At 40.4% G+C, this 1,153,433-nt stretch overlaps 3 protein-coding genes and 2 long non-coding RNA genes across 18 annotated transcripts; 3 read left to right on the forward strand and 2 right to left on the reverse strand.

Moving 5' to 3' along the window:
• The first annotated feature begins 17,586 nt into the window (after positions 1-17,586).
• RBMS3 (RNA binding motif single stranded interacting protein 3) lies at positions 17,587-730,318 on the forward strand. 9 transcript variants are annotated; one of them, XM_068935481.1, is made up of 16 exons: positions 17,587-17,881; positions 122,672-122,740; positions 231,820-231,993; positions 378,256-378,425; positions 405,088-405,146; positions 467,610-467,701; positions 574,629-574,786; positions 584,894-584,973; positions 636,420-636,526; positions 648,273-648,319; positions 655,768-655,864; positions 658,617-658,667; positions 691,370-691,480; positions 717,605-717,685; positions 720,185-720,312; positions 724,207-730,318. In XM_068935481.1, the coding sequence occupies exons 1-16, from the start codon at positions 17,678-17,680 to the stop codon at positions 724,211-724,213; spliced, it is 1,635 nt and encodes a 544-aa protein (XP_068791582.1). In that variant the 5' UTR covers positions 17,587-17,677; the 3' UTR covers positions 724,214-730,318. The 9 variants fall into 9 exon arrangements, with proteins under 9 accessions (XP_068791582.1, XP_068791583.1, XP_068791584.1 ...); XM_068935482.1 differs by having other exon boundaries at positions 378,259-378,425; XM_068935488.1 differs by having other exon boundaries at positions 17,815-17,881; positions 231,825-231,993.
• LOC104152536 (uncharacterized) lies at positions 48,036-60,481 on the forward strand. The gene is made up of 5 exons (XR_011139692.1): positions 48,036-48,621; positions 49,823-49,927; positions 52,199-52,260; positions 52,991-57,765; positions 60,050-60,481. It is a non-coding gene; the product is annotated as an uncharacterized lncRNA (long non-coding RNA).
• LOC104152534 (uncharacterized) lies at positions 277,589-281,225 on the reverse strand. 2 transcript variants are annotated; one of them, XR_695983.2, is made up of 4 exons: positions 280,582-281,222; positions 279,462-279,518; positions 278,976-279,332; positions 277,589-278,414 (listed from the first exon to the last, which is right to left on the reverse strand). It is a non-coding gene; the product is annotated as an uncharacterized lncRNA (long non-coding RNA). The 2 variants fall into 2 exon arrangements; XR_011139691.1 differs by having other exon boundaries at positions 277,589-279,332; positions 280,582-281,225.
• A 210,958-nt stretch (positions 730,319-941,276) lies between the features above and the next one.
• Positions 941,277-1,003,474, forward strand: TGFBR2 (transforming growth factor beta receptor 2). The gene is made up of 8 exons (XM_068935489.1): positions 941,277-941,305; positions 941,404-941,670; positions 971,006-971,177; positions 972,832-973,022; positions 985,022-985,821; positions 989,143-989,284; positions 998,132-998,259; positions 1,001,517-1,003,474. The coding sequence occupies exons 2-8, from the start codon at positions 941,577-941,579 to the stop codon at positions 1,001,694-1,001,696; spliced, it is 1,707 nt and encodes a 568-aa protein (XP_068791590.1). The 5' UTR covers positions 941,277-941,305; positions 941,404-941,576; the 3' UTR covers positions 1,001,697-1,003,474.
• Positions 1,003,475-1,017,586: 14,112 nt separating this feature from the next.
• Positions 1,017,587-1,131,126, reverse strand: GADL1 (glutamate decarboxylase like 1). Of its 5 annotated transcripts, XM_068935493.1 has the most exons (16): positions 1,108,182-1,109,087; positions 1,105,870-1,105,960; positions 1,092,547-1,092,713; positions 1,091,518-1,091,644; positions 1,089,731-1,089,821; positions 1,088,942-1,089,048; positions 1,087,492-1,087,607; positions 1,081,532-1,081,611; positions 1,081,366-1,081,420; positions 1,077,871-1,077,987; positions 1,071,652-1,071,716; positions 1,071,284-1,071,365; positions 1,064,615-1,064,814; positions 1,060,130-1,060,181; positions 1,056,950-1,057,039; positions 1,017,587-1,020,591 (listed from the first exon to the last, which is right to left on the reverse strand). In XM_068935493.1, exons 3-16 carry the CDS (start codon positions 1,092,691-1,092,693, stop codon positions 1,020,418-1,020,420), a joined length of 1,503 nt encoding a protein of 500 aa, XP_068791594.1. In that variant the 5' UTR covers positions 1,092,694-1,092,713; positions 1,105,870-1,105,960; positions 1,108,182-1,109,087; the 3' UTR covers positions 1,017,587-1,020,417. The 5 variants fall into 5 exon arrangements, with proteins under 5 accessions (XP_068791594.1, XP_068791595.1, XP_068791591.1 ...); XM_068935494.1 differs by lacking the exons at positions 1,105,870-1,105,960; positions 1,108,182-1,109,087 and adding an exon at positions 1,131,115-1,131,126; XM_068935490.1 differs by lacking the exons at positions 1,105,870-1,105,960; positions 1,108,182-1,109,087 and adding an exon at positions 1,104,261-1,104,429.
• Between the last annotated feature and the right edge of the window lie 22,307 nt (positions 1,131,127-1,153,433).

Here is a 1,153,433-nt window from a genome sequence, read left to right on the forward strand (position 1 = left end):
GCCTTTGTGTTTTGAAACACTGGGATCCTCCTAAGAATATTCACTTAGCTGACTTGTCATTGGCCGTGTTATGTTACTGGAAGGCAAATGCTGTTTGGCCAGTTTACAATTCAGACAGAAACATACTCAAACTTGTTAGGATTTGATCAAAGTTTTTAGGCTCCATCATGCCCAAAATCTCACTTAGAGTCCACAGTGAACATATCATTCATATCCAAACAATGCGGGTCTGAGACAGCTACAAACCTTGCAAATGGGCTTGCATATACACTCCAAAAAAAAAAAAAAAAAAAAAAGAAATACAGATGAAACCTATATAACATGGCTAACAGACAACTGAAGAGAATTAGTATATACTAGTATCTCAAGAGTAATTATGATAAATGAAGAAGGTGGACAAAGTATATAGTCTGTGATAAAATGGAGGTTGGCATATGAAAGAATATCTGTGCAGCTTAACATAAGTAATAATAAATGAACAGACAGGGTTGGGATGTTAGCTTGTACTAGCAACACAGCAACTCGAAAAGATACCTTGGGTATGTGCCCTATATGCCAAAGCTTGCTCAAGTAGGTACTGGAATTCTTCATTGCTATTGTTAACTAAAATATTCTACAATCAACTGTCATCTTGTTGTGCACCCAAACATCAAAAGTTTGCACAGCTGTCATCTCAGAAGGGTGCTGCTGAGTTTGGACAGCTTTAATTTGTGCCATGATTCCATTTATGCTTTCTGGCAGCAGATACCTTAGGAAATCGTGGTTCAGTCTGTCTCCTTGGCACTGTGTGTCCTTCATACCTTCTTCAGCATTGCACTTGACATTTCAATATCGAAGACTTTAATATAGTATACCACTATATACTACTCCACACTTGAGTTGGGAATCAAGAAGAGTTCAATGTTGCTGCCCCAAAGAAACCAATTATTTCAAATGACTGAGGCTGAAATTTTTTTGAAAACAGGAGACATGGGGTATAGCAAATAATTTAAAAATAGTGCAATATTAATGTTTTGTAAAAGAAATATATATGCAGTGCAATATTGATAAGCTTGGCAGAAATACCAAAAAAAAAAAAAGTTCTAGAGGTGTAGAAAAATTAACAATTGGCCAACTGTTAGGAAAAAAAAGGCTTATCCAAGTTTCAAACACTAAGCTGCAAAGAAGCAAAGGTGTCAATATATCTGCAGCTGGAAAGCTGAGCATGAACATGAAATCAGTGCCAGTGGAACACTCTGTCAGGGCGGAGCCCTTTTTTACCATCTAATCACTAATATGAAGATGAATTAGTATGAATGTGACAAGTGAATGTATCTCTTTTGGCACCCTTTCTCCAGCAAGACTTAAGTCAAACCTTAGACTAATTCAGTTACCCTAAGATTATTTTTGGCAGAAGTGGAAAGTTCAGTGCTACTGGTCTTTGACTATTTCCACTGGCACTTCCTTAGACATTTCTTTTTGTCCTACCTAGATTAAAAGCCTTAATGTATATACCATGTTCTCTAATGTCTAAAATTTGTCTTGTGCAAAGCATTAATGCCTATACTAATGCCCATACTAATGCCTAAATGCCTATAAAAAATCTGTTAGCATTGTTCCATTCCCCTCAGTCACCTTTTTATATTTTTCTTTGGAGTAGGAGGAGTCTTTGTTCTGTTTTTTGGTACAGCCCTGGCACAATGGGGCCCTGATCTGAGCCTGATTTTCTTAAGTAGAAAAAGTTCTGTAGCAGACGTATTGGGAGCAGAAGTTTCAAAATAGATCTATGGCCTCTGAGCTTCTATACTTCACTGTGTGAGTCTCCTTTTAAAGACATGGTCAGATTCAAGAGTAAAATAGTTAGAAAGATAAAGGATGGGCTACGTAAGACTCGTCTGCCAAAAATAAGATCCTTCATCCACAGTCCTGCATTGTTTTGTTAAATCACGTACCTTGTGCCAGCCTTTATTTGTGTGGTAAAAAACCAAGGATAGGCAATTACAACTGTTTTTAACAAGAACAAAAATTATAATACTAAAACCGGGACCTTTGGTAATCACCTAAATAATTACTTGATTGACTGACGTCGTATCAATAACATTTCAATCAAATAGAGTAAACTCCAAAATATGTGATTCTTGTATTACACAGATAATATGAACCTGAAGAGTGACTATGTGAGACTAAGGAATTAACAGTACATAGGGTTTACAGTTATTAACATAAACATAGTTTTTAATTTTATTTTTCTTGATTTTAAAGGAATTTCGGGCAACCTCATTTATTAAAGAACAGGGAAATAATATGTAGTTTCATGAAGTACTTGCTGATAAACAATCCTTTGAATTCTGAAAATCTCTCTTCTAGAAATTGGTTCTTTAATAATTATACCAACCCCTGACCCCAATCACAAAGTAAAGCTTAATAGCCCAGTGACTTGAGAAATGCACCAGTCGTCTAGGTGGCTAAACAGCAGATTATTCTGCATTTATTTTACATATATATTTAAATGCACATATAATTTATAGATGCACATATTTCCATATATATAAGGAAACAGAACAAAAAGACCTCAACAAATGATACTGTTGATGATTTAAGATTCTATAATCCCCTTTCTAGCCCCTTAATGGGTATTAAATGCAACAAAAACAAAAAAGGAAATTTTCCATTTTAACCAGGCCTCTTAATCCTGAGAAGTATTTAATCTTTTGGAAATACCTCAGTGGCACATTGCTGATGGCATGCAATAAAGGCAGTTGACCTGTCCCCTGTGGAGCAAACTCAAGGCAATCTGCCTAATCTCCTCCTGTGAAACACGTCCAGTATCACTGCAATTGGATAAATCACATGAGTGTTTTTTTCAGATGCCTTGCGAATGCATACAAAACAATTATTTAATAAGTTTTGCTCAGTTCACAATTTGGCCTTACTGAAGTATCTCCCATGCCCTTGAAGAACAAGGAAGCCAACTCTAGTTAAATTCTAATTTTAAGATGTCTACAAAATGACTCTCATCCCCTGAAGAGGAAGTAACTTGATCTCCACAATGCAGGGTTTCAGAGGAAACAGTGGTACAGTCAAATCCAAAATAAACACATACAATAGGTGGTAGAATAAGAAGTCCCTCTATTTAAGATATTGGCTTTTTCCATTATTAAGTGTCTTCAGGTATTTATAATTTTGTTAAATTTTAAATACTCAGGCTAAAGTTTTCCATGGCAGTTGTCTGCCTTAGGCCAAAATGCATTTATTTCTGTATTCGTTTTGAAAGGCTTAAGCAAAAAGAGCTGATCTATGTCTCACAAGAGGTTTCTAGGAACATTTTTTTGCCCCTATGAAAAATGTTTACAATTACCTAGGAAACCGTATTATCTGCATGTTCTGAAGCAGCGGCCTAAAATTCAGCATGCAGTTATCTTGTGAAAATCTGCCCATGTTTGGCTTTCATTTATAAACTCCTGAAAACTTTAGATACCATACTTTCAGCCACTAGGGTTTGGCAGCTATCTTCTCCAAAGATTAATTTGCAGTTTGTCTGCTCCATGCCTGGATTGAAAGGGCTGAGTGGGACTTTGTGCGATTCCTCCTCCCTTTGAGGAGTATTGTGGTTTGGGCAACTGAGCTTGTAGCAAGAGATTATCTCTCTTTTACTCTCAAAGAACCCCCACTGATGCCACAGCAATGAAAAGAGAATTGCCTAAGTGGAGCATTAGGAACTGGATCTGCGGGTGTTACAAGCATGGGGAGGAGGAGGAAGCACAGAAGAGAGAGTGACCGAATTTATTAACTCAAGGATGTGAAGACAGAGAAAAGTGGAATTAAAATGTAAAAATAACAGAGAGGAACAGGAGCAGACTGGATCTCAGAAAGGAATTCCTTGTCTAGGGAGGCAGGCAGGGAATATGTGACTGAAATATCGACGTACTGGAAACAGCACATGTTGGAGATTCACATTGGGTGATGGTAGACACGTCTATAGCTTTACCTGCCCCTTCGACCACAGCGAGAGTTCACAGAGTTCATCTTTTTCCTCCTGTTAGCAAACAATTCTGTAACCTAGATGAAATGCGTGTCTCATCTGCCTCTTGCGACAGATTCACAGAGAGAGGGACAGCTTTTCACTACTCAAATACTTTTCTAGACTATGTATTAGAGGTCTGTGCAATGTACCTAAAAATTCAAACCAGTTGAGAGTCAGCATACACCCATGTGATGTAACTTCTGCTTGTAAGTTCTTGCTTTTAAGAGCTAGGAACACTGGCTTTCCAAATGCAGTTTTATTTTTCTTTAGGTGTTTATGCATAACATACTCCTACTTCATCAAAAGTTAAGGACAGCAGGTTTTATAGTGAAACCTGATCACCCCTAGAATACCCGTGGCGTCTACATGTTGTGTTTCAATCATCGTGTGCCTCTGAAGAGGGAAACTGTAAATCAAGATATTGAAGGAAAGCGAATATCTGAGGCATATTCAAACTCACAGAGCTTAAAAGACAGGGATGTTATGTGTAAGGCCAAAACACATCTGCCTGGAAAATGTTCAGTGATGAGAAATTTGCCAGGGCTAATGATAGAAACTCAACAATTTCTCTCAGGTCATTCAACTATGCTGCCGAATTTACTAGAGGTCTGGAGACAGGAATCAACACGTTCCCACACAGCCTGTATTTCCAAGCTTTGGATTTGTAGTTGACATTGAGGAGTTTCCTTTGCCTCTGTATAGCAGCACAGACTGGGATATTATGCAATCGCTATGCTTTTTTGTTTTGTTTTGTTTTTACTATTTGCTTACCCATTTCTCTAGGACTGGTTACTCTCATTCCAAATAGCAATGATACGTATTTGCACATAAAATTACAGACGAAGTTTTGTAATAAAATAGAAAAGAATATTTTGACTACAGTTCCGCTAAGTTCTCTACACAGTGCTTTGCCTTGGAAAATATTCCCCACAGCCACAGCATGCTATGACCATTGTTTCTTAGAAGAAAGAAAAACCGGAAACATCTAAGTGATAAATTCTATTGCAAGATAGGTGGAACATACAGAAAAGTCTACTCTGACTGAGAAAACTGAGTTATTACCACGACTAAAAGAAATGAGATGACTTTAGTCATAAATCCGTAGCAAACTTCATCTCTCATTTTTCATAGCTAATGAATAACCATTTGTTTACAAATAGGTTATACCATCCTCTGGTAGCTGGAAGTTTGTACGGCTGGATCATATTTACCTCTTTCTGAAGCCTTCCAATAAAACTTCTGAAAGCTTTCCCTTAGACTATCTCATGCCCTAAAAGTCAGCCCCCACCTTAATCCCTTTGGATATCACATTAGAAGCAACTTCTCTCTCAGACTGTGCCACAGATCTTGAAATATCAATGTGAGGTTTTTCCAGTTTATTTAATTGTAGGCCAGTTAAGTAATTTAAGGCACTTGGGGTATTTTTTTTTTAGGCTTTAATTGTATTTAATTGAACAGGTTCATTATCTTTTGTATAAAGGATGAGTAATTTTTCCTAAAACTTTACAACTATCAGGCCACTGATGAGCTTTCAAGATAGTAACAATGATGAGTTCTCCCTGTTTATTGCAGATGTTGTGCAATATGAAGTAAAACTGGAATTTGATTACTAATGAGCAGCTGAACAGTAAGAGGAGGCTGTTTATCTAAATGAGTTACGGATTTCAAGAGAAGTTTTTGAAACTTTACTCCTCTTTGAACTATTTTGATTTGAAATCTCTATTTTTCAGTACAGAGAAAATGTTTATTGATGTAATATTCCTTCTGAAGAAGTACAGGAATATCCCTCATGCAACCACCACTATCATTTACAACTGTCCTTTTTTACTTTGTCCCTATATCACATTCCTTTCAGTTGCCTCCTGAAGGCAAAATCTATCTAGTCAAATATTAGTGAGGTATCAAGCGGTTGTATTTTTAATGCTACATATGACTTTATTGCTGTGCCAAAAAATTTCAGGTTTTCATTTCTTGAAAAAGAAATTACCCCAGAGAAATATATATTTTTTCACAACCTCTTAACAAAATATACACCAGCACTAAATCAGTCACTAAATCCTTTCATGGATTCACTTGAAGACTTGAGACATGAAATTCTCAGTTCAAGAAACTATTAAGATTACTTCCTGGTATCACAATTAATACATATTAAACCTATTTTCCAGAACTGGCCCAACTATCCAAGTGAGACCTTCCAAAATAACTCTATCTTTTCAATAAAATCAATATTTGTGATTTTAGCTTTCCAGCTTTTCTGAATTTCCACTTGAGGGCATATATGGCCAGTATGGCCCTACATCCTTTCAGTTTATATCTCTTCTGTCTGCTACCCGTGAATAATGGACTTATTCTTCAGCCAGTCTACCCTATCCATTTCAATTAAACTTAGTCTTGGCTCCCTGAATCAGCCTAGTGTTTTTTAAATACTTGCCCACAATCAGCTATATCAATTAGCAAGTTTCTGCTCAGATTAATTTAATTTCCATTTCCAACATTTTACAATTGTTTTAGCAATCCCGATTTTATTCCTTTTTTCCAGGAGACTGCCTTCAATTCTCCTTTGTGTTTCAAGGGACTTTTCCAATTTTCATTGATAAATACTCTCTTTTTTCTTGAGAATATTACTTTTTTCCAATGCCAGAAAGTTGACAACATCTCTTGCTTTCTTGCTTGTGAATGCTTTCCTGGCTCATCCTGAAATACAGGACTGAGCTCAGATCCAGGAATGTTTCTGTCTGTTGTTTGACATCTAACCTGTAATCCTTTTCATATACATTGTTGTGTGTGTGCCTGTATGATACAGAAATATATGCATTATATATGTGTGTGCTGTATATACTGACATGTACCTGTATGCTTAAATGTTTACATACTCAGAGTCAGTCAAGTGGATATTTTAAATGTAACACAGAGCTTAGCTTCTGTTTTTTCTTGTCCTCTCTCTTTTTGGATACCGTGCAGATATACTTAAAACATGCTAAGTTTTTCCTAAACAGAGGATAAGAAAATTCTCAACTTGGCATTCTTTGCATTAGTTTGCTCAGAAAGAATGTCTGAAAGGCAATACTACCTGCGTATGCCCTTTTAAACCCTCCCCCGCCAAATCATGTCACAGGATACAGGTGTCTTTAATAGAAGCCAAATCTTATATAAAAGCTTGAATGTTCTCCTTGAATACCTTGTTATGTTGTTGTGACAGGTAAAAAAATAGTCAGCTGTTAGATGTTGTACGGCTGTAGAAACACCAGATTGTTTAGAACTTTAATCTGACTGATAGCACTGCACTGGAAGGTGCAGCTGTAGAAATCAAAATGCATATCTGAACACCACTGAGTCATTAGCCATGTGGTTTGAAAAAGTAGTGTCTATTGATTTGCATTTGCTTTGCTGTGCCTTATTTTGGATTTTTAAGAACCTTTGTAAGATTCTTAAAGTATTAGGCCTTTATATGGATGAGGAGAACATCAGGAGTTACAGGAGTTAGTTACAAAACCAAATGTTTTTTATGCTGCAGATAAAATGTGGTATGTTTGGTGCAAATTAATGGATGCAAGATGATGCAAGATGGATGTTAAAGAGAAACGTCTAGTACAGACTAGTTATTGCACAATTACTCAATACTTTTGCCTACCTGTATTCCTTTGAAGAGTATTTGGCACTGGGCACCGTCAGGGTATTAGAGAAGGAGGCCTGTTGATCTTATCTAAGATATCAATTCCTAATTTTCTTCTGATTTTCTTTAGAAAAGACAGAATAAGAGAAGTGCCTAATACAGTAAACATACAAATAATTATCGTAGAGCAGTTCCTGTAGGGTTAGCACAACAGACAACCTGACATGCTTGTAAAATCTGTGTAAATATAGCCAAGTATATAAACTGTAATGTTTCTCATTAGAAAGTAATAGAAATGCAAATAGATTTCACAGAAGGCACACAAAATCCTCTTTTTTCTGTGAAATTATTTTGTTATTGTAAGACCTCACAATATGATACTACCATCAGAAACAGCAGGCATCTTGCTGTTAATTTGTTATAAGAAGATAAGAGTTTTCCCAGTACCAGACCTGGTCAGGTTAACATACAAATCTATTGTTTCTAATAATAGCTGTTTAGCTCTTCAGCTATCTTCCAGACAAAGCTCTTGCATTAGGCCAGAGAACATTCCCTAGATCTAATTCACACAGGCAATGTCTTCACGGACCTACCCTCTAGCTCTCAAGCTTGCGTTCCATTCCCAAGCATATTAAATCTGCTTCTGTAGAGTACTGTTTATCGTATGTTCAGCTGTGAACTGACTTTCATGAGAGCACAAGATAATTTAAGAGATATTACTGCTCAGGGCTTGAATCCTGACTACTTTTACATGTACACAGAGTGATGTGAGGACTCAGGTTTCGCACGCTGGCTCAGCATTCCCAGAGGGCCAGAGGTCAAGCTCTGGAAACCAAGTTTCAAATGAGCTAGGTGCAGGTAGATCAAAGGGAAGTACCTTTCAGGGGTTGAAAATAGATTGCGCTGTTCATGAAGTAAAAATAATATAATCTCTCAGATTGCTATTGGACTCTTAATTTCAACTCTTTCCTGTAGTTAAGAGTTCTCCTGGTGCTCATACGAAGGCATTCTAGCAGCTGAACAGATAAGCTCGCAGACTGTGACTTTGACTGTGACTTCATGCAGCTTTATTGTATGAAGGCTAACACTGGCTCTTAGAGGTGAGTGCAAAGTTAAACTGTGTGTAAGTGGACAGGGAACAGTTTAACGGTCCAGTTCTTTTCCCTGGAAGCTGAGGGCTGTGTTTCAGAATATAAAAAAATTGTCTCTAGCTCTTGATGAAATATCCTCTCAAATACAAATGTACCATAAACAACAGCATAGCATGTTTTGTGAGGCAAATCTGAATAGCCCAAAGGATTCTAGACCTACCTGTGAGGGTGCTGATGCAGAGTTGAGTGAAGGTCCTGACTGGATGCTGAAGATGCCATATGGAGACCCTAGCTGACTAACTCAGCCTCATGTGTGTCCTGATCCAGGTTTTTTACTTCTGGTTACCCAGCTGACATCATTGTAAAGTACTGGCATGCCATGAGTCTTCAAGGTGGTATCAAACAAGAGCATTGAAAGTTAGGAGTTGCACCTCCTTGTAGTAAAGGAGTAGTAATTCCTCTGAAGTTAACTGATTCCATATTGAATAGCAGAATTATGAGCTACTTCACTGTCAGTTAAAGGGCACAAGAAAGACAGACAGACAAGCAGCTTCAGATCTATACAATGCCCAGCATTTTATTTGTTAGATTGTTAGTTATGTTATCTTATTTTGGTGTCATTGCTGGAAATAGATTAGATTGTATCCGCAGCATTGTTTTAGGTTCTTTTTTTGCTTTTGTTCAGCACTACTCAGAACCAGATTTTCAAAATGTGACATCTATTTTTCCAGGTCCAATTTTGGCTTTTTCTGCCAGCAAATGATGAAATATACAGCTATGCCGACAAACTTCAGCTGCATGTGCTAACTGAATACAAACTAAGCACAAATGGGCTTTTACAGATGTAAATTCTATCATTTGCTTGTACAAGTGACAGTGATAAACAGCCACACACACCAATGATTTGCATGCACAAAGCTGAAGTTTAGCCCTGAGTGCTTTTTAAGACCTTACGTGTCATACCCTGTTGACAGCATATTTGACCTGAGAACACCGGCTTTTTAATCAAAACACTTCCTTACAGCTTCAGTTTATTTTCTTTATATCCATTACCATGTCTATTTATTTTTAATCTGTCATCAAAACATCTAATCTTTGAATGGTTAGGCTGACTGTTGTCTTTTGCTGAACTATTGCTAATATGCTGGCAGGCATTGCTATTCAAGTACATTTATCTAATTTAGGGTCTAATCCATCTGATTTTGAAATTACTGGATATCTTTCCATTGGCTTTTGGATTGTACACTCCTTGGGGCAGGGATGCGACTTCTATTGTTTGTTGTGGAGTGCAGTTCCCAGTGATGGTGTCCAAAAAATACTAGTAGTACAATAACCTATTCTTTCAAGGAACAAAAGAATGTTATTTTTGATGCATTCATCTTTCATCTATCTTGAGTTTGCCATTCAAAGTCAGAAAACTATTTGCAGGGTTTTTCACTTTCATCAGTTTCCTCGGTTTTTGCGTTTAATAGTCTTCTCATGTAGCCTCATTAATTTGCTTCATACTCAGTTGTTTGGATGCCTGTTTTTAACTCTACAATTGTGTGTAGAAATATTAAAGAAAACACATCTCTTCTTTGGCTTTTGGGAAATATATGTGATCCCATTCAGCAAATGTTTCCTTAAAATTTCTGCTAGTTTGTTTTTTTCTACAGCATCCTGCAAAAACATAGAAATAATAAAAAGTGTGGCCTTTACAATTAAGGAGACATTCACAGCTCCAAAATATACATGTATCAAAATAAATTATGGAATTTAAAATTATTTTGGATATGGAAAGTACAGATATAAATTCAGGATCTTGTGTTCCTCCTTCAGCAGGTTGCAGAATAAAACCTGAATATAGCAGAGAAAACTGTAGAACTCCAAACTCAAGTCCCAGCAGTTGAGTAAAAGAGTAATTGGTTGTCTAGTACTTGTTATCAATGTTTTTGTTTTAATAAGATGTAAGTAATTGCATTTGGTTTTCTTTATGCTGAAACATCCTTACTTCTTATATGAAAGAATCTTGGTGAATTTAAATGTGCTTCCAATCGACTGAGAGAACAAGGAGAGAGTGGGGCACATCTCAGCAGGGCCAGAGGATGAGAAGTTGGAAGAAATAGTCAAATTGCACAGTATATATTAATAAAAAATTAAAAGAAGAAACACTTTAAAAGAGTATTTTTGTGCATATCATTTACACAGATACTAACAAATGGATTACTCATATATTTCAGCATCAAGAAATTCCTCCAGACTTCAGTTTTGACAGTTTTAAACAAAACCCATCTCCCCAGCTCAAAACTCTATTTGCATATGTATATATGCAGTCTGCTGCAAAAAAAGAAGATGCTATTAGCACACTGAGCCCTTATGCTTTTCTCTACTACAAGGGACAGAAGCAGTGAGAATAAGAGATTGGGAAAGCTTAAAAAAAAAGAAAAAACAAGGAAGAAAAGGATGAGAGGAGGCAAGGATTGAACTGCTTTGGGCATTGTCCTCCACCCGTGGCAGGCCCTAGCTCTCAGGATGTTTCTCCAGGATCCCACTAGCCATATCAGAAATAAAGGGATGTGGAACCAGGGAGCAGGAGCACTCCACTGCGCAGAAGACCAGACAGGAGTTAACTCTTCTAAAACCAGCTTTCGTTCCTGCACAGATCCCCCCTGCTGTATACACAGCAGAGCTGGGTGTTGTGTATGTACATCAGGGCAGCTGCTGAAGCTGAACTGCCTGAGGGCCAAACCTACGCGTACTCCTCAAACCCACACATACTCATCGCCGTCTCCGTCTTCCCCTGTTAGTGTGACTCCGCGCTTCAGGGGACCAGTCCTCGCACGCTGAGCCTTGCCTGCCGCTAGACACGTCGTATCCCTTGTAGAGCATTCTCGTGCCTTTGTCCTTTCCAGAAAGTTTCATCTCTGGTGAAGATCATCTGACCTCCATTAAGAAATAAAATAGCCCAGTTATTTTTCCCTTGTTTTAATGTAACACCTTTTCGTTTGTTTGTTACTAACAATTCATTATTATGATAAATTATTTGCACTCCCATTTTCCAAATTAAGTGAACTCAGCAGATATTTTCCTTTCCCAAAACTTCAAAAAGTCAAAATTTTCAAGCTGATACAGGTTCAGGCTTACTACAGGGGCTGAGAAGACTGAAGGATCACCCAGTGAAATGCAGATGTTTTCAGGCTGTGTGAAACAGAAACGTCTGCGTTGCTGTGCTACCCGCCCATTTGCCTCAGAGCTGCATTTCCTTTCATTGAATCTGCGAGGTTAGGCCTTATGTGCCGCCAAATGAAGTCTTGACTCACTGTGAGCCCAGGTCAACTCCGAGGAGAGTCAGCGGAAAAAGCTTCTCCCACCTCACAGAGAAGTTCTGAGGGGCGTAAAGCTTTCCAGTCACCCTGCCAGAATGATAGGTATGCTGTGCTCGAATCATACACCGCTGCGGAAAGGGAGCGCAGGGTTTGCATGGCCAATGCTACCCTCACAACATCTTAGGCAAAGAAGAACGAAATTCTGGCCATGGCCAGAAGTTTTGTTTGTTATTTATACAGAATATACAGTGCTAGGAGCTAGGTTCATGTTTAAACTTCATGAAGGTTATCAATTCTATTTTGAAGACTTTCTAGAAATGGAGCTGTAGGAGCTCAGGAGACCTCCTGAGGGTTAGAGGATTTTTTTTTTTTTTTTTTTTGCAAAAAAGGGAGGGAGGTAAGTCTTTAAAGGCACCAAAAAAAAATAAAAAGTCAGTCAAGCCCTCAGTTGTGCAGCTCTTCTTTGTGGCTTCCGTACTTATAAGTAAAAATGTTAGAACGCAGGGGAGAATTGATATTATCCAGTTTGTGGGTGGAAAGCTAGAAGACAAGATGCTTTTGAAAATGCAACTTGTAAATGTATCCATTTTTATGTAGGACTATATAGAGAGGATGGTTGAGTTCCAATAATATTTTCAGCTTTTACTCTCTAAGAATATCCACAGCATGTTTTGATATCTCTGTGCAACACAATTGTTTTAGGATAGCATTTACTACGCGTATACAATTATAGACTTCCTGAGACAGCTGAAAATACCTGCATAGATAGATCTGGAATGTTACAGGAGCCCCCAGGTTACAGACTGTTTGCATACTTGCAATAAAACACCTTAGAGAACAGAAGCAGAGATCGATGGGTGGGAAAATGACTCAATGAACATCTGTGTCAGCCACTTTGAAATGTATAGTACAGAGGGAATTATCGATAAGGTCAGAGTCTTCATGAGAAAGCAACTCTGTTTGCAACTCTCAAGAAAGAAATGAAATAGCCTGGAATGCAAGTTGACAGATATGGTGTTGAGTGAGGCCCCCAAGGAGCTTGCGCCGACAACAGGAAACCTTTGATTTGAATTGTCTAAGGGTGGTAAAAGGTCAAAATTATTCAAATGCTGAATGTAGTGGGTAGGTGAATCCTGAACCAAGAGATAGGCAAATCAGTAGAAAGCCAAATGCTGCATCGCTCATACAATTATAGCTGTATTTTATAAAGATCGCATATATCCTGCTAACTTGCCTTTTTTATACATTTGACATGCAACATATCTTCAGTTTATCCATGTTAGCATAAATATAAATGTGCTTGAAAGAGAACTGAAAATATCTTTGAACAGGAACTGCTGTTTATATAACTGAACATCAATGAATGAGTTAGTTAAGCAGTTATTTTTAAAACATTCCTAAAAAAAGAGTGACATGTAAATGACCAAATGAAACAAATGACAAATGACACAAGGAAGAGGCCATGGAAAAGGCATAGATGTTTTATTTCCTGATCTGCCACTGCACTACTTTGTGATCTTAGGAAATCATTCAATTTTTCTTTGCCTCTTCCCACCATTTCCAGTTTTATTACTTAGGGCCACAGAGGATTCTCCTGCCATGTGGCTTGTGTGGTATGTTGTAGTATTATCATATCGTAGGCAGGAACGAAAATGCAAGAATGACACTGAACAAGAAATCTTTGACCCTTTCCATCAAATTGTTCTGATACTTGGCCTCTAATTAAATTCAGAGTCTCATCATTCACTGTTTTTAATTTTTTCAGCGTGAAGAATGTAGTTGGTCATGAAATGTTTTCCTTTTGCCTTTAAGAATGTCAGTGTCTCTGGAATCTATTTAGCCACCTACACCTGTTTCAGAGCACAACCCACAACTGCAAAATATGCAGGAGCATGGAGCGTGTGCTAATGAGTTGCAGTATTGATTTCACCAGCAGTATTTTAATACTGTTTCTCTTGAAAAATGAACAATAGAACTGGGCTCACAAATTCTTAATGCATGTTACGTATGGTAATAGACGGTCCATATTCAATAATCTACTTTATTTTTCTATACAGAATCTGAAATATATGGTGTTCTACCACAGTGAACAGGAGTGAAGGAGCCATGCTGATTTTGTTCACACTGTCAGCACATCTGGAAAGCATTCACCATAATATTGTTTTCTTACCAACAGGGCCTTTCTAGTGTGGATTGACTTGCCCTCTAGTGAGACTCCCTGGTTTCTGCTTCTCAGTGAATTGCCTCCCAAGACAGTTATCACACGATACACGATTCGGGCTTGCCATCCTTCCAGCTCAGGTTCAACTAGGAATATGTAGACTTATGACTTGAGTGTGACTTACGTACAAAGTCAGCTGAAGATACTGAAAACTCTTGGTTACGCAATGCCAACCAACTATTCAGCTCTGCGGCTTGTTGCGTTATTAGGATCTGTAGCTCCACTGTTCTCTCAGTGCTTACCAAAAAAATTCAGGGTGAAAGCAAGCTTGCTTCTGCTTGTGCCTGAGGACCCTGATGCTTGCCGGAAGGCGAGCTTGGAAAAATGAAGAAGGTCGTATTTCTTACCTCCTTCCCAGCCTGCTGGTTCAAATTTCTGTCAGATTTGTCAGTGCTCATAGGCTTGTAGTTACTGCTCATGTCTCCAAGCATGTTTGGCCTGAAGACCATTATTTGCACTGGTTAGCCAGACCTTTGCCTTAGCCTGACAAAATACATTCGATGCAGGATGCTCTTGAAATCTTTTCAATAACAGCAGCTGGTGCAGGAACCTGGTTTGTGCAGAGAACCCCTGGGAACGCACAGTTATGATTAATTATTTGTAATAACAATTTTATTTTTGCCATAGTATGCTAAACCTTTTGCAGCACAAAAAAAAATTGGAAAAAGAAAGAAAGGAAAGTTTTAAATCCAGAAGCTGCGTACAAACCTTTGTACTGACTTTCATATGGTCTAGGTCCTGCCCTTCCTCTTCTCATGCGTGATCATGATCACTCAAATCATCTAAGAAGCTTCTGATAGTTTTGGGGGTTAAATGCTCCAGGATTAGGAGCAGAGCTTTCTCAGTCAAGGGCCCCCACCTTTGGAATTAGTTTTCCTTGGTCCTCTGCCAATGGCCAGCTCTAGTAAGCTTCAGAGCACATGGTGAAATGTTTGTATTTGGGTTAGCTTTTCTCTATTTATAGTTGTTTTGGTCTGGTTTCGAATTTTAGTTTGCAGATTTCGAAATGGTAGATTGGGAAAATTTACCTGATTTGTTATTTTCTAGCAGCATTCCTTAATATTACCCACCATAGGGAGGTTTCTATGTCATTTATCAGTATTTTTATAAGTTTGTAAGTGTGTTTTGTAAGTCCTTCAGCACCTGAAGGAAAGATATTCTTATTTTCACTTTTATCTTGCCATTTTCCAGCCTGTGCTACTGGAATTACTTTGACCCAAACCAGAAAAGCACTAGAGCACATAATTTTGTTCCTTGTGCGCTTTGTTGGCCCTGTTGTGCGTTGAAGGAAATGGTGACCGCGCAGGCTGACTGACAGTGGGGCAGCTTGTAATCTGCGTGGGCTCACGGCTTTGCTATGGGCTGTTTTACAGCAAATGCCACCTTTGTACATGCTCTGAAACCACCAGGGCTATGCAAACAGATTCCCCCCAAAGTGCATGTTTGTAGTTAGCACCGCTTTTTTGTTGTTGAGGTTAAAGCTACATGAGTACACAAAATGGTCAAACCCTCGTCCTTCCACCCCAAGATTGTAGACTGTATTTAAATGTTTATAAACAGATAAATGATTCTAAGTAATCTAAATTATTTGATTATAAACTTTAGTATTTTGGGTATGATTGTCTTCTTATTTATGTCCATTTTAAACATTAGGGCTGATGGTTTCAGTAGAGATGATCCTTATTTGTACCAATCCGAGAAGACAGTAGGGCCCACAAATGGCATGCTTTAAGAATAATACTAAAGGATCTTTAGAGATGTGTATTTTTAAAATACGACTTGGATTTGTAACAAAGACTTTTTTCTCTATTGCGTGATTAGCTCTTGCCCTTTGTCCAAGTATATTGTTACAATAAGATGTGTTCAGGTTCCCACAGTAACAATCCTATCGGGGAATAATGGAACCCAAGGCAAAGAACAAAAGAGCACCATGTAATACCTGTTAGTCACCCACTTACCAAAACCCCCTTGGACAGAGTCTCTCCTGTTGTAAAATAGACCAACTCTTGAGGATCTGGCCCAATATCTCCTGCGGAGCAGACAGTTGCCATAGGAGAGGTCAGGATATGCATCAAGCTTACCAGCTATAGCTTAAATGTGTATCGTGAAACTGCAGACTCTGGGTAGATGTTTCCAGTTAACTTTCAAAGCAGCTGCTCCTCAGGACAATGTGGTGTTATATTTAGAAGGGCAGACTGGTCACCTGATGGTGTCCTGATTTAAGAACGATCAGGTCTACCCTCGCCATTCATTTGTTCAAAATGAAAAAGAGGAAGAGCTAAAGAGTTGGCTTGGCTCCGGCACCACTAAGAAATTTCTTGTTTTGATATAAAACGCTCGTAATGAGATTGCATTTTTCCTACCATGTATAACTTCAGTCTGAGAAGGAAGCTAATACAGGGAATAAAATAATCCTGTATGCACGCTGTAGTCACGATTGATTTATTTAACAGTTTACACGCGATTTTTTTTCTTTCTCTTCTTGATTTTTTTCTTTTAATAAAACCGGAGAGCTGGTGGCTGGTACTGATTTAGATTTCCTGCCTGAATTTGCTCTTGTTTTCCAGCTCTCCTTGTGCAATGCTGCGTGGCGCTGGCAGCCTGAGCGAGAGGGAGCTCCAGTCACACACATACACTCAGACCACGGAGCGGAGATTACCATCAAGGAGCCCACATTTGCAACAGCGGGGGGCGTGGGGGGGGGGGAGGCGAAGGGAAAATAAAATAAAAGCAACAATCGGGTAAATGCTCGTCTCTCCTCCTCGCCACCAGCACCTTGCACAGGTCTGAAATCGCTTGTTTTGCTTTGCTGTATTGCGCTTGCCTGGGATGTGGAGAGGGGAGAGGGGGAGGGGAGGAAGGGGGAGGTTTAACTTTTACTTGACATTACCGGGTTATTGTCAGTTTGACTGTGTTAAATCCCGGTGATTTCCCCTCGCCCCCACCCCCTCCTCGGGCTCGGCTCCCTCCAGTTAACTTTGTTCAAAGGGCTGCAGCCAAAAGGGCTTGTTCGGGCCTGGGACAGAGATAGCATAAAGTAAATAACCACCACAATTAGGCTGGGGCTGGGAGTTGATCTTAGTGGCGAGAGATCTGCTTAGTTAGCGTTTGCTGCTTAGGGGCGATTGAAGGCCATCGTACCAAGGACACACACACACGCACACGCACACGCACACACTCGCACACACTCACTCACACACACACGCTGGATACAAAAGTCTGGAGGATCTAGGGGAGAATTGCAGCCGCCGGATCGGTGCAGCAGAGGCGGCCAGAGCCATGCGTGTCACGGCCTCCTGAGGGGGGGAAAGGAAGGAAGGGAGGGGGGGGGGAAGGAAAGAAAAGAAAGAGAAAAAAAAAAAGAGAGAAAGGAAAGAAAAAGCAAGACGCGGGGTGGTGGAAAGTGTTCGCCTGCTTTTGTCTCGCAACACAGTGAACTGGAAGATGGAGATGGATGTTAAGGGAGTTTCTCCGTGCCCGGAGCCCATCCCCCCGCCGGCGGCGGGGTCTGGCGGCTGCCCGCACCAGCGCCCGCACCACCGCGATGGGCAGCCCGCCGAGCCTGCCCCCGCCGCCGCCGCCGCCGCCGCCGCCGCCGACGGCGCCCACCCGGAGCGGCGGCACAGCAGCGAGAAAGAGGACAAAAAGGTAGGTCCGCTCCGCCGCCGGCCGGCGCCGTGCCGAGCCGAGCCGTGCCGAGCCGAGCCGAGCCGTGCCGGGGCGGAGGGGCCGGCTGCACTGCACGGCGCGGCGGGGCGGGGGGCGGCGGCGGTGGGGCCGGGGAGGGGGGCGGCGGGGGGTTGCGTGAGGACACGGCGGGGGGGGGCAGAGCGGGCCCGTGGGGGCCGCCGAGCTGGCCGGGGCGGCGGGCGGCGGCCCCGGGGCTGCCGCCAAAGTTTCCCCTCACTTGGAGGGGCCGGCGCGGCGCGGCGCGGTGCGGTGCGGTGCGGTGCGGTGCGGCCGCCTCCCGGCGCGGCCGGCGGGCGGCGAGGGGCGAGCGGCGGCGGGGAAGGAGCCCCGGCAGCGCTGCTGTGTCATTGCGCAGCGGGGACGTCCGCGGCGGCGGGGGAAAGCCGCCGGCTGACCGAGTTCAGCGAGAAATGGGGTCAGCTCGCATCCTTCAGTGCGGAGATGTCTGCTGCGGGAAGGATCGGAAAGTAGGGAGGCTGGGGTGGCAACGGGTTGCCATTCAGATAATGTCAGCGGAGCGCGGTGATCAGCGCTTTTGTCTGCGGGCACGGTCTTCGTTGCCATTAATTGTGCTCAGCGTGGGGTTGCCAAACTGAAGGCTAGAAATTGTGCTCTGTGTGTGTGTGTAGGTCGGCAACGGGCAGAGGCTGATTAAACGTGCAAGTTTTATGGTGGTAGAGCGATTGTTGCAAGCAGCGACCCGGGTGTGCTAAATGACAAAAAAAAAAAAAATCCATTTATATTTTATTGAAATCTGAATAATTCTCAGAGATACCCCATAGCAGATACCCCATAACAGACTATGTTCCTACTATAAATGAAAAAAAGAAATGTTGCAATGTACTGGATTTGAGCCACGTTTCATAAACTAGTTTTACTACAGTTTTGTTTTCTGTTACAAATGTGTAGGGAATGGTAACACAATGAAGGAATGTAAACCAGCAGCGCAATAAATTAATGCAACAACTCTGTCACACCACGTAGCTGCACGGCTAGAGTTGGGCGCATCGTGAGAAATACAGGGTATTTTGGGAAAATGGTATCTATTACCGGAGACCCGCGCTTCATAATTTTACCTCACATACTTTTTGGTTTGTTGCTGTTTGGTAAAATCCATCCTAGTGTTTTAATTAAAGGAGAGACTATGAAAGACTGATCATTAGTACAGGGCCTGTACAGCTTAATAAGGTGGATACAAGGTTTTTATTTTTAAAATGGTAACTGGTGGTTTATGTATCATAATAGATGTAGACAGAATTTCAGCTCCCTTGAGTTCATGAATATTTAATTCTGTCATGACTGCATATTACTGTACATAGCTAAATGGCTTGTGTGTGTGTGTCTGTGTGTGTGTGATTTTTTCTAGGTCCCCTTTCCTTACAACATGTTACTTCATGGAACTGAAAATACATTCTTTCCAAATAATTAAAATGTAGAGTCAAGGTTGCCATTTACATAGGAGTTGGCTGTGCCAGTGCCTCGAGCATTTAGAAACCCTGCCATCAGCACAAATCTGTGCACAGTAGTTACTTTTTGATTTGCCACCACAGTCTGTCTAATGTTTTACCAATGGTGGACATGAGGAAGGCAAACAGCATATGACCGAAGGTGAATGAGTACTAAGAAGGCCTGATTATCTATGATACAACTAATTAACATGTTTAAATAATCCAGTATTGCACCATTGTTTTGTTCTGTATTTGTCAGCAATTTTAGGACACAGAAACAAAGTGCTACTTTTTTTCCCCCCAGTTGTAGCCCTGCAAACGTACTGTGATATATTCCTTTTTTTTATCCGGTGTCAGCTTTTCCAGTCTTGCCATGCAAAAGGTGTTTCCAAAGACTTTAGCTTATATTTTTGGGGGAGTGGTCTGATATTTCAAACCTCTCTAATCATATGTATATTTTCTGGATGCTATCCCAGGACAACCTGTACTTCATATAAGTGCAAAAGTATTTTAGGTATCCAGTAAGACAGTGGCACCAGGAATGTGATGAGAAGGGGAAAACCCATTAAAGCAGTAGTACAAGCCAACACAATTATGAAAAAAAAAAAAAAATCCAACCACAAAACAAAATGCAAATTTTGCTGGAAACATCATCTAAGAACTTTTTTAATGGATTGAAATAACAAAACCATTGCTTATTGGATCCTTCAACAAATGTCAAAGGCACACTGATACATTTTAGAACTGTAAGCACTCTACATGGAAGTTGTAAAGAACATTAGAACGAGATTTCCTGACGTGTATATTTATGAGCATGTGAATATTAAGGTCTTACAATATCTCATTATTCCACTGTCAGGACTTGCTTTTTTGGGATGGTTCTTGAATTATGAAGAACCTTATATGTATCATTCAGCTCAGTTTCTATGGGTGGTAAAAAGAGTTTTGCTCCCACCTAAATGGAACTGGGTCAGATTCATGCTGCAGTACAGCTACTTTTTGTCACAATCCCCAAAAGGAACATTGCTGCATTAACTAAATAAAATATTTTCTTAGTTCTGTGGAATTTCAGTAGAAGGTACTACCATGGTGTCATTTATGTCGATATTGTTTTTTTTCTGTGATACGTTTATTCTTTAACTGTCTTTGAACTTCAGTAAAATTCTGAAACACATACGTAACTTGAAATACATGCTACTATCTTCAGCCGGGACGCTCACATGCTTAAAGTTAAGTGTATGCTTAAGTGCTTTGTTGGAGCGAGACCTAGATTACCTCCCACACATCCTTCTGTGTTGGTACAGTCTCTGACCAATGTATGAGTAGGGAAGTGAGGAAGACCAATTTTATAATTTATATATACAGTACTCGGTGCTTTAAAACATAGTTGCCATTTATGTGAGAGAAAATTAAGCAGAAATCATAGAAGAAGGTGAGATTTAAAAGATGACTGACTCTGTATGGATATCATTTTTTCTCTTAAAGCAAAAGACATCAAAAAATGTTTTTCAACACTCCTACGGTCCTTTCTGTTATTTTAGGTAAAAGCATGTAGGTCTAACCCTACATACAGCAGCACGTTGACATTCTCCAGCGTGGCAAAGTGGGTGACTTGGGGGAGCGAACGTGCAATTCGGCTGCTTCTTCCGTGCTGGAGGTGCAGCTGATGCCCGCGACAGGTTGTGCGAGGAGCGGGGGGGGGGCCGTCACGCCGTCTGGCCACTGCGGGACTCGGTGCAAGGGGAAGCAGACCCGTCATTTTTACCAAGGGTTCTTTCCAACTCCTATTGGAGTGATGGTATCTTTGAAAGGATCGATTTAGTGCGGGTTTGAGAGTTATCTTCAGCAATAACTAATCGGTGACTTTACAGGTAACAAGTGCTACAGCTGACCTTATGGCCAAAATTTTCCCGGGGTGGTACCCTGAATTAGGACTTTCAAGTACAGTGTTTTTATTTTCAGAAGTACTGTGCAGCCACACAGTCCTCCAGGAACTGGTCCTACAAACAGATTTAGTCATGCAACTTTGCACACCCCAAAAAGCACATTTAATTTTGTTTTCCACTGAGGGAAACCTCTGTATATCTGAGGTTTTCAAGGCATGCACAAATGATTTACAAGCACACCCACAGCTTTCACTTTATTACCTACATTCCAGATAGGAGAACCCCTGTGAAATAGCTCCAAGGTGAAGCACCTACTGTGTATTTACATGGAAATGAGCACCCCAAGGTTACAGCAAAAGCAAGCCTATCTGGGCTGGGTACATGGTATTCTAGTTCAAAAACAAATTATTGGTATTTGATATAAGAGGTTTGAAGTGTTTTATGGGCTTACTTGGATGTCGTTTCCCAGAATAGTCTTCTGTCATATTGCTGTGTGAGCGTGGTACCCAGGTATGCAAGCTTTTAGAGAGGAATAAATGCTTTGGGGGAAGGCACTTGGCATTAACTTGGGAATTCTGTTCTGCTGTACATGTGATCTGCTACAAAACTGATTGACAGTATCCAAAAGCCTTCTGCTAGTTTTTATTTACACCATTACTGCCAACAATAAGGTGATTGTTCACTCATCCTCCACAAGGAGTAGGTCAGGAAGAGTGAAAGCATCTTCAGGAGGAAATTTTTTGCAATTATTTCTTTTATGTATTTAGTTTTGTTTGGCTTGAAAACCCATATGTTGCTACGTGTTTATGTTTAGAGAAGACAAGGCCTAAGAAATGCAATTTATGCTTGAAGCAGAGGGTGGGAAATTTAATTTCAGGGAGAGATCTTTGCAGTGTCAGGTCAGATGGACTTATCTTACTCTAGGCTGTTCCACTGTGCATAGGAGAGTAGTTATCCAGCACTGTCTTTCTCCTGGAGATTTAGATGGTTTTTCAGATAACCTGGACGCAGCCCATTGAGCAACATGAAGTTAAGAAGCAAGAGCTGAAACGGAAATCAGTAGTGAATAAGGGGAACCAGTCTAAGGCGTGCAAGACAAAGAAGACTGAGACTAGACAACACTACCTGATGCTGATTGTAGTAGCTTCTCCTGGTGATCAGATAAGATGCAACATTTTGTTGTATGAGCTGGAGTTTCCCAAGTGCTGAAGGCTTAGTGCCAGGTGTATCATGAGCTGTGGTCCTGCCAAGATGTAATGCAGGCGTGAATAGTCAAGGTCAGGCCACTGTCTGCCTGGACGGACAGATTCTTAGCCACCCTGAGATGGCAGAAAATTTTACTTGTGGCTGTTGCTATTCTGAGAGTATGATGTCAGACAGAAATTCCAATATATCTTGAAAGTGTGGACAGAGCTGATGAGTAATGGGTGTCTATCCAACTCATTGCTAAGAGCGTTTCAGAGATCTTTCCTCAGCCCAGCAACATCAACTCTTGTCTTTTTCAGGTCCAGTTTTACCCATCTATTTTTCATTTTAAGCTGCTCTTTCCCATGCTGTGGGCCATCTTGATATTGATCTTGATCTGCATATTTCAGTGCCTTGCTGATGAAAAGGTCTGAAAGCAAACTCATCTCCGTGCTAGCACTCTGTTCCTCCCGAGCTCCCAGTGCCAGGAGGCTGCCTGCGTGGTGAGTCTGTCCTGGCGCCACGGACCCAGGACGTGCCGTGTCCCTCATCAGCAGCTGTCTGTCCTGCAGACCTCTAGCTCGCAGCTCCGGGGCAGGCTCTAATTCGCAGAGTTGTGGGGAAGCTGTCTGGAAGGGTCTCCCTGAAATGGCTGCCAGAGCCATGGCTCTGGGCAGGTGCCTGCGAGGGAAGGATTTGGTCCTGTGTATTATCCGCTGCTGCGGGCAGCAAAGCTGTTACCTGTGCCATTAACGTGTCTTGTTGAGCTGGTCCCAGAGGCCGACTGCTCTGGGCATTAAAATACGGTTTCAGACTTCAAAAAAAGAGGGAGTTCACTGTGAACTTAGAGCCTTGCTTTTCAGGCACGCCTACTTTTGCATTTCCATGTATTTGATGCACTCTGCCACTCACGCTTACACTTTCCTTGCCTTCTAGTGAGAGAATCCTTAGATGAACCTAGGATTGTGCCTTTACTGCGAAAATAACCTGGTGAGAAGAGATGAGAACAAGGGAGAGCGAGTGAGCGAGAGAGATGGAGAGAGAGAAGCTGTTAGTACCTCAACTTGAAGGCAGGACTAATAAACTCATATTTTATTAGACATCAGAGAATCCATAAGGCTACCAATATTGGAAATCAGGCCGCATAATTTTTGTAGCTGCAGAATTCCTTTTTATCCCATATTCTGAGGATTTCTTTTACTGACATGTGAAATAAAGTTACCTTAAGTAGAAGAAATACACATTTAAAAGTCTTCATTTTCAAGTGGCGTGTTTAGAATCCAGAACAGAGAGAGTGCTGTCCAATACTGTTTTTATGTTAGAGTTTAAGCAGAAGTTAGCAGTTAGAAAGAATGGGAATTGACATCTGAGATTTACCACCAATTTAGATAAAAAAACAACACACATGATAGACTGTGCACATGAAAAATTCTTTTAAAGTCATATGTAATACTGAAACTTCTGAAGAAAGAATACACCATTTAAATACTTCCCCCTTTAAATAAATTGCGTGAGAAATGTTTTGGCAAAGAGTGAAGGGCTGTTTAAATTTTTCAGCCAAATGATCAATAGGTGAATGAGGCTTGAAAAGCTGATCACACTCTGAATGGTTCTGGGGGTAAGCATAGAAATACTCATTGTAATGCAGAGACTTCATAAAAAGTAAAGTAAGTACTACTTATGGTTATTGCAAAGTGAAATGAAGTGCATATGTGGTTGATTATGTGATAAATCCGGAGACATAAACAGTGAGCATCATGGGTGGGAGCTAAACAACACTCTTGAGTCATCAGAAACAGAACCACAAATTCTGTGTGCAGAAGACAGTCCTGGCGCTCTGGCTGAAGGCACATTCGTCTTGGCTGCAGCGAGGCTCTGAGGATTCCTGCTCAGGGCAAGATACAGCATTGAAAAGGGCACTGTTATCTGCTCTCGAGCTGTTTGGACGCTGCCTCGGCTCTGGCGTGGTGGTGTGTGTCCGTGCCTGTGCTCGGGGATGGGAAAGCAGTGCTGGCCAGGGCTGCACGTGGCAGCCCCGAGCTCGGCCAGCACGGGGCATTTCCTCCTCCCTTGCACAGAGCCTGCTCTCAACAGCCGCGTGTGCGCAGGGGCGCCTGCCTAAGGCTCGGGTGCCAGCTTGTAACGAATCTGGGGCTTCAACAATGGATAAGCAATGAAGCTAGAAAAGAACAATGCCCATGTTGTTTCACCCTGTTTCCAGTGTTTTGCTACATGCTCTGAATGTTTTTAGACCATCCCTGTCTGTAGTAAAAGCTTACCGTGTCCTCTTGCATCCATAGAGCACAGTATGTCTTAATCTACTGAGGTATGGTTTACTTAACTGCTCAGCGCAAAGAGTTTAGTTACTGATGTGTGAACTGGTGCAGTTTTTGTTTGGTTCCATATTTGGTTGTTCTGTGCTTGGCCGTAGCCATGCCACTCACATAGCGCCTGGGATTATTTCCCAGCAGTTTGCATTAGGTGGATTTCTGTACTGACTGGCTGCCAGGAGTAATTATCCAATAAGGGCATAAAAATTTGCACAGTCTCAGTAGCGTTATTAGTTTCTAACAACCTGTTTCTCAGAAAATACCCAAATAGAAAAGAAAATGGGACCACAGCTGTATATAGGAAAAACGACAACAGCAGCAGCAATAATTTGCATGGAAGTAATGCTCAGATCAGGTGCCAGTGTGATGTGTAAATACGTAATAAAATAAAAAGGACAGACCTGAAAGATATTAAAAATACTGAGGATTCTGCAGTTTTTTCTTTCCTTCCTCACTCCTCATCCTTTCTCCCTGGCTCTTAAATTCTCCTCTGTCTCTAATGAAAACCCTTTTTTTGTTTCATTTACCCACAGTGCATTCTGCTTTATAAGGAGAATATGAATTGTTCCAGGAACTATAGTAACCAGTGCATTTTAACTGGGATAAAACAAGACACAATTTGGCTCATAGTATGGACAAGGACAGTCATGTATAAAATTCTGCAAGACAGCCATGATTTACTAGAAAAAGAGTAATTCTTCCATGCCTAATGGCTTCTGCCATGTGTTTAAATACAGCTGTTATTTTCATTATACATTCTATTAAGTGAAGAGCAATCTTGTTATAGAAGCAGAATGGAAATAGTTTCCTTGACTGAAAAACAAGCGTTGGGTGAGTAAAAATTACAGACTCAGGCCCCAAAGCTTGGTTAATATGTTTACTGTTTCTTGGCTTCTGAGTTCATTCCTTTGAACACCTTGGCCCAGAGCTTCAGAGCTTATTCTTCCCCAAAAGATACTCTGCTCAAGTTGGTCAAAGGGATAATGTGATCAACAACTGAAAGTACTGCAGAAGAGAGAAAAGGAGCATGTCCCCATTTAGTTCTGGACCATCCACAAAGGACTGTTATCTTTGACTGGAGAGTGAACATATAATGGTGTGGAACCTGTGCCTTTTTGGTAAACATAAAGGTCCGTGTTAATTGCTTTCAGCAGCTGCCTGAAGCGTCGCTGACACCTTTTCTATGCTATTAGCTAATAGTCATTGTCTCGCTGAGGTTATTACTAGGTCTGTACTCACTGCCAGCAGCCCTTAGCAGAAAATCTCTCTTTGGATCCAAACCACTTACAAGATTCACAAGAAAAGTCTTTGTAGAAGGGAGTTAAAGGAATAAACATCTAGCAGAGCGTAATTGTTATAGCTGTTGTATTTAGTAGTGCTATGAAATTAGCTATAGTGGAATAGTGAATATAGTGAATTCAGAGTGAAAGAGAGTGGCACAGAGGGCAGAGAGGGAGTCCTTGCTGGAAAGCTAATTAGAAACAGTAACTTTTGAGTAGGACTGGAAGGAAGGAGTTTGTAAGGTTCTTATTTTGAGACAAAAGAACTTTATGAAGTGTGTATTGGGTCCATGTGGAGTTAAGGAAGCACACAGCAGAATCTCGTAGAGTTTGCAAATGCATATCTAGGCTTCCCAGACATTATGCAGTGCCCTGGGTAGCCTTGTTAACTTTATGAAGTGTGCTTCGAGGACATGCAGACTTTCAAAAGTATGTGAAAGCCACTTTTAATAATTAATTGGCGCCCTCCATCCCACCTATTGCTTCATATCTAATAAAAGGCAACCATAAGCCCTTGCCAAAGCCAACAGACACACAAATATTTAGATTTGTTGGGTTTGAGATATGAGAATCTAGAAGGGGTATCACAAAAGATCTGAGAGGTGAAACAAACCCTATTTTTTGTTGCATTTTACTTCTCCCATGACTCTCATATGATGTGCTCCAGACTAAATTCTCCCTGATCTAATAAGTGATTTCAGGAAGATCAGTCCAGTTTTACAGAAACTAGAAGCGTGTGTGTGCGTCTTGAGTGAACTGATTTATAACTGGAAGCATGTTTCAACTTTTCTATGTCCAGGAGCCATGCTAAAATTTTCAAGTGATAAACTGACTTCTGCCTTAAGCAGAACAGCCACTGTTTGCCCTGTCATGCACATCCATGCACAAGCACGATGCAGGAAATGACACACTGTTATCCGATGGCCGTGACAGTGGATGCAGGGAAATGTCAGGCTTGCTGGTATGACCTCAAAGGCAGGCCTCCACAGATGGTCTGTAGTCACTTAAGCCTGCGCAGTTAAAGTGTACCTGTTGTGCACTGGGGGCAATTTTTGTTTCAGTAGAGAACACTTAAGTTTGGAGGCGGCCGTGAATATGTTTCTTGAGGGAGAAGGGAGGAAACCAGCATGCTTAATGGGAAAGCAAGCCCTGGGTTTCCAGAGAGCAAGGGGAGAAAGCCAGTAACAAAGGCTCTGACATTCATCCTGGACCTGGCTTAAGTTGCCTCCTCATAAGGGAGGTGCTGAGGTGATGGAAGTTTGTTGTCACCTGCTATTGTGGTTTTATATGGAGAATAGCCCAGTTAGACCTTAGAACGGGGCCCGAATGTGCCACTTGCTGAACATGTCAAGAGGACATGGTCCTGGAGGAAGATGAATAAATGATGCATCACTTCTAAGAGAAGTCATGTGGAGGCTAGAAAGCCAGAAGCAATCAAAGTCAGTGTGGCTCTGGGAGTCCTAACAAGAAGGGTCGTACCATAGGACCAGCACTGCTAGTCAGCCAGATCTACATCACCCAGCACGGGGGAATGGTGTCTGGGCCGAGCAAGGCTCTGGCTTCTCCATCTGTCCTGGTCCATGCCATGCTGGTGGGGTAAGCCCCACTAGCTTTTTCTCTCCAGGCAGTGTTTCTCAGTTGCATCATTGTGCATGCTGTTGTGTGCAGAACAGTGTTTAAGGTCCTTCATAGAAATGAGTAATTGGTGCATAAGAACTTATACCTAACAGCTACTGCTTTGGAGTTAGTCCTACAGCCCTGCAACAGGTTATCTGTTAGATCACAATATTCCAGGGGCTGTGGCTTTATTCCTGGTACTATCCCTAACGCCTGTGTAGTCTGCAGTTACAATCAAAGCCCAGATAATGGTGGCATCCTGCAATGCCAGTTTGCATTTCAAAAGTGTCCATGGATGTTACCTACGATCATATCATGACACCTTCTTATTCATATATTCACATCCGATGGGAATAACTGGAAGAGATGAGAGCCATGAAAAGTAGATAACCAGAGATAGCAGGCACTTACATATTATAAACTGTACAATGCTGTTAGGAGCTAGGAGGAGGAAGGCACTGGAAAACCACAGTTAACAGGCACCAAAAGCTTCACTTTATTCTCCTATCAGCTGATAAAGGTGACTTGTTTCTAACCTATGCAAAGGAAAATTATAGGTAGGGCCTAAGGGTGCCACATCTGTCATAGGTAGAGCCTGTGCAATTCCTAAGTCGCAGGTCAGGACAGTTACATCTGTTGGCACACAGTTCTGTAGTATCTGCAAGAGCAATAGTGTCAGCATGGGTTGTGCTCCTTGCCTTGTCTTACCTCCTGGATTCCCTTCAAATCCTGTGGCAGAGACTTCAGCAGCTACCCCAAAGAGCATGAGGAGGAGTACTGGGCTCCAGCAGTCAGGGTCAGGGTCCCAGAAAGCTGGCATGGAGATCACTGCAGAGAACTTAAAACATGAATTGAAAGATGATAGATGTAGAAATGCAGCATACACAGGCAGAAAACGTATGTACCATCCACAGTAGAGGCAGAAAGTGCTAAACTCTACTTTTAACAAAGTTTTGCTATATAAAATGGTACATAAAAGTAAAGGGAAAAAAAAAGCCACACCAGTGCAACAATTAGGCAGGAATAATAAAACAGTTACAAGCCAAAGCAATAGAAAATGCATATATGCAGCAATGGGATCTAGTGATGAATTTTTGGTGCAAAGTTAAGGCAAAAAGGAACGAGATAGTTTATCTTTCCTCTTCCTCTGCTCTTAGCAGGTTTGAAGGAGTGGGATCTGCTTGGGGGTGCTTTCTCCAAGGTGAGTCTTCAGTACATTTCTCATGCTGTCATCTCTCCAGGTGATATCGGATGCCACCACAGTACTGGCCCTGAGGACAGACAAAGTGTCACCTCTGATCTTTAGCCTTGAACTGTCCCTTTCCCAGTCTCTTTCCGATGCAATGCCAGCACATGGCACTCCTGGGCACTCAGCAACAGCAGCCAGGGGCTGCACCCTCCCTGCGGTTATTACTGTATCGCTGCATAAACCAGGGTAGTTTTAGCACTTTAGCATCAGCCCAGATGTGGGAGAGTCAGAAGGACTAATGAGTTAATGCATTACACAAAGTTTTGGGGGAAAAATGTTTCTAAAATGCTAACAATATTACTAATGCTGAGGTCTAATTTTTGACTTCATGGTAAGCTAAGGACGGGCTTTGCACCCTACTGGCAAACAAAGTTCATGGCTTTCTCAGAGGCTAGACAGCATGTTATATTTTACTTTCTTGAAATAATTTATGACTGAGTAAAGCTCATGTGACTATGAGTAGAAACTGTACAGGAGGGGACATACAGCTTGTTAAAAATAATCCAGAGGAAGGTGGATTAGTAGGATCAGATGAGGTAGTCAGATTGTGTTGTCAGTGCCTAGCAGTTTAAAGGATTCTTATATTTATACATTTACCAGAAGGTCATGCTAGAGCATGAATGGGGAATTGAAAGTCACTTCTCTGTACTAAGGTCTTCAAGGTTGTAAGAGAACTGTTTTGCCTTGTGTAATTTTGGGAATAATTTTCATATTTGAAGAAAAAGGAAGGAAGGAATATGAACAGGTTGCAGTCTGAAGTAAACTTGGGGGCTGTTAAGAGGCTTGAAATAACAAATCTACTAAACATACAAATCTTACTCTCTTCCCCACACAAGTCAGAAAGTCCCTTGAAGAGATTTTGTTTGGGATAAGGAACTTTTCTGTCTTGGGGCAGGAGAATGCTGTGGATCATCTACTTCATTGTTTTATGATTCTGTGCTGAAAAAGGCTTTGATGCTTTTTAAAATGAAACTGTTATCTACATAGAGTTGTCAGCTGGGTTCAAACTCCAAAAATTACTTTGAGTTACCCCAGAATTATGTAAGATGAATGCAAGTGTAAATAAAAGTACTCACTGGGGTTTCGCAGTCATATGTGAACACTTGCAGGATCAGATCCTGCAATTGTGAGCTTTTGGGGGGAAGTACCACCTCTTGCTATATATTTAAACATTGCTGCTGCAATGAGGCCTGTATACTTATGTGTATGTGTAATACAAATAATAATATTTAAACAGTATAAAATTGTATTTCACATTATATCAAAGAACAATCTTAGAGCTTTATGAAAAAAGTATGCTATGGAAGTGATATCCGAAAAGGCTGTATCTAACTTGAATCTATTTATTGTAGTTAATAGTTCATGTAAAGCGCTGGTGTAATAATTGAACAACGGTTTGAAGCATCTTGAAAAGTAAAGCATATTTGGAAGTTGAAACCATCAGCAAAATTGTATTTTCTTAACATGATGTGTTTAAAGAGATGTTCCATTATAATGGGATGCTTACAATTCAGACTGCTCTCTCTTTCTTCCACATAGAAGGGTTGCATAACACTGTCAAATGTTGCTACTACAGTGTTAGCCTGCACAATATATTTATAAGGTAGAGTGCTTTGTCCTCTCACTCTTGCAAGAGCAACAGTTTGAAGAGTAACACATCTGTAATAGCTTCAAGTTGCTTTTTTTATCAGCAGCCGATGGTGACACTCTTAAGAAAGGGCCGAATTCTCATAACTACAAATACATTTGTCAACAAAACGCGAGCATGCAAGACAACGGTTCAGTCACATTTCGCTTTCCTTTTTTCCTCTTTTGTACTAGGGCATAACTTCCAACTGTCAGCTCTTTCAGCTGAGTGTCAGCCTTTTTATAATTGCTGCAGCATGTCAGCCCCTTTAAAATTACCATATGTCAGCTGTTTATCATATCACGGGAAGCATGTTTATTGAGTTGCTCCCCTTTGCCCTACGCATGTTGCTCTCGGTCACGGCTAGGTGGTTGTTTTAGCTGAGGACCCGGCCGCTCGCAGGAGTGTCCTGGGGGTATTGGATGCGGCTCCACTTGGATCCGGGGTGTCCGTCGGTGGCATCACCAGGCAGTGGGAGCACGGGGCTGTGTGTGCTCAGCAGACTCATGCACCTAATCCCTTCCTTCCTTGCCTGGATATCCGGACAACTGGGAAGCAGATATGCTGTAGATTGTGTGATCTGTGCAGGAATTTGTTCCCGGGAAGAAGTGATCGCGGAAGCCAGAGAGACTGTTTGTCCTGGTGCCTGCCCGTGCATCTGGTTAATCCCGTCACCATAGGACCACAGCACCTGGCAAGTATTTAAAACTGCAGCAATAACCCTAGGGCTTCCTCCATCCTTGGCAACAAGAAGATGAACAGCAAAGGGCTTGCTCATGGCAGACCTTGTGTTTGTGGTACCGTGCCAGTGTGCGTGTCTGGTTTTGGACTGTGTCCGGTGACCGGTTATTGCCTGCGAACCAGAGCTTTTGCTGGCATTTTTCTGCATCTGCCAGCCAATTTGGACCTGCACTGCAGAGGGAAACAGTCGTAAGCTAGTAATGGAGTGCCAGATAGCGAGAGGAAGACAAGTCTTTTCCAGGCCTGTGTGAATGAGCAGTCAGTGCGCCGGGGCCAGGGAACCTACAAATATGCTCAATCTTCCCACAAAACAGTCCTCAGGATGGTGGGAGGTGTGACGACGGAGGGGAAGTGTTTGCGAGCGATCGCCGGTGGCGTTCGGAAGGAGACGTGAGCCGGCAGGAAGGTGGAAGGACGCTGAGCGGGGAGGTTGGCAAAAGCCCTTCGGATGGCAGCTCCCGGCCACGAGGCCCTGCGTGCTCGGCAGACGAGGGCCAGCACCGCCAGCGTGCCTCCCTCGGGGGCAAGAGCGATCAAGGTTATAGGGGTGCGTGGAAGGGACCATGAGGCTCACGCAGCGGACACGACCAAGTCTGCACGAGGGGATCTCAGCCCGCTGGCTGGGCGGCTGGTCTCTCTAACCAAAGCATTAGGGGTTTTTTTTGTGTTTATGCACACACCTTGTCACTGTGATCAGCCTCAATGAAACCACTGTAGCACAGGTCCTAAGGGCAGAAATAGCTTAATAGGCCAAATAGAGGCGGGTGGATGTTCTTCTGTCTTTTTTCTTTTCCGTCTTTTTTATTTTTAATTGAGTAAGGCAAAATACACAACAGACAAAATCTGATTTGCATGAAAATTTGTATGCATGTATAGTAGGTCTTAATGTGGAAAATTGCTTTATTTCAACTCAGTGGCCTATATATTTGATTTTCAGAATTACTTCCTTCTTTGTAACTTTCAGTAAGTTTCTGTTGCAAAATAGCACCTCTGAATTCCTTCTGAAATACTCAAGCATTTTGTAGTCTAGTAGATAAAGGTGTTGTCTTCTATTGAAAAGTATTTTTTATTCCAATCCATTCGCAGCTTTTCAATAAATTCTTCTTTTCTCTATCAAATGGATTATTACAATTTTAACAGTGAATACTATCATTAAGAAATACCATGCGTTTAGTAGCCATAATTTAAAAACTTTTATTGAACAGGCAAAATTTTGTGCGCGCGTGTGTGTGTGTGTGTAAAAGCTAGTTTTCACTGGATTTTTGCATGCAGCTAAGTCTTGGAATGAACAAGCAAATACTCTTTGTTTAAACTTAACAAGGCTTGTGTTTGTTATGTTCAGAATTAATTTTATTAGCAGTTTTCATTATATTTCTGTATTGTTCTGTGTACAGTAGGGCAGCTCACTTTCAGCTAAGTTAAAATCTATGGTTTAACAGCAGTTTGAGTTGCCTAGACAATACTATCTCCTGTAAATAGTGGTGCTCTCAAGATAAAACCTGTTAAGATAATTCTGGAACAAATCCCTGTGTTGATGACAGAAAATATTCAAAAAGATTGCTCTGTGCTATGCGTGGGGTCTTCGTGAATTTGAGGATAATGGAGTTCACCAACTTTGAGGGGTCTGTTGAAATATACCTTTTCCCAAAGCACTGTCTGAATTCTTCTTGGAAGTATCAGAAACTTGCTATGGCCTAACTACACATTAGTTTACTCTGTTTTAAGTAAAGGCATGATTTTAAACTGACTTAATGAATATGGTGCAAAATCCTATGTGGATACACTTAATTCAGTTAAACCTAGCTTATACAAATTTAATATGCATAGTAATTTATAGGTATAAGCTAAGCTAACAGAGCAAGTTTTTAACTGTTTACCTAAACCAGTTTTTAAACAGACATGGAAAAGCTTTCATATAGAGCAGAATTGAGAAGATTGGGACTGTTTACCTTGGAGAGGAGATGAATCAGAAGTGAGATGATAAAAGGTTACAGATAATGAAGGCATAGACTCTGCCGAGCAAGAAATTCTATTCTGCCATCAGCGAAGGACAAGCAATACTCAGTGAAGCTTAAAAGTGACAAATTCAAAAGCAAATAGAAAGAAATGCTCTTCTGCGCAGTAAACTAGCGGCTCGTTGTCACAAGGTATCTCCGAGACCAAGAATTTAACAGGACTCCAGGATGAACAGGGTTGTGTTCAGGGGTAAGTTTTGTCTTGGCTTCGCAAGAGAGGGAGGTTTGAACGAAGGTGAGGGGAGAGCTCTGCAGTGTGAGGATACGAGAGCACGGTGCTGCTTAGCAAGCTCAGCGCTAACATAACCCCCTACCTGTTTATGTAGATAACAAGAGTATGCAATTGCAATGGTAGGGATTAAAAAAACAAAGAATGGTGGAAAAGATAAAAACTTGTGTGGTTCAAGCAGGTCCACTATTAGTGAGCTCAAGAGAGAATGAATATTTCCTTTTTTCCTCCTTTTTTCCTTCTCCCCCCTGCTCTCTTCTTCTGGTCCTTCTTTGTGCACCCCTGGGGGTGCCGCTCCATCAGAGCCAGGTAACTGGCGGTGGAATTGATGGGTAACTGGAGGAGGAAGATTTTCCTCAAAATATTTCATTTGAAACCTTTCAGATGTGGTCTGATTTCAGTAAATCCAAGACAGGTTCTCACAGTCCCATCTGGACTGAGGGCAGGCTGAATGGGAGCCTGTTGCTTGAAGACACTGCTTGCAGAGTAGCCAGATATCCTTGCCACTTCCATGCCTACTGCTGTGGAGCAGGGCTTGGAAAGCTCCAAAGTCTCAGCTGTGCATGGACCTCTTAGGTCCTCAGCAAAAAGCCTAGACATTTCAAAAGCTCAGTTAGCTGCACTGGGGAAGCAACTTCTTCCACTAAAGAGATGTAGCAGTGCTTTTCCCTTCCCAGCTGGCATGCACTGCTGCTCATGTTTATGGCCGTTCCTTCTGGAAGTAAAGCTCTCTGGGGGACTCGTGGCTAATAGCACCGTCTAATGTAAGGGCCCTGCGCTGGATGACGCTAAGGATGGGAGCATGAGCCTTGCAGCTCGCATTAAAAAGTCAGGCCCTGTAAGTAAAAGCTGTAATGATTCATTTCCTCCGTGGACAGACTGTAGAGAGGCATGTGTAACAAACAGTGAGTGCTAAGACACTAGTAAAACCAATATAAAACAAAGCCACGTAAGGAAAGGCAATGCTAAAAAAAGTCAGTGAAGAAATAAAACAAAGGTGATATACAGTTCACCCTACAACCATTGTCAGTGTTTCTTTTAGGAACATCAGCCATAATTCTAACATAAATAACATTAACACTGAAATGAGACTTTTGTGTATATATACTAATACAGTTTTTAGAGAGAATGATAGTTACAGAAAAACTCTTTTCTGATACTTCCCTATTGCACATTTTTTGAAATATTGTATGTGCACTAAAATGTACTGTAAGTGTGAGTGTATGTCTTGTATCTAGATCTAATGTTATGAAGGCTATAAAATAACCCATTTAGAATAATATGCAATTGGACTGCTTTGATTTTGTGTCTTAGCCTAAAATTTCTGCTGTAACATAGTTATTTTTATGTAAATAGAGAAGTTTGGATTGTAAAGTAAATCATTTCCATTCCATATTCAGCAGCTGAACTATATTTCTTTTTGACACTTTTGCAAAATGTGTTACACCGGATTAGTAAAAAAATCACTCACTGGAGCTTTTATATTTAATTTCACATGGCTGTGTTAACTGAAAGAGGCAGCACTATGCTAGAAATACAGTATTTTCTTTGTTTGGAGGGGAGGATGTTACCTATAATTTGCTTACTTGTGGTTATTGGTTGTTACTGGGAACACTAACATTTTGAAGTAAAATTAATATAGTTGAGATCCATTAAGCAGAGAAAATAAGAGAGAAAAACAAGTGTGTTCCTGTGAAAAATCCCTTTGTAGGTAATAGTATAGCTGCATGTCATTTTTTAGCTACTGCAGTGTAAACGAGGTAATTGGAAAATGCCTACGTTTCCCAGCTCCCTGGGATACTAATAAGCATACTTCTTAGTGTGGAATGGTTTAACCAACGCAGCCGGCAGCTGATGTGATACCGGTACCATCAAATCACCGGCCACACGAAACGTGGTGAGGTGCTGTCACAGTAAATTTAACCCTCATCTGTTAAAGAACAAATGCAGGTTAAAGGTCCTTTTCAACAGCAAAGTGGCCATTTAATGCTTTTATTTCCTCTAATTGGAAATGATAATCAATGAGAATCATTTATAAAACTTGTCCGAAGCGGTGATTCCCTACTTAAAATGACATCTTCTGCCTAAGGCACTGTAATTGCTATCAGGTTTGTGTTGTGTGATCATAATAGGGTTCAGAACTTAATGAAGCACATGGTTACCTTGTTTGCACTCGTTGGCAAATAGACTTGAGTAGGTTTTTTCTCTGATGGGAACTTTATCTGCTTTGACCTTTTGTTGGCCAAGGATTTGAGTGAAGTATTACCTTCTCTGAAATTAGGTGCTTCAGTAAAACATTTCATGGGCCTGCTTAACAGTTCATCTGTGCTCCGATGGCAATTAATGTCTGTGTAAGTAAACTTTCTATTTTAGAGGTCATTAATTTTCTTTACAGGGTACAGCTCAGAGAGTGTACTACTGAAATAATTAGGAGCTAGAGGGATTGATTTATGAGGGAGAATTAAAAAGACTGAAAATATAAAGATTAGCTAAGTGATGACTAGGAAAGGGTGTGATAGTAAGTCTGCCTCTTTGTGTTTTTGTTTATATTGTGTATCTGGGTGAAATTCTTCAGCTTTTGTTACAAGAAGGTCAGCCCAGAAGTCCTAGTGATCCTTTCTAGTCTTAAAGCCTGTACGCCTTAACTACCTAGTTCTTTAAAACTGGAGTAGGAGCACAATTTTATTTCACGCTTATTCCCCTGCAGACAGATCAGCTGGGCCAGCTCTGTTTGAAGGCTTGCCCATGCAGAGGGCACTTCTCGGGTGATGCAGCTGCTGCAACATGGTTGTGTCACTAAGTTGTTTTCCTGGACTGCAGTGCTGTTTGTGTTACATAGCTGTTGGTCCATGTGGACCGCTTTGCAATGATGTTACATTGCTATCTTAGGAGACTGCTCTTTCCTCTATTGGAAAATGTTCTTGGTTCAGGCTCTCCTTTATACCAGCTCTAACTCAGCTTCATTTGGGTCACCTGTATTGGAGTTACTTTGGCTTTACTGCAGTGTGAGGGGCAGCCTGGGTTCTGTTAGCTTTATGGAGACTGTGCTAATGTGAGCAAGGGTTTGTAGGATCGAGGCGTTTCTCACTGATGAGATTGACTTTCAACAGTAATTCCTCTTACAGAAATGTTTTGGATTTGGCTTCTTCGGTTGGCAGCACAATTAGTTCTGCAGCATCTGGAAAATGATTGTGCATTGAACATTACCATTGTAAGAATCCTTATAATAGTATAGTATTTATCTGTAGCTGTGCCTACTCTTTACTGGGGCTTTCCAAAACGTGAGAAGATCTTTACTCTGAAGTAATCACAATCTAAATAATTAGTAGCTTACCAAAATTTAGAAACCAACTATTGTTGCCAGCTAGATCCATAGAGAATATTTGATGGCATGGCACATAGTACTTCAATTAAGAATTCCTGATAAGAATCCAACACAGTAAGCAATAAAACTAGTGGAAAGGCGTTTTGGATGGGGGCAGGGGGAGGGGGATGTGGAGCAAGCCTGTAACTCGCAAGCAGTGAATCTTCTTCTAATATTTCAGTGTTATAAAGCTCCATTTCTAAATTGGGAGAGTGTACGTTACCAGGCCTTCAACTTGTTGCTGATCCAGAACTGAATGTTGCCCATTAAACACTATGGGACAGTGTCATCTTTGTGAGGAAACCATGTGCTAAACTGTACAGGAGAAAGCAACATTTTCTTTGGCAGTTAAAAAAATAGGTATCTGTTTGAACCTGCTCAGAAGCTGAAGTGTGAGAAAGGCAGAGTGAAGCTGAGCAGAAGTTTATGGGAAAAACTGGAGCTGAGCCTTGGTGAAAACAGAGGGGGGACTCCAGCATCTAGCTCCTATGCCTTTACCTCCCGTGGTCTTGTGGGGCTGAGGCTGCTTGTGTGTGTGTCGAAACACTTAATGCAGTGGGACTGATGTTCACAATTTCATGGCACTTGTGAACAGCAACAATAGTTAATAACCGCAGCTAATGATTTTGCATCAGGAACTGACCAGCACTCTGAATGGTAAGAAATGTAATCACCAAGGAAATGGTGCTCTAGAAATTGTATTGTGTAACCAATGTTTTGCAGTATGTGGGATTTCCTTTTACTTTTTTCTTAAGTGAAGAAGAGTTTAAAACATCATGTGAGGTGCATTTTCAGTTGGATTTGTTTTAGTTTTGCATAAGATATTTCTGTGAATGAATTCAAGTTCTCTTCCCCTTAAGACTTCTGTTGACTGGTAGAAGCCATCTGTTTAGATGTTTTTATGCCTGTTTAATTGATAATCAAGACTGAATCCTGGTGTTTAGCAAATCTGACTTGCCTGTTAGTAAACTCTATTCTCGCATGAAACTCTGAAGCACAGAGTAGCAGAGAAACAAATTCCTGACCTGTAATAAAACTGACAGCCTGTCCCTTCTGCTAGTACCTGTTAAGTGCAGCCTCTTTAATCATGGTCTAATTGAGGCTCTGGTATTAGAAGGGAAGAGGAGACTGTTAGAGCCTGAAGGGATAGTTCATCTTAAAACGCCAAGAAAACTTCCAGGGCTCTCTCTGTATTAGAGTAAGGTGAGTTATGCTCACCTGTCGGGAGGGGAAATTCAGCAGTTCTGGTAGACTTAACAGTTCAAATCATGAATCAGGATCCCAGTGATGAATATGGCTTAGGATCGATGAATGATTTATGAATGACTTATGTTTTTTTAGCTCCCGGAGAAACCCCCTTTTCAAGTTTTTTCTTATGCTCTGCCCATCACCAAATTTAAAGGAAATCTGCAAGCGTAACAGAATCCTTTGACTGTTGGAACTAAAGTTTAGGCCAAAACTAAATACTGTAAATGGAGGAAGGTGACCATGGGAGTTGGCAAGAATGGGCCTAAGCCTTTTTTGGGTAACTCTGTGTTTCTAAAGGGCACGCTGAGTGGAAAATTCCTACTGCTCTCTCACGTATATCCTCCGTTCTTGTATGTTCTCAGCCTGCTCCATGTCTAAGTGGTGATAACAGCACTTGTGCTTTCTACTACAAGAAACTGCCAGTCTTCAAATATTGCCCAGGATATTTTGGGCAGTAATCAACTTCCGAAATGAAAGTAGGCAAAAGACAAGTTTTCCTTCTGCAATTAATATGTTCCAGGAGTTGAAGATTGTGACACTTTGGGAATTTGAACTCACCAGTGACTGGTTGCAGTTTTCTACTGACTTTATGCTACTGTAGCAGTAATTTTCCATGTAGTTTGCAGAGTCCTAGGTTTCTGTTGATAGCTGTTGCCGATGCCCATTGCTTTCTTGGTACCAGAAAAGATAACTGAAAAACATATCTGAAATGAGTTATAAGGAGGGGGGTCTTGCATCTGCCCCCCCCCCCCAAAAAAAAAAAAAAAAAACAACCACTTGTAGGAATCTGTAAGGGGGGAAAAGGACAGGAGCTGAGGGTGGATGTAGGTGTCTGCATATAGTTGACCTAGAAAACTGTGAAATAAATAAAGAGGGGTCTATGCTCTAAGTCCATAGTCAGTAGAGGTGTCCTGAAAATGTGTCTGTGCATGTATGAGGAAAGTCTTGCAACTGTAAGCAAATTCTAAATGATTCCCTGCATTATATGTTGGAGATGAGGGTCTCCATTATTTCTAACCCTTTATGCAAGCTACATGGCAGGTTTCTTTCCTAGCCTATGCACTGTGATGAGCCACCACACAGCTTCTCCTGCTTGCTCTGCTGCAATCACAAAGATTTAGGTTGCAGCTAAGTATTATTCTAGCAAAGCTTAATGTTGAAGGACAGGTATTTCCAAATGCTACTGCATAAGTAGTAACGTTCCTGTTCAAAATGGATCAAATTTGTAGTACAACAATTTAATTTGTCTGTTATCTGAAGTATTGCGTCCTATGTTCTGCCTACACAAACATGGCACGTATGTTTTCTAGGCTGAAGCATGTATTTGTGAGGGTGCGAGTGGTTTCCCATGGCCATGCTACATGTTTCCTGGGGCCTAGAAGCTTCTTGGAAGAAGTTTCTGTCAAACATGCGAGAGTTTGGATTTGAAGCACAATAGCGTTGCACCAGAAGGACGTACTAACTCTGCACTCGGAGGCCTCTGTAGTTCAGGTGAGGTGGGACAAAGGGGGCCTCCGTTCTGGGTAAGTGGGTCCATGTGGGACTTAGTGCAGAATAGCTGGGCTGTGCTCTTTCCCCAGGTTGACAAACCCTAGAGAAATTTATACTTTAGCTGCCAAGTCAACAAAGAGTCGCTTTCCTTGGATTCTTCCTTATATTGCATACCCTTTGTAAATATTTCCTTTGGCTTAAAATGCAATGCTTTATAGTGTTAGAATCGGGATTTTTTTTTTCCCCATAATTTAAATGGATTATTTCTTATAACTTAAATGGATCTAGTAGCAATGCTGCTTTCTTTGCTTGCTTTTGTGTGAATTTGGTGTGAGACCTCTTCTCACTGTACTATGTTACTTTTCTTTTCTTTAGGGTCAGGTGTGTGTGTGGTTTTTTAATTAGTGTACACAGAGTAGATTACGTGCTTTTGGAACCCTAATAGACATGATGAGCAGATTTTCACCTTAATCCTCAAAGCTCTAGTGCCACTTTCTCCCTGCCTTTATGATTTCAGTCCCAGTTTGGCCCACTGTGTGACAAAAAGAAGCTGGAAGGATGCTGTAAGTTATACTGGCATGCGTGTTCCCTTGAGAGATAATATGCTGCTTCAGCCTAGTCCCACGGTGCCCAGACACCCATCTGCCAGGGAACTCCTCATCTGCCTAATGTGGGATTAGATGCTGTGTGAAGCACTTGCTTTTTCTTCCTTTTTAATACATTTTCTGAATACTAAATATCCTTTTCTACACCCACACAGCTTACCTCTTTCATGTTGTTTTATAATAAGTATCCATTATTAGCATAATAACGGCTCAAAGTGACATCTTACATTGTATTGTCAGAGATCCATGTATTAATATTTCCACAGTTCTGATGCTGTGATACACTGTAGTACTGTAATTTTAGCAGAGATTATTATTTTTATGTCAAAGATCTGCCTATTTCCATTTACATACCATATAGTGACACCAAAGCTACTGATAGTGGGCTGCTACGAAGCTTCTGTAAAGTACTGTGTCAAAAAAATGTATGTAAAAGCATACGAAACCTCAGAGTGCTTTGATTGCTTCTTGAATTGCTTGAAAAAGGAGAGTCAGGAAATCATTCATGCAACATTTCCCTGTTGCATATATATTTGTCTATCTTAAAATTGTTTAGGCCTGTCTTATATCCTGTCTTCTAAGCAGGGTGAGTTGGTGAGGGCCAGCACACCAGTCTTGACTCTGTTTTATTATTTATCAGAAAGCCTTTGTATAAAGATTAACTATGTTTGCTCTCTATTTGCTATTATTTCCCTGCACTGTTCAGTAAGTACCCTAAGCAGTTTGATAAGACGACGGAAAGGTTGTCCGGCTTCATTGTTGCTCCTCTCAGAAATCTTGTATCCTCTGGCGCAGTGTTATCTTGTACTTTGTTATAGTAATAGTCCTCAGTGATTCAAAACAGGTATTCTTTTGTCTCGTACCCTAACAATGCACTTGGGGGAGACTGTTTGTTCTCTTTCACCAGCTCCCTGCTGTTAACAAAAGCAATACTGAATCAGAAGAATTACTGCCTTTACGTGGGTATCAATAGATTGCCCTTCTCTTTCTGCATGATAAGTATGGGAGGGGGATTGAGCAGAATTGGCTCAACTCTTGTTTCTCTAAAGGCTGCAGACTTCCCTCGCTCCTACAGGGCACGTTTCAGTGCGTGGTTAGGGAAGCTAACAACGGTACTTGCGCATACATATACAGTTGCGAGGTATCCTCGTTGGAGTGCCCCGGATTCAAGCCAGACTCTATAGAATCTTTCAAAATATATATTTACTTGAGGTGATGCTTTGCTAAGACAGTAGTGTACCTATAAGGCCTGAATGGGTAGAGCTCCTAAATCTATACTCTCCATTTATGTACAAAACTGGATTCTAGGAAAATATTTCATCAAGCCACCCTTCTTCACTGTTCACTGTTTCTTGAAAAACATCTAACTGATATCAGAATTTTTAACATATAGTAAATGCTGAATCAGTGCAAAATGCCATTTTTCCCCCTCTACATGTATTTTGGGGGGATGGGGAGGAGGGTTTGGGGAAAGGGTGTTTTCTTTTTCTTTCCAGAAAACAGTATTTGGGAGAAAACATCTTACAAAGGCTAGATCTTGGTCCCTGAATATACCCAGTGTAATACTTGTCCATATAGCTTCTTTGTTGCCATTTAAGTTTTTGATATGTGGTATCAGTTTGGCCCATGAAGACCATGCTTGCAAGTTTGACTTGAAACCCCTCCCTGCATTCTCTGGTTGCTTAGACCAAACGGAGAATAAAGTGTCAATGCCACTGCTGAGGGTACTGGCATACTGTGGTCAGTGCTGCCCACCTGCGTGCAAGACGGATAATCTTGAATAGCGAGGATGGAATACCGGGAGAAGACCACCCCACGGATGATCAAAGGGTTGCAAAGCCCTTTATAGGAGAGGAAGCTGAGCAGTGTAGTCATAGGGAAGCTCACCCTCCCAGGGCTCAGCTCTGTGGGGGGAGATTGCCCTCTGCAGAGTGTGAGTTCATGTTTAAGGGAAGCTTGTGTTCAGACCTGCCTCATGGAAGGGCTCCTCTCTTGCCCCCGATGACTGAATGTAGCCTTGCTAGGCTGAAGTTACCTGACCCCATCCTACTCTTATCAGAGTTTAGCTATCAAAAATGAAAGCCAAGGCAGGGATGTGTTCTTCTTTGTAAGCACATTGGAAGGTAAAAAGCCGAAAGTGGGACATGAGGCTCATCTCTTAATTTGAGGGGAAAAAAAGAATACATGTTTATTCTTAAGTAGAAACTTTATTCTAAGTCTTAGGTTAAAGGTAATCAGAGGACTGAAGGTTGGTACAGCCTTCTAAGGAGAGTGGCTAAAACCGAACCAGGTTTGAGATGGGACTCCTAAATTTTCAGGAAGACCCCAGAAGTCCTCAAGTTTTGTCTGTTATGCTCCTCAAGTTATCAGAGGCTCACTACTGTGAGCGTAGCTAGTACGTGGGTCTCAAGGGAATGGGAGGACACCAGTAACTCGGGAGCCTGTATTCCATTTTCAAGAAATGGTTTTGGGCACTTAGATGAGAAAACTCTGTCTTATTGGAAGTCGGTTGGAAATGTGAGCTGCAGTTCAAGTCCTGTTGTGGACCTAAATGGAAAAATCGTGGTTATTTAGTGGAAAGAACTACTTAATGTTTGCTCACGTGAGCAAATCACACACTTTCAGCAGTAAGGCTGGCTTTAAAAGATTTCTTTTTCCAATTCAGCTAATAAACAGAAAATTTCAGAGGCCTACTCAAGTCCATCTCTCTCCCCTTCCCTCTCAGCTTTTCAAAGATTCAAAAAGAAATCATTTGTATTTAACAGATAGACTCAGCCCAAAGGAAACCCACTTCATCCTGAGATTTTCTAAATGAAAGCAAAGGACTGGGATCACAGAAGTGAAGGGGAGAGAGAGGAAAGAAGGAAACAGTGCTTATGCCACCCCAGCGCTGGGGATCCCAGGAACCTTGTCTGGAAAGTGCAAAACCATCTCCTACCCCTTTCTAGGAATACTCTAACTACTGGGCTGTCAGTTCTTCTGGGTGGTCTATTACCCTGAAGCTCTTTCATCTTGAAAAGAATAATGTTAATATTCATAGGGCCAGAAATAGAGTGATGGTGACTCAGAAGGTTTCTGGCTTTTGCTTCCGTGATTGTTCTGTATAAAGTGATACAGTTCAGTCAGAAATCATGAAGAAAAAGCTACTTCAGAATAGCTTTTAACCTAATGGTCAGGTCTATCTCCTCAGAAATGAAAGACCTGGCTTAATGTTCCTTCCTTACATAAGGGCAGTAACTTAAACTGAGAACTCTGTTTGCTACAAATACTAGTACCTCATAAATATGTGATTGTCACTGTAGAAAGCAGAACTTATAAAGGCTATATTTCAAGATCTTTCAATATTTGAGGGGGTTGGATTGTTTTATTCAGCTACAGTTATTTGCCAAATATGACCTGAATTTCTCATGAATTTCTCATGAATATTAAGATCACACAGAATCAAAAATACATGCCATTCCTCTTTCCCGTGAAAATCAGTGTCCTCATCCCCTAAGCAGACTTTGACCCAGCCCTAATTGCAGTCCCTGCCAAGAGAGGAAAAAATTTGAAACTGTATTTTGGTGCACTGCAGCACCTACAAAGTGAATTCTGCCTTTGTATGCTCTGATCTAGTCAGGAATGATAGGCTCTTGTTTAAAGAGTAAAAGATTCATAGAAAGAAAGATGTAAATAAGACAGAGGAGAATCAGTATATTCTGTAGTTATTATAATACATTTATCTGAGCTTGTTCAGTTAGATTATTTATGACTTAAAGTATTTTGGCATGATTTCCATCTGTATAGTATTAATCCTTCCAAAGGGTCAATGAAAAGTACAATATTTTCTGTATTTATCCCCATTCTGACTAATGAGACTTCTGTGGTACTTAGCTATGCAACACATACTGTGCGAAAGGAAGAGATTGTGTTTGTGGAGATCTGGAGGGACCTCCCAAACAGGCAGCCGACTAGTTTCTCTAAAATGTCTATTGGTTCTTTGGTTTTTCCTGTGAGATTTTTCTTGCAATGTGCATTTGTGATGGAAAATTATAACTTCTGTACATCTGCAGTAACTCTAGCAAACTGTTCTTTTGAGAGCAGCTTGTTCCACAGAATTAAAATGTAAATAAGCTCATTTATTTCTAATAGAATAGGTGTCATACACTGTAATTCGCACAGTGCAGAGCTGAACTCTGGTTCTTATGCATATGTAACTCTGATTTCTGGAGAAAGCTCGCTGGAACATTGCGGACCAGGTGTTCCTGGTACTGACTTACCTGCTGGCGAATACCCACTTGCCAGTTAGCTTCCAAGAACAAACAAGTGCCTTTGCGTGTTGTTTTGCCCGCTCAATAGCGAGTTCAAAGTGGTAGGCTGGACCAGTGGTAGGTAGAGTAGGACTGATGCTGATGTTGGCTGTATTTAAGACTACATTACCGTGTCAATTTATCATTTGCCTTGAACGATTCTGAAGGAGCTGGAAACAGTAGGCTACTGTGTTCTGCCGACGTGAATTTGACTGGTTTCAGGGAAAACTGCTTTCTCCTCTCTCATCCATGGAGGTAACTGATTTATTTATTTGGGATTCTGGACGTGGAATTGATTTTGCTTATGTGCTTTAAGCTTCTGCGAAACGATGACAAACGTGCTGATGTCTTGGGAGCTCTGCAGATCTGATTATCTCCAATCATTGACTTGTGTGACCTCTCATTTTGCAAATCTTGAATGTTTGTGTCTGTTTGAAGAAAACCGCTAAGAGTGGCTTAGAAAGGAAGTTGAACTGTCGCAAGTGATTATTCCAAAGTGAAATTTTCAAAGAATTTGGGGAAGGGAGAAATACTAGTTTGCTCTTTCCCTAATTGCTCATATCTTCGCTTTCATTATGCTAGTTAAAATGAAAAGAGGGAAAAACAGCCCTGCATACTCTTTCCAGTCAATTTTGGGAAACGCTGTTTGGTGTGTTGCTTAAGACTGTAACCGAACAAGCTAAAAAGCTGTGGAGATCGGCCTGTCCCAGGTTTACTGAAAAAATACAGTTTAATGAGGTTTTTAGCTTTAATAATAAATAAGGCTCTTCTCCTTGAGTCACAGACTAATCAAGTGGCATTTCCAATAGCACTGCTCCAGTGGGCTTCTGATTAGTAGGAGGCTCCGTTGATGTGAAAGGATACACTGCGTCTTTCAGATGCTCTACTGCTGTGAAGTACAAAAGTAGTATGTCTGCTTTCAGGCACTGTTAATCACCTATGCTTTAAGGCCGTTTGTGCATGGATTAATACAGCAAGTGCCAAGTTATTCCTAGACCATGAAAATACTCAGGCCTTATTTATCTGCTTATTTATTCATGCCTTTATTCACTCTCATGGGACTGATTACACGTGTGGGCAGCTAGGGTCAGGACCTAAATGTGCCAGGGGACTGCCTTTTGGGGGTGGGGGAGAGAAACCCCAAAGCAGAGAAGTAAGAGATATGGAGCTAAGTTTTCTTCTCGAGGTTCTTAGAAAAACTGAGTAATCTTGAAAGCTACTCCTAGATAATTAATTCTGTCTTCCCTGCTTCCATTTTGCTGTAAAAGTGTAAGAATTGTCATAACCACCCCTTGCTGCTATTTGGTATGCATTTTTGGAAAGACACTGCTATGGAGCTCCTTGCAAATGAAATTATCTGTTTTTTTAATAGCTTTTTATACTTAATATGCAATTTTAAAACAAATTTTATTTCAAGAAAATATATTATGGAAGAGAGGCTGTCAGATTGAGTCTTTTCTGCTTTGCTTCCAGAATTTTCTGTTTCTCCTTAGCCCCTCCATTGACTGATTCCTATGCAAAACTTTAGCGGGGGAAAAGGCCCCCTCCTTCAATTAGCTCACTGTTTCCCCCCTGTGGTATGGATACTTTTTTTTTTTCATTCTTTGATATTCTATTCACAATCTGCTCAGACTGGTCAATCTGTGCACTGCTCTAGTTTGGGCTAAAGGAAACATGAGCAAGACTACTAGAAACACTTTCCCAAATGCCCATTTACACCTGAACTTGCTCTTTACCAGGATGTGAAGGCTGCAAACTGGGAAGGACTGAGCTGAAACAGGGAAAGCACTGGACTTTCTCTAGGAAGCTCCCTGGTGCTTCTCTGGGAGCTGTGAGGACCTCTTTCTTCCTCTGGTAAATACTAATTATAGTAAACCAGGACTAAAACTGTTGTCTCAGTGTTGTCTTTATCTCAGGCTGAAATCCGGAGCTGTTGTCTGTATCTCAGGCTGAAATCCGGAGCTTGCCACATGGAAAATGGAGTGTGTAAAAATGACAATCATAGAGGTGAAAGGGTAGTTTTTTGCTTTTTTTTTTTAAACTTTTTTCTTTTATTGTAAAGCTGGATTCCTTGAGGTGTTGGCAATCTTGAGTAACTTATAGCTGCCTAAAACCATTTTTACAACATGGATAATTTGCTGCAATAATCTGAGCTGCTGGCTAGCAGACGCAAGAGGGGCGCTTTGGAAACCCAGTGGAAACCTCTGGGCTGGCGGTGGCAGCCAGCAGACGCAGCCCAAACACAAATTCCTGTAATTGCAACAGGCAGCAGCACTGAACCACTTCCAGCTGTCGCCCACCCTGCTGCAGGGTACCTCAGCATCACGAATAAGCAGAGCCCCATCCCCGGCCAGGAGGGAGCCCGAGGAAGGGCTGTGCCACCGCTGTGGCCGAGCGGGAGGCTGAACCGAGTAACCCCCCACTGTGGTTGCAAGCGGCATTTTGGCCAAGGAGCTGGATTTGGGTTGGCCTGAACTTCTTGTAACGATGCGGGAGAGCAGAGTAAGTCTGTGTCATGCTGGTGCTCATATACAATAGTGGTGCTGGGTAAAAGGCAGCCACCAGAAATTGTCTGCGCCTATACGCTGGTGGCGTTTTTCTGTCTGTTTTACAGAGACGTACATGATTGCAAAGCAATAGAAAAAACTGACTTTACCACACATCATTTTAAATGTCTGCTATCTCTGCCCTGGAAGTGGAGAGGAAGAGGAGAGGTTTTTTAAATACTGATTTTTATTTTCTAGAGGATGAATGTTTTCTACTGTTTATATTTTGTCTTAGACATCTTCTCATACTCTTGTTACTTATTTTCAAAACCTCTCCAATTTTGAGTGCATTGTACCTACCAATGAATACAGAACTTACTGCTATTTATAACAGTTGCTTTACTAAGTCTGTTCCTGTTTGTAAACTCAAAGCTGTATATTTCAAGGTGATTTCTAGATAAGCTTCTGGCCAGCATAAATACCAGTTTGACTGCTAAACTAGTGTTCAGTATCTTAGAGTTCAGTCTTCACCCATTTGCATGTCTCATCAGTAATACCTGTGCCCAACACTTTCATATTCTGTTATTTGTTATATGGAGATGTCAGACAGTGAGTTTCAAGATAACCAGCCAATAACTGGATTTATGTCTTTAAGACCTCAGAGGGTAGAAGTCTTATGGTTTCTGCACTTAGTTAGGAAGCTAAGTAGTGACTCAGTAGCAGTGAATATAATGGTGGAGAGATTTTCCTTTTGCTAATAATAATCGTCCAGTACAAAGGTGGGAATTGGAAGCGGTATCTCCTCATCCTGTCTTTAGTGGACTCCTGGTCATTGAAGGTACACCTGCAGATGTTGCTACAGTTGACCTGGTGTTGCTGGACACTTCTGAAAAGTAGGCCACACTTCCCTCTGTTTTAAAAGAGAAAGAAAATAGAAGAAAAATTTGTGTAGAAAAGTAATTTCAGGAAAAAATATGTAATTTTTAAAATAAACTTCATACTACTATTTGGATTCCCCAAATCCTAGGCAAGAATTAGCAGTAGGAGGCAGGCACTCCTTGGCTGCCCTTCTGCAAGGGGCCTGGTGCTGACTGGCCACATTTCTGTGCCAGCTTTCCTGTAACACTCCTGTACATCGGTTTCATGCTCCATGTGCATTAACACCAATCCACAGAAAACCGCTTGTCCTTGTGGCAGAAAGTGTTCTCAAGAGGCTCTTCACTGCATAGGCCTTCATGCTTTTGTTTCGACAGTCTCTCTTCTCGCACTGCAATGTTTTCAAGTCCTTCTTGGCTTCAAGACTCTCATATAAGGAGTGCAGAACTGAAATAAATATGGATAAACACTTCCCAGCTTGATCCATCACAGAAACACTTCTTGATCTTGCAAGGAAGGATTCTCTGAGAATGATCTTTTTGGCTTCCCTGGGTAAATACATGATGCGTCTTTCCCCACAGGGTATACAACGTTGGGTATGCCCACGTGCCCTTTCATAAGCATGCTGTCCTGCAGTGCTGTCTGGGAGCAGAAAAAGGCCCCCAGCATGCCATCTTTTGCAATGCAGTGCCTTGGCTTCAGAGAAGCAGGAGGAAGGATTACTTTACAGAGGTACAAGCTATTCTGACCGTCTTGGGGCTGGGTGACTTCCTACTGCACTTTCCTTGGGGCTGTGGTGAAATGCCATAGTCTAGCCCAATGCTTTAGCTTCAAAATCTGAACCTCCAGCCGTCAATAACTTAATGGAATTAATCTTCAACTGTTGCCATCCAGTATTCAAATATTAATGTGGCTGATGAGAGTGAGGCAGCGCAACCATGGTGGTCTTGCAAAATAACGCATCGCACCAGTGACATTTCCTAACATAAGTCAACGCTGCTTCTTCTGTAGAAGGCATTGTAACTCTTTTTTTAAACTGCCAGACAAAATGGCTTGTGCAGGCCTAACTTCTGTGCAACAAACATTAGATTATTACAGAATGGCAAAGGTTACAAAGCAGCCTCTGAAGAGGCAAGGAGGAGCAACTGAAATGCGAGAAGCGCCCCTTGAGATGATCAAAGTTTTAAGATGCGAGACGTTTTGCAAGTCTTTCCCTTTGTCAGGAATGCAACGAATGTAGAGCATATAGGAGCGGGAGCTGGGATCTGAATGAGGCATGTTTTTCAGGAAACAATGACCCAGTAGCTCTCAGAGCTGCAGGTGATGCAGGGTCATGTTTCCAGATATGCCAGATTTACTTTGTGCTTTCAACAGGAAAGTTTTATGCAAGTTCATGAGCTAGGGGAGTGATCAAGATCTTTCAGCCCGTTCACTGAAGGGCAAGTATCATCCTGGACTAAACCCCTGGCTCTGGGCTTTTTTGTTTCCATACTGCTGGCTCGTGCTGCAGGAGAGTGTGCTCTACTGCTGTCTCTTCCAGCTCACCTTCTGGGCTGCAGGGGACATGGGGCAAACACTTTTCTTTTTCCCATGATCCCAGTGATTCCTATGATTTCCAATGATCCTTACAGCTTTAACTTAGCAACTTTATTTATTTATTTTTTAGTAACTGATAGCAATTTCAAGCTTTGTGTGGCACTTTCTATGCTTTAAATTCATGAATGAATCCCAGAGCAACACTATCTGTGAGAAGGAATGCTGTTCTAAGTCAGTGAGGATGCTCAGATCAACTTGTAACTTAGTGTGCAAGTGATCATCTTGTACGATATTAGGATTAAAATGTCTTTGAGGGGAAGGAGACTGTAATGTTAAATATGGCCATAACTATTTCTCAAGCATGTAAAATATCCCTTTTATTTCATCTCCTCCACAGTGCAAGGACTCTGTGCAAGGACAACACGCATATTTCCCAACAAGTGAAAAGCAACAGAATTTCTTAACTCTCTTTGAACTTCAAGTGAAGATGGATGAATACAGGGTGAGACACTACGGAGATGGGTCCAGCTGTAGATGATGATCAAATCTAATCTTTTAAAATAATGTACATGAATGGAGTAGGGGATGTGAGAGGCAGAGGGGAAGAAGTTTCTGCCTGTCAATTTTATTTTTGCAAAAAACAAATTAATGACATGGAGTGAAACTCACACCCATATGAGTCATTGTGCAGGCTGCAACTCTCCCTGTGCAACGCACCGACCAGGGCCGTTGGAGCTAGTGGAGTAAGTGGCAGCAGCCAAGCATCCTCCTTGCAGGCCAGCATTAAGGAGCGTCAGTCGGCTTTACTGGCTCATTTCATGGATGTTTTCCAGAAATCACAATTTCTGGCTCAGCCACATGAAGTCCTATGCTCCTGTATTTTCTTCTGATCTATCTCTGCTCCTACTTCGGTGTTTTATGCCATATTGGTTCGTTCCCACTAAATCCCTGTCCTAAGCCCCTTTCCAAAGGCACCTCAGCCAGTTGGTACCCATTAGGCATAGTCTCAGTTGTTTCTTCTGTATCCAAGATCGTCAGAGCTGTGAATGTTGCCTGCTTTTCCACACCAGCCTGGCTCCTTGCCATGTTGGGTTTTTTTTTTTTTTTTGCCCAGCCAGTGTCAATTTTCCATGCCAGATCTGTGACTGATCTCGGTGTCCCCCTCTCAGACCTGTCTCCCACCTGTTCCTATTCCAGCCTCTCTGGGCCAGTTGTGAGGGGCTGAGGGAGGCATTTCCCTACCTGCCCCCTTTGTCTCTCTCCATTTCCCTCCCTTAACTTTGCAGGTCAACGCTTGTCCCTTCTACGTTTGAGTCTGATAATTTTCTCTTCCATGTTGCCTGGGCCAAGCAGGGGAGGTTGGCTGGGAAAACGCCAGTGGGGGTATCCTTGCTTTCATTTTTAGGTGTCTGGATCTGGCACTGTTTGGCAGCCTGGCATTGCAGTCCCATGGAAAGTCCCGCTTGGCCCCCGGCTGGAGCTAACCTGGCAGGCAGGAGTCCTGAGGGAATAGCTGAAATCGGCTGAACGGCTCATCAGCTAAAATTCAAAGAAGTCTTTATTGATAGTTTTTGAACTGAGGATTTTCTGTTTTCTGCTTTGTTTCTGAGGACTTGCAGCTTGCCCAAATCTGGGTAGGTTTTCGTTCAGACACGTTTCTGACACAAAGGGCGCATTTTTTTTCCCCTGTCGTGTTTAGTGTCAGATCCAAAGTGTGGTGGCGGTGGGGAACTTCTCTAGGAAAAGAGCACCCCCCCCACACACACACTCTTCCCTGTAGCCTCACTCTGAAAAATGCCTGCAGTGTTCTGTCCAAAATCCCCTTTTCCGCCCCAAAATCAGGATGCAGCACATACTTGACATTTCCACCCCAGATTCCCACTCAAAAAGGGCAAAGTTTGGCAGAGTTATTGCCAATCAGTAATGGAATTTCATATGTGGAAGTTTCAGGTGACCTTGGTAGCGAGCAGAGCTGTGCCTCGGGTGCTCCCTGCTGCCAGCACCCCTGCCTGGCCCGCACCCTTCCTTGCTGCTTTACTTTAGCTCAAGGTTCCTCCCGATCGAGCCAGTTCCCATTCCCAGCTGGAATCCATGAGAAGCTTCTTGCCAGCTGCAGGGCCAGAGAGTTTGTTGCATGCTGAGAGAGGAGCACGCTTGAGGGATTGGCGAGAGGGCTGCAAAGCCTGGCTGGTGGGGGTAACCAGGGGGCAGCGCTGCTGAAAAATGGGGAACAGAGCTGCACCTGCTGTTTCATTTTTGTTTCAATTTTTGTAAACATCAGTCTGTTTTAAAACAGTTTGCCTTTTTTTTTTTTCTTTTGCCTTTTAAACAGAAGATACCTATTGCTGGAGGTGTTGTGAGCAGGGAGAGGATAAGCTGTTTGATGCAGCGTGTGGTACCGAGCTGGGGGTAACGAAGGAGTGGGTATGTTGCAGGTCAGCGCGAGTTCAGGCAGCGAGGTCTAAATAAATTGTGCCATTGCAGCAGCTATCATTTGATGAGAGAGAAGGTTTTGGTCACTAGACCAGTTTGTCTGTGATCTATGTACCTTTTGAAATCAGTACTGTATTTACCTCAGCAGTGTAGAGGTCCGGGTACAAACCTAAATATTTTTTAGCACACTGAGAGTTTAGGAGTGACCAGATATTATTATAGTATTATCTTGAAGTGTGAAGGTGTGGAAACACCGTAAAACGAGGTAAAATATCAGAGACTGAAGTAATGTCTTCATGTGGTTCTGACCTGTCATTGACTCGAGCTGTGTTTCTCTTAGGAGAAACAGATTTCCCTGTGGTGCCAGAGCTGGATATAACTGTATGGCACTCTTTCTTTGAGGTGAGTCTTCTTTTGAGCTGATGTGAATTATCCTACGTTTGCCATAGGCAAAAAAGCACACGTGTGGCCTGTTGCTATGAATTAACAGACATGCAATAACTGATTTGTAGGTCTAAGCCCTTACTACAGTCATGTGTTGTCATATCTCTGACTATTGGCAATGGGCTAGTTAATATGTAGTTTTTGGATTAAAAGAGTTTGACTATGATTCAGTGTATGTACAAAAACATAATGAGTCGATATAGCTTAGGATGCAGACTATATAATCTTTGGGCAGATTTAATTGTCTTTATAACTCTATATATGCAAAAAAAAAGGGGAGGAAGTAGACTTATTGGCATCATATTTTGAAGCTGCTTTTTATTAATGGCTTCTGCCACGTGAAGACGCCTCAAGGTAAAATTGAAGGACTTTGCCTATTGTGTTTAGTAGAGGAGAAATTAAAGAGAGGTAAGTGGACGGAAGTGATTAAGGTAGAAGAATAAAGGAGGATTTAAACAGCAAAGTTAACAGAATATACTTGCTTTGAACAGTGATGAATGTGGTATAGGGCAGAAGGTAGGAGTTAGAGTTTGAACGGCTGGCGACATAGTTCACTGTAGAGGCTAGAAAAAAATGCCATTGGCAGTGGTTCTGGGGTTTGGTCTTGCTTTTAAAATGAGCTTTCAAAATAAGCTTTTGGCAATGTCACGGGATTACCTTATTGCTGTCCTTTGTACGCGCTGTTCAGCTGCAGCTTTCCATGTGTGCTGGAAGAGTGTGAGCTGGGACTGGGATGGCACCGAGGGATTCCTGCAGCAGTCGGTGGGAGAGGAGACAGGAGGCCTGAAGGAGTTTTATGGCTGAGAAGAAGAAAAGTAATCAGCACATCTGGGAAATCCTCCAAAGGGAGGAAAAACTCTTCCCTCCACAGTGGTCTGTGTCCTTCATCGAAACAGATCTGACTTGAAGTCTTGAGGCTGGAGGAAAGGAGGTGGTGTGTGTATATGTATATATATATAGAATATATAAAACTGCAGGTACTCTTTCCTGAGAATTTGTAGCTGGAAAGTTTAGGGGGAATTGCAGGTTTATTTAGACAAAAAGACAAAAAGGAGGGAGGAGCCTTAAAATACAGAGAATTTTTCAAAAAGTCTGTAATTCTGATTACCGAATGCCTGCCCTGAAATCCTACCTAGAGCAATATTTTGTGTTGGATAATGAAGTGTGTCAAAGTTTTTAGTGGAAAAAAGATATTCTTACACTACTGTAAAAGGTAAATCAGTAAAACTACACTATATAGCAGAATTTATAAGTTAAATCAATAACCCCACACACTAAAGGAGTGCTTTGTAAGCTAAAACTGCACTGCACATCATACTAATCCTTTGAGAGTGTAGAGAGTTTAGGAGATTGGTTATACCATCTGCAGTATCAGTAAAATACCGTATTAGGCTACATATGCCTACTAAGGCAGGCGTCAGTAAATAAGTATGTGACATTAAACATTTGACACTTCGAAGTTGGTTTTTGATAGTGGAATGTGCGTATTGGTATGTTGCATTTACCTTTCCGTATATGTGCTCTGAGTGAAAATCAGCCCTTCGGTATAGCTAGTAGGCCTCTTTAAGTGTTTCCTGGTGTGTGGATGAACCTCCAAGATTAACACTGTAATAGGAACAGGAGTTGGAGAGCTGACACTAGTTTCCAGAGGTCTCTGGGGTGACTTATCTATAGCCAGAGAGGCTGCATTTGCCATTAATTTTTAAACGGTGGATGAGCTGGGCCGAATCCAGTCTCTGCTCCCTGCTGAGGCAGCAACGTGCACCGCAGGAGGTGCAGTCCCGGACACGCTGCCAGGGGTCGACTGCTCTCTTCCCACAGTGCTTACCTTTGAAAAGGGAAGATTGGGGTTTCCAGCAGGTGCCCTAGGGAGATCTAGAGGGTGTGCGTAATGAGTAAGTGCATCCTTTAACGCTGGCGGAGTTGGCCAGCGGCCTGCGTAACCTCCTGGGAAGAGAAGGTACCAGTTACTTCTGTGCCGTAACGTCAGGGTGAGCAGAGCTCTGCTGGAGAAGACAGAAACCAAATCTTACAAATATACATAATTTTGCTCCAATTGTACATGTTTGTTTTGATCCCTCTGGCTGCACTCTCGCTTAGGAGCGATTACTTACTGCTTCAGGCACAGTGTCTTGGTAAATGGCCGTGCAGGGCCTGAGCGGCTGCCTCTCCACCTGCCGCGCTGCGAAGACGATCCAGCCTGGCCAGGGCTGGCGCGGGCTCTCCGCACCGTGCGTCCAGCCTGCTTGGGGAAGTGCAGGCCCGTGCTGAACGCGGTGCGAGTCCCGTTCCTAACGAAGCCCCGATGCGTAGCCCAGCCGTAGCCCTGTGCGTTGTCCTAGCACTCTCGGAGTTATGCTTGGCTGAGGCCGGGTTGTTGTCTGAGACTCACGTTTCTTATATTTTGTGCTTTGTCATAGCTGCGAGTTTTGTTGATTCAGAACAGCCAGCTTTGACCAACTGATTAGAATTAAAACTCTTGTACTGGGTGTTTGTAATTAAAGTAGGCACCTACCATAACAATTTTCTCCTTTATTATTCTCAAAGGTACCCACTAGCTCTAGGTCCCCTGAAGGCTTATTGGCATTACATTTGAGCCCATAATCTTTATTTAGAAGCTTATACTTATGCATCTACTCTAATATTAAGTAACAAAGGTTGACGTTTTTGCTCTTCCTCCAAAAACTTCTATAGCTTACGTTTGCCAGGCTGTATCTGGAAACACATGCAATGCATTCCTTTTTATTTGGGGGGCCTCAGAATATAAATTGAGACTTTTGAGCTGCTCTTAAACGCTGAGAAACCATATGTGAGGTTGCGTTATTTGAATGACATTCAAAAATCAGAGGGTTTGTGCAAACATATCATTAAAAATAGAGTACAATCAGTAAAAGACATGAACCATTGTTCAACCTATGTGTGAGCACGCTCTGTAGTGTTGTGTCCGTAAGAAGGATGAGAATGAGAGAAAAGAGTAGTAGCGTGTTTAAAAACAACATGGAGTTGTCTGTAGGTGGACCCTACAGGAGAGGTCTGCAGAGGAGTTGTCTCCCGCTACATGCTTTGGCTTAGTGGTTCTGAAGTGAAGGAGGCATTAGCAGTCCTTAACTGGACTGTAACTACTGGTAATGCCAGGGGCTGGAATGACCCCTCCTGCTTGAGTTCACTGTGATTAAAGAAACATGGTGAGAACAAGCCTCCTCGAAGGCAAGGGTCACATCCTGCGCAAGGGTGGGTCAGCTCCTGCGGCTTGGTGGAAACTGTTCAAGGGGTAGAGATATTTGTGCTGGTACTTTAGAAGAAGCGAAGCGTTTGGTATGTAAGGACAGGAGCTGTTTTAAAGAAGGGTTGGACAGAAGGGGTGTTCTGTGCTTCAGAAAGTTTATGCTTTTCGTATAATCTGTTCTTCTGAGTTTGTTTTTTTTGTTTACTTTTTTTTAGTACCTTTCCAAAAACTTTTTAGAAAATCAAGCTGCCTTGGGATAAGGTACAAGCACCTTATGATTTAGTAATAATTTCAATTTAGAAAACAAAGGGTAGGAATAAGCAACCAGCTTTTAACAAAAGGATGACCAGGGAACGGTTTCTATTCAGTCTGGTGCTGTTCAACATGTTGCTAAAAGGGATAGAGGATGAGAGTACTAAGTCGGCTCGTGATGCCAAGTCAGGCAGCGTAGTAAAGGTGAGGACGTACTGGAGGACTCAAGGAAGACCTCATAGTACAGAGTGACTGGAGGGCAATATGGCAGATGAAATTCAATGCTGATGAGTGTAGAATGCTGCACAGGAAGAGGAGCAATCTTTAACTTAGGTATACAGTGCTGGACTTTAAATTATCATTTGGGAAGGAACCTTGGGTAATAATAATTGTATGAAAAATTCTGCTGAGTGTGCAGCAGGAGTAAAAAAAAAAAAAGGCTGCTAGGAATTATTGGGAAAGGAATAGGGAACAAAACAGAAAACAAAGATCTTCATGCAACAGTATAAATGGATGGCACACTTGAATACTGCATCCTTGGTCCCCCTTATCAGGAAGGATGCAGGAGAAGGAGAGAAGATACAGAGAAGGCTAATTAAAAGATATGGAACGAATCCCATATGGAAAAAAAACTAAACGCTTAGGACTCTTCAGTCTGGAAGAGACATATCTAAGCAGGAAGAAAATGAAGATTTATAAACTCTCAAGCGGCATGGAGAAAGCAAATAGAAAATGACTGTTAACTCTCTGATACCGTGGGAGCCAAGCAGCATCAGGTGAATGGTTAGGTGGCAACTTTAAAACAAGCAAAAAAGACTTCCTCTACATCGTATAGTTAAGTCAGGAAATTGCCACAGGATATTGTAGACACCAAAAGTTCATATGCTGACCAGGCATTTGGACAAATCCATCAAAGAAAACTCTCAGTGTTTATTGTATACAAAAATGCAATTCACAGTCCAGAAAGTCACCTATCCAGAGACTGCTGGGAGCTGGAGGGGCCCAGAGTTTGGGAGGAGGCCGGCAAGGGGAGGGGGGCCTCTGATCCATGTGTACTTGCCTTGTTCTTAAGCCCTCTATGAGGAGGAAAAAATATAAGTTCTGAGTGTATATATAGGATATTTGACTACTTGATCTCTGATTTGGCTATTTCTAAGTAATTAGACCCACATTATTCTATAGTTCAAGCCCATGACAAAAGCAGCTTGTGCCCTTAAAAATCAATTCCTGTTTTTTGGGAAAGGATTTGGTGAGCTCTGGGATCTCCCAGCAGAAGAATTTTAAAAAATAGGTTGAGATGAAATAAATATGTACTGTGTGAAATCCTAATTTGCAAAGGTGTTTTCATGCTTTTGGAGAGTCTTTTTGTCCTAGTAGCTATATGTAGTATGTTAGTATGTCACCCACACGTGGATAACAGTGATGCTGATCTCTGGGGATAATCTCTAAATTGTGATCATTTTTTGTATCAAGGCACTTGCTGTAGCTTTTCAGAGAGACTGAAATGCAGCTGACCTAATAAAACCTGTGTGTTGAAACACCTAATTTTTCTTTTCATTGAGGGTACTGTAATGTGTGCAGTATATGTGCTAAATACGTTGCTTTTTAGTTGGCTCTCCATGTAATGTTGGATTGCAACAGACTGCTCTCTGTCACACCTGATGACTAAACCTGTTTCACCTACCGCCATGGGAAAGTACTGGTGCATTGAGACTGCTTAGAATCAAGCTTTAGGTTGTCCTCAGATTTCAAATCTCCTGTGCACTTTTTTTAATATGGCCTCTAACTCAAGACATACAAGCACAAAAGGATTCCAGGCAACAATTCATCAGATAAGTATTTATTTATTTAACTCAACCTATAGAATTATGCTGGCAACAGTTTCTTCAGAGTTAGACTTTCACTGAGCAAAAGACTCTCTTTTAAGGACTGCTTTCTCTTTTTCAGGCACCTGCACTGAAACGTTCTGGATTTCATTGGGCATGGTAAGAAATTCTTCTTTACAGAAAAAGAATCAGTTAAGAGCTAGCTGGCTGTTTTGTTTACCTCCTGATACGTTCAAAGGGGAAGCACAGCTATGGAAACAAGATACATTTGCTTTATGTTGTACATCCTAAAACACGAGGGAAAGATGTAACTAAAGCAAACACATATTGCAACCAGGTGGGACGGTGTTTACTATTGCAGTATGAGGAAATGGGTTCACACTGGCCCTAAGCTGGGGCTGAGGGCCCAGCAGAAATTGTGGAACGTCTGTCTGCATGATGGATAGCAAAACTTTTCAAGAATGCATGATAGCCACCTTTTAAATGTGGGGTTGCACATAATTCATGTAGTTCTAATGAGCATGTAGTTGCATTTCTGCTATTGTAAAGGTTGCCTAGTGAGCTCACAGTTACTAGAACATAGACAGGAAAGAAGACAAAGCTAGGCAATTGGGAAGATGCACTGTGCTGTGAAAGGAAAAGCCTATAATATTTCTATAAATTGAAGCATCAATAGATCTAAATGTTGCTGAAATACAAAGTAGTTCAATCTCATTGCGACTAAGGCTTTAGTCTTGCTGGCACAGCTGTGTCAGGAAGGGATTTATTATATTTTTGTCGTCATTGCTATGCTAGCAAAAGCCCTAGTATATATGCAGTTGCACCAGGAGAGAGAAAGAGAAAAAAGGATTTTTTTCGTGGACAACTTAATTTGCTCATGGAAATGATGTAAAACTGTACCTGCAAGAGGCTGATTTGCTAGTGTAAATTGTCTATGCTTGTGTAGCTATACCAATAAACCATTACAAGAGCATACAAGGACTTGCTGAAAGGAAATAATCTATCTGAAGCTAAAGGTAACAAACAATCTTTAGCATAAATTGGCTACCTCGTATGACTGGAGATGGCATGTACAAAAGTAAATACCAAATCCAGGGATGCCACAAGGGTGTGTTTGACCATTCCTTTCAAAGAGTTCAATTTTTGCCTAATGTTAAAGCTCAAGCTGAGGAAAATTGAAGACAGCATCATGTAGATATTTTTTCCTCCTTGGGTGTTTATTGTCTCTGAGGGGATAAGTGTTGGTGAGGTTCGAGACCATGAGTCCCAGAAAGCCTTGCTGCTAGACTGTGAGAGGTACCACTTTCCTGGGCAGCACTGAGGGAGTCTTGCTTTGAAGCTTCCCTCCCACATCTGTACTGGGCTTGAAGCCAGGCCTCTCTTCTGTAAAGAAACCTTGCTAAAATTTCTCATTTCATGCCCCTTTATGGAGAGAGAGTGAGTGAGATGGAGAGAGAAGGAGGTACGTGCCAAGTGTGTTGAGGGAGCATAGCAGAAGAGGCTCTTGATTTTTGTGTGCTCGGGGACAAGGGGGCAGCACGAAGGAGAAGGTTTTATGTTAATTAGCACCATATTTGCCATCCTTTCCTCCCACCTGAAAGTTCACCTCCTCTCCAAAATGCATCTATGTTTTTTAGACAACTGTTTATGTTTGAGCCCTTTGAACTAGCTGAGGCACTTGAAATAAATGCACTTACAAACGTGCCTCCTGCCAGCCTCTGTCTATTCTGCATATGGACACTTAAAAGAGTTGAAGAATGTTTCTTACATAGTTAGAAATATGCTAAGTTCACAGTGGTGGCACCTGAAATAGCTTCCCTCCTCCATCCCCCTTGGCGTGCTGTGGATTTGTTACTGCGTTATTTGATAAACAGTCACCAATTAGTCGTTCCAGTCCTTGCTAATTCAGCAAGTGCTCTCCAGGGCACCTGGGCAGCTTGTACGCGGCTCATGTGCTCGCCCCAGGTAGCTCTGAACTCGAGGAGTTTCCTTAATTGTTTCTGCTGTTGTTCCTGTTCAGAAGGTTTTACTACTCCTTTCAGCGAGCCAGGTGGTAGCATTACAAATGTTACACGCGCTACCTTACCTTTCCCCAGTGTGCCGCTAAAAACGTGCGTAAGATAATCTCCCAAACAGGATGCTCTTGTGTGCAGCATGCCTCTGCGTGTGGCAGCTAGAAATAGCTGTCGGGGTACTGTGGGGAAGCCCCACTTGGTCTGGGGACGTGCAGGTGTCTTCCTGGATAACCAGCCACCTGCCTGTGCACCAGGATCCTGGTTGAGATCGGACCTCCATAACCTGGTTGCGGAGCAGTGCAGCACAGAGGAATGAGTTAGTCATCCTTGTTGCTAAAAGCTAAGGTTGCTTGCAAATTCTGTGGGTCAGCAGCTGTGGACGCGAGAAATTGTCTCTAACTCTTGTTCCTTATTCTTTTGTCTTACAGGTGTCTGGTGGTGACGACTGTACAATCTACTACTGAAGCAAATTGTAGAGGAGATGGCTGACCTGTGGCTATGGCTGCTTTCTGCGTATAAATATTATTGTGTGTATCTGTTTGACCATGGTAGGATATCTAATGTATTGTAGAAACAAGTTTGGTACCTCCAGACTTGATGTCACTTTCACCACAGATGCTTTCTTCCAAATTTATTTTCCCTCACTTGAGCCTTGGTATTTAAAAAAAAAAAAACCTTTAAAAGTGTTGTTTTCTAGGAAAACATACCCTACTGTCATTTTTTTGGAAAAAGGGAACTTTATTGTAAACACTGTTTAAGTGAAATATGGTGTACAGAATGTTAAGTAACTGCTGAGCCAAATCTCAGTGTCAACACAGAAATCCTTAGTAGAAGAAAAAATAAATATTTTTATTTTCTCTAAAAGTTTCCCTGTAAAATTCTTCTTAAGATTTTTCTCACAAGACAACAAGAACCACAAAAAGGGTGTCTCTTCACTTCCCAGCTTGGTGGCAGAGTTGTTGGGACTTTTGACCAAGCATGCCAAACATATTACAAGTCTCCAAAAAGATGAAGCCCACCTTGTTAACCAAAGATATGCCTCATTTGTGGTGAGCAGGAGACTTAAGGATTAGATGTATCTATTTAAACACGCTTATCCTCGTATCACCACCTCCAAAGAAACTGCGAAGATGACTGTGAACCTTCTCTGCTCACAAGGTCTGGGCAGAAACTTGGGCAAAGCTGTTCAGCTGAAGTAATTACTTTTTTCTTTCCATTCCTTTCATATGCAATGACATCCTGCCTTTTGAAGTATATGCCATTCTTTTCACCTTGTTTCAGGAAAATCACAGCTGCTGCTGCATTAGCTGTTCTTCAGCATTTTCATTCTGATTTGCATAAGACTTTTAAAAATATATATATATATTTATATAACAGTCTTAACTTTCACATATTTTTGCTATCTTAATCCTTCAAATGGGTTGTTTGGCCTCTACATACATAATCTTCTGGGCTCATATGGAAGATTGTAGGGAAAGGCTGATACCACAGTGTAGTATTTACAGTATGGTGCGCCATCGTGTAACCAGACTAAATAGCGAGGAATTATTCACAAGGAGGTGAGGTTAAATGTGCTGCTGCTGCTAAGTTCTTGGCTGTTCGATCTTAACACTGAATGCCTGGGTTTCTTTTTATGGAGTGACTGTTTACTCTTCTATATTTTTATAGAGTAAAAGGCTGGTGGGGAGAATGAGGGTGTTATATGCAGTAATGTTATAAATAACATTGGCGCTCAGATTATTTGCATTAGATTCACTTGCCTGAATGCGTAAAGTTAAATAAGAAAGTGTTATTTTTAAAAAGGGCAGAAGAATGGCATAGATAACAGATCTAAAGGAGATGTTATGGAACATATTTATTGGAGAGCGTTCGCTACCTAGCTAATAACCCAAGCTGAAAATTTCTTACTCCTCCCAATGCCTCAGATCAAACAGAATATTAAAACCTTAAAGATGCTGGCATAAGAAAGAAGATGAAGGCTCCTTACACAGTGCCCTTACCTTGCTGTGATGGGCAAACAAGTTGCAGAACTACTTTCCTAGACCTAGAGGTGGTGACTAGGGTGGATGGAGGGCAGCTGTGGCTGAGAAGGGGAAGCATGCACATAGGGACTGTTGTTCTTATCCTTTCGCTCTGTAAGCCATAAACTTTGGGGTAAATAAGCAGTGTATACTTTTGAGCTGTATTTCAGTCAATGTGGTGGTATTTGATTCAGTAATGAGATGTTCAGTGTTGCAAACTCCTGGAAAAAACAAGGTGTGGGACAGGGATCCAGGGGAGAGAGGTGGTGGTTCCTCCCACAGCCCACCTGTGAGTGCTACTGAGGTGCTGGCCTCGCTGCTGTTGGAGGGGGAGAGGAAGGCAGACCAAGCTCTGAGCAAGTAATGCTCCTTGTGAGGGCTGGCTGACGTGTTTCAGAGTGTTTCTATGTGTGTGATTTTTTTTTTTTTTCCCCCAGTGCTGGAATTTACTTTGCAGAGTCTAATAATACCGGTGTGCGCTTGTAGTTTTATAGCATTTTTTGATTATGGCTATCGCTTGCAATACCCCTACTGTCACACTGGCCTCTTACTACACTTTCAGATAGTGTCTAACCCACCCTCCAAGATTATGGTAATACAGTTGAGTCATTTCAGATATGCTACGCTTTCTTCCCTCCTCTCACTCTTCCTTCCAAAGGCAGCCAAATGCTGGCTGTGGCCGGTGGGGTTCTTCCGGCTTGTTCTTTCCTAGCATTTGTCTCTAAAAGTATGCGCCATCTGGGTGACCTTTCCTGCGAGTAGAAGGGTTAAATACAACTCCTTGCCCAAGCTGCTTCCTCAGTGCAGCGGAGAAGATGGTAGAAGATGCTGCCTCCTGTTTGTAACGGTTGTTTTTCCTGCCCTTCCTGCATCCCTTATCAAAACCTTGAATTCCTGCACGGCAGTGCTGTGTTGCTAGGCCACTGGGCCTGGCCATGCCATGTCTTCGGGGAGGGAATTTGAAACCTGGAGGGCTTGAGGCAAGGGGACCTTGAAGAAACTTTTGGAATAGCAGGGCACGTCTTGGTTCCCTTTTGAAACTTCACAGAAATGCCTGTGAATCTACAAGGGCGCGTGGCAAACCGCTGGAGGAGATCAGGGCAGTACTGGAGTTAGCAACGCACTGGGAGACGAGGGGGCTTCGGTAAGCGCTCAAACTCGAGCACGCGCCCCTCAGGGCTCCAGCGGCCAACCTGTTGGACTGATTGGTCCCATATGCCAGAGGATGTTGATTTGAGTCTGAAGCTTTTGTCTCTTCTAAGACTTCTGCTGAAATTAGCACTTCAGCTATGAATCGGCTGCAGGCGCAGTTTGTTAATTCAGCGATAAATTTAAGTAAGATTTTACATCTAGACTTGGCAACCCACTTGAAATCCTCATTTGAAAACAATAGTAAAGTATTAGAGGGAGTATGGCATGAGGTAGTCTGACAGCGTGTGTGTGTTTGTTTTTTTTTTTTTTTAAACCATGAGAACTGATATTTCAGTGACCTCTTAGAACTGCAAATATGTCGGAGATGGTGTGAGTAAGGGCAAACAAAATGACATGTGTGACAGGCCTTTGACAAAGCTCTGGACAGAAGATTACAGATGCTACAGTGTCATAGACTGAGAGGCAAAATATTGTTATGGATGAAAACAGGAGGAAAGGAAAAACAGAGTAAGAGTAACCTGCTGCAGTGGGAAGAGATCAGTTTGGTGTTGGCCCTCAAAGTTGGCTAAGACTCCTGTTAACCCATTTATTACTGGTACGGAGAGAGGAGTGGGGTGATAAAGTAGCAACATTTGCAGCAGAGTCAATTATTTAGTCTACTTGGGAGCAGCAGGAACTCTAAAGACTTTCAGAAAAGTGTAAAGTTCCCAGCTGGATGGGCAGAACAATGATGAATAAAGATTAGTGGGGATAAATACAAAGAAAGACCAACTGGAAGAAAGAGGGTGAATGGTCTTGTGGGACTTGGAAGAGCTGAGTGTGACAGCTCCATGGGACACTTGCTCAAATTATGACCACATTAAAAGAAAAGTGGTGTTAGCTTGCATATTGTTCAAAAATGTTACAATACTGAATAACTGGGAGAATACTGTAAAGCTTTTTATATAAACCAATACCTGTGGTCTCATCCAGAACACAGGGTGCAGTATTCACCTCCCCAGTTCAAAAAGGATGTGGCTGGAAGAGGTGGATTTGGAAGAGGGTGACAAGAACAATGAAGAACCTGGGAAAAGTTCTGCCAAAAGAGATGCTGAGAAGTTTACTTCAGAAAGTATAGAAGAGGAGAAACGATGCTAATATGGAGGGTAACGGGTATGCTGGAGACGAGGGGTCAGGAACTTATTCTCTTCTCATCCCATGGCATAGGCCCAAAGGGGCACTAGATGAAACTTGACAGTTATTCACAAAGATAACTAACTCTTTTAACTGATCAGGGAGGTGAGATCAACATGTCAGGCTTCATGTCATGATCTCTATTTTAATAAAAAATTTTAAGTGGGGGGAAAGGCTAGGCAACAGCAGTAGTCCCAGCCGTGGGGCAATTAAGTCTTGACAAATGTGCATCTGCAGAGGGATGATTACTTTGCTACTTCATGCTCCAGTTTTCAAACTGTTACTTGAATGTTTCCTGATTCATCCTTCTTCTGAAATCCTGTTTACGTTCTATAAGGGAAGTTAATAATTCAGTGTACTGTGCTCATTTACCAAAAAGGAAAAAAAAAAAGCCTTTGATAGAGATGTCTAGTGCTTGTGCTATTACAGTGTCATTCAGCTACAATGTAACTTCAGTGTTTAAAATATCTGCTCTAATATCTAAATTCTCATGATTCTAATTTGTGGGCTTTGGAAATAAGCTGTGTGTTTAGTGGCTTAATTAGCTGGCCTTTATAAAGCCACTTACTTAGGTGTATGTGAAACAAATGTGTGTGCGTGTATGTGCACAAATGAATTTATGCAGAAACCTCATAGGGTATTGCCCAGTAGGATGAAAATTAGAATAACTTTTTTTTTTCCCTCCCTAATGGCTTTCATGACATCCTTCTTTCAAAGCTGTATATGGCTGACTTTTTCCCCAGTGGGCCCTAATTCCCTTCACAGTGTCGGAAGGATGGCTGCAGCTTTGAGAAATTGTTCCTTCAAGCAGAGTCATCCTTTTTCTCTTCCCAGATATTTTGCCACTGCTCTGACTCCACGTTCCCTGCACTACGGTAGTGCATTGGTTAAATTTTCCTAGAGGCATGATGCAGCTCTACAGTGACATGTCCGATGATAAACTTGCTGGGGAGCATAGAAGCTAATGCATGGCCTCAGATATTTTTGCACTTCTTGGAACATAGATATTAATCTAAACATCCATGTGCCCTTTGTATTGATTTGAAGTATATGGAGACATTGAACACGTGATCTCTAAAAAGATCTGTCATGCAGAGCCTTTCCCTCTGTTTAGTTTCCTCTACACAGTCCTCAAGAAATTAGATATTTTTTTAAAAATAAAATGAACAAGAAATCTGATGCTTGATTCTTCCTTCTGATAGGAAGATTTTTTCTATTTTTTCTTAAAGAAACATGGATAAATTGATTAGGTTTTTTAATATAAATATTGTTAGGGAATCTCTCAGGCTTGTAAAGAGAGAAGTGTTTATTTTAGAATGGTATGTATTTCCAGATAGAGATCAATTACTAAATTATTCATTTTTCCCCTCTCTCCATTTTACTGTGGCCTTCATTTTTAGGTGGCTGAAATGATTAATGGGATGTGCTGGGTTAATGCCTTATGTTTGGGTACTCAAATGATAGAAGCAGCTTTGTGCAAAGCTTTTAGTGTGGGTGCAAGATTGGAAGATATTTTGAAGGCAGCCAATTGGGCACGGCACTTCCACTTCTCTCAATTTAGCCATAAATCAATTGTGAATGATTTTCCCACAGTAATTTTTCATACAGTTTGAACTGGGGTAATGAACATCCATGTCCTGGAGTGAAATTGTGATTTTTCTAGATCTTGTTGAAGAGATGATAAAGATTTATGAAGGATGACGACGTAAATCCATTACGTTTTCCTCTCTCTTTTGTTTGCCTCTCCATCTCTTCTCCTCACCTCTGATTCCTTCCCTCCTTCCTTCCTTCTTTCCTTCCTTCCTTCCTCTCCCCCCACCCACCTTCTACCCCAAGTAGCTTTAAAAAGACCACTAAACTACAGGTATCGCATGACAGTTGGCTCTCACTGCATAAGCAGTCAGTTGTCATTGACTGATAGCAGGAAACAGCAATAATCTAACTGGTGAATATGATATAGTTCAAAACAAGGAACAGTAAAATGTGAGCAACTTCCTATAGCTCTGAACAATTTTTTTTAATCTTAATTTATTACAGTCACTTTTAATGTTGCTTAATATCAAAGTACAATTCTCCTTAAAAAGGAACTTTGTAGAAGTGACACTGTGGAGTCCTATATTTGTTTTGTCTCCTCCCTAGTTTCTGTGCTCGCAGTTTGAAAGCAAAAGGATGCTGCATTTTTTTTCTTCCTGGTGGTCTCCAAATCTACTGTGGGCTCTGAGACACAAGGTGGAGTTCCCCCTCCCCCCCCCCCCCCCCCCATATCTCTGCTACAGACAGAAGTACAGCTGCTGGTACTGAGTAACCTCTCTGTCTGCTGAGGGTGCCCTTCATACCACCACCACAAACCCCTGTGACAGCTATCTTAGGGTACTGCATTTAAGTACTGTGTAATATTGTGCAATATTGTATTTCTGTCTGTCTTTGATAGGTGTAACGTTGAATTGCACTTCATTAGAACTGTGTCAGAGAACCTTTCCTTGACGAGGGCCAGCTAGAGCTCTCGGAGACGTTTGGAAAGTCATATGTTAATAAACACCTTTGTTCTTCATGCCATAATGAAGTTCACACGTGCACAAAATCATTTGGCTGTAATCTACCTGATATCAACTTGCAGAGTGTGTCTGGCCCCTGGGCCAGGAATTCCTTGTTCCTGTATCAGACAATGTCTAATAGTACTTGAAAGAGAGATCTCCTAGAAATCATTTTGCAGGTGACTCCAGAGAGACAAAGAATGTAAATTCTTGTAGACTTACAAAGACTGCAGTCAGAATATTGAGTGAAACTCAAAGTGCAACACTGTGCATCCTCCTCTACATCACAGGCTTCAAAGATTTAGTTTTCAAAAGAATGTGGGAAATTGGGTCGTTATTGTACAGTTTAGAAAAGATCTGAGGTTACCAACGAGAGTTGGTATTGGCATTGCTTTAGCCAATTGATGGCATTGCTTTAGCCATGGAGGAACTCTGATTCTGGATTAGCAGGAAGCCTGAACTGGATTTTCCTTGGCATTTAACATGAAAATCTAATAAATCGTATTTAACTCAGTGAGTGAAATTCTGCCACCACTGAAATTGATGTGAAAATTTCCATTGGCTTTTGTGGGAGTAGGATATCACCCTATAAATATAAAAACAAAGTAGAATCTGTAAGTCTTAAAACTAGCTATTTCTGTCAGGAAGTACTCATCATAAGACTTTTTTAATATCTTGTTTTTAGAAAGTAGTTTAGTTTTCTTACTCAGAAGTAATTTTTCTGCCTTCTAAAAGTGTCCAAGATGTACTTTTCAGTAACTATCGCTTAAGAGTGATGCCTTAAAAGAAGTGAAGGTAATGAGTGGGTGGAGTTAATTAGCATCAAGTAAATATACATTTGCTATCTTTCCTGCAAGAAGTTTTGAATTTCTATTCCCCTTCATGCCCCCCTCATCCCCCCTTCTTTTTGGTGAGTAATACAAGAGGGAGTTGTTGTAACAATTTTATAGTCCCTGCATAGTTTTCAGAGTTTATGGGATAGTATTTTATAACTGCATTTTGTAAGCAGTGGTGCCTTTGGAATGGCCATGAAATGTTATAGTAGATTTCAAAAAGACAAGGTCTTGGCATAGGTTTCTGAAGGGAGGAAAAATGACTTTAGACTGTCTTTGAGCATTTATCATCCCAGCGATGGACCTGTCGCTGCCTTGTTTTGTAGGCTAATGGGTCTGTTTCATCAGGTGGGAATTAGTAGGTGTAAGAATAGCCAGGAGGAGGTCAGAGTGAAAGTCCAGCTTGCCAATGCCCTCTCTCCAGCACTGGGAAATAATGGATACCTTGGTGGGCTTATTACTGATACCTTATATCAATGTCCTTATACGTTCCCAGACTTAGGAATTTCCAAAGCCAGACAGTACAATGGTAAAGTTGCAGTAAAAAAAAAAAATGCAATGGCTCCCTGGCTTCTGTTTCTCCTCTTTTCCTTGGGATGTGGCTCTGAAGGAAGCCTTTCTTTATCTTGTTTCTGACAACTTCTTTGTCTCAGGAATTGCCCTGCTAGAAATGAGTACCACCTGCAGACAATTCAGCTGGCAGTATTTTCACATGGAGCATGAAAATAGTTAATTTTTAAGCTTCATGCAAGAAAATCTAACTTTGAGGAAGCTGAAGGAATAGCAGGAGGTTAAAAATAAAAAAAAAAAAAAAAGGGGAGGCATGGCTTTTTACTGTATTGTATTCTTAATTATTCTTCCTGCTACTTCACCTTTCTAGCATCTCAACATATAAGGTAAATCTATTTTACCCAGTGTGTATGCCTGTTAAATTTGATCTTCATTTCTTTTCCATATGCTCCTGTTTCTTCAAACAACCCCAGGCCAACATTTTGTGTCAAGTGTTGAATTTGCCCAGGAAGATACAGTAAGCTTTGGCAAGGAAAAAAATGTCTAACTATGTAACAGTAGTGTAAGTTTAAAGGCATAAATTGATGGTTCACATAAAGATGATAAGACATTTTGGTTGCAGGCTGTTAACGATGTTACCAGTATATTATAGAACTGTAGCCTGCAATTGTCAGCCGTCCAGAGTTTCACTCACTAATTAATTAATTTGTTCCCATCTCTGGAAGATTTAGCATGCAACTATAGTCTCTTGCATATTCATTTTTAATAGGATTTAAAATTGTAACTAAAAATGTTATAATAACATGATAATAGAACAAAAAATACCTGAGACCCCATTTCTTCTGTTGAATGCCAAACCCAATTAAAATATTACTTAAATGTTTAGCTGGCTGAAATGTAAAAATTACATCCAGATTTGAAAGCCTGAAGAAAAATTACACTGGAAGATATCCTGCATTGAAGATTATACATGGACATGTATACATTGAAGATTATACATGGACACTTTCTATGCATGTCTGCAGCTGAACATAAAACAAAGTATTGGTGTGTTTCTCATATGAAAAGATGGACTTTGCTTTGCTATATTATCTCATGAAACATATTTTTCCTCTTCCTAAGAGGAACAGATTAAGACATTTGAACTCCTCAGCTAGACTTCTTAGAGGTTGGCTGGAAGTTACAGAACATATGGTGTTTTGGGTAAATAGAGAGCCAGTAAGAAGATATTTGAAATATGTAAGCCAATTTGGAATATATAAGCCAATCAAATTCCTACTGGGATTTGACACTATTTCATGGAGCTCGTTTCATGTAACCAGTGTTTAACTAGAGCTAAAAAAGGAAGCAACTAGCCCAAGTTAATTCCCCGCGTTCCCTCTAGAGTCAGTGAGTTAAGGAGGGAAATTCATTGCACTTAACTTAGATGTCTGTGTTGGAATTAAATGAATCTTCAGTTGCCCGTGTCCTCACTGATAATAAAGGGAGCTAGCTGGCTAGATTAGAACACATGCCCTAACTTTTAAACAGAGCACGCTGGGTGATATAAATCCCATCCCAAATATATTCTTTTGCTGTGATGTGGTCCAGGTGGAGTTGCAGTCAAATAAACCAGTATTTGTGTCAGCTAACAATCGTTATCTGGTGTAAACTGGCTAAAAAAGGGTTCAGGACAAGGCACGTCCATATCACAGGACAAGGAACGGAGTCTGATGTTTTTTCTGGGAGCCAAGGGCTTGCAACATCCCAAGACTGCTGGAGAAGCTGGAGTGGCTGGGACTGCCAGATATCAATTATGCCTAGCAACAAGGGCTGTTTGCTGTTGAGACTGAAGCATATGAGTTTAGTACACCCTGTTCTAGATGGGAGTTCATGGGCTGTCTGTTTTGCTCTTGTTGAAAAAAACTAAGATGAAAGAAATAGTCAGAGTTTACGCTTTGCTTTCTCCTTAGTGATTGTCACTAAGGCAAGGGTTCTGGGGGACTGTGATTTCACTTAAAGTGGTACGAAGGAGGACGAAGCTTTGTTACAAAGCAGTGCTGTCAGCACCGCCCAATACTACTCCTTTTACAGTAGTATACTCACTGACTTCAGCAGATTTTGGCCTGTATTGAAGTTCGCTGCTAACAGAAATAGAGACAACAGTGATGGAAGTCATGTCTGTCCCATTCAGAAACACAGATTTTGGGAGGAGGAGGGAACCCAAAATATTAGAAATTACTAATATTTAGCATGCTTTGCTTTTCTTTGCACTTTAACTGTTTCTAGCATTGAGCTGCACATAGGAGTTCTTCAGATAGTATGATAGATGCTGGTGGGTTTTAAAACCCTCTGTTAAGCAGTAGGCTTATGGTAAAACAAAATTCCCATTTAAAACAATTGCTATGCATTGCATCAGTAAAAGTACAAAGCCAATGCATCAAATGAAATGATTTCTTTAAGCTCCCTTCCGTGTGACTTTAAACCTGTTTTAAAGGTCTGCTACATCATATTGTGATAAAGGAAATGGGATGTTGGCTGGTTACTTTCCTTCCTTCTAGCTTAGCAGACACCAGCTTATCTGTGCTGAATCACAACGAGTTCTCTCTAATTGCAGAATGCGTCACTGCTCTGATGCAAGGGGGCGCCTCCAAAATAAGTTGGGTACCAAGGATGTCTAGTGAAATGCTCCTGTATGGGACTTATTCTGACATCCGGTTTCCTTGACTGAAGTGAAAGTCTGCAGTGTATGCATAGCGTGCTTACCTATAATGACGATGAATGATTTTTTCTCCTGGCCAATTGCTTGAAAAGTATTGCATCTCTGAAAAGTGCTTCTCTAGGAAACAGCTATGTTTAGCTTCCTACAAATGTGATGATTCATCAAAATCTCAGTATGCCATTTTAATGTTTTGCATGTGCCACGCATACTTATGCATCTGTCACCAAACACATCTGCTAACCTGAAAGGAAGATAAGATGATAAAATCACAAGGACTTTTTAGTCTTCAGAGTTTGATGTGTATCAGCTCTTTGGACAAGGCTTTTGAGAGAGGAAGAATTTTGAAAAAAATAGCAGATATGCCTCAGATTATGGAACTGTCTAAAAAGCCTTATGTAACGTAAAATAATTTTTTCTACTTTTTATTTATCACCTTCTCTTAAAAAAAAAAAATCTGATCAGCACTAAAAGTTTTTTCAATGTCCTTGATTTGGCAAGCTAGCACACACAGCCTAACTCCTTATTTCTTTCTGGGATGACTGAGAAAAGGGCAAAAAGCCAACCTCGGAAGCAACTGATCTCTGCCAATATGTTAGACCCTCTGAACTGGACTTTAGACTAGAGTACAGCAGACACTACTGTTGTGTTGCTGATGGATGATTTCTTAGTCATAGCTCATAGACAGATTTATTTCTGGCCTGTCTAGAATATTTGACATTGTGTATAACGCATTGCAGCTGATATGCCTTGAAGATCCTGCAAAGATGTAAGCAAATGATATGGATTCAATCCAACTTCAGTGACTGAACTGTAATGCGTAACTGCACCTCTTCCTCTGGTGATATTCTTTGTAAAATCCTACAAAATGCCATCCTCGCTCCCATCTTTGTGTAAGCACTATAACAAAATTAACTTCCGTACCATAAGCACGTATAGGCACCTGCCTTATGCATCCAGTAGAGAAAATGCAAACCTTTTGACTGTTCCTATGACAAGGTGGAAAAAAATACTTAGCTGAAAAGTTTCCCTAGCTAAATACAAGTAACAGAGAAGAAAAGCTAACGCTCTGAAGACAAGATAATACATCACATCACCAGTTGTCCAAACATCATGAAAGAATGTAGTCTCCAGGGCATCTTAAACTTTTTTTTCTTTTATTCATCACGGATAATCAATTAGTGATGACTCCCAAAACATTTTTCCTTCCTCTTTGCAGATTTTCTATACAGAGGTAATATTTTACTACAGTGTTCCAACATATCTTGAGTTCAGATTAAATTCTGTTTGAATTGGAAGTCCTTAATCTCATCCCAGAAATGTCAAGGTACCTGTTTAAGTTCTTTGGATAAAAGTTGGCCATTGATTTTATGCTCTGCTGACTCTCTGTTGGATTTTCTCTGATTTTCCGTTAGAAATGGTGTTAGTTTGTAGATCAAGCTTTCTAAGGCTTATGATAAAGAAACAACCATTCACTTTGTTACCAAAACCTACCATGACATCAAACATTCCTCCATTGGGAGAAATTAATCATTGAAAAATGGAAACAAAATATTTGGATATCTGGCTCACGATTTCATAATTGTCTTTTAGAGGTCAGGTTTACCATAAATCATCTTGAAACTGTTTCAAATAATCCACCTATCCTTAACAAAGATGTTCTTAGTAGGAGGTCAAAGTTGTCCTTAGCCAAGGAACAGACAGGAAGAAAGAGATTCATGAAGTATAGGAGCTGGTAGTATGTACTGATAAGTGAACTTCTGGGACAAGTGCTAAAAATGGCTCCTGCAAAGATATTACACAGTCAGACTTTGAATTGTATCACTCTATTATCATAAGTGGGCTATAAGGCTTTTTGTCCCATTTTGTCCTTCTCTTTTAGAACTAGCCACTTAACTGCATGATTTTTAATGTCTTGAGAAAACATGCAGATAACAGTGATCCGGATATTGTGGTAGGGTAAAATCCCCCAAACAGCAGCAGAATTCCTGTTGACTTCATCAGAGCTAAGATTTCATTTGTAGTATGGATTTGCATCAAATGTAGTAAAGTCTACAGTACAGTTTAAAAGTGAGCTTCTAAGGATCGCCATTTTTTTATTCCTTCATAAAATCTCAGAAGATGGTATACTCCAAGGAACATTATGTTCTGCCTGTTGCCTAAATGGATTTTACATGATAGTTCAAAAGAGCATGTAAAGGCATGGTCGTAGCTTTGAATGATTATTAGTGCTATGTGCATGTTACATACTTCCTTGTTATACCCTTATGGTATAGATTGGTGCCATCAAAGCATAACAGATTCAAATGAGCAAACATTTTATATACATTTAGGTGCTTTTAAAAGTAAACTGTGTGATTATATCCTGAATCTTAATTGTAAAACTCTTGACTGGGATGCATCAAAGGTCTTACCTTTTCCTTTTTTTTTGGGGGGGGGGGGTATGTGTAGTTGAGCAGTGGATCTAGTATAAAAAGAGAAATATTGAAGAGTATGAGCAAACCAATAAAATGGATGACGCTTATGTCAGGCTACAGTGGAACACAAACATACAAGGGATGGTTCAAAACTGTGTTAGTTTTGTGAATGAGCTTGACTAGAATGTACTGTTTTCCCCCTCTGTTGGTCTGAAATCACTGTGAGCATACGAGGGATTTACTAGGTGACTGAGATGTCCCTCCTAGGGCGGTGTAGTATTTATATTTCTTTTCACTCTTGCATGGTCTTTGCAGTACATTGTTCCTCTTGCAAGATGTATTTCCCAAGAGCAATATGTGAAGTTTCTCTCCTCTTGAAAAAAAAAAAAAAAGGCATTTTTTCAATAGTCTTGAGTTATTAACCAGTGATTTATAAGGAACAAATTCTATTACTATAGGATCCTCAGAAGAGACCCATTGTGGAATATTCTTCAAAGCCCAGGGTGAGCTTTTCAAAGGTATGTGCTTTGATGGGGAGCTGGATTCCTATCATCCCATGACGTGTCTTTGAAACTGTCCCCCATGTGACTAAGACCATGTCAGTGATTGTATGCCTAATTTGTGAGTAGTCATAATGATCATACAGTAATAGGCATGCAACTGAGTCTGCGTTTTGTTCATAACTCTAAGTGCCTTTAGCTGAATTTTCAAAGACGCTGAATTCTTACATCTCCTACTGCTTCAGTTGAGCTGTAGGTGCTCCGGGACTGGAAATCAAGCCACTGACATATTGAAAAATTAGAGCTGTGATATGTATCAGTCAGTCACATATCTACTGTTCATTTGTAAGTCAGACTTACGAACTAGATCTTTCTGAGTTTAACAGAGGCTACTGAGAAGATAGTCTTTCAGGAGGTTTTCAGTTTCAGAATTTTCCCTTTTTGTCATCTTATCACCCAGACTGCACCCTTGTGTTATTAGTATTTTCTGTTCACAGGCTGCACCCATGATTCTGTTTATTGCTTTAGGCATCTGGTAACTCCAGAGCTTGCTGGATGTTCTGTTTTTTTCTTGGTACCATGCGTGTACATGCAGCTCTTCTGATCTAGGTTTTGGATGGTCTATAGACCAAGCTATGGTCACCTCCTCAAGGCTGATGTTCACTTTTAAAACATAGAAACAAAAATAAGTAAAAATCACTATCCAGCCTGAGTCTGCAAAAAGTGCCTTTTCCCCTGATGTTTCTTGAACGTTGATCACTTATTTTGTGAATATTCATGCATATTCACATTTACACATGTGAATAACTCCATTGGGACTACTGGGATGGATGTAGGGTTAAATGAGTATCTTTATGCTTGCAGGAACAGGAGCATTCTTTCTATCTTTTCTCCAGTTCCAACCTTTATAAATCATGTTACACTTCAAAAACATCATGATGTTGGCTGAAAAATCATGGGGTTTTATAATAAAATGTGCATTCCTTTTATTTGCCTTCTGGTTTTTGATCTTTTATCTTCAGCTTAGTGATGTTTTCAAACTCCTCTCTTCAATAACGAAGGCTAGGAGCATCTGGGTTTCTATTTTAAAGGAAAAAATGAAATCCTTACATAAACATACCATTGAAGGAACTGGGCTTTATGAAAAACACCAAATCAAAAGACATAGAAGAAAAGTATGAGATAGAGCTGGAGGAGCCTTAGACAGAGAGCAAATGAAAAGTGTAAAAAAAAGAATATCTTTTTAGTAGTTTAGAGTCACTGAAACAGATACCCATGAAACATGTGAGTCTTTAAGACAATACAGTTTCAGGATTCTCTCAACCTTGCAGTAATTGATTCAGACCCACTATCAAACAAGTTTGAACTGCACTTGAACAAGAACTTAATGTCTGGATTTTTGCAGGCACTAAAGGATTATTGATGAGTAGGAGGAGGAATTTTGTTTTGTTTGGTTATGTATGTTGGCATTTTTCACTGCAGTAGCTGTAGCTGTTTGCAATGCTGTCAGCAACCACCTCATTTGTGGATGAATTTCCCTGCCCTCCATTTGCCTTTCATTCTCCTAGGGCACCTAGGAGAAATGTGAAGGAAACAGCACTGCTTAAGTATACACTATTCAAGTATATTCAAAATATGTTATTTTTAGCATTATTTTTAATACGAAATGTTTCACCAACTGGCTGGAATTATGCAAATCCTAACACATGCATTCCTCACTAATCTGCACTCTTGGATGTACTCCTTACATTCATTTCATTTTATGAATGTCTTTCCAGCATACTTCCCTACAATAGGAGATTGAAAAGCCTGCAATTTTCCTCTTGCCTGATTCTCCCATTGGGTTTTGTTATTATTTGAAAAAATAAATTGATGTCTTTTTTATCCAAATTGAGGGGAAAAAACTACCCGCTAGCATAGATGAGTGGGGAGAAAAACGAAGGCTCCCACACTGCAAGAGCTCCGCTCTTTCAGTGGTTCCTTTGATGACTCACCATCTGTACTGTAGGTAATTAGGGCTGTCTTGGAAGAAACTCTGAAGGTCTGAGAAATTTTTCAATGGCTTGGTCTCAAGCCAAAAGCTTGTAAGATCCCCCATCCTCCCTGATATCACCAAACTATCATCTGTGTCAGGCCAGTTTCTGGGTGGGAGGAAGAGGAAGACTTGATGGTGCTGTGATGCTGCCTCTTTGACATGGGGCTGTTTGTGGGCTGAGAGGACATAGACACAGCCTCTGACATTGTCCTCGTCGCTCCAGGGCTCTTGCTGTGAGGATAACGTGCAACCTCTCTTACACAGTTTTCGTTCCCTTTAAGGGCAATTGGTACGTTGTCAAAGGAAGCTTACGTGTTTGCCCTGATCCTCCTGTTTTTTTGCATCCCTGTTGATTTATGGGAGGAGGCTTTCAGTTCCTCCTGGTGTGTTTTCATAGGCACGGGTGTGGGAGGTGTTTTTGCGTGTGTCCACAATCCACTTCCTGGTGAAACAATTCTGATTTTCTTGCTCTCCAGCATTTTCACTGGGGAGCAGGAGGTGAGCAGCCAAGTTCCCCAGACTGAATTCCCAAGATTACATGACAGTCTAAATGTTTGTTTTATCCTCACCTCATACATTGTCTGTTTTAAAGCTTTCTTAGAAAACTCATTCAATTTTAAAAACCTATTTACACCTCTGGTTCACCTTGTCTCCCTATAAAGGACTTTTCAAACCTGGTAACTTCAATAATTTGTTGTGTCTCTTCATTTTTGCTGAACTTGTGATTTTCAAATTGAATTGGTGCAAAGTTTATTTGCTGCTGTTGTTTTAGTTTTCGACAATGGAAGGTAAAACATGCAGTAGGACAGGGTTTTTCAGGCTTTTTTCTGCCTAAACTAATAAAACATCTGTGATACTGCTAGTTAAAACCTGGAGATACATTTCGCATAAAGCCTCCCAGGGCAGAAGTGATCCACTCTGTGTATACTTGTACAGAAGCTAGCACCTTTGGGTGTTATCCACAAAGTCTGATGGATGATAGGATTTTTCACTGCAAGATGCTTGCCCTGCCTCAGTCCATGTCTTTCCTTAAGCAAGAAGGGACATTCAGAGTTGTTATCGCCATGCAGGTTGCTTGCTTCTGCAAGTTCATATTAGTTGGAGATCTGGTGGGTTAGATTTGTCGTTGCCCATCTTGACCAGTGGCTCCAAGGAATAATAGGGGTATAAATCTTCATTGTTTTAGTCAATCCTGCCTCCTACCTACTCTTGTTTTTGCTATTCTTTTATCTGCTTATGACCTGATTCTGATCTAGGTTTACTAACACTATTTTCTGGAACAAATGGAGCTTTTCACTGAGCTTTCATTGTTAGAAGAAGGTAAAAAGAAAGGGAAAAATACTCTTCCTGGCTCAAGCCTTTTTGAGAATTTTCCTAAAACTGTCCTCTATTTTGCTAATTTATTATTTATCAGATTTTTTTAAACCTTAGGTATCAGCAGCTCAGTCTTAGCTAATTCAAACGAGCCTGTTCAGTTGAGACTTACTGATGAATTGTATCTTGACCATAGTACATTTGAATGCTGATTTTAAGTATTTTGGCATTGGAACCATTTCCTCTGGTGTAATGGTTAACCATAACTGTTAACCCCATGTGCTTATAGTATAATACCATGATTGCTTTGCAACCACAACTAATTCTTTCTATTCATTCCTTCTGCCAGTGAGTTTGCTTGTAAAACAATCCGTCCTGACTCATTTGATATGGTTTCTGGCTTCTTAATGTTTTGATAGAGTTGCAAAATGTTCCTGTTTAGAATTACTGCTGTTCACATGACCTCGATTTCATACAGAATATCTCTTGATATATTTAAGGTCTCTCTGAATAACTTGAAGACCTGCCTGAAACAAGAGTTTAACTAATTTTACCCTAAATTTGTAAGGAGAGGGCATAATTAGAGCTGTCAAACTCCTTATAAGTTGTGTAAAACAAAAAAGGTGTGTATCAGATGATTTCTATATGGTGGAAACTTAAGCATTCAGAACACAGTATGAAATGAATGACAGTTTACATCTTGAAGAATATATGTATGGGTTTAGATAGTTTTCTAAAACATCCTTCCTTCCTTCCTTAGGTCAATCTTCTGCTTTAGATGCCTTCACCAGATTTTGTGGGGAAGAAACCTTCTTTTGACTGTATACATTTTCTAGCTAGTATAATGGAGTCCAGATCGCTAATTAGAGCTTCTGTGTGATATCGCTGTGCAGAGAATAAATACCTAGCACAGGCCATGGATGATCTGTATTGGGAACAGTGCAAGACTGGCAGCGGTATCTCTTGGTTGGCATTGATGCAATATTATACAGCCACTTTTCACAAAGATACCACCAGATAGCTGGTTTAAATAATTTTAATAGGCAGCTTGAAAATGGGCAAGGTGAATATCTTAATATGGACCAAATCACGGCTTTACCCTGCCACTCAACTGGCAAGGGATTTTTGGTTTTGCTGGGTGTGTTCCGGCCATAGTGGGTTCCTGTAGGAGGGTTATATCCCTCTTGTGGGAAATGCCAAGGCTCCAAAAGCATATGCTTTTCAAAATGGGAATACAGGCATGTTCAGCATAAGGCAATGCATTTATTACAATTAGGTTTCTCATGTTTCTGAATTGCAAACAGCGGATTACTTTTTTCTTTGTTGTCTTGCCATGAATCATCCAAAATTGACGTCAAAGGAGTCATTCAAGGATTAATTTGATTACATACATACATGCATACAGAGAGAGAGAGAGAGAGAGAGAGATGTTTATCCTTAAACAGTGTTGTCTATCTGCCTGCACTGACAGTGAGTAATACTGGATTATTCAGATAGGAGTGGAAGACTTCCCTCGAAAAATCCTCCTCTCTGAAAAATGGAAACCTCTTCTTTTTCCAAACATGAAGTGAGCATATACCCTGAAGTACTTGTATTATCTGCACTTTAAAAAAAAAAATTACTCTTAAAAAAACAACCTGTAGGTTCAGAAAGATTCCTAAATGGTGAAATTTCCCTACATAGAGAAAATTCCTCCATGCAGGGAAATTTCACCTTAGTAGAATCTTTTCTGCAAAGTATCTATATACCGTTTGCATTTTCAGGCTGGCTGCAAGTGCGATTGTTTTTCTGCAAGAGGTGAAATAGGTGCGTAGTTCTTTTATGAAACTTCCTAATCTAAGGAGATGAGTTGCCAAAGGCTAATTATATACGATATAAAAATGTTTCCTATTGTCTTGTTCCATCTACAAAATGTAAGCACAGCCTTAACAAGAATCAGCAGCACATGGTGCTCTTTAGAAGTCAAAACAGTTCCAACAAATCTGACAATAGGACTGGAGAGATGAGATATGTTTCTAAAACTTATTTTTTTTATTTTGCTGCTGGTGAGAGAGTGTCAGAAAGTGGGGATAGGTGGGAAAGTCTAAAATTGTGAAAAGAAATATTGAAGAGAGAGGAGGAAAGAAGGAAATTGAAGAGAGATTCTCTTAGTAATGCCCCACGTGTTCTCTTTGAATAGTAACGCATCCCTTTTCCTGACCCACTTTGACTATGTCTAGGCTTTCAAATAGATGAAATATGTGGCTCACCCAGACATACTGGCTGCAGCTTGTGTAAACTAAGTGGCTCAAAGTATGTGTGAGCTCCTGTGGCCTCTGTGCCTTCCCAGGGAAACCAGGCAAGTGGTGCATGCCCAGGTCTCGCTCTGACAGGAGCTGGAAGGCACTGAGGCTCCAAGCTTCTGCAAAGCGCATACAGCTTCCTAAAGGACTCCCTCTCCTCTCACACACCCTTTTTTGTACATAGCACAGATATCAAAGGCTTTAGGTGCTTTCAAAATACAATTTAAATACTCTCTTAAAAAAATCTACTACAATCACGGAGTAGCATTTACATCCATTTCGGTGAGTACAACTCCTGACGATTAGCAATTTGTTTTCGATACAAAGTCAGTCAATACTGATGAAGACCTTGAAGGCGCTGAAGGAAAGCAATGCAACTCTGCCACATGGTCAAGTAGAAATAAAAACATTTGCCGCTGTCTTAAAAACTGTTGACAGATTTCAGCATCCTGAGGGAAGGAATGGTGGACGATGGGCATAGTACACAAAAACGTGTCTTAAGCAATAACTGGGAGCCCACCAAAACCTGGTTGCCTAGTCATGGTGCTTTGTAAGATTGAACAAAATTATGCCAGAAACTTTAGAAGTGGATCAATATGGTCTCCAAAGACGGGAGTTTTTCAATCGCAGATACTCTTTCAGAACACATCTGCCTGTGAATGGACTAACATTTGGGAGCTGGGAGGCCAACTTTACACGATGAGACAGTCATCCAAATCTGCTGAGCACTTAAAGATGTGAATAACTTTCTTTCTCCGTGGATCTGTTTTCGTGTTTGAAGTTGTTTTGACGCTCATGCTTTTGATGGATCCCAAGTCCATGGCATTTGGTGCAGTCCTTTACCTGTGCAAATTAGTTCTATCTTTTCACTGCCACAGCTGTGCTGGTTGGCACAGGTTTTTATCTGGAAAGTGGGAAAATGGCTGGGTCCATGGCTCAACCCACTCCTTCTGTTCCTTTGTTCCCCCATGTGGGAGCTGAGGCAAAGTTAAATTGCAGAGCATCGTAATTGCTGAAGAGCAAAGTGCTAAGGAAAGATTATAATTGATACAGAGCAAAGTGACCGTATGGTAGAGTGATGTTATGCCAAATATTTCTGCAGCTTTTCTAAAAGTGGGAGCACAACTTTTCAAACAACTCTGAAGTGCTTGTAAATTGCCTGATGTGAATTGCTTTTCTTCATTTAGCAATATTTAGGAGCACTGAATGGTTTTGCTCGATTATAGCAGTTAATTTGATCTAATGCAATTGATGTAAATCATGTAGTTAGCCTGATTTATGTCAATTGTGCCAGCAAAAATTTGTTTATAAACTAAGCCCAGAGTGTCTTTCTTAACACCAAAAGTATTTTTGTGACAACTGCTGCTGTGAAGTAGAATACATATTGCCAGGCAAACAACATTTCAATTGTATTTTTTATTTCTTTATGGGTTTGGGTAGGGAAAAGACGTGAATTATTAATTACAGAAATGTGACATTTTGTGGTAATTTCTTAGCAGATTTGGGAATTTCAGTTTCAGAAAAGAAAAAGCTATTATGTTCTAAAGACATTTGGAGAAGAAGAATGGTGTTTTCTCGCTAATGCATTTCCAGTAAACATGGAGATTTAATGATTTTCAGAGACCTATAATTATATGCTGACAGTTTCTCCGCTGAGGGAAGACCACTCTACTAAGGAACAATTGTCCCACATGTGGATGATTCAGAACTCCTTTTGCAAGGGATTTTGTGGCTTCTGAATGTGTTTACTATGGCATTTTAAAATATCATGTACCAATCTTAAGGCAGCGACGTTAGTTGACTGATTCTTCTCTCTCAGGATTCCATTCCATTGAATCTATAACAATTTCTCTGAGATCAATGAAATTACGCGGGTATAAAACTGCTGTAAGTGAGAGGAAAACCAGATTAGGCGCCTGTGGGTATTTTTACCTTCTGCTTCTCTATCATCATGAGTAAAGACACACTACATATTTATATATTTTAAGTATTTAAAACGCATGTCTGTTTTTTGATGTAGAATGCTTTGAATAATACATCTCGTAATTGTTAGTTTAGGAATCTTTAGAAACAAATGTATGAACAAATGGCTTATTTTTCCTGTTACCTACCTAAGGTGTTTATATAGGTCTTTTGAGGGGCTCCAGTAGCAACAATATGCAGCATGCTCCCAGTCACAACTCTCCTTTTCATATGCACAAAACTGCTATATATTTCTTCCGTTTCTCTGTCAGCTTCACTGCTTCTGTTCCTGTTAAATGCAGAGGTGGGAATGTACATGTGAATTGTGAATCCTCCTGACCAAGGCAAAAGTAGTTAATCTGACCATCTAGGAGTGAAACTCATTGTATGCAAATGCTGTCCAGCGGTGTAAGTCAACAGATGTGGAATTTGGGGAGGATTGTTTCACCCTCTCTAATCTCCGTCAGTGCTGGTTAAGCTGAGAGTCAGTTACAACAATGTTGTGTACGTGCTCTTCCTAAAGAAATGTTATTTTTTTCAAGTTGACTGTGTCCCTTTCCATTGAATGGATGAAATCAAGATCACCTATATGAATAAATGAAGTAATCTGGTTTCATGCACTCTTAAGACACCGTGTCTTCGGACTGTGCTGCCTCGGTGGAGTTCTCCGGGGAACTGTCACATACCTTAAGCTAATGCAAGTTAGGAAAAAAAAGTTGCTGGCATGGCTAGTTCCTAGGATTGTAACTATCCCAAAAATCTTACTCTGTCCAAAATCCTGATGATGCAGTTCATCTGGCTCAGGGCACATACACACTTTGTTATACATAACACAGACGTGATTACATTTTCCATTTGGTAAAGTCACAGCCTAGCTCCAAGTCCTCTAAAAATAGAGACATGATTCAAGTTGCAAACAAGATGGAAGGATTTCAAATGGCTTTGTTACACGTAGAGCAAGCAAAGTTAAATTAATAGGAGAAAGCTGGGTTTGGGACTAGGGCTGCACTCTCTTTTTCTAAGCAAATACTTAGCAGAGGAAGCAGTGTAAATCAACAGTTCCACTGCTGCAAGTAAAAAGAATCTGGTTTACTTAAAATGCAGGCTGTTGCAGGCTTTACCCTCCTGAAATGACAGAGCAAAGAAACAATTTTTCCTAACTCACTGACCCATTTGTTTATCTGCTGAGTTGCCAAATACACATTTACAAAAAATATTTGTATAGGCTAGAACATCAGTATGTATCTATGTACAGTCTCCTCCTTCAGCTTTTATTAAGAAAGACTGGGGTTATTTTAATTGCTAGACTTGCACTTTCCGTCCCTTGTTACACACAGCAGCCTTACCGACCTCTGCTAAAGCCAGTTGAAAATTTGGTTGCAACTGTTATTGTTTTGGCTAGGAGTGGGTTAATAAGGTGTTCCTCTTAGCCCTGGGTGTAAGGCTCCAGTTTGGAAAATAGCATTTAATGGGTAAACAGAAACTGCCTCTGTTAGGCCAGGGTATCAAAGCCATTTGAAAGGCTTTGAAAAGCCTTGAAATTATTAAAAAGATAATTTTACCAGGGGGACTGTTGAAGGAACGACGTTGCGGTTTGTCCCAGGCCACAGAACCGGTGCGTGTAGCAGAACGGTGAACGGGGAGTGCCTGGCCCTTCGGCTGCCTGCGCTCGCCCTTAGCATCACGTGCACATGCTGAGAAGAGATGCTCTTTACAAACGGTCCTGGTTTATATGTGCAGCAGTTAGTGCCGTAGTCTTTAGGGACTTGACTCCTAGTAGTCTCTAGGGACTTGACTCCTACATGGCGTTCTCCGATGTGCCCAGGCACCTTGTGTGGCCTCAGGCAAGCAAGTGAGCGGTCCTGGGCCTCACTTGCCCATCTGTAAAATGGGGATGTTAGCAATTCCCTGGGAAATCGGGATGTTAGCCTGGGGAGGGTAAATTCAGGGAGGAAAGAGAAAAGGAGATGCTTAGGTATTGTTATAATGGAGATGAAGTCTGCATACAGGCTTGATGAGCTATTTGCACCAGAAGCATCTACCTCCTGGGTATGGAGATTTTAGATTAAACTGTCCATTTTCCTGGCATTTTCCAAGGACTGCAAGGCAGAAGGTTTCCTCCTCATCTTACTGACTGTACTGTGGTGAAGGTCTGCATCAGTGTTGCCACCTCCCTTTTAGGAACCTCAGAGCAGATAAAGGGAAACGATACACGTAAAGTAAAATGTACCTTATGTAAAGAGTAGTTTGCAAAATAGCATATTTATGTACAGGTAATTAATGTGTCACATAACTAACAGCAAACATTATGCTCCATGCATAATAAATATTTTAAAATAGGAAATGCATTCCTATAGTATTGAATATTCGATTTTTCAGAAAGGTAAAATCCTATGCAAAGATTTGAAGCTTACTTTAAAATAATACCCATAAATGCTGGTCTACATTAACATTCAAATATTATCAGTGTGCTTTTTAGAGTTGTTATATGCATTTTTAATTTCTATGCCGAGTTCGCTGTGTTTTCAGTGTTGCAGTGCAACAATAAGAAAAACAAAAATGCAAATATTCCAATTAGGATATTTGTTGTTTGTCTCCATATTGATGCGCATTAACAAAAACAATATGGACAGAAAGGCTTTGACAGATAAAGAGAAACAAAACAAAATCCATAGAGCAATGTACTGCAGCACATGCAAGATTTCTCACTGTACTTTTAATGAGATTCATTAGGTTTCTGATTTGTGCTGCAGCTGAGGCTGTGACCAAAACCTGACTCCTCAGTGATCCTGTGGACCAGCACTGCTCAGTCTGCTCATTGGCCCCATCCTTGTGGGACCTCGGCTCTGGAGAGCCCCTGAGTTGCCTGGAGGGAGCGTGGTGCCTCGCGCTCTCCTTCTCAGACCTGGGTGCAGGGAGGTTTTCCTGAGCATGTCCAACGGGAAAGAGCAGTACCCAGGCCCTCCCCTGGATACCCGGGCACACTTTGGTCCTACGCAGGCAAGGGTCAAACTGTTCAACCTTATGGCCCGGGTGTTAGTAGGTGCTGAGTCCCAGGACCCTGGCCGGAGCACGTAGCTGTGTGAACAGTCCTGCTAATTTGAAGCTGGATCAACGCTTTTATGGATGGGGGCCATGCATTCGATGCTTTGCAGGGCTGAACATTTCAGTTCTTGAAGAGCCTGCATGAAAGTATCGGCCTGCCCCAGTGCTTCACTACTATGGTGCATGGGCATTAGAGTCCCCAGTTGCGTGTTGACATATCTGGACCTTGCAAACCTAGATCAAAAAATACGTATCACTTCATTTTGTCTTGTTATTTCCTGTTCTTAACTGCAGATAATAATTCATTATCACATTAGAGCTTTTGGAGCATTGTAAATTCTCCTCATCTAGCTTAGAGAATAGGTGGTTCATGGGGAAAAGGACAAGAAAGCTCCCAATAACTCTCTCTTCTCCCTATTGTAAAGGATGTTGAACCTGGTTCTGTGCTTGAAAGCAATTAGTTCAGAGGCAGTTAAGAATAAATTGCTGATACCCTAGAATCCTCTTAATTGCTATCCTGATCAATGACACGCCTGCTTAATTGGGATGATTGGCAGGCAACTAATCCTGTGTAGTGCATCTCAATTACTCTAAACAATATATTAACGGCCTACCTGTGCTTAAATGGCACATCTCCTGTTGTCTTCTGCCACTGCAAGCTTTTCATAAGAGCTACAAAGAGAAAGCTGAAGCTTGAGAGGAGACATGTCCTACTTATACAGCCCTTTGCTTTCTTCCTATTGTTCTCCTGCTTCTAAATCACTCAACTTTATCTCAAATATTTAATACATAGTTATTGCATGTACATTTAAAAACAATTTGTGAACTACATCTGAGAATTTCCCAGCAACTATGCATTCCCCTGGCCCTCTGGTAGCTGGAATAATGAGTTAATTGGTTGATTCCTATTTACATTGGGTCTTTTGTGCGAACTGTAGTGTGCCATTACATGTAACCTATTCATATGGAAGCTTCACACTTCATTTTCTAATGGTTTTAAAAATGTGTAATTGGACAAGCCTGTTGTCTTACTACTAGAAAAGAATACTAATAAGATATATTAGCGTTCTCTTGTTAATAGTGGAGCTTGTTTAAAAAATGTCAGTGTTCTAATGATGAAAGAGATAGTTGTCAAGAAAAAAAATGTAAAAATGCATTGCATTTTAATTAGCTCTAATTAGAAGATTAATAGATTTTAAGGACAGAAGGAGTCATTGTTATCTTTAGGGCTAGCTCCACAGGACTTAGTCATCTAAACCAAAACAGAAGCGGCCTTTCATGATATGCAAGTGTGCATACAGCAGATATCTACTTCTTACTGGTCATCTAGACCCTTTCAGTTGTCAAGAGGGAGGATGCGATTCTCTCTTCTTAAATTAGACATCTAAATCAGTTTAAATGAAGCATGCCCTAAAGATGCCTAATTTTCTTCATAGACAAAAAAGGGAATCTAGGATGACTATGTCAGTATAATAGATGTCAAAACATAGGTTAGATGAAACCCCCTATATCTCATGTATCCCACAAAATAGTGATATAAAGAATTCTTGCACAGCCACTGCCTTAGCTTAGAGATGTCTGAACGCGCACAATATTTCTCTTTATCCTAGGGAGTTCACTGTGCTACAGTTTTCTAGCATGTGTGGCAAGGGCTGCCCTCCTCTGACTGAGCATTTCCAAACTGAGGTAGTGAAAAGTCTTCACCGGGGGAAAGTGCCCTGGCTGGGTCCTAACTGTACGTCAAACCAATGCCTGGTCCTTACACCCCCGCTGGAAGCTTAAGCACATGCTAATAGCCCCTCTAGTTGGGGTAATCAGGAACCAGGATTATAGGGAGCCCCACGAAACATTTGCACTCCACAGGTATGACATAGCTCCCTGACTTTAGCTTTTGCCTAAGCCATGCTGAGATTAATCAAGGTGCTCCCAAATCTCTTTTGGTCTCCCATCTAGTAGGTACGCCAAGTCCACCTAACATGCTAGCAGGACTTGCTCCTTCATGGGGAAGTAGATATGACTCTTCTCTTTTTAACTCACCAGAGAAAGAGAAGGAACTGTTTTCCATATAAATGCGTATTGATCAGGAACGCTTTCCTAGGAAGTAGGAAAACTGAAGTCAGTTGCTATCTCAGTCTGGGTTCATTTTAATCCCTCTGTCTGCATCTAAGAAGACTGCCCTAACCCCAAGACAATTGTAAAAGGTCATTGCACAGGTATTTGAAGATTCCTCCTTGCTTTTGCTCGTTCTGTCGTTTCCTTAACTACACAGGAGCTGAGCTATGTGAGAGAGGAAAGGTGCCCTTTTTATTTCCACTGCCATCCAGCTTAGCGGTGGAACCCGACTCCCGGTTCTTATGCATTTACAGGAAGGACAGCATCATTGTTATATCCTTCTTCTTAACATTGCCTATGGACTTGCTCTAGATATACACTCAATGTATGGAACTTACAGACTGCCCTTTGAAGTGTGTAATTCCTCCTATGCATAGTGAGCCTGTAAGTAACTCTGATCTGTGGATTCAAGCCTGCAGAGGCAAGGGATATAAAGTTTAGGTTTCGCAGATCCTGATAAGGAAGTCCTTATGTTGTCCTTTTTTAGATTTTATCCCTAGTCTAACACTCTGTCGTGATCCTTGAGAAACTTGTAGCTAAATTATCTGTGCCATGCTTCCAGGTTTCACTTACACAGCTTCATCTTTGTCTTACTGAACTTGGCATAGGCCATTTTTGCTCCATTAAATTCTACTTTTAGAAATCTTCTTCATCCCATATAAATATCTGCTTATGTATGATGTAAATACATAAAGCCATGATTAGGTGACTAGTTAGCTTTTCTTTGATAACTAATAGCCAAAATTATTTAGGTCTTCAACTTTATGGTAACAGGCAGGTTCTCTAGTACATCTTGTTAATAACAACTCTGCTATATAATGTTAATAAATAAAATTTGAAAAAATTGCAAATATAAAAAATAGGCTGATCCCGTATTAGAAATGTTCATTTCTGTGCATATATTTCACGCATATTTGTTTCTGTTCATCCTCTTACTGTTGTAGTTTTTGAGGTGTGCTGTGGTCCAATTTCTGATGAGAAGGCAAATGAATTGTTTTCACAGTACTTACATGTGTGTAAAATAGACTCTTTTATGTTATATTTCAAACCTCTGGAGAATTGCAAAGATGGACTCTGAGATTTCTACCTTTGCTACACAGCTTTGCAGCCTTCATTCTTATTATTATCTTTAAATGTATAATCACTACCCCAGGGACAATCTTCCTTCCAAGTAACAGTGTGTTGTTGCTGAATCTGTATTTTTTTAAGAAATTGTTCTTTTCCTGACAGTTACTCCAGACAGCAAAGAGAAAAGGACAAATGTTTTCTCAGATGTCGGTTTGGTGACAAGGGCAGGAGACTGAGTAGGCTGCAGTATTTATATGCTTTCTTAGGGGGACAGAGGAGAAGGGGGAATAGTGATGTGTAAAAGGAATCAAAAGTACAGGAGGAAATTGTGTAAAAGATGTAGAAGAAAGGGAAGGGGGTGAAGAGGAGTTGTGCAGCGTCACGGCAGGGAAGTAGAAGACGGGAGCAAACGGTGGCTTCCTTGTGAGGAGTATCAGGGTGCCACGTGGGCTGGGGGCTCCCCGCTGCTGGCTGCGGCTCCCAGCAGCCACAGGGCAGGACCTGGCAGCCAGGGCCCATCCCACCACCCCAAGGGAAGGGGAGAGAAGGAGTAGGGGCCAGGAGACCTTTTGTGTGGTGTATCTACCTAATGCACAACAGAGGGCAATCTTTAGCTATATATTTGTGTATTCTTCCCTCTGAGGAATGGGGCAGCTCTTCAAGTAGACTTTTCATGGCTGTCTTCATGAATAATGCTAATTTCATCATAATACAAAAAGTTTAAAACTTTAGCTTTTGTACAGTGTGAAATGAATGAACAGTGCATCAGAAACATCTGTCAGGTTATAGAATAAAGGCTTAATTAGCATTTTTGTATGGTGTGGAATAATTCATGCTGGGACATCAAAATTTGTCTTCTCAAACGTATGGGAAAAACACATTTTCTGGTCTTTCTTGTTCCTCTCAATGGACTGGTTCAGGCTGGGGGAAGGGGGAAAACTGAGTTGTACCATGTTAGTACCAATGAAAAACTGCAGGGTGCAATGCAGTAGGATGAGCATCTTCAAAGTGCCTTACAAGTATGAATTAATACATTGATGTTGCACAGGGATTCTGTGGCCAGGATAATGCTGCAATCATATCAAGAGTTCAAGGGTGTGATTTTCAAAAGCACTTGAATGACTTTGTAGCACAAATTCAATCCAGTGGCACTTACGATTCTTTTGCTGAAACCCTGTGTTGAGTTACAGTGTACATTGGCACTAAAAGGAGGAGAGCAACAAATAAGGAAGAGATGAGAAAAAGGCCTCTATGAATCATCTGAGAAAACTGTTTTGCTATCACATTGTAAATTCAGTGTGTTTTAATTATCATTGAGAAGCTTAGGAAATTATTTTGACAATCTATACGTATGAATGGCTGCAGAGAAGGTAGATGCCTGCTCAGTCTAGCAAATAAAGCATACTGCTGAAGATGACAGTGGGAAGGAACAACAATCAGTAGTAGGAGGATCTTAAACAGTTCAGAACAGAAGTTAGGGTAGGTATTTATTCCCCTTGTCTACTTTAAGCTTCTTCAGACATCTCATTTAGATGCTTTGACTCGATACACTGGAGTTGACTGCCTCTTTTCATTGACTAGACAGGAAGCTCGAGTTTTTGACTTTGATCTGGTGAATCATTCCCAAGTTAGATACCTAGCATAGGCGTATATCGGGTGAAAATCTGCTAGGATGCATATCTTTATCAGTGAGGCTATGCTACAAAATTGGAACAAATAGCTAGAAATCCCTAAATGAAGACTAGATTCTTTTGAAAAACTTTTCCGGAAAGTATTGGCTTCATATCGGAATCTCTGAGTGAGATCCTACAGGTTTGTGTCCTGCAAGCAGTCACATTAGAAGAACAAAACGGTCCCTTTTGGCTTTAAAATGAATATGAAAATGACCATAAGCTGCTCACAAATCACTTCAGTTCTCTAGACAGTGCATCCTGCGCTGCAAGGTCTAAGGAGCAGAAAGTAGCATATTCCTGTTGCTTCTTGGCTCCATTTTGGCGGAGAAATATAAAGTATAAATAATCTAGAATTTATTAACCCCTTGGTCTCAGTTTTATTCCCCCATCCCTTTTTATACTGTAGACACACAAAACATTTTAATTGACTCAATTATAAGTATGATGGGATGAATTAATACGATTTATACGCTCTGTATATACTTCATAAATCCTGAAGCACTATAATGCATTGGAATTATAGATAAATTACATGAAGGCACTCATGAATTGAATAATAGAAAGAATAATAGGAAAACAGTAATTGAAAAACCTATAAACTCCATTAATGCATGCCCTTCCTTTATTAATTTGTAATAATAATGAAGTAGATAAATCAGTCAGGGATGTTATAACAATAGGTGACTAAAAATGTTCTTTTTAGCTACGTTTCTTCCAATTTTATTCTCATTCCACATACACTGAGTGAATTAAGGATGGAGACAGGCAGATACTATCTGTATTACGCCAAGCTGATTTTGAGCGGAGCCATATTAACGTAACTGGGAGCAAATTTTGGCCCTGAGCTCTCACTTACCATGCAAAGGAGAGGGGAGAGAGACACTCTCCAGATTTCTCTGTAGTTTTACAGTTTGGGACTTGCGCAGAATGAAACCCTGAACCCAGGCGCCTGTGTATCAATGGCTGCATACATAATGCATAAGCTATTAAGCGTTATGAAGAGCGCTCTGCTTGTTCGGGAGCTGCAGAATAACATGGCTAACAGATGTTGTGCTTCTAAAGCAGTTGAACTCCTGAGTGTGCTTTTATCTTCTGATCTGCAGCGTACTGTGGCTCCCTCACTAGTACATACACAAGGCAGACAGATTAGCGTTAATTAGAGAGAGGCTTTGCTCATTTTTCATTGCCAGTTTCAATTTTGGGAAAGTAAATGTTTCTCTCCTTTACGATTTCAAATAAGGGCATTGCACTTTTTGTGCGCGTGTGTGCGTGCGTGCATGTGCCTGTGTTTCGGCGTTAACGGCCGACTCTTATGCCGAAAGTGTGCATGATGCAGGTCTGGGAAGCCGGATCGCAAGGTCGGGAAGTGCGGGAAGGCCGGTGGGGAGGTAGCATGGGCACAGGGCAGGCCCCCGGCAACGTTCGCTGTTCTCTGTAGGATGTGGCTTCTGAAAGCAGGAGGAGCTGGGGAGCCATGGCATTTGGCGACGCGGGTTCAGCAAGAGAAACATGAGCTCGTTATTCCTTTAGAACATTATGGAGCTTTATTAAAGCATTTTTGCATTGCTGCTTGTAATGAGAAAGGAGAGGGAGCTCCCTCCACCTCCTGACCCGCCTTCCTCGAATACCAGTGCAAGGGAGGATTTATTGCTTCATTAGCAGCGTGATCACGCTTTACAGTGAGTGTTAAAATATTGGCTTACTGGGTAATTTGGGGAATGACTCTTCCCCCTTCTGAGCCACCTCCCACTGCCATCACACCAACACTTTATTTCATTCATTTTTACCATTTACCAGTCCTAATCAAAATATCACTGTTCCTCTTCTGGGAGTGATAGGACACTGGCAACAGAACAAATATTTTTAGGTTGACAGTACATTAAAAAACTGTAATGTGGGCAGGGTAAATTGAAATCAAAGCAAAACCGAATACCGCTCATTCCTCAGATTCTCAAGCAGACTGAGACATCTTTCGCAGTTCATTGATCTTTTAACATGGGATTAAAGTCTTTCCCAGACAAGAGGAGTAAGTTACCAGATGGTGAAGGCTATATGCTCTCAGTTCCAGTTATTCTTGGGTTTTTTTTTCCTCCACAACTGTGTATTCCCTGCTGTGAGACTATGGCAGGGCCTCTGTAGTGCCTCAGTTTATCTAAACTCCTTGTTAATAAGCCCTATATGGTGGTCTTTTATCAAATGGTGTGGTTTCCTTTTATCTACTGTCTTCCTGGATATGTCAGCGATAGAAAAGAACTTTCGTTTTTTGCAAACCAGTAATTGTGGTAGTCTTGTGAGTGTTGCTTTGTTCTATCATTAATTTCAATTATATTCTGTTCGATTTCAGCAGCAGCTGTCCAGCGGTGAAGGCTCTGTGGGCCACCATGCCTTGGCACTTAAAACTGTGGTTATGTTTCGAAAAGTGAATTCTTATTCAGCCTGTCTGCTGCCTGTGTGCTTTTGAGTCATATTTGTTTACTTTACTGACACAAACACATTTTTATTACTGCTAGCATCACAGTACCAATATATCTCAATGCTGCAGGGTGACCTGTAATCTACTCTGTCTCCTGTAGCCTCAAAAAAATTGTCTCAGCAGTGCTTTAATTGTGGATGACATTTTGGCCCTGATGCTTGGAAAGAACTCGGCTTGTTCTCCAGCCACAATAATTTGTGATGGTGTATTCTTTCCTTATATGTCAGGAGGCAAATCACTACTTGGTACTTGTTGATTTTGTCACGGGTGTACATTCTTTGATGCTACCAGAGTAGCAGTCAGAAGAGCTCGGGTTTGAGATGCTTTTCTTTGGTGAATCTCAGAGGTATTCAGCTCATGCGTATGCTCATGCTCTGAAGTGCCTTCAGAGGGGATGTTCTTGTAGGATTTGCTCCATTTGTATGAGTTTCAGTCTTGCACCTAGCTGTTTCCCAGTCTCTCAGACTCTTAGGGCTGCTCTGCACACAAAATTTTCCTCTTAAAAGGTATGATACTTGTTTTGGCTCTGTAGTAATGAATGGAGTTATTTTTAGCATTAAACCAGGCTAATTTGACAGTGTTATTGCAGTTAAACAAATTAACACTTCAATTTGTCATTTCTACCATCTCTTAGGGAAGGGGCTGTTTTGAAGGGTACCACAATTAGCAGTGGCAGCAGACACCACCGTCAATCAGCAGCAACAGTTCCTGACTCATTACGATTTTGGAAAGGTGCAGGCATCAATACTGGTATGTTTTTCACAGTATGGGAACACAGGCATTATGACCACTCATGCCAGGATGTATTTTGTCTACTGAGGAAGGAATAACCAGGGCCCCACAGCACTTTTCTGTTACTAATACTCTTACTAAATACAAGTATTATTCTTATCTGCATTTCACCACTGACAACATTATGGTTGCATCTCCTTTGGCCTTTAGGACACCCCTCGTGGCACTGAGGTCTCTTTACTAAGAAATACAGTGTACCATAGACTCTTCTCCAGTCTGGAAGCCAAGTGGAGTGGCACAGTGTGCATGCACACTGTGAAACTCTCTTGCCGCACCAAAACAGGGTGCCCTCATTCAAACCACCTACTGAGACCTGTGTGTGGCTTGTGATGTTCCCAGATGGTGCCTGAATATTGCCTGGGAGAGTGTGCGTTGGCATGGGCCAGAACAAGGCCAGGGCTGTGACAGCACTTACGCAGTATGGACAATGGTGTGCAAGTCCTTGAGTCCCTGACCTGTTTAGTTTAGCAGTATAGATGTAGTCCTTGAGGCCAAATTTGTTGCCTCTAATATCTTGGTATATTTGATATATCTCAAGACGTCCCTTCCTTTGAACATCACGCAGAAAACTTTAGAACCAACTTGGTTGTTGCAATGGTCTTTATTGTGTTCCCTCACTGAATCTTGATGATGTCTCTCCAATAGTGTGTCCACGCTTGGAGAAACCTGACCTCACCAGTGCATCTTGGTAAAGCTCTCCCAGCCATGCCCCATGTCATCCATCTTTCTTTTGGCACGGGCTTTCAACCAACCCTCTCATTTTACTAAGTGAACTACGTTACTCCATAGTCAAGTACTACCAGGACAACCATGAGTGGAGCTGGAGCCAGTCCATCCCACAGCAGTGACTGGGGAGACAGACCAGCCCGGATGTAGCTTTTCCATTTTGTCCCAGGTATGGTGTCTCTTGCCCCAGCGCTCTTGGGAATGTCCAAAATGCTCTTCCAAACCCTGTGTAGACAAACACAAAATCTAAGACTTCCCCCTTCCTTTCTTCCTTTCCCACCTTAAGACTCCCTCTGAGGAATCAGCATCCAAACCCTTCTGTATCCTCTGGGGAAATGAGGAAAGCATCTATGAGGCACACCTGTGTGCCCTGGTGTGGCAGTTGTGGCACAGAAGGTGCTGCATCCTGTTCCATGTAGGCGCACATGCGAGCGAGCTTGTAGGAGCTTACTGCTTCTTTGCTCCATGGAGACTCCAGGGAGGCAGATGCAGGCAGACTCTGGCAAGACAGTGGTCCTGAGGCTGCATTTGCCTACTCCCTCCTCACTTGCCTAGCTACGAAATTATGAAAGCTGATGGCTGCTGTTGGTCATGAGACAGCAGATGATTTGGGCCTGGGCTAAGCACTAGGAGGCGCTGCAGGGACCTGCAGGATACATATAATCATAATATAGGTAGTTATCATATAATCATAGCTTTTGTTGTTTTTGTGGTTGCGACTACTTGGCTTTGACTTAGCTAGGCCCTAAGCACTAGTCGATCATTAATAATCACGAAAGCTTGCTCTCTGTGTTTGGTTGAAATGCAGTTTCTCCACTGTTGACCACATAACCACATCCTTTAATATCACAGCATTATTTTCTGGCAAGCCAAAATTTTGAGAGGAAAATACCTCTCTGAATTCACCCATTGGGCATGATAAATACGGCATTTCCAGTGACATTAGTTCGCATAGATGCTGATAATTAATATTTAGTTGAAGACATATACTAGCTCAGGCCTCAGAATAACTTTAACAAAAAGGATGTTGTCAGATTTTGGCCAACCAGAAAGTAATTACCTGCTGCAGAAATGAAAACAAATCAATATTAGCACATTGTCAATCACAATGTTTCTTTGTTTTGTTCTTTTTTTTTCCAACCTTGTTTCATAGATTTTCAGTTTCTTACATTTTTCTCATAGTGTGAAGGATAGCTTGGGATGAAGGCATTACCTCTGAGACAAGGATTTCCAGCTTCTAAGTTACCTCACTTGATGATATCTATATATTTTTTCATATCACAGCATGTCAATTTGCAGAGTCTCCTAACCTGAGCCTCTTACAGAGAAGGATTTTCCAGGAGGTTACAGCTACATCTAGGCCTACTTTAATTTCTGTTTTTAACAAAAATTTGAAATTGAAAAACTGAGGCAGGGAAACCCAGTTCTTAAAGGCAATCCATTCACGTCCTTATAACATATGCTCCCAAATGCCAGTTTATTTAGCAATTTGAAAATTAATTCATCGAGGTTGGAAAATGTTTTAAAAATATTGTAGGATGCGAATGTGTTAGCATGTGATAGATTTTGTCTGACCTCTGATGAATTATAAATCTGGGTAGGGAGATTTCATTTTATTGGCACTTTAAGGTGCAGAACTGCCACACTAGGCTCTGTGGCTGCTTCACATTTTTGATGCAGAACAGCAGAGATACTTCACTTCTTATGGGCTAGGCAAGGACTCACAAGGTGTCTGCAGGGTCTTTTTTCTGGTTTGTCAAGTGTCACATTGTCCAAAGCTCGACAGCAAGCCTCCGTTTTGATGTAAGATGAACAGCAAATATTCCCTGGCTACTAGGGTTTGTCCATAGCCCTATGTCATTCCTCCAGTATCTTTCCTCTCTTATGCTCAGGTGAGAAGCCAGGGTTATCAGCAGTAACCCCAGGTTAGAGGCCCTTTGGTCAATGTAAAAACTTTCTTGCTCCCAAGCGCTGTGATAGGACGGGAAACAAATGGGAGCTCTGTTCTCGGTGAAGGAGTCCCATTTTTGTTCCTAACCTGATCCACACTGAAATAGGTGCCAAGCATTCAACAAGAGGTCGGGTGCAGGATGTGCCACTCAGTTCTTTAACACCCACATCAATTCCACTGCAGAAAACTATCCCTAATTTCCCAGAAAGAAAATTGTATCATCAAATCTGTATTTTCATTAATATGAAAGTACTCTCTATTCACAAAGTCCAGCAAACTGCAATCCAGTAATGCATTTGAAGAGCAGACAAATCTATGCTTTCCTTTTTTAGTCTTCCTTTTTTGTAGCTTGAAGGACATGTTTTTTTTTTTTTAAATGTAGAAACAATCCACAGTAATCAGCTAGTTCTTGTAATCTTTGTGCCCCTTCCTGAGCCATTCCCTGATTACTACAATGTAATTTCATTTGCTTTTATTAATTACTTCTTTTTACTTGTACTGTCAGATTAGTTCTGAAATATTTCCATTGTAGGAGCTATTTAAGCCTCCCTCCTTTAGATCCATACCGGATAATCAGGGCAATTTGATTAAAATGGGAAGCTGACTTTTGATTCATGTTTCTTTTTCTAAGATGAGGGAGGAAAGTTCAGGCCATCTTTGAACCATGCATAATACTTGTCAAAAAATAGTACGATAATCCTGACTTTAGTGGTGTTACTCTCAGAATGAACTTGGTCCTATTTATCAATCTGCAATTTCTATTCAAAATATGAGTTAAAACAGTGCAATTAAAATTACCATAGCTTGCACAAAATGCAGAGAGAATCATGCCGAAGAATCTGTATAGACATAAATCTTATGCCAGTACAGCAGAAATAAAATGTATTAGTAATTCTCATTAAGAAAAGAGAAAGAACAGTGAGATAGCAAAATGTGCAGAGGACACGATGCTATTTAGATAGGAGAATTTCAGAGGGTACTTAAAAATGGCAGCTAGGTGATCAGCATGATGGCAGAGAAATTGTAGTACTGAAAAATGCACCGTGATGCACGGCCAAAGATAGATTGCTTCTCTCTAATGTTACTGTAGGCACTCAGGAGATAGATCTGGACATCACTGTGGAGAGCTCTATATGCAGAAACGGTCAAAAAGCAAGCAAAATACTTGCTGTGGTAGCTTTAGTTCCTAGACTGAAAAAATTATAAGTTTATTTGTTTTCTTCAACGCACTATGAAGGAAACTGATAGAGGTTTGAAAAGGTGACTGACTTCTGCCTCTGAATATTTGTGCATTTGTGAAATATATTTCTTCATTATTATTTTTAATTGTGCATGCTCCTATGTACTCAAGAGAAATAATAAGTACAAGTCAGCTTTTCAGAGTGATGTTTATATATTAATTTTAGCTATAGTGTAATTCAGAAGATAACTACTGTGATGCTGCCTCTCCTCTATTTCTATTAGGGAAAGATTTGCTAGCTTACTAATATATGCTCAGTGTTTACCTTCACAGACAAGGGCAAAGGGTTGTCATAGTGTGCTATCAGATGCCTTCAAGGACTGCATAAGTGAGGCGTTCCTAATGACCATCTCTCGACACTGGCATACCGGTACACAATAAATAGCCGTTGTTGTATTTCCCATTTTCAGGAGTCCCTCAGAAGCTTTCAGTGCTCCGAGGTGACCCCCGTTGCTCGCAGCAGCGACGCACGTGGCAGTGCCTCTCGGTATTCAGCTGAGCAGCTCAGCGCGTTCTTAGCTTTAAGCACGCGAGCAAAGTTAAGAACGTGCTTCACTGCTTTGTAAAAAGTTGTGGGTGGCTCAGCTTTGCCCTATGAAGCCTAGTTAGCCAACAACTGGGCAAGCTGGCAAAGGCCTGCCCAGCTGTGGGTTCCCGTCTCCCTTCTGCACTGCTTCAGAGGAAACATCTTCAAGGGGTGGTTGTGGTTAAGGGAGCGCCTCAGAGCACAGTGGATTACTGCTTTCGCTGGTGACGTCTGCATTTTCTCCATTATACCTGGCACAAACAATCAAATCATGCAAACCAGAGAAACAAAATAAATCAGACAGAAGCCTCAGAGGTAAATGAAGAACCGTTGTTTTCTATTTAAACCCGCTGGATGCAGTAGTCTATATGCCAGAGCCTGGATCTCTTGAAAATGACTTTTTCAGCCATAATTTGCCACCTACATTAGACTGAATGAAAATCCATCGGCGGATGGCTCCCAGATAGAGACTCTGTGACATTTGGGTTAGATCCAAATTTCAGAGGTCATTTAGAAAATCCAGGTCAGGATTCAGACCTGAATTTCAAATGCCCTAAAGTTCATGCTTGTTCAGATCTAAGCCTACAGATCTAAACGAACGAGATTTAAAATGCGAACTTCTAGGTTTATGTAGAATCATTTATTCAAACCCTTGGTTTCTTTTTTCTCTGTGGTATTATTTACCAGTCACAAGGGCATGTAAAATAACTACTTAATAATCATGAACTGCTAAAGCCAGTCATTATGTATTGAATATGAGTGTGTGCAAACTCTCTAAATGATATGGAAGTTGGACTGTAGGGAACATTCAAATTGTTCATTATCAAAGTGTAGGCTACTCTCTAGTACATTTGTCTGATATACAAGACAATTTCATCTCAACTCGGATGAGATACAGAAGTGTAGGCTCTATGGAATATGAAGTGGGCTTGGTGGAGCAGAGGGAAATTCATGTTATGTTCGATGTGCCTAGTAAATAATGAGATATTAAATTATAATGTGTTCCAGGAGTTTTCAACTGTATTTTCTCTTTAATCATTTCATTACTCAGAGTCCTTTTTTCTGACTTGTGTCTTTCATTATAATTTTAGGACTCAGGCGTACGAGATGGGGGGTGGGGAGGGGAAAGCTCTGTGAAGGTCCCTCGTGGCACCTCCACTGGATTTATTCCATTAAATGAGAAGATTTATCCACAGTAGAATAGCTGTTTCTTGAGCTACAGATTCCCGCCATAGTATTTTGCTTGCTTTTTGACCATTTCTGCACAGGGCCCTCCACAGTGATGTCCAGATCGTGCAGATTTGCATGAGATCCTGGGCAAGCCTGCAAAGGCCAGGTTCTTTCACAGCAGCCACAATGGATAGCTGGAGCTCCCCTGGACCATATCCCTCTTCCATGGCAGCATACTTCAAATGAACAGATGTGAACCCTTTTTCAGTGAGACACGCAGCAGTAGCAAGGCGGTGCGACTGCAGGGGTGGCAGCAAAGGGAATGACTCTTGTAGCCTTACGGAAGCTAGCGCTGTCCTGCTCTTGTTCCCATCCCTTGGCATCGCTCTGTGAGCACCGGACCAGCAAACAGGATTTGAGCTTTTAAACAGATGGGCCTGAGCACAGTTGGAGCCAAGGGAAACGTGTATGTGAATCCCTTGTGGGTGTTGAAGGCAGGATTCCCATTTCATCTTTTCAGCATCGTAGCAGGTATAAGGGTCCAAATATTTAAACAGTGTAAACCATTTGAGCCTCTTAAAAATGCCCTATAGATGATAAATAGTTAAATTTCAGTCAGTGGGAAAGGGAGGGAAGCTTCTCCAGGTAGGTTCACCAGATAGCAGAGGATTTAGGGGTATGGGGTCTCTTGTGTTACCAATGAGTCAAGGAAGGCATGTGAAATTGGGGTCAGGCAGGCAAATAGGCTTCTCATGCATGGGCTTAGCGAAACCCAGGGACAGACTTTTCAGCTATTTCCCATTGTTTACCAGGTGCTAAAGTGTCTATTACAGGAAAGCAAGGAAAGTACTTTAATTATGTTTCTATAAACAAGACCTTGATTTCCTGCACTGAAGCCGCAGGGAGTATTATAATGTGGCAAATGATATGGGCCAGTGTACTGGTTATTTGGTTTTAGCTTGTGCTATTCAGAGGAGCCTAAAGGTGTTTGATCCCCTGTTGTTTACGACTTTCTTATGTTTCTTTGAAAATGTCCTCTTAATGTTCTCTGTTAACATTGCCTGCTTTCATGGTAACAGACTCCAAGAGCACTTGTTTCCACGCTTCCCAATCTGGATGCACAAAATAGCCATGTCTTACTCCATATGGGATGAGACTTGGGCATGTAAAAAACACCTTTCTCCCAGACCCAGGGTTTTAAGGAAAGGAAATATGCCTGGCTAGGAGCAAAGACATGCTCCAACAGATGTTCTGTTGGACCAGGCAAGTGAGGACACAGGTCATACATGAACGTACCCTGACTGGTACATCCAGACATTGACACAGACACAACTTGAGACCTCAATAATTTTTGTACTCACAGAATTTATCCAGATATGGTGCTTCCTTATACCCTGCCATGTTATTTGTGCAAACTCTTATTTAGGTGCACAGTTACTTCACCTGCATGCAAACCTCTTTGTTTTTGTGCATGTTAATGAATGGAGTGGTATACATATATTGTGAAGGCCACAACTGGAACAATTTAACGTACTGTAAACAACATGCCAGAAAATCTTTGCAGTCTTGTATAACATCACACTTACAGTGTGGGTAATGGGAGAATGCTTCATGTCTATGCCAATTAAACTTATACAATTACAGTAAAAGAACATTAAGTTTGTAAAGATTGCACTCCACAATTTGGAAATTCTGCAGCATTTGTTGTCCAAATTCTTTTGCGCAAGGCAATATTGTCTTTAACAATAATACATATGCGCATGTACACTCATATTATCAGCTGATGGCAAATGTGCCCATAGATGGCACTCAGAAATATGTAACAATGTTTATGGCTTTTGCAGGATCAATAAAGTTCATTATTGTGCAGTCCAAATAGCTCCCTTTGGCGCAGCTCTTTACCGCAGCTTTGAACAACAAAGCCCTTGTTGGAGGGTTTTTAGAAATCGTGATTTAGTTTCAAACATACTCATATTTTATTTATTTATATAAATAAATAAATAAATAAACAAAAATATATATATATATAAAAAATAAAACAACTAAATTGAAGCATTTGATAAATAATACAAAACTAACAAAGGAAATACTAAATGCAGTTTAATTGGGCTATATTACAGGGTGCTCTCAAATAAATACGCACTTTTATTTTAAGAGATCAGTATTGCTTTGCTTCACTGCCAAGAAAATATGCAGCACTGATCTGAAATGTGACTTGACACTTGAAAATGACCTAGAGTTAGCAAAAGGAGTAAAAGAAAGCATGCTGGACTGCCAACCTGTTAGCCTAGCACCTGTCTTACACTGCCCTGCCTTCAAAAGAACTTTTTTATTTTAATACAGGCTCATGTATATTTATTTCACAGTTATCTCCATGTCTTCCTCTACATTCAGATCCTTTTGAGAACAACTGCATACTGTGCTCTTGCCTACTATAAGCTGGGCTTGAATCTTTCATAATAAGCACCTTCAAGACCTGACTATATCATGTTATCTGGACAGCCAGTGGTATCAGTCTTCTAGGGGTAAAGATTTCTCTACTTAGCAGAGGTCCTTCAGGGCATCGGTTGTCCTGCCTTCACCTCAAATCTGCAAGATTATATTAGCCATGTTGTGCTGCGTACAACACATTTAGGTGGACTATGTTATCCAGATTCAATGCGCTGCTTTTATGACCGCGAATCTTTCGCAGAGAACGAGGAGGGAATTTCCTGAAGAAGGGATGTTGATGGATGGGTCGGGCAAGTGTTAGTGCCTTTTCCTCGGCACCTCATACACTCCAAGTGCTGCGCCGCATGTGCTAAGGGGAGGTGTTACAGCCACCTTTGCCTGCAGTTTCGGATGGATGACGAAATCTTGGAGCTCTTCACACAGCAGTGCTCAGTCCTGTTTCTCAGTGGCAAAGAGACAAATTTGTAAGCGTTTACATATGAGTATAAACTATTACTAAATAGTAGGTGAATAATTTCATTTGGGATATTCAGTTCAGTGAAAGAAGCAGCCAATTGATTAACCTATTATTTTTTCCGTTATTCAGGGTTGTACCACAATGAAGTCACATTTATTTAGGAAACTTTGATTAAATTTAAATTTGTTCTTAGCTTTAGGCCATCAATTAAACTATATAAAAAGAAGTGATTCGTCACTTGGCATTTTTAAAGTTTTATATTTAAGTTAATACAAAGATTTAGTTCTGTCTTGAGAAGACTATAGCCATATGTCCCTGTGTTTGTCTCTCTTAGGTATGTTTTTTCCCCTACTGTTCTCATTTAATTCCAGAAGGTTTGTTGAAAGCTGTGAGTGCTCAGCACCTTGCTCGATCAGGACACTTTGGTTTCATCGCCTAAGTTTGCCTTCAGGCATTAGCTTTAGGTAGAAGCGCTTGGAAACGTTGGGCAGTGGTTTCCAGCAGGAATGCTAATGTTTATGAGCATCACCACTGAGATTTCAGTCTTTGAGGGCTACCCCTTGAGGTAATGAAAAAGACTGTGTTTCAATGATCCTATCAGCTACGCTGGCTGGAGTTTTAACTCCTGGTAGGGCTGCTGATGTCTAACAGGTCAAAAGGGCCGGATAAAGTGAAGTTCACTGTTTTGCTGAACTAGCAGTTGATTGATAGTTCAGTAACTTGCACTCATTAAAAAAATAAAGTCACGCATCAAAAATACACTAAGCTAGCCACACTAGCAAAGAAATGGGCTTCACAATTTTTGCAAGTCTTGATGTGAGTCCTTGGTAAGCCAAGCTTCCATGACAGTCTTTTCTGAAGTTAAGTATGTAAGTAAATTTCTAGACCATTAGAACAATAGCTGTAATAATAAAAGCTGATAGTGGTAATGAAAGAAATGGACAGATGCAATCCCTAAATCCGTGGAGTGCACAAACGTCAATGCTGACAAAAAGCAATTTAAAAATGAAAAAAACCTGTAATATATCCAAGGATGCAAGATAGTTACTATTCAGTGGGCATAACATTAATTCAGAAACAGAATTATCACTCACAGGCTAAGAGCCAGTTATGACTATGCAGTTACTCATCAGCATGCTTTGACTGCCAACATTCCTAGGCCAGTATCTTTGCAAGAATGGCGGTAACAAAAGTTGGGGTGATCCAAGTATATTGGAGAAAGCAATCAGCAAGCCAGGTCCCTGTGTTTTAAATCAGCATGAGGAAAAACTGATAGTCAGTGGTCAATATCAGAATGACAGGAAACTATTCTTAAATGTGGCTATCTACAAGTCATAGGAGTCATCCAGGCGGAGTCATCAGGAATCAGCTAACTAAAAGTGTACTGAAAGGAAACGTAGATCAGCTCTTCAAGACATGAGAGGATGCAGACGAGTTGATGTTAGAAGTTGCCAGACTTTTTGTTTAGTGAGACTAAAGCACAAATTCACTAGAAACAGCTACCTCTCTTGCGATGCTGCTGCAAAACCTGGAGAATGACACTTTGGGATGCGTTAACTTTTTTTGTCAGATGTAGGAAAAAAAAGGTAAGTGGTCTACTCCTCTTGGCAGTGGTGTAGCTGCAGCTGAAATATGGGTTTAGGAGCCAGGCTTAAGAGAAATAGATGGGATAGAGTCCAGAGGAGGGTAGCAGGAATAAGAGTATTAGAAAGCATGCTTATAGGAACAAGGTGAAGGCATTGATTTGTCTAATTTAGAGAAAAAGAGGCCTGAGGGGAAACTTAATCTCCCCAAACATACAAGGCTGATAGGAAAGAATAGCGAGCAATTGTTCCAACACTGGGACAGTTGTTCAGTGCTCTTTATTGGAGGCTTTTAAAAACTAGTTAAGGGAACATCTGTCAGGGGTAGTCTACGACTGCTTGATACCAGCTCAATGCAGAGAGTTGGGCTAAAGCAACTTTGGAACTCTTTCCCAAGTCTTCATTTTTAAAATCCTAAAAAACATAAGGAAAAGGCAAGATACAACAAAATAAATTTCAAATTGTACTGTGGACCAAAATTTGCAAGCAGCAAGGCTTAGATCCTGTACAAGTCAGCACTGACGTGCCATTGTCTTTTCTGAATGATCTTATCATAGATGCTGCAACAGCTGTCGCTGATTTTCAGAAAAGGGTTTCTGAAGTCTGCATAACTGAGGGACAGAAAAGAGATGAGCCAAAGATAACAACTCCTCAAAAATACCTCAGAAAAAAGAGGCAGCAAAAAGTTGTGAAGTAAAGGACAGAGCACTATGATGCAGCATTAGTCAAAGTGAAGGGAACAACAAGATAATATCACCTAGAAGCTGAAACAGTTGCAAAAGGGGATTGTAGTAAAATACTCTACCAGCTCGACAAGAAACTGCTGTACTTGGTTAAGACTTTGAGCGATCTGAAATAGCTATTATGGCAGTTGCTGTACAGGTGCAGTAAAAAGATATGATAAACATTCATAAAATCGAGGAAGCTTCAGGTGAAGTTCAAATCACCAGGGAAATGCTTGAGCGAATAAGATGGTTGATAAATTACTGAACTCTTCAGCAAAGTAAGAGACCAGGAAAATCTTGCAGAATAGCAGGGAATGCAGCATTATTGCCAAAATAGCAAAAGAATGGTGATGTAAGCAATTGCAGCAGTTAGCAAACTAAGCAACTGCAACTCTTTTATACTTCTTTTAGTGACAGACAAACTCTCTACATTGTCATATAAAACAAAATGTAGGAAGTGGGTGGGATGAACCCTGAATTTCAACCTGGAAAATTACATGTCAACTGAATTTTCATGCCAGGGTCAGTCATTCAAGAGAACTCAAATGGCTTTAAAAACTTCATACTTTTTTCTGAAATCACATGACAGCCTCCTTTATAAATTACTATGAAACATCTTGATGTATTATGGTATGCCAATAAAAATAATTTTATCAAGGTGCAGCGTGCACAGCTAAATCAATGTAAACTTGAGTGAATGATGTGGTAATAGATAAATGTCAAGCAAGGTTGTATTATCTCACCTCTAATATTTTACTGGCCATTATGCTGAAAAGGGTAGATGGATACAACACAGGCATTATGGGCATTATGTATGTATGTATGTACTTCAACAGCTGTACGTTGTAATTATTTTGATTTTGCTGATGACAGAAGTCTTCCAAAAGACAGAGCAAAAAACACACAGTTCAAGACAGAAGATTGTTCAGCATCATAAACACGAGCTGTTTATCAACGGGGAATGAAAAAACAATGACTATTGTAACAAGAACCCCACAACTCCCAGCTCACGTTGTTTTAGAAGGTACCGCTTACAAACGTTAATGCTCATCCTTTGCAGTAGATCATAGGTCAGTAGGGAGGTATTTAAGGAAATGCAGCCAAATGACCAAAATGTGGCTCGACTTAAAGAAGATTTGATCTTCAAGGGTCTACAACTGAAAGGCTAACCTACAGATCCTCAGCTCAGAAGTTATTTCTGATAGACAAAGGCAGATATCTAAATGTTTTTAAAAGATTAGGTATTAAGTGGAGTTAATTTGTAACAAATGCCAGAAGTCATCAGAGAGTTCAGATAATTATGCTTTATCATTAAAGCTCTTCAGAAAAGAGAACAGAAATATGTGCTGGGTGTTGTGAATCAAGGCACAGCATCAGCCATGACAACTGTGCCACGGGGCGGTTGGAGGAGCACAAGAAAAGACGCACAAAAAGAATCTCTCTAATTGAACTTTACACAGTGTGGGAAACAGTGCAATATTTAACAATTCTGGGAATATGTAGAAAGCTGTCAAAATCCAAAAAACCTGGCAAGGCCTCATTCAGGCCTGAAGCTCCTTTGGATGGCAGAGGAAAGAATCATCCTGGAGTTTAAGGCTCTTTCATTTTTGTGTAGTCTTGCAGCTGTAAAAGGTTTGTGTATAAAATATAACTATTTCCTCATTAAGTAATATATTACAAGGGTAACTTGCTATTACTAGTTCATTTAAGGAAATACTTTCAAAAGGCACTGTGTGCCAAAATTACAAAACTAAATATATTCTATTGTAAAAAAGGCATTAATGATTGCTTCCTGGAGATGAGCATTATAGGTTTCAGTTTGTAGCTACAAAGCAATGAAATTTTCAGTACATTCAGGAAATTGTACACTATATATTAAGTGAATTGAAGGCTTTGAAAGTGGATACGGGTGTTCAATTTTTATATTCACCCAACTGTGGAAGAACTAGGAAAAAATCCCTGCATTGACTTGACTCCTGAAGGAAAAAGGTGAAGCAAAATTGCTAATTAAAAACAAAAAAAATCAAAAACCCCAGCTTGCTCAGGTGTGTTAGCACAGTTCTCTTTTAAGCTCCCAGAATCACCCAGCACCCAAGCTCAGGTGCTTGTCAAACGGAATTGAAAACTTCACTAGCTTTAAATCAGTGCAGGCTGGGCAATCACTGGTTCCCTTATCACTTCCAAAAATGACCTGCTTAGAGTAACTTGAAGTGCTTTGATAGTTCAGATAGATAGCTGTACAATTCACATGTTCAGAGTGGTGATCACCTTCAAATTTAAGCACTTAAATTAAGAGCTTCAATAATTTTAAATTGCTATGTGCCGCAGAGTGGCAGACGGAGACTTGAGTGCTATAGTATTTTAAAAATACTTCGGTGTTCTGCTTCATATTTTCATTTCAGGGACTTCAGAGAGGGTTTCTATAGTCGAGCATGGAAAATGGGACAGATTTCAAGATTAATGTAGAGAAGTAAGAGACTTGATGTTTTTAAAAATCACAGTAGAGGAAATCTTCTCTGGGGAATGTATAGCTCCTCAGGTCTGTGTATGGCCTTTTCTCTGAACTGTTTGACCAACTTCCTAATGTGGCCTGCGGGAGATGATAGAAAGAGAGGTAATGGCATTTACATGGGCTTCAAGAGACTCCTCTGTCCATTTACTCTCCTGACAGAGCCTGCCCAGGTTAGCTTTGTTTCCATGAGGCATTTCTGATTAGCTTAACGCCTACTCCTGCAGAATCAGTTAAGAATGAAAGCTTTACTGTGTTTGAAACCTTTCCCACTTGTGGATTCAGATATTTTTACCTGACTGTGGGTTTGTGCATTTGTTTTTTTGGTTTCACTAAGCTTTAGTTTGATGTCAGGCTAAATCCTTCCTGTGTGCTTTTCACTAGCCCCCTAAGTCTCTGGCAACAGTTATTGATGAAATGCTTTGCTGAAGATTGAGCTGAACTGTAAGTGGCTGCTGTGGACTTGTCCTCTGGGGTTAGGAGGGGGCCCAGGGCGTAATCACAAAAACGTCACCTTCCCATAACTCTGTTTAGCTCCAGATTTGCTCAGCAGGATTTCAGAGCATAGTGGGAGAGTCAGACTTCAGAGACCGTTATTGGAGCCTGCTTTGGAGGAGACCGTGTCTTCAAACTCGGGAGGTTTTACCACTCCAGCTTCCTGCAGCCCGTGTGGCGATAGGTGTATTTCTGCAGGTTGGAAGGGGCACAGAACAGGAGGGAGCAAAATGCAGCCTCTGCAAGGCTTGCAAAGGAAAGCCTGAGAATTAAATCTCACCTGAAGAGCCTCGGAGCGCTTCTTTGGAGCCGAAACCTTGTGGCCTCTCATTTAGCAGCGAGAAACCAAAATTGGGCTCCTGAGAGGTAAATGTGAATAGTGCCTTTCACTTCCAGAAAACTAGAATCTGGCTCACAGACATTTTATTATTGAGGGTGCCACTTTAAATGCTAATCACTATTTGCAGGCTCATTACCGCTTCAGACTGGCCTCTTCAAAGGAATGAAGGGGTATTATGTGTTCATCTACCAGTGAAATTCAAACTCCTTTGAAAATCCCAGCTTGAAGGTACAAGGACAGAGGCCAAATGTGAGTTCAGTGACTGTTTGCCAAAGCCTCTCTAAGTATCTGTATCTGTGAGTACAAATCAGAGCTGTGCTGGAGACTTGTGTTGGCGTACCTAAGTTGGACAGGGTTGTTAGGAAATCTGACATCTGACCAATATAACTGTGCTGGAAGTGGTTATTTCTCCGAGGGAGCTGGAATAAGCTATGCTGGCAGAGCGCAGGATCCTTTTACTGGGAGAGTGTGCCGATACACCCACTGGTTAAAGTGGAAATTTAGCAGTCCTGATGTTAAACCTATTAATGCAGCTAGTGTATATGCAGCGTACTGGATACGACTTAGATGCTTTAAGAAAAGCTGGCCTGCTTCAACTACTGATTATATTTCTACCAGCAACGTACCCTGACACAGGACTTGGCTTAACACACTGCTAATATTATGCAGCTTAAACGCTTCTGTACACCTGATGAAGGACCCATTTTCCACAGGATCTCTGCCCTTGTCTGCTGATTTTTTTCACTCAACTTAAGCAGGTTATGTGGGTTGAACCACGGCTCCTTTATCGACATTCTGAACAGCCGGGTTAGATTTGAGCTAGAAAAAAACAAAAAAAGAAAAAAAAGAAAACCATCCACCACCACTTGAATGGATTTATGCTGTGTTTTAAGTTTGTTAAAACAGTATGGAGACACACTGAGCATTTTCTTTTTTTTTTTTTTTAGTTTTCTAAAAGGTTTAGTTTGTTTCATTTCCTCACATTTCTTCCTTCCTGTTTTGTCCAGGAATGTACCTTTTTTGTGACATATCCCAGTAAGAACAGTTTTTCCTCTGTATTAAAGTTCCTGTTGCTGTATTGCAGACAACCTGTAGAGTACGGGCTATGAGCCATGGCTTTTTCTTTTCTGTAGGCCTGACTTCATGAAATCGGATGGCAAGGTGTTTAGATCTACTTACCTTACTGAAGAGTTGAGTCTGCTAACTGAAGCTTACTGTAAGGCTGGGACGAGCTTCATAAAGTACTGCGCTTTCAAAAGCATCCAGGTGTCAAAAGCAGGGTATGAACGTTTTGTTAACGAGCATGCTGATGGTTGCAGAGAGGTTGAGCTAGGTAAAAAATTCTACTTTTTGCACGTGTGGGGTGCCTGATGGTCAGTCTAGGCTGGTAACACATCCCTGCCAGTGACAAAAAGCTGTTAGAAGCTGCCTAGTATACAATGAGGGAGTTTCTGCCCAGAAAAATTGCAGAGACTGAGAGATATGCTCTGAAGTCTGAAGTTTCATATCGTTGTATTTTTGTGAGTAAAATCGAAAGTTATTCTGAATGGATATAATGAGGTTACATTTAAGTGTTATTTGAGAGGTTTGGGTATTTTAGGGGTTGGGGTTTTTTTCGATTTTTTGGTGAGAAGTTGGAAGGTGCATGTCCGAGAGGACTCTGAAGCTAGCAGATTTTGGAACAGTAACGTCACCACTTTCTTGATGGCTTTGTACGGAGGTTCCGCTTTGGGAAATAGGACACAGACAAAATCAAATTTGATTTCTTTGAGAGAATCTACCATCTGGTTCTTGGGAGACAACTAGATTGCTTTTTTGGTTTTAGTTTAGGAGGGATCAATAATCTCTATCTAGTCCCTGAATTTCTTCTGGCTTCCTCTAATGTTTCAATAGGAATTTGTATTTTATCCAATAACAAACTTTCGTTTCTTGTGTTCCTTTTCTATTAACAAACTTCCATGTGTTCATTTACCTGTTCAAGTTCTTTTTATTGAAAAATGCTGTCTATGGAAGTGCTGAAAATTTTTACTCTAGGAAATCCTGACAATGGACTCCACAGGCTGGGACTGGGAATAGAAAAAGCTTTCACTAAACAAAGTAATTTCTATAAGCATACTACATTAACTTTTACAAGTGATGTCAGATGGTAACGTCACAGTTTACTTCTGCTGCCACATCTGTCATACTGAATGAGAGTGGACTTACTTGACTATCTATATGACCAGCTCTCTTCTGCACCTGAAAGAAGTGTGAAGGCTTGCATGTAGAAGGAGAAAAGGCCAATACTTTTACAAAAAAGAGGCTGCTTCTGATGTGTTCCACAAAAACTACTGCTTCTGCTATTTTTCCAAATCCATTTGCTTTGTATTCTACAAAAGTATCTCGAGTTATCTTGTAAAGCAGCCTTTAAACTTTAGTATCCCCTGTTTGACTCCATCAATAAATCCCAACAGGTGCACAGGACTGTACCTCTGTACACCCAAGGTGCTGTCCTCCCCCAGCAGGAGGAAGCGCTTGGGATTTTCCCAGGCATGTGACTTTGTCATGGAAACTGTGCTCCTTACCAGTAAAAATATGAACATTTTTAATTTCCTCATGGGAAGAAGAATAAAATTAATTCCACAGCTGAAAATGTTGAATGGCATTCCCAGACTCACTAGTGGGTTGTATAGCGGAATCTGTCATTTCAGAAAATTCATAACCCAATCTATCTCTGTGCACAGCGCAGGCAGTCTTATAATTTAACAGTGTAAGAAAATTCAAGAATGGCAATGTGGACACCCCTGTGTTTCACTGCAGGAAAGAATTACAGAAGAGTTCTTAGGAATGCTATTGTGTAAGAACTAGCAATAGGATATAAAATGCTGGTATTCAACTAAGATGCCTTTCTTTTATACCAGGACTTGATTGAATGAAGGAAAAACACTCACACAAACATGTACTTTGATTATTACAAAACCACGGTTATGTTTTCTATCAAAATCATTTTAGTAAGTGTATACCACAAAATCACAGCAAATATTGCTCCTATAAATATAGATAGCAGCACGAGGGTTGGATAAGTCAGTGTGAAGAATAATAGGGTTTTACTGGCAAAAGGGCAATATTTTGAATGCTCATAATTTATTTACTCTATCTATCTTAAAGTTTCAGCCCATTAATTATACATGAAACGGAATCTCATAGTATAGCAGGGGACTAAAACTAAAAGACAAGGCTCATTTTCAGCTGTAACACCTCAATTTATAAAGCAGACCAGCTCCTTAACATACTGGTTAGGCAGATGGATAAGTATTGGTAGATATGAAGTTTATAGTTCGGCATTTTTTAACTTCTCTGTGATTTCCTTGTACTAGTGCCCTTGGGACACATTTTTTTCAGAAAGTCTGATCTTTCTACATTCATTCTGGTAATGGTATATTGCGAGTCATTAAGGAAATTAAAGTCCCATTTCAGGCCCCAGTTCAACAAAGCATTTAAGTACTGCTTAACTTAGAGTACATCTTAAAGTACATCTTAAAGGAAATCCTATTTAACAAAGGCAAACCAAAAACGAAGTCTTCAGAGGAACATGATTAAAGTTAAGGCTGTATTTTTTCTTAAAGTGAACTCAGAACTGTTGTCTGCATCACGGAGTCAAGAGCCCCCCTATGGAAAGGGACGTTCAAAGAAGATATTACTTGTCCAGACCTCCTTTGGGATGTGGTAAAGGAGGCAGGAAACTCAGTTCAAATTTTGGAGCAGAATACCAAATGGACTGAATTTATCATGCTTAAGTGAAGTGTTTTGACACAATAAAGGCGTTTTGCAATGAAAAAAGAGCCATACCTCAGCTCGCAAACTTACTGGGTAGTCAGGCGTGTTCCCCTGAGACATGGTGACATTGGACGCTTTGCTTAAATGCTGGAGAAAGGCCTTGTCTAAGAATGAACTGAGAAACTTCCATCAAGCTGGCAGTTAAACCCTTTCTGTCTTTCTGTCATTGGTAGTACTTCCTTTCTTAGTAACCTCATCTCTGCTCCCTGCTCTGGAGCAATTTTAGGGTGCTGTATTGACAATTAGTCACTGTTTTAAAAAAGTTCATACAACACAGTCCCAGGTGCAGTGAAAGGACTGGAAAAGTATTGACAGATTAATATCAGGTATGGTATTGCAGGGCATAATCTATATTTCTGTATCCCCTCAGCAGATGCCATGATGCACTTTTCAGTTTAAGGTAAACACCATTTAAAATATTTATATCCCTCTCGCCTTCCCCACTAAATTGGAAGCTGTTGCTTACAGCAGTAACAACAGATACAGTTATTTTCTTTAGACAGGTCATCTCCTTATGAAAATTCAGTGTTTGCATTCCTGATTATTAGCATAACTGGGAAAGTACCTGGTGGCCTTGTGTTTTGCAACCTGGCATGTTGCAAGATAAACATCCACAATTTTTCCTGCAGGGATGCTCAGATCCTCAATACTGAGGAAACAAAAGGATCTTTCTAGCTAAATAAGCTCAGTTTCCTACTTGTTCATGAATGTTTTAAGGAAAAGAAATGAAAAATGGCCACCAAGTATAAAACACCAATCGCTGTGATTAAAAACATTTTTCTGCTCACTATTTTGGATGGTTAGGAAGATCAAAATATATATAAAACCCAAGTTTTGTTTGAGAAAAGAATCAAGTTTATCATGTTTAATAGCAATTCCTGTGTGATAAAACTTCAGTACTGCAAATGGGGTCATTTTTCCGTATGGCAGTGTAGCCCAGACTCAGTGCCTCTATTAATCAGTTACATCTCTGTACTTCAGCCCAGGAATGAAATAAGGTTTAATAACCTTATATAGAGAATGTAAAAGAACTGGATCTTTAGTGAGTCTGAACAAAACACATGTTAATATGTAGCTAATGACAAGAAGAGATTTTATTTTCTTTATGTAGTAGCAAATTGTTATTAAACAGCAGAAACTTGGTACTATGCCAATATTGCACTGTACAGTGCATTTCACCAGTTTTATTTCAACTTAAAGACACTTAGAACTTCTTTTTGGGACTTTTATTAAGTTTGTCTGAAGAGGGCAGCCTTTCCTAATGCACTTGGAATTTTCTTAATTTGACAAGGTTACTGTGTGCTGAACAAATTGACAAAGGACATGCTCACAGTCCTGAGTTTGCCTCTCATAATTGCTTATGTTTTCCTTCAAATGTCTTTCCACTCATATTTATCGACCAGCTGAAAAGAATATTATTATTTTTACATATTTGACTTATCTGCTAAAGTGTAGCCCAATTCCGCTTTACTCAGTATGCTAACTCTATAGAGACTTACTTAAGATTTCTAGTAGGAAGTTTAAAGAGAAGGTTATTAGGAAATTTCTAAAAATATAGGCGCAGTATATTCATTGCGCAGTATATTCATTTTACAGTCTAGAAATAAGTCTTACGTGCTAAGAATGTATGTGACTAGAGCAGGGAAATATTCTTCACTTTCTATTGACAGTTCTCCTTATCTTCATGGTTTCAATCCTGAACTGCTCCCCAGGCTTCAAAAAGAAGCATTACCCTGAAAGTAGACACAGTGGCGTTACTTTTTTCTTTTATTTTATCCTTTAATCATAAGGAAATATTAAAAAAAATTCTTGCAGCAGATTCATGCATTACAACGTTACTAGGAAAGATGAATGACTACTCCACATTTAGCAATTAGTGTGATAGATTTAAGGGCTCTTAGAAGAATTTATTGCCGTGGTGTGCCTCGATCGTGGTGCAGGGAGGGGCATTTGAAGAAGCCAGAATGATATATTTTCTCAGTTACTGCTGCTCTAAGCCACGATGTTGCATCTCTCCTCTTGCAGTGACAGCCGAATTTGAATGCCTGTCTCACCTTCTCGTGTGCCGTGATTTAGCTTCTGTGTTAGGGCTGGGGGAGAAAGGGAGCGAACACGCTGAGCACAGGGAGCAGGCACGGGGCTCTTAGCAAGGCAGACACCCTGAAGGCTCATACTCATATAGGAGAAAGGTAGGCTGAGACAATAGCGGTAGGATTTCATGGCCCCTTATGTAAATGAGCATACTGTTTGCAAGAGAGTATTATCTGGATTAGCCGACTCTTTATATAAAGATCATATCCAACACTTTCTTGGGCAGTAAGGGTGGTGATGTGGATTACATGCAAAACAGGCAATTAGCTGCCATCTCCGGAGAAATGTCTGTGCAACAAAATGAGAGTGCTTTATGTGCCCAGCACCCTGGAGACTTTGCTGCGGTGGTAGACAGTAAGCCCTCTACTACCTCACATTCCCAACCACTGTTACCCCTACTAGTTAGGTTATGCTGGCACTGGCAGTCAAACTGCTGTATAATTTCACTCTTTCAGTTTGTCAGCTTCTTGGGCCGAGTGTTGATTAGGTAGTATCAGTACTGATCTAGTCAAATGAATCGTTATTACTTTGGTGTCTTTCTAGTTTCTTTTTTTGGGAAAACGAGTACAAAAACAAAATTCTCCATTAACTATCACTAGGATCAAGCTAGCAAATAACTGCATTTCCTCCTTCCACAAACTCCTATGATTATATAATGCTACTAGGTGTTTAAGCTACCAAACACAAGGTGACCCAAGGTCTTTGACTGACAGAAAGCTTTCTCAAGATCTCATCATCATACAGCTGTTCACCTGGTTTTATATTCCTGGATTTGTCTTGTCATGTCCTTAGATCTCAAACCACCTTTTCTTCCTACTGTGTCCTTCCTACAGCAGCCTTTGGTTGGGAATCTGTGGCAGCTTGCTTCAGTTCCTTCTGGCCTGAGAATTTCACAGTGACTGGACCACTCTGAAAAGCATTGGCATAGTATATCTTCCTGCCTTAATGCTGTACTGCTATTAAACAGAGCAGAGATTTTATTCTCTACTGGTACTCAAATTTCTAAATATCAGACAAACAGCTGCACCCTTATAATATGGCATTAGAGATGTCAGATTCTCTCTCTGCAGCCCAAAGACCATACTGGTATATTCTCCCTGAATCTTCTAAGAAATTATACCTTAATTCTGATTATATCCCCATTTTCTCTTCTGACATTGCCTAACTGAAATTCATTGCTTGTTTTCATTTTTTGTGACTCATCTTGGGAGGCAACATCATGCTCTTTGCTCAACACTCATTATCTCTCACTATTTCCTCTCTTTAAAGAGTATGTATATTTAAAAGGTATGGAAGTCGGATTGTTAGGGTTGTAATGAGAAGAAATACAAAAATAATTCCTGCTTGTCCAATGTATCTCTGTGTTGAAATTGGAAAGATGACTTCTTTCTACTCCTTTGGAATATTTTCAAAATCAATTTGTAAAGTTTTTGACTAAGCCTATTGTTTTCTGGTATTAATAATTTAATTTCCAACAATTAATTACCAACATTTCTCCTGAATATCTAATTGCATTTTGAACATTTTCAAAATTTGATTCTTCTTTGAATGACTTCTTTATCTAGAAAACAGCCTTTTGTTGTTCACTTTTATCCCTCTCACCATTAAGGAGATCATTAAAGTTCCTCCTCCACATTTCTGTGATTGCATTGTTTGTAGCTGAAGATTTTAATTTTTTTCCATTACTGAACCTTCATGATTCGTGTCCTTTCCTCCCAATACCAAAAATACATGTAAAATAGTCTCATTTGTACATAAAATTCATGCTATGCTTTACTTAGTTCCTGCAAGTATTGTCTTTTTGCATTGTCTTATCGAAGATCTTGTTATCTGTTTTGGCTTTATTATGATCTTCAGTGTAAGCTTAATTCTAAATTCATATTGACTTTGATGAACATTGATAAAGGAAGGAAAGATTCCCCACCATATTCATGAAAGCATCAATGGTTTTTATATTTGCAGTTGTTCATATAATCTTTGCTACTCTCTTCAGTGTATCCCTGAGGGTCTCCTACTTGGAGTCAGTTTTCTGTATGGCCACTGTTATCTTTTAACACCTCAGACCTGATATTCCTCAAAGATTCTGTATCACTTCTTGTATTTCTTGTTTGTTTTTTTAACAGGACAAATCTCTTTCTCACTTTTGCTCTTGGATGATAATAGCTCACACTACAAGGGACATCTTTTAGGCTCCTAATGTTATTCCTTCATCTCAAATCAGCATATACGTGTTAATCTAATTAACAAGAATTCCGTTTTTTCCATAAACTTCTGAAGAAAGCTGCATCTTTCAGTCCCACAAAGCTGATCCTATTTCACCATCTGCCATAACCAAGATTGTCTTTTCCTATAGTTTGTTCTCTACACCTACTTCAGCTCCAGCTTTTCATTTAATCAGGAAAAACGGTGAAAGACTAAAGGACATAAAAGATGTCATATGTTCATTCAGGTTCTTCTGATAACGCATCTTATATTTCATTGTTCATTCTTTCAATAGGAATAATTGTACTGGTAATATCAATACTGTCATGTTCCCTGCCTGATTGCTTAAAGTTACCCGCTGCTGATAATGTAACATCGTTCAACATAGCACTATACATGTTTCATACCTTGTAGTCTTTTTTTCCACAAAAGCAATTGCTCACTTTGAAAAGTCTACTTTCTGACTATCTTATCTCTCATATGGCTGTGATGTGCTCCCCTTCCTTCTCTGTAGTATGGAGGAAGGTTCTTGACCTCAAAGCATTGCCTGTTTCCATTTTCTAAGGTTTGTTTTAAACTCAGGTGAATTTCTTACAATTTCTTTGTAATGGGGTAAGGATGTCAACTTTATGCCAGCTCCATCTGGAAGCCTGGAGGGTTCCTCCTTAATTTCTCTGCACCTTATGTTCAAACTCTCTGGCTTTGGGAGAAAGTGCTGACTGCACAGCTAATCACTACGTATGAAGTAGCTCCACAGAGATGAGAAGTCCTTTTCCCATATTAAAATTCCTAAGAAAGAAGTTGTTGTTTGCCATCAACTACATTGACAGTTGTTCAACTTGCCTGTGTTCCGGGTGGTTCAACACTGCAGTTTAGCTGGCCAATGGAAATGGAAATGAAGAAGGAATTAATGGCTACAGCTTGACCAGCCAGTTCTTGCAAGGTTGACCTGATTTGGGATGGATAGTGAAATCTCTAATATCAATTTTCATTTGTTCTGTGTAGTAAAAAAGCTTGCGGACTTTATCCCCACTTAAAAATGCATTTTGAAATTTCATATTCATTATTAATTTTGACAATCAAGTGGGAATGGGAGGCCATGAAGTGAAGCTGTTTTTTGATTAACACAGAACTCCTGCCTGGTAAATGAGAAGATTTTATGCTATGAAATTGTTACAGAGAGTATTTTCTGGCTTCGTCTAGACTTTCATTCCTTCCAGAGTGCCAAAATATCTATATTAAATTGGTGAACAGGAGTGGACAAAGAGGGAAAAAAGAAGGGGACTAGAAATGTCAGGAAAAGCCCTACATCATCGTTAAGAGCTATACCAAATTGCTAAACTGTCAGGAATCAGCTTTTGAGGTGAGTGACAGATGAATTATATTACTTTTGGCAATTGCACTTCAACAATTATGAGTCACGATGTTTGTTGATAACTGAGAATAGACAGTGGGTTTAAAATGCAACTGAGTACTTTGAGTGCACGCCTGAGTTCCAATAAAAGTGTCCACTGAGTGCATTCGCTTCACCAAAGCCCAAACCCACAGGTTCACAGACATGCACTCCTATGGTTGACAGCTCAGTCAATATCTTTCCTGCTCTGTCTCTTCCTGTCATAACATTGATTTCTGTAAGCTAGAGGAAGTAATCCCTGATGACATTGTGCAACAATCTTAAGCAGAGTCCTTTTTTTTCATTTTTCCACTGCCTACTTTTTTATTTATAACTTACCAACTTCACCTTTCATAAGTCTGTTACGTTTTACATCCTGATCACTATATCCAGATCAACTGCTTTTTAAATGATTTTTTCTTGATGTTCCATGTTTATGGGACAACTTACTTGATTCTCCCGCATCATGTCTTCAGTGCAAAAAAAAGTCACTTTGAAATATGTCTATTCACTCAGCTGCCAAGCTAGCTACAGATTGCCCAGCGCACCCTTTGCATGAAAGAGAATACCATACTGTCATATCATGTCCCACCACTGTCAGCACCACTTTATTTTTCTGTGTCCGAAGCCCATGATCAGCAATGTTCTTCATGGCGTGGTAAACACTGCTGCATAGCTGTAATGAAAGTGAGGTTTCTATTACTAATCTAATTTTCAACATCTTCCTATTTTCAGTTTTCTGAAAGAAAAAAAAACCCATGTCTCTGGAATTTCATATGGCTAGATATCAGTAACAAAGTACTAGTATTCTAGGCAGTTTTGGAGATTTTTTGGAGATTTTTTAATGTGATAAAAGAGCACCAGAAAATAATTTTTGCCTATATTTGAAGAAATCATAGATCTTTAAAGTCTTAACAAATTTTTGTCCAAAATGGCATTAACTTTGAATCTCCAGCAACTTGTTGGTGTTGTTGAAAATGGAGGTGTTCTGCAGGGAGCAAGGAATTGTGTATATTTATGGGAGTGAGTGGTACATCTGTAATGAACAGTTTAGTGGGGTCTGCCTCACCATGGAGCAAGGTGTGATAGCAGATCTGAGACACAGAGAGACCCTTTCCGTTGAGCTGCCTCCTCTGACCTGTTCAGATTACGTTCATGAGAAAAAACATGTACGGGATTTAGTTAGCATCTGTCAGTGTGAGAGCACTTACCCTACTTCTTACCCTGCTTATGAGTATCTTGAGCTAGACCAGAGACAAGGATGGATTGATTTACACATAAAATCTATATTGTTTCAAGAGATACAATTGTTCCAAATTACCGACTCTGATTCCTTTAATCACTATTTTTGATCAGATAGAGTCAGAAAAGTTGTCACCTTTTTATTTAGCTTGTAATAGAAATGAATAGCTTGTCATTTTTTATACTACATTATTGTGGAAAAAGCTGGTAGACTCAATAAATAAAAAAATATGGTCTGCTGAGGTAAATGGCAAAAGGATTTTACCTACTGTTTGTTTCTGGGGAGCCATAAGAGATGTTATAGCCCTTGATAGTATGAAAGGTTCAAACTTCTATATTTCACTTGTGTTTCTCTTCTTAAACTCCTGCTGTTAAATAAAATAAAATAAGCAAGTAAACCCAAAAGCCTATATCTGTCAGTAAGCAGCCATTGAATAGTGCTCCTTTTTAACATAGCTTTATTGGTTCCTCTTTGCAAAAGTCACGGACATACAAAATGTTTCGCTTGTCTAAAGAAAACTTCAAAGAAAGAACTTCAGTGCTGTAACATGTTATATTATTGTCAGATGTCACTATTACTTTGTTCAGCAAAGGAACTTTTGAATTTAAGGAAAAATTAGGAAAAATCTATGGCAAATAATACAAAAAAAGTAATCTAGGTATTGCACAGTGCTAAATAAATCCTGAGTTTGATGTCAACCTTCGCATAAAACAGCTAGATCCTAAAGTCTTTAAAGCTGCAAAATCTCCAGTAAAATGAATGAGTGAGATATCTGCTGCATACCTGCAAGATCTTAGGCCATGGATTTGAAGATTCCAGGAAGTGGTAGAATAGCATATAAGTATAACTTTATTCTTAAAAGAAGTACAGGCATAAATCCAATTTGGTTTTTTTTTCTGAAAAAAATGATTTTGAGATTATTAAATATAACTACCGTATTCTTACCTTCCATTTACTTTCACATCATATATCTCTATTTACAAATAAAAATCTTCTTTCCCCTTATTGCCCAGCCCAAAAATTGTGAGTCCTGAAAGTCAAGACAACATTCTTCAAGTTATTAGCGGTGAGCTGTATTTGAAAGACTAACAAATGTTCATAACAGTTCATAAGGCAGTTCAAACTCCTGTTACAGAGCAAATTTTCTACCATCATAATCCTTTAAAGCCTAGGAGAGGGCAAATTACCTAGGCCCCTTGGTAGGAAGAAGAGTGTGTGGGTAGATTTCATTTCCCCTAACGTGAGCCGTCTAAAGTTAGATGTCTCAATTAAACTAGCTGTTTAGACTCTCTCTCTGGTGAATAGATGGAAAAAACCAGGTACTTCCAGAGGGTAATTCATCCCATCCTAAGATTCTTTTCCAAGATAAGTGGGATGAATTGCCATGCCCATCAGAAGGCTTACTAAGTGTAATTGGGTGTAGAACACGTTATAAACTTTAACCTTGTTATCAGAATAGCTTTTTTTTTTTTATTTTTGAAATACTGCCAGAGTAATGACACTTAACACTTTTTCTTGTCTTTAGTAATTTTGAAGTCCAGTCTTACGTTGAAGCTCTCATAGACTGGTTAAGAAATTATTTATGAACTGTATATAATCTTGGCTTGCATTGTATACAGCCATCAGTAGCCCCAACCCAAGAGTAAAATAGTAACATATCATTTTGTAAACTCTCCTGCAGAGCCACTCTCAGATTTCGATGTCAGAAGGTTGTGCGTGCTGTGCAGCCTATATTCTATGGGAAGTTGTTTTCTGGCCTCTTGCTATAGCATGTACTTTGTTCAATAGTATGACTTTTCTCAGAAAACAGTTTTCCTATGCCTTGTGTATAAAACAGCTGCTTTGAGCGTATGCTGCATCATTTGCTCTTGCTCTAGCTATGCTACTTTATTGCTATGAAAAGTTCTTTTTTTCTGTTCTCACTGGGATTTGGAGCCAGCCTGGAGTTTCATTGCATTTGTCCCATCCGGGCCTGTCTATGAGTGTGGCTGCATGCTGCTTGCATGTGCTCCACCTGACATAACCCACATTCTCACGTCAGCTTTGCTCCTTTCAGGCAGGCAATTGCCTGAGCAGGAGCATGCAATGTGCAGAACATCAGCTTTTGTCTCTTTTGTTTTTCTTTTTGTCCATAACTTCCAGTTCAGATACCAAAAACACATGTCCAGTTGGCAGTTTTCTTGCCTTAAGGAGTAGTTTGCTGTGAAAATGGTCTTTTCTGAAGTTTTCAGGAGAAGTTCATTACTCTTTTAAGGAGCCAGGTGGTCACCTGCAGCTGTTGTGAGTTTAATACCTCTTCACAGGTGGAAGCAATGAGGAGGGGCAAATACATGAGGAACAGCTTGGGCTTATCAGCTAATTAGAGTAGTCTGTCCTAATTAGTTTTTAGTAGCTGGGAAGGGGAGAGGTGTAGTACTTGCATGTGGTGGGGGGAAAGTTTGTAGGGAGTAGATATTAGCTAGGAAGGTCGAAGGGCTAAATCTAAAATGAGCAAAACATGGGAGCTAATGGGAGGCCCTGGAAGAGTTGGGGGCTTGTTGGTTTGGTTCCCCTAAATAGTACAGTTAGGGAGGCCTGTAAGACTAGAGAGAGGATTTATGGCTTAGATTTGTGTTAAAGTGCTTTGATGAAGTAGGAGTTGAGCTGGAGGGAGAGCCCTGGAAGACCTTAAATGTTCTGTGTAAATAAGCCCTACTTCTCAGTCTGGAGAGTGTTAAGGAAGATGGATTTAACTGAAGAAAGGTATGTGGTTTAAGGGGCTAAGCACAGACCAGGTACTCTCTGGTAAAATACCTAATGAAAATGCAGTGCCTTGATGTCTCTCCTGTGTGGGGCAGACTGCATGCAAAAGTTATTCCACAAGCGGAGATTGTGGTCTGGGTTGTGATCATGGCTGCTAGGTATGAAGAGTCAAACTCCTGGAGGTATGTGGATGTCTAATTCCTACTGATCCTAGTGAAATAGGAATCTGTCTTTGGAGTTTGTATGTGCATGTGTATGCCTCTTTCTTTTTTTTCAAAGTCACCTGGTTCGAGTGCTGTAACTACTGAGATAACCAGGGGATGTGGTCTAACCTTTAAACTTTCCCTGTGGCCCTTTAAAACTTGGGAAGAAGCTCAGAATGAAATGTTTTCCAGATCTTTCAAAATCTGCTTTGTGTGATCTGCTGTGGAGGCTTGTGTATGTGTTAGCAGTGTGAGCTCTCTGACTGTAATTCAATATTTGATTGCCTGGCAAAATACAAGTGATGCCATTCAGTGTTACGTAAATGGAAACAAAAGGTCTGGGAGGATAGGGGAAGTAGATGCTGGAAGTAGACCTATTAAACTGTTACTATCACAAATATTTTTAAGTACCTGACTCCTAATGCAATAAGAAGATGGAGGTCAGCATCCAGATGAGGCTTTGGCCCCTTTGCGCTTTGTAAATGTAGGCTGGAAATGAATATTATGCGGTTGTCTGTGGAGGTGTTAATTTGCTGTCTGGCTTGGAAAGGGCTCTACTGTTGCTTCTTTGTCACATTGCAATGCTATTTCTTTGCGGGATATCCTTCTTTGGAAGGTACCCCAAATTGAAGTGGAAGAGTTCAGAAGAGTGATTTGCCAGAGAGGAAATGCACCTGCTCGAGGGAACAGGTGTTGGCGTAAGGACAGAAACCAAACATGGCTATTAATGGGGAATACGCTGGGGTTTTTGACAATACTAAAGGCAAACTTTTTTTTTGAACTAAGAAAAATGCTTCTGCACAGGTGTTTTGTTGGAAAACTACTTCCAGATGCTTCTAGAAAAACTTTATTTATCTTATTATTCAACTTGTTATTCATAGATTCACTGATCTTCTGAAGCAGAGGGAGATAGTTTTCATAAGTTTTCAGAAAGCTAACATCAACCTTGAGTGCATTTTCTCTCTTGAAGTTTCTATCAAAAAAAGTGTTGTTATTCTGTTGCATAGCATATCTGTTTATTAAAAATGCTTATACTTGTAAGCATACCTATTAGAAGTTAAACACGCTATACGGTAAAGCTAATTAAATTTGTAAAATAACGTTTTTTTGATAGACTAATACAAAAGCACAATTACATCAGTGGCTGTTTCTCATTACTGGAAATGAAATGCCAGTTTCTCTAAAATATGTAATGATGTGTAAGCCCTAGTGGCTATAATTGGCATAGAAATGTACTATATCCTTGGGTGTTAAATAAAGAGCTTATGGTTTTTTCCTGCTTACAAAGAATATACTATGTTGTGGTATAAATTTCACATGGACTGGTTTACTCAAATTTTTTCAGTACAATTTATGTCCATATGGTTCAAATATGAATCTGACCCCCTAATAGCATCCTGCTGGTGACATAATGTACTGATAAATTAGTATCTCATGTCTTGGAAGCCTGTTTGAATTCAGACCTCATGCACAGGTAACTCAAGTCTAGCTGATATTACCAATATAGGTAGCCTATTGTCACACCCCTTTAGTGTCCAAAGGTCTCTAACACCTGAGTTTACACAGAATAATATTTGCAAGATGCTTGCTTGCAGGTTACTATCTTTCCAGAGGCACTAAATCCTCATTTAAATGAGGAGCTGGGTTTGGAGGAGTGCTAGGTTACTGTAGGATTTAGCCTAAATTAGCAGTAAACTGCGTAGAAGTTCATGATCAAAAATATTTCTGAAACGGGATAAGTGTAAATTAAAACTATTGGTGGCGTTCCGATAGAAGCCATATTGCACTGATTCTTCTGTGCTACTATAACGCCAGTTTGATTAGAAGATCTATATGTGACAGATCCATAAAAATATGGACTCTTTCCTTAATGCTTCAAAAAAAAAAAAACCAAATATAGAGTGGTGGAGGAAAGAAGTACGGGGACAAATCATAAAAGACTGTCTTTCTCTTCAAAGAGAAGTTAGTAAATAACTAATCTGTTTGTATTACCCATTCCAAAAATAACGAAGCTTCCTTTTTGAGTAAGGTGAAATGATTCAGAAGAAACAATTTTGCTTTATTTTCTGTGAGTTAATAGCTTCAGCAAGACTAATACGCAGTTTGCAATGAAACATCACTATGAATTAGGAGGAAGCAAAACAGATAAAACTTCTAGAGGCAGACACAACTCTTTAATGACTACTTTCTGGATTGGGGGGGACAGGCAGGTAGAGCTTGTTTACTTAAAGCTGAGTGAATTACCTGCCTGAAGGGTAGCACTCTGTGGTCTCAGTTCAGGTTGTCAGCATATGACAAACGCACAGTTCAGCATGAAGTGCTTTTAAGTTTGCAGTGTAGGTGACGTGCAGAAGCTGAGGTGGAAACTGAGGTTCTGAGGTCCAAGGCTAAACAGTGCGTTGCTAGCAAATTTGGGAAACTAACTTTTTTACATCAGTGAGCTAATGTTACTGTATTATGCTTACTGTTACTTTGTTTTGAGGCTCTTATTTCTTGGTTTGGGGGTTTCTGCTGCAGATGCTTACATAATTGAGATTGAAGCGAGCTGAGGTGTCACTGAATATTTGACAAGTCTATTTCTCTTATTTTGCAGAGAACTACAGCCAACAAGACTTCAGGTGCTCCTTCCTATAGCAGATGGTCCAGTTCACAGCCACATCAGGTAATATGCCTTTGTCAACAAGGATATGAAGCTCAGGGTCACACATGCTGCCTTTTGAAATGAATCTGCAAGGGGGTCTGAGAGTGCTATCTGGCTGCAGTAGCCCAACTAGGTCATGCTGATCGCCAAAGTCATTGCAGGTTCTCCTGGCAAATGTTGAATGCAGTTGGACCTTGTTGAAGGGCTTGTACTGCTGTAACTCCTCTAATGCCATGGTGCCACTCCATAGATTGCCACGGTCACTGCTGGAGGGGTAGTTGTTATGGCCGCACCCCCATAGCCATTGCATCTTGTCATTTAAGCTAGAAGTGAATTTGACTGATGCCCTTTGCAGTGAGTGAATTCATGTCTCCCCACCCAACCTTGCACCGTTTAAAATGGATGAGTTCTGAAGTGTTTGCAGTGTCTGAAACTTTCAAGGAAACTTGTTATAAACCCAAACTGAAGTTAGCAAGTTCTAGTGATAAGATAGGAAGAGGCATTATTAATGATTTATTTATTCATTAAAAAAGTGAATGTGAGTCAGTGTTTTACTTTATCAAAACAAAAGGACTGTTTTTGACTATATACAAGCACATTGCTTGTTTTCTTCAAACAAGAAGGTATTTAAACTAATGCAGCTTCCTGTTTCAAAACTCTTAAGTGTTTACTCAGTAATAATTCTGTTATCATTGCTTTTTTTTCTCCTTCTGTCTTTGCTACCTCTAAGAAACTTGATACTGCAAAAAAAATCCAGTTATATTGGTGAACAAATTCTTGACCTGACATACAGGATTTTTTGTTATGAACAGCATATGTATACAGGAAAAAGTGCTTCTGATGGGTATGTGTGGTTTTTCTTTTTTACAATGGGAGGGAGGCAACACCCCTGCGAATAGGTCTTGGAAAACTAAAGCTAGAGTAACTCTAAATTTCATTTATACCCAAATAGGGATGAGGAAGAAGGTGAATAAATGCTTCATTGAGTCTAGGCTACATATTCCACCATTCTTACAGGCCTACCTCAATATTTCTATTGTCACTCAGTATTTTATTACAAGAGTCTTGCTTCTCCTCTCCATACAAGAGCATGTTCTTTCTGCCTGCTAAGATTTTCGTATTGTATATTCTCACTTCTTGAGCACTGAATTTTCACTGGTGGGGAGAAAAGGAAGAATACGCAGAGGGTAGTTCTTTTCAGTGGTTGTTACTGTTTGCCCCATCCTAGGGGAGCAGGAGAAACTTCATGGAGTTCCACTAGTATGTACAAAGGTGAAACAGAAATTACTGTTCCCCTTTTTTGAATGCCTGCAGTTGCCCATTAATGTTAATGGGAGAAGCATTCCTAAGTCAGGAGGAGATCATTCTAACAAATCATATGAAATGCACTTTACACTCTATGCACTTGATCTCCCTTTTAGGGAAGGATGGGAAAGATAAGTACATAATAAAGATTGTTTGTAGTGTTACAACCCTGTCAAATCACTAGCAGAGTTGAGGGATTAACTACCAGGAATGTTGTTTGAAAGTATGTCTAGACCATCCAGCATCTGCAGGAAAGAACATTGTCGTACTGTATTAAAACATGCCCATGGTAATTCTCCTCCATCTATGTTGTACCCCACACATTTTAATCTCGTCTTCCTTGTCATTTGCACTCTAACCGCTTTTTTCATCCTTGTTTATTGTAAGCTTTTGTCTTCTGTGTTTTGGGTTTAATAAGCTTATAAACTTGCCTCACGGATATTACAAATACCAGTACTAACTGTGACGATGTACAGCCATGCCATGGTTCAGTTTGGGAGTCCTAAATACTGCTGTGCACTCTCATGAGCTGAGTGGCAAAATATTTGTATTGGAGCAGGGATTTGTATTCAGCCTTGTAACTTGCCAGCATCTATATATAGTTTATTTAAACACTTTTTGAAGATGGCTTTCAAAGAAAGAAAAAGATTGAAGTTCAAATTCATATTGTCTGCATTTTCTTCAGTCTCATGCAGTGAACGCAGAGAAGGCTTTTCCACATGCGTCTTGCGAAAATCCACATAGAAATCTGATAGAACTACATGACTGAGACCTTTGATGCATCTAAGATGTTAAAAGTCAAATTGATTTCCTCCTTCCCTCCCCTAAGTTTTCTTGTTTCATTTCTTCTATTTGTGTGAAGTTTGAAGATCCATTGGGTGAGAGATTTGAAAAGGATCTTCAGGTGGGGTCAATGAGTCACTGAAAATAATACATTTTTCACTAACTTATTTTGCTTTGTGCTACCCAGGCATGCTTATATTTTGTATTAGATAAACATGCTTCAGCTTATCCATCTCAAATGCACTATCTGGGGAAGGCTTTTAATAAGTTCCTGTTAACTCATCGCTCTCATGGACATGTGGAATTTGTATGCTCAGGTTTTTTGATGTGAAGTTGTTCAGAGGATGTATCTAGTTTGTCTCTTCTTTTTTTTTTTTTTTTTTTCCTCCCTGCCCCTTGAGCCTGGGAAAGTGTCTTGCTGCAGCAGGGGAGGTGTTTTTAGAACTTGATTAAGAGGTTCCTTCTGACTACCCTGGGAAAGAAGCATTGCTACCTGTTTCAAGCTAGTTTTTTCAGTACACTACAGTTTCTCGGTGTCAGAATAAGAAGCCAAGAAGTTAAGAGGTTGATCTTCTGGAGCCAAGGAATTAGTATACTTAAATAGAGGATTGTGGGGAGGGGAGGACGGCAGGGAAGCCGAACCAAATCTCAGCTTCTGAACTGGCAGCCAAGGAATTGCGTTAGACCCTATTGCCATCATCCTGTGGGATGGAACTGAGGACAAGATACAGACTGACTTTAACATGCTAAGATTGCCTACACTAACTTTCCTGCTAGTGGTATCTCTTGATGTGTGAAGAAGTCTGCAGCAATCTTGTCAGGACCTCTGAAGTGAATTTAGTCCTTCCTTGGTGCTCTAAAGACTATGTGCTTCCTGCAGTGCAATTGGCTGTTACTGCTGATGATAACGAAGGAGGAAGTGGCACTTTATCAGGCATGATGATATAGGTGATTTCTATTGTGATGTTCTTTCCTAAGTGGGATGGCAGCCAAGGCAGTGTGTCTTTATAGTGAAGACATGTGGGACAGTCCCCCTCTTGTTAGGGGTCTTAGGTGCACAGGCAGAGCAGGACACAAGGCACTTATGTTGTAGGCCCCTAGAAGCAGTTTTAGCATCTAACAATTCATTCCACTGCTAGTGGTTTGAAAGTTAAGTGCTAGAAACTATTGAAATAGTATGGCCAATGTAGATGTAAAAATGAAGAAAAAATATTTCTCCTGATTTTGTTTCTGCTTAGTAAACAAAGAAATGCAATATTTCAGAGGTCCACTTAAGGCTGAGGCATTGGAAGATGCAATAGACAGTGAAATGTCCTAAAAGAAGGAAGAATAGGACGTCAGCCCCCCTAAATGTGCCTACATACCTACTGGCAATGATGAAAAAAAACTGGGTAGAACCTTAATGGATCTCAAGAATAAATAGCTTTATATGCAAACAGAAGACAGTGATACCTTCCCTCCGAATCACTGTAAGATAAGCTGCCTTTCCTAGCTCACAGGCATGCTGAGTAAAGTCAGGCCATTCGTTCAATCCCCATTGCTGGCCAGTGTTCAACACTTCATGACAGTGTTCCAGGTCCCTTGCACAAGGATTGCTAGCAGGCATATCTCTTGGGATACTTAGATTATTTTGCATTCTAAAATGATATGAACACATCTTTAGTATTAGGTGCTAAATGAGCCTGCAGAATAATTCGCATGTCTTAACTCCATTAAACATAATATAGAACACTTCAGCATCTCATTTTCTCCCTGATCTCTATTAGCAAGACATTCGTTTCTGTGTTTTTTGCTTCACTAGCCCATAAAGTGAAACAGTGTCCAATGGCCAAGAGACAAGGAGATTCTCGGCTGAACTTCCATGACGTTCCCCTGTCTGGCTCCACTGCTGCTTTGTTACGGAATTATTGCTCTGGCCTCTTGGTATTTGCATAAGCCTCTTGATTTCTTGCTGATTGTCAAAGCTTTGTCCATTGCTGAACTTGGCATCAGTGCCTCAGTTAGTCAGAATGTGTGTGGTTTTTTTAAATATCCTTCTCCTTAAGAGATAAGTACTCTATTTTAGTACCCAGTGGTTAGCAGCTTTCTCATAGGAACCAGTACATATAGTGGATGTTAATAAACATTCAGTGTAGGATCTAACTTTTAAATAGGCCATCTCTTGTTACTGCAGCTTCTAGAATCTGGAAAAGCTAATTCCTAACTGAATGTTGAGCATGTGAGTTTATTATACAATTTTTTTGTGACTGATATCATAGAAAGCCCAGTCAAGAAAGAAGCTATGAGTGATATCTCTGTTTTACCATGGCAGCTGTTTCGTTGAGGGTATGTATCCGCACAATGAATTCCACATCAGAGATCATCATTTCAGTATAAGTAATATAGCTGTTCTGCCTGCTCTTTATTATTAGCACCCCCTCTGCCTGTTCACCTGGTCTTGTTTTTTTTGGCCTTATATTCTTCCTGTATAGGCATTGTAGCTGTAGCTTATTGATGAGCAGATAATTATGTGGTCATTAGTTCAGCAGTCTCTTTCACAGCAGGTGAGGTCAAAATGAACTTTATGATTGTCTATTCAGTACCAGAGTATAGTGTGTTTCTTTAGTTTTAAGAAGCCATCGCAAGTATGGCTGCAGGTTGCAACTGGGAAGGTTCAAGTAATAGTAGCCCCTGGGATTGTTACAGCCTGTTTGTACCCAAAATAAGGGGGATCTGAAGGTGGGATTCATCATTTTGTTAGAGCAAGGGGATGGTTAACTGAGCTTTCTTTATGGGATCTGGCATGTTACCTGAACACTAAGTTTCATGGAGCACTTGTTAGTGATGACTCTGAAGATCCATTCCTGGCAGGTAACTCTTCTTTTAAACTAGTGGAAGATACCCAGTTTTAAATTCTATAAATTCCTGTATTCAGCTGTTTTGAATCTTTACTATTTTTGTTTGTTGTTGTTGTTCAGTGTCTCAAGTCTGATTTGGGAAAAGTTGGTATTGAGAAAGTCATTGTCTCCCTGATGACTCAGGCATTTGCCTTTCCGCTGAGCTCTGCAAACTGTGGCAGTAAACTTCAGGTTAAGTGCCTGTCCACTAGAAAATGTACTGAGAACACCAACAATTTTCCCAGAGCCACTGAGCAGCTGTCAAACGGCAACAACGTTCCTTCACTATTGACCTAGGTTTGAGCTCTACCAGTCTGCTCAGCTGAATGAGAATGACTTGGCCCAACTACCAGGGTTAAACCTTATTATAAAGGTCAAATGAAATCTGGCAACTCTCCAAAAGCAGACCAGACAACCCAAGCCATAGAAATGTGTTACTGCCTTCTGGCACTTGGCATTCAACCAAAAACATCTGTAGCAAAATTCAGTGGACTTAATCAGAGTTAATGAGGGAAATTTGTCAATTTTGCAATAAATTCAAAGTATAAGGTCCCTAAATACCTTCTTTCCATAATACATCTCTTCAGGACTATACGTACCTCTGCACTGCATATCATAATTTTTTTACAACATTTGAGGTCAGTTCTCCTAGCACTTTGATTCTAACTACGTGTGTTTTTAAATCATCTTTGGGCAAGTACATGGAACAAAATTAAATATGGAATGCAAAAAACTGAACTCTTGTAAAGAGGTCTAATTTTGACAGGCTATCAGATGGACTCACTGAATTTCAACAAGCTTCAGTTAGTCTTACCTCAAGTGATTCATTAAACCAGTATTTGAGGTGGAGGCAGTGTCTTGCAGAAGCAAGCTTAAGGAAGTGAAAGTCTTTTTGCAAGACATGATATATTAAGGAGAATTAACTTACACTTCTAAATTTTTCATAGAAGGATTGACAAACACAAATGTTTGTGGTCAGTGCTTCAAGTTCCATTTTAGTGGGGTGTGTGCTGTGTATATGATAACATGTACATTAGTTTTGTGGTATTTCTGTCTAGCGCTTGTAAAGACTGACCTACATACTAGGTAGCCAAATCAAGTTCAACCCTGACTAATACATACTGTTTTTTCTTTGTATGTCTCATCTTTCATAACACTTGCTCACCTCTCTGCCAGAAGTTGGTAGTCCGCTGGAAAACCAGTAAAACAGGCTCTACTTGACTCCAAAGTTTGAGGGGTTCTCAGTCAAATCTGCGGGCAATTTCTTGCAGCGTGATGCTTTTAGGTAAGCCACCATAAAGGAAGACTGAACCTAATGTCCCTGCTTCTGAAGCAGGGAGACTCTACAGCCTGAGAGGACAGACCCAGCTTTGTCAAGGTCATTGTCAAGGGCAGAGCAGGCCGGTTAAGCCCTCTGTGATCTCTATGCCAGTAGCAAGGGATTGTAGCGTGCTAGCTATGCAGAGCTGAACATGTAGGTACTGCAAGATAAATAAGCTACTCCTGTTGTGTGAAGGTAAAATCTAGCCAAGTGACACAGCACTGTTTTATTTCTTCATGATCAAGCAAATAATGGCATAAACTTAGCTTTGAAACGCTAGGCAGTTTATAGCCAAAGTAAGAAACAGGGAACTGGAAGGAAACAGATTTCTTCAGGTCAGTGACCAAAGTAAATCTACATAGTGTTATTCACAGGTGGCTCATGCAAGTGTGCTACCTGTTGAGTTGGTGAAATTACCAAGCAGCCTACCCAACTGAATGGAAAGCTGTGTTGTAAGCTGCAAGCAGGGTGAGGCCCCATTCCTGGAGGGAAGAAATAACTGCAGATAAGTCCTACCTGCATTCTTTCTCATTGTTGTGGAGCAACCCTTTGGTAAATCTGATAGTACTGCAGAATGAAGACAGCTGATGCTGTTAGCTGTTGTGCATCTTTAAAAATTGGTTTTTGTTTATTTCTAAATGCAAGATTCATGCATCATGGGTTGATGTAAATGAGAATGCACGGGTAAACTGTCCTCTCAGTCCACATAATAGGTGCTCCTAGACTGCTCTGTAGTTTGGGTATATATATTTCATATGTTTTATAGATGTATATTTTGTATAAATGTTTTTATATATAAACCTCCACCAAATATGGGGTTTAGGCAGTGGTTCCCATTGCATAACAGCTACATGAATCAAGTATTACAATTCCGGAAAGTACATTCTTTGCAGAAGCTGTGAAAATCTAAGTCTTGGTAAACTAATTACACTATTATATTACATTTCTCAAGGTTTTTTTTTAATCTAGTGTATTGGGGTTTTTCATAGCAATTATTTTTAAACCAGTTGTGTCTCTAATTGCTTTGTTCAGAGACTTTCTTTTTTTAGCCTCGTCTTTAGTTTCAAGTACATATGCTTTATCAACAATAACCTGATGATTCCAAGATCAGAACTTATTGTTATGGTATTTAAGCCTTAAATTTTAGATCTAATGGTTATGGGAATGAAAGAGGCCTCTTCACAGATGCAGTATTATCTCCTTTTTTATCTTTTACAAGTGTAAAAAGTTTGCTTTCTCATCTTTACTCCAAAGTCAGAGACAATTTGTATTTTGTTGCACTTTCAAGTTAAGGTTCAGAAGAGTCCATTTATAACCTGGCTAATGTTAAAACAAGCATGCAGGAAAAATGTTTAACTTGTTCAAAAAGATGTTTCTAAACAGCTGCTGTAATAGAGTTTTTCTAGCCTAGTTAAATTTTTTATTCTGTTCACTTATTACCTAATTGTTTTCAATGACAAATACCAAATGAGTGTATTATGCTAAGTATGCACTCAGTGCACTCAAGCTTGCATAGAGAAGTGTGTGTGAGAAATAAGTAACAGCATTTTTTAGTGACTTTCATATACATGAAGTCTTCTTTAAGAGTTTGTCACCTAAACTTTTGTCACTCAGAGCTGTTTGCTATAGGGAGAATTTTCTAGGCTTTAACAAGACTAAAAATAATCAGGTTGTACAGAAACCCTATTTTAAAATGAATAAGGTCAAAATTTTCACTGTCTCATTTTGTTGTATTGTCACTGGAAGCTGCCTTGCCTCTTCTGTAAACTCCAATGTCCACTTCAAAATTGTAGAGAGTCGGAATGGTAACTTTATGGAATATTCCTTCCATATATATTACCCTGTTCTCTTCTGAGCAAATGAAGCTTATAGATAAGACTATCTGTGAATCTTGATTGTTCCCATATAACTTGGACTATTTTGACCAAACTTGGTGAAGGAGGGGGAAGGTTATTAGTGTCTTGAACCTTCCAGAGATCTAAAGTTTTGATGTGACTCGTACGAGCACAGCAGTAATGCCGCACGAAAGGAAAGAACGCAGCATGAGATCACTGTTCACTAGACATCAGGCAATTCATGGGGGAGTATGATGTTATGGATTCCCAAACAATGGGGCAAAAGACTCAGTTGTTGGTGTCTGTGCTTTTTCAAAAACTAGACTAAATTTTCTCTCCTGTGCAGACTTTCTGGCTGAAGGATGAGCTCACACCAGAGATGAAGGAATAATTCAATTAGAGTCAGTCAGCTGCAAGACACACATACATTCACAATCAGGCTTCGTTAGTGTACTGTTCACAGAACTACATGCTTGAATACTAACAAAATTCTCTATTGGATTGGTTGAATTCTGAACTTTTAAAATCTGGATCTTTTAAGGAAACCATCTTGCTGCACCTAGCAACATCCTTCCTATCTCTTTTCAAGGTTCAGATATGGATTTGAGATGATATTGTCTGAAGCAACACAATCTTACAGTGGGCTCTTTCCATTACACTGCCTGCGTACTTGCTAATGTGTACTTGTTGACTAATAGCAAAGACTGACAACTTTGCATGCTAATATTTCACCACACATTCTATTAAATGTGTCATTTGGTATCTTCTCTTGTAGACTTTTTGGTTTTGACTTTGGTCTGGCATCTGCCTAAAAGAAAGAAGCTGTCAGCAGGTGATGTTTTAACACTTGTCAGCAATTCATCATGACTTTTCTTGCTTTGGATTTAACTGTTGGAATGAACACTTCATAAAATTTTTAAAATCCTGTTTGGTTAATGCAATCACTTTGGTGCAAAAGATAATTAGTGCACGTGTGGACTACAACTTGTCATACTGCAGAAGAAGTTGGGGGAGAGACACTGGTGTTTCAAGGTTTTAAAGATTGGAGGATAGGAGGGAGCAGAAGAGTTTAAGTTATTTTTAGCTGACTTCTCCCCTCTGTCCTGTTATCTGAAAGTAACAGATGGACTCTCTTCTTTATGCCTCTCCTCATCTTTTGTGCTCCTGAAACTTTAAACCTGGAAAGGAAATGCAACCAAGAGAGCATGGCTGGATCCACCATCAGCTGCATTAATAAAGGGGTCACTGGTTCCTCCCCTGCCCCGAGCAACCATAGCTGATGGGTCTGGTTAACCTTCAGAGGAGAAACAACTGTTATTGAGCTGTGTCCAAGGGCAAATATGGGCCTCTGTGATGCAGGGTTAGTGTGTGGGGTGGGGGAGAGATGGCTAGGAAAGAGTGAGATTTGAACTGGTGGCACAGAATTGTTTTCTACCCTCTAAACAAGCTCTCAATAAAATGTTCTCTTTCACCTTTTCTTATCTTTCCCATGAAAGGTTTTAGAGAACAAAGCTGGCTGATGGATTATTTTAATAACCTAAATGATCATTCTGTTTGATAATTAACTATGTATATCTGAAAGAAACAATTGGTGGATCAACAAAAACAGATCTGCAGGCTACGTTTTTGGAAATAGCTGTAAAAAGCTAATTTGGTTATAAAGACAGGTTATGCTTTGTAATGAGAAACGACAAGGCGTTTTGCTGAGACTGTCATGGCAACTTCAGAGCTTTATATAGTCTAATTTAAAATGTATTTACCCTGTAGCAATGAAATTGCAATCTATGTATGAATCATAAAAACTGGAGATGGAAAATACCTTTTGAGCATATGGACTAGTTCCTCAACAGAGAACAATTCAGTTTAACTGTACATCAATGAAGAGTTATCATCTCTCTTCAAAGCTGATCTTTTTGGCCCAGGTTAAGTTTCTGAGCATGAAGTCTTGCTGGGGGGCTCTTAGGCTCATCTTGATGTTGGTCTTGGCTAAAAGCCTTGGTTAATTAGAGGTTTCAGTAACTCTGTTTCACCTCAGCAATTTGTGAGATCTGTCAGTTACTTGGCTATACATAAGCTTGAATAGCCATTCACCACTGGTAAAATGCGGTTGTATCCGCATATTGGTCCTTGTGTTTCAAGAGATTGGTTAATTACATACCAAGCTAAGAATAATCTTTTTCTTGATTGTATGGGTGCTCCTTTTTTGTTCAGTCAACGTATGCTGATATATGAAAACCCACTGCACTTCCAAGGAAATGTTAACTTTTCATGCCATTCTATGTTAACTGTGAATCAGTTAACGACTGATAATGCTAGCCATTATGCAGGTTGACTGAAACAAGGGATTTGATGCTGGAAAGAGTGGGACTTTTATATGGACATTTGAATTCACCATGAAGTTTGGGGTGATGTTGGTTCCTCCAGGGTATCTAGAGATCCTGTGTCATCTGGCTGATCAGCTTTTAAAGCTAGAGGGAAATTAATGACTTAACTTCTCCTGGGAAGTTCTAGCTAGGTGGGGCTGCTGCTAACGAGCTCTCTGGGCTGCCCTGGTCAGAGGGAGCTGGGGCTTTTGTTTCAGGTGGCTCCTGATTGGGTGGGTCAAGCACCCTTGTGAGTCACTGCTAGGCAGAGGCCTATATAAGAGCCAGGCCCAGAGCGCAGCCAACAGAGGCAGCGAACAGATGCAGCAGTTTGTGCAGAAGGGCGCCAGAAAGCAAAGAAGACACCTCTCCATCTTGCACAGTGGTGTGTCCTTCCCTGGGGCATGGTCATGACATGCCGCAGAGCACGTATCCCCAGTGCCTGCTGGAGGTGCTGCATCAGCTGTGTGTGAGGCTTCAACCCAGACAGACCCTCAGACAGCAGATGCGGCTCTGCAGGTGTCAGGCTGCAGGGAGTGCCTGGGGCCTCTCCCTGGGGCCTGGGCTGGCAGTCAGCTCTCCTGCGTGAGGTGTGCTGTGGTTGACCAGTTGCATCACCAGATAAGGGAGTTATGGGAGGAGGTTAGTAGGCTGCCTAGCATCCGAGAGGATGAGCGGGAGATTGACAGGGCATTCTCAGAGACTGTTCAGCTCCAGGAGTCCCCAGCCCCCAGTGCAGCGGAGTTGTCAGAGGGCTCAGTACTGTGTGTAAAGGTGCATCATAATGCTGTTGAAGAGGGCTGGAAGCTGGTGACCTCTCATAGAAGGAGAAAGGCTCTTGCTCCTCCTCAAGACTTACCCTTGAAGAACAAGTTTAGTGCCCTCCAAGCTGAGGAGGAGCTGGGCATGGCTCCAAGGGAGGCAACTGGCCTGGCAGACCCTGTGCCGTGCAGGAACCCCCGGAAGAAGTGGCGAGTGATTGTTGTGGGTGACTCCCTGCTGCAGGGGACAGAGGCACCTATCTGCCGACCTGACCTCTTGTCCAGAGAGGTTTGCTGCGTGCCAGGGGCTCGAATAAGCGATGTTGTGGAAAGACTGCCAAGGCTTGTCCATACATCAGACTACTACCCTCTGCTGATCTTCCATGTGGGTGCTAACGACACGAAAGGCAAACTGGAAACCATCAAACAGGACTTCAGAGCTCTGGGAATGGTGGTCAAGGGTCTGGGAGCCCAGGTCGTTTTCTCCTCAATCTTGCCTGTGAGGGGAAAGGACGGGAGGAGGAGTAGACGAGTTTTCCAAGTTAACAACTGGCTGCGCCGCTGGTGTTGGCAACAGGGCTTTGGTTTCTATGACCATGGGACCCTGTTTGAAGATCAACAGCTGATGGGGAGCGATGGGATCCACCTTACCAAGCGGGGCACGCGCGTCTTTGCCAACAGATTGGCCAGCCTGGTAGGGAGGGCTTTAAACTAGGCAAGATGGGGGAAGGGGAGAGGTATAGTGGCAGGAGAGTCAGTAAAACACCGCTCAAGTCAGGATGCCTCCAGCAGGTGCATACAGCCAGGGGAGACAGCATGCAACATGGCTATGGAGGCTCCTCTTGCACCTCTCCTGGGAAGCTTGCGTGCTTGACTGGCTCTCTGAAATGCCTGTATACCAATGCACGCAGCATGGGGAATAAACAGGAAGAGTTAGAGATCTGTGTGCGGTTGCAGGGCCATGATCTCATTGCAGTGACAGAGACATGGTGGGATAGTTCACATGACTGGGATGCTGTCATGGATGGCTATGTGCCTTTTAGGAAAGACAGGCCAGGAAGGCGAGGTGGTGCAGTTGCTCTTTATGTGAGGGAGCAACTAGAATGTATGGAGCTCTGCCTCGGGGTAGATGAAGAGCAAGGTGAGAGCCTATGGGTAAGGATTAAATGGCAGGGCAACATGGGTGACACTGTTGTGGGGGTTTACTACAGGCCACCTGACCTGAGGAAGGAAGTCATTGATGAGGCCTTCTACCAACAGCTGGGAGTAGCCTCACAATCACAGGCCCTGGTTCTCATGGGAGACTTCAACCACCCTGACATCTGTTGGCAAGACAGCACAGCTAGGCACAGTCAAAGAGGTTCCTGCAGAGGATTGATGATAATTTCTTGACCCAGGTGGTGGAGACGCCAACGAGGAGAGGTGCAATGCTAGACCTTGTACTAACGAACCAAGAAGGTCTAGTTGGAGAGGTGAAGGCTGGCGGCAGCTTTGGCTGCAGTGACCATGAGATGGTGGAGTTCAGGATCCTACGAGGAGGGAGCAGGGCAATGAGTAGGATTGCAACGCTGGACTTCAGGAGAGCTGACTTTGGCCTCTTGAGGGACCTACTTAGGGGAATCTCATGGGACAGGGCCCTAGAAGGAAGAGGGGTCCAAGAAAGCTGGTTAATCTTCAAGCATCACTTCCTCCAGGCTCAAGAGCAGTGCATCCCTCTGAGTAAGAAGTCCAACAAAGCGGGCAGGAGACCTGCATGGATGAGCAAGGAACTCCTGGCAAAACTCCAGCAGAAGAAGGAAGTGTACAGAATGTGCAAAAGGGGACAGGCCACTTGGGAGGAATACAGGGATGTTATCAGAGTCCGCAGGGATGCGACAAGGAAGGCTAAGGCCCAGTTGGAATTAAATCTGGCAAGGCATGTCAAGGACAACAAGAAGGGCTTCTTCAAATACATCAATAGCAAAAGGAAGGCTAGGGAAAATGTGGGCCTGCTGCTGAATGGGGCGGGTGCCCTGGTGACGAAGGATACAGAGAAGGCAGAGTTATTGAATGCTGCCTTTGTTTCAGTCTTCACTGCTAAGGCCAGTCCTGAGGAATTCCAGACCTTGGAGACAACAGAGGAAGTCTGGAGAAAGGAAGACTCTCCCTTGGTGGAGGAGGATCAGGTTAGAGATCTTTTGTCCAAACTTGACATCCATAAATCCACGGGCCCTGATGGGATGCACCCACGAGTGCTGAGGGAGCTGGTGGATGTTATCGCTAGGCCACTCTCCATCATCTTTGAAAGGTCCTGGAGATCAGGAGAGGTGCCTGAGGACTGGAAGAAAGCCAATGTCACTCCAGTCTTCAAAAAGGGCAAGAAGGAGGAGCCAGGAAACTACAGGCCTGTCAGCCTCGCCTCCATCCCTGGAAAGGTGATGGAACAGCTCCTCCTGGAGGCCATCTCTGAGCATGGGGAGGAGAAGAAGGTGATCAGGAGTAGTCCGCACGGATCCACCAAAGGGAAATCATGCTTGACCAATCTGATAGCCTTCTCTGATGGAAGGACTGGCTGGGTAGATGAGGGGAGAGCAGGGGAACATTGTCTCCCTGGACTTCAGCAAGGCTTTTGACACTGTCTCCCATCACATCCTCGTAGGCAAACTCAGGAAGCGTGGGTTGGCTGAGTGGACAGTGCGGTGGATTGAGAAGTGGCTGGATGGCCGAGCTCAGAGGGTTGTGGTCAGTGGCACAGAGTGTAGTTGGAGGCCTGTAGCTAGCGGTGTCCCCCAGGGGTCAGTAGTGGGTCCAGTCTTGTTCATCGTATGCATCAATGACCTGGAGGAATGGACAGAGTGCACCCTCTGCAAGTTTGCTGATGATCCTAAACTGGGGGGAGTGGCTGACACACGAGAAAGCCGTGCTGCCATTCCGAGGGACCTGGACAGGCTGGAGAGCTGGGCGGAGAGGAACCTCCTGAAGTTCAACAAAGGCAAGTGCAGGGTCCTGCACCTGGGGAGGAATAACCCCATGCAGCAGTGCAGGTTGGGAGGCTGACCTGCTGGAAAGCAGCTCTGCCGAGAAGGACCTGGGAGTCCTGGTGGAGAGCAAGTTGATCATGAGCCAGCAATGTGCCCTTGTGGCCAAGAAGGCCAATGGTATCGTGGGGTGCATGAGGCAGAGTGTTGCCCGCAGGTGGAGGGAGGGGATCCTGCCCCTCTCCTCAGCCCTGCTGAGGCCTCCCCTGGAGTACCGTGTCCAGTTCTGGGCTCCCCAGTACAAGAGAGACATGGCACTCCTGGAGAGAGTCCAGCGGAGGGCTACCAAGATGATGAGGGGACTGGAGCATTTGTCCTCTGAAGAAAGGCTGCGAGAGCTGGGCCTGTTGAGCCTGGAGAAGAGAAGACTGAGAGGCGACCTCATCAATGTGTACAAGTATCTGAAGGGGGAGTGTCAAGAGGATGAGGCCAGTCTCTTCTCCGTGGTGCCCAGCGACAGGACAAGAGGCAACGGGCACAAACTGAACCACAGGAAGTTCCGTCTGAACCTGAGGAAAAACTTCTTTCCTGTGAGGGTGACTGAGCATTGGACCAGGTTGCCCAGAGAGGTAGTGGAGTCTCCTTTGCTGGAGATATTCAAAACCTGTCTGGATGTGATCCTGGGCAATATGCTCTAGAGGACCCTGCTTGAGCAGGGAGGTTGGACTAGATGATCTCCAGAGGTCCCTTCCAACCTAAACCATTCTGTGGGGGGGAAAAAAAAAAAATTCCTCAAGAACTCTGTATGTTCCTGGTAGAAGCTAGATAGCCGTCAAAACTTCCCTAAATTCACCTATACTTGCCCTGCTTTATCCCATCTGTAGCTGGGTATCTGATTGAAGATTTATTTCCAAGGTCTGTGATTGTGATCTTCAGTACACTGCAGTCCTTCCTAGGACAAAGAATACATTGTAGAGTAGCCATCACATTATCTCTGAAGTTGGCTTTCAGCTTTGACTGGACTTATTTTAAAAGCACTGACATTTCACACGTGGAGGCATATTTTTTCAAAAAGCCAAGAGCCTATAAATGACTTTCAGTAATACCTGGAAGTCCACTTGTGTTGGAGGCCAGGACCCTAATTCCAGTCTAAATGAAATAGAAAGAAACTTCCATCTAAGAAAGACGCTGAAATAGGAATTGAGTATAATGCAGGCAAAGAACTGGATAATGTGATTCCATATAAACTTGGCTAGTTGACTTTCATCATAAGCTTACTCTGTTTCTTGTTTCAGCTACAGTGGATGTGGAAGATGATTGTTAATATGGCAAGAAGATAACTGTCACAGGAGTACAAAATTGAATTGAACCTTAAAAAATAAGGCAAAGGCACAAAAAAGGCTATCAAACTGAAGCAGTGAAAACAAAGATCCTAGTGGCTGCAGTGGAAACATTATATTGTTGATCACAATGTAAGGACAACTGTATTCTCTAACAAAATGGACAATTCTGTTGATTTCTTTTACTGTTAAATGCAAATGGTGCTCCAGTGGAAGAGTATCTGAACTGTACTGAATGACTGCTTGGATAGCTAAGATTTGAATCCCTTTTTGTACACTTGTTAAAAGACAGATATTAATTGGATAGATGCGAGTTTAAGAAGAGAAAAATAGAATACTGTGTGCAGGTTGATAAAGCACCCATCTAGGACTTGTAGAGGAAAATGATAATCTGGCAAGGTATGATGGAGTAGCCAAGACCTCAGGCACACAGACTTTCTTCCCATTATTTACACTTGTGGGGAGTGAAAACTGCAAGTCATGCTGTGCAATGTTCTTCCGTAACAGTGACCAACTGGGAGGGAGTGGGGAAAAATGCTGTTAATCCTCCCAGTTACTGTGAGATGGGTCTCCAAAGACCAGACAAAACTTAAGCCACTTAGAACAGCTGAGTTCTATTGTCTCCTGCAGCACAGTGCCTGCTTATCCTGGTAAAGATCAGGCTCTGCTTGTAGCCATCTAATAGGAGAGTATTGAGTGTTGCATGGAGTGCAGGCAGGACTTTGATCAATATTGCACACACTTTATTTGAGGACCTACAGCAGAGGCCCTACACTTAGAAAAACAATTGAAGTAGGTCTTGGGAACACTTGACAGAATACATAAATAGATGATGTTATGGTCTCAGTGGAAATCTAGCTGTATTGAACAGAAAATAGACCATACAAGGAGAAAATTGAAGAGTGCTTAGTTCTTGTAGGACACCCTATGCAGTAGGCCAGCAAGATTTATTTGGATTCCTTTGGAAAAGAGAACTACCACAAAACTATCTCTAACAGAATGTAGTACACCTCCAAATGCTAGACTGTGAACTTGTGAAGGAGGGGTTTTTGTCTCACTGAATGAAGCATGCTATGGGTACTTGATAGCAAAAATGAAAAATGTAGATGGGCCAGAAGAGGACGCTCCAGGAGTTGTTCATGAGATCTTGCCCTTTAGGCCTGGGGAAACATGCATCCTATGATTAGTTTACCGTTTGGCAAAATAAATGTGCTACCTCTGAGCTTTGATCGCTTAGGCTCCCTGTTCTCCTGTGCAACAGGAAAATGCTAGTGTAGAATTGCCATGTAATTTTGTTGACCAACTGTGGATTGTGAAATGTTATCTGAGCTGGATGTCATCTGATGTTTGTATGACTTTCTGCATGTTGTTCTTTTTTTAATCTAGAAATGTTATGCCAAAACACTTATTTTGGAAAAGTAACTTTAGAATATTAAGTGAAAATACTGTTAAGTTCTAATGTAGCCCAACATAAATAGAGTGAAAGGCTTTCTGTGCCCTTTGGCTACTTGTTTTTGGTTTTTAGAAACCAGGTCCAAGTCTTTTGTTGCTGTACAATAGTGTGGCATCCTTTGATTTCAGTTTGTTATAAAAATGGCTAAATTGCATTATGAAGTAGATAACTTTTCTGTTCTTCAGCTTTGTTCTTTTGAAGTCTAGAGTCTTCTCCACAGTCTTACTACTTTTGTGATGTTGTTTTCCCAATGTAGGCTCTGATAAGCTTTACACTTACTTAGTAATAGTGACTGTACCAGCCTTTTCAGTGCAAGTTATTAGTATAAAATCCTGCCTGTAATAAAACCTAATGCTTGTGTAAAACTGCTGATATAGCTGCACTAAGAAGTATAAGACATAAAAGTCCATATGTTTTGACTGCTATGGGAAGCTTCTGTGAACAGGAGTGGTCTCATGCCACAGTTACGTAGTTTACTGCTGGCTCTTGTACTAGAACTGATTCAGAGTTCCTTGTGTTCAAGGCTGCAGTGATTTCAGCGAGAAAGTATAGCCTGTCAGACACTGAGCAAAAGCTGTTGTTTAATTTCTTATGTTCTTTGCTACAGAACAAGCTATCTGCAGAACCAATCTTGGCTCTCAATCTCTATCCTGTATTTCCCTTAATATGATCTTTCTCAAACTACACTGTTTTGGTCCCTCAGTACAATAGCAAATATCACTACCACTTAGGCTCACTTAAGAGCTGTAGGTGAACTAAATCATGAAATTACCAAACTTCCAGCTCTGGCTTGTACCTTCTTTCTTCTCTTCTTGTGGTTTCTCGCTCAGTTAAGAGAAGTTTACTGTGAGCTAATTTCTGATGATTTTATAGGTGAGCTCCTGTTTTTCAGAGCTGAGGAATGTCGCATGTGCAGCTGAACTCTTGAAGAAACGTGACTCCAGTGTCTGCCACAAGGAGGCAGAAGCATTAAATCATAAAATGTGCTTAAATTGGGTTCCTTTTATATGCATCTCAGTTTTTATTAAACTCTCTTTGGAAGTATCTATACTTTTGTTCTAATGTACATGGATGACTAGAAAGGGAAACGTCTCAGGGGAGAATCCAAAGCATCAAGCAAGTGTGCGTGCATATGTGAGGCTTTACTTAGTGTTTTGATACGTTCTAAAATATGTTATAAAAATATATTGGCAAAAGCTACAGCAAAATATTCTCCTGCCCCCCAGCACTAGGCATCTAACAGTTTCCTATCCTTTGCTTTTCATAGTTATCATTTTTGGTCACTTTCCCCTTGTAAAGGCAGCTCTTGAGTCCAGATCTGTGACAGTGACACATTAACATTGTAGTAATTGTATTTTCAAACATGCCTGGCTTCCTGTTCAGCTAATGTGTTGCTTACTCAGCTGCTCGTGGTAATTTAGAAACACAGCATGTCATATTCTTGTTTCTGGACTACCTTCTTTGTGAGGATGTGGTCTGATTTCACTCTAATAATTCTCTTAGAGGAAAGCTATAGAGAATTCTAAAAAGCGTGAGTGGTTTAATTGAGTCTGATCCCTACGCAGTGCTTCCGAATGTGAATGAAATCCCACTTGCATCCTGGCAAACAGCATAGTGAAAGCTTGATGGTGGTTTATTGTATATGCTTTTTGTACTGTGAAAGAAATGGAGAAAGGGAGGCAAAATTCAAAGTGAGAGCTGTTATTTTTGTCCTCAGTTCAGCCTGCCTTGCTTAAGTAAAAAAGGACACATGGCAAAAAGGTCACTTAGTTATCTGAAACAACTGCGGTTTTATACGTACCTGGGCATAATGGAATTTGCTTAAGGACATCACATCATCCTTAATGACAGATATCCTGGCTATTGTCACCTGTGTCAGACTTTGTCAAGGTGACTGCAAATACAGACCTTTGGCTGTGTGCTTTAGGATGCACGGTTCATATCAGGGAAGTCCATACAAAAGAAAATTATTCCTGATTAAAAAAAATTATATAAATATAAGGAAAGTCTCTTCTGCCCATAAAGAGGTGTTGTAGTCTACTGTATAAGGATGTATTGCAGATTTAAAATATAGGTTATGATATATTAGAGGTGCTTTCTGATGCTCTTGCAGCAATCAGATACCCAGTCCTAACATTTCTGTGGCTTAGTGGCTTACAGCTAAGAAAGAAGTGGGATGAGGGAGCATTTGATAGCAGATCTGCATTTCTGTAAAGTGCAATGTGTTGCTTCAGTATCGTCCTGTATGTTACCATGAATACGTACTGCGGAGAGCAGGCTTGCTCTTCCTTACTGCTGCTGCAGCGTAGTAGAGGTCATGCAATACGCTGCTACGTTACATGGGCTTGTAACCTTCGTTTGCCAAACGTACTGTCTTTATATTGCAGCAGCATATTGAGGGCATGTCTTTACACAGCCCAAGGCTTGAATTTGGGATCACATCATCTGGCTTCTGCTCTAATTAGTCATTAAGTATAGTGGGCATTTTCATGTGTTAATTAATATCCAGTGACATTGTATAGAAGGCGGTCAAGTAAGTAAAGTGCTGATATATTTACATTCCTTCTTAGATACTGTAAATATCTAGGGGTGGTTAGACCCACTTTGAAATGAAATCAAAATCTCTCCATTTAAAGGTTTATGGAAGTTTGGGTTTAAAAATAATCGTACCTTTTACTGAAGGACTTCAGTAAAGTCCAGTTTTATTTTTTTCTCCTCACCTCATCTCTTCCCTTGCTGCCCCCCCCCCCCCCCCAATACATACACCTTATCTGATCAAATGCAGCTCTTGGCTATCTCCCTTTTAACACTTAACATTGACTAGAATAAACAAGATAGTTGATCATCTAGGCTTTCTCCTTTGTTTTACGTTTTCTCATGTTTTCATTAAGTGCTTCCAGAAAAACAGTCTCTAGTATGTGTTTTTCTGCCATAGATTTGCACGTTGGTAAACTTATCTACTGTGATGTGTCTCTGTCAAAAGTAATATAAGCAGCCTAAGAAAAATGCTTTATGTACATAAGCTGTATAATGTCCTGTCACAACCAATAAGATCTGCATTGTTGTATTAATGCAAACTTGTTTGTTGTTTTTAGTAATCGCTTGAGTTTTTTGGCAACTAACCTTCCTTCTACTGTATTTAGGAGGGTTGTTCTTGCACCCTTTTAATGCTGCACAAACCATTGCGTGTGTTTGGCAGATGGCAGAGTACATGTGTTTCTGTTGCCCAGCAGCTGCTTTACACTTTTTTCTTCTGGTGTTGCGGTATTTATCACCTTCTTCAGTTAGGAACAGCCTGCCACGCGTTTTCTTTCTCATCTTGAATTGCAATAACAATTTTAACTGCCTATTCAGTTTTGCCATTTGACTGACTTCTGTGTTTCGGAAATGAGGTGATATGCCTGACTTCCCATTTCCAGGTAAATCACACAAAGTAAGACAAAGGACCCCAGTTTACTGTAATGATACTTCACATTTTCAGATATCATGGCTGAGCAAATGGTCCATTGCCTTGATGACAGTGGTCACTGAGGTAATGTCTGACAGGTTTTCTTAGTTCCCAGGTGTCTAGATAATAGACTGTGATAATGATGTTATTGCATGCTTTTTGTAGTGAAACCGGCAATTCCTACTTTACTTGAAATTCTGCTGCATGTTTCATCACTGCTGGAGCCTATTGCTTAGCCTGGATATCCCAACATGTATCTCAGTTCTATATCGGGTCTTGAGCAGTCTCGGCCATGTCTGGGGAGCGCGCTATATCTTTAGATCCTTCAGAGAAATATTTCTATTTCAGAATGACTCCTACATACTTTTGAGAATTTTTTTCAAAAGTATTTTATAGGATGCAGCCAAAGTGATCAGATTTACTGTGTGTAATGCTACCTTATTTTTCCAATCACCTTGAGAGTTAAAATGTTCTTGAGTGTCAATTTTTTTCTGCAGTGCCTGATTATGCTGGTGGAATTGATTTAAAAAAAACCAAAACCAAAAACAAAAACTTTGCCTTGTATAGTTTGTTTTTGGATTTTCTTATTCTAGCTGTTACCCTGAAGTGGTCTGAAACTGATTTGGTGTGATTCCGTATTCTTGTTCAGATGGCTTATGTTTTTCTGTTACAAGAAGTCAGCAATATATCCCTTTATTTTTCCGTGAAGTTAAGGTTCTGCTAGCAATGACTCCTCTGAAGTCCTCTGTGTCTGTCGGTGTACAGGTTGTATGCCTCTTATACACAACTTCCCACTCCTGAAAATCATTGTTAGTCCAGTGGGTTTAACTATTTCCACGGATTCTTTTTCCATTTTGGTGTTTCTTTGTCCCCTAGGCAGAAGTGACCTTGGTATGAAAACTGTGCGTGGTGGTGGTTGTAGGGGCGTAGTTGTTTTCTATCCAATGGGCACCATGCTGAATGGTACCTTTTTCCTTATGCCACAGAGTTTGGGGACTGGGACAGTTATTTAGCACACCTTCAGTGAGAGACAGCCACTCCTGACTACTAGACAGCAGCACGGCACAGTTGGCAAGTGGAACACTTTGGAAGACTACTTTTTATAAAGCTAAATAAACCTTGAACTGAATCCCTTTAGGAAAAGGTGTGTTGTGTTGCTCTTACCTTTTTAGGTAACAGTGTGATCTTTGGGTAATAACAAGCATATGGTCTAGTGTGTAGTTCTGCTCTTAATCTCAGATTCACGTTATTTTTATTTTATGTTGGATCTTACTTCCCTGGCTCTTTCTAGCAAAGAGGCAAGATGTAATCGTGATCTCCCTTGCAGTTGTGCAGCCGCTTACCAGTGTTACCTATTTCATGTCAGCTACATGCAAGCTGCCCTTGCTAGTCTGGCGTACCCATCTACTATACTAGTCTGTGTTTTAAAATGCTTTTATTCTTTTTAGCTTTGAGGAGCTGTGTGCTTTTCCTTAGTCTGTGCTTTAACTGCTGTGTGCTTTTTCCTTAGTCTGCAAGGTTAGGTGTAGCTTTCTTGTTGTGGTTACTAGACTTGATTCCATATGCAAAGCCTTTCCTGTGAACTTTGTCATAGCTTTTCTCCACTGTACTTAGTTGTTGCATTTCTATTGAACTTTTCTACCTTGTATCTTGCATGGACTACTGGATCCAACCCCCCCCCCCCCCCCCCCCCCGCCTCCTTATGCTTTTCCCGTTCTTAGTGAGTTATTTGTATGTCTATTTCCCCAGCTTCCTGGATTTCAGTGTGAACTTCTTTGCTAGCATTTCTCCTGTCTGTAATTCCTGGAACAGTTAATGCAATCTCTCTGAGTTTTGTATTCACAACTATATGTCCCTTGTCCTTATTGGTCAATCAGAAATAATTCTCCCTGAAGTGTTTCTTTAGACATTTTCACTGTGCTGTAGATGTGCAGGAGCCCTGAAAGCCAGAAAATGGTGTCTTCAGCCTCAGTGTGCAACCCCCATGCACACCTACACATACCAGAGACAGTGCGTGCCTTTCTCTTCAATTCCTCTCAACCTTAGGCACAAATCAGGCACCTATGCTTTTCTATTTCTCTTTGGGTAGAGATTCTTCTAGTAACTGTCTGTATCTGGACTTCCAGGAGGTTTGTGCCTAACCAACCTGATAGCCTTCTATGATGAGATCTCTGGATTGGTGAACGAGAGAAGTGGATGTTTATCCTGACTCTAGAAGGCTTTTGACTCTCTCTCTCATACAGTTCTCAGAGACAAGGTGATGAAGTATGGGCTAGATGAGTGGACAGTGAGATGGACTGAAAACCAGCTGGACTGCTGGGCTCGAAGGGTTGTAATCAGTGGCACGAAGTCCATCAGGAGACTAGTCAATAGTGGTGTCTCCCAGGGGTCAGTACTGGCTCTGTTACTGTTGGATATCTTTATCAATGACCTGGATGATAAGACAGAGTGCACTCTCAGAAAGTTTGCAGATGATACACAACTAGGTAGAGTGGATGATAGACCAGTTAGTTGTACTGCTATTCAGAAGGACCTTGACAGGCAGGAGCAACAGGCAGAGGGGAACCTCATGAAGTTCAACAAAGGGGGAAGTGCAAAGTTTTCTGTACCTGAGGAAGAATAACCCCAAACACCGGTACAGGCTGGGGGCTGACCTGCTGGACTACAGCTTTGCAGGGAAGGTCCTGGTGGACAATAAGCTGAACGTGAACCAGCAGTGCACCCTTGTGGAAAAGACCACCAACAGTATCCTGGGCTGCATTAGGCAGAGTGTTGCCAGCAGAGGGAGGTCATCCCTCCTTTCTACTCAGCACTGGTGAGGCTCCAGATGAACCCAGCGTCTGGAGTGCTGCATCCAGTTCTGGGCTCTCCAGTACAAGAAAGACACGGACCTTGAATATGGACAATTCCAGTGAAGAACCGTAAAGATTAAGGGAGTGGAGCGTGCCTCATACGAGGAGAGACAGAGAGTTGGGACTGTTTGGCCTGGAGAAGAGAAGGCTTGGGGGAATCTTATCAATGTGCGTAAATATCTGTTGGGAGGGTGGAAAGAGGACAGAGTCAGGCTCTTCTCAGTAGTGCCTGATGACAGGCAATGACACAAAATGAAACACAGGAAGTTCCATCTGGACATAAGAAAGCACTTTTTTACTGTGAGCGTTGTTGAACATTGGAGCAGGTTCTCTAGAGAAGTGGTGGAGTCTCCATCCTTGGAGTCAAAACTTGACTGGACATTGTCCTGGGCAATGTGCTCCAGGTGACCCTGCTTGAGTGTGGGAGTTGGACCAGAGGCTCTCCAGAGGTTCCTTCCAGCCCCAGCTGTCAATGACTTCAGGCAAGGAATGAGACCACTATGATGCCAGTTGTTGTGCTGGCAGCAGTTCAGCTGTTTGACCAAGATGAACAGTGAGCAAGAGAAATCATGTTAAAGCTCTATGCTAATTCCCAATTCCTGTGCTCTTCACAGAATAGGTTTTCTGGTAAAGGAGCTGTAATTCTTTTCGGCTCTCCTTTTGCTGGCTAGAACAAGGCTAAGTTTAAAACGAGGCCAAAAAATTACTTTTTCTCTAGACACTGTTAGCTCTGTTCCCCTTCCAGTCTGCCGTTTCCTCCTTTAGATATATCTCAAATTCTGACACTCAGCAGCCCACTCACCGTCTCAGCCTAACCACAGGATAAGATGAGACCTTTCAAGTAAAGGAAATGGCAGTCCTCTCACTGAATTCTTTCTGCCAGGTCCACAATATTTGAGTGGAATTACAGAATAATTTGCAGTTTCTTCCTCCATGACAGATTGCCACTAGGACTCCCAGTAATCAAAAATGCTCAGAAGAAAAAGCTTCAGTGGGCTGGTGTCTCAACAGTCTGTTCCTCCCTCTGCTCCCTCCCCAGCAGTAGGCATGAAGGCTCCTGCCTGCCTTGCTGTCTTCAGTGGGAATTAGCCATGGATAATTCTTCAGGATGCATGAGCTTTTCATGCATATGAGAGCTCATGCTCCTTCCTCCTGTCTCAGTTCCCTGTTTTAGGCACCTGCTACTCCTGATCTTGCAGAAGGATTTGTGAACTCTTTTCCTCTTTCATCTTTGCCTGCTACCAGTGAATCCTACTCATGGTACGAGCTGAGCCTGAAATGCACCAGGAGCAAGCTGTTCAAAATCCTCTCTGAACTGAACAGAGACTGAGCCTTCAGTGGAGAAAACAATTGAGTCAGCACATGGTCTCAGAAGTACTCTTTTCTGCATCAACCTCATTAAAGCATTGCTGCCAAGCTGTGTTCCTGCCCTTTGGAATCAGGCTGTGAGCAGCTCCTCCATGCGGGAACAGTCATGGAACGAGATCCTTCAAGGAAATTCCGCACCCTTCTGTTCTTTCAACTGCATGGCTCAAGTGGTGTGACCTTCAGCAGCATTGCTCCCATAACATACTTATCCACTTGTTGTCTTTTTGAGGGGGAGAGGAGAGAAGGGGTCTTCCAGTTCTGCTTTGATAGAGTATTATTAGCAGATGCCAAATGACATTGGTTTTTCAGACTTCCTTGGGTGCTGCTGCTGTAGGCTTCCTGTTCTTAATGGTGTGCGGTGTTTGTTGATAATTTCTGTTACTGTCCTTCAACCTCTCTAAGAAGTTCTAGTCCAAATTAAAAGACATTCTTTTGAGAAGAAATATCTTCAACGCTTCTGCTGACAATATATTTGCAAAGAATACTTGGGCAGAGCTCGATCTAGTTGCAAGTGAAGATATACCTAGAGAAGGAAAAGCAGTGGTTGGCCCTACTGTGCTCCAGACAAGGACTATGATTTAATGGGATTTGGGGAGATGAACTTTTCTAGGAGTAAGCTTTGTGTGTGATTCTGCCATCATATGTGTTTTAGAGATATGATTCTCCAGAATATCTGAGAAAGCATGTGTATAAAGTGTTTTGAAGTATTTGTCGAGGGTTTCTAGGAATTGCTAGAGTTTCAGTCCTCCTCTCTACTGTTAAAACGTGCAGATGGTGTTGAAGTTTTGACAAGCTCCTGTTATGGCCAGGAGTATGGCTACTCTGTCCCTTTTATCCAGCACTTCAAGTTTTGCAAGCTTTTAGGTTTTCTTCCTTTTCTGATCAAGGGATGTTCTAGTGGTGAATGCATCTCCATATACATCTACTCTGACAGAAGCCTTGTGTGATGATGAATTGTCTTCTGCTGTATCTGTTGCAGCCTTTTCAGAACTCACAGTTCCTTTCTTTTCACATGCCTTTAGGAGCTGGCTTGTCTTTCCCTCCCATTTTGTTTAGCATGGGTTAGAGGCAAGACAGTGCAATGTTCTTTTTAAAATTTCTGTGTATGTTTTGTGGACTCTTGTTGAGTACTTCCTGAAAGTAAAGTTTCAGGGATGATGCAGCTTATCCTATTAAAAATCTGTTCTCTCTTAACTTGTTCATATGATTCTGTTGACCCTCAATATTGATCTTGTTTGTTTTTTTCCCCTATTTTGTCCTTTTTTTGGTCGACTTTAGATATGGGAAGATGGGCTATGCACATGAGAGTCTCTGTCTTCTGTCCCATTCACGATGCACTAATTTTTGGTTTTGGGGGATGTTTTGTTTAATATGCGCAATGTTGGCATAGCACCCCAACAGTGTGTGCAATATTTAGCTCGTTGTGGATAAGTTCTGAAGGTCTGATCTTGCAAGTATTTAGATATATACTTTAGGGTCACAAGCAGACTTGCAGGCTTGATTGACACTACTGGCAAACATTAAAATCAAGACTCGTCCATGCATATGTTTGTTTTGAACATAGACTGTTTTTTTCATGCTGTCTCGAGTACTACTAGCCACTTTGGTTTTGTGGTTGTTCCAAAGCATACTAAGATGATAATGCAGACCATTCACTGGATAAATAAGATTGCTTTCTAAATTAGACCAATTTAACTAGAGGACTAAAATAGTGGTTCTTCTGTACAAGTTGATTTAAAACAGTTTGCTGACTTGGAAGACAATACTTGTGGCAAAACTTGCCTTTTGGCTTATAGTAATCTTGAAGTTAGTGGGGTTATGTTGATAGCTGTAGCAGTTTAAAAAAAAAAAGTAAGTCACAGTATTCTGCACTGTTCTTTTGATATGATAGTAAGCTGGGTTGGTCGTAAATGCTGATACTTACAAATTAGTATTTATTCACAAGACTCTTGGTTGGTAGTAAGTATTTATTTTATGAATTCTTGGTTTCAAGAAGCATTAACAAAATAATGATTATCTATGGGTTTAAAGGCTACGAAATTTTTTAGTACTTTGAGCAGAAAGTCTATGATTTATACATGAAATCACTGGTAGTAAATGGGAATATGCACACTTACAGATATACTCTTACTGATGTTTCCTTTGATAGCTTAGTTGAAGGCAGAATTTCTGCACCGTTGTGCGTTTCTGGAAGTCTCAGATGCGAACTAGTTGTAAAGTTCCACCCCAAAATTCATATGTGTGCATCAGAAAGATTAAATGTTTTACCACGCTTTGGTCTTTGCTTAGGATAGGTGATAACATGAAATAGTACAAGTGTTTTGAATTCAGACTATCATGCGGAGGGCAGAAGAGCATGCATATCTTGAAGAGTGCCTTACTTCTGCTGTTGTTATCATCTGCTAGAGGAGTGTGGTGGACTACCGTTAAGAGTTGTGCATTCATGCAGTAAAAAGGTGGAGGGAGGAACGTTACCTATTTCTAGGTCTGTTTTGCAGCTGAATAGTGGCACATCTCTGGGTACATAAAGGAAAAAAAAGTGATTTGAAACAGTCAGCATGGATTTGCCAAGAGTAAATCATGCCTAGCCAACCTGATCACCTTCTGCAATAAAACGACTGGGTCTGTGGACAAGGGAAGAGCAGTCGATGTCAGTACCTCAACTTTAGAAACACTTTAAGATGTTATTGTCAAGGTGGATGGATAATGAGATTAGTTTTTAAAATCTAGTTAGATAATCAGGCCTATAGGCTAGATACAGGCAGGGTTGTACTCTACCTAATGACTGTGATAAGTGAAGTAATATAGAGGTCTGTGCTGGAGCCTATCTTGTTTACCATCTGTATCAATGACCTGGAGGAGGTGATGTAAGGCAAAATTGTCAAGTTTGGAGCTGATACCAAATTAGGGAAGCAAGTCAATACACTTGAGGGTGCAGGGCTGCCATCCAGAGAGACCTAGGCAGGCTGGAGGAGTGGACTTACAGGAACTTTTGAAAGTCAGTGAGCATAAATAGAGTCCAGAACCTGGGAAGGAGGAACCCCTGAGATGACACTGGCTGGGACTGCTTGGCTGAGGAGCAGCTCTCTAGAAAAGGACTTAGGGGACCTGGCAGGCAGTAAGCCGCACTGCAGCACGGGTATGCTCTGACAGCAATGAAGGGCAAGTGTCCTGGGCTATATGAACAGGAATACAACCAGCAGGTTGAGGGAAGTGATTACCACTCTACATAGCATCTGTGAGGCCGCATCTAAGAATAGAGCATCCAATTTTAGGCCCACCAATAGAAGAAAGATGTTGCTAAACTGCAGCAAGTTCAGCAGAGGGCTGCTAAGGTGCTTGGGGCTGGGGCACTTGCCCTGTGAGGAGCAGCTGAGGGAAGAAGCTTTCCCAGGGCTTCTTCAGCTGGGAAAAGGGGGAGGGTGTGGGTGGCCTAACAGTTGGCCCCCAGTACCTACTGGGAGGTCATCAAGAAGACTAAGCCAGGCTGTTCACAGCAGTGCATAGTGGGAGGACAAGAGACAATGGGCGTAAGTTGAAACAAGAGAGCTCCAGACTAGATACAAAGAAGCTTTTTTATGATGAGAACAGTCAAGCACTGAAACAGGTTGCCCAGAGAGGTTGTGCAGCCTCCATCCTTGGAGGTTTTCAAGGCCTGACAGGCTAAAGCCCTGAGAAGCCTGGCCTGATCTTATAGCTGACCTTGTTTGAGCAGGGGGTTGGACTAGAGACCTCCTGAGGTCTTTTCTGAGCCAAATTCTCCTATGACTCCTGTGCCTTTTTGCAACAAAATCCAGGTCCACTTGAAACATTCTTAACTTTTCTTTAGAATATTTTGGGACATGCTCTTGTTTATTGAGGAGCCTGCCATGTTTTGATTTAAAATTCCTGGAATAAATAGTTATCCCTCCAAAGTGCTTATGGGTATAAATTTCAAATTCAGTAAACCTGAAGTCTAGTATATTGGTGAACACAATAAACAGAAAAGTAAGTTCAATAAGCTGATAGTAATCCAGCCAGAAACACAGGAAAATGTATGTTATAATTCATTCATGTTCTTTTGTAGTTCTCACTGTTAGTGCAAACTGTACTTATATATAGTGTGCATACACCAGCTCAGAAAGAGCATCTGAGGTTACCTACTTTCTTATTAGCTGCTATGTTGACAACTGCTTTTGCAGTTTCCACTGTGCCAGCCATTTATCACATGTTTTACATAATGGTCCCTGCTGTTAGGGGTGGGTTGCTGATGGGTTGCTACTGTACACTGTCTTGGTTAATGCTTTTACCTTGTCATAGACATGTTTTGTTGTTTTAGATCACTTCTTTCATGTTTTAGATCAATTCTCTTCCTCATTTCACTTAAACTAGTGAAAATGAGAGGCATTCTGAATGAATCAATATGGAATAAATCAAACTTGCTAATCTATGGTAGAAAACTTCTAATACACCATGTTGAGTGATGAAACACGAGTCCTGTTCTTCAAAACTTACTGATCTACTACTTTTTAAAGTGCAAGTTCATTGACAGTCCAGTGACAAATGTTTTAACCCTGATATCTTCTTACAGCTTCTCTCTGAAGCATTAACACTTGCTGTCTTAGCAGAAAGCTTGCTGTTAATTATATCACCCTTGTAGCGGACTCAGACTGTGAATCTAGCTAAGGTTCTGGTGGGTAAATCCAAGATTACTGATGAAAAGGAGCATGTCTGCAGGATGACACTGGACATCATCCAGTGTGGACTAACTGGGTCTTAAGGTCACTAACTGGGTCATTGATAGAAATGAAAATGAAATTCATCAGAGAAGCTCTAGGAAAAAGTATGTGCATAATTCTGCTGCCCATAGCTGCTTTCAGTCTTTTCAGGTGATCCCATTAGTTTTACATGGCAGCTTCACTTAGGAAACTTCCCTGTAGTTGATCAGCCTTAAACCTGATCTAAGTACATTCTTATGGGGGTTCTGCCCCCAAACAGCTCTACTTATTTATTTTTGGTTAGAAATTCTACATTTCATATGGCAACTGTCTGCTCTACTTGGCCAATGAGCAATGTTAGCCTTTTTTGTTGCCCTTTTACTCCCAAAGGTACCCAAGTATAGTAATGCTAATGTACTACAGCATTAGCCTGAACTGTTGGGGAAAATAGTATTAAAATATCACTATAGGAGGGGAGTCGATATCTCTTGACCACTTCGATGCACTTGTGCAAAAAATTGACAACCTGTAGCGCTAACTCATTAACACAGAAGCAGGGATTTTCTTGTTGTTGTTCTGCCCACTGCATAAATCAAACTGCCTATAAGAAATTAAAACAAATAATCCTAGTGCTGCTACCATTATAAATTTTCTGCTACTAAATGAAAGAGAAACTTAGTATGAAACCTATGAAAATTCAAAATGATGAAAGCAGGTATTTTGCTCTAGAAACTGTTTCCAGTTTTTTCCCAGCACTGGGGATTTAATTCTAGGTTATGTTTTATCCTTAAGTGTGTGGTTGCTGTTTTTCTTTAAACAATGAGATATGCACACCATCATCCGAGGGCTAACTCTGTCCCTCCTGGATTTTAATAAGTATGAGATGCTGTTGTGGCTAAAATTTACAGACTTCCTGTGATGAGCATTACACACTCCTGTGAGAAGAGATATTGTGAGTGAGACTTGAACAGCCACAGTTTGGCAAGCCCTGATGGATCCCATTAGAGATTAGAGGAGTAACCCACAAGCAAGGACATGGACTAAACAGTGATACATCTGTCGGCAGACAGTCAATGAAATCTGTGCTCACCGTGTGGTTGGGGACAAAAGAAAATGTTTTCATTACTAGTTCAGCTCCCTTCCACCTCACATAGAGCCTCTAGCAAAAGAATGATCACACTGTTGAGTATCAGCCATTTCATTAATGTGAGATTTTGCTATGACAGACTATATGATATGGATATTAGTGCAGTGGGTTGCAACATGTCTGCTTTGGCAATCTCTGGATGAAATGGGACCAACGTTTTCTTCATTCGCTTAGCTCTTAGCACAATAAAGCCAAAGTTTAGAAAAAGAATTGTTCACCGAATAGTGTGCCTTGTAGTAAAGGAGCTCAGTTTTCATTAAGACACTGAAACTTTGTTTTAAAAAGGAAAAGTATATAAATTGTTCTGAGAGGATGGAAAAGCACATGATTAATATTTATTTTTACTAACTAGTTTCACTCATTCCATTTTATTCAATTTTTATTTTAAGCAATGAAAATAGACATGAGAGCCTTTTTATAATATAATTTTTTTATGGTAATACTTAGTCAAGAACCATACAGTAAATTAACATAATTTGAGAATCAGCATTTGATTGTAGGCATTGCTTTGTGTGAAGGGTAATGTTTGTCATTATTTCTATGATGACTTTTTTAGACTGTTTCTAACTGAAAGTGGCCCAAAGAGAATAGCATATGGAAAATGAACAAATGGTCCTGCTCTCATGACAGCAGGAGGAAGGGAGCACGGATCCTGGGGTATGGACTCGGCTGTGTAGGTTATCCTGGTAAAAGATGGTAGGACTCTACTTTGTTATGCCTCCTGCAGCCTGGAGTTGTTCTCTTCTGCTGAGCTATGCCGATGTGAAGTACATGCTAATTGGGTACTTGATACACAGGTTAACTGATTGAGGGTTAATTTTACCCTTCTTGGTAGATGAGGAAACATGAGACTGGGCCTAGATGCCTTTCTGGTGGAAATGACCTTCCCTTCCAACATTAGTCTTAGGTCTGGGCTATTTGGGAAAAATTTGTTCCAGACATAGTTGAGTGCAGTGTATATCCTAGGTTGCACCTAATTTTTGCATTTTTGTCCAGAGCATTAGTGCAACTTTGAAGCAAATCTCCTAAACCTCCCTGCTTACTGTGCCCTGGCTTGACTCCCTGAGTGATTTTGGTGCATGTGATTGGGTTGCTTTCAGGGCAAAGTAAACTTGGAGGTCAGGCATTTAGGCACGCGTGATAAAAACCTAACAGGGTTGTACCTCTGAACCAGTGAGCGGTTGCAGCTTGAGTAGAATTGAAGTGCCACGAGCGTGTTCCCTCATCGTCTTCTCTGACAGCAAACCTGGAGGCCAAGCAGATGATATTAAGAAACTGGTACTGCCACATCACAAGGTGGGACACAGCAAGACCCCGGAGTCCTACCAATTCCTTTCTATGGGAATAAGAAAGTGGTAATTCAGTAGTCAGCTGCCTATCCTTCTAGGCAAGGAACAGGATATCACTGCAGTCTTGAAGCTCTTTGGTTGTGAAAGCTGTAGTTGCAAAATGTACATCTTAAATAGTGCTATTCATGCATTTGTGCTATTTTAGTATTTGTGGAGTTAAATTATTTTACACATGATCAATGCTCTAGCAAGAGCACCTAAGGATGATGGAGGATCTAAAGGATGATAGAAAGCCCCCAGACCCATGACTGCTTTGGGAAGCTTGAAGGAGCTATGTGCCAAGATGCCCAATGTACTGGGGATAAAACTGATGAAAAGATTCAACGCAATTCTCCCTCCCCCCATGCCTGGCTACATTGGTGGTGCAGAAATCCTACTCTGGCTGAGGATATGCTTAGTACAGTTGATGGGAGTTGGCTTCTGCTTTTCTCTGTCTGGAGAAGACTGGCAATTTCTGGAAGTAGAGTTGTGTTTATAGGGTGTTGCACAACAGCCATTGCAACCTGAAGATGTGAGTTGGTTCTGGGGGTAGATGTATTCGAAGGCTTAAACTTGAGCTCTGGCTGACCTCTGTCTAGATAATCTGTTAACAGAGAGCTGAATTCATCAGTCCGGTTTTAGTATGGCTCTTCCTGCACATCTTTCTGGATCTTCAGAGCACAAGGAATTTAGCTTAATTATTCTCACCCATGTAATGTGACTATATAAGGGTTAGGATAAAAAAAGGTCATTTGAAATCTCAATCTGCGTGAGATTAGCTTTCAAAATAGCTTCAATAAGTGTTTTATTTAGGACTTTAAACAAGATTCTAATGTTTTTATTCCCTAGTATTAATGTCTGAATTTCTATAGATGCTACTGTCTTAAAATAATAATAAAGAAATTATTGAATTTTTCTATGGTAGGGAACAAGGGTTTACAGATGTCATTTTTGAGCTGTGAGTTATATTTGTGCAATTGGGGAGTCAGCTTGTGTAACAACTCGAATGCACAGTGCACAGTCTTGTAGATAAAGCTTAGCTGTCTCTGCACTGACAGACAAAATACAATAACAAAACTTTTTTTTAACATAAAAACACATTTTGTACTTCTGGTTTTGGCTTTAATTCTGCATGACCGAGATCTTCCATTTGAGGTTTTGATGTTCTCTGCTCACTGCTTTTCTCAGTTTAATCAGGACCAGCAACTGGTATCCATCAATTTATTGAGACATAGGGAAGAAAGCGAGTGCTGTTTTCTGCTGGCACTGGTCAGTACAGCCCACGCTCCAGCTGTGTGGGAGAAACAGATTACATCTGCATAGCTGTTCCCATCCCCATGGGAGTCCCTGAGCCCCCAAAATGTAGCTGGAGAGGACTTTCTGCCTTTTAGCCTCCGCTTCTTTTCTAGTGAGCTCTTTCAGCAACTGTGCAAGACCTAAATAACCCCTTACCCCACTATCATCTTTCCTGTTTCTTTTGAAAAATGAACAGCAGGTGCCCAGCTATGGTTTCTGATGTCACTCTCATTATCATACATGTACATGCCCATACCTTCAAGCAGCAGGAGAGGTTATAAAAATATCAGAGCTCGTGGATTTTTCCATTTCATAGAAAGTTTTGGGGAGCTTACATTCTCTTCTAGACTGACTAAACAGAACTTAAATCTTCTATGAAAGGTCTCTTTCATTTTCTCCCCCTCAAAAACAGTAAACCATTTTGTTTTAAATATCTAATTTTTTTTTTATTTGGTGTAAGATAACATAGAAGCTACAAATTGTGTTCTGAAAAAGGTCAAAGTTGTTCAGCTTTGCAGGAACATTTTGTGTTTTTTCCTGAGTGAAATCAACATGTTTTCACAAGTGCCATTTTTAACAAAGTGCTTTCCCAGGCAAATATCACTTTGGAAGATGCTGGCTTTATCAACTGTTTATTTAAGGCAAGGAGCAGTAGTTACATAGTTGGACTTTTTACCTAAGATGCGCTACAGAAGTCCTTTATAGACTAGAAGTTTTACTGGTTAGCAAGCTTTGCCACACAAATTAAATGGAAGTCACAGGAGAAAAAGAATCCATTATCTTTATTAAACAGGCTTGAAATACCCTTTTAACTAAGTATAGCAGGTTGTTTTGTTGTGCTCTTTGGAATGATATTTTCTTGCTGTTATTTATTTTATGCTATGATTTTGGATAATATCAGAATAATGTACCATGCAAGTCGAGGAAATAATCTTAATCTTCTGTCTGGAATATGACAGGTGTTTCTAATTATAATTAATAACCTGCATATTAAACATTCAAATTAGCTTTGATTGTTTAAGCTTGAAACTGGTTGAAAGTGGTTTCATATCAATGACTTTAAATCGTTAAGCATTCTTTTTGAGGATCAAATCATCAGAATTACCATTAGGCGCTCATTTCTCTGGTCAGGTTATTTTCACAAAATTTCTCCTTGTATGCATGATTAAATATCACTGAATTTCTTGCCTTCCTAAATTTAGTTTCTTAGGTGACATTAGGATTGCAGCCAGGTTTTAAAGTGTAGTTAAAATATTATTAAGTAGTGTTTTAATTCATTGTTCCATAGTACTTTCTATTGTGTAACAGCAAGTATGTGCGTTGCAGTTTCAAATACACGTCTGGCCAAGAATCTTCAAAGCCCTAGTTTTACAAGTGTCTGAACTTTTTCAGCTAACGCAGACTTCTAGTTTTGCATGCAAGTCGTCTTTTTATTAAAGAGAAGCAGCCCCTCTGCCTTGCCTCTGCCTTCTCCCCAGAGCTTTATGGTGCAGCTGCAGTGCAGGCTGTTGGTGTCAGAGTAATGCGCAGTCACAGCACCTTTTGGTGTGGATCAGCAGAAGACTTGCTGTGGAGAGCCAGTGCTTTGCTAGGGGAGTTAACCAATGTCTGAGTTGTTTATGTGAAAATACAGCAACTGACTGGCACGCAGGCCTTCTTAAGAGCAGCTGTTAAGATTGGATTATGTACCGCACTGGCAACTCCAACTATTTTTCATTTCCTCTGTTTTGGTATGGGTGTTAGCAGGTCCTCTTTTTTTCCCCCCAATTGTAACATCTTGGCTTTTTAAAAATATTTTTATGGGTCTGTCTATCTTATGACCAGCTGTAGGTGTGTTAGTGGGAAATTTCTGCAGAGCAGCCCAGTGTACTTCGGCTGCCTTCCACATAACGAAAGCTCCTTTGCCCAATAACTGTGCCATACTAAATGGCAGTAACGTTGGTGAGTTGGAGTCTTCTAGCTGTGGATGGGTCCGCTGGATTGCGGTTAGACGGCTTCAGAATTAAATGTATAAACTGAGATCCTCTATATGCATATATACAGGCCTTGCTAATGGAGGGTTTGGGTGAGGTGCCGCCTTGGCTTGGGGCAAATGTTGTACGAGAAGGGGAGGCAGGAGAAAATGAGGAAAAGCTTGTTGCAACTCATGTTTTGCTGTAAGCATGTTTGCAGTATTAAAGCAAATTCATTTTTATAGCCTTGTTAGTTTTAACTTTATCGCCTCCAATTCAATTCATAAACTTAGAATGTCTTATGTAAATGCAAAGCTAAAAATGCCAGCAGTGAAGAATTGGCAAAACAGTGTTATCCATATAATTTATTGAAAGAATGTAAACAAAGATGAATGAATAGTCTGACTGCTCTCGTGGGGACAAGGAGAAAGCAATGTCAAAAAAATGAACACTGCATGAAGCCATGAAAAGTTAATTTGGCGTCATGCAACAAGGTCTGCAGAACATTGGATGAAGCCAATTATTGTTTTTAGCCTGATGTGTTTAATAAATTGTGTTCTGCCACTGTCCTCAGAACCAATTCACCTGGGACAAGAAATAGTCTGAAAGTAGCTACAAGATGAGACTTTCCTCAGACAATTTCTCCATACTATTATCATTAAAATGTTTTTTTGAGATCCATAAAACTGGGAACTAAGCTTTGAAAAACTTCAGAGACCAACTTTTAGTAGAGATCATAACCAGAACAGAGAGACCCTGACGCTTCGTTAGGTGACTCGGCAAAGTGCATGTGCTCCAGGTACACTTGCTCGATCATTAGAAGTGGCATCCATGAACATTATGGGGTTGGGACGGGGTGGGGGGAGAGTAGTTTACAGTAGTTGTTTAATATCTGGCACTTCCCCGGCTTGCTTTGAACATGTTCCTTCCCCTCGACCTGCACAGAAGCAGCATTGCAGTGATTTCACTGTGAATGTCTCCTGTGCTGTTATTTCCAACATGACTGTCGTTGAGTATGGAAACCTCTGCTCACAACTGAACAGGTGGTATAGAGACAATGCTGATGCTTAAAAAGGGCAGGTAGATTTAAGCCGATGTAAGGAGGCAGAGCTGAGCTTGCTATGCCACGTGCTAGCCGCAGGTAAGCCAGTCGTGATGTGGAAGCAGCTCAGCCGCACGAGTTCGGTACTGTGCTATAAAATCAGTCTTCTCCTCCTGTGAGGATCCTGCCCTTACGAGCTTTGGTGTGTGGAAAGGAAGGTGTGTGTGCTGTGGACGGGATGTGAGTAACAGGAAGATATAGAAAAATAAGGGCTTTGTATATGTCATTGAACCCCAAGCTTTTCATTAAATGTATTTCACACATTCTTTAATCCATTTTATATTTTGGCTGTAATAGGATGATGTCCTACCCCCCTTTCATTCCTTTTGTCTGTAACGTAGGTACAGAGTGTAATCGTACAATCTTCTACTGCACTGACTTGAAAATGAATTTGGAAATAGTCTAGGTAGGCCTAGACACATGCTTGAGGGTGGGTGTTTTAAAGTGTTTTGCTGGATCAACTCAAGCGCTTAGCAGTTTGTGAGGCTGAGGCCATTTATGGCTGCGTGCAGGACATCTCCAATATTCATGAGAAGACAGCTGCCGCATCACAGGACAGTGTAGCAATAAAACAGCATTTATTATGGCTATATAGCTCACTTGAGATAAAGACCTGGTTACAAAATTTATGACTGTTCCCTCAAGCATGGGCACGAGGAAGTTTTGTTTCCACCATTTAATTTCAAGCACCCGTGTCAGTCTTCAGTTTAGAGCATGTAAGGATTTTCAGACACGAGTAAATAAACGAATGCATCCAGTGGGGGTATTCAGTGTGTTTAAAAAAAAAAAAAAAAAAAGCATCAAATAGAGGTGTTCAGTAAAATGGGCACAACCAAGCTCAGCTTTTAAAAGGGGCCACATCCAAGCTCTCATGACTGCTGCGACTTCAGTAGGAGGCCTATAGGTCCAGATGAGATTCTGAATTAAATGATGAAATTCTCATCAACTTCAGCATAGACATAACTGATTCCATAGATTCCTTCCTCCCAAGTAAGTCAATATCCATTCTAAAAGTGTGCAAATGCTCTAAAAGTGAAGCGTATAGAAATGGGATGTTTTGTAGCCAGCTGGGGGGAAACATATCTGTTCAAATGTTTTCAGCTTATATGCTGAATACGGCTAGGATTCTCAGAACTTCAGCTTAGGTCACCGTAAGGCCAACTTTTTAAAGGTTAAACCTCACTCTTTAAAATGTGGGACTTATCTTTGATATCCAAATGAGTGATACAGCATAACAAAACATACAGTTTGTCATAACACAATAAAACTTATAGCAAAAATAGAACAAATGAGTGAACTCAACCTCAGCCAGTGTTGATAAAGGATATTTTGAAAACAATACAGATTTAAAGGTGGGGGGGTATAGGGGGAAGGAACTTGAATTTCAAAAGCAACAGAGGAAATATTTTTGAAGTATCTGTGGAATACTGCCAAGGGTACACACTATGCATCCTGGCTGACATAGAAATTGCCTACTAGCAAAATTTTGAGAGACAGGAGCAGAAAAATGGGCAGGCAGAGCATGCAACTAGATGCTTATATGCTTACGCAGTATTACCTACTGCTTCTCTAAAAACCAAAAAAGTACTGGAGCTTTCATATGCTTTGCAGTTTGTTTGTTTTAATATGTGCAGATGCAGTGGTCAGATTCCTGTAAGATAGCACATTCTGTGTTATTCCCAGTAGTTGCTTCACATGGCGATTACGAGCATCTACTTAGTCAGCAAATCTGCCACACTGGTGCAAAATGGAAATCTCGATCCTTATGTTTTGCATAGATGGAGAAATAACTCCTTCAGCTGCTTGAGCGAGTGCTGCTTTTACTGCCGCTGCTTAGCAGCTGAACACGCGAGGAGGTTGTGTTCTGTGTAGCACGTTAACCTGATCATATAGGAAGGATAATGTAGTAAGTAGCAGATGACTGATGTTTCAGCAACAAAAAACAATAAATAAATAAAAAGATGCTGTATAGTTTATTGCAATTTTCTCAAACAGGAGAAGATATTGAATTTCTTTCAAGAAGGATCTCAAGAGCCTTTCTTAATGCACAACCAAGGCCAAACTCTTGAAAGCCCCATGCATTGTATAATATGACTAACAAAGGGAAAACTGTGCAACAGAGCAGGGGAGGGGCTCGTATTGACTGAATGTGGACAGACTGTGATTGATAGTGTTGCCTTTTTTCCTCTTTGTGTGCTGTGCACAATAATTACTGTAGGCAGAACCTCATGTTTTAATATATTGTATAATAGCCTCTCTTTTGATTGAAATTCATGTTCATTTGATCTTGACAGCAATGCAAAGTTTTTTCCTGTAACATTTTTAATAATTAAACAGGCTATTTAAAGCTTGGCATTTTCATTTTATTTGTACCAGTGCTATCCGTTATTCTGATGATCCAGTGATTCTTTATTAAAACAAAAATATTGCATTCAAATATTGAATGTCAGGCATAATTCATAAATGCAATGAAAGTCATGTCTGGCTTGGAGATGCTGTCCTCGCATGCATCTCAGGGTGGTCACTGACTGCAGCATCCTTTTCTCCTGGGCTACCTGAATGACAACCGGTTACTTCTAAACCTGCTATTTGTTAGCCCTGGCATTCTCCTCCTGGCTAGGAGTCTCTATCAGTTTTGAAAATACTATTTCTGTAGGTGGAAACCAGTTAGAAACGCTGCACAGCAGTATTATTCCAAGCTGAAAAATCAGCTATCGTAGAGTCTGTGCTTTTGAACTGGAAGGGGTAAAAATACAAATGGAAACCCTGCTTAATCACGCCATATGACTTCAGTGAGACTTTGGTATGACCTCTGTAACATGTCATTGCTCGAAGGATTGTATGCTATAGAAATATCATCATATAAGTTCCAAACTTAAACTAGGCTTAAATATACTCACTTCACATCCTTACCCTTGGAAAACTCCTCAGAATGTTTTCTGTGATAAAGGTTGGGTTTTCTAGGACAAAAGTCAGAGGGTATTTATTTCTTTAATATTGAACAAAGAATCCTGGTAAAATAGGATATTCTGCCTGCTTTTCTTTTGAACAGTGCACATTTTTTCTTGAAAATCTCCATCTGCCTGACTTCCTGCTGTAGTCCCAGAGATGTACCCCATCTTGCGTGTCTATGCGCATTTGGCATAGTGTCTCTTTAACTGCCATTCAGATATTAAGTGAATTAGTGGTGCAGATGAGTCACTGGCTTTTCATTGCCTGGATGCATTCATGTGGCTTTCAGGGTTTTGTCCAGCTGATTCACTTCAGCTGTACAACCTCAGTTCAGTACGGCTGTGATGACTTGTCCCTTTTATCCCCTGTCATTAAGAGGGATGATGTACTTGTTACAGCTGATTAGAGTGACGTAGCTACTCCAGCCTGAATCTCCTCCTGTAGTCCTGGGCGCTGGTCCAGGGATGGGAGCTGGTCGAGGAAAACATAGAGGTCGATTCAGAGTTCCCCTTGTTTTCTTTTTGCCAAGACCATGCTTCTGGCTGAGTTCTGCTGATTGAAAAAGAGAATGCCAAACCTCAACTTTGCTGTGAAAAAAGCCCTGAGACACAACAGCTGACTTCTGTGAGCACCTGAGTGGAGGCTGCGGGGTGACCACGTGGGGAGGTAGTATGTTCTTTGCCAGTAGTGGCATCATCGCTGCTCTCTTCCCGGTGCCATTTTCTTGCCATAGAGGAAGGAAGGGGTGGAGTTAACATGGTTGAAATTTATTTGGGAATCTAAAAAAACTGGAATTGGAGCTGCAGCATCAGCTGGTTTTATTTACAAGGAATGGCAGCTCATCAAAAATGTTTAATCTCTTCTGGTCTAAAGAAATGAATTGACAGCTGGCTAAGTCCAGAAAGTAAATTAAAATAGAGAATATGTGCTAATACATACTTTAGGCCAACAGTACGTGTAGATTATTTAAATGATTTTTGAGAACTTAGAACTTTTGATTTGCAGCAATTTGTGCGCCTCCTTTCCAGCCTTTTGCATTACAGATGGATATACTGGAAGAGAGATTTGGGGAGAATTGTGTTGAAATGCTCCATCTGAGACATGCTGCTTCCTAGGATTCTCCTGGTCTAATCTGTTTTACACTCGATTGTTCCCTCAAAGCACTGCCTAAAGTGAGAGCCAGCCATTTAGGAACTAGCGTGCCAGCTTGGGCGTTGCGTTTGGATGTCTGTGCCTTCAGGTTGACTGCGGGCCCTTCTTCAGAGCAGCGGGAAAGCTGAAACTCTGGAGTATTTCCAGAGGGGGTTTAAAAGGAGGACAAGGTTCTCTTCAGTACGTGGTCCTCTGTTGCTCTTTTTTGTTGTTGTTGTGTTACTTCATTTAAAAAGAACCTCCTATGTTTTTGTTTAATAAGAGTAAAGCCATTAAGACAGTATTCTGGGGTATTATTTCAGTATCAGTGTTGCTGAAGCACATTTTTCAATTTAGTCTGACTTTGAAGCCATGGGAGCAACTCTGCATTTGAATCCAATCAAGAAACTCTTGATGTAATAAATGAAACACCAGGGAAAAATCAAGGGTAACAATTGTATTTTCCCCTTTTGACTTTGGATTTTTAATAGGAGGAATCATTTGTGAACATTTTGAGAAATATTAAATCTTTCCAGGCAAGCATGCTTTTGCCTATTTGTTTTTTTATGTATTCTTGCCACATAACAGTGGGAGATTTTTAACGTACAGCTGAGACTGAAATACAAGCTCCCCTAATGAGTAAGATATATTGTCAGTGTCAAGTCAAATACAATAAAAAATGAGTGAATAATATGTGTACAAAAATGTACCATATGCCACTTCATGATGATTTTTATTATCGTACTTATTCTTAAACTGATGCCACAGGCGGGCAAACATTTTGTACCTTGTAAGATTTTTTTCTTTGAAATCTGCATGTATAATTACTTAGCTGATTCTAGTCTGCTTCCAGTCAAATAATGTACATATGTGAGTGCATGTCCATAACAGTATGTATGTATACATGTTTGTGAAATTCATATTGCAGTATAATGTTGCTTGATGACGGTCCTTTCTTACCCATGTGCTCATGTTGAAACGTGCATCTTACTGTGTGGCTGTGCTGGGCTCTGTGCTCACTTACTGACTAAGGATGCTTCATGCTCCTGTTTTAAGGACGCAGAATTAGTGAAAGCAGCATCTGAGCCCTTGCATCTTGTCCCTCGCAAAGCTCTTACTGTCATTATGGAAACTGTGTCATGTATAAAGACTACTGATTTTGGCCTAGTTTTGTAACTTTAATGAACTTTCTGTTGCTTAGTATCTCATTTCAGTCATACACAGCTTTTAACCTGACACTTTCTTCAGCTAAAATATATTGCTCTTGGTTGATAGAGCAGAGCTGTGATTTAATATCTATTTTTTCTGCCCCAGCCACTTCTTCCAGCCTTTCTTCTACCCTTCCCACATTTCACTATGCTTGTTCCCTTCAGGTAGGGTTCCCTTCCACCCCCCAGCTTTTCTTTGTTTTGTTTACTTTCTTTCCAGTATGCTTATGTGCTGGACTTGTCATTTTAGACATTAAGAAACTTAACTGAGGTGCCTTATTTGGGTACCAAATACAGGACGCTTTAAGAAGTTTCATCTTTTCAGAAGGTAACATCATCTTTGGAAATGAGCTCTGCAAAGATATCATAAGCAGAATACCCCAAACTTCCAGTCACCTTAAATAGTGCTACTATTTCAGTTTAGCTACTTTTGAATCAAATAGATGAAGATGCAGTGAGCAAAACAACTTCTTAAAGTGCTTTTTATTTACGTTGGTTTTTGAAACAGTGAAGTGTCTCGCTGTAACAATGCCCTTATTTACAGTTGCAGCATGAGGATCAGATGTAAAAAACTTACTTTTGCGCAATGAGAACTTAAAGCTAAAGAATGTATGAAAATCTTACAGAATTTTTTTTTTTGCAAATTTAAGCAGATGTGATTTTTATATTGCTTGATTGTGGTGTTATATTTTCATCTAGTTAGGTAAGATATTCATTATAAGTACTCGCAGCTTTTTGTTTCTGAAATGCTTTAAATTACTAATGAACTGAGAGTGATCCGATCATTTGTTTTCCACCTAGTTATGTGTTATGTGCAAATACAACACTTTCATGCCCTTTCTTTCTCTGAATAGGGAAAACCGAAGCAGAGGGTTCAGTGGCTTTTCAAAACCTACAAAATAAGTCCTGAGTTGAAGCAATGATCGGAGCACAGTTTCTGGTTCCCTGTCCCAGGGTCATACTATATTCAAATCATATTTTGTTCTTCAGTTCTTCAAGGCTACGTTTTTCAGCCACAGGTCTCTCTCTCGCTCTTTTTAATTAAAGGCTGCTCCTGTTCTGATGAGGCTAGGTCCAAATGAAATTCCATTTTCTACTTCAGTTATCCAAATGACACACTTATTATAGGATTCAGTGTAAGTAACTAAATGTAAACCTCAGGAGATATCAGAGAATTCTGAACTAGCAATCTGAACAGAGCAGTAAAGTCATATACTGGGCATCCTCCTTCTACTTATAAATAAATAAAGGGTCCTGTTACCAGGCTGTGAGGCTCCGTTGTGCCACAGTCATTGACTTGTGCGGGGGGGGGGGGGGGGGCGGGGAGGAGGATGAAAAGGATGCAGCCGTAGGGGAGGGGAAAAAAAGGGAACATATGTGAATTCTGTATTAAGGTTTCTAACAGTTCTGCGCTGGCCTAGGTTAGTGTAGCTGTTGCTTCTCTTCTTGTGAAAATGATGATTCATGCAGGGACTGCAAGTTGAAAAAGAAAATCATTTTAGTTAAATATATTAATGGAATACTTTCAACAGGGTTGAAAAGGTTTGGAGGGGAGGATGTAAGAATGAAACAACTAATAAAATAATTGCATTATAGTGTGAAAAATACATGATGATCTGCCACTCTTATGGTGCTCCAAGTGGTTCTGTTGGAGTTACTCGCTCGGCGAGGATAACGGTTATGGTCTTAGGGCCTGATTCTGTAAATGTTATATTGCTGGCATAATCCCACTGACTGCACTGGCATTACTTCATGGAAGTCTCTCCAAGGTCTGGTGCTTAGTATACTAGTTCTGGAATATAAAAGGTATAAAAATTTACTGTAAACGCTATTTAAAGTGTGTTTGTGTGCATGTATGTGTATATATGAAACATCTATGAAATAAGAGATATAGCAAGAACTATTTTGAATCCTACGTAAGGGAGAATTTACTTCACCAGCTCCCTCCATTGTTCTTTACGTTCATCATCAAAATCTTGAGCAACACATCTATGGTTGTATTAAAAAAATATTGCTATGACACAAGAGTTAAGCGGTGCGGCATGCCGTCGGCTCGTTTCCTTGTTCGGCCATTCACGTATGTTCACAGTTGCAAAACAGTTCTATCCCCCAAGACATGAGATTGAATCAAAAATCCCAGAAATTGTAAAACACCAATTTTTCACTTCTTACTTGCCATATGGATTTCAAGTCCTTAGGTTCATGATTTTAGACTTCTTTGCAACCCTGAGGGCTAGAAACTTAAACCTGCTCCCATCATGTTTAATGCAAATACCACAAGACTTTCTGTAAAATGGAGTGTTGAAAGCAAGCTGGCTTACTAGTTTAAAAAAAAAAAAGTTCACAAGTTCATAATTCTAGACAAGACCTGGTTCAAACACAGAATGCCCTTTCTGCAGGGAGTGTTGACACCTCAACTACTTCATTTCAAAGCCAGGGCCATCCTGGGGTTTTGGATTTTCAAATGCTGCATTCAGTTTTGATTTTGTATTTTATACAGAGTCTCTTCAATCTTTTTCGTAATGAAATTTTGCTAAAATCAGAATGCTTCTGCAGGAAGCCTTGATTTTTTTTTTTGGCTGAAAAAATAGCATTTTTTTCAAATGGAGAAAAGGTCAGTGAGATTACTTAGAAATAAAATTAATCAACTCTAGCGCTAAGATTTTGAAAGGGTTTGGTCAGCCAGCTGGTTGACAGCTCTCAGGAAAGTGTAGCTTTGTGGATTTACTTTAGCAAACAAAAAAGTTTTTGCTAGCCTTCAAAATCCAAGTCCATAACTGGGAAAGGCTGAAAATGTCTGCTTGAAAGAATAACTTAGCCGCAGTGGGATTTTTAAGGGTAAAGGGCATGTTAGTGTACAACCTGGTATTGCAATGTGTTACATGTTTCTTCAGCACCAATGAAAATAAACTGTCCTTTATGTTGCGTATCAGGTCTGTGCATACCTCTGACCTTTTAAGTCTGGATAATCAATTCTTATCCATTAGGGCATACAGAAACTGCTGTATGACTTGCTAGTGAGGGGAATTTTTCCTCTCCTTAATATACACTAGGAAGGTTTGACTCCCCCTGAAGCACGAAGGTACTGCTGGGGGCAGGCTGCTGAACTAGATGTAAAAGGGGACTTGATCTGTTCTGGCACGTCCTATAACGCCAACATGAAGTCACAGAGAGAGTCACGATACGAATACAGCATGGTGTTAGGCTGCAACCCGTAAGTGGTGCCTAACTGACAATTCTGCATCTAATGCAGTTACAGCAGTCCTGTGCTGGGAAAACTGGTGGAAATCCGGGGAGCGATGTCAGTAAAAAGTTAGGAAAAGCAAACAGTGAATTATATCCATTGAAGAGTGTTTTGTTCGCCAGCAGACAAATGCTTAACCCTAAGTGCAAAACACCTCTGAAGGCCTGTGGGGGTGGCCTAAGTCCAGGAACTGCGCTAATCTGCCCGTGGGAATCCGACTCTGCACAAAGTGCTGAGTGCCCCTGCAGGCTGAAGGGCATCTCTATGGTAGTAAGGGGATGTGATGTAGGAGAAATCCAGGGTCTTATGAGAGTCTGCTTTTGGTATAATGTCCACTGCGCGACATACTCGAAGCTTAGCACCTTTGACTCCAGTGGCCTGTGTTGCTCTCGCATAATCTTCATTTGGAGGGGGGTGGGGAGGGAACAACCCAAAAGCCCGCTCCCACCCCCAAATCCTTGTCCTACAAGTTCCTAATGCATAATCAATTGGAGGTCAAATAAAACCCCTTTTTGCCCCCCGAAAGAGATTTTAGATCTGTTGGTTCACAGTTTTTGCAGATGTTTGAGTGCAAGAAACGGTGTAATGACACAAATGAGTTGGAAGTGTTAGAATGCCCAATTATGCAACTCACTGAATGTCTATAAGGCTGAACAGTAGGAACTACTAGGCATGCTTTACTCATTTAACGTCGTTTAAAGTATTCTTGGCATCCAAGCTGCATTAACGTGATAACTTCTGTGTGGCAATTAACAAACTAGTGATCTGAAACGTGCGTGCAGCATGTTGGGTGAGGCTTGCCAGGTGGGCAGTTAGCTGTTTGGCTAATTTCCTGGCAGACCTGAAAGTAGGGAGGAAGAAGTTCAGTTTTGTTTTGCTTCTCTCAACATAAAAGGAAAAAAAAATCCCCCGTAGAAATTTAAACAGGAGTTGCTGTTAACCTTCTGAAAAGCATCAAAATTTTTATCTTTGCCAGTTTATTCCTTTAGCCACCAACACAATTTCTTCTCTGTTACTTGCTCTCAACTCCAATATCAGGAAGAAGATGGACAAGCGGAGGAGGATCCTGTTGTTAGGGAGCAAGTTGGAAGTGAACTGGGAGCAGAAGACAGTCAGCTAGAAGGTAGAGAAACTCACTATATCTAGGAAAAGGAGAGCCAGAGTAGTAACTAGGCTTGGGCAGTTGGGGAAAAGGGGATCCCAAAAATGAAAACCAGTTTTCAGCTGCACAGTAGGAATTCTCTAAAGAATAAACTTGATCTTAGGGTCTAATGCGCAAACTCAGTAATGACATTCAGACAGGGCCCGTTTTCACAGGCGTTGTTCTTACTGACTTAAATATAAGTTTTCTCTGAACAGGAACCACAGATTTGAATCTATCTTGTTCAAATAGATGCATATTTTATACATGCAAAATGTCACTTGACTGTAAATTATTTTAGTCAAAGCTTTCTCTGCTAAGTGGTAGAATATATAAAGTGGACTGAAACACATTATGCAGAATTCTGTATGATTGTTAATAATAGCTGCCCATGCACTTTCCTACAATTTTATGCCTTAAAAATAACACTCAGCTGTTCGGGAACAACAGGCCATTGGAAAGGAGTGAGGGCAGAATCTTTCATAACCTCTGAGTGGAAACAGTAGCCGCTGATCTCTTGGCACAGGAATTACCAAAGCCTATTATTATTCTATAAAAAGTAAATTGTTATTACCATATGTACAGACCTCAGTTTGGTGTAGAATCAGAACTGCTGTTCCCTGACACTGCATGTTTATCGTAGCTGCGCTGCGCATGTTATACGAAAGAGTTTCTTGAGGATGGAGGGTAACAAAGACACGCATAAAAGGATCTATCTATGCTATCTATAACTGCTATGGCTGTTTTGCAGTGCATAACCTCTGCTATTCCTGTCGGTCACAGAACGTCATCTTCCTTATGTCTGTGTAGCGGAGAGCACTATATAACTGCGCTTGTTGGAAGCGCTCCTCTAGTAACTCTGGCGGTCAAACCTATAATCCTTACTACTGCTTAGTGACATTTACTCGTATAGGAAGCAAGAATAAGTGATGCTATTTTAAAGAGTACGGAACTGAGCTCTCTCTAGCTAGGAAAGTCAAATGCCTCAACTGTCTTCAGGAGAATGTTAAATATTGTCTTTATAATAAAGCTTCCAAAGTGTGTGGTTTTGGTTATGTCAGGGCTGAAAACCTGAACCCAGATCTGTGCTAAAGCAACAGAAGTTGTCTTCATGCAGGCTAATAACATGACTTGGAAATTTGTGTGTCAGATCACTGAATACTGTTTTTTGTCAAACTAACTTCTAGAGAACAGTTCGCATGAGTAATTGCTAGTTGTCATCAGTAAGGTTTACAAGATTGGATCTTAAGTAACACGATAGACCATTTCTTCTTTGTAAACTGTGCTCATTTTCTAGAGGTATTTCTGGAAGTTTGAAAACATAATATACGCATGGCAACTCAAAGGTAAAAGTAAAAGTGCCTGCATTCTGCTTTTGAATAATCGTGCGGGAATATTGGTTTCTGCAGGAGTGTCGCAGCTTTCCTGCAGAATGTGTATGTCATAGTAGATTGTGGATGTATAAGAGTAATTGCCTAATTCTGTAATTTGTCCTTATACTGGCATGGGGTGGGTTCACTCCACTGAGTTCTCAAATCAAATATATTGTAAGTGTGAGGAAACAGCCCGTAATGCTCATATACTGTATGAACTACTTAATCATTCATGGCTGAAAATTAGCTGAGTGTGATTATTCACCAAGGTACATTAACAGCAGCCGGTGTTTTACTGCACTCCCGCAAGAGAACAAAATACTGTGTGCAGAGCTCTTTTTTATAGTCTTCTGGGAAATACCTAGTGGAAAATGGACCAAATCTTTCTGCTTGCATGTTTACTGATAAAGTCTTATTTTCAACTGTACTGTGTTGATCCATGACAAAATGTGTGGATCAAAATGTTTCCTGGGTAGCATTGGCACAGTGGTCAACTCTTGCTTCTTCAGTGACTCTTGTGCCTTCCGGTTCTGGGACAGCGGAGGGCAAACACTGCATGCCTACTGCTTGGGACAATAGAGAGGGTGAGCTTTGTCATGTTTTCTCCCCTTTTTCCCTGCCAGAACCTAACTAGTGTTGCAAACTGTAATTGGGTCTGCCTGTGAGCTCAATTCCGCGCTCTTCTGCCGTCTCAGTCCTTGTAGCCTGTGTAGTCCTTGTAGTCCAGAGGCAGCGCTGTGAAGATCTCGAGCTCCGGTGTCGTAGGTGCCCATGCCTTTTTCAAAGATAAAGCTAATTTGCCAGAAACTCAAATATGTTAATGTTCCGATCACGCTTATTTTTCATAGTTACAATGAAAGATCAAAGAAAAGGCTGTAAAAGAAAGGTCATTCAGTCCAGCCACCTGCCCCAAAACAGTATAGATACAGCTGAGACACTGCAGACAGATATCTCTGCAGCCTGCTCTTAAAGGGCTTAAATCCAGGATCTTTGTGAGCTGACTCACAGAATCACAGAATCATTTAGGTTGGAAGGGACCTCTGGAGATCATCTGGTCCAACCTCCCTGCTCAAGCAGGGACCTCTAGAGCATATTGCCCAGGATCACATCCAGACGGGTTTTGAATATCTCCAGGGAAGGAGACTCCACTACCTCTCTGGGCAACCTGTTCCAGTGCTCTGTCACCCTCACAGTGAAGAAGTTTTTTCTCAGGTTCAGACGGAACTGCCTGTGGTTCCGTTTGTGCCCGTTGCCTCTTGTCCTGTTGCTGGGCACCACGGAGAAGAGGCTGGCCTCATCCTCTTGACACTCCCCCTGCAGATACTTGTACACTCTTCCAAGGTTTAACTATCCTTACAGACAGAAAGGGCTTCCTAAAATCTAACCTCAATCTCCCTTGCTGCCGTTTCAGCCCACTTTCACATGTCCTACCCTTAGCAAACATCGAAAAGGGCTTATTTCCTTTCTCTTTCTAGCAACCTTTTTCTGTATTTGAAAATTGTTGTCGTGTCTCCCTTCAGACATCTTTATTTTTAGACTAAACAACTCTGATTCTCCACAGCTCTTTTTTTCCAAGGGTAGGTTTTCTAGACCTCTGTGTTTTGTTTCTGTTTTGTTTTTCCCCTATGTGAACTCCAATTGGCCTGCATTGTTATTGCCTGAGATACTGTGCCCAGACTCAGCTGTAAGGCTCTCTCAGCTGGAGTACTACCACTTCTTAGCAGAGCAGAAGGCTTCAGTTGTCTTACGAACAGCACTCCTGTTTATAAGTCCTGCTTTGATATTTGCTGTTTCTCAAAAGCAAAATATTCTTGACTCACGTTCAGTTTGTGGTTCTTTATGATTCCCAAATCCTTTTCTGAAGACCCTCTGTCTCTCTAGTCATTTCCTGTCTTGTTTTCTGTCAGCTGTGTGCGAGCGTGCACACACATGCACGCAGTTGACATGTTCAGTGTGTGCTACTTCACATTGGACTTGAAGTGCATCCTCATTTTCTCAGACAGTTTTTTCTCCTTTCTCAAGATTGTTTTGAGTCCTAAATCTCTTCTCTAAAGGATTTGTTGTCCTTTCCCAGCTTGATGCCATCTTCAGATTTAGTAAGTGCTGTATTTCCACCATACCACTTTTTAACAAAAACATTGAAGAGTCCCAGCCTGAAAACAGGTTCCTGCACTTAATTCAGCTTTCCTATTTGGCAGTGAACTACTGCTTGTGTAATTTTTCACACAGTCGTGTGCCGATCTAAACCTTTTCACTTAAACCTTAGTTGCTTGCCTTATTTAGGAGAACTTTGTGAGGCGGTATGAAAATCCTTAATAAAGTCAAGACTAGTATGGCCATTGCTTTATCGTTCTCCGAAAGACCCTTTCTGTTATAAAATTGATTTGTTGGAAACAAGGCACTTATGTTTATTGTTTTCCTCGTCTGCTTGATTACTGCTTGCAAATAGTTTCCCTTTTGTTGCAATATCTTTGTGGGAATTGAATTTATATTTTTTTAACCTGTAATTCTACTGAAGGTATTTGAAAAAGTGCAACTTTTATCAAAGTTTCTTCCATATGGTCTGCATACATATGTGCATTTGTCTTCACATCTGCTTGCATCTTTTTGCTGTGGATGTACTTGTTGGCAAAAGGATCGGTGCTGGGTTTCCAGTCTCAAATTTCAGGATGCGTGTCAGCTAGCTACCAAATATCAGCTGGCTGGCAATCCTCCATCTCTGGCCTTCTCTTGAGCCTGGTTCATTCAGTCCTCAGGAAACTTTTTTCCTCCAGTGCTTTGGGATAACAGACTTTTCCTCTCAATTCCCCTGGAGAAAATTTCTGCCCAGCCTAACTGGGATGACAAAAGGTACATAGTTACAGGCGGCAGGTTTATGGTTGGACTTGTCAACCTACGATACGTATCCCGCTGTGTTTTTGCACTTTATAAAGTGTGTGGTAGTGACTGAATGACTGAAGCTTTTAAATCTACCTCTTGGTTTTTCAAGGTCTCTAATGTGTCAGGATCTAGGTACAGTAGAGACATTTGTCTGCAGTTTTGTTCCCAGCAATACAGCTGTCACAGTGACACCACTTCGAAGTCTACAATTTTTCACCCTCTTCCTCTCCTGTCCTTAGTTGTACTCAGTGATTACGCTCTAGTGGTAAGCTAAGTCTAGGTCTAATTCCTATTACAGCCTAGCCTCTGTCTCTGGGCCCTTCACACAGCTTCAGCATCACAAAAGCAGAACAGCGCTGCAGCAAACTCTGCTTTCCAGCTCCAGTCAGGAGCTGTGCCTGTGTGGGGTCAGTGGCTCTTAGTTTTTATAATTTGTTCAGAAGTTTTTCCTTTCTGTGTTGGGTTTATCTGTGTATATGTGTGTGTATGCATTTTCCTGAACAGCTGATTTATCTTTCATGTTTTATAGGGGGACATGGTAGAGATCTCTATTTTTAAGCTGCTTAAAACTTTCCATTTTAAGATCCTTGCAGTCTCTCCTTTGAGAAACTCCTGTGTTTCTTTTGTTTGCAGCAGGCCATTGATATACAGCGTGAAGCATGCCCTTTGGCTAAGGAATACTTCTTTCTGTTGTTGTTTTTTTTCTCGTGTTCCATAAAATGACATGTACTCTTTTGAGATATCAACTATTAAAAATTGCTACCTTGCTGCTTCTGCTTTGGGTACTCCACCAAAATGACTACACAGTCTAAAGCCGGGCTCCTGCTTGTGCCACAAGTGCAGCGGTGGGGAGTACACTATGAGTGCCAGGGAGGCAATAGATCACCTGTGGCCAAACTGAGGGAGCAGAGGTTAAAAACAACCTCCTTCCCAGGGAGCCGTGTGAAATTGTCCCTCTCCCTGCAGGTTTCGAGCAGCCTGTTGCTCAACCCCCTGCCTCAGTGCACCACTTGAGGGCCAGAGCTTCTTCAGATGTCAGCAAGAGGACTTGGCCTCTCCACTCCATTCCTTGTCTTGGGGGGGACAAAAAGCATACAATGCAGGGACTCCCAAGGCTTCCCCTGCCTTCGGCCCATGCGCTCCAATGAGGCAGGTGCTGTGCTAGATGGTAGGCGATCATCTCAAAGGCAGTTGTGCAAGCTGTGTGGAAGGGGTGGCCTGTCTGGCTTCATCAGCTGAGTAACCGTTTCCTGACTACGTCAGCGGGCAGTGGCTGGTGATTAGATGTTTCGAGCCTGATCCACGTCACTGAACAGACGGACCTTTGCCAGTCTCTCCACCAGGCGCTGGCTCTCTGCAGGTGCTGGGTCACTCTGCGGGGCCTTTTGAGTCACTGGGTGTCTTCAGAAGCCAAGCACCAAGTTGAGCCTTGTGCTCCTACCCAAGCAAAAGCTGCTACTGATTTTGGGAGCCCTGAGTGACCCCAGCTGCTGTACAGTACTACAGAGATGGGATTTTTCTGGGGATGAACTTACCTCCGATGACAGAACTCGTGCCCTCTTGTGTAATGCTGTGTGCAAGGCAATATGCACTTAATTCCCAGGACTCGCTCACAAATGTAACCTGTGTGCCAGTAAGTCTCTTAAACCAATTTGTTCAGCTCTGTGGATAACAACTGCAGAATCGACCTCTTAATCTTATCAGGCCTATCATCAGATGGGGTGCAGCAAAAAACTTTACTGTTTAAATATGATTCCTGTTCCAGATGCAAATAAACAGTCCTTAGTTGCTTCTGCTTCCTTCTTCTTTCTCTCTATTCCCTTTTGTTCCCTTTTGTTGCTGGAGGTGAGGGGAAAAAATAATTGGTGTTGAAAGGGACAAACTTCACAGCAGCATATTTTAAGAAACTTCTGGTAGAACCAGAAGAGCTGCCACCACTCTCCGGGCTCTGTCTCGCTGCACAGCTCGAGATGACCATTAGGACTTAAGGAGTTGCTACCTGTGCAGTCCCAGGAGGTTGAAGGGATTAAACTTTTTGATGACGTTCTTTAAAATGTCTTTCCTATGGAAAACTTCAGAATGCCTGTCACTTGGAAATTTAAACTGTGGGAATATCCTGCAGAAGAAAAGGTTTTAAGCTGGTCTGTTGGTTAAATATGGATTCTCTCATATGAGCAACTGTTTTTCATTGTGCTGTTCCGCTAAGAGTTAGGAAATAGAGTAGCAATTAACATAGGTGCGCTCTGATAACTTGCTTGTGCGTCAGTACTATTAATATCCATCTATATTTTTGGCTGGTTTAGAGCAGAAGATCAACGTAATCCCCCACAAAATGCTGAGGCAGGATCTTGAGTTATAAACTGCTGTAACTAGAATGAAAACAGAGTTGCACCAGTCTGTTTTGTGAAATCAGTCTGCCTCTGTTGTTAAGCTCTTGATAATGTCCCTCTGTTATCAGGAGGGGTAATGCGTGTCTTGCAGTGTAACACAACTGCTGCAATCTCTGTCTCAACTTGTGCCGTGTTGCCAGGTTTTTGAATTTCCTGGCACTTTCACTGACACCATAAAAGTAGCTTTCTTTTCTGCTTGAATCAGACACAACTATTTCCCAATGACTATAAACCTGCAGAAACATCCTGAAAGCTAGATATATACATGTCTATTTCACATTTATTACGGATGTAAAATACTCTGCAAAGGATATAAGCTGCTGCCAGGTTTGTAGCCACAGGACTGGTGTTTTTTTTCTCACATATGTATCCATTTCTTTTAATAATGAATAATGGACTTTTTATTTAAAAGTGACATTTCTATGAATGTGCTAGATTGTGCTATATGTCTTTCGCATGAGTATATTCCCATCATGGCAAACTTCTCACAGAGCTTGCCTTGGGGGGTTTTGTTTAAAGTAATGTACTTTAATGAAAAAGAGCTGGTGGAATTTGTCAGCTGCTTCTAGCATGATTGCACTTTGGTAGCTTAAAAAAATCCTTACCCTTTTCGTAATCTTCACACTTATTTCTATATCACTCTTCTTTTTTAAAAGTAAAGAGATATACATATGCACATATATATATTACTGAAAGCCCTAAAACTGTCTTGGACTTCTTGTGTGAATACTCTCATTGAAGTCAATGAGTAATATAGGTAGAATTTAGCTATATGAAATTTCTAAGCTTAGGCTGTAAGATAGACTTCAAGTACTACAAACAATTTGTAGATGCACACTTTGAGTGGAGTTTTCAAAGCCAACCAAATATTTTAAAGACTTGATATCCAATGAGAAATGGATGACTTGGATATAGTATTCCCAGTAGGTGGTTTTGGCTCTGCTCAATGAAGTACAAGAGCCGGGGTAAATTAATGAGTGAGTTCTTGCAGTTTTGGGAGTTTTGTGTTTTCCTTAAATGCAGCTAAAATCCTCCAGCACTGGGCAGATAGGCATGACAAATTGTATGGTCGTGTGGTGTTCTGCAAAACACAGGATTCTCAGTTATTTATTTACTCTTCTCTGTGAGACTGTAGAGAAGACTAATTCATTAAAAAATTAATTTCTGTTAAGTCAGCTTTCCTTTTTACTGCTTTTTAGAGGCAGTAAAGGGCTGGCTGGTTGCAATACTGCGGTGAAATCTGGGGAAATGTTGAAGAGGGCAGCTGGGAGCTGGTGTGGCTCTTGCTGAGGCAGACCTGATGAGCCCACAGCACCCCCCGAGCTGCCTCCGAGGGGTGTTGGAGCCCAGACCCCTGGGGCAGGTAGGATGCACTGGGAGAAACACCACCCTGCAGGGAGGTGGCGATGCTACCTCCAGCTCCCAGCTTTCCTCCTAGTCCGAGAAGCGTGTTCGTAAGGATCCACTGCTGAAGGACCAAGTCTGGTCAGCTGTGAGCCTGTCTCTGCGGGGAGCCCGCACAGGTAGCAAAGTTGCGCTGCAGCATGGATATGTGGAAGCCGGCTGTATGTTATTTCCAGATGACAACTGCAGGGCATGAGACGTTTTGTTCTGGAAAACAGCTTTATAAAAGCAATCGGTATGCCAGATTTGCGGAGTATCAGTTTCTATGGTTTAGAGGAGTTAGTGACCGCTATCAAGCCTGTACTTGGATCATTTTCAACTCAATGTGGATACACAAGTGTGTATCCTGATGGATCCTGACATGTATAATGCCAGTAAGGTTATCAGGAAAAATCATTTATGAAAGTGTGTGGTATGAATACCGTTGAAATTCTGAGACTTGGAAGACAAATATACACGAATACACCTGGGAGAGAGAAATAGAAGCTGGATATATTTTTGTCAGAAACTTACTGTGCCAAGTATTTCAAAGGGGACTGTATACGATTAGCCTCTGTGAGAGGGTTACTATGGGAGCCTAGATAGGAAGGAATTGGCGATCAAATGATCCTTCTTGGCGCTGTACTAATAAAAATGCAGATACCAGTCCTCAGCGTGGCCTGACCATCTGATTACTCACTTTTCCCTACCAAAGATCAGAGTCTGTTTTCCAGTGGCAGGGCTTGGGTTATTGCTCAACAACTGTCTCAGCTATTTGGCAACATCGTGCTGTGTCCCTAGCGCTTGGCTGCAAAACTGACATTTGGCCTTCCTTTCCTACTCCATGCTGTTCTAGACAAGCAAGCATTTCCTCCGGAGCCTGGACTCGTTCCTCTGTAGAGATGCCCAAAATTTCAACAAACAGCACTATACGATCTCAGTCAAATGGTTCAGCAAGGGAATAAGCTTTCAGAGGTTATTAGGTGAAGACAAAACTTATGCAAACTCTGTAGGAAATGTCCAAAATTCCTCTTTAGTAAGAGGAAAGCTCTTTTTGGAAAAGAGTGGGGACTCTGCAGATTGATACTCCTTTCTTCCCTAATAAATCTTTAAGATCTTAATAGTAAAATTTCAAAACAAAACTTCAGCTCCTGTCAGAAGTTACCCTGAAAGGGTAAGGGAAGTCAGCAAGCACCTAATTTGTATCAGGTACTACAGCGGTGGGTAGCCGTAAATTAAGTGGTACGTGGTCTTCAGTGGCATCTGTGACTCTTTCTAGTTGTTTTATGTTCTCTGAGCTTGCTATTATCCCTTCAGAGAGATTCTCGTTTTTTTGGGAAGATATTTTATCATGGTATGACTTTTATTTATGTATACATATATATATTTTGCTCCCATGTGATATTTGTGCCTGTTATTCCCTTACCCATTCTGGTGTGTTTAGGGTGGCCAAAAGCGCTGCTGTTACTCTGTATGAGGACCAGTCAGGTGAATGCTTCCTATACAAAACCATTTCTAGTCTAGCTGGTCTTGTAACTCATGTATAAATGTCCAGTAGAGCTCTCTGACTGGAAATTTTTGAATTCCAAGCAATATACAAACTGAGTTATTTGATAGTTCAAGTGTGACTAATGCTTTTTTTACATAGTTCAAGCTGATGATTACAAAGTTTGAAGCTTGGATGAATAGAATTTAGTACATAATACTCTGCAGAGCTTGTTTTCATTTTACATTTAATCAATTGATTTTTATTTTAATGGATTCTCTTTGAAATGTTGTTTGTGTAGACCAATGTGTAGACTCCGCTCTTGCTATGTTGCATTAGCAAAAGCAATAGGAGTTTAAATCATTTTATCATAAAAAGTTTGCATAATCTACTCATACAAACTAATTAAATGTCAGGTCATTGTAATACAGAGCTCATATTATCAACATGGGTCACTAGAAATAACAATTAGTAATTCATGTGTAATCCAGTTAAATTTAAATTAAGAAAAAGGATGTCGAGTCAGAGTTTGTTCCTAATTCCTCATTTTTGTAGTTTTGTACAGACTCATGGGCACCACTTAAAGCTTCAGAATGGGTTTTTAGTTTAATTTATACTGCTCATTGATGACTTTTAGGTGATTTTAACCAATGGTTGTATGAATGAACTTGTACTCAGAAATTAATTAACCTCAGAACGTACAGGTATTTTAAATGTGTTAATCCTTCACTAACTACCCTGTTATATTACTGATGGATATTTGATGTTATGAAGGAACTCTGTATTCAGCTTGCACAAGCAGAAACAAAAGAAGTGGTTGGGTTAGTAAGAATTGCTCCATTCACCTACCAGAGTAAACCATAACAATAAAAATAATGGTGTAAAGATATGTTGGTTGCTACATTTTGCTTTGCGCTGAGCGACGACAAGTGGGAGGCTGCGAGTGCTCTCTTGCATTGTGGAGCGCCTGCTGCCGCCCTGCCAGCCCGGAGAGCCTGGCTTGTCTCCCGCTTTGTGCTGCCTGATGCCAGAGAGCAAACCTCCTGCGGGACGTGTTGCCTTGACCTGCCACGCATCACCCTGTTTCCGCAGCCGAGGGCTTACCAGCTGTGGTTTACAGCTTACTTGCTGTAAACATGCTGTAGCAGGAGGATATACCCCAGTGCCACAGTCCTACCTCTAGCTCTTTTTGTTAGTGTTGCAGGTGGCATCAGGTTGCTCCCTGTATAGTCTCTACAGGCTTTTTGCTTTAATTTACCAAGAAATATTTATATTGAGAGTTTTATTTAGCATTTGTCTGTCTTTGGTAAAAACTCATTAGATTCCTGTCATATTTCAAACTAAATAGAATATCCTGACTTAAAATGTCAGTGACATTCTTATAATGGCCATGTCTGAAAGAAGCTAAAATACTGGTTGTAATTTATTTATATAGCATTTGAAAGGTCATAGGTGATTTAGAGGTAAGTATAAAGACAAACAGTCATTCTGATCACGCAGTAATATATTTCAGACCATCCCCACCTAATCAGAAGATTTTTAGCTGATCTGAGCAGTGTCAGAGCTGGACTAAGTCAGTGCGAAGGTAGTTACAGCTCATAGCCCTGCTCTTGAGTACTTGTTGGAGCGTCATCGGTTTTCACTGGAAGTAGTACAAGGCCAGTTGTGTCTTACCTTCTCGGCAGGGAGGGTCTATTGAAATCCCCTTGAAAACCATTATAGATGAAAGGATTAGCACATTTCAGGCCACTTTCATTTTGAGTCTCAAATTTAAGCATCTAACTTTAGTTGCCAAGTTTGGAAAATTAGGACTTCTCTTTTCCCCTAGCAAAGTGAACACTGGAGTTGCAAATCAAAATCGGTAAAGTCCGTGACTGCCAAATTGGAGGTAGCAGGTATGCTCTGTTGTGCATAGTTTCAGAGGGGTTTTTAAATATGAATTTAACTTTCAACAAGGGTATGATTTCTTTCTGACTTTCATGTCATATTCACTTTATACAGTAATCACCAAGCATTCACAAATAAATAAGTGGTTATTCCAGAATATTGCTTGCACTCGGTTTACTATTCTACGTGCAGTGTATTTGTGTGTTATCTGTATTATTGCAACATATTGAAAACTTTAAAAGCAACCGCAGAAGCAAATAAAAGTAAAATTTAATGAAGTGCTATGCTAATCAATTTTTCATATTTAATTAAATACAATGCCTCGCTTTGGAAAGTTGCTGTGAGAGTTGTGGAATTTGCATTCTGATCCCCGCAGACTGATGCTGTGCCCAGGCAAATCTAACTATGTGATACTCGGAGATGGTCGTGGGGGCTGGAGAGAGCTGTTCAGTTTTCCTCAGAATATGAAGTCTGGAATATGCTTCTGTGTCTTTTTTTATTTCTGGACTGATGACTTAGTAAATATCACATGAGTTTATGTTGTTTTGTGTTAGCTGAGATCTTTGCCTTGTATTTTGGAGAAAAAAGGGGGGTTCTGGAGTGAAAGTCAGTCATGAAGGAGCTGGGGATGGGAAGCTGGCAACCTGTCAAAGCAGCTCTTACTTAAGTTGAACTCTATTTAAGTACCTTTGTGCTCTTTGGCACTGTTGCACAATGGTAGTTATGCTAGGTTCATTAAGACCCTGTCAAAGGCAGAGATGAAAAAGGCTCCCACCATTTATTGTGTAACTACTAGAGAAAGCAGGCAAGTGTGACATTTGTACGTATATAAAAATGATAGTGGGTATTTTGTTTTCCTGTTTTGAAGTCCAAATTCTACATCATTATAAATAATGAAGTCAATGAAAAATTTGAAGAATGTCTCTGAAAATGTCTGCTTTGGTGTAATTATCGTTCAGTGTAGTTAAAGGGTAATTTGGGCAGTACAATGTTCCCTGATTCCCAAATAGGGTTTACTGTCTTTAGGTACTTTATAGACAATGATGTCGGCTCCCTTCCTGCTGATGTTGGTGGGAAACTAGCAGATTTTGAATACTCTGGGTTCGGTTTCTAAATATAGTCTAAGCTCATGTCTACCCTGCAGTGACAGCAGTAGTTCCCATTCACCTCAACTTGTTAGCTCAGGGTACTGCTAGTGGGAAAGCTGCAGCCACGTGTGCCTCAGCACAGGCAATAAGAACACAGGCTGTCCCTCTGAGGAAAGCACAAATCACATGGCAGCTCCCCTTCTCCCCCAGATCTTACAAGACCGTTAAATTTCTTTAAAATATTCATTTATTTGCTTGTCACTTTCAGTCATTAAGTTTTCTACTCATAAAGGCTTAAAACTTAGTTTTACTTAAACTCAATTTGTCTTTTTTCCTTTTTTTTTTTTTTCATGCAAATGCATGATTATGGAGGATGAGCTTTTTAAGAAAAGACATCAAATGGTAAGAAGATTAGGGAAAAGGTACTATTATCCACAGTGGGCATCATCTAAAAGAAGGTATATTTCCTTACGGGCATTTAAATGTTTGGAGATCTCTGATTATGAAAGAAGTTCTATCAAAAGATGCATGTTGAAGTGACTCGGTCTAGAGTTGGCTGGCATTTATGAATGATGCTGATTTAAAATTGAATTTGCTGTGAAAGTCGGATGCTTTCATGCTGGTAATTGATGAGTCAAAATGAAGTACAAATACACTTGAAGATCTGCTAGGTTAAGTCTGGTTGGATACCTAAACGTAACAGTGCAGAAGTAGCGTGGCCTCCCTTCTTTGTTGCAAGAGCAAATGGAAACAGCAGCGCTGCTTGTCTGCGTCCCCGTCTTACAGAATGCAGCTGCACGTATATGGCTAGCAGTCCAAAAGTGAAGGAGATCTTTCCTCTCCGAAAGCAGTAGACGTCACTCTGCCATCTTACGTAGCGAGAAGAAAAACAAGGTCGCTGACCTTTGTTTCTGGAAACGCAATAGTGGCATCATCAGTGTACCTCCCCCCGTGTATGATATTTGTGAAAGCTGTGTGGCATGGGGCTGGTTATGCTGTGCTCTCAAGGCACATTTAGAAAGCAAGCATTCACAACCATGCAAAAATAAAGCGCAAATTGGTCTCTTCTGAGCACGAGCCTATACAAATTTGCCACTGCTGACAGCACTAGCATGCTGCCTTTTCAAACAGATTTTTGGGGGAAGGTTTATAGCTATATATGGAGACACTAGTGAATACTACTGTATTAGTGTAATAATACTGATTGATAGAAATATCTGTTGCCTTTTGTGGCTAGCCAGAGGAGTTGCCTTTGTGCAGACCAGAGCTACTTCTGTGCCCATGGAAACAGCAGCCACTGAAAAGCAGAAATGCCAGATTTTTGTGTGCATTAGCAGGAACATAGGGAGAATGAGATCTTGATCGAAAATCCCTTACCTTTTTACATTCCTCCTGTTCACTTTGGTAACTGTATGACCGAGAACTCTGCATTCAACTTTCTACATCTGTTCCCTTCCTTCTGCCCCTGTAGCTCTGAGGCATTGGGCTCAAATGTTTCCCAGAGCTCCTTTAGGGCACTGCATTTCCAAATATGCTTTATGTAAGCTGTCTTTATAACCGCAAAATCCTACATGTCATCTGGCAGACTCCAGGAACGTAGACTGCCACAGCACAGGAAACTTCAGGTTGCTTAGGCCTGTTAGATGAAGCCGTATTACATAGAAAAGAGATGCTGAAAATGTTTCTTTTCATGCAAACAGCGTCACTGCTTGTGTTTGCTCCTAGAAAATCAGTTCATTTAGTCTGCCCTGCTTTGTTTTCATAAATGTAATCTATAGAAGTAATGATAAACCAAGCAAACTCTAAGGGTCCTGGCACCATCAGGCTCTTTAGAATTCATTGTATCAGGGGAGAACATCTGCTGCCTGAAATCTCTGGAGTTTGAAATGGAAGAATATTGTGCGTGTTTAACAGGCAATGAACTATTTTTAAATGTCTCTATTTGTAACACTGAATAATGGCAGTAAGGAGGAAAACATGGTTTCTTATAGTTTAAGAAGAGACCTCCAAAAATTATCTCCAAAATCCTTTTCTTAAGCCATGGCTTCTTCCCTCATCCTCAAGTCAGCCTCATCTATGACTCTGATATTTCTAGTGATCTGGATATATCTTTGCATTGAACTCCGAAGCCCTTGAATCTATGCTGAAATTGTTTGCGACTTGGAACATCTCATCACTGTGGTGTCTGTTGCAAGTATGTGGCAGTGGGCAACCTTTTGTTACACGCTCTGCCAGGGAAAGAGCCTGCATCCCCTGCTAGTTAGTGACTGACAAGAAGCAGTGAATGGTCATCGCTTTCTGCTCTCTATCACCCTGTGTCAGCCCATCAGCTAGCTGACAGATGGTACATGGTCCTGATGCATAGGTACTGTACTCTACAACAAAATCAACCCATAGGATATAAGTAGTTTTTAAAATGACTTCAGCAGCCATGTCAGTCATGCGCAGTGTAGAATTTTCTCAGTTAGGAATTGTATTTAAGAGTTTGTACTTATTGTTTAAACTGTAAAATGCTCTACTGCCACCCATTGCCCCAGCTGCTGCTTCCTGAGATGGAGGGAGCTGGATCTAAGGATCCCTGTGTCCCTGATCTGCAGAGGTTGTAGATCTATATCTACAGCTATCTCTCTATCTGTCTAAATGTAATGTCTCTTTTTAAAATTGTACTGGCTAAGTTTTGTGTAAGGCAGAGCAGAATTCTCCTGCGATGTTGATTACAGCGCATACTGAGCACATTTCTTACTTCCAGGGGACAATGACTTTAAAAGTTGTTGAAGCAGAGAGAGGAGCACGTGGACCTTGGTATAGTTTAATGGCAAATCACATTTGTCAAAAGCACAGATAAGGGAGCCTTGCTCCAAGCAATTTCTGTAACAGAAAATGGGGCCAAACTTGACCCTGGACTCTCTGCACATGCTTATCTAGTTTGGGAGTTTCGCTTGCAAGACTGGTGGAATTAATAAGGGCTTTGCCACAATCTGCCTTTCATGCCCTTTTCTCCTCCCTGTCTCCTCCCCAATAGGGGGAAATTTTAGCCAAAGATTTTGTTTTTCCATGGAGATGGGCAGCTTGGGTTCTGTGAGCTTTTTGAAGTTTAAGTGGAAGCTCTCAGTAGCTTGGGAGTATTGTACTGTGACAAGACACAGAACTAGCATGTAGTCAGTTCACAGCTGTGTAGATTAACAATTTCCTTAACTGACATTAATTAAAGTAATTTTTCTCTTAATTTAAGGATGGCTGATTTGTGATACCTTTGAAGTATATACATTTGGGGGGAACAAGTCTCTCACAGGAAGGCTGATGCTGTGTTCCTTACACTCAAAATTATTTGCAAGACCACTGCTCTGTGCATGCTGCAGGCATCAAGTAAGAGATGTTTGACCACCTCTAATCTAGGCAAGGAAAAAAAGTTGAAGTCAGTGTGCTCACAGGTGAAATTTCAGGTGTTCACAGGATATTACACCATTTTCTGTATTCCTCCTTTCATTTAACATGGGTGCTTGGCTTAAAACCAAACAAGCACTTAGAAAACTGAAGAGTGATTTCCTTTTAACAGGAAACCTTGACTAGTTTTCAGACTGTCAAAGATAATAACGACTACTCTAGAATTTCTGATTATAAATTTATCTATTTAATTCTGCTATTTACTTGTAGCCTGTGTAGCACAAGTCAGCTGTGAATGATGAGAGGAAGAAGGAAAGAACTTTTGCAGCCAGAGTTGGCGAAGAAGCAGAGACAGAATTCTCTTTAGGTGGAGTAGGAAAAGCTGTTTAGGAAAGCAAAAATCAGCCAAACCCACCATTTCTGTCTTGACCCTTCAGCCTTCAGCTGTCAGATCTACAAGGAATCACTGGTGCACGTTCAGAGTAATCCCACCTCCTTGGAGAAAGAGGAGACAACCAGTTCCCTGCAAAGGCATTGGTGAGACAGGCTGGGGCATAGGCCGGCTTGTCTGAGCGGTACCCGCTGCTGGCTCTGCTCGCTTGCAGCCTTCAGGTCCTCCTTGCCCCTGATGTGGCTGCCCCAGACTGAGGAAGAGGAAGGGTGCAGTGGCAGAAACGCTCTTACGCTGTGCCCTGGTTGTGATCTGCCTCTTCTGTGTATGGAACGAGGCCTCGACTTTGGTCTAAGCAATGCTGGCAAATTTTAAGCAACGGAAAGCACTCTGGAAAAGGAAGGTATCTGATTTCATCTAGCCCAATGTGCTGTGGAGAGCTGAATTTTTGAAATGCATGAGAGTTTCTCTTTTGAGCCAAATCAGGAGCTGCAGCTCTTCTGATCTGAGGCCTGGCAGTAGGTCAGATTTTCAGTGTGCTGCGAGTACTATACTTTGCTTCACCTGCTTTCCTTGGGCTTTCTAAAATGAAGACTACCCCGGTGCCTCCTGTTTGTGGCTGCCCCAGGTGCTGGACCACGCAACTGAGCCTGAGACAAATACGCTGGGCTCAGCAAAGGGGTTGCCCAGGGCTCCTCCCACTGGCAGTGTGGTTGGAAAGTGAACCTGAGCAATTTTCTTAGCAGTTCTTATGCACTGGATAGCAAGCTGAAACGTCTACCCTTCCTCAGAGAATGGTGGTTGCTGGAGAATAGCACAGTATTACAGAAAATCACTAATGAGGCTGCCATGATTGCTGCCACAGAGTAGGAGGCACCTTTACGGTACGCTTCAGAATTTACGGTTGTTTAAAAACCTGGTTGCATCTTAAGCTAAATGAAGGCCAGATCTCGTCCTTTGGGAGAAGACTTGCAGAAGATGGTCAGAAATGAAGCGTTTATTTCCTGGAGTTTTCATCAAATTGCTGTTACTAAAAAGCTTTCTCTTGTTGAAGGGGCTGGGTGTTGGGCCTTCAAGAGAACCATGAAGAAATGAACAAAAGCTATAGGAGGGCCAAGACCACTGGCATGAAGGGCTTGTGCTCCTGGCAGGCTCAGAGATATTTTTCCCATATATAAACACTCTGGTCTCTCTTCGCTGCCCCAGTACTCCTTACCCCAGTTTCCTGGCAGTAAAAAGCCAATAAAATTGTGCTGGTATACAAGGCTTCCTCAAGTACTGCCTTGGTGGCTGTGTGTGATCGTGAGGGACTTCATGTGTGGTCACCACGTGAAACCGTATTTCAAATAACTGCTAGTATAATTCTTTCACTGTAGCTGGAAGTTTGACAATTTACTAGAGACCCGTGCAGGCAGCTCCTTGAGAAACCGTGTTTGAGAACTGTTGCCCTGGATACCTCTTGCCTGGCTCTTAATTTCCTCCTTGGGAGACGAGGTGTGCGCGTGTGTATTAGAGGATGTGTCGTGATGGACTGTTTAGAACTTCAGGGTGATCACAGGTTGCGTGAAGCTTTCATCAGATGCTTGCGGTGCGCATGGGGAAGGGGAGCGTGAAGCGCACATGCACGTCCCCCGCCTCGGTGAGCAGAGCAGCCTGCGCAAAACGTCAAAGGGACAAATGTCCGCATTTCTGGGGACAGGAGGAGCCTTCTCTACCCTTATTGGTGGAGTGTGAAATCTAGTTGACTCGGGGAGACTAAGGCGGATAGTGACTATATGCATAACTTGTGCTGTGTATGGAGAGGTCCCTCCCTCCAAAACTCAGGACATCTCTCAGGTTGTGTTGTGGTATCAGCAGGATTTCTGTCTTTGTGTTATTTCCGAGATGTAGAAAAATATTAATTGGAAAGAGGGAGTTTAAAAATCTTTAAAGAGCTTTGGATGTGTGTGGTGTGGTTTTTTTTGGTTTTGTTTTTTTGTTTGTTTGTTTTGGGGGGTGTTGTTTGTTTGTTTTTTGTTTTTAGTCCTTTGGTAGTGAGGATTTTGGGGCAAAACTGGAGCAACCAAGATAAGCAACTAAGGCTCGTTTGTGGCAATAGTGTTCCTGGGTGTGAGGCACTGATTCCCACAGCAGCGCCACCTGCTCAGTCCCTGCTACTCGGCACTGCAGCTGAGACACCATTTTCATTGTAGCCTTCCTAACAAATCAGAAATAGTAAGCTGGATGTTTTTATTCAGTAGCCTGTATGTAATGAGTAGCTCCTTCCTTCTAGCATTAAGGTATTTGCCTTCGTTCAGGATAAAGCACTTCAGTGGGTTGCTGAATTACTATTAGCTCCCACTGGAGAGTACAAGAAGTATATTCCTTGTGAATCAAAGTTGTAACATGCTGTAAGCTCCAAAGCCCTGATGCAATATTTATGTTTTTCCACGTTCTGCTGACAGATTTAAGCAAAATATAGTAGACTGGCAGGAGGTTGTTATGATCTAAACTCCTCGATTATGTTAGCGTTTTAATTTTATGTTATATTGCATGCAGCAATGTTATATTGCATGCAGTTACACTTGTGCACATGATTCTTTCTAGAAAAGCAAAGCTCTTGGTGTTAGTGACCTAGGCTGAATTGCATGGAAGGCTTCCTCTCAGAGTAGCTCCTCTCAGAATAAAGCATGCATGGTTTGGGCTCTGTGGGCTCAGTCATTTATCTAAAGGATGTGTTTTGCCGTGCAGTGACAGGTGATGTATCTGTACTGTTCTCTCTCACTGGTGCTCTGTTATCTGTAACTTCAGTATTGAGGTACTGTTACCCATTTAATTTCTAAGCATGTGTACTTTAAGGAGGATGAAAATGAAAAAGACCTATCGTTGCTATGACTTGCGTTTTATAACAGACCAGGTTTTGCTTTGTGTCATGCTCATAGCATAAGTAGCCACTTTCTCCCCTCATCCCCCAGTTTCCTTGTCCTCCCCTTGGGAAAGGTCCGTTAGAGCTAATGTACCACATGGGAGGCAATCCCCTTTCCTAATAATTCATTTACTTTGTTTGGTGTTTAATGCAGGGTGATCTCCAGCTGACTACCTATGCCCACTGTCTTAAGAGAGTATTGTAAGCTTTGCAGGTGATCAGCATCTGTGAAACCACTGATTTTTCTAAAGCACTAAGCTCCTGTTTAAGCAAGAAAACATCTTTAATTTCAAAAGTTTGGTACCTGCATGCTCAGCAAATTGAAGTTTTATGAGTAGTTTTGGTGCCTGAAAGCAAACTGAGTTTCTTGAAAACCGATGAGCCTTGCTAATTTGAGTCTTTAGGCTACTGAAAATCTGGATGTGAGCAGTTGCCTGTTACTGTTGATGGTGGCTGTTTAGACAGATGGATGTTTAGATACCTGGATATTAGATATTTAGATACCTAGATAACTGATTTTCAGGCATGCAAAAGGCAGGTCATTCCAATGGCTGGCTTCATCCTATAAACAGATTCATATCGAGAGCACGTTTATCTTTGTTCCGTCAGTAGAAATAACACATAAGAGGACCTGGCTTGTACATCTTTTTCCGCTGCATGTGATACTCCTGTAAGCAGTGCAGCCACAGCCCAATAGGAAGATGCACTTAAGTTTTTCACTTTAGGCCCAAGTAGAAGCTTTCACTTCAATCCTTAATGCTGAGAATATCCCTGAAAACCTAATTGTGTTTTGTGACACTACAGGCCTACACTGTGGAAGCTATTTAATCACTTTAGTATGCTAAACACAAATTTGTTCTTGGCACTTAAATACTGAGGCCGAACTTCTTCCCAGCTAGCTGAGGAATCTTAGCTTCCCTCTGTGGCCAACGAAGAGTGGCTGACCTAATCATGTCTTAAGTGGGCTGTATCGCCTTGGGAAGGGTCAGTCTCTCCACTGATTGCGTCAGCTGCTCTCCTAACGTAAGTACTTCAGTCCTTAAAGTTAAAGATAAACATAGGCCTGAGGAAGGTTGCCTTTTTTTTTTTTTTTGATGAACAGAGGTAAAATGCTTACAGTCCACCCAAATACTTTTTATTCGTCTATTTGTTGCTGTGGCTGTCTGTGAATGTCTCTCTTTCTTTCTATTAATGAATGCAGATGTGCAGCTGACTGCACCCATCTGGCTTTGTTCAATAAATGTGCAGGCACAGAAGTTTAAATCAAATATTGATAAATATTACAGCCTTTAATATGTAAATTTGTCTTGTGAACAAAACTATCTCTGTCTGTTTTCTCACAGAGAAGCATTTCTTCTGTGGTGATACTTTTTTGCTTGCCATTGGATTTTGTCTACAGTGGCACAAGCATTGATGCTTGAGAGTTGGAGGGTAGGAACAGTTCCTGAGATATACTTAGGGAGAGGAATTAAAAAGAAGTATGGAATTCTTTAGTCATAGGAATCGTCCCTCTGTTTCAATAGCAACTTGTTCCTCTCTCCTCCAAAGGTTCAGGAATCAGAGTTTTTCCATGCTCAGTGCAGGGAGAGATCCCGAATGGTCTCAGAAAACATCTACTGGTCTGCCAGACCAAACGGCGTTAAAAGGCACACCCAGGTGTGCACACGCAAAGAAAAGTATGCTAAGCCCTAGTTTTCAACCTTTTGTCATGCTCTGAAAGTAGCTAAGGAAGGCCCTGCTAACATGTTTGACAGGTGCTTAAATGGGGTTATAAGACTCTAAGGTGAGTGGCAATAGGTGAGATGCTAGCTAAAACTCGTGGACGGTCATTTCTCCTTCGCAATAGTGTTTGAGTTATCGCTCTTGTTATAATTCAAAGCTCTTCGGGACCTGCTCTTCAGTCTGGGGATTTTTTTTTCATGTTTTTTTAACAAGAGGTTGTGCATCAGAAAGAAGTCTTCTGGAAAGTCAGGAAAGAGTCAGTATAGACATTCTTACAGCAAAAAGTCCAACCAAGTGTGGCTTTAAAGAGGACAATACTGTTTTATGGGCATTAAAAGATCACCTGATGAATGTATTGCTGTACAGTTCCTTCTCCCCTTCAGGCTTGTCCAAACATATTTTATTTTGGCCCTTGCAGAAAACTAGGTATGAAATACATCTTACTGTACAGAACTGTGCTACTAATAGTGAATATTTTTTGACATATGTATAAACATATTTGTAACTACATTTTTGGGTAGTTTTAAATTTGCAAAAGTTTAGACTGTTCAGGATGGAAAGAGCACTTTGTTATCTTGAAGTACAAGATACTTACTACTTTCCCCCATCCCTCCACAGCTAAGTCTGCTTGGGTCCTGTCAGGATTTTTTTTTTTCTTCCTCATCTAGAGGCCACCAGATTTGTAATGAACTATTAGGTCTTGCTTTGATATTCTTTGCCATGTAGTAAAGATTAGTCTATGCAGTCTTTTTTTCCACAGGACAATTCAAATGTTAATTCAATTTCAAAGTTTTTAAGCATTTGAAGGAGACCAGAAGCAAGACTTTTTTTTTTTTTTTTAAACTTATGGTGCAGTCTGAGCATCTCTTCTACCGGCTTTGCCACAGAATAAGCAGTTCCTGCCTGCTCCTCCCTTTCCTCCGACTCTGTGGCTCGCTGCCTGCTCTGCTGCGCAGATGCAATCGTTTGTGAAGTTGGCTTGTAAAAATCCTCACAGCGGAGAGGAAGGGCCCAGTGGCCTAGTCCTCCAGAGCCCTTACTGATAGGAGGTTTTGTACAGCCTCTCAGGACCAGCCCTTCTGCTTTAATTATGCTTTTAAGGACAATTTTAGGAGAAATTAAGTTAGAGATATGAAACTATAGGGTATGTATGGCTACTTAGTGTCATAAAATGCAAACTTATTAAGCTATTCAGTCTGTTAAAGTACTTTGATTTCCTCATCTGACCTCAGAACTTTTAAAATAGAATACTTGCATGTCACTTAGGGCTTTTTTAGTATCTCCAAAAATGTCAGAAACTATTTTTCCATGGACGCATATGCAGAAATACATGGCATTATTTCATTGGTTTATAGAAAGATGACTTGGATTAAACTACCTTTTTGTCTAGACAGACTCCAGCAGTTGCACTGTGGTACGAAAGTAAAACTGGAAATATTTTCAAAATCAGCATTTTATTTAATACTGTAAATTGTCCTTCAGAACAATTTAAATGACACTATCATTATGTACACAAGCACAAGGAGCAATGTCAATAACTTAGCGGCTCTGCGGGTTATATTTTGTGCTTTGTACTGTGGTAAAGGAATGTATCAAAGAAACCTCTCAAATATACACATATGTTGTAAAAAGTAATACTATAAAACATCAGGATTTGAAATGCTTGCAGCGAGTGCTCTGTGGGATTATGCTGCCTTCATAAAAAGGTTGTCAGCACAAAGAAACTAATTCCAGCCTTAAATTAACTGACTCAGGGGAGCATGTTTTGGTTGTGAATGGCAAAGCTTGTGAATCACTCCTGGACCATTTGCCCTGTGGATGGAGGAGGAACATGGTCCATAAAGTTCACAATGGGTCTGAAAAGCAGAAATGTGTGCTGGAATCCTATTGCGCTTGTTGGCTAAATTCAGCAGCGGGGAGTCTGTGGCTCATCAACTCTGCCTTCATTTAAAAAAAAAAGTGCATATGAAGTGGAGTGAGAAAAAAAAACACCATGGGGAAGTTCCTCTCATCCTTAGACTTTTTTTCTTTTATTTTCTCACACGCTTTATTATTGTGCGGGGCAGAGTCTTAAGCTTTGGATTTTACGTAAACGTTTTCTAAAGAGCGGTGCCCAAATAGGGTGGGATGCAGCGTGCTCCCAGCTTCGATGTGTTCCCAATGCCACCGTGCGCCCAGCAGAGGCAGGCTCCGGGCACATCCGCGTGGGGAGCGTCCACGTTCTTGCCATGACATCTCTGCCCTGCCTGCTCCCCACTTGCCTCCCTTGCTTCACGTATTGCAGGTTGGTTAAACTGTTTCCGAGTCTGCAGAGGAGACTGTTTCTCCAGGCCTTTCCACCAGAATATATTGCTCTTATGAAAACTTGCTGCACTTGCAAGAACTTCCAAAGTGCATGGTAATAATCAAAAATGTGAAACTTCCTTACGTAATATATCCTAGCTTTTTTCTTAATTCCTTTAAGAAGTTATATTACTTTTGTATGTAGTGAATAAGAGAACAATTTGTCATCAACATTACTTTTTTTTTTTTTTAAAAAAAAGTTCCTGGAAAGCTTTTTGTATTTCACTCTTTGTACTAAGAAATAAACACCTACATTTACTGTGTCATTTTAGCACTGCTTTTAACAACTTTTGCACGCGCAAATACGTACTAAGCAATACGATGCCTGTTAACTAGGTGTTCATGAGCTGTGATAGATTACTTTTAATGGCTGGCATTTGCCTACTTCATCAAACGTTCCCTGATAGGCTGCTGCTCTGTGAAAGACAGAGCTTGAGGTTGCTGACACAGAAAGCCCAGGGTGCGCCCTAGAACGTTAGATATCTCACCTAGATTATTAAGGATGCTGGACTACTTGCCTTCTGCGCTTTCTGTGTCTATCTGGCTGGCCTGTTGCCATTTTACCATCTCCATGGTAACTTCTTTAAGGCTAAAATAACAGAAATGCGAGTTAGCTGCCTGCCCACAGGAAAGCTGCCACGGTCCCGGTGCCGGAGCCCCAGCTAGACGTGGCCCCGGCACACGCGTTCCCGGAGGGCTCTGCAGGTTGCTACAGCTGCTTCTAGTTAAAGGTGAAATCTCTCCTTTCCTGCCAGCCTGGCTGGAGAACTCCTCCTTATCCGTTTTCTCTTGTGTTTGGAAACAGCCCTGTATAATTCTCGCGGGTTTTAGTCTCCCCCTTCCTTTCTGCAGGTTTGCATGGTGAATTTTACGTTTGAGATGGCTTTGTCAATAAAAGCTTCAGTTCTTAAATGAAACACTAGCTGGTAACTGGGGAAATGTTGCAGGAAAATGTTTACTGACAGTTGTTGGTAAATTACTGAGTTTGCTGTGCTGCAGTCTGCGTATGAACCAGTGACATAAAAACACGGTTTAGAGGGCAAGGAAGTTTATTAGGAACAAAGCGCCCGAGTTCTGCCCTTCACTTGGCTCTTTGTGGTGTTTTGTGACCTTGTACAAGGTCACTTTGAAGTCCTATGCCTCTGTTTCCCTAAATGCAAAAATGTGAAAGGTTACCCACTCTAAAATTATTCTGAAGATTGCAGATTAACTGCTGTCTGAGAAGGAGGTCCATTTAACTGAAAAATAGCCTCCTCCCTCAGGGGACAAGTTGTCCTCTAGTTTTGCTTCATAAGAATTCCATGCCTTTAAAAATGTTTGTTCTCCTCTGTGCATTTAGTCTTGAATTCTTCTCAAATAGATACTTTTACCTCGGCCTCCAACATGAACTGGAGCTGAAGTTGCACAGATCCTTTGGCAAAGTCAATGATTTAGGTAGCTAGTTTGAAAATGTTATTGTCTCGAGAGGCTTTTTTGGTGATATATTGAAACAATTCATGAGCACAAGGATCTTGACTCCTTTTGTCTTGCTTTGAAATGTCATATGTAAAAAAGAGTGAGCACTTGAAGTCTGCATGTCCTTGGCCGTGCACTGCAGGCTTTGTGCAGTCTGGGCAGGCAGCCTCGGTAACCAGGTGTCCAGTGCTGACCAAAAGGGTAACCTGTGACCAACAGGTTATCATAATTCCCCTCCTCATCCTGAGTGCCCTTCCTGACAGCTCTTTGTGAAATGAGGAAAACAGGTGGTGAAGTGGTCCTTCATATTCTTTCATATGTGTTCGTTCTTCAAAATGTAGGAAGCAAAGCCTTTGAAGTGGCCCTGACAAATGGGAGCGTGCGCAAACTCCTGTAGTGAATTTAAGGAACTTTTCTGACAATGCCTGTCCTTTGTTGCTGTTGTTGTTTTTCCTTCTTTCCTTCTTCCCAAATAGGGATGGTATACCAGTACTCTCGATTTAGCAGGTGCTGGTCTTGAGCGCTTTTTCGCCCTTGTGCACTACGGTGGGCATTCATTTAAAATTTTGGTGAGGGGCCTCATTGTATACCCCAGTGAAATAATAGATGGTATCATTAATTGTGGGTTGTTGACAAGGTTTTTTGGAAGCAGCAAAGACCTACGTTCTGCTGCGGGGAAACATTTCGTGCATAAATAGAAAACAGAGCAAGTGGAAACTTTCATTTTGGTACTCATGCAAATAGGTGAAAACAGATTTTGAATGTAAATATGTATAAAATTAAGGTGCTCTGAATGAATGATTTAGCTTCCTGTGGGAGTGTATGAAATTGATCATTTGCTGAGCATCCCCAGTTTGGAAATTGAGGCTGTGTGTTGTATCAGCCTGGCGACAGTCTTGCATACTCCTGTTACAGTGGTGTCAAGAAGCAATTGTTGGTTGGAAGTCATTAATGTTCACATGAGCAGACTGAAATACAACATTTCTTTTTACAATTGGCTTCTCTGCGGTGACTCTGGCCAGATTAGCTCTGCTTGGGGTGAACTATGCAGAAGGGAGCAGTGGGAATCTCTCTGCTCTCTCCGTTGCCCATTAAGGCAGGTTTATCTGATAACTGAAAGCTGGATCAGCTCCCAAACCTGCTTCTCTGCAGACGGGCCCTCTCCCTACACCAGCTCTGGTCCCCTACTGGTGGCATCACCTTTTTTGTAAGAGAGGGCTTCCCCAGAGCCATGCCCTGGGTCATTCTGGTGGATCCTGACAGAGTTGGGGTGGATGACACATCTCCAGGCCTTTCAGGGCATACTTCTTGCTGTAGTGTGTCTAGACCACCAAACTGGTGATCTTTGAAGAGATCCATCAGTTACTGATAGAAAAGTAGTCATGACGTTGTCATCAACACAGCTTTCCTGGGTAGGAGTCCCTTTCTTGCAGATTTCTGAAAAAAGGTAATTATTTGTTAATTTAAAAGCATAAACTAAACTGATAATGCCATCAACAATAGTTATGACATAAATGAAAAGCCCTAAAAAAAGCTTAAAAAATGCTATTTTCCTTCTTATTAAATGGTTGCCCTCCTGCAAATGCAAAGAGAGCACGAGAACCAGAGGAAGTGTTTTATTGTTCACTTGTTTGTTCAAAAATAAACATGAATGTAATCCTTTTTTTCATCCCTCTGTTTTGGAATATTTGTTCTTAACCAAGTGTGCTTGTTACTCACAAATTATTGATAAGTGTTTTGGGCAACACTAAGGTTTCTATCTGAACACTCTGTACCTGTCTATCCCGTTGCATATCCTCCCTCTTTTGGGGGGGTGTGTGCTGGCAATCTCATGTTTGGCTTCCCAAAGTGTCCTTCTTTGAAGTACATTCTTGTTTTATCCTGCATATAATTAATAACACACAGTACTGCTTACAAAATGAAAGGACTCTGAGTTCACCTTAGCACTTATTTATTCTGTCTTCCCCCGTTGCTTTACTTCATTATCCATTTTGCTAAGTAATGGCTATGGGTGTGATCATGTGGAAAAACATACTTGTCACCTTTTTAAGGTTGGTGCGCAAATCCCTGTGCATAATGGTCACTTATCCTTGTTCTACAGCCTATAAATATGCCACCGGACTCTGCAGGAAAATGGGTACAGCCTGTAGGGCTGTCATCGCTAAGGGAAGAGCCAGTTGGTGACTGAGGCTGAACACTGCTAATTCAACTTTAATTTTATCTTTCCTGCTGCTGTTGCTTCTGCTACTCTGGGAGATGTTGCTACTTTCTGCTTCCTTGCTTCAGGGTCTGCCTTTATGGTCTCGTGAACCATTCAAGGATACTCAACTAGCCCCCCTGCAGGCAAATAAATAAATAAAAGGAGTGAGGCAGAACTGTGTGAATAAACTGGCAGCCTGTAACACCACCGTTCTCCTCCATCTCCAGAATGACTGTGAGGGATCTACAGAGAAGATACTGGTGAAGAGCAGGACCTCTAGTAACTCATCTGGCTGCCACGAGAGATGGGGGGAGTCAACAAAGCTCTCCAAAGACCTAGGAGGCAAATGCCACTGCGCTGTCTGTATGAGAGGCCACAGACTGCCTGTTATGTGTGTTGGTCTTTGTGCCAACTGCAAAGCCTCAAGACTAAGACACCAGGAGACATTGTAGCTTAGATTTAGGGCCTTGGGAGCTGAGGTGCAGAGTCGTGCCCTCTCTCAAGGTTGTGCAGCTACATACCCAGTCGCTCAAACTTGCTCTGCTCCTGTCTACCTGCTGTAAAATAAGGGTGATAGTAGTGGCTGTTAGGCAAAAATAACTCATGCTCATCAGATCTTCTGGAACTACAAAGTGTCCTTGCTCAAGGTAAATATATCCCTTCGTATGCACATTATGGATTTCCTTAATGCATATTCATACTTATTTAATCTTTTGAAATTTACTTCAAATAGATAGGAGCTCTACGTGAAAAATTCAGCAACAATTCTCAGATGAAATCTCTACTGAAAATCATAGAATATGGGATTTTGGAAATTAGAGGTAGCAGAGATTTCCTACCTGCCTCAGTAAAATTCCCTGACACTGAGGAATATTTTTCTGCAAAACAGGTTTTGTAAACGATGTTGTATTTTGCCCAGACTGTGGTCATTCAGCTTCCCAGCATTCTGTTTAATGCTCCTCAACAATTTGGCATCCAATTTTACCTCAGGTGCCTTATGTTGAGAGCATTCAGGCTGCATGGCGCTATTTACGTCCAACAGAACTTGAATCATTTTGTAAGATTTCACAACGGCGTTTGACAAATGCTGCACTAGAATTCAAATCTGTTATGTCTGCCGAGTTCCCGTCATCACATTTTGGAGGTGGGGAGAAGAAGATCTGTCAAATATAACAGTTGATTGTTATGATTTGTTCTTAAGTGATTCAGCTGCTGGAGTTATTTTCCTTCATAATTTTAGGGTGTTTTTTTCACCTCTTTTTTGACTATACTCTGTAATTTTTTATGCAGAGATGGCATTAGACTTGAAAGTGTGTGTTTGATAAATGCCATCTGATTAATTGTCATTTGCTTTACTTTGTTCCTTGTGACTTTATAACCTGAGTAATGTTTGATGCATGCTCAAAATCCATTCACGCCAGTTGACTTAAATCTAAGCAGAAGCTTTAAAGGCTTTGCTGTAGCAAGGTCTTAGTCACCAAGGGCTTGAGAGATTCATTAGTTAAGTTCTTTACATACCATAAAATGCATGTCAGAAAGCCTTTCCGTAATCTGCGGTTTGGCCAGGAGAAGGCTTTTGCTTTCAGTTTGAAGTTTTCCCCCCCCGCTTTCTGCTTACTTCTTTGAAAATGCTCAGTATTTATAAATGAAGCAGAGTCCTAAAAATTCCACTGTCCTTGAAAGGAATCTTTTGAATTCCACTGTGTTTCAATAACACAGATGTCCCCTTTATTGCAGGTTAGGTGGGACTATAAGGCTCTGGTTTGTAAAACTGGTGGATGGAAGTCATAGCAGAATTTTCGTTTTAAGTTAATGCGAGTCAGAATCAGAATACATTTTAGTCAGACTTTAAAATTAAAAAACCTCACATCAGCGAGACCACAACTACTTGTTTCACGCCAGCCTGTTTTATGATGATGATTCATCTTCTAGCTGGGGGGTGGGGATATTATCTTCCAACCCTTTAAGCTGCTAGACAGTAAAATCCACAGAACAAATATTTCCACTTTGGCCTTTTATTCTGGAAGACAGCCTCTCTTAAACCCTCTGCTATTTCTTACATCTTTGTTCCCAGCACTAACTTCAGTAGGAGTTTTACTGGGGGAAAAGACTCATGATTTGACTCATTGACTTTTAGTGGTGTTGCTTGAATGAGAAGGATTGAATTCTCCCACAGTTGAGATTGTTCTGTGCTTTTTTTGAGGAGAAGTGCTGTTTTGAACCATCTGTGTAAAATTCATGTTGTGGTGATTTTACTTATCTTAAGCAGATCTACCTTTCTTTGAGGAAAACCATGTGCTTGACTGCTTTTGTGGTCAGCTGTGTTAGAAAAACCGGTTGTCTTGGAAAAACACATTTGACAGTGTTTTGCATTGGAAAGTGATTATTCCATCCTACCACTCATATTCCAGTACCGATGAAAATTGCAGACATTAAGTAGATGTCTGCTTTGTCTCGGCTCCACTAGCATTTTACTACTAGTTTGTCACTAGATCGGTATAATTTTACTTGTCTTTTCAAGGAGAAATACAAGCAGAATCTATTAACATTCTGCTGTAACAAGTAGCGAGGAAGCTCTTCCTTTAAAAGTGATCTTGCACATTGCCATGCAGTCAACCGCAATTTCCTCAAAAATGAGCGTGTTTTAGAAGCCAGATATGGCTTTCCTTATACCTCCTTGCATTGTCTGGAGAGATCGCTGTTTCTGCAAGTGGGACAGAAAACACTGTAGCCAGGAAACCCAATCAGTATTTGTTTTGGGGTGGGGGGCGCTTTAAAAATTTTAGATTTTCTAGGTTTGCATATTGTAACCAAGACAAAGCATGTGAAAGAAAAAGAACTGTAAGAATGTTAATATGGCTCCAATTGCTGAAACATATGGAGCCAATCATTGGCACTGCCTCAACACAACTGGGAATGGAAATTAGCATTTCTCTCAGAAAAATATGCGATATTTTTTCCTACGCTTTCTCTAATTTTTGTGACTTTTTTCTTATATAACAGCAAGGATATCTTCAAGAGCAAGGCAAGGTATTTTACCTTCAATATTACTTTCTGTTCTTGTTTATCATGTCTTAAAAATAGGAAAATTATAGGCGTTGTTTTGTGTACGAATTAAAAAAATGAAGGCTTAACATGCGGTTGAACGTGTTCTCTAACATTGGCACGTTCTTGCTGATCCTACTATGGTGTACGCTGGGGGAGGAACTGCTGATAATTTTTTGAAAAACACACCCTGATATTTGTAAGATGGTACCCTGACAAACTGCAAGTTAATGTTGTACTTGGGTTGTGATGTCTCGTTTGCTTTTTAACAAGGATCTGTATACCAATTCAGAGAGATGACCGGTCATTTCTGAGTTTTATTTTTAAAAGGCCTTACTTTTAAAAGCTTTTAAAATCTTAGATTTCGTTCTTCATCTTTTAGTACTAACAAAAATGATATGGTAACTTTAAAAATAACTGCACTAAAAACAAGTGATTGCTTGATTTTTGCTCTGAGGTGAAGTCTTCTCATTTTACCGCCTTCGTTTCTTCTCTTCTGATTTTAAAATTGTTCCAAGTGGAGAGGAGTGCTTCCCCTCCCCCCTTTTTCTCCTCACTACAGCATCTGTAACTTTTAAAGGAGATTTTTTGCTGTTTTCTTCTCCCTTGGTAGAGATCTTTTTCTAAAACATCACAATTTGCTTTTCATTTTACTATTATTATTTCCCGGTAGGCCAGACAAGTAAATAGTCAAGCTTATACATAGTGACTTTGAACATACATTGAGCTGTTTATTTAAATATCACCATGTGTAAGCATCAGCAGTTTAAGGACCATTTTATAAATATAGTTAAAATATTTCTCTAACCTTTTGTCTTCTGTTGGTAAGTTCCTTCTCTGTTTCTAATAAAACAGATTATCCCTGTCATGAATGACAACACTGGAAATAGTGTTTAACAATCTACTTTGTGTAAAATGATGAAAGAGAATTCATATGTGTGGGTTTTTTGATTTTTTTTTTCTTTTTTGGCTGTGTGTGTTGTGCTATTGTGTCGAAGTGGGAAACTAAGGAAAAGAACAAGGATGATTTCCATTTTTGAGTAATTTGGACTCAATTTTTTAAGTTTTTAAGTACAGGCTGTAAATTCCTTATCGTTACTTAAAGTTTCAAACTCAAAACGCGATGCAAGCAACTCTCCCATCTTGGTAAGCAGCAGGCATAATTGAGCGCTCACCTTATATACGGTTCCCATACACACGGCGACTCAGTGGGCGGCTTCTCCTAGTAACTCTGCGTTGGCTTGACTGGAACATTTCCAGGTTTGAAGCAGTTTGAGAAGAAAATTGCTGCTGGGTTCTCAGTTACGTGGAGTATAAGAACTGGTTGGATTTTTGTGCGTGTGTGTGTCCCCACCATGTCAAAAGAACCAGTTTTGTCAAAACTGAAGCATTTATGGGAACATATCTATTTTGATGAAACTTTGCCAGGTAGAAATTTTTTCATCAAAATACAGGGCTCTGAGTCAGATGTGGCAGTGATTGCCCTCTCCTGTCTTGCATGTGCACCAGCTTCAGGCTGCTGAGGGGGAGCTCAAGACCCTTGCCCAGCCAACTCCTAGTGCTTGCCCTCCTTTCAGACTGCTTTGCTGTGGGTCCATCTGGCTCAATGTCCTGTCTCTGACAACAGGCAGAAGGACAATTTGGGAGCGAGAGCAAGGAAAGGGCTAATAGAGAGTAGTCCTGCTATGCTTCCCCAGTTAATAAATGGCTTAATGACACTGAGATCAAATTTGCATCCAGGCTGTTGGGCTTAACGGTCACAACTGGACTTATCCCTCATGATCCATTTTGAAACTATTTATACTGCCAGCCACCAAACATCTGGTGGCGCTAAGCTGCAGAGTTTTAACTGCGTTTCCTGAAAAAGCTCTTTCTTTTGCTGGTTTTAAACCCCCTACCTGGTAGTTTCTTTGTATTTCTTGTTCACTTTTCTACGTTTTCTTTTACAGACCTCCATCACATTGGTGTTCAGTTGTCTTTCCCAAGCTGGAAGCTGTTTTGTACCACTTTTGTTGCCTTTGGTGTACTTCTCTAGTTTAGTTATGGTCATCGTGAGATAAGCTCGCCCAAACAGCGAGTGCTAAGATGCAGGTGCAGCATAGCATAACAGTGCCTTTTTTTGTTTGTTTACTGTCCCTTTTCTAATAACTTTTGATACTCTGTTAGTCTTCAGGCCATCTGTCTTCTCTCTTTCTAGCCCAGGCTGAACCTCTCCACCCTGGGGACCCCCACTCACATCAGTAGCCATGCCACTGAGCTCTGAAAGGGCGGTCTTAAAGTGCTGCTGTTTGTTAGTGACAGAATTCAGATTTTTTTCCATCAAATAGCCACTGACTTTCTATTAATAGAATTCATTAAAAACTGCAGATTACCAGTTTGTGGTTCCTCTGTTTTCTATGGGTACCTTGGCTGTTACTCTCATAGTTCTAGTAAAAACCTGATCCTTTCTGAAGAGTCTAGTGTTGCTGATATTGATTCTTATTTCTCTGTTTTTGCCCCAAAACCGTACCCTTCTCAGCAAGCACTTGTTTTTTGCCCGTGGATAAGAAGGGAAACAAGTGGTGTTTAATACAACATAAAAATGTTAGTTTTTTGAATAGAAAATCAGAGTTTTTAAAATTTATTTGTTTAAACATGGATCCTAACTACTGAAGAATGAGCAGAGTGGTTGTGTTCTGGCTCTTTTTCTGCAGTCTTCCTGTTGCTGACAAAGTATCTGATTTTCTGCAGGCAGATAACAGCTCCGCTTATCAAAATCATAGTCATAGCCAGAATAAAAAAGTTAAACATGTTGTGTTCTTAAGCATGTCTTTGCATTTTATAGTAGGTTAGCATAAATTAAGGCAGTGTTTTTGTTACTTGAAGAGTCTTCATGGTTTTGTGAGGTTTGTTTTTGACAAACTGTCATTTAAGACTATTCTTCTATCTGTAATGAAAGTTCTTCCTCCAATCTCATCCTATTGTTTCACTGGGTTTCCTGACAAAGTAAAAGGTTGAAAAAGAAATGCCTTTCATTTTAGAACATGATTAGTAAATGTGAAGCACTTATTTTCCTCCAAAATGAACATTAAGTATTAGCTAGGCTAATTTTGTTGAAGGAAACCCCAGAAATTAATTTGAAAGTAGAACCTTTTAATATTGACGTGTTGTTCCAGAAATAAGGACAGGAAAATAAATAGAGGTAACAAAAATGAAGATAAATAACCTCTAAAATATGGCTTAAGTTGAAATTCTCAATTTGAGTGAATCAAAATTGCTCTGTTAATTCAAAGCTGTTCTGTCTAAATCAATGGAAATATGCCATTTACAGAAGCTGGCTACCAGGGTGTTACAGAGAATTTCTTCAGAAAAACAGTTTCCTTTGAGCCAACAAGGCAGCTTAAATACTTGGAAATCAAAATTAACCAAATAATTGAACTTAGAGTGGCTCAATTTACTCCCACTTGTAGTGAAGAATGACAAATCAGAGAACAACTCACAAAATCTGGATCCAGACGTCTCCTAAACTCAATTTTTTTGGCTCCAGTTGTGGATTGGAACGATGAGTAGTTTTTCTCTCCGTTGAAAGCATATTTTCAATGTCAAAGTGCTCTCCTCCAAAGGGAGGAGAAGGCTGATAGACTCCTCTGAAGTTCTCTTGCAAGTGGCATCTGACCTTAACGTTCAAACTTCAGTGGGCAGCTTCAAATCGAGAGGAGCTTTCCAATGTGCTGTAAATAAACAACAAAGCATCAAAGGACTTGAGCTATGCCAATGCAAACTCTGTGCTCCAGACTGCTGGTATTGATTATATCATTCTCTAAACCTGTGGACATTTGACACTTCAGTCAGCTTTCCCAGGCTGTACATCATTTTTTTTGTCATAACAACTCAACTTCCAGCGTACAGTACGGTACAAGGCATAGAAAGATGTTTTGGCAAAAAATACTAGAAAGACTTTACAATTTGCTCTTGGGGCAACGGTCACTAACTCCTTTGATATTTTCTTTTCTTTTTCTGCATGGTTCATTAAATTCCCTGAAAGGATGTTGTATATTGTGCACATAAATGAAGTAGTGATAACAGGGTCCCATCACTTAGCTCTAGTAACTGGTTAAAAAGAAAAAAAAAAAAACACCACAGACACACTGATGGCTGGGGTCACTTCCAGCTGAGGAACAGCAAAACAGAAAGTAGTGGCCCAAGGCTTTCAAGTCTTTGCAAGTCAAACCTATATGAATACATTGCACTGGTGAGTTAGAGATCTTTGTTAGATAATTGATTACACTGAATAATAATTTTAATAACGATAGAAAGTATGGACCACACTAGATACTGATATAGCTATAGTGCTTATTCCCATCACTGTGTTCATGGTAGAAAGTGAGCTGCGAGCATGGAGTTTTTCTGTTCTTCAGTGGCAGTTGCAGTAGGTGGCAGGAAGGGGTAATGAGGAATCTCATGAACTCAGCATCTGTGACCCAGAGTTTTTACCAAGGCTACAAGTTACTGCACAGTTTATAGAACATAAATTCTATATTCACGTTATCTGTGTCCACATCTGCATGCACATTATTTAATGCAAGTCGATGTTAAAGAATGCCATATTGCAAAAGTCACAATAATTTCTGTTTTACAGTTTGCAATGTGTTTCTCTTTTCTTCCTGTTTCACAGAATTTTTCAGTTTTTCTCCAGACTCTCTCCAAAACATTATTGTTGTTATTAAAAAATATTGAAAATCTAAGTTTCTTTATATAATAGTGAAGGACTATATCGTGAAGAATAGGACTGTTCTATATCATCAATTCCTGCAAAAGTTTGTTTTTAGAATAAAGGCTGGTTTGTAAATAATATTTTTCATGGAAATTTGTCAGCTAGAGCTAATATTGATGTAGTTATGGTATAGAGAAGTGTTTTATACTAGCTCTCAATTAATGCTCTCAGTAATATGCTTTTTTAAAGTCATGTTGCGTGGTGTTTTTTGTTTTTTTTTTTTGAGCAAAATGACTTAGCAAAGTCATTAAAGCTAAAGAAGGATCAGAGCCAGTTTGTTTATTCCTTCTCTTCAGGGTTACAGAAACCCCTTTAGCAGCTAGAGTTCATAGAACAGGGGAACTGATAAAGATGGAAAAGACAGAACAATTGAGCAATTTTTGCTGCAATAACATAACCCTTGCTAAAATTCTTAATATCAAAGTGCTTTAAAAACAACTTGTTTTCTTGCTGCCCAATGAAGTCCTTGCATAATATTATCACATTACATTCCAGTCAGTAGCTGCATAGAAATTACAGGATGAGTCAGTGCAAGCATCAGGAAAAGTCATCGAGTCTTGTTCTCCTCTCTAGCCTTATGTGATGATTTTGAAATACGATCTTGAAATTTTTCTGAGTGTAAATAAATAAAACTGGGCTAATGATTCTAGAAATGCGTGTTCTTTTTTTAGTTCAATTTTTTTACAGTAAGAAAAAAACTGAGGTCTGCTGTCTTGAAAAACACTTCAAGTAGATATCTAGTGAAAATGCTTGACTCAAGAAAATGGCAAGTAAGGGAAGAACTATTTAATTCAAAAATGAAAACCCTTTCACTTATTTCATATTCCTTCAATCCAAACTTCCAGCTAAGTTTCTTGTTCATTTTTTTTTTTTTTTATCGTTTCATACATGTATCCCTTAGTTCATGTGAGTTTTCTTTCGGTAATGATAAATTAGTCTGCTTTGTCAGTTGGCTGGCTGGCTTTATAGTGCTCTAGCCCTTCCCTGTGATGTCTTTAGGTTTGAGGTAAGCTCTGCTCACGGGGGAGCCAGTCTGCACCCTGACACAGCCGCATGTCAGGGAGCTAATCTCTTAGTTAAGTTCCCTGTAAAAAACGTATATATTTCTTTCTCTTAAATGACGCTTAGCTTAGAATCTAATGAATTGTAGAATTAATGGCCAGAATTGACATATGTAATACTGACTCCATAATCTAAGTGTAAGCATAACGAGCTGATTAATTAGCACTTTTTGAGCATCTCTGCTGTTGAGATGAATTGAATGAAATGGGTAAGGTCTGTGAAATATGATTGCCTTTAGAGTTGAAAACATGGCTTGAAAGAGAGATTTTCTTGTCTGCCACAAATTTTCCTTCAGAGGAATTTTAATGTTTGAATTTCAGGGTATTCAGAACTTGCAGTGATCACTCACAAGTGTATTCAACTGAAAGAGATGGGCAGCAGCGATGTGAGGTTGTTTGATTTAATCCGTTAAATGTTTCCATTAACTATTTTTTCCTGAACTGTGACATTTCTTGCTCAGTAGCCCTACCTGGCAGGTAAACTCCTGACAAATCCTGTGGTAGGAGATGAAGGCTGGAAGTAGCAGCATCTGAAATTGCCGCACTAAGATTTGACAGAGGAAAGTTGGCAGAAGGCGGGAACCCAGGCCAGTGGCTTTAGCCACGCAAGTAAACCTTGATGCAGGGGAAACCCCGTTTTATCTGAGATAGGAAACTGATCAGGAATAACTGAGATGCAAGTACATTGGGGGGGGGGGTGTTGTTGTTTTTGTTTGGAGTTTGTTTTCTGTTTGGGGGATTTTTGCTGCCTTGGCTAGTAGAGGACATTTAATTTCTTATTTTGATTAGTTCTGCTTTTAGAATTTTAGTCAGCAAACAAGATCTTTTCTGGTTATAAATATGCAGGAGTTCTACTACAAATCAAGCAGGTAAGAGGACCTGTGATTACATGTTGGAGATGAGGCGTACAGGGAATGTACTTTTATTTTTTATTCAAGCTGATGCAGCCAAATGTTGCAAGTCTTGATGTAAGTTATTAAGCAGTGGGGATAGTCTAGTTATGTTGGTTCAGCTCTTGGATGAGAAATGCGGCGTGGAAAATTCCCAAATCTGGCAGCTTATGAACGTGAACTCTGGCCACATTTACATGAAAGCCAGGTACAGCAGACTGTATGGATTTCTAAGGCACTGAATAGAGGCTTGCACTTCAATGTGAAAAAGAAGGAAGTTAATATGAAGAGTTATCTATCCTTTGTAAGAACAAGGATAGCAATGCTTTGAAACCCATGAGACTCAAGATACTTACTGGAGAGAGCTGAATAGGTAGAATGAGCAAATGAAGTGACCAAAGATATACTTGCTTTATACTGCTTTTTAAGGGTAAGTTCTCTAGTCAAGAGCTTTTTCAGTGGAGGAAGGCATAGAGAGAACTGTAAACTGCCTTGTCTCTAGACTGTAAGACTAACTGAAATTGAATTCCTTTCGTTGGTTATTTTAAAAGTCTAAAAGAATTCTTATGGTTCATTTTCTCTAAATCTAAAATCAGATAAAGATTATATTAATTATTTTAGGCGAAAGGGTAATGTGCAGTGCTCACAGAATATTTGGAGTTGTGTCTGCCTGTGAGATGAAGCCAGGGTGGTCCAAGTGAACTGGTGGTAGTGGCAAAAATAGAGTCAGTTTGCTAAGAATTCTGCTAATATTTGTTTAATCTAGATTAATATTTGTCTGTGTGATCATCAGACTTCTGGCCTTTTTGTTCTTTCTCAGCGGTATATTTGTATTGTTTCATTTCAAAAGGAATTAGGCAATTTTCCCCATTTTAAGGACTGATGGACTATGAATTCTTCAAGGCACTGGCAGCTTTCATAAGACAATCCTCTGCTAAAACTGTTGAGTATGAGGCATGTGCCATTTGAATGTTACTAACAGCATTTTGAAATTCAACTGATGCTTTTATTTTGAATTGTAACTTTTTCAGTAATCTATAGTATATCTAGAACTTCTAAAACCAATTGGTTTATTGTAGTAGGAGCCACTAAGATGAGTATTTCTTTCACAGAACCTGAATGCTTACATACGTTACTTTTACGACTTCTTGTCTTTCACCCATCTCTTATGATGCAGGTGAGAGGCATCCCAAACTGCTTCTCTGAACTCACTGCTTGGAGATAGTCTTGGTCATTTTTTTTTCCATTTTTTTTTCCTCAAACTCTATTCTTTCTGCTGTCCAGTCTTCAGATTTTTTCTTTTTGTTGCACTTCTGGTATCTTCTGTGTATCTGTTTGAGTCAGGAGGTTTACAGGCTTTTTCCACTTGGAAAACTCACCTTTTAACTGTAGCTTCTAGGACTTCCTCCTTGTTTGTTCTCTGCAAATTAGCTGGTGGAGAAACGAGACTTTTTACAGTTGACCTCTTCAGTGCATTCATTATACTAATTAGATGGAATCATTGTATGTTAATTGCTCTTGAGATTACCGTATAACTGCTTCCCAAAAGGGTGAACGATACATGAAATGGTCCATGTCAGCAAATGGTTATTCAGTGCATGTCGGGAAGCAGTGGAACATTCCCAAAGCCAATCTCCAGCATGACTTTATTCTCTAAATTACCCAGGGCATGTCTCCATCTATTCATTGGCTCTGGTGGGAAGATAGTCTTGCTAGATTAAATCCTGCTTTTGTAAATACCCCCTCAGCAGTACAGACCACCTTCATTAAATCAATCAGAATCGTTCAGTTGTGCATTGACAGGTTTCTTAAACATCTGCAAGTCAGCTTTCTTCTGTCTCTCTTAGGGGAGTCCTTACGTTTCTGTTTCAACAGAAACTGTTTAGCCATCTCCCGTGAAGCCATTGTGTGGTTTTTGAAACCTTGCAGTGATGCACAGAGCTCACTCATTATGAGCCTTTTCAGGGCCAGGGTGGGAAATATCTCTGGTGAAGGCCTCAAGAGGTGAAGGCACAAGCCTACTATCGCTATTAGACGTATGGACAAAATCCTGGTGCCTGGGAGCAGGGTTTGGGGAAAAAATTAGAAAAATGTGATGCCTGGCCCAGCTACAGCACTTTTAATGGCTACTTTTCTAAATTTTTTTTTCAATCAGCAGTTTTCTTACTAGAGTCAGTCAGCAACAGTGTTTCCCCCTGCCTCCCACTGCTCTGTGAAGAAACGCATGGCTCCTAGGGACTGCAGGGAGCAGCCAAAAGAACAGTCAAGAAAATTCTCCCCGTTAGTAAGAAATGGGATGGTGACTCTTTGACTCTTTTGCCTGAAGGTAAATCTAAATTTGAGCAGCAGGGGGCATGGAGTGTGTTTGCGAGCTTAACTGCAGGTTGAAAAGCAAAGCTCTTTTCTCTTTGGTGCTGTGTTCAGGAGGGCCAGAGGGGAGTTTGAAAGCCAGGCTCGAGTGTGCTCGGTTGCTCTTTTCTACAACTCGCAACTCTCGGGGCTCTGATTTTTTGATGAGAAGTGGACAGTGTTAGGATGAAGTACCTGCTGGTTACCTTTTTGTGATTTACAATGTCATGTGTTTGTATAAGAACAATCCTTATAATCGTACCTGTATCCAGATTTTACTAAAATGTTATAGATTAGTGGATTAGAGCTCTGTCTAGATCTTGGTGTGTGGTCCCAGGGGAGACGAGTGCCTGTGAGTAGGACTCGTGCCTTCCCTTACCCTCCCTCCCTCCTCCTTGCCAGCATCCTTTTGTACTCCTAAGACTTTTGAATTGCAGCTGCCCTGAACAGAGCCTTGTAGAGAGGATTTTAGCCCAAGAGACTCTGGCAGAATATTTTTTCCTCCTTCCCCCACAGGATGGGATCCCCTCATCTCCTGATCTTGTTCATTCAAAGGGCATTCAACATGAGGGAATTGCTGCAAGATCCCATACCCTCCTCTGCTTCCCTGTTGGAGCTTCATCCTCTGTGGTCTGGTGAAGATGTGAACGCCCTTCCCCTGGGACAATATTTCACCTTTTTGCATTTGGGATCTGAGTCGCTGAGTTTTTTCTCTAGCTATAAGAAAAGAGCAAAGCACAGTTTTGTAGGTGTGTGACGTCAGTCACTAGTAAGTTGTGTGTCCCTTCACCTTTATGTCATGAATGTGAGAGAGGAAATGCCCCAGGGTTTCTCACAGGTGGCTAATATAATGCAACCAGATCCCTGAGGCATGGTCATGGTGGAATTTATGCCTTAATCATTGGAGGGAGCAGTATCTTCTCTCCTTGAAACCAGGACCCAGGAAGCTCAGCTTTAACCATTTTTATCTAAGTTAAGCCCTGTGGGCAAAGAAAAAGACTAAGTCAGTTTTGGGCTGTTTTTTCTGATGCAAACTTCTCCGTTATGTGCTTGAAATGCTGGTCTCCAGCCTCCATGCACTATGTTGTAACGTCATACAGGTGCAAGTAGCAATCTGAGTAGCTGGTCGAGGTGTCGTTCCTGACCCTTTCGCCATTGGGCCAGGGCATCTTGCAGGAGAAAATCCATCAAAGTGTCTGGCCAGTCTGTTTTAACCCTGAATGCTCCTATATGTTATCAAAAACGTGTGTTAGGCCAACTTCAGTTCAGCTGCCAAAGTGGAAAGAATTTTTATTTAAGTAAGTCCTTTTAGGTATAAGGTTGCATGTGAATGTTGTTAGGTAAGCAGCTATTTTGAAGTAAGCAAAATTCAAATTTAGCAGTCGTCTTGAACATACCATGCGCAGTATTCTGAGGCCAAATAAGGCCGCGTATTAAATTGCACAGCGATGTTGCAGTTGTCTTCAGTGTCATAGGACCAATATTTCCAGTATAATGAATTTAGAGTGACTTCTGGGTGTTTGGGAATTCTCTTCCCTCTCTGTTACATCTCAAGGAATAGGATCATTTCAGTTGCTATCAGATTTGCTTATTGTACAGAGTACTGAATACAGTCAACCATTACATGATCTAATCTATGCTATACAGACCTTTTGACATGGTTTCGTTATTGCCTAATCAGCAAGATAAGTTACTTCAGTGTGGGAACCAGAGTTTACTTCTGCTTGGCAGACTTTATTAAAATATTGGGATTATCAGAACCATAACAAATTATAAGGGCGTATTCAGGGAATTTGTACAAAGATACATAACCCTACATGTTATTAACTACTAGTAACTTAGTTAATTAACTGCCAAAATAATTTTTGGACCTCCAAACTATAATCTGCTAGTCATGATCAGTTTGCACAGGGCTCCAGGGGTCAGGTATAAAGAGGGTGGTTAATATGGTGCATTATGGAAAGCTGTGAAGTTCCCTCACCTCTTCTGAGCTGATGAAAGGTTGCATGGTAGCTGATATATGAGCCACAGATTATTACAGGCCCTTGCTGAGAAGTGGGATATAATAATTCAGGAATTTATATCTGCTTATAATGTTGTACAGAGGTACTGTTTCAGTTAAGTTTGGCGTGAGTGCGTGATGGTGAGGGATCAGCGTTGAAGGCTCTCAGCAGCCCACTGGACCAAAAGTATGGGACTTAGTTATCCGCAGTCCACTGTGTAAAATGTAGGCTTGTTCTGAGTGAATGTCAAAATACAGATTGCCATAAGAGAACAAAAGGCATTCCACAGAAGCCAAATAAATGCTACATAACTCTTCAGAATTCTTTTTATATTTTTATTCCATAAAGATACACTTTAGTTGCAGTCCATTGTTGAGAATATAAATTATTTGAGGTGATTCTTGAGTGAAATTTTATTTCTCAGCTTTGCAAATTCTAGAGCCTGTATGTTTAAATGTGAAACTGTTTCCGTAAAGGTATGTTGTTACTACATACAACTTCCTGTGCTGGGCTTAGTTTGTATGTTTTACCTGCAGATCTTCCTATTTTAAGATCCATTCGGAGTGAAAACTCTTTGAATTGTGAATTTCCAGCCTTTCAGGGGGGACCCAAGAGACTTACGTAGAGTTGGTGGCTTTGTCAATGACGTCGTTTTCCAGGATTTGCAGGCAGAAGTCTGTTGTTTAACCTTACTCATATTTAAACAAGTGCTTCCCGACAGATTTCTAGCAGGAACTGTTGGACCACTATATCACAACAGCTGTCAGATGCTCTGTAAAGATAATTACCCCCACATACTTGGTTGACCCTGCAAATTAAATTTGGATACACCTTTGAAACATAATTAGCTATACTATAGTTAACTTTTTCTCTAGTTTAAAAAAAAAAGCCATGTTTGTGCCAGATGGCAGAGGTGGAGTGGGGAGAGGAGGGTGGAATAAGAGGGATAATGGGGAGAATGGAACTGATTATACCGCGTATAAATTTTAGATGATGTGAAATATCAGCTCTTTACACAGAGAAACCGGTGATTAAAGACCTGGATAGTTCTACACAATTGACTTATACTCTAAAGTGGTGTTCTCCAAATTACAAAACCAATCAACCACCCTAATTGCCTTCATTCAAAACCAGTCACCAATTTGATTCTTTTAGCAGCCAAATAGGACAACATAAATCAGGCCGTGTGGGTGCCAGGGAGTGCACGTTTGGGGCCTGGCCAGATCTTAGATAAACCTAACAACGCCCTGTTAAATCCACGGCTGGAAGTGACTTGCTGCAATTCCCGTTTTGGTACAACATCTCCTTTCAGGTTTCTGAGATGCGGTGAGCAGAGAACTCGGAAACTCCAGGTCTGAGTGTGAAGCCCAGCAGCTGCAATGATGTGACTTTACAATGGTTGCAGTGAAAGTGAGAGCTGAACAGGGCCTTTTCTTTGTAATGTCTGGGTTTATTAGGATTTTTGTATAAAAGGCACTAATGGGATTTACTTTGCTCCTATTGAATCAAACTGTTACTGACATTAGTGAAAGCAAGTTCAGGCCTTAGTCAGCTTTTCACTGTTGTCATAAAAGCATTTGTTGGTTTCTTTTAGTGGACTGGAGCTAATTCATCTTAGTTTTCAGCATACATTCCCTTCACTTGCTTTTGTGTGCTTGTGCTATTTTGCGGGGAAAAATCACTTCTGTATTTTCAAATCTGACCCTTTTTTAGCATGCTTGTCAGTCACTAGTTTAAACGGGAAATGAAGTTGTGTGGCAGCTTCTGGATCTTGAACTTATTGAATGATTATGGGAACAATTAAGGATTGCACTATGTCTGAGGACTCTTTCCTTGGGAAGGAGGACTGAATGGCTCCCTCACTATCAGTAGAACTGAACTCCCATTTCATATTCTCCAAACCCAATTTGACTGTCAGATTAGAAGATGCATTCATGAATAGGCACTGGAAGGTTTTGCTGGGCAAACAACAATAGTTAAAAGCGAATAAATTAGCTAGATGTTTGAAGTAGAAGAACAGAGAATATATCTGCCACTGCTGGGGTCTTGTAAGGAGCCTTGTATCAAATTTTGTTCACCCACACACGAAAATCGAATGTCTTGAGTCCAAAGAAGAGTTGAGATAAAGGAGAGACAATTTAGAGGACCTCCATTCTTTTCAAATGTGAAGAGGGAAGGACAGTAAAGATGCCTGAAAACAACATAATAAACCTGGAAAGGAGCTACAGAACACTCTGCTGGTATATGGATATATTGAGGACTTGACCTATTCTCTTTCTAATTCTGCCCAGTAATGAAAGAACATTGATACCTGATACTCAATAAAATAAAGTATTTCATAAGATGGAACAACAATTGATGGGAAAAAATAGTCAACCTGTGATTCTTCCATAGGAGGCTACTAGATATGGCCACATTGTGACTAGGGTGACTAGTATCTTTTGCCTCTGTGAAAATTTAAATATAGAAATAATCCATTCTTATGCTTCAAGATATGAATGTATGTGAGAAAAAGGTCCTCTAATGATGAATAGCATTGCTGAGTTTTCTAGGTGTGCATTACTGACAGTTTTCCAAGTTTTCTAAAAGTTTACCTTTTAACTGGTGAACAGGATGCTAGATATAAAACAATGGCAAACATTTACCATTACCATCTGAAAAAATCTATTTCCTGTTTCTTAACATTTTCTGAAATTAGCTGGAAGATGCACTCTTTGACTTCCTTTGACTATTAAGTGGGGGTAAAATGCACCCTTCTGAAATAGTTAAATAAATAAATAAATAAATAAATCCACCACCACCAACAAAAATACCTTAGAAGCAAGGACACTTGCAAGCAGTTTCGAGTAAAAGCTTGTGTAAAGGAACCCTGTCACAACCTGTGAATTCTGATTAATTGTATGAAATTGCTGTGTCATTTGCTGTTTCATATCTAGATGTGTGTCATTCCTCAGCTTGGATGGGAGGGAGAGAGAGAGAGAGGCGTCTTGAACATGATTGCATATGCAGGACCTGATCCAGGAGGAAGGAAGCTGGCTACAAAGGAGAGATTATGCATGATTTGGTAGAGAAGTCAAAGGAAGGGCAGTAAGGGCTTTTTGAGGGAAGTCTGACCTAAGCTTAGGCAACACTTGAGACTCATTAGAAAACTTCTTGGTTGTCTAGTGTCCCTTCTCAAGCTTGTGGGCCTACCTCCAGATGCACTGCAGATATGGTGACTAGAGATTTGAGGAGGTGACCTCCTCATGCTGTTAGAGGATGAGTGAAGGAGAAGCTCGCTCACTGGAGGCTCCTGAAGGTCAGAGCACAGAGAGACAGCGAGGAGCTACCTCTACAAAGAATCGTGGAGCTCTTGGCCTGAAAGTGAGCTACAGAGGCCAAGGAAGGAAACTGGAGCTGACCCTTCTCCCATAGTGAGGGTGCACCTAGAAAGCTGCTAGGGTCAGGGTCCGCTCTGCACCTTCTGCTCAAGTACAAGGAGAAAGTTTCAAGAACGTTTTTCTGCCCATGAGCTGTGCCTTTGAGGATTCCCCCCTACACACACTTTCCCCCCCCCCCTTCTTCAGTGTAATGGGGGCACAAGTACTTTTCAGTCGCATCTGATCCCACAGGCTGCTCAGCTGAAGCTCATGGTGTGGGGAATGGGAGTGATCCGAGTGGGTCATGGTGCGACCTACGGGGAGAATCGCAGAAAGAGCAGTGGAGCCTGAAGTGGCTGAAGCAGCCCTTCCCCCGCCGGCCCGCCGCCCCCTTCGCACGCAGAGGGGAGTGTGGAGAATTTCTTCTGAAAAGTGGTATTGTAGGCTGTACAGTGGGAGGAACTGAGTGCTTCCCTGCATGAAATCTAATTGCATAGTAAATACTTTCTCCTTCCCTCTTCACTTGTCCCCTTTCTGGTATTTTCTCCTCACATCTCCTGATTTTTATTCCTTAGTCTCTCACTTCTCTTCCATTCTGATCTCACCTGTCAGTTCCTTGTCCTGTCTTCTTTTGCTCCGATTTGGCAAACATGTCTAAATCATTTTGCTGAGTAGACCAATGCTCAATTCTTTGCCTTTCTTTACGATATTGCAGTCTGGAGCCTGCGTTCTATCATCTGTCCCATGTGCCACACCTAGCAGCGTCGAGGGGACTCCTTCCTTCCCCGGTTCCCCCTCCCTGCTTAAAAAAAAAAGATAGAAAGGAAAGGGCACTGAAGTCTTGTATGGAGTCTAAATAAAAAAAGATATAGGTACATAAACTCAATTTCCTGCCTGCAGTGAGCACATGATTCTGTGGAAGCAATGGTAACAAGGATGAGGTTGTGTCCTGCCAAACCTTGAGAGGCTCAGCCACGCTTCTTTTAGAAGGAGGAAAATATGTAACGTACTGATCTTCAGACTTCAGAGAAATTCCTGCATTTTTCTGGCGAGCGGTCTGAAAGAGCTGGTGCTGGAGGATGTGAACAAAGAATCCCAGATTTCAGGCTGCAGGCAGATGGACCTGTAAACAAAACTCCCTGCGCAGCAGGGACATCTGTTACAATTTGCAATCCACGAACTTTAAGGATACTCAGAATTCAGCTATGGGGCTCAATCCTTGGCTGGACCCAGCAGGAGAAGTAAAAGGCAAATGTGTTGTGTGCTGGGAGACTTGTGAAGAGCTGGAATCGTTCCTGCAGAAAACTGGAACACCACAGACATAAGCTCGTGTTAACAGACAGCTTCTGACCGGTTCCCATGACGGAGCCTGTGGGCTGGCCATGCCAGGGCATGGGCTGGACCTCTTCTCCTCTGCTTCTCTGCCTTGGAAAACCTCAGCCCAAGGAGGACACGGACTGGGCCTCTTCTCTGCTTCTCTGCCCTGGAAGACCTCTGCCCAAGGAGGGGGGGACAGCGGCAAGCAGCTTAGTGGAGTCACTGGAGAGGTGCTGTACCTTCGGGTAATAGGTTTTAATAAAACGTCCCTGAAACTTTTCCAGTGGCAGTTTTTCATTGAGCCCCTTGAGCAGGTAGCCAGCCCAGCGATTACATTTGTGGTTATACCTTCTGTATGTCTTCTGCTGGTCATTTAAAGGATACCAAATCATTTTGTTAGTGGAGTCCAGTGTTTGAGACTGCAGAACTGTTTCTGGCCTACTTTGAAACAGAGTCATTAGTTGGCAAATGATATATATTTAGGAAAAACATAGTTTTCTATTAGGTGCCAGGAACTCATTTACCCAATACATCTTTTCTTTAACAGTTCTCAGGTTTCTGGAGAAACGATGTGGCACTTCCTATTGCAGTAGTTGGTTCTGATGGTGCTGCTAGCATTGGGCCTTTGTGTAGATGTTACAGGGTATTTTTAAAATATCAGTTATTAGTTTGGAAATTTTATAAGAACGGTTAGTACTTATGTGATAAGGCTCATTTAAGACTGGACTGAACAAGTCTTTTGCCATATTTGTGACTCATTTTAATATGTATGCTTTCGCTTCATCGGTTGAACTCTTCTGGCAAATAATTCTTGGTCTGCGTATTGTTTGCAAATATTAAACTGGGGATTCAAGGAGCTTTGGTTAGATGCTCAGGCTGTGTTTTGCTTGGACTGACTGGGCAAACAAAATTCTTAGGAATGTGTTGCTGGCAGAATACATGTTACAGTTTAAAAAAAAATTTTAGCTTTCCTCTTCCTGATACTTTTAGACATTAATTAGTATTACATTTATAGAAGTTCTGAACTAATGGCTTTGAATATTCTCAAAAAAAAAAATCTAGAAAGTGCAAACTTAAAGGAAAGGCAGGCAGAGCCAAAGCAATTTCGATTTATTCTTTAAGGGACTGTTTAGCAGAAATGCTTAGATGTTTTCAGTTCTGCTCTACAAGTTTCCCCTCTTAATATCTCAGCCTTTGCTGTCCCTAACTGCTGAGGTCAAAGCTTTTCCGCAGTAGTGCTCATGCCAACAATGGCTTGGAAAAGCCACCTGTAATTTAAAACTTTATTTTCAAATTCATTTCACTGGGTATACCTGGCAAGAAGTCAAAATGCTTCATTGTGTGATCTTCCCACTGTCTGCACTACAGAACGTGGCTATAGCTCTCCTTTCACTGGCATCCTCCCCCCCCCCCCCCAAATCTGTCTCCCTATGATCCGACCTTTTTCATTGCTGGGGAGAAATATGGAAGTACAGTGTGAATATTAATTTAGCAGTCAGACGGTGCTCTGCAGCTACAACCCTCTCTTTGAAATACAGCACGCAAAAAGAAGCGATTCCACGGGGCATCAGTGATGCTTCACTGCGCACCCTCAGAAGAAAATAGCTCTTCTCCTCACCTCCTCTCTGTTTCTCCCTAGTTTGGGGTTATATTAAGAAAAGAGAAGTCTATGTATTGTTGAAAACAGACATGCAGATTTACTTGGCAATTTCATGTTTAGAGAACTTTCAATAGAAGCACCGTACTGGTCCTCACTTTAACTATTCGATAGATTTAAAAAAAAAGGTTATAGACCAATCTTATATGGCGTATCCCATAATTTTATAGCTCTTAGAATTGCTTAGTAATATTTATAGATATTAAGCAAGAATAGCGTTTGCACATAATAAAATCTCTGTGGAAGTGTTCCCAACTGTTCTCCTGTTGCTTTCAAAATTTTGTCACATTTAATCATCTGTGGATTGTATATATGGATTTTTTTTTTTTTTGCATAATATCATCATTTTTCTTAGTGATATTTGAAAACCTTGCTAACAAACACATGTTGCTATTTGTAGACGCTAAATTGTAATGGGGAGAAGGAAAGCACTAGACTGTGCATTCTTTGGGAAAGCTGTCAATTGTTTAAAAGGAAGGAGGGTTAGTCCTGGCTATTTCTATTTACACAATTGCAGTGAGAGGTCTATTTCTAAGGGAATACTAAACTATTATAAGATGCTAATAATCTTGTGCTTACAAGACCACGTCTGAGAGCAAGCAGCAACACATCTAGGTTTTGTAGTGCCAATAAAGCATGTAACTGCGCATTGCGGATGACTTTCACGGTGAAACTCTTTTTGCAGTGCTGCTCACTTTGACTTCAACATGAATTCTGGTTCCCCCAGTTTGCTCTCCCCATCCTTCTAACCTAGAGAACCTTATAACTGTTTTGTTTTCTGTTGTTAATAATACCATAAAAAATACAAAGGCAACCTTAGGGAAACTTAAAAATAAGACCATGCCGCAACCTATGTGTTCAAATTCTAGCAGTTAAAAAAAAAAAAATCCAAAATCTCTTCATTTAAAAATGTAATAAATTTGTGGGTATCTCAGCATAATTCATATGTCAATCCTGAACATCAAAACAAAAAGAAAAACTTTTATCAGCTCTTGAAATCCATTGACGTATCTGCACTCCTTGCTGGAGACAATTAATAAAAGTAGATTCATTCATGTTGGGCATTTGAGTACTGAGGTTTTTTTGGTGATTATAAGCCTCAAACTGTTTTATTACAGATTTAACCTCCTATTTTAAATTGTTTGTTTCCTAGGAGTCAAAATTTAAGGGCACAAATTTTCAGGTGGGGAGTCTTCATGTATTGACCTAATTTAAAACTGTTAACAGTATCTAAATAAAGAGAAGTGAAAGAAGCTTCACAAGTAGTGTGTGCAAATAAATGGAGAAAGGAACAGAAGAGACATGGGTTCATGGAAATACAACCCCAAGACTTTTTCCTAATGTATGAATTATACAACCTTTTATTTTATATTCACTTATCCTTTTTCATGCAAAAATGTGGATTTTTTATTTTTTTAAGTTGAAGTGGATATCTCATTTTTTTGAACAGTTTTACCCTAATAGAAAGTGGAAATTGGAATGCTTCTGTAAAAGAATACTGAAGGAAAAAGCAAGACAGTGAAATACTTAAATTGTTTGTTCCTGTTGCTGAGTCTTCTGTCTCTAGACCTCAGCTGCACCAATATTTCCTCCAGGAAGTAGGAGACATAATGGATATGTGTGTTTTTTCCAAAAATGAATTTATTAAAAGAAAAAGGTGAACAGGGCTCCTTACAACTTGCAGTCCTGATATGCACTGAGGCAATGTTTTGCCAAGCGCTTACAAATACTATCGACTTCCCCTAAAATTCAGAAATTGTGTGATGAATGTGAATTGATTTGATTTATCTAGTTTAAAGTAAAGAAACGCACAAGGGAGAGAAATGAATAATCTAACAATACATTTTAGAGGTTAACATAGTGAAATTCTCTCATAAAGATCAAATAGGGCCATATGCACCCTCTGGTTTTGATTGCTGTATCATAGTGATCGATGCAGCAAGGCCATATCGGACCATTAAGCATCTCTTGTTCCGTGAGCCATTGCTAAATGCTTTGAAGCAAGGTGCAAGATATTCTGTAGATAATAAGAGTGGAATATGCTGCCCAGAGAGTATTAATCTTCCTAGCCTTCTTTAATAGCCTGCATGGTGAAGATTCATATCCTTTTAAAACAAACAATAAAATCCCCTTTTCTTATTTAAGTCTCCATCTCTTCGTTCTTGCAAAAAACAAAATTTTGTCATCAGCACAGAATCAATTCTGTTAGATATTTAGGCCCTTTAAATGAAAATTCATATAATTCTAATAATATCTGATATCTGATCCTCTGGGCTTAGTAGACTTCCTCACGCGCTTAGTTATGCCTATGCATAAGGACCTTGATGAATCGGGACCTTAGCATTTAGAGCAAAGTTGACATGCAGTGCCTGATGGCCTTTCCTAAAGCTATTAAATTCTTGCAGATGGATGTTTATCAGAATCTTGTCAAACTGTATGACTACGATGTTAAAGAAATTGGATAAACAGAATATCTTCCGCTTCATATAACAAGTTAAGCGTCCTTTGATCAGCTAAATTTGATCCATGAAATAAAATGGTTACTTAAAATCTGTGTTAGCATAACTGAATTCTGCTGCATTTATAGAAACAATGTTCCTATGTATTTCTTCTTAAGTTTGGGGATGCAATAAAACAATTATTTTTTAGGGTAAAATCTTCTACTTAATTATGTTTTTCAAATACAATTATTTTGTATAAACTAATAAAATTGTTTTGTATTAACTAATAATTTCTGTATAGAATTTGTAATGAATTAAGATATTTTTGTCTTAAAGCGTATTTTTAGGCAAAGATTAAAAAAAAACAACCTGTGCCTGTTCTATCATTTTTGGCTCCAGACCTAAGTAATGGTTCCGATTAGGTATGTTTGCTTACATTTAAATCTGCCTTTTTCTGTATTGGCGCAAAAATGAGAGAGATCTGAAAAAGCCATTGGCAACCTCAAATCTTGATGTTAGTAGCATCTATTCAGTGTCCTTTTAAACATCTTTTATCTGTGGAAAGGGTTGACAATGCTATCAAACACTTGAACAGTTTGACTGTTCAGTTGTGTAGCGTCATCTGCAAACAATTTGGGTATAATGACAGTCTATCACAGACTGATTTCTAGAATTAGAGGATGAGTAGCAGTGCAGACATATATAAAATATACTTCTGTAATAACATATAAAATAGAAAAATACAGAATTTTAAAAAGAAAATCCAACAGGTGGTAAGTGTTCAGACAGCTGTTTTCTTTGACTTTAGTTTAACAACATTTTTTCCTTCTGTAAATATACATATATAAATGAGAGCAAAACTCTATCATGATGATTCAGCTGTTTCTCCTTCCTAAATCTACATTTCCCCGTCTTTATTTTTATATGTGTTTCTTAAAGCAACTTAATTCATGGATCTGCTATTAACTCCCTTAAGAAATTATTCTGCCAATGAATTGTTATTTGAAATGTCCTCTGTATTCTGCCTGTGTTCTTGCATTTGCTTAATCATGCTTACGTATATGTATGTGCATTACTGTAAGCCTCTTTATCTTTTGCTGTGTTTATTCTCAGTTATAGTGGCTGTCGTATTCATTGTGTAACCAAAAATGAGGGAAAAACTCATAAGGGAATTACAGCGGGTTCTTGCAATTGAGGAGTTGCTTGGGATTCCTCCCTCCTCCCCCCAGGTTTTTTCAGTAGTACCATAAAACTGAATTAGCTAAAGGCTTTTATTTTTTATGCTTCCAAATTTACTATTACTTTTGGCATTAGCTTTGCATTTTTAAGCATCATCTGTTGTTGTAGCACTTCCTGGCTCCTCAGTGGTTTCTGGGTGCCCAGCTTCTCCAGGCAAGCAAATGGGGCTGAGACTGCCCCTTTCCTCCTTCCCAGGGCCTGGCAGGAGGAAAGGATTCCTCTGGAGACAGATGGGGCTCTTCCTAGGAGCCCCCAGCGGATATCTGCTGTGTTCCTAAATCTCGGTTTCCCTTCTCAGAAGGTCGCTAGTGCTGATGCTCGGCGGTAGGTGGCTGAGCTAAAGCCAGCCAGCGTATGTTTCACGGATGTGGTTTCCCCCTTTTCGAAGCCTGTCTGTAAAGGACACCATTGTAACAACACTGCGTGGCAGCTGCCTGAGTGATTTTGTCTTTTGTTTGTTTGGTTTTGGCACAGTGATGATGATTTAGGACTTTGCTGTTTTATATAAATGGACAATAGATGCCATTCCCTGCCCAAAGGGTGCAAAGAGGAAGTATTAATATCTCCATTGCAGATCCTGAGAAATAGAGCTGTAGAGAATTTAGGTCACTTAAAAAGCCTGTTTTAGAGCCAACAGTGATTTTTTTTTTCAATCTTCCAGATCATACCTTCACTCTTTAGCTGTAAGTTCCCCTCCCTCCCCCAGTGTAACAGGCAAAATCCTTTACTGTACAATCTGTACTGGTTAACTTTCTTACTTAGCACGTATATAACAGTTCACTAGCTACTAACAGATGCACTTAAGTAATAAGGAAGCTATGCATAGGTGATTCCTGGAGCTTTTAAATATATTTTTAAGCTGAACAAATGATACATCTCTAAATGTATCTTTTAGCCGTCTTCAGAGATGTTCCCACCAATCATTCTGAACTGTTTTGGTAGATAATAGAGTAAATAATGTTTAAGCTTCTGTACAAATCTTATTAATATTACTATTTTTTCCTGTTTCTATTGTAAGGTTATGACACTCACACGTGTCAGGAAATACAGTGTACAACTGAATATTCTATATGACAGATTTTCCCCAAAAGTATATTCTAAGCACAGAGCTGCAGAGACTATCCACTGACAGAGAAATGTGAAAGTCAAAATATAACTTTTTGAAAGAATTTCTGTGATGACTGTATTAGTTGACTGTTAATCATCTAGAAGTTTTATGCCAGTGTCCTTAGAGCAGTAAGAAATTCTGTGTATCCTTGGGCTTCTGGAATGCAGTCGTCAGCTCCAGAAAGGGCTTTGCTTGACAAGCTGAGGTTTTAAACCAATTGGGAACAATATGACAGAAATGTCTATCGGCATTCACTCCATGTCTAGTTTTTTGAAAGGTAAGCTCAAAACCAGAAAACACAAATGAGACAGGATAGCATCTGTTCATCCTCAGAGCCTCCTGCTGTGGTTGCTGGTCATCTTCTATCTTATTCCCTAGTCTCTGTTCCTATCTCTCTCATCTAATTCTTGCAGTCTGGACAGGAGTGCCTTACTAACATTTTAAAATCTAGATAACAAACTCCTAAGAGCCCAAATGAACGTTTGGGGGTAGGAGTGGGGGCTGTGAGTAGAGCAGGGAGAAGCATAAAAGCAGAGCCTTCCTGCATTCCTGTTCTCCTTTTGCCTTGCCAAATTTATGATGTTGAACTTCAATAGGGAGGATCTGAATCTTCTTCATACCATTGGGCACTGAGGCAGAAAAATCCCTTGGGCTGAGCGGCAGTGAGCTATTCCCGTAGCTGTCAGCATTTCCTGCGGGAAGAAGTACAACTCTAAATGCCAGGCTGTTAGGCACCTCAGCTGGATTTCCTCTGTGGAGGTACAACCACTGCTCTTGTTTGAACACCCTTCAACAGGATCCGGAAGATGTGTGCGTTCTGCTTTCAGTCCCTCAATCTGGAATGTGTTGCGGTTATTTTTTCTCAGCAGCATAATGTCACAGAAGTTCCTTTCAGACTTGTTTTCCTTACTGTACTAACCTTACTAAAATGCAAGTTACTGGGGTTTTGCTGTTGTTGTTTCGCTTTGTTTACCAATTACTGGAGCATAAAATGCTAAGCTAAAATACCTGTGGCATGCCCAAAATGCAAGTCAACCAATAAGACTTAGATGTTTAGGCTGATAAGAGCAAGAGGAGTGTTTTATATTTTGGAGAGAAGATATTATTTAGAGGAAGGTATTATGAGGGGATGTTTTGTGTTCACACAGATACTGGAAAGAAAAAGTTTTTATATATTTAGAAATATTTGATTGAGCTTGAAGAGAAGCTCAATCTTGAAAGCTTCTTGAAGAGAAGTTTTCCTTCACAGTTTGGCCATGTGATAGTGCTTCGTGTGTACTAGACAAATATACAGGGCAGAAAGTAAGGAATAGTTTCTACAGAGCTTTGCCCAGCAATCTGTTTGCTTACACACATGCTTAACTTTAAGGTCGTGAGTAGTCCCGTTGTTTAAACACTGTGCTGACCAAGGCCAAAGAAGCTTTGCATGGTCAAGCCTTTCGCATGTATTAAATCGTTGCTTTATTCCTTCACTCAAGATTTCATCTAGCTTTTCACTGACTCAATAGTATTTTTGCTTCTTGATGCCTCTTCCTCCCTCTCACTAGCTTGGACTACAGGATTCTGCCTTTCAGAGCTTTTCTTTTTCATGGAGAAAAAAACCGAAACAAATCCTTAACATGCTCTCCCTTAGGTATTTCAGTTGTCTTTTATTTCGGGAATTTTAATGTCATTTTTCATGGGATGTACATTTTTCTCCTGAAAAATGTATCCTTGTATTGATGTATCCTGGAAAGCTAATCTTTGCTACACTGAATTCAAATAGCTTATAGTCAACTTCCCAGTTATAATTGTCTCATCCCTTTTAATAAATTAATGCTCTCTCTCTTTTTCCTCTAGCATTAGTGCCCAAAGCTTAGGCGAAATAAAATCTGCTTTTCTAGGTAACTTTGTAGTCCTGTGTGCATGTTTTTCTGTTCTGAATTTGATACTCAATAGATATCTGGGCCAGCTGAAATTGATTTTTTAGTATCCTGAGAGCTGGTCTTGGATATGTCTAATTTCTTATTTTCTTCTCTTTATAGTTCATTCTTCTTTCTCTTTTATTTTTCATTGCTCCCATTGAAGCCATGGAATGGTTAGACTGACTATTACATTTCTAATGGATTAGTTGAGTACTGGAAAGCCAGAGGATATTAGCCTTTTCACATTCAAATGTGTCATATACAATATATGTGGTTCTATGAATATTTAATTTGAGTGAAAGGCCTGTAGTCCTTTATCTGACTATGGTTTCACTGAGTAAGAAATTGCTTTTCATTTCTGGGTGGTCCTGGACCTGTATTGCTCCCTTGCTTTCTAAAATGTACCTTAAACTCTTTCAACAGAACTGACACCTCTAATCAATCCCAGTAACTAAATTCATACTGAGTTTTTGTTTCTATTTTAAAAGCAAATTTTGTCCATTCTGCTACCCATCTCAATTTATTTAACATTTACTTCCTCCTCCTGTGTTCCCTCAGTTAAATCTTTAGGGGCTGTGTTGTCTGTGATGTCCCTCAAGCAAACATACATGTTGGTGCTTAACAGATAATGAGGCCTTAGGCATGATATTGGGACAAAAAGCAAGCAACGATTTTTCCCAGACTACCGAACTCCAAAAGAAATGCTGCTGTGCTTTAGATTATTATGCTAGAAATTATAACTCCATGCTCAGAGAAAATAAGTTGTTTTATTGTCAAGGGAGCAGGACTCTGCTCCCCAATAAGCAGTAAAACAATTTATGGGAGGAGTATTTGTTTTCCTAGCACAAAGTAAAAACCGTTTGCAGGGTATTGCAGCTAATGACAGCAAGGATAAATCATGCACCTGCAGAACTCCTGGTATACAATAGGTATAACATTGCAAGGAAGAAATCATACTTTTGATAAATGTCCTAATCCCACGGTGAGCTTTGCAAAGGCACATAGGTCCATCCACATGAGTTAGCTGTAGTGTGGCACACTGGGTAGCTGCCCTCGATTTATAGAATTCCTCCCTGTGGCTGTGCGCACCTCATAATTGCATTGCATTCACACTCATGAAACACTTACTTTCCTGAAGAGGTGTAATGGGCACGTGATCCTGGAATCAATGCTTTGTTATAAATTGGGGAAAGAAACCTGGCTTTTTCTCATTTGGTGGAGTTATAGAGATGATGCGGGGCCACAGATGATTTTTGGTTGTTCATAAGGTTCCCTCTTCCCTGGTAGGTGTCTGGATTGCACTCACTGGTTAATGTTACAGACTTACTTGAATTGCCAGCCAGGTGTTACTCTTGGGATTTTCTAGAAAAAGTTGTACATTGCAGATCTAGCGTGAGGAAAAGCATTCTGTGTCCAAGACAGTGGTTGATTTATTGTTCAGGGAGTAATTCAATATGCATGTAGTAAACAGATGCATCAGAAAAAGCATTAAGAAGCTGCAGCACATAATGGAACATACCTTTGGGTACTGTAAGAGGGGAAGGTATTCAAGTGGTAATGAAATAATTTTTTTTTTCCCTCGAACTATCAAAAACTGAGTTTAACAAACAAAAGATGTTAGCTCTTTGCATAAGCCCCAATTTAGCATACGTGTAAATGCTAAAATGAGTCATTAATCAGTAAAGCTCCTGAGTTGTGTGATTCAGTCAGTGGTACATAGGTCTGCATACAAAAGTGAGATGTGGGTACAAGTGGTTTGTTGACTTACAGCTAAATTGGTACAGGAGCCCCCTGTATCTGGGACTATTATCCTAGGAAATACACTCATTGCATGTCAAAATCTTTCTTCAATAAGTTACTAAAATTTTTGTGGCATCCCTGTGTTTTTCCTATATCTTACCAAGAGAACGCTTCGAGCCTAAGTAACACTGTGCAGTTTGCAAAAGCAGCTTCAGGAGTGGCAGTTGTCAGATACTAGAGAGCAGTTATCAGACCTTATAAAAATTACTCCAGAGATCTGCCAAAGTCAGTGACTTAATATGGTATGTTTTCTCCTTAATCAACAGCTTTCTTATTTGCTTCTGTGACTTGTGTGCTCACCAGCTCCTGGTGGAAGAACGTCTTTTTATCTAGTCAGTCCAAACAGCTGCATGAGATGTGTATTCATTCATAGGAATATATTGTACTGAGTGATTATTTCGCATGTGTGACTTCTTCAGAAGTTAGAATTGTGCAGCACGTGCAGGTCATCTGTGACTGGGTCTTGATAAGTACTTGATCTCGCCAGAATTTACTGGGAATACTCAGATCATGCGCATCTTGGGTTAGCATAACACTTCACTGTTTTAAATTGTAACCTTGGTGCTGTGAAAAAAAGGCTGGAGTAAATTTAACAGATGCTAGTGTGCTTTATTTTCAGAAAATAATTACTTAATGACCCACCATTAAAAGGTCATATTCGATATCCTTCTGAGGTTCTTATGACTTAAATTTCTCTCAAAAGATTGATTAAATAATATTCTGAACAAAAGAAGCTTTGACATTTTCCATGCCCTTACTGCTTCCAAAGGGGAGGAGGGAGGAGGACGGGGAAGAACTTAGAGTCAAGACTCACTGAGCTGAAACTCCAGTTAAAGGTGGAAATTGGACCAAAAAGAAGCTCTTCTAACAACTTACCTTTTAATCCCTGTTTATTTCTTACAAGTGGCCAAACCAACAAAGATAGATGCAAGTTTAGTGGAAAAAAAATATCCTTGGCAAAGTTTTCCTTCACATTTCCTTCTGTGTATCTTTCCTTTACAAGGATATCAATGAGTAGTTGAGGAGCATGAGCTTCCCCGCACTCTGCGGGCTGAGTGCAGAATGAGTAGCAGAACCAATACAAGTTTCCCTTATGTCAGTGAAATTCTTTTTCTCATTCTAGAGAAACCAGAACCCAAGCATGGGATCATTTTGTGTGACTTTTAATCGGTCTTTGTACTGGGCTTGCCTGCTGAGGTACTCGTGATGTTAAGGTTGTTATCAGACCACCAGTCCACCAGTTGTGGGTCTGCTCAGAAGTAGACTGAAATCCAGTAGTCTCTTAGCTAGAGATCCATCAGCTAGCAGTAACTTTTGATTACACCCATCTCTTCCACATAAGGCACTAAGAGACTTTAAGGCTTTAATCTCTATTGTCCATGGCCTGCCTCAGGTTACTAATTCTTCGCCACTTTGTGTTGATGTGGATAGTAGGATAGCAGAAAACCAGACTCTTCATGGCTACTTTCTGGAACAGTTAAGTCTTCAGTTTTCAGCTCTGCTGTTCATCTTCTGTAACTTCCAGAGGTATGTTTCATACTTTGCATAGGAAAAAATACTCTTAGAATTCAAATAACAGTTCAAAGTACAACATGAATTGCAGAGTTGAGTCACTGGAAATGCCAGCAATTCTAACCAGAAAAGTGTGAAAACCATACTTATTTTGTTATCAAGGTATAACTCTGGGGAAAAATAAAAACGAGTGCCTGACTCTTCTTCTAGAATATATTCCTCAGGAGTTATTGAGATGATAATTTGGGCTCTATCCTAAAAATGTGCTCAAATGTTTCTGTTGGGCCCCATCTCTAAGTAGTTGAGCTTTGCTAATTGCACCCTGCAGGCCTGGTTCCCTGCTTGGCCAGACCGGGAGCCTGAGCACTGGGAGCCTATGGAAGGCATTGGGTAGAGGCATTGCTCTCCCCGCAATGTACCCCTGCAGCCCTGCGTTTTGTCCTGACGTGGACTAGGACTCAGTCCTCTTGGATCCGCTGGATCCAGGGCTATAGCCTTACATGTATGCTAAGATTTGAAATATAGCCCCCTCATTTCTGTGCGGTTTCAATGGAATGTAATTTCTCTCAGTTTATCCTGTTCTTCCAGGTACAACGTATTGAATTTCAGTCCCATGTCTGGAAAAAGAATGTTTCTCTTAAATTCGGACATGTCTGTGAAGCTTTTCATAAAGGTTGTGGGACAAACTTGATAAAATCTGCAGTGGCCAAATATTAACAGGCTCAGTTCTTGTGGGAACAGATGGAATCTGGTATTAGAGTCTAAAAGATCTGCAAAATATAGTGAGATTATGTTGGGGAAAAAGAGCTGCACACAGTTACCCTTTCCTGCTATTAACAAAATAATTGTCTGCACTAGCTACCATGTTTAGCTTTCAGAGCAACCCAAAAAGAAGAGAAAGCTCACCCTCTTCAATTTCACAATTACCGCAATCTTTAAGGTCTCTTGTGTGGATTTTGCAGTGAAATAACTTCAGCTTGCCAGTTTCATATTTTCTCTGAGCAAGAAAACAAAGGCATCATCTTAGATCAGGCAATAATGTTCCAGGGCAGCTGTTTTCATTTCTGATTCTTCCAGATTACAGGAAAATTTTGATTTCTATGGGAATAGTAGTATTCTGTAAAGCTTCTAAAGTTTTGAGAGCATAGGGCTGTGCTTTGCATCACAGTCTAATGCAGATGCAGCGATATAGAGTCTCAGCAAGGAGCATCTCCAGAACAGCACTTTCTCCGGTTGGCCTTTCCCAGCTCTTGAAATCATTTTGATGCCCAAAATAGCATATTGGAGGGCAGGTGCGGGGGGAGGAAGGGTGGACACCTTTTCAGGCACAATTTCTTTGCACAAAAAAACCCATAAGATGCAGCTGAAGAAAGAAGCATTCAGTAATCAAAATCCAAGGGAGTGAAGACAGCTCAAATTGAGTGGGCTAGGAGAATGACATCATAGCTCGGGGAAGTTGCTTTAAAAGATGAGGTAGTGGGAGGCTGAATTCAGATGTTATTTACACCTTTTTAATCCCATGTATGTGTGTATGTGAAGTCAATGCAACGAGGGAGGTAGCACAGAGCACAGTTTGAGCCCTTCTCTTCTGTCAAAGCCAGTAATAATCACAGCGTCCCAGAGTAGTCGGCAGAAGGGCGTGCGATAGATGCTGTTAGTCTTGCAAAGTGACATAGAAGTTGAGGATTGGCACACTTTTCTTCCTAGTTTCCTGCATGATGGTGCTGTATTACAGAAAAGGATAGCACATGTGTGATGACATGAAGACTTCTAAGGTTGTCAGAACTATGTGTTGTTGAATGTCCTGGTCCAATGGTGTGCTTTATTCACATGCAAGTAGGAAGGAGTGGCTGCCATTTCTTAAGTCTACTATAAACTGCTTAAAAAGCTGGAAATGTTGCACCAGTCAAAATTTTTGTCACTGTTTAACATTTGTGCAGTGCTTTGAAGATGAAAAGTGCTCTATGAATACTATGTTCTGTTTTTTTTTTTTTTTACTTTGTTAGCCCTCACACACCAGCTATTCAAAGAACTAAGACGTGAAAGCAGTTAGGCTCAAAAAAAAGTAGTAATACCAGTAATACTTTGCACTTCACTCAAGCTCATGTCCAGAAATGTTAATGACCTTTATAAACATGAGGAAAAGTTACCCTAAAAATTGTAAAATAAGTTTATCCACACTTACAAGCCGGAGAAACTAAGGCACAAAAGAAATAGGGTGATATATTTTAAAATATAATGTAGACATTTAATTTCAATTTTAGACTGGATCAAACTTTTAGGGTATAAAGGTACCTGAGTGACTTATGCAAGGGGAAAAAAAAAAGATCTCTCTCACTTTTTGGAAGTATTTGTTGTTTCTGGCAAAACATAGCAAGTAGAGCAACAGTTCTTCATTTCATACTGATGATTTGCAAAGCTTTCCACTTTTTCCCCCTCCCAGCTCTAGCGGTTGACCCTAGTGAAAGATACTGCAATCTCCTCCACCCCCCACCCCCCACCCCCAACATCTTGACAGTGTTACATGCATATCTTTCCTGCAGATTCCTCTGTGTTGAGCTGGGAAGGTCATAGGCAGATGAACAGCTTTTTGCTGTTCACCAAACACCTTGAATGAAATCCTTTGACCGGTTCTACTTTTAGGATCCTTGAGCTTATGTCTTAGCTCCCTGACCTAGGATGGAGTCACCAGATGAGCAGTGCATCCCCAGACTTCCTGAAGTGGGCAGTGTCAATGTGTTTTCTCTGGCTGTGATAAACTGGATAGCTTCAAGATTTCAAGGCCAATTATCCTGGGAGTGTCTTTGCATATTGACATTTTTTTCTGGAGGAAAGCCAGCAAAGAGAGAGAGACTTTTATCAGGTCCAAAATAGTAATTTCACTACAAAACTGTCGAGAGCAGAGGGAACTCCTCACATAATAGCAGTTCTTGTAAATCCTTCCTCCCACGTCCAGGCTGCACAGTTTTGATGGGGACGAGAAGGGATATTTGGTGTTTAACTTTGCCGCTTCTGGATGCTATATGGCAGTTATTTTACCAGGTGCATCATTTATTAACTGAGTGACTTATAATTTCGCACCTTAAGATGTGAGCTGAGTTAAAGAGCAGAAGGGGAGCAGGAGGATTTATTTCTACGTCTGTAGTAAGCACCAGGCTCTAGACTGTGCCTCTAATCAGGTGGTAGGTGCGAGACCTCATTTTGTTTGGTGCTGCAGTAAGCCAGTAGCAACAAAGGAGGCAGGAGCTGGTCAAATGCAAATCTTGATGAAAGATATGCTCTGAGACCAATAGTAAGGAAAATACTTTTTTTTCCTCTTTGTAAAGGATCCGAATGGGGGAGCGTGCTGTCACACATGTAAGGCTGGGAGCCTCAGTTCGGGAAGTGGGTAATCAAAGTGAACAGTGCTGCCTTCCCCTACTTCTGGTTATTGTTGGGCACTAGTTTACTTTGCTCTTGGGTCCTGTCCGTTCTCGAGAGCATGGAACTGGTTTGACTATTTGCAGTATTTGTGATTTTACAGTGGTGCCCATCACTCTTGCATTCTGCAGCAGAGAGCTGGTGGGAGTGGGAGAGGGACTTGAGCTTAAAACAAGAAATCACAAAACAAAAGTCAAACTCAAGAAGCAGAAGGTTGTTGAGGACCTAAGGTGGGCAACTTAAAAAAATACAGGCTTTTTTTGCTTCTGTTCTCTAATACGGAAATAGGGTTTATATGTGTCCGTATGGTGCTGATAGCATGTCCGTCCTGCCGTAATGGAGTTCACTGCCAGAATGAAAATAATAAGCTAATAGTTACGACAACTTAAAATGCATCTTCACATCCCATCAGCCATAGATATTTTCCACTGGGCCGTACAGTGCACACCCGTCAGAAGTAATAGAAAGGAGGGAAACTATTGTTAGGATACAGTAGCCCAGTATTTATAGAATATTCATCCAAGGATGAACTCATTTGTGCAAAGAGTTAATAGGTAGCCTCACTTGACTGCCTAATATTTATAAATGGGAGAAACGTACATGAAGAAGTACGTTACGGCTAAAAAACTACTTGATCTGGCCGAAACAAAACCCAACCCTCATCTCTCATGTGCAAGCAAGTCTGCCAGGGCCCAGAAAGAGAGATTTGTCTTTGAGGAGTGATCTGAAAGATAAGTAATATGTCAAAGTGAAGAAAATACAGAAATTCTGCTCCTTGGGGAAAGAGGGTAAAAGGGGAAGAAGAAAAAAAAAAGGAAAAAAGCATTAAAAACCTTCAGTTTTTTCTGACTGTAGCTATAGCCCCTTTCCTTTGATTTGTCAGGATTTAAATTCATACAAAAAGATTTATTTCAAATAAGTCCCTTTAACTGTAGGGGCAGTTTTTTTTTTTTTCCCCCCCAAAAGCCTTTTGTAAGAACAAAGTAACCACTTGTCACACACAGTGACTAATGAGAGTTTAGTGTGGGTTTTAGTGTTCATTCATATGCTTTGTGTTCAGCTGGTCGTAAGTTAAATCTTTGGAAATCACACCACAGGAATCCTCCGCTTAGGGGCGGGGGCGGGAGGTGACTCTGTCGAGATACTGAGAACTGTTGAGCGGAAACTGCTCTTTTCAGGCTTCCTAATCGGCAGTGCAGGAAATAAACACATCCAGGAAGTCATTTGGCCTTTTCTTGAACTTAAAAGTTTATGTAGCAATTGATAACCGAGGCAAACTTTGTGTACTTAAGCTTTTGAAAATTAAATAAAATAAAAATGGCATGTTCAGCGCATGCCACCGTGGCCTGTAGTTCCTGCAAGCAGCTCATCTAAATGCAGTGTTAAAAATTGGAAAGATTGTGTATTGTATCTATTTTTACAGCTAGGATGTGTCCTTAAGCCCTCTTTGTATATCTTCTCTCCCATCCCTTTTCCTTACATTTCTCTAATCCTCTCCCAGTGAAGCTCAGCTGAAGCAGTAAAATGAAACTGAAAGTAATGGTACAAAGCTGCTTTCTCTGCTTATGCATCAGACTCTCTTTCATCCTTGGCCTTTCCCATTTATCTTGTAAGCACCTTGAGGTAAGGATGGGCTGTGTATAACACCTTGTTCAGTGGTGGCCCGTATCGATATTTGTTTAATGCTACATGCATAAAAGGTCGGCTTTGAAAGGAGGGTCAAAATAAATGAAGCGTCATTCTTGCGAATACAGCTTTCGAAATCGATAGCATCAATTTACTAGCAGCGCCGTTTATAAGCATTTCTAAGAAATATTATTTGTGCTCATATTCAAGAGCTTTCACTGTAGTGTTAGTAAGGTCACTGTGGGGTTAATGCTTTAAAAAGAACAGTTTTGGATATATAATAATTGTTTTACAATTTCAGTAATTCAGAAAGTTCAGAAAATTTAATAGACTGTTTTGAGAGTTACATATTTGCAATGTAAGCATAGATTTGTAAAGCTTTGGCCTTACCTAGCCAACAGATAGGTTTCCTGAAGTCCTGAAATCCCTTCTAAACGTTGGCACTAAATTGCCATTTACTGTGAAATTGGCTTAGCTGATCAGCAGCACGGTAAATATCAATACTCACTTCATAATAATGAATAAAGATGGAAGTTTGAGCTATAAATCCTGTGAGATTGCTCCCTGCATATTTTTTCCAAGACCTCCCCTTATCCCTGCTACCTTTGCATTGTCCGTTTGATTTACATCCCAGCCTGAAGTACAGCAGTCATTCAGCCTTACTTTTGGGTATTACAACATGTGACTTTTTCACTGGTATCTAATTTAAAGGAATCAGTTTGTGCTTTTCCCAGTTCCTTACTGGAAATATTCCAGTTTGTTCCAGGCAGCGTGACAGTATGTATATGCACAATGTTAATGCGTAGCTGGATTGTTTGTTTTCTACTCTCAAAGGTATTTTTACGTTGCGTTTCTTTCTTTTCCGATAGTCCAGCTCCACAGTGAGAACGTACCAAAACAGTAAATCGCGAGTGACCATGAGCCCTGGCTTTAGCTCCCAGTGGAATAGCAGCCCGCCTGCCTGGAGCACGTACACCTTTCCCAGAGCGAGCTTGCACTACCAGTCCCACGCCAGCTACACCTACTGTGCTGGACACCCTGCTGTAAGTAATGACCCTTTTCTGTGGTTACCTCAATGATGGTGTGAATGACGCTCTGGAAGGCGGCTGGGCTTCGGGGTCTGACCGCTTGGCCGGCGCTCCCCCTGTGCCCTGGCCCTCAGCAGGGCTTGTCCTCACATGGATCAACTGTAACGCCAGAAAACATTGGAGTGAGCCTAAAACCTAAGCAGATGTGAAAGTCTTATGTATGCCTCAGTAGAAATACACTTTTTTTTTTTTTATACATTTGGCAGGGCTAAATAAATCCTACTATGACATTACCGTTATGTGCCTTGGTTTCACTGTCGGGGACGTGGGTGGGCGCGCGGTATCGGATGGCTTCTCTTCTGTTTTCAGTGAGGTTTGTTGTTAGATGCATGAAGTGTTCTGTCTGTTTCATAAATTTTAAGTTGTACGGATGAGTCAGTGAAGGAAAGCATCTCTTCTTAGCATTAGACTTATTGATATTTACTAATTTATTATCATTGTCAGTAGTGAACACGCAGTGTTTTGTTGCTAGGCTAAGCCTATTGGTCCTCTGTAATTTGCATGAACTGGTGCCCAAAAATAATGGCGGGAGGTGGGGAGCCTCATAGATCCTGTGTTTTTTAATTTGACAACCATAAAAGGGTCATAGCTGCAGGCTGATGGTTTTTCGTGTTCACGCAGCAGACTGCCTTATAGCAGAGCCCTTTGGTAGGTGAAAGAAAGACTTTGGAGGTTTAGAGAGTTAACTGGGGAAGACCTCATTAGTGTAAGCAATCTTCCCTTTTTCCCCACTCCACACTTTGTTGTTGTAATGTTTGCATTTGAATGTCGCTTGGGATTTTCTTAGAACTTCTTAAAGGACGTACTATCTTTGCCCCCTGTCATGTGTATATAATGAAGTTTTGTCATCCTATAGTGAATTCCAGTAGGAAAATGGGGGAACGTGCAGCTATTACTACAGAGGGGAAATTGTGCTCTGCAGTCTCTGCAAAATCTCAGTGATTTGATTAGATCTAGTATCTTATCTACAAACAGACTTTGGGCTAGAAGTTTGGGTTAGGAATTATCTGAAGTATTAACATGATAATTGTAATGAAGGAGGGGAATAAATTGTAAAATCTTATCTCTTTTCTGAGGTGGTAAGATCTCAGACTGAACTAAACATCTCTATGGATTCTGCTGTTATCTCAATTTCATTATGGTGTCACTGAAAATTATAAAAACTGTTTCGGGGAGGAGGGAGGAGGAAAGACATTTGGCATCAGAAGGGCACGGACGTTTTTCTGGTTTAGAATGACTGTCCCTGTGCAGCTTAATTTAACTTAATAAACTGTGGGTGTTCAAGTCTTTAACTGCTCCTTGGCTCTGATAATTTAAAATAAACATTATCCACTTTGTGTCAAACTTTGACACTACTAAACAAAGCAAAAGGGCTTACAAGAAGAATGCTATACTTCCTGTAAGATGATTTTAAAATGGAGGCCTCTTTGTATCCTTATGAATTAAAATGTCAGTCAAGGTGCCAGAGTCTTTTTAGGTTAGTGCTACAGTTCCTCTTTGCTTTGTTTAGGCTAAAGTTGGCAGCTTAACTAGAAAAGCTTTACCTGTATGCTGTTTGTGCTCGCTGAGCACCCTTGTGTGGTCATTGGAAAGGAGATTTCAATCTGAAGGTCAATTTAGCTGACTGTTGGGTAGGTGGAGATTCAGAATAGCTGGAGTTGCGTCAACTGGTGTGCGGATGAGAAAAGCCTAGACCAAGTGGGTAAGTACAAGGTGGATAACTGAACTGAAGTCTTGGATTACTCCTGCCCTCAGTGCCCCTGGTTCGACTGTTTAGTAAACTTGGTGTTTGTCATGGCTGACAGCTTATCTCAGAAGCTTTGCTGTGGTGCTATTCAGCAGGTGGCAGGACTGATTTCCTAGGCTGATGATAGGAAGCTGTAACAAGTTAGCTGTCACAGCAGTGCCTACCACCACGGTCACATACTTCTGCATTTCCCTATTTCTGCACATTTGGAGGGTGAGGCGGTACACAGGAACTGAGGCAAGGCACTGCAGCATGCTCAGCTCCTCCTTCCTGCAGCTTCAGCTGGCTGTCGAGTTTCCAAGAGAAAACATTGCCTTAACAGTGGCTTGAATATCTGTCACAGTGTATGTGATAAAGTTAAATATTAGTCTGATTCCTGTTTCTAACTTGGATTCATTTAGCCTGGGTTCACTTCTATGGCAAATGACACCAATAAAAGCTGGATATGGAGGAGCTCCTTTATGCATGAAACTTTCCACTGTTGCATGCTCAATTGGATATTTAGTATACTTCAGAGGATTTAATGTGCCTTCATCTGACATAGGTTCACCCAGAAGAAGCTGTAGGTTTTACTGCTGCATGAAGCCTTTGTTGCAAAACCTCCCATGTGTAATGTATCTATAAAGATCATTGTAGTTTCTTGATGCTTTGGAGGCTAACAAACTTATGAGGGCTTCGCAAGTTCAAGGCAGGCAAATGTCAGGGAGTTGGATCTGGCCTTCAAGTACTTAAAGATATTAGTCCCTGGAGAGAGAACCAAGAGAAAAGTTTTGCATTTTTCTGCTTTGATTCAGAGGAAAGCTGTAGGACACAAAAAAGAATCATGTTAATTGAGCCAAATGTAACTCCAAAAAAAGTCCCATGTTTCATTTTTTTTTCTAAATGAAAGAAAAAATATCATACAAAGTATAGTGCTAAGAGACCCATATGTCTCTGGCTGGTCATAAGAAATGTGTCTGAGCCAAAGGTGGTTTTCTGTCTGAGAGCACGCTCTGCAACTCTTATCCGTCCTGCAGCAATCATTCATTAAAAGCAGTCTTTCTACCTAGGAAAGACTAGAATGGGAAGTTTGTTTAAACAGAGTATGTTTTCACCTCTTGGAATTGTCCAAGGAAAAAAAAGACCGTACATCATCACAGTCAACAGTGTAATTTAGTTTTTGAACAAACAAGGTGATGCTAACTTCTCCTAGCTGTACCAGGAGGCAGGATACCTGGTAGGATTGGCGTATATTAATATGAGCAACAACTTGGTAGATGGCCCTTGCAAAGTATATTAACACTTGTTTCTGGTATCTGAGGCTAGCAATTCACCTCACATTTGTACAAATAGGCTTACAACCAGAAACATACAGCATGGATTGCTCAGAATAGGAGGAGACAGACACCTAGCCACCTGATACGCTTTTCTCTTGAATTTTCTTCACATAAAATAAACAAGGAAGATAAGAGTTGAAATAATCCTGGGTTATCCCCATGCCAGCGAATAAATTCTAAGAAATGACCACCTAGTGCTCTGTAATTTTAAAGAAGTACATCGGTAAAGTGAGCAAAAAAACCAGATCCATCACGAGTACCTGGTTTGCTTTTGACTGTTACAGTTGAAACTGTGCGAGAGTCTCTTATGTCCATCTTGAATGTTCATCTAGTAGTCACAGGCACCTGCCACAATAGCTAATGTAAAAGTTAATCATTCCTTGTGAAAGAAGTTGTCAATATGATATTCTTTGATGGAGAATCCAAAACCATTGTAGACTTAGTTGCTTTGAAGCCTTTGTTGTAAGCCCTTGGGAGGATGCATTTAATTTCATGTGTTAATTGCTTCATGTGCACGTATCTCCATAGCATGTGTGATGTCTTTGCAAACTTCATCTAGATGTACAACATATAAGTCCTTCCACCAGCATCCATTGTGCACTCTAACAGAATCTGGTCACTCTCTGCTAAATCAGTGGCAGCCTTCAAAGCACAATTGGGTAAATCTGGAAAGTTATTATTTAGAGTTCTACAGATAATGCTTGTTAAACTGTTATATCGGAGATGCTTATGTGGATCAGGTGATCGATTTGCTTTCGTGATGCTTCTGTCCCTGTTCCACTGGGACTTCTTTCTGGTAACTTCAAATGCGTTACTGCTTCTGATATTATACTGTTAGTGGGATTGTGCAAAGCAGAGTTGAAGAAAAGTGATGTAGAGCTCTTTGAGACACTTTTGCCCTGCTTTCACTTACTTCTAAGTCCTAATAGGATCTCAGATCCTTAATCTCAGGAATCATTGGAGGAAACTTAAGACCCAGTTGAAGGAGCTATTTCTCCTTTTACATTTTCATGTTGTGGACCCTGAGATAAAGAGAGCAGTAAGGGAGCAAGGCAGGCATAGTGTGCAACACTAATGAAAGGTCCCGCTTGCCATGAATGGGACTGTGCAGAGTCCATCTCAAAACTTTCCAGTCACAAGTAGGTAACCCTCATTCTTGATGATGGGCTCTGTAGGACTGTAATATTGTACAGCAGTAATGCATTTATGTAAACTGTGTTCTTCAGTCGTTATCACAAATTGAATTCTCATCTGTCCTGAGCCCTTAGTGATTTACTTTAATAATTAGTTTTATAGATTTATTACATTAGAAAACTTATCCTTTTAATCTGATTAGATAATACAATGTTTAGGGACGACCTGAGAATGAGAGATGCAATTACTAAGTTTGCGTATATCCTTTTGCACGTGCATAGATATTTATATGTACATATAATGTATATTTATACATATGCACACTTGGTTAAAATCCTTGTGGAAGGACGTAAGAAGGCTATTCTCAGTGCAGGGTTGGTCTTGGTGTAGATTTCTAGTCTTCTAATGTGGTCATGTCATCTGAAACGTAAAGCTACTTAGGGATCAAATTCTTGTAAGAAGTGGGATATCCTACTCAAAGTCAGATCCATAGCGCAGAAAGAAGACTGGCAGAAGTAGTATACTGATACATGCTGAATTCTGATGATAGACTTTAAATTATGTGACCGTTCTCTGTAATGAAAAGATAAGGTTTTAAGAAGCAAATTTCCTTAAATCCAGGCAGTGTTCAATACATATAGGACTGGAATCCTATACAGAACAGCCCTTTATTTCTCTAGAAATGTAACAGTTCAGCACTCCATTTTAAATGTTTTATATCAAGGTATTTCAAATGAGTATTTTGTTGCACCTCTTTTTAGAGAATGAGATGGAGTTAAGAGCTGAACAGTTCTGCAGTATAATACTGTCCTCTATCATCACTAATTTCCAAGATCATGGAAGCTGTCACTTTCTGATCTGCCTTGAGCCTCCTGCCTGCTTCATTTTGTAACGTCACGAACGGTGGATTGTGGATTCATGGAATAGAGCAGGTCTGATTAGAGATGAAGAAACTTCCTTTTACACATGCACGTCCTTATAATCAGCAATGATGGGAAAGGAAATAAATAGTACAGTATGCGTAAATTGGAAATGTCTCTCCAAGAGCCCCTCTGTTTCACTTTAAGTTCTCAAATCTGTTTTATCTGTCTTTAACCTTAACCCTTTCTTACCTTCAAGGGCCTTTCATGTGAAATTGAGCCCTGCCATTCTCCAGCCAGCATGTCTTTGATGCTGCCAGCCATTGCTGTTATAATAGCCCCTGTCAGCAGGAGACAGGTAAAAAAATGGATATGGTCCAAAGAAGGCTCATATACTGTTGAAGGACCATTGAGCAAAATGTCTGTTACATGACATTTTATATACTGCAGTATATAAAGTATAAGACATGTTTTGATCAGCAAAACCTGGTGACCGCGTTACAGAGCATTGCCTCAGCCACAGCTTTAAAAGCCTGCTGGTGAGTCTGGGGAAAGCTGAGCTGTGGGCTGGACAGAGGGGCAGAGGAGAGTCTCTAGCCAAGAGGCAAAGCTTTGTCGTCAGAAGCTAGTCTTTATACTTGCTGATAGCAAAACTTATGCAACACTGCAAGAAGCAAGAAAGCAAGAAAATGAAAGAAGCAGTCGTTAAAGGAAAAATGAAAAGAATAGCATCTCTGTTGTAGGGTGTAAATTGTGATATAAGAGAAAAGCTCTGCTGCCAGGTAGGAGGAAAGTAAATGAAAAATTGTGGAGAAAGGACTATCTTTAATTGACAAGTCACTGTGGCTATCAGGTGCAAAGAGTAGCTTTGTGATCAAGTGCAAATCCATATGCTAACTGCTGACATAAATTATTTATTCTGTTTATCTATTACTTCCATCTACAGGAACAGAGCCTCAAAAACATGAACTTATTAGGTTGCAAATGTAAAACACATTTTCACTGTGGCTAGGCTTCTTTGGGGGAAGAGGGGTGGAAATTGCAAACCCCTAAACAAATATGTCTCTTAATTAACTTTTCTCACCATCTGTGCTTACTTATAGTTGAGGCAAGTGGTACCAGTGACTTGTGAGATTGCTTTCAATACCGCCTCTCTAGGCCAGCTTTTCAAAGCAGCAATCGCATGCAGTTAATTCTGATCAGATCAGCTTATCAGCTCAGTTCACTGTAGTGCTTTCATAGTCATTCGTGTGTGACAGCCCATTAAAACTTGGCCAGGCCTTTTCAAAAAAAAAAAAAAAAACTTACTAATGTGTTTTACATTCAGCCTTTGAGGTATCTAGCATATTTGATGGCAGTTGGGATTTGAAGCTGACCGACCCGGTCAGAAATGCTGTGCCTGCTCCGGCAGGGCAATGAGGCAGCCGTTGCCTCTCCTGGCCAGAGATGCAGGAAGGGTCCTAGCTCCTGCAAGGTGCAGGGTGACCTGCCACCTGGCAGCAGCACCTCACGGCCCCGACCCAAAGTCCCAAAACATTCATGAGGAGCATTGGCAATATGCCGTGCTCTAGCTGACACGCAACAAGTGTTTTTCAAAAGGTCTGGGGAAATGATGAAGTTCCAGCCAACCTTGAGTTTTGGAGGCGTTTTGTTTCTCAGTTCTGATTTTTGTGTGTGAATGTTATTTTTTTTTATTATTATTTTTGCCTATATCAAGTATTTATTTACACATCACATATAATATATCTTGTTACTCTTTTTCAAAAGAGGAATTCATGTTGTGATTAATATGTGTTAAAGCATCTTTTCTTTCATAGCTTTAAGTGTCCCAAGCTTGTATTTTAAGCAAAAATTTTCAAATTTTCAATAAAAAGAGTTTATAGGACATAATTTTTTTTTAAGTATTAATATTAAAAAATAAAACCCCTCTATATGTAATATTTGTGCACTTTTGTAATTTCAAATGAAACAAATGAAAATTATTTTTAATAAGAAAGACTTCTATGTGGTAAATTTGAATGAAATGTTTGCAACAGCCAAAAATATATCCACAGTATTAGTAAATTACATACGGCTGAAAGCGTTCTGACCACCTCCTAGCGCTAACAAGGTCTGCCTTTCTGAACGTGAGAACTTTTTGTTTACAAGCCAAGTCTATATAGGAATTGTCTTGCTGATTCTAGGCTTTTATCCTTGCGGAAGAATACTGACCCAAGCAGATACATGCCGAAAGAAGGTATTGTTTGAATAGATTTGAAAAATACAAACCAGATGCTGCTTTTCTTTCTTTCTTTTTTGAAAGAAGGGAAGGAAATTCCTTACATTTACGCTGAGAGATAGACTTGTAGGAGGCAATAAATACAGATCTTAGTAAATATCTATCATTTATGACTACAAATTTATCTATATACATATATTTGTGCACACGTCTGTGCGTGCACACATGTATGTGTCCGCATTTATGTGTGTCTATATATGTATAACAGTGCTTCAAATGTTTGTTTTGGTTTTCTGCTTTAATTTAGCAAATAGTAGGTCCCTGGTTCTATTTTGCAGCTTCTCCATTACATTTTCAGTGAGCCAGACAGGTTGTCTTTAGGAGTTGTTAGTAAGGTGATGAGCTCCTCCAGGCTCCAGTGAAAATCCTGGTATTAAGCTCGGGAGTGGATGCTACAGACTGCCAACCTGTCACATGTTTTAGAGACACCTGATGCTTTTTGAAAGATTGATCATTTCAGAAGGCCAGCAACTGTGTTGCTTTCATTTTAAATAATTAATGTGCTCAGGAGATTTCCTTGTTGTATTGCAGTCCCCAAGGGTGACGATTTTTAGACTGATCTGAAGAAATACTGCTTTAAATAATTTTGCTGATGGAGTCTTTTTTTTCTCTCTTAATTTTAATTGGATTTAAAATAAAACCACTGAATTCAGTGAAGGCATAGGGGATGACAATTTTCCTTCTGCGTTTAAATCTGCCTGCTTCCACATGCCAAAGACCTTTTGTTTATAATGGGATGATATTCAGCAGCACTGTGAACAGCAGCTTCTGTTTACAAAAGGAGCTGGGAGGGAATGCGTGTTCATGGGAAACGCTGATTTGTCAAAATTGAAATGTTCTTTTGATGAAATTTTATGATTTTTACCGTTAGCAAATTAAAAATTTTTACTGGAAACCCAAATGCTGACCAAAGATCACTTGTCTCTTGCTGTTTTCTGGCAGAAGTTCTATCAGCAGTTAAGACACCTAGAGAGCATGCGATCTAAAATGAATCAAAATCCTAGCATTCCCCTCATGGTTGTGATTAATTTGCTAAACAAACTGAATTTTGACCTTTGCTACCTCTGCTGAAATGCTTGCCTTTGCTTTTATTAGCAGTTTCCTTTATTAAAAAAAAAAAAAAGGAAAGACAAAAAAGGAAAGAAAGAAACTTAGGAGATAACGTGATCTGTGTATCTGTCTTGGGTCTGTTTTCTAGTACAGTTGTGTACTTTTGGCTAGTTTCAAGATCAAGGTTACTGTGGGAGGACTTCCCAGATGATGGGGAGACTGGAAGCATTGTGTGGAAGGTGTTCCCGCTGGAGATATGAAGGAAGGAGCTGGAGTTATTGAGAAGGGGAAACACAGAAATCCACAGGAAACCAGTTTTTTTTTTTCCTGCTACTTATGGTACTGTGATGAGTTGTTCCATGTAGGCTTTTTCCTGGATGATGACTCTGACCTCAAATTTGTACAAACATACTGTAAAAGACAGTCTTTGTCCCATAGCATGGAATTAGATGTGACAGAAGGTAGGAAGGAAAGCAGGGGCACTGAGGAAAAATATCTTATCCAAGGTTATGCAGCAGTTTACAGAAAATAGTGGGTGATAACCTTTGGTTTTCTTGAATTCCAAGTTGGTGCCTTATCGAACAAACCATGTTGTATTTCTGTATGTTTCCAAGTATATACTAGATAGTATTTAATTTTGTTCTAACAATCTGTAACTATGAGTGATGGAGGTGTTTCCTGAGGACCAGAACTTCTAGCTGAAAGGTCTGGTTATTTATGTTCTTTGCTTTTGATCAGTGTCCGTCTTCTGTGCTATGTCAGGTTCTGATTAAGGATGTTAAATACTGACAGTTGCGTTTTTGGGAAAAAGAGGCATGCTTCCTTCCTGCAAGAGCACGTCTCTTAACGCATCGCTCCTTTGTTTCTTTGTTTTTCTTTTATTTAGGGGTGTCAATGTTTTTGTACAGTTTTACATGGTATTTCTCTTTATAGTTTCAAGATGGACTGCCTGGATTTTGCCAAATAGGATATCTCTGGTTCTGCGAGGAACCGAATATATTCCATTCGGTCCTTTCATTCTATGCAAATGTGCATCTTCCTTGGGTATGCAGGCATATTCCGTGTAAGAATAAAGAATAGAAAGGGCCTGGAAATAGTGCAGAGGTCTTTGTAGAGATTCTTCAGAGTATTTTCATTCTCTTTTTCTCATCTTTTTAAGCAGCAGCCTTTTGGCATGATCTGATGGTAGAAAGCTCCTGGAACCAGAGCCAAATCTGTTTGAGACTGTCCTTCTGTCCTGGTGATGACCTTTTCTTGGATGTTTGCCAGCATGGCTCTAATGAAACCCATAGCTGCTGCTGATTTCTCTGCCAAGTGCTTGCAGACAGTAAGAGCAAAAGCTGGCCTTCATGTGCAGCGTGGTCACAAACAGTGTGGTGATTGTCAGGAGATCTAGACTGTGATCTGTTCTAGCATACTCATTTCTATCCTGTTCTAAGCTCTACTACTGCATCTCTTGTGCTTTTGCAAAAAAAAAAAATTTTTTTTATTTTGTTTCTCTGTCGTAATTTCTATTTTGTTTCTTCACATGTATCATGTAAATGAGGAGATCTGCCCACAAACACTTAGATGTGTAGCTTATTTGTATGTATTGTTCATGATTTATTTTAAAATTAGGCATTTTTTAAATCCTAGCTATCACCTCAATTTTTGCTTTGTTATTAGGGTACTCTTATATGATTCAAGCTTCCCTTTCTTCAGAAGCTGCACTAGTAGAAATCTTCATAACACATACAGCTGGATGAAAGGTTGGATTGAGTTGTTTTCCTACCAAACTATAAAGTGATTTTCTTTTTAAATCTTTCTTTCTCTTTGGCTGCTACTTAGTGTCTTTTGTCTGCTTAAGGAGGACAGGTGCAATTATTCACCTCCGAGTCCTGGGAAAGAAATTGTAATTCAGTGTGGTCTCTTGGAAAGGAATGTAATTCACTGCCCCACATACAGTACATTATGTGGGTCAAACCGGATTTTGAAAGCTCTGGCATAGTCAAGGAGAGCATGTGGTGAACAATGCTTGGTACCACATCAGGCTGTTTATCTTAATACTTTATTTGGGAGTAGAAAAGTAAATTAATTAATTATAGATTGAGGCTTGCTAGAATTGGCTTTTCAATCTTTTAAGGACAAAATCTCTTGGCACTGCTACATGAGGAAAAGTATTTGTGAAGGTTCTCTAGCTAGTTCATTGGGATGTAGATTTTAAGGCAGCGCTAGTAAGCGCTAGTAGATCTGTCATTATTAGATCCTTTACTTTTTTTTTTTTTTAACCTTGATTAAAATAGGGGTCAGGACTTCAGAAATGTAGCACAGAATTCCCTCCTGAAGAAAGGAAGTTCTTCTGTCCTTAAAGAGCTCTCCTGCCCATGGCTGAGCTAAGTTCCTCTCTCTGAATACTAACAGGTTTTAGCCCAGAGTGAATACATTTCATAGACACTTAATAGATGAATGATGGAGGAGATCTGTTTACAGAATAAAAATTTGTGCTGGGTAAATTAACGGTGTCAAGCTGTGGTCCCTTACAACTGCAGAACGGCTGTACCACAGCATACCTGTTGCTTGGAAATTAGACAAAATGAACAGATTTATTTTAAAGATATTATGTTCAAGTTTCAAGATCTTCTCTCCAGTAGAGAAAATAAGTCAGTTCCTGGTTTCTGTATTGTAGCTAAGACTTTTTATAGCAGTTCCTTATTTTTACTTGCTGATAGATTTGATACTTGCCCCTTTCTGGCTATAACTTACCAGGTTTTGTCTAGGCCTAAAGATAAGTTTCCACAGAATTTTGAATAGAAACATTTTTGTTGCTTCCTGATCAAATAAGTCAGATGTACTTTTCCCACCTATGTTGTAATAAAATAATTGCACCACCGAAACTTTTCCTATCCCTAAATATAAGAAAATTATAAATAGAATAGAAATGAATGCCTTTAAGGCAGGTGAACATACAACTTTTTTTTTTCCCCCCTTACGTATGATCATTTAATTTGGGAGCAGAGCTATAAACTTGATGCTTTCCAGCAGAGGGTGTCTGAAGCAGATAGTTGGTCATTTTGGCTCTTGCAAAATGGAGTGACTCTGTGATTCTCTGCTGTAGCTTTTTTCTTCTCTTTTCTTGCACCAGAGGAGTTAGTTTGATATGAAAAGGGCAAAAGCATTCAGTTTGTTCTTGCAGCCAAGTACAGTGCAATTGGCAAACTGAATATGGAAACTATATCTGCTTATGGTAAGATGCATCATTCCCTTCAGAGAAAATACAGACTGCTGTGTAAGTCTAAAAAATGCCCAGAGCCTGGGAATAGCAGCTGTGCTGCTGTTGCAGGACTGAGTGTACCACATGACAATCACTTTGTTTCTCTTGAAATGTTAGTGAAGTAGAAAAAAAAAATCTCGTAACATCAATAAAAGAAAACAAGCATATTAGAGCTTTTTTTTTTAAGGCTAAGTCACATGACTTCTTCAATAACTCCGCTTTTTAAAAGGCAACCAGCTTTGAAATTTTGTTAACTGAATAACAAGAAATTAATTAATTTGAAGGACTCTACCCAATTCTGTTTAATGCAGACAAACCCTTTTGCTCGTCTCGTTGACATCTGTAGGGGTGTTGCTGATGGCAGAGCGGTGTTGGTCTGTCTGGGCCTTTACCAGCTTGCATGATTAAAACTATATTTCTGTATTAAAATAAGGGAGGGCAAAAAAAGAGGGTTTTTTTCCTCATTACTGAGTGGAAGATAAACCCATGCAAAAGGAAAAGTGCCAATTAAATTATTTTTTTGAGAAGACAGCTACATTGTCCGTAAACAACATGTCAATTATAAAAGAGAAAAATTATAAAAATAATAAATATATCTTTTTCAGTAAAACCTATCTGAGATGTTACCTGTAACATTCTTAAGGAATTTTCTTTTCTCCACATTAATTTAGTCTGGAAAAAAACCCAAACCCAACGCTGATGTCTTTTCAGCAAAAGGAATGCTTTTTAAACTGAACTTATGCATTTTTAAAAGTCAGAAATCTGGAGGAATAAAAATATCTAATTTCTTATACCCAAACTGAAAATACTTCTTTCTGATTTTAAATTAAAGTGAAGCAAACTTAATGCAAAAGCAGATGTAAACAAGGCTAGCAGTCACAAAGAGATGAGATGCTGATCCAAAGGTGTCTGCGTCTCTGCACAAGTTTTGCAGCTGGACAGAGAAACCATTTTCCTCCTTTGCACAGTGTCCAAATTTTGTCAGGAAGGGAAGGTTTGTTCTACAAAGTACTTACCATTACAGTGATGTCCTGCGATGGCTGCGGTATCAGCAGATCTGTAGCTGCATATGAGACTCCTTGTCGGTGTATTGGACTTTTGTACTGAAGCTTGCAGTCAGTCTGAAGAGCCAATGGTGGGTGTTACTTTGCTGAGTGCCTCCGTGGATATTTTACTGTTGTTCTTCCCCTCTTAAAGAAAATATGGATAGATAGATATGTGCATATACACACACACTTGCTCTTTAGATGTAGCAGCTAGACTCGGCCAAGCCCTCGGATGAGCCGAGGTGATGTATTCCTGCTGGCTGCAGCAAAGACGTTCCTGTTTGCAATCATCCGTGGTCTGGTTAACAGAAGTAAGTGAATGAAGGGTGTTTGACTCGGACATGGACTACTTTGTCATACGTTTAAGTCTGTCTTTTCTATTGCCTTGATGTACCGAAATCAACCTAGTTTCTGTGGTGTAAAATAGAGATAAAATTGCTCTTAGAATTTTGACCTCTGTTGCTTTAATCACATATATATGCTGGTTTCTTCTGTCTCTCTTTGGTTTCTCTTGAGATCATGGGAGAAGAGAAAATACTCTGTCACACATGAGGCACAGTTGTTGTTGCATTTCCTCTGTTTTCTTTCCTATGACTTGTTCCTTCACAAATGAAGTGAATCCCCTGCTGACCTGTGGGGACTTAAAGAAAATAATCTTTTAATGTGGAGGTGTTTATGTTCTCATTAAGTGGTGAACATAACATTGATTTCCCCCAGCCTCACCCAAAATTTAATTGCAAACTGTAGTGGCTGGAGATGTCTGCTCACCAGCTTTAATGGTGTTTTAGTAGCTTAATTAGGCTTTGGGTTTAAGGTGTTTCATGAGAAAAGTGCTTCTCAATGGTTTGGTTAAAAAAGCAGGGAGAAACAACAGCCCATAAGGGCACTTTCCCATGTACTTGAGCATGATTAAATGTAGCAGAGGGTACTTCCTTCACCGAGTAAATTACCTTCGTCCCACGTGTATATTGATATAAACTTTAAACATTCGGCTTTGCAATAGATCTCAGACTGCGTCTCTCGCTGCTCAGGGTCAGGCGAAAGAAATTCAGGAATGCTGACAGGGAATCTAAGTATAAGGAATAGGTGTCTAGTTTCTCAGATAACCAGAAGATTAAAATTGTCAAATTCTTTGTGTGTTTAATTTTTAGCACAAGGCAAACTAAGGAACCTGTTTGCCAGATGTATGTTCGCAATTCTGGCGCCACATCATTTTGCTGGTGTCAAATCTACAAGATCCCTCTGAAAATTCACCTCTCTGTATGGATTGTTTCAGTCTGGTAGAGTGATTTCAGGAAAGTGTTGGTTTGGGTTACTAATATAGAAACCAAAAGATCTGATACTTCAGGAAACTCTGCCTGAAATTGCCAGATGTTACCGAAGTGATTGTCACATCAGGGTGCCACAGCATTTTAGTAGAAAGAGTGTACGTTTCTTTTACAGTGTAGCAAATGGATAGCAGTTCATAAACTTCTCCATTTTATCTTCTACTCTCTCTCTCCTATCCATCTTAAACTGTTTTTCTTCTCTGTAGAGTTATGACAGATTTAAGCACAAAGCTGAAGATATAAGATGTAAATAAAGGAATACTTGATCTTCTTAATTCAAAAGTAATTCATTAAATTCTATTCAAAATCTTGTCTAGTAGGCTAACGTACATTTTAAAATTCTTCAGGTCTTATCTCTTGTATCTGGAATTGCTTAAACCATTTGGGACTGCTAAATGTTGGGTGTTTTAAATGGAGTACGAATATATTTATATTTGTACATTTCAATCTACCAAAGTTGAACCAACTACAAGGTTCTCTTAAAGTGTGCTATGAAGACAGCAACAATTGTGATGTGCTTCTCAGTCAAGCTGAAGACATTTTCCTGAATGTTGTTGTTGTAACAACAATTACAAAGCAAATAAAATGTTCAAGCCTAGATGTGTAAAGGTTTAGGTACCAAAACAGGATCAACTCTAACAAGACACCCCTGGCTATATTCATGTGGTCCAAGTCTTTCACTGTGCTTTCCATGGGCTTAGCTCCGCTGAATTTGGGACATGCGCCTCTCTCCATTGAAGCAAGAACAAAGTGGGGTGTAGGCCCCTAGGACTGTGCCACTTGGGGACATTTGCCTTGGGAGTCTCCAACTGCCATGGACCTTTGTCATGGCTCTCATGCCACCACCAGTCTACATCGACTATGGAAATGCATTACATTTACTCAACAACCAGCTTTTCTCTGTTTGTGACTGAGAAATACTTCAATGCACGTTCTTCTTCCTTAACTACATACTCGTTTTAAATATTTGTTCCATTTTAGCTGCTCTTTAAGCAAGCTGTTCTTAGCTCTTCTGAATGTAATATTTAATACTGACAGTGGGCAGAATAACCTTAGTCCTATCACTAATAATCACCTTAACCCATGTATTTGCAGCTGAACTGATCAGGTTAATGCAGAAAACAGATGATTTAGGAAGCATTTTTTCTATTGTAAAAGTATATGACCATTCACTTGTACAGCAGTTTATATTTGATAAAAGCAAACTGTTGATATGAATGGAAATATATGCCAGTCAGAATAAATATTGGCCTCTATGAGAGTTATTTTGTCAGAGACGGGGGATTTGATATTCGGTACACTCTTTAGCCATGGTGGTTGTTGAATATTGTTTATTCAGGCAGTGAAAGTGTTGGGCTGAAACAACAAAAGTTTATTAGCCCTGCCTTGGGCACCAAACTATTAGATTTCATGTAATTTCAGCAGGTTTATGGGGAATATTTTACACCTTCATGAGTAAATGTGAAATTTTGAGCGCTGGGAAGCTATGTGAACATTGTATTTTTTAAAACATCCTCCAAGTAGTGCTCAGTTCTTTGAGACCAGATTGTTTTTATTACGATAAGCCTTATTTGTCCCTCTGCACTTTTGGAACTCATTTTCTTTGTTAAAGAGTATATAAGGATGAGTGCTGATATAAGATACTGCGTAATTTTGTTAAAAATAAAAAAAAAGGGGAGGGAGATGGTGGAGAGCTATATCAGACAGATGAAAAATACCTAGTACGTTGAGGAAAATATATTCCCCAGTGTCATTTCATGCTCCACAGGGGTCTGTTTTCTTGAGCCTAGTACAAATGCATACTCTCAAGAAAGCCATTTTCTGCTTAATGTGGAAAAGAAGAATAAAGCAATTTTTTATTCCACTTTTATACAATCTTGTCAAGAAAGATAGGTGGATGAAGAATTACAATCTTCAGAGATGCCATCAGAACTCCCTAAACACAAACCTTATCACCCCAGCCTGTAATCATGTCAAATTTCACAAATTAAGGACGACTGGATTCTGGTTTGGACACCCCCAAGGAAAACCCGTGATACAATAACAGCTAGTGTGTGCAGTTCCTTAAGCAGCTGCCTTTCCTCTGAGCAGTGATAAGATGAAGACAGAGGAAACACACAGACCCTCCCCTCAGTTGCCTGGAAAAGGTCCTTCACAAAAAAACAAAACAAAACAAAACAAAAGTGACCTATTTTCGTTAGATTTTTCATTAGATTTTCCCTTTTTGCTATATGAAATCTAGGTAGGACGGCAGCGTGAGGGGACAGACACGGCGGGGTCTGGCAGCGGTGCCCTGTGTGCGGTAGGAAGGCGCCAGGCAGTGCTGGGAGTTCCCGTGCCGGCTGGCAAAGGTGGTGGGATATAAAGCCCAGGCAAGCTGAGACAGCAGCATTCTCCCCAGTATCCTAATAGCAAACGCTTTGTGTTCAGTTTCCAAATGACTCTAAACATGTGCATCGCCCCATTTGAAATGCCGTACGGGTCGTCGTTGCCAGCCTACACCTCCTGGTGCAAAGGGACACGGTTCACCCATGGGTTTTGTGTGCTATCTGCTGGGCCCGTGTGGTTGCGGGTGGTACTTGAGGGCCTCTCAAATGACACTAGGCAGCTATATTTAGGTAACTCAATCAAGCCCTTACTTCCCAGGACTGCTCTTCCAAATATCTGATTTTAGCTGCCAGTGAGTGGACATTTCAGAGGCTGCAGAAAATAAGAATCGTCACCAACAGATCTGCCAGCCCAAACGAAGCCTTCAGCAAACGGTGAAAAATTTTAAGATGAACGCCTGTAAATTGGAGTGTACGCCCTAAAATGAACTGTTTTTTGCTATGCAATTTGGTCACCAAGTTTTCTCCAAAAATAGAGCTTCCCTTGTATTATGTGGATCAGAGAGGGGAGACTGCTGTGCAGCAGTAACAGCAAATGATCCTGAGGAGAGAAAAGCAACAAGCCTTCCTGAGATTAATTAGTTTAGACATTAACACCAGTGAATATTTTGATGAATCCTTTCAAGACTCCAAATTTCTTAAAATCAAATCCTGCAGAGAGTTGGCTTTTATTACAGTATTTAGTATTTCAATATATTTTTCCTGAAAATGTGGAGGAAAAAGTTATTTGTCTCGGTAGTACTTTTTTTGGATAAAGTCAATAAATAAAATTGTAAAATAGCCTTAATTTTCCTCGAGTACTGTGTGATAATAAAATAGCTTTCTGGGATGAGTGGAGGGAGAGGTAGCAACACTACTCATTTTAACAAGCTGCCTTGATAATACTTTGCTGCATCACTTCCAGAATGTATAAGTAGTAGTGTTTGGAATATTTCTGACTGCAATTAGGAAATTCACTTTTCATTTCTGTATATTCTTTTAAATAATATGAATATGAAAATAACAATATCGGTAAAGGAGACATGCATAATCTCTAGGGAATAGCATCAGTGAGCATTTTTCCACAGGAAACCCTCAAACTCTTCCTATTGATGCAACAGTTAAAATATTTTCATGTTATGTTCCCCATATGGTTTCCTTCAGTGGTGTTTCCTCAGCTGATGGAGGGAAATTCCCTAGACACATTTTACATAATTGCTTGTATGGTTGCTGTGCTTACATTTGTTCTGTCAATTGTGGATAGCACTTATTTCTAACTATTTTGTTAGAAGCGTTCAGAATGCTTAAAAATGCTGGAATAAAGTATATTTAACACAACCACCCACTTGCAGAGCTCTGCAAAGCTGGAATTCATCCTTTAACTCTTCTCCTCTTGGCACCCAGCTCGGTTTCGTGAAAATATTTTCACTGCTTTCTTTTGCTTACTTTAATGCTTTTTTGGATTTATTTTTATTAATGTTTAGAAATTATTTTGATAGTTGCAGGATATATATTTTCCACCAATATTTTTATCTGCAAATTGCTTTTGCCTCCTTTCAGGCAATGCAGGCTGCTGAAACAAGCACAGGCACCAGAGCCGGGAGTTCTGACGTTCCACCCTACGGTAGTCAATTACAGTTTTAATAGTAATTAATAAAAGGATTCTGTAGCACCCTGCAAGAATCAGCAGTTATCCCCATTATATCAATGGGGGGACATTTCCTGTACAGTTTACGAGCTGATGCTCACTAAGATTACATGAGGAACATTATTGAGACTGGAACTCATATCTCATATTACCTACCACCTTGCTAAATGCACCCACCCATTTTTTTTCTGTAACATCTTCCTGCGAAGCAAAATGATGTGAGTAAAGCTTCCTATTAGCCCTCCTTATGTTTTGTAACATCTGTCAATCCTGATACCGCATTAAACCTGTGTGCATAGATACAGGTTTCCCGAGGCAGGAGTGAAGGTGGGCTCCCCACATGGAGCTCCCTGTAAGCATTTGGGATTTTTTTTTTTTTTTTGGCAGATGCTTTTCATCTCTCACTTTGAAAGTCAAAGTACAAAGTCAAGTGAAATCTGACCTGGTCAAGTAAACTATTTTTGCAATAGACTTGTAGAGGCAAATTGGATCTCTGATTTAGAGAAGTTATATAGGTGTTTTATTTATTTGTTTTTAATTCCCAAAGAGCATGCCGTTGGATGTATTAGAGGTGACAAGAGGGTGAACACCTCTGAAGGAAGCATACGCTTTGCAAAGAGCTATCCAATACATTAATCTTTAAAAACTCGAGTATCCTGTCTTATAATAAAATAAGATGACAAATTTCATAAGGGAAGTTGTTGCATTTGGGCTTTTTTCATTTACTGAAAAATGACTCGGGAAAAACTACCTGAAATTCAAACCAAAAGCAGTAGATAGTGCCTGTAAAAAATCATAAAATTTATTATGTACACAAAGATGCAGCAAAGGAGGAGAACTGATTTTTTAGCAGCACTGGATGAAAATTAAAATAATCCTAGGTAAGTTGTATGTTGCCATAGTTCAGTACATCTGAATCTCATTTGAATTCCGCACTGATGATAAGTGAGATCTTAACAGAATATTTTAGAGCAACTTTTCAAGTCAGTAATCTGTAGGACAGAAAGATGGGAATTTTTTTTGATACCTGCATAAAAATAAAAGAAAAAAAATGGCTTTTTTGGTAGGGTGAATTGAAAACACTTGTCCAGTTTTATGGGTTCCTATAATAATCCTTCACTGTGGAAAGACACTGTCAGTTACTTCTGTTTTTCATTTTGTTTTTTTACATTCTGCTTTTAACAGAAAGAAGGTGAGAAGCAAAATTAATTTCCAAACTGATTTTGTTTTTCTCCGTAATGAAAAATGTAATTTGTAATGTTTCAGATGAGGTAGAAATGAACTACAGATTTAAACAGCAAATTTCAGCTCCCTGTTAATATGACAGCTCATTTCAGCTGAAGAGCCCCCCTTGCCTACATATGTGGACCTCCTGCTGCCAATCATATGAGCAGGAGGCCCTATGCTTGGGATGGCTGTGTTTTTCTTAAAACAAAACAAAACAAAACAAAAATCCTACTTGTAATGCTACTTGTAATGAGCCATAGTCATCTGTTGGGATTAACTCTAGGGTACAGAAGTACTTCCTATTTGAGCTCTATTTGCTGTAAATAAATAGCAGGTTGTGACAGCAACGTGAAATGGCCACAAACACAAGGGTAGTTTTGAATCTAAATAAGCATAAGAGGAAACAGAGCTCAAACTTTGGTAATGAGTCCCAGTGTGATGCCACAGGAAGATTATGGCATTTCTGAGTGTTTGTGGCTATAGTTCACCATCCTAAGAAAGCAAGTTATTTGTATACTTGTCATATATAGGATGCTTCGAAAACACTTGGAGTATTTATTTGGTAGATGAGAGTTTAGCAAAACAACCTTAGTTTTGCCTGCTGTTTATGTTTATGTTATGCTGGAATAGCAATTTTAACTGGGTAGTTTAAACATTGTGTTCTAAAACAAATCCTGAAGAACAGTAGAGTTTTTTTCTATCCTTCACTTTTGAACAGGTAATGTATATCCACCAGTTTATAATTTGAGCTGCTTCTATCCATTTTGAGACATTTTGCCATAATGTTCTTCAAGGGGCAGAGTTAAGGCCACATGGATTTAACTCTGGTAATCTGCACAAAATTGGAATTATCTGCCAGGGACAGGGCAGGAATGACTTGCTTGCATCTAAGATGATTTGCATTGGCATGATAGCTTTATTCGATAGTAGCTGCTGTTGGACTCCTTTGCTCTCTTCAAAAGTTTAAGGATTTGAAAAGAAGATTGCAGCTGTATCTCACAGATTATCTTAAAAGTTTCTGGTTTATCTGATGAGAAGTTTCCTTGTAGTTGCTGCTGGTGTCCCAGTACCTACAGCAAAGCCCTAGACCATCCTTGTCACAAACAAGTTGTGTGCCAGTCTGAGGGACAACCAGCAGGCACGGTCGGACAGATCAGTGCAAAGATGCAACACAACGGTGCTGCCCAAGGGTTTAGGTGAACAGTGTGGCTGGTGGCACATGCGGGGACATAGCGCAAGCACAAAACAGAGGTCTGTCTAGCCCCTTTCCTCTTTCTGGCAGTGGTCGGCAGAGGTGGCAAGGAAGCGGTGTGAGAAGTGGGTAAACACGCAGCCTGGCCTCCAGGGCCCCATGGCTGAGGCACTGTGAGCCAGAAGTGGTCTCTCTTTAACCAGCAGTGTTTTGGGGAGTTGCTGTAGCACCTCTAAGAGAAGATGTGAAGGATGATTGTGCTTGCACATATTTATGGAGAACTTCTCCCATAGGAAGCTCCTACGAGGGGCAACCTGAAGGAAAACATGCATTTTTGACAACTGACTACGTGGTTAATGGAGACTGATGTTATGAATGAAAGTAGGAGCTGACTTGCTGGTACAAAATGAGAGAGAATACGTAGTTGTTGCATGCAAGAGTTGAGGCTTTGCTTACCATGATCACCATCTTTCTTATTGTTTCTAGTGGAAGAGAAACAATATACTTGCCTGTATTGCCATGCTGCTCCTCATGTAGTGTCTGAAGTGGAGGAGAACCTGCCCTGAGCACTAATAGCTGCAATATCCCATTGGCTGTACAGAAACTGAAGCCAAGCTACCCATAGGCCGCAGGGTTAGAAATGGCGAAGCTAAGGTGGTAGCAGGACTCGAGTGCCTTCTGTGGGGTTAAGCTGCTGCAAATTGACTTTATAGCTTCCATCTGAACAAACACTTGAACTGAAAATACTTCTGTGTCTTTTCCCAGTGAAGTACTTCATTGCTCATTAATAACTCGTTGGGTGTTTTTATGACTACCTTCACTAACAAGTGTATTCCAAAATAGTTTGACATCGGAGGAAAAATAAGTAAAAAATTTTGTGGAATTTAGTAGTTTATCATTTAAAAATAATTTCAAAAATTGAAACGATCCTATGTTGTAATTTCCTTTGCTTATTCACAAGATATTTTTCTGATTAAAATTGAAACTTAGCAAACGCTTTGTTTTTAGGGCAAAAAATTAGGTTCAATTTTAATTATGTCATTAGAACCCCTACAATGTGCTGTCAAACTATGATAACTGTCAGCATGTGTGGGGCATTGTCTCCCTAAGAATAAATCTCCCAGTACCTCTGTTATGTTCTTTTTTTTCTTTCTTTCTTTCTTTATTTTTTTACTTAGTAATATAATCAATGAGGTAGATAACTGTCTATACAACTAATTATGTGAAGGGATGAAGGTAGTATACATAATTAAAATTCTATATACAATACAGAAAGAACATATTAATAGATAATAAAATATAGTTTCTCTGCATGAGCCAAACTTTTGCTAAATCAATGTCATGCCAAGTCCTAAATTTCAATCAGAATTTTGGTCCTCGGCAAATAAAAATGTTTCCTTCATAAGAGATCATTGGCAAATTTTATTTTGTTATCGATTCCAAAATGATAAAGCGATAAAAAAATCAGTTAGTTTTCTTCTCAGTTTCTAATGCATATAGCTGGATGTCCTGGGGCTCTAGAAGAGAGCAAGGTTAAAGGAGAATCCTTGCTAGTTTTATGCTTATGATACATTTGTATGGGACTAAAAGGGAAAAACATCATCGTCATAACGATTTTGGTTTTCTGTACTGTCCTGGTCCAGGTCCCACTAAGGGCATTGGAGGGAGGCTCGCGGCCATGTGAGAAGCACCCAGGCAAAGGTGCCCAGAGGCTGAAGAAAAGTGTTACAAATAGGACCTGTGTAGTGATTTTTCTGCTAATAAAATTGTCAACGTTTGGCAGTATAGGATTTCCTAATCCCAGAAGTTGCATATAGATGGTGGTATCTGATAGCTACTGGTGGACCTAAGCTTTTTCAATTTTTTTTTTTTTTAATGCATTTGGTCTTCACCCTATCTACTAGCATTGAGATCCACAGTTTATTTATGCTTGCTGTGAAGAAGCGTTGCTGGGTTTAAACCTGTTGCCTGAATGACAAGTTATGTATTTTGGATTTCTTGCAGTGGTCTAACTGTCATTACAAAGTGAGGAGAGTATATTATCATATAGCAGAGATGACTATTCTCTCTTTTTCTACAAACAAAACTTGAGTTTTCTTGTAGTAACTATGTAGCAGTGAGCAGTATCTACTTTCTCTCTAACCAGCATTCCGGGATGGGGGTGAATCCTAGGGAATTGGATCAGGCTTTAGAAGTTTTAAAAAATGATTTCACCAGAATACTAGCAGGATGACTTATTTTTAGCATAGAGAATAGCTAGTGTGTTGTATTTTGAGATACTATTTATAGATTGTATATTTTTTTTTAGCAAGCCCCGGCTTGAATTTACATTTTTCTCTTTAGGAATAATTACAATTGTTTTGTATAAGCTCAGCTATATAATCAGCTAAAAGAGGCAATGAATTTCTATAGCATCTGAATTTTGCAAATGATTTCTTTTGACCAGTGTCCTTGATGGCTGCCTGCTGTTAAATCACTTTGAAGCTTTGGTATGACCCTTGAGTATGGCAAATACAGGATCATTTTTAAAAGCAGTTGTTTGGAAAGTGGTAAGAATGTTGACTCTAAAGAAATATAACTCAGATGAAATTTGTGCCAAAGTAAAATTGATTACCCTCTTCCTCTTGAGGAAAGATGAAAACAGCATTACTCTTCACGGTCAATTTAAATAACTATTTCTGAGGAGCCTATTCTTTCTTAAATTCCTTAGGAACAAGAGCAACAGGAGTAGCTGAGGGAAGCAAGATAAGTCCCTCTAGAAAAATTAATTGCTTAACTAGCTAACTAAGAAGAAATAAGGTACTGTGTGTTGATTTGGCCCAATACAATTTCTGAATGGCTTCTGAGGTTGATTGAGATTTTGTAACTTTATAGGTCAAGACTGTGATATGTCTAGTTGGGGGGAGGCAGGAGGAGGCAGCATGGATTTAGCTCATAGATCTTCTCTCGAAGAAGATGGTAGAGATGTTAAGTTAGATGTTTTTAATACAAAGCAAAAGGACACCTGAGTTCTCAGTCTGCCGTTTTAATGTGAGTATTAGGAAAATCCTTTTTTCAAGGAAATTATCGTGTAATATATCTGGCCTTATATTTGAGCAATGCCTCATCTATGCATGACGCAGGAGCACGTTACTGTCAATCAGCTGGTTTGCAGCTTCTTGCTGCTGTGCAAGGCAACCAGCAGGACTTCAACAAGATCTGGCTGCTCAGCACCCTCCTTGGCCTCGTGTGAGGCAGGCCTGGAGGATTTCCTTGCAGGCTTCAGCTCCTGCTATCTTAGTCAGCACTTAAAGGTGGGGTTGGGAGGGAGACGGTTTGGAGAGCAATGGTCATAAGTGGGGAAATCAGGCAGGTGTCTCATGGGTCAGTGGAGGAGGATGCAGGAAGGTTGAATTTCTCTCTTATAGGATGTGAGCATGAATGGGTCTCCTTGAATTCAAGGTCATACTTTCCCTCTTAAAAAAAGATGCCTACGTGCACAAATAAATAAAATACAGGGTCTCCTTATATTTAGGTAAATATAGTAATTTTACTTGTATATTATTTTGAAGCAGCTCTTCTGCTTTTAATGGAGTAGCTCTTCATTTATATTAATATAGCTGAGTTTAGAATTTGACCCCGGGAGCATAATAAAATGATCTTCTTATTGAAGCATGACAAACATAACTGCCTGGAGATCCCTGACGGTCTATGAGAAGGAAATTGTGCTAGTGTTGTGTCTGCAGTGACAGGGATGCTCGTCTGCTGGCCGAATACTGATTCAGTCTTTTCCACTTTACTCTGTGGTACCTTGAAATCTCTGCAGAATTTCCAGGCTTTGTTTCCTATTAGTAATTCCTAGGACAGCTGTTGTTATGCACTGACTTAAGGCATAAGGAAGCAAATGTAACTTCCGGGCTTTTATCCTTGCCTGTGTTCCACCAAACCTGCAGTCACTGTCCTGTTGAACAGCATGTATGCAGAGGCATTATTTCCTCATTTGAAAAATGAAATACATATTACTGGCTGATGGAACTTTGGGGTTTTGTTTCTTGCTTTCTGGTTCACATGCACAGCTTGGGTTTTGATCGGCTTGACAAATTGAATTTCAGCTTGCTTGGTAATGTTACATTTACTGCAGGTTTGACTAGAACAGAATACTTAGGACAGGTAATATTCTTGTGTTACAGGCATTCACGCTGTTTACCTGACTCAGGTGCTTATTGCTTTGATAGCCCTTCTGGCCAGCTATCACAGGCGCCTGGTGTTTTCGCATATTCCTTTCCTATATCATTCAGGTAATCCTCCGCTGCTGTGCAAATGTCAACACTTATTGACAAAGGAGGCTTAGGGAAAAGTAACTGAAAATGCGATCAGAAAGGGACTACCTGTGGAAGCAATAGTGGCTGTAGCATTATACTTAACCCAGTGGTCCAATTACCTTGTCCATGAGTGAAATATATTCTGAAAAAAGAAGTGGAGATGAACGTACACAGCCAACATCTGAAGATCAATATAGCCTTGGACCCATCTCAAGTTTATTAAATGCATATAGCACTATAGATGTAAAGGGGATTTTATAGACAGACTACATGTATGCACCAGTATTTTCAAAATTGATTAGGAAATTTGAATTTCCAGTGCTTAACATGAGGACTCAAAATGGCTTGATTTTCTGAAGGTGCTGAGATACCAGACATTAAAGATTAAGTCTCTTTGGGGGATCTCCAAATGAATACTCCTCTATAATGGAGGAACCCCCAAAAAACGGTCAGTTTTTATATCCTAGTAAAAGTCTTAGTCTCAGGAGCTTCCACATCCATATACTATGATGTGGAAAGAAAAATAAAAAAAGGGATGGGGTGGCATGGGGCGAATCAGGTGAGAGTAAAGGAAAATAGACCACAAAATTGGACAATGGGCTGTGAATTTTTGCAGGACCTGTATGAGTCTTGTTTTATGGTGATATGGAAATAGTCATCTAATAATTACAGATGCCACCCTGCCTCAGGTATCCTATCCATTTCTTGAGATGAGTGATCACCAAAGCATTTCAGAAGCTGATGTTGATAATACAGTAGTGTTTTGCTCTGTCTTTCATAATCTCTCTTGGTTTTTGTATAGTTCAGCACAATGAAAGCACCAGGAAACTAAAACCAGAAAAACAGTACATTAGCTGTCCTGTGTGAAAACGCAGTTGGCACCTTAGTTAGACACCTCACAAAAGGAAATCGGCCCCAGCAGTTTAGCAAGACTCTCTGAAGGATGTCACTGCTAATTCACGCAAGGCAAAACAGCAAGAAGATGTCTTCCTCAGGGAAGATGTCCCAGTGTTGTCCCATGACAACAGTGCAGAATCTATTGTATCTGAAAAACAGATGTTATGGAGGGAAGATGAAAGACATCTGGAAAAGCAGACCAGACTGAAGATTATGCACCCATACATTGCTGAAAGATGGAGGTCAAATGTATTTGCTTTTCCCTCCTAATAGAAATAGCTTTGCAGCAAATAGGAAAGTCGTGGAAACAGGTGAGAAGCACAGGTTTTCTTCCTCAGTAGTTCTGTGCATTTGATAGAGCAGACTGTTCTGCTGCTTGCACTGTGGAAAAAAAAGGGACAAGTCCAGGGCAGAGAAGACTGCTGATTTGTGCAGGGTTGCAGAAATAATGGCAAGTCTGAATCTGAGTTGGAATTGTGTGGCTCGAAGTCATCTCTCGTTTCAGTCAACAGAGTCTGTGCTGTTCTCAGCATTGTTCAGTAGCTAAGCCTGTACTGGCTCTGAGCCCGTCTTATTTTCCTTTCCCTGCCATCTTAGGATTTTGCAACCATAGTTCTCTTTCCTGCTAATGCTCATTAACCCTCCTCTTGAATAATGTGACTTCTTGAAAGGTGAAGCTACGTATTTAGATGTGTCCTAACCACTGATTAACATGCTGGCGTACTCTAGGAAGTCTGCCATATCCCAAACATACTACAGGCTGTATAATCTACTTTCTTACTGGAGTGAGAGAAGTAACGACATTCTCCCTCACCTCTCAATCCGCTTCCTGTGTTATTTACCAGGCATCTTCAATTTCTCTTAAGGTAAGATTAATGACTGCCCTTAGACCAGGAAGAGTGCAGGTAGTTTAAACATTGTGTTCTAAAACAAATCCTGAAGAACAGTAGAGTTTTTTTCTATCCTTCACTTTTGAACAGGTAATGTATATCCACCAGTTTATAATTTGAGCTGCTTCTATCCATTTTGCCATAATGTTCTTCAAGGGGCAGAGTTAAGGCCACATGGATTTAACTCTGGTAATCTGCACAAAATTGGAATTATCTGCCAGGGACAGGGCAGGAATGACTTCAATTTTCAATCTTCAATTTCTCTTAAGGTAAGACTAATGACTGCCCTTAGACCAGGAAGAGTGCAGGATCCTGCAAAAAGGCTAGCATGAAGAAACAGGAAAATTTGGTCCGTCTTCAGCACTTTGGGTTTTCAGTTCAACATTTACTAAAATTGAGTCAAAAACACTGCAGATTTGTCTCTCTTTCCAAAGCAGCTCTTTGCCAGCATCTCCATTTGAACCATTAAGCATTGGCTCTGCTTTCCTTCCTGATCACTATCATGTTAGCTAGAAGAATGAAACACCCTTCTCCGTTCAATTTGACAAACTGCTTCTTCAGAACTGCCCCTGGAAATTTTTGGCTAAGGGTGTCCTTCCTCTCCTGCCTTGAAAGGAAAGTAGCCATCTTGTATTTTTACCCTTCAACACGCAATCTCTGCAATTTGTCTCCAAAACTTGAATGCTTTTCCATAGTTTGTGGAATTATATTGGAGAGAATAAGTGTGCACAGTATGCTAATAGAAACAGAATAAGGTATGAAAACCTGACATGTTTGGAAATGTCCCATTTTCCCAAAGTATTATATAGCAATATTGATTTTTCTTTTTTTTCAACAAGACCTAACAGGAAGTGTTCAGTGTATTAACTAGGTAGCTGTTAGGTAGGGAATAGATGTATTTCAAAGCCACCTAAATGTTTGAGGCTTTGTTATTTTGGTTGTTGTTTTTTTTTTTTATCTGATAATTTTCATTTTAAAGGCTGTAAGGAACTATGTTGTGTCTGTGTAACATATTTCTGTCCTGAAGGCTGAGAACCCCTGTGTATAATGTTATCTGATGCTATTTAAAGAAAAAAAGTGGTTGCATCCCTATAATTCTCTCTGAAATACTCTTTTCTATCCTGCTTATTGCAGCAATGAGAGAAAGTCTTGGCTGTTTTAACCTATCATTGAGAAGAGACGCTTACCCAAGTCTGAGGTTGCTCCTGCTGTTGCTCTAGCAGCGTGTACCTCTGTTAGTTTCTAGGAAATGATGTGCACTGTGCCTATCCTCTTTCAAAGAAAAGAGAACCTTTATTCATTGAGCTCCAAACTGCTGTGCAGTATTTTTTTCATTACTGTACTCAGAAATGTGTTGTGAAGTCAGCTAGTCTGTGGCATGTACATGTGAAAAGGGTTAAATCAGCCACATTAGATGATTTAAGACATGCAGGTACCCAAAATCTAGACATGTGCACTCTAGAGTGGATGTCTAGATGCTTTTGGAAAATTTTACTGAGGCATCAGGTACCTGTTTAAGAACCTGATGACATTTGATTCTGGCACCAAATACACCCAGCTTCTCTTAGCAGGCTTAAAGTGCAGTTGGTTTTCAGATGAAACATCTTTCCAATTAGGCGAGCTATAAAATTTTTGGTAACTTAAACTATGTTGCCTTGAATTTCTTGATTTTATGGCTATTTTAGTTACCTGGTCTTGAATTCATGTATGATGGGGCCTCTGAGTACTCGATGCATAGAGCTCTACTCCAAGAGCCATAGTTAATTTCCACACATGTACTCATTGATCATTTGCTGTAACTGCACGTAGTGAAGACTTGCCCAACAATAAAAGATGAATGACACTATTGTTTGTAGTGGTGTCAAGTGTTCTGGTATGTGCTCCAGCAGTGAGATCATAGCTGACCTCTCGGAAACGTTAAGTTCTGCTCTCTCTAACTTACATGCAAGGAAGTCACCTAAACCAAGAGCAAAATCAAGTCAGTTCTGTCTGGTCAGTGTCCAGAACCATGACAAGTGGGAAGAAAGCGCATTGCTTGTTCTCTGAAACCAAAGGACTTTCTGTAGCTCTTTGCTAGTCGGCCTCACTAAGTTTTTCGTATAATGTGGCCTCAGAATGCAAGGTTAAAAGTGGGCCTTGGGCTTCTGACGTTTGAATGCAAGTGTTTCTCCTTAATATCATACAATACATGAAAGGAAGCATCAGAAAGGAAATATACCCTGTAGCATCATTCTCCAGGGAAGGTATGCTTCCACAAAATGAAAATAAATGAGTTAGCATTATGATAGTCTAATACTGTGATGTTATGTACAACAGATGCATTTTTCTGTTAAGGGTTTAATCCCCTCAGGCCCATTAAGCAAGGGGAAAAGTTTAGAAGGGATGCTGTTAAAAGAAAATGTTAATGCACCTTTAAAAGAAAGTGGTTGGAGCATAAATCACAGGAGAAATAGAGTACAAAATAGTGAATGAAATATTGATACATAGCACTGAAGCTGGGTTTATGTACTTGAGGGAGAAGCCCTGTTGAGGTGGGTCTTCCCCTTTGTTCTGTATCTATTTTTCCAATTGCTCAGACACAGCTGTTGGTGTGAAAATCACTCTGAGGTTGATTAGATTAGAAATCATAGGACTGCCTGCTCAGCATGACCAATGATAAACCAAGTTTGGATGTATTCTAAGCATGTAGCCTGAGTAAAGGAGACTGCTTTTCTTGTGCTTCAAGGCATAAATTGGCTCTTCAAAATTTAGTGGGACTGGATCAACTTTCCTGTCATTTTCTAAACAGGGCAAGTTAATATGCAGTATAAGGCTTGTATATATTCATGTGAAATCTCACTTGAGGGTCAAATATGTAGCTAGAGTAAATTGGCGTAGGTTCACTGACTTATCTAAGGCCCATAATTGTCATATTTATATGCCATTAGTTTTAATTATGTTTGTTGAGAATGAAACACAACTGCATAATAAAAAAGCTATGAAAGCTTTTAGGGGTAGACTTTCCAAGGTAGATGAGGAGGAAGGTGCTCAGCTTCCACTGAAAATAAATTGGGCTTTGTGCCTTTTAGAACCCTCTCTTTCCCTTTGGACCTTGATACTGTGATTGCTTGTACAGGAACATTCTCTTTTTAAAAATGTATTTACAGTTACTAGAAAAACATTATTTATTTTCAAATAGCTTCTAAAAACAACCCAACAAATTTTAAAAGCAATTTTGTGCATTGTATTCTGCAAAAAGCGTTCTCATCTTTTCTCCACACAGCTCATTTCTTCCTAGAGGATCTCTTTCAAATGTTATATTCTGTCACATTTATACCGGCCACTGTCATTCATAACTACCTAGCATCCCTTGTCACAGCTACAGCAGTTGCTTAAATGGAAAAAGTGACTGAAAGAAAGTTATTATTGTTTTTTAAACTTAATTTATTGCAATTTGTCAAATATAGTAGTTGCATATGTCACTAACCAGCTTTCCCAAAGTCTACTAGCAGTGCTTTTTGGGACACTGGCTGTTTACAAACTTGGTCAGGAACCTCTGGCTCAAGTCCTCTCTCTTGCTTTGGAGCAAGAGTGGCGATCCTGCCATGTTCCCTGTGTCCAGGATCTCATGTGTTGGGGCTGTCCTGGGGTACCGCGTGAGCTGGGGTAGAGATCAGTCTCCCCCTTCCCTTAGCGATCGGCAGCATGGATAATGCCAGGCCTCCAGGATCTTGATTTTTGCAAGATCCTTGAAATGTCTTTTGATTTTAACCTCCTCCATACATGGCTGATGTGAGGTGGATTTTGGAGATGACGTAAGGGGCAAAATGGTCTTCGCAATGGTATGCCTCTTGCTGAACTATTTTTAGGCTTACAGAACTATTTTCTGATATGTACCTAGCACCTTCACCTGGATTTTTCACAGTTTTTCATTAAAACACACAGATCTCTTGGGCATTACCATTAGCTCTTTTTCATACAGAAGAACATGGTACTTTTGTGCTTTGCTGAGAATTGTTCTTTATTTTTCAGTTTTTGTTAGATTTATTTTAACATTCAGAATTGCAAGGCACGTTTTACAGTCTCTCTCCAAAAGGAGTTAGCATCTAAAGTAATTGTACTCAATTTTACAAGAAGTAATTGTAATGTGCTCTGTGCACATCTATTTCTTAAATATCCAACTAAATTATAGTAGATATTAGCAGAGAAGGCACTTTGCAATGCATCTTAGATTTCTAGGCCTCAGTAATGGCTTGGGAACATGATCAGGGATGCACTGAACAATGTTTTTATTTGTAGTGTCAAATCAAGATCCGTATGTAACAGTGAAAATCATTCTTTGGGAAATGTCAAAACTAATCTTTCTTTTTTTTTTTTTTTTGCATTAATGAGTGAGTAATTGGTATATAAATGTAATTCCCCCTTGTAGAAGATCTTCTGCTCACTATTTCAATAATATTTAATGTTTATAGAACACTTTTCTTCCACAAAATATTTTAAAGATTTTAAATAAGTTAATCCATCTAACACTTCACTGAGATTGGTAGTTAAATACCACTATTTCTATTTTAGAAGGAGGAGAGGGCAGATGACTTATATAGGTTGGTTCATTTACTTTGTGAACAGCCAAAAGGTTCACAATTGAATCCCGTTTTAGAACTAAGGATTTCTTAATTTTCAGTCCTTTCTTTACATAACTGCAGTGTGCTTCTCTGACTCTAACTAAAATATTCCCCGACTCAATGCAGAGGTTTGAGGTGTCGTAGATGTAATTGAGATGTACAAGTTCCTACATCTCAAGTAGACGCACCAGTAATTTGTTAGCTATTGCATGAAGCTTCCTGAAATGAAAATTGTCCAAGTTGCTGTTGTAGTCATGGAACCATTGCCTACTTGTTAATATAGAGCGTTGTATTTTCTCCTTTATTTTAAATCAAAATGCCATAAGATATTGAACTTCAGTATTTATTTTATGGCGTTGAACTTGAAAGGTGCTTCGAGACTTATGCGAATGATGCAATATAAGTACAAGGTAGCATTTTTTCTTGTTTATTTCTTATTAGAACTTTTTCCTTTCTAACATTAAGGATGCTTTTTCCGTGTGGAACGCAGGGAATTTATTGTGTAACACCTGTTAACAAAAGAGGGACTTGATTAATTTCCCACTCATGGTGCTGAGAATGTTCCCCTTTGTTGTCATTTTCTCAGGGTTATTACTCATTACCCTTATTCATTCTGCTTTGATAGAGGTAAATAGCTTTTAATTCCCCCTGCCCCCAAACCTTCTTAAAGTTTCCTTTGACAGCTTGTTGTAATTATGCCCCTCATTGAAGACAGTCATTATTCTCTGTTGCCCTGAACAAGATTATTTAAGGCTCATTTTGGATTTACTGCGTGTGTTGTTGTTAAATGTATTTCCCTGAGAAATAGAAAATACCAATACAGTGGCTGTGTGAGACAGTGGTAAATGAGATACTGATCATAGCTTGTATGTGTAGTTAGAGGTATTTCAGCAAACATGAGCTATGCCCTTGTCATTACAGTTAAAAAAAAAAAAAAAAAAGCCAAAAGGATACAAGCAAGAAACTCTCCAAGCTTGCTGTAAAACCTGTTATTGAGTAATTGTTACATACAGTTTACTGTCGAGCTGTCACTGTATCCTGAGCTTTAATAAAATATGAGCCAATATTTTTTTTGCTATATCAGTAGTCTTCTTTTGGAAGGTATCCGATGGCATTATGAATGTTATTCATAATGTTATAATACTGCATTGCAACACTATTACATCCTCATTTTCTCCACTTCAGCTCCCCAGACATAACTTACTTGCCAAAATTAACAAGTTCTTGGGAGTGTCAAGATTCTTGCTTTGCCACAGGCCTTATTGTTACAGAGACAACCCAGTGCCGAGGCATTTAACGAATAGCTCCGACCATTCTTGCGAGGCAAGCAAAGAGGGCACTGGTTCTTCATTTCATCTCTCCTCTCCTGTCCCTCACAAAAAGGTGCTGCATGGTAAGCTCTGCTCCTAATTGCTAAGGTTGTTAATTCCCGGAGAGACCAGACAGCAGGGGCAGTTCCAGAAGCATGCCTTTGCCCTTATATGAATTTGAATCCACTTGAGTAACTGTGATACACCAGGGCTGCTGGACAGAAAAAAGCAGTAGTTGCATACTTTTTTTTTTTTTTTAGTATAAGTGATCATATTTTAATTATCAGTTCTTGTAGAAACGTCTGTTACAGGTTTTCTAGCTGCATTGCGTCTAAGCTAAACAGATACCTGCCAGCTCCAAATGGAAGCATCTTTTGCTTATGTCCTTAATATTGTCTTCTTACCTGCTCCCTCCCCCTTCTGCTAGGAGCTGATGTTTCTCTGGTGTTCTAACAATCTTAGACTGTGTAGTAGTTGTCTGATTCACTGAGCTATTGGCATTTCTAGTTATTTGAAAGCAGTAACATGATGCAAGGAAAGCTACAGAGCTTTAAGGGAAACAGTAGTTACTTTACAAATGAGTAATGAAGAGCCTTCAGAGATTTAAGTTATTGCAAATAGAAGACACATAATGCTGGCTCCTAGCTTATCATCAAGAGTATCTTCAGTTACCCTTTCATATTACGGAACTCTGCTTTATGGCAAACATATTCCTGATGGGGTGAGTTTTCAAACACAAACACTGTTTCACTCGTAAATAATCTGCACAGAAATGACTGTATGTGCATATCTTTTAACTACATATATTAAGTTTAAACAAAGAAATTGAAGTTTCTGCAGTGACTTCTTCCAGGTAAGGAAACATTTCAGGGACTACGAGAAGCAGATAATCAGAATTTACTTGGAAAGCGGGTAGACATACTTTTACAAAATCTGTGTTAGACATAGGTAGTAGGCACAGGAAGTAGATATACCGTTACAAAACGTACTTGTGTAATTTACTTATTACTTTTTGCTTTACCTTCGCTACTGAGGGTCAACAGCTATGTGAAGACGTGTTGGAGGAGATCACCCTTGTTGAAAAGGAGCTGATTAGGGACCGAGAAACAAATCTGGAAGTATTTTGGTGGTCTAACACTGGCATAGTTTGTGCGAGGTCATGAAGTTATTGGGGTAGATTTCATAAGTAAATACCAGAACAGTGTTCCTGCAGGGGTCCAGGTGCACTTGTTGCCCGCGTGAGGTAGACCTGCTGTGGGCACTAGCTGTTTACCTGGGGTTTCTGGACACCTGGAGCAGAGGCTGCTAGACCACTAACAAAGCATCTGAAGCAGCAGAGCAGTAGTCCTGTAGAAGTTCACTAGTAAACTGTATAGCTACACACATTTTGTGTGCTAAGACATGAAACTGCCAGATGTACGGATGAGCTTGTGATTTACAGTAGCGTCTGTGTGAATAGTTGCAACTGTTGTGCATGCACGCAGATTATTACAGGACATTTCAAAGGCTGAATTTTGAACAAAGTGGACACAGAGCCAACGCATATTTCAAAGGTATCATCATCTATATGTGCATTTCTCCTTGCTTCCTACAGCCTTACTTCCCATAACTGGGAACAATCCCAGTATGAGAGAAAAAATGACAAAGAGCGCAAATAACGCAGACTCTTCTTTATCGTGATGGTCTGTACATGCCAAATTTAAATGTGCACACAGATGCCACAGAAATTGAGAGAGATCCAAATCCATCTCATGCCTTTAGCTTAGCATTCACTTCTCCATTTCCCAAGAGAACATGAAATCCCTCACAGAATATGAGACTGTACCTTAAAAATTATTTCAAGTGATTATATTTATAGGCTGTTTATGAGGCTCATTACTATATACATGAGCACGTAAATGAAATTAGCCTCACAAGAGGCGTTTATCCAAGGACACACAGGATGTCTGCGGCAGAGCCAGGAACCAGAAAAGGTCTTCCAAGTTTAGTCCAGTATCTTAACCACAATGCTATTTTTGCTTAGTTGAGCCCCACTGTACTCCATTAGTGACCAGAACTCTTCAAACAAAGGATTCTGCTCTATCTTTCCAAACAAGATCATATGTGAATTGTACGTTCCTCCCTAAAATATTAAAATACCTCACCAAGAACGTGTCTGTCTCTTTAGTCAAAATCATTACTTCTGCATGACTGTAGCATACAGCAAAAGAAAAAAAGGCATATGTAAAGTCCGATATTAGAGATCTCCTTAAAAATAACAGCTCATGCTTCTGCTCTAGTGAAATTATCCAATACAGAGAAATCCATTACACAGTTTCGTATGGAGGGGATAATCTACTGTGGATGTTAATCCTTTAGAGTCTGTTTTAACTCTCTGTTTTGTAAAATTATTGCTTCATTCTCTGATAATTTTACAATTCTGTATCATTAATTTTATATGTAGAGAGGGATTGATTGAACTGCTTATTGTTAAGATTTTCCATCTTTTCCCATTACAAATCTTTCTTTTCAGTTGCTGTATGAGTAGGATTAAGTTTCCTGAGCAAGAAGACTGAGATTAGCACAAAGGACCAAAGCCTCGAACAGTATCTGCCCTCCCCAGTTCCCAGTTATCTCCTGTCAATATATGTGTGGAAGTCATGGATGAGGGGTGTTACTCCCTATATGGGAGCAGGGAAACCTCCCGTTGCTACTGCTTGCTCTATTCGCTCTGTGCAGAGGCCTGTTTGGGAAGGAGCTGGAACCGTGGCAGGGATGGCTGGACCTGAAGCGCTGAGTTTTCATGCAAGCTGGGAAGAGTTAATGTCAGGATCCCGCGCCAGGGCTGTGTCAAAGGGACAGCTGGGCTGTTTGGGCAGAGGAAAATGCTGCTGTTAACATCTCTGCAGCTCCTAGGACCACAGCTGGTGCTCAGCCCCATCCCCACGCTGCCATGGAGAGTGGGGCACTGCTCCTGCTGAGGTGTTCAGGGAGCTCTCTTCTCCCATGCACTTCTCTCCTCCTTCTCTGTCATCTCCTCAACACCACTGCTATGCGTCTTATTCCTCTGTGCCATAAAATGAATACGTGGCTGTCAGGTCCTGGAGGTTGGTAACCAATAGCCAGATAGCACCTTCCCCCCTCCTCCCACCCCCCCCCCCCCAACTTTCCTTTTGTAAGGGTCTGGGAAATCACATAGCAAAAGCCTATGTTAACAGAATATAGGTGAAGCTGCACAATTAAGAAGCCTAAGTAACAATGTTGGCACTGTGCTTTATGATGCCCAGTTTTCTGAAAAAACTTAAGGCCATCCTCAAAACGTGCACCAAAACCAGTGCCAACTTTTCACATAATTTTTTTATGTGCCTTGGTTGCCTACCTGTTAACTAGAGATGAACGTAGTTCTATGTCAGGTGTTAAGAAGATGAATTTGCATGCTGCCACTGTAGTGAAAAACACCTGCTCAAAAGCCTATGCAAACATTAATTCTGTCTTCAGAGCAGAGTCTGGATGCTGTACAGTAAATATGATGTGGTATTAAAAAGTGATGAGGAAATATAATATGAAGTATTTTGTCATTCAGTGAGGAATGCCCATCCAACACTGAGAACAAGGCAAGGGGCTAAAAAATCAGAAAAACATGCAAATCTGCAGATTTTAGTCTAATGAATTGGCTCAAGAGGGTAGTTAAGGTGAAATAAGTAGTCTTAATTGGGGCACTTCATATATTTTAGCTGTTTAATTTGCAACTCTTCTTTTAATATACATTCTGTTGTGTTACATCAAGTGCATAAGATGGAAATTTAGAAGCTCCATCAGGGTAACAGCGATCCTAGTATCATATTCCAGAATTCCTGGGCTTGGTGTGACACCTAGCCAAAAGGCACGGGTGCTCCCACTGGTGGGTGCACAACAGCTGCCAGCTCCAGGGAGGAGGCCGGAGCCAGGGCCAGAGCCCATGTGGTGCAGGTGGACAGGAGCTGTATATGGAGCTGAGCCACAGGCACGTGCTGTGGCTTCGAGGGGAGAAAGAGCAGGTGGCAGGGTGGGCAGCTTGCTCGGTCAGCTGCTGGAGGTGGTTTTTAATAGCTGGTGCAGGAAAGGATTGTGATGTTTAAGAGACGGTTCTGCTGAACCGGGTCAAAACTGCTTCCTTACAGTCCTGCGGGAGCGAAGTGTGCAATGGTGTACTGTCATCTACCGGCCTACTTAGATCATGGGTTATGTGTGTGCGAGTGTTTGTAAATATAAAGCCGTCCATCATTTCAGCTCAGGGACAGTCCTTTTCAAAGCAGAATGGTGAGATTTAGACTCTCTGTTTTCATTCATCTTTATAGGAGTTATACAACTAAGTACTCATACATCACCTGCATTTTTTTCCCTTGCTGGTTAGTGCTGTTACAAGTCTAGCTCTTGAATTAGATGTCATTGTGTTTCTTCTTTCATGTAAGGAGGCAACTAAATTATTGCATAAAATTACAGATGTAAATACTGCGAGGCTTATATACCGCTCTTTGTAATCTTGAAGAACAAGTAAATGACTGGCTGTGACAGTGAGAGCGTGGGATCTCTGTCACCTTTCTCTTGCAGCCAGGAACTTAATAATAGAAAAGCCCGATTCAGAGAGGTACTCAGAGAGGGTCTTTCATTTGCCCTGTCGTTCTTCACCACTGTTTCCTCCTACTTGATCTCTCACTTTACACCTAAGGCATGTTTCTCTTGCTGTTTGAAGAGTGCTGAGGGCGAATTGGCTCTTATCTAATATCATGTAGTGTTAACTCCCCTTTTCCACTCAGACTGCGATGACTGCTTCAGGGTCATGCAGGTGGAAATGAGAACGTGTTGCACAGGTAGCTGAGTTGCTGAGCTGGTCGCCAGAAGTGTCTGCTCTTTATTGCAAATAGAGTTTTCTTTTATTGCAAATAGAAATCTCAGCTGCCAGGAGAGCCACCTGCAAATAAGCATGCAGGTAGCATAGTGAAGGTTGCTGCACAGTACACATTAGGATTCCAGTCTGAATGATGCAGATGTTTAGGGACTTGCAGCGGCTTTAAGGTGACCCCGAGTTGCCAGAGTGACAAGGAGTTGGGACAGTCCTACAGGGCATTTATAAATATGATGTTTTGGGAACAATATCTAAGAACTTGCTAATAGCTGACATTTGCAGCTAAAATATGTAACGCCTGAAGAAATGCAAACGCAGCCCTTATTAATACTGGCTTTTCCTAGCAGTAAACTTGAAATATGATGGTAATCTGTAAGGGTGCAATGCCTTTTTCCGATTAGAAAAAAATGTGCCTAGTATCATGTCTAAGCAGGGGTCCAGCAGTGAAGGACAGCACGTACCACTAAAGTAATGGGCACGCTGTCAGATTAAAAGAAATCAAGAAAATGGTTGATGCCATGCTCTTGGCCACAACCCTAACTGAACCAATAAATATTTAAGTGTGTCCTGAAGGCTCATTAACTTGGGTTCTGTTGTTAGACCAAGGGGAGGAGCAAACGGCAGAATCGAGACGTTCTGACAAGACTGGCAATGCATGCAGCGGGCTTTAAATCTAACAGACGAACCCCAAGAGCTTGTTGCATGGTCCCAGCTGTTGAGATGGGAATTACGAATGCAAAGAGAGAAAACAACCACATGCATCCCTCTTTATCTCCTGGCTGGTGCTCAGTGAGGTAATCGCTAGCCTCTTCTCATGCTCGGTATTAAAAGTTGTCTGAAAGACATCAAGGAAACATGAAGACTGCAGATGGTGTCTGGAGATTGGTATATATCATTACACAGACAAAAACAATGTTAAAAAAGCATTAAGGTTGCAAAGTCAAGTATTCAAAAGGTATAAAATTACAGAGTAATGGTTGTCTATGTAGTTGTAATGGACTTCCCTGTGAACACTCATTAATATTTTTATTATTTATTATAATTATCTCATTAACCTTAAATGTGGGATCACATGGAATTTTCCCCCTTGTTCTTTTAATTTAATTTTTGTGGAAAAGGTTTTAGTTTTTTAAAAAGGAATGTGAAAATGCCATCCCATGGCATATTGACAAATGAATTGTCAGCAAGGTTGAAATCTTGCTATTTATCACAGAGACACGGAGAGTCTGGCAGCATTAGATTTTAATCGTCTGTGTGGACTGGTGCTAGAAGGGGATAGAATGCTTTGCAGCTGGGTGTAGATGATTTTTGGTGACAACAGAGGAGTGGTCAATGTCAAGAGTTTTGGGTTTACTGCCAGGATGTTTTTTCCCAAACGTACATGTCTCTGCTCCTTCCGTTCTAACACGTTTTGGCTCCTTTTTTGCCCTGTCTAGGTCCCTAAACCAATTCTGCTCTTCCTACCTAACTAGTTGCCATCGCTGCTGCCCTTTCATTCTTAATTTTACTCTTCTGGATTTCCATTCTTAATCTCACCTCCCATTTTGCACAAGTATTTCCAGTTCCCCGTCTGATCCATCCCTGCTCTACGCTGTAACAATCACTTGCCCTGGGCTCCTTTTCCAGTGTCAACACCTTGATTTATTGTCAACAGCATGCCCCTATATCCTACACACATTCCCCTCTTACTCTTCAGTCTCCTCCACAACTCTTCATTGCAGTGGGTAATATCCCAACACCACAGTAATAGCATAATTTCAAAACGAATGCAATACCCCACAGTACTACCATAGTTAGGTGCCAGTGTCTCCCGCTGTTATCTGTGATCCTTGTCTTGTGCTGCGCTGCTCAGGCCAGACCAGCCCTGCTCTGTGCAGCTTCTTTTCCTGGGTCTCTGCCTTCAACCCCTGCATGAGCTGAGCAAGAGGTAGGAGCCTTTCGGTATGGTCTGCCTGGTGGCTCTTCCTTCCTGTGTTTCTGTTCAGGAAAGCTCAGGAGGAGAGTACAGCACCATGTGCAGAGGTCTTTCGGAGCTAGGAGAGAAGTGGGTACAGAAACTCCAAGTAGGTACCTCATGAGCATGCAAGGACTCTGCTATTTCAAATGTTTTTCATGCAGCCAAATTTGGAGAGCTTTCACAAGAAAGGCAAAAGGCACATCCCTAACGGAAAGGCTCACCCATTTGGCCAAATTTCAGGTCCCTTTTCCAAAGCACGTAGTAAGAAATCTTGCCTTCCCTTGGGCTCCTTCCAGCCACTATGCAAGGAGAGGAAACTGGATGAGCTCAGACATTTTTTGCCTCCATTTGGCACCACTGTATTCTGACGCAGAAAAAAACCTTGCATCTTTCTTGAGAAACAAGAAGACAACCAACAGTTGGACTGAAATTTCTCAACGTGAATTCAAAGTGAGGGTGCGATTATAGGATGGAAACATTCAGCTGAAATGATAGAGGTCTGACAAGCTAGGAGTTAACTGAAATGGAGGTCTGATAAAATGGGAAATGTCAAACAACCATAGAGACAGAATGCTACTGGTCCTTCTGATAAAACATTCAAATAAGATGACTAGCAGAAGGAAATACCTATTGCTAAAATACAACTTGGAAATGAAATGAAATGAAGCCTTTTTCCTCCTGCAACCTCTTCGCTCTGTGCAGAAATAACTACTTTTGTTTTGTGGGAAGATACCATACGGCCAATATTACAAATTACCGGTCAGCAGAATTGGTGTCAGTATTTCAGCTGGAAAACTATATCAAAAGATGAATATTTCACTTCTACTCATTTTTAGTGTCTTCTTTTTGTCATTCTTACCCCATTGCATGTGAGGTGAAAATCTTCAGCAAAGACTATTTTTAAGCTGCCTCAGGATCCTGAAAAGACAAGCGTGTTGCCTTCAGGACTCTCCAGCTTGCAGTGGTTAGGAGGAGGGAAGATCTTTCCGCCTAGCAGAAACTTCTTTAAATCCATTTACTGAAAGCAAGTCATGAAGAGGTGAGATTGATTGGATCCTCCACTTACCAGACCCAATTCTTCTTCTGTTTAATGAATGTAATATCCTCACCTTCTGCTAGGTTTTGAACTCCCTAGCTCTGTTCCCAGCCCTGCTGAGGCACCTCAGCTGACAAGAAAGTTCAATGCTTATAGCATGCAGGGCCTTCTCCTCCCACAGAGCAGAAGCATATTCCAAGTTGTAAAGAATAGCTTGGTGATGTCTTCTTTCCCCCATGGGGGGAACCAAAGACCCTTTGGTCCTACATTCAAACAACTGAGATTCCAGGTAAGAAAATAGCGGAACCCAAGGTCTCTGTGACTGAGGAATGATGGCAACAAAAAAAAAAGGGGAGAAAAGGGAAATAAAAAAAGAAAAAAGAAAGCACTTTTACTGGCAAGATAGGGGTTAGGTGGGGACAGGAATGAAGAGGAGACAAAATGGATGAAGCATTACGGGCTAAAAATGATCTGGGAATAGGATGCTGGGAGAGGTGAATAGGGTAGAACAATAGAGAAGAACGTTTGCTGAATGTGAATAGAAATCATTATAAAGTTTCCACTATCTCCTAATAAAAGTACAGTAGCCTTGAGTCCCTGTGCTTTATTAAAAACTCCGGCTGGAATATATAAACGAAAGCAGGCAAATTATTCTCAAAACAGATAGCTTTTACATGAAGGAGAATGAGGATGCAGAGATTTGATGAAATTTTTTGAAGGCAAAAGATATTTGATGAACAAGGCTGAAGAGCAGATGCATCAGGGGAAGGGAGGAAAAGAAATTAATGGTGGTGAAAAAAGGGGAAGATTTGAGCTATAATTAGCATTTGTCTGTTTGTAAGAAATAAATAATCTACCCAGAAAATGTTTCTGGTACAGGAAAGTGGCAGTCTGTTTTTGTTAGATGTCAGGTATCACCCTCACTTTTGTTCTGGAAAGCTGACAAGTATAGGATTGGAAGGTTAAACATTTATACAGTGTGCTCTGTTTAGAATGGGCTTGGTACTGTTTAATGGACAATGAGTTAGACTGCAGCTGACAAAATACAGATTTCCTAAACCAAATATATTCAGTTCAATACATTTTCTTTGGTTATGATGGACAGTAATCTGGCGTGACATAAAGTTTGATTTTGCACGGCAGGTTGCATTGGTTCTGTGGTAAATGGAAGCTGTCTATTACAAAAAATGCCAGTATTCCTACAGAAGAGTGAACTGATTTGAAAAACAGAGAATTGGTTCAAGTCTCCAGCTTATCTGCAAGTAGAACTTTTCACCCATCTCACAGTACAGCACTTCTCCATTTGCTATGCATTTTCTCAGTATGTGGATAAGATGTAATTTGAGAGCTAGATATTCCCTTTCAGTTTGAAAATGTTACACTCAGTCTTTTGGTTCCATATTTAATGGACATTTATAATTTTTCTTGTAATGTCATGGGAAAGCTTTACATGTTGATAGCAATGCACTAGAGGTTCAAGCACGTACTTTTATGTGCTTTTCACTTCACTTTTTGATTGTGTTCAGGTGAGAAGGAAAAGAATAGCATTTTCGTGCGTCCAAAGATTATAGTTTCATGCGCTTCAATTAAAAGCAAGAAACAGACAAACACATTTCACTGGAGAACTGATTTAAGAAGTGGCATTTCTTCTGTGTAATTCCTAAATGATGTTTTCCTACTATACGTATAGAAAAACAGAATTTTTGCTTAAGATAATTTTGAAGAAACATTACAGACTTTCTTAGACTTCTAGAGGGAACAAAAGGGGGACCTTTGCTGCTGGGTCAAGGCAGGATTTGTATGGAAAGAATAAAATAAAAAATTGAACTGAATTGCAAAAAAGGTCATATTTGGGGATTTCATCAAGAACAAAAACTGCAATGGTACTAATGACAAAAATTTCAAACATTTTTGAAAGAAGTTTTGGGCTAAATTGCAAGGGTATTGCTGTAATTATACTGCATTTTATAAGGAGGTCTATTAGCAGATGAAATGGAAATTATTAGCAAAGGCTCCTTCAGGCCTTATTTACAGCCAGCATTAGATGAAAAATTATTTAGTGGGCAAATAAGCCTGCCAGATATGAGAGAGACAAGAAGAAATGTGTCTTGGCATGCTGGGGAGGATAAGTATGGAGAAAGCTGAAAGTATTATATTTGATAGTAATGGAATTTAGCCTGAGATGACCCTCTATTCTTGCCTATTGTTAACTTTTTTTCCCATGCAAAAAACGCCAGTGTCTGAGTGAGTTATCTTACAATAGCTGTCTGAATGGTATAGGAACAAGCTGTTTACATACATTGTTACAGATTTCTTGATTTTTTTTTTAGGATCAAAATTGAGACTCCCTTGTGGTAATGTAAAAACATAGCGATTATTTTTGCCACAAAGCCCTTCCAAACTAAGCGGATGAGATGGAGTGAGAAAGGCGAGAGAAGAGAAAAGTGGTTTGCCCAAGGTCACTGAGTAGGTCAGGGACCGGCAGCACCAGCAGCAAAACACAACCCAGACCTCTAGTCTTTCTGGGCTTACGCAAATAGGGCGATTCCCCCGCGTAACTCCTCCAGCATAGGAATGCCCACGCGAGGAGTTATGCTGGTGTAACTGTAGCTGTAGAGGATGCTGGTATCATTATGTTAGTAAATTTTCCCATGTAGCTGAGCCCCTGCTCCTGGGCCTTGACTGTGATAGTCCCCAGCACAAAGATGTTCTCCCGAGTAGCGTTGCTGGAAATTTAGCAAGAGGAAGGAAAGAAAAAACAAAACAAAACAGCCCTCACCTCAATTACAGGAAAAGATAATTCCTTTCAAGTTGAGAGGCTCGACTCCTGCTGGCCTTTCTTCTTAAGCGTACCCTTTCTGTGATTTCATAGAGCAACTTGAATAATGCTGGTTTGTTCGGTGATTACCCTCAGTTGGAGCACAAAATTAATATCTCACTAAGTAATTCAGTACATGATGGGTGAACATTTAGTTAAACATGCCCTAAAAAGCAAGAATTTTCTGTGTTTGCTGGAACTCTCTCAGTGACAATTAATTGCCTGTGTTCTTATGTGTTTATGAGCTTCAGTAAACAGGCAGCATATTTACGTCTCCCCATTACCTTTAGAGATAAACTTCCTTTAGAAGAAAAAATCTCATGTTTCCTGATTACAATCTGATTTTTGAGCAAACGGAGAAGTAGGGAAAGTGTCTAGTAAGCAGGACTTTGGGGGCAGAAAGGTGGGAACTGAAGAATTTTCTCCCTCTGAAATTGTACTGCAAGTAAGTACTGAGTTAATACGCTACAGTAACGAAATGGCCTTGGTCGGTCTTGTTCCTGTTCAGAGCTTTGTTTGCCCTTTTTACCCTAAAAATTTAGACACATGAAGAGATGCAATATTTACTAACTTGTGGTTTGGAGCTGCTATAGAAAATATAACTTTTAGAAGGCATCTTTTCTAACCTGTGCAAAATCTTGGTGATTTCTGAAAGCCCTAAATTGTTGATGTGTGATCCTATTTAAGGATACAGCAGTGACACACTGCGGTACAATATGGCTCTTTAGCTTCCTTTCATCGCATTTCTTTGCCGTTAGACCACTTTCTTCCCTCATGAATCTCTCTAGAACTGAAAGGAGCTGTGAGGCTGCTTGTCCTGTTACCCTGCTAGTTGTATTTGCTTTGGCCTTTAGTATGTGATGGATCCATCATTCTTCTGTGACAACTTGGACATCACAGCTAATAGGTTGTGTTACTTAATTCTCTCTCACATCACAGAATGAATTAACATTTGGAAAGCATTCAGAGATGCTTAAGGAAAAGATTGGAGACCCAAGATAAAGGCGATACGATTTACTTTCCTTGTGTCCATTTAGCATCTACAGAAAGAGGATCTTGAAACATAACTTTGGGCTGTCTATACAACTGGCTGCTAGTTCCATTTGTTTAGGCACGTAAAAGATTATATCAAATCTCATTTAATACTTTGTGTAAAAGTAGACCAGTGGAAACATCTGAGCCATAGTAATTTAGGATAGAAGATAATAAGGTAAAAAATAATGAAACTAATGATAGTTTGGTATTGCCAATCCTAAACAAACAACAGGAAAGTCAAGTTTAGGATAATCAAGAAATTAATCTCAAATTATATAGGTTTGACTTCTTTGTAAAAAGAACCATTTTGATCAGTATCCTGATATGCAAGGTCTAATCCCCAAAGCGTCCGTGTTGCCACGATGCAGTCGGAAACACCACTGTGGCTGCAACGGCCGCACAGGGGCTGGGCACTTTGGCGCCTGTGCCTGGCGCTCAGCCATGGCTCAGAGCCCGGGCTGCCAAGCCCTTGCTCTTGTCCCAAATCTCACACCTCAGCCCCTTACTGCGCCTGGCTCCAGCTCTGCCGAATCCTAGACCTCATGGTGCTGCTGAAGAAGAGCTGAGAGCCAACCTGATCAACTTCTCACCAAGGCTGGAGAGGGGTGTGCGTGTGTGTCGGTGGGGTAAAACCACCCTAAGTGGTGTTGGCCTCTTGTGGCTCCTTCCCTCCTTTCCCCTGCCTTACCACAAAAAAGGTATCTAACATTCCTTCTCCCCATTGACAAAATTCCGGGGAGCCTGTGGGAAGGAGAGAGGGAGAAGAGGCGAGAGCTGTGCCTAACTCTTGCAGGCAGCCTCGCTGGCTTTTCTCCCTCAGTTGGAGGGTGAGGAGGTGCGGGCTGTTGGGTCAGAGGGGTTCCCAGGCCATCTCCAGGTCTGACATTTGAGTAGTCCTGCAAAAGAATCCTACTCCCATAGCCCCAGCAATTGCCTTTTTAGGAAAGATCAGAGAGACCTGGATGGGCTCATCTACACAAATCTTGAGGTCCCTCTTTCTGGAGCCAAAGATAGGGTTGAGGTCCAGCATTACGTGCAGGTGGGGAGAAGATCTGAGAATGGAGGTGTCCCCATGTCAGATCACGTAGATTCCAGGTAACTAATTCTGTCATGGTTATTAAGCTAAGTGTTTTGTTCCTCTGTGTCTTTTTTCCGCCACTCCCCTCCAAGCCTGTTGTCTATCGCAACTGATAGGTTGTATCTGGATGTATCGCTTGTTAGAAATTCAGTTAGCTATCCTTAGGCAAATTAGCTTGATAAATGAACTATTAAATAGCAAGATTCTGTGCTCATCAATATAGTTTTAAGGTCTCTGAACTGAATGAGCTGACAGATCTAGAAATAAAATCAGTATTCTTCTTGTAACCCATTGTAAACAAGCTGTCAAGCATCACTGTGGTCTCCTTTGAAAATAGCTTTAATGAGTAAATAGAGAGAATAAAGCAGAGAGACAGCATCAAAAATGTAAGCCGAAGATAACTGTTGTTTTTTTTTCCTTTAACGTTTTATACTGCTTTAGGTGATGGCAGCTGTATTTCTCCTGCTAAAGAGAATTTTCCCTAGTCCACACGTAGACAATTTTGACATAATTTTGTCAAAAGTTAATTCTTCTAGAATATGTATTACTGCTTTTCAGAAGCAGGGAGCTAGAATACCTTTGAATTACTCCCTGATTCAGGTAGGTGTGATCAAGAAGGTTTTCATGGTACAGCTTAAAATCTATAGTGTTGATATGCAGGGCTTCTTATTGAAAAAAAAAAAAAAGTGTGTAGAATTGTATTTAAGCAAATGTGAACCTCGAATTATATTCTTCCACTAGGTATCTGCTTTTCTCTATTCACCAACTTTTTTGTGAATGAAGAAATCTGTAGTTTATGAAATGTAGAAATACAGCCAAGCATATGTAATTTCTGCACCTCAGTCTGCCAGGAGAAGCATTCTTTTTTTTTTTCCCCCCGTCAGTTAACTCCAGGTTTTTTATCCACGACTGTGGTTGTTCCTGAGTTAATATTCTTTGGTGTCTTCCTTGGAATGTATTTGGCTGTCTGGTTTACAGTTGATTTGCTCCCATATATTTTATTTCACTTCTAAATTTCCCGTTGAAGATATTCCTGTTGCTCTGTGTGTCTTGTGAATCGCCCCACGCGTTGGGTGACGCTGGTTACAGCAGTTCCTTCTCTGGTGCACGGGGACTGGGCTTGCTTGCGCGATTCCCAGGAGTGGTCCTGGGTTTGAGTTGATAATGAGCATCCAATAGGAGGAAGGAAAGTTGTGAAGTTAGCTCGCTGTTGCTCACTGGAATTGAACAGCTTGTCTTTTCTTTTGAGGAACATTTATACTTAACACTCGGTAGGCAAACTGCTATTTCAGTTTGCAAGTGGATTCAGTTATTCAAATGCACAGGCCAGAAAATGAAGGGGATTCTATTTAAACAGTGTGCTCCCAAGTCACAGATGATCTTTTTGATGTCTGTATTTTGCAAATGGAAATTTTCCATTTTCCAGCACTAGCATTTGTTCATAGACTGTGTGCTATCTAAATCTGCTTTTGTGGCTGCTCATCTGCATTTTTGCTATATTGCCTCCCTTCTTCTCCCCCCCCCCCCAGTCCCCCACTCTTTTGTATTGAATTCCTAATTTTACTCCCTACACTTGTATCTTACATCTCTGAAGGCTTAATCATGCACAGTGCTGAGCTCTCTCTGCTGTTTGCTCTGAGTGCTCACCACCTTTTCAGGACTACAGGTGAGAAGGGAAATCTAAACCACTTGAGTATTTAAGACTTACGCAGGGGTGAGAGCAGATGAATGGTGGAGCTGAAGTCAGCCCCCTCCCTGGTCAGGTAACAGTCCGGCTTGTCTTGCAGCTCCCTACCTTTTCCTGCTTGTGGAAACTGTTGTAATTACTTGCCGGCGTACGCGATGTCAGGGGGAATCGTGCTGAAGCTTTATGGCACGGTGTGAAATAGTCAAAAGAGTCCTTTCTGGTCTTAAAATAATGGCTCTAGCAAACCTTGTGTGTTCAGATACTTCTCTTGTCAGGACGCTATTTTTCCTCCTTACTTAGCATTTCTTTTTTATTTCACCCTGTAAACTCAGGTTCTTTCTTCTTCCCAGTCTGGTTACATCCACTTCTACACGCAAACTGCTTAGGAAGAAAAACTCTGTTAATATCCTGAGGGAAAAGTGAGAAGGTGGGAAGAGAAGCACAACAACTTAATTCTGGCAGTTGAAGGAACAATCCGAAAGTTGTCAGGCTCAAAGTATAACATACCGTCAAGTTATCACTATTCACTTCTGTAGATACGAACCCTGGAACAGTCTATTTTACCTGCAAGGGGGAAGAAAAAGGAGGGGAAAAAAAAGAGCGTAAGCAAGAGTATCGCTGGAGTATCACGTACTGCCATGAGAGGCAGCGTAGTTTAAATCTGGGAAGCAATATAAACTGAGCCTAGGGCTGGGAGCCAGGAATTTCTGACTCCTCCTCCTGTTTCTTCCTTCCTCACTCACTTCTGTTCTGGGCTTCCAAGGGACCAGCCCACCTTAGCTGGCTTTGACTTTGGCAGAAATTCAAAATACTCAGTAGCTCTCAGAATTAGGCCTTTCCTCTGAGTCTGTTTTCACAAGCCTGGAAGCTGCGTTGGTATTAATGCTTCACAGTGCTCCTTGAGAGGGGCAACACCGAGTCATTAATGCTTGCACTGTGCTTTGGGAGCAAAGTACTGGCTTTCCAAACGTTTACCTCCCAAAACAGTGCAGCCCCTAGCCGTTCCTGCTGTATGGCGCAGACTGGCACTTAAGGGCCAGGAATTACTGATGCCTGGTCATGAAACCACAGCGTACCCGCAGACAGTGTTTTGTATGCGTGTATTGCTTCCCGCACTGCTCATTTCCTTCAGCTGCTTTCTTTTGCTCATGAACTGGCAGGTTATGGGGCAGTTATAGGAATCCATAATTTAAAAAAAAAAAAAAAGCCCTCTGCTTACCAGAACAGCGAACTGCCAGAGTAAAGCGTGATGTTTCCATGTTCCTGTCATGTGCAAGCACGTGCCCACAAACCAAAACACAGCTGGCAAGTCTAATTTTAGCTCTTACCAGCCTTGAGAATTGTCCCTTTAAAGAAAATCTTTTTATAATTATTTTTTTCTGAAGCAATTTAGTTGATAATACAGCAGCTGACAATCCTGCCGCAATACTACTGATGATTTAAATAAAAACAAAAAGAAACTGCTGCCCCACGTTTTTTACCAAATTTATAAATAGCGAAAGCCACTGTAGAAAGGCCCAGGAATTTGATGACGTGCTAAAGGAACAAGCGATTAAAAAAAAAAAAAAAGAAAGAAAGAAAGAAAGAAAGAAATGCCAGGATTTGTGTACAAGTGCGAACATCTTACCGCTGATTTATAGTCGGGTCGCAGGACGCAGCCTTCCTTTGAGCCCTTCGGATAAATATTTGGAAACGCGGTGCTGAGGCGGCTCCGGGGCTGCCCCGCGGGCCTGGGGCTGGCGCAGGTGGGCGGCGGGGTCGCGCCTGGCCCCGGGCGGCGCTGCGGGATGCGCGGCCGCGGCCGGAGGAGACGGGGCGGGGGGGGGAGTTTGAGCGGAGCCTGAGCTCCAACTTTCGTGTCGCTGGAGTATTTTTGTGTTCCGCTGAAATAAGTCAGGCTGGGCGAGTTTCCTCTTTACCCTCTTCCTCCATTTTGTTCCAACTTTAAATAAACCGAGTCTTATATAAGCGGTCTCACAAAGTATGTCTTTAATATGTCTGGCCCCGGGTCGCCTCTCTGCCTTTCTGTGAAGTGCCGTATTGTGGCACTAAGTAGTTTCTTTTTCGGGGCGGGGGGGGGGGGGCACGAGGAAGAGGCGTCCCTCATCTGTCACACGGCTCCGTGACCTTCCCGTGCCTGTTTAAAAAAAAAAAAAAAAGCGGTCTTTGCGTCTTTATTTATTTTTTTTCCCCCGCTCCCTCCCCTCGGCGCTGTGATTTCCCGAGTCCCACGGCGGCTGCCGGGCGCTCCCCGTTGCGGCGGCTGCCGGGCGGCGGGGGCGCGGGCGCGGGAGCGCGGCGAGGGCGCGGAGGCGGGCGCGCGGCCGGCCCGGCCTCCCGGGGGAGCGGCGCGCCGAGGTCCCTCCCAGCGGCGGCGCGGCGCGGAGGGGGTTTGAATGAAAGACAGGACGAGCCCGGAGCACCATGTCACTCCGTGAGGGAGGCAGCGGCAACTAGGCTGGGGAAGGCTCTTCCCTCCCCCTCTTTTTTCCCTTTTTTTTTTTTATTTTTTCCTTTTTCTTTTTTTTTTTCCTTCCTTTTTAAGGGGGGGCGGGTGGGGAGCGAGAGGGAGGGCTCGAGAGAGGGGAGAGAAGGGAAAAGGACGCGGCGAGCGAGCGAGCGGCTCTGCAGAGATTTGGAGTTGCACTGTCTTCCTGATTCCTCTCGCAGGACGTTTTCCTCCAGACCCGGGCGATTGGCACCGCCACAGGCACGCTGCTGAGGCAGGAGAAGGCTGGCTGCTCAGCGAGGGGCAGCCGCGCCAGGGGCTTTTTATACCTACGTGTATATATATATCTATATATACACACACACACTGTACATATATATATATATGCGTGTGTGTTGCGTGCTTTTTTTTTTTTTTTTTTTTTTTTTATTCTTGCTGTGCTGGAACTAGTGAGCGGTAGAAGGCGAGGAAGTCTCGAAAGCCTCATCAGTCACCAGTGCTGTCAGGAATAGTGGTTTAAGAGGAAGAAAGGCCTGGGGCACTACACCCTGTCAACGAGTTCCCCGCGCCAGCGAGCAGGATTCCAGCTACATGGGCAAACGCCTGGACCAGCAGCCAATGTACCCCCAGTACACCTACTACTACCCCCACTATCTCCAAACCAAGGTACGGTACGGGCACCCTGCCGGCGACGGCGGCGCCCCTGCGAGACCGGCGCGCGCCGAGTGGGTGATGGATAGCCCAGCGGCGAAAAACGCAGGGTCGGCTGGTTTGTTTTTGCTCTTTCCCCCCTCGCTTCCTTGAATTCGCTATCACGCAGAGCTGGTAGTCAAAAGCTGGCGTGAGAGAGGCGGGAAGGTTACTGTCTGTGTCTTATTATTTTAATTCTTTCAAGGGCCGCTAGCGTTGGTTAATTCCTTTTGTTGTTTGGGGAGATGGGGATGGTTAAGGCTGCTGTAACACCAGGCAGGTAGTGTGCTTCCTCGGGCATAGGATGAAGGTCTGCTCTGGACAGCATCAGGCACGAAACACTCTTTCAGTGGCTCGTTCATTGATCTACGTGGTTTGTTCGGGGCTTAAAAGCATTTTGCCATTAGAAAAGATGTCCGTGGAAACTCAAACTTTTAATCAGCTAAGTATAAGATGCTGGGAAGGTCTGGGGAGAACAAGGAGCGACCAACTGTAAATCTTGTGGAGTTTGTTTCAGTGCGTTGTACTGCTTTTAATGTTTCATTAAATATTGAGGATGATAAGGCTGTACTCCATTGTATGTAAAAGGTCTAGAAATAGAGGGTAGCTACTTTTGAAAAGCGTATCCAAACATGGATTCTTTTTCTTCTTTCTTTTTTTTCTTTCTTTCTTAGTAATTTTTAAAATGTCAGTAGACTGGAAGGCAGGCCTGCGTCTCCTAAGAGGCTGAGTGAAGTCGATGCTACCTGGCCATGAGTTAGTTAATTAAAGCTTTATTTTTCTTATGCCATTGTGTAATAGTCTGCTCTCTGAAAAAATTTCCTTTGTGATCAAAGGACAGCAACAAAAGAAATCCCTAAAATGAAACTTTGGACACCCAGTTAGGATACTGAAAAAAAAAAAAATCTGTAGTGTGACCTCATAGCCACAGATGAGCAGTTTCAGTCAATAAACTAACATCTTCTAAGGAAGCAAGAAAAAGTCAGGGACACACATACAGACACATGCATACGCCACTGTGTACACATACACACGCATTGTACTTCTCTGGCAAATTTAACACATGGGACATTTGGCGTGTGCCTGTGTGTGTCTGTGCGCGGTGAAGTGCCATAGGGGAGGCTGACTTGTCCACACTTTGGGTTTGAAACACGTTGATCTGGCTGCAGTTCTGAAAGGATAAGTTCCATTTCCTTGCTAATAAAATTACATTCCCGTTAATGTTTATAGCCAGACTGCTGCATTATATAAATTAACTAATCGTCAAAACTGAGAATCAGGCTGGTTTGAGTTGCAGTGACACCAGAGCCACTCAATATGATTATAGCCTTGTCATTTGTAACAGGGTTACCTCTCATTTGTTTGCTCTGTTGGTTCTTTCACTGTGTCACGTAGATTTTTTGCATAAGATGTAGCCTTTTCTAATTTTATATTTTGGAGCAATTTTTATCGCTTTTTCTCTTTCTTCCTTCCAAGGTCGATCCAAATTGCATTTTACCTTTGTGACCATTTAGTGTATATTGTTGCTGTTGCAGCAGCAGCCCGTCACTAGCTTGACTGCAATATTGCCTATAGCTTTAACTGTTTGGGGGATTGGGGGACGCAGACTGATGCTATTCCTCAAAACCTGGCAAGCCAAGGACATGAAACGATTGATGGTGTTTTTTTGAAAGAACAATAGCCTCGAGTATTAGAGGAGAAATATTGGACGTTCCATCCCTTGTACTTGCGTAGCTTACGTTTTGCTAGTCTTTTTTCTCCTTTTTACTCTTTTTTTTTTTTTTTTACTTAATAAAATATGCTTTTTGAGGAAATTGACCTGGTATTTGAGCTTAAAATAATAACAGTAGCTTTTCCCTACAGTGGCTTTTTTTATCCTGATGCTTTAAAAAATAAATTAAACCCATTTTTATAACCGGTATAAAATTATCAACCTTTTGAAAAGTCATGTGTGTCTGTCTTTGCACACATGCCATATTACTGTAAGGACAAGAAATTTCCCAATCGGTAATATATTTTATGACATCAATTTTTTTTCTCTCTTTCCACAGTTAAATGTATGCATAAAACCTAAATAATAAGCATGTACACACACACATATACACACACGCACAAGTTTTTCTCTTCTATAGACCTTAAGAGTTCAGAGTAGTGCAGACAGGCAGCATCTGGATTTTGTTACCTTAAAGCTAGCCATCAGCTTCTGGGACATTTTAAAGCAGTTAGATCCATTGTATGTCTAAAGCTAATATTCGGGTAATCAAATAACATTGTGGTGGAGAGCTATATCTTTTGTCATGCCTATCAGAGCTACATATACTAACAAAACCGCTGAATGATTCCAACTGTACGGTGAACTTCAACTTTTTATTTTCTCGAAACTGTCTTTTGTACTAAACATTGTGGAATTCAGCCCCACAGAAAGAATGTCTTTTTAGGTTTACTCCTATGCACCGAAGGGGGTGCATTCATTCAAAATTGAGAATTAATAATTAGGCTGTCTTGTGGCATTTATGTTCAGCTTGTGAAACACTGAACGACAGCACGTTGAACAGGCAAAGTTATGAAATTTGTGTTCCCCAATATATTTGAGTGAGGTGTTTCCTTTGCTTCGCTTCTGTTGTGAAGTTGTTTTGTTGTTCCTTAAAAAGTACCATATTATCGTGCATCATATCTTTCTCATGGGGGAGTACAGAGCTGCATAGGATTTGTGTGTGCAATCTGTGTTTGTATCTTCCAGTGTAGCTAGCACATTGTTGTGCAGAAATGGTGTAAATGAATAGCTATACGGGCAATAGAATTATAAATAGAAAAATGAATTCCATATGTTTGTGTGATTGACTTGAGTTTTTGAAATGTTTCGTGGTCTTTTGTGGAACATGAAGCACACACTCTGATTATTCAATTTACTTGTGCTCCTTAATTATCGGATGCCACCACTGAAGTTAAAACTTTAATTGCAGGTTTTGGCAAAACCGATGTCATCCAAAACTTAAAAAAAAATAAATTCAACTTTTAAAAGACAATTACAAAGTACTTAACATGTGTCTTAAGGACCAGCAGAGAGTTGGAGGGAAAGCATAACTTTAGTTTTCTCCTTCTGGTGTGACACTGACAACTGCAGTTTGGAAGTAGAGTTTGAACTTCTTCAGGCAGATCCTGAGAGCAGAGTCTGGTTGTTCCAAGAGCGCTGTGGATCTGTTTCAAAACGAACATTTTTCTGTTACTGTTGTAAATTAAGGGTACTCTCATGTTCTTGTTGCAAATATTTCAAGGAGATAGTTTCAGTTCATGTATATCTGATGAGAATCTACAGCAGTCTTTATTTTATTTTTGGCTATTAGGTAAACTTCCTTAGTTGCATCGTTGTTGATGGCATAAGTACGAAAACAACTGGTTTACAAAAGTGCGTTGTAAATAGTCGCTTACAGAATGATAACGATGCCAAATCTTGCATAGAAGTCTGAATTTATTTCTGTAGTTTTTTGCTTACCACAGCAAATTCTTTTCTCTTTGCCCTTTTGCACAATGGAAAACAAAACTGAGCACCATTAAATTTCATGTAATGATATGAAAAGAAAAAAAAAATTAACCTAAGCCATTTGAATATATTTGAAAGAGTCCCTTTGATTTAATTGACGCTATGTCTTATCTTTGTCCTCTGCGGCTTATGATTAGACCTAGAGCTGGGATAACCTCTTTCAGCAAACAGTCTACTGAAAAAAATTGACTCATTTGGGTAGAAAGAAGAAGATGTCGCAGTTACCTGCAGACACGAATTGTTTGTTTTCCACAATTGCCGGGCCTGTATTTGGGGTAAAAATAAGCTGGTTTGGCAGCTATTTCCATGTGTTTTGCTTTTGTGCATTCTGCAGGTATTTGGTGTCTGTTATTCATGGTTTGGCTTTGGTATTTTAACTGTCCTGGAGCCGACTCTGCTACCCGATTAGAAGGCTGAAATACCTGACACGGAGAGTGGGCATCTGCGGCACCGGCAATGCTTATTAATCTCTGTATGCCTGGTGATTTTGTGAGTGCCTGCAGAAGGAAGAAGCATGATTTCCTAACACCTATGTGAATAAAATCCTGTCTCTGCAGATGGCAAAAGTATGCAAATTGGCCTGCAGGCAAGAGTGGCTTAGTAAGCCTGTCCGTGAAGGGACAGATATTTGCCCCAACTTAAGGACAAAAAAGGACTGGGAAATTCAAGCAGAAGTGTTTAAACTTCAAAAAGTCACTCTATGGGCACGCATTTGGGTTTTTGTATTTGGATGAAATCCTTTTTTCTTTTTCTCTTTACTGCTTTTCCCCCCCCCCCCTCCTTTTTCGAGGCACGAAGGAATCGGGGCCCTCTTCGAGTTGCGCGTCGCGAGCACGCTTCCCCTCTCGCTGCGCCCCGCGTCTTTTAGCGAGCGTGTTTTTGGCGTCCGCCCGAAGCTCTCGCCTCTCCTCACCTTGTTCCCACCAATCCCGTGCTCTTTTCTCGCGCGCGTTTCCGTGTAGCGCGCTTCCCCGCTTTTGGCCATCTGGCCACGCAGAAGGCCTCGAAGCACGAGCTGCAGCGCCGGCGCTGCCTGGTGGCGCTGCGATTGCGTTAGGTGCCTGGTGTGAAGCAGGGGTCAGGTGTAAGGAGTAACTCATCAACCGCACACTGATTTCAGGCTGCTTTTCCAACCATCTGCAGCTTGGATGGCCGCCAGAGCTCAAAAGTGTAGCTGGAGCCGGCGTGATAGTGCCAGAGCAAAGGCAAACGCTTGCAAACGGAGAAATGCATTTCGAGGAATGAAGTTTGGTCGCGCTTAGCCCTTGTTTGGTTCAGTACGTTGTGGCATGTTTTAAATGCCTCAAAGAGCTGTCTTAAAGATGTATGATTTTGTTTAAATGCGCTTTAAAAATATTTAAGCCTGGTTATATTTTTGACAGTAATATTAATATCTAATTCTAGTATTTTGCCAGTTGTTTTAAACAATAAGGAAGATAAAAATTATGTTCTGAAAAATGCAGAAACGTATGTGCTTGTTTGTTTTCCATTCCTGTTTGCCATCTCTCCTTACATGCCTGGTTAAAAATACTCTTGTTGCTGTGAGGGACGCCATGATATATTAAAACGACGTTGAATCTCTTAGTTGATTTTCCTGTCATGTGTTGTCTCAGTTGTAAGTCTGTTTAAATTCCAAAAAAAAAAAGAAAAGGCTGTGGGAAAGGAAAGTTCAAATTTTTACTCTTCAGAACACTTGTACATTACTATATGCTATGGAGATTTATTTTGAAAACATATATTTTACTTCCATAAGAAAAGATGGACGTTGTAAGCATTTGCCAGATTAGGCTGCATAGATCTTACTATGGCAAACGCCGTGCATTCGTACTTAAAATTTACAATACTTTATACAAAGGTAGCTGTTCAAAAGTAAGGTACAGTGCTTCAGGGTTGATTTGGTTTTTAATGCATTGTGGCCTTTCAAAGTAAGCATGGTGATATATATGGGCTTCAGTTCAAGTATCTTGGTAAAAGTTGTCAGATTGTCAGTTAATTTCCATGAATTAAAAACCAGATAAGAAAAAAAGTGTTCCAAGTAGGATGCCTGAGTTCATTTCAGGTCTTGCTGTAAGTAGCCTGGATAGTGTTCCCTTTGCATGTAATTTTAAGCAGGGTTTTTTTTTTTATTATTTTTATTCTATTTTTTTCATGTAGGGGAAGTGGGTTTGTCATTATCTAGACTGCAGGCAGGGACTTTGAGTTCACTTACAAACAAGCCCATTCCGGAGTGTGCAGGAAGAGAAGCAGATTTTAAAACATGAGTGGGCTGTTTTTATTATTATTATTTTTTCTGTTTTGTTTTTCTTGAAGAAAAGTCTTTTAATGTGAGAAATTTTATGTAGAGAAAAATGGTTGATGTGTCTCCAGAACTCGCTTCCAGTGCTGCATTAAAATTGTGTTTTGTAACAGTCTCATCAGCTACAGCTGTATGTGATTAAATAGTGTAATATCAAAAGCATGTGTGAATAAGAGCTTTTATGATATAGTTGTTCCATACCAAAGACTGCAGATGGGCAGAGAAGGGAGACTGAGAACAGTGATTTACTCAGATATTGTCACAGCGTATATTGTGAGTGTTTGTGTAGTGATATTTTGCAATTGCTTTCCCACTCATACGGGCAATATTGAGCGTTGGAAGGAAGTTTAGAAGTAAACATTTTTACACAGAGAGCTACTCTCGATGTGCAGTGTGTCACACTGACAATTATCTGTACTGATGCAGAAAATAGCGCACCAGTATTTTATGTAGCTAATTAACAATAATATTATTGAAGAGAAGTTACAGCAACTGGGATCTGTTCTGCTTTCCTTGAAAAGTCAGTGATACGACTTCAGTTGCCTTCAGGAATAGAGAATCAAGCCCATGGAGCACACATTCTTCTCTATGGCAAAACCAGGACAGCTGAACAATATGCATTTTTTTTAACATACAGATTAATCGCAAGAGAAACCGAAACTGACTGTCAAATTGATTCTACATCATGCAAACAAGTGGACGAGCACATCTGATATTTAATAGCATTTGGGGGTTTTCTATGGCTATAACGTTTATTTAATATTATTTTGATTTATATTTTTAGAGCATCTGGTTTTTTGCTTCTTGTTCTCTGTCTTTCTGCCTGTTTCTCTCTCTCCCACAGCTGAGATATGATTTATATGTAGTGGAAGTCTAATTGCCGTACGAGATGTCTAGCACAGAGTCCGATGCCTGTAACGGTGATTAGCAGTTTCTGTGAGAGAGTAAGCGTGGTTCCTCCGCAAAAAGTAAAGGATAGAGCAGAGAGGTGGTTTTGCTTGTATTTATGTAATTCCTATGATAAGAATACTGTGTAGCTGCTTCAAAATTGGAAACAATTCACTTTTTTGCCTAGATCTCTCCTGGCAATAGAGTGTTCCTAAACAAAGAAGGGAAGGTTTACTTTCCCTGTCTGCAGTCACAAATTAGAGGTTCTGTAGCCATACCATCTTTTTTGATTATGGTGGCTTATAGCAAAATCTAATCTCTTATAGAAGTTTTTATTAGCTGAAAGATTTTTCAGGCCTGACATTGTTAAAGAAGAGAGAGACAGTTTATTTTTCCCACTTTTGGATGCAAAGAGCTTCTTTTTTTTTTTTTTTCTTTCTTCTTTTCTTGCTTATTCGTTTGCCTGTTTTTAACAGTGATGGGAATGAATTCCTACTCTGCTCGTATGCTGTAAGGACAATTTCAGTGTCAAATGTGGTCATCTATGAAAAAAAAATTAATACTATTTTTAAATGTTTCATTTGTAGTAAGTTCCTGCAGGTGAAACTGGACAGAATTGCTTTAAGGTTCCTCCATTAATTGTATTGACTTTATTCAAATGAGTGAAATAAACCACCTGATTTATTTAGATCAGAGTAGAAGCCAGAAGACACATAGGACTGCATGTTTATGATGTAGAACGTGCTGATATTTTGTTCCTCGTTGGTGTCTCCATGACACATGTTTTATGGATTGTACCATGTGGTTGGTGTTGATTTATAGGCTGTCATGTAGTGGAAGTGATGTCACTCCTGCGTTATTCAAATTTATTGAAGAAGAAAAGTTGTTGAACAGATTTGTATTTTTCTTCCCCCCCCCCCCCCCCCCCCGAGAAGAATAAATCAAGCAGCAGTTTGTTCTCATTTTGTGAGTTTGCATTAATAGGCTAAATCCTGAGGCTGCAATTTGGAGTACACCACTTGATCTGCTGCGGGTGGCTGCGAAGAGCAGAGGTTCTTATGGATGGACCGACACTATATTTTGTTTGTCTATTTGTTTGTTTTAACTGATTGCTCATTTGGCTTTTGTCCTGCTCCCTTCCCCACCCCGTACAGCCTGATGCTCTGTGATGCTAAATGTAGAGACGAGCCAGGCTGAACCATCCAGCGCTGTCACTGGTGGGCCTGATCTTTCCACCGGCAGCTTCACTGGGCGATGGAGGTGCCCGTAAAATGCGGTAGGATATAGGTGCCCTCCAGAGCGAGATACTTGTAACCTTCAGCTCAGGCTCACTGGTGGACGAGAGGCAAACTGAAGGTCTGGAGATAACGGTGGAGAGGGCAGAGCGCCGTTTCGGGCGTGCAGTGCCAAAGCTGGCAAAAGCCCCAAGGTGGTGCCTTGGAGACCTATGTGATAACCTGGGATTTGGAAACTTCAGGCGGAGGTGGTTTGCAAGAGCAGGGGGTACCACTGCCAGGGTATACCACTGCAGGTATACCTGTAGAGCCAGGTATATCACTACATCATGAGAGGTTTATAAAGCTGGGTGTCCACAGTGACAGCAGGAGAGTGAAAATCTAGATTTCAGGGACTCACCTGGTGTAATGTCCTCCTCCTCTTTCAAGAACAAAGTTTCTGGCAGTTCTTAAAGCTAGAATGATGTGCCTATATGAATTCCCCGGTGCTCTGAGAACTGCCTTTTCAAGATTTGCTCTTTTTTTCCCTCTTGTTCTAATTTTTCTGGCTGTGAAAAAAAATGACAGTGCAATTCTTAGCCATATAAGGGACTAGTTAGTTTCTTTATGTGGTTGGGAATTGTTTCTTCTTTTGGTCTTCAAAGAATATTGCTGCTGAGTTTGCTTTAAAGGGAAGGAACTTTCTTAGTAGACAAAGGCTGCAACGCTTATTTCTTCTCTTCCTCCAAAATAGCTGACCTTTTGTTGGAGGATATGCTTATAAACAAATTCAGCGTGTTGGTATCATGCAAGCTGATGGATGTTGCAACAAAGGGAGAGGGATAATGGGAAATAGTCGTTATTTCTGCTCTCCCGTTTTGTAGTGATGGATTTGGTTTCATGCCAGCGCGTGAGTACGCAGCCTTTTCCCCACATCTTTTGATTCAGGACGAGGAGTGTCAGAGCTATGTTGGTGAGCTCTTGTTTCAGCTTTTAACAAACTGGGAAATATTACAAATGAATAAGGTCACTTGGAGCTCGGCTAATATGTCTGTGATTCAGGCTGATGATTTCATATTAATGAAGCGTAACGCACAGCTTAAAATACAAATTCTGATTATTGTGAACATGCAACAGCAGAGACTTGTCGCTTGTGAGTCAGGAGATTTTTGTCTTTAAAGTGTTATCTACTTAAGACAAAGCAAACAAGACATTTTGTAAAGATGGTGTTATTGGCAGTATCCATTTAATGCTCATTCCAGAATACCGTATCTGCCTTTCAGCGTAATTATAGTAAGTTTTTCCGTATGTTTACTTTAAGACCAAAACTGCAGACAAGACTTCTTTTAGAATTAACTGAACTGTGTATTCACAGCTGTTTATGTTCTGCTTTAGCTGATGCACACAAACCAATAATCCACCATATGTAATTGAACTGTGTAATGTATACTTGTTTAGCGTGTAAATGACACTTCTGAAATTGTTTCGCGAAAGGGCGACTAGTGATGAAAAGAGCTGCGAATGCGACAATGAAGAAGATAAAGAGTAGGACTGATAGCTCTTATACAAGCCCGTGCCTGCTCTGATGAAAAAACCTACCTTTAGTACCATGCCATACCTGAAAGGCATCGGAAAAAGTCAGCGGCACCGCAGTCCTTCAGATGTTTGACAAAGCGTTCAGCGCGGCTAGGTAAGCTAAATGCTTCACCTCGGCGGTATTAAGTCAGCGTTTACTGTGTCAAGGTAGAGCTGCACTAAGTACTGTTAAACAATCCTTCGTGAAAACAGCTATAAAGCAGACATATTGCTGTGGCCTTTAGCAAAGCAGCTGGGAGCTTTCTGCCTGGGAGAGCATCACGCTCGCAGGGTTGTGTGCGCGCGCTCTGTATCTCCTTGAAGCTTTTACCTCCTAAAGAAACACTGGGCTTGATCCAAATGTTCCCACTGAACGTGTCCTTTTCAGTGGCACTTTTGATGTGGTACAGACTGGTGGTGCAAGATGGGCTGATAATAAATCTGGCTGATGCATGGTGACTCCGGGATAGCCAGAGCAGTGCATGGTAATTTGACGTGTCTTTTGCCTGGCAAATGGAGATATGCAATGCACTGTGTCATCCTGAATTTTAAGATTACTGTAATAATTTCTCTTTCTAGCAACAATCATGATAAAGCGACAGACTACTGCCCCGGCAGGACACACTTGTTATCTGTGTGATTTAGAAGCCTCTCTGGCCAGTCACTTTCTGCTTTATATCTCTACCGTTTTGCAAAATCAGTGTAATTGTATACAGTTGTCCCAGTGCAATGTGTAATTTCCTGTAGTTTGAAAAGCTTTCGGCATACAACTGTCTAAACTTAATAGCATAAACATTAATCTACTGTGTTAGATAGGTTATTAGGTGTTCTTAATATGCGTAAGTCTGGCAATAATCGTGCTGGACGGAAGAAGTAAGTTTTGTTTCCTTCACTTTCTGGCCTGCTTTTACTTAAACGGATCCCTGGTGATGGTAATATTTAGCATGTAGCAGTCATTTCAATTTTCAGGGAGTTGTATAAACATTAACTAATCTCCACAACCTATTCTGAGAAGTACCTTAAGCACCATATTTGCTCACGTAATGACTGCATGCAAATAATGGCCTCAGCTTCCTAACCAGAAGCGTGTACCAGATTGTCGAGTGTTTTAGGACAGACTTACGTAGTGTCCACACCCTCTTTTTAAGGGCAAAATCTGGAAGTGAAGAAAGCTGCTGTTGCCTGAGCAAATACACTGAGCGAGTGATACAGTAGCAGAGGCAAAGCTGGGAAAGCTAAGGCAGAAACATTTGCAGAAGTGGCACATAATTCCCTGGCTATCCAGAACTTCTGAGTGCCCCCACCTCCAACAGATGGGGTGCTGAAAACATTTCAAATCAGACCCAATATGTTTCCCAGATGGGGCATCCAGAATTACAGAGCGCTGTTGAAATATTGCTTTTCTGAAATAGGAGGCTGAGCCGGCCTTGCTGGTTTGAAAGCACACCTTTCAAGCTCTTCCCCTTTACACTGGGGAGGAAAAGAAATGGAGCAGCGTTAAAGGGCCTTTAAGCCACACTTGCTGAAGGCGAGGAGTTCCCCGTGGTTTAAGTGTTGGCGAGTGTTGTTGTCGGGAGTTGTGCTACGAAGCCGAGATGAGAAGGACTCCATGCTGCGTAGCTAGTGGTATGAGGGGCGTATCGGGGCCCAGCTTGCACCGTTGTGGCGATTCAAGCTGAGCTTGGCTCAGGGTTTTTCCAGAATATTTGAAAAAAATTGGTGTGCCCCTGAATAAGGAAGTCAAGGAATACTTTGTCATCCAGAGGAGCGGAGAACAGCTCCTTTGGACTGCCCGGACTTGCTCTCCGAGGCTTAGCCCCTCCATAGCTGAGCTGTCGGGCACTGACAGGAAGGTTATTTGAAACAATTGTCATGATTTGATCAACATCACATAAGAGCTGGTCTGTGTCAGAGTCCTACTTCAGGATAATTACTGCAATCTACTATGCCCTGTTAATCAGCAAGGGAATTTGGAATAACAAAGAAGTTATTTACTGATAGGTGTTAACTAAATAGTGGCTGATAAATACATATTCATCAGAGCCAACTGGCTTTGGATTTCTCATGCCTGACGCTGTGTATCTTGCCAGGACTTATTTTAGGTTTTTTGTTGTCATTACTTTTTTTTTTTCTCCCATTTTGGCTTGTAACATTATCATATTTGCTTCACTTACTGTTGCGTTGGAAGTAGTTGCATTTTAAAAATGATGGCTCTTTTGACTCAAAGGTGCATTGTGAATGAGTGAGCAGTGGACGATAACCCTGCTGCTGGTAACTCCTTGTGTCCGGAGATTTTTATTTTAAATAATTCCGTAAAAACAGCATAAACAAGGGTGGATCTAATAATGTATTTTTAAAGTAGAACAAGGAACTGTGTGAATGGCCACAAAGATGCAGACTGTGATTTTACAGTCTAGCGAGGCATGAAGTATGACCATCATGCTCCAACAGTACTCTGTGAAGTAGACTTGTTTCTAAGTAATCCTTCATCTCTCCCCGTTCTTCAGCAAGGGAGTAAATTACTAGTTGTTTATTATTATTACTTAATCTTTAGCGGGTAACTTCCTTTCCATGCCAGTCAGCTTCTCTGAGGTAGGGATATGTGAGTTTTATTTCCTTCCTTCTCCTCTCCCCATTGCCTTCTTTTTAACCAGTCTGAGTAGCAAAGTGGTGATCTGATGATCAAGTGACAAGGACAGTTCTTGAAAAGCCTGAGGCACCAGTAGCACGAAGTGAATGGAAAGGAAAACCAGAAGACTTGGTTTTCTTCTATGATTTGTCCGTGTTTTGTGAGTTAGCAAGTCTACTTCTTTACCATTTACTTTTTGCTTTCTGTGTGGCTTTTTTTTTCCTGATTTGTTTTCTCATCCCTCTTTTGAGAGCTCTTCTGGTTCTCCTTTTTCATTCACCCAGTGCTTCTGTGTGTGTCATGGTGCTTGTTCTGCTGTTTGACCATCATACCCCTTGTTTTTTTTTTTCTTTTTAATAGTATTTTAAGTGTATTTCCTAAGCCTATCTTACTCCTCCACGATCTTCTGATGGTGTTTTATTGTTTGCAGTACCACCTCTGTGCAGCTCTGTTGTACTGAGCAGCATATAAAACCAGGGTAAGAGATGGTCCCTGCTGGCAAGGGTTTATGAGCAATGTGGCTAAGCCAGACTGGTGACGGTGGGTAGGGCCAGAAGCAGGGAAAAGTGAAGTGCCTTGTGGAAGGTTGCACTGCAGAGCAGTGCCAGGCTTGAGGTGGTTGGTGGTAACTGGTGGCTGTTGTCTCCCTGTACTGTCTGCTCCCTATGCTACTCTGTCCACCTCGGGAATGAGTCACCTCTGCCTTCTTAGTTCACGCTATTTTTTTCATTTTCATTCCTAATATTTAGAGTTGTGGTTGCACACATGTAGTTCACAGCCACCTTTATGCTGCTCCCCTGGGCTTTGTCTTGCCTTGATTTCTCCACCTGTGCTGGTCGGTGGCCGCACTCCCGTGCTTTGCTGCCTGCCAGATTGCCAATGTTGGCAGCAAAGAGGAAGGAAGCGAAAGCTGGCTCTCTGGAGGTCCTTATGTCAGTATGCAAGCACTTCAAAAATAAAGTCTTAGCCGATGTTGCTGGCTGACTTCACAGCAAGCAAAAGGGAGCTGGACAAGGGAGCAAAGCGGCCAAGGTCAGTGCGAGGCAGCAAGTCCGTTCCCAGCAGGTGCGAGTTCTGGACGTACCCTGATGTGCAGCGGCCGGGGGCTCACGCTTGGTGAGCCTTAGAGCCGATATTTGTTCATACTTGCTTCCCGTATTGCTAGGGCTGTAGTGTGTTTCCCGCAAGTGTTCAGTGCTGTTAAAAAGTAAATACTGTGGGGGGAAAGGGATGCATATGCCTTGCACTTCAGCAAGTTGGCTGCTGATAAACGTTAGGCTGAAATTTCAAAGGGATAGTGCTTTGTGCAATAGCTCGGGGCCTCGGAGGCAGAAGTGCCGGTCACCTGCAGCTCCTATTAACTTCTGCTAGAACCGTATGTACTTTGCACTTTTGAAGACCAGGAGCTCCTTAGGGCTTAAATGTTACCTTTTTCTTTTAATAGCAGTTACAACGTGACAGGGGAATCTTCTCTCACTTTTCCTGTATTTTTCTTACGGGGGAAGAACAGGGCTGGGAGACCAAGGGAAGAGGTTTTCTTCTAGCTTTGATATACTGTATTGATTTGAAAGCAAATACCTCTGGATCTGTTACAGGTAGCATTTTATACTGCTAGCAGCATTACATTAATGATTTAATTTACCTTTACCTTAGTTGTTTGTTTGCTTTTGGCAACTTGCATTGCATAATGAGGATGGACTTACTTTCTTCCCTTTGCATCTTACTCACTTTTAAAAACCTTTTGTTGGGGATGCAAGGGCTCTCAGAAAACGATTATTCGCTTAGATGAAGAAAAACGTGATGGAAGCTTCTGTAGTAGTTACATGAAGTTTATTTTTATGAAACCTGCGTTTTGACAAATACTCACTTCTTTGGTCTGCTACCAGCCCTCATATTTTTATTAAGTGGCAGGAATTTAGTATTCCTAGAGGTATATTAGTTTTAAAGGGTTTACATTTTTTCTCTCTCTCTCTGTATATGTGTGTGTGTGTATACCAATTTTTATCTCCCTCTTGACTGCAAGGAAAAGCTTGCATACATAACCCAGATAAACCTAAAAGGTTCAAAAGCTAGACCCAAATAAAAAAAAAAAAAAGCAGAATGCACTGCCTTCTAAAAAGCTTGCTATTTAAAGGTCAGCCACACCAGGGCCTGCTATATACACAACATCTTAGACTGCCCATTTCGCCTGTACTGGAAGAAATGGGGAGAGGGTATTGCCAAATGGCCGCTGTCGACTTTTCCTGCGCACCGTGTTGTGCTTGTGCTGCCGTTAACGGGAGGGCTGGGAGGTTGAAGGGAGGGGAGCGGACACGCGTCCAGCTTGTCTCTGCTTCTCTCCGCCACAGGAGGTGCAGCTACCAGCTTAAATCTTTCTGGTCTTTAGCACCTCTTCACCATCCCTCCAAGCTTCCCCTTCTTAATTTTGACCAGGTCCAACTTTCCCTTTTTGTCCATAAAGCTTTAGCTGGTTCTGAGTAACCTGAACGTTTTTTGGAGGAGAAGCAAAGGATCTCAGGATTTGTGAACATAGCTGGTGAATGTGTGTGCCAGTGCCTCCTTATTGTGTAGGTTTCAGACCTAAATATCTGTTGAGTTTATAGACTGAGCTTTTGTGGTTAGCATTCAATTGATGATCTTTCACTTTTTTAATTAGTCATGTGTTTTGAAATTCTAGGTTTGTGTTTCCTGTTGCTGCCTAGTGCCGTGGTGCCTGTTGCTTACTTGTAGAATTAATAGTGGGAAAATCCCAAGTCGACATCTTTCCTTTTTGAGAGCAGGAACCTGTGCCTGATTTTTGTTTAGTTTTACTAATTTTCTTTTTATTGTCGTCAGTAGGGGTGATTTACGGGGACAATGGGGCGTCAGTGCTGGGGGGCTGTTTGCTAGCTTGCAAGGTGCGTCCCCTTTGGGCCCTGTTCTGACGTCCTCAGGTGCTCGCCGCAGCGCGTTACTCCCGAAATCGGTCTGCGAAATTGCAGCACTGCATGCGCAATGAGGAATTATTCAGTGGGAGGAGGGCTGGCAGAATTTGGCCTTTAGGAAAGAAATTTCATTTTGAGAGCGTATTACAAACAATAGAGAGTTAAGAGATGAAAAACTGCCACTACATAGAAAAATAATACTGTTTCAATTTAAGCCTTGGTTTAGTAAGTTTTCCTGGAAAGAAACTTGTTCCTGAGGGCATTTTATCTATTTTTCTGCCTCTCTCTGAGGGTTTTATACTGCTGCCCATCACTGCAGTATCTGAATGCCTTCTTTATAAAGATTGATAGCAACTTTGAAGTCCCCAGTGAACTTTGCAGTCTTTGGCACATCTTTCTTTATGGGGTGAAAAAATATGTTGAGTGGCTTTTTTTTAAATTTAATTTTACATTAGTAAAATAGTAAAGTAGTTCTTTAATTATTGTTCTGGGAGATGTTTTTAAAGGTTTTTCATTTTACTTTTTTTTCCTTTTTATGATTGTACTGACATTCTTGGGTACAAGAAGCACCGTTGTTAAAGTCAGAATACATTACAGTTGTTTAAAAATGTGTTTTCCTGTGTGTCACTTCAAGGAGGTGAGGGAGCAAGTTATCAAACATCTGCTATTATGGAGGCTTTCTTTTTCATTCAATGTTATCTAGGTTGTTTGAAAAATATTCAATTATATTTACATTTTCGAGGTGGTGCGTGCCAGTTTGGTGTTAGCTCATAAGAACTGTTAAATGCAGCATTCTGGCTTTTAAAATGATTCAAACAAAAGTGAATGTTTAAATTAATAGATAGGAATGAATTGTTAAAACTAGCAAGATTAAAGCCAGAGGATTTACTAACTGGTTTGAATATTCCAATCTGAACTATTTTAGTATTAGTTTTGTGTGGCTAATCTGTCTATCCAGATATGTAATCTGTCTGTTTAAACAAGGTACTTAGCTCTTTCCAAATAATTTCAAAGAGAAGTAAAAATAACATTGTTATTTTCTTTATCTTGCTTTCCGGCCTGTTAGAGAGATACCTTGATTAGTTTATACTTAGTTTATGTGTCTGTGGGTTTCTTCCTCGGATGCGAACATGAGGAAATTATTGAAGAAGCTCAATTGTAGCAATGAATCCTGTGATTGATTCAGAAGACTATTGGTTCTATAGGCATTTCTTTGTTGTTGTTTTCCTTTTTTAATCTCACTTGATTGTGAGCTTGTACAACTTTACTGCTGCCCGCATTTGCGAGCTCCTTCCAGTGGTGTCCCAGGGAATATAGATAGATGTTTCTGGTAACTTTTGACTGAGAAGTGGTATAGGTGGTAGCTCGAGAGAATTCAAGGCAAACCACTGAATATTAAGGCAAAGATTTAAACTGGGCTATGCGTTTAGTGGGTAATTTGTGCCAAAGGCAGAGTTCTAGCTGAGTTCGTGGGGAAAGGGAAGAGCAGGGATGACAACCTGCTTGCAGTGGGCAGTTTTCTGTTTCCTCAGTGGACTGCTGTATTTTGTTAGAAGGCATGCAGGATTAGTAAAGACCTCAAGAAGTCATCCAGTCCAGCCTCCCTTCCTCAGAGGTGAGATCAAGTGTATTTACAATATTTCTATGAGACGTTTCTCAACTGGTGAGCTTTTGTATTATGATGAGACATGAGGGGATCTTAGCTCGTGGGAGAGAGGCATGGTTTAGGAGGCTGCTGAAGGCCTGGCCGTCCAGTAAAAGGGTTTCTACTTGCTCCCCAGGTACCTGATCCAGTGTGTGAATAATTTTACAGCAAGAAAAAAAATTGAATGGCAAATTTGCCTGGTTCTTTCTTTCTTTCTTTTTTTTTTTTTTAGTACTTGAAAGAGTGCCTATTGATTTCCTCCCCCCCCCCCCCCATAAAAAACATTTCATTCTGAATAGAATATATGGAGATAAAGGAGCACAATAAACTTAGTACTGACAGTTACATTGGAAATGTCTTTACTTATTATTTTTAACAATACAATTCTTTTTCTGCAGCTGCAGTCTTAACTTCACATGTTCTTTCAAAGTATTAAACATGTATTATCACATACTTAAATCACAATTTCTATCACTGGGTTAAAGAAGTCAGACTGTATGTTCCTGTTTCAAAAGCTAAATGTGTAGCCATATCTTATTTTTTACTATTGAGTGCCGTGAAAATTGATGGGAGCTACTGGGTGCATAGTATTTTTGGAAAACAGGCCATTGAAGTACATTTTGGTTATAAATAACTGTGAGCTAATTAGATTTAGAGATGATAACAGTTCACAAGCAAAGTGCATCTTTCTTGTCTTTCACTAGTAAAGATACTGAGTCAACTTAGATGAATTCTTCCACGGCTTGGATTGCGTACCCGCGTTTCAGTACGTTCTTTGAGCAAGTTTCTTTTTTGAGGACTGTGAGTCAGCAGGGTTTTGAAGTAGATGAGTCATAGTCAAACTAACTGAATGATAGTTACCAAGTGGGTGGGTGAAGCAAAGATTTTATTCTGGGAAGGTGTAAATACAGACAGAGGCCAAATCTGGAGGTGAAAGAGGCCATGGGATGACGGCACTAACGGATAGGAAGCGCTGAATTGGTGCTGGGCACTGGTCGCTCTTCATGGCTCACTGCAGCATTGCGCTTCCTAGTGGCTCCATTTGATGCTCCCGTGAAAAGGTCGCGCCTCTCTTCAGAAAGCAGAATTCCCAAATGAGTGGCAGCTAATTCTGGCAGATAATAATGAAATGTTGTTAACTTTGCTGGGAGCCAGCTGTTTCTATCCAGCAATTAGATTTCTGACCAAAAGAGAAGACAAGCTAGTGTAAACTGCAGCCCTTTCATTCAAATAGGGTGTAAACCTTGAGCAGCTTTCCAACTGGGATGGGCAGTATCAGGCACTCCTGTCCAGAACAGGTTAGCAGCATACTGAGCTCTGAAATCAGAAACAACAGTGGCACATTGTATAATCTGATAGATCTTCTTGTAGGGCTTAGAAACAAGAATTTAAACCACATTAAAACATCCCATTCTGGATAATCCTGTTTTCTGGTTAGTAGAAGGCAAGACCACTACCATCCCTTTGTGTATTTCTCAAGCGTTCCCGCAACTCCCCAAGTTGTGCAGGAATTTGGAATGATATTTCCCTTGAGGTGAGGATTTTTTTATTACACAGCATTTTGTAGTTCAAAGGGAAACCAGAAAATATTTGTCTATGTCACTGCCACCAGTGTTACTGCTGACCACATACCTCTGTATATCGCAGCTAGTGACAAAATCTGAAATTTTTGGATACGGGTCACATTTTTCTGTGTGATCAGTTGCCCAGTCAGAGTGGAGTAGCAGAATCGCTGTCAGTCAGAGACCTTTTGGGGGGACTGAAGAGCAGTGGCTAACAATAAAACTGCTTGCAACCCTAGCTTTCTTCCCCCTTTCTCCCAGTATGTTCAGATAGCCCAGTAGAAAAAATAAAGTAAACACGTCAACTGATAGTATCCTGGAGCGTTCAGAAACTGAAGGAGGAAGCTGTGGTCACCACATTCCAGCTGTCTTGTTTCCTTTTCCAAATGAAAAGGCTTTTATCAGGATCGCGTATATAAATATTTTTCAGTGCAAACTCAACTTATTCTAAAACTATTTTGATTACCATGTTTTTTTCTCTTGATATCCCAATGATTTTGGATCTAGAAAACATGTGAGACCTCAAACTGAAGGCTGAGAGGCAATTTGATATACCTTCTATAAGTAGTGCAGAAAGAAATTTCTCCAGTCCAGCAGAAAAAAGAAATAGCGAGTCAATGGCTGAAAGTTGAGGCCTGTAAAATTCAAGTGACGACATGGTGCATGTTTTGAAAAGTAATGGTAATTTATCGCTGGAACAGATTGCTGAGAGACGCGGTAGATTCCCCTATTACTTGAAGTCTTTAAATCAACGTTGGATGTCTGCCTTACTCATCGTCAACTTGCTGAACAAAATGCAGGGATTACTGGGTGAAATTCAATGTCTCCTGTTTTGCAGGAGGTCAAACTAGATCATCATAATGTTCCATCTGGCCTTAAAATGAGGGTCTGTGAGCTGTGGCTTCTTGTATCATTTAAGTCACAAATTTAATTGTGAATGGTAATGGAGGACATGAAGAGCCAAATCCTAAATTGAATCTAAGTGATGGGGAAACTAGATGTGTGTGTGTGTGTGTGTGTGTGTGTGTGTGTGTGTGTGAGAGAGAGAGAGAGAGAGAGAAAGAGAGAGAGAGAGAGAGAGACACACACCTGGCTTTCCTAGCTTCTGTGTTATATCAACTTAGATTTTCTTAGAGTCGTGCTCACTTATCTATGCCCTGTCTCTTGCTTGGCCCGTTGCATCTCAGGGATTCTAGATGGCATAAATCACAAGCTGAAAAGGTAAAAGGAGGGAGAAATCAAGACAGATTAGCGAAGAGAAGAGTATGTAGGAAAGCCTGACTTTAAGTGCCCTCGACTTTGGGGGCTTATAGCTTTTCTGACTCTTTGGCATATAAATTACATCAATTTAGAATCCCTCATGCATCAGTAGATTGGGTAGAACAAGTTCTAAGGGAAGTAAGTGGGTATAAATTACATTACCTTGCAGATTGCTTCTGAATTTGGCCCAGATTCTTTCCTTTATTTTCATTATGTCAACTTTGTGCATTGGCATTATGGTCTTTTCAACAGCTGGCCTGACAGCTAATGAGTTCTTTCTATCAGCACTAAATCAACCAAGTCAGAAAACCGCGGCTCATAGTAAATACATCTCTTTATGTTCAAAGTGTTCAGAATCTAATTACATTTAGAACAGTGTGTTGGTAGAAACATATACAGAGAAGTAGTGTAAAAAGTGATAATTATTCATAAGCCACCTGGATTCTTCTTTGCTCCCCAGCTGACAATGTTCCGAATCTTGGGGAGAATTAAAAGGGGGCTAGACACCGTGGTAATGCTGAAATACAAATGTTTATGTTGAAAACAGTTAAGTCCAAATGGCTTTAGGAGGTTTTTCAGTTTATACTTCTTTGTACTCCCTAAAATTCCTGCAACAAATCAGGTTAAAAGAAAAAGTTAGGAAATAAACTAGTAACAATTCTATTCTTGGGGAGCTGAAATAGGAAACTTTAACTGTAGTTCATTAGGATGTAGAATAGAGTTTTCCAGTTAGCATTGAATAGAAGAAAATTTGTATTTGCATGTTAAGTTACAGTAGAATTTGCTTTAGGAATCAATTACATATATGCTATGCAACTTAGTTCATCTCTCTGTTCAGAGTATATTGCTACAAATGATAAATCCTGTCCCACATTGCAATGTTGATAAATGTTTCTGTGCGACTTCATTATTTTTTAGAGTTTTTTTTTTTTTCTGCTGTTGGTACTTCAGCATTTAAGAAATCACTGGGTAGGTAGAGCAAGGAATTTCTAACTGGTTTCTCCTTCTGCCCTTTAACCTGCTGGATGATCTGAAACGAAAGTCACTGCTTTGTGTCTTCCTTTTCTGATCTAGGATAGGTAGGAAGCCTACAGAGTCTTGTGAAAGATGTTCAGAGATGCAGTTGATGTCTTTTTTTAATATTCTCAGGTGGTGGGAGCTGTATAAATGCAAACTACCCATATTATTTCCTATCATGTAAGATTTTCTATCATGCTTCTCCTCCAGAATCCCTGTGTTCTCTTGAATGATGAAATTGCAAATGTTCCATAAATGTCAGTGCAATTTATTATCATCTTTCATTCAGAGTATTACAAAATGATTTGCAGATGCAGGTGTTGCTAATGATTTTCAGCTATCCTCCTTAAAACCTGGAGAACTTAATTGTCCCTGTTTCTATAACAAGGATGAAACTTGTTAACTAAAATGAAAAGGCCAGTTTTGAAGGTGAGCCTGGATTGCCACTACGTCTTCCTGTGGTTCTTTTTGTACTTTATTCTTCTACTTTTTCAGTTATTTTTGCTTAGTGGAATCCAGTGGCTGAAAAGGATCTGCAAATTGTTTTACACGGAAAAAGATGCTTTAGATGAAAAGGAGGAGGGTATAGGAGGGAAAAAATGCTACTTGGCAGGCCTAAGAAAGTCTGTTGCAGTATTTAAACATGCACATTGTGTCTCTTTGTCATCTAAAGACTCCTAAGCCTCTGTATACTTCTAAAACCTACTTACAGCAGTTTCACTTGCAGTATCTTGTATATTGCCTCTGATTTTGGTTCTAAAAAGCCTTGATTAATAGAAGACATATATATGACTCTTATCATGGAAGGTTTGAAGGGGATGTATGGAGAAACATTTCTGGCTGGATTTTAGATCTCTCTTTGTCAAACTTGCCGGTGAGGAATTTCCCTAACAATTCAGAGCCCTAAATGCAGGGGTGCAAAAGGCTCTGAATGTCTGAGAATATATAAGTTCATATACCTCACCATATACCCTGTATGGTGAGGACACTGGCTCAAGGATACTGGATCAAGGGACTGTATCAGTAGGAAAAGGACAAGATTCCTTCTCTTTGCAGAACTGAGCAGATGTACTTGGTTCTGGCTGTGTAGAAATGCATAAATTTAGCCCTTTTTGCTGCAGCCTCTAATGGAGAAAGTACTGTAGAGCTCTAGCTGCAAATTAGAGCTTTCTTCCACCGGGAGAAACCCTCAGGGGAAGAATGGTGCAGTCATGTCAGCTCTCTCTTGGGGCAAATCCTCCTAGGTGTTGCTGTATAAGGGGATGCAATTTGCAGCTGTGTGCCAGTGGGAATAAGTCAAGTAGGATGGCTAATGTGGCCAGTATCAAATGTATTTTAGTACAGATGTGGCTGTGTGATTTTTGTTGTTGTTGTCTTTTAAAGTGAAGCGGTACATATTTTGCTCATGGCAGCCCTCTGAAGATTCACTGGCTCACTTTTTGTTTACTTTTGATTAAAATCGATGTTTCTGCCAGCCTTAGTGATCCTCTGAGTGAGATATCTGAGTGGTTCCTGGATTTGATCTTTTACTGCATTGTGTGGTGTGGGGCGTCTGTGCATCCCTCTAGGAGGAAGGCAGAGCTTCAGATCTCAGTGCGGCGACCCTTTGAGGGGTGGAACGGTATTGACGGGCCCTGCAGGAGGTACCTTTTAGCACTAACCAGCTGCCGAGATGCATCAGGTAGACGTTCCCAGCAGCCTAAGCTTCCTAAATGCACAACAGGCATGCTCAGTTTAAGTCTACCAACCCTCCATGATAATTTTATTGACCCTTCCTAGAGAAGGAGCAGGTCTTGTGGAGAAAAGGGTACTTTTTGCCCTAGGTTCCCTGAGACCTTTGTGCTTCTCTGGTGACTGGAGGCGAGGGATGGCAGTTAGGGCTTCTCTCCTCCTGGTGGGCAAGAGGACGGTAGGCTGTGAAGTTTATGTTTGTTGTCGGGGAGTTGAGCAAGGATACGAACAGCACGTTGTTACTGAAGCATGTTCTCTACTAGGAAAGCTGAGGCAGGCCTAATGGCTTAGATAAACTATCCAAAGATTGGTGAAGTAATTAGTAAATGTGCACTGTCAGACCAGCTAATTTGTTTAATCTTGAACAGGCAATGTTTATAGATATTTAAACTGTCTTAAGAAGTGGCTGTCCAGAGTCATGGCGGGATCGTGATCTACGCAGTGCTGCAGACGCACAGACCCGTTCTCTTCCTTCCCTGCAACGCCACGGTGCTCTGTGGAAAGCAAGCGCAGTCCTTCAGCGCTGCCATTTCATGATTATTTAATTCAGTCGTAGTGCTAGAGGTGATGCTGTCCTTGCTGGCAGCTGCGCCTTCCCTAGCGCAGGCGCTTGCCTTCGCGTGGCTACCAGCTGAAGCAGGCTAGGGAACAGATCTGGCTGAAAGCTCACCCTTTCTGGTTTTTCTTTTCTTTCTTTCGCGACTGGGCTCCCTGAGCCCCTCCAGCACACAGCCGAGCAGGCACTGGTGCTGGCAGTGGAGAGGGACTGGGAGCACGCAGCCAAGGGAGGCGGGGAGGGCAGGACTGCGCTGCAGAGGCAGCTTGCGCTTTGGGCAGCTGAAATCAGTCACGAAGCTACACCCTGAGTTTACATGCCTGTTTGAGTAAATTGAATAGTTTACTGATTTCTGGCAGGAGTTGTGTTTGGGTTCTCCTGGATCCAGGGACAAAAAAAATGCCAGAAGCTTCACTATAGCGACTGAGTCTTTCAGCTTCCTGTGCAGCACTTTGCCAAATTAAATAGAGCCAGAAATCTCGGCACCAGCAGCTGAAGAGAGTTAATCCCACCCAGATCCAGATTAGCCATGGCACATTCTTGTGACCATAGGCACGACAGCTTAGTGTAGACAGCTGTTCTGATAAACCGGTGTGGGAATCCTGCCCCCTCACTAGGAATGTTTGATGTGTATTGGTCAGGGAAGTTGTTTGCAAAGTTACTGCAAGAAAAAACTGGTAGCCTTGATAGCAGTTGTATGGGGTTGTCATTGTTTGTAATGGAAATATTTCGTGGTTACCAAGAAATGACATGGACAGTTTTACCTCAAAGGTGGAATGAGTTCATATCTTTACCTGCATTATGTACTCATCTCAGTGCGTTATGAGGGCATGATGCCTCCTTGCTCACATGTGAGAGTCTTACCACGGAGCTGTACCTAGCAAGAAACAGGTGTAGAGATGGACAGCTTGCTTCCTATCCCAAGCACTGGTCCTTTTGCAAAGAGGATTTTCTTTTTTTGCACCTGCAGCGTATGTTGGCATCATTCTTGATCACACCAGCTGGATATTTTGTGGGAGGGGAAGATGGGGATGATTAAAAATTAGAAGAATGTGGTGGCTGTGTTTGACTGGGTGGATGGAGGTAACATCTTAAAATTACTTGGAATCCTAAAGGTGGGTCTGCTTGGATAGCTGAGTGGGTGGAGCAGCAGGCTTTGAATTAATCTTAAGAGTTGGGGATTTGAGCACTCGTTAAGGGAAGAAGCATGGTTTTGCCCCAGGGTTTTGAGGATGCTGAAAGTTTATCTGGTTTCAAAAAAGAGAATGGATAATTTCATAGTACGGAAGTCCCTTGAGGATGCTAAATACCTAGGAACCACCTCTAAAAGACTGTCCATGAAGTCCCTAACCCACAAATTGTTGATGGCTCAAGGGAAGTGTTTCTCTGTTTCCTCTATTCTTCTCTTGGCATCCACTTCTGGTCATCGTCAAAGGCAGGATTTGGGGCTAGATGGACTTTTGGTCTGACCCAGTATTGCTATTCTTGTGACTTGAAGGGAGAATATTGTCAGAAATAGACGAGTCCAGTAGATGGAGTGTTGGACTGGAGGGAAATCTCTTATTTTCTCTGCCATTACTGGGCTGCTCAACTTCAGACGAGTTATTTCATCTGTTTGACTCTACTCTCCCCATCTCCTGGCATGCACCCTTTATCTACATCGCCATTTTAATTGTCAGCTCTTTCAGTTGAGGTCTGTCTTAGGATATGTTTGCGTACTCGCAAGCAAGCTAGCACGTTTCACGGACTTATCTCTGCACTGCTGGAAGTTCTGTCTCTCCGATGAAATTTGGTAGCTGACTGTGAATGCTTTAATTTCATTGCGGATGTAAATTAAACAGGTTAAATTAAACTATCCTGAAGCGTTGTCATGAAAATGTTTTAAACTAACTTTGAAATTGTAATAGGTCAGGAGTACACAATGTCTCAGTTAAGAAAGGGTAACGTCCTAGGGTGTACTGTCTCACCAGCTTCCAATTGTGCGAGCGTGTCCTCTGTGCAGTGCTTTGCTCAAAGCATTCTGAGTCCATTTTATGTCAGTACTTGCTATTCTAGTAATAATAATGATAAATTTGAATAGCAAAATGGTTCTTCTCAGATGTTCAGCCTCTCTCGCTCCTTTGATTAAGGGAAGATTTAATGCTTTAATTTAAGACATGTTTTGTTAAAGAATAGGAGGCTTTGATTCACATGTTTATAAAGGGGTGCCCTTCCTGAGTAGATTTGAAAACATTCTTTTCTAGTGAAGGTTGTTGAAAGTACAGGCACTCCCCGCAGCTGATGGTTTTGTTCTAGAGTCATATTTATCAGTGCATGTTAACAGAAAAGAAAAAATGTTGAGGAATTGTTGTTTCTCAAGCAAGGTAAATGACACTCTTTCCTACCCTTTTGCTGAGATGGGTGCAAAGTCTGCAACTCCAGTCAAGAGTCATTTCTTGACTGTAGGACGTCTTTGCATAGTCGTATGTGGCAGGATTTTTTTCTTTCTTTTTTCTTAATGTTTATTCCTTTCTCTTGTTTTTCATCAAGTGATTGTCATGTGACTTGAATAAGCATTTTAGAATGACATTTGTATGGCAAGTAATATGTAACTTAGATTAAAATTGTGCTGTATTAGAAGATAATTTGAATTACAAGTATAAAACCCCCAACAAATACCAACAAACTGTCCTGATGATTTGACTTCTTGATCTTTTTGAAAAACTGATGACTGATAGCAAAGGCAAAGAAAAGATTTTTCTGAGCGAATTGAAGTTTTTAAGTGTCTGTTGTATAGCACAGGAAGAACATTTATTACGCCAACTATTGGTCTTCCAGCTACAGTTTGACATTATGATTTTATCAGCCCTGTAGAGTGTCACTAATTTGACCTCAAACTTAAACACGCTACTGTTAGTGTAATGCATTTCTTCTAAAATTATTTTTGTCAGTCAGCTGCTACAAATCCCAATCCACATTCTAGCATCCTCTCTGAGAATAGTTAGACTTAGCTTATCATCCTCTTGGCATAGAAAGAAATGTGGTTTTGAGCTCTGTAGGGTGAAATCAGAGCTGAGAAGCTGAGTTCTCCAGGAGCAGCACATAGTAAGTTGTGAGTTTGTCTGCTTTCTTTTCAAAACTTGAGCATCTTTGGAGAGGGCACTTGGCCAGAAACCTCAAAGATAAAATTTTTCAGCATTCTTAGGAGTAGGTACAAGATTACTATAATTTGAAAGATCTGGAAACCGTTATGGCTTGTGTAGAAGGAAAGTTTTCAGTTGCTCTGTAAAAGAATGGCCACTATTACCTCTTTTGAGAAGGTGCAGCATGCCCGTCCTCATCTGTTCGAGCAATGCAAGTTTGACTGCTGCAGCAGTAGTAAGCCATAACCCCCCTCAGATTCTTTTGAGAGCCTAGCACTGGCCTACCCTCCACAAAGTGGAAGGCTGTGCGTCTTGGCTGGCCCTGCGAAAATATTGTATATTGTAGGCTCTTTATAATCTTTTCCCCTTTGCACACCTTCACAGAGCCAGCCACAATCCAGCCCGTTATCTATATGAGCGAGTTTTCGCTATTATAGACTTGTAAAAGTTTCTATTAGCAATTCTGATTTGGAAAGGACAATTGGAGGCTGAAAGAATGGCAAATGCAACCCGGATATAACTTTTTGATCCCAGAACCCAATTAAATTTGTGGTTTTAAAGCGTGTGTGACTCCTGAGTTCAGCTCTAATACTAGATTTATATTATTTCCTGGAATGAAAGTCACTGCAGACAATTTCCAGAGGAGCATAATAATGATCCAGTGAAAAATGAATCCAGCTTTTGATTTTTTTTCCCCAACCGAAATAAGATAGAGAACCAATTTAGTTTTATATTGGCTATTCTTTTAATGCTCAGTAACTTTCCTACCATCAGTGACTTTTTTTTCCCAGAAATCTTCTTCATTAGTGCCATTGTTGCTACACAGCGTTAGCGTGCACTTGACTTGATGTGGTTAATGCTATACCATTACCATATGTCTGGAGAGAGGAAAGGAGGAGAATATTGGTTGAAGGGGAAACCTTACTTACCAAATAAAATATCCTATTTGTAAACTCATTTTTCATGAATAATTAGTATTATGTGTTTCTTTTCTTCATCATGTTGAGGTGATTGCCTAAAATGATGCTTCAGCCTTCTCAGTTAAGGGAAGAGGGAACTTCAGAGAGCAGTAACCAAAAATGCTCTGTACTGAGCTGCTATCTGGCACAAACAGCCTTCCTGCTGCTGAATTATTATTAGAGACTTAAAACTTTGTGTCTTTGTAGTAACAGTGCTGTATCTATGTCTCATTTCTAGTTATATCACAGAGCAGCATTCGTCTCACAAGGAGACTGTCATCTTGGTTCAGCTACTTCTTGGGTTTTGTGGCACCTTTTGCTATTGCAGGCCCCTAGGAAAGAGAACTGAGAAATGCCAGGGATGAAAGCAAGTGTCCTTGACCTCCTCTTCATTCCCTTCATTGAGCTTTCCACTGTGGAGTTTGGCAGATTCTGCAGGTAGCCTGAGGTTTCTGGTCCTTACTCTTGCATTTCAGGCCTTTGAAGTGATATACTTGAGAGCTTTGGGGAAAGTCCTAAGTCAATCTTAGGGAGAAAATGAGTTTCAATTTTGTTTCCGGTGGAAAGAAATAAAGGTGGCGCACAAGGCTTTCTTCTATGGGCTTGAATTTTCTTCCTGTCTTTGCTGCCCAGCTCCTAATTTTGGGAGCTGAAGCAACCTATAACATTTATTGAAATGAAATTTTTGTTTGGGAAGGCTATATTCTGAAAATGAGTAGGAATCACAAGTGCAGATCTGCTCCGCTGCTAGGCTCCGGGGGCTCGCAAGGACAGGAATGAAGCCATTCATTAGCTGCCTGAGGTTGGAGCCGTAAAACCCATTTAGCATCCTGTTTCTAACTCTTTATGGCTGGGGAACAAGGAGAGTAAAGCTCTGACTGGAACGTATCTAGGTAAGTTAGAGTAAGTAGGTGCATCTTCATGTTTCCTTGTAAGTCTGCATGTGAATTGCAGCTTTGTTTTCAGCCTTTGGTTGGTACTGTTTGAATGCTTTCCAAGATAATGCGAATGTAGCTGAGAAGTAGAAGCACATTCACTCTTCCTTCTTCCTGGACTTTTTTCCCCTGATCCCAGCTCTGTCCAGAGACAGAGTTGAAGCAAACATAAATGGTAATATAGTTCCTGGATTATCCTGGATTTGTGATAACCACAGACACAGGGAGATGAATGCTGTCAAGAACAAGTTTCAGCTCAGATGGATGCTCAGATGAATCAACTGAAGGTGAAAATCACCGTAAAGAAAAAGAACTATTGCCACAAAATCAAAAAACACATCCTTTCTGAAGGCTTTGGGAAAGCTGATCTCGCACACAGAAATTCTTCAGAGATTCAAAAAGCTCTCCATTAATTCCTGTTATCCCTTCCTCATTGCACACTAAAAGACACTCTGGCTATGATGAAGATCATCCTTATTCTTCCTCTGCTGTCTTAACTAATACCATGAGTGACTCTGGTGATGTGGGTAGCGTGATCCTTATTTCAGATGCCAGCTGAGAGGAGAGGTGCTCATTTATGTTCAAAATCAAACAGCAAAACATCCATCCACTTGAACTCAGTGATTCAGTGAGATCCTGGAGCAATGCTTTTTCTGTGGACAGCTAACTGGCTCAATCTGTGGTGCTGATTTTCTGAGCTCACCTGTCCTGGATGATACAAAGCTTACTGTGTCTCTCAGCCTTGCCTACTAGAGGCGTGATGCAATGGAGTGAAGGCTAACTTGTACATCTCTTCCCCTCCCCCCCGCCCCCCATAAGCCAGTTTGGTAGTTGACCACTTTGCGCCAATAGCGTGCTCTGGAGCCTCTCCACTGGGTGTGAAGAATGGGTCACAAAACTGCGCTGTATCTCCTCGTGTACTTTTTCAGACTTTTCAGTTTTTCAGACAAAGAGCAGCATTATGCTATTGGCTCTGGTTTTGAGCTGGGTAACATATCCCTGGATAGGATGTGTTGACTTGCAGAGCTGGTTGGCCACAATGAAATCCAAGACCAGATGAGATGAAATACATACTTAGATGAAATCATTATTACTCTCGCAGAACCAGAAAAGCAGGCATACAGTAATGGCTTAGACAGTGTTTCTCTCATGCCTGCACACACACACACACATGCATGGGTGCAGAGAAAGAGATAACTTTGCCTATCCAGTTGTCCATTAGTAGAGATGAAAGCTTGCTTTATGCCCAGGCTCTATGAGGTGTCTTTAACCTCTTTCTTACGTCAATATAGTTTTAAATAAGGTACCAAATTTCGTGTTTGCCATTTTATTTTTTTCAATGCGTGGATGCTACATCTTATTCGCAGGTTTTCCACATGTAGAAGTGATTTCTGGCAAGATCATATTTCTTTCCAGGGATCTAATAATATAATAAGATACTATTTTGCATTATGCAGAAAATGTTTATTTTTAATCTCTTGTTTTGCTGCCCAGAATGTGATAGGTGTTCAGTGACCTGTTTGTACATGAGAAGGGTATGCTTAATATGATATTTAAAGGCTTGGTGTTATCTTTATATTTTTGAAGGAGCTGCAGGTTTGAATACTGGGCATGTGTGTGGTATAAGCCTTTGTCACTATTTCTCTGCGAGTTTGATGCTGTTGGGTAAGCAGTGTAGCACGTGAGCAGAATTGCCTCTTGTTATGCAAGAGTGGTATTCGAGTCTTAGCTTAGCCTTCAGATTAGAACTGCATTGAAAACGGGATAAAGTTCTAAGATCAAAGGTAATATGTGCACAGGTGGAGCTGAATGGGGTGGAGAAGATTTCAAGTCACAGTCCTCAGCATGGTTGAATGCTTGAGTCCCATGAATCCTTAACAAGAGTAAAAGCTTCAGGTTCAAAAGGCAAAATGGATGTAGGCCTCGTAAAAAATTGTGTATCATCACTGACCTGACATCTTTTTCACTGCTAACTTGTTGCACTAGAGAGAAAGCCTTCATATCCCGTGAGCCATCTCCTGAACACTGTTCTCTTTCTTCCCTTTGCCTGTTTCTGGTGTTCCTGGGAAGAGGATGCACAGCTAGGCTTTGTTGTCTCCCCCTTCCCCCAAGCATCCTGAAAGAGTAAGGTATCCAACTCCTGTTTGAACCTCAGTGGAAATTGGATGTCTGATTTTCATTCCTACAGAATACATCGTGAATATTAAAACTCCAAAAACATGCAACTGCGTGCACATTTCTGCAAGTATTACAACTCCTACAGAAGCAGAGCAGAAATTTGCTAAGCTCTAAACAAAGTACCTTTGTTCTTTTAAAAAAAAAAAAAAAAGTTTGGGGGCACAGGTATTGCAAATGGTGGGGGCAAGGGTTCCCCCAGTCACTTGCTTAATATTAGCATTGGTGATGCTGGCACTGGGAGTAGTGTTCAGACACGCAGAAGGGGAGATGTTTGGGTTGCATACCCAAACAGTACAACGGTTTGGAAAATTTTAATTCCTTTTTGAGTAAAGGAGCAGTGGCTACAAATACCCAGCCATTTGCTGAGGGGCTCATTTTGGGTGGTAAGTCATATTTGAGCCAAACATAGAAACCCAGCAGTTTGCATAGAACTGCCTATGGAGTACGATTACCACACAAGTAGTCCTAGCAAAATCTGGCCTTTGTTGCAAAGAACAGAACTGGGAACAAATGTTAAATTTTTAATCTTCTAAAAGCATCTTCATCTATTAGTAAACAAAAAATATAGCCATGGAAATTTATATTTTGTCCTTTTGAAATCTCTGCCTTTATAACTGTTTTTCATGCTGCAAAGCTAAGCTAACAGAAAAAGCTGTTTTATGAGGCAAACAGTCTTTTCCTATTCAGCTTTCAGAAAACAAAACTGAAATAAATAGTTGTGCGGCTAAAGTATGATTTGCAAGTAGTGTTAGAATAAAGATGGTAATGAAGAATGACATTTCACTGTACGAACTGAGTTTAATTATGTCAATCTTAATGTTACGTCTTCTAAATTTATAAAAGTAAAGGAATAAAATGATAGTTTCCAATATATTATTGCCAACATTGGAATAAGTTATTGGCAGCATTTCAATAAGTGTTTTTTTTTTTAATTAGGATCTTCTGTATCTTCATCCTTCGTGGTTCTGTGGAATTGCTATGTTAGTGCAATTCTAAAATGCAGGGCATATGAATAACGCAGCTTTAGAAATAGGAAATGTGTGCAAAAAATCATTAGATGCTTTGATTTCAGTATCTGTTCCAAAATGCTGTGGAACAGAATGTTGATTTAAACATGTGGATGCTGTCCCATCCATTTGTCTTGAATTCCTACATTTAGCTTGTAAACTTTTTGGATCAGAAACATCTTATTTTGAGCAGGTCTTTGGCTTGGACTTGTCAGTGTTGCTAGAAAAAAATACCATGTTTTTAAGAGAGGGAAAAATCCCCAAGAGTGACTAGTGAAGGAAATTAGATGTGGAGCTTGAACATGTCACACTTCAAATTGTGTTTGAATACTATGGTCCATTCAAGTCAAATGGCAGGTGGTAACTGTAACAAACCATTTATTCTAGAACAGCTAGGAAAAAACTTCATAAGGCTTCTTCTTAAGTACTTTATGAAAATACAAATACATTGAATACAATGAGATAAGAGAGCATGATTTTACAGTATATTTGTAAGAAGTAGTCGAATGGGATTACTCAAGAGCTGGTATTAAACAGCCATTAGCAGTCAATAGCTATGCGTGGGTATGAATTATGGTATCATTCTTAACCACCTACTAGTATAATTTGATCAAGGGTTTTTTACTGTATATGCTCATTTGATTTAATTAAAGTTGTAGCATAATATCAAAATACTTCTCATTTAAGCAGGGAATTGTTCTTTCTTGAAAAAAAGAAAAAGAAAATCCTATTGATTTGCTGAAGTAACTTGGATGTTATTTTCAATCAATACCTTTCAAAGAATCTTTTAAACAATTCTTTTGGAATCTGAAGGTAACTATTTAGTAATATACAGTATTTCTTAGATTTTGAGGCAGATTTTCCCCTCGCTTCCTTGTAGAAGAAAAACAGTTAACAGAGAATGACATCTTTTCCGTGTATTTCCACAGCAGGAGCAGAATGCCTGCTGTACCCTGTTGTGGTCTTTCCACTGGCTTCAAAGGTTTTTGGATCAGACCCATAAATCTTTGTTCACTTCTGTAGGCTATTTAAAGGCATTGCTGTAGAATCAGGTTTCTTCCATTCCTAGTCAATTCACAGGATTCATGGTATTTGACTAAAGAAAATGTTCAGTGATACCTTCTGGCCCGATCACTCAATAGGGGACTATTGTCTGCTTCTTGTTGTTAGAGGGGGGGCAGAAGAGGAAGCTTTGTGAGCAGCAGTGGTGATAGCGAGAGAAAAGCTCTTTACACCTCTCATGTGGGTGGGGAAGGCAGTGGCAGTTCCAGATGCCCTGCCCAAAACCATCATCCCTTGTGCCTGTAAAAGGCATAAATGTTTCACTGTGTTTGGGCCTCATCCTTGAAACTTTGCCTCTGCCAGAGCTCAGAGCTCCATATTAGGCATGACTGAGCTCGCCGGGTCAAAGGGTAATACCGAGGTCCATTTTCCAACTTTTGGAAGTTCTTTCCTTATCTGTGCTTCGTTTTTTCCCTCATGTGTTCTCTCAGCAATAAGCAAAGTCATCGTCTGAAAGCGGAAGAATCTGACCCTATTCATACCAGGTTGTTTTTATTATTTCGTTTTGCTAATGTGTCTGTTTGCAAGGCGAGAGCAAGATGACTTTGCCGTTGCGAATGTGGTTTTAAAATGGTTCAATACAATTCTTTCTTAATCCTTACAATATATTACCGACACTTTATGTAATAGATTGTCTTTAACCATGATACATGTCTGGGCTTCAAAGTATGAAGAGCTAGATTTTCAAAATTTGAGATGCCTCACTGTGGCCTACCTCATATTGGCCAATCCTAATCACAATTAATACCTTATGCAACAGGTGTGTTAAATACAGCTACTCAGAGATAGCATGGGAGTCTGCCATGTATATGCTTAGGATTTAAGAAATACCTTAGTGTCTGGCCCAGTTGTCAGCATCTGGCTTTAATTCTCTTGTAGGAACTGTTCTGATATCCTAATAAAGGGCACTAAAGAGAGGATGGAGATATGTATTAAAAACTGACTTTAGGTTGGCTGCTGAGTAGAAGAAACATACATGTCTGTTTAATGGAATTTAAGAGAAATGTTACTAAAATTATTTTTTCAGATGACTATGCCATCTTCCTTCTCCACTAACCCCACCAAACAAGAATTAGGAAAGATTTTGTTTGAAGGAAACAGGTTTTACTCAACAGGAACTGGGGAAAGGAGGAGTTTATTCCCTGAAACCCTTCTTCTCTTACCACCTCTGATTATTTCTTTTGTAGAAGTACAAGAAGGGGAAAGGGTTTTCCTTATGTTCAAGTAGGAATCAATCTTTTACCTCTTCGCTCCCACTGATATTTCACCCTGTGATGTTTTATTTCTAGCCATCAGTGGAGATTTTATACAATTCTTTGAGACTATTTTGTGAGGGCTGCCTTAAAACATAAGTTGGTGCTGATTGGAAATTTTGTGGACACATGTGGTTTTGGTTATGTATCACGTAACTGAGGTTATAACAGGGTTTGATCATGGATAAATCAAAACTTCTGTGGTCTCTCGTAATTTGTGAATTTGACTAATCGGTATTGCAAACATCTTACTCTCAGTGGGGTCCACGGTACACTTTAATGAAACATTATTACCAGCTCTATGAAAGAAATATTTCATCATTTTTTTTTCTTCCAAATGTTTAATGGTTTGGAGGTCTCCCGATTAGGGTATTTTTTCTACTTTGTTCTGTTTTTAAACCGTGAAACTGTATGGATGCAGGGAGCTCTGTTCCTATAGCCTCCTTGTATAAGCAATATTACTGGAAGAGAACATTATGTTCTCTGATGTAGTCAGTTTGGGGAGAAGTTTTAAGGTAGTGTGTGGGTGATAAGTGTGCAAATCACATTATTTGTTTACAGGGTTATAAAAGCTGAATGAGAAATTAATTCAGTATGGCGCGTTGCTTGTTCATTTGTGACTCTTGAAGCATTGATCTGTAATATCAGACTGCAAAAATCAGCATTCCTAAGCTAATTCTGAAATTGTTAAGATTTGTAGTGGAATAGGCATAGAAAATGTGCGTGCATTGACTCTGTGGAAGGAGTAGGAGCCTTTGTCTTCCTCATGTGAATCTAATTTTTACAGTGGTGGATAATACACAGGCTGTAGAGATCTAAAGCCTTTTAAAAAAAAAAAAAAAGGTTAAGAATGTAAAGTGTCACAGTACCTGTTAACTTCATGTAATGACTCTTCTTACACATCTAATAAATACATCGTGTCAGATTTGATTTAAGTGTTACGTCCTCGTATGAAATTGAATGGAGGTTAGCTAAGTTCCTGGGACTTGTGCTGGCATAAAAGGACAGAGAATCAAGCCCAAAGTTCCCCTGACTGATAGGCCTGCTTCAAAATCTCTTTATTCGTGATGATTCCTGTCTTTCTGGGCAAATGGTTCTGTTCTTTGAGCTGCTCTTCGTATTAAAATCTCTTGATGATGACTATACTGGATGCTAAGCTGAAGCTGAAGTTTCCTTTGGCTGTGTTTTGCTTCCTGGATGGTTTGTTGCTAAATATCTAAGGAAGGAGTGCGTGCAGGTTGCTGGTGTCACAGCATCAAGTGGTGCCTGGAAGTAAGGTGTCAGTACATAAAGAGCAACAATCTTTACATGCAAATAATTGGGGACTGACTCTAGCTAGGCTGGATGGGTTACAGAAGTGCTCCTCACCTTCCTTGGGTCTGTCCAAGGGAGCTGGAGGGCTTTTTACACCCTCTTGCATCTGGGAGTGCCACACTGCAGAGGAAAGGGGGTGGAAAGAGGTGATAGCTTTGCATTGCTGCGTCGTAGGCCCTGGGCTAATTGCAAAGGGGCTACTAAAAGTGGGATTAGCTAGGCTCCTCTACATGAGAGAGCAAGAGAGTGTTTGGTTTGAAATTCTACAGTAATACAGAGATGGCCTTAAATAGCGCTACTGAGTCTTATAAATTAGAGATTTGTTTATAGTCTTTCATTGTTCTAAGGAATCTGCAATTATAGCATTGGTTTGTGCATGAATGTATATTATTAAACCATTTTAAAAAATGCATAATTCTTGGAGAGCAGCATTTTGCAAAGCTGAAACTTGGCATTATAAATTCATTCTTTAGCATTTAAGTGAAACATGAAGAAAGTGTATTCAGTTTGTTGGGAGTTAACTCCTCATAGTCCATCCTTCTATAAGCAAGTCAGCTAAATAATAGGGTTCCCTCCTGCCTTCCTTTTCTTCTAGGATAGCTAAAAGTATTTTCTTGCTTTAAAGATTTGTATTAAAATTCTCAGGATGCCAGTTCCAACCGCTCTTTCCATCCACGAGTCCCTGCACAGTATCAAACACAAACTCCACTTTATGTTGAAGTTTGCAGGCACCTCATAAATGTTAAGCTTAAGCCAACACGACATCCTCTATCTCTTGGGATTAATGACTATTCTTCAAGAAAAGAAAAGAGAAAGAAAAGAGAAGCTCAAACTAGTCTTTGTTAAAGCTTGCATCTTTAATGCCTTTGCCTTTTGGACGTTATAAGCAAATTTTTCATTTAAATTCATGGTTTTTAAAGTAGTCATGTTGTTTTTGGAAAAATATCCTAATCCTAATGGAAAGGACTCTGATTCCCCCCAAATGAGAAAAGTACACATTGGATTTCTGAGATGTCAAGGTACATTTGAATTAATGAATCAATCTGAAAATTAAGGTTCATGTTCCCAGACTTTTATGTGCAACATGAGGGCTGGAAGTATGCTTTCAGAAAGTGAAAGCTGACAGTCTTACCCGGTGATTTGTTCTGAGGGGCAGGAGTTTTAGATAAAACATCAAATATGAGAAAATCGGAAGAATTGTCGACGTTGTCATTGCTTGAATGCAGTTCAGATCAGCAGTGCTGAAACGTTGTCATGTGATCATTACGAGAGGCCTGTGTCACAGAGCAGTTTTCTCAAAGACAGGTGTGTATTAGGTTGATGTAACGAAATTGCTACCTGCAGAAAGATTGGGAGAGCTGTCCTTCAGTTCCTCATATTAACTTCACTCGTGACAAAGCTAGGCGGCTCATGCTAATTGCGAGGGTAGGAAATACTGAGAAGCTACTCGGGGGAGAGAAGAGTCTATATGTACTGAAAACAAACCAAGCTAATAATTATCCTGGATTTTAGCATTGTTATAAATTGCAAACCCAGGTAAGTACAGTTTTGCTGGTGTCTCCTTCAGATGCTTCTTTCCCGTTTCAGCCCATTGTGCCTGTTTACTCAGAGGTCTCTGGTTTTGTTTTTGGTTTTCTTTTCCTTTTTTTTTGTGTATGTTAATCGAAAATAATAATTTTGACCTGCTAGTGTGAGTCAGGAGAAGTTGCATTATATGCTTAGGCAAAAAGATGCCTAGCACTTGGCTGAGGCTGACTCAACAGAAGAGCTCTTAATTCTTATGCAAGTACACTGAGACCTGGCACCCGCTTCAGAGGGCAACTCGGGTCGTTGTTCCCGCATACATGCTCACAGATTGTTCCTGTCGTATTACACAAGAATACTTGCAATCTGCTCAAAAGTTACAGATTTCTGCTTTTAGTTGGAGAACGCGCCGAGGGATTTGTATGCTCGTAAACCCCTTTACTGTTGTAGGTGAGTGCCTCTTAAAAGCACAGGGAGTACAACTAATCTGCACTAGAAGTGACACACAGTCAGTGAATCATCTCAGATCCTCTAGTCAGCCTGGCAGATTCGTGGATTTGAACTCAAAAATCGTGAGATTCAGTCCAGAATGTTAATCAAAGAGCTGTTCTTTTCATCTCTTGCAGTCCTTCATTTTCAAAGGTGTTCCTCTTTGAATGTGTGTCTTGACCATGTACAAGTGACCTATGAGGAGTAGGAAATAATCAGCAAATGTTGATGTTCTGTTATGCTTTATTTCAAAGCACTGACCTATGCAAGATGCCTTCTGAATGTCTCCGACCATCTCCTCTCATTTCGGAGTCCTGTATGGCAGATCTTTAGTCATGGATTTCCGTAAGTGAGAGCAGAGAAGGCTGTTTGCAAATCTTATGCCCTTCTGATATCTGCCTGAACACATCTAAAGCAAATCAAGGAAATAATATTTATGTAGCATGGTCATGAAATCATTAGCAAGCTAGCTGGGAAATTAGAATTTTTAAAAAAGGGAAATTTAATTAAGTAATGACATAGCTGTAGTGCGGTTTCATATCCTCTTCCTAGACAAGCATTCATTATGAGCTTGAATAAATATTAGATATTTATCACATAGGACGTTAAATATTTAAGTTTTCCTGTAATAGATATATCTTTCTACCTGGTAGGCTGCTGTTCAATATTGAATTAGAAGGACAAGTTTCTCTTAAATTGTTTTCCTGCCTGGTGTCAACCTGTTATATACGAACATTTAACTCACGGAAAGTAAGATTTTACTTTTGTAATTTCAGTTAAGTGGCTACTGTGCGCATTAAATCTTTTATTTTGAAAGAATCTCATAGTAGTCCGATTCCAAAAAGAACCCGACCCGGGGAACCAGAATCAGCTCTCAGAACTGTGGGCCAGAAGTGCAGAAATTGTTCTGTTGGCTTTCATAGAGCATCTTCCATGCTTACATCTAGCGTAAGGACTTTTCTGGACCAGGACATAAATCAAGCACACAGCGAGCTCTCTTTGACCAACGTAGCCATGATCTTTTTCACGAGTGTCTGTACATCCCAGCTGCCACAGCATTATGTGGCAAGCCTATGTTGCTGCTTGCAGTGGTACAACTGGGGACAGATGCAGGTCTGCAGGTCCAGCTCCTGGGTGTACATTTTGCTTGGGTGAATTTTACCAAGGCTCTAGCTGTGTGATATTTCCCTTTGTTGGGTTGCATTATCCCTCCTTTTTCTAGTCTCTGGAGGAGAAGCTGCAGACGGTTCCTATGGTTCTTAGCCATGAAGCAGTTGGTCCAGAAGAGCTGGAGTTACCATATTGCTTCCCGCTTAGCAGATCTTGGTAGAAGTTTGGATATGGATCTGGAGTCTTGTGACTGCAAGCACGCTTGGGATGGCAAATACTGTGCAGCTAGGAAGAATTTATCGTCAGACCTTGAGTTTGGCATATAACTGTGCCACCATCTAGCAAGTATTTTTTGAGGTCTGCAGCTTAAGAAATAGCTTATGCTGAAACTAGACTGGTAAAGTAGAATCAGTTGTGTTACGTGTGATGTCTTCAGCAAAGGTGTTCTCACGTTGTGCCCGTTATCTTTTTTTTTTTTTTATTTCAGAAGACATACACCAGCTATTTGTAATTTTGAACGCATTAGAAAGCACTCAAAACAGTGAAAGCTAGGTCAGAAAGACAGATGCATTCCTCCATTATAATTGCACATGATAATCCCCTCTGTTGTTGCTATTTTAAAGGAAATTATTCTGATTTTAAATTAGTCTTTGATTTGTCTTCTGTGCAAGAACCACTGTCGAGTTATCTTTGCCTTAGAATTGACAGAACCGCACTGTTTGTCATTTAGTCATTTACTATCAACCTAGCAAACGCTGTGCTGTTCTACAGCATAAGCTTATAAATCAAAAACTAATATTTGCTACCACCTTTTAAAAAAGTTGCTGACATACTAGAGAGATGCTAAATGAGCCTTATTGATGTTTCATTCTAATTAAATACAAGGTAAATGTTCTGTAATTGCACCTTTCATTAAAATGTGAATGTGTGATTTGTAGGCTTCCTAGTGCTGCCCTTTAAAAATAATTTGAAAATATTTTGGTCTGCTGGCATTGAGACACTATAGCTTAGCAATGTATTGGTAACTTAATAAGCTACTGGCATTTATTCTGGAGAAAGTGTCCTTCATATGCAAAGCTGTCAGACTGATTGACTATATAATTCTTCTTCATGTGAAATAATATGATAAGGTTCTTGGTATTGAATTGAAGGCTTTACCACAACTAGCATTTGAAAACTTTATGCATAGACTGGAATTGTGTTACAATAGAAGTATTGTTTAGTGAAAAACGTACTGATTTCTGAACACCCATCAATCTCATTTAAAAGATAGACCACCTACTTTTGATGTTGGTTTATATCTGAGCAGCTACATGTTGCAAAATGGCATAGGCATCCCAGTTATTTTTGACGTTGTTAAAATTGGTAAATGTTCAAATTATGCTATCAATATTGCAGGTGTTTTTATGCCTCCTACAAAAGCCTGACGCATTCTATTTTGTGAGAGAAGACGACAGGAAAAATCTACATTCTTGCCTGCTTTAAATTAGGATCTGTATTAACGATTTAGACTATTGTGTTATGAGAGCATCGATTTCATCTGTTACAATGATTCCTTTTAATGAAATTGTTCAAGGCTCAGTTCACCACAGAGGAGAAGCTGCTCTCTGCATTATTGGAGCCAAGTTAAGGTCACAGATCTTGGCTCTTCCATCATGAGAATCGTTCAATAGAAAACATGGATGGGCCAGAGAACAATTTTCAGCTAATTCCATGATTGCTTTGAAAGCAGTGGTGAAAAACACAGGAGTTAATGAGTCTCTCCATTACTTACTCCGTTCCACCTAGTTCAGCAGGCCAAATAAAAAACCTAATTTTTAACTGAAGCTATATATTTTGTAACTATCCCTAAAATAGCCCTGTTTCAGCAGTAAGGAGGCCTGTGTCTAGTGAGGGGATAGATCAAATGGCTGAGAGATCGACTCCAGCTTTTTGCTCTCCTGTCTCTCACTGGCCATGAGGAAATCGCTTCATCTTTATTTCAGTCTTCTCATTTGAAAAGATAATGTTTTCCCCCTTTGTGAGAGTTCCTACTTTGCAGGGTTTGAGCTGCCTGAGAAAACACAAATCCATTTTATGTACAAAGTATTCCTATTGGCCAGCCCAATTAAAATGTGATCTTTTTTTTTCCCGTTCCTTACTGTACCTGTTGTTTTTTAAAAAAAAAAAAAAAAAGCCTCAGGGTCTTCTCTCTTTATTCGGTACAATGTGTCTGGCATACAGTCCTTTAGAAGGAAAGTTAGGCAATCAGAGAGAGGCTGCACAAGTACATGAGTTATTGTGACATCCAGTTATCTAAAATGTTAAGAAAATAATTGTTATCTCCTTATGTGTGTGTAGTGAACTTGAAAGTGATTACTGGTGGTTCTTGCACAGGCAATCTAATAAAAATATACACAAAACATTTTGTTGTATGTCTATAGATATTTGTATAATATAATATAAACAGTATACATAACAATATATAAAAACATGCATGCATGTGTGTGCATAGGTACTGATATATAAATAATATTTAGTATATATAATAATAATTGGATAGCTAAAGTAATATATTTCATATTCAAGATGCCCTTGGGTAATGTTTCCCACTTCAAAGTCATTTTCATAGGTTACTTTCCCACAAGCGTCTTTATGGTGGAAGAATCAGAAAGCTGGTCTTTTAGGGCCTACTTTGCGCATTCCATAGATAGCATTGATAGAAAGCTAATTTCCTTGTTTTCATGAAAACAAGGAAAGCTGCAATTCAGAGTGTTTTGTCTGGCACAGAAGAGACAAATGATGGTAATAATACCTGCCTCTTATATAGCCCATCTCAAACCGGCTTGGTTTAACTATGAGTCGGAAGCTATCAGGGAATATCAATACCTTATCTGTAATCATAGCATAAGCCCTGCATGCTCCCCAGGTCTTGGAGTACATTTCCTCCAAGAATGAAAATGGAGGCACCCACAAGTTAGGGCTTGCGTAAGGTGGAAAAGACAAGAAAAGACTCAGGATTATTTGCTTCTAGGCACGTGCTTTTAACTGATGTGATTCACTCACTAGTACATCTGGGTTCTTTGTGCTCGTTCTCCTTCTTCTATGTGTTTCTTACCTTATTAAGCTATGGTTATCTATAGAGTTTAAAGATCTCTTCTTTGTAGCATTGCTGGGCTGTAATCCTGATTAACATCTCCAGTCACAACTCTTACAGGAAAAAAATGAACAGCAGTAGCTATTCAGGTTCTGTGACAATACCCATGGTGCAAGAACTCAGGTGGGACTCATCAGACAGTCTTCCTTTCTTCTCATCTCCAAGTGCAAAGATTTTGCAGTAGATCACTGTTTCCTTATTTGTCATCTTTTGATGTGTTCTAATGAGAAAAGAGTCTACAAAGCCCACAAGAGGGATCTGCATTTAAAAACTGTGGCTTGTGCTCAAACGTGAGGATTTTAAATGATCACCTTGCTCTTGCATGCATTTCAGTTTTTGGAGTCTGCTTCTTTTACAGTTGTGTGGGAATGACTAGATGGAAAAAATGCTTGGAAGAAAGGAGAGAACCTCTTGACTAGATATCATATCTTAACTGGCATGTTACTAATGTGAACATAATTTCTAGTCTCCTCGTCTGGTCTTTGTCAGGAATGTGTGTCTTCTGGGTTTGCTTCTCAGCCTCTCCTCCCTGGTGCTTCCAGCCTCAGAGATGCAAAGAACTCAGCTCTGCAAGGAGGAGCTGACACAGTGAGAGGCAAGTCCTGAAAATCCTTTTCAGTGATCGTGGGCAGAAAAAAACCTTTCCTAAGGATCAAGATTTAAGACCTGGACTCAAATATATCTGAGTTCACAATTACTGAGGGTTCCTGGGAAATAACTCAAGTGTGGTATGAGCAAAGTGAAACTCTGCCAGCCTGCATATACTCCTTAACAGTCACTTCCCCTACCTGAAATGGGTTCTTCAAATAGGGCAGAAAGCCTACTTGAACTATGTGGATGGTTGTACAATTGCTTGGTTTTGCAGTCCTGTGTTTGAGCCAGCCTAAAATGTTAGAGAATGAGCAATGCAAATACAGTGTAATGTATTTTGCAGAACTTACATTAGGTAACAGAGTGGGGAAATTATATTCAGTTCTTGGTGCATGACCATAAAGAGGAACTGAATGTAATATACTTCCTTTAATCAGACTTGCTGAGTTGCAAGTAAGTGGTTTACTCTTCTCTAATTTTAAGAAAGTTACCCTACATATATTATATTTATTTTCATTGTACCACAGCTTGTTAAGCAACACTATATACACATCAAAATACTCCCCAAACCTAGGCCAGTATGTATAGAGATAACAATAAAGGTGTGTGCATACTTACATATGATTGTTGTATTAAATATGAAGGAATATTTTGTTTAGGATTGCAGAAAATTGAGATAAATATGACCACATGATTTGAGCTCACTCAAATCCGTAATTCACTGATCTAACAATGGTAACATGACTTCTGCTTATTTACACCCTGATTCATGGAAGTGACTTTCCGAGTGGTGCTGAACTCCCTTAGCTCTCCTTAAGTTAGATAGCATCTAGAAGGTGCTCACTTTGGCTAACTTGAATTCCAGGTGTATTGTGAACTTGCTCTTTCTAGGGCATGGTGTGTATAAGGTGACTATGAATAAGCTAGGTATCCACCTCTTAGAGAGAGTTTTACTTTTTTTTTTTTTTTCTATTTGTGATTTGTATGGCATGAATCTAGCAAGTTTCAGAACACTAAATTGTCTGAGCTGGAAAATAATTATATAGGACAAAGAAAACAAAAAAATAGTAAATGGAGAAAGAAAAAAAAAAGGGGGAAGTTTAAGGAGTGAGTGAAGTGTGCCTGATAATTGATAAGTATTCTGTCTCAGTATAATTTTGCAGTAGTGTTAGAAATGTGGAAATATATCAGTAGTTACTTTATTAAAAGCTAATAATTAAAACTCATTCAGTTAAGCTATTGCATATACACTTGCATATGCACATGTTTAGATATGCTGGAAGGTATAAAATGCTGTAGTCTACACTGCGATTCTGCACATGTTCAGTTTTAGGACAGGACAAACGCAGTTGTTTGAAATTGGTTTCTGAAAATTTTTTTCCGATGAAGTATTTTTTTGGATGTAATTTCTCAGGTCCAATTATTGGTTAAATGCTGCTTCCAGGTGCTAGTACATGTCCACTTGAGTCTTTTCTCTCTCTCTCTCTCTCTTTTTTTTTTTTTTTTAATTTGCACAATAATTACAGCATGCAGAGAGACTTGGAGAAAGATATCTGAGCTGGAAATGCATTTCTAATAAAGCTGGCTCTATTTTCATTTCCCTGTTTAGAAATATGATGTTTGAATTTGTCAGCTGTCTCTCCCTATCTGCTGCTGCTGTGCTGTAGGAAGGAAAACATCTTTATTTATGTGTATATAAATATTTGTTATCTTACACTGCATTGCTGAGATCTAAATTTTAATTGAAAATAATATTTAGAATGAATACAGCTTCTTAAAATTGACAGCTATTTTAGTTTTCTCTTAGCAGACAGATATTCAATGCTTCCTAAATATACAAAGAGGTAATGTTTGGGGAATTGCATGAACTTGACTTACATGATCATCAGAGATAAACTTTTTTTTGTTAAAATACTGATTTATTGAAATTATCTTGCGTTGAATAAACTGTTTAATGATGCATGCATTTAATTCCCTTTTTCAATCTTGTACTTATTGGTTTTCCTGTGCTTGCCTTTGTTACGCTCTCAGCAATGCTGCTTGCTCACTGTGCTTTTTTGGTGTTCTTCCACCAGCTCTAAAAATCATATAGTTCATCCAAAACCATAATTAGGAAAGAAAAGGCTGTGATCAGCGTTACTTGAACATGAGATGTTAAAATTAGAAATGACACAAAAGGCTTCTGATTCATCATATCAGGTGGCTTTTTTTCTCCTTTCTAGAGAGGGGAGGGGGAAGTATACCCCTGTTCACTGCAGTGCCCAGGGGGGCTAAGCCCAGCATTTGTATGGGAAGGACATTTCCAAGCAGAAACTAGTCCTGGAAATTACTACAGGAGAAAAGCAGTAGGGAATAGAGGCCAATGAAACTTTGCAGTAAAGGAAGGCGAAATGGAAATGGAAGGGATGTGTCGGCTGTTGCTGGAGTTTATGTTCCACAAAGAAAGATGCAAGAGAAACCCATGGAGGGAAAAGGAGTGTGGTGGCACAGAAAGCAAGTGTTGTGTTCTTTGAGGGGATCATCAGCTGAGTCAGACAGATTTACTCAGAACTGCCTGATCTAAACCAGGACAGAACTGGTCCTTTGAACTTGTATCTCTAATCTCGAGGGAAAATTCTTTTCCATCACTGAAAAAACAAGCTAGGAGTCAAAATATTTTGCGGGGAAAGTAAAAAGGCTTTAATATTTTGCTGGCAAACGTTTCACCAATGTTTGTAAACTATATATAGATTCTTGAGTCATATTTCTTAAATAATTGCTAGGCACAGCATCAGTCCGTAATAACTTATAAAAGATATTATGAAATTGCAGTGGTGATGAATTCCTTATAGATGAAGTTGCCAAAATAATACTTAGCCCATTTTACTGTATGCATTACAATTAAAATTCTACTGTAGAAACTTGCCATAAAGCACAACATACCATCCATCTTTCATGAAGTAACGTTATTTGATAACAAACTTTTAAGAGTATATGTTACTAGTTTGTTGGATTACACCAGTAATGTTTATTTAAAAAAAAAAAAAAAAAAAGGTTCCAGTACAGTCCGGACTTTGAGCGGAGAATTTGTCCATGTGTTACTTTGAATGGGTAACGCTTTGACTTCATTATTAGCTGATTGATGATCCTGATGTACTCAAACTGCTAAATAGATCCAGTGCATTATAAAATGCATACCTGTGGGATATCCAAAGGACTTAAATCCAGCCATGATTACCGTTTTCACTGCTTACTCCATGAATGAAAATAGGTACTGCAGATCTGCATAAAAGTTGCAGAAATCCCTAGACCTCATGTATAATTGCTTTCCCGTTTCAAGTTATGTGGTGCCATTCACATGCTAGTTGATTTTTGCAAACCAGCATTATAAAACATCATGTATTACTGTTAAATCAGAAATTTGGTGATTTTAAAAAAGGGCACATCTACTGCAAATGCTTGATGTTTAGAAAGAAAACTACTTTCTGTATTGTAGGTTGTCATTTCCTGTGTGAGTTATTTTTAATTCTTAAGTACCTGTAATATGGAGCAAAATACTGTGCAGGAGCAGTTGGAAACTTTTTGTAAAGCTGCAGCGAGGTAGAGCTTGTTGCGTGGCTGCAAACGCCACGTTCTGTAAAGAGGTTTTTCCCAGTGCTCCATGAACCTCCAACCTCATCTGCCCAGTGACAGACTAAGCCCGGGCTAATTTTATCTATATCCAGCAGGACTACTAGCATGTTATACTAGCTTTTATTGATAGCCAATCTGCAGGAGTTAGCTTGAGGAATGGTAGGCCAGGGAGATATTGCACACTGAGACCTGGAGAGTAGTAAGAAATATGGACTCTCTTACAGGCATTTGGGAAGCAGCGTTTACATAAGAAAATTTACTTATGATCCAGAAGGGAGCCTAACCAGTTGGGCTATAGCCCTGTTTTAAGCCTTCCTATACAATAAGTACGTCTACTGTATTTCCAGAAAGCTAATAATGAAAAAGGACTTGTGATGGGTCCATTTTCTTTCCCCTCCTTGCTTCCTGCCCCCCAGAATAAAAAACGCTTCTAAGGGAGTATTTCAGTAAAGCGAGAACCTCCAGCTCGTAGATGGTGGCTTTCCTGGAGTGAGCTGCCAATCGTTCTGTTTTAATATTTGTTGGCCAAAACAGTGGTTTTGGTGTAAGTGCTGGAGGCTGGCATGTTGGTAAGACTCAGTGCTGCACCTCCGCCCTCGCACGTGGCACCTGAGCAAGTCGCAGTGAGCCCCGGGGAGGCTGCTGGGGAGCCGTTTGCTCTGGGTGTTAGTGGTGAAGCCCCTGACTGGAGTAGTAACAGCAGCTAGCATTGTAGCTGGACAGTGACAACATCTAGGAGGTAATGTCAAATACAGGACAGAGTTTCCTTCGGCTGTCAGCTGATTTTCCTGCTTCATTTCCATAGTCAGCTACAGTCCTGTTGCTTGTGCTTTGAGCGAACGCGTGTACAAAGCGCTGCTCTGCTCCTTGCCCGCTCTCCTCTGGTGTGAATATCACATGCTACCTGTCGGCAGGGGCATGGCGCTCTTCAAGGAGGGTCCGGGGCTCTGGCTGCCCCTCACGTGCTCCCTCGGCAACCACAGCTGCGGGATTCGACACGGCAGAAGGTCTGGCTCTGCCCAGCCCTTGTAGTATCTGCTTGCCGTTTTGCTCTTGGAGGATTTCCTGCATCCTTTCCAAGCTGTTCATCCTACCTACCTCTGCGACCTTTGGTGGCCACACATTCCTGAAGCCTGCGACAATATTGTGAACTGCTATCTTTTGTGTGCTTTAAACTGATTATTTGCAAGCTTCAAGCACTGTCTGCTAGTTGTGACATCTAGGGGGTCTTGGGGAATAACATTTCTGCATTCACCTTATCTATTACTTGCACGACTTTTGTAAACCTCGAACCTGTGAGCCCCGCAGCCATTTTCTCTCCAGATTGAAGTGTCCCAGCCTTCTTAGTCTCTCATCATAAGGAGCAACCTGTGGGCCACTCTTCAGACAAAAGTATGACTAAGGATGTTTTGCTTTAAAGTGGCTGTGTAAAATTAGGCATCCAAAACCTCTGGTCTTAAGGGACTCAAGTGAGCAGTTCCCCTGCAGTGATTAGCAACTGCTGAGTCTTCAGCAATTTTGAAAATTAGACCAAGTATTCAGTTGCCTGAGGGTGGTATTTCTCCCACCATGGGTTAGGCCAGTAGCGAGTACCTTGCAAGCATCTTGCTTTAACAGTAGATCTAACTATGTAGCTTTAAATACCCACCAAGAAAAGTATTAGCTTTTGTGTTTAGTTGCACAGAGGGGGGCAGATGGGGTTTACAGAAGTGGATGTGGTAAAGAAAATCAGAGGCGTACATACTTCAAGGTGCTATATTTTTAGACATGTTAGAATTTGAGATACATTTTTGAGAAGATATGGAGAGTGGTGAGTCTGGGAATTTAATAACGTTTCTAATCTGTAAATGTTGTTATGCTGTGGTTAAAAGGTAACTGTTTTTCTTGTCCAGTAATCAGTACTGGCTTAACTGCAACATATTTCCTTTCAGGACTATGCGGTTAGTTACAGCAGAAATGAGCTATTGACTGGAATCTTATCATTTATCTAGACTTCTTTCTGTTATTTGAAATGTGCCTGAGAGGTAATAGGTGGCAATTTGCATTCTTTTGTTCCGTGAATTTTACCTGACAGTCTTGTCTACAGACTCTTTTGTAAGGTTTAAAGGAGCACCAGGGGTGAGGGGGAAAATGCTGAGCAAAATCATGACCTTGCTGTTACCTATTTTTGTTGCATCAAAATACTACCAATTTCAAACAGTTTCACTGAAGGAAATGCAGAAGCAGGAAACACATTTCATCACAGAGTGGGGAAAAAAAAATGGAGTATATTATCACTATGAGTTTTCTCTTGCTTGTGTTCTTTCTCCTCTAAAGTTCTCTTTAAACTGATTTTTCCCCCCCTTACTTTTATGAGAATTCCAGTGAAAGACATAAAAATTCCTGTCTCCCTAAGAGAGGACTTCCAGGAGGTTTTTACTCCATCTGCATATGAAAATTCAGAGAATGCTATTTAAATTATTTAAAATGACCGTCTGTACTAAGACCTGCCTAGGATGGAATCTCCTAATATGTAGTTTCGCTATTTAAAAGGGTATTGGGTAAAAAATGTATGACAACAGGAACTCATTAAAGAAACAGATTTGATTTGAAGCCCTGATGCAGCTGTTGACAGCATAATTAAAATGATTAATTTGGAGTGGAAGACGTACTTTGAACTAATTGGAAAAAATAGGTATGATCTTGACCATACATCTGACCAGTGTTAGGCAGGTACATAGAAATACTAAAAGGAAAGACTGAAGAGATGTTTTGGCTGAAGTAGCGAGGATATATATATTTTTTTTTTTAGTCTCAGAATCTTGTCTTTTCAGACCTCAAATATTTCCTAACAAAAAAATGAAGAAAGTAAAAGCAAAGCAAAGGAAAACCCAACCTTAACATATGAACAACAACCAATTAAGTATGTTTTCTTGCCTAAATCTTTAGGGATGTCTGCATGTGCCATTTTGTTACAAAGGATCATATTTAAAATCGTCATCAGAGCACTAAATGATCTTTGCATTTAATTACATCCATTTTCCTCACATCTGAAATGCAGTTGACTAAATCTTGTTTGATAAATACACACACACACATACACGTGCACACACACACACTCTTTTTTAATTCTTTTTTTTTTCCCCCTCTCTCCTTCCCTTTATCATGGTGGGAATTTCAGTTAATGCCTGAGGCAAAGTGGCCTACAAGGATGTTTGGAATTCCTTTGCTCCCCATAAAGGAGATCTTTGGAATCTGTAAGAGGGTTAGAAAAAAAAAAGTAGTTGTTCTGTAACAATTAGCTTACCTTCTATCAGTTTATTTTATTTTCCTATTATAGTAGTTAAGTATATTTGAAACGCTTGAACCATATCCTAAAATATGAGCTGAGGTACATTTTCTAGTTTTTAAACAGGTGGAATTTGTCTGTCTCCCTGGTAATGTAAACTATGGCATGTGCTACATTGTCACGTATGCTGGTATATATGGGTATTTAAGCCTGGTATGTTTAGGGCTTTCCTTTTGATTGGAGATTTTATATCTCAACATTTAATCGCTGAAAACTTTAGGTAATATTGTTCACACAAACTAGATTTTGCAGTTTATGTGGCATTAACGTAGTCCGGCATTTATTTTTATATTGCTTCACACCTTTGCGTAGGCAGGGTTTATAGGGCTTAAGGTGTGGAGAGAAAATTAAAACTGGGCAAAATTTTAGCTGGAGAAAGCATTTAATTTCCATAGTCTCTTAACGTTTGTATATTAGAAGTGTGTATTTTTAGAGTAAATGTTTAATGTTAGAATTGCAATTCTGTTTGAATTTCAGAGTTTGAGGGCTAGTTTTTAGTTTTTATTTCTGTCCTCTGGGCTTCTAGCTTCGTAATTGCCTTTTCCTTACCTCTTGTTATGGTAAAGGGAAAAAAAAAATTATTGTAGAGGAACCAATTGTGTTTCTTTGTAGACACGCAAATTCACACACACTTTGCCTACAAAATTATCCACTGAACGTTGTCCTATCTGTATATGTCTCAAGGCCAGATTGGCCCATATGTATATCATCCTTTTCTCTTAAAATGTGCAAAAAAATTGCCAAAGCTAGTATGTAATACTGCATTGCATGCTCCCAGTTTTGTAGTCCTTTGCCTGAAACTGAGGCCTAAAATACTGTGTATGCGAGTAATTTGCCTTGTGAAAGCTTCTGTATCCTAGATCAATAGATGTGACACCACATTTGCTATAGTAACCCATATGTTTTCTGACAGACTGAATGCCTGCTTAAAACATGTTAGTTTTTCTTTCCATGTTAAAAAAAAAAAAAGGCAGATTTTTTTTTTTTTAAACAAATGATCTGCCTTTTTAAAAATCTTCGACTGACCTTTGGAGTTAAGCCGCTCTGTGGTGTATAAATAAGTGGTGACCAATTACTCTTGGGAAGAAGGAAGTTTGATGAATCACAGGAAATAGTAAATTATGTGGATTCCACATGATTCCCAAGGTTGAAACAACTTTTTTCCTCCTGCTCCCCCCCGCCCCTTGCACAGGGGCCCTGAAGTGTCACAGATTTGATCGGACTCGGAGCTCAGTTTACTTCTGGAGGGCACGGCGGGGAGGAGGGAGGGAAAGCAGAAGGTTCCACAGTTTTTATCCAACTTTGTAGGTTAAATTTGTTCTGTTTCCGCCCTGGAGTTTCCACACTAAAATTGTTCAAAAGCGTGCTAGCTGTTTGGGGGCCAGCGAGTGATGAAAATGGTCCCTTTAAAGAAAAGAAGAATGCAAGGCATGACTGCAGCGCTAATAACCTATTAAGTTTTACTACGCTGGTCTCCCCTGATTTAGAGGTTCGACATATCCATGAAGGTGGTAGTAATATAAATAGTTAGGGTGGAGAATGTTACAAATAGTAACAGCAAATAGACTCCAGGATGTGAGAGCAACCGTGGAAGCGGAGCCTTTCCTGGTCTACTCCATCTCTGTCTTTTCGCTTCTATTCTCTTGGCTTCCTTGTCAATTAAACTAATTGGTGCTGAAGATATTTCCCTAAAGGAGATCTCAGACTAGGGCATTTCAGGCGAAATCATTTGCAAGACTTTTAATCTAGTCAGGATATATTAATAGTATGAAGTTTTTCTATGCGTGAAGGGAATGCTATAAAATTGCTACATTGTTCATGGTCCATATAGCTAGACAAAACATTCGGCACTTACTGTCTCCAGAAAATGAAAGTTAATTTATACAGCATATCAATATGCTTTGTTGTGGAGCCACGTTAATATAATATAGTTTGAGTCATAGGAATTTTTGCTATTTGATTTGATTTCTTTCATAACAACAGTTACTTTTTAATGTAAAAGAAAAAATTTCCTTTCTATTTCCTTTCCCTCTTTTTTCCCAGTTCCCAGTTTGCACGTTTTACATCGGGAGGTCTGGGACCTTTATTTTACTTGCATGTCTGAGATCTCCATTGTGCTAGCAAAGATTTTCGTTCTGCAGTTGCTGTTCAATAGAATTTATTTATGATGTATGGCAATAAAATGTGTTGGAGAGAGGGCAAGAAAATGGTACTAAAACTATCCTGCTGGAATTTTAACACATCTTTGAGGGAGTACCCTTTGTGGAGAGAAAAAAATAAATAAATCTAAACTCAATTACAAGTAGCGAATTTTTTGGATGAACGTCTTTGTGAATTTCGATTTGGTTATAGAATTTCACTTCCTTGTGTGTCTGCAAATACGTAAATTGCTATTTTTAATAGTAGCATGAGCTTACAAGTGTGACCGTGCTTGCCAGAGATGACCTCGAACTTTGCTCACACAGGCCTCTGTGCCTAAGTATAGCTGTGACTGAAGGTGTTTATAGGATGAATGCTATTTCTGAATTTTAAAGCAGATTTTTGTTGTTGGTATTTTTTTCTTAGTATCAGGTTATTTTCCATTTGATAGACAGGGCATGGCTGCGGTCATGTGCACCTTTGCTGTCAAACTTGAATAGCGCCAGGAGCGGGTGGCAGTGGGGGTGGGAACGAGAATAAATGTGTTTTAGTGGCTCCCTGCGCAACAGCCAGAGTGATGCAGATTTTCCTGTGAAGTGTGAGCCTGGGACTAAAGCGGCTCTTGGGCTGGCCTTAAAAAGTCTTCTCAGTTCGGGCATCTCTGAGGGACTCCTCCACTGGCCAGCTGCACCTCTGGGATGTGCCGGAAAGGAGCTGAAGTGGAGATTGGGGTCTTGACCTAAAATGTGCAAGATCTTCACAGCTTTATCTCACCCATGGGACCTTGGTTTTAGACAGTCTGAGCATGGCTCTCGGGGAAAATGGCAATTCCCAAATGGGTGGCGTCCCAGGAGCACTGCAGCGCTGCCCAGGTAACACAGCGCTTTTCCTTTTAAATGAGGTACTTGGGTTTGTTGCCTCCTGGTTGACACATACTGGAAATGCTTAATCTTGGGTACTTACGTGTTATATGTTTGACCATACTGGCACCAGTCAGAGCTTTCAGCAGTTGAAGTCAAGGAAACTGCCCTGACATGTAGTTGTCAAAAATTGCCCGCCTGCTTTTCAGGACCTCACTTATAGCTGTCCTCCACTAGCACGGTTAAATACCCCCGAAGCCAGGTAAAGTGACCTAATGGATAGCTGGAAGACTGGTACCAGGTGTGTTAGCAGAGGCGCTGGATGTATACACGGCTTTCACATCTGCAGATGCATTGAAATATTGGCCAAAAATTTGGTTTGAATTAAACCATATAAACTAAAACTTTCCGTTTAGGTCATGACTCTTTGTGCCTTAATGTATAGGTGTTATTTTGATCAGAAAACCCCTTTTCTGCTTGGAACACTGTTTGTGTGTGCTCACTTCTGGTTTGGGGTGTTCACGTTCAAGTGAACTGTTGAAAAGTTCAGTGAACCATGTTGAGAAAAAATATACTGTTTTATAAATTAAATATTTCAGTTGAAGCAGCAGCCGAAATCTTTCTTTCACTGAAACCATTACCTGAGTTTGAACCATTTCTCTATTTGAAAATACAAGATGCATTTTCCAGTGTATTTAGTATTGATTTCCTCCACCTCCCCTGATCTAGCTGAAAGTGTTATGTGCTTATTTTCATTTGGACTTGCAGGTACAAGATTAGCTTTCTACAAACCGTGACTCAACTTAATCCAAGGTCAGTTCACTTCTAAGGCTGGCTAGGGCTCTCACTGGGCATTTAAACCAATTTTCACTGTGACTGACCACTTGGAGAGAGTTGCAGGCAAAGTTGGTCAGGAAGTTACTGAATGTTTCTGTGACATTTTGTCACAGAATACCTTTTCCTCCAAACTTAACCTTTTCCCACTCAGGTACATACCAATTTCAACAAAATACTTCATATAAATGTTTCTAAGATGCAGGGCGAATTTTCAGGTGAGAGATGGACTGCCCTTCAGAATAGCTGCTAGCACCTTTTGGGATAGTCACATGCGGAGAGGATGATCATAGTGCAGTTTCAAGGTGCCTCCCAAGTTGGATATGGGCCCCAGTTTCTGAGCTTCCCGCATCCAAACCCTCTGTGTCTTCCATCTCTGAGTGGTTCTGCTTTGTACAATTCAGTAGAAGTTCGGTTGAGATAGACTGACTCCCTGACTGCATGGTTAGTGTGCTTGCCAAGGAACGCAAAGTCGAATGACATCTTTTGAATCCTTCTGTTTGTTTTGGGAGTGCAAAAAACTTCTTTATGCCAGGATGGAACTTCTGGTCAAAGACCGAGAAGGAAAGACACTGGTAGAGGAAGGGCAAAAGTTATGTTTTTCTACTAAACCCCGCAACCAAACACAGGAACGGACATGTTTGGATGATTCTGCTCTTTGAATGTGAGTGCAAGGGATATTTATACAATCTGAGAGAGAAGAGCAGTGACAGAGAAACAGGCAGGTGAGGCCAGATACAGCTCATCAGTTGCCACGTGATAGGAGTGGCTGGCCTGGCTCAGGACCCTGTTTTGGATATGGCTTGTGAAACACTGAGAGAGACTGAGCTGCAGTTTGCTTTGGTCTTGAATGCTGTTGGGTGCTAACAGCTCACAAATATTCTCCACGCTGCCATCTTCCAGCCCTTGCGATGATCCATGGTGCTGGCTGTTCATGAGCAGCATTCGGTGATAATATCAAGTAATTGTTCTATCTTTTGAATAAAAGTCAGACAGCGTATGTTTTTGGTAAGGAATATTTTTGATAGCCTCTTTTCTTTAAAACGTAAGACTTTACCCTGTAGAGGAATAATAACATTAGCTGGATGAAAGAAGTATAAGTGTGTACAAGTAAAGAAATTTTAATTTTTGTTCCGTGGAAGAATATTTGCTACAAATACTTTTCCTCCCCTATTACTCCCTCTCTAAAGGCTATTGTCTCATGAAACTTGAGGTTTCAGAAACCTCCCAGTAGAATCAGAGCTGGAAAAGAAATTCCCATGTATTGTATCTTGTGGTAATGGGAAAATGTATGGTTGCCAGCAGACAATTTCTTGGTGTCATATATTCTAATCAAAATGTTCTATCATTGGACTGCTTTCACAAGGAGTCTCATTTGGCTCTCTTTCTCCTCTTGGAGTAATGACAGCATCCTTTCATTCCCAGATGACACCCAGAAATTCCCTGCTATTGAGAGGCAGACAGAGCAGTGTGATGCCTGTGACTTTCACACAATCTGATAAGTATTCATAAGTCTCAGGTTGTTTCTGCTTAGCTGGTGTGTATGAAAAGTGGCCACTTAGAGTGGTGAAGTGACAAAGTGTCTTTGTAACTAGCATCTTGCAGTCATTTTCCATGGGGGGAAAAAGGTGTTCTTGTCAAATGTGTTAACATGATCTTTACTTTTGGGCATGCCTTGCAAAGCAGAAGTCATGCAGTGATGGGGAAGAGTGCTCTTTTGATGTATGTATTACCCAGTCTTCTGCCACGGCATGGGAAATGCTCGTACTCAGCTTGTCTGTTTACTAAGCTAAAAAGCAAATGAAGGTTACTCGTAATTAGAGATGGTCGAAGAAGAGCGTGTTCAGATCTGAGTCTGGATTACAGTCAAGCTGCAGTTCATGTTTGAGGTTGAATGATCTTGTCTGACTTCAAGGGCATTGAAATCAGAGATGTATAATTCTCGTGAGTATTTTGGCCTCAAATGGTAGAAAAGCATAGTGTGTTGTTTATAATTTCTTTGTGCAGGGAAGAGAAATTTTTGACTCCGAGTTAGCCACTGGTAGCCAATCTAGAGAATTTCACACTCCTATCCTCTTTCTCTAGCCTTTATTTAATATTAATTGTTGTGATATATGATCTCCAGGTAGGCAAAGGGTGTCCCCCTTTATGAAAAGGGACGGAGAGCTGTTGCACCAACACTGATCTTTTGTTATCTATAGGGAGCTCCTGTGGAAAAAAAATTCTATGGCTTAATCAGAACTCTGTCTTCTGCCACTGACTCTCTTTATTTTCTGCTAGTGGATGATTTATATGGTTCATGGGAATGTTTCTTCTCTCTTCCTGCCTCCTCGAAGAAAGCAGGAGATCAAAAGCAGAGAAGATAGGAAAAGGAGAACAGATATAAATGATCACTTACTGGAAGAGAGTATACTGGATCTCTTTACTAGATTTCCAGAAATCTAATGCCAGGATCATTAATTATGTTTGTGGGTTATGAACACTATAGTAATAGGACAGAAAGTTTGTTATGAAAGTGCTGTTTAGGTCTTTGGAGAGTAAAAGAGAGCAGCATGAAGACACCCCCAAACTATTTGAATGATTACATCTTCACATGTAAATATGTGAGCATCGTCTTGGAATGCTAAAAGCAGATTCTTTTCAGGTTTATAGATTAATCTAACAAAGAGGGGTTAACAGTCAAATAGATTTGATGGTATCTATCTAAATGCCTTTTTACATAATTTATACTTTGCTAGCTATAAAAAGATGCTTTGGAAATGATTCAGAAAGTCCTTCAGGAATAGTCCCAATCTCTGCAGCCTTATTAAATGCATACAGGCATGTCTCCCAGTGAGAATCTCAAGCTGTGAAAGTCATTAGAATAATAAATTAAACTTCTATGTATACAGGCATTTTAAACTTCAGGTGAAAATTCCTTATATGCCACGTTCTAATTTTCAACTCAAGGGCTAAAGAAATGAGACTTTGGAGCTGATTGGTGATCTTCTGCAAAGTTTTATGTGCATAATGAGTTCCTTGGTGCACTGACTCCTAAAATATGTTGTGGAGCTTGGACGCTAATGGTTTGAAATGTTCTTTTCCTTTCTTGACTCCTAGCTCTGCAACAGCTAAAATCTAATTGAGGGAAAGAGACTGTTTAATGGTGGAAACTACACAGCTAATAACAAAGTGCATGGTGCTATTTTGGATTGGTTCCTATCCTCACTTTCTATTAATGTTTTAGTCAATATTATATTGTAAAATGAAATCCCTGCATACATTGTGTAATCAGTATGACAAATGGAAATCATCAGGTTTTGCAACTGGAGAAACATCATTTGGAAGAATAACTCCAAGAATCCAAAAGTCAAAGAGCCAATGGAAACAATTCTTTCTTGGAAAATCTTTGAGAGTACTGCCTGCATGAATCTGCAGTTGATTCTGGATGAAAGACTAACTTTTCTTTTTATTATAGATTTTTCCAAAAACATCTTGCTTACATTAAATTGCCTCATTTGAGTGTATTTGTGTAGATGTTTCAAGGTACTTATCAGCCGGTTTATAAAATGGGAAGAACCAAAGGTTCATGTTCAGTAAAAACTGATGTTTCTAGAACCATTAAAATTAGTCACTCAACCTGAAAAATTCTGCTTTTATACTCTCTGAATTATTTAAGGCTTTTCAATGTACATTATTCACCAATACCGTGCATCTGAGAGGCACAATATGCATGAGAGAAGACAAATACACGTGGAAAATAATAGAAGGGTTGGAGACAGGTTTGCAAGGAGGCTATAATCTTTATTGTCCACTGAAGAATTTGGTATAGACCTTGACTGATTCGTGTGCAGTGCTCCCTCATAAGTTACAGTAAAATTACTTCAAGTTTGCTAGAGGAAGTGAGTATTTGTATTTAGACAAATGGAAATAGGAATTTCTTCTACTTCCAAAATTTTGATTTCATTGAAATGGGAGAGTTGAATTCACTAAATTGATCATGATGAATTGAAAGGTACTACCTAAAAGCCAGGGAGTGGCTTAGAGTTTCTTGCTTGACTGAGGATGTCTGGAGGTTGTGACTATGGAGGATGCTGGATTTTGTGATGGGAGGTGTCTTTGTCAGTTGACACCTTAGGCTATGATTGCCAAAGAAGATAAGTTTAGTCAGGAATAGGCAGTCTGGTAAATCCAAGTTAGGAAGAGATACAACTTTAACTGAAATCAAATTCAGCTTATTGGCTTCAAACGCAGCCAAAATGATACCTTCGCTGTGTGACTTTGTGGCCTCTCGGTACACTTAGATATGAGGAATTTACTTTATCAAGAACATTTTGATTCTCCCTCTTAAAGAAATTTCAGGAACTGTTAGAAGAAAAATCTGTATGCGTGAGAGCTGTTTAAAAAAAAATAAATTGCTTTCCAAATAATAATATTGAATCCAGCTCCTGTTCATGCTACAGCAAAGTAGTCTGTAGCAACAGCTGCTGCTCAAACAGCTAAAAACACTGAAGCATCTATTTCAACACAAGCAAAAATAGACCTAAAAATGCTTAGTTTGAACTTAATTCAGAAACTAATCCAAAACAGGTGTATTCTGGTAATCAGTTATATTCAACAACTGGACATTTTTATCATTTCATCAGGCTATAACATGGAAGAAATAACTACTATAAAAGTCAGTTTAGTCAATCTAGCCAATCACAGAGCTAAATTCAGAGGTGGCTGGGACAACTGGTAGTGTTTCCATTGATTTCAGTGGATTCTGAACTCACACTGGGAGGACTGTATGCCCACATCCTTGCCACCCTTTTAGCCCAGGTGAGTAACAAGAATAATGGTCCTAACCTGCATTTGTTATCCCTGATGTAAAGTTTCCAGATTTTATATGTGTATGCCTTTTCAGACCTTCCTCAAATCTGGATGAGAACCAAACTCACTGGGACTCCGTTCTCTTCCTCTCTAAATCTTTAGGATATCTGCCAGTAACAATAGCTGCTACTGGCACATTGACTAATCACACCATCAGCAGTTGAACAAAAACGCCTGCCCTCCTTTCAGCAGGTTTCTGACATCCAGATGCATAGAAGTCCAATTCCTCAGACTTTTTGAGGGAAAATCCTACCACTTCTTTTACTTTCTGCTGGGAAGAGGACTTGGCATATTTCTTAAAGAATACTTCTTGAGTCTCCAATTAATAACATACACAAGTGTTTGCTGCAATGCATGGGGATACCTGTAATAGTACAGGAAAAAAAACCTGCATCCCATCCCACATTGCTCTTCTGGGTTGTATCGTGTTCTGGCACGAAGAGACTGGGAGAATGTTTTTCTCAGACATCCATTTTTGGAATAACCTCATTTGGTTATCCTTATCTGAGCTTGCAGAACTACACAAATTGCTAACCCTACCTATCCAGCCTGAAATTCAAGCTCTAAATAATAATTGCAGAGTCCAGGGGTGATGCCCGTGCCTTGGAACGCCATCAGCCTGGGCTAAGTTGCAGGAAGAATGAATTTGGCTTATTGTTTGCATTGTGTCTTTTGATAGATTTAGTGTCTTGCATTCATGTAGTTCCCTTCTTTTCTGGATGTCAGAGTGTTACGTCCTGGTTGCCGTTACCTGTTTTACGTAAGAGGAAATAGAAATTCTGGGCCAGGTTTTGGTGTCTCTCTTACACCCTCTATGCTAGAGGAGAATTGGGGAATAGGACGCACAGGCTTTCTGATTCACGTCCTTTTGCTGGGCTCGCTGGACCACATTACTTTGGCTCCTGGGTTAGAATCGGGGATGGAAGTCGGGCAAGAACGCTGAAGACTTGAACGCAACCTCCGTCTGCAAGGAATTCAAAGCCAAATGGGAATGCTCTTCCATGGAGCAACACAGCAAAGCCACAAAATGAGTGTGTGCCCAGTGTGGTCTCCCATGGCTTAAAAAGCCATTCCACAGTTAATTAGAAAAGCCACAGGGTGCCCCATGGTGATGCTTGGTCCAAAGCTGCGGGCAGCAGTTTGCAGGAAGAAGGTGTCAGCTGTCAGAAACATTGCTACGGCTTTGAAGGTTGTGCTCAGAGGCTGTGCTAAGCCCCAGGTGAAACGGTGAAATTTCTCTTCAGGTGAAATTCCTTTCACAAATAAAACAGCTGATGGGCAGGGAGAGAAAGACAGAGGAGATTTTTGTAAAACTGTTTAACAGCATGAAATAATGTTTTCTCCAAATGACTGGAACTGCTCCTTAAATAAGAGACAAACTGCAGGCAGAGAAAGAGCCCCTGCATTCTTTTTGTATTTCAACAAGAGGACGGAGACAGGCTTTGTGACAGGTAGTAGGCAAAGTTTGATTAATTGACTTATCTATGGGAGATGGAAAGAACTGTAACAGTCAGCAGTCTGCTGGCTCACACCTCCCTAATATAGTTCTTCTCAGAACAGAGCAGTCAAATGATGACCACGTCTTTTCCCCCTCCACTTTCTAATGAGTTTTTTGCTGAGCCTGTGAATCAGCTGGGAACATATTCCTACTCTGATAATTGATACACCATCTCTAACATTCCCTGCGATGCATTTGCACGAAATAGTTTACGGACAGGTTTGATGTTTTCATAGTATCTAGAATCCCTTTTGAATTTTGGGCTCTTTGTTGTTGCTATTACAGTTGAGAGCTGTTCTCATACCCTGTCCTTTTGTTGTCTCTAGTGCACAATACATGAATTTCAGAATCCAGGTTTGACATGCGTGTGGCCTGAAAACTTAACTGCTGCTTAATCATGAGATAAATCTAGCTCCTCCTCTCATGTGACTAACAGATGGATGCATCCACTGTGTCACTGTAAAGGAATAATTAAAAGGTTCATCCACATGCAATACTAAATCACCAGAAATGACTGCACCCAGCTTCTACAGGGGCTGTAATTTGTACTTTTACTTTGGATTGTTTTGGTTTTCTAAAAATAATAAATGACTCTCCAAATAGCGGTTGGCCAGAGGCATACAAGAAGCAATCCATAGTATATGGATTTGTTCAATGGCATTTAAAGGACCTTGATTAAAATTCAGTCCAGGCTGGAGTGATGAGGAGACTGTTTACTGAGGGCTGTTTGAAGTCATACGTTGAGCTGCAGACAGACCAGAGGGATGCACAGATTGAAACGCTTCACCTTACCCGGCTGAGTCCGGCTGCCAGGAGCCGCCGACCTTCCGCGATAGAGGGATCAGCGTTCCCGAGCAGTTTGCTGCTGCTGCTGCTCATGCTTAAGACTTTTAATTCTCATTGTTTTCAAGTCGGTGTCTGCAGGAGCTCGGTGTCGAAGAGCATGGCAGTAACAACAGCCTTGTTGGCTGGATCCCCGTTCTTTGTCGACTGTTACAGATGCTACGTTTAGATACTTCATTTTACACACTTTCAAATGCATAGTACTTTAATGTAGAGCAGACATCACTTTTATTCCTCTTTTCCCTTAGCCCTATTCAAGTGCATCTCCATGTGTCTCCGAAGAAAGATGAAAGTATTGTTCTCTCTGCTTCTGCCCTTCTCTCTCTCTGACTAGAGTACCTAAGTACCATGCACAAAAAATCAGGCAAGCACTGTCTCACCTCCCTATTGTTTCACAGTGCTTTTTTCAAATAGAGAACTTGACTTGTTTTTGCTTTTCTTCTTTCCTTTTTCCTTTTTTTTTTTTTTTTTACTGCAAAGCTAAGTTGGACGTATGATTTAAAAAATATGTTCTTTAATTTATATTTGTTGCTTCTGGCTCCTGACTGGGTCTCAGGGTAACAGCTGTAAAAGGACTTTACTTGCTCTATTTCCTTGTGTATGCTTTGCTGCAAGCTGTGTAACCTTGGGGAAGAGAGATGCAGGTGGTGCAAGAGGGTTTAAAAAATGAGTTGAACAAGTCTGAAGAGCAAGGTTGCACTTCCAGAATGAGTCTTAAGTCAGAGGAATTTAAGGAAGGTAAATCCTTCAGTATTAATACAGGCAAAATTTGCAGCATCTTCAGAATACTGTCTGTTGTACTTATCCACTACCTTCTTCATGAGTCCACAAAAATGTCTATTAGGTATATAAATGACATTCGTTAACAGAACTGGAATGAGTCAAACAGTCATTAATAAAGAAATAAAATGGAAGATAGAAGTTTCATTCTATTGAGGTTAAAAAAAAAACAGAGAATGAAGGAAATATTTTTAAAGGGCATTTGTAAACACTCCAACACACGTGACTTTATATTTACTAGTCACCATAATTCTAATGGCCTCTAGAGCTCAGAACTTCGCTATTTCTAGTCCTGCTCACAACAGTATAAAATGACAATTTCACCCTTGTGATCAACTGAGATGCCTCTGCTGGAAGTTTTCTGGAGGTTTTCCCTTTTGCAGACTGTCAGACACCTGCATGTTTTGTCAACATCCAGAGTGTGGCATCAGGCTGTGTTCTGGCCAATCGTTTTCTGAGTGTGCTGGGACAAGTCATTTTGGGTTTTTTTTTTTGTTTGTTTGGTTTGGTCTGGCCCTGTCTGGGTTTGTGTATCAACAGGTGAGTGTTGGAGCAACGAAGCCACACACGTGGTCACAGGAATGTGCAACAGACAATTAATTAATACACAATAAATCATTAGGTGATAAAGATTTCTTCCAGTATCTGCCATGTTTACATTGTATCTGGCAAGCAGAGCTCTATTATTGATAAGGAGTAAGAGTTGCTTTGGAAAAGATGTGGCTCTGAGGGCTCATTCACCATGTTGCGTGCATTGCACTTAGGTATAAGCAGATATCTGAACTAACGTGATCTCTTTATCATTAATCACTGCTCCCAGATCTAGGCTGTGGAGCAAAACTTATCCAAAGGGGTGTGTGTGTGTGCATGTACATGTATCTAAATTCCTCTCTCAGCGTCAAGGAGGATCCTCGTTACAGGGTAGGCATTTTCTCTAAACTTCTACATTCATGTGTGTGGCGATTGCTGATTTGCTAAAGGCAATTATATGGAAATGGAATGTACTGAAATAATTATCTGTGAAACTGCAAAATAAGTAATGGTCCAGTTTGGTCCCAGTTTTGAGGGAAGTCATTGGTATCAGTTTGAAAACTCTTAATTTTTGCTTGTAAATGGTTATTGGTAGTTATTACCCTTTCGGAAAGACTAGGACTGCTAACATCTGAAATGGAGCAAGTAGTGGCAACTAATTGAGCCTTGAGGGATTCCTTGTCACTTAGGGAAGCGTAGTTGATGCTCATATTGCAGTTTATGGGTGCCTGCCTGTAATGAACGCACTTACGGTTAATTATCTTTTGTCTAACATTTGCTGAGCTACAATCAAAACTCACCCAGAAGTATAAATGATTGCAAAACGCGAGGGGCTAATGAGCTGGAGGGGTTCTTGAGGCTGCTCAACTAGTGGTTTAACGTGAGCATCCGAGTAGCGGTCCTGTGAGCTCTGGCCCCTGCGTGAGCAGCCAGTTCAAGGTATCCTTTCCTATGGGATGCACGAGGCCTTGACGCGGAGGCTTATTTTGCGGAGGCATACTGGTGCAACTAGCCACTTTGATCACTTCAGCCCAGCAACTTAGTTCAAATCCAAGCGAAACTGGCTCAGTGCTTGTTAAGGAAGTCGAAGCATCAGTCTCAAACAATATTTTAGAAAGTAGTGGAACAACAACAACAAAATCCATGTATTCACCTGATGTTGGGGTCGAGGGAGAAGGTAGCAGCATAGCAGCACAACTTTTTTTTTTTTCTTTTGCCAAGATTCACAATTAAGTGTCATATATTCTGTGTGTCTACATTTTTAGATATTTTGTGTGTAGATTTTTAGATGATCTGCCTAACACTTCAGGTACGTGCTGATAAGTTTTGCTGTGTCGCTGGAGAGCTTTAAAATTTCAGTGATTTCAATGGAATGTCAAGTGACTGTAAAGTGAAGGTGGAGAAATGTGAGAGAAACAGTTAATGCATGTTGCACAATGAGTTTCCTCGGAGTGTTTAAAAAATTGACGTTATTTGTCTTTAAGAGGGTAAGAAAAAGGAGAGAGGTGTGAAGGAGATTAAGGTGGTTGGAAAACACGAACAGACACAGTAAGTAGTTCTGGTGAAAACTGAAGCAGCTTCATCTCGTGGAGTTTACTGTGCTTTTAGCCTTTCAAGCATATCTGACCTACCACACTGAGGGGTCATTTCCCAAAATGCTTGTACAGACAGTAAGGAGCACTGTGTTGCTTGACAGTTAATTAGCAACCCAAAAAATCTCCTCCTCCCCCAGTGCTCTGTCTGAAGTCCTCAGCTGTACAGCACAACGCTTCCAAACGGTGCAGATTCACGATATTTGCACACTGCAGGATTTGTGGTAATGTCAGCTGCTTAATGTTCATAAGATAAACATGAAAACCAGTGTCTTCAGACCCTCTTGCAAAATGTGAATTAGCTTTCTCTAAGGTGTTCATGAGTTCCCAGGCAAATGTGATTTGTAAGGCCTTTCCCCACACTCCATGTTATAGAAACCTCTTAAAGAAATTTGTGTTTTGTTTTTAACCATTGTGCTGTAGAATTTTTTTTTCTATATCAAAGAAATAAAACCAAAAAGGCATTTAGAAAAACTAGCATGTCAGATCAGTGTCTTTACATTCTTAAATTTAGCATTTCTGAGTGCCTCAAGCGCTCTACTTGTGCAAAGACCTGCAGAGATTTACCCATTCTTCCTTTCCAATTTGCCTTATGCTCCAGATCACTCTCACATAGGTTTTTTGTGACAACTCTTTCCCTTTGTGTTCCCGTTACTGCCAGTGTCATTACTAGGTCCCCAGCCAGTTCCCATTGAGATCGATGGTGCTGTGTCTGTAGGCACTAAGCATAGCTTTACCTTTGGAAGGTTGTCTTCAGTCTTTATGATAAGTCCTTGCTAATTTGAAGGCCTTGAGGTGGTTTGACTGATTATGTGAGTGTGTGTTGTATGCCCATCCATGCATCCATCGCTGCAGACTGAGGACTTGCAGAGCATTGCCACTCCTGTGACCTGGTACTGCCTTTCGTTGCTGTTGATCAGTCCATCTGCAAGTCGCATCAATGGGAATCAAACCTTGTCCATAAGCTGTTGAAAATGCAGCATAACTCTGTTCCATAACCTAGAAGAAGAGTGTTTTTCTGGGGCAGTCTGAGTAGAGGACATTTACCAGTCTGCTCATCACATTCCCCTAGAAGGCTGGTAGTTAATCAGTCATATAACATCTGGCTTGCTAGGACACAGTCTGCGGGCTGGATGTGGCCTGTGATTTCATTTCGTATGATCTAATGCAACGTGACTTTTATCTCCATGTGGATAATGCTAAGGTGTGCCCTAGTGTGTGGCTTCCAGGGGTGTTTGGAAGTCACGTCTGGCCTGAAGCAAGCAAAAATTTCTATATCCCTATGCTAAACCTATGTATGCCAATGCTGTAAAAATTACTAGGCATTGCAGCAAGTTATTCATATGAGGACAATATGAAAATTCTCTTTTCAAATCCTAAATCTGACATTTAATCCCTGAAATGTAAGATACAGGCAAAATCAGATTGTTGCCACCTTTGTGATTAAGTGTGCCAGCATATCATCCTGCCTCTTCCTTGGAGGCAGTATCTTGTTTCCCCTCAAAACTGATGCTGCTTTCCAGACAGAAAATTGGAATGAACAAAGAGTAGACAAAAACAGGAACCAAGATACAACAACGTTATTAGGAAATTTGTAGGGTTAAAGAGCGTTCACTCATGTTCCAGAGCCTCAATCAAAAGGCCTCATACTTTGGTCAAGTTGTGGCATACAGTCCTTATACCATCTGTATCTTTGTACTTAATGAATCATACCATTGATATAGCCATAGGGATGTGAGTCAATAGGTGTGTTAATAATAAACTACAAAATAGGATGGTTTGGGGGCAGAATTATATCAATAATAAGTGTGTCAGTATAAGCCACTTGATAAGGAATGACATCTGGATTCGGCAATGCTAAATACTTTGTGGCCGGTGGGTCTACCAGTTACGCGGAAATACGGGATTTAGGATTTTAATTATATCACCAATTTTGCCATTGTTTTGCCATATGATTCTGGGCAATGGAATATAATGTCTTCTGCCCTGGTTTCTGTACCTGTATAGATGCTCGTTTGTGTCTCAGAGACCTTGTAAAGCTGATAGGGAACATTGAAATGGCTGAATGAAAAGTGATGCTACAAGTACTTCCCTGCGGTAGTGAAGTAGTGCCTTTGAAGAGTGTGATGAATATGTGAATGTGATTTATGATATAATAGAATTGTTGAATGAAGCTGATCAGTACTGTGTTTGCACAGATATTTCTTGAGTAAAAATGAACATTTTCATCAGCATGCCTGTCTTTCACATATAAGCAGTTCTTTACTGGTGCTGTGTAATTGAAAGAAATAGTACATGATAAACCCTCGAGTGTCCTCTTCCTCTACATAAGATTTTGAAATGTATTGTTTGAGTCTTGGCTAACTGTAAACAGGATACAGCCAATACTGTTCCCAGTGACAGAGCTAATTTCACTGGGAGAGCTGGATCAGGCCCTCCAGAGTCACAGCGCTGCAGAAGGTTGTTCCCATACGTGTGACCTTACTGCCATGAAAGTCTTGTAAATTGATCTGCAGAGGAGAATTCCTCTTTCTCTACAAGCAGATTTTAAAAATCAATGCAGGTTACGACTTAAATGCTCTGTGGTTCAACACTTCAAATGAGATGTAGAGTGTGGGGACAGAGACTAACAGAGATGGGAATGACTAACACAGTTTTCAGAAAATATGATACAATCCTCAGTGAACCTATTACCGAATTTAAGTTGGATGGAATGGATTGGGGGAGAAAAAGAGGAGGAGAAAAAAAGAAACTCTGCTGACTCTTTGAAAAGCAACAGCTTTCCACAGCAGTAAGATTTCCTGGAGAGCGAGGTTGTTCAAAGACAGAGATCTGGCAGGATTTGGGGTAGAAAACATACCCTGCCGTTGTACTCTTGTCTTGCCCAGAATTACTCACCTGGCAGCCAGTGCTGTTCTTTATCATGGAGCGGTTGTATTCCGTCGCAAGGTATGATAACGTGGTGCTGACTGGCGGTGTTAGTACAGCGAGTGTGATCCTGCCTCTTTACCAGAGGTTGAAATGCAAACGTGTGAAGGGATGCTCACATTCCAGTCTTTTAAAGCTGTGAAATTGATAGCGCATCTTGCCACTTTCAAGGCCACTTTGAGTGAAGCTTGCGCTCGCATGTGTTGTCAGGAGTCTTCAGCACTGTGAGCAAAAAAGGAAAGAATTGCTTTCTAGTTAGCTCAAATTACCTCATTCTGAGTAAATGAAGATTAAAAGGAAAAAAAAAACAACCTTCCTTGTTATGCTGGATCTGGCTGTCAAAGCCTGTTCTGTTGCAGCACTGTCCTATAAGGCAGATGCAAAATCATGCGAGTGATTTGGCTGCCTCGCTAAGAAAACCAAATAGCACTGAAAGAGCCTGGCAACACCTGCACAGGTCGGTAATCCTTCAAACAGCCCACCGGTGAGAGCACGGGTAGCGGTGCTGGATACTTGAGCGAGAAACCATTCGTTCCTTTTGTTTTATCTTCCGGCCATAACACTGGAAGGATATGGGCGAGGGGGAGAGAAAATAGGAATTGGGCTGCAGGCAACGTTACATAAGGTATAGCTGTCCTTGTTCTCACCTCGGAGGGAATTCGGGGGGAAAGAGGGAAAGCGGCACTTCACGCATCGGGCCCTGCTTGTTCCAGCGGCGAGAGCTGAGCGTTGGCATTGGCCCTGAGCGGCGGCGGCGGCAGCGGGTTACTCTGCGCCTGCTGAAAGGGAGTGGGCTGCTGAGTGGAAGCACATGGTGCTGGTTGGCACCGGCGCTCCAGTTGTTTGTAGTAGGATAGAGTTTCTAAAGGATTAGATAACATGTCTGAGCTCTGCAGCCTGCAGTTTTTAAACTGTGTTTACAGTTCGGGAGATACTGTGCGTAGAGATGATTATGTCCTGTAAGTGCTGTTGTTGTTGCAGCTCCTGGGATGAAAGGAAGCTCTGGCGAAGCCATTTTCCCTCGCAGATAAACGCGCTCTGAGCGAGGGCTGTGCAAACTTTCGGGGGGGATGGGAGCAACATACAGAGATACCTCAGCACTTCCCTTAATAAAGGCACATCATTAAGCCATTTCCTGCACATCTGAGAGGCTGTTGGAAAAGCAAGATGGCATTGAAATGAAATTAAAGAACGGCTTGATTTTTTTTTTTTTAAGTATTATTTAATTTAATCTTTTTGGAGTATTACTGTTTCTGGGGAAAAATAATGTAATGAAGACAGCAGAATTATATTGGCCCTATGGTCTGAGAAACTAGAGGGAGAAATTCCAGTCTCTTCTCTGCTTTCCCTTTCTGAAAGTATAATATGTGGAAGGTAGTACAAGTTGCAAAATTGTTTTACCACGTCAGTTATTAACGTGACTGATGTGGTCCCTGTTTGTAATTTAAAGAGGCCTTTTGTTGAAGTATGTGTTCTGTACCGTGTGTGTATATATGCTGTATACATTATGTAGGTATAAGTGTACATGTGTGTATCTATATAAGGTATACATTATATAGAAACAGAGAGGAAGGGGACACTGAGAAGCCCATTCAGGCCAATAATCCCCATTGGGTCCCTGGCTGCTGATGGGCTCTCGGTACGGGCCCTGTCGTGTGAGACGATGTCACTTGGCGAGAGGTAACCAGGAAGGAGGGAGCTGCCAAGCGGAGGGGGGAACGTGCCCAAGTTTCGTCTCTGTAGACACATGGGAAGCATTTTCTTGGCGAGTGGATGAACCCAAGCCCTGTGCGCTCTCTGGTCATCCCAGCTGGGATTAATTGCTCCGCATTTCAGGAGAGCTGAGCATTGGAAACACGTCTGTGGGCCGGGATGTGCTGTCTGGCCACCCGCACGTGTAGACCCCCCTGGGGACCCTCTTCAAGAAGGCTTGAGAGTGTGGCCGGGTACACTCTTGGGTGAGTGGGGCAGGCGCTGGGTGGCCATGGGTACTGGCTGGGTGGGTGTCCCCAAGGTGGTACAGCACACTGCTTTCTGTATGGCTGGCCATCCCCGCCACGACCGCAAAGGGGACACGTAGACAGGGACACCACCGATGCCCACCACGCTCCCCAGAGACAAGCCCTCAGCAGCATCCCCTCTTCTCTCCCCAAGGCAGGCAGGAGTGACGTCTCTGCCCGTCTGGGCTGGAGCTGGGAACGGGGAGGGTCCCTTCTGTCTATTTTGAGCGGAATGGTTAATATGGTTTTGATGGAAAAGATCAAACAAAAAAAAATCTTCCTTTAGATTCTTGATGATGTTTGGACTTGCAATAGCTTATTCATGGCCATGGCGTTTCTGTTCAGTATGTGAAGAATGTAAAACTCTAGGTGAAAGGATACATAAAAAAAAATAACTCAGAAGATGCAGAATTGGCCATTGAGCTTACAGTATTCCAAAGAGTCCTTGTCTGACCTTTATTCGGCAAGGAGGTGGCCTTGCAGCACTTTACTGCAATAGCTCTTTGCAGCATATTACTCAATATCATAATGGCTGCACAAGAGCCAAAATATCATGGTCTTTCTGTCTTCTTTAGTATTTTTTCCAGCGTTCAGAGCCAACTGTATCTTGCTGACTTTTTCTTTTTTGTAAAAAAAAAAGAAAAAAAAAAAAAAAAAAGCTGACAGTCCCACTGACTTCGGTAACAATGAGTTATCCTCAGTTCATTTGTATATGAAAACTACACAACAAAGGCAGGTTGTGTCTTTGTAAGTCAATACTGTGACATGGATGAAATGATTATTTGTCATCCTGAGGATATGAGAGGAGTTTCTTATGGCTAGTCTTTCAATTGAAATATTGAAAATATCTTCTTATATTGTGGACATGGTATGTGCAGGATTTTTATCTGTCACACTGCATTTTCCTGCTTTCCTTAGAGAAGATGAACCTTTAAAAAGGTTTCAGCTAAAAAAGGTGTTATTATCTTCTCACATAAAAGCCTTATACTTTGAATAAATCGTAATGCTCCATGTTCAGAACTTTACATTAGTATATGCTGTGTTCTGTTTACAATTTATGTGTGTTTAACCTTCAAAATGCAGGTATCTCTTAGGTAGATGCATGGCTAAGACAAATTGCTGGAAGTATAAGGTCAGAAGGAACAAGTCTGGGCTCAATTCTCCCGTGCTCTCTCTGCCACGTACTCGTTCGAAATCCAAATCAGAGTGGAAACGTTTTTTAAGTTATTGATCCCAAAGCAGCTCTGTGCTATTGTTAGTACTGGGCTGGAAAGATGGGGTCACAGTTAGCTTCGCAGCATGGCGTCTTTCCATCGGAGGCCCAGTTTGGTTCCAGGTGCCAGACGGAGCGGATTAAAAAGTTGCTGCATTTCATACCTCGCAGGTGTCATCCAGCTGCTGGTGCTCAGGGTGAGCACAGGGTTGGATACAAGGCATATATGCTGTCTGGATGCTGGAAATCATAAGCAAGAGGATGGTAAAGCTGACTTTAAAGTATCTTAGCAGTGAATACTGTTTGGAAAAAGTGAAGGTGAAAGAAATTCTCAAAAATAATAATATGAACCTGAATAGATACAGTGGTGACAGGGCTTGTCTTAGCTTTATAGCTTAAATTACAGGAGTCTCAATGTGGTCTGAAACCACAGCACCTACATTAGAAAAATGTTCCAATGTGTAATCATGTTAAATCAAGCATGTCTGTGCCTTTAGAGGGAAGATCATCATCACAGTACAGCAGCACAACCCAAAAGAAATTTTAAGAACTCAGCAGAAATGAATTCATATTCTTTACGTATAAATAGAAAAACCTGTTGAGGAAGTACAGATTTTAAAGGAAAATAGGTTCCTCAGCAAACACTGGCTTGCTGGTAGGAATCTTATAAAGGAGATTTTCAGAAGTCACCATGTTTTCCCATGGTATGATGATTTAGTGTGTCAGGATGACCATTAGGTAAAAGGATGGAGTAAATTTTGTGACGTTTCCCATATCTGTAATCTTTCTGGGTCAAGGAAAGCTTTACTTTTGTTTCTCTTCAGTTTAAAGAATGACAACCTGATTTGACAAATGGCACTGGTAAAACTCTACTCTAAAAACCAAAGATAAAATATGTCATGAGAATCTTATTTATAGTTGTTCAGTGATTTTTAATTTTTGCTGATTTTTTTTTAAAACAGATTTGTTGATGGCTGGTCCAGTAAATTCACCCCAGAAAGTTAAGGCAAACTCTTTTTCTAGCTTGCCTACAGTCAGTCTTCAATCATGAGATAATGAATATTTCTGTTGATGACATACACGGTGAAAAAAAATGGCTACTTTTCCCGTATTGGTTTCACCAATGGAAAAAAGCTTTTTTTTTTTTTAAACTTGGAATGAAAGCATTGGTGACTACTTATATGCAAAATGAATAGGCAGCTGTTGAAGCAGGTGCCGTTTTTACCTATTCACTTTTTCTTTTGTCCAAAAGAAGGATACAATGAGATCTATATAATTATAATGTATTTAACAAGCAGTTCAAATGTATGAAATGAAAAAAGAACTGTTGAAAATTATATCTGCTTATACATATAAGATTGCGCACACACAAAAAAGGATGATTTGGGAGGGGAATCTCAAGAAACAAAAACGGTTAAATGAAAATAGTAAAAGTGGTCATTGCTGAGGGCTGATAAAAAGATGCCTAATTCTGTGTTTTAGTCAAATGTGTACTATACGTTTTCCATGCTTTGCGTGTTTTTTTTTCCTTTAAAACCTTTATTTGCCATATCTAAAGTGTATATAATAGAATATGTTTTTGTAATGACACTTAGCTTTTATTATTTTAGATCCCCTATCATATGAACCTTGTCATTATTTAACTATTATTTTTCTAATGGGGTTAGATATAAGAAACCGAAAAGAAAAGAAAAAGGGTAGGTATATTCTATGGCCCAGAAAGTTTGTAAGAAAGGGACTGATTCTGCTCACAGTCAGATGACATACTGTTGATGAGTGCTGATAAAACAACAGTGACAGGCCCCAAAATGGAAACACTGGACTCTTCAATTGTAATGAAATTTAAGGGTTCAGACCTGTTTAATTTGGTTTCCAGTCTTCTAAAAAACATGTAGCGTTTATTGCCTCTGCCTCAAAAAATCCCCAGTACCTGAACTTCAGGTTTTTTGCCCTCCTTTCTAAAAGTGCCTTTTTTCCCCCCTGCTACTTTGCCTAAGGCTATAGTTACAGTAGTTAATTTTTAAAACAGGAAAATAGAGAATTAAATAGAATTAGAGAAAGACGCCTTTGTACTAGATACTGTACAGCATAGTGTTTAAAAAGTCAGAAAATATGTTAGCAGAAAATGCCTAGACTGTAATTTAGATAACAACCCAGACAATGAGCTGGCTTGTTAATTGTAAAGGCTGGTGGAGAGCTGCCAGTTACAGAGCTCTTCTTTTTATATCCCACTGCTAGTGTCTCTTCTAGATGGAGAACGGCATGACGTTAAGTAACTTTTTTAGTTTAGGTTGGTCTTTCTTTAACATTTTTTCTTTTTTTTTATTTCTATGAAAAATATTCCGTGTATCAGGATAGTCATCAGACTTTTTAAAGACTAAATAATAATCAATACCATGAAGAAACATGCCGGATGGGTGGTCCAGAAAGCAAGGTAAACAGAGTCCTACGGGCCGAACGCAGGAGCTGCAGACATTGTCCTAAGTGCTCTTTCGACCAAGCATGCAGTTTGCAAACAGTGAGCCTCGCCAAATTACTCATCTCAAAACCATCCTTGAAATCGTGGCAGTGAGGCACGCGGCGTTGGAGGCTGACAGCCTTTAGGTCCTTTCTCAGCTGCCTCTGAGCAAGCGCAGCAACGGCGAGGTGAAACGCGGGCGCCCTTTCCCTCCGGCCGCTGAACGCACTTGGGCGCGCGGGGGCTGCGGCAGCCCGTGGCGGGGATTTGGGGGAGAGGAGCTCGGCGGCTCCTGCTTTCCGGCAGGCCCTGCGTGGGGGGGACGCGTTGGCTGGCCGGTCCCCAACCCGCGATCCTGCGCCTACCGCGGGGCACCCTTCGATGACACGTTCAGAGGTATGGAAATCTGATACAGAAGTATACAAAATAGTAATTTCTGAGGGCCCGGCAACGAATTTAAATATGAATTTATTCACACCAGAGCAACCCTGTGCTCTTTTGCAAAAGGTGTAAGGTGTGGTTAAAGCCTTGTGTTAAATGGGGGGGCTGTAAGAAATGAGCTATAGCCCTGGCAGAGAGGGGAGCTGCCCGCTTCCCACCGAAGGGCATTGGGCTTGACTGCTGCTTGCAGTCAAGGAATTTCCTAAGTCAAGGAATTGGGCCAGGATTTCCTAAGACATTTGAGGGAATTAAGCATGGGACTGTCACTGCATTTGGATGGGTTTGGGGTGGCTGATGCTCTAAGGGCTGCACTTATGCCAAATTACGCTAGTCCAACTAATGATGTGATTTAAAACTGATGTAGGCAAACTGATGCAATAGACTGTATGCATGAGCCTAAGTCAGCATTAACCTGGCTTTATAGCAGTTTGGTTTGAATGAATTAGGACAAAAGTTTGAACTAAGGCAAAATAAGTCACTCTTAACCTGAGCTGCGAATATATCTGATGAAGTTCAGTGCAGTAGACATATGTAAGTGTATAGGTATGGTTTTGCATTTCTTAGACCAGCTTAATTGGCTAGGTTTCTTTGTTTGTAGGAACAGAAATAGCTCCATAGAAAATCCTGCCTTTAGATGTTTCCACAAAGTGTTTCCTTTCTTTTCCAGTTTCCTTTACAGATTCATAAGAATATATTTTGTTTCATCTCCTGTTTGAGCTAAGGTATCCAACCACTGGGATTAGAGGCACTGTAAGATATGAGCAGGATGGTCACTTTTCTCTTTAGAGAAAAATGAACTGTCATAAGGGATGGAGCTTTGTGGTATTTCTTCACTCTCCTCTTGACTCTTTGTATAGGCTTATCTTACAGTTTAGTAAACTCCCCCCCTGCCTTTTTTTTTTTTTCTTTAAGATTGCACTCCATTTTGGAAGATAACTGTGGATAAGTCAAGATTCGTATGTCTCCACTGTAGTGTAGAAATTTGAGTGAGATACTGTTTGGGTCTGTTTGCGTGTGCACATGCTAGTGCCAGTCTGACTACTTGTGGAATGAATTTATTTGGAAAGGGATCTCGTCAGCAGCTGGTGGTTTCCTCTTGTGACCTGTGCCGCTTCCAAAGGACTCGAGATGGTTTAGTGGTGATGAATTGGCAGACTTGTCTCTAAGCTGTAAATCTTGAACCTGCCTTGCTGTGCTGAGGTGTGAGCCTGAGATTTAGAGGAGGTCAGTGTTTTCAAATGCTGCTGTGTATATAAAACTCTTAAAACCTTCTTTAGTGAAGGAAGTACTGTTAATAATAACTTTTCCACCTTTACGATCCCATTGCTACTCCAAAATTATCTAATTGTCGTTTATGTTACCAATTAAATGCAACTGAATAAAAAAAAAAAAAGTCAAGGCCTGAATGATTTCATTCTGATTTGACTTTAATTCCTTGTAGATTCAGGACAGATATATGAGAAACAAGAAATCCCCCTTATTTAAATGTCACTTGTAAAATAATATTAGCAATGTTGAAGGTTATGCTGGTGTTTCTAATAGGAAGATGGGTTTCTGTACAGGCTCTAGACTTTCAGACATTTGAAATTGTTGGGTTGCGTATTCGTGCCACATATAAAATATATATCCAAGATGTATTTTTTCACACTATATATTCCGTTTTAAATTATCTGAAGGCCTGTCTGCCTGGCATAGGGTGACCTTATATTACAATTACTTCAACTTACTTTGAGCTGCTGGGTCTGTGCCACCTACTGCAGAGCAACCAACACAGGTCTTAACTCTACTTATTATTACCAAGCCTTAGCCTTATTTCTTCTGGACAACCGCCTCAGTAATACTAGACTTTTGGTGCTAGCTGTGCACTCTGTGGCTAGAAAAGATGAAATGAGGAAGGACTGAAATGCTGTATTCCAGTACTTAAAATGTTTTTAAAAATATTGCTCAATATAACATTATATGTTTATTTATAAGGTAACCAAAAGATTTTCACCTTACTCTAGAAATGCAGTGAGTCAAACCTTGAGTGGATTATATATTTCTAATATCCTTGCCAACCTTAAAATTGAGCCTTGTGAAAAAGTATTTAAAAAATCTGTCATTAGCTATCGAGAAGGTATGTGCACCATCTACGTAATTGGACTGAATGAGAAGCTTTAGATTGAATTGCATTTTCATTACACTGAGTGTGAATCCTCTTTTCATGGTAAAAGTCTGGCAGATTAAAATCAACGGGGAGAAAGGGTGGCTCTCAGCAAGTGAGAGGATTTGTCAGAGTATAAGCTGGATTTAGCCCTCGAACGCTTTGCTCACATGCAATCCAGTTATTTCAAGTACAGTCTACTCTATCTAAAATTAGCATGTTTAACTGAGTAGTGCCAAAGGCTGAAATAATTTACACTTAAGCTCGTAACTTTTTTTTTTTAACATTAAACAAATATGGGCATACACATAACCCAAACAGAAAGACCTTCTGAGCCTTATCCCTCTCTCTCTCTCTAATTAAATGGGCCTGAAATGGTATGCTGACTAAAGATGCTTGCCTGGAAATCCCATAGTGTGATAACACTTAAAATTTTGACCTCTGTCTTTGGCCTAGATTTGCAGATAGCTGTTAGGTAGCTCTTCTGCGCACTACTTCTGGGCCTGATTTTGAATAACCCTGAGAGTGGTGGGACGCAATCGCTAACGATGATAACGTTCACGTATAGCACTTTCCTATTGAAAGATGTCCAAGTGCCTTAAAAAAATATATAAGTTATTGTTCTCATTTTGCACAGAAGAAAACTGAAGTCCATAGTGACAGATGAGTCAAAATCACCCAGCAAACTAATGACAAAGTCAGCGATAGCACACAGGTAGCTGCACTTCAAGCCAGGGCCTTACCTCCCTGGTCCTCCATATGCTTGTGTGGTAGATGATTGCTCAGCAGGAGCAGGAGGGTCAGGAACAGATCACTGCTGTACGCACACTGGTTTGCCAAGTATCTCTACTGTACAACAGTGTCACGTATGACTGCATTCATTCAGTGTTGAAATGGTACAGCTCAGCTGGGTTAAATTCTGGGCCTTCTTGGCATGGTTTTTGTTGTTGTCAAAGGTAGGGTACGACTCTTCCCAGTGTACGCTGTGAGCAGAGTTTGGCTGCCAGAGCCAAAGGTTTCCTCAGGGATTCCTCTGTTTGCATGCTTAATTTTTAATCTGATCTCTAGTAAATGTTAAAAAATAATCCGTTTAAACAATGGCAGACCCACCAATGTGCATTAGAGGTAAGCTGACAGGAGCAAGTGTGTAGAACAGAAGGTGTGGCAATAGATTTATGAGTGATGTTAAGGGGAATTTTTTTGTACAAGGCACAGTACAGCCCCACTTTTCAATCGCACCTTATTTCCTGATAGCTGAGTTATTCCAGCACGACTGAGAGCAGAACTGAGCCAGGAGGTTGTGGTGGTTGCTGGACAAATCCAAAGTACATGTGATTTTCCCTGAAGTGAGTGAGAGCTGCAACAACTCAGCAGGTAACTCAGCCACCCTCAGGGCTTGCCCTTATATTCCAAATGGGACTGTAAATTTTTGTTGCAAGTCTGATTTGAATTTTTTTTTTTAATTTGTTAAGACTCAGCCATTTGTGAGGTGCTGGGAGATAGGAAAGAAAATCTGGACGCAGGCCTGAGAAAGCTTAGCCTTAGGCCTACCTCTTGCATGGAGCTGCAGCAGCTGGGCTCTCCTACCTGTGCAGGGCTCTAATGATGTTGTTCTGGACTCAATTCAGGCACAGGAATCTGCTCACACACTTCTCTTCGTGGAGTTGGGATCAAAATAAATCATTAGTATAGGAAGGCTTTGGGAGGCTCCAACGATATTTTGCTTTAGAAAAGAGAAGAAACTAAATAGTAATTTTCTGAGCAGTGTTTTTGTTCTCTCATTTTGCAAGCAAACTGTCTCATTGCTTCTTCCCATTCCCATGAGTAGAAACTTATTGCCTCAGAATGGGCTTTGGTTGAGGCTTGGAAGGTTTTCCCCCCCCCCCCCCCCCCCCTTTTTTTTTCCCTAGGTTAAAAAAAATAGCAAGCAGTAAGAAGTGATATTGTGTACAAGGCTATTACACTTCTATCTTGGCCTGCTTAATGTCCTTGACATATACCCATTTCACCCAGCGACAGCCAGTATGCAAATTGGCTAAAAGCTCCATTAGGTTGTTCAAGGCTGGGGAAACCCATCTGTCAGTGTCCGTGACACTTCCTAGCTCGGAGCCTCACGTGGGAATCTGTCCTTGAGATACCCAGACAGATGAGTTTCTTCTAGCCTGTAGTGTTGTTCCCAGAATCAAAAGAAATTGTTTTTTTCTTGATGCATTTTGTATTTTTATCTTTCTTCTTCTCCCCTATCCCTTCTCAGAAAAGCGCTGAAAGAGACTTTGAATTAACAATGAAGAAATGTTTGTTTTTTCTTTTCAGTTGCTTTTTCAGAAATGAACAATTACAGATTTTTAGGAGGGTGGGTGAGGGAAAGGAATTCATTCGTTGTCTTGAAAGAGGAGCAGTTCCGTAGCCCTTTTCCATCTCTTCCTATCTGATGTGCTGCAGACGAGTGAGGTGGGTCATTAAAACGGACTTGATGTGGATCAGCTGTAGCTGAGATGTCCTGTGTGACTGGACCAGAAGTGCGTGATAACCTAGCAAGATATTGAAGACCGCAGCTGTGAGAGGCATTCATTGCAGGGAATTAAATGCAGAAATGGGGATTGCGAGTATCCGGTACAGCAGCCCGGCGCAGCACCTGCGCGTGGGTGTGAGAGGAGGCTCGAGTCTCATCTCGGGTGAAAGGGAAACTTTCCCCAGGGGAAAGTTACCGCGATAGCAACAGCGCTTACTGTGCAGTCACTGAGCAACAGCGCGAGGGAAGCCACTCGCTCGCTTTTTCTGCTGGATGGGAGGTAAGGCTGCAGAGTGGCAATTTTGCTGTTTTCCTCCCTTTCTGTCATCTGCGAGACTGCCATTAAGGTGGTTAACCAGCGGAGAATGCGCCCGGACGGCGGGTGTAGGAGCAGTCGTCAGCCTGCGAGCGCTACGACTAGCTATGTTGCAGCATTTTGTAGCATGACACAGTGACAGCAAAATAGTTCAGACTTTCATCACATTAGAGCAAGAAGGCTAGATGTATGCCATCGACACTCGAGCCTTTCCAAGTGTGTAAAATCTTTATTGACAGGCCTCTCCAACTCTTGATTATTTCCTGCTGGTGTCGGGTACGAACTCTGAACGCAGAGTATCTGGCAAAATAGCTAGTGTAAACTTTAATGCCCAGCGGTGTTCAGATACAGGGGAGAATTATAGCCTCCTCCATAACAGATGCTCTGTTCTCCAATTTGGCGCTTTCCTTGTTCAGCGTGCAAATAATTTTCTCTACCTAAGCCGATGGCCCTTTTGATGATACAGATGCATTTTTATCCCTGAAAAGGTCAGCACTTTTGTTTTTACAGGACTGCTTACATAGCTGAAAAAGTGGGATTTCCCTTTATCATCCTGCTGAGGAAGAGGAACCTTCCTTTCGATAGTAACATGTGAAGCTTGGTAACGTTAAGAGTTAATGTGTTGGTCATAGCCAGGATCAGAATGAACTTTTTCTTTCCCGAAACAGTAGAAACTGATGTTTCAACAGTTACCCTTCATATTGCTGAGAGTGACTTATTCAAATCATGATGTCTTCTGATTTTGTGTTCCAAACGCAGTGAAATAAGGAGGCTTTTACATTAGCATATTAATTTAAATTTCAAGTATGCCATTTTATTTCTCTGGCTCATGCTCCTAATACTTCCTTTTTCTCTCTTTGGCTCTTGAGGTAATACAGACTTTGCAATAGCATGTAACTCCAACTGAAAAAATTAAAAATCAGGGTGGGTAAGAGACAGTATATGTTTTTCCAGAAGTTAGTTATGGCTAGATTATACAACTTTTGCTCTTGCATTTGAACGTATTTTCTCACTGTCCCAATTATTTCTGTGCACTTGCATGTGTGAGTAACTTGGATTTGCCAAGGGTGGTAGAGGGTTTGCAATCTTGCTCAAAGCCATTTCTGCATTTATGTTTTTCTGACTGTCTGGTCAGACTGCCACATCCTAATGGGAGGCAAAACATAATTAAATGTTGGTGAATTGAATAGACTGCTTTGAAAGGTTCTAGACTCTGCTTCATATGACAATGAATCAGCCCTTTTAAAAACTTAGAAATGAGAGGACATAAATGTTTGGCATTGCCTGTGCAAGGGGGTACCTGTGCACGAGCAAAGCAGAAGATGAACATGAATTTTCTCATGAGTTTAAGGAAATGAGGTGCCCAAAGCCACTGGGAGTTTATCCATATGAAAAAATTGTTTTTAATATTAAAAGTCATGTTTGAGCAATGCATGATCCTCAGGGCAAACTCTTTCTGGGACTGGTTGAGTCTGACCCTATATGCAAGATGACTGAGGACCTGTCACAAGGAATCTCTTATTTGGCAGCAGAGGGAAGTGCAAAGCCTTTCTCGCACAGGGAGTCCAAGCCACAAGGGCCACTGCAGAGCCCACAGCAAAGGGCTGTAACATTTTATAAATGGATAGAGGAAAAAATGGGACCATAAAAAACTCTCTGAGACTTGCTAAGTTTTTGTGGCCTATTTACAAATGCCTGAGAAATGGAATTTAATTTTAGTAAATACTCACAAGCCCTTTGGTGGAGCAGCACGGGGGGACACCATTCTAAAATAGCTCTAGCAGATGCCACAATAAGTGAGTTTTCTCTGCATCTCTCGTTTATTTCTTGCTGTGTGCAGTTTCTTACTAAAATCTGCTCCCTTGATAAATGGAAGGATGTTCTTGCCATTGGACTGAATAGCTAACTGCAATTGTCACAAATACTAACTAGCTTAACCTTCTCGTTGCGTCGCGTAGCTACTGCTGCTCTTAAATATTTTGTGGGCTAACAGACCTCTTCGAAATGAGTTTTAAGCGGTTTTCTCTTTTATGTCCACAGATCATGGTTGTTAAACAGTGGCTGCTTGAATGGAAGCTATTTTAATGATAACAACAGTAGTGTCAGTCATTTGGATAAACGGGCAGCTTAAAGGAGGAGGCCGGCCGTCACTGGATCACTGCAAGGAAGCTTAGAAAATAGAGAAAATTAACTGGCTAGCATAAACAGTGTCACTAGGTCTTCAGAAAGGATAATTATCCTGTTACCTTGCCTCCCGTTAAAGCCTTAACACTGGTTCTTGTTGTCAAGAGACCTTCTTCCCTGCCAATTTTACCTTCCCCGAAGCAGGAAGACAGGTTCTCCTTTCATATCCGTAATTTTCTTAAATTAAAAATAGAGAGAGGGAAAGTTGCTACTGTGTTATGAGGCATCTAGATAGTCACTTGCTAGCGTCGTCACAAGACTTGCATTACGTATTGCAAAATTTTTTAATTGATGTAACGGGCCAACGCCACTGCCAGATCCCCGTATCCATGATATCTCTGCAAGTCGCTGCCCCAGCGGGAGGGGAGAGGTTTCGGGTGCTGTCGCAAAGCAGCAGCTGCAGCTGTGAGAGGCCGGACCGCGATGGGAGAGCGGTGCTCGTGTGCGCCCGCCGGCGACAGAAAGCGTGGCCAGGCTTTTGGACTGTTGCCCCAGGGAGCGGCGGCCGTCCCGCGGGGCACGGCACGCACCAGACCGCGGCTCCCGTGCACCTTGGCGTCGCGGCTGCCCTGCAACGCGGGCATGCTGCTATGGCCCTTCAGAGCCCCAGCTGGTGAAGGCAAATACCCTATGCTTAGTTTAGGGGAAGGAGTGAGAGGTTTTTTTTTTTTTTTTGTCAGTGGTGGATTTTTTTTCCTGGTAGGGCTCTTTCGGTTTTGTTTTTTTAAGCAAGCTGATCTCATTTAAAGAAATCTGTAAATAGGAGCGGTAGGTTAGGATCGCAGTGAGTGAAAGCGAGATATTGAGGAGGTTTGTTTAGTGAGGTTAGCTGCCGCTCATAAAGAGCAAAGCGGTTTGTCCTGTCTATTCTGATTTCATAAATGAACGTTGTAGATATTTTTGAAGGTGCTGATAAATAACGAAATATTTCAGGAACCAAAGTCATGAAATTAATGAGAAACGGCCACATGATTTTGTTAGTACTTTTTCAGTACAGCTAAGAAAATGCTGGTGCCTGGATTGGTGACAAAAAGTAAATAAAAAAAAAATTAAAACCATCTATTGTCCGTGAGCATTTCTTCCTTAATTCTCAACTTCCTTTTTCTTTATTGTCCCATTGGTAATGAAGCCCTGCCTTATTTTTGTTGCCAGTAGTTTGACAAATGGCTTAAAAGGAATTGCTGGTGATGGCCTGCTTTGCTCCTTAGCCTTTGTGTCTGGGAGGGGCTTTTTGTTTGTTTATTTTTAATTCCCTTTTGTTGGCATAAAGGCTTCTTATTCAGCATCAAGGTCAGTTCACACACTTGGGCTGCTGGGCAAAAACTACTAATCCGGGGCCTTTTTTCTTCTTCCTGCTTGAGTATTTTTAAAGATGTCTTTAAATTGTGACTCAAGTTTAAACCGTCAGGAATGGCATTGCTTGATCAAATGAGGAGCTGATAAACACCGGTTTAGAAAGTGTACGGCTAGTCTGTGGCATTGCCTGCTGCCAGAGCATCTTCAAGTAAAAATCTGTGGCTAACTTTAAAAGGAAAAAAAAAAAAAAAGCTCAGAACATTTTAGGACCAAAAATAGCTGTGTTTGTAATTACGGATACTAAAATAAAAGCAGCCAGATCCTTGGGGATTTACAGAGAACCTCTGACTCTCCCTTCTTCAGGTCTCCGTAAATCACAGTGGCTTTGCCACCCGCAGGGCACTACCTCGGGCGTTTGTGGCCAAGCGGAGCATTGCTTGGGTTGTCCCTTTTAGTCAGCCACACGCGCGCCGCTGCAGTGGGGCACGGAGATGAGATAGTCGAGCTGAGCTAGCACTAAACTAGCAAGGTGACAAGCTGAGGAGGAGGATGCCAGATCCTTGTGCAAGTGCAGTCATAATAGCTATATGTACTTGTGTTTTACGCTAGGTAGTGTTAGCAACGCAGTGCATAGTCCTTATTTCTGATTTTGTGTGTATGTGTGAAGGATAGTCTCCGCTTCTTTTACTCAGGAGAAATAAAGGTCCCAAATCGGTTGCGTGTTGATAATTTGCCTACGCTTTCTTTTTGTGTGCAGACTCTGTGGCAGTTTCAGCAGCCCTCGGCTCTTCGTTGTATTTGAATTAGCAAATTAACGTAAATGCACCTGATTTTGTGTGTCTCCTCTGGACAAGGTTTTAGAAAAAGAAGGGCTGTGGCTGTTAAGAATTGCACGGCACTGTACAGAAAAGAGAGGAAATATGACTTGGTGTTTTACCTTCCACGTCCTGCCATCCATCGCGAATCAGCTTCACTTCAGTAATGCAGGACGGAGGGTTGCAGCCTGTAAGACAGTTTGTGATCCTCTCGGATGAAACGTTAAATAATAGTCATCAATGAGATGGATCCACTAAGAGGTTTCTGTTCGCTATGCAGAAACACAGTAGAATAACAAGCGTCTGGTAACATAGTGGTTTCTAATAAAATAATTTGTCTGTAGCATAGACATGAAGTAATTTGATTCAGGCCAGATTGAGTTGTTAAGGAGCATGTTTAGAAGTGGTCCTCTTTTTAACTATGCAGAAGGTGAACTACAATACTAGTAACAGGCATTATATCACAAGAAGCTACTTGTACAAGTGCCCTTTAATTCTAACTGTTACGGAGATGGAAGCATTCAGACTCTACCTTTAGGAACATATTGTATTTCCCTGTTTGTTTCCTACCATGTGATTAGGTGCAAGGGAAGGTGTTGCTTGCTAATTTTAGTTGTGCAGACTTGCTGCAGAAATCTACCAGTTAAGATTTCTGGAGAGCAATGCTTTAAGGAAAACCAGGCTATGCTGCATGTTGTCGGATTTGAAGGTGTCGAGGGGAAAAATATTCTCAAGTCTTGTTTTTCTGGGTAGTGTTAATGTTCCAGTTAGTTTCCTGAAAACAAACAAACAAACAAGAAAAACCCAACAACAAAAGGTCATAAAAAGCAGCAGTCGGAAAAGAAAAAAGAGTTTCTTTGCTCAGGAAATATGTGAGTGGAGAGAGAAAAATGCAACGAATGCATAAATATGTGTATTTAATTGCCATTGCCGTATTTTTCAGAGCTATGCTATATAGACTGCATTAATCACTCTGCATTTGGACCCTTACCTGTACTTGCCCGTTTTGCCATCAGACCCCAAACAACTCCTTGCGTTCCAGATGCCTCAAGGCATTTTCAGGCAGCTGCTGATGTTGAAAAGAGAGGAGGAAGGGAAGGGCAGAAGGAGGTTCCCAGAGTGATACTGCAAGGCCACTTGTGGCTCAGAAGCCCTTTTTATACAGCCCATAGAGGAACTTTTTAGTTATGGTCATCCTCCCCGGACTAGTGGATTGTCAAGGGTCTGGTGGCTACAGAGGCTCTTCCAGATGTGTTGGGAGCAGGGTGAGGTCCTGAGCGATGGGGCTGCAGCAAGAGGTGGTGAGAGCCCGGCTCTGTAGGGCAGCAAAAAACTACGTCAGGGCCCGTTCCAGGGATGCCATGTTGCTGCATGGATTTCCCCCCCCGGGAGTGAGTTGCATCTCCTTTGCATCTATTGGGGGTGGTAGGATGAGGGAATTTTGACGTTAGGTGGACCTCAGTGAATGTACAACAATGGAATAAAGGATTATTTCCTTCATGGGTGGACCCTTCACCCTACAAATATTGCTTTAGTTCAGGGTTCAGGATAGGAAATTTAGTGACAAACCGTTGTTTCCTGTGGGAATAAAACCAGCATATTAGGCACAGAGGGAGGAGGCAGATATTAGTATGCTCTTTTATTAACACCGTACAATTAAAAGACTAACAATATAATTTTAGTCCAAGATTTATTCCCCCCCCCCCCGCCTTTTTTCCCCCCTCTGAGGTGGAATCCTTAAGAGGATGTGTTTCTGAATATGTATCTTTAACAATAGAATAAAATCAGGTTTTCAGTGAAATATATAAATCATTTATAATTCTGGCAGTCCATGAGATAACTATACTTTAACAGCGTTTTATATGTATAGATTGTGTAAAGATTGTGAATATGTGATTATAGGATAAAGAAAGTGTTGGAAATGGTTTGGGATGCTTATTTCTTTGATGCTCAGAACTAAGCTCTGTTTTCAATTTTTTGCCAGTTAAATCTGTGTACTAACTGTGTATATTATCTGTCCAATGTCAACAAAGCTTTTAATACTATCTATGCTGGCATTTACTGATAAATTCCTATTATAAGGTCTTGTTTTCAATTGCTTGTGTCATTACTGAATTACAAGCTTAGGGGTTAAAATTTCTCTTACGTCAAATTGTTCTCTTGCAACAAATTGTTTAGCCATTTCCAGGAATTAGACTAGGGATGGAGCTTTTTGTTTTTCAAGATGCGTTAAAAATGTCTAGCAGTTCTAATAATCTTCTCTGACTCTGTACTTCAGTACATGAATCACTGTGGTGTCAACAATGTTTCCTGTTTCTGTGCAAAAAGAAAATGGTAGAAATCTTCCTGACGGGGTGGCTGACACCTCCTCCTGTTCTTGGAGCATTATCCACATAAGACGTAGGATAAGATACAGTAGAGTTTCACATGAAATGTTATGAATGGTTGGAAGAAGGTGGAAAAAGAACCACTGTGAAATCTTCCTTGTAACAAAAAAAATGTGGGGGGGAATACCACCCAATTTAATTTAATTTGGTGGGAGGTTTAAAGTAAAAGGGAATTTTTTTTTCCATTTAATACCAAATTAAATTGTGAAATTGATTTCCACAGAGAGTTTTTAGAGGACTAAAGTCTAAGTGGCTTCAGATTATGGAAGGGATAGGGCCTTCAGTACCAGTTTGACTGATGGTCCACGTGCAGCCTCTGGTTCAGGAAGTCCCAAAGTGAAAGGTTTACTGGGAATAGTTAATGCTGTGCTTGCTTTTTTTGTAACCATTTCCCCAAATGCCTCTTATTAGCAATTCTCAACTGTAGAGTTTTCTGCCAGGGGGACTTTTTATTTTCTTGAATGTGGCTGGCCTTGTGTAAAGTAACTGTCGACTTCTGTTATCAGACGCTGCTAGTTGTATTAAAGGAAGTTAAAAGTTAGACAGTCAAAGATTCAGAAGTTGGGAAATGCTCGGCTTCGTGATGCCTGTGCAGTCTGAATTAGGATCTCTTGTGAGTATTTGTTTCCACGTGGTCTTTTAACTACTTGATTAAATGTATTCTCCTTTCCACAAGACCCCAGCATTCGCAGAGTTACTTAATGTTTTTTCCTTTGGGTTGTGAGGTGGATTCAGTCCTGCAGCTGTACTCAGGCAAACCTCAGAGACCTGCAGTGTTATAAGTTATGATATTATAAATTATTGGAGAAGCTATTTTTCAAGTTTTATTGGGCCAAATTTGCAAAAATTGAGGCTTAAGCTTTAGATCTATTGTGTGTGTGACACTGCATGTCAGTAATTGTGCCTCGATAGTCTGAGCACCTGGTTTGAGTACATCGCCAATTTAAAATTTTGCCTTGACCTGATGGGGGCGTAAGATTGTCTTCCCCATTTTAAAAAGCAGAAAAAAAGCAGATAAAATGCATTTGTTTAGTTTGGGTTGCATTTAATTCAAAATCTTACCAAAATTGAACTTTGAATATCTTATGGCAGCTGGCGTGGCATTAATTTTTTTTTTTTATGTCATAGATCTTTGAAGACCTGCCAGTTTATTTCACTTCACATAGTTCAGAACCAGATTGCCTTTACAATGGTACTGCTTTTCCTTAGACAGTGCTCTTAGACTTTAGATCTTCAAAGATGCTGAAGAGCAGGACTTTCAGCATTTCTAATTCCTTTAACCCAAAGATATTTCATTAGTGTAAATATTGCTATTGCAGTAAAAAGTGTGGGACGTTGTTGTTTAATATTGACTTTAGCAAATGAACTAAACTAGAAGTCAAAGCGTAGCACAGGAGTAAAATTTGGATTTATCCATTTTAGTAAATCCTATGTGTGCAGCTGAATTTGTTTATAGGTCATATCTGCACCTGCAGAAATAATTTAGTGGATGTTTGTTCTGTAAGTAAACTTAAAGTTTTTCTGCATGAGGTAAAAGACTTTTGTACTAAATGATTCTTTCTTATGGAATTAGAGGTATCAATATCAATATTTGGAGACTTTTCCTGCTGATAATCATAGAATCATACAGTGCTGTAGGCTGGAAGGGACCTCTGGATGTCATCTCCTGGTCAAAGCAGCTCCAGCTTCAAAGTTAGGTTAGGCTGCTCAAACCTTGTAGAGTTTTGAAAATTTTGAGGGAGGGAGGGAGGGAGGGAGGGAGACCGCACAACCTCTCTGGGCCCCTGTTCCAGTGCTTAGCTCCTGCTGTGGTGAAAATTTCTTCCTTATATCCAGCAAAAGATTTTCCTTGGATAGGATGCTATGGAGAGCTATGTTGCAGGGTTTGCTGAAGTCAAGGTAAAGAGCATCCACATCTCTCCCCTCACCTGTAGAGCTGGCCACCTCGAAACAGAAGATAGTCGAGTTGATCAAGTGTTACATGCCCTTGTTCCATCCATGCTGGTTATTCTCCATTACCTTCTTGTCCTTTGTGTGCTTGGAAATAGCCTCCAGGAGGCCCTGCTCTTTAGTTTTGCCAGGGTGTGGACAGCCTGTAGTTCCCCAGATCCTCCCTCTTTGGAAGACAGTTGCAATATTGATCTTTTTTTCCTGTCATCAGGGACCTCCTTTGGTTGCCTCAGCCTTTCAAAGATGATAGAGCACAGCCGACAGTGACATCAGCCAGCTCCCCCGTGTGCTCTCTGTCTGGTCCTGTGGATGAGTTCTTCGTTAAATAAACTATAACCAGTTTACAGGAATAGTTTCTAATTTAAAGCTCCTTTTTCTGTGCTGTAGTACCTCTCACTCAAATTCTGAACAGAGACCGAAGAGGCCTAACGGCAGACCTCGCCAGGGAAGACTGAGGCGAAGAAAGCATCAAGTACCTCCATGTTTTCCGTCTCCTTTGTCACTAGTCCCCTGCCCTATTCAGCAGTGGGCAAATGTTTTCCCTCGTCTTCCTTTTGCTGCCAACATACCTGTAGGCAACCTTATTGCCCCTTGCATTCCGAACTAATCTCTATTCCAGCTGATAATATGCTATGTTACTGTTACAGTTGGATTATTATTTTGTCGGAGTTGATTGTACTTTTCACTCTTCTCCATTCATAATGTAAACTATTATTTTTTTATTTTAGGTGTCAGTACTTTTTTTTAGTTACTCAACATTTTTTGCATATGCCTGTGAGACAGTGATATTCTTTATGAAGACTTTCAGAATATTTATATTTATCTGATTTGAAATATAAACATTATTGTCACATGCTAGCATTCTTCAAGCTCCTGTTATGAAGCTCGCTACAAAATTTATTAAGGAAATTTATTAGGGAGACTTTCTAATTTTGCTTACCCTGATTTAACATTTGAAATGACTTCAAATACATATTCTTTTCAGAGAAAAAGTGCAGACATAAAAAAATAAATCATGTATGAGTGAAGAATATTATAAGGTCAAAAAGCCAGAAAGCAAACCGACTGGAGACAATGTTGCAGTGCAGAAAAAAAAGTAAGCATCTGTAAGCTATCGTTTTTCAAGAAATATGTAATTGTGATGAAAAATGCAGTAAAATATAGGTGAATGTGTTAGAAATAATTTTTTACTTTCTAGATGTCTGAGGAATTTTAACATAAGAAATTTGTTATTCTGAGTACATATTGCTTGTTGCAATAGTAGCACCTTGTTATCACAATTAATGCTGTTTTGGATTTTACACAGATGAGTGATGAAGAAGCTGAGCCCCCACACTGAAAGGCTCTCCACCTCTGAGCTCAGCACACAGAAGTTCAGATTCCTATTGTAGTTATGCACGGTCTGAAGAAAGTATATGGCACAAAGCCCAAAATGTGTTGGGCAAAACGTCTTCAGCTGGATCTGTGTATGTTAGCAAGACATTTGGCTCATCATCCCACAACATTCAGCAGAAAATAATTATGATTTTAGAGAGCTAAGAAAAGAGAGTTCTCATGATGAAATTAAATTTCTGCATTAGTTATGAGCCATTCTAAAAATATCAGGAAAAAAAGATAGTTTACTTTTACCAAACTGCAAGTTAGTTTTGTATGGATGTTTTAATCAAGTCAACATTTCTTAGCGCATGAGTCAATGACATTTGAAACTTCGGACATGCACAGAAGCACAATCTGTTGTTGAAGCAATGGGAAAAAACTGAGGACTTTTATCGTAGTAAATTAGACTTTTTTTCCTGCTTTGAGAAGTGCTAAAAAACAGAGATGTGAAATGTTTCTGACCAAATGTAGTTTTAATTAAACGAAAACATTGAGAAAAGAGAAGTGGAAGTTGGAAGAGAAAGGACCAGCTGAATAGTTCTGGAACACAGGGTGAGAAATGATGGATCTTTCATACATCTAACCAGAAGAGCACATATTCATGGATTTTGGAGCAAAGTGGGCATTTAGGTGTGATTTTACTCTTTAAAAATGTTTGTGATTTTTATTTACATTCTAACAAAAACAGATGTCAAAATCTCCTTTAAAGACAGTTGCTGTCTTACAATGACTTTAAGTATTATAAAATTTAGAAGGAGACTTTAATCATTCAGTAGCACTGTGGGCATTCTCAGGTCCTCCAACCATGACATTAAAGAGTGTGCTAGGCAGCGTAATTGCTGTAAAATCTAGTTTTACAACTGATCAGATAACCCTGAAGACAGTCTTATCAGTTTGGACCTTTTTTATCAGCCTGTATTTATTGTGAATATAGGCTATATCCTGAGTGTCAGTTGGTTTTGGCCCTCAGAGTTCACATCAGTCTATGTGTGATTTCCTAATGAGAAGAGTATGAATGGCAATGAAATAAAAATATAGAAATATTTTATAGATTCAAAAAAACAACGGTGGATTTTTTTACACATTCACCGCATGCTTAAGTAAAATAATCCTCAAAACCAACATCATTTATAGAAAGCTGAATTTTGAGGAAAAGGATAGAAAGGACTAAATAAATCGAGTGTAAAAAAAAAAAAAAACCTCAGCATCTCTTTGTTCTGTGGCTTTTATTTAAACAAACAAAAAGCAGCCCATCTACCTTTCCTGCTGGAGGTGGCATTTAAAAGAAAAAGGAAGAGCTTTCTGCCCTTTTTCGAAAGGGAAGGGTTTGTTGCATAATAGTAGGCAAAAGTTACGGGCTGTGAACTTGGTCTTAGGTAGACTACTTGTTTTCAGGCCATAGAGAGGTACCTAGAAGGGGGTTTCAGAACTTGTGTCTCCAGCTGGCTAATTCAGACGGCTTGTGTTTGGGAACTGCGTGGTGGCCCCCATGCCAGGGCACCCCATGCTCTGACTCATGAGGGGCGCAGCACTCAGGGTCGTCACAAGGACGAGGCTCAGCATCGCCTTGTCTAACTGCCCCTGCCAGGCTCTTGTGTCAGCTGCATCGACTTATTATCTGAGGGCTTTCTCGCAGTACTTTAAATGAGGTTACAGACATTTGTCTCATGAGGTTGGTTCCCTCACCTTCTGCCTAGGTAAGGAAATAGGTCCCCGACTGTAGTGACTCGTATGGGTGATTTTTTTAAAAAGCTGTATGCTGTCACGTGCTTGTTAGAAGAGGTAAGCTTGAAGAAGGATGCTGTACACTCAAAGCAAAACTGTGGTGAGGGTTTGTGATGGCTCTCATTTTCTGCGGGCATCCGCTGGCTCCGGGCCTGGGAATAGTGCAGTGCTGTAGTTCAAGTGGCACGGAGGAAAACAGCAGCTCCAGCAGCTGTGGAGTCCCCTGGCTTCTGGGCTGATGTTGTCACGCTGTTATCTTTGGGACAAATCCTTCCCAAATGCAATGTTGCGTGGATTGCTCCGACCGCAGGAGGAGAGGCGCAGTCTGACCGGGCGGAAGGGACAGCAGTTCCCATGCACGGCTACGCAATGTCCTTGTGGTGACATGGTGAAACGATGCAGCTGTTTGTAGGGAATTGCGCTCCATCCTCTTGATGCTCATGGTAACAGTGGCACACTTCCCATGTAATTCTTTTATCTGGACGAGAAACTGAGGAAGTTTGGGTTGGATTTTGAAAAACTTTTTTGTTTGGGCTCTCCTGCAAAACAAGAAAATCTCCATCTTCTGATCTCTGTTTACCAAATTTTTGTGTGGAGAGGAAATGGGTCATATCAGATTTTGGTTTTGTTCCGTTTTCTGCGACGCATTTTTATTACGTTCAGGTTCCTGCGCTGATGTTGATGCTGTGCTGTGTGCGGACTGCACGCAGAAAAGCAATACAGAGATGTGCACGCCTCCGACAGCTCATTTCCAAGACACTTTTAGCCTGCCACATATGAACAAATACCCAGATAGTAAATTTAGACTCTCAGAACCAAAAATGCATTCTGTTTTTACATACGTTTGGCAAGTTAAATATCAGGCTTTGATTATACATTTTTATGTTTAACCTTCAAATGGACTGAAAACTTCTCGTTGTGGCAAGTTGGTACACAAGTAGCCCAAAAATGTTTGGAAACGTAAACACAAAAAATAACCTCTGCTAACTTAAAGTTGTTATCCCCCCCGCCCCATTTTTCACCACAAAGCTGTTGTATCACAGGCAGTAATTGCTGTCATACTTTGATCTGTGCTCTAAAATATTCTTCTTAAGGGAATTACAATGTTTTATAGTCCAGATTGCCCGAATTTAGTACTTTTAAGATCTAGATTCTGTTCACATTTAGTCTCAGCACATCAATAAAATATGAATGGATTGGATAATGAAGCAATAACACTAATTTATGTCACAGAATGTGGGTTATTGTTTATGAGTTTGCCAAACTGCCCAAATACTTTATCTAAAGAAAGAATTCTTCTCCTCCCTTGCTGAGAAATAAATAATGCTACAGGAATGATCTGTCTCGGGAACCTCCTGCCATGAAATACGTGGGAGGAGACAAGGCTGTGACGGTTATTTGCCAGAGTGGAAAATATTTATTTGGTGACACAGCTCCAGTCCTAGTCTTTGGCTCTATAGTATTGAGGACTAAATCGCCGCTTTCCACTTGACCAGTTGGCTTTGGAAGTTTCTCATTAGGTAACAGTGAGAGGCTGCCTGATGCAAAGGCTGATGTATTTCATTTGACCGTGGAGTCAATCTTAGTGGAAATATAAGATGAGCAGATCAATAAGAGAATCTCCAGGCCTTTGGTAGGGGTTACCCTGTCTAGTGATTACTGAACCCTCAGTGCTCTTACAGATAGCCAAGAAAAGTGAATTGATGTTGGGTTTTTTTGCTGTTTTGTAAAGCAGAAAATTCTGTAAAGTGAGACATACTTTGCAAATCTTCTCCCATAGGGGATTTCCTCCCCTTTCCCTTGGATCCTTTGCTTCCTATGTATTGTCTACCTGTAGGTGCTCGTAAAACACTAGAAAATAGGCAGTCATGATTTGAAAGAGAAGTATTTTTTTTTAAAGTGAAAAGTGAGCCAAATTCTGCCTGAATTTATGCTTTATGGAGCTGTAGTGCTTCACGCTGGGTTTGAGGGAATTGTAAGCCACAGGAGTATTTAACCTACTAATTTCAACAGCTTTGTATGTGAAACTGAAAGATCTCAGAAGATATCTTACTGGTCCATCAAATCCTAAATTTAATCTGGCTATTGAATGACTACTGTGCCTGTTAGAGGACTGGGTTTTTCATTGTCATTTTTCACTAGTAACCTTTTTTTGCTATGTGAAAAACACAGGTAAGCAAAACACAGTGATGCTTTTTTTTTTTTTTTTTTTGCTATGGACTAAAGATATTGTTTGGAATAGAATGATATAAAATATTTTTCAACGTGTACATGAAGGATGAGCAAGAGAGCACTGATTCAATAATTATATTTCTTTTCATGATAACTTTTAATGAGAAAATTCACTGTACTGGTATTTTACTTTTGAAATTATTCATTCAGCTTGGGTACAAGCTAGTAAAACCAAACCACTGTAGAGAGAAATCACTTTCATTTGCAAAAGTTAACGCTAACTTCTGTTGTTAATTTTAATAGTATTTTCTCCATTTTAAAGTAATATTGCAGTCCTCAATAGTATCTTTCATCTGCTTATCACAGAACTTTATATAAATCATGACAAGGTAAATAAGATTTACTTTGAATTGGTAAACTGAGACATAAGGTGTCTAAACGACTGGCTTGGAGTAACACAGTGATATAATGGCAGCAGAGAGAGTGGATCCCCGGAGCTCTGACTCACCCTTCTTGTATCCAGCAAATCACATTTAAAGAGCTTGGAAGTGATTCAGACAAAGTCCTCTTGAGGTGTGTTCTGGTTTTCCCAAGTGAAAGGACTGTGATTGAGCAGACTTTGAACCTGAGTATCTTTCTTAGTCTTTTGAGTTTACTTCTGTTTTCACACGATGTTCCTTACAAATGGAAAAAATTGCCACGAGGTGGGTTGTTGCTTCTACAGAACCAGTCCAGGAAGCTTTGTCACTGTGCAGAGAGGTTAGAAAATATGCACACTAATACATTTGTTTGTTTTGTGTTAGATGTCTAGGGAAAGATCTGGTTATGTGGGGAAGTATCCAAGAGCAGCTCTCTTCCAGGCCTTCGTTGGCCGGATGGGAGCTAGACAATAGCCATGACTGGATGCTGCAAGATCAGTGAATAAATACCACATAAACTCGAGAAGAAAATCAGGACTTGAGCTCTCCTGACTGCAGCCTTTCTAAAATACACCAGGTGGCTGTGTTGCCAGTTCCGTTTCTTTTTCTTTTATTCACTTTTCTATTCCACCTGGCTATGGACTAGAAATATATCTTACGTTTTGGTGTGGCGCCTCGCTGAGGATGAGGTCTGACTCGGACTTAGATTTTAACCTAAGGCACAAGAATTGCTGTGGTTTTTATCTCAGTCTTTATATTACATTTGTGCTGCCTCCCTGTTTTCTCTGCAACTCTGATTGTCTCTTGCTTAGTAGGAGATTGGCCATTCAATCAGATACAAAATCCCGTAAGCAGGCCTGTAAGTTGGTGGCATCCTCTCATCATTACTATAATTGGCCAGTAAGAAACCCTCAAGCTCTCAAAAATTACTCCTTTGTACTGTAGGGTGTAAATGGAACAGTGTTTTGCTAGTGTGAGCTGTAAACTGGTATTTGCACAGTTTATTTTGTATTTATTTTGCCTTATTTTATCCTCTCAATCAAGAGCTAAGGGAATTGTATGGCATTTGGACTCTAAGTGAGATGGATCTAGCAGCTGGAAAACTGCCTGTTTAGGGTGAAATGGTTTGTGTGTTCACAATTGGTTAAATAACACATGTTTTAATGCAGGACTGTGTGTTGTACTCATATTTTTATATGAAATATGCACTTTGATGAGAAGAGTCAACATATCAGCCTTATGGGGAATCTTTCCAAGACTTTGCTTTCAAGTGGATAAAAGAGTACAAACTCGGCATAGCCAAAGGTGAACACAAACAAATTGGCTAGTCCATCAGCATAGCCGTCCAGCTGCATCCGAGGCTCTGAGGCCACTCCAAAACCACAAGCCCGACCGCCTCAGAAGCCTGCCAAGGAGCCAGCTGCTGCTAATAAAGCGGACTCTACAACTTGGCATCTAGGGCCTGTGACTCCCATCCAAAAGGAGTTGTATATAAAACAAAAAAATCTAAATTTTGTCTTTTCAAACAGTGTTTTGCTCTGGAAGAAAAATGCTTTAGACTAAACTTGCAACAAGCGAAAAACTACATAAGAATACTGCGGTTGCCATGGGGAGAAAAATACCATTCTTGCATAAGGAGGTTGCATTCTGGAAGGAGGAGTGGTGTTCATTTTGTAACCAAGCAGGCTTCTGGTTCAGCATTTCTGGGTTATTGAGTAAGAAAGACTAAGGTGTCTCTTTTGTATGCTTAGCCGTGTGCACTTGCGTGGGCCGCTTTGTTTCAGAGAGCTCAATGGTAGGCTTTAAGTGCAAGGGTGTGTTCCCGAGGGTTGGATAAGCATTAAGCACTGTAACTTCTTACTTTTAAATAATGAAAAAGGAGAATTTTCGTTCGTTTTTCGAAAATGAAAACAAATCCTATTAGCCAGCCGTGCTAAATTAATTGGCTGCTTAGAATGATCTACAAACCAGTTCAATCCCCCTCGTATTGAATAATGAAGCACAGGAATTGAGAAATGAGTCAGGTGCATGGGTTATTTGAAAAATTAACAAAGAAGTCAGCTCTGACTTGCAGCTCCCTTTTGAAGTAAAGCGTGTAGATTTTGTGTAATGTTTTTCTATGTGCTTGGCCACGTTGGCAAAGTGTCTTTCCTGGATTTCTGTAACGGGTGTCACAGTTTTTTGGATCCGGTCTGGACTGATATGCTCTTTGCAGCTATGGTGGCGAAGGGATCAGGTATTTTGCCCCAGGTGAGAGAGGGAGCGATGTCAGGAAGGGGGCAGGATCGGCACGCACGCAGCTCCCTAGGTAGCGAGTGCCCTTTTCGGGCATTGGCCAGTCCCCTGGAGCAAGTGGTCTATACCTGGGGTCATCATCAGGTTTCACTCCAGTTATTACATGCAAATTAACGAACAGACCCTTTGCTCATCTGAAGGCAAAACACATACTTCTGCCATCAGTCGTGTACTCATCGGTTCAGGAAACAAGAATTCAACGCTTTCTTCTGACCTGAAGCTTTTAGCCTGGCAACTGGCCAGAAGTTGTCATCAGCCTTAGTGCAGGCAATTTTATAATCCTTCTGCAGATGGTATTCTGGGGTACTGGATATGCATGGAAATTACTGTGGGCTGCAGTGGCTGAGATTTATTAGTGAGGAGGGTTCAGTCTGGTCTGGTGGCGGTGGCTGGTCTGAGAGGATCGGTACCCTCCAAAACCGTGTACAGCTGCCCCTCTACCCACCCTCAGCCACCCTTAAAGCTTCTCTCTGGATGTTGTGGAGAGCCTGGACATTTGTGTTTGGCTACTATCTGAGCAGATCTTGCATGAAAAACCTATCCTGTGGCCTAATTCTCAATGTATACCAAGGACTTTTTTTATAGCTGTGGCCTTAAAATCAGTGCAAGTGTAATTTAGGTTCACTTCTAGGTCCCCTTTCAGCTGGCCAAGGGGGATAAAATGGCCTAAGCTTAAATTAGAATTAGGCCCCCAGTGCTTTCTTCTGTGTGAAGATAAAGATCTTATAATAGAGTGAAAATTGCTCTTTATATTCCAAAGGTGAATTTCCACTTGTTTTTTTCTTTCTTGCTTATTAAATTGGTGTGAGAATAGGCCATTTACTCATTATCCCCTGCTATGATATATATAATACTAATAATTAATAATTAAAGTATATAGCACTGTATTGGCCTGGAGAAAATTCTGTCCTTGCCTTATGTCATTTACATGCATTCTGTGTATATGTTAAAATTGAAGTGTAGGGGTAAAGCAGTAAAAATGCTACCTTGACTTTTTTTTCCCAGATATTACCAGCACTCAAAATGTGCAAAATTACCATGGGATATTTCCTGAGCTTTTACTGTGCTAAAGCCAAACATATGCTGCAGTTACATTTACCTCTGTTACAGCCCTGGAGCATCCAGAGATTTAAAAATAGTTTCAACCAGGTTATTTTAAGATGCACGCTTTTAGGTCTTAGTCGGAGGTTGCAGTCATGGGCAGTTTTAGCAGCCGCGCCACGGCATGAAGCTGCTTTCCAGGACGTGCCCGCAGTGCTGGGGCACTGCCGAGGCGATCCCGCAGGGCTGCTTCGCTGCCTTGCTGCTCCCAGGCTCTATTTCTGGGAATGACATTGATGCTGGGGTGGGTGGGAATTACCCAGCGATAAAATGTGTGTGCTGAGTAATACGATCCGTGTGCGCTAAGTGCTTTTGATTGTCAGCGAGAGAGTATCTACCCAGATACTCAGGGAAGGAAGCGCCTCGTCCTTTCTCTCTTATTGTAGATCAGAGTGAATGTCATTACTTGCTAGCATGATGATCACACTATCTATTAAACTGGTTTTAACGGGTCCCTCGTCAGTCCCATTGTAACCAGGCTAGATCGCAGAGGAATTCTTATGTCCTGACACTTAATGGGGTGTTCCTAATCCTGGTTCGAATGAGACAACCTAGGAAGAAGGATGGAGAAGGTAGCCAGAGATCTTTGCAAATGTGTTGTTTTATGTATTTCATCAAAGCCTCCGAGCTTCTTCTCCAGTGGAGCCCAGCTTCACCTACTGCTCATGCTCCCCTTTTTTCGGTTCTTCTAAGTAAAGGGACTTGTTTGAAACCATTTCAAGCTACTGGTTTAAAAATATCCATCTACCAAGGCTCTGATGCCGTATATGCAAAATTATAAGCACTGAAGTAGGGCCATTGCAAGGGGCTGTTCACTAGCATGGTCAGAATTACTAACACAGTTAGAAATTTTCTCTGTTCAAGGTCTAAATGCAGAACTAGCATATCAGAAGTGTCATCGCTACTGCGGTAGAAATAGCATGCACTTTGCCTTTATTAGTTTCTTAGTACATTATTGTTAACTTCTTGCTGACCGGACATTTACCTGCTGTTGTAACCACGGCACACCGATAGCAGAATATGCTGATCATCTGGCAGGAAGTGGCTTTTCCCTCCCCAGGTGGCTGTTTTACTGGCGCTCCGACTTCAGTCTCCGGGGCTGCCCGGCGGGAGCCGCATCCCTCAGTGTTCCCCGGCAGTGCAAAACTCCTGTCTAGCTCTCAGTGTTTGCAGCTGGGTCATAATGGGGACGGGGCAGGTCACCCTCCTTTCTAACAGCTGCTCCCATTTTCCTTCTGCTGACGGACCGTCTGTGTTGCAGATAAATATGCCGAGGGCAAGCTAACCAGGGGTGGCTTCAGCAGCCGAAAGCCACCGTTGCTGCCCCACCTCAGGGGTGCTTAGGTAATCTGCGTAGCTTGTGGGTGCATCTTTTGTGGCACGTGTTTGGCGGAGAGTAGGGGAATATATGTTATTTTCCCCGTGAGAACGCCTCTGTTCTGAAGTGACGTTACCTAGTTTTTGCATGTAGTTTGTCTTCGTTCGGAGACGAGTATGTTTTTAAGAGCAGGAGGTGCCGTTCTGATCATCTCTCCCAAACCCTGTTTTCCATGGTGAAAGATGTCTGTGATACCACTATGTCCTTAGGCGGCTTTTTTTTTCCTCTCAGGGTTGCTACCTCTTTGCCACCTGACTGCACGTGTACTGGATGCTCCTCATATTCAGAAAAGCCTTGCTAGGCTTTGAATGTTCTTAAATTTGTCTTAGAACGTTCTTAAAGCAGATCGTGTGCAACTTCTGTGTTTAATAGAAATGACTCCCACGCGGCCGTGACTTCAGAGCCTCGTTTTGTCATCTAGATAAAGTATGCTGGTAATCTAGTTACTTTAATTGCAGATGTAAAAGTAGAAAATGCACTTAAAACCCAAGCTGGCCCTACTTTATGTTCTGAAGGGTATTGCTAGCTGGAGGGGTGGGAGAGGCGCTGCCGCGGAGGGAGGGCAGGGCGAGAATGCCCTTAATTCTGAGTTAGCTCTGTCAAGCACATGAGTCCGCGGTGCTTTTGGTTTCCAACAACGACCTTTTTTTGTTTGTTTGCTTTCAGCAGTCCTATGCACCAGCTCCCCACCCCATGGCTCCTCCCAGCCCCAGCACAAACAGCAGCAACAACAGCAGCAACAACAGCAGCGGCGAGCAGTTGAGTAAAACCAACCTGTACATTCGAGGCCTTCCCCCCGGCACCACTGACCAGGACCTAATCAAGCTGTGCCAGCCGTAAGTGAAGTGAAAATATTGCACATCTTCTGGTTTGACTTGAATGTGCCTGACTGACACAGAAATGCAGGACAATGGCAAAGGTGGCCCTTAAGTTCGCATGCGTGTATGTCCGCGTAAAGACATTAGAGGCCTGGTGCACTTGAAGGTTAGCTGTTATTCCTTTGGTTCGAGCAGCTAATGTCTGTCAAAAGGCGCCTGAAAATGAGTTTTGGGAGCTAGAGAGGTGAGGAGGGCCTCCACGTTGACTATGTCTATTTTTACCTAAAAAAAAAAAAAATTTGCATAGCAAGAAAACCTCCCTAATGACAGATTTTATAGTTACAATAATCTGTGAATCATAACCTGGTGCACAACAAAACATGGGTGTTCCCACCTCAGTCATTTATCACCTCTTTTGATTGCTGTGTCACACATTGCCGGGCTCAAAGATCGCAAAGTATGAAACCAAGTGAAGGTGGCCTTGCCGCGAACATCTAATTAACATCTGTCGTTCCACTGAAAACTGATGTAGAAAGTATCACCTTCTAGTTCTCTTTATGATAAATATGATCTTTAGATCATATTTGCAGACTTTCTTGATAAGTACCAGGTTTATTGTGGTTTATTCCTGTTAAAACTGGAGAGGGAGCAGAAAGGAGCTCTTTACTCCTTGTGTATCCTCAACCGAACTGTTTCCTAAAGCAGTGCACTCAGTTATGCTATTCAGTGGATTGAATGTAATGGGTAATATGGATAGAAGGGAGACTCTGATTTGATTTCCAAAGTCTTGATTGTTACTGATAATATGTGAGAGGGGAATAATCCAGTTTGAGATTCTAGGCTGAGATTGTCTGGCTAGAATTTGGGAGAATGCTTTTTTTTAGTGAAATAAGAACATGGAGAGATGATTTAAAAAAAAAAAACAAAACACCTATGATATGGAGCTCCTCAGTGCTTTTCTCATAGAATAGTCTTTAAAAAGAGAATAGCATCTCTGAGGTTTTTCCTTGCAAATCAGCATTTCGACTATGGATCAATAAATGGATGTTGGTAAAATAAGAAACAGTCTGAGGCTGATCTAGTGACCTGAACTCAAATTGCTGCTACCTCAAAGTTTTCAATAGCACTGAAAAATTAAAGTGATGTTCCATTTTATGTCATTCTGCACTTCCCGATTTTGACCAGACGTGCTGAAGAACTACCTTAAGTATGTTTTATCCAGACATGGCCATCTGGGACTGGATAACAGGAGGAAACCCGTCACTGGAGTGATTTCTGAATTTGAGCAGAATAATAGGAGCTTGGGATTCTTCCTGGTGACTGATATTTCACAGTCATCTCTACTAGAATCACAACAAGTAGAACTTGTTTAGTGTTGACAGGATTGTATCATACTGATGATTTTTCATATTCCATGCAAGTTGAATTGTTAGTGTACCTGCCTGACATTTGTACAATCTATATTCATTGACACTTTCTGCTTGTGACAGTCGCAGATAATCCCAGTTCAAGGACCAGATCCTCAATAGGTATAAATTGACTGCAGGTCGCCTCACATTCACAAAGCTATTTTGATATACTTCTGCTTAGAGTCTGATCCTTTCTAAGTCCAGATAAATGCTTTCAGCTGAGCAGCTGATCAGGGATGAACTAACTTACTCCTACAGGAGCCTCGTGGCTTTGCTATGTAGTGCTACAGTCACGGTATGAGGCACAAGTCAGCTGTGGCACTAGTATTGAATCATGAAGTTCGGAGAGCATGTCCGTACTCCCTGTCTGCTTATGGGAAATGCACATCAACTATTTCACAGCTTCCTTTCAGTACTGTGATAAAATTTTGAATGCACTCCACTAAATTTAATCTGCTCTATGATTGTAGGGTTTTGTCTTGCTATCATGGAGTTCTTGTGTGAACAGATGCTCTTTAAGAAAAATACTGACACTTATTTTGCTGATTTTCTATCCTTTGGCGGAATGGAAGTGAGGAGAAGCCAGATAGATTCTTTTTTTTTTTTTTAAGAATATTAAAAATATTTATCAAAACAAAAGGGAAAGACAGATACAGAGAAACTGAAATATCTGAAAATAGAAGAATTTGTTATGGCAGCGTGTAGTTTTTTAAAGTAATGTGTGGAAAGATATTTTGTTTACCTTTGCGGTTGGTTACAGAGTAGAGATGGATACAGATTCAGATCCTTGCTTTATTAACTATATTTTCAAATAAATGCAGTACATACAGCAGCATTCTGCAATATCTGTAAAATGCAGACTGTACTGTGGAAATTATTCTGAGCAAAGCATCCATTTGTGTCTTTAGAAATAGGTGCCTTCTATACAGCTCCTTCTTAGCTTGCCCAGTTCTCACTTTTATCTGTGGGGTTGTATCACCCGAGGGAGAGAGAACATACACGACTAAAGCCTTCATATGTTAGGGTAACAGAAAACAGCAGAAGATGCTGACTCTTAGGATTTCTGCATAGAAATATTAGCATAATTTACTACAAGCTATGAAGTGAAAACCTGAATCCAATCCATGAACCATAAATATTACTACTTTTCAATACGAGTCTTTTGAGCTGTATCTAGGAAGGGAATTCACCAAAGCCAGCTTATACCCAGGACACTAGTTCCCTTAGGCTAGCTGCCAGCGCCTCAAGGGAGTCCTTCTGAATCTGTTTCCTTGGCCCAAGTATGGGACAAGGCTGCCAGCAGTACAACTGTCGCTTGCGATGTGTAACGTTTGGCAGATCTGAGGAAGAATGTTCTCAAAACTCAACGTTTCTCTTTGAGAAGTATAGGGAATGCTGGAGATGCTTGTGGCGAGGTGCACTTATCATAGCACTTCCCTGGTTTATTCCAGCAAGAAGGCTACCCTCTAAGTGACGTGTCATTTTTTTTAGTTGTTTTTTGTTGTGTGGCTATGGAATAGATTATTCTTTTATCAAAAGTGTTTGATAAAGTAAGGGGCTGTCTTGGTGAATCCTACCTGCTTTTCTGTATTTGTGCGGTAAGTTTTTATGTGACGTATATTGCACACTAAACAGAAAAAGGCAGACTGGAGTACCATTGATGCTTGAAGTGCGGAGTCCATTACACACGATGTCAGACATTTCTGACAAATGTTCCAACACTATCAAACCTTTTATCAATTTAAGAGTAACCTTGTCACAGTAACCTGTCAAACTGTTCATATAACTAAAGGAAAACAAGTCATCATAGGCTGCACTGTAACCGAGTAAATAAAAAAAAAAAAAAAAAAAGTGCTACTGGAAGATTTTCTTCCTGTTTGGTTGTGATCCTCAATATCTGGTTTAACATGTTTCCAGCAAAGTTGCATCATACTCTCTTTTGCAGCTGAGAGCTATTAGGTTGCGTTGTATCTTTTCGGGCTTCATTCAAGACCCTGTCAAAGGTTACGTAGAAAAAAGAGTGAGCAGGAATGTTTAGCAAGCAAGAACAGGCTCTTCTTTTATGTATGTATCTTTTTCTGCATTTTCAGTGAAAAGTGAGTAAAAAGGCTTTCAAAAAGATGGAGAAAGGATAAGAGAAGTGTAGGTGCATATGTATGGCACCTGTGGTATGCACCTATGTCTCTCTTATCCTTTCTCCAGTTTTTTTTAGGAAAGAGGTTTTATATCCATCCCTGATCATATAGATCATCCGAACATGTTATTTTAAAAATCTGACTTTAAGCATTTCGTTAAAATAATAGTAAATATTATACCATTAGGATTTATTTTTCTAAGATATACAATCTGTGATGGTGTACCATCCGTTGGTACAAACCGTTACACATGCATCTTGGCCAAAATATGTTTGTTATCAGAAGAAAAGATAGTCAACATTAAGATGTAAAATTCATAGGTTATAGAGAGAAAAATGTGTAAAGTCCTTGCTGTACAAGCAAAATACCAAGGATTATCTCTGGAAAAAATCACAATTTATTATTTTCATGCATAGTATTGTATTTCATTCAGAAAAATTCCAAAATTCTCTTGAAAATATACGTAGTTCTCTTAGTCCCTTGTTGACACACTGGACCAATCACATACTTACACATTCTTGCTAACTAAATCCCTGTGGAGACTAATTGAAAGAACTCTCATATGCGAATTAGAAAATTGAGCTTCATGTTTTTCATTTCAAAAAAACCACAGTTTCTTTCTGAGCATTTTGGTCTTTCGATCTTTTCTCATTCATTTGCACTTAAGAAGACTTAAACTCATAACTTTTTAAAAATATAAAAGGATTTTTGTAAAATAGCAAGGGAATTTGGGGAAAGAAGCTAAGTCCTCTTAGGCTTCTCCCCTCAAAACAACAAATAATTTTGAAAAGAAGGTTTAGATTAGGTATCTTATCATGCTTCAACAAGTTTTGACTTCTGTGCGGTCCAGGGTGAAATTAAAGGAGTTAAATAAACAACAGTAAAAAAATAATTACACCTGAAGAGCAGTAAGGCTTTACGCTAGTCAGGCTGACTCTTGCGGAAGACGAACCAGAATCTCATAGCTCCGTGTTTTTTCCAGGTATGGGCAATCCCTACTGAATTGTGATTGTCGTGAGTGTTGCTTTCTCTCAATAGTTTTTCGATCCATATTTTGTGTGAATCGCTCAAGTCTTCCCCTGCCCCCACCCCCCGACTGACGGTATCATGAATTTCTCTCCTTGACAAGTCATCAAGTTTCAGGTTTTAGCCTGTCATTCGACTCTGAACGTCCTTGTTTTTATCCCTGTGGAACCTCTGAATAAAAATTCAGCTTGTTACTGTTTGGATTCTACTAAAGGGCTAGTCCCAAGGATAACGTAACTGAGGTTATTAGTTGAAAATGCAGGCATTATTTAAAGTGAGGACTGTTTTTGAAATGAACTCTGTGTATTCCTTTTTGCCCCAACAGAAACCTGCTGAATTCATTGAGGTTTCAAATGGGTCCAAGGTGTCTTTTAGGACATGGGCTTTTGCTAGTAGCTACAAGAAGTATGAAATTGTGAATTAGAGTGAACTTTATAGCAAGTTCATGATTGTGGCATGGCCATTTCTGCCACATGTTAAGACAGCAAGACTTTAATATTCATGGCTACTTTTATTCTTCTTACCTTTTATGAAAATAACAACAAATACATAGTATGTGAGGAACGATGAAAGGAAGGGATGGGGAAAGAAAGTTTCCTCCTTTTTTTTCTGTATTAAAATGTTCATTAAAAAATCATTGCTGTTCATTATAATTAAAGTTAAAAATGAAATAAAATCCCCATAATGAGTTCCCAAAAAGGATTTGTTTTGTTTTGTAAAGTAAATCCAAAATTAAAAGTAGAAGAAATTTAGGAGTAATCTTTGAAAACAGAAGGCAAGGTACTGGTTTCCTTAACATTGCATTTGTTAAAGCAAGGTGTACAATGGATTCAGTATTGATTTGAACAGAACCACATAATGTCTCCTGTAATTAATACTGTTTGACACTCTTTATCCGTGGTATAGCAAAGACTGAAAGGGTGTGAAGGTAAGAGTGCTTATTCACTGGGATTAGCCTATATAGGAACCATGTGACATCATATAGAGTAGTTAACTACTGAAACATTAGTGGATGTTTTGGTTTGGTGTATCTTGGTAATCCGAGAATTGTGAATGGCTCTGAAGTCTGCTAAAGAGATCAGTCTTCATGGGAACCAGAGGAATGCCCATACTTGAGGGGGATGAAAACAGATTTACTTTGTTATTTCAAGGAAAATCAGGAAAGCAAAGTGTCAGGAAAGATTTGACCTAATACGAGGAAGGTGTCGGGTTGGACTACACGTGCTGATTCAAAGCAGTGAGGGGACTGCATGAGTTTGTTCCTCTCATTTGTTAGTATGTCTGTTCAGAACAGGGTGAAACACACTGATGGGTTAGTTTGGAGAAATCTGTGTTCTTCCTGTTGTTTTTTTTTTTTTGCATCTCAAGTTCTTTGTATGAGGGACTTTCCTGGGAGAAGAAGAATAAGAGGAGTGGGCAGGAGAAGAAAAATGAATTTTGGGTTAATGCTTTTTACGTCAAAATGACTATGTTCAGGAACCAAAAGGTAAACATTAAGGGTATCTAAAGCAGACACAAAAGCAGAGCAATGTAATGCCTTGGATGTGGTTTATTAATTCTATCATTGGAGACATCTTAATAGTGTCAGTGCTTATTAGTGCTGTTAGATGCATTTTGCCTTTGCTCCCCGGGGTCCAAAATGGTAGAATGCAGGGAACTAGAATCTCAGTTGCCTACATTGTGGCTCCTGAAATCCTTTGATTTGCAGTTTTGCACTCAGTTATGTAAACATTACATCTTTGCACTGTGTAAATATGGGCATGGATGTGCACAGTCTTTTTTTTCTCCTTTACCTGTTATCTTCTAAACATTACCTGTATATTCATTTCCCATTCCCATAGTCTCCAAACGTCTTGCACTGTTAAAAAACAAACATTAAAGTTGCCCTAGTAGGCAATGAACCGATCCTTTTCTTACCTATCCTCTTTCATCAGGGAAAACAAAACTGTAGGTCAGCAATTGCCCACAGCACTACAGAGAGCTCCATCTGGGATGTGAACGTTCTCATTGTCGGGAAGAAAGGCAGAAAAATAATCTGCGTAAAGTAATAAACGAGCACCTGCACTCTTCCCTGTTTTGAATGTGCCCGTCTTTTCACTGGAGTGTGACAGAGTGTCAGTGAGAGTTTCTCATCTCCTTTCAAGTTGGATGAACCTGATTTAATGGAAGATAGGGGAGGAGACAGCATTCTCAGACACTGCTGCTGAAAACATTTCTTCTGATGAATTTTAATTAAAGTCCTTGGGGGGGAAAAAAAAACCCAGAGAGCTCATAACAGAAATATTGAGTCTTCGGTGTAGCTGTGTGAAGGGCACGACTCTGAGAGCCACTTACTCTGCTGAGTGTGCAGGAAGGGTGTTTGAGGAAAGAGAGAGGGCAGACTCACTTAATGAGCTTCTTCTGACCTCTTCTGAGATGTGCATATTTCCAGTTTTTCCTTGTCCTCGTTCTTTCTCCCAGTTCTCCAGCATGTTTTGTGTGTGCGGCCAGTCAACCATGCCACCACTGCTGGATATGTCAACGAGACTTTCTTCCTCTTGTTTATGTAAAATGATCAGAGTCTGAAAACTCTCGTGGCCACAGACTATCCAAAGGACAAAGAGGCTCTGCATCGTGGGTGCCTGTCAGTCAAATGTTGAGTTTTGTAATGTGGTGTTGCTCCGTGGAAGGACCTTTATGACTGTGAAACTCTTGACTGTCTGAATTTGCTGGCCTCCTCAGGTGCTCTGCAAAACTGAGGTGCTAGGTTTCTGCTTTCTGGGGAGGAGGCTGAGGAATGTGCTTGTGATTATTATTATTATTATTATTATATTTTGATTATGTTTGGTTCCTCTGTTTTGAAGCTGAATTTGTTTGCAGTTTTGGGTATTTGTTCTGCAGTGTCAAGATCAGTGGGTTTTTCTGATCGCTTGTCTTTTGCGAATGGTAGCAGCAGGGGGAAAGCAGAAGCACCAGCCATGTACCTGCAGAAAGAGCAGAGAAGGAAATAGGAAGTTCTCTAGCTGGATGCCGTTTAGACTTCTTAGGAGCCTGCAGACTTTTAGGAGATGAGAGAGGTCAGTCTTCCTGTTCTGACATTTGGGTAGCAGAACTGTTTCTGTAACCTTTCTCTAGAAGGTATGACACAGATAATCTTCTGGTCTATTTGAGAAATATGTTGTCCTAATGCTATGCTGTGAGGAAACAATACTAGCTATGCTTAAAAAAAAAAAACAAAACAATAAAAAGAATCAGTCAATTCCCCCCCCTGAAACCGGAATAACCTAGGCACTGCTTCCAGCTAAAGGCAAGGATCTTAGAGCATAGCTGTAATTTCTATACAAGGGGAAGTGGCAGGCCAGCTTTGAAGGCAAAGCTATTGAATATTATCAGCACTAAAACAAAAATGTCATTGTGTTCAACTGCTAGACTTTCCCATACAGTTCCAAACAAGCATCGACAAGAGCTCTGTGCTATGTAGCATGCAATGTCCTTCATTCCAAGTATTTGGTAACTTCCCAGAATTATTTGTGTGACAAGCGCTGCTGCTAGATTTATATTAAAAACTTTTTTGAAGATGTTCACTAGAGAGGAATTTCTCAGAATTTTTGCAACTACGTCAGAGGTTTTATGTCTCCTCATTATAAAACAGACAGGAAAAGATGGAATGTTTTCAGCTTAATTTTTAAAAGATGTTGATCTGACTGGTATCCGAGAAGGTTTCTTCTTTCCCTGGGCACGTATTCTCTAGGCCCCCCCCTCGTGAGTGCTAGGGAAAGCAAAGACCATTCTCTTGGACTGTTTGGAAAGTACCTAGCTACAATTCTGGGGCAACCCCCCCCCCAAAAATAACACAGGTGACAGCAATGTGGCTATTTAAGTCCTTTCCTGGAATAAGCTCTCTGCCAGTGGACACCCAGTCTCACATGAGAACTTCATGTGAGAAGTACAGCAGTCTGTTCCCATAGCAGTTATTGCAGGATCAGAGCCGTATTAGTGCAATATAGGTAATAATCACAACATTTATGGCTATTACTGCCTGGTGATCGCATAAAAAACCAGACATGCTTTCCTCACTTCAGTTTCCCAGTTCAGCATTTCCATATACCCCTGAGATTATAATCCAATTATGAAACTTCAATTATTTTCTGTAATTCACTGATTCAAGAAGAACATTAATTTTTTAGCTTCTTTATAGTAGGGACCTAATCCCTAAAAGGGATAAAATGACTCACAGATTCATAGAATTTAAGATCCAGAAGAGTCCAAGGGATGATCTAGTATTATTTCCTGGTTGTTTCAGGTCCTTACATTTCCCTCATTTGCTCCTGGACTGAATATAGCAATTTATGTTGGTCTGAAGAATATCTTCCAGAAAAGCACCCGCTCTGGATTTGAAGATATGAGGCAGTAGCAAGCCTACCACTGATTGTAACAGTTTGTTGCTTTGGTTAACCATGGTCCCTGTTCAGAATTTCTGACCTGCTTCCAAATCAGCCTTCTGGTGTTTAATTTTTACCTGTTGGTTCTTGGTGTAATCAGATTAAAGGACCTTTTTGGTCCTCCTCCCAGATGTACTTATGCACTGTAATCAAGTAGCCTTTTAGACTTTTTTCCTTAATAGCCAAAATAGATGGAGCCTGTCTATAAGTCTCTGATTATAAGCCAGGTTTTTGGATAATTTTATCAAGGACTGCAGATGACATCAGGGGTAATTTGAATGTTTTAAAAATTAATTATTTGAGGTTAGAAATTGTTTCCTTTTCATGTTTATGGGGATTTGTTGTTATGTGTAGTTTATATAAGCATGTCTGTTTGTGTGTGTCCTTAAGTGGATGAAAGGTATAACTGGAACATCCTGAGCAGGATGATGTTCCTGAGTGGGAGAAGGGATGCTCAAAGGGCTGCCTCAGGGCCTTAGCAGAAATGGAACAAGGTGCAATATTCACCCTGTAAAAGCCATGGGACGCTGGTCCTGGAAGTGTGTCAGAACCAGAACCTCTTATCTCTGTCTGTGCGGTTTTGATTACCTTTGATTATAAATCAGATGTCTATCCACCCTTGGCTCTGAGTAACAAAAACCCCTCTGACAAGAAAACTACGGCAGCCTAGAAGCTTTATTTGAAAAAAATAAGGAATTTGGATCTGAGCCATACCTATCTTGATTTTGTAGAACTTAGTTTCTCTAGTCATCTTTAATGCTTCTTGTCCCCTCTGCTTTACTTAAATCAACACTAAATTTAGGATTGTCAATTAAATAGAGGATGATTATGAAGTTTTTTAATTACTGTACAGTAAGTTAGTGCAAACATTTCAATATAAAGTTCATTAAGTGCCTTATGAACTGCATAACAAATGAATTCATACATAATCACACAGCCAGTTCAAGGAGCTGAAGGATTCAAACAGGGCAATCTATTGAGCCTCAGAATAAAATAAGCTCATAGCAATTGCTTCTAAATGGAAAACAAAACTGGTTGCTGCAATGGAACAAAATGGAATATGACCAAGGCGTTAGGGGAGTTTAAATAAAAAAGGGTAATATACTCATGGCACGATTTTGCTTATTACCTAATGTCAGAATTGGCCTAAAGACGTAATTGCAGGTCTTACAGAAGGGGAAGACAGACTGTAATGATACAGCTATTAAATACTAACAGCACTGAAACACATTTTATTGTGTTTAACTTTTAGGCATTTCATCAACTATCTTCAGCGAGCAGTAAGAAAAATCTGACTTTCTGTAACATGGATCTGAATTGTTAGTTCTTGTTAGGTTCCTGCATTTGTTTGGCTGTCCTTATTGCTCTTTGATATAAAGAAAGAACTCCCCTTAATCACAAGACCAGATCTTTGGTCTGACGTGCTGTTCCCATAGCGCACTGGGGACTTGGGGCTGCTGTCACGCACGCCTGCGCCTGCAGACGAATGCCCCCCCGGTGCGGGAAGGGGGTAACTCTGGCTGCGCTAGCCAGCCAAAGAGGCATTTCACCGTGAGGAGGAGGCAGGTCAGAGTGGAAAGAAGCGGGACCAGAACACACTGCAGGTCCTTGGATGTTGTTGTTTGTCAGTACAGTTCGGTGCGTACTGAGCCAACTACGTGGAACGGATTTACGTTCCTTGTCCTCTCTCGTTCTTATTTCTGTTACCTCTTTTCTTTTTTTTTTTTTCCTATTTTCTTTCCCTAACGCAATCCTCTTCTGAGGAGGAATATTTCTGCACGACAGTAATGTGAATCATTCGTTTAGTAGCTGCTGGTTGGCAATGTAGGGGTATTGATGAGAACAGGGCGCTAAATACCCCTGCGGTGGCTGTCCTGGAGTTGTCACAGCTCACGCACACGTGGCATTTTAATCTCTCGGCGAAGACTTCCGAAAGAGATTTTGCAAGGACTGCACCACTAGTTAGTAGCTGTCACCAGTGCGTGCGGCAGGCTCTCGGCGGAGAATTTAGCAGCCCTCAGTTGCACCTGGAGTCGAAATGTCGCCAAGCGAATACATCTCTATCCTTTCAGATTGCCAAGTCACGGCGGCGCCGTGCAGGACGCGGGGCGTTCAGCCGGCGGGAGGCATCCCGGCGCTGTCGGCAGCTTCCCGGGGCTGGCCGCTGCTTTTTCGGCCGGGGGACCTGGTGGGGCAGGCGCTCTCGTGGGACGTCGCCGCCGCGGGCGCGCCGTGCCGAGGGCTCGCGGATCGGGCTGCGCGCCAGCAGGAGAGTGCTGTCCGCCTCCCGTCAAGGGAGCCCTCCCATCCTGCCATCAGGAGGTCTGCAGCTGGGCTGCTTAATGGTACTTAGTAACAGTATGTGCCGTAAACCATACTCTCCTATTACACAGAAATCCACTAGCGCTGGCATCAAGAGCGGCGGGTAATTCAATCACACCCACAAAAGTGATATTAACATAACATTAAAGAGCTGTGTAGACTAGCAAAAGACAGGAAATTATAGAGTTCGGGCTTGAAACTTTATCCTTAACTCACCCATATTGTGCCGAGGTGCTTGGAAATTTCCATACAGTGTGTTATTTTATGGAACCTACTATGGGATGGATTGCCCTGTTCGTCTGTGGAGGATTTCCTCGTCTAGCATCAGCCAGCGTTTGTGAGAATTATATAAAGAAATCCTGGCACAATTTGCAGAGCACTGCTGGACAATGTGAGCTTTAAATATGAATTTCTTGGCTTAAGCGTTTTACCCATTCCAGCTTTTCTGATGTGCCGCATTAAGGTTTAGCTTTATTGACTTCTTTCAAACCAAGTTGAAATGCAGTAGCTAAGCCCCTCTCCCAACTTCAAAACTAACCTTTAAGTTATTTTTAGCTCTCGTTTTCACCTCTGTAAGTTTTCTTTGTTCAACACTCTCTGAAAAAGCTTTATTTTTTAATTTGCCTTTTGATTTCAAGACTCTGCTCTTACTTCCACTGTCAGCTGAATTATACCCCCCAAAATTTTAGCCTTATTCCTGTCTTTGGGCCTTGTTCATCCTTGTCCTCATTTAATCCTGCTGAAATGAGTAGAACAACTCGGTGAGAAGGGTTAGCACCGTCACCTGTAAAAATCCCCCGCTGGAAATGGAAGAAGATAAGGTGTCATGTACCCTACCTTGCTCAGCCACTTGCCGTTCTCATTGCAGCAGGGACGAGGGGACGTTCTTGCAAAGACCCCCTGGGTCAAGGAGGAGGTAGGGAGTCAATTTGAAGTTCATCTATGGGATGTTTATAGAGAAGGAATAAGCTGTTTCATGAGTTTACCAGGCATCAGAGCCAAGCAAGAGCCAAGGGAAGGGTTATCTGTCACTCTGGGGTTAGGACTTCACTGCAGTCAGAGGTGAGATCACAGATCTCACAGAGAGGGTGAAGCCGGCAGGCAGGCTGCCTGTAAAGCAGCTTAAGTGGCAAGAAGTGCAGCACCCAGATGTTTTCCCACGTTCTCAGGCAGGTTTTGCAGGCTGTGCTGAAATGCAATCTGCCCTTGAATACCCCGGTACTGGTGCCCAAGTAAAATCAACTAAAGCTAACACGGTCCTACCAACATGAGCTTCAGGCACACCTTTCATTGCAGTGTTGGTGTACCTTGGTTTAGAGTTCATTCCCTTGCACCTCTGGGTTAGAAGGACCTACCAGTGGTCATTGTTTGGGGAAGGTTTAAACATTTTAATCTACTGCGGTAGAAGTAAAGAATGACAGAAACCAACAAGAATTATTTTACTCCCGTAATAACTCTTGGAAATTTGATATGGTATTTTCTGGAGATGGTGAACTCTAGGTGTAGATAAGCTTATGCGTTGTTCATGTTTTCCCAATGTGTGCTTTCTGTGCTAAGGAGCTAGGGAGGGGTGCCGCTGTGTCCGTCTCTGCGGTGAGCAGGATGGTCATTAATGACCATGCATAGAGCAATAGGATGGCTGTATCCTAGGGGAAATCAATTTTCTGCAGAGACCTGGGGTTGGAAAGAGTAGCAAGTTTCCTCTGAGGGGAAGAGGGAGGCAAGACAGAATCAGTAGAGCAAGGATTGAAAATACAAAGGCTTCAAAAATGAGGGATAACTCAAAAGGCTTTCGGTGCGGGGTGGAATTTTTTTTTTTTTTCCGCCAAAACTGTTCAGGTCTGAAACTCGCTGATCTTAGGGATGAGGGAGAGAATGGCCTTCTGGAGAAGCTCTGAGGTAGGGGTTGTAGGGACAAGACTGCCTAGGGTTTTTTTTTTGCAAAATGGCATTTGCAAGACGATTCTTTTTTAAAGCACTTGTTCTATACTTTTAGATGGAGCACAAGCATGCAGAACTGATGAAGTTATGAGCACTGCTGTGCTTTTCACTCCTTCAAGGAACATCTATATTGCAGAGGCTTCTGGGCTGTAGAGCTGTCCAGTGATACCTGAGCTAGGTTAAAGCTAGTAGGGTAGCTTCATGCTCTCCTGCAGCACTAGTGTGACCTCTCCTTGCCTCTTGCCACGTGCACTTGGGAATTTGGACTAGGGTCATTTTCTTCTGCCATTCTCCGCTCTTTCCAGTTTGCTTCTTCTCTGAATCTCAGAGTTTGGCTGTGTCTCTGAGTGTGTCTCTCAACTTTGGGTGGCCCAGTGGTTATAAAAGTCCTCCCTCGTTACTCTAGTGGTTTGTTTCCCCCTCCCCTTTTCTGCTACTTAAACCTTGCCTCCCCTTGCAGACAAGCTGGAGAAAAATGGTCTTGCTTAGGATGCTGTCATTTTAGTCTCATAACGGATTTTGAAAAAATATTTCACAAAGGAGATAAGGGAAGTAAATTATAACTGGTGTTAAATATCATCATTAGGAGAACAGCTTTAATAGGAATAAATGTACTTAGATTTTGTGAGTATGTTTGTATGTTATGTATGTCTTAAAAATGTAAGTATACATAAATCTTTAAATCTCAAACAAGAGGATGATTCTTTTCTGACTATGCTCAGTATTAAAGGCTAACTCAGAGATAAGATAACATTCCCATAAACATGGAAGCTTAAACAAAGGAACTGTTGTCCTGAGAATGTGGGAATCAAAAGAAACCGAAGTTTGAACTTAGGAAATTGTCTTACAAAATGGAATGTTGCATGTAGAGTAACGTTTAATGGCTTTCAGAAATTGCAGAATAGGGGAAATCCATAGGTCTTTCTCTTGATCTCAGTGGTCTCTGGAGCGAGCCCAAAGAAAGCGAAGGGCAGAGGCATCTGGGAAATGAATAGCTGTAGTAGACCTTTTGTTTTACTTTAGCTTCTTGCTCAAGATGTTGGCCTTTTGAGAACTTCCTTTCTTGAACAGCAGAAAGGGAAAGGGTAGAAAACTCCCATTGTCTGAGTAAGTGGGAGAAAAGGGTGCAAGTACTGCTGATGAATAAGAGGGTTCAGGGATGAGTAAATACGTGGCCTGATGCTGCAAATGCTTGGCTTATGAGTTGACCATTGTGTGCATTGCGGACTGTCCAGAGTAGGAATTAAGTTGCTCACGTTTATAAATATTTGCAGGCTGTAGGTCTGTTTCTAGCAGGACGTTTCTTTGTCTCCATGAAGATTGACCATATGTCCCTTTTATACTGTTTCTGTGCTCCTGCGTTGCTTCTGATGGGCTGCGCAAAAAGCAATTTGCTTGCTGCTACAGGTGATCGTAGTAAATTTTGTGTTATTAATTTTTAAACCCAGCACATTTGGCAGATTGTATTTCAGCTGCCTGAAATATAATTTATCTGTGTAGGTTATACTTGCCATTTATGTGTATGATAGCAGCAGTAAAGTAAGTGGTGTCAGCACTGGGGCTTTTATAAACCTTTAAATCCAGCTCTTTTTATAAAGCGGGGAGTAGAAAGCAGAATGGATTTGTTCATTGTTTTTATTTTATTTATTTATTTTTTCTTTGCAAGGTTGTTTCCTGGGACCCAAAACATGCAGCTGCCAAGCCGTGTTTTTCCCTAGCTGAGGATGTTCACTAATATTTGATGAAGATGTTGCCCTTGGTGTTGCCAACCCTCAGAAGTTTATTGCAAAGTTCACAGTATTTGTTTCTTAAACCCTTAGATCCTGAGGCATGCGATAAGATGGGAATCTCAGCTTTCAATCTTTAAAAAAAATGTAGTTTTCTCTCCTTCATGGTTGAAAAGAGAGGCATGAAAATATGACCTGAGTGTATCACAAAGGCTCAAGATATAGGAACAAAATAAAAAGATATCTCAAATATATTTATTTCTTATTAATTATTTTTAATATCAAAAGTCAATTTCCTAACTTTTTGATGTATTAGTGAGCAGCAGAAGTTGTGCATGCTATGCTCCTTTGCCAGTTACAGGAAGACTGTGGGGTTATCCAAATGAATCACAGTTCTCTCTCTCGCAAAATGTGCCAAACGCTCAGCATGAGGTCTGTTTTCTGTGTAAATCTTTACATGTACTGAGTACCATATCTCATTTACTTAGTTAATTTGAAGGTACCCAAGGTCAGTAATACACAAAATACTGTTCTTGAGGACTCCCAAACCTGACTGAAGCTGACTTGCTTCCAAATCCAGTATTACAGGTGAGATTTCAAGATGTGGTCACTGTGGTCTTTTTCAGTGAGTGCTCTCTTCCTGGGGAAAGATCTCTCAGCAGGATCATAAAATATTTAAATTCTTGCTTCTTTCTGTAGATTTCCCCAAGTATATCTCAGAAGGGATGGGTTACTTAGTATGTCTTTTTCCACAGCTCTCCATCCAGATTTTTGCCGTGAGAGACCAACTAAGTGTCCTTTTAAGGACAGAAGACAATGGATATATACAGAGTATATATATTTGGCAAATCCCATGGCCACTCTAGCCACTTCCTGGTCCATATAGACTGCTTTTGGGTGCAGGCTGCACCAAAGAGGAGCTCAGCATCACCAGCACTGGCTTTTCTTCTTTAGACGATGCACTGCCAAGGTGTCCAGTAAGAGAAACTGGCCCAAAGCTTGATGGAGGAGTTTTTGGTTGACTGCGGGATTTGTGTTGGTCTAGGGCTCGCTGGTTCTCAGGAGCGTTGCCTGATGAGCAGAGCGCTACAAGACATGCTACTTACGCCATATTCCCTGCCCCTTGATGGTGTCGTGAAGTGTAACTTCAATGCTCAGAGAGAAAATGATGAGGCAGCTGCTCAGTTGGGCTAAATTGGCATAGCCCCTGGAACTCGAAACATCGGCACCACGTTTCTAGCAACCAAGAGTCTGATCCAAAGTGCAGATTTTAGTGAGCCCTCCCTCTTCAAAAATATTTACCTGGCTGACACAGTGAGGCTGATACATTCAATTATGTCCATCTTCATTTGGGCACTAAAGAATGAAGAATTATTTATGTAATTGACAGTGGCTCTAAATACATGTTTAAACCTATACATACATTTTTGTCATGGGTGAATCTTCATTAAAGGCTGTGTTTGCTTGCAGGTTTTTGAAGCATTTTGAAAAAGTTAAAAAATTTAAAACATGATTCGTAAATTATGCATCTATATGGCTGAATGGACAGCTTCGACTAGGTTGAATTTTCTTTTTTACAAACTCATCACTTAAGAAAACGTTTTTGAGAATTCCTGCTTTGCAACCCTGACCTGGGAGTTACAATAGGTTGCCAGCAAGAACAGATTGGTCCTCTTAGAAATAATTATCATAGTTGTTATAAGCCTTGCACTGGAGAAAACGAAGTATTCGCTAACTGGAAACATGCACTTGCGTGTTCTTGGTAAGGATGTTTCCTGATTTGAGGCTATAGAGAGGACTTTCCTCACCAAATAAGCATGTTAAATTATGAGCCTACAAATGTTTTTTTACCTTGATAAATATGAATAGTCCCATTTCAGTTCACTGGGGCTTCTTACATGCCTGAAGTCAAACATGTGCATGAGTATTTCAGAATATCATGGACAAGTAGCTTATCAAATCCATTTCCACACCCTGTCCTGAGGCTCTCTTTGTGTTACAGTTGCCTAAATAAATGGACTAAGAATCTTTGCTTTTGAAAACACACTCTGCGGAATTAAGTAAAATTCAAAGAAACTCAAAACCAGAGCTATCCTAGCCAAGTTCTGGGCAAGCAGTGCACACTTTTGTCCATATAATTATAAGATTTCAAAATTATGCTCTTGTTGTTTCTCCTTGAAAATTTCAGGCAGAGAAAAATGTGCTCCTTTGCACCGCTTGTGTCACAGTTCAGCATGTGGAAAAGGAATATAACCGACATTCCAGCCCTGAAAATAAAAGGATTAAAATAAATATACTGAAGAAAAAGAAGCAATTCTGTGATATAGTTCCTAAAATATGTATTTTGAAATGTAAAAATATTAAGACACAATCCTTCCAGAACCTAAGTTGTGTCCAAAGGCATCCAAAGTACCTGGAATTTTGTAGTTTGTAAATAATGAAATGGGAGCTCTGTGAACTCAAGAAGTCTCACTCATGCTTTTGATTCAAATGGCCTCTGTATGAACTCTATAAAATGCTTTAGCTTTAAATTATCAGTTTGAGTTCAAGGTCCCTGGTGGTAGCTGGAGTTTCTGCTTTTCTTTTTAATTCCTTTTCTTTTTAATTCCTTTTAGTTTCTTGGCTGTTATTAGAGAGGTACCATCTGACTGGGATACATATTTTTTACATTATGTTGCAGTTATATAACTCTTTTAAGAGTAAATTGTTTTAGCGAAATGTCAGAAAATCTGCACAAACTGAATGCTCAGGGTTCCCTTGAATAATGAGGCCATTGTTAAGTGATTGAATACTTTAGAGATTAATATCATGGTATGCTGGTTCATACCCACTGTAATTTAACAATGAATCCTCCGTAAGTAAGCAACATTGTGAATGAGAAATTGGGTACAAGACAGCACAGCATGCAAGAACATACAAAATAAATAAGTTCTGTATGCAGGAGTGATATGTTGTGGGGAGTGGGGTTATTTCCGCAATATCTGAGATAATTAAATTGTTGGGTAGAGGAGATTCCTCAAGTTTGACGATCTGCTTAATTTTTTGCTCCAACACCAATGAGTGATGTCTTTGTAGCAGAACGAGACAGCTTTTTTTTTTTTTCCCCCTTCTCTGAAGATCAGGGTATGCCTATATTATTGTTTGTGCCAGGCTACAGTAAACCACATCTCATTCTGTGAAGGGTTTCAGATCCCTAAGTTGTCTTCCAAGTAATGCATCCTATCATTATGCAGAATATTTAGTGGTGCTACTGAGTGTCTGCAAACAAAAGTTGCATATTTTTTTTTAAGACATCTGAATTCTTCCAGATATGGAATAATTAGTGGTTGAAGATTTAATGATGGCCCACAAGAAGGAATGAAGCATTCTGCATGAATTCACAGTTATTAATTTGTGCATGAATTTCGTTTTCCATACTTAATTTAGCAACTGTAAAATATTTTGCTAATTAATTATTAACACTGGTTATTTGTCATGGCAGAACTGTGAGGGAAAAACATAGCTTTCTATCAAAGCAAAAATATTAATGTCTGAATTTTAGTTTAAGTATGATATACAATAATGTAATCATGTTTTAAATAGTCTTAAATAGCTTCAAGTCAAACATATAATATAAATGTAATATATAGCACTAATTCAAAACAAACAATGTTTAAATGAAAATTACAACAAAGAGCCAAATGTCTTGCTTGATCGCAAAAAACTGGGGAAAAAACACTACAAAATGTCAGACTTTTGTGGGGAGAGTACACTTTAGCTAGAAGCATTTTATTCTGTCTTGGGTATCAGGACCATGACAAATCTGTAGCCTTGTCTGTGCTGTGAATAGGATTTGATCTTGTACCTACTGAAGGCAATGGAAAAACTAGCTTTGATTTTTGCAAGTGTTGGATCAAGCCACTTAATTTCATTTACATGCAGGCAAAAAAATCTGTATTTTGGTATGGGAAGGAACAAAGCTATAGGAAGCATTACCTTTAAGCTACCGAAGTGATGTACTTCACGCAGGTCTGAAACTTCAGGTGTTTTATATTTCTGGAAATTTACTATCTGTTTGAATTTGATTCACTGTTGACTTCTGTGTACACTGACTTAATTTCCCAGGATCTGAAAACAATTACAGTAAGTCTTCAGAGCCAGGGAACTTTCATGTGGGACTATTTTTGCAGAGGTGGGTGCACATATAACATTCAGGAACGTGAATACAGATTAGTTTGAATAGGAAATATGACTCTGTTTCTCAGTAAATATCTGATACTGGCTTGTAAATATATTTCTAATTTGCATATAGGCCATCTCTATCATTTTAGTGCAGTGAATATGGAGTGAAAATAACGTGTTCCTGTGCGTTAATAGCTGAGTATTTTAGGGACACTGGAAAGGAAAGAACAAAGGAATATTTTGGTTGTAGGTGTTTCTATGCATGTTTTAAGGGGTCCTTTTGCAGTACTCTCCACCCTAAGTTGTAGAAATTTTGCAAGTGAACTTCACTAAAACTGCCAGTTTTCTATGTTCTTTGCTAAAAGAATGCCACAAGGATCACAGCTGCTCCAGTACTGGATTAGAATCCTGTGATCTGAGCTAAACGGTGCCTGCATTTTCTCCTGAAAAGTGGGATTTATGAATATGATCTGTAAATGCGGTGTAATGTAAAATGGCATGACCCATACTATGAAATAACCTTTCAGGTTTTTTCTCTTGAACGTGGAGCTGTTATGCAGGGGAATTGCTTGATCTTGTCTTTTATTTGTCTAAGATAATAATAGCATTCATAGATATGTACATATAATTAACTTATGTTTTTAATGTAGCTTTTTTTCCCTCTCATACTTCTGAAAATTGTGGTTTTTGTTGGATGTGGGGTGATGGTGAATAAAACAAGCAGTCTTTCCTAACAGTGAAAATCAGTACCAGCGGATAGTCCTGAATACCAACACATTCTTTCACTAGTTAATCAGGTTGCATTCTTTTGAAAATTCACTCCTCATAGATGCCACAGTATTCATTACTGTCTGCTGAAAACTGGGCTCCTAACTCCATCGTTAAGCACCAAAATACATGGCCTGAGTTTCAAAATTGCTGAGCAGCTCCCATCCCTTACAAAATTCAATACTAATGACTGAGTAGCCCCTCTGGAAGTCCAGGGTCAGTTTTAGATGTACAACCAAAGGATTTAGGAACTCCTCTTTACAGTGGTGTTTTTGAAAACTTGGACAAGTTGTTATTTCAAATGAGTGTACTGGCTTGTATTATGTTCCATGAAGAAATGATTTCTGTGAAGCCAGACTGAAGTAAGTGGAGAAGATAAGAACAGTTGAATGTTCAGCTCTTACTGTCTTGGGCAAGAGTACAGTTTTATTAATCCAATAAGCAGCAAGTTCCCTGAAACTATCTCTCTTTGCTGCACATACCGTGTACAGGTCTGTGAAAACAAAAGGTGCTCTGAGGGGTATGCATGTTGTATCTCTGTGTGAATGACAAGAGAATTTGCTTTAACCTTTCATCTTTTAAATTACAATAACATGCAGAATAATAGCAACAAACTAGCCCAATCTTTTTTAATGGATAGAATGTTAAGTATTATATTTTGGGGGAAGAAATACAAGCATTGACTATGTCAAGTGACAGACGGTATGCTGAGAAATAATTATGCAAATTAGAGCTTTCTTTCTGAGTGACTTTCCCTTTTGTGCATATTTGGATGTCTTAAGTTCATTTGGTAGCGTATCTATAGGGACAGCACCTCTCAGTGAATAAAATTTCATAAATCTGTGATTTTTCCTAATAGAGTCTGCTCTTAAACAAAATAAACCCAGTTATACTATTTATATATTAATTCAGAAGAATGAAAGAGCCTCAAAGTTGCTTATCTAAATCCAATTACTTCTGGTCAAATTCATTCCAGTACAAAAGTTCCAGAGATAAAAGTATATATTACCTAAATGCATAGAAATGCAGGCTGTTTTCAGTAGGGCGAATTATGCTCTGAGCAATGCATAAGGCCCTGAGTGAACTCGAACACTCGGGATATAATTATTAAACTCTAAACTTGGAAATTGCATGGTAACTCCATTTGTTTAAATAAGCAAGAAAAAATTCTGTGAACAAGCTACTTAGGTTTAAATCCTAGGCTTTAACTTCATTTAAAACACATAAGAAATAACTAGAATGAGGGGGAAACTGTGTTTCATACGTGTCTGTGCCCCTTACCGTGTTGTTTGGGTATGCGAGAATCACCATGTCCAGGTAGGAGGGAGTCGGACGAGTGGTAAGACACTTGGCTTGTCTGACTAAGGACCGTTTTGCGTCATGGGACTCGTCATGGCCAGCCTGAAGGCTGGCTTGAAGGATGAAATAAAATGTACCGAACCCATAGTCTTGCATTTTCTCTAATGGTACCAAAAAGGTGAAAAGCTCGAGTGGCTCTGGCCTCCCAATAAATACCTCGTTTGACCCTATGGCGCTCTGTGACCGACTGTCCCCTGGCCTGCTTGCCACCTCAGGAGGTGGGGGGCTGGCAGCGCTCCCTCTGCCTTCTGGGCTGAGTGAGCACCCTTGGATGAGTGCTAGTGTCCTCTTGCCCCGCTCGCTTTCCCCTGCGCCAGGCAAGGCAGGAGCAGAAATGGGTCACCTGCGCTTCCTCAAATCCTTTGTGTCGCTTGAGAAAGCAAGATGCTGGGGATCAGGGTAGGCAGTGGGAAGGATTTCTTGTCTTTCTGTAGTTGAAGTGCTTCCTCCACCAGCTATCTCCATTTTAACACCAGTTCTCAAATAACTGACATGGGACCTATCATTCTACCTTGATCTGAAATACAAGTACCAATCGACTGCCTGCCAAGTCTCAAAATGAACTATTGATACTGCAACTTTGACACCCATTAAGGGTTTATTTCTGCACAGCTTGCATGTTTCCACAGTCTGCTGAGTAGTCTGCAAATGTGGGGTGCGATGGCACGGGGCACTTGAGGGTGGTTTTCGACACAGTTCTGCAGCCAGAGCAGAGCGCTGAGCTCAGGCGTGCAGGGATTGCGTCTCTGTGCACAGCACAGCGTTATTGTCCTTTATTCGTACCCTCAGTGTGTTGTGCTATGTATTGTTGTCATTTGTAGGGTGAGTGTTTTAAAATGAGCTTTATCATTTTAAAAGTGGATATCAAATAACTTGAACAGTTTCACCCCAAATTGACATATACAAGGAATGGTGGAAATACCTAAGAAGCTATTTCACCCCCAAAATTTGTGTTTTCTTAGAATGTAAGAATGGCTGGGCAGGTTCAGACCAGGGTTTCGTTTCCAGCAGCAGTCAGTAGAGGTGCCTGGTGTTAAAACAGCCAGCACGTGACAATAGATCTCTGCTCTGCTCTCCAGGTTTCTAGCAATATGTGACTTCTGGGGCCACAAATGTGAGTTTGAGTTTAATTTCCTGACAGATCTTCCATCCTAGAAGTTGCCTGATAACTGTATGTGCAGGTGTACTCGTTTGGGCACTCGCAGCATTCTGCGACAGAGAGTCCCACAAGCTAGTGGTGCGTTATGTGGAAGTGCCTTCTTTGGGTTTTTTAAACCTGCCACCTCGTAATTTTCTTGGTGCTCCCTATGTATTATGAGAAACAATGAAGACAACTAATGAGCATCTCAGTGCATGGCTCATTCTTTTATGTGCTGAAGAGTCCTAGCCTGTGCAGTTGTTCTTGGTGCGGAAGCTCTTTCGTACCTGCGATCACCTGGTTTTAAATGAAAATTACTACATACAAAAGCATTAAAAACATTTTTGAATATAAGGGATTGAAAGGACCAAAAATAAGCATGTAAAAGTTTATTTGTGCTTTTCTTCCTGAATCGTTACTTAAAAGTATAGAATGTAATGAAAACCAGCGCATGAGTCCAGAAATGGTCTGAATGGAAATTTCAGTTCAGATTTTCAGTAGACATATTCCTGAGGTAGCCGTCTCACAGATTCGTAACAGCTATTCCCTCTGATACTGTAATGCAGTAGGATTACCTTAATGATTCAGTCATTATATTGAAGAGTTGGTAATAAGGTATTGAGATGAACTCAGTTCCACAATTATCTTTTTCTGATCAGATCTTTCGATTCAAAATCTTTGAAAGATACCTCCATGCACTGTAATTCAGGGGGAAATTAGATAGTGCTCATGTTTTCTTGTGACATGCAAGCCATGCCTAGTAGTTTTTACATTAATAATGCCATTACTTTGTAGATCAGAGGCGCAGGCTGCTGGATTTTATAGTAGTTGCCATTTAAATACAAGAGAGTAAGAGGCAGCTCTTGAGCAGCATTTCATTCTTCTTATTTTTGTGAGCGTTGCCATTGAGGAATACATTTTTGCAATTTTTGGGTGGATCAGACGGCAATTACAAAGCTCACACAAACAGCCAAACAATATTGAAAAGGAAGCCTAACTTTATACCACTCTCCACATGTGGAAGAAAGAAATATTATATATTTGTAGGGGTGAAGTATCTGCCTGATTTCATGCAGCACACAAGTTAACGTTCTTCATCCAGCTGATGTTCTGATTACTGTAAAATTATTACTTGAAATATTTAGGAAAACTCTTCAAATTAATTCTAATTACTTTCTTGTGGTAGAGCTCAAAGTTTATAGCTGTAGATTAAAGTGAAAGGCCCACATACAGCTAATTGCCTATAGCTGTGTGTTATTGCAGCACCTTTTACTGCTCTGATGTCTGTTTTTGCGAACGCTTAGGTGTGCAAGTAACTTCACGTGCTTGAAGAAGCCTCTTCTGAAGTGAGCAGAATTACTTCTAAGAGTAAAATCTCTCAAGTTACTAAGTGTTTGCAGGATCACAGTATGTAGCAAATAACTCTGGGAAGTCTGCAATAAAAGCGGTGGAACCACAAATGTCTGTCTTTGTTGGCAAGAAATGTTAAAAGTTTTAGTTCTCACATGACTTGGATGAAACAACGTATCAATTCATTAGGAGTGGCCCAACTGAAATGGAGGCTGGGTGTTAGTTTTTGTTGGCGGATGTGTAGGTAGGGGTTGGGTTTTATTTGAGGTTGTTGTGGGTTAGCCGCTGTTTTTTGTTAGATTCTTTTTCCATGTATTTGTCAGAGGCCCTTTACTGCACAAGATAGGCATGTTTTTACATGTTTTTCGTGTATTTGGTTTTAAATCTAAATAAATCAAATAAATGAAGATTCACTGCATGGGCCAAATTTCCTGCTGGGCAAGTTGGCCCACAGAACAGTCATAAATCACCCCGGCGGAGGGTTTGGCTATGCCTTCTTAAGATATGTGCTCCAGCGTCCGTGAGGCCAAAGTCAGCTCCAGGTATTATCATGGAGAATTATATAACTAAGTGAAACGAACATAAGTGAGTTAAAAGGCCCCAATTCTTGAAATGCCTGAAGTTAGAAAAGCCTGTGATCTCATGGTGAACATTAATCTGCTATGTGTGTGTTTGAAGTGTAGCCAGCCATGGCAAAACAGAGCCTCAGCTACCTGTCTGTGTACCCATCACAGTGGATTGCATGATGGAATTACGCCTGCTTTTGGAGCACAAGATCCTACCTATCTGCAGAGCAAGGGGGAAAGAACGTACGCCCTTTTTGTTCCAAAAGATAGCTTAATTGGGGCTTAACATACGTTGCACAAATCAGAAACATTTTTAGTTCAGTTTGCCCTCCTTATCTTTGAAAAGACTGATTTCAGTCGGAAATAAAACAAAAAATGTGGTTTTTTTCCTCCCCAAAATGAAAATCAAATGGAAACAAATGCTTCTGCTGGTTATTAAAGAAAGGAAAATTGTGAAAATGGAAAGTCTCACTTTGCGTAATTTGCAAAAACTGGGTAAAGAGAGAAGGAAACAGTGGCCTTTCCCTAAAGCTAAGTGGTAATGTGTCACGTACCGCGTGGAAGCTTCAGCTGAAAACTTTGTCTGGCAGGGCAAGAAATTGCCTTAAGTCTTCTTTCCTGGTGCTACAGCGTGTTTTGAGGCCAGCTGCCCTCAGTCTCTCCTGTTGCTGCTTATCTCCCTTTGGTGAGATATTTAGGTGTTCATTAGAGCCCAGACTAATACCCAAAGGAGCCATTTACCAAATGAGTGCTGGTACTAGTCTCTCTTCGGCTCCCTTTTCCCTTTTCCTCCTTGTTTCAGTGGGTGTGCTGTACAGACTGGCAAGGGAGAGGCAAGGGCGCATCCTCAAATATGCAGTACAGTGCTCTGACTGCTCTTGGTATCCTCTTCTATGTAGCAGGATATATGGGTTCAGATTTCCTCCTGAGGCAGAGAGAGGAGTTGCATTAAGATCTTCCACACCCTGGTTGCTAGGCTTTAGGCAAAAGTCACAACCACCACATTTATATTGATATTAATAAAAAAGATTAACCAAATAAAAATGCTTTGTCATTAGGAGGTGCGTTTTTATTGTTGTCTTTTATAGTAATACGGAGTCACAGAATGCTTGGGGTTGGAAGCAGACTCTGGAGATCATCTGGTCCAACCCCCCTTGCAGGCTCACCTAGAGCAGGTTGCCCATGTCCAGTCAGATTTTGAATATATCCAAGGATGGAGAGTCCACAACCTCTCAGTAATGGTAAAATTTGTGTTTCATGGGAATAGCTTCCCGAACGAAAGCCAAAAGTGTCAGAATACCTGTAATTTTTTTTTTTTTTTAAATCTGGGAAAGTAGGTTTCAGAGTTCTAGGCAGAATTTCTTCAGTGAAGCAGAGAACAGGATATAACAGTGACTTGAGAAATAAAATTGCTGTCCACATTCTCCTGAAGTCTTATATTCAGCTTTAAATAGCCCTTTTCTGTATTTTTTTCCCCAGGGTTAAGTTACACTGACCGATAAATATGACTTTTTAGTCTTCTTAATCTCTCTAAGGTGAAGACTTGGTCTAGTTGCTTGATGCAGCAAGTTGTAGCTGCCCAATGGCATCTTAAATTGCCCCTTCAGCGTGCTAATGCTATCAATTTGCCATGCAGTACTGCATTATCTATGAGCAGTGACATATATTCAGATCAGTACCAATATTCATCTTGGAAGGAGTTAGGAGATAAATATAAAACTCGAAAGTTTCTGTTTACCTAGAATAGAACTCGAATGGATGTGTGCATGCATGAATGCACACACGAGCGCAACTAAGTGTTTGTGTGTGTGTGTGTGCACATGCGCATATAAACGGACAACCCTGTCTCCTGTTTTTTTGTTGATCCTCGAGGAATCTGGTCCATCCCTATTAAAATGAACCTCATTTGGCAGCTCAAAATTAAAAATACAGTATCAAGCGAAGCTAATTTGCTTAGCCAAAGGAACATCTTTAGCAGTACTGACATGCTAAAATCTCTGATCTAATTGGCATTTATGTCAGGAGTCTGAGTGCAGTGACCACTGGGAAATATGCTCTAGGTGACCCTGCTTGAGCAGGGAGGTTGGACTAGATGATCTCCAGAGGTCCCTTCCAACCTAAACGATTCTGTGATTCTGTGATCAGAGGTGGACAGGTTATGACAAATGGCCAGCGCTTTTCAGATGAACTCTAAAGGTGTTTGTTGCACTGAAGTGGCAGAAAGAACCTCTCCAGGAGCATCAGGCAAACATTCTTCAAGAGCACTAGATCTCTTCCTTGTATGTGTGTAAAAATAATATCTATGTATATAGTTATAATATAATAACATGGATTTCTATTTTTTGTTTTCTTTTTAGGTATGGGAAAATTGTATCCACAAAGGCAATTCTTGACAAAAACACAAATCAGTGCAAAGGTACGTGCAAAAAGTCCTCCCTGTGAGTTCATTTGTCTGTTTGAATGATTGACTGGTGGCTTGACTGCCAAGGCTTTGACTCCAACTGTGCAATCAACATAATGTACGGTATATTGCAAACATATTTAATAATGGCAATGCTTTGAGTTGTGTTTCCAGTAACATTTCTCATTAATTTTTTTCATTAACAAACAAAATGAAAATCACAAATCAGAACAAGTATCAAATTGCTTCGGCAGAAAAGTAAATTACCTTCTAACCACATAGTGCTGTCTGATTTGAAGGATATCATCAGGGATGCAAATTGATTTCCTATATAAAAACAAAAAACCTTTGAGAAAACTTTCCCAAGCAAAACCTGGTTTATTTTTGCTATCTTGTGATGTCCTGGCCTACACTACGGGAGGAAGAAAATATTCCTGGTGACACAAATAGATTTGCAAGTTACAATACCAATGATTCCTCTTCCAATTTCACATTGTCATTTTTTTGCTAAGGTATCAAAACATGTCTTTTAGTGAAATACAGCATGTTTGATACTTGTGTGTGTGTGTGTATATCTATGTAGTTATATCTGTCTAGATAAATATTGACTAAGATATGTGGAAATATCTCAAGACTGGAATTATTATTTGTTTACCAGTCTGAAGAGCCATCATTTCGTGGGAGCTCTGTTTTAAAATGACTCTGTAATGACACACCAGTGATACACACAATCTTTTTGGAGTAATAGGATCTGCTAAAGCGGATCCTTCTCATAAGAAGCACATTTCACACATGGCATTTCTATATGATTTTGTATAAAGAAAAATATTGCAGTACAGGAATATCTCACCAGGGTCAAGATAGGTTGTGAGGCAAAGAAGCAGAGAACGACATTTGGGGAAATTATGAGAAGGTGCAAAATCCTGCCAGATGCAGCAGCGACGTTCTTGCTGTTTGTAGAAGTGTGTGCCTTTACCTCTTGCCTGTCAGCAACAGCATTCATTAGCTGGAGCACTGTGGGATGGGAAGGGCTTTGGGATTAGAGCGGTTAGGGGATGGGGCTCCTGAGCAAGGGATAGCTGGGGGCTTAGGAACAGGAGAGCTGGAAGGGCAGAATTGCTGGATGGGAGGGATCAGAAATGGGAATTTTGTGATAGGATAGCTTGGGGTTACCTGGTAACCCCAGGCTTAAGATGGCTCTTCACCATCTTGCACTCCAACTAAAACTTGTTTGGGGACAGGGGCATGTAGGTCTCTTCTCCTTTTCCCACCATCACAGAAGACTGAGGCATACTTCATTCTTCTCTCACGTGTCAACCCCATCCTTGTTTCATCTTTTCTTTTTAAATTTGGCCATCTGAAATGGGCAGCACCAGTCAAAAGGATGGGGTTGGACTCAAACTGGGCTTGAAAGCATGTTGACTAATAATTAGCGGAAATCCATAAGAGAAAGATATTTGTCTCTGCTGATCTTAGGAGTCTGAAGCAACTGTACTTAGTCTAAACTTAGATGCTTCAGCTGATCGCCTGAAGCTTGGTGGAGTGAATCTGGGGGAAGTGTGCTTGACATTGTCCCTGTTTTTTTTTTTTTAAAACCTACATTTTACTGGTCTCCCTAAACACTCCTACAAACATGGTATCACATGATCAGAACTTCTTTCCATTCCCATTGCCTGTGGTAAATAACATAAGGAATGGATTTGTTTGCAAAATAGAAAAATGTGAAGTGAAAAGAGTATGAAGAATATGAATGAGAGAATTTAGAAAAAGAAAAACATCTGGGTATGGTCCACTGATACTGTAGTTTGTTTAGATTCCTGTAGTAGGGGCTATATAACAGTGAGTTGCAATGTTTAAAAGTTTGCTTTCATGCTGTGTTATTATACTGTAGGGCAGAGAGATATATTTATTTGTATTTTCAAAGATATATCTTTGTGACATAAGTAGAACCATTAAGAGATCATAAACATAATTGGATTTATTAACAGTATGCTTCATGGCATAAAAAGAATGGATGTATTGCTTCTTTAAATTCTGGGCACAATTTCTTTCCTCTTCAGTAAGTTTGCAAAAAATAAATAAATAAATAAGAACTCATAGAAGTCAGAACTGGAAGGGACCTCTAAAAGTCGTCTGGTCCTTTCCCTTGCCTCAGGCCAGGATCAGCTTTTACCTAAATGGCTCCTGACAGATGTTTGTCTAACCGGTTCCCAAAAGCCTCCAGTGATGGAGATTCCACAGGCTCTGTAGGCAATCTATTGTAGTGCTCACTATCCTCACTACAGTAAAGTGTTTCCTAATGTCTAACTTAAATCTCCCCTGATGCAGTTTAAGCCTATTGCTTCTTGTCTTATCCCCAGTGGACATGCAGAACAGTTTATTCCTTTCCTCTTTGCAGCAAACTTGCATGTATTTGAAGACCGTTATGTGTCTGTCGTGTCTTTTCTTCAGACTAAACACTAGTTATTTTCCTCTTTCCTTAGAGGTAATTTGTTTCAAGTTTCTGCTCATATTGCATTCCACTGGTCTCTCTCTAATTAGTTCACTTATTTCTTGAAGTCCTTAGACTGGCACAGAATGTCAGGCAACCTAAATCTTACCATTTTCAATAGAGTGGAAGGGTAATTTCATTTGTCTTCTGTATGATGCTGTGACTCTCCTGCTTTTATATATATATATATATATATATATAAAATGTATATGTGTATGTTTATATATTTTAGATATATATATATGTAAATAAAAAATATAGATACTTTTTTTGCAACGCAGGGTGTTGCACAGGAGAAGCCCTGTTCTCCTATGCTAAGAGACTCCCTGCAGCCCCCGGTTCTGCAGTGGCTTTCGCCAGTGCTGCCGCCAGCCAGGCATTCCTTATTGTGCGCTTTGTGCTGTTGATTATTCCCTCCTCAGGCTAGTACTTTTCATTTGTCTGTATTGAATTTTATCCCTTTTTTTTTTCCCAGGCCATTCTTTAATTTGCTAAGATTATTCTCAAATCTTAAGTCTCCAGAGTGCCTGCAGCACCTAGCTCTTTAGTATCTTCTTCACAGTTAATAAATGATTTTTTCTAATCCACTGGACAAGATAATTTTGAAAAGAATGAATAATATCAGGCCTGGGAAAGGCTTTTGAGGAAACCCTCTCGGTACGCCAGGTACTCTGACAGTGAGCCACAGAGAACTTCTTTTTAAATTGGATGTGCCAATCAATTTGGCACCTACGTCACAGCAGTTTTAGCTAGATTGTATTTCTCCCCGCTGTTTGTGCTGTGAGGGACAGCCAAGGTCTTACCAAAGTCTAGAGCACTTTCCTATCCACCAGACCAGTTATCTACTTCTAGAAGGAAGTATGATTTGACATTAATTGTCCTTGATAAATCCATGCCGGGTGTTACTAATCGCCAGTTATCTTCTAGGGTCTGTGAATGGATTTGTATGACTATTTGTTCTAAGATTTTTCCAGAAGTTGAAACTAGGTTAAAGTGGCTCTAATTCGCTGGGACCTACATTCCTTCCGCCTTAAAAAACAAAACAAAACGAAACCCAGACATTTTCTGTGCTCCTTTCCAGTCTTCTGGATCTCACTCATCTTCCACAGAGTGTGAGATTTTCTCTTAAATGAATGCATCATCCTGTGATGTTCACAGGATGCAATAGGATGGATTAAATAGACAGATAATAGAAGAATTTATCGTGTAATTGGAGATTTCAAATTACATTTCAGCAACATTTGTGTTTTGTCTAAGCTACAGAGTAAACCTAAAAATGTAAAATGGTTAATTTAGCAAAGAAATGATTGCAAACAACGCATGTATCAATGTGCAGATCTGTTAAGACAGGCTACTGTTTAGGTTTCCTCTTCCAAAGATGAGGAAAACATTCTGAAATTCACTTAAATTTATTCTCCAAACTGAAAAAAAAAAAAAGCTTTTTAAAAAGATACCCATTCCACTCCTGTTGTGCTAGGGAATAGGGCTATCTGAGGATTTTTCCCTGGTATGAATTAAGCAGTCGCGTCTAAAGAAATCGTATACGCTTCAAGAGAGTCCACTAGGGAAACCTTTTGACGTAACCTCTCATTTTAAGATTGTTCTTTGTTGGTGGCATAAACGCTAAGTGAGGCATAGTGGAAGCAACAATCACTCTGTAATAGAACAATATATAAAACAAAATAAGCACAGTCATGACAAAATGTCCAGAAATCACTGAACAAAGCAGGGAACAGTCATATATAGAGAATAATGAAAAACAGACACATGATTCATTCAGATGTTCAAACACAAAAACCCTAATGAACAAGTTGGAGAGCTTTGGCTGTTTTTGTGTTTTCCCTCTCCCCTCCCCTCTTTCCCTCTCCCCCTGGTGCATTTCCTTTCTGGGTCTACCATATTTGCTAATTTAAAAAGTAGGGGAAATTAAATAAAAGAAACCATTCAGGAGACGCGTTGATCTTTAATGCGTCGGCTCTTCTCTGTACAGCCCTCTCCCCCGCCCTCTCCAAACTGGCTCGCCTTTGATAGACCTACGTGCTTCGCGCAGAGGGAATGAGTAATGGCTGTTTCGCAGTACAGTTTCCATACCTCATAGCAATGGAATACAGAACAGTTAATCTGCCAAATACACAAGCCCATTTCTTAGAGTATGAATTACTGTCATCTGCATCTGCCCTTGCAGACACTTTAATTGCATGCATACAGATTTACTTCCTGGTTTAATCAGGAGCTCATATTATTTTGAGCGTTTCACTAGGACCTGAGAAGATGAGCATGGGAGAATGACTAAAAGTCTTAAATCCCACCTGTGGGAATTTTTTTTAATAAATAAAAGCTATGAATCACAGTAATGTGTAGGAGACAAACACTTCAACTGCATATTCTTCATTTTATGTATATTTTTTCAAACCATGCGTGACTTGATTTGTTGAATAGGAGTGTTTGTCTTAGGAGAGAAATGTGCCTAACGTGATGAGGGGAACCATAGCGACTCTGTTTATAATTTTAATATTTCATTAAGACTTTTTTCTTGTCAAGAAACCTGTTGTTAGCAATGATGTGTTCGTTTGTAAAATACAAAAACTGGGGATTGGAGATAAGCTTTCATTCGGGTTGCAGGGGGTTTATGGTCAAAAAGGACCCGTTAGGTCATGTACGTGAACCCACTGTGTGTCCTATGCAGTTTTATTTCTCCACTTGCCCTGCTTTTTTTACACCAGGACTTAAATCTTACCATGACCTGTTTTATAAATTGAGAGTTTATTTGTGCATCAAAAGTGGGATAACTGCAGGCTTATTGTAAGTGTTGGAGATAATTGTAATGGCATGAGAAAGTGCTGCTTTCTATCTCCCACAAGGAGTTTGTCCTGCCCTATGTTTTAAGTCAATGGTGCTACTCATCTGCTTAAGTTTACCAGCATCCTTATGTATCCTAGTGAATTGGAGACTGATGAATAGGAGGCTTCTGCTCTGATAAACAAAATTTTTTAGAGTGTAATAGATACAACTTAGAGGGTATATTAGGCAATACACTTTTATAACTTCAAACTTTAGTAATTTCTTGCATGCATTCTGTGAAGATTAATGCATATTTATGATAATACAAATTCATTCATTTTCATTTTGTACTTATGAATTAATATTATGCCTGATATATTTGAGATAGCAAAATTTGATAGTGACTAGCAACATGAAGCAAGTCCATGTAAAACCATAAGCTAGTGAAGAAAGCGGCTAAGCTCCATAGAAAGCTATTTAGTTAATAAATTTTATTTATTGAGAATAAGTGCAAACTGCAATAACTGTGCATGTTATTTATGATTCTCAGAATTGTCATTTTGAGAGAGAAAAAAAAATCCAGCCAACTAAGTCTGTGCCTGATCACAGACTGTAAACTGTTCACACTAGGAGGGCATGCACAGCGTGCTTCAGGGGGAAATGGGTCTTGTAGAAAGTAAATAATTTGTAAAACAGACTTATTTAATTTTGAAACTGTAGCCTTGTGTAAAAATAAATCAATCCTATTTTCAGTGGCGGGACAGACAACAGATGTGGTGATTTTTTGTCCATTGGCTTTGTTTGTTTGTTTGTTTGCTTGCTTCACTCTTTTTCCGACCCATCCCGAAGTTTTACATAATCAGTGGCATAATAGTTCTCAAGTTATTAAAAGTGCAGCAATATGGAGTTTTTTAATTTGGCAAGTTTTTTGACAGTGAGGGATTTGTGGAAGCTGGGTAGAGGCTGAGGGTGGGCAAGCGCTCTGCGAGTTTTATATATGGCTCTGCTAGTCCACCTCACTACTGACCTGTAGCAGCCCCTGCTAATCCAGTCCTGGGTCTCTTGAATGGAGAGTGCCGATTATGCTGAGGAGTGCCACTTCTGGTAAGCAGACCAGCTGATAAACCCAAATGTCCAGAGTCTGAAAAAGAAAGTCTTCAGTTGTGTCTCAGGTTCAGTCCTGCTGCTGGGATAGCACATGGTGGCATAGCAGCAGGTCCTTGTGGAAGTAAAGGGACGTCAATGCTTGCTTTAATTTCGTTGCTAACGCAGAACCCGCTTGCCATCTGCCATTTATTTTGGGAAGCTGCTACTATGAATGTTTTAAGATAATGTTCTTCTTCCTATATGGTATGACTGATTTTATATTCTGCAACATTTTAAACCAGTAAAACAGTAAAAACTTGCTAGCCCAAAATTTTTAGAAAATCATGAGATCCTTTTGAACATCATGAGGTGGTTTGTTTAAAATTAGTAAATGTTTGGATTTTTTTTTTTTAGTTTGTTTTCTAGTTTCTAAATCTTAAGTTTCCACTCCTGTGATGCTTACAAGAGCTGGAGAACTAAGTATTTGTCTTTTGAGTTAAACACTGTTGTTATTATGTAACCAGGTGAGACTAGGAGCAGGGTCTTTAGGAAAAACACCTAGCAGGGGTGCAGCAAAATAAAATGAAAAGAATTGCTGATAAGAAAGGATCATATTGTTTACACAACAGTGAAAATATTCACTGAAGAGAAGGTGATAGTGTTGTAAGTTTACATCCCAGCTTACCCCATGAGAACTTGTTTGCTCTGCAGGCTTATGATCTATAACACCGCTTTGCAGATATGACAATTTTAAGGAGTTACTAGCTTCTAGATTTAAAAAGTGTGTGTGCATGTATTCAAAAATATGTATGTAGCTATCATTTTGACCTTGCAGCTGATGGGTTTACAGATGGTTAGGTACATAAAGAAACAATGCCACGTGGTAGAAGCATGTGATGATGTCGGGTAAGCTATTTTCCTGCCTCCTGAGGACCTGCTGTGTCAACCAGGGGCATTACGCGCGTCTTGGCAAATGTGTGAGTGATTTTGAAATGCAGGCCAATCAGAAATTCTCACTTTGTCTTGGAGGTTGCGATCCTCCTATTTGTCTATTTTTGAATGCCTTCCAGGGCTGCTGTGGTGGATATAAAAGGGTTACTGAGCCATCCTGAGCCACTCAGCGTGGCGAGAGCACGACAGTGCTGGCGCTTCCCTGCTGCTGGGGGGACTCTGATGCCCACCTCCATGTCTGCAAAACGTTGCAGCGCCTCGGAAAATATTCTTTACCGCATTTAAACAGTGTTCTGTCTCAAGTTCTCTAAAAATTGCATATTGAGTTTAAAGCCAGGTCCTCTACAGAGGAAACTCTTTTCTAATTAGTTCCCCAGACACTTTCTTAAACAGCTTCATTGCAATTAAGGAAAGCATTTCCTGGGTCATTATCTTTTCATAAATGAACTCATGGCCTAGCAAATATTTTCTATAAAGAGACCCAGGATGCTCTAGTATTCTGTGACATATCTAATCTGTGATTATTCCAGGGTTCTTAATTTACTGCTCCCAAAATTTGTGGGGCCCTACTGCTGGCAAATTGTTGATCGATTTATTTTTTTTCTTCCAGAGAAGTGAAAAAATAGAATTTCAATTTATACACAGTGATTAAAGTTTTGGTTCATTGGTCTATAAAAAACTTTGCCAATAGCTTGGCATTCATTTGAAGTGCATTTTGGGATTGGGTAATGTTAATAGGCTCTTAGTGGTCTCAGCTGACTTGGAAGTATCTGTTTCATATACAGAAGTGAACAGAAGAGGGTATTTTTGTCTTTGAACAGTGGTTCATAATCAGCTTTGTTGAAAACTCAGTTGCAATGAACTGGCTGTTTTACATATCTTGCAGAATCAGTTTGCTTAAACTTAATTTTTTTTTTCCTGATGTCATGATATAACATCTCATGTGTCCATAAATCTGTTTGGCCTCTGGTTTCTTGAAGTCCAGTCATCTCTCCCAGTAGCAGCTGTACTCAGCTGAGCTGTTGGTTTATCAAGTCTCAAGACCTTCAGCAAAACGCAGCTGAGCTGTGGAAAATACCTCTGGTAGTTCCACAGGAGAACATTGCTCCTGCTCCTTAATTCCCTTAGAGTCTGTTCTATTATACTGTGTTAGAGTGTACTGTATATGCATAACACATGCTTGCTAGTGACAATTTGCTATTAAATCCCATCGATAGACTCTTATTGAGCACAGTTACTCAACAGGAACCATTCTGCATCAGAGCTGTTAATTATGGCATGACTTCACTTTTGCATTATGCCGGCAATCAGGAAAGACATCATTCGCCTTTTCCCCTATTAATACAGATTCCTGGCTTTTGTTTAGAACGGTAGAACTACTTTACCCAAGTGAATTAAGTAAATGTTCTCTTTCTTGGTAGGTAATATACTGTGAAAGTAAAACAGTAATGGACTATGCCATCATTTTTATTAAATCTGTCTTCCTGGGTGTTTGAGGGCTGCGTGTCTAGAGATGGCACGTGATATATGTGCAGCACAGGAGACAAATCATAACCTCTGGCAATAAAGATGTAGCTCCCTCAACACCGAACAAAAAACCCACTCACACCAGTTCAGGAGAAGGAACTGAGGGGGATTATTAGTATTACTCCATCTATTTAGGCTATGGTAGCCATACAGCAAGAAAGCTCTAGATGCTAATCTACAGTACATAGAACAATCGTCTTCTACAAAAATTAATTAAAAGACAGCCTTGTCCTATAGCCGTTGCAGCCCAGGGCTTTGAGAAAGACCACTGTCCACGGTTAATTTTAGGTACTATAAATAATCTTATGACTTTGAATCGAGTTAAACAACATTTTTGTAAACGCTAAACTCTCAAAAAAAAAAAACCAAACCCAAGCCCCTCTTTCAGATTTCCTGAGAATAGCCTTACATTTGGATAATATTTAGTGAGATTTTTTTAACTTGGAATATTTTGAGGAGAGCTAAATTTGTATATGAGAAAAGGAGGAGGCCATGTTAGGGGTGGTAGAAGCAGCTCTCCTATTTGGCAAAATAATTTTTGTCTGACTGGATCTTCCTCAGAAAGACCAATGATGGGCTGATGTTTTCTTCCATTAGATGGCAGTGGTGTGATATGTGGTTTCCTTGGACCCCCAAATCACAAATGTGACTTCAAAAGTGGCAAACAGTTCAATTAAAAAAAAACCAAATTTTCATTTGGTTTATAATTTCAGAGCCTCCAAGCTTTCCATCTTTTCTTGACGTACAATTTTCCAAATTATCGGCCAGTTTCAAGCAAATGTGAAAGACGACTAGAACTGTCAGATGTAACTAGGTTAATAAAGTTTTCAAAAAAGTGGCAGCTCTGGAGAACGGAGAGGTAGTGCTGCCACAGAAGGAAATGCAGGACGAACTGGGTTTTTATCCACTTACTGTAACCAGAGTAAATCAGCACTTGCTTGTCTGTGGTGTAGCCAGAGCTTGCACTGGTTTTTCCCAGCAAGGAGTCTGGGAGGGAGCTAAGGATATTGTAGGGGAGGGCAGAAGCACGAAGGAAGGCTGCGGGGGGAGATGAGGGATACTGCAGCCAAGGGAAATTGTAGAGTGTCACAGTGAGGATAGGACATGGGCAGAGATAAGCAAGGCAGGACTCAAATGCATAAGAAAACAGGCTATGTTCGTTTCCTTGCTCATACAGTACTCTGTTTTATTCTGAACAAAGAAGAAAGAACCAGGCATTTTATAATTTTTTTAACATGATCTCTATAAAGATCTTTCCGCCACCTGCCGCTGTTGCTTGTGGTATTATTCATGGTGTTGTTGTTTATTAACTAATTAAATATGGAGAGTAAACACCATTTATTTTTAAATGAATTAAAATGGACCTGCTGCCCTTCAAGGCTTTTTATTAATTGAATATTTTTGTTAAGCTATCTGCTTTTGGAGCAAAGGTTGCAGCCAGGAGATGGGGGTCAGTGAGGCCTCTACTTAAATGCATGTTATCTCTATGTTAATTGCCTGCATATTTAACCAACCAAGCATGTCATTCTGCAGAAAGTAAAGGGTTTTGTGGTCAACCTTTAATTGTAAAACAGCAAGAAAAAGTCTGAGTGACCTGGTTTGCCTGAGGTGTCTTGGTTGCTCTTGTCAGTCACTTCAGCTCACTGTAAATTGCAGGGTAAATTCCACCTAATTGATGGAACTTCTCTTTATAAATCCCCCAAACTGAGGACAAATCGGTGCTCAAAATTCCAGTGTTTATTTTCTGTATATTTGTTGCACATTATCCTGGTAGTTATTTCCTTTTTAACAAAACTAGATTTTATTGCCAGTATAGATAGTTATTAGATAGTTATTATCTAATAATTAGATAGTTATTATTAATAGTTATTAGAGAAGAAAGTCACAAAACAGACAAATATGCCTTGGGTCTTTTAGATAGGTACATTTTTATCATGTAAAGGTGAATGTGATTTCTTACCTCCGAAAGAATTGCATAGCTACCAGTTGCCATGCTGTACTTTCTTGAACTGTTACTACAGACGTGTTAAAATAGTCACACTTAAAGCAGAGGATGCGTGCCATGGAACAACTAATTCTGAGATTGGTGGAATTAATAAGCCTTGTGACTCTTTGCTCTGTTTTCTCTAGTGTCTAACGATGTGGTTGAGCTGCAGCCTTTTTGGAACTATTTTGAGATCACTGCCTCTGTCAAACTGGTTTGAAAACAGTCAGTTAGTTCAAAAATTATAGGGAAAGAGGGACTGAGAGGGAAATATATATAGATATTTCTGCAGTATGTTCTTTGCTTTGTTTTTTACATAATGATTTATAGAATTCAGATTGCATTTTTTGACCAAGTATTGAGCTGATAGACCTATGAACAGTTGTCATACCATACACCTATGGACAGTGCATCATCTTAACATGTGAAATTAGGTTTTTTTTTTCTGTTCTGTCATGTATATCACTCTACATTTAATTTTTCCTGCTATTTTATTACCAGTCACTTAGTCCGATTAGGTCCTTCTGCAGGTTTCCCCGGTTGGGCCCTTCTTTTCTGTCCTGAATAACCAAGTCCCCTCGCTGCTTAGCTCCTTCTCTTGTTGGCTGAGAAGCGGAGTGTGCGATATGGGTCCCGGCACAGGTCCATGCGGAAATGCATCGGTGACGTCCCCCTATTGTAAGAAAGACATGCCCTCTACCCTCTGGTTTTATCTTTTAACCAACTGTTTATCCAATAACTTTCCCTCTTATGCCACGACTGCTTAGTTTCCTAAGAAGCCTTTTGTGGGGGCCTTGTCAAATGCTTTTTGAAGATCCAAACAGGCTATATTAGCCAGATCACCCTTATCCACAGGCTTGTTGACCTTTTCAGAGAACGCCAAAAGGTTTGTGAGGCAAACCTACAAAAGGCAGGTTAACTCTTTCCATGTATTATATTTCCATTAATTTTGTTCTGTTTCTGTAATTTCTGCTAATTTGACATTGGGCTCACGGATCAGTCGGTACCCGGGTCTCACCGGCAATCTACTCAGAGTGCTGTCATCACGCTTGCCACCCTACAGTCCTCAGGTACGAAGTTGCTTTTAGAAGAGGAAGCAACACACCATTTAATAGTGTATGTAGTCAGCTATTTCATCCTAGAGCTCTTTTAGGACTGGGAGGGTGAATAACATCTATTGTTTGCAATTTGTTACTGTTCACTTTTGTCAATTTGTCTCATAACCTCTTCTGCGGCCATTTCAAATTAAGAGTTGCATCTGTTGTTCCGGGCTTCCCAAGCAGCTGCTCTGTGAAATAGCCCCTAAAAATGTGATCTTTGCATATCCTGTTTTGCGCAATCTGCATCAGATAATTGAAGTCCTCTGTGAGTACTGTGCTTTCTGCCCTTACTGCCTTTCTGCATCTTCCTCTGCATGTTGCAGTTAGTGTTGCCATGCTGTCTGGGCAGTCAGTAATATAGCCTTAACTCTCCAGTAATATAGGCTTAACATTTTTCATATCCAGCCTGGAATTCAGTTCTTATGGATTCTGTATTACTGGTTATGGTGCTTAGCCTGATAATTCGTTTATATTCTAAGTTCTCTTTAATAGATAACAGGTCTTTACTGCAAGCATGTCCTATTGTATCTGTACTGCGCATTTTATATCTTAGTGTTACAGTGGTCTGCTCGCTGTCTGCCTTTCACCATATTTCCTAATACCTCAGTGTTTTCATATTCTGGTACATAGTCCAGTTCATCCATCTTATTTCTTAGGCATCAAGTATTTGGGGAGATACTAAAGTTTTGGTTCTGTTGTCAGCACTGTATTTAAGTGTAACTGTTTACTTTCCATCCCAGTATGACCACTACCATTCTCCAACCTGCTGTTTGCTAGAGGGATAGATGCAGTACTCACCCTCTGGTTTTCCCTGAAGTTACAGACTCCCCAGTCTGTTTGCCTGATAAGAGAGTTTGCCATGACTGCAACCTGCTCCTTCCTTCTGGTTAGTTCTTATTACTCGAGGGGCACTTTTTGGTGCAAGAGGACGCAAAGGCAGCTTTCAGTGAGGAAGATCCAACACTGGTTCCCTTCTGACCTCACCAGCCTGATATAATGGTGCCATGAGATTGGGGCAGCTCTTCTGGACTTGGTTCTGTTGTAGGGCGTTTCTGAAAGTCTCTTCTGTAAATGTCTCCATCCTCTCCCTCAGCAAGAACTGGTTTGGTTGCTTGGAAGTGCCCCTGCTCAGTGATGCCTCTGAAAGTGCTTGTGAATTCCTTCATCTCCCCAAGTTGCTCCACTTTAGTCACCCTCCTCTCAGTAGCCTCAGTTCTCCTGCTGAAGGCCAGAAGTTGCCTGCACAGTGCACACACACATGCAGCTTTTGCACGGGGAAGGCATCGATATGATACATGGCATAGTAAATTGGGTAACTCCCACTTAATTTCTTCTCTCTGAGTGTTTGATGGGCTGATTCCTTCCATTGCTTTCTATCCATGTAATCTCTTTGACCTTTCCTCCTGTTATTGCCTAAAGACAAAAGCTAGAGTCCAGTCTCCAAATTCCACATGGAGCCAAACTCTACACTGGCTCAGCTTAGTTCTTGGGTGTGTTGGCGCTCTTCTTACTCAAAAGAGGGTAGGGAAGGATTAGTGGGGAATCGAAGACATACCATTTAAGAGAAGATTTACAAAAAACACAATAAAGTAGGAAGGTACTGTTTATGAAGAATTCAATATCTGATGAGTATTAGGCAGGAGAAACAAATACCTGTGCACAGTGCTGGCAGCAGAGTAAGCGAGGGTAAATGGGCCATGATTAAATAAAAGGTGAAATGTGGGTGAAAGTTTCTGGTGACCAGAGCAGCAAAATTCTGGTTTGGAAGGTGGAGCAAGCTCAGTTTTTAATGACAGGAGCTGTATCATGACGCCCCTCAGTTGGGTGGGGTGAGGGTTCAATTGTCAAGTGTTTGTCCAGACTCATGCACTTGTATTTCGTAGAATTACCCCAATTTTACGAAAATATTCTAAGTTCTGATGAGTGAGGCAGATACTGTCAGAAGTAGCTTTTCAGTGCACAATTTTATTCGAGTGCCATAATAATCTTATACAAGGAACAGTGGGGAGGGAGCAAAGAGACATACTCTCTCTTTGGGCCCTTTGCAGCAAATGAAGGACTCTGGCTCCCGTGGACGTTGTCTCAGGGCTTTGGCGGCTGTGTTGCTCTCCCACGCTCTCTCTGCCTTGCTTTTAAGCAGATCTGTTGCTGGAGGATGCCTCCTGGTGTAGCTTCTCTGAGAATGAGGCCCGGCTCTCAGCCCAGAACGATGGGCAGCCATCTCTTCCATTTAAGCAAGCTGGGCAGGCGCTTTGGGGCACCTGGGCTTTGCGGCTGGGAGGGAAGCTGCAATGGCTTGTCCAAAGCGTCAAAGTGCTGGTGGGCAGGACGTGGAGGAGCAGAAATCTTGCTGTGTTAGGGATCATCTGCTTGGCAATCACTTGTGTATTTGTCAGTGTGAGGCCTAGGAAATGCCTGTAAGCTTGCACATTAAAGAAAATAAAATAATTCCAAAGTTGGTTTTGTCAAATTAACGTTCAAAAGCCTAGCAAGGTGAGCTTGCTGTGGTTTGGGAGTGGGGATAAGGCAGAGGAGTGAATATGAAATGCTCCTCTATTATTTTAACTGGATGTAGACACTATCACTCAGTCATTTCATATTAATAAGGCTCATAACAAAATGGGATTTTCAGATTATGATTTTAAAGCCCCATGCTCCCACTGTGTTTTAGGGCAGAGTGAAAGCACATGTTGCCCACAGGACTAAGTGAAACCAGAAATTTCTTTTCAGTTTTGACAGTCTTTTTTTCACTGACACTCTGCTCCTGGGTTTGACATTCCTGGAAGGGAGAAGAGAAGTGGAATGTAAAGGGGAGAAACTTTCCAGTCAACATTTGGTTTGAGTTTACATATAACTTAAAAAAAAAAAAAAAAAAGGAAAGGAAAGGAAAAAAGTGCCATTATAATTCCAGTGCTGTTCCACTTTAACCTCAGAAACACTAGCTATTCTGTAAACTTTGCATACACGCCTTTCATTTTATATGCTGCATCAATGTCTCCGCATCATTATTTTGTCCTGGTAAATAAGGGTTTAAACAAAGAAAACTTTTCAATCAAAGGATGTTTAGGTTGGCGTATAGAAAAGTGTGCTTATTTTATTTATTTGTTTGTTTTATTTTTTAATCAGATTGCTTCCCAAATTCCTTAGGAAGACAGAAAACAGAAATGAGATGTAATGTTACAGATTATCTCCTCTCTAACAGAGGTCCATATTGTAGATTGCAGATCTAGTCTGTGGCTATTCAAGAAAATCACTGCGTTACGGTGAGGAAGGCCTTCGGTTTTCATTTGCCTCATACCGGACAGCGCTACCAAGGAGCTTGTGATACAAGTATCAGTCGTATGTGTACAAGTGTGTTAAAGTACTTTATTCAAAACTGATGTATCAGTCATCTCACGTAATACTAAGGTATCATTATAAGGCAAGAATTGACAGTTGTGAGCATTTAGACAGGCATTATACAAGTCATAATTCATAAATAATAACTACAAATGTCATTTTGAACTAGTTATAAGCATTCCTAGAAAGATTGATTTAATATCAACAGCCAGACTGGCACTGACATTTAAAGTTGACAGTAGGGGTCAGCTCATTAACGTTTCCATTTTGTTTGTGTCCTTTACTCTGTCTTCTCCTGAATTTTCTGAATATATGAAGAGTCATATTAGGACGTGTGCGCTTAGCATCAGATACGTGCTGAAGCACAGTACTGAGCAAGGCCTTGAATTTCACTAATATCAATCTTCTTCATAAACATGTCAGCTTTGGTGCCTCCTGATGCACCAGAGTTCATTTTAGGACAGAGGGTGCATAAGCTGACTGTTACAGGATCCTCAAATCTACCATGTATGCTAAGCCTCACACCTCAGTATTTTGTTTTATAGAAGTGTTGTCAGATATATCACAGGCCTTAGCCTGAGGATATATTTAAAAAGCTTCCTCCCTCTTTGTAATGATGTAAAGGTGGCATTTCGGGTCTGATGCGCTTGGAATGAATTTGGTCATTACTGCTAGACCTGGTGGCAAAAATGGTATCCACTATTTCAGTAAAATCCTTATAACACGCTCAGATGATAGCCTCAAGGAGTAAGAATAGCACTCACTTGAAGAAGTCATTTACGCTCCTGGCGTTTGTGTTGCCTGCTCTGTGTGCTTGTTTTAAACATATCCTGCTTGGATCCTTTAGATCACTTTTCAGATTTGGGGCTAAATCTTCAAATGTTTGTCAGTTTTTCTTGAAAGTGAGACACACACAGGCATACAGTATAATATGGCTGCGTGCCTCAAAACCTATCGTACTTTCTGGAAGATAATCCCTTGCTCATTTTGATAGATGCTCACTTCTGCGTGCACAGTGATCATGAAGCTGCACACAGATCCCATACAATAATAGTAATTTAAAGGGTTGTTTTGATGCTCGATTCTTTACCTCTAGGAGCAGTCCGTATGTATACCTCATTTGAACTTTAAATGGGGCTGCAAATTTGAGCAGGAAGTTTCTGGAAAATGGAGAGTTAATGCAGAAGAGTAGCGAACCTTTGGCTTTGCCAGATTCTGAAGGGAAAGGAGGTATTTTACACCAACTGGCAAAAAGCTTACAGGGAGCAGCTCCAGAGCTTCAGAAAAAGTTTCCCACAAAGACTTTTTTTTTTTAAAGTCATGCTGCAGGAATTAAGTTGGAGATATCACTGACCAAAAGGACATTTTTTCTGAATGAGCCGAGAACCAAAGGAAATGACTCCAGGGTTTAAAATCCTTTTATTTCCTCTGTGGAAGATATCCGTGCAGCTGAAACTAACCATTCTGACTGGCTCCGAGCCAAACTTTATGGGAACTAAGATTAGGAAGTCCTATGGTCAAAATAGCCATTGAACAAATTGCTTCCAGTTTAAAGCCTCAAATTTCCTGATAAAGCTGCAACATTTAACCCTTGCTTTTTTCGCTTGGGTGAGCGACCTGCCAGTTGTTCGGCACGTACTGTTTATCCAGCTGTGATCTCTGCCGGCGCTCAGAATCGCCTGCAAAGCGCTTGTTCATTTTTGCTCTGACGTTGAGACAGGCAGAGCAAAACCCGCAGAAACGGCAGGACGGTTTCAGGTGATGTTTCCCACTTTAAACAGTGGGGAAAGCGTGCTGTCAGCAAGAGGTCAGATTGCCAGCTGCCCTGTGGCATTTTTGTCTTGCAGCGCTTTTTCAGGAATGTTTTGTTTTGCTTTGTTTTGCTTTGTTTTGCTGTTGGTTAGTTGGTTAGTCGGCTTGCTCGGCCTTTGGAAACCGAAGCAGAGAGGCAGCAGCGGCAGCAGTCGTGCCTCTGAGCGGCTGCATTTAGCCCAGGAAGTGCTGAAACCTGGAGCACCGTAGCTAAACCACTGAGGCTGGCCTAGCACGTGTGAATAAGTGCCGTGGCACGCGCTAGGTAATTTCCAAAGTAACAAAATACTCAAGTTAGAATGATGAACCTTTCCGTGCGTGTTTATTGATTTCTTTCCCCGTAGACTTCAAACCATTTGGCCTATAATAGGTAAGGGCATGCAAAAGGCGGCCCGGGAGGGTGGCAGCGGGAATCAGTGCGAGAATTAGGAGCAGAGTCCGGGGTACATGTCTCACCCATCTGGGCGTGGGACGATGTGGGGACAACCTGTGCCTGCTCCCACATGCACGTGCCATCGTATCTTTTCCGTATGGGTAACACTTCAGAGCAGGGCTTGCCTGATGCGGGCGTAGCACCGTCGTTCGTGCGGTTCTTGCAGAGGATGTTGGCCAAGGTAACGCGGTTGTGGAGATGTAACAGGATGTCGCCTCATCCGCCCTTTCAGTCTCCACCAGAACTGTTTTGCTCCCCAGAGCGTACGTGTCTTTGTGCATACTTGGTATATTCGGTGCTAATGCCTTTGTACAACCTAAATTTAAAAGCCCTAAATCCTCAGCAGGTGTTTCCATCATCTCACCTGAGAGACTAATTCCCGGAATAATAAATCTCATTATTAGTAAGGTTTTTTTTTCTTTATACTCAGCCTAAATTTTGCTTTTCCTAATTTAATCCCACTACTCTTCATTAGCCCTCCTCCCCTACCTCTGGGCACCACACTAATTAATTCATCTCTCTCTCTGGTTTTTGCTTCTTACCCTTCAGTATTATAGTTCAATGTTATCACACCTTCCTCTTTTCTTGTATTTATGCAGCCCAGCAAACACGTTTTAGCTTTGGCAATCTTTCCGTGCAAAACTATTCTTGCTGACCTCTATTCAGTGATACTGTTCATCAGTGAACAAACCTTCTGATTTGTTTACAAATTGCTGGTATGAAAGTGATCAGAACAAGATGCATTGCCCCAGGTAAGTGTGCGAGTGACATTATAAGCTGCGAATTTGTGTATCAGCGCCCTTAGAGCATTTTTGTTTGCTTTTATTTTGGGGATTTTTTTGTGTGCAAGATTGATCGTAGTTTCTATGATCAGGTTTTGAATCAGAGAGTCTGACATTTTTTGAATGTATTCTGGAAGTCCTGTTTTATAAATATTTAGAACAGCGGTGATTTTAACAATCTGATGATTTTCAAAATGTGTTATATATGTGGATGGCCCCGCATGAACTTTTCAAAAGGCTCAGTTTGCGTGTCTCTCCTTTTCAACCAGCCCTACTTCCCATATGATTTCTAACATCGCGAAGGACATTCTTTCTTGTTTCGCCCTTTATTGGTAATGCAAGTACTCAGTCTCTCTGCTACTTACTGATGTTTTCTCATGTATTCGTAGACAGTTATCACATCTCCCCTCACTCAGTTTTCCCTTTATGCTCCCTTTATCTTCCATATATTGGACTGAATGCAGGTAAACTAAGCTACTCACTAATGAAACAAATGTTTAGTCTGTCATTGAAATCATCTGAATCTTAATGAAATCCTCATTTCTTCTCTTCCCTCTCCTGAAAAGACTGCCCATGAGCCACCTTCTGTTTAAACGTCTGCCCTCCAGTACCAAAGGGAGAGCAGTGCCATCACACTTTACAGATCATCTTCAAAACCCCACAAAACCAGTCCCTGAACAAATAAAGGCTAGAAAGTGCATGTCCGCGTCGTCTGGCAAATACAGCATATACCATCACAAAAAGTAGGATTGATATGAATTATCAGTTCACAACCATGAATTATCACTTGATGAGGGACTGTTTCTGTTGGGACCAATTGACCAACTCTTTCTTTTCCAAAAAGCCCTGTAAATTAGCGTTTCACATTTCCACCGGGCTTAGTTTTTCTATTTGTCATTTCAGCTCCACTGTTAAAAATATTATTTGTGGTTTTCTGGACACCTGACAAAATGGAAATCCTGTCTGGACAATGTCCCTGTGGAAGATTGATTTGGAGGAAAGGCCAGGCTACCTGAAAGCAGTGAGGATGCTGACTGGCCTGAGGAAAATTGCCACAGACCAATAAGGAATGATAAATGGGAAAATTAGGAACAAGGAGTACTCTGGAAGGATATTCCAAAGTGATGCATGTTTAGTCCTTATCTTAGAGACGATGGAAGACTCCTAATTCACAGAATAGGAGCAACTAGTAAGCCTGAACTGGAGACCTGTCACAATAACAAACTACTGTTAGCTTGGGAGGTTGTACTTAATAGGCATACGAAGCGATTTTGCAGTGTCTGTATTTAAACGGATCAGTAATAAGACTGAATTATTAATAGACAGAACTTTTATTCCTTAAAATAGTTTAATGAATTTAAGATCACCTCACAGGAGGTCTGTTAGTCTATTTTGAGAGCCATTTCAGGGAAGGGGAAACAGAGGCTGCAGGAGGAGGGAGGGAGAGGTTGTCCTTTATCCAAAGCCACAGAGGCAGGTGTTGTCAAAGCTAGAATTAAACCTCCTGCAGTTCTGTGTGTATCTCACAAAAAATTCGCAACTGAATTTTGCAGTATCTCCAGGGGCTGGAGAATTCATGCAATCCATTTAGGCCAGAATAAGACGGCACTATTTGGTGTAATTAAGAAAACCAAAACAGAGAGTCCTGGCAAGTGAAATAGTTACTGACTGACTGCTGGATAAATACATATAATCTGCACTTCAAAATCCTAGGCAGTAAAACTGAGTTTAAAAATGAAGATTGCCTCTTTAATCCCATGTTTTTCACATTGTACAATAGTAGGAAATGGATTAACTTCTGGGCATGCATACTACTAGAATAACTATGAAAATTTATATCAGTGCTCCTCTTGCAGGGGATAGCTGCCGTGACTCAGGTAAATAAAAATGTAGAAGTAGTGCTAGATGAACACTGAAAAATGTGTCACCATGCATATGCATTTAAATATATAATGAATTTACTGTGGCCATTTTCATTCATCTTAATGGTCATTCTCCATTAATATTTACGCTGAATAAGTTTTACAGATGTGAATGTTCATGGAAAGTACCATTTCGATTAGTGGAGACGTATTTTAGTCTTTGGTGGCGGGGGGAAGAGGATGCCATCAGAATTTTCCATCAGAAAGCAGAAGCATGGTCACGGTACTTTGCTGTTTTAAATTTAAACTAGATTAGCTCAGCGCTTTGTTTGTTTTTCTAGAGAGAATCAGATGAACTGCTGAATGTAATGTTACAAAATGACAGCTTTTGGATAGTAAAAAAAATTCAGACAACTATATTTTCTTTTCAAATGAGTGACTGGAATACTTATTTTGTTCCTGGAAAAGCTCAATATAAGCTTAAATATATACATATGTGATGTAAGAATGTGCAGAAATGTTGATATTTATTAAATAGGCTGCCTTCCTGCTTAATCACCTTGAGTTCTTAAAATAGTGCTATCATAGCAAATTACTATAAATTATTTATAAATATCATAAAATCTGTGATTTTTGCAGCTCCTCTCATTTTGAAAAGAGTGTTTTACTTTAAATTGGACATTTCTGGAGGGCTGACTTTGAAGAAATTCCAAGTCTTCTGATGAAATAGTGATACACATCAATTTACAGATATGGCCACGGATTTTTCTAATTTGAAAACACTTTTGAAAATCTTGAGCTTTCATTTGAACATTTGGGAGTGAAAACAATCCTTTTATGAAGTTTTAGTTTCCTGGGGGCTGTAAATCACTGCATGTGGCTGTTTTGCAGATGGGAAATGCCATGGCTGTGTAACTGTTTTGACTGAAAGTAGGAGGTATAAACTCTCTTCATCTAAGAGTATCTTCTTATCAGACCTATCTTCTGAAAAATGCAGCGTTTGCAACAGTTCCCATCAGTCTAACTTTAGTTTCTCCCTCTTTCCTCCCCTTTTTTGTAACTCTCGATCTGATTTCCTAATGTGTTGTTGCAAGCAAAGCTAACACACGCAAATCCCACGGGCATCGCTGTCCCCATATTTATGGTTTCTAAATAGCTATTTCTTGATGGATAACTCTTTTCGTTAAAACCACCCAGGCAGAGGTATTGCCAGTGGAAATCAAGAGCCATTCTTCCAAAGTCATTAGTTGCTACATTGCCATGAAACTGGCTTGGTAGTGGATGGCCCCATGGTGCTCTGAGGTGTAGGACAGAAGTAGAGCTGCACTTCCACCCTTCATCGCGCAGGATTAGAAGTGACAGCCAGCTCTTCCCTTGGCTGACTTAAACAATCGCTATCAAAATGAGTATAGTCATCCTATGCGCAGTCATTTTGTGCGGTAATGTATGCTAACAACAGTGACGGGCTAGAGGAGATGATGTTTTGCGTTCCCTGGGCTGTGTGGGTGGGGTTGTGCTACTCACATGTCTCCCACGCTGTTATTTCTAGTAATATTCTTCGTGTTGAAGCTTGTTCCAAATGTCTGAAGTACTGGGGGGGAGGGGAATGAAATTCTCTTTGCAGCACTTTCCACATATTTTCCTTGAGTGGCAGGTTGCTTAAGTTCTCTCTGCTTCAGTGTTTCCCCATCTGGTATAAATGAGGATTATCTGTCTATCTTGGATGCCTCTACGGCTTGCGTCATTCGAGTACCAGAATGCCTCACAGTTTTGAACATACTTGATCTCCCAACACCCCAGGATGTGGGGGAAGTACCATTAAGCCCATTTTACAGGATTGTAAAGAAAGTGGGGGTAGAGCAGGTTTTCCAAGTCAGTGTTTGCTTTTAGGCAGTCTTACCTCTGGTTAACAGTATATAACACCCAGAGTAGTTGGAGGATCTTGAACATAAGACATACTAAGCCTTTACTTTTTTTTTTTTTTTAATTCTTCTGGGTGAATGGGTCAGTTGGATAGTTGAGTTGGCTAACTCTGAACCCATTGCCAATATAGACACTGCTTACATTATAATCCTGACAATCTTTCAAGAAATGGACCGTAACACTGACCATGCCAATGGTACTTCTCAGTGAGCTGTAGATATTCCTAATGTGTTTTGAACCGGGTGGCTGAAGGTGCTGTTTGTACTGTAGTCTAACCACCACTTTCCCTGGCCTAAAGAGGAGAAATACCAGAAGATGAACATAACCTTCCTTTTTACCTGGGGAATGGTGCCCAGTGTAATGTTGCAAAGTGTCTCAATAAATTACTAGGTTTTAATAAAGTTTAAAAATGTACTCAATTGTGTTTAACATGAATAAAATTAATCAATAATGTAGACAGGGTATAGGGTAAAATAAGCATCTTTTATTTGGAGTGCAATGCTGACATCTTCTACAGCACCAGAGAGGCTCACATTGGTCTTGCATACTTTCAGAAAAGATCACTGTCTTTGAGACTAGGATTGTTACTGGTTGCCAAAGGAGCTGCCTGGGGAAGCATACGAGTGAAATGAACTTGCCCTGATTCACATAGCAAGCTGTGATGGAGCTGGGTGGGAAGGATCCCAAGAAAAGCGAGGATTGTCCTGAGAAGCATTGGACATGCTCCCAGCTCTGAGGGGAAGCAGAAGCCAGACTTGAGCTCAGCCTTGCAGCCCTCTCTTTCCTTTAGCCAGAAGATTGCTAGGGTAGAGGCGTTCGTTCCAGGGACAGTGCAAGACAGGTCAAAGTCCCAGTACAAGTTGTGATGGGGTGGTCTCCCTTCACTCTCCGTGCACACTTGTCATCAGGAGGCACAGGCCTTTTGTTCAGCATCATCAATGTCTTTTATTTATTACCATGTGAGGATGGTTCAGGACAATAGTGCTCAAAACTTGTTTCTGTTTTCTCACCTTTTATCAGCTCTCTCAGCAGGAAACGGGCACTATAATTCACTCTTGGTCTCCTCTTGGTCTTTCTTCTTTAGACCTTCATGACTTACGGGATGTGGGCATCTTTTGAAAACATCTGTACTTTCTTGACTATCTTTAGATTGGTGCACAAAATTAAAATCAGAGAAATCTATTAGGCGACTTGAGTTTCAAGGGGCTATAAACACTGTGTTAGTGCAGGCCATTCTGGTATATGCATTTGCATAGGTAGTTTTTTTAAAGCCCAAGAGAGGGATTGTCTGGGATATAATCATTCTGGGGGTTATGCCTGTTATTATTGCGTTGCCCAAAGTGCATGCAAAAGATGATACTCTAGTCCAGGGATTCATATTTTTGTCCTTGCTCCAAGTGGCACAAAGATTTAGACACACTGGTCTGTACGTCCTGTCTTGTCTGCGCTGGCTGATCATATGGCATGAAAGGATGAGGGTTTTCAAGGCCTCATTGTACTGCTTAGACTTCTCTGTGTATGTGCTATGGGCAGGTGCTCAGCCCTCGTTTCCTCCCTCCTGCTAGAGCCGAGGACAAACTCTTGTCGCTCAATACATTAAACCTGTCAATGTTTGACATGAGCAGCTAAGAGAGTGATGAATGGAATTTGAAGCAGCTGGTTTTGGGGGTGTGTTATTCTGTAACTGATAGGCCACAATTTTGTAAACAACAAATTCTGTTTCATAGATGTCTTTTCAACGATTATTTAAAGAATTTTAAAAGAGAAAAACAGGTTCTATAGTGAACACCTATAGTGACTCATCCTGTAGGTCACCATTTCTGTGTAGACCTTTAAATCCCCATCACTAATGACTACTATTAAAGCAGTAGAAAGGGATTTGACACAGGCATTCCCAGTATTTTCAACAAATTTTTTTTTTAGGCAGTAGGAGAGCATTTGGAGGTCAGGGATCTTGTGTTATTCTGCAGCATGAGAGTGGTTAGCTAGGATTATAAACAGACAGTAGGTTCGGAAGGATCATTCCCAGATGCAGGATGGATTTGCTATTGATCTGGAACCTGTTCCTGGTGCAGCAGAAATGAATGTTTGTCTGCCTTCTAAGGTGTAGGGTATGAAACTGATTTCTCTCATACCAGCTCTCTCCCTCACTGTCTGTTGCTCTTTGCTCTACTAAACCTTGCCTGCCTTTACAGAGTAGGCAACCCACTTTGGCTGAAATTCTGCAAAATCTGGTACATGCCCATCCTTTTCTCCAGAAAGTCTTCCTTAAATCCCAGCCTAGTATGTCATACCTGGAACAGTCTTTTCAGCCATCTGCCTTACATTTTCTAATAAATTAATGTTATATTTTTATCAGAAATTATGTGAAGGGCTGAAATTGGAGGATTGCTGATGAACATGTCAGAGTAGGCTTTGCTTTATTACAAAATCTCTTTAAACATCCTCTCTTACTCATATTAGTGGCAATAATTAATAATTAGGAAGGGAAAAATCTATTTTCTAATTATTTATTTGGCAGGAAGCTTTTTCAAGGAAGATAAGTAAATACCAAAGGAACAGTGGGTTGAAAAATATTGTGCAAAGTTTATGTAAACAAATTATGCAAAGATAAACACAAAAATCCAGAGTGTGGGCTTTTGGCTCTTGATTAATGAGCTTTTCCGGTGTTTTGCTGGACAGGATCACTTGGTTACACCATGCTGTGTACAAAACCTTTCTAAGGCATTGCGCATCTGTTTCTGGAAATATCTCACCCAAGATATGTTTTTATTTTAAAATCCTGATGTATATCAGTAAATACAATGGGCAAGTTGATCTCAGTGCAAGTTTGAGGTCATTGGATTTGTACCAGAGGACACTTTGGTCCCAGCATCTCTTTTCTTGCAAATGGCCACCCAAGTGCAGTAGCAAGCAATGTACTCATAAGTGTAGTAAGTTTTTTTTTTTTTGTCTTTAACTATTTATCTGGACTTTGAGGGTCCTATTTTTGATTTCACTGAAGATGTCAGTAGAGGATGTCTTGTACATTGCTAATGGGTGTTTGGTTTCATCGTTTTTTTTTAAATAAACTTTACATTTGCAGAACTCCTGTCACTGGTCTGTGACAGATTCAGGCAGGCGGTCTTTATCCAAAGGGCTATATAGCCAGTAAAGAGTCTACTTCATTCAAGCCTCTCTCTTCTGGAGGCGATTGACTGAAAAGCACAAAACTTTTTAGGGGTTGTGACCACATCCCTTTTCATAACACAGGACAAAACAGTTCCTGTTCTCTTCAACATTTTAAGAAAAAAAAAAACCCTTTTCTTTTTTCTTTTTGTTAAAGCTCCAGGACCAACCTGCAAACTTAAACATGCATGTTGTAGTGACCCTTAAGATCAACAGCCACTGAGAGTTCAGACTTAAGGATTTCTGTTAAGTCTTTGTTTTAAACCCCAGATTTTTGTTTTGTCTTTAGATTCTAGAGTGCAATGACTATCCACATCATGTCACAAGTAAACAAGATTAAACCTAAGGGAAAGAAGAGACTCCAGTGACTAAATCAGGATGTTATAATTACATATGGCAAATAACATATGTTCAGTAGGTTTTTGGTTTTGGAATCTAGAATATGGTGGCAAGGATAATGTAGTGGTTATTTATCAGTGCTAGCCCCAAATACTTTGTTGCACTTACATCCCACATTAAAGTAACTTGTGGATTTGCATTTTCAGCATGTTTTGCATGTTTGTTTCAGTTCTTTAACAGTACAGTGATTCAGCTATCCTGAAATAACACATGGATAACAGCTGTAGGAAATCATGCAAAAATTTTATTAAGCACTAGACTCTGAAATTGCCTTTTTCCACTACAAATGCGCTGACATCTGGGTCATATCTTCTGGTTAATTCCAATGTGCCTCCTAGTGTAACACACGGGCAAACAAGGAAAAACAAAACAAAACCCACAAAGGAAGGAAATAGAAAATTAGTGTTTCTTGTCTTTCAGACATTGTGCTCCAGAATATCTTTCAGATTTTCTTTATTATATATGTCTGTAGGTCTGACTTCTGGAGGAGACAACAACAGGAAGGCAGTATGACAGAACTGGCTACCACTATTGCAAAGTTTGAGGTTTATTACTTTCTGCCAGTCACATTACAATTGCAGAAAGTATGTCCAGAAGACAGAAGCAGGTGGCCTCCATGGGTCTTGTTACTGGACATTGAAAATAAAAGGGATTCAAAACCATTCTCAAGTTTTCTCAAGGCCTTTACAGCGAGAGATGAATGCAATTTCAAACAGACAGTACCAGACAAAGCAACAGAAGTACCAGCTGTGTAATGGTTGACTGTCTGAATAGCCTGAAATTTATATCTAAGCAATTTTTTGATAAAATCAAGATTTCTAGGTGCACTTCATACATAAGCTTTTGAACAGTGATCTTTCTTTCATTTTAAAGAGGTTAACATGGGAGAAGTATAGGTGTCCTGAAAAGTGAAAAACTATTGCAATGAAATATGTCTTTCTGCAGATGGTAGTTAGTGTATTCTATATAATGTTTCATTAGGTTACCAAACATATTACAGGCTTCAAAATATCAAGACAGCTAGGTAGAATAAACCTGTTGTTGTGAGGGAAATTCAGTGTAATATTAGCATAAATTCTGGAGTTCTAAGTGAGATGAAAATGGGGCTGTGTAAAAATAATACTTAGAGAAGACAGGGCTGGTAAGGGCCCTCCAGAATTTATGTAGTCCATCCACCTGACCTTAAGGCAGACTTAACAATATGTTATTTATTTCTTACAGTTATTCCTCTATCCTATCCCCAAAACGTTCTGTGATTGAGATTCCATGACATTGCCAGACAATGTAAGCTGTGGTTAGCCAAAGTTTTTCTGATGTCTAATCTAATTCTCCCTTGCTGCATTTTAAGCTGCTGTTCCCCATGAACATGGAAAAGTAGTTTTACTTCTACACATTGCAGCAATTGTTAATTTGTCAGAGGACTGTTATCCTATCTTTCCTCTGCCTTCTGCAGGAACTGACCCCAATTACTTCAGTCTTTCGTCTTAGCTCATACTATGTAGACTTGTGATTATTTTTCCGGTTCTACTCTGGACTTAACCAGTTGGTCATGAAAGGTCGTTTTTATAAATGGACACAAAGCTCCAAACTGAATAATGGGAGGAGTATCCTAGCTGTTTTATGCCCCACCTTTCTGTTCACCTCCAGCAGTAAAGTCTTTTTTTTGGGGGGGGAGGCTAGTGCAACATTGTTCAGTTTGCTAGCGCTATAGTCTCCAGATTCTGTGTCTCAAAACAGTCGCCGGGCAGTCATTCCCCTTCTTAATTAAAAACTATGTCCTCAGTATGACCTAGGCATCATATTCAATTACTTTTGTTGCAGAATACTTTCTTACCACTTTTTATTCTTCCTATTTATATGGTAAAGTCAACAAAGCTGCGAGAGAGTGAATAAAGGCTTGTATAAGCAAGTTACTGTAAAGCAGCAGGCTCTTACATGCTCCTCAGTAACTGCTCAGGTCTGCACACCACCCAGTACATTGGGGTGAAGGTGAGTTATTCAGGACAGCTTACCTTCAGCAAAAAAACAGTAAGCTGCTTTCTGTTTTTTCATGGAGTAAGAACTTGCAAAGGGGTAGCCAAACAGTTGATTGATAGATGGTAATTTGTTCCTGTATCAATACTTTGGTTTGGTTTCATCCTGGACTATAAGAAAAGCTAGGTAACCATGTTTTAAATACAAAGGTCTTTATAAGCATAGGATATAATATTGTGGGAAACGTTTCTTGTCAAAATTAAAAATTGTAAAGAGGAATTTAGAATTGTGAATTATTTTTATTGTTTCTATTTATTAGTGATACTTTCTGAGCCAGCTGACTTCAGGGCACTAGGAAATGTTCTGGCAGTGAGGAAAAAGAATCTTTCTGTTTTTAATAATTCAGTTGAAATTTTTGCTCATCCATTTAAAATTGCTCGGAGAGGAACCCACAGTCTGGTTTTAGAAAGTTGTATTTCAGTTCAGAGTCTCATTTTAAGGATATTTTTTCCTTATGTGCAAAAGAAATATTAGAAGCATTTTTAGAGTACCAAAAAAGGCATCTCCTTGAATCCCCCAAATGTATATCCAGTCAATTTGCAAGCAATGGCTACAGACGTCTCTTCCCACGCAAGGGACATTTGCGTGTCTGTACACATATAAAGGGGCATTGCAAGTGAGGTGAGTGACGGCGGTTTGTGTTTACACAGCCAGCTTTGAACCCCCTGTTGTGATATCTAGAGCCCTCATCTGCCTGCTGAGAAGTCACCGTTTAGAGATTTTTCAGTGAGCCAAAATCTTCTGGAGCTGGGAGCAGCATTTGGTTCAGCTGTTTGGAAGCTGCTGCTTCCTGCAACAGTTAACTCAGAAGTGGTTTAGAAACTGGTCGGGTCTACATGTATTTAGTATTTGGTGTCAGTGCACACACAGGCATTCTGGAAATGCAATTATTTTCTGTGCATGTGTGGGTTTAATGGGATTTCTGAACAGCTCAAGAGCTCATTTTTTCCGAGATGCTGAGAGAAACATGAACTAGTTCACACAGTGGCTCTCGATTGCTTTACCTAAGCCTTTTGCATTGGCTCACTGTGTATTGATGTGCAGTATGAAGCAGCGGACAGTTTCTGAGGAGAGAATAAGAATATCCTTTAATCGAGTAAAAAGTCAATAAAACACATTTTTAAAATGGGCCTGAAGGCACGAGCTATTTTTCATAAGCTCAAATCTTTCTTTTTTAGCCCTATTTTCTCTCCAGTCAGGTTTTGTTATTAAGCACTGTGGCTTTTTAATCAAAGCCCACAGTTACCCAGAGTACATTTTTATGCTGGCTCTTCCCCAAGTGCAGTTTGACTAGGCCGTACATCAAAATAGACCCAGAAGAGCATTCCTAAACTTGGACCTTTTGTCCCAGCTTACTTCCTGTTGACCGAATAGTGGCCCTTTGCCTGGCTTGTTGTCAGGTTGTTCACACAGAATAGAGTTCAGTGTTTCTAAGGGCAGTAAAATCTTGAAGCGGATTAAAAGTAGTATGCGATGCTCTCGGCGCAAGCATGCCAGCTCTTTTCCTTTGCGGCTTTTCTAAAGTACAAAGGTCGCGAGGAAGAGATAGAGCGGTGTGGTGTGCTGGGTTGTAATTACGCTCGTCCTAGGGAAGAACAGCACAAGGCATTTACTGCCTGGCTGTAGTCTTTAATGGCAGGGTTGAATCCTTGACGGTGTGTAAAGCCTTGTGAAAGTGCGCTCGTACTAGTCAGAATATAATATTAATATCATTGCTTCCATCCTGTTGCGGTATGTCCGGAGTAAGCGCTGTGTTTCGTAGCTGGAGGAAATAGTGTATTTTGACAGGCCTTTTAATACTGATTCTGCAGTATGATTTTTGTCATATTATTTTTAAAATGTCATCTGCTGTCTCTTCTCTCTTCTGATACGCACACGCGATGCATGTATTTATATATGAACATATGTGGGAATAGATGAACATATATACTAATAAAAACTGATTTTAGTGTTTGTCATGTGAGTAGTAATACTGTTGTAGCTTTAGCAGTCTAAGGACACAAGGAGACCTGAAAAAGCCGTTTGTGCCCAAAAGCTTTTCTGTTCTTTTGCAACGACATCAGTTGAACTAAAAAACGTCACTGCTGCTGCCTACAAACACTGTGAGCTTTGCCCTTCTTTTAGTGCTTACGGCAGTGAGAAAAGTCAGTGCGAAGGAAACCTGCCCGCTGCGTTCATCCAGGCAGGTGTTTTTGCTGTTGACCTGAGCTAATAGGGAGGGATGTGAAAGGGAGATTCCTGCAGCACCCAGCCAGGAGGATGACGCAGCAGAGTCGGGTGAAGGCTGTCAGGATTACACGAAGACACGAGGAAGATGGGGCCGAACACCAGAAAGCCACTTCCTGGCAGCGGGATGGTGGAGTCGTCTCCCGAGGGAAGCGGCAGCAGCCCTGCTGTTTGAGTCATGCGGCTGAGCAGGACACGGCATGGGACAGAAATGCGGTGTTTATTCAGGCAGGGGCGGGAGGAATTAACCCGGTGTTTGCCAGGCTGAGAGCTCAGCCCACTGACGAGAAGGTAAATGCAGGGCCTCGAACTGTCGAAGGGCTTTGGTGGTGATTTCACTGACTGAAAGCTTAGCTCGTTCAAGAATTTCCTAGGACGCACCCAGGTAGGAATCGCTGGGAAGGAGTTGGCCTGTGCAAGGTTTTTCTGTTGGAAGCAGTCTCACAGCAGTACAGAAGTAGGTTATGAGTCCTAGTGAGTCTCTCTCTGTCTCTCGTTTCTCCATCTGTGTCCTGAGGGACTGCTTGATATCACGAAGCCCATTTGACTTATGACCCAAGATAGATTTTTTTTTTTCTTCCAGATCAGCAGAGGTGAAAGGCTAGGGCAGTATCCCACAACCAACCTAGCTTCCGCATTTCTTTTTAATCTTAAACCCTGCAAATAATTTTCCACTATGAAGATACCTGCTTCCAATGGCTAGAGGGTCAGGGGAAATTATGAGGCTAATTAAATATTTTTAAATTGTCTGAATGGGAAATCATAAATAGTTTTTAATACCAAAGATTTTTTTAAAAACTAAGAAAGGAATTTCTGCTCACTTTTCTAATTGGAGAATGCCATTTATAGTTCTTACTCTTTTATCTATATAACTTAATTTATTGCTAGCAGTTTTTTTCTTCTATATGTATCATTGTATCATTGTATTTCCAATATTGCTATCCTATTATCATGAAGGGAAAGACCTAATGTTTCGTGCTCGTGGGAACAAATATTATTCGCAATGGGAAACTGAAATGTCTGTGATTTTTTCCTTTTTGTTGGATCTGGGTTTTTCAATTGGTTTGTTCCCCTCTACTTTTCCCTTTGTAAAAGAGAAAAGAATATTTTATGTTAATAAACTGTTGAGCTTATTATGCCTGGAAAATAATCTCTCCTCCAGACTTTGGAGCCAGACCACCAATCCATGCCATTATTTCTCTGTTCTTCATGTCATGTTTATGGTTTGGGGGTTGGCAGAAAGACATGTTAGCCCCCATTTTTCCATTTTTTGCCCAGCACCTAAGGTTTTAGGATGGAGCTGAGAATCACTGTAAAACCTAAATCCTGGTCTATGAAGTTAGTCAGCTAACAGATTGCAATATAGGGAAAAAGGAAAGGGCCAATTTGCTCTAGAGATGCGTGGAAGCAAAAAAAGGGGGATTGGGTGGTGGAAAGGAAGGAGAGGAAAGGCAATGTGCATGATGGCTGAAAACATTTTTTCAGTACTAGGGCAGGAGTTGGCCCCTGGTGATCACAAGCCAAGAGGAAGCGGGGAGGATATTTTCTACGTTTAATCATTAGAGGGCTTCTTTGGAGTCTGCCTTTTATAATGACGACAGAGGGAATGCAAGGATATCAGAACGGAAGGCAGTTGAGAGGAAGCCTTCAGTCTGGCTTCATCGTGCGTGATACTCAAAAAGTTGGAGTGAAATGGCTGAGAAAAGCCATGCGCATGTGAATGGCACGAGGGAGACCACAGCACAAAGCTACTGGCTCCCAAATGGCCGAAAGGAGAAACGCTTCATTTGCACGCACACAAATAAAATATTTCTTTGACGAGGCATGCCAAATTACACCCAGGGAAAATTCCATGTGCCTTTAAAAAAAGAATCGATATGCTATTTTACAAATATATTTTTATTCCCTGATTTCGGCAGGTTCTGTAAGCCTCTTGTCTGATGCCCGCCTTCCGTGTCCAAGAGGCAATGATATATTAAATAGCTGAGTCTTTTAAAAAGCAATCTGTTTTCTTTTTGACATAAGTGAAATATTGAAGCATCTACTGGCCAGCTTGTAAATTAGTTGCTTTTTATCGGATGTTTTTGGTGGAAAATGCAAGATGTAGTACAGATGTGTGCTTGAATGCTTCAGGAGACAATGTTAAGGTGATAGGATGTTGATCACATTTCTTTGCCTTTTGGGCTAGTTGAAAACATCTGTGCAGCTCAATTGAGATGTGTTTTCGGGTTGGATGGCAAAGCTGATATGCCAATACAGATTTTGAACTAGAGGAAGGACTGTTTTCTTGGTTATCCTTAAAAAGCCAGGAAGGCAGACCATTTCCAAACATAAATGTTCTTTTCTGTAAATATTTCAATTATAGGTAGGTGTCGTTACAAACAAACAAAAAAAACCCCTCAAATCCAAACCCCAAAATCTCTACACAAAACTATTAATTATAAACTATCTTTTACTAGTTATTTTATTTCTGGAAAGTGCATACAAGCAAATGATGTCAGCTGGAACAACGCTTCCCTAATTTGTTTTAAGTTGGAAATAAGCTAGGGAATGTGACTGCAGTTAAAGGCATCCTTTTGCCTAGTATTTTCCTAGGTCCATTCAGAGTGCCATTTCAGAGTTAGGAAGATGTTTTATTACCCTTTGAGGTCCAACTTCTCTATCAGCTGGAGTCCATAGTGAATTAATACTCCTGGATGAGACAGGGCAAAAGATGGTTTTCCCGTCTGTTGAAATTTTTTGAGGATTTTTTCCCCATTCTTCATTGGGATGAGCCCGAGATTTTTTGAAAGGGAGGCAAGGGAGCAGATGGGGGGGGGGGGGGGAAGTCTGCTGCTTTTTCAAATCTGAAGAAAAGTTTGTGCGACAAAAGTGTCTTTTCCAAGAACCAGGAGGTATAATAAAAGGTATTCTCTCTGGATCTGCCTGTCCCATGTCCTTAGACTATCACTGTTGCGGGGTCATAACTACCAGAAGGAAACACATCAACCAAATAGCTGGCTGCTGAAAAGTGAAAAGTTAGGGCTCAAGTTCTTGGTCTGAATCAGCATTCAGACTGAACATAGCTCTCCTCACCGCAGCAGGGTGTTCTGACCATCAGGCTGCTCCATGGTGGCTACCGCTGTTGCAACATTGAGTAGAAATTACAATGTGGAGGTGAAAGGTCTGCAGAAACCGCTACATTGGTTTTGTGTTAATTTAAATGGATTTTTTTTGTTTTGTTTTGTTTTTTTTCAGAGGAAAGTATTTTTCTGGCAACTTCCCGATCTGTTCCACTGTTGAGCTTTGCAATATTTGTGTTTGCCTTAGGAACAAGTTGGAGGAACATGATGAATGCCTTGGAGAGTCATAGCATTTGATTATATAGCCCATGAGAGTCAAAGTGTCTGGGTGCAGGGCTGCTTGCAGACTGCAGTCCACATGAGAGGAGCCTGGGGCAGGCCAGCATGGTGGTCACCAGCAGCAAGAGGGTAACGCTAGAAGGAGTTAGAAGCAAACAGCTAAGAAGTTCACTAGTCCGGTTTTGAACTTTATGCTGCTATTCCCAAGTTTATTTTAATGAGAAGTAGTAAACTCTCAGCTTTAGCCTTGAATTCACCACCAGCATATAGCAAGTTGGGAATCTGACTACTTGATATTTTGGGCAGTAAAAAATAGAGTATATTGACTGCAATGGGAAGTAGGAGAAGTCAAAACCTTACAGGCAGAAACATCTAGCAAGAGATCATAACAGGATGTGAGAAAATCTTTGATTTATAGATAAAATAGCCATAGTAACAAGTAAGCACTGTAGTACAGTGGGCTTGTGACTGGTAAGAGGAATTAAAATGTTGCTCTGCCGTTAGAATTGTGCTCCTCCCATCCTCTCCCAAATTACAGTGCTTCTTCAAGCAGAGGAATCTTGATAGTTACCAGTTGAACTTCAGGAGGAACATATTGTCAAATTTTACTCTTAAATTAAAATATTTGTTATATTAAGCAACTACCTTTTTACGCCTATGCCTTCAAATGAATATCTATAGAGACTTAAATAATAAATAATTATTTGAGAAATAATAATTATTTTAGAAAATGATTATGATAAGGTGACTTGTAAAGGAAGAGGGGACAAGGACTCATTCCCTATAGTGTTGCCTTGTTTCATCTAAAGCATATAAAAAGCAATGCAATAGTTTCTTCTCCAGAGTGCAAAAGTCTACCTTTATCATATCAATTTGAACAAGTTTTTGTTTCTATTTCTGTAAAGTCTATGTAAAAAGTGTGTTAATTCTTCCCTTTTAGCTGGAGACATCATAGCAATATCATAGTTAAAGTTTTATATAAACTGATCATTAATTGGGCATTCCAGAGACTTTTTTTAAATTCAGTTCTAACTTATCTTTCCTCTCATATTCTTCCCTGCTAAGTAGAATGCTGTGCTGTGATTGATCTCTCTCCAGAAAGTAATGCATCTTGTATAATTCATCTGCTTTCACGGGATCTAAGTCATTAGGCTTTCTGAGGTGAAATGTGGAAGGGAAACCATGCACTTCTGAGCCGCACGTAGGCTATATGAACACAACGTACCTTCTTGGGGCTAACACTTAGCTGGTAGGGTAGCACTCGTGACCGCTCAACAGCCAATCCAACAGTCCTCTTGACATGAATCCAGTGCTACTGCAAGACCTTGCAGCAGCACTCTTGGCGAGACCTCCTTCTGATACCGAAGAGCTATCGGAGGCCTCTTGGGTGATTTCCAGCCTGGCGAATCGATCACAGCCATGAGATTCTATGCTTTGTCATTGTTCCCTTTCATTGTCTTTAAATAAGTAGGTTTTTAAACAATATCTCACATGTATTTCCTTTGTTGAAAAGCCAGATTTTTCTAGAACTGAAGACAAAACCTCAGATTCCAATTTTAGCTATGTCACTGTAAATTAGAACAATCCCTAATATCCTCAGTGTTCTTCAGGTATACACTAAGATCAGAGTCTGGCCAGTAGCCTTCAATTTCCAGTCTTCAGTGTGGTGACAAATTAATTACAAATAGATGAGCTTTGATTACCCATCAAGCTTCAAGTATAGCTCCACAGCTTTCATCACTTGAACTAACGTATCTGCTGACACAACATGTCATTGTCTAGAGTCAGTGAACAGTTATAACAAGAATCACACATTAATTAATAGTAAAATTAAAAAAAAGGAGTTTACTGCCTCAAATGAAAATAGTTTAAAGGGAATAAAAGGGCAAAACTACCATCAAACACAACAAAAATGTCACCACAACAGTTGTGTGTTTGGATAACCATAGTTAACAGAAACTGCAAAGCTAAACTTGGAAGGTAAATGCAGTCTATTTAAATGGTAGAATAATGTAATATTTTAAATGCATAATTGATGCTAATGTATAACTTTTAACAATTACCAGAATGTTTTTTATGACCAGAAAATGTGTTTTGCCTATCTTACTGGTTTTACAAGATGACTTTAAAGTGTTTCTAGTCTGATGCAATAACATTAGTCCTTTGTGTAGCACAGTGTCCTACAGTGTGCATAATGACAGTGTAGTTATCATAGCTGTTAACAAATGTGGCTTAATGGTTGCTTCAGTCTTTATGACTCAAGCGAGACCCTTTAAAAATTGTACTATAAACTCATTAGATGTAATTTGAATTGGAAGTTCTAGAAATAGATGCAAGCTGATAGACTTTGTTGATGGTCATACAGCAAAAAAATTAATCCCCAGTTCATTTATCCTGGTGAGTTGTTTTTGTGCGTTTGTTGATACCTCACTTGTTCTTATTTCTTTCTCTGAAGACCTATTAAGACTTTTTTTTTTCTTTTTAAAGGGAGGGGGCAGGGAAATAATGGCTGCTTTGTTTGCTTGCATTCAGGTTTGTAAAACTCACACACCTGGTTTTCAGTCCTGCTCATTGCCAGCTCTAAACTCTCCTGGTAAGCTGCGCTTTTTCACGGACATAAGGCAGACTGGTATAAACAGATGTCTCCCTAGGAAAAAGTCGAAGCATTAGATCAGTACTGATGCCATTTTTTTTCCTTGAATGCTAGTAAATAGTGGCTGAAGTTCATGTGAACAAGGATGTTTAGAACAATATGTTTTGGCTGCCTGACTCTCTGCATGAGGCAATGTGTAATTCACATGAACCTTCTGAAGAAGTTTCTGGAGCAGATACCAAATGCAGAGTTGGCCTCTCAGTGCAGAGACCCTGACTGAAGTCCAGCCTACAGTTCCACACAGACTCATTTTTTCCAGCATAAAGCTGTTTCCAAGAGCGCTGAGCACAAGCAAGTAGTTAGATGACGTTTGGCTCCTCAGCTTTTTGGTTTTGTGATTCACTTTTGCCCCGCAGTTAAATAACTTCCTTCCAGTGGGGCAAGCAGTCTTTCAGCTAGAGTTGCCCAGCATGAAGGCGCAGCTTTGGGAACAACCAAAGACCTTCCCTGTCCGCAGCCGGTCAGGTGGCCTTTGCAGAGCAGGCTGCGTGTCCTCTGAATGAGCTGGGGCCAGGCACGGGAGCCAAGGAGTGGCTGTGAGCCACTAATTAGGCAAAACAAGTATGGGGAACACTGCATGGGCTGTAGCCAGCAATGTCTCCTGCCTCCGGCCGAGTGATTTATGACACTTCTTCAAATGCAAAACATCTGGGACGAGGGGATAGGTGGAAGTCCCTTGGAGAAGGTTCACGCAGCAGGATGGCAGAGGAAGGCAACACGTGTGAAAACTGCCAAAATCTTGCATAACTGAGCATAGCCTTAAGTAAGTAAATAAATAAGTGCTGCTTCCTCCCTCCTAGCCAAATGCAGTGGAATGCTTCTGATGGATAAGGTCATTATTTTATTTTTCCCAGATAATGAGGTCTCATTTGGATTAATCCTATGGAAAGGCAACCCACCAAATTAGCGCCCCAGCTAGTGCCCGCTTTGTTATGTCATTATTTCTGCACACCCATTGTTTTACCACATAGTACATGTATTTGGTGTAGTGCGCCCTTCTGTTATGATACTTGCTGATATGGAACATATGATATTGTGACTAGTCCACATTTTCTGTCATATTTCGCTAGCATAACCTTGCAAGTGGTAGGAAAGGCTTTTACACCTGTCAGAAAGGCTTACTTAACTCATATGTTAGAGCTACAGCAAAACCGGCTTGCTGAAACGAGCTGCAAATTCAAAGCAGCATATTGAATTTTGTAATTTATTTGTTCACAGCACAGGTCAATTAATTTATTTCACAGTGATGTAATATTTAATTTTTGAAAAAATAGATAAAGCATGGCTGAGAAGCTGTTCTCTGTTCATCTGAGCAAAACAGCAAATGTTTCTCCTGTTTGCAGCAGATACAATGCACATCGTATGAATAACGCTATCCAATGAATAATAGGCATGCTTGCCGAAATGTTTTAGACCGTATTGTTTTTCCTGTCAGCTGAAGATTCCTTGACATTCCTTATTAAAAGGCAGAGGACAATTAAACAAACAAATAGCTCTTTCCCAGAAAGGAAAAATAAATAACCTTTCTGGGCCTCCCAAACGTAAACTGTCATGCATACTTTATCCATAGTTCTTTGAGACAAGAAATACATCTCCCTTTCTGGTTTCTTCAAGGCTTTGTAGCGTGGGGCTCAAGCTTAGTGTAAACCTTTCTTCTATACTGTAATGCAAATAATTAGTGATTATTGTAGTATACTACTATTTCTACCATCTTAAATAGTGCTTGGAGAGGTAGCATTATGTGCTCGGTCAGGTTTGTCTATTCCTATTCCTCAGGCTTCATCTTTTGCCAAATGCAAATGTAAAAAAAAATTAAATAAATAAATAGCAAACGATTGGGGAAAAAATCACAAGTTTTACTTTTAGATAAATCACCAATACCAAGAAATCTGAGATGAAAGAGCTGCCAGCAGTACAAACCAAATATATCTTTTTATAGCAAGGGAAAAAAACAGAAACACTTGTAGGTCCAGTGGTATATTCTGCAAAAGATAATAATAATATATAAAGGATGTATTGTAATTGGAATACATCCTTTGATCTCCAGTAGTATTTAGAGCTTGTACAAGTGTTGTTGCGCCCAGCCTGGTCTTGGCACATATCAAGTCCTGTATATTACCTCTCTCTGAAGATATTCTTTTGCGTCTCCCTCCTGCTGCCGGCTGCTGCTCCTGCCAAGGGCGATGATCAGGCTTTGTTCTTAACAAATGACCTAGGCATTTTCATACTCTTTTTAAGATAAATTTCAGAGAGAAAGCATAACAACTACAAATTTCAGAGGTATGTTATCTTTCAGGCTGTGTAAATATTTGTCTGTAACAATCTGTTGAGGTGAAGAATACTTATATTTTGGTCTTAAGCGTTGATTTTGATGGCCAACTTTTGTTCGAATGAGTGAAGGCTTAACAGTTTGCTGATAGGTCTTTATGGATATCCCTCCTAACTTTCTCGCCAATGTCAACATATGTGAATTCTGTCATGCTTTCTGCTTCTTTACTTTCCAAATTAATTTGTGATTCAAGATTTGTTTTCTTCTTAACTTATCATTAAGAGCATTTTTTTGTGGTATTATTATTATTGTATGTGATATTTTGAGGCCTGCCTGCACTGTGACTTTGCTATTTTGGTGCTGAACTCTAAACCTTAAGTATCCTGTTATGGGGCCAAGCCAACGTTGAGAGAGTATCTATCCATCTCTCCTTCTCTCATAACAAAAGCAGTAGCAGTTGCAGGCAGGAGATAAACAACATGTTTGGCTCCCATGCTTTTATTTCATTCGCTCATGTTTCACTTTGGTATCACACATGGAGGCTGGTAATTATTTCTAATAGCAGTCTATGGTATGTAAAGATGTGGAGTTGCCAAGACTGGGCAAAGTAAACAGCAGCCTAGACTAAAATCTCTATGGCCCGGCTGTGTATGGTGACCATGGCAGAGCCCTGGAAAACCAAATTTATCGCTGCTGCTGCAAGCACGGATTTGGGACGAGCAAGACTGGCTGCTGGAGGAGGAGGAGGAAGGGCAGCAGCGTCCCCTCAACCATGCCTTTCAAGGCAGGCAGAGCACCACACGGCTTAGGCTGCTCTCCTCCCATGAGAGGAGCAGCCCAGCCACGGCTTCTCGTGTGTGTGGCAGTGAGGACCTGTTTGGCTCCTGATGGACCTTCAGAGGCCAATGGAGGCTGTCAGACGTGATTGAAAACTGAGGGAGTTAATGAACTTGTTTTGCCACTTCTGTGCTTCTCAAGAACTGTTCTGAAGGTGAAAATCTGGTAGACACATGATCTTTTTGGACTGTGAAATCTAGTCAGCTCTTTCCTTAGACTTACTGTCATTTGCTTTGCCTGTCACCAATAATCAGAGTGATTTACATCACCTTTGTTTTTCCTCTAGTTTATTTTTTTCTCTGTTCTGGAGACTTCTTTCAGTGTCATGTTTTGTGGAAAAAATGTGGTCGTTTTACCGCTGTTCTCATTACTGCATGCTACTGGCATGCTCCCCTGACTTAGCCTTGCCCTCAACTTCTCTTGCACCTTTTGATTTCATTATTTGTTCTTCTGAGGTGGGACATTACTTTGGCTAACTCTGGTGTTCAGAAGTTTACAAATTCTTACCAGGCTTTTTAGCACCTCTGGAAAGAGTTCTTCCACTTGCTTTGGTCCTGATTTGGTATTAGGACTTTTCATTGCTCATTTTTAACAGACCTATGGGCTAGCAAAATCTTACCACCTAAAACTGTGCCGAAGTTGATAAAGACTTTTACTGTTGGCCCCTTCGGCAGATGTTTCTGCCTCTTGACAATGTAATCATGTGCTTTCTAGTTACTCACGCTGCTGTTTGCTGACTGCTTTCTCCTTTGTTTTGCACCCTATGCTTTTTTGCCATTTATTTATTTATTTATTTTTGAGGTGATATTTTGGAGGAATTAACACTTCCTTTGGCTTGTTCTCTTTCTCCTGCTGGTATCCCTGCTTACGCGGGCTTTCAGATGAGCCTCCCTTCAACTTGTACAGCTGCAGCTGTAGCTGCTGCGTTGCCTTTCGTTTTTCACACAGAAAAAGTTTGTGATGTGTTAGTACTGACTTCCTGTGATCCAAACTAAGGCCAAGAACACCTGAAGTCTGTTTTTCAGCTCAATTTAAATTTTTCCAGTGATATCGGATCTTCTACTGGATACTGTAGCCTTCTGCTGTTGCTTTTTTCAATGCTTTGAGAGCATCAGGTTTCCCTGAGCTTGATTTGTAGTCTTACTAATCAAAAATTATGATCACTTCTGACATTAGTTCCTTTGATATCCTGGGAAACTGATCTAATACATAAATGAATCTCGAGCTATACTGTAGATCCATATGGTGGGAAACAAGTGTTCTGCAAGTTTACTTAGTCTTTCTCCAGTTAGGCAGTGGTTACAAGTTGCCTGTTATTTTCTCTACTCGACTGTTGACATCCACAACACTATACTGTTCTTGGGAATTTGCCAATAAGAAATTGTAGAATTAACCTTTGATTTCATCCTCACAATTATCTTTTAGTTAGTAACATTATGTAATTGTCATTTTCATGTGTTTTGAAACCTACCATGGAGCAATCTGCTGCTAATAAGCTCCAACAAGTTGAGATATCTTCTTTTAGAAGCCATAATTAATGATACTTCCTGTGAGTGGTAACCATCTTGTCTCTTTGAATAAATTGTAACTTTATTTTCATTTTTCAGTGACTTTTTGTCAGCTCCTCATTATTGACTGTTGCTTACTCCAGGAAGAGTAATTACTTCAGGATGAGATTCTGTTTGTTGACTTCTTTCATAACCTTTGTTGGCTTTCACTGATGCAGTCACGGTCTTAATGTTCCAAAAATCTCTTTCACAAGTTGTTTCATATCCTCAGAGATGTTGTTTCTTTTTAGCTTTCAGTAAGTCTCTGTGTTTGCCAATACGGAGTCTGTTACTTCGGTATGTTCTGTGCCACACATCCGTCTTCCTGCATCATTAGGTAGCATAACTTGTCTTAGGTAGCCAGAAAGCTCCATTTTATTTGAAGTCTACCCCTTTGCCCTGTGCAGTTTAGGTGACACGGCTAGGAGTGAAAGCATAGTTGTCAGTTCACTCTTACAATCTCTCTGCACCATCAAGGCGCAATCCCCAAGGAGGAGAGTTATTTAAATAAAACATGTAAAGTGTGTATATGTGTGTTTGTATGTATCTATGTATGTGTATATATGATATACACATATATACATACACAGAAATATATATATTTTATATACACACACACACGCACGCACGCACGCATACATACATACATGCATATACTTAGCTGAAACAAACCCCAGGCAAATGTGTTTTTTAGAGAAGAGTTATATCAAGAGGATGTCTGGCAATGAATGCTCTTACGTATCTGTATTTTGAGGGGAAAAAAACCTTTTCATTTTCTTAAGTTGAGGAGCTTTTTTATTGTGAGTCTGATTAACCAAAGCACTTAAACACCGGTATTACTGTAAGCATGTGCTTAAGGACTTCTGCTTTTGGGAATCCTGGCTCTGTGGAAAAAAGCTGATCAGACAGTATTTTGAGCCACAAGGAGCTTTCTGTGAAATAAGCTGACAACAGCTCCTTAACCAGTTGAACACTGGAAGCACAAGCCTGCATAATCAGCAGTGGTCCTGCTCTTATTATAGTGAAACTGCTGCCAATAAGCAAGCCTAAATATTCCATCTGCCAGCTGGCATCTTCCCTTCCCCTCTGAATTTTGATTATTTTTACAACAATAACTATAAAACTTTGTGTTTCTGTAATGCCTTGCATCCAAGGAGCTTATAGTGCTTTACAAGTGCACAGTAACTAGTTAATGGGATTAGATACTCAAATTGCAAGAAGGTAAATATAATTTTATTATTCCCATTTTACAGAAGAAGAAATTGAGGCAGCATGAGATTAAGTTATAGGAAAGTCTTCAGTAAATTCAAAAGTGAGATGTAGACCTTTTTGCATTTATGTAGTGAAGAAAAATAAAAGGATAAACTCACTTGATAAATAGAAAGGAAGGTAAAATAAGGTAAATTACCTCTTTGGTGGTCTAGGACAATCACTGAGCCAGGTCAGCTCTGTTAAGTTCACTCTTATCTATATCTTCCATTTCACCCTTTAGCATATTGCTCTGTGACCTGGCAAAACTTGTCCTTCCTTTCTGAGGGGCAAAAAAATGATTTCCCTAAATGGGAAGCTGAGATAGAAATATTTTAAAGATTTTTTTTTAATTATTATTTTGGCTAGGAAGGTGAATGTGGCTGGTAAAGTTATGATGTCAGTGAAGCCAAAAGAAGGGGGGGGGGGGGGGAATCCTGTATAGGCTGTGCGAGTGAAGATGTTGGGGCACTTGCTGTGGTAACCGGGGGCCTGTGCAGCATTCAGGCGGCATCACGGCTATTTTGCTCCCAGCACTTGGGCTCCCTTGTTCCACGCTGTTTTAAGTATCTTTGAGCATGGCCGCTACGTGTCATGTAAATGTACTTTCAGACTCCTCTGCATTGAGGGCAGAAGTGACCTCCAGCAGGAAACCTAGTGCTGGTTACTGTGTGACCATAACGCAGTCAGCTGTTACTGATCCCCTGCTAGGAATCAGGCTTTACAAATGTGAAGTTACTATAATTGTCTTTTTCTCAATTTACTGCCCTTGCCTGGCATGAAGAGATTTGGGAACTTCTACATCTCATGTATAAAAGCATGTTATTATATCTTAGATTAAAGACAGCGCTACTGTCCTTGAAGGGGTACAGCCTTGGGAAGTAACAATGAAAGTGAGTTTAAATTATTTTACTTAAGAAGAGATTAAGGAAAATGCTTTGATCTCCTGTGGAAATAAGAAACTTTTAGTGGATGTACCTGAAGTCTGTAATTCTTTCTTCTGCTTTCTCCCAGCTATATAAAAGAAGACCAAAATCTAGAACACTTAATTCATGCATTTTTATTTCATTTTAACAGAGAAACTCACTGATAGTGAATGGAATGCTCATTAAATTGAGCCAGCTTGGTACATACGGAGCTATTTTCACTTACTAGTTAATTTGTTGGGTATCAGGCATAATCAGAGAATGAATGTTAAAACTTAAGACTTATTTGACCTGTAAGTGAAAGAGGCTTATAGTAATAGTCTTGATCATAATTTCCCTTCTACATCTATGCAGGGACCTCTTTGTTGCTTGATCTATCTCAATCCACGTTTGGATTTCAGCGACAGTACATACATATTATGCAAATTTTAGTTGGTATACGAGGATTTAGTAGGGAGCTGAATCCTCCGTGGGGGTGAGTGAGTGTGTGTGTGTGTGTGTGTGTGTGTGTGTGTGTGCATGGAGTAGCAAATATGGTAAATTACACCAACTGGTACCTATTTTCATTTATGCTTATATTTAAAATTATTATGCGTACATATAATAATATGCATATTTGCATACTCCACCTACTTTGCAAGAAAAGAGCTGTAAGAAAGGATTCATTTGGTTTAATTTTTTCAATTCTCTAAGGTATATACAGAAGCACATCGCTTTAGAAATACATATGGAAACAGAGGAGTTGTGAGGCAAAACAAGTTCATGCTTTCCAGTTGAATACTCACTTGTCATTTTAACGTCTGGCTATGGTTTGCCTGCATGACCCAACTACAATGAATGGAATTGAGCAAGAGCTTTTTTTGTGAAACTTTCCTGTGTGCTAACTAGAAGAAGTAGTGGTGACAGTAGTACTCTTGATCATCCCTGGGAGAGAACGGGGAGGGGAGGGGGAAAGAAAGGACTAAGAGCAAACGAGAACAATATTTGGCCCGAATTAGTTTTCCTGACCAAATACTTGGTGGTTTTGTTCCAAAGGCCTCTGGCTCACAATGAAAATGAACTAATCCCTATTAGGAAATCTTTCAGGATTTTGACTGGGAAGTGTTTGGTGTTGAATGAACGAGCTATGAGAGAATCTTTTGTCTGTGTTGTGTTCTCATTAGCAGTGTTCTCATTAACGGAGCCTTGCTATAAAAATTGATGCGTTGCCCTCGTTTGTATTTGTTAGAGCTAAAACCCAATGCAAGTTTCTCTGATTTTTTTTCTTTCCTCCTCCACCTGTGCTGTGCCTTGCATGGGTGCCTCGTTGCCCTGCCCTTTCCTCTGTGTACATTTGTCCTAGCATAAGACTCTCGGCATCCTCTCCCTTCCATCCTTCTACCGGTGGCAAATACCATTAGCTGTCCCTTGCCCTGCACTTTCTAAACTTGATAAAGGCTGAACAGTGACACTTACGGAGGGAAATGTTTGCACTGCCTGCTTTTAGAAACAAACACAAAAGTCTAAGGTTAACAGCTGGTCTCTCTAGACTCTGTATATAACCTGTACAGAGAAGCTCCTTCAAAAGACAGTTTAGAGTATAAATCTAACTTCAGTGCTCTGAAATGTCCAGTGGAGGACCCTCTTTTCCATCTTCGTTGAAACATGGAATTGAAGGTGACTACCTTTCTAAGTTATTCAACAGAAGCTAAAGCTGGGCAGAACTTCACTATCAGAAGCTTAGGTAATTTCAGCTGCACTATAGTGAAGAAGTTTTCTCCTGTAGCAACCTCACAACCAAATAATAATCTCATGCATGTTCTCTGGATGAAATTTAGTTATTTTAAGAGTGTTCAAAAACCTTCCAAAGCCCCAACTCCATGTGTAGGGTTTTTCCAGTCTTGGTGATAGGACAGATCCGAGTGCTTGTGCAGCATGTTGCAGCAAAGCAAAGGAGTGAAGTCTATGACAGCAGCCGTTTGTCAGCTTCCTCACACTGCCCTAGAAATGTATTGCAATCCTAAACTGAAGCATCCATCAAGATCCTGCTTCATTTTCTTTGTTCTGACATTATTGGCCTTTCAACGAGGACTGATAAGCAGGCAACTGTGTTGGGGAGGGTTTGCTAACCAAACCCCTCCTGAGGCAGCTCGACTGAATGTTAAAAAGTTAGATAAAATGTTAGAATGTGAAAAAAATGAGTAGAGATATTCACAAGCCTTTTCTTGTTGGCATGTGGGGCTGGCCTCTTTCATGAAAAAGCCTTTCTATTTAAGTATCTAGTACTTTTTGTTTCTGATTTATCTAGAAACTTTGGCATTTTCTCTTTCTAAAAGTCTCATTAGTGGAAAGACTCTCTCATGATATTTTTGGCAATTGACAATGAGACAAAGAAACAGAATGGACTAACGGAAAGGTCTTTTTGAAACATAACAGGAAGTGTGGGAAAAACAGTGTGTGGAGTGAAAAAGCTAACAGGCCAAAAAGGAAAAGAAGTACATTGCCAGAGCATGAAGTCTTCACTGTCTGCTTGCCTCCTTTGGTGTGATTTTATGTATTTACTGGAAGCATACAGGTTTTTATGGAAACATCTTCCCTATTGTCATCCCTGGATAGAGCAATTCCTTTGAAATGACTTACAAGAGTGGAAATGTCATTAATCAAACTGTCTTCCTAGACTATGTATGCGTCTTTCTCTTTTTAAGACACCTTAAAAAAACAAGGCAAGAGGAAGAGATGGAGGGTGAAGAATAGTTGGGCTCATGTCAGGTTTGGGGGAAAAAAAAGGACAAAGCTCTCGGGGAAAAATGAAGAAACAAAAAGGAAAGACCACCAGAGAGCTTCCTAATAGCAAGATATCTCTAAAAAGGTGGTGGAGGAGGAATGTTTGTGTGCGATTCACTAGAGGAAGGTCTCTTAGCAAACCAGAAAACTACCAACTTAATATATATGTATACATATGCATGTATGTGCGCATGTGTCTATATATATACATATGTGTATATATATATAAAATAAAACAAGCCAAAAACTTAGATGGAACTCAGTTTTTTTATGCCTCTTTTGATGGTACAATGGCCATGAACTGTTTGTTTCAAGGGAGTCTGCTTCACCTCTTTGTTCCATTATGGGAACAAGTCTCTCAAATTGTTTGTGTCTCAAGAGCCATGCCAGAAGTCTGCAGTTCTTGTCTTCCTGCTCATAACCGTTTTGCTTGGCTGTGAGCTTAAAAGCTCTAGGGAGGCACTGTCTATTAAGGATAATTCTGTTTCTGCCTTATTCAATGCTTTTTGTCTTTTGTGTGGCTCTCTTGCACTGTGTAGTTTGGCTCTAGTTGTAATCCGTGTGCCTCTGGCTCATGAAATTTTGTACTGGTTCAGTTGCTTTCCCGTGACCATGTTCCATACCCTCTTTCTCAGCAGTTCACAGAGTACAAACGTATGCAGTGATCTAATTTGACCTCTTGCGTAGAACCAGCTACAGAGTTTTGTGCAATCATTCCTTAGCAATCCCAGTAAATCCCAGTTGCACCAGACCATGCCTGGTATGGTTATGAAGCATGGCATCTGTGGAAAGCTGAGCTCTCAAAGCAGGTTACACAGGTTCCCAAAGGAACTGGTGTTTTCCAAAGCTCCTAAGCATCTGGTACCAGCATCTGACATGGTGCAGTACTGTATAGACCTCGCCAAACTAGCACTGAAGCCATGATGGTCTGCAAGGCCTTTTTATACTTGATGAGAAACAGGACTAGATAACCTGGATGGACTGTACGGTCAATGCACTACTCGTCTGTGCCATGTGGATGCCCTAACTCAGCGCTAGCCGGAAGATCTCTGAGGGATGCTGGTTTGTTGCACTGTGGATATACCTTTAGCATTTCAGGAGCACAAAATCCCATTGACTACCAATGGCACTTTTAGAAGTGCTCCTGATTTATTAAAGGCTTTCTGATAATCTGAGTCCAGTTAGTTTCCTTTGTGGTCCACGTGGGTTGGTGCTCTTGCCACTGCTGCAGAATAACAGTTTATATTATGGGAAGTCCTAGAGATCCCAAAGAAAACCAAAGCCCTATGGTTCTGCACATTCTCCACACGTGTAGTAAAGAACAGACCTTGCCCCAAGATCTTATGGCAACAGACACTTTTTTGGAATGTTCTACAGAGGAGCAGCATATATTAGGGGAAATGATTCTATTCAAATCCTTAAGAGGATACATTGATGAAGAGCGTTAGTGCTACATGCAGTATCTGGGATGATATCCAAAAAGCCCAGATGTTTAGTCTTCAGTGGCTTCATTTTAAGCTATTAAATGTGGAGTTTTTATTTTTTGGTTGGAAGCTGACTTTTTCTCAATTTTTCTGGTGTGCACTAAAATATTGACTTTCCTGAGGGAAGCTTGATTCTGTTAGTTAGCAGATTAAACAAGTGCAGTGCACTTGTGCCACACGTATGCTTTAGCATTGGAACCACATGATTTGCTGGGGATGGGTTTTTTTTTTTTTGGAAAGGATTTTCATTTTCAGTATCTGGAACAAAAACCTCCTGATGCAATAAAAGCAAATCTTCTCCTCAGTGTCAGAATGCCCAATCAGAAGGTGAAATGGGCATGCTAAGTTGAACGAAGTTGCAGTATAGACAAAGGAAGTGAAAGGCTGCTCAGTGGTGTAGCCACTCCCATCATGTGACACCCTCAGGTTTTGCATGAGGTATTTCATCTGCTACATCTGCTTGTTTCTAGATTATGGAGAAGAAAGGCTATTTCTGTTTCAAATATAATGTTTGTCCCAGCCATCCAGGGAGAAAAAAGAAAAAATAGTAAAATGAGAGAAGAGGTTGATGTGATTTCATTGAGCCATGTGGTTGTAAATGCATCAGAAAATAATAAACAAATCACATGATGAGGGTAAGGTGAAGGTTCCTTCTGTGACTGCTCCTAGTAATCTTGGGAGAAATGCTAAAATCTTCAGATGCTAGAAGCCTTCCCCTTTCCAAATGTCTCCCATGTCTGCTGTGAGAAGTTCATATTGTTGTATTTGAATGCAGGGGAGGCAGCTAAGGAAAGTAAGGCTGTTGCCCCATTTGACTAGGGATTAGAGTCACCATCCCCATTTCCTTGGAAGGCTCCAAGCCTAGCGTACGAGGAAATTTGCCCCTCTGTGGAATGATTACTTGAATTAGGTATCTGCCACCCACCTGCCACCCACCTGCCACCCACCACGAGGGTTGCTTCCTCCTCTCTCAGCCAGATGTAGTGAGCATGTGTCCTCCCATCGGTGATCAAAAAAATACCTGCTCAGGTTATATAGCACATTATCATTTCTATTTAATAGAAGTACCAGTATGGCATCTTCTGATGGCATTATGAGCCAAAGTATACAGATGTAGCCACTTCCTGGCTCATTCCCCCTTTGCCTGTGTCACCTGATGGAAGCTCTGGAAGAAAGAGTCCTGGATCTGCCCCAGAAATACAAAATAGTGACTAGGAATGTGTAATGGTAAGGTAACAAGCTGCTGCTGAGGCTGCCGTTTACTGTGTAATGGGAATGACACTGGTTGCCTATTCCACAGACCCTGTGTTCGTGGGCCCTGAGCAACTCTGTTCTAGTTTCCCTGAAATCTTTCAGCCAACTGGTACCTCATCTTCTTCCCTCACCATGCCTAACTGCTTCCAGAGCCGTGTGGGGTACAGGAGGTTGCTTACCTTGTTTGCTTGTTAACAAAATGACTTGCAGAGCAATGGGTCAGTGATAAGATAAACAGCCTGCTGTCTTTGTAGTACGATATTTTTATGCTAAGAAAGCACAACTGTGCATGCTGGATACTCATCTGGCTAATTCTTGCTGTTGACAGAAGTCAGACATTCAGTCTCAAAACATTTACACATCTTCGCATTGACAACAGCAACATATATTTGGTGACTGCTTAAGAGACGCACTGCAGTCCCTTTGACTGTTAGCTGTATTACCCATTAAAATGAATGTGGTGGAGCCACAGGCTGGCTGGCTGACTGAGAGCCTACACCCAGAATTATGTCAGATTCAGCAGCCCTGTGTTTCTTAAAAAGGTAAGGAATAATTTTAGGTTACTGGTTTGATATTTTCTTTACACTGCATGTGGGGGTGCTTCTGGGCGTTTAAAATACCTTTTTCTTTGTATAGGCATTTAGGCTTCCTAAACAACATCTCTTTGCTGGGTGTGTGTGTGTCCTGGCAAAACTGTCCCCTGCTTTCTCTTTCCTCTTGGATTACCTAAAGTTCCAAGCTGATACAGAACCACTCTCTGCAAACAAACTCTTTCAGATGCTACTATAGTCATTTTCTGGATAATTTCATTAGAATTCTAGGATTTTTTTTTAAATAAAATACCCCTTGTAAGGAAGAAAATATTATATTAGAAGCATCCTACTTTCATTTTAAAAAAAGAATACTTTCAAAGACGTCAGTGCGTAGAAAGAACACTTATTTATTTTCTGTTGTTAAGCTCTGAAATTCATACCTTTCTCTAAAACAAGCTTCATGGGTAAAAGTTGTTCTCTGCTGCATATTTGGCCTTTCACTGGCAATATATGTCGATGAATTTGCTCTTCTATTAAACCCGTTAAGGTTCCCTAAACAGAAGGTATTTATGTCCAAAAGATGCCTGTACATTTAAGAAGAACTATGAAGGATGGTCACCACTGATGTAGCTTCTTGCTGATGTTGCCACCTACTGAATGCAGAGTTGGATGTGTCAGTCAGCATTGTTGGCAATGCCTGGCTACCTCTCTCCTTCTAAGGCATGTGCCAAATTTCCCATCTCATCTTTAATGATATTGCTACTGAAACTCCCTTGAAACTTGCTGGTCACACAAAGTTTGGAAGCATTAGGCAATCATAGAGAAAGGTAATTAGATGATCCTGAAAGCTGGAGTGTGAGAAACAGGGAACAAATCTGATAGTAAAATCATCTACTCTAGGAAGTAATAGGAAGAACTCTGCTCCATAAGCTGGAAGCTTACCTATAGGGAATAAATGAAAAGGAAGAGGATGAAAGACATGTTAGATGATCTTGTAGGCTTATAAGACAGCGATGGGCACAGCTATGAAGGCAGCAAATATGGTGTTAGGATGTATCAGGTGAGACCCTTCCAATAGGTACAGGGTAGTATTAGCGGAATTCTGTAAGTCACTGAGGAGACCTCATGTGGTCACCTAGTGCAGGGTTATTGTCACCCATATTCTAGAAAGACCCAGGATTTCTTTTCCGTTCCCATATATCAGCCTTCTCTCCCTACAAGCTGTGTGACAGCTGGTTGCAGAAGTGAATTTCAGCATGCAAGAAGCTTCCTATGCGTTACCGTTTGTGCAGAGGAAACTGCCCTTCTGCTGGCTCAACCTCCCCAATGCCTCAGGAGGAGGCATGAGCCGTGCTTCAGCATGGTCTCCAGATAGTGTTCTTCATTGTAACTCTGCAGTATGCAACAGCAATGTTGTGTACCAGCAGATGATCTTAAATAGAAACTGAAAGTCAAAATAACACTAAATAACTACGCTAAATCAAAGAAAGAAAGGTTTTTACTTAAGATTAAAACATTATATTGTTTACTTGATTCCTTTTCATACATCCGAGGTATGTGACTTGTAAAGGAAATAGGAAAACTTCTACAGGTTCAGAAACTCAAAATAGATTAGCAGCCAGCACTTCAAACACTTTATCTGCATCTTCTGTACTTATCTAGATTGTAGAATTATCGTGAGCCTGAAAAATGGATTCAAGATCTTGAAAAGAGATTTCCTGATGTGATTTTCTTCTCCATATTTTTTCTTTCTCAGTCTGGAAAAATAATTGCCATTTCTGGGGTACCATAATAATAGCATTTCTGAACTTCAGGCTACAGACAAATGTGGCAGAAAGAGAGAGAGGCTCAGAGGTGGAAACTGATATTTTAACCTCAAAAGGATCTCTTGCAGAAGAAAGAATGCCCTGTAACTTGTGATGGGCAATATATCTATAATACTATAGGGAGACTCAAATTCTGAATGTCTGAAATACCATGTGAGACCAAAGTCTTCAGGCACTGAATCTACACAGTGTCCGTGATACCGGTGTTGTGTGTTACGGCTAAGCCTGCTCTGCACTATGTGCAGCCCCCCTGTGCTTCCCCTCCACAGGGCAGGTGTGACGCTAAGCAAACTGCGTCTCTGCTCCAACGGAGATAAAAGGGATGGTCTGGGGAGGAGTCATGTTCTGCTTCCCTCCATTTGGCTTATTACCTCTCATTACCAAAATACCAGGATGGTGTAGTGCCACAGGGGTCAATGGGGCCCTGATGGGGGAATAGATAGAGGAGGAGGTTACGCTGCAATAGGTGATGCAGTACTCTACCACACAATTCCTGGAAAATGTGAATTCCTCCGTGATCTGGCCTTGAAGAGAAAACAGTCAGCCTGGGAAGCAGGCAGCTAAAGATGAGGGAGAGCAGAGGAGGCCCTATCCCCTCAAACAGTTTCTTGAAAGCACACTGCCGTCTTGCCCAAAAGAGCATTGGTATTTTACTCTTACGGCGATAGCGGTATCATGATGCTTTTCTTCCTTATCAGTATCATGAAATATTCAAAAGGTATTGCTCATCTCTGCCTAAAGCTCCATCATGAGTGTTGATGGGTTGGAATAGGAGCCCTTTGCATGTCATCCAAAATGTTTATCTTAGCAAAGGTTGATGTGCCAGAATTGGCCAACTGGCATGAAGAAAACATATTTCACTTCTTGGAAAAGCGCTACCACTTTGCTGCCTTTCAGAAACTATAGTTGTTTTCTGAATTACAAGGGCTTTGCATAAAGAACATAAATTGCTGTGCTCTTTATCACTGCTCCCTGTATGACAAATATACAGTCCAATTTTTCAAGTGTGGTGTCTTGAAAATGAATGTGCATTTGAAATGAAAACCATTTCAGTACTTGAGCATCCTCCCTCTGGAACGGGCTGGATAATAACATGTTCATCACCTTGGGTTATTTTAATATTTCCTGAAGCCTGCACAAGATGCTTTCTATTTTCTTGTCAAAACATACTGAAATGAAAATTATTTTTAATAAAGTACAGTAATCACAGTGTGATCGCCAAGTGCATCTTCTCTTGTCAGATTGTTTCTTCCTACTCACACATATTTGCAGTTGTTTAATGTTATGATTGCTGAGCAATCTAGCATTGGGAGGAAAAGAATGGGATATTTTACTGTTGACAAGGAGCGTCGGGTGATATAGAATACCCTCGTTTGCCTCCTAGAATAGTGTCGTTGCTTAAGTTTAATGTTGAAAGAGTTAACTGCTGATGGACTTCTTTGTTTTCCAATATTTCATTGTTCTATTCCATATACATCATTCACAGAAAGCAGAACTCCCATGATATATTTTTTTTCCATTTCTGTTCACAAAAGTCTCCGAGAGAGTTATGCACAAACTGATGGCCAGATACCATGCCTGAAAGACTGTTACCTGATAATATTAACAACAGTTTCTAACGAGTACGTGTGGTGCACTTGGGTTAGTGTCATCGCTTCTTACATTATGTGCTTTTGGCCCAAACACCTGGTGGATAACTAGGTTAGCTTCTGCTAAACTGAGGTCCAGTATTTAAAAGAGAAAATTGTTTGTCTACACAGGTATTGAAAGCTTTCAGAGATAATGGCTGAATGATTTTTCTAAACTGCTTCTATATACCAGGTTTTTCACTCAGTCGCTCAGCTCCAAAATAAGTGATGGACAAATCTCAAGAGATTTGGTTTCATATCTTACCCAAACATTATCCAAGCTAAGTAAAGCTCTGGAGTCTGCATAACTGAGCATGAAACCTCATAAGAACAGACTTTCTCATGAGAGTGTCAGTGTTTCCTGCTGGCTGGAAATACCAAGAAAATAGTCTTTCTTGTGGTATTTTTGAACTTTAGCATCTGGACGTAACTGTAACCAGAGAGGTTACAGTTCTATATGAAAATGAAAAATAATTGTTTAAAAAGTATATTGTTTTTAACTTTTGGGTGTGAGGTTCATTTCTATTTTTTCAGAAATGTATTTCTTCACTGAAGATATTAATTGATGCTGTAACTCTCTGTACTGAAAGTAGGAGGTCTTAATCTGAAGCTGCAAATTCTGAATATTTTGTTCTGGGTATTGTGGAATATTATCACTTGTGAGTCACTGAATATTTCTTAAGTCAAGGGAATAAACTGCTGTTGTATCCTTCCCTCCTTTTTATGTAAATATGGACCTAAGCACCGCTCTTGGAGTACTTGTTTTGGGGAAAACATTTGACTTTCTTCAGTCAGTACTTCAAGTGGGAACTTTAGCTCAGCCGCAGAGCCACAATGCTTAACAACAATACTAAAAAAAGTGTAGTAAAAAATAATCATAGTGATTACATTATATAACTAATACTCTGATAAGAAATGTTGTGGTACTAAATAACTGTGGTATGAAATCGTACGGTGTTTTATATGGAAAATTTAGATGTGAGCTGTTTCTGGGTTTAAAAATAGGATGAATCTGCATTTTGGATTTTGAGACAGTGAATCAATGGGACTTGCAGAGAGAGGAACTTCAAAAGTTAAAGATGGAGAAATGTGTTTCTGCCGTGCCCTTCTGCCACTGCAAGATTTACAATACATTCTCTTCTTTATTCAGTCCTTATTTAGTAACTCAAGTAATGAGATTTCCATCATTTGCTTTGTGTGATTAATGCAAGAGTGCACTGTTAGCAGACTACCAGGAAGTATTTCTTAACTTTCGGTTAATTTTCATCAACATTTTCCTCCTTTGACAGGTCCTTGTGAAGCCTTGCACCTCACTGTTTACATTGGTCATGTGCTGCTGTCTGGTTACCCATAGGCATTCACATGTAGGGTCACTTTTAAGGTCTCCCAAACCTGCCCTATTATTACGGGTAATCAGATAGAGTTCTGTTATTTGCAGAATTTGGAGTTTATTTGTTTTAGAATTTTCTTCATTTTGCCAGTCTTTGTGGTTCTGAATGGCCAGTAATGCAGCATAAATGTTGAGTAAGGGTAGTCAAGTGCAACATAATATTCTTGATCAGCGTACAGGCTGAATTTGTACCACTTCCCTCCCCCTTCGCCTTTTATTTGTAACTGTATTTCACAAAAAGCTTTTGTCAGTTTTGATGTTTGCCTCGGCTTTTCCAGGGAGTTCGTGCTTTCTGAAGAATTACTTTTCAGAACAATACGTACACATATAGAGATAGATAGATAGAATAAGTATTTCACATATACCAAAATCTTACAGGATTCTTTGAACCGTTTCCTTTACTTACTGGAGACCGCAAAATGTTTCCATTTAGTAAAAATTGAAAATATATGAAAAGATTGTCACAGTGCCGTACTTTTTTTTTGCATGTAAATATTATCATTAATTAGTGCTGCAGCTAATATTAACCTGCATTCATATACACTGTTTAAATCAAAGTAATTTAATGTTCAAATTAAGAATGTGTTTGCAAACAGATGTCTAAAAATTGTTTGTTGGTTACCTAGAGTGGTGTTTTTCTCCAGTTCTGTTGTTATAAAGCACATTCAAGTAATGCAAGAGGTAAAGGCAATCACTGCAGGAACATAATCAAAGTGACAGTTTTGTGCCATATTTCCATATCAAGCTAAAGCAAACAAAAAGTTCAGCTGTATATGCATACTTAACAATGTAGGTGTTTCTCTGGGGAGTAATCTGAAATGAGGGGGACTATCTTTTCTTTCTTCCATTTAAGACTCTCCAATTATTTCTCTAACTATATATTAGCTGTTTTAATTAAAATGTGATGATTCACCACTTTCTAGTAACCAAACACCTTTTTTTTTAAAGTAGGGGTTTTAAATATAGTGAGAACTTAGACTATTTTACTATTATTCTAAGCATTTGGAGCTGTAAGAATATTGTAGCATGATATGAAAAATGAAAAAAAAATCTGTTTTCTGTAATTTTGTGTTCAAGGGCAATTCAAACTCTTTGCTGGCTAACTCTAATTTTCCAAGGCTTATAAGACTTTAATTTGATTCTTTATCTGAGTGTAAAACAATGACTGAAAATGGCATAGTAAATTATTGGATAATCACTTTTATGTGGTCTACCTGATTGTCAAAATGAACACTGCCTTTTAAGAGACACTCTAACTAAGTGATGGGCAAAAGTGAGCTTTACAACTAAAATTGCCTTAGCCCCTCAAGAAATCTGAGTGGTTTCTCATCTAAGTGTGAAGCAGAAATAGCTCACTGACTATTATGTGTATAGGTATTTTGTGCATATATTTTTGTGTTTGTGTAAACACTTTATGTTGATGTCTGCAAATGTAAGCATAGCTGTATGCAGATATGTCTGGGGTGGTATCACAAAGATGAAAAAGAGATATTTGTGATAAATCTGTTTTACTTCATGGTTTTCTAATTTATCGTACAGTTGTGACTGTTTCCTCTTCCCTAGGCTGGTACTCCTCTCCCTTTTCACAGTCCCTACTGGGAATTATTTTCAATTTCCAAACTCCAGACGACATCAATGAATACATTGAAGGAAAAAAACTCAGCATTCTCTTAAAACAACTGTATCCTCCTTTTTGTCCAAATAGCCTGCACCTCTTGGAGATCCACCACAAATGATACACTCAGTCTTCTGGCAGTTCTAGATTTCAGATCTGGTATTTTGAATTCTAGAGGGCCAGAAACAAGAACTAGAAACTTCATTACATTAAGAGACATTATTCGTAGTGGGAAGCAGGGTTCCAAGTCGTCTCATATATCAGACCTACGAGAACAGTTTTAACTACAAGCAAATTGTCATAGTTACACACAAGCAAGTTCAGTTTTTATCTTTAAAAAGAAAGTTCTTCACATTTACGTAATGCAAATTTTATGTTGCCAGAAAAACGTCAGTATGTCAAATGCTCCAGGGCAGGAGAACTGTAGATATGGAGCTACTCCTTTGCTGTAGCTTTGGTCAAACTCCCATTTCGCTCACTCAGTGCAGGACAGGCATGCAGGAGAGCAGAGCAAAGGTTGTGTGGGACAACCATCAATCAGCATTTCCTGTCTTTCAAGCTGTATGTGTTCTCGTCCTTCTGCAAGAGGTTAACTTACATAAACAATGCATTAAAACTTTGCATGAACGGGAGTTTGTTGACTTCAGTGAAACAGAAAAATTCCCCAGTATGTAATACATCCACATGTCCACTTTTTGAAATAACAAGAGTGGGTTACAGGTATATTGTGTTTGAATTAACATTACTGGGAAAGCTTTTACTGTCACCAGTTCGTTGGTTCTTAAGTATTTAATTAATCTTCACTTTTGTTTGTTCTTTGGTTTTTATTTCCAAGATGTACCCCCCCCGCCCTGAATAGGCCCAACCCCTCCCACCCCCAAATAAACAAACAAAAAAATTGTAGAACAAACTGAAAAAGCAAGCAAAATCAGTTCAGACCTATTTGGCACGAAGAGCTCATCCGATTTATTTGGAGAATAAGTTTCCTCTGCCAAAACACTAAATGAGCTTATGGCCAACCTTGAGACTCCTGCTGGTGAGCGAGGAAAGCCGGCTCCTCTCTTGTCCCTGGCCCGGCGTCCCGCCGGCGCTCGCCCCCATCCCGCCGGCTCCTCGCGGGAGGAGGCCGTGGGAGAGGGACGGCGCTGCATCTCCTGCAGCAGCAGGGTCTGCACCCTGTAAAGCCCCCCAGTAGATCATTGCTCGGCTTGGGGGCGCGCTGGCCGAGGGAGAAGCCGCCTGCAGTTCTCCCCCTGTCAGCCTATGACCTCCCCTGCCCGGCGCCTCGGCCCTCCTGCCCGCTCTCTGCGCCCGCGTGGTGTCGCGACACGCGGAGGCCGGGCTGACTTGAATGGCGGCGACTTACAGCAGCAGCCTGCGGGCAGAGGTCAGGCGTGATGCTTGGCCTGTGGCTGGACCAAGGGGAGCGTTTACCCGCCCCAGCTTCTCCTCCGTCGTTCATCACGGCTTCTCCTTTCTCCTCCGCGTGAGTTTCTTGCCTGTGCACGCCTTGCTCCGCACCTTGCCTCTGCAAAAACACCCCCCCATCTCCTAGGGGTTGTTTTTTGCTTGTATTTTCATCCGGGAGCGGGGCTGTGCACAGCGTCGTGGCAGCGGGCGGGAGGGAGCCGCGAACCTTCGGGGACCAGGGAGGCCACGAGGGGTCGGGGATGAGGATGGAGGGATAACACCTGATTCGGGCTCTCAACTAGCAGCGGCCAGAGCAGCCTGTCTAACGGAGAACGTGGCTCCCTAGAGGCCTGAGCTGATCTAGATCAGACGGCCATGGTCCAGGCCGCGTAGCGGTCCTCCTCGGGCGCCGTCCTGGGCGGCTGCGTGGCCGCGGCTCAGCCCACCGTGGGGCAGAGCCGGCAGAGGAAGGAGCCGCCGCGGGGGCCCGGGAGCGCGCGCCCGGGGCAGGAAGCGGGGCAGAGCCCGGTGCAGGTCGGTTGGGGCAGCTGCGGATGCTCCCCCTGCGACGGCGTCACAGGCGAGGACGCCTGCCGCCGGGGAAGCCTTCCGTGCGAAAGAGCGCCATGGACACACTTGCTGGAAACGCCGACTTGGGCGCCGAGGGTGCAGGATACTCTGCCACCCCTGTTACCGTTGGATTGCAGTAACTAATGCTGTTTTCAGCAGCAGCAGAGTAACAGCCTTAACTCACCCAAACAGCAAAGGGGCCCCCTCCCCTGTCACTGTACGTGTGGCGCTCTTGGGAGACCGACTGCGTAATGCACATGCACCCGTGGGAGAGCGTGTTTGCTTTGTGCCACTGCTTTGGCACTTTGCAGTAATTGCAGAAACTGCTAGTAGCAGGCAGTGCCTTACATTATTTGGCGTTACCCTTAAGTACCTGATCAGTCAGGGCAATTCAGAGTTTGATGGCTAAGAGCTATACACACCTGCAGTTACTTAAATCCACAAAATTGCACCAGTAGGTATTTGCAGGCACCAAAACATTGGCATAAAATTAGAGGCCGTTTCCTAAAACCTGTGCCTAAATATTGATGATATGCTATATGAGGGGTTGTTATTCTGAAATGGATTTGCAAAAAGCAATTGAAAATCTCCAGGCGTCCCATCTGTGTTTAAAGTAACAACAATAACAAAACTTTAAATTAGCATAGGAGATTTAAGACATTTCAGGAAAACATTGATTAAATCTGCCAATGAAATGAATGTGTTTGGCGAGTGACCTAATTAGTGTATACTTGGTTCTTTTTCACTGCACTGCTTACCACTAATTGCTGTTCTGCTGGTCTTCTCCTGACAAGTAAGAAAAAACAAGGATGAGGGATTTGTTAAGGAAATAGTGACATTCAGTTTTAATTCATTTGAACCTGCTGCCAAGCTTAATTATGGAATTGAGAAACTGAGACCAGGAGGCCCCCAGCCGTTTAGGATATAGGAGGCGTAGATGTTTAGTGTCTGCCTGTGTATTCGGGTAGCACTTATTGCAGCTAGCTGTAAACTTATGCTTGCTGATGCTTAGCTGTTTTCTTCCCCCCACAGGTACAAAATCACAGTTTTTATTCCTTAAACTTAATTATTTAGCTCTAATGGCGCCAGGCCAAAACAAAAGGACAGGCATTTTATTTCTTAGAGGAAAGGTTTAGCAATTAATCTAGATAGTCTTGTCTTGGAGTATGTGTGTGTGTGTGTCTGCATTTACACACCAGTGGTATATGTCATTCCATAAAAAAACCTAGAGATCCCAGCATATTTGTTCTAGCACTGTAGTGCCTAAGTCACCCTCACTGTGAGTACACTTGAATTGAGGGACTTACCTTAGTGGTAAGCTTGGTTCCTGATGCTTTAATCAGCGGGAGGTAATGCAGTTTTCCCTGTTTGCGTTGTGTGTTCTTAAAGGGAAAGGGTAAGATGCTTCGTAAAAAAAAAGGGGAAATAGTTTTGGTTTTGGTTTCCTGTGGTGGTGATGGATTCTGGCGCGCAGAGTCTAGAGGTCCCAGTTTAGAATCAGAGTGCATTTCTCATGGTGTTCTGCACAAAAACTGAGAAGATAAATAAGCCCACAGACCAGAATGTTTACAAGGCAGTGCACCGAAAAAGAGAAAAAAGAAAAAAGGTCTGGGAATTGGAATCTGAGGACGAAGGAGGGTGGGGTTTGCACTTGTTTTTAGAAGAGGGAAAAGAATTGTAGACTTTTTCTTAAGAGCAGCCGTGTCCAGTTGGCAGCCCCGGTCTGAATCTATCCCGTGGGATGCTTCCAGCCAGGCTGCTGCCTTTTCCCAGGAGGAGCCAGGGAAGAGTTATCTGAGCAGCGAAGGAACGCTGCCTTGTGCACCTGGCGGCGGCGGCGGCGGTAGCAGCAGCAGCGGCAGCAGCGGCAGCAGCGGCAGCGGCACAGCTCCCGCAGCGGGGTCCTGGCCCCTTCCACCAGGGCTTGGGGGGGCGCAGCCCACAGCCACCCTAGCCGGGACACAGGTGTCGGGAAGGAGTCTGGGGCATTTGGAGAGTCCCTTGTGCCATGGGGAAAGCTGGAGGGGATGTCCCACGACCCAGCTTTAGCTTTTAGCTTCTTGGGTGACTAAATTTGATCTAGTCTGAAAAGTCTAAAAAAAACCCAAACAACAAACAAACCAAACGAACCCCTCCCCCACAAAAGCCTACACTACTTTGCTAGTGCTTAAGACCAAAAAAATGAAGTGAGATTGTAAGCAAATGAAATGTGGTAGCCTAGGTCATCGACATAGGCTGTAAACATCTAAATGGAAGAACATAAACAGTGCAAAAAAACAGCATGCCTTTTTTCTGTAATACAGCACTGCAAAGTTCTTGTAAGGATACTTGAATGCTGAAACAGCCTGGGAACTTGGCTTCCCTCGCAGCAGATTGATGTTCTTTGGACGGGTGCTCAGCCACGGAGTGATTTTATCCTGATGTTGTCTGTGCGGTGGAGGGATGTGCTGGGAGGGGGGAGGCAAGAAAGATACTTGGAATGAGAATGAAGCTCAGGAAAGGAAAAAGAGCAGCTTTGCAGCTATGCTGGTAGTATTAGTGCTAGAATGCATAATAGACAACTAAAGGTGCAAGGTTTTTTGTCTTGAGACGCTCATTGAATATTATGGGAAAATACGGTTATATCGTCACTATGCATGGCTTTAAATATCAGGGACTAATGTAAATCTTCAGTAATTCTCTATGTTAGATGTACCTGCTATCTACACTAAAATACTGGACTATATCCTTAAGCGTTCCTGTTTATATCTGCAAGTAATATTAACTTGGATATTCTTGCAGTGCTGTCTGGAAAGTCATATTAAAAATCACTTCCCCTATATTGTTGCATACATGAATCCCATACTGTACACTGATGGATATCAAAATCTACCTCTATTGTGTGTTGTTATGTCAATATTAAAACTTATTTTTGCACTGTCATCTCCTAGTTTTCAGGCATAAGCATGGTGAGAAATGAAAAGAAATGTAATCTCCTGAGCAGAGCATCTCTCCCCCCCCCCCCCCAATCCTTTGCTCTGTGTTCGTCCCAAGCTATCCCATGTCTTGGAGATTTAATGGAGGTATCTGGCTTCCCGGGCGTTTCAGGTTTCCCATTTGGCAGCTCTGCCTTCTTGCCAGGATCTCTTGCTTCGCAAGACTGAAGTTACGCCTAATCATATCTCCTCCTTCCTCCCAGAAGCTGCTCTCCCAGAGGGCAAAGGCGTCGCAGAAATCCAGGGAAGACTCTTGTTGTCTTGTCGCAGGTTTTTTGGTTCAAAGCAGCATAAACTTTGCTGCTCCTCTGCAGTGAATAGCTTGGCAAACGCTGCAAAGCAAACTGTGATGTGGAACAAGCTGATTTCAAAATGACGTGCTGAGTAGGAGAAAAAAAGAAAAATCAAACGGGGGAAAACTGAATAGGTAAAACAAAAAACAACCTCCACAGCTGACCAAATTCCAGTGCCCTTTGGCATGCAAGCATTTGTCGGACATGCTGTCCCTGTACTCAGCTGATCCACTGGTTTCAGTTTGTAATGGTGGCCGACCCTCTTGCCCCCCGCCCCTCCCTCTCCCCCCAAAAGACAAAACTGAGGAAAGAACAGAACGGAGAGATTCGGATCTGGACTTGATTATCAAATTAGTGCTTTTCATACTCCTTAAGTACGTCAGCGTTTTCTTTAACAATCTTAGCTTTTTTTTTTTTCTTATTTCTTTTTCATTTTCTCAAAACTTTAAGATTTAAGCCTAGGAAACAAAAGTCCATGCACGCAGAGTTCTTTTACCGTTGGACTAATGCCTGCATACACACCAAAATAATAATAAAAAGATGTTTATAACGTGGGGACAAGGTGATCACCAACACACGCTTTTATAGATAGATTTGGTGCACAGCAGAAGGCATGAGGCCTCACACGAGCAGGAAAAAAGGCTGGCAAAAGAAATAAAAATGGATACGGCAGGAAAGCATATCTGCGGTTGCCTCCTGTATTATGCGTATTGACCTAGTAAATGGAGATGTCTGCAAAGGAGCTGCTATGCTATAAATACGCTAGTGCTAATATTATTAAAGCCTTCAGGCAGTTCAGTTTCACCCTTATGGCTTCTAGGGGGAATGCAAAGGGGTGACCTGTGGCCACGGCTTGTGCAAGCAGCACATGCCTACCTGTGCTGTAATCGCTTAGCACGATGTCCGCTGGGATTTTCGAAGGATTCCCAGTACCCTGGGTGGATTTCGAAACATATTTAGGTGCCTAAATAAGCATTTGGTGACATTTTTACTTCTAACTAGCTCTGCTGAAAGCTTCATGAGCAAGACTTTTAAATGCTGTTGAAGATCAGAGATAGGGAAGTGCTTAGAAGTTCTGAAAAGTCCACTTTGTGTCCTTTTTGTCCTTTGTACCTTTAGGTAAATAAAAATATTTCGAGAGCTGACCCTCGAATTCTGTTGATATGCAGTAGGGGCTTAACACCTGTAGTCTTCCTTGAACATGCCAGCCTTGCTTATTGAAGGGAAAAATGGAGAGGGATAGAGCAAGGGAAGAGCAGTTAGGAAGTGCATGGCTGATTAATAAAGTAAACTATTGCAAATATTGGGACTGGAAAAGCCACTTAAAAGCAGACGATTATCCCTTGCCAGTCCCTGAGGTCTAACCTCACTAGGCTGATGCTCAGCTGCTACCCTGAGCAGCTCCTGGTAGGGCCCCAGCCCTTGTTCCAGCAGAGACGAAGGCAAGGTGAACGAGATGTGGTGTAACTAGGCTGTGACTTTGTTATCTTACCGTTTTGTCTTGAGCTATCTGGCGGTTGCTCACGCAGTGCAGGTTGTGATTTCTCCCTTAATTGCTTCCACCTGCTGGATGACTGCTGTTTGCTCCCTTCCCCTACGCAGATGGCCCCAGGCAGCTGCCGAGACCGTCTACCTTCTTCCTAGGCTTAATCCTCCTACGGGTTAAAGGAGCAGGCAGAGAGTGTTGCCTTTGCACTGCACCAGCCCTGCGAGAGGGTACCCTCCAGTTGCCAGAGAGGGGGCATTTTTTGTCAGGTAGGCTGCACATCTTCCTGCATGTTGCAGCTTACGGATGTTGCATTTCTTTAAACCCCATTAGGTTCAGGAAGAAAGGTGAGAGAAATAGACGTGTGATGGCTGGTGGTGGTAGGAGTGCTACCAGAAGACTACGAGACAATGCGAGAGAAGGAAGGGCTTTTTCTTTTTTTTTTAATTTAAACAAACAAGTAAAAAGTGTCTTACGTTTATGCACACACACGCAGAGATATTAATGAAAATGCCTATTCTTTATTTTTTAGGTTATGGTTTTGTAGATTTTGACAGTCCGGCAGCAGCACAGAAAGCAGTAGCATCTCTCAAAGCAAATGGCGTGCAAGCCCAGATGGCAAAGGTAAGAAAACCCATGTTGTTGCAGGCTTATCTGAGCCGTGTGGGGAGAATTCCAAAACTCCATTTTGCATCTGTTTTTCTTAGCTTTTTGGATTTGTTGTTTCAGGTTTTTTTGTTTTTTTTCCTTTGGCTCTAGTGGCTTATTCATCCTATGACTTGTGCGTTTTTCCGGAGAGCTGTGTATCATGCAAGGGGTTCTGGTCTCTCGCTCCCCCTCTCTCTGGAGAGATTTATAAGATCTGAGTGCTGGAGTGGCAGCGCAATTGGAAATGCCTTTGTGCTGAGCACATTGTGAAAGAATTGCGTTTTCTTTGCCTTGGAGTAGTCTTCATTTGGTTTCTTTGCCTAGAAACCAAATGAAGGAATAGATATTCTTTTCTTGCTTGCCTGGTGGCTTTGTCTGAAGGAGTGAGTGACTGAACACGAGGAAAGTTTGTTGTATCTGCCTCATTTTAGCTTTTCCCGTCTTTTTATTTTAAAGACACAAATGGAATTGTACGAGGTTGCCTGAAAGCCTATTTTGCTATCTGGAGGCCACTGGCATACGTTGTTCAGAGAGATTGAGAGAGTCATGCTTTAAACTTATAGCAAATGTACACCGAGGTAAAATACTCCATTTCTGGAGTTGTCCTGTGTCACCAAGCCAAAGGGGCTAATGGGGAGAGGGGGTTGCAGTAATGATTGTAACATGCTCCAGCTGTTGCTTTTCGGAAGGCATAATGAGGCATCTTCAGGCTCCAGACTGTGTTGGTTTGCAAAAATAGCTGTTGCGTTGTACTTCAAAATACCTTGCCTTAGTATCACAATTAGCCCGTAATATTGCGAGATTTAGCCTCCTCAGAAATGATGCAGGTCTGGATTCTGCAACGTTAAAAGCAAACAGCTAATTTAGAAAACAAGGTCAATTATAAGTAATGCTGTATCAACTAATAATTAAGCACCACGTTTGAACATTCTCACTGAAAGGAATGCTGGTGATTTAAAACTTTTCTTTTTCAGCAATACCCTACTCAAAATTAAAAAAGAAGAAACCCCCTCTGTGATAAATGAGGTTCTTTTGCCTTGAACTTCGCCCACTGTGCCTTAAAGGAACTGGATATGATTCCATGTCATTCTGTTTAACAGCACCCCACAATGCAAGCTATGCTGTTTTATTGGCTCTTAGTTTTTATTGACATGTGGTGATAAAATATATTTGCTTCAAATGGGTAAAAGATGGGAAGCCAAAGAATCTGAACACTTACTGAGGATCGTGGTATTTTATTTCTCTGATATACTGCATCTCCTTGTTAAAATATAGGCAATTTGATGCATTAGTCAAGCTGTGAAAGAGAAACCAAAGACGGGAGATACGTTCTGTGCTACTGGTTGATCTGAAATAGCCATTTCAGGGCGGGGGGAGGGGGGAATAAATCTGTAACTTCATAAATCTGTAAAGTTATAGACAGAAAGTTAAAGATTTGAAGATGACGTGATATTTGGTGTTCTGCAGACACAGCTGTTGTGCTTCAGAACAAGGAGCAACCTCAGCACTTGCATGTGTGGAAATACCAAAGGGGAAGGTGACTTAAAGTACGGTATTTTGGATCACGCAATATTTTGGAGTCTCACTCCTACGCATGATGGTTTTAGAGTGGGAAGGGCTATACCAGCAGCTGAGATTTTTGTTCTGGGGGAGTCTGTGGCTGGAGTAGTATTTCCCCCTTCCTGATTTAGAGGAGGCTGGTGTGCACGCTTTTGTTTGTATAAGGCTGACTATATTTTTAATATTGAGCTGTGGTGCCTGGAATCCTAGATAGGTCCTTTTTAGTGTGTTTGATAATTCAAGATAAATATACAACTGACTTTTCCTATCTCTGAAAAAATCAAAGTTATTTAGAAAAACAGATTCAAAGGAAATTAAGACGACTGCACACAAAGCACATTGCCTTGCTGAGAAGGCAGGAGCCTGGGAAAGCAAATCTATCTGGAGAAGCGTGTTAGTTCTTGCAAATGTTGGAAGCCAAGTTGCATAACAGGACTGAAAGACAATGTTATCTGCCAGTGTCTGAATTAACAGTGAGGGCTCTGAAGAGGTTTGAAGAAAGAGGCAGAAGAAGGATTTAGCCTCTGCCTCTGGAAAATTTATCCAGAGCAGTTTGGTTTCAAGAACTGCTTTAAATAGTGGTGAATGGTGGCTATCATATAAAGCCAAAGAAAAAAGAATAAGTCTGAAAAAATTATCTGAAGCTTTTGCATGCCATATTAATTAATTCGTTTAAAAAAAGTAGAATAATGTACTGTGTTTTCCATGCTTCGTTCCGAAACAGTGAAATTCAACCCTGTGCAGGGTTGACTCAGCACCCAAACAAAAGACAGCACAGTGCTTCACCTAAGTGGAGCGTTACCGCTTTTGTTTATAACAACGTATTTCTAACCATAAATAGGACCCACACGCAGGTAGTGGTTGCCGCCATGTAATGTATGTTCAGCGAATGTCAAAAATCTCAGTCCGCTCGAGGACGCTTTTGAATAGATGTGAAAGAGGCCTCGGCCTGCTTGTGCCCTGCACTGGTCTTCTCCAGTTGTGAGAGAGAGTATCTTGAAATGTCAGTGTGTTCTGTGATGTTTTCCTGGAGAGAAATCTTACTCGGAAAGAGAGGTTCTTTCTTAGTTTTAACACAGTATAATTTTTCTCGTAGAAATCCAGGAATCTTCTTTGAAAAACAAAAAGCAGGACTGAACCCCCACCCATGCTGGCTAGCAGAAATGTCTTGTGGATACTTGAGTAAAAGTATGCTCATTTTATTGATGCTTAAATGCAGCCGCCTCCCTCATTTTTATAGCATTTGGACACCCTTTTGGCTGCTTTTGTTTCGTACTGCTGCCTCGAGAAGAAGGTTAAACTCTGATGGATCGAGGCTCCAAGTTCCACCGCTGCTGGAAAACTTGTTCTGTCGAGGCTCACACACCACATAACCCGACACAGAGAAAAACATCATTTACGTGTTTCAAACTCGCATTTTGTTCTCTTGGATGCCATTCAGCCCTGCGCAAAGTGGTCAAGCCGAAGGGAAACGCAGCTAAGGGAAGTATCAGCAGTGGCCGTGCCGAGGCAGCGACGGCAGCTGGGAGCCGGGCTTTCGCAGTTTTGTGTGCTGCTACCGGCTCGGTGGGAGAAGGTAGCTTCACACCACCTCCTGCCTTCCTGCAATCCAGCTTCTCTTACACCTGCACCCTGCCTGGCTTGCCTTTGCCTGTTGCCCTCACGCTGCCACCCGTAGCGGGAGTTTTGACTGCTGCCGCTCTCTTACGTCTGGTTACGTTGCTCTAAGTTGCCCATCGTTTTCAGAAGTGCTAATTTATGATTTGACTTATTTAGAAAAACTAACGCTTACGGAGCTGCTGCTGAATGGTTTCTCAGCTGCCCTGGCTTATTTTACGGCGTGCTTCCTGGTTGCCATTGGGAACACCTCAGATGCACAGATTCCTTTGCATGTATATAGTACCTCTTTGCCCAGGCTTGTCGCGTCCAGGTGTTTTTTTGTTTTTTTGGTTTCCTACTAAAAATGGCACAACTGGCATGCCATGAAATAATCTCCAGGAAATTACTGATTTGTTTGTCTCATCGTGCTAAGGACTATGCAAACACAGTGCAGAAAAGGCAGTGCTTATGGGCATGATTTATATTTTGTTTTGGTTTGTTCATGTGCTCTTTTCATGCATTTTTAGAAAAATGTTATAGAGAGAACATGGAAAATTCATAAGCACAACCTTGGTAATATGTGAGTTGGCTAACACAAGTAGGCGAGAAAGCTAGTACAACACATGAAAAACATATCAATGTTCTAATAAAATCTGTAGCCAAATCTATTTTTGGCATTTACAGTATTCCTCTGCGCCGAATTACATATTCGTGATGAGACTTCCTAGTCTCCTTTAAATATAAACTTTTAATGATACCCAGGAGTCTAACTCATCTGAAAAATCAATAGAAGAGAGTTCTCTAAATAACTTTGAGGGTCTGAATCTGTGTCAGTCCTGAAATTGGTGGACTGTAGAAATTGTAGAATCAATGTATGCCTTACAGACATTTTTGGGTCCTCTCTAACTTCTTTTGTTTCCAGTTCTAGTCTGCTGTAAGAATATGTGGAAGTTAGGGCGAAGATAGGTTCTTGCAGAGAGTATATAATAGCTTCTTTAATTCTAGCAGTCCATCCAGAGTGTTGAAACAAGTGTATTTAATCATACTGTTATACCGAGCACACTTACGAAGATTAGTAAATATATTTGGTGATGCACATCTTCTCTTCTCTGGATTTTCCTTTCCATCTGTATAATGCATTTAGACATCCTCAGCACCTGTGTCAGAAGTGTGGCTATTGAAGAAATATTTAATCAGTGTCGACAGTTGTCTAAATCCAGGAAACATTTTTGACTACTCTGCTGCAATAAGTGCTAGCCAGAGGGTACACTGAAGGATCTGGATCTGAAATAGGACTGTGCCGATAGGCTCTAATGTGCATTGCTGGACAAGGGAATTGCAGAACGTGATAGCGCTTCTTGTGTGATAGTTTTCTCATCCCTCCTTCATGCAGATGCCTAAATCCAGGGAATAATCACCAGCTAGGAGAAACTTAGGAGGGAAACATTTCCCACAGGATAGCACCATAAGCATAAGAGCTTCTGAGGAGGAACTGAGGTCTGGTTGCTGCACAGTTAAAGAGAAAATTTTGCTCAAAGGACCAAGGAAAAGGAAATCCCACAGAAGAATGTTATTTATTTTCCAGGCTTTTGCGTAGGTTTCAGGATGAGTCAGCTGACCAAATAAGTCCATTCTCTTCCTGTTCATTTTTCAGCTTCTTTTTCTCTTCTTCTTAAATTATCTCTCTTTTCACTGTCATATACCAATACTCTAAAGGGCTGTTACTTAAAATGGAAACTACAGAAAATGGAAAGAATGTCCAGGGAAAGCTCCCCATCCTAATACATTTTTTAATCTGAAAAATAAACACTGAACTGAAATATGGCCTATACAGTGAACATCTGATATTCTGAATCCCACAAGCAGTTTCTTAATTCAATTTGTGATTGAAACATCTGAAAATTTTACCTAACCAAACTTCAGGATATTGGTTATTTGTGTATTTGGACTAGTGGATATCAGTGTTATTGACTGTGTTAACTCTGCTTGCCACCCCCCCCCCCCCCACCCCGCCACTGACACCGAAGCAGGGTGCTAAGAGTTTAATATTGAAATATTCAGGCTTTATTTTAGTGCCAGTCTTTAATGATTTGATCTTTTCCCCCCTCAAGCAAACTGTTGTAAAAAGTTAAATATTTGTATTGACTCTTTAAAAAATATTTTCTTCGTTTGCTGCTGGAGGACTAGCTGGTGACCCTCTGAAAAGTCCAGCGTGCTCAGCAACGTCAACGAAGCTGAGGACTGTGTTGTAATGAAGTTGGCTACATTCCACATCATTTCCTGACGAATCCCGCATCCAGTATCGGGCTACTACTTCACCGATTGTCAAAGTTTCCCACGATTGAATGTGTATGTGCAACACCCTACAGTAAACGGTTCTATTTATTTTGCTAAAATGTTAACTATCTCACCCTGTACTTATGCACAGTATGTATCCAATACTGACCTGAATCAATAACAATCCTGGCTTAAATTACAATGAAAAATTATAGCTGGGAGCAAGTGAACAGCGGTTCAGTTCAGATTTGTAAATAAGAGATGTCACTGTCTCTCTCTCTTTTTTTTTTTTTTTTTTAAACTTTCTTTTACCAAGCCAAACACGCTGAGGGAGTCCTTTAGAAGCTATAACCAGAAGCCCAACAATTTCATATAGGGCCCCTTATCAAAGATATGCCCTCTTCATCCTCTTGTCTGTTTACTTGTGTGTTGGTTTTGCATAAACTGACTTTCATTCCTGTAATGGGGAATCACAGGAACTGGCCCTTAAGTGCTGGTTTTGTAACTATTGAATTTTTTCTCATTCACTGAAGGATAGTGATTGAACAAAGATGAAGGCACTGAAGAGATGCTAAATCATTTGCTTGGATCACAGAACTTCTTGGGAGGATACGCCTTCCCAAACCTGGAAGGTTTTCTGAGACAAAACGCTATCTAAGATTCAGGCATCAAATCACAGACATGCTATAGCAAACTGCTAACTTTAAATTTCAGAAAATCTAAAGTACCGGATGAATGTGTCTTATGAGCTTCCTAAGCAATTAAGGCTAAAGTACTGAGCAGCTTTGTAAGAAGCAGCTGATGGGATGATGGATAGGGGTGATAACAAAGATGCGTGACTGTGATGGAAGGACTTCATAGTCTAGTTTAGTGTGGCAAATCTTATGCTCCTGTCTGAGAACTGTATGGTAGCCAGTGTGAAATGAGTTTATGATCCTATTCCTGCTTTTAGACACATGTTTACTAGCCAACAGAGTGTACATTAGCTGGAGCTATACTTGAAAGAAGAACATCAAACAAGTCCAGGGATAGAAAATGCAACTATCATTTCACACTTGCATGTATTTCTCCTACAGTCGTGTAGACCAGTACGAAAGGGGGTTTGCGTTGGCAGTACTTGTACCATATGTACAAAACTTATACAGGAAAATTGCTGCTGGGGTATTCAGAAGCGCTTAACTTGGCATACTTCAGCCGTCCTAGCAGTGAACGGGACTTTACCGTTGATTAACGGAAAGACATTCGGTCAATGCTGTGTTGCTTTGTTCCCAAAAATCTTAGCTCAGCACCCTTCCTAACCGCTAAGTTAGCTTAGAAAATCTAACGGGACATATGATCATGTCCATTCTCTAGCTATCACCTCAAATAGACCTTGCCATGGTATTTTACTTCCCTCGTTGAGTGTAACATTAATTTCTAGATTGACTTGATTTTTGTCATACTGTAACTTCATCTAAGATTAAAACATTGCTCTGCCTTTGAACGCTGCAATGTAAATAATCGGTAAATATATCCACCTCCATGCTACTAATGCCCTGCACCACAGAACAGATGCTGGTAAGTGAAAGATGTAGCCAACTTTTAGGCTGGAGAGTAGTAGAATTGCTGGGCTCTTTTAGGGTTATGAACTTTAGCCAAACACAAATTGGACTTTTTTCATAAATACACATTGTTTTTGACTTTACTCTGAGTTGGAACACATTTGAATTGGTAATAATACTGCTGAAATCCACAGAGCTTTGGCAATTTAAGCTGGAGAGAAGAGTGGGGCTCCTTATCTTTAGCGCTCACATAGCTATACGTCTTGGAAGCTCTTGTGCACTCTTTGCAAACCCTGTATGTTTGCAGGACAGGAAATCTGAGTCCTGCAAATGAGTTAAACACTGGAGTCAGATTAATTCTTTTTTCCCTCCACACTCAGGAAACTCCAAGTGCCCCACAGAGGAGTTATCCAACCACAACTATGCAGCTTGGGAATCTGCTGCTCAGATTGAGAGTAGCTATGTTCTATATTCAGTAAGCACATCTTTACTCACCAGGAAAAAACCAGTGCTCTCTGAAATGATCAAAAAACCTGTGGTTTTAGAAAATATTAGTGTGGTAGAAAATAGACACAGCCTTTCCTTTAGTGACATAGCATTTAATCATGTTCTTCTGTTGCTCAGCATGAGGACAATGCGTTTGTAAGGTGAGGAACAAAAAATCATTGTTATCTAGCATGTTTCCTCAGGAAGAGGAGATGATTCACATGACCACCAGTGGGAGGATGTGTGCATGCTTTTGGGGTCTGCTTAGCCTGGACTGGAGGCACAGATTCAACAAAGCAATCCGATTTATTTGTGTGAAAGTCGGACAACTTTCAGATTATTTTATTTGGAAAACAGGTGTATAGTACTGGTCTGTGCAAACTTCAGTAGCATTTGTCTGGGTTGATGTGAGATCCCATGTAACAATTCATTAGTCTGGAAATACACAGGTGTGTATTCTGCAAGTAAACACCTATCTGCATAGATACTCATAGTGCACACGTGCATCCCCCTCTCAATATCTAAATGTTACTGTATTAGTGAATACTCTGCTTGTTATTTCCTTATTAATGAACATCTCTCGTTCAGCTGACATGTCTGAGTGGTTTGACTCTAATCTAAATAAATTTAGGTTTAGATGCAGTTTTGTTCACTAATGAATGCTAATTTTTATGACTGGAAAAAACTCTTTATTTATCCATTGTATAAAATTATCAAATTAGACTCTCCTCATGACAGAGGCAACAAGCTGAGTCATGATGGCAGATCACTTTATTTTTTCAGCCCTTGGTCTTTCCCTTGATGGATTTGTGCTCAGAAAGGGAGGTTATGAAGGGTCAAATTCTATTCTCAGTCACATTAGCCTAACTTTGACGTGATCAAAATAAATGTAAGTGATATAAGAATGTAAAAGTGGCCATACTGGGTCAGAACAAAGGTTCATGTAACATTATATTCACTTTCTGGTAGGGCACAATAGCAGTTGCCAACAGAGGAGCACAAGAACTGGGCTCCTCTGAAGTGGGGGTACTTCCCCGGGGAGCTTGCCCAGCCTCCAGCCCTTTGCAGTCCAGAGGCTCCCTGGGCTAGTATTTAATAGCCTTCTATGGAACAGCTCCAATTCCCCCAGCCACCCCAAAAAAGAATTTATCCTGACTTTTTTTTTTTTTTAACATTTAAAATTTTGGCAGCACAACATCCAGCTATAAGAAAATCTATGGCTTAACTCTGCGTCCTTTGAAGAATCATTTCCTTTAAAGCAGAAATGTTAATTTCATTGACTGCCTGCTAATTCTTGTATTGAAAGAGAAAGGAGACTCTTGTTCCCTACACGCTTTTTCATGCCACTTGCGTTTTTATAAAATGCTATCATAGTTTCCCTTAATCCCTGTTCTTTTTCCACTTGGAAAGTCTATTTGGTTGTTTCAAGGGAGAAGTACAGGGATGTGCATGCGTAAATAAGGATGCAGTTCCTAGAACGGAGGAGCAGTTGCTAAGTAATGAACAAAAGCATGGCAGAGTGTTTTTGTAATATGAGAACACAGATCATAGGAAGCTTAGAGGGTGACTTTTTGTCAATAAGGTGGACATATTGTTAGAATTGTTCGGGTGAGTATCGCTAATGCTGTGTATTGCTGCAGCCTGTGAAATGGGAGAGTGGACAGACAGGAGATAGGTACATTTGGCTAATATAAGATATTTTGTAAGGTGCACCTAATTCCTTAGGAGGATAAATACACGTATCTGATTAAACTGAGGAAAAGCAATTTCTCAAATAAGAACTGTCAGCTTTACAAAAATGCCAGCCAAAAGATAAATGACTGAAGTGTCCAAAAAATAGGACTTTTCCTTTACAACAGCAGGTGAAAAAAGTACAACCCCACATACGAGGACTTATTTTCAGTGCTGTGTCAAAAGGAAATATACCCCCCAAAATATCTGGGTATGAGTCAGGCATTGTAAATACCCGCTTAAGTTCTGCGATTGTATAATCTCGGCTTTCCTTAAATCTTAGATCAAATCAGTGTCTCTTGCACTGCTGAAGAATACTTGAAGCCAGTGTCAGCAGTGGATCAGCGGCTGGCCAAGTCTGTCAGCAGACCTTACGCCATTAGCTTTGCCAGGAGGAGTTGCTCTAAGTATCCCTGTGCATTTTATTTTGCACTCGCTGCAAGGGCATGAAGGGGTGGAGTTACCAGCAATGTTGCAGCAGATGCCTTCATATCTAAAAGGAAGGAGTGCAGTGGATCTCATGATGTGTAGATGCCTGCCTACTTAGGAAGTGTGTATATTAATGCTGTTCCACTTTGCCTGCTGCTCATGGAGGTAAATGACCCTCCATGTTTTGAGAGGCAGGGCTGTAGTCCAAAAGTGTAGAGGCATGGAAGATCCTAGGTACAGCAGATTTCTAGTTATTCGAGCTGTGTAGGCAGGAGGAGTCCTTGTCTGATTCCCAAATTAACCTAAAAAGTTTTGGAATTGGAATAGTTAAGGCTTGGTGTTGAAAAGCTTGAACTGGAATTCCTCAGCACAAGTGGACTTATTTTTCTGGGAGTTGTCATTGAAGTCTGTGCCTCAGAGGTCATTTCCTCATGCAACTGAACGATTCCTGGTTCTGAAACGCTGTTGATAGACAGGCGAAGAGAGAGAAGACACCCTGGAGAAGGGCTTCCCCGTCTTCAAAGCTATCTTGCCACTTTACTATTCTGCTCAGTCAATATATGATGGTGTTTCAATGCAGTATCACAGTTCTCTGTCTCTGTATATGGACATACATTTTTTATATGTGCATGCATAGTTGATAAGTATTAAAATAACTATATTTGTAGGAACATATACACACATTTATAGATGACCATTTGGAAATATTCTGGAGAAATTTTGTAATGTAATACAATTCTCTTGAGTAGCAAAAAGCGTCAGAGTGGGACTTTTATAGCATGTATTGGTGGAGTGTGACTACTTAATAGTAATTCTTCCAAGCGCTGGGAATAAAATGCTGAGCATTCTGTAGGAATGTGCTGTAGAAACAGGAAGGAAATTGATGGTAAATTAAATCTTGTTCACATTCAGCCAGTATTTTTTTCCATCTGTCAGCAAAAACTGGCAAAAACCAAAACAACAACAAAATTGGAGAGTCTGAGACGAGATTTAGTGATTTACTGTCTACTTTAGCTGTGCCTATGGCTGGAAGTAGAGTTACATGGCCTCAGGGTTTTCCAGTTATTTCCATAAGTTATTCTTGTGTTTTGCATGAAGGGTTATGATCCCACCATTTTTTTAAACATTTTCATAGCCACCTACCCCAATTATAACTTGTTCTGGAGAACTAGAACTGTCATTTACATAGCTGTGTTGTTTCATTATAGCAATGCGGCCTAAAACAGCATGCAAAATTAGCGCAGGGAGGGCCTTTGTGGTGTCTTAACTTCCACAAATAAGTTTTCGCGTGGTGTTGTAGTGCTGCCTAAAAAGCTGTTCCTCAGTGGAAAGTCTGCTATTGTTGACAGCGTCGCCTACTTCATGCCAGACTTCATTCTTACTGTACTGTGCACTTCAAATTTTAAAACCACAGTTTTGGTAAAGGTGCTAGGACAGCTCCGAACCACACAGAGTGCTGAATATAATGGGGTCACGGGGGTTTCATGGCTTTGCCCTCTCTGCTCGGGCTGCTGGGTCTGCGGTAATGGAAATGTTTCCTTTTCAGAGTAAAAATTTCATTAGGGGAAATGCTGAATGGCTCTCCTTTGTATGATCAGTCTTCTGATTATTCTTGAACTTGGGTTTTCTGTGTTAAAAAGGAGCATTAGATACAGGCTGTGCTTTGCTTTGCTTGAAGTTCAGATAAGTAGTTTTATTTTGCATGATTGCCCTATTGCATGCGATTTACTTCTCTTGAGTACAGAAGTAATTTACAGATTGCCTTACAGGAGTACCTTGAAGAGGCTGGACGTTTTCTATCCGTCAGCAATTAGATTAGTTACCAGGGTACCTCTCTGCGTTCCCATTAGTGACCGCTGTGCTGGCTGTCTTTGATCTCGAGACATCTGTGAAGTGTGGCGCGGGCTCACCGAAAGGACATCGTCTCACCAAGTAGCAGCTTCTCTTCAGGTTTTTCACACGCTTTCCTGCTTGGGGCATCATCTAGTGTGTTGTCTTTTCATTATACTGGATTTTACTAAAGGTTTCTTCACTTCTTTGGTCAGAGGTCTTTTGAATGTCAGTAGCTGAGACCGGAAGCACTTTATACTGTGAGGAAAAACCCCTCACAAAACACAGCACTCTTTTCTGTCACCTGATCTTAACGGTCCATAGATCAGATCAGGCATTGACTGATCCCTGTCGATACTCTTTCTTGCCTGATTGCAGATATTTACTTGATAATCCTTTACATGTTAGTCTTTGGCTTTATATTTTGCAAGTTTTTCATAGTGATCTTTACCTTCAAAAATACTTTTTCCTTCCATAGCGTTTGCAATGATACCTGTAGATAGATATGAGCCTGTTGAAGCATGAAAAGCATGGCTTAATCAAGCTGAAGTAAGCCCAGTTTAAATTCATTTTGGACAGTGTGGCTCGAGATCAGCAAAGTATAAGCAAAACTGATTTCCTTTGGTAAAAACAGTATTTGTATTTGTTGTAAACTCTTATCGTTTCTTGTCCTTGCAGTCTGTATTGGAAGCAGAGCCTCACATCTCTGTTCACAGCTGTATGCTTATTGCCAGTCTGAGTTTACCAATGGCCAATTTATTCCCCTTCGTGCACATGCCAGTGCACTCCTTTAACCTCCACCAGTCTTCGCGTCTTTGCTGATCCCCTTGAAGCATTTATAAAGCGTAATCGTGTCCATTTGCTACTGTAAATACCACAAATTCTTATAGGGTGTTCCTACACACTTTTCACCATCCTATTGCAGTTATATAAATTTTGGATCCAAGCTGGCTTGCATCTGGATGGTACAGGAGGTGGGAAAGCAAAAATGTGTTTCTTACTGGAGGCTGTTCCTTCTTACAAGATTCTAGTAATCCATAGCCGTTTCTATCCCTTTTTCAGTTACAATCCATCTTTCTTGGACAGGAATAAGTGGAGCTGTATGCCATTTTCCCGAGAGGATCTTGGCAGCGCTATGCAAAAATTATTTTTGTACTTCCTTCTCTCAGTTGGGAAGTAATATGTATTTCTACCTTGCTTAATATGTCCTTTTTACTACCTTATATTCAGTCGACAAGCACCCCTTTACAGCACAAACTCTTATTTTTTAGCAAGTGTATAAAACTGTGTCGACTGTTAAATTTCATATGCTTTCTTAAAGTTAAGTCTAAGAATGCTTTACCAGGTTTTGAGTCAAATGCAGACGTTACATTTTATAACTGCAAGTTTCAAAAGACCCTGCTAGCATTTGTGAATGTTCATAGTTGAAGTTCCATTCTTTGGCTTGTCTTTAGCTATTATATCAACTGTTTGGCTGTTGTTTAACACAGTAAATGTGATGGCCCAGTATCTGGAGCTGTGCCAGAAGAGTATTGCCCAGCATCCTAGAGCTCCTTTTCTAGCTGTGTATAATTCCAAAAATATTGTCAACTTAATAAGAGATTTAAAACGTGCGTTAAATTTAAGTGGTTCTAAACTTTAAATGCTTTTCAAAATGCTACATTTCGTAAAGAACAGTGGAAGTGAGAAAATGCCATTAGAGGGTAGATGGATCTCTAGCATCAATTATTGATGTCTTTATTCTAAAGAATCATTTACTTCAATCATGATAAAATCTCACCTACTTTAAAAAATGTGGATCAGGTTCCATTGGGTTGGAAGATTTTGGTTTATTGCCTTTAGGATTACTTTAAAAAAAAAAAACTTTTGTTTTATCTGTGCAGATATTTCACTGTTATAAAGTTTTGAGAAGAAAGCAGAATGGTGGGAAAAATAGGCCTTTCTGAGTTACAGATATTTGATTTGCAGTATGCAAATGGGTATTTTATTTTATTATTTCTCTTTTCACATTAATTTGTTGTTAGAATCACTGTTCACATAAATATTATATACAGAAAAACCTTAAGACATGCAAAACATTTGCTAAGGGAATTATGTCATCTCTTCAAGTTGATGCTTTGGAGGAATGCACTCTTGAGATATGTTTGTGTCTAATATTTCTTTTAGGCATCTATGAAATATTGCTGTCACAATAGAAAGATCCTAATGACAGAAACATATACAAATACTTTTCAGGGAATCAATTTCAGTTTTTTTAAGGAAAAAAAAATTGATTTTTGTGAACAGCAGTTCAAGTCTGGAAATTTAGATGATTTAGATGACCCTCAGCCTTGTTTGTACTACCATTTCTAACCCTGTTTCCTATTAATAGTGGTCAGAGCTACACAGGAGTGATTTGTGGTTCTGAATTTGCTAGTTTAGAATATGGACCTGTAATTTTCACCCAAAGTTAACAGATATATTCAGCATGCAATACTGGAATACAAAGTCTTAAGTTAGGAAGATACATGTTTTTTTTTCTCAATATTTTGGCATCCTACGTTCTGAGCTGATGTTCCATCCATGTAAAATACTTTGCTGCCTCATCTCTGCTTATTCTCTTCTTTTGTTACATAAAGAGAATATATTTTCTTTCTTGATCTTTTCACTTTAATTCCATTAGCTGTTATTCTTATCTTTTGCTAAGAGAAAGTTTTCATGAGTATACTGTTACTTGTGAGTTACAAATGATTTTCCAAGGTAGCATGTATTTCCCCCCAAATCCCTCAGACCTTTGGTATTGCTCTGCCTAGTCGTCATTAATGTGACCACCTCCACTTAATATGTTGGTAAAACCTTTTTTTTTTTTTTTTTTTGAAAAAGGCAAACAAACATGTTATTTGTATAAATCATATTTTCGTGTTTTTTACTCTTAGAACGTCAGTACAATTTATACAGAGTGGTACACTGCAAGATTTTATTCTGGAAAAATTTAGGAATGAGAGGTCAGAATTGCCTTTAAAACTTGAATCCTGGCTAGCTGAAAATATTCTTCTTTAAGCATTCTACACAGTTCTTGTTTCTGTCAGTGGGAGTCCTGCACGTTGCTATGAGGAAGTTGAAGTGCAAAGGGAAACATGAAGTAATTGAGTTGTGCCCAAAGATGAGCCTGGGTTGACTTCTCATGGCTTGTGGAGCTGGAACATCACCAAGACCGAAGACTCTAGCTTTCTGGGAATCTTCCAGTTTTTCCATCACAGGCAATCATGTCCACTTTGGTGTGGTGAATCCACAAAACATGGCCTCCCTCAGAAATCTGAAAGGTTTTAAAGGAAGTGCGACTGAATCACATTGGGACCTAAATCATCGATAAGGTTCCAGCAGTTCCTGCAAGAACCACTTTCAAGAGGATCACATCAGCTTTTTATAAGCCATGTACATTGAGGCAAGTATTTCAGTTGTTTTAAGCCAGCTTAGAGTTCCAAAAACACTCTTAGCACTCTTAGAAACCCCAATTAATCTGCTTCCTGTACATTAGAAGTAGATAGCTTCTTAGAGACTACAGAGTTATTTTTTTAAAAAAAACATTGTTAACCGCAGATGGTCTGACAGTGAGCTGGACAACCAGTACTTTTGGTTCAGTTCTTTGTCGTTCAAGCCAAAACAATAGCACCAAGAGTATTGTTAACTTTTATGGCTTAGTTTAAATGTAAAGGTTTTATTCCTAGATGCTGAGTGACAAACTGGATCAGGGAGCAACTGTGAAAAGGTTTTGACACCTGAACAAATTATTTCAGAATAATAAATTGGTGATCTATCCTTCCTTTACTGAGGGATGAACTACCTCAAATGGTTGCCTAAATTTTTAGAGAAAAACATGTATATGGATGGTTTCTGAAAAGCGGCTGACATGCAATAACGTGCTTTTGGATCGAAGTCCTGCAGTTGCACAGATTTAATTTTAGTATTCTATGATAGGCACATAGCTGAATACTGTGAATTACTAAACAAGTATGCAAGCTTCAAAAAGGAGAATGATTTAGATTGAAATTTATTTCATATACTTAACGAATGTATTTTCTGTTCTCTTTCATTACTTGAGCACCAACTCTGTGCATAGCTCTGTATATGGTGCAAAGTAAAATCCAGCACTTACAGTGAATAAAACGCTTGCCATAAGAGAAAACAGTGGGATGCCTTGACCAGAAGTTGACTTCAGACATTACGTATCATTTCCGTCTGCGTGTACGTGTGCGCTTGCATGCCTCACACGCGTGCACTCTGAGAGAGAGAAATGAAAAGGTCAGAGGCCTGTTATGGATATGATCTTTGTTCATCTTACTGTGCTGATGAAGGTTTTTGATTGAATGTAAATATACCCTAACTCTTCCATGGCAGGTACATCAAAGAGAGCATTATTATAGAGAAGACAGGCATTCATAGGTACAATAGAAGTAATACTGGATGTACAGTACTATTTAGATATGGTGCATAGTGGTGTCTGGATCTATTTGCATCTAAATGACCTGAGTGTTTCTTTTCATACAGCTTTGATTTACCTCAATTGCTACAGGTTTTTATTCCTCCTGGGATCTGAGGAACTCCATTCCCATTATAAACTCAGCTCCCCTTCACCTACTGTCTGCCACCTTTGGTCAGTGCCATCAGCTAAGTATATATAATAAAGATCTTTTACCTCAATTAGCAAGCCAGTTGTTGTGCTCTGGGACTCGGGAGGAATGAGTGAGGAGTACAGCACTTACTTAAATGCTCCTTCTTCCTTATATTAAGTATTGACAGTATCTGAAACTGCTTCCGTATTGTTAATCTTTATGAATATGACTGGATGATAATGGAAACACATTATTTTTGTTTTAGATTTGTTTTCTAAATATCTGTATCAGACTCCCTCAGTCAGAGAGTTTGTAGACTGCTGTTTGATGTTCCACATAAGCCAAGATGCTCCATTTACTTCTTGTGGCGCTTTAGCGTGGATGATCTTGACAAAAACATTTCTTGGCCGAGTTCTTCTCTTGGTTGCACTGGCTGAAATCACAGTAATCAATTTTTGTCTCAGTATAATGTTGATATACAGGCTTATCAGAGCTTTGGCACTCTAGGAAAATCAGGATATGGAAAAAAGTTTAGGTAACAAAGTTTGTGAATCAAAATACAAAGGTGCGGGTGGGCCTTTTGTGCGACACATCAGAATTCTTTGCATTCGGTTGGTGCAGGGTCATTTTTAAATCCTCCTTTTGATCATATAATCATTCACTGAATTTTCCTTTCTCATATTCTGCGAACTGTGTATCTTTGAGAACTATTTCAGTATTGGAGAAGAGGAAGCTATCACTTGTTCATTGTGATATAGATAGCAGTACCTTCCAAGGTGTGCTAGGCTCTTACCAAAGACGGAGGAAGATCCATCCCATACCCCAAGGACTGCATGATCCAAAAAGGCAAAGGCAAACATGCAATAAGGTATTGTCAGAGTTGTGTGTGTACTCTTTTAATGAGTAACAGAATTATCCCTACACTGTCTTTTTTGTTCACTTTTCTGATTTCAGTGAGGGATTCAGTCCTGTTTCGATTATTACATATTTACCAAAAATTCATATGTTTCAGTCCTATGATGTTAAGTACATTTCCCTTCAGTGGAGCTTCTCCAATAGTTCCCTCTTCCTTCCCTCACCAATTATTTGGGAAAATCTTGTCCTTCTTACATACCTAATGGGATTTGTCAAGTCCTTGGTGTAGCTGTGTTTTGTTTCCATGAGTAATGAGATAACTGTGGTAGGGCATCTTTTCCTGCCCTAAATGAGACATGCCAAGCCAAACATGAAATGGAAGGCCAAATAGTATGTCCTATATGTTTGTCAAGTGTATGATCTATTTTATAGAGACCTAACTCAGTACACTGAAATATTTTACTACTTGTGAACTTTACCTTCTGTTAATATGATTGAAGCAAGTGGAAATGGAGATTGTCAGGGCAATTTAACAAAGAGAGCCTGTAAAACTCATTACATCCCAGGTAGTAAAATCACTTTAGAAGGCACATTCTTCAAACTTGAGCTTTATTCAGTAAACTGCCTTGGTGCCTGACCTTTTAAGAGCTTTCTGCTCCTTGGGAGGAAGGAGGGGGAAAGGCCCTGTTGTTCAGAGCTACCTATCTTAAATTATAACCAGCAGCCAGACTTGACTCTCTACTTTAGATCGCACGGTATGACAGACTATGCAAGTGCTCCAAACAGACAGTTAAATGGCCAGCTATTTAGATGAGTTTGATGCGGATTTCATGTAATTGTATCGTCCAAGAGGCAGTAAAAAGCCAATCTTGCGTGCTGGTTGCGTTTTAGCACAAAGTAAATCAAAGTACCCATCACAAGTTTGTAGTTCAACTTAATCTTTTCAAGACTTAAAATGTGACAATTTTAAGAGGCTTTAAACTGATAGTGCTTAGTGCTTAGATCTGGGAGGGTTAAAGTTACTTTTTGGGAAAATAATTCCTGTTAGGTGTATATCTAATTTCCATAGCAGATTAAGTTAGCTTGCAGAGAGCTCTCCACTACTCTGGCTAGGTTTCTTCTGGTCCTACAGTGTAATCCTGCCCATAAGTGTGACTCCCACTGTGCTCGATTCATGTTGTGGTTGGGTTCTCCTGCAAAAATTGTGAATGAGTTGGTCAATCCACGTCAGATAACAGATTTAAACATATTTTTTTTCTAGTTCTAAATCTTTAATTTTTTAGATGACCTGTCACATATTTTCACATATTTTGATTTCCTGGAGTACATGGCAAGCAAATGTATTCTGGACTGTATCTTGACCAATTCATTATTTGTGTGATTTTCCATTTTCCAGTATCCAAACAATTATGAGTTGCGGGGACTGCATTTTCTTGCAGTTCTCTTTGGTCCTGCTTATGGGCGCAAGTCAGGTTTCTCATTACTGAGCCCACACGTTGAGGGTTTAGGCCAGCAACCTTTGAAGTAAATGGAAAGCCTCCCACATGTTTTATTGGGTGTTAGATCAGACTTTCAGTGCACATTGGGGCCATATAAGATTTTTTCTAATTACATGATAAGGCTTTTTCCTTATCTATGCAATTTGTGAGATAGTATTACTTACGGGAAGTATGTACCATTGATTGTGGGAAACTTTGAAAGGAGGGACTGTTTGCCTTCTCTGCAATTTTCATGTTCTTTCATGGTTTTTTTTTTTTCCTCTCCCTTTGGTGCTATGCATTTTTTTATTTCTCCTGGATCTGTCACCCTCTTATCTAAAGGTTTCCTGAACATGTTTACTGGAAAGTTGAAAAAAGACGCAAGAAAGGGTTGAGAGTAAGGAATAGAAATTTAAGAAAAGAAAACTTAATACAAAATAGAAGTACTTTTTCTTTTTGGTTTCCTATAGACAGAAGAACTTTCAAATGTAGAACTGGCACCGAGTGCTTCATGCAGAGAGAATAGTCGAGTCCTTAGGTGACAGACAAAAATTTACATAATTTCCAACACTCCCACTAAGATTCCTGCTTGTGTACGTAATCCAAAAAAAATTTTCCGGTGTAAAGAAATGGTGAGAGATGGTTATACACATACGTAATTTAACTCTGCAATAAGAATTTTTCTGCGGAGAAACGCTGACCTCTGTATATAGGTTGTTTCACATCAAGGGGAAGCTGCTATTAACCTAGATATAGAGACTAAGATGAATCCCCTTTGAAAATTTGGCCTTTTCTGTTCTAGAGAAGACACGCTCCTTGCTTTCTAACAGGTGAAATTTATTCCATTATTCCCATGCATTTGTAACATTTCTTCTTCCCGTTTAAATTCACATTTCAAGTGTGTGGCAGTGCTGTAGGATTGTAGCATAGAAGGGAGAGGAATTACAGAAGAAACATTAATCTGTTTGAAGATGTTAGGATGTAAATCTGCTGTTCTATCGAACAGGAATGCAGGTGAAACTTTGATTATCAATATACATGGCGTGTGTTACAATTTTCTTTTGTAAATTCTCTCTTTCTTTCCTGGGGAAAAAAAAAGAAATAGGGATAGTTGGGAAGATGTTGTGTTTCACTAATCAACTTGTGAGCCATCTGTTATAACAACACTGCCTTCTCTTAGTGTCTGGGTGTTACTTCCAGCATTTAAAAATACTTAAAATGTGACAGTCTGTTTATTATCTATAACCATGCAACCTATAACTATTATCGACACAGGAAGTAGTTTTGAAAGTGTGCATTACTGTAAGGAAGATTGAAACTCAGTCAAGGAATTTTATTTGATGATGGAAGAAAGTATTTAAATAGACTGCTTGCCTTCATTTATTAGAATTGTGTATTTCCTATAAAGCAGAGTTTTGTGAAAGTCTTACTCTAAGACCAGTTTAAAAACTACCTGTGGTTTCTGCAAACTCCACTCGAAGGCTCATAAAAATAATCTCGAATTGTTTTATCTTAGTCAAACATTTTTAACCAGCAGTATTTGTCCTGTCATTTCTGAAATGTCAGATTTTAAGGCTAATTATTTCATCTTTGGAAATAACAGTTAATGCTGTATAAATACTCATTTCAGTGATAACTCCCTCCCTGCATGCTCCCCTACTTGAAATGCAGGTCAAATGTTGGGAGATAGAAGGGGAAAAAAGAAGAAGAAATTGCATTTTTGAAAAATAGCACTGCGTTTAAACATTATATCTCATTCTCTTTGTTTATACTTTGTCACTATTTTGTCAGCTTTTGCAATGCTATGGTTATAGTTTAATTTTTGGTCTTTTTAAAAGCCATTTGCATTCTTTTACATGTTTCATTGTTCCTGAATTATTAGTCATTTGCAGGTCATGTCTGAAAGTGCTTGGCAAGAAGAGCCTTTCATCCTTTTTGGCAGGTTCTATGCTAAATTCAAATTCAAGCCCCAATTCAGCAAAATATTTCCAAATAGTAAAGTGCAATTTAAGTGCTATAATAGATTATATTTTTGTTCAGGAGGAGTTGAGTCTTACTGTATGTTTAAAAATAAGGTTTTGAACTTCTCAGCAAGTTTTTCTGTCTGAAGCTCGGCTCTCTTCTAACTATAGCTGTCCGACTTTCACTTCCCTCACGACATGGACAGGACAAATTCCTGGGAACCTCAAAATTCCCTGCTAAGCACAGTCACTCTGCTCATGACCGGGACCGAGCCTGCCCTGGAGCACTGAGTCCTGTGCAGGGAGATCAGTCAGTGCCCTGGGTATGAGGTTTCCGATATATTGTGTTAGCCTGAGTAGCAGTTTTGGAAGTGACTTCTTGGTCACTGCTTGTAACCGAGAGCTGGTCTGAGCCTCGCTCACTCACTGTTGTTCCTCCAAAGACTGGGCGAGAGAAAATGTACTTGTTTGTAGTTGGTATAACCGCACAGAGTAATAGGAGAAGATATATTTAAGAAAGAGGGAGAGGAAATCACATTTATCTGAAGCCTCTAGTGCCTGGCATAAAGTAAAATGGCACAAATTGCAGTTTGCTGGAAAATTATTCCCTGGTTTGTGATAGAAGTGTTTAGGGGCATAAGACTTGGAAGCGTTTGTCTTGCAACTGCACGGCTGTGTGTGCAGGGAAGTGAATGCAGCTGCTTCTGATACAGACACCCTCTTGCTGGTAATCTGAAACGATCAGTAGCAAACAGAAATTATACATAGATTTATTGTGGAAATGATAAGTAGTCACAAGGACAATATCTGCAGTGATTCCCTGACATGATTTCCTTTCACAGGTTTCGCCAAATAAATGTGGGCAGGAGGTATGATTCATACAAAACATTCATATTTTTACATTAGTAACTGAGTGTATTTCTTTTGTCCCAGTGCTTATTCTTGCAAGTTGCAGAATAATTCCGGCAGGTTATTAATTACCTGTAATTCTCAACCAATTTTAATGGGATTTGAAAGCATGCAGTCCTTTGCAAGATATAGTCAGTGTGTTGAGGGAAAATGTCCTCTGTATATGTATGTATGCTTGAGATGCTATAGCCATATTTGATAAAAGTAGGTATGCATAACAATGTAACTTAAGGTAAACATACTTAAATGCATTATATATAATTCTATTGAATTTAAATCTAGCTTTCTGCACCAGACTTCTGTTTTGAATAGCTCGTCTTTCTTTTTGTCAGTATTGCTCATAGTTTTTCTCTGAAATTCAATAAATAGAAAAACAAGCATTAAGAAAGACATATTTAGAAAACATAGAAACTAGGTGCCTTTTGCAGGCCTCTGGCTTGTTTTCAAGCAGTGTTATATAAAAGTTTTTTTAAAATGTTAAGGTACATAAGGATGAAAAATTCAGCACAAAACCCTTACAACGTTCAGAAAACCTCACAGCTGAACATAGTAAAACCTAGAAAGCATTCTAGAGCAAAGATACTATCTTTTGCCTCGTTGTAATACTGAGCAACTGCACTGTGTTGACCATCTCATGCAAAAATAACCTTACTGGCAAATATCTTTGATTTTACAAATGATTGGTCCAACAATTTATAGCTACTCTTATCCTGATAATTTTCTGAAATAGTGGTTATTTGAATAAAAATGTTAACGACTGCTAAGGCTGCTCAGTTGGATGCTCGCTGTATCTGCATCATGCCCTCTGCCTTGTGACTGAGGTTTCAGTCTCAAAAACCCTGCCGCCTTAGGGTCTGAGTAAATTAGAGGGTTTTGTGCCTGGTACAGTATACCAGATACAAACATACATTGTGCAAAGTAGGGCTTGCCCCAGCGCCACCTTAAAATATTCAGCCTCTAGTTTTCTGGGGGAAATTTCCAAATTGGTAACTGCATCATATTTCCTCTCCAAACACTATTTATTTTCTGTAAACAAAAAGCAGCTTTTGTATAGGTAGTCAAAAAGCACAAAGGCCTCTCTTGACAAATCATTAATCTTGCTTATAATTACTAGTCCGCATTGTAGGTCTTTTCCATAAATTGCCAGCAGGGTAGAGTTACCCAAACACCTCCTGTTTCTTGCAGCAGGGAGCAAGAAGGTGGCTGCTTGTCAGGGGCAAGGACCCCTGTCCAATAACGTGTATTCGTGTCTAATACGTTATGCTTTACTCCGTAGTGGGGAGGGGGAGGGCAGAGACTGATGGAGATGAAAGGAAGAAGAGTTAACCTGGTTTGTTAAGATAGGCTTAATTCCTCCCCTGGTTCTGTGGGTTAAATGATTATGATTTTCGCTGTAAAGTATTTCCTCACAACTCCTGGATAATGAAAGGACCATGCGTTTCACTTGGGCTCTGTTCCTTGGGAGTGTGTGTACACCCACACACCCACACCCACCCCGACAGCATGAGCCATTTCAATAGCTTCCACTGTTGTAAGCAGAAAAAGAGTGTCCCTCGTGTGACGTCCCCACGGGAGCGTTCCCGCCGAGGGCTGGTAGGGAGAGGACTGGGAGGAGCAACGTTGGGAACCGAGATGGGGGAGATCGTCTGTAAATGTCAGCACTGGAAAAGGCAGTTGATCCCTCTGATCCTCCTTGAGGATGTTCACCTAATTTTGATTGTACCAGGGGCGCGATTGTTGTCACCGCAGTGCAGGGCGGCTGCTGCAGAGCCCCAGAGAGCGGGCTGTCTTCTCCTTCATCCCCATGGCCGAGTAGAAAAGCTGCTGTTTTAGTCATTCAGAGGAAGCGTTTCAGTTTTCCCTGTGTGACAGTGCAGAGAAGGAGGAGGAGACTGTCACCCTCCTTGCCCCACTTTTTTGGGGGCGGCCTGCTTCCTCGCGGACTCAGAGCAAGTACTGAATTGCTGCGGGATCCCCTCAGCGCAGGCTCCCTCCCAGGGTCGGATAGGAGGAGGGCAGGCCATTCGTCTTCTCCTTGCCCCTTCCTCTACCTCCACAGTTTGCTTCCAGCTTTTCTTGACAGAAAGTTCTTAATTAGCTTTCTTATAAGGGCTCTGAGTCTGACTGCTATTTGTGAAGAGCTCTTGAGGGAAGTCAAGTGTGCTGCGTTCTTCTGCCCTGCCTTCCAACACAGCTTGTCAGCTTTGGTTTTTTGCATGCTGGTATGGCGAACGCTTCCCTTTGTACGTATCCCAGGACTGTTACTCTTACAAAATACTTTAAATGTATTTTACAAAACATAAGGCAAAAAGCTCGTCCAGAAGAGCTTGCACAGTGCAGATGCTTGTGGATTATGTAGGTACAGCATACTACTGTGTTCAATTAACAGTTTTTAATAGTGAAACATTCAGCGTTCTCCTCTGATAAAGACTGGTGCATTACCTGCTTCTTTACATGTTTCTGGATGGGGCAGAATAATATTGAGGATCTGACCAAGAAAGTGTGCAGTTTCAAACAATCTCACTGTTTGCTTTGCATGCCAGGCAATAAGGTGTTCTTGACAGTAGGTTGTTCCCTTTCTCAGCCTTTCATCTGCCTTGTCTAGACTGAAAACCATTCTGGGATCTTCTTTATGCTTTATTTTGAAATCACTCATCAAAGTCCACTGCTTGACTACCGTAATACAAATAATAAACAATAGCAATTACTGTCAAAAATTAATAGGTTTCATACTGAAAAGTGCAAATGGCGATTTCCTGCATTACTCAGACCTTTTCACACACTATACAAAATTCCTCTTTAGCAGGCAATCAAAAAGTGTTTCTCGTACCACCTGCCTTCCGAACAATAGGAGCATTAAGTTCTTCTATAATAAAATCTCCCAAACTCTTCTGTGGTTGAATGCCAGTGTGAAGATGCACCCACCATGGATGCTTCAAAACAGTACCACAAAATTCCTGCAAGCATGGCAGGCCATACTTTATGTGGGAGCAGGAATGTTAGTCCTCTTGTCCCCTTGATAACCTTTTCAAGGGCTGCTAGAGTGGCGGTCCTCCGTCCCTGGTTTGAAAACCGCTGCTCTCGAGGCTAGGAATTAGCTCCAGCTTCCTTGTATGCAACGTAAAGGTACTATTCTTCCTGTTTAGTATAGAAACATTCTTGCATGAAGTTGAGTATAAAGACAATGTTTGTTAACAGAGAATTTCACTGTCTAGATAATGATAATAGAAACTTAGAAGGCAGAAAAGCAAGAAGATGGGAAGGAAGGGAAGTCAGAGGTTGGAAAACTATTTACGTGCAGCTCAGATCACTGCTGTTATTTCTGTTCATGTACGTTCTTAAATTCTGTTTCCCATTTTATTCTGTTTACTTCTTTGCTTGGATTTTACTGGTTAGTTGTCAGTATGAAGTATGTGAGGGACCAGATGTTTATAGAATTGGCATTGATGGCAGAGAGTGAGCGAATGATTTTATAACGTGAACTAACTTCAGGTTGTAGCTGTTTTGCTCTTACTAATTTTTTTCCTAGATTGGAGAGACCTCTATTAAATTTCTATTTCCCATATGGCTACTCATGGGCTGTGATCAAGTCACCTCTAAACCATCTCTTTGATGAGTTAAATAAATTGATCATCTTGCATCTCACACTGTGAAGCAAATGCTTTGATCCTTTCATCATTCTTCTTGCTTTCCCCTGCAACCGCTCTCATTTTTCCAAGTCCTCCTCAGTGTGGAAGCGAGAACTTGGACCCCACAGATCCTGGTTTGCTAACACTAGAGCCAAAAGCAAAGCCAGTGTTAATTATACTTCTCTCTCCTGTATCTGCCTTCATCGCATTAGCCTTCTTGGAACAGGCTTGTTCTGGGAATTCATGCTCATCTCATGATTTAGCTTGACCTTGAGACTTTATTTGAGGCACCACTCAGGGTGGAGCTCACCACCTACCAGAATGCTCGTTTCTTATTCCTAGATGAAAGCCTTTATGTTTGGCAGTACTAAATAACATAGTTTTTGGTTATATTGATGGGCAAGAGAGCACGCCAATGTGTATCTTTACTCTGCTGGTGAAAGAACTGAATAACCAACTATTCAGCTTTTTAGTTCAATTCAGATGTGTGTTATGTTCACCTGTTAATGACATTTTAAAATCAGTTTGATCTGGAGCTTTAGTGAAAATAAATCCTTTTTTTCAATTTCTGCTGAAACCAAGGAGTCAAGATATATCTGGAAAAGAGAGAAGCACTTTGAGAGGCAGGCGAAATGGGAAAAGTATTATGCATAGGATTGTTATTTTATTTCAACCAATTTGTGAATGTTAGTAGTCTAAATTGGAGTAGTATTTTCAAAAGTCAGAGACTTGGCATTATTTAAGGTGGTTATTTTGTGTTCCCATGTTTATATAACAGACCTCATGAAACTGAGTATAGAGGAGGGGGAATAAAATCCTTTGATCCTTCAGCAAAATGTTTTTATGTAAGTAGCCTTCTCATGGTGAGCTCTGGAAGTCTGGACAGATCATTGTCCATCTGTTTTTACAACTTTCTGTGATCACCATCCAGCAAATGCTGTCTAATCTACAGAGAATAAACACTTCCAGAGTTGACAATGTGCTTCCCAGGTGCTGAGGGGGAGGGTAACACCGCCAGGCTGTTTGCTAAAATGTAGGAAAATAGTGGTCCAGAGGAAACAAATATTCACGGAGATTTCAGGGAAGAATCCTATCTCTTTCATTTCTCTTTCTTTTTAGAAACCACACACTCTTTTGCAGGGAGATATAAATGTATTGGTAACTCATCTTATGCTGGATCAAGTTTGACCACACTGACTAATGCAGAAGAAGAGAGAGCTGCCAATGACCTTTAGAATTGGTAGCTCCTTTTTTAAGACTAAAGGAGCGCAAAAGAAACGTGTAAATGTTTGTGCAGAAGGGTAATGAAACAAATTCCCATAATGTATTTTCATTTGAAGTGCTGTTTGCTGGAAGAGTAATTGGCGGCCCACTGTTGCAGTATGGAAAAGAGCAGCTGATGTCTGGAACGTGTCATGGGAACGAGGCTCAGTAGCTTTGAGCCACTACCCTCGTTGGTGCTGTAACCGAATGTCCCCTCCAAAAAAGTTATGTAGCTAGCAGATAACTAGCCCTCAATACACTTCAATACAAGTAGTGTGGCTGTCTAGACTACATGCAGATCAGAAATTGTGTGCCAGCTTTCTCACCCTAGGATAAGCTTGTAGGGCTTAGGCTCTCTGGCCCAGGATATAAGTATTATATGTATGTTTTCATGTCACAGTAACTAAAATGCATATGCCACTGTTTCTAATGCCGGCATCTTTATACCTCACTATCTGTTGTACTCTTTATGCACCCTTGTTGACGGTGCTTGTATTTCTATTTACAGGATTTTCCTGCGTGGAAATCCACATAAGCTTTATAGAATTTATGCACCAAACCGCCTACAGTGTAATACCCTACTTCAAATACTCAGTGCTTAAAATACTAAAGTTAGTTTGAATATGTAGGATTCTTTCATTATCTTTCTTAACAGTTTCTCACTCTGAGGTATACAGGACACTTTATTCCTAAAGACTTTATTCCAAGAAATGTTCCAGAGACCTCAGTCCAAGGCCTTTTTAGTGAGATTTTTGAGATCTTTCTCTAAGGAAATGATTACTAAGATAGATAATACTTGTATGATCCCACCTGTGGGGCCAGATGAACTTCTCTGTCTGGCATGAATCAGAGCCATCTCTTTTATCCTCAGTGGAATGACCCAACTTTACAGCTGTATCATTTGAAACAGAGCTTAGCCACCATCTCCTACTTATTTGCTTTGTTCAGTGTGACAATTCCCTAATGTTCCTCCATGAAAAGCCTCACCTGTGAGCATCAGGGTTTCTGAAGAGTGGATGGAAGAGAGAGAATGAAGTGATTTGGCTTCCAGACTACTTCATGGTGAGTTTTTTGAAACTAATATCACAGAACTCTATTCTTCATCGGTCCCTGAGTACATATGAAGAAATCTTGTCTAAACACGCATCTTTTCTGGCTGTTGCAATTGGAAATGCAAGTGGCCCACCAAGTCAGGATTCCATCTATGTTTTCTCATCCCATATTTAAGACTTGGTGGTTTTAAAGTGTAAGTAAACGTTTCTCATCTTTGTCTCACATCTGTCTGTCTCTAATCCATACAGATCACATATCATCTAAGCTGCTGAAATTATTCAATGTAGCAAAGAAAACACATACACACCCCAACTCGCCTTCTTTTATGGCTGGACCAGGTCAACAGCACTGCCTACCAGCAGTGTTCATCCCTACTGGATGAACAGCAATAGCTTCTGCAGGTTTTTGCCACCATAGCTGAAGGAACCGAACTTGAATATTGGCAGGATCTCGTTGCAAGGGTGTTACATGATCAGAGCTGTTCGTTCTTAGAAAATAACCTTTAAAATGAACTCTGGAGCTAGCTAAGGGCTAAAGGTTCTTGTATGTCTGACCAGAAGGACCATATAAACTAATGACAGGCAACACAGGATGTGAAGGACGGGAAAACTCCAACCCCTGAACAAAGCTGAGGTCAAGTTCAGGGTCAACACGCTTCCATTTTGGACAAGAGCGGTCACAGCCATTCCTTGCCGTCTAGGAACACCAAACAAGTGAGATTACCTGGTTTTGCTTCATCAGTATTTTGCATTTTGCTAATTATCTGCAGTAAGGAAGGATAGTGAAAATTTGAAAATAACTTCTGGTGCAATTTTGTTACCCATATGTATTTTTCTGACTTGTTGTGATTTTCTGTTAATCTCAAGGATATTCTTTATACACCACTCTGAAGTATAAAAGCAGAAATGATCAAAGATAATTTGTGAATTACATCACTTTAGAACAGATATTTGGAGGTTTAACTGCCAGGGCTAAGCCACAAGGCACTGTTTTTGACCCAAGGTGCTTTATCATCTGCAGAGCTTAAGTTCTATTTCTTCTTTGAAAGCTGGGAGATGCCTGCTGAGAACTGGTTTATGTCAGGTTGACCTTACCAGCAAGAGACACTGTGAGCAGAGGTCTTTAAAGTGGGTGTTGACGAAACACTTATTTATTTACCGCTATGTAACTGATAGTACTTTGAGACATAACCTCTTTACAGAAACTCATTTGGTCCTTAGAAAGGTAAGGGAAAGAACAGAGGAGAACATCTGAAGATAGTCCTATTACTTTCTTTAGTCCATGCATATTATTTAGGGTTAATCTCTAAATGTTTTATACATATATAGTTATATGTGTGTATGTATATATACATACATACATATATATATATATATATACACAGAGCTCTAGAAAGGGGACTCATAAACCCTGTTGGTACTAAATAATTTAGAAAGGTCAAATGCTTGCTGGGCTTCAGAGCTCAGGCATAGGATATGTCGTATCAAAACTATTCTGAAGCCTGGAACGCAGTGTGGACTGTAGAAACAGTACCTGGATCTGATACTTCTGGTCTCAGTCTGTCTTCCCAGGCCACTGGGGCTAGGACGGCACAGTGGATACCATTGACCTCCTAGCTTAAGAGGCAGTGTGGCCTGCTGGACTTAGATTTGGGGCAAAGTGGATCCTGTAGTGAGCTTTGTTGCTCGTCTGCTGTGTGGCACTGGCCCACTCATTTCTTCTTGCCATCTTTCTGTTTCTCCCTCTAGCTTTTACTCCATTTGATAATTTTATCTTTAGGACATTTTCTTACTTTCTGTCTGTGCGGAACGTTGCACAGAGCAGCTCTGTTTTGGCTTCAGTTACTGCACTAAAATATTAGTGAGCAGGAAGAGAGCAGCACTTCTTCCCAGTTGTTAGGCAATGCTGTTTCCATTGCACTCTAGGGAATAGCGCAGCCAGGTTGATGTGAAATTTGGAAATGGATACTAGGGCTTCTCTCAGAGTGATCCCCCTGCTTCCTTGCCGTGCTATGGATCCTGCTGTTGTTAAGCTGGATGTAACTTTGTATGTGTGATGGAGCCCTGTTGTTGACTGTGCTGGTGATACACCTGCTTAAGTGCTTTTTGCTGGATCACAGCCCAAGCAAATTGCAAGTTCCTTATCCTCTCATATCTATATTACTGTGTGCTCCAGACCTGCAGCAAGGCAGTTTAGTGTCTGGGATAACATCTTGTACTTGGCAGCAATCCTGCTCCCCCAGCTTGGTCTCTGGAGTGTCAGCACCTGGGAAAGGGGAGCCTCAGGCAGCACACACCAGCCGCATGGCAAGCTGCTTTGCGCAGCCGCCTGGCCCTGCTGCCGCTGCTGCGCCACTGGCCCCATCACCGGTGAACACAAATGCTCACTGAGGGCATTGCATTTGCTGCTTAAAAGGGGCTATCTCCTGCTCCCAGCGTGGGAAGGTTTGGGCAGTGGCCAGATCAAGGAGGCTCCCGCCATCCGGTCTGGACACTCCTGGTCTCTCCGGCCCTGCCATCCCTCAGCCAGTTTCCCTGCCCTGCCCCTCACTGCAGCTCTGTGCACATCCAAAACTAGCGGTTTGCTTGTTAGCAATCACTGCTTCTGAGGAGGCATGGCATGATTGTGCTTATTTAGATTAGTCCCAAGTTCACCATTACAGCTGGTCATTTTCTGAGCAGCCCCGTAACTCCTATAGCTTTAACACTAAGCCCCTTGTAGGCCTACCTCCAGGAAAGGCTTTGAGATGATTGAAATGTAATTAAAAAGTGAGGGCCAGATGCTTCTTCCCAGATTATATTTTCAAGATCACACCAGTCTTTTCAAAAGGGCAGAGAGGGAAGAGAAACAAGAAAAAAACTCTGCTGGTCTGCTTGAACAAGGGAATTTCCTCAAGAATATGCAAGTGAAATCTTGGTTTTTGTTCTTTTTTTTTTTTTTCTTCCATACTGAAGTTTGTAAATGGCTTGAAATGAAAATAAAACATTAAGTGGACTTTCTGCACCATTGTGCAAACCCAGCAGATGTATTTTTCCCCAGTGCACTTGCTTTGTTGCTCAGCCTTTCCAAAAAATATGCTGTTTTTTTGCTGGAACAGTGCTTTACTAGTATATTTTTCTTCCATAATTTACCATAAAGAAAACGTTTTCTTGGATATACTTTTCAAAATCCTTCATTCTGTTCTGTAATGGCAAATAGAAACGTGGATGAGTTGGGGGAGAGAACCCACATAGGTCAAAAGCAAAAAAGAATATCTGAATCGTTGCAAATCCCTTAGAATAAAACTGCCAGGAATCACACAGCATTAATGTAATTATGGCATGGAACTGACAAATTAGGCAAGATGTGCTCCTTCCACCTTTAAACAAACCACTTGCTATGCAGAAAGAAGGATGACTTGGTAGGTTATGTTTCCCCCAAGTAATTAATTTTATTCTGTGGCCTTTGTCTTATGTTGTTCCCTATGGTTTTTGAAAAGGAGAAACCCTGTCAAAAAGATTTTTTTTCCAGGATGGTATGATGCTGCTTTGTCTTGTAGACAGCAAAAATGTGGGCAAACTTAGAGGAATTTGCTTACTATCTTTTTGCAAGGTTAGGCACAGATATGTTACTTCTCTGACCAATTTCAGCTGACTTTGAAAATTCAAATGCTACTAAATGTCCTGCAAACCAGTTCAGGACATACAAAGTCTACCCTACATACAATGAGTGTGTTGTTCGTTACTCTGGACAACACGTTTGCCGAGACCATGAAGGAAAGAGATCTTGGTTAGTGGTCACAAGGACCCCACTGCTGTTCTGATTCAAAGTGGGACCTACTGTCGTGGTTTTCGTGTGTTGGTACTTTTCAGGACATGTTCATTGTGAAAACTATTTGTATGTAGTTGTTCTGTTTATTTTAATAAAAGAAAATGGCAAACCAATCCAATTTCGTGCAATCAGAAGAGTATACTTGAATAGGTCCTTCTCTGGAAATAGCTGCTAGTACTCCCACAGAAAATATGAGGAAATTTTTAGTGATCAGATCAGCTGGTGTTTTCTTAAACAGATTATTCAACATTTCTGTCCAGATCTGGGCACTAGTCAACAACCAATTTTTCTACCCTTAACTAGGCTTAGTGAGGACTGAATGATGTTGAATGTTACTTTGGTGTTATGTTGCTGCTGAGAGTGATGCCTGAGTGAGGCAATTGGACCAAAATGATTTCTTCAGTTTTACGTGAGCATAATCCTGCTAAATTCATTAACAGATAGAAAAATTTGGACCCTTGTTTTCAGCTGGGTCAGCTGGGTAGCATTTGCTGAACTGAGAACTGTAGAGCTTTGCCCAGGTCCGATATTCAGTCTATGTCTGCAGTAGAAAGCCATATGGACTAATGGAAGCAAATCCGTAGAGAAAAGAAGTGCTGCAAATCTGACATCCACACCATGCATTTCAGTGGGATTTATTTCAGACCAGTTCTAGTCTGGTCCTGTGGACTGCATGCCCAGTCGTGGCGAAAATACAGAGGCAAAGTCCTAGCACGATCTGCATAAATTTAATCTGAAAGAAATCAAGTGACCACTCTGCGAGCTGAAGCAGCATTGGACAAGTGGGAAAGGTAGGAAAATTCGTGTCAAAGGTGCATTCCTAATCCACACTAAAATGCTAATGTAGATGCAACCTCAGTGAGCTTCATGCTTGTTTACACTCAGGCTATCTTGCACTTTTTTGAGAATGTGAAGGAAATAAGAGAGAACAGATTATGCTACAGGAATAATGGCACATCGGGCAAGTGAGAATCAAGGCCAGGATTCTTTAGTTTATATTGTAAATAATTCAATACAGCCAGTATAAGAAAAAGAGCTTAATAGAGCAAACTGATTTGTTAATAAGGTTAAATGAAAATACTGGGTTGACTTTTGCCTCTAGCGTTGCCTTGTAAAATATCACTTCAGTGTCTTATCCATAACTCATATTATCATGGAGAAAATGGTTTTTTTTCTTATTATAGTGTCTGCCATCTTGTCTCTTAGAATAAGGTCTGGGCTGAGGACCCCCAGAGTTCAAAGCACAGTATGGTCGAGCTGGAGCTAAGGTGCTAAGTACTTATGCTGAGCAGGCTTGCAGGCTCTCGGACACGGTGAGGGTGAATATACATTTACTAGAGGATTGCAATAATGTTTCTGCACCGTACATTTTAAGGATTTGGGGAGTATTGTAAAGATGGGTAATTCCTGGTACTCAGAGGCGAGAACATGGAGTGTCGTTACATGACTGGCACGGTGCCAGAGTGGATCCGTGACACAGAAGTAAGCAGAATTCAGATGCCTTTTTCCTCTGGCCTCCTTTCTTAAGTAGACTCAAATTTTTGCAGACCATATCTATTTATAAGGGATGTCTCTCCTTAGATTTACCATCATGACAGTCCGCTGGCTCCCAAAATATGTGGTCTGATCAACCTCATTGACACCTGTATAATTAAATGGGAAGGTAAGAGGCTGAAGAAGGGGAAAGCAGAAAAGATGGTAAAGTAATAACAAGGAGATCATCAAAAAGGGGATCAGAAGCCTCTGGAGCCTCTTTCGACAGAGGTTTGGCAATTCCAGTGTTCTCAGTCAAGATTTTTTTTTTAATTTGGGCAAAAAATAATAGAATTCAGATATGTACTTGTTTTGTAATGGTTGGTTGCTACACACGTTCTTCCCCCGCTATTTTATATCAGTACTGTAGATTACCATGGCATAAAGTATGGCCCGTGGGCCTCCGTGTCATCTGGAGCTTCGGGATCCTATCTGAGAATGTAAAATATTTTGAAATGTGCAAAACCTATGTGAACCTCCTCCTCACTCGCAGATCCTGTCATTTCTGCTCTAGCTCCTTATCTCTTTCAGCTTGTTCCTTCCTCCCCAGGCTCTAAAATACCTGCTGAACAAATTTTGATTGGGATTTGGAAAAAAAACGTTACACTGAGAGATGAGGGAAGGGAACCAGGGTGCCCTATGCTAAATCTCAGGCTGATTTGAGAAATAAACTATTCCCAGATGCTTAATGGGGAAAAAAAAAAAAAAAAAGAGCTCTCCCAAACTTCTTTAGAGCTGCTGGGTGTAGTGACATGATAGCGTGTGTGTGTTTTTTCAGTCTACTAGATGTGTTAACCCTGCAGCAAAATAACCTAAAATAAATCAGAGTTGTAAGAAGATCGTTATCTTCCTTTAGTATTAATACTGTGTTTATTTGCAGTAGGTAGCTCACAGGGAGTCTCTCTGTTTCCCTTTGTACAAAATACGTTGAATGGTAAAAGGACAAAAGGAATCACAGGAAGGTTCGGGAGCTGTGCTAAAGCTCCTCCTGGGGAGCTGATGGTTTCTGTCGCGGGTACATGTTGCCATGGTTTCTTTCCTGTTGCTTCCCCTCGTGTTACAATGCCTGGAGGAGCTGGAAACGCGGCACCTCCCTTTCCTGTACCACCGCCCGGAAGGATGGAGAAACCTTTCCAGTGGGGCTGCCTGTAGGACAGCAGCTCTGTTTCGTGGCAGCTTTTGTGACTTCAAAATCCTTCTCGGGAACCAAATGCTAAGGAAAAACATAATTCAGCCAGAACGTCTGGCTGTTTAGGGGTGTGTTTTGGGTGGGTGGGTGGGTTGGTTGGTTTTTTAATACTCTAGCTGCAAATTGGAGAAGAATTCCTCAACAGCCTTAATGTGAGTGTGTTGAACGGGCGGAGCATGGGTGCATGTGTACAGAGCTATGCTGCTGAGACCGTCTGGCTTCCCAGCCCTGCTCTACAGTTTTTTTCCAGCTGTAACTCTTTCCAGCATAATCCTGCAGCCTGTCCTCCTGGGGCAGCGATGCTAACTTCAGCCACCAGGCTGGGCCACGTTTGCCCCCTCAGCCAAGGTCTCCTGCAACTTTGTGGCATATATATGTCTGTTTTCTTCCTATCTTTACCTGAAAGGTTATGTATGTATTTAGGATAAAAGGATTTGTCCTCTCACTTCTAATTTTATAATCGGGATTTTTACTAGTTTGTACCAGGTTGACATCCTTCACTTCCTGTTTTTTTTCCAGTATCCTTTTCAGCTTTCAGAATCCTGGTATTGCTTGTCTTGGGACACAGTTATGCAATTTTTCCATATTTGGCTTTTAATACCCTGGGTAGGGTATTAAAACACCATGTGTTGGTGATTATCTCAGCAGCTCTAGTTTGGACTCGGTACCTGCAGTTCTCTGCTCTCTGGGAGCATCGTAAATGGTGATGGTCATAACTGACAAAAAGCTTTCTTAAACCAAAGTATTATTGCCTTAGTACCAAAACATGGAAGGGAACGCAGGTCTAAATGAAAAGTTTGTGCATGTGCCTTCTCCTTTAAGTTTTAGGAAAAGGCCAAATTCCTTCAGTGATCTGTCATGTGTCATCTTGGATAGCACCTGAAAATTTCTTCCTGCTTCTCCTCCCCTTCCTAGCAAAAATGTTTAACTCATACTCCCTCTTGAGCCCTACACTTTCAGAACTTGCTCATGAAGATTTGTGCTTGCACTAGAGACAAGATACAGGACCCTCAAAGCCAGTCGCTCTCCCCGTTGTGTCTCAAGGCTGCTGGTTTGAACGCTGCATTGTGTTACGTTTAATTAGTGTAGTCAAAATGTAAATTTGAATAATTTACTGTGATTTACAGCAGTTTTGTCATTGACCATGTCACATGTACTGCTCATGACATTATTCTCCAGCTTCTTCATAACCACCATGGCTGCAAGGCTTTGCCTTCCAGAGCTGTGTGCTAATAAGAAGCACATAGAGGAGGTCAGAGCTAGGCCAGTGACCATGTTAATGATTACCAATCTGAGAGCTGCCAAAGGACTGTGAAATGAGCATGACCTAATGTATCTGAAGCTCTTCTGCAGCTCAGTGTAGCATTTTCAGCGTCCTAAAACACATAAGATAGATACAGAAGATTATGTATCTTCATGTGCTATATTCATTACTTGGGTAAGATCTCTCACAAAGCGCTTGAAGAGCTTTCGGATAACTAAATTCTGCCATAACACTGACTCAAAGCTTTAGTTTGCTAAGAAACTTTAAAGAGTATATATTTGTTTATTATGTTAAATTATTATTCAGTAATGGAAGAAAATAGGAAATGACTCAGACTGCAATAAAAAGTAATTTTTTCCAGTGACAGCAAATGCATTACATAGCACTTTGTGGCTGATAAATAAATAATGAAAGATGCTATTCCAAATAAACCTACTTTGTTTTGTTTTGTTTTCAAAACATCATTGTGGGATCTGTATGAATGGGTAGAAGTAAATGGAGAGACCCTCACAGAGATGAAGCACAGGAAAGCCTTGATGATCTCAGAATCTTCCTTTTTTTTTTTTCTCCCCTTACCTATGCTTTACGTTTTGTCCATTTCAGACTTTTTATCCATTATCCTCATTTATGAGGGCATTTTTTGGTTTGATTCCTGTATGTTTGGCTGGAAACGTTACCACTAAGCAGAAACTAATTGTCTGCACTGTACAGCTCTCTTGGGACTTTGAGCTCCTCAAGGTTCCCTTGTTTATATCACTGGGTTTTTTTCTACTTTCAGAAAATTTGACTATGATTGCAAAGAATTTGTGTAATAGCAATGATGCATTTTATATCATAACCAGCATATTAAGATCCCAAAGCAAAGGAAATGACTAAATGCTTGCAAAGGGTGCTGAGTGGCTCTTTTCTAAGATGAAATCTATGAGTATTATGATAAATAACGTATGCCTGTGTATTAGCAATTATCTCTAACTTCAGCATAACAGAAGATATTCAGCCTGGCTGATTTATTTTACAGTCTGTTGTGTGAACAGTTGTATTTATTCTGATAATATATATTAATTTCTAACATCACCTGACTACTTGCTGTAATCGTTCTTGAAAAATGTTAGTTGAATTTATTTTTCATGAAGAAATTCTATTTTTGAAGACCCTAAACATTCTAATGCTTTAATTCTCTGCTGAAGTCATTCCAAGTGCAATTTTCTGAATGCTGAATCAATGAGACTTCAATTTACCTAAGTTGTTTATCAGTTTTCAACATTTCTTCCTTCTTCGTACTGCACAAGACCTGTTTTACATCACTCTTAGTTCTGTGTAGGACCCTTCATCATTGGATCTCGATGGACCACCTCATTCTCACTTAGCTTTGCCACTTTATCAGTACATAAATATGGTGGTGAAAATGTGTGGGGTTTTTTTGGCCTTACCAAAAAAAAAAAAAAAGTGTCAGAAACGTATTCAGACAAAACTAGAGCTTCAAAAATACATTTTAATAGTGAAAGAACCTCTTTTCTTCAAAATAGTTAATAATTCAGAGCTTAAACTCATGTAGGATGGTGACTTGGGTTCAGTCCTGTGTCAGTCCATTTTGAAGCAAGGGCTTTAAGGAGTGTCTCTGACATGCAAGGTGGTTGCCCCACTATCAAATTATTGGCTTTCTTGAGAGAATGCTCTCTCACTCTCTTCACCCAGACCTTTCCTGGCTTGTATGAATAATTGAATAATCATTGAGGCAGAGCAACAGACTCAGGCTATAGCGTGCTAGGTGTCAGGGATGTAGAGCCTTGAACCCAGATCTCCTCTCTCCAGCTGGAGAAGCCCTGAGTCCCTGTGGGACCCAGTGCTGTCAGACTGTGCACTACGTTTTAATGTTTTTTTCTGATTTGGACAAAGGCAGGATAATCCACAACTATTCTTACTGACCTGCATTTTCATCTTTCCCTCAAAGAGGCAATATAATGAGCTGTGTATCCATATCTGTATAATCAAATCTGCATAATCTGTATGCTCTAATAGCTTGTCTGCTGTGATACATACTGCTTAATCCATGGAGACACCTTGTTGCCCTCCTAGTTCTCAAACGTCCTTCTTTTGTACCAAGCAAAAAATAGTTTATTCCCATCATAAACTGTGCCTATTGTTTACTAATAGCTTTGATTGCCTGAGACTGTGCACAATCCTACCATCAAGCCCGTTTTGTTTATAATTAAAGCTAAGCTCATTTGGCAGTCAGGGAGTCTGAGGTCTGAGTTTTTGCTTTTTTTCTTTTTCTGTACTAACTCAGTGATAATGATAATAATGTTTGTAATGAGAATTAATCTGTGCCTTCTTCACTGAAATCACTTACCCAGTGTAGAGCTCAGATATGGAGGGTTCAGTAGATAAAAAGCAGAAACAGTGCAGAGGGAAAATACATGCTCCTGTAATGAGAGGCAGGTGTCAGAGACCCAATAAAAAGTCATTATTCAGCTTGCAATGTGAGCTGTGGACCTTCTGGGTTAACAGTTGGCTTCATATAAGTTTATGGCAATATTCCCATACATTTTGCTCCAATTCTAAGAACAACTGGCTCTGCACCATCTTGGGACTTTTGATCCTGGCTTTAGCCTGGACACCATGGAAACATTATTATTTGTGTTAAGAGTGGCAATGGATGGGGACTGATACTCCGCTAGCTCCTGCAAAGATCAAAAGAAAAGAACAAACCATGCTGCAAATAATGTAAGAGACTCAGGTGGGAGACAGGAGGTGATGACTAAGGTGGGATACTCATTATGCGATAAAGATGGGCCCCTTACATGGATGTTGTGGTGCCTACGTTGCCATGTCTGTAGGCAAAGAAAGAGGGTTGCACAAGCTTTAGGCAGTGCAAGGTTTAGGCAGCATTTTGCCTTTAGGCTGCTGCTTTATAAGAAATGAAGTTGCCAGACTGGTTTAGTAAGAAGAGAAAATCCTGGATTCTTAGCCTATTTGTTAACTAAGGTTTTTACATGACTGTGGCAAATCATTCAGCAGGAAATTAAAATGTCAGTAGTTTGATGCTTGTTTACCCAGCATATTCCTGCCAACTCTGTCTCTTCTTATGTGTCTGTTAATAAATAAATGCCCGTCAAAGCTCAGGATAGGGTAGAAATCCAGCTTGTAGAAGAAAACCTGCCTCCTTCAGGCTATTTTGATTCCGGTCTGCCAGGTCTGCCCCTTGTTACAACGCACAAGGCAAAACATGGAATAAGAAAGTAAGCAGTGCTGCCAGAGACATACCTGGATCTTGCACCAGATCTTACCCAATGTGGCACTCGAGCTTGGCAATACAGCGACAGGTCAGTGTACACCGAGAGACAGGCTCAGGCTGCAGGTGGAGTCTGAGCACAAATCTGAGTGTTTTTATGCCAGGCTGTTGTACGCTGCTACCCGCAGCCAGGCTTGGCCCTTTCCTAGGGCTTTTTTTCCACATCAAGGCAGCCTTACTATACTCATTTGTCCTTACATTACGGAAAGGGCTATTTATTACCGTCAGCTCAGGAAATGACCTAATGTGGCCTTGTAAGGCAGAATTAATTTGCAATGACTCCAGCTGAAATTTGGCTGTCTTTTAACTTAATAACTGGAGAGCTGTCAGGTGCCTTTGAAGTTAATAGCAGTTCTAAAGTTGAAATAGAAGTTTTTGCAGAGGAAAGCAAACTTGGCTCAAATATGTAGTGTTTCCCTCAGTGGAGGAGAGGGATATTTTGCTGTAAAACAAAAAGCATTCTTTCTGTGTTTAAAGAAGACTTCTACAATGTAAGCCATAGCTTCTGAGTACAAGCTTAGCAATGATGCTTTGCAGTGAACGTTCAAGCTGGAAATATGTGAAACGTGAGTGAATCTTGTTAGTTGTGTATTTTTTCACAGCCAGGACCACACACTGCAAATAAATGTGAGACTCCTTTGGCTCTACCACATCTCACCCTGAGATGCAGGCACTGTTTTAATTAGTTTTTCCATAATGAGGAATGGCTCAACAGTATGATGAATGAAGGACTTACTCCTCTAGATATAGAGATTATTTATTGTTATTTTTTCTCTTCAAATTATATAAACTTTAACAAATTAGTCATTTTGGGTTATCGGCAAACTGATTGTGTGCAGGTGTGTGAATGTGCAAAATGTTAACTGTTTCTAATTTAAGCTAGAGTTTATGACAGCCACTGGATCTGCTTCGTTGCTGCTAATGAGGTTTTAGGGATCCTCATAACATAACAGCATGAATAACCTTTTGTTAAAATAAGGCCACCCAAAGTACATTAAGTGGTGGGTACTATTTGCATTATGTTTTTGCTGGGTTTCATTCTCCTGAAGGGACTGGATTGATAGCCCTTCAAATTGAAGAGCTCTCAGTCCCTAGCACACAGCATTAAGAACAACATTAAAATCTTACTTCCACTGTCCAGCCTTTAATCTCACCCCACTCAATATTAGCCAAAATGCGTTAACATCTGATAGTTGTTAGCCGTGATGAAAGGTGTTGGTGGTTTCCATTTAGCTCATATTGAGCCAATGTCCACATCAGAGAAGGCCTCCACTGCAGGAACCACTAATACACGTTTTCCTGAAAGAGCCCAAGGAGGAAAGGGCCACCAAAATGGCATTCACCAGTCGCCACTACTGGAAAACGTTTTCTTCAAATGGGATTATCAAAGCAATATCAGAGGGGGAAGAGTTACCATGCAATTAAGGAAAAGCAAAGTATTTCAAATTCTGGTCAAGGTTTTATGAATACTGGACTGCATATACATGCATCTATCCATCTGATAAACAGCACAGACAGGTGAATAATGTATTTGTACTTATGTCTATATCAACTTTCTATTAATCCATCTCTCACAGGCCATTTTCTGATATTCCAATTCCCTGAGCAACCTTAAACAAATGCCATTTTGTTTCTGTCACATAGTCAAAGACATGTTTTCCTCCTTTCTCAGATGAAGAATTGTTTATTAAAAGATGACTCCAAGTATTGGTTTTAATCCCACCCCGCTGAGCAGTAATCAGAATACATTTATATCCAGTAGCCCAAAAGTATCAAACCAAAGTTCTGGCCCAACAGCACTTTTCTTGCACATATTTTCATAAGAAATGTTTTAACTCTGAGGTCAGATGGGTAAAGGCACATGTTAAATCGTGCCCTCAGTGGCTATAAATCAACCTGGTTCCAATGAAGTCAATGGAGATTTGAGGTTTTACACCAGTTCTCTATTATGTGCACATGGGCCCTAATTGTAGGGGAACTTATTTTTTTTGTAGCATACAAAAGACATATGTAAATACCAAGGTCTCTTCAAGGCATTATGTTGCCGGTCTCAACTTCTGGTTGACTCATAAAATAAAGATAAGGAATTTTATTAACTAAATATAGTTAATAAAAATATGTAAGCATGTTTTCCTTTTTATTGCCCCTTGCTTCAAAGGATCTCAAAGTACTTATTATGCGTCCCATTCTGCAAGATTGGTGAATTTGAACATTTTGGTCAAATTCCAAGCAATATTTTTTTACATGTTATAATCTCTCTGCTGTTTTTGTCGGGTAAAGTATCACTCACTTCTCATCCTAACTTGCTGCTTGATGTGGCCGAGCACTATAAATTAGCCAGCTGATTTTCCCTCAAAGGTGATTCTGTTTTAACCATAAGTGAAAAGGAAACTTAATTCTTTTCTAGTTTTATAAAAAGCATCAAATGTACTGGAAGACCATGGGCAAAGAAGAAGATTCTCTAGAATCTTCCTATCATTAACCTGATTGAGTTTATTATTCATTATTATTGCTTGTCCTTGAAACTATTATTTATATCAGATGTGGAAAATACACATTCCTATTGTAAATACAAGCTATGAGTGTTTATTTCTTACCGTTAGCTTTTGCTCTATCTGTATATAGCTCACTGTTTTAGCTGCTTATCTGTTCTCTGCTTCATTGCCAGTGTTGTTTATAACTTCACCCCTTGTCCATTCCCTAGGGAAATCATTCCTACAAGTGTAAACCACTTTTCCAGTTTAAAATAGAAAAAGATTCAAAAGTCATCAGAAGACAAAAAAATGCAGATACAACTTTTTAGCTGCAAATGTTCTTGATTTTCTGACATGTGTTATCACAGATATTTCACCTTGTTTTTGGCTCCAATCTCTTCTTTCTTGTGCAGACTTGAAAAGATACATTTTTCATCAGGTTGCATAAATTTGCCAGTGAGACCAGATGTACAGAAAATTTTACTTTTATTAACTAGCTGTGGAAAGAATCCAAATATGGCAGTATTGTGTAATTTAAAGTGAGAAGGAAAAATATTGGCGTGTCTAAAATGTAAACTTTTATGCCTTATTCCAAACCAGCAGTCTTCTTGAAATGCACAGGAAAAAAGCAATAAAGCAGTAAAACTTTTTGGACAAGAGGGATGTTTAAGCATTGATGGTTTGGAAATGCTAATTAAAACTGAAATCTCTGCTTTGCCATCTCTCAAATTCATTTTAAGCCATTATTGTTTTGTGGAGAGTAGCATTCTGTTTCCTCATCAGTCTTTTTCTTTCAGCTGTAAATAGGAATATTTTCACTGAGCTCAGTCAGTACAAGTACTGGTAGGCACTTGGCATGGATTGTGAAACTATTAAATAAACTCCACATTAGGTCTTAGTGTTTTTAGTAGTCTTCTTGATAGAGGTAGCACAGCTACTTGAAATACGGGTGCTGTGATAGCTAGAAGGGGGAGTGCTTGGGGACCCCTGAATGTGGTAGCTGCAGTTGTGGTTGGATGTTGGCGTTGGTTTGAAGCAGGGCAGAAAGGACCAATCTTGTGGAGGGGACCCCAAGGGCTATTCCTTCGTGCTATTAAAGACAAGAGACTGACCACTAGTTTCAAGTGAATCAAGACTGTGACTCAGGTTTTATCTGTGCCCATTGCTATCTTTCAGAAGACTTTTCCCATCCAGTGATCACTTTAGGAGGAAACACCAAACTTATGATACTGTTAGAGAGAAGCCTGCTGTTTTATCCATTTTATCTTAGATTTAAGAATGTACTCTGGAAAAAACGCCTGCTGAAGTTAGAGGATTAGGTGCATGAAGACTAGGCTTTAACCTTTGAATGGGTTAATGTTAATTCTTTTAGAATTAGGAGTGCTGTGATATATTTAGATTTTTGCTTACACTAAAACAGTAATTAATAAAGCAATTATTGCCAGCTCTTACAATTTTAGCAAAGATCTGGTGGTTTGTAGATGTTTGTTGTAAAGCCTCGGCACGAAAATCTCAGCTTTCATGTAAACAGAAGAAAGGTCAGTATATTTCTAACCGTCGTCGTTGTTGCTGAGTAAAAACTGAAAGTATCACATCTTAAGGACTCATTCACTCCATTTTTTATTTCATATTTATTGGCATAGATATAAATTTGTGAAATTTTATTTCTACTCCTGGTTCTTTTTAGCCAGACTCACGAGATTCAAATGTACAATTTTGCAATAGTTACATTGTTTATGCATTTTTGGAACGTGTAATTTGATTTTCCAGTCCAGTTCAGATAACGAGTTAATATCAGCTCTTAAAAGAGAGAATAGAGGAATACAAGACCGTAAATCCACCTGTTACTCTTTCAACACCATGTGGTGTGGTACCAGTTATGGGAATTCAGTACTATAGAATGCTATCACTTCCTACGTTAAACAAATGTGGAAGATCAAAAAATATCTGCCAGGTCCTTTCTTAGACTGAATGCCCCCCCCCCCCCCCCCCCCGCCCCAAATAGAGAGACTTGTTTCTACTATATAAGCAAAACTTCAAAATGTTCTTTCCTCCCCCCTTTAAAGTGTAATTTGATTGTGCCCTTCCATTAAGTAATCGGCCAGAGAAGTTTCAAAGCCTTGTGATTTCCATTTATCAACTCAAATTAAATGTTTCTGACCAGGTTTATCAACTAGGTATGTTTTAATCAAATTTAATGACATTTTCAATGAAATAGTAAGTGCACGGGGCATTTTTCTTACTGGTCCAGTGGAGGTAGAAAAGGCATTTACATCCTTTGAACATGAAAAGCACTTGGTGTCAGTCCCTGTTTGTTATTGCGGAACATGACAGTTATCTGAAGAAAAACAGCAGGATTTAATCTGACAGCCCAGTAAGGGGAGAGTGCCACCAATCTAATTATCCTGTAATCTAGTCAGAATGGGAGTAATTCTAGGCCTTTCTCAGGCAGTTAATCACATTTCCTGTGCATTAGCAACTGCACAGGCAGAGCTTTTAGGGATGAGCTCCTAGCTCGGCGTAGCCCATGCTAGACGCAACATGGTAGACGCAGGGGAGCATCGTGTTGTTGGTTTTGTTGGTCGTTGGGTTTTCTTTTAATTATGTGAAGTGTTTTGGTTCAGATTTGTTTTCTCGCTTTGAGATGATACCCCTCTGTTGGTAATTTCTCTGTTCACCGTCAGTCATTAACTACAAGAGGCATTTTTTAATTTTGAGCGTCCCAAGATGGAGGAAGAGGAGTGTTGACCTCTATTGTTGATAACACCATCAAGAAATTATCTTTCCTCCATCCTTTTTTTCTTCTCCCTAGAGGTAAAGCAAATGCCTAGATGGATACAAAAAAAAAAACCGTAATGATTAGCCAAAGATTGTCAAGATATCTTCAGGCCAGGTGTCAAACAGCATGACATATCTATTGTATAGAATTATTCAGGGAGAGAAATTCATTTAGTCTGTGACAAAAGTTGAGAGGTTTGGGGTTTTTGTTTTTGTTGTTTTTTATTTAACAGTGCTTAAGGCTTGATTCTACTCTTTGCTAGTTGTGTGACAGGCACATTTATCCTGCCTGTCATTTCTCCCCCCCACATTTTATTGTCAAGCCGGGGGAGAAATTATTTCATAACTCTGTCCTCAGAGGTATAACTTGCCAGCCTGAAATATTTAGTTTGGATTGTAAGTAGTTGGGGGAAAAATTGCTGATCGCTGAATGTTTCATCATTTTTTGCTAGGGTAGCAGACCTTGTGCTGTCATACATTTATTTATTTCCCCAGTCCAGCCCACTGTTCTCATAATAAGTGTGCAAGATATGTCTTACTCTTATTTCAGTGGAAGAAAAAGGTATATTCTAAATAAGTGCGTTTCCTACATTTGGCATTTGAAAGAGGATTCTTAAGGTCCCGTCAGAAGATGTTTATGTGCTCGCTCCTCAGCTTTCCCTGTGACACAGGAGGGTCTGAACTCCCAGAAGGTTTAGATGTCGCAGAGCACCTTGTGGCTCAGTTAAGCACCAGTGGGACTCGAGCAGTTTGCCTCTGGACAGCACCACGTGCACGAGATATGCATATGTAAAGCAGAACTAGATTTCAACTGAAAAAAAAAAAAGAAGAAAAATGCACAGTCAAGTCTCTTCACTAAGCGTTGTTTAATTGAGAGAGGGCTGGACACGTCTAACTGGTCTGCAAGACCTCTCGTCCTGGAGCCAGGCCAGAACTTGAACTCTGCTTAGAATGGCAGAACTGGTGTTTCTTCCTGTCTCTAGAGGGGACCTGATTAGTAAAATATTGGAAGTTTGGTAGTCTTCCCATTCAGTGGGCTTTCATTTTCACTTGGGTCTCAGCTCAGTCCTGAAACTCCCCTCATTTCTGTCCGACAGTGACATAAAAAGGATGCTTTGGATTCAGATGCTGCAGTTCAATTTGATTTCTGTTGTCTCTGAATTTCTTTCGCTATTTCTTACCTTGCTCAGATTAAAGAACTGAGTCAAGACAGTTGCTGTGGCAGCAGTCCATACGGATTGGCCTTGCTTTTTTTTTTTCCAACTGTCTTGTTACTTGTGTAACTCTGGGTGTTGTCGTTGACAGCAGAAGCTGTTTTAAATGGAAAAGCTGGTTGTTTTCCACTCCAGTTTGACAGGGAGGTGGTAGGGGTCAGAAATGGAGGAGTTGGCATGAATGATGTGGATATTTCAGAAAAGCAAATGGCTTCAATTAAAAATAACAGTAATTCCTTAAAAAAAGATACCAATATCTCCTTTGAAACACTAGTGGCTAAATAGAAGTCAACAAGGAGGCATTACGCGCCGAAAGGGAGAATGGGAAGAAATGACCCAGCAAGATAAATCAGGCTAAAATCATTCCGAGTTTGGTATTTCACTTGCAAATGAGTACCAGATCTGAACTGATCTTCAAAAATGCATTTACTAAGATTGAAAACAAAGTATGTAAAAGCCTACTTTGCAAAAACATTGGCCTTTTTAAAATTTAAATTAATGGAAACTAGAGTTACACAGCACCTCTAAGAAGTTAAGATGCTAATATTAAGTAATCTTGGATCTTGTAGAATCACATAAGCAGTTGTTCATACGCACAAAATATTCCTATTTTTGTAATGAATAGTAATGTATTTAATATGCAGATATGGTTCTTGTAAACATTATTTCATATTTACGAGCCTCAGATACTCCCTTTGTAGTTTATTTCTTCCTAGTCAAAAATCATCTTTGACCTTTAGAAATATTAGCGAGATTCCCCTTCCAAAGTTTTTCAGGAACTATCTTTCATTGTTCTTCTTTAACAAAGTACAAATAAATTAAATTCCCAATCCTTCTTGATCTTGCATATGCTACCTATGTGCATAATTTACTTATCTGATTGACTTTTTGAGACCATGAAACCAGCATATTGAAAGAAGCAGGATTGTTACTGCTTTCAGAGATTTGTGCTTTGTTCTGAGTATTCCCAGCCTGGATAAATAAGACGCACATGCTTTGCTCTGCTTTTATCTGTAAGGTACTTTTGTAAGCAAAATTACCTCAATCTGCAGATAGGGGCCTGTGGAACAAATATAATGAAGTAGAAAAAAGCATCTTCAAACTTAAGCTACGGGTGATACAGAAGTGAAAAGCTTCCTTGTTTTTTGAGGTCCATTTTTTATTGGCTATTCAAATTGTTGTTAATGAGTGAGATGTTGAGAGTCCAAGCATTGGTTTCAGAACTATCGCTTAACAAAGAGGCAGCAATGCATAGGTATTTACAAATCTGAAGGTCTGCTTTATAACATGGATCTTACATTTCTCTAGCGATGTTGAACTGTTTGTCAGCAGACACTTTGGTTTCAGTGTTCAAATTAATATCTGCTGAATGAGCTGTGCTGTGCAGAAGTTAAGCTTTGTGTCTTGTTCATTCTTAACGAGAGGGCCTGGTGCTGTCTAAGGAATTTCCCAGTGACAAGAAGGGCTTTGTGGAAAGAGTAAGGAAAAAAAGACCTAAACTGACGTAAGTGAATTATCAGTCTGCCTTTCTATACAAGGAAATAACTGTGGACTTTGAACTCTGGAAAATGATTATGGGGTTATCATTTCAAACCTTGATGTAATATACAGGGCTTTCCATTTTTATAAATTTTTAAACTTGTTTGTTTTGCTTTGCTATTTTTGTTTTAATAATATGTGGTCACATTTCTAACTGATTTAATCCGTGTAGTCCCTATAGTCTTTCAATCTGTTTTCCCCCATCGCATGGAAATAATTCAAGCTGAAACTACAACATTTGTATTTAACCAGACCACAAACTCCAGCCTCATTTATTAGCTTAATTTTTGTCAGGCTTGCTAAATGCTACTTCCAGACTGTAAATAGCAACACTGCACATAGCACTGCTCTGTGTGAAAATGTTCACCTTCCCTTCTTTTTAAAGGTTGGCGGTAGACCGCTCTTTGGCTCTATGTGCGTACCTAAACTGGTACAGCAGGAGCAGGCAGTACTGAGAGGCAGCTGCAACCCCCAAAGGGCTTATGGTCTGTATCATCTTTAGAAAACCGCAGGAGGAGAAGGAGATCCACAGAAGTTAAATCACTTGGTTAAGGCCATGATGTCAGAGCTTGGCATTATAGCCCCCATCTTCTGGCTCCTAGCGTACCACTTAAGTGCCAAGCCAGGCACAGGCTTACACCTTTGCAATGTCAGGCCTTAAGTCTTTAGTGTCTAAAGAGATGCTGCATAGAAAGGAGTTTATTCCAAGTTATGCCAGTAACCCTAGAAGGTTAGCTCTGAGGAGGAGGTATTATGCCCACTTCCAGAGCCAAAGCTGGAAATGTTTTGAAGAGTTATTTTTCTTGGTTTTTCTTTTTTGTTCTGTGTGTGGGTTTATTTTTACTAGAGCTCTACCTAACAGGACATTAAATCATCGATTCAAAATGTTTAAAGAAAAATACTGGAGAAAATGCTACAGTAGACAAACCTGAAAGGTCAGCACATACCACAGAAAATGCTGTGAATTTTGGAAGTCTGTGGCAAAGTCAAACTTATGCAATACATGGAAGGACTGACCTTTGGGGTGCCCTTCCTCTGCTCTCCATGTTTTCCATTTTGACATCTGCAGCCTCTTTTCTTCAGGCTGTCCTTTATCTGTAGTTTACTCTGATATTTATATTTTTCATTCTTTTAAAATTTCTTAAATTCCTTCCCCTCCTATTTTTTTTACCATTATTCCATTTATTTCTGCTTTTTCTCCCTTCTTACACTCCAATTTTTAACTAATATTTTTTTCTCATTGGTGTTTCTAAAGTCTTCCATATGTGTGATCATCTTTTCTTCCTTCCATTCATGTCACCCTACTTCTAGCACATACAAACATACATTTGCCTTTTGTTATTATCCTGTCTTAACCCATTCTAAATCTAGAATGTAGTTTCATATTAAAACACAAATAATGAAAGTTGAGAGACTGAGAAAACAAATTGGCAACTCAACCCTCCAAAGATGAATGAACAAAGAGCCAAGAATTTAGATATTCAATACCTGTAAGCTTGTACAAAATGACTTTGCTAAATGTACCTGCCTATGCAATCCTCTTTTGCAAATCCATATATTTTACTCTGTCAGCTTTCTATTAGTTCTCTACTGTCATTATTTTAAACGTGTAAGAAACATGGAGTGCAAAGCCTGTTTGTGATGCAAAATATTCTATCCTGGTCAAAAACTCTGTAAAAGTTGGGAGGTCAGATGAAAGAACCTGAATATCCCCAAGACATGTAATTCTGGACTTTACAGCTTGACAAATGAACAGGTCTCAGTAAAATGCAGTAATGAAACAGTGTATCTTTTCATCTTTGGAGAATATAACAAGGGAACAGAAATTTGGAGGGGAAAACAATATTTTTTTTTCCTAAAACTCAAAATATTTTTACTCTACTAATTTGAATCATCCAAATATGCCAAACGTTTAGATAATAAGAACAGAATTGTAAGTACCAATGATTATCATCCCAGGTTAGCTTTATTATGTAAATGGCATTTTTTATACAATTTGAGATGGAGTAACAATATCACATGGCACGTTATTTCGAGGAAAACACTGTTGACGTTAGCCAAACCTTTCTGGGAACTCCCTCTGAACTAGCAACCAAAGATCATGTCATACCATTGCAGCACAAATAGCTTAAGGTGGGGAGGAGTTCAAGCCCTCGCTGGAAAGCTTCCAGGCTCTCGCTGATGGCTGCTGCTTGCTTCCTTTCAAAGAACTCCTTGATCCCTTTGCAAGAAACTGGTGGGATAAGCTGAAGCCTGATCTTCCCATGGGACCATACTATAATGTAACCTGCAAAAAAGAAAGATGGAAACCATGCTGACCCTTGAGGATATCCTGAATACATCAATGGTCAAAATAAACAGAGTGGTTCCTATTAAAGATTAAGTGTTGTAAATGTGATGAAAGACTAGATGTGGATCACAAAGGCAAACAATGACTCTAATGGGACTTGTCATCCGTATTGCACAGGATAGGCAGTCACCCATGCCATTCTTCTAGCTCCCAGTGCCTTATCTGGTGAACCCAGGTTGAGGCAGGGGGGTAGGATGTCGCTCTGGCTCATCTGCCATATACTTATCTGTTAGGCCCCAGCATGTTATTTCCATGTCAGGGATATTTGGGCATGTGTGAATTAGAAAAAAGAACAGGTTCATGGACAGGAGGTCCATAAGGGCCTTTCTGATCGTTTGGCCTCCTGCACGCTGCAGCCAGGGAATGCTGTTTTGATCCCTCATTGCTAGTCACAAGAAAGCTGATGCCTTACAACCCTGAACAGATTCATGGGAGCAAATGGTTTTCTTCATTCCCGTTCAAACCGTTTGCCAAATGGGTAGAGACCCAGTTTACGTAGTAACACTCACTTAAACCATTTCCTTAGCCTTAGTTCCTCCTATAACTCGTCTGTGTTGCTTTGCCAGCACTTTCTGTCCTTCAAAGGACAGTGAGTGACTGTGCTTCAGCTTTGTGCTGGTTTGGTAGGTAGGAGAACGCCTGAAGACGTGTCTACGTCTCTGCTAGCCTTCGTGCCACCATCTTCAGCAGCAGTCTCATTACTGGGCATCTCTGTGCTAGCTACTGGGTCTGTGGATAAAAGGTGCCCTTCCACAGCAGTCTTTAAATGATAGTACTTGAGGCAAAGAAGAGAGCTCAAATTTCAAATATGTATTACTGACATGTTTTTAATTGACTATATCTTTACTAGCTCTAATTGACTATATCTTTACTAGCTCTCAGGCTCTTTGTGTAAAATAGGAGGCATCTTGATTTCTGTTTGAAAATTGTGTTTATTACTGCATCGAAGAAAATGTTATCAGTCTGTCAAACCCATTCAGTAACAACTTATTGGACCAGGTACCGATGTTTCCTACAGATTTATCTCCAAAGTGAAAAAAGGCAAAGAGTGAGACTTTCCTTTGCTGCTGTCATTAGCACAGCTTCCTTTGGGACAAATTGATTTAATACATGGAATATTAGCATAGTACTCATGTTGGAGATATTTAACTGTCTTTAGAGAGCCCAGTAATATCTACAAATAGCCACGATAGTGCAGCATACACAAACACCTCCTCTGTTCCCACCACACTGCGAGGCATGCCTTCCACAGACAAATGTTTTTATTGCTTACACGGATGCTGGCTTTTCTGAGGGAGCTGTCTCTTGGAACACATTAGTGGAATGTGTTAAACTGTATCCCATAAATAGAGTTTGCGCACGGTCACATCCAAGTGATAGTTTTCTTAGAACTGAAGAGAGGGAGAGCTATTTTCCTAGGCACAGCACATGAAAATATTTTTATTCTAAGTTTTGTCAGCTCTCCCATCTAATTAAAAAGCACACCTCTCTAGGTATAGAAATTTAAATGGTTGCAGGATTTTTTTTTCCATGTGTCATCGACATTCAAATAGTAATTTACAGCCCCGTTCTTTGAGCAGATACCTTTTTTTCTGCAGATCTCATTTAAGAAGGTGTTCTGGTGCAGGAGATCTAATGGGACACAGTTCTAATACAAGGACTTAATTGCTCTTGCTTTCAAAGTGATAAGTTGGCTGATTAAGTTATGGAGGATGGATGGGAGAAAATGGGACATTTTTGTCCAGAATTTTAAATTTATTTAGATATCTAAAGATTCAGATAGACTTTCTGGGAGACTTTTAAAAGCATATCGGTACCTAACTCCTAGGCATGTAATTTCTTAAAATCCTGAGCCCAGATTCTTCTGTGGAAAGTTTTGGACTAAAGGTATAGTCTGAATTTCTCTCTCAGATAAGTCAGCCTGTTGTGGGAGGAAAAGGTGTCCAAAACTGCAAGTTTTAGTAGTCTTTCTTGGCCCTGTTCACTAGAAGTGGGGGGGTTTTGTCAAGTTCTTAACACCCTTAAGAGCTATATCTAATCCTGTGCAAGATTTATAAGGTGCGTATGTATGCTTTCAGGGCCCGTCCAGGCTGTATTTACTGTTGTAGCTTTATAGAGGAATTACTAGTCCCTAATCCAGTGCACTGAACTATTGAAAAATGATTTTATATCTAAACTGACTCTTATCTGCACCTGTGTTTAAAATAATTTTCCCAAGAGTAGTCTTAAGGACAAAATTGAAATCCACAGGAGGCGTTTTTATGCAAAGAGTTTAATGTTCATTTTCACTTGTGTTTCAGACATTTTTATCTCGAGGTAGTTGTTTAGTGGTAAACAGGTTAACTTCAAAAAATAATTTTTAATTCAATTTAATTTATTTCTTAATTTAAAAAGAGTAAGTTAAAAGAGCAGGTTAATTTATTATAAGCTCAATCTACAGGCAGGCTGCATTGGAGCTTATAAATTGCTCTCTGCAGAGGTGTGTTTGTCTGATTTTATAGCGGTACCTAGTTATTCAGATGAAGAAGGGCAACCTGTGATTTATTGGGTTATTTTTTGAGGGGGAGGGTGCATAAGAAACGTTGCATTTCCAAAGTACAGCTCCTTCGACCCTGCAGAAGGGTGCCTGCCTCTGACGGCCGCGCTTGGAATGGGGCTGGGGTGGCCGGCCTCGGCAGAGCGCCGCGCGGGCAGCAACTCTAAAGGCTTATTGTTGGCTTTTCCTCCCTTTCGGCCCCAATGGGCTGCCTCGCTCTTGGCACCATCTAAACATTGCATTTTTTTCCTGACATGAAGGCACATTGCTAAGCCTCTTTTTCCTTTGCACTGGTATCAGCAGCACAAAATGATGCCTTTGTGTAGCAGCTTTATGAGGAGGAGTAACTCTGGTCAGTATTTCATAGATTCATTTTATTAGTAAAGATCTAAAACCTCCCCTTCTTTTCTCCCAGTACGAGGGGAGAATGCTGGTTCTACAAAAGATTGGTTCTCACAAGACAGGGGGACATTTATCTGAAACACAAATTTGAATCTCTGAGAACTTCCTTTCCTTCCTTGTTTTGTCTGGATCTGGAAACAAAAGGAGCAAAATTCCCCCAGAGAAACTATTGTAGAGACATTGTACTGCTGACCATGCATCTCTTGAAAGTTTTTCATTTCAAAGTGTTTCCCAGATTTTCCTTACATATATGGAAACGCTGCTGTCTTTTAATGAGCAAAAATTATGCAATTCAGAAAGAATGGTTTCTGTACTGATGTTTCAGAAAGTCACTTGCACCAACATGAGTTCTTCAGCGTTTTTACTTTTCTGTTGTTGCTTTTCTGTGCTCTTTGTGATCTTCTTCATATGCTACGTCTCTGCATTATGCCTTGGCAGGCCAATGACGTGCTCTGTAGAACTAGAATATCAGAAATCTTTTGAGGTAATCAGTTCTTAACATTTCTCCAGTCATTTTCCAAAGAGATCTGGAGAAGGTTCATGAAGATTTGAAAAGTGTTAGAATTTGGATGTTTATCTCACACATTACTTTTTACGATACCCAGCAGTAACAGGAGATTTATAAAATAGGGCACCCATAAGCCCCTCCAAGATCTCTACTGAAACATTGCCTGGGGTTGACACACACAGCCAGTTGATTCACTGGACTCTATAGTAATTCAGGCTTTTAAACAATGAATCTATTTTTATTATCTGTTCTGCTACCTGCCACTTGTGGTTTGCCAACTCTGAAGTTAAAAGCCTACTCTCTTCTTCTGTCTCTCATGTTATCTATGACACACAGTGGACTAGAGGAACAAAGGATTGTGCCTAGTGAAGAAAAGGCTATTCTAGAGATGTGAATAGAAAAAATAAAAAGTATGAGTGGAAAATAAAGAGAAATAAGGAAAAGAATGAGATCCAGACATGCTCAAAATGTCCAGAAAAAGAGGTTATGGAAAGAGTTGGAGCTTGGAAAAAAGAATTGTTCAGGATCAGCTTTTCCTGATATTAATTGTTTTGAGTCCAGATGAAGACATGGATAAGCTAGAATGCAGAGTAAGAAAATAAGCTCTCTGGCAATGAATTTGAGGCACCACTCTTCTGAACAGCATTTAAGTTACCACGAGGTATGTAAATTGTGAATGTGGAACGAACAGTGTGCAGTTGTTATTGGATTTAAAATTCTCTTTCCAGACCTGTGCATCAAAATAAATTGCCAACCAGGCAGAATGAGTAGAGAATATTTAACTAAACAGGGTGTGATTGCAATACGTAGTATTAGAATAGTTATTTTTAGCTAAAAGAAAATGCCACTAATGCTACGCAAACATTTGTAGGTGTCTCATAATGTGGGTAGGCCAGCAGCTGATCTACAGAGGCCTTTCTCTATATAGTTTTGCTTTCATATTCCATGTTAAGTTAATGTATTTTTGTGCTGGTCATGATGGATAGTAGATTTGTAGGAATTCTGCAAGTTTTGGCCAAAATCAGTTTACAAGGAACAGTACTGGCTGAACCTGTGGCTTTTTGAATGATTACGATGAATTCCTACCACCACTGGAGCCAGTGGAAGTTTTGCCACTGGTGTCAAAGGAGTTTGACTTTCATTGAAAGTGGGCAAATTTGTCCTATATTGGGCTAAGCGGCTTCAAACTTCCCACCCTATATGTACCAGACTGCCATAGCTGACACATGCAAATATCCTTGAATATGAAAGAGATGGCTTACTATTAGGTGTTCTCTGTAAGAATTGCTTTATTCCTCCTGTCTACTATTCTATTTCTCATTCATCCAAAGTAGATCTGCTGACCTTCCAAGCATGCTGTTATCTCTTTAGGGTATGGAGAAGAAAAAAATATTTAGGAGCACTGAGGGAGAAACAAATGTTATTTGTGAAGTATACACACGCAAACTAGAGACTTCGATTTTTTTTTTTTTTTACTCATTTTGTACCATTGTATGCAGAGAAAAGCTGCTGCATGTTTGCAGATAGTGATTTTGGCATTTTTTTGCAAACAATTTTCAAAGACACTGGTAGGATTTCTGGTAGGGCTGTTTTACGAATTTCAACACAGCACGTAAAAACTAGCACTGAGCCAATCGAACACAGAGAAAGAATTTTTCCAAGTTTGTTGTTCAGAGCTGGTCACCAAGCAGATGGCCAGTCACCCGATGAGCCAGCCCTAACACTGAGTGAACTGTTTATGCAGCTTGGTGAGCAGCTCACCCAGCAGGGTGTAGACTCTCCCAACACCAGTAATGCTGACAATCTTTGCACTAGCACGGCATCTTTCATTACTACCTATGGGTGCACCTTACAGAGGCTTGTACATATCAGGCTCTTGGGGCACTAGTCTTCATGAGTTCAGGTCCTGGGACCCAATCTGCTAACACAGTCTTGGTAAAGCAAATTACCCGACTTAGAACTGGTAATGAGGGAGGAGAATTGGAAGGTGCTGACAGCCATCAGCAACAAAAAGATACTAAGAAAGTTGCTTTTTCTGGCTTTTGGGGCTTATTTACTGCATACCTAGAAGTCCGTTTGTATATTTGGCTGAGAGAGTTTTTGCCTGTCTTTGCTATGGCTACTAACCTCTGTAACGCCTCATCGGAGTGGCTCCCTTCTGAAGTTTTATGTTCAAATCTAAAGTAGGTCCACACAGTAGCAATTTTTCTATGTAAGCAGTCCTGTACCGGGAAATCACAATGCTGCTGAGGTCGTTGAAATTTTAACCATTGATCTGGAGGCATTCAGAACTTTATGCAGCTGTCAACATCTGAATGCTTGAGAATCATAGTGAGATTGATCACCTGCCGAATCAGCTGATCTGATTTCATGTGTATTAATTTTAAGGGGAGATGAGGGCTCCTGAGGAAGATACTGATGAATTTGTGGGTCCATGGGTAAAGAAGGTGCATAATAAAGTAAAGCTGTGAAGGCTGATTAAGTAAGAGAGAAGGGTCAATAACATGGCAAAGTTTCGAAAGTATAATACTACCTTCCCCTAATGCTCTCATGCTGCAGGATTTGAGGATGCTCTGAGCACAGATTTTACATGAATCACTTTGTTGGTGAAATGCATCCACATTTGCGCAGGTACACCAAAGATGTTTTCGAGGTGCAGCAGTACCACTGAGCGCTTTAGGCAGCTGGAAAAAAATACTCTAACTGAAGGTGTGCAGGAATCCAAACTATGAAAACTGGAATTTGGTCATGCGATTGGCTTAGACAGGCACCCCCTTCTCGGAAAATTGACGCTGGAACATCCATGGCGTGATATGAACTTGGCTCTCCAAGTCTCAGTGTTGTGCTTACGTCTTCTAGCTCTGCTTAGGTGGAAAGATCAGGGAAAATCACAACCGAGGGTGTTCAAAACTATTAGTTTTTTTGTCATCCAAGCAAACAAGGAACTCAACTGCCCAGGCAACAATAGTGATTGTAGGGAAAAAAAGAAAGGAAGGAAGGGGGGAGGGAAGGGAGGAGGAATGGAGGGAAGGAAAAGAGAAAGAAAGCAAGGGAAAGAAAGAAAGGGAAAGAGAAAAGGGAAAGAGAAAGGAAGGAAGGGAAAGAAAGGAAGAAAGGAAAGAAAGAAGAAAACACTGTAAGCATGCATGCAGAAGAGAAGAGGAGCTCTGCAAGTTAAACAGCAAATCTACTGCAGTGCGTTGGAAGCAATTTTTTTCTACTGAGGGAGCAGTTAACTGTGAGAGTGGTGTTCCTGGTGGGGAAGGTGTGCAGGTAGAATGGAAACCATGGTTAAGCATAACAAAGATGGAAATGAGAAGGAAATTCCTTTTTAGCACATTTAGCATGCTCAGCCACCTTGCAAGGTAGAGCTGCTGGAGACAGTAGCTGGATGTTAATAGGTGACATTAAATAATTGCTTAATGTAAATGCAATTGAATGCCTCTCTCTGCAGCTATCTAAGGGTTCATTAGGCCATAAAAAGTAGTTGCTTTTCCCCCCTGTGTGGCCAGAAAAGGCTCACAGTAGCAAAATTCAATTTACATGAAAGATAAGAAAAGATGAAATAATCTTTAAGTCATTTTTATTTTGTGTAATTTAACTGTGAACAGATAAACTGTGTATATCGTATTGGTTTTGTCCAAGTTTACACTAGATGTTAGATTATTTCAGAAGATAATGCAAGTCGCTGTTTATAAATATGTTTTGTTGAAGTCCCCGACAAAAATACATGAAAGTGAAAAATCAGAAAATGAAGAAAACAGCACAGACATTCTCATAATAATTGTGGTTCACATAAAAATTCATCACTGAAGCATCTAGCTTGGTCACTGACTGCATTCAAAGTTAAGTACAGCCAGTAGCTTGTCTGTATAAATCAATCTTTTTCGTAGTGTTAATGGAAATCTGCTACTCTTGGCGTAGGGTGCACAAGTGATGCTGGTAAATAAGCTCCAGTTTTTCTTCTTAGAGTCGTCTGGGATTTTAAGAAACCAAAGCAGTCATTCCTGTCTGACAATTTCTTAGTTCAGTGAGAGTCATCCTTGCAGCCTGCGCAGAAAATTTATTCTGAAAAACCAAATTAGTGCATAAATTAGTCTGTTTAAATGCCTAAAAAATAGTTTTGATTTTCTGACTTCTGTATGAGATGTAATTTTTGATTTTATCCAGTTCTCCCTCCAGAGTAGATTCTCCCCCACCACCCCCAGCAGCCTATGTCATTAGCTCGTCAAAAAACCCAGGGGAAGTTTAGGGCTATTAACAAAGAATAATAGATAGCCTTTGAGGTAACTTTTTATTTCTTTGACATAGTTCTGTGTGTGTCCATTCCTAGAGTAATGTTGACTGCTTCTGGGTTTCCAGTAGAATCATTATTCTGGGCCACTGCTGTTGCAGCATTTTGCTTCTCCATGTCTTAATGTTTGGAAATTTCTGGAGTCTTTGACATACATTGTTTTATGTATAGTGTGATATTACTTAGAACAGTCTCATTTGTACTTGAAATTAGATTTCAAGGTTTTAATCCATCCCAAGCTCACCCTAGTTTAAAGTGAATTTAATTTTTGCCTATCTGAAACACGAGAAGAGGTTTCAGATGCTTTTGTTTGGAGAATAATATGTGGAGAAAGACACAGTGTAAATGGCTGTTTTTACTTACTTTCCAGCAATGGGTAGCTCAGTTTTGACCGTCTTCAATTCGGTGCAAATTGCGTGGGGGCTGCATCCATTCTTGCTTCTTTTTGAACTTATTAACCTGAGTAAAAGTGCTGGGCAAATTCAGTGCGTGTGTCTGGGGTATGATAGCGAAAATCAAGGAAAGACTGGACAAAGTGGAAGGATGTAATTGTAATTCATCATTTCTGATCAACGCTTTGAAGAGCCACAGATTTCTGCCAGAGATGACGACTGTCGCCAAAACCTGTGTGTGTGTAATCAGGCACCAAAAGGGAGTTCAGGGTACTGCTTCACCTCTCACTGTGTAAAGAAAATGGCAGTGGGGTAGAGTCTGGTCAAATGCGCTATGGACCTCAACGCAGTCGAGAAATGTTTTATTTGTTAGGTCAGATGATTATCATGGAAACTTCCCTAAATGTATTAAATCATGGTATCTTTGATGGTAAGTTTCTCCAGGTTTTTCAGAAGTTGCTGGGTGGTTCTTAGGCACTGGCATCTTACAGAATTGCCGCTAATTTGGTCTAGTTTTAGGGATGGTAAAAGGCCACACAGCAGCTACATTGCCCCTACGTTTCCATCACATTTATAGCATTCTCTTTGGAAGGCGGATTCCAAAAATAAGAGGTCAGGGTAATTCTGATCCTTTCCAGGGAGGCATTTTTCAAGGTCAAGCTTGAAGGGCAGTTCAAAAACTACAGGTGATCTTGACCTGTTGCTACTGGTATTATATATGTTCTGCGATAGATTAGCTTTGACCCGAAAGCCCTCTACGTGAGCTGGTTGCCCTTACAAGCCACTCACTTCTATAGGCGCCCACCAGCAGCCAGGTCCTGCCAGAGGACATTTTCCTCTGCTTCTCTGCTGCCCCCTAAGCTTTAGTACTTCCCTGTAAAAAGACTTGAGCTTCATCATCAAGTTAAACTTGAAATTCTTGATGGATTTGCCATAAGAAGTATCACAGCAGGTTTGCTGTATAAATCAAGACTTTAGGAGCAGCTTATCTTTTCAGGGGCCAGTGTACGTGAAAAGTGAAAGGCTTTTGTGTACATTGAAATTAGAGATAGAGAATCTCCATTTAGTCTTCTGGCTCACTGCTTCACAACATGGATTCTGGGTCACAAATGTAAAGTATTGGCTTGTCATGCTCCCCTCTCTTAGGCTTGGAGGTAGGGAGGAGGAGGAGGAAGGCTATTGCACTCTCTCCTTGCTCTGGACAGAAGGAGCTGTGCACACGCTGTGCTTTACAATGACACCTGGGAGCCCCGGTTGGGGCATGCCATCCCCTGACCCACGCAGACACCTGCGAGCAGTGGGGCAGGCTGTCTCTCTCGGGATGCTGGCTGCAAAGAGGCTCCTCCGCTGGCTCGTCCTTCCTGGATCTGCTCCCCGCATGCTTGTGCAACATAGTCAGGTTTTCCAGGCTCTCCTTTGCTTGCCTTTTCTTGGGTCTTTAATTTTACTATCTAACTTTCTCTTCTTTATGTTCCTTGTTGAAGGCCGATTTATTCATTTCAGAGTCACTGTCTGTTTTTTGTCCCTGCCTTCATTTATTAGTGAGCCTCTTCCATATTTTTTCTGCCTAACATAAAGTATTTGTAAAAGCCTTTCTTACTCCCCTTAATCCCTTTGGCTAGCATGAACTTCCTTTGCTTTTCTGTTACTGTTAAGTTTCCCAGTTTCCCTGCAAGTCTTAACTGATTCTCTGTAGTCTTGTGTGGAGCCTCTCTATTTCCTGTATACCTTTTTTTTTCTTGTTTTTTTTTTTAACCCTCAGAGTAGTCCCTTGTGAAGCTCTACCAGCTGCTGCTGATTCTTTGAATTTTCCTTTGTCACAGGGACTGCAGTAGATTGTGTTTTCATTAGGGAGCCTGTCAGGAGTCTTCTGCCACCTTCTGTGCTGGTGGCTGCTCAGGAAGGGTTGGATATTAAGTACCCCTTTGGGAGGAACAGGTTAGAAGTTCCTCGTGCCCAGAACTCCCCCTTCCAATTTGCAAATGAAAACTCTTTAATACAGGGTAGATTAAACTGCATCATGCCTGGATGCACTAATGTGAAAGCCTTTCAATGTGCTTGTGTCTGTCTTCTGAGGCATGTAAGGGTACAGTCTGCAAATTACAGACATATAATATGTAACAAGGTCCCTGAGCTGGATTGCCCCACATAGATTTGATTTTTTTTCCATAATTATCACTGTGTGGATGCACACATCTATAACATCCTGTGGCAGTGAGTTCCACACTTCAATTAAATTTTGTGCAGTTGTTTTAGACCTGTTGCCTGATAGTTTCATGGGATGTTCTCTCCTTCTTCTATAGAGAAGAAACAGCGCATTATCCTTCCGTGGTCACCTTCTCCATGCCATTTAAGATTCAATTGGATTTCATATGCAAGCAGGTCATTCAATTGGAGTCTTCTTAAATAAATCCTTGGTGTCTTAAAAAACAGTGTGGAGTAGTTTGGTGTGCATCCATTTCATCTTTAAGCGTTTTGTAAGGCATGCTAGCAACATTTCTTTCCTTAATTTGATTGATTTCAAATGTCAGAACTGTACAGCATATATAGAAAGATACCTAGAGATATATTTTCCTTCCGATAGTAACAGATATTTTTAAAAAAACAAGGGCATCTCCTCTCTAGTGCTGCAAGTGAAAAACATATTTGGCGTTAACTCGGTTGGCATCCACTGGAACATCTACTGCGAATGAAGTAATAGGTGAATATTTCAGTGACCCATGGTGATGAGTAATTCAGTATCCACCCAGTAATATAGCAATATGAATGTATGTATGTGAATGAGGCGTGAGGCTAGGCCAGCATTAGCGTATCTGTAAGCCCCAGAGCAATACAGAAGAACAGTTGGAAAACTAGAAACACCCTCTAAAAAGAATATGTGTCAGGTCTGGGGTCCAGGCCTCAGATGTGGATTCCAGATGACTTTCAAAAAAGAGGTTATTGCTACATGTATAAAATGAGAAAGTAGATGCTTGCAAAGGCACGTGGTCACCAAAGTCTTGTGGCCGGTAGTTTTGTATCCACCCTCTGTTAGAGGCAGAATGGCAGTTGAGCTTCTCACCAGTCTGTGACTTTTAAGTGGCAGATAGCAGAGTGGATTCATGCTATGGATTTCAGTAATAGGGAAGCAAAGTATCATGACCTGCATTCTCTTTTTATCTCCTCCAATTCTGAAAACCCAGTGACTTTATAATTATTGTCATTACTCTAAAGAAAAAGTGAATGCCAGTATTAAAACTGCTTTGTCATGTCATTGTACGAGATGGGAGCAGAGCTCTGCTGAGAACGTGGTTGTGAGGCGTTCTGAACTGACATGCTGGCTTTTCGATTGCAGGTGTTTTCAGATATTGGTAGCATCAAGTGGCTTGTTGAAATTCATCCTTTCTTCCATGTGAGGTACTCACTTTGTGTATGAAGGAGTGATCCACACACAAGATTTTTAGGCATAGGTATTATTGTCATGGTGTTAAGTAAGAGAGAATATATAGGTGGAGGCACTGGGGTAATGTAAGAGTCTTGCAAAAAAGGAGGAGGAGCCGGAATCATTGCGTGAATGTAATTTGTTAAGAGCCTAGAAATACTAGAAATGCAAGATAGCGGTGTTAGTGGCATGCAGGGGAGCTGGCTTCAATGTAAGCAGTGCAGCTACAGTCCTGGTACTATCTGGCAAGGCAAGAAAACATTTCTGGCTGCAAATAGAGCTGAAAATGCTTAGTGGGTAAAAATTGTAAGCATAAATAAAAATAGGCTTACGTTCAGACTTTTAGTAATAATTATATTAAAATGACACAATTCATTAAATAATGCAATGCGTTCACATCTCTAAATACACAGCAGCTGTTCAGTTCTGTCAAACATGATTCCTTTAGGGAGCAAATCGAAGAGAGTAGCGTGTTGGCTTGCATGGTAATGCTCTGAGGAGCGCAGGGCTGCAGCAGGCCCCCCGTGCTCCTTAACCAGGAGCGTCTGTCTGCCAGGGCCTGCCTCCTGCAGATGCCCCTCTGTGCGGTCAACAGGGTGCAAGCGAGGCAGGCTCGAGGAAGGAGTGGGTGCAACACGAGGGTATGAATAGTCCTTCTCTGGTGCTCCAGAAATTGAGTTTTAAAAGATGTTTCAGCCTTCAGCTGTAAGAGGAGGAATTTGGCAGGGTGTGATGTGCAGGAAGTGACGCTTATAAGAAGAGTTTTACTTAAAATATAAAAAAAAAAGAGTTAAAAAAAAAAAGCCAGGTGATGGTTAGTTTAATGGGGAACATAGTACCATCTTTCTCCAGCCTCCAGGTATGGAAACTATACATTTGTCCTGCTGCAAAACCTGCAATACATAATGATGGATGTCAAACATTTTTTGATGCACCACTTACCCGGCCAGTAGTTATATTTTCCATTGTTTTCTAAACAAAGGACCTTTTCTTTTGCACAAAATCTGAGGTAGTGTTCAGACTGGTTAGGAAATAGAAGTATTGTACTGGCAAACATTAGGAACCTGTGAGGAGCCCAGCTATGCACAGCATTTGCAGTTGTCATTCCTGTTGTCATCCTCTGCTTACTTACCAGAAGCTGGTGATCTGCATTGCCGTGCTTCGCCTGGAGACACACCTGTGCATCTAGAAGTTAATTTGGCACTAAGTTTCTGAGCATCATAAGAGAGTCTTTGCATCTTCTACCAGTCTCTATTAAATTGAAGTGGTTCTGTAGAAATAAAATCTATTTACAATAGAATACTGATCCCGAAGGTATTATGTTTGACTTTTGAGTCTTCCCTCATCTAAGCTTACATGACGCCCGACACTTGGCACACCAACAGTTACATGTGCCATTTTACTTCTACTTCTGCCCAACTCAATTTTCAGATTATACTGAATCAAATATTTTGAGGTTCACAGCCCCTCCTGTTACTCAATTTTCCAACGGAATTGAGACTTAAAGTTGGCTTTTAAAACCTCCCTGTGCCAGCATCTGTAGAGAAAATGGAAATAATCTACAAAATAGGAAGCACAGAGCTTGTCATTTCCTTGTGAATTATTCTTTCCTTGTTCCTTTTCTTTCACTATGCTTGTCTAAATAGATCATAGTAGCTTGTTTTTCTTTGCTGTTGATGGATCTTGAATGTTTGTCACCCATGCTCTATATGATACGTTATGATACACTGAAGGTTTTTCCCTTATAAGGATTTTCCACTGTTGGACTTCGTCTAGGAGACTTTTTTCCTCTTCAGTGTGGTATTACTCAGGCACAAGCTTTTCATTCAGGATCATAACACAGGTTTGATATGAACACTCAAGAGAATGAAATTCTAACATAAGAAGAGATTTTAAAAAGGAAACCACAATTTTATTAACTTGTAGACTGAATTGTGTGGCCCCAGCATTTGACGTTTGCTGTGGCTCTTTGTATTGGTGAAATGGAGTATAAGTACAGGTATATGGCATTTGCAGACTTCTCATTTGATTAGTATAACATTATCCACTTCTGCTTTATACCCAACAGGTGAGCTTGCCTGCTTTTTATATACCCTGCATGCTAGCTAACCAGTATTCAGAACCATCACCTTTCAGTGTAAATCCCCGAGATTCAGCCTTCTCGCCTTTGGGAGGGAGCAGGTAGATACAGACAAACATTAATACAGCTTGCCAAGAGTTAGCATCTTCCCTATTTTAAGTCTTAGTATAATCTGTGGCTTCTTTCCTAGGTTTTTTTATTTGTCTGGCTGCTTTGTGCCTCTACCTCACACTGAAATCACAAAGTAAGATATAAGTTAAAATTCATTTTAGTGCACTTACAGAAATGCGTAGCTTTTCAACCCTTCTTCTTTCCAAAATACATAAAGCCAAGCCTCTGGAATGGGAAAAGGAAGCATATATTTCCAAAGGTGTCTTCTGGCTTAGGGGGCATCTGCAATCCTTTGGTTTATCCTTTCAGGATCGCAGAGATTATCTTTTCTCTTTTGGTGTGATTAAGCATTTCTAGAGGTTACAGGGAGCAGGGATACTGGAGGTTACACTTTAGCATATTTCACTTAGGACAGAGAGCTGACCTTGCCGTAAGACTTGAACTCTTTCTTTTCTAGAACCACTGATAGATACTGTGTGAACTTCTGAAGCCTCTATATTTATCAATATTTTCTTTATGTCATACCGACAGTGAACTGGTAGCACAATAATTAAAAAGAAATGGTTAACATCCAGTTAGTTCCACTTGGTTATGCTTATCCTGAAGGGTTTATTTCTATTTCTGTTCTTTCCTACCTCTTTCTGTCGACCTGGTTACCGCTGTCTTTCCCCAGCAGCTGTTTGCACAGAAGAGGGTACAGTGTGCTCTCCTCGCTTGCTGGATCCTGCCCTTTCCTCTCTGACTGAGGATGAACAGGGCACCAGCTAGCTTCTGTCTGGCTTCACAGATAAAAAAATGAACTCCAGTGAAAAGCTCAAGTTATGGGATACTTTTTCAATAATGGCATACAGTAAAGGCCAGTAGCTAAATTCAAGTTCTTCCCTGAAAATGCCCATCTAGCATCTTTCCTGGTGAAAGAGTGGCAGCCCTTCACATTTCCCTCTTAATTTGTACCCTTTGGTTCACTGTAGTATTGATTTGTGCATTAAGGATGATTTAATCTTTCTTTCACCTTCTCATTAAGAGGATCTGAAGCCCTACCTGGAGTCTTTATTCGCTTTTGACATCACAAAGGGAAATGTCAACACACAACAAGATAAATTTCAACATCACAGAAGACTGGAAAACAACTTTTACAAAAGATGGGTGTAAGCAACACTCATCAGAATTAAAAAAAAAAAAAAGAAAAGAAAAGAAATAACCCTTCCTTTTCAGCATCCATCTATCTTTCTGTTTGTCTGTTGCTGCATTATAGTATTTATTAGAGTTTGTCTTGCTATACAATGGGTTGCCAGAATCATGATTAAGAAGCTTATTCAAATGAATTAAAAATGTTTAAATGAAAAAGACTCAGAGAAGTAATTGCCAAAATTTAATCAAGGATTTAATTTGTAGCACAGACCAGCCAAATGGATTTTGCCATTTTCACTGCACTGTTTGTACAAGGAAATTAAAAAGTATAAAGAGTCAAAGACTCAGCAGTGTAACCCTTTAAGAATATTGCAGTGTGCTCACTTATTCTCATTAGCCATATTATATCAAACTTGCTCCTCAGGGCTTGCAGTTTGCAAAGCCAGACCACAGACGATGGAAAAAAAGATGATAGCATTTTTTCCAATGTCATAAATTACTGCCAGCACACATTAGATGATTTCTCCACGCATTGCTGTAAGCATTTCAATGGTAGGTTAAATATCCCCTTCTTAATGCCACTTAGCAATAAATGCCCTCATTTTAGCATGTCATCTTTAGCTGAACTGAAATAACTGAGACTAAGGAGCTGTTGGGGTTTGAAACAGAAACATTTCACTTGCATTTACTGCCGAGAAATACATACATGGCACCGTTATGCTGTCTCTGTTTCATTGATGATAATAAGGTATCATTAAGCCTGGCATATCTTTTTGAACATGTTTTGCAGAAGTCTAATCGTTAAGTAATATGTATCCCATTTCATCCATCGTTTCCGCTCAAAGCGCCTCACAAGGCAATTGACAGCACAATAGTTTATGAGCCATGAATAGCTAGAGCAGTGATAACTTCCAAGTGGTATATAAGAGACGCAGAACAGTGCTCTAAATTACAGCACTGAGGGGGTAGGAGGAGAAATGAGAAGTCCCTGCTTGTGAGGAGGCTAAAATCAAGCGCAGATCGCTTTGATGTTAGTTGTAACTGAATTACACGTTCAGAAGAACGCCGAAGTCTCGGCCCCTTTTACAGACACGAAGCGAGGATGAGCCTACAGCAGCAGTCGAGATGGCCTTTAACTAGGGGAAGTGCACAGGGTAGTGCAGTAACCGTGACTTTTGGTTCCCGGCCTTTCTTTCTGAAACTGCTGAGAAGGATGTCAAAAGAAGCAGGATAAAGAAAACATATGAACAACAAATTGCTGAATCCAGAATGGCTTCTAGCTAGCACGGAAGAGTTACAGGTTAAGCCAAAAATAACATTGGTGGTTTGAAAATGGGAAGAAAGAAAAAGGCTTCACGTTTATTACAAACCTAGGATGAGGCACACCAAGTTTAACAGCACAAAATGGCAGTAAGTGTGTAACACGGAGGGCCGAATGTGGTGCTGCAAGACTATTCCCTTGCTGCAGGGCAAAGGACTTGGACCCCATTTACAAGTCAAGTTTAAAGAAGATTGTGTGAAGTCAGGGAGTCTCACACCTACGTCCTTCAGAAATACACAGGTGGTGTTTACTATTTCTGCTTTCTCCCACTCCTGTATCACCCAGAGAGTATTAGTTTTGTAGCAGTGAGGCAGATGCAGTCTTTCCCCACAAGATGAGAATCAGAAAAGGCACGACATTTTCTGAAAGGAAGGAGCCTTTCTGTGAGCAAAAGCAGAAACGAGCTGTGGCTTCTTCTGTCCCTTTGCCCCTAAGTCCCCTGGAGGTCCTGCCCTGCTCATTTCTCATCTCCTGTCCACTGGAAAAGTAGAGGAGGGTAGAGCTTTTGGAGGGTAAAAACTCCTTCTTCTCTTGAGATCTTTGATCTCGTGAACTTACTTAGCTTGCTTCTGCTGCTAGTCGTTTTTGGTTTGCGTATTACTTGTACACAGTCGTTTTCTTTACAGAGTGCCTTTAACTTAAGGCATCTGTTGCTTGCTGGGTTAAGTGGTTATAAATTTATTTATACAGCAGAAAAGTTTCTGATAAACAAAGTTAAGATTCTGGAAAAGGAAGGAATCCAAAATCCAATGCTGAGTTCCAAATGTTTAAATTCAGTTCCTTATGCAGCCTTCTGAACCTTTTAAAGATTGTGGCATCATAAATTATGCAGCTTTTTTTTTTTTTAAGTGCAACTTATAAAGGTCATTTTGTGACATGAAACTTGACTTAAATTCATACATCCTTTTTATTTTGCCTCCATGTTAGAAACTTAAACAAATTTTAAAAACTGGATTCACTTTATGCAATAAAGAGGTCTTGCATTTAAAATAACAAATAATTATCAGAGTATGTCCTATATTTTTACTACTGGCTTTAGGGCAAAAGAAGTCGAGCCTGAGATATCAATGGATGGTATCATTCCACATGTGCAACATTATTTTCATCATGTATTCTAAAACCAGTTTTATTTCCAATTATATTTCCCATGTACACATTTTAACATTTAAACTGTAGAATGACTATGAGTTGATATTGTTTCCAGTTGATGGAGCCCAGCTCAGTTTAGCTGCTTTCATTGGCCATGAAGAAAAGTGGCTAGGTCAGTTTAAGATTATGCCTAAACCTGAAGAACAGCACATTTTTTCTTTAATCTGCTTACTGCTTGTTTGATTTTTAAAGCTAGCAGATGATACAACAGTTTCTTTTATTCCTGGTGGCCTTTTTGAAATCTCTGCTTTATGGGGATGTTTCAGGAATGCAGTTGTTTATCCACGATTATTCTGAATGCCTGATTTTGAAAATGAGAATGAATAAATTTGTCCTGTGCTTCTTCATGGGATTTCCTGGACAGAAATATCTGTGCATGAGCTAATCAGCCCATATGTTGTGGTTTAAGACATCGAGGAAAATGTTGGACAAATGACCTTTTTTTTTCTACTTAGATAAAATTTCCGTCAGAAGAAAAAGGCAAGTTCGGAGAAACAGAAGTCCACGACAGTCCTAGTCATTCTACTCTTAGCATGAGTGTCATGCAGGCGGAAAACGTGATGACCTCTGTATAGATTATGTTCCCCCCCCCCCCAATTCCTTTATCTTCTTTGGTTATTATACAAATATAATAAAAAGATAGAGGCAGTGGAGAAAAAAGGTTGTTTTGAGGTGACACTTTGGCAGAATAGCGTTGTGCAAAACCTTGGCATGCAGAGCAGGGCTTTAGCCTCTTACGGGGCCCTGGCGAGGACGCTGCTGGTTTCCCATCTCTGGTAGTCTCCATCGGGAAATAAAACAGGGAGTTGCTGCCTTGATCCGAGCAAACTCTCGCAGCGTTTCATCAGGAAAACAGAGCCGAAGAGGAATGTGTAGACTGATAAGCTTTTAGAAAGTATTTCTGGGAGTGCACTTTTTGAACTTGTGAGCAGAGACAGTCTGTCTGTATGAGGCACTTCTCCTCCTCCTTATCGTGGAATTTACTATTTAAAAAACCCCACCTCCTCGAGCGCAGAGCGAGCATTTCACCAGGCAGTTTCTCAGCAGCTGACACTCTGGAGTCATGCTGGAGGTAGTAAATGAATAAAGCCGTTTTTAAAAAAGTGAATAAAGCTATAGCATCTCAACTATGTTAGAGAATCAATCACGGGCTTGAGCTCATTTGTTCCACTAGACTGTAGTCTTATAAGAAGAGAATTGCTTGTTCCAGAAAAAAGTGTGAATAATGTGATAAAACAAAATGAAGTGCAGAATATATTCTAGCCAGCAGCCAAGAAATTATTCACACTGACAGATATTACAGGTACAGTACGTTTTCTGTCTAGAATACCACCTCTACTTTGTCTTAGCATATGCATTATGGTTTGCTGGTTTCCTACTTTCCATATAGGAATGCAGACAGCAGTATATATATGTTTGTGATACACTTCCTTTTGTGTATATCATGCGTAGTCAGAACAACTGTTCTTCAGTTACTGCAGTTGACCTAGCTTATACAATTATTTGACCGTGTTTGGCTGTTTTGAAACTTTAAAATATTTAGAATTGAAATAGGAGTATTATTTCTCTTCTATTTTTACTTTGAGTTGATCCACACATATGCACAGTTATGTACAAAGAAAGGTGGATAGCTGCATAAGCCAAAAGTGTGGACTTGCTGTAGGCTTAAGTGATAATTGTGTGAGCTGCCATTTTGCTCTAGCTCCGTTAAGGAACTCCTTCATGGCTTTCTGCACGATCACTTGGGACAGCTTCTAGTGTACCCTGTATGTAGCATACTACATAATATGATTATCTAGATAAATAAAGTTCTACTTTTCTTTAAATTCTTTCCTGTATGGAAAAGTAGCCGGAAAGCAGACAGGCCTAGGGGAAGAAAGGAAAGGCAGTGAGGGGTAGAAAATTAATGATATTCATATGCAATTATACTCTTCTGCTTATGGATGCTACGGTCGAAAAATACTGTATTCCTTCTGCTTCATTCTCTTATTGTATTTACAGTGCAGACCATCAGTCAAACAATTATTTGATATTGGTAGGTGTTTTGGTCGTGACGCAAGCACCTCATGTTTTTCTGCCTATTGTGATTTTTTTGTACATCCTATGGAAAGTATGTATTCCATATAAATAGCTGCTAATCATTTATGAAAATATTTTTGAAGCCATGCATGAAAACATGGGGAGTTTGTCTGAAGCTGTAAAAGATTTGAACTGATTATACAAATCCTTATGAGTCTATCTGAGAAATGAAATATGCAAATTGCTTATCTTTTATTTTAAGTGAGTCATGGACATGATTAGTAACAGCACTCCCAGTCAGTGGTCAGGTTTGGAGAAATATATATTTATAAGTCACTTTGTTACTTTTACTCCAAGTGTACTGTGATGGCAGAATCTTTCAGGATGCTGGGGGAATGGATTTATTCTTTTACTAAGTGGACAGGAACATTGTTACATCGATTACACATTTGTAATTTGCCTTTCATTCTTGGAAGTGAAATAGCACACACTGGTTTCATGTTTCACTCCACAACATGTTTTGTTTGGGTCTGCTTCCCTTTTAGAGCCTTACTGGGGAAGAATGAGGTCATGCATTTTGAAAGTACATCACTGTATGAGGATTTTCTTTATGCATAACTTCTTTCTGAGTCAGAAGCTTATTCTGGCCGTAGTAGCAGCTCATGCCATGTCCTGTGAACTGTGTCAACTGAGGACATACCTGAAAGTACAGGAAAGCAAAAAGAGCAGGGTAAAAAAGGACTATGGTGGTGCTAGCTTACACTGTGGGTAAGCCTCAATTTAACTGCTGAAGCCTACAAAAAGCAAACCTGTGCCTTTAAATCATTGATATTTAATGCCTCACCTGCAGAAAATCAGTGTCTTCAGAGCTGCCAATGTCCAGCCAATACATGTTCTGTCATTGACTTTATACTGGCAAAGCAGCACGAACACTTTAGTGGTGTTATCCACAGGGTTTTCACTTCAGCCCAGCCATTCTCATCAGACGGGAGCTGCATGGGAGTTCTCTTTTAAATGGCAAGGTATTTGACATATTGTGTCTCAATTTAAGCCCCATTACCATTCATTAGACATGCTCCTAGTTAATTATTTTAAAAAATAAGTGTAAATAACAAGTGTTAATTATACCCTTGCGGCCATTGATGTGTACCATGTTGGCATTTCATGTTTGAAAGGCTGCCTGAAATTAGAATAAAGAGCAGTATGATGCAGGGAGGAGGTTTCAGGAAATATTATTGCTAACATAATATTTTATAATAGCAATTTCATCAATTATGAGGCTTAATATTTAAATAATATTCTATTGAGAATATGTTATGAAGAGCATTTAAGTGATTTGTTGGCTATTACATTTGCCCTTATTTTGTTAAAAATCCCATTCTGCCGCCTGGAACATCATGCAGTTTTTCTGAGGCAGTCCTTGTACATGCTCACTTGCGGGATTGGGTCCTGTTGGTTTTGAACATTGACAACTTTCCAGAGAAAGGTTCTGAATTTCCACAGTGTTGCTCCAAACTTCTTCTAGTGGTAACAGGCTGGATCTGATACCCAGCCAGTTGCTCATTCTCAGGATTGCTCAGCCATGCTGCCATTCTGGCTGTCGACTGTGGTTATCTCTTGGGTGATACCAGAGTTTGGCTCAATGCTGAGAAAGGCTCCAGCCAGGCAGTCTTCTGCTCCAGGGAGTGTCCAACCAGTTTGCACTGTGGCAACATTTTTTACAAGGTCAGGATGCAGGTATTAAGAGTTTTAATTATTTTTTTTTTTTTGCATAGGGAATCCCTTACACTATTGGGCAGTTGCTGTGTCCATACGGCATGAGGTCATTGGCATGAGATCTTTTTGTTTGTGGAAGCTTCTGCTCCTGCCCGCAAGAAGAAAGTGAAAATTAATGTCTTTTGCTAGAGGACGCAGTGATTTCTGGAAGAAACTTAGGCTGTGTTGTTTGTCTGAGGTGGCTGTGCACAGAGAGCCTTTCCTTGCAACTTCCCCTCAGTGCAATGCTTCCCATTGCAAGTGTCTCTCAAGCAGCTCCATCCTCTCCTGATGGCACAAGCAGTCCTGGGACAAGGTATTGCCATCTTCTCATGATGTCCATTCCTCGCCAGAAGGATTCAGTACCTGCCCTTCTACCTTCCAGCTCATGATAACGTGGAAGTTGGGCAGTAGAGTTCAGAGCTGGCTTTGTGGAGCTGGGTAGGTTGCACTGAATATTGTTCCTCACACTTCTAAGGTCTTCTGGATAAATATGAGGCATCATATCCCCTGCAGATCCCACTAGCAGCAGCTTCTCTTCCCCTGGTGTCTGTCAGGCTCCCTACAGACCTACCACTTCTCTCTGTCTCTTCAACCTTGCCTTGTACATTCAGACTTGGGCAAAACCAGTGAGCAGTTGTCAGGCTGTCCTCTGCAATTTGGCAGGGGTCTAGCATCTTTTGACTCTCTGGGTGAAAATGAGGACTATCTTCTCCCAGCGACTACAGATAATGCATCTGTTATCTCCTGAAGTTATCCACATCATATTGCAGGCTGTCTTGGATTACTGGAGAAAAAATCCTTCTCCTTCAAATCACATTGTGGCTTGCCATTGCTTATTCTGTGCATAGGGCTCCCGTGATGCTGATCAGTACCTCTGGGAGATACGCAGAGTATGGGACTGTGAGGACAAGCCTGGGTGCTGCCGATAGCGCTTTGTTATCTCTGTGTATCCTGTGAACAGGTCACTGTGCCAGAGCATAGCATTGTGCCACATCTCTTGCAAGAAAGTAATGATGTGAACTTTTCCTCTTGGATTTTGTGATCATGGTAATGGCATGATAAATTATATGCCAACGGGTATATCTGTAAACTACTAAGAACCCAATTTTTCTTAACAGCTAGTCAGATTTTATATCATCCTGTGATCTTTCCATGAAAAATAATCATGGGTCACCTTGTCTGACTTTTGACAGTGTTATTGTTTGTCCTATATTAAGTAATAATATAAGGAAATTCCAAGTAATTTTATCTTGTGTTTGTAAGGAAGGGAATGTGGAGGCTGCTCTAGAAATTTGAAGCATTATATAAACTGCTTCAGGCATTTAAATACATTCCTTTTACTGCCTGAGGCATTCTTTTAGTCCTAAATAAAATACCCTAAAATTAACAATTTCAGAATGGGATTATTAAGATCTGTCCCCACTACTGCTTTTTCTGTTTTCTCTGTATTAAGCTTTAGAGTGAAATTATTTAGTTTTTAAATCTATTTTAAAACATGCACAAATGAACTTATGAGAAAATGTTGCCCTAAGCATAATTTTATGACCCATACAGTTTGAATATTTAAAACAGTACTAATAAAAATAAAGCAGTGAATATTCTCAGGGGTTTAATTTTGCTGGTGTGTGTTGATCTGATGGTTTGTGAGTTTTACTACATTTCATTAGGGAAATTTTACCAGAGAAATGGAGTTGAATATACAAAATAGTTTATCTTAAATTGGCAGAATGAATCCTCAGTAGAGCTTGTTTACAAGTACTGATTCACTTGAACACTTAGCTTATGAAGAAACATTGTGGAAATAATGTTATTGCCTGTAGTATTTAAGCAAGAAAGATAGAAGAAGGCTTACTGAAACAATCTTTTGGATGTGACTCTCTCAGATCCATACTAATCCTCTGTACATTTATATATGTGCTGGACATTACTTTTGTATCCATCAATATAGCCAGAGATAAGTTCAATAAGTCTGTTTCCAGATATCTCCACTGAATTTTTATTAATGTTGATGTTCAAAATCAAATAAATTCTGTGAAGTCTACAGCACTGAAATTTTTCTAGATCTCAGCCCAAAGGGGAAAATTCGCACAAGAGCATTAGATTAAAAACATTGAAGGCAAGTGTGCTCTTTTGTGCACAACTTAAAAGTTTGACTAGACATACCTCTTTGTGAAATGAAATCCAACCATTTAATATCAGCTAACTTTCTATTTTCTACTCATATTGCTGTAAGCTAGTAATCTAGTTAGAGAAGTGTGCCCACATATACAAAATGCCCACATTGCAAAATGCTCAGAGGTAAATAATAGATATAGTATTTTAAAGTGAAAAATATCTTCCTTGCTGAAAATAGTAATGTGAAAAGGGTCTTTTCTTTCAAAAATAATTTTCTTATGACTGAATTCCTAATTTCTGCTTATTTTTTTGCTGTGTTTTGCTTTATTTGGGACTAGCTTGAGTGTTTGTTTAATACTGTCTCTCCCGACCCACAATCTAAAATTCAGAATCAAGTTAGGTTGCTGTTTGCTCTTGTTTGGAGAACAGTTGCTTGATATTCCCTTTTAAAGATAGCGTAGGAGCTCTTGGAAGCGAAGCATTTCATTGAAATTAAATATTCTGTGGGGTGACAGAGTGATTTCAGCCAGTGAGAGTGAAGAGGAAAAAAATTGTTCTTTTTATTCAAACAATATAATTTTTCTCAGAGTATTACTTGAAGGTCTCTTTTCTTGGTATTTGAAGCCAGGCTGCAAAGAGGTATTGGAGAAGAGCATTACCGTGTTCACACAAGATTTCTCTCCTTGCTTCTGAGTCCAAAGAGATTTGGATAGACTTAGTTCAGACTGAACTCCAGGCATTTCAGGGCTGACTTAGCTCTAATACTTCTGTCATGTTTCTCTACCTCTTCTATTGTGTTGAGTGGTGTTTAAAGTGTGTTATTAGAGTGTGTTATGCGCTGCACTCTAGCAGTCATGTCTTACAAGCTTAATGAAGACAGGGCAAGATAAATTTCTAACCCGGCCTATTTGGTTGAACGGAAGCTTCCGTTTCTCCCTAAGTGTCAACATGAGATAGCTTTACAGTATGCCGAAAGTATATGTTGTTTGCCTACATTAGACTTTTAAAATATGTTTGGTAACATATTTCAACAGGAAATGAGGTCTATCTCATCCTGACAACCCCCGAGGGAACTGCAACACAGGGCCAGTTTGTCATCTTTTACAATTTGTTCATTTTCTTTTATTAGAGTTTGATTTCATTGTATTAATAGTATTATGGGGCTGGTAAAGAGAGCCATTTCCAGTTCCTTATTTGATAAAGGGATTTCATAACCAAGAATAAATTAGCACTAAGATAAAAATTAGGATTAATAAAGGCAGGAGAAAGCAGCAAGCAGAGTTATTTAAACAGTATAATTTATAAGAGTGTACCTTAGAGTATAACACCAGTTACCAGTAAAGAGAATATTGTGTCTATATAGATCTGCCTGTCTGTCTGCAGAATCTGAGAGGTACTTCTGCAGGTGCTTTTACATGTAAAGGAAGACAAATGTACAAAAATAACGTATTGAATATACCAGCTTGCGTACAAGACAAATGTTGATGACTTGACACTAGTCTGTCTTTCCAGGGATGTATTTTTCATATTTGAAACTTCTGAACAGCACTAAGCACACATCACTTTGGCAACATGAAAAAGACCCTCTATTTTGATCTCGTTTTCACTTAAAAAGGATGGAAGTTGCCCTTTTCAGTCTCGCAGCAACATGACTCTTGTCCACTGTAACGTGAGAACATGTGCACTGGATCAGGCCGAAGGCAGAAGCGCGTCAGAGCGGCTGTGAGCGGACGCTTACAGAGGAAGGAATAAGCACTGTGAAAGTATAGTGTGGTATTTCCCTAAGCAGAACAAATGCACTTTATGATTCCTGGGAATTTTACTTCAATAAAAGGAGAAACACCCAGCATTGCAGCTTTTATCCCCAAATGTCTTTAGACTTTAAAATCCTGACATTATTGCTTAGGAAAAACAATTTGCTGTAAAACTTAAAAAACATCTTTAGTTGCACTTGTTCTGTGTGCTCATTTTGGTGGACACTGTTTAACAAGGGAAGCTTATCGACATAGGAAACCACCGAGTAACAACAAAACAGTTAATATGCTTGTTGGGGACACTAGCACATTCGTAAAAGGACCAGGCCATATTTTTCGATGCTGAAGTCTGCATCCTCACGCGCGCTCTGGATGAGAGGGAAACAAGAAGTGAGAAAGAGCCTGTTAGTGAAAACAGAGGCTATGTGAAAAAATGTGCATGCTTGTGAGCAGCTACCTCTGACCTCAGGAGGTCTTCGTAAAAGGAACGGTATCCATAGTATTCATAGATATGGGTGCAGCAAATGAGAGTACATCACTAATGTGCAGAGGAGGGCTGCTAATACTGGCAAATACAATCTAAACCCTAGCAATCTGTTTCAAAATGTGCATGAAATTAAAACCTTTGTTTTGCATTTGAGTGCAATTGTCTTGAGGACACATTTGTTCTTCTCAAAGTTTTCATATTGAACTCAAAATTGCCATCATTAATGGTAACGCGTAGAGTGCATCAGGCACTTGCAAATCCAGTGCCCTGAAGTTGTGGTGTGTGCAATACCATTATAACGTCTAGCATTGTCAGTATTGTTGTTCTTTGAAGCAGTGCTTCTTCGTAACCAATAACTATGGGAACTGAACTGAAGCGATAATGTTTCATTAGGCTTTAAGCAATGGAACCAGTGCCTATGAATAATCTTTGTAGTGTTTCCCCCCTGCTAACAACTGTAGAAGCTCAGCAAATACAGTAAATTGGACTCCACAGGTCTCAGCATTCTTAAAATCATACTATCCTCAGGTATGACGTTGCTCATTTTTCAAAGTTGTTGTGGTATCCAGGGCAGCGGTACAGCTAGGCGACTGTTGGGCTAGTCTGTTGTTGGTAGGATGACCAGTTTGTGCCTGTTTACAAATGGGCAAATTTAAGGCAGGTCCGTTTTCTTGAAAGTACATTAAAAACAAGAACGTTATTTAAGCTCCGAAAACAAAACGTTTAAGTGAGTTCTCAGAAGATGGTGAGGGCATGCTAGCGTTCCTCTCATTCAGCTGCTGGCTTTGTGAAAAGGATTAGGTATTTATTGTACTTTAAGGGAGAAAGCACTCTTTTTCTTTTAAAAAAAAGTATCATGCCTACTTGCATTACTCTGTCTTTAATCTTAGAGAAGAAAATCATTCTCTAAAACATTGCTTCAGAGGAGATGACTAAATAGCACTTAGCTTGTTTGACATTATGGCTAAGGACTGAAAAAGTGGTATAACATTGGCAAATAGTGCTAGTTCCCTGTTCCTCCCAAGAAGATGAATAAAGACAACCATAATACTTGTGACAAAAAGAGTCTGACTGAAAGAATAAACATTGATTTTTAGATGCCGGATTGTATTTCTTTTTTTTGCTGAATTTTTGGTCTGTTTTCTGTTATATCTGGAAAATACAAGAGAGTGTTTAAGGTAAGAATTGCTCTTTTTTGTTACCATTAGCTAAAATAATATTGTGTTTCATTATGCTATATCCTTTTTATATGAAGTAGGACTGCATTTCAGATAATATTAGAAATGTTCTGAGCCCTCATTCATTCCTTTGGAACAAAACCAGCCACAGACATGCTAGAAATTTGGCTACTAGCAATTCAAATTACGACTCCTACTTTATACCTCACTGTATTTTCTTGGGCAACAGCAGGGCCCTCGTTTCCTTTCTGAGCAGCTCTGATTTTTTTTCTGAACTGTCCTTTAAGGAAATTTGGAAGGGGCAGCTGTAAGCAGCAGTAATAATACAGGATAGTCGGAAATGCAATTGTGATGACATTCAGGAATGTCTTTAGTCTGGAAAAGATTTTTGGAGAGAGGGAACTGCTAGATCACAAAACATCAGAGCTGAGGGACAGGACAAACTGTCTTTTTTTTTTTTTAAGAAATTACATAAATATTAGTCTAACAGGCAATGCAAATATAATTGATATATTTGTATCGCATTATTTCTGATGTGTGCCTGTCATATTTTCCATGCACTAAGTGCAGTAACCATAATTGGAATGAGGAGGTGGAGCGGTATGTGCTTTTTACTGGAAGATCATGAGTAAGAGTAAACCATGTTGAAAGCAAGTGGTAGTCCTTAATGATCTGTAGGAGACCGACAAAGAAGCAGAGCATACTCTCTTTGTTTATTGAAAGCGATCAACTTGAATAGTTTAACTTACAATGAAATTGATTTACTTGAATGTCATTCTCCATCTGAGAGCAAGGGGTATTTGACTGTGTCAAAAAAGGGAGTGTAAGTCTGGTGAACAGCAGCTGCAGGATTGTGAATCAAATAATGCAGATCTATTCTAAAATATTCAGAGGTTTATGTAAGCATATTATATATTCTACACGTAAAGCATATTTTATGGCCAAAAGCACCCAGCAAAGATTGATCTTTTTTCCTTAAGACAAAATGGAGCACTGGGTCAATTTAGAGAACAGAAACATTGCACACTGCAGCAAATACAATGATGCCCTCCATTATTTTTATTTTTGAAATGGATCTTGCAGGCTACTACACATGAATCATTTATATTTACTTATTTAGATGAATATGCTTTATTCTAATTTTACTAATATATCTTTATTTGTACTTCAATTAGTATATCCGTGATCAACAAAGATTAAAAGAAGGCATTTGTTTGTTTTATTTTTATTTTTTATGAGTTTGCAGGTTGGGATATGTATAAGTTTGTATAGAAGTGTATAGCCTTCCCTTTTTCCTAATTCTTTTTCTCTCAACTAAAATATAAAGCATGGCCAGGTTTGCTCTAAACTCACCTGGGAAAAGAAGAGCGACCTGAGACGGTTTTTGACTGAGCTCTCAGCAGTAACTGTTCCTAGAGTGTCTGATGAAACGTTTTGCTGTTGACTACTATGATACTATAAAATTTATAGAAATTTCTTATCATTATAACTAGCTGGCCTCCTGAATGCCCAGCATTATATTGGGAAACTCAATTGCCACTGTTCCGCTTGCGCTGTTTGGTTCCTAGACCACTGTCTTTTATTAGTGTTCATTGAAGATTGTGCCTTAAGAATTGCCTTCCTTGCTGGGAGGGAGAAAAAAAAAAGGTCTCTTTGCCTGTAGAAGAGGCCTGAGGTATGTTCTTTATGTATCTTTTTTTCCTTTCCTTTCCTTAAACAAAGGAGACACTAATAACACGACGGAGGAACTTCTCAGGGGGCTCTCTTGTTGCGGCTAACACCTCCGTTTTCAGAAGCGCATAGAGGTAGTGGTGCCCTGAGATTTTGTGGGCCTGGATTCATACGTTCGTGATGCCAGCGAGAGGAGGTAGAGTGGTGCTCTCCCCATAGACCAGGTACCACTTGGGAATAGGAGCGCAGGCTCCCCCCAACCCCCTGTCTTACACTCCAGCCTCACAAAGTCTCCCCTACATCAGTGCATAGGTGCTTGGGACTGAAGTGTCCTTTTTTATTATTATTATTTTTCTTTACCGTATGTTTTGAGGCTGCTTTGAAAAAAGGAGCCGATTGCGATGAGGCCCTTCCTGATGAAGTCACCTCTTCATTACGGAATGGGTTGAGACCATCCATCATTTGACAGAAATAACTGAAATGGTGTCTGGCAGCAACAGCTCTGGCTCTCTGGAGCTGAACTGAAACTACAGCCCCAGAGGAAAATGTATTTTCATCCTTTTTATCAAACAGCTCCCCCAGCCCCCCGATTTCCACATAACTCTATCAAGTAGCTGATTCCTGCACTGAAAGGAGTGGATGTTTTATGTGTAGATCAATAGCAACTCTCCCAGGGCTCTTAAGAATTAAATTCTCTTTTCTTCGGGAGGAAAGAAAAGAAAGGCTCCAGATGTTTTGGGTTTATTTTTGTGGAATCCAAGCATTGCAGACAGCTTCTGTGCCTCTCGATCCTGCCTCCCTGGGAGACAGGTAACTGTGCCAGCAGTCCTTCTGCTTGTGTCACGGGCAACCCTCGATTACCAACAGAGGGAGGGGAGTCTCCTAAAAGGAGCGTTACCCACCTTTTCCCATTAATGTCTTTCTTTTCCAAACAGAAGAATGGGGTGGATTTTGATGGCTTTTGGGGCAGTTTTTGGAACCTTTGTTACAGGGAAACCTCTGGTTTTGCTGCCAACTGTCTTAGAAATCCCTGGGGCAACTGCGTGATCTGTAACCATGTCCACGATGTGCAGATGTTTCACAGCCTGGTTGGAGTCACTGCTCATGCATACTGTGCTGTGCCGCAATGCACAGTAAATCCAAAGCAGTGAGCCGTGACTGTGTCACCCAGATGATTTGTGCAAAACAATAAATCCAGCACTTATTGTGTTGGGATTTACATGCGGACATGTCAACTGTTTGTGAGGAACATGTACTGTCTGAAGCTTCCTAGATTGAATTTACCAAGTCTGTGCTATAGAATATATGGGCATATATTTCTCTCCAAGAAATCCTGGAGAAAACTGTGGGAATCCACACAGGAGGATAAGTTGCTAAGAAGTGGATAGAAAAAGTAGTGTTGGTTTCATGCACTGGACCTGTTCTCTCTCCTTTTTTTTTCTTTTTTGTTTGTCATTTGCTTTAGGTTTAATCAGCTAAGCCGGAAATTTGTATTATTTATTTTTGCACCAACAACTCAAAGGTTAATTGTCTTTTTAGAGTAACTACTTGCTCCAGTTCCAAACATTTCCTTTAAGTAAAACCACCACTTCACAGGAAACGTACCATTCATTTAGAGGTAGACTAGACATTTGTGTGAAAAAAGTGACTCGCTGTAGTGCATTTTTATGGATTGTCTATAACAGTTTTCAGTGTCAGACAGCAGTTTTTCCACAGCATAGCATATTTGATCATTTCTATTGCTCTGGCATCTAAGGTATTTTCCTCAAAATTTTTAATGACTAATAAAAATGACAAAAGAAATATCCCAAGCCATGAAGGTTTGTTATGTAGCGTTTGTGAATGAAAAGACGCGCTCAGGCTTTGTCTAAATTCCTGTGAAATTAGAGCTATTTCATTGGACAGGGCAATTATTCTAATTATAGCACTAAGGATTTGGATAGAAGCTGGTCTGCAAGCCTCTGAGTCACACTGAGTGTTATCTGTATGTGCTAACGTCAACTTCGGCTGAGACTACTCATGGCCAGAGAGAAATTCTGCATCTCTAAAATGACCTTACCAGTGCTGAACGCTTGTCCTTGGGGAGGGAAGCGTTGGGCGGAGGAAGGCGGGGAAAGGCAAAGTGAGAGACTGGAAAATGTTACGACTTGTCTAGCCCAGACCTAGGGAACGCCATAGCGGTTGTAAACGATGCTGAGTGATGCCTGCACCTTTCCATGCTCCGCCACCGCACAGCCATCCTTGTGTTTGCATCCAGCCTGGCTCGTTGCGTGTTGGCAAGGATTGCTGCTGCTAGGGGGATGAAAGACTGCATGTGGGACATGGCAGTGGCTGCCGTTGGCGTTGTGTTCAACAAGGCCCCGTCTTGTCACGCTTGGCGGGTCATTCCCTTTTGTTTTGGTAGGGAAAGGAGAGGAGAAACTCTTAATTTACTGAGTGGTGCCTGCACTGAATAGGAACTGTCCGGGTCCCTCGCTCACCCCTACCTTGCTGCCATACTTCTGCGCGCGGCTAATAGTGCAGCTCACTCCGGCATTGAAATAAAAACGGAGGGGTGTCAGTACTGGCAAATCAGGAGTCCAGAAAGTGAAGACTGGCTACTGCAAAGTTACGAGAAAGGACTAGGAATGGTATCCAAAATGAAATTTAAAATTTTATTAGCTTTTCCTTTCATTTTTTAATTCTAGGAAAGGGAAAGAAGTCTAGAGCTCATGTTTTCCCCTGAGTTCATACCTGGAACGTTCATGAAAGGGGATGCCGTCTTTTTTTTTTTTTTTTTTCGTGATGATAAAGTACATTCTTTCACTCTGAGTGCACATATTTTCTACTTTATGAGACAAAGGCTTCACTTGCCTCAGAAGGCAGGGTCCTGATTTCTTAGGGACATAAGTTTCAGCCGTCCTTCAGGGTATTTGCGACTGTGAGAGCTCCCACGGCTGCTGTGTCTCCTGTTGAACTGCTGCTTCGTCCCACCATGCTGACGCCTCCTTGAGGAGCAGGGTGAATACGGGACGCTACTTATTCTCACAGCAAATTGAGGATGAGTAATACCAGCAATTGGAGAGTGAGGCTGTAAGAGGGGACATGCTGTCCCCTCTTTGAAGTCTCTGGGATGTAGTGCATCGGTGTTCGGGAGTGCTGGCAACAGCTATGCTCTGGCAGAAATGATCTCACAGCAAGCTTCTCCGTCTTGCCCTCTGCCCATAATGACACAAAAAGTTCATTTTCCTGTGTTATAAGGAATCCAGAAAGTGGGACTTTTGGAGGGTGAATTGTTACTGCTGTTGGCTTTCTGAAATAGCAGTGGATGTGTTAGTGCTCTGTGTGCAACCGTGGCAAAGAGCATCGATTCTGCCGTTCCTAGTGCTTGATGTCAGGAACAGAAAATTGCATGAAAACCGTGGAATGATTGAACTTGCCAGGAACACTTAAATTACCGAATCACTGTACTCCCAGGCTGTAAAATTAAATGTTACTGCTCACTAGAGTAATTGAGTTGAAATGGCTTGCAAGAAGGCATTCAAGTAATTGTTGTCATTTGAAGAAGGTATCATCTGTGCTGAAGTTTCCATATTCACTTTCTGGCCTGGGAAGCGGGTGCAGCACCTCGGGGACATCTGTCAAGAGTGAGACGTAAGCCAGGTTAGGAGCTCTGAGCGGTCAGGTTATCTCACCTAATCTACACTGCAGTCAGAGGGAGAGGGGGGCACAGGGACGAACAGTTTCACGCGCAGCAGCCCTGCGTGTAAGCAGGGTTCAGTGTTTTGCAGCCTCGACGCAGAGCAACGGGAACGCAAATCCAGAGGTAACTCAGGCTGCCTGAATATTCCTACAGCCCCCGCAACCGCAGTGCTGGTGTGCAAGGGAGTGGAGCCCAGAAAGGCTGCCGCACAGGTAGCAGCAACGGTATTGTTAGCACATCATTCCCAGAGTCCCAGCACTAGCAAGAAAGCTTGGTTTCCTGCAAGTTTGTGTTGGAAAGTTGATTGATGGTGGTGTTGGAGAAGCTCACAAGATCTGAGTGAAACTTTTTCATGATGAAGGCATTTATAAGGCATTTCTCCTACATGGATACTCCACTGTCTAACAAAATGTGAACTCCCACTACTTTTTTTTCCTCTGCACCTGGGGTGGGTACTTGGTCTCTCTTCTCCCTTTTTTTTTATTGCAGAAGACATGTAGAACTATAATTATCTTTGAAACCTTTAGCTTTCTGTCAGATTTGGCAGCAAGTTGCCAAGGCACTCAGGAATTGTAGGTTGGATGGACACATGCAGACAGCATGTTTGTATGAGCCTCATTTCCGTAGGACCTGGGATAATATAGACATTGTTTCTTGACTGGAGATGGGAATCAAGCCTACTTTTCTTTTTCTAGCTACCTTTCAAACAGGGCGAGGAGGGAAAGAAGATGACTTGAGAGGGGGAGTGTGTATGTGTGTGTAGGTGTGTGTGTGAACGTGCACAGCCACAGCAGAGCACGCGTTCACATTAGTGAGGGGGAAGGCTGTTCCCAGCGAGATATTCTGTCATTCTTTCTAGAATTCAGTTAAAAGAAAACGCTGGTTCTGAGCTGTGGATTTGTTTTCCACCAGAATGTTTTCTGGGAACTTAGTAGCTGCGGTTCCTAAAAGCTTAGCCCAATAGGAGCGATAGCTTGATCCAGTTATGAACTGAAGCAATAATTAGGTGAAAAAGGAACAACGTAGGGCATATTTAATTGCTCAGCTAATCCTGATGTAGCGCCATGCATAAATAGAGAGAGTCCTTGAACATACATGAAGCTAAAGGCAAGTGAAAGCAGTATTGCAGTCACATTGTGGCAGACACCACACTTCCATTTATATCACGTTAGCTAAACGGGAGGGTTTTGAGAGTGATATTTTTCTTCCTACTTCATATCTGCCCAGAGTGTTTATCTGTCTTTATCTCCGTATATTGATTTCTCTGTGCTCCCAGCCCTAAGTAACAGTGAATCTGCCCTTCTAGCTTGCATTGAAGCGCTGTGCTGGGAACTGTCTAAAATCAGGTTTGAGAATGAGGCATATTAGTTTAAACAGTTTTCTCCCATCAGTGACGGTGTGATGAGACTGAAAAGTTCTTGCCAGCTGAAGGAGGGTAAAATAAGCAAATTCTACCTCAAAATTGTTTGCACAGATTTTTTTCTAGTATGTTTTATTATCACTTAATTAGATGGCTCTGCTGTCCCCGTTAAGCATTACTCATGACTGAGAAGAAAAACTTTTTTCTTTTTTGGTAATGAAAAGTGCCTTGAAAGGATATGAGTTAGGTTCAAATGCTTGCTGCTTTATGCTGCTCCAGTGATGTAAAGCAGCTGCTAACCCACTTTAACCATTTGACTGAACTGGATTTACAATGCTTTTCATTGCTGTGATGATGCAAGGCAGCTGGAAAAGACCAGTGAGTGTGTTTCTTTAAACGAAATAAAATACTTGGATAATTAAAAGTACAATGCTACTTTTATCTCTGGTTGACATTTGTTTTTTCTTCAATTCCCTGTTTATAAAGACCAGATTGTGCCCATGATCACCACAATCTGAAATTAAAGGGCATGTTTATGGAAAAGAGTACTCCTCAAACTGAGTAAGGGCAACACAATTCAACCATGATGGACGTATGAAGAATAGCAGCCTTAAAATGACAAACTTGTTCAAATTAGGGTGAAAAATTATTTAACCCTTGCCATGGGCCAAATACATCCCTGTTAAACAGGTATTCTGTTCACGTTGTCTCTTAGCCAGCGGTTGCTCCCATTTTTTATCGTTGTGATTCATCTGTTTCACAGAATACATGCAACTGTACTAGTAGCAAGCATTATAATTAAGGATCTAATTCTGCCAGATTTGCACAGCATGCATTGCACGTACCTCTAAACAGTTGCAACGCATTGCAGTTGCTTTCATCGAGAGCCTTTTTTTAGGATCCATCCCTGCAGGACAGCAGCGCCCAATCTCAGTCAAAATGTGGCTTTCTAAGTCAGCAAACTATACATGTAATACCAGAATAACCATTACAATTTTCTCAGAGAAAATTCATCTTTTTTTTGCTTTTTGTCTTTTAGCTGTAGCTTCTTCTTGGCAAAAAATAGTCTTTTTTTTTTTTTTTTTTGCTGTTGAGGAATAGTCAAATAGATTTTTCCTTCTTTACCTAGAGAACATGCTTACTGTAAAAAATTGCAGCAAACTTGCCAAGGCAGGCCCATGTAATATTTCATGTGGTTATGAATAAGTGAAAATATATATTTTTTTCCTTTTTAAACGAATCATGCTTGCAAGTGAGAAATAGCAATGGCAGACGTCCTAGGGGTACATATCAGGAAACGTAGGCCAAAGCATGCTGTCATTTTAGAGAAAAGCCTGCAAAATGCCAAAAGAGGGGAAAAATGTGCAGTGCAGTCACACAAAGGGTTTTGTTTTCTTTTCTTTTGTTTTACAGCTTGCATATCTTTACTGGGTTTGCCTTAAATGTGAACTGGAATGTGCCTTGATTAGCTGGCGCTGCCGCTGACGGTGCGGTAGAATAGGGCCTACCAGCAGCTCTAATGTACGCTGATGGAGCCCTCCATTTAGAAAGCAGAATGCCTTTTGAAGTAAAGAGCAGATCAAAGACTTTAATGATTGACAGCGATTTATGCTGCTTTTGTTTTTAATCCTTGACTTCTGACACTTTAAGACGGGCCTTTAGAAAAGAGGGATGCCGTATCCTAGGGTTACGCCTCCTTTCATAACAGCAAAAGCTGAAGGAACTGTTGAGAATGATACCCAGATTTCAGATATATTAGTTTTTATTTAAATCTGAGGTTCAGAGGTTTGTGGGCATGCTGTTTCTGTTATTAAATCATTATGCACCTACCTGGGGGGAAAAAAAGCCAACAATCTTACCAGGAGTGCCTCTATAAACATTTCTTACTCTCCATAGTGTAAGGCTGGTATATTAAAAATTCTTCGAATAGCTGACCTCGACAGGTGTTTTATTTGAGCAAACAAAACAATAAATAGCAATATAATCCCCGTGGAGTTGGCATTAGGCTTTGTGGGAAATGCATAATTTCCTTTACTAAATGTAGGAAGCAGCGCAAATTTAATTTCTTCGTATTCATCATTAATACCAAGCCATCCCGAACTCTCTGTCGCTCCTAGGGACCGAGGGGCTGAAATCTGCTGCGCAGTTACGTGAAGGGTTTTCTTCTGTGGGTCGGTGCATGCAGGAGCGTTGCGTTTTCCTTTTCCTCGCCGCTGCTTGCGCTCGGGGTGTTGCCTGTGAAGCCGGGGGGTCGAGCGGAGCAGCACAGTCCTTTTGCTGTGGGAGCGGGGGTTTTGCCACCGCGTTTGCAGGCAAACGGAAAGCAGCCTTTTTTCCTCCGTGGTGCCGGATGTGCTGCAGCGCTGTGCTCGCTGCCGTCTTTGCTGTCAGTTCCTGAAGTACAGTATACAACGATTGTTGTACTTTCGGCCCCTCGCGTCTAGAAGGCCTCGTAATTTAAGGGTTGGTTTGTTTGTTGGTTGGTTTTAATCTAGCCCATATGTAGGTTACAATTTCAGGGGGCGGTATTTGACATGTTCTGCAAAGACAGCGTCAACTTAAAAGAGACGCTTTGTGGAAAACATTTTGTCCTTCCTACATGAGGCAGCAGCTGGGGTGGTGTCCTGGGGTCTCGGAGGGGGAGGGATGAACTGCTGAAAGCACGGCCTCTGCCGTGCCCGGCGAGACGAGGGGCCGTGCAGGACCCGGCACCACGATGCACGCAAGGCCTGGCGATTCCCTTTGATTTCAATAGCAAATAAAGAGCAGTCCTGAAGAAAGCAGGTCTGAAATAAAAATTAATTTATTTTGTTTCGTATCTACTACGTAAAGCAGTAATGACTGTCATCTTCTCATTTTTCCTTATATATGAGTAGGCTCTAAGCCACTGTTGCTTTTGCATTACTATGGCAAAGCTGATACTGTAGGGAATGCCATCTCTAATTTAGAGGGACCAACAGCCTCACCCTGCGTGGCAAACCTGCCTTTTTATGCTTATTGTAAAGCCTGAGGTCCTGCCTGTTAAGAGATGATAGCTGAATTGTGGAAGCCATTAGAAGAGCCCGTCACTATATTTTATTGTTCTCATAAAATTCGTGAATTAAGATCCACATTTCTAAGCATCACTTACTGTTAGCTCCTTTATTAACTATTTATAGATCTTCAGAAAGAGAGCAGTCTGGTAACATTGTTCTTGTGGGGGTTTGAACTATGCTTAAATTCCCAGTTGTGAATTCTGCTCGCTTGCGATGGAACAGAAATCTTTCCTAGCTTTGAACTTGTTTTCATAAGCAGATTTCAACTGAATTTGGTCCTCTCTTGTGCTGGTCAACTAAAGAATTTGATTAAAACCATGTTAAAATGACAGTCCGGTACAGCTAGAAGTTTGACAGTGTTTAAAAAGGAAAAGATTAATGTTTCTTTTTAATAGAGTGAGCAGCAGCACCAAAAGAAAAAGTAAGAAGCAGAGGTCTGCGTTTTCATAAGTATTTCAAAATGGCATTTGGTGGCGGCATTCCCAAAGTTGGTTAAAAATGTGCCTTACTTGTAACGGTAGTTATTCTTTAGGAGCTTAGGAGATTTGTGATAGGATCTGTTGTATTGGTTCAGTAACCTTTCAACCCGGGGTTCACAAGCAAGCATCGTACTTTAGTTTGTATATAACTTGTCCCATTCAGCATAATTTGGTGTTAAACCTGCTTTGCCAAGTAAATCATTACTCTGTGTTTGATTTTCATTGTCAGTTCAAACTTCCATAATTGGCAGACTATTTAAATGAACTTGGACCAAAGCATAGGTACTCTGTATCAAAAACGTAAAGTCTTTCCTTTCACAGACTTAGTTGTGTTAGCAGTATTTAGAGCAAAAGATTAGCGAAGGTATTCCTTTACCACTTAATTTTGGTCCTATTGGTGGCAGCAGTTTTCAAATAGCAAATGTAAGTTAGATCAACAAAATGATCAGCCGATTAAGGCATGAGTGATTTCTGTACTTGAAACAACAGACACAGAATCCATTCATGCGCTCACATTTTCAGTTTTTTTTTTCCAGACTCTGCTTGGTTTTTGCTTTCCATGTAAAAGTTCTGCTCTCTCCTTGTTTTAGCGATGTCGGTTCTAACATTGTGTACACTTTCCAGGCAATACCCCTACATCAGAGGTTGCTGATGAAAAGCGCTCTTCAGCTGCCCCACTCCAGGCCTTGCGCTTGCCCCTTTAATGTTATTATATTAGTGATTTGAGCTACCTGGTTGTTTTAAGAAGCTTCAATATCCAAACTGATTTTTTTTTCTCACGTCAATCCCTTTCTTCTGAATAGTTTCCACAGCAGAAGGTTGGTGTTGTTACACTTTTCCACCAGAAAATTCCATTTGATTTAGGCTCTGGTCTGCATGTTTTCCAGCTAATTCTAATAGGACTAAGTGCAAAGAGAGGCATTTCAACCAGAGGTTGCTCTACGCAAGGAAAAGCCAGGTGCACAAAACCACAGTGAATTGCAGGGCTAAGTGAGTAATAATGAGACCTATTTGAGGATGAAGCCCAAAGCAACTGTACCACTTTCAGCTGCTCCAAGAAGCTTGTAGGATCAAGCTGGCACTCACTACAGGTGAGAGCAAATGCAGTCCAAACCCTTAGCTGAAAACTCGTGACTGACTTGAGATAGTATAGTTAAATTTAGTTCAGGAAAAGTTTGGAACTTAATTGTTTTCCATCCATCTTTGGTAGCAATTTTTTTTCCTACCTGATATACCAAGAGGTTAATCTTTCCTATGTATCCTTTAGAATGATTTCTTCAGTTCATTTCCGTAAAAACATTCAAGACCAGACATAACTGTTAGGCTGGGTTCTCCAATCTACTCTGACCTCTTTGCCTTGTTCACTTGGATCTAAACACCTGATGTAGGTGGTAGAGCAGAGCAGTTCTGGATAAGGATAATTGAGGTCCTTTATGACAATTGCTTAAGTTAAAACAGCCCTTAACTTTCTCTCACATATGCTGGAGCTAAGCTGTATGTGATGAGGAACCCGCTCCCAACCCTCCTCCTCCTCCTTTCTTCCACTGCATTCAAGAGTGAGTAGACACGGTGAAAGGGCTCTCATCTCCTGCACGTCTGTGGAGGCTTCAAAGGGTGTTTATAAGGGTACTTGTACTATTTAAATATAATGAATTGGGGTGCAAAATACAAAATAATTATTTGTATTATTAAAAGGATTCTAAGAAAATCTACATAAGCCAAGTCTTCTCTCCAGCGGGGTCCTTATTGTGTGAAAATACAGAATCATTCTCTAGAATAAATGAGGCTACCACGGCTGTGCAGGCTGATCATATTGCAGAATTAGAGATGCTTATTTGTGCTGCATGCACATAATCATGTTTGTGTCATTTTCCAAAAGAGATGAAAAGCTTAACTGAAATAAATTCTGATTGTCATAGAAAGTTATCACTCCGGAAGTTTTATTTTAAGGCATTCACAAAGTGTAAGATGGCTAAAGTTAAAACAGTTGGAATTATAGGAGGAGGAGAGCCCTGAGCTGCCTGTGAAGGACAACTTTTGCAACATGACTGGAAGGTCAAAGATGTTGAGCTCTGTTGTACTCAACAAGAGGAAGTGAATTCCACAAAGATCGCTTCCCTGAAAATGTCTTATTGCAACCCCTTCTCTTTAATCTGAAAGCTGTCAGCTTGGACACCCCCGTTCATCCTAATGAAATGGTCTGATAGAAGGAATGAGATGGTTCCAAGAGTAAGACCCAAAACACAGCACAGGATGAAGTGCTGTTTAAAATGTTTCTTTTTCTACTGGGAACTATTTTCCTGATCAGATGGCAAACTCTTCTAACAAAGTCACAGGCTGAGAAACTGAGAAGGATTGAAAAGGCTACCTTCCTTCTTTCTTTTATTGCCTCCATTCAAATATCAATCAGTTGCAAACCCCAAACTCTTCACCTAAGCCAGTACAGCCCTTCTTGCGCTTGGCCTTTTTCTGGGAAAAGTCTGGTATTTGCCACTGCTGTGGCACTTGGGGTGTTCGACGTGGAGGCAGACACCTCCACCACCCGCTCTGCATGCAGCCTCCGGCCAGCGGCGGCTGTTCCTGAGCCTCGGACGATGCCTGGGAAGAGGTTGAGAAATGTGATTGCAGTGCTGTGAGTGTGCGTTCCTGCGTGTGTGCGCGTGTGCTTGTGTCGATCAGCAGCCAGATTTTCTTGCTCTCCTCACTTTGCAGGTCGTGTATTATACAGTGACCAATAAAATCAGAAGCAGGTGCCAAAATAGCTGGATTTCAAGAGTGATCTTACTGTGCTTCCTCAAGAACCACAGAGCGTAACTCTCGAGCCAAGCTTTGAAAGCTGTGTTTTTTGTTGCTAGTAACAAAACCACATCGGTTTGTATACTATCAGAGCATCTTTTGCTTTAGCCACATGCCTTGTTTTTGTCATGCTCTCATGTTCCCTCATAGTGTTGCTTTTTTTGAGTTTGTTTGATGTAGATGGGAACACCCACACAGGCACCCAACCATTTCTTATTCTGTAATTAAAGCTATCTTTAATGTGAATATCTCTTGGTGGATCTTTCAAACCCACTTCTGAAATACATAATCTTCTTCACCAGTTTGGCATTGCACTTTCCTACATTCCTTTCAAAAATGTTTAGAGCAGGAAAGGGAGCAATTTCCCCTTCTCAGGGAGACAATCCATCCATTGGGGGATGCTGTGGAATAAATAGATATAGTTTGCACATAGAATTGAACAAGCTAAATAGTAGTCCCAGGATTGTTTGTTTCCGTTTTGTCCAGTACCAAGCTTACTATGAAGCTTGTGAAACCTCTGGAGTAGTCACTGTTCTCGTAGTTCTTACTCAGACTTAATTTTTGGTTGGTTACTGGACTTTTTTTTCTTCTATTTTTTAAATACCAAAGGAAGCATAGTAGGTGGCCCAGTGGAAATTTACTTAGAAGCAGATTCTTCAGCTGCAGAAATCTGACTAATGCACGCTACAGTTGTTAAGCCTTGCGCTTCTTCACCCCATGCTCGGTGGGAGTGCTAGATACTGCAGTCATGGTTGTGGCCCTCCTTACTGAGGAGGAGGCTGGCTGTTTTGTGTGGCACAGTACCGTTACCAGATCAGAGAGGCAGTCTGTCTTTAAGTGCCGTTTGCAATTGCTCAGTGTGCGAAGTAACTGGCTTGTAGCTGGGAAAAGCTGAGCGCTGGCCATCCCGATGCAGTCAGAGAAGGCCTTCATTTTGGCTAACTCTGAGAAGCTGCTGTCTTCTGACAGTCGGCTCTGTACATCTGCTGGAGCACGCCTAGGAAATATATATGGAGCGGCTGCAGTTTGGCAGGGGACTCTGGCTGCTAGCTGCAGAGCCACTCTGCAGTTGCAAAATCCAGCCCCTGGGTGAGCAGGGCAGGAGGACATTTTCAGCCTACAGAGCAATCGTAGTAGCATTAACAAAAACTTCCACTAAAATGCGGAGTCCTGTCCTTTTGTCCCAGAAAAATGACACCCAAGGAAGCAAATTCTACTTGGGTGCAGTTTGGTGGGTGGCACGGAAGAAAAACACAGGCTGTTTTCTGTCTCTGAAGGTGTTTTATTTGTTATTGATAAAAGGGAGAAAATTAGATCGCATTCAAACAAAATGCCAGTGCTAACTCCGGCTTTTGAGTTTGGGGGAGGGTTAGTACAGTACGCGAGTACATTTTGTTTTTCTGTTCAGAATATTAGCGTTGTTGTGGCTTTTTGTTTCTCTGACTCAATGGAGGAGGTTGACGGAGAGGTTAGATACCAGTTCTGCCTCAGTGGTTCATTAAAGCGGCGCTGGCGGAGCGGAAGTCGCCCTGTTCGAAGGTGTGGGGAGTGTTGCATTGTTCGGAGCTGGGCTGTGAATGCCAACGATTCTGCAGCTGTGAAAAGGGCTCTTAATGAGTTTCAGCATTTTAATGTACTTCAAGTTCCCAATTGTACAAATTTAAGAAGCTTAGCAATTCAGTATCTCCTGAATAATAGCATTTATTTTACACTCTAAATACACTCGGGGAAGTCTCAACAATATTGCAGGAAGTCTCGGTAATATTGCAGCTCCTTCCCAATGTAATAGCTTTAGAGGACCTAATTGACTTGAACAGTGGAATTGGTCCTTTAAAAAAAAATGCACACACAATTTTTGATTAATGAGCTCCATAATAAATCATTAATCTTTTTTGGCTCAAAAATGATCTGAATCATTTTCAAAGTAGAAGAAGTTGTGTACGTTTTTCTAAACTGTCCTAGTGATACAGTGCTTGCGTTTCAAATCTATCATCTTAAATTTACAGAAAGAATAACCTAACCTAATTTAATTAAAAAAAAAAAAAGAGTCCAAACTCTGGACTACTTCGTTACTAGGAGGCATGCGAAGCAACATCTAGATAGGAATACTTCCTCTTATAATAATAAAAGTGCTCTAAAATGACCATGTAATTAATAAGTGTCCTTCTTCCTGAAGGACCCCAAAGTGCTTTTACACATTTTCTATAGTCAGTGATGTGGGTCATGCACCCCTCACTTGAATGAAACCAGTCTTTACTGGCTGCACTAAACAACACTTTTTATAGGAAGGAAATCCCAAATAACTCTTGCATGTGAAACTCTGGGGAGAATTTTAGGTAGGCAGATTGTAATTGCCCAACTTGGAATTGGGCCAGAAGACTGTGATTAATATACCCAGGCTGCACTTTAATTGTCCCAAGTAGTCAGGGCCTTAGCTTCAAATGTGCTTTGTCTCTGAATAGTACTTCTTTTTCTTAATATTAATTTTAGTGCTTATGGAAAGGATGCCAGAATTAGCAGAACTGAACAGTAGTGAAATCTTTTACTTACGAGGGGATCAGCTACATTGGGACAGTGCATCGTGATTTTCGACGTGTATCTCAAGTGGCAGAAGCTGATTATGATTATGTATCTTGTTTTTTCTTGCTATTCCACTGCATGGCCTACTGGTTTGGTTGGATCCCTCAAAATGTTTTCCCCACACTTTAGTATTTTGAATTCTTCTAATATTTTAGGTCTTGAAGTAAGTAGGTAACAGAGTAAATATAAATGGCTCTACTCTTTAACTTTTCCCTTTCTCTGGGAATTGCTTCGTCTTCCAAAACACACTGGAATATGTCAAAAACCTGTTGAAGGCAGTCTAGCAGGTTAAGTTGATTGATCTATAAAAATAGGATCACAAAACTTGAAACTATTTCCCTTAAAAAGCAAATAAGCTACAGAGCTTGTTGATGCTTCTCTCGGTGCACCAGCCTCATCCTCTCCCTGAAGGAGGAAGGCTGAACTTCAAGGCAGATTCTGAGACTGCTAGCCCCATATGTAGGACTTTCTTTTCTTGTTTTTCCTGCATGTGGCCTGCAGAATACACGTAACATTAGTTTGATCTGCCCAGCAAGGCTGAGCTGAGCACAAATATCTCAAGACCTCAAACTAGCAAGTTCGGTCCCTTAGGTGTAAAGTGTTTACATGGCTTGTGAAAAACACATACATCCAGCGATATAAGCAATTTCCAGTAATCCGCAAAGAGTTCTTACAATCACGACGTGGACTTCGCAAGCAAACTCTCCAATTTCACAGGCGTACGTTTAAAGATATCATCAATAATACCTTTCAGTCCTACTTCCTTTAGGAACAACTGAATTTTAGCTCCTCAAAAATGTTTGAAGTCATTCCCCAAGTACTGAGTAACTTTCTGCTTATGTCATCAACTGCTGATACTAGTATCAGCAAGGATAAGCTTTGGAACAAGGAGTCTGGCTCTGATAAAACACTCCTAATTTATATGAAAAAGTGGTGCTCTCTCATTCTAGTTCTTTGCCATATTGGTGCCTGCCGCATTAGATGACTGAGATTTTAAGATGCTCAGCGGCAGGCTTTCAGCTTTTTTTTTCGCTGAAACCTAGGTCATAAACACAGCACCTAGGAAAGCTAATCCAGAGCCCAGAAGCGTACTTCAGTTGAAGTTTCTTTATTTAGTGCTATTTATTTATTTATTTATTTATTATAAAAATAAGATTCTAAAGCCATTGGATCACATGTAAGCCAGCACAAGAACCTGGTCCAGCTTTTGCTGTCCTCAAGAGGAGACTCATACCACTCCTTCTTACACCCTGCAGTAGATTCCCCTTTGTTTTTAGATCCTGACCATCCACTCTATCCAGAAAAATGTGTGAGCATCTTTATACTTCCTTTCCAGTCTAGGACTTAAGGAATGCCTTATGTATCTTGTCTCACAGTTTTATTACTGCAATAAGCTGTTAGAGTTGCTTATGATTTATAAGTAAGAAAGGAGATAATAACATCCTTCATCTGTTGGATTGATACATCCATCATTTTTATATGAATGATTTATATACATACACAAATATATATAAAATACGATTACATACAGATATATGCAATCGCACACACATAACACCAGCAAAGAACATTAAATTTCTATATATATGGATAGCTTCTCTGTATACACAGTCACACGCACATATGAATGCATAATTGTAAATATGCCTCCATTTTTGGAAGTATGTCTTTACACATAGACATCTGTTTACCCAGATTTTCAAAACTGAAAGCGTGCTTAAATTGGTCTGCATTTTTATGTGTATAATATATTTTGTTGTTACATATGTAATGTATAACTGTAGTTATATACTTATACCCACTATTCTGATACATATACACATGCAAGCGTGCATATACACACGTATATATTAGGCACAGATGAAATACCATAATGTGAGGTAAGAAGAGCAGATGAGCATGAGCCACCGAGGGCTCAATATTGGAACGCTAATGCATTTTCTCATAGGTCAGCTCAGTACAGCCCAGCAAATCATTGACACTGCTGGCAGTAGGAGCCAGTTGTGCGCTAAGCAGAGTGGCTAGGTCCAGGTTTCTTGAAACAGATGGAAAAATAGAGTTACAGGACTTGGAACATTTCCTTCTTTCTTTCTTCATTCTCATAGGGATCGGTCACATGTTGTACTCTAGTACAAGCACGGTACTCTGTCTTGAATTTCGACTTGTAGTCTCTTTCCATCTCTGCTATACTGTTCTCTTGTATCATCTTATATCATTCCTATACTGTTTATCTCCTGCTCTATTGATCACTAAGAAGCTGAACTGCACAAGCTTTTGCAGGAAGGCACCCTTCATGCAGCAACGCACCTGAGCTTTTCCACAGCTTTCTGAAACAATTTTGTACCATGTGGCTTCTTGTCCGGCCATCGATGTTCTGGTGCAGTCCCACCAGCTGACGGCAGACAACTTGCATGCATTATTTCATTTCAAAGGCCAGAGGTCCTTGGTTATCAGCCTTCTTGAAGTTCTTCATTTCTGCTAAAAGAACAACACAAATGCCCTTTCGCACCTTTTTTTTTTCCATAGGGTAATTCTTTTTTCTCTCCACAATGGGACCAGATTGCAGTGCCTTATGGCTCAGCAAAACTTTGCTCTTCTTTATGTTGATACTTTCTAAGTAGACAGAACTGTCCATGTCGTCTGTCTTGCTATGCCTAGGTATACCTACTCCAATTTCTGAGTGGTTTTCTGCTTCCTCTTGCAGAAAAATGTTGACTCTGTCTTTTCCACATGCATATGCAGCCTGAAACATTCATTGGCTTGGAAAACTTTGTCAGCATTGACTGCTCGGAAGACTGTACCTTTCTAGCTGATATGAAAGGTGGAAGGAACTAACAAACAGTTTATAGGAAAACTCACTGGAAAAACTCATGCTTCTCATTCTTTCTCATCCTTGTTATAGGGAAGTTAGAGAATTTCAGAGACTCCTTTCTGGTTAGTTGCACTACATCTTGCAAAGAGGCTATATTCTTTGTAGGCGGCTAAGCACAATAAAATTCCCTTTCCTTTCCACTTTCATCTACTGGCAAGAGAAGAAACGTTTTTCTCGTACTGCTCTGTCCTTTTTTTTTCACAATACTTTAGAGCTGTACAGGTGCCTGCTGCTCTACCTGGCTTTCCCCAGACTTCTAACAGATGCATTTTGTCACTCAGATCCCAATTTTCCGTCTATGCAAAGCATAGACAGAAATGATGCTTTCTTCAAAGCTTCAAAACTTCAGACGATGCTTTCTTCCTCAGTGGTCCTGATTTTTTGTGTCAGGGAAGGGAGACCTTGATGCTTTGCTCATCTCAGTCTCCTCCAATGGGCTGGTAGGAATGACAGATACCTGGCACCTGTTCCCTATGTTGTCTACCTGGAGACTGATGTGGTATCTCCTCTCCTGCTGTTTTATGGTGGCCTCTTGGGAAAGCAGCAATGGATTATTCATGCCTCCCTCCTTTCTGTCGTTGCTGTGCTTTTCTTATTCATTGCTTTCAGCCTGTGCTCCTCCCCTGGAGCTGGACATTGCCCTGGTTCAGCCGAGGTCAGAGATGGGGGAGGCAGTCCCACACCTCTTGGTTTACCCCTACCAACCACCTGTGCTCAAGGCTCCACTCTTCAACACTGACCACAGCTGTGGGGCAGTTGACTTCACCGGCCACAAAGATGTAGTAGGACAGTGCCAGCAGCTCTGAGTCTACAATCTGGAGAGAACAGGATCATGCAAAAGAGCAGGGTTTTAGCACTGTCATTAACCCCTTTTTTGTCATTTCCCTGCTGTTGGCTCCTGCTGACATTCCCACTGCAGTGCTATGTCTTCTCTGAAGTGTAGGGGAAGCCAGTGTTGTAGCAGGGGAATGGAAGAAAGAAGAAGAAAGGGGGAACATAGAGACGTTGTCTCTCCTTTCCTCCCCCAAAATGGTGCCTGTTATTTCTGTTGTGTGGCTGTAAGAGATATATAGAGCAGCCAGTTGGCTCAGGAAGTCAGGACAGCGCAGGCTCACCTGGGAACCCCTCCTGAGGAGTCAGAGGTAGAAAAGCTCGTGGATATTTATATAGGGGGCTGTAAGATGGAGAACATGGGCAACTTTCTTTACCTGGGGAATTTCATCACATGAGAAGAGCAAGAGTTACTGTGATGAGTGGTGACGAGAGTACAGATAGCTCAGTTGCTTCTGTGCAAGGTGTTTCAACAGAGATCATCACAGGAATTCAATGCTGGCTTCTTGTTTTATTTTAATGTTTTCTTTTTTAAATAAAACAAAGTTTTAGTTCATTCACTTACTGATAATATTTCCTTGTTGTCATCTGTGAGGGTGGCAAGTGAATTTTTCAAGGCCTTTACACTAAACCCTTTGCAGGGACGTGCTGACTCATCATCAGGAATTCTGCACGCTAAGAAAATGTGACATCACTGTGTCTCTCATCCTTCTGAGGGCTAACCCTCAGCTGTCTTATTTTAAACATGACTTGGTTGCCTTTTTCTATCTATCTGATGCATTTATGAAAAGTGCAAGTATTTGTACAGTATTTTTGTGAATTGTACCTGATCTTAAATGGGAATGGCATTTTTGTCTGCGTAAAGTACAGATTTCTCAAAATGAAACTATCAAGACTATTTTATGGTGGATATTGTTTTCCTTAAGCAGTATCTATATAGATTCTTTCTTAAGTTTCTGTAGTAGTTAAAACAATCCAGACTCCCTGAAAATTGATGCATCCTTGAGGACTAGTAAGTTTCCATTTTTGGCATGTGCATCAAGATGAATAAGTGTTCACTAGCAGTCTGTATGGACTTAGGCTAAGTAGACCTCAACCTTTATCCCAACAGGAATTCCCAGACAAGAAAATTCTGACTTCGTTTATGGTTTATAGGAAGTAACGTAAAACCTGACAAAAGAAAGCAATCGGTTTTCTTCACAAGCAATCACATGGGATCTACACGCTGCTTGAATTCGCCTTTGTGTCAATAGGTCAAAAGTTAAAAAGCAATATACTGTCCTAGAAAGTCCTCTTGAAGTTTCTAATGATTTCCCAATGCTAATAATTTACTACCCTAAATAGTAGCTGCAATCTTTCTAGTGTAAGTATATAGACAGTTAAATGCCAACTCTCTGGCATTTTTACACCAAGAAACATGAATTTCCTGAATTAGCCCTTTCAGCCTAGGGAAGCTTCAGAAAGAAACAAATAAGTGTCATTTGATCTACAGATAGATAAAACGTGGGCAATAGTTTAACCCTGTGTGGACTATATCCAAGCATATGTAGCTTGGATAGATGTCAAGTCTATTTTATGACTTCATTTTGCTGGAAACTTGGAAAATTGAAGGCAAACAATAAATACGTGAAAAACATCGGAAGAGATGTACACGCTTGTTTATGCATCTTTATTATGCACCCATCTGTACATGTTTTTAAAATATTTTCCAAGCACAGCGCCTGATACTGCCAAGTGAGGCCGATGAAAATTTTGCTGTAGAGTTCAATGAGAGAGGGATTAGGCCTTGGCAGAGCAAACACTTTTATCCTTATGGAGCACACCTGCTGGTAATAGCAGACAGAAAGTCCTAAAGGCACCTGGCCCAAGTGCAGCTTACACATGCATGAAAGCCTCTTTAGTTTGTGCCTCTGCTGCTTCATTGTGGCATCTGATGCCACTAGAAGATCAAACAGCAGAGCCCTCTTCTCTGCCACATTCTCACCATTTGGAAAGTCCCATAACTTCTCTTTTTGAGCCTGAGGAGTGACGTGCAGCCTCTACTCTAACACTTGGTACAACCTCCACAAATTATATACTTTTATCCATAGGTTTATCTGTCTGCTTAAATCTGAAGTTTGAGCAACCCAACCCAGCAGTTATCCTCTGCAGTGCCAGATTCTGTCTTTGTTGAGAAAGTGGTGCCATTGTATCCTGAGCTAGATTTGGGAAGCAAACATACATTTCCACTGTAATTCATAATAGTTTGGGTCTGATGTTGCTGCCATAAGAACAGAGATTCGACTAGAAGCTAAGGAGGAGAAAATAGCCCAGCAAGCTAGAAGGATCTTGAGACCATGGCTTGAGCGTTGCTGCCTTGGTAAATGTAGCCAAAGAGAGTGAGATCTAGGAATTCTGTAATTATTTCATTTGTTCACTCTAGAATCTGTTGTTGTAATTTTGCATGTTTCAGCTCATGCAAAGGACAACTGTAAACCTCACATAAAAGTTTGATATCATCCGATTTCCATGTTGTAACTTTTTGCCTTTATTTGCATTGTTTGGAAGTGTTATGATCTTAAATAGAGCAAAAAATGTTATAATATTTCTCTGTAAGTATTATATCAGGATTTTTTTACACTGAACAGTTTGCATATAAAAAATGCATTCCAACTGATTAGTGTTACTGGCACTGCAGTTTTTTTTTAAATAAGTAAGTAGTGCTACTAAACAGTTTTTTTTTTTTTTTTTTTTTGCAATATGTGTCATGTTCTTCAAAATACCACGTAATTGCAATAATCTATGACGGAGGGATGTGTTTTGTACATATGTCTATGATCTTTTTTGTTTGTTTTAAGAGCAGTTTAAATTAAGCCCTTAATTTGATTTAATTGATTTAGTGGATATGGTGTTTGACTAAAACACGTTTTCTTTCCTTAATTATCAATAATGAAAGGTTTATGCTGTTGCCTGATTTCATGCTATGTCCTCTGTAAATCAACTAATCTCTCTTGTACCCTCCCCTTTCTGTGTCTGAATATGTATATGCACACATGCCTACAAATACACCCTCTGTGTGGGTTAATGTTATGTAAAATATAATTCAGTGAGAATGTGAAAACTAGGAGTTAAATTGCAAGATTTATTGACTCTGTGCAGGGGCAAAGGGCTTGACTCCTGTCTAAATCAGTAAGAAAATCCTGGAGAATATACATCAACCAGCATGTCATTAACCCAGTATAGTATAAAGCAAATAAACATACTTGATACAATATCGTCTAACTTGCAATAGGACACTGTGTCTTAAGTTCACTGGAACACAGCTGGTGACAAATTAAAATAAATAGTTAAGGTGTCAAACTTAGATTGCAGTTCATCTGGCAGCGCAGCCTTTTGCTTCCAGAGGTCACCAGTGAGTTTCTTTTTCAGGCTCACATATAGGAGATTATGTAGTATTTCAGAAATTGTTATAGTTGAGCTTCAGGTAATCCGAGGTAATGAGTTGATTCTTACTAGAAAAGGAATAGGAATAGCAAAGCAATCTTTAAGATAGTATGAAAGTGATTGTGGAGGCACAAAAATTTGTGGACAAAACAAAAGTTGTGACAAAGGAATTTTTGCATAGGTTTAGTTACCTTTTTGGCTGCACTATGCTGTACGAGTTTGAAACCGCAGGAATTTGTTCTAGGAAAACTAGAAAGCAAGGATTTATAAAAAATGTTGACCTAGAAATTATAAAAGTATAAAGAACAGGTTTTTATATCAGTCTGTGGTAATTCTGGTTATGATCACGTCCCATGGAAATGGAGGAAGGTGCCATGTATCTTATGCAGCGCTCTGAAGGCAGAGACCATAGTGACTCAAGTCCATATTTGCTATACAAGATGAAGGGCAAAGCAAATCACCGTTGACAGATAAAATGCATGAGGGATGGTTCTGCAACAACTACGGTGGACAGACCAATAACAATTCGGTTCCAGCGATGTTTAGCTTTAGCAAATGCTGTGCTTTCCATGAGCAAACTCATTTAAAAGAAAGCTGAGTCCAGCTTACACAGCACGGCACAGCTCTCTGATAGTTTGCACAGTGAGAAGAAATTCTGAGCATATATAAACTGTGAACTCTTTGTAAAGTTCATGTTTTTAATTAAAACAGTACTTATAAATAATACTTCACTGTGGAGCTAATGTTAAGTATTTGTGGTAAATCATTTCCTTCAATAATTTTCTGCTTTTTCTCTTTATAGGTCACGTACTTATGAATTTGCTTGTTTGCAATTTTTTGAAAAAATTTGGTAGGACAAATTTTAACCTATGGCTTGTTTAAGAAGTAACTATAAAGAATGTTTCAGTGATTGCACATAAGATTGGACATCTAAGTCCCATTTCTCTTTTCTGAATGGATGATCCCGGGCAAAGTACCTAAATAGCAGAACTTTTCTTGGGTCCTCATAATGTTCAGAAATGCTCAAATTTACTTGTGTAATAGTAAAATTATTTTGAAAGTAATTGGGCAAATACTTCTCTTCAGATAAGCACTTCTGGGTATTTTATTTATGTTCATGCGGACAGCCACTGTGTCTCTTCTGAAAGTGTCCATGCTGTTGCTGCCAGGCTGCTGCTTTGACTTGGTGACAGTCAAGCTCATACAGAAAACGTAGGCTGCAGTTTTAGTTTTAAATATATTTATAACATTCAGTGGACTGAGCTTAACTATTTCTGTGCTGTAGCTGCATAATTATGCCAAGGCCTGATGTCCTGCACTGCTGTGGGAAAACCAAGTTGCTAATAAATTTTGCACTATGGAAGTGTACAAGTAGGATAGGGTTGGGAAGGGAGGGAAGCTCATTCATAAAACATGTAGTCACCATTTGGTCAAAGAAGGCACAGTTATAACTGTGAAATAGATATATTAGGGTTGAAGAGGATGTCTCAGGATGTGAAGTCTCTCTTGACGTAGTAGAGCCTTTTAAGGGCCATCAAACAAGACCTAGACTGTTTTGAAGGTTGTAAGACAAAATAAACATCTTGAATATCGCAGTATCTTCTGCTTTGTAGTACTTCATCGGTGAGAATATCAGTCTTTAGACAGAGTCTCTGTAGAGGAAATAGCTAGCGCTTCAGGCAGTGCCTGGAAAGAGCTTTGGAAAGACTTGTCAAGAAGGTCTGCATATCTTTTAATACTTTTTTTCTGCTGTATGTGTAGGATTTTTTGTACTTAATGCACTAATAAAATCCATGTAAAGTTTGGGCTTTCTGAGCAGTCCTGTAAGCCTTTTGGTGTGCAGCTTGATAAGGGAGTTCAACCAACCAGGGATCAATAGTTAACTGGCCATTGATTTAGCTGTCCACAATCTTAAAAATGTGCCCACACAAAGGGAAGCAAATACACATGAAAAAGCTAAAAGGAACCCTGGCAGTGGCAGTTGATTCATTCTGTTCACCTTGTGTTACTGCGATAATGGTTCAAAGCATGTCATTAACAGTTCCGAAAGTCTAAATGATCTGGACCACTGCTGTATGTTTTTGATTTTTTAAATTTTATTTTGCTTTGTTTTATATTATAAATTCCTTTATACAATCCCTGAAAACAGAGCTACTATCATTTGGTTCAGATCAGTGCATCTTCATTGATTCACAGGAGCCCTGCAGATGTACCCTGGAGGAATCCCAGGCCCTAACCATTAAGCGGGCACGCCAGACCACACCAGAGCCTTCCCTTGCTTTAAGAAGGAGCAAAAGGGCTCTGTTCCATCCCTTCTCTGATACTGGGAAGTGGGGGAGTTTGGGGTGACTTTCTTTTGACTTTCACAATACCAGCCCGTGTCCATCCTATCTAACTGTGATACCTAGGCTAGGAGCATCACAGCATCCTTGCTTAGGCCAGTGAAGAGAGAACTTTTCCAAATGTTAGCAACCAAAATTAGGTGTTAGATCTGTAGTTAGATACCTGAATTATAAATTCAGTAGCTTACTGTGGGTGAAAAACAGGCAGTTTTTACGTATGTGCAAAGTATGCCACGTTAACTCCAATGTGAAAAAGCAGCAGGAGTAAATGGGGAAAAAATAGAACTCTGGAAAAATCTTTTAATTCAGATTTCTGTTATATGAATCTGATCAAATGCATATTGAATCAGCTTTCCAATGAATACCTATTTCGGATGTCCTGGAAAGTTCTTAGGATCTCTAGTACTAAAAAGGTAAATTTTTAATAAGAAAACAACAAGAAGAGATATTGAATGTGAATCTACCGAGAGAAAGTATTACATGCTATCTCTAAATTTCATTTAAGCTCGGTCGCTTGTATAGAATCTAGTTTAGAAATAATCTAATAAATTGAAGATGAGACTGATGCTGCCAAACAGCTATAGTTTTCAAAATATTGAGCAAACAATATGAAATTTATGAAATAGCATATAAATGTTTCCATATAAATGATCTAGTTTCATATAAATGGTCCCATTAAAATGATTTTTTTCCTTAACGAGTGGAACTATTTTTATGTTAAGGGGAGACAGAAGTTGGACCCAGATCTTGAAAGAAGAGAAAAATTTTATGCAAATAGCCTGAACATTTGGGCACTGACCATTAGACAGAGATGAACTAACTTGGAGGAAATACTAATTTAGAGCGATTTGAATCTAGATCTAAAATGTTCAGGAAGACAAGACTATGCTGCTAAAGGTGAGCTCCAGTATTGATCTATATGAATATTAACATGATGAAGTCCCAATTTATTAAAGACAAGAAAAGCATAAATATAAGTTTTGAGTGTGTCTGTAAGAAGAGGGCTTAAGAATCTTGTGCCAATGCGCATACAATGTTATAATCTTGACGTTCCCAGAATAAGTTTGGAAGATGGAAAAAGGAATCCTCTGAACTAATGATCAACTTCCTAGAGCAAACTGCTTCAAGGAGTAATAATGTAGGTTGAATAAAAAGAAGTGCTATATGGGATTCATGAATGAAGCAAATACACTTGATTTCCAGTCCTACTGAGATTACAGGAGTTTTGAGATCCTTCTAGGGGAAGAATAATGTCGCCAAAAACAACCGACCCCTCCCTACACGTGTCTTTAAAGAACGCATTACTGAATGCGCTACGTAAAGAGTGTCAGCCTCCTCTTGCACCAGCAGAAATTGTTGTTTTGGCTTTTCATGAAGTTCTTCCAAAGATTATCTCCAGATGGGAGGGAGAATCCCATCTGAGCGTTGCCCTTTCTTTCAAGAGTGGGTGGGAGGGACCAGCATAGCAAACAGCAAATTTGAGTTGCAGCACGCCCTCCGCTGGGTTTTATAATTTTCAAATGTTGGTGGGGTAGTGCATTTTAAAGCCTCTTTTCTATAAAGCTCTTCTACCTCTTTGGCACAGGCCTTGCGAGCTGGATGAGTCAGTTCTCACTGAAAGGCGATGACAATATTTCTGGCTATTTCTCCAGTACAACTGCCCCTGACTACTGAACTCCCGAGTCTTTTAGCAAGATGCCTGCTGCTGAATGTCTGACATGCTCCAATGCTGAGATTTAGTCGAAATCTTCTTTGAGACCTACTGTTAATTTGCCCACTTAACACTTTTAAACCTTCCTAGCTGTGTTTTTGGCCAGTTTTGGAGTGCCTATCAGTAGCATACGCACACCCCCCGCCAGAGTGGCATGACTACAACGTGTGCCTGCTGTTAACGCTGCTGGAGCCCATCGGCCAGAGCAGGCGAGGTACTTGGTTACAAAGGTGGTGAAATAGGCTGGGGCGGGAGCAAAGGGAGCTGCAAAGAGTTGTCGCAATGCTCTGGAGAGGACCATTAATCGTCTTAATTGCCTTTTTTCAAGTGGGAGCCTGTTCTGTAGGACCCTGCACACACACAGACCAAGACTCCAGAAAGGGTTTAGTCATGATTGTGAGAATATGCTGGGATTGATTAGGGCCAGGGCCGGCGGGTTGAGTTCACCCCTATTTTTTGTGGGGACGCAGTGCAACTGCAAGCTGTGCATGGAAACTGTGACCCTCTCAGGGCTGCCGAATCGGAGACCTTGGCTAAAATACACTTCAGCAAGGATGGCCAGGAGCAGGCTTGCGCGAGTGTCTTGAGACTGTGCTTGCAAGTTGGCATGCCTGGAGCGTGAGGCGTTCGCAGCTGGCACGCACAGCCGCTTCCTCCTTCCGTTCGAACAGCAGCTCCTCGGCCAGGTCGTACGTCCCTTAAATAGCAGCGTTTGGCGCGTGGTGGCGTTTTGTACAGCCTTTGCCTGCTGGGGTGGCCCTGTCTCACACGTGGCGGGGTGAAAGGGCCTGAGCGTGCTAGTGCTGGTGTGCCCTGGCACAAGCCTCTATCAGGCTGTCAGTAAAGCAGCTATGCTGAGAGCCCTTCTCCTCCTGAGCAGTGTGGAAAGAGTCCCATACCGCCCGGGAGAGTCCGGTGGAGGAGAGCCGGGACAGGGACCACGAAAGGCAGGTGGAGGTGGGGGCTCTGCAGCAGGTCGCTCGCGGCCTGCGGCCCTGCGCCGGCGGCGAGGAGGTGTCTAAGGGCACGGCTGGTGGAGGTGGCTCGCCCCTGCCCAGCCCCCTCGCGTCGTGCATGAAGTAGTACAGGCATAAGGGAAGAATAGGGCCCTGAAGTATCCGTGACCTTCACATTGAAAACTTTCAGCTCTTTCACTTGAAAATCTTCATCCTGATAACTGTTCAAGGGGGTCTGGACAGAGAAATAAATGGGATTTTAGCGTCGCAAGGTGCGAAGAAGCATTTTTGGAGTCTGGTGAAAAGCCGTAGAAAGAAGTAAATGAATTAGAGCCTGGGCCGCACTATTTGGGTCCCGATGTCGAAGTCCCTGCTAATCCTGCAGCCTTGGGATGCGATGCTTCACTGAGGAAAGAAACGGACAGTAGAGCAGCTGAATTACAAAAGGGTGGTAGTCTGCAGGGTGCTTGGGCGTGTGGTTCTGGTTAGGCTCATCCCGTCAGCAGCCAGACACATTTCCAACAGTTGGGGGGCCTTTTCTTTCGAACGAAAACGCTGCACAGCGACACCGGGGCTGGGGGAGCGTGCGCGTCCCGTCGGAAGTCGGGGACCTCGGCTGAAAGGGATGAGAGCGTGCGTCAGCGGAGCGGAGGGTTGCTGCACCGCTCCGGCCGATCCCGAGGAGCCTCCGCGCCGGGGCAGCCCGGCCGCGCGCGCCTGGCGGGGGCACGAGGCTGAGCAAGGCGGCTCGCGACGTGGGGTGGTGGAGCGGCCCTGGCTCGTTGAGAGCTTGCGCCAGGCAGAGCCGCGGTGTGCGGTGCCAGGGGAGGAGTGTTTCCTTAACGGCGCAAAGCTCGGGACGCTTCCGACGGCCTCGTCGCTGGGAAGGCGTTTCATCTTGTTTCAGCGTACGGTGTGAGATGTGGTTTCTCTGGGGTTGTATTTCTCTGTAAAGGAAAGGAGTATTTCTCTAAACCTTGTATTTGTAAAGTAAGGAAAAACAACGTGGAATTTTTTTTTCCCCCTTCCTTAGAAAACGCTGTTGTGTTGTGAAGGTAGCGTGAGCGTCCCCTCTGTCTGCTTACTGCTCTTGGTTATCGTGTTGATAAAAGATGTAATTGGCAAATCCTTGTGAGAGAGTGACTGTGGCCAGCTAGTATGTCATTCATCCTTAGTGTGTAGCTAAACTTTCCGTGGATCTTTAAAACGACTGCGTTTAATCCTTAGCACAGTTAAAGGGCTTATGGGTTCTCATTCTAGAAGCACAACACTTCGGCGGCAGTTCTTATTTATTTTGTTTGTTTGCCACAGCTTGAAAACTGAGTAGTCAAAAGTTCTCGTTTTTAATATTCTTTCTACTGGATGAATTGCTTCAGCGAAAGTAAAGGATGTTGTGCAGTTGCTGATGCACAACTCTGCTTTTTCGATGTTACCCTGTCCTCTGGCTGTGGGGCTCTCATCTGCATAACATTGCAACTTTTTTTCTTTTCTTAAAGTTGGCAAGTTATAGCACTGATTGGTTGATTAATCAAAGTCCTTAACCAATACATAGGTAGAAGTTTGCATGACAGTGTGATCGTTTTTGAAAAACTGTGCCTGTTGCAACTGCAAACCTTTCTACCCTGGTTTACTTCTATAATGCCTCTGCTTTGATTGCTGCCATTGCCCGCACTTTCAAAGTACTTAGCAACAATGGGGATATTTCCTAATCTCCTGTATCTTTACTTGTCTTTGGCCTATGTGAAAAAGAAAAAAGAAGTAGCAGGCAATAAAACTTAAAATAGTGTGCATACAGACAAGTGAGATGTGGAAAAAATTAAAGGAGAAGGATTTTTCTTTTTCCCCCCCAAAGCTAAAAGGGTAATCGGAAGCTCGTATTCCCTCTTTTTGCTTGCCTACCTTCCCTCCAGGACTGCTTGCATCATTTCCCTCACACTATCAATACCAGCACCAGTCCCAATCCCTCACTGATATTTTTCAGTTATTGGAGAGGAATTAGCTTTCTGATCTGTATGGATGTAAACTGAAGTGAGAGAGAAAAGAATGTAACTGCAGGGATTGGAAAGGGAAAGAATGTTTTTTCGGTTTGGGGCTCGTAACTTTAGTCTACTGTGTATATTTGGTGGTTTTTTCCCTCTTCTGCTCCCGTCACTATAAGGTGTGATAATAATTGGGTATATTTTTATGGATTGCAGCTGAAAATGTGTCTTCCTTGTTCTTTTTACTTCTGCTTTGTAAAGTGGTAGTGAATTCAAGCTGCACCGTGATGTGTTGTTTCTTGGGGTGATAGATCTGGAGATGCACAGGTGAAATGCAACAGGCATTAAGCAGTAGGTCCAAAGGCAAGTGTTCACAGCTCTTAGGTCAAAATCCCAAGTATTAATAAAAAAGCCTTGCATACCTCCTTATTTTGGACCCTTTGGTGCACAGTTGCAGTTTCACTTCTTATGCAAAAGGGTCAGGGGAAGGAAAGCTAACAGCCTTCCTTGGCTTCTGATTTTGATATTTAGCTAAGCTAGGCTTTGTTTAGTCCTTTATGTCCCTATAAAGCGAGTCACAGCTTGGAACTCGGATTTCTGCTTCCCTTTTCACAGCCTTGAAGATGTAAGGCAGTGAAAGAGCAGACCTCTTAATTCTGTCCTGCCTTTGCACATCTCCTGGAGAGCAGAATACACCTGTGATTCTGTGCGTTTGACAAGGCATGGCTGCGCTGACTGTACTGGGGGTGTAATTTGAAGCCCGTTCAGTGAAAGAGGAACAGGTGGCTGCAGGACTCTGTGTAGTTTCTTTGTTGTAAGGTCAAGGTGTTGCAAAGGCTGTGAATCTGCTTTTAGGACACCTCACAACAAAAAAAGACAGTGCTGTTACCACATGAATCCCACAGCGTTGAACAAGTGCGAATTAATTCTGTCCATTCAAATATGTAATAAAAAGATCTCACAAAATCTATCTCAGAAGACTTTATGTCACGTCAGGTACTATCCGTCTTACTGCAGCCGGCATGAAGGTTTTGTAACACATTTTTGCTTATTTAGCATTAGCTAAAATTATGCATCCATGCCTGATCCAAATCTGCCTTGTATTGAGAGGTGATCTGATAGTATGTAAAGCTGGTATCAATGAACATGGAGCCACGGCCATGGAGACTTGCAAGGGCTTAACTAAATTGATTTAATGTAATTGGGACCTGGTTGTCTGTCGACAAGGTTTTTATTTAATGTTTTTCATACACTTGTTTTACATACTGCATCTGTGGCTCTTTCATGTTTCTTCTTAGTAGTTTAGCAAACAAGAATAGAAGCAGGAGTGTTTGCCAAAATGAAAAATTTAGCCTAAAATTATGAAATAGAAAGAGAAAGCTGTCTTCAAATTTATTTTCTCAGTTATTCACACTGAAAACGTTATTTTATAAGAAACTTTAAAAGGTATTGTGGAAAATGTTCTTGTTTTCAGTCAGCCTGGCTCATGAAGAACAGGTTGAACGGGCAGGCTGGAGAACACATCTGCTTAAAACATGTGTTGAATTTTATTTACTTATTTTAACAGCACATTTGTGGAAATCATGTTTTCTTCACAATCCATTGCTAAATTAGGACACAATCCGGGAACGCTTGTGCATCAGAGCAATTTTCTATAAATGAGTAGTGTCACTGAGTTCAGTAACAGCAGTCACGCACAGAGTTAAGCACATGAATGAGAGTTTGCAGAAATCTGGCAAATACATTGTCATCATGAACAGATTGTCCAGCTTTGCTTCTAATGCTTCTATAAATTCTTGGCTTGGTTCTGTTCTGAGTAGCCTTCGTTGCATGGGCCATAAGCTGTTTTATTGTGCTAAGTCTAACTGAGAATATTTCTCTTATTCTGTCATAGCAACAAGAGCAAGATCCCACAAATCTATACATCTCAAATTTACCCGTTTCCATGGATGAACAGGAACTGGAGAATATGCTGAAACCCTTTGGACATGTCATTTCCACCAGAATATTAAGAGATGCTAATGGAGTCAGCAGAGGAGTCGGCTTTGCCAGGTGAAATCCTTACTCTATTTGATTTATGCATATTTTTTTGGCTTTGGTCCTTTGCAAATGCTGTCTATTCTGTAAGCCTTATAGCCATGGAATATGCAGAGCAGCAGCATTATCAGATTGTGTGTCTGTTCTTTCCACTGAGCTGAATAATACCAATGCAGAAGGATGTTCATTTCATTGCTCCAAAAATTAGTTCATTATATGTATGTATGTGGAAATAAAAATCTCTAGGAATGGTGAGCTATCCACGCAGTATCAAGCTTGGATAATAATAAATGTCCTACAGCCAAAAGCACACACTTGGTGAGGAAACTGTTTAAATGTTCAGCAAAGATTTTTTAACAGGAAAAAGTAAATTTTTCAGTTGAAAGAGCAAAGGAGAGGAACTGTAACTGAAGAAACATAGCTTCCTTGAAAATGGCAAGGAACCTAAACCTATGAGAAAACGTTAAGAAGAAATATTTGCGTATAACAAGCCCTATCAGAGTAGTCAGATATTTCAGACTGAACGGGCAACATATTATTACAGTATATTTCATTGTCAGTTCAGAAAGACAAGCTTCCATGTTTACTCTCGGGGAATATTTACGTAGATCCTCTTCAACTAGAAACACTTAAATAGTTTTCCTTTCGAAAGCTGAGGAAGAGACAGCCATATATAGAAAGGGATAGAAAAAGCAAACATGGAGAAGAGAGATCTATAATTTTGCTGCAAATCGGTATTCTGTTTCAAAAGAAAAAGCAAAACAAAAATCCACAAATCAATATGTTTACAGAGCATCCTATCGTCGTACTTTGTAAAGAGGTGAAATGACTGAGTCATCTTGTGAATTTCTTGGAAATGTACTGTATCTTGATATATCATGGCATTTCTGTTAGTGTCATAACACCACTGAGGAAAATGGGGCACTGTATGATAAAAGGGTAGCTTGTAAGATAGCTGACATTGTAGTGTTACCTCTGTCCTTGATGTAAAAGCTCATTTTGCACAAAGAATGTTAAGATGATATTGGCTGTTTTCAAATGGAAAAAGGCAAAACGTTTATGGTGAAAGATGGCATTCTGTTCTTTATGCGTTACCACAATTAATGACATGATTTTTTTAGCTCACTAGATATAGATTAGTGTAACTCAAGGATAAATTTGCAATTTAAAAGTTGGCTTTGTGGGAATATATCTAATTATGTAACTCATTTCAAAAAAGCGTATAGTGATCTAACGTGAAGGTTATGTAATTCAGCATGCAAGCAATAAGAGGGGTAAAACCTTGGCTCTATTGAAGAATACAGCCAAACCTGACTTGAATGAGGCCAGAATTTCTCAAGAAGTTCATAGCCATAGTTGAATGCTAACTCTTAACTTTGTCTTTGCACTACTAGAATTGCCAGTACAAGTTTTAGTTACGTGACCATATGATCTTCTTTTTCTAGTAAAGTGCTATTCAGTGGCTTTTTATAGTGTGTCACTCAAAATAGATGATTTTGTTTAGCTTTGCTTGTAGTCATGTAGGGTTCATTTTAGTGTACCTACAGTGTGAGCACTCGCTAAGTGGGTATAAATACGGTACAGCTAGGGGATGACAGCTCTATTTCAGTCCAGGTAATATTTCATAAGCTCAGATCAGCAACCACTGTGGTGATCTTGGCCCTTACATGTTCAGACCTGGAGCCTTTTTTCACAGTGTAGCGGCCTGTGGAGCTGACCCATGCTCTTCAACTACCCACAGAAACACAGTAGAAAAAGTTAGCTTTGCATAAACCCAGATCATTTAGCAATTTTGAAATTTGACATTTCAAAGTTATAATTAAGTGCTATGATGATTAAAAATCACTTTTTGATTCTGCCCAATTATGTAAATAGTCAATCTCAAAATAAGTATATTCAAAAGGCAATCGGAAGTAAAGACTTACTGTAGACAGCTATTGTCAGATTTTTCTCCTAAATGTGTATGATTAGCACAGTTTCATAGTACTGCAGGTGGCTACTTAATCATTTATAACCTAGGTAACTTCAAATGTTCTAGGATCAAACTTATCTCAGTAACGTCTGGTCACACTGAAGTTCAGCCTCTTTTAAAGTATGCACACACAAAACTAACTCTCTCCTTTAAGCTGCTAAAGCATTTCTTCTCATTTGCCCCCCTCAAAAGCAACTGAACAGATTTTCCTGAATCTTTCCAGAAAGTTTTGCTGTGGCTTGAACCCAACTGTGCCTAGGTACATCCCCAGGGGAGATTTTTGGGAAGAAAGTCATGAGCAAGGGGGCAGGGAAGGGAAACTTTCAACTGTGGCTCCCTAGAAGTCCATCTGAATGAAACTGAGTTGACCTAAGTTCGAGAGCCCTCCTCCACCTTTCCTGGATGTTGTATTTCAAAGCCAGCGCTGCCTGGCTAAGCTCTCCATCGGAGCGGGTGCTTGTGCGTAGGAAAAGGGAATGAAGCAGCATTGCCCTCACACGGAATTTCATCACAAGACTAAGAACTGTAGGTTTTTTTCTTAAATCCCTGTTGCTGAGAGTCACCTAGTTACTTCAGCATTTGATCTTTCATTTGAAAATTATAAGTGGATTGCTCAGAGCTTAGAACAAAAAGTAAAAAGCATAGTCCTTAATCTTCAAAAAAGCAAAGAAGAAAAGCCAAAGCAGCTAGGTTTGAAGGCTTTTTCTGATATATATATATTTCTAGAACCAATCTGTGATCTCTTATGGCATGATTTTTGCAAACTGGACATCAGCAATATTGTTGGTGAGGGTAAAAAGATCGGAGCTAGGGAGTAAGTGAGACGGTCTCTTTGAGGGAGGCTGGAGTCACTGGATGGGAGAGCTGACTAAGAACAGGGAGGGAAATGTTCAACTTCATCCTGAAGATGCATGTACTCTCACTCACAAAGAGGTAACTATATGCAGGAAGACCTGGCTTTCAGCAGGCCAGTAAAGGGACTGTGTTACAGGCATCAGGGTGGGAGAAGATAGAGAAGTGACATACGCAGTGGATCCAAAGCACTGGTGATATTAGGCTAGATGAGAGGGGGAATATTTAGAGAGGGAGGTTTCTGAGGGTCAGTGATGATGCTACTTTGGAGGCAGAAAACTGACAGCAGCACCAGGGGTTAGAGAACAGCCAGGTAGTTTAATGATGCATTTGTGAAGAAGAGAGATGCTTTGTCCTTCCTTATTCGAGGGTTTAATTGAAGGCGGTTGAAAAGGTGCTATAAAAGGTGTTTTAAATTTAACTTGAACAAATCCATCATCTGGGAAGGTAGTGCAGGTTTAGATATTATGAGGAACATTCTTACTTTTAGTCAGAAAAATGATCTGTCAAATCCTATATCTTACCCAGGAAATTGATCTATAATTGGATATCTCCGATGAAACTAGAAATCCCAAACATACTCAGGACTTTGTGTGGTATCTGTAAAATATTCCAGTGCCAGTGGTGACAAATTTCCATTGAAAGGCCTCCCTGGAAGGGGCTGATAGCAACACTGCGGGTGCTAGAGAGACCTGTGGAACAAAAATGTTACCTTTGAGACCCTCAAATTTCCATCCAGCACTGCATCCTGGATCAAATTTTGGTGAACCCAGTATATCTATCTATGAAAATATTGCTGGAACTGGGGCTGCACTTCCAGGGAGATGGAGACCCCAGAGAAGGACAGGTGGGGCAGGATCCCAGGAAAAATACCTGTAGGAGGGCTGTATGGGAAAATGCGGAAGAATGTCGAGGAGTTAGACGATGGAAGCTAGCCAGACCGTTCTGCGGGAAAAGGGGCATCAACAGGGCATGTTGACCCATAGTCATGTGGCTGAGCCCGTGGCAGTGTGGCGCTGCACCTGGGCTTTGAATTGGAAGCAGCGATGAGCTCAATATGCTTGCTGTGCATGTGTATAGTCCATAAAAACCGGCGTTCCTCGCCCTGGACTGATGCTCAGCAGTGCCAGGGGCTCTCCCGCTCCGTTATTGCCTCGATCAGGAAATTGCTGGGGAACCCCCGCTCAGACACAGAGGTAATAAATGCTCAGTATCGACCCTAGTGTGCCTTGTGTTTGTGTATCCGTCCCTGCCGGGAGTCCAGGCAGTGCCCCCACCTTACTCTTACAAGGGCATAACGTGAAAATGGATATGAAGCCCTTAATGGTGAAAAGGGAGGAACAGAGACAATTAGGAGCCCTGAGGTAATTTGGCTGAGCAATTTTGATAAGCCCTTGGTGCAGAGAGTTTAACTGAAGAACTCCATCGTGTGTGCTCACCTTGGGGCACAGAGGCATTGGGATGTACCTCGGGGAGGGACTTCTTGATGCCCCTGAACCAATGAAATAAAAATTGGTCTTTAGAACCCCACAGTAAAATACTATTAAGGTATTGTATGAGAATCTTCCCTACAGAGATAGTAATATAAATAACGCTATGCATACATGTACCATACTCAACTGAACAGCAGAGCAAGCATTTTATAGGTCCTTTTAAATGATAAAGTGCAAAGAAAGTGTTAGAAACCACTAACTTTTTTATTTTGTTTGCTGTCTTGTAATTTAAAACGACCTTGCAAGATTCACCCGCCGAGTGACAATTTACAACAAAGTCATAAGCCTCTGAAAACAGAAATTTATGAAGGAAATGCTGACAGTTAGACAGTCAAGTATTGCACTGCTGACAGGCACCAGTAAAATACTTAGCCTGGGAATGTGAAGATGGTAGCATAAATCAGCCTGGGTCTAGGTAGAAATGACTGTGTTCATACTATTCTTTTCCAGTAACATGAGAGAATTTGTCCAACGTAAACTGTCATAAAAGAACGTTACGACGCTGTTCCCAGCGAACGACCAAAGTCGAGAGATTCTCAGTTAGTTCCTCTATCACTGCAGAGCGAAAGGAAATATTGAGGAGATATGGCTGTTCCTTCATGACTGATCTGGGGAGATCTGTAATGGAGAATTCACCTGTTTTGGGTCTACCCTTGTCTTATGGTTAAAGCTCTTCTGGTAGAGCTTTCAATCGGATGATTTTCTCTGCCTGTATGTGTTTTTTATTAAACTTTTCTCATGCTTATCTGCATTTTACATGCATTAGGTTTAGCCTTTGGAAATAATATTTGACTCGGCGACTGAAAGGGAGCAAGGGAAAATGGGAAACAAGATTTTGAGCCTCACATGAGATCATTTTGTGTGGATTTCAGTAGAAATGAATCTGCTCCAGACTGCACTGAAGGAAAATGAGAGCGCCTTGCCTTTAATTTGTATATTCTTTTCATTAAAGGAAGTTTTGCATCTCTCAGCATATTTCAGGACAATGTAGGTTTCATTTAGTCATCGGACAACCTCTGCAAACAGAAATGAACATGAAGAATGTACAGGCAAGACATACTGGAAGAAGATAGCATTTATGCGAAATAAGGAGAACTTGTCCAAATGAATATCTCTTCCTAGTCTATGAATGGCAAAGGGAGTATTTTTTCCACCATAAAACAGGTTTAAACCAAAAAGTGCAGCCACGTTGAAGCAATCTCTTACCAGTTGAAAAGATGGGGACACAAGATAACCTGAATCAGTAACAGGAGAGAAGAAAATCAGAGACTGCAGCTATATCACAGCTTTTGAATGCCAGAAACTAAATTAGCAAAATAAATTAAAGAAATCAATGAATATATCACCATGGAAGAATAGAGAGGAAAATATAAGGAGGACTGGAGGCTACGAAACCTCATATTAATAAGAACTATTTTATAGCGTCAGAGTATTTAAGACCAAAAGGCCATTTTCTCTGACCTCTTTTATATCACAGGCAGTTAAAGTACACCCAATTACCTAATATTGAGGTATTACTTATCTTGGACTAAAATAAAACTTTTAGAAGAGATTTAAAGATATCCGCCAAAAAAAATGCCACCTCTTTTCTAGGTAATGTGTTCCAGTGGATCATTTCCCATGTAGTTAAATGTTCCTGCCTAATTTCTCTTTTAAATGTATCTGGTGCTTGTCATAACTTTCTCTGCAAGATTAAAGAGCTACTTAATACCTAGTTTATTCTACCCACAAAGGTACTTACGCACCACTGTCAGACTGCCCCTCTAATCATCTTTTTGATAGGCTAAAGAAATTTGAGTTCTCCAGTGTGTCTTCTAACTATGGCACCAGTTCTTTAGCCCTCTGTTCTGTAAAATGCTGCCACGACCTACCTACTTCCATCTTTGGAAAATGCCTCAAATAGTAAAGAAGGCCCCCTCCTTCAAGATTTCTTATTCCTACTCTTATTAATATAAGAAAGCAACAATATTCATATGCTTATCATAATATAAATATGTTTGTAGCAATTTAATCAAGTTCAAATATTTACTTGGAATACAAAAAACATAAGCCTGATTCTCATCTGATTCTCATTTATATTATTATTATGAAGCGAAGTGACTATAGGGCATATGGAAACCACCACTACCTGGTGATTACATGATAATGAATATTTCTTATGTAATAATTATATGGTCATCATGTTATTCTTTAGAGTGTTTATTTATAAAGTTTATTGTTTTGTGACAGTGCATCAATCTGTAAAATAAGCATATGAAAGAGCTTCATTTCTAGAAAATTTCCCTTTTTTTTTTTTTTGTGCATTTGCATTGTGAAGGTTCCCTGTTACTTATAACAACATATAATGACTACTTTGGAACCACTATGGTCTGTAGTGAGAATCATATGCATTTTTTAAATGACCTGGAATAAATATTTAATAGCAAGAGGTGAACCTCAAATGATCTGGTGGTGGTATTTGCTTAATATTAAACACCCTTAGCTGTTCTTTTACCCCTCATATTGAAACATCTTAACTTTGTAAACTATGGCTAGAAAAATTTGCAAGAACAGCCTTTCTTTTTAGATTTTCTAAAGGGCCTTCCTTTGCAGTTGGATGGAATACAGTCAGTCTAGGTACTCCTAATGTATCCTCCTACTTCTGAACAAGGAGATGTATAGAGACAAATACAAATAAATTCTGGTATTTTTGTTAGTTTCTCTGTTTTAGATAACTATCTGTGCCTTTAAAAAGTATTTTAAAAATCTGGCTTTGGCTTTGCTAATTTTCTAAGGCAATGCATTTCTTCACTCCAACTGACATTCCTATGCATTGTAGTTATCTTCAGATTGCATTTGAACATGAACTATCATCTAAGATCCTTTTGGAATCAGCACCAAAAACATACTGTTGAAGAGAGTTTGATACCTGGCAAATGGTCTGATCAGAAGCAAATTTCTATTACCTTGTGAAGCTGATGTCCTCACCTTTCCAGTAGGAGAGGTGAATATCCGTATCTTTCAAACAGAAGTTATTTTAAGCAGCTTAAGATCTTTTTTTTTCATAATATTATCGTTTGCCACATTTTTGTTCCTTCAATTACGGAAAGAAACCCCAAACTTAAACAATAGATTTAAGAATACTTTTGCTGAGAGTTTACCTTGCTCTGATGACATTCTTTTGTAGGAGACCTGTCCCCTGGAGGCTAGCTTTTAACATGTAACGTTCCTGTTAGTGATAGTTTTATTAAATAGCAGTCTCACCCATTCAACATTTCGAAACATTTGTATCTCAGACAAGACAAATAGTTTCATGGCAAAAAGCATATTTTGTCCCTCTCCCTCAAGTTTGAAGACACAATTCCACAGCTTTTCAGAGAATTTATTAGTGTAGGCTAAACAAAAGTACATTTTTTGTTGGGCCCTCTCCCAGGTATGATTAGTCTTCCTGGCTAAAAAAATAAAGAGAGAGAGAGAAAGGAATTTCTCAGTCTATGCGTGCAGATGGATAGCTTTAGCTTATGGGTAGGCACTCAGCATAGACATTGCCACCTACACAGCTAATGTTAGTGTTTGAACTAAACTAAAACCAGCATCTTGCGGTGGCAAGCGTCAGACAATTTTAGTACTCTATCCGGTTGCTCCCTCCCTCCTCTGTAGCCCTCATTCTTCCCAGTCCATCCGTATTCAAACTCAATTAAAAGCTAGAATACAATCTGAAAAAGTGATTTCTAAAATCACTTGTGTACATATGAAAATTGTATTTAATCTGTGTACATATGAAAATTATAATTCACACATATATACTGTTCGGACAGACTTAGGCCTGATTAGGTGGTGGCTGGCGGGCCGATGAGCGCCGAGCTGGGAGGGAGGACATACGTGTTGCAGAGGGCACGCGGGGGCTCAGGTAGCCGAGCTGACGAACGGGTGCAGCAACACGTCCTTCGGCAACACGTCTGAAGGGAACATGTATAGACGGCTTTGTCTATTATGCCGTCTTTTCAAACAGGGTTGATAATGCTAGTGTCGGTTGCAAGTGAAGCGTGTGCCAGATTACAGATAGCTGGCAATGGCGTTTGAGAGCTGGTAATTGTGAAACTTGAGACGAAAATGTGCACATTCTTTTTAAGACTGCCATTCGAATGATGGCCTTTTTATCCCAGAACACTGTGGGTTTCACTCTTATTCTCTTGCCACATAAAACGTATGAAGTGCACTGAGTCTCTTTCACTTGGCAGCTTATATATTGCATTCTTTGCAGGGGCTCCTTTGCCTTGTTAAAATGTGCCCCATGTATTAAAATGAAATTGTCACTGCTGTGTGGTGCAACATAACATAGTTTGACACTAAGCGCCTGCAGCTACAGAAAACAGACTTTTATTGCATTTATTCTTTCAGAGACAAGAGACTCTAAAGGCTCAGTGCAGACATTTGCTTAGTTAAATCTGAATGAAGCCAAAGTGAACAATCTAAGTTGCTGTCTTTGGGCTTGTAGAAATGGCCCAGCCCACCTTACATGGAAGTAAAAATGGTGATACAACCCAGAAGGGTCAATTTTTAGTGGTTCCACCTGAAACAAGCTGACAAAAGACTTTGAATTGCTCAGAGTATTAAGTAAGCTTTTTTTTTTCTTTTTGGTGGTGGTGGTCGTGAGGTGGTCCTTTGAACTCTTAGCTTTTATCCTGGAGACAAACTCCTGCTCTAAGCTCTATGCTGAGACTAGCCTGTGAACTATACAGAAGGCATGTTACTCTTTCCCACAACCATGTGATAGAGGAAGAGTGATGAATAAATTTATTTTAAAGATCTTGACCGGCAACAAATAACTAATATTTATGTCAGTGAAGTTACTTTGGGGCCGTACCTGGAGGTAAAAGCCAGTAGATTGAAGGAGTATTGAATGTGGTTTTTAAACAGTTTTTCTAGGGAGAGATAAAGACAGTGTAATTTTTGCTTGGTCATTAGCTTTCCATTTCTCTCTCTCCTCTCTTCAAGCATTTCTATACCCACTCCGTAGCAGTCAACTGTTCTCAGGACCAGTGTGCAATCAGTGTACAGTATCTGAAGGAGCTGTGAATTTCCTAATGTGATATAAACATGCTTTAGGATTCAGCTGATAGCTTTGTACTTCTTACAGTTGCTTCAATAATATATATGCTAGTTCAGTGTTAATGCTTTAATGTCTCAGTGCTGAAAGTCATGCTTGAGGTCATAAAGTTGAAGAACAGGTCATTTCATCTGCCAGTATTATATGCCACTTCATGTCTTCACCCAGAATTTGTCTTTATGTAATAGACACATACATAGGCGTTCTCTTTGTCTTGTTATATACTCCGCCTTTGCAGGGCATTTTTTTTTTATCCTTATAATCCTTAACAATTGTCGCTTAATCTCCTGGGATGTTGTCCAACTCCTGCACTTTTTCATGCCCTTTGAGGTTATTTTGGGTGCACAAGAAATCTGGAAAGGAGTCCTTTGCCTTTTCAGGCAGCACATGACACTATAAAGACTGTCCTTGTTCAGGGTGGTTCCCCAGAGTCAAGCACGAGCTGTTCCTTGACACTGCCGCAGCTCAGGCACAGCTGGGAGCGCAGCTGCAGGCTTTGAGAGTGGCAGGGTCTCACTGCTGGCCACATGGTCCTGTAATGGGCTCCACCAGTTTCTCTGCAGAAAGCAGCAAGAACAGCTTTTAAGATTTCTCTCAGCATGTGTGCTTGTCCTTTTCTCTTCTTTTCCTTTTTGTTTTTGCTGACTGAACATTTTCATACCGTTCTAGTAACAATTATTGCCTCTACCCCCATCCCACTTTCTTCTCTTTTCTAGAATGGAGTCTACAGAAAAATGTGAAGTAGTAATTCAACATTTTAATGGAAAATATCTGAAAACCCCACCTGGTCTACCAGGTAAGTGTAGCCATCACTTCTTTACTGAAATTTAAAATTCACTGAGCAGTTTAGAATGCAGGAGTGCTGGAATGTGTATTAGGTTTGGCCCATCTAAGAAGGCCTACAGCTTTCCTGGTTGAAGCCGATTATTTCTGACCCATAACAACTCAGTCCTTGTGCAAGTTAGTGTTATTCAAATATTTATTTCTGACAATAAGGAATTTAAGTATGTACAAAAATTATATTGTCTGAATTTTTCCACTCTTTAATGCATATGTTATGTGTGATTTTTTTTTTTCAATTAGAGCAAAGACCACATAATTAAATACCTGTGCTTTCATTATCACCTAGGAATATAACTAGATCAGCAGGTGTGTTATAGGTTATAAAATGACCAGTATTTCAAGTTCTCAGTCCCCTGTAACAGCAGCAGCTGTTAATACTAACTGAGGGTAGTTCATATATGAAGCCATTTTATACCATTTGTACTTGCCATAGCTTAATGAAATCCTGTCATTTTCTGACAATATCCATAGAATATATTCAATGGTGTATCCCTGCCACATCTAAAGGCCAGTTCCAGCCATTATCTTGCTTTTGAAATCTTCAGCTGTCACCCATGTAGTCATCAGCTGTGCAAAGTTTAGTGATGAGTTGCCTGATTCTTGGTGCTTGACAAGACCTCCCTGAGGCCACAAGTCTGCAAAGATTTATCCCTCAAATTCTCTAAAGAACTAGTTGTAGTTCCTGAAGTTAAGCGAGGAGGAAATCCTTGCAGAAATTGCATCTTAAGTAATTTTCTGCTCCTTTTTATTTAACTTCCATTAAACTATTTCCTTTTTTGTTACTTTCATTAAATTCCTCCTTATTCATTGCCTGGTTCTTTATGCAGAAGATGCACTTAATACTCTAATTAAGAGGGAGCCATCTGCACAACTACTGTGTACAGTAATTGAATGGTGCAATATACATATAAATTATAGTCAAATCACCCTCATGCAAGAGTGTAAAACTTTTAGTACAGGCTGGAAGATTCCATTTTATGGACTTGTTTTTTAAAAAAAAGTAGTTATTGACAAATTTTCTCGGCACCAACTAGTGTATATTATCTGTGTGAAATATGACAGGCTCAGGCTACATGGAACAGTGGGCAGAGCAACATAGACAGAGGCCTTAAACCTTTGGCATGGCTTTCTGTGTGTATATATTAGGCCACAGGAGTAATCTATTTAATATCATAGCAACACCCGATGGAAGGAGTGTGAACAGCAAGGATTTGGTACCCTGCGTGCTCCACGGTCCAATTCCAGATTGTCTCATATAGGACACATCAACTTGAGCAGGAAATGAAGGAGAATATTTTTATATTGCCTGCTTGAGACAAAAAGAGCTGCATGACAAAGAATGAAAGCTAAAAGTTCAAAATCATTTTCTTTGGGTTTTTTTATTTTTAAATTAGATTTCAATCAGGAATAAGCTGGTTGTTCAAAGCGAACAATGTGGGACATCGAAATAAGAGTCTTGATAAGATAGCGTGATTACTTATTTTTATTCCAAGAGATACAGTGAAATTGGATTTTAATGGTTATAACTTTTGCTGCATTCTCAGTTAAAGCACATGAATCAGTTCATTGTCTCCTGAAGAAAGTTTCCATGTGGGAAAGTTGTTGGATGGTTTTCCCTCTTGTTTATTGTGCTCATACAGCATTTGGTTGCAAGGATGATCTTGGAAGTCAATATTTTGAGAATTTTCATTTACCTGGGTGCCGTTCAGATGCAAGTAAAGCATAATGCAACTTGGGGCAGAGCCAGGCAGAACCAGTAACTGGACTAGCTGAAGTGCAGAGTATCTGTAAAATCCCATTTTGTCCTTGTAAGAAAGAGATTTTTTTAGCTCCAAACACACGTAATCAGAAATTATCATAGTAGATTTGATTCACATAAAAGAGAATATTTGGGCCTAATTATGAGAGTAGAGTACTCTTCAAATCCATGTTTAAAAGATTTTTCTTTTATTCCTTCCTTCCTTTTGTATCAAGCCAGAGAACAAACATGATCACTTGAACAGTTGGGTGAATTCAAAGTGATACTGGCCATTCATATTCATTTACCCACTGCAAAAAACATTCAATCCTACTTTCTTCTTATTGGCATAGTTTCCCATTACAGCTTCTGCTTAGTTTATACATCTATGTTATGAACCTGTATTTAAGCTTCTCAGCGAGATAGAAGCATCTTGCTTTATCCCCCTCCTGGCATTTGCTTATCTTCCTGCATGGCGAAGCAAGGAGAATCAAGTCTCCAAGTGTACTTGGAAAATCACAATCAGAGTCTGAAAATTATCCTCCCAGCATCTCAGTAATTGGCATAGAAATAAAATTGGCTGTAGTTATTGCTGTGACCTCTTTATGGATTTCAGTTAAAAAATGAGGAACCAGGGAATATTAGCAGAGGTATGCAACACTATATGTTATTAACCTCTACTGCTCAAGACATGATCTTACTGCAAGGGAATATTAATCAATCCTTTCAGGGTTAAATTAAATTGGTTGGGGATTTTCAGCTGGGTTTCTTTCAGGCATAGCAGTGAATGGGGCGGATTTTGCATTTTTGTCCACATCTCCTCTCACCCAAATTCTGATCGTCAGGTTCAAGGCTTACCAACCAATAATGGGTTGGATGAGGCCCACCAGAAAAGAAATCAGCCTAGCTCCAGGCCATTTTATACTACCCTATTTCCTGAGGAAATGGACCAGACATACTGTTTCGGCAGCTGGTTTCTGTCCATGCTGTACTCCCCGGTTGTGTTCCCCAAGATGTGTACCCTCGTGGGGCCAAAACACAACCACTCTAGTTGGATGCCAGACTTTTCGGAAGCCCGCTTGTCGGGCATCATGAGTAGGATGTGTCATGACAGGCAATTACATGACAAGGGCATGTCTGAACCTTGCACCACAACAAGTGTGATCCTCACGATGCAGTAGGATACATACATATACATATATATGTGTGTGCGCGTGTGTACTATGTCTGTATGGTAAAGCATTCACATGTCGGGCAGTTGTGCCCAGTTATCAAGTCATGGTGGAAGAGGGACTGAAGTGGGTAGTTTCCTTCTGATGCTAAACAGCCCATCAGAAAGGCTGGGCACCGCAGCCCTAGCTTTGATGGTGAAGAGCTCATGGAGCATGACTTTGTTATATCCTCCCAAAGGTGTACCTCAAATATTGATTTTGAATACAGAGTTCTTACCCAGCTAGTGTTCCCATGGCAAATGAGATGTAGATTTAGTTGGATGTACTTTTTTGTTAGAAATAAAATAGACATTACAGCAGACTGCATTTGTGTAACTGGGCATTTGAGCACAGCTAGGAGTCACTCATCTAAGCTGACCCAGGGCAACAGTGCAGGAGGAAAGAGTAAAGCGTTACTGCGTCTGCAAGGGATGGAAGGCACACAGGGTGCTCTGAAGGCTCTGTATTCTGCACATTTCCAAGGCAAAAATATATCATACCTTGCTTGACTACTGTGCATTATCTCATAAAAAACTGCGGAGCTGGGCAGTTGCAGCCCCAGACGGCTCTGCTTCAACCCGGTGACACTGTAAAGGCTATTTACTGGCGCTCAAAACTCTGCTGGTCAGATGTATAATACCTAAGTAAACTGAGCAGTATTGTGTCTGTATTAGTAAATCATTCTTGCTAAGGGCCCTTCTCCGTCTAACTTCTTGGCTTCCTTCCATTCCAAAGGGAATTGCTCAACTGCCCTGCTTGCTCAACTAATAAGCGTTTGATGATGTTCAGTCTTAGATATACAGTGCAAGATAATTGACTGTCCCATAAATAAGTAGTTAATATCTTTGTATTTCTTCCAGACTGAGAAAGTTACAGTTGTCTCTAGAAATCTGCAAACTCTTGGTGCTCTGCAGATTCCATGTGAATTTCCTAAATATTCTCAGCAGCTTTGATTGTTTTTAGTGACTTGTGGGGTTTTTTTAGGAGTGTTTTTCTGAAATAAACAGAACAGGGCCTAATGGGTAAATTTTCACACTGCTGATTGTGTAGACCCCTTATTGCTGTTACAAAAAGAAAAGTCAGCAAATGAATAAATCTGACCAAATGAATAAGTCTGACCATAGTGCCGTACTTCTCAATCAGCATGTAAAGGGCACTGTTAATGATTAAGGGAGCTCTCCCTCAGTCCGTCAGTCCTGCCTCTCTTTTCATTGGTAAATAGGAGACTTCAATATGAAATCCTGTTAATCTACCAATTTTGCAAGCATTGAATTAAAGTAAAAATGCCTACTTTCTCTGTCAGTAACAAATTGATTTCTCTTTGGATTAACAAGCTTAGGGTACAGCTTTGGTATAGGATTTTCAAAGTGTTCAGCTTCCAATATCCTTGGATGTCTTTAAAAATATTAATTTTTCTTTTTTTGAATAAATGCAAAGGCTTAACGAGTTTTTACTTTCCTCTCTGGAATTTCACAGGAACACATGCCTCAGCTGAGGTAATTATCCTCTGCTAATGCTTCTACTATGCTCTCTCACAGCATTTTCTAGTAGTTATAGTAGTTCCTGAATTTCATTTGCTTGGTAAATACTGTTGGTTATCAGAGGCCATGGAGCCAGTTCCTAACTCTGGGGAAATTTCAAGAAAGTGAACACATGAATATAATGCATGCTCAATAATCTTGTGTTGTTCTCTTTCATGGTGACTATATGTTGGTTTTGTAACTAATTTTAATACCAGCTTACAAATATCTAACAAAAAGAAAGAAGGGGGAAGCAGAATTTTCCTGTAGGTGAGAGCCCCACAAGTAACAAATGGCTGTGGCATTTTAGGACTGACACTTAGCAGAGCAAAAACTTCAGTAGGAAGAAATCTTCAACAACACAGATGTATTTGCAAGTGCCTCAGACAGTAAGACCTTGCTTCAGATAATGATCGGTATTGGCCACGCATTTTTCTCTTAAATAAGGCCCAAGCACTGCTTTTCTGTGAAGACTCATTTCACTAGAATGAGCTGAGAGCTATATTTTCTACCTCTCTCCTTAGTTTAAATATTTCTCCTAGGTCATCTCTTAGCTTCTCCAACCACAGAGAGTAAATTCAGTTATTTAATCTTTGCTTCAGAGAAGTAGCCTTAGAACACAGAACTGCAAACTTAAGAGCAATATTGTTTCTAGGAGGTCATTAATAAAACCAGAAAACAGTATTTCCAGTTGAGAGTTAAATGGGCAATGGATAGCAACAATGTTTTATACTATTTTTCTTTCTCTCTTAGTGGATCAGCAAATGATATCCTGTTTGTCATTAGTGGTTCTGTAAATGGATTTTCTGAGTGGATGAACTTAAAATGTTTTACTTCAAACTGCTTAGCCCCTTTCTCTTAGTTTGCTACTGTATCTTTTTATTTAATTGTGATTCTTCAATCCTATACATAAAACACTAAAAAGCTAGTCCAAAAAATTATTTTCTTGGGGAGTTTAATCTCACTTTACCAAGGTAAGTAATGCATTACTATATATATCTATACCTCTCTCTCTCTCTCTCTCTCCCTGTGTATGTATTTGGCATTGCAGGCAAGACAAAACAACAGCCAAAGGTAAGAACTAGGTATTTGTTTATAGCTAGCTTAACATTTGTTGAATGCTGCAGAGAACTTCGAATAAACAGCATACTATTAAATTTTAGTGCTGGTAATACTCTGTGGAGCTGATTTTAAAAGGGTTTTATCTTTTGCATGTTGTTATCTTCAGACATGATCTGTGTTCAGAAAAACAAAATTCCCTCATTTGTATCCTCACTGCCTTTAACATATATGATGTTAATGTTATCTGAATTTTTTACATTGTCTACCTTCTCAGAATCCAGTTTTGTAAATATCTTTATTGTTATCTGCTGACTGCAGTATATAAATCCTTCCCTACTATATCAGAAAATATGATCCATGTAAAGTCCATTGTAAAATAACTGTTTTAACAAATTTTCTATTTCTTTATCCTGTCTCCAATTCCCGACTGTCATTTTTTATGGAATCACTGTTATCTTTCTCTTTCTGTGCTCTGCAAGTGCTCGTGCTGAACTCATTGTTAGCAGAAATTTCTTTTACAGCTTGAACCCTTTAAGCATCCTTTTAACTTCTGTCAGTTCACAGCCTTTATCTTTGGCAGAGAGTTTAAATCTTTAATTCCTTCTATTATTGCTCTGTCTGAGTCCTCCTGGTGGCCATGAGGCTGCCATGCCTCCTTGTGGTTCGGCCCACGGGTGCTGCCAGCATCCTTGATGGCGTGCGGGCAACCCAGGAGCTGTCCGTAGAGCGGTCAGGTCCAGCGCGGGCTCTGAGGGTCACAAACTGAGGTCGTGCAAGACATTCAGAGGTGCCTCAGGGGCATACGCAGCTATCAGACATGTGTGTCCCTGGGGAAGAAGTTTCATTATTAGGACGTGACATAACGGTTATAATCATGTAGCAGGAAAGAGTCATCAAGATGGACTTTCTTTCCGAGAAACTATAGGATGGGTACCGAATTAGTAGAAAATATATGCCCTTTTGCTTTAGAAAGCAGTTCCCTGGTTGGCCCTCTGTGGCTTCTTTATGTGGCTAATGCAGGTTTCAGTGATATGGCTAACTTTATCAGTGCTGCTTCTTATGTTTAGCCCCTTCAGAGCCGTGGCCTTCATACAACAGCAGCAGAGGCTCTCGGATGTTGCTCCATCTTGTACGTGGCTAAATATCACTTGTAGTTAATTCAGCCTGTGCTTACTCTTCAGTCATAGATATCAAGTAGCTTGTGACCTCTGTTCAAATCAAGAGTTTCTTGGACTGTCTCCTTCCTTTCGAAGTCAGCCTTTAAAAGTCAGAAAATATTGGTATTGCTTCATGTCATCCGTGAGAGTTTCAGATGCAAACTGTGTCGTTTTTGATCACTGAGTAAGACAGGTTTCACCATCTTCAGCTCCGTTTTTTCCAGACTTATGTTTATGTAACCTCCAGTTGTCTTTGCTGACGTTAGTGTAGATGCTTTTGGTTTCATAGCAGACATTTCCATTTCCTGCTACAAAGATCCATTCCAAATTTTCTAGACTTCTTGGAATTTAAAATTGTATATTTTATAAGGACAATGGATATGTTTTAGAAAAAAAAGTTTCCCCACTTACTCAAGACCTGATCTCATTTCCATTTAGCTCAAAAGAAAACTCCCTTTCCGTAGCAGAATACAGCATTAGATGTTATGCAGTAAACCACAGTACCTGGTGTGCGCTTATTTCTTGAAGGTACGTGAGTTGGGCTAACTTTCATTTCAGATATTAGGAGATGTGAATCAGTGATAAATCAGGTAGTTTGGACTCTTCAGGGGATCTGTGTGAGAAAAGACTTGGTACAGACTATGTCTGAGGCCTGTTTTTCCTGAAATTTATAAAGATTTTGATGACAGGGCAGATCTCAAAGATCTGCTGTGCTACATCTTTTATGTTTTCTTTTATTTGCACTGGTATTGGTCTGCAGGTTGTTAGGCAAAGGCCCGTATCTTCTTATATTTTAAATAACTATATTATGAAATGTCCACTTCTGAAATTTGGCCATATAATTAACGAGAAATTCTTTCACAGATTTTTATTACTTCGTAACTGGAAGTAATAAAAATGCCTAAGATCAGTTTGTTTGTGGTATTGCAGTAATTTGGGTGACAATGTATAAAACAGCATTACTGCAGTTTGAATCAAGATCTTTGGCTTGGTTTATAAAATTGAAGTTAGAGAACAATATGGCATGCAAAGGAGAAAAGATCATTCTTTGTTTCTTTCTGCAACAATATCACCTGTCATATCTTTTCTGATATTTCAGGAAGTCTACAGCATCAATCAAGAATTGCATTCTTTATCATTCATAACATCTAGTGGTAATGAACTGTGTCACAGTTTATCTAAACTAATTTTGATATATGCATTTTTCCTTTTAACTCAAAGTGCATTTTTGCTTTGAAGAATGACTATGTAAATCTTATAATTCAGCAAATCTATTCCCTTTTTATGCAATGGCATATATATTTGCTTATGAACAAGAAAGTAAATTTCTCCCATATGTTATTGCTGCATAACCAAGACAGCTGAGAGCGTGTGAACGGAATTCGTGCCTCAGCAGTTGAAGCGTCAACAAGTTCCAGGTCCAGGGACAGTGCTATTCCTTGGATGCACTTGTAAAATCCAAGACAAGACAGATGAGTTGCGCAGGTGTTATCGCAGGCAAAATTTATGAGCCAGAAAGATTCACAGCTTGAATTTCAGACTGTTTAGGTCTAAAGAGCTGGCAATTTAAAACAAAACAAAACAAAAAAAGCAAATAAAAGCATGCAAATCAGAGCATGAAACGATGTGGAACAGTGTAAAGTTGTTTGCACATGATTCAGATTTCAGGGAGGAATTCTGCTTTTGCATCAACTCTGGCCAGCAGTGGCACAACTCCTCCTGTATTTTTTTTCCCTACTGCATTATTTTATTGGTCCCTTCAGGACACTTTGAATGATGGAGTGCATCTACTTTGCAGTCCCTGCTACTGCGCTATAGCGTTGTCACGCCTGAGCCAGCTAGTTTAAAACTCATTTAAAAAGGTAACTTGAGCAATGGTATCAGTTAGCTCAGCACAGACTAACCATTTGAGTTGATAGTGTATTATGCTCAGTAACTTCCACCCAGTGGTTTACATGATCATTTTTTACTGAGGGGAATTACTTCTTTTTCAAAATAAAGCCGTTTTAAAGAAAGATTCTTCTTTTCCTCCTTTCTTCCCTTCCTTCCCTTGCACTTTTCCTCTAGCTTTCAAGTCATTTTAAGCATTTTGAAATTCAAAGTATGGAGGAGAAGTTTCAGTTTGAGCCTTTGCCCGTAAATTGCAGCTAACCTGAAAAAAAGTTGTGTTGAAGCTTAACAATGTATAAATTAGTTATTTTTGACAAACTCCTTTACATATCCATATTTCAGCCAGAAGTGGAAGCCACTGGGATTGGCCTTTTCAGATATCCCTATAAAACTGGAGCATTGATTTTTCACAGTTTTTGGAGCACGGAGGGAGTAAGCATCCAGGTGTCATGCATGCGGTCTGCACCTCCTGCAGGGCTCAGCAAGGACCTGACTGCTGCTGCCTTTTCACAAACCAGGATGGCAGAGGGCCTCAGGGAGGCTCTCAGGTGGCTTTGCTCCATCAGGGCTGATGCGGAGAGCTTTCTCCCAGTGTTTTGCTGGCAGAACTTGAGAAGAATTAAGTAGTTCAGAAGAGTGGCTGTCTGAACTTTTCAGTGCTTTGTGAACAAAAGTCAACCTGTAGGTGCTTGATGTGTCCTTAAGAGTTTTGGGAGAGATTCTCTGCCAGTGACTTTAAGGACACTAACAAGAGAGGGAAGGTGCATATAGCAAGAAGAGGATGTGGGGGGCTTGTCCTCCCTTCCTGATCTTGCTTTTCTGCCATTTTCCCTCCTGGCTTCCCCTGAAGAAAACCTTTCCCTGGCCACCAGAGGAGCACTGAGGACTCTTCTGTGCTGCTCCTGCCCTCAGGGCATGAAGTGATGTGAAGTGTCTGAAGTAGCATGTGAAGATCTTGCCTTTTGTGATTCATCTAGCCAAAATACCATGAGTGGTATCACAGTGGCAGTTTCCATATGTTTTGAATACTGGGAGCCTCTTGCATAACTGAAGTCTCTTCCTCCCCGCTCCCCCCCCCCCACACACACACAAATAATACTGTACAACAGAGAAAAGCAGTTCAACCCGAGTGCACTGGGGAAGCTCGAGTCTGACATTTTAGTTGAAATTTTTGTTGCTTAACAGCAATGTCATTATGATGGTCAGCAGTGAAAAAGCCCTGTTTCTTGGCCATTTCTGTTAGGCTTTCTTGTTTGAATGGCCGTGTTTGATCACAGGATCATAGAAAGGTCTTTCCCAGGTTCAATCACAGGAACTTGAAAGAGGGGCAAAACAGCCTACACTGTACTATGACAGCTTTAGTGTCTATGATGTGTCTGTAAATTACCTTCTGCAATGTAAGAAACATTAGAGGGAGGGGAAGGGTGCTGGATGTCTAATTCTATATTAATTATTTTTATTAAAGGTTATTAAAACAGCATTTTATATGGACCACTTCTACCACCATCCTAGATATAATCCTTGAATATATAGTATTTCCAGAATTGCTACTGTTCAGCAAATAAAAAGACACAGAAAAACGAGAGAGGGAAAAAAGAGGGATTATTTAACTTGATGATTCCACTGACATGGTATGAAAAATACTTTTCAAAGGCCAAGTTTTGCCAGCCTTACTTCAAAGTAAGACATTCCATTTAGAAAAATGCAGATTTTAACCACAAAAAAATGAACTGTAACAAAAAGTGTTCCAATTCTCATGGGTGGCTCTTCACTTACAGTATTGTCTTAATGCATACAATCAGCCTCTTCAGCAAGTAGGTTACTGCTTACACTGTGATTTGGCAGAATCCGAGCTTTAATTTTTCTCTGGCCTTTTTTAAAGGTAAATACTACAACTTCTTGATCAAATGTAAAGTTTTATAAAGTACTAGGAAGTTTTGAAGTATATATTGTGAATATGCTAATTAAGAAAACAGAGTATGACCCAGTGGCCTACTGCCTACATTATTAAATCTCAATTTCCATCTCCAAGCTCACTCAGTATAAAAGCAGTGGGAGTGAGCTCCTATCTTCCGAAGCACTCTCTCTCAAGAAATTCACCATCAGTTCAGTTTTACATTACAATGTAATGAAAGCTTCAGCATCCAGGATACTCAAAAAAAGCCTGGTAGAATAGCAGAAGATATAGTATGAGAGGTTGTCTTCCACTGAGGCAGCACATGATGTCTTTGGTTATTTTCATCTCAAATTTATTGTTTCATACTTGCCCCAAAGGCCAGCAGCTCTGTTGTAAAGCAAGGGCAAGTGGTTTGGATAGAATCAAAGCCAGGAGTATTCTCCCTGCATGACCAGATGACTGGTTCTAGCATTGTGTGCTAGGCATTTCACTTAAACTGGGATTTCATTTCAGTGCTAAGAATATAAAAGATGTAGGGCAGTAAGAGTTTAAGGTGGAAAACGTCGAAGATATTAAAGGGTGTCTGAGGTTTAATTTTAAAGCTTTTTTTCGAAGATATTCCATATTTACAGGTTCTGTTGAGTTTGGTAAAGTAAAAGTTGTTCAGCACCTCTAAAATTGAACATAATGAGAAGACTAACTCAGATATCTTCTGTTCTGACTATCATATGTGGTCTTTGCTTCCAGAAGATCTTTCTTTATGTTAAAGTGGTGGCAGGCAAGAGGCTGAATTTTTAAGTGGGTTCCATACTATTTCTCAGGTTTCTGTTCCTAATTTAACATCATTGGCATTTTAAAAATAGTTTTAGTGAGAGGTACCTCAGTCTTATTAAATTGCTTTGGTACTTCTAGGCTTAACTGTAGCTCTCTACCATTAATCAACATTAATGTCACCGAGCGTATGAAAATTAATAGATGGAGTCACACTGTCAGACCTGGGAAATAAAACTGTTTCCTTATCCAACAAAAAGAATTTGGAAACTGAAAGCTTCTATTTGCCACACAAGAAAGATCAACTCACAGGATCAGGAAAAAACCCCTGCCCTTCCTTTAAACTGAGAGTTTCAAAAAGATGCTAATTATATTGATTTTGATAGGGAGTTTTGTTCAGCAGATGTTTGTCTCCTAGGAGATACATGGGGACCACCAACATAGTTCAAACAGACCCTCAAAAAAGAGCAGTCACCGCATAATGGCTTTCAGTCACCGCTGGCAGAGCTGAATCAATGGCTGGTTTGGTATCTCATTACCATTTCTCATATCGGATCCTGTACCTAGCAGTGAACTTGAAAACCCTTCTGTCTGATTGCTGCAAAAAGCCTCATCTTCTGATAACAAACACAAACTTAATTCTATTAATTTTCATGTTTCTAAGCTTCTGCAAGAGAAGAACAATACTGGCGAAGACTAGCACTAACTGCTGTGCAAAATTGCTGTTGTAATCTAGCCCTTCTTCCAGGAACACAATGAGTCCTGAGGAGTCCAATCTCAATCTGAAGCCTGTAATAGAGCCCTGAGGAGGCGTCATGACAGGCTTTAGCCAGCACTAGTACATTTAATAAAATTAAATCTGGCTGTCAGAAGTTACATAAAGTAGTGAAGAAATCAGAATAACTTAGTTATCGAACACTGCTAACAGACATCCAGCTATGGGTCTCTTGACGGTTTACGTACACCATCTGAGGGGGATACAGCAGAGAAAGATTAGTCAGGGGAAGAGACGACACAGGGTTAGTTGGGATGTAAATCCTTCTGCCAGACTCATCAATAGGCAGATCTTTCTTATGCACCACAATGGAAGCGCCACAGTGCATGCTTTCCATGAGCAGCTAGTGCAGGTAGTGCAGCTGTAGAAATACTAAAGGTTTGCTCTTTATTTTAATCCTCATTTTGTTAGTTGTTTAGAGTTTCTTAACCTACTACTCTCTTGGTAAGAATAAGTTTAACCTGCACAAGCAAGTACTCAGGGAACAGCTAACTGCATCTCACTTTTCTTGCTGCTGAGCACCTTAGAGAGAGCATCTTGATTAATAATGTGGTTGTCCGTCACTCTCTCTAATTCTCCCCAGGCTTAGGGCAACGTGTCTTCCCTGCAGCTAGTGTTGCCGTGCTGTCACCATCTCTTCTATTCTGGCATTTCAGAAATTTCCTCCCTGGGTTTTGAGCAGCCTCAGCTGCACTGAGCTTCTTGTAAACACAATGCTGTATCTACATGTTCTCTGCCTGCAGCGCTAGGTTGGGCACGGTCTGCGTCTTGTCATCTCTCCGCTCCTGAAGGAAGGGCTTTGCATGCTGATGACACGACACAGATTCTTCCTCGTTGGCTTGGCAGTGCCGGGATGGGGTGCCAAGGGTTTGGACCTGGAGCCTATCCTTGACTGTCTTTTTCTCAACATGGAGTCAGAGTTGCTTAATGTTTTCTGCTGTGACAGATTAGACAGGAAAAAATTTCTGTTGTCTGATAACCTCTTTTGATAACAAGTTTGTATCATTGGCGTTAAATCCGTGTGACAGCTAGTCGTCTTGCTTTGTCTATTTTGCTTGGGCTTTCTGAGTTCTGATATGTGTGAAAGATGTTGACTAAATATGCCTTGCGTTGTTGATTTCTGTAGATTAAGATACAGGCTACTAACCTGGGAACATTTCAGTTGTGGTCCCACCTGTCACGCCAGAATTACTGGCAAGCCCATTTTTCATCAAAGCCAGTTCTCTTAGGATTATGTATCTGTACATATATATTCTGAAATTTCATTGGTATCCTTGATTGAGAAAGGTTTTTTAGCACATGCTTAAATCACCCTCTCTCAAATTTTAAGAATATGCTTGATTTTTGTCCTCATCAGCAGTGGTCTCCCAAGTGTGAGCCTTGTAATCAAAGAGTGAAGGAGCAGCTGGATGAGAGAGCAAAGTTCATTTTGAAACTTCTGCCAAGGGTCTGAGGGACAGTTCTGAATCCTTGTCTTGGAGACAAAGGAAAGTTAATCATTTTGGATAGATCAAAATCAACTTATCTAAATTGTTTGAACAAACTAAGAACTCCTCCAAATTGCCAAATTTATAGATTCAAATTGAAATCCAGTTATATAAAAAACAGCTCTGATTTTTTTCTACTTCACACGCTTTGAACTTTCTTGTTTGTTCGGTATACTTACCTATTTACATTTCCTTCAGTGTACCTAATATTTGAGCATCTCACAAATGAATTAGTTCTCAGGGTAACAGAAGGAGTAATCTCTGGCCACTCTTTATGATAGGGGATGAGACTAAAGAGGGAAAGATCTGTTTCAGCTCACAGAGGAAATTTAGAGTGCTAAGAATAATAACAATAATTAAACCATAGCTCTTCCATAGCCTTTTTCACTAGTAGATCTCAAAGAAATATGATCCTCAATCCTAATTCAAGTTAATTAACTCCTTTTAAAGTCAGATTGTGTTTGTTTTGTTGAGTTTTATTTTGTTTTTAGAGATTATAAACTTGTTTTTCAAGGTAATTCTTTTTATGAAATTAAGTTTTCTGAAATTTTACCTTGGTATGCTGATTTTTGAGACCATTTCTGTCTGCATCTTCCGTCTGGATACTGTTTTCAGTTTGTTGACATGTGCTTTTGTGCTGAAATACCTGACAAGATGCTACTCTTGGAATTAGATCGCAGTTGAGCTGGACAGAGAATTAGCCGTGAATGTCAACATTCACATTCATTTCTATAGGCTCCTGCAGTTGAACTTAACTCTTAGAAAAGAACTCATGTGTTCCTTTCAAAGAGGATATCCTTTTGCTCTTGTGGCACTTTAAAGGTCTGTCCCTAATATCTGCCAAAACCAAAATAACAATTCCTTAGCTATTTCCTGTTTTCTCTTATTAAGAACTCTAAAGCATCTATCAACTTAAAGCAGTTCCTCCTCTTCCGGGCTAGCTTTCAAAAGTTGCGTCAAACATGGCCAGTTCTCAGCATGTTCCCATGCATTTGACATCCTGATCTATTTTTCTTTTGCTACTTTCTCTTCAATTTCATTCTTTTGTCTGTATGTTTGGAAATTTTCACTGCTTGTTGTCTGTTTAGAAATCTCAGTGCTCTACAAAAAGACGACCTTTAAGATGTTGAGTCTCCTCCTTTGCCTAAAATTAGAAACATGCTTAAGGCTTTTGTTAGATCCTGGTTTCAATTTCCTGGTTAAAGACTTCCCCTCCTTTTTGTAATGCATTTTTTGCCCCTCTCCTTTTTTTTTTTTTTGTGTGCCTCTTTGCCTTAAAATTGCTTGCTTGGTTCCATGCACAGCAAGATGACAGTGTCCTGAGAATTTCTTTGGGCTTGTGAGCTAACAGGAAGAGGATGTTGGGGAACAGGCACTTAATGGCATCGTAACTGCTTTCCCATGACAATTATTCTTTGGTTAAGGGAAAAGATTTTGGTTGTCTCTATTCTTTGTTATGATTATTAGTATTTTCATTGTATAAAAATAAAATGGGGGAAATTTGGAGTCTCTGCACTCTAAATTGTAAAAAGTGTAATTTTTACAGCCCACAGAAAACAATTTTCCCTTGCTCCTGAGACTCTTTTTGAATCTTCTAGGAAGATGCTGCCTCCCACAGCAAACCTGTTCATACTGACTGGCCTTGCAGCATGTCTGGAAGGTCACCGGAGTCAAGCGGTATTATACTGGGGTCAGAAGCTTGTTCCACAGCTGACGATCCCTTGCCGAGAGTGTGCTACTCTAGCTCACTTTTAAATGAAGGCAGAGGTAGTTTACACAGCTGTCAATTGAAAGTGTGCCACCATGGCAAAAGGAGAGGGAGGTTTTGTCCCAGTTAGAGAGGTCCCAAATCATGGATTGAATAATACATAGTCCGGAAGCCCTTTGATAGCCTGCAAAGTGAGGCATTCTTAGTATTTGTTTCCTGGAAGTTTGCGTTCTGCTGCTTAATTCGTTAAGAATGAATGTTACACTCTTTCTGTCAAAAGTCATGGCCTTCATTTTAGCAAGTCCATCAGAAGGAGGAATCTTGGGCTTCACTGAAATCAATTCCTGAAAGCTGTCAGGGAGCAGAGGAGGGACTGTGTAATGCTGAGAGATTCAGGGACGAGGACTCTAGGATAATTGTGCGTGACATTTCAGATCTGTGAATGAGTCAGTGACGGTCTGCACTGGGGACGGGGACAACTCACACGAAGCATCTCGCAGGATCAAGGCCTTTTCTGACTCCATCAGGCGTCTCAAGTTTAAATGGCTATTAAATCAATTTACCTTGTGCCATCAGCATCTGGAAAGGCAGCTCTGCTGCGCAGGGACGGGAAGGGCTTCCGTGCGTGCAAGCAGGATGTAAGTCTGCATGTGGTGCATATAGTATAAAATACCCTCGTTGCTGATTTTTAGACATTATGATTGAAGTGAGGCGGAGCAAAGCCACTACAGTCAATTTTCAATTTTCCATGGTTAAAAAAAAAGGTGGGGGGGAAGGGGGAGAGAAAGTAGCCCAGATAAGACGTGGATAATACAAACCAGATATACATGAAGCTGTGCTAAATACTTTGAAATACTTCTAAACAAATTCTGTAGAGAGCCAGGGCAGCTTTTAAGCAGCAGCAGACAAAGCGTGGAGAGCAGCGGGCATCCTGCACCACAGTTTCTGTGCCAGGGTGCTGGAGCCAGGGGTGTCTGATGAAATCTCATAATGAAACAGTTGAATGCTTTGAGCAGTTGCACACAGTTCAGCAAAGCAGAGCTGAACTAATGTGGACTGCCTGGTTGCCAGCAAACAGATAATTGCACTCTATTGTTTAATTGAATTTTTGTGAAACTAAAATAAATTTTCATAAAGTCCACCATCAAAATATGTTGTGCTTGTGGATCTTGTACATAGGGAATCAAGATACATGTGTGTGTGTTTGCGGGGGGAGGAGTGTAGGACATACATACAGAGACAATGTTTGCGATTGAATTGTCATAAAAATAATAAAACTTCCACATACTATGCAATTTAGTTTTTTTAGCCAGAAGGTTTTTCCTTCTCTGCTGCTGTTGTTAAACTGTTCATAGACGGATTAGAGTTAGGGAACATCATTAGCCCACAAAAAGTTGTTTTATTTTTACAAAACAGCCTTGCAGCTGTATCACTGATACATGGTTAGTTTGCATTTCTTGGCTACCAGCCATTCTACATGGTAAATAACATAGTACTGGTCAATGAGATTTTTTTTTTTAAATAAGGACAAATCAAAGAATCCATCTGATTCAAGTTCTTTCTCACAAGGCTATCATTTCAAAGGCTCGGCATGCAAGTTATGTCATCATAACCTCCTTCTCTGTTCTACTTTACTCTCTTTGTGAGCAGTGTTTTCGTGGAGGAAAGGTTGGATATTCTCAAGAAGATTCTTACTGTTTGAAAATAATAAGAATTTTCTGATCTCCTCAGGCACTATGTGCAAAGTTAATAATTCCTGTTTGTTGCTTCATTCCCAATCACGTTCCACTGGGCATTACAACCTCTCTCTAATTTATGCTTTTGGGCTTGTGACCCCAAGCTGGGGAATTAGAAGACTGGTACTTTACTTTTTCTCTATATGCTGTACAGAGTGCAGTGGGGAATCAAGCAAACAAAAGAGACTCCCTCATAGCTCTCGCCCGTGCAAGCTGCAGATCCTACACGGAGGCTCTGTTGCCGAGCTTTCAGATGTCCTTTTGGTTTAGATGCCCAAATTTAAATACCTGGAAAGTAATCTTCAAAGACAAAGACCACCCAGAGTTCTACTGATTAAAAGAAGCCTCAGAAAATCATACTCCAGGTGAGGAAATAGATGTTTTTGAGAACAGAAATGCCAGATGGAGGGTTTCTTAGCATTTTACATCTCTGTCTGTTGTTAAATTCCTGAAAGGAAGATGATTGAATATTAATGCTGTTTCTAGGTGCACTTAAAGGCAGTGATCTAGAATTTTTTTGGATCGAAGGGCAACTGTAAGCCATCAGAAGTTTTTGAGGAGTATCACGTGCCCTTGTCCCCACCTTTCTAATTGGAAACCCGATCCTGTAAATCTGTTATGGAGACTTTGCTCTCTGGCCTCATGCTCTACCAACATTGTTATACCAAGGTTTGGAAACCCACTGTCTGTAAGAAGTTCCTAAAATGTTTAGAACAACATAATGGTTGTTCAGAGAGTCTTGATTCAGATGCCAGTGACATATATTTTCTTTAATAAAAGCCTGTTACGCAATCACAGAGAAGTTGAGGCTGTCCTTGTAAGGAAGTAATCCATCCCCCAAGTCAATTTTTAAGTTTCTTGTTCACTTTAAATATTTCATTACATTAATTTTTCAAAACAACAAAACAAACATTCATCAAGTGAAACTAAGCATGTCACCCTTGAATCTGTACATCTGTTGCTATCCTGCTGCTTTCCTGCATAATTCATTTTAATACATTTAAAGTGTACATCTCATTAAAATCCCTTACCCTCATTTACGTATAGAGTTTGCATTAAAAAGGAGAAAAGGTGGGAATGGGTTTTGAGGCGAGGAGGTTCATTAACATGAAAGTTTCTCTTTTTTTCCTTCATTTTTTATATATGGAATATATATCCATGGACTGCCTTTAGCCAGCTACCTCAGCCTGCATTGGTATCTGTCTCTCTGAATGTCTCTAAGTATGAGTCATCTCTTCAGTGCCATTAGGAATTTCCTCCAGGATGTTTTGTCTTTTTCTTGATGTCTTTGTTCCTTTTTAAGTGCATGCATCCTCTTCTCCTGATCCTCTTTTACTCATTTCACATATTATATATACACGATGTGTTCTGTGTATCGATCTTGTTATCAGCCAGGAGAATATCCATCGTTTGCTGAGATGCCCTGAAAAGTTCTTGAGGGTTGGCTGCAGGGCTGGAAAAGGGGTTGATTTTCAAATTTATTTCATTCAGTCTGAGCTTTCTTTTCCTCTGTCAATGCTTTTAATGACCGTGGAGTCTGGTTTGGTGTCATTTGTTTTAGCATTGAAGATGTGTCTCTGATGAGTTTCTTAAACCAGGTGTATAAAAAAAGTCAGGCTGGCAGCTTGAGGTGGCTACCTTTTTAATGTTGATGACTTTTTTCTTTAGTGGCTCTTTGCTAAAATTTCTTCTGTGAAATCCCTCGTAGATATTTAGGATTATGTGTGATTTCTGATTAAAGTAGTAGTAAAGAGTGATCAGATTGTTAAAAGCAATCAGAAAGTGTTTTCATAGCTCTTGCTGAATTGTAAGAAAAGTTTTACCTGCAGAAGAAAACTCAGGCTTTTACAGGAAAAGGAAGTCTGTAATTGTAAAGATGAAAATATAAAAAGGATAATATAAGGAATTATCTTTAAGAATTAGCCACGTGAGGAACACGTGACGTTTTATGCAAGCTGGGTATATAATGGTGTCTACCTGGTTCACTTGGTCTTTTACATTTAGGTTTTGAAATTTATTACTTAGAAACCTCATGAGAGATATATGATAGATGAAATTAAAAAGTGAAACACATAGTCATTGTCTGCTTGACTAACTTTTCTCCTAGTTGGAAATGGGAGTTGAAATACTTGTTCTGGAAAACTTTACTCAGAGTTTACATGGGAAGCTCCTCTTTGCTTCCTAGCTAGGATGCAGCGTCAGTCACAGAGGGACAGATTGAAAGTCATATATGAGCCCTTTAAAAAGATTAGGTAAGATGTGTTCAGGCACTTCTTTGGTTTTCTTGAGATTTAGTAACAGAACGTACACCTGGGAAAGGAAAACGCAGAGACTTTCCTTCTGAGCAAAGGTTATTTAATTTTATTGAGATTCCCTAGCTCCAAAAAAACAGCATAGATTTGAATTCAGCACGAGTGTAGCATTATTGAACGCACGTTACGAACTGCGAGCAATGAGCGGAGCCCTCGGGGTGCCGGCTCTGGAGGCAGCTGGCTCCCTTGTGCCGGAATTGCCTCCCCTGGCACTTCCCTAAAAGTTCCACCTCTTCTGCAGCAGGTGAGCACAGCTTTCAGGTGCAGGCTGTCGCGGGATGAGTTCATAAATGCTAAGCATTTTGAGAAAAAGCGACTCTCGTGGACTCTAAACATATTGTCTGTGTTGCCCCTATGTAAGTACATGTTGCTGGGCTTTATATTTATGCACTTGGTTTTTTTGTATGGTGTATTATCTATTCCAAACTTGCATGCTGATACGACAAACGTTCCGACACCAGAAAGGAAGAGATTGGGAGCTGACTTTGAGGAGGGTTGACTGCAACAATTTATCTTCCGAAGGTCTTAGCAGTAGGAATGACTTTGATGAGAAGTTCCTTATTTGTGCTTTTCCTTTGCAGTCAAATGTGCAGCAGGGATTTGCATGGAAGGTGGGAACCATACCATTTATTTCCAAACTCATCTATTGGAAGAATGTAAAATTCAAGGGAGCACAGTTAGGTACCCAGATTGATTTTTCCAACTAATACAGAGTAATTTCATATATATTCCAATAAGATTAATGAGGTAGAATCCTGCAATATATCTTCAGAGACTCAGAATGACAAGGCAAATAATGTTTTCTTACAGGCAGTTTATTCCACAGATGTCTACAGTTTGCTTTCTTGAACTTTCTTTTCATGTATCTGGTATCGAGCATTGTCTGGGGCAGGCTGGGTGTCAGTCTGCTCAGGTGGTTGTTCTTTTGCTGCACTAAGCGCTAACCTCTGTGCGGCTGCTGTATTCCCCTCTGCTGTCACTTCTGGGATTGTATGGCACAGTGTAAAATGAAACTGGGACAAAAGCTACCAGAACTCTTTCTTATTACTTCTGTGAGCTAGAAAAATAATAGAAAAAATGGTTCTTCTTTAGAACTAATAATTAAACACCTAATTAGTCTGTGAACCCAAGTGTTTTTGTGCTTTTAGCCTTTCCACTGCCCACACCTGCACTTGTTGTGTTATACCAACTTTATTTAATTTCATCTTAAATTACATTATCCTTTAATCTCTCAGTGTCAGAGACTGGATTTGTCTATGATTGGAAAGCTCCCAGAAAAATGACACTGGGAGCTATCAAGTGCTACTGCAGTGCAAGAAATGGTTGATTAGGCTAAGGTCAGGTCAGTGGCTTATTCCCGATTGAGACAGAATTCCACGTCCCCTTGTGTTAAACTTAAATGATGTGTAGCATACTTTAGTCAATAAATAGCGTTTTGCTGTTCATGCCATTTGGAAATAATACATGATGCTGCAAGTATTGATCAAAGAGCTCTACTCTGTTAATCCCTTTTCTTGTAGCAATATTAAATATTTACAGATTCTCCCTTAGTATCCCGAACAGTGTTTCAGCCCTGCAGAGGATGCTCTGCCTTTCTATTCTATGCAGGTTTTACAAGTATATTTTTTTCTCTTTTCAATCACCCATATGCAAAATAAAGCATTATACTGTGCTTATACTGACCGCTTGTAATGCTTTATTGCATTAGCATGTTGTGAATATATAAATTGATTGGAATGATGTGGTAATTCAAATTAAAGAGGAGGATGCCTCAGAGATAACATCCATCAGTGCCTAATCTCCCAGTGGCTGATTAAAGTAAGGACAAAGAGAGGCTAGGACTGTGCAGCATGTTGCTGCTTGCGAGAAAGCAGATAACAAAGAGGACACATTCATATCAGGTTTATTTGCCCAAATATTAACGAAATTATGTGAAAATTATCAGAGCACTAAAACTATTATTTCCCCCATGACTGCTTATTTTCTGCATCTATATTTTCATCAAAAAGTCTCTGAGAGGTTTGTAGCAGAAGATACAATGATTGCAGTAGGCTTTGTGTCTCCTGTACTTGTTCATTGACCTCATGTAAATGTAATCATTTATCCTCAATTTTTTATACTAATATATTGAAGGCAGACTTGATATTGTCAGACATGCAATGGAATACGCTCCAGGAAACCTTCCTTCCAGTGGTGAGGTGACAAATGAAAAAGAAAATAAAAATGGATTTTGCAATTTAAAGCATAGTGTGCTCAGGGAAGAATGCATAGCCAGCTATAATGTGATATGATTCATTTCTATATATGCAGGGAAGGATTCTACACAAAAGCTTTATGGGAGATGTACAGGATATTTAAAGTAACATGAAGACTGTTCTACGTAATGGTGCTTGCTTAATCTATCAAGAGCTAGAAGAAAGGTTTAAATGCTTGTGTTTGCCCTCTTATCTTTCAATAAGATGTCACATTATGCCTCATTCCATTACCTATTTAATCATCCTTTAAACCTGGTTATGTGTTTAGAGGGGAAGCCTGGCAAACAGAGTAAGACAAAATGCACACATGCTTCTTTTGCTAAATTATTGAAGATCTTGTTCATACTATGCAAAGAAATTACATTTTAGATATATGTGAAGCTGGTGCAAAAGAATTCAGTGCTGTAAGTTGAAAATTTTGCAAGACTTTGAAGGACTTCCTCTTCCTCTAGGTATTTTGTGAGCAGTTGCATGTAGAGTTTAGTGATTTGAGCCGCTGCTGATGCTCACCAAAGCATTTGGGGCCATATTTTGTTCAGAGTTTGGGTTTCGTCTGAGAACTAGCATAAATATCCACGTTTTCAGATCCTTAAGGAATACAGTCCTAAATACCAGCATGGCTGTTAAAAAGGACAGAGCACTTCTAAAAACCTCATGTTCATCTGGGCAGTTTTGTGGAGCAGAGGCTGAATGAAAAACTGGTCATTACTGAAGATGGGGGTTGGGGCAGTCCTGTGGCTGATGATGCAGTGGAGTGGCAAATGAGGGCTGCATCTGCTCCTTTCTCACCCCATGTCCGGGGATAGGAAGCTGTTCACCTTTAGGACCGGCACAGGGACATGCTCTTTTTTTCTCTGTCAGACCTTCTCAACAGGTAAGAGCGCAGTCTGGTTTTAATCTGCTGTGTTCAGGGTAACATTTTCCGACTATTAATTATTTTAGCTTCCTACCATTCCTGTGTACGAGGAAAGTATCCCAGTCTCCTCAGGAGGGAAACTGAGGCACAAATGAAGTGAGGTGGTGGGTAAGAGGGCTTGACACCTTATACTCTTGGTATCCTTTTGATTTGGCCTTCCAAAAGATCTTCTGTGAGATACAGGGGGAACTGACGCCCCTAAATCTTGCCCACTGAATTGCAACAGAATTTGCCGCATAGGCAATTGAATACTTCCCAGCATGATGGTCTGAGGCCTAAACAGACGCAGAATCCAGACCTCCAGATTTCTAAACCTGGACCTTAATTATGAGACCAGAACAAATGTTTGTAATTCTCTTAACCTCTACTGACCGGCTCTTAAAATAGAGTATTAATCTTTGTATTAGTGAGAACTGATTTTAATTTCAGTGGTTAGGTCCCATGCTTTTTGGAGCATTTCTGTTTAAAATTTTATTGGGGTGCTTTTTTTGGTTGCAGACACCTATATCTAGTTATATGATTTATTGTTTTATATTAAACTTTTGAGCTGATTTTTCATCATTGTATGTAAATAAATTGTACTGCTAAAGTTGGGAATCGAACCCCCAAGGTCTGCCTAGCAGTCATGAGCAGATGTATCCTCAGGTGAGTTGACTGAATCATTAAGATTAATGACTTGGCGCTCTCTATGCAGGACCGCACTTTCATGTTTAAGGAAGATACTACCCACTTGTATCTTCCAAAAAACTGGTGGATATACGTCAGCCAAGGTGGACATCAGGAAAAGCTGTCTCTCCTCTGTATATAAGGATGCACTTTGCTATGCAAATGATCCACAAAGGTTTGAGGGTTCAAATTTTTCTTGATATTTCGGACTGTGACATGAGGAAGTGGCCTCTGCTGTCCCATGCTGTAGGTTCCAGATTTCCGCATTTCATGCATTATAAGCTGAAATGACAAAGTAATGGTTGTCATATTAGTAACTTGGATGCGATAGAATTATAGCACAAGCCTTATGCTCAACTACACCTGTTCTTCACCGACGTGTATAAACATATTTATTTGCAATGTTTTGTTGATTCATATTCTTTGTTTCAGCAATTTGCCGGTAACATCTGATTACCCTTAGGATTTAGTGGATTGTTGAAACAATTGTAAGCTGGTGCCTTGTACTAAAACAAAACTATGACGACAGAGAAGCCCCTGTAGTGGATGACAGCTTGCAAACTTGATCAGGCGCAAAAGAGGCAGTGATTCTTCATTCTGGAGGGAGATGATGGCTTACAAAAGCATTTATTTAATAACTTTAAGATGTGAGGGATGAGCTACATTATGAAACTAAGAAAAAAGTAGTTGACTAGATGTATTTTCCAGTGGAATTAGCAATGTATAGAATGATATTGCAGATCATAAAATACAAGGGCAAAGTATTTTTTAGTTTGGTAATTTTCCCCTGATCAAAACTATGTGATGAAGAGCTTAAATTTTTGCAGGCAGTGGACGTTTAGAAAAGTATATTTGCTGGAGTAACTGTCATTCACAGCAAAAATCTCTGTTGTACCTTGTGAGCCCATGTGGCCTGACAGAGGTAGTTTTGTGTTGATGTTGAGTGATTGCGTGCTTTCTGGGTCATTCATGTTAACATTTTGATTATAGTGGTGAGTTACAGAGGATGAGCTGCAGAGACTGTGATGTTACACTGGAATGTACTAACTTAGATGAAGAAAAGGACTTTTATCTATCTACAAAGCTTTGAAGCCAAGTCAATCACATAAACAGATGCTCTTTAAAGCAAACGCTCAGCCCTCTCTACTCGATTTTTTAATGTTGTTTTCAGCTGATGATCTAATCTGGGTGTCCTTTAGAGTTTACATTTCTTTTATGGCATTTGGGATCCGGGGAAGTCTGTATGAATTTTTAGGATGGGCTCAGTGATCATAAGGGATGAGCCCTTATGAGGGCTCAGTTTCCCTAATGTTCCTGTCACATATTGGGAAAATTTACTTGATCCTGGAGAGCACACAAAAGAGAACTCATGAGCTAGAAAGAAGGGGTGTAATCCTGCATGGATGAGAGCACTTTGTATTACAACCAGCTTGGTTCTGCTGCTTAACCACCGCCAGGAAACCAGACAAGAACAAGTGCTCTGGTGTTAAGCCTAAGCGTTATGTCTTCATTCTTTTCTGCCAAGAATACTTCAGACTAAGTGCCCGGTTGTACGTTAGACTTGAGCCTCCCACTCAATTTGGAATTTTTACACCTGAGCGCATCTACACGCAGCCTCTGCGTTTGTGCTGGATGACAATAGTTGCTGCTTTTTGCTGAACAGAGTTTTGCATGCTTTGGTTCTAAATGCGATTCATTCAGTGTTCCTTTACAAAACAATGAAAAAGAAGCCCCACCCTGGGCCTGTCTTTGGATTTCAATGAGTTGTATAAAGCTTGAAATAGATCTTCTACCCAGGCAGACAGGAGAGACTCACCTTCCTTGAACTTGATTTTAAGACTTTTCTCTAGCCCAGGGATCTCTCTTGCTAATTCAGTGCCCCTTCTGTGCATAGAAGTTTCACTGATCCCACCAGGACCTCTGTGCACTGGGCACCGTCAGGGTATACAGCAGCGACCTATGCTGCGGATAAGAGATGTGCAGCGCTGATTAGAGAGAAAATATTCACCAGAAGGTTGCCCACCAAGAACATGTAGTTAGGTTTCTACATGGAGAGTGGCACTGAACTGAAAATTTGTGCCTCATACCATTTTCAAACTTCAGGCATCTGTGCCTCTGCGAATGCCCCTTTGCTTCATTTGGGTGTAGGCTCTCTACTTAGCATTTGCACAGATAGGTATCTATGGCTATCCAGCATGCACACGTACAGGATATGGAATCTGATTTGGGGAAGGAAAGGGGCATTCTGCATATGCTATTCCAAAGCGAATGTTTATGAAGAGCATTTCGGAACGGGGTGGAGGGGGGATTGTTTTATGGAGGCAGAGTCAGGACTGGATTGGGTTACAGCTAGTATATACCCTTGCATTGTCAAAATACTGCTGTGTGGAAATTTGTAGGATTAGCTTTGCAGCAATGGAAGCAGGGAGACATTATTATAAGCACTAAGAAATAAGAGTAGTGCTGTTTTGTTTGTAAACTGGAGGAAGAATACATGGCTCTTTGCTATTATTTCAGCCAAACAGTTCCTCTCTTACTCTGCAATGACTGAAGTGTTATGGTTTTGATCTGATTATTTATCTGATTGCCCTGGAGGTCAAATTTAGGGGAGAAGCCATTCTCTTTCTATTGTGCTTGTCCATGCATACAAAATTTTATTAAAGCAAGGTCAGAGGAGCTGTTAGGGATCTCTTCCCGATTTTGATGTTAAGTCTCCCACTCTTCTCTCATATAGACTTTAGCTCTCCTTGGACTTTAGCTCTCCTTGGACTTTTTTTTTTAAATTTAAATTGTTTTTATCTTATATTGCCAACAAATCAATCAGAGGAGCCATCCCTATGAATACAGAGCATCCATGGAGGCCAACATTGATTTCTCCTTAGCTGCTTCTTATTATAAAGTTCCCCGGTGTGAGGAAGACGCTAAATAGAAGCTAATAGACATTACATCTCACATGCATTTTCACGTTCTGATAAATACAGTTTTAGAATTTTTTTTCATGAGTAATTTAGCTGATTTTATCTGGAAAAAAAAAAACCCTTAAAAGTACATTTCTCCTATTCTCTTTTCCAGTGCTAAAGAGTCGAAACTTGCACAGTTATTAGGAGTTATTATTCACCCAGATAAACAGAGTGTGGTTAGCTTGAAATGATCGCTTGCATGGTAGAAATATTTATATTTCCTGCTGTGTTAATTAGTGCTTCTAGTACAGTTTGGAAGACAGGTATTACTCAGCTACCAAACAGTCACTTCTTAACTAGTCTGATTAGTAAAGAGAGTGAAAGCCAGCGATATTATTATCTTTTTCTTAGCTTTTCTAGGGAAAAAAAATTGCAGAAACAAAAACAGATAATGTAAAAACCTCTCACTTCTCCCTGTTGACACTTTGCTCTCTGCTGTGCGTAGATAGCTGAATTACCATCGGGACAGTGGTCAGTGTTGGCAAAGGTAGTTGCATAAACATGAGGAAACCCAAGGTGAGATAAGTAGACTTGAGGCTGCCCTTCTGACAACAAAGGTGCACTAGTGCACTAATGAGATCTTAGAAAGAAGGTTCAGAGCAAACCTCAGAAAAGCCCATTCCCTTTTTTCTTTCCGCTTTTCCCTTGGAGCACTCCTTCTTGGTCTGGTGTTCTGCGTATAACCAGTGGTTGTTATGGTTAAGCATCTCCTTCCATTCCTGTAGTTATACTTTCCCCTCTCCTCTTCTGGAGGCTGGATGCCAAAGACACCCATCGAGGCAGAAGAGTCCTGGTGGACTCTTCCAGTCCAGACTCTGTGGAGATAAGAAAAAAAAGGTGTCCTTCATGGAGCAGAGCTCTTAGCTCACAACTTTTGCCCACTACAGCTGAAATTCTTACCCCAACTTTCTCTCCACCATCACCTTTAATTCATAGAAGGGTCAAAGCTGGCTTCTGAATGCATCAGAAGCATAAAAAGGAAGCTTTCAAACCACCTTGTCCTTTTCCATATTGCTCCTCTCTTAGCTCTTGTGATGGACATAATTGGTTACGTTGGTTAGACACCAGGATCAGGCCTATTATGTCTAAAAATCTACTTGGAAGTGGTGAAAGTTTTATTTTATCCTACCTTAGCCCTGCCATTCTCTAAATGGACTGCAGGCTATTGGCTTCTTTTAATCCCTATACATGTTGGTTTGCCATGATTAGGTCAAGTTAAATATTCTTCAGACACCTACAGCTTTGGAATTTAAACATAAATTGCTTTTAGGAGAAACAAATCAAGCTTGCATTGCAGACCTACCAAAAGTACATTAATATATATTATTCTGAACATTCTTAGTGGAATAAGTTGAAAGTTTTAGCGATGCTTCTTTTAGCAGTGCCAGATCTGAGACGCTTAAATTTATTTTGATTTTAAATTGAGTTTCTTTCCAAATTTCAGCCCAGATCAGCAGGGATCTCTCTTTCTCGGCATTTTCTATGAAAACATATATGGTTCATTATTGGATAGATGTGGAAATGTATTACTAAGCGAATGTCTAGGAGAAATGAAGGACAGGCTGTTCTGAAGAAGACCAGAACTGGGCCCAGAACATGGATCAAATGTGAATATTTTCAGTAGGTTGAGAGGTTTGGGTAATGGTGACTTTTGTTATTATTTCTGTTATCTATGCATCTCTTATCTACGTGTCTATATTGTGAGGACTATTTCCACAGTAAAAGCCAGACCCATCAAAAAAGAAAGATATACTGGAGTCTTAAACAAACGCTTTTTAATAAAGTTCCCATCTCTCTTTTGCGCAGTAAAAAAGGCTGAAAGGAATCCTTCACCCTGAGCTCTCCTTCACATTCATCCATCACCATGCTGGAAATAAGATGTGTTAAGCTAAAGGATAAAATAATCTAACAAACAGCAGCATAACCCAAATGAAGAGGAGAATGTCCTTGTATATAAGCAGCTTCACATAGTATGAAAGAGAGCTCATACACAAATATACATGCTCTCTCTCTCGCGCTCTCTCGCTCTCTCTGTCACACACACACACACACACATAATGTATAAGATCAAGATCCATTTTTCTTTTGGCTTTGAAAACTGATTTCCATTGACAGTAGGGCCACTTACTGCAGTTCTGGCAGTAGCCTTAGCATTGATACAAACCAATGATGTGGGCTCCTGCCATGTCATCAGCAAGCAACCAAAAAACTCAGTTCTTCTCAATCAGAATCACTAACTTCCGTGTGTAAAATGCTATTCCTACTTGGATAGCTCATTTTATGGTTGAACTGCCTTTTTTCCTTTTCTACCTATTTTTAAGATGATCAGTATATTATGTTAAGTAAATTGTTGTCTTTACAATATTAACAGTCAGAAAGAATAGAAGAGATCGCATCTCATACATTTTGGTGAGCACCTCTGTGAATAGCCAGTCTAATCTTCAGCTCAAGGGATTCAATTTAGTTACCAGACAAAATGTACGTGTCTACATCCCACTTTATCACCTGGTCTCCTCTTACAGTTAACAGAGAGCAATAGGCATTTTTGGTTGGTGATTCATGTGATCCTGGAATAGGCATCTAAAGTTACTCAGGTGCATCAAGTACTAAGTCTGCTCTTTTTTTTCTCAGTTGGTTATAGAGGAATGCCAGGTGGACCAGCTCACATGTAGAGGTCTGTGTTGCACATATCTAATGTAAGGTGAGACAAATCCCGCCTGGGGGTAAAAGCTCAGTAACATGAGTGGAGGCCTCAGTTAGTATTCATGGAGCTCATATCAAAGGGCATCTTCATTCTGAATGCAGCTCTACTGTTTGCTCCTTGTACTCCTCGTCCATATTTCATTAGTCATCAGTTCATATTTCATAGTTCATATGTCATAGTTTCCCTGCCTCTGAAGAGAGGACACTAACCCTAAGCAGGGTTTTCTCCCAGTGAATGTGTACATAGACTTTATAGGAAACATGATTGATGTTACTAGGAGTAAAAATGATGTGATGCTAACTTTTCAGAGACTGGAGGCCCAGTTGCCATCTAACTTGGACTGTTGTCCTTAATAAAATCTACTTAGTTTGTTTTATTTAGGCAGAGACTACAGCAGAAGCAGCTAGCCTTCATTTCTGTAGCATCAGGCACTATTTAGAGAATCAGCTGGAGAGGCCTCCCCCACGCAGTCTACTTTATAGAAAACTAGCTCATTGATTTTACCTATGAAAAGGTATTGGACTGGTGTTTGAAGAGGGTTTTTCTTTGGCAAAAATTGGTTCTGATTGCACAGAGCAAAGGGAACAGCAGCATTATTTTTGCTAGGTCTCCTAAAAAATTGGAAATGCTGGTGTGGAAAGGTATTAACATTCCAGTGAGAGAGAAAAGTAACTAGTACGATATTAAGGCTAAATTCTGAGTGCAGTGGAATGTAAGAAACTACTTGAACTGTGGGTGGCAAAGCACAATCTTTTATTATGGACTTAGCTGTAATGACTATCTCTTACCATTCATTTTTGGCAGAGATGAGACTTCCCTACTTCCTCCTTCACAAAGCTAGCGTGCATATGAGCACACTGAGCATAGTTTAGTATCACAAGTTATAATAAAATATGTGATAACACAGCATGCTTGGCTTGAGGTGGGTAGTTTTTCAATGATAAACATTATTTACTTTGTGCAATGAACACAAAAACCTTGGACTGACTTGTAATGTAGAGGTATGGTAATAACGATTGATCCACCAGATGTCATACTGTAGTAGTGCCTGTTACCATTATCAAATCAATAAACTCTGGGTTAGAACACTTGCAGAAGGTGGAATAAACAGTAAAGAATATCCAGGGTCATTTTTACATATGCAAGTTTTCTTTATTTAAAGTACAAAACCAAAAAGGACTTGGTAACATGGCTTATAATGCAAAAGACAAAAGGGCAGGTAGATGCCAATCAATCAGTCACATTTTTAATGAAATTGATAATTTTTTAGTGCTTATAGGTACAAGGTAAAACAAAATTTATGGACTCCAGAGAAATCGGGATCTAGCCCAGCCTCATTGTATTCTCACAGTTCCCAAATGTATGCTGCAAGCAGAAATAAACACCTACGTAGAATTTCTGTAGTGTTAATATATTTGCAAATTTAGCAGTCTTGCTGCAGTGTGGTTAAGATGTGTCAAATTGAGAGGAACTAAGAGAAAAAGAGCAAGAAATGTTTGTATGGAATATGTGTTATTTTCAATTCATTTATTTGCAAATGTGCTATTCAAAGGCTGTATGCCTTTCTCATTATGTTGTCTCCTTAATTTCAATTGCATGCTCTTTGTGGCCTAGATATTATCGTGGTACTTTTCAAGACAGTATGTATACCCTGTGTGTACACCCAGCATGTACTACTACTAATAATAATTAAAGGATCATCTACTGCCTTTTTTTATTATTGCTATGATTCATACTGCACAGATGTGATACAATTAGTATTTGACTTTTGAATCATTCTGAATGTTGGTAGTGTGAGGATATATGGACACTGGATTTAAGTTCTTGTTCATGTGGGAAGTCTTTGCTTTTGTTGTTTCCAGAGAAACACAAGGGAATAGCAGTTTTTGTTTGTTTGCAACAATATATGTCAAATATGTAAAAATAATTTTTTTTTTCCTGAAAACATTTAGAATAGCTAAAAGTAAAATTTTAGGTCAAAAGCAGTGAGAAAGGGGATTCACAAAGTAAGCGTCAACAGCAACAACGTTGAACTTCAGGTCCTTTGTTCTAATTTTCATTTTGTCATTCAAAGCAGTAGAAGTTGGAGACAAAGTTAGATCTCTCCAGACAAGGGCACATGTCACAGATCTCAGAAAGAGTTGACAACCACTGAAAGAAGTGCTGAATTCTTCCCATATGAAATAGAAAAGGAAACTTTTATGTTGAAATAACATAGAAAACTGAGAACCAGAACAGAAAATTTGAAATAGAAAAATAATTTGAAACAGAAGAATTAGAACAAGACAAAAGGACAGTATTTTATTCCAAAATATTTATTTTAATGTCAAAAGGGATGTGACTTTGTAGCATTTCTCCCCTGAAAGAAATCACAAAAAGTTCCTGCATTATGACGGAACAATAGTACCCCAGGTATTTCGATGAACGTGAATTTGAACTAATCTTCATTTGGGGACTAACACCTTTCTCTTGGTCCATCTCTCCTGTAAAGTGTAGAGGTTTTTTAATTTTTTTGTGTTGTTTGTATCTGGAATGCATAAACATCTCTAAATCCACATCACTGTTCTCTTGGTCTGTCCTTAAAACAATTTGCCATGACACTCCCAGAAAATTGACAAGTTATGTCATTTTTGCGTAAAGAATGGTGCCAATTATTGTCTCAGGTTTCTGTTGCCTCTTGCTTCGTACTTTAGAAGTAAACTCTTCAATCTTGGATCGTACAGAAACTAGTACCATAGACTCTCTCGCCTCCCAATAATTCAAACTGATAATAATGATGAGGGTGATGATAGGATGTTCAGCTCTTTATCATTTTATCAGGTTATTATAGAAATAAAATGATCCCTTTAAGTCTTTAATTTTTTTGTGTTAAATTCTATAAGCGGAATCATAGGGACTGAAGGACCATTTTGTTAACTTGCCATGTGATAAAATCCTGAAGAGCCAAAAACCTTCAAATACACCACTCAGATGAACTGGAGGAGGCAGCCAGCAGAGAGTATTGAGCTGAATATTTTAAGCTTTTCTTTTATACTTTGAGTTTTGTAAAATATATGTATTTTCATGGTACTCAAAAAATGGGAACTTTATTATTTCCAGCTCTGCATATGTGTTCCAGCTATATCTAAAATGAAATACAGATATTTCAGAAATCATATGCTTTGGAAATGAGACCAGTACTGGCAGATATCCTAATCTATATTTTTGATTTCTTGCTCATTCTCAGTCCTGCATTTATATCCTTATTAAGCAATGAGGAAAAAATTAAAATGGCAACTATTTGAAATCAGGAACGGTGAAACAGTTGTGCAAGTTACCTCACACACACTTTATTTTTAAAATACAAATTGTAACAGGAGTAGCAGATGCCATTATGTAAATTTGTTCTTCTAACAGTGATTTCAACCAAGTAAAGAAAATATAGTCAGAGCTGTGCTTGGTAGATTTGCATAATTGCATGTCTGAAAGACATAAGTGGTAATAACCATTGTTAAATTTGTAATATGACTTTTTAAAAATTCAAGCTAAATTTTCCACAGTTACTAACTGAAGAGGATTAACTAGGCATGACTGTTAAAAACAAACACAACCCATTGTCAATCTGATCTTAAAGCTGAAATCTTATGATTTTCCTTGTTTAGCTGTGCTGGCTTCATGCTTGTCAACCTTTCCCTATTTAGTTCCTGTGACAAAGTTTGCATGTTTACACTAATCTCCAGAAAAGTCACATAAACTATGATATGAAGATCTAACGAGATTCAGCTTTTGGAAGATAACTTTTGGCCAAGTGTTGAGATTGGATTGGAAACAATGATGGCATTGTAATGATTTTATAGCATGCTTGCTATTAGCAAGCTGCATGAAAACCACGGGACTGTCTTTTACAGACTGCGTGGGAATATTTTGCATCATGTGATAGTCCTATTGACCTGCAAAATGCAATGAAAGTGCATTTTGTTCAGTGTGCCTCCTCAGTTTTGAAGTGGCTGAGAAGAGTGCAGAAAAATAGAAGGTAGACCTATAGCAAGGAGTCATGAATGGTGTCACCATGCCTGGATTATTTTTTAGAGGTCTATCAAGTCTTCCACTAGCAATATGTTAGAAAACACATTAAATTGGAATGCCCTCCCTTAGAGTGGACCCTATGTCCTTTTCGTCTTTGTGCTTATTACAGTATTGTAAGTGAAAGCGAATACTGAAAATGTTCCTGTTGGTGGGTCATTGAGATCCTTGTCACTAGAATCCATTCCTATAAATGATTACAGTCCACTGCAAGTGATAGTGATCAGATAGGTCAAAAACCATGGCAATTGCATTATGTACAGAGAGGCCTTAAGGACAAATAAATCTCCTACACATCATTTGCTAACAAAGGTAGCAGATGCTGGATTTAGAAAAGGGAGGGCCAAGAGGCCAAAGATTAGTTATGGAAAAATAAAAAAAAACCCAACTAGATGAATTTTTAAAGCTGTTTGGAAAGCACAGTTGCAGCACAATTCTTTTTTCTCTCTCAAAGAAAAATTTTTATCCAAAATCTTTGTTTTTCTTTCTAATGGGATTTTTTCTTCTCTGAGTATAACTTGCATCAATGTAAAATGGTCCACGCGGGCAGTAGAGTAAAAGAACTGCAGTTTTCATGTGGTTTGCTACTAGTAAAATCATTGTTACACAACCCTAGTCTCCAAACTTGTCTCAGCACATGTGCAAAATTTGCTTTCCTGAGAGCTGGATTCCTTCAGAACCTCAAACTGAAAAGCCAGCAAAATACAACTCTGTTGTCTCTCCATCTATGTGAGGGTGCACCTGTGCATGCAAAGGGGAGGTAGAGGTGTAACACGGCATATCAGCGTGCCAGCTTTTATTATTTTTAGAAGAAAGGTGAGTGGCTAAAGATAAAGCAGAAGGCGGGAAAGGTTGTAGAACAAAAAGTTCTACATCATGTTGAGATGGGGACTCTGCACGATTTCAAGTAATTATTCTGATCACGTAGCGTAGGTTAAGCATTTATGAAATATCCCAGGCAGACACGCCAATTGAGTTAAACCCATTAGTGATGAATCTCACAAGAATCCCTACAGCTTCCCATCACTCAATATCAGGCATTAAGATTGAATATAGGCATCAACATACAAGATTACAGTCTCTGTAGAGCCGACACCAGAGAACGGAGACAGGCAAGTCATCATCAGGCACCGAATTCTTGCGCTCAGAATAATTGCCTATTTGCTCTGCATTCCAGCTCGATTCCTTGGGCTTAGATCTCCTGCACATCTAGTTAGAACTTGCAGGATTAATATCAGGTTTCCTGTCACCTCACTCATTACTTTTGTCAGGGGAATTCAAGGAGGAAAATCAAAAACATGTTTTTTAGAGGCTATTTCTTAAGGACTTTTCTTTTTTCTTTTTTGTTTAAATAGAAACCTGTCTGTTAGCGTGTCAGGTTATTTCTTTAGGCTACACTGAAAAGGACATCTGAATAAATTGCGATTCTACAATACAGGTATTGTTGCTTGAAGATCATTATTGTGTTATCCTTTCTACCTATGGCCACACCTTCAAAAAAAGGAGGCTTTAGAAAGGAAAAACAAGTTGAAAAGCAGATTGAAGGTGTTCTCTTCAGACTTCTCTTACAGAAGACTTCCTCTATTTGAGTCTTCAAACATGGAAATTATGCTTTGAACAATATAGCAATACAAAAACATGTTTAGTTTGTTTAATTTACTGCTAGGAAATCTCGGTGGATCTTTGTGTAAAGAATGATGATACACAGACAGCACATTGAAAATCTTAACTGAAAAAAATGCATGTCTTACTCCTAGTGGAGTAGGAACCTGTCAAAAAAAAAAAAAAAAGAAAAAAGAAAGGGCAGCAATCCTTTAATTTTAGACGATTAAGTGGTTTTCTTTAGAAAGTTGACCTGCATTTTCATGCATTTATGAATGGGGTGGCAGGCAGACATTGAGTTCCATAAGATAAATAACCAAGTGGTCACACTGACTTCAACAGATTTATACTAGCTGAGAAAAACAAAAAAAGCAGTTTAATTCTTCATTCAGAGAGACTTGGAGTAAATGAATAAAGCCCCAAAGACACACTCAGAACAAATGATATTTGAACCTGTTTTGTTTCAAGGAATGTAAATGCTCTTATGGAAAATTAATTATGGACTCTGTTAGTCACTGATACTGAAATTAGTTTACTAGAATATGTATTCGTTGCTTCTCTTCCTTTACAAATGAGATTTTTTTGTGTTGTTACATGCATACTCATATGTCCCCCAACTTCTAGCCATTATTTTTTCCCCTCTGTGTTACAAAAATGTGAAGGATGCAGTTTGCATTTGTTAATGATTATCTCCATGATCTGCCTAGCCATTAATTAGCTAACAAATCTTTGCAATAGGGTAACATTTGCCAGTCAATACATGACAGAAGACTAGATATATCCTTAAGCTGGACTGTCTTGTTTCGTCCCCACCCAACTTTTTTCATGTGGCAGGGTTTTTTAAAGGTTCACATAAACATAATGTGACTATTACAGTTTCAACCATAGTTCAGAAACCATCTTGGAGACAGTGTACATTAAACAGTATAACATGAAAGAAGAAAGTTAAAAATAGGGATGATTTTTCTTCTCTGCTATTCCAGGTCTTGACTTTGTTGTTATTTTAAAATATCATAACTTACATTATAAAAGTGGGAGAGCTTCAGATCACGCAAAAGTTTTCTGGAAAATAGATTTTATATCAGAATTGGAAATGAAATGAAAAGTAATGAGAAAAGAAATTAGGTTAAAAGGCCGGAAAACCTATTAGAAACTGTATGTTTATGTATTATCTAGCAAATCAAATGTCAGGGGAAGACATTTGTGAAATAATTATCAATCATTTAAAACAAAAAGGAAACAAAAAGCAGAAGCCTACATTTTTATATTTCAGAGGCTATATCTGGGCTTCTAAATCCATCAATAAAGCAATTACATAGCATTATTCTGACTTTAAAAGATGTTGAACAGTCACAGCTTCCCTTGTGGTCGCACTGTCAGCAGCTTGGTTTGAAAACTTAATTCCCCAACCATGTTTTTCTATTCAGAGATGGCACATTGTTGTTAAAATGAGGGTTTTCACTTCACATCTGGAGGAGGGAAGACTGCTGAAATCTTGTTCAGCAGAGCTGTCAAAGCCATAATATGCAAGCTAAATAATGTTGGGATTAAGCGTGGAGTGAGATCTGGCATTAGCAGTGGACCTTGCTAACGGGAAATTGGGCTTTACAAAGAAGAATATTGATTGGGTAGCAGTGAGGCAATAAATACAGAGAAAAAAAATGACCGTTCTGTTTTCCCTTGGAGTTTCTCTTACACATATACTCAGATTTCCAGTATGCTGTGCTCTGAGGCCTCAGTGTCTTGAACTGTCTCTTCACTTGTACCTAAGACTGTATTTGACCTAGGGATGTAGCCAGAAAACCCCAGAGGTTTGCAAAGGTAGGCATATTTTGGGTAATCAACTGTACTTGGCTGTTCTTGAAATCAGTCAGGCTTTAAAACTTTTTGAAAATAAACAGGCAAGTCTATATTTAGCTAAATTAAATTATACTAAGTACAGACTTATTTCTGTCTGTCTTTGCAATAGCATCATCTTTGGCTTTATATGAAGACGGCAGTGACATGAGTACAACCTATTAGGTGACATTGCCCTCTAGGGATATAGGACTGTGAGCTGGGAATAGCTAAACATTACGGCAAATAATACAGGATTTGTTTGCACATTTAGATAAGTTCACTTTGACTGTTCTGATGTTCTATATTTGATAACTTTGGAAAGATATCTGGTAATGTGGACAAATATATATATATGTATATATATACACACATATTTATATATGCATGTGCACAGACTGAAACTCAGAGAGAAATATGTATATGTATACCTATAATGGCATCACATCCTTATTATCCTTACAAGCTCAATTTTAATGGGCACTGTAGCATGAAGCATTTTAGTGAGTTGATGGTGGCATGGCAAGCTTGAATTGATAAAAGATATCTTCCCTGAAATAGAGCACATTAAGAAATGAGACTGAGAAACCAAGGCAGCTAGGCAAAACGCTTTGAAGAGTGTTAGCCTTCTGAATAAATCACTGCACAAGTACTCAGGAGATCTGTACGTAGTTCCTGTCAGTGCCTGTGTAACACTGGACAACTTGCGATAGCCCTGTGCTGCAGTTCATGCGTTCGCGAAACAAAGAAAATGCTTCCCTGACTGCTGGGAGGATGAATTTGTTCGTCCTTGTGAGGTGTTTGCAAACAAAGTTATTGATAAGCATTGTAAAAAAAACTTATTAAATACATAAAAATTGACAGCAGAACTTACCTTGGAGGATCATGGCTTTGACACAGTTTGCAAACTGCACTGGAGCAAAATGTAAGTGTGCTCCTACCCCAGTCTTGCGACTCTAGTGCGGGCTGCATAGTGTAAACATGAATAGTCTGTCAGTATGAGAAGGCTCTCCTACAAAGGAGTTATAAAACATGCATAAGAGATACAGGATTAAATCTTAAATAACTGTTTTTATCTTATATGTTATGTAAACACAGTAAAAACTGATGATAAAAGCAAGCTTGGATGGTCCAATTTGACCATTTCCAATAGCAACTTTTTCTTCTAGTGTTGTAAGGCAAGTCTTTCCAGAGCAAACATGCAGTTTTATCTTGGTTTTGTACAAGGGCACCCTAAAGCAAGAGCTTTTGCCCAAACGCACTATCATTCTTTGCTTACCCAGGGATAGGTACAGTCTGGATGCAAGCTGGCTGGGCTGAGCCCTGTGTCACTGTGATTGCATCACATGTCACATGCTTGTATTTCTGTCCAGGAAATCATGGCTAGGAAAAAAAAAACACACATACACACACACACCCACACCACCCCATATTGCTGATGAGTAAGTTTCCAGGAAGTCTCATGTGGCTCTATCCCACTAAATGCCCAATTGGACAAATGCACAGTAATGATATGGCACATGTCCAAGTAGTCCAGTTGTCTGGGAACCTCAGACAAAGGTGGAGACAAAGGATCTAACATTTTTCATCCCCTGCTCTACCAGCAAGTCCATGCCGGCCTATTCAATGAAGCTTTCCCCCACCCTTGGCATGGAGTCCTAATAGCACTAATCTTTTTTATCTCCAGTATTAGAAGTTCCTCCTTCTCAACGCACAGCTCGGTTTTAGAGCCTGCGGCTCTGTCCTTCCCGTTGGTAACAACCTGAGAAGAGAAATTGTACTACAGAAGAATAGCAAATGTGGCTTAGCGGCAGTGTTTTTAACCATTTGTTGCTGATTTTTTAGGAGCAAAATTCAGCTGGGATTGTGAGTCTGAACAAAGTCTAGGCTTCTTTTATTCCCCTCCTTGAAACTGCTATTAAAGCCAGAAATAAATCACTCTCTACCATATTTTGGAGGTATAATCAAGTTTCATAAGGCAGTACAGTGTCATACTGTTAAGTTAATGGTGTAGCACTAAAACTGACTTCAATGAATTGTGGTTTGCGTATCTGGAGATGTTTTGTGTGTGTGTGTGTGTGTGTGGAGATCCTAGCTGAAGTATTTGCAGACTATTTGAAACTTTAGTTAGTGTTTGTGTTTTCATTTCTCATTCTTTACCTGATCCCTGATAGGCATTTTGAACGTTCAACCTTAATTGTGCTTCTGACCATCCTCAGGATTGTGGGATTTTTCTTCCCTAGGTCTGCATCGGAAAACGTTGTATCCGTTCGTATTGCATAAGGCTGCAAAGTTCAATAGGAATGGTGCTGAGCTGCTGTTCTCGTGGCAGAAAAAAGCCCTGAGGTCTCTGGGCCTGTCACATTCCTCAAAGTGGAAAAAGCTGTTGTCCTTTAATTCTTACTCTACTGTGTTGTCTTCAAGTTTTATTACCAATGTAGAGTATTCTTTGTTCTTGGTCTCCAGGGAAATACTAAATTGTAAGCAATAAAGCTGGCAAAAAAAAAAAAAAAAAAGAAAAGAAAAAAAAAAGGAATCTGAGAGCCAGATTAGCATCTCTGTTAACAGCAGTGAAAAAAATGATCACGTTTGCAATAGACTCTTATTAAACTAGTGGAAATTGCAACCCAGAGGTCATACAGTTAGTCATTGGCAGCAGAATGTTGTCACTCCCTGCTGGCTGATTCATGAAATCATTTGCTCTGAGGAAAACTGGAGTTTCACATCAGCTGGAGACAGCTTTTGTCAGGCCAGATTCTGCTACTGCTGTGTGCTTGCAAACGGGCTTTGAATGGGATTGTACCCCGAGTGCGCACATCGTGCAAACATGGCTGCATCAGCACACCTGGGAGCAAAACAAGGAGGCCACCCAAATGGGGACCAGAACCTTAAAGAATGGTTGGATTTGAGTGTCAGAGGCTCCTCTTAACTGTTTCTCATAATGTAATTTATTTGTAAGCTAGGTTCTCACTTTTTCATCTACGGTGTAGTCAACTCTAATTTTATCTCCTGTTGCATGTGTTGAATTTTCTATAGAGTTTTGAGATAAACTTTTAAACTGACTTTGATAAGAGAGGCTTTTTTTTTTTTAGTATTTGGGGGAAACTCTATAGTCTCCTCAGTTTCATTCATATTTTGATTCCAATCATACAGGTAAACTGAGACCATCCATAGTCTTAAAGGGTTCCTAATAATGCAACAGAACAGGTCTTCAGTCCATCTTTTCAAATAAGATCACACAGTTTTTGTAGACATCTGTCATTTTGTTTACTAGAGGCAGTGACATAAATTTAGCCCATCTGTTTATTTTTTAAGTTATAACGTTTTCTTGCTGCAGTCCTTGTACTTGTGAAGGCCTGTTGTCATCACACACAAATGGATAAGGACATCAGTTGCATATGCTTTTGCATGAAGCCAGAACATTTTCAAGGGCAATTCAGAAGTATTCCTCTCCCTTCTTTTCCTATTTTTCTTTCCCTGTTCTGTACCACTTCTTCTTTTTCACATATTCTTCCTTGTTATGCTTGGCTTGCTCCTGTTCTTATTGTACCAGTATTTTTAACTGAAATGGTAGAGGATTGTTTTTTTACTTTTGCAATCTTAACATTTAAATCAAATTCTTCTAATTTTTGGACCCGTGGCGAAGCAGGATGTAGTATGACTTTGATACAGCCCCCAAGATATGAATTACATGGAGTCCAAGGAGATTAGACCATCACTCAGCTGAAAGCCGTGCTCTTGAAAATTTCCAGTGAGTTTAGTATTACCTATTTAACATTCCAGGATATTGTCTCAGATGATGATGAAGGTTTTCTAAGCTAGAAGGGCTAGAATTTTCCTTATGTCATAGCAAGTACGAGTATGATCTGCCATTGCCATTGCCCCCAACAGAAGTCCATCCTGCAGACTTGGGGCTTGGATGTTGCGTTGGGGAGCGCCTGATGCCCCGAATCGGGGAGCTAGGGAGTTTGAGTGACCTGTGACTTTGCACAGCTGGCAGTCCCCGCTCTGAGCTGCCGCTCATCCAGCTGCCGCTCATCCCTTCTGCCAAGGGGAAAAGTTCACTTTTCGATCTCCTTAGTTATATGTTGCTTTTGAAATATTCTGTCTCAGGTTGGTTTATAGGAAAAGACGGTAGAGCACGCGGTGTAGTTGTGTGATACACAGCAATAATGCTGTCCGAGCTGTTTAAAGTGATTTGGATATTTTCTGCCACAGTGAAATGAACTCCTGCCTTTAAGAATTAGTCAGTCACAGGTCTTACAAATGCTTTTTTGCTGTGTAACCCATACCTGCCCAGTCAGGGTCAAGTGCACTTGTAAAGGTGTTCTTGCATGTAAGTGAGGGAACTAGTAGTGCCATGTGTTAACTTCTAGCACACTAGCTTATTTTAGGACATATACGTTATACCTTCTAGTGAATGCAGAAGCATAAAATGGAAGAAAGGCAATAACAATAAAAAGAATTTTCCCTTCAGCTTTTCCTTCTTTCTCACAGTAGTGGCAAAATTATATTGCTCAGTTATGGTTTAGATTACAAATGGTTAAGAGTTTTTGCGTCTGCACCCAGTAATCATTGTTGGAATGTGGGCTAATTAGAAGTGATTTAAATAAAAGGATTTTCATTAAACAGTCTGAGGAAAAAATCTGAATATTTCTGAATATTTTTAAACGGTTGAACAGCCTGATAGCTGGTTAAAAATTGCGATTAATTTTTCATTTACACAGGAATATTTCGTGCGCACACACAAATTAGTGCTTTTAGGAATATGCTGTTTTAGCTCTCATATTGGCAAGGTCACATTGCTGCTTTGACCATGCACATCCTTACGACCAAAATCTTTCTTCCTATTGTAAGATTCTTCTGCTGCTACTTCTTAACGGGCTATGAGTAGAACTGCAAATGTTGGAAACATATATTTGTTCTCTTAACTTTTTTATTGCAGTGACTATTCACAAAGACACACAGATGTTTCTTTCCCCACAATCTGTAAACAAAATGTAGTATTCAAACTTGCACGTCTGAATCAAATAAGCTAATGGACATAACTGAAGCATTTTTTCCCCATGCAGTTTAACATTGGGTTGCATAAGCTCTTCTGCACATTAATGGTATACATATGTTGGAGCGTGAGCAGGGAATGCCAAGACTTGACCTTAATTAGTCAAAAATAAATGTCTGTGTACAGTAATTATCATTATGCTGGTGGAAAGAAATCATTGTACTGACATAAGACATTTGGCCAGGTTTGCTTGTTTATATCGAAAACATATGTTTAAAATGAATTTTCCTTTCTTCATAGTATTAGTTCTAGCAGTGTCACACAGACAAGGAATAATGTGATGGTAATGTCCTGGTTTATATAAATAAATACTAATTAAATAGGTACACGAAATAGCCTTGTGTTAGGGGAAGCAAAATTAATTTTTTGTACTGCATAAATTCCAATCATTTTGTCTCTGGGCTGTCAGTACAAATAAGTTTTTCTTAGTGGGATAATAGCAAAGTCTCAGTGATCGATAGCATTAGTTTATGAGAATAGTAAAAATAGATTTTATAGCAGAAGCACAGAGCTGTTGTTTTGAGAAGCATCATCGGGTAAAAGCTTTGCATTTACTCTTTTCTCCCGAGAGTACTAAAGAGAACACTAAAAAGTAAAATGGGTGACCACAGAAGCAAGTAGGGTCACCCATTACCAGAGATTCATTTTATTTCCATTAGAAGGAAACTAGAAAGCATCTCACACTATTTGTACCTGATTTTCCATTATAAATTACGGTACATGAGATCATTTAAAAATCGCTGAGCCTTTCAGATAGAACTGACTTTGTTGCTGTTCCTTAATAATTGAACAGTAAGAAATACAAGATCTCCATTTTCATCCAAACAAAATAACTGCAAAGATTATGGGAGAGGGCAAAAAGGTATATGAAGTACATTCTTCCTAAAAGCTCATAGGGCAGCCTCAGATGGGATTTAAAGAGTGGTTTTGGGTTCGTGTTTAGAGGGTGATTTTTTTTCACTTGACTTCTCCTAGCTGCAGATTGTAGAGTCCTGGGACCACATGCTAAGCTATAGGTAGAAGCTATGTACCATAGTGTAAGCTGCTGCGCTAGCATTCAAGTCATGCAACTAAATGCACTGAGGCTGTGGTGCTACCTATTTAAACAAATGGTCCAAAACAGATGTCCTCTGTTTCGCTGCTGCAACATATGAACTTTTGCTTTAATGATTGTCTGGGATGACACTCAACACAAAAACGCATGAGAACCTCATTGTATGTGGGGTTTTTTTGCAGTAAACTTGTTACTGATGAAAGGCTAAAGGTTGGCTTGACTTTCTTGGCATATTGTTACTGAGAAGAAGGGATTCCAGTTTTAAGTTTAAGGACCCAGTAAAACGCTAGCACCTGTAATTTTTTGAGTGTCGGCACTGAAAGAAAAATAAAGAGAAGGGGAGAGGGGAAGAGAAAGAAAATTTCCTTAGAAGAGGTTTCCATGTAACTGCTGTCTTATCTCCAGTGCAAGGTGTAGGCGAGGGGGTCTGTGCTAAAACCAATTGAATGTAATAAGTATTCCCAGCAACTTCACTGGGTCTTGGGGTTGGCTGTTATTTAAGTGAGCTTTCCTGGGTTCGTTCCTTGTCATGCATGGCAGAACTGTGCGCCTGTGTGGCCAGTCATGGTCTAGGAATTCACAATGAAAAACAGTAAATGAAACTGTTAAAATGCTTTCAGGAATGTTTTTTATGTTTGGCTTTATTTCACTTCACTTGGAGGAATCAGCTCCTACCCAAATACATGTCTTTTGATAAGCCTCTGCAGCAGTAATTGTACAAGAAGCTAATGATATGAAAGTGGTAAAAAAAGAAAAGAAATTGAAAAAAAAAGCATAAAAGTCAGAATCCCTGATAATCATCATCATCTGCAAAATCTATACAAAAATATAAAAAACATGTGGTATTGTTTGTTGTCTTTAAAAAATATCATGCTAGCCAATGGGCAAAAATCCTGAATAGGAAATTACTGCATTATCATATCCTTACTCTACTAATTGTGTGCAAAATTTCTAGAAGGGCTATGTAAACTTTTCTTTCTGAAGTGTTTTACCTAGCAGTTCTGGCTTGAAACAATAAAGTGGAGCTCTGGAACATAAGTTCCACACACAAATTCTTCAAACATGGAAAGGCAAGTTAGTTTTGCTTAAGCTTTTACTCTTTAGCAGTGCTGATTAAGCAGCATGGGACATTGCTGAGCAAGGCTAACAGAATTAACTAAAAACATTTTTTATCTAATTGTTTCAATGTTTATTTATTTTCTGCCTCAGAGATTATATGTGAAGTGCTTTGAATGACTTTTAGCCAATACTCCTCTTCAAAATACAGTACTGTTTCAATTTTTGGGTACATGGCTCTTCCAATGAGGCAAGAATCCAAGGGAGTATGTCATAGTATTTTTGCAGGAGGTATTAACACAGCCGAATTCCAGACTATGTAATTACAATTGGCACATTAAAACAATATGCCTAAAATTTCCGTTGCCTATCAATCCTGTCATAAAGCGCTATCAAACAGAAGTTTAAGGTGGATGGAATGATTTCTGCAAACTGTCATTCAGTAAAAGGGCATCCTCTTTTTCCATAACTACTCTTTGAGGAGTTAAAAATCACAAAACAAATCACTGATCAAAGACCCCTGCTTCCTTTTTATCCAGTTGTGAAAAGCTGTCATGTCAGTGGGCGCAAAGGATGAATTACACCTTATATTTTTTAGCTTTCTGCCAGTTGACCCCCGGTAGGAGGGAACTTTGCTGGATCCTCATGTTTGAGGAAGCTGCTTTCCCTAGCAAAAATCACAGGCCTGACTCTGCTCTTGCTCAGTCACCTCAAATTTGCGTTTTGACTTCAAGGGACTTGCTTTGGCTTCATGTATATATTAGCTCAAATGGAGCTTCTAGCCCTTATAAATGGAAACTTCACCCACTGGATATTATGACAACAGATGTTACTGCTGTACTGTTAATTCAAGAATGACATTAAACACAAAAACAAAGTGGCTAGAAAAGGAGCTGCTGCACTCTGAAATCTCTGCCATTGAATGGCACTGAGGCTGGTGCCAAAATCTATGTAAGTACTTTCAATAGAAATACTTAACAGTAAAGATTTTTTACATTCAGGTCATTGCATTTATACTCCAAATCCCACTGAAGTCACTGGGAGTCTCTCTTTAACTTTTATGAGCGCCTATTCTGGCCTTTTTCTTTAAAATAAAGGCAAAATCCAGCCTTAAAGTACAGTGTATTAATTAGTTATTGATTAATAAAGTTAATTAGTGAACTTAATTCTGTTCTGGATGTGTTCCTCATCCATTCAGGTTCTGCTACAGGAAGCCAACACTAGGGTTGGTTGAGAAATGGAGTCTGTTAAAATAAAAACGCACTATTATGTTATTTCATTGCAGCACTGCTTTAATATTTCATTTCAGCTTTGCTATTTTGATTTCATTTTATTTAAGTTTCCATACCATGTTAAAGCATGCTTGTGTACCTTATCTCCATAAAATGATGTATCTAGTTAATATTTTATATCACAATGGTTTTCCCTTATCAGCACCTTTAGAATGGAAGATATTAATACACCTGAATCAGACACGTTCAGAAATGATGTTCTGTTGAAAAATTTAAAAATACATAGTTTTTGAACAAAGCAAACCTTAACATGTTGCAATTTCTCCTAGAAAGGTAACTGTAGTTTCTGATCAGCTCTAACAAATCTTCTGGGGGATTTCTGCAATGATGTGATTAAGTACAGCTTTTCTATGAAGTAGATGGAATGTTTCCATTGATTGCAACGAGATCTGGACCACACTTCGAAACTGGCATGCCATTTCTCCAACCTATGCACAACAATTAGCCCGTTCTAAATAATCTGTGTTTCATGGAATAGACGCGCTAACTTTATGCTTAACATGCTATTTCTCTTTTGAGACTTACTTTGCTTTTCTAATATATTCTTGCTCTTGGAAATAATTATTATATAAAGAGATGAAAGGGTTATATCCCATTTCTGAAGACAGAGAGGTGAGCTAGAGATAATTGCTTAAGCTATAATATAGTTTACCAAAAGTAAATCACTTTTTTACATCTATAGCCAAACGGATGTTTGCTTTCTAATGGTTGCTTTGCGGTACTTTTCTGTTATATAAAGCTGTTTCCCCGTTTTCTACAATTTTATAGTGAAAGTAGCATGTTGTAGAAACCAAATGCGATGTTAACTCACTGTTTTGCTTTCGTAATCAGCTGTGTGAGTCCATTGGATAACACGCGACTAAATTTAACTGTAAACCTACTGGAAGTAGTGAAAAGTATGCTATATGTTGCTTACCCTTGTTTCTGTAATTCGAAAGACATCATCTTCCCTAGTGCATTATTTACAGACGCTTGTGTGTATCAAAGCTCTGACTCATACCAGAAGACTGAGCAGCAAGGAATTATTGAACATGTAATAGTGTGCTTTCATTATACTTTTGTGTACATATGTTAGGGTCCGTCCTGTCATCTCACATCCAGTAGCATGGACTTCTGGGGCAAAATCTGTTACTCCACAAAGTGATCAACTTTCTGTCCTTCAACAAGTTAAGGCACTCCATGCGGGATAGTATGGTGTTATTTATTTGCTTGATTACTTTAGATTTCCTCAATCTACTAGTGCTCTCTGTCCTCACATGTCCTTTTGTCCTTTCATGTCACATACCATCTTTTGCAATTCTTAGTCTTAATTTTCCAAGAGCAGAACAGCTACAGTTGTGTTTTAAATCTTCCTTGAAGAGTTGTTTGTTTATTACTTTGGGATGAATAAGTATTAAAATCTTATATGGGTGGCAACTTTTCTAGAAGCCAGTAGACTCTCTAGTACAAAGAGTTACTCTGTTGACGGACTGATTTGACCTTACAAATTTAAGACTTAAAACTCCAAAATTCATTTCCTAAATAAACTTTGAGGGTCTTGAAGACACCATAGTCCCCCTGAGTATGTCCATATGAGCCCGGTTATATTATGAAAACCTTAATTTATTTGCTCCATTCTGCCATGATTCTAGAGCTTTTATGTATTTCATGTCTCTCTCCCTGACATACTGTACGAGTAAATAGGTCTAGCTGCAAAATACTTTTGATCTTAGTGTAGGGATTGGTTATTGTATGGATGTTTCAATCAGATATTTTATGTGATTTGTACTTGAAAATGTTACCAAAATATTTAAAAATTGGGAGAGAGTAAAGGAGAAAAATAGTTATCCAAACTCGATCAGTTTGAATGCTTGGTGTAATTGTGAACTCAGTCATTGCCCTGCTCCTTTTTATTGTGGAGTAGGATTTACCAAGGCTGAATAATAAATTAATCCAATTTTCTCTTAAAAACATACTTTGAAAAAGATCATTGGCTGTGCGCTGACCATTTGGTCATATAGCAATGATTTCATCATCGTTTCCCTTCACATTACAAAATGAAGGTATTTAAAGATCTGCATGAACGTTCACAATGCACTCATTGCTGGGCTCTCTACTAAAAGTGTCATCTTTATTTTTTGCCCAAGATGACAAAAAGAGATTAAACTCTTCCTGACATGCTGAGGAGTATTCTGTCTTCCAAAATATTCATAGTAAAACTAGCTGAAATATATAAATATGTTATTGGTACTATTTTTCTATATAAGTAATTCTTGTTATTGCTGGACAGATTATGCTTTACAATTGTGAATAGGAAGATGTAGAGGATAATCTTTCCTCAGCAACCTCTAACAATAGAAAAAGTATCAGAGCACCTGAAAAAGATTCACTAAAGCACCCAACAGAAATTCCATTTCCATTCTACTGAGCGGAAGTCATACCTTTCATCTTCCTTATTCCTTTGTGAAGCACGTGTTCATGCATGCATACATTTTTGCATATGAAGAAGCTCAAGTGTGTCTGCTTTCAGATGAATGAAAGAGTAAGGAAATTATGCTTCATAAACAGTTAGAAGTTTTCTTTTTTTGTTGCATTCTCCAATTTAATTGAAGTTGCATTCCTGACACACAAAATTTCGGAGCCTGCAAGATTTGAAAAGGGGGCACTGTTTTCCCCAGCTCCTTCCATCTAAAGGTGGTGTCCCGTTCTAAATACCAGTGTTGCTTTTAGTGAGATAACGGCCCTTTGGCCGCTCAGTACTCTCCGCCTGCCCAGTCTGTCTGTCTGTCTAAGGTAGCGAAGCAGAAGCAGCTGATCTTCTAAAGGAACTCCAACAATATCGACAGGCTTGGTTGACCTAAATCCAGTCTCTCTCTTTCACCTTCACTGAACTCTTAGAGGAAACTCAGGGCCTGCTTATAGAGAGGTGGGATTTTAGCCATTGACTTCCATGGGAACAGAATTTGAACACTAGCATCCGCTGCCCTCTCCTAGAGCAGCCCCGAGTGTCTTGGCAAATGCTGTTTAGAAACACTATCAATTTGATCCTGCTTCCTTCTCAGGACTGAAAGCCAAGTTCAGGGCTATTTGTCTTATTAACTAGAGCAGACTTTGGATGGGAACTACAGCAAGCATTTAAATTTTTTTTCCGTGAAAAATAGGTTAGGGCTTAATGAACCTTGTTCAGGTTAAGGCTGTTATTTATTCTTGATATTTGTATTTGTTACTGTCAGGCAGAAGTCAAAGAAAGAGCAATACCTTCTATCTTGAAGAGTTTATCAGAATGGAATAGCCTGAAGTTTGTCTTGAGTGAATCAATTCTTACTTTTGTGACAGGAAAATACCAACAGCAGATTTTCCACATGTACTTCAAAGTACCACACGTGTCTGAAACTTTAAGGATATCAAAAACCTTACAATAATGTGTGCTTGTCAGTTCCAGATATGAACATTTACTGATGTCCAAATTATATTTTCTATTAAGTCAGTAGAAAAGGTGAGAGAAGAGGCTAGAACCTTGGCATTTCTTTTCAGTCTATATATTCATACAGAAGAAAAAGAGAAAGGTAAAAATTTAGTCCCTAACTTCAGAGGTATCTATCTGGAAAGAAAGAAAGCAAAAGCAGAAACGGTTTAAAGATTGGCCTTTTTTCCTTCCGTCCCCTTCTTAAGTATTTGGGGGTAAAATACCTGACTTCTATTGCAATCCTTTGATATTATTCACATAATGTCATAATGTTGATATAGCTTGAGTAGTGCCTAAATATTTTCTTTTTGAATTGGTAATCATAATATCTAATTCTGATTTTTTTCTTCCTTGTCTGAAGTAAATTTTATTATCTTTAAAGCACTACTGACATTTCATGAAACCATTCAAAAAGAATTCTACTTAGAAATAATTTTGCTGATATAGTGGAATAGGATCTGTTCTTTCCAGTATCTTATGTTGTTATGTATTTGTTCAGTAGGAGTGATTATGCTCATGTCAAGTATTCATGTGCCTCTGATCTTGTAAAGCCTAGAGAACTTTTCTTTCAAAGGATTTCAAGAGGGCTGAAGTACACCAGAGGTTTGAGACCTTTTGTGTGCTTGGATCAGAGAAATGTGTTTGACCTCCTAAGACTCTGTGACAGTCTGAGCGAATGTCCTGAGCGAATAAAGGTTACTAATTTGATTTCTTTACATTTTGAGGTCGGTTACCATAGTTTTACTCCCAGTGATAAGCCATTAATCTCCACGTTACTGGAGAGCTAATAAGATCATTTTCTGTCTTACTGGATGAAGTATGTTATGTATCTGTGTTTTGGGAAAAAAAATGAACTTGATTCTCTGTTCTTGCCAGAATTTTTTCTTTTGATCCTCATGCTTATGTTACTCTTGATCTGCATGGGCTGATCTTTTCTCTAGAACTCCTTTCAGTTTGCTTTAGAGGAATATAGTCTCCTGTGCTGAAATCTGCCTGTGAAGGGCATGGTGCCTTTATCCTTCTCCAGCCACTCCCCTTCCTCCTGAGAAGTCAGTACAACTTTTTTCCCCTTTCTTTCTAGATGGGGAGCAAAGTTGTTCTGCAGGTCTGTTCAGCGATCTGTAACAGTCTCTTGTTAGTCTACTTTAGGAAAGTCCGAGCAATCAAATAAGAGGCTGTCAGATGGTAATGCGAGATATTGGGAAGGACAGAAATGGCAACAGCTTCCCATTTGTGGTTGGCTAATTTGCAGAAGGGATATGTAGTAAACCATATAATTTCCCAGCTTGCAGTACCACATCATAGTATAACGGCTAATACCACATATGTGCATTAGCAGATGATTATGGCATGTGTAAATGTGCAACATTCATATTGCGTTTTGTCTGCTTTTCCTAATGATATCATATGTTGCTTGATAGTTGTTCAGTTCAAAACCAAAAGCTTTTGAAGCTTCAGATGTGGCCTTTATTAGGTCTTTCTCTAACGCTATCTCAGCACCTGCTCCTCCCTCACAATCGTATCAAAGTGAATTGTAAGTAACCGCTTTGAAATCATGCTGCATCGCACTATAGAGTAAAACTGGTGAAAGTGCAGGGTAATCAGCCCTATAAAATCTCTCCATCTGCGGAGAGAATCTCCACAGCCACCTGGATGCTTTTAAACCTTCATTATTTCCAGTTTAAAATGGTTGGCTGAGCATTGCTTCTACCAAAACCTGATATGATAATCCAAGTCAGAAGTGGGGGAAGATGGTCTGGGGTCACACCGCCTCGCTTTCTGCCAATAATAGATTGTTCCCTGCAGTTCACTTTCTAGTGACCTTGGAAATTACTCTCCTGGTAAAATGGTAATGAAAAAAAAAGGTGTTAAAGCTTCAGGAGTAGCTGGATGCTGTCCCAATGAGAAATTGTGCTATTGATACAAGATTCTCCATGTGCCTAGCTCCTTGTTTACAGTGTTCAAGTGATCACAGTTTTAATGTGCAATTTCTGGCCCACTTTGAGTTGTAACTAAGGTGTTGAGGGAGATGAGCTGGTTTTAATACTATATGACTTTACCTAATCCTTTAACCAAATCATTATTTTTATTGCAAATGAATAAGTAAGCAGCTCAACTAACCCCCTTACTGCATCTTTCCTTTCATAACTCTGCACTTTTATTCTTTCGACATTTCTGCCCTCCTGGAAACAGGGAATAACAGAAAAGCTAGGTTTCTTCTCTTTTCCCATCAAAAACAGCAAAGTTCCTGAAAAGATTCTGATGTGAAATATCATTCTTAGGTGTCTTTGAAGCAAGCCTCTCTGATTTACTATCAGTTGATCTAGGCAATAAAAGGCAATCCAGACGTACACCTAATGAAGCGACTAGAATTTGGCCCCTCTTTAAGGAAAGAAGCAGCAAAGGCTCGCTCCCATCAGCAAGCCAATTACTGTTTTGGCTGAAAGGTATTTTAGGAGGCTCTTAAAAGCTGGGTAAATGGGAAAAGATGCCAAGACACCAAGTTCCCTTCCTGTTGTAGCCATTTGATGTGTTTATTTCTTCACTAGGGCACTCTGTTGCGAGCTGCCCATTCTGGTCTGGGGCTCTGTGAATCTGCGTTGTTCAACAGGGCACCAGTCTCCACCACTATTGTATTCTCACAGACCAGACCTCGATTGGAGAGGAAAGGAATTTTCTCAGCTGCCAACTCTCTTAAAAGGGGGGTTAAGAGCAAAAGAAAGCTAATTGGATAGTGCTTGGCAAAAGTCTTTATTATATTCTATTTATCCAGATTTTAAAGGATGGAGCGCCGAGAAACACAAAAATATGAGAACACTTATTCCCTAAACAGATTCTTGCAAAATTTTTACAATAAAAACAGAAAGCTGCTTTAGTTAAGCGGTGTTTATCCTTGCGCTAATGCTGGTCATGAATATGTGTCTAACTTAGCTGGAACTAATGTCTGACTATACTGTTCCACTATGGCAAGTTAACATTCTGCGTAGGCTGATTATTTTTTCAACAATATTTGCTAAATTCTTTTAAGGGCTGCCAGTATATATTTTTTGAAGCTTAGTTAGTAAGAACAGCTGCCAGTGGAGTCAAGGCTAAAAAAGGCAAAAAATATCTGCAGAAGGCAAGATTTTACTTCAAAAGATCAGTATTACAAAGCACTACTGTTGCTGGTATAATCACTTTCTTTCGGGGGGATGCTAATGTAGACTGGGTTTCTTGTCTTCACAGCCCCCACTGAGCCTTTGCTGTGCAAATTTGCTGATGGAGGGCAAAAGAAGCGTCAGAATCAAAGCAAATACACACAGAATGGAAGGCCGTGGCCCAGAGAAGGAGAGGTAAGTGCCACACGGCAATTATTTCCCAGGGGCTTGGGAGAAGTCAGCTGCAAGACCTGGAGGTCTACCTTTCTGGGCGGTGAAGGAGTCAGGTGGCACACCAAATACAATAGATGCACACAGAAAAAGTGAGTGGTCGTATGTAAGTGGAGGGCAGAGGGAGGCTTCTAATAATGTGTATCGTGTAAAGTTACAAGAAAGGGAATTTCAGAGCTGGGCGTGGAACTGTCCCCAGCCTTGTTACTTGGCAAACTCACTATCTGCAGCCAGACTTGAACCCGATCTTCTCTTACCAGTGTGCCGTCAGCACCCATTTTGTGCCTGTTATAAACCAAGGATCTATTTACACCTAAGAAATGCAACAACATTATATTTTCCATATATTTCCTGCGGATAGAACAGCATCAGGGAACCTGTGGGGTGCTACAGAATGGAAAGATGTACTTGCCCATCTGGAAGGGCTTCAAAAGCTTATCTGAACTGGGATCTTCATTCTGTCCAGTTAAAACAGTTTATAGTAGGTTCATTTCAACAAAGTAAAAAAAAACTAAAATAATATATATATATATATATCTCTCTAATAGTTGCTTTCTGCTCTGCTGTAAATAATCTATTACTGGAGTTTCCTTTCCATGCACTTACACATGAAGTGACTCCAAATGTGGGTGAAAGAATTTATTTGACTCTTCAACAGTTTGTTTATTCTTCTTGAATGTTATTATAGGATAAAGACACTTGAATAAATGAGGTAAATCTGGTTATAGTACCTTCTTGTGCATTATTATAGCTATGAAGGCAGAAGGATTTACAAGTGTTTCCATCCTAAACACCCATTCTTTGTGTTTATGATTGAGACTTCAAAGAAAAAAAAGAATGTTGCTCAATTGTGGCCCACTAGAATCAGAGCTTTTTTCCCTTTCTTTTCTCTCCCCCCCCCCCCCCCCCGGAGGTTTCTACTATATTTACTTTAATTTTACAAAGCAAATAAAAAAGCAAACGATTTGGTATTTCAAAGCTGGTTGTTTCTAGACGGGTTTTGCTTTTTCCTAACTACTTGATTTGCTAGCTGATACTTTTTGGACCATTAGTTTGTGACATATATACTCTAGCACGATTGGTGAGCTCCTAAAACAAACAGAACAGCCTCTTGAAAGCATAAAAATTGCTCCCTTCAGCAAGGTGGTTTGTACACTGTTCCAACAAAAATGCCCCAAAGTATTTTTAGCTGTGTGGACTCAAAGTGCCAGCGTGGCAGCCACACTTGCTGCAAGAGATTGCAGTAGTCTCCAAAGGTTCACTGCAGTCGTTGACTCGAAAAATGGAGATATCTGCTTAGGAGCCATTATGCTTTGTCATGTTAAGGATCTACCAAAGGATAAGCCCCCCCGAAAGTACTTCAGGCAGTAGGCTCGGGTCATAGCATTATAAGGCTCTAAAAACAGAGGCATCTAGAAGGTAATAACAACCTTTCCAAAAGGTCAATAATCCGTTTTTTAAACAGTTTCTAAATCCCTATTTAAATAGTAAATGCTATTGCAGACATTATCTCCACTGTTGTATACTTCCTTGAGGTCAAATCAATAAGCAAGCAAACGTAAAGTTAAAGCCACCAAGCCACCGTTATGCCATATGGCCTCAGAGCATGAGCTTATTGCATCGTATGTGGTGCATTTGCTGCTCTGTCTGGGAATGGCTCATGTTAAGGACGGTGGTATCCTTATGAACTAAAGGCAGAGTGTGTTTAGTGTGTTAATAGTATGGAAAAGCAAAAACTAATGTTCAGTGCTGGGAGACATCATTTATTCTTGTTTGCAGTCAACTTTCAAACTACAAAGCTGTTGTCACGATATAGTCTGCAAACTTGGAAAGATTGTAAAGATGTAGACTCACAAATATTTCAAGCTAGGAACGTGCTCTGTAGAAATACGGCTTTTCAGATTTTACTGACCCTTGGTTAACATTTGTCTGTGCATTGCGTGTTACTAGTTGAAGCACTGGAGACAATAACGCATGCTGTCTTTTACTGTATACCACTCATTTATTAGATTTCTTCCACACTGTCATACAATTTCCTTATTTCCAAAGTAAAATCCTTCCGTGGAATTAATCTTATGTGCAATCGAGTTTTTCTACCTCTTTGTCCTTAACTGATCTCACTCTAAGCAAGATGTATCATTCCGTTCTTCTCATTGTAGCAGCACTCAGGTAACCTTCCTACTGTTATTCCTGTCAACTTTATTTTCTTGAAAAAAAAAAAAAAACAGGCAGTGAGTAGTGAGGAATAACTGTTTAGAAGACAAGTGTGATAGGTCTGATTACAGATGGAATCTGAAAATATTGCCTACATCTCTGCTTTTTCTTGGTTTCTTCTCCAGAGGACAACATTGAAATAGCAGCTGAGAGATTACACCTCAGTATTTCCACCCAGGCAAAATCCCGTGTGATATGGTATTTAAACCAAGATGTATTTGGCTGTTGTTCAGATAAGCATTTGCATTTGTGGATAGCTGCGTGAAGAGCATTACGAAAACTTCTGCAGTTTGAGCAGCGTGCACGCTGCACGCGTATGAGGATTACCGCCCGGAAGGGCAGGCTCTGGAGGAGTGACACGGGCAGTTTTGTCACAGACCTCAAATTGGAGTACACAGAGTGGAAGCAGACAGCTGGCCGGGATGCTCAGATGCAGGGAGAAAATGGCAGGAGATTTAGTGGAGAAGAACAGATTGCCGCAGCGCTACCTCGCTGGCCATGCTATTCTCAGAGGTTTTGCTCTCTTTTATGCAGAGCTTCTGTGGAATTTAATAAGAGAGGGTTACTTTTTGTGGTAAAGTTTTCAGGCCATACTTCAGAATGTAACAGCAAATTTTATTCCTATCATATGTTTTTGTAGATTGCTTCATAACCATATGGAAATGCCGTAGCTAGTTTTTGCTGCACTTAGAGAGGAGCAGCATGGTCCAACTGTCTGAATGCAGCATTTAGCTCCGAGCTGCCTGTAGCCCCCCGACCTGCAGCACGACGCTCTGCTGCCTGCGTGTCCTGCTGCTGTACGCCATGGAGCACCGTTGTCTAGAAAGCAGAACTGATAATTTTAGCTATTTCCTAATTTTGCTTTGGAATTTGGGTACAGCTAGTTCTATGCCTTTTAAAGTGAAATCTTTAGGATTATCCTGAATTTCTCTAGCACTTTTTGGGGTAGTTTTTTTGGTTCTTGTTTACATGGGGTTTCTATCCAAAGGGCATTTGTAATCAGTGAAGAGTGTACTATCTTGTGTAGTATTTTCCAATCCACACCCTTCCACTCTGCTTTGAAGCCTTGGGAAATATTCAGTAGGTTGGCTAAGGCATTTGACTAAGGATTTATGATGATCAACAAATTCCAGACGAAGGATCTGAGGGCTTGGATTGCTGATGGCTTTCTAAAAGGCTGTCAAATTATGCATCTAACATACAGGTGCAATAAATGTACAGTCTGATAAATGCAAGCCTGCAAATGTTGGGAATATTTCCTGTGAAATTGTGTTGTAATAGCTGGCACCAGTTCTGCACAAGTTTATATGTTTTGATTTCAATATAGTTTCTTCTGATTCGCACTAGTTTAAGCAAGAGGGGGATTCAGCACTCTGTTTTGAAATGTTCCCTGACAAGATGATATTGAAGAGATGGTGAGGGAATTAATCATATTCAAATTCTGTCTGTAAAATATTTGATTTATTTTATCTCTAAATTGCAATTGACGTGTCTAGAGGAGGGTGACATTTCTCCAAAAAAAAAAAAAAATTAGCTAAAAATGCAACTGGAGAGTCAAGAGTAGTTATGAATTCAGGTCAGATTGGATTAAAAAATGCAACTTAAATTTTGTAAACTTAATGTTTTACTGCAGATTTACTGACACTTTGTTTTGATTATTCTAAAATAAAATCTTTGGATATGCATATTTAAATGAAAGTTTATTTGAAATTTATCTGGTAGAAGGGGAACGATCTCACATAAACTGAAAATAAAAGAAATGCTTTGCATCAGCGCAAAGTTAATTGTTATTGTTCACATTCTTGTAGAAAGAACGGTTATGGAAATGGTAGCATTTCTGTATCTGGTCAGCCCAAAGTGATTTGATTTTTATTCAGTCTCTGAGATGAGCAATCCAATATTTAATATTTTTAAACCTTTTAAACCTTTTGACACGTCATTTTCAAGTTCCTGTAAAATTTAGACCATTTAAATATTTGTGTTGTTTTTCTTGCAAGGAAATGTCACCATTAAAGTCACCAGTAAAGACATGCACCATTGATTGTGACCCCCTTGTCACTGAAATTGGTTTGATTGTTTTCTTGCTTCTGTAATCTGGGTTACTTTTTCTTTTCACACTAGCCAAGAGATTAACCCCCATTCCCTCCCCATCTCTTTCTTCCCCCTTTTTCTTTTGTTTTCTTTCAAGATCACTTGGTGAAATTTCTAAAGAATTACACATGTTTTTAATTGTTTCTTAAAAAGTAAAAAGAACTAGTAGTTTGGAGATGTCGCTTTTGTTAACATTTTCTCTTTTTATCCGCTACTCATTACAATTCTCTCCAATGTTACAGTAATTTAGAGGGGAAAGCATAAAAAAGCTAAATTGGGAGACTTCCTGATTTTTTTGTACAGTCAGTACCAAGGAAAGGTCAAAGCAGTTGATCCTGGTGCCGGTTGCCCCTTCTTTACCAGCAGTAAAGCATTTAGAAATAGTAGATGTGCGCTGGGCACATTTATAACTCAACATAGATTTCTTTTTATGCTTCCAAGGAAAGGTACTACATAGTTGTGCTCCATAATCCTCTGTGTCTACGGCTGATGGATTTTATACTTAGACAAATGATTATTCTTTTCTTTGGGAGACAATTCCCAGACCTGTCCAGATATGCAGTAGTACCCACATATGCAATCCGTGCACAGAGATACTTATTGCCTATTTAGCAAGCATGACATCAGACATTGGTCAGTATTTTACATACTTCTGTTCAGCAAAAGCTTAATTTAGCAAACAGAGGAGTTGAACCTGAGGAGCAGCCTTACAGAAAAGTAAAAAGCATAAGGGGAAAAGATAACTGGCAGATAAGTGTGAACATACAGAGTAATGAGTTAAAAGTTCTTCGTGACCCAAGACGCAGTTCTTGCGGGTAACATGTTTGCTTAAACGGCACATATACCAAAGACCAGTTTAGAGTGACTGGATTTCAAGTTTCTAAAGCATATAGAAAGATTTGAAAATAATGACCTATATGGTATCACTGTTCCCGGAATCAGATCAGGTTTTTAAAAGGGACAGTTTTCACTCAGAATAAAGGCCTTGGATTATACCTGCTCTCTGAAACAGAAACCAACATTTTTCTTAGTGTTCGCTTTTAGCCTTGGATTTCCTTCTGCTGTGAAAAAATGTCCTGCCAGTTGTCACAGAGATTTTACCCCAATGGGAATTTCCCCCAAATTCTGCTGTTAGGACCACGTCTTCTGTTGCAGAAAAAAGCAGATGCTGGAGGCAGGATACGGACATAGCTTCCTCTGTACTCTTCTGTATCTCTGACAGATATTTGGTGAGCTGTCATTTCCAGCAGTGCTGCAGCCATCCCTGGAAGTTTTCCCAATTTACTGTAACACATAAGTCGATTGTGCAGATGTAAGCGTAATCTGCAGATGAATTAACACTGGATCAGAGTGATGGTAAAATGGGTATGCCAGAACCCCAGAAGCAGATGGTTCGTAGACCTGAAGACGGCGGGGTTAAATATATGAGTTGACTGTGACAGCAAAAAATTATATTGTATTATATAGGTCTCTGTGAGGAAGATGATATCTTTTTTTACTCTTGTAAACTTCAGCACTCATCATTTAATTCATCAGTTAAATTGAAGTGGGAGCAAAGGGACTCAGTACCATGAACAAAAGCTGTCTAGATTAGACTTCCAGTCCAGTTCTGTAGGACAAAAAGGTTTCTAGTCATTCATCTGGGCTTCTGAAGTTGTGATCACATCTATCAATTCAACCTCTGACCCTCTGAGGTTCATGAATCATTTTCCATATTTGACCTCAATGTAATATATAGTTTTCTCTCCACAGCCACTTTCTTCTCAGAAGTTGCAGCTGCTTACGGAGCACATTCATGTGAAAATGAGTGTTTCTGAACACACATCACTGGGAAATGCCCCATTTCTTTCATACGCATCTATATTTGAAAGTTGTCACATTTATAGTTTAGACTTCTTTTTTAAAAAAGAAAGATGATTTTTATTCAGAATTTAAATTCAGAAATATTTCTAATAATGTGGAATGTCTCTGACAGAACTGTTTGAAATAATCAAAAGAAGGAACTCTGTCAAGTTAACTTTTCTGCTAACTGAGCTTTTTTTATTCTATTAGTATTTTAAACAATTTCATTCGGGTTGTTGGTTTCTTCCTCCTTCTCTCTCTTCTTTCTTCAGGTTATTTTAGTTAGGGTATGTGCAGCGAGGGCAGAGGAGATCCGTGCTCTGTGGTGCTTGGCAGATAATAGCAGTGGTAACAAAACAAGTACAGGAATTTCAGTGTTGAAATTTCAATTGATTCAACTGTAGTAACAAAGAGCACACCCATTCCCCCAGGACTGCAGCTTGCAGTCCTCCAGCATGAAAAAAGAGGGAATGAGCCAGAAGAGAAGGGGAGGAGAGGCTGCATTTTCTGGTCTAACTCCTGCATTGATTCACCACAGCAATTCACCGAGTCCCAGCGTGCAGTATTAGTTTTCCGAATCTCACTTTAAGGAGAAGAAACTCAGGGAACCTCCTGCTTGAAAACCCCACCACACCAGTGGATGTCGTCCCTCCTGCACAGTGCAACAAAAGCCTGTGGTGACAGCCAGCGGGCTTTTCTTGGGTGCTTTTCACAGACTCCTCAGAACTAGTCTACAGGCCTACTCAAAGGTCCCTGGGACACAGCACTAGGCACACGCCAGAGCAGCTTGGAGGAGAAACGTGGAAGATGCAGATCTGAGGAAGAGGCACAGGACAGCTCCAAAATAGGTGGATATTATGGTGAAATTTTGCACACAGTGAAAGAAAGACCTATGCACTGAGAGTAGATGATGACATGCTCGTGAAGTTATTCAAGAAAGCTACTTCCCAGCAGCACAGAAGATATCATAGGACCTAAGACATTGTCATTTATAGATACTTGTGTCTGTTGGAAGGCGGTTGTTGTTCTGAGGAATGTTGTTCTTGCTAAGGGTTCAGAGAGATTTGGAAGAGAAATAACAAATCCATCTTATTTCACATGATATTGAAGATGTGATCATTTTTTTAATAATCACTCCACAACTTAATCATTTCTTTGAGAGGTTTACAAATCCAATTTACATAAGCAATGCAAATGTGATGGTCTAAGAGTCTTTTTAATGAGGGAAATATGCTCATTTATGTTCAAATCATAACAAAGAGGGAAAAAAATGGAAAAAGAATACCTTGTCGTTTGCCCACGGAAAATTTTACACAGCAAATGTTGAAAGAATGCCTTCACACGTCTTTCTTTCTGAATGAACCCTTGCCTTCCAGAGGCTTTCTAGTATTTCCTGTGATTTTTGTCAAGGAAAAAGTTTAAAATTAAATTTAAAAAAGGTGCAGACTGAGACTCTTTTCATTTGAATCTGTTCATTCACTGAGTCAATAATTAGAAAGCTGCAGTACCAAAACAGTGAAAGTGTTCATTCCTTTGCCCTCTTTTCAGATATTTCAATAAAAATAAATAGTAAACACACACACATAAATGCGCACACACACACAAGATTTAAATGGTCTTTTTAAAAAAAGCATTATTTTAAATGAGGTGATTTTACTTCTGTGTCACTTGTGATATTCTGGACGTATTAGTTGACTGATCATTGAGAACAGTCTTTATTTATTGTTATGTGCGAGAATGATTACAGATATTCCTCGTATTGATTGCTTCAGAGAATTCCCTATTGGAATGCTGGGATGCCAAATTTTCATTTAGTAGCCGAGTTTATGTCTGTCACCTGGCTAAGCTGACAAAAATTCGGTGGTTCGGTCATTCCTTAATAGAGGTTTTATCTGACAAATATTTTCCTGAAGCAGCATTTCATCATTAGTGCCACTCTCTTGAGTGGCATTTCATCATGCAGTGTCACTATCCGTCAGAAGAAGGAAGAAGACCCTATTGTTTCACTGGAACACAAGCAAAACAATGGATGAAAAGACCTGGAAGGAAATAACCTTCAACCCAGCTGAGGAATGCTATTTCTGCATCAGGCAATGCCTTAGTGTAGTTAATACCATATTAAGCACAGTGACAGCTATATTCCTGTCTTTGTTTATAGCAGTGTTGTTTCAAAATCTGTACCTCCAAAGCACGGAATCTGAGGCCAACCCTAATATTCACTTTTTGGTATTTTTGGAATTCCTGTTTGTGTATTATGGAAGAAAGTCGAGACAATTTTCCAGTAAGTTAGTATTGCTCATTGGTTTTTATTCCTGAGGAGTGAGGATGCTTCAGACTATAAATCTTTCACTGGTCCAGGCTAACTGTTGCCTCTCCTGGGCTGCAGGCCAGTGTAGTTTTGTAGGGAGGAATTACACAACTTGATGAGAAAGAAGTAAACAGTCCGCTGTTAGCAGCTATTTGAAATAGCAGCTGTTTAAGGCTATTCAGCACTGGGGGATATTAGCGGTATTACAAGGCAAACTGTAGTTGGTGTACCATATGCGCATATGACTGCACACTGTGTCATATTTATCTAATGTGAAGCTTTCACTTCCTGGCAAACGTAATAGTGGTATTTATAGTGGTCAGTGCTGAAGTATTTAAAGAGATTCTGGTCACTGTACAGTATGGATGTTCAGTATGGATAAGGAGATGAGAAGCTGTTAATGTTTTGGACTTGGCAGTTCTCATCAGTGGTCACCGTACATCTTCTTCCAAGTACCGCTAACATGTAAAGAAACTGGTGTTAATATATAGAGAACTGAGTACGTGCCATTGATCTGCTTGTATCCGCACACAGATCTAGGGCATGGTGTTTGAGGGGAAGCTGAGGGTCTATGGCGCGAAAGTTTGCTCAGCTATCCATGATGAGAAAAGTAGCTGAAATTATCATAAATAATGCAAAACATTTGCCTGTCTCATCAGGACACTGTTCATTGTGAGAGCTCCAGCGAAGGAGGCTCTGAAACTTGTCCTTTCGCACTTTCAATGTCCTTTAGTTTTTATGTCAAAGAAAATGAGAGCAATCGTTCATTTTCTCCGTTCTTAAAACGCCCATTTCCCCCTGGCTGAAATTTTTCTTCCCAGGTCACCCTAATCAGAAGTGTGGGATATAGTGAGCTCCGATCCAAGCAATTTTAAGGACTGTTAGATCTAGAAACTCCCTTATTTGGAGAAGTGGGATCCCTCCTTTCCCAAGGGATTATAAGTTTTTTTTCTCAGTCTTGAGTAGATGTGTAATGAGATGTTAAAATGTTGACACTTTGATTTATAGAGAATCCCTTAAGATATTTTTAGCCTTTTTAAAAAACTGTTAGGACTAATTTTTCTATTCCTCTAGGGCTGGTACATACTATTTAAGTTGTCTTTACCAGCACAGGAATATAAAAAGAGAGGAATAACAAACTTTGCAAGTGTTGAAAAGAAAAAGAAAAATAAAAGAATATTTTTTTTCTCCAAAATGTATTGCAGGAAAAATATTTCTGATATTAAAGTTTTATTGGCTCTCTTTTGGGATGAACTATATACTTTTCCATTTCTAGGTAATGCAGCTTTCCAAATAATATACTGAGAATGTAGAGTGGAAAGACAAGATGTAAGGAAATAAGGACAAGTTAAGTAGATCATCCTTTATAATTACTTAAACTAATTTTTTAGGTCAAACTTAGCAATGGTTGGGCTTACCCTAAATTTGATTCTTTGACATTTCACACTTGCAGAAATAGTCATTTTTGTTGCTCTTTGTATCAAATTAACACATTTTTAAAAAATTAGCCATGTGTTCTTAGTCTCCTGAACTGTCTTTTGCCTGGGAGATGCTACATATTTTATGAAAACAGTGGCATTTTCAATAAGCAAAAATTTGCCCTAGCATCTGCTTAAAAGAATAATGAGAACAATATACAGATTTCATAATTACAAAAACATCACTTTTTCGCCCAGATACAGTACTGTGAAGACATCACATTCACATCAGAAGTGATTTTTGGCTTCTGGAAACTCGGGCCATGTCATCATAGCTTGGTGGGCAGCTGCTGGGGCAGCCTGGGTCTTCCAGGAGCGCTCCTGCTCTGGGCCTGCTTGTCAGCAGGGCTGTCACCTTGGCTGCTCAGCTATCTGCATGTGAGCAGGCCAAGCCTCCATGCTTTTCTGACCCATGTGAGCAGCCATCTGTAAGGGAGCAGAGGCTATTATTCAAAAGTACTTAGGCAGGTGGGTCCAGGGGCATTAAAAACTCTCATCAAGAGCATGGACCCTGCCATATAGTTAGTAAAGCAGCTGCCCTTGAAGCTAATGCTTCTGTCTCATATCTCAATCAGTATGTGATCTGTAGGAAAAGCAGAAAGGAATACCATGCCTCAGGGTCAGTAGGTGCCATGACCATTTTCCAGCTGCTCCTAAAGGTCTCTGGAAGAGCTGAAGCAAGAGGAGCACCCCGTGCTGCTGGAGCTCCTCTCCTTTAGCCTCCCACTCCCATGCCAACAGAGAAGCCTTCAGATCTTTTGGTAGAGTTGTAGATAGAAAAGTATTTCACAAAGGAAAAAAAGGAAGACAAAAAGTAAATGCAGTGTTCGTGGGAGGAAAGATTGTCAGTCCTGCATATTAAAGTGGATCCTTGGGAAGGTGCTGGTACCTCGCACATGGCTGTGCTGGTCATCTTTGAGCAATTGGTGTGAGTGGGGAAGTAGGGTGTGGTGGGAAATTCAGTCTCCATCTCTGTTCTGTCCCTGTGTTTTCTGCTTTACCTGTGGATGTGTTTGCTAATGGTGATGGTGACAGTTGTTAACTAGACTCTATTTTGACATTGCCAAATCTTTTCACACAGGTCACCATCTGCTTCATGGTGAACTGCAGTTGAAAGGCTCTGCGTAGCCCATTAGCAAATTCTTTAGCTGTCCAGACCTCTAAAATATTTTAAAAGCCCTGTTTAAAAGCTCAAGCAGGTTTTTACTTTGGTTGCTCTTTTCTGCTTCACAGCCCAGGTTTTGTTACCTGTCTCATAGTAATGAATTAACTATAAATACCCGTGACAGCCCAGGGAAATCAGAGACAGCTGGGGTCACACAGGGAGTGGTCTTTGAAGGAAAGATGAGACTTCTTCCTGAGTCACTCCTCTAGGCTGATTATAGAATATTTGCAAACTACCTCTCTCACAGGGAGTAAGAGGATTTGGCCCTGCCATGTCATACTTACTGCACAATCTCGTGTAAAACCACTGATCTCAGTGGAATTATGATTGATACTGGTGCAACAAGAACACAGTTTGGCCTGGGTACTATGGGGAGATGATGATCAAAATACTGAACTGACCCATCTCTCAGGGTTATCTCAGGCAGGGAAGGTAGCAAAACCTTCCATGCTGCTCTGGACCATCTGAGTTTCCCTGGAGGATTTTAGCTCTCCGTCAAGGTTTCATTTAGTTTTGATTCGTATTGACTTAGAATACGTTTAATGTCTTTTTTTTTTTTTTTTTGCTGCAGTAATAGTAAAAAATCTGTTTTTCTTCCCTAACTCTGTGCAGGCTGGCATGGCTTTGACTTATGATCCAACAGCTGCTATACAGAATGGGTAAGGAATGCATGCTTTGTTATGCCTTTTTAAAAAATTATTTTGGATACCATCTTCCTTTTCTCTTTCTGTGGCAAAACTTATTCAGAAGCAAATTTGCTCAGTCATATTTTGTCTAAAGCATGTAATGATATATTGTCAAGTTCTTTTAGTTTTCCTTTTGTTTTTATGCCCTGTTGTTTGTAATATCCATTTGAACGGGAAGTTGTTTTTCCTAATAGTTTCCATCTCTATTTGGCAAATGCTAGTGGTTTTTTTAATCTTTCTCTGTCATGAAATGGAAACCAATAAAATTTCCCTTTACTGACTTTGCTTTTGTTGAAATGATTATTGAAGATTCCAGCATATTTTGGATAATAGAGCTGTTATTTAATCTGGGTTCTCTCTGCTGGTCGGATGGTTTCCATTGCATTGTCTGAATAGAAATGCCAAATAGGGAGAAAGCCTTAAATTAGTGCGTGAGCAGATATGTGATTTAGGAGTAGAATTTTGAACAACATTTTTTCATTTCTCATCTTCAGCTTGTCAACATAAAGAATTACAGCTTTGTTCAAGTTTAGCAGAGAAGTCACACCATGGTATTATTTATCTGCATTATTACATTTCCAATCGTTTCATGAGATAAAAAACTAGATCCATGAAATCTGGCTATTCTTTCAGATAGGTTAACAATAAAAGAGAAGCAAGAGGCTCAGCCCTGAACTCTTTGACAGTCACTCTTGATCAGAGAGATGTTTGATATAATTATCGGATTCCATGCATACTCTCATCTGTGTTCTCCAGCTGAAGGGGAGAATGTATTGACATAGAGGAGAATGGGTTTATTTTTTAAGTATTTGTTACAGCACTGTTAGGTGAAGAATTTCAAAAAACAAAAAAAACAAACAAACATTCTCAGTAGCTTCAAAAAAATCTATAATCACAGTTAGCATATTTTACTTAATTGTTGTTTGCAAGCGGTATCTTTGCGGGGCTCATTGTATTCCCGTGTTGTGGAGGAAGAAGCCAAAGCAGAGCAACTCAGAAAAAGAGAGTATTTTTTTTTCAGAATTGTGACTTCAGAATCCTTCTGGTTCTGGTTCCCTGGTCAGGCTGCTCAAACAAGTCTTCCTTCTCTATCCCTTCTCCCATGCTATCATCATACTTTTCAGCGGGTAACGCATTATAGGCTATAAATAAAACCATCACTAGTTCATAATTCACTAGTGTTTCATCCAGACAACTGCCTTTTATTTCAAGGGAATTCCTGTATGTCAGTTACATGAATGTTTTGGAAATTGTAATTTGAATGATCCTTTGAGATTAATATCACTTTAGTTCAAGAATGATTTTCTGAAATTATGAACGTTATCTCACATCCAGACATCTTTTATATCAGAGAGTACCCAGCATTGCTCAGGTGTTTAGGTCACTCGGTTGTTTGAACGTACTGTCCCTGACCATTGAGAAAAGAAATAGTATCCAATGGTGAATATTCAGCTCTACAGTTTTTAAAATGTTCTGTCATTTGTAAAGCACGAAATAAACTACAGCATTGGATATCGCTCTAAGAATGATAATTACTGCTTTGACATATCTCTTTTTTCTAGATCATCCAAATATTTTCAGTTTGATCAGGACAAAACCATCTCATTCAAAATGCTCTTATGGTGAGATTTTGATTGCATGCAATATCACAAGGAGAAAGCGTTACTGTCTGGAAAACGTCGATTTGCCCACAGAAAGTTACACAGCTGTTGTTCCATCCTCTGGTGGCGTCTTAAAAATGCTCTCACCTTAGGATCACCATGACTGTTTGATTACATTATTTCTTTTTAGCTCCCCAAGCGTTCATTTAATTGTATCTGTATATCCTATACTTATAAATTTTTACCATTTTTCATAAGCCTCTTTACTTGCAAGTATAATAAAAATTTGGCTCATGGGTTTTACTTTAGATAAGTCTGGGAGCGCCTTGGCACTTTGCTTGTAAAATGTGTAAATGTGATTTGTTACTCAGAAATACAATAGATGTGTATCATAGCAGGTGTGTGGCCATGGTATAGGAGAGCTAAAGGTTCTTATACAATCCACTGTATTAAATAAAACAGATTAACTCAAACCTCAGTAAAATTAAGTTAAGAAAGAAGTTATTCTTCACAATGGGGACAATCTAGGGGTGAGCACAAAGTTGATTCTTGCAGCTCCGTTGTGTTGCTTGTTTACCCATGTGGGTAAGATGCTGCATAACACTCTGCAGTAGGGTGAAACAAGAGGCTAAGGTTTACGTGGAGCAACGTTACCCAGAGATTTGTAAAACTAAGACTGCTTGCAGCAGGCCTCTCTGGTTCAGTCAAGTTGAGCAGGTGTTGGCACTGCATGTGGCTAGCAAGGACTTGTTGCCCTACTGTGATAAGCATGAGTCACTTGGTGCCCACCAGGGTGGAGCTAAGTGAACCGAGGCTGGAGAAGGGGTAAGTGAAGATACTGCATCCTAAGCCAAGAGGAAGTTTCAGGTGAGGTGTGAGTTACTAATAAACCAAAAAAAAAAAAAAAAAGATTGACTGCACATGCTGGCACCTATTAAAATCCTGTATGATGTTGATGGATGCCTTTGATTCATTTTGACATATGTAAGGTGCTAAGTCCTCAAAGGCTATATGGAGCCTCACTGGAGAGACAGCTGCAGGTATCCCAGGATGATATTTAAAATTCCAAACTCCTCAAGAGGCTTGTATTATATTAGGTTTTGGTTTGGGGCATAATCAAACCTCAGGGAAGAATTTGGACTCTTTATATGTTCTTCAGATGAAAAGGCAGGGATTCTCATTGCTCATCGTGTAGTACTATCACTTTTATTACATTATAACTGCATATTTTCTTTGAAAATCTATGGCGAGAATAAAACAAAAAGAGAGCGAGAGAGGCTTTTGCTAAAAATAGCTAAGTTTTTTCTCCACAAAGGAATAGATAATTTTCTTCAGAGTCTATTAAGTCGTAAGGCTTGATTCTCCATTTCATTTTATTGTTTTTATGCCCACGTAACTCTGTTTAAGCATCCAGCAGAGTTACGTCAGTGTAAAACTGGTATAATGGAGCAGAGAATCAGGCCCGTGGCATACCATAGCACTGCAGCATGAGTTGTGGAAGAGGTGGTAACAGCACACTTCAGTAGATAAGGTCTTTTCCCATGCCAATCTCTCTGTGCCTTTTTGTTTTATAATCAGGCTTTCCTGAATTGCATTTACAAATGTACTCAGGTTTTATTTTGGGGAGTAGTGTGCCTGTTGTAATAGGCTATTGATTTTTCAATTTGTGGTATTAATATTATTTTAGTCGTTTAATGCACTCATATACGAACCAAATAGAGCTCTTGTGCTTGCACTGTAAAGATGCTCATTTAAAATGTTGCTGAGGCTTGAGTCCTCTTGGCCATTGGACTAAAATTGCAATGCACTGTATCAGTTTAATATCTGATATCTGGGGGACTGTACTGTGCATTTGCAGGCCAATGGGCTCAATATTCAGATAGGTCTTTTTCATCTCAAACATCTGACTCTGTGGCTTATTGCAATGGAAAACTGCTGCTCTGATAACGCTTGGTAATACTCCTACATTGTGTGAGCCCCAGGATACTATTTATGAATCTAACTTTTTCAGTACTGCCTGCAGGCATGAGGCATGAGCAAATGGTGTTTATTGCTGTGCAAATAGGGTCTCGCTCTTGTGCAGGCTCTGTGTGGAAGCTTGCACATTCCCCCATAGGATGGGAACCATATGGATTTTTTTTTTCTTTTTTTTTTTTTTTGGCAGGAAAATAGCGACCAGACGCTACAGATAATGCAGTCTCCAAATGTGAAGGGAAGGTTGATGTAGGAGGGGAGTATGTGCTTTGTCTGTTAAGCAACAGAAACTGTTCTTACAGCATTGCCTATGTGTGCCTGATGATGTACTGTGAATGTGCTTCTTTTAAGGCCTCTTTAGAATGTGTTCTTTTAAGCCCTTTTATAAACTCTTCATGAACATCCAGGAATATCTTTTTGCCTCCTTATGATCCGTATGTTTTCCTTGGGCTTATGAAATCCATGCATACCAAAAAGGTCCCTTTTTAATGCAAGGGCAGTGTCCATTTTGCCTCTCCCTATCACCTGCATTTCTACACTTCTGCTTTGAGCAATGCAATTGCAGCAGAGGAACAAGGACACTGGCTTGCATCTACAAAAGACTTTGCACAGGCTGCAACATATGGCTGCAAACTGCGTTTGCAGAAAACGTGGCTGAGCCTTTTGGAGGGCTCTCCTCAGAGCTCACAGGTCAACTTCCACAAAACCTGCAGCTCTCAAAGTACAGTAGAAGATACTACATGTTTTAATGCCAGGAGATTTGGGAGTCTAATCAAACAATAAGTCTAAAATGAATCAAAGCTAGTATAAATCGTATCTTTTTCCACTTCTTTTTCCAATGCCCATATTATATTGACTGAGAATCCTGCATTCCTTTGGACTTACTTACAGCATGCGTCTTTTGCCCCTTGTCACCTCTCCCTGAGTCTAAAGGATTGCTAATGTAATCCAAAGGCCAGAAAGCATAAAACAGACAAGGTCAGCAGCTGCAGAGGTCTTGTTGGGGCAGTGTAGTGTTTACTACACTTTCATTTTTGCTCCTCCTATCTTTTTTTGAGGTGCCCACCATGTCACTTATGCCACTGTAGATTGATTACGTATCTGGGCATTAGCCTAATTGTATGTAAAAGGAATTTGGATGAGATGTCTCCGTGACCCATGGATGAGAGCGTTTCAAGTCCTCGTTGTGAGCGCAACCCACCGGGCCGTGCTCGCCTGCAGCGCGGTGGCAGCTTGCGCTTCCCCCTCCTGGGGAGGCTCCATGAGAGCCCGCGGTGTCCCAGGAGGCAGGCTGTGCTCTGTCCTCAGCGTACTACTATCCTTCAAGCTTGGCAGAGAGGGCTTCGGAATACACTTGTTCAGTTTTTGCACTGTTAAATTCCCCTGGGCAATATGCAAATCCTTTTTTTTAGATCGCTTTACGGCACAGGTGACGCTGTAGCAGGAGGAGAACCTTTGTCTCTGAGCATAAGGGATTTCTGACTATAAAATGTTTGACCTGCGCCCTGTCACAGCGACTCATATTGTTAAAACTGATTTATTATTATTAAAATTGAAGTATATGAACTGGATGTTCTCACATTTCCTTCCTTTCTCTTCTTTGACTCTCCGGTTGCAAGTATTTTCACAGTATAGCTGAGTGTCCTGATAATATGTTTTATTTGATGCGTATTTGAGAGCGTTCCAAACTGTGACAGATAAACGGTATTGGCAGGGGTGTTGGAAGGGTTGTATTTTTCACATTACCAGAGTGTATGTTCTACAAGCTTGTGTACTATTCAGATAACTGCACCTCTAAGCTGAAAATGAAATGGTTAGCTCTCTGTCAAATTCTTGGCTTAGCACACATTTTCTGTAAATTTGGTAGTATTTGCTTGGATTTATTGGAGAGTTTATTCCAAAAGATCAGCGTTACTCCCCTGAACTCTCCAGTGTGTGAGTGGTTTGTATCTGAGTGGCAGCGTTTCACCTTCCTCGGGCGTGCAGCATCAGTGCCCGCCTGACGGATAGAATTAGAACAGAAGGAACAAAAATGTGTTGTTTGCTCCAAAGAGTTTTGTTTTTATCCTGTCCTTCGGTTCAAGAGGTTTATGTGTAATTTCTGTTGTACATTCTGCCTGTAGAGCAAATTCTGTCTGTCAGTTGGCCATTGACTGTTTTCATTTGCAGTTCAACCTTCATCTGGAAACAGATCCCTGTAACAGGACTTAGATAATATGTATCATGCTAATGCCATAGACAAACCCAACTGATGCTAAAAAATAGCCCCCCAAACTAACTTGGTGTGAAAATAATGGGATATATTTGATACAAACAGTGGGATATAAATACCACTAACTTCTCGTAATAGGATGCATACAGAATTGGACGAAGACACAGTTTTAAAATAGTCTCTCTGTGAGCATTGTGAGGACAGATAAATGTTCCTAAAATAGCAATATATTTCTATTAAACAAAAAATCACTCAGACGCCACCTGCTGCTTTTGGCATCTTAAAATCTTATTTCGAATAGAGAGAGCAAAGGATTGCTTCTCTGTGTCTCTCTCCCCTTCTAACTTTGAATGTTTCCACCCAACCTTCAAAGAGGGCAGCCTGTTTTTCCAAGCCTATTGGTTGGATGAACTCAGTGATTATTTGAGCCTGCATCGAGAATGAATGCATCCAGTCTGAACTAGACTGATTAGTACTAAATCCAGGATGCCAGGGCGATCAGGAAATAGAGCACTTGTTTAAACACCAGTAATGATTTTTTTGTTGCGTGGCTCTCATGGAAAGCTACTGTTGATTGCCTCAGTGTGAGGAGGAAAAAAAAAAGAAAAAAGAGGCAGGGAGTGCAGTCCACTTCAGTGTTACAGAGAGAGCATATGTGCAAAGTCTTCTGTTACTGGTAAGACTGGTGCATGCTACATGAGAACAATCTGTATGAAGTTTAAATGGGACAAGAGACCATTGCACAGGAGCATGTTTCTCTCTTTTTTGAAGAGTCAAAAATATTAGGTAGCTGTAAGCCCACAAATGTTCTTTTTTTAAGCAATTTTCTTTACCGACTTACATTTAAAACTGAAGAAAGGGCAAATACAAAAAATTTTGTGAGCACACAAATATTAAGTACTTACGCAATGCACAAGTAGTGATATTTTCCTAATTATAATTTTATCAATAATCATTAACCCACAGGGAAAAGAGAACAAATATAGCATTTATTACCATCAAGCAAGAGATGGCACAATTTTTGTTCATAACATGCAGCAGTGGAAATAAAAACAACTAAATCTGAGATTTTCAATGCTGCCTGGGGCACTTAGGTTCATAATTCTTGATATATTTCTCTGAAAGGTAGGTGTCTAGCTCTCTGTTGAGATGAGTATGAAAATTTCATCCAGTTTCTGTAGCTATCCCTTAATAAAATAGTTCAGGCATATATATGGAATGTGTTATTCTCAGCACTAAACTGTTAAGATCTGAAAAGAAAACATTACTGTATGTATAAATGAATCACTATCATTGTCTTTGATATCATGAAAGAAATTTCCCTTCACTAGATAGTGCTCCGGAAAATCAGCTGTCTTTGCATTTCAAATAATTACTTCTTATATTGCGAAGTTCTATATTTGTGCTAGTTGAAGTGAAAAAAAAAAATGATTTGTGTAAATATTCCTCTTCCTTTCCATTTTCAAGATCTGCTTAGTGGAGCCATCACATCTTTTTTATTGTGGTTTTGGAAATAGATGGACATAATTACTTGGGTAGATTCCTTTTGTCTTTGCCTGGGAGGCAGTGAATTAGTCAGTTAGAGTCTAGCAGTCAAAAGGTTCAAAAATCTTCTTTTTGTTCTTTGTTTGCAGATTTTATTCCTCACCGTACAGTATTGCAACAAACCGCATGATTCCACAGACATCAATCACACCATTCATTGCTGCTTCCCCTGTCTCTACATATCAGGTACGTCAGATTTGCACTTGTCTGCTATGTTTTCCATTTAATTATGTTTTGGATGTGGATGAAGGCAAAGCGTATGCCACAGAAAATTGTGTGAGTGCTTGCACTCTTGAATCACGCTTTAGACAAAAGGCATTCTAGTAGTATCATTTGGTGCAGGGTTTCAAGTATTTCCTGCATTCTTTAAATAAGGAAATAAAACCCATCATATTTTTTTTTTCATTTCAGTCAGTAAACAGCATTTTGCTTCATTTCCAGTTGACAACAGTGAAAGCTTGTCATTCTTAAGGAAATGTCATCATTTTGGCTTCCTTTCACTGGCCAAAAGCTTTATGAAATGCATCTTTTTATAATTTATGTTGACTGCATTGTTTTTTGACCTTTTCACCTCTAGTAGCAGCATCCTTTAACAACACTCATTTTTATCCAATAATCCCTGACAAAGCAAGATACTTTGAGATAATTGTCCTCATGTCCTTCTTCAGTCTCCCACACATTTTGTCTTTCGGAGCTTCTCTTCTGAGCGTATCGCTCCTAGGTCTCCACTGGGAAATTATTGCTGAGATGGAAGTCAGAACTTGGTTGTATAGTTTTATTATTAGCCATTCTCTGGGAACATATCACTTTCATTGTGAAGCTGGTCATTGCCTATACATTTTCCCATTTCATTTATTTTTGTCCTGTAGCATCACTGCTTGTCCAGGCCTGAGTCCTACCTAAGAAAAGTCAACCAAACTTGCCAAGCTGCATGGTGGATTGGATTGTTTTTAATGTTAAAAATGGCTTGGTTCCCCTTCCCCTTCCCCTTCCCCTTCCCCTTCCCCTTCCCCTTCCCCTTCCCCTTCCCCTTCCCCTTCCCCTTCCCCTTCCCCTTCCCCTTCCCCTTCCCCTTCCCCTTCCCCTTCCCCTTCCCCTTCCCCTTCCCCTTCCCCTTCCCCTTTCCTTTCCTTTCCTTCCGAGATGGTATGCCATTATCTACAGATAATGCTGGGAGGTTGTGCTCAAAATCATTTTAGTTGCTGGGTTTTAAACTTGGTCTTCAAAGGTGAATGTTTCCCTGCATTTTCCTTGACTTTTGTGTTCCTTGAGTTTTGTGTTCTTTAGAAGGCTATTTAACATTTCTCAAGCAAAAGTTGTTTGGATGAGATAAGTTCAATAAATTTCAGTAAATGACAACACAAATTCTAAAATTTCAGAAGATCCAGTAGTGCCAGAGACATCCAAATGCAGCTCACATACACTTTTATCAGTACCAAAGCTGGCTTAAGAGGTTCCTCCCTCTCATATGCAGCCACTTATTCCCCTCCCTGCTCCTTAGTTCATGATTGCTCCCCTCTGCATCAGTCCATGGTTTGATGTGTCTGCACCATAAACCATTGATTATCTTTTTTTTTTTTTAACCCAGATCATTTTCCATATGTAGGTTACAGTTGAAGCCCAAAGACATTTTCTTTGGCACAGCTAAGGAACTGCCAGGGTTCAGGCGTGGGAGCAAGGAACAGCAGCACGCAATGGCGGCTTTTTTATCTAATGGGGATTCACAGTAGAAAATTTTGTAGTAGATGTATGTGCGCATCTACTACACACTGTGTGTACACACTGTGTGTAGTAGATGACTTTGGTTGACTTTTGTTTGGTGACTACACTGAACTTATTTATCAACAAAAAATCTACTTCATTCAACTTCATCATAAAAAGAAGTGTTGAAGCACACTGTAATTCTACAATTAATTCTCAAAATTTGCTTCATGAACAAAATCACAGGGCATCTGGTGAGTTGGGACCATGTAACTTTCTCCCACGCATCCCCTTTCATGCTCAGTCTGAGATGCCACACGCCCATCTCTGTGAGCTTGTGGCCAGCCACTGAAATCCCCACTGATGGCTGCAGCATGGGTGTATTTTTGTATCCTTCCTGTGTGCTGTGGTGCCTGGATTGGTGCAAAAGGAATCTAAAACACACAGCTCGAGGGGCTGGGTCTGAGCTATGCCCTCCACGTGCTAACATGTGGGCCATCCACGCTTAGCGCTCAGACATGCCACCACAAATGCACAAGATATCTGGCACACATTTAAGTGTTAGAAAAAACATATATATCCATGAAATCTTTTGGATGTCACTGGTAAGACAGAACAACAAAGAAAGGTTTTAGAGAGGTGGATGGAATTTTGGTGGGAATGGACCCCACAATGCCAAGGTAAGAGCTGCTCTCGGGGGGCAGGGACATCATAAGCCAGCTTTGACATGGTAGCTTTCAATTAGAGTAAATTTCAAAAGCTTGAATTAGATCTACAGCTCTTATTGAATGGGAATTATTCTGGGATCTCTGAAAATATTATACCTTTGAAAGTATATACAGATACTTCTGAAAATAATCTTTGAACATTTTACATCTGGTACGCTGTCATTTGGATGATGTATTCATGGTTATATTGATGGACAAAAGCAAATAAAATACAAATGAAAAAGTAGGACAACATGGAATATTGAAGACTGCTGTATGAGACAGAGCAATGCAGATCTGTGCAATCTCACAGACTTGAGTTTGGTAGAAAAGTTATCAAATGGAATTTGAAAGGATTTTCCTTTGTCAATAATTTTGTGAAGCGTAAATGAATGTTGCCTTAAGTTACATTACTTAAGTCTTTTCCCCAAATTAGCTCCATAGTTGTAATAGAAAGACTACTTTCACATGAATCATTGGAGTTCTATTTTTCACTGTCCTGTGCTAATTTAAAAGTTTTTGATATGCAGGTCCAGAGTACTTCATGGATGCCTCATCCGCCATATGTTATGCAACCAACAGTAAGTGGATACTTGTTCATATCCAGCTAAAAGTGCCTACAGTGTAGCCTTGCTCTGCTTGTCAGCCACATACAAAATCCTAGGTCATATAAAAGCAATCAGCTGCTCCCTTTGACAAGAACCCTCTGCTGAAAAAGATTCTACTTCTTTAAAGAATACTATTTGATTTAGTGAAAAGAGGAGGATGGGTGATATGTTATCTAATTGCATTGATTATAAAAGAATAACAAGCTCTAAAGTGTGGCTTCTGAAGCTTTGCTTCAGGGACTGCAAGATAACTGCATTCCTGCATACTTTGAATTGCCAGGATCAACACATGTTACCCCTCCCTTATATGCTTATCCATCAAAAAAGTCCTTTGTAGTTGTATATACTTTAAAGAATCCTCAATACCACGTTAATGTATTTCAAGTACTGAAAAAGGGTAAAGTGCAGCTGTCGTACAGATTCTCTGCCAAATCTGGATCTGCTTTATGATTTGGCCAGTCATCTTTTTTTTTCTGAGTAAAATTTCTTCATCCTTCATCAGTTTAAAACTACTGCTTGAAGCTGCATTACACTTTTAGCGCCATTCTTTAGAAGTAGTGGAGGTGAATTTTTGTTTTCCTCACAGAAGAGTTTTGATACACTTTGCCTAAATATTAGCGATATACCAGAAGGAAGCAACAGATTGAATCCCAGTATGCACAGATTGTTTTAGGTGTGTAGCTTTGTTTCCTTGATTTGATCAGTTTCTCAGATATGGATCCACTTAAGAATGTTGTTAATTGAAATTCAAATGTGTATTCCACACTCATTTATATGAGAAGGGTAAAATTAAAATGAAGGTGCATGGTTTAGGATTGTCCATTATTCACATTTGTGTTGAAATATTTTGATTTCGGATTAGAGTAACTTCTTCTAGCATTTTTTTGGTGGGAGAGAGCACTGTGGACATAATTGCCGTACATGTCTATGTAGTAGCACAGGACTCTAATCTTGATTTGAAGCCTGCTTCCACATCCCTCCACTCTTGAAGCCAAGTTCTTCAGTTTCCTCTAACCAGGCCATGATCATAGTGTGTGACTGAATGTCTTCTGGAAGCCCAATTCCAACCAGTATGGAAGAAAGAACTCCCTGCAAAAGAATTTCAAGAGAAAGTGAATTTGGGAAGGATCAGAATGGAAATTTCCCCACATGGAAGGCTCTTTATCTAATGGCAGGAACTAGCCTCCTAGTTTGGTTGCCAGAGCAGAAGGAGCCAGCCCTTCCGCCTTACTGCCTCACCCTCCAGCTTGTGGAGCTGAATGGGCAGAGCAGGGCTTGGGATGGGTGGGAGCAGATGGGGAAGGCGTGAGCTCTCCAGTGCTCAAGCAGGAGACAGGATGTTAACCCCTAGCAGCCCTACATGAAATGTTTTGGTTGCAGATCAAGTGAAATTGTTTGAATGCCTTTCACATGGGCAACTTAGAAGCTATCCCAGAGTTTTCCAAACTGAAAACCCAATTCTTTCAGCAAAACTGAAATTACTCCAAAGATAATTTGGTGTGACAAAAACCATTTTCTGACAGAAATTATTCTTGGAGAAGATCCCCAACTAGCTGTAATGATAATACACAAAAGCGTATTTGTGGAGAAGTTAGGATTGTTGCAAAAACCACATATTAGGCAAAATGTTGCACAAGCCGAGGAGTAAAAAACTTAACCACACAATATATTGTACCTTATTCTCTGTCCCAGCGAAAAAATACCCCTTGATTGAAACTGCTGTTTACTGTAAATCAACACATTTCAGTTCTATTCCACCATATTTTCCCCTGTTCAGCAAAGCATTTTTCTCCAGCACTAGTAGCTGTGAGTATTTTGGTGTGGTAATTGGCTGTATTAGGAGAAAATAGTTTGGTAAAGGGCTGTGAAGAGAAAAATAATTCTTGAAGTGAGTGGCATCCTCAGTATGGTGAGTTAAATTTGTGTTCATTGCCTGCTAGAGAATTGCGTCAAAGAAAGTATGTGTGCTTGTATGTGGAAAAGCAAAGGGAGAGTGGGTAAGTGGTTTAACTTTTCAGCTCCAATGTCATAGCCATTGTGGGTTACCTCCGTATGTTATCTATAACAATGCTAGTCTCTTCACTGAAAAGTTTTTCCAGTGTGTTTCCCAAGAATATGTTTTTTTTTTTTTTTTAAATAAATGGACATAAGGCAACGAGCACTGGAGAAGTGTAATAGTGAAAAGGAAGAACTGCCAATCCCCAGACTTCATCCAGAGCCCAATGCTTTATTAGAAATGTCTGAAAAGTAGTCAGAGAATCACTACACAGAAGACTCAAGAGGCATCAGAATTAATGGCCTGTTTTGAAAGAAAATAAAGACTCTATATCCATTGTAAGATTGCATTAGAGTCATGCCTAACTATAGACTCTATTCTAGGCACCTCTATAACTTAAAAAAATAAAAAATAAAAAAGAAGAAAAAGAAAAGATGATGACAAAGTTGGCAGGATTTAAGAAGAGAGTTTTGGTAGCTCAATGGAAATGGGAGCTTCCTAATCCAGTTAGCTATTTGTTTCTTCTTGTAACTTAGTTTGCTGTGCTATTATCTACATTGTCACCACTTTACTTCACAATATGTTATGAGATGATTGATTGTGGTGTGTGATGTCCCACTGGAAGCCGGGGCTGATAAATATTACATTCCCCTGCCACAGGAAGGAGAACATTTTGTTAAGGCTGTGTTATTCTTTTTGAATACAGATGAACTCTCTTAAAGCAAGCACAGTTTGATTTCCTTGAAACGCTGATGCTTCATTCATTGTTTTGTTTATAAGAACTGGCTAAATTATGTTACTGGATGATTAGTTTTTACTTGCAGAGGAAAGGTCCTACTTGATATTTATGTATAATTTAACACTATGTAGTGTCCTCAAAACAGAAGGAAGTGGGGACCACGCTGGGGATGAGGCAAAGAGGGGTTTGCCGCTTACTGCACATGGGCAGGGCAGCTTTTGCCCAGGTTTGCGTGCTGGCTGGCAGGAGGGAAGAGCAGCGCTGCGCAGTGTAACCCCCGAGCACTTCCCCAAGTAACCACTGAATGCCTTGCTAGTAGCATGCAGCCTCGTCCCTTGGTTACTCAGCAAAGCCTATTTCACCCTCACAGTATAATCTCACAGGAGATGAGATCTGTGGGCCAAAGATGAGGGTTTTTTTGTTTAGCTGCCCCCTTCTTCACTTCCCCACCTCTACAGATACTGGAACAGGTTGCCCAGAGAGGTTATGATGTCTCTATCCCTGGAGATATTCAAAAGCTGTCTGGACGTGCTCCTGGGCAACCTGCTGTAGGTGACCCTGCTTGAGCAGGGAGGTTGGACTAGATGATCTCCAGAGGTCCCTTCCAACCTCAACCGTTCTGTGATTCTGTGATACGTGTTTGCCACCTGTCTGTCCACTGTCGTTTAAATACAGTGTTCTATCTTTAGGGATATCCCCCGCAGTAGGCTGGCCTGCCTGAGATGTTGCACATTAATTTCCTTTTTAATACATCGATTTCTACCACATCTTCCTGATGTGTGTATGCATTCTGTATTCATTTACTTGGTGGATTAAAAAACAACGCTATAATAAAAGGTCATATCTCTGATTCCCACTGTAGCTTTTTAAGGTACAACGAAATAAACCTCTGGTCCTAATAGGTAGCAATAATGTATATATTAACTGAAAAAAATGCATATTATTTTCCCTTCCCCAGCCTTGTTTGCCTTCTTCCTTTCAAGATCTCCTTAAAAGTAGGTAATCACCATCATAATCTTCTATGCGAAAAGACAGTGAGAAATATAGGGAAAGATTTTCCCAAGTCAGATAGAACAGCTGAGGACTCTGCAGGTCAGTCAGAATTTTCTCATAATTTTCTCCATAACTTTTAACTTTGAGATAGTAGGTTGATGCAAATGAGCAGCTGCAAATGCAGTTTTGAAAGTTTGTTGTTGTTGTTGTTATCAGTTGTTTTTGCTAGCTTTATACTAAGAGCCATGGAAAATTATTATCAAATAGGCTGAGGTAGCGTTGTTGTTTCAGAATAAATAGTAAAAAATGATAAATAGGAAATAATAAAAATGGTATTCTGCTGGCTCAGAAGGGTCACATGTGAAAGCCACCCACATCTTTGTGCTTGCACAATCTTCAGGGTTTTGGAAAACAGGATGCCTGAATCATCATGTGGACATGATGAAAAAATTACCTTTAGGCTCGTATATGACTCAGACACTTGTGAAAATGTACCATTTGTAAATGAAGCCTTCACAACTTAATGGTCATCCTGGCTTCACTGTGTCCAAGTGAGAATGTCTCAGATATGCCAGTTTTATTGCTTTGCCATGTGCCCTATTTACCTTTACCAGCTGTAAATGGAAGACAAGGTCCAGAAAAGTTATGGCAGTATAGGGTTGGACTCAGGTAGGCACAACATTTAATGCGCTAATCAAAGTCAGGGCTCTGTTTAGTTAACTAGAGCTTTCAAATTACAGTGCTCACCCATCCCTACTTGAAACCAGTTTTGTGTTTCATTAATGCCTTAGGATAAGGGTGGATGGATAGAGATGACAGAATCAAAGCATAAATGGAAAAAAAATTATTCTGGGGATCTGGAGTATTTGCCGTGTTAGTGTGTTTTTCCTGCAGTCTCTAAAGGCCCTCTGATGGTTCAGGGAAAACTTTGTTGTTTGAAGTCAATTCATATGTAGATAATTTTCATTTTTATTAACAGTGACATTTATGCAAAACTTTGTTTGATTCAAGTCTTTATTACAAATAGTTCATGTATTCTTCCTTTCTAAAGGTGAATTATTTTGGTGAACCAACAAAAATATTCTACCCTAATAATATTTGTACACACAACTAGCTTTACACTTACCCCTTTTATATTCAGTTATAAAACTCTGTTACTGGAGTAATCATTATGTATGCATAAACAGGTTTTCCTGTCAGTCTTCAATAGTTTCTGCATAATAGGGACAGAAGGAATATGCCAGTGGCAGCATGAAGGGTGCAAGCAGAGCAGCATATGGAAAACCCTACTATTGATAATGATTAAGTGCATTTTGGAGGACTTCTCTTCTGGACACTTCTCAAGCCCTTGTAGTCCTCCTTTTGGAAAGGTCAATGTCTTAACAAATGCCCTTTTTTTTTTTCTTTCCTGTCTTCCTCCCTCTAGCCTATGGCTGAATGTAATCTGTCTTTCTTTAAAAGCAACAACAAACATGTTTCTTATTTCATGAGCAGTGTAAAACCCCTAACTTGATGAGAAGCTAGGCTGAGTAAAGACTCAAGAATCTTGCCTTTTGATTGTTGTGTATGAATGTAGCATAAAAAGTACAAACTGTCCAACTGAAATATATCAGTTTTCATTTTCTCACTAGCGACTCTGTTGTTTTGGATAATACCCAAAATACCACAGCAGTTTCTCTGTTTTGATTCCTACACTCTTGAACAAAGAAGTTCCTTGTGCTTCCTTCGGTGTCTCCCAAGACTGCTTTCTTTCCTCACATTTGTTGCTCTACCTTTTTGCAAATAAAGTCCATCTTGCATTTGTGTATATGAATGTAAAGGGAACTAAGTATGTGCTCTGTAGACGGTTGAGTCCTGTATCCAAGATGAAATGTGAGAGTTCAGCTAGATGGTATGAAAAGTAAACAGGAAATAATCCTTAGAAAATGGAATCTCTAGCTATTCTTTTAACTTTTAGCTGTGTATTTTTAAGCAATTCTTTGAACATGAACTTACTTGAACTTATAAGGCTAAAGAGTTTAGAGGTTGAAATAACTAACCAAATACCCATGCCAAAGTTCTGCTGAACAATTTTAATTCCTGTGTTTCCCGAGGCAGAAAATCAAGGACTGCCAATTCTGTAACTCTGATAATCAGGATAGTAATTGGCAGTGTTCCTTGGGGACAGGCAGGCTAGCGCGAGGTCAGTCCTGCCTGCCTCTTGCCCAGCAGTGCCCATATATAGAAGTTGTCTCCATGCTACTAAATGGGTAATTTCAAATTCAGCTGAGTCCACGTTTACTGACCCTCTCTAAAGCCAGGTGCCAGCGTTTTAAGGAGAGGACCAGGGCATCTGCCTGAGGAGGACGGAAAAGCAGTGCCTGTCACCCAGACTCATGCCCCTGCAAGAGAGCATGGGTGTAAACAGTTCACCCAAGTCATGTATCATACTGAAGTGTAGGGGCCTCAATGTTTGATTACTCAACGCTTCTGGAATCATATCAAAGTATTGCTGCACTCATTTGTTTTGCTCTTGTCGAAATTAATATGAAGATGAATGGCAGAAAAAGCCTTATCCAAGTTTGATATCCAGCCCCTTTTGACACTCTACTAGAGCCCCCTAGTGAAACTGGATGTTTTTGTGATGGCTGCAAGACGCACCACATATGGATGCACTTAGGAAACATGGACAGGAGAACCACAAAGCATTTCCAGTAGACAAGCCCTTGCATTTGAGGAACTTGTACTTTGCTATTTCATCCTAAAACAACTTAAGTGTTCAAGTAAAATTTTATCATCTTCTTCAGATAATATGAATACTAAATGGATAAACCATCAGTCTTAAGATTTTTTAAAGGCATTTACAGTAATGGCAAAACCAGATATATAGGGTGTTTTTTAATACAAATCTATAAACCTAAATGGAAAAGATATTTGGAAAAGAAGGCTGACACTAAATTTGAAAGGTACTCCAGAGGTTTTGAAGCCAGGAATTTCTGGTTGAGAATGTATAATGGTTATGGAATATTGATTTCTTTTTAACAGAAGAGATGCAACCTTAACCATCAAGCTTTCTTCTTCAGAAAAAATCTTAACACAACAGCTGTTTAAAAGCAGTAGAGTTTATCAAAGGGGGCTATTTTTTAAAATATAGTTATTAATCAATAGACATTAGAGTACCTTCAGTGGAAGAATGCAGTGCATTTTAAAAAAAAAAAATCAATCCCTAATTTGCTGCAAAGCTTGCAATCTGTTTTAACTTTTCCAAAAAAAAAAAAAAATCACTGGTACTTTATTTCATATATATCCCTGGCTGCATGTAGATTTGCATTTACACAAAGTTTTAAATTCTCATTAAGTCAAAAACCTGCACATGGACTGTAAGGTTCATATTTCATGTTTGCTGTTTTGAGCAAAAAATCCTCATTTAGTGAGGACTAGTCCTATTAGTTATTGCCCAGGTAGTAGATTAATAAGTACATAGAATGTGACAGGATCTGTAGAGAGTGATGGGCTACAAAAGCACATGGTATTAATTATATTTTGAAACTTAGATTAATGAGTTTGCAGAAAGCAGTAGGCTTGAAACAGTAGTGAATTAGGTAAGCAAGTGATATAAATTAGTCAGATGATCCCTCAGCTTAGTTAACCATCAAATATTTTGCTGTGTTTATTGCATTATGGTTTTACATGCATATGTGTACTATGAACTGGAGAGTATGTCACCATGTATATTACCTTCCTCTCTAATTTATCCTCCATCATGGACCATCTCTCTTATTTTTTGCCCAGTAATGCCCATTACCTTGTGCCTGATGCTAATATTCCAGCCTCTGCACTGAGAGCTCTGCTACCGTGTTTTAAACAGCTGTGGGTTTGCATCCGATACAAAGCGGGATACAAGCCTCCTTGAAACACAGATGGCCGTACAGGACGATGCCAAATGTTTAAATTCTGCGAGGGTGGAAAGGGAAGGCAGCAATTTTCATTTGCCCCAGGCAGTGCAAAGCCTTGAGAAAGCTCTCTGCTCTGGGAGCACCAAGGTCTCATGCTGGTTGGTGACCAGGCCAGGAAGGATCTACTGCCAGCACTTGCTGCCCCGCTGTTGCTCCACTCGTCTCCGTAGTTGCTGTGCCCCTTTTGCAGGATGGAGATGTGCTTCTAGTTTCCATCCTGCAGGTAGGGACAGATGCAGAGGATGTCGCTGTGGGACAGTTCACCAGCAGAAAGGGGCATGGATCCCCTTTGGGCTTCCCAAACCCCATCCCTGCACTGCAGAAAATCATTGTTTCGGTTAGAGATGAGGTGCTGCACAGATTTGGAGAAGGGGGCAGCCTTTGAACTTGGCAGAGCAGTGGTAAGGATCAGCTATGTAATGTGACTAGAGTGATCCTGGGACCACAGTGTTACTATGATTGGCTCCAAAATAAGAATTATAAAGACTGCCACAACCTCTCAAAATTGTAAATATGAATTCCTGGTAGTGAAGGTGCAGAGTTGTAGACTATTGACAAAATGCCCTTTTATACATAATTGGGAATATATATAAAATTGTTTTTTGTTTTACACAAATGATCATGTTAGAATTAAGGTGTAAAATGTAAAGTTAATTATTGTAATTTTTTTGAAATGTGTGTTCTTATGGGTTTTTGTCCTAGAGGATTGCACTATTATTAGAAGCAAATTCGAAATGGAAATCGTGCATAGTTGTTCATTTATAAATGTCACGTATAGGTATACTCATCCTTGCTGGAGCTCCCTTTTGACCTGAGCCTGCCTCTCCTCACATAGGTTTCAGACTTAGTGATAGATATTTTTGTTGCCACCAATGTATTGTGTGACCTTGGAAAAACTACTCAGCCTCAGTTTCTAATTTGTCTTTTATTTGTCCCATCTATTTAGATTATAAAATTGTCACACCTCTAAACAGCTTTTAATGTATGTTTGTGAAAAGCCTGGTGGAACAGGGACCTATCTTGACTGATGCCTCTAAACACATCCTCAAAATGATAGCATTAATATTTCACAAAAAATCTCTAACCATTAAAATAAGCCTATCCTTGCTCCAAGGGGAGATGTTGGGTCTGATTTTCACTGGTATAAATGAGGAGTTAACTTTACTTAAGAAAATTGAGTTACATAGGTGTAAAACAGTGAGAATGAGAAGAGAATCGCGCCTGCAGCAGTAAGGTGATGAAGCAGACACTGGCACCTGTCTAATCCTTAGAACGGAAGAGCTTCCATAAATTACCGTTGTATTATGCAAGCATATTCAAGGACCGATTTACATAAGCAGGAGGAATTAGCTAATGTATATGTTGCTTATGATTACATCATGATTTATCTAGTGCAGGAGATGTGCAGAAAATTATAATAATGTAGGACTTTAAGGAGGTAATGGCCAGTTAATAAAGCTCAAGATTCCTGCTGTATCCTGGCACTATGCTATATAATCCATTCAAAAATTTGATTAAATAGTTGGGGTTTTTTGCCCTCTGCTCAGGCTACTGGGAGCCTTGTTTCAGGACACCTTTGCTCCGTGGCTTAGAACTGAACTTTCCACTTCCAGCCCAACAGTACTCGTGTTCATTTTACATCCATCTGTTCCTGGTCCTGGTATTGAACATCTCCTCTCCTTTCTGGATGTTTACCACATTATTTTATAGACAAAGATCTTGCCTGCATCTTCATTTGCTAGGCTAAATATGCCAAGATCATGACACATTTGCAGTAACATAGGGCTTTGTACCTCTTGCTGCCACAGTGACCCTTCTTTGCATCTTTTTCACTTTGAATTCATTTTACTGGGACAGCTGACCAGCACCACACAGGGTTCCTGGTGCCAACAGTAATCTAAAATTTTGTACATTAGCATTAACACTTCCTTGTCTTCGCTGAGAATACTTTATATGCTGCGTTGGAAAATAGCATTTTCTTTTTTTCCTGTGCACATGACCTTGGTAGCACAGTCATCCAGTGATTTGCTGATATACCTAAATATGTCCTTCTTGCAGCCTTCCGTCAAATGAACTCTCACATTATAGACAAAACCATTTATTAGCCTAATTATCTGCATGATTGTACGCTTTGTTCTGTTTAATCCAGTTCTTCCTGTATGATAGTTCAATCTTTCACTTTACTGACAGTGCCTCACAACCTCCTTATTTCCCTGAATCTTACTGTTCAAGGGTATTATTAAAAATATTTGATGAGAACAATCTTTATGGATCGTTTTTTGCAGCTCTGCCCCACCAAACATAGCATTATAACTTGTCTTTTAGCACAACTTGCTGTCTTTTCCCCTTTAGTTAATTCTTTGCCATCTTTCGATTTAGTGATTTCTGGTGTAAAAACTACCTAAAATACTTTACTGACTTTCAGAGAGCTTAGATCTGCTGCATGTCCTTTGTCTAGAAAATAGGTCATTTTATTCTAAAAATTAGGCTAGTTAGCTCTGTCTTTGATTGATCTATTTTGTGCCTTCATTAATATCCTTCAGTCCTGACCACTGGACCTGTGATTGCATGTGCCAGTTCTTCCACTATTCTGCAATGGTGATGATCCAGGTCTGGTTTCTCATTGCGCTTGCACCCACACCTTGAGCTCACTGACTTTGCTCAGGTTTCCATCTCCTTTGGCTGTATTGATTCCTGTGCCCCAAATCTTATTCCCAGAAAGATGCCTTTGCCACCACTGTCTGATGGCCTGTGCAGGAAATGGAGGCAGTGTCCGTGCTGAGGCTTTCTCTGGATTACCTTAATTAATCTACACCCCATCGTCACTGCGCAAGGGGTCCGCCTCTATGTTCTCTCTGTGCTTTTCATTTATATATTTGAGGAATCTTTTGAATATCATCTGCAATGTCTGTCTCAGATTTTTAGCAAATCTTACTTCTGTTCTCGAAGATGTAGCTTTTTTATCTTTTTGTTCCTTCTTCTGTGTTTTTTCCTGCTGTACTTACTGAGGTGTTTGAGTAAGTGGTCAACCAGTTAACACCTCCTCAATTGTAACTAGTGAGGTAATAGCATAATTATTGTTAAATTATTTTGCTGAGAAAGTACTAACAGTTTTTTTATATTAATGTGTAAATGTGTACTGTGACTTGACAACTTGGAAGCCAGAAACTTCCAAAATATCTTAAGTAATAGTTTATTATTGGATGCAGTCGGGAGTAACAGTATTTGCCATTCATTTTTCATTCTGCTTAATCAGTTATTTTCTTTTTGGTTCAAATGTCTTTTTAAGGAATGTGCTATTGAGCTAAGCTTTCCAGTACAGAGACAAATCTAGATCAGACCACGTGAATCTTTCCTAAACTGACTTCAGTCCCACTGCAGTTAAGTGGACTGATTGTTTAATTACAGTTTTCTGGCTGTAACTTCATGGCCTGGTTTTCCTTGCAAATTGGAGTAAATTAGGAATAAATCCATTCTAAGTCCATGCAGTCAACAGTGTGTGTCAAAAAGCTTCTTGTTGTGAAGCAGTGCTATCTGCAACATTGTTGAGAATATGGTTTCAACCTCTTTTTCTTACAATCTGATTGCAAAAACAAATAGTGAAATATAATAGTATAAACACTGAACATTCTTTGACTGTTTCATAGTGGGCTGATGAAAAAAGGAGTTGTGTAACACAGTGACAGATCAACAGAGTCGAAAGAATTTTGAAAGAGTGCTGAGTTGTTATTTAGTGAAACCACTGAAGGATTATTTGTTGGACTACCTGCCAAAGAGAGATGCACTTCAAGCTGGGTAGGCTCTCTTACCAAATGGCCTGTTATTGAAAGGAAACTGGAAATTAGAGGTAGAAATGCCACTTCTTCTAACTATGGTTTAAATGCCATTTATTATACTTTATTCCTGACTGCAGCCTTGAACTTACCTAGTTAAAAGGTATCTATCTGCTGAACAGCCCTCCCACTCCACCTTTTTGCATATGTTACTGGGGAGTTTCTGTAATGTTGCTGCAGGCCTTGTTGCCTGGGAGAAGCCCTGTCTCCAGCATCACGAATCCTCGGTGTAGCCCCTCACCACTGCGCTTTCCAGAGCTAGCAATCGAGCAGAAGTTATCTTTTCTCTGCACGCTGCTTATCCCCCACATCTCCCAAAGCCGGGAGGAAATTGGATTCCTCATTGTCAGATGTCTACCTCTGCCTCCGAAAGAGCTGTATAACTCAGAGCGAAAAAACATGTGTGGAGTCCTTGGCCAGGGCTTGGTTCAGGATAACTCGGGCTATTCCTTCAGCTCCAAGCGGAGGGTCATGGGGATGACACCCTGCTACTGATCTCCGTGGTGGGACGCGAGGGTTGCATATGATTCACACAGCAAACAGCCTGCTTTCAAACAACCTTTGTACTTTTCCAGTACGACAATCTGTAAATCATTATGCACCCCCTCTTTGCCCAATCCACACAGGATGTGAGTGTGTGTCAGCTCCCAGCTTGATAGCCTTCCTCTTTAGCACAATCAATAAGAAACTCCCGCTTTCAGCTTTGGAAATTACCAGCCTGCCAGTAGGCAAGAGAGTGGGCCTCACATTTGCAGATGTCCCACATCCGATAGGACTGAGGCTAGAGGCATATTTCCTCCTGGCAGGTAGGGGGAGAGACCTGCTGTTGTGAACCTGGCATGTCTACACTGCAACAGCTGCTCCCGGCTAAGCCGGGTTTCTGGCAGCCTGGGAGGATCGGCAGGGTTTTGGGAAGAGCATGGTTACGCTCGCTCCATCACTGCCATTCCTTCCTGCTGACAGGCGCTGTCATTTCTGTGGAAAGGAGAGGACTGCTGTAGGTATACTTATTTTAAATGAGGATAAAGCATTCTCGGGAATGAGCGCTTCCTGGTGCTTGTCATAGCTCTTACTACAGGGAGAGGAGGGGGCGGACATTTGTCAGAAGCAGTTTGTTTTTGATAGACAGGCAGATGCAGCACAACCCTTCTCCTTGCTCTATCTGCACAAGTAGCAAAGCTGTATTAGCTCCTTCCCTAACACCTGCTCCAAGCTCAGCGTAGGGATAGCTAAAGCTGTGACGGGGCACAGCGCCTTCCCCCAGAAGCAGCACAGGAATAACAAGAAGTTGGAGGGAAAGTCTCATGCGTTTCCCCCTGCCTTCATGCTGCCTTCTGCAGAGAGGAATGCCTCTCACATGGCTTCAGCTTCCACTTGATATCTGATTTTATAATGTTTCAGCTTAAATCATCACAGTTATTCACCGCCATGGTCCCATTGATTTTAAAGGGAGGTGAGTGTAGGACTAACTTTAGGCAGTTGCTTAGAGCAGCAGGGTGCTGGGGGAAGAAAACGAACCTGGAAAGGTAATTTTGGTGCTGTGGCTGCTACCAAGATGGAAACTGGGTTCAGTGCTGCACTTGGGATGCACAACAGCGCATCCCCTTTTACCTCTAGCAGTGTCCATGCAATGAGCAAGTGCAACTTTCCTGGAGTATCCTTTCCCTTATCCTTTGGCAGCAAGGTTCAATTTTGGATATAACACTGAGAAGTCTTCTGCTGGGACTGAATGGGTGATATGCATGTCTTTAAGAATCTAGGCCTTGTACTCCAGTGAACAATAACTACAGTTGTTTCCACAGGGATAATATATAAGCAGATCAACATACGTAGCTGTCATCCATTCAGGAAAAAAAGTGGGAGATGCTTTTGCCAGAAGCCCACTGAGCTCACTCTAAAGCTTTTGCAGGAGAGCTTGAGGAAGTTGAGGTACCATAATCTAAGAGAGCTGCTTAGCGCGGGAACCAGACGTTCAGTGGTCTTAATTTGCCAATCTTCCTAGACTTTTTCTTCCCATTCAGATCCGCCTTCCAGTTACGAATCAGTGGTATGGGTCATGGCATTGACAGTGTATATACTATACCATAGCCATTATAGGGCTGTGGTGATTAGCCATGATTTTTGGTTAAAAAGAACGTGTAGACTTGCACCATCCTCACAAAAACAGTAAGGGATGTACATCCCCGTAGCTGCTGTCTCTTTCATGATGATACCTGCCTGTCTCCCAAAATACCAATGTGTTTGTATTCTCTTTGAGCCCCTTTTCATCTTTTTTTTTTAACAGACAAGTAAAGGTGTAAGTAGAAGGAGCATGCAGTGACTACTGTTGTGTCATACGAAGCATGGGACTGACTGTCCCTTAAACTTTCATTTCATCTTCTTGGCCAGCCTGGGACAATATGGCGCCTGGTACTATGCCATGTTTATTCTTTTCCTCATAGAAGAAAGAGCTATGTTAACTCTTTTGTGCTGGTAACATTCTTGTGGATAAATAGAAGTGAAGGAACTCTTTGAAGTTAATAATTCCAATATTCGGTATAAATCCTAGGCACATCACAGGCATTGCTTTTGTATGTTACATGTTCTAAAGGACAATAGTTTTGCTCAAATGTGGTGGTTTCCCTCTGAGAAGTATTTTCTCGATTTCAAAGAATGCTATCTATCATTATGACAAGTTCCAAAGTGGGAGCCCAAGACAAGCAAGTAAAGCAATAGCAAAACAGTCAGAAGGTCAGAATGTGTGGCAGGCAAAGACTTCAAAGTCTCTAACAAGTCTTCTGACAGGCAGCCTTTTTTACCCTAGATATCATGTGTTAATTAGTTACTGTGAAGTCAGTGCAGATTAATGTGACTTCATTTCACTTCCATACGGGCAGGTTCATTTTACCAACCTCTGACTCAGGAAATACGGTTAATGTCATGGGTTGCAGCGAGCTGTTCAGTCCTTTTGCTGTGCTCTGGTTAGAGCTTGAAGAGGTGGAGGTATACCTGAATGGCAAGTTTGAAGCAAGAATGCCTGATGAGACCTGAAGAGAGGAATCATCATCTCTAAAATATAGGGTAGTTACCAGCAAGTTTTAGAGTATCCTTTGCAGAGTTAACGGACTTGGAGTGCAGCTTCCTAAAAGTGATGAATCTGTTCTGATGATTGATATAAGACTGTAATTTTCCTGAAGGTTTTCAAAGATTTTTCAAATGTTTCTGAACCATTCAAATAATTGGTGTTGTACAGCATTAAAAATCCTGCCAAACTGTCTAATTAAATGCAGCCTCAGTTGCTTCTCAAAACTGAAATGAACTACACAGTTTGACATTTTGTGAGCACTCTTATACAGGTAGATAATTTGAGCTCCACAAGGAGTTTTGGTCACCTAGTTTCTCAGGTCAGTGGATCTGAAACTGAATCATTTCCTCTTAATGGATGACTTGACTAAGTGATTTGAAAGTAATTAGCAAACCCAGTGGATCTGATATTGAAGTATATGATCAGCATCTAATGAGGAACTGCTTATTTCCTGCGGGAAGGCAGATAGCCTAGGTGAGAGCTGATCATCTCAACAAATTCAGAGCACAACTTGTTTCTTCTTCTTCTGAGGAAGCTAATCAAGAAACGGTTGCATCATCCAAGATATATTTTGACTTCTCAGGGAGTCCCAGCTGATTTGATTTTAAGGCATTTTCAGAAAGTCTATTGGTTGTTAGTGCTGGATGTTGTATTTGGTCGCTTTCAAGAAAGCAGTAATTGACTTCTTACCGATGCAGACTATTTTTTATCCACTAATACATTTTAATCTTAGTGCACAGCTATTAATGGGATATGCTTCCACTCCAGAGCAATTCAAATTGATTTTGTTTCTCCTTCAGAAATATATTACAGTAGAACTACAGTATATAAAAGCGCTCAGTGTGTTGAGATGAACTAGCCTCACGGTATATGCAGCTCCTAATGGGAGCTTAGTACATTTAGAGAAGAAGTGGTGATTGATTGTCTGGTGCTCGGGCTAATTGATATGGCACTGAGTGAGTCAGAAGCTCTCAGCTCCATCAAAATCACGCATGACATTTCTCCAGCACCTCTTAATATTGAATGGGTAGTTTATGTGATAAAAGCAGCCTGTTGTAGTGGAGACTTCCAGAACTGAGTGAATCTTCCTTCAGCATCAGTTACATTCTTTCCAGAAAGGCTTCCTGCCTGGAGTAGCATTACTCCTCCACTGGAAATTTTTTAAAAGGATGTTCTCAGGTCTGTTTGTTTTTTATGGGCTTGGATGCGGTCACTGAGATCCTGTGAGATCAGAAGAATGGAATGAAAGTGGCCACAGATGACACTTGAGCTATTTCCACAGCTGGATGCACACCAGCCAGAGTAGGCGGTCCTTTGCAGATGAATTAGTTCGTTGAAGTACATGATACAAAACATCTGTTACAATGAGAACAAACAAAAACAATGTGCCTTTGAAGACTGCAATTTGTTGGGAGCTGCTTGCAAGGGTGCTGAATGAGGCAGTTATCAACAAGGAAACATTTTCAGGCTTGCCCTTGCATGAACTAAAGCAAAACGACACTGTAAGAATATCTAAATTCAGTCAAGCAAAAGACCTGCTTTTCCCAAATGTTGTTATTCTGATTCCTGATATGGCAGTGGGGAGGGAGGGAGCCCTTCGGTACCAAATGTTTTCTATACCCTAAACCACTTTTAATACAATGGTATAATTCCAGCTGAGTGGCTGTAAAAACTTAGAAGCTACATTGGTACAATAACTATTATTCTGTCACTCGTTTCCCGCACTGCTTTATTACCAGCTGTCCTGAAGTGCAATAGACATTTTTCATTGTCAGCACCACCTGATGGCAAACAAAATCTTGAAAATGTTTTTGCTCTGAGCACTAGCTCACAGCTCCTAGCCAGAAGTAGACCTTTCACATCACCTTAATGATCAGGAGAAGTAATCCAAACTTTCCCACAGAATTTGACTCTTAAGAGGTAATTACTGTTGCCTGGCTCTTTTTTTTTTTTTTTTTCCCTACCATTTAAGCTAATAATAGAGTAAGAATACTGGCTATTTCTGGACTAAACAAACCCACTGAATGCATAAAGGCCAGGCTGAAGACTGATCAGTCAGTTTTTAATGGTTACTACAGGTCAGTCCTGCCCTTTTAGACAGCCTAAAGAAAATATGGCACTTCTAACACAGCATTTTAGCCATAGTAAGTATGAATTGGATGCAGGTATATGTAAAAGCACTCATTTCTTCTTCTTTTCTAGAGCAAACATACAAACTAGTACACAGATTTGATAGATCAGAACCATATCCTACATGCATAATAGGAAAAGACCACGCTACCAAAGCATGCTCCCAAACAGGATTTGTCCCAGGTCTGCGGGTATGCACATAACGTGGACAATAGTAGTAAAAGAAATAAGTAGAAGTTAATCCTTTAGATCAAGTAGTAGAGATATGTGATTTTGGACCTGGAAGCCCTGCTGACGGCCACCTGTGTCTGCACAACACAGCTACGTTGTTTAAGGGCTTAACAAATGGAACGGGAGCTCCTGTACCTGATGGGCCCAACGGGAGAGTGAGTCTTTCACTGTGATCAAGTGGTGGGTGTCAGGAAAGGTGAGAAGATGCTGAGGAAGCAAAGTTTAACAAGTTTTTTGTTTAGTTCAATTGCTTCTAGTTTACGCTTTCTTGATGAGCAGGGCATCTGATTGTATATGTAGTCATAGTTTATTATAGCTGTACAAGACAATTATGTTAATCTTACTTTTATTTCCTAATATTCTTTGATCTCATACACATCAAAGATGTAAAATTTTAGTCTTGTTGGTAATTAGCTAGAAAGCAAATATGTTGTCTGTCAGCACAGAGGATACAAAGCATGAGAAATTGTCCTGGGGGAGTCTAGATTCTAGTCTAATTTTTTTCTCCTCATCAGATTTTTATTTCCCTTTCATCAGTTGCCTCAGCCATTAAATAAATGTACTGGAAGTAAACTTCACCACTGTGAAATTCATTCAGCTTTTAAACTGTCTAGTCACTCAGTATGGCTCCTCAACTGCGGAAAAGCAGTGTGCTACATCAAATAAAAATGTACATCAGTGTCTCCCAAACTTACAACAACCCCTTGCAGTCCGTATCGACAAAGGTTTTGTGATTGCTTGCTGTTAGTTTTAAGTAGACTAGGGCCAATGCTGTGCACAGTACGGATTCGATTCAGCCATTATAGTCCAAAGACTTTGACTCCTAACTTGTGATTAGTGCTTTGGTCAAGAGCAGCAAATGAGTATATGCTAAATTATTCGGATCTGCAGTTGCTCTTCAAAGCTGTCTTTCTGGAAGGAGAAAACACACGGGGATTATCTTACAATTTCTGCAGTGAATCTCTGCATCAGTACTTTATGCCTACAGCTGGTGGATTTATACATTGCAATTTATTCTGTGGATTGACCCCTCCCCCCCTTTTTTGTTCATGAATTGCAAAGAGATCATTATCTTCATAAGTTTGTTTACTGTCCAAAACTTTCGTATGAATAATTTATGGCAACAATTCAGCCTAAGGATTGTTCTCAGTGCACATAACAAGTATTTATTAGATGGTTTCATACTGGAAGTTGTTATTAGACCTGCTGCCTTCCTGTTCCCAGGTTGGTTGTCCTTATCTGTATTAATTACTTCGGCATCTAGACAAGATGATTGTCTTGACATAAAATAAAATTTTGTTTCTTGATTAAACAAATCTGAAAGCAGCCATAGGCTGCCTGTGTGGTAGGTACTGCAGAAGTTAGAAATAACAAAAAGTTTAAAATTGGGTGATTGGAAGAAAAAAATTCTCTGAATTGCAGTCTGAATCTGAAAATAAGACCAAAATCATCTCTACATGGGATAATTAATTAATGACAATCTGTCTGTGGTATAGAAACTTATTGAATACTTGCATAGTAATGTACAGTCCGCTTCCATCTCTGCGGATTAAAACGGTGTGAAATCCTCGTGGCATTCAAGTCAGTGACAAAACTCTAATTGATTTCAGCGGGGCCAGGATTTCAGGCTAAATTTATCGAGTTCACTAAACTGAAGTTCTGCATGTTGCTGTGACTGTTGGATTATGGACACTTTAACCATTGAAATTGCACAATGGCTTCTGCTAAAAAAAATCTTCATCTACTCCTGATTTTATGCTTCAAGCATGTGCATTACTTCTCTGGATTTATAATCAGGTGCAGTGACACTGGGCTGAAACACCACAAAATAGGGTCTTTCATGATACTTCAGTTCCTAGATAGTAGAAATACTGCAAAAAAACCCATTTCATGTACTCTTTAGTCCCACAAATGAATTTTCTTGGTGCCTGGAAAAGCCACTGCAGAACAGAAATACGACTGCCAAGATGTTGATCTCTATTTGAGTTTATCAACACATCTGTTGTTAGTTATATTGTGTCTTTTGATGTCTAAGACAAAACAAAGGTTTGTTTGGCTTTTGGAGGAAGGGGGCTCAAGTGTGATGAGGATTCACCACCATACAGTGCGCAGCAACCAGCCCTCAAGTCCCCGTCACTCTGGAATTAATTACAGCGCTCTCTTTTCTGTCCACACAGCTCTCAAGTAAAGGCGATGGGACTAGTTCCCATTTGCCTATAACCTTGTTCCTATTTATCTTCCTTTGGTGGTTCCATCTTTCCTGTTCTGCTGAGGCTACCACTTGCCTCTGGCTAGGACTGAGAAAGCATATAGTGCTCTGTGAATAATGAAAATTTTACTTTGTCGGTAGAATCAAATAATAATTCTAAAACCTGTCCTGAGGTGAAAATGTGCAGAAGGAGGGGGAAGTGACATGGAAAAGTTGTGAAAATGTTGTTTTGACTCAGCTGCAGGAGAAAACTGAGAGAGTGGGAAGAGAATGCGAAAAAGAAAAAAAGATAAAAGAACTTTAATCTTTCTGTTTTCATTTCTGGGTTACCGAACTAATTGTAAGGGTTTTTTTCAAATTTAGGTAAATTCTGAAATGACATGTCACTTTGAAATACAGTGGAAACAATTCTTTTTGACAGTTCCAATTTTATCATTCTTTTGGTCACAATTATTTGCCAAACGTGACCTGAATTCACAGGACATGAAAGAGCTCCCTCAAAGAGTTTTTCCCAAATAATTTACTGTTCATCTCAACAACATTTGTGTACGATCCGGCTGGCCCTTTTTTTCTCTAGTTTATACTATGGTTTATTCTTCCAAAGCACAGAGGTCTTTCTGCCTTCGTGTAACGGAACTCGTCCTGAACTCGTGGCAGCCTCAGCGCTCCAATCTGTGCAGCCCAGAATGGCGGATTATCGTGCTCGGGTCAAAGACTCACTCTGATACATTCCCTGCAGTGGTGGGCAACCAGGTTACTTTTCTCTCTCAGCCAAGCAAAGCGATCTACACTGCATGTGACATTTTCACAGTAGTACTTCCACGTGGTGGTAGGCAGCTCTTTGTCAGCCACCTGGTAGCCTGAAGAATTGACTTCTATTGGCTGAGAGTAAATGTAGGATTTAGAAAAGGACCTTGACAGTTCTTGAACTGCTCTTTCTTGGCTAGTCCGTAGGAACTGTGAACTTAAAAGTGTTGACCACAACAGTAGCTTGATTTCTAGATGCCAGAGAAAATAAAATGTTTTTTTGGCCAGAGGAAAATAAGAGCACCTCTAGAATATTCAGATAGCTGAAAAAAATCAGAAAAGCGGCTCAGAGAAGGATCTCTGACTTCAACCTAAATTTCTGCAAATCAGACTGTGCATGGAGAACAGAAAGTAATTACTGTATAACAGAGTAAACAACGTCATCATATGTCAGGGTCTGACTGCTGTGCATGCACATGGGCTTGCACATAATGGCTATTAGGAAATGGTAGTGCACCAAGAAGCTATAATAAATTAAAACTTTTTGTAGAGAGACTACTAGCATGTATGTACTAGGGAAACTCGCCTCTTTCACTCCAATAAATCCATTCACATTAGAAAGCTGAAGTATCAGACTTTATATGCCCATGCTGCTTTGGCCGCTCTTTCTGAATGTGAGCTCTTTGGCTTATGAACAAAGGGCTGTAGTCCAGCAGGTCGTCTGATTTTGAGATATGCTGAACTCTCCCCATTTATCTGTTTCTGCAAAAATTGGTGGGTTTTTTGGGGGTAGGCCAAAAAGGATTGTAATGTAATCTAGCAGTGATGCAAATAGCAACAGGTTACCAGCTATCATTGTAGAGAAAGGTAGTAACGAAGTATTTCGTCATCCAAGATGCTCCAGTAACAGGGCAGCTGAAGAAGTACTTTGTCATCTGCTTTCCACCTTCATGTAACCAGCATCACTAGGATTCCTCTGAACCTAGGAGTGTGATAGGGCACATAAGGTCCATTCAGCAGTGTAGAAAATTGGCTCTTTTGAGATCATTCATCAGTAGTTAATGACTTGTTGATAAAACAAAGTGCCCTGAAAAGACACAGTAGTGATAGGCTGGTGAAGCATGTCCTCCATAGATGGGGCAGCGTGCACGGCAGTGACAGTGCTAGCCTCTCACCTCTCTCCCATTGCTGCTCTTGACCTTTAAGCCAGAGGAACCAATGTGGGGGGAAAGAGGAGCTCCATCCCCTCCCCGATGCAATGCCTGGGAAGTCTGCTGGACATCACCCGTTGCAGTGAGGTATTTTTGTGATGGAGAGCATCTCTCTTTGGGTAGCTGATGCCTGGACATAACTGAACAGCTGTAGCTTTATAATGACTTTCAGTCCCAGCAAACTTCAGCGACAACCGAACCCAGTGACCTAGGACTGAGACTTCCTATTCTATTACCAGTCCTCTGAGCCATTCTGTTCTCCCCATGTACTTTCAACATACTTAACATGTTACAGCTGTGCACCCTGCTATACAATGGTTAAGAGGGCTGCCAGCATTTCCAGTATGAACTCATATTTTAAGGATAATAACTCAGCTGTAAAAATGTGCTCCAGGCTGAAACTTTGTAAGGAGGATCTCAGCCCAGGAGTGACTTTATCTGGACAAAAAATAGGAAAGAATATATCAATTTAGTCAGTCTTAATCAATGCAGATGTATTAAAAAGAAAATAAGTAATCCTTGCAGGATCAGTTCTTTACTTTTTCTTCTTTTTAGCTTAACAACAGTGAAAATCCACACTTTCTTAACTTTTCATGTCTATTTTTTAACTTAGCTGGATGACTTGCACAATGAAGTTTTACTCACAATGGTCGATTTTAAATGGTCTTTTTTTCAGTCTTTTCCTCTTTTAAAAGCAAAAAAAATAAAGTATAGAGGAAAATATGCTTAGGCTAACCATATTCTATTATTTACTTCAAATCTGTTCAGTATCAATCAAGCAGTAAAATGATTCCTGTTATTGTTTAATTTGAACTGGAGTATATGATCCAAAGCACCTGTCCCCTTTGGGCCTGTAACAGTAGTGACCCAGGCTATAACTCCAGTCTGAACGCTTGCGGACTTGGGAAAGTTCAGATGGAGATCCAAACCCATGTCAGACCTCTGATAACAAGCCAGCTCCAGAGTCCTCTAAATATCACATCGTCTGTGAAGCACTTTGAGTTCTTTAGCAGAAGGGAGACTTATAAATGTCAAGCGTTACTGTAATATGCAGGCTGGTTTCACTGGAAATACCTTTAAGCAAACGAGAATTTAAAATAACACCTTTTGCCTGGAAAATATGTTTGTCCTCTATAGAGGCCTGGTTTTTGACGTGTGTCACAAAAGTGAGGGCTTGAATTTGATTTTGTTTACATCAGTTGTACCTCGCTGATTTAAATGTGCTTACCCTTGAATTACATGTGCTGCATGTTTGCTGCTGTCTGCTTTACTGCGTTCGTTCGTTCGGTCTCATGCATCAGGGATAGAATTTTTAAATAAGCATATTTTTGCAACCATGGTTTCTGCAGATTGTACCTGTATTTCCCGTTGTTCAAATCAATGGGAAGATCTATAGGTGTCACTGAAGGCATCATCTGAGGACAGTGGAGTTGTCCAAGTGCAGCAAAAGTGACCTATTGATGGGTATTGGCTTGTACAGAGTTGAACCAAAGCTCAGATTATGTGAGCTAAGTGCGAGCAGCAACTGGACTGGTTATGTAAGCCAGACAAAACAGATGAAATTTGTAAAAGTATACATGAGGCATAGGGTCACATTACTTCTGATGATGGAATAAAAACTATAAAGTCATTTTTGCCTCAATGTTGATTTTGAGGTATATCACCAGGTGTATTACTGCCAGGTTAAACTGGTGGTTTAACCAGTCAAAGGAAAAATATTGATGCAGAATGGGGTGGGTGTCATCCACTTTAATCAACCTTAAGGAGTTACCATTGGGATGCAGAGTCCAGAAACTGAAGTACAATTTGGGGTCTGCAGCAATGAATTCACGGTCTGAGAACTTGTGGTTTTACATAAGAAGAAAGGAGGGTCAGGATAGCTTTTCTTGGATTACTGTGTCCTGAAGGGCTTTTCCAGAGTACCAGAAGGAAGCTGATCCTGATCTCATCTGACAGAGCCTCTGGTGTGCAACGGGCCGAATTTTCCCACACGCCTACCCCAAGCATGACACATGCTGCTGCCTTGTGGGAGTGAACGAGGGTTGATACTTGCAGAGCAAGAAAATGATAGCTTTACCAAGTACTTCAAAAACAGGACGTTTCTACACAGATTCTTAACCTGGATGCTCGTTTTATATGGCCAGAAAGGCCATACTTCCTAAAACACCACTCCTGTCTATGGGATCACCAGTTGGTAAATGTCACAGTCAGGAGAGATTTGAAACTAACTAAGGCTTTCTGGGGATGTTATATTAACGATATTGCATTGAATTTGTAAAATAGGATGTATTCAGAGAGATGGATGCAATACAGGCAGTAACTGATCATGAGGTTAGCTTTGTTTAGATTTAATGTAACGGAATATAAAACTAACACAATATATGAGAGATACAAATTTCTGTATCAGTCCCATCCAATAAGGAGGCATTTCTACATTTTTAAGATCAGAATGGACCATTGTGAACTAGAGCTGAAATGATACATAACATGAACTGTAGCTCAGTAGAGGTTTTCCATCTATCAATCAGCGTCAGCTCTAAAATCTGCTATTGAAGGGAAACACATCTCTAGAAAAATACCCTTACCCACTCAGGGTTTAATTTCCAGCACCGGCTGCTTCTGCTCCCTATCTTACCTTATTTGTATGATAGGAAGTATTCCCAAAAAGCATATGTGGATATTACTGCCCTTCATCATCCTCCCAGATCTCCAAAATTGTTTAAATTAGGAAAATGGGATGGGGAGGGAAGGGGCATAATTTTATAACTCCAGAAGCCCCATACTTTTAGTCTTTCTTTGTGCAGGAGTTGCGCACACAAAAAAGTTCTGGCCTAGTTCATAGGCAGGAGATGACAGTGCTCTATTGAGTGCTCTCATAGAGGATTTAGGTTGGATTTGTAGCTGAATCCCAGAGTGATGCAGCAATATCAGCCTCAGCAGTTCAAGGTGGCTCTCTTTCTCCCTGCAGCTGCATCCCATGTCTGAGGCTGGAGCTCAGATTTAGGCCTGGCCTTGGAGTTTGTGCTGAGCTGCTCAAGAGTTACCTGTGTCTTGAGACTGCAAGGGCCACCATGGCCATGCAGTCTGTGAGGAACTAATAAATTCTTGCTTGCAATATCCTATTTGATCTGGTAGTTGCAGAGAGACATCGCATTACCTACTATCCCTTGAATGTTCTTCCCTTTCTCCTTTCAAGGATTAGGGATCTCATGGAGGAGCACTCGACTCTCTTTAACACACTGGTCACTTCAGTACAGCTCCTCAGTGCTTTATTCGGTAATACTAGCTCTCTCTTCGGGAACCTGCTTTGGATGTTTCCATCCAGGAGGTCTGGCTGTGATTAGGTCCTTCCAGTGCTGTGGAGCTACGCCAGAGCACGCTCTGGTCTGCACAGCCGTACTGTTTTCATCTGGCTTCAGTCATGTAGGATGTCATGTTGTCACCTTGCCTCTAGTGGATACATAGGGTTATGTTACCTGTCTGATTTTCTTTGTTTACCCCCCGCCTTGTTGGTAGGCAGTTCCTCAGCATTTCTGAGGTCTCCCGGTGGCAGTATTTGTCCTTCTAATGAGTGAATCTTTTCTTCCAGCACAGCTGCTAGATTTCAGTTTGCACAAAGTAAGCCCCTTCTGGTTTCAGGCAGGAAATAAAACACAGCACATCTGTTACAGATCACAGTTACTGTCCTGTCACCAGCCATTATAGTATTGAGTCTAGAAGTGCACTTAGAAGAAATGTCACAGACATTTCCTCTCCAAACCCAGTTAGCCACTCTCTTTGCCTGGCAAATGACCTATATACTAAATCTTGCCAGAAAAGCAGTGATCAACAGCGCAGTGTCTCAGACGTTTGGTCTGATCAAATGTCTGTTGTCATGACTTCACTTGAGACACACACACACAGACTGGCTGGGCTGTCTCACCTTGCCTCAGAAGGCCAGAGACCCAGGGAAAGTCAAGCTCCTACCACATTAAACAGACCATGCACACTGTCATGCTACCAACCCATTCAGCCCCTCTACAGTCAAGCACAAGGTCTGAAGGCAAGTCATTCTATTAGACATTGTTGTATATGTTAAGCATATTTCCTTGAGCAAAATAAAATCCTTGGGCAAAAATTAAGTGCGCTTAGCCAGTAACCGAAGCTATTATTCGTTGTTAAATAAATGGTGCACAGAAATAGGAAGTTTAAGAACATGCCACTACTGCTTTTAGTTTCCTTTGTCATAGAAATTCTTGTACTGAGAGTTTCACACATCAAAAAATTCAATTACATTTTGAAAAAGCACTGTTAAATAAGTAGCCCAGTTGTCTGAATAATTATAACAGAAATGGCAATATCATTTTACTTCCCATATACAGTTACAAGTATATGTATATAAAACATATTGAGGATGCAAATATGGCATCCTTTCTGAAAGTTTTATTTCATCCCGTTAAGGCTGGAAAGGAAAAGTTAAGGCTGAACATAGATGCTGACTCATACTTTAATGGTGGTGTTAATTAATTTCCATTTTGCACTTTGTTAGAACTAGGATATGCTATCAAGTCAATTTTCGCACCCAGTTACAGGCATGAAGGGATGGAACAGAGCAGAACTGTTTGGGGAGGACATAGTAGCTGGATTTCACTTTAATACATTAAACACCATTCTAATGCTGAGACATACTAGTCCACAAGAAAGAGATTCTTGATTCTCATTTATTAGGATGATATGTTAGCCATTGGAAGACACTGGATGGAGGAATTATGCACATCAGAAAATGCACAGAAGAACATAAACAGAATGGAATCATCAATCATGACACATACGTGTCATACACTCATTATGTATAGATCAGGAGTTCTGTGCAGGAAATAAAAATTAGTTTTCACTAATAGTGTTGCGCTTCTGAAATCTGTGCTTATTCTGACATGGAGTGAAAAGACCTTTGGAAACTTTTTGTGAAATCTGATGGTGGGTGGAAGAGGAGAAAATATGTTCTGTATGTTCTGGTGCTGAGGTCCTAGGCAAATCACAGCCTCTCCGTTGGCTGGGGGTGCTAAGACTTATGCAAGTGTTGCGAGGATATGTTTGTTAGTGGTGGTCATCCTTGAAAGAGTAAACCTGTGGTTACATGGGTTGGCTATGTGAAGCGAGTTTACGGTCAAGTGCATTTATAAACTGAAGGATGAGAAGAAAAAAAAATGCAATTTCTTGTTCTCCTCTAGAACATGAAAGAAGAGGGGCTGAGAGCTGGCTAAGGCCTCTGCCTTCTCCAGCTCTTGCTGGAATGAATGTCGCGCTGCAGCAGGTCATTTCTTAACCTGCTGTGCACCCCTTCCTGTTGGTAGGCCCCAGGGGAACAGCTCCATTTATTCAGGCAAATAGTACCAGTAACTAAAGGTGGAGAGGGGCATGGAAACTACTGTTTCTTTCACTGTCCGGAGAGAGGGTGAGGGTGTGCAGGCGATGAGAGCTGAGGTATAGAGTGGGGCTGTCAAACTGCGTCAAACTCCTGGTAGCAATTCAAGAATATTTTTCCTTCATATTGTCTTTGTGTTCAATGGGCTTTTTCTCAGGATCTTAATTTGGGTGGAGAGATTTCAGTCACCATGTGAAAGTCACTTTAGGCACTGAGTGACATGGGCAACTTTTTGTTTGCAACAGAAATGCCATCTCTGCTTTTTTTTTTGAAGTCCTTTTAGATTATCAGACAGCCATATCTTACGAAACTTACTGTTTTTTCAGGTCTGGTAGGAGCATCAGGTTACTGACACAATAACACACTGGTTGTCCCTGATGTAATATATACTAACCGGTACCAATATGATTGCAGGTATTGCTTTATTTGTGGTGCACACAGCTGCTGATATAAAACCTTCTTTATTGCATCAACTACATCTTCTTTCATCTCTTGATGTTCCCATTCCTATATCCTTTTACTCTGCATTTATATGTGTAGGCTAGTATCTGTACATTATCAAAAACTGTATTTCAAACTAGGACCAAGGGCATATAGTTTCAGGCACAAAAGTACAATGGGAAAGAAACCATCACGCACATTGCCTGATGCAGGAAAGGTAGAGCACGCACAAAGGGCCACCTTTGTTCTTAATTTAAGACACTATATTTGGATTCTGAATCCTTTAAGATAGGTTACTTCTGGGAAGTAGCTCTGTTGGACCTATGACACATAATTTCAGCTGAGGAAAGAAGCTCACAAACGTACAGAAAAAAAATGAGGATGGGAAAGCAAGTGTGTCCATTTTTCCAAGCAGGTTGGACTAAGTTGTGAAGGTGAAATTAGATCAGAGTTTCATTTTATCCTCAGAATCACATATATTACAATGTGAGGTTGTGTTTCAGAACTCAGCTCAGAAACAGAACTGGTGAAGGTCCAGTTTGAGTTTGATCCTTCCAAAGTGAAAGCTGCTTTGAATTCATTGCAGTGTTTAGGCCTCCTGGGTTTTTTACCCCATTTTTAGCAAGTTTTTAAATTCAAAGATACAGTGAAATCAAATACAATGATTTGCAGAATATACATTGTTAACTGGTCTTTGCTGTTCTTCCTCAGAATATTCAAATGATGTCTTAATATCTAATCAGCTTGTAAATGCAAGGCAATTGGTAACTTTTCATTGAGAAAGGGAAAGAAGTATAACAATAGTTTTCTTTGATTTTTAAATAGAGCTTTTTATGGAAAAATTAACAAGTACCCAGACAAACTGATGACAAAAGACACAGAGGTTTTCACAGGTACCTTTAATCTTCCTACTATAGTCATGAAGGTTTTGCCACTTACGGGCTGGTTCAGAGCACTTCAACGGGTTCGCTGCTCTGACAAGGGGATCATATTTTTTTTCTGCTGCTTATAAGAGGCAGCCCAAGGAGATCAGCAAAGCCTAACTAAATAGAACAGTAAACCAAAAGAAATATAGCTGTCATTTATTCAGCATTCAGAGAGAGTTTATTTATCTGCAAAAAAGCGTTCATGTTTTGTTTTTTTCGTATTAATTCTTGATAGACACGTCTGGTCTGATAAACGTGAGGAAAGTCAACCTTTTGCTCAGTTTAATAAAACTTCAAGAGATAACATGTTTTTGATAACATGAAGACATTCACTTGGTAGTATGGTAATAACTTTTCAAATGGCATGCTCTGGTACCTATATAACTGCATAATGTGTCTCTATAAAATTTGGAAAAGAAGTTTGCTGCTGTAATGATTATTGGCTTTATGTTGGCCAGTATTTAGAAGGTAGAATTTCTAAGCATGTTTAACTCATTAAAACTTCCTAAATAAAGAAATAGTTCTTCTTTCAATGAAGTAAACTGTAAACTAAGCAGATGCGTACGGCAAGCCTTAATAACTATTTATTCAGCTGGCACTTCTGTCTTAAATCCAATATCAGTATTAGAACACAGGAAAAAACAGAAGCTTTTACTACAACTCATTATTCTAGAAAGCTGGGGCTAACTAATCCTTCCTCCCACTGGCCCCCAAGTGCATCGCTCACCTAGTGAACTTTCTGTTCCTAAAGCCCCCTAATAAACTTTTTATTTCTGATGTCACTTTCCCACTCTTTGAAGGGCCTAAGGGGCAAGTGTCATTGCACCAACATAAGCTTTAGAACTGCAGATGCCTTTTGGTATTGGCAAGTACTTAAAGATCAGTTTACTTAATCTAATAAGCAGGCTGTATTTAGTTTTCTTTCTGTGATTTCAGTTTGCTGCCAAACAGGAAATATGCAGTGCCTATAGTTGTTAAAGTCAGGCTGTCTTTTCTTGCAAGAAATAAACTAGAAAATGCTTCTCAAATAAATATATTCACTTTCTTATATGAAAGGTATATCTACAGACCTTAGAGCATTTTAAAACAGCAAGGTCTTTCAAATAAAATTGCAGTGTTGAAGAAATCATGCATTTTCTTCAATATCCATCAACAGTTCATTGCCATTTGACCTGTTAATCTTCATCTCTTTTAAGACATTTCTTAAGCCAGTGTAGCATCAGCAGAATTGTATGACAAGTCATATGCCAAGAATACCTTGCCAAATTTAAAAGGCATTATAGTAACTAGTTTCTTGCAGGAATTGTGAAAAATTTAATCATTCTGAGGCAACAGAGCAGAGTTAAGTAACTGGCAGGCCAACTACTTGTTTTGGCAAAGACAGCGGCAAAAACTTCATCATAATTTCTCCTGCAGGTTTTTCAGCTAGGCTTGGCCGTATTAAGATGTTTCTCTGTACAGTTTACAAACTCAGTAAAATCAAACATCCAAACACATAAAGATGAAAAGTATGTCTCCTGCTGGCTTTGTCACTAGCCAAGTGGACTTTTATCAACAGATACCTATTATATACTGAAAAGAATCAAATTACTTTTAATATCATGATAACATCAAGACATTGTCTTCCACAGCTAAATAAGTTGAATGAGAATGGACTTGACAGCATGTATTATGAAATGCATTATGGTTTGGAGACCCGAGTGTTGCCCTAACAACCAGACGATATTTCCTTAATTAAGTATAATTTTTTTTCCCTATGTGATCACTAGAGGATTCTGCAAACTGATGAATTAGTGGACTGGCAAATGCGTGTAATTCTCTGCTCTAGGTAACTGTCAGCTTCAAACACTTAAAGTTGTCTTAAGAAAGCTGCAAATTCTTGATTTGTTTTCCCAACTTTTTTTTCCTAGCATACTAAACAATGTATATTTTGATGCTAGAAAATATGTATTTTCAATTTAAAAATAATGTGTATCCTACCTCTGAGTAATTTTTTTGTCCTGGATATATACATTTGCTCTCCAGTCCTTTTTCTTTTTTTTTTTTTTGAATAATTTATTTGCAAAAACTCTCTTGCTTACTGAAAGACATTTTCTGTCAGATTTTTCCACTGTGTGTCTGGCGCTTGTGTTTCCTACACTAAATCACAAAGCTTCCTTCACTGCTGTCCTTTCTTCATTTCCAGGTTCCTGAATTTGCACACAGAAATAGCTATCTATCTATCTGTCACATCTGTAATCACAGCAAGCTCCTCCAACCATACCTTTGTAATAGACATCTTTGAAAAGAAAGCTAGGTATTTTATGACTTCGAGACCTCCTAAATTAATTGCAGCCACGACTGCTGGCAGTGTGGTCTTTCCAGGTGCCACGCTGAGCTTTGCTGGAAGCTGTATACATGCTATGTGAAGCTGCAGGGTGAGTGTGACTGCTTGTCCCATCACTAGTGGGAGCTAAGGTTGTCTCTCACTGAAACCTCTGCGGCAATAGTCCTTCTCTAAGCCAAAGGAGAATACTGCTCGTAGAGGGAACTGAGAACTGGTTTTTTTTGCTGACAAATTTGGTTTAAGCATTTATGATTTGGTGCAGTAAGGGTGCTGTGGTGGTAGTGTAGATCATTCTGACCATACTGCTTATGATTTTTTACCATAACCGGGTTAAGAATGTCCGTGTCCCAGGGCTCTGTCCAGCTGCGTGCTCCTCTGCAGGAGCAGCCCAGGTATCCTAGGCTACTGAAGTTGGACATCCAGCAAAAACATAATTTTCCTTGAATATGGTGCTACTTCAGACTCTTGCATTGACTTTAATATCCAGTGACTGCAGAACGAGCTGAACGAGTGTATGCCCCACAGATCTGCTTTCAGACTCTTTCAGCAAAAGGGTAGATTTTTTCAGCAGGAAGTGAGGAGAAGCATGAAAGAGAAGCATGTCATGTAAGGAAGTAAGGACTTTTTGAAAAAAATATTAACCCTACTATACTGCAAAGAGATTTTGCAGTGAAAGTTTTTGACTGTCTTGATTTCTAAGGACCCATGCATCGACGGTGAGGGTTAGCACTTTTGGGGATTCATTCAGAATGGGTTAACCTATGGTAATTGCTGTACACCGGTACTAATTAAAATAGCCAAAAAGTTCACAAGTATCGCACGTTGATACTTGCACACTGATCAGCTCATTTTGTAAGCCTTTATTCAGGCTGTCCTGGCAGACATGCTGTGGAGGCTATTTGCTGTAACTGGCCAGATTTCTCTAGTGACTTTTGTCAGTGCAAGAAAGATAATCCAGTATGTGACATAAAAAAAGTGTGTATGCATTTTGTAGGCTGAGGTTTTTGCAAAGAGGACCGACCAAGTTGAACCTATCTCCTTTTTATCATTGCGTGCAAGTAATGAGTTCACAGAGACTGCAGAATCTCAGCTTCTCAAGTAGGATTTGCATAGACAAGCTGTTATGGGAAGGTGGGAAAAAGCTGAGCTGGAACTTCCCTGGCGTTTCTGTGTTTGGGCTATTTTTTCTTTGCAACTGAAAATACGAAAGCTTTTGCTTCCAGTCTGATCCTTGGCATGGCAGTCACATAGCTCTACAGAAATGTGAGACAGATGCTTAAGAACAGGTGGGCTGTGGTTTTTGGAAGTAGTCCTTTTTAATTCCCCTGTTTAGTAGGTGGGCTTTGTCAGTATCCTCTCTCAGTGAAAAAAGTGTCAGTTTTTCCTTTTTCCAAAAAATACTCATGAACATTTTCCATGCTTTTTACCAGCTGTAATGTTGTGATTCTATGTACATATTTACAATGCGTGCACACGCACATGCACAAAGTAGAGCTATTTCATATGAAGAAATACCTGAAGTTGTTTCTCCTTATTTCACTGTCTTCATGGCCAATACTTTAATCTAGTGCCTTTGGGCACCTTTAACATCACTTGCTAAAGAGCGGAAAGAAAGAAAGACAGTCCACATTCTGCAAGAGAAAGAATAAATTGCTCCATTTTTTAAGTGACTTTGTACAGCCAACATGGGAAATAGCACTTTACACCACAGAACTGAAGAGAGAACCTCTACAATTAACCCTTCACTAAAGGCATGGGTTTACCAACATGGGACCCTCGGGAGTGAGAGAGCAAAAACTGAGGAACATGACAAAGAAGCTTTCTCCAAAACTCCTCTGGCATGTCTTTTGTTTTGTTTTTGTTCAAAGTCACATTCTTGCTTTCGTTCATATGCTCTTTGTTATTGATGTCTGTGTTTGTCATGCAGAGAAGAAAAATGCTTTTAAACTCTGTGTATGTGTTTTAAATGGGTGTTGCTACCAGAATGGCTGTCAATAGCTAGTCTTACTTAATCAGCTATAAAATGTCATAAGTAAGGGTTCTTAACTGAGACTGGAAAAATCCAAGATAATTACCCTAATAGGTTGAAGATCTCAGAGACTGCAGGTTTTGAAAGTCAGAGAAAATTGGGGACATATGTGTTGTGTCTGTAAGATTGTTCCGTATAGGATATAGAAAAAAATAAATGACAGGCATTTCGCAATGTACAGTAGCATTCATCATAGAAAGAGCATATGCATTTGTTTGTCAAAAGCAGTGGGGTAAAAAATGATACTTAATTGGAACTGACATAAAGTGGCCTCATTAGTACTACAAATAATGTACGTGTGTAGCTTGGTTGTCAATAGAAACAAAACATATTTCCTCTGACAGATATATTAGTCTCTTTTAAGATTCATGTCAAGTTTTCAGCCAGGTTCAGTCACTTAGACAATGCCGCTGCTTTATTGTAATGTGAAATGTTGAATTGGAAATGATATGTGTTTGTAGGGTGCTGTGATAACACCAACAATGGACCACACTATGTCAATGCAGCCAGCAAGCATGATGGGCCCTCTGACCCAACAGATGAACCACCTTTCCTTGGGCACAACAGGAACGGTAAGATCATAGATTATACTGTTCCCTTTCTGTTTTCCAAAATGTTTGTTTCTCAAGGTCATTTCTCAGTGCTGGATTTTCACTGCTTTACCTTTTTTGCAGTTTAATATTTCTGTGGTTTAGTTTGATTTTTCTCCATGTCCAGAGATGCCTGGCCATGTCTGGGCCAGCAGATCAAAGTGCCTTTCATCATGACCCAAACATGATGTACTACACAAACAGCATCCTAACATCGCTACCTCACGCAAACATATGTCTAGAGATATATTTCTACAACCATCATACAGTCGGCATTATGGATTATGAGGAACAGAATTGACACAGTAGTACAAGTAGTAAAACAATAGGTCAACAAAACCTGCTCCGTTCTTAGCAGGAATTATCTGTACTAATTCTCATGTAAATATGGAAGTACTCCTCTATCCCTTTGGCTTTCAATGAGCTGTTGTTCACTTGTGACTCTAGAAAGTTTTATACCACTGGAAAATGGCAGTTCCTGGCTTTGTGATAGGATCCAGCACTCACTTCTAACTCGTAGCAGCCAGCCATACGTAGTTTGCTTCAGGCTCAGAAATGCAATTTTGGGTCAAGGTCAGCTGGGTTTTCAGTATATTCTATTTAAACATGCATATTTCAATATTTATTTTCTCTTTAAGCTCTGTAAGTCAGACTCAATTAATTCCCCCACAGTCAGAGAAAGGCAAAAAATGATTTTAATGAAAATTACTAAAACTCTGTCAAACTTTCCTCAAATGTTTTAGTCATACCAATAGTCTACACACAATATATGGTGGTTTGATATGTGAATTGTGATAAATCTATATATATATATATATATATATATATATGTCAATATATAGGAGCGTGTGCCCTATTTCTCCATTGTACTCTTTGATATTAAACTGCAGCAACAGAGTTTTCCAGTAATTGCTTTAGCACTGAATAAGGTACTGAATAAGGCTACTTCCTTACATAGTTATTTAACAAACTGTATTCTGTCTTGTCTTTTCTTTTTCCCTTCCCCTCCTTTTCCCCTTCCTTCTCTTCCTTTTTTTCTTATGTGTAGAATTTAATTCCAACTCTAGTGTCTTTTTCCCTCTTTTTAAAATCTCTCTTTAGATCTGAGACTTCTGTTTTTATTTCTGAGGTAACTTGAATATGATCGCTCATCATTTGGTCCTGTTATTTTAAATATTTCATTCAATAATCAAAACAAATAGGAATTACATCTCAAAGTTAATCTCAGGATTTCTTTCCCCCTCTGAACAGATGAAATTGAAGGCAAGAGGATGACTAGTGAGAATGTCTGCATGTGTAATTAGTCAGTGATTCAAATAGACAAGGAAATGGAAAATGAAATCTGACTGTGCTGCTGGGCAGTTCCTATGAATTTTTCCTTCTGTCTGTCATTTTCATCTCTATGACTCTTACAGACATTAAATCTTCTGCTCTTTGAAAAATGTTCTCTAACAATCTTTATGCAAATTAGAAAATTCCCAGCTAATATTCTCCTCCGACAACAAACTACGATTTCTATTCAAATAGTAAATTCAATAGTAAGATGTTTCTTATTTGGAAAGGCAGAAGAAGGACTCTGAAAGGCAGTGGGTGATGTAGTGGTCAATAATAAGGTTCTGGATTTATTTTCCTGCAACTGATAGTAAAGAAAATCTTTCCTTCCTTTTCCTGCCTCTTTACGCAGTCTTATATTTAAAGGTCACACCATTCCCTGACAAATTCTTGAAATACATGCAGAAGTATACTACATAGGTTTGTTTGCTATTGTAAATTAATTTTTAACTCTTCTGCAGAAAAATTAACGAGCAGAAAGAATAAAGGATTGAAAATTTCACACTACCCATAGGTTTTTCCTAAATCTCAAATGACAGTTGTTTTATTGTATACAGGATTTCCCATGGGTAACAATACTGACAGCACCATGTTCTCTTAAAGTCCCATTGTGCAAGCAAAATGATCATGGAGGTGTTTGGGAATTCCTCCTGTCAGGAATTAAAGGCAGAACTTCAGGATTTGCACTGCCAATAGCAGTTTTGTTGAACACATCCATCCAGACTTGAAATTGAGTATTCCTAAAATGTCTTCTTCCAGGAAAAAAAAAAAAAGTGAAAAATGGACAACCAATTTACAGATATGACTTATTTAGAGATTATATTTTTACTTCATTCATTACTAAGTCTGAACTTCCGTCTAGAGAGAGCAGCATTCAGACCATACAGCCATGACAAATTGAGCCAAGTCCAAAAAGTGCTGCTGTGATTACGTCAGTGTGGCTAAGTTTTATGGGAGATCTAAGACGTAAACTATACATTTCTGTTATGAACTTATTTTTAAATTTTGTCCTTTAAATCTCTGCAACAGGATCATAGGGCAATAGGGCTATAAAGAGCCACTAACTATCTTTCAAGAAACCAGCCAGATTGTTTTCAAAAAACAAGCCAAAAAGTCATAAACAATTCTGCTTAGTGTCGGCTGCAGCTATGTCTCAATTTAATTTAAAAGCTTGCACTATGCAAAGTGGTTTTTATTAAAAGGCTTTGATACATTTACTTCCTTAGACAAACCATTTTGCTAATTAACATAATATATTTTTCAGCCAAAACAGACCTCTGTGGTCACCTAAGTGCAAATTGACTTCAAATCCACTTCCAAACTTGCCTGATTCAGGATGGATGCTGGGTTTCTGAAATAGTGCGTCAACAGAAAATCTATTCTCTAGTGAGAGAACTTGTGAAATGCTGTAAAGGCTTTTGCATGCCTCATATCTTGTGGTAATTACTCTATCTTGTAATGCTCTCAAAAGATTAAAATATTCTGTCCAGGTTGGAGCATTTCCAGAGAGGAGTCCCTTTGCAGAGGAGCAGCCTCCGGCCCTTTGCTTAGGAGAGTTACCTGAGAAAGGATGACCTCTTCCAATTCCTGCCTTAACAGCAGAAATGGGTTTTGAGTTTCCATCTCCCAGTCCTGGAGCATGTGCTAACCCTTGATGGGGATTCTGGGCCAGCTGCCTCCATCCCTCCTGACACTTGAATATTTAGCTGAGGATATGGCGAGGGGGATTGCTGGCTCCCTGCTGGCAGCACACTCACTGCTGGGAGCATCCAGTTCATCAGCCAAAACAGAACAGGTTTCCTGCAGCCCCACTCACAGCTAACTGCACTCCCCTCGTGCTACGGGAAATCTTGAGTCACTGGCCCCACGAAGCACAAGAAACTTAATTTAGGAAATCAAATGCGGTGAACAGCAACAGGAAGTTTCCTTTCTCTCCGAAGCCCCCAAAAGAATGCCTTTAATTTAATGTAATTATTTTATCTATTTTATCTGGTTTTTCTATCTTTATCTATTAATGAATTGTCTGCATAAAGTCAGATACCTCTGCTATACCGAGCACTCCTGTGATCAGGAGGATGCACTAAGGCTATCAAGATGCTGGGCCAAGAGAGTAAGAGCAGTTCCGTATTTCCTTCATGCTGCTGCCCACCTCATGAAAAACGCAGAGCTGCAGCAAATAATCCAGCCCAAAGGATGGTATAGTGCAGAGGAGGAAGGGAGGAGGTAATGAACTCTGGTTCAAGGTAATTCAACCTCATGTCCCTGCGCTTTGGCAGAATTTCCCAAGTATAGCGTTTGCATCTCCTAGTTGCTGTGCTTTGTGCTTCATCTGCTAAGAACCTAATTCCTTTCTGCCTTTATGCAAATCAAATTGATTTCCACCAGTGAAAATACAGCTTGCAATACGGATGAATTGGGAGGCAATTGTACTGCTCTGATCACGTCCCCAAAGCTGCCTGAAATCAAGAGTTAAGCAGAGAATCTGCCAGAGGGGCAAGTTTATTTATATGTATTTTTCCTACATACTTCTTCTCTCAAAAAGGGCAGAAAGCATTTACACAGGTAGGCTGGCTGTGGGCAAATACGTAAAGAAAGCCTAAGCTTAAATTATGTCAAGATTGCAGCAAAAAGGCGATAACTCTGAATATTTTGATTAAGGCTGACAATCCAGCCTCAGCTCCTACAGTTCTATTAAAATGAAATTTTAATGCCCAGAGGTGTAATGTGAGCACAGACAACTTGTTTTGACCTTGAAATTTTTCTTTTGTTTACTAGTTTGTTATTATTTATTACAGTAAGTCTTGCTTTTCTTATGTAATATTCATCTACAATTAGGTCTACTATTAAAAAAGATACCATGCAGAGAGAATAGAGTGAGTGGGTCTCACCCTAGGAAGCACTGGAAGAACAGCATTAGTATATGTATAATAATATACAGAAGCTGGAATTGTGCCGTCATCAACCTGTCATTCAAAATGTTTCTAATACAGCAATTGATCTGACACCTGTTTTGTGGTTTAATAACGTTATGATTGATGGCCTGAGTGGATATAATATAAAAACCTTTAGAAATGTAAAAACTGAGCGGCCTGATCACTGCTTTCAGTCTCTGCAGCTAAGCTCCCGTGTACTGTGGCACTTGCATGTTTGGCCATCAGCAGCAATCATCTGCCTCTTTAATGGAGAGCAGATTTGCGGTATTCTTCCTCTGCTGCTTATTCCTGAAGGAAGTTTTCTGTTAGGTTCTTTTTCGTTCTGGGTTTCTTCCCTTCCCAGCTGTTAGCATCCATTTCAGATGCTGCTTGGTGCCACTGTCATCCAACAGATTGAGGCAGCCTTTCTCAGTCCTCATTGGCAGATAGGTAATTCCAGTGGTTTTTTTTCTCGTTCGAAATTGCCTTGGTATAGTCTTATTTCGTCTTAAACCTTTGAGGCTCACGCCAGTGGGAGAGTGAGGAGAAGCCAGGTTTTTACTAAAACTGCTAGCTCAACTGTGCTGCTTAATTGTTCTTCACGCTTGCAGCCGATTCACTCAGCTCTCAGTTTCTAATTTAAAAACATAATAGGCAACTTGCAAAATAAGCTCGCCACCCCACTTTTTAAACCAAAAAAAAGCTTAATTGTTCTGCATACCTCTGAATTAAAAATGCAGTCAGGTAGAAGAACTGCATTAGCGATACATGGGCTTCGGTTGAAACGGCAAAGCACTCCAACTCAGCTTCCCTGGTTTATAGTATCACCAGAAATCTCTCAATGGAATAACAGGCTTGTTATGCTGGTACATCATTCTTATCTTTCACTTTGTTAGCTCTTTTTGTTGCCACTGGAGCTTGATGATATCTCTGGAACCCTTCAATGGAACAACAAGCTTGTTATAAGTTTTTTATCTTTTATTTCCTTTGGATAGTCCATGGTCACCGGTGGTTTAAAATGTCACCTAAAGGCCTCAACAGAGTACCTGCTTTGTTAGATAGGGTTTTTTTTTTTTTTTTAATCTGCAGTTCTATTTGCACATACTGCAGCCACACAGAGCTGAAATATCATTGCATTTCCCTGATGTTCAGAGTCCTGTTGCAAAAAGCGTTGTCTGTTAATTCTAATTGTATGTCGCAGGGTCCCCAGAGAGTGAGAGGAGCAAAGTTTCTTTGCAGTCTTGCGCCTTTCACATTATCAGGTGTTAATCTTGAAGCTCTTTTATTTTGTTTATTGACTGTTTCAGTTACTGCGTGTGTGGAAAATACAGGACTGAAGCCATTGCAAATGAAATTAGCATAGTTCAAGTTGAAATTAAGTAGATTGTCCTTGTCCATTTTCTCAGCCAAGGTCCTGGGTAAATGCAAGTGATTAACAGGATGGAGCAATTTGGGAAAGGAGATCCTTTTAAAGAGAAATTACTCTGGTTGGAAAGGAGAAGAATAGCATAAGCTCAGATGAGAGTTATCAAAAACAAATAACTCTTCCCAAAGAGCCTCTTGAAAAGCAGCTCCTATTTGCCTGTTACATAATTTGAGAAAAATAAAGGGGCATGCAATGAAACTGAAAAGCACCAAATTTAAAGCAGTCAACAAAGAAAAAATAAGTTTTTGATGAAACATTTACTCAGTTTGTAGATTTTACTGCCTCTGAATATTATTGGTATGAATAGGTCAGCAATCTTAAAAAAACAGATTCAATATTTCTATAAGGAAATGCTTGCAGATGCAACAGCAGGGTGGAAAAAGCCCTAAGGTTCACAGTATAGGCTGATCAGTTGGTAGGGCAAACAATAAAGGATATAATCTTTTTTTCCTCAGGATCTATGTTCAAGTCTCATTGACTCCAATGAGAATAGGGTTGATCAGCCCTTGTTTAAATGAGGTTCTTTCTAATTAGCTGCCTCAGTGTGGCTTCCACAGTCTAAATGTGAACTATTCAGCCATGGTTGTGGTTAGACGATGTGTTTGAATGAATAGAATTGATCAAATCCCATTTCTGGACTGTTGCCCATTCTCTTCTGAAGTCAGTGTTTACTTTCCTGCCATTTGTCAGCAGTAGCGTACTGTTTGCCTTTATGTGCAAGTAGGCCTACCTTCAAAGCCACTACCTACCATAGGGAGAGAGGGGAAATGTTAAGAGGAGAATAAACGTAGATGGAGGGAATCCTGTTTTCTGTTCTAGTAGTCCTTCATCTGAGCCCAGTGTGTCTGAAGGTTTTGTTCTGCTTTAAATTTTACCTTCACATAAGACTTCCCCAAATGACCTAGTGCTTTTGTTAAGGACTCCTTGCCTTTCTTTGAGGTATCAGCTAATGACTCTTTCTCAAAGCAGCATTAGCCCAGATTCCCTCTCAAGGAAGGACTCCAACTCCCTGATTCTAGTGATAAAAAGTGAAAACAGTGCAAAGAAACAGCGATGTAACGGCAAAGCAAAAAGTAGCAGCCTAATGTAACTCAATTGTTATCATTGGACAAATGTCATTCGTAAAGTTAATTATTTGCAGCAGATTTCACATATCTATGGACTAGAGTATTCAGAGGCTAGTTTCCCCCATACCTTCTTGACATATGGCTACTGCCATACTATTTCGTGCTTTCTAGAAGTGCTACGTAGTGAAAATTGGAGGGGACAATAGGAATATAGTTCAAAGCCATCTCTTCCTAAGCAGATATGTTATTTAGCAATAGGCAGGCACTGCTTATTCTGAAATAGTGAGAAGAAACTGTAAGGCATAAAACATAAGATCTCTCATATAGTGAGTGGCATGCAGCACGTCCCCAAAAGGCTCACTTTTAGGCATACTCCCAAAATTCGTTGTTCTTATGTCTGTTTGAGACGAACCAAGCATATAAACTCATTTGCTTAGCGACTCTGCAAGTAGGTAGATCATTTTCCTAAAAACTTCAAATTTAAAGAGAAAAAGAGATAAAGTATATAAATCAGGCATGTTCATGTGAAATTGTGTTGATGCCACAGATAATATGGTAGATTTTGGGAAGAGAAAGGTTGGTTTGCTGTAGTTTGGCTTGTTTTCAGTGTGATTTGGAAAAGATTTAGCTGAAAGGGGCTATTTATGTAACAGACAAGGAAGCAGGAAAGAGGGCCAATAATAGGTTAAAAAAAAAGCTGAAAATAATTTTAGGTTTGTAACATCCTGCCACACCTACAACTGACAAACTCCATAAAAGGTGGAAAGCAAAAGTACTCTAAATGTCAGGTCTGTCATTTGTATTTTCTTGATGTGTTTCTCTTCAGTAAATGTGTTTTCAATTTTGCAATCAAGAACTTAACTCTTTGCCTTATTAGAATGAATCTTGTTTTTGTATTCTGCCTGTGTTTAAAGTAGACTCAGGTGACTGGCAGAAAGAATGCATATGGCTTTCCAGAGAAGCAATGAATCCAAATTAATCAGTGGTGCAGACAAACTCTGTGGGGCCTCTATAGTCCAAGACAAGTTTGAGGATCTTGGAGAGGTGAGATTTTTTGCCACACTGTGATAATGTGAAAGGCAAGAAGAAACATTTCCCAAAGCTGGTTTTCCACAGCTCTTCTCTGGCAAGACCTGGGAAACAATCCTGTGGTCATGTCATGTCTTCGCACACTCCAGATACACACATGGGCATATGAAAACTGAGTATATGCCTAGCAAGAAAGACAGAAATCCTTGAATGGGCTGTACCCTCAGCAGAAAAGAACATTGCAATAAATTATAAGGAAAAGTGACTAGTTCCTACCTAGTACTGTTGTCATCTTTCATATAATATCAATTCCAGCTAAGATGAGGTACTTAAATTATAGCAACTTCCATCACAGACATCATAAACTGACTCCAGCAGGAAGAAAGGGCATAAGTTTAGGTAATAGGCAACATAGCATCTAGCACAATGTTGGTATGTGAGGCACTTCTACTGAAAGGTGTAAATAGTTTGAATGTTGTTGGCAATATGAATAAGGAGCTGAAAGTAAAACATCTTGCAGAAATCGGTAATGTATTAAGAGCTAGACTAGTCTTTGAAATGAAAGGTCATCATTTGGGGCACCTGGAACTCAACTGGACCAAACACCTCAAGATGCACAAAAACCAAACAGTGGTCTAACAGCTTTTTTTCATCTCCAGCCTCTGTTTTTCATTGCAGAGAAACATTGTAATTTCAGTTCAAAACAAGTAATTAAGTAGAACAATTTAATTTTGGTTTCTATCAATTTAAGTACTGCAAATTCAGGAAATTATACAAACTTTTAGAAACATTTACTGAATGTGATGTACCAAGTCTCAGGCAGGAGCTGTACATCAAAATATCCTTTTATTTTCAATGTCTGAAAACTTAGAAAAAGTGTCTGTTCACTTAGAAAAAACATTTGGGATCAAGAGTTAGGACTGACTCATTTCACCATATGTTGTGTGGATTAGTAAGTATACTTTCAGCTTTTGGCTGCTTTTTTTTGATGGGATGGGCACATTTTGTTAAGCAGTATGTTTCTGCTTTGAATTATGTTCCCAGTGATTGTTTGTAGGGAAAACTTCACTGCCGGGGGCACTGGGGCTGCATGGAAACAGTGGTGTATAGATGCTGTGACATTTCTGAAGGTGACACACTGCCACATTATTGAAAACATGTACAGTGGAATTGAAAATTAATTTAATTTGCTTGTTCTTCAGTGTTTTCCACATTTTAATCACAGTGACAAAAATAACATAACCTGTGTGTAGGGCAAAGGCCTGGACCTGCTGCTTCTGTGAAAAATGATTTTCCGTTGCATTTCACTGTCTTTTCCCACAGTGTATCCTTCTGAACTCCAGTGCATAGTCCATTTCACAGTTAATCCACATGACTTATCAGATGGTCAGCAAGCTGGTAGCCCAAAGGTTTAAACCTGCTGTAAGACAAATTGTCAGAGTTTTGAGGTATCTTTCTTATCTTCATCTGGAAAGAGCAGCCTGTTCAGGGTTCACTCATTTGTGAAACAAGGTTAAATAAAGGAGCTAAAAGGTACCGTCTTCATACACCATGTAAGACACCGGTATCCAGTATGTATTGTGATTTCAGCCTGAAGTTCTCAAAAAAGGGTAATCGTTGTTCAAATGATGTACACTTCCATAGGGAGCTGCTGATGGCAGTAACCTCTGGGCCCTCAGGTGGTATTTTATTATTTGTGAGTTACGGGTGATTCTGTTTCAGTGCCACGGCGCTGCAGAATCCTCTTGCTCCAAAAAGACTCAATTTGGGAGGAGAGCTCTGCTATAACCAATATTTACTATGAAACAGCTCAGTCAGCACATTTCATTAAACTGCAACGAGGGGTTTGAGAGCAGCTGCACTGAGTGAATTTGGGAGTCTGCTGAACTGTTTTTCTAGCAAGGTAAATGAACTGTTGAACACGGCAGATTTCTGTTGCATAGCAGATGAGAGCTGCACCACATCAGGATGAGTTCAGGGAGTGATCAGGTCTCAGAGAGGTACCATCCTTTCCCACTCCCATGGAGTTAGTTCTCCGTGTTCTTTTGGGATGCTTTGAATATTACAGGCACACCTGTATGCTCCCATTTTGTCTTTTTAATTGCAGTAGTTGTACTGTAGCAGCAGCCACTTTCCTAAAAGCTTAGTAGTCAAACTATTGCACATTCCCCAGCTTCAGTTCCCTTTTTTTCTATGCTGTATGTGTTTCTCTTGAAGGTTCCCCTCAAATCAGTAAAATATTTCTATGATGCAAACTGATTTCACTGATGCAAATATTTCATCTGTTCATGTTCTCTCACCTGCCAGCCACTACGGTGCACAGGGCTGGCAGTGTAGACTACAGATTGTTGTGATTTCAAAACTGCTTTTTTTTTCAATCCTTAAGGCACCTAACTGTTCCCTTCCTTCAGTACTGTTTAGCATGATTCTGCTTTGTTACCAACCCTTTCTACCTAAAACACCTGCAGGGAGCTTAAGAATGAATTGTATTTGTTCATTTTTGGCCATTTTTGACATTGTTAATCAGAGTGACAAAAATAACATAATCACAAGGTAGAGTAAATATTTGGCTATCATGATACTCCCACGGATTATGGTCTATCCACAGAATCCTACTGGGTGCTCAAAATTTTGCTATTCAAAGGTAATTTTCTAGCCCAAATTATTTTGCTGCCCTTCTTTTAATGTAGGGTTGCTACCAGCTAGCTACTAGTAGGGCTGATTTCCTGTGAAGTTTTCCAGGGTTTTCTTAGAAACTTTAGCTTTCTGATAACAAACGGCAACTTCGTCAAGTTGGTCATAATTTATTTTATTTTATTTTGTTTGAAGTTCTCTTCTTTAATGTAAGAAAAAGGATATCTTTTTTCCACTTACACTTTCAAGAAGATTAATCCTATTGCACATTCATAAAGTTTATTAATAACTAGAAAATTATACAAGTGGCAACAATTTCAAATTTCCTTGATGAGCAGGACATAGGAGATGATTAACAGAAACAACAAAAAAATCCATTCTGCGTATGGACATCTCTTGAGTAAGGAGGTTACCTAGCATTATTTGTACAGCTTGCACCTGAGCTAGTGAGAGCAGAAGACCACTGACCTTCCTGAAATTTCTGTTCTTTCTTTAAAGCAGAATGTAAAAGTGTTGGAAATGAAAAATGTTTGATGAAAAAATTTAAAGTAATTAACCTGCAACAGAAGGCAAAGAAAAGAATGATACATTTCAAGGCTTGTCAATCTAGCCTCTCTTTTCATTGATTTTCTTATAAATGTCATGATCGGCATTATATTTTCATATGTTTCAAAAGAGAAAAGTATCGCTTGGGCCATCACAGCATCGCCTTGAGTTTACTCTTAGTATTAGGAATTTTATGGTATTGCATACACTATTGAATATGTGTTCCAAGGAATGGTAATATATGATTGCAATTACAAATCTGGCACAGAAGTGTAACAGATTAGTGTCTCTGGACTGTAATTATTCCATAGAGAGTCTTGCAGACAGAATGAGGCCCGTTGCAAACTAAGAAATCACAACACTTACTGTTAGTTTGAGGCACCTCTTTTGCAAGCAGTTTTAGCTGAGGCAGCTGTGGAATTTCTGGGGAAACTTTTTAACTCCAGCGGCACAGGCACATTTGCAGATAGCTGCTGAGCACTTCTGCTTTTTTCTTACAAGTACAAGTAATGTAAGAGGGGATCTATATCATTCGCTTCTCCTCCTGAGAGTAACAGGACTTCAGCCTTTAGAGAGATGTCCTGAGGTAGAAAATAACTGATAAACAGTTAACAGCAGCACCTATATTACAGGTTATATTCTCAAAGTGCTTCGAAACATTAAATCTTCTGGTACCACTTAGATAAGTAAGCAAAGTAATGCTTCAGTTTCCTTTAAGGAAAAGGAACTCCGTAGAGTGGACTATTTTTGATAATGTGGACAGCAGATCCTACTGCTGACCTAGGGACAGCTCAGTGGTATCTCTGATGCGGAAAGGATAGGGTGTTCCAGGCAAACCGAGCTTCTTGGAGGGATGGACTGCTGTCATCTGTCCTTGTCACAGCAGCTGAACTATTTGGCACTTCCCTCCTAGAAAGAAAAGAGTAGATTTTACCTGTTCTGATTAGATTTGGCTTTACTTCTTACCTCTTCAGTGTGTCTAGCATTGGAGTTGACTTGCTTCTCACCAAATATCTGTCATTAACTCATACTGTTAACAGACCCTCTATAATAATAATGAAAAAGGTTGTAAACTAAAAGTTAACACTCAGCTAAATTCCAGTGTCAAAATACATCATCAATATCAAACATATTTTAGCATTTGTATTTCCTTGACTTCACTAATAGTATGGACAGCTATGTTTTTGTGGTTGTATTTTATGGTTTTAATCTCTGTCTTTCTCTGTTTTCATCCTCATGCTCTGTGTCGGGTGCCTCATGATCCTTCACAACAAGCAAAAAGTTCCAATCCTGAAGCTAGGAAGCCAGTAAAGCAGATGCTCTTTCAATTCACAATTATAATTGCATCAAGGCGAGTAGGAGATATTATTGCTGGACAGGCTGGCAGAATCACACCCTCCCACCTCCTATTCTGAGAATAAATTCATTGCCCCTGAAACCAGCCAATAAGAGAAATCTGCAGATTCCCTTCTAGAGCTTCATGAATAGCCAATTCCACACTTTCTAAATGTTAACTCTTCTAATTTCTATTCTTAAGGCTAGGAGTTCAATATAACACCCGTATGTCAGCAGTGATCCTTCTTTGTAAGGTGAATCATGCTAAGCCCTATGGCCTTAAAGATGTTGATACAAATTTATTTGATGGAAAAATAGCCACTTTGTCATCTTTGTCACATTCTTGGAAAAGAAAATCTTTCCTGCAATTAGGGCTTTCTCCATTGCAAATATTTGCACAGCACTTCATCTTTTTTTTTTTTTCTTTTTGAGTGTAGAGGGAAAACAGAAAGGGAACATTTTGCAAATCCACCAGTGCCAGTACAAAATGAAGATGTGGGAGCCTTTCAGTCGGTCAGTATGCCAAATGGCTAATGTACCAAAGCCAAGAAGTGCATCAAAGAACCAGAGAGGATGACCTAGCTTAGAAATAGATACTACAAGATCCTCCTGGGAAGAACAGTTCACTAACTAGGCTGCAGCTTATAGAACAGGACAGCGTGTTTTCACCCATCCTGATTACGTGCCTGTACAGGCTGAAGAGCAGTCGTGCAGCATTTGTTCCTTTTCACATGAGTGGAGCAGAGAGATCTGAAATATTCACTGATAATGCCTGTTAGGGCTCGTGTAGTATTTTTTAAATGTAAGCCTCCAAGGAAAGCTAAGGATGACTGAATTTCAGTTTGGTAGCAGTAGATGAGCTTTCTCAGCTGTGAGCCATATTTTTTTTCCAAGACTGTAAGTAGCATCTATGTCTTGTCACTGATGGCATTTAAGGGAATGTATTCTTTCAGGATTGCCTCCTCATGCAAGGAAGGGTGGAAGACATTTTTCTAGATTTACAGCCATGGTATTTCTCGTGACTATTCTTTCAAAGTAGATGGGGCAATGTGCTACAGCCATTTCTTCTACTCCCAGGTTGATCTTCTTGAATCATTCCCAAGTATTTGCAAAGAAACAGTGGTATCCCATAGAGGAAAGCCAGATTACCTAATACTGTTACAGAAGAGTATACAAGATTGTCCCTCCCATTGGCCTTAGCACTCGTTAGAGTTTTGCCATCATAGACAGTAATATTTTATTCATCTGTCACATCAAATTCCATTTGAGAGGATGTTGCATGTCAGAATTTTTGTCGGTTTTAATACTCAGCCATGAATTATAATATTCAGTGAAATTAATGTATTATAAATAATATGTCTGCAGCTCTGCGAATTATGACACATTTGAAGGACCTTGTCCTCTCTTAGAACACCAATTTCCAAGCTCTATTGGTTTCATTTGCCGTTTGGAGTATGTATCTTGTAGCATTTTCAAGCAATAACTACACAGCCATTTAAAAAGGAATGAATAAATGTCCCTAGACGTCATATTTCAAGCAGGTATAATTTTGATAAAGTTCTACTCAGTCAGGATTAAATGTTTGGAAATTGCATATTGAAAAATCTTAGCAGATATTCCAGAGTATCTTTTTGCAGGTACAGTGGTACTTCTCTTAGCACGCTTTTTGGCTTGATCTTAAGATCTTAGGGTGAAAACTCACTGGTCTGCAACACTTCCTGTCTTTCAGCTGAAACTGGTTTTGAATGTGCACAATTGCAAACTTTCGTTGAAGCCAAACAAGACAAGGGCTTTTCTCTTTTCCCCTTTGCCTTTTCCTTGCCTTGCTTTTCCTTATCATGAGTTTGCCTTTGGGCTGAGACTTAACCATGTTTTTGAGTTGGATGCAAAGTTTTACAATGCCTTCCTCCCTTGGCCTGCTCCCACCCCAAGGAAGCACAACTCAACCTTGTAGCATTGTAACACTCGTGGGAGACACTGTAATACATTGCCTCCATGAGAGCTGACAGTGCTCTGAGAAATATGACAGTACCTCTGCCCTTGATCAGGCTTCCCATTTGAAAGTTTTCATTTTGGTAATTACATCCTTCCCAGATAGTAGCCGTAGTCATTGATCATACTAATATCATTATAACTGATTCCCGTAAGTCACCTTTTAAAGACACTTTCTATGGTTTCTTCCTCCCTATATCTTCTTCCTTTGCAGTCACAGGATAAGACTTTTTTTGTCTCCCCTTCATCTGATTGATTAGAAAGGCCACATACTTCCTTTACGTATGGCCTGGTAATATACACATCACATTTCTTCCCTCGGGATCTTAATCAGAACAAGTAATGGCCTTTAGCTTTTCTCATTAGCAAAATGGAAAAGCACCATACCCAATCCATTAGAAATACACCACTGTAATATGAGCTTATAGAAAAATGGCTGTATGCCAGCGGACACAGCGTTGAGTTTGCCTTAAAAGATTTTCAGCAAAAAAAAAAAAAAAAGTCACCCTTTCTGTCTGGCACCCAAACGTTTTGCGCCATAACTTATCACATCTGTCTGTCAAGCGTTTTGCTGTTACTCCTTAAGTGCTGTTTGGACAGCTCTGTCATATAAAGGGCATTCATAAGGAGGAAATATGGGTGTCTGTACATGTATTAATGTCTTCCCTGGTGTTGATTCCCTCCACGGATTATCCTTCTCAAATTCCATTCCTATCAGGATTTGGGGGAGGGGAGGAAGTTGGGGGGATTTTGTTATGTTTTGCTTTGTTTTTAATTTTTCTCAGAATGTGCTAACCTGAAGAAATGTAACACAAACAGCCATTATCGCTTACTCGTCTATCAAGCATTTACCTGAGAGAGCCGTTACGCTTTTTTTAGCCCTGTCTAAAACTATTTACAATCAATACGCTGAGAGTGAGGACAAGACTGACTGAGGATTTTTTCCACTGAAGTGGATTGCTTTTCACTTGCCGTGGACTGTATTAGGCCTAAAAAACACTAAAATTCATACCACCAATATTTGTGCTTACATTATCCAGAACTGTAAGAAGATGTTTAAGCACAAATCTGTATAGATTGGTAATTGTATATAATTTGAACGTACACGAACTGACTCTGTCTCTTTTGGAAAGCCAGCACTGAAGCAGTACAGAGAACAGCCTTGGAATGCTGCTACTCAGCCAGCACTAAAACACATCTGTTTTACTGGCCCCTTCTAGCATTGCTAATGTAATTCCTGGGAAAAGAAGTACTAAGCACACCCAAAAAGCTTTATTAAATAATGTGTTCTGGGGATTGGGTGCTTGCTGTCTCTAAAATAACCTAAACAAGCAGTCTTAACTTGCCCACCTGCACGAAGTGAGATTCAGAGCTGGTGCATCAAGCCAGCGTGCTTGGTTGCGTCTCTTATGTTTCATCAGCTATGCTGATCACACCTTCTCAGCAAAATAAAGTATCTCAGTACAAGGCAAAGAAAATAGTACATGGAAATAATACGAAAGATGTGGTACTCCAAAATGGGAAACATTGTATAGGCCCCTTTAAGACAATCTGATGAGGGAATTAGTGATTAGATGACAAGACAGGAAGCATTAAGGTAAAGAAGGAGCACCTTCTGAAGTGTCAGGATTTTTTTTTCCTTCTTTCATTTTCCATTTTATATTTTTGCTGTTTTTCTACTTCTTGGTATCTTTCTTTTATCCCTTTTTTCTCATTTGGGTGAAGCAATTACAAATACTTAATTTGGAGGAGGTTAGTTGCAGTTTTTGCCACAAAGTAAGTTTCAAATTTCAGTACTGAAAGCAACTCATAATTTATACATAACAGACAAGCTTACGACATGGCAATATAATTCAGTCCACTTAATCAGCATCCTGGCAAAAGGTAAGCTTTCTCCAGCCCTGGAGCTGATGCAGAATAATGTGTTTCCGAGATCCTCCCACAGCTGCTAATTAACAGACTTAGGAGCAGATTCTCAAGTATTCTTACTCAGTCACACTCTAACAGTAGGGCATTGACATTAATTTTAAGGGGACCTTCATGCCATAAAAGCTGCAGGATTTTGTGGGAAGCGGGAAAAAAAACTCTTAAAAAAGCCTGGTATAGCAACCTTCTACTGCCCTGCCACGTAAGCAGAGGTAATGATCATGCAAATGCATGTAAATACATTTAAAGATTTTAACTAACCCAATTCATATTCTAGTGAGAAACAATGCTGTGTACTGCGTTATTTTAAAACGCAGTACTCTAGATGTATAGATATTTTCATCAGCCGTTAAAGGTAAGTATACTCCATTATCCCCATTCTGACCAAATATTAACATGACTGAAACCTTTGACCAAGTTACAGTTGCAAGAAGAGCTAGCTGAACAGCATCCATGATTTCCAGTTTGTGGGAAATTCATCTTACGATATTTTCTTGTTCATCTTTTAAAAACTCAAAAGGATTCTCCCATGAACCAGAAATTCCAAACAAAAATTAATTTTTGGAAACAAAAGCTCATGGTTTTTCCAATACAGAATATAGTCTGCAAGACCCTGACAGCTGCCAACTGGTATAAACATCCCTCTCAGTTGCTCTCCTGCGCCGTGTCAGCTCTCAGTCACCAGCTGCATAGGCGCTCCCAGGATTTTGTGTTCCAGGGCAGCCCCACTACGTCTGATGCTTTGGGCAGGTTTCCAGATTTCCTAATGAGCTGGCTTACAGGTCTGCTTACTTAGGAAGAGATTAGTCCTGGGAGCTGCGTCACTGACAAGTTTAGTCCTGGGAGCTGCATTACCGACAAGTCCAAAACCCCCGGCAAGCCTGCCTTGGGCAGAAGACCTGGTGGGATTGTCCTAGAGGAGAAGCAGGGCACCAGCTGGGAGCCTCAGTGGGAACCGTAGCTTCCCAGGTTGTGTAGCAGGAGGCAAGGGGATTTCAAAGCTTGACTTGAGACCCACAGAGCAGAGGCTCTGGGCTCTCCCACTCCCAGCTCAAAGAGCCCAACTCCATGCTGAGCATTCTGGGAGCCCCAAGTGCTCTAAATGCAGCCGTCGCAGCCAGGACTCTTAAGGACATCGAAGTCCTCAAATTGAGGTCGCCCAAGAGCCAGGCTCCCCATGAAAAAGAGAGTTTCTAGCACTGCCCTATAGAGGGTTGCTGGATCCGTGCTACCTACACTGTGGCTTTGCAAGACATTTGTCTACACAAGCCTGCCAGCCAGCAGGCTGATTTCCCTTGCAAGCTCATACACAAAGGCCCAGCATGTCCCAGAGGATGCATTCCCACTTGCCTTAGCCCAGACTTGGATGTTCACCATCACTGTGGGAGGAAAGTCTGATTTTTTCAGGGTATCCTTAGCGCTGCCATTAGCTTCCAGCGTAAGCCCTAGCAGGAACAGGAAATGCAAGCAATGTTTGCAAGATATTTTGTGCTTGCTGAATTGGCAAGTTGTCCTTCATCTCTAGATGAAGCTCTGAGATGCCTTCTTTCTTGTATTGTTTTTTTTTTTTTTGAAGTCACTAGTATTCTTCATTACATTTTACCAAAATATTTTAGATTCTAGGAATCTTTTAGAGATGAATGACTGAGACATACTATGCTTCGTCTGCTTTTAAGACCATCCAAGGTATACTTTCATGGTGTAGTGATAGCATCTCACTGCATTGTATCTGTCAGGCATGACTGCATTTTCATGCAGGAGGTGATGAAACTCCTCCTGCTTCCAAGGATAATTAGAAATACTAATATTCAGGTAATTTTTTGTGTGTTTCTACTGTGGTGTTTTTTAGCTTTTAATTATTCCTTGCTTCTGTTTCATTCTTAAACAGTTGGCCCAAGAGCTGTCAACACTTAAGTGTGGTTTGAAGGAGCAAATGGAAGGTGTGTGCAACAGTTGAGTGGCTGATGAGCAACTGTTATGTAACAAGTCCTAGGGGGTTTTCTCATGTTGCTTTAATAACAAATTCATCCATAGTTTTGAAGTTTTCACACAATAGTTTGCTTCTCTAGAGAGTCTTCAAATTCATGGAGATTTAACAGCCTCTGTAAGACATGTTTACCTCTAGAAAGCAATTATTCGTTCATATAGATGGCTATGTTATTAATAATAGCTTAACATGCTTTTGTGTTGAAAGCTGTGTTTTCACTGACACATTTATTTATTTACTTATGTTCAAAATATTATAATGGATCAGGCGTCCTTCTGCCTACCAGCAGCCATTCATCAAGGATTAAAAGAAAGAATTGTATTAGATAGAAATGCGTAAGAATTTCCAACTAAGGGGATACACAGGTAATTTTGGTGTCAGAAGAAGCAGTTATAATTCTGCTGCATCATACTTTTATTCTTCAGCATACAAGTTCTGAAAGAGTAAAAGTATGACAGAATCTCAGTGATTACCGAGCCTCGCTGACCAAGACTGATGCAGTCCACTCTCGTTATGATTCCCTATTTCTACATAGGGTGCTGCAGGTAGGACAGTCTGTAGTAAATGATACAAACCCGTGCTCAAAAGCTTGCCTCACAGATCTTACAATGTACATAGTCAGAACAGGTACAAAGAGGGTATTAGAATAAGAAAAAAAGAAAAAAAAAGCCCCTTTCTGAGAGAAATAGACCAAGAAGTTAAGAACTGGAAGTACAACAAATCACCAGAGTGTCAGTCTTTGTATTAAGCATAGGAATAGTCTTGGTCTCTTGCAAATGGATCTGTCAGGCCCCCTGAGATAATTAGAATTATGCAAAACAGCAGTTTTCACATCACGAGGCTACTCGTATATGCAGTCACCTGTGGAGAATCAGTGTACATTTCTATACAGCCTCCTTAGATCACTGCATACAGTGGACACTATACGACTATACAAGCATGAAAACATCATGGGATTAGGTGCACTGACATTGACTAGAAGTGTGGTTGGCACCCTAATGTTAAGGTCCATAGCTAGGTAGTGATGGGTAAACATAATACGAACAATCTGTTTTAAAGAAGGATTCCTATAAAAAGTTTCATTTGCCTGTAATGCAAGATATAATCAGAATAGGAACTTAAGTTTCACACCCTGATGGGTTTTCCTCCATTTTCCCTCTTTTCTAATATTGGTAAGGTATCTGACAATGATTTGAGACTTAATTCATTAAGTTCCTTTGTAATGTCAGCCTTTAGACTGTAAAAAGTGGTTGAAATGAATGTGTTAACTTTTGGGTTATCTGCTTCTATATGTTCCTGGAGTGCTGTTTGCATTATCTGCAGTTTTTACAAACATTGGATTTTGTATGCTAGTGAGAGCACGGTGCACAGCTGTATGTGGTGACCTGGCTGTTTTCACATTCATTTACTCTAAATAGTCTTTATCTGATTAGCCCTGATCACTCTCCTTTAGTAGCAAGCCTGAATTTTGGAAATAAAGGAAAGACTTGTTAATATGGGGGTTTTAGCTCATCCACACTCTTTCTTCAATACCTTTGTATTACTCTGCTTTCCAAAGGTACGGATTTGTGAAGGATACTTAGAACTCCTGAAGAGAAGAAGAGATTAGTTTGTAAATACAGTTCTTGAAGTTATTATTCTCTCTACCTTCAATTAACTTACTCAGAGAATTAGGTAACATCTCATTAGGAAGGTTGAAAGGGAAGTGATAGCTGGTCTTCCTAAATACATTGGTATTACTGAGCAGCAGGGAAAGAAGGTTAAATCTTGTAAAGATTTCTATTCTCTGCCTGAACAAAGAGTGCAGTGGCCCAGTGATGGGATTCTGTTGAATGACAGCGCTATTCTTGATAGTGCTATGGTAATTGTGTGGTAAAACAGCATTATATTTTAGGCCAGGCTGATAATTATTAGCAAAAATATTGTAATATATGCAAAAACTCCCTATCTTTTATTCTCACATTCTTTAATTGGGAAAAACTAAGATTAATAACAGCTATTGAATAATTACAGGATTGAGCTGGAAAATGAGAATGCTTCTAAGTAGCAAAAGATATTTGAAGTTTAAAGTAAAAACTGTGACTGCTGGATATTGTATTTCATTGAACTGCCACTGGCGTTGATGAACTAGACGGTCCTTTTCTATTCCAGTGTTCCTATGTCTCTGAGCCAGACTATGGGATAAGAGGACACAGCAAGGCAATGTTCTTTTCTATTGGAGAACAAAGTATTTTCAAATGAGAAGGTGGAACCAGGGACCAAAAAGAAGCAGTTTTATTCTACATTTCATTAAAGTTATAAGCACTTCACAAAGGTCAAAGACAGATGCATTTTTTCTTCTTTGTAAGGAAAGAGATTTGAAAGTAGGAGGCAGGTTTCCTTCATGAAAAAAAAAAAAAAGGTGATAAAAATAAATCCAGCAACAGTGTCATTTCCTTCAGTTTTCCAGCAATGCAAATGTTTTCACATAATTCTGTTAGTGATGCAGTGTCTAGACTTCTCGGATGGTTTAAAAAAAAACCAACAAACCCTGGCATTAGTTCTGAGAATCCTAAAAGGCTAAGTCATTATCACTGTACTATAGCATATGCAGTGATATGAAACCACAAATAGTCACTGAAGACCAGACTGTGGACTCCTTGCTCATTTAATACACATGGGTTAGCTTTTACTCCTATAAAGAGTCCCATTTAATCTTCCTTCAGCAGGCTGCTGTGGTGTAAATGCTCACCAGCAAATACCAAGATTCTGCAATTTGGCTCTGACTGTGACTGAAAAGTCTGTGTGCCTCTCAGGAGCATGCAGGTTGATGAAATAAGAAAAGCGATCTTTGGTTTTTGTAACAGATATACATTTATACAAAACCAAAGCAAAACACCAGAAAGCAGCATTTTTACACTGCTTTATAGAAGGCCTTTTCTTTAATACTTATTCCTTGCTCATTGCCCCTTGTCTTTAGTAAGGCTGCTTATCTGAGTACCTATTGTTCAGGGTTTCCAAATCTACCTCAAACATATATATTAATACCATATTTTATAAATTCTTTCTGATTTACACTGTACCAGGAAACTTAGTTATTCAGTGCTGATCAGGTTATCAACTGTAATCACTCTGTAAAATCCCATGATACTCATGGTGGCCAAGACAATTAATTCATGTATCCAGTAGTCTTCTTCTAATCACAGCTGTGCTATTTTATAGGCAACTAGGCCTATAAAAAGAATTGTACTTCAGGGTGGTTTTTAATAATATCTATTACAGACCTTCAGAATTCAAACAAAGCGTGTGGCCAAAGTCTTCTGGGGGCTTAAACTAAGTCAGTCTCTCAGGTGCCATCTCAGTTCAAGTGCAGCACCAAATAGCTGGTTTCAGAGGTGTTTGCTGTGCATCGCAGCTGTAGTCACCTGCTAAGTCTCTATTAACTTGGGCCCAAGAATGGCAGGCCAGAGGCTTACTAGGGCAAATGAATAAGTGGAAATCAGCTGTGCCTTAGTCTTTATGTAAAAGCTCCTGCAAATTCCTTTCAGGTCACTCAACTCCACCTTTGATGGGAGAAATGGGTTATCTTACTGCAACCTGCTCACTCTGCCAGATAGAGGCAGCTGCCTTCCCCTCTTTTTTTCCTTCCCACTGCCTGCTGCCTTTATGGGTTTAGGGTTCGCTGCAGGCTCCAGAAGTGGCTTGCTTGGAGCCAGGCTGGGATACCCCACTGTTCACAGATCTGTAAGAACTGATGTTGCTCTCTGAATTAAACATTGTCCTTCCCACAGTTTCATTTTGTCCCTGTCACCCCACCTTCTCATCCATTTGTTGCCTCCTTTCACTTAACTCTTTGTAGTCAAGTAGGGTGATTCTCACAGGGGAGCAGAGGTGTAAGTTTATGTTACTACTCTCTCATTTTCTAGCCATATATTTTTTCACATACTTCAAGCATTTTCAAAAAGATAGAAACAAAAATCACATTGGAACAGGTGTGAGCAGAATATCTGATCTATCACATGAGCTGTATTGGTGTCCTAATAAGGAGTGAAGTCTGAAATTAAGTAGTCAAGCATAGTGAAGCATGCGTTATATTAGAATACTACTGCACGTTGGCAGTGTTGAGAATGGGCACTCTGTATGTTTATGAAGAAAATAATAGCAGCTTACAAATAAATTAAGAGCACCAATACCACCAGCGATGTCTCTTTTTTTTTCTCCATGGTAGAAATTATCAGCTTTTAGGGGTCAGAGTACCAAACAAGCCCCTTTATACCCACCAGATCTGTCATCTGTGCCTATAAAGTCACTGTCAGAAATAAGTCATTTTACTGTCAGAAATAAGCAGCTTCTACTTTTAGACTGGCAAAGCCTGTACCGTTGTGGAAGAATGAGCAATCTTTTCTTTTGCCTTGTGCATAGTTTGTTGAATGACCAATCACATTCCAGCTCGAGAATCTTTAATCCTAATGGAAATGTGTGACAAAGAAAGAATGGACTTGGATTTTTCAGATTCTCTCATTTTGGTGCTTACAATACTAATAGTAGAATTAACTGCTTACTTCTAAGCTGAGCATGTGAGAGTCTCTTTCTGCCTCGTTTTCGCACATGCATATGGACACACAGCTTGCTTTCAGTGAGTGTGGTTCACAGAGTAGTTAAATCTCAGTGACAGTCTTGGAACAGAGATGTCGTCTCTGTTTGTCATCTGCCTGCTTCTTACTTACATTAGTTTCCTGACTCAGTTGGGAATCCATATGAAGACTATGTGCTTCTATCGGTCCTCTGGTCCCCTTGCAGCTGCGTCACTACAGAGTCCCTTGGCTAAGGAATGTCTTCATCCCTGGTGGTCCTGAGCAGGGTAGATATAAAAAGTTCAATTTTCTTCTGAATCTCAGAACTTATTCTGAACTTCTTTTCCACACCTCCGAGTGGCCACTATGCACCATCCAGAGTACACCATTACACAGAATAGCTAGGTGAAGTGGCAGGGAGACCCAAGGAGAGGCATGGACTCTAGTGGGCTCAGTGTGTGCCCAGGAATCCATTTCCTTTTTGATTATACTCTTAGCAAACAAACTAAATTAAAGCAACATCTCAATGATAGGCTTCCAGTGGTGAAAAAACAGATCCAGCAGTGGTCTGAGTTGGGACTCCCTGTGGATGTGAAGGAGCTTTAGACACTTAAGACCAGTTGCACATCTCTGAGAATTAAGCCCTAGTTGTCCTTATAGTTGTGTGCTCTTTTATATAGGAACCTCAATGAGTCCTTAAGCAAGAGTCTGGAGACCAGGAATCAGTTCCAAGCCTTCATACATATTTAATTGTGGACCTGATTACTCCTTTGTGAAATGATGAGCTAACCTTTAAATTCACAAAAACAAATGCATTAAAGATACTTGGGTACTCCACCAAAGTACACAGTGTACGTCCTCTTAATACATACCAGTCTGATACTATGTGGTCAAGAACCAATTGTTAAGCAGCAGTACCTCTCTGTAGGATTGAACCTTGGCTAACTTTTACAGGACGAATTATTTTCCAGAAAAACTATTTCATTTGTGCCATTGGTGCAATTAACTTGGCCTAAGCCAAGAAGACCTCTCAATGATTTAACTAAAAGGTTGAGCTATCATTACTATGGACATTTACTCAGGCAGAATGTTATACACAGAGGAGAAATAAGATTCCTACAGTTGTTTAGGGCACCTGGCATAACTGGGATGCTCTATCCATTCTCCTACAATACCGCAGCAATGCTTGCAGTGCTAACAAAAATGTCAATTAATTCCTGGACACTTTCTATTGCTGTGCTAAAGAATTCAGTGCCAAATGATTTTGCAAAAAAAAATCAAGTGATCTGAATTTAAAGGCAGTCAAATAATTTGATGTCTCTATAATAACGCTGTTAATAAATATGTGTTTTTGTAAGGTAAAAGAATGGCAGACAATTGCATCTTATGAGCCTGAGCGTATGCTGCTCTTCCAGGTTCAGAGAACAAATCTGAGGAAATCAAAGTTGAACAAGGCTACTTTGCTCTTTAAATTAATGCTTTTAATTAAAGATACATATATTCCTTTGGGAGAAACTAGCTTGAGTGAGTATTTAAAACCCTTTTAGGTCTTTGCAGAACTATAAGAGTGACTGTTTCAGGTTGATGTTAAATATTGACACATTTAGAACAATGTTACACAGCAGATGTCATCCCGACATGTGATGGCAACATGACAAAGCAGAATGAATGAAATGGAAGCAGTTCTGGAACACCCTGCTGTAACAGTCTCATTAGTTCCTAATCCTTGAGTCAGGAGAATAGCCCTACTGTATCAAGTACAATGGGGATAGTTGGGCTAATGTCTTTGGTGGCTTAGCAGTCATAAAAAACTATTGAATTCAATTCTCTTTCTGAAGAAGAAGAAAAAGGAGCTGCAGAAAGTCATGGCCTGGTACAAGCACACATACTTTGGGGGCGCTCCTATCTGTCTTTGCCCAAGTTAAGGAAAACGCTGTGAATTTCAGCAACGATATTGTAATGATTTTCAGTACAATACACTACTTATAAGGCAAGTTTACATTCTGTCCCCCCTATGTTCCTTACTTTATTTTTTCTATAGAAAACAATTTCATTTAGGTCATTCCTTTTTTTATTTCTCCTTCAATGAGGGCTTCAGAATTTAGCTCTAGGATTGTTAAATATGCCGTTCTCATTCCCTGAGCCCTTTTTCCAGCATTGCTGCAGATTCTGCACCCCACTTTGCAATTTCATAATGCATGTTTGTGACAGGCATATCAAACCATCCAGTTAGTTTAAAATTGAGGTAAGAGAGCGCTTTAAATGTAAATTTTACTATAAACAGTGGAATAAAATCTTGCAAGCACTTCCTAGCTCTGCCAGGAAGCCAAGCTATATTTAACTCATTTTAAAATTCATCAAATACATTCTGGGTAGATTCAGATCTTCGGCATGTCTTTGAAGATAACATGTAGTGGAAGTGTCATATAGTCAGTTGTGGGATTGAGCACATTCTGAGATTCTTGTCAGTGAAGACATACAGTTAGGACTGGATTGTAGAAAGAAAAGTACATATAGATCTGACAACTTAATATTGCCACTTTATTTGAAGATTTGAACAATCTGTTGCATTCAGCTCAAGAGCTTTTTAAGAAGTGCTGTATGTAAAGAGATTAGTGCCATACCAATGGCAAAATCCACATCCACTCATAAATTAAAAAAGGAGTTTCTTACAGCGCTTGGGAGAGAAAATAGAGACGCTAATACTGTGTATTTCTATAATAATAATTTGGAGAGGTTTTAGATGCTTAGAGAAGATCCCCGGATATTAAGAATGATCTGTAAAAATTTAGTTAGGATTACTATGTACAAAAGGAGAAACTGTTTCCTCGTATCTTTTTCCTGTCTTGGTTCCAACCCCCCTGCAACTTTGAATCCCTGTAAATTCAACTGCTCTTATTTATAGGGTTACATATAGAGTGGAATAAATCTGTCAAATTTCATACTTAATTTTTTGTAGGTGTCATTAAAAAATTCCAGAAGATTGTTTAGGCTTTTTGTATCTGTAAACACTATAGATATGCTGCTATCATCTCTTTTGTGTTTTATTTGTAAGTACAAATAGGAATCTTGTGCTTTTAAAAAATAGGTGAAAAATAATATAAACATCTGAGTTTGCCAGAAAGATCTTTTGCTATTGCCTATATTCAGATGTGACCTCATTTTGAAGTTCCAGATTATGATTTTTAATAGCTAATGGGCTACATTCACTAAAATCGTTAATAAAAGGAAATGCACTAATTAATTAAAAGAGTATACCCTAACTAACAAACTCTGTACAGGAAATTGAAGGTTTCATGCTTCTACTACAGCTTTACGCTGCTTGATTGTGGTTCTCTAATGTTGATTTGCCTTTGATTTGTTCTAGTACATGACTGCTGCTGCACCTATGCAAGGGACCTACATTCCCCAGTACACTCCTGTGCCTCCAACAGCTGTCCCTATTGAAGTAAGTTTAACTCCATGCATGAAAACAAAGTAAAGGGGCAACCCAACTCTTATATATTATGCTTCATTGCACCTGTTGTTTGAAATGGGTCTAAAGTCACTTTATGGAATGGTACATCGTCCTACTTTTAAAATTAGGACTGCACATTCTTTCTCTTTTTTTCCCTTTTTTGTTTAATTATTTGCAAGTGCTCTTGTTTTGCATTTGTTTTGCTGTACAGCAGGACATGGAATAAAACATCAGTGACCAGGATTATTTTTTCCCCATGTATTTGGGAGGGAGATGGGAAAAGGCAGGAAAAGAAACCCAACAAGCAGACGACGAACCCAAAAGCAATTCGAAGAAGAGAAGCCTGCAAGAGGGTTAGATGTGGTCCTTAGCAAGTATAGGTAATTGCTGAAACATTTAGCCGCCAGAAAAGTGATTGAGCAATGGAAACCTTCCTCTTGTATATACAGACGTGGAGGATGCTGCACTGACTGAGTGCTTTTTCATCCTTGAGGAAGGATTCGCTCCCTCCCTCCTTGGGGCTGAGTCATGCTGATGACAGTCTAATGAGTAAGTATTTACTCAACCCTGTAAACCACAAGCTGTTGGGAGAGCATCAGCTTGGCCTCCACCATGGTGCAGCTTCATAAGGGCAGCTGAGCAGAGCAAGAGGAGGAAGGCTTGGTGTTCCTCTTCAGTGTGTGCTTCTCTATGATGCTACCCTCTGTCATTCTCCCCTACTCTGGGATAACATGAGGGGTGCCAGGCTCTCAGTACTTTTATCTTCAGCTGCGTCAGCTTTGGAGTCGATGTTATTACTACTCTGCACTTTGAGGATGCTGTGTTAGCAGTGTTGTTGGCATGGCTCCACTAGCAGTCAAGTGGACTCGTCCCAGTTTCTCCTGGTTCTCTGCAATTACCAAGATTCCCAAATGAGTTCCAGCTGGATAGGCTGCTACTGTTTTGTCATACTGAGCTGGTCATGTTTTAGTCTTTTTTGCTTGAGGATAGTTTGGCTCTAAACATTTGTTTGGTTACAAATGGACCACGATGCCTATTTTGAATAGCCATTCTTAGGTATCAAACTGGGCAGATGCAAATCCAAATTAAAAGGAGATGGCACAACGGAGAGAAGAGTGACTCACGCAGCTGTGCAGCTGCCTGCTGTGCTGGCCAGTGCCAATGAGAAAGTGAGGTTAATCCTTCCTGAGCCCTCCTCACTGTCACCCACTGGTATATTTGTGCCTGAAAAAGTAAGATGGTATAGTAATTACATATTAATTTTCTTAATATATAGCCTGTCTTGCACCAATCCAGTGAGGATGACTATTGTTATTGTTATTTATATAGCATTATGAACCAGGACCCTAGTGTGCTAGATGTTCCATCAGCAGAGACCAAAAATATGGTTTCTGCCCCAGAGAGCTTACACTCGCAAGATGAGATGGACAATATCAGAGGGATAAAGAAAAGGAAGTAGAAAAAGATAGTGCTTGCAGTCTGTTAAGCGATACCTATTTTCATTTACATTTCTCAAAAATTAAACTGATACTTTCTCACAGATAATTTAAAATAAACTACCTGTTGTTTACATAGGACTCAAAAACAAAGCAAGTGCTTTGTGCTCCCTCTTCTGGCTCTATTGTGTGCAATACAGTAATCAATTATGTTCCCAGAAGAGACCTGCTAGCAATATTAATGTGGCCAACACACCAAACATGAAAGTAAAGGAAAGAAAATATAGCTTCCTTTGAAAGCCTCTAAAAATACTTAAAAATAATATTAATCAGACTGTCTGAATAGGATAAGCAGTAGTGTACAATGTTAAATTCATACATACCAACTATTATTTAACTTTTTTTTTTTACAAATCTATAAATACAAACAAAGCTTCATTGGAGCTTTGATATAACAGATAAAAATTTTTAGTGTGAAGTAAATATATTTCTAAAAGGGAACATACATAAAAAGTATATACATGTGAGTGTAGTACTTTTCAAAGAAGGCTAGAATTCTGTATGATAATGTAATAAAGCAGAGAGCAGCGAGGCTAGATTCTGCCCTGACTGCACTGCAAATCAGGCAAAATGAATACAAAGTCACTGTGAAGTTGGAGTAGGTAAGTGAAAATCAGAAAAGCCATACTCATATTCTAATAAAAAGACAAGGGCTAAAATCCAGGCTCCACTGAAGTCAGTAGGAGTTTTGCCTTTGGCTTTGAATGGGTAGGAAACTGCCCTCAAACATGCAGGTATTTTCCACTGCTGCCTGTGAGAGCAAAGTACTGCAGGCGTCTGTACGATAAAGAAGCTTCTCACTGCTAGATTAGCTCTCTCCTTAAACTGATGGAGCGTGTTGCGTTAGCACGTGGTTCTGCTCTCTCAAACTCTCTCAGTCATGAGATACATCTAGAGAAATACAGGAATGGTGAGCTAGTGCTCAGCTCCTTCTTGGAATTCACCGATACGAGTCAAACTAGTAAGTTTTTCATGTTCCTATTCACTTCCTTAGGGTGTTGTTGCTGATACTTCTCCACAGACAGTAGCATCTTCATCACAGGAAGCCAGTGGTCAACAGCAACAGATGACAGTGGAAACATCCAGTGAACATGCACCTGCATATTCTTACCAACAGTCTAAGTAAGTAGACGTATGCTTTGTGACCTGAAAGATGTGTCTCTTGCATATAGTGGGCCAAGTTCTGCTCCCCATTTCAGCAATTCAAATTCAGAGTAGCTTCATTAAATTCAGATGAGTTCTGGGTGTAGGTTTTGGCTGATGGCCTCACCTTGGCGAGTTGTCTTTGAGTTCCTGCCTGCAACAGTATGCTCTGGAAATGTCTTCTGCTTATTCTGGACACTGAAGGATCTCAACAATTGTATTAGCAATGATCCTGCTGGGCTAAACTGGCATCTGGTGTCAGAGGTTATAATGAGGGCCTACATTTTGCAATGTTGAAAATGCTGGCATGTAACATACATAAAGGTTCATTTCTGAAAGTACGGCTAGTGAGGCAGTAGAAATTGCTCCAATGTGGTATTCAGTGAGTGGGCACAACTGGTGCCAGGTAGACACTGAGGGGGCAGGAGCTGGGAATGGAAGAAGGGATAACAAAGGAGAGGGGGAGAAGGCCTGTTCTTTCTCTCTCCTGTCCTCTGCTCTGCTTTATTTGCTTCCCATGGAATACCTTGGAGAACTCAAGATCTAAACAGTGATGGCTGGACGTAGAACATCTGAAGAGACCCTTCATCTTCAGAGTCATCCTCAAACACTCCTTTCCTTTGTCGCACTAGAATTGGTCCTCGCAAAGACAAGGTTACTTAGGCAGGTGACAGAGTACTCACAGGGACTGGTCCAAATTGGACAGATTTTAGGAACTGTGCTGTACCCCAAATCCAGTCCTTTCTAAAAGATGTACATTGAATGTCAGCACCACTGTTGAAAAAAGAATTACACAGTTTTCAACTTGGGAAATGGGGTAGACAAATAGTCACACAAGAATATATGTTAGATATATCAGTCAATACATCATAACATAGTACTTATAGTGCAAAAGGCATAAGATACGAGCTGGTGTGGAAAAGGTTAGAATTATTCCGTTCTGTCAATTGCTTTACTTCCTTTTTGACCTTCTTTGTAGGCTGAAGATACATTTGTTTGTCTTAACAGATGAATAACAAATGGCTTCAGATCACAGAGCTGCCTTTTTTGACCACCATAACATGGACCTCACTATTTTCTTACGTCATTCCCATATTTGTCTATATATGTATATTACCTAAGCAGCTGATCACAAGCTTTTTGTTGATGCATCCAGTATTGTTTTGGAGACACATTATATGTGTGTGCACCCCTTCTAGCCATCAATCTCTCTAGTGCCTATAAAAAAAAAGACGGCAAAATACTTATATAACAGAAAGTGCAAAGAGAGAAGCGTATGTGACAGTACCGTGCTGTTCACTTGATTTTATGATTGCGTTCTGAAGGGATTTGGATCTGATCATTCCCATATTCCGGTTACCTTTCACTTAAGCATCAAAGCAGGGAAAACATACGTTCAGAAGCGCTCACAAGGTAGCTGTGAGCAGTTGATTTTGGCATTTTTCCCACATGAAAATATATTGCAAATCTTTACTGAAATGAGTGCTGTGTTTCTTGCTAGCGTGGTGAATTCCCAGGCTCTCAGAGAATGAGATCCCTCATCTTTCCTTGTCAGCTACTGCCTTGTTGTAATGATGGATTCTGGTCTAATGGCATTGGCATTTATAATCAGTAGAATTTCTTTCTTTTTTAATCACATAGGCAGATCCACTACAGATTTTTTATTATGATTGTTTCTTTTTTTTCCTGAAATGTGCCCTCTTTTGTGTCTGCCAGTTGTGAGCAGAAATGCAAAGTCTGGAAGGCTATAGAAGCAAACAAAATCATATACCGTCTCTCTCAAAAAAATCCCTATGCCTGAATATTTCAGTAACAATTAATATAAAAACAAATATTTTTCAATTAAAATATAATTATATTAATCCACTTTTCCTAACAGCACATTTATCAGTAGCAAGCACCATGCCCAATATACAACAGCTATTTTCTAAGCAATAGAGAGGAAGTCACTGACATGACCAGACAATGATTTTATCATATACAGGCAAAGGAAAAGGCAGATGCTATAAAATGATTTCATAGGAGTTGATTGGGCAGGAGACAAGTAATATCAGTGTATTCGACTATATTTATTTTCCTTGCTACAAACATGAAATTTCAGGCAACAAAGGAGAGGGAACTACTCGGAATGAACTGGGTGGTATAAGGATTTTGTACTCCCTGTGTATATAAAAATAAACCACAAGACTTAAAAAGAGTTCCACTTTTTTAGTCAGCGCACACATTCTTTTATTTAATATGCTGGGGGCTGCTGTGATGGAGGATCCCACTCGGGGATGTTCAGAAATGATACTTTGGGCCAAACGGTTGACTGCTAGAAGTGGAGCAATATAGCAGAAACAGTCCTCTGTTTCTGAGCAGAGGAGTCTATGAGGAAATTGCCTCAATTATTTTAATCCACAATGCCTCTTTCCCTTGCAAATCTTTAATTTTACACATAAAAGTGTGTGAAAACTTTAAAGTGGAATTAAATGGAGCTCTTTCCTCCTGGAAATTCCACTCTCTCACCCCTAAACAAAACTATCTGCTGGACAGAGTGCTCTGCTTTTAAATGTGGGAAGAATTAAGTTTTTCTGGAGCCTTTTGTGGGCAAACTCAATGCCAGTTTAAAGAATGTGTGCTATGACCCTCTGACTGAAACAGCCTATCATGCATATGATGCCCACTCTGCTCTGAGGGGCAGTAAAATCTCAGGAGGTGAGCAGTCCAGTTTGAGTAGTCCAACTGAAAATTATGCATAGAAAACTGCTTTAGACAACGCTAAGAAAATACATAAATCTTGCCTCCATATAAATCGCTGTTAGGTTCAAAATACTAATTGTAATGTTTCATGCAATGAAAAAGTTCTTTGGCAAATTTAATTTTTAAAACTGAAGTTAGCTTTATGTTTGCCATCCTGGAGAAATAGTTCTGTGGTGAATGCTTTATGCCATCAAGATTCTTCACAGTTTAACTCCTAATATTAAAATAAATCTAAAAATAAGCAAGGCAAATGTTTTAATGCTTCCATTAAAGGAAGAGTGCTGGCTTTTCTTGTGTTGAGCTTGAGTTGGAAGAGGATTTTTTTTAATGTGTTTTTCTCAAAACATGCAAGTTTGAGAACTGTAGAGAAGCAATAGCTAACCCTTACTGATAGCCATATGTATAAAACAGTATTAAATAGTATTTACAGGTAGGATCTCCCTCTCTCTAGAGATCTCATACAGTCTTGCTAAGACAAGTTTTATGTGACACATCTCTAAATGTCATTAAAACCTCAGAAACGCAAAATGAGAGTTATCTCAAAGAAGCTGAGAGTCTAGCTTCTCTGTGCTAAATTTAGAATAATTTGACATTGTATATTCAAAAATTGGTAATTAATATAATCTTGAATGTTTTTACTGAGTTAGCCATAACTGGCTCATTAAGGAAACTGCTCCACAGTCCAACTGTTCTTGCCATCAGAAAATGTGTTCTTATTAGCAAACTGGATGTATCCTTTCATTGTAATTTTATCCTCCATGTTATTATTAGTATCCAAAATAAATAGTGTCACTTAATATTATGAAAATATTCGGTCTCTTATTGTATTACTCTAGAAATATTTGCACAGTGTTAAGCCACGTATTCATCTCATTTCAGTGTAGTTAGATTGCCCATTAAGCAAAGTATTAACAAGAGTAAATTCATCTGCTTAGGATGTGTTAATGTCTCCAAAGCAGGAGTTCCCTATTTCTGCCTATTTTCAGCTTAGTGGTGGTATCATATTTAAACAGCTGCAAAGTTAGTTTAGCTTGGATAAGTTTTAAAGGGAATTGGGTGGAAAAAAAGGAGAGGAGCCTATTTCAAAGTTGTTTTGACTTAATGACCACTTTAATTCAATTGTTTTTACAGACAATAAACAGGACTGAAGAATGTCGGTCTGAAATCTTTGCCTTGAATGGAGAAACTTCACTGAACAAGAAGTTGGCTTCCAGTTTGCACAGGCGTCAAATGAATGCTTTTTTTTTTTCTACCTTTCCCAACGAAAACAAAACAGTGTTTTTATGTGCTGTGCAAATGGTTCCGTCATGTAGTCTGACAGTTTTATTTTTGCTATAATTTTTTTTTTTAACTAAAGGAAAAACCCAGAGGAAAAACGCTGGGTTGACATTTCATCTGGACGAACATTTGAATTCAGAATTTACCTGGAGGTGTAGCTAGAATTTTTTTTTAACAGAAAAACTGATGATGTCAAGAGGGAGCAAGTTGAGATGAAAACCAATTGTCTTCCTCAAAAATTAAGCTACTCTTTTTCTCTCATTTTATTTTTCTTCTTGTTTTAAATCTAGAGTGGGTTTTTTGGTTTTTTGGGTTTTTTTTGTTCTTTTTTTTTAAAGAAATGTTTAGGTAAGGTTTATCTTGAATCTTAATTGCCTTAATTTTAAGGACGTCAAAAGCTCTCAAGGCAAGCTGTCAACGTCTTGTTAGAAAACCCGAGAATGAATTGAAACTGCTCACACCGGTGCTGGTGCAGAAGTTTAATAGACTGAGTTTTTGGGGTGAACAAAAAATAAACTGTACAGTTTAAAAGAAAATGATTTTCTTCTTTTGAAGAAAAGTTGATGATAAAGGAACTGTGGCAACTGAAAGGATTGGAAAAATGCTGGGACTTTTATGAACTTTGTCTTAAGTGTTGACAGAAAAAATTCTAGAAGGCTAAAGCATTTTACAGTAAAGTTATTGAATTGAGAAAAAACTTGCTGCATTGTAGAGAATGCAGGGTTTTTTTTCTTGCAGAATGCAGATTTTTTTATTTACGAAGCGTGATCGCTAGCAAAAGCATTAGTGCTTTTTATCTGCAGTCTTTTTTATGAGCTTTAAGAAGTTTTTAGTCTGCTTTGCTTGTCACATTGCAAAAACCTAGCTTAAGAGCATTAAAAAAAAAACAAAAGTAGATAGGAGCTTATGGTCAAAAAAGTGCAAAAAAAGCAATAGATAGAAGAAATTGTTGACAATTTCTGTAGTCTTTCCTAGTTGTGAACAAATGCAGCCTATGGATGGCCTATTTTATACCAAAGATGAAGTGACACCCTAACGCAGTCCAGAAGATAGAGGTTTTTTTCTTTTTTTATCTTTATTTGACCTACATGGCCGGACCAGTTCTTACTTTCTTGTTTGTTTAAACTATCTTCCACTGGTGTTTTACATACTGCATATGTTTATAGTGGAAATTTCAGAATAGTTGGTACTAGAAGCTTATTGATGGTGTGCTTTGGAGAACATCACAAAGCAAAGGGGAGGGGGTTACCAACTAACCTATCCAGATGGGCTTTAATTTTGATGAGTTTTTCTGTTAAACTGCCTGATCTTTGGTATTTCTACTGAAACAACAGTCTTCCTTCTGAATTCCAACATACTGCAGATTCATTTCTTCACCTCAGTCTTTGTCATCGTCCAGCATGCATAGCCACCTTAATTCTGCGTTTGTTTTTCAGTGATGCATTTGAATTGCCAGTTAGATGCGACAGAAAGCAACCCTGATCTTTGTTCTCATTTTAGCTCTCCCACACAAGCAAAAATGTTAGGATAGTATTGTCATGCAGGCAGGAGGTTAAAAGTTATTCTTCTCTGCTATGATTTCTGTTGTCTTAATGTGTTGGCTGACAATCACTAATTAGGCAAAAAGACACTAACTAAATTGAATCCACTGAAACCCTTTTAAGGAGTGACAGTTATTTTTCATTAAAGAAATCCTGATTATGATCCTTACTTTTTCCAGACACACAAACAAACAAAAAAGATGAGAGGCAAGTCAAAAGATGACTTTTTTCCTTAAGGAGGCAGAAGAGAAGCAGCATTTAAATGTATTCATACAAACATATATATCTATATATAAAAATTAAACCAAACACCTTTAAACGTTCCTCCATCCCAAAGAGAGAGAGGAAGCTTCATCACATTTATTGTGGTGCATTAGAGACAGGGTATCCATTAAAAATAAATAAATTAAAGCATATATATATATTGGATCAATCTGATTCAGCCACCCAAATCTAAAAAGAGATCTATGTTTCCCTAACCTGACTTTTAGGGGGAAAAAAAACACAATTATTTTTTTAAATTGATAAAACAGGATCATATTTTTTAACATGGGGTGGGGGGAGGGGGTTTCCCAAGTAAATGGCTGCTAGATATGCAACGTATAAAAGAGAGAAATGGGAGTTCAAGTGGTTATTCCCCATAGGAAGAGGGCCTGATTTTCCGAAGTGGTAAAACTTCTGCTTTCTCCAAAGCAGTTGCTGATATCCATCACTTCTGAAAACCAGAGGATGCCAAAGTAAAAGAACAACATCTCTTTAATTTAGAAAAAGGTTTGTTTCTTTCTTTCTGTTTCACATGCTGTCTCATTACTCGTTGCTTTTTGAGAGTGGCACTTAATTTTGTCCTTGGATAAAGGTTCCTTCTTTCTTTGGAGGGCATATGGGGAAAAAAATGAATTTAGCCTTATTTTCTTCCTTTCTACACACGCTGTCTTTCTGTCTCTTTCTGAATTCTTTGTACAAATAGAGATAACCCCAGGCACAATTCACTTAAATACGAAATAAACACATTTTGTTTCTGTGTTAGTTCTAATGTGACACACACAAAGTCTCATTTACTATCAACAATGAGGCTACAAGGTAGCTACCATGTGGCTGATGAATATGCTGAGGTACCTTCTTGTTTCTATTCAGAACTCTGCTGCTTTATTTATACATTCAGAAACATTTTTGTTATTTTTTCAGCAAATAAAGTTAAACAATCTCAGTGTTTTTTATTAAGCCAGACAGGAAATAAGATATCATGATGCCTGTCACTTTAAAGTGTTTCAAGTGCATTCTGTGTTAGAATTGTTCCATTTTTTTTTTTGCCATGCTATAATGTTTAATAGTGTTTAAAATCAAAGGAAACAAAGTAAAGAAACAGAGGAAGAAGATGAAGAAGAGGAAAGAAAATGGATCCCTTTTAAATACAATTGATGATCTTACTGAATTCAAAAAACAATGAACTGGTACTTGAATGTGTATGAATTATAAACAGTATGAGCCTTGAGTATAAGCAGTCATGTATCATAAGGTAAGAAAAAGCTCATTTGGAACATACGAAATGCTCAGAAGGCAGGAATTTATTTGCAAAAGTTAAAGATGAGAAAAATGAGAAGAGTTGAAGTGTAGCACACTTGCTGCATGGGTGTTGTCATAAGACAGGGATACTTGGTGGCTTCTGAAATCTAAAACTGGTTTTCTTTATGTTCTGGCTGATAAGATTTTTTGGAAATTTTTTATTATTTGTTTGATTTTTTTCCCCTTTTTTAAAGACCTGAATTTGTAAAGTCAATATCTACGTCTTGCCAATTTAGCTTTAAATATCAGGAGGGTTCCTGAAAGGTTGCAGAAACAACTCTAGAAGTCTAAGGCAATGGTGCCTGGCCCAGCGGTCTAGAAGTAACATCAAATCCATAAGCTGAACTGCGTATGTACTTTCCATCACACCTGAATTCTTGTAAATAGTCAAATCTGGATGTTCAGGCTTGGTATTTTTGTTTTTACCTTAAAGGAAAAATACAGGAGGGATGTCAGAAAAACATGAATTATGGCTAGAAAATTCTGAATACCTGGGCTCGTCACTTAACAGCTGAGAAAAAATGGATACTGAGCTGAAAAGTGGAACTGAAGAGAGAATAATGCATTGTACTAGCAGGTGCTGACCAGAGCGTAGATCAGGGCACTGAAAAAGTCTCACTGTTCCCAGTGAGATTGCTGAGGGACTCTCTTCCTATCTGGCTCTACTGCTGGTTTTGTAAGCACTTTTCACCGGTGACAGTCAGGCCTCAAATTGTGAATGTCCTCCTATTGCCTTCCAGTGAAACAGACTCTTGAAATGTCCCTAGCTTGTGCTTACTTGTATAGTTCTGTTTACCAAGAGACTGCCTTGGTTGTGTTGGTCAAGAAATCCAGCGTAATGCAGAATGCGGCATATTTAAGAGCAATTGCATCGCATTGTATTATCTTCTGCTACGGATGCATGCCCAACTGTGGAAGATAAAAGCTGGTGATTAGGGAAGTGAGGGCTTAAACTTTCAATGGGCAATGGGCTTAAGCATTCAATGGATTTTTACACAAGTAAAAATCAAATGAGAGGTATTATTTGTGTATGTATGTGTACCAAAACTCAGCAAATTTGAGGAAGCCTGCATTGTAATAAAGTTTATTTTTAATATGTCATAGTATTTGGATCTATATTATGTTGCTTATGGTACTGAAGGATGAGACTGATACTAAATGTTTAACAAATTGCCTTGCTTCATAATTTTAAGCTGGATGGTGCTCCTCATGACACTTCATTTTAATGCAGAGGTTGACATGAGTGAAACAGGTTTAAGCAGACTCGCTGAACTGTACCTATACTAAGAGTCATGCTAAAGAGTGATAATGTGCTTAAAGTAATGAATCAATCCATTTTTAGTGATGAGACCAAATGTGTTAGTTGAAGATAGTCATGTTTGATACAGACACGGTCAACATTTCCTTTCAAAACTTTATTTAACATGAAATTGGTCCTGATATAAAAGAAGTGCCCTAGGGTAAGGGGATTTTACCAGTCCTTCTAGGTAGGCCATGTGAACCAAGAAAACAGTCACGGTGTGATGGAAATGCAACAGAAAACAACAAAAACATGCTGACATGTGGTATATTAGTCTTTTCTGTTTAATGGCCTTTGTCTCTAATAATGATGATTCCTTTCATTTCTAATATGCATACACACAATCATGCGCGCACACTTTCTCAGAAGGAGGGAGGAGTGAGCAGCAGACTTCTCCTCTCCTTCAGTGGAGCAGATTTCTAGAATCTCAGCAAGCAACAAAGATACAGTGTAAGGAGAGTTATTTTCCCCTCAAAGAAGCACCAACTTTCTATGTTGCTCCTGTCACTCAAATAGACTAGAATGCTGTATGTACCCCAGAGATTTATTCACCTTTGTGCCTCAAAGCAGGCAGAAGAGACCCTTTCTTGTCCCCTTTATCAATGTGTTCTTTGTTAAATTAAACAGAGAACTATGAGAGAAAAGCTGTCAAAAAAAAAAAAAAACCTCAATTGTGGTTTTGCTTTCCATGACAAGAAAAAAACCTTGCTTTTGTTTCAGTTGTTCTGGATTTAATTCCCCACCAGTGACAGCTGAGTTCTTTCAACCTTAATAAAAATGTGTAATGAAGTAAAAAATGTCAGCCTTTGACAGGTTCACAGATCCATTTTTCCTTGTAGGGCTAAATCCTGCACGGTATAAGCACCTTCCAAAATTTGGATCTATTGTCCTTAAGAAAGTATTTGCCAGACATTAATTCGCTGCCTTTAAGTGTCTTTCTCTGGGATAATAATTTTATGAATTTGGTGGAATTCACAGTCAGTTATATTTTTAAAAGCCCAAAAATGCAGCCTAGAGAAGAGAACATGATGTTTATGTAACTAAAGTATTATTAAATATGCTGTATTCCAGAGTGGAAGAAAATTCTGCTATCTTTTGGAGACAAAGCAATTGTATGTAAAACCAGGAAGCATACAGAATTCATATAGGAACTTTTAATTGTTTTCCTATTTAAAGGAGAATGTACAGATTCTGTCTGTAAGAAAAATCAAAGCAGCTTTGAAGGGAGATGAACTTCCTATCAAGAAAACATGCATCACACAAATGGGACAGAGGTTCTTTAAAGCCCTTACAGACCTCACTGTAGCCAAAATGTAGAATACAGAACCTCTGTGATACATTAAATTATGAATCTTATTTATATGGGCATCTGTGTACTGATGTCTCAGAATGTCTTTGAAAGATCTGTACTGCTATGATTTTTTTGATGTTTTCCATTTGTACCACAATCCTTATAGCTGCCATTTTCCCACTCCTGGGGCTTTCTGTAGATCAGTGGATGTTAGGTTTAAACTTCTGTTTTCTTTGATGAAGCTTTCAATAAAAAAATAAAGAAAGAAAAGAGCTGGGTGACTCTGTGTTCTTGTGGAACCTTCCTGCAGAGGCTTCCCGAGGCCGTGGCACTTGTGCTGAGCACAGAGGGAACAGAAAGGATTTTCAGCAAAGTCTGCCTCCTCCGCATCTCCACCAAAGGGCATTAAAGAATTGGAGAGACAGGATGGCTCCACTGCCCTGTCAGCAGCACAATCACCCACATGCTAGAAGGTGAAATAAAGTAGAAAGTTTCTCTCGTGCTAAGACTGAGGGATTAATACTAATGGGTATCTACTGTCTTTGGGTTCTCAGATTTGCTCACCAGCTAGAAGAATTTCTGAGGCTTATTTTAAGGAGCGACTTCAGTCCAAAAGTTGCTACATGGAAGACAGAAGATCCTTATTCATAGAATAAGAACAGCCTAGGCAGTGTAGTGCAAGCTACACTTGATCTTGAAAGGGAACTGGAAAGGGAACTGGACTCAGCTGCATCTCATGGGGAATGAGAAAAGCTATTTGACACGCTTCCCTATGGTTGCTTCAGCCAGCAACACTTGTGTGTTGTTTCTGCCCACAAGGACAGTTTGTAATGAAGGTGAGGGTGGGCAGGAAGTTTCCAGTAATTCTGTCCCGCCAAGGTGCTTTATTCAAAAGCTGAAGTTCTTCCTTTTTCCAGTCTACTAGGATCATGGCTGTCTCCTTCAGCACTTCACGTGTATGGTGGGCTTGGCTGTACACTTTACATTCTTTCTGTCCAATGACATATCCATGGGAGAGGTTATCACTCCCTTCTGCCTAATCAGGGAAACCCAAAGAAATCTTTGGAAGATGGAGGAATGGGAGGAGTAAGGGGGTCAAGGGTTTTTTAGCTGTGCCTATGCTGAAATGCCCATTGCTGTTGGTCATAATGAGGGTGAGGGAAGGAGAAACGTAGGAAGCAGAAGCTACAGCCTGCCTGTCACTCTGACTGGTACCTGAGGACACTGGGGAGACTGGTGCCAAGTGGGACACGTTGTCTGTGCCAATTCTGGTGGTCCCAACTCAGTTTATACTTGATGTTCTGGCATTCAGGTTCACATTTGTCACTTCTAGGACTGCTCCATTTCCAAGATCATTCCACTTGAAAGTCTACTAAGAAAGGTATCACTAACAACTACGGCACTACTGTTTTTGGTTTTGTTTCTTAGAAGTAGGCTGTGTGCATACGGAACCAGGCTAAGGGGCTTTTTGCATCATCTTCCACAGAAGTGCAGGTAAGAAAACTTTATCGTCTCATCCTCCTTGTCCCTACCTACCCCCACCCCCCAAAAAAAGCTAATTGGGAAATCATATGATTGTCTTTATCACTAAGTCCCCCTTCTATACTAAGCAAATAAAATAACAAGGACAAATGGGTCTTGGTAATGTGTGATGTATGTTGGTGCCAGAGGCAGACAGTTGATGTTTATCAGTAGTCTGCATCTGCAATGAAAGACCATGACTTCCATCAGGAGAAAGCCATATGTTCTGCTTGTCACTCCCTGAGAGTTCAGGTGAAGGAAAAAAAAAAAACCACACAGTTGCACTTGCTGTAGAATAAATGGAGAAAACTTCCACCCTCACCATGTTTAAATACATTTTATTTATATTTGTATTATTTCCGATAACTACAGACTGCAAACATAGAGCAAGGTCTCATACTGTTAATGATCAGCAAACACCGAAGTGAAGGTTCAGGACCAGATGGGACTGCCACTGTCAAACTGGCAAACTGAGATGCAAACCTAAGTGTACACCTGACTGTTGATAAACTTGCTGTCACACTTCTCTGGGATTCTTGCCCCATTTTAGTCAGTCTTGTCTTCAGGAAAAGACTATGCTACTGAAAAGCCTCCATATGACTCAGCAGAGCACAAGCCAAAGCGATGTCAGGCAGAAGTGGTCCTGAGGCTGCGCTCAACACGGGATGATTTGGCTGGGCAGACAGCGAGCCTGCATGCCTGGCGGGTAACATGCTGCCCAGCACATGCAGCCAGGCATGCTGCACAGGCCACTTGCAGGCAGTCACGTTGATGGGAATCAGGCAGGAGATACAGCCTTAGAGCCATTCCAGAGCCTGCCCATTCAGAGAAACACAGACACAGCAAGGTTTTTGTTCCTATGTCACGATGTTTCTGAAAAAATCCCACTCTTTGGGAAAGATGCTGTTACCAAACCACTTCCCTCCTTTAAAAAATTGTGCATACAAACCCCTAACAAAGACATACTCAGTTTTACCGATTTATCTTGCACTGGTACCTCACTGAACTTATCTGGATGGGCATAAATGATGGCTGAATATCTACTAGGTATGTGCACCACTTTAAATGGAGGAATTGAAATCTGATCTAGTTAAAATGATGTAGCTGGTTTTTAAAGTTGAGTAGGCCTGGGTTTATAATGAGGCTAACTAAGGCCCTAAGCTCTGCTGTATAGAAATAATGCTGAAAAACAGAAATGTCTAAGAAAGCATTATTCATACCTATTACTTATTTCACCATTTGCTACCAGATATTGTATTCTGTATCTTGTGTGATTTGTAGCAACTGACACACTGAATGCTGCCAACTGAAAAGTGGGTAGGCTCCTTGAATGTCATTCCTGTGGTATCTAATCCCAATTTTTTCATTCAGAAATTATTTCCTCCTTATTAACAGTTGTGTTACGCCACACAGCAGCCCAACAGGATACTCTCTTCCTCAGGCAGAACACCTTCTGCCCCCAGTGCCTGTCTTCTATGACATACTCTGTAGTGGAACTCGGGCTCACTTGAACTTTCCACACATGATCTGGGTATTTTCCAGTTAATCTTGGTGATACGAGAAAAGAGATGCTTGGCCACCATTAAGTCCCTTTTCAGTATGGAGGAGGAGGCAGAAGCAGAGGAATAGACAGTTCTCATCAGTTTATACCAAGACAGAACAATCATTAGCTGGAGAAAAGCAAGAAAAGGTGGTAGGTTTTTTTTGTTAGTTAGTTTGTTTTTTGGAGGAGGAAGGTAAAGCACAGAGTTCTTTACAACTTCCCTCATTCTCTCTTTATCTTACATGGTATATGTGCACATCCATCCAACAAAATTAAAATTCCATATATGCTTTCTCAGATGCAGTATGTGGCCACCGGCATACTAAACCTATGCATGTCTCCCTCTTCCTAGCCATTCAGACACTCACCTGAGCCTTAACACTCATTGCAGAGTGAACAGAATCGAACATGCCATCTGCAGAAGTGCAGATCTGATGCAATGCTTCCTTTCTCAGTTTGTGCTGCAAGCTCCTGCCATGAACACTCATCTTCTTAACGAGCACCCTGACAGTCTGGCCTTCTTGCTCAACAGGTGAGTCTTCAAGAGGTCCAGAAAGTTACAATTTAAAAAAAAAAGATTGTTTTTCTTTGCAGTTTATTTTCTTTGTTTCTCCTCTGTATCTCCTAGGTATTATGATGTCCTATGCATGCTTCCAAATGAGCAAATAAATATTTGTTAGCATAACACCTAGAGGCCCCAGTCTCCACTGGGTACTGTGCAAACATAGAAGAGAGACATGCTCTCCAAGGCTTATGAGGTGAAGGGAAAATGAGCCACTTAATCCATTAAGCAATTTATATTTCTGCTAGACCCTCAGGCAGAGCTGAATACAGTGGGCTTCAGCATTACTGCTTACTTCTCACAGCAATAGTTGGCTGCAATGCAGAGTTTGAGGACTGTTTTCCAAAATCTATTTCCCTTTTCACATATTGACTGTACTATGAGGGCTTTGGGATGTAAACAGCTGTTTGCAAATGACAGTTATTGGAGAATATCTAATCCCTTTTTTTCCAGGAATTGTCCAGGAACTTATGGGGTAACATCTACCGCTGTTGAGAAAAATATAGTTACCCATTAGTTTTAGTTGGTGGAAGTGCTGCCACCAACATCGTCTTGAGATACATGATTCACCCTGTGCAGACCAGTACGGCTTGGATGAGGTACCTCTTCAGTCCAGAAAACCTTAAGTTGGAGCCCTGAATGAGCTTTACATGGTGCTGAAGCCCTGAGCTTCCCTCTGAATACTGATGAATGTTATTCATAGCAACGATTGAGATAGGATGCTCATGACAGGGTTGTCTCTACTATTCATGACACCTGAATTGTCTTTATAGAAGAAGGCCTCACCAAAACATAATCTAAATGGGAAACTATTCTAGTTCTTTAAGGACTAATTCAGTTAGTCAGCCATAAAACTCTCCCATCTTTTGCCTAAGTTCTGCATTGGAGGGTTTGGAGACTTTTTCTGCAACTCACACTTTTTCCCCTTGCTTTCCCTTTGAACATGATCCCTTCAGTGCTCACCACATACTGGCAACAGTTTCTCTGCTCCTGAAGTGAAATCTGCCTCCTGCACAGATTGGCGAGGGGCTCCTGAACAAAGAAGGATTCCTTCTGCATCAAAGACTTCCCTGTGCTGCAGCAATTATCTTCCCATTTCTGCCAGTCCCAGCTGCATGAAACATTTATTACTATAATATGTTTTAGTGCCTTCAGCCAGCCCCTCCTGACAGAAAGTACAAGAGAGCACATCCCCTCTGTCCCTCCCCTGCCAAAGAAAAAAAGGTGCCAGAAATGTCCTCCAGCTGTGGTGGCCCAGGATCAGGGAACTGCAAAAGCAAAACCCTCTGCTCTACAGCTAAATTCTTGTTTATTTTATTATAACCACCTCCTCCTCCCCATCCACTCCCATCTCATTTACCTGCTCAATCCACACGGCGCATCCTTTCTGGAATTCAGAGTGAGAGCTCTCTGAGGTAGTTTCCGCTACTTGTCTGTATAGCACCTAGCAGAAACCTCTATCAAGGACCCAAGATACGACCACACTCGATTCTCTGCTGGGACTTCTCTGGTTATTTTTTCCCTAATTATATAATTTATTAGGCTTAGAAAGAATTCCCATGAAAAAGTAGGGATCTGAGAATCAAATCTCACTGTGGTAATGTAGAGTGTTTACCTGAGAGAACCAGTTAGTCTGCTGGGTAGGACTATTAAAGGCTGTAGCTAGCTGGAGAAGAAAGGGGAAAAAATAGACTACCTGGAAAGAAGACACAGGAAACGACCTTCCCCAACTCAGAAGAAAGAAACTTTATAGGCTAGTGAGGCTCTACCCCATTTTGCCTCGCCTTAGAGGCAGTTATAGTTTAGAAAAGTAAGGAAAGACTGAGCATGGGCTGCCCTGATGAATGAATTAGCAAATAATTTTGATTAATTTTGCACACAGATGAAAGGGAAAGGACTGAAGGAGGATGGATGGCTAAGGTGCATGCAGGCAGTGAGGGAACAAGGCAATGGTGAATGCCAAATAGCAGGACATCAACACCTGGTCAAAAGAAATGTCTCTTCCCCAGTGTGCCCCAGACAGGCACTCATTTTACTAGTAAGATGCACTCAGAAACACAGGATCATAAATTTTCTGGAAGGATTACTTTCCCCTGTAGTGATACCTGCAGTGATCCAAAATAAATGATTTACTAAATAAAGCCCCAAATCTTTCCTCCCTCAGATACCCCTCACCTGCCTCCCCTAAACACACACAGCCAGGCATTTCATCAGCGCAGCTATACCTGACTGCAGACTTTAGTAGAAATACAAGCAGAGACTTTTGTAGCCCTGAATGTTTCAGGCTTGTTTCTCTTTACTTGCTTGGTATCATTCATATCATAGTTAGTTGATTTGCTTTTCCAAAAAAGCCCACATACGAGGTAACTTGGTTTAAAATAACAAAGCTAAAAAAAAAAGAAAAAGTTAAACTGAATTACTGAAGAGAATAAGGTAGAACTGTGCCCTGAAATGACTTACTTCCTAAATTAAAAAAAAAAAAAAAGAAGAAGAAGAAGAAAAAAGAATCTACACCTTTAAAAGATTCATATTTATATGATAAGATTTTGGCAGATTAAGGTAATGACCAGATACCAGAAAGATGGCTGCTTTTGGTCCTTTGCAAAGTTTTGCTTGATTTTGCCATTTATAAAATGCATTTTGTAAAGGGCATTGTGCTGTGCATATCAACGTATACATCTATATAAACACACTCACGGTACTTTTATGAGATAAGAATTCTATGCAGTGTTATCCTTAATCTTCATTAAACCACATCCCAGATCTTCAAGTATTTTTGGAACTCCAAGTGTCCTTTCTGCTACATATTTTGTAGCATTATAAATATCCTTCGGAAATCTTTCCCCTAGTCCCTGGAGAGCAGTCACAGCACCTGATGCTGTGTGGTGCAGGCAATGTCCCTTGTGCCCGTGAGAGGGAAGGTATAACCAGAGACTGGTCTGACCTATTGAACCTTCTGGGCCTGATCTACTAAAAGCTATCACTCTGAAAACTGGGATTGCTGCAAAAAATGTCATCAGCTCCTCCTAGAAATCAGCAGGTCTCTTTCCTCAGAGCTTGAACCAAAAAGCAAACAGTACCGCCAACAACCTGTTTCTTTCTTCCTGCAACAGCTTCAGTAATAAAAGCTGCTTGGTAGCAAAGCATAGCTGTAAATCGTGCCCGAAATTTGATCTACCCCACTATGTGCCAATGGGAACTTGGGCTTTTGTTGCTCTCATTTGTAATGGCCACAGGATAGATGTCATTTGGCACAGCAGCCACAGCAGAGAGGTACAATGTATGGAGAACAAAAAGTACACAGAATCAAGCCTCTAGAGAGGAAAGAAGACTCTCTATGCAGAGATCAGAGAAAGACCTAAGTATTACTGAAGTTACACCTTCTTCCTCAGTACAGGAATCTGTTCACCACAATGAGCAACAAGGCAACATCCTGGACCTCTCCCATAACGTTACTGGAGAAGCCCCTGATCCTCCTCTCTTTTCAGTAGACTTTATCATTCCTTTTGTCTGCACAGTAGCACCCTGCAGCAATGTCTCCACTTTCCACCAAATGCAGGTCTGTAGATGTTGAGCACTATCGCTGTAAATTCAGGACTCAATAGTTGGGACTGTGCTAACACAGCTTGGTCTCCAGAGGCACGAGCCCATCTGTAGCAGCTGACTGTTCTGGTAAAACTCTCCTGGGCTCATGAAATAACTGACATGAAAGTGATGTTTGGAGCAAAGAACGGAACTCATTTTTCAATTGACATTAAGGAGGAAATCATTTTAGTGTCAGCTGATACTGCACAGGCACATTTTCAGTAATTAAAGCTCAGAAAAAGCAGTGGAAATACCTATGAGGTGTGTTAAGAAGGAAGCCAGAAGCAATGTACGAGAGGTGCCAACTGAAAGAGTCCCTAAACTGAACGCTACACATAATGTGAAACCTGACAGCATTTAACTGCAGAGGGAAGAAATAAACAGCAGCCCAGAAAAAAAATCAAGCATGGAGGAGCCTAGTTTATGGCTTTGTGTGCAGTGCAAGGACATGGGAAAGACAGGGCTGATTTCAGAATGAAAGGTGTGGTGCATACAAAAGTATAAAGTATTCTTATGGCTTTGGGGTACTGAGAAATAAATTCTACTGTACATCCCCTCATGCCTCAGCTTTTAAACATTTCTGAGCTCATCCCTTCCCCTTTGTTGGCTAACCCTGTGTCTGTATGTGGGGTGGGTTTTTTTTTTCCTTATTTTGTACTCTTTCATAATATCAGATGTCACTTTTATGTCCACTTGCAGAGTTTGGAGGTTTTCTAGAGATTTTTTGTTTTACTTTCTCCATGTTATATTTTGCAATGCTATAATCACTTTAGCGATACATTCCATTATGCACAAAACCAGATGACATCCCAACACTTTTTACAACCAAAAACTACAGAAAGGGCAGTCAGCTTGAGCCAGAGGCCAAGCATAATTTTTCATATGGAATCCTCAAAATGCTGAAGGTTTTTCTCTTTGCTGTATCTCCTCGGCTGCCCATCAGGCCCTAGATGAAATTACAGAGGGTCCTCTCTGTTAATCTGAGTCAGAGGTGGATATCTAAACTTACAAGGCAGATATTATCATATCCCAAGGTGTGCATGTTTCACTGTTGATTGCCTAAGGCCTTTCCAGAATAACTGAATCCACTAGCCCTACTTCCCACACTCCAAGTTTCTGCTACCACATCTGAGCAGATAGTTTATTGTTGAGAGAAGACGTGCAGCAGCACCCCAGAGAAGAGATTCACACTGCAACTGCAAGGGATAATGCTCCTTTGTGAACCTGCAAAGAAACCGCTGTGGCTAAAAAGCAACCAACCAACTCCCCTCGAGAAATTATAGCACATTCCCATTTATTAGCTGGCCTCTTCAAGCAGACTTCAGTTTAGGTGAGGGCTCATAACCAAACTGTCTTCAAATGATGTTTTTCAAGGTTTTATGAGGAAATGAATCAGCTAACGTGTTAAATTCCAGTTCTATTTCATGTTCTGATTTTCCTACAGTCATTAAGAGCCTAGTCCCCCTCCCATTACAGTGAACAGGCAACGTTCCCAAGAACTACAAAGGAAACATGAGCATGTTCACAGTTTTGTAATGTGTTTGTTTATCTGGCAAGATTTGCTTTTTATAAATCTTTGCTATTTTCCCGCTGTAACCCCTTATAGCTGAATGCTCTGCTCTCTTATTTATTCCGAAAGATCCTGTATATATTTATGGTGCCGCGTCAATAATTAGAGTCATTAATCACAGTAACAATGCACATCACAGGGTCTTTTAGGCATTTACTACTGAACCTGCTGAACTGTCGTACACATGAACACCCCACTCTCAGTAATTGTTTCTCAGTCTAGACATAAAACAAAGAGTTTGGTAGCAAAACTTGGGTGGGAGGGGAAGGGAATATGCTCCCAATGGTTCTTAATGATGGAGGTAGGGGGGAGCAGGAATTTCAGTTACAGAAAGGCAGAAAAGAGGAAATATATATTTTTGGAAAGCTGTTTCTTTTCTGTAGAAATTGAGTGTTTGTGTCTGAACCACCCCTAGTCGGTCAAACCCAGGACAAGGATTTTGTTAAAAATGTACAAAAATTGTTCTCAAAAATACTCATTGCTTTTGTTTAGCTTGCACTCTTCCAACAACTACATTATCCAATATGCACAACTTCCCTTTAGTCATAGTTTGTTTACATAAAGGAAAGAAATATCAGGAGGGAAAGTAATCTAACAGATTAAAGCAATGGACAGTAAATCCAATTCTATACCCAGTAAAGTCAATAAGATTTTTTCTGCTGAGTTCACCGGATACACGATGTGTGATTCAGCTATCATATTCTAAGCAACAAGAAACAAAGGAACATAAGAGCAAAAAGCCAGACTAGGCGAAATAAGGTGATGACAGAAACACAGGTCTTATATTTTAATAATTTTTTCATTTTAAATTTAAAAATTAAAATTTTCATTGAGCTTTTTTTAATTGAGCTTTAAGAACACATTTTGACAACACTTGCATTTTGGGAAGGCAAGCAATAAATTTCATTTCCTGGCCATAAAGCTGGTTTAACCACAACCCAAGTCCTAAGATCGTATCCAAGATTTTATTCCATCTTTATCAAGACAAACCACCCTTGGATTAGGATTTTATCTCAACAGGGATGGGATTACTATTTAGTCCTATCATCTTTCTTCCCCTCTGCCCTTCCATCTGCTTTACTGAGGGGGGGGTTGATGGCTGTCAGAAAGGTGGATGGAGCCTTGTGAGAGCCTGAGAAGGAAGGAGGGAAGTGATAAGAGATAAAGGGTAAAGAGAGCATGAGGAAGGAAAAAGAAGGAACAAGCAGTCTAGGTGGCAGAGCTAAGCCAGCTGTGGAAGCTAATTATCAACTGGTAGACAGATAGGAATTTGTGCTTGTTTGCCCATCTATGCTGTCCAAAGTATTTTCTTCGTTACACACAGAATCACTGACAAAATTTCCAGCCTTTTTAGCAATATCCCAAATCATCACTGAATTAACTGACTCCTTTCAGGATCTTTATCTGAGAATAAGAAAAGAGAAAAAAGTCAAGTATAACTATAAATACACAGTTGTAAGTGTATAATAATCGGTATAAATGTAAAATAATTGCTCCTGAATGACCCAGTTACCCAGTTTTCCATAACTCGGTGCAGAACAAGACCTTATTCTTATTGGGTAGACTCCCTTTGGCCTTGACCTGTTCTGGTGAGAGTGCTGTCCATGAAGATACTAGCTTTCTCTTAGAAAGAAACCTGTCCATTTATGTACCTTTTTTTCCTTCAAGAACTAAAGAGAATTTTGAAAAACAAAATCCAAATTCTTCAAAAGAAACCATGAGAATTGCCTTCCTTTGCCTATATGGCAAATAACTACTCTCAAGTAATCTTTAAAACAAATGATTGTTTATTTTTGGCCAGAAGCACATTTCCATCACAAGAACTGCATCTACTGTGACAAATGGGGAAACTTCATGCCAGACAAATTTGACAGGGCATCAGAAAAAAAATAACTGAGCATGCGTTCATCTAAAAACTCACTGCAAAATGGTTCACTATGAGATGCACTAAGTTGAAGATATCTGCTTTTCTAGTAAATCTGCAAGGCTTCAGACCACCTACCTGAGACATCGCATCAGGGATGGGGCAGTCAGAAATGCCAGGGAGTCTTTACATTTTTCCAAAACTCATTTAAGCTTTTTGTGGCTTCAAAAACTCATCAGTGACCGCTGATGAACATCAATGAGTTTGACAGTCTGGGTGAGTCAAGGTGAGAAGCTTTAGTTTTCAAGGCAGACCAGAACTGCATTTTTTTGATTAATACTGCTGCTTCTGTAAAATGTATGGATGAGAGCCCTCTTCTTCTGGGGTTTTATTTATTCCTTCCTTATTTTAAAGTTACCTGCACTTTTATTCTTTTAATGTTTCAGTAGAGCTGCTACTGACTTCTTTCCACCAGATGGCACCACAGACTGTACTCCATAGACAGTATATATATGTGTGTGTGTGTACACATTTGTATATATTTGCATGTATAAATGTAGCTACAGGCACATATTTGTTGGTATGAATGTATCAATGCTAGACATCTACAAAACACTCCAGATTTTTTTGTCTCTTATCCTACAACCGAAGGAGGAGAAAGGCCACCCAACTGGCCCTTTCACTGAGACCACGCTAGAAATTTCCATACTTGAAATACTTATGGAGTATCAGCATTCAGTACTACTTAAAATAAATACAATTAAAGAGACAATGCATTTTATGAACTTTTTACTTGCCAGTATAATTAATGGTAGCCAGCTTTTTCTAAATTACCCACTGTGTGGGCCTTCTTAAATTTGGTGTTGTCACTGAAGGATTATTCCTTGGAATCCAAATCTGAAATCTCTTCAACTCAACCATTTCACATTGCAAAATGTGCTATCTACCTAATGCTTTAATAGGAAATGAAAAGGGAATGCTATTCCTGTTCTAACCAGTTATCTTTCTTATCCGGTTTTGACTCTTCAATAGTTTGATCAAATGTCTTTACTGGAAGAATTGTATTGGACGTCTGAAAGAATAACAGAAATGAATATTGATACACACACAGAAAAATCATTTTAGTTCCCTGTAAAATTGGAAGAATAAAAGAAATGGGCAAATAATAGACTCACAAAACTTTGATTATATTGTAGGTTATTTAATTAAAAAAAATCACTTGACATATTTGATTGTTACCCCAATATTAAACAACTTGGGGAAGAGGGTTGTGTCCACTTTTTTTCCTAGCATTAATTCTCAGTTGTTTGAGTGAGTTGTTTGCTTTACAAACTAAATCTCTTCTTGATCTGATGAGTCTGTAGTGGGATTTGTTAATTGACTGCTTACGGTCTCCGGTCTTGCCTGCATGGGTATGTAAAACCTTACTAACCTCTTTGAGGACAATATTTAATTGTTAATGATACACCCTTGCTGGAAAGAAGGGAGGAGGGATCCAGGAGAGCTGGTTAATATTCAAGCATCACTTCCTCCAGGCTCAAGAGCAGTGCATCCCTCTGAGTGGGAAGTCCAGCAAAGCGGGCAGGAGAGCTGCATGGATGAGCAAGGAACTCCTGGCAAAACTCCAACAGAAGAAGGAAGTCTACAGAATGTGCAAAAGGGGACAGGCCACTTGGGAGGAATATAGGGACATTGTCAGAGTATGCAGGGATGCAACAGGGAAGGCTAAGGCCCATGTGGAATTCAATCTGGCAAGGCATGTCAAGGACAACAAGAAGGGCTTCTTCAAATACATCAGTAGCAAAAGGAAGACTAGGGAGAATGTGGGCCCACTGCTGAGTGGTGCAGGTGCCCTGGTGAAGAAAGATACAGAGAAGGCAGAGTTGCTGAATGCCTTCTTTGCTTCAGTCTTCACTGCTAAGGCCAGTGCTCAGGAATTCCAGGCCCTGGGGACAAGAGAGACTGTCTGGAGAAAGGAAGACTGTCCCTCGGTCGAGGAGGATCGAGTTAGAGATCATTTGTGCAAACTTGACATCCACAAATCCATGGGCCCTGATGGGATGCACCCACGAGTGCTGAGGGAGCTGGCAGGTGTTATTGCTAGGCCACTCTCCATCATCTCTGAAAGGTCAAGGAGAACAGGAGAGGTGCCTGAGGACTGGAAGAAAGCAAACGTCACCCCAGTCTTCAAGAAGGACTAGAAGGAGGAGCCAGGAAACTGCAGGCCTGTCAGCCTCGCCTCCATCCCTGGAAAGGTGATGGAACAGCTCATCCTGGAGGCCATCTCTAAGCATGGGGAGGAGAAGAAGGTGATCAGGAGTAGTCCGCATGGATCCACCAAAGGGAAATCATGCTTGACCAATCTGATAGCCTTCTCTGGTGGAAGGACTGGCTGGGTAGATGAGGGGAGAGCAGGGGAACATTGTCTCCCTGGACTTCAGCAAGGCTTTTGACACTGTCTCCCATCACATCCTCGTAGGCAAACTCAGGAAGCGTGGGTTGGCTGAGTGGACAGTGCGGTGGATTGAGAAGTGGCTGGATGGCCGAGCTCAGAGGGTTGTGGTCAGTGGCACAGAGTGTAGTTGGAGGCCTGTAGCTAGCGGTGTCCCCCAGGGGTCAGTAGTGGGTCCAGTCTTGTTCATCGTATTCATCAATGACCTGGAGGAAGGGACAGAGTGCACCTTCTGCAAGTTTGCTGATGATCCTAAACTGGGGGGAGTGGCTGACACACGAGAAAGCCGTGCTGCCATTCCGAGGGACCTGGACAGGCTGGAGAGCTGGGCGGAGAGGAACCTCCTGAAGTTCAACTTCAACCTCCTGAAGTTCTCTTCAACAGGAAGAGAAGACTGAGAGGCGACCTCATCAATGTGTACAAGTATCTGAAGGGAGGGTGTCAGGAGGACGGGGCCAGTCTCTTCTCCGTGGTGCCCAGCGACAGGACAAGAGGCAACGGGCACAAACTGAACCACAGGAAGGTCCGTCTGCACATGAGGAAAAACTTCTTTCCTGTGAGGGTGACAGAGCCCTGGACTGGTTGCCCAGAGAGGTAGTGGAGTCTCCTTCGCTGGAGATATTCAAAACCTGCCTGGACACGATCCTGGGCAATATGCTCTAGAGGTCCCTGCTTGAGCAGGGAGGTTGGACTAGATGATCTCCAGAGGTCCCTTCCAACCTTGCCCAGTCTGTGATTCTGTAAAACGTACTGTTTCATGCTGCAGTATAGATTAAAGCTATATGACTATCTTATTGCAAATAGTTTATCAGCTCCTTAAAGGGGTTTTTTTGCCTGTGATTCATTTCTAAGCAATCTTAATTTCTCGTGTTTTCATAACTCCTAACGTTTTACCTCCCTACTTTAAGGCGAATTAATTAGCCTGTGTTGTTATTATTGCTTTGCAGCATCTCCTGTGAGCTATCACAGGGATAAGAGGCCTAACACAACTGACAGTTTTTAGGTAGTATATATGGGAGCAAAAACTAGTGTTCATTACATTTTTTGTTCATCATCTGTTGGTTTCCAGACGTTCAGATGGTTTTTTTTGTTCATCTGTTCCTTCCCTCCCTCCTGATTACGTGTCACAAAGTGAAACTACCCTCCTCTCATCCTACTCCTTTAAAGCATTAACTTCCAGCCCTTTGCAAAATGAGCAGACATCCACTATCCCTCTAGTCCCTCTAGATGAAGACATCTTATTTGTCTTAGCCTGGAACCTAAGCAATCCTGAGTCCAAGTAAAACTTGCACGGGAACCACCTGGAAAAAAAATCTGTAGCTGCTTCATAATGGACGTAGATTCTGGGCACCATAGGCAAAAGCAAAACAACGTCTAAGCAACTGGAAAACTCATAATGGCAAAAAAAAAAAAAAGACAAAAAAAAAACCAAGTTCAAGATTCCATTTGGGTACCCTTAATCTAAAGAGAGGGAGAAGAAGAGTAATTGCTATGATCGTTAAACCTGGACAAGGATTGTCCTTTATGAGGCATGGCACTGGAGAGCTTCTCTGAATTCAGAAGGCTGCAAATTTGGCTCATAATGAGCCAGTGCCTCTGCTCCACGTGGTGCTCGACAAAACAGGCTCTGGGTGCAAGATCCTGAGCTTGGTATCAGAGTAGCAGTTGTTACGCTCCAGGGTGAGTCTGCCTGCAATAAGCTATATAAGCTGCAGCATGTGTGGAAGAAAAGAAATCATGGTATTTGGAAATACTGCAATAATCAATGACAGGGATAGATAGACAGACAGATGCCCAGGAAGGTATATGTAAAGTATATCTTAGCTTAGTATAAGGGATGGACTTACAGGTTTGTTAATTGTTTTCTTCAGTCATTAATGTCATTTCTTAAAAGCATGCTGTAAAGTACATTTTAATGCTTTATCCTTTAATTCTCTACTGTTTCCCCTTCTTCTTCACTCTCTGTAAATGCAATGGCTTGTAGGCTTGATAGTACTTAATTTGTACATTTTTGCTTAATTTGATGAGCTGTAAGTGCTCTTTTAGCCTACTGTGAGCGTTCAATAATCTAAAGTGCCTGTGAAGTATATAAGTCCTATTGCTGCTTTATAGCATCTGATTAAAACAGAAATAATGCATTACGAAATCCCACTCAAATGTCTTTATTGGATCACAGTTATCTATCATAATTCACAGGTAAAAACTGTCCTTTCTTGCTGATCTATTTTTTGCCTTCACTATCAGTCTACATTAAGGAGTCTCATGAAATTAAAGCAGTAACCTGATCATGGTTCTCTAGATATTTCCTATTAAGATGCAGTACTACATTTCAGTCTAGTGGTAATGTCCCCATCCCTTGTCCTGTGCCTGGCCAATCCATAGCTCTCTCAAACAAACTTTTAGGAGAAGTGTCTCAATTTCCCCATCTGGAAAAACAGGATTAAGATTCTATTCACAAGCTTTAGAGCATAACTGATCATGTCTGCAAAGTATTTTGGACCTTTAGGCCCTTTTTTCAGGGGAAAACCTTTTTTTTTTTTTTGAGGCCTGCAGCATTTTTTTCTAGAATTGTTCACATGACCTGTGAGTGACTGTGTTTTTCTACCCCTCTCCCCACAACTCCAGCCCAGAAGCAGAAGGAGGATAGCTAGAGGTGTGACTGCCTAGATCTGCCACTCTGACAAAAAGATGCATACCTGCAAACTGTGGTGAGCAGATCACAATACCATTTGAGACACTACAGATTAGAAAGGATTTCTGTGTGCATTATCTGCATGGATATGTTTCCTAGATGAGAACTCCCTACTCCTTCTCTCCCACTAGCCCAGCATTTTTCTTTTTTCCTTTCCACATAGTCCTTAATATCAGGATGCTCTAACCTACTTTTATGAAGTGGTTATATGAAGGCAGAATGCTCCAGAACAGTGTTCTGTCTCATCGACCTCCCCTCCAGGCTGTGTTCTGTAATTTCTCCTGCTGTGCTGAATTGATGCTCCTCTCAGTGTGCAAAATAAGCAGTCACTTCCTGAGAGAGAGGAGACACACTGCCTTCTGAAGTGCCCATTCAGCACAGCAGAGGACAAACTGTCTGGCAACAGGGGTGTGATTCAAGGGCTGTGATATGCACAGAAGAACAAAAGGAGGGCGGGGCGGTACAAGGGAAAGAGGCTGGAAACAGAATGAGGAGATAGAGAAAATAGGAGAAATGGAGGAGAGACCTAGGTTAGGGAACAAAGCCTAGGGGGTTGTGAATACTTAAAGTGTTAGAACAGTGATGGAGCACCCAAACATACCACGTTTTTTCATACAAATAAAACACACCAGGCAGGGTTACTCATACCGAGTAGCACTATGCTGGGCAAATAGGTCTCTTGAAAGCAATACTACATTGAACTGGTACACATCTTTTAAGTGAAGACGGATTCCACTGAAAGATAATATCCTTAAAAATCCCAGAAAGATAGAATTTTTACTTTAATCATTCTACTTTACCCATTTTTTTTTTACTTAGTGTGGAGAAGAAATGAAACTTTTTTCCCGAAAAGCTTTGATTTGATTCATTTTCATGCTACACTGTCTTAAGAGATATTAATCTATAGTTCCATTTTTAAATATAAATCCCAACTTTCCTGGCCATGAAAATTAACGTCTAATGCCCCTTTGCCAACTCATGTTTTTCCCTCCACAAAGTCCCATCAGAAGAGTATTTTGGAGACTCACATTGTATTGTTTGCCCTTGGCCACTTAATTCCACAGCGAGCTCAAATGTGCTCACCTTCCATAAAGGTGATTTCTGGCAACATGATCACTCTCTCTGCAGCGAACTGGGGGAGATTTCATTCAATAAGTCAGTAAAAAATCATGTAATTGGGCAGGGTTAAAGTGAATTGTAATTGGAGAGCCCATTGGAGCGCTGCATAAAAGTTGGAACAGGAAGATCAGAGAAACAGCAGAAGTCTGACATTATTACAAGCCATGAGTTTCACATTAGAGTGACTGAAGAGCATGTCTGAATGCAAGAGGCAGCGCAGGCAGTCCACCAAGACATCTGTCTTCTCATGCCAGCAACCATCTGCTTGCACGTGTCTGGATAAGTGCTGCAATCATGAGGTACCACGTCGTGCTGGCTAGCCCTCTTTTGCCAGAGGGGCCGATACCTCTTCTTCATTACCATTTCTATAGCTTTGGCCTTTCAGACCATAAATGCTTCTGCCTTTTCTCCTTGCTGAGGTTATTTGTATTGGACAGGAGCAATTCCACACCCTGCTACTTCTGTATTAATGCACAGTGGCTCCTCTCTCTCAGCCCACTCACCTCTGATCCTACAGTAAATGGAAACCCCTTGCAGAAGGAGAATCAGCTTCAAGGGGACCACTTTGAAATGAGAGGTTTTATCAACCAGTTTGCCTTTTAATGTGCCAACTATTCAAGCAACAGCTTACTTCTCAAGGCTCAGCAGCTACCCAGAAAAAAAACAGGGCAAAGAGACTTTCATGCCTGTGCTTCTTTCATTGTACATGGCCATGCTATGTAGGGAGTAGGGCACTGTTCTGACTGGTAACCCAGAAGTAGGGGGGAAAAAAAGCCTTGGGTTTACATCTTCTGTATGCTTCTTTTGAATTTGTTTAATTTGGAGAAACCTATGGAAAAGGAAGCCATGTTGTTAAGAAGCGAGACTAACCTTTGAAAAAGCAGCCTATAAATTATGAAAAATGCCCACTGCGATATGAGAAGCACAATAACATTCACATGACTTTGGGATTTATTACCACAACTAATGCCTAGATCTCTCCTAAGCTGGTCAGGTCTGTGCGTGACACCGAGCAGGCAGCCCAGCTGGCTGCTCACTGACACCCATCACCTCCCTTCCCAGGCAGTGGATACGACCCAAACACCAGCCTGAGTTCAATAATCTCAGGGACCTGTGTCAGCCAGGGCCATTAGCCTGATGTCTCCCTTAAGGTGCGCACATTTAACACACCAGACAGGCTTTTGATCCCTAGCCCTAGGTTTTATTAGAGCCTCGACTGAAACGGAGAGGGCTTTGCGAGCAGAAATGCTCTGTCCTGTCACAGACAGTGAGTGGGCTGAGACACCACCGCCCAGCCCCAGGAAGGCAGCGTCGCCCTTCCAGCCTTCGTCCCCAGCTCAGCACTTCCCCTGTCTTTGAGTGCCTCCACCCAGTCCCCAGAAGGCCCCTCCAGGGGCCCTTATCTCTCAGGCACCCACTGTCCCCACGCTCCTGCGGCAGAGGTGGTGGGCGCTCCGCACTGAGCATGCTCAGTAGCGCTCCCACCCCCTTCCAGAAGGTTCCAGGTCATTCCCCCTCACCTCCCCCCCACCTTCCTCGCAGCAGCCCTGGGCCAGGCAAAAGGGCAGCAACTGCCCACACCTCTGTCTTTTAATAAAACTGTTTATGCCAGAGAATAAATCGCAGACAAGCAACTGATGTGGGCACGCCGTCCACGGCTGTGAGCATATGCTGCAGGTGCTGCTTTGCGCTCGGGCGCTGGGAAAGTACACGTAGCGCACCAACACCCCAAGGAGCACACAGAAACTGGTGGCCACGTCTTACAGCTGGGGCAGCTTCTGATGGCTCCCTGTTTTGGGTGGAGACCACTTGGTCTGAGGCTGAATTTGCTTTAGATTTTGGGGCTTGGTTCATGTTGCAGGAACAGCTGAAGCAGTCTAAGTTGAACCTGCCACAAACCCTGCCTTTTCCAGAGGTCTAATTAAAAATACTTGCCGCTGATGAGGAGAGCTGCTAAGCATACAAGGTTGTATTTGATTACCTTCCCTTCAAGCTGCCCTGGTTGTGTAGTGCTCCACCCTGTGGTCATCACTCATGCCAAAGGCGCACAGCAAGATGGCCAGGAGAGGAAATCGTAAGTAACAGCCACTGCTTTGGGGACTGATATATGATCAGACTGCTTTGGCAGGGTGGAAGGAGGTTGTATTTCTTCAAATGTATTTTATTAGCATAGTCAGCAATTTCTTTAGCGTTTGTGACATGTGGTCTCACCATTGCTGTGGCTGCAACTTTTTGGGTGGTTTCAGGCTCTTTATGTGCCCTTCATTTTGTTATGAAATTCCTACTTTTAGGTCCTTTTCTTTTAAACCATGTCAGCACAGAGCTCTCTGGTTGCAAGGTACAATTACACTGTGGTTGCAGTCTGTGGACGTACTCAGTTGATAGCGTGTGATATTTTTCCTTCATCTCTCAGGAGCTGCAGAGGAGCTCTGCTGTTCTTCTGTGCCCTTCTTCATTGCTCCCAAACTCTGGAGTATCTCATTTACTTCAGATGTGTGCAGATTTCAGTACGAATTAAAATCAGTGATAAAATGATCAAGAGACATCTGGGAAATCACTGCCCATCATCTTAGCGTGCTGAGCTGCTTGGTGAATGCTAATACCTGTAAGCAAGTCAGCCTGATAACTAGGTAATTTCTGTTAATCTGCATTAAATTTCAAGATCCTTCTGTGCAAGGCTATGAAACATAAAACAGGAAGAGCATATTCTCTGTCTGTTGTTAACTGTTTGTGGGGCTTCTGGTTAGGTTACTTTGCCTTTCTGTGATTTAGGTTCCCTGTTTTTCAAATTGTTGAATCTGCTGGTCTCCCCAAAAGGTATGGTATTAGGTACAATTTATAAAGAAAGCTTTGATTTCTTACATTTTTATTAAGGGCTTTCTTAGCAGACCAGCAAGGCAGCTGATCTGTGCAATTTGTGCTGTACGGTTCGTTGGTGTGACTGCAAACCTGGCCTTTGCCTGCAACTGCTGTATTCACACCGTGTAAATACCAGCCATGTGATACTTGGAGCTTATGTGCAGCCCCTTTGAAAATGTAGCCCCCTGTGTTTTCCTTGAATGCTTCAAGACTCTTTTTTTGTTATTTCTTAAGTGATGCAATGCTACTTGGCCATTTGAAGTGGCAAAGCAATTTCAAGCACAAAAAGCTTGACATTGATTTCTTTTGTTTTAACTAAATTCCTTGAGAAGAAAAACAGAAAGGAGGCAGCTTTGTGAGATGAGTAAATGATAGCTGGCCTAGTGTGGGTGCACACAAACACATGCAGGGTAATAGTCTACTTCAGCAGTAGGTTCCCTTGCTAATTTGGAAAGCCATTCCTGCTCTGCCTTGATTCCGTTTCAACATCAAGCTGTGAATAAGGAGGGCTTTTAAGTTGTCATTTTGTTAAAGCCAGCTTTTAAAACACAAGAGGCAGAAACATCAATTGCCAAAGCGAACAAACCTGGAGAAATAACACTCTTCTCCTTGACATATAATGCAAAACTGAGAGTCAACACTACAAAAATTTACTTTTTCTTTTATTTTTGTTTTGTTTGTTACTGGAATTTTTTTTTTTTTTGGGGGGGGGGGGTGGTTTAATGACCAGAAAGCTTGCTTCAGCAGGTGGATATGTTAAGAGTTATGCAGTGGGTGAGTTGATTTCAGATAAGTCAAAATGGAGGTAGTGGGTTAAATAAGTATAAAATGTAGTGTTACTGGATTTGTATTTACATTTTTTCAGTACCTGAGGGAACCATTTCTGGGGGTAAAATAAGGTGTTATTTGGTCTTTTTTCATGGTATTTTCTCCAATCGGAAAATGAAATCATATTAAAGCAGTGTGTTTCAACTCTCTGTATGGTGCCCTGGTGCGCTACAAAAGCCTGGCAGAAAAGCCCAGCGCCACCCCATTTTTACACTGAAAATTTAAAAGAAAAAAATCTGCATGGTAAACTGATTCCTTAGATCTTCCTCTTGAGATCTGAAAGATACAACTGGATAATAACTTTCTCAGAATTAACTGATAATGAAATGTAGTTGGTAGCATCATGAATTACTCTGTAAGTACATAGTGCAAGACCAACAGTTACTCCATGGTAACAGAAACTATACCTTCAACTGCTATAGGTTACCGTGATTCCATTAACAGCAGCAAAGGTATGCCTAACCAATATCAGTTGAGAATCTGGCCTATAATTATCTAAACTGGTAGTTATATGACTGTACTTTAATATTTCTTTATCTGTATGCATTTGTCACTTCATTCATTAAGTGTAGCCCATCATTTCCATTATATTTCAGATAGGAAACACTACGCTATCTGCTTTCTTGCTTGTAGGCTTTTAATGTGCCATTTGAACTTATACTGAAAATACAGATCCAAGACTGCCCTTGTATGGTCACTGAAACCAGCAGACCTCTACGCATATCTGAGGATAAATAATTCCTCTTGCTTACTTATAGATACATGTATTACATTGCAGTGTCAACTTATTAAACATGGTATGCTTCCTAGAAGTGAAACACATGGTCAAACATGTTTCATATATCTTCCAATATGAAATTATGCTAGATGACTGCCTTTGAATCTCAAGGATGCGGCCATAGAATTGTCATTTTAATCTAAAATCAATTTCTGAACAAAATAAACAGCATGCAATTGCCTGTCTACTTTTCAGTTATTAAAGAAAAGGAGCTATTTAACCAAGTCATCCTCTTAACCAATGCCTAGTACATTTCCCACTTACCTAAATTTTCAGGCTTCTCTTTTTCTTATGGATGCAACCATACAAGACTGTGGCATCAGGTTTTGAAGGCATACATAGACATCTCATTTTACCAAGCTAATATAAAGCAGTAAGCATTAGTGTTATGACCCTGACTTCCTTTTCATAGGACATGTTTCTGGGGTTGCTGTCTAGGAGAAGATTGGGGGGGGGGGGGTGCGTGCTAGATTTGTGTATGTGTGTCTCCATGTGAAAACCTTTATGTATGTGTTACCGTTATTTTTATGGACGTCTTTGCCATAGAAATAATGAAACTCAGAAGAGTGAATGAAGTTGTCTTTTGCAATTCCAAAGAGCAATACTGAGAACAATAAATGAGTTGCAGTTGAGTTAATGAAGCCTGAGTTGCTGTGGATTTAGGTCTTGCATCCTCTACATTCCCTACCTCCTCCGCAGTCTGCTATTGCAATACTTACAAGTCTTCCCATTTCCCCAGTTACTCTCATTAGCCCCTTGTGAGTGGGGATAGACTAGAGAGGTTTTACGCCCTTCAGTTCTGGAAGGCCATCACGCTATAGCTGGGTCAGAGCTACATGTGGACTGACTGGCTGCCTAATAGATGTATGCCTAATGGCCAGCATGTCCATATTCGCTAGTCTCTTGGTGTGGCATTACGGATGCCTATCTAACTATTGCTCCCCCCTACCTTTTTAATGGAGAAATGTGTAAAATATGTTGTTTCTTTGAGACCTCTGTCTTGCTTTCAAATTTGGTTAAGTTAACCAACAGGTTGATAACTTAATTAGCTGTGGTCTGTTAGAAAAATCTTATTTCCCTAGAAAACCAGGTTGAAGGTGGGGAGACACAAAAATGTAAAATTCTCTGTAATCAATTTTTTACAAATTGATAATATTTGCTTGTACCACTTTAGAGTAAGGAAGCAGCCCCTTCAGGTGCATGGTGTATGCCTAAGCATGCTTGTCTTGAGAGGAGAGTGGGTTTTTCGAGAGGTGGTACAAGCAAGCCACTGAGGAGAGAAGGGACAAAGTGTCACTCTGAAGCAATGATGCTGGCATCCTGCCCACTGATGCTGTTACTGCACAAGGAGGGAGGGAAAATGGGGCAGCAGGGTACTTGCAGCTCTGCTCTCAAGTCACGGGAGGCAGATCTCTGCACCTCTGAAATTTTAACTTAAAGCTACTGGTCTGGATTCAGCAACACAGTTAATATCAGAGAAGCAGTAGGGGAAATCTGTGGTCAACCTGGCTTATCCTTTCAATTTAGGGTAATTGAAATTGCTGATATTGTCGAGTACAGGCATACTGCCTAGACGTTCCTGTGTATGTGGGCTGAAAGGGAGCGTAGTCGATGCTGGTGTGGGCAGGACTGTCAAGACTCTGGCTGTGCAGTACTGTCAGTCAGGACTCTGGCTTCCACCTAGGCATAAGCTGTGTACACTCCAACTTTAGGTATTGGGTCTTTATTGGGGGGGGAAGGAGAGGAGAGAACTCGTGGAGTTTGAAGTAGTCTTGGAGTGAGTCAAAGGCTATGAAAGCAGGCCTTAAGGAATATGTTAAGAGTTATACTTGAAGTATAAAAGTGAACACTGGAAGCAAGGTGAGAAAGCACCTGGACATCAGGTTAAAGTATGAGGAGTGGGTGTTAATCATCCAAAAAGCATGCCATGGCATTGTTGACAGTGCCAGTCGACTAGAGCTGGCCTAGCTATGTGGGGAACGTGTTTTACAAACAGATATATTGCTCCGTCAGGTTGGTGCCTATTATGACTCCAGGCCACTCTTAGGAGCAGTTGGTATTCAAAAGCTGGGCAGGTAGGGCAGACTGTGTAACTACAAGCTTCAGTTTCTTTCAGCTGTCAGTCTGTCTGCTGAGATTTATCTGGAAATCTCAACTGGCATCATATTGAACAGGAACTGAAAGATAAAGTAAAAAGTTACTAGTTCAGACTACCCCAATTGCCACAAAAAAAGGGGTGATGTGGTAGAGGTGATCTATCTAGACTGCATTAAGGCCCATTGCATCAGTGCACTTAAGAATATATCTAGCTTTAAGCATATTAATAGTGAGTTGACCCAAAATGGACTTATAAGGTCATAGCTCAGTCGAAGTGTGGCTTCAGGCTTAGGTACCTTTCTGAATCAGAATCTCATGAATGTTCAGAAAGTTAAAATACATATTTTTGGAATAAAAATGTGTTTGGATGAACTAATTCCTTTCTGTCTTAAGGTCCTGCTGTCACAAGTTCTTCCTCATTTGCAGCAGTTCTGATGTGAAGTGGATTTTACATCTGGATTTCCTCCTAATAGAGGGTGGAGTATAAGCTTAATGTGGCACTGTGTTTTAATTGTCTGCCTGAGCTGATAATCAAAGTAAAACACTGTAGAAACGAAATTGCGCTGCTGCAGAAAATACAAGGGGTGTGTATGGGAATTGGCCTGTGAAAGCCCCAATCACTTTAATGTGAAATTGCCTGAGGAGAGTGAAATAGCTTGAGACAGTGTAGGAAGGAGCAGAGCGGGTGGGGATGACAACCTGTGCTGGTGAGGTTTTGTTGTTGTTGTTGTCACTGTTGGGTTTTTTTTTTTTTTTTTGAAGAAAAGTGATCGGTAATTCACTGATATAGCCAGGACTTTTTTTTTTTCTTATTTCTCATTTCTACATGAATCTTTACCTGAAATTACCTTCTAAAAAGATGTTGCTAACAGCTTCATTATTTCAGTCCGCTAAGCACACACACAAGAGAAAAAAGTCCTAACCTTTGCCAGGTTCAAAGACTACATGATGTAAATAGCTGTCACTTACACCATCAACATACCATCTTTTTAGATAGAAATGCAGCATATGAATGCATGATCACCTTTGACTGCTGGCTGCAGCGTACACATGCGTACAGAACTTGGCTGTCTATGTCAGATATTAAGCACAATCCTTGCAAAAGAAAATAAAAATGTCTCTTCCTGCTCCTTTAAGCAACTCGGGATAATAACATCTCTCCCCTCCCTTTTTCCCCCCCCCAAAAAGGGGGGCAAAAACCCTCTTGGATGGTTGCAACGCTAACATTCATTTTTACTGAAGCAAAAGTGTTCCAAGTGATAGGCAAAATAATCCATTTTGTGCTGAGATGATGCTGTTAAGACAGTTCACAAAGCAAATCTAGTGCACAGGAATTCCTAGAATCTGCTTGAAATTATAAGTGAAAACTCATTCTGCAGTGCTGTGAATTTCTTGAGAGAGTCATCCTGCTGTATTTCCCTGTTCTATTGATCTGCGTTTCTATCCCTTTGGTCAGATAGAGGGAACTTAAATTGGAGATTGCTAGTAAGGGATTTAACAAAAGAGCTGCTTCAAGATTTCCACTGTGGGTTTTGATAGCATAGAAAAGGAGTTTAAACTCAGCAACGTTAGCTATTATACATCATTGGGTTGATGTTATCCTTCATTGAAGAGGTAGAGGTTAAGCTAGATTTTAGAAGAAAAGGCAGTATGACTAGCAACTTTGTCATATTTTTCAGGTTATTCTAATCTTACCTAGACCATAGAAAAGTGCTGCTGTTGATACAATGCTTGGAAGATTTTGATTTAATTTTTTAAATACACTATCTCAGGAGACATTTTTGGCTTTTTTTATAGCAAAGATTCTGAGGTAAAGTGCAGTCACTTCCATATACAGGGTTTTTATCCACACCCTTTTCCAAGTGCGTGGGAAATGGTATTGCTACACTGCAGCACTACTTACCTGAGTATAAAAAAGGGTGGATTAACCCAAGTATAGTGCTATATTAACACAGATTACTTCTCTATCTCTGCATGAAACACCTGCAAGCTGATGCATTTGCATTGTACTGCGCTGTGCCCTGTGAGTCCACTAAATTTCTTGTTTTAGTTCTGGGATCTATGGCAGTGCTGCATTGCCCAGTGGGTATGTGCCGGGTAAGACCTGAAGTGATAACTTGACCTGTTTGGGTTGAAGAAGAGCTTGTTATGCTTTACTGGTTTTGTGGAAACATGCAGAATTTGTTGTTTTTTTATTTCAGTGTGGCATGAAAACAAGTATTGAAAGCATGAACAAAGATGGTGAACAAAGTGTCATGCCATTGCCAGTGTTAAGTATTAAGCTTGTTTACAGGTGGAAAATGGAGGATGTAGAGGCAGAAATCCAGGGCCTTTTGAAGATGTCAGGAGTAGATTAAATGACTTTTTTTCTAAGCCACAATGTCTCAGAGTACAGAAGGCATATTATTAATATGTATTACTGTATCATACACTGCCACACTGTATACTGATAGACATTACTTATTAGCATTACTGATCAGATACACAGAGAAGTCAGTTGCTTCTAAGCTACATCTTAGCCCGTTTGGTGATGCTGCTTCCTAAGTTGCATGAAACTGTTGTAGTATTTCATAACAATCCAAGTATTCAATGCCTTTCACTGCTTGAAGAGAAGAGTGCAAGTAGGTCAGTAATATTTATAATAAATGGTTAAGGAAGCGCCTTCCTCTGACATTCAGAGAGACTTTGTGTTATAACTCTGAAAGGACATATTGCGAATTAACAGGTAGTCTCTCTCAGATGAAGATGACTCAGATATACCTTATAATCTCTTCCTAAGTGTGGTATAGTTCAGCTTTTCATGCTTTGATGCAGGTGACTCATTGATGAAGACAGCAGTATGTGTAGTGGATGTCCTGAGTACAAGATTTTAAGCCCCTTTCCCTCCCCCCCCCACACCCCAGTCCTCTCAATACCTTTAGAAACTGTAAAATTAATGCATATTTTCCCCATATGATTTTTTTTTTTTTAGATCTTATTTTTCTCCTATATAGTTGAAAATCCTGACATAAAAACAATTCTGTTTGGTTCTATTTTAGACTCTGTCATTGATGTACTAATTATCCAGATCTGCAAAACATTTACATACAGGTTTAAATCAATCTTTATTCAGAAAAGCACTTAACCTTATGCTTAATCATAGGGGTAAACATAAATTCCATTTAAGTCAAACCAATCTTATACATTCTTCATAACTAAAAAAATGCTTTTAATAGTTACAACTATTTTGCAAAGTTGATTCTGCATGGAGGACGTATTTAAGGCTCTCTTTGAGTTCTCTTCTTTGTGAACATAAGTGTATTGAATCCTCTGGGGCTTCAGAAAAAGCACAAACGTGCACATTTAGATGGGACTTGGTTTATTGGGCGTGATTAGGAGCCAAGGAAGTTATGCCTATTGTATCTGTCATTAGCATTGCTTCTTCCAGAGCATACTCCTTATCACATAGTAGGGGAGAGATCTGTGAATCTCCATCTGAACCTGCCTCTGTCAATAAGTAGTGGATAAGTAGCTGAACCAGACTAGAATGACTGGTTAAGTTACTACAGAGGTCATTCGTTGGACTGGGCCATTAGTAAGTGGAAAAACCTCAGAGCATTTGATCAGTCTCTTGCCTGCCTCAGTTTTGTGCAACTTATTGCTGATTGCAAATCAGAGGGAAATGAATAGAAAGTTTTCCCTTTCTCTCCCTTGCATCCATTCCCTCCCTCCCCCACTGGTAAAATACTCTGACTGAACTTCTGTGCTTGAAAGTAAAACACTTGCTTTCCTCACTCTGAGAGAAGCTAGTGGCTCTTTAGAGTAAAAAATGAAGCATATAGTTAGCATTTAAAAATTTCAGTCCTAGTGTCTTTGTGTAGGGTCCATCTGCTCTAATTTATCATCCTAAATTAGAACTGGTCTAATTCTGAGCTAGCCATCCTAGCACTCTTCTAGAGAGAGAACTTGCAGAAGGGAACGCAGCTCATCCTAAAGCAAGCTTGGAGAAAGGCAAGATGAATCACCCTCTGGAGGCACCTGTTTATCTCCTTTTATTATAAAGAGAGTTTTGGGAGACTACCCTGCATTCGGTCCAGCTTGAGGTGCCTAAGTTTAAGTGAGCTGCTACCTAAAGGAATTAGAAGAAGGACTGTTTCCTTTTGTCTGTTGGAGGAAATGATGCTTACACTGTGCAACAACAGAGACTAAGTGAATGGGTTTGTATCCTGTCTATAGGAGAAGGAAAAAACCTAACAGAGGTTTTTTTTCTGTTATTCTTGGGGGCTTTCTGTTTGTTTATTTTGTTTTAGTAAGCTGACCCCAGTAGGTGGTGTTGATAATTTATTGCTATGTGCAGAAGAGGAAGGAAAGGCAGGCTAGCGAGAATAACTTTGCAAGGTGCTATCTTGGTTACTTCTCTGGATTACTTTATGTTCTAGATCGGGCTCTGTAACTGGCACTGGCATTCTTGCTTCCTTATGTCAATGTGATTTAGCCTTGGAAAATAACTGCATGCACAATAAACTTCAGCTACAGTCATGAAACAATCCATTTGAGTCCTGTGGACCAGACCAAGCTTTCAATGTCCCCATGAAGCCAATATAAGCAGGAGGCTTGTCCCAGTGGAGAGCAGTCCTGTTGGAGGTGTGCACTCAACACAGCTGTAGAGTGTGCTCCCCCTTCTGTAAAATCTAAAGGGCATAACTGAGAAGGGATGTGGCTGGGGCTTTCCTATGACTTCATAACCTCAAGCCTGTTCTTCTGGGCTGCAGGAGCTGTTGCCAACCTGATCACGAGCTTCAGGCAGCTTTAATTTATACCAGTCAGCAAGCCTTACCCACAGTGAGCTCAAGAGCACAAATAGAAGAGAAACAGCACCTTTGCATTTCTTCCTCTCATCTTCCTCTCATGTTCCTCAGCATGCATCTGGGAAAATCTAAGTGTCTTAATAGCGGGCTGATTCGCCTATGCTGTGCCTCTTCTGTGAGCAAGCAGATGACTTGAATCTCCAGGGATCTTAGCCCAGTAGCTTTCATTGAGGGCAAAATCCATGTCTGTTGATTTGCCTCACAAGACAAAATTCTGCTTAACTGAGGGTTGGGGAAAGGCGGAGGGGGCAGAAAAAGCTTTGTCAGTACAGATAAAATGAAGCTCCACAAAATGGTGGGAAATAAGGGCTTTTCTCTTTTTGGATTTCCCTTTTTGAGGGGAAGAACTTTCTTAGCACAGGATATTTGCTTTGTATTTTAGCCACTAGGTGGAGAAAGCAAGCCTTCTACTGTAATGTAATAGCATTTGTAGTAGAATGGTATTCTGACCTAAATTCTGCAGATATTTTAGAGTGGAAAAGTTTCTTCATTCCAGCAGTACTTCAGAAGGTAGAATAGCAATGAGAGTGGAGAGTGGCTAGCTGAAAGCTTACTGGAATGAATTTTAAGAAAAGGTAATAGAAGATGAGCCTTAAATATAAAGGCAAGTGTACTACAGCCAGTCTCAGGTAGTCTTCTGAATTGTAGTCCTGAATATTGATTTTCATGCCTATTTTGACTCCTATTACTAGGAGTAAGGAGTTGGGTGCCAGTGCAAAAGGATTATATACAGAGGGCATCTTCCCTTAAAGATGTCATCACCACTGCTCACATTTTCATCAGGATAGAAAGAGAAAGGGTGGATAAGTTTTCAGGCTGCTTGTGACAGTACTCTCCTGTTTGGGAGTGAGGTGGGAGTCGTTGTTTCAGCACTTGTCTGAGCACATATATGAAGTACAGGTTCACATATATGAAGTCTCAGCTGGAAGGATTGGAAGAGATTCATTACAGCACAGCCAATAGTTCAGCAGTTAGAAGCCCCTTTGAGTCCTTACTCCAATCTGGCATGATTCTCTCATCTTTCAAAGTCATGTCCTGACTATGACTATATGCATTAGAAAGGGGATAATGGCACCATATCTTCTTGCAAATGTAGCCTGAAGAAATCAAAATGTTGTTTCATAGGTGTCAAAAGGAACCATTGCAACATTTCTTCTGTGTATGTATGTATGTGCAAGTGAGTATGTGCTAAATTTTATCCAAATATGCCAATAATTTTGACACATCTAGATTCTACTAAAACTGCTTTGTCTGCTTTATTATGGAGACTTCCCTTGGTCTAATTCTGAATGTATTTTGAGTCTCCCTGGGGCAGTGCATCCAGTTTTTCCTCAGCATCCGTTCCCATTAGAGAGAGTGTGGGTGTTTGTTTCTACCATTGATGTATCTGCGATCTGCCTCTGGGAAATGGTGTGTTTCTGTGCTGGGGACTGACAGAATTACTCTCCAATAAAAACTGCTGCAAGAATATGGTAAATCAATGCCTTCGCTACCCATCCTAATCATATCCCAGTCACACTGCCCAATTTAGGGAATGAGGTGACTGCCTACAGCGTCATCTACTCCAGCAGAAGTGACATTTTGGTTCTCTTATATGCTTACAACCCATTTGTGTAATGCCTGTTTTGTCATAAAAAGTTGCACTGTGCTTTATGTTGCTTCTGCAAATAAAAACTGGCCAGTTGGTGGCTTAAAACTGTAGCCATGGTGGAGCACCTTGAATCATGAACGTTTGCTTCAGTTTCATCCTGGACTAGGGTAAACACTGACTGGAATCAATTCCTGAGGAGTAGCCCTGTCCCATGTTGTTAAATGAGAAGTGATTGTAAAGAGAATTCTTGAGTGATGCATCCTGACCAGTGAAGTAGCAGTCATTCCTGTTTTTCCAAGTCATTTACAGTCTTTCCAGCTATTTTGATTTTGCACTTTTGTTGGGATGAGATAATTTTTCTGTCTAAGATGCAGCTTAGGTAACTCATTTCACAGCATGCAGCATGTAATGAATTCCCACAGGTGAAAGGCAAGATTAAAATAAGGAACTGTATAAAGAGAGCAAAATAAATTAATTGGTGCTGTGTTTATGAATATCTTTCAACCTAAGAAAAGGTCCTCTTTAGATGCTATCGGCTTCATTGATCATTGCAGTTATTTGCTGGTTTCTATCCCAATTAAATCCTTCCACTACAGGTTCAGATAAAAACATTTAAAAATATAAGGATTTTAGAATAAGATATTCACTCATGCAGCTCATTAAATGATATCTGCAGACTGTTTAGCTTCAGTTTTCATTCATGGTCACTTTTAAATGACTTTGATTAATCTTGATATTCGGGGATTTCATGTCACTTTTTTAATTGGCCTCTGTACAGTTAAAAGGATGAGTTTGATTTTTATGTGATCAGGGTTAAAGCTGAGTTCCACTTTTGTTGTTGTCTAATCTTTGGCATAAAAAAAATCATAAACCACTGATTAACAGAGCTTAAACTCTTCAAATCAAGTCAAGTTAGCTTTTTCTTAAGTTACTTTGTCTTCATTTTCAACTGTAGCTAATACTGTAGTACAAATTTTTAAACCTCAATAGATTGAAATTATAATTTTCTGAATTATGAAGTAAATTACTTGACTTCTGTAAACCAGGTTTCCTGTCAACTAAGGACTTGGTATATGTGCTGCTGTGCCGACCGCTAACCAGATGCCCAGGAAAGTTTGACTTGCGGGTTGATGACTTGTTCTGAGCCTCAGTGATACTGTATCTGTTCACTATACTGAACTGCAGTATATACCCCATACTGTGGAAAAAGAAAAAGAATATTGAAATGTAGCTTAAAGAGCCAAAGCGGTGTATTTCTGAGCCAAGATTACTACTTTGACCCCATGGGATTTTCAGTTTTGAAGGGAATTACAAAATATGTGTTGTCCCTTTTTTTTTTTTTTTTTAAACATAGACTCTTAACTATTCCATATCTTTTAGGATACCTACAGTAAGCAAGCTTTTGACATATGCTGTCATGAACAGAATCTGATACATGCTCTGCTGAAGGCAGTGGGAAGAGTCCCACAAACTTTAAACAAAACGAATCAGCATCTAAATGCCAGGCAGATTTATGGGGAAGTCATGTAAAGTTTCCTGAGAATAGCTATTCTGTTATACAGGCAAACACATATGCTATTAGGGATGGGGAGAAATTGGTTGTTTTGAGGTAGAGATTGGAGACATGATCTCTGATCAGGAAAAATGATCGAGGAAGATTAGGGCTGTTTACTCTGGAGAAGAGTGGAAAGAGACAATATATCAATCTTCAGATATATGAAATCATGATGGAAAAAAAGGGGGAGAAGTCCTCTTTCCATGTCGGTGACAGAAGAGACAAGAAGTGGTAGGCTGAGATTTCTGTGAGAGTGAATCTCTTTCCAATTGGGAAGAATGCTAACTTTTAAGAGTGAGTAAGCACTAGGGCAGACAGACTGTGGGGAATGTCTTTTTGAGAACAGGTTAGAAAAGAATTTGGCAGGAATGGTTTAGGCTAGGTAAATATTAGGTGTTCTCTCAATTTACTTATTTGTAGTTTCTACAATTGTAGGAATCTGAAATAAATATCTAAAGAATACTTCCATCTATCAAATGTAATTCAGTTGATAGTATTATGTTAATTCCCGTATCTCAGAAGTCTTTTGCAAACCCATGACCCAGGCACATTCCACTTACCCATCTCCCTCCTCTCCCCCTGCCTTCTTCCTTCCCTCCCCCCCTCCCTCTGTGTGTATCAATATATATTGTCATACCACTATTTGTACAAATATATACACAGACTATATAGAGAGAGATTCAAGGGACACAAAGATTCTGGGCAATTCTTCCAAAAGTGAACAGTTTAGTCTTACACCCCGATGCCATCCAGTGACAGTGTAAGATTCTTATCTACAGAATCTCAGTCTCCAAGGATACAAAATACAAGAAGATATGATGGTAGCCTGTAAAGTTGCAAATGAAGATTGGAAGTGATATCAGTTATAGTTAAGATTCAGCTATGTGTTCTTGATCGCGGCCATGATAAAATGGAAATCCACCTCCTCCAGGGAAATGTTTTAGCAGGCTTACATGCTACGGTGATAATGACTGTATAAATGCCAACAGTGAACTTAGCTGAGAAGTGGAGTGGTTTAAAACAGTGAATGTGAAAGATGATATTGACTTTAGGAAGTTTGGTCTGACTTAATAACTAATAAACTAAACCCAGTGGCCAGTAGAAGACTGTTGGAGATCTTTTTAAGAGTGTCAAGTTATTGCTAAAATACATAATTTGTATCGTTACAGTGACTGAGAGTCTGTGTTGTGGAGTATAACACTATACTTTCAGATGCTAAAGCTATTTTTTTTCCCCACTTAGCTTACACCATTGCATCTCAGATGACCAGTAGTAAATACAAATGCAGCCAAAGATGACAGATGTGTACAATGCAGTAAAAATCAGCATTTCTGTTGTGAATGACAGGTAAGTTGAAGTCTGATGGATGTAAAAAGTGAAGAGAAGCAGCTTGGATTTGATTTTATGGAGGAATGATTCAAAGAGAGAGAACATGAGATGAGCAAAATGATGAGCTAAGAAAATGATCTTTGAATGGATAAGAGTGAAGCAAGATTGTATTACTGAGGTTGGAGGAAGGCCTGTTGCAAAAAGTGTAATAGGAGACATGAGAAACTCGTCTAGTAGTTTTAACTAGGTGGTTAGAATAGGGGATACCACATCTTAGATTTTGCAGAGAAAAACTCTTAACTATTGGTTGTCCTTTTGAAAATGAAGTTGCAGCACATGTACTTTGCGTATTAAGAAGCAAGTGCCTAATTTTAAATGTCTGCATATTCAATTCAGTCTTACAGTGCTTGTGCATTTAAAAGAAGAAAAAGAAAAACAACATGCAAACTGTTGGCTAATAGTGTTAAAGGTTTCCACCTCAGTTGTGTTTGCAGTAGAGAGTGTTCTAGCTAAATCCATATCATTGTGTGGGAAAATAGCAGCCAATTCACTTGTCTAGATTACAAGTGTGGCTTTATATTCCCACATGATTGCAGGCTACCCTGGACAGTCGGGCAGTGTTTCACGCTGGCTGGCAGCAGGCAATCAGAATTCAGATTTTGAAACCTGCTTTCTGTCTTTATCCAGACCGATTACTTCTTCAGGGGCTCTTTCCCAACGGGGCAGTGTTGTTCATTTCTGTGCAACCTTGCATTTCAACACTGGCAATACTGTCATCACCTAGGTTCAGCAGAATCTCCAGGGAATGGCCTGGTAATAGAAGTCTGCTCACTGAAATCAGTTTCAATTAAAAAAAAACAGAGGCATACTTCTCATTCATTCAAAGCAATGGCAGAGTAGCCAAGATTATCGAGAGAGCCTTACACAGGCCAGATAGATTAAATTACCCCTGCAAGCATTTCCCGTTCTGCATGCATCATCAGGGTGAACTAGAGTAGAGCGCCATATATCTTGTATTTCTACAGTAATTGGGGCAGTGCCAGTGCAGAGGAGGCCAGAACTGGACTTTATGTTCCTGACAGCTGGATGTAAATTTCTAGCAGTGGTGAAGTTTCACGTTTTGCTTCTGTCCTCACTAGGGGGAGGGATTACCTTTAATGAGAAGTTCTTTTAGAGGGTCTTCAAGCAGCTGCCGCAAGGCTTGCAGTACTTCTTCATTCCGAGATGGGTTTTTTGTTTGTTTTGGAAGCACTTGTGTTTAGACCCAAAGTATTTATTCCAATCTCAAAGCTAGCATCAGTGGAGGTAATTGTTTAATTTAAGGAGGAGGTATGGACAAAATAAATAAATCTGTGTCAGAAGATTGGATCTATTATTAAATTCTCTTTATTTCTTGGCTGAAAGGTATCCAGTCAAAATAATCTGCTGGATCACCAGCAGGGTGCAGATCTTTTGCTTTTGTTTCATTACTTTGCCTTGTCAGCTTATCTGACTGTGGATGACAGAGTTCAAGTCAATGCAGAGCAAGCAGGGACAGTCTAGCCCTAAGGTGAAAAAGGCGTCTGGAATAGAGTTTTACAGAAGGTTGCTTTAGAGGTTACTTTCTGAGAGATCATGTTTGTGTGCATGCAGTTAATACCTAGATACCAATGAATGGATTAGTGTCTGAAATTTCAGACACTGAAGAAGCACACACAAATGCTGTAAAACAAAAGTAAAGAAATGCTTCCTGCTTGCTGCTTTCTTCCCATCTTCTTTCTCTAATATTTTCTTTTTGTGGATTTTGCTGCTGTCCAAATTGTTTTGTTTTTACTTCTCTCCAAATCCAGAAGTCATCTCCCCACCTCCCACCCCTTTCATTTCTCCCTTTGGCTACCCTTTCATTTAGCTATTCAAAAGGGAGGTTTCCTAGAATTAAACCAAATTAGACCAATGATTTGACCAGTCATGTCACCAGTGGTGCCAGACTGGTTCATGCATATTCTTTATGGTACTTGAATATCTCAGTAGTTGATTCTTTAAGAGTTGCCATAATGTAAAGAAATTGGGCAATCTGTTTGAAAAGAAGATAATGGAATTCATTCAAAAATGAGGCATTACTTCCTTAAACAATGTGTTTCATTAACCTAGGTTTTGACTTTTGCTGGTGTTTGCTCTGGAGTGTCAAGACACTTGCTCATGCGCTGCCCTCCCATCAGCCTGCCAAGAGTGAAATGCCATAGCATTTCACTTTGTATGCTGTTCCCAGTATAAGCAAAACAGAAACACAATTGGGGAAAAAAAAAATCTAATGATTAGATCAAGATTCAGGTTTTCTGGTAAATATATTGTTTGAAATATAAAAGCATTTGTGTACTTAACACTCTTGTGGAGTCCTGGCAAAAACAGCTCAAAGGCACTTTAGAGAGTCAATATAGGGTTCTCTGGGAAATGACAGTAAATTTTTTTTTGGAAGTTTTCTTTTTGGAAGTTTTCTTTTTTTCTTGTTTAGCTTTTTTTTCCCACATTTTTCACTTTTTTTATGAGGCTTTTTTTACACATGGAATGAGGATGAAGGTTTTTTGGGTTTTTTGCTGCTGGTGCTAACTAGGGACCCACTAGCAGTGGGTACAGAAGTCACTTGTGTCCAGCTTGGTGCATACTTTTGTAAGATCATTGTATCGATACCTTCCTTGTCCATGTACAAGCAGTTTTTGGAGTACAGGGCTGGGAGGGACTTCAGGGAGTATATGAACAAGTGCCCTGCTCTGAAGCAGGATATGCTAGGCATATTTAAGCCTAGCAGGCCATCTTGGAGCTATCTGAACAACCTGTAATGGAACAGATTTTTTTGAGCTACCCCACTTTCCTAAATTGTCTATTGTAGTTCTTGATTACTCTCAGAAGCGCAGATTTCCCTCCCCCTCCCCCCACCTTTGGCTGCCCCCAACAATGTTTAATTGTTGTCCCTTTTACATACTGCAAGAATGTTGAAATGTGTATTTTCAACCATATGTCCTCTTCTTCTCTTTTTTTATCAAGAAGACTCCCTCTCCAAATTCATCTAGTTTTCCTCATAGGTTAGCTTTATCACGCTCTTATTCTTGATGTTTTCTGCCCTTCTCTAATTTGTGTTATGCCCAGAACGAATGGAGTCCACCAGATAAATTTCACCAGCACTACATATAGTGCCTCAGGTAGGGCACTGTTGGCACATACTAGAAGTAGTGCCATGTTCTGGCTTGAAAATGTATTTATTATGTATTGTAACTCCCTAGCCTCTCTTCTGCAGTGGAGCAGCTTATATATTTTATTCTGCATCTTATATTTTATCTGTCCTTCCATCATGTAGTACTTTACATTTTTTTATTATATCCTTGTGTTCATTTCAATCATTTTCAGTTTTTCACGCTATGATGAATCATATCCTTTGCAGCTCTCACAATTATTATTGCCTCCGATTATATAAGCGTATTCTCTGATGCCTCATCCAGCTCATTAATGAAAGCATTGAATGGAATCATGCCTAGAGCAGATTCCTTTAATAACCCATTTGGAAGCCAAATCACTCGGTTGTTTACCTACGGTATGGTAATTTCATCTATACTCTGTTTTCTTAGATTGCTGATAAGAATGTTTTACCACAATAGAGGTATGATGTTTTACCACAATAGAGGTATATTGCCTCTACTGCCTATGTAGGCACAAGGTAGAGCTCAGAATTCTTAGAATGATTCCCAAATGAGGGTAGGTCTAGCTTCATCGACTCAAAAGGGGCTAGCTTAGCTTGTTGTGGTCTTATCCTTTCTACTACATATGCATTCCTATAGTTGTACCTCTCTGAGATGAAAGTCCATGAATGCAGAGGAAAATACCACGCAGGACTTTGCAAGTTGTTGTTGCCTCTGGTGTTGCATTTTGATTTCCTGGCCTACTATCCATGTATGCTGAATGTTTTTATGTTTCCTTTACCTTTGTTATCTCTTATTAGCATAGTTTCTTTTTGCTGCAAATAATGAAGTCACAAGCCAGTAATGGAATTTTTCAAATTCATTGCATAATATATGATAATAACTAGGAGGAAGTAAAGGTGACTTCTGTCATCTTCAGTTGCTGTACTGTGCAAACTCATTATGCATGTCAAATACAGTGGGATCTGTTGTCATAATACAATGGTGGATATTTTTTTACAGCAAAGTTCACATGAATGTTTTGGCTGCTTTGTCTCGGGATAGTTTACCCTTAAAGGTTGTGGTTTGTTTTAATAATTCAGGAGGAAAAAAAAAAACTCTTGGTTTGTTCATAGGCTGGTTATCTTAACAGTAAGCATGCTCTCAGGAGGTGAGATGAAATAAACTTTAGCAAGCTTTTCAATGAAAGGCTATTTTTTTAGATGGCAATAAAATATGTAGTGGATAGACAGTATGCACGAGTTTTGTCCATCATCACTACCAAAATACGTAAGTACCTTCTAAATATAAACATCCATTTCAAAACTTGTTGAATTTGGGGTTATCAAGGTGTACATACGCCGCTCAGTAAAAGGGGACCAGAGAGGAACGTCGATCACTGGACCCTCGATTGTCTCCGCTGCTTCATTATTAGTGCCCCCGCCCCGACTCTGTGCTGGGCCACTCAGCTGAGCTCTCCAAGACAGTGCTTGGATACTATTCTGGAGGAGAGCCCACTTGAGGGACTGCCCTGCAAAGCACTGTGGACAGGGCTTCTATACGTCTATCTGTCTTTGCCCCGCACAATTGCCAACATGATCCCAGCAGGCTTTACACCTTTCAGCATCCTCATGTGCCTTCATGCAACGCACATCCTCTTCTGGTAGCTTGCAACACGGTCAGTAATCATATTGGGCAGTTTGAAGAGAGTCTGAAATAAAACCACTAACTAGTAACTATGCCTGAGGGCCATGGAGGCACTGAACAGACTCAGAAAGAAATGCTATTGTAGTTTGCACCTGAGCAGTTTGCCACAGGGGGACTAGCCATGAGAAGGGTGGATGCGTTCCACTTTCCAGGTCCAAGGGATGGTCCCTGGCTCTTTTTTATTTTATTAGTTTTTATTTTTAATTTTATTTGGTTGTAGTTTTTTTGTTTTTATTTAGCAGCACAGGCAATGTCATAGATGTCTTCTGTTTATTATGATTGTACCATGCACCAACAAATCTGGGTTGAGAAGCAATCTTTTATGCAGTAGCAAACTACTGAAAGTGTACCCCATCTGATGAGGGGAAATAGTCTTGTAGCTAATGCCCTGGATTAACATAGCGGAGGCCTAGATACAACCCTGGGCTCTGCCATGTGTTTTCTATGTGATTTTGAACTTACCATATGCAATCAATGTTCATTTACCTGTGGATGCCTTTATCCATGGAAGCAAAGATACCTGAGCTTTCCCCTCATCAAGTCAGCATTGGGCTGCTTGGACTTACTAGTTTAGGCACAGTGCCACAGAGAAACAGCTGTACTGCCTTCACAGCCAGTTTGGGACTGTGAGCAGTTTAGCTCTGTTGCGCGTGCAGAACACGAACTAACAGCCCTGCAGACCCAGGCTGATTTTGTGGAGTCACCAGGAAGGCTTCATACTGCATTCCTGTTCCCTGGAAGGACTAGGACAGTGCAGAGGCAGTCTGGAGCCAATCAGGCTAATTAAGTGCCACCTGAACACCTCTGTACTACATAGGAGGTTCCAAGAAGATTTATTAGCTCAAGTTCAATGCTGATTTAATAAATTCACTCGTCTTCTTGTTGGCACAAAGAAAAATGGCTTGTATCGTGGCTAGAGCAAGCACCTTATTCAGCAAGAACTTTTTGAGCTCCATATGAGGTTTGTGGTGAAAAAAGTATTAGAACTTAGCCTATGGTGTCTCTGTACTTAAGTTCCTAGCTTTCCTTTTTTATATTTTACACTGTGTATGCATTGCACCTGGACACAGTAGGCTTTTAAATGGGACTTATGCTACTAAGTTACTTACGGAGGTTGAGAACCCACCCTTGCAGTATGGTGAAACAGAGCAGGTTACCAAGAGGCTACATTACCTCTGGAGGTAGCTTGTACAGTGTGAGTCAGGGAATTTACAGAGCATTAGTTAATCTGTGACAACTGCTTTAGAGAATACTTTTACCCTGTGAGATAGCTTACTGCTGTTGTGTTAAAGGATAAGCCACCTCGAATTGCCTCCTATTTACTGTAGCTCGTACAGAGGAGCACTTATTGTGGAGTAGCTCATAAGCTGTAAACTTATATCCTAGCTATTTGTTCTGTAGCCGTAACCTAAGAATAAACTTCTTTTCTACAAAATGGAGGGCAAGGGGCCTTTTTCTTGTTGTTGTTGACAGAACACCTTAAGAGTTCTGTAAGGAAATAACAATTGCAGTTGTCTGAAATTCTTGAATACTTGGTGAGAAGAGAAAGAATGCAGCAGCTCATTTCATATGGGTTTTTTTGGTAATGCATCATAATTGTATTTAGATTAATGATGTTCTACAAAGGATCTCTTCAAAAAATTTAAGGGAAAATTCCATAAAGGAAGTTAAAGAAATGATATTAAGGGACTTACCCCGAGATGCCACAAGACCATCAAAGTAATGTTCCAGTTGTACTTTCAGGAATTAGTTGAAATAAACAAGCTTCCCCACCCCTAAACCATTATATGTTCATATTTGTAGGAAGAAAGAGAATGTGCTATACAACTAAGAATTAATGCTGATAAAATTACAGCAGCTGATCCAAAATCTAGCAGAAAGCTGTGAGCCTCAGGAATTTTATCTCAGGTTCTTGAAGCATGGAAGGTTCATTGCACAACTCTACCACAAAAACAAGTAATAGATATCCATGGGTCATTAAATTGCATAGATTTTCATACCTTGTTCTGCAAGGCATAAATATGAAATAATAAATAAATACCCTTAATATAGCATGAGCAGATGATGGAGAGAAGGTGAGTCGTTCAGATCTGCAGGCAGCTCAGATTGACTTGTGCAAGATATTTGATCTAGCTCCGGATGGGTCTATAGGATGATGTATAGCACCATGAAAAAAGGCTTTCAACCTGAAAGCATTATAACGCCCTGGTACAACTCTGAAGCAATGGTAATTATCCCTATCTTTCAGCAAGTTGCACTGGCGTCACTGCACTGCTTCCAGTTCCGGAGTTAGCTCTATGGCAGTGCTTTAAGCAATGTGGGCATGTAAGACATGGAAGAGGATCATCTGTTGTGGTCTTCTGTGGGGCTTATTTGGGCTCTGCATTAGGGATACAGCCAAAATAGTCATACCCTGAAGCCTATAGTTATGTTTCAAAATCCATTTTCAGCCTTAATTTAAGTTTTTAAATACATTTTGAGGATTTGGAATGGTGTTTCTGCACTTAGCTGAGGCAGGTCCTTTTTGAAAATGCACTCCTAGAAAGCTAATTGTATTCCTAGAAATGTTGGGCACTCAGTAAAGCAGGCCTGTTCAGTAAGACAATGTATTTTTTCTCCCAGGAAAAAGACAGAATTATGTCTATCCCTTTGGCGTGTCGTATTTAATCTAGAAAGAAATGTTTGGTTGAGCTCCACACTTAGAAACCTGAAGTGATCAGTCTTGTTATCATTCACCCAGCCAACAAATGAATACAAATCAGAACTGTATAGATTGTTATAAAAATTAATATTTTTCTGGTTTACCCAAGCTGAACAACTTTGACTTCATTTGTCTGTGCTTAATAAACCACAAATGATGAGTCCAAATATCCACTGCGAAGTGCTGGGAAGGAAAAAATGCAAGGTGGGGGAGGGAAGGATGGAAAGAGAAGAGAAAGGCAATACAGAGAAGAGATCTTTGAGATATTCAGTAGGTGAAGGTGAGGAGGCAATGGAGGGTTGCAGGGTTGTTGAGCCATATGTGTTGAAGTCTATCAAAATCTCTGTTCAGATAGATATTGAATCAGGCCCTACCAGAAAGAGTTTGTACCTCTGTGCAAATGTCTGAAGCCAAAACAAAAATAATTACAGTACTGAATGGATTGCATTGGCTGACTTCTTTAGTGTCTAATGTTCTTTGGCAATGCTTCATCCCGATTATTCCATCTGGAGATAATTGTGTGATATCATCCATAAAATTAAAACATAAATCAATCCAACTGCTGATCAGCCCCATGAGCTGCTGTTTCAAAACACGCATGGAAATCTAGCGCTCCCTGCCTTTTTACTAGGATGTGCAAAAAAAAAAAAAAAAAAAGTGAAGAATTAAAATAAAATCATGAGCTAGTAGACCAAATCTACAAATCTTTCATGAGTTGTATCAGTGCTGTCAACACAATACGTGGAAAATAATAGAGGAACTCTGTATTTTTCCTAATACTTTAAATAAACTTTTAACAATAGGTAATACTTGAACTTAAAAAACTTCCCGTATTTGTTAGCACAAGGGCTTCAACTTTGTATGGCTGCAGTATAGCAGCTAACTGCTGACTTAAAGCAAGCAATCAATTATTAGCAGCTGAGAACAGGCATGCCTAATGAAAGACTAATTTTTTTCAACACGGGCTGGTACAGTAAGGCCTTTTTATCAATAAGGCCTTTATACCCCTTTTCTGCCATGAGGGCCATTATATCACTTTATGCGGTATTAACTTTTACCAGGTAGTCTTTGAACTATGAAGAACTAATTCAACTTTTATCATGTATTGTCTTGAAAAAAAAAATTAAATATTAACACCTAATAATTTGGGTTGTTAACAACAAACTTTTGTTAGGAGAGATTCAAAGGATTAACCTAGGTCGTACTGGAAAATGATATTTAGGAGATTAAATTATGCTTTATTTCTCTTGTCTTGTTTTGCAAGTTTTAGGAGGCATTAGAAATGGAATCACTCCAAAAGCCTTCCCATCTTTAAAATTACTAATATTCCACACATGATATGACTTGATGCAGATTTTCGCAAAATCTTCTCTTCGTGTTATTCACACAAATGCTTATGGAAAGAACACTTAATTATCTTTGTGGGGATATTTTACTTGCTTTCCCTATGTTAACAGCTCTTGATCATACAAAACTTTGCAGAAAGCAAACAGAAGAACATTATAAATGAAGCAGCTATCTGCAAATGTTCAACTGAATATTTGCAGAAGGCTGTACATGCAGCGTTCAATCAAATATGTTTACTGTGAGCCAGAAACAAATACCTTGATTCACCCTCAAAAGAAACCTATTGTCAGAGCAAATAAATTTATTCAGTTTCTTCTGGTGGGATAAGGTATTGTTAACCTTCAACAAAGATTGTACAGTTTTTATTATTACTTTGAATAAGAGTTGTACAGCTTTAAATCTTAACTATAACAGCAATGTGTTGTAATTAAAAAATATACAGGATAAATAATTATTAAATTCCACCAAATATTATTCTGAGTTAAATTTTTAATGTTCTACACCTTGTTCAATCCAAATATTGGTCTAGTCCAGCCCATACTGATGCTTTGTTAGTAGATACCAGTGTTCAGAAGTTTGGAACCATTGGATGGAACGGACTCCTCAGAATTGAGACAGGAAGTGTGGCATTCAGGCATTGCCTTCTAATCAGAGAACTTGAGCTGAAAAGAGGAAGGAGAATTGACTTCATACGAACTTCCCTTTTCCGGGGCTAGAGCTTCAGCTGATGTAAATGAATCGGTGCAGTTCCACTGATTCATAAGGTATCAGACCAATTCACGTAACTGATTATCTGATCTGTTTTCATGAGGGAAGATTTGTCCTCATTTCTTGTTTTCGCTCCAAGCTCTAGATAAAGGCAAGACAAATAGGCAGCAACAGTAAAGGAACAACGTCACTGTGAAATTAATGGTGGGATAGGGAAGCAAGAGGGCTTATTCTGAGTCTTCAGAACCTCAGCATAGCTAATGCAAACAAGGAAATTCCTGCAGTAAATTAGCTTAGAACCTAACCAAAATCCATGCAGCTTCTGTGGTGCTCCCCCTCGTGTCCTTGGGACAAAGACAAGAGGCATTTCTACATGGTAAAATCTGAATTAAAATTCTATTATACGTTCTGAAGCAAGTTTAGAGATTTCTCTGATCAGAACTTCAGTCATACAATACTTCCAGGAAAGCATTTTGAAGAACGCAATGGGTTGTAGTGTTTTCTGAGAGAATCTGCTACATCCAGAATGTAGTATTCATAGTCAGCCTCGTCCTTAGAAGAAAGAGAAATTGAGTGAGAAGACTCCAATACATTTTGTAGTAATTGTTTGATATACATACATATATGCCGGCTATATTTGTTTATATACATAAGTATAGTATATTTATATATTACATTTATACTTATGTATACACAGTTTATAGATATTTGATGAATAATTTGATAGGTTACTTACCTAAAGAGAGATTGAAGATAACGTTATCACTTTTATCACTTCATCTAGAACAAAGAGAATATGGAACTCGATTCTTAACTGAATCTGGCAATTCTACAGGTCATTCTATTTAATGTAGTAGAGAAGAAATGTAAGACATTGGGAAATCTAATCTATAAGAACAGAAAAGAGGCTGGGAGAACTGGTAGAGGAAGGAATAGGGCCATCAGCTCAAATGTGAATATCAAATGAAATTCAAACCAGGTTTGATTAGAACTCAGTATCTAAGTGTCAATATTTCAACCATGTCGATCACTCTGGCAGGATATTGTCTGCATTGAGAGTTTCTTAATACAGAGTTGAAAATATTCATAGCGTTCAGCCCAAGGGGAAACTGCAGAAGGAAAATTTGATTCACAGTAATCTGTTGTACTGATCAGCATTCAACAGGAACTCTATTCGCTTAAATACTTACTGAAGATCAGAAGATGTTACAGTTTCTTTGAAATTAGAACTGGCAAAATCCATTGTTACAGCAAGAAAGAAGGAAAAATATTTGACCTGAGATGACTTCTGCTTTAGACATATTGGACCATACCCTGAGGAAAGGAAAAAAAAAAAATAGGAGGGACAGTATGTTGTCATTTTGCTGTGTGTCTTTATCACTTTGCTCACTTTTCGCTTCTGACTTGGCTCAGGTGGATCCTGGAATGTGAAGGCAAATCATATTGCTACATACAATAACGCAGTTAAAATCTCTAGAGGCTATGATGCTGCCCGTGTAACTAAACTAGCTGTACCACAGATTTATCCAGCTATACCTTTGAGACTTGGGAAGAAGTAGCTGGTATGTATGACTCCACTTCATTACTTGTCTGGGCTGATGAGTCATTTAGAAACATAAGAAATGAAGAAGGAAAAGAAGCCCTGCGCCATCCGTTTCATCCTCCTACCAGTGCTAGTTTCCCCCTACAGAACATCACTTCTTAGGGCTTTGAGCAGTTTCAATATCCTGGTTGGTAAAGCTGCCATAAATTCCTACAGGGTGTTTCTGCACTGTTGTCCCCTTAAGAGACATTGCTTTGCAGTCAGCTGGAAGGTCACTTGCTTGGCTTCATTGCTAGTTATGTACTAGTTATAAGCCCTTTTACCTCTTCAACTAGTTCTTCTCCTTCTCTAACTTGCAGTTGCCAACTATTTATAATCCACCATCTCGTCTTTCAGCTCACGGCTTACTCTTAGCTGCATTTACTGTAAAATAGGGTGTGGCTCAGCACACATGTAATGCCTCCACTGTATTTGTTCAGCCCTGTATTTTGGGGGATAGCTTCCTGGTAGTTTCAAAGTACCTGTTCCTAACGTGTTAGGATAGATTGATTTCTATGGTCATAGAATGAGAATCAGGCTGGGGAGCTTCCACCACCTTATTTTGTGTGCTCTGCACCTCATATTGTCTTGGCCTTTGTCATTGTTGCTCATCAAGTTAGCTTGAACAGAAATGCTCAAAAACATATGCAACTTTGCACTCTCCTTCTGTAGCATGTGATAATACTCTGCTAATTGGCCACAGATTCATGCTTTGTATGTGTATATTTATATATGTTAATATATACACATACATCTGTGATTTGCATTAGAGTAACTGGAATCACCCCATTAGAAGTAGGAGACTTTGTGTTTGGGCCTGTATGAACACTTCAGAAGAGATCATGCTTCCCTTAAACAACCACTGACATAAATGGAAGCCATTGAGGAAACAAGACTTGCCGAAAGCGCATGTTGGACTTTTTAGTTAAAATATACTTTACCAAGAGTGAATATATTTTGCTGAATGTATGTGTGACTTTTTCTATAGTTGTGCATGCAGGCTTTATGGGAGTAGAAAGTTAGGCATGAGCCAAACCATTCTGTGATAAATAGTTTTGTAATGAAAACAAAAAAGAAAGAAAGGATGTTACGTTCCTAGTAAATTTTAACTGTGCTACATAGTTGGATGAGCTCTAGCCTTTCCTCCCATGGATAAACCCTGTGGCGGGGTGAGCAGAACTTATTTCTCCTCAGTGTTGTGTCTGCCAGATTCTGGAAACTGAACGTCCTTTGGGATAGTGGAGACAGCAAAACTGCTGACACCAGCACTTCCTTCTCACATGCTCTAAGTTCGGATGGAAATAATGTTCTCTACTGTTAATAGCCTCATTTCTTACTACACAGTTTAATGAAGTAAGCTAGGCAATTTGTGTACTGAATGTCAGTGTGTACATTTGTAAAAGTTTGAATAATCAGCAGGATCCCAGCCTAGAAACATCTGACTTCCTCAGTGGTTCAACACTGACCGCCCTTTCATAGTTTTACAAATATACTTTAATTGAAACAGGCCACACCAGGGTGTGCGTTAATGGGCTGCTGTTGTACTGCATGGGTGGTAGAAGGTAATTGGTCTCTGGTCCAGTGCTTCACAATGCACCAAAGGCATGTGCCAATAGTCTGTTAATGCACACCCTGTTGTGACACCACTTAATTAAAATCTTTGGGTATCAAAAGTAGAGAGGTTTAACAACATAGTTTCTTTCAAGCTAGTAAATACATGTCTATGACATATTAACCAGTATTGTGTACGCTAACTGGTTCTAGCCCACAGAATGTTTAGTCAAATCAATGAGCAGAAAGTAACGCTGGGGATGTATCAGCCATTACTGGAGCGTGCAGTGCAGTAACCAGATTTGTGCAGTCAGGTCCAAATAATGTTGTGCTTTCTCTATGGATCTGTTTCTTGCCTGTTGAATTTGAGCTTTATGCCATCAAATTAAAATCACCTGGCTTCTGAGATTTTCTAATGTTTTGCAGTAGAGAGATGGAATTTCAAACAGAAGACTAATCCAAATTTGTTTGGTTACATAAAGATACCCTCTCCCCCCCCCTTGGGTAAAGTGAGATGAAATGCTTTACAAATTCATTATTTTTCTGAATTTTCATCAGGAACATTTGAGCACACCACTCTCGCTGTGGGGTAGTTTAAGTAATGTGACTGTCAGCTTATCACAGAAACACCACCCACAAAATGAAATCAAGTGGGTGCCTTTTCACTATGCATTTTAGGAAGGAGACAGAGTTGCATGTTTTGGAGGGGGAAAGGAGGAGTGTGAAGTTTTTTGTTTTGCTCTGTTTTTTGCGACAATTCTCAAATCTCACAAATGCAACCCGCTGAAGATATTGTTGGAAATATAAGAAATGGGTTTTCACAAGCTGGCCCACCAGAAGCTGATGTGTTTCAGCTAGGTATCAAGGGTATGGAAGAAACTAATCATCTGCTTTTGATAGCACAAGAGGACACTCTTAGAACCATCAGCCTCCCTGTTCTGAAGTGACCCTAGAGGGTGCCTGCCTGTTTGCTGTACTGACCGAGCCTGTGGAGTCCATGAACGTTACAGCTTGCTAGATCTCGGTAGCCATGTTGCGTATATAGTCCCGCAACTGGTTATGCAGGCATAACGGTGCTATGCAACCCAGAACGTGTCTACTGCACTCAACCATATAAATTAACAAATTTTAGGCTTATTAATTTCTCTGTTTCCTCGAGAAATCTGTATCTTTTGAAATCACTCTCAAGGTACAGATTCCTGTCTGTTTTATTTCTTCCATGTTGAATTTCACAGTCTGGCTATCCTAAATCCAAGGCAATCTTAAACCCTGCAGGAGTAGCATTCAAAATGGAAGCTGAAATACAAACCAGCAGTCTGGAGCCCCAGACAGCTTTTAAACTTTTGTAAATACTAACTTGATGTAAATTTCCTGATAAGGTATGTGCAGTTCTTCATTCCCTTTCCTCAGGCAGCTGAAGAGCTACAGTGTCTTCTCAAAACTGTCCCAGGAAAACTGGTTTTGAACATTTGGCAGTTAGAATAGGCCTGCATGGGTGCTCCAATGTAGACTAAATTAGCCCGTGCTGAGCTTTATGCTCATGTGCTTAAATTGTATGTGGTACCTGAGTCAGCTTGTTTAATTCCGGAAGTCTCTCTGGATGATTCTTCACCATAGATATAGCTTAAGTAGCTCTTGAGGAAAATACATTTTCTTTTTCAGATGTTGATTTTTTTATATTTGTGAACAGATAACCATGCTGTTTGTGGAAGAGTTATTAGCTACAAATTTGGGGTTTTTTGTTTGTTTTTAAATAAGGAACTAATCAGTTTAGCCTTGAACTGAAGAACCCAAGGTTGCCAAAACCTGAACAAGAATACCTATACAAATCTGGAGAAGATCCCTTAGGGGGAAGAGGGAAGGAGGAGTCTGAGAGGTTAATCAGAAAAAAGGGACTTACAGAATTTGTCTACTTTATTACTTGGGTGTATTATCTCTGTCCTCAGCTGATATCTTCCTTTGTCCTGTGTAATTCAGTAAGTGTAATATGTCTTTAATCTGCTGTTACCTCCTGTCTGTGTGCTGTTAGACAAGAGAGACAGATGAGCTCAGAAGTCAGGGGGCAGTGGAGCTGTAGCACACAGCTGCGTACCTGTCAAGTCCCCTCAATCATCCATTTGATCACACTGCTTTCAAGGCCTGTAGAGATCAAAAAAAGCTGTTCAGACGGCAAGTCCCCAGGGAGACAGCAATTGAACCTAGTCAGAGAGATGTGCAAGGAAAGAGAGGAGGTCTTCTGAGGAAAAACAAATTTTAGCCTTGTACTGGTGCAGTAAAGCCTCGTTAAAGGGGTTTGCTGTTGTAGTTCTACCAATGTAACTGTACCAGCAAATTCTGCTACTGGCAAATTCTGCTACTGACAATATGGTTTATACTAGAAGGAATTCTTAAAGCAGCTCTTAAATGGCATTCTCTGTTCTGGGATAGTCTTTCATGCTCCTATACTTATTTATTCAAAAGATTTTTGCTGAGTCATATAACTGTTCTGGCACATAAATTTAGATGTGATATAAACCTAAATAAGTAGGAAAATGGATGTGCTATGTGCAAACACAGAATTTTCCAGGCAGAGTGTTTCTTTCCAAGGTCTTTTGTAGGGCCAGGCAGTATGGTGACATTGTACAGGTATACTAATACAGGAAGGAAAGGGAAATTTCACATAGCTTTGTACCCTGGCCACTGAAGAACAAGCATTGCTCTCTAGTCATGGTCTACCCTACAGCTAGATTGTTACCTAAACGTATGCTTACCCCACCTTTTCTTCTACAGCACCAAAATAAATGCATGCTTTGTGCCTTTAGGAAAAGGTGCGCTTCCTCTCTGTGCATGGGAGCTCTGCAAGATGCTATGTAAAGTGTGTGCCAGACTTCCTTCTGGTCCCCATTTGAAATCTGCTGACACAGAGCTCTGCCAGATCACAGCTCAGCATGTGTCTTTTGTTTTCCTCCATTTTTCTCAAAGTTATTTTTTTGTCCTTTAAGGCACTTTGTTATATATTATACACGCTTTTGGGATATTGCTTCCTCCTCCTTTTCTGGTGCTTTACAGCACCAGAGGTGGTTTCTGTTGAATTGTATTGTGTTGCTTTTGGATTTTCTTTCTAACTTTCCTTTTGCTTCTGTCTCTTTATGCTGGCCCAAACTTTCCTCATCTCATTCAATCTTAAACCACATCCCAGAAAAAGGTTTCTGAAGTGAAATCCAGCTTTTACAAATCCAGGGCTTGTGCGTGGTTTTAGGTATGCGTAAGTATACATGGGCTGAGAAATAAAACTGAAATAACTCTTTTCATTCTCTATGGCGTCTCCTTCAATGCTGTATCCCAAAGCTGCAGCTCTCATATGGTCTTCCGAAATATCATGTTAGTCTTCACAGGCTGACAGAGTATATTCCTTTAACTGAAGAATCCTTAATTCAGCCTGGAGAACTTCTCCACTAGTGACTCTCTTTGCTCCTCACCCAGTTAAGTGCACTAGTGCTTCTAAATTCACTGCTTGTAGCACACCAGACTCAATTCTTATCACCAAAAGAGTAGCCTGAATTAATACTTGGACAGAGGACCTTCAAAGATGACATTGCAATCATCCAGCTAAAGTAGTACTGAATCAATGAGCAATTCTTTTAGAGAGCCCACTATTTCTGAAGCTGTTCTTGACGAGAAAATTAAGAAGGAGAATGTTGCCGCTAATGGCACATGAAGACCTTCCTGGTAGTTTGTGTCAAACATAATCATGTGCCCAGACTCTAACTACATCCCAACTACTTATAGTTCTTCTGCAGTTTGTTAGATTCAGCAAACTTTCTTCACAGACTGTTGGTATTACTATTTTGTGTATTCCAGGTGTGACTGTGTTTCAGGGATAGTATAGGGAATGTCATTTCTACTTCATGGAGGGCCTGTTCCTTGCACACTCTTCTGTGAAAGAGGAGGGCAAAGTTAATTTGTCCTGAATAGCAGTAACCTTTGTTTGCTCTTGCTAGGAGTAAAGTGTGTGGTACCTGGTGAAATAAGTTTTGTCTGTGTGTGGTTTATTTATTTTATTCACATCTCTGAGGGAGGGCTATCACTTCCATGTTTCCGCTTCCCGTGATCATTACCAGTCCTCCGCACAAATATGAAACTAAGAAGAAACCAGTTACCGTTGCTTCCTCACTCTTCTCCTCCTACCTATCTCATGTTCCTCATTACTGGTGAATTCTCATGATTTCAGAGTGGGCCTTTTGGTTGCCTCAAGGAATAACTCATTTAGACCACAGATCCCATGCTAGGGAGATGGTGGTGGGAAATCACAGAGTATGTCAGTGTCTCTGAGACTGAAAGACCAGGTAGTGGAAACGGGCTATTTGTTCAGGTGTCCACAGGGCCAAGCCTCTGGGCTTGGGCACTTGCTGTTTTGCCCTGTGGCACTGCCAAGTATGAGTAGAGAAAGGCATGGAGGACGATGGAGAGGGCTGACGGTCCCAAGGTCTGGGTAGAACCGCTGGCGCGGGTTCCTTCTCCCTTACCCACCTCTGGTTGCTATGAGGTGCTGAAAGATAATGAATGCTGGGCCTAGGCAAAGCCCCTATGCAGAACTGGTAGGTGGGACCCAGTGCCTGCATGGGCTAAATATATCATAGGCAAAAAGTGAGTTGGAAGGCATTGCCAGAGGGTTCAAGACTGAAAGGCAGACATTTCTCCAGCGCTCTGGAAACACCTGAAAGCCCTGTTGAGTTGGTGTAGACAGGATAATTTGGCCCCTCTCGGGGGGGGGGGTGGGTCCTCTCTCCATGTTTTTGCTTGTTGCATTATCAGAAATTTTGAACAGTGTGTTCTGGTTCTCCTTCTCCCAGCCTCTCCTATTTTGTTTCATGTTCCCTTCCCCCATCATCTGACTGCTACTGTCACTTGAGCACTGGATTTTCTTTTGATAATATTTTTGTCTTGTTGCTGAAGCACACAATAGCCATCTAGACAGCGAAGAAACATAATGGGGTACATTTTCAGCATGGGCAATTAGATGTGCAATTCTCATTAACAATAAGGGGACTTGCACTGAAATTTTTCCTCTATAAATCTACCAGCGCAAAGCCTTTCTCCTTATGAGCAACAGATGGGTTTTCCATAATGGCTCATTACCTCTTTGCTTTGTCGTGCTGCCAGAAATGAAATATAAAGTTATTTATGGTTAGAGAAAGATGCACAAGTCACTGTAGATCATTTCTTGCCATCTTTTATAGTTTATCTAGTTAGTACTTTAAATCTCCTAGGATTAGGAAGTTTGAGAAGATGACAGAGCACTGCCTGGGAATTAAGATGAGTGTCCTTCTGTCTGGTTATTTATCCTGATGGTCTCGCATCTCCAGGGTGATGCTATGGTCTCCACTGGGACTGGTAATTTGGGTGTTTCAGTAGAAAAGAGGCCATTTCTCAAAAGAAATGTTGTCAGCTGTGACAACCCATTTCTGTGAAATTTGACTAGCAGGGGCAGAAGGCAGCACTGTTTAACCATGCGTCATAAATTTCAAAAGAGAGCCAGGTTACTTGATAGTATTCTTTATTTGAAATTGGGGGCCCGCAGTGTCATTTCTTGGCACTTCAGTGAGAGGTATCATTTCTCTGACAACTGAGGGTGGAGGCCAGAAAAGAAAGTCATTCTGATGTGGGCAGTGCTTTTTATTTATACGTACTTCAGCGTTACTAAACTCTGTGCATCGGAGTTTATACCCTCAGCATGCACACAGAATTCACTACCTATCCCCATAAACCCTCTCTGAAGACCTGCTCCTACTACAATATGTTGATCTGTCACCTTTCATAAATAATATATTTGCAGTGACTAATACGGCATCAGTGCTATTACGTAAAAAATAGAGGAGAGGCTGATAGGAAAATCAGCCTAATTGTTTTGACGCTGCTTAAGATTTTGTTCCAGCACGATCTTCAAATGAGTTGATCCCAGTACATTTGTGGGTCCTTTCTGAAGTATGTAGGCCACCCTGAAGGTCGAAGGATGTGCTAATTTGAAGTTCTGCTTGTTTCTATTCAAATAGAGCATTTTAAATATATTTGAATCTAATTGAGATCAGTCAGGCTTCAGCACATGCCTAAATACTTTCCAGAGTATGAACAGTCTTAACCACATGTTCTTGGACCAGAGTCTTAGATTGTAGGCTTCTGAGGCCAGAGGTTTTGTTTATTTTTGAGCTCAGGTTTTGCTCCTTGTTAAGGAACTATACAACCAGAGGAAATCTGATGAAGTAATCCCAGTGGTTGGAGAGAGAAAGCAGGACCTTTTGTGCTGAAGAGGTAATAAAAGTGTATTGGGGTTTGACAGTATATGTGTGGCTTACTGTAGAGCTTGCCGACTTCATACATCGGCAAATTTAGTAAGTGACCTATTTATAGACTCTGTAAGAGACCCTTAGCTGATTGTAATCAAACATGCTTTCTGTACGTGCTGCTTTGAAATGCCATAGTACTGCTGGGTCTTGGTCTACAGGAAATGCCTTGTGCAGACTATATAATGTATAATACACAGATGATAACAGGATAGTCATTACGTTTTCTCCTACTGCTGATTGGCAAACAACATAATAAATTGAGAGACGGTTGGCAATGGAAATATGCTATAGCTGAATATGCTGAAACTATCTCCCTTCCTGTTATTTATACAAATGATCTCTTGGGCCTCACCAAAGAGCCTGGCTTATGGACAAAAACAGGACTGTAAATCTAGATGCTATCTAAAGAGGGTGCTGTCTGTTCTCAAATGGTTTGTCACGGGCTGATTCACGCTGACCAGATCACTAGCTAACAACAGTGTGGGTATAGAAACATTAGTGACAATGCAAGGTATCACTAAAATGCAGAATATACAAGAAAAAGGTAATGTTTGTAGAACAAATTATCTTACTCCTTTAAATAAAGTATGTAGCCAGATATATTTCTGGGATCAAAATTCTTGTCACTTTTCAATGTCTGTTGTTTTCTATCAATATGTTCTTCTCTTTTCTTTATTACCTTTAACTTTTACTTATTTTACTATTCTTTTATCAATTAACTTTCAACAAAAGATTTTTTCCTCAAGTTTACAGCTGCTGGAAAAACTTAAACTCTCCCAGAGCAATAAAACATGAAATCTTGCATTTTGTTCAAGTTCTACATAAAAACGTTTTTAAGCATCAAAATTTAAATATTTGGGATCAGCCACAGTCTTACGAAGCTATCAGAACTACCTTGTCTAAGCTCTTTATCTACCCAAGAGAGATGACCTTTCTAAAAAGACTATTTTCTTATTGTTAACATATTTTTATTTTGTTCAGTCCAGAGCACACTTCCTTATCTCAGCTCACAGTTTAAGAGTTTTTGGAGCATGTTCTCATGGCAGCCTCCACCGTGTTTAGCATAGAAAAAAAGAAGGCATATCTTTGTTTCACTTCTTCCAGTGTTTTGGCTGCAGCATTATTCAGCCTTGCAGTTACCTTGTCTCACTGTAGCTTGGGAACCATACTGAAGTATGATCAAAGCCCTTTTTGGTCTTTTGGATTATACCTGCAATTTATTCTATAAGACCATTCCACTATGAGATTTAAACTCCATTCTACAAGAGGGGAGACTAATTCTACATTAATATATTCTCCCTCCTTCACTGTGGAATTCTACTGACTTAGAAAATGCCAAGTTTATGTCTGTTTAACATTCAAAACACACATCACACTATTTAAAAAAAAAAAATGTGTGCCTGCTCTGGTGCATATTTAAAGTTTTTGAAACTATCCCAAGAAAAGGCCCTGATTCTTTTCTTTTCTTTTTTTTTCTTCTTTTCTTTTCTCAGTTCTATTTCACAAAGACTGTTTATTAGCCACCTGGTGAGCATTACTGTGGCTACAGCTTGACTTAATAAATCATTGACCATTTGGTGCTGCTGAGGCTACTCAACCTCTGGTTTGCAAGGCCTGCTTGCCTGAGCAAAATAAATGAAGGAAATGTCCAGGGGAGGCAGTTAATAATTGTGCATGGTATTTTAAAATCCAGATGCAGTAAGGTGGAAGCTTGTAATGCTGCCCCCACCATTCTTGTGCTGCAGTTACTATGGCAGCAGCAGATGCTGACTGTGGATGACTTCAAGGTATTGAGTATGAGGGGAAAAATAAATGTCTAGAGAAGGTTTATATAAGAAGACTTTGTGATCACCTTGGGAGACCCGTGGATTCTGACTGATAGAACTGTACCCAGAATTTTGTCACACAGGTAAGGGCAAGTTCAAATCAAAGGACTGTATATTAAGAGCAAGAGCATCAAAGAGATGAGATTCAGTATGGCATTGTGATTGGACTTGCACAGTGTTAAGAGTTAACTGTAAGATTATACTCACCACATGTTTGTGTTTCAGCATGGGTGGTGGTAAGGGACTGGATGAAGCCTTCTCCTGCACCAGGATCTCTGCAACAGAAAGAGACAAGCTGCCACAAAGCTCATAGCACCTTTTACCCAGCAGCCTCCCACTTGGTGATCTTGTCTAAAGGAGTCAAGACAATTCACTTGCAGAGAGCACTGGGATCAGCTTTTCGGAAGCTGAAGACACTGCCCTGCTTGCATCCCTCCCCTTACTCTTTTGTTCAAAAAGTGAAGTCAGCTAGGGCTCCGTTAGCTTACTGGGGAAGAATGCGGGAAGCCAAGGCTGGACTGGTCTGTGAACAACTCCCTTAGGATAAAACTCCAGGAGGACTGAACTTGAGAGTGAAGTGACTGGCCACAGATCACCTGCTTTCACATAGGTAAAACTCATGTGAATAAAAAAAGGCAGGCTGGTATGAAGCTGTGTTTTCTAATATTGATAGCACATGTCTTAGGGGGAGGGGCTGGTTTCAGAAGAAAACTCTAATACCATCGCTGGATTCTGCAAGAGGCCTTTCTGGCTAGGTAGATCTAATTGCAAGGCTGAGGCTTAAATCTGGCAATATTTTATCTTTGGATTTAGTGTGGCTGATGTCAAGTATCTTTTTTTTAATCCATCATCATGTTTCATTTGTATAAACTGGAATAAGATACCTAGTTTAACACCAAACAACCCTTTCACTATACGGCAGCTAGTGCCAGCTATAGTAGCTGTGCAGATTTGTACTCCCTGAGAACTGTAACAAAGCAGGCCCTAAGCAGGGTTTATAGAAGAAAAAGGGTTGTTACAGCTGTCCGTAGCTCTGCCAGGCTCTGCGTTTCTCTGCACACTGCTCTAGTCTCACTCTCAGCCTCATTTGACCCTGTTCTCATTGCTCAACCCCGAAAGTCCCATACACCTTAAAAATGGGGCCAAGTCCCAAGAGATAACCGGCATGAGGTGCAGGTAGCCAGCACTTCTTAAAATTTGACAGGTAACTCATGCTATGCCTCAGGTCATCATATAGTTGCCTATTAGATGGCTCTTCTTCACTTTGACTAGATACAGCACTGTCAAACTGCAATGCATTTGTAATAATAATCATACTGTCACAGCTGTTGATCTTTCTTCTAAGGATCTCAGAGGCCTTTATACATTTATAATGAGTGTCCGTGCCCTGTGAAGGCATGAATTTAAAGATAAGGTCCAGAATGCTGAAAATGCTTGGCCTCTCACAGTTGGCACAAAACTCTGTGGATTTGTTTATTCTAGCCTATTGGGAAATGGTATTGGAGTGTGCTGGCTTCTTGGCCAAGACCAGTATAGATGCAGGCTGAATGACAGCCTCAGTCTTTATGTATGTGTTCATAATTTAGCCATATGTACTCCTAACATTACTGTTCAGCAGTGAAGTCAATTCAGCAAGATTAATTTTAAGCACAACAAGAACTGATTTGGGAGAAGGGTAAAAGATGCTGAGTTATTTTCATTGGTTGCTGGGGAAGGAGAGGGAGAGTACAGCTTTTGCCTTGAACTAACTCTTGCCTCTATCTGGTATTACTTTCACTATGAGGGTATGGTTAAGAGTATGGACCTATTTCAGCCGTATCCCTCCATATTTGAAAAGGAGAAAGTCTGTGCTACTTTGTGAGATGAGCTGGTTCTAGTGGTGAAGCTGGAAGACAAAATTAGAGCAGGAAGAGGCTGCTTTTTTTTTAACACTGTCAATTGCCATTGCACGCTCAGTAGCAGTAACTAGGAAAGCAGGAGCAGAGACTACAGTTGCCTTTGTTCCTCTAGAAAATCTGCACGTACCTGTGAGCAAATGTATCCCAAGCCCTCATTACTGCAGGATATTTTAGCTATTGAAATATTTGAATTATATGTTTATGTCTCTCAAAATGATTCAAGGATGGATATTTATCTTGTTTACAAAGCACAAAATAACTCCTCAAGCACTGCTGTGCTGTATATCACTGAGCTAGAATCATAAAATCCTCTCAGCTCTTCCAAATACACAAATGTGCCAGGAACTTGTGTATTTTTATATACCATGTATAAATTCTTTGCACACAAGGCTTAAATCCAAAGGTGATTTTTATACGCTGTGTGAAGTAGATATGAGAGCCTTTGTGTACCATAGTTTCTTTTTTAGCCCGTTAAGAGAGCAACATTTGTAAACGTTTTGACTGAGAATGAATTCACTGAAATTATTTGCCTGAAATTGGTTAGTTGCAGTGAAAGGTGTGTTGCAATCCAAGAGCAGAAATACCACAGTAAGTCGGGCTAACCTCAGGCTAATATCTGACATTTTTTATTAATATTGCATAAGATGTAAAGTTACTTAGTGTTATAAAAGTGGTTCAATTATTTCAATCCCAGAGATTAAGTGGAATGCTAAGGTAGCTTAGTTAGGAAATTGTGCTTCTGAGGACAGAATCCATATCCCTGACCCTAGCGTTTTCTCTGCTGCATTATGGTGGCTCCCCTTTGGAGTCATTCTTGAATTTAGAATTGCTTAGGTCAGCAAACCACTCCTCACTATCAGTTCCCTTGGGTTTTTGCCATCTTGTCTTGTTTGTTTTAAACTGCCTGAATTATCATGCACTTAACATTCTGCATTTGAAGGAAACGAAAAACTGACTGTTTCAGGAAAGAGACCAAGAAGTTGAAAGGGTATGGACACGGAGCTATCTTTTCATCACTCCAGATGGTCTGTCCAGGTGAGGGTTGATTTGCTCCGGCAGGACAGTAAAAAGGAAGCAAACACTGCTTTGTTTTGATTTCACACTGTTCTCTAGAGAAAGGAGGTCAGTTTCTAGGACAGTCCCCTTGACTCTTTGCAGGTGCACTAAATTTGCTCGAGCACAAACTGAGAGGGAAGAAAAAAAAAATAGATGTGTATTTTTGTTTAAATGTTGCCTGCTAAAGGGTAGTAGATGATATTTCATTCCCTCAGTTGCAGCCAAAAACTGCGCAAGACTCAAGTCCAGAGGTCACAAAGCAGACTTAATCATTTTTCTAACACTTTTTTTTGTCTCCTTTTGGAAAAAGCAGCTTTGTCAAATCAGAACTTTTTGCCAAAGCTTTCAATGATAGTTCATTGTAGCAAATCTCTACCTAGCACTTTCAATGGTACTGACATTGCTGGGAATGGAATAATTCAGTATTTCATTTCAAATCAATATTTCATTTTTTAATTTAAATATTCCAAAGTTTATACCAAAATGAAACTTTTTTTTAATAGGAAAGCAATGTTTGACCAGATCCCATTTTTTCCAGCAAAATTCTATTAAATTGTATGGCTTCAGTTTTCACATTTTGGATTTTATGCATAAAGTGGCAGTTCGTCATCAGAAATCTTCTACCCATGCGATACAAGCCATGATGAGATGGCCCTTTGCTCTGAAAAGTCTAAGTTTCATTCTTTCATTAGATGGTTTATTTTCCATTCTGTATGGCTGTTTTCTGAGCCATTTCTAATTTGCTAGCAGACATTAGCAAGCGGCAGGCAAAATTTGGTACTCAGCATATGTTTACTTATTGCTATAGCACCCCATTACAATAAGCATCAGGAGGTCAATGGATCTATCTTAATTGCAACTGAGCTATGATGCCCTGCACTGTGTAGAGATTTGGTCCTTCTGTTTTGTTCCCAACTTTTGCACTTGGCTCACTGGGAATGGAGGTAAGGGTACCTATGCATTTTGGCCAGACAGAAAGATGACTTTCAGAACCATTCAGCACAGCTGTTTAGCCCCTGAGTCTTTAGCTAACCAGGCGGTGAGCAGAAAAATTCTCCCTCTTGCTATTACATAGAAAATGTCATGTAATAATAATCTACTTCCTCCATAACAAACCAAGAGCCTGAGTCAGAGAAACTAAGACTTTGAGGAGCTCTCAGAGCCGCTTCTGCACCACCCCCCTTTCACCGCCAGCTGTGAATTATTTGGGCAGAAATTGGACAGGAACAGCTGCTGAAACACCTGCTTACAAGGCTTTTGATCTTTCCTCCTGCAACAGTAACTTTTGAGCTTCTGAAAGCTTGCTTAGCTTGGGAAGAGGCTGCCACTGAAACTTCGTGGTGTTCATCATTATCAGTGCTGTTGCAAGGTGAACGTACTGGAGCAGTGGCACTGTTTGCAGGTGTTTTTTTAATATAAGTGAATAAATTAAGTTTCAAGCTGTTTAGTGTTGTGTCGGATGTAAATATACCTTAGTGTTTTCCTGCAGTGACATGCAGTACATAGCTTTTGTGTTCTGGGCATCGTATGTTCTCCCAGCCTGGCCAGTAAAACAAACTTCCAGTTTGTTTTACTTTGCTTTAAAGACTTAGATAGGGAAGAGCACCTGTTAGTCCTTTACCCCCTCCCTAGATAATGAAGATGCTGATCTTTAGGCATAGTTAAGCTGCGCTTATCATAGGGCCAAAGATTTGGAGACGCAAAGGGTTGTTGCTTCTTGTACTCTGCTGTTCAGGTTTGGTTTGTTGATTCAGCCTGGCAGAAGCGTGGCGCTATGCAAGTGATACTGACTGGTAAGAGCTCATAGTGCCTGTGTGCCATATGAGCCATGGTTTGTTCTCTCTCAAATGACCACTTCTGTGGAGCTATGAGAAGGATGGTTATGAGCCTCAGCTGGGAAATTTAACAGCTGCTTTAAAAGTCTCTCAAGTCTTAGGAGGTGAATAGTTGGTCCAATTAGTTTGATATAAACGGAGGAGTTGTAGTGGGATACTGAATTCTGCATGCAATTAATCATATATTGGAATAATCTCTTGCTTGATTTCTCCTAGTCTGGAACTAATGAAATATTGATGACAGTATTTGTCATAGGCAGCACAGAAACACGCTCTATTCTTTGTACATACATTTCTGCAATGCTGGTGCCTTTTTTTTTTTTTTTCCTTCAACCTCCAGTTTGTGTTATTGTAATGCAAGGGCTGTAATTTTATTTTTCACTCACCTTATAGTCCTAAAAGTACAACTAAAAATTCTTTAAAAGAGGAAAAAGACTTACAGATGAGTAGGCAATAACTGGAAGCAGTAGAAATTTCTGGTTGTTTTACTAGCCACATGCCTATTCCTGAATAACTTGGGATTTGTGATGGCAAAACCAAGATAAGAATAACCATGTAGTTTCCAAAACAAAAATCAGCTATGGTTTTGCCCCTTTCTATTTGCAAATAAATATATTCTCATCTGGTAATAAATCCTATCATTTAAACAGTAAATAACTTCTGGAAACAAAGCAGTTAATTGTTGTGAATAACTAAGATTACAATTATGTGACTCTCAAATTGGTTTTATAACCTATAGCTGGGAGAAACCAGTTTTTGGGGGTGCTAACAAAGTTTGTTATTCTAAACTTTGGGATTCCAAAAGAGTGTAGATTTTTTTTTTTTGTCCTTCATCCTCAGTCATTCAGTGGAGTTCAAGTCTACCTTGGACTGGATCCCTGTCCACGGAGAAACTTACTAAGTTTTGATACCTACATGATAACGTTCAGCAACATTTCTACCATACAGGATTATATGGCTTGCTGCAGATAAATACTTCTAATTATTTATAGAGTTTTATTGTCATGAGATGTGATTCAGTAACTTATTTGTTTAGAAAGGGTGTTGTTATTACCGTTTGTCTTTGAAGTTTATTTGAAACTGATATAAAAATGAAAATGGTTAATGTTGTTTACCCTGTGTTTCTCCTTTACTCCCAGAGCAGGTTTTTCTCAGCGCCTCTTAGGCAAAACTGAATGCTGTTGCCCTGAAAATGGAGGGCAAAATCCTTCCTGTCATAGAAAGGAACAGGGGATAAGATAAACTTGAGATGCAGAGAGTTTTGGAAAAATTAGGTTTGTTCCAGCTGTTGTTAGGGAAATGGAGGAAGAGAACTCACAAGTGACAATTACTGCTGCTGGGATGGGATATCATCTGCTAGCAGTAACCGCTACCCTACTTAAAATCTCTTGGCAGCAGCAACAGCCTTATTCCTGCTTTCTTGTGATCCTGTCTAGGCAAAGCAGAGGATAAGGCTTTTCCCCTTGTGCTGCTTCAGTACTCTATAATAGTCCTTTCAACCCTTCCCCAACCTGACGGTGCCTGGACAGTTATGTATTTTGCCTGTGTATGGAGGTATCCTTGCTCAGACCATGGAAAAAAGTAGGGCTTTAATCAAGGGGGAAAAGAGTACAGTCCTAACAAGCAGTCTTCGCAACTAGGTGAGGGAAGTTAGCCCTCCATCACTAGTTAGTTGTAACAGATAGGTATGGTCCTGTGGCTTCTTATCCCACTGACATTTTCAATGAGTTTAATTCACCACAAGGATGCCTGTTACTGGCAAAGGCAAATTAAAGCCATTTGGGCCAGTTGAGTCTTATAAACTGTGCTAAAACAATGCATGATCTTTTCTGGCACCTATTGCATGGCTCTTAAGACCTTCCAGACCTCAAAATGATTGAGTATAGATTCAGAAGCCATCTGGCATAAATTCTGAGGCTTCCTCAGTGTTTCTGAGGCTGGTCTTTAATGCCAAGGTCTGGGAAAGCTACAGGCTTCTACTGGTAGCCATGTACGTAGAGCTGGGGATATTTGAAGACTGGAATAGAATCACTGTGGGGGACCCTGGAGAACTGCCATCCACTGCTACCTTTTAGGAACAGGGTAGGCAAACATCTCTCATGACTAGTTAAGCACACTGGATCTTGCCTTTGGGATATGGGGTAGGCTAGAGGACCCTCTGAGATCCTCCCAGCCCTAGCTGCAATCTCACAAGGTTCTGAGTTCTTGGCTCACTGTGTGTTGCAATAGATTTCTAATCAGTTCGACATTGATTTTTCCTGTCTGACGCTTTTCTTGTGAACAGAACAATGTCTGCATAGCACAGTACTTTGATAGTTACAGGAGGGTTTTCTTCTGTGTTGCAATACTTTCCCTAGCTAGTGTCAAGCCAAAAAAAAGAAAAAAAAAAAAAAAACCCTACATTTTGCTATTTCAAAACATACTGAGCCAATGTATTTCTCTGTGGTGTTGGTGTTTTTACTAAACTTTTAGTTTAGGCATAAATTCACTTAATTTCAAAACAAAGAGTCATTTTGACTAAGGAAATAAACTATTTCATTTTGAAAATGTCAAAACAAGATGATAATTTTGCAACTGTGTAACACTCATCAGAAATGACCTTCCCTTACAAAATCGACTTTCTCATGACTTGTTTAGTTTTGATAATATTTCCTAGTTTAAAAAAAAAAAAGTTCACAGAAAATTCCCAAACAGCTCTAACATCAGCACAAATTCCTGAAAGAGTCTGTGCTAGTATCTGGCAATGCTTAACAGTAACAAAAGGCATGTACAAATTCAGTTGCCTGGGGGGAAATGGGGATGAAAGAGTTGCATCAGTTTTTCTCTCCTGCAAGAGAAAAGTTGCACCAGAAGATATGAGAGCTTTTAAAGTCAGTACTCACATATCTATGTTAGAGCAGAGGAGTGTGAATGCTAGGAACTCTTTGTGGTGTTGACAGCTTCCTGAGGCACTCAGGGGTTGGGGGTGGGGAGAGGAGGAACCTCTTCTTGTGAATCAACCAGTTTATTTTCAGCTTTTGCTACCATGCAGTTCCAGACCCCGTTATGCTGGGCTCTGTACCTTTACACATACCACCACAGATACATTCAGTAATAAAACTTTCCTTGCCAGCCTCACTTTCTTCAGCACTGATTCACACTAGCTGAATATCTAACCCTTCCTATTTTTCAGCAAGTTTTTCCTCCCAAATGCTGAAAGCATTGGTACATATAATAAAACTCTAATGAGTGATGATCAGAAGCAGGCAAGACTTCGTAATCAAAGGCAAATCTTTTTACTTTATCTGTAATCTAGATACTCCTAGAAGAGTTGACTTGAGGAGATGTTAATCTGGATACCTGTCAAAATGAATCCATCTCCTTGTGAGCTAACATGTTGGAGGACACTACATTCTAAAGATATATTGCTTGGTGCTACATGACCACCCCTGTTATATGATAAGGTAAAGTAGATGTATGTATCATTATGTGACCTGGCATGATACTGTCAGGGAAGGTATACTTTCTGTTATATTTCCTACCCACAGAGCTTTAAAAATATTAATTTCATCATTTATTCATACTAAAGTAGCATCTGCAGGCCTAAAATAGGTTTCAAAGTGAAACATTTTACTTCATCAGTCAAAATCACTGTTTGTTTAGAAAAAATAAGCCAAACAGGTTCTGAAAAACATTTGTGCCTTAGCATTGTCTGTGGTTAACCATACCGTGTTAACTAACACTTCTAAAGTTTAGTTTGCTCAAGGATGTTGTAAACAACAGCTGTCGCAAGATGCCCATGAGACAAGGAATCTATCTTGGTGTTATGGATGGAAAACAGCAACTGAGACTGCAGATGTATTTTTACTTAGTTGATTCCCTTTGCAGTAGGTAAACTTTTCTAAAGTCAGTAGAGCATTTCTGTGGTTCAGCTAGGAATGAAGGCCCGGTGTTCTTCCTCCTAGATCTACAACTCCTAGACCACGCATCCTTGTGAAAGACCTAACTTTCATACCACTTTGTCAACTTTTCTCACTGAAGCTTTGTTACAAAGCTTGCTTAACTACAAGGCAATGATGATGGAAGTCTAGTTTTCTCGGGGCTTTGAGGTCTGCTTTTAAATAATCCCAAGTCTTAAAGGAAGCCTTGCATGTTATGTATACTGTATGCCTACTCCAATGCTATTAAGATAAACTTCCATCTTCCACATTCCCCCACAAACAAAAAATACCCCAGTTTACCAGCTGAGTTGACTCCAACACTTTTTTTTTTAAAACAGATGCACAAATGAACTAATCAAATATTTAATCTAATTCTGACTCCCACTTCACTTAACAAATGCAAGACCCTTGATATGCCTCTCTTGTTGTAACCAACCCACTTTGAGAAATGCAACTATGCAAGATGAGAATTAGGACTCATTATGCCTTTGCTGAGGGCTCATTAGGATTGCATGCTGGGGGTGCCATCTTAATTAGGGATGAACCTAACCGCCTGAAAGCAATTCACACTGGCAGCCAACTGTATTATTTTCCATTTTTTTCCAACGACAATGATGTCTGTAATATCATGAACTGCATCCCTTTCTCTTGGGTGTAAGCAGGTTTGACAGTTCCCTTCACAGTATGACTTTGTGACGAGGCAGACTTGGTTATGGAGAGTCATGATCAAGATGATGAAGTGTGAGACATCAAGTATGTGACAAGACACATGCTGCAAGTGATTTTGAAATCCAAAATCTAAAACAAGGTCTCCTGCTTCTTAAACAAACAAACAAACAAACACCCCCAAAGAACACCGTTACACTTTCTGCCATCATTGCAAGTAGACAGAACTGAGGCATGAAGGATACCCAGAGTTATACCTCAGTATGCTTGCTAGGATCTATTGGCACTTACTTCAGTGATATATAAAACAATCTGTGTTGATGTAACCAGCTAAGCAACTGGTACTTTAACTTATACGTCTAACTCCACTTTTAATAGATTTTCTTCAGGCATTTTGCGTTTTGGTATTTTTATGCATGTCTTGCACAAATACAGGCTTGGTGAGCACAAAACAGGAAGGATGGGTGAACATGCTGTGTGAATTACATTTTGATGACAGGGCAACTACCTAAGCAAGTCTACATAAGAAAACCTGCAGGAGTTCAGGTATATTGAACAGAAGTGAGTGACTTTGGAGTGATATGCAAAAAGATAAGAGGAACGGAAATTGCCTTATTTCATACGGAATGTGTGACCATAGTCATGCTGCTAGTCTACTGAATGCAGGAAAAGAAAAGTTAAACCACAATGGAATGCTTAGGTTGTCAGACTGTAGTTTGGGCAGATGTATCCTCCTCACCAGCCAGGCTAATGGGAAGTGGAAATTGCAACATCTTGAACCCCATTGACATTTGTTTAGCTTTAGTTCTGAATTGGACACAGTTAGCTACTGCTTTCATGTCCATGTTTCTTCAAAGTTAGGGATTAAAAATTGAGACAACTTTTGCCATGCTCTGTGAGGTTAATGGAATGTACTCCCCCTGGAGATACATTTTCTCCAATTTTTTTGAAACTCCTGTTAATAGGAGAACATAGTGATGTTCCTATTGAATAATAGTATTTTGTCAGATATTTCATGTCTTACCTTTCACCCAGGGGACTTCCAGCATAATTTCTTACTTTCTGTCTCTGAGATGGAGCACAATAGTTGGTCTACAACATGAAGTTGAAAATTCCTCCTTCGAGTGAGAGAAGGGAGGGGCGTTAAGTAGAAGAATGGTTGTAGATAAAATTCAATTTGACTTCTGTGTTCAGATCTTCGGGGAGGCTTAATAGCATTTCTACATGTTCAGTGTTTCTTGAAAATTGAAAACTGGTCCTGAACAAACAAATTTGCTTTTGTTTTAACTGTCGTTGGTTATATTAGCTTTACCAAAGTTCTGAGGTTGGAGCCAGAAAGAATTAGAAACCTAAAATATTTACCACATCTCTGTGCTTCCATTGTCCCTCTCCAAGCTAACACCCAAGCACTCAATGCCAGCTCCCCTGTGTCTATGGGGATGCATTATGGAAAGGAAGGGCAACCCACTGAATGGCCACTGTAGCGTCAAAGAAGCCTTGTGGGTTCTGCACTCCAGGGTGACATTTGTGGCTCTACACCAATCAATGGGCACTGCACCACAGACCTGAAGAGCTATCCTTAGAGCTCCTCTGCTTCTCTCTTGGTTCCCCACCTTGCCTTACTCTGGGCTGAGACAAAACACAAGTGTATCTCATCCTAGTTGCTAGGCTTACGAACTGTTTCAGTTGGGGATCAGTGAGGCAGAAGACAGTGACTTTTCCAAAAATGTGCCTGACACACCACATGACAGATGGTTATCTCAAAAGAAAATGAAAACAGAAAAGCAGAGTTGCAACCCAACAACTGAATGCATCCTATGCAATAGTGGTGTTAGTTTATGAAGAAAAGCCAGATGTTCCTTTGCATCCATTTAGCTCGCTGTGTTTGAGCTATGAAACGCTAGCCCATAAATCATGGCTGCACAACTGTGTAGAAACATTGAAGATTTAGAAATTTCTAAGGAAAATGAGACCTGTCTATGTTCATTTGCTGACATGTATTTTCTACTCCAAGAGCAATTGTTTTTTTTAACAGCTGTGTCATGAATTGTGATATGAAAAGAGCTCTACCTTTCAAACGGTGATATATTGACAATAGGTGCAAATAGCTTTGTCTCAAAGCCCACTAATGATAATTGGATTCTTTTCTATTTAATACCTGATTTTGGATAAGCATGCATCATACTTAGATGAGGAATCTTATCAATAAATTAAACTTTTTTAATTATTAATTATTGTGACGAGAAATCACTGTTACTGCCCTGTGATGGAAGGAGTTTTGAATACCATGATATCTTTAAGACATTCATTATATTGAAGCAAACTGAAAATAAGAAACCTTCATCTGCAAGGTTATTTTACGACTGACAAATTAGGCCTTAGAAAATCAGATTCTCTTATGACTGAACATTGAAAAAGATCTTACTGACAAGCTGGAGCCCTCCATTTATAGAGGAAATACGAGCATTTTCTGGAAACGATCTCTTGCTGTGGCTTTATCTTTCTAGAATGGGGCCATGAGTGCAACTGGACTAGCTGTGACCTGGGCCACTGCATTGTGATGCTAAACGCAACGTATCTAAGGGCTTGCAGGGAGGCTGATGAATCCCCTGACACTTCTGTACCCAGCTGGAGAGCAAGATATGGATCCTTCTGCCTTCCCCTTGCTGGCTGTGGTCCCAAGATTTAGCTGTCACATTAAAGACAGCTGGAACTGTGGTCTGCCCCCGTGACCCAAGGGCTGTTGCTGAGGGTGGTACATGAGATGACTTAGAAGAAATAGATGGTTTTGGTCCCTCAGGGCCCTCAACTGGAATCTAGCCTTAACTTTTTGTGCACAACTAATTGCTTGATCTCTAATGAACGTGCATATCTGTTCTAGTATGAAGATTAATTTTTAAAAGCGTTCTCACATTCCTGCAGTTGGCCTTGGGGAGTTTCTGTGCAGAATTGTTGTAACATGAGAATTATCTGATAAATGTTGGATAAAACGATTCAGAAAAGCTAGAATATGACTTCCATCAAAATATCTGCCTTATTTGAAAGTCAATGGAGAGATCAACTCTCTTTTAGACAGCGTCACCTGATATGACATCATTCCAACCCGTGAAGTAACGTCTTATTTGTCTTTCAATGTTAAATCAGAAATAGGCTATCAAATTTCTTAAATTCTGGCTTTCAAAGATAAAAGGAGCAACTCGACTGCTTACAGATGAGATACAAAGCCAATTTTCTCACCATTCTCACCTCTAGTGATTGGTGTACTGTAGAAGAAACAAGTAATTCAGGGGGAGATTATCATCTCCCCTAGCATGCATGTTTCATATTGGCAAGACAAACCGCAAGGCCAGGGAATCCAAGGTAGAGTACTGTGGTTTAAGGCTGACCACAATTCTAATCAGAGCCTTGTTTTTTATGGGATTGCTCTGAATTTGGATATGGTTGAATTTCTAGTGCTGAGTTTGTGTATGCTAATAGATTCACTGACTTTTTAATTACTTATTTACTGACAACACCACCACCACCACATGTAATTTGTTAGTCTAAACTATCTGCTTTGAAAGGAAGTTTTTTTTTTTCCCAATGTCTTTGTGAGGAAAATAGGTATTCACCTGACCATCACCTTCTCTGTGACCCACGCTTGTCTGTTTTGATCAATGAACTTATATGCAATAGTCTATGCTGCTATTTATATCCTCCCCAACTCAGTTGCACCTCATCTCTCTGAGTGGGATAAACAACAGAGCAGTGCAGACAATTGTTTATATATAGAGATTGAAGTTGGCCAAGATTCCTGACTGTTATAAAGAAAAATTCTTGCACATTATGTACTAGTGGAACAGAGCACACAAATACTGTATTCTGTTGAAAGAAAGCCAGTCATGAACAAGCATGAACAATAATAACATAAAAGATCACCTCGCTTTAGCTTCCAAATGAAAACCATCTGCAAAACTGTTCACAAGCTGGAGTAGAAAACCACAAGTGACAAAAAGATCTCAGAAGGATATTTGGTATTTGAACATGACTGCTTATGGTAAAAAGTGTTAGAAAATGACTGAGAAGCCTTTAAACATTTAAAAAAGAATTGAAAAATGTAAAAAAACTAAAAATAACTGAAGCAATGCCTATCTGTTCCTAGTCAATTAGAACATCTCAGGATTAACATAAATAAGTATCCAGGTGCAAGTGGGGAGGCAATTGTGGTTTACTGTTGGATAAACTACAGATAAACCTCTAACACGTGGAGCTTGATAAGACAGGCAGGCATATCTTAACGTGAGTTCTCCATATCTCCATAGTGGATCACTGCTTCCTCTTGCGTAGAATAAAATGAGTCACTAGGTAATTACAAAGTTATCTTGGCGTTTTGACTATGCTACACAGAATTTGTTGTCATTTGTTGCTCAGTATGAGCCTCTGGAACTAGTTTTAATCAGCACAGGTTAAGAAGTGAAGCCCTCTCTGTAATCAAAATAGTATCTGAAGTAATGAGCTAAAATCACTAGGTCTGGTGAGTAACTGATGACTATTGGCTGTTGCCCTATGCGAGCTATTTTACCTCCTTTTCCATCCACTTGAAATTTTGGGGGAAATGGAAGCTGAGGATGGTGTAGAGAGGAAAAAGAAGACATCATCACGCTGAGTGTGTAAATAACTACCTATATTATAATTTACTACCGGTAGATGCATTGTTATAGTGCTGGCAGTTTTAGCACTAGAACTTTGGTGTTACTGACCATGAGGCTCTGTTCTGCTTGGATGTCAGCATCCTTCTACAGTTAATTGGTTTGTTTGTACCTACATCTACCGGCTGTTCTACCCATTTATGTCATAGCTCAAGAGATGATACAAGATTTTTCTTTTGAATCATTTTGGCATGTAAATATAAACCTCTTTGGGAAAGAGGTTTACTGTTTACTGAGATTGGGTGGGATTATGGTGAATAGAATGTTCACAAGAGTTTCCACCTTCCTTTTGCAAAACAGTTGCTGAAACTCGAGTTTTGTGTTGTTCTTGCTGCTTCAAGTTTTAGCTCTGTGCTGAGGCCACTGATAGTATGTCAGGAAGAACTACTGCAGCAAGAGTAAAGCCTAGCGAGCAATTTAGCCAGCTTAATAAAAAAAGCTAATGTCATTTGCTAACGCAAAGTATACTGAATTTTGTAGACTGCCACTGAAGTCATTGGCTCCGTTGCCGCTGTTGGCTCCAGATCAAACCTTAGAATTGACCACCATATCCTTTCTTCATTACGTTCATGTTTGTTTTCTCTTGTACTTGCTGCCTATCTACAGAAATGTCTAAGAGTCCATCAGCTGCAACTGATAAAATGTGAACGAAGTGGGCAATGTAGTTGATCCCGTTGTTTGAACCCTTCATGTGAATACTTTACTGCGATGATGCTCATAGTCTGGCATGACTGTGAGAGCTTCCTCTTTGGCTCGACTTTACCTGGGTCAGTGTCAACTACCACAGATCAGAGCAGCCTGCAGGTTGTCATTGATCTCACAGGTGAAAGAGAAGTTCTGGAGGAATAATCGAGCACAAAAACTGAACAGAGCTTTAGGGAAACAAGGCTGAAACTGTCTCTTACACTAGGTCTTCCTTGGAAGAGCTCTCTTTTCTACAAGAAGCTCTTTCAAACTATGGGCTGACTTGAATATGGCTTGCATTAAGACTTTTTTGACTGTCAGTAACATACCCAAGAGGGGAAAGTGCCTGGGCATGTTGAGTTGTTCCCTTGACCAAGCACTTTGTTTAGCATAATTTAGTTGTCTCTGAATTCGTACAGTTCATAGTCTCACAAGCTTCTGAATCTTGGCTCTGTTCCTTTTCTTCTTGAGCCTCTCTACATCTCAGTCTCCCCATCTGTCTTTCATATTTCCTAAAATGGCAGCACTGGCATGGCAGACAGTAATGAGAATAAGCAATGCCCCAGCTGGTTAGGTTTTTTTTTTTTTTCCTTTAGAAAAATACCTTTTCTTTTAGCTTTCCCTGAAAGAAGTGCTCAGTTTGAGGTGAATGTGGATTATACCTCGAGGTCTCCATTCCTCTCCAGTTTTTGTCTTTCAGTAAGACACTTCAGTTTGTTCTGGGTAAGGCTAGTCAAAACTTCCCCTTGATATGATTTCACCAAGAGCTATTGAAGGAACGTGCTGAAAAGGTTTTCAAGAATCATGTCTTGACATTTATGTAAGGTCAATTTCAGAAATCTCCAAAAGTCAGCTAGCACTTTGTTATAATAACCAATTCAGGCAGGAAGTAGGGAAGACTGCTTATATAAGAAGTGAGAAAATAATAATAGCTAGAATCCTAGAACAATAAATGAGGAATAAAATGGATAACCTTAGAGAGCAATGTGGAATTGCTTTCTGCTTCTTTAACTTTTCTTTTTATGAGGCTCCACAGAAGTATACACAATGCAATGGTTTTGCTAGGCAGTATAGAAACCTTCCAAAGGCAGGATTAAATGACTGATGTTATTTCCATTTGGAAGAAGTCAAGCCATAATTGTTCAGTATTGCAAAACCAGAAACCAAGAGTACTTGACAATGTCTGGTTGAGAATACGCTCTCTGGTATAGAAAATGCTCTCTGACTGGCTTGGTACTCATTTAGTACCCTTGAAACCGTACCGTTTTTCCTTCTAAAACCCACAACGTACGTAAGCATCCTGAAAACCCAGCCTTTATGACAGCTGCACAAAGGACAGCATGATGACACCAAAATGGATTAACTATTAGCAGCTGTTTTCTACAGAGAAAGCAACAGGCAATGCAGCAGAGATTTGTGAAATACTCTTCTTGACATTCAGCTTTTAGATCTCAGAGAGAGAGACCCATGTGAAGACCCGAATGCTTTTTTTCATGATTTGTACCTGCTCTTTGCAAGTCATAAAAAAGAAAATGGACCATTTCCTCTTGTAATTCTGCTTGAGAGTGCCTCCACACTGCTTACATTGAAGTTGATTTAAACTATTTAAATTCACATCTAGAAGTAGACTGGGCCTTTTATGACCACATTGTGTAAGTAATTCGAATATACAGGCTTTTTAGTGTTCAAAATGATGGAATGTTTAACCTTCTCCCTTACTCCCCCAAAATAGTGGTATAAGCATAAGTTATTTCATCAGGCTGTCCTTGAAACAGTAATTTTTTTTTTCAGTTCTGAGTATTTCAAAGTAGATTCTCCCTATTCTTATTTTGAATCAGAATTTGATCAAGTATAGAATTGTTTTTATTGAATATGAAGTGAAATGAAATTGTATAATCTGAAAAAGCTAAGGCATCAGTAAACTAGTGAAATATTATAAATTGTATTTTTCCAGTTTTACAAGCTCAAAGCTTCTTCAAGCTAGAATTGTAAGAAATCTTTTAAGCTGTAGATAATAAGGTGATTATCCTATGCTTAATGTTTTATAAATATACTGTGTCAAATTCATCTAAACCTTCTTGACTTCACTGGAGTTATGGAAGGCTTCTGAACTGAATTTCAATCACTGAACCACACCTTAAACTGCTGTGACCATTTTAAGTATTAGTTTGATTTTTTTTTAGTGGTTCTGAAAATGTAACGCTTGTAAACTTCTCCAGTTTTCTACAAATAGTTATATTTGTTCTGTTATTTTTCTTTTAAAAAAAAAAGGCTTAGTTAATTTTTTTGTGCATCAATAATGTCAAAAAAGTGGGAGAGTTAAGGAAGAGTTGATTATTAGTAGTTTTGTGTGTATGAGAGGAGAGGACTTTGGCAGCTCTCTTTGAGACCTCCCTGTCAGAGCACATATTGTAAAAGTCTGAAACGTATCCAAAGAAGACAAACATAGGAACTGAAATTTTAACTCTTGTTGGCAGTGATATTAGCAGACTCAACACAGACTCTGGGGTTTGGGTATATTTTTCTTGTTTTTAACTACAGGGATAAAGCAACGAATATAGCTTCAGTTCCTTCACCCTCTGTGGCATTTTGCTTTAATGGTGGAATTTTTACTCTTGCCTCATAACTGAAGGACCTCTCTGATGTAAACTGGAACTTATTTTAAGAGAGTACAGTAAGTCCACAGCAATATACACACACACATCTCTCTCTCTCTCGCTCTATATATATATATATATATATATATATATATATATATATATATTTTCCATAGCGCGCTCTCTACATCTGATTATTAGGAAACTGAGAAATATACTATACTTCCCTTCTGGAGGGTGCTTAAATAAAACAATATATTTTCCCCTTCAAAATTACTAGCTCAAGGTCTCTTAAAACTGTTCACTTTGATTGACTTTCTAGATGCCATTGATCATTTATTCTGTGAAGTGAATTTGTAAACAAGCCGGGAAAATCAAAGCAGTCCCTGGGAGCTGTAATTATGCTACGTATAGTTGCAGTTTGTGTTTCTGTGGCTTTCTTTCTAAATCTGCTACAGGGATTGTATGGTCAAAGAGTCATATCTGCCCTTTTTAATCTTCTCCCCAACATGCCAACCCCGAGATTGGCGTATTTTCCTTCTGGGCAATGGGAAGTAGCAATGAAGACCAGGAGTAGAAAGGGAGTAGGATACACTAGTGAGTGGGCAGCAGGAGGTGGCTGAACAGCTGTAGTGGGTGGAATGGTGGCAGCAGTTGATGGAAACAAGTTAAAAAACGGAAAGACCAGGCTGCCAAGAAAGCTTAAGCGTAACAGAAGGGATTCACATAGACCAGTGGTTCCTGTCTTTTCTGTAGCTGAGATGTGCTAGAGAAATTTGGCAGTGTATTTTACTGTCACTAAGCTCAGCCCCTCCTCTCTCCTCCACTTAGACATTGCTGCTGTCTCCTTGCCCCCCACCCATCCTGCAACTGCCTTTGCTCCCTTCAAAAAGGCCAGGAGGCGCACTGGACATGGCTCAGCATCAATACAGCATAGTTCTGGAAACCTTATTCCCTTGAGCACCACTGCTTATCAATACTACGTTGTTGCCTCAGCAAGGAGATGCACATATCTCATTAGGAATCTCTAACAGAGAGGTTCTTCCTCATAAGTGGATTTCTTTGTTTTGGATGAAGACGGTGCTGGCCTGCTTTATCGAGGACGTGCCCTGTTCAGAAGCCCAGCTGCCCTTCTCACATCTCAGATGCCAAACTCAGCTGTGGAGAATGGGCTGTTACAACAAACTAGGTGTCTTGCCATGTGCCTGCAATGACAGGCATAGAACATGTCATAACAGCCTATGTTGGAAAATTGAGCAACATATCTGTGAACCATGGGATGTGAAAGGCAAGGAGAGGAAAAATTTAATGACTGCTGCTCCCACAGGCACACGCCAGCAACAAAATTAACCAGGCTTTGCCTGCCTCTCCTTCTGGCCAATCCCTCTGTAACAGCGCTTTTGTGAAAGTTCTGCATATCAGCTTTTTGTTTTCTCCCTCAAGAAATGTAAATAGATTCAGTGTGTGAATTGAAACCCTGGATCAGACTAAAATGACAGACATTTCCCTAGATTTACAAGTTATTCCAGACTTTCCTTACTACTAGATTAAGCTAGAAGGTCTACAGCCTCTTGGAACTCGTTTTGATTTATTTCTGCATGTCAGGTTCCCTCCTTTCCAATCTATCTGTGCCTCCTTCTTGTCCTATGTAGTCTTTATGCTAAATTCTGCACTGATATTTCACACTGACTGGGTAGTGTCTACCACTATTTGCTCATAGTTTACTCTTCAGCATCCAGCAGTGTAGTGTCTGGAGATGTACGTATTTTAAAGAAGTATATCTTCCTTCCATAGCTGCAGCTAAAACTCAGTTAATAATAAACTGCGCTGATTTTGTTTGGTCTCACAGAAGTACTGTCATTTGTCTCTGTCTCTTTTGCTCTGACATAAATAAGAATGCTATTTCCTGGGAAATGTCATACTTTTTGGTGTCTGGATTTTCACCCAGATTGCAATTCTCACTTGCAATACGTGATCCAGTCTCTATCAATCAATCAATCCCAGCTATCTGAATTAAACTAGGCAAAATGATGGACAACTTCTGTTCTTTGAAATCTGACATTTAACCTCCTTTTACCTCCATCTGAAAAAAACCGAGAACTTACCATCAGAAGAGGAGGGAGGGGATAAAAAAATTGTTTGGCTCAGAATTTTGTTCTTTCTCGATCAAGCAATGAAAACTGTTGTCCAAAGTACGCTAAGAATTAGGGAACAGCAAATTTGTGCAATTGAAAACAGTTATGTAAATTGAAATGCCAAATTTCCTGTGCCAGATGCAATATGAATTCACTGTAGGGCAAGAACTATCATTAGAGCTCCCTAGGAAAGGAACTAGAATCGCAAAGTAATGATTTTAGGGTAATATGCTGATGTTATTTGAAAGCTGGGATTGGGATGCAAACATTTGTGCAGCTTTTTGTTTTGTGCAGTCCCTTGTTAATGCATCTGGTATTCATTTTAATACCACTAATCGTAATGGATTCATTTAGTACTCATGTGGATGTCATATGCGCTTCCTGTAGGTGTTGTGCTGTGATGAAGTACTGGTTACTGCACACTTAAAATAAAGTGTTACCACATTTCCTTTGATTATGTAAATTTTTTCATAAGCTGTCACAATAAAATTCTTCCTGGTATGTGTTAGCAGAAGCAGCTGTTTTTGGAGACCATTGTATCAGCAGTATTTGAATAACGTCATGGCCGAGGGATTTAATAGATAAAACATTCAGTTACCCTGGCAGTAAGTGCAATTTGAAAGTGTTCCAGAAAAACAATCTTGGTTTCATATAGGGTTAGAGCAAATGGGCAAGTTTTGTCAAGGTGGCAAATTTAAAAAAAGACAGTCGGTCAGCATTCACTTTATCCAGAAGAGATTTGTTTTCCAGCTTTTGTGTGGAACAACAGAGAGGAGCAGGGGAGTGGGGTACTGTAGTTTATTCAGTTGAATGCTTTCTCATTTTCTGCTCAGAAATTGGTCTGCGTATCCTATATGTTTGTGAAGTTTATAATGGCATTCATTCCAAGAATAAGCATTATCTTGAAAGTTTTCCAAAAACCTGACTTTATAACAAAACAAATGCAGCTTGCAAAGTGATTACCTTCAGGGTCCTTGGTTTTTTTTTTACAGTATGGCTTAGGAATGTCTGACAGAACTAGATCAGAATGGATTGGAACGTTTGGTTATATGGTTTGAATTATTACTAGACCTTGAAAAGTACTTGTTTGGTAGAGTTGTAGCTTTTAATATGTGAGTTTGTCTCACAAAGCACAGCAATTGACACACTATATAGCAATTCTTTAAAAATCAGCCGTATTGAAATTCTGCTACTCCTTATGCGCACTGCAATAAAAAAATCCAAAAAAGAATGCTTCATGTCCCTTCTTGTTGTCCAGTGTCCCATTATTGTAGCATCTAGCTTGATAAAAGTTCTCACCAAAATCTAATAGGAAAAGACTAAGGCTTCAGATCATTATTAGGCTAACATGGATTCTGGATACTGTATGTGAAGCTGGTTCATAAGCATTTTCATGTGATTCCACTTTTTCCAGTTTTTCAGACTTGATCTTTACACCCATCTCTCAGCATTACTGAGAGAAATGTAAGGTAGTTACTTTATTAATACTGATAGTGTATAAAAGTCTATTGAATACTCATAGCAAGATGAAGTCCTCTGAAGGTTCAAGAGAAGGTAGAGGCCTGTTCCTGCTCTCTCTATGCGTGGCCACCAGTTGCACTAGTTTGTGGAAGAGACTGTAATGCTTTTCAGAATGGCTGTTGTAAAGTAGGGTTATTCTGGTGTTGCTTCTGCAGCCAGGAGTGGGGAAAAAATCATATATTTCTAATACAAAGAGAAAGACTCATGGATGCACCTGTGGCTACAGAGGAGACTCTTTGTCAGGAAGTGTCTTGTGTCCAGTTAGGAACCTCTGAGACCAAAGATATGCCAGCATAGCTAGAGCTGCCAGAGCTCTTCTAGTGGGCTGGTACGTGCCAGCTATGGAAATGGTCTAGAAAGCAGGACTGACAAACTCACATGCTGACAGGAGCAACTTGCACCTTCTGAAGGCGTGTATGAGCCAGGGAGATCAAATCACTATGAAAAGGACTGACTTTCTTTAAGTGCTCACCATATTGCTTATATAAAATATTTTTCTCTAAGTCAAATGTTACTATTTTTGTCATTGTGTGGCTGTCTGCTGAGAGCTGAACGAAGTTATCATTCATGCATTCACTAATTCAGGCGTTCGGAAAGGGAAGTTAAATGGAGTCTGGCAGGACTGAAATGCATAATGTACAAGGTTCTCTTTGCTTTGAGCCAGTCCTCTGAGTATATGTTCTTCCACAAGTTTGGAAGTATTCCCTATTGTTCCTTCTCTCCTGATAGAAAGATGGTCCTTCTGAAATTTAGGCCTCATCCTTGTACTTCCAGTGTCAAAAAACTCAGACTGCCTTCTCTTATCTCTATTTTAATAAAGTAAACTGTGCTGTGAAAAAACATGCATAACAATGCAACTATAGCAGCTACTGACCAAACCAACCATATAGCCCACAGCTGATTGATTCTCATTGATTTGGATGGCTTTCCTTTAGCTATGATATGCCCCCTCTTAAGATTTCCCCTTCAAGGTAAGGGATAAGTTCCACTAATCATTTTTGAACTACCCATTTTTCTCTCCTTTTCATCTCTAGTCTTCCTTTTGGTCCATGTTAAAATATCAGAAAGCAAATAAAACTAATGTTATCAAATATTTAGGGAGACTAATTAGAGGGGTTTTGTCTAACTATTTTATGACTTCAGCCCCTGCCATCTGCCTCTCCCCAAGTAGCAGCTTGAATGAAGACTATAATGTGTATGGGTGCATTTTCACGTGGAAAAAATTTGTTATTTCCCATGAAACTGTATATTATTGTAGCACTGAGATAACAAGATGATATTGCCTGTTAAAAAATCGCTTTTTAGCTCTAGGCTACTTTTCACCTTCTTGGCCCTCTGGAAAATAGCTGAAGTTGTAGAGGGAATTTTGCATAACTCATGTGAATTATAGCATCAGAAAGGAAATGCTGGACTGTACTTTCTTTTTACATAAATTCTGGGGATTTTTTTCTGAGCTATAGCTCAGGTCACCTGTTAATGGGCCATTGCCTAAATTACCTTTGACTTAAAATATGTGAAGTTAATAAAGTAATTTCTCACCACTGAGTTTTGTCAGAGGATTATGCAAGAAGGGACCTTCCTGTGCATCTTACCTCTTTCTGTTCCAATCCGTCTACGAAAGTGATACAAAATAAAGAGTTTCCCCCATCTTCACTTACTTAAGACCCTCTGAACAGAGCTGAATTCAAACAACCTACCCTAGGTTTGTTTCTATGTGTAACGTAGCTTCACCACCTTCAAGGCTTGTCATAAGAATGGTGACTGATAGATTTTCTTTACAGCACCGTGTTTCAGTGTTACATCCCAATTCATGCAGATAGAAGCAAAACTGGTTTTGTCGGTAAATCCTTTTCATCATATAGCACTGCTTCCCACCTGAGGTATATCACCCTCCTTCAGAAAACATTACCAGATTCTCACCAAACTAAACTAAAAATATGCTGTGTATTATATATTAAAAATGGTATTAGCCCAAAATATGCAGACCCCCACAGTGTCATTCCTGTTTATAAAACCTCTAACGCTAACCAGTAAATCTCTATTATTGAGGCGCTTACTATTATATTACTTACAGTATATAGTGTATTTAACTCTTTGTATTATCAACTCTTCTTACATAGCCTTTCATAAGGCCTCTTTGAATGCGCAGTTCAAAGCTGGTGGCCATTGCTTCCACCACTAAGTTACCTGAGTAAAACGTATAAAGTACATTATCAAATATATATAACAGATTCATTGCAAACTGTGATCTGGACCTGCAGTATGGAGCAAGTCTGTTAGATTTTATGGCGTGTATTTTTTCTCAGGTTCTTTTTCACTGATCTGGTCTTTGCATCGTTAAATGCCAAGACAAGTGACTGACAGGCATCCATACTTTTCCGGAAGAGAGTCTTAAGAGAGGAATTCTGGCTACTTCAAAGAAACATCATTTATAACTAGCTGGATATGATTCACAGAGTTTCTTAAATGAGCTACTGTGTAGTTCTTTAGGAAATATGGTCATCCGAAGAAAACTACAGGCAAAATTTTCATTATAAATTGGACAACTCATTTGTCTGTGTTCTAGCTTTAATATTAAGATCCTGCTGCATACATGTGTTTTATAAGTGATGTATGTTTTAAAATACTTTGAACAGAACATAGTATCCCTGTATCTGTTTCATAATCTTAAGTGTCTATTTAAACTTATAGTATATATTGCATGGTATTTCTCTATAAATGATCTTAGAAAAGTTTTCCCTAATCGTACAAAAATATTAATGTTTTTCAACAAATGTTGTATTATTACTGTTGCTTAATCTATTCAGGAGTCTCAACCTTTGGCTTTACCTTTTAAATATAGCAGATGTGTCTGCATCTTCATTTTGCAAGGTAGAAAAACCTGTGAGAATAACAATCTGCAGCTGAATGCTATTCTGCACATATCAATGATCTGCATTAAACCAACTGAGAGCAGTAAAATTGAGACACATCTTGGGTATTTGCTTTCCTGCCACCTAGATTTTCAGTTTCTAGGAGTGTGCACACGATCTCAAGTAGTGGAGTTATGATTGCAGAAGGGATCTACCAAATAGATACTAGCTATGCAGGCAAGTTTTCTTCCAAACCATGACATCAAATTTCTACTGCTATCCATGCTGGTGACAGTTCAACTTGCCAGGTTGTCCTCACTGAGAAATAAGTTCAAAACTTTCTGTGCAGCCTAATTACTAAAAAAAAAACTTGCAAAAAAGCTTTCAGTTTCCTGGCATCTAAGTTATCTTCAGATTATGGTGTGGACAGCATAACGTAATGACGTGTTTGTCATACCATTGCCTGGACTCCTGTGATTCTGTGACCAAGGTAGGACCTCATTCTTCAGTGCCGTTCCTCTGATAATTCTCATATATTTACCAGCTGTTTCTAGGGGTATTATGCATTTACTTTTCTCTTTAGAAAATATCTGTACTTGCTTAAATGTGCACAGACATACATATGCACATGTGTGTGTGTATGCACAAATGCATTTCCAGTTTTACCTTCACAGAATACACTTACTGCAAATGTAGCCTCACAGACCTGGTTTTAGAAAAGTTATTAACAACTGGTGCTTTAAAGCTGGCTGCTCTCCTTCATTATGGGTCAATTGGGAAATTATGGGAACTGAATCATTGCAAACAGCTGTGTTTATGAAAAAAAAGCACAGGAAAAAAGCTATGCTGGCATATATCCATTGTATGCCAGTAAAAGCATAAGCATACGCAAGTTGTCAGATCTGTAAGTCCATGTAAAATGTAATGCTTTAATTAGCTTCAGGTTATATCTGTGTTCCTAGTTTCAGGATGCTAGTATTTCATATAGCTTAGGTACTTTAAAATCAGGATGAAAAGTCACAGTCCAAAATAAATCAATACAGAATGTTGAAAGTGATACTAACCTTATAAACGTAATTGGTATTAGCTATTGTTTTTAATGTAGTTAGTCATAATAATTTGCTGAAGGAACCAAAAGATTTGCACTTATCCTTTTTCAGTCCTTAGCTGGAAAGATACAGATATTGAATATTTCACAGTTAAACCTTTTCTTTGAGGATTTACCAGGAATTTGAATTAAACAGGTGTTAATTTAAAACCTAAGGGTGGTGCAGGAAAGAAAACAAGGACGTGACTACAGCATGAGATACATCATGTGGAGGTCATTGCAGTTGTTGCGGCACTGGCAGTAGGTGTAGCTGTTTCAGCCTAGTTCTGAACCTGACCTGATTAGATTTCTTTTAACCAATTAGTTTGGGTAGAGAAACAAACAAAAATGGCTGTACTGCTTAGTAAAATTTATAAATAATAAAATCTAAATAGTAAAACTTAGATTGTAAGGGACCCCTGAAGATCACCTAGTCCAAATTCTTGGTCAAAGTAGGGCTAAATGCATGTTGCCTGCAGCCTTGCCCAGTCAAATTTGGGAAAGCTCATAAAATTAGGTCCAAAAGGAAAAAAAAAGAAAATTTAATGGAAACTAGTTTCTTCAGTAAAAATGGTTATTCCATCTGACATGTTCTGGGTTTTTTGATAATAAAAATGTGTAAGTTATAGCTCGTCAAGAAAATAATTGCCTTTATTTTCTTCATGTTTGTGTTTAAAAAGTAAAAAACAACCAAAAATATCAGTAGGGATAAAAAATTAGTATTTTGTATGAAGAATTGTAGATATTTTTCCATCTCTAATTCAAAGAAAAATAGATTTCTTTTTTTTTCCAGTTAGTTTTCCTGCCCTCTTGAGAATTGCTAATAAAACCACTACCAAAAAATAGGAAGAAAGCTCTTGTATTTCAAAAACAACTGTAAACTAAGTAAATGAAATGAAAGCGTGAATGCTTTTCAGTAGCAGGGCTATGTTTTTGAACACAGATCCGTAATTCCATTTTTGAGTGGTGGATTTAGACCTGTACAGTGTGGTCTGTGCTTTACTGAGTTAAGTGTTAATTTTTATTTAATTTTACTGTACTTGCAGGAAAATGATCATAGCAGATTGATATTAATTACAGGAGGTGGATATGGTTAAAGAGGAAAAAAAAATTAGAATCATTTTCATGTGCTTGCAGTACTTTGCTGCTTTAAGGGGTGGAAGTGGTGGAATAATAAAACCAGTAGATTCATTCTGCTGATGCAGTGCAGATTTGATAAAAGGATCATGGAAAATAAAATGTTCTCTCTCTTTTGCAACAAATAGTTTGCTAGGGTATATTTGCTGCTGCTAATTCATGGTGTTAAGAGGTAGAATTAGGGGCCTAACAGACCTCTAAAGCTAACTTCCAGCTCTAAAGCTAACCTCTTCTTGGCCTCCAGGGGATCTCAAGTTGGAATCCCTGTTCATGGCTTCCTGGGACAGCAGTAGAGGGCAAAAGCATACTGTAGTCATTCTCCACTCACTCAGTGCGCTTGCGTGAGTGGAGACCAGATTTTGTTCTGCCTGGTTTCAAAACATCCATGGTCTATTTTAAATTTCTCGGTTTGGGCCCACAGTCTCTGCACAATGGCATGTGTGTTGAATTTGTTGCTCTGTATTCATGACACGTCCAGCTGCATCCTGTACTGTCATAGCACAGGTCACTTGGTGACTGCCAATTAAAACACATTGCTTGTGTTTACATACTGCAGTGAAATATGCTGGGATGAGATACTGAAGTTTCTTCAGTCCTGAACAGAAAACTGTAATGAATTAGTATGCAGAAAAGCATGCCGAGTACACTTCTGAATGCTCAGGTATGTGTGGTTCTTTTTCGTAGGATACAGTGCTGCTGCAGCTCCCTGTCAAGGGTCTCGTAAAGCACGAGATCCCTTTTACTCAGGCTATGAGGAAGGTAGACTATTTTTCTACAGTGGTTTCCCTTGAGTCTCCCATATTGTACAAACATGCCTTGTACCCACAAGCTCACACTACAGAAAAAGTCTAGAAAGTCTGACGGTTTCTTCTGGTCTTGAGGAAAGTATTTTAATTCTTTGAGTTTTCATGACCTGGGATTCAAGGTTCAGGAACTCACTTGTTATTTTTCCTTGTTGTTTTACATAAGTTAATAGAAAATCATTTTTCCTAGGAAGAATGCCTTGTCTGGGATGTGCTTGCTTGGAAAATAAACTCAGGCTAGTATCTGGCACAGTTGGAGATTGGAAAATAAACTCATGCTAGTATTTGGCACAGTTGGAGATAGGGTGGCGGTGTTCTGAGAACCTTTCATGTCCTAATATCAATACAGATTTCTTTATTGGCTACCAGTTGGCAGAAACTAGGTATTATTCTTGCAGGTACATATTGCTCATTGTCATTTTTCCTAGAAACTTCGAAAGCCTCCTCAGCTGAGCTGTTGCAAAAGTTTTTTGGTTGGGTTTTTTTTTTTTTTTGGGGTGGCTGGACAGACTCATTTGTTCTTTTGTTGTTAAGAATCTAGTTGGCCAAATTAATCTCTGGCATCCCTTCACTGAGCCCAAACTCTCTCAATTCCTGCCTCCACCTCTAAGAGGTTGCACAGAATTCCAGACAGCAAGTCTGGAAAGGAAGTGAATAGCTTTTTGATTTTTATGGTGTCATTTTCTCAGCTCAGGATGTTTTGGCCTACTTGCAACATTCTTCTTCCCTGTTTAGCCAACAACTACGAGAAAAGATAATGTACTACCCTTGTTTGTAGGCACCATCTTCCTCACAGATTCTGTGTTGGGAGGATGGAGTCAGGAAGCCCTCCTCCTCAGGAGTCCATTACTATCTAGATGTGTCTCCTGTTGTCATGAATATTAGCTGTCCTTCCTTATTATACCACACTAAACAGTAGGGTTGAAATGGAAAGGTGAGGACAAAAGTAAAATAGCCATGTGATTTTTTTAATACATAAGTACAGCTTCTTCTATACCGTTAAATGGAATGACAAAAATCACAACAATGGCTTTTTTGTTGTCCATTTTAATAAGTAACAGGTATGATGACAATTTTGACCCCTCTAAAATAAACTGAAGGTTCTGGGCCTCTCTGTTCTTTATGTTTTAGTCCTGCCGGATGGATTGGAAATTTGTGTCTGTGATTCAAAGAGAACCTCAAATCCTCTTATTTCATTGTCTTGGGAAGAGGCACAATTAGATTATAAACCATTAGCATAGCATTGCCATTCCTACAATGTCACTTTATTTTAAAGCCCTCCTATTTAAATTCCATGCGAGTCAGTTGTTTCTAATCCAGTGCTCCAAAAAGCCTGGAGAAGAAAGGAATGAAGGAAGCCAGCCAAGAAATATTGGATTTAAATATTATTATTTGAATCTAACTATTGTTCAGGGAGTTGCATAAGGTATGATTGTATATCTCTGTATGCTAGCTCTGACTTTTTATCCTAGCTGGTAGGTGTTTCCATGTACCCTTTTTTCCTTTACAGTGAGGAGGAAAGACATCTCTTTCCTTTTTGGACATAGCCACATATATCACCATCTATGAGATTTTATCTGCAAAAATGTCTCCTTTGCAAAGAGCTGGTGTGGTCTCCTTCCACTAAATGTATGAAAGTTTCACTTTATCTGATCACACTTGCTCATAAACCACAAACTATATTCAGAAGATAAACTGGTTGCTGTGATGCACAGTCATCTTCATCTTTCCCCTCTTACAAGTACTTCAGAAATAAGTGGTGACCATGATTTGAAAAAACCTTGCCTGTTTTAGTAACACCTGAAAAAACTCTGAGAGGACTAATGTTAATATTTTTATATTTGATAACATTAGACAAGAAAGTATCTGCTTTGTATAGCTTGAAGAATTTTAGGCTTCTGTGCATAAATGGAAGAAGCATGTAGTTTTATATGCCAAGTGGTAATTGATTTTTGATAATTTAGCACTGATTTAATAGCCTTTTCTTTAAGTAAGTGTGATTATTGGCTTTTTAAAAACGTTTAATAAAAAGCTGGCTAAGTTTTCCTAATGTTCATGTAGTTCAGCTTTCAAGTTCCCTTTGGTAACTTGTGAGCGTCAACATTGTTCCCTCCAAATTTTCAGCTTATATAGTAAGCGTTCACTTCTTTATTCGCTTCTTTGTTCACTATCTTACAGTACTCTGGCTGTAGTCCTCTGAGAGATTTCCTTGATCAGTGTTTACCCTTGATAATTAGCTCTTTTATTCTCTTTAGTGGTTTTGTTCTTTGGTGTGTTTTGTCTTTACTCAGAAAATCTTCCCCTTTTTGAACTGTTGCTTTTGCTTGTTAGCCAGCCGTTTCTTTTCAAAGCAAGATTAATTAGCTTGTGTCTAATGACCGTTTTCAAGACATTACATAATAATTTTACCTTTGGTTCTTTTGGTATCATTATTTGATAACAATTTAAAATTTGCTACCAAAGTCTGACAAAACATCAGACCTTTAGGTAAATTATTATTAATTTTTCTCAGGAGTTCTTCAAAGCCGTTGTCATCCAAAGCAACAATTACTGGTATGCAACTAAACCCAAAGTACTTTTGAACAGATTACAAAGCAAAATAACTAGACTGCTGTGTCTCATATTCTCCATGAGGGAAGCCTTGGAGAGTCTGCAGCACATAACGGTATGAAGATTATAACTGCATCTTTGCATGAAGTGAGAAGAGTGGGATACAACCACAGGTACAAAGCTTTGGCCATAATTTAGCCCTGCACTGTTTCATGCAATTCATATACCTCTCTTGCCCTGTTAAAAATCTGAAGATTGGGGGATTTGAGTTGCAAATACCTAGTGTTACAAGCAAGAGAGTCTACACTTCATCTGTAGTTCACAAAAGGGGAGCCCTCCATATGGCCAATTCAGTATAGATAGAGCTAACAGAAAGATCCGATGAAGTGTTAGAGGCTAACTCCTCTGCCCTTTGAAGAAGGAGCATTATAAAGTCAGACATGAAGTAGCAGGACAGCAAAAATCTCCCTCTAGCACAATCAGAAGTTGGCACAAGACTTTAAAATTACTTATATGTTAGTCCACATCTTTCACTCTTGTAATAAAGCTTCTCTCTTGGTCCGTGTCACAAGTTGAGCTTCAAATGTTGTTTACTTATTTTCATAATTTATTAGATGAATGGGTGAAAATAAATTAAAATAAATAAAAAGAACTCCAAAGAAACACACTTTCTGTCTGTCTGTGTTTTGTTTTATTTTTTATGTTGGCAGATGAAGGGAATTCTTTTAAAGATGTTGGCAATACAATAAGACATGGGTGATAAAACTAAATGTGGAAAATTGCTGCATAGCATAGGAGGAGTGAAATTGGAATGGCTATTTCTGTGACATTATGTTTCCAGTAGAGTAATACTCCATATGAGCTTATTTGAATGCATTGTTTTTATTGTGCAGCTTTTTAAAATGAATTATGCATAATTTTGTTTAGTTGTTTGTTGTTGTGGGCAAACAAATGTGAAAACTTGTTTTAAATTGTTTCACACTGAAGGAAATGAATGAGTGTGTCAGTGATGATCAGGACAAAAAGTGAAAACGAACAAGAGGAAAAAATCTTCCTTGGGAAAGTTTGTTCATATAAGGCTTTGTTTTTTCTCTAGATACTGCAAAACATGTGACTACTCTGAGATCCCTTGAGCAGAATTATGTTTAGTGTGCAATTTGGCATTGATGCCACTATCCTTTATAAAAGACCATCAGCTCTGCACAGCTCTCAAAAGTACACAGGGAAATGATGCTTCATGCCAGGGCAATGGCTTTGTCTGTGCTAAGCATGGAAGTGAGTCCTGTGAAAATAATTTTTCACTCAGCGGCTGGCTAAGGTGGCCTTCAGGAAATGCCAGAGAAAACTTTGTTTTAGGATACCCTTTTATTCATCCTGAGCCGTATGGTTGGATCCAGTGTGATAGGATTTTCCCTCCAGGAAATTTCATAAAAGCAACCCCATGCAGACAATACGGCCTTTCTAAATGGCCTACACATCATCTGCTGTACAGGCTGGTGGGATGTATGGGCATTCATAGCTCAGAGCGCAGACAGAGGGACTATGGCCATAGGAAGCCCAGGCAGAGCTTGTGCCAGGCTTCAGCCTCTGTGTAGCCAGGCAGCCCTGGTACAATATAGGGCAACCTCTCCCTCACAGGAATTCCTCCATGCAGGAGGGGACTCAGCACCAATGTGATGAATTTTTGGGATAGCAGGTAATCTATGTCTTGCCTCACCAAACCTGGACCTTGAATAATGAGTCTTATTCCAGAATATGCCTGAAACTGCACATCCTGACATGAATCCAGGAGTTAAGGCCTTTCAGTGTTTCTTATTTTCCCAGGATCTTACATGTAGCAGTATGGTGCACCACAGTTCCTTTTGTGATACATTGCTGGGCTTGAGAGCTAAGAGACTGCTGCTTTGCTAGGAAGAAGAAAATATCTGTGTTGTATATCGGTAGAATATACCCATATAGTATGTGTGTTGTTGACTGTGATTTGGGGAGCGTGGGCCAAGGATTAGGTCTGGGTCAGGCAAGCTCTGAAGCCAAGAGGTTTTGTCAAGAGCTGAGAGGCCTAAGGTCAGACCAAGCCAAGGTTCAAATTCAGGAGGCACTGCATTAAAGAGCTGAGGTAAAGCAGGCAGGAGTATAGCTGTACTGAAGTGGCACACAGGGCAATTAAGAGCAAGGAGTGGAATTACCTCCTAAGTGTTACTAGTTTGTGATATATTGGCTCAGCTCTCTCCACTTAGTTACACTACTGGTTGCTGAAGAGAATGCTTGACTCTCAGGGGGCTTTTCTAGCCTCTTTCACACTCCCCGTGGGCAGACAGTGGGGTATTCTTCACTTTCATAAAGTCTTTGCTCAGATAAGGCAGCACAGGTGAGCGGTTCCCATGAAGAATATAAACAATGCTGCTGAGCAAAATGCTTTTGCAGCCATAGCTAGCTCCTAGCATGCCATTGCACTTAGTGCAAACTGGGACTCTTCTGTACATGTCCCACAGTGAGCTCTGTGCATTTTGAATACAGAAGAGGCTCATAGCCCCTACTCGTGTTCTCATTTCCTGACTTCTGAGCTGTCTCATTTTACAACAGCACTGTGGTTTTGTTTGTTTGCTTGTTTTTAGTACTGAACGTTTGGGGACCATTTTGGGAGGGAGAAGGAGGACAAAGAATAAGGGTATCTGCTACTACATCTCTTAATACAGAGGTTTGGAGTGTTTTTTTTTTTTTTAATTATTATTTTTAGTGTCCCCTGTGACAATTTTTGTAAAGAAGCACCTTGGGTTCAGGTTTCTTCACTCTCGCCCTGCTCTGTAAATGCAGCTTTCTAATCATTGGGTGCTGATGCTGCCTGGCAGAGCTGCCTCTTTGCATTGTGATGGTGTCTGAAGTCATTCTTGGCAGCAGTTCTTTCACTCTTAAGCTTAAGTAAAAATGCAGCAGCTGAGTTCCTAAGGAAGCACTAAAGACACATACTGAAAAATGGCATGCACAGCTTAAAAGGCAGTTGTGCAACCCCACGTGCAAAGACCAACACTGTGAAACCACGCTGAGAATTGCAAAGAAACCATAGACAATATTACTATGGAATATAGCATGATTGTTGCCTAAGGCTGAATATGAAACACTTGAAAAAACATCCAAGCATTACAGCAATTATAAGACTACATGGGAATTACAAATATCAGGAGGAAAACAAAAAAATTTGTTTAGGAAGTACAATAAGGCACTTCAACTTCTAGGATCAAAGACACTCATGCTTAGAAACTCAGCACTTCCAATTTCACTGACTACTGAGCTGGGACCTTCTGTGAAGTCAAAAGTGTGTATATGAGAGAGTGAGTGTTTGCAAGAAATATGTGATACCCTCGTCTCACCCTTGCTGCTTCATCATAATATGAGTTATTGGGTTGGTAGTTTGTGAGGATGCATATCAGCGTGACCGGACTCTATTGCTAGATCTTAATACCAGTCTCCTATGTGTCTTTAGGCTAGTTGCATCCTTCAGTGTGTTTCAGTTTCATCATCCATTAACAATGTCATGCTCCAAGCTTACCTTCTGTTCTGATATTTCATAGTGGCACAAATTATCTACTAGCACCATCAAATCTTATATGAGCAAAATTAGACTGATACTATGGAGCATTGAAGGAATCAGAGGACAACTGGTGCAGTGAGTACAAGAAGCTATGCTAGGACACCTATAGCCATCACTTTTTGGATAAAGTCACACTAATGTCTCACAAGAGAAACTGAAAAAACCTGAAACCTCACACATTGGCTCAACAGGAGACTCCATCATCACAGTTGAGATAACAATATTTTTCTAAGGGAGCTGGTACTCTGTGAATTAAGAGTGTTATTAAAGCAATAAGAATTAGCCTTTTTGTGTCTTGAGGCAGAGATTTTGTTTTCCTTTACTGCTGAATGTTGAATAGCATTTTTTCTTTGATGATTACTGTGAATAGGAGAAGTGGTGACTTATATGTATTTGAATTAAACAAGGCTCATGGGGCCATAACTAGACCACCTACTCTCTGCTTAATTTATTTATCGCAATTGCTTCTCCCTTGACTGTGGGGCAAAGCGTCTTATGTTTGTTTAGGAGGCCTGGATCATTCACTGTTCACATGACCTTAAGCTTCAGACCTCTAATAGGCACTAGTAGTAGAAATATGGCATGGATCTAGAAAAACAGGAGAGAATATTGTTGCTATTACAGCTGGATAAATAACTAGGAGGAAAAAACTAGTATTTTATTTGAAAACCTTCAAGATACTTTGTGAGATTACTGGCAATGCTGTATTTCTAGAATAAGGGTTGCCGTAGCACTGCCATAATAATATCCCCCTTCTTTTTGTTATGAATTTGTCCCTCTTAAATGAGGTCCGTGCTGGACTAAAGACTACAGAAATTAAAATTTGCAATTTCTTTACAGAGCAACTAAAACAGGGATGAATATCCGTTACTGCTCAGTGCTCAACCAGTATAAATCAGTTCTCTTCAGAGGATTTCTGGTCCTGTTCAGGACTGAAGCATCTCTTTGGGGAATGCTTCCAGCTGGCAACAGTGTCTACTGGTGCTAATACTGTTAATGTTACTAACTGTGGAGGATTAAAAAAAAAATTAGTCTAACACAGATTACAGGGATTATGGGAGTGGGAAAATTTCAGAAAACATATTTGGATGAACTTTTGCTAAGAATCCAAAAACATATGCCTTTTCAAAGCTTATCTGGACTATTCAAAACATTCAGATCTGATAAACTGGCCTGGTAATCTTTTGAGAACCTCCATTTAGTGGAGATGCTGTAGAAATACCAATGGATATCATGTATTTAGTTTTTTCCAGACGTGTTGGTCCTCCCTATAGGTAATAATCAAGAAGCAGTCCTCTGAACATTTAAAAATATGGAAAAATGATTGACTGGTTTGACTCTCACAGACAGTTAAAAATTGAAAAAGGACTTTTCTTATGCAGTTGTCCAGTGCTTTTGGTGTTATACTACCCCCAAAAGCACCTGGACAGCACTGTGACCTTATACGGACAGCCACCTTTAATTTCTTACAAAGTGTAGTTGAAGTGCTACAGGAAAAGTCAAACGCTCTTTTTTCTTTTCCAACTTATAATTTCACTCAGGTCCTCAAGGTTATTTATTTTCAATAGCGTGATGGTGTAAAAACAAACTTTGTAACATACCAGGATGAAGAAGTTAATAGTCTATCCTGGAAATGGGCAGAAATCACTCCAGTTTTGCAGCATCCGTTCCCCTAGAGGAACAACATTTCTTATGGCTCATAAAAAGAGAAAAGTACCATCCAAAGAGCTGCTACTGCTCTGATGGAGATTTAACAGATCTCTGAAGTAGAGACAGAAAAGCAAGGAGAATCTAGAGTACAAAATGAACGCTTTTGAGGCAGCAACTCTTGACGTAGCCAAGTTGGAGGAGAAGGCTTGGGCTGAACTTCATTTATCATAAACACCTTGGTAATGCATCCAAACCTCAGGGAAAGACTGTGGTCTGACTTAGCTTAGCATGTTGACTGTATTTTAGAACACAGGAAGTGAAAGGTAATTGCTCACAGATGGCATGGTGATGTGTGATAAGTGGAACTGTAATACCAGCTTCAGGGAAGAAATTCTCTACTCTTTATAAATGTTAGGTTTCAGATAACTCACAGGGAACTAAATGCTTTCCAGCAGTAAACTATAATTTTGTAAAGGCTAAAATGCATGCTGTCTTACATACATACACATCACAGATCTTGTGATAACTGGCTTTTATTTAGCATCTTAAACCCTTGGAAACAATCTCAGATATCACCAGGTGCTAATGGAACTCCAGGTGTTCTACAGTAGCTCATTTGTGGGTGGGAGGAGAAAAGGAATATGGGGATTCTCCTCTAGGAAATAAGCCTTCCTTGATACTTTTTCTCTGAAGGGGAACATAGCTGTCTTCTAGCCAGGGACTCAAAGGGGCATATCTGCACCACACAAGATATGTGGCTTGGGGTAGTTGCACTTGGGGGAGGGGGGTGAATGGGGTGGCAGTCCTCTGGGTCCTGAAAGGATATACTAAAGTGTTACTCCTCCTTGATACTCCTCCCTTGCCACCTCTCTACCAGCCCCTTCTCATTTCTGGGCTATGGCATCTGATTGTGGGGTCTTTTAAAGCAACAGACGCTACAGCAAATGTATGTGGTGCTGTATACCTACCTCTGAGGTATAAAAAAAGGGCCTTGACTTGCAGTTATTACAGAAATGGTGAATTATACTATAAGCACTTAATGCCAAAAACACTTTGTGAATTACGTGAAACAGACGAATGAACAACTATTTTGCAGAGTGGGCAAAACTGCTTTCCCAACGAATGACTTCAGTGCTTGTTAAAAGAGAGAACTGCAGTTTAATTAAGAAGAGAGGCTAGCAGAGCCAGGAGTGAGCAGGGAATGATGCTCTGCTTATCTTTATGTAAAACAAAGTGATTGGGAGAGTAAAAAACCTAGTAAATAAATAAAACACCCTGAGAAGGTCAGACTATTTACAAGTGACATGCACAAGTCATGTGTAAGACCTCTCTTCTGAATATCTGAACTCATGACTGAAATGTCCTAATTAAAAAATGCTAAATAAAAAAAACAAACAACAAACAAATAGTAGATATAGTGGCAGAAAAGCAGTGGATTAGAAAGGAGAGAGGAAATAAATATATCTCTCCAACCTTTAATATGCTTTTTCTGTCGTCTTCACAACCTGTCAACTCACCATGCGCTTGCAAACCTAGAACGCGTGTATTAAGCTTTTTCAAAATATAGCTTAATCCGTCCCGTGGCAAACACATACTGCTATGTGTTAACAGGAAAAGCTCCTATTATTAGGGTGAAATTGTCTTGAGCCCGAGAGCCTTTACAAAGCCCTAAAGATATCATGTGCTTTCATGTGCTTTCTGAGTAACAGGCAAGGCTGTACTCGGGTCTTTTTTTTTTTTTTTAGCTATTTTGGTTCTGTTTATTGTGGAATACACAATAAAATACAAATACATCAATAGCAAAAGAGATTAGGGAAAATGTAGGCCTGCTGCTGAGTGGTGCAGGTGCCCTGGTGAGGAAGGATACAGAGAAGGCAGAGTTGCTGAATGCCTTCTTTGCTTCAGTCTTCACTGCTAAGGCCAGTGCTCAGGAATTCCAGGCCCTGGGGACAAGAGAGACTGTCTGGAGAAAGGAAGACTGCCCCTCGGTCGAGGAGGATCAAGTTAGAGATCGTTTGTGCAAACCTGACATCCATAAATTCATGGGCCCCGATGGGATGCACCCACGAGTGCTGAGGGAGCTGGCAGGTGTTATTGCTAGGCCACTCTCCATCATCTCTGAAAGGTCAAGGAGAACAGGAGAGGTGCCTGAGGACTGGAAGAAAGCCAGTGTCACTTCAGTCTTCAAAAAGAGCAAGAAGGAGGAGCCAGGAAACTGCAGGCCTGTCAGCCTCGCCTCCATCCCTGGAAAGGTGATGGAACAGCTCATCCTGGAGGCCATCTCTAAGCATGGGGAGGAGAAGAAGGTGATCAGGAGTAGTCCGCACGGATCCACCAAAGGGAAATCATGCTTGACCAATCTGATAGCCTTCTCTGGTGGAAGGACTGGCTGGGTAGATGAGGGGAGAGCAGGGGAACATTGTCTCCCTGGACTTCAGCAAGGCTTTTGACACTGTCTCCCATCACATCCTCGTAGGCAAACTCAGGAAGCGTGGGTTGGCTGAGTGGACAGTGCGGTGGATTGAGAAGTGGCTGGATGGCCGAGCTCAGAGGGTTGTGGTCAGTGGCACAGAGTGTAGTTGGAGGCCTGTAGCTAGCGGTGTCCCCCAGGGGTCAGTAGTGGGTCCAGTCTTGTTCATCGTATGCATCAGTGACCTGGAGGAATGGACAGAGTGCACCCTCTGCAAGTTTGCTGATGATCCTAAACTGGGGGGAGTGGCTGACACACGAGAAAGCCGTGCTGCCATTCCGAGGGACCTGGACAGGCTGGAGAGCTGGGCGGAGAGGAACCTCCTGAAGTTCAACAAAGGCAAGTGCAGGGTCCTGCACCTGGGGAGGAATAACCCCATGCAGCAGTGCGGGTTGGGAGGCTGACCTGCTGGAAAGCAGCTCTGCCGAGAAGGACCTGGGAGTCCTGGTGGAGAGCAAGTTGATCATGAGCCAGCAATGTGCCCTTGTGGCCAAGAAGGCCAATGGTATCGTGGGGTGCATGAGGCAGAGTGTTGCCCGCAGGTGGAGGGAGGGGATCCTGCCCCTCTCCGCAGCCCTGCTGAGGCCTCCCCTGGAGTACTGTGTCCAATTCTGGGCTCCCCAGTACAAGAGAGACATGGCACTCCTGGAGAGAGTCCAGCGGAGGGCTACCAAGATGATGAGGGGACTGGAGCATTTGTCCTGTGAAGAAAGGCTGCGAGAGCTGGGCCTGTTGAGCCTGGAGAAGAGAAGACTGAGAGGCGACCTCATCAATGTGTACGAGTATCTGAAGGGAGGGTGTCAGGAGGATGGGGCCAGTCTCTTCTCCGTGGTGCCCAGCGACAGGACAAGAGGCAACGGGCACAAACTGAACCACAGGAAGGTCCGTCTGCACATGAGGAAGAACTTCTTGACTGTGAGGGTGGCGGAGCCCTGGACCAGGATGCCCAGAGAGGTAGTGGAGTCTCCTTCGCTGGAGATATTCAAAACCTGCCTGGACGTGATCCTGGGCAATATGCTCTAGAGGACCCTGCTTGAGGAAGGGGGTTGGACTAGATGATCTCCAGAGGTCCCTTCCAACCTCAACCATTCTGTGATTCTGTGAATATTATTTTAGCCTGGCACCTGCTATGTAGTTATAGCTCTGTCAACATGGGACTGATAAATTTCATGTTCAGGGCTTTGTAGCTCACTCATGTAAGAATATGTATCAGTCCAAAACTAAATTCAATAGGTCTGAGTGTTTGCAGCACTAAGGTAGTGCAGATCCATACAACCCCTTAGGTTCAGTTGGCTCTGGGGATTTTTAGTCTACATACATTCAGCCTAGGTAGAAAATGGAATTTTGACAAAATTAGGTCTGTTTGTTTTAATAATCTTTGGTGTTTTGCTAAATGCATTCACTTTTGAAGTTAGTAAATTTGCTTGAATTTTCATTCCAGGATCATTTCGTTTTAGAATTTTCTTGTTTCTCTGAAGTGCTGAAATCTCTCTGCTTTTCTAAACAATTAAAATTATTTTACAGAATAACGCTTATACAAGAATAATTTGTTGCAGGCATGTGCACATGTGTAGTTTACAGTAACTTTTATCATTTATACTAAAGTCATGAATAGTTGAGGATATCATTTAGGGATCTCTCAGGAACATCACACATTTGGACTTAAATAATCATTGTCATTCTTTCAGTTCCTAGTTCAGAGTATGTTCCAGCATTTTAATAGTACCCAATGTTGGCTTAATGTATTACTGTCACTAATTTTTCAGACTATTCAGAAAATAATTTATACTTTGGCAATATCACTTATTATTTTTGATATCCCTCTTCTAGGGATTTCTTTCAAGGGGAAGGAGGGATTATCTGTTTTGATACTAGCATAGTTTGTCTGGTCCACTTACAGTTCAAATTATACTTTTAGAGAATCTCTGTATCCAAATGCTTTGGATAGATTTTATGTAGAATAATACAATGATATATGATATATATTCTGGGCTCAGACTTAAAATAGTATGCAAACTGATGTCCAGGGGCCACTTTGTAATCATTCCTAGTTTGGTCAGCCTGTTTGCACTAGGAGAAACTATTTTAGAAAGGGATGTGATGCACACATCTCATAGAGATAAGAGACTGACAAATGAGTCGTCTTTCTCACATTAAAAAGATCTGGTATTTGACCACTGCAATATTTGAGGCAACTCCTTCTGTTTCTCTCCCTACCATTTCTAAGATTTCAGTTACATACCTGTTGTTGCTGTGCTGGTGGATTCACCAGGGTAGTGCATGCAGTTAAAAAGCATTGCTGAGAAGTGGAGACAATGCCCAGCTCAGGGCAATGAATACGCACCCTCAGCTCTGTACACCATGGGCTACAAAACAAGAAAGAGCTTTAACATAAAGTACAAATAACATAATAAATCACAGTGCAAAGCCGCTTATTGTGGTATTCCTCACTCTATCTCATTATACTGGCTTTCTAGTTGCCTGGAACTTCTTCCTGCTATCACTGACAACACAGAGTTTTGCCAGTGCATCAATAGGAGATAGTTTGCTTTTTTCTGGTGGGAAAATCAGTCCAGCAGTATCTTGTGTTTTTAAATAATATTTTGTCCTGAAAAAACCTTTGAGCATTTCACAAACTGAATTCAGTCATGGTTTTGCCACAAGCCTTGGGCAAGGCACAGCCCATTGTTTCTCGCCCTTCAGCACAAAGCAGGCTGAGATTTTTAGATTTCTGGTTGCCCCCACTAAACAATGCCTGGGGAGAAAAACTGGATGCCTCCAAAGAGCTTTAGGAGCCATAACGATCAGCAGGGAGTTGCTTGTCCTGTTGGCTATCACAATGTAACACACTGTCCTGTTAAATCCTAAATCCTGCCCTTTCCATGCAAACAACCTTACCAAAAAGCCCCTATCCCCCTCTTTAGGAATTACAGCCTGAATACCCTTTTCTTAAGGGTATGCAACCTGTCTATCCAAAACAGAGAGGCAGTCACTGTTCTCTTTTAATTGTACAGAGGTAACTCTTCCCGTATGGCAATCTGAGTAGCTAAAACACTAATCCAATACAGAAGAGATTGCAGTTGATTCTTGTCTCTGCCTAACAGGGTCCGAACTCAGATCTTCCAAAAGCTACTGACCATACTCCCCTCACTTTTGTTAAATCTGTTCCTTAACAGGAATTCTTTGAAGATTCACTTGCCCAGTAATGGGGAACATGACTCTTTGGTGCATTGTTTCCGACACTTGTCAGGGAAAGGGAGAAGGCTGGGTGTAAGCTACTGCCTGGGAGAGAGTTTGTATTTTACATAAAACAGGATCAAGTACCTACACTGGCTTTGGAGCAAGACTTGGAACTTTGTCTTCCTGCATTTGTCATAACTATCGGCTGAAGAAACAAAGCTCTCTACCTTTCCTCTACAAGCAGCATCAAAATCAATGGTCTGTGCAATGTTTCCTATTCCGGGTCTTCTCAGAAGCCTTTCCAGGAAGCGCAGCAGATGGGCCTGATGGAGATCATGGTTTTAAGGGTTACAGTTCGACGGGTTGCAGGCTGATGTTTAGACATGAAAATCCCTCTTTGAAAGTGTCTCTAAGCAACGGATCCAACTTCACTGAAGAAGTTTGATCTTCTCACTTCAGAACTTGTATCCAGATCTTTCAAGCCTCTGACTAGCATTGAAACACTAGGTCACCCTTCCTCTCCTGCTGTTCCTGTGCACTATTGAAATATGCTACCTCCACAATAGGATATGGAGCTCTTTAACTGTCAGGGGAATGCTATACAGAAGACAGGATATTGTATCCATTTGAAATAGCTTTAGAAATGCAACCATCATGAGTAATTGTGTGAAAAGCACCTTGGCATGTCTGATCCTTAGAACGGTTGTGATCTTAATTTTATGCCGACATTCAAATGACACCATCATAAAAAAAAAAGCAAAACAAATACCACACATGCAATCCTGGCCCCTCACATCATGTTGGGCACTGATTCAGTACTGACTCAGATTTTTTATTGAGACAGCCACACTGTTTCCTGCAGCAGAAAAGAATCTCAGAAAACAGGAACCCTACAAATCTAGGCACAAAGAAGCCGTGGCCTTGGTCCCCTTAGTGCTTTCACAGAAGGTCCCATTAACATTAATCAGCGTTAAGGACACAGCAGCTAAGAAACAGTTCGACAGAAAATGCTAATTCACTGTAATTTACTGTTTAAAGATCTTTGTTGGTTTTGATGTCTTTTTTTATGGTCCATGGTGGATCTAAAGGAAGGGGAATAGCTGATCATGCTTGTAGATCAACCTGAAACATAAGCAGTTTGGATTCAAATCCCTGCTCTGATTTCCAAGCATGGCCTTGAATCTGGGCTCCAGTATGATTTTGCAGTCAGTGTCACTTGCTAATCCCTGTCTGTATAATTAATTAGAACCTTTGGGCCAGAGAAAAAGGCTGTTTTGCTTGATGATCAGGGCAAAAGCTGGGATGAGTGAGACATGGGGAACAAGTAGCGTAGAAAATGGAACCTGATCTTCACTACTCTGAGCCTACCTTCACTTCTCTGTACACCAGATGCAGCAGTGTAGCGCCATTTCCCACTTCTTTTGAAATAATGCCTCTGCAAAACAGTCACTGAACTGCACATGGAGGGATGTGAGTCCATATATCTATGGCCAGGGCTCAGCTGGATGTGGGGAATCCTGAGTTCTGAATTCTCCAGATTTTCCATTCTTCTGCCCAGTAACAGCTTAAACATACATACAGTCTTGAGAGGCAGGACAGCAACCTATCTGGCCCCTATGCTTTCCTCCTGGCCCAGGGTTTGCTATAGTCCTTTCTGCATAGGGACATGGTAGCCACCAAAAGGGTGAAGCATACCTCCCCCATCTCATGCACACTTTGCCTGGCTAGGCCCTTTTCTAGGATCCTGAAATTTTTATGTGAGTAATGTATTTACTAAATTAGGCTATCACTCGAAATAGGAGAGCTGATACCACTTTCTTTGGCAGCTGTATCCTCAAAAATGAGCCCTGCTCACCTCCTCAGAAGAACACTTCATAAGCAGCTACTCTCAGGAGAGGATTTTAATCTTGAGGGAGTGCAGGCATTTGCCCAAGCTCAAGGCTTTAAGCCTCAGAGAGGCTTTACGCCTCAGAGAAATGCAAGATTTCAGATGGACCCAGGGTTTGTTGTTTCCTGCTGGCTCTCTCTAGAAAGCTTCCTTTACATCTTGATGCCACCGGGTTGCTGTTCTGACTGATGGCTTTTTACAGGGGTCTGACTACTCCAGCAGGAATTTGGATTATGCTTTAGAGAGGCCGGCATGTAAACATCATATGCTGCAGCTCTTTACTGACAGGACACTGCATCACTTATTTAATCTACTATAGCTCAGTATATGTGTAGTTAGAGCTATATACTAGGAGATGGACCTTTTGTCCACTGATTTCGTGTGTGACTTTCAGGAAGTATCTAGCTTATCATCTCATTGTCTTCTTGGACACCTGCTGTTTATCATGCCTGGCTCCCATTTCAAATTTTTCAGTTTGGATTGCAAGCTATTTTGCAAAGAGAGCATCTTTTCTGTGTTTGCCTTATGCCTGATATACAGTAAAGTCCTATCCTCAAACCAGAACTAGTAGCAGTGCTAATTCTCCGCAGGCATAGGGTGAGGCCACAAAAGCTACCAGGAACCCGGTCACTTGCCTTTAAAATGAGAAGCTTCTGTAGTTCATATTTCCTTTAATAGGAACTGAAAGCACTCCACTTTTTGCAGGAGCACGTTCACTTTTTAGGATTGTGATCAGCATTAAAAATTATGTGTTGGCTGAAAAAATATCTAGAATTTCTTGTTGCCAGCAGGTTTACTAAGTTGCTGGTCTCCGTTCTGATTAGTATATGCAAATACAGCGTAGCACACTGCAGTCTTAGTGCTTCTCCTCAATTACCTGCCATTTCATGTAGCAAGTCAGTCTTGCAAGTACACTTTCTCTGCAATCATAGCTTTAAAGAGCTGGTGATGCGTCACCAGTGATAACCTCAACACCATTCCAGGGAAAAGCTGTCAAGATTTTGTTTTCACCTTCTTCTGACTAACTGCAACTTCAGGGCATTTTACAGAACTTTTGTGTTTATCCTCCTGATTAACATCAAAGTTTCCAGTGATTAACATGTGAGTCATTCATTAGTGCAACCATTTAATAAGCTTTTCCGGGGACCACCTTAACATGAGTCAGAAAGGTATGACTGTAGTGCACTCTTCAACTGAGAACCAATAAACTTACCTGAGAAACGATCACGTTACTCTTTCATGAAGGGGATGAGTTTTGATTTTTCTGTACAAAACGAGCATGATGCTTAAATTGAAATTTTACTTTTTTTCTGGTCAGGCTACTTTGTTTTACTCTGGTTTACCAAAAATAAAATAAGAAGGCTACCTGAAATTGAGCAATTTATATATCCCACTGTTCTGTCTTCATGATAAAGATACTAGCTATTTATTTTTTCCTATTCTCTGGTGCTTTCTAGACTTAACATCTTCCTGCAACTTTGCTCTGTCTTCCAACTGTTTTCCAGATATCTCTATAAAAGGAGGATTAATTCTTCATGCTTCTTCTCAGATATTCTGATTTTGCCTAGAGTACCCCTACTTTTTCAGACTAATGAATCTCTTTTCCGTTGTTGTCTTGGTTCTTTGTCTAATTTCTGCTATCTGTACTGTGAAAATATTATTTTCTCTGGATAAAATTTAATCCATACATTTGAGACACAGTGTGAGAGTAAATCTTGCTGGCAGAGCTGCTATTCTGCTTAACGCAGTTTTTGTTTAGGTAAGGATAGATACATTATGCCTAATCTAAACCAATTCTTGCATGCTGTTAGCATTAAGAGGGAATACTGTAATTATATTCTACTCTAATACTGTTAGTGTATTAGAGGGAAAACTTCTTGCCAGGCTTTATTTCATGATGTAAGCTCTAGCACTTTTGTTCTCTGTAACACTATGGCTATTAACGCTTCCTCTTTGGGCTAAAATACCACCTGAACACAAGACATGTTTCATGGCACTGTAGCTGTCATGTAGGTTTTAGACATAATCTTGATTTATATATCATATTTACCAGTAATCTAATTATCAGTTGTGTCAAAACTGAACAGAGGCAAAATAGTGCAGTATAGTGCAAGCACACTGAAAAAGTAGCAAAGGAAGTTGAGGGATAGAGTGTAGGGCTGTTGAGATGTAAATTGGACAGGAAATTTGAAGACACAAAGTCATGTTTCACTTGTACAGATTGTAGTGGCTATAAATAGTTGCTTATCAAAGAGTGGCTGTTATATATTTCTTATTGTCTGTGTGTCTTTTTTGAAGCCAGTATAAAGCAGTTACAGGAACTTGTTATGAACAAGGATTATTTTGACAACAATTAAGAAACAGAAGACTCAGATACAGTAGGAAAATAACCTCCTTTTATTCCTAGAAAGAAACAGAATGGCAGCCTATGACTCTTATTGCTGAAGTATGAAGTGTTCTGCAGATAGACTGATGTAAATTTATTTCAGAAACCTTATTTTCCAGTTCTGATTTCTTAAAAGGAAAGCCACAAGTTAAATGGCCATTCGTATAAGATGTTAATGGAAGAAGGAGAGCACATATGGGAATAAACAGCAGAGTGCTCAAGGGGAAAGTAATCTTTCAGTAATTGAGTAATTGAGAAAGGTTGGTTGTGTGTCCTGTGCAGTTGTGCTTATCCTACAGCTTTCTGAATTTTGTACCTTGATTGAATCCCATGATTGAGTCTTAATAGTAAGTTAGCTATGTAATTTACCATAAAATAATAAACTTGAAATTGGAGCTTATATTTTTAGCACTGTCTTACCTTTTTTTCTGTTAATATTTCCCAGACTTTCCTCCCACCTACATTCTCATTAGTCACTCCTGCAAGAAAATGATTGGCAACTTGCATTTTGTGAATTTAGAGTTCCACACCCTTTTTTCCACAACTTACTTACTTCACTTCAGAATCGTCAAATGACTTCAGTCAAAGTGAATCTGCCATTTCTGTATTTATTTATCATTGGTTTTACTGAGTTGTGGGTGGAATGACTGGTATCAAAATGTTTAGCTTGAGGTGGTAAGACACATTTTCATCATATTTTTCTGTTGTTATGACACTCATGTCTGTTTATTTTTTTTGTTTGGCTTGCAGCAAGTGTGCGTAGTCCTAAACTTCTGAGATGTATGTGAGTTAGAGAGTTGTTCCATTTTTAGTATGTTTAAAAATCATTCTGAAGCTATTCTGAGTTTTAATTATGTTTCAAGATTTGTATGCTTAGCCAGAAACAAGGACAGACTGAGGAAAGGACTGCTGTAAGGTTTCTTTTAACCCTTCTTAGTAGATAGAACTCTTCATACTCCTTTAGATTAGACTAGGGCCAGTGTACAATGTAAACTCCAGAAGTCCAAGGGCAATTACTGCATACCCTGCAACAGTGAATTTCTTACCTAGGCAGTTGGTTCGTGAGGGCATTTTTGGGAATGGCTAACAGAGTAGCCAGTCCTAAATATATGGATGGCAAAAGTACTTGTGAATTAGCTCTTGAGCCAGTGCAAGTTTCCCACACAGCATTTTAAGGCAAATGAATTCACAAGAGTTTCCGCCTCCATGTAGTGGGGTAAGAAGGAGTGAAGAGAGTGTGCTAGCCTCATTGGCTGTCTCAGCTGAAAACATTCCTGCTCATGAATCAGCACTGTTAGAGACACTAACATTCTGGCAATATGCTGGAAAAACAAAGAATAAATCCCTTTTCTCCAAGAGGCCAGTCATTAGAGTGGGACAGATCTTTTTCAGTCAACGTTCCTGATGGTGAGGAGGCATTCTTAGAAAAATCTCCTGACCAGCTCTACTCATCAGGAAGCAAGGTGGGGAAAAGGAAATGTTGTTGTTCAGAATGGATGTGACCTATATGAATCCCATCCTAAACAAGCTTCTTTATGTGTTAGGTACTTTGAGGCAGTACCTCAAGGGTTCAGAAATGGAGAAAAAACGGGTGAAAATGTAGACAGAACATTTAGAACTCCTTTTTTTCAATATGCTGATATTTAAAACTGAAAAATTTCAGCTGGTTCTGCCTAGCAATAACTGGCAGGCAGCCAAGGCAGAAGATGGTAAGGAACTGGAGCAGGAACAGAACAAAGAGAGCGGAGCCGCCTCAGGAGGAAGGAAAGGGGAAGAACCCTCTCTGAGCCAACTGTAGAGCTGAGTTGTTCATCAACAGGGAAGTGGAAAGGCCCTAGCGAATTTTAGTCATGCAAATAACAAGCTGAGAGGGCTGCAACTGCAGGACAGATCTAAGATAGAGCTCCATTTAGAGGAGTGTGCGTTAGAGCTCAAATAAGAGCTCTTTTGTGATTAGAAAGGGTGCAGGCTGTGTCTGACGTTTTCACTTCTAGCTTCAAAGGGCATTCTTACTGGCAAAGAGGAACAAGAGTTTTGTTTTTAAATCAAACCAGAACAGACTTTGTAGTAGAAGAAACCACAGTTTGCTTGCTTACTAATAAGGCGAACACAAGTCTATTTAGTTTGAAAATGGAGATCGCCTCGTCAGTACATTATTACAGCCTACCAATTGCTATCTTAATTGCTGCTACCAGTTAGCTTAATTGGGAAATCAACTGTTGATTTACACAGTTAATATTCTAAATGCATTTGTATACACAAACACACAGCCTTGATTGATTTTAAAATAAGATGTCTGGAAAATATCTAGCCACTTTGTCTGGAGTTTTTGATTAACGCTCCTCTGCAAACCAAAAGTAGACTTGGGCTAACTCGCAGTAAAGATTACCTCAGATCACTGCACCAACAAATGTAGGCAGCACTTAACATTTTCACAGTTCACCTAAACTCCCTTTTTACAGAATACATGTTATTTTTCTCAGACTTGTCTTTTACCTTACCTCCATGGCCCTTGCCTGCCTTGTCTGCCAGGTCAGGAATTTACCAATAATCAGAGTAGGACATCCACTCAACTGAGCAATCTGACCAGGTCCATGAAAACTCCAGTAGTGTTCCCTTCCAGATGATGCTTTTCCCACTGATTTTTCTATCAGATCAGGCTTGGCTTTAATAAAAGGCTTTTATATCTTAGCACTAGTTCCTAAATTGCTGCAGGCTTGGAAGAAGCTGGAGAGAACCTTTTTTAGTGCTGCTAAAATACCAGTACACCACATGAATCCTGTACCTATGTGGAAGAAAGAGTGTGTACACAGGAAGAAGAGGTTCCTGCTCAGAATAAAGGCAAAATATTTCCAGAACCCACATTTAAGCTGATTTTCTTGTGAATCCTGTTGATATGGAAGCAGTGTAAATCAAAGTACTGGAATGGAGACATAAGATATGCTTCAGCACAGCTCTTTTATGTATGTAGGGGATTGGACAGGTTGTTCAGAAGATAGCAGTCTAGGTCAGAGGGGTTCAGTGTGGGGACTGTCATGCTAATATGAATGGGACAGTGTTGCTGCTCTAGCCTCACTCACTGCTGAAAGAGCAAACTGGTGGCTGAAATTGTTTGGGATGAGCGTACTGTCTTCTTCAGGGTGGTAATAACATGGGGAAAGTTTGGGAATTGCCGTCACGAGTTGAAGTGTGCGTTGAGAGGAAAAGACTGGCCTCAGAAGCTTTGATCTCAGCTACTCTGCTTTAATTGCACACAATTATATCCCTTTTGTGGAGGGCTTGATTGTAGTTCTAAAATCACTGGATTACTACATAAGAAAACTGGATTACAGGTTTCAGCACTAGGAATCTTGCTGCTGAGAGCCAGACCAGTATTTGCTGAAGTCCATCATTATTCAATTGAAGAGCTTGATGCTTCTGAAGAGAGATGAATTATTGCTTTGAAGAGCTTGCTGGCAATGAAGAAAATACCAATGATACTGCTGTCTAATTATTTTCAAGTTAATGGCAGGGCTATGTTATTACTGCAGAGACTGAAATGCAGTATTGAAGATGTTGCCTTTACTGATGAGAAGCTCTTCATTCTGACAAAGAACTGGCTTGCTGGCAGGCAAGCTTGTCCTGCTGCTTAAGGGAAATTGGTAGTGCTGAAAAATTGTCTTTGAGAGACCTTCAAGAGGGATGGAAAGCATTTCAGAAAGCTTCTCTACAGCAAACTTGAAAAACAAAACCGCCATAAAAAATCCTGCTCCATTGCAGCAACAATAAAACATCCCTGTTTAAGCCTACTCTTGCATGTTTTTTGGAGAGGGACAGACCAGTGGAGTTTTTGTATCTTAAATATGAGTTTAATATGATTTCAGGAAAGTTTGTGCTCTTAAGAGGGCAGCAGCATAACATTTTGTCTTACACATTGTGCGAAGGGAGGATGAGAAAAGGAAAATGAGAAAACCCAGAAAATAAGATTACAAGTAATGTTTTAAGAGGGGCTCTTACATGATCGATGGTTTGCAGGGTAGAAAGGTTTGAGGTAAATGTAAGGGAAGTAGCTACACTTTAGAGCACTAGCAGTAAGCCACAAAACAGTCACACCTGTACAGGATCTGTTTTCACATTGTGTGCTGGCATTCAACAGATCCATTTTCTCCCAACACACATTCAAACTTTTATGTCTAATATAATTTTAAGCATTCAGCTGTGGCTGCTTGCGCTTTTTGCTGAGCTATCTTGATTTACTGAAGCATACACTAAAGAAATTTTCAAGGACGTCCACACAAGGATGTGTATTTATTGTTAAAACCTGTGAAAATTAAAGTATGTACAGGAGGCAGCTATTGTGTGAAACATTTTGTTAAGACATTATTCTGCCTCACCAACTGCTACCTACTTAGGGAAGAATTTAGAGAGTGGGATCCTTTGATTAAAGCACTATGTCTTTACTAGCAGAGTGTTCAGTCTGTGACATTACCAGGCTCTCCAAGAGTGTCCAGAGAAATAGCTTATCAATATGAAAACCTCAGAATTCCCCTCTGTGTTGAATTTTCTTAATTTTCTCCATTCTTCAAGGCTCCCAGAACTTGAGTTGGCTTTAATCTCTGAACATGTGAAAGTCTTAATTAAACTTAGCCTGGTATAAAACAACTGCCAGACGGTCATAAATAAGTACGTCCCCCTGTTTTACTTTGCTAATTTCATGCCATATGGCTTTTTATTTTGAACAATAGTGTGTAAAGGAAGGATATACCTGGTAAGTAGGGGAGAGAAAATTGGTTTGCCCGGGCAGGATTGGGCATGCTGAGTATCTTTTGTTATTTCCCTAAGACCTGGACTTTCAGTAGCTCATAAAAAGTTAGCCTCATGGCTGGGTCAGATTTATTTTATTGGAGCAACCCACGTACCAGGTTATCATCTAAGTGAGCCAAAATGTGTCTGCATATCGCTTGTTGCCCTTATGTGACTGGTTGGTTAGAATGGAAGGGCTCCTTATAACCTAAAAAGAATAATGTATTTCCATGTCTCATTGCAGATTTTCATTATTTCTTAAATGGTTGAAATTTAGAGCTACACTTGTACTTTTTTGCTTCATATTTTTCTGCTTAAAATTTGTCTTCATTTTCTCAAGATGTCTTGACTTTATAACTTACATGTCTCGTATTATATTGTTCTCTGTTGCCAATGGCTAAGCTTCTAGATTAATAAGCCTATAAACTGATAAATAAATAGTACATAAATAGTACAGTTTTTGGCCTGTGGCTTGTTAACATGATTCAAGTGTTCAAAATCGGAACTGATTCAAAGAGCATAATTTTTACACTCCATTTACTAGACTGAGTAGTCAAATAGAAACTCTGTCATCACTACTACTGCTTAAAGAGAGTAATGAACATAGCTTAAATGACTTCATTAAGAATATAAGAAACTATTGATATATATATATTTTTTTATTTTTGCAGTTCTTATGTAGTCCCAAAATGGACTAATGGGTAGACATATATTGTTTCCCATCATCTTAGCATCCATCTTCTACTTCTTCTACTCTTTGTAGACCGCAAATAGTCCAGGAAACTAGTAGTGTTATGCACCTTTTAAAGATGGCAGTTTATGTAAAAGCATCAGGATGATAGTCCCTAACCTGTAGCTTGTGGGCAGTATGGTGGTGTGTGACAGTCCAGGTGGGTCAGACCAAAAGGAAGTCAAAAGTTAAAATGGGAAGGTGTGATACCCAGAACACATCACATGCACATTATTGCTATTCCTTCAAATTGTGGTGACTGCTATAGCGAGTCATAAATTTCATGTGAGTTTCGGTCACTAGAGGGCACTTGAATGGTTTTCGCACGTGCCACCCACTAGAAGGCAAAAGTACATACTAAGCTCTGTGGGAGTGCAGGCAGGGCACATAAATAAACCTGTGATGCACCAAGCTATATACAGAAAGGAGACTATATAGGAGGAAAGAATGACTCCACTGCCTAACAGAAAAGAGTAAAAAGCAAAAAAATATGAAGAAGTAACAGGAAGGCACTGATTTCCTAGTTAAAAAACTGATATAGAGGAAAGAAATTTAAATAATGTTTTTGTATTGAAACCACAAGACAGATACAGCTGTTGTTATGAAGAGGGAGGTGGAGAAGCTGTTTTGTTTTATCTGCAGCTTGAGGATTTTTAGTTCCTTACCAGCCTAACTGTAAAGCTCATGCTGTATTTTCTCTCAGAATTACTTTTAGTAATAGATGACTGCCAGGCTCTGTTATGGAAGAAATCTTCTTGGGTTGATTAAGGCTCTTTCCTTTTTGAGCTACTTTCTACTGAGAAATGTAATTAAGATCTTAAAGGCAATGCAAACTTGAGTTTACAATTAAAAGACATATTATCTCTTCTTATTCCTGTTAATTACTCCCTTTCACAGTGTGTTCCAGTCACATACCTTTATGCCAAAAGGCCTAGTCAAAATCATGGTTCACTCACCTGTAATATTTATTCCTTTATTAGAGGCAGTGTTTTAGTCTCTAATTTATTTTTCTTTGGCAAAACTCAGGGAAAAAAAATCTGCTTCCTTGCAGCATATATGACTGTTGGGATTTCTTTAAAAGCAAATTGAAAAAAAGACCAGATTGTAGCCTTTAGGCTCAGTTTTGAGCAAAAGTGGCTCTGAAAGACACTGTGCCTCAGAAATACCCAGTCCCACCTGTTTCTTGCTTAGGTTTTTTTTTTTCCAGGTTAGCCTATGCTAGCAGTTAACTCTAACGAGCGCTCCAGACCAGCTCAGCTGTGACGATAGGCTAGTGAGGTTTCCCGCCCCTCTTGCCCATGTACTCCAGTGGTATAGGCAAATGGTATAGGCAAACACAGCCACACTGCTTGTATAGTAGGTAGTCCTGTACAAGGCACTGGAGGAAATCTTTCTCCTTTGTGAATAGATGCAGTCCAACTCATAATCTGAAAGCACAGTAAATTCTTTGTGAATGTCCTAGGCTCAGAAAGTGGCCCTTTAGTTAATAGCCTAGAGCAATCTTTCTGTGGAACAAAATTTTACCAAAGAGTGGACATTTTGGCGGTGCTACTCTTTTGCAACTCATGGCCAGCTGGTGCCCTTCTAACAACCAGCGGCTAGTTTTGTTTTTGGCTAGACTTCACAGAATTAGGCAAACGTGTCAGTTCTGCTAGCAAAGAGGCACTGGGTTGCTTTAGTTCCATTTTTAAAATGATTTGCTCTCTATCGACTCTGAGTCCTAAAACAACCCCAGATAATTGCTGCAGCTAAAACAGGTATAGGAAAATAGGAATGCATGTCATTTTTTCAGACTTCCACGTTTGACAAGAGACTGTGGCAAAACAATTTTCAAAGAAGGAGTATCTAGAGAAGTGTCTCCACATATCTATTACTATCTGGGAGACCCGTGGAAAAAATGACCAATGCTTTCCTGCCAAAGACCTTTAAAAGGAAATAACAGTTGAACATATTTGAAGTTACACTGTATATAAATCAGTCATGTGGCTTGAGGTGTTGTTGTACTTTCCTAATTATGCCTACTATCTAAAATTCACTTTTCCGTTAGTGAAATGTTAGATATCCCCTTTGGCAGCTCTGCTTAAGTCACTTGGGATTCACATTTCTGTTTTCCTAGGGTGACACGTTCTGCTTCCAGGACTGATACTGAAACTTGTTTTGCATCTCTAATTGTTGCCTTATTTATGCTATAACCTCAAGATATAAAAGGCTAGACACTGAGCTGATAGCATTGAGATGAGCTGGAGTAACTCCACTGAATTTAGAGAGAACTCTCAATCTCAGTGAAGTAAATGGGAGATTTGTTCTTGACTTAAAAAATGGCAGGATGCTATCTGGGTAATTTATTCAGACTGAAAGCAGTGTAAATGAAATTAAAATTTGACCATTTGGGAGCTGTAGAATAATAAACAATGCACTCGGGTCACTAGTTCTACAAATCTTACTAGGCAGCTTGTGCTGGCCAGGCAGAGCATAAGAGCCATAGGAGAATGTTGACAGTTTGGCATCTCAGACTTTTTCAAGCAATTCTAGGATTACTTTGCATTTTCTAGGAAAACATCTTTCTACAGTGGGAACTGGGATGTTAATTGTACTTCCCAACTCAGCTAATTAGTTTCATTTGTTTGTGTTAAATAGAAATTAAAAGAAATACTTAGGGCAGTACCAGGGCTGAACTTCCTGCTTTTCTGTGTTTGCAAGTTGCTGTTTCCAGAACACTGTGAAGTTAATACATGAAAGCCCTACCTGATTAAAAATCTTCTCTCTCTGTTGATTTGCTGCGGCAATGGGATTAACTGTAAGTCCTGATTTCTAGTCACAGTTTGAGAAATTCAGTATCATGAGACTTCATTGTCATACACGTTTAGCCTTTATCACTGGTACATCATCATATCCTGAGTAAAATGTAGGGAGAGATTTCAGGTTACGTTTCTGGTCTTTGGACCGGAAGTCTGTCCACAGAATTTACTGAAGTATTTAAAACTTCAACAAAAAAAGCACATTTTATATTTTTACCTCACGCTTCCATTTAATTTGGCTTGCTCATTACGGAGAAAGATTTTAATCAGTGAAGTTAGTGAACTGGCTAATCTGTCATTATTTTGCTTTTCATTACCCTCCAAGATCATTCCTGTGCAGCTCTAGTATATTCAACTAAAATGAGGATTTAGCATTCTAAGACATCAGCTTGTAATGATTCATTATTTCTAATATATTCAGTTCGTACCAGATAATTTCAAAGTAAATCCTTTTAACTAGTTCCCTCCAGTGGTCTTTATTTGAGCGTTGTGCTCCGAAGCATTCCTGAAATTATTATCCATTGCAACATCTCAGGGAACGGGAATTTTGCCTTAAAAGAAAAAAAAAAGAAAAGAAGAAAAGAAAAGAAAACTAAAACTAATGGTGTTAGAGGACTTCTGTACTACGTTCATTGACTCACTCAGTTCACAATAATCTATGAGACCACTGTCAGTCCCTACGTTTGCTGCATATTCCTCCATGAAAGCTCGTGTTTGCTATTAAGCAGTGAGAAGAAATTGTGCTTCCAGATTGCCTTTACTCAGATAAGGAAATGAACTAATAGAAAACAGGTCCACAGAAATGTGCTTTTCAGAAAAGGTGCTTTAGAAATTTAAGACCTAATAGAGAATTTGTAACATTTCTATCATGATCACTGGTCTTTGTTTTTGTGGGGTTCCGGATTCCAATAAAGTTATGTGCAAAAACTCTAGAATGATAAGTAATTGGGTAAACTCAGCTCAACGTTACCCATGTGCAAGTATATGGAAATTAAGAGGGTTATATGACTCTAATTTTCCCTCTCTTGACTACAATAGAAAGATTTGAGAAGGATTCAGAGATACAATTCCTCTTCAAAAGAAAAAAAGTTTTGAGGAATTAACTTTTTCTGAATGTTAAACATTTTTAACAGGTTCTGCAGCGAACTGAAAGCCTGAGATTTTGGATGTATACTTGCTGTCAAAAAAGTAATAAACAGATAAAGCTAGATGGAGAAAGATTAAATATTATGGCTACCAGACACAGTAAACCGGTCAGAATTGTTAGGTTCCTAAATGTCCTCTCATCCCACAGCTTGTCTAAGTCCTTCCAATGCCTTCGAGACAAGTCATCTGCCTTCTTTTGGTCCAGTCTTTCTCTGACATGCCACTGTTGTTTATCCTGACTAAAATCTGTAGTTATGTTGGATTTAAGTCAGGAAATTGAAGTTCACAAATGACAAGTGATCTGCTTTGGGCAGACCCAGGTTCCCCTCTCATGGATGACAGTAAGAAAACCTACCTTTGCTTTTACTGGTTTAGGATGGGAGCCACAGCGAGACTGGTTATGTCCATGTTATTCAGTGAACTGTGTTCCGAACAAATTGTGGCCCAGCTGTGCAAAGATTAGTGCAAAGTACAAAAGGACCACGGGGGATAGAATACAGCAAGTCTTAAGAGTACAAAGGACTAGACCACTTACACTATATAGATGATATAATCTTTATTATTTTCTCTCCTTCATCCATATTATAAAACATTTTATAAAAGCTGACTGGGAAAAAATATTTAAGAAATATTTCTTTCTGTTCTGATATAGTATAAGACCATACCATTTTTTTTCCTACAGAAAAAGCCAGTGTGCAGATGTCTATGGCAATTAGTTGGGATATGCACATTCAAGTCTTTGCTTTACATTAGACAGAAGAGGGACAGAGCAACCCAGACCTTCGGCATGTTAAATGGGTGACCTAATCATTGATCAGTAGAGTTTATCCATTTTGAAAACTCTGTTATGGGATTCTTTAGCTCAGCGATAGCTATGGACTCACTGAGTCAAATGAAAGAGTTCTCCTTAGCCCACAGAATAGACTGTTCACTTGGGAGATAGGATGCCCTTCTTTAAAATAGGGACTTTGAACCACATCTCATCCAAGTACAGATAATTAATTGCAATGATCTGGGTGTTTATCTTTTTTAAATTTGTTTCAGAATTTTATTCTAGACCTGTGAGCCGTTGCCAGCAAAGGTTTCATTGGAAGCATTCCTACACTTTTTCTGTTGTTTTTTTGATTAATGGGCATTTTCCAAAGCAAAAGTGGTTTGCTGCAAGATTTCTGAGCAGCTCTACTTATTCAGTGGAAAGGTAAGCTAAATGCTAAAACAGTTCAGTTAGCTCCTCAAGAACCTCTGGAAGCATATTTAAAGCTTAGTTTTCAACCACATATTGTGAAGTAAATACATAGCGTAAATATTAATTAGAGGAAAAAGAGTGTCTTTAATTAGCTCTAATTCAAAATGTTGAGTGCAAAAAACATTTTATCAGTGCAGCTCTTTTTTTTGGTTATTTTTAATTGTTACCTCTGGTTCTCTAAACTTCTTAGTAATCCAAATTAACTCTTTCACAAAAGACTTAATTAGGCCTTTCCCAAAACACATGACACAGAAATGTTGAGAATAACTTCTGCAATATGTCGGTTAAAGGACAAACACCCTTGTCAAAACAGGATACCTGGTCCAAACCACAGATCACTGAGCACTCTCCCTTCACACACATTGCTGCCCAGATTAGAGATAGCCGGGAAGTACGTGTTGTTTACTTGGAAGCTGGCATGAGAACTACGCTGATGTTCCAGCTCGCCAGGATGGAGAGGGGACGTGTTAAAGAATGCAGCAGTCATCCACAACTTCCCTCCCCCATCCTCCATGACTTTTTGACTATTAGCTTAGTTTACATTTAACAATGAGGGGAAAAAATAGTCATGTTATCTTAATCTTTTCTTCTAAATGGGTTGCAGTTTAGCAAGGCTTGCTTGAGGTTTTTTTTTTTTTTTTCATGTTAAAATCAGTTTCTTCAGACTCTACTTTCCTCTGCCTTGTCAAGTGTTAGTTGCTGCTGCACATGCAGGGGACCAACATCCTGTGTTTGGAGTTGGGTACAATGGCAGTGACAATGTATGTCCTCTGTGACATGATGGCAAAATGTTATGTGAATTGTTCTATACATTCTCACACATGGCTATGAGTTTACTCTGTAGAAAATGCTATGGGCAGAGAATAAATTCAGCCTCACAATAGCCACAAAAATAATGTAGTTCACAGGGCTGAAAATCAAAGTCCTAAGCTTTCAAAAGGCACAAGTGCCCTTGTGGGTCACTGGAACATTGTCTATTGCTGCCCTGGATTACTCGGAGCTTGAGGGGGACAGAATGCCCTAGACAAGCAGCCTTCACAGAAGCTTTTCCGTACTACAGAATTGGACTTAATTATACTGTGCTTTTGTCTGCTCAAGCTTCTGAATTTTATCTTTTTGCTATGTCACCAAGATCATGAAAAACAACAATAAAAAGTATCAGGAGCATTTCCTTAATTATTATTTTTGCATGGAATAAAGTGTAAAATGAGCCACAATGGGTTTGAAGCTATATAAACACTTGGAATGTAAGTTAGTTTTCCACAGTGGTCATTTAAAAGGCACCCTATGGAAAAAGCCTGCCTCATATTAAGGGAAAGATATACAAAATGCTACTAGGTGCAGTTCTGTGGGCACAGTACAGGTATTTCTAAATCTACAAAGCATGGTGATGAATGACTGAAATGAATAAATCTGCCACAGAATGATACAAATAACCTGATGATAGAGACAAACTTTCTCTTCCAGAGTTTTGACTTGAGCAGGGGAATGCCCTAAAAACATTCCTTCTGCTGCTACTTTGCCTCAACTCCAGCAGTGCTCTTGATCTGAAGTCCTAACTAAGATATTCAGAAACATTTTAGCCTATTGACTTGTGGTGGCATTAGAAAACAGCTTGCTTGGGTACTTTAGAAATCCTGTCGTACTTCTAGTCTAAACAGTTAGATGACAGAATCGATGAAATGCCAGAACCATCATGTCCAAGCTGCTAAAACCGGAGCTGAAGAATGATAATAATGGACAGAAACTAGGGATGCAATGTGCCTGATGGGAGAGAACGAAGCTTCACTGGAAGACACCAGCTTGAACTCAGATCTTTCAAAAACTGACTTTTTCTTCCATTGAAGACTTTCAAGGAAAATGCCAAGAAAGTGTCATCTTTTGGGCTATAACTCACAGGACCTAAATGTACGTGTGGAGACTGGCTCATTTGGGGTGGAAAATTATTAATGCAAAACCCACTAAGTCCACTTCTAACACTAAGCTCACTTCTAACAGAAAGGTGGCCTTCTACCTTAAAACCTCTCGCATGACAAAATGTGTTCAAATCATCCTCCATGGAGATAGAAAGTTTCGAATGTGTCATACAGGTACATTGTAGATTTCAATTTGTGTAGTTGGCTTTTGGTTGGACTAGCAAGGTGCCCTGACAGCTTGATGTTCATTAGCTTGGAAATCCTGTGGAGGACAATCACAAGATTCAGTTCTAGCCACAGCCAGTGTTAGGGCTTTGTGGAATTACACTGCTTTGAACTTGTAAACAGAGGGACATAGAGGAAAATTAGCTTGAAGTAAAGTGTATTAGTTACTCAGAATGCCTGCACAAGAGTTAAAAATGCAGATAAGCAGAGTTGTAGGGCCACCTCAACTCTAAATAAGTGTATCTACATTAATATGTTTAAAAGGGAATTGAGATTAACTGATTCCTAGACTGGTGATCTGAATACTTAAAATTTGTTCAGGAAATGTAGTTACTTCTTTCAGTCTTTTATTAATGTGATTCAACCAGTCAATGTGGCATACATAAAGTTAATTAGTTCTATAATTGCTAACATTTCCATGTTTTTAATAGCAGCCTTGTAGACATAAATAAATTTCTGACATATTCCTTAGAATTTTTTTGTTTTCTTTTTGAAGAGGTTAAGGCAAATGTGGAGTTTAATGCCCACATCATCTGAAATAAGCATGTTCTTGACTTTATTGACAAGTATAACCTACACAGGTTTTTCTTTGAGCTTGAAGAGGTGCAAAACCTCATAACGGGTAGATTAAAAAGCTAAGTTTGTAGGACCTAGGTCAGAAAACTGCATTGCACTGCTTTCTTTCTCCTCTTGCTGAAATGATGGGAAAACATGTAACTCGCTATAGTTGTAAAGCTGTAGGCAACCAGCATCAAGATCAGAAAATTAAGAAGCCATCCTAAAGCCACATTTACTCACTCAGAATAATTTCAGTAGTTTCCTCTGAAATTTTTGAAGTATTATCAAGATGAGAAATTGTCTGATTCTTCTTTTCAAATTCCTGAAGAAATTTCTCCAAGAATTTCTTCTCATAGAAAGGACAATGTCTTTCTTGTTTTTTTTCTAGCTTAAAAGCAAAATAAAATACAGTACCTCAGCAGTTTCCATGCAAATACTACTTTTAATTTTGTCTTATCCTGATTGCAAAGATTACTTTGACTATAAGAGCACTTTAAAGTTTCTTTAAAAAAGCATGAATGTGATTTCCCTCAAAATCAGTTAGTTTTATAAGCTGACTTTAATAATGTGAAGGAAGGGGGTTGTTTTTTATAAATAAACCCAATAATTCTAGCAAGAAGCGTCTTTCTACCAACTATCAATATATTCTGCCTCAATACCAAATAACAATTCCCGGAACAAGGAACACTGATTCTCTACTTATTTAATTAGAAGACTTGTTTCTCATGGGCACTCATGCTGATTTATGAATACCTATTGTTCTTAATTTAACTACACATTCAGTTTTGCACAATAGAAGACAAATGCTCTCTGGCCTTGCTTCGTTCAGCATACATGAGACCCAAGCTTTTATATTCTGTGATTCTATGTGTTTTACTGCTAAGCACCTAATTCTAGAAGCCTTTAGGCTATAATAAATATAATGTTATCAAGCAGTTACCTCAGGAATGCTGTGAAGAATGCAGGGGAAGGTCTTCTCTTCCATAAGTTGGCAAATACTGCACAAGTCTTATAAAAAGAAATTTTGAAGTGCTTTGGTGAGAGAAAATTCAAATAAGCATCCAAAACTTCAGGGGCCAAATTCCTTTTTCATTAACAATGATGGAACCTTCACAGAATCACAGAATGGTTGAGGTTGGAAGGGACCTCTGGAGATCATCTAGTCCAACCCCCTTCCTCAAGCAGGGTCCTCTAGAGCATATTGCCCAGGATCGCGTCCAGGCAGGTTTTGAATATCTCCAGCGAAGGAGACTCCACTACCTCTCTGGGCATCCTGGTCCAGGGCTCCGCCACCCTCACAGTCAAGAAGTTCTTCCTCATGTGCAGACGGACCTTCCTGTGGTTCAGTTTGTGCCCGTTGCCTCTTGTCCTGTCGCTGGGCACCACGGAGAAGAGACTGGCCCCGACTCTCTCCAGGAGTGCCATGTCTCTCTTGTACTGGGGAGCCCAGAATTGGACACAGTACTCCAGGGGAGGCCTCAGCAGGGCTGCGGAGAGGGGCAGAATCCCCTCCCTCCACCTGCGGGCAACACTCTGCCTCATGCACCCCACGATACCATTGGCCTTCTTGGCCACAAGGGCACATTGCTGGCTCATGATCAACTTGCTCTCCACCAGGACTCCCAGGTCCTTCTCGGCAGAGCTGCTTTCCAGCAGGTCAGCCTCCCAACCCGCACTGCTGCATGGGGTTATTCCTCCCCAGGTGCAGGACCCTGCACTTGCCTTTGTTGAACTTCAGGAGGTTCCTCTCCGCCCAGCTCTCCAGCCTGTCCAGGTCCCTCGGAATGGCAGCACGGCTTTCTCGTGTGTCAGCCACTCCCCCCAGTTTAGGATCATCAGCAAACTTGCAGAAGGTGCACTCTGTCCCTTCCTCCAGGTCATTGATGCATACGATGAACAAGACTGGACCCACTACTGACCCCTGGGGGACACCGCTAGCTACAGGCCTCCAACTACACTCTGTGCCACTGACCACAACCCTCTGAGCTCGGCCATCCAGCCACTTCTCAATCCACCGCACTGTCCACTCAGCCAACCCACGCTTCCTGAGTTTGCCTACGAGGATGTGATGGGAGACAGTGTCAAAAGCCTTGCTGAAGTCCAGGGAGACAACGTCCCCTGCTCTCCCCTCATCTACCCAGCCAGTCCTTCCATCAGAGAAGGCTATCAGATTGGTCAAGCATGATTTCCCTTTGGTGGATCCGTGCGGACTACTCCTGATCACCTTCTTCTCCTCCCCATGCTTAGAGATGGCCTCCAGGATTCCATCACCTTTCCAGGGATGGAGGCGAGGCTGACAGGCCTGCAGTTTCCTGGCTCCTCCTTCTTGCTCTTTTTGAAGACTGAAGTGACACTGGCTTTCTTCCAGTCCTCAGGCACCTCTCCTGTTCTCCTTGACCTTTCAGAGATGATGGAGAGTGGCCTAGCAATAACACCTGCCAGCTCCCTCAGCACTCGTGGGTGCATCCCATCAGGGCCCATGGATTTGTGGATGTCACGTTTGCACAAATCCAAGTTTAACCCAGTCTTCCTCCAGGACTTACTGAATTCAGAATACCGAATTCAACTTAATGAATTTAGAGGCAGTATAATTTTGGGACAGCATTTTACTAGCATAAGTTAAGCTTATTGGAACCTCTTAGGTCTGTGACTTCAAACTTAAAGTTTCCTGAAATTAAAGATGAAGGATGTTCTTCCTTTCCTTCCCTTCTTTCTCCTCTCTCCTCTTTCTCCTCTCTTCCTCCCCTTCCCTCCCTGTTTCTCTCCCTCTGGTCCAAACAGGCAGGTATGCAAAAGTAAGAAGTCATTCTGAAGCAGGAAAAATAATTTTGTTGTTTGTTTGTTTGGAGTTGAAAATGTCTTTCCAGTACGGTTTTATAATTGTGGATAACTGATGTCAGGATCAGCTCATCCATGCCCTTCTTCATGGTTAGCAGAGTTATTTTTAAGCCTCTATCATTAATTAAGAGGGAGAAAATAGCTGGAAGATGTTTTAAAATCTCATCTTATTTTCAGTCCTTGCAGTAAAGACTTTGTCAGCCTAAGTTGTGAGAAGCAGCAAAGCAGAAATAATTTTGAAGGAATATAAGCTTGAGTGCACCATGTATGTCTATCCAGTTCTTTCACATCAAAATGTTTTTGATGTATCAAACATACGATCAAAGCCAGGTGTAATTTATTTGTAAAAACACTCTTTGACTCTATACTTTGGTGTTTCTGTCAACACAACTTACTATGCTTGATTTACTTGCACAGGAGATGGCTCTAGGCCATCATTTTTTTGTTATCACCCTAGTTAGCTTCTAGCAAAAAGAATTGCCATCTTGATCACATTCTAACTCTTCACCATTTTTGATTATGACATCTGCAAGAGAAAGCTACAGCCCTTCTGAGAGTAATGTCGGCTTCAGATTCCCCATAGCACGGTGCTGTTGTGGTAGTTGTTAAGTGGTTTGTGTACTGGGCATCTGGTAGTTAAAGAGGCATTTGGTCCAGGTGGGTCTTCCCCCTCTTTGCGTGAGTAAAAAGTTTGATCAAGTGGTGTGATCAAGCACAGATTTCACCCTACATCTGGAAAAATGAACCATGCAAGTCTTTAATGTAAAGTGTTAAAGGAACATAACTGTTATTTCATCAGAATAGAACTGGCGAGTCCTCTGGAAATCATCTAGCCAGCTTCCTGTGCCAGTGTCATTGTTGCTGGATCTATGTCTAACCACTGATGGGGGAGATTGTAGATTCTAGCAAATTACTACAGTGTTTTACTTTATTGCTGTTAAAAAGCTTTTCCTAACATCCAGGCTACATATTTCTTACTGCAGTTTAGACTCTACTAATTACAGAGAATGGATTTTCTGTTTTGCAGCAGCAGCAGGCTTCTTTATGTTTGAGAACTTATCAACTCCCCCTCCCCAGTTCATTCAGTCTTTCCTGGAAGGTCATGCTTGCAAAAGGTCTGCATTCTTCCTCCTTTCACTGTTCATTTTACTTGGAGCACAGAGTTCAAATTTGGACGCAGGGCTACCACTTTACCCAGCATTCATTTAGCCTCAACTGAATGAAACTGAAGGATGGCTTCCTATATCCTGTAATTTATACTTTTATTTATATATCTCAGTAGCATATTTACCTTTTTCCCAACAGCACGACATTGTTAACACATCATTGGCTTCCAAGCGGCTATAAACCCTAAATCATTGTTAAAGAATTCCTATCTAATGAGCTGCCCTTAATATTACAGTGATACAATTAAACAGTTAATTGTTCTTGTCTGACTGTAGAACCTCAAATGTATCCTTACTGAATTATATCCTTTTTTTTTTCAGGTTATTTCTCCGGTTTGGCAGGATCATTTTGAATTCCAATCCTGTCATCCAACATACTCACAGTTTCTCCCAGCTTCATGCCACTTGCAAATGTAATAAGCACGTTCCTAGAATACATATCAGTTACAAAAGAAACTGAAGATGTTCCATAATTGTAAATTAGTGCTGACTTAACTATTCATATGAATGCTGCTGTTTTTTCTAGAATTGCTAGGGGTTCACTAATTATGAGAGCACTTGTAAACAGGATTTAATGTGGGCTGTGTATTGATCAGGAAGCCCAGAACTCCTCAACTGCAAGTGCAGATTTTAAATCAATTCTTTGTGAAAGTCCTGTATAACAGATTTTTCAAATGCGAGAGTATTTTATTCCTTCTAGTATCATCTCCTGAGGCATTCAAAATTGGAACTGATTTGAATTGAATCTTATTCTTTTCCAGTTTCCAAATGGGTATCAGCTTTTCTGTGTGGAAAGCAAGTAGAGTAATTCCTACCTTCCCCAATGAAGCGTTGTAAGGATTTGTAGTGTTGCTGTTTGGCCAGGGACTTGACTATTAAATGTAGTGTGGTATGGGGGGTATAACTGTTACTAGACAGCACAGTCAAAATTCTTCTTGCATTGTACTGATTATTCTTTCCAGAGCAACAGTCTATGCATGAGTTATGATCTACTTTTCTGAGTGAATGCAGGTATTTGTTTTAGAAATCTACATCCATTTAAAACAAGCGCTAGCTCAATTTGATTTACTGAGCATTTAAGCCCCAAAGGATGCATAGTCAATGCATTCCATTAAAGAATAGATACACAAATCTACTAACAATGGCCAGAATTTGCTTATTGCATGTTGTATTTACAGCACAGGTCTGGGCATTTGGGCCTCTCGTTTCTGCTACTGACTCTGTGTGACTGTCAGTAAATTACTTAACCTTTCGGTACTCAAATTCCCTTATCTGGGCATTTTACCAACCTCAGAGGGGTATTAGAAGATTGAACTAAGAAGTGGCCTTTTGAGTTCGTTGGATAAAAAGTGCTGTCTAAGTGCCAAGCGGTACTGAAAATCTAGAGGGACTGTACTGACATTTAGGATGTAGTTCTCATTTTCCTTACTGTTTAGCTTCACTAACTTCAACAAAGGTATTTCTGCTATTCATTTGCAGACAGAAGAATCACATTATTTTTTAAGGGCCAAGGAAGAACTGTTCTTCCAAAGGGATCATTCTGCCAACTGGTAAAATATGGACAAGCCTTTTTTGTTCGGATTCCCAGTGAAGAAGCAGCAGTTGTAACAAAATGTGGGTGTATTCCAAACATTTTCTTGTTTCATTTAATTTACCAAATCACCATACATCCTGGAACAGAGATGAGCCAGCAGGATCAAGGGCAGTCCCTTCATTTTGAATAGTAATGCCTTTACTGCCATGCAGTACCTCAGGCTTCGGAATGGTCTTCTAAGAAAAAGATGCCAAGGTAAATTCAGCTGCTGTTTGGCATGACTCCTCTCACTTTCTGCAGGGCCTTGTGCAGGAGAAGTGAATGGCACATCACATCATGCCATCTCATGGCAGAGTATTCTATTGCTATTGAAATTTTTTGCTGTTATTGCTATTGAAATAGCAATAATATTGAAATGTATGTTTTCTTGGATAAAGGCTAATAATAAGCCCATTTATATAAAAAGATGTTCAGAACTGCAGTGGTTGATTTTTAAACGGTTCTGAGTTGAACTATGAGGTTTTTTAGAAGCATTTAAAACATAGAGCTTAACCTAGAGTATGTAGTCTTTCTGAAAAACTCACCAAAATTAATGAGATTTGTTGTTTACAGTGAGTTGTAAACAAAAATACCAAATTTCAGCCACTAACATTCACAGAGTTGTTGTCTCTGACAGATAGCTAAATACAGTAGGTTTGAATTATAAAATGGTGAAGATTTTCAGTTCTTCTCCACAGCTCCAACTAGACCAATCACAGTTTAATTTTCCTCCAGGCAGATACCACATACCATTTAACAACCTATGAAATAATTGCAGTATCCTTAAGAAATGCCAATATTACAGGCAGCAGATAATAATAATAAATGATGCCGTTGACAAGATGATATAGTCGCTATATAAATTCATTATCACTAGGGCAGAATTACTGTGCATTGTGTAAACTGGCTATATTTTCTACCTGTTTACCATATACTACTTCTATGTCCTTCCATGCTAATTGGCAGTAACATTCAAAGCATTCTGATCTTTTTAGAATCACAGTAGTTGTCACAGGGAAGTCAAAGTAGTCTTACTTCATGTGGAAAATCTTCTTACTTCATGTGAATACACATCAATAAATCAAACTAATTGAAAAGCAGTAGCTTGTGTGCCAATACAAGTAAACCCAGTGTTCCTGCTGATCAGAAGATTACCAGACAGAAAAAATGTATTAACTCATTTCACTCTGATTTTTAACCTCATCCTTCAAAACTATTTTCCGTATCAAAAGCTGCTAATAAACACAGGTAAGCCCTTGCTTCAAATTAATTCACGGAAGCCCTGGTTGAAGAGTCTGGCTCATTTTCGTCGTATGGAGACACCATCAGTGACTTGATTAGTCTTCCATAAACCTTTTGGGGATTTAGAATAGATGACTAGGATGACACAAAGAGAATGCAGTTGAATTAAAGAGCAGCTAAAATGGGGGAACCGTAACAGCTGGTAGCAGAAGACACTGACTTCACAGCCTTTGGGAAGGGCTTATGCCACTGCATCAACTGCACTGATTTTCCCATTCACTGCGTTGGGATTAACATAGTTCCATAAGAAGCTGAGGGAAAAAAAACAGGATTTAGTAATATCTGCAAAATGTATTGTTCTGAAGGAAAAATAGTCTAGTTTGGCTGGTGGGTCTAGGATAGGTGCCAAGATGGCTAAATCGTCAGCGCTCAAGCACTCCTGGGAAAGAGTGTGGAAAGTCCCCTTATTTTATACAGTGTGTTAAAATAGTTCTTTTGTTTGCATCCTGTTAAGGTTGAATAAGATACCATCTGTGCTGAGCTGAACATCTTATGACAGGAATAATGACCATAATTGGCCTGTTATCATCTATTGCTATTTATAAAAGAAATGTAAAGATGGGTACTACAGGAAAGCAGATCTGGAAGGGGGCCAACTTGTACTAAGTATCTCCTGCAAGGGTTCAAAAATGTAGTAGGACTGTGCATAGATTGCAGGCATAAGGCAATGCACTCTAAGAATTAGCTCAAAATCATAAGACCTAGGAAACCTTTGAGAGCAATGACACATTTTAGGCTAGTCCTTGATGGTAAGAAGGCATAAGCGGTCACAGACTACATGTAGACTAGTAAATGAAATGTGTCCAGGATTGTTCTCTGGCTGTGAGGCTGACTGGCATTGAAGAGCCTATGTCCATACTGTTAAACTCTCTGCCCCCCTCCCCCCCCCCCCAAATCAAGGTGGCTTCCTCCAAATAGCCATTGAGAATAATCGTTGGACATTGTGAACTTCTAAACTCAGCCCAGAAATTGTTTGCGAGAGGGGTTGTCAGTATTAGGCCAAAACTTGGTCATGGACCATTATAACAATTTAACAATGCGGATAACTGAATTGGAGTGCACAGAGCTGCTCCCTGGCACCGCTGCGTTTACTGCTACAGACATAGCCTCTATGTCCGTGTGTATCTGCTCGTGTGTTCCCCATGTATGACATTTTGACCCAGCCAATTGAAAGTTTGACACAGAGGTAGAAATACTAACCACACCAAGTGCTAAAAGGTTAATGAAAACAGGTAGAATAAAGAGTTTAGCTAACGTAAAAGCCACGGTGTGAGTCACACCTCATCTACATCCTAATACTGTATGTGTACGGCTTTGTAACTTGTGGCTAAACTCTTTAAGCTATTTTTCAGTATATATTTGTGGTTCAGGAGCTGCTTTCACAAACGCCAGAAAAAAATAAGTGAAAAATAGACTCTCAGCGGATGTCTAACCCTAAAGAATTAGTCACTACAAACCTCTCAGCTTGATCCTGGTGTTCAGTTCCCTGTATACTTGGAAAGCAAGTTCTCTGAGTTGTAGCTTAGCTCAGGTATCTGTAAGTAGAAATCGCAATGAGTGAGGAGCATTAACCCTGTTAACTCTGTGTGTGTGTGTGTGTCTGTCTGTCTGTCTTTCTTTCTTTCTTTTTGTTTTTCTGTTGTTCAAGTCATTTTATTTTAGCAAATATCTGGCACATGGAAGAAAAGGCAGGGTGACGTATTAATCAACACCTGATAGGACCTGGGCAGAGAGCTGTCACGTACCTGAGAGTCTGGGACCTTGCGGGAGGATGGTCCATTTGGCTCAGCTGTGCCTGCAGTGAGACAGTCAGTTAGAAGGAGAAGTACGGTAGGCTTGGATGGCTGGTACCCAAGTCAGGGTGGCTGAAGACAGTTAATGAGATAACTGGATGATTTGGTGATTGTTTCAATCATGTAATACAAGGCAACATTTACTGAGAGTGGCACAACCCACGTCTTATTACTATGTGCTGCAGTGGGGCAAAAAGAGCTGTGACGTTGAACTTGAGTGACAGTAGGGAAGAAACCAGCAAAAGTATAGAAGAGGTATCCGGTGCTTTGGAAACAGGACATATTCTTAAAGACTGTTTGTACTGTCGGGTGTGCAGTACTGAAACTTTGAATATTGCAGTGAAATGGAGGGCTGCCATATCACAACATCCTGGCTCCTCTAAGCATGTTAGCAACGTGAACAGCGGAAGAGGGGCTTGTTGTTGAGGGGCAAACTTAGGTCCCCTGCCAACGCAGTCAGAAATCTACCTATGGTAGGTATTTCTCTGCAGCTCCCAAACTATAGCAGAATCTGATCCTTCTCAAATCTGAATCTGTACACTTGTATTGGCACTGCTTTCCAGATGGGAGACTGAGGTACAAGAAACCCATGATTTGCCTAAGTAGCATGAACCATCTGTGCCTAAATGGGAAATGAGCAGGGGTCTCCAGAGCTCCAGGAGAAGGCTGTCATCCTAGGGTCATCTGTTTTCCCTGTGCCATGATGCTTCTGGTGAAATAAAGTACCTTCTTCTGCTCCCCTGGGAATTTTATTCTGTGTACTGAATAAATAAAACAGTGAAAGCAGGAACAGAAATAATTTTCTTTCCCTTTTAAGAGGCTGCAGGCTAGTTTATTCTGTTTGTATTTCACTTTTCCCTATCTACCTTCCACATCTTCTGTATTTCATTCCATGTTTAAAGCATGCTGTCTCATTCACATGTCATTCTTTCTTAACAACATAATATTTGACATAATCTGCCCTCTGGATCCTTTCTGTGGTGTAATTATGTTATCTTTGTTGTTATTGATTTCTGTTGCTAGGGGATGAGGTCGTGCCACTTCTGGCCTGTTCCTTCTCTGCAGTTCAGCTGTATTCTTTTAACTCTTAAAGATTTTCCTCCTGAGAACACTGAGTGCCAAGTTTTGAAGTCATACAAAAATGCCAGCAATCCCAGAGGATGATTTTGTCTGAGGAAAGATTGCGAGATTTAATTATAAAATAGGCAAACAGATAGCAATTGGAAGAGATTCTGATCTTAGTTGTTCCTTTCTGAGAGCAGAATTTAGCCAATGAACTTTGATTTTTCATCAACCCTGCTATGTTATTGTTCAACAGTTTGACTGCTTCTAAGACAAAATATTATAGGATTTCTTTATCAGTTGCACACTTCCAATAGAACACTTTTTTTTTTTTTTGAAAGGGGCATGCACTTTCACAATACATAAACTATTTTTGGTCTTTGCTGTGTTTCTGCTTTTTATTGAATCTACATTCCATTTTCTCTACAGAATAGGAATTTGGTTCCACAAAATGAAGGAGCTGATGCGGAACTTTTCAGATTTGGATAACAGTTGAAACCAAAGCAAAAGGTGAAATATCAGAGGGAGGCTTTTTAAAATAAAATTCCTTATTTCAACATAAACTGGAATTTGGTTTTTGCCCTTTTTTTTTTTTTTTAAGAGAACTTGAGACTGTTATGCTCTGTACTCTTAGGTGAGATTTTCATGTGGTCTTAGGTTAAAATCTACAGCTTCTGACTTCCTGATTAAACTCTTATTATCTTATTGCAGTATTTTCGAAGTGCTTTGCCCTCTGCCTACCCCTACAAGACCGCCCAGTATCACTCACAAATTATGCAAGTTGGCAGCGCAGCTCTTGCGGCCCACAGACTGTCGCTTGCTTATAACGAGGTGTCAGGTGGGAGCAGACAGGCCACGCCAGCCCCTTGTTCCTGGCCCGTTTCAGCCTGCTCTGGGCTTTGCAGCAAGCTGAGCTGCTGAGCCCCTGTTGATACACTCTACGGCTAGAAAGGGCTGCAATAATGTGAACGGGAGACTCCGCAGACTGCCACAGTGGTTAATCCAGCAACTTCTGAAAAGAGTGAAATATAATAACAGACTGTTTTTAAGGGTTTTTAACATCCTATCTTGACTACAGTTTGCTTTCCTTACATGAGGTTGTCACACTCTGCCTCGTATGTGATAATTTTAACACTTGAAATTCTCTAATTAACTGCACCTAATTTTATACGTGATGGGAGACAGAAGATCTTTTTTTCTGTTTGCCTTTGAAATTGGATGTTACAGAGGTGTCTGTGGGAGAGGTTCTTAGAATTATGTTCCCTTGCACGTAGTAAATGTCCAACCTGTAGTGAATCTGGCATCAGAATTTACATTTATATTTATGTCTGTATCTGTGCTCCTGGTTTAAACAGGGAGACATTTCTTTCTTCCCCTCACCTAACACCACATTTCCTTTAAGAAATACCTTTGTGCTTTCTGTATTAGTATGCCTTTCAGCCTGTTCTCCTCACTGTGATAGTGAATATGTGAGGGAAAAGAGCAAATATTTCTGCCACCTAATTGCAAGCAGACAAGGGCAAGCAGTCTCAGAAAGTGAACTTTCAACCTGAAAACCTGAAGCATTCACACCAGATGCTTTTTATTATTCTAATCTAGCATGAAATTTATTCTATGCTAAATATGCTTGTGCTGAGGCAAAATGCACTACTTAGAGTTTACATGGTTCCCTAATGAATCATGAGCCTTGTGCCATACAGTGCAGGGTCCTGCTCTCCGCAGACACACACACACTTCAAGAGATGTTGATTTCTGCATCAAGTCAAAGCGTGGACCAGATCTGAAAGCTAGATAGCCAAAATGTAGCAGCTGACATGGCTGGGTAAATAAAAGATAAGTGTATGAACACTCATCTCTTTGCTGGCAGTCTCTAAACAGCAGGAAGTCAAATGAGCATACCTTATTTGCCTCTGTGAGTTTTGCTGTTCCCAAAACCTGACTGCCTACCTGCCTTACGTAGTGCAGACCTCATGCCAGGTCAGCCAGCCAACAAGGGAGATCCTGCGTTCTAGATGCATGTCCTTTTCCAGCTTCAGGATATGCTACAAGTGTTAGAAGCAAACTATTACTGAGAAAATGATTCATGAAGCCATCTCTTGGGAGCATGGCAGGAAAGAACTGTTGGGCATTTTTTTTTTTGTGAGCAAAAAGGAAGATGTTACTGAACACTCATGAGGAGGGCAAGGGGAAGGCAAAACATATCTGAGGAAAGCTCTGCCATGCTCAGTCAGACTCGAACAGTTGCATATTAAAACAGCATTTTTTTTTAAGCCACATAAGGCTAAAGTCTTACTTTTTGTTAGAAGCTGTCTGTGGTAACACCAGCCATCCTTTGCAAGCCCTGTAGGATCAACATCCTTAGTTACAGCTAGCAGAGAGATGCTCTTCTCTGCCTCCTCCTTCTAACTGGCAGAGTTCCCAGATTGGACCCTTTTGGCTGACAGCTGCTCACCTGCACCAGCTGATGGCGTGCAAAGGCATCCCACAGCACTTGGCTCTGATATTCCTCAAGGTGAGAACAGCTCAGTGACAGATGTGCTCAGCACATAAATTCTCTCAGCGCCGGGGGGGTGCTGGTGTGAGATTCCCCTTCATGCTAAGTGGAGTCGCACATCAGTTCCTGATGCAGCCTGTGATGAGGATGCGCTTCAGCTGCCTGCTTAGTATTAGAGCCAGCCAAAGCATCAAGTACCTGGCTCAGCACTTTCTATCCCTTATGAGTTTATGAGTCCTAAGCGACCAAACTTTTTCCCTTGATTTACTATAATAAATAAATAAATCATGCTAACAAGCGATGTGCGTGGGAGAAAATGGGGTGAAGCAGAACTGTTGGCACATTTGCACAAAGCAAGGATAGCTGATTTAATCCGCTTAAGTTCTTTTCTTTTTTGGAAAGATCTTGTTTGTTTCAGATCAACCTGACAGTATCAATATAAATCTAGTCTTCTGGTGCTATAATCTGAGTCTTCAATCAAGCCTTTTGAAGCAGAACTTACACCCTGAGCACTCTTGGTTATGTATCTGTTACCTCTTACAGCTTAATTTACACTCATAGCTTATGCAGGAATAATGAAGTTTTAAAATATGAAATTTACATCCTTGGGTAATCCACTAAAAACACTTATTTACAGTGATAGCAACACAGAAGGGATTACTAATAGCTTTCCTCTCCCAACGGCTGCTGCAGGCAGCAAAACAATGGAATTAAGTTTGGCTTTATGTGCAGTCTAATCAGTACTTGATTCCAGGATTACTGACTCTTTTTGGCTCCTATGGCTGTGAGTACATAAAGCTGGTCAGTCCTGCAATGTTGCATTTGTACTCCTGCCATTGAATTAGCTCAAAGCACGCTTGATGAAGTGGGAAGAAAAGGACTGGAAGGGAATTAGGAATTGAGGGAAGGATGCTGGACAATTAGGGTTGACTGGGATTGGTACAATTCCACTGGAGTCATAAGACTGTCTGGATGATGACTCAATTCACAATTTGGCCATGACATTCAAATCCAAATGAAATGTCCTCCTCAGACCTATGAAGCCTGAGCAGGGTCACTTATTGGTTACTTTTTCTGAGCATTATTGTTCTATTTAAATAATTTTGGTGGTTTGTTTGGGGGAACTTTTGGCATGACATTTTGTGTTAGCAGGACCAGCGTCTGCCTTGTACAGGTTCCGTGCCTGTAGGTAAAAGCTGTGGTTTGTTTTATTGTAATCGCACAGCCTGCATGTTTTACACTAGTTGCAATGAAGGCTTGGCAAATCTTGTAAAGTTTTATTCATTAGGGCCACACTGACCTATTCCTGCATGACTGATTAAGCAGAGGAAGCTGCTGGCATTGTCTTGGACGTTGTTTGGAGATCAGATTCTATAAGACTCGTAAAATACATCCTACTCATTTTTTTTTTCTTTTTAGCCTCTTTGAAATCCTGTGCCTTTCTCCTTTTCGACTCAACCACTTCATTCCTTCTCTCACTGTCTCCCCTTCTTTGGCCTTGTTCTTCTTTTTACAGTAATCCTCCCTGCTGGCTCCCTGAGCTCCTGTTACAGAAGAGTGAGTAGTTAACAGCCAGTGAAAATGGAAAAGGGGGTCTACCATGCCTTGGAAGAGAAAGCAGGCATGTTGCAGGCTAATTCTCTTTCTAATAGAAACTCTAATAAACTCTCTCGTAATCCCTCATACAATTCCTATCAGTTTCTCCTACTTTATTGTTTCCAGGAACTGCTGGGCAAAGTATCCATTAAACTGTTATTTTGATTATCACGAACCGCGTGTGGGATGTTCCAGGTGAAATAATTTCAAAATAAAGGCAATAGGAAGTACTAGGGGAGCTGCAAGTAGAATTCTAGCTGGAATTATACTTCTTAAACTTGGGACCAAGGTAGAAGTAGGCCTAGAAACCAGTGCAGATTTTGCTGGACATAGGAGTTTGATGTAAATTCAGTCGTAGACTTCACTGAATCAGGCAAAGAACTCATTGAAATAGGTTTTTTAGGCATTTGAATTACATCCTTGAGCCGGGTATTCTGCAGTCTGATCTGGAGCCCTATAATTAAACAAGTAGTGTGCTCAGCATTGTAGGAGATGTGTACATATAACCTTGTGCTTAAGAGTGATTTTAAAGAGAGGGAATCAGTCAAAACTGTAGTAGGTTTTATTTTAACTTTCTCAGTTAAAATAAATCTGCCTGCAGCTGCCTACCTCCAGCCTTGCTCTCATTTCAGTGGGGTTAAATCAGTTTTTTTGTAGAATTCTTCTGATGAGAAAAACAGTATTTATAATAGAAGTACTGAAGTCCTCCTGCCTGAGCTGGCAGTGGGAAGTGTTAAGGGGTACAGTTTCCTTTTTTTCTCTTGCTCTTTTGAGCACTTAGGATTACACGGAAGACATTGACCTAATCATTAAAGACCCGGTCTTCAAGCTGTTCCTTAATTTCTACCCAGTACTTACTCAGGCAAGGATCCAGTTGACTTCCTTGAGTTCAGCCTTAGTAAAAAACAAATTAAGGACTTGGCCTCAGGTCTGATGTCATACTCTATTTCCTTTCACTTTAACTCTTCGTTTTACCAGCTAGTGAAACCGCACTAGAGGAGGGAGAGAGGGCTTGCATTTTGACCATGGTTTCTTTAAGCTACCAGGAATTCCTTTTATATTTTTGTAACACAAAGTAGACGGTGTGGGGGCTTGGAGAGGTGTGAGGAAGTGCCAGCAGTATCACTAGCATGTGAGAACTGAGCTGGGAAGGTGGGTCTAGCTCTTCTAAATATACAGAATATAAGCAGTTATTTGAACAACTGATTTCCCATAGTCTCTGCAGCTGTCTTTAGAGCTATTTATCTTATCTTCTGCAGGTCATGATGGCATTTCCTTGCTCAGAAAGGACCCGCAAATGCCACAGGATAAGTGCTGTTTCCTGCCCTGGTACACCCTATGCTGCCTGCCATGCCCCCAAGTGAAAGCAGGCTTTATCTCTCTGTTCTTTAGACATTTTTTTTTCTGCATTGAAAGAAGAGATCTCTTCTTTAACACTGTTTGTTGCTTCAATTTATTTCCCACTTGCAAATGAAATTCTATTCCAAAAAGTGAATAATTTGGAGTGCCAATTCTTTTTTGTCCCCCCTCCCTCTGTTGTCAGGGGGACTTAGCTGACTCCGAGCTCTCCGCTGTGATGTCAGAGGCTTAGGCTTGAGCGGAGGAGAAACCTCCCTCAGGCTGCGCTTCGTCCTTGCGTATTCAGGCTCCAAAGAACAAGACGGAAAAACACTTAGCTTTCTAGATCTCCTATTCCCAATTGCTTCATGAGTGCTGTGAAAGGGTTTGCCCTTTCCAATTCAAGTTAGCATCTCTGATTCAAAAGACCAGACAAATGCATGATTGTTTCATAGATATGTCTGCTTCGGCTGAATGTCATTACTAATACTGGAATGCTGTCAGAGTAGATATCCAGTAGTTTCTTTGAGCCAGATGCAATTCTGTCAGTGCCAAGTGTGTTGGCAAACACATAAACACACACAAGTACACACACACCCGCACACACGCAAATGTATGTGCTGAGAGTTCCCAAGCAGAATAGCTGCTTGCAAATATGAAAGACAGCTAAGGAAGCAGGGCACACAATAATCCTGGGTGACCTCAACAGGCGATGGATCCTATCAAAGAGCCGACAGCCGCAAAGCAGCCTCAGCAATGAAATTCTCCAGGACCCACCACAGAAATGATGCTCACCTCTGTGAGAGAAAAACTCACGGTCTTACAACTCAGTGAGTGAGGCTCAGAGCAGTGTGAAATTTACACCTCCCCTCCAGCTCATATTTTTCGGAGGTTTTTTAAGCTAACTAAAACATTCACAGTCACAGACCTTTCAAGTTTCTTTGGTGCAAAAAGCGTTTTGGTAATTTCCAGTATGCATAAAAGAGAATGTATAAACAACAGCCATGTGCTCTAAAATGGATTCTTGCCATTCTATTTTTGCATACACTCAGATGTCAATAGGAAATGCACTAAATGGTCTTAGTTACCTCATTCGTATTTGCCATGTGTTGCTTTTTGCATCCTGTTTCACATTTTTCACGTACTAATTAACCTTACTGAAGTACCAAATATGATGGGCTCACTCCCCCGCCCCATACACCCCACTTGATATTTCATTATGACTCGATTTTTCTCAGTTATTTCTTCCTTGAGCACAATCACGATTTGGTTTTCATTTTTCCCTTCATTCTCACTGTTCCCCTTAAAACCTCACAAAAACGCTGGGTACAAAAGAAAAAGTAACTAAAAGATTCTGAGACTGCTCTTGCAGCATGTGGCCTCTACCTTCCCTTCCAGGATGCCAAAACTGTTCAATTTGGAAGCCCTGGGCTTCAGCTGGTGTGAATTGCTGTAGCTCTGTTGCCCTTCAGTGGAGCTGTGACAGCTTACACTGGCTAAAGACCTTGTGGCCTTTAGCTTCTGCTAATTCCTTCAGCTACTCCACCGTGAGGAGACATGGACTTGGACATAGACAAAGTGAGGAAAAGTAGCGCTATAGCTATAATTTCAGGATCCTTTTAAATGAAACAGACTGGAACATCACTGCAATATTAATATTAATCATACTGTGAATTTTAGGAGCCATCCTGCTTTTCCTGAAGTCAATCAGAAAAGTTGCGTTGTTTTTATAAACTAAAATCAGGCCCTCTCAGAAGATGAGAATAAATTCTAGTCCAATCGTTCAGTCAGTCCTTAAAGCAGGAATCTTTAAGTAGTTTCAGTGATGTCCGTGGGAGGACATTTTCTCTGTAATGAATGTACAATCAAGCACCACATCTGTAATGAACACAGCTCCCACAAAGAGTGGGGATTCATTGAAAAGCAATTAATCTGCCCCACTAGAATTTTATCCTCAATGAGATGACTCAGCTTTTCAATACAATTTAAGAACTGATATTGTGCAAATAATAATTTTGATTTGTATTCAAAGGAAAATTCAAACCTACTTCATCATCTGTTATTATTTTTATAATTAATTTTATTCAATACCAAACCCTAAGTAGGAAACAAACATGCTGTATAAATGTGACTTTTATTCTAGCTGAGGTCCTAACTGCGGATAGCCTGTTTATATGGTCAACAAATTGTGCCAGCCCACAGAAAGAGGAGATGAATGGCTCACAAAAAACAAAGAATTAATGCCAGTCAGCAATAAAGTGAAGGGTAGGTGTTAAATTGGTAGAATCCAGAGCTTTTCAGGAAAAGAAGTAAATGCCAAAACTTTTTTGAATTTTTGTATTTGGAGAAAGCTTAAACTTGTGATTTATTGTCTTTTAACAAAACTGATATTTATTGCAAATATTTCACAGCTAATGCATAAATAATTCTTTTTCAGTACTTGACTACAAGAAAGGCAAGAACAGTACAACCTAACTCTAGGGAAAAGTCATAGAAAAGAAACATTGTTTAACAGCTTCTCTCTCTAAAGCGTCTGACCTCTGCCTTTGATTTCCTTTGAATAGTGCTAATAGATCAGATCTATGTGAAAAGCCTTGTTGCTTCTACCAATGCTTGGGCATAGACTAGGAGAGAGCGTTTGTGGATGAAGTGGTTCTGCGTAGCATGCTTATCACCACAGTATCTGAAAGGCTGCCTGTATTGTTTAGCAAGGTGACTAACATGGAGGTTGCAGGACCAGAACAGTCAAAAAACACAGCTTCTGTCACGCTTACTATTGCTGCCACAAGCAGAGACAAAAACAACTGTATCTTAACAGAAACGTAACCTGAGAAGTGCACAACTTTGTTGTTTTGTTTTCATTTCTATTTGTGAGAAAAACATTTTTCTTAGTTACTTGGTCACAATTAAAAGCCAAATTCTATGTTAAGTTTTTGCAAAGTAGGACTCAGCAATGTAGCGAGTAGTATAGCGTGGTGTATTTACGTAGGCTTGATGAGGGGTAGAGCGTGACAGGGTTACATCTCTGGGGATACTTCCAAGCACAAGAGAGAACAAAGACTTTGTGGGTTCTTCAGTTTGCAAGCAGCATCCCACATAGCTGCCGTTTGTTTCTCTACCTTGTTTACGGCAAACAATACAGCTTTGAAAACTCTCTGGGAAGAAAAGGCTTTTCGGTTTCTTAAATGTCAGCATTGCTTTTGCAAAGTGGAGACAAGGCTCATTCAGTAAGTTTGTGTTGGAGTTCATCCTTTATTGATTTACATTTAGTATAGGAGTCATAGCCACATTACAAAGGAAAATTTATATCCACACAAAAGCCTTTTTTTTTTTTTTGGTAGTGTTTGTGAACTTAAAGCATGTGATAAGGCTGTTCTGTGCCTGCCTTCCACCCCTCATTCCTGTCCCTTACTCTGTCTTCCAAAACTGAACATCCACAGCTTTTCTTCTAGAGGTCTCTTTCACTAGGAGGAGTAATTAGATAGATTTTATATTCTTCATCACAGAGTTGTGTGAGGAAGAACAGGCAGGTCTTTCTTCTCAGCTCTGCCTGTCTTATAATGTCTTATAATTAAAATAGTCCTGTTGCAGCAAAAGCACAAGTGTTTGAGGGTATTTTTTAGTTTCATCACAACTGAAAATAAATTATTTTGCCTCTGAGAGTTTGGTGATTGCAGAGACTGGTATCCAAGGGCCCAGGCCACTCATTAGGTATGTTTTAGACAAAAAGTGAAACTCCAGTTAGGAAAATGAGGCTTGACTTTTCCTAGTAAGTATAAGTAACTGTAAGAACTGAAATGCTCAGCCTCACTGAATATACTAAACCAATTCTCACAAACTTCTAAGTTACAGATAATCCTGTTACCTGTATCTAAACCCATAAGCTCTTTGTTACTTAAATCATAAGTAAGTATCAAATTGCTTTTCACTTCTTGGACAAAACTACAGCAAAGCACAAGATCAAAAAAAAAAAAAAGTAGGTGGAGAATGAAGGTGCTCCTGATTTTTACCACCTGGACTGAGAGAGCGCTTTCCTTATGAGATTTTTATGGGATTCAGGACCACTGAAGAAATAACAGTCTGTAAAATTGAATCACCACTTATTAAATTTTCTAGGTGAAATTAGTAAAGAAAATAGTCTAGAAGTCAAATAAGCTCAAAAGTTGATGACCTACACAGCTTCTATTCGACTGTTCTTGTTAACTTCCTTCAGGATTAGGGGAAAACTCCTCTCTGGATAAGTCAATGTAATTCCCTAGAAGTTAGCTAAGCTACTCAGAGACCGAAATTGGTCTTCTATGTTTTGAATTTTAGTGGTTTGAATTTTAGTCTGGAAAGTATTGGTAGCTACCACAAGGATTTTCCATTTGTATGTAGTTGCCATATCTCGTAGCCTACCCCAGTGATAAGAATAGCGTCTGCTAGGGCCAGGCTGTGACTCTGAGGTCTGTGCTTGCTGAGGAGCCATACCACAGTAAAAGCCCCGGGGAGAATTCTGGCTGACTCAGACCGGAAATTCTCTTCAGAAGTGTATGCTGTAATGAAAGCCCTGCAGTCTACACGCTCACTACACGCACCGTACACTCACAGCCCAGGAAGCTACGCCCACTGTACGGCAAGGTGGGGAAATCCCAAACATCCTCACCTTAAGGAGAGAGAGCTGGTCCTTGCGAGCTGACAGAGGACATGCAGCAATTCAGCCTAAGAGTGCTACATGGAAAGTATCTGTAAAATCAGTGAAGGAGGTGGGCTGTTACGGGATGGTATGCTACAGTAACAATTTTCAGAATATCAAGCATGTGTACTGGCATTTTTCAGATGTGGACTGCTGAAGAAATAGGATTTTAAACTGAAAATGTAAAAGCTTACCCATTGTCACAGTAAGATACGTGCCTTTCCATTTTGACCATTTTGTAAATGCACAAGCTTCCAAATGCTTTCAATGCCTCCTTCCCTATTAAAGCTGATTTAGTGTTTGATTAACTGATTATTTTCCATGGCAGTCAAACCTAATCTTCTCAGAGGATCCACAAGGTATCTGAGTAGTAGTCTCCAGTGACTTAGGGAAGGGTGGGATGTATATTTGTAGCTTTATAACTTCTTTCTAACTCTGTTACAAACTACTCCAAACCAGTGGTTTAGATATCAGTACCAGGGTAAAGGATGGAGGTCGAATTCCTCTACACTTTTCAATGGGAGGGTTGTCTATAAAGAAGAAAGCCCTTTCAAAGAAATGAGCAGAGTCATCAGCGTGAGTGGATATAGAGCGGACAACACATTCTCTCATGAAAATTCATTCTGCAAGGTGAAATGGACAACATACATCAAAGTTAAAGTCCATTAATCCAGTCACAAAGTTCAAAGCATTTCAGCTGGTAGCTGCATAGGCATACAGTGGTTATTTCCTGCTTTCTCAGTGCGGTAGCATAGTTGTTGTTTCCTCCCAAAACTTACTTCTTTTGTTCTTGCTGCTAAAAAATTCTGTTTTAAACTGATATAATTCATTAGCTAGATCCCATCAAAAGGAATTCATGCACAGCTGGAGAAGCTGAGGTGGTAGGATGAGCAGTAGTGCTAGAGGAGGAGAACACGTTGCTACTAACAGGAGGCCTGTTTTGACTGCTGTTTCCTCCTCAACTTGCTTTTGCTTTTGCGCCTGTAGGACACCTTCACCCCTGGCTATATATCTGGAAACTCCTTTTTTTCCCCCTACTGCTAAATTTCTCAGAATCTGGAATCTGTTTAATGTCTATTATAACACACTTCTGTTGAGTGAGACCATCCCAAATCAATGAGAAATTTCCCTCTTCTGAGCTACTGCCACAGTAACCTTCTCGTAGCTACTGGGAGCTGCAGGTAGTTCCCCCCAAAGGGAGGGGGACCTTGCTTCTCCTGGCTGACTAAGCTCCCTTCACTCAGCCTCCCCTCACAGGGCAAGTGCTCCAGCCCTCTGCTGCACTCCCGGCAGTTTATCAACATCTTTCTTGATTTGGGGGAGGCCCAAAACTGGACCCAACAAAGGGGAATAATCACTTCACTCAATCACCTGGCTGGGTTCTTGTTGATAACAGCCCCGGATGCTGTTAGCCTTCATCACTGTGGTTTTGTGGCTCCTGCTTGCCTCTTGGCTGTCCCCCAAGACCCCCAAGCCCTTCTCAGAGGAGCTGCTCTCCAGCCAGGCAGTCCCAGCCTCTGCCCTGCATGGCGTTCATCTACCCCAGATACAGGACACTGCATTTGGCCTGGTTGAATTTAATGAGTTTCTTGTCAGCTCATTCCTCCAGCCTGCCTAGGTGCCTCTGAATGGCAGCCCTGCCCTCAAGCATATCAGCTGAGTTTGGTGCAGACTCTGTCACCCTCTCTCCCATTTCAGGTCATCTGCCAATTTGATGAGGGTGAATCTGTCTCCTTCTCCAGGCCCAGGACAGACCCCTGAGGAACCCCACTTGTAACCGTTTGTGTGTGTGTGACCTTTTCCATCGCTCTGTTATAAGCTGAAATTATTGTGAGTGTTGTACTAGAAGTTGTTTTAAGAGCGGATTTGTCCAGCCATGGCATTCCCAGCAAACTTGTTGAAAGATGTTCTAAAGAAAATAAAATTGGGCTGCCAAAATATTTTGTAGGGCAACAGGAAGTGATGAAATACTTTTTCACATTATTTTAGATTTTTCCTTCCTTACAAATTTATAGGGCTGGTGAGAGATGACTTAGACTGCACTTACAACTTAGCTCCAAAGTATCTCCAGAAAAAAAAATATAGGATTGTCAGCATGCCCAAAAGTGAATTGGAGACCTGTGTAATGAAAAGGGTAACCCATGTACTTGGCAGGACACTGTTCTGGGAGATAAAATTCACTCTGGATCTCATTCTATTTTTGCTTATCTTTGGGCCCAGCATTTTGATGCTATGTGGCCCTGACCTCAGAGTTTGTAAAGAGGGTATTTCATCAAGAAAAGCAAAATTGAACTTTCTTTAAAGGTTGGATTTCTTTTCATTACCAAAACACACACGCACGCAAGCACACATGCGCGCGTGCGCGCACACACACACACACATACACACACACACACACGAAGAGGCAAAATGCCAGGAATATCATATTTAAAGCACAAAAGATGGAGAGCCAGAAATTCCCTGGCTTCATTAGAGGTGTGAATATTGCTATTCACAGAGCAGAGTTTTGGCTCTGCTCTCACTCAGTTGTCGTCTTTATTCATAAGCGTAGAAGTCCTGCTGAGTATGTGAACCTCCTCTTTTGCTCTGCTGTGGCCAGACATGCTTTCTTCTATTTTAGAAATACCTTACATATCTTTACCCTGACAAAAGTTCTTGTTTATTTGTTGACTTGATTATGCTGAAAGGATGGGGCAGGTTAGCTTTCTAAGAAAATAGTTATTTCTCTTACCTCCTCTGTAATGGTCATTTTACCTGCATCATTAACAGGTTAGCTGATATGATTATTTTTCCTTTTTCAATAGCTTTCAGGAGAATGTTGTGGTTATGCCCTACTCCTCCCACCTGGAGGTCTGTCAGCTTCAGTGCCGTTCTATGGGCTTCTATACTCTAGGTTAAAGTGCCATGTTAGAGATGCCCAGCTAGCCCTGAATATCTTGGTCTGGATACATAACACAGCTCAGCACCAAGCAGACACTAGGTGCAGAAGCAGAGGCAGTAGAGCTGCATCAGCCCAGCACTAAGCACAGGCTAATTAGCTCCCCCAAGAAGCTTACTGCATTACCCAAAGCCCTTCAGAAACTTTGGTTGCAGCTTATTTTTCCTTCTCTATACAGCTGCTTGGTATCTGCGCACCATTCTTGCCATCGCTCCAGAGTGCCCCCACTGACTGCTACTAGGGAACATCCTCTTGAGCTTTATAATAAAAGTTTCCATTTTTAAAAACACTTTGCTTTTGGTGACTGGCTTGATATGGAGTCAATCTACTAACATAGGTAGCAGGAGAGAGATGCGCTGTAGCCATTCTCAAAAGCATAGCAAGAACGTCTCTGTAGTGTGTAGATCTGAATGGAAAAAATATAAGACCTTGTAGAGAGGAAGCTACTACAAATAAAGTAGTAAAACTGTCTTTTGCAAAAGGTCTTGTTTCAATATTATATGACAGTAATACGGGCTTAATTTGAAGATATCATCATCACAAGTTCTACAGCTTGTACAATCTGTCTGCAAACAGCATGATAATGATGGCTGAGCCCAGCAAACTTTTAAAGAACAGCTAGGAGGAGGGCTGATATTGCTGCCTTGGTTTTGGTGCTTTGGACACCCAAAGTCCTGCGTTTTCTGCCAGCTGGTGCCTTCTGATAAAACCACCGTGGGCAGAATTAATTGAGGTGTGAGTGGATAAGAGGACCAGTGATGGCGGTATCCATCAGTCCAAAGGTAGCTCAAGGTCACAGCATTCAGAAGAGGTCCAGGAGGGCTCCTCTGCTCTAAACCCGGCTGGCCTATCTCCCGTGCAGCCATGTGCCAACAAACAGGGAGCCCACAGTATCCAAGTAGCTGTCTGCACTGTTCCGGTGGTTCCTCCATATGGGCTTAGTATATTATTTCAGGGAAAAGCCTTAGCCAATGTCAATAATATCTGGTTAATGAGTATTTCTCACACAGTTGTAAAGCAAAATGCAGCAGATATACCACTAAGCCATTTTCATTGTTTACCTAAGAAAACCCAGCGCAGAGCCAAAATGTGTTTTTTCAGTGTTGGTCCCAAGTTTATCCATCTTTCCAGATGAATCACATGAGGTGCCAAGAGACCTTGTGATTTTCTGAAATTAAAGTATCGGCTGGTGTAAATTTACACTGCCCATTTAAAGCTTCTGGAGTTAAAGTGATTCTTGCTAGCTTGAGATCTAGCCCCAAGACTGAGCAAGGAATTTTACTCAAATTAGAAACACCAGGTGTGCTACTGTTGTACCTCCAAATTGTTTGTAAATAAGCCCCAGCTGTTAAACCATTCACTAATGATTTCAAGTATCTGAGTGTGAAGACTGGATATTATGCATGCTATCTTCAAAAGTATGATAGGAAGAGGAGAAAACTGGAGTGGCCACGATACTGTGCTGTCTGCTTAGGAAAAAAGGAACTACCACTCTGGAGAGGACTCAGGGAAAAGTGCAGAAGGGAGAACCTGGAACGGCATGGGAATTTTGAGTCTTCTGATGTGAGGAGGAGACTTCCTTCTGAAACAAGGCATTTAACTCAGTTAACCAGTGCAGTGTTACTGTTGCAGAAGTAGACAGCTTCTCGTTTCAACTAATTACCTGTTCTTAAAAAATACTTTCAGTGAGCAGATACACCACTTACTGAAACACTGCAGAAAATATCGTTTATCAAAAAGAAATAGGTGCTATTTGGCACCTGCTGTAATTGTTATGAAGGAAATAGCAACACATAACTATCAGATAGAAAGGATACCACACTTTTGAAAGCTTAGAGCTATTTTATGTATTTTTAATGGCCAATGAATAAATGATGCGACATACATTTTACATATCTGTGAAGTAATGAATTTGAGATTAAATCAGATATAGTGATTTTGAGGTGCTAGACACATGTTTAATATACTGAGGAAAAGATTGCTTTTGATGTGAAGTATGAATATGATTGCAAGTGTGTTGGATAGTTCCTGCAAATGCCTTTTATTCCTGAAGAAAGTCTTTGGGTCCTGCAATAGAATCATGATAGTACATGAGTAGCAGACCTGTAGCTCTCATTCCAGATCTTTAGTTCTTCTTTTAGATGCCCAGTCATTAAAAACAGCTGCCAAATAGTCATGATTTTACCTAATCTTGTCACGGCTGGCTACCATGGTCTTCAATAGGACCCACTAGAAGGCACATATGAGCACGGTTGAACACGTTCATAAATGATTATAAAGAATTTAAAAAATAACAATAATGAACAAATTACAGGATCAACTTCCAGAAAAAAAAATCTACTCATCAATTGCAAGTATTGCTCAAAGGTTAATAGAAATTTGTACTTTTTTTTCAGACAAAATGATGTCTGGTTTTGGTTACCCAGTGGAAGGAAACAATGTAATCTTTAAATCATGAAATTTCTTAGTCAGTTTTTAACTCTTAGGGAGGGAGCCTGTGGTCTGCTAAGCAGATGAATTTTCAGTCAAAGAATTTCAGATGTGATTTATTTTACCAAAATAAAACACTATGCATTTTGTCCTCATTGCTCTGAAAGAGGATCTCAAAGAAGCAATTAATATCAAACTGAATGACTGACCAACCATCTGCCAATTCCAGCACATTCAATACAACTGATGCTTTATTCAAATACAGAATCAGAGTACAGACTCTGTCACCAGAAGAATTGATTTAGCTCAGATGGGAAGGCAAGAGTGATATGTAATTATACATAGAGTGAAACCTGCTTATATCAGAACTTGGTGTAGTAAAAATCTTTTTCTGCTACAATGAAGAAGAAAAGGTAGCAGAAATCTATCAGTATATTGTAACATGTGAGTTTCAAGGCAAGCCATACTGAATCTTTACTTGTCAAGAAGTTGTGTGGGGAAGAGGAGGAGTTGGCTTATTACAGGAGGTTTTGCTGTTTAAACTGAGATACTCAGAGATGCTAAAAGGATTAGAACACCCAAATCTGATTTATTTTGGAGGACTTGGGCAACATTTAAAAAACCCATATGTTTTGAAAACGCAGAAGGCAGCTGCAGGGACAGGAAGCTATCCAACAAAAGGAGAGGAAATCCTGCCTTTTTCAGTTCAGCAGAATATAAATGAAGAAGACACTATAATGAACAAGGAATCAAAGCTTGCAGAAGACATTTTGTGTCAGCTTCTGACCCCTAATTTGGTGACAGCCCATAAATCAATTGCAAAGTCAGCTGGAAAAACCATGAGAGGCTTTCCTACGGAGAACCTATAAGTCTGTACTACATTTTTCTCAATAGGATTGAGATTCTCAATAGGATTCTTAGCTGCAGGAGGACAGAGTAGAGTTGTGTCTTGAAAGGAGGGAATAAGATCTTCAGATGGGTTACCATTTCTGTATTTATACAGAACGTGTCCTCAAATCACTAAGCAAGATGCGTGGTGAAGTTAATCAGAGGAAACAGGATTCCTCGAAGTTGGACTTTAATGGCTGGCTGTAGAGATTCTAGCTTCTGATACAAAGCCTAGATGGAAATGTGACCACTAGTAAAGTAAAAGGGGCAATTCAGAAAATACTTACCTTTTCCTCTTTTTTTCCTGTTAAAATACTGCTACCCTGCTTCCATGACATGGCCAGAAGGCAGGCAGGCCCACACAAACTAAAGTCATCTATATGGCATGGAGATCTGGCAACATATACAAAGCACTCAAACATTCAAAGAAGTGAAAGCACTGTTTATTTTATTCTTGAGACTGTTAGGACCTCTGCTTTACTGTTACACGGAGCCCTTGAAGCAGAAGAAAATATTTTGGAGTCACCAACAGCTCTAAGAGGTGAGCAAGATGTGGTTCAGGACTTTTATGAGTAGAGCTTCAAAATTTAACTTGCTTCTTGACTCAAATGCTTATGCCTTACAATTGGTTTAAGCAGCTGTGTTGTTTGGCTGTTGATTCCTATATGGAGCACCTCCTACCCCAAAAACTTACTGGGGAAAAGGGGTAGAAAATTACTAGATTGTGTCCAGCTTCTCCACTGCCATACTTGCATCTTGTTCAAGGCCTGTGCTACATCCATTCCATCAAACTGCACCTCCAAACCAATCCACAGCTAATGGCACTGTGGGAAAGTTGAATGAGGTTCTTGATATTAAACTTTATTCACAGTGTGCCCAGCTGCTGCAAAGAAAAGCTGAAGATTTACTTTGTCTTTCTCAGCGTCATCCAGAGTCAGCTAAGGCCCGCGGCCCCCAGGTTTGACTGCCTTGGTGTACTGGTAGAACGATATCATTTATGTAAAGATAATGCAGTACCTATGAGTGTCAACAGGTGCTGGGTGACTGTTTACAAATGCTGAGGTGGTTCAGTATATTTGGCTGTTTTTCACCCTGTGTTTCTAGACAGTGTTTCCTCCTTTCCGTTACTGAGCTTGTCTGCAGCCATACAGTACCACAGAGGAGAAAGTTTTAGCCATTTGCTGGTTCTTCAGGCTGCCTTGCACCGTTCGGTTGCAACACTGAAACCTGCCCTCGCTGAAAGATAACCCCTGTCCAAAAAGATCCACAGCAGCTTCACCCTGTCACCCCCAAAACTGCTATCGCAGGAGGACTTGATACCTGTGAGCGAAATGTGGGTACAGACAGATTTTTAAGCTGCTTTCGCTTGTACTGAGGATTGAGTCCAGACGCAAACAGGGCAGATTTCTTTGTGTCATTTTCCTTCCAGCAGCAAAGAGCGCTACCCGGACTTAATGATTTGGCTGCCCGCTGAGAGATGTAATATATGCAGCTATCTCCCAATAGACTCCTGCCCTAAAACATACCTTTTCCGTTTCACTCTTTTCATCATTAAGCCGCGTAACATGAAAGTAGAAAGGACAAAAGTGATTTTTAAGACATTTCTTATTGCAGACGTAAAACTCTTAGTGGCCTTCATAAGTTAGTACATACCTAAATACCTGATAAGACCTTCAAACTCTGAGTATCCCAGGAACAGCTAGTGCATTGTCTGCCAAGCGCTAATCCTTTTTTTAAGATTCTCTGATTGCAAGTGAGTATACTGAAAAGGTATGACTCTCAAAACCCCGGCTGCTCAAAATGTTCTGTTTCTACTGCTACAATTACGCTAATTTTTTCCAAGATTATGAGGATTAAGAGATGAATGAGATCTCAGAATGGAAAAGCAACATGCAGTTTTATGAGAATTAAATTTTTATTTCTTCCTGGTAGCCCTAAAGTTAAAAATTATTGACCTTACCTTTTTGATTCCCTTCTCTAAATTTTCAGATCTCTGTGTTATTTCCTATGAATCTTTGTTTAATAAAAAGTGAAAAGTCCTGTAGCTCCTTCAGCTACAATAATGCTAAGTCATTTCTGTTGTCTCAAACTAGAATAATAAAAAATAGAAACCATTTTTAGAAGATAAAACACTAAAAATTTCTGGTAATGCAGCAGTGTAAATTGCACTATAATTTTCTTTTCGCCTGAGGGTTGTCAGATATAAATTTTACTTCTCTTAGTAATTAAAAAGTAACAATTTATTTAAACAATGTATGGTATTCAACCGTGGTATTTATTTTATATTAAATAGTTTTATTTAAATAACAGTCATTGATTACTTACATTGCTTTCATTTATGGACTTTTCCTTAGGGTGCATCCTAATATTAGCATTTCCCATCCTTACAGGGTAGGTCTTCAGATCTTCTCCCTTGGTAGTGATTCTTGATCACTTTTTAGCCCTTTTGCTTGGCTTTTTTTCTAATTTTTTTAAACAAAATAGTTTTAATGAAACTTTTTAAAATGTTTGACACTTCTGCAAGTTTTTAATCAAACATATTTATCGAACTTTACATGAATAGTAGCATACTTTCAGTTGCCTGATCATTATTTTTCTTTGATAGATTCATTATTCACAAAAAAGATGTTGCCAAGTTCTTCACAAAGACTACTTTGTAGATGGTATTTCTTAAATGTAGAGTGTGATTTTGGTGAACATGGTAATGCTGAATGTCCATTAACAAGCGAACACAAAGAAAGATCTGAATTGTTTCAATGAGCGATATGTAAAATGGATTTCTAGGTCATAGTGAGAAAATAATAAGAATATTATTTCACTGCAAAGGAAATACTGTTGTAGGAAATGGGAGATCATGCAGACAAATGATGAGTCAATACAGGAATGCTTCACTGTAATGGAATGATGAGCCTGAATATATTTTGAATTTTTTTTTTTAAATGGATGTTGTGGTTACTGTTTCCAGTCAATACCATAAAAAGGGTATGCAGACACTATCTGTATATAATTTGCAAATACAAGTGTTCACCCCTTGTTTTGCAGGCCTGAAAACAGGAGGAAAGGGAAAAAAAAAAGCTTTTCGGGTATCTCCTAAGGAATGGGTTTTTCCGTGGTCACATACCAGGATAGCTATCATGGTAACTTGGAAAATAAAATTAGCTGTAAAGCGATTAATAAATATAGTACAGCTTGCTTGCTGGTTTGTGATATGCAGACTGACTGTAAAATAGAAAAATTATGGTTGTGGTTGTCATTTGCAATGAGAAATGGAGAGAGCAGAAAAGGCAGAAAATTGCCCTTTGCTCCCCCACTTCAGAGCATCTAGTCAGTGGCTGAACCATAGTCTGCTACTCTACACAGGACTTAATGCAATATTTGACATTACAGTAGCTTACTTTGAATATTCATTTTCCGAAGTGTATGGTAGTACTTGTGAAAAGGCCTAGACTGACAGCACTGTGCAGTGGAGTCTTCTGTTAATTGATCCACAGAAAATTTGCAGCAGCTGGTGGTCTCTAACTCCCGCCACCCCTCTACACATCTGAACCTCGACCTCACAGAACCACCTTGCGGGAGCCGGAGAAAGAATCTGTTCTCTGTGCCTGACACATCGCTGGAGCTAAAGGTATAGATAGTCACCTTTCTGTAAAGACCTTCAGCGTGCATAAAAGGAGAGCAAAGAGCTAAAGCAAAAGGTACCAGAAATGGCCTATTGCTTAACAGGCCTACCTTTCAAGTGAAAAAAGTTTGGCTTCAGTGCAAGTGGTAGTAAATTATAGATTAAGCCTCCTACAAGAACATTGTAGTTAGCGGAAAGGTATTTGTACATAGATTGTTAAAGCCCAGGGAATTCGGAGTTAAGATTAAATTCACAAGCCATCAAATACTTGAAAGTTTGAAAATTCATAATGAAGGTCCGCAGACTCACTCGGCTCTCTCCCACAGGTGATAGCAGCCTCCCCATATTCCTTTTTAACTATGTTCTAGGTTATGGTATTTATTGATCGAGGATTTTTTAATTACTTTAAGAAGTCAGCAGGTTTGCACAAAACATTACGCTTGTTCTTCCACAGAAGATCCAGGAAGGGATGAGTGAATGTGTGTTCGTGCGTTCGTGTGTGTGTGTGTGTGTGTGTGTGTGTGTGAGAGTGTGTTTGTTTGTCTGTGTTTCTGGCTGGCTCTTTCTGTCCCTAGAGCTGCTGATGAGCCAAAATTAGAATCTCAGGATGGGCTGCTGGGAACTAATCCCTGATGAACTCTGGTTCTGTGCATTTAGCACTGACTGATATATCCAATGAATCATGATGTATCACTGTCTTTTGCCATATTTTTGCTGTGAGATGGCAAAAACTGAGGAAGGATTGTTGGCTTTCTGTTTTGCTATTAAATCCCGAAAGACAGTCCTTGAATTGCTGGAAGGAACAGAAGATTGTAATAATTATGAAGTTCTCTTTTCTACATGACTGTAAGTTTAGGGGAGATTGTGTCTTAGCCCTTGCTTTGAAACTTAGCTTTCTTTTTATTTAGTGAATTTAAGAATGAACACAAAATGGCTAATAATCATGAAAACTGTAGATGAAACACTATTTATGTAAGTTCTCCAGAAAGAGTATCTGTGAACGAGGAACCTACTGTGTCTATTGGAAGCACCACTATTGAATTGCTTATGCTGTTTAGTGGGAGCTTTTCATTTCTAATACCTATGTGTTGTTTGAGAGCCACAAAGCCTATGTCTCTCATATAAATCCCAAAGGAACAGAGGCACTGCGGAGTTCAGATCAGAGCTTCCAGAAGCTTAAACAATGTCAAACTGCACTGATGCCCTTTCCAGTCATGTGAATCCTGCTAGCTTTGCTTCTGGACACAAGTCAAATATCACTGCCTGGAGAAGCAATGCAGAAATACATTACCAGTGTTTGTTTTTAATTCTCCTTGTGACTTGGACAGCTTATGAACAAATTTGGAAGCGTAATTAAAATAATGCATTGAAAACTGTCACTAGATTTCAACACAGAGAGAAGAAGCAGTGGTCCTTTTTAGATTTAAAAATAAAGCAAGTTGGGAATCGGGATGAAAAATAAAATCTCTATTTTTTCAGTGGTTCCTAAGGATTAAAATAAGCCCACAGTGAACAAAGGAAATGTTTGGAGAAGTCTCAGTTTTCCATTCCTCCTTCCTGTGTTTTGCAAACACTATCATATGAGAACTGCAGGTAATATTGGCTCTCTGAAACTAGAGATTTTTCCAAGCTGAAAGTTTTCCAAGCTAGCAGCAGAGTATCCCTTACACTGCTGCTGGCATTGGTGAAGAAGACCAAAGTGATTTTTTTATAGCTCATGGAAGATATCACTGTTTTAATTTAAAATCAGCACTAGCTAACGAAGTATGCCATTCCCTGCTTATCTACAACAAGCATCTGTTTTAAGATTACAGTACTTTATCTATACAGCTGCAAAATGTGTTGACATGTAAGTCAAAGGGAGATAGAGGTTTATAGTGTATATACACAGGATACTGCTCCCACCAAAGACAAAAGGAAAGTTCCCTGTGGTTTCATGCACATGAAGGACTTAGTCTCAGTTTAAGAAGCAAATACCGTGAAAAGGCAACGAGGAGAACATAAGGACTGTGTAATAATAAGGCCTTGGATCAAGCTGCTAAGAGCAAGGCTAACAGGGCCTTCTCCCATACCAGCATATTTTGAGGAAAAGAAAATGTGGATCTCTAGCATTCAGTTGTTGTGTGGCCTCCATAGCAAAGTGAATGCAGAAACATCCTGATGCAGTTTGTTCGGTTGTGAGAGAGTATGTATACAAAACATGATGACCTATGCCCCTAACCTCTTGAGGTTTTCTCCCAGATGCATCTAGGTACCCATACTTTTTGTTTTCTAAAAGCAAAGACTTCTTATTTAATGTAATGTTATCACAACTTGCATATGCACAATTTACTATATGCTGAGGAAGGAAATGTTCATTCTGTCCTTTGTAATACCCAAGATAACAATCTTCATCTACTGCTGTTTTAAATACCAGTTAAACCATGCTCTACCCTTTTGCTGACATTATATTGCAATGCAATTCATTTATCTCTGCTTTGTTTCTCTCCTAGTATCTTAACAGAGAAAAGCCTCTGAATTGGCCAAAAGTAATCTTGATTTTCATCAAGGTTTTTCAGATTTTCAGGTTGCTTTTAATATTGTTAAAACTCCAGGTTATGTTTAATAGCAATTAGAAATCTAGTGATTCATCTGTATTATTCATTTAGAAATAACCACTGTGTTATAGTTCCATATCCCATCAGCTCCGTTATTTACATTTCCTTTCTGATAATCTTGAGTACGAAGAAGACAACTAGGAGCACAGGAAAAATTTCTCTGAGAAATTATATTCACCTCTTTTGGAGGGTTATAGGAATTTTGGAGGGATTAAATAGCGCCTCTCAATCAATACAGACATAATCATCTTAGTGTGATCCAATTTTATTACATATATTTGTATTCCTGTGTGATTTGAGAACCTCTGCAGAGATGTTTTTGTAGGCAGTAAAGGTAAGAAGTAACATACTTTTAGTGAACAGAGCTGTATAATTTACATGGATCGGTTTAAGCAGCAAGGTGCTAGCAAATACTACTTGTCAGATGTAGATATTGCATAAATATACATAATACAGAGATAGTAGAAATGAAATCTCTCATACTTTTCTTTCTGTAGTCTTCATGCCTAACGGTATTAAAAGTAAAGTCTCCCCAAAATGCCTTGTAACCTTTTTCCGGTTCACAACTGAGTAGTTTGTTGTCTTCCCGCCCAGGCTTAGACAAGCTACCTAGTTATGTGTTATTTATGTAGTGGTCTGAATTTCACATGAGCCTTAAGAACATTTTGTCTTTCTCTTCGGGTGACTGAGGATGAAGACTGATGCAACTTGAACAGAAGAATTGGCAAAGTAGCGCCCACTGGTAGCTTGGTAGGGTGCTATTGTGCAAACTCTGGCTCAGACAGCAGTACTATGCCCAGGAACTCCCTTCCCCTGTGATCTTTTGTTGCAGCAAGACAAGTTCCCAAAGCCCTCTCAGTTAGGAATGGCTCTACTGTAGTGGTTTCACTGAGAGATGTGTGCATGTTTATTGGCTGAAGTAACACAAATTTTGAAAAAAAGTGTTGTGAATAACATTCCTTATTACTTTCTGGATTGCAAATTGAGGCTGTAAGTCTACATAAGAACATACCTTAACTTCATTAAGGCTTGAAGAATAGCAGGTGCTCTTACTGACTCTGCCACCAGTGTTCTTTGGGACTTGCATGTTCTGATTTAGCGGTATGGACATGAGGAAAGCAGACCACGTCAATCAGCAAGATGACAAAAGGGGAGCCTTCTCACCATTACAGTCACAGGATTTGGTTCCTTGAGGCTTATTCCGTATAAATTAGGGATTCCACAGTCCTCCTGATATGTCTGTCATGATTAGTTGCTTGGTCTAAAGTTTTAAGCCACTTAGTATATGGAATGGCAAATCTGTTACAGATGGATGAGCAGCAGTGTACAAAACCCATCTTCATTACATTGCCTAAACTGATCAAAACCACTTGCAAGTTAGCATTTGTTAGATTATACAGCAAATTGCTGCTCTCTATAAGTGTTAAACCAACCCTAGGAAGCCTTACACTGTTATGAAATTTTGTGATTTATATTGGCTATTAAGAAATATTAAAAATCTCCAACTATGCAAAAGTGTGCTATAGCTGGAGGGTATCTGGAGATGCTCATATTGTGAAGTGATCCTCTATGAGAAAATCTCTTCTTTACTTGACAGTTGTGTTATTCATCCTATAATATGCTTCCAAAATATTTCAAGTTATGGATTAGTTGCACTGTTTTAATTACTAAATGCAGGCTTTTTAAATCAACCATGCTTCTAATGCCTGAGGAATTTGCCCGATCTTCTGGTAAATGTTAAGTCTTTGTTAGTGAAAGACATCTGAAGAATAGCACAGTCTGAGGGCTAAAGAAAATCCATATAAAACAAAGATATGTTTTCAATTCTCTAGTTCTGCATATGCAAAAATGCTGATACGCCATAAACTGTGTAGCCTTCTGCCATTTTTTCTAACCCCTGGGGAATGCCATACAGAATGGACACTTGTTCGGTTATTAAAACTTCTTTTCAGCCTCACAAATACTTGGCTTCCCAACCTGATGAAAACATTCTTATGAGTTTATATATAGCACTGATTCTTTGAGCAGTATTGTTTGGTGACAATAATAACATTCTTGTTTTAGTATCTCAAAAGCTCTCTTCATAGCAGTAGTTGAAAAGTAGCGTACTAATTGCCACAGCACAGTCCCGCATATTGGACCATTTTCTTCTGCACCCATGGACATGGAAGATGCAGGTGTGAAAATGAGAAGGGTTTTTCTCATCAACTGTGTATTGTCTCAAAATATCTGTGGGCATAAAAATATTACTGCACCAAATGCACCTAACCAAATGTGAATACAGCTGCATGGTTTAAGAAATAGAAGGAAAATAATGGTTTTGGAGCAAACTCCCAGCTGGTATCAATTAACTCATATTTGTCGAAATCTTTCCTTTGTAGTATGCCACCACATGGTTTCAGGGAACCACCTTGGCACAGTCATTCCGTCCTGGCTCAGGCCTCATCTGTCTGGAGAGTCTCACAGTTTCTTCAATGATACAAAGTCAATGCACACCATTTAAGTGCATTTTCTCCCACCACATCTGGGTGCTCTCATTTAAAAGTAGACTTCTTTTCATAGCAGTATACACAAGAGAGTACTTGAAGTTTTTTTTAAGGATTTCTTTTTTTAACTTTGTACCATAGGTCTAAACTTCCAGAGAGCCTCTGGGTAAATAAGCAAAGAGCACCCTTGATATCTCCAGAAAGCAGTTTAACTGCATATTCCCTTGAGGTGTATTTGTGATAACATAACTCCTTCAAGTAACAGTAATTCATAAATCATGAGATCTCTAGGTTTCCAATTTGCTGTTTAGTACCCATTCTTGTAGAACAGCCATTTTGCTTACCACAATTGTGAGAAAACCCTGTTCCCCTAACCCCAGTTTTACATTATGCTCACAGATGTAGCACAACCTGATGTTACTGATACAGTCTCTTGTGACATGTTATAATGTAATAGGCAAGCTGGTAAAAGTGGAGTAATGAAGAAATATAAGTAACTGTTGAAGTCAAGATAGGACTGAATGTTTTGCTCTGGCCAAATCCCAAATCAGAGCAGAAACCACAGTCAATTGAGCTAGGTATGATTTGAAGTTGCATCCCAAATGTTAGCATTCTGTACTGATGTGCAAAAAATGCACACTCTTACTAACTTCCAGAAGAACTGAGGATTCTCAGCACCTCCAGGATGAAGTCCTGGAGTGTGAGAAAACTGCTTTGCAGAAATCCCTCAAAAACATAGTAGTGCAGGTTACCTCTGACTCAGCCGTACCTCCTCCAGAAATGAAATAACGTTAAACCCAGGCCCTTGTGCATGTGAGCACATTCTTACAGCATTGTTCAAGAAACAATTTAGCCAAATTGTATCAATAAAAACAAGAGTCATGCCTGTTTGATTGTCCCGAAAGATAAAGGATGTGCACTGGCTGAAAAACGGTATAGATGCTTATCGTCGCTGACTTCCTGGGAACAGGGCTACACTGTATGTACAGCTAGTCAGAATTCCTCCTTCTTCCTAAAACTAACTAAGCACAAAAGAATTGGGTTTTATTGTTTGACATTTCTTTGTCCAGAATATTCTTGGAAGAAGGAGAGAGAGAGAGTTGTCTAAAAGCAGAAAGGTTTAAAAAAAAACCTTTTAAGAAAAAGAGCCACACTCCACAAAAAAAGCAGATTTTTTTCATTTACAAACATTCCTGCTTAATTAAAAAGCCACTTTCCATCTTGGCTTTTCTTTTTTTAATGATATTCTGCCTTGGAGCACAGCAGCTTCCTCCTTGCCTGGCCTAGTGATAGTGTTGCAGCACTGGAAGTTAGAGCAGTCCATTGGGCACAGTAACTTACAGTATTCTACTTTGTGTTTAGAAACTGCTTTGGAACCCAGAATGGCTGAAATTTTACAGCTACTTTTACCTCACTCCTATGCTAAATTCTTCTAAGTGAGCAGCTTGAAGTTTCACATACAAGTTTTTGCATCAATCCTGCATTAGGGAAAATTCTCTAAGAGGCTACAGAGATTCTCTTATATTGTTGAACAAGTTCAAAATCTGACCCATAATGTTTGATGGTAATCTGAGTAAGACAGTGAGCACAGAGGTATTGTTCGGAGTTTAGAAAAACTATTCAAGTTCAATACGTACATGTTCTCTAGCACTCATTTTGTTCAAACTACTGAACTGTAGTTTGTAGTTTAGACTGTATCTAATTTGGTACTCCTTTGATCATGTCAGTGGAAATAACCAAATGCTTAACATGCTCAAACAGACTCTAGCTTCCAGAGATAAAACTTTGTAAGCATTAAGAAAATAAAACTCTAGTCAGCTGTGGAGTGTTCAAAGCGCAACTTATTGATGTAGATGTATTTGCCATGTTTCTCCATTTCAAAATGGAGGAAGATGGCCAGCAAAGGACAGGAGTCTCTTAAAAGGGAAGGTTGGAGCAAATTTTGTTCAAATGGAAGAGACGAGTGAACAGCCAGATACCAAAAGCTGCCTTTCTGTGGCCACAGGGCAGGAGAGTATATAGATGACGCCTTAGTGCAAAGGACAGTCACCAGTTAGTGGCTAGTTTGGGAGGGAAAAACCTTTCTAGATACTCCTGTTACTGGAATGACAGGAATAAATGAGAGTGTTCAATATATAGACCAACTTCTGGAAGTTTCCTCTAATGTTAAGACGGTGAGGTTAGCTGGAAGAACCTAATGAGCCTATCTTTCACTAGAAAACATTTATTTGGAAGCAAGTTTTGCAGAACTGATTAATTACTTTGATTTACCAAAACTGTGCAGTTACCTCAGCTCTGCAGTCAGTAGCAGGATGAGGTGGATTCAGCATTGTGCCAGGGATCTTAAATCTCTAGTTTTCACCATGGGCACTCAGTGTGGTACTGAACACGACATGTCTCTGTTCGTGTTGATCGTAACCAATCAGTTTTTCTCAGTCAGTTCTGTAGAGAAGACAAGAGGAAAGTAGATGAAGATGTTAAAGTCCAAAATCATGAAGATGACCTTAAGTATCAGTGTGTTCTTTTCTCTCACTCTCACATCAATTCCAAAAATCTGAAAGGACAAGAAGAGATCGAGATGCAGAGGGGAAGGAAGAAGACAACTACACGTATATTACTAAAGCAAATTAACATGCTGAAGACAAGATAACTTGAGAATTTTTTTTCAATTTCAATTCATGCTGAAGTCCTGATTTGCATTTCATTCACAGCCATCAAAATATTACTTAGCCTTTCTTATTACAAAACTGTGAAAGCCAGCATGAGCTTGAGACTGAAGAAAGAAAAGATCCAGAGAGAAAAAAAAAAAAAGCATTCACCCTCACAGTATCATATCGTCCACATGTGACCTGGTGTAAATCCTTGGAAACCTAGAATTCCAGTTCAAGATACAACATGGTAGAGCATGGAGCAAAGTGAAATACAAGAATTCTCAAGTTCTAATGATGTGCCTTTCAGGGAAAGTCACTCAGCTTACTGACTTAGTGCAACTCACTACCTTTCTGTGCAAGGAAAGAAATATTTACCTACCTCAAAGGAGTTGATGAATTAGATCCTGGTTTTGATTTGTGATCACACAAATAGTAATTTTACTGATAAACCTTTTGGCTAATGGAAGAACAGAGGAAAAAAGTCTGTTTTCAAAATGAAGGGTTTTGCATGTGGAAAGCAGCAAGTATTCGTACTTCTTTAATCATATTTGACATCACGTAGAATTATAAGTAGAGCCCCATCTCTCCGGATTCCCAAAACCCTAAGTATCAACAGTAATGATACAAATAAGCTGTTTAGTTTTGTGTCATGTTTCTGATGGGTAGATTAGGCTGTCAATTCCACCCTGAAATTTAAGAAATACAATCTGAGCATAGCAATATTGCTTTTGCACCACTTGACAAGACTGTCTGGACTTGGAACAGAATTTGCCTAGGCATAAAACGCAAACTCATCAAAACAAAAGCTTGCGTCTAAATAACCTCAAGCATTATTATGATGGGGTTCTAAGCTTCTTGTCCTCTGGAAGTGTAACCAAAACTCCTGCTGACTTTGAGGGTGGTCTAAACAGCTATCTGTGTCTTGTACATGGAAAAATGGGATAATTCATCATACCCTCAAGTCTTAGGAGACCTGCCTATCTGGCGTTTGTAAGTTTGCTACTTCCTCTCTTTCCTGCAATATTTCACTTGGTTTCTTTGTTACAGGCCATGTTTCTTTTGCTGTGCATGTTCATTAGACATTCAGGATGGCCTCAAACAGAAAAGCAGTCTGTGCTTGGAGGTTACAGTTGCGTGACTTCAGATGGTTAGCTGCTAACATAGAGCAGACACTGCTCTGGCACAAACGCTACTTGTTTGCTTTTGTATGAACTGCTTTCTCTTTCATACCTTGGCACATTCACTGTCATGAAAACGCTAACATTTGACATGTAAAATGCTTCATTGCCCCATACTTCCTGCTACTGGCAAAGCAGTGAGTACTGTTTCAGTAACATTGGTACTTTTTTCTGTCAGGCTCTTTCTCCTAATCCAAACAAAATCACATAGGTCTTAATACAAACAGCTTTACAAGATGGACAGTAGTTGCCTCTTGATTCAGTCTCAGTGCTAAAGGAAATTATTTGATTTCTTTGCACATTATAAATTACTAAAAGGAGTATTTGCAAAAGTTCCTAAATTTTGATGACTTTAAGAGCACAAATCATGACAGTAGTTCCCTTCATCCCTTTTACTCCCTAATATATAATCTGGTGCTACTGAACTGTACTGTGCTGGCAATTCTGTTAAAGGATGGATCCAGGCAGCTGTGCCATGACTTCATGGGGGCCAAGAATCTGCCCCTAAATTATTTCCTTAATCCATGGTCCCAAACTTGATCAAGAAGGCCAAAATTCAAACAACCACAACAAAATCCTTTTCTCATATAAGCAGTCCAAATGCAGCTGATGGTTGCCTCCATTTTTGAGTTCTTAATCTCTTAGACCATTGCTCTTGATTAAAGATGTGAAAACTCTAGTACATTTGAAGCAGCTGCAGCTTCTGGTCTTATATTAAAAGATAAAAATATTCTGCTCTTGCTGTGTCTAATTCTGTCCTGCAGTAAAATTAGCACTGAAATTATGGATGCTGGTTTTCAGATTAGTAAAAAAAAAAAGTGATAAATTACATCAGTTGTAAGTTTCCTAGAGTCAAAATAAACATGCTTGAAACACAGAAAATGACACATTTCCTTTAAAAGGTTTTTCTGGAATTCACCTTCTGTTCACACTGTCTGCCTTACGGTACATCTCTTCCTGTTCATGTTCTCTGTGATTCACATGTGCGTTGGTAAAAGTAGTATCTTAAGTAGCTTTTTATTTGTGTAACCTCACAAAAGTTCCTCATGGGACCCTGTGAATGAAATTCTGAATAAGTAATGTCAGTTTGTACTTTCTTTCTTTCTGTCTTTCTGCCTTTGGCTCGTAAAACAGCTGATTTTTCCTCAGGTTTACATAGTTATCATTCAAATTGTTATGCAAAAATTTTTTCCTAAGAAATTGCGAAGTACTCATCATTTGTAAAAACAGGATTCCCTAATTCCCTGTTTTCCCTAAAAAAGTAAGGATTCCCTAATTATACCATTAATTAAAAAGAAATATCTGTCCTAGAGTTTTAAATAATTCATGCTGTTATATGCATGGAAAGAGTACATTTCATTTTTTAGAGCAAAAGGGTTAGAATTTATTCTAAATGTTGCCAAGTCAAGAATAGAAAATACAGTTAAAAGTGACATTCTGGTCATAACCCACCTTTCAGATATGGTATGTAAAGGAAAAAGTATATTTAGTAATGGATGATTTCACGGAGAGGCTTAAAATGTCATTGCTAACTATATTTTCTACCTTTGCTCTGTGTGTGTGTAGATAACTTCCATTTGCCACGTACACATTGATCAAGCTCTAAGTCCCCTTCTCCAGGTGACGGTATAATCCAGTGGTTAGACTGAAATATAAGTTTGATGAGCTGCTCTGCTACAGACCTATTCAGTGACCTGCAGAAAATCTTTTATCGCCAGATGCAAACATGAGGCAGTTAATGCTTAGATCTTTTGGTGAGGGGGTTATGGCTCAGACAGACTTACAGGGTCTACTAGGGCTTGTGGGTCAACTTTTCTTGAGACAATTACCTTCAAATATTGGAACATTTGGTGCAGGGAATCAGGCTAACCCAAGTCTGAAGTTAAACACACAGAATGGCATGTATCAATATCAACAGTTTTATTTATTTCACTGCACTTACCAGTGTGGTTGATTCCCAATTCTGTTTCAGCCTCCTGTTTCCCTGATCGTACATGCTGCCTGCCTGCTAGATCAGTCCTGAGATTTCTTTACAATGGAATAACTAGATCTCTTCCTGGAGAAAATCAGTAGTTAGATAGGTTTTGAACAAAAGTCATTCCTCTAGGCAGGAGGATCCTCCAGTGTTGGCTCTGCAATAAGTCTAGTTCTCCACTGCTATCCCAGAAAGCATCATACTAACATATGGCCTCCTGTAATAGCAAAAAAAATTAATGCTTAGAGAACCTTCAAAGGCTTTTTGAGACATCTCAACCCAAAAGAGGGACGACACGTGACCCGGGTGAGAGTTGGGACCTTGCACCAGTGTTCCTCAAGCTATTCTGCATAAGTAGGAGAGTGCATGACTAAGATTGGTCACCCATAGAGATGTGGAGTGGCTTCATCTGTAGGAGTTTAAAAGCAGCATTGAAGCTAAACGTGACCTGTACTAAGGTCCAAAGAGGGAAAATGTCTGGTCAAGCGCAGGGCACAACAGGCATTGTGCATGGCATGAGCACGTGGTATGAACTGGCTATGGAGCCAGCATTTGTGTTAAATGCTATGCAGGGTGGAATTAACTGGATAATCCTAGGTATAGCAAGTCAAGAACACGAATGACATGAGTTACTCTGGACCCATTCAGTTCTTTAGTGGTAGAATGAGGTGAACAATATTTTCCTAGCACAAATGTGTTGTGAAGTGAGTAATTCAGAGGCACTTGAATGTTATAACAGAGAGTTGTGTGAACAAGTATTGGATGCACAATGGACACCAGCCAGTGGTCCTTGAATCAGAAAGGCAAATGTTTTAGTGTTTTGCTAAATAAGGATGGATTTCACCAGAAACATAAGATCAGGGTCCCCATTTTGTTACTTTTCATCTCTTTGTTTTGGCCCTAACAACATTTGCTGCACTGCATCATCCTGTTCATCAGAACAGTCAAGATAGCACTTCTTAAATATGCCAGTTGTCATTTTATAGTAATTTGCTGATGAGAACAAAGCTAAATTGGTTAGAATTGTTTTAAGGAACATTAGCATTTGGCAAGTAAGGCTGCATGAAAATAATTGAATATACTATATATTTCACTAGAGCAGGCTTGAATAGTTCGTGTGCTAAATTACATATGTGGATCCTACTGTTTCATCTCAGATCATCTCAGCAGGGATGACTATGGAAATGCGAATTTACACTGCTGCTGAGTCCTCCCAGCTTTTGCACTATGTCTCAGTAACTCACTTAAAGATTTTAGAATGGTTTGCTTTCTTTCCTAATATTTAGCAATTCAAACATTCTGCTCTCCAGATTAGATAAAATTATTTAAGTAAGTCATGAGTCTTTGCAATATCCTCTCTGGGTCTCCTCTCATTTGCTGCAGGAGGTTCCAAGTTTCCCTCTATTTCTCCTTTATGTAATATATGAGTGTATCTATCGCTTAATCTAAAATATAGAAGACTTTGGGCTAATGCAAAAAAAAGACAAAAAAAGACAAAATATTCATGTTTCCATATAACTCTTTGTTTTACCAAAAACAGAGCCAACACAGGTGGTAGTATTGCTCTTCACACAAAAGCCTACTGTTATTCTGCCATCTATTATTTTTACAAAACTTCCATCAGAGTCACTGCGCCTGTGCCTGTGTAAAGACTGATGCAGCATCTTCTAGGGGGAGATGCTAAATATTTTGTTAGACCAACTGATAGAGTTATTAAAAGATAGATAAGTTTCTGCCCATACAAGCTGTCTTTACCCTGTCTAACACAGACTATCACAGTCAGATTGATTCCAAGTCTGTGACTCTGTCCAAAACCGGCAAACTCCTAATTACATTAGCACCTGTATTAGAGAAAAAGTAGCAAATGGCTAAGACTAGTGTGCTAAAGATTGAAGGAAAAAAATCTCCTAAAAGAAAAAATCTCCTAAAACATGCTCTTGAGTTCTTCTGTTAGAGAAATCCAGTTCCTTCATGATCAAAGGGAAGAAAACTTTATTTCCTAAGTACTTCTTTGGTGATTGATTTCACAGTCTGAGAGGAAGGTGTAAGGTCTTGCCCAAGCCTTTCCATCTGTTGGGACCTTTATAAGGGCTTTCAGTGGTGCATATTTTCTGGTATATTTTCTATATTCTGCCCCATTTGTTTGAGCTTCTTACTGGGAACTAGATAGACGGATATGCACAGCACTTACCCAGCACACAACTACAAGAGTCTTGGTTTCTTACCAACAAGAGTAGAAAACAGTTTTACTTATAGGTAGGTTAGTCAGAGTCACATTTCAGGACGCAAGAAAAGCTGCAATGAACGGGGCATACCTTCTTCCAGTTTACTGTAAGACTCTGATACACACCTCTTCATGTGCCAAAATTCAATTGTAGAACAAACTAAAAGATGACTAAAAAGTCATTCTGAAATGTAAACTGCATTTGGATGAGTTCTCTTAATGTAAACTGGTCTTTCTGTTATCTCTGCTCTGTAGCTCTATTTCTGAGGGCAAAGATTTTTAGCACTCACAGTGAGAGGGATAGCACATTTGTGTGGCAGTGCTGAAGGTGTGTTTAGCTTGAAACAAGTGATATCCCTTGAAATGAGATAGTCATGGGAAATGTGCTTGGAGGCCTTAAGCATGCTGCTCTGGGCTCCATTAGCTGTGTTTGTATTTTATCGTAACTCAAAGAACAAGAGGAAGTCTAGTACGATGGAATTTCTAGGCATCCCAAGAATAGAACGGGTTGGATGTTCTCCAGTTAAACCATTTTTCTGTCAGAAAATGGTGACTCATCACATTTGGAATGATTTGTGTAACTCTGTCAGTTTTAACAAACTGACAGTGTACCATAATGAAGTTTTCACCATTTTACGCTTGTTTGCCTGGCAGGAAGTTTTAGACTCCAGCAGCATTTGCTTCTGCAGGACCATGGGGCTTCTCTGGGCCTTTATAACTGCTGGGAACTCTCCCAGGGCACTGGGATCCCAGAAGCTCAGGAGCCTTTGGTCCACTTGGAGATTGGCTCACTGCTGTGCAGCTGAGAGCTCATGCTGGGGGCCTCTCTCAGGGCTTTCATGTAGGCACTGCTGAAATTTTCCAGATACAAACTTTTTGGGGGGCTGAAAAATAGCTGTTTATATCTATACAAGTTATTTACAATTTTATACTTTGAGTGAAACAGAGAGTCAACATACTCATTTCTTAAATTGACCTAAATGTAAAAAAACCCTAAACCCTCAAACTTCAGCACTGCATTTTATGTAAAATCCTGTGCTGGCACCTTTGTCATTGGACTGTAACTCTGATTCTTACACTCCTAGACTTTTGCCACGTCCATGGACTCTTGGGACTTTTCCATTTCTGACTGCCTGTTGTTACCTGAAGAACTGTGGGTTGAGCAAGAGCCTGTGATGTTCCTCATTTTCAGTTTCTTCAAAAATTTTCTAAACCTACTACTAGACTACTAGAAACAAAAATAATTGGGAGTACTTCACTTTCATGGGAAATTCTTGAAAATTCATTTTTTTTCCAAAAAAAGGGAAGAGGAATTTCCCGAATTTCCAGCAAAGAAGACATGGCAACTTTTAATTTGTTCTTCCCAGGAATATCCTTGCTAGAGGCTGCAGCGTAAAGATGTAACCCTTTACATTTTGTATTCCCTCCGCCCCTGCCTATTTTTGCATCCCTAAGGATGATGGGAGCTGGGTAGAACAGCTGGAGGCAATCTGAAGTGTCCATTTTCTATGATGTCATTTTATTTTTATCCTGGAACAGCAAAGTGCTAATGCCTTGACAGTCAAAGCCACAATAAGCTCTAGCTGTAATGAACATAGGAATGGAGACTTGCCTGCAGATTGTAGGAGGTGAAAGTTTTGGACACAGTCATCTGTACTGCCAAACCTTGCCCACATGTTACTCTGTTCTCACATTAGGATTTTTCAACTGTTGTTTCTACTAAGAAGCAGCATCAGTCTCTCAGAAATTACAAAAAATAGTTTATGGAAAAAGCAGAGGATTTTTGAAATCTTGCCTCTGCCCCCCCACCCAAACACCCCATCATCACCTTTTCCTCCCATACATGACTTGGACAAAATAAATTAGACCTTTTCAACAAATCTGAAATTATCAGTTTATCAGTGAGTGATTCTCTAGCTCTTCAATATTGCTTGTAAGCAGGAGGATGTTAATTACTGTGATCACTCACAGTTTCTTTCCTTTCTCGGTCTTGGGAAATGATCCTGTTGAGATTAACATGGCATTGAAGATGCCGTTTTCTAAAGAACGGCCATTTGGTTCCATGGAATGAGAGCTGCCTCTTTTTCACTGTGCTGCCAAAGCTTTTCCTCTACACTTTCAAATGAGTATGAGTCATTTTTGCAGAGAGCTGAAAATCTGCCTGCTAGTGAGGCTGCAGGTGTCGGGTGTTATTCCCCAAATCCTCTTTTACATTCCTTGCTTGCTGTTGTGTTCCCTCAGCACTGCCCTGGCCCTTTTGCTTGCTAGCTTGGAATACTCATTCAACTCTTGCTAGGCCTGTGTTGCAGTGAAGCATTGATCCTGATCTTGTTCAGTCACCTCCGACACTAACGGTATCTGTGCGTTTTCTTGAAGCAACAACCAGCTTGAAGGGAGAGGCAATAACTTGCCTTAGACCAGCTGATACGCTTGGAGAAAACAGACAAATCTTCATGCATGTAAGCCTTTCTTCTGGTCTCAGGGAGAAGCAGCAGTCAGGCTCACTTTAACTTATATTGCTCAGCCATGAGGGCTACAAAAATGCCGCTACTATTATATTATAATGCATTCCATAAAAATGCCAGAGAAAAAAAGACTAGAAAGCTGGGGAGGGGTACTTTAAATTTTTTAGTATTCTGCATGAGAAGCTATTCCCCAAACTGAAATCATTTTGTTTGGCACCTTTCCTAGATTTGTACTTGCACAAATCTGACTCCAGAGTGAATATGGTCATTTAACAGGACCACAAAAGCATTTGTCAGCAGGCATCTTTAAGACTGCCTGCCTCTCGCTCTCATTGTTTCAGTTGCCAGGCCATATTCCCTCAGCCCTGCAGAGCTTCATTTTCCTTCCAGCCTGACAGTTGATTCTCTGGTGTCTATTCACATCCTTACTAAAGCCTTTATGTTTGCAAAATATTAGGACCAAGCATGAGACATTTCAGTTTGTAAATAAGAGCACAATTTATTAGGCAAGCAAGCAAGCAAAAATTTATCACTTAAATCCTAGATTAGAAACAGTAGGTGTAAAAAGCTGCTTAAAACTGTATCTTGCCTTAAAAAGGAAAATAAAGCCTGTCGTTTACTCACTGAAATTTACATTTTTGCAAGAAGTGGGCCTCAATAAATGGGTGATATCAATTACTTCAGCCATCTAATAGCTAGCCACTTGGTCTACATTAATTATCTTAGTTCTGTCAAGAGAGAGAGAAACTGAGGCAGGTACCTCCAGAGAGTAATTCAACCCACATCTCTTAAGGGAGGATGAATAGTCATACGTGACTGTCTTGGATTGCCTCACTTCAAGATAGGTTGAGATGAGCCCTGTTTCCTGAAGTGAAACCCTAGGATTCCCCCGCACACGTAATTTTTGCTGATTACTCTGCTTTTCTAGAAGCACTAAAAGGAAAATACTCTACACTAGATATAGAATTGGTTGGTGGGATGCCTGCAGGGTGGCACCTCTCTTGCTGTCATAGTAGGGGGTAAAAAAAAGGCTGCAATGATATTATACAGTCTATGCAAAGTTCTCTGCATTTGGCAGAAATAAAATGCAAAACATTTATCCTTATATTGCAAAGGGCCCTAAAGCCACAATAATCAACACTCTGTATTGCCAAAGCAGTGTTCTAGGAGACAAGCAGTAAAGCACAGCCAGACTCAGTGGCTAAATAATCCCATGTCAGTGGAAACTTTGATAAAGAGGAAAATGGGGTTCATCACCACCCTGACATCTGCTGGGAAGAGAGCACAGTCGAGGAGGTTTCTGCAGAGCACTGAGGATAACTTCTTGACACAGGTGGTGGAAAAGCCAACAGGAAGAGGTGTACTGCTAGACCTTGTACTAACAAAAAAAGAAGGTCTAGTTGGAGATGTGAAGGCTGGCGGCAGCCCTGGCTGCAATGACCATGAGATGGTGGAGTTCAGGATCCTGCGAGGAGGAAGCAGGGCAATAAGTAAGATCACAATGCTGGACTTCAGGAGAGCTAAATTTGGCCTCTTTAGGGAACTACTTGGAGGAATCTCATGGGGTAGGGCCCTAGAAGGAAGGGGGATCCAGGAGAGCTGGTTAATATTCAAGCATCACTTCCTCCAGGCTCAAGAGCAGTGCATCCCTCTGAGTGGGAAGTCCAGCAAAGCGGGCAGGAGAGCTGCATGGATGAGCAAGGAACTCCTGGCAAAACTCCAACAGAAGAAGGAAGTCTACAGAATGTGCAAAAGGGGACAGGCCACTTGGGAGGAATATAGGGACATTGTCAGAGTATGCAGGGATGCAACAGGGAAGGCTAAGGCCCATGTGGAATTCAATCTGGCAAGGCATGTCAAGGACAACAAGAAGGGCTTCTTCAAATACATCAGTAGCAAAAGGAAGACTAGGGAGAATGTGGGCCCACTGCTGAGTGGTGCAGGTGCCCTGGTGAAGAAAGATACAGAGAAGGCAGAGTTGCTGAATGCCTTCTTTGCTTCAGTCTTCACTGCTAAGGCCAGTGCTCAGGAATTCCAGGCCCTGGGGACAAGAGAGACTGTCTGGAGAAAGGAAGACTGTCCCTCGGTCGAGGAGGATCGAGTTAGAGATCATTTGTGCAAACTTGACATCCATAAATTCATGGGCCCCGATGGGATGCACCCACGAGTGCTGAGGGAGCTGGCAGGTGTTATTGCTAGGCCACTCTCCATCATCTCTGAAAGGTCAAGGAGAACAGGAGAGGTGCCTGAGGACTGGAAGAAAGCCAGTGTCACTTCAGTCTTCAAAAAGAGCAAGAAGGAGGAGCCAGGAAACTGCAGGCCTGTCAGCCTCGCCTCCATCCCTGGAAAGGTGATGGAATCCTGGAGGCCATCTCTAAGCATGGGGAGGAGAAGAAGGTGATCAGGAGTAGTCCGCACGGATCCACCAAAGGGAAATCATGCTTGACCAATCTGATAGCCTTCTCTGATGGAAGGACTGGCTGGGTAGATGAGGGGAGAGCAGGGGACGTTGTCTCCCTGGACTTCAGCAAGGCTTTTGACACTGTCTCCCATCACATCCTCGTAGGCAAACTCAGGAAGCGTGGGTTGGCTGAGTGGACAGTGCGGTGGATTGAGAAGTGGCTGGATGGCCGAGCTCAGAGGGTTGTGGTCAGTGGCACAGAGTGTAGTTGGAGGCCTGTAGCTAGCGGTGTCCCCCAGGGGTCAGTAGTGGGTCCAGTCTTGTTCATCGTATGCATCAGTGACCTGGAGGAAGGGACAGAGTGCACCTTCTGCAAGTTTGCTGATGATCCTAAACTGGGGGGAGTGGCTGACACACGAGAAAGCCGTGCTGCCATTCCGAGGGACCTGGACAGGCTGGAGAGCTGGGCGGAGAGGAACCTCCTGAAGTTCAACAAAGGCAAGTGCAGGGTCCTGCACCTGGGGAGGAATAACCCCATGCAGCAGTGCGGGTTGGGAGGCTGACCTGCTGGAAAGCAGCTCTGCCGAGAAGGACCTGGGAGTCCTGGTGGAGAGCAAGTTGATCATGAGCCAGCAATGTGCCCTTGTGGCCAAGAAGGCCAATGGTATCGTGGGGTGCATGAGGCAGAGTGTTGCCCGCAGGTGGAGGGAGGGGATCCTGCCCCTCTCCTCAGCCCTGCTGAGGCCTCCCCTGGAGTACTGTGTCCAATTCTGGGCTCCCCAGTACAAGAGAGACATGGCACTCCTGGAGAGAGTCCAGCGGAGGGCTACCAAGATGATGAGGGGACTGGAGCATTTGTCCTCTGAAGAAAGGCTGCGAGAGCTGGGCCTGTTGAGCCTGGAGAAGAGAAGACTGAGAGGCGACCTCATCAATGTGTACAAGTATCTGAAGGGAGGGTGTCAGGAGGACGGGGCCAGTCTCTTCTCCGTGGTGCCCAGCGACAGGACAAGAGGCAACGGGCACAAACTGAACCACAGGAAGGTCCGTCTGCACATGAGGAAGAACTTCTTGACTGTGAGGGTGGCGGAGCCCTGGACCAGGATGCCCAGAGAGGTAGTGGAGTCTCCTTCGCTGGAGATATTCAAAACCTGCCTGGACGCGATCCTGGGCAATATGCTCTAGAGGACCCTGCTTGAGGAAGGGGGTTGGACTAGATGATGTCCAGAGGTCCCTTCCAACCTCAACCATTCTGTGATTCTGTATCCATATCATTCCATAAGGAGAATGGATAGTTTAATCCTGGGAAATCTAGCGGTAAAGGCAATACTGCTGAAGCAATTAATATGTGATTTTAAAGCCTGCAGGACACTGAGCATTCTCTGTGCTGACTGAATCAATGGGGTACAGGGCAGCTTGCATTTTGCAGAATCAATCCCTTATATAAAGTCCTAGTTTGTAAAGGAAATGATATTAGATAAACTTCCCTTTTAAGGCCAGGGAAATATAACTAGAGCAGTCGACTTTGAGGAGTCTTTAAGATCCCAGTGATATTTACCAGTGTGGCCTGATCTCAGAGTGAGCTGGGGAGTGACAGCTTCATCAAACTGTGTGAAAACCTCCTATATAGAGGCCCTGTGTGGGGCTGTATGTAAGTACTAGATCAGCTTTGTCCCCAGTGCAGACTTCATTGCCACCTAGCCACAGCTATCTGCAGAAATATTACTAGGCTATATACAGTAGCAGCCTTTACTGAAGAAAATTCAGTCTTGCAGATTCCATGGAAAGATCCTGTCCTTTAGCCTTTATTAGAACTGGAGAGTTACTCATTTCAGTGTTGATAGTAGAGCCCACCCTGCATATCACAGATATCTGCCCACTTTCTAGGAATCTTAGAATCCACAGATGTAATTTCTGGTTAAATCTTAATCTGAGTATTTTGAAACAGATGCTTTTCTCCAAAAATAAGGTTACCATTTCTCATTGTGTATCCTACTCTGGTTTTGTATTTCTCTTTTGCTTAGAAAAGGCTGTAACTACAATGATTAAACTAAAGCTTTTAAGACTAAATTTACCTGCAACCACTTCTACAAATGCAAAGTCATTAGACTTTGGCCTTTGTTTTAGATTTTGCCAGAAAGCCATCTGCCATCACAGCCTTTTCCATCCAGCTAAAAAGAAAACTGTCTTATAAAATACCGGAAAGTTGGATAGAGTGACTGGACCATTTATCAATTTGGGGCCAAAACTCATCTTTAGTGATTACCTCATGTCACTCTAATGCATCTGATGTGAAAAGAGAGGGAAAAGGTAGGAGAGAAGTTCAATCTATGCTTTCGAGATGAGACTAGAGACAACAAATCCAAACTACATTAAGCTGATTTATTGCACATTGATAAAGTCAATGCCTTGGAAGAAAAAATCAGTAGTGTTCTTAAGTGAGCAAGATTAGTAGGTTAGCCTACACATAGCTCGTTACAAACAATTGCATCTTATACTAGCAAAGTATGATTAGTCTGCATACAAAAACCAAATTCTGGTAAACAAACACTAGTATTTGATACATCCACTAGTTGTGTGGCAACAGAAAATGGAGGATTCTTATCTCCTGATATGCTCAATACTACTTTTGTTAATGTTCAAGCTCTCTGATCCCTTGAAACATTTGCAAATATGCCTAGTTGCAACATATTAGTAGTCCCATGGAAAATGCAATGATTAACTCCTGGCATTTTCTTCAAATAGACAGTTAAGTCTAAAATTGCAGTTTCTTAAGGCTGTCTTCCTAATGTCTGTGTCAGTATCTAACTAAGGCCCTGCGTGCCTGTCTGCAAAGACAGGCAAGGACTTTCATAGGTCATTCACTGAATATAGAAGGTGCTCCTACGGTAGAGCCCTCACTTAAATGCCTGGAGTTGAGTGGAAATAATCCCAACCATAGTCTTCTCAGGAGGAAAAAAAAGCCAGTTATGTACAGTCAAAAGGCAAGTCTGCTGTGCCCACAATAGGTGTGAAAAACACAGTAAGACATCATCACTGTATGTGACATGCTGTTGAAATCTCTTATGCAGAAACATGATCTGTATCTGTAGAAAGGAACAGTACTGAGAATTAAAGAGTTCAAAACTGTATAGCTAAAAGAAGTAATTAAACTACTGTGTGGCCTGAAAGTCACTTGAGAAGGAATGAAGCGGGAAAGCACCATTCAGTGTTAAGTCTGAAGGTTTAAGGTTGCAAGAGAAAGGAAAATACACTCTTCACTATTATGGGAACACATTTAAGAGGAGGTCAGTTTCCGAAAGCTGGTCATTCAAAAACCTTTCTAATCTGTGTCTTCTCATTTGAACTTCACTTCCTCTTTGCTTCCTAAAACACATTAGTTATTTTTTTAAAGTGGATTGAAAGTTGCAAGAAGCTGATGTCACTTAATTCTTTTCACTGGTAGATCCATTATTAACCATCATAGAAACACAGAAAAAAATTCATTTGGAAGGGACCTTTGGAGGTCACCTGGTCAAACTCCTGCTCAAAACAGACGAACTCAGAAGTTCAGAATTTCTAACTTCAAAATCCTAGCTGGTGGTGGCATAAGCCATGTTCTTTGATTTCAGTTGGTGCAGTCAGTACAGGGAGTGGGCGAAGGGAGAGATGGCTTAAGCCACCTCTTCGGTTTTTCTGTATTTCTGTGCTCTTAGGTCTGCCTGGCTCCCAGTGGAAGCTCAGACTGCTCTAAAGTATGTTTTGTTAATGGGCCAAGAGAAAGAAAATACAGTTTTAGCACTCCCTACTCTGTCTATGCCTTCTGTTCCTGTTATAGGTGCTATTGCAGTGGGAGCTGAGAGCAGAGGTAGAATAGGGTCATTCCCTTAACCTATGCTGATGAGGAGGCTCCATCGCCTAGCCCCACAGTACCTTTCGTGCTGAACTGTCAAATGTAAACCTTATGTCCTTTGCCATACTCAGAGAAATAATTCTAAGCATCCATGCATTTTATGTTTCAAGTAACCATGTTTGCTAACAACAGGGCCCAGCTGCATACAAACTTCTGCTCTCTGGAAAGAACTGGAATCTATCCACGTTGACTAGTTTTCAGATTCGAACTTTATCTCTTAAAAAAAGCCAGTAAGAGGCAGGTAAAGAAAGGAGAGATATTTTCTGATTCAGAACTTCCGTATAATTAGAAATATTTCAATACTTCTTTTTCTATTTCAGTAATCTAAAATGGAAAAACTCATCATAAGCAAAAAGGCAAGAAATTTTCAATCTACATGTGAGATATCATTTATCATTAGGAGCTATGAGAGTATGAACATTAATTTTTTTCCCAGTTCTTTCATATCTTGTATTTTTTAACTCACTTTTGTATTACATTTTTGAATGATGAAGTGTTCAATTCACTGCTTAGGGATTGTTCTTAAACTCTTTAGTATAAAGCACATCCATACAGTATTGAAGGATCTGACTTAAATTAAATCTACAGAAGAAGGGAAATTCAAAGTTCTGTATTTTTATGATTGTGTCATTCATCTTCATCTGTCATGTCAGTATCTTTCTGTACTGTAAGACTCTGCACTTGTACTCACCATTCTCAATTGCTTAGATATCCTTGAAAAGCCAGAAGAAATTTAGAAGCAGTGAGCATTTTGTCATGAACTTCAAAAAGCCCAGGATTTAACTTTTAATGCAAGGGATACTAGTTATACAGAAGTCTCTGGTCAGTCACTGCAGTAAATTAAATGTCATATGTGAAAGACTATGGAAAGGAGTCTCATCTTGGTTACCCAAGTGTTAATCAAAACTAACTGTGTGCATTTTAGTGCAGGTGCAGCAGGGTTGATCAGCTGCCAGAAAAGAACCAGGTTCATTAAGTGCTAAGGGAGTGACTTCCAGACATTGCATTTCCCCATATCATTACAAAGTGAATGGGAAGCTGTAAGCAATAGTAAATAACAGAAGAGGATATGATAAAGTAGAGGGGGAGATCAGCTGAAACCTTTCTGTGAGCTGTTTTCCTGCTACACATTGCTTTCCCCTCCAGCTGGTTTGCCAGCCCACAGAATGTCAAGCTATTGCAAGATAAAGACTTTTAGCCCATTTGTCAATTCTCCAACCAGCATTCACTTGGTGCATTATAAACTTGTAATCTGGCTTCCATATACACATCTGAGAGGGCACATACATATGCACGAACCTGAAAAGTTGCTGATGTAGACAGTGGCCTGTCATCTTTGCAAGCAGAGTAAATCATCTGGTATGTGCGCACCAAGCTTGCATAAGAATTTGCACCTGAAAACACTATTGGGACCAGCCCATCTGGAGTTCCAGTTCTAGTATTTGTGCGTATTCGGGAAGTAGGCTATGTACAGTGTCTGCTACTTAGAGTAGTTGGGTGGCATTTACGCACCTTTAGTGCAGTTTAGAAACAGATTGTCAGATGTAATCCAATATAACTCATCACTAGCAACCTGGATAATTTTTAGAGCTTAAATACTCCTTCTCTTTCTTGAAATGCAAAGTCTTGACTCACTTGACTATGCCTTTTGTCATAGAGAAATGCTATCATGCATAGGTCATACACAAGCTCAGCTCATAGTTACATGCATATATATTTACATCAACAGGATACTCAAAGATTGAAGTCTATTAGGAGGTCTTTTAAATTACTTTATTACTATTCATTATATGGGTTCTGTTTACTAAGACATTAAGAGAATTAATCTGAGATTTTGGGGCTTACTTTTGTAAGTAAGTCAAACAAAAATATATGATTTTCTTTTCATTTGTACTAGTGTAACTCTGTTGCAGCCAGTGTAATTCAGAGAACAATTAGACTTTTTTGTATTTATACCAATAATGAAGTCAGTTTAAAATTTCATTGCCCTTTCTCTCATCCCCAGATGAGTTGCCATAAGCAAATAAGTTCAGAGACATTCCATTTAGTCATGGCGTCTAAGAAATCCAAAAGCTTTGATTTAAAATGAAAAAGAAATCAGTAAACAAAGATTATTTGTTTATTATTCCCTACCATGGTCCTGTCCTTGCAGTGTTTCTGCATGTCTTGCAGTGGGCATATGTAGGTTTTTAACATTCTGATCTGGACACCTGCATCTCTATTAACAGCTTTCAAGACTCAAAACCTCCGGCAAACAGAAACGTCCAATTGCAAAACTCTGGTCTCGCTACCCAGTTGGGAAAAACCTGTGGTTGACTTTACTCTCTGCCTCCCCCCAACACTCCTAAGAAGGCAGAGATTGCAATGGGGTAACTAATGAATGAAATGTTCTTCTGCAAAGGGTTAACAGAATACAAGGAACCCGAAAAGAATGAACACACTCTGTGCTGTGTGTGTGTGTCAAATTCAAACCAAATGTCTTTTAGAATTCACAGACCAGTTTGCAAAGAGACCTCCTGTGTTAAGATTGTAAGTTGATCATGTTCTGGAAACAGAAAGAGATGAAAAATGAATGCAGTGGACCCCTTAGACTCATAGTCATCTGGGAACTTAGGCACATGTGAAACTTGCGGCGCGTAGGCAGCCGTGTTGAAGTCAGTGGCTGTGATTAAGCGTTTTGCTGAATCGGGGCCGAGTTGTGAATTATTGGTTTAGCTCTAGTTCTTGCCACATGAGACTGTTTCTAAATCTAAGTTCATTCATTATTGTTTATAAGGCGCACTGAGATCTTCTAATGCGTATGGCACTATTGAAATGTTAAGTGTCGTTATAACTCATGCTTGCAAAAGCAGCTGAAGATAGATTTACTTTACGTGGCAGACGGTAATGGCTCACTTGGAACAGTTACACATTCTATTGGGTAAATAGCAGGAGTGCTATAAATTGTAGCAATGATATGTTTACATAATAGACGGTAACCACTCCAGAGGAGCCATAACGGTCAGCTTAATAATATGCATTTTAAAAATGATGTAAATATATGTATATGTGAGGAAGTGAAATGGCTGTAGGAGATAGAGAGCTGACAGCTCCTCATAAATACTGCATGTTTTCAATGCTGTGTTTTAATGTTTGTGTAAAAACATGTCCATCCAGTGGCTTAACATGATAGCATAGCAGATAAAGGATTGTATTGCAGGGGCTGTCGCTGTGTATGCACGAATGCTATTAGATGCACCAGAGAGTGCTATTAGATGCACCACAGATGGGCTATACAGTGAGCTGCTGAGTTTGCAAGTCAGGCAATGCTTGCTAAAAGCCACCAGTCATGTTTGTAACCCAGGAAAACTCCTTCCATCTTCTCAACCCACTTTTGGCTGTGTACCTTCACTTAAGCTTCCTCATACACTTTAAAAAATGTGACCACTTTTTTTCTACCAGGTGCGTTGCTTCTCCTCCATCTGCATAGTGCCTCAAGAAAAAAACCCTCCCTGCTTTGTTCTCTGGCTGTGTAGCATTCACCTGAGTTACCTTATCTCTCCCTCATCTTTCCTTGGCTGTGAATATTCGGGGAAGTGAGGTTGTGGTGAAAGAAATGCTGCTGTAAAACAGTATGAAACTGTATCTTCCTTATTAACAAACATGCTGTTGATGACAGTGCACACAAAGTGCAAGGGGAAAGAATGTGGTAGTGTAACTGTACAAGTGAAACCAAATTCCTGACTGGAGTGATTCTGAGGGTATATGTGACACATTTTTTCAGCAAAACCAAAAATGCCTGTTTGACCAAAGGAATTTTTTTACATAGGAAAAGTATGTTTTGTTCAAAATGATTCCTGGCCAAAGGAGGGGGAGGGGTACAAAAAGGCGTACGTTTTGATTTCTCCCAAAAAGCAAATAAATGTAGGAAAAAACTTAGGATACAACCTTTTTTTTAATGTCCTGTCCAAAATGGTCATATCCATCTGCTTTATTCCATAGTTATGATGATACACCTATAGTTACATGGCCCATATAGTAAGAGAGTTAGCACTAATTCTTCCAGCATCTTGGAAAAACTACCTGAACTGTATCTCTCTTCTTCAGTTTCCTTGTCTCTAAAAAAAGATTACTCAAGTAACTTTTTAACGTATTAAGCAGAGACTGAAAACACTTTAAAACTTATATTTAGGATTGAAAGTACTCATATTTAGGACTGAAAGTATTTTTGGTTCCCTAAAATAACAAGCCTAAAGAAAGGAAAATTTGCCACAAGCTGCTCCGTGCTATGGCGGCTGTGTGACGGACTAGGAAAACTGTATTCTTACAGCTTCTGCTGTTTCCATATTTATTCATTTTCTGTTTTTTGTAAAAATTTGGGCAAATTGGGCCCTCAGGGTATAAAAGGTGTTCTGTGGAGCTAGTCACTTGGGAGTCAAAAAATCAAGCTGTCTTTTGCAGTAAAAGCAGCATTGGGCAGGAAAGAAGCCTGGCCCAGTGGCTCCCACCCATGTCTTGGTGTGCACTAATCCCCAGGGCTGTCCGTGTGGCTGGCAGCAGCCAGAAGTCATGTCACCTGCAGAGGAGCTGCTGCTCCTCCTCACCCCGACTGGCACAAAGAATGTGATTCCTCACCCTGAGTGAGTTGGGCTGGCACGAGGTAAACGGGAACTTGGTGGAGCTGGAGGATGGGCTTGTAGATGGAGCTCAGTTTTACCAATTAGGACTAGCCCTAAATAATTGAAAGCTTTTCTTGGGGGCTGGGGGTTGGGAGAATGCTCCACTCCCCCAAAGCTCTTCTAAATCCAGTTTATTCATTTCTAAATCCAGTTTATTCACATAGGCATCTCCCTTCCCCAGAGGATAAACCTGAATTGCAGCTTTAATACTTCCTTGCAGCTTGGCCCCAGCACATGCTCTTTCACAGTAAGTTCCCTCTTCTTCCCCCTCCCTTCCGCTGTGAGACTGTTGTTGCCTTTTCCTTTCAATCTATAGTAGGAAGCTGGGCAAATGTCAGGAATGGGGAAGGTCTGGATAGGAGTCCTTCGTCAAAGCTGAGAGAGGAGATGATACTGTTTCCACATTCTAGTAAGGATTGTTAAGTGTTAGAATAAAACTTATGTGATAATAAACCTACTCTGTGACCTACAATAATGATCAGAAGCTAAATAGATTTCTACTGTTACCTATCTCAGATGCCTATTTTAAAATCTGTTACTTTGATCTAGATATCCATGATTTTACACAGATTTTGCTTCCTTTAGGATCCTCTTCCCAAAGTACTTGTAAGATCTCAGTGTTCCAGTAAGTGGCAGATCTAAAAGTTGACAGCACATTAGATGAAGCCTAGGGAAGGAGAGGAGTTTGGATTTCATTCTTATCTGTATGTGCAGCAACTAGGTTAGTATGAGGACATGCTCCGAAGATTGATTTTCTTTTCCTGTAAATACAATGGAGGGATGAGTCTTTTCAACAACAGAAAAACCACACCCTGCCATAACAGGATCCGCACCCTGTCCCTACTCACTCCTTTTGATAAAAGCCCCAGTGCCTTGAGCAATACCAATTAGTTTTAGATGAAGGAAGCGAACTGGAGAGGGGAGGAGGGTCAGAGGTCACTAACTTCGAACTTGGTCCCGTCTAGTTACTGCAGAAAATGTCAAGGGACGGCACCTTGTGCTACTCTGGCAATTGCTAAGAGCTCTGTGTCTCATCAGTGTTCTTTCCAGCTGTGGGACTGGAACAGTTTCACTTTTCATATGAAACCGTCTTAGCTCTTCCCAGGCACATGATTTTAACCCAAATGTGGTATTTACAGTATATCCTTCTCTCATTTATTTTGCAACATCAAGTGTCATTAAAAAACAGACTTAAAGGAAATAAAAAATGATTAGGGGAAAAGGCAAAAGTACAAGAGTTTCCATCAGCAAGACACTAGGAAAGTGAGAGACACGCAGACCAAAAAGGAAAAAAGAAATTACCAAGCAAAACCAGATGACATGGGCTGACATTGCTCTTCCTAAGATCAAAATGTCATGGCAGCAGCAAGGAGCAAGATGAATAACATGATATTTTAACTGGGCAGATTTGTGGTAGACTTGTAAGAGTTGCAAAGAAACATCCCCAATGACAAATAAACATTAACCAAGATGATAGAGGTCTGTCTTTCCCTCTTTGTTCTGAAGACATAATACTAGCCCCAAACGTGACTTTTCCTTTCTTTTTCTTATTCAAGTGGTAAGAGAGACTGGATGGGAGAAACGAGCTATAAAGTAGGCCAATCTCTTAAAATTTGGATTTCGGACAACTTGTTTAAGAAAGTGTTAATTAGGGGATCAAATGTTACAGCTTTTTCCTGTGGACCCTTCAGGGTAACTCAGTACTCTGTTTAAGTTGTTCTAAAAGCAGTTTTTCATGGTCAAAGAGTCCCTGTCTCCATGTCCAGTGAGGAGTGTGATTGACTCATGCACAACATATCTAAACACTTCATCTGAATAGCAAAAGATTATTTCCCTCTCTCCTCTCTTTTTGATGTTCTTTTTGTGATGATGACTTGGTCGTACACCATAATTTTTTGTAGCATTTTTATTGGAAATTTCAGAATGGAGAATGCAAGTCTGATATCTCCTGCCACTGAAATGCAGGCTTAACTAGGAATCTAACTTTTTTTATTAGCTTCAGAAATCAGTTTTTATTTTCCCATCTGTTACTAATTTTTTTAACAAATTTCATTTTTGAAGCAGGAAAAAGAAAAACTGATTTTATTGTTTTTTTTCTTTTTCACTCGCAGAATCTGATTAAAAAACATCTTTCTCCACTGAAAATGCTCAGCCTGTGACACGGAGAGTGGGGAACCCTTGTGAACACGCACATAGCAGGAATATATTAGTACATAGCTCACATCGTAGTGTGTAGCATTTTTTTCAAGCTATTGCATTTTCTAAGCCACTTGAGACGTTTCTCATCAAAAGAAACTTTTATTTATATATAAACACGTTTGTGTGTGTATGTATTCAATACAAGTATGCATATATATACATATATGTATACGTTACATACATGTGTAGTGTGTGAGAAAGCATGTTGTTATAGGAAATTGCTTAAACTGTATATGCTATCTGAAGGTTCTGATGGCTGCTTTGTAAAACCTGAAAAGAAAGTTAGTTAACTATTGTGATACTCAGGGAGAGTTGGCAGCTGAATAACTGAAGTATTTCTTTGCATGCCAGCCAATACAAGGGGAGTCCAGGTGGCATTCTGTGAGACGAAGACGCGCAGCCCTTTGGTGGTTCTGCCTAGTTTCTAAAGCATTTCCAACTCTTATTTCCTTTCCTTATTTCTGTGGTGAGTAAGACACTTTCAAGTTTGAATATTTTGTCCTCTTCCTTTCGATCATAAAAGGCCTTTAAGCCACTTTTGAAGAAGCTCTCTGGCCTAGCTGCAGGAACTGTTCCTTAGAGGAAGACAGCTGGTAAAATACCCTTAGACACAAAAGAAGAAAATGAGAAAAACAGTCCTGATGGGAATGATTTACAGACAATCTCAGTGAGATTAGCAAATAGAATATAAACCAAGTCTGCAAATAGAGGCAATACAGAAATGAGATACTGATCTCTCTGCAATTGACACTGTCCCAGGATTTGAGCTCTACTCAGCTGAGCAGCAATAAACAAACAAACAAAGGCCAATAAAGCCCATGATAGTTGGGACTGTAAAGAAGAGAAAACTATTCTGAAAGCCATTTCAATACAGAAACAACAGCAGTAACACCAAAACTTTGAGTAAGCTAGAGTATATTGGCACCTCATAAGAAAACCACCCCCTAATAAGATATCTAACATGAATACACATTATATTACATGACCTTCTTGGCACTGGTTGATCATGTGTTTATGTTTTGCAGAGCATCTTACAAGCTAGGCAGGTTTGCCTCTGTTCAGCAATTTCTAGTGATCAATGCCAGTATTCTCTCTCCATCCTTCTCCTTTCCTGAGAAACATGGGCCCAAATCCATATATGCTAGTCAGACCTGGAAATGTTGATTGCAGTCTTCCACTGATTTTTTTCTTTTTGATCAAAAAAATGTTGAAACTAAAATTTTTAAGATTAATATATCACTTGTGACAAAATTTTAACTGGAACAAGTGTTTCAGTTCCAGGGATTTGTGGTCAAAGTGTGAGAATAATAAAGTACTGTTTCAGTCTAGGATTTAGTATCTGCTATAGACTGGGCGCCCAAGGAATGGGAGTCCTGGTCTGCCCTATCCCAGTGAGAGGTCTAGGAGACTGGCTGCTCTAAGACAGCCCCAGCTGGACAAGATCACAGACTAATCCAGATTTAAGGCACAGTCTTTGTTATAGTCTCTTGATCTGTTAAAAGAAGCTGATAACAGGTTAGGACTAACAGAAAACTCACTCCAGGCCTCTTGGTGTGAACTATGAACATGAATGAATTCATATTAGCAAAACACAGTCAAGCCTTCCAAAGCAATATGTGGTGCAGCACCATGCTGACTGTTTCTGAGCTATTTTATTCTGTCCCAGCTGCAGCTGGGTCCCCTGCATTGCGCTCTCTTGTACAGCAGAGATGTGAGGAACTCAGGCTCTGAAGATTTTGCGCAGTTTCACATCATTTATGTACCAGATTAGTTTTCTTTTTACATTAACAGTCACTGCTCTCTGATAACTGCTGGAGCCAAACTTGTATAGTTCCAGAGATTTGCCTGCTCCTTATTCATCTTAGAGCCAAATTCCGTAGTTCAATAAGAGTAAAACAAAAACAAACTAGCAATTCAAGATCAGTATATCCATTTTTTATTTTAAGGAGTAGATTCTATACAGATTGTTCAGTGCAGTGAAGTGCTATTCATGACGAAATAATGTTGAAAGATTTCCCGTACTATGAGCTGAGATACTTTAACTGGAATCAGGAGGTTGTTAGTCACTAGCCTGCTTTTGTAGCTCAGGGACACAGTGGAAAGAAGTTCAGCTGAAAAATCCCACATGGCAGCTGAGTTTCATTGGCAGCTTTGAAAGCCTCACCTCTAAGGCCAAAACCCAAGCTATCCTGGAGTCGGAGCTGTCTCCTCAGCTGAGGTGTTGTCCGTGCGATAGAGCTAGCACATGGTGAGTTAAGAGAGGAAGCCCAAAGGCTTTCAAAATCTAGCTTGTTTTGCTTCAAAATTGCAGTATGCTACTTGACATGTAGTGGGTGAGCTGAGAGCAGTCACCTGGGGAGCTAGTGTGGAGTAGCCACCACTTCCTAACCTCACCGCCAACGCACTGCACTTCAGCTTCCCAGTGTGCGCTAGCCCTCAGTCGTGGTACCTTCAAGAGATCCTGAGGAATGGTGTCAGGAAAACTTGCTGCAGTGCTGCAAGAACTCCATGTTTTCTGCAGAAAAAGGCCTTTGGTCTGTAGCTCTGCTAACCCAGCCCCATTTGCAAGCATTAAATTCACTCCAAAAGGGTTTAAATACTTTTTTTAAGAGAGGCAAAAATGATTTTATGCTGTGGGTAAGGAGGCACGGAAAAGGAACGAAGGAAAAAAAGAAATGCATACATGTTAATTAAAAGTTATATGCTGCATGAAGTAGTTTAATAATATACACCTGAAACATAGCATTAGTAAGAAATCAAAACATGGATTTCTTTTCAGTTCAAAATCAAACTCTCCACCACAGCATCTAATAGCTGGAGTCACTAAATATCTGCAAACACTTGTTGGAAATGTTTGATGTTATTTTAAAACGAAGGGAAAAGAATGAAAATGAATGAAATAAAAGAGTTTGGACAGACTTCTCATGGAAGAGAGATACACCTTTTAGGGTCTTCAGTAGATCCAATGGGAGAAGCACTTTTGATGCTTTGATAAATGACCATTTTTGCTGCTTCAGAGTCCAAGGGAGAGCCACTTTCCAGAGTGAATGGAGCTGGGTGGGTCACGTGGTTTATGGTGAGCTCTGGAGTGCTTAGCAAGTGAAGTCATCCAGACTGGATTAAACAGAGTTATGTCTCTGTAGCAGAGTCTTGTTTATGGAAAGTGAGTTTGGGGGATTGGCTTTGCCTAAGCACATACTGTTCTTTTTTACCTAGTCACATACGGCTTTCCTCATGAAAGTAGTCCTGTCCCAGGCAGCAAATGTTCCTGGTTTTAGTTCATAGAGGTGGAGCTGGGGGGGGGAGGGAGGCTGGCCTATCTGTTTGTCTGATTTCCCATAGTCTTGGCAAGCTCCTCAATATATATAGCAGTCTGTGCTGCGTTTTTTCTAATGAAATCCTACACTTCTTGAGGTCCCTGTGTCTTTTCCAAATGAAGATGCCAAGAAACACATTTAGTATATATTGGCTGCAATTAGAAAATGGTGTTTAAAAATGATGTTGGTGTTTTAAAGCCTAAATATTCCAATTCATATGCATCTAAAATACATAAATACATAATGCACCAGCTGGCAGGTTTTTCCTTTACTTCAGCTTATGAAAAAGTCCAGGAGATCAGGAATTTTAGACCACAAGAATGGTTTATTTTTGTACCTATTTCCTTTGTCATTTCCTCTTCATTTCCAGTCCCTCTGAAAAGAACCAATTAACATAAGCCATTTTCCACATTCATTAGTATCTTCATGAAAAAAAGAAGGCAGAATTGTTTTAAGACTGGTATTTTATACCCTGTAAACTAAAATAGTGTGTTACCTGTTGGACTATAGCACATAGAGAAAGTACTAAAGATGTAAAGTTTGTAAATAACTAAAACTACTAAATTTTGCATCTGCAGCTGTAATGTAATAGAACAGAGACCATTGCGAAACAGCAGGTTACTAAACGAAATATACTTATGAAAGAAGGCTAATGGCCATAAATGGAAAGGTGATTTTTACCAGTACTGTTGGAGCCAGATGTTGTGGAAGAACCTGATTCCCACTTTCCAATTAAACAACAAACTGGTGCGACAGTCCAGCAAAGCTCTTCAGTGCTATCAAACATGAAGAGAGTCACCAAAATGTCACCTGGGCTGCATGTGGCAATCAGAGCTGTAGCACTGGCTGTGGCATGGGGTGCCCTGTCTGGATTCCTTCTGGAAGGGGAGAAGGGGAGTCCTGGATCCTAAGGCTTCTGCATGGCCACATGTGCTCTCCTCCCTTCTTCCCTCCTTCCTTCCTCCAGCTGCTTCAAGGTGCCACAGACACCCCGGCATGAGCAGAACCAGGAGCAGAGGAGTGCGATGGGGAGGAGCATAGTACACGTAGGGGCTGGGAGCTGGTCCCTTCACATATATGCCCTTATCACCTCATTTGGCTGGCTGGGGATACCCCTACAGGCCTAGAATGCTCCTTAGATGTTTGCTTGGTTTGGGGAGTGATTCTTTGCTCCTTTGTTTCTCAGCATCAGTAGAACAACACTAGATCAGTAATAGTGTAGAAGGAGTTATTTCTGTTGTGTGCTTATGGTTGCCTGCTGTTTATCACTGCATTTCTGTGGACTGTATTACGACCCGTTTTTTTCATTATTGTTGTTTTAATTATTTAGTGAAAAACACTAGCAGGTTCTTTTCCACTGCTCTTTTTCATTTTTGCTACTTAGGGGGCTGGAATCGGCTCAAGCTGGCCAGCCAAGAGTTTGTCTAGTATGCAGAAGTCCTGAGATGGGATAAGACCAAAGTAGTTGGTTTTACACCCACTCACCTTAATTCCTGGCTGTGGAGATATGAAGTGCAGTGCAGATTTTTCTTGTTCTTCAAGGATTTCTCAAATGATAAAGGGTACACATTAGACAAAGGCCAGTGGTGTACATTGGAGCAGCCCCAACAATTTTCTGTTTAGGATTAGAAAAGCCTGTGCATCAGCAGTATGTCCTGTTTCCTCACCCCACTTTCCGTGTTCTTTCCATCTTGCCATGCTGAGCAAATTGTCACAGAACTATCTGTTTTCGCTTGACTGGCACCAAGCCTGCTCTGGCCCATTTACCCCAAAGGGCTCTACCATCTCTCTCAGTCTTCAACATTGATGTGCTGGAAGTGACCGATGCCCTGCACAGACAGGTCTGACGTTATTTTAAGGCAAAGTTTCAGCAGCTTGCTCCATAATTCCTAGCTGAATCTGACTGACTGAATTTATTTTTCCTATTAAGAGGGCTTTTAAGTTGCCATGCTCAGCGAGCATTTCAGACTTAGGTTTTATGGCTTAAACAAAGCATATTTAATTCTGAAAGGAAAACTAAGGTCTGGTTGCTACTTGAACAAAGACACCAGATCTTTGATAGCTCCATCTCAACTGTTCAGGGTAGAGGGAGGAGGAGAAAGGAAAGAAAATAAAAGTGTTTGTGATCAAGCAAAAGTGTCACCTCAGAAATAAAGTACAGGAACTTTTCATAACTCTTAAACTGGTCTCACCTAACCTCTCGTAAGGTTAGATAGGCTATTTGGTTAGATGCCTTTTGTTCCCAAACTACTGTTTCTTCAAGACCCTATACAGAAAATTTAGTCTGATATTGTATCAAACATTAAAATTTTCTTGACTAAATTACCAAGAAAGATTACAACATCTTTCAGTGAATGCTTCCAAAATATTGCTCCTGTGGGAGAAAAATTGATCACATTCTTAAGGAAAGGGCTTTGCATAAGACTGCTACGCTGTACATTCATGCACAGATACGAGAGAACTGTAAATGCAAAATTTAATACGTGAAACACAATAGCTGTTTGAGTTCTTGATACATACGATGTGAACGGTGAGTTTCTGACCTTGATCCCAAACGGCACTGAATACTGCACCCACCTCTCAAGTTATATTTGCTGAAGTAAGATACCATCTGTTAACATGTTGCCTAAATAATTTCACTACACAGGACAAATCTAAGATAAACATCTCACGAACATTTCAGAGTTTGTGAGCACAATATCTTAAAACAAGCATTTCTGTGTCACAAAGCAGTGCAAAAATCACAGGTTTTTGAATGTTATGTATAGGGCAGTTCACCTGAAAAACTATGCGGTTAGCTTTTTTAAAATAGCATTCTTCCTATTTTAGCCAGCTTAATTCTTCAATCTCCTATACTTAAAAATACAGGAAACAAGTATTAGACAATGGATAAAAGAGTTCATAATGACTAAAAAAAAAAATTTCCTCCCATGAAGCCAGAGCTCTGAACCTTGCAGGCGTATCAAAGTACTGCGTATATTTTCTGTGCGCTAAACTAAATATTTTAAAATACCATAGAGGCTTTTAAAAATAAATACCTTACTTAGAGCGCTAGTTCGCCTAAAAATATTTTTGAGAAACACGGTTGTATTATTGGCTTCTATATTGTTCAAAAAAAGAAGAGAAGAAAATCTGATGAAGCAGAAGCCAGAAAATAGGGCAAATGGCTGTAAGTGTTCCTGTAGAAAAGTAAACAAAAACAAAAAAAAGCCTCTATGGGGGAAGATATTACTAAGCTATCTAGGGCTAGACTTTAATAACAGTGAAGGGAATATGCCACATTAGGACATGGAAACCAGATTTAAAGCTAAATCAATCACACCACATAGAATAAAAAAGACAACCGAAACACACACAAAAAACCTGAACATACACAAGCAATCTGTTAGCTTTACTTGTGCCTGCCACACGTCTGGAGATTTTCATGCCTGATTAAAGATTTGGGAGATTTTTATATTTTCATGGGCCTGATGCTTTATTGTTGATAATAAACTCTCTCCTTGACAGTACACACATAGGAAAGATGGTTACTTGCTAAAGCAAAAGCCAAATGTCCTCCACTCAAGCTTAGAGCTCTGCAACTCATTGTTGTCCATAGACGTGGTCGAGTAATATTCACCCAGCTCTAATCATTAGTGGTATCTGTACATGTGCAACAAGGGAGATAGTGATAGAGCCACATCGCCTTGCATGAAGAAAAGATTTCTAATATTTGCAAATGTCTTCTAAATTATTCTTAAATAGCATTTTAGACTGTCTATTCCAATGGCACAGGCCTTTGCAGAGGAAAGAGTAGCCATAAATATTACACAAAACAATATTTGATTAGTGCAGGAATAGCTGCAGCTAAATCTTGTGAGCCTTTTGTCTCATGAGATCAACAAGAGTCTTTCCATTAACGTTAGAGGGAGGCTGGATATAGACTTACAAAGGCAGTCACCTCTGGGCAAAGCTCCTTTGGCTTCAGCTGGAGAGGAGAAGCCCAGCAAGGCTGTAAATATTTCAAGATGGAGTTATATACTTGTGCTGACACAGCAAACAGTTTCTTGTTATCTGGCACTGAAGCACATTTTAGCCAGCTTCTGGATTGTAGCTTGTTGGAGCACATTTTTAAAACTTGCAAAATGCTGCATTACAAGTGGCAGATGTATTCAGCACTGCTGTGGGTCAATATGAAACATTTTTGGGGAAAATAGACTAGCTTGAGAGAGTTTTCCATTTGTCATGTTGATGGCCATTCCCAAAATGGTGTTATGTTCTGAGGGGGTTAAGTTTGACTGGATCTGAGCATTTTGACACCATCTGTGGGCCAGCAAAAGCCTATTGTGCCCCTTCTTGGAGTTTATTACACGACTGGACTTGGAGGATTCATTAAGGAGCCATTTTCTGTATTTGCTCATGTTTCCTGGAGAGATTAAATATACGGAATAAGGCTCCTATTACTAGAGCAGCTGATGGAGCTGGGAGAACCTGACAGATCTTCAGAGAGAGCAAGTTTCTGTAGGATTTTAGTTCTCTAGCTCAAGGAGATGTGAGGAGTGGGCCAAAAACAAAGGTGTGAACAGACCTCTGAAATCCTCAAAGGGACTAGATTAGATTTAAGGAGTAAATGGACACTGAGCTACTCAGGTCTGCATATAACCACAGAGTGTATAGGCATATAAGGAAGTACATGCATGGTGGGGTGGCAGGAAGTTCAGTTTCCCTGTCGGAAGATCTCACATATGCCCTACATCAACTAGTGTTAATGAAAGAGATTATATTTTCATCACTGGCCCTGCTAGTGGATTAGTGCATGTTAAGTCTGTGCATGTAAAAAGGACGTTTTTCTCCACCTTCTCTTCCTTGCAGTGGGCAAATCTGGCAGATGGTTACTGCTTTATTTCTGTTTCTGCATGACCTCTTCTGGGAACAAACACTACATGTGAAAGCCTTCCCCTGAAAATTTGTATAGTTTTACTGGAAAAAATTTTACACATAAACACACACACACACACTCCCTCCCCCTATCTCTCTCCCCCTCTCCCCCCTCTCTCTCTACCCCTCTCTCTTTCTCTCTCTCTCTCTCTCTTGAAAAGCTATCTTATCTCCATAAAGTGATGTGCAGGCCTTTTTGGAGTGAATTGCCATAGGAGAAAAATATCCTTCCTTTCCTCGAACAACATCAACACATACGGTTATTACATATGTGTTCCAGTTTCAAGTCCAGCCACATGTACTGCTACATGTTGAAATGTCTGTGCATTAGACAGTTACTTACTTTGAGCACCTTCAAAAATTACAAGCAAATTTTAAAGCACATTCTATGCTTCATCCTTATGACCTGATTCCTGCTATCCCTCAAGTCTGTTTTAAAATAGGACGCGATTTTGGTACTGCAAAGTCAACAGTGTTGGAAAGTTGGCAGGTACGCTTGTTTAAACAACATTCCCAAGTAGTCTCCTGGCAGGTGTTTCCAGAGTACTTTGAGCACAATTCTTTGGATGGGATATCTGCCAAAGTACATAGCAACAGGAAAAAAAGTGTTTTCCTTTCACCGCAGTTGGGATAGTGCAGTGTTTTAGATGTTGCACTGTGCATCCATTTCAGGAGCTTATTTTGGCACAGTGTCAGGGCTTATACAATGGTAAAGTACACAGCATCTTCCTGCCTGTGTAATGCAAGGGAGCCTCAGAATGCCAACTGGTAGGTTATCTTCCTGACTGTGGGCCAGCCTCTTACAGCGCTGTTGTAATAATCTTGTCTTTCAACTATCTAGAAACCCTTTCCCTTAGAACTCTTTACTGTAGACCTTCCTGCTGCATGGGTTTCTCAAAGTTCAGAACAAACATTCATTTCATAACTGGCTAAAAGGAAGAGTCAGCGAGGGTGGATGAGGTGGGAGAGGGATCAGAGAAGCCTTGTCTACCTGGCACTGATTTCTGTTACAGCTGAACTTAGGTTTCCTTAATTGAAACCTGTCCTTTAGATTTGAAAAACACATGACTAGTTTTATAATCCTCCTGGCAGCCTGTCCACTTCTCAGTATGTGTTCTAGACCTAAAATTACTCTCTGCATTGTGCTTGCAGAAATAGTCTCTTAGGTATGTGTACTCTTAGATATATACAAACGCTGTCTCTGACCTAAAATAGAAACAGGTATGCGGAACAGTAAACAGAGATCAAAGGCTAAAGGAGACATTAACTGAACTGTTTTAAAATGTAAAACTTAATGCTATGCTGAAATAAAGCCCTCTTCAAAGGCAGGGTCACAGGATGTTTGGTTGTTAAACAAGCACTTATTAGGCTAATACCAGAGCTGCAGGTGACCTGCACTTCTGCAGGCTTGGCATAGACCATGGAACTTGCTCAGTGGCACAGAACTGGTTTCCAAAATAAGAGTTTTCATCTATAATCCAGCTCCAACCCTTGGTTATAAAGAAAAAGATCTGCATCGAACCAGAGCACTTTAGCTTTCCTGGGCGTGTAGACAGACTAAAACAAAAGTTTCAGATGTGAACTACTCCAGTCACTTCAGCAGTTTTTAACACTGGAGTGATTGTGTAAGCATCCGTGTTGCCAGCTATTTCACTTGAGCTGTTAGTGTGCATGAGGCACAACCCTGCACTGCCCCCCTCCTCACCAGACACCCCGCCTGCTATATAGTGAGCAACTAATACCTCTAGCTTTTTCACTTTTAACTTCTGTAAGTTGGTGTAGGTAACGGAAAGCTGTGGCAGACTGTAAGCTGAACGCAGCAGTATCATGGGGTAATTAATACAGGAATACAATGCATGTGGGTGGTATTAACTTTTTTCTGTTTCATTTTGTAAAAATCGCAATTTTCCTATTGAAATTTGCTAGCACAGAATTTTCAGTTTAGCAGACCAGGTTGCTATGAAATCCACCTGGCCTGGCTACAGCATGTGTGGAGGGGCAAGGACCATCCTTTGTAACTGCCGGCCTTCCTATATCACTGAGACCGTTTTGTTTCCCTTAGCCTGAGCTGGAGACAGGCTCTTCCCTTGGACTAGGCTTCTCTAGGGAGTTTCCACTGGTATCTTGCTGTCTGTTTTCAAAACTAATTTTAAAAGTTTCCTGTTTAGTTCATTTTATAGATGACTCTTTCACTTACTTTGCTTTGCCAATTATGGGGAAGCAGAAAGAGGAGCTTAATCTTATTATTACGTGTGTTACGTAAGTTGGAGAACTTAGGTCTACTTGTATGGAGAAGGACCCCTAGGGACTAGACACTGTGCAAACACAACATGAACACTGGCAGCCCTGGCCTCAGAGACCTCTTTGTCCAAGTATAACGCAAGAGGCAGAGAGCGGATGACCAGGAGAGCACAAGGACGCAACTAAACAGCTCTGAGCAGCCTTGTTCTTATTAGACTGCCATTGGATGCACTGTAGCTAAAGAAAGTTTTCAGCAGGTTTTAGAAGACTAACTGTCCAAAAGCGAGCAAGCAAGTCTTCAGTTCAGGGGAGTCCAGCCCAGATAAGATACCTAAATACTATTTTTGTGGGGAAGAGTCTGCAGTACATTCTTTTCTGATACGTCTTTAATAAATTGTTTAATATTACTTTGTGTAATAATTGTTTTAAAGAATGAATATTTCCAAAGTAACAAAGAAAATGTAGAACAGATCCAGGGGAAGCAGATATTTAAGTCCCCATTTTGGCATTGACTTACAAAACCACTTTTCAGCCATTCACAGAGATACTTGAATTAGTTCAGGTAATGCAAGCATTATAGCCACATTAGCTAAGCCTTACATCTCTTTTTCTCTTGCTTTATAGACATAACTTAGATGTCAATCATTTAATATTCTCAGGGGGCAACGTTCACTTTCATGCTGGCTCTGTGCCCAGGGAAGAAAGTCACCAAAGAAAGTAAATAAAAATGCTGTAACTCTGGGTGAAGCAAAATTTCAGTGAATATCTCCGGAAGTGTTTATAGATTTGCCAGACTACATCCCTCAGATTAACAATAGAGTAAAGAATATTAGTACTACTGGGAAAAAAAAAACCCTCTATTCTGAGTCCTTACTGGAATCCTAAGCATTTCCAGGTGTTGTGCATGGTTTACAATGGTAAGGATGGATATTTTCCCAGCCCCTTTTTCCTTTTTATTTTGACTTTTCCAATGCTTGTAGGGGATACTAGTCTGACAAGCCTAGAAAGCAGTCATTTGTCTTACCACCGATTATATGTACTCCTGAAGTTTGGGCTTTTCTTCTCCGCTCTTTGATCATTCTTCATGCCTGACTTGATTTCTTCCTGTTGGAGCACTCTGCATTCTCCAGATAATGGAGTAAGACCTCACCTTTTTCCGTAACACAAAATTTCTTCTGTTCAAGTTGCATAAACCCACCATGGACATCAGTTTGAACACAATCACTTTCAGTGATGATAATTCTTTCTAGTCATTGCCAAAGTAGGCTAGATAAAGGCTAGTGGCTTATAAACCTCAAAATTACTTTATTAAATCCCTAAATCTCTGAGTTCCTCAATCAGAGGATGGACTTGCTTGCACCTGACCAGTGGTCAAGCTGATGGAGATTGCTATTCGATGGAATAAGGAATTTTTGGTTTCCTAAGAATTTGGGCCAGACATATATTTGCACACAACGTGCCTTTTACTTCTAGACTTTCCAGCAAACTATTAGTTTTGAAGAAGCATCTTTTAGCTAACGTGCTCATGTTTAGGCAGGAGGGCGGGGGTGGCATTTTTAGTGCAGTTTTTCTTAAGAAAAATCTTTAGAAATATGTGATTTCACAGAGTTGCTTCATTTAGACAGAGCCTTGAAGGTCGAGCCTTGGAAACTGCACCAGAAATCTTGGAAGAAGGCATTTCAGAGGATTTCTGAACCCTAGGAGACACTGACATTCTTACAGATATTTTTTGAAAGAGGAATGTTCCTGAATATTTTATTTCCCTTATGATTCTGGATATAACTTTATTCCAACAGTGGAATAGCTTTCTCTGGAGTGGGCAAAGGTCTTGCAACCAAAACGGAGTTTCTGTAAGTGTGGCAATGACTTGTTTCCTCCAGAGAACCAGACAAGGAAAACAGGGAAGAATGTACTGAGCCATCAGTGTCGGGTTTTTTGCCAAGCACACTAATGCTTATAATCCTCTCTGTATAATTACTTTTGAAATTTGTGGGTGTTTATTAGTAGCACTGCCAAATTACCCATAAGGATTTGTTATTGATCAACTCTTCAGACAAAGAAAGCACTACATCTTTTCCTCTATTGAGAGCAAGGTAGATAATAATAATTCAATTGCCATTTTCCTGTAAAAAAAAAAAAATCACTAAAAACCTTAGAACAAAATGTTTTCTAACCCTAGCAGAATGGTCACCAGGCTGCTGAGCTGGAGCCAGCTTTCAGATCCCTGTTTGTTTGGAGCTGTGCCTAGGTATAGTTTCTAAACAAACTTACCAGCACACCTCCATGGAATAGATCCTCTGTCTAGTCTCTCTCCTTAACTGGTGGAACTATAGCACCCAGCTGCCAAAGACCCAAAAAACAGTTCTGATACATCCCATTTCCTTCGAGTCATCTCACTGTGGCCTTTCCAGAACTCTACCCTCTGGATTTTGTGACCAGATAATATAGAGGTTAGAGACTATCAACCGATGAATACTCTGATCCACTGCAAGGAACACAGACTTGGAAGTCCCAGTTCACATGAGACAGAGATATAGAATAATCAAAATGAAAATAGATGGAAAGGAAAAAAGGAAGTAATGCATTAAAACTGTCTATTTGAAGGTGACTCACTTGCTAGCAAGACACGAAGACAAGGCAAGGGAAGAAAAAGAAATTACAGATTCCTTGGAAGGGTGCTGCAGCCCAAAGGGTTCTGAGGAAAGGACACTTAGTGAAGACACTAAGAAAAGCTCAGGTAAATGGTGTAGATGATTGCTTTCTTATAGTCTGTTATATCCTGAGCTTTGTCAACAAGGTATCTCACTGTAGCAGTCACTGCAATGATTTTCTGTTCTGTGACACCACCTAGTTCTAGCTACTCCAGCCTTGTTTTAAAAGAAGGGTCAAGAATGTTTCCTCAGCCAAAATTTGAGATTATCTATCTTCAGGCTTCTATCTGCAAATAAGAATCACTGGACGTAAAATGATGTTGTGTCCCACATAACGTCTGAAATACCAAAGACAGCCAAGGAGTTGTCCACATTTTCTTTGAGAAAAAAAGGCATGCAAGGAAGATGCAACATTTCCTGCTGTTTTTGTAAAACCTGTTACTAGTTCAGTGTTAATTCACAGCTAAAAGTACTGAATATACTTCCATCATATCCTTATCCTTTTCGTATTTGTTTTTCAGGAATATTCTAGCAAATAAATTCACTAACAGCATTCTTAGAAGCTATGAATTTTAAATGCATGTTAGGGATCAACTGCAGAAAAGAAATTTTCAGCTCATGAAACATAATTTTTAGACCAGAAATGCTCAGACAATCATATTTCAGCAGTTTATGTTCTTGGCTCAAAGTTACTGCCATGCAACTGAGTCGTGGTAACAGACTGTGGCCATGCTTTTAATCCAGTGCCGAGTAGAGCAAAATGAGTTACTGCAAATAACCTCTAGTATTTACTCTGTCGCAGAATATGAGAAATACTCTATGGTCAGTGTATCCAAACTAGACTACCAAATACTCTTTGAATTTGAAGTATCAAATATCCTTACCCCACTGCCTGCAAATGATGTGGTCACCGAACTTTGAAAATCATACGCATTTGAGAAAAATCAGAAGGCTCTAACAGATCTTTTTTCCAAAACGTCTGTTTCACTGAAGTATGTGATTTGGCTGCAAATTATTTACCAATTCCACTAACAGAGAGAGAGACACAGGAAAAGGAAAGTCACACAACAGCTTCAAAGTAGAAAACGGAAGTAACATTGAATGTCTTAGGCTACAATGTAAGGAAAACCTTTGTGCACATGGTTGAGGTTCAACTCGTGCAACAACCTATGCAAGACAGGATTCATATCATCTCATTTTAGCCATTTGGAAATTAGATGTTTAGTTTAGTATCTGTTTAGGTTCCCTCTATAGCCAGTGGCAAGTGAGCACTTTCTCAGAAAAGTCATCCACTTTGGTAGATTGAATTATCCTCCACATGATTACAGAGGAAGCCTCGGTAACCAGCTCAATAGTTTAGACCATGATCTTTCAGAAGGTTAATGTTTAGGTGAGATGAAACCTGCTTGCAGGAGAGCTAGCTTCAGGTCAGGGAGGAAATTACAGGTCAAAGTTTATCGTAAGTGCAGTAAACGCGTTTACGTTATGCTAACAGTCCTTTGTTGCAGGGGCTCTGGGCTGGTGAGGGCCAAACCCTCTGATGATGTGGTTGTCCTGTCACTAGAGTGGCTGTTCCTCTGCAAAGCCTCTGCGGCCGTGGGGCTGGCAGCACTGCAAAGGGCAGCTCTGAGAACAATGGGCTCGTTGCAGAGCAGCGTGCAAACGAGAGAAGGAAGCCATTTGTCATCTCCGGGCCATAACGGAGGGCCACTTCCTATTAATTAGAAAAACACAGAAATTGAAAAAAGGAAAACAAGAAACTTACGTAATATGATCTCAGAGCTGGCTGATTTGCTAATGTAAAACACAGGGTGGAAAAAAAAAAGGCTGATAATGTGGAACAGTAGGGCATGACTGCTGATCTCACAGAAAAAACATGCGGAAAATACTATTCAAAACACTGGCAAAATGACTTCATGCGAAAGGCAGATTTTTTCTTTTACAGTGGGCAGAATGTTCCAAAGGAACTTGCATGCATCTGACTGTGCGCTCTTTCCATTAACTGGAGTGGCAGATGGCTTGGTGTCTCAGGGCCAAATGGGCAGTGTTTGTTTCACATAATGTGAATATCTTAGTCCTAGATTATGAACATGTTAGACTGCAGACCTAGATTGCCCATCTGATACATTTTTCCCTCTTCAGCCCTGGCTGTGAGGCTAGGAGCTTTTCCTGCGGTTTGGGGGGGCGGGCAGAAGAGAATGGCTTATCAGATGCAGTCACCCAGATCTAGCTCTATAGACCAAAATGGTAGCCAAAGCAGACTTAGCAGCAGAATGTGGCCATTCCCTATTTTCTAAAACTATACATGAGTCTGGAATATAAGCAGATGCCCCAGGGACGCTTCCTACCACTTTCGTTTAGAAACTATGTATATGTTTTATTCTTTTCATATTAGTTATGAATGCATGAAGGTAGATTTTTAAAAAACTGAGGTACTGTAAAAAAAGTGACAATTTACAAGCGAGAACTCCCTTTTCTTTCTTTTAAAACAAAGATTGTTTAACAGTGGTTACTTCTGGAAAAGATAGAGTACATTGCATTGAAATAGGAGTTATCTGATATTTTGTGTGGAAATATAACGTGGTATTCAAAGTCTTTTGTAGCTTCTAAAGGTTTAGGAAGAATTTCTCCATGTGCTTATGAATTCTGGCTCCCACTATTCTACAGTCAAGCAGTACACTCTTTTGCTGTTATTGCCAGGAAAACGTTTTCGACGGGCTGATCAGAAGACTGAGAAACAAAACTGTTGGCCTTTGTTTCTCATGCTGTTTTTCTTGCCCTTGTGAAATCTGTAATAAGCCTGGGCATTGAATGAGATCACACACATGCCAAGAGTTGGACAGCTAACAGAAAGAGACCTCAGATCTGGGCACTTTGGAGGTGAACACAGCCCTATCCTTAACAGGCATCTCTCCATCACCTGACCAAAGTAAGTTAAATGTGCCACACCAGCACTAACGATGTGGCTGCGGTCTCTGTCTTCTGCTTCTTTGCTAGAAAACCTGTGCCTCCTGTTTGCGTATTTGAGCATCAAAGCATCAGAGCAAAGATGAAACTGAAATTGCAACACTTGCCCAATACAAAACAGGTGTCCTTTTGCGCTGGATACTAGGAGCTTGTTTGAGCGTTGGTGTATTATTTTGTCTTTTGTTGCCATCTTCTCTGACAGCTGGTATTGTGACACAGAGGGACCTTCCAATTCTTGACAAGCCCCGTGGTTAAATGAATGATTTCATTGCTCATAACTGATACATGCACAACCTTGCCTTGGTAGTGTAATCATATAGCTTAAACTAGTATGCTTCATCTAAAACCAATACACAAACCAGGAGCTCCTTGGGCTAGTTTTAGGCAAGAGTTTTTTTATTAGGTCAGGCACTGCAATGACTCAGACATAGCTTGCATTGGCTTCTGGTTTTCTTTAAAGAGCTATTCAGATGCCATGGCAACTGACCCAGTCCAAGGGAGGCAGGCTGGGCATTACTAAATGAAGCTTTGATTTTTTTCAGTCCAGTTCACTGGAGAACAGCCTGACCTCCATATATGCGACACTCAGTCCAGCTTTTTCATGTACTTTTTTTAAACCAAGAAAACGTTTCTGTGAAATTTCCGGCCTGAGGCAAAACAGCCTTGGCATTTGTAAAAACTCTAAAGATTGTTAATATTTGACTAGTTCCTATTACTTCAGCAAGCCAAGCATAAGAATGGCATAAGGGATACAGGGTATAGCAGAAGTCTGTCTTTTTATTTTATTCGAATATAAATGATGCAGCACATAATAATACTTTATTTAATTGTGTTTACTACGAATAGATCTATGAACTGCAGTAGTCCACAACAGAGATCAGCAAGCAGGGCAGGAAAGCAAAGGTGGACACACACGTTTTGTAATGGTAAGTAGCCTAGAGCTGGGAGCTGCATCCTAAAAGAGACATTTCTAAGAGGCAATGCCTCCCTGATTCAATTTAAATCTACACTGAGCTAGAAACTATTGTGTCATAGAGAATTAGGATGCTATCATCAGTAGCACCTTCTCTCTTGGAAATACAGCATCTTCTGGAATCTGGTGGGTTTATACTGAACACATTTTAACCCCTGATTTGGGAAATAAAATACATCCTGGTTCCACCTTTTTAGATAGGTTGCTGCTTTCTAACATAGAACATTAGGAAAAATACCACACTGGCCTGCCTGCCTAGATAAAGAGGGTTTTGTAGTGTCAATTGCACGCCGCATTTTCTCCTGCGAAAATTTTCTCCGCTCTCTCTTTCATCTTTAAAATAGTTCCAGACTGAAAATATGTCGTGTACCTTAATATAGGGCTGAAATCTTAATCCTAGTTTTATGAGGTCTGTGAAACTGATATGTATTGTGCAATGTGGGAATTAATCCCAGGTGACTGCCAGGCAAGCTTGGTATCTTCAGTTATCAAGTGTTAGTCTCCTTCAAGTACACATGTGATCTGTGTGTTTTCCAATGTGTACAGTGTATCCTATGTTAAAACTTAATGAGATAAAGACAAGTGGAATGTGCACACTTAATCAGTTCAAATGATAGCATTTCCTAATCCACATCACCAAGAAAGGCTTACAGCTGTTCAGGCTCATTCCAGTGAATAATAGCTTTCAAACAAAAATGAACCATGAAAAATAGTAGAAATCAGAATGAAATTAGAGGCAACTGGTAATCATTCTGCCCTAATTACAGCACTGCAACTGTCCTTACATCAGAGAGAGAACTCCTGAGAAAATTTCACCCACCAGGTAGTTTGGGGAAAATAATTAAAATGCCCATACTTCTTGTCCATTTCCGTCCTGTGTGTTTTTTTCTTTATCCTAAAGGCTGTCAGGCTCAGGTCCCTTCAATTTCATTATCTGCAAGAATTAGGGAAAGTTTTAACGTAGCATGCTCTGTGTCACTGGAGAAATCAGTGATTTATTATGTTCAAGGGAAATTGTTTGGAAAGTGCTTGAAACTAGCTTTATAGAAGGGAATATATTACATTATCTATTTTGAACGTAGCAGATCATACATGTTTCTCCTAATCTGATCTACACTCTCTCCTTGCTCCTGACCGTTCATATCATCCCCCTTCCAGGACGTGTTTCTCTAACATAGTGCCTGGGTTTTGCCCTTTACTCCAAGACTCTCCATATGCTGAACTTCTTTTTTCTCTTTTTTTCTCAAATCCGCTGTTTTCCCCTCTGCATCTTCACCATCATCTTTTCTTTCCTTCCCTTGAAAAAGTCGTTTAAACCTCTGGGTTTTTGAGCAGAGGCTGCTGTGGCTATCTTCTATAAGGCTTGTCCTTTCCTCCCAGGATCTCTCTTTGCTCACCACATCCCCTTCACAGCATCGTTTGACTCTGAGGGTGTGATTCTCTCATCTGAACATAGGTGTCCCAAACCTTTTCAGTGCCTAAGGGTATCCCAGCCGGTCTTCAGCTGTCTGTCTTGAAATGTGGCAGTCTCTCATGGGCTGTGTCTCATATGAGGATGTCTTAGACATGCTAGGACATCTAAATTAAACTTGTTGCCTGTGTTTGGGTAACTGAACTGTTTCCTTTTAGTCCCTCTTCCTCTTCTCTGGCAAAATGACTTACGCCCTCGCTGCCAAATACAGAATCTGTAGGCAGAAGCCAGCCTGTGGAGCGACCTATCTGGCATATAGGCTTCTGAGGAAGCTCCAGCCCTTCTTCACCTTGCAAATTATTGCATCGTATAAACTTCTGATACTGAAGAGTTATAGAAAGATGAGTAAGTTACCGTGCCTCACCTTCTCCTTGATAAACCACATGTGACTTATCCACCAGAGCACTGGAAAAAGAGAGGCAAATTGTCATTTACCATGGGATAACGACAAGCCTGAGAGGTGTTATCCAAAGGTGTAGTTAAATCCACATCCTGGCTTACCCCAACATCTTTTTTTCATAGCAGGCTTGCCAGAAGGAACTGCGTCTAGGATTTTAGCTAACTTCTAGCACTAAATCGTCATTTCCCAGTGTGTGATTTTCTCTTCCTCGTCTCTAATAACCCTGTTTCCCTTTACTTTTCTCACAAGGGAGTTAACAACAGTGCCAGTGAAAAGGCAACCCAGTCAGAAACTTTGGGTGCAAGCCTGAAAGTCTGAACAAGAGCACCATGAGTCAGATTCCGACACCTTTGTTTTGGTGTCCTAGACCCTAACTCTACACAGAGCCTCTAGTGTAACTGAAAAGTGCCGTGCTACTTCACACAAATAGGGTTTTGAAAACGATGGCGACAGCCTAATTCTGCAACCACTAATATCTTGTGAAATCCCAATGAATTCAGTATAATCATCTAAGAATTTGGCTGCCCTTTCTTTTTTCTTTTCAGGGTAAATAGTTGACCTTAGATGCCAAATTATGAAACAAATTACAGAAAATCTTTTGTTTTTCTATGAAATGAATCCAGTGTAACCGTAGAATGTGCGTTATCAGTCTGGACTCAGTCACTCTGGGATTTTCTTAGATGCACAAATATTACTGGAAATAGTCAAAAGAAGTGACCCTTAAGAGCCCTTTCTTATGGAAAGCAAAAGTCAAGCAATACCAGTTTTTGTGAAAGGTTTGATTGGTGCTTTCTAAAGATAGTCTCAAGTGAGACTCATTTATTTTGTCGAATTTTGTGCCTCCTCCTCAACAGCTTTGTATAGGCACGCTGGGAAATCTGTGGGCAACTGTTACCAGCAGTGATTTTGCTTAATTTCCTCTTGGGATCCATCCATTTTAGCCTAGCTTCCTGCCTTCAGACACAGCTAACTTTTTGAGATATAAGCAAAGATAATGAACACTGCTGTGCACTTAGCCAGGTATATAATGTCCTTCTTGTACTTATGTGTGAGAAAGGATTCCCTCTTGATCTCTCCAATCATTAGCTTGTGCCCTGGAGAGTTACTAGGAAGAGAAGAAACATATTCCAGTCATTGCCTGATCTTGTGGGGCAGTATCACAAAACAGTAGCAAACACTCGCCTTTGAAGACAAGTAGTTAAGCTTCTTTCCAGGTATTTTTTTGTGTGCAATTGTGAAGGACTAGTCACTGTTTTGTTAAGCGCCATCAAGGTCTGATACATGTTTAGTGCTAGAGAGGCTGGGAGCTTGGCTCTTTCAACTCATATGCTAGTAAAAGGCAAGTGTGAGAAAGCTGAATCTTTTTTAACACAACAACCTGTTGGTTATCAGACAAGAAGTAAGTAAGTAAGTTTTGAGTAAGAAAATGAAAGAGCTGAATGAAAACAGAGTCACCAAGACTTCTGGTGTCCTCTCATGGCGATGTGGGGAGCTGAGGTGAGCTTGCCTCAATTCCCCTTCGTGCCACAGACCACTGGCACTATTTGGCAGATCAGTCATCAGCTCACATAACTGAGCATGTCCTGGCTTCACCAGGTGGTCAGCAGTCAGCCCTATCTGAGGTATGTCTGAAACACTTCTCTTTGGGGGGTTTGATAACAGAGACATTTTGGAAAAGAAACCAGAACTGCCAGGCGAAACTTTTATAAAGCAACTGGAATTGGTTCTCTCTAGCACTTTTCCAGACTGTTTCCTACTTCACAGCTCTCCTGGACCACTTTTCCATCACCTCCCATTTCATTTTCTCAGGTACTTAGGTAGATACCCCGAAGTTCAAAGAAATTCTTCTTTCTGATCTGCAAGTTTTTTATCCCTGCACATAGTACAGGGCCAGAAACAGTCCCCTCGGAAGAGAGAGAACTGTGGTTATTGTCCTTCTTAACCCTTTCCTTAACTACCACAAAAAGCTGTGAAAGTTGTCCCACTGGGGCTTTAAAGCATAAAGGAAACATAAGGAACAAAATTCAAAACTCATAAATGGATAAACAGTGCAACTTTCATGGAAAAAAGCACCCTAAATACTTCAATTCCACATATAACAATTTAAGAATCAACAATAATTTTTTATCCAATCCAACACCAGAGTTAGGCATTATCATTCAGCAGGAATGTCTATGTCATTGATGGCTGAGTCAAAATATTTTCTATGACAGGTCACAGAATGGTTTTGCAGCATTTCCACAGAGCTGGGGAAATAATCATACAAACAAAAGGGCAGCAGCTGTGAGATTTCAAAATCTTACCAGGGAAGGAATTTTGGAAATGTAACAAATATTTTTAAGTCCCCATCAGCTGTCCACTCCCCCGTCTTTCTTGCTTTCTTGCCTATATACATCTGAAACACTAAGAAATTACTGGTATGGTATAGTTCTAGTGTCCAGTTTAAATTATCTGGCATGTGGAAAAATCTAGCCATAAATAAATAAAAGGAGAGCTCTTTGTCTTTAGAGGCTGGATTTCTCAGCTTTAAGTTTTAAATTGATCTTTAGGAACCTATCGAGTCAGGATGTCTATTTAAAACTAATAGTTCCAGGCTGTGTTATGAAACAAAGACAAACAGAAAAGCTACAACACTGGAAGCCCACAACAGCCATAGACTGACTTGCAGTCCACCAAACAACTGAACATGCAACTTGCCTTTCTCAGCATACTCATAAGTCTCAGGGAGAATACTGCTTAAGTGCACTGCGGAATTAGGGATTTCTTGAGCAGCAAACACATTATCCTGTGACTGCCAGTTTGAACCACAGCAATTTGAATGGGTGAACTGCAGGGAAAAAAAAAAGTGAAGGAGTAGGTAAGCAATCAGAGTAGCGATTTGGGGGCAACTTTTTGGGAATTGCTCAGTGTGTTTGGGAATAGTTTGAGTCATAGAATGGTTCAAGGAAATCTATACAAGCTAGGGCATTTTTGTCACCCAAAAGGGACACTATTTTCAGCTTACAAATCCTCAGCTAAAGCAAAAGAAGGATTTATGTAACAGTCTTGCATTTTGTTGTATGTATTTCATTTACATCTGCTCAGCAATAGTACCCCACAGAGGAATACTGGCAAGCACGTATTTCATTGTTCTTAAACCTTGCTTTTGCTTCTTTGATTCATTAGGAATCAAAGTGACACTATGGGTGCTCAACTTACCATCTTCTGTAGGTACAACCTCTATGGCCACCTGTAACAATAAACTCCTCTTGACCCAGTGGCAGCAAGAATGTGTGTTAGGCAGAATTGATCTAAAGACTAGCAAGCAAGCACTCAGCAGAAACACTGAACAGATGGCAGTTTCAGAGTTACAATCTGAGAATCCACTGGTTTCATCAATAGCATATAAATAGCTAAATGCATCTAGTGGTGACTTTGTCATACCTAGGTATGGGGCAGCAGGCAGGTTGGAACGACCTTTTAGGAGCTCCAGCTGCCTCTGCAACGAGGAACGTATTTCCAGAAGGACTTAGCAGCCCAGTGCAGGGCCAGATTCTCGGAACTAGGTTCCTCTGAGGCACTTCGTTTACAGACTGTCAGAAATCCCCATTGCGCTCATGGGCACTGAGGTGGGTTTTGCTGTATTCAGCCAAACAGAAGTGCGGGGAAAAAAATCCTCTTGGGTAGCCAGCACAGCTCTACTATCAAAAACCTTCCAAGAGCACAGGGCAGATACAGCTATGCCAAAGGATGGCTGATGCATTTTCTGTCATGAGGAGTCATACAGAAGGTCTCCACTAGGAGGCTCTGACAACAAATTCCCATCAACCCAAGTCTTTTTCATGTTCCTGTACTCCCACTGTCAAGGTACGCAGCCACTACCGCTTCTACCATGTCAAAATGCCTTCCAATAACTATCTAGATGAGGAGCAGTCAGCTCAGGCTGAGTCTGCACAAGTCCAGAGCGTGTCTGGCTGGAAGGGGAAACACTTTGAAGAGCTGGCCAAAACATTTTCACCACTTTTACTCAAAGATGTACAGCCTTCATTCATCAAAGTTATGACTTGACTCCTTACTAGACGTGGATGACCGAATTGCAGCAATTTCCAGAATTTCTGTCTCTTTCCTTTCTCTGTCCTTTCCTTGCAGATGGGCATCTCGGACCACTGATTCATGCATTTGTCATCTCTAGCCTAAACTTCTGTAACTGGAGGGGAATCTGAAACCCGTGAACGGACCAGAATGTGACTGCTGACTTTTTCCGTGGTGTGAGGTGCCTTTAGCACAGTATATCCAAACTCAAGTCCCTCAGCAGGCGCTCCCACTTTCTCACAGTACCTGTTGAACAGCCTTGGCCCTCATTTTCACAGCAACTGAAGGAACTTCAATGACAGATGCATATCTCTGATGTGCTTTAGATCAGGACACTCAGGAAGAAAATGTGTGAGACCTATTCACAATGTGATTCGGCTTTTGCTTTTCTGTATCTGCACCCCTTGCCGAGGTAATTCTGTCATGGAATGATCTGCTGGAATCTAATCATCTTCATGAAATGTTGCAACATTTTCCCTATGTGATCAGGGTAGAGGGAATTCTGTTCACCATATGTGACACGATCCAACAGCTGTTTTATTATTCGTTATTCCCTTCCTCCTTTCTGCCACCTTTCTCCTACCAAAAAAAAAAAAACCTCATGAATTTTAATCCCACAGAGCATAGTGGAAAGATTCCCATACAGGCAACTAAGGGCTTCACTGTTGCTTCTGATGTCCTGTGGAAGGTGCTGAGACAGTACCTCATTCTGTTTAGGATTTAAGTTTTAGTTGCTTGTTTTTTTCACCTTTAGGCTCTTTCGACTAGTAAAAGATTACTTTTATTTCAAGGGAGGCCATAAAGATTTTTAAGTATGCTAAGTTTTGAAACAAATTGAATTCAGAAGTTCTGTGGATGAGACCTCCTGAGGACAAAAATGAGTTCAAGTGGTTCATTCGCTTGCCTATCCATGGGGAAACAGAATTTATTTCAAAATGCCTAAATACAGAGATGTGCTCTGCTGCTTAAAACTCTGCTTGAGGTTGTTAAGATACTGTATTTCTGATGTGATAACAAAAATGTTGGAATTAGTCAAGGAAAGGCAACTGTTGCGTTTAGAATGAAAACACAGAACGGTGGAAGGAGACAATATTTACAACTTGCTTCTAAAACACTGAAATAGTTTAATATTTAGGGTTATTTTGACAAGTGATTAAATCCAAGGGAGTACAGGTCAAACCACTACAGAGGGGGTGGTTTTCATATGATAGTAAAGAATGTGAATAAAAGTAAACTAAACTGAAAGGAATACTCCATCAAAATGGACATTATTCTTTGGAAGAGCAGGGCAATAAAGGTTGACGCAGAGGACTTAGATGGAAACAAGGATACACAGGCTGTTACTGCACTGAGGCCAAGACTTCAAAATGCATACAGGAGTATGTAAATGGAATTACCTGGCAAAAATGCCCTTGATCTTCAAAGTATAAATCACCCTTGAGTCAGTATTTCTGTCACAAGCAGTATTCAAGGGCAAACTGGCTGGCCTCCATTCTTTTTTGTTGTTGAACATCTTGCAGACCTGTGAGGCACCTGGCCAAAAGTTTTACCTGGCTGTATAGAACAGACTCGCAGATTTTTGGAGATGTGCTTCGGTTTAAGCATAGGTTAGAAGGTGGTAAACAGGGAGCTAGTCTGAATTAAACAGAGCAATAGACCTGAGTGCAAAACAGGATGACAGAGAGCCAGCTATAATCTGTGTCTAACAGACAGATTTCTGTGGGGAGGAGGATTAAAATCTGCTTTGTGCCAGTCAGGGGTTGTGGACTGGATTGTTTGTAAGGCAGGAGAGCAGTTGTGTGGCTATAAAGCTCTCCTCCACTTTTCCTTCCCATCACCATTCTGGCTGCATTCGCTTCTGGCTAGGGGACATGTATTGGCAAAAGAAAGCCTCATTACGCTTTGGGGCAGCCTCACAGCCTGAACTCAGCATCTGGTGCATGCAAATAGTCTACAAAGTAGACCAAGTAAGGGCCTGTGGAAAATATGTGAGCATGTACACATGACTGTCAATATTTTCGGACTAGGGCCTATCTTTTGATGCTGTGCATTCAGTGGTTTATACAATCAGGTGACAGTTGCAAACTGCGTTTCCGTGTTACCACAGCACATACTCACCTTAGCAATTTAAATGAACCGTCTGCTCTATTTCATGGATGGCACAACTGCAGCAAAAAGAGAAATAATCATTCAAAACGGCCATTGTGGTAGAAAAATTGGGTAGGTAGGCAGGTGCATCCAGCTCAGACAATACTTGGGGGAGCCATTTAACCATTTTTCGGTTCACAGAGATTGTTGTTGGGGAGAATGGGTACCCAAAAGGGTTTAGACAAGGCATTTGGTGTGAGGCTAATTAATAAAGTTCACAGAAATACCTCAGCATAAATTTATACTTCCCTGCCAGTCTGAAGGTTCCAGGGCAGACCCCATGAGGCTGCAGCCGTCACTGCCCCTTTCTGCCCTACCAAGAGATATTTATACAAGAAATTCAAATTTGAAAAAGTAAGAAGAGCCTGGGGAAAGGGCAGAGAAGCTCAGAGAGGAGGAAAGATTAGTCTAAAACAAGAAGGCTAATGAACCTCACCTTTCTAGTAGCAGCGGATTAGAGAAGTGTATGAGTGTTCGGCCCTGAGCCCTCAGCCATTGAGAAGAGGTAGGAGAGCTTTACACTGGTAGGTGTTTTCACAGCTAGAGCTGCCTCCCACACTTTGCCTCCTATTCTCACACTCTTTCAGGGATTCCTGGAGCTTATGGCCAGAAAGGACTATTAGAAGATTTAATCTGACACATATTTTCTATTCTGACTGACTCCAATAACTTGTGTTTTGTTACAACGTATCTTCTCAATCTGAAGACATCAAGACATGTAGAATCCACCATGACCCTCAGCAGTTTGTCCAGCGATAATCACCCTCACAATTAAAAACAAAAGAAAAAGTCGTTAATTTCAAATATATCTGGTTTAAGCTTCTGGCCATTGGTTATGAACCTTTTTTCTGATACTTTCTCCATAAGAAGTAACTAATGAAGACTTCTCAGTCTTCTTCTAGGTGGCTCTGTCCATCTACTCGTGAAGGCAACTTTCCACTTTTAATTAGACTAAAACAACATGAGCCAGGTGTAAAGCTATCTAACAGTGTTTATGGAGAGATGGTATTGTTTTAACTCAAATGGCTGATTTTAGTTTTATATTTTGCTTAGCACAGAGCATTGGGGGCTTCCCCTCCCCCTCTCCCTACCTTCCCATCCTTCTCTGGAGACTTTGGATGTTGCTACATTACAGCTAATGTATGACCATAGATACATTGTTCTGTCATTCACCTTTCATCCTGCCTTCTAGACTATCACCTTTTGGGATGATAGCTGTGCTTCCACTAAATATTTTTGTACAGTAGGTAGCACCAATGTCCTGATCTTATTTTTATGTCTGTGCAACAGTGAACACTAATAATTAATGAGAAGCATCTGATGAGAGCAAGGAAATGCTACTATTCTTCAGGCTCTGCAGGTGGGAAAGTATCTCAGTTCCAGTGCTTTGTAAGCTCTTCAGATTCAGTCATTAGCTATACCCTTTCATTTACATACAATCACTTTTTTTTGGATGTGAAAAACTTCAACAAGAAAAATAAGTTAAGAGAACAATCAAAGTAATGTAGCAGGTTGTTTACAGTTACCTATGTCATTCCTTCTGTCTCCAGCTGTTCTGATTAATCTTTTGAACTCTACCAGAAAAGCTGCTGCATTTTTTATAGCAGGATAATAATCACATAGTCACCATAGTTATTGCCAGCGCTTCTAAAATCTGAAAGCTTAATGAAAAAAATTAAATTGTATGCTTACTTTCATTAAAAAGTTGCACTATTTTGAATATTGCTATTTTTTCATTCAAAATCTAGATTAGTTTCTTCAAGGCAGCCTGAAATTATGCTTTAGCTTTTTTCTGGTTTTATTTATTCCTCCATTCCGACATTTTAGTGGCAAAATGGAGTGTGCAAAGGGAAGAGGAGTGGCAATAAAAACAGAAGGAAAAACACCTGAGAAGATTTTTAATATTTTTTCAAGATTTTTATGAAAGATGCCTAGGGAATGAAATACCCTTCCCTTTCAAAGCATGCAAAATATATATTTCTTTAAATTTACCAAAAAAATTTTTACCAAATCTCAATCCTTTCCAATGGCATGGATCAAGGGCTCTCCCTAGGGAATATGGAATTAAGCTGGTTAATTCAATAGATCCTTGCAGGGAAATGATGAAGTGCTTTTTTTCTTGGGCAGCTTCCTCAGATCAGGGAAATGGGCTATAGCTGCCGCTTCGCTACTTTCTTTTCTATATGGGACAGCAACACAGAGGAGTCATTTCTCAGGGGTGTCAGAAAAAATGAACACATGGACCCAATGGCTGCAGTTCACCCTGAAGGCAAACAGCATTCCTGATCAGCCAAGCAACATGAATTGCTTACACTCCCAGCATGAGAATTCTTGCTGCCCAGTAAGGCTTCGGTAATTCAGGATCACCAAGATTAGAAATTATAAAATCTCCTAGAGGAAATACCAATAAAATGGTTACAGTCCCTTGGAGAAGGTTTACTACTTTGCTTAGGTATTAAAAGGACATTGAAGTACTGCCGTGCCAGCCTTCACTCTTTCCAGAAAGATTCGCACTGAGTCCTGATTTCCCAGCCTAGATTGACATTAGCAAAGTCAAATAAACTAACAGATCTCTTTGTAATACCCTGATTTAAGCTCTTTGGTTTTGACTGCAGTTCAGGAACCTCTTCTTTGAGACAAGTGTGATTTGTTCAAGGAAAGAGGTTGAACACCTTAGAATCTGAGTACCCAAATTTTTATTTTTTGCCAGAGCTCAGTGAGAGACCCGATCTTGCATTAACTTGTTGCATTTACTGTGCTAACCAAGTTGCAAACTTGAGCTTGAACACTAAGTTCATTACAGATGTTAGTCAGTTCTAAACAATGCATTTCTTCATCTGAACGAGTCCTATATTGGGTACAGTACACACGACACTCTTCTCTTGTTCTCCAGGGGAAGGCCAGATGGCACTGTTGCAAATACTCTTGCTGACTCCGCTGATTTGCATGTGTAAGCTGGTAGCTCTTGAAGAACGATTATTGTCACTGGTGAGCCATCTCTGGCTAGGTCTCATCAGTAAAAATTGTATTCCTGACTTTAATCGCTCTGTGAAACCGTGGTAGGTAATTCTGCTGCCACAGCAATCAAACAAAATATTGCGCAGTGCCAAAACATTATGCTACAAATGAATTCTCAGCACATAACTCTCCAAGAACATCTTTCCACCCAGTTAGAAGGGGGTGGGACTTTGTGTCTCGTTGCCCTGGGCGTTCCCTGTAACAATTCTCTCCCTAATTAAAACAGTTCCATTGCCGATTATTTTGTCTGAACGTATTTGACTGAGAGAAATGATCTACTAAGAGTTTAAAGCATACTTGGACAGTAATCTACAGGAAAGAAAAGACATATGATGTGAAAAGCAAGACAAGGTGTGGTTTTTGAAAAGGAAAAATGAGTTCCAAATATGAGCTTGTTCCCAAATACCCTGGCAGCTCACAGAACTTTGAAATCTGCTTTTTTTTCTTTTTTAATTTTAAGGTAGTGAATGATTTTTCAATGAATTATGTGCATACATATACCTCCATATTGCCATCAACTTGAACAAATTCTGCTGGCGGAAGATGGAGAGACATCAACTTGCCTAGAAAAGGCAACATACAACTGGAGTGCAAACTTCACTGACTGCAAAGAGACTGCCCCGCTGCCGCCCCCTCCGGCTGCTGGTGCTAGGGCTTGTTCTGCAGAGCTTGCCCACAGGGCTGCCCTAGAAGGGATGCACAGGGGTATGCTGCTCTTTCTCTTAAGGGAACAGCTCACCATCATGGCTTCTTACATAATTCAGTTCTTCCCTTAATTAAGGACCACTTCAGCTAGGTAGTAAATATGTTAGTCCTTTGAATGGCAAAGAGAGTTCTCACGTACGGTGATAAATATTTATGCCACTTGTGGGTGTACTGTAGTGAAGCTGTTTTCTGGATTAAAGCCTGGAGCATTTCACTGTTGCACAATGCTAGGGAACTTCTGCTCACGGAAAAGCTGATATGTGGAAAGAGTTAAAAACATGATATTGATAACAAAGGACTTCACTTTATCCAGGTACTTCACTGCCCACTTCTTAACTGCTGGAAAGTATCTCACATTAGTAATCATCTGAGCCTTACAGCACTGTGGCGTTGCTCCCTGCCTCCTTCATAAGTGTAAAAGCATTCACAGTGTCTTATTTTCCAGAGACAAGGAAGCTTAGTTGCCTATGATTTGTAGAAGCATTCTTTTTGTGCTGAAACCTTAAATATCTTGCCTATCCTCACATGGTAAAAGCAATAATAGAGCTGAGAAGTGACCATAAGTAACCACATGAACTTCTTCCTCTTTCCTTCCGTTCACAGGCTAACCTACATGCATAGTATCTTGATGTGGCAGGTGCTGCTGCAGCTGCAAATATTTCCTAGGCCTCTGTTCTGATCTTTAAAGTCTGTTAGACTCTTTTTGGCTTTTGCTGCTTTTCTAAGCGATTATAAAACCAGCTGTCATTTTGGGGCCTCTGAAATGAAATTCAGATATATGAAGATTTACTTCATCCAACACAAAGAAGTGTCACACAGACTCTGAACAGAAGCCACTGGCATGTTTCAGAGGCTGAGTACAGTTCAGGAGCACCATACAGTGTTGTAGAGGAGTTCTAGATTAGTAAGTCACTGAGAAGAGACTGCTTAAAAGGCGGTGACTGCACCCATCTACTGCTACTGACAGTGTTTCTTTCTACATGGCTGGAGAAACAGCTGTTTATACAAATAATCTCCCTCACACTCTTACCAGGAAGTTGCTTGACATGTATCTGAAACTGAGCGAGTTCAAGTTCAGCTCATTTCATTTCAAGCCAACTGCTGTTTCTGTGCTGCTCAGTGAGCACAACCCATTCAATTTAATTTTGTTACAAACAACAGAAAGATAACTAATAACATACGCTTTAGAAACACTCCCTCTCCTAGGGCAAAACTCTTTCCAAAACCCACTCCAGCGTACAGCTACATGTAAAAACTCTCAGCTCTAGTCTGTAATCCTGTTTCAGTGCTACATCTTTTGGAGGAAATAACCCACCACCTCAGAAGCCACTATTTGAATGTATAAGGTCAAACCAAACAAGGATGTCTTTTGGGACACGTATGGCAAGTTAATAATAAATAGAGAAGGCCAAGCGTCTAATGAAATAAAATAATGATCACAAATGGACATTTCAACAGACCTGAAGTGTCTAATTGGCGATTAAAAGTTAGGCATGTAGGTAGATTCTTGAAAATTACAGTTGGCATCAGTCTTACTTTTCTATGACCTAAATGCCTTTCTGAAGTCAATGTCAAGAAAGCAGGACTCTACTGACCTTAGTGGGAGAAAGATCTGCCCTTAAATTTTTTCGGCCTAAGGGTTTTCAAAAAAAAAAAAGCTAGAAATGAAGATAAGCCAAAACTACAGCCCAAGACTCCAAAGCTTTGAGGAAGTTTTAATTGGAACACAAGCTTTAGATCTGGGCTCTGATCTGAATGGAGCACACCCAAACCTAGAATGAGATCTCCTGTGAATGTTGAAGAAAATTGTGTTTGGATCCGGATTCAGACTTTACAACATGGGGCCCATCTCCTAAAATGGTTGCCTGCTGTAAAAGCAGGTAGCAAGCCCCCAACCAGCTGTATGCTCCGAGTAGACTAGCTGTGCGTGTACCATGGCATCCATATGACACGGGGGAGCGCACAAAGAGGTGTCTGTGGTAAATTGGTTTGAAACAACAGAAAGCGATGTACGTCCTTTGTAGCACAACAGCTCAAGGTTATTCTGTGGCTGCTGCAAAGCAACTCCTAATTCACTTCTAGGGCTGCAAATGCAGCTTCTGCAAAGCAGCTTCTTACAGCTTTGAAGTCTGAGTTCATACTTTGTTACTGCCTTTCGCATATCAGCTTACACACCCTGTCAGCACCTGCCAGTTCTCAGTTGTCACCTCTCCTTCACACCTGGAAGCTCACACTGCCAGTCTATTATTGGCACCAGTTGAGTTTCAAATAGGGGATGTTGTTAACATGCCCCAAATGAATCATGTTTGATACTGCAGCTGTTTGCTTAGGAGTCATTAACACTGCAGAGAGAGTGATGCTTGCACCTGGAAGACCATCTAGAAAACACATACTAGAGTGATGAAGTATGCAGTTTATTTATGGTGCTTTCCACCTGGGAAGTAAAGCATGTCTTATATACCCTAATGAATATGCCTCATCCACACTGTGTGCTAGGAATTACTACTTTGATGTTGCACATGAAAAAGATAAGTCCACAAAGGTGTAAGTTATCCCCCATCTTGTCCTTTCATGTGCCTCCTGCACAAATGTCGACAACAGAAATAAGAATGGAAATACTTCTTTACTTAAAACCCTGATCGATGCTGCACACAAAGGGTCTATTTTTTTGAAGTCATAATGATCACTCATGAGAAAAGAAGCTTAGTTGTGCTTCCCTTGGGTATCTTTTTCCACCATGCATTCCAGCTGAGGATCTTAGAGCGCTTCGCAGGGAGCAGTGCATCTCTTAACTCTGTGAGAATCATTGAGTTTCCTCTGACTCTTAGGAAGCTCTTACGGCTCCCTGGAGAGAGCTACAGGCATGTGTGATGCAATGATGATAATTCATAGCTTCAAGTGGTTTATTCCAATGCAAAAATAGTTTTTCGCAAACAGTAGCCTTTATTTGGATGCAGTGCGGAAGAGTTGTGTCCCTCTAGTGCTTACCTCCAGCTCTTACTTCCAGTGGAAGGTTATTAGATGTGCTACTTACCACTGCTTAAGGCAACTGCAGTTCAGTGAAGTGAAGGTCTGCACGTCTGCGTGGAACAGGCAACATGGTACCTTGTTCCATTAATCACCTCAGTGAGCTACCTGCCTTCTGGTTTCCTACGAACTCCCTGCAAAGGTATGGGTTCCCTTGCCATGAGGTGGGTGGACAGTAAGCAGAAAACAGGAAGGCAATGGAGTGGGGCTTCACTACCCAGCTGTGTCATGCAATATGACTGAAGCTAGCACCATCTCTCATGGCACGTGGAGGGTACTGTGACTTTCAGGGAATGTTCTGTGTGACTGAAGCCTTGTGGAGGCTGTGTGTGAAGAGATTGGGCTGACAGCCATATCTGGCTTGGTGTGGGGAAGGGAAGGAACAATACTTGAGCTGTCTGTGTAAATTAGTTCTTTGCCAGTTTCTCATTGTTCCTGCCGCTGCCCAAGAGGATGAACAACATCAGAACCAATCAATACTCAGCAGCTAGATATCCAAGTCCTTAAAGAGTCCAAGACTGCACTTGGTCCACACTTCTGTGTGTTGAAAGGCAGCGATAAAAAGCCTCCTGTCAATGATTATATGACTATGGCACCAGAAATCTTTAACTGCGGTATTGAAAGCAATTCAGTGCTGGAAATCATGTTTACCTTTTAAATTCTCTTCTTGTCCACTGCAGTTAAGTAAAGAAAGAAATTCAACAATGATGTAATAGATGGCTTAGATTTTTTTCTTCTTCAATCTTTATTGATTTTAAGAAAGTGTAAGAGAAATACCATGAAAAAGCTTATGCAAGAGATTTAGAGGACAAGCCATTCAGGCTGAGCAGGGCATTCCTTCAAAGGGCACGGCAACCGAAAGCAAGTATGTCAAATCCCTGCCAGCTGGGGCTGCTGCCCCAGCAGCCAGGCAGTGGGCTGAGGGGGCTGAGCATGCAGTGGCAGTTGGCAGGAGCTCAGAGAGGCTAGAAATAGCAGAGGGAAGGCGGGGAGAGAGGACTCAGGGACTGGAAGGAGCCAGTGAGAGAAAGTGCTGATAGCAGGGGGGAAGGCAGGACAGGAAAAACATGCTCTGGGGCCAAAACATCTTGCTACAGCTCTGGGTTATGGTACAAGGCTGATGTTTTAGCTTCCAGTTTAGTTACAAGGAGGATATATCTTCACTGCCGTCAGCCTAGGCGTTGGTAACCTGGATCTGTGTATGTCAATTGGCCTCATCTAGCTTTGTTGTCCCTCAGTCTCCAGGGGAGAGTGTCTCCAGCACGTCTGGGCAGCAGTCAGCTGAGCTAATGTTGATCCCAGAGAGCAGTGTGAGAGCTGCAGGCCAGGGGAAACCGTGGCAGATCACTGGAGGATGGTCAGCACCCAAATGAGTCAGTTTGTGTCCTTGCTGCAAATTAAGCAGCTTTTTGGAGCAAAAACAGGATCTAGCCTATACTCCCAGCCGTACCGCTAAACTCAGTCTTTGAGGGCGGACCAGAAAAAAGTGGAAATAAATTTTGCAGAGGATGTCAGGCTCGTTCTGCAATGTAAACCCTAGTTCAGCTACCTCATGCAAACATCACATGCACATATATATGATTGCAGTGGTAGAAAAAGTGTGTCTCAGTGTCACAGCTTTTTGCAGGGTATTACATATCAGCTTCTCAGCACATCTGTCTTCCTAGCTGGAAGAAATTGTTGAGGGAGGTAATGGAACAGGAACCAGCCTGGGCTGCGATTCTTCACATTATTTAACAGAGAAATTTAAAGTATATTATGCTACTGCCATTTCACAGTGCCCTTTATTCTGGGCTGTGATTAAAAGACACTATCTGAGACTCAAAAGTTTTACCACTGATAAATTAACTGCGTGTGGTTGTTAGAATCTGGAATTACTTCTGAATGAAACATTGCAATGCATACACAGCCACACAAACAGTCCCATTTCGGAGAAGGAGCAATCTCTCCAGCAGTACCATAGTTTGAAACAGCAGTAATTGCAAAGAGGTTAAAAAAAGGATTTATTTTTAAAATGACAAACTGTAATGGACATCTGGAGGAAAAGTCAGTGAGGATATAATAAAACACACAGAATAAATAAACAGAAAGAAAAGAACAAAAGAGGAATTAGAGAGTTGGGGAAGTGAGGGAAAGGAACCCAAGGAAAAGAGGCAAAAAAGGCAGCAAAATGAAGAAAAGAAAGAGACGTCAATTCAGGACAGCATGACCATTAAATGGAAGGCATGAAAGTAAGTTAGACAAGAGCAATGTCATGCAGACAGCTGTAAATTACTTCTAATCTGTGATCGAGATTACAGAAGTTGATTTTTCAATCCTGTCCTATTTTTGAATCACAATAAAAAATCATCATCAAAAAAAAAAAAAAAGATAGATGAAAACCAGGCTAGTATTTATAGGAAGCAAAAGCGTGCAGCAAATGTTACAAAAGCTCTTTAGAAAACTCAGCCTGACTTCAATAGGATCTGCTCATTTCCTCATCAACATCGCTGCACTTTCCTATACAACGTGCCACCCGCTTGCCTTGCTGCCCTGTATACCTCACCATGGCTTTTGTTCAAAGCCTTCAAGCTCTCAATTTCTAAGCAGTTTCCGCAGTAGATGGGCAGCAGTCCCTCAGGACAGGAGAGCTCCAACTTCTGCATGATTTAGAGATTAAACTGTTGTAGCAATGGACAAGATGTGTATTTATCTATGCTTGAAAGCGTTTGAAGATGCAACAAATACCCACTCAAACTCTCATCCTTCATCAGTCTCAGTTGCACCTCAGTTTGTACTAGACAGGATGATTACTAAATGGGGGCGAAGCCAAGCCAGACATCTTATGCATCGCTGTATGGAAGACTGGGAATTTAGACAAGCGCCTTTCATCTGTTTCCTAGTTACAGTCAATATGTGGACATAGAAACACAGAGCCTGGGGAACTGACACTCCAGAAATGCCACATTGACAGAAAATGGATAGTGTTATTTCTCTGTAACCTGTGGAGTCCATCAAGTTTCCTTCATTAACTACAAAGTGCCTAATTCGTGCTTACATTAGGGACAATTTATAACAGTATGGTATTGTAGAAGAGTAATAAAATGGGTGTAAATTGCACTAAAGCCTGCTCTAATGGCCCTTATATTGTTAAAGTGATGCAGAAAGCCGTGATTATTACTGACTCCCTTGCATAAACACCCTCTCCCAGGTCCTTGCAGAAGTCATCAATGCCCCCAAGGCTTGTCCCCATCCACTAGATGGAGTTACTATCCTTCAGGCCTATTAGGAGTTTCAGGTGAGCACTGTCTAATTGCAAAGCCCAGTAACCACCAGCTCTGGCCAAGGCTTGAAACTATTGAAGGAAGGCCAGCTAATCTGGCCTGAGCTGGAAGCAGAAATGCCTGCCCGATGTTCACGGCTGGTAGGACAGGACTGTGTGGAGAGCATTTTGCAGCAGGGGAGTTGTCACACCTAGCTGGAAGACATGTTTGCACAGCCTGAGAATTGGGCCCACAAGCTAGATGGGTGATGACTTTGGTCACAAGAAAAGAAAAATAGCAAAGGTGGATGACATGAGCTGAGTTATCTGCAAACTACAATTAGCCCATTCATTCCAGGGTCAGCTTCCAGCTCCATTGCAACAAAATCCAGCTCCCAAGGCAATCTGAATTCCCCAGTACTGCACAGTTCTGACCTGTAAAGCACAGTAGCCACCTCCTGTGACCACAGATCATAAAGTTGCCTTGCAGATAAAAATTATGGATGCATGCCTTTCCTTCCTGAGGGGAACAGCTGTGCTGTTGCAAATAAATTTGTTTAAAGATCCTCGTCAAATGAGTCAGTTTAACATCATCAGAGTGTCATGCATTCCTGAATAGCACAGACGTGATCTTCTGCTTTGCGAGGTGGGAGGATATTTTTCCCAGTTCTGGGCTTTGTGGTTGAAGTATTGGGATGCTTTCAGACTGGATTTAGGGATATACTCTGTTATTGATTCACAACTCCCTTTTGTTTCGGTGGGAAAATTAAACAAAAAGGCCTCTGTGTTGTATTACTTAGGTTCTTTGATAGCTTCTGAGATTTTCTGAAGCTTGGCATCCAGTGTTCAAATTCTTTCTAGTGAAGAGCCTAAAATAACAGGCTTTGATGATGATAAATAGTATGAATTGCAGATTATGTGGTAATAGAGAAAAGTTCCATTGAGTAACTGTATTTTTGAGCAACTTAAATTGTCTCTCAACATTTCTGCAATAATGTGATTCAATGTCTTTAAAATGTCATTGCAGCTAGGCTTAGTTTTACTCGTTCCTTATGCATACAAAAGAGAAAAGAAGAAAGATAGAACGTGCTCATGGAAATGTTCAAGTTTTTCGCCCAGCTCAGATACCATTGTAAGAAGTATGAGAAACTGAAGAGAACAGTATAAAATTCTCCCGACATCCTTTGCATTTGCAAAATTAGAATGGAATTCTTCATCTAAAAAGGTTATGTGCTGAGATTAATGGTACTTCCTGCTTCTGGCAGGGCCAGAAGCACTGCAAGAAAGATAGCTCTCCTGACGCTTCAGTACTTCTGCTTTCACTGTTGGGGGTATTTATGCATACGCAGTAAACGCAGAACAAGTCAATTCAGTGAACCTTAAAAATGGTTGATTTGCGTTATGGATAAAAGTCAGAGAGCATGCGAACAGCAGTGCTCTGAGAGTCTGGTGCTAATTTGAATAATATTTCAAAATTTTATTTTGCTAAGTGTCATTCAGGAGATTTGCACAGAAAGCATTATTAAGATAAAACTTGAAGATAACATTACTCTTGTTTCCTCTGATGTATGCAGGAGTTGATAACAAGCTGATTGCCTCCTTCTGATGGATGATTACACACAACAGATGTTTTAATTTGATTATATCTGTGAGGTAAGCTGTGTTAAGTCTAAACACTTCTCATGAGTCTTTCAAAGCATTTTACAATGAATGTAACCTTTTGTAAATGTCCTTGCTTGAGGCTGCATGTGTTTTTATAATAGAACAAATTATTAGTAACAAGTCCAAACCAGTGATTATGAAACAGAAGGAAACTGCTTTTAATAGTAGCTGTAACTCTGTGCTCCCTGATAACCTAAATGAAGAGAGAAATAAGATGAAAGCAGCCATACAAGGCACAGTAGTTTAACATGAGTCTGTAGAGGACTATGTGTTCTTCTTCAGCAATAAATGGTGCACAAGACATTGCAGGCTTTTTATTAAGAATGCTGAAAGGCCAATACTCCGTGCCAAGCATCCTGAATTTGAAAATTAGAGGAGAGATGTCAGCTTCATGAACGGTGCACTGTAAAAAGCAGAAGTTTTGGTCTAAGAAGAATACAGGGTTTCAAAATTTGTCTTTGATTTGAACTGAAATATCAAGACTTCCCTGAAAATAAACCTCTTCCTTCACTTCAGTGAAATCAGGATGTTGTATGTTGCTCTTTTTTGTTTGTTTTTATGTGTAAAATGAGGAAACAACAAAAATTCAAAACTAATTGGCTGCATCTCAACAAAAAAAGATCTGTTTCATTCCAAAAATGTCCAAACGGGATGTGTCAACTTTGTCAAAAAGATTTACCAATTTTCTTTTGAAGGTAATTGTCACCAAGTTTATTTATAGTCATAAATGTTTTGGTTTTGGTCAAACTGCTTATGCCAGTTGTGTAATTGATAGTTCTGTAAAAGCGGTATAAGCATACGATATTCCTCATTGCCTCATTTCATTCCAAACAAAAAACACAGGCAGAAATCCCAATGTTTGCCAGTCAGTAAAGCATCCTGTAGCTTATGTTATACAACTTGTACAGTTCAAAGAACATTTTCATTAGGAGTCATCTCATCTAAGATCAGCTGCCCAAAAACTAGGTGTCTGGGCCAATTATGCTATCGTTAGCTCAGGTCTCTAGAGGTTTCTAAAACAGCTAGAATCCTCTCCATCCGTTGATGATGGAGGGAATTTAGCAGACCGAATAGCTTGCTGCCCCTGTAAAGGGCAATCCTGCTCATCCAGCTGTTGTCCTCTATCCTTTGGTCCCTGAACTTGATCTGGGACTAACTCACTATGCAGTTGAATAAATGCGATTGCTTCTTTTCATAGCAGGAAAGCTGTTAGGCTTTCTGTTGTCTCAGGTGTCTCCTGGAACCTCACTCTGAGGCTAACTTTTGGAGAGCTACAGTTAAGTGAGATGTTTTCACCGCAAGCCACACATGTCAGCTTCATACAGGCATAAACACTATCCTGTGCTGGTGCAGCTGTTTAGGCCTTCTCTAATTCTGAGTCAGTGGATCTCAGAAACAGCTTGTTGAGGGATTCTTAAACTAAGAAACACCAGACCTAATAAACTAATCAAAGTAATGGCTTTACTGGGCAATCCAGTGGCTTGTGAGTAGAATGACTTTGAGCTAAAGGTGGATGTTACATACAGTGAAACTGCAGTTGTAATAAGAACGCAAGTTTTGTGGAGGCTTGAAAGGGTTCTTCATATGAGAATAATGCTGTAGAATTATGGAATCATGGAATTTTGACAGAAATATGACATTGCAAGCTGAGAAATAGTTGGGTTAGGAAAGAGAGAAACCATTTGCTTTCACTAGTTTTTATGAATTGTTATAAAAAGTGGTACCTAAAACTGCAGCAAGAAGCACTTGTGTTATCTTTCACTAGAAGGCTCTGAGGTGCGAGAGGTATTAGCTTGTTTGTGTTCTGGGTATCTCTTTAGATCATTTTTGAGGCTCAGAAAGAAAACAAAGAATACTCAGTATTTCAGTATTTAGCTTTTCTAAGTAGCAAACTGAAATTAGCTGGCCCTTCCTTACTCAGTCAGGCTGGAGTTAATTATTTAGTTCCAATCTGCGGCTCTTCAAGGCTGGCTCTTTCTCACCTTAGGCTGAGGTTAACTATTCACAGTTTCAATCTAGAAGTAATAAACTGCAGTCTGCAAAGAGGGAACTGGGAATTATGAATAAGGAAATGGAAAGATATGACCAGCTTAGCCTTGTTTTATATATTCTTGGTTGTCCAGGAAATCCTGATTAAACTAAATTTGGGCCTTAACATGGAAGCTTATAGTACTCAAAAAGGCAGGACATGAGCTTTGTTAATAAGCCTGTCTACAACAAATCTATGAACCAAACTGAAGTTTACTTCCACTTCCGTGTGGACTTTCTGTGACTGAATTATTTCTCCACTGAGGATATCCAGGTAAGATATATTCCTCCATCCACCCAGAAAACGTCCTAATATGAAGTTATTCTTAGTCATACTTCCTAGTATGACATATTGTGAAAACAAAAGCAATGTTTACATGGAAAAATTAGACTTCTGAAGTCCACATATGGTAGACTCCCTGCTTATTGGGTTATCTAACGAGCAGTATCACGGAACGTGATGGAGAAGAGCCGCGATGCCAGGCTGCAGTCAGAGATGTGAGACGGTTGGGGCCCTGAGCGCTCAGGACTGAGGCGTCCCCAAAGCCCCTCTCCTCTACTGGTCCGAAGGTCGCAGTGCGCAGGAAGAGCCACGGCACTCACGTCAGGGGGAGAGATCAGGTGCCACAGCAGTGGAAAGTGAGGCAGAGGCCAGCTCACTGAATCATACCTGAATTTTGACAGGTTTGAATACTAACGTTAAATCTATATTTAATGGCTTTTTAGCTTCCTTACATGTTGGAAGTTAGTCAGGCAAAACTAACAGGAGAGCTCAAGCAGCATACACAGCCAAGTTTCTAAGCAAACAGCGGCTCTTGACAGCTACATTGTTACAACAAATGTTGATGGGGGTTGAGAAATGCTTTCACATAATAAATTACTAAAAACAGAATTTCTAGCATAGCGTGGATGCTCAGGAACTGGTAAGAACACTCCAGGTCTGTACTCAAAGGTGAATCTGACATTTCTTACCTCCTCTGGAAGGTGGCATCTTTGTTTGAATGAATCTTGAGTGCATTTAAAAGGAGGGAAGGAAAATGCTCTTGGAGAGGTTTATGGGAATGTGCACAATAAACTAGGGCTGCACTGTGAAAACATGCATTTAGGGAGTTTTTAAAAATAAATTTACATAAAATCACAATGAGATTTTTTATGCCTGTTACAGGCCAATTAAAAGCATTATGTAAACACTTCCAAATTCATACAGAGTTGATGTGGGACATTCAGAGTATGATTATGCATATTCCCCGTGAGGGCTTAGCCTTGTTTCTGAAATACCCAAATCTGTACCTCTAATTCGTGCTGTAATCAAGACAAAAGTGAATCACCACAATTTGAGCAGGCATTCTCAAATTATCCCCATGTGCAGCAGTTTACTTTTCAATCAATGCCCAGCCATTTAACTCGGAGAGGAGGGAAGACTGAACCAGAAATGGCTCTCAAGGCAATTCCTGGCTATGCAGTGGCTGGACTTATACAGGCAGAAGGCACAGGCCTTATTCAGTGTAAACCTGCTGAGGATCTAGTGGTTCAGTCACCTCTGTCTGGGTCATGCATAACTGACATCACTGGTATGGTCCCACTCCCTGAATGCTCTGTGCAATTTTTCCTTTCTGAAGAAATCTCTGGCAAAAGCTGAGGCTGCTTTAGAGAGGAAGGGAGATGAACTTCATCTGTGTCACACGTGCAGGGCTTGGGAGCAAATGGTGTGCATCCAGCCCATTTGGGAGCAAAATGCAAAAAAGAGGCAGGTGGTGAGTTGTCACAGTCTGCTTCAGCATCTGCAAGCCGAGTGCCCAGCTCGTCAGTGTGAACATTTCCTGTTATTACCCTGATTTCAACCTGCCTTACCCCCTGCTTTAGTTCATCAGGGGGTTACGTCTCCTCTTTCAGATGCCGGTCCGGCAGAGCGCGAAACAGGCCGCAGCAGCACCGCCAAGGGCAGGGCTACGGCTGCAAAGCCCCCACGCTCCAAGGCCACGACTGGGCCCTCGTCCGCTCGTGGGGACACGGGAGCAGCGGAGCTCGCCGTTTCCCGGCGTTTCCCAGCCTCCGCGCTGCCGGTGCCGCCCCTCGGGGCCCGGCGGGGCGCGCCGGGGGCGCCGCGCTCCCGCCGGGGGAGGCAGCTCCGGGCGCCCGGCAGCACGTCGGGGCTGGCCCGGCGCGCTCGGGGTGGGAGAGCCAGACCTGCGAGGGGTTGGCCTCTGGCAGATGATTGACACCAAACTGGGTGAGGTTTCATGTTTAAAAAAAAAAGGAAAAAAAAAAAAAGGAAAGAAAGAAAAGGAGCGAGCGCAGAGGAGGGGGTGAGCGTGGAAGGGGGGAGAAGGAACTCCTGTAAGAGTACGAAAGAAAGTCCTGCCCAGCTGTTTGCGAAGTTTAAGATTTCCTGTTTCCCTTGCAGCGCCGAAGTGAAGTTTTTAGTGAGTCACGCGCGGTCCCGAGCAGCAAAAGCAGCGCAGCCCGCGCCGCCGTGCCAGCCCCGCCGGCGGCCTCTCCCGCTGCCCGGGCGCCCGCCGCTCCGCGCCGCTCCGCGCCCCGCCTCGGCCTCGCTCTCTATGCGGCTGCGGCTCGGCGATGCCTGCCGCTCTGCCGAGGAGCCTGCGGCGGCTGCTGCTGCGCGTCTCCGTGTGGCTCCTAATGGGCAGCTCGGTCCCCGCTCTGCTTCGGGGTAAGTGCGCGCCGCTGCCCCGGCCCCCGGTGCAGCCTGCGGAGCGTTTTCACTTGACAGTTGCTCGGCCGCAGGCGGGAGCGGTGGCAAGGGAGGGGGAGGATTTGGTTGCTAAGAAAGTTTTGAAGCTGGTAACAAAACGCGGGGGGGGGCGGGTAGGGAGGACACGCGTGTTTATTTATTGCCCTGCTGGGGAGTTACCGGGGGGAAAAAGGGCTGGGGAACTTGAGTGGGGGGGGGGGGGACTCACAGTAGACAGTGAGGTCCGTCGGCAGAGGGAAGCGAGGGAGAAAAAGAGAGAATTTGGCAGGAAATGCAACAGGGTCTCATGTGGCCGGAGGAGCCGGAGAGGGCAGCCCGGGAGCTGCCTGCTGTGCCGGGCCGGGCCGGGCCGGGCCGGGCCGGGCGGAGAGGTTGCCGGGCCCTGCAGCTGCTGCAGCTTCCGCACCTGGGGGCGGCGGGGGCGGCCGGTCCGCACCTCCCGCCGCCGCGGGGCACGGCTCCGGCGCCGCTGCTGGCGGCCCTGCCCGCCCACACCGGGCAGAGAGCGCCGTGGGTGCTGCGTGGCCCGAGCCTGTGCGTGCCGTCCTTCGGGGCGGTGGGCCCGCGCCCGGCCGCAGAGCTGGCTGCCGAGGCGATCAGCGGTTACTTACCAAAAAGTTATTTGACTCTGTGGGAGTTTCTGCGGCATTGCCTGCAGCAGGATTAAGGCATGGTTTGTGAGCAGTTGCACTGGGAACGGCAGTCATTCTTGTAGCGCTCGATGTCTTAAAGTGCTCATGTTGTTTAATTCACTTTTACTGATGCTTTACGTCCCTTATTCTGGCTGTTTTTATCCAGACATCTGTAGAGAGATGTTTTGAGGCTGTGGCTCGTATTACTCTTCACAGAGTAATTTGGAATGCACGGAGAGGTTGAAGTGCCCCTGTGAAAACAGGGCCCCTACCCTGAGGAGCTTCTGGTCCCAGTCTTACCAGTGCTAACCCACGCGTGTGAACTAACATCTCTATCTGCGAGGTTAGGCCCTAAATCGCGTTGCAGCTCCATTGGCGAAGTTAAAAAGAGAACATCCTATCGCAGCAAAACTGTATCTGAAACAGTTTTGCGGTATTAAGCAGATCTCTGAGGTGCCTTGTTATATTGAATGTCTGGTTTTAGTCTTTAGGTAAGAGGAACAGGCACCTGAGCTTTTCCAAGCTGTGCTTGGTGCTCCAGTTCTCCCCTGTGGTCCATTCAATAACGGTCTCAAAACTGTTGCTGAAAAATAACAACATAAACTGGATAGCTCTCGCATAGCCACTGCAAATAGCTGTGTACATGACTAACTTAATGCTTCGTTAATAACCCAGTCAAAGTCAACAGGCCTTACATACCTGTAAAGTTACTCACGTAAGTTTAAGGCACATGAAAAAACAGTTAAACAGTTTAAGAATAAGGGTCTGTAGTGTCCTAGGGCACAATATCTTATTATTATTTTAAATTTGAGGCATGCAGCTTCTTGTTGATTTTGGTATATATTTATGATTAATATAAACCATACCCAGCTAGTGATGGCTTTTATTTTGATCCTGGCCTAAAAAATATTACTGTAGATTCCTATTACACAAAGCTTTAACGGAATTAAACTGAAAAGCTCCAGTTTTATAAAGCTGCTGTTCTGTTATTATTGCTTATGCTTTTTTGCTCAACCAGTATAGACAGTTTCAAACTACAGATAAACTTTTTAATGGGCCTATCTTAAGAAATTTTTTGATGTCTTCTTTCTTGTCATAGAGCCAGTGAGGAAAAAAATAGAGATTTCCTTCCAGTTCAGCGTATTTCATGCTGATCTTCATCTGCACTCTACAGTAACCAAAATTGGGTTGACCTGTTGTCAGATAATTGATCATATTCAAAATTCCATTTTTGTAATTACTGCAGGACTAAGCGTGTAACGAGGTAGCACTGGTCAGAAAACAACAATTCTGTGGGGGCAGCAAGTGTGAGGTTTGGATGTTGGTTTTTAGTAGTCATCAGAATGAAAACTAGAAACTTTGTTTGGGAAAACCAAACAAAGCCCAAGAAGAGCTACTCTCTTTGGAATAATCAATAGCTCTGCAGTTGGGAGAGGATGAGGCGGGACGGATAACAGCCTCAGGAGAGCTTGCTTCCCAGGTGTGTGTACTGACTACCTGCTGTTGTTGGTGAGGGGGGCTAACAGAACCTCGGCTAAAATTTCATCTTAACATTCTTCCTAGCAAAATACTGGTCAAGAACAGCACGTTTACACAAAAATTCTGGAGAAAGCCAGGAATTCATGAGCGGGTCCAATAGCAAGTATTTCCTTTGAAAAAGATGCTCAAATATCCTGTTCTAGACACAAGTAGTTGAAGTTATTTCCATGGACTAAAGGGACAAGTTGTGTTTTTTGAATGATTGTGACTGCTACACTGATAAATGGCAGTGCAAATTAGCAGTCGCCTGCATAAGAAATGAACGCTGCTTTGTCCAAGTGAAATTGGAATCTGTAGTTTATATTTGGAGTATTAAAAACTTAAATTTGTGCTTTGGAATAATCTGTGTAATGATTCCTCATTTCTGAATATCTGGAACTTAATTTCTTCATTCAGCCAGCCTCTACTTTATCTCCTCTTTTTTTTTTTTTAAATGCCATATTACTGTCAGTTGGTTTTATAGTAACAAAATAAAATTGAATTAAGAGCTTCAGATAGTTGCAAGAAGGAAATACGAGAACAAACATCTTCATAATGTGGTGGAACATATTTGTAACACGCTCGGATCTAAAATGCAGTCCTGCCCCTTGATAAAGCTCTGGCAAATTTCCAGTTATTTCATGACAGAAGAAAGAACGGGACTGAGATATTACTGCATTTTCCTCTGTGTCTGATATATCCTTGAATTCTGAGCATTTTATACCTCATACTTTGAACATCACTTTTATTTAATTGCTATTTTGAGCTCTTTGGTATTAACATGCTTCTGTAATATTCCAGTGTCAATTCTATGTAGGAATGGTTATATTAAAAAATGATGAGCCAAATCTTAAGCTATCACAAATTAATATTAATTTCCATTACCATCAATAGAGTCATATACATTTCCTGAAGCTGTTTACAAAGCAATTTGAAAAAAGGGCAATGGAATAATTCATATTTTTTCATACTCATAATCTTATTTTTCACTTATAAACACTTACATTTAGTCAGACAGTGTCGCTTCAAACTGAAGTACTCCTTTCTGGGATGAGTTGTTATCGCTTCAAAGATGCAGCAGCGTACTATAGCGATGGCTGATAAAAGTCCTCATTGTTACAAGGTTAACGCTGAACTTGGGAGCAAAGATGTTGTCAAACTCTTACCAAGAGCAAAATTCTTCATGGTTTTATTTTTCAAGAGTAGAAAGGAGCTTCTCGTTTGGAGGGGAGAAAAAATGAGTTCAGTGTCATTGTGGTACTAGTTGTTGATGTTTCCCGTGATCATGTTTCCTCTGCAGGATATTTTTAAATTGATATTTTTGCATTCATGGCATAGGGACTTTTTCTCATTGTGCTGTATGTCTGTGCCATATTCTGTTTGCTAGCGTTCATTTTGTATCACTGTCATTCCTCTGACTGCAGAAGATCTGTGCCTCACTTACGGTAGCAAGAATGAGCAAAATCAGTTGATTGGGCCTAATGTGTTAGTCTTAGATCTTATGTAGCCAGGTGCATTTGTGCCAACTAAGTATGAAATGTTACCACTGATGTTATGACAGATTTTGATCCAAAAGTGATCCATACAGTCTCCATACTGGCTGGCATGGCTGCAGTGCAACGTTAGTGGCGCAGGGAAAGCCAAGGCTTTCAGCTGCTTTTGTGACTCCGTGCTCTGGGGCTCAGCAGGAAGAGGGGAGGCTTTCTGGTCCCCGTGGGGTCGCCCACAGCCCCCGGGCCATCCTGGCCTCTGGGGAGCAGAGGAACAAAGGTTGTGCAGAGTCAGGGTGAGAGAACAGCAAGGCAGCATCTCCCTTGCTGGGCGGGAGCTCTCTGTCTCCAGGGGAATTACCAGGTAGCCGGATCCCAGGAACATTAGCTAGTATGTGTTGCCAGACTGTTGCCACCAATTCAGTAAAATGAGCCAGCTCTGTGCACGTGTCAGAGAGTACAAGGGATTTCCAGCACAGAGTAGTGGAGAACCAGCCCCGTTGTGAAAAAGAAATTTGATTGAGTCCCAGTTTAAGAGATTGAGTGCTGGATTTTTGGTTTGCTTAGCAGGACTTTAGCCTTAAATTTAGTTGGGGGGGGGTGTTTGTTTTTTTCCCCCCTACAGCATAATGGGAACGTGTTTTTAAAGTCTTGTAATTGAGGATAAAATAAAAACTGGTGCTAGTATCTTTGGGCCTTTCTAAGAACCTTAGTCCTGGAAGATTAAAATAGTCCAAAATAAATCAGAAGGGGTATGCCTTGTTTTCTGTAGATTAGTCAGAAGTCCTTCTGATGTTTAACATTGCTGTCAGGTAGATGTGGCAAGACTTGTATTAAGAAACAGCAGAGGAACTTTTTACTGCGGGAGATATATTTCTATTGCAGTGAGGAGTGGGCGTACATGCTGGGGCAGAGCACTGTAGCTATGGGAAGTGCCTTTGGACTGTTCCCCGCTGTAAGCAATGGATTGGTACTGAGTATTTGCACGATTGATCTCCCAGTGACATAAACTAAATCTTAAACGTCACAGTATGCCGTTCTGTCTTCATGCCACAATGAAACCAGAACTGACATTGGTCGAGTGCAATCATTTATATCCTCCTGCCTGAAAGAATGCAGATTTAGTTAATGCAGAAATGTTTAGCGTTACCTGTATAGAGAGAACAACCATTTTGAACACCATCCAGTGATGAAGACTCATCCAAATTAGGAGTCAGAACTAACCAATCTCATCGGGACATGCTTAATTTCATTTCTCTTGGTGCCAGCATGTCATCACTCGTTTGTGTCCCATTAAATGCTGCTGAAATCCCTGGAAGTTAAAGTTAAGCATGTTTTAAGTGATATCCCTGCAGTCCAGATGGATTCCTGAGTCAGGGACTAATGTCTTTATTTGCATTGCTAACAAAGTTTAGCAATTGTTTCAAATGTTAAGAAACAATAACATTGTCCAGAGAAATACTACCTGCTCATTTGTCCAAGTCTGTGCATGTTTTTAATATGCCATTTCCTAGCTCTGAATGTTATTATAGTTGTTACAGCTGGATCTACCTGCCCTTTTTTCATACGGGTTTTAAAGCCTTTTTGCCTCTGTGAAGATCATCTAGGGAAGGAGTAGTTTTCCTTTGCTCAAACAACTGATGTTTAACAAGAGCTTCCTGCTGGCAGTCATCCCTGAAGTTAATCTGGTTAGAATTAGAGCTGGTTGAGAATTTTTGACAGTTTTTTCATGGGAAAATGCTGATTTGTCAAAACTAAAACAATTTGTGGAAATGCACCAGTTTCCATTAAACTTTCATCAGGAAACTTTTTTTTTCCTAATCCAGGGTGGAATTTTTAATAAATGAGAGACAGAAAGAGAAATAATCATTAATCAGTAATTAGAATAATCATGCTAGTCAAGCATGGAAGAAAGGCAGGATCAAGTGCCTGGTCTGACTCATAGAGTGCACATTTGAATCTGGAGCTCCCCCTATCCACTACCTCCAGGATACTGGCAGACAGTCTCTTTCTCTTGTTTTGCACGCATGCACAACACCCCCACATCCACCACTTCAGATGATGTTGGTTTCATGCTGGTTGTGAATATGAAAATGTACAAAATGTTACAGTGTTTTGTGGGACGTTTCCCTGCCAGCATTTTTTAGGTTGATTTGTGAGCATGTGTTCATCTTCTTGTTGGGTGGGAATGGCATTGTTCAGAATGAATGGAGTCTTCTAGTCTTTGTTTCGTATCATAATAATAAACAAGCCGTGTTCAGTATCTCGTGCCATGCAAAGGAACCACAATTTTTATTACTAACAGCCTGATAGTCTGATTCCAGGATTGCAGTTCTCCGCTCACCCAGAGTAGTATTTCAGCAGTAATCCCACTGAAATGAATAGACTTCAATAACGGATAGAAAATTCTGCCTCCTCACCCTTAAAGCCTCCTTCAACCTGCAACCTGGCAGACGCATCATTACAATGACACCTAGGGTTAACACTGGGCCTTTGAAATGGTAATCTGAAAACAGAGGTATTAGGAAGCTATCTATTTCCTACATGTGTTCTGTTTGTATGCGAGGACTTTGGCCTAGATCCACAAAAGAACTCAGGTGCCCTTCTCCGTAAGTAGATTTCTTAGTTTTTAAGGAAAGAGAGAGAGGCTTATCAAGCAGCCAAAGCCCTAAGTTCAGCCAATGATTTGAAAGTCACACCATTTTTTTTTTCTGGCTTTTTTTGTAGTCATCGGTAATACAACTTTTGAAAGATAGCTTCTGCCCTCTGTGCATTTGATCAGTTCCTCCAAAGCATTGCGCTGGTATGCCTGTGAGCTTAATCTAATTCAGCTTTTAAACTCTGTCAAAGACCTGGTCTGCACTGAAGCCATTATAAAATACATCCTGTGTTGCCAAAGCTGTGGTGTCTATGTCAGGGCATAGAGACTTCCTTCTAATAGAAAAGCAAGTGAATTTGAACAGAATGTACTCAGAGAGCAGTGGGAAGGTTTCACAGAGTTACACCTCAGAGCAACGTTTTCCAAGTAAAGACACAAGTGTGGTTTCTTACATGCCTGGGGCATTTAATGGGTCTCTTTTAAAAACTAGCATTGTGCAAGTGGAACACATGCAGGATCAGCCTGTCAGCTGGCATAAATCAGCATTACCCTGTTGAAGGCAAGGAACCTGCTCTGATTTATACCAGCTGAGAATCTGGCCATGGAATAAATAATAGGCAACTGTATGTTGCGAGGCTGTAATTCCCTTGAGGGGGCTTTTGTGATATCAGTCTTAGAGGAGCCAGAGTGATCTGGTTCTCTTTCGTGGAGCAGGAGAGTCATTTGGCTGCAGTATTTTGAAGTGCTGAGAACTTTAGGAAGGAGAGATTGCAGATAATCGAAGGAAAGAGGGTGCTTCCAGTCTTGTAGGGTATCATTAAAGATTTTTCCTCAGGTAGAATTATAGGAGGAGAATTTGAGGGGATGGAGATTGATTGACTGGGGCATAGGCAGTTCCAAAAAGGAGAAATGCATACAAAGGATGATTATTTTCATTGAGACCAGGCCTTTTGACTCCAAAGCACTCACGTACATTTCCCAAACTGTATGAAAACTGAGGCTCCCTCGTCACTAACAAGCTGCTAGTGCTGACATAATTAATAAGGAAGTGGAGAGTGGGAAACAAGGACTAAGGGGCAACCTCCTCCTCAGAACAGATGTGTAATTTTTGATTTTTTTAAGGTCTTATCCAAAAGGTCATAAACAAGCTGGTACTCGTTTTATTGACTTTGAAAGAAGGGAGGGTTCAGTTAGTTTTTCCAGGAATTAACCTGTAATTCTTCTGAGTCTAGATATTTTTGACATGAGGTACAGGTGAGCCACCTCCCTCCAATTTTAAACCTGCTGTAGATGCTGCAGCACTGAATGGGATAAACGCGCTGTACCTGTTGGCACAGTTAGGTTGTGCCTGGGGCTTTTGGATAGAAACGCGGTAATTTTGTAGATTTCATCTCACTATTATAAGGGCATTTTTAATGTTGCTGTACAAGAGAGTTAACCTTGAAACAGACCACAGGTGATTACTAATTCATTATAATTTTCAGTCATTTTCAGAGAGGGAAGCAGGAGCAGCTGTCCACGATTGTTGTGCGTCTTGAGCTGCTGATCTGGTCTGATCCTTGAAGTCTAGTTAGTAGCTCAGATGCTATTGGCAACTCACTATATAAAGTATCTCGGTACAGCAGAGGTTTTAATAACATGGATTTATACATAGGCAACGGTTTAAGAAAAATCTTAGGGCTCAGTGAGAGCTGAAATTTCTCACCATTTTGTTTGACTCATCCCCTGTTCTTATGGTTACCTGGCTGCCCTGACCAGCCCTGTGGTCCAGCTCCTTGTTTGGGAGTCTGTGCCTGGAGCAAATCTGAAGTCATAATAACAGGGCTTAACTTATCTTGTGTGCTTTCAGAGTGCTCTAAGAGTGTAGTATGTGTGAATACCTTCTGTCCGTTAAGTGCATGTTTGGGGAAATATGATAGATGTAATTATACTTTTCCCCTTTCCATAATTGCCTTCTCCAATTTGTCTAGTCTCTTAAAATACTCCTTCAGTAGACAGAGTTAGTATCCGCTGTGCGATTTTTAGGCCACTGCTAAAGGGAGGATTGTGGCTACATGTCCATTCATTTCGCCTCAACTCACTGTAAAGCTCCTAATTAGCATGGAGTAGCATTTCTGTTATTCTGAGCAAGACATTACATAATTTTAAGGCTGCTTTTTTCCCCACCTTTTACCCTAGAATAGGCTACATTGTGAAAATATACACAGTTAAGGATATATCTTTTTAATTATATTATCAATAATAACAAGATGGAATGACAGAAGAATCCTATGTGGGAGTTCAGCATCCAGCCAGCACTGAGCTGCTTCTGGATTTCATGTGACTGTTGGTCTCTCCCTGCTCTCAGGATGCTCACCCCTTGGCTCAATAGCTATCTTAAACTCTCCTGAGACATGACTATGTAGTGACTGAAGGGTTTCCCATTCTCCTTGAAGAACTCACAGAAGAGTACAGGAATGAAGAAGTAAATCGGTGTGTGCTTCACTAATGGGAAGAATTTAATGAGGTTTGAACAGCACAGATTTGCAGTCTGTATTCAAGAACCATGACGATTTCAGGAGAAGAGCTGTCATATGCAGGTGATTGCTGATCCTTTATTTCCTCTGGCTGGTTCTGCCTGCAAGCGGGCAGCCATTACCCTGTCTCATTTATCTTCTGCTTACCAGGAGATCTGTGATTTTGCAGTGACTGTGCTGTGGCAGCTGGCCAGCTGCCCCACTGCTTACCTTCTACCTCCCCACAGCTCCCATTACAGATTTCCACTGTTGCATTGCCTCCTTTTCCTCCAGTGGTTAGAGCTGTTGCCCAGAAAGTGGGAGGCTTGTGGGCAAGCCACTCCTCAGCCACAGGGTATCTAAACCCCATCAGTGAGGGGCTTTGATAGGAACGATCCTTGCTGGCTGAGACTAGGCAGGGCTGTAGAGGCAGCACTCTGCAGAGAAGGGGTTGAAGAGTGTGCGGGTGGTCCCTCAGAGCATGTCAGAGGAGAAAAAAGCCTGTTCCCTGATGGATTCATTCATTATTCCAGCCCCTGCAGGGTGACTGATATTCTCTCCAGGGAATTCACAGCACAACAAAGCCAGACTTTACATACAGAATTTCTTTTTCTTAAACTGGGAACAACCATTTCTCATCCTCATGAAAAGATCAGAGAGGACCATGTAATAGTCATGACTTCGTAAGCCACTTTATTGAAGCTTTCACAGAGTAACTAGCTCAGCATTATGTGCTTCTGGGCTATTGAATTTCCCTTCTTTTCCTCAGTCTGCTCTTCCGTTTCCTCACCCAACTTTACCACAAGGGAACGCCTTGAGTCAAAAATCTGGGAAGCTAATCCTTTTATTGCATTTGTAGTATCCTCATCCGGTATGTACAATGCCAGGCCAACAGGCTTGCAAAGCTGAAACAGCCCAAATTTGCATGTAAACACAGCAATACCACATTGTCTGGTCATAACTAAAGCCATATCTGCACTCTGTTTTTCTCTGGACGATAAGAATACGAAGACATCCAGCAGGAACAGATCAGTGAACTATTCTGGAAAAGGAAGCACAACCAAAAGGTGTTTCCTCATCGCTATTTTTCTTCTTCAGCTTTTTTTTTTTTTTCCACGCGCTCCTTTCTTCTCACTTTTGCCTTCAGGTTTCTACCTGGTAGGGTGCTTTGCTGTTTCCACTCTTCCCTGAGGCCACGCTCATACCATGAATCTTAGTGCAGCCAGAAGCAGCCTAGAGCTTTCTGGGTGTATGTGTCCCCTGCCTATCATATGTCTAAAAAATGATATAAATGTGATTCAAATTAAATCAGCAAAATCCAGGAGCAGGAGATCCAGCATGAGGATCCAGGTACATTCCATGTAGGCGTTGCAGCGTTTCAAAACTGGGCACTTGACTGCGAAAGGAAGATTTCAGAGTATCTGTATGAGGCACAAAGGTTTCTTCTGCAGATGGTGGAGGGAGTTAGAGACTCGCTTGATCGTGACTTGTAACTGGAAACAGTTTTTTCATCTTGACCCCTGGTAAAAGCAATTGGCTTAGGAAATTAGAAACCTAGGTTCAGTCTCTCCTTTGCCTTTAGAGACCCAAATCCAGATCTCTAGCTTCCCACGTTTTTGTCCACTGTGTATGTTGCTCTTGATTTTCAGTACACTCGTTTGTATTTGAATTTCCTCGTTACAGCCTTAAAATTGGACTAATACTCCTGCTGAACACATCACAAAATGAGAGCACTGATGTGTTTATTACAGTTTCTGTAGACAGTTACAGAACTTGTGGGTTCAGCTCTAGACTGTTGTGTTTGGGATACTTACAACATTAAGGTTCAAAGAGAGTCATAACCACTGTTATTTCTGAACAGAGTTTCTGGATGATAGCCCTCCAGGCAGCCAGGAATCCTTTTCAGCCTCACCTTATTTTCCCTCTCACGTGCCCTGCCGAGTGAAATGAGATAGAATTAGCGCTTGTTTTTTTCCCCCCATTCCTCTCTGATTAACAGCCTGCGTGCTAGGAGCTGCTAGGTAATGGGGAGGGCACAAGGTAGCTTTGTCTTATTCCATCCGACCTTGTAAGGCCTAACTCTTCCCTCATACAGCTGTCTACATATATATTATCCACGGTACAGCCAACTTTCACTTCCTCTAACTTGGCTTTTTGTTTTGGTGACATGTAGTGTGAATGTCAGATGCATACCTACTGGTAGTGGTTTGAAGTCAGAAATATATTGCTCTTCTGGTTGGTGAAGATGTGGAGTGAATGTTAGAAGCAAACCGCTAATTATTTGTAGTATCTTACACTTCAAAGTTAATGACAAGGCACCTTTACCGCTATCATAACCACACATCTCGTAATAGAAGACACCGACACCTGCCTTTCCAAGCTGTTGCTTTGCATGAGTAGTTACAGTACCAGAACAATCATCACTCTTCCCTTTAAAAGGTGGATTTTGTTTCAAATTTCCATTTTGTGCTTTTGAAATGGAGGCGTAGATAGCTTTGACCAGAGCAGTAATTTGCACCCCGTTGTCCTTAGGCCAGTGGTGGGTTATGAAGGAGCTGGTACTGTTTGTTTAGGGAACCATGTTGCCTTTTTGCATTTTTTCAGCCATACGATTAATATTATGGTAGCCTGGCTTTTGAACATGACAGGCTCTTGGAGTTTGGCCACTTGAAGAACAAAAGAATTAGGAACAGTACATGCAGCTGCTATTTCAGGTCTGGATACAGATTTGTTCAGATATGTGGGTAGTTTGCCATGCCTTAATAAGTTACCACACATCACATAAAGCGCAGTAACTGAGGGCATTTGCCTCAAGGTAATGCAACCTAGCTAAGTCTGCTATGCCAGAACGCTAACTTGTGGGTAGGAAGGAGAGCACGTACGGAAGCTCACCACGGTTAGTTGATAGAGAGTAAGTCGTTAAGCAACGCTAACTTGATTATTTTAGACTGTGCAGCGGGGTAAGATTATGAAATGTGAACAAGCATCCATTCAAACAACTGGGAGCTAAAGGTAGACAAAATCACTCTGGAAACAAGATGTGCATTTTTAACAACTGGGATTATTTAATTATTAGATTGGTGTCAAGGATGTGATGGACTTTCCAGTGTGAATCTCTAAATTGAAACTGGGTTTTGTTTTCTAAAGATGTACGGAGAGAAGTTAGGGCTTGGTACAGAAATTGCTGAGTGGAATGATTTCACTTGCACTGTGCAGAGGGCCAGGCTGGGAATATCATCCAGTTCTCTCTGACAGAGAGTTCCCTAAGCCTACAAATCTGTGAAGGAGCAGGTTACCTCCACCAGACTGGTTTCACTGATGTTCCTCTCAGAATTAGGACTAGCATCTCTAGAAACAACAAACAGTTAACCTACTCGGCTCACTAACACAGTGCAAGGACATTTCAAACATGCACGAGTTATAAAATTTTGCATCCAAGGAATTTAAAAAATGTCTCTGTTCCTATAGAGTACTTTCCTCTGTTATAAACTAAGATATTATTGCATTTGGAAAGCTTAGAATTGTTCTGTTTTGTAAGAGCACTTTTTAAAACATATTTTGTTCCACGTGAATGTAATATTTGTGAATGATGCTTGATGATGAAACTGACAGCTTTAGAGAATGAGCTGCTCATGCCACTGAACCAGAAGCCATAACAAAGTATTCAGCTGGCTCCTAATGTTTGAAGGGATCCTGAGTGGTTCAGCTACTACTACATCCATGTTATGCACAGCTCCCTCAATGACTGTTGTTGAAATAGTATTTTCCTGCCATAATTATTAATGCACTTGGCATTGGATGAAAATGATCGCAGCATTTCAAGGAAGCCTTCAGACATCCTGCAGACTATTACCAATTTCTACGGTTTAGTAAGTGCACTCTACGTGAAAGATGCTTGTGTGCTATGACCAATGTCCAGAAACATCCAGTGACTCTAAAATGCTAAATATCAGCTGTATAATTTGACATAGCAGCACTCAGAAATCTCAGAATAACATCTGCTGAAGATTTTGTCTTATTAAATTTAACTAATATGTGTGACAGTAAACGTCTTGTGTCCTGTGGCAGCAGGATGAAGAATAGTAGGCGGTTGCCAGAAACAGACTGCGCCATTTAGAAGTTTATGAAGTGTCATATTTTGCTCTTTGTAGTTCTCTGTGGTTAGAAGGAATTGTGGAAGTAATTCGATGAAATTATTAGGTACTGGGATGAAAATTAAGAAGCAAGGGAAGGTTTGCATCTGAGCTGCTTCCTAATATGCTTTCTCTTGTTTCTGTCTTATCTCTTCCTAGCTTTCTCCCTGAAACAATTCCTTCAACAGAAGTAATTGTTTTGTTTCGTAGACATTTAAATGGCTGCTTCTTTGCAATGTTTCTTTCAAACAAGCCAGCTTACGAGCATATATGCCTTGGGAATGCTGTGAAGTGGTAGGGGCATCGTTAAGGTATAGTCCGGAGAAGGGCTTAAGCTATGTCATGAAGATCTGAAAATAGTGATTTTATGGAAACAGTGACAATCATAAAAGGCTGCTTTTTATTAAGTGTCAAAAGCAGCTGGGAGGGAAAAACCCTAAAACCCCAGCTCTGTTAGTACATTTCACATTCTGAGTTTATTTACAATTTTATTCTGCCTAAATATGCAGTGTTACTGTTCATCAACAAGCTGGAAGAGTCTGCAGTCTCTCACACATCTTCAGGCAGGTAGACTAAACATTTCAGACTGGCAGGTTCCTTCCCACAAGCTGTCTCTAATGTAAAACTGTCCTCACACTGTAATGCCAACTGTTTTGGTGGAGATAACTGAAGTGCATTGGGCAGTGAGTGAAAATAGCTGCTGCACATAGTGAGAAATGTTGTGTTGCTGTATGTAGTGAGAATTGTTGTATCCATACATGCAGACTCTTTATTGTCCAGTGATACTTTTTTAAATGTGAAGGCTTAGCTGCTGTGAAGGCTCTTCTTACATCCAGAAGAGACCGTACCCTAAAAATACTCCGCTTTGTAGCATAGTGAATGAATTCCTCACATTTGTGGGCTAGAAATAATGGCAGGACCTGTCAGTGTGCTTTCAAGAGATGTATTTACGGGCGAAATACCTATTGACTTCAGAATGGGCAAGCTTCACCCATGATTTTTATTTTGCTTTAAGCCTGGTAAAATCAAAGAGAAAGCATCAAAGAGAAACGAAGGAGCTAACTTGCTCTTTCCCATATTTCAGCAGGATAATATTACAGCTGCTGATTCAGTCTCAAAGGTAACTACAGGGAGTCACTTGCAATTGCATTAAAAGGAACACACAATACCTGGGGGACGTACTAGCAAATTTACCTTTGGCAAATAAAGGAGATGTTGCCACATACTTCTCCACTAAGAAATCTGATCCTCTGTAATGACATGCCATAACAGTAGAATTTCTGAAACAGAAGTCTGCAAAAGAAAATTTTCCTGAGGTTGGATATCATTAAAAGTGTGTGTTTTTATGGCTATGTTCTTTTCTCAGTACTCGTTATATAATTCCCATTAACGGTTGTGGAAGTTAGATGCATCTATCAAGAGAACATATCCCCAGGATATTAAATTCTGTTTTTCTGCTTCTTTGCATGTAACTTGACAGAGACAAATATAACCATCCAAGCTACTGAATTTGAGAAGGATGTGTGTTTTTTTCCCCACATCTATTCAAAGTGATTCTGCTCCCAAGGGATTACATTTGAGTCTAACTTTCCTCTGATTTACTATTTTAGCTGAGCTGATGGATTATGAAGGGGAGTAATTTCTTTCTCATAGCGTTTTCCTGAATCTGTCATTCAAATGTTGCTGTATGGGGACAGAATGCTTCATAAACATTATTTACCTAGGAGAATGGCCCCTTACAGTCAAAAAAGCTTTGAACAGAGCTACCACATAAACACATTCACCCATCGGTGACTGACAGAGAAGTCTGTGTGGGTAAAGGATGTGGACTTGTTAAATGAGACTTCTTATTTGAAAATAGTTTTCAAACAGGCTGAGAAGGATAGGTTATGCTGAGCTCTAAGGAAAGGTATTGCACAGGATTCTGGATTACCAGAATGCAAGGCCAGCACTGTAAACTAGTGCCGTTGTAGGCACATCCTTTGGGCAGGGAATGTGCCTCAGCTTGAACTCCAGATCTTGAAGGTTATTGATTCCTGAAGGTTAGAGATTTTCAAAAAGCTAAAGAAAATGAGGCCTTTTACCCTCTTAACATTACTAATTTGTCATTTTATATTAAGCTTAAACAAAAATCTGAGCCTTAAACTCTGATTACAGATTTTGCACCCTAAACAGATCCTTGTTTTGGGGTTTTTTTCTGTGTTTGTTTATGGCTGGGGAGGGAGGGAGGGAGGGATGGTCACAGGGAATGCACTTAAGAAATCCCACTGATACTCTCCTTTTATCTCGAAAAATGAATGTTTATACACCCCTATGAATAATATGACTGTATAACCATTGCTAGTTTGAAAGTATGGTTGTCTTTTTAATCCATTTAAATGCTCGTTTTTTTTATGGGCAGCTGTGAGTCTTTGTGTGCACACAGCTTCTGCCCATACTTATTGCTGCGTTATAAACTTACATAGAGGTTTTGGTCTGGTCCACTAGCAATATGCATATACCCGTAGAGTTTTCTGTTGTACAGGAGAGAGATCCTCCCCAGGCAGACGACGTCCTTGCTTTACTTGAGCTAAGGGCTGTGGCTGAACACCTTTTGCTCTGTCATTTCCCATCACAGCTGTATGGATTGCTTAGATCATGCTTCAAGAATGAGCAGGTCCTGGTCAGAGGCACAGTGCACCCCCTAAATCATGACTCATAGGTGCTCCAGCAATCAACGCGAAAGGTACGCTTGTGAAGGACCATTCACAGAGGCTCAATATGGACTCACATCTAGAGGATGATCTAGGAATTCTAGTTTGAATTCCTCCACCTCACTAAAAATAAAATGCCAAACAGCAGGACTGTAATTTAGGTACTCTCAACCATGCCATCGTACCCAAAATCTTTTTGTCTTATGCCATTTATGCATCTCATGCTTCATAATTATGAATTATTTCCTATGTGTGAATGTGTACATTTTAAGCAAAACAAAAAAAAAAAAACCAAAAAACAGATGCAGCCCATTCCAATTACAGCATTATATTTTGAGACTGCTTTTGTTTTTTTTTTCTTTTCCTTTTTGAAAGTCTGAAATCCATTATTTAGGGTTGGCTTCATTTAAATAACTTCTTTGTTCCCTGGCCCACAGGGTCGTACTCCCAGTTTACAGCAAAGGAAGTGCAGTCAGGATCAGGCCCTTTGAAATCACAGGACAGGAACTCAAGTTCTGCAAACGTTTCAAAGCAAAAACTGAAACTCGGGCAATATTTTTTGTCTGTGTTTACAGAGAGTTTGCCCAGACTAGTGGTAGCTTCAGGTAAATGTTCATCAGATTTTCCTTTGAAACAAATAATTGGGGTGATTTGGCAGAATTTTATTTTTGTGTTCACGTCACAGATCTGCAGCAAATGCAGAAGTTTCACTTCAGATACTATACTTCACATTGCTGTCCCATTTATATGGCCCTTTCTCTTTGAAAAAGGGTATTTTAAAAACAAGACTGCTCTGACTCCCTCAACATCCTGTGAGGAAGAGGCATCTTTTAGGTCTGTGTACTGCTGAGGAAACTGTCACAGAGAGTACTACTTGTCTTTTCAAATCTCCCCCATAAATTTTGTTAACCAACTTGAGACACAGAAAGTACTTTTTCTGCACTGGCCCCTTCAAGGTCAAAATAACCTACTGTCTACTTTCATAGCCTGCTTGAACAGCTTTGGGGCCTGCTGTTTCTGCAAATACTTTTTAGGAGAAACATCAATCCCTAGAGTACTCCGTGCAGTGCCATAATCCATGTGGATGAGCGCTAGGCATGTCCGATCTGCCTTTGCAGTGGCAATGCCATGCAGAACAAAAATAACTGCAGGAGCTCTTGCGTCCCCTACTAGAAGGCCTGTGACATCTCCTGCCTCAGGGCAGAGGGCACTTGAAGGCAGACTGCGCTAGGGCCGATTTCAGCCTGCCAGTGGCCGATAGCCGGGCCCTTATGCCCAGGTGTGGGGGCAGCCTGACTGCAGAGCAGGGTGCTGCATTCTTGGGTGCAGCCTTGCCATTGGGGCTGTGTGCTCTGAAGCCATCACATTTCCACCAGCCTGCAGGGATCAGCCAGCTTGGAAGTTCGAGCCCTTGTGGCCTCAAGACAGCCATTCAGAACTTGAGACGCCCACAAACTAAGTCTTTTAAAATGCCTACAGGGGCTTGCCTAGACCTAGAGTAGAAGTTGAGATTACCTCTTCTGTAGCTTTTCCCACTACAAGACAGTCTGCCTGCCTTTTCTCTCCAGTGCGCTTGGCCCAGAAGTAACTGCAGCCATGGGTCCACGAGGGCTTTTTTTGGCCATAAGCAGTGCTGCTGCTGTTGAAATATGTAGTCCTGCTTTACCCTAGCTGTGGCTTCCCACTCTTCACACCACTTTTTTTTTTTTTTTTTTTGAAAGTGTTTAGTCTAGACTGGAGAGCTATTCTGGTTTCAAATTGGCCTTTGGAGGGGGAGGGAGCTTTGGTCAGATGAATATTAATGCAAATCAGACCCCCAGTCTAACCCACAAAAGCCTGTACCCTGCGAGGGAGGAAGAAAGTGCAATGAGGACTGGGAGCAAACAACCGGAGGGGGCTGGGCAAGGGACAGGACTGCTTCTGTGTGCTGACTGATGCTGTTTGTGCAGATGCTTTCAGTATGGGCTCACTACAGAGAAAGGGAAAAGGGCTGATCTCTCGTGTTCACGATGCTTAAGAAACAAATTAGTCATTTTTTCTTAAGACGGTCAGAAGATTTCTCTGGGAGCAAAATAATTGTTCTCAAAATGTGCACCTCCTTGCATCAAAAAGGCATGACACTAAGAGTAAGATGTCAGAAATGGTCTGCAAGTGTGCAGGAGGCTTTGCAATGAGATCCCCAAAGGAGTGCTCTGCTGAGGAAAGCTGTGCTGGGCGGGAGCCCTTTGAAAGAGCACTGTGCCCGCAGAAAACTGGTTGAAAGCGTGGCTCAAACTGCAGCCACTGTGCTTCGTACCATTCAAAATACATGATAGGTGGGGGAGATGGGTATGGCCTTATGCCTTCCAAAAGCGATCCAGGAGGCGTGTCAATAATTTTGAGGGGATATTACTAAAAACAAATAAAATGAAGAAAAAAGACATGAAATGGCAATGGTAACAGTGGTACTTTATCTGATTCACAAAGCAGCCTAGCTGTATCAAGGGGAACCTGGGGGAGTCAGTCTTAGCTTTGAATTTCCTGTCTTGCGTGATTTGTCACAGTCTTAATGTTTGTGCTTCATTCTCTCTGCTTTAAAAAAACAAACAAAAATCTCCCCCCAAACTAACTCGTTTCATGACCTTTCCTGGAGGCTCTTCTCAGAGACCAGGGAGGGTTTGCGAGTGCCTGCCAGTCTCTTGAGTGAGCAGTGTCTGGTAGTCTGTATTAACCCCTCTTCAGATACAGCAGCTGCTTTTGAAAATTATTATTTACTCAGTTTCTTCTGCATGTAAGTCGTCTTAGTCTGCTCTTTCGAATACACGCGAGTCCACTGGGCATACGTTTAGCAAGAGCTAGAGCTGCAGTTTCAGGAGGCCCTTTAGGAAAGAGCTGGCTTTTTGCTATCTGAGTTGCTGCATGCTGCCAGCATAGAGGTCAGTGTTTAAATCATTCCCATTTTGCACTGGAGGAGACAATTTTCTGCTGTTTGTCTAACCTTGCTTAGACCTACCTGTAGAGAATGCTGCAGACAGTCCAGTAACATTATATAAGCTCTTTCTACGTTCAGAATTCAGACATCTTGTAGTTGATTTTAAAGCGGTTCACTTAAACCGCAGCAACTTTGTGTGTGATACTTCTCAGTCCTGACACTGTTTGTACTCGTTACAAAAATAACCTAAACTGAGCTAAGGGAGGTTTAAACTGATGCAAAGGTCCACACACAAAGCTGTAACACCTCTGCCCTTTAATTAAATCAGTTAAACTGGTGTGTGGTGAGGAGGCCAGGCCAGCGCTTAGTTACCGAAAGCAATTCGGACAGTTAAGCATGACAAGGCCAGATGCTAAATATGATTAAAGTTCTGCAGGAGTGTCGCTTCTGGGTGTTTGGCTGTACAAGCATGTTGCTATTTTTGATTACCGTGCGGCTTTGATTCTGCATTGTTCTGTGGGAGCCGAGGGCAGGGCTCCATCTGCGCCGCGCGCCACGTGGCTGCTCGCTCTGGTGTCGCAGTGGCAAACGGGTGAGACAGCGCCCTTTGTAGGTACCTGAGGAGTAGGAGCAGCGCCCGTATGCAGCTGGCAGTTACAGGTACCGCGACTGCGATTCCCCATGAGGGGGAAGGAGGGGTTTGGCAGTACTCAATAGCAGGAAGGTCATAACTCTCTTGAAGTTGGCCTCTTAGCCCCTACAGTAGATGCTAGTATGTTCTGCTACCCAAAATTTTGGCAGAGGATGTAGCTGCTTGCCCTGTGTTGTAGTTTTCAGAACTTCTCTGCCTTCCTCCCGCATACAGTCTGTTCAGTAAAGATACTCCTAAAAATAAGGCAAGGGAGATTTATTTGTCTTCATTTTAAGCAGGTATCACAAGTCAGATGCTTAGTACTGCTGATAATGAAGCGATGCCTTTTGTAAGCAGTGCTGATATATTAGGAATGTGGTGGTTTTTTCATGATCTCATGGAGTTTTCAGTCTGTATGTGGTGCTGAGTGCATTCAGTAGCCTTACAGATAAATTGCAGAGCCAGAATACGTCCCCGTAGACTACTGCATGGCTAATGGAGATCGCTTGGCTGTAACGTTGTTGCAGGAAGCCCGGGAAAGTACTGTTTCACCTGTACTTGGTGAACCCCTGAATTTCGCTATTGGAAATTGGAAGTTTAATACATAGGCCTTTGAAAATAGGGTTGAATGACTGTCTTTAATGTGAATATTCCTCATCCCTCTTGTAGTGGCAAGAGAAAGGGAAGAAATACCAATTAAGGTTTTGGGGAGAAAATGTGCCTCTTTCAAGACACATGATTCACCTTTCCCAAAGCCATTGTGAGAAATGAAAAGCCCTGTTATGTTTTAAACTAGATTGGTGGTGTTGTGACTGTTGAGGGGGCAGGAATGGAGAGATGCATGTTTTTGTAAGCAAGCTTTCTTAAATAGCTGAAGAGAGAGGAAGGATAGATTCAGAAACTCCATTCAACCTAGTCAGAAGATTCACTAGCGTGTTTTTATTCCAGTGAGAATCGGTAGCTGAGAGTGGAGGCACCTTTGTGTTTTTCTGAGTCAAAAGTGCTCTTACTTGTGTATATTTTAAATGTTGCTTTTGCTCTGTCACAGAAACTCTCCTATCATGAAAAATCTTTGCTTCTTTCTCAATCATAGAAAGGAGTGTTTACTACTTGAATGACTGCTGTCTCTTTTCAGAGTGTCTAAGTTGAAAAAATAACATTTGTACAAATCTGAAGTGTATATACTCTTCCAGCTCTGTTTCAAGTGAAGTAATGGCAGCTTTCACTGTGCAGGCAAGAATACAAAAGGAGGTGAAGTTGCAGGATATGCCTTTTCAATGGACAGGTCAGAATTAGTTGTGCAAATGTCAGTCCCAAACAATGAATCGTGCTTATTCCAACAAAGCAGGAAACCCTTTTTTTCTAATCTTGTGGATCAGCTGAGCTTTGCTGTACTGGATATTCACTGTGCATCTGAAGTCACAGAAGGAGTTAACCACCAAAGACAGCTTCCAGTAAATTCCAAACTTAATGCGTTATGCAGAAAAAGTTAGATCCTGTAGTTGCAGTTGAATAAATTGATCTTCATGTTATGTCACATACGGTTCTTCAGCACTGTGTGCTGTTTACCGGCTGTGTTAGGGAGGCTGCAGGTTAAAGTCAGGAGAAGATGAAAAGTCCCTTTGAGTGCCCTATGGGAAGCCATCATTTAGATTTTTTTTCAGCCTTTTTGCCTGGGTACAGTATTCTTTTGTTCCCCTTCCATGGACTGCCATGGAGTGCTAAACAGTGGCCAGAAAAGAGAGCACTAAGTTAAAAATCTGCAGATAAAAATCTATGTCATTATTTGAAGCATCGCAATAATATTATTTTTATTCATTGTTTTCAAAATGTGTTCACATTTCATTTTAAGTGCTGGGCTTGATTCTCCTCTCAATGTCAGTCAGGAGTAATTTCACTGAAGACAGCTAGCTCAGTTTGAAGATATGTTTGAGGCAACTGCCATGCCCCAGTACCATGCTCCGTAAGAGTGAGAAGAACCAAGCCCGTGATTAAAATTGCCAATGTTAGCTCAATTTGGAAGTAGTGGATAAAAATAGTGTTATTTTAATGCTTTAAACAGAGGAATGAGTTTTGTCTTCGAGAGTGCCAACTTAGTATTCTGTTCCCTCCCTTATTTTCTCTAGCTCTTTCCCTCCCCCTCACTCCTGTCAGATTGGATTCTGTCTCTGTGTCAGTGCCTGCAGCAATCCCTCAAGCAAAGTTTTGCCAGTTCCACATGCTGTTAAAAGCCAGACACTTCCACTGCAGAGATGAGTTAAATGAAGTTTTCTAAGTCCTGCCCCTTTTCCTTTTGTCTCTGCACAAGCATTCCCCCGCTCCATGCCTGCCTACAGGTTGGCAGTAGTGGTTTCCTACATTTCAGTGTGATCCATCCAATGGCCTTTGAATGCTTTCCCCTTGAGAACCAGTTCAGCTTTGGCTTTCCTTCAGTAAGCTGGGGTCACCAAACTACTTCTGGCTAGATCCAGCTTGCTGGAACGGTTCATCTAGTCTGCTGTCTTCTTTCCTGGTAGTCTTCTCAGTCGTGGCTGAAGAGCAGGCCTTAGTCCACGTAAATAGTTTTGAAGACCTGTAGGCCCCACCTGACCGTTCTTTCCTCCCACGTCATAGGGGCTTCTCTGTAATAGAAGGATCACAGGACCCTGAACTGTTCATATGTGTCTTGTTGTATTGTTGCCATCTGATAGGTGTGACCAACGCTTTTCTCATGTGACAGGCAAGGCCAGTTACATAATAGGGAGGAGCTGTGGCATGCATCTTTTCCAAGTACTTTGTGAAAAGGAAGTTACTTTGTTCTTTATTCTTTGCAGAGCCTCAATTAAGTTGATGAGACAGGAAAGCAACACAATGATCCCAACCACTTTGCAAACAAAAAGTGCAATCACTACATAGGCAGCTGTTATGCTAGGCCGGAAGGCTGAAGATCAAAAGGAAACCCAAGAGGTCAAAAACCTTCCAAGGGAAAGAAGGAAGTTGCTAGGGGCTGACCAGGGTGTTGTCAGTGATTCGTGACTCTGTATGATACAGGTTGAGGCAGAGAGAGTCAGCAAAAGAATCTCTAAGACTGTAGTTTTCTGCTGCAGAGAAAGCTAAATATCTGGTGAGCTAAACATTAATGTCACCTGTTTTCCTGTGATGTATTTTAGTTGTACATAAATGATTGCTCATATTTGGCTTTAAGAGACTTGCCTCAGTACTCTGATAATCATTGCTATTAATCTTAAAGGAAATGCTTGTGAAAGTCCTTTCCTCATGTTGGTTCTATTGGGATAAACTGTAGTTGAGATGCAGGACTGCAGCCCAAAGCATGGTCCAAGACAGCATGAACTATATGAGTCTATCCCAAGCATTAAGCAATGGCTGCTGATAGTGTGCTTGATATTAAGAAGGTTCGATAATGAAGGTGGCCTCATAAAAACCGAGAAGCTTCATGGATCTCCTTCCTCTGGTTGCTGTGTCACTTAACATGATCCTCTGCACTAGGTAGTAACTACTTTCTCAAAAACATTGCGATAGAAAGGGCCAAAGGACGCATTAAAGGATGACTGAAGCCTTATGTCCGTTTGAGCTCTCTGGTGCGTTCTGCCTGGCACACCTTTCTCCCATTGCCGTCCGCTGTCAATAGGTGTGAAATGTCTGTATAGCAGACTTTAATCCAAGGCTAGATGACACAAGATGTCAAATAGTCTGTCCCCAGTCATACTGAGAGCTTAAACAAAAGTTTAAAGCACGGTGAGCTCTCTCTGCTGTCCAGTTCATCATTTTGGCCTTGATCCTTTTCCTGATAAAGCCAGTGGAAGATATCCAGGTAAGTCTTACAATGCTAGATCGTTACACCCTTTGTGACTCTCTAGCTGCAATACAATGCAACCTTGTGGATCAGAGCAATGGTTTGTTGTCCTGAATATATGAGTATCTACACACCAATTTTCCAAGTCATAAACATAGAGGAAGAACATTCTGTTCAAAGAGTGCTACTTTTATCATGAGGCCTGATGGTTTTCTTCTCTTTTCAATACAATATTAGAAATATTTTCACAAAAGAGAGTTCATCGGCTTTTGCCTATTCCTCCTGGATTTTGCTACATTCTTTTTATGACATAATAAATTGCAAACCAGTGAATTGTGGTGTCACACACCCATGGCACTCACAAAGGCAGGGAGACCTTTTACCCAGACCTACAGCTAGGAATATCAGAAAGAACAAAACATTTATGCTAAAATAATTATAATTTATCCATCAGTTTTCCTATACATTTTACATCCCAATTGGCAATTCCAGGCATCTGCTGAAAGAACTATCTTGTTAAAGCTTGTGTCAAAAGTGACACCTCCACAGCAATTACTGAGAGAGTGCTAAATGGGAAAAAGTCTAAACTGGTTTCCAAGAGATAGTAGTATAGATGTAACAATTTGTGTATGAGATTATGTGTACTTTGCATAAGTAGAAGTTCCTTTTTTAGTTTAACTTTAATTTTTTAATTAAAAATATTTTTAGTTTTCATCTTTTAATTTTTTTTTATTTAATAATTATCGCTCAATAACATAGCTTTCATTGGAGTCTCACTTGACGAGATTCTGATGTCAAACATGGGTATAAAGGGCTGATTAGACATCCTAGAGTATCCCACCTCACCTTCATCGGACTGTCACATGGGAGCAGATCCCCTGTGGGCCTGACAGCCTGTGAGGATGTTTCAGATGCGCTATGTCCAAAATAGCACTAGGTGCCTACAATTAGACAGCTGAGTTGTTCTGTCTCTTACAGTAACACTCCGTTTCGACTCATGATGGCGTTAAACTCAGAACTGTGAGCTGTAAATGAAAACTTGAAAATATTGTTTTGTAGGGTTACCCTGATGATGTTGCCATAGGAGTTACCAGATGACCTTCAGTGTTGCCAGCTTCTGTGATTTTATCATGAGCTGTATGAGCACTGACGTTTTTCTTGAAGATCAAGCCCCTAGATTCCTGTGTGGTTTTTTTTTAAAAAATATTTTTCATCTTTGCAGGTTAGACAATAAGTTTCCAACCTTCTTGCTTGTGGCCAAAGCTTCAAAACATGACTCAAATGCACTCTAACTGTCCAGACAGCAGTGGCAAATACAGGAGAACCCCAGCAGTTGTTTTTATATTATTATTCTTTTTTATTATTTCTGTGATCTCTCTGTCTAGTCTTGTCATTTTGTGATTTTTGAATCCTTCAGGTTGATTATAGTGCTGTCTTTTCTTCCTTGTATTATTGCACAGAACACAATGAGTGCAATTAATAATCATCAGGATCTTTCCTGGTCTTAAACACAGAGCTGAGATCACTCCTTTTCCTTGCACCCCCTCCCTCCTGCAGTTGAATCATCAATACTTGGAAGGCGTTTCTGGAAGGCAAAGAATGTTGCTTTTGCATCAGACCCTTTCTTTGTTCCTATGATGCTGGTAGTGACCCTATCAGTATAGGCTAAGTTCTGCAGAGGCTATAGATTAGGTACTGAGCTGAGATGCACAATAGAAAAAATGTTGTGTGTAATACTGTTCCTGGCAAAGCCTAATGTGTCTGTATTGGGGGAGAAGGTAATACAGCTTGGACTTTCTTCAGAGCTGCTGCTGTGCAATTCAGCCACTGAGACATGGCATCATGGAGCTGTGCTCTTTGGAAGAACAAAGACAATCTCAAGCTCCTTTGTGCCTTTCTGATAAAGGGATCCTCCTTGCAGATTTGCATGATATAGTCGAGTGGAGTCTTAAATTCAAGCCTCCCTCATCAACTGGAATTATTTTATAGCAGCTGAGTAACTTGAGTTCTCCTCCAAATATGTCCCTCAGCCAGTCTTTTTGAAGGTAAGGGGTCTGTCTGCTCAGCAGTGCTATTTTGCATGTATACATCTGGCAGTGGCACTGGATGAAAGAAGAGAAATGCAGTAATTGTATTTTACAAGACAGGAGTGAGAGAGATTGGTCAATGTTTCTGAAATCCATCCTAAGACATAATCAAGTTTTTCAGTGTAGATATTCCAAAAAAAGACAACGTATTGGTTTTGGCTTTATTTAAATGTTGTTGGCCTTTGAGAGTCCTATAATGATACTAAACAAATATAAGCAATGTAAACTATAGCCTGAGGTCTCACTGAAAGTTACACGTTTACAAACAACAGACACAAAACAAACAACTTCAAGACAGTCAATAGGCTTTGGATGAGGCATACTGTTTATAGGGTTTTGAGAAGTCCTAACTAAGAGGTGACTCGTGGAGTAAAAGTGTTGTCCCACAAGCCTGACTCCACCAGAACCCAAGGAGTTGATATTTCCTACGTGGCTGCTCTGGTGTCTCTTCCGTAACGTCAAACCAGGTGTTGGCTTGCACGTTTCACGCATCTTAACCAGGGTGACTGATCTATGTTGAACTGATTGGATGAAAGTTTCATAGCTAGGAAACCACTGTTTTTGATTTGGAGCCCAATTCATGGACAAAGAAGCAAGGAAAGCTAAAATTAGGCTTCCTGTACATGTCAAAATAAGAGAACAAACATTAGAGAGTAGATGACAAAACTCACATTTCAGGAAACAAACACACACATTTTGGAATGACTTCCTACAGGTATGCAAATCTGGATTTTCTCAGTTGATTTTCCCATTACCTGCACAGCCTTGTTTATGCAGATTGAAAGATAGCTTTTGTCCGAAGTGTTTAAGTGACTTTGGTCGTCTGAATAAGAGAAAGCCTTGAAAAGTTGGTTGGTGTGGCTAGGCAACAAAGTAGTCAAGTAGTTTTAGAGATGGGCATTCAAGTAAATACCAAAAGAGGAGCAGTCTTGCTGTTCCTGGACCACTCATTGCTTGTGGGCCTGGCAGTGGATGAGTGAATATATTTCCTTACAGAAGAGCCCTACCAACTTGTCATTTTCCAAGCAGAGTTTCAGTTGATTAGAGACAGGTTTGAGTTCATGTGACTTGGAAGCAGACTTGTCTTTCCTAGATTTCTAAGTACTCAGATTCTGGTAGCAGGCTGCAAGCAGAGGAGAGTGGTGATGAGATTCACATCTGGTTCTGGATTTCATCTCAGGCCCTTTCCTGAGGGTGACAAGTCCCATTTCAGTATCAACCTCACAGGAGAAAGTGAAACCTGGCTTTAACCCACTTAGTTAGGAACTAACTGCTGGATGCCTGAGTTGTCAGAGTGGGTAACGCAGAGCTGAAGTAACAAACAACACATCAATGCCTGCTGGAGCAATAGGACAGTATCCAGGAAAGTAAACTGCAGTTTCGATTTAAAATGGATGCCGAAGTGTGGAAAAAAATTTGTACACCTGGACAGTTCATCCATGTACATTGAACTGCCAGAGAAATGAAAAAAGAGGCACTGCCTTGTCAGCCTTTATTATGAGAATTTTTGGGAGAAAATTAAAATGTAGTCAGTTCTGGACATCTTAAACTCCATTAGCTTTTGCCCTTCGTTTAACCTGTTTAGAAATTAACTGGCCCTAACTAACCAGCGTTTTGCTGAGTACCGCTGATTGAATTAAAGGCTACCATTCTTGACTTAGAAACTTAAGGTTTGTGACCTTGCAGCAGATTATTGCTTCCCAGCTAGCAGTTGTTTTTCTTTAATCAAGTTGCTTGGTTTGGAGATCCCTTCCTTGGAAGAGGCCCAAACATATTTTCATTTGTTTGTTCCAGTGGGTGAGTCTTGGCAGAATCTGGCGTAGCTGAAAACAACACAGAAATGAGCCCTGCCTATCAACAAACATAATGTGCTCAAACCAGTCACCTAAGGACCTGCCGCCTTGTGGCTTTTGGCTCAAGTTGTCTACATTTGGTTAGCCCTTCCCAAGTTAACCTTGCTCAAGTCAAAACTAATCACATAACAGGACAATACTTAAGCTGTGCAGATAGTTTGGAGTAGCTGGATAGTTTCCCAGTGTGATATTAGACCCTAATGAAGAAGCCCTATTATGGGATGCAGTAACTTATGCATCATGTATGAGGATCGCATGCCTAACGTAAAGTGTTGAGGGGCCAGAGAGGAATGGGCAACGTCTGAGACAGACACCCACGGTGCTACAGCTGCACAGTGAAACACGGAGCCACAATAGCTCAGAGCTGAAGGCAGTGCAAATGCAGCTAAAGTACGTCCAGTTTGAGCACCAGATATCTGTTCGCTGTGCTCGGTTGTGTGGTGTAGACACAGGAGCTGCCTGGCTCCCTTTGTGAGCTTGGGTGAGTGAATCTCTCTGGCCCATCTGTAAAAGCAATGCCTCCTTAATGCTTGTCTACATTGCTTGTCCACCCTTTTAGGACCGTAGATTGCCTCTTACAGGGTGCAGGGATAGGCCTGCTTTATCAAGGTGCTTGATCATTATTGTGAACTAGCTAAATGAATACAGCTATCAGTGTCTCTTGAACATTTGGTAAATGAGACGTACCGTGCAAAAGAGAGGAGCAATTGACCATCGCGGTGAATTTATTAATATATATTTTATATAATATTAGATTCAAGACCTTTTGAGTGCCTGCTCCACCTATTTCAATGAGGCTTTGTTCTTACACACCACTTTGGGGAGTTATTGCAACACAAATAATTCAGGAGAAGAAATGTTTACCTCAGGCTTAAAATTCAGCCAGCCTGTAACATACTGCCAGCATTCTCCACCCTAATGAGTGCTCCCAGTGAGCTCATCCTAACCCTCCCTTGCATGTAAGAGCTTCTTCTATACCATTAATATCATTGGGAATTTTGCCATTGATTACAAATGGCAGTAAGATCAGAGACCCTAGGTCAGTACCACAGCATGCTAGCGATGAGAAGGATGTGTGAGGAGGGGTGGAGAGACTTTTCTCTCAGTCCCTCACAACGGCTCAGAAGTCCATTGAAAATGTTAGCCAGAAGTATTTTTATTTCCGTCTGGAAAAAGCATGTATATTTAATTCCTGGAATGAAACATTTGTAATGGTAGTAAATAATAAAGTTCTAGAAGGAAGAAAATTGATTTCTCAGCTAATGGAAGAAAAAGGGGAAAATTACAAATCCCTGGTTGCCTGTTACCGGTTGACTAGCAACATTTGGCCATAGAGAATAACATGAACATAGTTTTAACGCACGGGTGGCTACAAGAGAAGTGTTGTACTGCGTAAAGCCCAGCAGCTCCTTGTGAATCAGACTGAAACTGTTGTAGTCCGTCTATTCCACTTTAGATAGTTGCATATTCATTTTAGCTGTAGAAAAAAGTTTATGTTGGCATTTTCTGTTCCTTATAGTCATGCTGGTTTTTCAGAATAGCTTCTGAACTAAAAATATGTTTCCTGAAAATTCGTATGTTGGGATAAATAACATCTCTTCCATTACTGCTACCACAGTGAAGCAGAGAGAGAGTGGTAAGGCTTTTTTGGAACCAGTAAGCAAGTAAATTCTTCAGTGCCTAGGTGCAGAAATGTAGCTATTGGGTCAATGTGGGATTCTACAAGGCAGGCTTTCATTGCACGTTCGCTTGAGTTAGCCCTGTAGCAGTCTAGCAGCCTACATGAGCTGCACAGGTGCCTTGTTGCTGCACAGATGCTCTATTGCATTTTCAACTTGAGTTTCACCCATAGCCTCTGGCAGACCATCTACCTTAAGCTGGCAGTCAGTCCCAGCTATATATTTTTCAATGTGAGCCTTAACCAGATTAGGGGTGACACTCAGATTATGCCTCAGGTTGGTGAAGACAAGTTTGCGCAATCAGTCAAGAGCCATGTCGTAAGGATGTCACCCACTTAATATGCATTCCCAGCATGCTTTGCACTTTGATATCCACAGTTATTGTGGCACACAGAGCATGATGCAATATCCTGCACGTGGGACCAGTGTACTAGTGTACTGCCTGTGAATAATGCAGCTAGATTGCTGCAGTTTGTTCAGTGCAAACTGAACTCAAAGCAAGCTTGATTCTGCAGATCACAGAGCAACTTCTGCTCCCCCTGAAGTCAATAGAAGTTGACTTCACTTTGCAAATTCACTTTGATTATCCTGGTCTAGACAGAGTGGCACTTTCCCTGTTGCAAAGAAAATTGGTAGCTGGGAAAGATCAGAGATTTTCTAATTTAAGATAGGAGGGCTGCTAATGAAAAACTTATCTTCATAATGAGCAATAATACAGTCTGTTAAACTACTATTATTAATGACTTTCCTTCTCTCTCTTTTTTTTTCCTCTCCATAAGCTGAAATTATGTCCCCTGTAGACAAGAATAAGGAAAATGGATTCCAGATGCACAGCCTATGCAAATTTTGTGACATTAAAGTAACAACCTGCTTAAACCAACACGAGTGCAAGAGCAACTGCAACATCACTTCTATCTGTGAGAATAATAATGAAGTCTGTGTTGCTATATGGTAAGTTGTTTCTTCATACAGGCAAGGAGGGGAGTACACGCTCATCCATCATTACTTAGTACTTTCCTTTATGTGATGTTCAGAATCTTGTTGCTACCTCACCAGGCTCTGCTGTCTTGCTTCCAACTCGTATCTGTGCTCAGCATACTGAGAGTTTCTTGAGGTTAACAATTCTGATATGAAATGGTCTGTTTTGTTTTGTTTTTTTTTTTGAAGGGGTTCTGTTCCAGCTTATGCTGTTATTGGAAAAGAGGCATGTTTTTGCTCAAACCATTAAACTGCATCCACCCACAGCACTCACAGAGTAGAAAGAGAATTGAGGCTCAGAGAAGATCATGGTGGCGTTTGCTGAAGAAAAGCAGTTCTCTCTAGGTTTAACAGTGAACTAGATTATGTACATCTATCACCGGAGCCTTATTTATCATTTATAGGTGGAAATGCTTCTTCTTAATGGGGAAAATCCTCTATGCATACACTGTTTCTGATTAAATATATTGACTTTTATACAGTGTATGCCTAGGTTCTGAAAAATCAAAGGCATGGGAAAATGACTTATAACACCTTTTTTAGGGATTCTTGAATCTAAACTTGCATTCTGGTCAAAAAAAACAGGGATTTGCTCTTCCATAAACAGTAAGCCAATCTTACCAAAGGAAACAAAACCCAGCCTTTTAGGTTCATAATAGGACAAAAGCAACAGAACTAAGTATTTGCAACATTGCTGCTGAGTTAGGAGCATAATTAGAGCCACTTACAGAAAAGCATGATTAATTTTCTTTTTGATGGAGTTGTTGTGTCCATGGACTTGATGACATGTTCAGAATAATCGGATGTAGAAACCATACAATGCAGAAGGAAATGCAGAATCAGTCCAGCATGCACTTTTCCTGTGTTCCTAGAGTAACTGTTCAGTGTCTCTTAATGCTACACAAAGTGGCTGTAGTGCAATGTAAGATACATTCTGGATGTTGCATGCCAAAGTATTCAGGAGATGAGTGAGCTGAGAACTGCATTTAAATTGCCCTTCTTGTCTGTGTCTTGTGTCAATGAAAGGTAACCTGTGGACCAGGACAAAACATGGGAATGTTGACCAGATTTTAAGCTGTAAATATTTCCCTGACAGGCAACTCTGGTTTGCACTAGTGCTATCTTTTTTTTTTTTTTTCCCCCAAAATAAAAATGCTGAGGCTAACTCATTCAGTGCAGAAATTATACTGATTGTAGGCTTCAAAAACAAAACAAAAAACCCAACCCAGTAGAAATTCCTCAGATTTTGAGAAATCATTCAGTTCTTATCATAATTTCCCACAGATTTTTACTGTCTGCACAGTGACCACAAGAACCAAAAGTATGTTGTGAGGTTCACAGCAGTTCATTGAGCATTAGCTTGAATAACTTGGGGTGAGATTTTCAAAGGTACTCATTACAGATAGTGTAACATGATACAGGGATAGCTGTGCCATTGTACAAATGCCCCAGCGTGGAGGAGTCCAGAAAATTTACCCCATCCAGGAAAGCCAGAGAAAAACATACAACGTTCTTTAAATCCCATCTGAGCTCTCAAAAGAGGCAAATTTCAGCCAGGCACAGTTTTGTCTGCTCTGTTTGTAAAATATACCTCCTTTGGTTTCAGTTTTCTCCTTTCCATTTTTAGGAGACAAAATGATGAAAATAAGACATTAGAAACAATATGTCATGATCCCCAGAAAACACTCTATGGTCACATGTTGGATGATTCCAGCTCAGAGAAGTGTCTAATGAAAGAAAAGAAGGAAGATGGAGGATTGATGTTCATGTGTTCCTGTACAGGAGAAGAATGCAATGATGTGCTCATTTTTTCACCAGGTAGGTTTAATAATTTGCCCTTTGTTTCTGTGCTGTGCTTTGCAAGTAATATAAAACCTATCCTACCAATGGAATTACAGTTTGTGGTGAAAAACTTCCAGTGGCTGAGGATATTTTGGTCTCTTCTGAGTCTTGCAAAATCTCTACCTTTCTTTTCTGTTTCCAGGGGATGTTTCTTCCTGCCAGGCTGTGCTCCTTTTGAAGCTCTTCTGATACCCACCTCAAGATGTTGCAATTAAAAGTTGCTTTACTCATAAAAGCAACCTGCTTAAAGTTGTACTGTTGACACACCGAAGTGCAGTATAGACTAATTACATTATAACGCATAAACAAGAGGCAAATACCGTATTTAAGGTCTAGCCTTTTCTAGAAGGCTGTATTGCCATATCATGGCGTCTGCATATACAGAACAGTTCCTACTGATTAACTTAATAGGGTGTGAATTTAAAGTCAGCTTCTCTGTGGTAACTGCCCGCTTTTTTGTTCCGTGATAGGCATGAAGTACATAGGAGTTTCCTTCACTGCTGGATAAGCTACCTCATGTTTACTACAGCTCAGGGTCATGTGTGTGAGTTCAATTAAGCCAGTCAAGTCTGAGTACAGAGACGCACAAACGTGTAACCAGAGAACCTGTCCCCATTTTGGCTCATGAGTGCCTGCAGTGACCACTGCAAATACAGTAAAGGCAGCATAAATGTGTACAGCCCTTGGCGTTTCTTGTGCTGCACACACAAATGCATGTGCATGGGCATGCACACACCTCACTTTTTTTTCTCTCACCAGCTAGATCCCACCATGATTCTTTACCTGAGATTCCATCAGGTTCCATGCAGGCAAGTGTGAGATCTTCTATGGTGAGCTTTGTGTGCATACACTTCTAAATGAGTATGGCACAGTGCATGCATGTGTATCACCTGTACGTTCCTCAGGAAAAGGGGTATAATCAAGTCCTCAGTATCTGAGATAACAAAAGGTTGGGATAGTACTTCCACTTTGGGGACACCGAGGCTGAGGTGGAGAAGTAGTTCTCAGCCCTCCAAGGAGGCTAAGTAGTTTAGGTCGCGCCAGGTTAGCGAAGGGCAAGCTAAAAAATCTTTTCCCCGTAGGCCCAGGCTGTCCCTATCTAGTGCCACCTCCTTAATTCTTCCTCCTCCTTTTCCCCAAGCTTGATCTGAAACCAGACAACCTGACTGCCAATCCATGGTTGCGTGACCAGGCCTTACTCAGGTGGGGTTTAATAAAGCTGAAATAAATACAGGTGCTGATGGGAGCACAGGCAGTAGACCCAGGACCTGGTTCTAACACATTGCCTTGTTTTTATCAAAGGGAGCATGTTCCCAGTGAAAAGATCTTACTGTCTGTCAGCTGCCTGGAGTTTCTATACAAAGCTAACCACACCCTTGTGGATTTTGGCTAATTTGTTACAAATTAGTCATGTTATGGCAGTTTCTCCTGGGGCTGTATAGCTGAATGTAATCAGTCTGTCAAATGTGTGTCTTCTGTGCTTATGTTTATGAGAACCATTCCATAAATCCAACATTAAGGGCCCTCATTCCCACCTACTCTGCAGTCCCCTCATGCTGCCAAAGCAGCCTAAAATCATCTGTAGCGTAAATGAAAACCTGGCCTTGTTACTCTAATTCTTTTCGCTCTTTGGGTAAGTTCAGTTTTTCCTTGCAGGTCATGTGCTATTAGCACTGTAGGTGAGTCAGGAAAGCTGTGCTCTGCATTCACGTGTAGTAAGTGAATAACTACAGATAAAAATTGAAGTAATATGAAGCTTCAGTTGTAACATCTCCAGTTCATTCACAAACACAAGCCTTAACTCTGAAGCAGTGGGGGGATCGAGGCTTTGCCACTTCTATTTTATTGTTGTGGATTAGTGTTACTTTTAAACAAAAACAGCCCCTTTGGGTTGCTTGCCTGCTTAGCCATGGCAGGAAGACAAACGATTTTTACAGTATCAGACATGCGGTTTCCTGTCTGTGTTTAACTTTGAGCAGAACATCACAGCCAGCTGGTCCACGGCTCCTCCAGACAACTAGATAATAGCCTGTAATAATTTTGCCTGTAGAATGACTGTCATCCAGATCGGCTCTGTACGTTGTTCTTGCTTTTTCTCTCTCTAGTTGTACACCAGAGTAAAGATTTTTGCCATGTTTTAGCACGTCTTTTCTGTTTAGGCAGAGTGGAGAAAAGTTAGCTTAAGAAGGCCTGATCAAAAAGGGTTTTATTTTTTAATGCTCACTTATTAGCAGAAACTGAGACAATAAGAAAGGTCGTATTCTTTCACTTATTTATCAGCACCTTTCCTTTGAAGCTGTTGCTATAAATGATCAGTGTTCTAGCTCTTTTTCCTGCTGGATGCACGTTTAAGACGAACCAGATTTGTTTTGTTCCTGGAGTTGCTGAGGTGAGAAACAAAAGTTTGGGTGAAGCAACAGGTTCTAATTTCCACCAGAGGTTAGTCACTACATTCCGATGATTCACAGCTGAGCTGTTGCTGCGTATAAAGGAATTGCTTTATGGCTCTGTCAGCATGTATCAGTCCCCGATGGCGAAAGGTAGACCTCCTGACTCCATATTTAGACACAAACATCTAAAGATTTTGGGTAGCGTGAGGTATTGTGACTCATTAAAGAGTGGCTTTGGAAATATTTGATGTGGTTACATCCAAATCAAATGTCTATTTCTTGTATGGACTTTCGTTTAAATTGCCAGTCTGCAAAATAAACAAGACACCCTCAGACTAGACATGTGCCTCAATATGCCTGTAACTCTGCTGCGTCAGGGGGCTTCTGGCCCTGATTCTGATCACTGGCATTTCAGGCCACAGGCGGCTGGTGGAAAATATTGTATGTACAGTCGTTCCAAACAATGTTCTGCAGTTCTTAGGGAAATAATATCCAGAAGACAGGTAGCCATTGCAAATTTGGCTACTCTGTTTATTTTTTAATCCTTCTCTTTTTTTGCCAAGCGTAATTGTGGGTGACTGGCAAACAGCTTACACCCCTGCGGTGGAAAAATGCTTTTCACAGCAAAACTCAATGCCGATCTGTTTTAATTATTATTTATTCAAATGTCTAATGTCAATGTTACCAGACGGCAAAGCCAGAGAGCAAAAACACAGGAAAAGATTAGCCCAAAAAAGGCGGGGGGGGGGGGGGGGGGGAAGGCCCTGGTTGGCTAGGGAGATGTCGGCTTGGTGGCAGACACAGAGGCTTTGTCCTTCTGTCACGGAAAAGATGAGTGTAGGACTGAAATACCAAGGTTTTTCCTTCCTTCTGCCTTCGTAGTGTCTGGTGGTTCTTCTGTCCAAAACTTTTTGCATTCTCTTCCTATATTTTAACCTGTTGTGAAGAACCAGAGCTGTCTCTAGCTGTTTGCCCAACGGCAGGCTTCTCTTGGTGTTTGGCCAGCGTCGTTCCTCAGTGTTCCCTTTGCCCCACCATCTCCCAGCCTTCATTCATCAACCAGTGGGAGCCTGACAAATCACTAACAAAGTTTGTTTTTGTTTTATTACAATCCTAAGCTAGCTGGCTGAAGTCAAGGCTTGTTTACACAACAGAAGAGGACTGTGCTCTTTCTAGCCTTGTTTCTGATCTGTTCTCCATGGCGAGAGATCGCCAGTCACCCTCACTATGGCACAGGAAATGGGATACCTGCGTGTTATGTAGTGCATAATCTATCTGTTACCAGTGCAACTCATCTGTTTTGTGCAGACTCATTCAGATACAGTCATTCAGCTGTGTATGAAAGGGTGACCTCTTTCATTGGAGGCTACAGACAAGAAAACAGATCCCTTAAACCACAGGATCGTGTGTGCTGTTGTCATTATATATGCAGTTATTATCCTGGACAGCCAGTTCAAACCCATGTAAAAAATGCAGAGATTTGGAAGTGCACTGCAGATCTATAGCCCAATTCTTTTAGAGTTATTTATTTATTATTTTTTTTAACATGGTGATCATTTTTCATTCTCATCTGTCTTGCTATGTCACCCAGATCTCCATGCAGTTTGCAACTAGGTATCAGTGGGAATATTCAGGTAGACTGTCTTTATTCCTCAGGTACTGGAAGATTAGATCATTATTTTTGGGCATTCCCACCCCATCATGTCACAGCATGGAGGAAACCTTTAATAGCAACTGTGCATGCAAGTTTTCATGATTGCCTGAGTCATCCAAGCAGTTGCCTTGAAGTAGCAAAACTTCAGTGACAGAAATGACTTGACCGGTCAACAGGAGTTCGTGGGGATAATGGAGCTGTTTGGGGAAGTGTGTTGGAGGAGGGGAGGGCGTTGTGCTGCTAACAATCTTCACATTGATCATAGTTTTCCGAAGTGGGTTAATCGAGAGTGTAAGAAACATAAGTATTTGATTAATTAATTCTGGCTGCTTCCTGAATCATGCACCTGAACTAATTGCAGCCTGTGGATTAGCTGCCTGTCAAGTGCTGTGATTACTCATTGTGTACGGCTGTTACCTGGGAGACATGGCATTGTTCAGCAGCCTGACCGCAGGCATGCCTCCCCAGCACTGTGTCCTGTGCAGAGATTGCAGCAAAGCATTGATAATGTTTTAGAATTTCCTTAACTTGGTATCTCTTGCTTGTCTCTAACATGTTGCCCCTGTCTTTTCCTTTCTTTCTCTCCTCTTCCTCTCCTCGCTAGAGTCAAAGCTTTAGTGATTTTTACTTGGCTACATAGAAGGATCTCAGACTTAAGAGCAGACTTAAGACCTGTGCACACACAGCCGCCAGGCCATAAATACTCATGCGATGAGTTTTCCAGTGCTCAAGGAACAGCAGAAGGGACATGATTACAGCTGGACTGCATCCAAGTGGATTTTAACAAAGACTTTCATTAATCTGTTTTTCTGTTATCCAACTAACATGTTCAGAAGGTAACTGTCTTCCCGCTGCCCCATAAAAGAGGTCAGTAGCATTACATAATGTTGCAGAGAGCCTCTCACGGCTTGTATATTGGCATTGTTCTCAATGTTTTCTCTTAGGTATTTGCAGCCAGAGACCCACCCAAAGCCTGCAGCTGTATGTAACCAAAGGAGAGGCTGCCTAACACTGAGCATCTGATTCACTTAGTCGGATAGAAAGGAAATAGAAGGGGAAGAGGCATGAGAAGCCCGATTTTTGTTTTGCTCTGTTTTATTTTTATTGTGTGCTTCCTAGGAAAATAACCATGCAGAGCTCAGTTACAGATTTAGGTAAAAACAAACTAGGCAATTCTCTTAGAGCCTGGTTGGCATATTTGTTACAATTTGCATCACTTGAGAGCTTAATAAGTGCGGGAATGTGGCCAACCTTTTATCAGGTTGTCATGGAAGAGACTTTAATAATTACAGACAGAAACAAACTGTAACTAACACTGGCAACATAATATTTTGGGAAAGGTTGGAGGGGTGAAACTCAGGCTGAGAATAAAAATAGCGGTTAATGTGTGGCATCTGTTGGAACATATTGAAGCTGGAGAGATTGATTTGTTCCAGAAAACCACCAGCAAACAGCAGGAGACGCTGAGCTGTGTAACTGAGGCATGTATCACAGAAACACAGCTACATCATGTAAAGTCAGATCATGTTGGTTTTCATATCACTGAGGAGAAAAGCTCAGCTACAAATGTCAAAATGTGTGAGAGATGCCATGTACACACCCATGTAAGTGACCTAATAGAATGGGAGAGATAAGAAGGAAAGGCAGCCAGGGTTGAGATATTTTAAACAAACGAGTGCTGTCCAGAAAACCAAGGAATTATATTTTCTAGACAGCAGTGAAGGGAGAGGGGAGGGGAAAAAAGGGCAACAAACTGTTTGTTCTGTTTTAGAACCCAACAGTTTCTTAAACCTCCAGAGTGCTAAGCAGCATACTTGGCAGTCAGTTAAAACACGAAATTCTTCTTACAAGAGATTAAATATCCACTGCATCATTGCTGCCCAGCCTTTCCGCTGAAGTAGGCTGTCTAGAGGCAATCAAGTCACCTGCCTTCCTGCCCCCAAGACATGACTGAGATGCAGCAGTTCCCACCAGGTGACAGATGCATATGCTTGACTCTTCCATCGTGGAACTGGGTCACGTCACTGAGGGTTCTCCTCGGGCGGAGCAGACATGCTCGAGCCCTGATCACCCCAACATGGGCAGACACGTGTCGAGGGCAGATGTTGGCCCCCAGGAGAGAGCAGCACTGAGTGTGCCGCTGCTCTCCAAAACTGCTCTTACTGCTGCCTTCCCATCTCTCTGTAGAAGCGAGTAAGTGGTAGAACTGAGCACTGGACTGCATTAAGGGCTCGGAGGGCTGAGCTCTTGTTTCTCACACTTTTGAGCAAGCATCCTCAGGCCCAAATTCTGAGCCACGAGGATGGTGGTGCTTTAGAAACAGGCTCTAGAGATGGCTTTGCCTGATTGCTCTTCTAGCTCTGAGCCCCTACAACAGGCCAGATAGACCTGCCGGCTACTGGTGCTAGTGCTTCTCCAAGGGGCTGCTTCAGCAGATACTGTCACTGGGCTTTTGGATGCCCTGGCAGTATCCTCTTTAGACTAAAAGATGAAGCTGTGTAGATCAAATGCAAGTTACTAATCTTGATAGTCTTGATTTAGCTAGTTCAAAAAAAAAAAAAAACACTCTGTTGAATTCAGGAACTGACTACACAAATTTCGCTTTCAGGAAAGTCTAAAAGAAATGCCATGGCATATTTTGTGCTGGGTTGCAAGGTAGAGACTGTTAATCATCCCCTCTGGTTTTAAAGTCTAATAATCTATTGCATCTGCCATCATATGCTTCAGCAAAGGTTTGAAGGAGGGGATTTTCTGCCTCACAAAAATGTTAAGTTGAAAAAAAATCCTTATTCTCAAGCAAGGATGGAAAACTAAAAATTTGTAAATGAACTATCAGGATAAAAAATACAAGCTAGTTCAAGGTGCAGCATTTGAATTTGGTTATTTCTAAACATTTTGTGTCAGGGCAACCATTTTCCTAAGGAAAAAGCTCACAAAGAATAAAAGCAACCAAGACCCCGCACCCAAAAACCAATTCCCATAAAATTAGCAGAACTTTTTATACATAAAAGTTGGCGCAACCCTCATTCCCCTTTTTGTCCCCAAAAGAGGAGTTTCTGGGTAAAATACAGGAGCGTTTCCCAACTAAAAATGTTTTGGTGAATAATTCCAAACTGGTTTAATTCTGAGACCAAAATCAGGAAGGAACAGGAGGGGATTCAGTTACAGAGTTTCTTCAACACTTGATGGTTCTTCTGTGGAGATAAACTAAGTGAACCTGAACAGCTGGTCAGAGTCCATGAGATCTCATTTCACTGAAATTGAAACATTTTGTGGAATTAGTTTTCACCAAGAAAGTAGCGCTAGAGAGACAGACAGATTTTTTCGTATTTTATTTCCAAGTGTCTTGCCCAGAAATCAGCAAGCACTCAAGGTTTAAACTCACATTTTGCCTGATTCAGAATAATCAGAGATGAAAAGCTCTTCCCTGAGTCAAACAAAGCAGGACGTGAACTTGGAGCTGCCATACCCCAGACAAGTCCTCTCGCTGGTGGGGATTAAATACTCACATCTCTTGCCAAATCACAACATTTGAACAGAATTCTGTTTATGTAAAAACATTCAAAAGGTTTTAGTTTTCATTCCAGTGTGGCACTGAGACCAAACTTTGAAACCTCAGAACTGCTGCAAAACGGAGTTGTTGTCCTCCAGTCAGCTCAAAGGGCTGCTTTGTGTCTCAGGAGCCTGCAAAATAACTGGATCACAGGCCAGGTTGTGGCCTGTATTTTGTGACTGTGTTTCTGGAGGTTTTTAAGACAGTAGACAGTAAGCTTGCAGTACATCAGTATTGATATGTTTAATGTGATTTCTGCCAATATGGAATCTCTTCTTTCTCTGCTCTGTAGCTTCAACTAGCAGAGGAATAGGCAGCAACTTGAGAAACAGCACAAGCAGCGAACAGCATCGAAGCAGTTCTGTCAGTACTAGCTGTGCATTTGTGCTGCCCTGTGCGTTAAAGCATAGGTGCCAATTTTATTGGCATTGTTTTATTTCTTGTTTCTAAAGTTCAGTGATACCAAAGTTCAAAGGCACAAAATCCAACCTGAAGAATTTGCAGGCAAATTGATGATGCGCTTTGAAGATTCCTGACTGAACAGGGGCTGTACAGGGTTTCCATTTTCCTCAGCACCTGAGCCCTATTCCCCAAAGGCTTCGGTAGTGTTAAGGGTTGTGCAGATGACTTGTGCTTACTTTAAACTGCCTACAGGAAGCTTTCTTTTAGCTAGACCTCTCTATTGTTATGCTATTTTCATAGGCTCTTTTGAAGTTTGAGAAGGACTGACCTGTCTGAATAATAGTTCTGGGTGGGAAAAGTTGTTTAGGAACATGTTTGCAAAACCTGAAAGGCTGTTTTATTTAACCATTTCCTTGCCTGGCTGTTCAGCCATGTTTTGCTCATAAGGGTATTCAAAAAGAGGAGGCTGCACCCCCATTTACAAAATTATGGGATTTGGTTAATAGGCATTTATTTGTAAGCAAATGAACATATTTATTCTTAGATTCCTGCTGTCAAGCCAGGAAATGTTGGCTAGCCACTATGCAAACGTACAGATACGCTCTCAGTTTTGATCCTGCCCTGGCTTTGTACATTGCTTCATCTAAGAAGTACCCTAACTTCAGCTGTGCTGGAAAGGCTGATATTGTTTTGGTCAAATCAGTGGTCAAAATCATAAGCAGTTTCAGAAGTGTTTGCTTGGACCAGCCATCAGTGCCACCAGCTCTGTGCTGCTGCTGTCCCCTTTAATCCTGCTGGCAGGCAGCTCAGTCCCTTCCTTCTAAGCTCAAGGCTCAGCACCAGAAATCCTGATTCACGCTTCTCCCTGTTTGGTGCTCAGACCTGCACTCCCTAAGCACCGACCGCGAAAAAACTGAAAATGAGTACCCGCTTCCTCCCTGCTGCTGTAGGTGCAGGATGTGCAGCCATAAGCTTTACACCCCTTTCCTCCCTACTTCCTCCAAAGGCCTCTGCCAGAGCGGATGTGTCACTTTGCAGCAGGGCTGCAGGACGATACAGGGCTCAGGGGAAGTGGCCAAACTGCTCAGCTTCTGCTTTGATTACTTTTCTTTTTTCTTTCTTTTCCAAGTGACATTTGCAACAGTCAGTTTCTCCTCCCCCCCCCCCACCAGAAATCCCCCTGTACCACAGGCAGAACTTTCCCTTGTGCAAGAAGAGGAAGAGCCAAAGGGTCTGTGAAGTCTGCTGGAGGCTTCTCAGTTTTAGGTCAGAGTAATGCAGGCCACACTCGGACTTAATAGGAATGGCAGGCAAGGTAGCCAGCATAGACATGAAGTGAAGGCTCTGGGCCGGTTTCTTTCTTCTTAATTAGATCTGCATGTTCCCCCAGCTACCTGGAATCATGAGGAGAAATGTGAAAGACAACTAAAAAATCTGGGATTTTTTTTCTCCATCATTTAGAAAGACATCTACATTTCAAATATCTGGCCTACATATTGCTGCTGTAAGGCAAAGAGGAAGGGCTTAGAGTTCCTTAAAACAGCACGCTAATCTCTGTTAACACCTACACCACATGGCGTAGGTGACATATCGTTCAGTTGCAACAGCAGAGTCCAAACTTGAAGCATTCTTGACTGTGGTCAGGAAAAAAAAAAAGCAACAGAACCCCGAACGTGTTCATCGAAACTACCCTTATCTGATTGTTACAGATCACAGTTGCGTTTATGAAATTGTGGCCTGCTTGCAGCTGAAACTCCGAAACAGAGGCGTTCTAGTGAAATAATCAGTTGTCCGTGCCAGGCTGCATCCTTAGGTCTTTAGAGAGTAGATTTTCTGAGAGCAAAGGCGGCGCACAGGAATAAGCTTCTGTTTGCTGGCAGTAGGATGAGACTTTCTAACTATACTCCTCCAGTAAGAGCTGCAAGAAATCTGGGGGTTCATTCCTTCTCTTCAACATGTTGAGAAGTAGAAGGAATGCATCTAATCTGTGATGAACTTTAAAATGTAGGCACATTACTAACATTTGGTGCCAAGGTAAATTACTTGAGAAAAATGATACATGGTTTGCATAGGCGTGGAAGAAGAGTTGATCTTAAGTTGAGCTTAAAAGATTCATTTGAATAAGAAAAAGTAGATGAGTGTCTTTGTAGGTGAAGCAGGGATGCTGTTAAGGAACGCCACTGATCTGTGCTAGCTGGGGATGTCAGTGCTAAAAAGATATTTTCTCTTCCTTGAAACCCTGCCAAAGAGGTTAGGATTGAGTTACTTGCTCTACATCGGATTGATGAACCTTTCAAACAGAGGAAGCAAATACTGGTTCAGGATTCAGGTCTTCTTTCAAGTACCGAAGAGTGTACCTTTCAGGTGTCCTGTCACCTGCCTTTGAATGGCTGATGGCTCCTGCTGCTGGCCAACTAACTGTGTTTCTAATGTAAAAAGTGATTATAGGTGAAATTGGAGGGTCAGAGGTACTGCTCGTTCTAGTTTTAAACTCTTTTCCTCCATCCCTTTCAGCATGACTCACCTTCGTTTTGAGAGGCTTTTCTCATGCACAGTTTAGGGGAAGCAGAGGCTTGTGTTAGTGGCAACTTTAACTTTACCTCAGTTTATTGTACTTTCCTTTTTCATATTGACTTATTTGGCCTGATGCACAGAACCTGAGTCATTGACATCGCTATAATGATCCCCCAGAGTGTCACGCTGCCAACACGAGCCACTTGCTTAACTTTTGTTACCAATTCAGTTGTTCTAGTCCTTTCAGATTAGACTCCCAGGGCCTCTTCCAATCAATCCTTTCCCTCCCCCCCAGAAAGATAATGTAGTACATTTGCACTGACTCAAAGGAAGAAAGGGACTAGGAGAGTGCATTTCCATGGGCCCAATCAAATCAGGTTCAGAAATCCACTGAAGCACAGTAAAATAAACTCTATCCCTCCCTCCCTAATCTATTTTCAGAAGAAAACTATTCTCTTGTAAACAGTGAGAATTTAAGTTCTTAGTTTTTTGCCCAAAGACCTCAATTGCATAAGCTACCGTTCTCTAAGAAATACTCCAAACTGACCCTTCTAGAGGTGAAAGGGCAGCTCACACTCTTGTGCCTTGTGGTTGGTCCCCTAAGAATACTTTATAGACTGCAGCAGCTAAGGAGTTTGTACTGAACCACCTACTGTTTTGCAAAATGGCAGCCAGCGTACAACCAGCAAGTGACACGTGGGATGTTTTCCATTACATAAATCTGTGCAGAAAATACATGGCGTGACAATTCTTAGATGCGTCCTACATGCCTGACTGTGCCTGCAGGATTCAAATACCTATGTTCCTATAAGCATTTGAATTTATTGTAGCAACACTCTTTCACATGCATCTAAGTATGAGAACACTTTTCAGATGTGTATGCAGGCATACATAGTGTGCCTGAATATTAGCATGAAGTAGTTGTGCATGTACAAGCTCGCTGAAGAGGTTGTTAGGTGGATCCTACCAAAATATGCTGGATTTGGAGTGGTACCTGGGCAAGTGGGAATTCACTTGTTGCATTGTCTATTTATTTATCGATCCAGTCCCTCTTAAAAAAATTAATGTTTTCTTGTAATTACTAGTTAAAGGGGCATATGTGTCCAGAAAAAATTGCCAAAGTTAGTGCAGAAGACTTTGGCTATCAGCTTCAGGAAAGTGAAGGTTTCCTCTATAATGTATAAAAGCCTGAGAGAAGAACAAAGCTATTAAATTACATTAGTTTCTTGCTCATTCTATTCTGGCTTCTTATAAAATAAGCAAAGTGGAGGCCTATTTACAAAACAGCATTTAGAGGTAAGAAACTAGTGAACGTTTTCATTACTTAGTGGAGGAAATCATGAGCTGTGCTTTGGATGAAAATCAGGTTATAGATTACTGACAATCTCCTATGCACTATAAAGATAAGATATCATTTAATATATGAAGTTGAACCATGTCTTTCTTCTGTTTTCCTTTACAGAAAACCCCCATAAACCAGAAGAGAAAGATGAAATTTCCAAAGTCACAATCATAAGTCTTGTCCCATTGCTAGTGATTTCCATTGCTGTGATTGTTATATTTTATGCCTACCGCACTCATAAGAAGCGGAAGCTCAACAAGGCGTGGGAGAAGAATGTTAAGCCCAGGAAGCATAAGGACTGCAGTGATGTTTGTGCCATTATGTTAGATGATGACCGTTCAGACATCAGCTCTACTTGTGCCAACAACATCAACCACAACACAGAATTGCTGCCCATTGAGTTGGACATTGTTGTTGGCAAAGGAAGGTTTGCTGAAGTGTATAAAGCCAAATTGAAGCAAAACACATCTGAGCAGTATGAAACTGTGGCAGTCAAGATCTTCCCCTATGAAGAATATGCCTCTTGGAAAACGGAGAAAGACATTTTTTCAGATGTGAACCTCAAACATGAGAACATCCTCCAATTCCTGACAGCAGAGGAACGCAAGACAGATCTTGGTAAACAGTATTGGTTGATCACTGCCTTCCACGCTAGAGGAAACTTGCAGGAATATCTCACACGGCACATTATCAGCTGGGAGGACCTCTGGAAGCTGGGTGGCTCCTTGGCTCGAGGGATAGCCCATCTACATAGTGATCATACCCCCTGTGGTCGTCCCAAAACACCTATTGTGCACAGAGACCTAAAGAGCTCCAACATCCTGGTGAAGAATGATTTAACCTGCTGTCTCTGTGACTTTGGGTTATCCCTGAGGCTGGATCCTTCTCTGTCTGTGGATGACTTGGCTAACAGTGGGCAGGTAAGTTAAAAGTTCGAAGAGGTGTGTGTGTGTTATTCCAGTTGCTGAGTCAGCTGCTGGGGTGGAAAGAAGGAAAACAACGACGACAACAAACATGCTGCCTTGTCGGTTTAAAATTGTTAGAAATAACTGTTTAAAAGGGAAGAAACTCTAAACTTAAAATTGAAACAACAGTGGCAGTAGTGCAATGAAAGTTTTGTTATGATCAGACATCCGCATGCATACACAGTGCAACCATCCTCTATATACATTTACACTGAAGTACGTATGGGTTTGTCAGCTACTGCGTGTGGTGGTGCTGTTGTCATGCACACACACATACGATGAGGATGTGCTTCACATTGTGATGTTGTGCCATCAGTAGCTTCCAGGCCTGACTGCACTAGCATTTTTGTGAGTGGACCCACTTCTGGTGTACACCAGCATATGCGAAGTCAGTCCTCTGCCCCCAGAGGAGTGAGCAGATAAATGGAGAGATAGATCATCGCTTTAAAAGGCCAAAAATCAGCCTACTTAAAATTATGGTACTTTAACCACATGCAGATAAATGCAAGAATGTCAAATAAAAATAATTGCCCTGTTGTTGCTTTTTCAGCTAAGTAGCATGGGTAATACTCATGTACTTCACAGGGATGGCAGGAGGATGTTTAAGAATGCCTTGAAGATGAAGTCTTTCAAGTGCATCTCTAACTACTGGCTCTTTTGATGAAAACTCCTTTACTATAAATTCAGACCATGTACTAAGTGAATTAATCCCCAGTTATGTACCATGTATAATTATACACAGGTTCACAAATAATAAATAAGCAAATAAACAAATAAAATGTTTTCCCATTTTTCGGGTCAGGCTTATGTGGTAATATTCAAGGCAGATTGTTTAGAGTACAAAGCCATCTTATTTCCCATTTACTCAGCTACCTCCTTTATGATGCCAATGTAGCCTTTATTGACTATAGAATACCAGTGCCTGTAGTGGTTGGCTGGAAACCATCTTTTTCCCCATCAGAATCTTTGTGGTCTGCCCATCCATGATCGGTAATATTTGCTGGGATTACTTAATGTGGGTGCATAAATCTGGGCCTTTGTCCTATGGTGTTCAAAGGACTGGTAGGTGCCAGCAAGGCCGTCAGTTCCTCATCTCAACAGGGTTGGCAACCTTATGGTCTCCTCAGTCAGATAAGAAGGGTTATCCGCTGCTGCTCTGACTGACACACCTCAGGTCACAAAACACCCCCCTAACAGCATGTAAGAAGTGGGAGGACTCCAGTGAAAAAGAAAAAAAAAAGTCCCCAAAATATTAGTGTACCACAGGAAGAGAGCTGGTCCCTCGCTAGAAGTTTTGGAGAAGTAAGAACTGAAAAGCAGACTGACCTGTGCGAAAAGAAAGCATATCTAGATTCCAGAGTGGCAGCCAATTCTGAATTCCTGGAGTTTAGGTACTTAAATATGCATTTGAGACTCAGGACTTGAGTTTCCAAAGATACAAGAAAAGTATCTTTGGCTCAAAGACCTAATAATCTAAATGCAGATAAAAGAACAGAAGCAGAGAAGAACAGATGATAAATCCTAAGCGGCAAGGAGATGCAATTGGCTTGGTATCATTCTTGAAGTCATTTTAAATTTTCTCTGCACTTCCAATTGTACTTTTCAGTTACATGACTTGATCATCCATGGTCCTCTAAAGCTGCATCATCATTTTCACTGGTGCAAACACAGGGCAAAATGTTGCCAGACAAGAATGGCCCTTTGTGCCAGTGTTAAGCATCTGTATTTGAATACCATTAACTCTTGTTAAAATTGGTGGGATTTGGGAGGGGGAGGACTGTGGGCCGTAGTGTGCAGGTATCCCTTCTCATGCTGTGGAGAGGATCTGCTTGGGGAAGAAGTTGTGTGTTGGAGAGGGGATGGAGGGTAGGAGCAGCCTTCACTGCAGAGTTTTCATGTTTTCATGTTTTGTTGGGCAGGGAGATGCTGGTGTGCTCAGTGGTGCTGAGACATCATCATCCTAAATGCCTGTTCCATGTATGGGTGTTGCTTACATGCTTGGCCTTAAATTCATCACAGACTCTACGTTATAAGCAACGTAACCTTGGGACTAATTGCAGAGGTATTTTGCTTTCCTCTGTTCGTGAAGAATACTCTTTGGGTATTTTTGACTAGTGAATTCTCTGCTGTTGCAGGGTCCTCTGACAGAAACAATGTCCTTGATCTCTCCTGCAGTCTTCTTATGGTGCATTGTGCTTTTTGTGACGCTTTTTCCCATTTGCCCTGAGCTTAAGGTGATAAGTCATGTCTACAGAAGCATGCAAAACAGATGTCATAGGGCTCTCTCAGGACTATACGTTTACGATGTGGCTGCCTGCAGTTGCAGGCCCTATAACTAAAATGATCTTTTGTGGTCTGGTTTGCCACTGGTCTCCAGAGTGATGGCTGTAGTGCAGTCCAATAGCTCATTTGAATTACAGGTCCAGCTGCATCACCCACTTGTGCTTGTTCATGTTTGTCGTTAACCAGTCTCCCATTTGATGCTATCTTTGCTGATTAAAGCCTCATTATGTTTGGAGTTCTCCAAGGCAGGGGGTACGTTTTCACTCTTTACCCTGTGAAGGATTTGTCATTTGAGAGCAGCTGTTGAGTGGTCCAATAATTACTCCTTAAATCCTTTTTTGTGGTTAAAAAGAGACATTTAAACTTATCCATCTGTAATGCAAGGTCATAATCTAGAGCATAACAAAGCTGCTAAATCATTGCTGAAAATCACTCAGCATGTATAAACTTTATGAGAAGCATTTTTCAAAAATTGGGTCAAATATGTGCTTCTCCATTCAGTGTTTGTGTATTTGTTGTCTTCTGCCAGGCCTGCATTTTACCACTTTGCTTTTAAGATATATGGTGAAAAGGAACAGCTAACCCTATAATATGCAGTGCAAAAGAACACAACGTGTTTCATGCTCATCTGAAAGACACTCAGTAAGTGGGAATTGCCAAAGGGCAGGGTTTATCTCTGTGAACAGCCAAAGCGTGAGAGAACTTGTCAGCAGCAAAATCATTTGTTTGGGAAGCTACCAAGGGCTTCCTTTTTTTTTTTTTTTTTTTTTTGCATGTTGTTTTTACCAAGGGAGGTGCAAGCAAGTTAGTAGTCAAGACAATGCAAGATTCCCCTGGCAGCAGAAAATATGACCTGTGCCAAGTATAGCCTGCATTGTTGGGTACACTTCAAATGGCACAGTTTCTATGAAAGCCAAAGTCAAATCACAGCAGAATCTAAAACACGAATTACAGTTTCAGCTTGTGAGCGCTCCCCTACCTCTCTTCCTGTAGGTTGGCACAGCAAGGTACATGGCGCCTGAGGTTCTGGAGTCCAGGATGAACCTAGAGAACGTAGAGTCCTTCAAGCAAACAGATGTGTACTCCATGGCATTGGTCCTCTGGGAAATGACATCTCGCTGTAATGGCGTCGGAGGTAAGTGCCATCAGTTTTCTCATCTCTAAAGGTATATTTGGACAGACGTGCAGTTCTCAATGGGCGTGGATGGTTCTTCTTAAATCTTACCAGTTGTTCTACTGTACCAGGATACTGCGGGCTAACAGGCCTTTGGTATTGTGAGAGGCACATGTTCATGAGCAGTCTTGAAGGGCAAGTATCTGAGAGTAGGAGAAAAATTGGTCCTTGATTGGTGTAAGGATAAATTTACTGTTAGGTGGATCACTTTTGGAGACTGTTAATGCCTTGTATTCTTTAAACCACAACATCTTGGGAAGCCACAGATTGACTCTGTCTGGCTGCCCTGATCCAAAATGATCAGAAATGTAAGACAGCCTGAAATAATAAGACCAAGAAGTGGTAACTGCCCTCCATTTACCTTCATTAAATCTTGATTCTGACATATAATGAGGGCAATGCGAGTGTCACTTTTGTTAATTGATCATCTCAGGAAGAACTATCATAGCAATCCAAAAATGTTCCTACTTTCCCCAAAAGCCCAGCTGCAGCCCATCATTTTCTGTGATGTTGCAAGAGATCATCCACAGGAAAAACCAAGGTATGTGTGTTGTATAAAGTGCAGTTAAAAAAAAAAAAAAGAGTGGAACTCTCTATCAGAATTGCATCAGGAAGAGCTGCTGCGCTTGCTCATGTTCAGAGTTTGCTCATTGAAACAAAATCTCCATGTCTGCGTTGTGTAACACTGAGCCAGAATTCCCGGTTTGCCTCAGTGTTATGTGCCAGAAATCAGGAAAGCTGCTGTTAAGATATCTACTTTACATATCGCAGTATTTGAAGGTTTTCACCTTACTTCAGGGACTAAAATGAGACTAAGTTACATACAAAATGCTTCAGTCTCACGGTAGTGTCTAGTATTCATGGGTGCTTGCAGCTAACAAAAACTTCCGCACAGTCTGAGACTTGCATAGGCAGACTGAAGAATGGGGGTGTTACAGGTAACACTAACAGACATTATGGTAGATGTGAAACTGTGGTTCAATTTGCTGTCCTTCTTCCAAAACCATAGAGGTTCACTTAGCCCAGTTGCATCTCAAAGGGCTGCCACCAAGATGGGACAATCCTGCAGAGCAGAGCACTACAGTATGGGGAACATAGTGTACAGCAGGGGGACCAGTCATGCTCTGGCTGGCTGCTGACATCTGTGGGATACCACAAGGGTGTCTGTGGAGATCTCTGGAGCAGCTCTGCAGGGTGGCTGTGCTTAGGAGGGAGGAACGTCTCCACTTCAGGCTCCTTCTATGTCTAACCAGCATTTGGTCTTGGTGGGTGGGCCAGGCTGTGGGTAACAGATTTGCCCCTAGTTGCACCCTGCCGGGAAAGCTACAAAGCAACTATGTGTGCATCCAGCTAGTGCTAGCATAAAAACATGAAAGAGAATTATTTTCTAGTCAAGCATTTCAAGGAAAATAACATTTGGTGCTTCCAGAACTGAACCTCAGTTTGGCATCTTCTAAGGCAAACCTATGCATGTTTAACTCTTGTGGGCCTGTATGTTTCTAAATGCATTGGCACAACCTCAGCCTTTCATTTGCATGTTGTAAATGTGGTTGAGGAGATTTAAAACCTGAGAAAAGGGATCTTTGCCCTGTCTCTTGAGTTCTTTCTGTTTCTTGCATTTAGCAACTCACCTTATTAATATAACTATGCGCTGTTCATTCTGGAGTTTTTTTTATCTTTACTGATGCCTGGGTCCGTTCCTGTTGATATTTGCTGAGTACAGTGAAATGGGGATTGTGGCAAGAGCAAACCTCATTGCTGCTCTTCTCAGAAGGCAACTGCTTAAAAGAGGATGTAAACAGAGTTTCATAAGGAAGGAAAATCAGCAGCACGTTTAGCTAGAAGAGGCTGACCCATGATAACCTTGAGAATAAGAACTAAAATCATTTTAGGAAATGAACAGGTCTCTCTGGCCCAGCATCCCCTTCCCTTTCAAGATGGAGTTTAACCGCCAAGTCCTGATTTTTCCCATTCATTCCAAACCTCAGCCATTCTTGTCTCCAGAAACACATTTCTTGGACTTCATTTCGATGTTTCAGCCATCTTTCCAGGTGGCTGAACTCCCCAGCAAAACCACAGGAGTATTTGGGCAGGTCTGTAGGTCCCATGGAGTGGAATTTGGGCTTAGTGTCTTCATCCAGAGCAGCTGAATATAACTCCCAGGATATAGCTCCCTTGGCTTGTGTCTAGTGCTGAGCTGCAGCAGCACTGCATGGTTTCTCTCATTTCCTTCTTAGATATTTCCCTTGGTTTGTGCTGTCTTTGCAACCAGCTGGAGAAATACCCTTACAGTGATTCATGATTGCAGCTCCCCCACTGCTTTCTCTTTCCATCTGTCACTTGTGAGACTCCCTTTTCTGATCACAGCCTTCCAGAGGAGCTCCCTCAGCACACGCTAACCCCTCTTGTCTTCCTAAACTGTTGTGCACTGAGAGAGATGACCTCACTTATACACCGGGGCAGGTTGACCTGGTTGAAGTCAGGCTTTCCAAAGGAGCCTAAAAGATGTAGAGACCTTCTCTGCAGCACAGGTTTGTTGACCATGTTAGCTCTTTGTCACTAGAGAAAGTCCATGGAAGTTTTGGAAGCAGGACTATCAGTCTAATGCTAAGAATGGCATTAACAACTTTTGTTAGTGAGGGAAGCATGTGGGAGGTTAATTGCCATTCAGATGCATAGAGATACAGTGACTTTCTCTTTGACAAAGGGAGCTCTCAGGCTTCATTTGTCAATGTGCAGGTGTTTGGTGAGCGTGGGAGGTGATGGAGGCAGGTCCTTTCACTACAGAGGCTTTGTCAAACACAGTCCCCACAGTATGCCAGGCCTTTTGAGTTAGCAGACATTTAAACCAAAATACCCAGCAGCATGATGCATACTGTGAAGCTGCTGTAGTAAATAAGCAGGTGGGGATCAGCTTTCAAGAAAGGCCGTGCTGTTCATTGTTACTTTATTGTGCTAAATATGGAGAAGCAGAAATGGGGCACAAGGGAAAGGGAGACAGAGGCAAAGATCAAGTTTGACTGATTTTTCACTGGAGTATAATTTAAGAGGCATATTTAGAAACTCAGCAATACTACTTTGGGGAGACCTTCAACTGCTCCACACTGCCGTTAACTTGGTATTTCATTCATTGCAACAGCTGTGCACCAGATGCTGCACATTGCAAAAAATATAATTTTCATCTCAGCCACTTGCTTTCAGAGCGACACAGCTTTGGTGACTGAGGCAAGTGTAATTTCTCTGACAGCCTCCTAGAAAGAAATGAAAAGCATCTGTTTTTTATTGGAGCGGCTACAGGTGGGAAATTGTTGGGGGCAGCAAGGGAGAAGGAGAGCAGAGGGAGCTCTTCTTGATATATGAGGTTGGTGAAGAAGGAGAGGAGAAACCCCTCAGAAAACTGTGACATTACTTGTGCAGTATTGGGCTGCCTGCAGTGGTGGCTGGCTTTAGTATAGCGGCAGAGCTGTGATTGAAATAGCAGCCAGCCTTGTTTTACCAGAGCTGTGTTTAATATGAATTCTGGTTAATCTTACGCTCTGATTAATCTTAACTTACTTGGAAAGAGTCAGCCAAGAGCCCTAGTTTCATCACTAAACAATTAGGCATCCTGTACCTCATTAAAAGCTCAGCTTTCGTTATATTGAGCATGCAGAGGTGGCAGTTCCTGGCAGCAGGGCAGTTTGGATAGCCTGTACAGTGGGACTAAGCCCGTGCATTAGGCTCTGAAGCGGATGCGGTGAGGGCGTGATTTCAGCCTGTCCTTCTGCGAGGGGAACCCAATGAGGGCATCTCTGCACTGTGCCGGCACGTGGTGGGATATAACCCCCAGCTGGTGCATCCATGCGGTGCAGTGTCACCCCATGACAGTAAGGATGCAGAAATTCTGTGTTACTACAGCGTGTGAGTGAGTAAGCTCAGGTCAACAAGCTCACGCAGCAGTAGATAAGATTACTGCACTATACTCCATGTTGTGTTTAAATGTGCTTTGTACACCTCTGCTTTCCCACCTCAAGATCTAGCACATAGTGACTAAGTAGCCTGTAACCCTATCCTTATGGCAGAGCTGATGTAGCCCAAACCTTTGGAAGCAAGATAGGGTCTTTGATCATCAGATATGAAGTCACTTAAAATAGGTCTGTGCAAGAGAAGTGGCACAGTGAGTTCCCTGCCCCCAAATGGAGTCAGTAGCAGCTTTATATGAGCCTACCTTCAGGAACTGCTACACCAGGGAGGGAGTTTTTCCTCCCTCCAACCACAGCCATTCCCAGGGGAATACCCGTCACCCATCCCAATGCATCCCCACCTCTCTTGGCCACTCTTCACATTCTGAAGGCATGGAGTGGGGAAACTTAGGAAAAATGTGAAGTAAGCATTTGACAACTCCGTAACCTTAGTCATGAAATGGCTCTTGAGCCTCTGCCTAATCCGTTTGCACACCAGCTAAAGAGACCCATCATCCAATTTCCAGTAATGTGAAGAGAAGACACACTCTGCACCCCCCCCCCCACACACAAATACTTGTGTATGCATGTGTGCTCATGGGCTGTCCTAGTAGCTCCACCACTCTTTTGTCTGTTCTGTGGCTCAGCTTTTGTAGCTCTAAAATGAGGGGCATTTCAAAAGGACCTAAAAGTTTCAGAACACAAGCCTGCTAGTGTGGACTGCAATCCACTATTCATTTTTGCCAGCCGCCTTTCACCTCATTTCTACTTTAATTCCACAAATGAACCCTCATCTTCCAGCATGAGGAGTTGTCTCTCTGAAATCAGCAAGACAGATCACATGAGAGAGTATCAACGAGGTTTGCAGTTCTGACCCAAAGGAAGACAGTCTCACTACAGAGAACTTAGAGTAGAAAAAAATCACAAGACAGAGACATACTTTTCATGAGGAACCCACAGCCAGATTTTCCAAAGCATTCATCAGGCACAATAAACAGATTTTCAGTAATGTCTCTATTTGGGGCTGAAAATCCAGTCTTGGCCTTTCTTAGAGTTATGGCCAGTGTCAAAGGGAACCAGAGGTGCAGCAATTAGTACAAGATAGCTCACAAAAATCATAGGAATTAAATTCTGGAAGTTGAAGGCACCCTGCCATTATTGAACGCTAAGGTGCTGGAGTTCATGAAGATGTTATGACGCCCCAGGTATTTATTGTACTTCAGGCAGTTGTCATTTTTAGTGCCTGACTGGTCTAAAAACAAGCAAAAGAAACATATAGGGAATGAAAAATAGATTCAGCATCCTTGTAAAGCAGTGCACAAGCAGCTAGGCACAAACATCTTAACCTACCTCAAATTGACATCTGTTACATCTACTGTAGCATGTCAACATGATCCATGAATAACCCCAGCTATTATTGCAAACTGTGTCTGACACATAAGATTCCATAGAATAAGGATGATTTACTGCAAGAAGATTCAGTGGGCTTTTCTTTCTAAGGGAAAGAGAAGCAAGATAATAAATAGCAAGAAGATGGTGCATGCTTTTCAAACTGAGGGAAAGCACAAATACATTGCTACAAAGTCGTTACAGTGAATTGACATCTGGCCTCAATTTCTCTTTCTTTACCAAAAAAAAAAAAAGAAAATCACAAAAAACTATTCAGTCTTTGCATTTGGAAGAGGAATGCTTATAGCAAGAATTTCTCAGACAGAGAAAACATATTACAGAGCTATCAGTTGTCCAGGACGGCTTTCCCTTCCCCCTGTGAACCATCTCACGAACCTGAACGGCCTTTGGTTTAAGCTCAGTGAGAGGGAACACATCAGCATGACAGCACCAGCTCCCCCCTGCTGGACATTCAGACTCCTCTGAGAAATACACAGAAGGGCAGACTAGAGCCAGGCTTGGCAGGGAATTCATGAAAAAGATCACAGAATTACAGAATGGCCAAGGTTGGAAGGGACCTCTGGAGATCATCTAGTCCAACCTCACTGCTCAAGCAGGGTCCTCTAGAGCATATTGCCCAGGATCGCGTCCAGGCAGGTTTTGAATATCTCCAGCGAAGGAGACTCCACTACCTCTCTGGGCATCCTGGTCCAGGGCTCCGCCACCCTCACAGTCAAGAAGTTCTTCCTCATGTGCAGACGGACCTTCCTGTGGTTCAGTTTGTGCCCGTTGCCTCTTGTCCTGTCGCTGGGCACCACGGAGAAGAGACTGGCCCCGTCCTCCTGACACCCTCCCTTCAGATACTTGTACACATTGATGAGGTCGCCTCTCAGTCTTCTCTTCTCCAGGCTCAACAGGCCCAGCTCTCTCGGCCTTTCTTCACAGGAGAGGTGCTCCAGTCCCTTCATCATCTTGGTAGCCCTCCGCTGGACTCTCTCCAGGAGTGCCATGTCTCTCTTGTACTGGGGCGCCCAGAACTGAACATAGTACTCCAGGTGAAGCCTCAGCAGGGCTGAGTAGAGGGAATACATGCACAAGACAGCCTGTTTATAAGTAGACTCTATGGTCCTGGGAACTTTCAAAAGAGTCAGTAACGTCACACTGCAGTCAGGTGAACCAGTAGTAGGAGAGTGGCATTGCTTAGTATTTTTTGCTTGGCATTTCCATCTCACCTGCTCTTTTCCAGCCTCTTTTGCCCCTCATGTTTTGTCCTGATCAACTGGCCCTTGACAGCTTCTTGAGAGAGGGACCATCTTTTGTGCTAGTGCTGCATATTGCAGTAGAGATGGACACCTTGGCTGGTGTCCAGGACCACTACCATAATCAAATAATTACTGATGTAGATGGCCTAGGAAACAGCAGTCTAGGTCCAATGCCTGGCATGCTATTTAGATTTCCTCAGTAATCATTAATGTTACGGTTAGCTTTGAAAGTAAAGATATCTGCTTTATAATCATTGTACATCCACTGCATAGTAAGTAAACCAGATCTGACTGACAAGACGGCAATTTCCAATTAGTTTTTAGGGCTAGAGGCTTGTAAATTTACTTTGACTGAGTAATCTCTGATTCAGATTAATGTATTTGAAACTAACATGCCTTCCTGTGGAGGGAAGAAAGCAAAGCAGACTTTGGCCCTTGAGTCTTAAAGAAAGTGATTTACTTCTGAGAAGATAAGAGCTGTGTTTCGGGACTGTAACCACTGCCCAGAGCTCTATGTTGACAGTGGCCAGCACCAGATGTTTTGGGAGAAGGAGAAAGAGCTCTGCAGGAGGCAGCTGTGGGCTAATCTGCCTCACTGTACACACATTTGGTTGCAGCTGGATCTCTAAATGCTGAAGATCTAAAGTACAGAGTTTAATGTCCCTTCCAGAATGTTAGTTACTGTAGTTTGGGCTATTCTTTTTAGGTGTTAGAAATCTCTGCTCTTTTCCTGTAGCCCGCTAAATTCCTCATCTCATGACCATTGTGTAGCAATGACTTCTACAGCCTGGCTCTCAGGTGTTTGAGAAAAGAATTTATTTTCCTGCAACCCACATTCTCCACCTTTTAGTTATGTTGAATACCCCCTTTTTTATTATGGGACAGGACAATCAGAAGGATCTGACCTATAATCTCAATTATTAGTTATTTTTAGTACACCACTTCTTTTTACTGTGTCATCTCTTATCTTTCTCTGAAGTAAACAAAGCCAAGCTTTAGAGGTTCTTTGCTTAACAGGAGATCTTTTTCTGGGCCTTTAATCATTGTTATCACCCTCCTCAGAGCCTCTTTTTGCTGTAAAACGCTCTTTTGGAAGAGTGAACAGCACTGGACACTGCATTTGAACTTTGGTTGTAACGTTACACAACAGGACTGTGTCTCCCATCTCGTTCATCTCACTTGTCACGCATCATCTAGGCATTCACATGCATTCTTCTTGTAGATTGCACTTAAGTTTTTCTTGCCCTCAATTAATTCCTAGAAAGAAATAAGAAGCAGTAGAACAGGCCAACTTCATAAATCTTTATCTAATACTAGTAAGTCATTAGGCCTGTGAGTAAATTCTCCATCTGTTCCCAAAGAAACCACAGCATTTTCTACATTGTGTCAGCATCTACTGTAATATTTCCGCTCTCAGACAGTTCTTGAGTTTTCTCCAAACGACCCATATGTCTGCCTTTTCCTTTCTCTCTCCAAAGAAAAGCAAAGAAAATATGCAACACACAAACAAAAAGTAGAATGGCAGCAGCCCATTCAGGAAACTGTGCCCGCTGCATCATGGGTCAAAACTGACCCATTTAGGGAAAGAGACCTAAAATAAGAGCAGCCTACTGCTTTCTACCAGGGAACATGGCTCAGTAATAAACAAGGGTGGTACAGCAGCTTCCAGCACTGCTCACTCTTCCTTTGTACTTTTCAAGCAACTGGTTCCTCCTACCAATCCAGCACATTAATACCTATGACCTAGATAGGTTTCAGTTTAAATTCCACCTGGTAAGTGTGTGTGAACCTCAAGGGAACTAAGAGGGACCAAAGTAACCAGTTCTTGCAAGCCTGGCTCAAGCAAAACTGTCCTTAAAGTTGCTGTGAGTTTTGCCTCAGTAGAGATTCAAAAGCAACTGCTCACTAACCGTTGCAGGCTACTGTGATGCTCTGACTGTTGCTAATATGATTATGTACAAAAGGGTTTAAATGAAAATTGTTTAGTTGGCTAGGAAAGAAAAAGGGAGGGAGGGAGTATGTGGGAGAAACACATTTGAAACATTTTGGAAAATGCCAACTGGCTTTGCTTTGTTTGGAGTTGGTCAGGCAGAACAGTATGGCACTGAGCAGCTAATCAGTAGCTCCTAGTCCTTCAGAGAACAGCCAGCTCCCTTCGCACTTGGCACCAGCACAGCCCAGCTGAATAACCTTGTGTTTGCTTATTCTCTTGGCAGAAGTGAAAGAGTACGAGCCCCCGTTCGGCTCTAAAGTGCGAGAACACCCCTGTGTGGAAAGCATGAAGGACAATGTCCTAAGAGACAGAGGGCGACCTGAGATCCCCAGCTCCTGGCTTAACCATCAGGTAAGAACACTGCATTTGAGCAGCTGAGAGCCACATCGTGCGTTCAGCTGCTGCCCCAAGCCTCGAGCCTTAACTCAGTGTCCTGCCCTACAGGCCCTACTGGTGCTGCCTGTGTTTCAGACACCACAGTGCTCTGCATCAGGCTTACCCCCAGAGTCCTGGGATTTCTGATACCAACCAGTGTAATCTAAGAGCCACCAAAACAAAAAATAGTAAAATGGAGACTAGACTGCCATCCAGACTGCCACAGAATAATTAGGGCCTTAAAGCACACTGTGTGCAGGCTCTGTAAGGTCAAGGAGAGCTATTTCACGTGTGGTCCCTTCAGCAGAGAAAGCACATCTGAGTACTTCATCATGGAGAACAGTCACAGTGGCATCCCAGCTGTTGACGTGATCAAGAAAATAGGAAATAAGTCTTCAACAACTGAGTATGTTTTTATTCAGTGTTGCGCATTAACAGTCCCTTTCCATTGCATATCGTGAAGCACTGTTGGCTTTCCCCATTCACGGACAGCATTGTTTCACCTCCTAGCTGGTAGTCACGGCCCAATTTCTCAGTAGATGAAACTGAACGGAAACAAGCCAAAGGCATGCATTTCTCAACCTGTGCTCTGAGCAGTTTTATCAGACAAAATAAAATGAGAACTGTATCAGATGAAAAAGAAGTGAGGTTTGGTAATGAAATATGTTGGCTGGTCTTTGTAGGACAGAAAACAGATCACAGACATTTATAAAAAAAAGGAGGGGGGCAACCAAGATCAGCTAATATTTTCATCAGGAGCAGTGTAACTCTCCCTTTTTCATTCCATTTGGGATGTTAAAGTCATAGTTTAACACCTACTTAGAAAAGGTCAAGTGAGTGGCCCTAATGAATCACCCTTCCAACCGAGCACAACATATCCTCTGCCCAATGACTACGTCAGAGTGCAGCCCCTTCCTGGTCCATACTGACCAGCTCCATATGTAGTCATCTGCAATGAGTAGGATTATTGGGGGAGGGCTTTACCTGGGGGGAGAGCTGTATTTTAAGGGACACATGGATATCTCATGTTACCATTACTAAAAAGTCCCTCACATTTCTAGGAGCTAAAGATACAGCCATTTCCTAACTGACATGTTAAGCTGGGAGAGAGTATACTAATCTTCATCTTTATAGAAAAGAACAGCTTACAGAAGTTAAAAAAAAAAAGTTACGGCTGAGCTAGTAAAAGTGATCATGAGTTGACTGGAGTTGTTTGTGTTCTATGAAAGCAGAACAAAGTCCAACACAGTAAAAGATATGTGGCATTTTAGAAGAGCCTAATTAACAAAGCAGAAAATAATCCTGAACTATGAGAAAAAAAAGTAAATGGAAGAGAATTCTTAATTTTTAGGAACCATGTAAGAGCATTTCCCTGAATACCCAAAAGTCATGGTCTCACATGTGAAAAAAATCAAACATAAAAAAGTGCAGAGAACTGACTCGGGAAACAGAAGAACAATAGGAGGATCTGTGGTCAGCAAAGTTGAGGACAGTAACAGTTTTCTCAAGAGTGAAAGGAAATGTAACTCAGTACTAGTCCGTTACTGGATATGAAAGGGAAGATAGTATTTATGCTAATTCAAAGGCGGAAGTGGTCAGCAAATATTTCTGTTCTGCATTTGGGGAAGAGTCAGGGGCTGGGACACGCAGTAGAAGATGATGAAGGCCCCAGTACAGCAGAAGTCGTAGGAAGACCTTGGGCAGTGTTAGGGGGCTCTCGACTTGTCTGCGTCGGGGACGGGGCTGCCCGTGATAAATGATCACAGATTTGGACTTGGGCGTCTTGCTCCTTCCCTCTGTCAAGCGCAGGCTTCAGGCTAGGATCGCTTCCTCCGGCATGAGCTCACGCCGCTGGCGCATGGGAGCGAGGCACCGTGCGGTACCCACGGTCCCAGCACCGGAGCCCGCGAGTCCGGGGCGCAAACTGGGAAAACGGTGCACTCTGGGCTTGTGCGTCCCTGGGGCAGGCACAGCCGGCTCCAGGCGAGATTCGGTTAAGGGTCGGGAAAGGGATGTCTGATCATACGCTCACAGGACAGTTAGTGAAGGGGGATATCGTTCCATTCCTCTGAATCCCCTCCGCGTTTCATATCGCGCTCTCTAAAATTCAGCGACGCATTGGCTTCAGCAGGGCGGTGACACCTTACAGCAGCCGAGGACCTGCTTTGAACTCTGTAGATGGTGCTTGCACTGTAATGGCTCTTCCATATTCATTTCCTTCCGCTGCAGTCGAGTTTCTGTAATGAACTCATTATTCATCGTGATAAAATTCTGAAATGGATTTACATATTACAGTTTTTCCCCCTTAATGAGATTTGTTGCACTATTGATTTCAAGTTAATGTTTAATATTTAATTTAATTTACTGCTTGTAATTTCAATGCCAGCAAAAAATGAATGTTATTTGTATACAGACAATAACGTTCTGCTATTAACATTGACATCAGTCAACATCACCAATTAGGTAAATTATGCAATTGATGCAGTGTTGTGAAATGTTATTTTTTTAAATAAGAAGTTTAAGATAAATCCTGCTTAATGGGCTTTTAGTGTCATAAAGCAAAGCACACAATTTCCTGGCAAATACTTCATGTTTATAAAATGCATTGCAAAGATGCAACTGTTTTTTTGCTCCTGTAAACATGTGCATCAGCATTGAAATGAAGGTTAAATAGTTACATCTGTGAGTGACATGTGTTTAAGCGTTTGTGGGATTGCGGCCCATATTTGCACATAGATTTTGTTAGTCTGCAAGGAACTCATAAAGGGCTGATGCAGGGCTAGATATTGCTGGCAGTCACAATTTTGATTGGAAAGTCCAAACAAAATTCAGTCACGCAAAGGAGCAGGTCGAGCAGGAAGTGATGTTATCCCAGAATTCTGATGATATTTATAAAAAAAAAAAACAAACTACTTGACTCTATAGCACTGGTCCACAGTATCATCTTTCTTATTATAAAGTAGCAGAATATATATGTCTGGAAATGACAGTACCAGTTGCTGAAAATATTGCAGTAGGGTTTCTTTTTTTTTTAAACCGCGCTCCCATTACAATAACAGCAGAGCCCATAAAACACCTCTGGGACCAGTTTTGTAACCACTGACACACGCAAATAACTCTCTGGACTTCAGAGGGCACTAAAGCAAACCCTCCACGAACACGTTCGCGGTGACTCAGTGCCTGGCCCTGTCCCGGCCCGGACGTCACGGCTGCTCTCTCTCTGCTCGCTCCAGGGCATCCAGATGGTGTGCGAAACTCTTATTGAGTGCTGGGACCACGACCCCGAGGCCCGGCTCACCGCGCAGTGCGTCGCCGAGCGCTTCAGCGAGCTCAAGCACCACGACAAACTCTCAGGACGAAGCTGCTCGGAGGAGAAGATCCCCGAAGACGGCTCCGTGACCGCCACCAAGTAGCAGCAGCCGAGAGCTCCCTGACGGAGGGAAGTCGCTCCCGAACGCGTTCACCTTGGCAGAGGAAGGAGTCTCGCTCAGTGCCTTGGCTTGCTTCCTGGAGGACTGAGGCTGTCACTACGCCCTTTAAGCTGTGGCTGCAGGTGGGGAGACCTGTTGGTGGGAATTGGAAGCCGGGGAGTAGGTGTCATGCCATAGCACTGGCTGCCGGCATCTTGCCACCGGAGGCGCTATGTATGCTAGCACTTCCTCAGGAAACGAGATTTGAGAATAGCTAATAACATTATGCACTTTATTAATGCCTGTATATAACTATGAAATTGCTATTTTATATATATATATATATGTGTGTGTATATATATATATAAAAGTGTGTCTGTGTGTATATATATATGTATATATACATCTCTCTCTCTCTCTCTCTATAAACAGCCATGCTCTGAAAAAAGTTTTAAGAAAGTGTTTCCAGGAAATGAGCAGTGCATTAGACAGCCCTCCCCGTTGGGGAAAGGGAATGGAGAGAGTGGCTTATCATGACACCAGCAGTTGTGCACTAAGCACCCTGCCAAAAAAGATAGGAATAGCATGCAATAAGAAGATGGCTTTCCAAGCGTATGCTGTACACACCCGGTTGTGGCCCTGCGGTCCGCGGTTGCAGGAGTAGTGTCACAGCAGACCGGCAGATTTGGCTGCTGCAGTTGTGAGTGACTGTGCAGTCCTGCCTGCAGCACATCGGGAAGGCTCAGCAGACTGCCATTGCTCCCTCACATTAACGCCAAAGTCCTCCCAGTATCCCAGAACAGGAGTGCTAGGAGGCTTGGTCCATCCCGCGCGTTTGTTTCCATACAGAGGTCATTAGTGTTACATGTTTATTGCTTTGAATTTACACTGCTTGCAGGCAGGTTGCAAAAAAGGCAGCGGGATGAGTTTTCCCCTCCTCACATCCCCAGCCCCAAACCAAACAAAACAAGGCAGGGCCAGCGATGATCCAAACAGATGTTTTATATTTGCTGTGCGTTCTGCATAGAGGCAGCGCTTTTTTGTCTTCCCTTTACCTTGGTTGTACTGCTGTTAGACCAAACATTTTTTTTTTCCCTGTACGGCGTGTCTAATTGCTTGACACGCCACATCCTGACTCCGCTCCGTGCCTTCCAGGAAAAAAGTAAGAAACAACAGCCAGTGCCTTGATTTTTGCATAAGGACCTCAGTGGTGAGGGAGAGCTCCATAACAGTAGTTAATGGCACAGCCTGCCCGCAGGGCTGCTTGCATGTAGGAGTGCCCTCAGCTAGTCAGTGATTAGCAGTGATTCGTTTAGGGAGACGGTTGATATCACATTGGACTTACAGAAATGGCAACGTTGTGTTTAATAAACACTACCAATGTTGTCTTCGGGTGTTTTTTTGCTTTTTTTTTCTCCACCAGGGCATGTAAGTGGGCCTCAGAAATTAGAAATTCAGGCAGCACAAAACAATTCTGCATAGATAAATGTGTATTCGGTGCAATTTATTAAAAGCCTTTGACAGATAAACATTGATACTTCTAGAAGACATTGCCTTGTAAATCAATAGGAATCATGTTTATTCAAATAGGAGTTAAGATTTATGGTGACAAATATTTTATTTAAAACGGTTTTGTATCTGCTCTTTTTTTTAAACTAAACTACTAAGAAATATTTAAACAAAGCAATGCAAACCCTTAACAACTACCGTTGAATTCAGTGGCTACTATGTCAAGTACCTCCTATGTCAAATAGGGGGAATTTAAAACAAAAAAAAAAACCCACAAAACAAAGCAGAACAGAAAAGAAAGAGCAACCTGCGGCGCTGCTGGTGAGGGGCAGGAGCTGGGGTGGGCGCAGCGCTGGCCCCCGCTGCCCTCCAGCGCCAGCCCGCGGCACTGCGCTGCCGCCGCTGCTGCCTTTTTCCGAACTGGAAAGGAAAAGGTTGTTTCGTAGTTGTTTCTCCCTCATTCCGTGCTAGAGGTCAAGGAATAAAGTCCAGTAGGTCCTGACAATACTGACATTTTTTTTTTTTACTACTACATGTAAAGAGAAATGTTTGTTCTTTTAAGGAATACTTCACCTGTACATCATGTATGAAATAGGAATGTGAACAATATATACTCTCGTTTATCAAATGTTTCAAGCACTTAACTTGCTTTGTAAACAGTGTTTTTGTTTTTGTATAAAATCAAATGTTTATTCGAGCAAATAAAATAACATCGACTTGAGTTTTTTGGCTGTGGCTTGTCTATTGTCTCTGGAGCATCCAGAACAGAGAGCGGGCTCTTCCAGAAATGATCCCTGCTCTAAATTAATTCAGACCTGGTCCTTCCCACCAGCGGGCTGACTGGCATGCTCAGCGTTTCCAACAGCCTGTGCATATGCACTGCTTTGCTAATGCCTCCTTCTCCCAAACAGCCTCAGTCCTGCCTTTGAACAGACTCCCCGGGAAGGGTATCCAAACCTGCTGGGTGTAACACCTTCACTAGCCTCGGCAATGGGAGAGGGAGCCAGGACATGACAGCTGATGCTCTGCTCCTTTTAGCCTGCTCAGTTCCAAGTACGAGCAAAGCCTTAGTTGAACCTCAGGTGTTTTGGTGCTGGCATTAAAATGAGCCAGAAGACAGCCCACTAAATCTGTGTCACACAGGATGGTATGATTAATTTGCCTTCCAGCTACTGTTCTGGACTCGGAGCATCCCCCCCCCTCCTTTTAAACTAATACCTCTTCCATGGAAGGCATGCAGCAAGCACGAGCACCACGCAAAGAGCTAGATACCTTCCTCCGCCAAAAAAATGATTGCCTCAAGTGTTACTTAGGTAGAATCTAAGCCTTCACACACACTACAGTCCTCACCTGATTTAAGCATCTGAGCTTCTCCAAGCAGCACCATTTTTCTCAATCAGTCTATTTTGGTGCCAGAAATTCCACTAAGACTCATGCTTGGCTGAGCTGAATATCTCCTTTTGAATTCCCAAGTGGGAATTCCCCAAATAGGCATCTAGTTGCCTCAGTTCATGAGGAGGCCTGTCAGGTAGAATAACTGGGGAGCAGAAGGGACCTCTGGTCCAGCCACCAGGCTCTCTGATCATTTGGTCCAGGCTCCTGCTCAAAATTGGCAGCTTAGATCAGCTTGCTCAAGACTTTCTTGAATATCTTCAATGCCAAGGATTTCACACCCTTGCTGAGGACTCAGTGCTCAAACCCATACAACACACATGGCCGATGTTGAGTGTGGGCCACAGTACAGCAGCTACCTCCATCCAAAGCTGGCAAAATATGGACTTTTTGAAAAAAAGGCCCTGCCTAGGTGCACACCCAGGCAGACATCTGTAGACAACAGCTCTTCTTCTCTTCCCCAGCAAGCTTTAACAGTGTTGCTGCCCGTCGCTGCTATTCCTTCAGTGAAGGCCTGGTACAAAACTGTGTCCATGTTCCTATGGGAATACAAAATCTCACTGCCCATAGCTTGGTGGGGGGGGGCAGGGGACAGGGGGACAAGGGAGACCAACAGTCCCCAGGAAAGCCCATGATCATGCTTCCAACACCCACATTTGCTGATGCACTAGCAGCACCGGCTATACCTTACCAGGCCATGCTGCTGGCTTCAAGCCCTGACCTCGTTTTTTTTGCCATGTCAAGTACGCTCCAGAGACCTTTCAGTCTTGACATGAAGTACACGATAGCCTTTTAACATTTGTTTTTCAGTTAAGGCTTTTGCCCACCTTTCCTAGGCTAAATATAGTATCAAAAACTATTCTGCAAGGAGCCCTTGATTAGCATGTCACTCACTGTTGTATCATGAACGTGCACAGCAAAGAGGCTCCAGTAGTGTTCTGCAGAAGACAAGCTGTGGGTTTACTCCTGAACCACGCAGCAGTCGAAACTAGATGGCAAAATGTCCCGGTGCAGCCTCCCTCACAGCACAGGGAGGATTTAACCTCTGCCAGGCTACTCCCAACTGCTACTGGAATAGATACAAATAATAAAAGAAAAAAGGAAAAAAAAAAAAAAAAAACATGACATAGCTCCTGCCGGGGCGGGGGCATTAAGACATCTCTATTCTGAACGCTCTTGGAAAAGACCTGGGCCACATGTAGAGCACCTGCAACATTGTCCTCTTGTCAAACCAGCTGTGCTGGGACCCAAGGGCTTGTTTTCATTTCAGGGGACACTGATGAATTTATTTCCTGATCCCTGTGATCCCTAGCTCTTTCTGTCTCTTTTTCTTGCTTTCTTTTTTTTCTTTTTTCTTTTTTTAATAAAACACTGCCTATGGCAATTTTTTTCCCCTGGCCACAAACAAGCTGGAGCAAATTCTGTTCCAAACTGCCTGTTTGCTGTTCATGAATGTGGTTTGGCTGGGTTCATGCTGCTTATTATTTGGCAAACAGCCCTGCAAGTGGGTGCACGCTGCATGCATGTTCAGATGGCTCATGCTGGTGGGTGCCAAAAAAGTCCAGCCTCAGCTCTGCAAATATGAGGCACAAATGATGCCCCTCGCGGCAACGTTTTGGCGTTTTTCAGGCACTTGTATCTTCCTGGGAAATTCCCTGAGTGACTGGGAATGACATGAGCTGGCCAGCCAGAGCCTATGGGTGTCCCAGTCCAGCTGTCTGGAGCCTACTCCTTTGCAGTGCCTTGACCTACTGGCGGCGCTCTCATCTATTTTTTTTTTTTTTAAATCATCTCAGGGATCTGAAAGTCCCTGCTCATGTATATAACACTGAGGACAAAGTCAGTGGTTTGTTGAAATATGGCCAAATCGAGAGGCTCGTGGGAGGCCTAAGCCCAGGAAATACATTTAAAACTCCTGAATAATGAATGCTTTGAGCACCATGCTAATCAGCTCATGAAGAAGGAATGGCAAAAGGCAGCTCGTGAATTATCTGCTGTGAATTATTTGCTCAGTTATAATGGCAACAAAGTAATTTCTTCGGACAGTTGCATTTATCTAGCTGTAGTCTTAAAAAAAAATAAAATGATCATCTACTCAAGAAGGCCTGAGTAACCTCTCACTGCTGAAATTCCTGCTTCTCAAATATGCTGCCATTTTAAGTCATATAGAGCAAGAATCCCTGATATTTCTTCCCAGATTTAGCCATCTCCTGAATATCACAGGAGGGACTTCGTCTGGCTGAAAACACTCTCCATTCTTGCTCTTCCCTCACAGCAAGAAGTGCTGGGGAGGAAGAAACAAAAGCAAATTGACCCCTCACTCTTTCTCCATGCAGGTAGCTAAATCTGGGCTATACAAGTTCGGCTCCCTAAAAGTTAGGTATTACCTTGAGTTTTGGGTCAGGGCACTGATATTTCTCTCATGAGAGCAACTCGGTGTCTTTGTGTTGTCTGCACCTAAATGCGTTGCTCCCTCCTGCAAGCTCCCCCCCAGGGCTCCTCGCCTCGGCCGCAGTGAGGGCCCAGCCCTCTCCCCCAAAGGCACCATCCTCGCCAGCAAGGGCTGCTGTCCTCCTGGAGAAACCATGGCCAAGGATACCTGTTTAATATGCCATATACCTGTTTAATACACCAAAGCTTTATTTATCTGAGGCAAAAAGCAATCCAGAGGAAGTAAAGCCTAAAAGAATGAAACATCATATATTTCTAACCAAATTACATGGAGATGGCAATCAGGGCTCCCACCAGCCTCAGCAGCTTTGTGCATCCTCTCGGACTGGGGCCATCTCTTCCTATCAGCTCGCTCTTTGGTTTTCCTGCACAAGAAGGAGATCGACTCTTCCCTGCCTGGCACTACCCAGGGCGAAACTGCCGCAGACATGTCGCCTGCATTACCGGCCTGCACTGATCCCCCCGCTGACACCCTTAGCTCTCACCTCCCTGGGGATCCCACCCATCGGGCCACAGATGTAAACGTGCCTGTAGCCTTCCCAGCCCGGGTGCAACCATGTTTGCTGTATTGCATGTAGCAGCTCAGTTTCAGCTTAATGAAATGACCTCCAAAATGTCCAGGTTTGAGCACATTATCTCAGGCACAGTCCGGCTGCGTGAAGTGTTCAAGGCAGGTTGTTATTCAGGATAACCTAAGCAGGTATGGGGCATCAGATGTGTTTATTATCAGCGCTATAGGCTAAGCCACAGAAAGGGAGCTCTTTAGCCCAGCTCCTTACAAAGCCAAAGCCTGGCACTTTGAATCTCATACAAAGAATTCTAGAAACAGACTTGCTAAAACTGATTTCTTTTATAAATATGCCAAAGTCTTCATGCTTTAACTTTTCAGGAGACCATTTAAGGCTAGAAAATGTTTTATGAACAATAATGATTACATCTAATTCATGCTTTTCCTTGAGGATGAGAACTGTCTTTCTATTTCTCAAACAGAAGATAGTATAAACTTCCTTTGAGATAAGTATCTGTCCATCTGTCAATGCTGCAAATATTTCGCACACAGAGGCTGGCCTTTATGTACTACCTTCCTGCTAAATGTATGTGAATACTTAGAGGATTTCTGTACAAATCTAGCAAGGTTGTCTACTCTATGATTACCCAGTATTATAAGATTAGAAAAATAGTGATATTAAATTGATATTAAATTTATAAATTGGGGCTACATCATTTGGCAATGTTTCAGAAATGCCTCCCCAGGCTCAGGAGTGGCAATGGGCACCTACATCAAAGATGAAGATGGGACTACAAGGCCTACTCAGGAATACTGCAAGTCATTGCAGCGATCATTTGAGACTCAAAATAAAATACCATTTTTTGAAAGAGCAAAGCCTTTTTTACTGGATATATAAATGTCTGGAATGACAAAAAACAGTTTTTCATCCTGTATGTAACAAAACTGAACTAAAAGCTCTCAGAAAGAGGCTTTCGGTAAAAGAAAACACAAGGAACATCTGCTCACGCCACCAAGAAAAAAATGTTACCCAGTGCTGCCGCCCAGGTGAAGGATAACTTGCGGCGCAGCAGTTAACAGCCAGCAAGTTCCCCAGCAGCTCGGCCACAGCAAAGGCACTTAGCAAGGGAAAGATGAGAGCACTTGATATTTGAATCCAGTCTCATTCCTGAAAAGCCAAGTCTTCCTTCTTTGGTGAAATTAAAGCTGGGTATTGATTCTCTTTAACTGAGATACTCCCTCGCCATCATCCTTGGTGTATCTGTGGAGGCAGACGAAAGTAAGCCATGCCTTTATTTTGCTAAAAGGTTTTGAACAGGACAGAAATGTCATACCATGGCCTTTTACTTTTCCGGTTGTTAAGCCTTGCACATTTTTACACAGACTTGCTCATACAGTCTGAAGACACAGCTCCTTTTGTTTGGCTAATCCCCTGGGGACAGGCAGAAGAGACATGGCTGCAACATGACAACATCACCAAGACTTCAGCGCCACTCGTGAGGAGGAGTCTGCAGAAGCAACTTGCAGGGCATTAGGCTGGAATTTTTCTTGGAATACCTTCAACAGCAGCATGAAATGCCCATGGGTTTTAAGGTATTAACTGCATTGCCCATTAAGCAGCAGGTTGTTTAGCCTGAGTACCTCTGGAAAGGACATGTAAGCCTAATTAAATGGGGGGGGGAGGGGGGAATAAGGTGATTTCATTTTAATGTAGGAATGTTAACATTCATTAATTTGCTTGTCCTGAGACCGTTTCTGGAATGGTTGCTTTTAAGTAACTAATCTTAACAAAGCCATAGGAAATGGAGGAAAGAATTTGAATGAACTTACTTCATCCATTTATAAATTGTTTAGGTTAATCACAGTAAACCAAACAGGATCCAGCCATACTTAAACACAGCATTTGCCCATGTATAAACTGTTTATTACAGCCATGACACACATAATCAGACAAAATTCATTCCTGATCTGGGGAAGAGTCTAATTTGGTTTTACTAGCTCTAGAGCAAAACATTCTGGCAGAAGAAGATCCACTTTGAATATAAATATTCTCAGTAAAACACTGCCAAGGGGGACGCGCAGCAGATTCTCTCTAGCATCACCAGATTCGTAGATTGGTTCAAAAATTGGCTTCTGCCCTATTTTGGGCAGGCCCTTCCATCTGGAGCTGCACTTTGCTCTCCATGACTATAAAGGGAACCACTAAGGAGTCTTAAACATAGATAACTAATTTTCAGACCACTAAAGCTTGGTGACATGAACCCCACTCCACGTGCTTCCAGGGACAAGTGTTAAGAGAGATGCTCATTGAGGCTCAACCTACCAGCCCTTCATTCCACTGTAACACTGTTGAAGTCGATGATAGGGTTGAGTTCAGCAATTTGATCTACACATCTACAGAAGAGAGGCAGGTTTTTAGCACAGACAATATGGGTTTCACAATAACAAATGGAGGCTGGTCATAGAACAGTTTAAAGGGTAGCATTTTCTTTAAATCTTCACATTGTTGCTACTGATACATAGTATTTGATTCAAAAATCCTAGAGAGAAATACAATGGATTTTTACAAAGAAATTTTTTCCTTTCAATTTTTCAGTAATAATTTTGATAGTCCTCACTGATTCTTGATTGCTATGTCGTTTGGCTGATCTGCATGCCTGTATTTTACCATACCTGTCCTGTTCTAGAAGAGATGGAAATTTATTTCACAAACAAATGCATGAAATGAGCTTTGGATACAAGGTCAGACAGGTCAAATGATGACGGCCATCTTTTTTTCATTTCCTTTCCTATATGTGCTTCCAATACATTAGCAATAGGAATGTATGAATGTTATATTGGGAACGACTCCTCTAGCAATCACCACCACATTTCTTGCTTGAGCAACACGTGTTGGCACTACTAAAATTATTAACTTGGGCATATTAAATGCTCTGATGGATAACTTGTGTACACTTGTGACTCCATTCTTATATACCCTATAGTATGAATTGTATTTTTAAATAACTGGGTTAATTGTCCTCCTGCAGTAATCAAAATGAAATTATAAGCATTGTGAGCTGCATATAGCATGTTCATTAAGACAGTAGTTACAGGGAAAGGGCTCTTACATGAGGCAGGAGCTCTTCTTTATTGTCTTATGCCGATACCTGATGAAACACTCTCCCCTTCATGACTGTCTTGCCAGGCTGAATACTGCAGGATTAAAACAATGTCTTCATACTCCAGTTCTAAAGAAACCTAGCAAAATAAATATTGGCTGAAAAAAGCCAAAAGATTCAGTACTTGGTTGTTTCAGTCTTTGTAACCACAACCAGATGACAGAGGATTCATTCTCAAACTGACACAGGAGAAGAATAGGCTGGAAAACATGTAGATATGTTATGTTACTTCAAACTGGCTGATCTAGAGGAAATTCATCCATCATGTCCAAAAGGACCGCCTGAAGCAATCCCAGCTCCAGCCATGCTCGTCTTTGACTTCGTACCTACCACTAAAAAGGAGGAAGGGGGAGCTGGGTAACCCCTGTAGTTCCCTGCTTCCCAGGGGGTGAGAGGAATCAAATTATTTCAAGGTGACTGGAAAATAATGAGGACAGGGTTGGAGTCAACATGTATATGTCAAGGCTGAATTATGCTGAACCAAAGACTTTTCAAAGACACTTTTTTTTTTTCTTCTTCCCTCCAGTAAGGCTTTTGACAGTGCCTCAAATGACATTAGCAAGATAGGGATTGTCTAAATTTAAGTACAGAGTTGGTGCAAAACTGGCTTGAAAGACATAACAATTCCCATGTAGAACCCTAGGAGGTGCTGAGCAGGATGCCACAGGGTCTAGACCTACTCAGTATTTTAAATAATAGCCTAGATGATGGACTAAAATATATATGCTTATGAAATTTGCAAACTTTACCATGCTACACAAGGCCACAAGCGTGCTGCCCGACAGATTAAGAATTCAAACTGCTCTTGAAAGATGGAATAAATGTCTTGAAAAAAACATGATTCTCTTGCATAGGAACACTGAAATAGGAGTAATTAAGTGTACAGATATCTAATGGGGAAGAGCCGTGTGGAGCAGTTGGCGAAAGAGGCTTGAGCAGTCAGAGTAAATCACAAACCTAGGAAGAGTCAATAGTGTCTCGCTGTGCTGGAAGAAGGCAAACATCGTCCCATGATTGGTACAAACAGCAGTGGTGTCTGCGAGACATACGAGTAACCCTTTTTTTTTTTTTCAGCTCTGGTATGGTGTCTGAGGATTGCTACAGCTTGTTTGGGGCAAAAGCAGAAACAGAAGCCTTTCAAACACAGTCGATGAGGAAACGTGGAAAAAATGACAGTCATTCAGGGCTAGCGACGAAGACCATTAAGGGGAGAGCAGATTATTATCTGCTCCATGTTGGAATATGGAGAAGTTGCAAAGAGGGGTTAAAAAAAAAAATCTCTCTTGCCTGTAACCATGGGCAATAGGTCAGCAACAGACTTCATATGCATCAAGGAAGATTTAGGTTCGCCACTAGGAAAAACTTCTGTGAGTTGTTAAATGTGGTTAACAGTCTACATGGCCAGGCCAAAGGGCAGCCAGCGTTTGAGGTCATTAAGAGCAGACTAAACACCAGCTAGCCGCTAGCTGGCTGCAATCTCCAGGCTATCTCAGCACAGAAGGCATTTAGTCAAGACAACAGCACGAGAGCCTTTCCTGCCCCATGCTTAACACTCCATGTTTGGTCTCTATTTCCAAAAATCTGAGTTCAGAGTGACCAAAAAGCTGGAAATTTGGTTTGATGGGAAAGTCCAAAATTTACACGAGGCGATGGGGGCTGCAAACATCCTCTTTCATAATTAGCCACAGAACACTCACACTGCTCATGGAAAGAGAAATATATTAAAAAACAGACTTTTTGCTTTAAAGAAAATTAAACATGGAAACTCAGCAGCCTGAGGCCCCGCAGCTTCTGTGTGGCTCGTGTGCTCCTGGCCCCACTTGCAGCCTTGGTACAGAGCAGCGGCAAGGGCTTCCTGCTCGGCTGAGGGGCAAAGACTCTGGGAGCTGCACCGCTCGGGGCTTCCCGCTGCTCAGCCCAAATCCCAGCTGCCCCAAATGCACCAGCGGGATCAAAGGTTATTACACATGCCGGAAACACGTCTCCATCACTATTTAGGTAGGATGGCAAGAAATGACCAAAGGTATGCAGTGAAACTGCGCCTATATTTCCTTGAAGTCTACTGAAATACAATGTTTTTCACAGGAAATTCTGACTAGTGCAAAGCAGCATTTTCTGACAAATCAGTGCCAGCCGAAAAATACTCAAAAGTCCTAATCCCCCCTCTGCCATGGGGAAGCCAATGTGATGTGGCCAAGACACCCTTTGGAGGAGCCATCTCGTTTGCGTGGCGGGCTCGTTAGCAGCCAATGCACCAGCAGATGAAGCGTGTGACCTCACAGCCCGGCACCATGAGCCCAGCGCCCAGCGTGGCAGCTCATGGCCGGGGCTTCCCATAACGCAAGGGCTGCGTGACGCCAGGCCTGCGACAGCCACTGCCTGCCCCAGCTCTGCCGTCTTTGCTGCCATGCTCCAGCTGCAAGGCTATTTCTGCTTTCATGTTTATCACCTCCTTTCTTGGTTCAGTTTCTGTATTTATGTGGCATTTAGGGATCCTGCACTGTTTATGCCAACATTATATTCATGCCCACAATTTCCTGTCTCCCACGTGTTTACTACATCCTACCTCTCACCAACAGCTCTTGCAGCTTTTTGCAAGTCCCCAAGGACTTTGCACTTTGTATGACCAAGTGCTCCCTCTCCTAACACCTCGGCTCTTAAAATCCCCAAGCTTCACACATATGCCAAACCGCAAAGCTGCCAGCTCAGCTTCATCATCAACAAGCTTCATGAGCACATGAATAATCTCTGTGAAGAGGTCAGTGATGAAAGTCTGAAACCCAATTAGCCCGGAATCAATACCAATACTTGAGTGGTATCTTTCTTTTCTCCACTACACATTTTCATTTCTCCCCAGAAAGCTCCTATCCACCTTCTGTTTTCTATCCTCCTCCCCATCTTATCTAGGCTTCTCCAAATGATACTACATCAAATACAACAATGGAGTCCAGGAAAATGACATCTTCTCCATTGCATGGTCTAGAAAACCAATTTTTCACAGAAAGCTATCTGGTCAGTCTGGCACCATCTCCCTCTGGTAAGCCCATATCACGTAACATCCCATATTTCATTCACTACCATATCCTCTGTTATTGATTTCTTCAATAATTTTTCTATACCCACAGTGCAAGTTTTGACTAATACAGAAGCTTTAACTTCCTTGTGCATCATCTGTAAACCAGGACAACCAACATTTCTTTCTCCCAGGCTTTGTCTTAGTTAATTTTTTTAAGGTCAGACTGGTCCCCAGCATTGTACGGTGCACTGAGAAGCCCTGATCTTGGCGCTGTCATACTTCTGACAGAAATAGTGAGTGGTTATCACCTCAGAATCTAGAAAACTTCATTGCTGATGAAGAGATGCAAAACTCCATTCTGAGATATCAGCCTAAACATTGCTTTCAATCTTCCCTCTTGTGCTATTCCCACACTTTTCCTGCCAAATACTCAAAATCTCCCTCTGAAAATACGTACGATGTTCAGGCATGAGAGAAGTCACAAAATCAGAACGAGTAAAAATCCCGATCACCTGGAACGAGGGAGCAACTTGGATAAAGCAGCAGCTGCTGGTGCCTGCTGGATTTGAGGGGCCAATTCCCAGAACAACCAGCTGGGAGAAGTTTTCTTGGAAGAACAGCTTTGTGCAGAGGACAATACAGACCACACAGTCCCAAAGGCAGATGTTTTCCATGGGCCTCCGCTATTTCATGGCAAGTGCTTTCATCATACTTTCCATTTTTAAATAGCTGTCTAGAAATTACTGTTCTCCAAGATACTTAGAAGAAATAAATTCCTTCATCAAAATGGAACACCGGTGTTTGACAGAGCTATTAAAGGCTGCTGTCCTTCACTCCCTATTGTTTGACTTTAGCCTTCATATAATGCAGACCATAAGGATTTTTTTACAAAATTAATTTAAAAAAATGTGATCAATTTTACACCAATTGTACATGAGCTACTATGGCTTAAGGTGGTCATCTCCTCCGGATTTTTTTTCAAGATTGCCTTTTCAATTTCACTTTTACTATTAAGAATGCTTTAAAACAAACTTTACTCAGATAAATTACAAAATCGTTACTGTACTACGAAGTATGTTGTCCTCTTTAAGGGCTCTTCTAGAATAAATGGATAGACCATGCTATTCTGGGGCAGACTGCAGAGATGCTGGCATGTATGTGAGTCCTTTGATGATTTTATAGCAGCTACCACCTCATTCCACTGCTGCAGCCCAGCTACACAGCATATTCATGAACCTTTGATTTAGCAGAGGTTAATCATTCACACTATCGTTATTTCCTTTTGTGGGTTTGCCTTGAAACCTTTGACGTTCTTTTTATTGTACCTCTTGCTGTGCAGATTTCCTTGTTTTGTTTTGCTCCTCAATGTAATTTTTGGTTGATTATTGTGTAGTTACAGAATTAGAGTAATAACATCTAATTGTACATCTGAAGCAAAAACATGTAATTGTGGGAGACTAGATTCAATTTAAAGAAAGAAAACCCCTCTACCAGGGTTTCTCACGGGTTGCACAGTACATTTGCCAGATAGCGCTGCTTTGATTGCATCTAACCTGCAATTAGCATGAGCAATTAAGACATAATGAATGTTTGCAATTGCATTATTTCAGGATGTAACAGTAGGGATATTTAGCAGTTACTGTACCGCATATAGTACTTATAAGCTCAGACGGTTTATCAACATTTACCAATTAAGCCACAGGAAGCAGGGAAGGCACGTGAGGGGGGCCTCACCTACAACCAATTTCCAGGCTGAACACACTCCTCTCTCCTGTTCAAGGCCCATACCAGTAGCAAACAGGGAAGGGAGGCTATGCAGATCTGGGAGCTGTTCAGAATGGGTACTTAAAAGTCAGTAATGAATATGATACAAATTTATCTGCAGACAGAGAGATAATTATTAACATTAAACAAAGCCTATGGGAGAGCGTCTGATGCCAATGAATACTACTATGTCTTAAGGAACCTTCTCTGCTCCAGTCAGTACTACTAGGTAGATTTTTCTCCCTATTTCCAGGTCTTATTACCTCATTTCCTTATTCAGTTCCTGCAGTCTAAGCAGCTGTGAGAAGGCTCTGTAGGTTTATAGCAAAAGACGAACATTGGAAATGGCCTGACTGCTCAGAAGTAGTTTTGAACACAGGACAAGACAAGGTTGTGGCCCAAAACAGGCCACTTCACCTCCTAACATGAGGACACAAGTACACGTGCAAATGATAACAAACTGACCAGTTTCACATCTCCTCCCCACTGTCTGAAGATCTCCTGATGGGATTTCTATTTAACTGTTGATGGGACAAGATGGACTCCTTAACACAACAGGAAAAGTGGCCCCCTGAGCAGGCAGTCACCCCCACCACTTGCATTGCCACCTCCTGTCAAAGCAGTGCTGAGTAGCTCTGCTAAATGCACTTCCTCTTTGCCACCCCTGCACTGAAGGTTGTCAGTCCCTTAATTGCTCCTTGTAGCTTTGATGTAGAAAAAGTCCACTTCCAACTGCCAAGAGCTCCAAAGCACATGCTGAGGACACCGCAAATACACCCTGCAGGTAGAGCAACTGTTTCTCAAGGAATGAAATGCCCAATGTCTACTAGATCACAATAAAAGCACTCTTATTACTACACAAGTTTAACAAAGAGAAAAAAGGTTTAATTTATTACCATTAAACAAAAGGCTAGATGCTTGAGTACAAGACAGGTGGGGTATTCAAGAAAGGTTAATTGGACTAGGTTATATTAGCTACAGCTCTCTATTAGCTATAGCTCTCTACCCTTAGCTTTCGCTGTTCCCAACAGACTCCACAGAACTTGCATTGCTACTTACTCCTGAATTAATGTATTTCTTCTTTCCTGAAGTACTTTTCCGCAAATTACAACATTTCTAAGATTTTTACACACTTAAAAACTGTGTATATAGTATTTATTGTACATAGCTCTTACTAGACTTACGTCTTTCAGCTTACCATCGGCTTTTCATAGAGCTCATATGTGATATAGTAAGGAGAGGCAGATGTACCATTTAGCATTTATGACTTATTCTCCTACTCTACTTTCCACCACTTACAGTTTTGTGAGTTCTATTATGCTACCAAAAGATTTAAAAATACACGCTATTTGAGCATGAAGTAACGCTGTGGTCTGTGTGCATGAGGAAGCCTCAGACATATAAGAGGCCTTTAACCCCTCTTACCTGACTAGCTAGGCATGCAAACCCTCCCATTCTACCAGGCTTTCAGAAGGACTATTGTCCTTTAATGGTCACATGCTATTTGAAGAGCATCTTATTGCATCATTAAAGGATATAAGTTAAAACACATTTCAATTCAGGCTAACAGAAATAAAGATAAATCTGAATCTCCAGGCATGAGCCTCAAATAGATAAACTGCGATGTTCTCAGTGCCAAAATGCTGTTGTTGAAATGAAAGATCTCAGTGGTAGAACTCAGGGCCCCACCCAGCAAGGGTTTCTGGTCAAATCAATGGGAGTTATGATCTGCATGAGTGATGTTGCACTGGATCCAGTACAACATGCTCATACACTCAAAGTTTCTGCAAGATGGATCCACCCAACCAATAATAAAAATTGCCTCGGTGTCCCTCCTAAGTATTTTGTTCATTTCATAAAGCTCCATATTAAAAAACAGATTATTAAAACTAGACACAAGAAATTACCAAGATAGAAACAGCCACTGAATTAGTTTCTGCATTGATTTATACCTGTACCTGACCGCTGCCAGAACTTGGCTTAACACCCTGAAAGACGGTGCTTCTCAATAACTAGGAGTGGTAGCTCATGGGCCAACCCCATCTAGCTAGAATATTTAAAAAAGAAATAAAAGAGCCATTTCTGCAAAAATGATTTAAATTCTGCAATTGAAAGCAAGAGCAAGATAAATAGTGACACATTTTCATCCAAGATGTTTATTAAAAATGATATGGGCACAGCATGCAGATAAACCACATCCTGCAATAGGGTTAAACTAGGTTTTGCATTTTAAAGCTGTGCAGGCAGTTTGCTGTTCCTCCATCTGGAGAGCTTATTCGTACCTTCTTTACACATATCTCTGCAGTTTTAGATTGACAAATGACAAACACATTCTGTATTTATAGGAGTGTCCTTTACTTCACTTTTTATTAAAATCACCAGGTACAAAATAGACATTTTGTACATACTAGTCCTAAATAAGTAACTATAAGAAAATGACCTTATAATCCTGAAATAAGACCTTCACATTGCATGCTTTGGACATGATAAGGAGTCAGAAATAACAGAAAATATAAGGAGATCAGATAAGCTACTCACATCATGCTGGAAGGTTAATCTTTACCTTTGAAGAAAACTGCACATGTTGATCTGAGATCTATTTTCTGCAAACACTGAAAATGTTCCATTCTGCTCTCTTTTAAAAAATACTATAGACACTGCAACCACAGAAAGGAACTGTGCTTTTTCAGTCCAACAAGTACCCTGAGTGTCACAATATCTGGAAACAGAGGAAAGCACTAACATGAACAGAAACAAGATGGTAACACTTTTTGCTAGCAGTGGTGCCACAAAACACCACAAGACAAATTCTTAGCTGATAGAAGGTGGCATATCTTCCCCCGAATCAAGAACTCACCAAGAATCTGGACCATAATCAAAAAATCCTGATGCTGTATTCTGACTTTCCCTTCAAGGTGGAAAAAGAGAAGTGTTAACAGTCTATATGCATCTCACAAGGCAACAGCAAAATCATCCCCTCCATTCAGCACCCCTTGCATTCTCTGAGCTCCATCCAGAATGGCTGCGAGGCTAAATAAGCTTTACAGCCCTGAACGACAAGTGCTTCCCAAGATCACGATACCTGGTACACCCAGAAGCATGAGGTAATAAATGATGATGTAAATCCTGCGGGTATTACAGGGCAGAATCCAGTGGCTATAGTGTGCCATTCATTTTTATGTAGAACTCTCCACTAATATCAATGTGGTGCTTGGCTCACAATAACAGCACGAGAATATTCATTTCCAGTACCTTGTTAAAGCCATTTGTCAAGTGCTATGAAGTGACTCTTGCTCCTATCTACTGCTCTGACAGTGACTATGACCTTGTTAAACTTTCCATACCATCATCCTGGAGAGTGAAAGTGGGAATGTCATGCAATGTTGAAACCTAGTACAATGTAGGAAATGAAAACAAGAAAGCATTATGTTTTTAGTAATACAGAAAACATTACAGTAGAAAAATTCATATTGGTCAGTGCTACCTCAAAGACAAAGTAGGGTACAAACACTAAAACATCAAAGTGTGTGCTGATTTACAAGTTGAAAGACCTGGTTACTTCCTTAAGTTTGCTGCAAGAACTTCACTCCAAAAATATATTTATGATTTCTATCTTTATAAAATGGATCATTTTATAGCTAGAATGAAAAATAAATTAAAAGCATACTGTCATTCTTAACACATAAATACAAAGTTTAGAATTTAATTTTTCAAATTAAGATTGACCAAAAATTCTCTGACTGTTCACACCTTAAAATCACAGGCAGACTTTCATTGATCACCACCATCTTAATCTCAGTACCAGAATATAAATCATAAATTGATTACATGAGATTTAGCCGTCCTAAATCTGGAGGAAAATCCAAACAGACCCTGACAAATATGTCATTTTGCTATATTCTTTATAAATAGTCATGATGCATAAAAATACTTATCTTTCAGATAAATACATTTCATTGTTTCTCTGTTATCATTTTAAAGTGCAGTAAAAGCTGCTAAAAAAATGTTAACTCTTTAAAAATAGAGGAAGGTGAACAGTAGTTCAGAAATGATAGGTATCTCCTGTTAACAAAGATTTAAGAAACTATGAGATACTATTCCAACATTCTCAGCTCTACTAAAGCTGCAGTGACATTTTGGGTGGGAAACCTTTGCAAACACTGACTAAGTCCAACCATGTCTTCAGGCTGGAAGGGACTTTAGGAAGCCAACTAGCTCAGCCTGCTCAAAGCAGGGTCAATGTTGGTTGCTCAGGCCTTTGTCCAGCCAGGTCCTGCAAATCTCCATGGACAGAGGCTGTACAACCCCTGGGGGCCCCTGTTCCACTGCCTAACTGTCCTCATTGTGAAAAATTTGGGCAACTGCCCTACTTAAGGGCCCTGAGGAAATCTTCATGAATGTCCTCAATTTCCAGTCTTATCAGTGTGACTACCAACCAGGCCTCTATCCTTAAACATGTACCAAACTAAGCTATCAACAGAGTCGTCAGAGTATTAGCTAGCATTTTTAAGCTCCCTGAGCTAAATTCACTCCTAACAGTAACTTTAGAGGAGTATTGCCTGCATATTTAAGTGACTGGTTTGAACTACGGTGTGCACAGGCACCCTGTAAATAGCTGCCCTACCTGGGACACAGATACCATTTTCAGAAGTGCTTCCTTGTCTAGGAAACACTTCCCAGAATGGCAGTGGTGCTGCAAGCACTGGCCTGCCCCTGGCCATCTTCAGCCCCCATCAGCAAATACTTTCCTGTGGAGGGGTAGTCTACCTGCAAGATCCTTAACATCACTATGTAAAATGACAGTTTCCAAGCTATATGTCAAGCTCTTTACTACCTTTCACAAGATAGCACCAGAATGCTGCTGCCACTCTTTCTCCACAAATATCACACATAAGCGCAACACCTGGTGCTGTGGAAATAGCGCTACAAGTCCTTGGCAAGGCGCTCCATTTCATCCAGCAAGAAGTCCATGTCCTCTCGGCTCACTTGTGGGCTGATGACCACCTGGCGGAAGAAGTTGACTTTGCCCCGGTGAGGCTGATACCCAAGCATCATGCTGCCCTTCTTCATCATCCTCTCTTTAATTATAGGAGCAACCTGAAAGTAAAGCCAGAAAAGGGTTTTTGTCTCCTTCAATAAATTAGCAAATCTGGGCAGGAACTGGATTTTGTGACTTATGAAGCTTTTTTGAAGTATCTGAGTTTCTCATCCCTTGCCTGCCCCAAGAAGCATTAAAACTCAGACCTGCAGGTTTGCATGCAGACTGTGCATCGAGAACCATGAAGAAGTAGAACAAGATCTAAACCCCTCAAACGTCTGTTGCTTTGCACACCCATCTGTGATATAGGACAGTGTGGGTCATGGTCCCCTGATTTAGATCAAAGGCTTGAACTCAGAGAGAACATTGACTGCAGCTGGTAAAAGGCATGGTTTATCTCCTTGTGCTAAACTAGGCTGTCTCGCTACTTGCACTTGATGGCCCTACTCCAGCCACATCTGCAAAGCAGTAGTCCCTGAAGGACTCTCTCCACAGACCCCTGTGAATCTCAAGCTGCCAAAGAAGTTAGACATATGCAACATTAAGGGAGAAGTCCTGATCACAGAGGTTAAAATTTCACCTCTTAGATTTAAGGCTTAAGTAGTGTGTTTGATTCCATCACTCATGTGTAAATGGGGTGAAACCTCATAGGTGTCCCACTGCAGAATAAACCAGTGAGACTGGCAGAGTCAGGTCCTTATGGCTGAACACTTGATCTTCTCACAGCATGGCAATTAACCTTGTGCTTAACTCTAAGCATGTGAGTAGTTCTTCTGTGTTCTCATGCTTGAAATTAGTCCTAAGCTTAAATGTATTGCTGGATCAAGTACACTATCCCTTGGAAGACAGAATCCAACATAACCATATATTTTGGCAGAAGTAATATTTTTTAAAACATGTCACGTTTTAATGTCTTACTAATAATGCTAATGCACTTCAAAACAGTGCATTCCTTTGCATCCTTTTGTGAAGGCTTGGCTATGAACTAAGCAAACAGATGTACAATCTAGACTTGATTTCTGCATTAACTTATTTCAACTCTAAAAGTTAGTACTGGAAAATACCACCTGACCTGCGAAAGAAGAAAAATCATGACGCCGACCTTGCTTTAATAGCTTTATTTTTATAATGGCATATTTTACTAGGCAATTCCCAGACAATTTGCTTAGATAGAAACATCTGAGGTTTTCAATACTAACAGCCTAGCTTCCCCATACTAGTTTAGTGGTACTCACCTAAAAGACCATTGTTTCAAAAACTATTTTGAATTCAGAGGAGGAATGTTTATGGCTCTAACTTAATTTGCCTCGGCTGATTTTGGTTTGTCTTTGTGACAAAGCTACTTGTTTTATTTAGTGATTTTTTTTTAAACTATGAGAGTGATGGAGTCAGAATTCTAACTAAAATCCGGAGTGTGACATCAGTATGAATTCTTGCACGTGTGAGCAATGAATACAATTTCAGAATGCAATGTGCAACCAGAAGGTTTTTTTGCTTCATGTTACAAACAAAAATAAAGAAATAAATTGTGAAAGCAGTACTGATAAACATTTTAGAAACAAGAAGATAAGCATGAGGAGAGGAACATTTGGAATTTAGAGCAGACATTTTAAGAGGCATATTGTGATACCTTCACTCACATTCAGTAGCACCTTTTACCATAAAATTTAATGTGATGCTTTGTGTGTGCCTCCTGCATAAAGATACTTATGAAAGCTAGCAATGAAATCACAATTCTACTGCATATCTGCAGTGTACATCATTTAATAATGGACTTCATCAAACATCTTTGTACTATGGGAAGAAAAATACCTCTCACACAGATTTCTGTCTGCAGGGCAAATGATTCAAGGATTCCCCAATTTTGTTGTTTTATAGCTCAGAATTACAGAGTAACCTCATTTGGTCCATACCTGAGCAAAAAAAACCCACTGGAGTTCTGCTTGGACAGTGGAGGTAGCCATTTTGTATGAGACACCCTTCTTTAACTTGAAAAGTATGTTACTCAGCAAACGGCCATTTATTTGGGATTAAATATTCCAGACTGCATCCTGACAAATCACTGAACATGGTACTGTACAATGCTAACACTAGGGCAAACAGGGGTCACGTGGGAACACTCTTGGTTGGGAACACTCCTGGTTATGCGCTCACATGTGTTGCAGGTCCATACACTAGTTCTCTTAAACAGCAAATAACTTCGGCATGATCAAAGTTCTCCTCCCATTCAGCTTGCATGCATTGAGCCCCTTTAACATCACACCAGACTACTAGTGCTCAGCTCTTCCACTCTTATTCATGCCAGCTATCGCGCTAGATAGCAATGACACTGCAACAGCGCTCAGAAGACCCTGCGCCCAGGGGCATTGCATTCGGCACTATACAGACATTGAAAAGAAACAACTCCTCCAGCCCTGTATTTGACAAGAACCCCCAGGTGAGCTCTACTCATGGAATAAAGGCTATAAGCGCAAGGGGAGGAGCAGCGAATCCTTCTTAATATACTTTCTCAAGCTCTTCTTTAAGATTCGAATCCCTATGGCAACTTTTAGCCTTTATTGATGTTCCATCAGTTACTTCATCTTTTGTACCATGCTATTGATTCTCTTCCTCTCAACACCCAGTGCTCCACAATCCATCAAACCAAAATGCACAGTAGCACAAATGGAGATCATGAAAGCAAAAACATTTATATCTTCAGCAACATGAGGACTGTAAATATATCACATTTTAGCAGGTCTTCTCTCATGGAAAGGAAAGGTAGAAAATCTCCCTTTCATTATTTCATTTATCTTCCATTCTAATGAGGCTTCTCACCATGTTTTGAAGTGTCTCCTTTCCTTTTCGAAGGCAAAACGCGTTCTACTTTAAAAAAGAAAATATTGTCTTGTGGGCTTTTGACAGGATTATTTTTGGAAAAGGTTACCATCAGCTATTTTGTATGTTTTATTTGCTGATGTAATGCAGTCAGTGTAACAAGATTATCATGGATCCTTTCTCCAGGAAGTAGCAAGGAAAAGAATATATTCACAAACACTTAAGTGCAAGCCTCACAAAAGAGCCATCCAATGATGCAAGCATGCTAAAGCTTGCACTTAAAGAGCGTTAGCTATGGCTGCTAACTGAAAGTAAAGGCACCTTTCAGTTTGCAGTAGAAAAATCAGACGTGTAAGGGACTAATCACCCAGTGAGGAGTTCAATTCCCACTGAAGACAATGAGAACTGAGGATGCTCAGATATCAGAAAGAGCTGCACAGCCCCATTCAGGATAGGCTCCTAGGAAAGCAATTTAGTGAGAGAGATTGCTTCATCAGTCCAATCATTTTACTACAGAACTTACTTCAAATTGTAAATCTAATTCTTTGTGTTGCCCATCAGTGGAACAGTCTCAGAATTTTAAGTGTAATGCATCCTAAAATCTAAGTTTTCATCTCTCTTTTCCTTTTCTTCACTCTCTTCCTTCCCACTGCTGGCCTCCCATGCCAACCCAGCCTGGAGATTTTTGTTTCAAAAGCTCACCTCAGAAGCACATTGCCTATCAAAGACACGCTATTCCTCCATGGGCGAGGGAGCAACTGCATTGTGTAGAAAGCCCTCATGCACCAGACCTGTGCACATTACAGTGCATATCCAGAGGCACAGGGAATCTGCCTCGCCTGGGAACTGATCTAAGCAGACCCACACAGACGCTGTAAGATCTCTTGCTACTTGGATTCCTCTCTTACTTTGAACAGGAGAGGTTATTAAACTGGAGCAGCAACAATGGAGTAGGTAAACCCCTTCTCCATTACCTGGGTGCCAGGATAATCCCTGCCCCACCCCCTGCCAGCACTCGGCCACACTACTAACAACAAAAACCTTTAGCCCTAAAATCTGAGTTGTTTCTATCAGAGCCCAGACTGCAGCTGACCCTCATTCCTGCACTCATGTGGAAGATGACAAATGTTCCTCCCCAGCATCTGCACGCAATAGAGCAGCAAGATGAGGAGTCAGGGCCACCTCAGACCCTGCAGCTGCAGTACATATATGCACAAGGAGGATCAGGAAAGCAAGACATCTCCCTGAAAGCATCCCTGAGAAGAGTGGTTCTGCACAATCGCCCTATAGGGATATACCTTAAAAACCACTACTTTTGCCATAGCTGATTGCTTAATGGTACTTAATCTGAATTTCTCCAACACTTCTAGAACTTCCTCTAAGCTCAGGAAGTGACTGCCTAAATAACGCTCTTCAGTGACTACTATGAAAAGCTGAAAGTCACTACTATGAGCGCTTTCTCAGCAGGAAAAGCATGTGCCTAGTATTTCTAAGAGCTAGTTCACAAGTTTGTATGCTTAAAATTCTTTCAGAGAACTTGATAAAATGCCCATTTAAGGTCATTTATTCTTCTGCTCATGAGAATCACAGAATCACAGAATGGTTAAGGTTGGAAGGGACCTCTGGAGATCATCTAGTCCAACCCCCTTCCTCAAGCAGGGTCCTCTAGAGCATATTGCCCAGGATCACATCCAGGCGGGTTTTGAATATCTCCAGCGAAGGAGACTCCACTACCTCTCTGGGCATCCTGGTCCAGGGCTCCGCCACCCTCACAGTCAAGAAGTTCTTCCTCATGTGCAGATGGACCTTCCTGTGGTTCAGTTTGTGCCCGTTGCCTCTTGTCCTGTCGCTGGGCACCACGGAGAAGAGACTGGCCCCGTCCTCCTGACACCCTCCCTTCAGATACTTGTACACATTGATGAGGTCGCCTCTCAGTCTTCTCTTCTCCAGGCTCAACAGGCCCAGCTCTCGCAGCCTTTCTTCACAGGAGAGATGCTCCAGTCCCCTCATCATCTTGGTAGCCCTCCGCTGGACTCTCTCCAGCAGCGCCATGTCTCTCTTGTACTAGGGAGCCCAGAATTGGACACAGTACTCCAGGGGAGGCCTCAGCAGGGCTGAGGAGAGGGGCAGGATCCCCTCCCTCCACCTGCGGGCAACACTCTGCCTCATGCACCCCAAGATACCATTGGCCTTCTTGGCCACAAGGGCACATTGCTGGCTCATGATCAACTTGCTCTCCACCAGGACTCCCAGGTCCTTCTCGGCAGAGCTGCTTTCCAGCAAGTCAGCCTCCCAACCTGCACTGCTGCATGGGGTTATTCCTCCCCAGGTGCAGGACCCTGCACTTGCCTTTGTTGAACTTCAGGAGGTTTCTCTCCGCCCAGCTCTCCAGCCTGTCCAGGTCCCTCGGAATGGCAGCACGGCTTTCTCGTGTGTCAGCCACTCCCCCCAGTTTAGGATCATCAGCAAACTTGCAGAGGGTGCACTCTGTCCCTTCCTCCAGGTCACTGATGCATACGATGAACAAGACTGGACCCACTACTGACCCCTGGGGGACACCGCTAGCTACAGGCCTCCAACTACACTCTGTGCCACTGACCACAACCCTCTGAGCTCGGCCATCCAACCACTTCTCAATCCACCGCACTGTCCACTCAGCCAACCCACGCTTCCTGAGTTTGCCTACGAGGATGTGATGGGAGACAGTGTCAAAAGCCTTGCTGAAGTCCAGGGAGACAACGTCCCCTGCTCTCCCCTCATCTACCCAGCCAGTCCTTCCACCAGAGAAGGCTATCAGATTGGTCAAGCATGATTTCCCTTTGGTGGATCCGTGCGGACTACTCCTGATCACCTTCTTCTCCTCCCCATGCTTAGAGATGGCCTCCAGGATGAGCTGTTCCATCACCTTTCCAGGGATGGAGGTGAAGCTGACAGGCCTGCAGTTTCCTGGCTCCTCCTTCTAGTCCTTCTTGAAGACTGGGGTGACGTTTGCTTTCTTCCAGTCCTCAGGCACCTCTCCTGTTCTCCTTGACCTTTCAGAGATGATGGAGAGTGGCCTAGCAATAACACCTGCCAGCTCCCTCAGCACTCGTGGGTGCATCCCATCAGGGCCCATGGATTTATGGATGTCAAGTTTGCACAAATGATCTCTAACTCGATCCTCCTCGACCGAGGGACAGTCTTCCTTTCTCCAGACAGTCTCTCTTGTCCCCAGGGCCTGGAATTCCTGAGCACTGGCCTTAGCAGTGAAGACTGAAGCAAAGAAGGCATTCAGCAACTCTGCCTTCTCTGTATCCTTCCTCACCAGGGGACCCACTGCATTCAGCAGTGGGCCCACATTCTCCCTAGTCTTCCTTTTGCTACTGATGTATTTGAAGAAGCCCTTCTTGTTGTCCTTGACATGCCTTGCCAGATTGAATTCCACATGGGCCTTAGCCTTCCCTGTTGCATCCCTGCATACTCTGACAATATCCCTATATTCCTCCCAAGTGGCCTGTCCCCTTTTCCACATTCTGTAGACTTCCTTCTTCTGTTGGAGTTTTGCCAGGAGTTTCTTGCTCAGCCATGCAGCTCTCCTGCCCGCTTTGCTCGACTTCTTACTCAGAGGGATGCACCAGCTCTCCTGGACCCCCCTTTCTTCTAGGGCCCTACCCCATGAGATTCCTCCAAGTAGTTCCCTGAAGAGGCCAAAGTTAGCTCTCCTGAAGTCCAGCGTTGCGATCTTACTTGTTGCCCTGCTTCCTCCTTGCAGGATCCTGAACTCTACCATCTCATGGTCACTGCAGCCAGGGCTGCCGCCAGCCTTCACATCTCCAACTAGACCTTCTTTTTTTGTTAGTACAAGGTCTAGCATTGCACCTCTCTTTGCTGGCATCTCCACCACCTGTGTCAAGAAGTTATCCTCAGTGCTCTGCAGGAGCCTCCTCGACTGTTTGTGCCTAGCTGTGCTCTCTTCCCAGCAGACGTCAGGTGGTTGAAGTCTCCCATGACAGCCAGGGCCTGTGATCGTGAGGGTACTTCCACCTGTCTACAGAAGACCTCATCAACTTCCTCTTCCAGAGGTCTTCCAGAAAGACCTCTGAAACCATTCTCACAGCGGTCATACTATGTAAACAACTTCCTAGTGCACAGATTTATTGTGTAATGTGAAATTTTCAGAGCAGCTCAGCTAAACAGGTGATGTTCCCATCCAATTACTACCTTCACAGTATTATGCTTTTGCATTCATTCATTGTAAGCTCCCTGCTGTTGAACAGTATGGAAGTTTTTAAAGTATGGAAGTATTTTAAAATAGTTAGTTGAAGTCTATTGTAGCTAAAAAAAAAAAAAATCACAACAAGATAAGCAGGTTATTAGCTTTGTTCAAATCATTCAATTCCATCAGCTTCTAAAATACATAGTCCACTATTTATCAGCATATGGTTCAACTTGTATATTTAGTCTAAAATAGCTGTTACTTTCTGATTACAAGAAAGAGACGAATTAAAAAAAAAAAGTAAGAGAAGCTCTTTTGTTCATATTAGGTAAATCCACTGGGCACCTAGCGCCACCTAAATTATGCTGCTGGGTGTGAATACCTGAGTAAGTTGTCCTAAGGAGAATCAGAGTTTCCTAACAAGTACGGTACCTGTTTCACCTTGCTTAAATAAAGTAACTACTGGATTTAATTAGATTCCAGGTATTCTGCTCTAACATAGTCCCTGACAATTGCAATTAACAGATCCACTGGAAGTGCAAGAAAGCTCAGGCTGGAAAATTGCAAAATAGCCTGCTGATAATGGAAGACTGTGTCCAGCCTTGGTTATTTATTTCTCTATGCTTTCTCTCAATCTGCAAAGATTCTCTTTTTTGACCTAATTCAATATTTTCAAACTGTCCCATCACAGATGTTTTCTTATACCTCTAACTCTGTATCTGTTATCTGAAAGTTACCTGTACTGCTGTAATTCTTACCGACTCTAGTCATGCAAGTCTAGCCATATCAGATGCCGACAAACAGCTTTTTCAAACTAAGTGAGGGTTTTAAGGTTGTACTTTTTAAAAGCAACACTTTGTAAATTTTTTATTTTTTAAATTAAACACTAAGGCAACAGGAATGACTTATGCATTGATAACAATGTTGGGAAAAACTATTTTGCAAAGCACAGAACATACAAAAACACATTGCTTCAGGGAAATAAAGGATGTGTGAATTTCACAAATAGCACAACCTAAAAGATAGTATTAGCCAGAAAAAATAAGGAAACAGAAAAGCCTAAAAGGTTTTCAATATTTTTAAACCAAAAGTATTCTGAACTTTTTTTTCAAAACCATGTTTCCAATGAAAATTTAAATTCAATTAGAACTTGACCTATTTTTATTACAGAGAATAGTAAAGGGCTAAGAAAACTGAAACTAAACAAGTTTTTGTTTTAGTTTGTCTGAAAACAAAAATTCTTTCTGGTCTACTTAAACCAAAGTTGCCTTCAGTTTTTTAATTCAGTGGCCAAACCAAAAAATCCATTACTTGTACAATTATAAATATGTGGAATCAAAAGTGCTGAAACTGCTCAACTAAAACATCTGTAGAGTTCCTGGCCCCCAGAAAAGACAGAAGTATGAGAAAATTAATGGGATTGCCTGTTCTGTCGGGAAAATTTGGCTGGGGATCTCATGTGAACAGCTTGTAGTAGGATGGATAACTGTAATCATGCTAGCCCAGCAAGTACTAAAAAGTCAGACTATGCCTGCAAGAGCTAGTGTTAATACTGGCAACTTCTATCAGAAACATTTTTGCAAATCTTTTGGACAGTTCTCAGTTCACTGAACACCTGTGCAATGCAAAACCAAAAAGCTCTTCCAGCTACTGGCAGCAGTGACTTGCAGTCACCAGACCTCATTCTGCTCCCACTGAAATTCACTTCAAAATTGCCATGGACTTCAATGGAAGGAGAATACAGTTATCCAAATTTTCTCCTATATTTCTACTTCAGGTGGCAGTTTGCAAATAGCCTTCAGTTTTTACTAGAAAAAGTCATACTTGCCATAAATCTATAACCTTTATAGGAATCCACAAAAGCAGGCTAGACGCTGTTGGAAAGACGATGGCATATTAGCAGATCAAACTATTTCTCCTGCTTGGATACTGCCTTTACGAAACTTTCCGAGGGACTGAATACTGCACTAGAACTTGGCATAAGAGATGTAGCTAGAAGACAAAAAAAAAAAAAAAGCCTCCCCTTTGACAGAAGGAAAAGATCACATACTCATGGCTTCACAAAAATGGAAAACACATTTTGTATTCTCGCCTCAATTATTTCCTGCGATGGAAGATATGTTTATGCAGAACAATCTCTCTCATTTGGCCACAAGAATTCACTTTAGCTACCCCAGAAGGCGCAAATTTTCAGTTGGAAGTTAATGATTTTTAATTAAAAGACAACATTCTGGCTATCTGAGTTCTGACAAGTTATACTTCCTAAAAAAAATGGCTGGTTCAGATTTATGTATATTCATAAGAAAACTTTATTAACTAAATACATTTAACTGACATATAGCATTTGCCACCAAAAGGTAAACAAAACCCTGATTTAGTTAACTATGTGGACACAATTTTAAACTTGTACGTATGGGCTATTAATTCCAGTGGGTCTTCACAGTATTGTTTCTTACCTTGGTTAAATGATACCATAGTGGCTGAAGGACTAGATACAGACTCTTAACAGCTACGACTGGACCCTAACCCTGTCAGAGACTGTTTAGGTTGTCTTGGACAAGCCACTCCATCTCTTTCAGGTAACAGGTTTCTCTTTCCCCTTCCATGAGGCTCCTATAATCTTTCTGGGCAGAGACTTCTCCGCGTTCACACATCAATCATAATCAGCCCCGATATCTCATGGGTGCTCTGAACAGTAACGTGATATAGATTAAGAAAACTTCTTTGCCAAATAACACAAACACCTGTCACAGGATATCTGCTGTATTTCCTAGTGTGAATGCAGAAGATAACTTTGAAATCAATCACACCCATTAGCACTAAGTGAGGACAGCAGCTGTCATTTTAACATTGATCATTGGATGCAAAACAATCAGAACAAAGTACCTTTTCTGATTTGGTGTAATTACAAACCTAGCTAAATACTATAAATATTTGGAAGTAATAGTGCTTTCAACATTCTAACATTAAGAAAGTGTATCCTCTATTGTTAAATATCTTTTCTTGCCTTGTGCTGCAAAATCAGTTGCAGGCTTTAAAACAGCAGGCTTTTTTCCTTTTAGTGGTAATTAGAAACAAACTCGGACCATTTGTCAGCTGTCACCCCAACTGGGACAATCGAAATACCAAATATTTGCACACCCAATCACAGCTTTGTTCCTGTAGCCAAGGCGCTCTGTAAAACCCAAACATGTTTTTCTTTTGTCTAGAATTTGTTCTGGGCCCACATCCCTAAACCACTAATAAATTATTGCTGTACACTATTGCGCCAGTGTTCCCCTTGTGCCACACCAGGCAACAAAAGGAGAAATAAGTGCATTTGTCAAAATAGCAGTAACCACTTCCACATTCTTCAGAGCAGCTAACATATCAAAGGAGAACAGATGCTGCTGCATTTTTGTCCTGCCACCGACGTTCCCTGTGCACCTTCAGCTCAGGGTTGTGCATGTATTTACGCTATCCCATTTTGCGTATCATCTTCTCACCAGGTACTTTTGGCCACAAGACACATTAATGAACCGCACAAATCATTGAAAATGACTTGATTAATAGGAGATGGCAGGTTGGCTCAGATTTTGATTGCCTTGACTGACTTTTTTAACCAGCCACTTATGCAATAAAAAATAGCCTTCAGATAAAGGCTTTTACACTGATAGCATTTGCCTGTGAGAAGAATGAGGCAGAACAGACAACACCCATGAATCAGCACTTGCTGAAGTTTGTGTGTGTACTTTCCTTACAGCTAAAACTCAGCTGATGAACAATGCAGTTTTCCAGGTGCACAGTCCCAGGCCTACTCCTGAGTACCTGTGTGCTCTTTGAGACAACTCATTTAAACTCTTCCTTATTTCTCTCACATTTCTGTGCTGCTTTATCAAGGTCTTCTTACCAGGCCAAGGGGAAAGTCTAGTCATTACAAAAACTCCAAAGACTAGCATACAAAGCTATGAATGAAATGCTCCGATTTGTTTAACCAGTACCAAGAGATTTCAATGCTATCAGTCTTATAAAAATCATTGTTTTAAAAGCTTTCATAGTGCTCATGAGCTTCTTCTGTGGAGCATTTTGTTATGTTCCCATTTCAGTGATGTTTTCCCCTCTTTCAATCCTGCCAAAGGAAAGCTCCCCCCCTTCTCTGTGCAGGAATGAAAGGGCAGCTTGTCATCTTGAAAGCAAGAGCTACTGACAAAAAAATATCCTTTTTAGTTTGTATGCATAGGGATGAGCTTCTCTTCCATTTATCCAGTGGGAGAAAGAAAAAAAAAAATCACAGTGCAATGTCTGAGGCTGTGGGAAGTATATTACAATAGGAAGATGACATTATTTGGTGACACAAGTTCAAAAACTCAGCACACTTTTAGTGTAGAAAAATGAATGTCTCTTCAGAAATTTGGAATTATTTCCTACTGTTAAGAGCTTATTTTCCTATCTGCACAAGCCAGCTTCTAATATAAGGTAGCAGCTTCTGTATTTGCGTAAGAGTAAAGATTAAAGAACAGTAATGAGTCTTTGCTCATATTCTTTAACCAGATATAAAGAAAAATTAGTATTACAACAAAATTAGATAGCTTTTGTGTGTTTTTTAATTATTATTTGTCCTTAAAAACAGCGTAGCAACCTTCACAGAGGCTGCTTCTAATCTCTCAGGGGACACACAACTACCATAAAAGCAAGGCTGTTTGATCTGATCACCTAACTTAAAGAAAAAGATCCCCTTCTCCCTCTACCCTGTGAAATACAGGGCAAATTACTGTCATTTACTAGAATTGCTTTGCCCGTCTGAGACTCATTTATTCAAAGTCTGATCTGGACATGAAATAAAGGCTACCAAACCATTCTGCATACAGTCCTACTAAAGTCAACAACACTCTGCCTGTAAACACCCTATCCCAGGACAATGTTCATTCACTCCAACTCAGCATTTCTCCTCTCCCCATCCCCAGTGAGTAGTTTTTTGTTTCTTTTCTCTCCTCTGAAGCTGAAACACAACATATGTTACAAGACTCTGTGCTTAAATAGGTGGGCAGCAAGGAAACTGAAAGAACATGGCAAGATGCCTTAGGTTTCACAACTTGTGGGTTTTCTTGCAGTCTGGAATGGTGGAAAGTGAAGGAAAAATAATAGTTTGTACCCACAATTTTTTTGCAAAGTGAAAAACCAAAAAATATATAATTCTGGATAAAAGTTTTAGCTAAATGAAGCTAGACTGTAGACTGCAGTGAAACCCTAGACAATTCAGAGCAGTTGGAGGGGGAAAGGCACACTGGGCTCAAAATGTAACATCCGTCCTGCAGAGATTTGTAACAATATATTTGCCTCAAGAGGAGTGAGTATATGGAATAAAAAGTTGGCTGACTTTGAGCCTGCCCTACACCCCTGTAAGTATGGCTTGGCATTCAGAGACACAGATTAACTCCCTAAGGCTGTATAACAAATTGCTCCGAGAACCTTATTCTCTCTCCAGACCAGTCTGAGAACAAGGATTCTGGACCTCAGCAAACGCCACAATTTTCCTTAGTGCCACAGCAGCCCTTAAATTACCCCCAAAAGGTAAAGAGAGTATAATCAGAGGCAATCATTCAGCAAAGGAACAGCATGGAAGAAAAAAAGGTGAAAAACTTAGCAGTTTTTGTTGTGTTTCTTCACCAATATGTGTATTTTTACCCAAAATAGACAGAGAGGGAAACAGAACAATCTTTTGATCTTTGAAAGCAGTTATGACCTGGTATATAAAATTTCTCCATTAAATCTGCTAAATTTCACTTCCTTTATTGAAAGTGTTCCACAGAATCTAATAAATACAAATAAACTTCCTACAAAATTTATAAAGTCTCCAGTTGATCAGTGGCTCAGGAAAAGATTCAGGCATTCATCAATATTCACCTACAGAAGTATGTCATTGAAGTCACAGGAGTTTTATAGTGGACTTTACTTGGAGCAGAGTTGGACTAAGACACATTTCCTCCTAACTATTAAATTTGAAAGGAAGGTCTAAATATTCTGCTGAAAGGATATCAATCGCAAACGCTTTCTGTTGTTTTTAGAAGAATTCTTCTTGGTTATAAGAAGTTTTGTAAGACTTGTACAGATTTCTGACCGTACCAATTCCTTTGTAGAGTAATAAGAAATTCCTACCCTGTAAGCACGAACAAAAACCATATTCCTTTGTAATCCTCTTGAGATGCCTACAGTTAAAAAAGAATCTATGCTTAAATATCCTAAGCACAAAATGAAATCTGAAGTTCTAGAGAAGACTTTGTATCTCAGTACACATCAAGGAGCACGACTTCCTCCCACTCACCCCCACAACTATTTCTGACACCACTTACAACATTATCCAAAATATAAAGACTACTTAAGATGTGTAGCTTTCATCATCCACTTTTCTGTGGCATTACTACTGGTTGATCATTTCCGAATATTTCTGAAATTTCTACTTGTCAAGCAACAGTAAGGAAGGGCAGTTTTACATGAAGAAAGGACAAAGGGCTTAGGGCCCAACCCTTTTTAGTTTCTACTTGGAAATTCAATGTTTCCTTACAATTTCTGTAAGAATTACTTGATGCAGCAGGAGGGAAGTACAGCTCCCCTCTCCTCACACTGAAGTTGGTGATAGGAAACAAGAGAGTGCTAATGTAATAAGTAGATACTCATTTAAGTGGAGGCAAGCTTAGAGATTTATTGACCTGAGAGCAAGAGGTCAATATTTATTCAGAGAACAATAAATCTTGATACTTGTCTCTAACAGATGTTAATCCAATGTATTATTAAATTCATCCCATTAAAGCTAATTAGATTGTGTGTCCTTATGAGTCTTGTTGCCAATATTCATTAGCATTGCATAGGTCATAATTACTGTTCTTTTGATAATTAAATCAAATAATACCCAACAAAACTAAATATTTGGGGATGGAAACTTATTTTTCTCTACCATGACATTATTGCACATTTTGTTAGGTCCTTCCTTCATGCTGCTGTAGACCTTCCTTCCATTATTCAGTCAGTACCAGCAGAGCTATGGATTCAAAAGCTCTGTTTAGGCTACTTTTTTTTTTTTTAAGCTCTCTCAATTGTCTTAAAACCTAATATTCTTAAAGCTACATCCATTCACTACCCATGCACCTTGCAGATGGAGAGCAGGGGCACAAATCAGTAAAAAGTTGTAGTCAGTAAAAAGGAAAAAGAAAGAGGAGTCACACTCCTAAGCATAAGCTAAAAATTCCTCTTATTTGGGAGTTTTACAATGCTTTTCATCCACTTATTTCAGTGTACTTCATAGGTAAGAGGCAGCACTACCATTTTCATCTCAACTCCTAGAAGAAACTGAGGCACAGAGAAAGAAAATAACTTCACTAAGATCTTAACCACAACTCTATGCCGAAACTAGGAACGGAACCAGTATCACTCAAGTACGTTAGTGATTTAGTGAGCAAGATGAGGTGTTTTTTAGTGCAGACGTGCCTGTGAATAGCCTTTCACAAGCTTGCCACTGGTTGTGGTTTCTTCTCTGAAGGAACCACAGCTTAATTCATGCACCAGGTGCAGTGCAGTACAGTGCAGAGAACAGCTCCTACAGCAGCTAGTACTCTATGCACTCACTGTGCACACTTCAAGTTGGCATCTGGTGTGAACTTCAGTGCTGTGAAGATGTAGCGTGGACACAGGGTCCTGGAACCATGATGGATCAAAGCAGGTCAAACACTGGTCTTTCCCTCTTTATGCCACACACATCAGTAATGTTGATCCTCAGTTCCCATGTTTTAGTCCCATATATTGGCTTGTATTTACTCCGGACAGTATTTTTCCATCAGGACTTAAACTGTATGCAGATAGCAGCTACTTATTTCTATAAGAGCCTTATGCATAGGGGGAGTAGCAGCTTGAGAGAAAGCATCAGGTTCATTGAGCTGTATACCATATGTCACCCAAAGACAGGGCCTGCAGCAATGAAGATAAAATGCTGAAAGTAGGATTCAACTCCCATCATTTTGGCAGTCTAAAAGTCAGATGCCTAGCCTAACTAGTCATCTAGGCTTTGCCTTCAGTTAATGGAGAGAAAGAGGCACCTCTGGAGTGATTCATCTCATCCTGAAGTAGACATCTAAGATGGATGGAGTCAATTTGAAAAAGTCTCTCTCCTTCTCCGCAGGCTTCAGTAGGAACACATCTGCCTAAGTCTCAGTTGGCTGAAGCACGGTAAGAAGCCTATGCAGACAGGTTATTTTAAATCAGGGATATTTAAAATCCACATTCCCCCAGTGTTCATCAGCTGTGGAACTGCTAGATAGGCCCAAGAGCAGTATCGGTCACAGTGCAGAGGGAGGATAACCAGAGCACAAACAAAATCGAGCAGAGCCATGTGCTCTGGCACTTAACACAGTAGATCCATGCTACATTCTGTTTGCCATAATCAGCCTTTGATCACATAAAGACCCAGCAAGCATCAGCAAAACAATGACAGGAGGGGGGAACCCTACTGACCTCATCAGGGAAAATGGAGCGCACATTAGCTACTCCTCTGACTATCACAAGAGAATGATTGCCCCAGTGTGAAATCCACCAAGAGGAATAAATGAAAAACTCTCCCAGAAATGGCAGCAGAGGGGTATAAGACTTAATATGGGATGCACAGGGAAGAAAATTTTGGGATTGTACCAAGCTTATTATGGGATGTTTAGATAAAAGACCAAAGGTATGGACAGGGAGAGGTCAAGGCAGATTACAGAGGAAAAAGAGACAGAAAATAGAGGGAAAAGGAGACTAAAGGGTCTGCTCAAATGTAAACAAGAGTGTTAGTCAGTACACTTGCCTACTTGAACCCTGCATTTCATCACTCACGATCATCCTATATTCTTATCAAAACCTATTTCTGACCATCTTCTGTGTGAGTATGCTCTCTATTCTGAGTGTGCAGATGAGTGAACACAAGTGATGGACTAGCCAGCAAGCAGGCTGAGAGGTCTGACTACCAGCAATGGAGCAAGGAGATGCAGGCCTGAGGGGCTTACAGGTCCAGGTACCAGGAACTGGAGGAGCCCAGGGCCCAGCTACTGGAAAGACTAGATGTCTAAGACCAGCTACTGGAGAGACCCATAATGTGCATATATCTATCCCACTAGCAGGCTTCAATCCTGATCAGCTGGAGATGAGGGACACAATTGGGTCATTTGTGCTGTTCATGTTTTTGAGCGCTGTATGTGTTTATGTGGGTGCTAATAAAGGCACTATTCTCTGCAGTAATCTATGTGGACAACTGCGTGCCCATTGTGCAGTGTGTGCATGTATGTGCACACACATTTATTAGAATACAGGTACTCACTGGACCTGGGGACAAGGAACCACAGTAGCCTCATATTTATCACACTGGGACAGGAGAAATTTCCCAGGTCCTGAGGGTCACTGGATTCATTTACCTTTTAACATTGTATACATCAAACTGTCTACTCTGAAGCCTTTTCTGTGGTTGCCAATTGGCAATTTTCACTGCAATTGTGGTGACACAATGCTTCAGATCATTTTCTATAAATAAGAATACACTTGCATTTGATAGAAGTGCCCCACCAGTCTCACAAACACACATTAATGATTAGAAAACTGCCTTTCAACTTGGGGGTGGGGGGAAGGGAAGGGGTTTCACATGGCATGAACTTGATTTGGAGAATTTCCAACTTCACATATGCTTTTATCTCATTATCCTCTTACGTTAATATCTCTGAACTCAAAATCTTAAAATATATAGAATGAGACAATTTTGTTTGAGGGAGAGACATCTTTAACCAAGAACAGCTATGAGACTATGTGCTAATACCACGCCAAGGGTGTGCCTCAGCCCTCTTGACAGTGCTTCCCTTCATAAGTTCAGAGCCAGTTTTTGGTGCATACAAATCCCTTTAGTGCACAGCTCTCAAGCTGGCTATGTGTACATGCAAGGATCCAATTTCTACATGCACACAATTTGCATGCATATATTACATGCGTGCAAGTGCATCTATGCTGCTTCGTAGGCCCAGTTCAAACAAAAGTCAGAATTATAGTGGGGTCTTCCAAAAGCCCAAACACATAAAAAAAGCTACAGAAAAACAGCTCCATCTAGTATATGGAAAAACCTTCATCTCTCCAAAGTACTACAGAGCAATTGACAGTGCCCCTCTGCATCTAGTATGGCTGCAGGCTACTGCCCTCCTACAATCTTCAAACTGTTGGTGTTTTACTTTCCTCATATGATTCGCATTATACCCAGGCTGAGTTAAAAAGTAAGCGTATGAATCATATCATCAACTCACTTGTCTGGAATCTTGCTTTTCCATGCACTTCCTCATTGCTGCACCGATCATTAGTGTAAAACATGTTGTAGCTGCATCAAATTTCTTTTTACTCGTTTTTAACCCCACTACTGCCTGTGAGTAGATACTTATTTGCTGTTATCCCACTCTTCTACTTCTGACCTACTGTGCCTTGACTGCTTGCCTCATGGCAGTCAAAAAGACAGCTCTAGAGGTTATTACCCAAGAAAGATCTCTTTATTCAGTTTCTGGGATAAAGCCTCCACAATAAGGGTCCATATTCTGCTCAGTAACAAAGAACAGGGGACTCTTAAGGCCTACTTCAAGCCATGCCATTGCTCCATGCGCAATCAGATCTCCTCCCTCTTTGCTCAACAGCACCGCATCTTTTGCCCCAGCCATCCCATGTTGGACCACTTCCCATGCTGCTGAATTAAGGAAGGCCAGCTCCACCAGCTTTTAATCCTTCCAGAAGGAAGGGTGTTTGCACAAGAGTGGCTCAGAGCACTGTAGTCCTGAGCCGGGCTTCTGCTGCTTCACATATAGAAGTACACAGAGGACGAAAAGACGGTCCCAGCTCTCGAGAGTTACCATTTCTGTGATACTTCTCTTCCTCCAATAATTTGGACTGTGCTGTTGGCCCTAATGGCTACAGTTCAAGTCATAGTTTGTTTCTTACAGTCCAGTGTGCTGTACATTGTCCTTTTAGTATCTAAATGCCACATCTTTGATATCGTCTATCATCATTCTTAGTAGTATTGCTATATTAGCCCTGTCCCTGTCCTTAATCTTTAAGTCCTTCTACCAGCCTCCAGACCTGAAAATTACCCTCCAACTTTTTAGTAAAAGAAATACCTTGCGTTGATTCTCTTCAGTGGAATTCATTTTTCCAGTTATGTAATCCAAAATACATCTTACATCCTTTCCCTTTGAACACAGTAACGTTCCCAAGGTACAGGATTAGAGCAGTTTTCACAATGTCAGGCTGGGCAGTACAGAAATGGTTTCTCCTTGGTTTGTTTTTAATCATATAAAAGTCTGTAATCATTTTTTCAGAGCAGTGCTCTCCATTCTCTACTTACTACCTTGTACAAACCACCAGTAATCAATTTCTACATCCAGAGACTGGGTTTCAGCCTGCAGCAACTATTTTAAGAACTTGTGTATTTGAATTTCTGCATTGTGGAAGCAACACTAATCCTAGCTTGAAGTTATGGGGTATTTTATGAGTATTTGGTGATCACATAGACAGAACTACTTCCTACATATTTATCAAATAAATAATTCAAAAAACATACTTCCAATAGGATATAAGAATTTAGCAGCTCTACTAAACACTTTCATTTCTACTTTAATCTTTAAGAGGATTCTTCTAAAAAGATTAGTCATTCTGGGATAGAGAAAAAAAGTTTAAAGCTTGGCAGGAAAAATGCTCAATCTCATGTGTTTTCATTTTCCACTGTCAACTGTGACTTTGGAAAGCAGAAGAGAGCACACACCGTGGGCTGCTTTTGATCACCATCTAGTGCATGAATTAATGAACTGCACAAATTTATGGAGTAACTTCGTGATTTGAAATTCAGCATCCTTTTCAGAAGACCTTAGATAGGCTTAGGAAGGTTGAAAAAGCAGGAATTTCCAGATGCCCCTAGTTGTCTAATGAAAGCCAGGTGTTTCATAATGACACTGTTTTCTAAATACTAGTGCTGTGACTGTGATGGTCTGAGGATTATAAGGAAAGCAAGGCCTGTACAGTGAAGCAATACCTTTTATTAGGCCAAATTACATAGAAACAGCAACATAGTTTCAGGCTAGGTGTCCTTTCACCAAGTCTCTATCTATGGTTTTTCCAGGTGTCCACATATCGTATAAGTTTTACTGTTATACAATCTTTTGTCTAGATTGTCAGAAATATAAGAGAACAATGTTGTGAATAACGTATAAAAATTGTGCTGTTATGACTAAGACCCACACCTTGATTGTGCTTCAATGCTGATCCATTGCTTGTAAGACAAACGGGCAAAGGAGGACCACCAGTACCACAGGGAGTGAAAAATCCCTGGCAGCTTTAAGTTTTGATTACTGTAGGTGGCTCTGGAAAATTTGGCTAATGCTTTCCAGCTGCCCTGGCCATGCAAGGCCAGATCTCAGCTAGCAGCCTTCTCTTTCAGAAAGCATGCTGTGACTCAGTACACAGGAACTCAATGCCTTCACTGAAGAACTTAAACAAAAAGGAAAAAATGATTTAGAAAACAGGTCTTTACTGAAACAGGGTTATATCTTTGATATAAAATATTGGTCTAAAGTCTTATGAAAAGTTAAGAGGAGGAATTCCGGAAGATTACAGAAGACAACTTGAAAGAAGCCTTTGCCTGTAGGCAGCAGAAGAGCCTTCTTTTTCAGAAAGGAAAACACTGTATTCCACCCTCTCGCCATACTAAAAGGCAGGCATACTCTTGCTAACCCTTGTGAGGCCAGATCAAGGAGCAGGCAGAGATATGTTGACACCGTGACTTACCAGTAGCCTATAGCCACTGTTAGACAGTGTCTATCCATGCTGAAATCCACACGGAGCAACCAGCCAGCAGGGATGTCTTTATGTATCCCTCCCTTCATGTTTGAAGTTCAGACCATCAGTTGAGCTGTCACTCAAAGGAAGAATACTCAACTGCTGTTAAAAAGGTATATTAACTGCTTTAACATTACTAAATTCAGGCCTCACTTAGGACATTCAAACATTCAGGAAAGGAGAACTGTAAATTTTTTACAAGTGCAGTTTCATATTTTATTAGATACTGGCCTCTCAGTGATAATTATTCAAAATATCTGCTTTCTAGTCTAAACCTTGTGAGCAACATGTAATTTTATATAAAGTACTAAAAAAAAAGCTACTGCTGCCTAGAAAGTAGAAGATAATTCATGCTTGCTATAGTTTATTCTTTAACAGCTCATGCTTTCAAAACAGAGCAGGCAGTATCACTAAGGAAATTATGTTGATATAAGAATGGGAAGAAATTTCCTCCTCTCCTCAAACAGTGTTTTTTTCCCCTTGACTGCACCAAACAGACATTAACAGTATGTGTATAATTATCAGTTCAAACATATTACTGTTGTTCTGGTGCCCCCCAATGGTCACCTTGCTTTACTACTAGCTATGGCTTAAAAATGTCTATTGGAAACATTCTGTTGCACATTTAAACTCAAAACGTTCATGTAGCTCCTCATTCAGGTATATCAGAATGCCTCCACTCTAAGCCCAGGCACAGCTACCGCAGTACTGATTTTCCATATGTGGTTTCCACAGATGAGCATGCAGTGCAGGTTGAGCATTGGCATAGCCGAGTATTAACCACCATCCCAAAGCAATTCCAGCAGAGAGGGCTTTGGCAGCATGGACAGCGAGTCCTCCAGGTTTACACAACTATCTCATAGCTACCGTTGATTGCAAAAATGAACCTGATTCACAAGCAGAGACTTTGCTTATAGGGTCCCTGAAGAAAACCCCATAACCTTAACCAAAGCGAGGCATCATTCAAGCAGCCAAAATAAATGAATACCCAGCAATGACTGTGCCTTTCCTCTCCTTCCCAACCACTGCATCATATTATCTTCACACTAACTTCGCATATCCTGACAGTCCCAGTCCCAACCTAACCCAACTTGGACAACTATCAGGTTTTACACACTAATGTATCCTGTCCCAACTCATAGGCGGGGTAGACTGTACTCAATATGATACATCTTTACTTTCAACCATATTATGGCACAGAGAAATTAATCACTGCTCTAAAAGTCAGCGCTTGCCTCTGTGGGCCTCTGATCACAACCTGACTACATTCAGTGCAGACAAAAGAAAAGGATGGTCCCAGTCACAAAGGGCATTTCAAAAGACATTTTACAAAAAACTTGAGGTAAAAGAACAGAGATGAAAGCAGAGCTCTTTAAGAGATTAGATGGTCAAAAGCTGCAATCCTGTAATTGACAAAAAAGACAGCTCTATCTAAAAACCCGTCCTGGTTCATTGGCAAAGTAAAGATAGCAGAGCAATACTTAGTGAGTTGAAAAGGGGAAACAGATCTGATAGCAATCAATATAAATGTGGCATGGAGAGCATTTATCAGAAGAAAAAGAAATCTATGATTGACAGGACTGAGGAAAGAAGAAAATTTAAGTACATGAGTACGTACGTTAGGGATGAGTGAAGCCCTAGCAACAGTTAATCATTAAAAATGCAGACAGGGCAGAAATGTTCAATAAGCTTCTCATTTCTGCAGAGAGGAAGAAGGATGAAGTATTCCTACCATAATGCTGATTAACTCTCCAAGTCTTTGGAATGACTATTGGGATGTTAAGCATCTACTAGGGGAATAATTTTAGATCTATAGGCCTGGATGGCCTGCACCCAAGAATTAAAAAAGCCTGGATGAATCTTTGCATATGCCTGGGAATAGTAGGGAAATTACAGAAAAAAGGAAAAATTCTAGTGGAGCACCAGTGTAAGAAATGGTAAAGACATGAATCTAGTGAAATAAGGATGTTTAGCACAATATGAATCCCAAGTAAAATAATGGAAACACTCATTCCTGGTTTAATTTATAATGAATTAAGAGGTAAGAATATATAGTCATTTTGAAATTAATAAAAACTGATTTAAAACTTAGTCTTTCGAGTTTAGTTACATTCATATCTTCACCAAACACCATTTTCTTGGGGCAGCTTGCCTTTATTCTTTTGCTGATATTGCAAGTTTTTTTTGATGCTTTACTCACACTTAGGGCATTAATAAGAAAGCCTTACAAAAGCCATTCAGATGAAAAACAGCAGTAACATTTCACACAGCAACAGCACAGGACTCATGCTGCATTAGGACAACATAGCAGCAATAATGTTAAACCAATAGCATTTGAATAACCAGCGTTATCTCCACATGCAGCAAACAGGGAGTCAATCAAATACTGTTGCTAGTGAAGTTCCACAGAGAACAGGATTAGTCTTGATGCTAATCCCCACTGTTAATTTTCTGGAAGTCAATAAATGATGGCTGATACTATTCGTGGGTGAGAGACTGGCACAGGGATAAACAGAGGAAGACAGGCCATCACACACACCTGGGCTGCTGGAACCCACTCAAACAACATTTGACAATACACCCAAAAGCTAAGTTACACATGCAGGAAGAAAAAAAAAAGGCAGACTCAGCTCAGAATAAATGGCTATTCTAAAAACAGTGACTCTGAACAGACTGTAGCAGTCACCAGTAAAATAAAATTCAGATGAGCTTCCAGGTCAGATACCAGAAATCAAGAATCCTGTCAGGCAGGAAACAGTTTTCAACACCTGTTTCTGTTCTACATTAGAACCAAAATCAGCTCTAAAAAGTTTGACAAGAGGCAGAGACAAAGCTTTGTAACTAGGTTGTTTATCTGGATCCTTTAAATCAGTCAGGGCTGCTCTTAAACACAGATCCCCAGATTCCAGGCTACCACCCTAGTTATAGGGCCACTGGTTATTCTGGGATATCAGTCTGCCTTCCCCAGGCCTAGGGGGAAAAAGAAAAAAAAAAAAGAAAAAAAGAAAAAAAAAAACTGTCTCGACAACTCTTTTTCTTGAAATAGTCATTTATACACAAAAAGCTTTTGTTTCAGCATTCATCAAAATATACATATTTTACAAAATCTTGCCAGCTTAAGCTCCCAAAGAGATACAGTAGAAAAAAGTTAATATGATCCATGATTGTCATAAACAAGCACATAGGCATAAGGAGGTGACTTTTATCTCTCCACATGCAGTATTGGCAACTCAGGTACTGGCACACACAGTTCAGATGTCCCCCCCCCCCCCTTTTTTTTTTTTTTTAATAATGATGATGAAAAATTGGAAGGATGCTGATGACAGCCACAAAAATGATTCAATAGCTAATAAAGACTTAAAGATGTGAATCTATTTAGTTTATAAGTAGAAGAATGAGAGGTAACCTGATGATAATTTGTGAGTATGTGAGGAAGGCAAAAATAGTGTATAGAAGGCTATTTTAGTGTGGAAATAAATCACTTTTTTAAAAAAAAAAAAAGTTTTTAATCACTTTTTTCCTCCCTTCCCAATCAATCCCTTTTATAGGCAAGGGTAATTAACCATTGAAACAAGCTGCCAAGGAAAACGGTAGTTTTGTCACAGTTTGATGTTTTCCAGCAAAGACCAGATGCCTTTCTGGAAGATGTGCTTAGACAAACCTAAGTCACCGGGCCCCCCAGAGAAAAGTCCCTGTAATACTGAGGCCAAGTAATGCCTTCTGTCCTTAAACTCTTTTCATCGTAGCTTTACGGCTAGATGCAAATCAGTTGCAAACATGTAAATTAGCTTATTCATTTATTTTCATACGTCACATAGAGCAGAATACAGTTTGGAAAACAATGGCTCATGCATTCCTGTCTGGCAGGCACAACTCAGTTGAAGTGTGCATTCAAAGCAAAAAGGTAAAAACAGCTGATGTCTTTGCACAGATCTTCAGACAGACCACCTCTGGTTCATCTGGTCTGCCCAAAGGAGAGAAAGGGGAGAGGAATTGCATCCCCTGTCCAGACACATCTCTTCCAGCACACTGCCCATTCAGAGAGCTAGAGCACAGACACTGCTCTGGTAAAGAACTGCTGCAGCAGGAAGCAGCAGGAAAGAGCAGGGGGAAAAAGGAACAGCAGGGAAAGTGCAACAGCTTGGTTGCACCACTTCAGCCCAGAATATAACTTTCCTCTCTGCGCTACTTGCACTTCTGTTCAGTTGCCAAAAACATGCATCTTCTGGACTACCAGGAACAAAGTAAAAATGCTTCCATGCACTGCCACACTGTCATGAAATCATGAAGTCATCCAACATGGGCGGTAGTGTAAAATTATAAATGTTTCACACACACCCTGAAACAAAGTAACCCCTGACCAAATATTTGTAACTTAAGTAAGTTTGTCATTTTTTTCTAGAAATGCTGCATACAGCCTAGTGTCCATATCCTTTGCAACTCCACATGACAGGGGTTCCTCATTTATACCCGATATAGCAAATGTTATGAAATATTTCCTGAGATGGTTTAAGCTGGTGTGGAAGTTGTTACCCACGTTTCAGACTAGAGTGGAATTTTACCTTTCCTCTGAGGTAGGATAAAGGTTTGTGCAGTTAAACAGCTTTCTGTTTTCTGGCTGATTAGGGAAAAAAGACAACTTATTTAGCTTCCAACAAATAGATAGTAACTCATGCTGTGGGGTTTCATTAGTTAAGGGTGGAATTCAAATACTTCAATATTCCTTCTGTCCAGTACCCTATAAAGTGACCAGAAAAAAAAAAAATCACTGTGCTATTAATCTTGTAATCACTATTACTGCACTACAGCCAATTCATTGCTGTTATTTATTAAATGTGTCAAAGCCAACAGAACACCAGAAAGCCTTGGCTGATTCAAAAACCAAAGCAGGTACTAGGTGGCAGGTCAGAATGGTCACAATACCACTAGAAAAATTTGTAACTAGAGGAAACTTTATTATTTATTGTAGAAAGGGTTTGTTTGAAAAGCCACTACCAACAGACCACACTAGCATTCATTATTCATTCATGAGATTGTCATTTAGCCCACCTGCAATTTCTGATATTCAAGTGCCTTCATAAAATATTTAAAGAATTCAAAGAATCTATTACCACACCCTTGCAGAGGGAGAGGCTGCATTTAAAAAGCTGCAAGCCAAGAGCGCTACTTCCATTCCACATTGCAGTTTTGCTGCATGCAAAAAGCAAGAAATATTACTCACAAACAATTAAGCAACTGCTGAAAATAATTTTTGTTTGGTCACATTCTTTGTTTTCACTCCCTGAGAGATTAATTCTATGCACAGGACCAATGGGAGGGGCAGCCACTACACTGATCTTACATATATCCTTCAGAGCTGAAATATCAAGTATTAGCAAGGCTAAGGAACACACAAAACCACCAGTTTAACAAGCCAGAGGCTCTGTTGGACAATCGCCTCATCAATCCCCAGCGCATCCCAAAACGTTCACTGCAAGCGTTCAGCCAAAAATCATGTTACTCTCTCACTTGCATTCCTTGACCACAAACCTGATTCAATTCAAACTCCCCCTGTACAGCAGAAAAAACACATTTCCTGATCTTCTGAACCACATGCCAAAATCCTCACAGGGATGGGAGGCCACCGCTTGGAGAGCTGCAGAAAGGGCAGCCCCAGGAGCAGCTAACAGGCACAAGGTGAAACAAGAGCTCCTCGGGGAACAGCATCGCCCGCAGCAGGATGGGATCGAGCTGGGCTGCGCAGCTGCCTCCCTGCCTCTGACACCTAGGGCTGCAAACCCTGCATCAGCACAGCTCAGCTGCAATCATACGATGCCACCCCAGCACAGGAGCCCGTGACCACAGCTCCAGAACAGCCCAAGGGCCTCCATTTGGCCAGGCTTCCCATAGTTTTGGTTTTTTCCTGTTGATAGGATGCTGTGAGATTCATCCTCCCTTCCCCCTCCTTCACACAGTAACAAAATTTATCCCCAAACCAAACCACAGAACAGAGTACACAAAACCCTTTTGTGACTGCTCTTTTCCTGACATAAGCCTATACATCCTCCCCCTGCCCACACAATACCACCTGTACAATGCCAGGGTAGCAAACTATTGCATTCTCATCACCACAGGACCAGTTACGATGCTTCAGACAGTCCCCTGGGATTCACATATGAAAGGAGTAAGTCCAGAGCTGCATGCAGACCAGCTTCACCTGGTCAGAGAACACGTTCAGCACTCTTGTGGGGCCGTTTTGCAGATGCCCAGCACGCAGAGGAGAGAGCCGGGGTTCAAGCATACTGGAGACGCTCTGGAACGCTAACACCTCTCAATGACGGTCTTTCTCATTTCACAGGAAACTGGGAGGGGGAAGGGGAAGAAGAGGGAGTTCAGTCTCCCCCAAAGTGCCAGATAAAATCATTTAAGTCAGTGCATTAATATCTGACTACCACTGGTTAATGAAAGAACAGATGATGATGGGGAGTGGGGAGAGAGAGCTGTTATTCAGCTAAAACCTGGGCACAGAATTGAAATTTCTAGTGACCTCAAGACTCCAGTACTTAGACATTCCTGGGATGCTTCAATTATTGAGTTACCCTGTGAGGTATATTGGGTTTCATCTTGATCCACAGGCTATTAAACATGATCTATGACACTTTCAAAAAAGCTGTAGTTTGGAGTTCAGCCTGTAACTCAAACTTTTTTTTTTCCTTCCATCATTGGTTATTAATGTGCACATGGCACCGAGAGAGTATAATGAAGAGGTGCACAGATACGCAGGAGCACAATGCTGCTTTACAAAAAAGTAGCTAATAGGATCAACCAGAACTAATTTAACTGTTTTGAGCCTCTTCAAACTCAGCCTTCTTAAGAGCAGTTCTCTTCACAGACAGGGAAAAAAGGCCATTTAAAATATTTAGTTGATATGTTCTAACTCCAGAAGGAAGCAAAGGAAATGAAGAGCAATTAGCCTTATTTAAGCAGAGAAAAATATATGTTGTTTAGACAAACAAGTACTGTGTAGTCAGAAATCTGGACGTAGAGGCGGAAGTCAACAAAACACATCAAGAGTACATCGCTTCGCCATGGTCATATAAGCAAATTTTAGAATGGAAAGTATCTGACTACAAATAGGCCAAGAATGCATCCAGTATTTTTGTCAAAGAATAAACTGTAGGTTTAGAAGTCCCCACTTCTTAGAAAGTGTTTATATGTGAGATATAAGGAGGCATTTGCCGTTGTTGCTTTTTTCCCTCCTCCCTGTACAGGTAGCCAAAGACTATTAAAATAGCAAGTGTCAACAGTTTAACAGTATTTGGAACATGCAGACAATAAATCTATTTAACAGGTTTTTCTAAAAGTCTAGTTCATTCAGTATTACTATGTGCCTTATTCCATCCTCCCCCTTTTCAAGAATAATTTTATTTTAGGTTAGTCTGATATGTAAATATATACACAGTCACATACATGTGTGCGCATGAGCATGCACACATATGTATATTCAAAAAGTGCATATGAGCAATTCTAAGAAGTCTCACAGAACTGCATTACAAGATGTGTAACTTTTCATTTCGTAGCATTAACGAAACAAAAAGCAATACTGTTTTCTGTGGCATCATGATTTAAAAAGTGCTTATTTTTATTATGCTAGTCTGAAGTGACAAGAGGTATAACTAAGGATGACGTGTTGGAGTGCTCTTAATGCAAAAATAGAAGCTAGAAACTCACGTACCCATGCCTTTTTGGCCTCATTTTCTTTATCTGTAAAATACTGATAATTCATCATTAATTTACCTGCCTTTCAAGATGATTATCATCAAGATTTAATCAAGATGACCATTATCTCCAATTTAGAAGTGCTTAGATTTCTTACCTTTTCAATTTTTCACAAACACAGGGAGAATAATTTTTTAATTTGTATGAACTGTGCCACATATTTCTTCACTTAATCCTAAAACCAATTCACTTCTCTGGAAAGAAATGGAGTTTAGTTTTCCAGTCTTGCTCCTTCTATAATCAGTGAGACTCTAACAATGGATGGAAAACATCCATGGCTCTGGGTAACATGCTATATCTATTTGAAAGTGATATAACTGAAGAATACTGTCTTTGTTCATACAAAAATAGCAAAAACAGCTTATGTAGTGCTTAAGCATCCTTTAGTCAATAGAAGTTGTGGCCATATACCAAAGTGGAGAATGCAGTCCCGGTGCGTCCCAATGTCCTTTGTTTCTGATCTTTCAGCTTGATTTGAAAATACGGCTTGTTATATGCTTCCTATCAGTAAACAGAAAGATTTATTATCTCTAAAGCTTTTCACAATGCAAAGGTTCAAAATTTGTTTGTTTTCTATATCTAAACTGAAAGGAATAATGAGTCTCAGGTTTTAGGGAGGCATCATGCAAGATTTATAAGGCACTGTAAGAAGGGGGTGCATCTACAGAAAACATACCCTGCTATGCACGTATGATCACTTGGGCCAGGAAGAACAGTTCTGTTAGCTACCTAGGCCTAGTGAGGTAGTATTTAACTTGAGTGAAGTGCCATACTTACCAGGCTATACTGCTCCAAGCACCTGAGCTAGCTAAAGTCCCTTCACACAGCATGACATATTGCCGTGAAAATACATCTTACACTGATCTCCTTAGAGTGTTTGGCCCTTTAACTTTGAGTCTACCAGTCTCTCATGATTTTATTTCCTCCCAATATTTTTCTCCACTTTGTCTATCCCCTCAGCTTCATTTCATGCCATTATGCATATTACCCCACAGAGAAATGATGGGCCCCTCCATTATCATTAAAAGAATTTCAAGCAAGAAACAACAAGTGTGAAACGCACTTCACCTCTGGAGATCTGAGCAATCTTGCTCTGCAGGTGGCTTAGGGAAGCCGAAATCCTTGTTCTGCCTGAACACGACACGTGGAGCTGCAGCAGTCTCCCTCCCCACAGCTTCAGCTGTCTTTGGAGGCTGAACACTAGGGATCAATACACATCAGTCCCCAGTGGGCCTCGAACATGCACAGCTCAAGGTAAATCTCTTACAAAAGGTGTCTTGCGCTCTTGCCTAGTAAACCATAAGCAGCAAAAGCATTTGGGTTTCTTTTCTTTGTTCTGCGAATTGAGGCATAGCTTTAGAAGCAGTGTAACAGTGTGCTTACAATAGAAATGTTTTGCTGCCAGACATATTGTTATCACTGGATGGAATATAAATATCATCTGTTCAGGCTATGACTGCTACTATAAGCCTAGGAAAGGACTAAGAGGTACAAAAGGAATACTCAGCTATCCAGAGTAGAGAAATTAAATGGTTAACATTAAGTGGCTGGTAATTATCACATTTCCTGCCTATCTATCTCAACTGAAACAGTACCACTGACCTAACAAAAGCACAGATTTCTCCTGTTCTGGATAAACAGATCAAACTTCAACTGAGCAGCATCACTCTGGCAAAAACATTCAGCTAAACTCTCAAATTATGAACCTAAAACCAATTAACTGGAGCCCAATCAATTCTACCTACTCCTGAAAATCCAGTCTGGTAGACAGGCAAAGCAGGGAACTAGGATGGAAATCTTGGAAACTGCCACATCATAAATTACTAAAATATCATTTAGGAACACTGCAGAAAGCAAGAGCAGGAAGCAGTTCAGATCTCAACCTTGCCTTATTACATCTACTGCAGGTTACAATACAGTCACACAGATATACCCGCCTTTCTATTTCCCTTACACACACACAGGCACACACATCTGATGTGCCAGCAATTCCCATAAAGAACAAGCTTGAGAATAGGTCAACAATCTCAAAAAACACTGTATGCAGACTGAAAGTCAAGCAGACATACAGTCCTACCTATGTAAAAATACATATTAAAGTGTTGCTAGTGTCCAGATCTAATGCTAAGGTGAGATGGACTTTGTCAGTTTAAGAAAGCATGGAGTCTAAACGGTCAATTTGGCCTTAAGTTTAGTGCTATTGTTTTAATACTTATAAGAATGAACAACAGACCAAGGCCATAAATTCCATGATTACGCGCAAGAATGCAGTCAGAAAACAAAGTATTCTATTTTGAATTACAGAAATTAAAAAGAAGTAGGTTAGTTTTGTGTTCTTACAACTCAAACCAATTGATGTGATATTTAAAAAAGTCTTGCTAAATGCCTTTTTTTAATTAAGAGCCACCAACACTTTGGTACTGCTGAGTTATATAAAACTGCAGAAAATACATATTTGAAGGAAAAGTGTGCAAATTCCTCATTAGCAAGATTCTAAAACACTGCTATAATTTCCCTTTATTATATGCCATTATACTGCTGCTTCTCATTCTATCAGAGCTTGTATCTCTGCTTAACAATAACAATTTATATGCAGCTAAACTACAGATATTTTATTCATTCACTGCAGCATAATTATATTCTATTAGTTTCCAGGTAAGACGTGCTGTTACTTTAACAAGTCTGCTTACTTTCTTACCGCGCTTCTGAGCATCGTTCTTTGAGAAATGGTCACACAACAGAAGTCCCGGTTATTACTATATTAGCTATTTTACAGTTTGTGGGTTAACTTACCTCTCCCCCTTATGGTCTTTGTCTGTAACCTTACTTCCATTGGGCCACCTGCTCTCACTTCTCCCCAAATATTGTAGTTCTGTCCCTTGCTCACACAGAAGTACTTAAAATTCAGCTGGGCCCACTGAGTTAGGATGAGGTTTTGCAGCTCTTCCCTTCACAAGCTTGTAAAATAGGGGCCTAACACACACAGCATGCTCAGGATTTAGTGCTGGATTCTGCTTACTTGTATTTATGAACTACAGCAACTAGATTAGGATTCTGGCATTGCTAAACTTTCCCTCCTGAATAATGAAGACAGACAAGCCTTTCCAAAGGGTGGATCAGATTCTCAGTTGCCTGAGTCAGTATCAAAGAGTTTCCCCTCTCCTCCTCCATGTTAAAGACAGAGGGAAACCCATGCCAACTCCTCAAGTAGCTTGCTCAGGTAGCTGCCTCAAGTTATATATGATGAATCTGGAACTTTGACTGATGCTGAGGATTTCCCTGACAAACCAAATATCTTCAGACGGCCCCTCTGAAGGGCCTTGCATCCTAATCCAAATCCCTGAAATGAGGATCCATCCCCTGGAAGGTGTTTCTTCTCAGACCTACCAAAGAAACCTCTTTTGCTTGGGGATTTTTATTTCTTAAAGTCAACAGATTTGTAGTTTTGAGAGAATACAAAAAAGTCATGGCACCATCCCTTAACAAACTTCATGTCTTTGGAAAAAAAGGGGGTGGGGGAGAGAAGGGGACACATTACATTAGTTCTATACAACAAGGAAACACACTAGATCAGACTAATGAGATCAACATCAGTATTCACAAATGACTGATGAACAGCTCCAGATCTATCAGTCACAGTGATTTAGCCAATCTAACTGCCAAATATGTCAGTGCAAATCTTACCATTGATTTTCATGTCATTTGATGCAACCTTCCACAGAAGCTCTTCGCAGAGCATATACTAGAGTCAGTAAGGCTACTTCTTATCATAAAAATTACTCATGTGAGCAAAGGTCACAGACTCAGGTCTCCAGTACTACTCTTTAAACATACACATCAAAATATTGTTTAATTTGTTGTAAGAAGAATTCAAAGGTCACAGAATCAAGTCTCTAATATTACTCTTTAAATAGACAAGAAAAAATGAAATAATTTCTTAATGTGTAAGAAAAATATGAAGTATAGAGCAGAAGGTGGTCAGGCACTCAACTAACAACATTTTACACACAAATGCCAAGTGGAAATACACTTGCAGTGACATTCTGGGGACCGTTTCTGTGCAAAGACCTGGGCCCTCTGCATTTAATGCTGTGATTGTAATCTATGCCACTCTTCTCTAGCTGCTCCAAAATAAAAGACAGAGGACAAACACTAAAAATACACTCTATTGCAGGTCTTGTTCTCCTTTCCCATTCAAACCTGTCACTGTAGGTATTTTGGATTCAGGCAGAATACTGAATTGGGTCCTTGATTAGGGCTTGATTTATACCACAAAGACCACAAGAATCAGAGGTTGCCAAGGCAACACCACTTCAACCTCCTTACATTTCTGCTTGGATATGGAGCCTCTCATTATATAAATGCATCATAACACTAGTCAGCATGACAGGCTATTTTACAAATACGCCTTCTGTTAGCAGACAGCTATATTCTTCTCTTAAGTTGGGGGGAAAGGTAGGAATAAGGTTACCTTTTATTAAGGGGCGTAGCGGGGAAGTGAGAACATTCCAAGCCACGTAGGCTTTGTTATGAAGTTACTTACCAGTGGACAATAACCACCTTACGCCTGTGAAACGCTCTGTCTCCTGAGCCTTCTAATATAAACAAAACATTTTGCATCATTTGGCCAAAAATCCACAAAAGGTCAGAAAGCAAACATAAAAAACCCAAGCAATCTAACACCGATATGCTAGAATTATGACTAAGTGCTGTGTGTAAAAGCTTTTCTGAAACACTGGAAATTCATACACCAGCATTTGCTGTTTAGAACTACAGAACAAGCAAAGTTTAGTAAGTTAGGTCTTTTACGCTTTACTGAAATCATTTAACACTCCCTTTTGAGGAGTATATTGGTACTTAGCAACATACCACTAGTCTTCTCTGCTGAGTGAACATTCAATATGCAAGTCTAAAGTTATGCTCCAGATCCTTTGCCAAATCCAGGCTCTGTTATGCTCAGCAGAAGAGGGCTGTTAGAGATCATCACTTTTGCATTGGCTTCTTAGTCCTCTAGATCACAATGAGTTTGAGCAGACTACAAGCTGATCCAGAACATAAAGGCATGGCTGGATGGATGGGCAGGCTAACAACAGGATGCCAGTAGTTCCAGATTTATCCCTCCAAACTCTTCCTTGCTAGTTACTGTATCCTGTGCTTTCAGGAGGCTTTTCAGAGATAAAATTATTACTAATTAGCTAGTTCTGCATCAGCAGGTAACACGCCAGCACAACCTGAGAAAGCCAGCCTCCACCTCCGAATTTCTTATTCAAAACAATCTTCTCTTCAGAATATGCATGGATATTTGTTGTTACTGATAAAATGTGAAAATTGGAATGGGCGGCGCTTAAAATGTCTATTCCTTCAAACACACCTTCATATCTGGCTTACAATTTCCAGTTATACTTTCCTCACTGCACCTCCATGACACATTGATTATCCTCAGCAGTAAACAAAGCAAATACATCGTAAGTTTTACAGCATTTCATAAAAGAAAGAGAAGCAAAGATGCCACTAGAGGGCATATACAGTACTAGCAAAGCAATCCCAAGGCTTGTTCCTTCAGCCTATGAATTACATCAATTCGAGGTTAGAAGCAACTGTCCCTATTTTGCAATGACATAACAACAGCACTGACAAATATTTCTAGATGAATGTTATAGTCACTCCCCACTTTAACTAGAGTGTGCCATTTATATGGATTCTACAAGAAGAATTTCCTCTTTACTTATGGTGAAGAGCATCATTCAAAAAAAAAAAAAAAACACCTGGAATCACAGTTTCCTTTATGAGTTATGCCATTTACTAGGCACTCAGGGTAATGCAAAACGTTCAGGTCATGGACTATCTCTGACCATCTGCAATACCTTGCTGTACTGTATAGAAAACCAGTTTCACTATACAGCTGACTTCAGAAGTAATCGCAACAGCTGAAGGTGTTCCCAGTTGGCTCTTACTCTCACCCATCATGTTGCTTGTCATTCCAAAGTGTCCAGGTGATGCCTCAAATGCACAGCTACATGCCATCCCAAATCTTCCAGACCACTCTTTCCCATCACTTTTCCATTTGGCACGTTTGAGACTATGAAGAGGGCAAATCCTATACCTAAAACCAAGGCCCCAAAATATAAAAAACAAACAAAAAACCTACCAAAAACCTCTAAAAGCCACAGTTTATGCAGGACAACTAGGTGACTGACACCATAATCAGGTATCACTCTGTGATCCAGCCAGCCCTGATGCATTTCCACATAAAGTGGGCCATGAAATCTGGAGAAGAGCCAGCTCAGCAGAAAACCTGCAAGGTTATTTCGCTTAAGACTATACGAATCCTTCGTGAAGCTGAGAACTCGAGACTAGGGCTATTGGCTAACAGCACTAAAACTCACATAACTAACCGTAGAAGACAGCATGTTATTCTGAACAATATCGCTGAACAAGCAGTTGAATAAAATCAATGACTTGCTCAAGGGATTTTCGAGACATAGCTTTCCTTAATTATTGTCAGATACGCAGGCCAACAAAAAGGATGATTGATGTCTGGATAAACAGAATAACTGTGGTGTTAAAACGCTGTGTGGAAAGACAGATTGTAAATTAAAACACTGTAATGCTCATTTTAGTGAAGTAATGGGGATATTCAGGAAGCACTTGCAGATAAGCAACTGTATACATCCCCACCTGCCTGTCAATAGCATGATGCAAGAACCTATCCAGTCTTCATCCTCTCATCACTTGCACCTTGCTGGTAAGGATGCATTCCTTCCTGCCTGGCTATATATTTGTACTGATTAATGTAATACTAATGTAGTGACTAAATTGTTTACATCAGCAACATTAGGTCACAGAACAAATCCACATCAGCTAGAACAAAAACCAACAGCCTTATTTTGGGTAATCCAGTCATTATCACTGAGCAGATGCGACATGCATTGCGCCCCAAATTGTTTCTCAGCAGCCAAGAAACAAAGCAGCCCCAGACCTGTCCCTGCAGAGTATCCAGGAGGTGAAATACCATATTCTAGTTCTAGAGTGGACTCATCTCTGTGGTGTCCAAGAACACTCCCAGCAGTGTCTACAGCAACGCAACTAAAAGTTATCATGCATTGTTTCTTCTTTTCGGTTCCCTCAAAGGAGAAAAATCTGCATCATTCAGTGTCTTGCTTTGCTAGGGAAGTTTTACTCTAGTTTGTGAGTTCTGTTTGGGGTTTCAGGGGGATGGAGGGAACAGGTTTTGGTAGTGCTTTATCTGAGGAGGCATATGAATCAAGAAGAGAAGGGGGAAAAAAGTCACACTGCCCACGAAAAGGATGGCTGGGGAGTGGTGCTCAGTTGTTGGGAACTGAGACAAGCAGTCTTGCAGACAAGCTCCTTTCCCTCTAAGCTGTCTCCCAGAAAACACTTGCTAGGAACCTACGTTTCCAGGTACACCCATCTATATCAGCAAACAAACTAAAGCCAAGCATTAATTCCTCACCCGGACTGGAAGAGCGTGAAGCAGCAAAGAACAAGGAAGTTACGTTCAAAAAACCTGTCTCAACGTGCCAGGTACGTGCCGAAAGAATTTGCTGTGCTTCATCCCTTCCCTCCTCAACCCTCTCCCCAGCATATATAAGTCAAAGGTGGCAGTAGCAGCATTGTGTCTTCTATGCCTTCCCATTGCCCCTTTTCAAAGCCTCACCCCTTCATAGGCACAGGAACAGGCATACAGCTGTGCATAGCCCTTCCACTGCAACGAGAAAAGTGAAGCCTCATATGAAAGGATCATAACTCGTCTATGCTTTGTGAAAACATGAAAAGCCTCCATGTCCACAGTGTGGCTACACTTGGCTTTCTACTGGAAAGGTTAAGTACATTTTCCAAAACAATACAGACACTGGGGTTAAGGCTTTCTACTGTAAAGGTTAAATACATCTTCTGAAACAATATAAACCCTAGGGTTAAGGAAGACCTCACCCCAGAAGACAACAATATCTATCTTTCAATTAAAAGCGATTCCTGTGAAGTAAAAACTGCTAGAAGAGCCAGCCTTTACTGGAAGAATACATGTTCTGTCTATAATATACACACCCATGTTCTAGTTTAAATTTTCAGTAACTAATATTAGGAACAAAAATAAATGCAAAACACTGAAGCTGCTCAGAGAGGGGCAAATAATGAACTCAATTTAATTCCTCACAGAACAGCTTATTCAGTAATACATAATACTACAGTGTCTATTGCTTTTGTAATTAAGTCTTAACTACTGATTCCCTGCTAGTTATTTCAAAATTTAACTCGTGTTTTTTTTTCTTCCAAGAAGTTCATGATTTACTACCAGAATGACAAAGACTTTCCAAAAAGGCTCACCGTAAAGATTTTTCCCATTTTTGTTTTCGTGTTTGGATTATTTAACATCAGAAATGTACTTTTAAGCATTTCCTCACTTGCATTAGCTACAGATAATGCAAGACAAGTCCCAAGGACAATGTTAAGTGTCTGAAACGGGTAATGAATACTCTGTCTAGACAAGAGATACAGACAACACCGTTCATCTTCTCTCAGTTCAGCCATCTGCTAACAGCTTTGATAGCAGGCTAAATACCTGTAAATGCCTGCATCTCTTACATTAAGAAAAAAACTTAGTTAGCCTTGTCTAAATAGAGAACAAACTTAATCCTACTAACATCTATTTAACAATTAAATCAGCGTTCTACTGAGGGGTTAATGGCAGGCAAAGCCAGGAGCTATTTTGTATTCTTATCTTGCACATAGATAAATCAGCAAACTACAGATAATACTTTTCAAGTGACACTCACCTGGTGCAGCTTCTGCCAAAATTCAGGTCCTTCCTCCATTTTTCTTAAGCTTGGTGGAATGTACCAAAAGCAAACGTTTGCATACTCCGGCTGAACAACAGAACAAGTGATTATGAAATATTACAAATGCTTATGAAATATTACAAATAGGATAGAAATACACATTATAGCCGATGAAAATGTTCCAGTTTATGTTTCTTTAAAAAAAAAAAGCCTTTGAATTTAGCTCTTTTCCCAAAATCTCCTCTTCTGACTCCATGAATATTCTGTTTCCCTTTTTTGAAACTAGAAATAATTTTCATACTGTCTGCTTCTCCTGCTGCTGCCAGTAAAAGGAAGCCTGTTGCGGTTCCTTTTTCTTTTCTTCTACATTCATACTTAAACTCTGCTTTGCTCACTAAAAATTTTGATTAGGAAAGAAAGTACAGGAGAAGTATAGAGAACTTTCCTGATAGATTTCAATTGAAGTAACTTTAAAGGGAAGAGTGCCTTTTTTTTTTTTTAAATAGAAGATTCCTACTTTGCTTTTCCCCAAAAACACACCTTATGAACTCCTAATTTTTGACACCATTTAACACATGCACATCTATGCCTTTTTCTACTCAATAACATGCACCTCCTTTTACATCATATAGTGTACAATACACTATATAGTGCTGGAGTTAATGCTGGCCTTTTCAATGCCTTTATTTTACAAGGATCCCAAGCCCTTCTGGCATGATATGTTGCCATATCTTCGATATACCTTGTCTGCTTATCTGAGCAGCTCTTTTGAGCAAAGACAGACAAGATATCTCTGCTTCCCTACAGAGAAATTTTGCCCTTAAACCCAACAGAGTTAGCTGCAAGCCTCTTGGCAAGAACAGGCGTTCATCATGCATTAAGGAAAAAAAGTGGAGAGGGGCAGGGGGGAGGATTTTGTGCTTATGAGGTTTCTACTTCATATGTGCTTGAGAAAGTGTTCCCAGCAGACTACTGCACAGCCTGCTAAAGTTTCCTACTAATTTGGAACAAATTTGTTTTATTTTTTACCAGTACAGATAGCAATCACGTGAGGAATAGATGTGTGTTCTAATCCCATCCAATACTACCCATGAAAACACTCCGCTCACTTAATCTTGACCTACACTGCTTGCAATTCAGTATTTAACTGGGGTCTAGATTATAACATGGACTATAAACACTCACATCCTTCTCCCCTCCCATACGCCATCCTCATTAGTACTGGTTGAAGGAAAAAAAAAAAAAAAAAAGGAGTTAAAAGGGAGCTTGACAGCTGGGCCACACCATCTCTTTGCCCTACTGAGAATGTGCTGCTATTGCAATCTAAGGCAGTCTCCTGAATGAGGAGAGCCCACCAGCTGAGACATGTTCTTTCATGAAAGGGCATTGGGAACCACTCATATCATTTTCTGCCTCACTTCAAAGGATGCATTAAGTACAATTTAATCATAAAGGAGAATATCGTTGTCAGCAGGAACAGAACTGCAGACCTGCCACCTGCTGCCACAGAATGAAATAAGGCTCAGCTCTTAAAGTCCCATTTCTTTTCCCACCAAGCATGCACCAAGTACACACAAACACAGATCCTGAAAAGGCAGCGATTTCCTCATAAGCACGAGCACTAGCTGACTGTTACGGTTTATCTTAAAACAGTTTAAAAAATAGATGACAGGGCTAGGCAGATATTGCCTTTCCTTATATTGCCTCCTTGATTATCTCAGTTTCCTTTTACACATCAGATACATTATTCCCCTCTGAAAATGCCATTCGTCCTAGAAAAAACTAACTACCCCTAACTATGCTTCACCATTTCTGGTCCTCTTGTCACAGCTCTTATCCAAGCAGGTAAGCAATTATATCACAGAGGAGTTCAGGCTGACTCATGCACCGGTAGCATTTCCGAGCCATAGAACGGTTCTCGTTAGAGGACTTTCCTCACCGCACACATCAGAGAATCATCTTCCTGAGTTCCCTGTCTAAAGTCCAATTTCCTTTCGGAAAGGGCTCGCAGAAATGGGCCTAGCTGCCTATCAAAAACCTTGCTTTAAATTCCGACTCCTTGTCCTCCTGCACTCCTGAAAACCTCTCTTTAACCCTCGTGCAATCTCCTTCCCATAGCCCATACCATATCACTGCCTCCAGCCCCGCTCCTAATCCTGTTGCCCTGGTCCTGGAGGAACTAAACAGCAACCTTAGCTCTCGCCGTCTTTCATATCTACCATAGACCTGACCTCTCTGCTAAGCTCTACATTAATGGAGAAGGGATAAGTCTAACATCCCTGCCGCTTTAGTACCCCAGTATGTGTTGCTGCCCAGAATTTTTCACTCCATGTAGTTTCCCAGTATGCATTTTCAAATAAATAGTTCTCAAAAAGAAAATTTTATTTTCTCATTTCTTCCAGCCTAACCTGGAAAGTTCATTGCATCAGCAAGTATAAATCAAATCTGCATCTGTATTTGTGCTGTGTTGTTCTCCATGTGTCACATTTTCTCTCCCTTCCTCCCCACTCTGTGTGCTCTCTTCCCCCACCCCACGCTACACACCCAGCCATCTTTCACACATGTACACTTCCAACAGTGCTGAAGGCTTTTCTAAAATGACAGGTCTTTTCAATGTCCCCACATATTGGTCTTGCTAACCAAAGAGCTAGGGATAGAGTGAGAAATGGAGAGCTGTAGCCCTGCCTGTTTTACTCACTCTGCTCTGCTCAAGCTCATCATCAAGAAATAAGCTGACAGATTTAGCAAACACGGATGAAAAATGCAACTTTTTTGTAGTTTTCAGGAAGATGGAAATAGAAACCCAATTAAGGAGAAAAAAAGGCACTGATTTTAATGATGAAGAGTCCACCTTAGGACTCACTATTCTCACTATTTTTCCATTCAACATATAGTCTTTCTCACAGGTCTGGCAAGCCACAGTGTTTTGGTTCACCATACTATTGATTTCTGCAGAAAAGCGCTTCATCTACCCACCCTGAGGCAACATAGGCCCTGAAGCTGAGGAAATGAGTAGACTGATGATATGGATAGAATACCAAGCATGTTACGCATTCAAGCACATCTCTGCCTTTACAATATATAAAGCTGATTAGACACTTCAAATATAAATTGATATTTGGTTAAAAAACAAATTAAAAAAACAAATGCCACACACAAAGTTCCATATTCACTTACCTCCAACAGAAGCTGAAATCCCTCTCTTTTCTTAATTTCCTCTACTAGATATCTGTAATTAAAAATGCAGGGTTTTACAACACAGAACACCACAATACATACCACCAACCACAAAAGGAGGTCTTGAACATTTATACAGACTTAAAAAAAAAATAAAAGTTCCACAGAGTTAAACTTCATTTCTACCTGCTGTGAAAATGCAGCAGCTATCAGCCTCTGAACATAAAGACTACAGCCAGCCAAGGAGCACTAAGGATAGGCCGAATTCTGTCCTCAGGCACAGATTTTCAATGGAGCTTTGCGGTACAAATTCATCCTATTTGCAGCAGGCTAGGAACTTGCCTGACGCAGTTTTCCATTGATGTTGTTCTCTGCAAATTAATTCCTCAGTCTCTTTTCTTCAACTGTAGATGTTGCTGCCTTCTGTCTTATTTCATGGCCACCCTGACATCTTTTGCACTTCCATCATTGCTACCAGGTTCCCTTAGTTTGGTTCAGACTTCAAAAATTGTTCGTGTACTTCCAGTCTATCGGTTTTTCCGGTACTGTCCTTCTTCCACATTTTACACAACAGTGCACGTTTCCATCCAGTGACTCACTGCTGATATACAATAATCCCTATGCTAACAATGCTCTAAAATAAGTATTTTTTTCCTCTTTCTCCTGCTAGTACGAAAAACATGAAAGCTTTTAATGAATGGATGGATTTGAACCAAAACTTTGGATCCACACTGCTGCAAGTTATAGGAATTTTTAAAAATGTGACTTCAACTTTGCGACTGGCATATGTCACTCGGGAATTATGATCAAAGAGGACATTTTGACAGAGCTAGGACTTCTGTCCTTATTCCCCTTCCCAAAGCCTTCCCAAGGAAAACTCCAAATAAGTCATCTCAAATTCATACAGCATTTCCCCTTCTCATCAGAATTTTACTCTTCCACACAAGATGGTACCATGAAGATTTCTGTCCAACACTAATAAGAGAGTTGGTTAAACTACCAACTGTGAACAAATCTGTTCTTTTAATTGCATTAATTTGGTATTTTGCTGCCTGCAGCTACTTTACTGGTCATTACCCAAATAATTCTTTTATTCAGTACTAGAGGAAGAAAAATACTGTCAAAATAACCCCCCTCAGTCCTATCCACATGCCTGAAAACTGTCCCCACAGGGAAACCACTTGCACAGTTGTATCAGCAAAGCCTGATATTTCAGCAGACATGCTGCGAAAACGGGTTGTCTAGGGAGACGGTAAATAACACCCTCGGTGGTATACATTTTTCAAAACAGAGCCTGGGGAGTTGTCACATTGTTTATCATTAACAAGTATTGCGCATGTGACTCATTACCTCTTAGCACACATCCCTGTAAAAAAGATTGCTGTGCTAGAGTGCCAGTTCCAACAACATTCATCTGTAGGAGCTATGCTAAACTGTGCGCTGCTAAGATCTTTCCAAATGCTCACCGAAACAAGCCAAGGCTCTGGTTCTTTTCTCTCATGACCGTTTAGACTTGCTCCTACCGTGTGCATTTGTTACCCGGCCACTAAGGCCCACACTAGGGTTTAAAGAGGTTAAAAGAGAGGCAGGCTGCAAGGTAAGCAGGAGGCTAGGTATCTCGAGTGGAGGGGAAGGTGGCCAAGCGTGGGGGGGCAGGAGGATACTGTTTTTATAGGTGAACTGTCTCAAGTAACAGGCTCAGTGCGTCTGCTCTGCTGATAAGATACTTGTCTGCATCACAGAAAACAACATCCAGCACAACCAGCAGGCTATTCATAAGGCAGCATGCCTCAATACATTTTTTAAATACATCATAAAAAAGAAACTCTTTGTTAGGGACCTAAGTACAATTACCTCTTTTTTTGCAAGGTCCTAAATAGGGTTTGAGCTATTTTAGAATGATTAATATCTTGCCTTCTAACCCCAGGTATATTTTTTTTCAAACATCATCTGACATAGGACAGCTAATGTCAGTCCAGCTCACAACACTGTTAATCTTATCTTAACGGCACTGCCAATGACCTAAAAAGGCAGCCATTAGAAAAACCTATCACTCATGATTTATCTTGCCAGGACCATTTGATGGCAGTGGAGCAATTTTCTTTGTGCATCTTTCCACAGTTGACAGTGGAATTTTATTATCATGTCACGTTCGTGGAATGTCAAAACGGGCTGTGTAAGGACTAGAGGAAAGAAGTAGTAGCATTTGCAATGATTGAGGCTTGCAGAAAATGAGGGGTGGGGATCTGTAATGAGTGTAGACAGGTGTCTGTGTTAAGAGTGGGCATCATCATAAGAGGAATCAGGTGGAAAAACTGGTGGATGTAGTTATACTCTAAAAGCAGTTTACTCCTATTTTCTTTTTAGACCACTTCATAAAGCAACTTCCTTGCATCAAGGAAAAAATATATATATACATAAATATAATATATATATAAATTTTCCAAAGTAATTAGCAGAATGCTCTCCTGAAGGTAGTTTAAAAATAAGCCTTTCCAAACAGATAGGATCACAGTATACCTGAGCTATCTAATCTAACCTAATATTCTGAAAATGTGATTCACTTCTAAAATAAGAATAAGTTAATGGAATAGCAAATAAGCAATGTTAATACAAAAGTAGTACACAACCGCAATTACCTTAAGACCTTTGCAACTCTGCCTGATCACAGAAAAAATTCTTGAGAGCAAGTTGTAAAGTCAGTGGACTAGTTCCAGAAACAATCCAGGTTAGCTCAGGAACAGTGAAATACTATCTCTGCAACAAAGTAAAACCTACTGTAACAGATCAGGAGAAGAGCTGCACAGCTGTTAAGTAGTTAAGAAACCTGGCATAGTGCCCAGTGAACCTGATCTCTCAGTGCCTGTGCCCATGCAAACTCAAGATAGAAAAGCAGCTACTGTGAGGAATATACATCAGATAATGACTGAGAATTAATTTGCTTCTCAAAGGACAGAAAAAGAGAAAGACAACATAGTTACTTCCTATAAAATGCTACCAGCTAATCCTAACATTCAAAGGAAATATCAGTCCCAGAAAGGTTATTAATCACTATACTCTCAAATGACCTTGACTAGTGACCTTGATATGGCTGAATTCTCCTACCGATAGTGAAACGAATTGCATACTCTGTATAGACACCAAACAGTACAATGCTCTGGAAAGAAAACAGGTGTTATTTACCCAGAAGACTTTTAGGAACACTTAACCAGCCACATAATGAGCGGCTTTGAAGAAATAAGAGAGAACAAGCTACAGCTCATTTCGGCTTTTCTGGTTTTGCTTTTTTTTCTTTATTCCTTTCTAACCCACATTGGTTTTAGGTCATGGATGTCCTAAAAACCTTTTCTTTAACTGACTCTTTGAAAGTGAGACTATCCCCTTAGTTTTCACCAGAGTAAACATTCAGTTACTGCTCTTTTCAGGTTAGCAGTTCATATCAAAAACAAAATGGTAATAGGGTATGGGTGACTGTTTTTAAATATTAATGACTTGAATTACAGTAGTGTGTAGCTACTCCAGGCATGGGTCAAGATTTATTACGGTACATGTTGAATAAATTCTAAATAAACAAGATAGTTTAAGCAAATTATTTTTAATGGTCCATTATCTTATTTCAACATTACTTCTTCTATCAGAAGACAAAACAACTTTTCTAAGGAAGTTTCTACCCAGAAGATCATCCAACCCATCACCATCACTTTGGAAACAGCCTCTAGCAAGAATTTAGCAGAAGTTACTTGTGAAACTCAGTGCTGCAAGACCAAAATCTTAGTAAAATTTAAAAAAAAAAAGGAATAGTGGGGAGGGAAAGACCAGAAAAGTGCCTTAGCCAGTAACTGACTATATTGTAAGCACTAAGAATTTAAAAAAAATTTGAGGAAAAAAATAAAAAGCAATAGTGCCTCAAAACAATCTCCTTATCCCTTCATGCACTTCTACTACATGCTAACGTTAACAGAGCAGATGTGAGGCCACTCTGGCTACCCTGGGGGCCTTCTAGGAATTTTCCCAAAACATTGGCTTTCTGTGTTTCCTCCACCATGAGGAATGAAGCGGGCAGAGGAATGACAAATTCACTTCTTGCTAGATGCGGCTCAGAATCTGGCACGTAGAGCTGCTTCTACGTTAATGCTAGAACACATAGTTATGAAACAGAAAAGGGAGTATTGGTCACCACTATCCTATTTCTGTTCCAGGTAACATAAATGTTAAACATAATAAGGATTGATGGCCTAATTCAGTCTTCATTTTGTACTAGTATTTATGCCTATTGCTACAAATAAGGATTACTATTAATGATTATAGCAGATTTGATAACGCTATTATTGCTTTTGCTAACTGGTTTCTTCTTTCATAGTGTAGAAGCAAAAGAAAAAAAAAGTAACAATTTGGTCTGTCCCAAGATAAGAAATATCTCCACTGTCCACATTTCAGATAGTCACATTAAACAGAATAGACACATTCAAAATTGCAAGAAGGTACCTAGCTAAGGCCAGTGCCCTGTTTACTCTTTCCTCAAGGCCTGTGGTTCCCAATGCCTTCCACATCAGCCAGAATTTGAATGCATCTGGGCGTCTGCTGCACTGAATGGACTTGTCACCTGTGTCATAGCTGACATCGTAGAACTTGTCCTGCTGAAACAGGTATGCTGCCTTGGCAGAGTAACACTTCTTCAGGAGGCCCTATGAGAAACACAATAAAGGCTGAGATGGCTGATATGCATTTTCAAACCTTCTCATCTTCACAAGCCAAAGCATTTTTCCCCTGTGTACCAATTGTTTGGTAAAACACAACCAGGTGTGCAAAAAACTATTCAATGCTTATGGCGTTGCTTAAGAACCCTGGATGAACCCGGATGCAATGCAGTCAGCAAGGTTTTAGCACTGACCGCAACGAACCCCAGATTTACTTCAAAATGTCACTAGAGTTGTAGGTTGAAAAAGAATTATGACTCGGATCTCAAGGAGGCATGGGAGTAGGTACCGCAGAAACAGTTGTCTGAAGAGATAAAATGGGTGGGAAAGAGGGAGAAGAGGAACCTACTTCCACTGCTACTGTTTATAAGCTGGAAGAACAGGCTCCAAGGAGCTGCCTACATGGTAGCTACAAATAGCTGCATCCATGCTTTCTTTCATCTGACAAAGGTCTTTACATATATATACCCAATTGGTTGAAGGCAGGGAAGATTTCACCCCAAAAGTAAGTGTTTACTCTTACCAGAAAAGACAGCCTTTGAAGATTTAGCATAGGTTATCTGACTAATTCACTGGAAACACAAGGAGATTATTAGTATAACCCCAATTTTTGTTTTCTTTCAAAGTTCTGACAGTTTTTAATATTTGAAAATAAGCCTTAGAAAAAGTACTGTAGTGTACCCTAACTCTGGTTTGTTAATGAAATTATTTTTATTCAGCAATTTGTAGGCTCCAACTCTCAGAAGACTGTCTGGGCAGAGATGAGCAGCAGAAAACAAACAAAAAGAAGCGAGTACAGTGGCATGTTTCAGTGAAGAACAAAGCTAGAAGGCAGAAAGCAGGGAGGCTGTTGCAGGTTTAGAGGTAGGGTGCAGGGGAGGAAGAGAGGCATAAGACTGGCCACTGGCTGAAGAATGAAATACTGAAGTATACTCTAATACTATAAAGTAGAGAGAAAGTCTGGCAAAAAGGAGGTTACAAGAGCAGAGATGAGGATGGCCCTATGAGGAGCCTGGGAGACAGGAAGATTTGTGGATTTGTCAGTGCTGTTAAAAATTAGTGAGGAAAAAATGTATAAGATAATACTGGAATAACAATTCAGATGGCCTAAACAACATGGCTACAACATCAGATGCAGATTTGCAAATGTGTGGTTAAGTGGCAAGGAGTCTTCTGTGCCGAGTAGTCCAAGCAACATAAGTGGACAGCATGATAAGTTGCTAAACAGTATCTCAAAGAGCACAATTCATTTTTTAATTTAACTCCATTCTTCAATTTGAACCATCTGAAAGACCATTTCATATTTTATTGATTTCTCTGCATCTGCTGCAAGTTTGATTTTGAAATGGCAGATAGCACCTAACACCACTCTTGAACACATCCATAAAGAGCGGGTACAGGTTTTAATCTGCATTACAATACACTACTGATAACTTCAGAACTGGCAATAAAATAAAGAGGAAAAAAGACAAAGAAAACCAAAGAACGCAAAAATGACACAAGTTAACCACTGGCATATACAGAATAAAATCTCCCTCACTCTTCAACCTCTCCATCAATAACAAACAAACAAAAAGTACTCTACGCCTATTGGTAGAGGACAAAAGGAGAAAAACAAAAACAGTGAAGAAGGCTTCTTCACAACTTCTGCAGGCGGTTGACAGTCCAATTGTAATATCCCTGATCTGCAGAAAGGGCAGCAAATTCTGTCCGAACTCTCCAGCCACCGGGCCAGGACATTCAGCCTTGTAAAAAGACAATTTGAGTGACACCTTGGGAAAAAGAGGGGCAGTGGCTGACATCCCCCTGCAATCAGAATGATAACGTGCTGCTGCTGCAGCGCGCTGTAGCAGTAGCTGAAAAGCCAATGCTGGGCCCTTTTTTTGTAGGATCTCTTTCTGAAAAAGCTGGAAAGTGTGGTGAGAAAGTCCAGAGTACAATAGAAATGAAAGTGGCAGGGGGGGAGGGGAACGACACACACTGAAGCATCCAGCTTTTCCTGTTTCTATAGCTTTTTGTTCTCCTGGCTGCACACCAGGAATAGGAATCTGTTTGTTAAGCCATTATATCATATTCATTTGTATCTCCATACCTCCTCCTTTCAGGTGAATATCATGTCTTTTGCAAAAGGGGTAGCAACACCCATAAATTGAAGTTAATTGCTTTGTCTCTTACTAAAATCTTGCACAATGTTTCTGCAGTGAGTATACAGCAGGGCTGATCAGTGTGGAATTATCTTCTACATTATTAGAATGTAGTGTAACCGCATAATAGAGGACATCATAGGATATTAGTTCTGCTCATGTCTGTCTTAAGGGAAATACCTTTTTTTGTCACAAGAAACCATGTGATAACACTACAAAAAGCCTTAGAAGTTTATTCAAGAGCACAGCGCAGCTGCAGAGCTTCATTGTTCAAAAAACGAATGCTCTCAAGTTAAAACCCAACAAATATTCACAGTTAAATATCTTGACTGAATTCAAATTCCAGGGAAGACCTTTCTTAAAAAAATAATAGTAATAAAGTTTCCAAAGAGGTGGGTACTCTCCTACTCTTCCAGTACATCCAAAGCTGACACAACATGCTGGCTAGAACCCCTTTTCCATCTGCTTATCTTGCTAATAATACAATATACAAAAAAAATCCTGCTGAATATATTGCCTGCTGTCAACCTGCAGAGGCAAGTACAGAGACATCCTCCAGCACATCACTAGGGCTCGCACAACAAGAAACATCATGGTTTGTGAGATATAAAGGAAATATGCCAGCACAATGCAGGGAGCGAGGTGGAGAAGGGAAGGAAGGGAAAGGAAAAGTCGTAATGTAGGCTGTTGGGGTGGAGGAGAAGATAACGGCAAAGAAAGAAAATCCAAGGTAAATTTTGTGTTCAAGAAAGTAGTTACTCCTTGATAGCCACTGTCTCAGAAGTAATAGATTCAAAAACGGTGAAGACATAAAAAGAAGTTTCAGTTTTCCTAGTTAAACGAAGTGGAAAAAAATTGGGAAAAGAAAGTATGCTTTCTAACTGAGTATTCACAGTCCCCAAAAGAACCCCACGGCTTCCATACAGTAACTAAGCTGTTCCATCTGTTCAGAACAATTTCAAACATTTCATTAGGAAATCTGACAAATTTGAAATTCTTCCTTCAGCGTCCTTTATCACTTTCTACACCTTGTTTACAAGCTCATGGCAGTGCTCTGCATTTTACTATGACTCAAAGTTTCAGAAAAATGCAACTATTTTCATACAGACCATGCTCCACTATGACGTTTCAAACAGCCTTTGTCTTTAAGTCTATTGTTAGTAGCTGTTAGCTGCTAATGACAAATAAATGAAGAATTAGTGATATTGAAATCAATATATAAGAGCTCCAATTTCTTACAGTACATAATTCCAAACAGATTTTTCTCATTGAACACCCACTTATCTACAGCAAGCTTTTTCATCATTTTCCATTTCCATTGCTAGTTACAAGTAAATTTCAGTTTGTTCTTTAAAAAAAAAAAAAAAACATGAACTGTTCTCCCCCACGCCAAGACAAACATCTTCCTGATTTGCTTCATCAGAAGCAATAAGGACAGTCTTTTCAATGGCATACTTGAAAATTTCTGAAAAGCAGTGTGCTATAAAAGGCCATCCCGGCAATTCACTTCAGGAGGTGCGAAGGAGCTCTCAGTTGTACTAACCCCAAACAGAAAGCAAGGCAAATACTTTATTTCCTGCAGCTGGTCTGGAAATAAATCAGTGAAGTAGATATCTTTGTGATATTGACAATGATGAGGAAGAAATTATACTGTAGATCTACCATGATCATCTCAATCAATAATGTTCTGTACTAATGTGGGACTTCATTACCGACATTCTTTTAGTTTTTATTTTTAACTAGTAAGTGAAAGTTCTGTTCATTACCTAGAACTGCTTGCTAATTACCTACCCTAGTGCTATAACTAAAGACCTAAAAAGCCACAGAACTTTGATATTTGTGATAAACATTAGTTCTCTATTTATATGGTGATTATACTCATGTTTATATAGATTCTAGAAAGCACAAGTTGGAGTAGCTTTATGGACTTAAAGGAGTATGGACAACTCAGACCTGGTTAATAGCATTTTAAGAATGCCTGAGAACAAAGTTCACTCACTAAACTTTTGAGAATGTTGGCTCATCTGTCCATCTAGTTTTGTGTTTAAACAGTCATTGCAGTTCACGCTAGAGCAATGTAACTGTGTTCTGAGAAAGCTGATTTTATTACAGAAGGGTTGAAAGCTATTCAGCGCATAGCTGTAAAAGAAGGGTAACTGCACATTTCTTAGGCACTTAAGCACTGAAGAACTATTGTCATTGATCTGAGTTTTTACAGAGGCTTAACCAATCTCCTTTCCCTTTGCTGAAAATGCTTCTCCATTCTAACAAGGTCAAACATATTTCCATCTCTACTGCCTCTGGAAACCATTTCAATTTTGTGTCTTTAAGGCTGGAAGATATTCTTTTATCAGCATTTCACTGCAATTTATCAATTTTTTTAAAATCTGATGGGAAAATATTTAAATACATTTCATTCTTTAATCAGAAATGGGAGACTAGGTCCAGCTTCCCTTCTCCAGATCTTGTATGCAGGGGATCAAAGCAAAGCAAGGCCTTTCTGTCAAAGTGTCTTAAATACACATCTGATTTTTTCCTTAAAAAATAACACTCCAGCACTTTCAAAAAGCTGGTAATAAAGTACCCAAATTTGCACATGCTTCTGTTTGCATATAAAGTCTACACTAGCACTTGCACAAAATGCATAAACACCATTTGTGAGGAATTAAACACTGAACAGTAAAACGTTCTCTCCTCCTCATGCAGAGGAGTCTTCTGCTTTCTGAAACATATCTCACTGTTCATCAAGATCTGACTTTAACAATCAGCAATACCTCTGCGCTTTCACTCCTCAGTTGCCAAGGATTCAGCTTTATATGTATTTCTGGCACAAAACTGCATCACAGTGATTTAGAGGTGAAATAGGATTGCTCTGCTAGGCATTACATGCCACGGAAGGAGAATACAGAAAGGCTGTCAGAGCCCTGAAGTTGCAGCACTGTTTGTAAAGTGACTCTAAATGCCAAGGCAGCTGGAGTATCTTTTTCCTCTCAGTCTCTTTCCTCTTTCTTAAAGAAGAATTTGCAATATGCAGTTTAAGTAGTCTAATCATTAGCTGGGACTGTATATATATACTGGACCTAATTAGTTAAAAATACAGCACTGAATTCTTCCCAAGCCTGTAACTGAGAGATTACATTCACCTTAGTCAGTAACTTCCCCCCACCACCCTTGTTTTTCATCCTGGAGTAAAGGTAAAACAATGCACGGATACTCTTGGAGTCTGCAATTCAGGAAACAAGGTGACCCACTTTCCCTAGTTGTCCTGACTTGTCTCATCCATGACTTGGAGTGATCAGCTCCAAGAAAAAGCTGATTAACATCTGTGCTATTCAGTCCTCCGCGCCAGGAGTTACATGAACAGCTAACCACCAGGAGCTCAATAGAAACTATCAGCTGTTTTGACAGAGATTTGGAAAAGTGACTTACAAACCAATGACACAAAACAGTGGTGCAAACTTCAGGGGCTCCATATCCCAGTGATGTTCTGAGTCATTCATGACTTACAAAGCATAAACTAAAACTCATCCCTGATGGTACACAATGGACTTATAGTAGCGCTGAGTTTGGTACTGTGCTTTAAATAATTAACCTCTTACTGGCTTCTTTATTAACAGAGAAGAATTCCACACAGATGCAAGCGGATACTTTTTTCAGATCACAGACTCATCTCACTCTGTGCCACTTAAGAATCAGAGCTCTGCTATTTGCTTTCTAGATCTCGTAATTAGTCATGGCTTTTGGAAAGCCTAAAAAACCCTGGTGATGATGAAAAACTAGCAGAGTGAGAAGAAAAAGGCTCAGCATTGCTACAGTGAAAGCCGAAAGTTAATAAATTAATATGGCACAGAGGGCTTGTTCCTCCCCATACTCTGTAAGAGGACACATACCGAGCCTCTTGTGCTGACTCCTATCCCTCTCCTCTCCTACTCTGGTGCACCCATGCAAGGAGACACATGGTGTAGCTTTGACTAGATAGCATTCTTTAAAAAAAAAAAAAAAAAAAAAAAAGACAGATTGCTGCAGTCCCAATGGATGACAACTGTTCTGGGACCTTGATGAGCCTCGTGTTTAAGTGCTGCAGTTCCAGGCGACAAAACACGATTCTGAACGCAAATCATGCATAGAAGTTAAATTAGCAGGGGCGCAAGCTGCAAAGTTTGACTACCGGTGAGTTTAGTAACTTGGATCAGTTTGGCTCTGCTCCCTTATTCATCCTCCACCATATTACAGTATGAAACTCTACTGCATTAATAAAAAATAAATAAATAAATAAAAGAACACACCACCAAACCCCACACAGGCGAACTTACAGAGTTGTCTTTCACCAGAAGAGCACAGCACTGGATTCCTGCCATCAACATCTTATGAGGATTCCAGGCAACAGAATCAGCCCTATAAAATTTATAAAAGGAGGAGGAAAAGGGGAGCACAGGAGGGGGAGCTGAAACAGCACCTGTAATCAACAGTACTAGAGAGTCAAAAATCTCCAAACACCAAACATACTGCAAGCAGATATATCAGATGTCTGAATTTTTTTTCCACATGCCTCTAACTTTAGAAGTTTCTCCAATTAAAAAAAATATATATTTGCAAAAATGCAGCTCCCCTGGAGGACATTGGACTATGCTTCCTCCATCTCTGTCCCTGGTAAGTGTACTCATTAACTTAGCTGACTTACCTGTGGATGCCATAAAGAAGCTTGCAATGCTTCTTCGATATCAAAGCTGAGCCACCCCAAGATGCCTGTTGGAACATTACAGACACAAGACAATGTTATTTGTATAAAGTTCTTTGCATTGTTTCATAAGGCTTCATTGAATGACTTGAAATAAGTTTTATCCCATTTTAAATAAGTTTACTACATAGTCAGTGGGCTAAATCTATAGTATCATCAGTACAATCCCACTGAAATAAAGATGGCTGCCTGTAGCTATGCCTAACAGAGGAGCTGGTGCTGCGTGCCATTGAGCGAGCCACAAACTCTGTGGCCCTCCCCGAGAAAGCAAGGGTATTAATTGAAGAGATTCTGCATAGTCCCATTCCTGATACTGAATCAGGGGCGCTTCCATTCCCACAGACTAAACCTAACCTAGGCAGTGAGAGCAGAAAACTCCACTTTGCAAATCGTTCTCATGCTAGCAGCTTCCTTTGAGAAATTCATGCAGGAAACTGAGGAGAGAATGATAATCTCTGCTAGTTTCAAAGTCCAGGTTCAAATATGTCGTGTAATTTCGATATAAAAAGTGAAGTCAGTATGTAGGCAACAGCAGCTTTTCTGCTGTCAGCGATCCAGTTGAGGCTGAAATGGAGCAAGACTCACCACATCCACCCTGGGTTGCCCAAGAACTAGGTGTGCGGTCTAAAAGGCATTTAGGCCTTCTCTGTAGTCAGTTGCTCTCCACTGAAACATCTTTTCAAGAGTCATCTTCTCTATTCTAGATACCTATATTTGAATAACACCTTTTGCAGATGTCGGTCTCTCTCCATGGGCTACCAAAGAAGCCCAGATAACAAGAGTATATTACAGGTTTAACTTTTTGGGCAACTCAAGTTACATAAGGCGATTCTTATCCATGAATTCAGCAGGGCCCAGATTTTACCCACCAGCTGCAATGAATCTCCAGTTCTCAAAAACATTTGTCCACAAGAGGAAAAACAACAAAAACAGTTGACATGTCATAGACTACATCAATAAGTTGTTATAAACATATTTTTTAAAAAAGGATTTCTAATGTCCACGCAGGCAGAATCTACTTAAGTAAATTCCCTGTGAAATAAGCAAGCCTCCTCACAGAGGCACAGGAGTTATCAGTCCACATAACACCAGGACTCCGCTTATTTTTAAAAGAATGTATTTATTTTGGTGTAATAAAGAAATCACTGATGAAGATTTCTGAGAACATGTTTGGTTGGTTTTTGATTTTTACTTTTTTGTTTTCAAAGAAACAGCTGCAAGAGCTGGTCTATCAATTTAGCACCGGTATTTGCTTCGCAGGCCATACATTGGCATTAAGATCAGCCATTTCTAGGAGACTGGAATGGTACAGGCTCACAAGGGAAATGAAGGGTTAATGACTTGTCTTAATGTAATTCTCATTAATGCAGTACACAGGCATCCCATCATATTTTATTTTGTCATGCTTACAACACTCCTGGCAAGGAAAGAGGAACTGCTCATTCTACAGACGGGATCTGAGGTAGAAAATATTTCTCCCAAACTGCACAGTTAGCCTGTGGCAGGAGCATGACTTGAAATTGGGTTTCCCCAGTTATCCAGTTTAGCCATGTTATGGGAGGACAATCAAACTAGCCTTCTTATCTATAGCCAGATGTGGTGCTTCTTGTTCTACAATTCAAGAAAGTCATAACAGTCACTAAGTTATTTCCTGCTTTTCACAATTCATAAGCAACCCACCGTGATACAACAAATCCTTTTTTTTTTAAAAAAAAGGGGCACCCCAAAGTACAATGTCAGTATTAGAAAAGGTTGACGTTTTCACACTGCCACAGAACAACAGAACTAGAAAGACCCTCAGGAGGTCATCTCATCAGTGTGCCACTCCCAAAGGCAGCATCAACCATACCCATCTCATTTCCAACAGGCGCTTGTCTATTGCGGAGATTCGCAACAAATGCGACCAGCTTGGGATTAGCATCAAAGTAAAAGATAAGGTACAAAGACATCAACAATCACTGCCCTCACAGCACTACTGGCACTGCCTTCCGCCTTCCTTTAAAAAACACTGCTGGGCATCTGGAAGAGAGGAACGATAGTACTGCTGGTCCAGGCACCTCCACCATCGTTCTGTCCTCCCTTGATCCACAGTACTAACAGATGAATTTGCACTCCATGCTTCTTTCCCCAGGGAACAGACCAAGTCCTTAAGGACCCAAGGCTGAGGACGAACAAAAATGAAAAGGCACCTAAGAACACCGGGACTCACTGGCTTAGCCTGTTTGTAAGACCTCTGATGATGGAGGCTGCACAACTTGGTCATTTCACTCATGTTTAACAATACCAACCCTACAGATTTAAGATGTCAGTCCTAAACATTATCTCTTGTAATAACTGCAGTGGTCACAGGAAATAGATTATTCCCTGTCTCTTTGCAGCAGCTTTTTAAGTATCTATAGACTATTGTATGTTGTCTCTTTGTCTTTTCTAGTCTAAAGAACTTCAGTACTTTCAGTCTTTCCTCATTAGTCACGATTTCTAGACATGGTTCTATTTATTCTCACTGCTCTGCTCTAGTCTTTCTCTTGGAGGTCCTTAACCTTCTTGAAAGGTAGGTTTTTATTTGGACACTGTCTTGATAAAGCAGATGGAGCTAAAAGTAGAAGGAATTAATTAATTAGTTACCTTCTTTATTCTGTAAGATGTTTACCCTTCTTTGCAAATGCTTAAAACTGCTAACATGATACGTTACAACCCCTCAACCTTTTTCTGCAGATCTAGCTAGCCAAAATTCCCCAGCCTGTGTTTGTGCAGCTGATTATTACAGCTTAAACCTAGAGCACTATCCTTATTGAACTGCAGCCTATTTTTTTCAATCTTTTCTCCAAATTGTCAAGACCCCTTTGATTTCTAATCCTATCCTCCCACTGTCTCCTGTAGCTTCATGTCATCTTCACGTCATCTTCAAATTTAATAGGCATACTCTTTCATCCAAGTTCTTATTGAAAACACTGGATAGAATCTAAACCAAGATAGACCTTTGTGGAATCCTGCTCAACATATACTCCTCTTTCAACAGTGAACCACTGATAACTACTCTGAGTATGATTTTCCAGACAGGTTTTCATTCACTATCACAGTTGCCATTTGGCAGTGCTTCCCTGGCCTTCTGATGAGAATTTCCCAAGAGACTCCCAAGACACAGTAAAGTTAACTGCTTCTCCTCCATGCATGAGGCTAGAGAAGGAAGGTAGGTGCATCAGTCTGGATTGATGCATTTTGTTAATGAAAAAAAAATCCAGCTGACAGCTAGGCTGGGTAGCTCAAAACACATGAAGATTAACGTTATCAGCTGTGCCCTACTGCAATGTAATTGGTAACCAGGTGTGAGAAAATGACTGTATTTCATATGTAACAAACTGTTTACAGCTGAATGATATGAATGACAGTGTTTGCAGTGTGATTAAACCTACTACGTAAGCCCAGGCTAATAGGTCAAATCAGATTTTCTGTTCTTGTCTAGCCATGTGGAAAAAGTGTCATAAAGGGCCAGCAGGGAGGAAATACCCATACAGGGTATTTAAAGCTACATGAACACAATATGACATATGCAATTGCTGGAGTTCGAGTGCATATTGACGATGCAGAACAAGAAAGGCATTACAGATGTATGACAGGATACAATAACCAACAGGAATGTGTGATGATTACGGTAATGTGCACAAAAAGAGCCTGGTTACGGTCCCTGCATATGGTCCTGACTGTTGAATGGCTTGACTGCTGAGATAGCTTGGGCTTATTCCATTGATATTTTCTACTTAAAATGATTTTTCTTAACTTTTTTCCCCCTCTAGGTTGGTCTCCACACAGAAACTTATCTGCTGCTTCTGAGTTTATCTTCTCAAAGCCCACTGATTTTATGTTGATGTTCTCCCTTTTGCCCTTCCTAAGGATCATGAACTTTATTGTTTCAGACTTAATGAGGAGTCTCCCTAAAGCAAATATATCAGGTTTTGGCAATGGAAAATATTCTGAAATTTGCTACATCACTGTAAAACTGGAAATAATTCCACTGACACTCATATAAAACATCCTTACAAACAGCTCTTGAGACCATTTGCAGTAGATAATCCTGATTTACATCAATGATACAAGAAAGTCATAAATTAGACAGAATTTTCCCTGTTTGTAAATTTTTTGTAAATTGTACTGCATTTTTTTCCTTCAAAGTTACAACAGACCAAAAAAGCAGTACTCACTTGCTATAAATCAGACTGCACAATGTGTAAGTCATTCAGCATGAAGCCAGAAAGGACTCCTGGCTTCCTTTCAAAGGAATGCAGATCCTCAAAGCTTTGAAATATTATTTTCTCCTCTATCAGGCTAGAGGGAGACAGGATGCTTAAAAAACAAACAAAAAAAACTCCAACAATACTTCATTGTTTCTTGCACACTACTTCTGAATGGCAGATGCTTGGGCTCACTGTACCTTTTCACATATCATTCTAGTAAATCTATTTCCAGTGGTGCTGTGAGTGCAAAAGATCACATGAATTACAGTCTGCCCATTTTACCATAGGTTTGTATATACCTGCACACCTGATGTTGTTCAAAAATGGCAGTGAAAGCTTTCAGTCTCCTTCCCATACCCTATTCCCATATAAAAACTTGTGAGACGCTTTCAACAAAAAAAGAAACAACCATCCACTCAACTCTTCCTACAGAGTGAAAAGAAAGAAGCAAAAATACCAGTAAAACTCCCAAGAATTATCCCAGGTTAAGAATTCTTTGAGAGGTTCATAACATGAATCACATTTTAATAGAAAAATTGGTCTTCTAGACCACAGACTATCCAATTTATGGGAAACTGGGAATCAATTAACATCTGACAGCTACAGTCACTGTTAAAACAGAAAATTATTTTCAAGACAGTGAGTAACAGTGAGTATCTTAGCTTAACACAAGGCTGAAATTGAACAAGCTAACTATGCAGAACACTAGCAACTGCCTACTGCTCAGCATACGGCCCAGGCTCAGCCCCTCTATTTTTAGTTATTCAGCTACAGCAAGTAGGTTAGGAGACTACTCGTTGTCCTCCCACAACCACTGGAGATATGCTCCAGCTGCGTCTATTCAACTTACCTAAGATCTAACACAGACTCTGAAGGCACTCACGTTCCCACTGACTATAAGCAGACATGCAAGAGACTAGCATCTAATATGAATGCTGCACTTTTGCTGAAAGGTCTGCTAGGCCATTCTAACCCGCACACATCCATCAGGAGGCTTTACAGACACTTTAAACACTACGGCTGAATTCTGTAGCTTTTCCTCCAAGTCAATAAGAAAACTTTTGACTTGCATATAGAGACTTTATTCATTAATGTCTGTAAGACATTTCTATTTGAAATGCACATCGTCTATGTCATTTTCTTTAAATAATCAACATTAAATAAACCCTTCAAAAATTTAAAGCAGACCTAAAAATCTCCATTAATGCCGCTCCAAATTCTCTTATTGCTCTATCTGTATAAATCCAGGTTCAATTCCACGGACTTTAGTCAAGGCATTCTTTTGTTATCTTCATTACAAAGAGAATCCAGTTTACAAGACCTAATTTTAGAAAAAAAATTTCAGCTAAGTCTTCCAGGTAATAACAAGGGCTCAATAATTATTCTAAAGAGGTTCCTGAATGGAATTTAATACCTAAAACTAGAACTATAAGGAAATGAGAGAAGAAAAAAATTGGAGCAATTTAGGAGAACTTAAGGGGAACTACAGGAGATTCAAATCTGGAATTATGAAATAGAATAATTTATGGATGGCTAAGTCTGAGATATACCTTTATTTTAACCCATATGAACCATATACCACAATTCTAATGTATCCATTCCCCAATAAGATGTGGAAAATATTCGAGGCTATATTTGTATATAACCATCCTTGATGTGGTTTTTGGGCAGCAGCAAGAAGAAAAAAGGAATTGATTTTAAAAGCGTTTTGAAATATAACGAGACAATAACAAAATAACATTGGCAGCATGTCATAGCCAAGTTATTTGCTGGTTTTCAGCACATGGAACAGAGAGGAATCAGAATGCATCTGTTCTCCATGCAAAAAGTTAAGGCCCAACTTACTACTATATAGAAACATCAATAGTAAAAGAAAAATGGCAATTATACGAAAGCAATGCTAAACAAACTACACAGTATACAAACTCACATCAACATGAAGCCAGAGGCCGTGCTTTTCACAGATATTGGCTATTTCATCCAGAGGATCAAATGCTCCCAGCACTGTTGTGCCTGCTGTAGCACAGACGAGAAACGGTGCTGACCCCTGCAAAAAGATTCAAAACAGAACTGTCATTTGCACCACTCTTTTCCTCTAATGTATTTGGAGAGTTAAAGTGTAACAAGGTCTAGGAAAGTAGGACAGAGATGTGACAATCTCCACTTTAGTTTCTCAGCAGCAAGAACCTCACGTGGGAGGCACTGTGTTTAAAAGTGCTGACTCTTATAGGAAAAGCCTTTCCAGCTAACACTACCACAGGGCAGACTTCACCAGCTTCAGATTGTTCTGATATAGATGCTAGTTTTGTCAAGATGAAAGTGTGTTGGATATTTGACATTTCTCCTCATACACTGATTTTCATTGCTCAATCTTTTTAAATCTTACTACCCATTTGCGGCCATTCTCCCTAATACAAATAAAGCTCTTAGTTCAGCCAGCAGGCTACTCATGCAAGGAAATAAATCATCCTGCTCAGGATCCCACCTTCATTACCTCTACAATGCCTATATTCTTTATCTGCTTAATGAAGAGGAACCTTGTCCCCTTGTTGGGGGACATGATTTGCATGTCCCAGCATATACTACAGCTGGGACAGTCATCGCTACCTGATCCCAATGCCTGGTCTACAGCAAAGTGCTATTCTCTTACTCTTCCCCCTTTCTGAAAAAATAGGAAGGGCTGTAAGTGGTAGCTTAACATTAGCAGGGAGACAGCTGTAAATCTCAGAGAGCTTTAAGATTATAACGGCAGGATGAGGAAGCTTTTGTCAGGCTTGCAGCCTCAGACAGCCATCACAAGCCACCCATCTTGGTTTCAATAACTTTGCTCATCGCTTTGCCATTTCACTAATGCCAGCAGTGCAACTACCATAGCAGATAGGGTCAAGCGCACTCACTGGCACCTACCATCGTGAATGTATATGCCTATGCCTATTTAGGAGGAGAAATTGTAAAAGAATCAGCAGAGTTTGTAGCAACTTCATGAAACTGAGGGTCTGCCCCAGAAATGACTGTGTAGTTTCATTTGCTGGTAAATACATGCTGAAATAACTCCCCTGCATGTTTCAGCACCTGGCCCACAGCATGACAATAAAGCTACTGAATAGGCATTCAAGTTGCTTTTGAATTGTATAATCTGGGATCCCTGGAGTTTATTAAACCTCTCACATGATGCAAGTCTCTATGCTGATGTAATACAGTGCAGTTTCACTCAATCTGGGCACCAGCTGAAGATCCAACTCTATATGCAGGTCATTTTGGAAAGGTAGTTTAACTTCAGGTGAAATTCAAAAAAAAAAAAAAAAGTACTGCCACATCTACTGCAGGGACGCATACGCTTGATTCACATTTACACCCTGACAGTTTTATACTTCTTTAACAGTGCAGAGGACTGTTAGAAGGGTGCATAAACAAGATTTACATGAATTTTAAGATTCCTTTACAAATTGCTAAAGCAGTGAAAAGTAGCCTTGGAATACATTTAAATGAGTCTCATATTTCCACAATAATTATCAGCCTGTAATTCCCTTCTTGGTCATTCATTCTTAGTACAAACTAGAACAAAAGTCAATCAAACTCTTGCAAAACAGCCTGAAGCTCAAGTGCAAAACACTCCTGCAAGTGAGGCAAAGATATCCGGTGTGTTTAACGCACCAATTTGCTCCCGCAGCTATATCACAAAGACGAAGCTCCCTCAGCAGCCAGCACGTAACATGACTAATTAAGGGAATAAACCCAGGATTTCTACAAATTTAAAAGATGATTACTGTTACCATTATATTTTTCCCCAAAGAAGGGAATTATTTTTTTATTCTGCTTACCATTATAGTTAAATAAGTTTTCTTGACTAAATCCTCTAAAAAGAGGCCTAAGACTCTTGATATTTATAGTTCATGATAATCTATGTTCTACCACTACAGAATACATCCTCTGTTGTCTAACAGTCATTAGAATATTTGCTGAAATTCACTGAAGTGTCTGTCCATAAAGTTAGCAGTTTACCAAGGACAGATGCACTTACAGAAGCTTTGATGAAATGAAAACCTTTCCATATGCCTGTAACTTCTGCTTAAAGGCAAGTGAAATAGTGTTTCTCAAAAGTAAGAATTCTGTGAGCAAGAGCATTTTAAACATAGAACATTTGTTTTTAAATTGCAGAGCACTGCACTGAGGTTGACTTTTTTGTTTTGTTTAAGATTATAAATGCCAGATTTTTTTAAAATAACCTCCAAGTTTCAGACCAAGAAATAAAACTTTTGTTTTTGCAAGAGCAAAGAGCTTGTTCCCCTGTTAGCCTACTTTCTTTCACTCAACGTATTTCAGTCCCTTTTTCCCACCCTAGCTTGCTGAAAATGACTGAAGTACATGCTGTTTTTCACTGATAACGCAAAGGTACAAAAAGGGGCAAACAAAAGAGTTTGCCAGATAATTGCGCCCATCGTGTATTAGTAGTTATTCTACCTAGCATGAAACTCAAAGGGGAGATGGCTGATGGGCAGAAGATACATCTAACACAGGCCTTAGCAAAAGCTATTTGGGTCATGGCAGTGCAAGACATAGCATTGCCTTGCCTTCTCTATCAGCAACAATGGTAGGGTATCAAAGGCATTGTCCACACCACGGACATTGCATTAGCTGCTTGGTATTGCCAGATCAGGGTCTAAGGACTGTGCTCTGACCCGATACTGCTCTGATGCACCGACAGGAGCAGTAAGAGATAAGGTGATCTACTCAAAAAAGGTCTTCTGTGCCTCAGCCACATTCAATCCCCCAAGCTCTCTAGCATAAATTATGTCAACTGTAATAATTGCTAGCTAACAGATTGTGAGAATGTATATTACAGTTGTTCAAATACACGCATCAGTACGTTTCCAAACACTGCCCCTTGACTTTCTGGTTGACAAAGTCCCTGTGGGAAGAAAGGCACAGAAGAGAATTTCTGCACTCTGTTACAGCACTAAATAGGACCAAATTTAGCATTTATAGAACTATTGTGCATACTAGAGACTAAGTCACATCTTATAGCTCTTGCTCACTGCAGAGGATAGAGCAATGACTGCTGTAGTAACTGTAAAACCTACAATTTCCATTTCCTTTTAAAGGGAAAACAGATACTGCATCCATTTGAAAAAGGATTAAGGGCAAAAGAAATACTAGATACAGAAGTGAGCTAAATACTTCAGGACTTGCTAGTAGCAAACACCTTGCGGCATTTTACTCCCCGAAGAGCATAACATCTGAGAGTCTTGGCTTCTTCCACAACTTTGTGGCAAGCACATTGCACTCTCTAATAAAAATATTGGTACATTAACTGCCCTATTTTTAAGCTTTCACTCATTCTTAGTTTTCCTTCCTTCCACACAAACAAGCACACAGCCTCCATGCACTCCTCCTCTCTCCTTCATGCTCTTTCTCCCCCTCTCACCTCTTTCCTGGCCCGTTGAACTTGTTTCTCCAGTTCCTCAGGTATCATCTTACCTCTAAAGGACACAGATTTAAAACTTTTCAGTTACATTCAAATAGGTTGTTCATGTACAGCACTACTACATTTTAAAATGCTAAGACCTCAGCTATAGCTTTTGCTTCCTTACCTTTCATCTGTTTTGATGAAGTAAATGTTTTCTGTACCAATACCCAGGAAAGAGGCTGCCTTCTTCATGGAGTAATGACACTGTAAATGGAAAAGACATGAAAAAGAAAGTGAGCACGTAATTAAAAAGAAAGAAGATCTTTAGCATAGGATATAGTGACATCAAAATTAACTTAAAATATAGATAAGTCAGAAAAATAGTATATTTTAATACAAAAAGAAAATTGACAACGCTGTGTAGCAACAAGATATCTATCCTATAGCTAACAATTAACGACACTTAGTAAAGAGCAAGGAAAATTGAGGGAGAAAAAAAAAAAGTGTGGACCATAGCACCATATTTAAAATACAGGCTTTAAAAATAGAAAGCTCTATTCCAAAGCAATATTTAAGTTCATTCTGATTAGAACAAAAAACAGAAATTCTGAAGTGCCATTTGGAAAGAATTTTTAACTGTTTCAAAATTGAAATATTGCATTACAGGAAGCGCTTTAATAGAACTGAGTTAGAAATACCAATGAGAATAAAAATTAGGCAAATGCACAAGAGGAAAGGTCCAAAGGTTACTAAACTCAACAGCCTGGCCGTAACCTCTAGCTCTGAAAGTCCATAAGCACCACTTCCTGGAAAATACCCTAACTAGAGTATATCTAATGATACATCCAAAGCCTCTGCCACTTTATATTAGCAATTTTTATACACGCTTTCTGTAAACATTAGCTGTTGGCCACTGTCTGAGACAGGACACTATGCTAAACCAACCCTTGGTCTGATCCAGCAGCTCTGCTCATATGGATCAAGGAGCTCAAGTCCCAAGCCTCACGCCTCAAAACTTTAAAGGCAGTACAGTTGGAAGCTCCAAAGCTCTCAGACTACTACCTCTGCAAAAGGACCTGAAAATCTTGCTGTTTAGATACCAAGGTTGCTCACAGGAATTTGGATCTTAGAAGCCACTATGAAAGCAAGTAGACTTGAGATCAGACTTAGTAGCATCTCTTTTAAATGCTTTAAGTCAATCCTGTTTTTGCAAAAAGTTCCAGCTTAGACCAGCCTGCATTTTCCAGAAAATAGTTATTACTTCAGTAAAGAATTTTAGTTAGCTCTGATCACAGAAATATCATTGGATAATTACACACATCACACAACCCACTTCTCACTGCATTGAATAAAGGGCATTAGCGGAAGAAGCGTGCCAAGTGGGTGGAAAAGTATAGAGGCCACTTTGTTTGCTCAAAGGGACGTTAAAAATGGGTGTTTACTAAGACTGCAGTCCACATGTCCATTCAGTACTCTGTATAACTTTTTTTCTGTTAAAAAATATTCAAGGTCTTCTATCTTAGCATACTTCTAACATTCACCTTTTTAAGTTAGGATCTGCCCCTTAATTTTGGGATATTCTTATTCTAGAATAAGAATATCTTGTCTTATTCCAGAATAGGAGTATCTTGATCTCACACACATTAATCCACCTTTAAGACTAGCCTGGGAATTCAAGATACAATAACTATCTTAACCTGGATTCATTTTTACATGTTAAAGCCACCATGAACAACCTACAGAATGCCAAATGCAATGGAGTCAGTTTTGAGACCGTTCAGCATCTCACAAGACTACACAGTTCTCTGCAGAATCAAGCTCTTCCAAGCCTGAGTTATCATTGCTCTTTCCAAAAATACAACCTGTTTTTTTCACATTACTGAAGAGTTAAAATAATTCGTATTCCAGCAACCGTGAAGATGTCTAGCATTGTTTCTTTTCATACAGGAGGTGAAGCCAGGTGGTTAATTAAATCCATTTTCTTCCAGAGAGTTCACACAAATGCAGTTATGAGGAATATAATTATGAAAAATGTACAACAGTTTAATGTGTGAGTATGAATATATTACAGGTATTCAAACCTGTCATACTTATTTTGATGAGCTGGATCATCTCAAAGGGCTTTTCTGACAAAAGCGTTTTCCCCACCATCACCAACTTTTTAAATAAACGCATACAAAGATACTACTCGATAGTATCAGGTAGTCTTAAGAATGCTTAATATTCTAACACGACACATTCACAAAGCCTTTAGGACTCATTCATTCAGACTGTTACAAGAATAATAATAGGTATAGATGAATAATTAGACTTACATTACAACAAATTACATCAATAAGTTGCAATATTGTTTGTAGAGTGGTTGTGTGTTGCTCAGAAGTTTGGAAAGAGTTTCCACTGATTTGTGAACAATTCAAAATACAAGGAACCTCTAGGACTGATTTCTGTCCATTAGGTTCAGATGAAAGATATTACACTGAATAATCAGATTACTCCAAATTCAGAAGCAGTAGACTTGCAAAAAATTGAGCATTTAAGAAATGATACCAAAAAGCAGAGGGAAGAGGAGGAATAAATGGAATAACAAAACAAAACAGGTTGTAAGATACATTATTTCTTGCCTTTATGAGTACATTTGCTCCCCTTGAAAAAAATTGCAAGTCTTCAGTGGGACAGAAAAGGGACAAGAGTTGTACTACAACATAGACTTATAGCATGCCTACTCTGATGAAAAAGGTACTCTTTCAATTTTATTGAAAACACACAAGAATTTCCTCTTTTTTGCTATCATTAATGGAAGTTCTGTTATACTAAATTACAGGGCACCATTTTAAGCAAAAATATACCTGAGAACATACAGCAGCTCCACTCAAAGTTTTAACTAATTCACTTGTTCATAGTTCCCTTTCCAAAAGGAAGAAAAATATTCTGAGAAAAAATATTGTTTGCATTATATAAATAATTTTAAGTAATAATTCTTAACACTAAGAGGCCAAGTTACTCATTCCATGTATTCTGGGGGCTTGCTTGTTTGGACACATTAAAATCTGTAGCCATTTGCAGTGAAAAGTGAATGTCTTTAAACTGAAACAGTGTTTTTAAGGTGTGCTACTGTAGTATAGTATTAACTATAGTTGGACAGTTTTCTTTTCCCTAACAGCCTTGCAAGGACAAGGTAATCTGCCCCTGTGCTCATTAAAATAAAAGATAAGTTTTCTTGATTTTGAAAAGTTTCCTAGAAACCTGATTGCAAAGAGCAATTATATTATCATAAGATTGTTTGTTACTCGCTTTTGCCTGTTGTAATTTCAGTGGGGACAAGGGCAACTTAATATTGTCATCTTCTACTTTGTTATTTTCATGATCAAGTTGCACTGGGGAGGAATTTAGTTTCTTCACATCTGAAAAACTGCTCAGCAGCAGCCATGTACCATTCGACTGTTTACACATCCTCTTCACTCCCAGTTATATCAAATCGAGCAAGTCCTACTTTTCAGATCAGTGCAATACATTCTTGGGTCAGAATAAAGTTCAAATTGGACTCACACATAGCCAAAGGTGATAACAAGGCAGGCTGACATCTACAACTACATCTGTATTCAGATGTTACAGAAACACTAATCATGCCTCAGGAAAGCAGAGCATAATTTCTCTACTACTATTGCCACTATCTCAAGAGGAATCATGGGGGAATGGTCCAGCAAGGGAACTACTGAGTAGAAGCATAACATTTTCACTGCATATCACTGTAATTTTAAGTAGCTAAAACATTTTACTTGCATTAGATTAGGACACCGCTTACAATTTCTTATAATTTCATTATTGCAGGAACAAGGAGCCTTTTCTTGTTGAAGGCCAAACCAGAATATGCAAGGAGCTTGGGTCAGTCACATTAAACATACACAGAATCACAGAATGGTTGAGGCTGGAGGGGGCCTCTGGAGATCTAGTCCAACCACCTCGCTCATGCAGGTCACCAAGAGCACATTGCACAGGATTGTGTCCACCTTTGTGTTACCCAAGAACATACTAAAAACGGCGCCAGATCACAAAGTTAAGTCACTGACCAGCCTATACATTCCTCCGCCTTACAGCAAGACAACACCTCTTGCAGAAGAAGAATCAGTACTATGTCAAATACCAGACTGAAATTTTGGGATCTAGCAACTCAAAGCAAAAGTAATTTCACATGGAACCCTGTGTGGAAACCAAGCCCTAAAATGAGATGAGGTCCTTGAGCAGCCAGTGTTTTGATTCCTTCTTATCAATGCTCTCAGATGATTTTAACATCATGGCTTCTCCATGCAAACACTGTTTGTCTTATCTACTTTGAAACTAAACATGGGATGAAACTTTTTCAGGACAGTTTTTTACTGTTTGCCTGTCCAGTGCAAAGCAGGTCTCTGTCCTCCAGCTAATTCTTCAGTACAAAGAAATGCAAAATGCCAAATAAAAGCCTCAGTTAAAAACAAATAAGTGAAGACAGTGTGACAAGAGAACTTACATGCTTATTTTTACTGCAGGCTGTTTTTAAAATATATTCTCAATAAAGCATAGCTGAACTAAACCAACTTCCAAAAGGTAGCATAATTTGGACTCAGTACAAGTGGATCTAAAATAAGGATTCATGAAGATGCACATCCCCTTCCTCATAACTGGGAGGAAACACTAGAGCTCCTAGACAATATGAATACGTAGCTACATACTAGAAGGGGCAGCTATACAGCAAATGATTACCGAATACCAAGGACAACATGGTTTTGCAAGTCAAGCAAAATATCGCAGATCAAGAGCATTACCCTTACAATTATTGACTTATTTTTCCTGGTTAATTCTACATTTTATGGTTTTGGTCTTTCTGGCAAAACAAAGATACCAGAATAAACTCATTCTGGGAGTCAAATAAAGTTTCATTTGTCCTGAAATTGGTTGGTTGTTTTGCTGTAAGTGTACTTTTTAGTTAAATCTTGCAGTGAAATCAAGTATTATTACTTCATGATGAAAAATATATGTTCTTCATTTCAAAAGCATTGAAGTAAAATGTTTCAACTTTATTTCATCTTTAAAAAAGCTAAGGGGAAAAAAATATGATGTGATGGATTAAACATGAACTGTCATATCCTTAAATATACACAATTTTCAGAAAGAAAAAAACTAAACATTTTACCTGAAAAAAGTTCACTTTATTTAGCACATCAGGATTCAGTTCCAAAAATGCATGTACTGTCTTAGACAACTCATGCAGTGCTTATATCCCTCAGGCCCCACCAGAATAACCCTGTCTTCCATTTACACAGCAAACTGTTTAGGGCATAAATTTAAAAGCTAAGATTACATTAGTAAATATATACTTCCTAGTACAATAAGGTCCTGAACTCCATTGGGACTTTCAGATAGTGGAGTCTGAAGTAATAACCTCTCTGGGCTAATCCAATCAAACTCTTAAAGTTGGAGGGACAGGTGAAAGAAAAGAGTCTCCAAAAAGATTAACTTGAGAAGAAATACACGAACATACCTATTTCCCACAGGTAGTTTGGATAGATTTTATTCAAAAACTTTAAAACTAGTCAGATATTTTCAATTATTTAAAGAGCTGTCTAAGGATCCAGCAGGTTTTGCCCAAATGCTTTACGCTAGGCTTGGTTCACTACCACAGCCTATCTGCATTCAGACATAGGGCAGAGTGGGAGCTGCAGAGAACCATCTTACAGGTTCGCAGCTGCTCAGCTCAGAATGAATTAAAGCTGCAAGAAAAGAACTTTGACATACAAAACCTACATATGGTTTCTGGTAGATATTATGCTGTTGAAAATAGAGTGCAGCAGATCTTCGCAACGTCCCACATGCATTCTACTTCAGGTTGGCCTCAGGTACCACCCATTCTTGGATCAGAAGTTTGCTCAACTCAGTTGAGGAGCAAGACCACTGTGTTTCCCTTCTGCCAGGGAGGGAGCTTCTGCAGGTAAATTGACCAGACTTCTCCATATAGCTCCCATGCTTCATTATCACACACTGATGACAAATTTATTGTACCAGGGCCCCATGACATACAGTCAAATGAGATAATTTTGCATCCACTGAAAAACAAAGTTCACTGTTAGAAGTTCTACAATGAAAACAGAAGCTTTTTGGTTTTGTTTTTACCTCTTCTGAAGTGAACAGGACCAGTCTTGGTAAGCCTGAAAGCCCTTTTTCCTTTATTTCAGGACAAAATTTATATCTGGCTAAGTTCATAGCATACATATTAGAAACAGAGCCACCTGTAGAAATAGACACACAAACATCATGTTAGCTACAGTCCTAGCACCCCTCCTGTGTCTGATTGATCAGCAAAAATAAAAATAAGTCATAGAATGAACCTATAGACACATCCATCATAGCTTATTTCCTCCACAAAAGCCTAAAGAAAGAAACTTTGGGCTCTGCAGCATGCATGGAAATAGAGTGGGTTTGAATCCTCTTTGAGGATGCTTCCCAAAGAACTGTGACCCAACAGTCCACCCTGACAGAGAAGTATCTTGAGCAACCATGTCTCAGAGTATTGGGGGGGGGGGGGGGGAGGGAGCTGGCGGGGGGGGAAGGGGAGAGGTGAGTGGGAACTGGAATTTCTGCAGCATAAATGGAAGCCCAAGGACCTGGATAGTTTCTTCACTTAAAAGAACAAAAATAAAGTAGTTTTAAAAAATTGTAAAAAAACTAGAAAAAACTAGCACAAAAGTATGTATTTTGACAGGATCTTGGTAAGTTTGAATTAAACAATTCTGCAGTAAAACCAATGAGTTTACTGAAAATACACATCAAAATCTGAAGCAAAAATAATTCATAGTTTCAATATATTTTACCTCAAAGGTTTTCCAGTGCATTCTATTTTACTTATTTTCCTGCTATGTACATGTAGGATAGAATTACTAGAAGGGGAGAAGGGGGTTAAAACCATTTACTCATGTAATTACTTCCCCCTCTCCCAAACTAGGTGGGAAAGTTTCACATTTAAGCTAATAATTTAGTATAGGAATAATCTAGGAAATATCATCATTATGCTTCATTACCATACATTGTGCTGGAATACTCCTTTACAGAGAGTTCAAAAACTGGCCTTATCAAGAAGCTTAAGAAATATTTGCTTGTTTTGCCTGCTCATAACATTTCAAAACACAGTTGTATTCAAAGGAGTTAAGCTCATGATACTCCCACTAAGATAAACTGTAGCACCAACAGGTGACAGGATACACAGAGTGCCCTCACACACCACTGGCTGGCATCTATTACTTAAATCAGCTCCCTAACCCTCAATCAATGACTCAGTCCAGTAAAGCTGTTGCTGTTGTTGTTAATAGCAGTCAGGAAGGGCTGCAGTTAGAGAATTAATTCTATACTGGAAAAATAATTATGTAAGAACTGTTTTCATTCAGCTGCTGATTAGGTTTATAGAATTATTACTAGAAACACATAAGAAAAGCCTGGATGAAATAATTTTATTTGTGCATCATTGTATTTTGCAAGCATTTCCAAATATTCTACATGAATCAAATGTTCATAGAATTACTGTTCCTGTTGGTTTGTAACTCCAGTTGAAAATCTAAAGTGTTCTTACCTGGGTTGAATATGCCATCACCTTCTTCCCAGCCTATGAATTCAATCATTTTCTTGATGACCGCTTCTTCCACTAACAGAAACACAGGAGATACTTCATATGTATATCTGAACAAACAAAAGCATCGTGATTGGTTTTAAAACCATAGAACCCCTGCCACTGAACGCTGCTAAAATTAAGTACAGAGATTTATTGCCCCTTTCTCTGATGCAAGAGAAGTGACAACATCAGCAGTAAAACTCTAAACTAAATATAGCACGGATCTGATGCAGTAGAGCAATTGCTTAGTTCCCAACAGCATCACATTGATACTTCCACTGTCAAAGTAAAACAGTGTTCGAGTTTAACGTAGGTTCCATGCTTAAGTTTCAGCTTTATTAACCTATTGCAAGCAACAGTTCCATTTTTGTTTAGGTCTTACATCTAAAAGTAAACTATAGACAGGTAGCCATTTGCATTCAACTCTGTGTAGAGGACTTTAAGAGAAATGAACACTTGAGTAACTGTGATAAAATCTTTTATTCACTAAGTTTGAAAAAAGTCTAGGTTTAAAAGAGTTTAAACAAATCTTTCCTCTTAATCCCCACCTCACAAACTAGAAAAAAGGCCTCATCAGCTTTGCTGAGTTTCTGGTGAGCTATTCAGCCAACCCAGTCTGTTTTCTTTCCTAAATTCCTGCATAATTCCTACCTCCTCCATAACATTGAAAACAGAAATCAGAAGAAAAAAAAAAAGCTGTAAATGCAAATAGCATATCCTCTTGGTGATGCATCTAAGAAGTATACTTACACACTTGGGTTCAGTGCTTCTGTAATGAAACGAGCCACTAACGAGTAATAATCTACTCCAGCATATAGCTGATTGAAAAATCTTGGATGACCTGAAAAATATAAAGATGAAAAGCAAGCATTGATAGAACATGCATGAAAACAAAACATATCACAAGCCCTCGCAGCTGAACATAGATCTCTGCAAAGCACCATTCCATCATTCTCTCAGTATTTTCTGGACTTGCTTTCCTTTTCTTGGGCTAGATAGTCTTTTGAAAGTACAATTCAAAAGCATTTTCTGGCCCCGAAACAAGGGGAGATGTTGTTAGTGCATAGAATGAATGTGGGTTGTTCATAAGGTTTACAAATCAAAAAAAGAAAGTGATTGACAACTGAGTACACACAGCTGCTAACTGTGGTCTACTGAGGCCACAATGGACATTCAGCCAAGTTTTGCTAAGCTTCAGAACACAGGAACCTGCTGATTCCAGGCAGCTGTGCTCACGATCCCCACAAAAGTCTCAATATGGACAGATGAGGCAGTATAGGAGTTTGCAAAAATCTTGCTGTAGACTTAACATGAGAAGTTCACAGAAGGTGTCTAGCTGCCTTGAAGCGCTGGAATATAACTAAGCTATGAGAGAATTCCAGTCTATTGCTGGCTATTAAAGTAAACCAGTTCAGCAGTGGGGTCATTAATTAAATTTTAACCCACAGCAAGGTGCTTTCATAGGCTAAAGAGGGTAAGCTGTATAACTTAACACATACTATACCTGAGACTTTCATAAATGTTTATACTTGTATGAAAAATTATTTGCAAAGCATATTTTTAATGTCTTTCTAAGGTGACATAGTATAACAAAACAAAAATTTGAAGGCAATTTACAAAAGTAAGAAACAGAACATCTTCCAGTAACTCACTAATGATATCTGCATATTATTAGTGCACTGACCTTTTAGATCAGTAATGTGTGTGAGTTTACTCTCAAAATTGTGCTATGGTTTTATTTTGCAGCAACAGTGACTGTGGCAGGGAACATGCCCAGGAAATGGGCAACTAATTATATCAAGTGTCCTTCACACTTTCCAAAACACAGCCTAAGCGATGCCACATCTGAAATTCAGAGCTTCTTATACGCTATACTATTTCCTGAACAGATATTATTCATCTTTTTGCTAAGATCTAATTATACATTACATGTTGCAGAAAGCTTAGCTGTAAAGCACTAATCCTGCAAAGGAGTCGATGTATAGTCTCTGAAACACTGCATACTCTTCTCACACTGTCTGGAGCAGAAATTGCTGCCCATCAGGAAACTAACACCCTACAAGACTGTTGCTCAATAGAGAGCAATAGTAAGTGTAGCGTGATCACCGCTAAGAATGCATCCGGATTTGTGTAAGGTCAGTGATAGTGACTTTACTCCTCATTACTCAGACAGTAGGAAGTCACACACAAAGGTCTTTCTCCTGTTTGTTCGGCTATACTGTTATACCAGACCTGTCTGGAGAACTTTCACAAGACTTCAGGGTGGCTGAATCTACCATTAATGACAATGCTTAAGCACTATAGGAATTAGTTTGATTGGTTTGCCACGATTACACATTTCAGCCAACCACAGACACCTCTGGTGACAAGCATTCAGTCAAACAGCTGAAGTACAACCAAATATTTGCATACTTGTATATGGCAGGCAGAAAACTAACACCTCTGGTTTCCTGAAAGGTAACAAAAATTTGTTTAAATTATCCTGCTGTTCTATATTACTGTAGAACAAAATACATCACTGGAAATCAAATTCCTACTGGTTTTGACGCTGTATTGTATAACATCCTGGCAGAGTTGCAAGAGCTTCTGATGAGATTCTCCAGTGTCCCTCATTTCCAGATCAAGAATCGTTTTCAGAGCTTCAGGGGCCCGCCATTCACAAACCTAATGATGGGGAGGGAGGAGACACCAGCAATGACCAGGTTATCCAAGAGGAAGAGAGTTCTAAAGATACTATGCAGGCACCACAGTCAGCACTGGTTTCAGAAAACTGCCCATTGGAGTGCAGCACGCCTCCAGATGATCTCTGGCAAAATGGTCTCATCGGGATCTCAGGTTTTACTGCATCTCAGGCATGCATCTCAGGCATCCCCTGGCCTTGAATAAGAACTGGGGTAGGGAAGGCTGGAAGGAAAAAGACTGAAGAGGAGAAAGTGTGCCCACTGGCATGCTGGGATGTAAAAAGTCAGCATGGAGCCTGAAAACCAAGCTACCATGCTCATGATTTGTATATCCTAGCTAGGAGCAAGGGGCCTGCAGTCAAATTCTGTCCTCAGCTAAAGGCGAAGAATTTTCAGGTGCTGTTCTGCCAAGGGGTGAGAGCAACCACTGCACACCTCCAGGCAAGTGTGCTTCATTTCAGCACCTCTCCAAATACATACACCTCAATACATATACCTCATAAGCAGAGGTTCCATGAAACCCAGAGGAAGCTCATAATGTCTGTTCAGTGGTGCCACATCCACTGTTCCTCCTTCTCTAATGTAGTTTGCTCCTAAGGAGCAAACAAAATCCCCCCCAACACAAAAAAGCACCTATTTGTCAACCCAGAGTGACCACTGTACTTTGAGATGAAAAAAGTTTTCTTGCAAATATGTATGCCAATTATGTTATTAGATGGTTCTATAATATCTTTTTTGATTTGGAAGGATATCTTTATTTCAAAGGCAGCCACACACTAAAAGCAATTTTGATGCCTTCTAAAGCACAATAAAATACAGCTTAGAAAAATCAGATTTATTGCTCATTATATCTGTCACAAATTTTCAAAAACACTAAGACTTTACCTTCTCTGTCACATCATCAGCTTTCTGGATTACTTCTTCCATTATAATTTTACAGGCCTCTTCCACAAACTTCTCCCCTGCTTTCAAGTCCATTATTGGACCATTTAGGACAACCCCATCCACCAAGACGGCATTCTTCTGGAGCATCTCCTGTTTGTAAATACCAACTGTAAGATAAATAACTCTCCATTAGAGTGAGGCCTGGCTGACTTAAATAATAAACTAGAAAGTATTCTCTCATTGCTCATTTAGTAGAGGAAAGAACTTGCAGTAGAAGAAAAAACACACGGACTTTTCATACATACAAGAATCGTAATTTTAGTGGAAGCCTATTTACAGATGGAAAAGCTGCTTTATTACTTTAAATCTAGACTGTTATTATACAGGCAGTAATAGCCTACTGTATGCTATCTACTACTTTTGTAGCATGCAAAGCACCTTCCAGAGGAGAAAATATAATTCTGGCCTAGAACACAGTACAGGTGGATAAACAGAGAAAGCGTGAGATAAGAGGCATTCTTCTTAGTTGAAAATGCTTCCTTCTACGCGTCATCCCTTCCACTCTTTTTTCATGAAAAAATTCCCAGCTTGTTTTCCCCATATCCTCATGCTGCTCCTAACTACCAGATAGTTTTATTGCTCTGAGCCAGCTGCATCCTTCTCAAATTGTTTCACTGACCTGGCTCCCTTTTCACTCCACAAGGACAAAATCTCTTGAGACTGCTGTCAACATCACGTACCTTTATTCCACTCTTTTCTGCCTTCATCCTATTGAGTGACCTCATTCACCTATTAGAGCAATGTGGTGTGCCAATTATCACTTCTCCCATGATGATGTCTTTCTTCCCCCTCACTGTTATCCATGGGATGTACTCTTCTGATGTGTTCCCTAAACACATGACTACTTCCTCCTTTACATTACTTCTGAAAGCACACTTCATCTAAGATGCCTATAAGACATTAGCCAACTATGGCAACCACGTATCCATTTCATGTATTGATTTCATAAGGCAAGATCAGGATTCCAATTTTAATCAACTTGAGGATAAAGAGGAAAGTGAGACACTCAAAGATATCAAGGGAACAGGCTGAGACATCTGAAACAGTATAGTGCTGAAAGGAAAAGCGTCAACTTCCATATCAGTATTAACTGGGTTACAGAAAGCATCTCTCCACTGATCTCTGCCTAGAATAACTAAGATACAGGAAGCCATGCAGCATTGTCTTGGAGAGTTTTCTCCAGCCTCTGCAGTAAGGATAGTGGAAGAGTAAGTATGTCTGAAGGGGGAAATGCATGTCCTTTATCTTCTGCTTTGCTTTTTGCTCCAGCTAAAGTGCAGGAGAAAGGTAGCTTTTTCTCATGGGTCTATACAAACAACTGAATTTCCAAAAGACAACAGGACAGCATGAAACACATTGACAATGCTTACCGTAATTACAGTTTCCCATGTGGAAGAGGCTACATAAGGAAAACAATACTGCCCAGAAAGGTTGGTAACTTTTAGGGGTCCACTGACTTAAGGAAACCCTGTCAAACCCATCAGTTTGTATTTACAGATGACTCAGTAGTTCTTTCGACTGCTTTCACTTATTAGGACGAATATTACAAACAAGATCAAATTCTAACATATGGGAAGCCTGAGACTCCATCTTAACTCTGATTAGAAGAGAGGCCCAGCCTCTGCATTTCTGAAACTACTTCTATTTTTAATCCAAAGGGCAAACATGCTAAGTTTTGATGAAAACAGCCTTCTGCACATTGTTGCAGAAGAGGCATATGTGTTCATGTGGGATAGATATAGAACTGGCAGATAAGCAGCATTTCATCTTCAACAAGCAAAGAAAGAAAATCCTGCATATCACAGAGGTCAGCTCCCATCATGCTTCCCAGCAGGGACATCATACAGAAATTATAGCTTTGAAAAAGTCTTAGAGGCTTCCTTCTAAAAACACAAGCTAGTAGGTCGACCTTAGAAGACTTAAAGTACCAGTTATTAACAAGGAACAGGAAGACATTAGCTCTTTGGGCAGACAAAACAGGGACTATTTTTGGATTAAGATACAGTTCTCCCTTTGACGCATGTATAGCGGCTCCCTTGAGTGCTAACCAGAGTTTAACACAGGAAAAAAAAAAAAACACCTCAGCCTCGTCATCTCCTGGAGATAATACCATCTCCAAGTACGTCAAAGGTATTTTGTTTCTGTAGAACAGAGAACAGGATCCGAAGAAACTGCATGGGGGAATGAGCATCTGTCGCAGAACACAGACATTAATGCTTCCTTTGGTTACAGGAAAATCCCAAAGAAGAAATGGCAGAGGGAAAGAATCCCCTGACCCTTTTCTTTGCTCTGCTCCACCCCTGGGGTCTCTGCTAGAATCAGAGCTGTGCAAAAGCTTTTCCTAGGTAACTGGATCAGCCCTATTTTTAATACTGTTGCATAGAGTTATTAGTACTTCCTTGACTTTACGATAACCTCTTCAGGGATTCTGTGAAAAGGATTACTTTTTCTACCAGTTCTTTTGGGGGGGGGGGGGGGGTGGCTGGGTGATGGGCACAAAAGTTCAATATTTGAAGCAGGTCTATTCACCTCTAAACGCAGTCTTAGAGTCTCTAGCAGACATCTTGCAGACTCACAGGAGGAAAACACCATCAGAAAAATGGCTGATAGCATACCCCTACTCCCCATACATCTGTTCTGGGCCTCAGGCAAAATATGTGAAAGAAAGGCAAAGTAGAGCAGTCAGAAGGAAGAGAGGGAAAAGACCTTTAACTTCAGTAGCAACTTTCCCTGTTTAAGACCACAGTAAAGATCTCATGAAATAATATGCCTTGGAATTATTTGATTACTTTCTCCATAACTGGTTGGTCATTACTTGTAAATACATGGAACATATCATAAGACTACTAAAGAAAGCTAATAGGAATACTTACTTCACAGTCAACTGCTCAATCTGGCACTAAATATGTACTTTGAGGTAAAGGTCTTCAGATTTTGCAAACCATTGTTAAATGTACATACCATTCCCAACTCATTATTTTTACTGCAAATCTTACAATAGTTAATGTTCTACTTATAACTGACTTCTAGAGTTCTTATGAGAGTACTAATATGTACTCATACTCTTCTTTAAGAAAAAGCGTGTTACTACTTTGTTGCAGCAAAAACCTTGAATAGAAAAAAACCTGAGTCAATGATAAAAATGTGAATTTCTAGAACAGAACCTATTGTTTAAATTATTTTTCTTTTTATTTCATTTTTTAAACAAATCCTATGACAAATTTATTACGTTATGGATGGGGGAACCTCCAGAAATATTCTTTTTCACTATTAGTATCACACTACCCAGGTCAACCTGCATGCTTTTTAATGCCTTTTCAGAGCTCAACATCTAGGGTACGAAACATACACGCTATCTGATTATTTGCAAGTGTTCCCTTTAAAATAAATTCTCAGACTCAAATGCTCAAAAACATTTTTCAAGTGCTTTAAGCCTTTCACAGATCTTCCTCAAACACACCTGATCGCGTTAAGGGACCTGCATGTAGAAATAGCATCTTTCCACAGGCAGCTCTTGTTTTCCAAAAACATGGTAGGAAAACAACCTAGAGACGTGGCAAAAACAAATATATTCTTTCGCATTTAAAAATACAGAACAAAGTCCTAAGCAGACTCAGAAAACAAGCATCCAGAAAGTGTATCAAATACAGTTTCAGCTAAATGGCTCCAGGCTTGAAACAGAACTAAAACTTTACCAAATGGAAGTGCTTTAAATCAGAGATTAAGGATTACTGACTGCTCAAGATAGCCTTCTCCAAAAGCGGAGGCTTGATCTTGGCTGCAGTAGAGGGTAATTAGGGATTTAACCACTGGCTTCAGCAGAGGCAGGATCAAGCCCATAATTCTGACCCTTCATCCTGAAGGAAATACTCTATTACAGCAGCTGAAGGGTTTTGAACTAGCATTCCAATTTTAAAAATCAATATTATTTTCCCAAAAGAAAACACAAATTAATTGGAGCTGAAGCAATGCACAGAAAAAATTTTTCAAATGTTTCCATATCTTTACATAAGCACTACCAGCTATTTAAAAACCTGCATCTGTGTTTGCATAAATATATGGAAACTTTCACTGCTAAATTCTTGCGCTGCAAGAAGAAACTCTAGACTTGTACTTGGCACATTCTGACAACATTTGGAAAAGTATAATAAAATGCCCAGAAAGATTTACTGCTTACAAGGAAGAGATGGAAACAGAAGCGGGTAATTGTAAAAGAGTAGCTTGGGCTTGAATGTCAGAGTCAAATCCTACTCAGTTTACATTGTACTAGCACCATTAACTACTCAAGTGAATGAAAAAGGCTGACTTTGACCAAAGCCCGATTTCTGCTTTGTAACAAATGCAATAATTGCCAGCATTAACCAGAAACAGATTTTAAACTTATCTATGATCTAGTCATGGTTCTTCTTTCAAAAACCTTAGTACATTATTTGTATGTGTAGAGCAAAACAAAATGCATGAACTTCAGACTCCTCACATCACCATATTTAATGGATTACTGTCAGTGTTATGCTGTGTATCAAAACATTAAAAACAAGTCTGTCCTGTACTATGTAACTACTCAAATTCCTTGGCACATATCATCTTTACTGGCGCTTTTCTTTCTTTAATCACTGCTTTATGTAGCAAAAAAATAAGTAAAGTCACTCTACTTTTAAGATAAAATACACTATTTCTTAGCAAACCAATTTCCCAAGCCTGTTGCCAAGTAAAATAGATGCAGCTTTGTTAGTATCCAGTATTCAAGCTGAGCTGGTGTCCTGGGAAAGCCACCTAAGTGAAAAGAGTACGCAACTGCTTATGCAATTGGTCCTACGTTATACGGTCCCATTTCCTAGGTTTATGGGCAAGGCCTGTGGACAGGGACCAAATTGAGTGCTTCCTTTCTGCAAAAATGCAGAAGTGACCTTCATGGAGCAGAGAGAGAGGGAGACACGGGAGACAGAAATGCTTGTGTCTGGCCTCCATAGCCTCTCAGCAGGCTCTTTCAGCAGACTGGTAGCACTAAAGGGCAACAGTACAACAAGTGAGTCCTTTTCTGACCCACGCCTGAATTTCCCATTCTGAAAGGAAAAAGAGGATCCTGGACAAGCTTCACAATGATTAATATCTCATGTAGAACCCAAAGTCAATGCTAAGAGCACGGTCCTGCCTTCAGTGATGCTCCCAGAATCCTGAACAGGCGCTGTACCAGTTGAATGTTGAATCAGTAACATGCTGCGACCAGTCATTGCCTGCTGGATCCTTTCTATACGCAACAGTACTATGCAGGGCATATACAAGAAACAGACAGAAGCAAAGAAACAGGAATCTTTATGCAGCCAAACCTCAGGAATAGAGGTTAATATTTAATTGTGACATTTTGATGCCCCAACCAAGTAACTGAGGGAGTGATTCATGCTGCAGTATTTCCAATTATGAAAACAGGCTGTGGAAAACTGGAATTCACCTTGATACAAAACTGAGAAATGGCAGTTGCCAACTATGAAATAGAAATCCTAACTCCCTGACCCCAGTGAGATTCTGTTGGCTCACATGGTCTAACTTTTAATGTCTGCCAACAGTGTAGAGAGCATCTCAGATATAGAATGGCTTTCATTTTAACCAAAAGTTTCCACATTAATACTGAACACCTTATGCCTTCTTTTTCTGTAAGAAAGCAAACATATTTGCAACACACAAGTCAATCACAGGCACTATACATGGGCTATCAAGGCTTGTAACAACTTTAGGGGGTTGAGATGTGATTGAAATGACCAATCTATGTGTGACCCACATAGAATATAAAGAATCCCTCAAATTTCTATGCCTCCTACTGGAAAAAAACAATGTGAAAAATACAAGTTTTTTTCCCCCAAATGGAAATCCTGCAACTTGATTTTAAAAGCAATGCATGACAGCCTGTAATTTCATGCAAAAACTGTATTTTAGCCATAACATAAAAACAATTTTTAACTCCAGTCTTTGGAAATTCAACTACAAAAGCAGTAACTTAATAAAATAGAGCTTTCTGTGCTTCAATACAAGTTAAAATGTAAAAATAAAAGAGAAAAGTCTAATTTCTTTTTAGGAAGTTTTACCCTAACATTCAAGTTACAGCCAAAACAACTTTCTTATGGCTCTTTTTTAAATCATAAAGACTTCCATTTTTTTCCTATAAAGCATTTCCAATTAGCTCTTCACTAATTTATGTCTACAACATTGCTCTTAGAGAGATATGCCCTTATTTACTCATAAGAGGTTAGTGCATAGTAAATTGGGATGCATCTTTCCAACCACTAGGTTCTCTGAACTAGCTCCTATGTAGGTATTCTTAATCTATTGGCATATTATATGCAGCAAGGTAGTTGAATCCATTTTCAAAGTGGAGTATGCTGCCTTGCACTGACCTGTTCTTGCTGCGCTGTAGTTACTAGATTGTAAATTTACAATCTAAATTACCACTCTAATTTCTCCTTTTAGAAAATCCTCCAAAGTATTCCAGCTCAAAGACCTACTTTGACATTGGAAAAATCATGTAACCTCTGTAGCTTGATTCTGCTCATGGAAGATGGTGATAATTCCTTGTCTTCAATTTTCCATTGTATGCACATATACGGTGACAATTTCCTACGGCAGAAGCCAAATACAGTGCCTAACACTGTGGGCTGATGAGTACAGGCAAAAAAAAAACAAAACAAAAAAACCCACAGCATTATAGTAATTTCTGGCTTTCTCTGAGAAAAGTAAAGGCACAGCATGCCAGTATGAGTTGTCCAGTGCTCCCAGGAAGGTTACTAGCAGTAGAAACTAGTCTGGACTAAAGGCTGGAAGATGGATACTGTCACGTATGGCTTTGTATACACTCCAGGGCTCCACCGACCCCCAAGCTATTGTAACATTGCTGGTCTGATCAGCAGAGACCAGTCGCACAGATGAGGATCCCAGGAGGGCTCTGGACATATCACTTTGCATTTGTGCCAGTTTTACTTTTCTGAGGGAGTTTTGTGAAACCACTCCTGAGGTGGTAGAGGGTAACCTGTGGGGTGACAACACATACTGGTGAGTCCCAGCACGAGATGCTAGCAGTCCTCTTCAAGGGCAGCCGTCTGGATGATACCTGGCAGTAGCGCAAACCAATCATGCCACATATACTAGAGCTCACCAATGTGAGCGTTTGAGCCCTGCCCAGCTATATGGCAGCCAGAACAGGCCCAGCTGTAGCAACTGTATCAGCTGCAGTCTGGCTGCCCCTGTGACCCATCTTTCATTTTTCTCCAAGTGATTACAAGCAGAAAACATAACTTTTTTCATTCTGACCATGCCAACACTTTCCATTAGTTATTTCAGATCAGCATCAACTCTGCAACCAAACATCAGGTAAATACAGCATTTGTTGCTCACTCTTTCCTATTCATCGAGTTTCACAGCTTTTTAATGTGTTAAACTGCATGAAAGGGGGGGATCAATAATCCCCGAATAACACAGTAGGTTTGCATGAGAAAGATAAGTTTAAGCAGCTCAATGAGACACAAGCAGTCTTGCCAGTGTAAGCAGGGGAGGGAAGCCAAGCAGCTTACGATACTACTTTTCTTGTTGAGACTCTGACATTTGCCAGTGGATAAGATCATATTTCTGAGGCTTTTCAGATTGCACAAGGTAAGATGCAACAAAGGGCAGGGACATCCAAGCCTTACAGCTAAAAGCTGTTCCAAATTATCTAGATTTAACCAGCTCCTTTGCAGAGTTATTGCTGTTTCACTGACAAAAGACCTTGGTCACTAAAAACAGCTTTCCTCATCATATTTATAGCATTGATAAACCCTTGATCCAGTGACTTTTCTCTTTAGACACATCTCCAGTTGCCAACATTTGGCAAGTTTTTCGTTAAGGAAAACCAAAACTACGTACACTGAACAAACGGTAAGATAGATGGACATACATTTGAACCAGGTCAAAGTCACTAGTTATTAACTTTATACTAACTTTAATGCACTGTATGTTTTTGACAATACCCATCAATAAAAATTACCTCAACCGACATACTACAAACAAGAACTGTCTACCTTTTAAGTTCATTATTCCTTCATTGCACTATGCATAAAATCCATTAATGCTAAAACACAATAACCTACATGCATAGCTTGAAGAATGAAAAAAGGGGGGGGGGGGGGGAAATGGCTTTAATTTAGCCATGTCTGGCTGAGTCTCCTTGAGCTGCTAATGCTTCATAATTGCCTCCAGCATCCTCTACAGTTTGTGACAAAGATACAAAACAAAAATGGCTGCAAGTAATTTAACTCCTTGGTTTTTTACAAAGCCTGAAGAGGTAGTTCTGTAACATTCATGGTGAACACTGGAACTAACTATCTCAAATCTGAGTGTGGTGGGGGGACCACACTAGAAAAACAAATTCATGTATTTTAACATGCCTGCATTTTATGCTGAGAGCAAGTGGTAAATGTTTACAGAAATACAAGTGCTCCTTACAGGAGCAGGCAGCTTTAAATACTTAAGGCCAGGGGAATTAAGGCATATGAAAATCTAACAGGCACAAACAACTGAATTAGCATTCAACAAGATCCCCTAATGCATTACAAAGTGATAATTCTTGGTTGTATAAGTGACAACTTAAAACAAACAGATCTTATGAGTAAGGCATCTTTTACTTCTTGACCTTCAGATTAAGCTTCTTTGCTAAATGCCCATTAACTGACAAGAAAGCGTTATTAATTTTAAATCACAATGAATGTATTCACATAGAATGGCTTGGTTTGATGCAAACTTATTTCTTGCACACCTATGTTTCTCTTCTTCCAGGGAAGAAATTAGCAAAGGTCTTACTTTTCTTTATAATAAGATTCTAAGATAAGGAGAGAACCTATCCCTCTGCTCAGGCCAGAGGACTAACCACAGTGTCACATCACCAGAGCCTCAGTCACCCTCATTTTCAATATTTTTACCATCCTACACATTACACCTGCTTGAGATGGCACTGTCATACATGAAGTAAACATTTGCCGATTTGTGTCCCCGTTCTGCTGGAAGACTTAAACCATGTAACTCTCCAAATATACTGCATATGCTCAAAGCAGCCAGTGACAGAAGAGAAGGGAGCATATTGCATAAACGCTGGCTGCTCCCTTTGTCTTTTTCCAGCTCCGACTCTATTCGTTGTACTTGATGAGCCAGTAAAGACGTACCTGAGGCTCTGCTTAATCAACTCAGCCTTTGTGCCCCACAAGGGAACATCTCCATTCTTTTTAAGCACATAGTTCTCCAGGCTTTTTCCTTGCCAGAAGAGCCTTGGCTACATTGATGCCAAATAACAGCCATGATTGAAAGACATATGCAGCCTGAACCAGCTTCTGCAGCTAGGAGTGCTCATCTGCAGCTTGGTCCCTTCCCATATACAGGGAGTTGCTATCTTTTTTGTCAGTGGAGGCATAGCCTAAAGAATCCTCATGCTCAACCCTGCTCACTCAGCAGAGCTATGCTTGTGGATAGCAGTGATAATCTCAGATATAGTAGGCTAAATTAGCAACAAGTAAGATGAACTTCACAAATGTACGATTTCAGACATGCAAAAGGTCTTTAAAAAAAGCTTAATTCCCCAGGAGTGCTCCTACAGCTTTCATGACCATAGTAGCCCCTGCAAGGTCAGTTCTATGCACTGGGAACACATCCATGCCTCCACCAAAACTGTGTCCACTTTGCCAGCTGCTCCAGTTGTGCAAAGCAAAGATAATGCTACTGCTGCTGTTCAATCTCTGCCTCCCAGATGTTTTCCCAAACAGGTTTAACAGGATCCAACTAAAGGCATGTTAAAATTCTACAGAAAGGAGAACTACTGCACGTAGCAGCCCAGAAAGATCTACTTTAAGGTAGTTTCATGCTTGCTGGAAAGAAAAAAAAAAGCTTTCAGCAAACAGCAAAAGCTTTACCACCTCAGGAATCAGACAGCCCTATTTCTCCAATTACTCAGCACATCATTAGCAAAAATCTTTCCCCAGGTCCCCAGTCACCTGAATCCATGAAATGGCTACAGTCAACACCACTAGCAAAAGCTACAGTGCAGCTCAACTTTCTTCAGCACCCTGCTGATGGGAAACTCATTCACCAGAACAAGCCCAGGGTAAAACACAGCAAATCAACAAAGTTAAAAGAAAGAAAGGATGGGGAGAAAGATCAGAGAATTTCTGTTGAGAGAGAAAGTATGCAGAAGTGATAGATGCTACTCCAGAGCAAGGTACGAGAGCCTGAAAAGCTTGCAGCAGCAGCAATTGGGAGTTAGGCACGTTCTGTCACTTACCAGCGCAAGCAAACCATTTTGGAAGGAGATCTGTATCAGATTTTTGGCAACATACTTTGGTCAGCATTTGAGCAAGCAAGCTAATACTCAGCCAAAGAGTACACCAGGATCTCTGTCTTAGGGACCACCAAAGATATCTTCGGAGTTGTCTCGACAGAGGAAATTAAAATGAATTGTACTTGAAATTAAACACTTTTGGAACTGCTACTCACATAGTAGAATGGCTTAAGTTACTGTGCACACTAGAACATATTTACTGCACACTAGAAGCGTCATGTAACTTTACTCAGCTCATTCAATTTATAGAAAATTAAACACGAGGGAATCATCATTCTTAAACATTAAGTATCTGAGTTTTCTCCCAAGTGCTTTATATTGTTTGGAGATTTTCCCCCAAAAAGAGTGTTAATGACTTAGACCCTCCCCCACCCCCAAGAATGCAAGACACAACTTTTACAAAATAAGCTAGAAGACTTTCTCAACGTGAGAGTAACAATTTTTAAAAGTCTCATCTGTGCTTACTGTAAGACTAAAAGAAACACATTTTATTAGGAGATTCCACTTTGGAAGAAGTGGAGAAACTCTTATCAAGAATAACATTCTCGTGGGAGAGGGGACTGCCATTTACAAACACTTTTCCTGTGATCTGACAACTTACTATGTTCTGACAGTTTATTCTCTGCCATCTTTTAATCTTCTCCAGAAGCCTCATCATCAGCCACAATTCTTTCATGTCACCAAGCTTCATAAACATACAGTAAACTTCTATTTTTCATTATGCAATGATATAAGAGCTTCCTGTTAATGCAGGTAAGTTAACTTAATAATATATTCGTAAAGCAAGATTAATTTCTCCCTTCCCAAGAGATTTTACTCCAAAGCAAATCACTGTATTGCCACACCTGTTTTATTCTGGTGCCTGGAGGAAAAAAAATAAGATAGCACCATTCTTTAACGGTCATTCATTGCATCAGAAACACTGTACCACCATGCTTTTTACAGTAACCCTTGCAAGCGCTATACCTTAGTAAAGCCTTCTGGACGCGACACTGCCGCACTTTAACAAAAGGAGGTCGTATGCAGACGGAGAGGGGAAGGAGAGAGAGGTTCAGCAGGCAGCCTTTCCGCCCGGCTTCCCTTCCCTTCCCTTCCCCGCCCTGGGACCCCCGAGGCGCCGCTCCGCCCGCGGCAGGCGGTGGCGGGGCGCCAGGCCGCAGCCCCGCCGCGGGGCCAGCGCAAGCCCTGCCCGGGGCACGGAGCGGGCAAGACGCCCCGTCCCTCCGTGTCGCCCCGGCTACTCAAATGTTGGGGAGGGGGAGAAAGCAAGAGAGCAGGCGGCTGTGCCCGCCCGGGCAGCGGTTACCCTCCATCTCGCCTCCGCTCGCAAAGGGAGCCCGTACAGACCGCAGCGGAGGGGCAGGCACCTCCCCGCCGTGGCCGCTCCCGCGTCGAGCCGTCCTGCGCCGGAGCCGGGAGCGAGCCTTGCCCCTGTCCAGCCGCCCAGCCCAGCCCAGCCAGGCCTCGCCGCTGCCGCACCCAGCCCTTAGCTCAAGGCCGCCTATTAATACCCTCCGCGGTGCCGGCCCGCCGCCAGCCGCGCCCCCGGCGCGAGGGGGGTGGGGGGGATGGCGGGCACCGCCGGGCGGGACCGGGACCGGGACCGGGACCGGGACCGGGACCGGGACCGAGGAGGGGAGGGGAGGGGAGGGGGGTTTCCCTGCCCTGCTGCCCCCCGTGCGGGACTGCGGTGAGGGGCAGGCGGCGCGGGCGTCGGCAGTGTCGGTTGCCGCACGCGGAGGCGTCGTTATTTCCCCCACAGGGTCGTTGGCCGCGCGTGCAGAAATAACGGCCGCGCGGGACGGCGGACCAGTTTGAACGGGAGAGGGAGGGGAGGGGGCTTGAAAAGCGTGGAGCGCCACAGAAAACCCGCGGGCAGGGAATGAGATTGCCTTTTAGGTTAATCCCCAGAGGAAGGGGGGGGGGGGGCCACTGCCTGGGGGAGGTTGTCACTGCCTGGGGCAACCTGCCGCGGCGGCGGGCAGCGGGCTCGCCGCGCCCGGGCGCTTCGTGCCGCAGCTCCGCGGTGGGGCGGGGCCGGCGCGACCGTTAAGCGGGGAAGGGCCCTTGGAGGCGGCCATGAGCCCCGCCGCAGTGACAGCGCCTGGTTCGGGGGAAGCAACGGAATTATAGGCGTGGGCAGGAGGCGGCGGCTGTTTGAATTCGGTTATCGGATACGGTACCGGCACGATGACTTAAATCTGCTCATACCAGGTTCGGTATTGGCGATGTGTCGGTTCCGGCGGTTGGCACCAGAGATGCTGCCAGGGAGTTTTTAAGGGCGGTGAGCTGTCCCCCTGCCCTAAGTGAGGTGGCTGGTGGTGGAGCTCCCCCGTTTGTGATGGAGTTAGTCTTCTCAGTTTGACCCCAGAATGGGAACCTGCCATGCAGGTGGGTGCCGGTAGCAGGCGCGGAGGTGACCTGGCACTGGCTGCGGTGAGCTCGCTGTCTGGCCCGCCCAACCTTGCTTGCAGGCTGAGCGAGGCCCTGGCATGGAGTGGCCAGCCACTACAGGTGATCTTCGGGCCTCTGAGCGAATGGTGGTGGCTCTTATTTAGTCTGGGCCAGCCAGCACCAGCCCCGCTCAGTGCTGCATATGCATTCTTAATTCTAAGCCCTTCATTTCCCCATAGGTGCTACCTTTCAAAAAAAGGAAAACAAGCTTTCCTCTGACAAAAGGTGTTAGCGCTGTTGTAGTAGGAAGCTCTGAAGTGTCCCAAAAATTACTACCAAAGCCCCCCAAAGTTAACGTTTTCCACTAAAATTCAGGCCTGATTAAAGTTGGGCAAAGACTTTTGGAAACTGCTGAAATATCAGGGGTGAATTAAGCATTTATTACACATGTAGTGTATGTACACACGTATTTTACACATGTAGTGTCCTAATTTTCCTTGTTTGTGAGAAAACAAACGTACCCCTTGTCTAGCTTCAGCTGCAGGCTGTACTGCCATTAACAACTTCTACCAGTTGCAGAAGGTAATTTTGTAGCCCAGTAGATATCCTACCCTGAAACAGAGGTAAGTGTTGGAACCTCATTATGATAGGTAAAATGGCAGATATTGTTAAATTAAAAGTTAGTAGTTGCCTGGAAATAAGTGATCGTGGCCTGATTACATTCACCATGGGTAAACGAGGGAAAGTCCCAGTGAAAACTACAGATATCTGGCGCTCCAAAAAAAGCTAATTTCCTCAACCTGAGGAAAACAGTAAGTGAAACTGACAAGGCAAAAAAACATTTAGTGAGAACACTACAAGGGAGGCGTTCTGAAAGACTTTATTAAATGGCTATGATTTTTCAATCACAAGGCAGTAACTTTCCCTTTAGAAGCTCAAAGGTGGCACTTAGAAAGAAAATGGAAAACAACAATAAATTGATATAAATTACAGTTGATATAAATTGCAGGTTACAAAATACAGAACATTGATAAGGGAAGTTAATAGGCAGGAAGACCCTGAGGTTGTAAGAGCTAAACATAAATGAGACATTTTAAGTGTGTTAAGAATAAAAGAAAAGCCAGTGGTGATGTTGGCCCATCACTAAATGGAGTTCATAAGTGTTTTTGTGCTGATGCAGAAAATGTAAATCTGTTCATTAAGTACTTCTGTACTACAAAAGAAACAGATCTCGTGAGGACTATGGAGAACTGTTCCAGCCTTTTGCTAATTAAGAAAGACAGAAATCATGACCAACTATCAGCAAACTTAGATAACTTTTACTCTGAGCTGTAGAAGAGCTATTTGAGCTCTTTTACCTGCTGGCATTTTAATAAACTTTGGAATACTTGCAAAATTCCAAAGGTGTGCTTGTGTTATATCATTAGTCAAAAAAGGTCAAGTGGAATGACAGGTAACTACAGGCCAAAATCAGAACCCTAAATAATAGTGGGAATCATGGTTTTAAGTAAGAATGATTTCAATGAAAGAAATCAAAATAATTCCAGTCAATAATTTTTTATGAAGAGCAGTTGTAATCAAAATTCTTTAAATTCATTCTTTGACAAGGTTGCATGTTTGGTTGATTGAAGTAAGTGCATATGAATGATTTTAGTTCTTCAAGACTGTGTGAAAGACAGTGTAGTACCTAACAATATCGGTAAGGCACATGCTGAATTGACAAAGAACTGCCTGACAGTAACCTTTGTCAAAGGGGTATGTTTCTGTGAAAAGGAAGTCATTTCTGAAAACGACACAAAAATTGGAGGAATGGTAAGAGTAATAAGGGCCAAGCAGTCAGGTGAATAATCTGAATTGAGCAGCAAAATTGGGTCTAGTAAAACAAAGTACATTTACCATAACTAAATCCCTATAACTAATGTGAAGGAATGTAGACACTATGTATGAAAAGGGAGACTGCGCTCGTTGAAATGGATTTAGGGGTTGTAGTTAGCAACTCATCATAAACTCTCAGTGTGACAGTGGTAACAGAAAGGATTAATCTGCATCTGGGAGTAGAAAGGAGGGAGGTAGTTGTATCTGTGGTTATATCATTGATGAGACCAGTCCTGTATAGTGTGTTCCTGTCTATGTTTTGAAAAAAATTGCTGAAAAATTGGAGAGGGGGCAGATTAAGCGCTGAAAATGTGATTTGAGAATTGAAGAAAAATGCTGTAAGTGAGACTTAAAGAGCTCAATCTGTTTATCGTATCAGGAAGATTGGCTTGATTACAGCATATAAGTACCTCCATGGAGAAGAAATACTGAATTCTGAAGGGCTCTTTAATCTAGCCGCAAAAGGCAGAACAAGAAGCTGTGGTAGAAACTGAAGTCAGACAAATTCAAATGAAGTGCACGATTTCTCTTCTTAAAGTGATGATTCATCATGGAACAAACTAACAAGGGCACAAATAAATTTTTAATGGTTTGATGTCTTCCAGCCAGAACAACATGTTTTTTCGGAAGCCACATTTCAGCCAAGTGCCAGTTACTGCCCTCCATGCTGGTACCTGTATGAAAATTAATGACCTAAGATACAGAGGAGGTCAGTCCACATGGTTAAATGGCCCTTTGTGGTCTTACTTCATTATTTATTGTTACTCTAAGTAAATATAAGAAGAGGTAGCTACTGGTGACCATCTGCTCAAGATGATACTCTTTATCAACAGATTGTGATCAGTCTCAATGAAAAACATGACTATCCTGAGTGTGTAGGATTTTAAATGATCACAGAATAAGAGACATTCTTGGTAAGCAGAAAATGAAACATCAAAAGACAAGCAACATCAGTCACCTATTTTCATTCCTCAGTGCACTAAGCTGACAAGATTTCAATTCATCTGGGTCACAAAGAAGCTCAGAAGAGCTTAAGGAGAAGCTGAAGGAAAAGACAGAAGCACAAATCCATTAGCAACACAGCCCATCAGACTTAGATAATGTGATAATGAAACTGCAAAGCTTTGAAACTCTGACAGACAAACCAGACAACTAATTCTATACACAATATTACACTAGTAAATATATACATCAGTTTTAAGTATTTATGTTTCATGCTTAACTTGTGCATAAATGAATCAAGTTACCTCACCTGAAGCTATGATCCCCCATAATGAGCTCTGGTATGCAATGAAGACTAAAAGGTTTGACACTGACAAGTAATACCTAGGTCTCTGAAAGCGGCCAGGACCACACAAGTGAATTATGTTGCACATAAACTATTGAGAACTACATTTAAACATTAATGAACCAACATTCTTCTTAAATTGCCATATTTGCCAGGATGCGAACCTACATCTTCTCTCTTCGGCTCACAAATTTGATACTTACATTGATGTCCTCTCTATTCGCGTTATCTGTTCCACTTCCTGAAGTACGTTATATGAAGACACAACCTTTTCATCAAGTAAGGAACCTCTAAACTATGCAAAAACCAATGGCCTTAAACAAATAGTGAAAACAGTGGAATAACTGCATCCTTTACTGAAAGAAGAAAGACAGAAAAAAGTGAGAGAGGGAGAGTTCTGGACTTAACATATAACCTGTTTTCAGTGCCGTTATACCCCAAAATTTGAAAATTGGATTTTCCAAACAAGAAAACAAGATTATCCAAATGGAACTTAGAGATTCTGAATTGTCTACTGTTGGTATGTGAACCTCAGCACTCTCTGGATGGTTCTGACATTAAGAAATTATTAAGAAAAATGCCAGGCCCTTTAGAGTGTCTTAAAGACAGAAGTTTTCAAAATCACCAGATACTTTTGCAAATCTAACCTGGAGGCTGCATAAGGTAGGGTCTTGGCTCTTTATCTGCCTCTTCCCAAAGAAAAGCTCTGGGCTCCGTTTTTAGAAATACAAAGAATTCCCAACTCCATATGGAGTAAACAAAAGCTGCAGGAGCCCTGCACTTGCAAAAATCAGATCCTGGGGCATTAATAATTGAAGTGTCATGCTTACCTCTATTGGTATCAACATCACCCATGGAACACAAATATTAGTAGTCTAGTGTAGGTAACTGAGACAGGGAAGAAGAAGCATTAGCAGGTTGAAGGGCATTCATTACCTTTTTGATGCCTAGGGGAAGAATGTTGCTGCACTACTGGAGGGCAACCAAAGGTGAAGACTGATCATTCTATACAGTAAAGTGAATAAGTAGTTAGGCTATCAAGTTGCAGCATCTGATGCCTTCAAAGGAACAGTATTACATTAGCTGGCTGGCAAAACACATTGTTCAGAACATCAAGGCTCAGAACAACAGAACACCAGTAGGTGAGGCTCAGACCCTAAAGGCATCAGCAAAGACAACAAAGTCAGCAGAAGGAATACTTAATTCAAGCAGCAAACTATGGCTATAGGAGACTTCCCAGAGATATTATTCTGCCAATCAGAGGTGATCAAATGTCATACCCTTGAGACAGACACATCTTCTTTTGGACATCACCTCCTCCAATGTCCAAAAGTCACACATACTATGAAGAGTCCAGGAGGAGAAAAGCACCAGGAGCTGTTCACAACGGGCAAAAGCCTCTGCATCCTTAGGAAACCAGGCAAGGAGCTGTCAAATGCCTGAACCTGCTGCTGTCCCTGTTGTTCGTCCCAGGGGCAGGAGGAACAGGAGGCAACAAGAGCAGCCAAAAGGAGCCGGAGGCATGGAAAGCATATTCTCCCGTTCCACTGCAGGACAGGGCTGCACAGCCAGCTCAGGCTGTGGCAGCCTCATGTTGTCAGCTTTATCCCCACTTGCTGCTCACATGGAAGCTCATCGGAATTGCCTGCAGGTCTCCCGTGGTTTCAGAGACCCACTTTAGATACCCATTTTGTGTATATAAAACTAGCAAATCACATTTGTATTTTCTTATAAAAAGATGTAGGGAAATCCAAGTAAGGCTATTTCTAACCCTTGAACATGGAACCTTTCAAAACTGACTTTTGTTAATTCGAGTCGATAATGATAATTACAGATCTGACTGTTGTTATTCCCACATTTAATAAAAGAAGCCTTGCAACGTACATTATTAAAGGGAAGACTACCTAAGGTGTCTGATCTCAAAATTCTAATACTATTTTTGAATAACTGATTTATATGTCTTGCACATTCTCCTTTAATCAATGCTGGCAAACCAAGTCTTCCTGTAGCCCTTTTCTCTTGCTGACTTTGGTGGGAGATGAAAGAATTTAAAACCTCATAGGAGGAAGAACCTTGCAGGATTTTACTGGGCATCAGCATACTGTTTCACCCATTATGTTTTAATTAAATATTTTCCTGGGTGGATATGTTCTCTAGGAAAGATCCTCATGATAAAATAATGCTTAACAAATCTCATTACTCAGGTTTATGAAGTCACTTTCCCCTTCTGTAATTCAAAGGGATTAAAGCACTCCCACAAATTAAAAATAGGACGATCAACTGATTAGAGCAGGGCTTCTGTGTGCTATTTGAATCAAGCAGACAAAAAAGTGACCAGATGCAATAAAGAAATCACATTCAAGTACTGTAACAAATAAATGAGAGTATTTTAAATTTCAGGCTTTAATCTCTTCTCAAGATCTTGTTGATTACAAAGAAAAAGACTGTACAAGCTTCATTCTAATGGTTTATGACATTACCAAAACCTTTTGATAGCCATATCATTCAAAATTGCTTGTTTCATTGTGTTCTAGACAGAGAAGCCTAGGGAAAAATGGCTAATAAAAGTAAGGTATTTCCATCCTTGTTACGTGTCTATACTTGATGTTTTTTATTAAAAAAAAAGATAGTAGGAGTGCACATAATGGTCTTACATAGCATTTTTTTGAAATGCAAGAAATCTTAACATTCTACTTCAGGTATAGAAAGGGAAATAGGAACAAAGAGGAGGGATAACAAAAAATTAGAGACACCAGATACTGCTCTACTGCGGTCACTGCAGCTAGTGTGGGCATGTATGAGCTATCTTTAAACTACCAAGCTTAGATATTGTTAGAGAAGTAGCAAAAGCAACACAGTCCTCAAGGCAAGCTGCAAACTCTTCCTAAAAGCTGGGTGCGTATTTGACAGTTGGCCTGCACTGAGCTCCACACTGCTACAATCAGAGTGCTGTCATATGTGCTGGCAGGACAGATCAAAGGTCAATCCTTGGTTTATCTTGAAAGTTAGAATGCAAAATCATTGTATGAAATTTACAAAACAATAAGATGCAATTAATAAAAAGGCAGGGTTTCACTCATCAGAGTCAGCGGCATCAGCATCAGTTAGACTCTCCCATGATGGCTCTTTTCCAAAATCTTTTGGAGATACTTTGCATCAGGCTTCACTAGATACTCTTGAGAGAACTCTGTAGTGCATAATGGTATAGGGATGAAGCAACAGAGAGAAGGGGCAAACTTCCCATGCTTACATATTGTAGAGTCAGGAATCTTAAGAAAGGCTTATATACTTGTTTTTTGCCATATAAAGTAGCTTGCATATTTGTTATTCCAACTAAAAAAATAGGATCTGCTATGATTTCCTGAACAGTTAAAAGAGGAAATTTTGAGCAGGCCTAGTATAGCCTGTCCTGAACTACATACATGGCAAAAGCCATAATTTTCACATTCACAAACCATACAATGGAAGATATGAATAGTGCTCCTAGAATCAAGATTTATGTCCTTTGTAACTTGTAGCCACCAGAGTGTAACATGACTCAAAGGAACAGACTTGAACAGGTCTAACACTCCATCCAGTGCAGGGTGTTGTGTGATAACACTTGGAAGTAGATAAAGATACTGCAGAGCTAAGTGGAACACATCTGCATTATCTTCCAGAGTGTGTAACTGTATTAAATAAGGAGGACTAATGCATGAGTATCCTGTTTCTGTAAATTTTAAGAAAAGAATGAGGTTTATATCCGTTCAAGGCAGATATTATATGAATTCTTTTTTGCTGTTGTTGCTGCAAAGCAAGAGTCCTAGACCACATAACATTCAGAAGGATTCAAAGCAGCCGGCAGTTTCAAAACCATGCTGAGCAATTCTATTCATTTAGCAAAAAAAGGAGCCTGTGGGTTCTGCGAATGAAATAAGCCCAACGCTCACTTTCATGATAAATGTAGTAGTCTGTGTACAGTGCACATAAAGCATCATAGAACTGCATTCAGAAATAAAAATGCCTCTTTGAGCCACCTTCAGATCTGATGTGACCTGATGCAATTTTATTTCAGTGAGTGCTATCTCCTAGTTGTGCCAAGACCTGTTATGGCCAAAGAAGTCTGAGGTAAAAGGAAATCTGCTGTGTACAGGGGCTATAATAGTTGATACCATGGCTGGGATGCAAAGACTAGGCACAGAAAAGAAGGAAACAGATGTCACCAACCCACACCCAGAACAGCATATTTTTTTAATGGCAACACACATTTTAAATAATGTAAATACTGCACACAGATTAGAGAACTCGTTTCAGTGAGGTGGCTTCTCCTCTGTCTTTGAGGCGAAATGAAGGAGTAGTAAGGGATGAACTAAATTCCTCAGGACAGCGTTTTCCATATAAAACCAGAAGGAACTTCTGTCCTGTGTCAGCTACCTCCTGATCACAGAAGCAGAAATGAAATAGTCCTAAGGCTCCTTTGTTTCTCTGTGCACTGTTAGTTAAGAAACAAGACTATACTGATCACTTATAATAACTGGACACAGTTTTAATTCCTAGGCCCCCAAGCAAAAAGCAAAGTGGCTAGTTACTTCCAATGGACACATTCAACCTGTTAGGGTCTGGCCTGATCCATCTGCATTTCATACAGCTTTCAGAGCACTGAAATAGATCATCAGCTACAAGTAGGCAACATATGCAACAAGCTGGTCTTACAAATTCAAGTTTAAGACCAAGATGATAGTGACACAATACAGTCCATATCTGTAATGTCTGTAACTTTTTTTTCAGTTATTTCTCCAGCAACTCACTTCTAGTAGGAAAAAGTTTAGTTTGTGACAAAGCATCTTTTTTGAGATCAGAGGTAACAAACAAATATAAGCACCTCTCAGGACAGGAATTATGCTAAGCAGTTCACTTCTCTTGGCATATTCAGCTTTTATGTAACTTTTCAGAAGTGCTTATTGTTAGATTAAACAAAACAGTTTGCATCTAGATAATATAATGTACAGAAAGGTCAAGCCACTGCCAATGTGTTGCTGAAAGTTACCTAGTACACTAATGAGAGAGCCAGCATCTGATCTCCTGTCTCTCGCACCCAGTGCACGTGGAGTATATTTCAATTTTTGAGACTGAGAACAAGCCAATGACTGAAAAATTGTTACACTGGAAAAACAAATGGAAGTCCTAGGCTCTGGCAAGGAGAAAAGCCCATCTTTGTTGCTGAAACACTGTAACTTCTGCTTCTTAAGAACTAGAAAGGTTCCTTCCTCCAAGGAAGACACACATTAAAAGCACCAGCTGCTTCAGCTGGTAGGGCTGAGGAATCATTAGGACAGGACTACTTGCAAAAGGCTCTCGGAGAACGTGAGTTCTACACCTATAGAACTTCCGCAATATGACTCTCTAATGAAAAAAGAAATTAAGAGTTTCCAGTGTAGACATGGCAGTGTGTAAACAAATGACAGAATGGGAGGACTTTCAATCCACTGAACTTTCACCTGTTTTCAGCCACATTTTCACTTTGGCAAAGATATTCATAAATGAATAGCTGAACTGGAGCCTGTATGCTGCTCTTCCGTTCCCCATCAAACCGTTTGGGAAAAGCAATATTAGATATTAGGACCATGAGAAATGATCCTTGGCAAACAGCAATTCACACAGTATTTTTAAGAATTCTTTCTAGAAATAAAATTGGAGAACAACTTACAGTCAGTTCAAAACTAACAATTACAACCTGAAAGAAATGGTTCAAACTCCTGGCTCTTTCAACTATGTAGACTCTTTTTGATAAGGTGTACTAGGATCAGGCTGCCCAAGCAGGAAAAAAGATTCATTATTTCCAAGAATATGTTTCTACTTCAATATCTAGTGCTGATTTCTTCCTGGGATGCTCTCCATTCAGACCTTTAAGACATTCTTTGCTAAGACATCCTTTCTGTTGAGGTCTCTTTGGAGACTGGCTTTGCTTATTCAACGAGTTGTATTCAAAATAGTAGAGATGACAACGCTGCATGGCGGAGAAGGGAAGGGAGTACAGAAGAATACAGACATAAAGGCTCTTTCTACAGGCATATCAGGAAGAAAGGAGCCAAATAATTCACTAAATAAAAGGCTGGCCAGCAACGCAATTGAAATAAATCAAAATGAACTTCCATCCTTGTATTAGAAAAGATGCTAGTATCATTTTACAAGTAAAATGAAGTATAGAATCACAGAATCACAGAATGACAGAATGGTTTAGGTTGGAAGGGACCTCTGGAGATCATCTAGTCCAACCTCCCTGCTCAAGCAGGGTCCTCTAGAGCATATTGCCCAGGATCACATCCAGACGGGTTTTGAACATCTCCAGGGAAGGAGACTCCACTACCTCTCTGGGCAACCTGCTCCAATGCTCTGTCACCCTCACAGGGAAGAAGTTTTTTCTCAGGTTTAGACAGATCTTCCTGTGTTTCAGTTTGTGCCCATTGCCTCTTGTCCTGTTGCTGGGCACCATGGAGAAGAGACTGGCCTCATCCTCTCGACACCCCCCCCTCCCTTCAGATACTTAGACACGTTGATGAGGTCGCCTCTCAGTCTTCTCTTCTCCAGACTGAACAGGCAATATAGGGAAGATCTGACAGGTATATAAACCTAAAATATGTAAACATGCACACTGGTAAAAATTAAACAAAGAGCAAATGCATCACTTTAGCATTTTTTTAGTGCTATTTATGTAAAGTAATACGTAGTGGTATATAACAAACCTAGTCATAAAGATGCTGTTAAATTATATACTTCACAAACAACTGTGGTCCATTAAAACCAGTTACATTCCATCCTGAATCATAACTGACTTAAAGCAGTTAATGTCAGGAGCAACATAAAACCAAAATATGCAAGTTTACATCATCTGTGTTGCATCCTGCACATAAGTCACCGCTTTCTACAGTTTTGCCTACACGCAGTATTAGTGCTAGTTTAGCAGTTCAGACACAGAAAAACTAATACAATCACTGACATAGATTCTGCTTCCAGTGTATTTAAAGTGCTTAGATCAGTAGCACAAATCAGTATGCTTTATTCTCTTTTAAAATGGGGCTACTTATATTGATACAGAGAGTTCTTCTCAATCATGTACCTATTTGATTCATCTTCAAAAGTCAAACCTTATAGATCAGAGCTTTTCAATTAATAAAGTCCTGTAATATAAACCAACCCACTGCAGAAAATTAGGTATCTTAGATTACTTCTGATTTTTCAAGATCATGCTTTAAGGCTATATATGCCTTTTATTAAAGTATTTGAACATCAAAAGACATCACTGCTGTTATTTTTGACCCTTCTCCATAAGTCCATTAATATATTTTTAATCCTAGTCCTTTGTTACTCAGTTTATTGACAATGACAGAGTGGCAATAATGCTTTTTCTCCTTTCTGGATGCTTTGTTTTCCTTTCAGATGTCAAACAAACAAATTCCTGAGTATTGTCAATACTAGACTGAAGGTCATAAATATTGTGCCACTAGTTTTCAAGCAGAAACCTTTACTAATATCAAATGCAATTTTTTTACTTAACAAGTCTAGCCCTAAATATCTTCCATGCTTTACTGCTCTCATTTTCTCAGAGGCTAGTTATAAGAATCCAGCGCAGTAATGGAACTTCAGGTAACCAAAATGGTACTCTTTTCTTTTTCTTTTTCAAAGAAAATGGAAGTTTGTTGGAAGAAATACGTTAAGTGTCTGACCCAGCACAGAACCATTAGAAAAATCTCACATTTTTAATTTTGTTACTCTGAGGCTTTTTTCAGTATTCTAGTTCTCACAAGAAGTCAGATTCTAATTAGTTTTGTAATAAGGCAGGCTATCAAAAAAGGAGAGAGCTAATTAGTATTTTCTCCCTTACCAATCCAAAAAAAATCAATTCAATACGAAGGTTATCACAAAATGGTAAATAACAGGGCGGCATTCGGGGTTTTTCCAGAATCTGCTCATCGCTACAAAAAGCTGTGAAACTATTTTTACATTAAGAAATTATAAACTCAAACATTCCCACCTATTTGGAACGAGAGATCTATTTATAGATGAGATTTTTGAAGTTTTGCAACACACAGTTCAGTTCTTCTGTTTAGAAAATATCTGGTGATTAGTACACTGAAATGCCATAGTTTCTGCCCAAGGACAATGTAACTACTAAGGGTCTCTTTCGCATGCTCCTCTGTGCTGTGTGCTGCTCTGGAATATTACGTACAACCTCTTGTTGTAAAGAACAGACTGAAGCTTTGACTTGTTTTCTCTTTAGCAACGTCAGTCCATCTGCTTTCTGTGTTCTTTAAAGGCTGGAAGCATATGGACCTCAGTGGCCTGGAAACCCCATGGGATAATTTTTAGAGACATTATCTACGATACAGAGTCTGAAAGTTAACCTAGTTTGATAGCAGTTCCATGTCGGGGGGTTTAATTTATAAACAGACATAAGAAAGGCCATATTTTCCACCTGATCCTTGCTACGGTAGAGAACAACTGTGAAAAAGAAGACAGACAAATACGGTGCCAACACAGGACAGCCAACAACCAAGACTCCTGTGCTAGTCTGTAAAGAGCCCCTTCTCCTTCCCCCTGCAGCAAGGACTAACTGGAAAGCAGACAAACATAACTTATAGCTTATTTCACAATCCTTTTTTTTTTTCCTACAAGATTTTTACAAGATTTTTGTAACGGTGGGTGAATTGTCAACATAAAATGGATCTGATGGTCTGTGTCCAGTTAGTTTCTAGTATGCATCCCATTATTACAATGTCCATAACTAATAATAAAAGAAAATCTCATTTGCTTTCTCAGAAGATAGAGATGAACTGAATGGGCATAGGTCATGATTTGGGCATGATTTGGACAGCTGTCCAAATCACGGTATGTCTTGCTCAGACATAGAGGGTTGAACTGGTCTCCAGGTTAAACTGGTCTCCAGGTTTGGAGCCAGAAAATTTTTTCATGGCATATGGCAGTTTGGCAGGGACTGACTGGAAGGTTTTGGTCTCCATCAAGAGAGTCAAGGTTTACTTGGTAGGGTTGTCTAGACAAATTCCCCTGATACCCTAGAATCTGAACGCACTGCCCTGATCTCTTCTGCTCTCTGCCTGTGGTGTGGTGGGCTTTTGTGGTTCTGGCCTTTGTACTACAGACTTTTAAGTTATTGCAAGTTTTTGAGAAGTGTTCTGTGGCTCCTGGAAAGTACAGAGAGTAGCAGTTCTGTTGACCTGTGTGTACTAAACATTTATCATAGGGCTGCCTGCTACTGCAAAGGACTAAATTGGATGGCTCAGGTGCTTCTTTCCAGATCTCTGTTCCCTTTAGGCTGCCCTTCCCGTTGATGCATTAGCCAACTTAACGGGCAGCTCCCAGGAAGCATGCTCTGAATCTGCCCTGGCCAGCCAGGGCAGAAAAGTAGAAAACCTCCAGAGCCATCAGCACAGCATAAAGCTCACTATTGCTATTAAAATAAATAACAAAAGCAGAGATTTCTCAGTCTAACTGCAGATGCTGCTGCTTCCTCCATCTCCTTTCTCACCCCAGGGAATCAAACTTTGCTCTGCAGATGTTTTCACAATACATCCACCCTCCCACAGACTCCTGATGTATTAACACCAGACAAAAACAGCACCGTTTTTCCATATACTTCTCTTGCGGATTGTAATCCTTGGTCTTCAGATTTTAGTCTGTGCTTCCTGAAATTTGTCGTCCAATTTCAGACATTTTTTAATCACAAGCAACCTATTGTCATTGGCAGCTATGCAATTTCAGTGGCAATAGTAAAGAATGGTAGTGGTGTAATAACTGTGCTGTCTAGATCCTGCCCTGTACTAGTTTAGAAGTTACAGAGTAAAACGCTGTCCCCATACGAGTCAAGAGGATGAACTGCTATTAACTATAACAGAGTCTGATTCTCAGCCAGGGTGACTAAAACTCTGAGTAAAGCACTTGATACTGAAGGCTCCTTCTACAACTACCATTACAGGACCTGAATCAATTAGTGAGGTATTTGAAGGAAAATATGAAGATTTAAGTACATCCACATCTATGTGCATATTCACACACACCCTCCTTCACCTGTTCTCCTCCAATCCATCAATATACCTGACCCACTTTTTAAATCCCTGTTGTTACAGATGTTGCTGATGCAGAGCCTATTTCAGCTTAGTGGGAATATACATTCATCAGAAAAATAATGCAGTGCAGCAGTGTCTTCTTCTGTCAGGAGCAGCTGGAATTATTGCTTACTTGGTCACCCCAAGGCATTCATAATTGGGAAGCAAGAGATGTTTGTGCCAAGATAGGCTGTAAAAGATGCATTTTATGCCAAAAGCAGGTTGGGAATGTCTTTGTGAGTACAGCAAATGGTTTCATTTATACTTTAATGAAGGCAATTTTCTTGCATTTCATTTTCGCAGTTTGCATAAAAACATTTGATCTGGTACTAAAGATTCAAGTAGCATACATTTATGATGGTGCAGCACCAAAAACTGTTACTTCTGTCTGAAACAAAATCATAATTCCATGCTGAAGAAAAATTCCATACAACAGCCCACATTTCTGAGTATTCAGATATGCATCTGAGGATTTAACTTTACAATGAAGTTACATTCAGTTAAGTAAGAGCATGATTTTCATTTCACTTAAAATCATTTAGAATTTAAATTAATTTAAATTATTTTAAACACAATGTGTGTTAGTTTAAACCTGCTCACCAAGTTTAAAACAAAATCACATTACCTTCCAATGTACCTGATAGCTTGCAATACCAAAGAAGGTGGGTTTCCACCAAGATGCCACACTGTGAATGGGAATGGCTGAGGCATAGGTACAGATTCCTTTCTGCTGGGCATCCTACAGGAATAGTAACTGCTGGCAGAGGGAGGATAGCAAACAGCAATGCGACTATAACATTTTAAACCTGTGTAGCTGTTTTCTTAGTGACTTACCTGGCTTTAATCGCAAACACCCAGTTGTATTAGCTTCATCAGATTGGTAACAACTTGTTAATACTGGTCACACTCTCTTGCCTGGCCATCCTCTAGGTAGGGCTACCAGTGATGAAGGAAAATTAGCAGCCAAGTTCCAGACCAAAAGGACATACAGACAAGGATGCCTCTCTTTCTACTCCGTGGCCTGTACTGCCCACAGCATCCAGCCCAGGTCTGTGGCCAGGACTGTAGCTTTGGTTTCCCAGTGGGGCACCCTCCTTTCGTCTTCTCTCTTCAGGGGCAGCCAAAGTAGAAGGATACTTTTGTCTCTGAACATGGTGGTTGTGGAGCTCTTCCCCTGTCAGGAGGACATATTTCTAAGCTATATTGGCTCTCTGTATGGATGGAGAGTAGAGAGAGGACATTTGTTGTCTGGCTGAGGGGGCCCAGGTCAAAGTGAAACCAGAAATTAATTTCAGCACTCTCCTCATGCATTTGACAACCCTCCTTGGCCATCCCTGTGAACAGCGTAGGTGAGAATTGAAAGTGTTACAAAAGTCTTTATCTTGGTACATTGTAGACCACTGACTTTGAGCCTCTTTAGTCTAGGCCTCATTTCAGTCAACTAAGAAGCCTTTTGCTGCTCATCATAACCCGTAGCTCTTAACGCAGTATTGCTTAACAGAGGGCTCTGTAGAGCACAGGGCTAGCACCTCTGCACCACCTGGATGTATGAGTTCAGGACAATAACACCCCAGGGCTCTGTGTGGTGAGCTTCATTACATAATATAGAAATATCCTCCATGACTTCAAAAGCCTCTGTACATCATTCAGAGATGTCCTTCTGCAAAGATCACATTGCAGGATTAGAGTCAAAGACATTCATACACAAAACTGCATCCACAGTGAGCTATTCTCTCCTGTCTCTTTCTGGATAAATACAAGTTACCTGGAAATGATCAAATATTACTTTTAAAAAGTACAGACTTCAAAGATATTATCAACTTCATTGTTTATCAGAAAAAATCCTACATGGAATTTTCCAAGAGGTATGACCTGGAACTCCTGGATGCCTTTATCTATTAACATAAGCGAGAAGATTATTATTATTCTCTTGAAAATATAGGAAAAAATTAAAATAATAGTCACTACTCAGAGGAAGAGAATGCTGATCCACTTTGACATGTAGGACTTTCAGTTCAGAGACCTATCAAAACAGTACTGTCCTGTCAAGATATAAAAAAGGACCTAGATGAACATCACCTAGAGATTGTTAATTAGGCCTATATTGCTCTGTCCATCTCTGACAGGCCATGCGTTGAGCTTCTGCTTCTTTTCTTTGTAATTGAAAGAATGAAATTTCTCTGACATTTGTTGTTGGGCTGCACTGACCATTAAACAAATGGATGGAGGGGTTACAAGAGATGCATTTTTTAGGTCATCTTATAACTGAGCTGGAAAACGTGCATTTTTAGAAATGAAAATGAAGCCTTGTGCCAAAGCACAGATTATGGCCACATAATTAGAACTGTACAGGATGGAGTACCTCAAGGCAATAGCCTAAAAGTACTTCACTCAGAGCAGCAACGTGCAAATGCAAAAAAAACCTATTCTGGTCCAAAGAGAAATTACTGGGGATTGGAACAGGGGCAAAGGCATCCCGTCTTCACCGTTATTTTTCCTTGAGGAAGCAAGGGTTTTCCAAGCTTACCCGACTTACATATTCATAGTCACAGAATATGAAACCAATCAAAAGCCACTGGAGTAAGTGGAGAGGGAGCATACTCACACCGTTTGTTTGCTAAGCTTTTCTATTGCTGGAAATTGTTAGGCTTTAATAGCAAAGGTTCTTTTCCTTGCTGTTCAGTATTGTTGGTAATTATTATCGTTAGCATGCTCCCAGCACAGTTCTCACCAATGCTGACTCCCACTCTCCTAGATGCTACCTGGGCTCAGTTTGGGGGATGGAACAGTCTTGGCAGGTGTTTATTAGCCCATTTGGGCACAGCCATAATGTTTTAAGAGGGAAAGAGAATTTAGGCATGTGAACGTGAGCTAGGCTACATCACTTTCCTGAAGGGCAGAGAATGCTCCCTGGCCCATTGTATTTAATAGTAAAGACGCAGCCGCTGCCTCTACAGAGTCTTTACAGTGCTGTGCAGCAGAGGCATCAAAGCCAGACTTGAGGAGAAATTCGCCCATCCACACTAATTCCCAGCTAGAAGGCCCTCAAAATGGGTTGTGTTGAATTCATTGGTAGTCAGAGAGGGAAGCAGACATTGGATGCATCTTAGGCTTCACAGTACATTCACAGGTGTATTTATCTACCAGATGAAGGGCTTTGATGCTCTGTCCCAGCTCACAGTGAAACTCAAGTAATTTTAGTAAATTAAAATTGGTCAAGAAGAGTTATTTTTAAAAAGTTCTCTGAAAGAGACTAGACATATATTTAGGAGTGATAGAACCAGATTTTTTTCCTGTGATGAAAGTCATCCTACACTACTCAGAAAATCTGTCAAAGTTCTACGGAAAGAGTTCCTAATATCACAGTTTAGATCACCAAAATGACTTTTTTTTGAGAGAGAGAAATGTAAACAAGATTGACTGTTGTGGTTTCAAAATCATCAATGACCTCAGGTCAACTTTTTCCGCATTGTTTACTCTAACAGGGACATTTTCCATTCCAGCAGTCTATGACCAGGTGCAATGAATGTGAACATTTTGTTTTGTTTAAACAGTATGAGAGAACATCTACATTTCTGGTTTGAATCCTCAAAAATATTCTTCAGGAAATGTTCCCTGTACTGATTTTTTCATAATGTTATAACTGAATCAGGGATCTGCAGAGTATTTTGGTTTAACATCATCAGGTAAATGCAGTGCTGTGAAGTGGGCAAAGTTTAAAGTTGCGTGAAATATTAAAACAAAGCCAAGTAAAAAGCAAAAGTGCTAAGATGGGTATTTGGAAAAGGAAATGGAAAAAAATGAACATGAAGAGCAAGATTTCACAGAAATCACTTTTTCTACAACATCAGTGACCTGTGCAGGTCAGGGTCTCTGCAAAACCAGAGGGCAAAGGATGAGAAAAGTTACAGACAGTTCTCCCAGACAGCTGAGCTCAAGACAGGTCTCAGGAAAGAAGAACGTATCTCTGCAAAGGCTAAAGGCCAAAGGAAGCAGGCAAAAGACCAAGTTCAGATCTGTCTGCCAAGAGAATCCAAAAGAGCAAATTCCAAGTTCCAGAAGTACCAAGCAGGAGAGCAAGCAATACCAAGCAATAACTCTAAACAGAGATACCAGTTGAGGGCATATAAGGACATAGTACTCATCCGTTATGTGCACTTAGATGGAGAGGCCAAGCCTGTGAAGTTCAGAATCAAGTTCCCAGAATTCAATGTTTAAGGTATCAGTGCTCAGGCATAATGGAAAAGAGACATAGTCATGAATCAAAGAGCCTGGATTTAAGTTCTGGCAGCTAACTGGAGGAACTCAGGGTGTCAGCAACTGTAGCTACAGCCTTTGGACCTAAAAAAAAAACAAAAAATATTTTTTGAATGTTCATATGTCAGACAAGCGTGTACAGGATCAATTTGCTGGAGAGAAATAAAAATTATATTCTCTACAGCACGGATAAACAGCAATCTGCACAGGGAATATTGATAATATTCTCAATTCTGTGATTTTTGCAGCTGAAGCACTTGTTTTCTGTGTAACGTGCCTTCAGACTCCTTAACATCTGCCTAGTAAAGAATGTATTCATATAGCCTTCACTGAAGGAGATTGGTTTGGTGGGGTTTTTTTTCTTCCTAATATCTCTCTTTGCAAGTTTCTTGTCTCCTAGTACGCAAGTCCCCACACCTTCAGTGTGTGATAGTGGATCTGGTAAGGATCCCTCCTATGAGAAGCAAAAGGCTCCTGCTGAAGAACTTTTGGAAGTCCTTTCAAATACTGGATCTCATGAGAAGGCATATCCTGTGCTTCATAGCAGCACCATGGCCTTTCTGCTCCACAGACCTATGCACCAAGCACGACTACTGGCAGATTGCAGATCAGGTTGGTTATAAGCACCCATTATCAGGTTCCACAAAGCAGGAGAATGGGCAGGGTGTTACATTGTGAATGGCTAAGATAAGGGACAGGCAAGTGAGGAAAATTAGATGGGACTCCGTGGTAGAAGCCTCATGATCAATCATGAGATTTGGCAGGTCTAAATAATCTAAAATAAAAAGAACATGTTATCCTTTTAGGAGGAAAAGAGCTTGAGGCCCTTAATCCTAATAACAATAATCCTAATAACATCCTAAAAATAATCATAGTAACAACACACAATAACTGCAAGGTCAAAGAATTACTACGAGGTTTAGCTAAGGAAGCTCATTTAGGGTTTTAATTAATGACATCCAACCCCCTGAAACACTTTGGGCTTTCTTGAGTATACCTCAGAAAGTGTCCACTGTGCCTCCCCCTCCTACCCTGCAGGGAGGGAACTGGTGATAGTCACCACAGAGCGAAATATGCAGACACCAGCATAAACAGCCTGAGCTGCCTAGACTTGATTGTACCCGTCAAGTGTTTGTAGATATGCATACTGGGGGGGGTTAGTTCTTAGTTTCTCAGACCACTTGCCAAGCAGAGGATACTGAGAATTAGGGATACAAAGCGGAAAAAATAGGACAAGAAGCTTCCTTGATGGAAAACATCTGATCAGATTTCTCCAGTATCAAAAGCGTTATACAAACGGGACTTTCCGTATTCATCCTGTCAATAATTTACAATAAAATTAGCATGTACTTAAAATCTCTTACACACTGATGGACTAGAAAACTTTTGTGAAACATTACACAATCAAGAGGGCAAACAGGTGTAAGATGCAAGAGGTAAGCGATCAGGGACCAAGGTCAGGAGCTGGAACCTCTACGGACAGAAGGGCCTAATAACCAACTCAAAGTGACATTTGCTGAAGCCTCAGCTAGCAGTAGAGAGCAGCATGAGGCCCCCACTGAATGGAACCTGCTTTCTAATGTCCAACTGAAAAAGGAGACAGTTTACAAGACAGAAATGGGCTGTGTCACAGTTAAGGGACCAAGTTTATTCTCTCACTGGTGCTATAAATATTCTGTTGGGTTAACTGGTTTCCAGTAGTAAGTACACAGATAAGTCAGAAGAGAAATATTGCCATTTTTTTAGTGCAGTTTCAGAATTACTGTCTCAACAACTCGTTTTTAGGGGGGCATGTAAGTGCCAATTTTGAAAAATTACATTTTCACATGGTCTCCTTTGAAGCTCCATGCTCGTAGGTAGGACATCTTGACAAGCAGAAGAGAATTACGGTATTTACGAATGTGCAAAATGCACTATTGCCTAGAAATATATATACTAACATTTTTGCTTTATGGTACATTGATACAAAATGAAAAATATTATCAAGTGCTCAGCTAGCCCTATACACTGTGAAGTGCACTGGGCTCTGTTCTGCTTTCTTTTGCATGGTATGCTCACAACTCCCCAGCCAAAGCACACAGATGTTCTGTACTGCATGTGACGTTCTCACCCACCTTGTACATTTGAAAATACATTGTATTGAGCATGCTACAGCTATCCAAGTTTTTACTAAAGGTCATGTAGTCTTATATAATGGCAAATCCTAAAATAAAACTGTTGTAAGGACTGTACAAAGAAAAATAAATCAAACGTGGAATTCTCTGGCCCTCAGCAAAATGAGTTCTAATAACCAAAGCAATGTGCTGGGGCTGTCTAAGTAAGCACTGCTGGATTTTTCAACAGCCTCACTATATCATCAAAACTTGCTTATGAAAGCATCCCATATAAAGCAAATTCCTCAGTGCAATCCAACACATTTTCATCCACTGCCCTGTTACAATCTGGAGTCCTACTAATTAAGCCTGGCAGAGGAAAAAAAAATCCCTGCAGAAATTGTTCAGATTTTCTAAACTTTTCCCTTACTATTTTTTTTCCTGAAACGTTCATAGCTGGCACCAAACATACACTGTTCTGTGGTTTTCTTGGCATGAGGTTGCAATTGTAGTAGACCATGCCGTTCGAGCGATAAAGCTACTAAGGACTAGATGCACAAAAAGGCTAGGGCATCTATATTTCACTCGTTTCTGTATTTACCATCCAACCCTGAAGCTGAGGTACATAAAGTCTCTGCTGGCTGCCACCTTCTCCAGTAAGTACGTAAATCCTTAGGGACTCGAGCATCAACATCAGTGTTCCCCAGGTATCCAGAGTACTTCTGGACATGAACACAGATACATAAATCTTAACAGCACTTGGCAACTAAATGCCAAGGCCCACTGGGTCCCACAGGTTGGTGTTCCTGTTGGCAGGTGATCCACATACACAGTGCTCCATCAGCATGCCTAAAGAAAGGGTGTTACCTCTCCTGCCTTTTGAAGCATACATAGCAGACAAACTACTGCTAGCCCTTCTGTACAACATTCTAGTGGTAAAATCAACAAATGAGGTGTAGAAAACACACATTAAAATTCATCTTCTGCCTGACCAGGTTCGAACTTGCCTCTCCAGAGGCTTGCTCCAGAAAATTGGGGCAGGAGCCCTCTCCACCTCTCTGTCCGAACCTGCTTCACAGTGCACAGAAAATTAAAAGCTTATTGGGTGAAGGAGAGAGAAGCTTGACTCTGGCCCCTAGTCATCAGGATTCACCATAGGGAGATCTCTTTCCCAGGTCATATAGAAGTGACTACACATTTCACAGTAAACAGTGAAATAAACATTGACGAAGGAACAGTGTCCCAGGACCCACACTGGGGAGTCAGTGAATACAAAGCACATCTTCACACCCCAAGCCTGTAATTATTCTAAACAACCCAGACTGAGAGGGTGTGAAAAATATACCTTCTCTTTCCCCCACCGCAGATCAGGACACTTTCATTAAGAAAAGCGAGTTAAATCCCACTAGGCAGAGCAGAACACTGCACCCCAGTGTCTCTCCATGCTGGTCCCAACCTCTGAGCTTTTGTGCCACCATATCATTCTTTAACGAAAGGGACCAACACGAGTCCAGGCTTAAGAAAAATACATACTGCAAGCTGAAGGGTGCCTGCTACACATCAATCTCACACTCACACAATATACTGATTTATATTCTAGCACTTGTACCCAGGGACACTGAGAGTCTCAGAGTGCAGTTAGCTTGCCACCCTGCAACCATTTCACAGGTGAGAAGGACACCTGCGGAGTTACTGTGTTATACTGTTTAGATAACCAGCTTCTGCTTGTTTTCTTTCAGAGAGAAATCTCTGAGTCATCACCATCATTACTGCTTCCTTTTTGCTTATGTAGCCTCATTAAAAGGATTAGACTGATCAGCAAGGGGCAGCAATTTAATTGGTGCATACTTTACACAAAAAGCTTTAACAATTTTCTTTCATTTTGACTCCTTTCATCTGATATTCTTGCCTCTGCTGCCATATGAAGAAACACTGTGGCTTGATCTTCCCCATGGGGAACTTTTGTTCTTAAAGAGGCAGTATTTATTATTTGCTATCTCAAAACCAAAACATGTTCACACTTTAATCCTTCCCATCAGCCTAACATCTCTATCTATAGTAGTCCTAAGATGCTTATCCTCCTCTTGGCTACGCAACTGCCTCTTACATGGAAGAGAACATTAAATGCCCCTTAAATCTCATTACAGTCAGAGGAAGATGAGTCACCGAGTGGCAACTAGAATAGCCATGGCATCAAAGGTTTTTTTCAGTGACTATTGCACAAAACTTATTGAAAAAGTCAAGAGCAGTGACACCAAGCAGGAGTCTATTGGCAAGGTCTCTCTCTTTTCAGAATAAGATAATAATAGTGGCTGAGACTGATGATCTAAAGATCGCAAAGCATATATATGCTTACATAGAAATGAATTTCAGTCATTTCTGAAATGCAACCAACGCCACTGTGAAAAGCTGATGTGTGGTTATAAAACACAAAAGACAACTCCTCTTATGCAGCTGAAGGGGTCAGGGGACATAAAAGGCGAGGCCTCTTCTACCTCTGCAAAAAACAAACAAACATAGATCATTTAATGGCCATGGGCAATGAAAGCCATTCCCTTTAGTAGGAAATATTCAGCCTGACTCTTTCCTACCCTTTTATGGCACTATTTGGTGCTGATCTGAAAAGGCCAGTACCACCTGAGTACCTGAGTACTGCTGAGTACCACCTATTGCCGTGAACGCACTTCTTAATTTCAGAATAAAATTATTTTCTTGCTAGTTTTCTGTGTGAAAGCAGATGCCCTCCTTGGCCTGCCAATCTACCTGTAAGCAGCTTACAAGTTGGATGTGATACCAGTGTTTTCTAGCAGAGGATAGCAGCATAGAATTCTTTACCTGTGGATTTGACTGTAGCTGGACACTTGCATCTCTCAGACAAATGCTGAAATTATTATTTTCCCCATCGCAGTGGGATCTTTGCCAGAGAGGTATCAAAGCATAAGGATGGTGCTATCAGGATTTCTGCTCTTCTAAAGAACCTCTTAAAATTCTACAGCTATTGTTAAAAGAAACACTAACGAATAAGATTTGGCACAAAGTAACAGGGCAAGCTTTACGTCTTCTGTTAATTGCATTTCCTTTAGTGAACATCCTTGCGTAGGATTTAAGATGCTGCTTTCTACAGCAGCAGCAAATATTTTGATTTCTAATAAAAAAAATCATGTTGATTATTCAGGTCAATGGACCCACACCAACCATGACTTTACTTGTGACAAGTGATGGAAACAGTGAATATATTTCACTAGAGGTAGTAAATAGGGAGACAGCCGAAAAAGGGAGCCAACAGTGGAAGAGATTAGTGAGAAACTAAATGATTTACAAGTACGTCCTCATTTGCCTGGGAATTGGATAAATTAACCTAAAAAGAACAATGCTCTAATGAAGCAGAAGAACAACTCCACAAACATACCACAAAGGGATTTGTGGGGAAGGGGAAAAGAAGAGAAGAAAATGTAGAAAAACATGTCAGCCTGCATTTAAAATGTGCTTAACAACCCAATGGAAATGGTAGCAATTCAAGCAGAAGCCCTTAATGTTGTTTCTGGAGGGTGACAGGCAGGAAAGGGGAAGCTGCTATGTAGTAATCTTCATCTAATAAGATGACTGATACAACTGTTCAAAAGTAGAGGACATCTTGCATGTAGGAGACACTTACCACAAGATAACTGGGATATGCGACCCAAAATGCTAGCAGAAATTTAATCTTAAACATAATAGACTTGCAGGAGAGGGTGTAGGCTGGGAAGGGGAAAAATTAGCCTATATTAAAAAACATCATTTTCGGGATCTTCCAGGATACATTCCCCTACAACAGAAATGCAAAAGCTATGCAATTTTTCCTACTGTAGCAAACTTTTAAATTCACAACATCAAAGGTATTGATTGTGCACCAAGCAAAGTTAAGGTTCTGTATGAAAAGTAATACTTCTTGTGGAGAACCTGTAAACAGGTTACTGAGTAACAGAAGTTTAACAATGGAAATAGCACAGCTGGATTACAATAATTATCATCATCAAATCCATTTTACAAGCACTGAATCGTATCTTATTATTGCCATAGCCACAAAAGGAGCTACAGCTGCAACAGAGGATGACTAGTCATTTAGATATTTAATAGTTCTCTCTCCAGTCTGTTGTTTTAGTGGCAGAATTCTCACTGAACCTGTAGTTAAGGGCAAATTGCTATTCAGTACTTGGTTTATCTTAATTGTTTTAATAGGCCCACCTCTTGGCTTGTTTACTACATCCACGTTCCTGGAAAACTGACACATGATTCATGAAACATTTCTACTGGCCAATCCTGTTATCCCCACAGTCCATTAAAGTGACCGAGCTATGTCTGCTTAATTAGAAGTCTATAAGATTTTACAGTAGTTTTACCTTTGGTAGGAGTTTGTGGGTGAAATAGTTACGTCTGCATAATAGGCTCTATTTCAACTACTGTTTAACCTTCCTACTCTGGCATTTATTAGTGCACATTATAATTAATATGTACATTATTAGAAGCACATTCTTCTGAAGCTCTTCCCAGTCTTGAGTCATAAACAAAAAGCAAACATATCAATTTTTTCTAGTTCAGCCACCAAACCAAGAAGAGGGAACAAATAGTTTGATTCAACACCAAATTTTTGTTTCCGTTTGAAAGGTATTTTTAACTTGGAACATCTTCAAATATTTGTTTGACAAGAGAGGGACACTAAGAATGACTCTGGATGATTTCAGGTCTCACTTGTAAAGGAAGCTATCTGGCATCTCTTCTCTGTCCCAATGAATGCTTTCGTAATACTGTGCAGTAGAAAAGTTGCACCAGGAGGAAGTCAGCACACAGCATACTAGAGATCAGTGTCTAGGCTGTTCCAAGATGTGAGAACTACTGCTGTAATTCATGTTCGGCTTGGATTTAAACCTTCATCATCTACATCCCAGGCAAGAACCACCAGAATATGGGCTATTATTGGGGAAAAGGAATGCATCACCCTTCTTTTTATTGTTGCAAGTGGTTCCTAATCTCCTTACTGACTTAAATCTCTAAGGCTGAAATATTCATGTTTGGAAAATGTCGTTATTCTCATCAACATTTCCATTTCTCTTTGTTTTCATTTTTTGTTTCACTCAACATCATTTGCTGAATTCATCTTAAATTCAAAAAGTGTTTTGACTAGCCAAATATTTTTTATTTTTTATTCCTATTTTTTGCTGAATGAAGGAAGCAAGCAAGAAAGCAACAAAGATCCAGGTCTGTTCCCGGAAAAGGCATTTTACAGATGTTGTATGTGTGAAACATGTTAAGGAACATCATAGAAATCATGAGAAAATTATCCCTTCAGTGTAACATATAGTCTATTTTAACAGGATACCTAGAACTACTGGAGAATGAAATTCATCTCTGTGTAGAGAATTGCACTTAAACCCACAAAACAAGTCTTAAAAGACATAAATGGTTGTCTATTCCTCTTCCTGTCTTATCTTTTATATCTTCTTTTTATAGCTTTTCCTGAATCGAGCTGAAATTCCTTCCAAGAGGTTAGGATAAATAGGGATACTCTTCTAAAACTGCAGAGATGCATCAGGTAAGCAGAACAGTATTTGGTTTAACAAAAGCTTCTTTCAAACAGAGGAATTGCTCCGGACTTGCCCACTGCAGCCTCATTTGCAGAAGTGCCCTTAGTGTCTGGATACTTTCTGGTAAGTATATTCCATGCTACGACTTTTCACTGTTTGGTAGGCCAAGCCTTAAGAGCATTGTGAATTTCTGGTATTTGCTCCAGAGGATTTTCTTTTCAATTCCATTTGACTGCTTAAGTGGAATGGAGCAGACACATAGGGACCAAAAAGTATCATATGCACATGGGTACCTGTGCTACATAAAACAAGAAACATTCACAATTTGTTTTGATTTGAATAGGCATGCTAGCTTTGCTCAATTTTTATTTTCAGAAATATAAGCATCATCAATGCTTTCAGCAGGGCATTATTAAAAGATGCACAGATCCTTTAAAACTGAGATCCAGGTTTTCGTCCAATCAGCTTTCAGGCACATTTTTTCAAGGATTTGAATGTGAAAACAATATCATGGAGCAGCATAAGGTAATGTTTATCAAGCATTACATAAAGCACCAATTAAAATCCAGTCTTGCCAGATGCTGGGTCTTACCTATGAATGCGATGAGAGCTGAGATGTCTCTATGATTTCCACAAAGGTCTCAGTCTTTAGCAGCAGGATCAGATAGAAGAGAAAACAATAAAAAGAAAATAATAAGAGAAAGAGAAGAAATACACTTCTCTTCCATTTTGCAAATATTTGCTACCAATGTTAGTAATGTTGCAATAAAATTAAATCTGTTCTACAATATTATATTCTCAAACCACATCCATATTGATTTATTTTCTTCATATAAAATGTATATGCCTATCTAGCAGAATCGCTCTATTGTAAAAGGAGTAACCTCTGAGGCACAGGGAACTTGTTATGTCCTTCCTAGATCTCTCTGAACATACACAATATCCCAAACTGTCAGTCTCGGTAGGCAGGCAATGAAGGAGCACTAAAATCACTGCTCTGTTCGTAAGGAAATGACTGAGCTCTGTGTGCAAGGACAGCAGCACCTCTCTCCAGTGAAGGATACTCCACCTGCCAGGATATACTGGAAAGCAAGCAACCTCCTCCAGTACAAAACACCACCAAGTGGCCATTCATCGGGAGAGAGTTCAAAGTGCATAGAGTGGTTGGAGGGATTGCTGAGGGGAAGAAATACCTGCAAGAAAACGTGAGTGCATTTAAAAAGGAGGCAGGGAGAGGAAGAGGGGAAAGGACAAGATGATCTGCAGGTCAGAGATACAAGAGAAGACATGTATGTGGCTCCCTTTGGACTATCTTTGAGATTCTTCCTGCCAAATCCAAGTGGGGCCAAAATTTTTTCCTGGGCTCCTTAAAGATGAATTAGAATAAATTGGAAGCTGTGAGACAAGCCTTAACATGAAATCCCACCAATAGATGAGTAAACTCTCAAAGGAGGAAGATCAGGTGCTGAATGAACAAAAAGCTTTAGGTGCCCTGCCATCGACACAAAATGAGCTACCTTCACCCCTCACTGCCCTGGGACAAATGGCAGAGGTGCAGGCAGATTCAGAGGAATTCCAGCCATGCATAACATACACCTTGGACTCCTCCCGCAGATAACTCAGGACTAACGTCTGAACTACTGGGTGACACTGCCAGAACTTCATGAAATATTGCACCACAGGAAAGCAATTTTTTTTTTACACAAAAAGGCAGCTCAAGAGGAGAAAGCCCCAAGGAAAAATTATTAGAAGTATTTCAGCATGCCACAGTATTCATTTCATTGTGGAGATCACAAATAGCACTTGATAGAGCAACCAAAGGTGCCAAAATGTAATAGATGTGCTTCAGTATTAAATTTTAAAGCGTAATTATAAAAATGTCTGAGCAGCTCTAACTGGCACCTTTACCTTTATGATAATGGGAGCAAGGAGCAAGGGGACTTAGAGACTAAACTACTCTTTCATTCCTTTTTGATTAGCCCTTCAGATAAAGGCAAAGGCATAAGTCAGGTAATTAAGAGAGAGTTTGAACTGCCAGTGTTTGAGCTGGACAAGCTAGATTCTTGTGCAGAAGCAGGGGCTTATAACCTTGACGTGATCCTTAGGACACAAACTCATTTGTGTCTGTCTAGGTCTATAACCCAGATCTTTCTTTACACTTTCATTCTTCACTCACAAGCTTTGAAAACTAGCTTTTCTTGCCTTCTGCCTTCTCATCCATTCAGGAAACCAGCTCACTGCGGACTCAATGCCAACTTCATGCAGAGGGCTGGCACATGATCTATGGACTATTTGAAGCAGAAAGGAAACTTAGATGATACACAGTCCTTGTACTAATCTTCCATACACATACATCATCTATTTCTTGTGACTATACATGAATGAATAGTAAGAAATATTCAATGGAGGTTGAATTTAGGAATTGTAAGAGCAGCCACAGCAGGACTGACGAGAGGTCCTTGCAGCCCAGAATCCTATCTCTGACAAGGTCCATGCTTAGCAAAGAGAACTAGAACAGAATAAACATGTAGAGATGCTTTCCCAAAGTACCATTCCAGTCAACGGCAGTTCGCAGCTTCCTGAACCATTGATGAGTCTTTTCATTTCCTAATCCTCATCACATTTTTCTTTCATGAATTTGTCTTACCACTTTTGGAACCCATGTAAACTTCTCAGATATAGAACTGAACTTCCCTCAGGCAGGCTTAATTTTGCCAAAATTCAGCTGTCTAGAACCTGAATGTCTAGTCTAAGCCATTTTTTCTCTATGAGCTGGGAGAAGCACTCTATTCAGGGAAATTCCACTCCTCCTAAGAGAGGTATCACAGACGTGGGATAAATTGCCTTCTGGAGGTGCCTCTTTCTTCCTCCATTAACTTTAAAGGGGGCCTATTTGATGCCTAACGTGTATTTGATGCCTAACTTCTGACAGCTATAGTTAGGTGATGCAGATTCCTTACCAAAAATACGATTCTGGATTGCAAAGATACTGCTGCCATAAATGGCTGGTTCAAGAATCACAGAAAAAAAGAGCTAAGAGGAGCTTAAGAGGAGTCCCTTTAACAACATAGAGATTCCCAAGCCTCTGATCTGAGTGATCCCATTGTCCTTTAGGATGGAGCTGGTTACTGGAATGACCTACACACAGCATGTAGTTTCTTAATAAAGTTCAGGGCTGTTGCAGAGGAAACTGAAATGAGTACAATATTTGATAACATACTTGACATTTCCAAGAGAATACCCTATATAATAATAATATGATGAGGATGATTCAGAAAAGCTAAAACTGATTATGTGGTGAACCGGTAAACTAGAATCTGAACAGAATTTATAAAGGGGGGACATCATTAGACAAATCTTCAAGAAATACAGTATGGGAAGAATGTTGAATGTCACCATTATCCGATAACTTGATAAAACAAAGACTCTGTTGAGGAAATTTTATTGCTCTTATTGCTTCCTGCTTTAAAGATTAGAACAACAGAAACAAGTTTTAAGATGCCAGGCTTGTCAGAAAGAGGGGAGGGTGCATGTAGCAGTAGAAGTCCTTGGACAAATTCTGAGCCACTTTGAGGAGTTTGAAATATCCACACCCCCCTTTCCCGGATCTTAGCTTTGCTGCCTGCACTGGAGAGATGTGTAGAGACCACAGATTATTTTTCATCAGACTTTATTTTGGGAAATATAGTTCCATCCTCTCCAGCTACTCAATACAAGCAGTCCTCACTGGCTACAAAAGTTGGTTGCTGTAGAGAGCAGGATGAGGAGAACTTTACTTATACTCTGCTTTTCTGTAGAACCAGCTACCACTAGGCTTTAAGCAAATGAGCAAATGTCATAAACATTTGTTCTCCAATCTAATTCACCATGGCATTTTCATCCCAGTGTAACTTTATCATGTGTCAGCAGAAAACTGGAATGACACAGGAGTTATTCTAGTCCTAGCTATTTAGAGCTCCGCAGATATAAGCAGTATGTGTTATAGTAGGTCTACTTATGTAAGAGGGGTGCCTTGTGATTTACAGCTCATGCCAAAATTTGGAAAGGCCAGCTGGCCAGCTGCTTTCGGTTTGTGTTACACTGTTGCTGGCTCTAGCATGAAACTGCCCCATCAGTTTTGGAAATCCCTCTGGAGCTTGTTCCACATCTTGCTAATCATGTGTTCACTTCCAGTAGCAACAACTACTGCCTCAGCCACCAAATCCAGTGAGTGCTGACTCCAGTCTCCCAGCTCAGTCATTCACTGCCACCACTGAGCTCTCCCCTGCCTGGCATGGAAGGGTGCCGCTGTGCTATGTGCTCTGCTAGCAACTTTAAGCTTATCAAATGTCTTCTTGCTCCATCTCTACCTCTCCAAAGGAAAAGGAGAGCATGTGGAATGGGGACTGTGCAATAACACTGGCTAAGCAGTGGTGGCTGCAGCCCTAATACCTGTAGGGATGCCTGGAGAGAGAAAACAAGGGTGTGAGGAAGGGGAAGGGGAAAGAAGGAGCTCCTTCACTCACATTTTCTTCTGATATATACAGATGTACAGGAACAGGAGCTGAAGGATGCTCAGCCTGACATGTCGGTATTACAAAGCACCTGTCAAAGGACAGCGAATACCATTATTTCTATCTTGCTATACATTTTGTCTTTGCAGCACAATTTATAAATCCCTGAAAACTGGGGCCAGGGTTTTCAGAAATAGAAACCTGAAGTTAGCACTACATTTAGACACTGGCATAAAATGGTCAGTGGTAGCTGCTGTGTGCTCAGAAGCTTTCAAAGTTAGCCTGCTTATGTAAGTATCTCGACACAAACTTGGCTGCTCAGATCTGCACTTCTATTTCTGAAACCTTCGTGCGGTGATCCTGCTTCCATCACACTCTCAACTCCAGCCCTGCCTGCTCATTACTTTCTGATTCAGTAGCCAGCTGACTAGCCTCAGGTTTAGATGAACTGCACACAATTCTTTTAGAGCCTGTTACTTCTTTTTGCTGCTCAACAGCTGGGCAGATTAACATTCAGAGAGCACATTCAAACAACCACATTTTGCTTCATTACTTTTAAGTAATAAATAAAATGGATTCTGAAAGTTCTCCCAACCTGTTCCTCACTCTATTGCTTGGATATACTAAACCACAGTGTCCCAATCAGGGCATACTTCTATTATGTTTAGCTTACTTTACCGTGAAATGACTCAGTTCAGCAAGTGGGTTTGAGATATACACCAAAGGCAATGTGAAACAGCTTCCTTTCCAAGTGTAGAAAAAGAAATGCAGTTCATAAACAGAGTAGAAACTGTATTTAAAACAACTTCTAATGAAATCCAGGGACAGCAGAGCTTGATCCAGGCAACATACCCCTGACATCAGCATCAGCTTTCAATCACATTGTCCATGGGTCATATATTTCACTGAGTCTCTGAAGAAATGTTAAATCAATAAAATACCTAAAGATTGCTGATGAATAAGACAGTGTTCTATAAAAAGCCAGCCATTATTGCTGAGGGGCAACATAAGAGCTGAAGAAATATTTGCAAGGAAAAGGCCATCCATCCCACTGGAGCCCATTCATACTCGGGCACATTCCTGGCACATTCCAGCTGACGCTGGCAAACAGCAGCAGTTACTGTAGCTGCCCGCTCCCTTCACTTCGGCAGCTTTCCTTGATGCACTAGGATATCTCACAGTCTGTCAGTTTGATTTCTAGAGTGCCTTCCCCTCGCTGAGTTTTTTTTTTTAGCATCATGATGAAAAATGAAGCTTGCTTTGGCAACTTATTCACCAATTAATGTGTAGGGTACCTCAGTATCTATTTTCCAGATTGCACATTCTATATTCAGCCTCTGAAAAGCCACAGAATTATCTGTACCCACAGCTAGGCACTTTTTCAAACACCGCAGTAGATCTTTGTTTTAGTTGTTTATGGATGTACCACAGGGATGCAATCTTCTTGCTGAGGAAAATATGCAGAGGAAAATAAAATACTCTGTGAAAGCAAACTTTGATATTCTGCTGTGAATCCAGAAATTTAGCTTATAGGTATCATAAAAGAAGATGTTTGCTTCCTCTTTCCTCCAGACACTGACGTCCCTCTTAACTAGATACACTAAGGTGAGCGGAGTCCTCAGAAAATCAGACTACCATGCTCTCCTGCCTCAGTTTTCATAGTTGTAAAAATAAATGAAGGTGTTTATTTACTAAACTCCTGCAAAACACTCTGAACTTTTGGGGCTGGCAATTTCAAAGGGGGAAAAGCAGACTGAAAGCCAGTCCAGTGTTGGTGGGGAGGCTAAGCACTACTGGAATAAAAACAATTTAAATCCGTGGAAAAGGCTGGGATTAGAACGCATATCTCCTGATGTTAACACTAAACAAAGCACTCTTCAGTCACAGGAGCATACAACTCTACAGCTGCTTCAGAAAATAATAGTAGTTCCAGAAGAAGTATATATTATGTATATTATGTCTTTTCAGCACAGTTTCCATCCCACTTTCCAGCTGCTAAAAATATAAATTGTTCACCATGCTTTCAATATCCATTTAATGCTTTTGCAAACAGGGTTTCTTTGATAAACAGGATTTTTGGTCAGGCTTCAATGAGCACTGCGTCCAGCTCCATTACCTACAACACCACAGTCCTCTGAAGATGTATCCACCCACTGTTGCCACCAACACAGATGCAAAAACCAAGACCTTATTCTCCTCATTGTCATTCTCCTGCAAGCTCCCTGGTTTGAAAAGAACAATTTCACCTACATTTCATTAGTCACTTCAAACAATGAGCCAGTTCCAGGGAGTTCCAGGCAATTTTGGGGCTTTATGCTTGTCCCACTTCAAAATGTACTTAAAGTTCTGTCTCAAATCTTCACCTCTCTTTCCATAAACACTTCCATGCTGGATTTTGATGAAGGACTTCTTGGATCCTGGTATGTTAGTAACTGTCAAATTCCCACTTATTCCTCCTGAGCCCTCAGGATGCTGGGCACAACATAACTCCTCATGTTCAAGTATTTAAAAGAGGCTGGGAAAAACAGCTAGATCTTCATTCCTGGGGTGCTGAGAGTACTATGGGTAAAAGACAGTTAAGAATCTAACTGAATCAACATTCCTGAGTAATAAATTGAGATGGTGGTAAAATGTGTGCCACTTTTATAACATTATTTGTGTTTCTTCATGCATGGGATATAATATGCTAGTGATATCATCTCTATGCCTGAAGTATATCAGATCCAAAGTGGGTAAGTAAGTCTTTCTGTTTTGAAATAAACTGACAATTGAAAAAGATGTATAAAAGATGAAGTCTTTAAACTATTATACATACAAGACCTTTTCATATGAAATATTATGACACATATCTCTGTCTTTCCCCATGCTATTAAAAAATTAAAAATTGACTCACTTTGATTATGATTTGAATCTGAGCTAAGAATACAGATGCTGTTCAGCTACAGATAATTTAGCCAGCTGCTCAGTTAGTGTAAAATGATGTAATTCTATTGTATTTCTTAGGATGACATTTGCTTTCCCTTCTCTAGAAGAATGTTGCTCTGGTATTGGCATCAAGGAAAATAAGACTAGGCAGACTTCACAATTGCCCACTGCCAAGGATAGTCAAGGATAGTTTTGGACTATACTCATTGTGGATGAGTGAGGAGTGATGCACTTCACTCGTAAGAGAGAAGCAGCAATATGAGTTATTGAGATAATACAGTGATTTAACAAAGTTCAGTCGTAGATAAGATAGTGATTTAACAAGGGTCGATGGCAAGGTTCACTTGGTTATCTACTGCGTGGAGGACAGGGTCAGACAAAAGCATCAAAGAGACCCTCCCATTGAGTCACGAGGTTCAGAATGGATCCCCTTGCTTTCTAAACTCCTTCTCAGAGAAGTCTAGGTGCGGCTGGATCCAATCTTAGTCCCAGACTTGGTCAACGGTTTATGTCTAAGGATGCTGCACACAATCAATCAAAGAGCTAACTTAGCAAAGTTGCAAAGCTTCAGCATGCTATTAGTCACTTACTGAGCATCCGTCATGCGTAAGGAATCTCTCAACCTCAAGCAGTAACCTTGAGAGGTATCCCTACTCAAGAGGAGATCCTGGCAGGCAGCCTGCTGCCATGCAGGAGAGCTCAACAGGCTCTGGTCTGCCCCCTATTTATGGGATGATTGACTCACAGTCATCTTTGCACACCAGCTATATTTTGGTCGGTGCATGATCAATTAGCCCTTGGCTATTGTGCTGTTATCTGTTTCCCCAGATTCCGCTCTGATTCGGATGCAGCCATCACAACCAGATGCAGCCATCACGACCGCTACTGATGGTTTATTGCCGGAGCAGGGTTACGGAAGAAAGGTCAGGTTGGGGTGGGGGGGAAGCACACCATCACACTACTCCAGGAATAAAATGCCTAAGCTCACTCTATTCCTAATGGGTCACAGAAAGGACTGGCTACCACTAGACTCTCGCAGGAGATCTTTCTGAAGGGAGTGCGAAGAATTAAGTGCCCCAATACATTCTGTCAAGCAAGGTCAAAAAGAGGGAAATTAATGTCACATTGCAACTAATCTTTTTTGCTAAGTCCAGTCCACAGTGTCATTCAGGTTCAGTTTCAAATGAAGTTATGTCACTAGGGTTCAGGTCCCTGAACCACTCTTCTTGTCTGATTAACTTTGCTTATTATTTGACAGCTTTCAGGTGTAATGCAGTTTGCTGGAAAGCCTCTGGTCACTGCAGTATAGAATAATGCATTTTAATTACGCTATTTCATCTTAAATCTCAGCTGAAAACAGCTGTTCCCTTCCCTATAACTTGCCATGACTGTCTCCTTCTGCTGTTATTTATCTCAGTAGCTGCATTATTTGACTTTGTAAAGCATTTTGGAATATAGTTTATCTGGAGAACACTCTTAAGGGCAAAATGAAGTGGTACTCTTAAATCACAATTCACTGATTGCTTTGAAAAGCTTCTAAAAATTCTCACCTGACGCTTCCTTTGCAGTCATTCTTTACACATCTATTCCATAACATGACACAGAAGGAATTTTAGGCTTCGACCTTTCTACTTTCCCACTCTGGCAGCTTCTGGAAACCTTTTAGATCGAAGAATACTGGACAGTTTGTCATCTTTGCAATGATGCATTTTTAAAAGGTATAGCTAGTGCAAGAAGTTACATGTACCTTTTCTGCGTGAGTGCATCTTTCCAATTAAGCAAGAGTCCCTGTTGCTGCAGGCTCGACTGGTCAGATAATGGACTGCAGTGAGATATGTCCCAAGCTGAATGCTGCAACATGGACAAAATTAAAGCTGGGAGAAAAATGACATGAAAAGTAAAATTAAATGGAATTCCAATGCAACTATATAATGTGCTTCTAAAATGTGAGAAAAATGAGAAAAGCATCAATCTTTTAATATTTAATAGGCCAAATTCATCCTCAGTTTATATAGTCTGGTAGAATTTAATGGAAAAGTGAAAAAAAATTACAAGAATTATTTCAGCAAGCTGCAGAACTTGGTTGAAAATTATATCCTTGCTACAGAATGCTACAGGATTTTATTTTTTTAAGGTAGGTAAAGGGATACATTCTACGCAGACATTTTATTGCTGCAAGGCTTTCTCATTTACAGAATTCAAGCCAGTTGTTCCCGCTTGATGAGTACAGAAGCTCTATTTGGCCCCTGACTGCTAGGTAACATATAACTAATTACGTTACTACTCTGTGATTGTTTCACGCCCTATTCTTCAGATACCTGGTCTATTTAAATTGAAAATTTCCTGACACCAGGGTTGTCATTTATTGCATGTATTTACAGTACCCATTCTAGTGGTGTGCTCCTTGTGACTCGATCTTTATTTTACCCTCAGTAGAAAAAACAAAATAGGAGAAGTACAGAAAATGATACTGTGCTTGGTTGCCATTTATTTCAGCAGTGTATGTGCATGATGAGTAACTAGACTGATGAGTAGGCCTGGGGCAAAGAGACACTTTTCACACACACTGCAACCAGTGAGCCAGGACCGTCTCTTTCCTTGGCAAAGTGCAACCAATGCCAAATATAAAATGGTCTAGTGATCTGGACTTGCAGCAGCTGAACCCCCAAGGACCGCTCTGCTTGTGTGATCTCAGAGAGGTTTGTTTCCTGCGATGACAACTCCTTCTAACAAACAAATTCATAAGCTTGTTTCCTACTGTGACATAAAAAGACAGGCTGTCCACAGAGTCTGGTTAGTTTTTAAGTTGAAAGAGTTCAAATTACAATATACATGCATACCATCAGATCAAAGCAGCTTTTGATAGGCCATTGTGATCAGTGACTTCTCTGTTATATAGCTAGACAGAGATTTCAAGATCTTAAAAGGAGCAAGGGGTCTTAGTTAAACATTCTTTGTGGGAAGGAAAAATGCAAATGAATGAGTCATGGCTTCAATTATCATGAAGTGCACTCTAATGGCCAGCTTCATTCTGTGTGATTCATCATTTAAAGCTACATGTACTACTCTAGCATTAATAACTAGGGACTCACTAGTACAGTCATTCAGCTTGCGGAGTTCCTACACTGCTTTAGCACATGAAAGCACTCTGAGCCCCTGGCTGTCCTGACATAAAGATTCAGGATTTACAGATACGCCAGGCATCACACTGTATCCCCAAAGAGAACTGGCCTAAAAGATGGCAGTAGTGGGCATTGATGGAACTCGATGCTTTACTTAGAGCAAATAGGCCTCTTTGCAACACGCATACAACAAAAATGCCATAATAGAAAGAAAATATGATCTACATGGATAAATTTTCTCACTTCAGAAAAATAATATATAATTAATTAATATAGCTCTGATTTTGCCATTCCACTGATTTTTCCCACTAAGGTTTTGGCATGCAGAGGCAAAGATTGTATGTTGACACTTCTAGTGAACTATTTCCTCTTACCAATGGACTGATGATTTTGAGCTAATGGTTAATGAACTTCAAAACACTACAAGCCATAAGTTTTCTCTATATTAATTTTTGCTTCAAGTCCAATGATTGTGTGTAATTGAACTAGAATAAATCCATCAGAAGAAATCATCGAGTCCTGATTTTAAAAACTAGTAAATGTCCAGGGCATCATTTTACATAAATGGTTCCAATGATTAATTATCTTCTTTGTTACAAATGTGCACCTTCTTTCTAGTCTGAATTTGCCTGTTCTCTGAATCCCAGTGTCCACCAGCATAGATAACTGCTAGGAAATTATCTTCTCTGATTCCTTTCAGGGTATAAACACAAAGCTATAGCAAGAAAAGCAACTAATGTCAGGTACCGGACAAAATAGATCTCCCTACAGTTTATACCCTATATTTATACCCAGTGCTGAACTGAGGACAAAAGGTTTCACCTCATTAGAGATGTGAATGGAAATCAGTTGCTATAATCTTCTTGCATTCAGAAAGGAAGGAAGACATTTTGCTGCCCTAAGCAGGAAAACAGAATGACTGAAAAATTCAGGCTTTGGTTTTATTTTTAAATAACAATTATTCACTAAATTGGACAAAGTTGAACACAGCATTTGAGTACCAGGGAAGCTAGTACCAAGGAAGAATCCATAGACCCTCAACAAAAACGGGCCGGATTTAGCAACAGAGGTGTATTTGAATGGATATTGAAGATGCTGCTGCCTTACGGACTCAAACACAACACTGAGAAATAACGTACATATGTATTTTACACTGCATGACAATAGCTTACAGAGCTATTCAGCCAATTAGCTGCCTGTTTTATTTCAGAGCATAGCCTGCTAGCTCCCACCAGCATATACCACAGCCTATTTTCTAGCACCGAATAAGAATGAAAATGCTTCCAGGTGCTGTATTAACACTGAAAATGATCATCCTACCTTTTACCAGTCTTAAAGTACTTGAGCATTACCTGTCTGTTTGTATTTAAACTCTGAGAAGCCAAAGGCTTTCCTTAAAAGTGAAAGGCAGCCATGGAGAAAGATCAAGTTTGAGAAGGAGAATGATCAAGGCTGAGGTAAAAAGTAGCCCCTTCATCCTGGACTGATGCCGTAGTGACAGGGTATAGTGGATGAATTGCAGACCTGTAAGGCTCACTTCCTAGTTGCTGAACCTCTTCTTATTAAATGACCAGCTAAAGGGATGCTGCCATTTCTTCATTAGCAGTGCTGCCAATCAGCCTCTGCTTTGGACCAGGGGACTGAGACGTACAGTGCTGCGCTAAAGAACAACAGTCATTTGGATAAGGTTGCCAAGTCAGGATAATTGCAGAAATCATTGACTTTTATCTCAGGCAGCCAAACTATTTCTAGCAGACTCCAGTGTTCGTACCTATTCTGCCATTTTCTCATAGATTTCTCAAATATTCACATATAGGAAGACATCAAGGTAGTTACAATGACATTTACTTTTAAACCAAACAGTTACTCCTCCTCAACTCCTTATCACTTTTCTCCACTATTTACCCAGCTCAAACACAGAATTTACATCAATCTGTTTAAACAGACAGATCAATCTCTTTCTTTCACCTTAGAAATAGATGAGGTGGTGTGTGCAATCCAAAGCCTTCCTTTCTGAGGAGCGATAAAGCCAATCTACCTGTGTTCTCATTGCTTTGCTTGTATGAGGTCCAGAGTGACTGTACTTTGCTTTCTTCCATCCTGGGCATGGAAGTTCCTATACAGCCTAAATTTTGATAACAGGTTAGAGCTGGATGGCAGAAATTTTTTGTGGCTAAATCCAGCAAAGATCTCTGCTACTAGGCAACCTGCCCCAGGCACAGTATGAATAAGGCGAGTTAGTCAAGTTTGTAGTTTGATGGATATATTTTCTGTCAGCAAAATTTGGTATCAAACTTGATCTCATTCTTGACTCCAAGTTTCTCCTTACTCTGCCTCTCTACCTCCCTGTACTTTGTCAGCTTTTTATGAGCTTTGAACTACTGCAGGGATGAAGTACTTCCTTACATAAGCTGATGCTCTGACCCTCATCATCCAATATAGCCATTGTGGCAGAGGTTGATTATTGCCATGCATGCAAGTCAGGAAACCTGCTAAATGTTATGCACCCCATCATCAGTATGTTGAGAACGTACAAACCCTTGGCACGGGCTAGGATGGGGCAGACACAATGTGCTAAGTGCAAATAGGATGGCTGCGATTCAACCAGATTATATCCCCTTGAGAGGGTCACATCCCTGGGCAGGTGTAGGCCACAGGGCTGAAGAAAACCACCCAATGCTGCTGCAAAACCTCTCTGCTTTTTCTCCACCCCCCTGTATCTGGCACACAAAGCCACAGAGACCACAGCAATCTGTAACTCCCTGCAAGGAATATGCACAGTGACACAGCAGGGAAGCAGTAAAAGAAAGGAAATCGGGGGTTTACTTCTAGTAAATCACTCATGGGCCAAGGGACAAGTCATTTTCTAGTGACTTCATAGCACGTGCCCAGATTCATCCCAGCTAACTTCAGGTGCCCAAAGAGGCATCTAAGCCCTAGGCTTCCTCTGTAACTGTGTTTCAGGGGGCAGCTCAGCCTCTGGAGGGGAGTGAGCTGGTATACTGCTAGCACATGCACTTCACCTGAGTGCCTCTAAGAAGTAGGGTGTATCTGGAATATGACACCTTTTATTCATAACTAATGGACTGATAACCCTGTAAGGGTTGTACTTCAGTGCCCTACAGCCTGTTTCAGTGCTGACATGATGTCGCCTAACTCTCAGTCCTCATTCTACTTTCCTAGGCAGCTTTAGACATTTTGCTGAACCTGAGAATGAGAGAGGGCAAAGGCAGATTGGAATAAGTGAGAGCATCCTGGTAGTGACAGTAGTAATAATGTCTGTTGGAATTGCTAGAATAGTTAAGGACCCTAGTCCGTAACTTAACAAAGGACTCTGGATTCTACGGCATTAGAGGAAACTGCTAAGTGACAGCTTTGAGTTTATATGTCTATTTTTCCAACAATACAATTATCCTGCAGACAGGGATGATTATTAGAAAAAATGGATTACTGCCAAAACTACCGAAGCTCTTTTCTGCTTTGAGATTAGGTTTAGATATATATTAAGTAATGCATACACAACATTTGAACATATATATCCTAATTTTAATCCTAACTACTGTGTTGCAAAATTGATCAAGAAGCTTTTCATCTAACTTAAAAATAATGCAAGCAGTGAACTGTGTCTATGCATTTTAAATAGGCCAAATGAGTAATATCCTAATATTTTTCTCGTTATTTTGTAATAACTTCATAGTGTGGGCCTATTATATGCAACACAGGCGAGTTGAACACATTCAAAATACACTAGGTTTTTTGCCTAATCTCACAGACTGTGTGCTCATCGTATTATGCCATGAATATGATGTTTGAAATATTATTCAGATTTCTCGTTTTCCTCACTTTCAATAGGACTACCTTCCATCTTAATGCTTAAAATGAGTTTGGCCAGGAAATTTTTAGCAAGCAAAATACCAGCCATCCTCACTATAAAGCTGAGCCTGATAGACTTTCATACCCTTCGTGAAAGTCAACGAACAGAACACAGATGACAACAAATACGGTTTGCAAGACTGGAACAAGTGCAAGAAATAACATACATAATAGCCCTCCTACCTTGATAGGAGGTAAAACAATAGGTAAAACAATTACCGTTACAATTTGGGCACGTAAGTGTTTTATAACGCCAAACAAAATAATTTTAGCCAATGACTGTATGCTATCTAAACTACGTCATTAGAAGATAGAGGGTTTTTTTTTTTCACTACCAGATGGTTGTTGCTCCAATTGTGCTAGCCTGGATATGCGCTGACATCTAGTGGTCATTTAGAAAACAAATATAGTCCAAACGTTTATTAATTAGCAATAAAGAATAATTGCCTCAGATTTTAAAACAAGTATTCCTCCCCATCTCTTCTTTTTGTCCCCAACAGAGCATTCATTGTGTTTATAATTAGCCAAATTCCAGTGATACTTGTCCTTTTCAATATGTGTTCAAGCTGGGGTTTTCTAAAGCCCTATTCCCATTGACATCATGTGGAGTCCTTTGGGAAATTCCACCTGAAGGCATTTCTTGACTGACAGTCACTACGGTATTCAAGCACTGAATGTAACATTGAAAAAGAGATAGAGAGGAGTGCAATTCTGACTGTCGGAAGCCACAGTCTGATCTGTATTACACCTGATTTCATCAGAGACACCTTACAGATATTCCTACTAAATTCAGATCAGAATTTGGCCTTAAACTACTATTCTCCTATTAATGTAAGAAAATTACTAGAAATAGCCTTTAAATGATAAAAAGCCTCCTCTCTTTGATTTATGCTAATTTAGTTTACTACTATATTGAAAACATCTGACTGTATTACAGACCTCAATGAATATTTATGAGATGACAGTCAAGACTCTACTTACAAAACTGCTTTCTACAGCATTTACTCCATCTTCATCGAGCACACATTTCTATTCATTTGCAAAGTCATGCATATAGTGCATCCCTGCTCAGGATAACTGAAAGCACTAGAGCTAGGTGGGAAGAAAGCACTAGATTTACAGCACTAGTTTAAAGTAGTCAGAAAGAGGAAACAAAATGCAGCAAATCAATTGCCTTTAGGAAAAATGCACTGATCCAGGAAACCAAAAAATCTAGCCTTCTTCTTAAGTTTCTGCTGATTTTAGAGTCCCCACCACTGAGAAAAGCTTCTATTATTTGATAAATAAAGTAATTCAAGGTTCTACCGCGATCTGCCTGGCAGGGCTAGTAATGTTACTCAGGGCTCTGATATAGCACATTCAAACCTTCAAGGGAAGGTTTATGCCATTGCTAAGGCTCCCTGAGGCCATCTTTTACTCTCCTTAAATTTCCAAGAGATAGAGAATAGTCTTGCAGGCTAGACGCATAGACTGCTTCAGAAGACCCCAGATCAGGAGAAAAGACATGAATGATATACTGAACTAAAATTAACAAGCTTTATTTTGCAGAATGAGAATGGGAGCTGATCAGAAAATAGCCTGAACACTTGTGTTCACACACTGTCACAAAGATCATCAGCATACGCTTAGTGTTCCCCTGACATGTATCCACCAGCGTCACTAACAATCACATACGCTCAATTCCTCATGAACAGGTCATGACTCATTATTTTTGCATGAGGTTTACTGGGAGGGTATTACTATTCCATTGGCTGCTCAGCTGGTAGTCTGTAAAGAATCTTTCCACAAAATGTTATTTTTCATTTTTTGCCTTGATGCAAGACCTGCCGTTGATTTATTGGCTCGAGCAAAGCACAAAGCCATAATTTTTTTTTATTGAACTCGCCCTGAGTAACCATCTCTCTACAGAAATGCAGATGGTCATCTTATTCTTATTCTTCCTGACAGGACGAATGCTACAACTCTGCTGAGAAAGACAGCAAAGCAGTCATTTATAGCAGTAAGAGCAGTGTTTAATTTAATATCTGTGTTAACTGCACATATTCAGGCATTTTGGACACAGCTTTTATAGGATCCTGCTACACTTATACTTTAGGACTTCGCAGTATTAAGGCAGATTTGCATATCATGTATGCTGGCATCCGGAGGTAATTTCTGTACTTATAGCAAATGAAACAGAAGTATACCGTGCAGAAAACGCTGCCCCCCAACTGAACTCTGATCACAGCTGTTTTTTATTGTGCTTATCTGAGATACTGCAGTTTAATAATTCGTCTATCTCTTTTGTTACTTCACACTTCAATTTTTAGGGGCATCCAAACTGCAAATCAAATTCGGGATCTTCCAGAACCTACTAGCTTGAGTGACAATAACTTTATCTCTTTAACTAGTTCATTGCAAAAGGAAATAAGGAGACAGCTTGAAGCTTCCCTTCCACCTCACAAATTAAGAATTAGGAAATGCTAGGGCCAGCACAATGCACAATGTGCACTTTGGCTATTACGTGAGAAGAGGGGAAGTCAATAATTCACACCACCTGGTGGAGTGCCCAGAGACATGCCCTGTGATCATCAGTGAGTTTTTCGGGAAAGAAAATGTGAATATTAAACAGAAAAGATCAGGTGTTTTTTTGTAGGCATCCTGTCCGGTCCTGCCAAAGGACCCAAACAGACCTGAACAGCTGAATTTGTAAAGTGCCTCATTTCATCACAGAATTGGCTCTTGCTACAGCAACAGCAACAGCAACTTGGAGAATAATTTAAAGATACAAAATACAGATGCAAGTCAAATCCAGTGCAGTAGAATATTTAGGTATTTAGGATAAGGGGTGCTATACCTAGCGCACCCAGTGAATGTATTCAGAGCAAAACTATACCCAACATCTGCTAATGCCACATTTTAGTATTGCCTCTTCAATCAGAGTAAATTATATAGCTTAAGTGTTCATATCGCCAATTAATCTCTCCTGAATCAGATCTGCATATTAGTTGCTTGAAATAGGCTTAATATAGCCATAATTGTACAAAACATGAATATCATTTTTCATAAAATTAGGTAGTCACATTGCCTTTTCTCTCAATTTGTCTAAATGTTCGTATGCACATTAGAAGTTAGCAGTTAAATTTTATCCATATAACATCTGTCAGTTACTTCACTGGTCTGCCTATTGCACTTTCTCCTATCTGCAAAGCAGAGCTGTTCAATTTACGATGTATTACTTTCCTTAAAGGCACATTTGAGAAGATTGGAACTCAGTTCCAGCAAGTCCACAGCAAGACACTTCTGACTTTGAAAAAGGTACAGTGAGAGGAACCAGGCACACTGACCACTGGGTCCTGTCTCTGTAAGTTGAAAGCAGGCCAGGAGTGAGTGTCACAGAGCCTTGCAAGGGAATGGCATTGTGCTGGAACTACGCAAGTGTTATAATGCTCTTCCACAGTGCAGCTTGATCAGCTTATTTGCTAAAAAATGAGACCCCCAAAGGGACAAAGAGATAATTACCCTGACCTCTGCTTGTTTGAAGCTGATAGAGGGAGAGTTGATAGCAGTACCATGAACTGTCCTCATGTTTCATTTGCTGATGTGCTGTAAACCTTTGACTTGCTGCCAACACTTAAGGTTGCCTTATGAGATAATCCCAGCTAAGAAGCTCAGTCTATATGCATCTTCCTGCCCTTCTGTTGGAGACAGGCGCATGATGCAGTTAGCTAAGAAAAGAAACACAAGAACTCCTGGGCTATGAATAATGATCTTGAATCAGTTCCTGGATTTACAAAATGATGATAATACTATTTACGCTCACATTTAACTTATAAAATACTTCTCCCCTGCTGGAGTCTCTAAATCCTTGATTAGACCACCAACAATTCCCTTATACATTTCCCGCTGGCTTTAATCGCCTATCCTCATCTTTTCAAGGATATTTTCTGTAAGAAACTAAATGCAGAAATCATGTGTTCAGAAACAAAGTTACAGCCACACTCTGGAAGCGTATGGGGGTTCGCTTGCAACAATAACTTTAAAGATACTATTCAAACTTTATTAATCCATGCTGTTGACAGCTTTGAATGCCTAATTATTGATGTTGCACTGAACCATGAAACTATCCCATGAGATACTAAGTCCACCTTGAGAAAGCAATGAAGCCAAAGCTTTGATTCTCAAGGCTGACTTGAGTAAATCATTATTTTTAAACTCTTTAATCCCTCATGCATTCATAACACATAATTTTAGTAATGCATTTGACTTACATTTCTTATTGCTGTATGGTCCTACTTCCACCAGAAATAAAGTCAAAGTTTCCAAGGGCTCCAGTGAGCAGAACTAGTCCTGTTCTACTGTACTTCTTCATTAAACTGCTGAGAAGATAGAAATACTATATCACCAGTAATCATAATTTTACCTTCTTCGGATTTTTTTTCCTCTTTTACTGTATTACACTGTAGCAGTTTCTGGAGACAATGAACACAAGGGCTGGGAGTCTGGAGGTCTTAAGGTTCAGTTCTGGCTCCTATACCATTCATCGAGATTTCAGCTTAACTGTCAAAGACTGGTTTCAGATGCAGTAGTGGACATAGTCATCCTCACCTTGATCCGCCCAGCTTACGAACTTCCTTTGACTGCCAGAGAAAGACCACAGATAGGACACTCCACCATACCAGGCAGTGTCCTACACTAGCCCAGATAGATATACTAAGCAGGGAATGCAGACTATGTCTATACTGCTAAATAAAACTCAAGGCCCTGAGTGGCATTGCCTGGCCACATCCACTCTACATAGCATTTGGCCCAAGGTTTTCCTTTAGTCCCATTTAGTGGCTCTGTAGCCTGAATGCATAAATGTTATTTCTTTGTGTTACTTCTTGGTTCAGAGCGCTTGGGATAATGTTAGGGCTGTGTTGCAACTCACCAGATAGCATAACAGCATGAAACTGAAGATACAGGTTGCATGCTCTGGGTGTAACAGAAGTCCTGAAGGTGCAAAGCACCCTAGGGTACTGTTGGAGGACTGTGTTGGGTGGGGGAAAAAAAACTGGTTCCGATAACCCAAAAAAGTTCCAGGCTATGAAACAACTATTAAGCACTAGGGACAATCAGCAGCCCTGGGCCTGAGTCTGTTCAGCAACACAGACACAACCATGGAGCCCTACATGCTCCCAGCTGCCTCTGGTCCATAGGGCTTACAGCCCCAACAGATTGTAGCAGGCTGCCTCAGAGTCCTCCTCAATGTGGATAAACTTGTGCAGCCAAAGGCAAGCCCAATGTTCCTGCCTTTAACCTAGTGATAATAACATTTACACAATTGCTTCCTGTGAAGGTCACCCAATTCATGTCAACAAACCCCTCACTGGGTTAAAAAATAAAAAGTCTTTTGTACATATGTATCCTGAAAAAACAGCAGTCCCAGTAATCATAGAGACGTTTTATACCACTGCGATTGCTAACTGTACCTGTGAGTCTGTAAAACACACCCAGTCCTGAAACTGCCCCATCTATTAATTGTCACTTCAAAATCAAAGGCGAGCTAGACTTCTGGAAAAAAATTAACGTCTCAGTATTGCTGCAGCTTTGAGCTCTCTCTGTAAATCCTGGGAGGACAAGTAGGAGAGGGAGCCAGGGATGCCCTGCTGCAGGATTCCTCCAACAGACTCTGCCCATGCAAAGCATCACCAGCAAAGCTGAAAGGAGCTGTACGTGATTGATCAGAAATGCTGCATACTTCTGCCTACTTTGAGCTTGGCTGATCTAAATTGCTGTTGATTTTCATGGTGTTACCATAACTCAAACATCATTCTAGTTGAAGGAAGCTTATTTTGTATGATATGCAGCGTCCTGGAATAAAGCCTGCCACTACTGTCTCAAGCTTAAATTGCTACTAGGAGTCAATGAATCTCAGTGAACTTGACAATGTCTTTTGAGAGCAAATTTCTTACTGCTCAAAAAAATGTCACGTGCCTAGTGTGAAAGGGATTGATAAAATAATCCCTTGCTTTGTCTGCTCTGCTCTTTTCAACTCCTTAGATCTTCAAAAATCTCCTTGCTGGAAAAAATGAACTGAAATGTGGATGATGCATTTCTGTTTACAAGAGGTACATATTGCACATATCTGCTAGTAAAGCCATTTTCTAAACAATGAAAACAAAAAAAAATCACCACCAGGTAAATGTGCCAGGTCTTTTTTTCTCGCTTTAAGGGAAACCAAACAAAAAAAGACAAGAAGGTAGGCAGAAAAGAGAGACAAATTGGCTACCATAAAACATCATCTTTCACCAGCAGACACTGATTCTGTTTAGCACTGCATGCATGGCAAGGGCAACAAGTCTGCTCAGACCAAGCACAGGAAAGTAGCAAAAGTGTACTTCCACCCACCTGCCCTGGAAAAGAGATGAATACTGGTCCTCTGGGTCTAGTATAAACATCATCTCCTTACAATAACCTTGTTTACATCAGCTGCAACAACAGAAAATTCCTCCCTCCACGGCCCCTCCACATCACTGAAAAAAACAACCCACAACAGACAGCTCAGAGCTATGGCCTCTGGCTCACTTCCGACTGCTGAATTTTGCATGATTCAGGGGGAAGGAAATAGCAGACACCCTCCCATGCACCCCATTCTTGGCGAGCAGTTTGGTGTGCTCCCTTCCCGATGCCTCTGCTGCTGTGCACGTCCCAGTCTGCTTGGGAGCTTCTGCTCATACAAGGACAAGAACCTAACTTCTACTGTAACAGTGCAGAAAGATAGAGACACTCAGGGTATAATAAGAGATAAATAAATAAATAAGAGATAAAACCAGAAAGGAAAAGAAAATGCAGTGCAACTGTCCCTTCACAGCTAAAATGAACCACAAAACAATTGCTAATAAAGAAGTTCACATACTAGTTCACATACTATGAATACATAATTAACAACTGCAACTCTTCTGAAGGAATCAATTAAGATCAATATAAAGGTAGCTATATATCGTTCACATGACCAAAAACAGTGAAAGACAATGAAAGATAGTCAAAATGCTCTACATTTTGTCTCTAGCTCTGCATATTCACAGTAAAGCTAAATTATCATTCAAATCTTCCCAGTGTCACAGTGCCCGTCAAAAGCCTGGCCATTTTTCAAGAAAAAAAAAAGAAACTAGAGGTGCCCAACTAACAACTGTTGAAGCCAGCTGAGAGAAACAAATGTGGCTCTAGATTCTGCTTCCACTTCTAGACTCTCCTGCAAACATGATGAGGAGCAAGTTGAATGTGACACAGAAATGGTCACACTACCTATAAAAGGAGAGAGTTACCTGTTAAGAGAAGCCTAAAGTTTCGTCCTGCCACAGTCTACGCAGAAAGGGACATTGTAACCTGCCATCCAAAATTATGCCTAGGAATGGCAGGCAACTATGGAATTTGGGTAAAACAGCAAATGAATTGTATGAACTGGCTTACTAGGAAAGGCAAAGCAGGGCTCTGGGAAATTATACTGATCAGACAAGCTACTGATATGCAGCCATATAAAGCACAATTAGAGTCACATGATTAATAGAGGGAACTTCAGTTTGGGAAAAAATTTCTTCTGCTATTCAGTAAACATCAGTGACACCAGCGACACTATAGAACAGCGCTGAATATCAGTCAGAATAGGGATATTCCACCCCAGCAAGACTAAACTGGAGAGAAGGGACAAAGACTAAACTGGAGAGAAGGGACAAGTTTTCATAATGGAAAGGTGTGCACATGGGCAGCAGGGGAAGAAATCCTTTAAAACTTCTCTTAAGCTCCTTATTTTTTCTTCACCCCTTTTTCCCATGCAGTTTTGCTATACCAGCCTCTTCTTCCAGTTTTGGTTTGTCCTCTGACATTCCTTCTCCCATCAAACCCTTCAGCCCAGGAGTCCAGCCTGAGCTGCGAGAGGAAACAGAAGCACCTCTGGAGAGCAAAGGACCGGTAGGAAGCCAGAGACAGAGACCAGTTTCAGTAACGGAACAGTAAAGTGGGAAGTGGATGACCAGCATCTTCCTCCTAAAAATCCATGGGCTTCCCAGCATCCTCTCCAATTCAGGCTGCCTCTAATGTCTGCTCTCTCCATTGAATAAATAGGCTCAATCTACAAAATGCTATTATTATCATTCCTGTAAACCTTCTGAGATCTACTGTAGCTTCTGCAGTAAACTGTTGTAGTAAACTGTTTAGAAAGCAAATGTACTACTTGGTGTTACTTGGGAGATCAGAAGGAAGTGGTGAATAGGGACATTTTCTGCACTAATATTCAGTCAACTGAAGCTAAAAATAGTACATAAAGAAATGTAACTTCTGTTGAAACACAGATTTGTGAATTTTAAATCATTACAGAGAGGAATACAGAACTGTAAATTTCCTCCATTGACTTGAATAAATAGACACATAAATTGCACTGTTCTTTCAAAAACAATCCCATAAATAAAAGCAGAATCACATATTTGTCGACATCCCTTATTCAGAATCAATAAGTAATTTAGCAATAATGCATTTTGAGG

The sequence above is a fragment of the Struthio camelus genome, chromosome 2 (assembly GCF_040807025.1).
Source record: "Struthio camelus isolate bStrCam1 chromosome 2, bStrCam1.hap1, whole genome shotgun sequence".
NCBI lineage: Eukaryota > Metazoa > Chordata > Aves > Struthioniformes > Struthionidae > Struthio > Struthio camelus.

Coding starts and splice junctions, on each gene's coding strand:
- RBMS3 (XM_068935481.1), top strand. CDS start 17,678: ATGGAGATGGATGTTAAGGGAGTTTCTCCGTGCCCGGAGCCCATCCCC. Junction 574,787..584,893: donor AGAGGAGTCGGCTTTGCCAG/GTGAAATCCTTA, acceptor TCTCTTTTCTAG/AATGGAGTCTACAGAAAAAT. Junction 655,865..658,616: donor CCCCTGTCTCTACATATCAG/GTACGTCAGATT, acceptor TTTGATATGCAG/GTCCAGAGTACTTCATGGAT.
- TGFBR2 (XM_068935489.1), top strand. CDS start 941,577: ATGCCTGCCGCTCTGCCGAGGAGCCTGCGGCGGCTGCTGCTGCGCGTC. Junction 989,285..998,131: donor TCGCTGTAATGGCGTCGGAG/GTAAGTGCCATC, acceptor TTCTCTTGGCAG/AAGTGAAAGAGTACGAGCCC. Junction 998,260..1,001,516: donor GCTCCTGGCTTAACCATCAG/GTAAGAACACTG, acceptor TGCTCGCTCCAG/GGCATCCAGATGGTGTGCGA.
- GADL1 (XM_068935490.1), bottom strand. Junction 1,091,645..1,092,546: donor CTGATGATGTGACAGAGAAG/GTAAAGTCTTAG, acceptor CCCCATCATTAG/GTTTGTGAATGGCGGGCCCC. Junction 1,064,815..1,071,283: donor TTCTGGTGAAAGACAACTCT/GTAAGTTCGCCT, acceptor TGTTTCTCATAG/GGCCTCCTGAAGAAGTGTTA.